Genomic DNA, 1152211 nt, shown 5'->3' with positions numbered 1-1152211 from the left:
TTGTTATTAATATAAAAATTACAATAAAATAAATACACTGCAACATAATTCAATATAATAATACAATATAAATTAAAATGTAATATTCATAAGTATTTAAAACTGCCAATATACATAACTTACTTTACGAAGATAAAAATAAAAAACCAACAACTCGGATTATGTTGTAAATTTTCATTTTATTTTAAAATTTATGTTTTTTGCGTATATTACACATATTTAATAAGATTAGAGTGAGGATTTTAAATATTTCAAAAATAAAAAATGAAATTCATAATTGGGATTCGAACTCACAACCACCAGCTTATGAACCAAACACGTAAAGGATTTGCCAATTAGACATGACACTAACGGATTTCAAAATTGACAGTTCTCGGTAAAACAGTGATTATTTTGAAATACAAAAGCCTAAAATAATTATAAATGTTTAATTTTAAATAATACAAAACATATCACATAAATAATAATATTAATACATATTATATTATATATAATATTATATATATACAATATTATATATATATATATATATATATATATATATATATATATATATATAATATATATAATATTAAATACAAAAGGAACATTTTTATTCTCGAGAGAGGAAGAGAGAGAAAATATATCTTCTGTCTCTCTCTTACTCATTATCTTACATATGTAATGGTTTCACAGATTCACTCTCATGCAAATTTCCAACGCCGACCGTGCGTATAGAAGTATAACTTCAAAAATATTTCAAGCTGTAATTTCGGTGCAATCTCAGATTGTAGCAAATAAATTAGCTAGCTTTAAGCACGCCTACGTTGAAAGTTTTTTAAATATCAAATAATCTAAATATGTAAAGACTTTAATTATACATTTAGCGCTAGAAACTATGTGTCAAACATTGATTTTTCTTATCAACAGCTATTCGCATTTACCTCGCAAAAAGTGGGCCTCTAGTTGTCTCACCGAAGAATAATTTTTATCAGCAGAATCCACAGTTAATTACTTTTCAATGTTTAATTTAATCACAATAATGAATTACTAAATTTTATCTAATTGCTATTAACTCCGAAATCTTGAAAAATATATGTAGGGAACCTTACCACAGTAAAATAAATCTCGCTAACCTTGAGCAAAATCATATACTGCGACTACGAGTTTTATTTACAATAACGATTTGGTTCAACACCTAAACGTGTCAGGAATATTAAAGTTAAAAGAGTATTTTAAACACGATTTAGGGTCTTGGATTATATTAATGGATTTGGAGAATGAGAATGAAAGAAAGATAAGACGAATGAAAAAACACATTTTAAGTTTTTTTGGGGTTATGTTTGGGTCTAGGGGTCTAAAATTTTTTTGGTCAGATACTTTTTAATATAGAACAACAATGTGTTTTTATTTTTGAAATATCGCTGGGGGCATTTTTCACTATCTTAACTAGCTACAGGGCCACCGCTAAGGTATTGGCCGCCCGTGTGCAACTTAATATTTGCCGCCCCCCTTCCATATCCCTTTAGACATACATACTATTATTTAAAGAAATGTGCAGAACATGCATAATACAACAATAATAATTTGTAAATAGATAAATACTTACTTGAACATTTAGACTAATCTCCATGATTCAACGTCCATATATTATCCTACTATATATCCTAATATCCTAATTTAAACGTCCATTATCCTAATTTAATAACCATGATCCAACGTCCAGAATATGCATATCCTAATATCCTAATTTAAACGTCCATTATCCTAATTTAATAACCATGATCTAATGTCCAGAATATGCATATCCTAATATCCTAATTTAAACGTCCATTTAATTAAAATAAACCGTGAATAGAAACATAAACACATAGAAAAAAACTAAAAACGCACTTTATGGGCTTTCGTCTCGGAAAACTTTTTGAAAATATCTTTAATGTCCAATGTCGCACACACTTTATGTTCTATAGATAACATCGCAGAAAGCAGAAACACATCTTACTACAATTGTTATTTGTTCTACGTGCGCCCCAATGTTTTTTCTCCATTTCATATAATTTTTCATGAGCAGAGTCAACTGTTAATCCTTTTTTTAATGTTGTAGACAGTTTAAACAGTTTTTAAGAATATTTTATATGAGCTGCACCAGATTCATGTCTTTTTAAAATAATAGCTAAATATTGCCAGTCACTTACCCCATTAATTCCACTAAGTAATTGTCGGCTGCTTTCATCACAACAAACCAGTTTACAAGATGCACAAAAAATACTATTTAGTGATAACGGCGATAATAATAAGTTTCTGAAAATTTCCTATTATTTGTATCTCTGGGGAAGTTAATTTTTGTAATTTGCTGAGGAAAATTTTCAACAACAAATTGAACTTCACTTGGATTCATATTTGCAGGCCGGGATCATCTGAAACCAAGTATATGCTGGAGCTTCCTACACTGCAATCCAGATTAACTGGAACATTAATTGTTCTGTCTTGGTTGGTGGTTTCAGGTTCAGTCGTTTCAGCACCAGCACTCGCACTATCGCTATTATTGTCATCAAATCATCCGTGTCTATCCGCAGGAATATTCGTGCACCGCTAAGTTTTTTTTTTTCCTCTTTTATTTTTCTATATTAAAAACCTGAAAGTCGTTTTCTTTTTCTTTCGGACATTTTGAAATTATCAATTAAGAACAAAGCCGGGCGAATTTAACAAAATAAATCCAAAAACACTGCAAATAAGTTGTCCAAATAATGTTTCTCCAAATAATATGTAGTCGTAACGCGTATACGAATAAAATTGCTCTGATCTCGACGTTACTTCCAAATACAGTACCTTCTGTGCAAAAGAAACAGGTACACTACTATATTTTACAAACAAAATAGTTTATCAAAAGCGTGTCTAAATTCATTAAATTCTCAACTAAGACTGAACATAAGACATAATAACCCATCTATAAACATAACCATAGGAACAATATTATAACAGAAACTTTACAACCACTTGCCTAAATTCTTGTAAAGTAAACCGCCAGCCGCTTTGAATTAAAAAGTATTCCCGAAACTGCTTTATGGCTGTACCTGCAAAAGGGCGGCAGTTCATACAATAAATAATATTTTCTGACATTTTTTTTTAGATTAGGATGAAAAAAAGAAGTATACATGATAAATGAAACGCATTTAAGTATTATCACATACTGAATAATTATTATTGTTTGGAATATTAGAGTTCACAGAATTATCTGAATCATTACTATTTAATTATTTGAATTTATTTTCGTTTTAAGAAAGTATTATCATCAGTGGACTGCTTTTGGCCGCCCCAATTGTTGGCCGCCCGTGTGCGGCGCACACTTGGCACACATGGTAGCGGCGGCCCTGACTAGCTAGACTCTTTATCAAGATGATGTAGCCCTGATATAGATTTCTATTCAGTTTTTTAGAGCATAACCCATATATTATGCAATGAAAACACTTTTATTTCTGATTATTGCAGTTTAAATATTTATTTTACTGTAGATGTTATTGGAACCTGTAGGTTTCCAAAAATTGTTAAATCACATTCACAAATACACTCAGGTGCAAAAAAATCGATCCATTCCTTATTTCTTATTTATTTGAAGTTGAATAATTTTAGAGACATTAAATTACGTATGTAAATTTAGGTGTACCCTCGTATACGAGAAATAAAATAATATTTTTAATATTGCTTTTTATATTTCTTAAAACAAATTGGTATTTCAGGTTTTTGTCAAAAAGGGTCTGAAGCAAGTAGATATTATTTATTTAATGTTGTTTTTAATTCAACAACCATACTAGTGTAGTGATTTTATTTTCAAAACGTGCTACATTTTTATTTAATTATCATTCCCAAATGTCTCTAACTCCGACAGATGCTGCAAGGGTGGTGACTTTAGTTCAAGATGGTCGTAGCCAATATTATGCAGCTGAAATGTTGGGTGTTAGTCGATCTTCGGTTCAAAGAGCAGTTCGGCGTTTTATCGACACCGGTAACTTCACAAGAAGACCAGGATCAGGTCGTAGAAGGGTAACATCCGAAAGAGATGATCGATTTCTGGTCTCATCATGTTTGAGAAATCGGCATCTAACTTCAGTTGAACTGGCAAATCGTCTGAGCGAAGTGAGAAATGTGGATGTTAGCAGATGAACAGTTCGTCGACGACTTGTAGAAGGTAATTTATTATCCAGAAGGCCAGCCATATCTCCATTACTATCCATAGAACATCGCAGAGCTCGCCTTGCTTTTGCAAGAGAACATGAAAACTGGAGTGATGCAGATTGGAGCAATGTATTGTTCTCAGATGAGTCCAGATTTTGTCTAAGGTCACCAGACGGCCGAGAAAGAGTTTGGAGAAGACACGGAGAGCGATATTTTCAATGTAATATTGCGGAAAGAATAAGTTATCGGGGGGGCTCCGTTATGGTTTGGGCTGGTATCAGTTCAGAAGCCCATACTGATTTAGTTATTGTAGATAGAGGTTCTATGACTGCCGCAAGATACATAACAAGTATTGTAGATCAGCATGTGGTACCTTTTGCTCCTTTCATTGGACCTAATTTTATTTTTATGGACGACAACGCGCGTCCTCACCGTGCTAGAATCGTCAACCAATATATAGAGGAGGTCGGAATTGTCCGTATGAACTGGCCAGCTTGCAGTCCCGATCTCAATCCCATAGAACATCTATGGGATACGATGGGAAGACGTCTTCGAGCACGAGTACCCCGTCCAAACAACTTGGCTGAACTTACAGCGGCTCTTCAAGAAATATGGGACCAATTGGATCAATTTGATATCCAGAGGTTAATTACCTCAATGCCTAGACGTGTACAGGCTGTTATAAGGGCCCGAGGGGAAACACTAGATATTAATTACTTATCTATGTTTTTCTTAATTTCAGAAAGTTTTGAATATTCTTGTATTTTTGAGTTTTGGCGTATGTCTTTATAAATAAATAAATGATTTTTTTGGATAATCTGTAAAAATTATTTTAATCTAACATATACTTTTACATATATACCTGATTTAAAACTAATATCTTCAAACGTTTTCTTTTTTCAGCAAATAATACCCATGGATCGATTTTTTTGCACCTGAGTGTATTATACCCAGTTGCCAAAACGCAATAAATTAAATAAAAGAGAAGTATAAAAATGTCCACTGTAATATTTAGCCATTTTATAATTCTTATGGCGGAGCAACACTTCGCTATGTGTTATTTGTTATGCCGCTTCGCTGTATTTGCCCAAATATTTGTTATTCGTCAGCGAATAACAAATACGCTAGTCCACACTTAAGAGCGTAGGCGCAGAATTCCGGGCCAAATGCTTTTTAAATGCATTCATTTTTTTCGAATCCTAAGAAAACTAATAAGTATTTTTGAAAAATTTAAACGCAGAATGAAAGATTACATTTTTATCGAAGGTCGAAAGTACCTGAAAACTTCTATAATGTTTATTTTAGTAAGTTACAGGGGTAAAAAGAAGAGAAAATTAAGTGTGATTTTTAATTTCAAATATCTCATTCAAAAGAAACTTTTGGTTTATTCTAAGAGACTTTCGGCCCTCGGTAATAATGTAGTTTTTCATTCTGCGTTTAAATTTTTCAAAAATATTAATTTTTGAAAAAATTTTGCGCCTTCGCTCTTAAGGAGCAACTGAGCAAAAAGCAATAAATCCAATTTTAGACATTTTTTAAATAAATACTACAAAGTACTTGGTTTAGTTCAATCCACTTTGTGAACTATTGATTTCATGTGCTTTAAATCTAATATTATATATTACTAAGGTAGTGACACCAAATAAGGCCAGTGTCTTAATAAGGCCAATTGTAAATATTTCCTTAAATATAGATATTATATACTAGATGTCACTGTAAATCGCTTTCCCAGTCCCAGTCAAAATCGTCTACGCCATTCAGTCGGTAGTATCACAGAATACTCCACCCCATAGTTGGGATGGAGTATTCTGTGGTAGTATCAAACAGCAGCGCGAAGTATACTATAAAGAGACGTGTTTACTACGGTGGCGAAGTTCGCTTATAAATTTTAGGTAAGTATTATAAAATCATTATAAAGTTACTTAAATAATATATACCAAATATTATTTCTTTGTAAAGCAATAGCAATAGAAAATTAATACTGTGATGTGGGTATTAGTTAAAATAGTTAGGTAATGACTGTGAATATTGATTTACACGATTTTATTAAAATGAAAACCATGTGTTACAATTTAACCTAGATCTTACAACAACAAACATATATATCTGTCTCTTGTCACCGTTCACTCTCGGTGGACACTGTCATGGTAACTTCGGTGGTATTCAGCCACGGAGCGGTGTGGCTGTTACAATACTCTTTTAGGAACTGGTACTGTTTGTTCGCTATATTGCTTTTTATTATTGTTCTTTTATGTTAAATAGAAAAATACACAGTGCCCAAATAAGGCCCATTAATTGGCCTTCAGAAGAGTCGACTGGCCTTATTAAGAGCTGGATGACATTATCAACAATTTGTTTACATAATTGTTTAAAATATTTTTTCTTTACAGATATGTACACCAGTACACCAGGAAAAGGGCACAGAGGTGGACCGGAGAGGTTATTGAAGCTGCAATGAATGCCGTACGAAATGGAATGGCTGTTCATAAGGAAGCAGTTATATTTAATATTCCTCGGCGTATGTTGCGTAACCATCTAGCTAGTGGTAATTCACAAAAACGCCTTGGGCGGCCTCCAGTACTTACAAAACATCAGGAAGATGAATTGGTTAGGCATATAGGATGATTTTATGATGTGGGTATACCATTAACTCCCAAACTATTACGAAAATACGTGTATGCTCTTGTCAAAGAGACAGGAATAAGGCATCCATTCTCGGTTAAAAAGGAGATAGTTGGAAAAAAATGGATGAAATTGTTTTTTTCTACGCATCCTGACATTGCAAAGCGTCGGGCTCAAAAACACAATTTGGCCAGAGCCCAAAAATTGAATCGTACAGTTATTAGTGACTATTTCGAGAAACTTCGACAGATTTTATATGAGCAAAGCTTCGCAGGGAAACCTGCTTAAATTTACAACATGGACGAAAAGGGATGCCAGCTTACACTGCATCACCAACGAACTGTATTGGCTAGTAAAAGTGCTAAAAGGTTCATATCGTTGCACGAGAGCACGACGAAAATATAACAATCGTGGCATATGGCAACGGCATAGGCAACAGCATTCCGCCCACTTATCATTATGAAAGGGCAACAAGTTAAACCAGAATGGTATTGTAATCTTCCAGCAGAAACGATAATTATAATGACCAAGAAAGGAAGCATGATAGAAGATGCATTTATAGAGTGGTTAGATCAACTCAGTAATTTTCATTTATCTGACCGCGGAGGTGGTCTATAATAAAAATCTTTATTTTTCTAAAACTCAATATTTCGCCATTTATTTAATAATAAAATATTTCATAAATAAAAACTGATATTAAAATATTGCATGTATGTTAAGATTTAACTGTCTTACTTAAGCACGTTACTGTATATACAGTGTGGCGCACCGAAAACGAAACAGAGGCATTTACTGGCAGATGATTCCTTTTTTGAAAAAACGCTCGGACCCGTCGATTTTGTTTTCGAGGGGGACACAAAATTGGCATAAAATCACTTTAACATTTGCAGCCCCTTAAGCGGGGGTGGCATCATCCCTAAAATCTTAAATGAAAAGGGGGGTCGAATGATCCATTATTTGAAAGGTCTTTCAACTCCCTTTATAATGATGTAAAATTCATGTATTCAATTCAGTAGTTTTGGAGATTTATTGATTTAAAGTTTAAAGTAGACTTTAATAGGTACATCAAATTAGTTTGTACTTCTTTCAGAAGAAATTTGAGTAAAAGCATTTTCTTGATAAGTAAATGCTTTTATTTACTACGCCCATGGTTTATTAATAATAAAAAATAGCAATTGAAGTGTCCTTTGTGACAAAAAAAGTTGTTTCTTGAAGAAAGATAAGTAGAGAATGCCACGTACTTATTTTAAATAGGAAATAGTACATTAGTTTGCGATTGATTTGACCAATCTTTGTTGTTAAAATATCATTTATTGCTTTATACATAAATTAACCATGGTATATTCCACGGCAGAAAGGGTTGAAATTATTGAAATATTTTTCGGAAATAATCAGTGCGCTAATAGAACAGCACAAATTTTTAATGAGCGACATGAGAACAATAATGTGCACCGAAAATATGTTCTAGAACTTGTAGCTAAATTTCGGGAAACTGGATCAGTCGCCAATAAAAAACGTAATATTGAAAATCCTATAAGGAACGAAGCAACAGAAGTGGGGGTTTTAGGACAAGTTATTGTAGATCCTACATTAAGTACCCGCAAATTGCAAACTTCGTGTGGTGTTAGTCGACGTACTATCCAACGGATTCTAAAGGCCCATAATTTTCATCCGTATAAAATTCACCTTGTACAAGAACTTAATGAAGACGATTTTGATAAGCGATAAGAATTTTGTGAAGTTATGAGTGAACGAATTACAAACGATGAACAATTTTTATTTAACATTTGCTTTTCCGACGAATGTTCCTTTTTTTTAAATGGCGAAGTAAATCGTCATAATTGTCGATATTGGTCGGACTCTAATCCCAGAATTTACCATAAGGTACACACACAGCAGCCACAAAAATTAAATGTTTGGGCTGGCATTTTTGGCGATCATTTGGTTGGTCCTTTTTTCTTACCTGGAAATTTGACTGGTGAAATGTATTTGAAATTACTGCAAAATGCCATAGATCCTGCGCTAACAGATATAATTGAAAATCAGAATGATGGTCGATACGTTGAGAATATGTTGATGTTCCAACAGGATGGTGCCCCACCACATTACGCATTAAGAGTTCGGCATTATTTAGATCAGACCTCTCCAGGTCTGATTGGTAGAAGAGGTGCCGTTGAATGGCCCCCAAGATCGCCAGATTTATCATCTTTGGATTTCTTTTTGTGGGGTTACTTAAAAAGCAAAATCTATGCTACTCAGCCAACATCCTTAGAAGATTTACGACAAAGAATTGTGAATGAGTGCCATCAAATTACTCCTCAAATATTGCAAAATGTCCGACAACGTTTTCAGCAAAATCTTTATTATTGCATGGAAAGTAATGGTGGTCATTTTCAACATTTACTCGGCTGATAGGTCAATTCATTCTTTATTTTTTAACAACTTTGCTGCTATGTATTGATCTCCTCTTACGATGATGTATTTAAACTTTAAATCAATAAATCTCCAAAAGTACTGAATTAAAGTACATGAATTTTACATCATTGTAAAGGGAGTTGAAAGACCTTTTAAATGATGGATCATTCGACCCCCTTTCCATTTAATATTTTAGGGATGGTGCCACCCCCGCTTAGGGGGCTGCAAATGTTAATGTGATTTTATGCCAATTTTGTTTCCCCCTCGATAACAAAATCGACGGGTCCAAGCGTTTTTTTTAAAAAGGAATCATCTGCCAGTAAATGCATCTGTTTCGTTTTCGGTGCGCCACCCTGTATATTTCAACCTATAAAAGAATTTTTTTTGCTCATTTATTTGTTTTAATAAACTTCATGTACCCGATGAAGTCTATAATACTATAAACAATTGGCAAGATAATGTGCTGAGGAAAAAAAGGCTCGCATTGTTTATAAAGGAGAAATCTGAAATACTTTTAATAGTATAAAATATTGGTAATTATATAAATAACAGTGAATTATGTACTTATCAAAAAGTCGATAAGACAATAAGATAAGAATTAGCTGTATTAAAACCGAGCAAAAATTTAGGTCACTTTGAAATTGTGATGTTTATTTGTATTTGTATTTTATAAAAATTATAAATTAATGTATTGTATTTTGAAAACAAATTTATTAGTAAAGATTGAATAGGGAAGCATTATTTTGATTACTATGATGTATATGAAAAAAAAAACAATTTGAATTTAAATGAAAAATGAGATTGATCGACGTTAGTCTTTTCTTAATATAGCAACACTCTTAGTTCAAGGTTCCCGGGGTGGTCTTTTGAGGGCTCGATTGGATTAGAATTATTTCCTTTTTCCAAAGTGGCAGATATGCCCAAAGACTGAAGTCAAAATATGCAAATTACTTTAATATTAAAACTTTAATTTCTCAACATATAAAATGAATATTTAACTGTAACCTGAACGAATCCGGCCATTGTTTTGTTTATACTAAAATTAACATTACTAAATTATATGTTACATACTCAAAAAAACTCTCAAAAAACGTTGCTTATTGTCAATAACAATACGCAAATTTAACGTCAGTTTCACTTTCCAAATAAACCTTGTTTAGTGTGGATAATTTGTATTTTTCCTTATTTTTTCATTTTTTTACATAATCTTTCCTCTTTTTGCAATATCTAAGTATTCTAATATTTACTACAACAATTTTACAAGGTTGGGTAAATAATAAAGCATATTGTTTTATAAAAATAAGGTTAGAATTTCTTTAATTTAAACTTTTAAATTATATTTCATAAAAATAGAACACTGAATTATGATGGTATTATCGTAAAAAACACTATACTTAAAAGAAAAAGCAGCAGAGGAAGCAAAATGTTAACTTTATAGAAATTAAAAAGTCTTGAGATTGGGCATTTCAACTTTTGTTTGGAAAGTAATACTAACAATATGGCCGCCGTGACGTCATACTCCGGCTGTCCATTGCCAGTCGGACTCACAAGATTGTGAGTTTCTCAATCATAATTTAACTACAAATATATACGTCTGATTGGACGACAAGGATATAAGAATTATCGCCAATCTCTATTGGAACCAGACAGCAACAGTACATCTTCAAAATTTCAACGAAACAGAAGATTTCTCCATTAAAAAAGGAGTAAGGCAAGGTTGTATACTGTATCCAATGCTGTTCAATTTATACGTAGAAAAAGCCTTCGCAGAAGCAGTGGCGGACTCTAATAAGGGTATTAAAGTTAACGGCATATTTATTAATAACATCAGGTATGCCGATGATACAGCCATAGTGGCAGATGACATCGAAGATGTTCAATGCCTTTTAAATGATCTAACTCTTGCAAGTGAAGCTCGGTGTTTGAAAATAAATATCAAGAAGACAAAAACAATGATTATAAGTAGAAATGATTACCCCAACGCAAAGATTTGTCTCTGGAGAAGAAATCGAACAGGTCAGGCAATTTAAATACTTGGGTTGTTTGCTGAACGAGGGTTGGGACCCCGAGAATGAAATAAAGAGCAGAGTTGAACAAGCCAGAAATGCTTTTTTGAGGCTTAGTAAGTTTCTGACTGATCGCAAATTGGACTTCAACCTCCGATACAAGATGCTTAAGTGTTACGTGTGAAACAGAATTATTTAATCCTGACTATTTAACATATCACCTGACAAGACGATGTACGGTGGACGCCTACGCAGAAATGCACGGCACCTTAAGAAGAAGAATACACGTCTGACTGCATATTGATGTACGTGTAATATCTGGCAACTCAGAACTAAAATTGGATTTTGGCTTTTTTAAGTTCACCCTGAGCTAATTCATTTTTGGAAAGGGGAAGTGTAGTTTGGTTCAAAATGTTTGTTCTCTTGAGAAAATAATAAAGCTTTAACTAAATTATGAGCCAAAACCAATAAAATTTTGGGAGAGACTATGTATAATTGCTCTCGAGTAAATAAAATTAAGAAAGATCCGTTTAAGTGTTTATGGAATTTACAGATACTCTATGCACACACTTGACGTGTTCGAAGCGATAAAAAATATGAATCTTTAGACAGAGTACTGAAAATACAGTCTCATCATAAGTTTTAAATTCAAGAAATTCAACATGCTACAACGAAGTAGTAAGAAGATTTAGTATTGTTCCCATCTGTTCCATAAGATTTTTTAACAAGTTCTTAAGTTAATCTATATAATTCGCATTTTGAACTCTTGATGTAATGTAATGCTTGCTGCATTATTTAATATTCCTTGTGGCTGATTCCTTGTTGCCTTAGAATAATTAATACCGAGTTGTAAGTGTCCAGAATTTATATGAGATGGAGGAATACTTTGTTTTGGTCTGAGTCGGATATTCTTTTTTCTGCAATTGTTTGTAAACAAAACAACTTTTGTAATTTGCAGGATGGTTACCCTCTCAAAGTATGCATTTTACATTGGCTGTCCTTTCTTTATGTCAACATAGCTCAGTTAAATGGTCTCCTGTGCATTTAACGCATCTCGTTCTATGGTAGCAGATTAAAAAGTAGAGTGCTTTAGAAGAGTATTCAATATCAAATCACCATGTCACCATATGTCAACGTATTGACAAATATGTAGTAAAAACTTAAAAAATCCAAAAAAATTCAATGGGAATCGATAAATAATTATTTGATTAATATAACAACAAATATTATAAGACTATATACATATATATATATATATATATATATATATATATATATATATATATATATATATATATACCTATATATATATATATATACATATATATATATATATATATATATATATATATATATACCTATATATATATATATACATATATATATATATATATATACCTATATATATATATATATATATATATATATATATATATATATATATATATACCTATATATATATATATACATATATATATATATATATATATATATATATATATATATATATATATCATAAGTGACAACAAAATTAACAGGTCGATAGATCAAGATTCAGCATTGAGAAAACATGATAAAAAATGGTGTAAATATTTCAAACGTAAGTGAATTAGTGAAAGTTGGGATAATATGTCCCCTTCTACATTGTTTTTTATTCGACAAGTCATGGTACCCATAAAACATTTATACTTATATTTTTATTTCGCCGAAATTATAATTGGTTCATAATTTTTTGTGAATTACTTCATGAGGTGGGTGAAATTGCTTTAACAAGCACATTAAAGTGCCGAGGAAGTTGGAAATTATTATGAAATTGGATCCTTGATAAAAGATTTCTTGACTGTATGTAACTAATTTTAAGGGGGTTCTTGCTTCGCATCTAAAGGTGTTGCAAGTTTGTGAAAGTCTTAATGTATATTTTCTACCGTTATGTATATATATATATATATATATATATATATATATATATATATATATATATATATATATATATATAAAGGGTGTCCAAATCTCTCCTGACAAACGAAGTATTTATTACAATGGGACGAAACTGACACAAAAAATGAGTATCAAAAGTAGATACTTACAAAATATGCTCGATGTGATGACTATTAGTCTCTATGTATTACCCTTTTGCTTAGAGAACGCCAAATTCTTGCACAAATTCCAAACTTATTTCTAAATTGTATCCATCTTGTATCCTTAGCCAGAGTTGTGCACGAATTGTATCAGAACGGAATAAACAAATGCTTTTTCGTATTCCCCCCGAACACAATAATCGCAAGGATTAAAATCCGGCGATCTTGCTGGCCAAGCCACTGGACCGTCTCTTCCCATCCAGTGGTCTTCGTAGTTATTATCGAAAAAGTCTCGTACTTTCCTGCTAAATTGGGCCGGACAGCCTTTATGTAGAAACCATAAGTTTTGCCGAATCATCATCTAATGAATCAGGTAAAACATTTTGCAGGAAATGTAAGTAATCAACACCTTTTAAACGAGCAGGCAATTCCACAGGGCCAAGTAGATAATCGTTAACTACTCCTATCCAGACCTTTATGCTAAACCTATGTTAATGTTTAAATTCTTGAACAACGTGAGGATTGTCACCATGTCACCAACATACGAATTATATTGTGCAGTATGCCCATTAAAAATTCCATTTTTTGTGAATGTAGCTTTGTCGAAAACAATATGTACCTGAAAAAAATTGTCATTTTGATTTTTCTGATTTTGTAACTATCTATCGAATTCTTCAAGAGCAGAAAAATCTCCTTGTAACAGTACTTGTACCTTTGTAAAATAAAAAGGATATAAATTTTCGTTGTGTAAGATATTTCTTACGGAAGATTTTGTGGGATACACGGCAGATAGTCTTCGAACGCTAATTTCTGGATTTTCATCAACTTCCATTAAAATAACATCTTCATCTGCTTCTGTTACAGAAACATGTCGTCTTCTTTCATTATTTTTTGGAACCACTGAACCTGTTTCTCTTAATCGTTAATGAAGAGACATAATGACGGTATTAGATTTTTGTTTTGATACAGGGCAGCGACAGCCGCTTATACGTATTTCGACCTCTTTAGGTCTCCTCAGAACGGTATAGCCACTGCTCTAAACCAAAACAAAAATCTCTCCCGTCCTAGACAATAGTTATTAAAATAACTATATACGGACGTAACTACGCCATCTAAAAACAAAAAGAGAAATCAAACGATTTCTACCTAGCGAAACCGAATTCAAATTTTTACCACTGTGTTTCCTAAAACTTGTACCTAAAACTTGTTCCTAAAACTTTTACCACTGTAACCTAAAACTCTTTTTGTTTTTAGATGGCGTAGTTACGTCCGTATATAGTTATTTTAATAACTATTGTCAAGGACGGGAGAGATTTTTGTTTTGGTTCAGAGCAGTGGCTATACCGTTCTGAGGAGACCTAAAGAGGTCGAAATCCGTATAAGTGGCTGTCGCTGCCCTGTATCAAAACAAAAATCTAATACCGTCATTATGTTCTATTACTTACTTCGTTTGGAGTACCAGAAACTGAATTCACTACGAATTTTGACCAGGATGAACGGCATGTGGAATGCAATTTTAGATTCCCTTGCCGAGTAATTTATCCAGCTGTTTGTTTCGCAAGTTTTAGGAAACACAGTGGTAAAAATTTGAATTCGGTTTCGCTAGGTAGAAATCGTTTGATTTCTCTTTTTGTTAATGAAGAGCTTTAAATATTGAGCGAGTGGGATCTCGATTGGGAAGTTTTGCAGGATATCTATTCATTTCAGGGTAACACCTCGTTTCGCCATAAACTAAAGCTTATCAGCGTATTCCTCATTAGTAAAAACCATATTTGTTGAATTGAAATTATTATACATATTTGAATGCCACAAAGTAAGATAAACTTCACAAACTGACCACAATTTGACAATGAAAAACGTAAGGTATTCTTCTGTTGACAAGTCAAAGCCAACTAGTGCAAAAAATAATAATTTAACTTTCCTGACTAAAAAACGAAAAATTTTCAAATCGATTTTTTTGGACAACGGTGTATCCTATCAACTTAAAGTAAGAGTACCTTTTAGTACCAGAATACTTGAAAATTTGATAATCTAGTATAACGGATGCTTAAAAGTTAAAGACAAAAAAATTATGCATTAAGATGACCGTTGACCTACCCAAAACGGACACCTATGACCGGTACTAGAAATTCGCAATTGATGGAATCGATTCAACTGTGGATGATAAATAATCGTACCATTTTTTGTTTTTCTAACTAGAAGCGTTCTGGAGATATAAAAAAACTAATTATTAGGCGCTATCTTCAAAGAGCTCTAGCTCTCTTAGGAAGCATTTTCGGACTAGGTGAATTGGGTTAAAATGTCTTAAAATTATCTGTGGAATCTCCAGTCTTCGTTTTTCAGGAGAGTTTCTGGACATCCGATTTCTGTGGCTTTCCCTTGTTTGATTCCGCGTTGAATAATGTTGGTTTTTAGAAAAACCCTTGTTTTTGACTTTTGTTGAGTATTTGAGTTCAAGTATTTCAATTTTTTTATTTTTAGCCCTATTTTGATGATTTTTTTAGCACATTGTGTATAAATTTCTTCTTCTTCTTCAGCCTGTATTTGTCTACTGCTGGAGATAGGCCTCTTCCATTTACTTCCATTGATTTCTACTCTTGACAATTCTCATCCACTGCTTGCCCGCGACTTGTTTGATATCATCTACCCACCTCTTCTGTGGTCTGCCTACTCCTCGCCTGTTCTCTCTTAGTCTCCAGTTTGTTAATCTCTGTGTCCATTTCTCGGGATTATCTCGGGCAACATGTCCGACCCATTGCCACTTGAACCTTACTATACGTTATGCGTTCTGTCAGTAATCTTTGTTCTTTCACGAATGTCGATATTTCGAATCCTGTCTCCCAAACTATACCCTAGCATGGCCCTCTCCATCGCTCTTTGGGTTGTACTGAGCTACTCTAAGTTTTTCTTTGTAAAGGCCATGGTCTCCAGTCCATATGTAGTTACAGACAAAATACATTTGTCATAAACTTTACGTTTTAGACACATTGGTATATCTTTATTCTTCAAGATTAAACTTAACTTGCCGAAAGCTACCCAAGACAATTGTATGCGTCTTTTTATTTTGGCTATTTGGTTTTCTTTGTCAATTTTAATGGTATGTCCAAGATGTATATAGTGATCTACATTTTCAAGACTGACGTGGTAAATAACAATATTAGTTTGTAAATTACTCATTATTTTTATTTTCTGAACGTTCACTTTAAAACTATTTTATTTGACTGCTGATTTAATTCCTTGAGCATTTGCTCCAGTTCCTTGATATCTGTACTAAATAATATTATGTCGTCCGCAAACCTCAAATGACTCAAACGTACACCATCAATGTTTAGACCTTTTTGCTCCCAGTCGAGCTCTTTGAATACATTTTCCAATGGTAAGGTAAAGAGCTTCGGTGAAATAGTATCACCTTGTCTAATACCTTTACCAAGACGCTTTTTCGTCTTCATTCTACAGACACTACTACACACTCATCGCTCTACCATCCAAAGAGTAGTGGAACGTTTTATACGAACTGGAACAAACAAGCGTAAAGCGAGTTGTGACAGGAAGCGCAAAACTACCGCTTTAGATGATCGTTTTATACGAGTCATTTAACAGCGGTGCAAACAAGAAATCAGCTTCAAGAGGTTCGAGGCAATAATGTAAGTGTATTTATAGTTCGTCGAAGATTACATGAATTTGGTTTCCAAAGTTGCAGACCAGCAACTGGGCCCAAATTACTTCCACGGCACAGAGTGGCTAGACTACAATTTTCCAGGGAACATTTACATTGGAATTTAGGGCAATGGAGTAATGTTCTTTTTACAGATGAGTCGAGATACTGTCTTCACTCATTAGATGGGAGAGAACGAGTATGGCGTCGTACTGGAGAGAGATTTGCGGAGTGCGCTTTCAGTCCCCGCGTTAGCCATGGAGGCGGTTCGGTGATGGTATGGGCAGGAATATCCCGAAAGGCGCACACTGAATTGGTATTTATTGAGGGTTTGTTGACTGCACACCGGTATATTGAGGAAATTTTAGCGTATCACGTAGTACCTTTTTCTCAATATATCGGCGATGATTTCTATTAATGCAAGATAATGCGTGACCCACTCTGCAATGTGTGTCACGCAATATTTAGAGGAAGTTTGCACCAGCCTCAATTAACGAACTTCGCTTGCCTCTAGAAGAGGAATGGCAAAACATCCAGCAAGATGATATTCGCAACCTCATAGACAGCATGAGCCCACGTGTACAGGCAGTTATAGATGCTAGGGGAGACAATACAAAGTATTAAGTTATTTTTTAGTAGTCTTTCTTTGTTATTTGCGTACTTAGGTTAAGTTACATTTAAGTTGTTTTTTTATGTTTTGTTATTGTTATCATTGTTTATTAAAAGCAAGATCATGTCGTTGCTTTTAATCATTATTTAAATACAGTGCTTCTATTACAAATTAATACAAAGGATAATGATAATAATAAGAAAAGTCGTAAATTGTGGGTGGCAAAGACATTTCGCTCCTAAAAATAAACCAATCCTTATATTCATATGAAACAAAAAACATAATTATAAGACATGGTTGCAACCGAAAAACAAGGTTTTACACAAATCCGCTAACGAAATTATTCCATAGGATGTTTCAAATTTAGGATAAAAAACCACCTTTCGATTAACCCTGTATAATAAGTCAAATACAAAATTTTATTAAAAAACTCACTATACCAAATTAAAATTTATAAACTTTTACACAGTGTGCTAAAACATCATCAAAATAGGGCTAAAAATAAAAAAAACTGGAATACTCTGAATTTGACCAAAATTTTCTCCGTTGTGTTTTTTTGCATCTGAGTGTATATATAAATTTATAAAATTATTTAACCAAAAATAGGTTTCAAAAATAGAAACCATATTGCGCGTGGACTTTCCAAACGAAGTAGTGTATGCCTCCTACTTGTTACTATTTATCTTTTCCATTATGAAGTCAATAAGGCAAGGAGAGAGTAGCGGGCACCGCACGCACAGCCGACAGTTCGTTGTATAGTATCAAACAAAGTTGACTGTGTTTATGTACCGTACGTTTCCACGGCGTGTATCATAAATGTAAAACGTGATCTGGTGTCGCTTGGAATTGCGTCAGATAATTCTTACAAATGAAAAATAAAAATGAATATTACGGAGCTACAGACTGAAATTTCTAACGAGGACACTAAGGCCTTATGGGTATTTGCTTATGGGTCGCTTTGCTGGAAACCCGGATTTGAATTCCATAAAGCAATTACTGGCTTTGTGAAAGGATATGAAAGAAGATTTTGGCAAGGAAATAAAACACATCGCGGAACTTGCGATCAGGTAAGTTGGCTTCTAATGTTTTATAATTTTTTTTCTTTTTACTGATATTTTTAGTAATATTATTTTTAAACGTTTATCAAATGTTTCGTTTAGAATAAATAAGTAAACCGCAAATTAGACCTCAAATTTGATTACACTGATTTCATATTATTAGCCTGTTATACTGACAATTCGGACATGTCAATCAGTACGCAATTTAAAGCTAGTGTAAGGCATTCAAATCGTATTGTCAGTACTTACTTTTGACAACTTTATTTGAAGATATGTAGGTACTTTTATTTGATAACATTGTCTGAACTCAACAAAAGTGTCTCGATCTCTATTACCTATATTTCTACAACGGAACTTATCTCTTAATTATATATATTATACCTTTAAAACTATTGAATTTTTCATTGCGCTCATGTTCTTTCTTCCATGTATATTTGTATGCTTTCATGAATGTACAATAGCATGCATACAAAAATGCAAACATTTAGTGATCTTGAAACTTCTCCAATTCAAAGTTTCCGCATTCTCAAATCTCAAGTCTTTCTTGTTTATTGCAGTTCTAGACAAAATATATTTTAATGGTGCCGGTTGTTTTAAATGTTCTTTCGATTATGCATTTTTTACGTATATTTAAGTTTTACGTACGGTATTTTTATCATAGATATTTGACAATCTACAGCTTGTAGAAATGTTTCAGGGTCTTTTTGTGTTGATCTTTGTTCTCTATTTTGTAAAATTCCTCATTCAGAAATGATAAAGGATAATCATTTTATACCAAAATATATTTTATTGAAGCTAACTGTTCTAAAAACAATTTTCTCTACATGATTTGATACTCTCCAAATTAATTTTTGTTGGATTTGAATGGTAATTAAATATTAGCTATAATAGTGTATGTTGGTTGTTGCTTTTGTACATAATATACAGGTCGATCACGATCATTCTAACCTCTGACTGAGTTGCGTAGAAGAGTGAAAGAGTCGCTATGCAAGAGAGACACAGAACTAACGGAAAGTTTCTTGAATATAAGTAAAGTACAGACAGTCAAGTCCATGTGACAGTAATTTGAAATGAATTTTCGGTATTACATAATAATTACGAGTTTACAAAAGGCATGTCTAGTCTTTAATTCCAAACTGAAGTGTTATTAATGCTAAATAACATACCTCTTCTTCTTCCAACTTTAAATAAGCTTACACCTGTTCCATCTTCGAATGGCTCCAGGATTTGATTTGAGTTGTAAGGTATGGATGACATAGAGGGTTATAGAAGCAAAACCAGCAATCTCCACTTAAAAAATTTTTAGGAAATAGAATTTATTTAATAAAACTTTTAGCGTATTATTAAAGTTTTATTTATTTTGTTGTGGTATTTATATTTATTTGTAAGTACATTGGCTTTAGTTATTCACAAAATTAACCTAATTATTTCATTAAATTTTAAGTAATTAACGATTTAAGTTTGGAAATTTCTGGTTTTGCTTGAAACACTTGTTAGATTGCCGATTTTGCAACAGAAAAAACAATATATGTAGGTATGAAAAGAAAAACACATCTTCCTTAAAACTAAATTTTTATCGAAAAAATCTTAAAACAAATATTTATGGAACAAAAAAGTTTTAAACAACCAAGTCTGAAATTTCATCACAAGCATCAGCTTCTCCTTCAATATGTTCAATAACTCCTTAATTTTCTTCAGAATCAATAATGTTTTCTAGCATATCATTATTCGTGTTTAAAGCGTTATGGTAAAACTCAAGATTTTCTAAGTTTTTCCACTCTTCTCCAAAATGTTCCTGATATCTTCTCCAGCCTTACAAACACTTTTTGGTTTTCCAATATCGCTTCGATAGTGCGGCTCTCCTCGTATCAAAACGTTTAATCCATTTTTAGTCTTGGTTAAAATAATACGTTTACTTAATAATTGAAAACTTAAAGTGCCAAGAGGCAGTGCCTTTTCAATCTTTTCCCAAACGAATTACTTTGCCAAATTGACTGAATACCTCATTGTATTGCTCTGAGCTGGTAATTACTTCTATTTTCTTCAACACTTGTTCGATTTTGACAAAAACGCGATAGTTAGGAAGAAGTGAGTGACCTGTGACTGGATATATAACTTCAATAAAATGTAAATTTTCATTTCATTTCTTCTTGATCTCATACGGTCACAAAGTTTTCAGAGATTATTACGAATCGAATGTACAAAACCGCATTAAAATCCATCTTACTTTGCGGAGAATTGATAGTAAGGCCTATTTTTGAGCTTAACTTCCTGGACTATTAAGTTATATTCCGTTTCCAGGATTGTAATCTACATGTTGCTTTGTTAGTAACATTCGAAAAATAAATTACCTATTTGAAAATAAATTAAAGTGCGTTTAGAACTCATATTCATATAAAAATGTTTTCAAAGATTGCAAAACCTAATTTTTCTTACACATTTCCTGATCTACTGTTCGTTCTTTTCCTATTCTATGCCTAATTTGACTAGACTTCGATCTAGAATCGGAATGTTGACAATATGTAATAAAATACGAATTTTTATTAGCTAATGAATATGTAAATTTGATGGTCAAGCTTGAAAAACTACAACACTTTTGATTTCTTTTGGAAAGGATGGACATAGTTCATTCATAATTTTAAAAAAGAAGTAATCTCTTTTTCAGTTTTTATTATTATCCAAATTAAGACATACTTAGTATTAGTTTAGGTAATTCAAATTTTATGTGCTAAATTTATGGTTTCAAAGAAAGTGGGAGAAGATCCAGTTTGTTCCAGCTAACCATTGAATCGTTTTTGGGCTTAATGTCTATATCAGTACTTGATATTTTGAACTTAATACTCTTGAAGGTCTTTTACCGTATATATCAGATAGTTTCTGATGCTGAATGACAATGAATGAATTGGACCGGTAAGTCTGATGTCATTTTTTACTGAAGGCTATAAAAAACTTCTCGATAGGCAGATTATTGATATTATATTGGTTGAAAGTCCGGTACATCAGGGACAGTATACATATAGAGCAGGATTCTCCACGGAATCATCACGTATAGAGGATAGACTACGTTCTAGAAGACTAAGAAGTGATGTTGGGTGCATTTCTCAATATTTACAGAGGGAGTATTCGATAGGAACTCCTACGAAGCAGCCACAAGGGCGATTCGGTTGAAAGAAATAGATGAAACAACCTGCAGGTGAATAAACTGCACATTGAAGAGCCGTGTAATGTATGCAACATCGCTGGGAGATACAGTCTCAGCACAAATAGCCAGACGCTGTCCACAAGAAGAGTTATCTCCTTTCTTGTGGAATCTAGTCATGGATGGATTGATAGCTAGACTCAGCAGCGACAGCGACCTGGTTCTCTTAGCATTTGATTCACCCTTAGAGATAAAATGTAACATGCACTAACTGTAGTCACACAATCTACTTCAAATGTAGGGTTTAAAATAAGCTTTCAGAGGTCCAAAATCCGTAAATTGAATAAAAGGAGGAATATAGGAGGTATGCTGCATTAATTCGGCTGGGAAACATTGAGTTATACGGGGTCATCATCATCATTCTGGCTTTATAACTCTGCGTGGGTCCTAGCCTCCTCAAGAAGTTATCTCAAGATATTATCAAGGAACCTTGTTCTGGGTCTTCCTCTTTTTCTCTGACCAATGAGTGATTACACGCCCTATCCACATCAGACGTGATTTGTGACATTCGTAACGTATTACTTTTTTTAGAGCCAGACTAAACAGTATACAGGAGAGAGGGTCTCCCTGGCACAACCCGTAATTTGTTTTAAAAGGTTCCCCCCACATTCGTACTCTTCATTCAACTTTTTCAAGAGTTAGTTTTGTTAAATTTACTAATTGATTTGGTATTCCTAGCTCTTTCATTACTTTGTACATTCCCCTTCTATTCACAGAGTCGTATGCTGCTTTTTAGTCTGTAAGAGTTATACGGGGTACTACCCAAGTATATATTTTGCTAAAAAAAATGTCAAAGGCTCTTTATATTTCAAATACCTTTTGGCTATAAAATAAGAAGGAAAACCGTGCTAGAATTGACAAGGACATCAAGAAAACAATATTTAGATTAAAGTAAAATTCACTTAAACGTACTCATTCATCGATGCTTTAGCCAATAATAAAAGCAATCAAATAGTATGAAATAATAGGAAAATCCAAAGCGAGTACAAGGGAAAGCACAGACATTTATGATATGTATTGTGAAAAATTAATTAACAAACAAAAAATAAGCCTTAATGAAATCATTAAGACAATCAAATAAATTATTGATTTAATACTAGCTATGCTTCTCTTGAATTCCGTTAGACAAAAAATGTTTTTCAGATACATGGCAAGTCTATTTCCTTTCTTTTACTGGATAATCAAGCTCCTCTATTTTCTTGTAGCTTTCATTGAGGATAATCCTTGCTATTCGATGCTTATTTTTAAATATTCCTTTTTATTAATTGGTACATGCAGTGCCAGAATTCTAGAGACCCTTGTTGGAATTATGTTATAGAGTATTAGTGGAGTGTACGAGAAAAAAGACTGAACAAAGTTGCAGAGAAAGAAACGGAGGAATCCTAAGCAGGATTTAGTAGCAATATATCAGTTATGAATCAAATAGTACGAACATAAAACCTTTTATAAATGCTAAACAATTTTATTCTACTTCTTCCTTCTTGTATGTATGCTTTAAAGCCTGTTTCTTCTTCAATATTAGCCTTATAAATTGTTTAAATTATCGCACCATCTTTTTCTTGGTCTGCCAATACATCTTCGTCCATTTGGTGACTTATCTTGTGCTAGTCGTACTATCCTATCCTCTGCCATTCTACTAATGTGTTCGTTCCACTCCTGTTTCCGTTTTGTCACTCATCCATTTATGTCTTCTATATCGCATGCTCTTCTTATGTTTTCGCTTCTCTCCCTATCCAACAGACTTTTCCCTGATATTCATCGAAGTATTTTCATCACTGTTGTTTTTCATCATCATCACTAGTCATCTCGTTTTAGATGTGTCAGATCTTGTCTGCGCCGTGTATGTTAATATAGGTCTAATTGCTGCTTTAAAGATTCTTGTTTTTGTGTCTTATCTTAAGTGTTTGTTCTTCCAGATTGTGTCATTAAGAGATCCCGCCGCTTTACTTGCTTTTAAGCTTTTTGTCGTACTTCTTCTTCAACATATCCGTAACTAGTTATATCTATTTCCAGATATCTAAATCTTGCTTTCTGCTGTATTATTTTCCCATCAATTTCGATTTTACATCGTAGTGGGTATTTAGATCTTGCCATACATTTGATTTTTTCTGCTGATATTATCATATTGTATTTCTTGGCTGTTGTATGGAAGACGTGTGTTAATCTTTGAAGCTCTTCTTCTGTTTTGGCGATTAATGCGACGTCGTCTGCATAAGATAATATTTGGATTTCTTTGTTTTCCATTTTGTAACCATGACTTTTGTACTGCTTGTATTATTTCGTCCATTATTATATTAAAGAAAAGTGGGCTTAACGAGTTACCCTGTCTGACTCCGCTTTGTACTGGTATACACTGTGTTGGTTTTCCATTTATCTTTGTGTGATTTGTCTTAGTACAAATACGGCATTTACGCAGGATCTTCCGGATCTGAATCCTTGTTGTTCATCTGATAAAGTTGTTAGTTTAATGATTTTATTGGTTAGGACTTTTGTGGTAAGCTTAAGTGCGGTGTTTAGTAGATTTATACCTCTATAATTGTTGGGGTCTTCTTTATCTCCTTTCTTGAACACTGGTATCATTATGATGGTTCTCCATGCGTCTGGTATCTTGCTGTGCAATATTAGTTTTTGTATAAGTTTTGTTATCTCTAGGGATATATAAGCAATTTTATGACATAATAAAAAGAAATAGAATGTTTCAAGTAATAAAACAACTGTGAGTAACAAGAAAGATGGTAAAATTAATAAAAATAATCTTAGAAACAACAAAAACGAAACCACATGGAGAAAGCATTTATAAATAAACACTTGATGTGTTATAATTTAAATATTTTCCAGACCAACCATCTTTTATAAACCATTTGGCAGTTATTCAGCGTTCATTGTTATTGTATTGCAAACATAAGCCAAGAAACGTAATTTTGTAATTATTTTCTATTTCATGAGCACATTGAATTTTATTACAAAAGCTATTAAACAGTTGAAGAGTAAAGTAAACCATCCACGGACTATTTGTAGAATTGTAGGTTGTAGTTTAATGTACAAATAACTGATGTTTGCAATATTTACATTGCGAATTTTGCAGTTGTCAAAGCTGTTGAATCGATAGTTACCCCAGAAATCATTTTAATGTTGAAAATACGTTAATTTTACACTCTCTAAGAATTCGTCAGATTGGACAGAAGATATAAGTTGTGGTTTTTTGGAATTGATTCTTTGGAAATAAATTAGTGGAAATCCCATGGCTCCTGTATACGACACTGAGTTTTACCCACTATAGCAAAGTATTTTGAAAGGTTCTATGTCGGATAGCCAAAGTTACTGTTGGAGGAGTGGGGTGTGTTTTTTTGTGAAGTTGCTCTGGGACGACTATAAATGTATTAATCAGTGTCAAGTTAGGTCTGCGTATTTCTATCTTGTCATTTATTAATGAATGAGTTTAATGACATTTAAATTTTATTTATAAAATTTGATATTCGTTTTTTATATATACATAGTTTTATCATTTAGTAGTGATTTAATTTTTCAAACGATTTGGTATATACAACATATCATTATTCTCAGCGTATTCTATCGATTATGGTGCAGCGTCCCTTACATAATCGTTCTTCTTTTTTGCCCAAGATTGCCTAATATTCGCTTTTCTACGCCATGTTGTACCGGTTTGTTTCCTTATGTCATAGTCCCATCTTAAGTTTGGACGTCTCCTTGGTCTCTTGGCGCCTCTTGGATACCACAGTGTACTTCTCGTAGCCATCTATTGTCAGTTTTTCTCGCTAAATATCCCGCCACTACCATTTTAATGATTTAATTCTGTGGATTACATCAGTGACCTTAGTTTTCTGTCTGATCCATTCTATTCTCTTTCAATCTCTCTTTATTATACCTAGCATGCCTCCATTGACTTTTAAGCAACTTTCTTATCGTATGCCATGATTGGTAGTATACACTGATCGAATGTTTTTTTCCTCAAGTGGATTGGCATCATCGATTTGAATAAAAGTGTATTTGTACCAAAAGATGCCCAAGCAAGTTTCATTCTTCTGTTTATTTCTGGGAATAAGGAGCCAGATTTATGTATTAATTGTCCCAGGTATACATACTCGTGTACTGTCCCAAGTGCGATGTTGTTTATTATTACATCTTGGGCATCCACTATCTCGTTGTACATGGTTTTTGTTTTTGTAAAGTTCACTTTTAGGCCAACTTCAATGCTAGCTGCATTTAGTCGCTTATAAGTTCTTGTAGTTCTCCATTATTATTAGCAATCAGTACGATGTAGTCTGCAAATCTTAGATGGCTGAGGTGTTCTCCATTAATGGATAGGCCTTTGTTCTGTCAGTTCATTTTGTTGAATATATTTTCTAGAGTTGCGTGGAGAGTTTGGTGATATTGCGTCTCCTTGTCGGACGTCTCTGGTAGTAGGAAATTCTGGAGTGTTTTCATAAATTTTTACCTTAGCTTCTGCTGGTCTGTATATATTTGCTCTCTATGTACGGTTTGTCAATGCCTTGGTTGGTCATAGCTGCTGTTACTTGCCTTGAGATATATAGAATCGAAAGCCTTCTCAAAATCTATGAAGGTTAATTCTAGCGGTATTTCATATTCTTTAGCTTTACTCATTAGTTCTCCAAGCGTATGGATATGATCCAGGGTACTGAATCCACTTCTGAAGGTAGCTTACTCTTTTGGCTCTGCAGCACCTAATGCATTTGTTAATCTGTTGTTAATGATCTTTGAGAATATCTTGTATATGATCGGTAGTAGACTTCTAGGTTTGTAGTTTTTGATATCCTCTTTACCATCGACTGTATACTTTCCCATGACTTGTTCTTTGCCGTTTCTCATTCCTACTTTGGCATTAAAGTCAACAATTAAATACTTGAAGTGACTTATTGTTATTTAATGCTTCAATTATGTTACTATATAGTTAAAAAAGAATAATTTCCAAAATAAATTCAAATTACGCGATGACCCTAATTTTATGCTCGGCAGTGTATATAGGGTGATCCATGAAAGTTTAAGAAAAATTTAAGTTCGCGTTTTGAATCACCTTGTATATTCAATATTATTCTATCCATACAATGTCGGATAGCATAATAGTTTGCAGTTTTAGTATTTGTAAAGATACAGGGTGTCAAATCGGACACTGTTTCAAAATAAAATTGGTCATATTTCGTAAAACACTCGGTATAAGGTAGTATAACCTATATTGAAAGAATTCTCAAGATCTATTATGTCAAAATGTTGCTATTAGTTTGTTGCGTTTACTAGCGATCCAAGATATGTGAATTCTTTGACTTGCTCAAAGGTATGGTCGTTAATTTGAATTCTCTGTTGGATATTTCGGGGATTTTTAGAAACCAACATATATTTGGTTTTTCCTCGTCTACCACAAGTCCTAATTCACTTGCCGCATCCGCAAGCCTTGTAAAACACTGCACAATGTCTCCTATACTTCTGCACACTATAACTATATCATTAGCGAATACGAGAATTTTTGTCGATCTATTAAAAATAGTTCCATTCATTCTAATATTTAATTGTCTGATTGCCTAAAGGCAATATTAAAGAAGAGACACGCCAGCGCGTCCCCCTGTCTTAGACCATTATTAATGTCAAAGAACTTAGAGTTTTCTCCTTCATATCTTACGCATGAGCTTATATTTTGTATTGTTAGTTGGGTCAACTAAACTAACTTAGTTGGGATCGCAAAGTCTATCATTGCTTTGTATAATGCAGTTCTTTTTACACTGTCATAGTCTGCTTTGAAGTCGACGAAGACATGGTGCGTATCTATGTTATATTCTAGTGACTTTTCTAGAATCTGCCTATGTGCTTGAATTTGATGTGTAGTTGACTTTCCAGCAGTAAATTTGCATTGATATTGACCAACAATATCATTTGTAAAATGTTTAAGTCTTTCATACTATACATTGCTGAAGATTTTATACGCAGATGCTAACAGAGTAATGCTTCTATAGTTCTTACACTCCAGTTGATCAGACTTGTTATGCAACGAATATATTATTCCCTTTAGCTACTCTTCTGGTACCAATTAATTCTGCCATATAAATACTATCTATTAGTTTATGGATTGCTGCAAAAAGTTGATCATCGCCTTTTTGCTCCTCAATACTAAATAGATAATATGTATGTCTTAAATAATCACCCTGTATATATATATATATATATATATATATATATATATATATATATATATAATATGCTTTGTGGCATAATCAGCAGATAGCGTGCAGTAAAATGAAAATAATACCTTAAACTACTTTCAAGACATATGAACGTGTCATTAAAAATAACACAAAAAACAGCGATACCGATAAAGCAGCTATCTATAACAATAACTTTGATTAACAGTACTATAAACAGGATAACTGGTGGGTGTATGTACTGAATGCGAAAAATTACGATTTAAGGTTGTCAAAATGTAATCTTAACTATTATTAAAGAAACAGGTAAATTGTGGACCAACATAATTGTATAAAATATTTAAAAATGAATAACATATTTAAATTTGTTTTATTTTTCCCACTTTAAGGATTTAGAACTAATAAAATGTATACTAAATGTATATTAATTTAGTATAAAGTAAATTTCAGCTGAGTAACGACATCAATTATTCCAATAGGGTTAAAATATTTTTTTTATATATATGTATATGTACAAAGCGGACCAAAAGTCTGGGAACGCCAAATTGCTGTTAACTGGATGATCCGAATACAAAAACAGAGACACACCTATTGTGCAATATGAAGATTTGAAATTTGATGTTTGATCAATTCTACTTTTCCAGTATCCCAATAAAAATTTTTCTTTAAAACCCAAACTCGACTGTCTCTTCTGGAACAAATCAATGTGGTTTATTTCATACCTTGTGGCGATTGCAATGCTTGTTACATTGACCAAACTTGTCTCTATTCTAAAGCTCGTCTTTTCATAGAAGGGACATCAATAAGTGAAAACACTCACGTGCTTTGTCTCAACATGTCATTACTACCACCTATACAGGGTGGTCCAAAGAAAACTAAACAGAGACATTATTAGGAACTGCGACAAAATTTTTGAAAAACCTACCGACATGTCAATTTTTGATTAAAAAGGGACACATTTTCCCATATTTTCGATTACTTAACTTTGAACCCCTAAGCCAGGATAAGAATCACTCGAACATGTTTTAATGACAATGGTGGCCAAATAAGATATCTTTTTAAAGCTCTTGTAATTCCCTATACATTAGTCTTTAAATTTTTAATCTCGGTTAAATACTTTATTTTATTTATTTAAATACATTTTAGATTGTATCTACCGCTAAATTAATTGATTAAGTATGCGAATGGTTTATATTTTAATTTCTTTCTTCTCATAGTTTTTGTTTTTTTTGTCACATTTGTCACACTAAGTAAATGATATGATAATAATAATAATAAGCAACACGAACCTAGTAGGTCCATCCACTCCCTTTTGTCAGTTGCTTTTCTTTCCAAGTTCGTTACGTTAAGTCTTCTCATATCTTCTTTAACTTCGTTGCTTCATCTTGACCTCGGTTTTCCTCTTTGCCTTTTACCTGCCAATGCAATAGATAGTTCCTTTGTGGGAATTCTAGATGGAATCATTCTCTGCACACGGGTTCTCTTGTGAAGACATTTCTTAAGTACTTAAATCTTCCAAATTCTTCGAACTTATATTATTGTCCTTTTGCTGTTGTCTTTGTTACGTACTGCCCCCGAACAAATTGCTTATTTGTCAATTCCGTATACTTCGTTTTTGCCTTCGTTTTTTATATACTTCATTTATATATAATCCTTTGGTTGCTGCCCTCTCATGACTCTAGAGTTTCCATCAGCTCTATTTTGCTTCTAGCCAAGTTTACCAAATCGTTCTGATGTTTTTTGTGGTATATCAGACCTGTTCTATTAATGTTTGCTTCCTATATAACCTTTCATAATATACTAAACAATATAGATGATAATGGAGACCCTACCTCACTCCTTCTTTGACCTCAAAGCTTTCTGTTATTCTATTGTTTATCTTGACTTTTTATCATTCTAATTATCTTTGGATAAACATCCATATCTTGCAGTGCTGTGAATAGTTCCCTTCTTTTGACTCGATCGAAAGCCTGTTTCAATGAAAAAAACCATGTGATGGATTCGACCGTTACTTGATGGAAATTTATTTTATATAACAATGAAACACTGAAATCAACACTTCCACAAAATTTATTATAATATCCTATCACCACAGCAGTTTCGGCAGAGTGCCTTTCTCAAGTGCCAACTTGAAAGACAAATGATGACCGGAGGTCATCAAGTTATCATTTAATCAATTAAGAAATAAGTAATTTTAAAATGTATTTTTTTTTAATAAATCAAATGAAATATTAGATCGAATTTAAAAATTTAAAGACTAATGTATAGGGAATTACAAGAATTTTAAAACGATATATTACTTGATCCCCGTAGATTTGAATGATATATAATTTGATTATAGTAGTTGTCGTGACGGTATCGACATCAACGAAGTAATGGCAGCAAGCAAGGAACTTATAAAAAGCAGTGAAACCAAAATACCAAATCTTTTTACGACTTAACATTTGTTGAATCTGGACGAAACTTATTCGCAAAATACACGATTTTATACGTGCTTATTCAAGATAAATTAAGATTTCATCACTGGCTTACTTCCAAAGTCATAAATATGTTAAAAAGGAATTTTGTAGACGTCAAAATTCTTTAAAAAAATAACACAAGAGACCAGCGTCTGAATTTAAGAGAAAAATATTCAATGTTGTTTATTTTCATTTTATTGATTTACACATATTACGTAGATTTTTGATAAAATAATTTTGACTGGTATCTTATGTTATAAAATTTTATTTATTTATTATTTTTTTTTTCAGCCAGGACGAGTAGCAACCTTAGTTGAAGACGAAGTGGTAAGAATCTATAATTTTGTATAAGCCTGTTTATCAACCATATTTATAACTTATAACTGTTAGTGTTATAATTTCATTCAGTTTAATTGTTATCACTTTGGTTGTTAATTTTAGTGTTGTTTAATAAATTAATTCCTCTGTAATTTTCCGGGTTCGATTAGTTTCCCTTTTTGAATAAGTTTTAATAGTTGTTTGGTAAGATCTGGTCTTAATGCTTCCTTCGCCTCTTCCTCCTCAATATTTATTTCTTCGTTTGTCGTCACTTCTGGTCTTGGTACCGTCACTATCGTCAACTTAAGCAAATAGGAATCAAAAGTAGTCTGCCTATGTTTTCTTTTGAATGTGTTTCGTGTTTATTAGTTCGTTCATCTCTTTTCTTTGTCCTCCTATCATTCCCATAATTCTTTTTGTGTTCCATAGAAGTCGTATTCCATCTGTTTTGAGAAGCTCTGCCAGTGATTTCTTATTATTTGTCTAAATAAAGTATTCGTTTTATTTCTGATTCATTTGTAGTGGTTGTATGCCTGTTGTGTTTGTTGTGTTCTGTATTGCAAAAAGTCTTTCTTCTTTTCTTTACATTTTGTCTTTCATGGCTCCCTGCAAATTTCTTGATTATCTGATTGACGTCTTCCATCTTGAGGTCCCGGTGAAGGTCGTTGTTCCTAACGTACCAAGGCGCATCTACGATCTTCCTCAGCACTTTATTCTGGAATATCTGGATTACTTTGATGTTACTAGGCTTGGCACAGCCAGAGAGTTGGCAGCCATAGGTCCATACTGGTCTCAGTATTTGTTTATAGATTAGGAGTTTATTATTTATGGATAGAGAGGAATGTCTTCCCATTAACCAATACATTTTCTTGTAGCGGATGCCTAGTTCTTCTCTTTTCTTCTTCACGTGAGCTTTCCAGCGAAGTTTCGCATCAAGAGTGATCCCCAAGTACTTTGCTGATGTTGCAATAGGCACTTGGACATCATTTATTCTAATTGGAATATTATTAATTCTCTTATTGGTAAAATTTATATGGACTGATTTATTCTCATTCAGCTGATTTAGTCCTTTGACTCTGATTTTCGCTTGTCCTTATTTCTTGCCGTAGTTCTTTACAGTATCAATCTGGTTCCGACGCTGTACATTATTTCTTTGAGCAGTATTCGTTTTTTCTATTGGTAGGTTGCTAACCTTGTCAGTCACCCTCCACATTTTATCCGGGCTTGAGACCAGCTGTGGTAATTACAGAGCTACTCAATCCACCCCATAATTACCCCAGGCAGTGTTAGAGACGGACTCAGCAACGACAGACATTATCTCCTGGATTATGTAGATGATCTGTGCATCTTAGCAAGTGACAAATTTAATATCATAGTCGGAAATATAATGTAACAGAGTTTGATTGTAGCTACAGAGTGGACTTTAAATTTAGAGCTTAATATAAACTCCCATAACTCAAAAATCATAAAGTTTGCCATAAGGAATGAATAGGGATTAATTGAAAGTCTTTTAAACCTGAATGGTACAAATCTCAATCTGGTAACAGAAGTAAAGAACCTTGTAATACCTCGAGACTCTAGATCTAGATATTCACTAGACTTGTACAAGCAAAGTTCTAGAATTCTGGACTAGGTATCATAAATAAATTGAAGATGCAGAAAATACAGCCAATTGGCTGTAGTACGGCCGGTGTATAACAAACTGCTTCCGAAAAAAAAAAAGGTTTGGGTGGTAGGTATAATTGCTATTCACTCTTTACCTTCTTAAATTGAACTTTAAATAAAGGATACCAATCTTTTAGTTGCTTTTCAGGGTACCAGAGTAAAACCTGGGCCAATGTTCAGATATCTTGGGACCAATAAAGGGGATATTCATCATCATCATTATCATCACTGGCTCGACAACCCTTTTTGGGTCTTGGCCTGTTCCAGGATTCTTCTCCATTCTGATTTGTTTCGTGCTTTTTTTCTCCAGTTTTTTATTTTTAAGGTTGTTATATCATTTTCTATTTGTTCTAAGTATCTCAGTTTCGGTCTTCCTCTTGTTCTTTTTCCTACTGGCATCTGTTTGAATATTTTGTTTGGTATTTCGCCTTCTTCCATTCTTTCTACATATCCTATCCAACGCAGCCGTCCTATTTTAATGAATGTGATAATATCCGGATCCTGGTATATTTTGTATAGTTCAGAGTTGTATCGTCTTCGCCATATTCCGTTTTCTTTTGTGCCCTTATATATGTGTCGCAAGATTTTTCTTTCGAAGGTGGCTAACAACGTTTCCTCTCTTTTAGTGAGTGTCCAGGTTTCTGAGCCATATGTGAGTACCGGTCTTATTAGGGTTTTATATATTTGGCATTTTGTCTTTCTTGCGACGTTATCTGATCTTAGGTGTCTAATTAAGCCGTGGTAACATTTATTTGCAATAAATATTCGCCTCTTCACTTCCTCCGTAACGCTATTATCAGACGTGACTAGGGATCCCAAGAATATAAAGTTTTTGACCCCCTCTATGTTGTATTCTCCTATTGTTATATTTTGTGGCTGCCTTATTTCTGCGTTTTTACTTACATGCATATATTTTGTTTTGGTCTGATTGATTTTAAGACCACTATTTTGTGCAGCTCGTTCTATTTGGTTGTATGCCTCTATCATTTCTCTTCTTGATCTTGCGATTATGTCAACATCATCTGCAAATGCTAGTAAATAATAAAGGGGATATTATTAGTAATAATTACGTATATTTTGTGTCATAAGATATAATAAATTTTTATATAAATGCTTAATATAATAAATTATATATTATGTGTATAGATATACAGAGTAACCTATCCTATACACTTCGATCTTTGTACGAAAAACTGCTTAATATCCAAAGTTTTTTCTTCATAGAAATATACAGGGCTATACAACTTAAAAATAATGTGAATTATACAGGGTGTTCCAAAAAGAGTGGTATATCAAGTTATATTTTTTCTTATGAAATACCCTACATTTACTTAATGGTGTCTTTTAATTGTAAGTAAAAAAGAAGCTATACTTTTATACGAGTTCCCTATATCTAAATACAGGTTGTTATTAGATTGTTCTATTAGCTAATTCAAGCTATATACCGTACTTATTTTAAATAAAACACCCTATAATTATTAGTCTGTCGTGTGTAAAGTTTACTTAGCTGTCAATTCTATGTTAGGGTTTCCTATACCTATCTCTCTTCATTTTTGAAATATTTAAAGATTTTCTAATTTGTAATCTTTAACAATTATAATCAAGTATGTCGTGGAATACATCACCAAACGCCGGTGATATACATAGCCACGATACTGTTAACAATAACATTTCAATTTTATCACACAGGATGTTTTATTGTTTTAGTTAAATTTGTCCTACATGTGACATTGAATAATATGCTTATTGTACATAGCATATCCTATATTCTATACGGGATTCTGGAAGGCATTCAGCCTGTTTTTTCTTGCACGCACTATCTAACTAGATAGAAATGTCAATCTGAATGTCAGTCACTCAATTAAATTAAATTGCTACTTTCTTGGAAACCATCGTCTTAACAAAAATATGAAGGGACTATTACTGTCCAGAATGTTAAGAAATGGCACATTTTCAACAATTTTTTTTGTATTCTATCTATTATACAGTGATGAGTGTCTTACCACCCGGCTTTTTAACGTAAGAGATAGAAAACACAGTTACCTTGTGAAATAAAAAGAGATGAAACTCGTAGAGGTGAGAAATAATCGGAAAAACCTATAATTTATATTACATTACATTACCGCTATCGATAGTCTCACACCTTTAGACGTTAGATTCGAGCTAAATCACCTCGGTCATAATTATTATGAGTAACGTCGAATGTGTGACGTATTTCCATTTTTTAATTTCGCATAAAGTAAAAACTGATTGACCACAATAAAGCAAAAATGTGAATAAAATAATTTAATTATTAGTGATTATTTAATCTAAAGTTTTAAATTATTAACCAAGAATAATTTCTACTATGATTTGAGGAGTTTCATACACTCTTGTCACGGAATAATTATAAATCCTTCGTGGATTAGTGGTAAGAATTAATTCGACATTGCGATACAGACATCGCAGACGATTAGAGTTCAAAACCCACATGTGGTTTTCTTTTTTTTTTTTTAATAATTTGAAATTATGCAAAGATCGTTTTGCTTTGAATCACTAAACAAAACTAAACAAAAACTAAAGTTAAAACAAAAAATCTTATTGACAAAACAGTATCGTCGTACTTTCGAAAATAAAGTAAAAACTTTTAAAGAATGTTTAAAAAGAATGTTTAAGTAAAAATTCTACAAAAATAAAAAAATATCCGTGGCCACTAATCAATCGATTAGGACAAGTCGCACTGAGATATTCACTGACGATGCGGGAATTATGTGCAGGACAACCATCGTGTTGAAACCATATGGAATCGAAAGGTATTGGTAAATTACAAAGGGCTGGGACAATTTCATTTTGCAGAAGTTCCAAGTATTTCCGCCCAGTCAACATACCGTCTATAAAAAATGGACCAATGACATGATTCCCTATTATGCCTCCCCAAACATTTACTTTTCGAAGACGCTGGGTACGAGCGACATAAATCTGACGAGGATTTCCTCGAGATCAATACCTAACATTGATTGAATTGTGACGGCCATGCAATGAAAACGTACATTCATCGGTGAACAAAACGTTCTCTAAAAAATGTTCATCTTGATGTGACATTTCCATTGCAGTTTGACAAAATTCTAAACGTCTATATTGATCCCCAGGGAATTGTTCGTTGGATTTATGAAGTTTATAGGGACGGTATCGATGACTTTACAAAATTTCACCTACTCTAAATCTTGGAATTCCACATTGTTCTCCGAGACGAGGTGTTGATTGGGTAGGATTTTGCTCAATACTTGCACAAATCAAAGTGTCCCTTCGTTCCAAATCTGGATTTACCTCCCTTCGTCTGCGAACTCCTCTTGGATCGAACACGGATCCATAAGTAAAAAAATTACGTATAATAGACTGAATTGTTGATCGTGCTGGAGCCGGCCTATTTGGAAACATATTTACAAATTGTTGTCTAATCATGTTGTCTGATAATCCATTCACATGCCAGACAACAATTTGCACTTTTTCCTCGACCGTTAAAATCCTTTTCACGAATTGTTTTTTCAATAAAAAGTTTTTGTTTACCGTAAAAAACACTTCTCGATGTGTTATTATTTGATAACTTGAAGGCTTGATGATTTGGTTAGCTATAAAGCAGGTATCTGTTCGCGCGCATCCATTCCAATGTCGTCAATTGTTTTGAAAATCATTACCTGTACAGAGGAATTGATATTAACACTGAGAATTTAGTGATGGATTTGACATTAAACAGTCTTCAATGGATTATTTTCCATTCACAACTGAAGACTGTAAAACTGGAATTGAATTTGAAATATTTTGTATTTCTATTTTATAAAATTGGAATAAGAATAAATTGTAAATATTGAGTTTTTCGAAAACTTGTTACCTAATATGTATCATATTTTCTATTATTTTTGATTGAGTAAAACAAAAATTTTACCCTTGGTGTGAATTGAACCCCAGTCTTCTTATCAATAGACAACGTCTCTAACTATTACGCCAACTCTACATACAACAATAATTGTTTTCGGACTGAACATACCTATTTAGTTTAGTCAAATATTTCAGTTGAGTTATTTTTATTATTAAATAAACTTAAAGATTTATAATTTAAAATCGCTACTAATTAATGTTTTTTACTATAATATATCTTAATATATTTAATCATTTATTCTAACATCAGAAATTATTAAAATAAAATATTTTCGAGGTCATCCGTATAATTATGACTGAAGTCAAATAGACACGTCTAATAACTAGCCTTATCTCGTACTATCTCACAACTTAATCTGTCTTCTATCCTTTCCGCTATTTTGCCGGGTGGTAAGACAGTCATCACTGTATATGCTGTATGGTATTCAAACTTTTTTGTATTATTATACAACTTTTGAAGATTACAAAAGAAAGAAGAAGTACCCTTATGAGATAGTTTACCAGAAAAATTAAAATCTCTTAAAAAAACAAAATGGCGGAAATTTTAAAAACTTTAAAAAAAAGCTGACCATTTTTCGACATTTTTCAGTCACAAAATTATTTTTTTGGTCAAATTGTGGTAATCTATCATAAAGAAAACCAAAGCAAACAAAATGCATCAAGGTTTATTAAAATCTTCTGACTACATCCGGAGATTAAAGTTTTGAGAAAAACTACGTTTTTCAAACTGGACGACAGTTTATCTCCAGATCTAGTTGGTCGATTTTAATAAACCTTGATGCATTTTGTTTCCTCTATGATATTTTACCACAGTCTAACCAAAGAAAATAAATAATATTAAAATGTTTGTTACTGAAAAAAGTCGAAACAATTGGTCAGTTTTTAAACAAATTTTACAAATGTCCGACATTTTATTTTTTCTTTTTTTAATTTTTAATTTTTCTCGTAAACTATCATGTAAGGGCACTTTTTTAAAACTTTTCTCGAATTTTATATTTCAAATTTGTGTTTAATAGATAAGATACAAAAAAAATTGTTGAAAATGTGTCATTTTTTAGCATTCTAGACAGTAATAGTCTCCTACACTAAGTATTTTGATTGTTGATATTACTCATTGTTGTAAGTTTCAGCCTGTTTTAACTTTTGAAAGAGCTTCGACCAAAAGGCACAAATATTCAAATAAAAAAGTGGTGATTTTGGTGAAAGCCTAAATAAATCAAAACCCTCTGTATTTTGGTATAGCAAACCCTTATAAATTCTTCTTGGCTTAAAAATATGTCATAAAAACTCTTTTGTTTTTCACCTAGTATGTGTTTATCGGCCTGGTGATTCTAGATTAGCAGATAATGAGTCCCTTATTGCATCACTTGATGAACTGTCTAGGCTAGAGAATCTTATTGTTATTGGAGACTTTAATTTTAGAGACATTTCGTGGCCTATAACTGATCCACCTAGTGGCTTAACAACTTCCAAAAATGTATTTACAGATTTTGTAATAAATTCTAATTTACATCAATTCATAACAGAGCCCACTCGTTTCAGAATCAATAATTTACCATCTATTTTGGACTTGTATTCTCTAATGATCTCAATTTATTAACACATCCCCTAAGAAGCTCTCCAGTAGGTAACTCAGATCATGCAGTCATAACGTTTCATATTCAGTTTAACTTACAGTACTGTACTCATAATCCTAATGTTAATAAAACGGTATATGAAATAATTGATTTTGAAAGTGCAAATCGCCAACTGGCTGGTATTGATTGCAATGATGTTTTCGGCGACATAAGGAATCCAGTTGTATTCTAGGATAAGTTCTTACACGTTGTTAATTTCTGTAAAAACCAAAATACCTTCAAAAAAACCATACACAAAAATAACATAAAACCTTGGATTAATGGGGAATTGATATATCTGATCAAGTATAAAAGAAAGTTGTGGTACAAATATAGACGTACAAATTGCATAGAGGATTTACTAATTCATCGAGACTTTGCCAAAGATTTAAAGAAATCTCTACATGAAGTTGTTGTTGCCTACGAAGAGAGTATAGCTATTAGTAATAACTGTAAAAAATTGTACAAGTATATTAGATCTTCGTTGACAACAAAAGTTTCTATACCTTTACTGGAAAATGATAATAGGGATATATCCCAAAGTAACTATGAGAATGCCGAAGTCCTCGCCAGTACTTTCTCTAAGGTTTTCTCTGTCGAACCCACTAATCATCAGTTGCCTAATATTACTTCGTCACGAGTTTCTTCTTCCCTTGAAAATAGAATCATTACTCCTGAAAAAGTTAAACATCATCTTCAAAGCCTAAAAAATAATTCATCTCCTGGTCTCGACTTATATCCTCTTTATTTTTAAAGAAATGTTCTGATGCTTTAGCTTACCCACTATATGTGATTATGTTCTTATCATTCACCACACATATTTTGCCTCCTATATGGAAAACCGCATCTGTAACACCGTTTTTAAAAAAAGGGAACAAATTGAATCCTAATAACTATCGTCCTATCAGCTTAACACCTATAATATCTAAGATAATAGAATCTATTATTGCCAAGACAATTTCTGATTTTCTGCAAAATGAACTGGTTATACCAGAACAGCAGCATGTTTTTGTCAAAGGACGTTCGACAATGACAAATCTTCTCTGGTGTGTCAATGAATGGTCAAGAGCATTAGACAGAAAAGCCCCGGTAGACATTATTTACCTCGATTTTGCTAAAGCTTTTGATCGAGTTCCAAAGCGAAGACTATTACATAAATTGGAACACCTTGGTATCCGTGGTCAATTACTGAGATGGATCGACGCGTATTTAACAGATAGAAAGTTTTGTGTTAGGGGGACTCTTTCTCAGTTGAGAGAACGGTTTTAAGTGGGGTACCGCAAGGATCAGTTTTGGGCCCACTTTTATTCATAGCATACTCAAGTGATCTACAATTTCACATTAAATGCAGCAAAGCTTTCTATGCAGATGACACGAAGCTATTTTCCGATCCCTCCGTAAATTTCCAGTTACTACAAGATGACCTTGATTGCATATCGGAATGCTGATCTACTTGGATGCTGCCTCTTAATGTGGACAAATGTGTAGTTCTTCACATGGGTAAAAAAAATCCGTGTCTTACTTACTCTATTAATGAGCGCGTGTTAAAAACAGTGAAATCACATAATGATCTAGGTGTTATAATTAATAACAATCTAAGTTGGTCGGACCATATTTTGCATAAAAAAGCTAACAGTAAATTATATTTACTAAATAAAACGTTTGCGAAAGTGTCATTTATGAGCTCAGTTCATCTGTATAAACTGTACATTCGTCCAGTTCTGGAATATTGCGGAACTGTTTGGTGTCCGGTATTAGTACGCGATCGTAATATTCTTGAAAACTTACAGCGGCAGTGCACTAGGATGTCTTTTGGTCGCTCAAGACCTACGTATACAGAAAGACTGAATATGGCCAATCTCACTACATTTGAACAACGTCGACTTTGAGGCGATTTAATTATTACGTTTCGGATAGTAAAATAAAACTTTGGAAATGTGGGGGATATGTTTATACTAGACAATGACAATCGTCTTCGTGGCCACAAACTTAAGTTTAAAAAGGAAACTTTTTTAACAACAACTAGACAATTTTTTCTCTGTAATCGAGTGTTCTCGATATGGAATAGCCTTCCGGCTGAGATCATAGATGCTCCATCTGTCAATATTTTAAAAAATAAACTGGATGACCATCTGCTCCATAATTGACCATTTAATTTGTACTAAACACTTGCTGTTACCTATGTTTTTGTATATTTATTTAGTTAGTTAGTGCTTAATATGTAACTATTGCAATGTAACCATTTAATTGCACACTATATAACATTGTATTCACATGGGCAAATGGGTTTTGCGACCCCTGCTCAAATTTATTGTAAAATAAAAAATAAATAAATGTATAGCTTATTTTTTACGGACAATTCAAAAATGTCATCAAATATAGGGTGTTCCATAAGAAAAAATATAACTTTAATACACTACTCTTTTTTGGACCACCCCGTATAATTCACATTATTTTTAAATTGTAGTGTTAATTGCCTTGTATAGTTCTGTGAAGAAAAAACTTTATATATTAAGTCGTTTTCCGTTCAGAGACCGAGGCGTATAGGATGGGCCACCCTGTATATCAAAATAGTCTATATTTTACTGTCTTTCTGGGCAAATTTTAAACTACTCTTTTTTTGTAGGGCAAAGTACATGGAGTAGCCTTTGCTATTAGTGGAGAAGCTGCGATTCCTTACCTTTCCCAACGCGAATGCAAATTAGGAGGTTATATTTCTCATTTTACCGACTTTTATCCTTTGCAAGGAGAATCATTTAAAGTATTAGTATATATAGCCACTCCTAATAATCCCCACTGGATGGGCCAAGCAGATGCAAAGACGTTAGCAGAACAAATAGTTAAATGTAAAGGAGCCAGTGGGAGCAACGTGGAGTATGTGCTTAGGTTAGCGAATTTTGTGAGAGAACACTTTTCTGATCAACAAGATCCCCATTTATTTGAATTAGAGAGAGAAGTTTTAATGTTAGTTAGAAATGAAAGATTGTGTTTGGAAACTTTAATGGGTGATGGTGAAGGCTGTGTTAGTTTTATTAAGGGACAATTTGGTTCTTCTACGTCTCAGCAATTGGAGGTGGAAGAGGACAGAACAGATACGCACAAATTTACTATGAGAATCCAAGCAACCAAATTGCGTTGTTTAAATATTTAGATTTTAACAAATTGACTATAAATGTGATCTATTGCTATTGCCGAACTAGTATTAAGGATAATATTTTAATCAAACGAAAATGCCAAAGCCGACTTCAAAATTTAATTCGTTTTAAAAATATACCGATTAAATATTCAAAATTTTAATTCAATGATCAACGTCCAACGAGATAACCATTTTTATTCTTGTTTGTATAAATGTTATATTTTTATGTGGAATTTATTAAACGTATGTGAATTTTATGAATTTGTTTTGCATAGTAACAATCATTAACATTTATTTACACAACATATTACGAAATCACAATTTTTTGTGATTTTATAAAATATCTTTTAATAAAATCTCTACTGTGTGTTCATTTCCTACGTGATCCTATGGAATATAAAACTACAAAGACGATCAAGTGTGGAAAGAAACCGACTTTTATTTAAATTAGAACAAAGAATCTGTCGATTATCCGCTCGTCTCACAAATATACTGATTACAATAGTTATGTATATCCCTAAACATAATACCTAACAGAAATAAAACTGTACAATATCTCTACAGTATATTTCAAGTTGTGCCTATTTTGGATTAGGTATAAAACTTAAATATAGGACTTAAACGGTCCGCTGTGCTGAGGAGTTAATAGCAAAATCTCCCAATATTTGGAGCACTATCAAAGACAAGCAAAAATACGGTTTTTTTTTAATTATTAGTGCAAAATAGAAGAAAATTGCAAATTCTATTGTTTCTTAATTGTAGTGGTAAGTATTTACTGATAAAATAATAACAATAATACTCAAAAATTTTCTTAACACGTTAACTGCCCATCTATTCTGGGTAGGTTTTCGCTTACTGTTTTTGATACATAGACGTTTATTTATTAGTTTTTGGAAAAGTTCGAGTAAAGTAAGTATTTTTAAACTAAATGTACATATATAATATAAGGGCTCTAGTGTTTGTATACAGACGCCGTACGACGCGCTGGTGAGTTTTGTAAATAATATTGATAAAAATCAGCTTTAATAGGCACATTTATTTACTAATACAAAATAAAACAAGAAATATAAAATATAGATATATAAAACAAAACTAAGGTTTAGATCCCGGATATTTGACAGCAATTCAGACAAAATCCAGGGTTATCGGGACAGGTTTTGCATTCGTAAATTGTATCTCTACGGATATTTCGTTTACTTTTCGTAACTTTTCTCTTTAGATCTTTTACCTCTTGTTTTCTTACTGGGTGATCTTTTGAAACATATTTGGTTTCAGAATTATTAATTTTTAAAAGTAATCTAACGAGTTCTAAACGAAATTCGTAAATATCCATCTTTTTTCCAGAATACTTGTTTTATAGTATGTGGGCATTTATAACCATCATCTGCATAATATGTATAAATATTTTTGTTGGTCATCGTACAGTTTTTGTTGACACGGATAATAGGCAAGCATCTGGTCTTGTTGATATCATAGCTAGAAGCGAAAGAGATATGATAGAAGCATTTAATGCGATAGAAAGAGCGGCACAAAACAGTGGCCTAAACATTAATGAAATAAAAACCAAATACATGAAGGCCAGTAAATCGACAGGCCAAAGAAATCTACAGAATCTGACAATAGGAGACTATAATATCGAAAGCGTGAAAAATTTTCCATACCTAGGTTCACTAGTTACCGCAGATAACAATGTCAGTGAAGAAGTTAAGAGAAGAATACATATCGCTAATAAAACATATAATGGACTAATTAAACATCTAAGATCTAACAACATCACAAGAAAAACCAAATGCAAAATATACAAGACCCTGATAAAACCGGTCTTTGTATATGGATCAGAGACATGGACACTATCGAAAAGCGATGAAAACCTATTAGGCACATTTGAACGAAAAATCCTTAGACACATATTGGGGCTAAAGGAAAATGGCATATGGCGCAGAAGATATAACTTTGAACTATACACAGCATACAATGAACCCGAGATCATAACATCCATAAAAATCGGACGTCTGCGCTGGATGGGCCATGTTGATCGAATGTTGGAGACTGAAACACCAACACATATTATGAGGCAAACACCAGTAGGAAGAAGGTCAAAGTGAAGACCCAAACTCAGATACATGGAACAAGATCTGAAAACACTTAAGATTACCAACTGGAAAAACAAAGCAAGGAACAGAACAGAATGGCGGAAAATCCTAGAACAAGCCAGGACCCAGAAAGGGTTGTCGAGCTAGTGATGATGATGATCTGGTCTTGTCGGTCAATACCAGACATATTTTTATTATATCTTATAACAGGCTCTGATTTCATTACGTGCTGACCTCTTCTTGTTGTAAGGTATTTTGACATTATCTTGTTAAAAAGTAAACGTCTCTCTTACCTTTCCATTTGTCAACTAATACCCCTTTTTGCAGTCAATTCGAAGAGTTCCTGTGCAGTAAGTTGAAAATTCAAACAAATTTTTGTATAAATCAAAGCTATTGTAAAAATTATCCATATAAACGCAATGGCCTACATTTAGTTTCCCTTCTAAAAGGTGCAAAACCACTTTGTTGGCATGTCCCTTTCCACCTGAATCGTCAAACATTTCAGAATAAACTAAAAATTTTAAAATTAGACTATTTGGTTCGGTCAACATATACAACTTGATTCCATATTTATGCTTTTTGTTTTTTAAGTATTGTCTAAAATTAAGTCGTCCTCTGTGTAATACCATTGACTCATTCAAGTTCAAATTACTACCAGGATAATAAACTTCTTCCATTCTTTTATTAAAAAAGTTTATCATCAATCTAATTTTATATATTCTGTCTTCAAGTACTTGTTCTCCCACTTCTGGATTTTTACTAAAATGCAAAAAAGCACTATGACCATAAAACTCTTCAGGTCCATGAAAGTCGAAAAAATTGCATAAGCAAAAAGAGTATGTTTCTTTTTCCAATAATCCTTAATCCTAGGCAATGAAATGTGACCCATATGTAAAACCAATCCTAAAAAATCTAGCAGTTCTTCGGGAGTTAAAATTTTCCAAGCGAAAATTCTAGAATGTGTCGCTCTTACATTAAACAAGAAAACGTACTCGGCCTACCTGTTAGTCTCATCACATATTTGCTGCAAATATCCATCTGTAAGTAGCATTCGAAAAAAGTGAACTGGATTATTATCGGAAAATTTGGTGTAGTGTTATCGAAAAGATAATACCTATTTTTATTACATAATACATAAAGGAAAATATATACTAATCTTAATAAACATAGACAAATTGCCAAGAGGGGTTAGTTTACTTTTTTATATTTTTAATATAATATATTTTGTTTGTAATAAATAAAGTGAGGTTATCATTTTAGTGTAAAAGATAGTCAGGCATCACGTAATGGTAATAATTGCACAGATAAAAGCCGTGACTTAAAATCTTTATCTCAGAGTTTGAATAACATTAAATTCGGAGAAACGGAACCATTTGAAGACAGTGGATCTGAATAAGTAGTGTCTACCGATGACACTGATGAAAGTGACCAATTTCACCTTTAGCAAAAATCCACCTTTCGTCTAAGTACAAAATAAAGCGTCTTTTTTTTAAAAATTGTTTCTTAAAAACTCGATTTTATTATGAACGACACTAGAACTTTCACACAAAGCTTTTCTATTGTCTTTCATTTTGAACCTAAACAGAATCTGTTTGAAAACTCTCCAGTCTTACCCTGTAAATTTCGAATGTATTTCTGTATATCAAAAATATATATCCAAGAAAGAAGCTGATTATGTTTTAATCTGATCACTTATATTGACGGCCATCTTGGTAATCTTTCAGCGACAGTATTCCGCTGGACAAGGACAAGGATTTTTTTTGGAAAACCTTGACGTTCCCGGGTCTTTCGATTTCTTTGGACTTTTCAAGGCACTCTTTTATAAATTCACCTTCAGCAAATGGTTTGAATGTTTTACGATCACAACAGTATGTAATTCGCTTGAATAACAGATTCATTCTCTTGTTTTGGACGTGTAAACAGATAGGCCAGTAAAAGAAAAAAAACCGTACTGATTTTGCTTTGTTTTTTTATTTACAATAATAAAAAGTGAAAAATTTATTTTTGTCTATTAATACATTTTAGAGAAAATGATGTTAATAAATGTTGTACATCTTAAAAAGTTCTTTAATTTGTGAGTTTCTCAATTAAAATACATACTTGAAAAAGGGCTGACTTTTTAACTTGAAAACATTTATATTAACTTTGATATTTTTTGTGTCATGCGCTTGTAAGTAGGCTGAAAAGATGGTGAAAAAACGGAATATTTAAAAAAAGAACCTATGGCCAATAGACAAGATGACAATTTTTTTTCTTAAAATCTTCAAGATCCATTTTATAGACGGCATATACCGAGGAGATTAAATGTAGATTATTTATATAAATATATAATAATAATTATTAATTCTTCTTGTAAAGTATAATAATACCCGTTTCAAAATTTGTTTAAAACCGTTTATTCAGAAAGTAAAAACTTCCTAAAAAATAAGTCGTTTCATATTTTAATTTAAATAAACACATTTAGAGTATTAATTTATAATTAATATTATAAATTTATCCATCATCATCCACATTTATATAAATAATATACATTAATTATAAAAATTTAAATACTTTTTACGAAATAATAGTAAAATTCTTCCTTTTTTCACATTCTTTTTTATGAAAAAAAAATTATTTATTTTTTCGGGATGTTCCGATTTTTCATGAAGGTAAAATTAACCAGTTGTTATTATTTCCTCGAGCTACCTCAGTGTAAAAAAATGAATATTCTGCGTGCCATAAAAGCCGAGATATTGCAATTTCTCGGACAGCTCCCCCTCCACTTAATATAGCAACCCTAAATAAGTTGGCGGTAGTTTACCAATATGATCTCTTTAACAGGTTATAAATTTTTATAATCCTTCTCTGTATATGCCATCTATAAATTGGATCATAAAATGTAGATCTTCACTTATAATCTGTTAAATTTTTAGATCTTAATGTTAATAAACAATGGAAATATGATTTAAAAAATGATGCTATTTTGGTTCCTATTGGTCATAGAAGGTTCTTTCTTTTAAAGATTGTGTGTACAAGTTTAAATAAAATCGCTCTCAGGAATAAACAAAGTGAATAACTTACAAAAGTATTTGATCGATCTAGCTGAGATTTAGCACACTTGAATAATTCATTAATTACCGTAATTTTAAGTAGTTGTCATTATTCATATCATTATGTCATGTCACATGTCATTATTCAAAAAACAAAGTTATTACCATTTTTATGTTACTGCAAAATAATGTTTTTTTCAATTATCTCGGTCAATTGTGTATGTATTGTAATTTTGAAGCTCACATATTAAAGAACTTTTTGAGATCTACAACTTTTATTTGAACCATTTTCCTCTAAAATGTTTATGAAAAGTTTTATAGCCAAAAAATATTATCTTTACTTTTTATGAGTGTTAAAAAAAGAAAGCAAAATCAGATGTACGACTTCAAAACTTTTCACCAGCTATCACTCATATTTTTTAAACCTGTATAAGATTTTATACCGGTTTAAGAAGAAAGAGAGTGTCATTGTTGAAGAATTTAAGGGACTGGTTTAAATGCAGTTCTATAGAACTCTTCAGAGCAGCAGTAGAAAAAGTAAAGATAATAATGATGATATCCAACCTCCGATTGGGAGACGGTACTTAAAGAAGAAGATTTTAACGTGAAATCGATGATATTTTCACCTATTGACTGGGGTAATAAGTTATTGATTTTTTTTAACCGTGATTTTAACCCTTAACTTTTAATTTCTAATCATGCCTGTATGCTAATGCTCGTTAAAACTTAGTTTTATGACAATCATAGTGCAGTGCAGTGGTATATATATAATTTTGGAACAGCGACTATACTATTAGACAATTATGTCTTTTATTACATACAATTATGAATGATTTTAAGAAATATCTTCAGCAAATGGCTCATTAACAAGATTGTTCGGTGATCGGAACATTTTTTGCGTTTTGTTTTTTAGGTATCGTGATGAATGTAAACTGTAAACATTCTTGAGGTCTAAAACAACACCAGTGTTGTATAATTATAGCGTTTAAGTGGTGTAATAAGCAATTCTCGTTTATTTATTTGAAATAATCACTTTTGTCTATAAATTCAACTTTTATAGGTCTTGTTTTTTAGTGAACTTTTTTCGTAAAATTCCTCATCCCTCAGAAAACGTTTTTTCGTTGACATTTTGCACACATTTTTATATAATTGTAGATCAAGCTTGACCTACATTTAACAGATTTTGACGTGTAGAAATCATTTCGCGAAGTTCTGTATTATACTTTTGCGATACGCATTATTTTTTTGTCCCTGGACGGTAAAAAAGTATTAATATCAATAACCTCAGTTGAGAGCGAAGATAACTCACGGATAATAATAGTATAAGCGATATAATTCCGTCCAGTCTGACGGCAATCCACGTAGATTCGGTGTTTATTTCACGTGGTGTTCGCATTTTCATTCAATGTTTTGTTTAGTTTAGTTATAATTTAAAAATTTCAATTGCTGCGCGCTTGAAAGTTAAAAAAGAGGGGACTGGGTCTCGTCACTTCGCTGGCGGTACATACAAATATTAACAGCTGAAAGGTCGAAACAAATGATTTCTTGATGTTTAACACGTTAACTGCCGATATATTCTTGGTAGATTTTCTCCGATTTTTAGCTAGGGAAAATAAGATTTTTCTCGGAGCTGTGAAAAATCCTGGAATCTCACTTTTTTTAGTTATTATAGGCTTATATATATTTAAACAACAATAGATGCCCAAAAAGTGACCCTAGGGGTATTTAACAGATCGTAATCCATTCTTTGAGACTTCAACTTTAAGATATACTAAAAAATTCAATATTTTGTCAAAATTGTTATTAGAAAACCCGTTTGAAAAAGAGTTGACTTTTAGATTATAAAGATTTCTAATATATTTGATATTTTTTATGTCACGGACTTGTAAGCCGGCTCACTGAAAAGATGGTGAAAAAACACAATTTAAAAAAAGAACCTTCTATGAGCAATAGAAACCAAAATTGCATTTTTTTCTTAAAATCATATTTCTATGGTTTATTAACATTAACACATTGTATGCCACGTCGCTCATATATGAGATACACGATACATAGATATTTTGCCAGGAGCGACGTAGCTTATTTTTGATATACAAGTACAAGTATGACTTACTCTCTGGCCGTGGATATCAAATATGAAACTCTACAGCCTGTATTTTAAATGACGAATCGTGAGCGTGGCCCCTGGGGAAAGTTATTTATGAAACTTACACAAAATATTCTCAAACATAAAGTTTTTTTAAAATGCAACAGAAAAAAACATGGAAAGTTAATGTTTTTCATTGAAACATGTAATACACATTTGCAGCTGTTCCGGACAGTTGTTACAATAATTGTATCTTAATTTTGCTTTAGATTTAGCAACTACACGTCCTCATCCTTTTTGAATTTTTGCGTAACAGATCGAACACCTACGGCGGATTTTTTTTTTCCATCTTCTCCGACTCTTACAAGTAAATAATGATAATCTTTGAGTTTCTCTGGCAACCGCTATTTTGCCAAACCAACAATATCAAGTAGCTCTGTTTTCAAGATGTCTCGAAAAGCTTCTTATTCCATTTTACGCCTTTTGAAGCGTATTATCAGAAGATGTCATCTGATCTAACAAATCGATCCCAGCTTTTCCTTTATTGTAAGCCAGAATTGAAAGTGGTTTCTCTTCTGACTTTCGGGATTTTCTTCACTGGAACTGGCTCCTCTATATTAGTAGTTACTTCGTGGAGGTCTTCGAAATTTTCGGATTCCATCTGGTTTTCCAGGTGATAAGGCAAATCGCTACCACTTGTTGATGCTTGTACATTGGTAGTACCGGAGGTGCTAGCTATAACATCGTTTGGTTCCTTGGTTTCACCTGACGATTCCATTGTAATCGTGGGGCGAACTGGGTCATAATTCGGGCAAGCTTTGTTGACAGCAACCTAACATCTCGCGTGTCTCTCGATTTCAAAACTACTCTTCCGTTTTCTTCCTCACAGAATCCCTTTTTATCTTTTTTTGAAGGACATCTTTTGGAACATTTTTCTTATTTGCTCTCAGGGTTCCTACATGTCCACGTGTATCCTCCGGTTGAACATAGCTTAAATATCTTGTGGGCCTTATTTGATATATATTTTCTACAAATTAGGCGCCCTTTCCATGGGACAAGAGTTTCTTTGACTATGTTTGGAGCGTATCTAAAATGTGCAAATGCTGAGATAGCGGTAAACGGGTCCCGAAAGTCGGGTATTTATCCTCTAAATAGACAGTGTTTTTCGGACGCCGTTTCATTATAGAAAGGCAAAGAGAGAGAAGTCCACCGTCTCAAAGAAAGCCCGAGGAATTAAAAAAGTTTATGGAAAGAACACCAGAAAAACAGAGAAACTACATTTTTGGAAAATTTGCAAGAGAGAGGGCCGCTTTAGGCAACAAATGGAGCAGATATAATCAAGAATGTAAGACCTGAAGAGATCAGTCCATTTCCATCATGTAGTGGAACAGAAAAGGGTACATCACGAAATGTAGATCTAATAAGAAAGGAAGACAAGGTTCAAGTTATGTGATCACCAGCACACCATATAAGAACGAACTCGAAATTAGCATAAAAGAGAAGGAAATGAAGGAGACATTACAAAAGAACAAAAGATTGGAAAAAAGTGCAAGGCAGCCTAAAAATAAGGGCAAAGCTACATTAGAAAATAACAAATCAATCAAGTGGAAAGTTCGAGACTCGATTCGAGATACTAGTGATGATGACGCAAAATATATGTTTTGCATCTTGTCAACGATGTGCGCATGAGATTGTACCAATAGTTCTAAAAGAAACACGTATACAGATATGCAATTTTTGTTTGTAAAAACAAATGTTGATTTAATTTTTCATTATAGTATAAATAAATGAAATTTATGTTTCTAATGTTTGTATTTTTTGTTTCTACTTAAATTACTATCCGAAATTAAGACACTAGGGTGTCCGAAATTAGGCAACCAATTTTTAATACGTCTAATTTGCACATTTTTTAAATTTTTTATTTTATGCTATCCCTTCCTAACAAACATTCTAATTGTTTCGATTTACCATGTATGAACCTGCTCCTTGACTCAACACGTGAAAATATACAATTGTTCAAAATCTGTTAAGCAAAAACAGGAAGTTACCCGAAATTAGGCGCCTTTCTTCTACAACAAAAATTTTAAATTAAAAGACCTACAAAATTATTATATTACAGAAAATTAAAAACCTATTAGTCGAGTTCATATGGAAGAAAATACGTGGTAACTTGACCCTATTATTGCCGAAATCGTTAAAGACGGCATAACAAATAACATTGTATTTAAATATTGGTCACATTCCGAGAAAACAGTAACTGTGAAATTAAAATACGGATTTGGATTTATTACTTTTTAACGAATCAATATTTTTAAAGTAACAATGTATTTCCTAATAAGTATTTGAGTAATTTTCGAACAAGTAATTAATTACTGATTAAACTAACATGACGACAATAAAATTGACCGATCGTATCGCACCATACCAAAGGTGGGATTACCTAGGGTTTATAAACTCCAAAAATAACAATATTATCTTCGATTTAAGTTTAATCTCATATCTGCTGGCTCTACTTAACATAAAATTGATTTATTTTCTATAAAACTACTCACAAATATACATATTGCGTTGGATCACCTGTACCAATAATTTAGAGGTTGCATATACAGTATGATGCAAATGTATGGAATAAATTCATTATTTCAGAAACAGAAGACTTTTAAAAAAATCTTAAAACACGTCAATTTTAATTTTTGAATGGCCATCAACTGCTATACATGTGTTGGAGATTACGTCATCAGTGTCGGCGTAATGACATAATCGACGATTTTTTTAAATACAAACCAAGGTCACGTCACAGCTCATTTGAAAGGTCTCCTTATTGTCTTTGCAACGATATAATCATTTGAATATTTATTTCTACAGGATTAACCAAAACTGTTGGTTTTTAATACAATTAACTTACAATAAATGTTTACTTAAATACAATTAAATTACAACAAATGTTCAAATTGCCGACCTTCAGCAATAATACAATGTGAAAGATGGACAATAAATTCTTTCCTAACGTTTTCGATGACTTCAGACTTTATTTCTGCAATTTCCGTTCTGATGCGCTCCTTCAACTCTTCTACATTATTCGGTTGATCTTGATACACTCTGCTCTTTAAATATCCCCACAAAAAAGTCTAACGGAGTCAAATCTGGAGACCTTGGTGGCTATTCGAAGGGCCCTTTCTACCTATCCACCTACCTGGGAAAACGTTATTAAGGTAATTTCGTATCTCAACGCCGTAGTGTGGGGGAGTCCCATCATGTTGGTACTACAAATCATTTCTATTTGGAAATAGCTGATTCAGCTGTGGCAACAGATAATCCTGAAGAAATTCTAGATAACGAGAAGCAGTTAAGTTTTCCTCAAAAAAATATGGCCCTACAATTTGATTGTTTATATAGCCGGTCCGAACATTCACCTTCTCGGGATAATGTGTCCTATACTCTTCCATCCAATGTGATTTTCACTTGCCCAGTATCAATATGTCTGGCGATTTACCTGACCGTTCAGCATAAAAGACGCTTTATCAGAAAAAAGTACCTTTTTGAGAACTCCTCTTTGTATTTTGACCTCTGGTGTTTTGGTTGTCAACTCTTACCTTGGCAGTTTGATTTCAATATAAATTAGATATATTTTTCATATCACGACTGTCAATATTTTTGCTTTTTAATATATCTATAAGTATAAGCTTTTATATTAAACCTTATCAAAGTCTACAAAACCAAAAATGCATGTCCTGATTACTGTCCATGCATCTCTGGGCCAGCACATTCAAGCCGAACAAAGCATCTCTGGTGGTCATACCATTTCTAAAGCCAAATTGTGTGTCACTAATTTCATATTCAAGAGTTTTGACAATTCTGCTGTGACTAGATGACTTCTTATAGCCCCCCCCCCCCCTTCTTATAGTTCTTAGACCCCCAACGCTAGAGGAGGTCCAAACGGCAATCCACATACAAAAAAGCCATAAAGCACCGGGAATAGATAAAATACCGGCAGAACTACTCAAGCAAGGAGGAAGGAATTTGACACAACAGATGTACCAGCTAATACGAGAGATATGGATAGAAGAAGAAATTCCCCAACAATGGAAGAAAAGTATAATCTGCCCTATTCATAAAAAAAGGAGACAAACTGTTGTGTCAGAATTATAGAGGCATCTCTTTACTTTGTTCGGGATACAAAATACTCACAAACATCATTAATCGAAGACTACAACCTCTCACGGAAAAAATCATCGGGGAATATCAAGCAGGGTTTAGGCAAAATAGATCTACCATTGACCAACTATTTACAGTTAAACAAATACTAGCCAAAGCATGGAAATATGACATGGACGTTTACAATCTCTTTGTAGATTTTAAACAAGCCTATGATTCAATAGATAGAACAATTCTACCTAATATACTGAAAGATTTTGGCATACCATCAAAATTAATACGACTAGTGCAAATGACAATGACAGAAACAGAAGCACAGGTATGTATTCAGGGACAGATCACTGATGCGTTTACGATAACGCAAGGACTGAAACAAGGTGACGGACTAGCTCCAACGCTCTTTAATCTTGTTCTGGAATATGTAATTAGACGGTTGACGGTGAACGGAAATAACATACTTACAAACAAGTCTACCCAATTAGCAGCATACGCAGATGACATAAACATAATGAGCAGAACAATGAATGCAGCGGAAGAAACCTACGTTGAGTTGAAACAGAGTGCAGAAGCAGTAGGGCTAGCAATAAATACAAATAAAACAAAACTACTCATACAAACCAGATCAAATAGACCGGTGCAACAACACTTTATTGACGATATAGAACATGTAAATAGATTCACATACCTAGGAATGGATCTGGTCGCAAGCAATGAAGAAGAACCGGAAATAAATAGAAGGCTTGTGCTGGCAAATAAAGCCTATTTCGCGATGGGCCACATATTCAAATCGCGAGACGTACACCGGAAAACAAAACTCCGGGTCTATAAAACAATAATCAGGCCCATAGTAAGTTATGGTTGCGAAACATGGGTGGTGACACAGAAATCTGCCAATGCATTAGATGTGTTTGAAAGAAAAATATTACGTAGGATCCTGGGCCCAATAAGTGAAAACAACAACTGGCGAATTAGGTACAATAGAGAAATATACGAGCAATATAGCGAACCAACTCTAGCACAACATACTAAACTGCAGAGATTACGATGGGCAGGGCACGTGGTCCGCATGCATGAGAATAGAATCCCCAGAAAATTATTAAATGCAAGAATGCAGGGAAAAAGACCTGTTGGAAGACCTAAAACGAGATGGGAAGATGAAGTCGATGAGGATGCCAGGAACTGCCTGGGAACGCGTTCATGGAAAAGAACAGCGGTAAATAGAGATGGTTGGAGAAGCCTGTTGAAGGAGGCCAAGGCCCGATTTGGGCTGTAGCGCCATTGGATGGATGGATGGATGGCATGCTCTGTGGTTTCTAATGATAGTTTTTCTTTTTCATCATTAAATAGTTGTTAGATGTAATTGGTCCAGTAACACAATCTCTCCTTCACATCAATAATATCTATCGCCTTTATCATCTTTAAGGATATTAGTCTTTGTACTTTTTCTAGAACCTGTTATTTCTTTGATTTTTTTGTGTAAATTAAAGCTATCATACTTTCTGTATCTGTAGAGTAGGGAGGGCGAGTTCCATAGCACTTGGGCCACAATTTACCCATTGTGCATCCTCCCAGGGAGCTGCCGTTCTTAGCTCATTTCTAGGAAGGTAGACAAGTCACCAGGGGACATCTCCCTTATGTGAGCTAGGACTCGCCGAAAGCGTACTCTCGTATTAACGATAACCCCTGGCATTCACATAGGACATCGGGTTTCGTCTTCTCGTTCACACTTCCTGCATAGAGGTGTGTCTACTAGCCCCAGTGTGTGGAGGATTTTGCTATCATAGTTTTTATCCAGACCTATTTCCTTGCATCTGTCGGAAAGGCCACCTCTAGAATTTCTTTGTATTTAATTCAGGTCTTTTGCATTATCTTTTCTTCATACTCCCATAAGTTCAATATTTTCTACTGTCATCCAAGGTTTTCTTTTTTCTCCAATTAGTTTTATAGTTTCTTTTTCAACTGACCATTTTTCCCACTTATGCTGTGGCGCACCCAGGGGGGAGTTTTTGGGGATACCCCCCCCCAGGGCATATAAAGTAAAAAATATATAAAGAATAGTAGGAAAATGTAACTTGTCGTTCACACACAATACAAAAAATCCAAACCGCTAATTGAATAATTAAATTACCACTTTAAATATGTAGAATAAAGAATACAAAAGGAGAGATTCAAAATGGTTTGGATACCTATTCAGAATGCCTTACAAACGTTAGCCCCAAAAATTTCACAAATGGAAGCCTGGAAGAAGAAAAAGAGGTAGACCTCGACGCTCATGAGATGAAGGAATTAGAAGAGCGATGGAATCGAGAGGTTTGGAGGAGCATTCCTTGGACCGGGAGGATTGGCGGAGGCGAACGGGAATGCGGCGATAGCTGTCTAAAAAATGTATTGTATTTAAAAGTTGGATTAATGTCAAACGTCAATAAACTTATTTTAACCTTCAATTGTGGCTTATTACCAACAAAATAGTAATTACTTTAAAATGCCACAAGAAAATAGCTTTAGAACAATAGCTAAGATCTAGATAAGAGAAGGGAGTGTTCCAAAAATGTCGTCAACCTTACAGCGGCCACACCACTTTCGGAGTACGGTACTCAATTAATATCTTTTGTAATTTTTTATTTTTAACAATAGTTCATGTTTATATCTGTGTGAACCAATATTAATAGTTTTTTTTTACTTTTTCTTTAATATCTTCTTACAATTTCTTTGTGTATACAAATACTTTTCTACTTTTATAAAAAATATATTTGTCTTAATTGTATTACTCAGTTCCTTCCTCTTAAGTATTTTTGGTTTTTTGAGATTTTTTTCGAGAGGGTAAAAAAATACGAATATTTATTTTACTGACTTTATTAATATTTACATAATTAATAGTAGCATAATATATAACAAGAACATATATAACAAGTAGCATATATAACAAATACTGAATCACTATGACCATACACACCACAGGCTATGTATATATATATATATATATATATATATATATATATATATATATATATATATATATATATATATACATATATATATATATATATATATATATATATATATATATATATATATATATATATATATATATATATATATATATAATAGTGAATCACAGAGAACTTCGCGGTCTTTTTTAAGTAGTAGGCATATTTTATTTAATATTTTCCAAATGAGAATATGTAGTTCAATATGGTGAATATTAATATTTTAGTGCGTTTCTTATGAAAAATTTTTATTACAAGGCTGTTCTTTTGTTAACACTCTTAAAAGGTATCCCGTACGTGGATTTCCTAAAACATTCTACATGTGTCGTACCATGGTTTAAAATTTTTGCAATATGATGTAATTCCGACGAAATTACTTTTTCACTAGACTATGTATCTCCTCTCATACGAAGTATGTGGAGCTGTTTGACTCACAGTTTTTAGATTTTGCAGCAGAGTTGGACTTTTGAACGAAGAATCTGAACTGAACTGAAAATTCTGAACGAAGAATGGAAGGCCTATAGGTCTAGTAAGATGAGACGTCCTTGCGCCAATATTTAAAAAGGAAAGTAAACATATAACAAACTTAATTTGGAATTGTTAACCAAATAACAGTAAAAATGCTTTTGAAGAGAACTGTGCACCGAACTGGAACAAATGTGCAGCTCCATATACTTACTTGCCATACGAAGAGCAACTTCTTCGGAACAAATTGCAAATGTATAAATTCTCCATTTTTCGAGGCATGTTTTGATTTATTTCTGTTTAGAAGGTTCAGCTATGTAATTTCTAAAGGTCTTTCATTTTGAGTCCGATAACTATGTAGTTTCTTAAATTATTGTATGTTCTGGACTATTTTATTGAAATTACGTAGCTCACCCTTCACAACCAAGAAAATATCAAAACATGCCTTTTAAACGATAAAATAACGTTTAAATAAATAAAATATTAACAAAAGAACGTTATAATAATAATCTTGCATACGAAACTGTTAAACTCCAAGAAGTTCCTTCTCCTAAATGTACATGCGGAAGGGGTTGTTGAAAAACAATAAACAAATTTTAGTACATTACAATGGTTCTAAAAAGTGACGCTATGTAAAGTTCAGATATAGATCACATTCTTATGGAACACCCTGTACATTGGAACATCGACAGTCCTACTGTTCTACATGGTTTTCTAAAATGTCCTGTCGTTTTCCTAATACATTAAAGTGATCAACCCGTACTTGTTTTTTAAAACAAATTTTAGAATATATACAGTCTCCATCAATCTTTAATGATCTTGGGATTGTAGTAGGTTATTGCTGGTTAGATTTTTAAAATATTGTGCTTGAGTTGTTCAGTTCTGAATCAGTGCTATGTAAAAAGGGCACGTTAGAGTCTCAGTCCTCTGTTCTATTGGTTTGACAGGAATTCCAAAGTGTTACATTCCCAAATTTCCTGGTTTTCAAGGTACATTTCCAAATTCCCTGGTTTTTCGACGATCTGGTTTACTATTGGCTGTGCAAGTCTAAATCCTTTTTAATATTCATGAATAATTTCTTCAGAGTATGGGCTCACAAGAGTAGATTATGTTTCCTGTCTTCTATTTCCTTGGTAATTATCATATTCATCCCCATATTCTTGCTATAATTTGATTGACTACTCACATAGTAATATACTATGTAATGTGTAAGGAATATGACAGAATAATTTATCGCAATTAATAAAGGATAACATACATAACGTCCTGTCAGCGCTGCGTACAAAACACAGTCCCACCACAAGTTCCTCTTTCATCGATGCGCGCTAGAGGATATGGAAGGCCTACAACAGTATAAAACAGCTTACGCCACAAGAGAGAATTGAGTTCCGCTAGTGCCGATCTAGTGAGAACTCGACCGGGCCTCTGGGTGTTGACTGGAGCCCAACCGTCCGGTGTTCCGTCAGAGTGTTGATATGATAACAACTCCATTTGCCCTAGGGCACTGACTGAAGGCCAACCACTTCTGCTAGAGAGTTGATCTAGTGGCAGACAATGTATTTTCCAAAATCAAAATATCTCTTAAACCATTTACAAGATATAGGTGTAAGAAAGGTTTATGAAAGTTTAAGTATTTAATGTAAAATCCAAGTAGTGGGGATAGTGTTCCATAAAAAAAAACCAACTTTAATGTGTCATAGTTTTTGAACACCATTTATAAACAAACAAGTATTTTAGTATTATTCACCGATCTGCATACTTCTAATCTGAAAAAAAAAGAATCGACCGTTTACCTACAAAAGACTATGAAGTCTATGCATAACATTCAGGCAAATTTAAAGGAACAAGGTAAAAGAGGAAATTTTTTTCTCTAAAATTTTTTTTAAGGCTTACTCTCAAGGAAATTTTAAATATACATTTCAATGTGCTTTGTTAAACTTCATGACATTTCAAAATTATTAAAAAAAATAGAAATAGTATTTTTTTTACAATTGAAAAATAAAATATTAGAAGATATTCTCAAATACCATTGAAGATTAACCACTTTTTATCATACCTATGTTCCTAGAGATATCAATCGGTGCTAAATCACCCACAATTTATGTACACCCACCTGAATGTACAGAAAATAATAATATCTAATAATAACCTAATAATGTTTCAACATTGAATTTCATATAAACTAATGGATCATGTAGAAATCTCAACTAAATATCAGCGAGACAGTCGTAATCCAGCCAAAACTAATAAATATTTCATAAAACGTAATTTCGTTCGAGTAAATTTGCTGGTGCGTCACATACATACACACATTCATACCGCATACAGACACACACACACACACACACACACACACACACACACACACACACACATATACATATATATATATATATATATATATATATATATATATATATATATATATATATATATATATATATATATGAAATCATTTTTATTCGATATCTATACACAAACACTAGGTATCGCAAATAGATTACGAAAACATCAACTATGTTCTTTGAATTCAACCAAATTTTGCGAGTGGCTCTCAAGTATTGTCGAAATATATCAAATCTGCCACAAACACGACATAAATCTTCCTCCTTCCTACATGTTGCAACTAAATTACATTGTCTTTGCGTGCTGAGAATGAAACGATTGATCGTATACCTTTAACAGAAGCCTGAAAAAAAATTTTAAAATTATTTTTACTAATATTGGATCACTACATGTAAATGTATATAAATTTATAGTTGCCAAATGTAATGGTGGATGAGGTTGAACGCTAATTCTGACTTGTATTAATATTTCTAGATATAGGGTTACAAACAAAACAGGAGTCTATTTAGATCTCACAGCAATACCTTATAATAGGCAATCAAAAAAGTCAATCTTGTCATCGGGTGCTCAACTAGACTCATTTACCGTTTTAGTAATATCTAAGTGTTTCTCATCAAACTGATCAATCTAAACTCGCTGCATTTGTTAATCTGTTTCTATTTGGCAGTGTTATGAACAGCGAGTCAACCAATCATCTGATATTATTATTCCTTTGTTGTAAATATTATTAACAAAGCAGTTAAATGGGTCATGCTCCAAAAGCTTAAGCAGCTCGTCCAGATTTCATATTATTTTTGGCTTGCTGTATTGCCCTTATTACTTCTGATTTCAATCTACTGAAACCCTGGTCTATTTCGTTGTCTCACAAACAGTATGTGTAGCGTTTTCTCGAGTAGCATGGTTAAAAAGTAGCTTGATTTATCTCAAATTATGAATGGACACAAAATAGAATGGAATAACCACATAAGCAGAATGGTGGAGACCCGTGTCGTCGATAAGTCACCAATCGACAGAAAAAGTATGGGACGACCGCGCAAAATATGGAGTGGCAACCTTCCATAGAGGTATTAGTCCGCCAATGAACAAACAGAATTGCTTATAAAGAGGAGAAGAATTCTAATGGAGATATACCTAAGTTTCTTGTGGAGGCTGAAACTGTCGTATTTTTGTTGGATGCCTTCTCTTTCTTCATACGAATTATAGAACAAAAGTTCTTTGGCTTGCTTAATTTTTCTTTTTATGTGTTTATTGAGTATTTGTTAGTGTGGTATTTTTATATTTCTGTCATATATCTATTAGGTCCAGAATTTTCTGTAACATCCAATCTTTTAGGTGATTTCACAAAATCCTGTAGGTCTTCTAAAAGCGAGTTTTGTATGTTATACCAATATTCGTTGATGATTCCGTCTGTTTTGTTTTTCGTTATTTTGTGTTTGGCAATTTCTGAGGTCTAGACATACATTTCATTTAATTTGAACTAAATTCTACGGAGTTATTGTAAATGTTTATAAGCTTAAAAAGTTGTGTTTACTATTCAATCATTTTGTGTACATAAATGTATTTTTTTCCATAGTTTATTAGTATATGTCTTAACGAAGAAAATAATACTCACTTCTTTTCTATTTGTTGTCAGGCTTTTTACTGTTTTCCATGCTTCCTTTGATTTTGTTGACCCTATATATTTGTTGAGCTCTTCGCATTTACTTTCCCAGGAAACATTTTTTGCTTTAGTTACTAGATTTTTTACTTCTCTATTTGATCTTGCGTATGTTCGTTTATCATCTGGGTCATTTGTTTGCAGCTACTTCTGATATGCATGTTTCTTGTTGTTTACTGCATTAGCGATGTCATTTGTCCACCAGAATGGAGTATCTTTTTGTTCCTTTGTTCCTTCATTGACTTTATTTATTATCTCTTGGTAGGCATTCTGAGCTGAAGACTAGATCAGGTTCGTTAATTTTTGGCTAAGCCGTAACTTAGCCATCATAACATGAGATAACTCATCATATAAAAATGATGTTGAGTCGTTTTGCGGTGCATCAATATTGTATTCGGTTGGATTCATTTCCAGTGGTTGTCATTTCGATATAGCGGTTGCGGTCGATACTGTAGGTAATATTTTGATCTTACCATATAGTGGTCAGTTCCGCACTCTGGTCCTCTTAACACTCTTACGTCTCCGACTTGTAGTGTATTTCTTGATTAGTGATAACATAATCTATAATTGATTTGGTGTTTCTCGTTGGTTGGACCTAGGTATACTTATGTATATTTTTATGATTGTGGAATCCGTTTAGGATTTTCCGAGAGTGCTGTTCGCAAAATTGGATTAAATGTTCCCCATTTTCATTTATTTTTGCTTGTATTCCGCTTTACTATTCGTATAACCCTTTCATACTTCCCCCTATTCTGTCATTTTATTGGCTTGGTTAAAATGTTGACAGTGTTTATTTAACTAGTTATTTTTTGACAAATACTTTTTTATTCTTGTTTTTTTTTCGAATAAGTTTTTAAATATATTTAAATCTTTATGTAAACTTAACCTAAATGCTCACGTTATGAGAAATACCATCAAGAGCTAATGTGGCAAAATGTAGGCCCTTCTCAAGTATCCACTACTGCAGCAAACACAATCTAAGTGAATTGGATAATCAGTACATTTATGAATTGAAGACTTCAATGTGTTACTAAAATGACAGGATATTTTTAACGCCTTGTAAGGCGATACAAAATAAGAACCTGCTATATAAAATATTTAGTATTTGTGTTCTAAATAGCCAATATTCAATTTGATCAATAAATATATGAGTTATTAAATTGTAACGTTATAAACGTCACATCTCCATTAATTTATATTTAAATAATTATTTTATTTTAATTTCTTTATTAATTTATTAATTCCTTTAACTTCAGTTTCTCTTTTTACTATTTTTTATTTAAAAAGTAGAAAAAGAGTTGGCGCCCTCTGTTTTTCTTTTCTTCCTCTGTCTTTCTTTTCTCTCTCTTTCTGTCCCGTAGAATAAATATTCGCCCTCTCTATTTCTGTCCGGTACACTAAAATATTCTGTTCCATGTTGACAGAAAAGCTATCTCTATCATAGGCTTACGTCCTATGTCATATGTGCTAATTTCATGTCAATCTCCCGCTTAGTTTCTGTCAGTAAACTTTTCTAACGTAGTGGGAATATAATTTTTTGCCTCTTTTGGAAATTTATAAAAGAAGGCAAACATAAGATTCATTTTATGGTCTACAAAATTCTCTTGGGGTAAGTACTTTCATCGTAATCTTTATTCTATAATTCTGACAGCATTTCCAATATTCATAACCTTACTTCTTTCGAAACCGCTTCTTGAATTGATTATGATATTTTCTTAATTTTGTGCAGTAGAAATCTTAACAAAATTTAGCTAAAGTTCAATAATAACTCTATTTCATTTTAGCCTTGCCATCTGCTATTTGTTTCATTGTAATTTTGTAAAATGACAAGGAAGTTAAACCCCTTTTGATGTGTCTAATGTAAATTGTTGTTGTATTTTTAGTTTATTGACAACATTCCAATTTTATTGACCAGTTTGAAAAATTTATTGACCACGTTCAAGACCGTATGAAAATTTATTGACCACATTCGAGTTTATTGGCTGAATTAACCAAATAATGAAAATTTATTAACCAATGGAGGACCTAACCTAAATTCTTAACAAATTATGAAAATTTATTGATCATTGGAAGACCTAACATCTACAACACACAAGCAGCCCATTGAAGTCATAAGTATCACTAATTATTGTTAAGCTTTGGCAGGGTGGATTATTGTTTGTTTTTATTCTTTTTAATAAATATGTTTAGTTAAAATTTGTTTTATTTGCTATCAGCTAAGAGTTCTGCTTCAATCCCTAGTTTAAGACAAGACGAACTCACAATTGAGATACTGAGCTAAGCAAGGCATAGACGATAAGCTCCCATGGTTGATTGAGGTATTATTTTTATAATAGTACTTCAATTCTCTTTGGTAGTCTTATCGTTACACGCCCAACCGTACTTGTTTTATTTTAGGAATTGATCTTTGGATTTTTGGTTTGGTAGCAGACAAAAAGCTTTAATAAATACTATTTTTATACATTTCAATATTTTGCATTAAATCTTTCATGTATACACATACCTTTTTATAATTCATTACTTTTTGCCTGTTTTTATATATACACATTAATTTTCACATGTTGGGTTAAAAAGTATTACTATTTTTATATATTTTAGCATATTTGGTATATATTTTATTTGATTTAAGTGGTCTGTTTTTTTTACTTAACCAGTTTTTGTGGATAGCGTACTTTAATTACTTTCTTAATTATTTTTAAATTATTTCTTCAAGATGCTACCTAAATATCTAAAGACAGATAAATTATCGTATGAAATTCTAATTAGGAATGTCTCTGTCCCAAATACAGTAGAGGAAAAACGAAAGATCCTTACTGACTTCTTTCTCAGGAAGCCAGTAACCGTAGTTTTTCTGATGTTTCTGTCAATGTATCCTTTGATGTTGATTACCAACAAGCTGTAGCTGCCTACTCTGATCTGTTAGGTCTTATATCTGATTATTCAGGAATTACAAATAATGTCTGTACTGCCTCAAATATAGGCAACCAGTAATCAGTAGCCTTGATTTGGCCTACAAATTCTATCAGACGTGGAATTTTATCCGCATTTGGTATGCTCAGAAGAGATATCACAACTTTCAAAGCATATGTTTTTAATTTGGTTAGTTTTTCATGGTCTTGTCTAAGAGCGTCATTTGGTAATCCCAGCGAAAATATATTTTTAAGTGGCTCAATAAACAATTCAGTCGCTTGAGATACTACTCTTGGACACACGAGTGTAAGTTTATCGATTAAAATGAATGTAAATACTTTAATATGGTGGTGGTCGTTTATAGTCCACGTACAATGTTTCATAAATTCAAATAAATCTATTTTGTGGGATAAAAAGTTTAGCACCGTGTACATGTGTGCATTCGTATGCTGCCTTTCTAGTGTCCAAACCATTATCAATTATTTGTCTAAACGGTCCCAGTTGTATTTCCGTAATCAAATGAACCTTTAACAACCGTTTCTTCATAAATTTGAGGTAAAATAGACTCTAACAACTGTGTAACAAGCACTGGTTTCTTATAGACAGCGGTATTGACGGTTGCTATTGCTGCTCTTCTTACGGGTACGTCTGAGTCCTTAAAAGTAACCAAAAAGTCTCCTATAGATTCTCTTAATAATAGATCAATTGTTGAAGGGTCTATATAGTATTTGGAACTAGCCACATGATGAGGTCAGATGACCCTTAAATTACATAATTTGAGTAACTAAGATTATAATTATTAATAAGACACTAGGTCAATGATAAAGGATTACATTTTTTAAGGAAACCTTATACCCTGAGCAGAGGTACAACCAATTGTTGACAGAAGGAAGTAAAAATTGTTTTTTCTAGAAAGTTTTCTGATTCTTCCCCAGAATGGAAAATTTTTGTTCCTTCTCCACATAGGAAGGACATTTTGCAAGTGTATCATGATGATCCTACAGCTGCTCATTTAGGTGTCTTTAAAACCCTTTCTAGGATTTCAGAATTGTATTACTGGCCTAGAACGAAATCTTTTGTTGTGAACTATGTTCATAAATGTAAAGTTTGTGCTTCTTGCAAGCCTAGTAACTTACCTCCAGCTGGTCTTATGGGACAATATCGTGATATTAATTTTCCTTTTCAGTTTTTATCTGCTGAAAGCTATTGTCAAGTTTATTTGAAAATCAAGTTTTTCTTATTTTTGGTGTACCACAGACCTTTGCAGTTGATAATGGAAAACAATTTGTTTCCAAAGATTTTAAAACTTTGATGGAAAAGTACAAAGTACAAAAAATTTGGTACAATGCTAAATACTTTCCTCAGATTAATCCTACTGAACGAGTTAATAAGACGATTGTTACTGCCATTAGGTCTTTTATTCAGGACAATCATAAAGATTGGGATAAGGAGATTTTAAAAATAGCCCAAGCGATTCGTCTAGCTAAACATGAAGTGACACAATTTTCTCCTTCATTTTTAACGTTTGCTAGAAATGTTCCTGTTGATGGTTCATTCTTTGGTGCTATTAAAGAAACGTTTAATAATCTTGTTAATGTTAACAATAAATTGTTTGATCCCAAGCTTTTAGAGAATATTTCTCCTATCTTTAATGAAGTTCAGAAGAGAATACGTCACTCTTTCAATACCAAAACTAAACGCTACAATTTACGTAGACGTGATGTAAAATTTCATGTAGGTGACAAAATTTGGAAGAAAAACATCCTTTCAAAAGCTGTAGATGATTTTTCATAGGTATATATATATATATATATATATATATATATATATATATATATATATATATATATATATATATATATATATATATATATATATATATATATATATATATATATATAAAATAAAGTTTTATTTTGAGGTTGCAGTCATTAATAAGGCAGGAAAGTAAAACTCTTTGTTCTTTATCAAGCTTTCGCAAAATTTATTTGCTTCTTCAGGATATGCTAAAATATGATATCAGTAAATACAATGAAATAAGAATTAAATAGCATTGTATAAAACTAGTATAAAAACTTACAACATGAGGTTAATCCATTAAATTTTCAAATTTACAAAACATTAAAACTTATCAAAATTATATAGTAAGTACAATATTTTAATTTTATCTAATTTTGTATAAATTCATAATGACATTGATTATGTTCATAATCAATATAAATATATAATAATAAATAACATAATCAATGTCATTATGAATTTATACAAAATTAAAATATTACTTACTATATAATTTTGATAAGTTTTAATGTTTTGTAAATTTGAAAATTTAATGGATTAACCTCATGTTGTAAGTTTTTATACTAGTTTTATACAATGCTATTTAATTCTTATTTCATTGTATTTACTGATATCATATTTTAGCATATCCTGAAGAAGCAAATAAATTTTGCGAAAGCTTGATAAAGAACAAAGAGTTTTACTTTCCTGCCATATTAATGACTGCAACCTCAAAATAAAACTTTATTTTACATAACGTGTCAGTCAATAATACCTAACTACTTTATATATATATATATATATATATATATATATATATATATATATATATATATACCTGTTCTCTTCTATCTTTTGTAAACTATATTTATGCAGTACTTTTTTGTGTAGATCCGTGGTTTATATTTAGTGAGAAATAGCACTTCTTATGTATCATTATCTTATTTTCATTATTAACTTACTCTTAGTCTTCTAGGACTTGTTTTATGCAGTTACTATATCTCTTTTGTGTAGAACTTTGTCTTCTTTGACATATCAAGAAAAGTTTATATTTATTTTTGAGTTGTTTATCAATAATTACATTTGCATATCAATGTCTACATGGTTTTACTCATATTATAATTTTGATATTATTGTTACCTTACTTTAGGTACTCAGTCATCCTAAGTACTATTTTTTTTTTGAGATTCATTCATTAGCAGTGTCATTCTATTCATAGCTATTCATTTCTGTGAGATATTATGATCTCTATATTATATATTTACCTGACCTGCTTATTTGCCTTTATTTTTGTATACTTACCTTTGACTTCAATTATTAACTAGACTTCATACTATGTGTATAGTATGCTATCTTGCAAAGGAAGTCGTACTTCCGAAAAAGAATTTCTGAAGACAGAATTCTTCAACAATGTATATCTGAATATATCAGATGCATTGCCCCTTTATTATTATTATTTTTGTTATTGTGGGCCTGAGCTTTGGTGCAGATGTACATTCGTACCACTGGATCTTCCTTAAATGGTGGGTTGTCTCCAGGGTATGGCGTCGGGGGGTTCATGGCACATAAGGCTGTCGTCTCCGAGGAGCACTGTCGTGGTTTAACCGTGGGCTGTGGGCTACTGCGTTCATACCAACATGGTTTCAATTGATCCTTTGGTAGGGTCCATGTACAGTACCAAATAGACGGTAGACTAAAATATTCTGTTCCATGTTGACAGAAAAGCTATCTCTATCATAGGCTTACGTCCTATGTCATATGTGCTAACTTCATTTCAATCTCCCACCTAGTTTCTGTCAGTCAACTTTTCTAACGTAGTGGGAATATAATTTTTTGCCTTTTTGAAATTTATAAAAAAAGGAAATATTATTATAAGATTCATTTTATGGTCTACAAAATTCTCTTGGGGTAAGTACTTTCATCGTAATCTTTATTCTATAATTCTGACAGCATTTCCAATATTCATAACCGTACTCCTTTCGAAACCACGCTTCTTGAATTGATTATAATTTTTTCTTAATTTTGTGCAGTAGAAATCTTAACAAAAAGTTCACTAGTAATTCTATTTCATTATATCCTTTCCAGCTGCTATTTGTTTCATTGTAATTTTGTAAAATGGCAAGGAAGTTAAACCCCTTTTGATGTGTCTAATGCAAATTGTTGTATTTTTAGTTTATTGACAACATTCAAATTTTATTGACCAGTTTGAAAAATTTATTGAACACGTTCAAGACCGTATGAAAATTTATTGACCACATTCGAGTTTATTGGCTGAATTAATCAAATCATGAAAATTTATTAACCAATGGAGGACCTAACCTAAATTCTTAACAAATTATGAAAGTTGATTGACCATTGGAGGACCTAACGTCTAAAACACACAAGCAGCCCATCGAAGTCATAAGTATCACTGATTATTGTTAAGCTTTGGCAGGGTGGATTATTGTTTGATTTTTATTCTTTTTAATAAATATGTTTAATTAAAATTTGTTTTATTTGCTATCAGCTAAGAGTTCAGGTTCAATCCCTAGTTTAAGACAAGACGAACTCACACTTGAGATACTGAGTTAAGCAAGGCATAGACGATAAGTTCCCATGGTTGATTGAGGTATTATTTTTATAATATTACTTCAATTTTCTTTGGTAGTCTTATTGTTACAAATTTTTTTCAAAACACTACTTTCAAAAAAAAAAAAAATAATAAAAGCATTTCTCAAAAAAACATTAAAATATTGCTGATACCGTAGCACTACAATATACAGTGCTTTTATTAAAGTTTATCCTCTATTATGGTACAATTCATTTGATGCCAAAGATCTTTTTGGGGACATAAATCACAAAAAATATTTTCACTGTTATTCATCCTACCGACTTACATAATTCTCATTTGTAAATAGTTATTAGAATATACCGTTCCGTTGTCGAGTTCGTGGAGTCTGCGCGTGAGTCACCCTATATAACAGAGCCACCGAGAAAGATGCTTATTGGAGCAGGCTGCGAAATTTAAATATTTTCGATTGGTACTTCAGCTATTAATGACATTTTCATTACAAAGTTTATAATCTCGAAATATAGTAAAAACAAACAAATATTTGACTTAATATTGAAATAAGTATTTAAGATTTACATAGTAGAACAAAATTGATTAAAAATGATGATTTAAATCTATTTGCTATTAATTGTGGATTGTTTTATGCTTTCTGGTAAGCGATTTCTTAATCCTGTTGTATAGTTTCTCCACATAACTGTTCAGAACTTGTCAAAACATTGTATCAGCTATACAGTTAAACAATAATTTCAACAAAAAGATATTCACAAAAGACAAATGTTTTTATATATTTGTCATACAAGATCAATTTCAAGATTAAAATATTTAGAAACAAATATTTGTCCTTAAAATTTCCTACTCAGTAAGTTCCAACCGAATACATTTAATTTTTCACAGCCTTCTTCAATTAGGATTTTTTCCTAATGGATCTAAAACAGGCTTTCAGGAAATAAAACTAATTATATATCCTTAAATATGTCTAATATAAGTCTAGGCTACGCGAAAAAAGTAGGAGCCAGTCTACAAAAAAATTATGGTTTTCATGAGAAAAAATATTACAGAGATATCTGAAGGGGGACATAGTTAATGAAAATTACCTACCGAGGTACTGTCAAATCAGCTCAGTTCTTTTTTATATAAACAAAAGTCAAAGTCAAACATATTTATATTTAGAGCGGACGTTGCGTTGTATGAACCCATTAGGTCCCAGCGTAACCGTACGGTAACAAAGATCACTTGAAACAAATTGCCTAAGTTCTCTGTGTAGATTTCATTATTTCATGTTGAAGTGAATTTTGTTTCAAGCTAGATTGCATGAGGCAAAAAGCAACTGGTTCTATTCGTCAAAATAGAATAGTTCAAAATTGCTCTCTTCCTAAAAATGACACTCACAAAAAAGGAAAGGTGCTCTTGTTAGAAAGTTGTTAAGAGATATTTATTAAAGTGAAATAAACCAATTGTTGCTTGCCAAAAATGTTGTTTCTTTACTTGTAAACAATTATAATAACTTTATTTTTTATTATTATATCTTTGGAAATTATTTGGTTCGAAAATTTGGTTGAAAAGAAAAATTTATAAAAACGGGATGGAGCAACTCTGGGAGTGACCTAGAAGACGAAGCATAGCTTTCTTATTGTCTACGCACGGAGCGATGATTTTTAATTTAATTTATTTTATATAATTTTATTTTATTTTACTAAGAAACACTTATGGGACTGCTTTACTACTCCACGTAGTGTGTGGTAACGCGATCTGTCGTTTCAGTAGTTTTTATTTTTTCATACCCCGATAAGAAAGCTATGCTTCCAGAAAGCAACTTTCTACTATCACTAGTAGTTTGTTTATAATAGTTGTTGTTTATAGTAGTAATGGTGTTAAACAGTTGAAATATTCAGATTACCAATGAGTACTTACATTTTAAGATGCAATTAATAAGTACGCAATTTATATAATTTGACAAGTACTAGTCCTTTAAAATGAAGGTACTCGGGCGGACTGAGCCAAGGGTGAGTGGTGGGACAAAAGCTACGAGTTTTTTTGTGGATAGATTTTGGGGTTGGAACTTCAAATTGAAGCGCGCTGAGCATTTGAAATATCTCCGATTCTAGAAAACGTATAATCTTTTTAAAATGTGGTAACTCGACGAAATATTAACAACAGGCTAATTTTCATTTTCTAATCTATCTCTATATTATGTTTGTCGATAACAATTTATTTTTATACCGTTTTCTAATGTACTTAACTGTTTATACTATGTACATAGTATGTATTTGATTATAATTATGAACAAATTTCAGATACCTGTAATACATTTTTTTACCTTTTTTTTTATAGACTGGTGTAGTAGTACATTATCTTGCGTTCAGATGTTTAATACATATGTAACCTCGTTTAACACGTCTAAACATAAACTCCTCGAACATATTTTATATTACAAAACAGGACAAGAAATTAGAAAAAAGTCTACTCGAATAATCTGCTCTTCCTTACCTTTTTCTTCGATCCATTTAAAAATTCTTTGTACATTTCGGAGCGCAAATACCTTGAATAGCTGTCGCTCTTCATAAGATGATAGACATGGTTCTGAAATGATTACATTTATGTTTATAATATATAATACCTTAATATAATTATATAATGTTATGGTTCTTTTAGAACCTTCTTTCAGTTCTGTCATATTGTTGTGTTTTAGACATGTCGAGAACTATTGCGTACAATTGAGACAAATCTTGACAGATGCCAAGATTTTATCAGACTAACTACATTCACTTAAGTTTATGATAGTATATAAAATACAGAGTGATGCATTTATATATATATATATATATATATATATATATATATATATATATATATATATATATATATATATATATATATATATAACTATATAAAAGTAAAAAATAGTGGCACGTCTCGCAAAACAGAAAACCAAATATGGTATATCGATGGAAGGCAACCATATACCGTATATACGTATTTCTGACTATTGGTCGTCTTCAGTACGGTGCAGCCAAGTTAGAAAAGGAGCTTATTAACTTGAGAAAGGATCACTACAGGAGCAATGCAACCAATTTGTGGCATTAGAGTTAGAAGACCCTGATGGTTTCCAGGGCAACAACTAACACCAACCACGGAGGAAGCTACAGCTACCTGGGAAAAGGAATGCCAAACGTTGAAACGTTTAAAACAAATGGAAAAGGATAATGCGAGTGAATAATAAAAGTAAAAAGTAATGGAATGTCTCGCAGAAGACATGGCTAGAAGATTTATTTAAACTTACCGCTGCACAATCAAATCCCCATCTATCTGGAATTTCCATATTTTTCTTAGTCATTTCATTTGAATGTGAATCGACGTTTATTGGACAACTGGCTTCAGGTGCTAGAAAATCGTTCCAAATTTCTATTGCCTTTTCTTGTACTTGGCCCTGTGGTAATGTTTTTAATTCTTGAACTGCCTCCCAAAACCTAAATTACAATGCATACCACATTCAATAATTATTAAGTTTATTTAACGAAAAGTTTATATATTTATACCCAAATATTTTATACCTAAAGCTATATAAGGGGAGGGGTAGCAAATTTGTTAATAAAATTATACAAGTCTTAGTCCGATTCTGCATTCTTATTAGTTTACCTAGCAATAATCAAGGGGTTACCCAGAAACCCTCCAGTAGTTGGGCTCTCAGGATCGAACACCCATCCTGGTTACGTGGTTGAAACCAGGCGACTAGGCCGCCTCTAGGGAGGGGTGTGAAATAATCTCAACATTTTTAATTTTGTGGAAATCTGCAAATCTTTTTTGAAACTCCAAATCAAGTTAAATAATAAAACGTGAGAACTGGGTAACATCAATATCTTTATTACTATCCAAACGGATTTAAGGAGAGGAAATTACAAAAGTTCTGCCTTAATATCTTCAGAAAAATGTTCAATCTTTTTAGAAAAACTTCTAACATCCGACAGAAGTTCACAAACAAGTTTTCCCTTGCATTGTAGTTTTAAATTTAGGAAGTTCAGATATCTGCCAAAAATGTGATAGTTGCAATGTTTTCTGTGTCCAAGAGGAAGCCCAAATGATCATTTGTAGCTTCATTATCAATAGTGGACAGAAATTCTTTTATGTTGTCAAGTATAACAAAGAATCTTTCAAACACTACACCTTTGCTTAGCTATCTCACGTTGTTATGAAGAAGCAAATCGTCAAACTGAGCATTAGTGTCTTCTACTAATGATTTGAATTGACGATGCCTCAAACATGATTTTGCACGTATAAAGTTCACATGACGATTTGCATGTTACTGTGAAAATTTAAATTTAAACTGCAACACAACACACTTTGATATTAGATTTCCATTGCACATAGAATCGCTACTTAGTTGCTGAACCAAGAAGCCGTTTCTACACCCAACCATCGCTGCAGGGCCGTCCGTAGTGATCGAAATAACTTTTTTTAAATCCAAACTATCCTTGGCAAAATAATTCACCACAGCCTTGTGTAAATCCTCTCCTGTAGTAGTTCCTGACATTGGTAAAATAGTCAAAAGTTCTTCAACAAACTCTTCACTGGTTTTGTCCAGGTAGCGCAAGAAAATAACAAGCTGTGCTGTATTTGTAATGTCACATGACTCATCCAATGCCAAAGCAAAATATTTATTGACAGCCAAGATTTGTTTTAAAGTTTTGTATGTTTCATCTGCCAATACCTGTGTATTCCTTGTGCTTGAAGTAGTAGATATTGGAATACGCTGAATAGTATCGACAACATGCTTTTTAATTTCAAATAATGAATTTCCTGCTTCCAGAAAACACTCTTTAGCGATAGCCGTGTCACTAAATGGCTTCATATGTTTGGCAAGCATTCAAGAAATGCGTAAAGAAGCCTCAAAACATTTTGCTTGATCGGTCATTGATCGTTTAATAATTTTCGTAGATGTAGCGTAATTTGAAAGTAAACTCTCAAGTACTGTATATATACTGTATATACAGTACCTGTTCCTGTTGTTTAAGAAGCCCAGTCCAAAGTTTGTTTTCCAAACTTTCAACCTGAAGTTTGTATGTGTCCTAAGAAGCCGTCTCAGAGCATCTTTCACAGTTTGGAGATGGATTTGACCGTGTGGCAGAGAAGGTAACCCCAGAAATCTTTTAAAGTGCAATTTAGTGCAATCAAGGTAACTTTTTTGTGTTTAAATTTCAAAGTAAAAATAGACGTTTTTTAACAATAATAATTGCTTTCACTAAAATTTAAGAATTTGTAATAATTAAAAATATATGTCTTAGGGTGTGGTTAGCTGTCATTTTAATTGTTCTGTTTTAAATTTAATGTTGACATATGACAGCTCGTTTTATTATTTTTGATATTAATTTGTTTTGGTTTTTTAAAGATGGTTAACCTCTCTATGAATAGTTTCATTTTAAAGATATTTCTTTTTTGTAACAATTTCTTTGTAAGTTTTGTAGCGCCTCCCACTTGTAAACAGATAGGACAAAGTAATTGTTTCTTTGTTATTTTGGTATTTATCTTTGTAACTATTAATATAGTAATTTGTGCCATTTATTTTTGTAACTGTTTTGTAACTGTAAGTACCCTTTTGTTTCATTTTTGTAGTTGCCCCAATCCAACCCCCTTGCCATTCACTTATCCACGACCTAGTTCTCCAAATAAACCCTGAGTGCCGCTCGCATAAGTTTCGTTTATTTTGCTTGCCCTATATCCACCCCCAGTAACTTTTGTTCCCAATTTTCAACTCCCCATAGTAATACCATATTGTGGTAGGCAAAATATTACGTTACAATATGTAGGTAGTATGAGAGAACTAAACAAAGCTGGAGAGAACTCAATAAAAGAACAAAGGACAAAGTGTTTTAATTCACAACACGACAGTGGGTACCAAATATTTTTATACAAAAAAAACAGTTACATAATTTTTGACTGTTATAAATCGTGAAGTAGATAAAGAATAAGCGTTTACCTTAAATTTTCTCCACTGAACTCTTTATCAAGAAATCTTATAAAATGCTCTCTTCCAATCGGGTCGTATAAGAGTTCTTGTAAACTAAATGCCCAACGTTTAACTCTACGGGCTGATATGTCTTTAGCCAATTTATCTTGTTCCCACAAGTCCAGGTTATCCGATATCCATGGGTTTGGATACTCTGGAGCTACGAAGAAACTGTCATATTCTAAATATTGCTCGTAGAAAGCAATGAACCTAAAAATTTAAACATGGAATTAGTATAACTTATATCAAACATTGATAAAAAATAATTTATAAAAAAAGCTTATGATGAGAGTTTCCCAAAAGGTTCTCAGGTGGGTGTTCAATAAGAAATGAGTATCTGAAGAGATATGGTGTGATGTGTGACAAAGATTCCGATGAAACTGAAAGGACAATTCTATAAAACTGTCACAACACCATCTATAACGTAGGGGAGAGTGTTGTACCTTTGAGCAAATGTCATGTTGTTTGGCTCAAAATGTTTAAAAATTGCTTTATAGCGACCATTGAAGCATACAGAAGTAGATACAACCTTTATCTATAAATGACAAAGTATAGGTCTATGGATTCATTTCTGTTATCGATCTGTTACATAGGACGACAGATATTCGTGGTAGCCAAATATATTTTCAGTAACAGGCCATACCCTTGTTTTTTCAAATCCTTTAGCAATGTTTGCAGGGGTAAATGCTTTTGCAAATGCCTTGCCTACGAGTTTAGCTACGTCATACAAGTTTATAGGACGTCTAGGATGGGTCATCATCCACTCATTAGCTATGGTGTTGTAGTAGGTTTTGTATCGTCCAAAAACAGTCCTGTCAAGAGGTTGAGTTCTTTGCGAGTTGTGTGGCGGCAACGTTAATAGCACAATATTATTTTCCTTCGCCAAATCAATCACGGAAACTGCAATATAGGACTCGTGATTACGGAGTATTAGTAGCACTTTTTCTTGTTCTCTCGGCTTAACGTGGGCTAGGAAATGCTGGAAGTAGTGTAAAAAAAGCTTCTCGTTTGACCATCCTGATCGAATTGCGCCTCCAATTGAACCCAGTGGTGCACCATGTAACATGTGGTCCTTGAAAAACACGCGAGGGAATATCAACATGAGCGGTACATGGTTACCGATGGCATTAAACGCAGCAATCAAAGTTACATTGATCCCTCTTTCTCCGGATGTCATACTACCCAGTTGCTTTACACCTTTTAAGGCTATTATCTTAAATGGGGCATGGACTGAAGAATTCCCGGTTTCATCTAAATTATAGATACTGGCAGGGGAAAACTTATAGCGTGACATTACTGTTTTAAGATTGTTGAAAAAAGCTTGGATATTTTCTTTGTTAAAACTGGGTGACCTTGCCAGGCTTGTAGCCTTGGGTTTCCTTAACGACAATGATGGATGCCGATTCATGTCTTAGCCATTCTTTGCCTGCAGTTGCATTTGAAGTACAATTGTCTGGTGTTTTTATCTTGTTTTCTCGTGCGTATTGAAATGCTAAGATTCTTGCATCTTTTTTTGTGAGTCCACAATGAAGCGACGCTGCCTGTGTCAAGTACTGCTCCAACTGTGACTCTTGTTCAAGTGAAAACACTTAAACACGAATATGATTATATATGGTTGATCGACAAATATATTTTTTGACAGCTTGTCGGACCGGAATCTTATTTTCGATGACGATTTATACTTCGACAGCTTTCTGCAAAGCACCTACATCCACTTTGTCTCTTTTTATTCCACTTTTGCTTCGTGGCATTTTTTCTGTAATGAAGTTTGGTGTTAGTTTACTTGTTATTAAAGTAAAAAAGCATTAAAGTTCAATTTTGTAGAGTTTATTAGCCGAGTGCAGTGAGGTTAGTAAATCACATAAGCGATAAAAATTGCCTTAATGCCGCGGTGCATATTAAAGCAAAGAGACCACTGGGCTTGCTCTGATTTGAAAATTATTTATTGCCTATGCATTAAAAACACACGCCAGTGCCGATTTCGCCTTACTTTAGTGTCTACTTCCAGAGAAATTACAGATAAATTAGAAAAAGTAAACTGTTTTGTCTTTTTGTACCTTTGGCCATTGCCAGTTGTACCTCTGGCCAGACCAAAGGTATAACAAACGTAAGTTCCCAAGGTACAACAATGTTTACGACTACCAAAACACATTATTTTTTTAAGGTTATGTAAACTTTATGGATTGGTGAACACAAGTTTTAAATAGCAAACATAGTATATTTCTTACCTGGGAAATTATAGATGAAACCAGCCACAACTTTGTAACACACCGACTCTTTATGTTCTCACTAATTATTTACTTTTAACACGAAAAATTCACAAGCCTGACTAAATTCCAAAGTCTTTATATTTTTATGAAGAGAAACTATTGTACCGACCTCAAGTGGTCAATAGCAGAACGTTAAAGCAAAAATTCTTTCCAACACGGAAAAACAACAATTCTAACGACAGTGTCCAGAGGTACAAGCGCCCAAAGGTACAACACTCTCCCCTACATACAAAACTTAATATTGGGCAGTTGAAAAAAAAAACAGGAAAAACGAATGCATGTGGCAGAAATGGTAATGATTAGATATGAGTGGAGTGACAAAGAAGAATAAGATTAGGGGAGATTGCAAATATACTTTACTATAATTGTATTAGGGCTTCCTTCTTGGAGCATGAAATGAAGTCCTAATACAATTTTGGAGAGGTATGGTAAGTATTATTTGAAATATTGCTATTGACACACATAAAAAACCTCAAGAAAGAAGGTTGAGAGGAAGAAACAAGGATAAATTAATACAGTAATAAATACTTACGACTCTGCTGCTTTCGATATTTTAATATTTCTTCTATCGAGTCTACTTTTTAACCAATTGAGTTGTTTTTTCAGCTGTTCTTTGCTATTTTTTGGTGGCAAACCCGAGGTAGATGGTAACAATTTTGAAGATATTGTAACAGTTTTTGCAGCATGAGTAGGTTTGTGCATTTGACATGCTTTTTTAATATCAATTTCTGTTGTATTTACACATCCAGGCTGGAAAAAGTTTATTTAAAATTGAATCTATTTAAAACAATAAAATAAATTACCATTGGTCTATGAACATCCCAAAAGGCTCTCTCCTGGCTATCCAAAACTTTTCTTTCTAGCTTATCTCTCTTCTTGTCTACTTTACTTTGTGCTTCAGCTTGCATAAAAATGAATTCCCATTTCCTTGAAAACATCTTTTGTAATCGAGCTAAATTTTCAGCTTCATAATCAGCCAACTCCAATCTGGTTTTGTTTTGCATTGTCCTTTTACATAAATACACAGCTAAAATACGAATATTTTAAAAATGCGAATAAAACTCAATACCCCTATATCAAAGTAGTATCCCAATTTTATTAGTGTTATGGATTAGGTTTGTGTTGGCATCTATACAGAGTGTTTCGCGACGAGCTTACACTATTTACATATCGGAAACTATGTACTTATACGACATTTATGAAATTTGGTTTATGGGGATTACAAGTTATGAAGAACTTCAAGAAAATATTTTGACAGACGTCACTTCCGGCTATACCGGAAGTGAGCAGCTACTTTATTATTTTAAATGGAACACCCTATATATTATTGCATTTTTAGATTCTGCGTAAAATTCTAGATAAAATTTGTATAAGGTACCGTAAGTCCAAACTTCATACCAAACTTTGAGTCCAAACAAGACTCAACTATAGAAACCAGCCTTTTTAGTGATTATGGAAAAACTGACTAACTATTTAAAATAATTGAGGAAAGATTGAATGCTCTAGAATGTGGCAATAAAGGGGCCATCCCAAAAAGTAAAATATAAATGGCCAGTGGGCTTAAAATAATGAGTTGGAATATCAATGGAATAATGCAAAGTCAACAAGAATTGCAACTAAACATTGATATGAACAAAATTGACATGTGTTTAATATCTGAAACACACCTCACTAACCAATCATTCATTAGATTTAAGGGATACAAAGTTTACCACGCCATACATCCTAAAAATAATTCGAGCTGATAACTGGGCAGGTTCATAAGTTAACAGTTTCTCAGATCAGCTGGCCAGTTCCTTCTTAGTCTCCTATTGGCATTATGTTCTATTAGAGGTTGAAGTAAGGGCTTACTGTGATTCCAGTCCTTCATGGTGTTTCGTGCTATATTTAGTGATCACATCCTGTATGAACAGGATTCTTAGGCCTCCATGAAACGTTAGGTTTGACACATACCAGGGTGCATCAGTTATCATTCCCAGTATTTTCGATTGGCTTCTTTGAATTATGGTTGTATTTAACTAGCTGGCACATCCTCAGAGTTGGATTACATACTTCCAGATACGTTTTATTTTATAATAGCTTTATAGACAAGGATTTTATTTTCTAGGGTCAGTTTCGATTTCCTACTGACTAGCCAGTTTAGATATTTCATTCTTAGGTCAATTTGTTCAAGCTTCTTAAGAATATGTTCTTTCCAATTGAGTTTTGAGTGAAGATGTATTCCTAGTTATTTGGTGCTAGAGGATTGAGGAAGTTGGATGTTGTTAAGTGAAACTGGGGGACACTGGTCTCTTCTCAAGGTAAAAGTCACATGAACTGATTTTGATTAATTCATTTTAATTCTAAACTTTTTGTATCATGTCTCGATTTCATTCAGTTGTACCTGTAGAATGTTAGATGCTATAATTGGATTTTTGTTGACTGCAAGGATGACAGCATCATCTGCAAACGTACCAGTGATGATTTCATTATTGGAGGGTAGATCTCTTGTATATAGCACATATAATATTGGTCCAAGAACGCTGTGGGACACCAGATTTTATAGGAAAATTATTCGAACTACTTTCATTTACTCTTGTTTGGAATTCCTTCCCATTTACATATAATTTTAACAGTTTCAGGTAGGTGATGGGAAGATATTTTCTTGATTTTGAGAATCTAAAGAATCTAAAAATACAATATTATATAGGGTGTTCCATTTAAAATAAGGGTGCTGCTCACTTCTGGTTATACCATTGACATATCTGTTTTCAAAATATTTTCACTAAATTCGTCATAACTTGTAATCCCCAAAAACCAATTATCATAAATATCGTGTAAGTAGTTTCTGATATATAGATAGCATAAGCTTGTCTTGAAACAGCCTGAATATTATGTGATTTTCAATAATCTGTTCATATGTTGGTGTATATAGTATGGACAAATCAAATTATTCAAACTAATTATTTAATAGCATAGGCAAAAAATCAAGAAACAAAAACATTAAGATAACAATAAAAGAATGGTCAGCAAAATTCTTCAAGTAAATATTTATGAGTTTTAGACACAATGAGTTTTTTAGAGCTGCAAATAATATATTTTTGAATATTCCAATCAATTTTATTCAAGTTTATTCAATTTTTTGATAAATTATTATGTCTAAAAATAAAAGATGTGTAATTATTGTACTCACCATAATCAGTATTTTCAGGTTCCCAACAATTTGAAGGCCAAAAATAAGGTGTTTGAAATCTATAAAATGTGTTATCATTTTTGATAGTGAGCATATGATCATCAATAGGGAAAAAATAACCATGGGACGACATCAGATTAGCCAAATGTAAAGCTTCTTGTTGATCTTCCATATCCAAATTTTTCATCATCCACATTATTAGATCAGAGCCAGTAAAAACTGAAGGAATTTTGGACATGAAACTCTTTACGGTACGTACTGGAACACCATTTGTTTCATCTTGCATATTTTCCACAATTTTCTCCATCTGTAAAATTCCCAATAATGATTATTCTATTATACCTCTCTGTATAAGCTAAGAGTTCATAAAAATATTTGTAATATAATAAAAAAAACACAATATTTATTTATATACGCTGTGGAAAATATGAAATAAATTCAATATCTTCTAAAATATAAATGTTTTCAAGAAAAGCTTGAAACATATTGATATCTAATTTTAATTCTTTGTAATTAATTGTTGGTCATAAAATGAGAGAATACCAAGTTGGGTTTCAATTTTATCATAATTTACTTGTACTACATATTTCAAGAACTTGTGTTGAACTGTCTCAATTTTTATTATGTAAATATTATAAGATGGAGACAATACACAAGAACACTACTCTAGATGATTTCTAACTAAAGAACAATATATTAATTTAATCACTTCAATATTCCGAAAGTCTCTAGTGCATCCTTTTATAAAGCGAAACATTACTAAAGACTTGGAAATTATTGACATACAATGTGATTAAAATAAAAGTTTAAAGTCCAAATTAATTCCTAGATCACGGATTTGTGTAACCCAGTCAACAAGATGTTCTGTATATTATAAGTATATTCTATTGGATGTCTTGATCGTCCAAAAGAAACAGCATGACACTTGGTAGCGTTCAGGGCCATGGCATTCAACACACACCACTCACTCAACCAATCAAGATCATGTTGGAGATTAACACAATCTTTTGTATTATTGATAATTGTGCATAACTTTAGATCATCAGCAAAAAGAAGGTCTACTCTAAATATTTCAATAGTGCAGTAAAATTTATTTCTGTTTTAATTAATTATTATAGTTTTTAGTTTAAATTGTTAGTTTAGTGACTTTTATAGACAATAATTTGTGTATGTATTTATTTTATTACATTTTTAATAAATTTAAATTTGATTTATGGTAATTTTTTAACTTTAATCATAAAAATATTGTTTTTAAATTATATAAAATCTGATCCAAAAAATTAGGTAAATACTGTACACAGAGACTAGCAAATATATACAAACAAAAGCTAAGGTGAAAATTTATGAAATTACTCAAGAAGTTCCCACTACCCAAGGCGTCTTACAAAGAGATGCAATATCACCAAAGCTCTTCATTGCAAAAATATATTCAGCAAAATGAACTGGCAGAACAAAGGGGTATCCATTAATGGAGAATACCTCAGACTCAATTAATAAATAAAAAAATGGGCAATAATGAGTTTAGGGCACTCTACACAACCAAATATATTTTCCTCAAGGCACCACGTCACAAATATCTATAAGAATGTTAGAAATATAAAGTTACTTTTATGAAATAATAATTTGTGTTATGAAAAGCTACAAATTTTAAATAAGTATAAAACATGCCATATTTTTTTGTAAAATGTATATGAAGGTTTTGAAATATGTTACTTTTACGAAATTATAATTTGTATTATGAGAAGCTACAAGTTTTGAATAAGTATAAAACTAATATTATATAAACAAAAATTATGACCAATTTGGTACCCAACCAGAACATCAGTATTGGTGGGAAAGAAATAGAACTCGTAGATAGATATAAATACCTGGGATATGAAATTATGATTGGCAGGGATAACCAGACTCATGAACTGAAGAGAAGAATCGGCCTTGGGTGGGCAGCATTTGGAAAACTGAGAGAAACTTTTAAAAGTGAGCTGCCCACATGCGTAAAGAGAAAGGTATTTGATCAGTGCGTCCTCCCAGTCTTGACGTACGGAGCAGAAACACTTGCCTTAACAAAAGCAGCAGCTACCAAACTGAGAGTCACGCAAAGAAGAATGGAGCGGTCCATGTTAGGAATAACTCTGCGAGACAGAATAACCAACGAAGACATCAGGAGAAGAACTGGAGTGACTGACATCATCGAGAAGATAGCCAGACTAAAATGGAGATGGGCAGGACACATAGCCAGAATGACAGATGGGTGATGGACAAAGAGGTTATTGGAATGGAGGCCAAGGGAAGACAAGAGAAGCATCGGTCGATCACCTACAAGATGGACTGACGATTTAAGAAGTCTCAATAAAAACTGGATGAGAGCGGCGCAAGATAGACAGGGTTGGAAACATGAGGAAGAGGCCTATGTTCAGCAGTGGACTCTTGAGGCTGGATGATGATGATGAAAACTAATATTTTCTGTTACTTTAAATGCAGTTAAATATTGTAAATTATCTGACAGCACGTTCCACATCTTATCTATTAGGACCTTATTATTAGGTGCGAATGGTCAACCCGCTACAATGACACCAGTTACATTTTGCAGATTTATGCACCTATTAAACATTACATGTATATACTGGTTATAACAGTAGCTGGAAAAGTTACTTGCTTGACAAAATTATGAATACTTTTAATTGCATATATCCAGAAGTTGATATACTCCATTATAATTAGTAAGAAACAATAAGCATTACTAATATAGAATAACAATTACTACTCACCTTTTTATATAAAATATTATTTGGGGATTCATCAGAAGTTGTTGTGGACTGAATAAGTGAATCATTATTTAGCTTTGTACAGCTTTCATTATTAGATTCTGGCTTGCGCTTTGTGGCAGCCTTTTCAGAATTCATAGTGACCATAGTACTATTTCTGGAGGAATACTTTCCTCTTAACACTGCAAACAAAATGTTTATATTACTTCCAATACAGATAAGTGTAGATGTTAAAGCCTTTAAAATAGTTTCAAAATTGTATTCTTGTCAAAGTATCGACCCTATATAATTTGCATGGTGTATGTTTCATTTATTGGTCTAAATAAAGAATGAACTTACTCCATCAAAACCATAAACTTCCTTATTCCAAACAGATATGTAATTTCCTGCATTATATTTGACATTTTTTGTCCGTCCGATTCATATTCGAGATAAACCAAAGGTTGTATCATCGTCAATTAATATAAGATACAAATTATTCATATGGTTTGTTTATTTTATCGGAAAACACAAAACACTGTCATTTCTCTTTAATACAAATCCAAAAAAGCAATGCTTTTTTCCATTTTGTTTGCCTTATTCTTGTATGATTGAAGTGATTGTCAATTGTCAACAGCGTTGCCAGGTCCATAAATTTTATTTTTCAAATGGTGTTTTAAAAGTTGCCAGATTTTGAACAGAAATTTACTATATTATACCCTTTATCTAGCCTAATTGTTTACTGAATATTCTCTAAATATCGTCGCTTTGAAATCAAACTGGAATAGGTGCAAAAAATCGATTTTTCATATATTCATATATTTTCAGATATTATTATCAAAAATGTCCTATTTTGTCTATTTTATGTCAAACCACCATGAAATTTGTTTAAAAAAAGTCCGTCAAATTACGTTGGGCAAGTTTGCATATTTTTGGAGTCGCCATTTGGCCACACAATAATAAAACAATCATAATACCCACTCTGCTTGTCAAGATAAGTAGATACGCGCATCTCTTTCGCGCAGACGGAATCAGTCATGTTTTAAACGGAACCAGTGCTGTTCAGTGAAATTTTATCTGGTGTGCATAGAAAAATAACTCGGTTTAATTGATTTAAATTATGGTTCTGTCGTAGCTTGTCACAAATTACTCAATCCGAGTCTGTGTTTCATGCTGGGCATGACTCTAAAAAGCTTAAAAAGCAGCAGAAAAATTATAGATATTGTCAGTAGATAAACTCCATTCGCTTAGCTCGGGCATATTTTGACAGATTCATTGTCGGAAACCTACAACACAACAATTCCTACTTCTCAGTATTAATAGCTCAAGTATCCTGCTATTACAGACTTCTTTATTTAAAAAAAGAAGAATTATTCTAAATAGTCGAAGTGTATACTAAACCCATCAAATTTTGGGTAGTATATATTTAAAAAATATATATTTAGTTGTTATAATTTAACATAACTATTTATTATATGGTGCAGATAAATAAATATTGATTGTCGGTAATTCGCAAAGTTCTATTTTATTTACTATTAATATTGGCTATGAGTACGGGTGCTTGGTTGTATAGTAATTTCCAGCCACTTTTAGTCTGTCAAAAAGTAACTAACTTCGCAAAAAAATAATGACTAAATTCACTAGACAGTTCGGACTGGGATTAGCGAACCGAGTTTATAGTCATCGCATCAGTTATCAAAGTGTCGAAGAACTTGAAATAGAAACCACATATGCTTCCATTGAAAAGTCAAATTTATGCTCTGAAAACGTTTAAAAAAACACCTGAATTTTATTCCCTGGCAAGAAGAGTAAAATATTCTTTCGCATATCTGGTGGATTGTGCAATTATGTCGACACCGTCAGCAAAAGCAAACAGTACCTTTGCTCCATAGGCAGCACAGTCATTTACTAATTCTGATTGTGCTTTCGATTTGAAACTCATCTGATGTACTGCCTGTCAATTTTGATACGTGGACATGAATCCTGCTCACACATCTGGTTTATTCGTACCAGCTTTATGGGTATTCCCATTTACACCATTAACTTCCACAGTGTATCCCTGTTTACAAAATCAGACGCTTTTTTAAAATCCACAAAAATTTTATGTACATCTTTGTTGTATTCCCAAACTTTTCTAAAATTTGGCGCAAGATAAACATCTGGTGTTGACTTTCTCGGTAGGAAGCCACACGGAAAATCATCTATTATTTCTTCTGTGTACGGAATTAATCTTCTCAATAGAATAATCGACATAACTGTAGGTTGTAATGAATTAATGATTATCATCATCATCATCATTCTCAGCGTATTCTACCGATTATGGTGCCAGCACAGAATAAATAACAATCAGAATGCCCACTCTCATCTGCCATCTTTGAAGTGTGTCAGCACGCGATCGCCATATTTTAAACGGAAACAGACTCGGATTGAGAAATTTGTGACAAGCTACGACAGAACTGTAATTAAAATTTTTAGAGATTAATAATTTAGTAAATTTGAAATAATTTAATCTATTCTTCAAGTAAAAGTACGAATAAAATATTACATATTATGTCTATGGTTGCCGTAAATAAATTAAACCGGTTTAATTTTTCTATGTACATCAGATAAAATTTCACTGAAAAGCACTGGTTCCGCTTAAAACATGGCCGATTCCATCTGCACGTACTTATCTTGACAAGCAGAGTGGGCATTCTGATTGTTTATTATTCTGTGGTACCAGCCTCCTTTACACAGTAGTTCTTTATTTCTTACCACGCTTGTCTAATATTCGCTTTTCTGTGCCATGTTGCCAAATTTAAGAATTTTTATAAACAACACTGTTTTTTCACCTTAAAAAATGATTACCAACAGCTTGGAGTCACAAACACTTGGGAGGTTACTCATTCCTTCATAACGCTGTGCTGGTTTTAAACATTCACTAATTAATGCTCAAAATCATTCATTTTTTGGCATTCGACAGCTTGGACTATTAAAATTGTCTATGTTGTTGTAGACACAATGTAAATTTTGCTCTGTTATTTCACTGTTGAAATTATTTATTTATATTATTTCTTTATTTCACTGTTGCGATTTTTTTTTTAAGTTTTTGTTTCAATATTAGTTTTAGGACTGTCCAGAATTCCGAGAGGGTGTGAAATATTCTATGGTGCCTGCAAATGTCAGGGTCTATTTTGGGTTATCTACTGGTAACTTAGAAATAAAGTATCTACTGTACTTAGTAAGTTTATTATTATATTATATTATTTTAGACGATAACACTGATTAGGTGTTACACACCAACCTAACCTAACCTAACCTAACCTATAATGTATAATAATGTTAACTTAGAAATTAATGAAGTATCTACTGTTTACAAGTTTATTATTATTCGCACTATGTTAGTATTTTAGTCTAGTAGTGAGTAATTTAGTAACTAAAATATATATTAATGCCCAAAAATCGTTCGCACTTGTTCTAGTACAGTTCACAAGTGGGTTGGGTTTTGCAAGATGAACAGCCTATAACGCAATAAAGTAAATAAACTGATTAAGCTAATCGTAATGACTGTTTAAGAAGAGACGGTTGAGAAAAGGAATTAGCATTGGAAGACCTCAAAGTATACTTCGATATTTTTAGAATGTCTAAAAGTTGTGTACATTTTCTGATAATGAAAAACACTCTTGAATATAGCGGACCCTTTTAAGAAGTGAGATTCCTGCAATAACAAAAATACAAGCAGTTCTATACTTTCTTAATATTCCACATTTTTGTTCTAAATATTTGTAAACGAATTTTAGTTGTTTCTCCGCAGCAGCGAAACGAAATTTTTGCGGCAACTGATGAACTTGACTAATTCAACTGATTCAATTTTTTGTTGTTCAGACATGTTTAGTTACTAAATTAGGGGAACGACGGGTAATAGCGAACAGCGGGTGATTGCGAACATCACAGAATACATGCGTACGTCATCTGCATCATTCCGTTGTAAACTTCATTTCGTGCTTCCTACTAGTCTGCACGTGGTGGCATAGATACACAGTTGCCCCGTATTTGTGGAATTTTTTACAGCGATTTATTTGTTTTTGGTGCTTGCACTGCAATTTTAGCAATTCAGAAAATAAGGTATGTACCTAAACACTTGATCGTTTCATTTAAATTGTTAGAGTTAGTTAACTTACTATTATTTAACCTACAAAATTGTCCTATTACGGAGAAGTTAAATGCATTTATATTATGATTGTTTCGTTTCTTCATATTCATTTCCAAATCGGGTAATCACGAACAGATGTTCGCGATTACCCGCCAAGTGTTCGCGTTTACTCTATTAATAATTTGGCTTAGATTCTTTACATTTTTGCTTTTCTTTTGCTTATTTAACAATTTGTATCTTTTTCAGATGTCTTTTAAACGGAAACGAAGTACCAACAAATTTTCATGGACTGATGATCAAATGAAAGCTGCTCTAAAGGCAATTGAAGAAAGACGTTATGGCCTAAGGGAAGCTGCACGCCAATTTAATATACCTGTTACAACATTACAAAACAGAGTCTCTAGAGGCTTTTACAAAGGCAGGCTGGGTGCAAACACTCTCTTTTCAAATGAACAGGAAGAAGAAATGAGTCGTCATTTACTAACGTTATCCAAAATATTTTATGGATTAACCCCAAATCAGTTGCGAAAAGAGGCCTTCGCCTATGCAGAGAAATTAAACTTAAAACATAGTTTCAACAGAGAAAAACAAGAAGCAGGTAAAGACTGGTTATATGGATTCATGTCAAGGCATCCTGAGTTAAGTTTCCGTAAACCTGAAGCAATAAGTCTTAATCACATTCAAGGTTTCAATAAGGATCAAGTCTCAAGGTTTTATGACAATTTGGGTAAGCTGTACGATGAATACAAGTTTCCACCTACTCGAATATTTAATGTCGATGAGACTGGCATTACAATCGTAAATAGGCCTAATCGGATCATTGGACCTAGAGGCCAAAAACAAGTTGGAGCCGTTACAAGTGGAGAAAGAGGCAAGAACGTGACGGTATGCTGTTGTATGAGTGCCAGCGGATCTTTTACACCTCCACTATTCATTTATCCAAGACTAAGAAGAAATCCTGCTTTAGAAAAGGATGGGCATCCAGGTTCTTAGTACTCCTGTTCAAAAAGCGGTTGGATGAACGAAGAAGTGTTCCTGTTTTGGATTCAACATTTTGCGAAAACCAATAAACCTACAAGAGATGATCCCATTTTACTGGTGCTAGACAATTACTCCAGTCATTGCTCTATTGCAATTTATAATTTTTGCAAAGAAAATGGTATCATTATGCTGTCAATACCTCCACATACCTCGCATCGTCTGCAACCACTAGACGTTAGCTTTTTCTCATCATTGAAGCGAGCATATGACGTTGAATGTGATTCGTTTTTAAAATCATAACCCTATGAGAAAATTGAAATGTGCCATATAAGCACTTTATTCTCAAAGGCGTATACTAGAGTTGCAAGCATAGACAAAGCTGCAAACGGTTTTGAGAAGACCGGAATTTTTCCATTCAACCGAAATACATTTAATGAAGAAGACTTTTACAGTTTAAACGATAATCAAACTCAACAAAATAATAGCCAAGAAGGTCTTTCACAAACTATTCAAGAAGATTTACTGGAACCCCAACCAGGTCCTTCCAAAGAAAACCAGATATGTGAAAATACCGAAAATGTTTCAGTCAGCGATATCTTGCCTTTACCGAAAGAAAAACAAAAGATATCTGTTCCGAAGAAGGGTTGAAGAAAAAAACAAAGATCCGAAATATTAACCTCAACGCCTTTGAAATTAGAACTCGAACAAAAGGAGCTTAGAAGGAAACAAAAAATGGAAAAAGAAATTGAAAAACAAAAATTTTTAAAAAAGAAAAATAAAACTGCAAAGAGAAAAGTACTACAATCTTCAAGCGAAGAGGAAGATTCGACATCATATAAAGATGATGAATCTGATGACAATGACGATATTAATACCGACGATTGTAATGAAGGAGAATCTTGTTTAATTTGTGGTGAGTTCGGGAAAAGCGAAATTTGGTTCCGTTGCATTTTATGTAGTGGATGGGTGCATAAATTATGCAGCGGCTCAGACACATCGGACAACTATAAATGTGATTTTTGTTAATAGGTAATACTGTTTGCCATTACCCTTCTCATGTTTATTATTACCCGACATTTCGGGTAACAGCGAACACTTCGTGAAAATTTTTAATTGAGTTTTTTTATTATTAAAGTTTTTATTTTTGATTTTCCAATAACAAAAATTAATAGCTGTATTACTGTTAGCCACTCTGTAGTAGTTTCCGAGTTTTCAACATTTTTATAATTCAAATAAACAATTATTTTCCTTAAGTGTTCGTTTTTTAATGATTAAAAACAAAATGCCGTCTATTGAACTGCTACATATTCACAGTTCTGCTCTACGGAATGGAAGCATGGACACTGACTGTTGCATCTATGAATCGGCTCGAAGCTTTCGAAATGTGGTGTTATAGGCGCATCTTACGTATATCCTGGGTTGACAGAGTTACTAATGTGGAGGTCCTGCGTAGAATGGGGAAAGAATGTGAAATTCTCATGACCGTCAAAACTAAAAAGTTGGAATATCTAGGTCATGTAATGAGAAATCAAGAACGTTACGGCCTTCTCCAGCTGATTCTCCAAGGGAAAGTAAATGGTAAGAGAGGACCGGGAAGAAGACGCATTTCCTGGCTTCAAAATTTGCGAAAGTGGTATAACACGACTACCACTGAACTGTTCCGCGCTGCAATAAGCAAAGTGAAGATAGCCGTGATGATCGCCAACGTCCGGAACGGATAGGCACTTTAAGAAGAAGAAGTGTTCGTAATTACCCATCGTTCCCCTACTCGCAACTTGACTAAAATACTAGCATAGTCCGAATTAGGCTTAACAATGATCAAGGCGTTTAAAAATGTGTAAATTCTATATATTTATATTATTATATGTATATTGTCGGTGACCTGGCAATTGATTCCGATAATGAGTATATTCCTCGATGTCGTCAGTCCCAGTCTAATAATAGTGATAGCAATGATGCTTAGGAGGAACCAAAGTGACACAAGCTTGGAAATTCATAAAAAGTATTAGAAAAGAAAGAAAAGATAAACCTGATTCAAAATAAAAAGTGGGAAAAATATTACGAAACGCTATTAACAGAAAGTAGGCACGAATTTATGGAAAGACCTGACCATATCTTAATGACAGGAAACTCAGAGGTGCATAAGATAACCAAAGAAGAACTGAAAAAAGAATTGAAACAAATGAAAAATGGAAAAACACCCGGGCCTGGAGACATTCCCATCGAGTTGGTGAAACATATAAAAATATATTAAAATTTTATACTTATAAAGTTTTTTGTCTCTCCTGGAAAGGTTAGGTGAAGGCAGGATAGGAGATATTGCCACATCACCGACGATATTATTATTGTACTATTTTATTAGGGGAAGTGTGCCTATGTTGGACCCCTGCCTATGATGGACCACCTGCTGTAATTTCAAATATGGCCCGGTTACATGCACATCGCTGGTTGCCGCTTGAGCACGAAGTTTGTAGTTTAGTATTTGCAAAGTTTCAGACCCGTGGCGGTTATAACAGTAAATTTGTGAAATAAAATTAAAATTTGGTGTTGCTGATCTAATAAAATTTTTTGGTAAGTAATATTTTACTGGTAACATACGTTAAGCTAAGTGTTTTTTTTTGTTTTGTATAAAATGACTACACTTTCTTTGTCAAATACTATACTTTGTTTTAGGTTAGAATGGTCAAAACAAAAGTAACATAATTAAATTTACTGTCTTGTCTATTAACTTATGATGGACCCCTTTGTCGTTACCTATGACGGAGTAGGGGTCCATCATAGGAAAAAGGAAATAAGTTGCTACTTAACGATTAACATAATACATTTTAGAGGGATGGATCCTCATAAAAGGCAACAGTGGAATGAGAGTAATATGCAGCAAGCTTTAAAAAGCATACAAGAAAAAACTATGGGGTTTAAGTTGGCAGCAAAAACATTTAACATTCCAAAAACGACTTTGAAAAGGCGCTTTAATAAGCAGCAAGGAAGTACCAAAGGTGATTTGGGAGGACGAAGACCAATATTTTCCACTGCTATCGAAAAGGAAATTGCTGACCATATTATCACCATGGAAGCTCGTTTTTTTGGCCTGACCAGTAAAGATTTACGAAAACTTGTATACGAAGTAGCTGAAATAAGGAAACCAAGATGGCAGGCTGGAAATGGGTCAGAGGCTTTTTAAAGCGAAATCCACGATTATCATTACGAACTCCAGAAAATACTTCGTTGGCAAGGGCTCAAGCTTTTAATAAACCAAATATATGTGTCTATTTTACAGCATTAGCACATATATTAGACGAGTTTCAATTTCCACCGGAAAACTCAGAAGATCGCAGAAGATTTATGCTAGTAAAGGTCGCAAACAAGTTGGTGCTTTAAGTAGTGCAGAACGCGGTCTACATATTACGGTCGTATGTGCAATGAATGCACTTGGACCATATGTTCCTCCTGCTTTGATTTTTCCTCGACAGAGGAAGAAAGACAAACTTATGATCGATGCACCTACTGGAAGTGTAGCCTTCGCTCAAGAAAAAGGATGGATGACTTCCGACATTTTCTGTCTCTGGCTGCAACATTTTTTAAGGTATTCAAAGGCTTCTAAAACCAACCAAGTTTTGTTGTTACTCGATGGTCATGGTAGTCATAAAAGTTTTGAAGCTCTCCAGTTTGCAAAAGAAAACGGTATTATTATGTTTTGTTTTCCTGCTCACTGCTCTCATCACGTTCAACCCTTGGACGTAGGATTTTTTAGACCACTTCAAACTTACTACGGCCGAGAAATTCAATTATGGCTGCGACAGAATCCAGGTAAAACAGTTACCCAATTTAAAGTAGCCAGTATCTTTAATAAAGCATATTTAAAAAGTGCTCTTCCATCAAATGCAATAAATGCATTTAAAAAGACAGGAATAGAACCGTTCAATCCAGATGTCTTCGAGGATTGGCAATTTTTGCCGTCTATAACAACAGATAGAGAAAATTATCAACAAAACCCACTACCAGGATGTTCTGACGAGAACTCACTACCGGAACATCGGAACCAAAATGTTTCTTCGATTAAAGGTTTATCAAAAATCACTGATCAGAAATCAACATCATCGTCAGTCCTAAACATCTCGGTCGAAGATATTTGTCCTCCTCCTTTAGCTGGAGTATCTGAAGTAACTCAGAAAAGGGGTAGAAAACGGGGTAAAACAGGATATTTAAATTCAACGCCAGAAATTGATAATATAAAACAAAAAATTGCAGAAAAAGAAGCAAAAAAAAGAAAAAAACACGCAAGAAAAGTAAAAAGGCAAGTTCGTGTCTCAACTACAAACAGTTCTGAAGACGATTGTGAATCTTCCTTTGAAGAAGACGACTCGGACGATGCAACTTGCATTTACTGTAACGAACTATTTTCGCATTCACGATCCAAAGAAAAATGGATTCGTTGTCAAGTGTGTAAGAATTGGTGTCACAATAAATGTGCAGATGTAAATCCTGGATGTAAACAATTTATGTGTGAATTGTGCATGTAACTTTTTTCTTAAAAATACCTATTTGTAATATTATTTATCGTTTCGAATATCTTTTGGTTTAATAAAATAATTTGGTATTTACTTATTTTATACAAAATGCAACGGGTCCATCATGGGCGTATCAAAGGGTCCATCATGAGCGCATATATGCCCATGATGGACCCTTAACAGGATTTTAGTAAACTATGAATAACTTTTGGCATCTTAATTTTTATCAAAATTTGAAACATTTGCATATTATACAAATAACAAGACGTTATGTGGTCATATTTAAAGCCCGCTAAGTAAATAATTAAAATTATTATGGAGCTTTTTCCTTAAGGGGTCCATCATAGGCACATTTCCCCTACATATTTTATTACATATTATTTTGTATTGTATATTACTGATTACAACACAAATTGCACGGAGCATTTAGAGTGTGCATATGGAAGGGTGTATCTCGCCTAGTACGAAGTGAGCGCCTGCGAGCAGGGACCATACAAGGAGTGGATTCTGGTAGTAGAGATGGTGGAGTAGACGAAGTACTTGGAGATTCCGCTTGTAAAGTTGGTGCACGTTGCTGAATACGGAGGGAAACTCTCCGAGGAGGATCATTGCGACCTGAAACCGTACGGGGAGGAACCATACGAGTTAAGCGTGGTGGTCTGTCTTCATCGCTATTATTGTTTTGATCAGATTCCTGAAAACAAAAATCCTTTAGAATTTCATTTATAAAAGTAAAATAAATACCGATATATCAGTTATAAAAAAATCGTAATTAGAGAAGGCTGTACAATAAAAATTTCGTTAATTGGGATTTTTAGACAGTACCACACAATAATGTATTCACCCTCTTATTTATTTAACATACTTTGTGGTTCTGGTTCACTTCCAGCAGTGAGCACTTTATCACTCGTATAACTGTTTGTGTCCTATTCACAGCTGAGTACAGGGCACTTAATTCTTTTAAAAATGAACCGAAATGAATTTATTACTGAAAGGCTATATTGACAATAAAAAATGCACCATGATTCCGGTGCATGGGGAGTATCGGTGGAAGCAGAGACTCCCCATGTTGTGCAGCACAGCTTTTAAATTTGGATTTAAGTTTTTCCGCTGTTTTTGACAGATGTTTCTTAAAAGTTAGGGTACTATCAAGAGTCACCCCAAGGTACTTTGGTGTTTTGTTGTAGATGAGTGTGGTATTTTCGAATTGGATGTTGAGGGTTATTCCGGAAAGCTTATTATTAAGGTCAAAACTGGAAACCTCTATTTTGGTAGCATTTGGTTGAAGCCTCCATTTACGGAAATACTTTCCCACTGTATGTGTCCGCCGTGAGGATTTTTTCTGTTTGTTCAAATGACTTACACCTTGTTGCAAGAACCCAGTCATCGGCGTAACCAAACTTCCTTGATCTGGTTTCTGGTATATCAGCGATGTACAGGCTAAAGAGAAGAGGAGCTAGGACAGATCCCTGAGCCAGTCCATTCTTTAGTTTTCTTGGGGTTCTGATTTCGGTTCCCATGACTACTTGAATCATTCGGTCGGCTAGCATGCTGTTGATTATTCGAGCGGTGGATTTACAGGAGATTATACGGAGGAGCTTGTATATCATGTCTTCTTTCCGGACTGTAGACTTCTATCGTAGGCCGCTGTTAGGTCTATGAATGCGGCTGCAGTTTTCCCTGGAACTCTGCCTCAATAAATGCCTAAGTGAAAGAACCTGATCTGCCCGATCTACAGCTCCTGGTATTCCTAAATATAAGCATGATCACCTACAATAACTGACCAAACTCTTAAAAATTGATTATTATGATTTTTATAAAAATTTGAACTATTATTAAGTATTTCATTTCTTGTTTAATATATTTGTTCCAGTTCAAAAATAAAATGAAAAACTAATAATATTTGTTATAATCAGTCTTCCCTAACCTCGTATGGATAAGTCATTCGCAAAAAACAAACCCCGTATATTAAAATTTTCTGGCTTATTCTGGAATGTGACCTTTAAAATAAACGATTTTTATCCAGTATTCTTTCTGCTGTACCTATACTGATAAACTGGTGGACACATTTTAATACAATTAGGTGACAGCATATTATAATGTTATAGACTCAATGAGAAGAAAAATTACGTTACAAACTGTCACCTGAATGTCAGGCATAAAAGTCGACTTAATTTTAAGCTCCACAACTTTTATAGTTTTTAATAGAAAAAGTATAAATTTAAATAATTAAAAGTGATATATCAAAGAAGTTACCAGTGATTTGTTAAGTGCCGTAAGTACTTCTTTCCAGTTAATCATAGTTTGATTAGAAATATCACTTTTAAGCATCAATAACATATTCTCATCAATAATTGTAGTTACAAATTAACCAAAAAACTAGTTGTACTCTTATCGTTATTCAGCTAATTTGGTAATTACCAGCCGATCAACTAGTTTTAAAATAAACAGAGTCGGACTTTATTTGATTTAATCTATATATAAAATAAAGTCCTGTTAAAATCGCATATAGAGGATTCATCATGTCCGTAACATCAGATGGAAGTTCCAATGTAATTAACTCTGTACCACAACATACCAACACAGTTAAATCCTACTCAAAAGTTTTAAGCCAACATACATATCCTAGTCCTGAACAAGCGATTGTTTTCTCTTCAAAGGATGGATTACGCCTACAGGACTACCTCATACCACTAGGAGCACTTATACAGCCCAAAAACATCTTATTTTCTTCAAGGCTGTCCAATAATCGAGTATGCATGTATCTAGCGAGCAAAGAAATTGTGGATAACTTTATGCAGGTATATGATGGTATAATACTAATAAATTATGAACCAGTTCAAGCTAGAAAATATATTACTCCAGCGGATAGGTTAGTTCTATCGAATGTATGCCCCTCAATTCCCCATGATATTCTCATTCACGAATTAGAAAACCTAGGTCTCAAGCCAATGTCATCAATGACCTTTCTTCGTATTAGCTCTACCATACCGGAATTCAATCATATTTACAGTTTTAGGAGACAAATTTTTATCAACCCTATTATAAATCCTTTACCAGAATCTTTTTTGATTAATTACGATAACAAATCTTATCGAATTTTCTTATCGCAAGATAATCAGTTATGCTTTAACTACAAACAGCAAGGACATAATGCTAATAATTGTAAAAATCCCACAAACTCTCAACAAACACCCACACCTCAAACTTTTTCAACATCGTTAAATACTCCTTCACAAATGGACACCATACAAAAACTTCCCAATCAGCAATCTACTTCCTTAACAAACAGTACAAATCCTGAACATGTCGAACCAAAAGCATCCTCAGTTACCAATACCATTACATCTCCAGAAAATAACAGCGCTATATCACTAGATATTACTCAACAGACAAGCCGTAAGCGTGACGTAGATGAAATCCTATCACCTTCACCAACATATACACCAGCTCTGTCAGAAAAAGATAAACAAAGAGAAATAAATTTTAGGAAACCTACACAAAAACCCAACAAAAAACCCAAGAAAAGTTCTGATACTGACCTAAAAACAATAATAAATGAACATTCACCACCATATATCCTTAATCACGACCAATTTATAGATCTGTTAGAAAACGCACCAGGTTCTCCAAATATTATCACCACTATAACTAATTATACACATGATTTTACTGGATTACTAGGAATGATTAGTAACTTATATGCTCACATAACAGATAGATCTCTTAAAATCAAATGTACCAAACTTAGAAAAAAAATCACAAAACACCTAAATGACGAACTTTCTTCTACCGACAACGAAAATGACATTTTACTTGAAACAGACCCAGAGTCTTAATAAATTAAAACTTTTTTATAACTAGAAAGTAAAAATGGCGTCGTTTAATTCAATTATTCAGTGGAATATAAACGGATACTATAATAACTTACCAATGTTAAAAATTCTACAATCAGAGTATCTACCAGATATTATTTGTCTTCAAGAAACGAATCTTAAGAGCAACCAAGAGTCTTGTTTACATAATTATCAAAGTTTTTCAAAAAATAGAGTAAACCAAAGAATAGCAAGCGGTGGAGTGACAATTCTTGTAAATAACAAATTAACCGCAAGTAGGTTACCCCTACAAACACATTTAGAAGCTGTAGCTATTTCTCTAGAAGGGACCACAAAAATACATATTTGCACGATTTACTTACCCCCAGGACAACCAATTGATAAACAGGACCTTTTTAACCTCGTGAAACAAATACCTTCTCCGCGTATTTTAACAGGTGATTTTAATGCTTACAACAGTATTTGGGGCTCTACATATGACGACAAAAGAGGACTTATTATTGAGGAAAGAATAGATCGGTATAACTTATCACTGTTGAATGATGGACGCCCTACAAGATTCAATATACAAACAGGCGAATCAACGCCCTTGGACTTAACGATAGCGGATAATAACTTCTCTGCATTAATGACATGGAACAGATTAGACTACACTTATAACAGTGACCATTTCCCAATAATAATCACCAATAACTTGTTCAAGCCCAAAAATGGAAAGCACGCCCCTAGGTGGAAAACGAAGGAAGCAAATTGGACATTATTTGAAGATATCATAGAAAAACATGTCACAAACTGTAAAATATCCAACAGTATTGACACAGACATCGAAACCTTCTTCAGCATCATATTAAAAGCAGCCCAGGAAACCATTAAGAAAACTGCACCTATTACAAAACATAAACCAGTCCCTTGGTGGAATGAACAATGTAAGACATCGATCGAAGCTTCCAAAAAAGCCTTTAACAAATACAAAAGACATAAAACACTTAACAATAAAATAGAATTTCAAAAACTTAAAGCTAAAGCTCAGTTAGTAGTAAAAACTTCAAAAAGAAATTCGTGGGCTCAATTTGTGTCCAGTATAAACAGTAGAACCCCTATGTCTGAAATGTGGAAGAATGTCAAAAAAATATCTGGAATAACGGCTTATAACAAAATCACTCAACTAAAGAAAGATAATAAAATAATCACAGATGACCTAGAAATAGCAGTATTTGCTAATACCTATAAAAATAGATCTAATACAAGCAATTATAATAATAATTTTATCAACTTTAAACAGAACGAAGAATGCAATGTAATTATACCGTTTGTAGATGACACAGATGCTTTAAACACCAAATTTAATATAAATGAATACAAAGATGCATTAAACTCATTTAAAGAGACTAGTGAGGGTCCAGATAACATCCCAATGGTTTTTCTTAAGCATTTACCTGAGAATGCACACAATCATCTTCTTAACATATTTAATATTATTTGGACAGAATAGAAATTTCCAACAGCATAGAGAGATTCTATTATAATACCTATATTAAAACCAAAATGTCCCAAAACAGATCCTGAGTCTTATAGACCAATTTGGATAACATGTACTGCATGCAAACTGTTAGAAAAAATGGTCAACCGTCGTCTCCTCTGGACACTTGAAGATCGAAATATTATTATTCCAGAACAAAGTGGTTTCCGACAAAATAGATCAACTCTAGACAATATTATAGACCTAGAAAGCAGTGTACATGAAGCCTTCTCCCTTAATCAAAAATGTATTGGAATATTCTTCGACATTGAAAGAGCCTTTGATACAGCTTGGCGCCACCGTATCATCAGATTACTGTACGATTTAGAAATCAAAGGACATTGCCTTGCATTTATAAAAAACTTCTTATATAAAAGATATATCCAAGTTAGAGTAAATGGTAATTTGTCGTCAAAAGTGGAATTGGAAAATGGAATTCCTCAGGGATCTGTTATAAGTCCTACGCTATTTATAATTCCCATAAATGATGTTCTACGAAATTTAAAACTTCCACTTAAAGGCCGCTTATATGCTGACGATCTCGTAATATTTGGTCAAAGCAAAAACTTAAACAACCTCTCACAACTTGCACAGGGTTTCTTGTTAGATATTGACAAATGGTCAAAGGAAACTGGATTTATCTTTTCAACAACTAAAACTAAATATATAGTATTTTCTAAAAATAAAGTCAGTACACCAATCTCATTATATCTATACAACCAATCGCTACAACAAAAAGATTCGCTAAAATTGCTAGGAGTTACTTTTGACAGAAAGTTGAATTGGAAAAAACATATCAATAATCTAGCATGTAAATGTTACAGAAGATTAAATTTACTAAAAATTCTAGCACACAAGAATTGGGGTTCAGACAGGAGTACATTGCTAATTATATACAGAACTATGATACGATCACAGCTAGACTACGCGGCTATAGCTTACGACTCAGCATCGAAATCAGTACTTAAAAAGCTCGATACTATTCATAACACAGCACTCAGAATATGCCTGGGAGCCTTTTGTACAACACCGATTGAAAGTTTACTTTGCGAAGCAAATGAATTGTCGTTAAATGATAGAAGAGCTTACCTTAGTCTAACATATGCAACAAAAATTAAAGATAATGCAAAAAACCCTGTCTATAGAAATACTTTTACCGATAATTACCCAAACCTTAATGCAAATCTCCGTTCTAATAAACCTTTCTATAAAAGAATAAAAGACCATTTGCATCTGTTTGATATTGTCATACCTGAATGTCTTCCATACACATATGATCATAATCCACCTTGGATTCAAAACATACCATCATGTAACTTAGAACTTACGTCATTTGATAAAAACTCCACTAATCCTGATCTAATTATTTCCCATTTTAGAAAAATCATTAGTCGTTATAAAAATCATACCCAGATATACACTGATGGTTCAAAATCATCCGAAGGTGTGGGAGCGTCTGTAGTAACTCCAGAGAAGGTTCTAAAATTCAAACTACCTAATGTTAGTACTATCTATACAGCTGAAATGTATGCTCTCTATCGCGCCATAGAACTAATCAATCTGACAACAAACTCCAAATATATTATTTTAACAGACTCACTTAGTGCCATACAAAGCATCCGACAACTGTATCCAAAAAACCCGCTTTTAAAAAAAATTAACAGTCCTTCTTCAGGCTTATATCAATCATAATGAGATAAATTTCATCTGGATCCCATCCCATATAGGAATAAAAGGCAACGAAACTGCTGACCATAGTGCGAAAGACGCGATAGTGAGTGACGTTTCCGAGATCGTAAACACCGACATCGTAAAGCATCTTCTTTGATTTTATTTATTATTATATAATTTTGTTAATTTTTTTGATTTTTGCGTCTTTAAATTTGCGTTTAAATTTTAATAAAATAATCTATGGTTTGTAGTAGTTTTTTTAACATTATTTATTATTATTGTTTATATAGTTTATTTAAAATGTTTATTTACGTAGCTCAAAAATAAGTCCACAATTTTTGTTATAGTTTTCATTTATTCTCTTTTTTACTATTACAACAAATTACAATTAATTTAAAATTAGAACATAACATATAAGTCTACAAAAACTATCTTAAACAAAAATAAAACATTATTTCACTAAGACTTATCATAAAAAAATATAAGAGATGGCAAAAACCATAATAAAATTAAGCCGGAATATTGTTACAGTTATTGCAAATTAAGATTTACATGTTACAAAGATACTTTTTACAAATCGATCAAAAATATTTCGTTTTTCGATTCTTTTTCCATCTGCAGTCACCACACTTCCCAATTGTTCCCGAAGTTCTCTGAACTATCACGACATCTTCATCCAAATGACATCTAGTTTAGTCGAATCTTTATTGTCTTGGGTATACAGACATTTTCTTCGATTCTTCTGGTGGTTGTACATAAGGCTAAAAGCTAAATTTGTCAAAACTTCTCGTAGGGACTTTATGGAATTTGGAATGTTACAATTGTAAATAACAAAGGAATTTATTGCTGTAACATTTAAAAGTTTGTAGAAAACAACCATAGGCCATCTTCTACTACAACGTGCCGCATCATGTTGTTAACATAAGATACACATCTACGGTATCAACACAGATTTTTGTGCTGTTATATGCTATGATATCCGGTTTTCCAGTTACAGGATCAACGTCATCCCCATGGCGCATAGTGAAATATAACAGACCGTTTTTTTTGTTTATATGACACTAGTGTTTCTTTTGAACCAAACCCAAATGTACTAAAGCCAGATTGTTAGAGAAATATGCAAGAATGTCTCTTCTATTTACTTTTATTGTTCCTAAGAGAGTTAAACCATTTTCCTTCAAGCTTATACCAAGATCAACACTGGTGTACCAATTGTTCTCTAAGATCCGTAGAGAAGTTCACAGGCGCGTTCCGCCACTGCCTTGGTACTAGTGTCTAGATAGTATGGACCACCCACTGGGTTTTTGCCAACGTATACTTCCATGCTACTGGTATAAAATAACTTTGAATCAGACAGTACAAATATTTTTATACCGTATCTATTAGATTTGCTTGATATGTACTGGCGGAACGAGCACCGTCCTCTAAAAGTTTTCGTCTACGGTTACGTATTGCGAATGAGAGAAACATTTTTTCTGATTTTCGTTCCACTTGGTAATAAGATCTCTTATTGGCGCTAATTTATCCAAACTAACTCTATCATGCCTTGTATTGATATCATCAGCTCGCATGTACCTTAGTAAATTACTGAATCTCGTAATGTTCATTGTCAGTCGGAAAACCTCTATACCAGCGCCGTCCGTTTTCCACAAGTCTGTTGTATTAAGGTGACTTGCCTTTCTTACACCTGCAAGATATAAAAGACCTAAAAGGGCATGAATTTCATCAATGTTTGAGTATATATCTCGATCGCGACTGAACTTCTGCTTCTATTCATCTATCCCATCAACAATTATTTGTAACATATCAGTATCAAATAGATTGTTCCAGATATCTAAAATATCGATTTTCTGTCTGGCGCATTGTTTTGAACCCGAAAGCTGCAGAACAATATTATCACTTCGAGTTCTGACGTTCTTAGGGGCAATATTCTTAGTCCATTTTGTTTTATTATCTTTGCCCAAAAATATGGACCAATGGCAAACTCTGTCTCATTATCTAATTCCTCATTTTTCTGTTCCGTATCGCTTCCCTCCGCTTCCGTAGTTCTCTTCTACATGATCTTCTCCCGATTCCTCTTCATCATTATACTCAGAAACTTTTTCTAAAAGTGCTTAGAATTGACCGTCATTGACTTCCACCGGTCTTCCAGACAAGCTGCGTCTACTGAAAGGTTAATTATGTTTTTTAGTCCTAATTCTTGTTACCTTTCATTTTATATGCTTGTTGAATTATTAATGAAAAAATGATATTGCTGTTTAATATACAAAATGATATAATTACCTGAACCGTATTAACATTCTCTTTTGCTAGTATTTGATTAGATCTTGCCCGTTTCCTTTTTTCCATTCTTTCTCTTCTTAGCTTTCTATCTTCCTTTCTTCTTTGCAAGATCTGCTGAAGTTCCGATTCTGCTAATTTCAGCTCCTCTGCCGTAGGTTTCGAAGCGTAAATATCACTTTTTACCTGATTAATTCTCTGCATTTCATGTAGCTGAAAAATATAAATTCAGAAATTAAAAAAATAGAAGTACATCTAGAAAGTTTATCATGCTACAATTTATTAGTCATTCTACTTCCTACGTTTCTTTCATTTTATATGCATGCTTGAGTAATAAGGTAAAATTGCTATTGCTACTTGATTTACATAAAAAGTAATACCTACTTATTTTACAGACAAGCAAAAGTGGAAAAGCCTCTGGTAAAGATAGAATTAACATGAAACTAATAAAATACGAGGAAGGGAATCTGTAATAAAAAGGAGGTTATCAAAGATCACAAAGAAAACAGAGGGACAGTACTAACGTGGATTCACAGAAGGAAGATCTACAATAGATGCAATACACACAATAAAACAAATAATAGAAAAAGCAAACGAATATAAATTAGAATTGGAAATGTTATTCACAGACTTCAAACAGGCATTTGATTCAATTAAAAGGAAAGGATTAATGATAGCACTTAAAAAATTAAAAATTCCACAGAAACTCAGAAAATTAATAGAAATGAACAATGAGAAATACAAAAATAAGCATAAAGACACAAAAAGGAAAAACAGAGAAATTCAGTATAAATAAAGAGATGAAACAAAGAGATGCCTTATCAACAACTCTATTTAATAAATAAAGGAAATCTTAGAACAAGAAATAGTTAAATAATCGCATATACAGACGATATTGCTATTATTGCAAAGAACAGGAAAATAATGAAAGAAATGCTAGAAGAAATAAGAGAGAAAGGGGAGGTAATGGGACTAAGATTAAATCAAAAAAAAGACAAAAATATTAAGATTAGGAAAAAAGTCAATGAAAATCAAAACAGGAAGTTCTGGCCAAGTCCTCTTCAGTCTTCGTTCCTCCATTGGTGGCTGATATAATTCACTGATAATTTGGCTGTGGTGCGTTTAATTAAGAATTTTGGCCTTGTTAGCGTGAAGTGATATAACATATTTTACGGTTCATGCTCCTAAGTCATTGTGGATGATTGCATTGCTTACATACCAAGGGGCGTTAGCTATCATACACACTGTTTTTGATTGGAAAGTCTGCTAAAGCCTGGCTACAACCCCAGAGTTCTAAGAGATAAGCCCATATTGGTTTTAGCATGACTTTGTAAAGCAGTATTTTGTTCTCCAATGACAGCTGTGACTTTCTGCCAACTAACCATTTCATTTGTTTTAATTTTATATTGAGCTGAGTTTTTTTTAGCGTTAATTTGTTGCTTCTAGGTGAGCTTTAGGTCCAAATGCAACCCAAGATATTTCACAACGTCTCTAGCAGGAATGGGGGAATTGTTTAGACTAAGAATGGGGGCATTGCTTAGAGTTTGAAGAAGTAGAATACTTCAACTAGTGGGTAGCTCGCAAATCTCTGGAATGGTGGAGGAATTCACCAGGACAAAGACAGGCGAAACAGTTCATTACAGAACATTCGCCAAAATTTACGGCAGACCTAATAAGCAAAGACAGGAAAACAGTCAAGGTCATAGTAGGTCTTCTAACAGGGCACTGTAAGCTGAATAGGCACTTGAAGCTGATGGGATTATCAGATGATGACCTGTGCAGATTCTGTCACCTCGAAGAAGAAACAGCAGAGCACATTTTATGTCAGTGTGACAGTCTGGCAAATGTGCGGTTCTTTGCATTAGGAGAAGAAAATCCACCGGCAAATAGCTACATGGAAGGTACAGTCTCGAAGCTACTAGACTTTATAAAAAGGGTCAGGCTAGAGAATGTTATCTAGGACTAGAGGACCACAATAGATCTGAAAAGGTCGCAGTGGAATAGGCCGAAAGGCCACCTCTCTTAATCTAATCTAATCTAATCAACTACATAGGAGTTACAATAAGTAAAGCCGGAGAAAGTAAATCCGAAATAAAAGAAAAAATATAAGCAGCGAATAAAGTTTATTTTGCAAACACAAAAATGGTTAAAAAACTGACTAAGAAGATGAACATTTAGAACACCATAATTAGATCAATATTATTATATGCAGGAGAAACAATGACGATGGTTAAAAAAAATAAAGAAGACTTAAGAATGGCGGAGAGAAAGATTATGAAAACCATACTGGGACCAATCAGAAAAAAACAAAATGAATATAGAAGCAGAACAAATGCAGAGATTAAGGAAGAACTTCAGGAAGACATCGTGACTAAAATAAAGCAATGCAGAGTTAGATGGTTATGTCACATTTGGCGAGCAGGAGAGATGCAGTGACATACACAATGATAGAATGGAATCTAGGAGGAAGAAAGAGAAGGGGAAGACCAAGATCAAAGCGGCTGCAAGAAGTTGAAGAAGACCTCCAAAGAGCAGGAGTCAGAGAATGGAGAGGAAAAACTAGAGACAGGAAAAAATGGAGAGATATCGTCAAGAAGATAATATAAACAAAAGGCACTGATCCATCCAAGAGATAGGATCTAGAAAGAGTTCGCGGTTAAACCCCACGCTGGGGTGTATAGCCATTACATATACAATACTTACTTTTCTTGTTATCTTTTTAAGCTTTTTATATGCTCTTTTGTGTCTTCGCATCACTTTTTGCAACTTGTTTCTTATTTTCAATACCCTTTTCTCACCCTTTTTTCTTCTGTTTGTCCCCTCCATTATTTCCTGGGTTAAATTTTGTTCAATTTCCACTTCTGATGGAGTAATATGAGGCGAAACATCAATTGTTTCAGTTTTTACAGTTGAAAATGGTAGTAATTGAGAGAGTACTTCGACAGCAATACTCTCAAGTTTGTTGACCACCTAAAAAATATAAATTTAGAAATTAAAAAAATAAAAGTACCCGTAGAAATTTGCTGTAAATGCCCAACAGAATTATGGCATGTGACGCAAATTCTCACAATAATGTAACATGTATAGTCGGTTCGCTAAACCCAGTCCAAACTGTCTAGTGAATTTAGTAATTATTTTTTTGCGAAGTTAGTTACTTTTTGACAGACTAGAAGGTGCTAGAAGTGGCTAGAAATTACTATACAACCAGGCACACGTGCTCATAATTTCACGAGTATTTCATTCGAGTATTTCGTTAAACTTTTTCTGCAAAATTATACTAATATTCTATGATTCCTATCAGAAACTAGTTTTGGACGACCCGGGATTTTACTTTTATCTTACGTACTTTATTATGAGGAATATATAACACAATACTGAGTACGTTTTGTGATTATATATCATTTGGAATATTGCTTATTCAGCATTATTATCATCACTTTTAAACAAATAATAAATTAACTGGAAAATATTAAACGTTCATTGAAAATATTCTCAAGAAACTCAAGCTAAATCCTACCAAAAATTAAGTTGGTTGCCTATATTTGGCGCAACTCAACGATATAAACTAAATTAGCCTAACTTTTTTTTATAAAATTTGTTTTTTATATAATATACATTGTAATAGAAATTTACTTTCTTTATACATGCTACAAATTTCTAAGCGAATTTCATTTTTGACGCTATGTTAAACTGAATTGGATGTTAATTGAAATGTTTTTGTTATTAAGAACATTTGTAACATTTACATAATAATTCGATAAATATATTTTAATGATCAACTTATCTCAACAGGGTTCCATTCGACAAATAAAAAAAAATGGTAGGTATTTTTAATAAATCTAAACTCTTACTAATATAAAAATATTACCTTTTAAGGAACAATTATCATGTTTATTTGAGAAAAACTTAGCTTTTAGGAACAAGTGGAAAACTTTGACTATGTATAATAATAAATTTCAAAATACAACTATCTAATTGACTAAATAGAACTAAGAAAGAATTTAAACAAAAATAATAGAACAATAAAACTATATTAACTAAAATAAACAATGCGAATAATACAAATATTTACTACAATACAATGTTAAATTGTAACAACTCAAATATTATATTTTAAATATACAGGGAAAATTTTATGGGTTTAGTATACACTTCCACTATTAAGAATAATTCTTCTTTTTTCAATGGAAGAAGTCTGCAATAGTAAGTATATTTGAGCTATTAATACAGAGGGGTAGGAATTTTTGTGTTGTAGGTTTTCGACTATGAATCTGTCAAAATATGCCCGACCTAAGCGAATAGACCTTAACATAATATTATATAAGAATAAAAAAGGTAATAAATCAATTTTGGAAAAAAATTAAAGATACAAATAGCTTAATTTAAAGCTCAAAACAAGTGGGGCATGGAAAACTTTAAGGATTTCAGACTTCAATTTTCAGATTTACCCATGAAAGGGTAAAGATATAACAAATACAAACGGGCAAAGTATGGGCTCAGAATTATTACAAGAAAAAGATAAATACAAGTTGAGTATATATATCTAAAAAGAAAAAATAAGAAATGTGCTAAAAAGGATGAAAAATAGTCGAGCAAATGGCTCTAGAGATATAACTGCAGAACTACGAAAACACGTCCCTTCGATCTTAATATAAATATTAAAACAAATTTTTAACAATGCTTATTTAAGAGAAAAATACCGAAAGAATGGAAAATGGACTACTTAAGCTCCATACATAGAAAGAGAAGCAAAAAAGACCCCAATAAATATAAGCCAATATGCACACCTTTTGTGGGTAGGTTGTATGGAAAAACCATTAAACAAAGGGTGGAGATACAGCTGGGAACTTCAGAATAACACATTGGTTTTCGTCCCGGACGTTCATGTGTCGATAATATATTTTCAATAAAATACGAAGACAAAACTACTCAGAACCGTTTAGAGTAAATAAAGGACTTCGACAAGGATGCTGCCTGACACCAACTTCATTTAAACTTTACATAATATGAAACACTCGTCATCCTTCAGCCTAAAAAGTCCATTGCTGAACAAATGCCATCAAGTTTATATTTTGTCTTCATAAATCGTCAGCTACTGTTACTTTAGATTAGTTCCTTTACCAAGAATTAATACAAAGCAACCATCTGGCTGACTCATCACTTAACCTATTTCTATGTTTTCTAATTACTAATGATGCTTTAGAAAATAATCTCTCAGCAGGTACTGAAGTTGCAGGTATTGAAAGAAAATCATTTCCCTTCTTATTAGGCATATTATCAGCAATATTTGGCGCACATTCATCAGTTTCGTCTTCATAGTCCATTATTATCAATTTCACTGTGTAATGAAAGTCTTTAATAGATTTTGTACACCAAGGCTCAAAATGTGAGCAAAGCACCGGAAATGTTGATTATCTGAATCAAAGTGTGGCAGCTGTTTGCTCAGTTCATACATACATTTGGTATTTACAGTTGCGTTGTCGACCATGATTCCCTATATTTTATCAATTATGTCATATTCCAATAAACATTCGTGGAAAATCGTTGGAATATCTTCACCAGTATGTCGACCGCGTGATGGTATAAAATCAAGGATTAGAGATCGATATTTCCATTCGTTGTCTATATAATGGATAGTGACCCCATAGTAACTCCTACCAGCAATTGATGTCCATCCATCAATGGTAAATGACATTTTAGATGAAAATGGTTGTAGTCGTTTCTTAAGATTTGTAATTTTTATTTTCTAAATCTATAATTTGTTTCTTTACGCCAGTCTCGAAGTGCTGATCAAACACTCTGTCCCTATAGGCGTATACCTCAGCATCATGATCTCCTCGCTGCTGTTGATGTCTTCTGTCCAACTGATGGCCCTATTCAGAACTTTAACAGCTTCTGCAGCAGAAATTTTTGAAGCAGGTGGTTCATCATCGACATCCTCCTCTTCCGTTTGTTCATTTTGAACGGTCCTTACAATTTCTTCATCCGTGAGCATTTTTTGGGTGTCAATTTCTTTGTCACAGCCCATTCTCGAACCTCAGATTCAGTTATTATTGTCGTGTTGTCTAGAGCCAGCTGAGCGACAAGAGGGCTTAAAATTATGTCTTTTTCGTTGCATGAAGGGTCGTCAATAGCCACTAAGTAAGTTATTTCAAGAAAGTTGAATCAAAAGTTGTGAAATGGATGACCAACAATTTGCCAAATTGAAAACGACGTTCTTTTTTTTTTTTTTTTTATTTAACATCCAATGTTTATTGCAATCTGTCTCATTATAAACAATAAACAATAAGCAATATGTATAGTATATGTACAATAACATAGTGGGAAGCTGCCCAGTGGCGAGCACCCAGGTAAAAGATAACATAAATGTAATCTATGATATATCAGCTAATTTGAACTTAACAAACAGAGTTTAATACAGGTAAACATCACTGACACACATATGAGAATTACAAGGCAAAAACACAAATTAAGGAAAGATTTAGAAAACACCTGAATAGAAACTTGTTATTTCACCGCACCATGACACTATGTTCTATTTTTCCTGATTTACTAGAGGTCCAAAGGGTCTGGTCGTTTTAATCTTCTTACGTGTGAAATGTTGAGCAGATCCGTGGCCAGCGGATTTGGATGGCAGGATAGTCTGTTCTTGTATACAGAGTTTACAGCAGATATTGCTTCGCAAACTGTTTGTAGCTGTAAATCGTGATGTAATCTGTGGTTCGTGATATACCAAGGGGCATTACAGATCTGGCGCAGTACTTTCGATTGGAAACGTTGAAGTTTTTGTATGTTGGTATTACTTGCTGTACCCCAGATTTGTGCTGCATATTGCCATACCGGTTTTAAAATACATTTATATATCAGAAGTTTGTTCTCCAGGCTAAGATTTGATTTTCGACTCATGTACCAATACATTTTCCTGTAGATTAAGCTGAGTTGAAGGCGTTTCTTCCAGATGTGGATGCCCCAATTAAGTTTGCTATCCAAATGGATTCCTAAGTATTTAACGACGTTATTAACTGGTAGTGGAGTGTTGTTTATAGAAACTGGTGGCGCGACACCTTTTTTTTAAAGTAAACGTTATTTGTGTTGATTTTAAACTGTTAACTTGGACTCGCCACAGCTTAAGCCAGCTCTCTAGTTTAAGTAGGTGATTTTGTAATACCTGGGCTGCTTCAGTTGCTGTAGAATTTGAAGCCATGATAACTGTGTCATCGGCATATGTAGCGATTGTTGTATTGGTCGTCGTTGGGAGATCTGATGTGAATATTAAGTAGAGGGTGGGTCCTAGTATGCTTCCTTGTGGAACTCCGGAACAAATTGGAAACAGGTTAGTGATTTCCCCACCTCTTTTGACTTGAAAGAATCGATCTGTCAGGTAGGATCTTAAAAGTGAACTTATGGGATGAGGAAATATAGATTTAATTTTGGAGATAAGACCTACATGCCAAACTTTGTCGAATGCTTGAGAGACATCTAGAAATGTAGCAGTACAGTAATTTTTTTGTTCAAGCGAATTTCTGATAGTCTTTACCACCCTATGAATTTGTTCGATAGTACCATGTTGTTTCCTAAACCCAAACTGATAATTCGGTAAAACATTACTGTCATATAAAATAAGCTCCAGTCTTCTCAGAAAAAGCCGTTCAAATACTTTAGATATAATAGGCAACAAGCTAATAGGACGGTATGAAGATACTTCCGTGTGATCCTTATTAGGTTGATGGATGTTTTTATTTCTTCTCTATATCTGTTCCAGTTTGTTCTTTTATTAGAGAGTGTTAAATGTTTAGAACAGTTATGAATTTGACTTTGTAGATCTATGAAGAAAGGGGAATGATCTGATGAGAGGTCAAATGAAGGAGAAATTTGGAGGTAGGTATGTGATATTCCTTTTACTATAGCAAAATCAATAAGATCAGGAATTTTTTGTTTATCAGTAGGCCAATACGTAGGCTCTCCAGTAGAGAAAGGAATTAAATGATTCTCATTAATACTTTTTAATAATTCTCGTCCACGTGAGGTTACGATTCTGGAACTCCATTTATGATGTTTGGCATTATAATCTCCAGCAGAAATGAAACGGTGTCCTAGCATCTTAAAGTATTCAGTAAAATGATCAGCTTTAATTATTTTATTCGGTGGACAGTAAACAGCAGATAGAATAATCGAGCCTTGTGAATCTTCGACCGACACTGATGTGGCTTGGATGTTAACTTTACTAATTTTATTTGTTTCATGATGCTTAATGTTATTTCTTATAATAATTGCCGTACCTCCGTGGGCTTTACCTAATGGATGTTGAGTTACATAGGTTGAATATTTGGGAATATGGAAATGGCTCTTATCAGTCATGTGTGCTTCGGAAATAAACATAACATCTAGATTATGATAGTAAATGAATGCTTTAACTTCGTGGAAATGAGAAGTTAAACCATTGGCATTCCAACAGCACATCTTTAGTTTAGTGTTGAAGGTTAAGCTTAGATATCAGAGAAATTATGAGATCAAACATCTTATCCATTCTTTCCATTAACTTATGTACAAGTAGTTCTAGATTATTTTGTATATGTTGAGGAGTTGTTGTTTCTATTATATGAGAAGTCTCATCTATGGTAGATGTATTTCTATTATCTCTTCCTGCAACAATTTTCGCATAGCTTGTAGTTGGTTGAGTGTTTGAAGGAAATTCTGCACGAGGTGGTTGACTTGCGTTTTTATCTCTAAGTGTTGGAAATTTTTTTTTCTGTAGCTCTTTGTATATTGAGCATCCCTTATAGCTGGCAGGATGATTTTCTAGACAATTTACACATTGAACATCTTTTATATTTTTTGGTTTTGGGCATTGAGATGATAGGTGATCGCCAATACATTTTACACAGCGCGGACTCCTGTGGCAATAATTGTGGGTGTGGCCAAAATTTTGACATCTTTGACATTGGGGTAGTTCCCTTTTCGGATGCGGTGGCTCAACTGTGACAATAGAGTTTAGTAATTTTGTAATATTATATATATCTTTATTGTTACTTTGAATAGCCAGTTTTATATTAAATAGTGGCAGATCTTTCTTTGTGCCTCTTTGCTTAATGTTGGAGATGTTCAGTGCTGTATGTCCGTGCGCTAGCAACGCTTTTTTAATGTCATCTGGATCTGTTGAAGGATGTAAATTACGTATAAGAACTCGGAATCCACGGTTTTGTTTCAGTTGGTATGTATGGTACTGAGTATTTTTTTCTGCTAAAGATTTTACAATTAATGAATAGTTTTTGGATGAGTCAGCTTGAACTTTAATTTGGTTGTTAGCAAGACATTTTAAAGTATATTTACCTGGAGTTATCTGCTGTAGTAATTCCTGTAGTGGTTTGATACACTCAACATTTTGGATAAATATAGGTGGTGGCTGTTCATCTTTTTTTTCTTCCAGCATTTCATCCTCTTCATTAGATTTATCATTTTCAAGTGCCTCGTATCTGTTAGATGTAAGAACAGTTTTACTTAGCCAATAATCTTTGAGTGTAGCTTGTTTGGTGTTTTTCAATTCAGGACTATCATCGTTGCGTTGACGTTTCTTGTGGTGGACTGATACCCATTCACTACCACTTTTTACCTCTTCTGCATCTGTGAGATTTTTTTGTGGTTTCTCTATTTGAAAGTTTGATAATTTTGTTTGTAGATCGATGTTGCGTATTTTAGATTTTTTCTGCTGTTCATCTAGAGAGTTGTAACTGTCTTTTCGATTTCTTCCAGGTGGAGGAGTGCGGGCTAGGCAGGATTTTCTAATGGCTGGATTTATGTCCTCAATGCATTGGTAGCTAGTTGGTTCTTGGTTATCTAGTTGGTGATCCATAGTTTTCCACTAATTACAACTAGGAATTGTTAAGACATTCCGGCATATTTTGTTAATATACCGGACTATTTTATTTGTATTTATGTTAATAAATGTAGTAATTAAACTTGTATTAGTTCTTTGTTGGATAATTATGATAACATTGAACACAATCACTTTTTCGGTTGTTTTTAACTTTCTTGATAACAAATGGCTTATACTAATTATAGGTACTAATTACAAAAAGATAAGATAATTATACACAAGTACTTCTTCGATGCTTGTTTCCAACACGAAGGTTCGAACGAGACTGAAAACGACGTTCTTAAGATTAACTTTCTTCAAAGCTACTACCAGGTCCGTTCCACTTTGCTCGTCAGCAAGAATGTTGGAGAGTAGAGCTTTTCGATAGCACAGTTTTATGTTCTGGATGACAATCTGATCCATTGGTTGAATCATAGCTGTCGTGTTGGGTAGTAAGAACATGGCAAAAATTTTACCATCTTCACTACGAACTTCATTAGCGGATTGATGACCAGGACAGTTGTCCAGCAACAACACTGGCTCCTAAGGGAGGTTCACACGTGCAAGATGACGACGAACATCAGGGACGAATTCAGTTTTGAACCAATCCAAGAACAAATCTCTTGTCACCCGTCCACTTTTTTGCCCTCGATACCAGACGGGAAGCTCAACAGATTTGAATACACGCGGCTTGTTAGCCATCCCCACAACAATCAAACGAAGTTTGTGAGTCCCTGAGAAGCATTTGCTCAAGGCATAAGTGTGAAGGTTTCTCACTCTTCCGGGCATTACCCGAAAGTTTCTCACCAGTAATTTTGAAATGTCTAACTCCATGACGTCGTTTGAAGTTGTCCAACCAACCCTTACATGCGCTAAAACCTTGATGATTTGGTGACATTTCACGATGGAAATGACGGGCTTTTTCACACAACATTTTACCACTCACCGGAACATGCTTTCTCCGCTGTTGTAGGAACCACATGAATAACGCACTTGCTATCTTCGGATATTCGGGGGGTTTGATGGTTTTCCTCTCTCTTGGACCGCTTTCCATTTCGCTGACGAACTTTTCTTTGTTCTTCTTAATGTCCGTAATGGTAGATTTGCCAATACCGAACTGTTTTGAAATGAAACTGTAGCTAGTGCCTTGCTGTATCAACTTGAGAATTTTGGTCTTTTGTTCGATATTCAAAGTCACGTGTTTACGTAGAGCCATCGTGATACGAAAGCACTAACAGAACTAAATAATATGTAGGCGGGCAAAGAAAGTAAAAAACCAATGTCAAAAAAAAACAGACATCCAAGAAAAGGCTGAGAAAGCGACAAAAGCCATGTGTGTTTGCGGAAAATTGAACTAAAATTATACAGAAAAGAAACGAACAAGCTTTCGCAGCCACCGCAGCCAAAAGTTTGCAAAAAGCAAAAAATAGAAAAGAAAAAGGCAAAGGCATAAACCAAAACGACGCTTCAAATCAAAAAGACACGCCAAAAGTACTATAAAAGTAAATGCAAAAGGGCAAAGCTACGAAAACAAAACCGCCGGTAATAATACTGAAATCTGTTAGAGAAAGCCAAAAGATCCGGCAAAGACAACAGAGTAATATTCACGAATAAATTTGCCAAATCAGGTAGATCGATAAATATCCAAACTAACGATAGAGAAGGGTATCTATCCTTGGTAAGATTGGAACAGTACAACGCAAAAAATCAAATCGAATGGATAGCTTTAAGGAAAGGCATTAAGGCAAAAGTCTCAAATAAGATATCTAAAAGGCTCGATAAGAAAAAACTCCCCCTATTCTTAGTAACAATCAAAAAAAAGAGGAAGACAACTTAAGAAAAATAAACAACTTGTGTTTTATGAGAATATGCCTCGAAGATGAACACAAAATAACAAAGATATCATGGAATGCTATAATTACAAGGGTTTTTCCACGGCTCAAAGTCCTGCCACTGTGGCTCCAAGTATGTAAAATGCGCTGAGGAGCTCCTACGCAGCGAATATCAAAAAGACAAGATCACAGACCCCAAATGTGTAAACTGCGGCAAAGCGCACACCGCAAATTACAGGGGCTGCTGGAAAGTGCCAAAACAAAAAATAAATAACACTCCAACAATAACAAGGAGTATAACTATCAACGCTCCAACCGCACATTAACTCCGCTAACAAGAGCTACGCGCAAGCCACAAAAAAGAATAAAACTGCAAGGAACTAACGAGACTAATGATAGCTGAGATAAATACGTAATAGTCAAACGGAACCAGTAATAGAAGTTGAAAAAACAATTATTCGGTAAAGAAAAACCCAGGGTGTTCCATTGCCTAGGACACCCAAAGTAACGATCAGTTGATAAGCGTCCACATCTTAAGTCACACGTTGGGGAGGAGTGGTGGTATAGCTTGGGGGTCATATCGAAGTGTGGCCGGTTTGATCCTCTGGTCCCACTGTATAATGGTACAGACATGTTGTTAGGGGCTTTGTTGAACGCGTGTGCATGTTTAAAGTCATGATGAGATGTTACAATAACAAACATATCGCCTTTCAATGGCCAGGAAACTTGCCTGATCTTAATGAGATTCAAAATGTATGAGTTGTAAAAGCTAGACTTAATAACAAGGATTACACAAAGAAATCGTTATAAAAAGCTAAGTATTTCTTTATTTAATTTTATTAGTTTCTCCTCTATTTATATCCTACAAACTTAATCGTTCGGATTTGTTTTGTTAAATTGTACACTCTGAATGATACACAAGACGTAATGCAGAGGAGTTGCCCAACTCAAATTTGGGTATGTCACATTAAGAAGAACTAGTAAATAAATATTTTATTCAGTCACATTTTCTACAAAAAAAAATTTACCTCAATTTGGTCCTCAGGCTTCACAATACAAACCAGATTATTGGGCTTTATTTTTAAGTCCAGAGGAACGGTTTGAACCGGCTGGATGAAATTGGACTGTTCTATAATTTCCGCCTGGGAATCCATTTCTTCGATCGAAATATAATCGGAATCGAAGATTGCGTGTATTCCTCTGCGCTGAATTGTGACACCAGAGAGTTATCTGGAAATAAAAAAAAAATTAAATCTAAGGCAGATTCTAATCTAAACTAATTCAGCATCTCTATATACATTGAATGAGGATCACATCAAAATAATCTTGCGAACAAAAACAAAATGCGAGATTACAGAAGGATTTCAAATATTTTTAATAAAAAGTTATGTCCGGTAAAAAAGTATATTCCGTTAAAGTCCGGATAAAGTCCGTTATAAAGTAAAAAAGTGTCCCGAATTTAAAATAACCATTTTTTTAGAGTTATTGCAATAGCTCATAAGAAAATGAAAAGGCAACTTCACAAGTCAAAAAATGGTAAAAAAAACAAAATAAAAAACTAATTTGTTGCCCTTCACTTCCAACAAATTAGTCTTTAGCTTAAATTAGTATAGCTGTATTACCTCCACGGTTGTTGATTACTGTCTTACATCTGTAAGGCAAACTCATGGTCAGATGGTCAATGTCTTGCTGCGGTATTCTGTTCCATTCCAATAAAAAGTCCTCAAACAGTTTCTGCACAATATTTTGTTTTAAAATGCGTTTGCCCAATATGTCCCATACATGTTCAATGGACTACCTCAGCTCTGACGTCACAATAGGAGGTGATTTTAAAAACCTTTCCAAACATTTCTAATTTGTGTGTAAGGTAAATGTGGGTACAGTTGACACTACCAGTAGTTGACATCATTAGTTTTGTTTTCATTAAAATAAATTGGTGTAAGTTACAAAGTTCCAGTCACCAGATGGTTGTAGTCTGTGGTTTCAGTCTACTTATATGTGAAGTTGGCAACATTAGTGTCAGCCATTTTGAAATTATTTCACTTATGGTAAAGCATGTTACACAGACTACTATTTTTTTGAGGAATACAAGTAGAAAATAAATAGGTAAGTAAACTTTTTTGTATGAATAAACTTATTTTATTTTAGTGGTATTAAATTCTTAGACCGTCGTGAGACAGGTTAGTTTTACCCTACTGATGACTCGTCGTTGCTATAGTAATCCTGCTCAGTACGAGAGGAACCGCAAGTTCGGACATTTGGTTGACGCACTTACTCAAGCGGGTAATGGTGCGAAGCTACCATCCGTGGGATTATGCCTGAACGCCTCTAATGCCGTATCCTTTCTAGTCAAAGGTGGCAACGATATCTCTTGAAGTTCCGAGAGTCGAAAGGCTCAAAACATGTGACTTTACTAGGCAATCGTAGTTCGCTACGATTGTCGCACAAGCCCTTATTTCCGTTGAGATTATCGGTTTACGGTGGGATCGATCCTTGCCAGTAGACCAGATCTTTAGACGGACGAACATGGGTATTATAATCTTTTCGATGTTGGAACTCGGAATTGTCTGTGTACTTAGTGGTATTAAATTTTAAATTTAACGAAATGCCCCTGAAGATGCTCTAGGATCGAAAGTACTTAGGCAAGATTTAATAGATAAACTGTGCTCGATATCTACCTTTTATTTGATTAAAATGATATAATATTTAAGTTACCGCAATTTCAGTTAGATGGAAGAGAACGAATATATTTTAGCTTCTAATGATATCTGTTAGTTCTAGAAGAAAGTATTTTGTCTGAAGAATATCTTGGTAAAAAATTTACGAGAAGATTAGAATTTTCTTTTAATTATATGTATTTCAAGTTGTATAATTTATTAAAGTCCCAATTACTCCCACATTTACTTATTTGTCCCATAAGACGTTGGAAATTTTGTTTTTTTTATTTGTTTGAAGAATAAATAAGGACTTTTAGTTATGAAAATTCATTCTGTGCGATTGGTATTATTTGTTTTTTGTAAATTTGTGAGGTAAGAATATTAAAGGATTAAGATATTTACTATGAATGTTCATATTTTAAGGTTATGTATGAATAAAACTTTAATAATTTTTTTACTGTATTTCAAGTTATTTTGTTGTTTTTATCAGTATGTATTAATCAATAGGGGAAATATGCCTATGATGGCATGCTTCCTTTGATGGCATATTGGCAACACATCCAAAAAAAGAAGATGGGTTGGCTGTTGGCTTCCAAAACTTTTAATGTTCCGGCTACAACACTCCGTAGATGTTTTTCAAACAACTCCGGTGGAAGAAAAGAAGATTTGGATGGCCAAAGAATTACACTACCTCCTTATCTTGGGCAAGAGTTAGCTACTCATGTGATTGATATGGAAACAAGATTTTTTGGTCTCACAACGCTAAATTTGAGACGATTAATTTTCGAACTTGCTGGGAGAAATAACATTAAACACAAATTCAACAAAACGACTCATCTTGCTGGATGGAAGTGGTTTAGGGGTTTTTTTAAAAAGAAATAGTACCATTTCACTCAGAACACCAGAAAATACATCTCTCGCGCGAGCACAAGCATTTAATAAGAACAATATTAAAGCATATTTTATCTCTTTAGCAAAAGTTTTAGATACATACAATTTTCAATCCAAAAATATATTCAACGTTGAATCAGTAGTACTGTTCAAACAAGGCCTCAAAAAGTGTTTGCAACCAAGGGACGGAAATAAGTTGGAGCACTGAGCAGTGCGGAACGAGGTCAGCATATAACAGTTGCATGTTCAATGAATGCAATTGGTACTTTTGTACCACGTGCATTTATTCTTCCCAGAAAAAGGTTCAAAAATAAATTAATGGACGCTACCCCACCGGGAAGTGTTGCTTTTTGCCAGGAGAAAGGGTGGATGTCTTCAGACATTTTTGTTCAATGGCTTAAACATTTTATTCACTATACCAAAGCTTCGAATGCGAACAAAATATTATTGTTAGATGGCCACAGTAGTCATAAGGGACTGGAAGTCTTACAAGTTGCAAAAGAGAATGTTATTGTACTTTTCTGCTTTCCACCACACTGTTCCCAGCGGGTGCAGCCACTCGACGTGGGCTTTTTTAGTTCTTTACAAACCTATTATAACCAAGAGATTCAAAATTGGTTAAAACAAAATACTGGAAGACTCGTTACGCACTTTCAAGTTGCTGAGTTGTTTAAAACAGCTTACCTTAAAAGTGCTACTCTTGCTAATGCCATAAATGCCTTTGAGAAAACAGGGTTTTAACCTTTTAATCCTGATATTTTTGAAGAATGGATGTTCGCTCAATCATTGGTTACCGATAAACCTATAGAGAGCAATCAAGATCGAACTCAAAATATCCATCTAAACAATCCAGATTATGATCTAGAAGAAAACCTAGAAAGTCAAAAGACAAAATCACCCACCTAAAGACTGTCAACGGGTCCTTCTAGAAAATACTCAACAGGGTACTCTTCATATAACAATCCAAGATTTATCACCCATTCCAAGAGTTTCGCAGTCAAACACAAAAAACAAAAGAAGGGTGGAAAAACAGGGGTAATAAATTCAACCCCTGAAATTGAAGAATTGAAAGATAAGGTTGTTGAAAAATAAAATGTAGAAAGAAGAAAACTGGCAAACAAAGTTAAACGACAAATAAAACAGAAGATAGAACCTAAAGGAAAAGCTACGTACAACAGTGGATTAGAACGGAAATCTGTGGATGACACTTTTCCTGAAAAACGAACATTGTACCGAATGGCAAAAGAAGGGATAGAGAGATTTTAAAGATGATGATGCAGACGTCGCTTGCTTGTATTGTAATGGCCTGTATTCCCTCTCAAAGTCGAAAGAATGCTGGATTAAATGTCAGGAGTGCCAATCCTGGTGTTACTCTGAATGCGCTGGGGTCGATAAAAAATATAAGATATTTTATTGTGATTTATGTTCTTAATTGTTTTAATGTGTGTGACTTTTTTATTTGTTGTATTATTGTATTCTTTGAATAAAATGCGAAAATTCCACTAAAACATATTTTTTTTCTATTATACTGTGCAGCCATGCCATCATAGGCAAGGAATGTGCCTATGATGGCACACTTGACATTTCTGATATTTCAGTTTTTTAATATAAAAATCCACATTCCCTTTGACCTTTATATGTCCAGCTAATTGGTACATTCAACTAAACTAGAAAAAAAAAATTGTAACAAATATGATGTATTTTAATAAAAAAAACGAGAGGTAAAGTTAGATATGCCCCTATTCAAATTGTCAAACGATGAATTTGATTCCGAACTGAAAAGGTATCATATCACTCGTGGAAATTATAAATCTCAGATAACAAAATTTAACCCTTAAGTACCATGGCGGGGTCAAAATTGACCCCCCGCGTTTTTAATGCCGTTTCGCTACCGAAATATAGATTGAGCATTGCGCGCTTTCTGCTAATCTTCGACCGGTAGGTGATTTATCGATCTACGAAAATTCCGTTAGTTTATCTGTTACTACTGCAGAGCTAGGCACGCATAGGGTCAATTTTGACCCGCTTATGGTATAAGTGTTTCTAGTGCAATTAACGAGTAATTTGAAATGGCGGGGTGTAGTCGCAATAAACGTCCTCTGACACAGAAAGAACTTGAAGAGGAGGGACAAAAAATTATGGACAATGGACTAGATAGTGACAGTGAGTTTTTAGACCAGGTTAGTGAACACAGTGATCACGAAACAGACAGTGAAGAGGAATGGGACGATGATGACGAAAAAAATTGGCAAATTAATAATTCCGAAACTGGTAGTGAATATTCGGGTGAAGAAAGTGATATAGCTGACTCAAGGGATGTGTTTTATGGCAAAAATAGGTACAAGTGGTCTAAAACTTCTCCCACCTTTTCTCGTACACGTAAGCATAATTTAATTAGTCATTTACCTGGTGTTATTGGAAAAGCTCGAGCTAGTATGCCAGAGAAACCAGTTGATGCTTAGGAATATATTATTAGCCACGATATATTGCAAGAAATTCTTGAGAAAACTAATGAACGAATAACTAATATGGCTTCTAAATATAATTTACACAATTTATCGTGTCAATATACCAATCATTTTGACATAATTGAATTAAAGGCCTTCTTAGGCTTATTATATTTAGCTGGGGTATTTAAATCCAATAATGAAGATTTAAGGTCTTTATTTGCTACGAATGGTACTGGCCGTGATATATTTCGAGCAACCATGTCACTAAACCGATTTTATTTTTTGCTTGGAAGCCTTTGTTTTGACGACCCAGCTACTAGACAAGAACGTATTGTGCACGGAGATAAACTGGCAGCTATATCCAATATTTTTAATATGTTTATAATTAATTGCCAGTCCAATTATAGCTGTGGTGAATATCTCACAATAGATGAAATGCTTATTGCATTTAGAGGAAGGTGCCAATTCAGGATGTATCTCAAAAATAAGCCAGACAAATACTGTCTGAAAATGCAGTGTTTAGTAGACTCTAAGACACATTATTTGCTAAATGGTTTTATATATACTGAAAAAGATACACGCAGAGCAAATCCAAAAAAGTTATCCATCCCACTCTAGATGTTTTGACACTTATTCCACCAATTTCTGGTACAAATAGAAACATAACAGCAGATAATTGGTTTTCGTCCATTGAGCTCATAAAAGAACTGAGAAGCCATAAAATTTCATATGTTGGAACTCTAAAAGGAAATAAAAGAGAGGTTCCTGCTGAATTTCAACCCCAAAAAAACAGGCCACCTAATTCTGCCTTATTTGGTTTTACAGGAAGCGAGAGCCTTGTATCTTTTGTTCCTAAGAAAAATCGTGCAGTGTTGTTAGTGTCAACTATGCATCATTCCAATACAATGGTTAATGGAAAACCAGAGATTATAAATTTTTACGAGACAAAAGGTGGGGTGGATTAATTGGATAAGAAATGTGCATGCTATAAAACTGGCAGAATTTGTAGATGGCCTCAAGTAATATGGTTTCGCATTTTGGACATTGCAGGATTAAATGCTAACGTAATTTTTAATGGAGTTCAGCAAAATCAAATAATGGAAAGAAGATTGTTTCTAACCACTTTAGGTCAAGAACTTATTAAGGCCCATTTAACTCGTAGAGCTCAGCAAACTTGTTTACCGAGAGAAATTCGTAGTGCCATTTTTAAAGTTTCCGGACTTCAGGAACCAATGCCTGCCGCAAATCCAGAGCCACAACGACGAAAAAAGAGGGGAAGGTGTAAAATATGTCCATATTCCAAAAACCAAAAGAAAGAAAGCTCATCGTGCTATAAATGTCAAGATTTTATTTGCAAAAATCATTCCCGCATACAGACGTTATGCATAAGCTGTGTTAAAAATTAAGGTAAAATCATGATTGTCATTTTTGAGATACGAAATCTAAATCGATTTTTTTTATTTTAGGTAGGAGCTATGATACCTAGATTTCACTATTGGATATAAAAAAACTGCACATTGTTATTATTTTTCTTATAATTCGAGAAAGTGCATAGCTATGTTAATTTGACTGAATAAAAAAGTTTTTTTTTAATAAAGTTATATCTAATTAACCAAATTCGTTTATTTTTATATAAATGTAAAAGTAGCTGTAAACAAAATAATTTAAAATAAAACAAGTTAAAAAAAGAATATTTTTGATACAAAAAACAATGGGGGGTCAAATTTGACCCTGCCATGGTACAAATGTTACTATTTTTGGCCATGGTAGTTAAGGGTTAAAAACTATCTGTCTTGACAGAAAAAAAAACAAAAGAAAATCCTAATTTTGCTCAAACTGCTCAAATTAAAATCAGATTATTAAAAATTGAACCTATCTTTTAATGACACCCAAATCCAGATAGAAACTTAGACACCCCTAATGATATAGTAAATGAGAACGAACGTCTAGAATTCGAAGACAGTTATTTTATTATCGTTTCTGAGTGTTAAACAATCATAAATGATTCAAACGATAAACATGTAAGCAATGTATAACTTTATATTTCAAATGCAGCAATACAAAAACAACACAATATTACACACATTACAACACATTAAATTAATGGCTATTTTTTAAAAATAAAGACATTATGAATCATTTATGCACAATGAACAATCTATACCTGATATAAAAAATTCCATTACCTATGTTTATAGGTAAAATCTCAAGCAGCGGACTTGTTAAAATCACCTTAAATATCAGCAAACAATAATTATAATGTCGCACGGAATCTGCTTGAAGAAAAATCACATAAAAGCTTTATTTGAACTAAAAACTGCTACAAAAGAATGCCAAATAGGAATTACGAACCATTCTAGATGGCATGAATCGACATTTAAAAGGATTACAAGTACTAGAGGAACCAGTAGATTTCTGGGACGCCTTAATAATAATTCATGTATTCTGGACAAAACTAGATTCGATAACTCGTCGTGAATGGGAATGTCAATACGCTAAACATAACAAAAAAAAAACAGAGAAATGTTTTGTAATTTTCTCTGAAAAATGCGGACTTCTTGAAAGTTTAAATATCCTAAGCAATCTCAACTAAATAAAGAAGTTTATTTTCAAGATAATTCTCCAGCTTGTTTTATTTTTAGAAAACTCATAAAAGTTAAAAAATTAAAAGTATGTAGCAATGGTTTACGTCTTTACGAAATAAACATTCAACTAACACGTACCGTTCTATGCACTGCAGAAAATGCGAAAATAAATATCTATTATTATCTCTATATCATTTTAGTTTCAATAATCAAAGTAACAATTTTATTATAACTTATCGAAAAGAAATGTATCCCACGATAATCATAATTGAAATTCCAATGCTGCCAATTCAACTGAAATTCCTGATTCTCCTGAAATTAGAACAAATTGTAATAATTCGTCAAGCATTCTTTTATTGTAAAATGTCTTAGTAGACATATCTGTCTGATCGTTATGAGAATATATTTTCTTGTCATGTATTACTTGATAACGGCAGCGAGTCAATATTTATCTCTTAAGACTTGTGTAAAAAATTAAATTTGAATACAACACCAATACAATGTTCTTATACGGGACAAAAAACCACTAACATGTAACAAACCGTTGTATCTTTTCAAGCTCGTCAATTTCCATTCAAAACAAATATAAATGTGTGTTTTTCCTAAAAATTACTAACAGAATACCCTCAAACCTTATTATGAACACTTCAAACTTAAATATTTCTTATATTTAATATTTGTTGACTATTGGTTGAATTATTGTTGACATAACCTTAAAAATGGCAGGAACATGTGGCAAATGTTCCAAGAACTGTGTTTTTAAAGAACCTAATAAAGATATACAGGGGAAGTTTTTGGTTACCCACGTTGCATTTGGTTGACATTAAGAATCTTCTGTAATTTATCAATAATGTTTACATTGTATTTTAATTGGGCGATTGGCCGTTAATAAATGAAATAAATAATCTGATATTTGCAGATCCAAAATTCTGATTGGTGCTGATAGCTTCTGGGCTCTGATGGTAGGTCAAATAAAACTTGGCAAGTATCTGCTTACATTGCAAAAAACTCAATTCGGTTCGATTGTCTCAGCATTATACATTCACCTTAATTCATACAATCCTCTAACATTTCTATGGCATGCAATCTAAGCCAAATTTTGGGAAATTAAAGAAATTAATGTTCCTAAATCTTCATCTTCAGATGATGTTCTTTGTGAAGAACTTTGTAAGAATACAACTATTAAAAACTCATTTGGTCAATTTATAACCAATTACCAATTCAGAAACCTACCTATGGCTACCAAATATCTATTCAACTTGGAGTTCTTCATCAAGTCGAAGCCTGTCTAAATTCCCGATTTTTATCCCAGCTTTCTAATGATCAAAGTGACTTACTGTCATTAACACCTGCACACTACCTAATTGGAGAACTCATTACTGCTTTATCTGACCATGACTATTCTACAACTAGGGAAAATACACTCCATCTCTGGAAGAGATGGCCTAAGGAATATATTTCCAAACTTCAGCAACGGTCTAAATGGAAAAGGACCTATCCCACAGTTTTCCAACCTGGAATTCTCGTCTTGGTTAAAGAAAAATTAGGTTAAATCCTGCTAATGAAATGGAAAATTCGTATTGTTAAAGCTGTTCATCCTGTTGCCGATGACATAGTCAGAACTGTTACCATTAGAACTGGCTCCACTATATACAAGAACTGCGACCTGCCGTGAAGAGATGGGTACTTCCAGATGATCTTCCCCTGACGGCCTCGAATTTTGACCGGATTTATAATTAAATGTAACAACTCACAAGAGAAAGTTACAGCCCATGAAATAGAAAAAGAATCCATTACAGTACAAGAAGTAAGCGAAATTTAGATATTTGTCCATCAGAAATGTATGTTCATCAGGAATATCCTTTTTTAGCTGCAACACCTGATGGACTCATAGGTAATAATATTATTCTCGAAATTAAATGTACAATTTCAGCAAAAGATTTATGTGCTAAAGATTCAATAGAGAGAGAGATACTAAAGTATATGGAAATGAAAGTTAATAGATATATTTTAAAGAGGAATCATGCATATTAGCTATCAAATTCAAGGGCAGTTTTTTGAAGCAAATAAAAATTTTTGTTACTTTTGCGTGTGGACCCTGAAAGGATTGATATTCGAGCTTATTGAAAAATATGAGCAATTATGGGAGCAAATGGTCAAACAGTTAAGAGAATTTTATTTTAACAATAATTATCTTCCTTTATTAATACAAGAAATAATTGACGAAAAGTAAGATTGCGGGTTTTCAATTTTTACATTTTTTATCCATAACAATACTTATAATATTTTATTTGGATGTGATTACATAGTTGTATAATGCCGGCTCATTGGGTATAAAATCATTTTTCTTCTTTATTTTAAATTACATTATTACTGTATAATAGGAATCGGGGTTTCTGTGTCCTCCAGCAGTTATTTAGAATATTCCCTGATTATTAAAATCATATCTATTCTGAATTTCATCGAATATTTCATTTTTTCTGTTACGAGAATTACCTTCGATATACAAGAAACAAGATGACGTTTTAATGAAATATTAGTCAACATTTTTGTAGTATTTGACAAAAGGCAAACTTCAGGATTTCGCAAAAATATGGAAAATTTTAGTAAAAATTGGAGAATTTTAAAATAATAATTTTCAATGACGTTGAAATACGTTGGTACATTTAAGATATCCTAAATATTGTTTAAACGATATAATAAGTAAACTATAGTCATACGTTAATATACAAAGTGTTTTAATTAAGAAAAAAATATTAAAAAAGTAAATATAACTAAAAAAAAAACAAAATTTAAGTGTGAAATAATTGCCTCAAATTAATGGTTAAGCAAATAAGAATGCCTAGAATGCTAACAGCCTAACAAATCATGTCCAAGAAATTACGTTATTTTTAAAAGTTAACAAAATAGATATATTATTAGTTTCAGAGAGTCATTCAACTGATAGAACAGTTATCAAAATTTCCTTTTACACAACATATTGTACCCACCATCCCGACGGAACAGCCCATACAGGATCGGCAATCATAGTCAGATCATCTGTTAAAGATAACATTTTACAAAGTTATTCCACACCTAATATTCAGATCATTTCAATCAGAATAGAAACATTCTCGTGGTCATTGATTGTCGCAGCTATTTATTCACCTCCCAGCCATAACATCCTAGTTGAAGAATATGACAGCTTCTTCCAAGCCCTTGGCTCACAATTCCTTCTAGCAGGCGATTGGAATGCCAAAAATACTCCATGGGATCACGACTAACTACAACGAAAGGTACAAATCTACATTGATCATTATAAAAAAACAATTCATTCTTCTTATCCACAGGACAACCAACATTCTGGCCAGCAGATTACGGATCTCCTAGATTTTGTAATATTTAAAATAGTCTAGTTTTGACCTAAGTTCGGACCATAATGCTAACATTAAGAACACCTATAATATACAATCAACAGCCATTCGACTATCTAACAAAAAAACAGACTGGGAACAATTTGAAAATACCATTAACCAGAATATAAGGTTAGATCACCGAATAAAAGAATCTGATGAGCTGGAATTTGCAGTACGAAAGCTAACGGCTGTAATACAAAACGCTGCTTGGACATCTACACCTATAAGTAAAAAGGGTAATCCTGAACACAACGATGTGCCATTACATATTAAAAAAATTCTAACCGAAAAAAGGAAAGCACATGCAAAATGGCAAAGGTCTCGAAATCTACTCGATAATCCACATTAAGCGTCAGCGCTACATAAAGCTCGTAATGACACCTTCAATTTTTATATTAACAATCTCTCTCAGGATGACTACCTATATAGAGAGCAACTAAAAAAATTCAAGAAACCGACACTACCAATTCCTTCAATAAGAAAACCCGATAGAAGTTGAGCGCAGACTGACAATGAAAAAGCTAATGTATTTGCAGAATATTTAGAAAATATATTTACTCCAAATTTAGGTCAGAACATAAGTGATGATGTATATCTAGATGCACCCTGCTAACTATCACCTCCAGTAATACCAACTCTTTCAAATCCCCAGGATACGATTTAATCGATAGAAGAATCCTAAAACATCTACCCAGGAAAGCAGTTCTCATGCATACTATTATCTACAATAGAATGCTGCAGTTAAGCCATTTTCCAATTCAGTGGAAATATGCTCATAATATAATGATTGGAAAGCCAGGCAAATTGCTTAAAGAACCTTCTTCCTATCATCCGATAAGATTGTTACCCTTGATGTCCAAGATATTTGAAAGAATCCTGCTAAATAGAATAAGCGAACCTGTACCACTCGAGAACATAATACCCGAACATCAGTTTGATTTCCGTCAAAAATATTCAACAATCCTACAGTAAATAAAATCAAGAAAAATTTGGAAGAAAAGGCTGTGTGTCTCAGTAGTTCTCAATACTCAGCATGCTTTTGATAAAGTCTGGCACAACGGTTTGCTATATAAATTAAAATCTTTACTGCCTAGCTATATGTAACTTATCCTGAAGTCCTATATTAACGAACGTTCGTTCCAAGTAAAAATCAATGATGATTCTTAACCTATCACTCAATTTAATCCGGAGTTTCTCAGGGAAGGAAAAAAAAATTCGGACACCCTGTATATTTTCAGACAACTTTAAATATGTCAGTATTTTCTATTATTAAGCTAGTATCCACAATTAAAATATTGTTTGGCTAAATTCATTAATTTCTGAGTTATTAATGTTTTAATAATGCCCTACAATTTACGAAAAATCGAAATATCTCCGGAATTACAATATTAAGGTACATAAAAAAATGTAGTAAAATACTGGGCGTTCCATAAAACAAACATAAGTTTGATAAGTCACACTGGTATATTTCAAAATAATTTTAAAATTGCCATTACATTCCGATTCAGTAATATCTGCAAATTTGATCATCTTTATTATTATAATAGTACAATAATAATTATAATATAATAATCATTTTATTTGAACTTTAATGTCTTGAAATACTTGGTATTTTCTATCAATAATAAACAATAAATAACATCTTATTAATTCACGTTTTAAATCAATTGTTTATCAAATGCACTATCAATAATTATTTAATAAACAATTCAAAATATTCCTGATACCGTGTCAAATATTTAGTAGCCTTGTCACCACCACATTCCGTTCGACTGAGTTTGCTGTATGACAAATATAGCGAATATTCTATTTGGAATATTCGCTATATCACCACGGACATGGTGTTACCAGTAATACATATTTTTGAAAGATTTAAATGCAGAATGAAAGATTACATTATTACCGAGGGCCAGAAATCCCTTAGAAAAAAACAAAAAGTTTCTTGTGAATGAGATATTTGAAATTAACAACACACTCAATTTTTTCTTCTTTTTCGCCCTCCCCTGTAATTTATTATATTATATATATATTATATATTTCGCCCTGTTCGCTGTGAATGTACTTGTGCAAAGGTGCATGGATGTTAATTAGCCAGTATATATGTATTTCTTGGATTACAACAAAGCCTTCGATAAGGTCAGACATAACCGTCTTATCGAATTACTTGAAAAGAAAAACTTAGATATGAGATACATCAGGATCATTAGCGTTATCTATTAAAATCAGATCGCTGTGGTAAAAGAGAACAACGTCTTTTCAAATGAAATAAAGATTGAGAGGAGCGTCAGGAAGGGCTGTGTCCTGTCTCCTACTTTGTTCAATTTGTATTCAGAGGAAATAATCCAGGAAGCACTAGAAGAACTAACTATGGGAATAAAAGTAAATGGCCGACCAATCAATAATATACAGTTTGCCGACGACACTATTTTATTAGCGGAATGTCTTGAAGATTTACAACAAATGGTTGACAGAGTCGTTAGAAGTCAGTGAAGAAAACGGACTGCCCCTAAACACAAAAAAAACACAATTTAGGGTAAACACAAAATATAAATATCTGGGTACAATAATTAACGAAAATAATGAGTACACAGAAGAGATTAAGGCAAGAATAGGACAGGCAAGAAATTCTTTCAACAAACTGAAAAAAGTACTCTGCAGCAGGAACGTTTCAATCTCTTTAAAGATAAGACTTCTGAGATGCTACGTGTTCTCCGTATTATTTTATGGGTTGGAGGCTTGGACATTAAAGAAAGATGTTTCGGACAGATTAGAAGCCTTCGAGTTATGGGCCTACAGTTGGGTGGATAGAGTCACGAATGTCGAGGTGTTGAGAAGAATGGGAAAAGATAAAGAGGTTTTAAATACAATTAAAGTCATAAAACTGCAATATCTGGCACATGTCATGAGGGGCGAGCGTTATAACTTGCTGCAATTAATAATACAAGGAAGAATATAGGGTAGAAGGAGTCGCAGAAAAAGACGCATCTCCTGGTTAAACAATTTGAGAGCTTGGTTTAACTGCACTTCTGCTGACCTCTTTAGAGCAGCGGTATCGATTCTTACAGGAGATGGCACATGAACAAGAAGAAGAATTTGTTAAAATAAACATTATAGAAGTTTTCAGGGACATTCGGCACTCGATAATAAAGTAATCTTTCATTTTGCGTTTCAATTTGTCAAAAATACTTATTAAAATTGAAAAACTGAGAAACTGAAACTGAGAAAATTATTTTTCTCAGGATTCGAATTGCAATTTGCCCAAAATTTTGAGCCTACGCTGTTAAAAACGAAGTATTGGAAAAATATTCATAGTGTAATTAATCCATACACTAATATTTGGAAATATTCATTGGCTTTTGTTAATATGCTGAAATAGGTTGCTTTTCAGTCCACAAACCCTTAATTTTAAATATAGACCAGGCGGTATATGTTTTGGTTTGGACAATAAGGGTGTTTTAGGACCGATACTGCCGGATAGACACGAAAAGAAATACAATTAAAATCCAACTTAAAGTGAGAATATCAGAATTATTATTAACAAACTAATAAGCAGAGGCTGGTACACAAAGAAAAAGGATGACGCCTCCGAAGAAAATGGATGAAATCGGTAAAAGATCTGAAATTGTTGGTACTCTATTGGAAAAAGAAATGGAAGAAAGACTAATAATGCTTTAGACCTCTTAAACTTGTTTAGCTGAAGTATATAGAAGGACTTCAGCTACTTCAAAATACATGGCGGGTTTTTGCCTGGATCCTAGCCTCCTAAAGAATTTCTCTCCAGTCGTCCCTATCCATCGCGTTTCTCCACCAAGCACGTATTCCCATATTTCTCATGTCTTCATCTATGTTATGAAGGAACTTTGTTCTGGGTCTTCCTCTTCTTCTCTGACCAATGGGTATTTTTCTAGCTGGGTCATTTTGTTCCATCCGCGTTACATGCCCTATGGCAGAAGGACTTCTGTGTCAGTATTTATTTTGTAAGCTGGTGTAATGCCATTATGGTATCGTGGCCACCTTCTTTATATAGTTTAGCTGGGAGATTATCTATTCCGGGTTATTTAGAGCATTAAAATGTATATTTGTGAATTTTTTCGGATGTTATAAAGCAAAGGATCTCTCAGGAAATTCGAAAAAACATATTTTTGCGATAGGGGACTCCAGTGGCCACCTAGGGAGCTACAAATTTGGCTAAAGGAGTTTGTAATGCACTCACAAACCCAGATTTGCCCATCTTTCGCGCTAGAGCCTTTATTAAAAATAATGTATGTATAACGTATATGGTAATTATTTATCAAGGGGGTAGGCCGCAAAAATGACTAATTTTTTGTGAACTTGGTCGAAAAAGTAAAAAAAAGTCTAAATTTTAACGTTCTTTGATGCAAACTAGTAAAAGTGTCCAAAAATCAAGATATATATATAAAAAAATCAAAAAAGTGGTAAAATATCTAAAAAATTTACACAAAAAGCCAAGAAAACTACTTAATTATCTTAGTCGTAACAAACGTAATTAAAAAAGTATTTTTTTCCTAATTATTCTATAAAATGTACATAACAAAAGCTAAACTTTTTTGGCATGAAGTATGGTGGATTCGCCTACCGTACTGGAAAATAAAATTTATAATATTAACACGTTCGCTACCAAGCGAATTGCGCTTTAGACATAGTCTATAGGAAGGTGTGTTCACTAGAAATTTAGCGAAAACACTTGCTACTTTTTAAACCCATTTCTCTGTTTTCCATTGGTTTTTAAATCATGTAAATGACTTTTATGTTTTTTTATAAGGTATTCTACTATAACGCAAATATTAATACAAATATAATAAAACGTTTTTATTGAATTATATGATAAACGTGTATTTCAAAAAAGAAATTATTAAAAGGGCCTTTGTATACTAGTATACGGCTGAAAAATTATTTTGAATTGCAGTTTCAATAGTGGTTTTCAATATGATTAAAAGAACTGGTCACAGACAAAGAGCTTCAAGGGAAGGTCGATAAGATTATGAACTCAGAAAATGATAAAAAACTTTTTTAAATGTTAGAATTGCCTGACGAAACAGCAGAAATGTATTCAAATTCGGGCAGTAATTATAAGCCTTTGTCAGAATCGGATTCTAGTGTGGAACAAGACTCAGGTAATGATTAAGAATATACCAGTGACGAACCAGTCAATGATGCTGATGGAAATGTTACTAATAATGGCGAAACCAGGAAAATAAACGAGAAAATGATCAAGATGACAACAACTGGATCAATATGGCGGCGAACCAGAGATGTCTGATTTGTCAGGAATTGAAGTTTTAAAACTTAATACATATTTCGAATGAGAGTAATGCAAGAAAGATATTTTAACTTATATTTGATGACACGGGCATTTTTTGAAAATTCGGAAACGAAGAGAACCAAGAAGTAAAGAAAATCGCTAAGAAAAAGCGAGACCTGAATGATTAATCAAAATTTTGAGCCAAAATTAGATGGATGGGAGTGAAATATACGTAGAAAAGGATAATGCCTTGCGAACAAGAACTAATGCAAAAATATGGAGAATCAAAAGTATAGATTCTCGCTATACTTTAAAGATTTAGAATGCTCGGTAACATAACTAAAATGAAAGGAAGAAATCTTCACAAATTAGTAAACAGCGACTGGTATAAAAAGAAAAAAGATGTCAACCCGCGAAGGAAATGGATGGAATCGGTAAAATATCTGAAATTGTTGTGGGTACCAGATTAAGACTATTTAAAGCTTTGGGCCCCTTAACCGGTTTAGCTGAAGTACATAAAATATAAATCAACTGTTTCAAAATATATAAGATAATTTATAAAAATACCGTATATATAACGTACACGGTAATTGTTTATTAACCCGCACGGTAGACCTCCAAAATGCGCACTATTTTGAGAACTTGATCAAAAAACTAAAGAAAAGCCAAAATTTTACTGCAAACTAGTAAAATTTTACTGCAAACTAGTAGTGTCAAAAAATCTACATATATATAAAAAAAAATTAAAAAATTGGTAGAGTATCTAAAAAAATTACACAAAAAAAGCCAAGAAAATACGTCTAACGTCTTACGTTAGACATAAAAAATAACTTAAAAAATAATGTTAATTATTATTAATCGGTAAAAGAAGCCTGCTTAGCTGAAGTATATTATTTAATAAAGAGACTGGTACAAAAAGAAAAAGGATTTGGCCTATAATGCCTGTTTATATGAAGTATAAATATATAACATATTACAGCTACTTAAAAAAAATAAGAAAATTTATTAAAATAATGCATGTATAACGTACACGGTAATTATTTACCAAGGGGTAGGCTTCAAAAATGACCAATCTTTGTTTAAGTTGCATTTGTAGAGAAGTTGTAAAATGTAGAAACTACATAGAAATGCATAATTAGATACAACATACAGTTTTGACCATACCGATAAGAAATAAAATTAAAATCAAACTCGATAATACTCTGGGAGAATATCAAGCAGGCTTTAGAGCAATCAGATCATTTTTGGCACAAAAAAAGGTTTTTCCGACAGGCATATCATTAAATAGAATTATTAAGGAGAGTTCTGTCAATATTATAACTCAATTATACCTAGAATGAAGGCTTAACATTTTAATAATGAGGCTGGTACAAAAAGAAATAGTATACCCAGCGCCTAAAAAATGGATGGAAACGGTAAAGCAATATCTGAAATTATTGATAAAAGATTGGAAAACCCTAGCACATGACATAGAGAAATAAAATAAGGCTTTAGGCATATGATTAAACTGAATTGTTTATGAGAGTTCTTTAAGACCATACCCTAATTATACCCAAAATGAGAGGAAGAATTCTTATTTTTAACAAGTTAATAAACAAAGGATGGTACAAAAAAAAACTCATGCCGGCTTAAGAAGAAAATGAATGCATCCATTTTCTGCTATGATGACCGGTTCTTACCGACTAAATATTTTTAGTCATTAAAACTAACAGCAAAATATTATATATTCAACTAAATAAACTAATATAGACTTACAAAAAGTACCAGAAAGTGTATAAACAACTAAGTAAATTATTAACAAAATTAGTACCTGTACTAGACACTGAACGCGTACCACTATTTTTTCAGGACCACTGCATAACACCAATTCACATCGACAAATGAACAAAAAAAATGAAGCTTTCAATTCGATTGGTTAAAAACTATTGGTAGTGGTGGTAATCGCGAAAAAGGAAGCTCATTGCTCAGATATGCATGCCTGCGCATGCATAGATATGAGTGTATGCGCATAAATATCAGTGCAAAATATATACACATAGTTTTGACTATAGCGATAAGAAATAAAATTAAAATCAAACAATTTTTGCACTAAAAAAGTTTTTCTGACATGCGTCTGATTAAACAGAATTATTTAGGAGAGTTCTTTCAAGAGCATACCTCAATTATACTTAGAATAAAAGGAAGAATTCTTAACAAATTAATAAAAAGGCTGGTATAAAAAGAAAACGGATACCCACTGCCTAAGAAAATGGAAAACCGTAGCACCGCACATAAAGAAATGAAAAAAGCGTTTGCCCTAAAATCTGTTTAGCCAAAGCATATATAATATATTGCAGCTACTTAAAAAAAATAAGTAAATTTATTAAAATAATACATGTATAACGTACACAGTAATTATTTACCAAGGGGTAGGCTTCAAGAACGCCCAAATTTTGTTGTATGGCCAAATGGCCTTTGTAGGGGCGTTGTAAAACGTAAAAACTACACGGGAATACATTAGAAGATACAACACATTGTTTAAACATAGCGATATAAAATAAAATTAAAATCAAACTAGGAAATACTCTGGGAGAATATCAAGCAAGCAGACTTTAGACAGAGGAAACAGATCAATTTTTGCATTAAACAAGTTTTTCCGACAGGCATCTGATTAAACAAAATTTTTAGGAGAGTTCATTACAATTATAACCCAATTATACCCAGAATGAAAGGAAGAAATATTTCTAACAAATTAATAAACAGAGGCTTAAAGAAATGAAAACCGAAAACACGCCTTTGGCCGCTAAAGCATTTTTAGCTCGGGTACATATTTCAGCTAAACAGGATCTCTGCTGTCTAAGAAAATGGATGGAATACGTAGAAAAATTAAATATCTGAAATTGTTGATAACAGTTTTAAAACCCTAGCACAGGACATAAAGAAATGAAAAAATTCTTTGGCCCGTAAAGCCTGTTTGGCTAAAGTATATATAATATATTGCAGCTACTTAAAAAAAGTAGGTTTATTAAAATAATGCATCTATAATTGTACACGGTAATTATTTACAAAGGGGTAGGCCTCAAAAATGTCCAACCTCTGTTTAAATTGCCTTTCTAGAGGCAAAATGTAAAAACTACACGGGAATACATTAGAAGATACAACATATAGTTTTGACCACAGCGATAAGAAGTAACATTAAAATCAAACTTAAAAATACTTAGGAAAATACTAGGAGAATATCAAGAAAGCAGACTTCAGATAGAGGAAACAGATCAATTTTTGCATTAAACAAGTTTTTCCGACAGGCATCTGATTAAACAAAATTTTTAGGAGAGTTCATTACAATTATAACCCAATTATACCCAGAATGAAAGGAAGAAATATTTCTAACAAATTAATAAACAGAGGCTTAAAGAAATGAAAACCGAAAACACGCCTTTGGCCGCTAAAGCATTTTTAGCTCGGGTACATATTTCAGCTAAACAGGATCTCTGCTGTCTAAGAAAATGGATGGAATACGTAGAAAAATTAAATATCTGAAATTGTTGATAACAGTTTTAAAACCCTAGCACAGGACATAAAGAAATAAAAAAATTCTTTGGCCCGTAAAGCCTGTTTGGCTAAAGTATATATAATATATTGCAGCTACTTAAAAAAAGTAGGTTTATTAAAATAATGCATCTATAATTGTACACGGTAATTATTTACAAAGGGGTAGGCCTCAAAAATGTCCAACCTCTGTTTAAATTGCCTTTCTAGAGGCAAAATGTAAAAACTACACGGGAATACATTAGAAGATACAACATATAGTTTTGACCACAGCGATAAGAAGTAACATTAAAATCAAACTTAAAAATACTTAGGAAAATACTAGGAGAATATCAAGAAAGCAGACTTCAGATAGAGGAAACAGATCAATTTTTTCATTAAACAAGTTTTTCCGACAGGAATATGATTAAACAGAATTCTTAAGACCATACACTAATTATACCCAGAATAAGAGGAAGAATTCTTAACAAATTAATGAACAAAGGCTGGTAAAAAAAGAAAACGCATGACCGCTACCTAAGAAAATGGATGCAATCGGTAAAAGCAAGTCTAAAATTATTAATGCAATATTGAAAAACTTTAGTTGAAGTATATATTATTATATATAATATAGTCAAACTACTAAAACAAGATAAGCAAATTTATTAAAATAATGTATGTATAACGTACACGACTATTATTTACCAAAGGGTAGGTTTCGAAAATGTCCCATTTTTGAGAACTCGAAAAATTTTACAGATAATATTTCTAAATCCATCTTTGTTTAAACTGAATGATATATTTTTCAAAAGATCAATATTAGACTGGCTGAAAGCATCGATTTTTCTGCTATGAGGACCGTTACTTAACCGGCTAAATATTTTTAGTTATTAAAATTAACAGCAAAATATATGTATGAACAACTAAATAAACTAATATGCACTTACTAAAAGTACCAGAAGGATTAAAAACAACTAACTAAACTTTTCACAAAATTAGTACCTGTAGACAAAATTCATAAACACTGAACGCGTACCACTATTTTTTCAGGACCACTACTTAACACAGACGCAACTCCACAAATGAATAAAAACAATGAAGCTTTCAATTCGATAGATATTATAAAAACTATTGGTAGTGGTGGAACTTATATCGCGAAAAATGACGCTTTCATTGCTCAGATATGCATGTGTGCGCATATCAGTGCAATTTATATACACATACTTTTGACTAAAGCGATAAAAAATAAAATTAATATAAAACTTAACAATACTCTGGGACAATATCAAGCACACGTAAAACAAACGGATCAATTTTTGCAATAAAAAAGTTTTTCCGACAGGCATCTGATTAAACAGATTTATTTAGGCGAGTTCTTTTAAGATCATTGCTCAATTATACCTAGAATAAAAGAAAGAACTCACTAATATCATTTTTGTAGAGTCATTTTCGCTTTAGACATTCCATGTTTAACCTTGTCGAAAGCTTTCTCATAGTCTATGAATGCAACAAAAAGATTTTTGTTGGTCTCGAAATTTTTGAGTGTGAGTTGTGAAACTATACAAAGCTCCTACTGTTACGAAGCCATGACGAAAGCCCAGGTGTCTATTACTCATATCTACTACGCACTTTCTGAATATTCTTGCATAAACCTTTAAAAATGTTTTCAATAATTGAGACAATAAGCATTATGTATGCTGATGGAAAGTGTAAAAATGCCAAACATTAAGTGTTATTGGAGTACCAAGTCTACTATATGCTCACGCAGTATTTCAAAATATAATGTCAACAAAATAGGTTTGAACACATTCTAAGGTGTATGTGCTTTACCAAGAAAAATGATATAAAAATTTCCCGTTTACACAAAATTGAACAATTTGTGGAGCATGTTTTCCAAAAGTTACACAAGGTTTTTGTCCTGGAAGAAACCTTTCCCTGGACTGACTAAGCTTTGCTACTTTTGCGTGGACGATTAATGTTCCGCCGGTATATTCTAAACAAAAGTGGGAAATCGGAGTAAAGTTGTAAGAGATTTGCACCCCAGACGATTTCCTTCTGGAATGTCTAGTTTATTCTGGAAAGGACACAGTTGGCAACAATCTTGGCCATCTACAAGGTGTGGTTACAAAACTAGAAGAACGATATTTTGGAAAACTCATACATTGTATTTAGATAACTATTTCAATAGTGTGCAACTTCCACAATTCCTTCATCAAAACAAGACTCACGTAGTAGGAAACTTGCCAAAAAAACCAGAATGGGAATTAGAAAGTGGTGAAAAACTACAAATTACGGAAAGGTGGAAGCATTTTCAGATAAAAGAAAAATATTATGGTGTAAAAGTGGCAGGATAAGCGCGATGTGATTGTGATAACGACTTTGCATGGATCTGCATCTGAGACAGTTACTAATAAACGAGAAAAAGAAAAAGAAAAACAAAGAGTGGTAGTCGACTATAATAGAAAAATGTTTGATGTGCACAGGAATGACCAAATGCTCTCATATTATATTCTATCAAGAAAAACAACTATAAGATTGTACATAAAAATATTTTTCCATTTTCTTTAGAAAATTAGTAAACAGAGGCTGGTACAAAAAGAAAAAGGATGTCCGCTGTTTAAGAAAATGGATGGAATTGGTAAAAGAATATCTGAAATTGTCGATACAAGATTGAAAAACCCTACCACAGAACAAAAAAATGAAAAAAAAGCTTTTATTGATGCAAACGAGTAAAATTTTCAAGAAATCAAGAAACGTATAAAAAAATCAAAAAATTGGTAGAATATTTATATCCTCCTGAATAATACAACAGAATTATTCAGGAGGTTCTTTAAGATCATAACACACTATTCGACATTGTTGGAAAATTCAGAAATTGAGAGAACCAAGAAATTGTAAAAAAGATGGCTAAAGATAGTACGAATACTGAGAAACTAAGATGTTAAGGTTGAAGAAAATATGAAAAAGCGAGACCTGAATAATTAATAAAAATTTGGAGGAAAAATTAGATAGATGGGAGTGAAATATACGTAGAAAATGGGAATGCCTTGCGAAGAAAAACAAGAACTAATTAATGAAAAAATATGGACAATCAAAAATAAAGATACTTGCTAAACTTTAAAGATTTAAATGGCTCGGTCACATAACTATATTAAAAGGAAGAGTTCTTCATAAATTAGTAAACAGCGGCTGGTACAAAAAGAAAAAATGGATGGAATCGTTAAAAGATCTGAAATTCTAGGGGTACAAGATTGGAAAAATCTAGAACAGGAGAAAACTAAATGAAAATGACTAATAAAGCTTTGGATTCCTCAATCCTGTTTAAATAAAGTACATAAAATATTACTTCAACTCAGGGCCGGTTCTAGTGTTTTGAGTGCCCCGGGCAAAACGAAATTTGGCTCCCTTTCATACAAGAATATAAAAATTTACTGAAAATAAAAAAAAAAATAGTAAAAAAGATAAAAAATTTGAGAATAAATAACTGTGTAAAAATGTAGTTACTTAAGAAAATAACAAAATAGTTATTTCAAATGATGCAACATAGGAAATAGCATAACCAATGAGCGTGCAAGATTTAGCTGCAATCCCAATGACTAAATTGAGGGATTGGCATCCACATGGCATAATAAAAGCACGAGAACATTCTTTGCAAACACGAGCTTGAACACCTTTATTTTTTCTCTACATGTTAGAGCTATTTTCATATTTAACCTCTACAATCATCAAGTTCAATAAAAAATCAGTCATTAATTGTTTTATTATCTCATATAAGTAACCTGTTGATTCATCAATTTCTAGGTAACTATTAATTCTGACTATACAAATAGTTTTTTGTAAACACTATAACAATAATTAGTCAATAAATGCCTTATGCAAAATGATCAAAGTTAATCTATAAAATCCAAAAAATAATAAATGTAATATTTTACTTTTATAAGGGCGATCCTATTATTATTGCCAATATGATCGCCAAGGTTCGATAATCGGTACTGAAAGAAGAAGAAAGGCGCTTCTCAAAATTTGGTGCCCAAGGTTGTCTCCCGGTTTTCCTGCCCCTTTATCCGGCGCTACGTCAAGTACTTCAAAATATAGAACTTATTAAAATAATGTATGTTTAACGAACATGGTAATTGTTTGCCAAGGGAGAAGCCTCCATAATGACCAATGTATTGTGACCTTGGTTGAAAAAAAGAAAAGTCCAAATTTTAATGTTTTTATTGATGCAATCTAGAAAAATTGACAAGAAATCAAGAAAAACATAAAAAACCAAAAAAAAAATGGTAGGATATCTTAGGAATCAAAAAGGCTTTAGAGCAAAGAGGTCAATTATTACATTAAACATTTTTTTCAAACAATCAAATAATAGAACAGAATTATATACGAGGTTCTTTAAGATCATAACACAATGAAGAATTATATTTTCGACATTTTTTGAAAATTCGGAAACGAAGAGAACCAAGAAGTCGTAAAGAAAATCGCTAAGAAAAAGCGAGACCTGAATGATTAATCAAAATTTGGAGCTAAAATTAGATGGATGGGAGTGAAATATACGTAGAAAAGGAGAATGTCTTGCGAACAAGAACTAATGCAAAAATATGGAGAATCAAAAGTATAGATACTCGCTATACTTTAAAGATTTAGAATGTTCGGTAACATAACTAAAATGAAAGGAAGAAATCTTCACAAATTAGTAAACAGCGGCTGGTATAAAAAGAAAAAAGATGTCAAACTACGAAGGAAATGGATGGAATCGGTAAAATATCTGAAATTGTTGTGGGTACAAGATTAATACTATTTAAAGCTTTGGGTCCCTTAACCGGTTTAGCTCAAGTACATAAAATATAGATCAACTGTTTCAAAATATATAAGATAATTTATAAAATACCGTATATATAACGTACACGGTAATTGTTTATTAATCCAGACGGTAGACCTCCAAAATGCGCACTATTTTGAGAACTTGATCGAAAAACTAAAGAAAAGCCAAAATTTTATTGCAAAATAGTAAAATTTTACTGCAAACTAGTAGTATCAAAAAATCTACACATGTATAAAAAAAAATTAAAAATTGGTAGAGTATCTAAAAAAATTACAAAAAAGCCAAGAAAATACGCCTAACGTCTTACGTTAGACATAAGGAATAACTTAAAAAATAATGTTAATTATTATTAATCGGTAAAAGAAGCCTGCTTAGCTGAAGTATATTATTTAATAAAGACACTGGTATAAAAAAAGAAAAAGGATTTGGCCTATAAAGCCTGTTTAGATGAAGTATAAATATATAACATATTAGAGCTACATAAAAAAAATAAGAAAATTTATTAAAATAATGCATGTATAACGTACACGGTAATTATTTACCAAGAAGTAGGCTTCAAAAATGACTAATCTTTGTTTAAGTTGCCTTTGTAGAGGAGTTGTAAAATGTAGAAACTACATAGAAATGCAGAATTAGATACAACATATAGTTTTGACCATACCGATAAGAAATAAAATTAAAATCAAACTCGAAAATACTCTGGGAGAATATCAAGCAGGCTTTAGAGCAATCAGATCATTTTTTGCACAAAAAAAAAGTTTTTCCGACAGGCATATCATTAAACAGAATTATTAAGCAGAGTTCTGTCAACATTATATCTCAATTATGAGAAATTGAAAGTTTAACATTTTAATAATGAGGCTGGTACAAAAAGAAATAGTGTACCCAGCCCTTAAGAAAATGGATGGAAACAGTAAAGCAAGATCAAAATTATTGATAAAAGATTGAAAAACCCTAGCACATGACATAGAGAAATAAAATAAGGCTTTAGGCATATGATTAAACTGAATTATTTATGAGAGTTCTTTAAGACCATACCCTAATTATACCCAAAATGAGAGGAAGAATTCTTATTTTTAACAAGTTAATAAACAAAGGATGGTACAAAAAGAAAACTCATGCCGGCTTAAGAAGAAAATGAATGCATCCATTTTCTGCTATGATGACCGGTTCTTACCGACTAAATATTTTTAGTCATTACAACTAACAGCAAAATATTATATATTCAACTAAATAAACTAATATATACTTACAAAAAGTACCAGAAAGTGTATAAACAAATAAGTAAATTATTAACAAAATTAGTACCTGTACTAGACACTGAACGCGTACCACTATTTTTTCAGGACCACTGCATAACACCAATTCAGCTCGACAAATGAACAAAAAAAAATGAAGCTTTCAATTCGATTGGTTAAAAACTATTGGTAGTGGTGGCAATCGCGAAAAAGGACGTTTTCATTGCTCAGATATGCTTGCTTGCGCATGCATAGATATGCGTGTATGCGCATAGATATCAGTGCAAAATATATACACATAGTTTTGACTATAGCGATAAGAAATAAAATTAAAATCAAACAATTTTTGCACTAAAAAAGTTTTTCTGACATGCGTCTGATTAAACAGAATTATTTAGGAGAGTTCTTTCAAGATCATACCTCAATTATACTTAGAATAAAAGGAAGAATTCTTAACAAATTAATAAAGAGGCTGCTATAAAAAGAAAAAGGATACCCACTGCCTAAGAAAATGGAAAACCGTAGCACCGCACATAAAGAAATGAAAAAAGCTTTTGCCCTAAAATCTGTTTAGCTAAAGTATATATAATATATTACAGCTACTTAAAAAAAAATAAGTAAATTTATTAAAATAATGCATGTATAACGTACACAGTAATTATTTATCAAGGAGTAGGCCTCAAAAACGCCCAAACTTTGATTAAATTGCCTTTGTAGAGGCGTTGTAAAACGTAAAAACTACACGGGAATACATTAGAAGATACAACACATAGAACCATAGCGATATAAAATAAAATTAAAATCAAACTAGGAAATACTCTGGGAGCATATCAAGCAAGCAGACTTTAAACAGAGGAAACGGATCAATTTTTGCATTAAACAAGTTTTTCCAACAGGCATCTGATTAAAGAAAATTTTTAGGAGAGTTCATTAAGATTATAACCCAATTATACCTAGAATGAAAGGAAGAATCATTTTCTAACAAATTAATAATAAACAGAGGCTTAAAGAAATGAAAACCGAAAACACAGCTTTGGCTGCTAAAGCATTTTTAGCTCGGGTACATATTTCAGTTAAACAGGATCTCTGCTGTCAAAAAAATTGGATGGAATAGGTAGAAGAATAAAATATTTGAAATTGTTGATAAAAGTTGGAAAACCCTAGCACAGGACATAAAGAAATGAAAAAATTCTTTGACTCGTAAAGCCTGTTTGGCTAAAGTATATATAATATATTGCAGCTACTTAAAAAAAGTAAATTTATGAAAATAATGCATATATAACCGTACACGGTAATTATTTACAAATGGGTAGGCCTCAAAAATGCCCAATCTCTGTTTAAATGGCCTTTCTAGAGGCAAAATGTAAAAACTACACGGGAATACATTAGAAGATACAACATATAGTTTTGACCACAGCGATAAGAAGTAAAATTAAAATCAAACTTGAAAATACTCTAGTAGAATATCAAGAAAGCAGACTTTAGATAGAGAAAACAAATCAATGTTTGCATTAGACAAGTTTTTCCGACAGGCATATGATTAAACAAAATAATTTATTAGAACTCTTTAAGAGCATATATATTATATCCAAAATGAGAGGAAGAATTCTTATTCTTAACAAATTAATAAACAAAGGCTGATACAAAAAGAAAACGCATGACCGCTACCTAAGAAAATGGATGGAAACGGTGAAGCAATATCTGAATAATGATAAAAGCTTGGAAAACCCTAGAACATAACGTAGAGAAATAAAAAAAAAGATTTTACCCTAAAGCCTGTTTCGCTATTAATATTATATTATAATAATATAAAATTTTTCCGATAGGCAGATTAAACAGAATTATTTATGAGAGTTTTTTAAGACCATGCCCTAATTATACCTAGAATGAGAGAAAGAATTATTATTCTTAACAAATTAATAAACAAAGGATGGTACAAAAAGAAAACGCACGCTGGCTTCCTAAGAAAATGGGTGGAATTGGTAAAAGAAGATCAGAAACTATTGATGCAATATTAGCTGAAGTATATATAATATAGTCATAGTCAAACTACTCAACAAAAATAAGCAAAATTTGATAAAATAATGTATGTATAGGTACACGATTTTTATTTGCCAAAGGATTTCCGAAAATGTTCAATTTTTGAGAACTTGACCGAAACATTTTACAGATAATATTTCTAGATGCATCTTTGTTTAAACTGAATTTTTAAAAGATCAATATTGGACTATCTGAAAGCATCAATTTTCTAGCATGAGTACCGGTACTTACCGGCTAAATATTTTTAGTATTAACAGCAAAATATTATATATTCAACTAAATAAACTAATATATACTTACTAAAAGTACCAGAAAGATTATAAACAAATAACTAAATTATACACAAAATTAGTACCTGTACAAATACATAGACACTGAACGCACACAACTGTTTTTTTAAGAGCAATGTATAACACCAACGCAAAACGCAACTCAACGAATGAACTAAAAAATGACGCTCAATTCTCATTTCGATAGGTACTATAAAAATTATTGGTAGTGGTCGCGAAAAACGGGAAGAAAGATATACATTTATGTACATTAGAATGTGACAAGCTGTACGCTGTCATTGCTCAGATATATATGTCTGCGCATTCATGTCATATGGGTGCATCTTCAGAAAATTCGTTGTTTAATTAGGGTAACATTTAAATCACTATCATAAAGGGCATTTATTTTAAAATCATTTCACATTAGTTTTTAATTTATTAGATGACGATGACATTTGTTTATTTCTGCTGTTAATAAGTACATGTAACCGATTTTGAAAATCTAAAGGCGTGTTCACACTGGAGCAACATTTGACAACTTGTACCAAGACCAATTTTATTATTATTATATAACAAATAACTGTAGAAGAGGGAGCTCCTATTATGCCCAAAAAAACAAAGAAAAATATCATTATAAAACTAATACCAATGATAAAGTTACAATTAAGTACATCATACAAAAATTGTGAAAGAATAAACAAATAATACAATCCTAAAGTAATGCAGTTCTATAAATGAAATAAAGAGCTATCAAGTTGATTTTTAAAGATATTAACACTAGTTGCCGATATGGTTGACTTAGGTTCCCAAAATTATATTTTATGTTTCAACAAGTTGCTAAATGTTTAATTCATTAAACTGTTGACATAAAGCGAACTGTCCTCACTAGTTCAGTAATGTTAATAAATGTTTATTCAGTTTAGTCCACACTGTTGTAGTTTTGTGACATGATGGAGGAAGACTTATATTAACTGCTGCCGCCTGCTTTCTAATTTTGGATGGAGATTATACAGATACTAACTGTAGAATGACTATACCTCGACAAGAACGATTAGCTGTAATATTGCACTTTCTGGACTGGAGATTCCTACAGCAGCTTGATGTATTTACTTAAGATTTCGAAACAAGCTGCCTCAAAGATAATACCAGAAGTATGTGCTGCGCTAGTAAACGCAATTAAAGACCAAGTACAAGTACAAGTAGACTTTGTTCTCTGCAATAATGTTTGAAGGACCAAAAGTAGTAGGAGAGTCAGAAGAGATTTGTGTGTATGTCTCCGCTGGTGATGTAGCAGGTGTGTTTCAATACGATGAATGTGATTGTGGTCTCGTGAAAGGTTGCATTGATAAAATTGGATCATATGTGTTAGTTGATGGTGGCATTCCATAATCATATTTACCCATATTTGTATGGCACAAAATATTACTTGTAAGATGTTCTGCAATAAATCCTTAATTTTACAGGCCATATGTTCTCCAAATACATCTAATTTATCTCGGTGTCGTTTATTTTGTGTGTCTTGAATTATTTTATATGCCTCTTCTTTTCGAGCGTGATCGTCGATTTTTATTTTAAATGTTTGTGTGCCATATCTAGTTCTACTAAAGTGTTTAACTTTATCAAGATTTGTGCTGTTCAGGACGGTTTCCTTACGAGGCTAGTGAATAGTGTTGCCCAAATGCAATAACAAGACGAGACTTGGACAGTGTTGGTCTTGCGCCAATACACCTAGTCTTGGTATTGCGCTCCCGGTCTTGGTCTTGCAAGTCTCGCAATGACCCATTAGCCTATTGCTGTTTATTAAACGTTACTTTAGATCTTAGAACAACGTAACAGAGTAGGTGACCAACCAAGTTAATAAATATCTAAACAACTGACACCGAGTGGAGGTTGAACCCACGATCTAAGCGATCAGTGCCCATGCTCCAACTAACTGAGCTATCTACCATGTCTCACAGGAGTCAATCTGTTTCCTAATAAACGTTTGCATTTAATAAGCTTACATGTGCTAAATATTTGTAATTGTGTGACTTTTTATTTTGGAACAATTTACACAAAGCAATTTCGGATGCATGAATTATTTCGCAAAACTTATCAAATTTGCTTCTAGGTCTTTTAGATCTATGGCTCCAACTCTCATTACTCCGACTAGAACTATTTGAATCTTCGTCTTCTTCTTCTTCTACTTCTACGACAATACAGCCCAAATTGAGCCTTGGCCTCCTTTATTTTTTGCCTCCACCCTTGCTTGTCTGTGGCTGATCTTCTCCATACACGGACTCCCTAAAAGGGCTTGTGCGTTGCTCTTTACTGTGCCTTCCCAACGCTTTCTTGGGTTTCCAACCGGTCTCTTTCCCTGCATTCTTCACATGTTCGGCCCATTGCAATCTTTGTATTCTAATGAAGTCTGACAGTGGCGCTTCCTTATAAAGTTGATAAAGCTTGTTGTTGTATCGACTTCTGAAAATTCCGTTTTCCCTCACAGGTCCTAGTATTCTCAGTACTTTCCTTTCAAATGTGTCGAGTTTGCTTTTGGATGTTTCTTTCAGGACCCATGCTTCACTGCCATAGCATGCTATTGGTCGAATTAAGGTTTTATAGATTCTTATCTTTGTATTTCGGTGGACATTTTTAGACCGAAATATATGGGAGAGAGCAAAATAAGTTCTGTTTATCTGTGTTATTCTCTTTCGTAAAACTCCATCTTCTGATCAGTCGGCATATATTTCTACTTCCAGGTATGTAAACTTTCCAACCGTTTCAATTTCATCTTCATGTATAATGTTTTGTGGGACTATGTTTCTTCTCGTCTGTATCATTATTTTTGTTTTTTTCTGTGGTTATTTCCAGACCTAGCCTTTTTGTTTGCTTTTTTAACTCTGGTTATGTTTCCTGTGCTCCTGTTGATGCCTACGCATAATATTAATATCATCGGCATAAGCGGCCAGTTAAACCGTTCGGTTAATGAGTAGGTTTCCTTGTCTAGTTTGCATTTGCCTAACCGCATACTTCAGTGCCAGGTTAAACAAAGTTGGTGCCAGCCCATCTCCCTACTGTAGTCCCTGTGAAATTTAGAAATAGTCTGTCCGGTGGTTGTGTATTTGTACACATGCCTGAGTTTCATCCACTGTGGCTTTAATAAGTCTAATTAGCTTATGTAGTATTGCCAATTTAGCTAATACATTGTAGAGTTTGTTCCTTTTGACTGAGTCGTATGCCTCTTTGAAGTCTACAAACACGTTGTGAACATCAATATCATGTTCCCATGATTTATTCAAGATCTGTTTGCCTGTAAATATTTGATCCAGTGTCGATCTTCCCCGTCGGAAGCCCGTCTGATACTCTCCAACAATATTTTCTGCTAGTGGTTGGAGTCGCTGCTTTATAATATACGTGAGGACTTTATATGCTGTACATAGTAGAGAAATTCCACGGTAGTTTTTGCACTGGAGTTTGTCTCCTTTTTTATAGATTGTGCATACTATATTTTTTTTCCAGTCGTCGGGTATTTTCTCTTCTTGCGATATGCCTTTGATGAGCGCGTGGATGTGATTTGCTAGGTGGTCGCCACCTATATTATACAATTCTGCTGGTATTTCGTCAACTCCCGGGGCCTTAATAGCTTCAAGAACTTCCTCTATGACTGGAGCCATAGAGGAAGGATACTCCATTCTCTACCTCATTCTGTTCTACGTAATTCGTACCCATTTCATCTTCCATGTCTACTTGTGTACCAAGTAGGGTCTGAAAATATTGCTTCCAGGTTTCTGTGAATTTCTGTTGGTCACTGATCATTTACCACTTTCATCTTTACATAGACTTGTTTGAGGTTTATACCCACCTTTTATCTTTTTTAGGTATTCGTAGGCCCCTCTAATTGCGTTGTTTTTGAAATTTTCTTCCATTTTTTCTATTTGTCCATTTAATATACTCTTTTTTTATTTTTACAAATATCTAGTCTGCTTTCCGTCTTGCGACTTCAAATGATTTTCGTCTTTCCAGTGTTCTTCTTATTATATACATTTTGTGTGCTTCATTTCTTTCCTCTATTGCTTGTCTCTACTCGTCATCGAACCATGCTCCTCTTCTCGCCTGTTTCTTCTTTCCCAGGATAGATGCTGCCATTTACTCATTTTTCCATTTGCTCTCTATGGAGTGCAGTTCTAGCGTCCTTAACTCATTTGCAATTTCTTCTTCGAACTTCTTTTTATATTCCTGAATCTTCAGGAATTTAATTTTTCCAGGTCCAGTTTGTTTGTTCTTTGTTGACTTTGGTTTCTTTCTTTGTTAACTCTGCATCTAAATTTGGTTTGGAGTAAATGATGGTCTGATCCACAGCATGCTCCTCGCCGTGTTATCACATCTAAGATACTACTGGCTGCCCTTTTGTCTATCAACACATGGTCGATTTGATTGGTTGTGGTTCCATCTGGTGAAATTCATGTCATTTTGTGTATGTCTTTATGTGAGAAGCATGTGGAACTTATAACTATGTTTTTACTGGTGGCAAAATTTATCAAAAACTGCACATTCTCGCTTGTTTTATTATGCAGTGGGTGTTTTCCTGTTACATATAATTGCGGCTCCTTGCCTACTGTAGCATTCATATCACCCATTATAATCTTGATGTCACTTTTGAGCGCATTGTCATATACTATCTCCAGCTGTTGGTAGAAGCTTTTCTTTGTATGTTGTTCTTGTTCTTCTATTGGGAAGTGAATGTTTATCATAGTTAGGTTGAAGAAGCAGGTGCAAATTCTTAACTTGCATATATCCTTTCACTGACTGCCTGGAAGTCTATGATTTTTGACTTAAAATCATTATTTACCACAAATGCAACTCCACATTCTTTGCTTTTTTGTTCCTTCCCACTATATAGAATTGTGTGCGTTTTAGTATCCCTGACACCTTTCCCCGGCCATCTTGTCTCCTGAAGAGCAGTAATCATGAGCTTAATCATGTTTTTAGTTCTTGCAGACGTGCGGTTTGAGCTCCTGGTTTATTTAGTGTCCTCACATTCCAGTTTCCAAATATCGTTTCCGAATGTTCCGTTCTGTATTCAAAGGCAAATATTCAGGTTTCGTAGCAGTGTGCTTTTCCGAGAGTGGGTTGTCAGCCCACCGCCTAACCTTTCTACTTTACCCGGAGTTAGGACCGGCAGTGGTGACTGCTGAGCTACTCGATCTACCCATTTGTCACCACAGGCGGAGTTGAACCTTCGTCACTCATGTCAAATTTTAAACTTGTCACTCCGAGAACAACAAGGATTATACAGTGTGTCCGTAAAGTATGGAATAAATTCGATATTTCCTAAATGAAAAGTCTATTTAAAAAAATCTAAAACACGTCGATTTTTAAATTTAATGTTCTACATTTTACAATAAAATTTCATTATACAAGGTGATACACATTACAGTGATGACGTCATCGGCTCTTTTTTTAAATGTAACACCATGTATTTTAGGACATTTTTAGATCGATAAAAATGAGCTGATTTCAAAAAAGTATAATACTCGGGTCTAATGGATATAATTAGAAAGATATATGCGCTTAGAAAATAAATTATTTATTATCAATTGCAAAAAAGTAGCCTACTACTAGTTTTTGGTAAACTGTAATTATTTTTAGTAACATTCAATAACAATTAAGTAGTACAATAATTGTATTAATTCGTGAATGTTCTGTATTATTGCTTAGAATTAATTTTAAGTATAAATAAATTTGAGTGTAAAGCAAAGAATTGAAATACTCTTGATGATTGAGTATGGAGACAAATCGCGAACTCAGATGAAACGGTGTAATTTATTTAATGATAAATATCCAGAAATACCCATCACGCAGTCAACAGTAAGTAAGATTGAAAAGAAATTTCGAGAAACTGGTACGGTTGAAAATGCAAGCAAATCAGGTCGTCCCTCTGTAAATTATGTTACATTAGATGTTCTACTTGCTTTTAAAGAAGATGCGCACACTTCTGTTCGTAAGGTTAGTAGTGATCTCGATGTTTGCAAAACAACGGTACCCAAAGTACGTAAAAGTAAGTAAAATGCACAGCTGTACAGGAATTAAACGAGGATGATCCAGATAAAAGAATACAATTTTGCGAAATAATGATGGATAACAGCCACCGAAACCCTTTCTTGGTTCAAAATATTATTTTTTCTGATGGGGCTACATTCAAAATAAATGGCGAGATCAACCGTCAGAATTGTAGATACTGGGCAAAAGAAAACTCCAACTGGATGCGGGAACATCATACACTTGTAATTTGCAATTTGTAAAGAAATAAACAATATTTCTCAAGAAAGCATAAACAAGGTTCTACAAGAATTTGTACAACGTTTGAGTTACTGTCAAATACAACAAGGGCTACAATTCGAACATTTAAGATTAAGTCATGTATTAATTACTGGATTACTTTCAAGTTATTTATTATAATTTATTTATAATTTATTAATATTATAAATCAATAAAAATTAATTTTCTAAGAGCATTTCTTTCAAATTATATCCGTTAGATCCCCAGTCTTATACTTTTTTGGAATCAGCTCATTTTTATCGATCTAAAAATGTCCTAAAATACAGGGTGTTACATTTAAAAAAGAGCCGATGACGTTATCACTGTAATGTGTATCACCTTGTATAATGAAATTTTATTGTAAAATGTAGAACATTAAATTTAAAAATCGACGTGTTTTAATTTTTTTTAAAAAGGCTTTTCATTTAGGAAATATCGAATTTATTCCATACTTTACGGACACACTGTATGAAAAACAATTATTACATTAGACTCGAAGGAATGCTCAATTGAGAATGAAGTTTAGTGATCTCGAAAAAGTTACTACTCGTTATTTGATATTTGTTACTACACAATACCCTAAGTACCGAATACCAAACAGAGAATTATATTATTATATCGTTAGTTCGTTACTTTAAATATTTCGGTATTTTATTTACACCATAGCCGGCAATATCTGTTATTAATTTGTCTTGATACTTTTGAATACAGACGCGCTCTTTCAGCAAATTTTGTTAATAAAATTATCTCATCGCACACTCAGCAGGTATTAGGCCGATAAGATATGTGGTATTTAGATTCCTCCTAACTAAATTATAATAAGGAAAATTGATATCCTTAACAGTGGGTATGCTATCGTAGTATATTTTTTATCAGCTAAGGTGACACATTTTTAAAAAGTTTCGATGCGATATTACTGTCGGCGTCGCAACGCAAGAAGATTATTTTATGATTAGAGGGCGGCTATTCTGAAAAGCTGGACAATTAATTTCAGAGCGAAGAAATCGTCTGCTGGGAAAGAATATAAAAAATATTTTATTTTACATTGTAACTATGACCTCTAAGTACGTGTCAAATGTTGCAAGTGTCATTTTAATGAATATTTTGATTCGCTATGTATGTTTATGGTATTGTTCGTAATGCGCATAAGTCCAATTTTCCAAATGTTTGTTACATACCTTTTTGCGTCTCAGCATATACCCAAACTACTATACTCCCTAAAACGACACTCAGTCCTAACTGCAAGACACAAGAGTCTCACAGGCTTAGTCTTTTTCTTGCTCAAATGTTGCACGGTCAGTCTTGGTCTTGATCTCGCTAAACTTAGGCTGTTTTGGTCTTGACCTTGCTAAAATGCAAGAACAAGACCGATTTTTGGCAACACTACTCTTTTAGACTCTTTAGAGAGCATTTTTTAGACGCCGAAGGCTCCTTACAAGCAGCGTTTAGATGTTGATGGCTTTTGAGAACCATCGTTAGACAAGTCTTACGCTTTTTCTACGTCGAGAATAGCCATTCATATTTTTTTATTCCTGTTGAAGCGGATTTTAGTGTCGCTGATAACTCTTGTTAATTGCAGTTAGATATTATTACATTAGAAGATACAACATATACCTAGTTTTGACAATAGCGATATGAAATAAAATTAAAATGAAACTTGAAGATACTCTGGAAAAAGATAAAGCAGGATTTAGAGCAACCAGATCAATATTTGCATTAAAAAAGTTTTTCTGGCAGGCATATCAATAAGCAGAATTATTTAAGAGAGTTATTCCAAGATCATACCTAAATTGTACCTAGAAAAAAGGAAACAATAATTCTTAACAAATTAATAAAGAGGTTGGTGCAAAAAGAAAAAGGATACCAGCTGTCTGATAAGTGCTTGGATGAAATCTGCTATATTCAGAGGAAATATTTAGTGAAGCCTTGGAAAATTGCGAACATGGACTCCTTTTAAATGGAGAACGCCTAAACAACATGGTAGGATTATAGCAGTAATATGTGCTGCCCCATTAGCACTCAAAGCCCATGGAAAGAACTTGACCTCATATCCCAGTATTAAAAAAGATTTATTGGATTGCAGTGAAGGTTATCAGTTTAAAGAATATACAGTGTTTGTGGATGATAAACTAATAACAAGCTGAGGACCTGGAACTGCTTTAGATTTTGCTTTGACATTAGTCGAGAAGCTTCTAGGAAAATAAATAGCTAAAGATGTAGCTAATGAAATGCTTGTATCATGGTAAATTATTCTTTAATGTTATAAAACATTTTGTGGTATACTTTATCACTTAAGAAATGTAATGTTAATGTTTTTTGTTTGAATAAATGCAAAAATGTATAAAATTGATTTATTTTTCTGTTAAGTATTAAGCAAAATAAACCTTCAAGGTAAAGTATTCAGAAAGCGAGGAATTGTAAGAAAAAGAATATCATGGTTAAAAAACCTGAGGAAATGGTTCTCCACAACAACTAATCTATTTCAAGCATCAGTTAACAAAATAATTATAGCCAGAATGATCACCAATATTCGAACGAATGGGCACCAAAAGAAGAAGGCCTGAAAAATGTCCAATGTTTGTTTAAATTGCCTTTTTAGAGGCGTTGCAAAATGTAAAAATACCAGGGAATACATTAGAAGATACAACATCTAGTTTTGACCATAGCGATAAGAAATAAAATTAAAATCAAACTTGAAAATACTCTGGGAGAATATCAAGCACATGCAAACTGATCAATGCATTAAAAAAGTTTTTCCGACAGGAAATTAAATAGAATTTTTTAAGAGAGTTCTTTTAAGATTATACCTCAATTATACCTACAATGAAAGGAAGAATTCTTGACAACTTTCTACAAAGGCTGGTACAAAAAGAAAAAGGATACCCGGTGCCTAAGAGAATGGATGAAATCGGTAACAAAAGAATATCTGAAATTGGTGATACAAGATTGGAAAACCCTAGCACAGGATATAAAGAAATGAAAAGAGCCTTTACCCTCAAGCTTGTTTATCTAAAGTATATATATTATATTGCAGCTAATTTAAAAAAATAAGTAAATTTATTAAAATAATGCATGTATAACTTACCCAACATTGTTTAATGACTAAAACATAACCTTACCAAACCTAACCCAACGTAATTAGGTCTAATCGAAAATTTTATATTTTTACAAAGTTTTGCAAGAAACAAAATGTTTTGAAAATATAGCAACATTGCACAGCGGCGTGATTTTAGCAAAAGCACAATCAAAATAAAAAATAATATATTTGAAAATTTATGTCACAACAGGAAATTTTTGAATGAGAATTATAGAAAAAATATTCGTTGAAATACAGAATCAAGAAAGTCAGAACACTGTTTACCCTTAGCATTACCGTCTGCAAGCTTTAGGTGGAACAAACGGATGAATTTTTGCATTAAACAAGTTTTTCCGACAGGCAAATGATTAAATAGAATAATTTAGGAGAGTTCTTTAAGACCATAACCTAATTATAGCGAGACCGAGAGGAAGAAATCTTATTTTTAACAAATTAATAAACAAAGGATGGTACAAAAAGAAAACACATGACCGTTGCCTAAGAAAATGGACGACAATCGGTAAAAGAAAATGTGAAATTATTGATGCAATATTGGAAAAATTTAGCTGAAGTATATATAATATAGTCAAACTACTATAGATATATTTTTTAAAACATCAATATTAGACTGTCTGAAAAAAATTTTCTAGCATGAGGACCGTTATTTACCGCCTAAATATTTTTAGTATTAAAAGCAAAATATTATACAATCAACTTAATAAACTAATATATATACTTACTAAAAGTATCAGACAGATTATAAAGAACTAAGGAAACTATTCACAAAATTAGTACCTTTACAAATACATAGACACTGAAAGCCTACAACTATTTTTCAGTACCACTGTATAACACCGACGCGACTCGACAAACGCACAAAAAATGAAGCTTTCAATTTGAATTTGATTGGTATTATAAAAAATATTGGTGGTGGTAGCACTTATCGCGAAAAACGGGATGAGCGATAAAAACCTAATGTTAAAGACTCAATACGTTTATATTGTTTATGTACATTAGAATGTGAAAAGCTGTGTGTTGCCATTTCACAGACATGTACTATGTCTGCGCAATAGGTACTGCAACTTTAAAAAATTTGAAATTCGTTGTTTAATTAGGGTAACATTTAAACAGTTATAAAGGACATTTATTTGAAAATCATTTCAATTAAGTTTTTAATTTATTAGATGACATTTATTTATTTCTGCTGTTAACGGATACATTTTGAAAATCTAAAGGCGTGTTCACACTGGAGCAACATTATTATGTAATATGTTATCTGTGATACGTCGTTTCTATTCTCTCCAGTTCTTTTAGTTATATTCTGCTTTGGAACTACAAACTGGGTCTTCATAATATAACATCACAGAACTAAAGTAGACCTGGTATAACAGGATCCTATTGGCCTTCGTTAGAGGTCTGTTTCTTTTGTCTTGATTTTTTGAGTGTTCTTTGTGGAATTTAGGTATTTAACTATTTTATGGTGGGTACACTACTGGTGGATTGTGTTGCTGCCTAAAGATGTTGATTTTTGTTTTCCATTTTGCCGTAAATCCGAAATTCTTCCTAAATGGTCTTCTAGTGTGTCGACAATTATTCTGTCTTATTTTCCTGCTGTGTATATTGCCGTATTAAATTTATTAAATATGTTTAATAAATGCTTACATGCGGGTACGATTCCTAAAGACTGGAACAATGCAGTGATAGTCTTGTTACACAAAAAAGGTGATATTACTAAATTAGAAAATTATAGACCCATCAGCCTCTTGACACATATGTATAAACTCTTTATGAAAATCTTAACAAAGAGACTAACACCTAAACTTGATTTCTATCAGCCCAAAGAACAGGCAGGCTTTAGGAGAGGATATGGCACAAATGACCATTTGCACACCATAAAGATCTTAAATTGAAAAATGCATCGAGTACAACATACCACTGGTTCTTGCATTTGTCGATTACGAGAAGGCTTTTGATACTGTAGAGTTTGAAACCGTACTGGAAGCCCTAAATCAAAGCCGAATAGATTACAGGTACACGTATATATAATAACGGATTTATTACGGCTGTCGCCGCTTCTCCGCCCCCAATTTCCATCTTTTTCTGTCATATGCAGTTGCCTCTTCTAAGTCTCTTGCCGCCATTGCTTCATCAATATCGTTGCGCCAGCTTCTCCGTGGTCGTCCTCTCTTTCTTCTTTCAGGAGGGATCCATTCCAGTACTCTCCTAGGCCATCTGTACTCTGGCATTATTTTAACATGTCCGAACCAGATTAATTGTTTTCTTTCTATGTCATCATTGATATTTCTCTCCATTTTCATTTCGTTTCTTATTTGTTCGTTTCTAACTCTCTCCAGTTTCGATCTACCGCAGCTTCGTCTCAGATAATCCATTTCTGTCGTCATAAGTTTGTTTTTATTAGCTTTGGTGACGTCCCATACTTCCGAACCGTAAAGTGTAATACTTTGAACTATACTACCGTAAATGTGTTTTTTGGTTTCTCGTCGAATTGTTTTTTGCCAGAGAAGAGAGTTTAAGGCACGGGTCGCTGCTCTGCCCTTGTTTATTCTTTCCCTGATTTCATCTGCGCTATTTCCCTTCTTGTTGAAAATGACCCCCAAATATTTGCAGGATTGCACGCCTTTGATTTTGTCGTCTTCCAAGACTAGGTCACATATTTCATCTGTTCCCACTGAGAGATATTCACATTTTGTCATATTCATGTTTAGACCTGCCACCTCATATTCTTCTTGCAGTTTTCTTACCATATAGCTAAGATCGTAGCTGTCTTCGGCAATTACTACCTGGTCATCCGCAAAGAAAAGTGTATATAGCTTGTTTTCTTCCACCGTTATTCCCATGTTTCTACATTTTTTTACCCATTTCACTAAGGATCTGTCCAAATAGATTTTAAATAAGGTGGGTGACAGACAGCAGCCTTGTCGTAGTCCTTTTGTTGTTTGAAAAGGAGAGGTGATTTCTTGTCCCATTTTAATTCTCGCAAAGTTTTGTTCGTAATATTTTTGAGTGGCGTTAATAAGAATTGGGTTTATTTTCAAGTTACCCATTTCTATCCATAGTTGGGAGATCGGTACACTGTCATATGCTTTTTCCAAATCTATTAAAGCTATATGAGTTTCTCTATTTCTCTGCACTCGTTTTTCCATTGCAATTTTTAATGTGAAGATATTATCCATAGTGGAGCGTCCGGCCCTAAATCCCGCTTGTTCTTCGGGTTGTTTGTCTTTGATATCATTTTCTATCAGGTTTCGTAATACTTTTGAGTATAGTCGGCCTATAGTAGCAATCACTGCGATCCCTCTATAGTTTTTAGGATCCATCTTTGTGCCTTTCTTGTGTATTGGAGAGATATACGATTGTCTCCATTCTTCTGGAACTTCTTCTCCGTTTAAGCATCTTTCGAATAATTTTCGGATCATCTCAAACAGTTTTGATGATCCATATCTAATCAACTCTGGATGTATTCCGCCTGGGCCTGGAGATTTTTTTAATTTCATTCCCTTAACTGCTTCATTCACTTGTTCTATTGATATTTCGATTCTTCCTTCTACTTCCACTTGTTCATTTGTCTGTTTAAACCTTTCTCTTCTCTCTGTTAATAAGTTCTCAAAATGCTCTACCCATGTGTTCTCTGGTATTCTATTTATTATGACTTGGTTTTTTGTCGTTGTTCTCATCGTTTTTATAGTTCTCCAGGCTTCAGAGCTCTTTGTCCCTCCTATATGGTTGTCTAGGTAATGGCATTTTTGTTCCCATGTACTATTTTTCTTTTTAACCACTTCTCGTTTGACTTCTTTATTCAGGTTTTTATATTGTTGTTTTGTACGTTCGTCTCCCTGTTGTAATAACTGTAGATATACTTCCTTCTTTCTTTTTATCTTTTCTTCCACTTCTTTATCCCACCAATATGGTTTATCTACTCTTCGTACCTGTGGCCCTAAGGCTTCTAGCGCTGCGTCTTTCATGCAGTTTTTTATATGTTCGTATTCATCCGTCGTTGATCTGTGTGATTCCTGTAGTTTTTGTGTTAGTCTCCAGGAGTAAAGTAACTGTGTGCTCTCGTTATCTAGATTATCTAAGGTGTACGTAGTTCTCTCTATTTTTTCTCTGTGTTCTTTGTTGATGTCTGTGTGGTTCCTGTCTACGAATGGTGTATATATTTTTCCTATTATCAGGCAGTGGTCCGAGCCGCACTCTGCTCCTCTATTCACCTTTACGTCCTGTACTCTTAACTTAGTTTGTTGTCTTGTTATGAAATAATCTATTATCGATTTTAGACCTCTTGTGTGCTGATACCAGGTGTATTTATGTATGTTCTTGTGGGCAAAAAAACCATTCAAAATCTTTAACTCATATTGTTGGCATATATTTATGAGTCTTTCTCCGTTGTTGTTAACAGTTTCTTCTCCATGCATGCCTACCACTTTACTTTGAACTTGTTTTCCTACTCTGGCATTCAGGTCTCCTCCGCATATAATCTCATGGCTGTTAGGAATTTCGTTCAGGATTTTTCTAAAGTCTTCTTCAAAAGCTTCCTTTTCTTGCACTGAGTAGTCATCATTTACGGCATATACCCCCAGAATTGTTATTTGTGTTCCTCTTAGGAGAACCGTCACTTTAATAAAACGTTCGTTGTATGCTTCCCAAGATTTAATATATTTTTCAAATTTCTTGTGTACAAATATTGATATCCCTGCTCTTGCTCTTTGATCCTTTCCCACTCCTGAGAAGAAATGTACATAGTCTTTTAATTTTTCGCTTCCATTTCCTTTTTTCTTGGTCTCAGAGAGAATGGCTATATCTAATTTTCGATTTACAAATTCCTGCATAATTTCTTGTTGTTTGTTCCGGATTCCCTGTATATTCCAGATTCCGTAATTCATGGTCCATTTTCGTTGCTGTTTTCGTCTACTGTAATTTCCGTCCGGTAACCGAGGCTCATTGGGTATTTTAGCACTGTAGAATTTTCACAAGTGTAAGGTCGCTGGCCTTACGACTTAACCCCCATCCTTGGAGGACCGAATTTTCTGTTGGGGTTTATTCCCCTAGCCGATATGTTCCAGTTTTTAGGCGCCAGAAACTCGCCTTTTACCCTCTCTCGTCTGCTACATAACGTACTCCCATTGTACGCCATGCACCCAGTGGTTACGCGACATGGTATGTCTTCGTGGACGTGAGAGTAGGATTTGCTGGCAGAGCTGAGTTTTATTCCTAAAACCTCCAACTCATTCGTTGGAAAACAGTGGGCATTTCTTAGAGTTTTGTTGCGACAAAAGCATCGGCAGCTTCATGTCGCCCCCAAGACCCCTTACCAGCCTTTAACCACCACAGGTACACGTCACTAATCAAAAAAACATCTACGAGAACGCTACATCAAGTATACGACTACACGAAGACACAGAAAAATTCAGCTTAGGTCGAGGAGTAAGACAAGGAGACAATATTTCACCAAAATTGTTCACGGCAGCTCTAGAGTCAATATTTAAGAACACCCAATGGCAAGATATGGGCATCATTATAGATGGAGAAAGATTAAATCATCTGAGGTTTGCAGATGATGTCGTATTAATCGCAGATAACTTACAGGATACGGTTTCTATGCTACATTCGCTTAAAAGTCTGTCTGAAAGAGCAGGATTAAAGATAAACTTTGAGAAAACTAAACTTATGACAAATCTCGTAATGAGTGGAAATATAACTATCGACAATAATACCATACAACAAACAGACACTTACAAATATCTGGGACACGAGATCAAAATAAACAGAGACAATCAAACAAATGAAATACAGAGGCGAATAGGCCTGACATGGGCAGCATTTGGCAAACTAAGCCATATTCTAAAAAGTTCAATTCCCATGTGTCTCAAGCGAAAAGTTTATAACCAATGTGTTTTGCCTGTACAAACTTATGGAGCAGAGACTTTAACACTCACGCAGAAATCTGCGAATAAACTAAGAGTTACACAACGAGCCATGGAACGTGCAATGCTGAATGTGAGCCTCCGAGACCACATAACAAACCGACAAATCAGGCAAAGATCAGGAGTTCAAGACGTCATCGAAAGAACCAAGAGACTTAAGTGGAACTGGGCAGGACACTTAGCCAGAACACAAGATGGACGATGGACAAGACGAATTATGGAATGGAGGCCCAGAAATTATAAAAGAAGCCGAGGACGACCACCGACTAGATGGACCGACGACATAAAAAGAGTAGCGGGAAACTGGCTACAAGCGGCCCAGTGTAGAGAACACTGGAAAGAACTGAGGGAGGCATATGTCCAGCAGTGGACGGGATTGGCTGATTGATGATATTGCCGTATCGTCCAGGTAGAGATCTGTATTTGTTCTTGTATCTCTCGGTAAACCTGAAACAAAAATATATAAACCGGGCCCTAAAATAGTGAGCTAAGGCATCTCTTCCTAAACTTCTTACTTAGTATATCTTTTAATCAGCTGAAACTTAAAATGTTCTATTAGTTAAATATGCGTTCCATATGTTGACTAAATAATTAGACAATCTAGCTCTGTCCATCTTGTAGCTAAGGGCTTTTTTCCAGACAGTATTTTACGCTTTTTCTATGTCGAGAATAGCAATTCCTGTTTTTTGGTTCCTGTTGAAGCGCATTTTAATATAGATTATAGTAATAATCTTGTATAATTATTCTTCTTTCTACATGTTTCACTTGTATATTCTTTTTTCAATATTTTTTCTGGGGCTTCTAGTTAGGGTTTCACGTATAGTATGACAACAGGACGTGAGACAGGCTCTTGTCTTGTCCCGCACTTTTCCATCTGTCCCACCCACAGCTATTTTCGCTGTCTAGTCCCGCGTCCCATCCCGTGTCCTGCAGTACAGGACTTTCGCTCTTCCGCAAAGCTAACTTAAATTATATAAATATATACTTGTAAAAACAAATCTTATATTTATATTTTTTTTGAGCATATTTTGTGTTTACAAAGTGTCTTAACAATTAAACAATTAAATGTATTATGTAAAAAATTCTATTTGTTTCGATTTTCTCCCGTTAAAATTGTTTCAGATACTATATAGCATTGACTCAACAATTCCTTTAGAAGTTTTCAGTGTTTTATTTATTTTTGAAAATTTAAACCAGGAGGGGGAGGTAAGAGATGGGACCTTCTAATTTAATATTTTTTTTTATTAATTATTACTCTTGGTTAGCTTGAAAATCGCTGTAAGCTTTCTTATTTTAAATTGAATGTTGGAATTTTATGAGTAATTTTGTAGTAATAGTATTAAATTATATTATTGATAACATCTTTAATATATTTTTTTTTTAATTTAATAACTAATGATTTTTTGACAGCAAATGTCTAATCGCTACATGATGAAGAAACTACAAGAAGAATATACCAAGGCTGACCTAGATATTAACCTCGCGAAAACAGAGTACCTATCTACAAGTGAAGAAGACATAGAAGATCTACAGATTGATGACAACGTAACAATCAAAGGAAAGGATAAATTCAAATACCTGGGGTTTATAATCACGAAAAAGGCAACAACAGAGGAAGAAATTACACAAAGATTAGGACAAACAAGAACAGCAATCCGACAACTTAACTCAGTATGGTGGGATAGACACCTAAATATGAAGACGAAAACGCAGATTTATAAAACATTAGTGCGAAGTATTATGACATATGGGGCTGAAAATTGGATCATAAACAAGAAAAACAGCAGTAAGATAGTAGCAACAGAGATGGAATGCCTGCGAAGATGCTGCAGAGTAACAAGAATGGATAGGAGAAGTAATGACGAAATAAAGCAAAGAACATCAATAGAAACAGACATACTAACATATATAGAACAAAAAAGACTAAAGTGGTATGGACATGTAAGAAGAACCAGCGACAGCAGATGGATAAAGAGAATAACCGAATGGAGCCCCATAGGAAGGAGGAAAAGAAGACGACCCCGAAAATCCTGGAGGAACGAAGTAGACGACGCCATGAGTAAGAGAGGACTAAACGATGGAGAATGGAACAACAGAGAGAGATGAAAACGGTTGAGCGAGGGAAGGCAGTGAATACTGTAGAATCCCTAAATATATATATATATATATGTCTAATCGCTAATTAGAATTTATAAAATAAAATAAATGACACCTATCATTATCTTTCCATTCCAGTGCGTCACGGGACGTCACGTGTGCGTCACTAATCCCAGTAGAGATATTGGCTTACAACTTTCTGGTCTTCTTCCTTCCTTACTTGGTTTTAGTAGAGGGATGATTTTTGCATATTTCCAGTCGTTCGAAAATTGTGTATTTTTTAGGTAAAATCTGCAGATGAGGTATAATTGAACTATTATTTTGTTCACGAGTTCCTTTAGTGCAATATTATGGATGTCTTCCGTTCCTGGTGCTCCATTTTCTTTTAGTTTTCTTATTATTTTCGTATCTTCTGATATACTTGGTTGTGTTTCTACCATTTTTAGCTGTCGAAAAGCGTTCCTTCTTCGTCAAATATTTGCATTTTCCATACGTTTTCTTCTGTTTTTCTGATGTTGTGTCATTTTACCCCAGGCAACGAAGCATTTAAAATTCAAAAAATTACTGGACCCTATTTTTCAACTAGAATATCTGGGAGTTTTCAATAGAAAAGGCGTACCATCTCGTGGGTATCAAAATTTTTACTCGGTCATTTTAATAACTTTTGGGATGGGAGCCGACATCAGCACCCCAAGAAAACTTAAGAATGGACTGCCTCAGGGATCTGTCCTAGCTCCTCTTAGCCTGTACATCGCTGATATACCAGAAACCAGATCAAGGAAGTTTGGTTACGCTGATGACTGGGTCCTTGCAACAAGGTGTAAGTCATTTGAACAAACAGAAGATATCCTCACGGCGGACTTACACGCAGTGGGAAAGTATTTCCGTAAATGAAGGGTCCAACCAAACGCTACCAAAACAGAGGTTTCCAGTAGAGTAGTTCCCTGATCGGTTTAGTAGTTTTTAAACAACTCGCCCTTTTTATCCTATCTGAGGAAAACATCTCGGGTTTGAGGTAACGTAGAGTCTTCATTTTTATTTGGGGTAGCTCTTCTAAATAATAAGTTCTAGCATATTTTCACCCCTATGAAACCACCGCTAACCGCTAAAAATTTAGTGCTTTATCATTTTTTTCTTTTTTTTTGCATCTTTGGATTTGTTTCTTTTTTTTTACTATTTTTATTTATCAATTAATTTTTTTTTACATATTTTGAAAGAATACAATATTTGAAACCTCTTAAAAAACCAATTTTATTAATAAAAATTATTTTTCTTTATAAAACTGTTTCTTGTCCTTATTTGTCTTTTTATGACTTATACTGCACACCATACTAATAGTAATCGCATAAAAACAGAGCGAGGGGTTAGACAAGGAACCCAATGTCACCTAAACTTTTTAATACTGTGCTGTAACATGCCTTTAAGAATTTGGATTGGCTGACAAAGGGAATAAAAATAGATGGAGAATATCTAAACAACTAACGTTTCGCCGATAATATAGATTTAATAGCTGAGGATCTAAGAATGGCAAGAGAGATGGTACAGAAACTCGTTATGTAGGTTTAAATATAAACATCTCGAAAACAAAAATAAGGACAAATTTGGTACTCAACCGGAATATCAGTATTGGTGGGCAAGAAGTAGAACTCGTAGATAAATATAAGTACCTAGGACATGATATTACGACTGGCAAGGCCTTGGGTGGGCAGCTAGAATGACGGATGGACCATGGACAAAGAGGTTATTGGAATGGTGACCAAGAGAAAACAAGAGAATCGTCGGTCGACCACCTACATGATGGGCTGATGATTTAAGAAGACAAAATAAAAACTGGAATGAAAACACGAGGAAGAGGCCTATGTTCAGCAGTGGCCTTTTGAGGCTGAATGATGAATATTATTAACACATTGCATATTTGTAATGTAGGTAAAAAGTACAAACGGATTAAAAAAGATCAAAATCCATCAACTAGAACCTCTGAGATAAACAAGTTAAATAGCTTTTACACGAACGGATGGATAGAGCTGAAATTTTGAGGGTTTGTTAAACACTAGACCCTCATTGAGGTCAGTCACAAAAGTGTAAGTTAATTTTCACAAAAGTTATAAACAATTAACGATTTGTCCTTATTTTGTTGTTTTTTGAGCAAAAATTAAGTAAAAAAAAATTATAATACTCAATTTTGAAGGTTTTTTTCTTTTTCTTAACAGCAAAAATGGTTATATTTAATGGTATGGTTTAAATCTGGTTCATAACATTTTAATTCCTTTATAGAAGAGTAACATAACTATTATAAAAAATTGTTTTGAATTTATTGTTAATGAGTTATAATGCCAACAGGTGAAACAGAATGCATAGAACTAAAATGAGGAATCCGCCAAGGAGACTCGCTCAGCCCATTGTTATTCAATATGGTGATGAATCAAATAATTCACGAAGTGAATGCAATGTATCAACAATGTACAATCATTACTAATTGCTGATAACGAAAATGACCTACAAAGGCAGCTCCACACCTTTAATATTACAGCAAACAAACTTAATATGAGAATATCAGTAGAAAAAACTAAATGTATAGTGATCAGTAAAGAGCCGCGTAGATGCAAACTAGAACTAGAAGGCAAAATTGTAGGACAAGCAATGAAATTCTATTACCTAGGGGTAGAGATCACTAGTGACAGGGATATAAGAACAGAGACCACAAGGCAAGCATCAAAAGAGGCAAGAGTAAGTGGTTGCCTCCGAGAAACCATATGGAGAAACAAATATCTGACCACGGAAAGCAAAATGAAAGTATACAAGACAACAGTAAGACCAATCCTAGCATATGCAGCGGAGACAAGGGGCGATACAAGAAAGACGAAACAACAAATCAACAATATCGAAATAAAAGTGTTGAGATCAATAGCGGGCATATCATTAAGATACAGACAAACCAACAGAAGTATACGCGAACAATGCAAAATTCAAAATATTAACAGGTGGATAAAAACAAGAAAAAAAACTGGAACCAACATGTAAACCGAATGGGACCAGATAGATTAGCGAACATCTATAAAAACAACAAGCCGTATAGCAGAAGACCAAAAGACAAGAAGACTTTTATAAAAACTACATTTTTATTTTAAGAATTCCAGCAAATATTAAACATGAATCCAAAATAATTTGTTTGCAATCAAGTCCAGGTTGATTGTGAATTGAATTAAATTATGAGTATCAAGGTTTTTCTGTTAAGCAAGAATAATAATTAATTATAAAAATTAAAAACCTAGTTTTCGGGCCCCATAAATTACGGGCCCTATGCACATGCTTAGGTTGACTAGGCCTTAGTCCGCCCCTGACTATAGGTATATATTAACGGTAAAACTCGTCAAATATTACTAAGTACCAAGGAAACTTATTTCCAAAAAAGTTATAAAATATATCGGAGCCCCATGTACTAAAAAAAATATTAGATAGTTTGCTGTCAATTACAAAATACAAAACAAACTCATAATTTTCTGGGTAAAATTATAAATGAAGTGAAATAAACATTTTTAAATACTCATTCAGCCATAAAAATTAATGTGCTCTCTTATCGTATTATGTAATTGTGAAGTGCGGAAATTGTTTATAAACATATTTGAGAAAAGTTGTTTACATTAGCACATTTGAATGTGTCAGCACTAATAGTGAAGCCAGCCCCGGTTATCTCACTTCAAAATACTGACTGTTAAAAAATATTATTTATTGACAGATTAATAATTACTTTGGAATGTCTCGATAGTTCGAAATATAAAAATTCTAATATGAAAAAATTGGTTCCAAGAATCGTAATAAAATTTGCAGAGTAGTTTATATTTAGTATTAAAACTACTGGAAAATATATTGCTAAAATCACAACTACCCTTCGCTATAACTTGAGAAAATACAGGGTATAAAAGTAGCTTCCATCTATATTTCTTTCGTCGACAAATTTAAACAAATACCACCAAAGTCCCGACAAATTAAGATATTTTTTTCCCACCAAAATGAGATGTTTTAACCAAATAATGCTTTAAAAATACTCCTGAACAAAGTGGTTTCCGTCAATACAGATCTGTGGCGCACTCAGGGGAGCGGTTTGGGGGTTAACCCCCCTACCCCCCAGGGCATATAAAGTAAAAAATATTTAAAGAATAGTAGGAAAATGTAACTTGTCTTTCACACACAACACAAAAAATCCAAAACGTTAATTTAATAATTAAATTACCACTTTAAATGTGTAGAATAATTCTTGTATAAATACAAAATAATTAATAATATTTTTCATTTTATTTAGATATAGATACCTAATATTAGGCTCATGACAAAAGTAGACAGAACGAATCTGTTGCGAGTAGCATGCGCCTACAGGACTGTATATGCGGCGGTCTTTTGGGCTATCACGGGTTGTGTTCCTCTGCATTTGTTAGCAGTAGAAAACAGGCATATCTATGAGAGAAGAGAGCATTTGACAACAGCTATAAAAAAAGAAGAAAGGGAAAGATCAATGGAAAAATGGCAAGAAGAGCGGAATAACAAGGAAGATGTTGCCCAGTGGACCAAGATGCTGGTCCCGAGACTAAGGGACTGGGTAGATTGTCTGTTTTAGGGCGTATCTTCATAGGTTCAGAAAGACAGATACAGATAAATGCCTATACTGCGAATATTCCGATATTGTTACTCACACAATTCTGGAGTGTAATAGATGTACAGTGGAGAGAAACAGAATGTATAAAGAAATAGGAATGAACCCTGTGACTGTAAGAGAGATGATCGTGAAGGTGACGGGAAGTAAGGAGGGATGGAATAGTTTTCAAAATTACATCCGAGCTGTCATTAAAAAGAAAGAAGAAGAAGAGAAACACCAACTGGACCAACGACAGAGATAAGCTCTAATTACTATTTTAATGGGAATAAGCCACAAGTTAAAAAACTTCAATATATGACTTGCCTCCATGGTTGGCTTTTATATTGTCTAAATATCAATCAGACTGATTTGGATTTACTATTTTTGCCTGGTTTTTTCTTTGCACGTTTTATCTGTGGTTCAGAGGAATATCATAATCAGAATCGTCAGAATTCCCAATGACTTGTATTTCATATGTACCTGCAATATCCGATTTTATTGATTCTTCACAAATAATATTATCATCAATGTCTTCTACATCAGAAACTTTCTAATCTAATCTCGGCGGCAAATAAACCACATTAAGTGAGTCAGCATTTTCACAATCTGAGTCTTCTTTAAACAAAGCTATTAACTCTTTAGTAGTTAGTGCCATCTTCATTTCATATTTCGAGAATTTACTGAAATAAAATAATGCACTACTATATACACCTATTCACATAATAATAGTTTAGCTTACTTCATTTTAATTTATATGAACTTCATACTATATTTTTATATTTATTTAAACAAATAAACACAAGGAAACTTTAAATTAAGAAAAACCAATACAACGTTTACAACACACAGCAATTCTATAATAATGATGTGTAATGACGAGATCGTATGTTAAAATTTCAGATTGTTTAGTCTAATGAAAAAAATAAGTATTTTCCAAAGTTTTGTGTTTTTTGAAGTTTTGTATTAGGTACTCTCTAATAAGGATAAAATTTTACTTTAATTTGTTAGACAACTATAAGATACCTGTCAAAAGACACATGATAATTTAATAATTATATTGGTCGTAGATTTAATTTTTACGTATTTACGTAGAGTGCATGCTATAAATTTAGGCAATTTTCCATTAAAAATTTTTAGCGTAAAATGAATCTTTGTGTTTTGATTTTATCCTAAGATTACTATCTAATGCATATTGCATTTAATGTTCTTATGTATGTTTTTTTTAATACAGAAAACAAGGTTTTTATGCAATTTGTGCACCTTGGTGCAAAATTATACGCATAAATGAATTGCAATACATTATTTAAATTTTTCGAAGTTTTCAGTGTTTATTTTATATTATTTTCATATTATCATCTAATTTCAATATAAAACTATTAATTTTAAATTTTTTTTATATAATTCAGAAATAAATTGGGCTACCATTGTAGCCCACCTGCCTAACCAAGTCAGTAATATCCACGCGCCTAACGTAGGGTTAATGCCAGTTTCTACTATGTGTACTAAACTCATGGACAAAAATATCGAATATTTTGGAATTTTTCAATTCTTTTTTTGTAGTCACTATTATTTCAAAATAATTTTAGATTACTAATTTTACTCATATAGTAGGCTGATGTACTCAATTAGTTTGAAATATTTTGACGTTTATCCAGCGTTTAGTGTCATTCGTACATTTTATCATAAAAAACCTTCTTTGCGTAAAGGAAAAAGCCTAGTAATTCGGTTATTTTTAGTTTATTCTATTAAGTTTAATTAAATATTGTTTTGATTTAAGTAAGTTTAAAACAAATATGCCACCAATTCGACACTGCGATGAAGCCCAAGCAGCATAGATTGTAATTTTGTACGAGGAAAGATATACACAAAAAAATATCGCACGACGTCTCAGTAGAAGTCAATCAACAGTTCCAAATATTTTAAAAAGGTACCATGAAACAGGCAATTTGGACGAAGGCCTGGTCAAGGACGCCCAAGGTGCACAACCGCAATTGATGACCATTTTTTGGTTCTTAATTCTACAATAAATCGCTCAATGACATCGATGCACCTCAGAAATGAGCTACTAAATGTCAGACAAGTTAATGTGAGTTCAAAAATAGTTAGACGAAGATTAAAAGAAGCAAACTTAAAGCTTAGACGCCCTGCAAAAGTTTCACGTCTTCTCCAAAATCATAAAGCTCGTCGTTTAGAATTTGCAAGCAGACATATTCATTGGAATATCGACAACTGGAATTTTCTTTTCACTGATGAGACCAGAATCCTATTATATAAGCCAGATGGTTGAAACCTCGTCTACAAAAAAGTTGAAAACGATTCACCACCTGCAATCTTGCCCAGACCGTTAGTTTTGAAGGTAGTGGCATAATGCTTTGGGGATGTATTAGTTGGGAGGGACGTACCGCACTTGTGGAAGTGATTGGACGGATGACTGGTGACGCTTATGTTCAAAATATCCTGCAAGATCATGTTTTGCCATATGTTGGATACATCGGATATGACAGATTCATGTTAATGCACAATAATGGTCGACCACATGCCGCTGCCATAGTAAGTAATTATCTTGATGAGATCCAAATTCGAAGATTGGATTGGCCACCATTTAGTCAGGATTTAAATCCAATAGAGCACATTTGAGATCAGCTAAAACGCCGCATACGACAAAGAAATCCCGTTCCAAATACGATAGAGCAGCTTCAGCTTGCTGCACAGGATGAATGGAATGCAATTTCCTAAGGGTATGTCCAAAATTTACTTGCAAGCATGCTGAGAAGGAAGAAAGCAGTAATAAGAGCTAGAGGGGGAATACTCGTTACTGAACTTGGACTTGTTTCAATTAAAAATACTTCTTTAAGCAATTTAAGTTAGTGTTTAAGTTTAGAGTAAAAAACCTTATTTACCTAGCATTAAGCATTTTTTTTTTCGCAATTTTCTCCGCCTAAAAACTTAAAATTGTTCATTAAACATTGTTAAAATAAACTCTTTTTCATAATAAACGACTTGATTGACCAGAAATTATTCTCAAAAAAGAAGTGTATTTTGTTTTATCTATTATATCCCCAAAGTGGATTGCGTCCATTTAGATCTCCCATTATAATCTTAGACGATGGAATTTGATCTGTAATATGAGTTATCTCTTTTATACTTATATCAGTATTCGGTGGAAAATAAATATTACAGATCTTAATAATTTTGGGAATTTTTATGGTTATTGCAACTGCTTTGGTTGGTCTTTAAAGGTATTTGTCTAGATTCCAATGAGTAACATAAATAGAAAATCCTCCACTGTCTGCTTTTATAACAACCTATAAATGCGTTTAATTTTGTAAGTTTTGCAAGTAAGTTTTGTAGGTTCAAGGTAAGTGTATAGTTATTAATAATTTAAACATTTCTAGTTGTGTATACTAGCCGTCTAGATATGCTCCACCGAAGTATTGACATTTTTGTTCTATGTGTTAATTTTTATTCATGTACTTAATCACGGTCCAATTCAGAAAAGGTATTTATATAAAACAATTTGGATATTTTGTGCTTCATTTTTGTGCAACGTGTTTTCATTATTTTTTGATTTAACAGAGGGTATATGTTGTCTAATAATTTTAGTGACCCCTCAATATATTTTGTAAAAGTTTGAGCAACACTCAATGGGTCGGGTGAATCATACGCATCTTCAAAAAGTGTATCATTTCTTAATAATTAAGAACACTTTCGTTTGCGTCGTCTTCAAAAAATGCTTTAGTTGGCTGCATCAATTTCTGTATATCAATAGGATTTATTGTTGCGATAGTTCTCTCCTTTTTTGAACGTGTATCTTTAGCTGGCTGTATAAGGCATTCAGGAGTTTCAGGTGGGGTGATTCTTTCGGAAAAAACTCTTTTGCTCTGATGATTTTTAAGTGAACAATAATTCATTGGTTTTTGATCGTTTTTAATTAACGTTTATATGAACTTTGATCATGTAATCATTCTGTCTCCGGCTTCTGCACATAATGTAGCCTTTCTTAAATAATTTTAAAGTGTTTGTTTGTCCTTTTGTAGTGTAGTGTGATGTACATTTATATGTTTATGACATTTTGTTCTTGTCGGATAGGCCGCAATTGACGAAATGCCCCTGAAGATGATCTAGGGATCGAAAGTACTTGGGCAAGATTAAATTAAACTGTGCTCGATATATGCCTTTTATCTGATCAAAGTTCATTTATTCGAGCATTCAACCTTATATTTATTTAACGTTTATATATTTTGGGAGGATTATCGGTTTCTGGCCTTGGTTTATATACATCTACATCTTTATTTTTGTATTGTTTAGATTGAGCGTCTTCTACAAAATAATTTGGTTCTGAATGGATTTGTACTGAATGTTGTGTTACGTCAGTTATAATTTCTGCTGTAGTTACTGTGTTATTTATTATTGAACTGGAGTTATTATGTTTTTGAGGACACTTTGAGGCGATATGGTCAATATTTTTACAAATATAACAGGAGTGTTGGTCTAAAGACATAAAAATTCTATGTTTTGTATTATCAAGACAAATTAACAAGGTTATAGGCAGTATTAGGTCGACTTATGGTGAAATATATACTACCCTTATGAGACTTATCACGTGGTCTTGAAGTGATGCTGAATACACGTTTAAATCGTCCATATAGACGAAACATGTCTCTTCTTGAAATCCTTTTAATATGTTGGAACGTATGGTGTTCTTCTTCTTCTTGATGTGCCTATCCGTTAAGAATGTTGGCGATCATCATGGCAATCTTTATCTTATCTGCAGCAGCGCGGAAAAGCTGCACAGATGCTGTATTGGACCAGATTCTGAGGTTCTTTCACCAAGATGTTCTTCTTCTTCCTGGACCTCGTTTTCCAAATATTTTTCCTTGCAGGATGGCTTGAAGGAGAGAATATCTGGATTCATTTCGCATAATATGTCCGAATTTATTCTTCTGAGGACCTCCTCATTTATGACTCGGTCAGTCCACGGGATCTTAAGTATTCTCCGATACAGCCACATCTCAAATGCTTCTAGTTTTCTGCACATATCTTCGTTCAAGGTCCACGATTAAACACCATAAAAAAGGACAGAGAAGACGTAGCATCGCAGCATTCTTACTTTTGTATCAAGAGAGAGGTTGTGACTCTTGAAGAAGGCCCCCATCCGATTGAAGGTGGATGCGTGCCTTTCCTATGCGTGCTCTAATCTCCTGGTTGTTGGTCCATTCTTCATTTATTATGGTGCCCAGGTAGCTGTAGTGCGTCACTCTTTCTACAGGGGATTGGTTCACGTAAAGTTGACCTTCTGTTATCCTTTTCTTGCTAATTATCATAAGCTTTGTCTTCTTAACGTTTATATTGAGTCCATATTGTTGACTGTAATACGTGATTTTGTTCATAAGAACTTATATTTCTTCTAAGTTGTCCGATGGTATTCTTACTTATTCGTAATGTTCATTTTCCACATTAATTGATTTTTGGGAATGTCTTCCTCAGTCGTCTCAATTTGGTGACATTAATTTTATATTGGTCTTCTATTGTTTTCTCGTTGATCTTCCTATAATCTACCACTATCCTCCACTTTATTTTACCAGATAAATATGGTTTTTTGGTACGATCCATATGGGTAGTGACCATGGTGATTGGTTTGGTCTAATGATGCCTTGATTTAACATTGAAGATATTTGTTACTTCACTTCGTTTTTGTGTACATATGGGTATCGGTATGATTTCGTATATACTGGCTCTTCCTCTTTGGTTTTGATATGGTGGTGTTTTCGGTACAGGTGGCAAACTTGTTCCTCTTCTTCTTTGTTAAGATGTTCGGTTTTAATCAAGTCGTCAATGTCTTGTTTGTATTTTGGTCCGGAGGTTGTTTTCATGGAATATATATGGAAATCTTGGATGTATATTTCCTAGACATAAAGAATGCCCAGAATACAAATTTGTAGCTCTATTAACAGCGTACTAGTTATAGAAAACAATATAAGTAGTACTTTTCAAATTAATTCACGTTAATTTTTAACTGTTGGTACTGAGTGTCTCTAAGCTTTGTGCAAACGAATACGCGTGTTCGTGTGAATTTTCGCTTGTAGATATTGCCTCCTTACCTTACCCCCGTTGCTATTTTTGTTTTTGAAAGGACGTCTTATAGGATTGCTACAGTTGATCCGCCCATTGTTATATTCGTTAGCTTGATACGGTTCATCGAGATGTTTTGCTGATGATTGCAAGAAAAATTCTGGATCCAAATCTATGGATGAGAGATGTCTACACCTTCGCTAAATTGCCTGGAAGATTTTTGCGTTTAATGAACATAATAACACATGCATACTACCAGTTTGTACCTACGGCTTGGAGACAGTAGCCCTTACCAAAAAATCTTCTAAAAAATTAGAAACAACGCAAAGAGCAATGCAACGAATCATGTTTGGAATATCACTGAGAGACAAGATTAGAAACACCGAGATAAGACGTAGAACGAAGATTAGGGATATTGTGGAAGAAGTTACAAAAATGAAATGGCGCTGGGCAGGTCACGTAGCCCGATATAATGACAACAGATAGACACGGAGAATTCTAGAGTGGAGACCAAGGACGACAACAAGAAGCATGGGAAGACCTCAAAAAAGATGGGTAGATGACATAAGAGAAGTGGCAGGCAAACAGTAGATTAGATTGGCGCAAGATAGAGAAAGATGGAAGCAATTGGTAGAGACCTACATTCAGGAGTGGATGGAAAATGGTTGACAAAGAAGAGAAGAGAAGAGAATGAAAAATGGTAGTAAATTCAGAAAAGTCATATACAAAAAGAGTTCAAGAAGCACGCTAAGACCGCTTATTAGAAGAAATAGCAAGTTAGGCATGAATATTAGGTTCAGAATGGCAAATAGCGTCATCATACCAGTCAATAACATATCTATCAGCAGTTTGGGGCCAAACCTGTAAAACCAACAAAAAGAAGATCCAAATAGCCCAAAACTACATACTATATTATAAGAGAGGCTGTAAACATTTCCACATACGTGTCAGAAATGTTTGTATACAGAGAAACCGAGGAGGTATGGATCCTGGATAAAATGAATTAAAAAGCGTATGAAATCTTCAACGAACTTGAAGAACTATTATCTTCTTCTTTGTGTGTTCTTTTTCTTCATGTGCCATCTCCTCTAAGAAAATTGGTAGCCATCATGGCAATTCGCAATTTCGATACCGCTGCTCTAAAGAGGTCACGGAAGTGCAGTTAAACCAAGCTCTCAAATTGTTTAACCAGGAGATGCGTCTTCTTCCGCGACTCATTCTACCCTGTATTCTTCCTTGTATTATTAATAAGTTATAACGCTCGCCCCTCATGACATGTCTCAGATAATGCAGTTGTCTGACTTTAATTGTATTTAAAACCTCTTTATCTTTTCCTATTCTTCTCAACACCTCGACATTCGTGACTCTATCCCCCAACTTATTCTTAATATCCTTCTGTAGGCCTATAACTCGAAGGCTTCTAATCTGTCCGAAACATCAGTTTGTTGAAAGAATTTCTTGCCTGTCCTATTCTTGCCTTAATCTCTTCTGTGTACTCATTATTTTCGTTAATTATTGTACCCAGATATTTATATTTTTCAACTTTTTTAATTTGTTCTCCATGTATTGTTATGTTTTCTTGGCGCTGTTGGGCTTTTGTAATTACCATAAATTGTCTTTTTTGTGTTTAGGGACAGTCCGTTTTCTTCACTGACTTCTACCACTCTGTCAAGCATTTGTTGTAAATCCTCAAGACATTCCGCCAATAAAATAGTGTAGTCGGCAAACCGTATATTATTGATTGGTCGGCCATTTACTTTTATTCCCATAGTTAGTTCTTCTAGTGCTTCCTGGATTATTTCCTCTGAATACAAATTGAACAAAGTAGGAGACAGGACACAGCCTTGCCTGACGCCCCTCTCAATCTTTATTTCATTTGAAAATACGTTGTTCTCTTTTACCAAAGCGATCTGATTATAATAGATAGCGCTAATGATCCTGATGTCTCTCATATTTAAGTTTTTCTTTTCAAGTAATTCGATAAGGCGGTTATGTCTGACCTTATCGAAGGCTTTGTTGGAATCCAAGAAACACATATATACTGGCTGATTAATATCCATGCACCTTTGCACAAGTACATTCACAGCGAACAGGGCTTCCCTCGTTTCCAGTGCATTTCTAAATCCAAATTGTGTGTCGCTTATGTACTGTTTAAGTTTGTTGTGTATTCTCCGGTGTATAATTTTTAAAAATATTTTGAACGTATGACTCATTAAACTTATTATCCGGTGATCTTGGCATTCTTTTGCATTTGGTTTTTTTGGTAATATTATGAATGTTGATATCAGCCAATCTCTGGGAATGATTCCTGTACTGTATATTGTATTGAATAAGTCGACCAATATTCCAATTTGCTGTTCTTCTATTAACCGTATTATGTCTACAGGTATTTTGTCAGGACCTGTTGCCTTGTTGTTCTTTGTTCGCTTTATCGCCTCAAATACCTCATCTTCTGTTATGTCTGGGTAGTTGTCGAACTTTTCCTGCTCTAGTGCTATTTCAGTCCGTTCGTCTTTAAATAGCTCTTGAATATATTCCTGCCATCTTTTAAGCCTTTCACCGACGTCTATAATTATTTTGCCGTTTTTATCCAGCAGTATGTTTGATTTTTTCTTAATATTAGTGAATGTTATTTCTCTAATTTTTTATGAAGTTTATCATGTTTCTCTACCAACTGTTCAATCTCTTCGCATCTGTCACTATACCATCTTTCCTTTACATCTCTGATCTTTCTCCTTATTTCTGTGTGTATAATATTATACATGTTTTTGTCTTTGCTTTTATAAGATCTCCTTGCTTCCATGAGATCCAGAATCTGATCGGTCATTCATTCATTTTTGTTCTTGATCAGCTTAGGTGTTAGTGTTGTCTCACATGTGTGTATAAGAGCATCTTTTAACATATGCCATTTCCTGTTCGAATCTTCAGTAGGAATAATTTCTATTTTGGTGAGCTCTTCTTTAATTTTTAATGTGACTTGTTCTTTTGTTGATGGATCTCTCAAACGGAATACTTGTATCTCTCTACTTTGATTTTAGCCACACGCTTTTTTAGATTAATTCTAAACCTTCCTACAACTGGGTCGTGATCTGATCTCACATCAGCTCCGGGGTATAATTTTACTGATTTTATGGAATTTCGGTATCGTTTGCAGATGAGAAGGTAGTCAATTTGGTTTCTGATGACGTTATGTTGGTTGTCTGCTGGAGATTTCCATGTATAGAGTCTCGTGGGTGGCAGATCATAATAAGTATTCGCGACAATAAAATCGGTCTCTTGGCAGAATTGAGCCAATCTGTCTCCTCTCTCGTTACGGGTGCCCAGTCCAAAGTTTCCAATAAAATCACCTTGACTTCCTCTACCGATTTTTGCATTTAGATCTCCCATGACTATTGTAACGTCTCTAGACTTGGTTACTTCTAAAGCTTGTTGTAATTCGTTATAAAACTGTTCGAGCTCTTCATCCGACTTTGATGCAGTGGGAGCGTATACTTGAATTATATTGACTCTAGATTGAGCTGTTTTTAGTGTTACCATCATAACTCTATCCGAGATGGGTAAGAAGCCAGTTACTAATTTCTGGGTAGTTTTGTCAACTAATATCGCTACTCCGTTCCACTGATTTGCGTCATTGTCTTTGTGTGTAGACATGACTAATGTCCTTGTAGCCAGAACTCCCATGTGACAAGCATTTTGTCCATTTGTAGCCTCTATAGCGCATCAGCGTGGTATCAGGGAGTGGAGGATGGTCAGGAGCGATGAGGCTGAGTGGAGTGATTCCTGACAATCCTGAACTACTCGAATCAATCTACCACAATCAATTGCAACACCTATATGTCATTTTATAAGGGGTGTGCATGTCTCATAGGCTGAGTTCGATTGTACTGCTTACTTTCTTGGGTGTGTGTGTGTGTGTGTGTGTGTTTGTGTGTATGTGTTTGAGTGTGTGTGTGTGTGTGTGTGTATGTGTGTGTATTTATGGACAAAAGAAAGAAAGAATTAATAGAATAAGATAACAAACCATTTATTTTATATCACATTAAAACTACATACAAACATTATAAATCTAAGAATTTAAAAATGTATTAAAAATCTAAGAAGCTTAACAAACGGTTGACAACGTCGCTTTAGTTAGTAAACACTAAGTAGCGAGAAACCTGTGATTGTCTAGTTGAAGTAAGTATATTTTTTATGGAAAAAAGTTTGTTTTAATTATGGCTATATTTTTGATAAGTTTTTTTTAGCTTCCTAACTTACGGTGCCTGAGAAAAAATAAAAAAAACTGTGCGATTTTACTAGTTATTTAATAGTTACATGTTCTCTCTCAACACATGTAAACAAGCTATTCTTCAGGGTATCATAATTTACGCGGGAAATTTAAAAGTCCACAATGGGGCTAATTTGATGAAAGGAAAGGAGGGACTTTCTGGAGGGAAAATGCCCTCCAGAAAGTTTTTGAGGAAGGATGGTCCTTACGTAGCGCTGCCGAAGAATATAAAATTCCATATGGAACCATTAATAATAATATATTAATAAGGAAATAAGAAAATGATATTTCAACGAACATGATCGGCCGGCATTACATATTATGTTATTTTCATTCACTTAAAAAGGGGTGATCAGTTTCGCCCCATTCAGGGTATGAAATTGTTCATCCAGTTGTTTGCATTTTTTAGTCAATATCTTAATCAAAAAAATATTTTTTATTGAGAAATATATAATATAGATCTTGTTGAATCATATTACTAAAAAATATGTAGTGAATTTTACTATTTACGATCATATTTTTGAATGAATAATTTTAGAGTGATCAATTTCACCCCATTTCACGGTATCTATTGCCTACTACACTTATTAAATCCTTAATATCACGTAAAGGTTAACTATTTCTACGCAGTGACACGGAAATTGGAACACCCAGTAAAATTTGGATTGTCTTATTAAAATTTTGTATACATGTTTAGGCAGGAAATGTAAATGATCAAGTTTATCAGTTTAACTTGTAGTCGATTTTCGCTAGTTTGAATTTTGTAGCTTTTAGCAACCATGTTTTCAAATTTAGCAGAGTGAGTTTGTGAACATTGTTAACGATGTCGACAAAGGTGGATTGTTGGTTTCGGTTGGAGAAGTTTACTTAGTTTTTGGAAAATTGTTCATAGAGTCAATAGAAGTTTAGATACTGCTGAAAGATGTTGGCAACAGGAGAGCATGACCACAAAGGGAAAGAACACATTATCACAGAGTGCACAGAATGTCAGAACACCAAGATCACCGTCTAACGAGATCGTTTCTTCACTGTCAGGTAGATAGCACAAAAGTGGTTTACAGAGCATCAGAGGAGAGTTAAAATGCAAATCGTCTATCTTTGAATTAGAAGTTTGGGGTTTTCTCTCTGTACTCATTGCCTATCCCTCCTATGGGCTCCAGATGGGGTTACAGTAAACATGATCGATCATGTTATTATTGACTCAAGACATCACTCAGGCGTAATAAACGTATGCAGCAGAAGAGGGGCAAATGCAGACTCGGATCACTATCTAGTGGAAAGTAGAATAAGATCCAGAATCTCAAACATTAAAAAAGAAAAGGGATCCAAAATTGAAAAATATGAAATAAAAAACTTAGCAGACAATAGCAAAAAGGCAAAATACAAAGAATATATAAAAGGAAGGTTAGAAAACAGACAAAAGCACGAGGATATAAACAGAGAATGGGAAGCGTGTAAAAACATCATACAAGACGCGGCCAAAGAGACCCTGGGTCTACAAAAAAAGCCCAAATCAAGTGAAGGACAGTGGTTCGATGAAGAGTGTCGTAACATAATAGAGAGGAAAAATAATGCATATCAACGACTACAACAACGACATAGAACACGAAAGGCAGAGGAGGAATATAGAATGCTAAGGAGGGAAGAGAAGAAAATACATTGCAGAAAGAAAAGAGAACACATAGAAAAAGAACTCCAAGAAATGGAAGAACTAAATAAACCATTAGAAACCAGAAAATTCTACCAAAAACTTAACAAAAGTAGAAAAGAATTTAAACCAAGAACAATGATGTGTAGAGGCAAAGAAGAAAATATAGTAACTCAACAGAGTGAAATACTACAAAGATGGACAGAATTCTTCAAAGAAAAGTTTGAAAAAAACGAAAATCCACTATATGATGGAATTATACTGGATCAAACGGATACCAGAGAAACAACCCCCCCTTCAGTGGCTGAAATGCAAGAAGCAGTAACCAGACTGAAAAACAAGAAGTCACCTGGATTAGACAATATTAGCGCAGAATTAATAAAGGAAGGTGGAGACTCCTTATTGAATGCGATACACGAACTAATAGTGAACATATGGAACAATAAACAACTGCAACAAGACTGGAATACCGGAGTAATTATTCCACTACATAAAAAGGGAGATCAACTTCAATGTAAAAACTACCGGGCAATAACGCTACTGACTGTGGCATATAAAATACTGTCAAATATTGTGTATGACCGATTGAGACCATATGCGGAACAAAAAGTTGGGGGATATCAATGTGGTTTCCCCAGGCAGAAGTCCACAATAGATCAGATTTTCGTCGTGAGGCAAATCTTGGAAAAGACTAGTGAATTTAATATAGACACACATCGTCTTTTCATTGACTTTGAGAGTGCCTATGATAGCATCCATCGAGAATTTCTGATCCATGCACTGAAAGAGTTTAATATTCCAACTCAACTCATTGATATCATAAAAGAAACACTTAAAGTACAAAGCAAAATTCGAATTCAAAACGAACTAACAGATATAATTTATGTGAGAACGGGCCTACGACAGGGAGATGCCCTATCCTGTATTCTATTCAACATCACATTAGAGAAAATAATTAGGGAGTCAAAAGTCAACACCAGAGGAACAATAATAACAAAAAGTGTACAAATATTGGCATTTGCAGATGATGTTGATATCATAGCTAGAAGCGAAAGAGAGATGATAGAAGCATTTAATGCGATAGAAAGAGCGGCACAAAACAGTGGCCTAAACATTAATGAAATAAAAACCAAATACATGAAGGCCAGTAAATCGACAGGCCAAAGAAACCTACAGAATCTGACAATAGGAGACTATAACATCGAAAGCTTGAAAAATTTTACATACCTAGGTTCACTAGTTACCGCAGATAACAATGTCAGTGAAGAAGTTAAGAGAAGAATACATATCGCTAATAAAACATATAATGGACTAATTAAACATCTAAGATCTAACAACATCACAAGAAAAACCAAATGGAAAATATACAAGACCCTGATAAAACCGGTCCTTGTATATGGATCAGCGACACGGACACTGTCGAAAAGCGATGAAAACCTATTAGGCACATTTGAACGAAAAATCCTTAGACACATATATAAGGGGGTACAGGAAAATGATATATGGCGCAGAAGATATAACTTTGAACTATACACAACATACAATGAACCCGAGATCATAACATCCATAAAGATCGGACGTCTGCGCTGGATGGGCCATGTTGAACGAATGTTGGAGACTGAAACACCAAAACATATTATGAGGTAAACACCAGTAGGAAGAAGGTCAAAGGGAAGACCCAAACTTAGATACATGGAACAAGTGGAACAAGATATGAAAACACTTAAGATTACCAACTGGAAAACAAACCAAGGAACAGAACAGAATGGCGGAAAATCCTAGAACAAGCCAGGACCCAGAAAGGGTTGTCGAACTACTGATGATGATGATGATGATGATGACTCATTGCCTATTATATTAACTGCAAAGCACCAATGTATTGAGCTTGAGTAGTACAGAGAACCATTATTGTGAGTTCGGGAGCGTAATTCAATAGTCTTTAGTGACAAGTCTCGATTCACTAAAACTCATCTTTCTAAACCAAACTTTTATTGGGTGTCCGGATTTCTATATCACTTTATTTTTTAATTTTTAATTTAAGTTTTAATACATTATTTCTTAAAGACTAATTAGGGTAAAATTGCCAAGAGTACACACCTCTCAAGAGTACCGATTAAGCTTTACTTTTCAACCAGTAGGTTTTCGGTATCTGCTACGAGTCTCTTAAGTCGTAAGTAACTACTAGTTAATATTATATTAATCACAAATGTATCACATTTTTTTACATATAATAGTTGATATTTAAATTTGAATTATTTATATTTCATTCATGTAATTTGTTCGGTAGTTTCTGTAGCAAAATGTTGAAAAATTAAAATAGCCCACTGTCCTAGAATATGCGTAGATCAATAAAATTTTAAACTTTCATTGACCGATCGTAGTAAAATTTCTATTTTTAGAGACCAATCTTCAGAACCTATGACATAAAATTTTAATTTTATCACGTCCCGAAAAATGCCTTCAAGAAGACAGATTTGGGTGCAATTTGTAGCAGAATTTGGGTATTTTTGAAAAACGTACTAGTTTATTTGAAAAAGAGCAGTTTTAAATTTTTTAATCGTTTCTAATGAGAAAGTTTAAATTTTGCCTAACATTTGTTGCCAAATCTCAAAATCAAAATTTCATGGGGTCTAGTATTCGAAACTCTATAGTGTCCGGTCAATGAAAGGGATAATTGTATTGATCTCATGAGAATCATAAAAAATGGTAAAAATCGCGCCACGCTTGCGTGGCACAATTGCATAAGAAAGCTGCATTCTTAACCTTTAAAACGCGTCTTGAATTTTGTCGATCCGGCACTCGAATTTTTACCGACGAGCGGATACAAATTTTATTGAACATTGATTTCGCGCGCGTAGATGACATTCAAAATCGCCGATCGCTTCAAGCGTTGTTTCTGAGTGAACGGTTCATTTTACCCAAAAAAATCCTTATAGACATTTTTGTTTAAAATTATCTTAGCTACATTTTTTATTTAAAACGTTTTTTTCTATGACGTAAGTACAGATGCTTGGTAAATCGATTTTTTTCCTTTTTCCCCCCTCTACAAGTGGTCTTTTAAGGGAAAGCACAGGGGTAAAAATGGTAAACTTTTTTGAATCTTTTTTGACGTCTTGAAATTGAAATTCTCGGCAAAATTTAGCTTGTTCCTATAATTTTTAGAGGTTCAATGGCATTTCCGTGTATGACCAATGGAGTATGACAGGAATGTGGAATGTATGGACGGGTTGATTAGAGAAAATCGTCGAATTTCAATCAGTCAATTTCACAAAACGTTGGTTTGTGAGTATAAGGTATGTTCATGTATCGTACTCAAATTTCGTTACAGCGAAGTTTTTGACTTTCATCAATAATTGCTGGAGACGAATCTTGGTGTGATTATGTTGAATCATCCAGAATCATCGATGCAATGGAAACACGCAAATTCTTCGAAGACGAAAACGTCAGGGAATCTCTCACCTTGTGTCACTCTTCTGAACGACAATGTTCGGCCTCATGTTGCCAAAGTAGTAAAAAAAATTACGTCGAAAAAAATGGAAGATATTAGAGCATCCGTTCTACAGTCCCGATTTATCGCCTTGTGATTTTCACATCTTTGCCGTGTAAGAATTCTTCGAGAAAGAGTCACAAAAATTCTTTAACCAGTGTATACATCGGTTTTGGTGAAACAATGGGATATATGCCTTAATTGTAGTGATAATTATTTATCGATATATTTGCCAATAATTTTTTTTCTGGCCAAAGATGGGTTTCAATTGAAGAAGCCTCGTAGAATATTTAAATATACCTAAAGTATATCATATACAGAGTGGCCCAAAAGTCTGGAAACGACCAATTATCTCGTAAATTGTTTTTACGAGACATAATTTTATAAAATTTGAGGTAATTTTTCCTATGTTTTCAATCGATTTGGCACAAATAACTCAAAAACTATACATTTTATCGAAAACATTGTTCATAAATAAAATATAGCTCATATAAAATCAAAGAGATTGCTTTTATTTTATTTATTGTCTTATTGTATTTATTGTATTTTATTTAAATTTCATATTTAACGAAAAATTTTAAAAACTAAAAACAAAAATAAATATTTGGAAGACGAAGAGAAGTTGATCCAGCCTATATATACTGTAATAGTCAGTATTCGTTATCCAAGTCCCGAGAAGGCTGGATCAGGTGCATTGCAATTTGTGGATTGCATTTTTGTCAGTCTTTAAGTTAACATCTTAATACTGTTTACCTAACAATAAAAATATATTAAGCTATAGTACATTTGACAATGATTGATACCACAAATTTTATTGCACGTGAGGTAAAACCCCATATAACAATTAAAACAGTGACGTAGATTTTCTAAAATAAAATATTCAGCATTTCCAAAAAGGATAGGGTCAATTTATAAGCCCTCAACTTTCTTAAAAAGGATTAAAATTTCCAAGCGGAAGAACGTTTTTTGCAGATTGTGAATCATTTTAGTTAAGATTAACAGGTTGTGTTTGTAAAGTCCTGTGATTTTAACAAGCAGAATTGTTAGTTCTATAAAAAAAGCGGTATTTATAAGTGAACTTGTGTAGTAAAAATGTCACAAGCGTCTAATTTTACTCCTAGGAAATTAAAGTGTTATTTAACCTTGCTAATGAAAACTTTAGTGTTATATGTACATGATGCTCTTGTATATGAATATTTTAGAAGTACTGTTCAGGGTATAGTTTCTAACTGTTCAGATATGACCGGAGTTGGAGAAGCAATTATTTATAGACTTTTAAAACAACGAAAGAGTGGAAGTATACACAAGTACCTATAACGTCAACCGGGAGAAAACTCATTCATGTAGACGATACTGTGAAACAATCGATTCATTCATTTTATTTACAAAAAAGTTTCCTATTTTGGATAAACTTTTAGTAGACATTAATGAAGACAAATCTTTGCCAAACATTAAAAGAGATAAATTGTGGAAAACTTTACTTGAATTAGGATTCGTTTATGAGAATAACAATAGAAAATCTGCGCTCATAGACAAAGAAGAAATTATTTGTTGGAGGAGGCACTATTTAAGGGAAATTCGAAAATTGAGGAGAGAAAGCCAAAATATTTTTAAATAGGTAAAAGAAATAAATTAGACTTACTTACAATCAATTTAATTTTACTACCCAAAAACAACCGGTTTCGCTTTCTAAAATTTGCAAAGCATCTTCAGGTCAAGCGGTACAAAGTAAATTAAATGCTGAAATTATAAAAAGCCCATATTAAGGTGCTGTCTTATAAAGATATAGATCAAAAAAGTTATAGTAATTATGCCAATATTACATGTCTGTGATTATTAATGTGCATAAAATTGATTTATGATACAGACAAAGTAAAAACACAATTCAATAGATTATCTCTTACCAATTTGTGAGTTTTTACTTTGTCTGCTTAATCAATTTTATGCATATTAATAAACACAGATATGTAATATTGGCATAATTACTGTAACTTTTTTGATCTATATCTTTATAAGACAGCACCCTAATATGGGCTTTTTATAATTTCAGCATTTAATTTACTTTGTACCGCTTGACCTGAAGATGCTTTGCAAATTTTAGAAAGCAAAACCGGTCGTTTTTGGATAGCAAAATTAAATTGATTGTGAGTAAGTCTAATTTATTTCTTTTGCCCATTTGAAATGGACTCACACAAGCAACACATTCATGATTTGATCAAAATATTTTTATTTAGATGAAACATGGATAAATGAAGGACAGTTTGTAAAAAAAGTTTGGCAAGATCAACTGGTTACAAATGCTCGTCAAGCATTCATAGAAGGTTTGTCTAGGAGCTAAAGGGTTTGTCTCCGAGATAAAGGATTTGTTGATGGAGGCATGCTAGATTTTATTTCAAATTCTACAGACGACTACCATGAAGAAGTGACTGCTGATGTTTTTGAGGAATATTTCAATCAAATAATAGATTTATTACCGACAAATTCTGTTCTCATTCAAGATTAAAGGAACCGTTACTTAACACTAAATGGAGAAAGAAAGAACTCTTGGATTCGCTAATAAACAAAGAAATAGGAGTGCCAGTAGAAGATTTACCTAGATATGCCTGACGTACAATAATTTGTACACCACAGATATCTTTTAACTTAATTATCTATGAGGATCATATTTCTTGACAACACCCTAAATACTTTCAGTAAGTAGTAATCAACCATAGGGTGTAGTTGTGAATTGTTGGCTTTTAAATATTTGGCAATAATGTTGTGATAAGATTTACAGTTTTTATAATATGGCTGAATTTGGAATACGTCCTCGCAGGAGAATATTTTGGCAACCTGACAGAGATGCTAACAATCAACTTGTGACAGAAGCTCTTACGACAGATAAATTTGAATTTATCATGTCAAACTTTCATCTGACAGAAAACTGTACAGTAGAACAAGAGAGATAAGTTTGCAAAAGTCAGGCCTTTGTTTGTAAACTTGAATAAGAAGTTTATGATGTACGGACTTTGAACGGCAATGCATTCTGTAGATGAAGCAATGGTTCCGTACTTCGGAAGGCATTCATGCAAACAATTTATACATGGTAAACCGATTAGATACGGTTACAAATTATGGGTTGGCACATCACCTCTTGGCTATATTTATTGAGTAAAATTTATATAGATTATGGAGTCGGAGCAAGCGTTGTATTGGAATATTCTGATGTGCTAAGAAAAAAATGGGCAAATGAAAAGTTCCATTTAGTTTTTGACTTTTTAACTCTATTTCCCTTATGGAAAAATAACCGGAAAAAAGCTTTTTAGCCAGCGGCACGGTTAGAGAAAATCGTTTACCAGGACTGCAATTACAAGATTCAAAAAATATGAAAAAAGAAAAGAGAGGGACATATAACTACAGAAAAATTGCTGATCAAAATATAATTGCAGTAAAATGGCATGACAATAATTTAGTAACGCTCTGTTCTAACTCCTCAGGACTTCAATCAATTCATCTTGTAAAGCGGTAGAGCGCAGTGATCAAAATATTAGCCTTTACCGCATTGATCAATCAATGCATTGATATGGCTGTTCAAAATGCATGTCAACTTCATCGTTTACACGGAGGAAAACTGAACCAGTTATCATTTAGAAGAGGCATTGTAACATCTGTAACAGCAAAATAAAAAACCTGCTTCCTATTCTCGAGGTCGTCTATCAGCCAATGAAAACATTGATATTCGCTATGACCGACTAGACCATTTGGTGATTCCACAGGAAAAACCAACTCGATGTGGTCTGTGCCACGATAGAGCAAAAATGAGGTGTTCAAAATGCAACGTAGGCTTACATGTTAAATGTTTTGTTTCATGCCATACTGAAACTTAATAGTTGCTTATATGCCTGGCGTACCATATTTTGTCCAGTATTTTTTTTTAATTATTTTTCATAAATATTTTGTTTTAACGATAAATATGTTTTTGTTACATTATATAAGGCGTAAGTTTGGAGAAAAATATTAAAAAGTATTTGCAGGTAAGTTTTAGGCATATCTGGGTTAAAAAAGAGTTATTGTAGCAAACAATATTTACCAAAATTTAAGAAGTATAGTGTAGATGAAATAGCAAAAGAACATGGACTTAAAGTCTTGCGATTACCACCTTATCACTGTGAATTTAACGCTAGAGGACTAATCTGGGTTCAAATAAAGGGATTTGTCTCGAGAAATAATATGTACCTATGTATTTAGGTATGTAATTGTATATTTATAATACTAATTATAAGTTTATATGACACTATTATGGTCTGTTTTATAGACTGCAATAAAGCGTTTGATAAAGTAAAACATGACCGACTCATGGAAATTCTAAAAAATAAAAACCTAGATGAAAGAGATTTAAGGCTAATAAAAAACCTTTATTACAATCAGCGAGCAATAGTACGAATTGAAAAAGACACATCCGAAGAAATGGAAATAAAGAGAGGAGTCAGACAAGGCTGCATACTATCACCTCTATTATTTAACGCTTATTCTGAAGAGGTAATTCGAGAAACTCTGGAAGATGAAACAGTCGGCATAAGAGTAAATGGAGTCTTAGTTAACAACATCAAATATGCAGATGATACAGTAATAATAGCCGATAATTTACAAGATCTGGAAAGATCTTGTAAATTACGAAATTACGAAATCTTGATAGTAGAGGGCCAGCAGATTGAAAGAGTAAAAAAGTACACTTACCTAGGAACACTTATGACAGAAAATAATGACTACACTGCAGAAATCAAAGTCAGAATCGAAAAAGCACTTTCTAATTTTATGAAAATGAAAAAGGTCCTATGTGGCAAAGATTTAACATTAGCTCTTAAAGTACGCCTAACAAAATGTTACGTATACAGTGTACTATACTATGGCGTGGAATCATGGACGGTAAATCTAGACACAATGAGACGACTTAACGCCTTTGAAATGTGGACCTATAGAAGAATTATGAGGGTTTCCTGGGTAGATAGAGTTACGAACAATGAAGTACTGAGAAGAATAGGTAAAGAGAAGGAAGTTGAACTTACAATTAAAGAAAGAAAGCTACAGTATCTCGGACATGTGATGCGGGGCGAGAAGTATGGCATCCTGCGACTCATAATGCAAGGAAAGATAGATGGCAGAAGAAGCATCGGAAGAAGACGAATTTCATGGCTTTAGAACCTGAGAGAATGGTTCGGATGCAGCTCAAAACAACTATTTAGAGCTACTGCCTCAAAAATTAAAATAGCTATGATGATTGCCAACCTCCGTAGCGGAGATGGCACCTGAAGAAGAAGAAGATGACACTATTACCCGAAATATATTTATTATTAAATCATAAGGAAATGTTATGATGTATTATATTTGAGGTTTATCGGATACGAAGGTATCAATTGATCTACTGCATTGACCTGCTCTGTATTTAGACTTTTGCTATAAAATTTCTGCTATCAATCATTTTCAAATGTACTATAATTACGGCAAGTCTAATTTGACCTAAAGTTCAGAAATATTCACATATATAAAAAGTGCGTACTCTCAGGCAATTTTACCCTATAATTACTCTATCTTTGGTTACTAAAACTTTGGTTTTAAAACTAGCTGCAATAAAATTTACTTTGAAACATAAATAATTGAACAAAAAAAAATCAACATATATGTTTCCAAATCACAGGAAACTAAAACATATAGGCACATTTCAGTAGCGCACCTACAATTTTCCTGTGGGGGAGGGGGGTTTGGTTGGGCATCGCAGTTTTTTTTATCCAATTTTATGCATTTTAAGTCCGTAAAATTTGTGAGTAACAGTGTCGGAATAGCTCTCTGCTTTAACCCCCAAACCCCCTCCCTTGGTGCGCCACTGAGTTGAGATCAAACGCTTTATACCTAAACTAATAATATTATATAACAATATTATAAAAATTGTTATTTTTTAGGGGGTTGTCTTCAGTCTTTCTTCCTAATTCTTCCGCTCTCCTAAAATTGTAATTTATTTTATATATTATTTAATAAGCATAATAAAATGAGTATTTAAGTCATGTTTACACTAGCCCAAAATAGCGAAGAGCAACAAGGTGCCAAGGTAAGAGAGAATGTACTACAAAATACATCTTTCACATTTTTAGCAAATTCAGAACATTTTAGCCAAGTCTTATCTGATAGTTTGCTAATACTATTTATTGCTAATACTATTTTTATGAAAAAGGGAAAATGCGTTAAAAGAGGGTGACATTTACTTGATTGGAAAAATAATAAAACTATTCAAAGCAAGAATAAAATTAAACGGGTCGGAATGAATGGTATTTTTAATTATCAGATTCAAATAGTTGAAACAATTATCCAAACAGGTAGTTATCTGGATTTATTGATTCAATAATTATTGTGTTATTGTCTGATAAACAAGCTGTAACCTTTGGTTAACTTTAACGAAAGTGCAAGCTGAACATAGCCGTAAATGTCAACCATGGAACAAAATATTTCGGTTTGGCAGTGATAGGATGTTTTTATAATGCATACTTCAAATAAAAAGAAAGGAAACTTTTAAAAAGTACATTTTGATTATATTATATTATGAATTCTGCAATTTTTGATTTATCCGCCGTGGCAATAGTCCAGGCGCAATTTGTCGAAAATCAGGCTATAATGGAAATTTTCTATACGAGTCTATTTTTTGTTGGAATCACTTCAGGACAGTGGCAAATATAGACATTAGCTTTGGGGGGAGCTTTCAAGTTGGGGTGGGAACTTCCAATGAAAGAACAATCAAAAGACATAAAAAAGATAAACTCAAACTACATAAGTAAACCTTGAAATATAGCAAAATTTAGAAAATCCGGAATTTTGTTATCTGCTGGCTAGTATGTTGGTTATCCTGTGGATAAGAAGAATAAATTGTTTTTGTGTAATGACCGATGTAGATTTCTACCTTTCGTTGTAGTTAGTCGTGATCCCCATAGAGTATTTTTGGCATTCCACCCCCGTATATTCGCCACTGTTTCAGGATGTACCTTGTAATAATAATCATGATATGCGCCAGTCATAATTTTATTTAACAAAATCCGAAACAACGAAAAAAAATTTTTTTTGCTTTTAGCGCCCATATGTTTGCCTATAACTCGAGACATATTGCTTCTACAAAAAAAATTTATAGAACATAAAAGTTTTGTTTTTTAATTTTACATAATATTCGATTAGATAGAAATTGAAAATTATAATGTTTATTGGTTAAATAATAAGAATAATTGGGGAAAAAGTGCAGACAAATGGAGTTTTTCCTTTAAATTTTTTCGACCACTTAAACATAACTTCTTCTTGATGTGCCTATCCGTTACGAATGTTGGCGATCATCATGGCAAACTTTATCTTATCTGCAGCAGCGCGGAAAAGCTTCACAGATGTTGTATTGAACCAGATTCTGAGATTCTTTAACCAAGATGTTCTTCTTCTTCCTGAACTTCGTTTTCCAAACATTTTTCCTTGCAGGATGGCTTGAAGGAGAGCATATCTGGATTCATTTCGCATAATATGTCCGAAGAACTGTAACTTTCGAGATTTGATGGTGGTCAGTACCTCTCGGTTCTTATTCATTCTCTTCATTTGTGACTTGATCAGTCCACGGGATCTTAAGTATTCTATTATATAGCCTCATCTTAAATGCTTCCAGTTTTTTGCACATATCTTCGTTCAAGATCCATGATTCAACACCATAAAAAAGGACAGAGAAGACGTAGCATCGCAGAATTCTTACTTTTGTATCAAGAGAGAGGTTGTGACTCTTGAAAAAGGCCCCCATCCGATTGAAGGTGGATTTAGCTTTTCCTTGTCCGCAAATACTATGGTAGGCATCTCCTAACTGATGTTTAGCCGGTGACCATTTAGTAGAATATCTTTTTCAGTTTCGTGCAAAACTTCGATAAATATTCTTTCAGGGTATAGATTGACGATTAGAGGAGACAAAATACAGCATTGCCTCACTCCACGCATGATTTTCACATAGTCGGTGTGCACCTTCATCTCTGAGATTTGCTGTCTGATTCCAGTAAAGATTTCTAATTATTTTCAGATCTTGGTTGTCAATTCCTGTTTCTTTTAGTATTTGCATCATCTTGGCGTGCTTTACTCGATCAAACATAACTTACAGCGTTCATATTCCGCCTAAAAAAACTTTGTAATATCACTGAAACGTGTGATAAAGTTCGTTACGATCGACTCGACCAAGTTCGTATAATAATTTTGCAATCCAGGGTCCGCAAAAAAAATGCAAATTTGTAAAACTATTCTGGGTCCTTTCTTTAGGCTCAAGCGTTCAAACTCACTTTGAAAAATTGAAATCGGTCAACTAGGAGAGCTTAGGTAATTTTTTAAAGTTATAAACAATTTTTTGGCTTATAGATAAATAAAAAACTTCGTGAATTTTACACATTTGAATTTCAAAATTTGTACACTTACAGAACTTTGAAAGACGCTACTTAAACAAACAGCGCATTAGGTTTATTGGTTGCCGAAATATCGAAGCTTAAACGATAAGTGATATCGGGCTCGTTTTTAAACAGATAATCTTGTCTTGTCAAGTAATTTGTATACAACATTTTTTCGTGATGCTCCTCGTGACAACTTTAGTAGATAAGTAAGGCCGATTCTGTAGCAGAAGTGGTCCAGGTCAATCCTGACTTTTTGGTGGAGGCGCCGCTGACGGGCAGACACTGCTACACTGTTTGTCGTTTTAGGCGAGCGGCTGGTGACGGCGGCGCCTCCACCAAAACTTCCGACTTGACCTTGACAACTTTTGCTACAGAATCTGCCTCATCGGTAAAAAGTATGCGCGATATAACACGATGATTATTAGTTATCCATCGACAAAATTGCATACGGCGCGGCGGGTATAATCTTCCGGTTATAGGTGCTGTACAAGTTGTAGGTGGTATGAATATAAGCCTTGCTTGTGAAGTGTGTTGATTACTCCCGTTTGAGGAATGCCCAAATCATCTTCAACAATCCAGAATATTTTTCTTGTAAACTTTGTCGGGGAGTAGGTTCTGAGATTATTTTATAACAGAACTAGAAAGCGTTCAGGTATCGCATAGTTAATAAATAAATTATATTTATACTAATAAATACATTTTTATCTGGAGTTTTCCGATTTGGAAACCATTGACGATATTCTTCAACAGCAGCTCTAGTGTTTCCATTACAAAACCCATAAACAAACACCGTATTGCATAATCACGGATTAAATAAGTATGCGGCATTTTGTAACAAATTTTTTTATACAAGCTGTCAAAGAAACGTTCAATCACGTTGACAATAATACACTAGCACATATGACAATCAACAAATTTTTAAACGAATCGTAGATACCTGGTACAGCAATGTGATCATTAGCAGTAAATAACTTTTTTTATGTAACATTTATATCATTTAAATTAGTAACACAAAAATAAATAACAATTAGAACCATCTATTACAACAACGCCAAGTTTTGTAATTAAATGTGTTATAAGAACATTTAAAACTGAATTAATGAAAAATTACAACTTGTGTTATTATCGCTATAACTCAAAAACAAAATGAAAATCGAATAACAATATATAAGTTATTCTTAATTATTTTTAGGTAGGTATACGAGTATTATACACTCCTAGAGTTCGCTGCTGCATCTCTTTTTATGCGATTGTAAAGTTGTGAGGTTTGTATTTCATCCAAAAATTTCTATTATTAACTATTATAATTAAATATTAACTATTCGTATCCAGATTTTTGTTTAAAATTTTTCTGATTACAAGTTGCAGTATAATAAGCAGCACGGTTTTTGGATTGAAAAATTTCAAATGAGTGTCGTAAAGTTTTTTTTTTTTCATTAGAACATGTTTTTGCCATTTCAATATCTTAAGTCTAATTTTTTTTATTTCTTTTTTATGATTTTATTTGGCCCAATGGAGAAAAAAAACATCAAAGACAATCAATTTCGTTGGAAATGAAAATTTCAATTCTAGATCGCTTAGGAAGAGGAAAAGGATCTAGGGCAATTGGAAAACATTTTAATTTAGGCGAATCAACTGTAAGAGCAATTAAAAGGAATAAAGTTGCTACAAGAAAATCTATAATTTCTGACAAAATTAAGCACCAAATTTTCATCTTACTCAAGGGATGTATTATTAGAAAGAACAAAAAAGCCATAGCAATTCAGATTGAGGAACTAATTCAAAGAATATTCGTGTAAGTGGTTATTTCATCCAGGAAAAAGCTCTTCAGTTTTATGAGTTAATGAAACAGTCTGAGCCCCCAACTTCCACTTCCCAAGCTGGTAAAAAATTTTCGGCTAGCAAAGGATGACCAATCGACTTTATAAAAATAAATGAATTTCATAATATCAAGATCACAGGAGAGAGTGATACAGCAGATAAAGCAGCAGCAAAAATATTTCCACGGGAGCTAGAGAGAATTATTGAAGATGGGGGCTTTTGTGCCGATCAAGTATTTAACGCTGATGAAACAGGACTGTATTGGAAAAAATGCCTAGCCGTACTTCCATCGCAAATGATGAAAAAACTGCTAGTGGACATAAAGCAAGTAAAGATAGTAGAAGAGTAACATTATTACATATTTTGTAGCAATACATCAGGAGATAGGATGTTGAAACCGCTCTTAATAAATAATTCTCTTAGACCACGTGCTTTAAAAGACAAAGATTTACTTTACTTTTTTTTTAAGTAAAACAAAAAAAAAGCAGTTCATGTTAAAAAATTAATAGAAAATTTGTGCGTAAAAAATACTTGATATGACAAGAGTATCTGTATTTTTTGACTTGACTGATTTTAATTTTACAAAGTGCATTTGAAAGCATGGGCCTTTTTTTACATATAAAGAAGGATTTTGACTAATATAAGCACCTAAGTGCTTATTTTGGGCTTAGCTTAATTTTTTTAGGGACCCTGGATTGCAAAATATTACGCAAAAACTATTAAACCGATCCCAACTAAATTTAGTATATATTTAAGTCGTTTTATAAAGTTTTTAAAGCGGAATATGAAAGCTGTTGAGCCATGTTTAAAGGGTTGAAAAAATTTAAAGGAAAAACTCCATTTTTTGCATTTTTTTCCCTGTTATTACTATTTTTTAAAATAAAAATTAAATTTTCAATATCTAGCTAGTCAAAAATTATGTAGAATTGAAAAACGAAACTTATACCATGTATGATTTTTTTTGTAGGAGCAATATCTTTTGAGTTATAGGTGAAAATTTGGTGGCAAAAAGCAAAATTTTTGTTTTTTTTTTAGATTTTGTTAAATAAAATATTTAGCAAAAGGTTTGTCACTGGCGAATATCGTGATTATTAAAACAAGGTATATCCTGAAGTGATTGAAGTAAAAAATAGACTCCTATGGAAAATGTCAAGTTCAAAATAGATCCCGCCTGAACTATAAATCATTATTTGGAAATTAGTCAATGAAAATCACTTTAATAAGGGATACAATAATAATACTGCCTTAAACCTGTTTCCCTGCCGTTTTCGGAAGTAACCATTTGCTATTTTATTAGTGAAACACAGGAATAAATATTAAATGCTAATTTTTTTGTAAATTTTAAAACATTATACATTACTTCTTGCGTTTACTGATTTAGAACTTGTCGTTTTTGTACATTTTCCATATTTATATCACAACGTTGCAACACTGCACAAAAGCTAGGATTTAAAAGATCGTAACTGCTCTGTAAATTCAGAGAGAATGAAGCTTCGACAATTTTTCGAATTTAGCCAGTGCGTACCGAGAACTCGCGTCTCTTCAACTAATTTGTGCTAGTGTATATTCGAAAAAAACAAAAAATGTAGAAGACACAACTAAATTTAAAATTTTAGAACATATAACAAAGAAACTTCAACCATGTATATTAATTAAGTACAATGTGTATATATACAGTGTAGGTAAAAGTTTATGATCGGTATGGACCTTACGTGAGATGGAGTGAGAAACACATGTTTAAAAAGAGAGAGGTATATTAGGTCCGCCCTTTAAATATCGCCGAAAATACATGAGTGGAAATAATAAAAAAGGGGAAATTCAACGTTGCCAAACTTATTGGTTTTATTTGACCTGTTGTCTTTTTAGCATTTGAACAATGTTCTAAGATAATCAAATTTTGGCGAAATGGATTTAAATGGCAGCTTACTGTTATGTACAATTAATTGATCAAAAATACTTAAGTAATCTTTATCGGTTTCATTTTTCTTGTACTGGTTGATTTTCAATAGTACAATCTTCTTGTTCTTTAATTATAGAAGTAACCAGCTTCTTAACTCTTTCTTTTGTTTTTTTAACTTCATTTTTGTCAGAAAATCCCTGCACTTTAAATCGTGAATCCATAAATGTACATAATGACAATGTGCCACTCTGTTCTATCCCTCTAAATCTTTTTGCTAAACCCATTTTATTGCAAGATTCTTGCAGGCAGCGTACCATAACAATCACTGAACTACCCTTCAAGTATTTTTGGCCACTCATTGTACTTGTTATTTCTTTAAAAGGCCGTAAAATTTGAGAAAGTTGAGAACAAATAATCCAGTCTTCATTATTTAGATTTGGTCTAAGTCTAAGTCTGTATTAACTAATACCAATGTGGAACGGATTGCCTCTTCTAACTCGGTCATTCTTTTTAACATGTAATAGGTGAAGTTCTACCTAGTTTCCACGTCTTGGATTGGCCGTTTGGGAACTTTGTTATGATGTAATTGATATTTAAAAGCCTTTCTGAAGATAAGGTATTATTTTTGAAATGTGTTTTTTGCCGAATTGTCGAAAAAAGACTTTTTATTTTTATTTTATCTATTTGTACACGACAGCATTTAAGTGCGTCCTCCACCAATAAATTTAACGTATGAGTAAAACAATTTAAATGTTTTCATTCCAAAACATATGTAATAGCTTTGACCATATTTGAGGCATTATCAGTTACTGCAAAATGTACTTTTCGTTTTAGACCCCACTGATTAAAAATTTCACTAATTTCAAAAGCGATGTTTTCTAAATTCTTAATAATGGCAGCAGCCTAATAAAACCGTTTTAAATTCTAAATTTTCGGTTAAATATTGTCCTGTTAATGCGATGTAACTCTCAGTTACTCCAGGTGTCCAGAGGTCAGTAGTAATACAGATATTTTCTACTTCTTTAACAACTTGTGATCTAATTATTTGCTCAGTTTTGATATAACATTCCTAAAGTAATGAACCTGATAAAGTTTTTCTCGTTGGCGGTTTATATCCATGCAAACTTTTTAAAAGCTCGTTCTTCAACTATGGAAAACGGATGGAACGAGTCTTTGCATAGATTTAGTAAATCCATATCTATTTGTTTCTTTTGTTTTAAACTAATATTTTTATTAATGGTAAATCGAAACTCATTCATTAATCAGAATACCTAGTTATTTTATTTTCAACGTTAACTGATAGCCCGACTGTCCACTGTCCCGAAAGAGTTATTTTTAGTTTTGTAGTAGTCGCTCAGATCAACTAATCGTTCTCGTCTACGTAAAGTGTTCGTTGCTCCTCTGTTTACGTCTACACAAAACGTAGTTTTTTTAAATCAACCATCAACTAGTTGGCTTACCAGTGAGAACCCGTAGATTCGTAAATGACAAATAATGATTTAAAATGCAGGGATTTTCTGATAAAAATGAAGGTAAAAAACAAAAGAAAGAGTTAAAAGCTGGTTACTTCTCTAAAAAAAGAAAAAGAAGATTGTACTATTGAAAATCAACCAGTAAAAGAAAAAGAAACTGATAAAGATGACTTAAGTCTATGGTGTATTTTTGATGAATTGGATATGACTCATCTAAACATACACCTGTATCGAGAGATATAAAAGAAGTCGACATCTATTTGTCTGGTGATATATTACCCACAAAAAAATTCGAACGGAGATTGGAACTGTCCATTACAGTGGTGGAAAAACCATCGCCATGTGTATCCTAACTTAGTCACTATATTCATAAAATATTGTAGTATTGTAACAAAATCTGTTCCTTGTGAACACATGTTCAAAATCTGGTTTAATTTTAAATAAAAGAAGAACACGGTTAACAAGAAAAGTGGAAAAACTTATGTTTTTAAATGTCAATTTAGACGATTCGCGATTTAATAATGTGTAATGTAAATGTAAGTACTATTTGTATATTTAAAATGTCAACGACCCACCTCTAGTTTCTTATATTAGGATCGGAACCAGAGATATGCAAAATATCTCTGATCGGAACTAATCGTCCCACTAATGGGCAATGGGCGTCAATAAGAAATATGGAGGGGAGACCAAGGGGAAATATGATTGTTATCTTTGTTAGATATCCTGTTAAATTTTACCATACCGACCATAAACTTTTACCTACACTGTATATATATATATATATATATATATATACAAGATAAGTGAGAGGTAGTCACCATCCCGAAGGAGTACGTGTAACTTTTAAACAGTGCTGCTATATTTCTGTTACATCTTTCCTTCCAAAAATTTTACCGATACGTGAGTGTAAAATAATATTGTCCCAAAAAAGACTTAAATAAAGTAGCCATGTAATTGTTATTTTCTAATCGAGTCTATCAATTACTCAATTAGTTAACAAAGAACATTGATTTAAGGGAGAGCGCCCAGTAATCTGGCATGTCAAGTGGCAAGTAGCAAGTAGCGTGCTTCTAGCATGTTACTTAAAATATAACCAATGCAAACGAATGATTCAGCGCACACCAAAATGACAGTGACAGTGGCGTCATGCAGCTTGCTACGCCACGTCGTTAAAATAGAGCTTGTTCTACTTTTTGCCACGTGCTTCTTGCATTTTGTATATGTGTTTATTGAAAAATTTAAATATGGAAGACAGTCCAGAATTTAATATTCATTTTGTCTCATTAATTGAGAAATTTCCAAGTATTTATGACAACGCAAGTCCGTAATTTTGGAGAAGAATTAAAATTTCGCTGGATACATATTTAATTCTTTCTTCTTCTTAAAGTGCCTATCCGTTCCGTATGTTGGCGATCATCACGGCTATCTTTACTTTGTTTATTGCAGCGCGGAACAGTTTAGTGGTAGTAGTGTTATACCACTTTCGTAAATTTTGAAGCCAGGAAATGCGTCTTCTTCCCGGTCCTCTCTTACCATTTAACTTCCCTTGGAGAATCAGCTGGAGAAGGCCGTAACGTTCTTGATTTCTCATTACATGTCCTAGATATTCCAACTTTTTAGTTTTGACGGTCATGAGAATTTCACATTCTTTCCCCATTCTGCGCAGGACCTCCACATTAGTAGCTCTGTCAACCCAGGGTATACGTAAGATGCGCCTATAACACCACATTTCGAAAGCTTCGAGCCGATTCATAGATGCAACAGTCAGTGTCCACGCTTCCATTCCGTAGAGCAGAACTGTGAATATGTAGCAGTACCCACAACTAATGTTAAGGACGAGTTTTGTTGTGCCATTCTCGTGCTATGTCACTGCCATGTTACATGTCAGGCCAGTTTGGTGGGCGCTCTCGCTAAGGAATTGTTGTGTAGCAACAACGCATTATTTCCCTGACGAATTGTAAAATTTTAAGCAACGCCTTCCTTCACAGTGCGGTGTGCCAAGATACATCCGGCTATCCGGCATTCAGTAATTATCAGACACTGACAAGAAGTGCGTAGTTCTTTGCATAAAATTATTTCGTCACTAACTTTCCGTCGGTAAACCTTAAGAAAAATTAGAACGCTTATATTCGAGTTTTAAATGCAATTCTTGTAGATTTTTAGCTGTGGTAGCTTGAAAATAAAACAATAATTAACTTAACATTAACAAAACGTAAATATTATTTTTATAAGAAAAAAACCAACTATCTATAAAGTTAGGGCTAAATATATCTTTAGCCCTAAACTTACACTTACACAGAATCCTGATGAATAGCCTCAATCACCTTTTCTTGCGGTACCGGTTGCAGAATCTTTAGAAGAAGGCAAGTTTAATTGTTCTGGGCAATTTTCTTTGTTTTCTGTTTCTGTAGAGCAAACAGTAGCATATTCTTCAATGTCTTCCAAATTTTCTCTCTAATAAAATATACAATAAGGTCATTAAATCAAATTATTAGAAATAACACTTTCTGACAAATTTAACGATTACCAATAGCCAATGAAATGAATTAATGTTATGGACAAATTAAATAAAAATTAATTGGCATTAAAAATTACTTTATATAAATTAGTGTTTATTCATTGATCTATAATTTAGAATATGACATTTAAGCCGTTGGCTTTTTGTTCTTATATTGACCAAACACATTATGAAAATGTGAGAGACATGATGAAAATATGAGGATGTAATTGAGAAGACTTCTCCACATGGACTTTTTCTTAAAGAACACACCTCCCAAAATCACAGCTATCCTGGATGCCGTTAGTTTACACGAACATTTGCCTAAATTTTCCAAATTGATTCCTACCGACTATTGCGAGAAATAGGCTTTGTTTATGGAAAAATGGGAAAGAAAGGAGTAATAATGGAGCGTCCTGATATAATAAATTGGAGGCATAAATTTCTCAGAAAAATACAGAATTATCGATCGGAAGGATATTTTCTATTTGGATGAAAGTTGAGTAAATATCGGACATACAGTAAATAAGTTATGGGCGGATTCAACCATAACCAATTAAAAGATTGCATTTTTAGAGGGCATAACTACTGTTCTAAAAGATCCAAAACAAAGAGGCCCGAGATTCGTCTTGTTAAAGGTTTTCTAACAAATTAAGAATGTTTACTTTAAGCAAAAAAAGATTCAGGCGACTATTATGACGAAATGAACGATCATTCATGCAAACAAAATTTCCCAAGAAGTTACTGGAACAAACATCAAATTCATGAATGGTTACGAGAGAAGGATATATCGTTTGAAGAAGATTATTTGTAGTCAGAACTATTGGATGTAGCAAACGGTGTAGAATATTACGATTGCCTCAGTATCACTCACTGTGAAGTCAATCCGATAGAGATGGTTTGGAGTTAAGTTAAACATTACGTTGTTGTTCGAAACACTGCCACGAAACTGCCACACACGAAACGTTTGCCAGTGTCTCTGCTGAACAGTGGCAAAATTATATACAGCATGTCATCAGAGTTGAAAAAGAGATGTGGATAGCTCACAAATTACAGATATCCTAGCGGTGATTATCACAGTCAATACCGATAGTTCCTGTGGGGACTAAATAAATAAAAAATGTTAAATTATTATTTGTAATTCTAAGCATCTTTTTTTATAATAATTTTTGAGATTGTTAAAAATAAAGATACTTTACTCTTGAACAAAAATCACATTTTTTTACAAACCACGTATAGGACTAATTAAATAAACAATAAATAATATTAAACAACTTTTTTGAGATTCTACAATTAAAATAAAATACAGGATTTGCTTTAAAAAATATATATCATTGATCCAAGTTGGGACATCCTGTAGATATATGAATTAATAATTTAAATTTGTAGCTACTGCTGATCTACGTATTTTTGCTGAAGGAATTTTTAAAATCACGAACAGTTTTCCTAGTAGACTCCGTGTCGTGCTCACACCCTGTATAATTTAGTAAAAAAAATTTTAAGGAAAAAGTTTTTCTTTTTTTTTGAAAAAGTTTTTATTAAATTTTGTATGATTTACAAAAGTTTTAAAGTTGTAAATGTTACATTTACTTCTAAGAAGATCGCATGGTTTAATGGTATCGTATTGCTTGTTAAATTTAACGTGATACTTGGCCGATTTGAAATTAGGCTCCACCCACGATGCGCATTCGACCACAACACAATTCGTCCTTATTATTTCTTGGCCCCTCGAAGTGCAAAGTACTTGTATAGTCTGCGACAAAGTTTTTTTTATTTGACTTATGTTTAAAGTTACTGTGTGTTGAAGAAATATCGTATTACAATAGATTTGACTTTTTAAATAATTATTGTTAAGTATTTTAAATTATAAACATGGATTTTCATTCAAAATTAGAAGGCAAAGTCTTGTCTGGACAAACGAGGGAGGTAATAGCAAATGTAATTATTTTTATGCAGAGAGAAGCGATGCAAAATCCGCATGTTAAAGATTTTAAAATAGTTCAAGAGCGTGCTTCCTTAGCAACGGGAGTGCCACTATAAAACGGATCTCTCGTGAAATGAAAAATATAGAAGAAGGTGCTTCTACATAATTTTCGACGCCTAACAAAAGAATGAGATCTGCCCCAAAATCCAACTTGGGCGATTTTGACAAAGGTTTACTTCGGCGTATAATAATAAATTATTATGTCACCGTAAAACGAGTTCCTACATTGCGACATATAACAAAAAAAATTAATGACATTATTACGACAACTCTAGTATAAAAATTAAGTAATAAATGTTTCGTCGGTATGATCCAGGTATAAGATTAACTATTGTTCTTTTATTCTTATACAGTTTACTGTAATTCAAATGTAAAGCTTTCATCTCTGCCAATATTCCTCTTATAAAATTACAGAACGAGACATTTATAGAAGTGTTCGAAAAAACTGCCGCTTCAACATGACTGAACGGTCAATATTAATGAGTAAAATAAAATATAATTATTAGAAGAATTTTTTTACCAAGTAACAAAAACAAAATATTTTGTATTTGAGAAAAATTCCCGAAGGAAAAATTGAAACGTCAAAATAACGTACAATATAGACATATCATAGAACTTAAATTAATAAATATGGTCACTCTCTGTAAACTCTTAGTATGGAGTGTACCAACGAGGTCAAGAGACCGAGCGCATTATGTATCTCTATTCCTGCGAATGCGTTCTCACTTAATTTTCTACGCAAGTGGACAAATTTATCAAGTATCACCTTAAATTTGACAAGCTGTACATGAGGGCCAGTGCACTCCTGTTTTGAACGGGCGGATCAAGAACGACAACCTCGCTTGCTGTAAGGACAACACTGAATTCTTCTCGTGAATCCGACTATAGATATAACAAAACTTGAACAAAACAAATTTTTGGAAGTGTTTTAATTTTTTCACATATAACATATAATATGCTGATCATCCGCATCCTTGGCTTCACATCCCAGATTGGGCCTTGGCCTGTTCAATTAATCCTCTCAATGCATTCCTATTTCTACATTTCCTTCTCCAGTTTCTAGTTATTCCATATATACATACATATATAAATAGAAAATATAAAAATATCAAATAATTACCAATAAATGTTCGATTTTTGATTTGGTGTGTCGCTTGTCAATAATAATCGATTTGAATCGCCTATTGTACTATATTTATTACTGTACTGTTTATCCATTTTGCTTATATTTTTATTATTATTTTTACATAAAATGTAAGATGTAAAATGTAAGATTTACAGTTAATCACATTATAAAATTCAATGACATACAAAAGATTTGCCTTGGTTTTTGGGCGGTCGCTTGAAAACGCAAATAGATTCAAAGTTACAATAAAAATGGTTAAAAAGATGGAAAAAAGACGATCCCATAGACATTAAACAAGGCATAATTTTATCCAATCTGAGTATTTTTTTTAAATTTTATGCTATTTACCATTTATAAAATTTTCTTAAAATTTTTTCTTACACTGTTTATATTTATCCATTTTGCATATATTTTTTAGTCATTATTATTATTTTTAGGTCATTCAGAGATGAAATCGACGAGGCTATGGAGAAAAGAACCCTGCGAGATGGAGACTGGAATGACAGGGAAAATTGGAGAAAACGGTTGAGTGAAGGAAGACAGTGAAAACTGTGGAAATCCTTAGTAGTAGTAGTAGCATATATTTTTTGTTATTCAGCCATTTTAACCAAAATGTATGATTTGCAGTTTTTTAATTACATTATAACATTCGAGGAGGTGCAAAAGATTTGCCTTGGTTTTTGGACGGTCGCTTGAAAACGCAAATAGATCCAAAGTTATAATAAAGAGGGTTGAAAAGAGGAAAAAAAGATAAGCACATAGACATCCAACAAGGCATAGTTTTATTTAATCTGAGTATTTTTTAAAATTTTATGCTTTTTAGGATTTATCAAATTTTCTGAAAAGTTTAGAGAGAGCGGTATATATATATATATATATATATATATATATATATATATATATATATATATATATATATATATATATAATATATATATGAAATCGCCGAACTTGCATGAGTGGAAATAATACAAAAGGGGAAATTCAACGTTGCCAAACTTATTGGTTTTATTTGACCTGTTGTCTTTTTAGCATTTGAACAATGTTCTAAGATAATCAAATTTGGGCGAAATGGATTTAAATGACAGCTTACTGCTTTTTATTGGGATTATGCCATAATTTTACTTTACAATAAGTGTAATATAACATTTTGATTTTCACTTCGGAAATCGTTTTATATAAATAAAATTAATAATGATTCGTATTTTAAGTACGATTTCCGAATTAAAAATCTAAACATCAAAATAAGCTTATTTTAAAGTCACATTGTGCCTTATTTCCAATGAAAATAATAAAATGAATATAACTCCACAATAAATAAACCTTCATACGAAATTATTTTATTGTTAAGAGCGTAGGCGCAAAATTTCGGACCAATGGCTTTTTAAATGCATTCTTTTTTTCGAATCCTGAGAAAACTAATAAATATTTTTGAAAAATTTAAACGCAGAACGAAAGAATACATTATTACCGAGAACAGAAAGTCTCTGAAAACTTCCATAATGTTTATTTTAATTGGGTGAAAAATTGGGGTGAAAAAAGAGAAAATTTAGTGTGATTTTGAATTTTAAGTATCTCATTCAAAAAACTTTTTGTTTATTCTAAGGGACTTTCGGCCCTCGGCAATAATGTCACCTTTTATTCTGCGTTTAAATTTTTCAAAAATATTTGTTAGTTTTTTCAGGATTCGGAAAAAATGAATACATTTAAAAAGCATTGGCCCGAAATTTTGCGCCTACGCTCTTAACGCAACTAAACCGATTTTCGTAAACAATAACTATGATTGTTTAACAGTAGTTTCAAGTAAGAGAGTACCTACATAAACAAACATAATGGATATTATCGTTTATGTGTATATTTATTGAAGTGAAAGAAACTAATGAAGGATATATTTATTATAACTTGAAAAATAAACTAAACAATACAAATAGTAAATCGTACTTACATTTACATTACACGTTATTATTAAATCGCGAATCGTCTAAATTGACATTTAAAAACGTAAGTTTTTCTACTTTACTTCTTGTTAACCGTGCTCTTTTTTTATTTAAAATTAAACCAGATTTTGAACATGTGTTCACATTTACAATACTTTATGAATATAGTGGTTAAGTTAGGATATACATGGCAATGGTTTTTCCACCATTGTAATGGACTCTTGATACAGGTGTACGTTTAGATGAGTCATGTCCAATTAATTGTTCAAAAATACACCATGGACTTAAGTCATCTTTATCGGTTTCCTTTTGTTGCACTGGTTGATTTTTAATAGTACAATCTTCTTTTTCTTTTTTTATAGAAGTAACCAGCTTGTTAACTCTTTCTTTTGTTTTTTTACCTGCATTTTTATCAGAAAATCCCTGTACTTTAAATCGTGAATCCATAAATGTACATAATGACAATGTGCCACTCTGTTCTATCCCTCTAAATCTTTTTGCTAAACCCGATATTAGTAATTGTACTACGTCGGATACTATGGATGTAAGGTTACCGTTTGCTAAAATTTTATTGCAAGATTCTTGCAGGCAGCGTACCATAACAATCACTGAACTACCCTTCAAGTATTTTTGGCCACTCATTGTACTTGTTATTTCTTTAAAATGCCGTAAAATTTGGGAAAGTTGAAAACAAATAAACCAGTCTTTATTATTAGATTTGGTCCAAGTCTAAGTCTGTATTAACTAATACAAATGTGGAACGGATTGCCTCTTCTAACTCGGTCATTCTTTTTAACATGTAATAGGTGAAGTTCTACCTAGTTTCCACATCTTGGATTGGCCGTTTGGGAACTTTGTTATGTTGTAATTGATACTTTAAAAGCCTTTATAAAGATAAGGAACTTTTTTTGAAATGTGTGTTTTTAGAAAGTGAAATTTGAAATTAGTGAAATAATTTCACTAATTTCAAAAGCGATCTTTTCTGAATTATGGTTTCCAGAAAAATTGCAGCAGCCTAATAAAACCGTTTTGAATTCTAAATTTTCGGTTAAATATTGTCCTGTTAATGCGATGTAACTCTCAGTTACTCCATATGTCCAGAGGTCAGTAGTAATACAGATATTTTCTACTTCTTTAACAACTTGTGATCTAATAATTTGCTTAGTTTTGATATAACATTCCTGAAGTAATGAACCTGACGTAATGAACAAGTTTTTCTTGTTGGCGGTTTATATCCAGGAATCCACCCTGCAAACTTTTTAAAAGCTCGTTCTTCAACTATGGAAAACGGATGAAACGAGTCTTTGCATAGGTTTAGTAAATCCATATCTATTTGTTACTTTTGTTCTGAACTAATATTTTTATTAATGGAAGTATCCATCACCTTTTGACGCTTGGGTGGCGGTGGCAGTATGTCAGTACTTGTAGTAGAAGTAGTCGAAACGGACAGAAATGCGTCAGGAGAAGTTTCAACCATTGCAATATTCAGAAAGCGGACCATAAAAGCTGCATCTTCTACAAATGTGCATTTTTTTAAAATAAAATTATTATTCTAATACTAGGTCAATGATTTTGACTAAGAAAAATAATTCATAATTGAATATTTACAATAAATAAATCCTTTGACAAACTATCAATAAAGATTTGAAATCGAAAATGCAGATCAATCGTAAATCGAAACTTATTCATTAATCAGAATACCTAGTTATAAAAAACAAAGAGTTAAGAAGCTGATTACTTCTATAAAAAAAGAAAAAGAAGATTGTACTAGTGAAAATCAACCAGTAAAAGAAAAAGAAACTGATAAAGATGACTTCCAGTGTATTTTTGATGAATCTATTGGACATGACTTATCTAAACATACACCTGTATCTAGAGATATAAAAGAAGTCGACATGTATTTGTCTGATGATATTACCCACAAAAAATTTCGAACGGAGATTGGAACTGTCCATTACAGTGGTGGAAAAACCATCGCCATGTATATCCTAACTTAACCACTATATTCATAAAATATTGTAGTATTGTAACAAAATCTGTTCCTTGTGAACACATGTTCAAAATCTGGTTTAATTTTAAACAAAAGAAGAAATAACAAGAAAAGTGGAAAAACGTATGTTTTTAAATGTCAATTTAGACGATTCGCGATTTAATAATGTATCATGTAAATGTAAGTACTATTTGTATTGTTTATTTATTTTTTAAGTTATAATAAATATATCATTCGTTAGTTTCTTTCAATATAACAGCCAATATGTTTTTTGTGTACTCGCTTATTTGAAACTACTGATAAACAATCAACTAGTTACAGTTTACGAAAAACGGTTCCGATAAAAATGTCAACGACCCACCTCTAGTTTCTTAGGATCGGAACCTGAGATATGTATATCTCAGATCGGAACTAATCGGAACTAATCGTCTTACTACTGGGCAATGGGCAGCAATAAGAAATATGGAGGGGAGACCAAGGGGAAATATGATTGTTATCTTTGTCTATTCGCTGAAAATATGATTTTATATCTGTGTTAGATATCCTGTTAAATTTTACCATACCGACCATAAACTTTTACCTACACTGTATATTTATAAAGATGTATATATTATACTAACCGTGTACACCTGTCGTAGTCCCTCTTGCCATCTTTTTGCAACTTCTTGCATTTCTGGTAAATTAAGAATTTCTAGTGCGGACAACCTTTCGTTAGGATCATGTGCTGCCATGCGTTGAATTACATTCTTAAATGATTCAGAGATTTCTAAAAATTAATAAATAAAGGTATTTATGTAATAGGTATTATCTAGCTGTATAAAATAAATCCTACCGGATGTCCACTTTTAATTATTTTCTAACTGCAGTAATCAATACTCACTGTTTTTACTACAAGATTCTGTAAATATAACCATTTTTAACATAGTCCCTCCAAGGAAAAAAACGTCGCGCTTATCATTGTACATATTACTAGGTCTGACCTGTCTCGTCTTACGGGTCTGTAAAATTAACACACATAAATAAATCAATTATATACTCTCATTTTGGTTAATAATCAAATGCGTACAACTAATAGAAAAAAGAATGGCCAAAAATAGATCCGTCCATCTGGCTTTTGTTGATCTTAAGAAGGTATATGACTCAATTCCTAGAACCAAGCTATGGGAAGCAATGGAACACATCGAAGTTCCACGAAGATTAATAAACGCGGTAAAAGCACTCTACAAGAATAATGAAGTAGCTATCAAAACGGGCAATAGAATATGCAGTTCATTTAAAATGACAAAGGGACTACTACAGGGTTGCTCCACATCCCCCACCCTGTTCAAAATATTCCTGGAAAAAACCCTGAAACCATGGAAAAGAAAGTGCGAAGGAATGGGTATACCAGTAAGGAACGAATATCTATATACGCTAAGTTTTGCCGACGACCAAATAGTGATCGCACAAGACGAGGATGACCTCAGTTTTAGGATGAGAAAACTGGAGCCGGAATATACAAAGAATGGGATGGAAATAAACCTAAAGAAAACTGAATACCTAACAACGGAGAATACAGAAATAAAACAGCTGGAAATAGACGAAGGTAAACAAATCAAAGGAACAGACAAGTATAAGTATTTAGGCTTCATAATATCAAACAAAGGAACAACGGAGGAAGATATAAAAAATAGACTAGGACAAACAAATTGTATACGAAAATTGAACCCGGTACTATGGGATAAGAACATCAGCATGAAAACAAAGAAAAAAATATATAATACCATGACAAGAAGTATCCTCACTTATGGGTGTGAAAATTGGACAATAAATAAGCAAACCAAAAACAAAATAAGAGCAACAGAGATGGAATTCCTAAGGAAAAGCTGCAGAGTAACAAGAAGAGATAGAATAAATAACACGGAGATTAAGAGGAGAATGGGAATGAACTCCGACATAATAGACTACATCGAACAGAAGAGGTTAACCTGGTACGGACATGTCAGAAGAGCAGACCAGAATCGGTGGATAAATAGAATAACAGAGTGGAGCCCGATAGGAAGAAGAAAGAGAGGCAGACCCCGAAGATCTTTTAGAGATGAAGTGGACGAAGCAATGAGTAGAAGAAACCTACAGGAAGGGGACTGGCTAAACAGGAAAAATTGGAGAAAACGGTTGAGTGAAGGAATACAGTGAAAACTGTGGAAATCCTTGTATATATATATCAAATGCGGTAAAACCTCTATAGGCGAACACTCCTATAAAGTGGTGGACCTGCATATAACGACCAATTCTGAATTGCCGGGTATTACAAATGGAAATCTCCGTTCTTTTATACCTCTTTATACCGACCATTCTCTTGAACGACGGCAGACACCCATCATCGGAATTTTCTAGTACCCGTCAATGATAAAAACACCCTCAATAAAGAGCAATGAAATTCGACTATTCTTAAGAAATATAAACAGGGTACAAATTTCCTGTGGCGCAAGATAGACGGGGTTGGAAACATGAGGAAGAGGCCTATGTTCAGCAGTGGACTCTTGAGGCTGGATGATGATGACAAATTTCCTAATGGTATGCGAATCCATAATATTTATTTGTCAAGCTTTTAAATTTGGTTTTAAAATTCAGTTCAATTTCAAACTTTTATGTTTATGTTATAGGTGGGAAATGAAATCGGGCGGATCAGTTAGTAAGTGGAAGGGCACTCTTTTATTCAGGGGTTGGTAAACTGGCCCTAAAGGCGGATGAACCGAAAATAGGTCAAAGGCGTAAGCACGCAGACGGTAACGGGGAACCACTGCATTACAGACTCATAGAGTACCCCTAGTAAAGTCCTGAATGGCAAATGACAGAAAAAGTAAACAAACTTACTGATTATAGACCACGGAATCCAAGATCCGGCAGAGAGGGAATAGCTGTAGACCACAGGGCCTCTCAGGTCGTAAACCAGAGAAATCTCTGTGCATTTAAGGGATTAATTAAAGGAATAAAAACTCGGAATAAAAAAAAGAAGAAAATTCTTCCATTGGAAGCACCTATTTTGAAATTCAATTATCTTTAACTCAGTATTTTTTGTATTTTTCAACACGGATCGTTTTTATTATTATAATATGTGTTACGAATATTTTGAAGATTTGAAAATGCTTATCGAGGAAGAATCTAGATCTGGATCTACAACTGGTTCCATGGTAATTTCAACGAGGTTATCGAGGTTCCACATATTCTACTCTTTTTTCACTACATGCTTGATACACGTTTTCGTACCATTTTATCTACTACATATTTAATATATTTATCTTTATGACACTGTGGTACTTGAACGGAGAACCAGTGCCACAAAGTTGGAAAGAAATATGGATTACATCTATCCATAAAAAAGGAAATAAGGAAGATTGCAATAACTATCGGGGTATAACTGTTAAGAGCACGCTTAGCAGATTATATGGGAGAATTATAAAAGAACGCATATGCGAATAATACTGTCCTTTTGAATCAGAAGAACAAAACGGATTCAGAGCAGGAAGATCGACAATAGATAGTATTTTCTGCTTATCCCAAATACTCGAGAAAAGAACACTGAGATCTCGAGAAGTGCATTTACTTTTAGTAGATTTGACAAAAGTATATGACACCGTGCCTGTTGCGAAATTGTGGGAAGTATTGGAGAAAACCAGTATCAGCGTTCCACTAATCGACGCTATTAAAGATTTATATAACACAATATCAAAAGTTAAAATAGGAAATAAGGTTTCTAATAGTTTTCAGGTAACAAAAGGACTGAAGCAAGGTTGTTGTTTATCTCCCATACTATTCAATATATACATCGACGAAGCACTCAGGCACTGGAAAAAGAAGTGTAAAGGGGTGGGGCTGTCTATTGGAGATATCGAGTGAAAAATAAGCTTTGTTTCCCTTTACTATTCTTCTTTAGATTTCTGGTTCTTCTGTTCCATCCGTGTTTAATGCAACTCCTAAATATGTGAAACTTTCTACCGTTTCAATATCGTCCTGTAATTCAACTGTGCGTCTGTTTCTCCTAGCTCTTGCCTGTGTTAACTTTTTTTGTCTTTTGAATATCAGAAGTATGGCAGTTATCACAAAAACTTAAAGGTAACCTATTGGCAGTTAAAATGGATTTTTGGAGGAGAGCAGCGGGAAAGTCTAGATTAGAACATATGATAAATGAGGACATAAGGAATCAAATGAATGTACAAAGATCAATTATAGAAGACATCGAAAAAAACAACAAAAATAATTTTTTTATAGGATAAACGTCCAATTTTAGTGGCTTTTAAAAAACCATTAAACATGAGTCACTCACTACAATTGTGGTACTTTACCTTTGACGACAAAAAATAAATAAAAAATCTTTTTTGCACTTACCTTTGGTATCTCCAACATGTTACCGAAATCGACTAACTTGAAGCAAGTTCCGTGTATCAATATGTTACTATCCTTCACATCGTGATGAAGGATGTTTTTTTCAGTAAATAGGTAATGTAGAGCCTGACACATATCGTGTAAGCAGTCCCACAATAAACATTCAGGTATATTGCTATTTCGTCGAGCAAAATCGTCAAGACTCATTTGAGAGAACTCTAACATTAGATAAACAGCATCAGTCTGTTCCCACGCCATAAAATATTTGACGATATTGGGATGATATCCAATTTTTTCATAATTGGTGATTTCAGCGTACTTCCTTTTTTTCGTTATTTCCCTGTCGTTCTTTATTTTCTTAATGGCATATGTTTTTTGGTCATATTTATGTTTTACCTTATAAACAGTTCCAAATGCCCCTTCCCCTATTCTTTTAATCAGTGTAAAAATTTGACGTGAGTATGGCACATCTTTCGTCGAGTCATAATGTGGATCCAGACTAACTAAAATGAATACACACAAATTAATTATTCAATTAATTTTAACTTTCAATATAGTTCAAAACAAAGGCAAATTAGGAAAAAAATATTATCTACAGTTTTATGATGCAAAGTGGTAGGTAAGAGTCGAATACACAAAATAAACATACTTTAAACAGCTGAAAAGTTCCGTATGTGGTTTGGGAAGAGGATTAAAATGGGGTAAAAAAGTTTTTTATTTCGGCGAAATTTTACATTCTATCAAAAAATTTCAACTAAGTACGAAAGTTGTAGATAATATAAAAATCTACAACTTTTGTCATATAACATTTTTAACATAACCTCAAAATAAACGAGAAACGTGGAGAAAATTGTTTTTTTTTTCGATGTTTTCGTTTTTTGTTATTTCTGTATTCAATTTTGATGAAAGGCTATCGCGAGATAAGATGGTAGAATCTGCACTCGGCTGGATTTTTATTTGAGGTTAGGCACTTGAAAGTAAATATTTAGAAACCCTTTTGGCCAAATTTTTAGCTACCTAGGTGACCCCTGGGGACCCCTATCGCAAAAAATGTGTTTTTTCGAAAAAAAAATTTCCTGAGCGTTTCTTTGATTTAAAAAATCTGAAAATATCTAAAATATTACCTAAACCTCTAGTTCTAATATTTATCGATTTTCACAAAGCCTTTGACACAGTTGAGCTAAGCAAAATATTACAGGCGCTTAAAGAATGCAGGCTAGATTATAGATATACTAAATTATTATACAAAATATACCTGCAGGCAACAACCACTGTCAGATTACATACTAACAGTAATCGCATAAAAATAGAACGGGGGGTTAGACAAGGAGACCCAATGTCACCTAAACTTTTTAATACGGTGCTAGAACATGCTTTTAAGAATTTGGATTGGATGACAAAGGGAATAAAAATAGATGGAGAATATCTAAACAACTTACGTTTCGCCGATGATATACTTATAATAGCTGAAGATCTAGGTATGGCAAGAGAGATGGTACAGGAACTCGTTGTGGTTACAGAAAGTGTAGGTTTAAATATAAATATCTCGAAAACAAAAATCATGACCAATTTGGTACCCAACCAGAGCATCAGTATTGGTGGAAAAGAAATAGAACTCGTAGATAGATATAAATACCTGGGACATGAAATTATGATTGGCAGGGATAACCAGACTCATGAACTGAAGAGAAGAATCGGCCTTGGATGGGCAGCATTTGGAAAACTGAGAGAAACTTTTAAAAGTGAGCTGCCTACATGCCTAAAGAGAAAGGTATTTGATCAGTGCGTCCTCCCAGTCTTGACGTACGGAGCAGAAACACTTACCTTAACAAAAGCAGCAGCTACCAAACTGAGAGTCACGCAGAGAAGAATGGAGCGGTCCATGTTAGGAATAACTCTGCGAGACAGAATAACCAACGAAGACATCAGGAGAAGAACCGGAGTGACTGACATCATCGAGAAGATAGCCAGACTAAAATGGAGATGGGCAGGACACATAGCCAGAATGACAGATGGGTGATGGACAAAGAGGTTATTAGAATGGAGGCCAAGGGAAGACAAGAGAAGCGTCGGTCGACCACCTACAAGATGGACTGACGATTTAAGAAGACTCAATAAAAACTGGATGAGAGCGGCGCAAGATAGACGGGGTTGGAAACATGAGGAAGAGGCCTATGTTCAGCAGTGGACTCTTGAGGCTGGATGATGATGATGATGAAAATATCACGAAGATATATTATATGCCCAAAATCTTCCTCTTCTTCCTTCTTGTATGTAGGCTTTAAAGCCTGTTTCTTTTTCAATATTACCCTCCTAAATTGTTTAAATTGTCGCACTATCTTTTTCTTGGTCTGCCAATACTTCTTCGTCCATTTGGTAACTTATCTCGTGCTATTCGTACTATCCTATCCTCTGCCATTCTACTAATGTGTTCGTTCCACTCCTGTTTCCGTTTTGTCACCCATCCATTTATCTCTTCTATATTGCATGCTCTTCTTATGTTTTCGCTTCTCTCCCTATCCAACAGACTTTTCCCTGATATTCGTCTACAGTATTTTCATCTTTGTTGTTTCTAGTAGTCGTCTCGTTTTAGATGTGTCAGGTCTTGTCTCCACCGTGTATGTTAATATAGGTCTAATTGCTGCTTTATAGATTTTTGTCTTTGTGTCTTGTCTTAGGGGTTTGTTCTTCCAGATTGTGTCATTAAGAGATCCCGCCGCTTTACTTGCTTTTAAGCTTTGTTGTGGTACTTCTTCTTTAACATCTCCATCTTCTTCTTCTTCTTCTTAGCCTTCTGTCGTCCATGTTTGGACATAGGAAACCCACAAATCCTTACATCGGTCTGTATCCTGAGCAACATATTTCCAATTTGTTCCGGCTGTTCTTTTAATGTCATCAACCCATCTCATCTGTGGTCTTCCTCTTGGTCGTTTACTTTCGTAAGGTCTCCAATGTTGTATTGTTGTATTCCAACGTTGGTCTTTTTGTCTAGCAGTGTAGCCCGCGAAGCTCCATTTAAGATTGGCAATTTTTGTTGTTATGTCCTCGACTTTTGTTTTGGATCTTACCCAGTCGTTCGTCTTTTTATCTGACAGTCGTATACCTAACATTGCTCTTTCCATTGTTCTTTCTGTTGTGGCTAGTTTATTCATGTTTGCCTTGGTTAGGTTTGCCATGGTTTGACATCCATATGTCATGATAGGAAGGATGCATCGGTTGAACACTTTGCTCCTCAAGTATTGGGGTAACATCTCCATAAATAGTTATATCTAGTTATAACTTTGCCTGGGGGTTATGAGAGCGATGACTGGGTGGATTGAGTAGCCGCGTTCATGCCCTCAGGCGGTCCCAAGCCCGGATAAAAGAGGAGGATTGATATGCCAAGTTAGCATCCTTCCATTGTAAAAGAAAACAAGGCTCAAAGAACCGATATAAAGCCTCGGAACCAGACGGAACCTAAGCCCAAAACCCCTCGGAAATTTTTCAGATTTTTTGGATCAAAATTAAGCTCAGGAAAAATATTTGAATTTTTCAAAAAAATTGTAAGTTATTTAGGTAATTTTAGGCGAACTTCTAAATCATTATTTTTTGTGCATGTTTCCGGTCTTTTGAATTTCTGGGTTTTATTTTTCATTTTCGCTGAGAAAAATCTTCAAAATTCGAAAAAAAAACCCATTTTTTGATATTTTTTCCAATGATTTAAGCACATAACATCATTTCAATGTGACAAATATCCATTTTTGTTTCTCTCCCGCTTTATTAGAATGGTGATAATCATTTAAATATTTTCATGCCCAAAAACACTTTGGATGTTTTTCAGATTTTTTGGATCAAAATTGAGCTCAGGAAAATATTTGAATTTTTCAAAGAACTTTTAGCTTATGTAGATAATTTTTGGAAAACTTCTAAATTATTAATTTTCGTGTACTTTTTTCGTTCTTTTAAATGACGGGATTAGATCTGCCAGTATTTTGTGGCATGAAAATATTTAAGTGATAATCAGTACTCGAATAATGAGGGGAGAGAAATAAAAATCGTTATTTGTCACATTTAAATGAGGTTATGTGCTTAAAACATGGGAAAAAATATCAAAAAAAGAATGATTTAGAAGTTGGAAAAAAATTACCTACATAACCTAAAAATTTTTATTTAAAATTCAAATATTTTTCCTGAGTTTAATTTTGATTTAAAAAATCTGAAGTGAGAGAGTTTTTGAGCATTAAAATGTATGTTCATCAATTTTTTTAGATCTTTTAAAGCGAATGTTCGCTCAGGAATAATTTTTTTCGATAAAACACATCTTTTGCGATAGGGGTCCACAGGGGCCATCTATCTATCAAAAGACGAAAACTTGAGTACTTAGGACATGTGATGAGAGGGCAAAAATACGCATTACTACAACTTATGCAAGGCAAAATCCGAGGAAAGCGAAATGTGGGAAGACGAAGAATATCCTGGCTTAAGAGCTTAAGTGAATGGTTTGAATGCAGTAGTGCAGAACTTTTTAGAGCGGCAATCAACAGAGTCCGCATAGCCATGATGATTTCCAACCTTCGATAGATGATGGAACTTAAAGAAGAAGAAGGGGCCATCTAGGGAGCTAAAAATTTGGCTGAAGGGATTTCTAAATATGTACTTGTTGACTTCCCGTGCTCATTTCAGTATGGCTCAGTATTATAGAATGGTTTTCGCATATGGTGTTTGCGCTGTTTAAATTTTACTGTTTAGTGTTGTGGAAAAATGAACAACATTAGCTGTTTTAGTTAATGAAAACTGAGTCGCTTGAGAAGAAAATTCAAATCAAGGAGCTTAGTAGACCAGTTTAAAACAACAACAATTACGAGGAAAGCTTCAACGTCCAGTTCTTCAAATTTTAAAGGCCGTGTAAGGAAGTTTAATAGAAATATATATTTAAAAAATTGCTGAATTTGTGGATGTGATCAACAAAATACATTTTTGTTTCGTGTGTGTTTTGTTTGGGAGAGATTGTGGGAGAGGTTTGAGGGATGAGCAAGACATGGTATCATTGATTTAGTGCATATATACGATAAAATAAAAAACTCAGAATACTGAACATAGCAAAAACACAGCAAAATCAGCGGTAAATATTCAAGGATTTATGATCAACTATCCCTTATACACCTTTCAGATCCTTTAAAAATCTGTATAAGATTTTTACGTGAAATAAATTATTTTTTTCAAAAACAGACTGGGGTATAGGCATAATCCTTCCGAGAACGGTAATTTAATGGAATGAAACAAACCTTTTAGCAATGGATATTTAGAAATAACAGGACGTAAAGGTAAATAGAGGAGCAGAGTGCGGCCACTGCCTGATAATAGGAAAAATATATACACCATTCGTAGACAGGAACCACACAGACATCAACAAAGAACACAGAGAAAAAATAGAGAGAACTACGTACACCTTAGATAATCTAGATAACGAGAGCACACAGTTACTTTACTCCTGGAGACTAACACAAAAACTACAGGAATCACACAGATCAACGACGGATGAATACGAACATATAAAAAACTGCATGAAAGACGCAGCGCTAGAAGCCTTAGGGCCACAGGTACGAAGAGTAGATAAACCATATTGGTGGGATAAAGAAGTGGAAGAAAAGATAAAAAGAAAGAAGGAAGTATATCTACAGTTATTACAACAGGGAGACGAACGTACAAAACAACAATATAAAAACCTGAATAAAGAAGTCAAACGAGAAGTGGTTAAAAAGAAAAATAGTACATGGGAACAAAAATGCCATTACCTAGACAACCATATAGGAGGGACAAAGAGCTCTGAAGCCTGGAGAACTATAAAAACGATGAGAACAACGACAAAAAACCAAGTCATAATAAATAGAATACCAGAGAACACATGGGTAGAGCATTTTGAGAACTTATTAACAGAGAGAAGAGAAAGGTTTAAACAGACAAATGAACAAGTGGAAGTAGAAGGAAGAATCGAAATATCAATAGAACAAGTGAATGAAGCAGTTAAGGGAATGAAATTAAAAAAATCTCCAGGCCCAGGCGGAATACATCCAGAGTTGATTAGATATGGATCATCAAAACTGTTTGAGATGATCCGAAAATTATTCGAAAGATGCTTAAACGGAGAAGAAGTTCCAGAAGAATGGAGACAATCGTATATCTCTCCAATACACAAGAAAGGCACAAAGATGGATCCTAAAAACTATAGAGGGATCGCAGTGATTGCTACTATAGGCCGACTATACTCAAAAGTACTACGAAACCTGATAGAAAATGATATCAAAGACAAACAACCCGAAGAACAAGCGGGATTTAGGGCCGGACGCTCCACTATGGATAATATCTTCACATTAAAAATTGCAATGGAAAAACGAGTGCAGAGAAATAGAGAAACTCATATAGCTTTAATAGATTTGGAAAAAGCATATGACAGTGTACCGATCTCCCAACTATGGATAGAAATGGGTAACTTGAAAATAAACCCAATTCTTATTAACGCCACTCAAAAATATTACGAACAAAACTTTGCGAGAATTAAAATGGGACAAGAAATCACCTCTCCTTTTCAAACAACAAAAGGACTACGACAAGGCTGCTGTCTGTCACCCACCTTATTTAAAATCTATTTGGACAGATCCTTAGTGAAATGGGTAAAAAAATGTAGAAACATGGGAATAACGGTGGAAGAAAACAAGCTATATACACTTTTCTTTGCGGATGACCAGGTAGTAATTGCCGAAGACAGCTACGATCTTAGCTATATGGTAAGAAAACTGCAAGAAGAATATGAGGTGGCAGGTCTAAACATGAATATGACAAAATGTGAATATCTCTCAGTGGGAACAGATGAAATATGTGACCTAGTCTTGGAAGACGACAAAATCAAAGGCGTGCAATCCTGCAAATATTTGGGGGTCATTTTCAACAAGAAGGGAAATAGCGCAGATGAAATCAGGGAAAGAATAAACAAGGGCAGAGCAGCGACCCGTGCCTTAAACTCTCTTCTCTGGCAAAAAACAATTCGACGAGAAACCAAAAAACACATTTACGGTAGTATAGTTCAAAGTATTACACTTTACGGTTCGGAAGTATGGGACGTCACCAAAGCTAATAAAAACAAACTTATGACGACAGAAATGGATTATCTGAGACGAAGCTGCGGTAGATCGAAACTGGAGAGAGTTAGAAACGAACAAATAAGAAACGAAATGAAAATGGAGAGAAATATCAATGATGACATAGAAAGAAAACAATTAATCTGGTTCGGACATGTTAAAAGAATGCCAGAGTACAGATGGCCTAGGAGAGTACTGGAATGGATCCCTCCTGAAAGAAGAAAGAGAGGACGACCACGGAGAAGTTGGCGCAACGATATTGATGAAGCAATGGCGGCAAGAGACTTAGAAGAGGCAACTGCATATGACAGAAAAAGATGGAAATTGGGGGCGGAGAAGCGGCGACAGCCGTAATAAATCCGTTATTATTATTATTATATATTTAGAAATATCAAAAATTGCTATTTATTGCAATGTTAGGGCTCTACTCGTACATATTTAATTATATACTATACCAAAAAATTTAGAATGATTCTAAATATAGCAAGTAAATAATATTTAAACAAAATAAAGCAAAAAACCTATAAATAGAGCATTATCTAAATTATGTATAATAAATAATTACCACTAATATTTACGAAAGCCGGCTTTGCTTCGTTTTCTGTTGATTCTGCTTCTTGGGGGACCACGTCTGGGTATCGTAGCGCATTCCACTCATCCTAAAAACCAATAATAAAAATATTTTAATTCAAGGTTTTATTTGTTGGCATTAAGATATCTTGCCCCAATATAGGTCCATTTCAATTATATCAAAGTTGGCGTTTAGATTAGACGCCAATTTGTAGCAACTAGCTTGGAATCAGTTTTTAAATGAAGTTTTCATGTACATTAATAATTTTACTTACAAACCATGATAAATTTTAATTCTAGTAATAGTAGAAGCATATGGTTTGGAAGGAGAAAAGGTTAGATGAGGAATGCTATTGGGCAGAGTTGGATGAATTGAATAATAGTGACTTATGAGCATTAGTTACACTTTTATAAAAAGCTTCCCATTTGTTCTTGACATCTTTCTTTAATAGTTTAATTTGACATTAGGTTTGTTTCTACAGTAGTTGGAAACGGATTTACAACGCACGAGTTTGCGCAATAAAACAATTGTGTTTCTCGAACGTTTAATTTTAAACTCAAACTGTTTGGTCCTTAGACAAGGAAAGAGAGAGGACAGGTAATGCTCATAATTTAATAAATCTTCGCAAAGTGAGTCCAGTTTCGGTGTTTGTGACCACCATGTTTTGGTGCCTATAGGTTGCCCATTACTACCTCTCCGCAGGGTTACCAGATCTACTGATTTTTCAGTATATCTACGGATTTCATTTTCAATTTAGTGATTTATGAAACACTATATCGATTATCTAAAAATATGTAATGACAAAATCATGTTTAAAAAATGATCATTATATTAGTGTTCAATTATAAATTTTGAAAAAATCTATCTATTAATATATATCCATTATTCTCAATCTACTGAAGAAATAAAATATGAGCTGACAATCTTTCTGGTGCCGGTTTAGGCTTCACTCAATTCCATACGATTACGCATCCCCTCTATTTTCTTGTCTAAGGTGTGCTCCGATGTTTTTGCAGATTTGTCGACCGTTTTCAAATAGTCAGAGCCCTGAGCCCTGGTTTGAAGATACCTATAAATATTGTTACGTAAAAATATGAGTCATAGTTTTAACCTGTAACATGTTTTTATTCTAATATGTTGTAGAGTTTACGAGAGGCCTCGATTTACCTGAGCGACCTTCCAGAACCGATGCGAGGGAAATCCAGTTTGCCTTTACCGTTTCGCCATCGAAGGTTTTAGATTTTTCGAGATAACGGCACTGGTATATAATGACGGAACTTTATTTGGAAGGGACAGTTAATTCTCAAGACCCGCGCTCGCGAATTTGTTACGTACGGATATATATAAATTATTGTCAGATAAGTTAATATAAATAAAGAAATAAATTAAATCCGTAAGTGTTATAAATATTGAACCTTTTAATAAATTCACAACAAATGGTGGCAGAAGTGAGATCGAACATAAATTAGACTTATAATAATAATACAAGTGAATATAAAATAAATTGTGAAAATGACGACGATTTATGAGCTGACAGTGACTAATTTAAGAAGACATCTCGAAGACAGAGAATTAGCTTCTACCGGAAAAAAGGCTGAGTTAGTCCAACGACTAAAGAACGCTTTGCTAGAAGAAGGACTAGATCCAGAGACTTATATATTTGAAGATGCTGTTATCTCGTCGATTTCGAAATTAGAGAACAAAGTTTCTGACGATATTTCGAAGGTATCTTCTGATGTAGCCAAAGTTTCTGGTGACATCGCATCATTAGAGAACAAAGTTTCTGACGATATTTCGAAAGTTTCTTCTGATGTAGCCAAAGTTTCTGGTGACATCGCGTCATTAGAAAACAAAGTTTCTAACGAGATTTCGTCCCTGGAAAGCAAAGTTTCTGCTAACATCTCTTCGGAAATCTCTAAAGTCACTTCTGAGATGTCTGCCCTCGACGATAGAATATCTTCGTTAAAAAACCAAGTTGCTGCCGATATGTCGGCCTTCGAAGAAAAGATGAAAGAGATGGAAAAGAAGCTGGAGGAAACAGGGACAGCAGAGAGAGGAAACAATCCAATTACAGCAGAGACAAAAGAAGACGAGACGAAATGTAAGTTGGAGACACGGCCGAAATTTGAAGGAAGTGGAGGTTCTATTCATGTTAAAGTCCCAACTTTCGACGGAAAATCATCATGGAACAACTACATGAAACAGTTCGAATCAGCCGCAAGAGCAAATGGATATTTGTATGAATGGATATCTGTTTTTCTTCTAATTTCAGAATTAGGTATACGTTCTACTCTTGATATACGGCAAGCTCTTCTCAGTTAGTCCATTTCAACCGTGTCAACTTTTTTCTTTCCTTTTACTGTCATTTGCCAACATTCTGCTCCATATGTAAGAATGGGCTCTACAATTACTTTGTAGATAGTCATTTTAGTTCCCATAGTAGCTTTGTTGGACCAAAGTATCGAATTCAGAATTTGAACACTCTTCCTGCCTTGTTGCACTCTATAGTCTATATCTCGTTCCGTTGTTCCTTTACTGCAGATAATACTTCCCAAATATTTGTATTCGTAGCACCTTTTCATTTGTCTAATTTCCAAATCCGGGTCTTCGTCTTCACTGCCTATTCGCATATATTCTGTTTTAGACATATTCATACTCATCCCCCATTTTTCGTATTCATCTTTGAGCTTTCTAAGCATATAATCTGCATCTTCTTCACAGCTTGCAATTAGTACTTGATCATCTGCAAAGAACAGCGTTGTCAGATAATGGTTGTTAAGCTTCAACCCCATTCCCGCACATTTTTGTCTCCACTGGTGCAGTGCTTCTTGGATATATATTTTGAATAGGGTGGGGGAAAGACAACATCCTTGTCTCAAGCCTTTCGTTATTGTAAATACCCTTGAGAAAGTATTTCCTGTTTTTACAGTGCTTTGAGGACATTTATAGATGTTCAGTATTGCTTTTAGATATATTTTACTAAGGTCCGTTTTCGTCAAGACACTAAATAAGAGTTTTAAAGGAACTGTATCACAAGCCTTCTCCAGGTCTATAAATACCAGATGCGTAGGGAGGTTTCGAGCTGTTCGTTTTTCAATTACTTGTTGAAGGGTAAATGTGTTGTCCACGCACGATCTTCCTGCTCTCAAGCCGCTTTGTTCTTCAATTTCTTTATACTCCTCTTCTATTCTTCTTTTCAATATACGACCATATAACCCAGCGAGCTAGTTACGCTAATGCCTCTATAATTTCCGCATTCTTTTCTGTTTCCCTTTTTATAAATGGGGCTAATGTCGGCCAAATTGCAATCGTCTGGAATCGTTTGGCCTTCAATTAAGCATTTATTAAAAATATTCACTAAGCTTTCCAAAAGAGCATCCAGTCCATGTTTCACCAACTCGATGGGAATGTCTCCAGGCCTGGGTGTTTTTCCATTTTTCATTTGTTTCAATTCTTTTTTCAGTTCTTCTTTGTTTATCTTATGCACCTCTGAGTTTTCTGTCATTGAGATATGGTCAGGTCTTTCCTAAATGGTAATTATACGTGATAAAATTATGATTAAATAATTAACTTATGAAGTGAAAAAATATATTTCAGGAATTTTCTGAAAGTTCTTCCTCTGATGAAGAGGTGTTTGGCATTGAAGAATTCTCGTCGGATGAAGATATTATACAAATTCTAGATGAACGTATACGGCCTAAAAATAAGAATTATCTTGAAGAAACGGTGTAAGTTACAAATATTGGGAATTTATTGAACACTTTCGTGTTAGTGCTGTTGCTGAAAATATTGCGAACCACTTCAGGCATTCACAATATTTTCGTTACAAAGCGGGTGGCAATGGAAAGCTTGGAGAATATGAACAAAAATTAATATATTTATGGTTCGTTGGTCACCAGACTGCATCGATATTGCTATCAGCACTATTTTTTAATTAATTAGAAAGTTAACATATTTCCTGAGCAATATGGCCCCTCAAGTAATTAAATGGCCATCAGGTAGAGAGAAAATGGAAATTGAGAGAAACTTTAGGCAAAACAAGTTTCCTGGTGATTTGGAGTAATTGATGGGAGCCACATTAAAATAGACAAATCAATAAATGATCCAGACTCATACTTAAACAGAAAACATTATTATTCTATTCACGTTATCGCATACTAATACATATCTTATAACCTTAAAAACTGACTAGAATGTTTATATATATTTTAGTTGCAAGTAGTTTGTGACCACCAAAGAAGAATAAGGGATCTATTTGTCGGTTATCCAGGATTAGTAAAAGACAGCATAGTTTTCAGAACTTCGCCGTTAGCTGAAACTATAGTTGTAAAAAGCGCAGATTATTTCATTTTAGGGGATAGTGGTTATCCATGTTTATGCCAAATATGTAAAAACCTAATAAGACAGGTACTAACATACGGCTCAGAAACCTGGACACCCACTAAAAGAGAGGAAACGTTGTTAGCCACCTTCGAAAGAAAAATCTTGCAACACATATATAAGGGCACAAAAGAAAACGGAATATGTCGAAGAAGATGCAACTCTGAACTATACAAAATATACCAGGATCCGGATATTATAACATTCATTAAAATAGGACGGGTGCGTTGGGTAGGACATGTAGAAAGAATGGAAGAAGGCGAAATACCAAACAAAATATTCAAACAGATGTCAGTAGGAAAAAGAACAAGACCGAAGACAAACCGAACAAGAAGAACAATAACTGAGGCAACAATGACGTAATTGTAATTGGGGATCAAATTTAGGGATGAAAAGTTAAGAATTTAGAATTTAATTTTAGAAAGGAAAATTTAGAATTTATTTTAGTTTTAAAGATAAAATATTCCACATACACATTCATTTTGTAAAATTCTTGGTTACCTAGCTAGTTTTGAAAGGTGGCATCGAAATAAGAACAAAAAGTCATTGAAAAAGTTTATTAAACAAATTGAAAATTGTAGTAAAAGCAAACATTTTTAATAAAAAGGAACTTAAAAATAAAATTCAAATTACAAAAAAAGTATCAACGAAAAATTGAATCATAAAGGGCTTTACAAAATTCAGGAATATGTTTTGAAAGCAACTGTTTCAAATCTTTTAGTTTGTTATCACCTAAAGAAATTTTTGAAGAGTAAGCCCTACACAACTGGCATTTCGATGAAAACAATTCGGATGAACTCCGACTCCTTTTTTTTGGCAAACATCAACTTTCGTCCACGTTGGTTGTTTATAACTTTTTTTATACAGGAAGTAATCTTTTCCTTTTAAGATTTGAAGTAACATTACTTCAGTTATTTTGAAGTCACGGCCTTCCTCGTCTTTGGTGAAATATAGTCCCCTTTCATTGTACAGTGCTTTTACATCGCAAAACTCAGTGAAATCCATTTCTTTAACGGTTAAAGGAGCTCCTGTTTTCTTAGCATTCCTAGTTAATTCAACGTATTGCTCGGAAATGTATGTAGGCCCTGATTTGATTGCCTTTTTCACTGCTTTTTCTATTATGCTGTGGACTGAATCACCTTCATTTTGGGTGTGACCGCGAACAAGGTACTTGTTAGTAATATTGTTCTGAAGCTATTTTCTTGTGGCATGTTAAAGTAATTGGCATTTAAATGGGAATAAGCCACAATTAAATCGTTCTCAAAATACAAACATTAGTTGAAATGTTTGATTTTTGAGAACGATTTCCGAAGTGGAAATTGAAACGTCAATAAACGTACTTTAACCTTTAATTGTGGCTTCTTCCCATTTAAATGGTAATTATTGTTAGTAATAGACTTGATGTTTAAAGTATTGACAGCAAACAGGTACATGGCTATTAGAAATTTTTTTTGTTTTCTCCCACAGTTATCGGAACAAATAATTACATCAACTTCTGGGCTGGTTATGGACAATTCTTTTAGATATTAATAAACGCAAGATCCAATTTCTATAGCTCCTCTATTCCCCATCATTTCATTCCAAAAGCTAGCTTTATTAATTTCACAAGTGCTATCTGCTTCAGAGACTTGAGCTTTTTTGTCTCAGTTATAACAGTTTAAGCGAGATTTGTAAAAAAATGCAGAACTTTGTCCTATTGGTACAGGTAACACTGCTTTTAAGTCATTGTTTGCATATTCTATTTTTCTTCTGCTCCGGGATTTTTTAAAAAAGATTCTTTTTTCGGGATAAAAAACCCTATATTAAATTCACTGTTGAAAATACGAGAATAACAATCGTAGGTTGCTGACTCTTCTTCTTTTGCTTCCTTTCGTTCCTTTATATAGTTCCTCTGAAGTTCCGCAATAGTTAAACCACCGTCTATGTATTGCCTCGAAAAATCACTTCGAAGATAGTGACTTTCAATTCGTGGAATTGAATTTATATGGCTACGAAAAGGATCCAAAATTTTGTCACTTATTTTCTTGTGACTCTCGTGCTTCCCACGTTTATCTTCTGGTATAATAGTAGTTTTCTTACTTGAAACTGTTTTAATTATAGAGCGAATAGCTCTTTCAGCCTGGTACCTGGAATAGATCCTGGCACCGACAAAATTTTCAATTTCTAATTTAACTGAGCTGCCACCGTGCTTACTTACTTTCTTCTGGTATAATAGTAGTTTTTTTACTTGAAACTGCCTTAAATATAGAGCGAATAGCTCTTTCAGTTATTGCAAAAGTATTAATCAAAAACGTTTTACATACTTGTTCTTGTTTTCCCTTGCCTGTAATGAAAAATGCACAATTTGTATTTCTGGGAGTAGTTTTTGATGTAGAAATACATCGGTAGCTCAACTTAAGTGGCTGAATACAAGAAACCAAAAAATCTCACTGTCTCTGCAAGGACCCTAATGACCAATACTTTTTAAACTGTGTCTCTCTCTTCAGATACCCTATTTGAACATTTTAAACGGCAACATTACGTCAATGTTGCCCCACAATAAGAAGAAATTCAGATGAAAAATGACACAGAATACAGTTACGTCAATGTTTCTGCCTATTTGTGAAAAACAATAACATAAAATACCTATCGAAGCACAACTATACATTCTGTCATTGTTTCTCCGAGTTCGGCTGATTTTTCAAATATGACGCATCTGCTCCCTTGTGGCTAAAAGCTGAACAACACGTCTGACAGTGATCTAACGAATGGGGTAACCAAGTTTGGACCCAATCACAACATAAACTCATTTTCGATAAATTTGCAGTTACATTAATGTTCCACCGGGACAGCGATATGATGCTTTTTTATTAAAAAAACCTGTTACAAACTTAACCTTAAATTTACTTTGCTAAAAATTAAAATATTTCAGTAGGTAAAGATTCTTTTGATACTAAGTATTTCGTTCGTCTTCTCTCTCAGTTTATTTTGTTTTCTTTTTTCTGAAGGTCTTTCTGCTTCAAATAGTATCTTTGTTTTGTTTTTTTCTTTCATCACTTCTAATTTTTCTTTGTGAATTTTTAGCATTTCTATACAAAATTCCTTTTTGTCTTCATACATTTTTTGGAGAATATTGTTTTTGCTGACAGGTTTCTCTCTCTTTCTTTTAAGTGATTGTGGTGTAGAACTAAGAACATTAGCTTTAACAGTTGCTACATCTGCAGGCTTTCCACTATGTGATGTGCAACTGTCTCATTAGATAACAGCAATTCAGGATTGACATTTCTTTTTTGCCCAAATATATCATCCAGTTCATTACTGTATTCAAATGTTTTGCGGCCTCTAACAGTTTTTTACTCTCATCTATATATTTCTTATAATTTCTTTCAATTACTCGCCATCTATTTTTGCAGTGAAATTCATTCAAGTTAACATTATGTAAGTTATTTAAATAAGTATTAGTTACATTATGTAAGTAAGCGGTTTAAATTTCTTAAATTTAAACCGCTACTTTGTAACCGCAATCTTTCCTTCAATCTCCGTTACAGAATGGTTAAGTGCTATGTATGGTCCATATTGTTATACGGCATGGAGACATGGACGTTGAAAATATCTTCCATTAACAAGTTGGAAGCCTTCGAAATGTGGACCTTGCGAAGAATGTTCCGCATACCATGGACAAATAGGGTGAGAAACGAAGAAGTCCTAAGAAGAGCAAATACTGAGAGAGAATTGCTCAGCTTGATCAAGGCACGAAAGATTGGATACCTGGGCCACATCCTGAGAGGGGAAAAATACGCAATCCCTCAACTAATTATCCAAGGAAAGATTGAAGGCAAGAGAGGAGTAGGTCGCAAACAAATGTCGTGGCTGCGAAATATAAAGAACTGGACAGGCGTAACTAACACTGGCGAACTTTTGCATGCCGCAAAAGACAGACGTCTGACCTTAAGATAATTCGCCAACGCACTATAGGTGCACGGCACCATAAGAAGAAGAAGTTATTTACTTAGTTAGTTATATTTATTTTCATGGACTTCATTTGGAAACTCCCTACCCTATCTCTATATTTTTTATAAAAATCTATCAATGACAGCGACAGCGTCTGGTTGTGGGTTCAAGATATACTGACTAAAACACTTGTCGATTGACTTTGGTTTACAATTATAAACTCCTATAAATCTAAAACAAATGTTACCTTTAACTGCGGTTTAGAAAAATAGGTTTCATTATTATTTTGTTAGAAAATAATAGAAAGAAAGGAAATGGAACGGAAACTATAGAAGACCATATCCACTGCTGGAGCGGAGTTAATAAAGAATGTAGAGCAAAGGCAGGAGTGGAAATACTAATGAAAAATAAGTGGAAGAACAGGGTTAGAACATGGGAACCAATCAACGAGAAAATAATTAAAATGCATATAGATATATACGGCAAAGAGACAGTGATACACCAACAGACGATTCCCCGAGAGTAGAAAAAGAACATTTCACGGAACAACTTCAACATCAAATAGAGCTAATTAAGAAGAACGTGGAGATAATTATAACAGGAGACCTTAACGGCAGAACGGGAAGGAAAGAAAACGATAAAGTAGTGGGGAGATTTGGAGAGGATGAACAAAACGATAACGGAGAACGTCTGATTGAATTATGCAAACTAAACAACCTAAAAATCACCAACGGATTCTTCAGACATAAAAATATTCATAAATATACATGGACGCAAGAAACACGGACCACAATAAAGATCAAAGATGGATCAAAGAGGAGCATGGGCATTAATTGGAAACATAACAAGACCCACTCTACAGAAGAACCGTTGAACACTATAAGAGAAAAACAATACAATATAGAACTACTCCAAGAACAATCAATAAGACCAACAACGTCTAGACCAAAAATTAATAGAATTTAGATACGGCAACATCGAAGAAATATACGAGCATATAAAGGCGAGTATAAAACAAGCAGCATTCGAAGCCCTTGGAGAAAAAGAACACATAACAAATAAACAGCACTATTATGAAATAAATGAACCAACAAAAAGAATAATTGAAGACAAAAAGCAATTATACAGAAAATGGCTGACTACAAACAACGAAGAAATTTATAAAGAATATAGAGAAAAAGAGAAGTGAAAAAACAAATAACACAACAAAAGAATGAAGAATGGGAAAGAACCTGTTTAAATATTAAAACATACATAGGAGGTACAAGAACTTCGGAGTCATGGAAAGTACTGAGAGGATTGAAACAAAACTCAAAAGAAAAAATTAAATTGGGAAATATACAGGACAAGGAATGGAAGGACTATTACAAGGAACTGTTAACAGAACAAAGACCACAATTCATTGGAAAAGAAAACAGGTGAAGACGAAGCAGATCCCCACAACAAGAAATAGAGATAACAGATAGGGAAATGAGAACGGCCATAAAAGCAATCAAACATAAGAAAGCACCGGGACCTGGAGGCATCTCACCTAAGCTTATAAAATACGGATCAAAAAAATTACACCGGATGATACAATGGATATTTCAGAAAGCCATAAATGGAGAACAACTCCCAAAGGAATGGATGGAGGCATATATGACATCTATATTTAAGAAAAAGATAGAAAACGATGCGAAAACTACAGAGGAATAAGCGTAATATCATCAATAGGAAGATTATATGGAAAGATACTGCGAGAAAAGATAGAGCAAGCAATAAAAGGCAAAATCGGGGAGGATCAGGCAGTCTACAAGCAGTACAATTAAGAGGCCATTAACAAAGTCATCACAGCGAGGTCTGTCCCATAAGGAATCATGGTACTGCTTCGTTTTTGACGAGGACCAGATCGGAGATATGAGGATGTGCTTAGCCTGTGAACGATATATGCATGAAGAATGCGTAGGACTTACACAATCCGACAAAGACGCATTTATCTGCCCAAAATTTACTTTTTAAAAAATATTCATTTTGTAAATAAATAATTCAAAATTATATTGTTTGATTTTCCAACACATTACGTAAAATAAAATTGACTTTCATTTGCAGTCAGTTGTAATTATTATTTTTAACACGAATGAACACAAAGTGGTTTATTTTTATTGACCATATTTGGAACACCTGGCCCTAATAAGGCCATTTTGCAAAAAAAGTAAAATTAAAAGCAATTAATATTTATTACAATATATTAGTAAAAATGACAGTAGTATAGGTTGTCGGTAAGTTAATTGACATTTTTAAAGCTATTTTGTTATTTTCTAATTCAACTGCCTCCTTTTAAAAAAAAATTCAAACGTTAACGGGGCCTTATTTGTGACCTACCTTAGATTAATTTAATTTCGACAATTAAATAGTTCGAGCAGCATAAACAAACCACTGCAGAAACCTATTGACTCTCTAAATTGACAAATATTTCTAATTTCCTGTTTAACAGAATATTATTCCAAAGGTAGTAACTGCCAATGTGCGTCCAATTCAAAACCAGTTATAAATTATTATCGATAACACCCAAAACTTGCTATTAGTCAAATCAATTAGGAACAGGTTTTTCACTCGCCTATTCAGTGAAACTAGTTTTAAGTTCTTTCATTTTATTGGTGAATCAATAATTTTGGGCATGACTGACTGTCTACTGATGTTACTAGTCATACCCCTAACGAATAGCTGTTGAATGTATTTATTCCAGGCGGTATCTGTTCTAAAACACCCTCAATTGTGTGAATCGTATTATAATCTTAGTTTTTTGCTTTGATCGCTTTGAAATATTATTAGAAATGATAATTTAACTATGCGTAAACTTCAAAAGGTGGGCTAAATTTTTTATTAAACAATTTGTGAAAAAAATGAGTAAAATTTAATGTTCTTTTTCTTTTCGTTGCTATATCTCGGCAGCTATACATTTTAAAAAGAATTTATAACGACAAAAAAGTTTTAAAACTAAATTTTCTATACGACAAAATTGATTGCAAATTAAACATATATTTATTATTGCAAAATTAGCAAAAACAATTTAAAAAGGGTCAAAAATAAATGTTTTTCAATAATTTTTTTCAGGTATTTAAGAATCACATAGAACTTGCAAAATTCACCCAGAAAATCTTTAAAATGTAAGAAAGCACTGTACAAAATTTCAGCACAAATATCTATCAAATAGATAGCAAAATAATTTTGCAATCTAAATTTTTAAAAAAGTTATAAATTTTCAAACTTATGCAGAGCCAACAAAAAAAGTTTTAAATACATGAAAGTTTTTTTACCTATAAAATAGGATTTAATGACAAATAAAAATCGAATCATTGAAAACATTTGAATAGGAGAACCTAGGGATTTTTTTAAACAACTGTACAATTTTCAAGCTTATAAACAAATACAATAACTTATTAAATTTTTAATTAACATTTTTTTCTAAACTTACTTCGAAAGTTCAGCAAAAGACGCGTATTTTAAGAGAAAAAAAACATTAAGATTTTTCAGTTAGTTCCGAACTTATGATCGAGCAAAATTGACCGGCATTTACAACAATAGTACGTACAAAGGTTTGAGGAATTTTTTTTTAAACAATTACCTTTGTTGTACCCGGTACCTAGTAGATATAAATTTTCATCTTTTTTCTTTTGTGCAACCTGGTTAAAATGTTGATTTAAAACTTTAAAAGTGCAGGAAAATCTAAAATCGCGACAAAATTTCAATTATGTCAGCTTTTAGTGGACAAATTGTGATATTTTTTTTAACTGGGATCCCGTGAGTAAAAACATTCAAATATTATACTTTTAATAGACTATAAGTAGGGCAAACGTGGGTATACTGAGACGAAAAAATTTAGGTCTTCATATTTTTTTTTTTAAGTTTTTATTTACTAATGGAGAAGTATGGCGAAATAAAGTATGGCGAAAAGACATGACTAGGTTAATTGGTAATACATATGAACACTTAAAGTACCAAAAATATCGTATAGAAAAAAGTTTTACTCAAACAAAATAATACGTGCAATTGTCTCACTGTACTCTTCCTTGGGGGAACAGTGAGACAACAGTATCTTTTTGATTTATTATTGTTCAAACTAATAGACAGTCTCTTCAATCGAAATTTATTGCTGTTTTTTAAGACTTGTTGGAAAAAGAGAAGAAAAACACATTTTGGATCACTCATACATACTTTAAGAAATAGTATCATTTACTAAATTTACAAAAAAATGACGGCCTCTGGTAACATGCGATTCTTTTAATGTGTTAACAATTTGACCTAAAATGGTAAATTTCTTTCATTTGCCAATTGCTTTCGCGAACACAATTATCGGTTTCTGTACAGACAGGATAATCTACATCAGAGACCATAATAACAAACTAATAGGACCTCGACACAACTATCACGGCATACCACAAGGTTCGGTATTATCGCCAATTTTATTTAATATGTACACCTCTGACATACATAATATGGAAATAAACAACATTCCATTTAAAATAATACAATATGCAGATGACTTTTGTGTCTATACAGAAAGTAAGAAATATGAAAACGGTATGCAAAACCTAAGCAGAGTATGGAGTTCTCTTTTCCCATGGTACTTAGAGAACGGCTTAAATTTATCAATTGCCAGATCAGCAGTATCTGTCTTTACAAGACACAACCTTTCTCTAAATCAAAATATAGTTCTTGATAATCAATCTTTTACATTTAAAAACCATGTCAAATACCTGGGTCTTATACTGGATAAAAAATTGACATGGAAACAACACATACAATATATGCTGAATAGATGCAACAAAGATAGTAATTTTCTTAGAATGACAACTAAAGTGTGGTGGGGTTGCGATGTTGAAACATCTTTATTGTTTTACAGAGCTTATATACGATCCATTATAGATTATGGTTCTACTCTTTATGGTTCCGCGTCTAGAAATCTTCTAAGAAAAATTGACATTTTTCAAAATTCTGCCTTAAGGGTATGTTTAGGTGTTATGAGATCTACCCCTATAGAACCACTACATGTTGAAGCTTATGAACCTCCTCTTGAAATTAGAAGAAATTTATTAAGCGAAAAATGGGTACTCAAAGCCCACTCAACAAATCCCAAATTATTTTCCAGTATATGTCAACTTAACGAATCAGACCTAACTTACAAATATTGGATTAAAAAGCCATCTTCACCTTTGTGCACTGCTTTACAGAACAATTCTATTTTTTCAAAGAATTTGGCCAAAGTGGACAAAAATTTAGACTTCTTTGCTTTCTTCCATAAAACTGAAGTTATAATACCCACATATAGTGATAACATCAAATTGAACAACAATATTCTGAGATCTGTTTTGAACTGTTATAGTGATGCCACAGTTATATACACGGACGCATCTAAATCAATAGAAGGGACTGGCTGTGCCTATTTTCTACCCTCAGGAGGTTCTGAATTTAAGTACAAACTTTCCAATGAGTTTTCAATTTTCTCGGCTGAATCATTGGCCATACTCGAAGCTTTAAAATATGTTAAAAACTCTTATATTAAAAAATCGGTAATTCTTTCAGATTGTCTTTCAGTTTTACAGAACATAAAAAATACTTGTTTGCCCAAAACATTTAGTAATCCTTATATTTTTTTAATAAAGGATCAATTAAAGCACTTAGCAGACTCTGGCTTTAATATAAAATTTATTTGGGTTAAGGCACATATTGGACTCAAAGATAATGAATATGTAGATTACTTAGCTAAAACCAGTATAATATCGGGCACTTTATTGTCATATTCTTTATGTGTATCAGATGCCATTACGATTTTTTAAAAAAATCAGCTATCGACATGGAAAGATCAATGGAATCTTTACTGCTTTACAAACCCAACAAGATACACCACTTTACAACCAGTTATTCCACAAACTACTTGGTTTAAGAATTTTAAATCTCCACTTAAATATATAACTACCATAAATAGACTACGCTTTGGACATGCGTGTTATCCAAGTCATTTATATAAAATAAATGTGATTGAAGATAATAATTGCAAACATTGCGGAAAACTAGGTGATCTTGATCACATATTTTTTGAATGTCCTAAGTTTCAACAGCATTCAAACTCTCTCTACAAAAAATTAATTGAATTTAATATGTATGCACCATTCAATATCCAGTCGCTACTGGCTACAGGCTCACAACAAGTATATAATATCATTATAGATTTCTTGTCAGACACATGCACAGTTCTATAGAATTTGTACGCGAGAATGGAATTTTTCATGATCGTGTGGAAATTTAGATTTGTATCCTTTGTTTACCCTAAATGTTATAACACCTTATCCGTGGTCCAGTTTTGTTTGTCTACTAAGAATGTCTTGATGGGCCCCTAGACGAGAAGCAAGTGACCCTGTAAGTTTCCTTGTCGTATATTCTTCTATTAATTATCCGTTAATTTTCTATTAGGAACAGAGTTGTGTATTTGTCTGATTGGAGAATCTATTATTGCATCTGGCTGAATGACTAATGTCCGTGACATTAGGAAATACAAAACATTTATTGTTTTCTGAACTTTTTCTCATACAGTTAACTTCGACAGCCGAGCCATAATATTGTTTTTCACAACTTGCCCCACAAAAACTTTTTCACTGTTTTATTTTTGGCATCAAGTCTAACCAATATGAAATCTTTGAATTGAATCCTTGAAACTATCACTTGGTCAACTGTTAAATTGGTAAAATCTTCTTCATCATCTGAATTTTCAAGGCTCATACTATCTGAATCGTGAACTGAAAATTTTGAAGAAGAAGAGTCATGAGATTCTATTATTTTTTCCTCTTTGGAATCATTAACCTTCACAGTTTCAATCGCCGTTTTCTTTCAATCGGTCTAATTTTTTGTAGCTCGTCTTTCTCTGGTGTATCTGTAGCGATTATTGTTTTTCCCTTTCTTTTTGTTTTGCGTATTGCTGGTACGTTGGCTTTCTTTGGATATCCTCGTATTTCCACAGGACTCACAAATTGTAGTTTAATATCTTTTTCTGGTGTCTTTTTCCTTTGTTCGTCAAGTTGATAAAGCTGAATTTCACTAGTAGAAGTAGAAGATAATTCTTCCAACGATTCTGGGAGAGGTGGTCTAACCGTCACATGACTCGCCAGAAAATCTCTTTGGTTAAAGGCATGTCTATCAAATGGAAAAATGCCTGTCCTATTGAAATCTGCAGCTATGTTTACAGGAGTCATTGCTCGGGGATAGGCCACTCCTACAATTGATGACACATGATATTATAGTTGCTGGTGTTGTAAGGCGTCATTGTAAAATATATGAAAAGGTTTTAGAAGACCTACATCAAGTGGCTGTAATTTGTGTGTACAATGAGGAGGAACTGTTATGGTTGTAACACCATTCTCTTTGCACAAATTAATTCCTTCTATTGAGATGTGACTCTCATGATTGTCTATTATTAAGAGCGAAGAGTTTTCTTTTGAACTTAAGGTGTGTTTGATAAAATGCTTCATTACTTCTATAAAGCACTGCGTGTTCATCCAGCCGGCTTTCGTAGCCAGTTCTAAGGTGCCCGGAGGAGCTCCTACCAACATATGACTTTTAAAATGTACCCGTGGAAATACCATCACAGGTGGCACTGCACTACCACAGGCGTTTACAATGCAGCACGTTGTAACTAATGTTCCTCGTCCACCACTTTGATTTATCGAAGCTTGCTTGATGCCCTTTTGGGCTAGAACCTTAGCTGAACTGTTTGCGACTGTCAAAGTCCCCGTTTCAACCAGGTTATAAATTCTCAGACCATTTGAGAAATTTTTATGCCTTCTTAAAACATTTTCTAGTTTTTCAAAAAATAATTTTACATTCCTGCTGCCCTAGCTAAACTACAACCTTCGGGGGTTAGTAGGCTCAAATTTGGATGCCGTTTTCGAAATCCTTTGTACCAATCTATTGATGCTTGGCCTCTTCTTCTTCAAGTGCCATCTCCGCGGCGGAGGTCGGCAATCATCATAGCTATTCGGACTTTTGAGACGGCTGCTCTGAAAAGTTCATTTGATGTACATCCGTACCACTCTCTCAGGTTGCGCAGCCATGACATTCTACGCCTCCCTATGCTTCTCTTTCCTTGGATCTTTCCCTGCATAATCAGTTGGAGCAAGGTGTATTTCTCTCCACGTGTAATATGTCCGAGATATTCTAATTTTCTTGTTTTTATTGAATTTAAAATTTCCATTTCTTTGTTCATCCTTCCCAGAACCTCTTTGTTTGTGACGTGTTCTGTCCATGATATTTTCAGAATTCTTCTGTACACCCACAGCTCAAATGATTCCAGTTTTTTCATTGATGTCGCATTCAAGGTCCAAGATTCCATTCCATAAAATAAAGTCGAAAAAACATAGCACCTCGCCAACCTAACTCTTAGTTCCAGTTTTAAATCCCTGATACATAGAACTCTTCTCATTTTGTTGAAATTTGCTCTAGCCTTTTCTATTCTTATTTTTATCTCCTGATTGTAATCATTCGTGGAGTTAATCATTGTTCCCAGGTATGCATATTTGTCCACTTGTTCGACGTTGGTTTCGTTTATTAGAAGATTCTCGTTATTTCTTTGAGTTTTCGATATTCTCATAAATTTCGTCTTCTTGACATTCATTGTTAGACCATACTCTTTTCCATACTCTGCTATTCTGGTCACCAGTCTCTGAAGATCTTCAATGTTTTCGGCTAAGATCACAGTGTCGTCCGCATATCTAATGTTGTTAATGGGAACTCCATTTACCTTTATTCCAGCTGTTTCACCGTCAAGAGCTTTTTTCAGGACCTCTTCGGAGTAGGCATTGAAAAGAATTGGCGACAATACGCATCCCTGTCTTACTCCACATCTAATTTCAATTTCTTCTGACAGCTGTTCGTTAACACGTACTTTTGCTCGCTGTTTATAGTATAAATTTGATATGATCCTGAGGTCGTTGTAGTCAATCTTCTTTGATTTCAGGACATTCATTAAATGTTTATGTCGTACTTTATCGAATGCTTTATTATAGTCAATAAAACATGCGTATATATCTTGATTGACGTCCAGGCATCTTTGTATTAGTATATTGAGTGAAAAAAGAGCTTCACGTGTTCCTAGGCCTTTGCGAAAACCAAATTGTGTATTATTACGTCTATGTCCAGTTTGTGATATATTCGGTTATGGATGACTTTAAGTAGTAACTTTAACGTATGAGACATTAAGCTAATGGTGCGGTAATCGCTGCATTCTCTTGCGTTTTTCTTTTTAGGGAGACAAATAAAAATAGATGTTAACCACTCTTTGGGTAATACTCCTGAACTATAAATTTGGTTCAAGAGTGTCACTAAAACATCAATGTGCTTCTCATCTAGAATTTTTAGGATTTCTATAGGAAGCATATCAAGTCCAGGGCTTTTCCCGCTCTTCATTGTTTTTAATGCGTGCAATATTTCTTCTTTTGTAATATATGGACCTATTTCTTCTGACGTAAGTTCTATGTGCTCCAGATCTCCTCTTTCATCATCGAACAATTCATCGATATATTCTGCCCATCTTTGTATTTTCTCGTCCGTATGTGTTATAGCAGTACCGTCTCTATCCAGAATTGCACAAGTGGGATTTTGTTTTCTTAGTCCTGCCAGTTCTTTGACTTTCTTGTGTAGGTTAAACAGATCATATTTATTTTGTCTTCGATCTCTTTGCATTGCTCTTCAAAGTATTTTTCTTTTGCCTGCTTTATCGTCTGTCTAATCTCGTGGTTTATCTCTCTGTATTTATTGTTATCCTTGTTTTTAAATTGTCTCCGTTGTTCCATCATATTGAGTATCTAGTCATTCATCCATTCCTCTTTTCTCCTTGAGGAAGTCTTTAGTATTTCTTTACAGGGTTCAAGTAGACAATCTTTTAGTCGATTCCAGTACTCGTCAATATCATTGGTGTTTGTGTTCAATTTGTTGCAGTTCACATGCAGTTCATGTTGGAGGCATTCTTTTACTTTAGGTTCTTTAAGTTTTCTTGTGTCTATTGTAGGGATTCTTTGATGTCTTTTAATATTTTTAAGGGTGAGTGTAATTTTGGCTATAAATCGATTGTGATCTGAGGCCACGTCTGATCCAGGATATGCTTTCACGGCTTTAACAGCTTTAAATGCTTGGCCTGACTGTTCCCAATTTTCCGGTAGGTTAATATTATTAGCTTTGGCCAAATCATAGGTTAACTTGCGACAGTCTGTTACAGTTAGCCCCTAAAACATCTTTAAGCAAGTCACAATGTATTGAACAAAAACTTCTTCTAACTGTGACGAAAAAATTTGTTTAACTTTGTAATTAGGACTCATCCTACAAGTTGGGGCTTCTTTGTATTTTTTTATATATCTGCTTAAAGTTTGGAAGCTTAAGTTTGTTTCAGTGGCAGGACAGCGTATTTGTTCGTCCGTGAACCGACCAACGGTTTTTGCAGTTTTCTTGGGACACGCCATACTGCAAATAAACAATGACTAGTTTAGTTAGTTTAGTTTTTAACCGAAAGGAAAACAACATAAATTTATAAGGGAACAGTGATAAAATGTCCCACTGTACCCACATATGAAATGTCTCACTGTATCTACATCACAATTTTTTCAGTGAAATGATTAAAAGTGTTTCTGAAACTAATGCGTAAGAAAATAACATGCTTTAGATTTACCTTAAATACGAAACTATCGGTAACTATCAACACCACAATTTTATTGTTAATAGTGTTTTTCATACAAACTTTAAAATTTCGAACAAAACAATTACTTTGACAATGACTGAACACTTGACATCGACTAAGAACAAAACGCTTCAAACTGTCACTGCTTCTAAAAGATAAATGGCATAGCCAACTTAGGTTTGTTTTTAGTGGTGCCAACAATCGAAATTCAATTTACCAAATATTGGCAAATGTCTCACTGTTCCCTCTGTCTCACTGTGCCCTCTTTTTCCCTATTTATTTTCCATTTTTTTACGTATAAATGAATACTCACTTACGCAAAATTACGTCTTTTTTTCGTTTTTTTTTTGTTCGTTAAGGTTAGAATATCAATGTTAACTGTACTATTTTTTTATCAATTAATCTAAATTTATTCACTTGTAAATAAATATTAATTTTAATTAAATATTAAATTTAATAAATCCCGGATCGATTACTTGTTAAGCTATTTTTGATCATAACTTTGGGACGAATTGACCAATCTTAATCTTTTCTCTTAAAATACGCATCTTTTGCCGAACATTCGACATAAGTTTAGAAAAAAATGTTCATTGAAAATTGAAATAGTTGTTGTATTTGTTTTTTAGCTTAAAAATTGTACAGTTGTTTAAAAAACATTGATTTCAATCGTTGCTGAAAAAAATTATTCAAAAACATTGATTTTTGACCGCTTTTAAATTGTTTCTGCTAATTTTGCAATAACAATTAATCAATCAATTTTATCTTATAGAAAATTTAATTGTAAAACTTTTTTGTCATTGCAAATTTTTTCTAAAATGTATAGCTGCCGAAATAAAGCAACGAAAAGGGGGAAAACATTGAATTTTTCTTATTTTTTCACAAATTGTTTTATAAAAAAATTAACTTACCTTTTAAAGTATACGTATAGTTAAATTATTATTCCTAATAATATTTCAAATCGGTTAATTGTTACCTGTGACGCACCCAGGGGGGGGGGGTTTTGGAGGTTAACCCCCCCCCAGGGCATATAAAGTAAAAAATATATAAAGAATAGTAGGAAAATATAACTTGTATTTAACACACAATACAAAAAATCCGAATCGCTAATTTAATAATTAAATTATCACCTTAAATATGTAATAATTATTATTGTGTACTTTTATATTATTTTCATAAAGAACGATTAAATTATAAGCTTTGGCAACATTGCCAGCCGAATAATTACATATCAATAAAGAAGTGTAACGCAAACGCATGCCTTTGTGTATTGAATGAAAAACTTCGGGGAATCACGTAATTCTCATTTAATTTTATGTTCTTTACATTTGCCTAAAAAAATATTAGTGCAGGTGCAGAAGTGTAATATAGATACGTTATAGTAGACTTAATTGAGCTTGTATGTTTTCAAAATTTGTGACATTGGTGACTTTACATTAGTTAGTGAAACTTTGTGTGGTTTACTATTAATCATGGATACATTTGTTATAAAAAAGCCAAGATTAAATCCTGAATTAGCAAGCAAGGTAAGTTTAGTCGGCAACTCATATATTATGTAATTATTATATATATATATATATATATATATATATATATATATATATATATATATATATATATATATATATATATATATATATGTAATTATTGTTTTATTTAACTTTCTGAACGCTTTTACACTGAGAAAAATATCTCCTTATGGCAGTATTATTATTAAAATTGATTTTGATAATAAATATACTTTACAAAATGTATTTTAAAATGATATTTTTAGTAAATATTAAATTTATGGCGTTTTACTTTCTAATTACTTATACTTTATACTTATATTTTTGGATATTTTGCCATTTTCACCAACCAGGGATACTTATCAATTATATTTCTTGTAAATCTATTCTTTGTAAATCAGTAAGTATACTTAAATCAATATAGAGGTTAACGGTCAACTTATTTGCGTGACGGTCTAGACATACAAGTTTTTAAGTGTATATTTCTTATTGCTCGGTATAATGTTTTGCACGAATAGACTAGGCGGGATCTGTAGAAATTCAGACCATAATGGACATCTTCCATAGGAAGCTATTTTTTTTGCTGGAATCCCTTCAGGATGTGCCCAATATCGATAATCACGATATGCGCCAGTCGCAAATCCTGTGCTAAATTTTTTATTTAACAAAATCTGAAAACAATTGAAAATTTCTCATTTTTTTGCTTTTATTTTCGTAATTCGGAAAATATTGATCCTAGAGAAAAAATTATGGGACGTTAAAAGTTTCGTTATTCAATTTTACACAATATTTCGTTAGCTAGAAATTGAAAATTTAATGTTTATTGTTGAAAAAATAGCAATAATTGGAAAAAAGGTACAAAAAAATTAAGTTAATCCTTTAAATGTTTTCGACTTTCTAAACTTGACTTACAAGCTCCATATTCCGCCTAGAAAAACTTTTCAATATGTTTAAAATGTGTGCTAAATTTTGTTAAGATCGGTTGGATAGGTTTTGCATAATAATTTTGCAATCCAGCCTACTGGAAAAAAATCGCAAATTTTCAAATTTATAGTAGGCCCTAAATAAGGCACTCAGAGAGTTGCAAATTTTTTTACATATAAAGGAAGGCTCAAACTTTCAAATGTTTTTTTGTAAAATTCAAATCGTTTCACTAAGAGAGCCTAGAAAATTTTTTAAAATTTTAAACATTTTTTAGGCTTATAAACAAATTGAATAACTTTACGAGCTTTAAACATATCAATTTCAAAATTTATACGCTTAAAGAACATTAAAAGACGCAATTAAAATTGTATCGGTATTGTATATGGGCCACTCGAAGTGCGAATTTACATTGAATAAAATTCGCTACTTGTGCTTTAAAAAAGGTTGCAAAAATGTTCTATTGTCCATGCTGCCACCAACACAATCTGCAGCTGAGCAATACTCGCTTCGTGTATATTTCCAAGTACAGCAGTGGCTTGGAAATAACCTGAATGCTACTGAGTGGGGGTGGGAACTAATTCAAAATGGTCTTGAGCCAATACAAACTGAGCAGGTATTACTACCTGACTCATTATTCAGAAATATTAGTTGCAAATGTAAAAAACTTTGTACAAAAACATGCAGTTATATCAAACATGGTCTCAAATGTTCTGACTATTGTCTTCACTGCAATGGTCAGACATGTAAAAATATTGAACACAGTAAATATTGGAAGAAGTTGAACGAGATATGGATATGGAGTCGATGGATTCCTTAGATTTTCTAGAGGCACAAGATAAAGCTACAGATGAAGGGGAGGAAACATTAAATTTACAGATTGAGGATGCAGATATTGAAATGGAAAATGAAGGTTTTGAGAAAGAAATAAGACCTGAAGATCCTTGTCCTTCCAAAAAAAGAAAAAGACTTAAAAAAAATGATTGAAGATTGAGTCAAAATGAAGTTTATTTATGAAAAAAAATTTTTTTTCGTTCGCCTTTGTTTTAACAATTTAAATTATTTATTAACAATTTATAAATACATATTTGTTTACTAAAAGTAACAATTTACTTCAATGTATAAATTGCAAGCTCAAAAAAAATGCATGAAGAAAAAATGCAATTACTTGTTTAACATACAATTGTTTATTGCAAATTTCCCAATTTGCAATTAAAAATGGTATTTGAAAATATGATATTTGAAATCCTTGTCGTCCGAGACATCGATTAAAAAAAAAGGAGCAAAATTGGTTAACAAGAAGCCGAAATAATGCAATTTTTAGCGCGCGCTATGATTTTGAACTCACCGATTCACATTTCGAGTGAATGTTCCCCACCACCACCTGTCATGCATTCCGAGCGACATTTTAAGCGAAAACGGTTTTTTATTTGTCTTTTTTATGGATGTTGCCATGAAGCGCATTACGTAAAACTTTTCATATAAAAAGTACTTGACAAGACGAGGGTATTTGTTTAAAAACGAGCCCTCTATCACTTATGGTTACACGGCAAATGTATGCCAACTTTGACCTTCAATATCTCGGCAACCAGTAAGCCGAATGTATCTTTTTTTTTAAAGAAGCGTCTTTTAATGTTCTTTAAGTGTATAAATTTTGAAACTGATATGTTTAAAGCTCGTAAAGGTATTCAATTTGTTTATAAGCCTAATTATATAAAAAATGTTTAAACTTAAAAATTTTCTAGGCTCTCCTAGTGAACCGATTTGAATTTTACAAAAAGCGTTTGAAAGTTTGAACCTTCCTTTATGTGTAAAAAAATTTGCAACTATCCGAGGGCCTTATTTAGGGCCTACAATAAATTTGAAAATTTGCGATTTTTTTCCAGTAGGCTGGGTTGCAAAATTATTATGCAAAACCTATCCGACCGATCTTAACAAAATTTAGTACACGTTTTAAACATATTAAAAGGTTTTTCTAGGCGGAATATGGAGCTTGTAAGTCAAGTTTAGACAGTCGAAAACATTTGAAGGATTAACTTCATTTTTTTGTACTTTTTTTCCAATTATTGCTATTTTTTCAACAATAAACATTAAATTTTCAATTTCTAGCTAACGGAATATTGTGTAAAATTTAATAACGAAACTTTTGACTTCTTATAATTTTTTCTCTAGGATCAATATTTTCCGAATTATAAACGAAAACAGGAGCAAAAAAATGAGAAATTTTCAATTGTTTTCAGATTTTGTTAAATAAAAAATTTAGCACAGGATTTGCGACTGGCGCATATCGTGATTATCGATATTGGGTACATCCTGAAGCGATTTCAGCAAAAAAATAGCTTCCTATGGAAAATGTCCAACCCAACACAGATTCCGCCTAGACTATAACCCGAAATCCTAGTTAGCGTGACTCGAAAAATCGAGACGGGTGTAGTAACCTTGCAGTATACCTTAATATACATAATATATACATATATATATATATATATATATATATATATATATATATATATATATATATATATATACATATACACTTTTATTATAATTTTATATAATATATTTTTGTTTATAACAACTCTAGAACGACTTGGCTAATTTTGATTTTAAAATATTTGTATGAAATAAAATAAAATAAATTACATAAAATTAAAGAAAATTCAATAAAATTAAATAATATAATTAAATAAAATTACTTTTATATAAAATTAAATAAAATTACTAAAATTATATAAAATTAAATAGAATCAAATAAATATAATTAAAATTAAATAAAATTATAATTATATTTATAAGCCATTATAAAAATTAAATAAAATTAAATACAGTTAGGTAAAATTAAATAAAAATAAATAAAATTATACAAACTTAAATAAATTTATAAAAAGTTAAAACAAAATTATAGAAAATTATAAATAATTATAAAAAAACTATATGGATAATAATGAAAATGTATATGATGAATAAATTCTATATTTTATTTAACACATTTTGAAAATTACTAAAATCATTAAACAAAATTTTTAAGGAAAAATTTAAGATTTCTAAATTTTAAAGAACTTACCTACAATGTGTTATTATAAAAATAAAATTATAAAAATTAAAGTGTTATTATAAAAAAGATTAACAATTTAGTAATAAGCACACATACAATTCCATTAACCTACATATAGCAATAACACGGTATAAGAAGTTATGCCGGCACTCCCCTATTGTCACGATCTTTTCGTTAAATATTTTGTGAAAACTGAATTTTTTTTACAGGTAGACGATGCTTTAAAAAAAAAGCTTTTAGAAAAGCCTTGGTCTCCGGATTCTAAATTCAAATTTCCATCTTCCGGTCCCAGAAACTTAAAATTTCAGATGCGTTGGTTAACTGACTGGAATTGGCTGGTATATTCACCAACAATGGATGCTGCGTTCTGCAAGTTTTGTGCGTTATTTTCCACTGTTGTAGGAGAGCAAGGATTGAGCGCAGGAAAATTAGTTAAAATTCCATTTAGAAAATGGAAGGACGCAAGGGAAGATTTTAAAAAACATTCCGAAAATCTCTATCATAAAAAGTGTTTAGAGAAAGCGGCTAATTTTCTAGCAACATATACTGGAGAAAAGGACAATATTCAATTAATGCTTAATAAAGGAAGAAAATTGCAAATAGAAAAAAATAGAGAATCCCTTAAACCTATTATTAAGGCGGCTATTTTTCTTGCTAAAATGGGGCAATCTTTTAGAGGACATCGCGATTTTGGACCTTTCGATTTTAACGCCCCACCACAAAGAGGAGAAGGAAACTTTTTAAATTTAGAATGGATTCTGGAGATCATATTTTGACCAATCATTTAAAAACTGCCGGACAAAATGCGACTTACATCAGTTGGCGAATTCAAAATGAAATAATTTCTATATTTAACACCATAGTTTTAGAAAATTTGGTAAAACGAGTAAATGAAGCGAAATTTTTTAGTATTCTGTGTGATGAAATTTATATACCACCGATATTAGTGGTACAATTCAGCATCACATCATTTTGCGCTAGATTTGTAGAAAATTATAAAATTCATGAAGAATTTTTTTCGGTAACTGAAACCACCGGAACTGGACTAGCTCATACTATTTGCTCGTTTATACAAGATTTAGGTTTGAATGGTAACAATATAGTTGGCCAAGGATATGATGGTGCCAGTTCCATGAGTGGTCATATAAAAGGCGTACAATCTGTTGTTCGAAAAGAATTTCCCAAAGCTATCTATGTGCATTGTTGCTCTCATAGTTTTAATCTTGCGATTTCTCAAGGATGTTCTGTCTCAGAAATTCGAAATTGTATGTGAACCGTAGAAGCCACTTATAATTTTTTCAACTATCCCAAGCGGCAAAATGTTTTAGAAAATCAAATTGATCAGTTGGAGCAGAAGCCGAAAGTAGAAAAATTAAAAAGATTGTGTGCAACAAGATGGATTCAAAGACATGACTCAGTTCATGCATTTATTTCCTTACTTCCTGTCATTATTAAAGCACTGGATGTTATTACAAACTGGAGTGATAACAAAACTGCCACTGACGCTCAGTTGCTGTCAGCTGCAATTTGCAAATGTGACTTTACCGCTTAGTAAGTACCTTCAAACAGAAAATCTAGACCTCCGTTTAGCTGTTGAATCTGCAGACAAAACGAAAGAATCACTAGAACAGTTAAGACAAAATGCAGATGAAACTTTTACCAATATTTTTGGGCAAGTATCAGCTCTTTGCGATGAATTTGGTGTTAATATGTCTCTTCCAAGGACAGTAATTTATCAAACAAAGAGAAATAATGTACCAGCCTCCACACCAGAAGAATATTATAGAAGATCAGTTTTTATCCCCTTTTTTGATGAAATTATACAATCCATAAATGATAGGTTTGTTGCACACAAAGAGATTTTAAAACCATTTCAGGACTTACTAAGTGTACAGTATGATGAGACGATAGCCAAATCATTTCAAAGTCTAGTAGATTTTTATGGACTTGATGAAACAAACATAAAAGGAGAAATCATACTTCGGAAACAATTTCTAAAAGATTTTCGTCTTAAACCGACACCAAAAAATGCTCTTGAAGCTCTTGATATATGCAACAAGAACTTATTCCCTCTAGTTTATAATTTACTCCTAATAATGGCGACCTTACCTGTAACAACCTGCACGTGTGAAAGGTCATTTTCGTCGCTAAAAATACTAAAGACGTATTTAAGAAATTGTACTAGCGAAGAGAGACTAAATGGTTTAGCTTTGATGTTTATCCATCAGGATATTCAAATAGATGAAGAAGAGGTATTAAACCATTTGGCTCAGAAGCAACGCCGTTTGGACATTTTATTATAAATTTAATTTGTTTACAGTGTATTATTTATCATACAGTTTAGGATTTAAATTAATATTCTTGATTATACATTGTATTTAGATATAGATGGCTGAATCTTTAGCACTGCTATCTTTAGCACTAGTACACTAGTAACTAAAACCCAAATTTTAAAAACTCAACATGAAGGTAGCATAAAAAAAATCGGTGCCCAACCAAATTTTACATTTTCTCGAAAATGATAATCTTCTAGTTAACTACTTTTGGAAATATGGCGTCGATATGTTGGGAACTATACTAAAAGCAGTTTTTTGTACAAAATTTTAACTTTTGAAACAAAGATGGCGCTATACACAATAAAATAAATATATGCTATGTTCGCTGTTAAAATGATCCATATTTTCAAAAAGTTTTAAAACAGGAACCAACGAATATAGACGCATGCATCTATATTTGTATACACTAATGATTTTAAAAATTCCGAAGAATATCAGAGATCGTACAAACGTAAAACTAAACATAGCTAATAATATTTCTAATATTATGAACCGCTACAACAGAGTTTTTGATATCTTTTATTTTAAAATACATTAAATACGCACGTGTTAATAATACCAGAGAATATGGACGCATATGCGTCTATATTCTTTGATAATACCATTATAATAATTATCTCTACACCTCAGGCAACCAACGATGCGCACATTAGTAGTTAAGGTTGCCTACCAACATCATAACATATTCATTTCGTAGTAAAAATTGTGTGGACAATTTTATTATTATTTAATTGTCATTTTCACTAAAAGAAAACCTTCGTGTTTTAATCACTTGCTTAACCAAACATGTAAAAGTTCTTGTGTCTTCTTGGCGAGTTGTAATTAAAGAGCCTTGATTGTGATTACTAACAAAAAGATTAATAGAAGGACTAAGAAAAGGATCATATATATTAACATTAATATTAAAGATATGTTAATATAAATATCTATGGGAGCGATTTGATTTAAATAAATGCTGTCTTTTACGACAATAATGAACACCATCTTCGGTTTCTACAAGAAATGATCTTGGCATAGGACCTATAGAATTAAAAGATAAATAGACTGTGCGTTTCATTCATAGACATATATTAACATATAATACATAATATATTAATATATGTGTAGCACGTTAATATGTCTATGGTTTTATCAGGCAAACAAAGAATATAGACGCTTCTATCTTCTTTGAGGCAAAGTAATTGGAACTATACAAAAAGCAGGTTTTGTCGAAATTTCAACTTTTCAGATAAAGATGACGCTGTACACAATAAAATGGTCCACATTTTCAAAAAGTTTCAGAACAGGAACTTTTTAATTAATCAGCTGTTGTTGTTACTGACTTACTGAGCAGTTGTTACCACAATTTGTGTTAAACTGCGTTCTAATTGACCACGATTCCGATAGTAAGAGAACTTCAGGATCACGAAAACGAATTAAAAACCACTTAAAAGGTGTAAGCAAAAGAAAATAGCAATGATTAACACTTATTGAACGTTTTATAGGCGAAATTTTCGATAATATTGAACACAATTTTTACAGAATGATTTTAAAAATGCCGAAAAGTGTCCGAGATCGTACAAACGTAAAACTAAGGGTTTCAATTATGAACTAAAAATAACATTATTGTTATTAGAGGAAAACTATAATCCCTAAAGAACAAACTGGGTCAAAATAATAAAATATCACATTTGTAAAATTCCATAAAACTAAACACTAATAGAAATATACAAAATGTAAGAATAAAATATATCTTTAAAAGCTAGGATAAACAATTCTCAACAGTATGTCAAATTGTATTTGTGTTTCTTTATTAATACATATACAAATTTATATTATTAAACTCTACAACAGGCTTTTTATTATCTTTTTCGTCGACCGTCCATTTATGATTAATTTTAACACCCTCAAAATCATTGATTAATGACCCCTATTAATAAATGATTTTCTATTAATGAACGATTTCATTATAGGCAATAATTAATTTAACCACATTTAACGCTCTGTGGTTGGCAGTTACTTGTGGTGTAGGCAACCAAACATACCTATTTATATTCCCACTAAAAAATTATTTAAAATGAAGTAGTTGCTGTAAGTACTGTCTGTCATTGTATGTCATTATTTATCGTTAAGTAAATAAAAATTTAAACTAAGATATTTTTATTTCTGAAAAGTACGGTCGACGGAAAAGTTTTGTAACGAACTCGTGAATTAAAATGGCGATTAACAATCTCGAACATTAACGCACTCGCTTCGCTCGCCCGTTAATATATCTCAATTGTTAATCGCCCTTATTAATACAATTGTTGGTTAAATAACTATTTATTTCAAGATACATTAAATACGCACGTGTTAATATAATACCATGGCATAAGACATGTCAATAATTATTATAATTATCTCTACATCTTAGACAACCAACCGTACCCACGTTAGTAGTTCAAGTTGCACCTAACAATATCATATGGATGTTGTTGTTATGTAACTAAAATTCAAGAGGTAATTCAACACATCTTAAAGTTTCCAAGATACGTTTCCCATTATTCTCGATCAACAACTGAATAAGAATATTTACATCCAGATACCACAGTTAAAGTTACGCATAAACTTTACTCAAAGTAATGTGAACATCCAGTTTCATATGCAAAGTACAAAGCTATTTACCTAAATGAATTCAACCTAAAAAGAAAGGCTCTAAAAAAGGATACGTGCAGTGATTTAGAGAAAACACTGCCCCTGCCCCGTATCCCAACAAATATAGTTTATTATAAGCGGCAACTTTGCTTTTATAATTTCGGAATCCACAGTTCACAGGATATTGGATTTTGTTACACATGGATTGAAGAAACGGCTGGCAGAGGTGCTAAGGAGGTATGCTCTTGCTTAAGGCAATACATTTTAAATCATGTTACTCCATAAAATAAATAATTAAACTTGTGGTCAGATTCTTGTGGGTGACAGAATCGAAATATTAAAATTATTTTGATTTTAAAAACAGTTCTTGAATCGCATCCTGCTCTACAAATAGTTAGTCAGCATTTTTTGATACCTGGACATTCATTCCTTAAGAACGATTCAGATTTTTCCGATGTTGAAAAAGCACTGAAGTTGCAACAAAGAATATACTTACCATCTGACTATGAAGCAATAATAGCAAAGTGCAGGAGAAAGAATCCATTGATTGTAAATCCAATGCCACTTGAATATTTTGTAAGTACACAAAATCTGGAGAAATCTATTACAAATAGAAAAGGGAAACTATGGGTGGAAAAGTAAATTGGTTAACATTTAGAGTCATTAAAATAAGGAAATCTTATCCGATGTCAATCTTTGTAAAAACCAGCCTGAACCAAGAAGAACTTAAGGAAATAAATTTGTAAGAAAAAGGGACGGCAAAGCAATGATAATACGCTTTTTTCACAACCGAACTTAAACCATTGTGGCCTTTAGGAAAGCCTATAAGCAAGAATAAGTTGGAAGACCCTAAGTCTATGTTCTCCTTCCTTAATACGAAAAGACTGCAATTTTATAAAAATCTCACAAGCTCAGAGGATGTGATATTGAAGGTTTTGGCTGCAATTTAGATTTTGAAGTGATGAGCCGTAAAAAGTAACTTATTTATTATATAATTGATACAATAGGTAATTGTAAATAAGTCTTTTGTACCTCTGACAATAGCAAACAATAAACATTTTACTACAAACATTAAGATTTTATATTATTGGCCATTCCCTTTAGAGCCTTTAGTCCCTTTAACCATTCCCATTGAGATTACCTTTATATTAATTTTTCAATTGTAGACCAAGTGACCATTTGGCTCATAGTCTATTAGCTTCTTAATTTTGAAAAAAGTAAAAGTAGACCAAGCACCATTTTCGTATTTTACAAAACAGATCTCCTTCTAAACTCTTTATCTTATGAAAATATAACCCCCTTCTTACAGTAAAACCATCAAACATTAAATGTTAGTTAACTCTAAATATTTTTCCCAAAGCCTTTTGCAAAACTGCCTGTATCTCAAAACAAGTCTTGTGTCACTTAGTCTATGATTGCATAACAACATCCATATCTTAATATGTTCCATCTTATATAGTAAAAATTACATTAAAAAAAATTACAATAGTGTACAATTTTGTTATTATTTTGACTAAGAGTAATCCTTCGTGGTTTATCTCTGGCGCACCCAAACGTGTAAAAATTCTTGGGTCTTCTTGGCGACTTGTCATTGCAGATCTTTGTGAGCGAAGATGTAGGTGTTTGTCCTTACACCTTTGTCCTGATGGCTTTGTTTCACGCACCAGTAATAGGTCGCTGGTTTTTTCCCTTGGGGAACAAGGTTTTTCCTTAGGGAAATAGGTTCACTTTATATATATTTCTTTGAAGGACCACCCAGAAAACTGGGAAAAATGAAGATTCGAAAAGAACGTTTGAACAAATATATTTAAACAAATACAATGTATTTTAAACGCCGATAACTTGCATATGATACACACTTGTCGGTGATACAATATTGACACGAACTTATTAATATACCGACTGGTTTAAAACACTAATATGCCGCTGGGGCGAGTAGAGCCTGACGCTCCTTCAGTGCTGGAATTTGAACTGATACTGATGTCCACCCTCTCCCCTCAATCACAAACATTCCGAAATCTCCCCCCTGACCCCTCGACGTATTAAAAGATATGTTTATTTTTCAAATACCTTTAACTTTCAAATAATTGATAAAAACTACCTGATAAGGGTATTTGTCTCAACTTGCGGAATTTTGGAATGCGTCAGAGGGTAATTTGGAAAATACTAATCCTTCCATTGTTACGATTCTATGAAGGTTTTAGAAACTTGTGTAGAAAGTTATTTAAATGCAAGATAACGGCGCTTTACAGATTATTAGTTAGTACAAAGAAATTTTATATATCTAAACTAATATACAGTATGATACAAAAATAAACTAAATAATATGATACAAAAATAGACTAAAAATATTAAGTATTGTTGTTACGCAACATAGTCCCCCCGTTGATGTGACCTACATCTAAATGAGTATGGGGTAAAGGACATACTTTAACAACAGATCTTATAAATGTTCCGTCTTTAGTTCTTAGTTTTACAGTTCTAACCCTGCCGTCTTTACCTGGCAGTGTTTCGATTACTCTTGCCAGTGGCCATTTTAGAGGAGCGTTATCATCGATTAGGAGTACAAGATCATCGACTTTAATGTTTTCTTGGGGCAGAAACCATTTGGGCTTATTTTGGAGGCGATTTAAATAATCCCTAGACCAACATTTCCAGAAATGCTGCTGAATTTTGCTGCATTTCTGCCACAGTGATAAACTATTTTCGGATTTTGTCGAGATATCTTTTTCTGGATAGGAAGTCATGCTGCTTCCAATGAGAAAATGAGCGGGGGTTAGAAAAGAAAAATCATTTGGACTGTCTGACAATGGACAGAGGGGTCGTGAATTTAAAACAGCTTCTATTTGAGCCAAAATAGTGGTTAATTCCTCAAATGTAAAAATATTATTGCCCATCATCCTTACTAAATGATACTTGCAGCTCTTTATAGCTGCTTCCCAAATTCCACCCTGATGTGGAGATCGAGGTGCAATGGACTTCCACTCAATTAATGTTGAGGCTGCGAATTCTTTTATGGTAGGTAGAACATCCGTTCCCATAAAAAAGTCATAAAGCTCTTTTAACTGATTACGAGCTCCAAGAAAGTTGGACGCATTATCCGAATAAATGGTTTTAGGAATACCTCTGCGTGAAATGAATCTTTTTAACGTTAGTAGGAATGCTTCGGTGCTAAGACTGGACACTAGCTCTATATGGACTGCCTTAGTGACGAGGCATACGAATACTGCTATATAAGCCTTACAAATGGGAGCACGTCGCAGTTTTGAAGATTGTATTTGAAATGGGCCCCCGTAGTCGATGCCGACATTTGTGAATGGTCGACAGACCTGAAACCGTTCTTTGGGTAGATCGGCCATTATTTGATGAGCTGGTCTTGCGTTAAATCTGTAACAGTTCTTACATTTGTAGATGATCCTCTTGATTTCTCTCAGTCCATCAAGAGGCCAATAAGTGAGTCTAATATTTGACAATGTATTTTGAGGGCCTGTGTGCAATAGGCGAATGTGTTCTCTTTCAAGTAACGATCTAACTACCTGGAATTTTGTAGGAAGAAGAAGTGGAAATTTTTGATTATACGAAACATTTGCATTGCGAAGTCGTCCACCAACTCTTATTAAATCAGATGCGTCTATAAATGGATTCAATTTTAAGATAGCCTTATTTTTTATTGTTTTTTGATGCTTTAAGTCTTTAAATTCTGATTGAAAGAATGTTAGTTGAATGATTTTAACTATTCTCTGCTCGGCTTCTATTAATTCGGAAGCCGAAAGTACACCATTTCTTTTGTTTTCTTTATTTTTAAGATTGTAAATATACCTATTGCAATATGCAATTACTCTTTGTAACCGACTGAAAGATGAGAATTTACAAAAAGTTGTATATAGAGTAGGTTTCGAATTATTTACAGCGTGTAAAGTGGCTTTTATTTCAGGGATATCTGTTATATCAATATTTGGAACAAATTCATTAAATTTAGTGGTTGGGTTCATTAGAAAATGGGGCCCATGCCACCATAATGTATTGTCTACCAGCAGGGCCGGTGTGGTACCGCGAGACAGAATATCTGCTGGGTTATCTTTAGAACTTACGTGATTCCATAAATAAGTTCGCGTTAACTCCTGTATTTGAGTTATACGGTTTGCTACAAAGATTGACCAACGAGAAGGGTGAGAATTTATCCATGCAAGTACAATTTGGGAGTCTGTCCAGAGCCTAACCGAAGCTATGGAAGAAACCTTTGGTGAAATAATAAGAAAGATATTTGAAATCAGGGTAGAAAACAAAACAGCCCCTAATAATTCAAGTCTGGGTAGGGAAATGGTTTTTAGCGGAGCTACACGACTCTTTGAAGTAATTAAGTTGCATGAAACGATTCCATTTTCATGTAAAACCAGTAAATAAATACAAGCGCCATATGCCTTCATACTTGCATCGCAGAAACCATGGATTTCAATTCGAGAAATATTGAGCGGATTGAGCAGAGGTCTAGAGATTGTGAGTTTTGCAAGATCAGGAATGTGAGCTAGAAAATTCAACCATTCTGATGAAATTTCTCCTGTGAGTTTGTCATCCCAATTTAAGTTACATATCCAAATTTTTTGCATTAACAACTTGGCAGATACAGTAATCGGATTTATTAGACCAAGAAGATCAAAAATAGAAGAGATAATTGATAGAACTTCTCTTTTTGTGTATTTTGGTTCACTAGAAATGTCAGGAAGAGAGATAGAGAACATGTCAGACTGAGAATTCCAACATATTCCAAGAACTTTATTTGACGAATTGTCGGGTTTTATTACATAATTAGATTTTTGAGATTCAGAGGAAATAGAGTCGAGAAACTCGGAAGAATTAGAACTCCATTTATGGAGTGGTATCCCAGCGGAATTTAGACTCGTAGAAAGTTGCTTATAAGTCTTGTACAAAGTCTCGATATCATTTGCACCATGTAAAATATCATCTACATAACAAGAATTTTCTAGAGCATCAGCAGCTAATAGGTATTTTTCTTTATTTCGAACTGCCAACTCTTTAAGACACCTAGTACTTAAAAAACTAGCTGAGTTTGTGCCGTAGGTCACGGTCTGAAGTTCTAGACATTTTAATTCTTCTTGCGGGGAATTGCGCCACATAATGTTTAGTAGAAATGTCTGTTTTGGGTTAATTCTTATTTGCCTAAACATCTTTTCGATGTCGGCGATAAGAGTATATTTGTAAAGTCTAAAGCGAATTAGAATTTCAAACAAATCAGGTTGTACAGTATAACCTTTGAGCATAATATTGTTGAGAGACACATTTGAAGTTGATTTCATTGATCCATCAAATACAACCCTGAGTCGAGTAGTTAAGCTATCATGCTTGAAAACACAATGATGTGGGAGAAAAAACTTATGTTCGGACGATTCATTAAGCTTAGAAAGGGGAACGTATTTACAATGCCCTAAAGAAACATATTCTGATATGAATTCTGTGTACAGATGCCGTAACTCGTCTGATTTGTTAAGCCTTTTTTCAAGATTGAAAAAACGTCTTTTTGCCAAATGAAATGATTCACTTAATTTTTGATATTCATTAGGAGTCTTCAGAGGTAGGTCTACTTGAAATCTGCCACTAGGAAGAATTGTTAGTGAAGATTTGAATATGTCCTCAGCTCGCTGTTCTGAGGGAGTTAATGTTTTTGCATGAATAGAAGTGAGCGGTTTAGTCTCTTCTATTTCCCAAAAATTCTTTAAAAGAGAAGCAAGATCAGCAGTTTGTACGTGTAACGAAATATTTGAATAATGTGAGTGAGCATTATTCTTTGAAGGAGTCGCGTTTGATCCTAACATTGTATAACGAGAGTATGGGATATTTCCACCTACAATATAACCCAAATGAGTGTTTTGAAGAATAGGAAGGTTGGGGCCTAATTTTATTAAGCCGTAAGTAACTAGGTCAAAATAAATATCAGCTCCTAAAAGCATGTCTACGTCCGACGGGGTACAGAAATGTGGGTCTGCAAGTTTTATATTTTTTGGTATTTTTAATAAATTTAAATCCAGCGCGACTTGTGGATGCTGGCACGTAATGCTTTCGAGGACAGCACAGGACAGATTAAAGTTTTTACCAGGATATGTGTTTGAATATATTTTAAGGTCTACCATCTTGTTTGAAACAGAAGAAGTTTGAGCTATACCTGATATTTGAAGATTTCTGGTATAGGGTGAATAACAAATTCTTTTGGCTAACCTGTCTATTATGAACGAAACTTGGCTACCGGAGTCTGTTAAACAACAAACAGAGATGGGATTGTTTTCAACATCGTAAACAGTTACCAAAGCAGTTGCGAGTAAGATTTGCAGATTGTTCGAATATACAGAGTGGGACGAAATATTGCTCGGCCCTGGAAGATTTTGCGTATCTGGTAAACCTTGCGGAATTGCATTTGGAACAGAGTTGTTCTGCGAATTTGCATGAATATCCTCCGAAGTGAATTGAGACGAATGCTGATTTGGACGTTGATGACGTGAATTCCGAACAAATTGATTTTGGGCGGGTTGACTTTCAGAATTCGATCTATACGAACTTTGCCGTGAAATATTTTCCGACGGGTGCGAAATGTGAAGCAAAGAGTGATGTCTTTTATTGCAGGTTTTGCAATTCGAAGATGAGGAACAAGAATTAGACATATGACCACTAGCAAAGCAATTGAGACAAAAACCTTTGTTTTTTACTTTTTGCATACGCTCTTGAGCGGACAAATTTAAAAATTGTTGGCAAGAGTATACTTTATGTGAGTTAGAATTGCATACGAAACATTTAAAAGATGTATCTCTATTATTTATAGAAATATGAAGAGACGGTTTTGATTTATAAACTGTTTTCTCTTCAAAGATCAAATTTTCCAATATCTTACATTTCTTTTCAATAAAATTCAAAAACTCATCTATTGTAGGAAGTTCGTTGAAATCTCTTTCGGATTCAAAGGATCGTTTCATATTAAAATCTAATTTTTGTGTGAATATATGAATTAAAATTAAATCTGCAAGATTGTCGGAGATATTTAAATTATTTAGCGCACTTAAATTCTTTTTTATGTGAGTTAAGAATTCTCGCAAGTTTTGAGCAGTATTTTTTGTTAATGAAGGAACGTTCAAAAGTTATTTTAAATAAGTGTTAATTATTAAACATTTGTTTTCAAATCTATTCTTAAGTGTATCGAGCGCAACGGAAAAATTTGAGCCTACAACTTCCAAATTTTCAATTAGTTGTAGAGGCTCGTTCTTGAGAATTGATTTTAAATAAATTAGTTTTTCAATATCTGAAAGATTTAAATCATCTACGATAAGTTTGGTAAACATCTCGATAAAACTAGGCCAATTTGCTATATTTCCATCGAAATGTGGAATTTTTATTTCCGGTAGGCGGATATGATGGTTATTTGAATGATTTTGTTGAGCTGAGGTGCTCACAACAGAATTTACTGAAATTGTATTAATTTTATTCTTTAGAGCTGATCCTAACGTTAAAAATCTGTCTTCTACGTCTGCCATGTCAACAGAAAATTCATCATCTATTGTCTCTAATTCATTTTGAACCTCGAGATATTTGTCAAAAACTTTTGATAGATATTCTTTTCTAAAAATTAATTCATTTTTTGAAATATTACTTTTTTCATTTTCTTTAAACCAGTTCTCCAATCTAGTTATCGAAGCTTTACTTCGACCTCTTGCCTTAACAAGATCATCTTTTACTTTAACAATATCATCAACCGTTTTATCCATGATTAGCTGATTGAATTAGATTAAGATTTAGTGAGCGAGAAATATGTGAAAGAATTTGATCTTTAAATTGAAAAAACAGAAGAATAGTAATAAACACAGAGATATAGCGAAAATATGAGAATTTACACTAAAAATCGAAAATATAAGTAAAAGGATATAATAATTATAAAAATAATAACGAAATAACGAAAATGTTCAATAAATGTTCAAAAAGCGTTTATAGTATGCACTTCACAAATGATACTAAAATTAAAAAACTTACAGTTTGTTGAGTGTGATGCTAGGCGTTAAATCAGCTACCAGGATGAAGGAATCTGGAGGCGTCCTACTGGAAGATGCTGCAGATGCTGCGTTGATGTCTAACTTTAAGATGAGACATGCGAAGATCTCTGATTCGAAGTTGAAATGTGAAGAAGTCCGGTTCGAAGGAACATGAGCGAAGATGTAGGTGTTTGTCCTTACACCTTTGTCCTGATGGCTTTGTTTCACGCACCAGAAATAGGTCGCTGGTTTTTTCCCTTGGGGAACAAGGTTTTTCCTTAGGGAAATAGGTTCACTTTATATATATTTCTTTGAAGGACCACCCAGAAAACTGGGAAAAATGAAGATTCGAAAAGAACGTTTGAACAAATATATTTAAACAAATACAATGTATTTTAAACGCCGATAACTTGCATATGATACACACTTGTCGGTGATACAATATTGACACGAACTTATTAATATACCGACTGGTTTAAAACACTAATATGCCGCTGGGGCGAGTAGAGCCTGACGCTCCTTCAGTGCTGGAATTTGAACTGATACTGATGTCCACTCTCTCCCCTCAATCACAAACATTCCGAAATCTCCCCCCTGACCCCTCGACGTATTAAAAGATATGTTTATTTTTCAAATACCTTTAACTTTCAAATCATTGATAAAAACTACCTGATAAAGGTATTTCTCTCAACTTGCGGAATTTTGGAATGCGTCAGAGGGTAATTTGGAAAATACTAATCCTTTCATTGTTACGATTCTATGAAGGTTTTAGAAACTTGTGTAGAAAGTTATTTAAATGCAAGATAACGGCGCTTTACAGATTATTAGTTAGTACAAAGAAATTTTATATATCTAAACTAATATACAGTATGATACAAAAATAAACTAAATAATATGATACAAAAATAGACTAAAAATATTAAGTATTGTTGTTACGCAACAGACCCTAAGTCTATGTTCTCCTTCCTTAATACGAAAAGACTGCAATTTTATAAAAATCTCACAAGCTCAGAGGATGTGATGTTGAAGGTTTTGGCTGCAATTTAGATTTTGAAGTGATGAGCCGTAAAAAGTAACTTGTTTTAATTGATACAATAGGCCATTGTAAATAAGTCTTTTGTACCTCTGACAATAGCAAACAATAAACATTTTACTACAAACATTAAGATTTTATATTATTGGCCATTCCCTTTAGAGCCTTTAGTCCCTTTGACCATTCCCATTGAGATTCCCTTTATATTAATTTTTCAATTGTAGACCAAGTGACCATTTGGCTCATAGTCTTTTAGCTTCTTAATTTTGAAAAAAGGTCGATCGGATAGCCAAGCGGGCTGGGCGGCTGGCTTCTCCTTCGCTTCACTGCGAGAGATGTCAGTTCGATCCCCAGCTCGGTGACAGAAAACAAAAAGGCTAACGCAGCAGTTTAAAATTCTAAAAATGAATCTGCGGCTTAGTCTAGAATATACTGGTATCTGATCGGCCTATGGTGGAGCAGTACGGCAAGAGATAAGGGCTTGCGGCTCGGTAATACTCCTCCATAGATCCCTACCGGAAGGGCGTGTGCCGCCTAAATACCGGGTATATATATATATATATATATATATATATATATATATATATATATAATTTTGAAAAAAGTAAAAGTAGACCAAGCACCATTTTCGTATTTTACAAAACAGATCTCCTTCTAAACTCTTTATCTTATGAAAATATAACCCCCTTCTTACAGTAAAACCATCAAACATTAAATGTTAGTTAACTCTAAATATTTTTCCCAAAGCCTTTTGCAAAACTGCCTGTATCTCAAAACAAGTCTTGTGTCACTTAGTCTATGATTGCATAACAACATCCATATCCTAATATGTTCCATCTTATATAGTAAAAATTACATTAAAAAAAAATTACAATTGTGTACAATTTTGTTATTATTTTGACTAAGAGTAATCCTTCGTGGTTTATCTCTGGCGCACCCAAACGTGTAAAAATTCTTGAGTCTTCTTGGCGACTTGTCATTGCAGATCTTTGATTCTGAGCACGAAGGGAAGAATTTGTTTTCAATAAGTGCTGTCTATTACGACGAGATTGAACATCAGCTGGGATTTTTACAAAAAAAATGATCTTGAGATACGATCCATTGATTTAAAATATAAATAGACTGTGTGTGCGTTTAATCATATCAGGTTTTGTCGAAATTTCAACTTTTTAGATAAAGATAACGCTGTATACACTAAAATGTTCACTAAAAGAAAAGTCTTTGTGATAACTTGCCTACCCAAACGTGAAAAAGTGTTTCTGCCTGTTTGGTGACTTGTCATTAAAAGCCTTGATTAGGAACGCTAATAGAAGGACTCTGAGGACTAAGGAAAGGATTTGTTTTTAATAAATTCTTCTTTTTTACTATATTTTAAGACACATTAAATACACACGTGTTAATATACAGATTGAACGAATTTAAAACGGAACATACAATTTAATATATGTCTGTTTGAACTGCATTTGAAATAGTGGACCAATATAAAACTTGGACAAAAATAAATCCATACCCGGTGATAGACATTGTATAAAATATCGTTCAACTATCTGTCTCCTTTAAAGGAAAGAGGAGCTTGCCTAATAGTCGGAGAGATAGAGCCGAAATTTTGAACTGATCAGTAATATGACATTTCTCTATTGGAATATATTCATTGTAACTGGGTTAAGACTTTGTCTTACAGGCGGACGCCCCTCGTGGTACAGGGGGTGGCTATACAGGGATGAAGTTGTAATTTTTTTCGGAAAAATTAACGATCGATAATATGGCTGAAAATTTGCCCAGAGTAAGATCTTGGTATAACTAGACGAAATCCCAAAGGGCGGACGCGAGAGTGTCCCATAAGGGGTGGCGGACAGGAATGAAATTGCAATTTTTTGGGGAAAAATTAACGATAAGTAATATGTCCGCCATTTTCATGGCTTATTATTTAGCCCCTAAAAACTCTAAATCCAAAAGAGCGGACAGCTGGGTTGGTACAGAGAGCCATAAAACGGGGTCAAATGTACCACTTGCCTGCGCATTTTAGGTCTCGGTAACAATTTTCAAACTGATTTTATTATGATATTTTTATACCGATTGACTTGAAAATTTGTATGCTTACTTCTGTTACAATTCTGAAAAGCGTCAAGTAGAGTTTTCCTCAAAATTTTCCAAAAAAATTTCCGTAAATGAAAATTTTTGTAATTTTTTGAGGTAAAATCTAATTTGTAGAATCCTTTCGATTTTCTGTCAGTTATACCATGAATTTTTCCAAAAATTTTCAAACGATTTTTCCGATAAGAAAAAAAATTTAGAAAAACTTTAAAAATTTCGTCATTTTTCTCACTCTCACTGATGTCATCATCTTCGTCACTTTCACTCTCAATAATATCACATTCATTATCTGCTTCATTTTCAATCACTACTTCTCGAATTGATTCTGGCATCTGAGGTCCACTAAACCATTTGAATTTATATGTTTCATCTTCAAACTCCTAACCATGTTCTTCAACAATCAATTCTGTTTGTACTTTTTTATGAGCATTTGTCCAAATATTTGAAATATAATGGGCTCGCAGTAGCTGTTGGTGTAATTCATCTTTACATGGTGGTAAGCTTGAAGCATCGAAATTTTTTAGATTTTTTTTTAAAAAGGCTCGTTCATATCATGCAACTTATACTGCCGGTTAAATAGTGAAAATCTGACATCGTTTACTTTTCTTTTTGGAATTGTTCTCGTCAGTCCTGTTCCATATAAGTGACATATGAAAGTTTCTAAGGTTTCAAAAACTTCATTACAATCGAAGTCAGTTTCACCAAGTTGGATAAAAGCATCTTGATACTTATTACATTTAGCGCATGCGTCTAGAATTACTGATCTAAATGGAACGCGCATCATTATTATTTTAATATTTTAAAATAATAATGATGCAAAATTAATGTCCAAACAGAATTTGTAAAATTATAATTAACAAATGAAAAAAAAATCAATCAATTTGAAAGTTAAAAAAAATATTGAAAATATCTAAGTACAAAGTAAATTTCAAAACTTAAAAAATTGATAATTCCACTATTAAATTGATTTTTATTAATAATTATTTGTAAAATGTTAAAGAAATTCTACAAATTGAATTTTACCTATTGATAAATAGAAAAAATATATTTTGTATTTGATTATTAATGTAATAATAAATCAAATTTTTCTTATATCTGAACAACCATTATTTATGCAATATAAATTTAAAAACCTTTTTATTGTAATAAAAAATAAGTAAAATTACTATTTGTTATACCAAAAATATTTAATAGTTAACATTATAAAATTACTTTAATTTAATAAAATATCAAATATCAAACATTTATTCAATTAAAAATTAATTCGTAAAATATTTATATTTAAGAAAAAAATGTAATTTGTAAAGTAAATATGACTTTAGTTTGAAAACAAAACATTATCGTAATATCATTTTAAAACTACAAAATATTCTATAAAAGATTCAGACGACGACGTAGAGTTTTATCAAATGTTTTAGAAAAGTTTTTCTAATTTTTTTTTCTTATCGTAAAAATCGTTTGAAAATTTTTGGAAAAAAATCATGGTATAACTTACAGGAAATCGAAAGGATTCTATAAATTAGATTTTTACTTTTGAGGATCTGGATTGAGATTTTAGAAAATTTTGAGGAAAACTCTACTTGACGCTTCTCAGAATAGTAACAGAAGTGATCATACAAATTTTCAAATCAATCGGTATAAAAATATAATAAAATCAGTTTGAAAATTGTTACCGAGACCTAAAATGCGCAGGCAAGTGGTACATTTGACCCCGTTTTATGGCTCTCTGTACCAACCCAGCTGTCCGCCCTTTTGGATTTAGAGTTTTTAAGGGCTAAATAATGAGCATGAAAATGGCGGACATATTACTTATCGTTAATTTTTCCCCAAAAAATTGCAATTTCACCCCTGTCCGCCACCCCTTATGTATCCAGTCTCGCGTCCGCCCTTTGGGATTTCGTCTGGTTATACCAAGATCTTACTCTGGGCAAATTTTCAGCCATATTATCGATCGTTAATTTTTCTGAAAAAAATTACAACTTCATCCCTGTATAGCCACCCCCCTGTACCACGAGGGGCGTCCGCCTGTAAGGCAAAGTCTTAACCCAGTTACAATGAATATATTCCAATAGAGAAATGTCATATTACTGATCAGTTCAAAATTTCGGCTCTATCTCTTGGACTATAAGGAAGCGATAAGTGGTTTGACAGCATAATAACTGCTTGTGTAGTCTAGTTTTCACAGTGATTCTAGGCAACCTATTTGGGTGGAGTTTTGACTTGTTCTTGAATGAATTCAGAATCCAGCAGCCCGCTGAAGTATTGGATTTTTATAATATAATTATTTGACAACCTTTTGTTGGCCAACCCCCTAGAGCGGAGTTGAGCGGAAATACATTGATTTCGTATGTTCCGTTTTAAATTCGTTCAATCTGTATGATAATACATAATTATAATTCTCTACAGCTTAGGCAACCAACGATGTCCACGTTGTAGTCCGGATTGCCTAACTATATCATAATAACTTATTGGTTTTTTTGAAATATTTGGTACATCCTTTTTCTTGCAGCTTTGTCGGACGTATTCTTGTATATTTCATAAGTACTAATAGGTACTATAATAAGTACTAATTTGGTATTCATATTTTAGTACCTAGTACCTGTGCTTGCAATATTTCAGATTTACTGTTTTGTCGACCGAGATAAATGATTCTGAATAAATATATTAAAACTTCTTCCTGCTGTTTTTAGAATAACGAACGATGATATCAGTAAACATATCAAGGAATTACATTAATTTGCTAGGGTTCGTTTACTATAATCAGAATAGTTTTTCCAGTCAATTTTAAGCGAATAAAGAGATTTGACATAATAGTGTAATTTTTGTGATAGTTAATAAGTGATTTTGTTAAATATTTAATCAACTTGTTATTATAGGATAATCAAAAAATTAAAGATGGACCATTTATCAAGTAACGAAACGAGTGTTATAAGAATCTTTCTAATATCGTTATAATATTGATGAAATGTCATCTGCAGCAATGGGATATGGAAAATTAACAATATACAAAGAGTTTAAGAATAAAATCGGTTGGTATAATAATTTCACCCAAACTAAGAGCAGAAAGATCAAATTTTTTAAGTCAATCGTAGGATTTTCCAATCATTTCTAAACTTTTTATCAAACATAATTAAATTATAATCGGAATTCCTAATAATCATTGGGCTAATTTGATTAATGTGTTTAGGATCTTTGTAAGCGGTTTATATTTTACCTCTCAAGCACACTCCGCTGAGTGCAACACTTTTTATTTCTCCAGACAAAATTTATAAATGGGTTAAAATATGTTTCGCCGTTGACTCTTAGTTTACTTAAAAAAAACACAAAACAAACGCTAGGAAAAGAGTTTGTTTTGTTATATAAAAAGTTATTTTCTGTGGTATTTGAAAAATCACCTAAATATCTTTCTTCTAGCAATTGAAGGGGTTAGAATACAAAGGGTATAAGTACTAATTCCAATATATTGAGTAAACTGGCTTTAAACTTAATTTGCTACAGTAAAATCTGCAGTTAAAAAAACTTTACAATTTCGATAAAGAAGGTAAATGTAAGACAAATGATAGATTCTAGCATTAGTAGTTTAAAAATTTAAAGCTTTTTTTCCATAAAAAATGCAAAAAAGTTACTTGTACCCGTTGTATTCCAGCATTATTTCAGCATTAGTAACAGGTAGAAACAAAATATCTATAGGCTATTATAAATTTATTCACATAATAACACATATTTTACTATACATTCTCATAATCAGAGTCAATTATGGCACTATCATCCATATCGTTGTCAGAATCTGATTCATGCGCTACCCTGGAAGTTGAAGCTGTCATATTATTGGACTTTCGAGTTGTAGACTCTCTTGCTTTTGTCTCTTTCTTTTTTTGTTCCTTATGAGGTAGATCCTTGTAAAACTGATGATAGACAGGTGGTATATAGTCTAGTAATGTTTGGAGATCCTTCCACTTTGCTGTGGTAATCGTTATATCGTCGGTATTTGTGGACAATATATTCTCTAATTTGAGGGAAAGTCGACCTCTTGGTAAAACGGATACCCATTTAGAAAACGGAAAGTCCTCTTGAAGAGTATGTTTAAATTGAAATGAAAATATTGCAGCATCTTTAGAGTATTTAAAGTGGTTTATCTCTCTAAAATATTGAGGCTTTTTTCCACATCTAGTTTTGGATCGTTTATTAGAGTATTTAATTTTTGAAATGTAAAAAACATTTGTTGAGTCATTTCATGCACAACAAAACTTCTTGCAGATGATTTTATAACGGAAGTCCAATGTTGTGGGATAAATACTTGTGGATTTTTTCTTTTGGCTTGTTCAATAAGAGCAAATGCACGATCACATTCCATATACGTGTGTCCAGGTTCTAAAAATTTATGGTGGATTTCCTCTAAGTGAGTAGCTTGTACAAGAAACATGAACAATTTGCTTATGTATTTATTTTTATTTTGCCCTCCACAGGAATCACTGTAGGCAATATACGGTTGGTGGTAGCGACTTGATGAACTGCAGAAGACACGATCCTATTGCCTGTGACCCTCTCGAAGCAATATTTTCAGACCACGTAAACATATGAGCCTTGTTGTGCAACAAATCGTAAACACAAAAATTATATGTCCACAACTGCCTCAAATAAAATACCTTAGATGTTGTGATCAGGGGAGTGGGTAAAGTTTGTTGCAGATCAAAACATACAACTAAGGTATCTGCTGAAGATATGTAGGTATCTATATCTATTTTTTTTTGTTTCACAGGCTAGCTCAGCTTTACGTTGGTGGACAGATAGTTGAACCTTAGTTTCAGCGACATTTCTTTGATCTGTTGAGTGTTTAATAATATTTTGGTACTTATCACATCTGGAACAGGTATCAGAATGTGGTCTATGAAATCGTAAATTGAAATGATTATTGAACACATATCTGTAATAAGATAACTTGACTGGGGTCCTATAATCTTCAAGGCAGATCTCTTTGTATAGATTATACATACACTGTACGTTTAACTCTGAAGACAAATACCTTGAAGCGGCATTGTCTTTCCTAGAATAGTGACTTCTGTATCTCGGAAATTTGTTGATGTGATCAGTAATCAATTTTGTGTCGTTTCCACTGATCTTTCTATTGCTCGGTCCTTTACCTCTTTTATCTGGTTCAACTATTCCAAGGTCACTGGTTTTTTTTGCATACAAATGTAAATCTTTTGTTTGAAATGTCAAACGTTTTTAAAAAATATGGCTTGTACACTCGTTTTTGCAACAAAAAAATTTGTGTACTAAAACCCTTGCTTATGTTTCTGTTCATTTTTCTTTTTGCAACACCTACTTTTTTTATACACGACAAGAATGATGTCTGGTGGTCGTACGATGGCAGTTCATAAAACGCATTAAATAATTGCTGTCTTTCATTTTGAGATATATTTTTTGTACATTTATAACGACATTGATGTGGATACGCGACTAAAGATTTGGCCTCGTGTAATTTCATTTTACGGCACACATACTCTTTCCCGTGGGTTCGTAGATTTTGACGTTTTTTAATTTTCCATGGGGATTCGTGCCTTTGCCGTTTTCTAGTTTTTTTTAGAAGATAGGCCACTTACGGATGACAGTGCCTCATTTGTTATAGAGTTGGCTTCATTCCTATAACCTGTTTCACTATCAGTACTGCTCCCAGAAGGGTGGTACGAGTCATCTTCATCGGTTTTGTAAGGATCTGGAAACAAAAATAAATAACCTCACAAAATTTAGGAAAAATAAATGTGAAGAGTGTAATACTATTGTTTAAAATTATCAAAAAACTTACCTTCGTCGATCTCCATTGTTATTATTCGTCAGTAGTAATATTTATCTATTAGTTAAAACGTTTTAGTTTAGCTTTAACTAATTAACAAATGAACACAAAAACAATAATTCAAAGTATTGTACTAAAAGTAAGGTATATTAAAGTCACCCAAGGCTGATTAAGTAAGAATACAAAGGGTACAAGTACACTTACATCCGTTGTATTCTAACGATATCTACAATTATATTCACATACTTTTTCTAGTACCCAAAAGGTGCGTTAGGAGTTACAAAATGCACTTGGATCCTATGTTTTCCAATAAATAATTGTATCTAGTTTTCAGGAGTATATGTATCTCATTTTATAAGACAAAGGTACTTGTACCCTTTGTATTCTAACCCCTTCAATTCTTCCAAGTATACTGGAAAACTTATACAATTACAATTATTGAAATTATACAAAAGAGGAACTGGAATATTGGAATATGGAAATGGCGTGAGTGGAAGAAGAGAGTAACATATGTGAGAATAAATAAAGAACGATTAAAATTCAATTATATTACTCAAAATTATTATAGCACATAAAACGATATATTTTTAAATATATTAGTCACTTACCTCGTTTGTGGGTAATCTTCCTGCCATTTCTTCTTTTTCTTCTATTTCTTCTCCCCAATACTTGATTACCTATGAATTTGGATCACCAACCAGATGTTTGGACCTGTAATAAGTATTTATATAAGCAAAAAGGGTGCTAAAATGTAATAAAATTATAAAAGCAGGATAATAAAGAATAATAAAAATAAAAATTGTTGGTAGGTACATAAACATTAGCGTGATTTCTTTGACAATTAATTAAACATTGCTATTTTGAAATAAATTTTACGTTTATCTTACAGATAAAGTAGCCGCAACATAATTTGATGTGAAAAGACAGGTACATTTTATTCTATGAATAAATGTCTCTCCTCCAAATAACTATCCATCAGATAGGAAAATATTTCTCCGAAGAAAGAAATAATAAGAGACCTAAAAAATAACAAAAGTACAGGAAAAAGTGGTATCCCAGCTGAGATTTTTAAGGAAGATAGCGAAATATTGAAGGAAAGAATATTTCACTTGACATTAGTAATTTGGGAAAAGGAAGAAATGCTGAAACAATGAAATAGTGCTCTTATTTGTTTTTTCTATAAAAAAGGAGACCAAACTGAGTGTGAAAACTATAGAGGTTTAGCACTATTAGAAGTAGTCTATAAAATATTTGCAAAAATTATTAGGAAAAGATTAATACAACATGTTAACAAAGTGATTGGAGAATACCAGGGAGGTTTTAGACCTAGGAAGACTAACTACTGATCAAATAAGTATTTTAAACATTACTACCCTGATGCAGTTTGATACCTCTTTAGACTCCAGTAGGAGGAGACTGTGGTGTCATTGGCGAAGAGTGTGTCTGTAGTGTTTGACTCAATGCTTGTAAGATCATTAATATATAGTAGAAATAATATGGGTCTGAGGACAGAGCCCTAAGGAACACCAATATTATCAATACTCTCCCCTGACAACATTCTGTAGTGTACCTCTGTAGTTTCTTTCAGGAATACCCCATGGTCCATACATCAAACGCTTAACTTAATTCACAACAGTGCTGAATTGCATCATATGAAAGGATTCCAAGATGCGGGACACTAGGTCAAGAATGCCAAGAGTTGTGCTCCTTTCCTTCCTGAAACTGAACTGTGAACCTGAGAAATAATTGTTACTTTCAAAAAACACTTGTGATTCACAAAGCCATGGCCTTTTCTACTATTCTAAAGTCTACTGGGAGCAATGCTTTATGCCTACAGTTCTCATTAACATCAATTTCCCCTTTTTTAAGTATGAGTGTTATAGTAGCCCTTTTTAGAACTGAAGAAAATGTATTCTCTGTAAAGCATTGATTTATTAAGTGTGTAAGAGGGCTTACAATAATATTTTTTGTCTACTATGTTAGTCTACTACAAAAATACCTCAAGATTAATTAACTACAACTTAACAAAACGTAGATAAACCACTTAGAATTTTCTGCATATTTCATATACTTAATTTTGTTTTAAATTTTAATGTTATTATTTTTGTTTAAACTACCTTATCTTTTTTATCCACAAATTTATCTGACTATTCTATTATTTGAACGAGATTTACATAAGTAAAATATATTATTCACTAAGGATGTAGCCTGAGAAATTTATTATTTACCCTTACAAAATTTAATTCAATAATAATTTAATATTGACCCTTAAAATCTCAAAATTAGGTTCACGATTTTTGGTGAACATTTTTATAATGCACTTACAAATGTGGCACTTAAGACCATTTGCTCAATTTTAGTTCACATACAAAGAGCCAATTCATGAAATTTGCTCAAACTTAATTGTTTCTGTTCTAAACACTCACTTTGCTAGAATTAAAACCACTTCCAGCAACTTGGTAGTAAGTATATTTTATTTTGGAACAATAATACATTTCCCCGGCTTCTGAAACACATGTTTTAGCTAAGAGCATGTACATGCATATATTTGAAACCAATTTTCAGTAAAGTTATTATCTACAAATGTATACCTTAAATGTAAATAAATGACAAAAACATATACTTGCATATACCATATACCTTACCTGATCTTAGAACTTCAAAACGACTCACACACAATTAACGTAGATAACATTACCAGCAATCACAAACGAGATTTAGTCGTTTAATTTACTTAATTTGTGGGAGAAATGTCGAATGTGGATAATATTTGTCAACAAACCGTATAGATACAAGATATTTATACAAAACAAATAATAATAAATACAAATGCATTCACACATACATAAAAAAGTCGTTAAACCGACCATAAGTAAGATGAAACCGACGTCTCCCCAACGTTGCCAGGTTTACAACACAACAGCTAAGTTTTAAAAGTAGAGACAGGATCATCGAGCAAAAAGACAAAAGAGGGAATCTAATCGTTATGAAAAGGCGACCAAAAAAGTGGCCTCTGATGGCGGACATATCCGGAAATGCGAATGCGCCAAATTTAAATTTTCCGACCCTTATTAACAGTAGCTATAAAATAGTTTTCAGAATATGTCTTAGACGAGAAAATTTTAATTAAATATTAACGATAACAGTCTAAAATGTGAAACAATTGTTAAAAAACTTCAATATAAATAATATTTCATGTGACAGTTGGTATAAATAATAACATAACCCAACTAAATTTGATTTCTTAAACAAGGAAAGACTCTCTTTTCTTGTTTAATTTGGCCTCTCAAGATGGCACTTCCTGTCTAACAATATTTTTGCCCCCACTACCTTTACATTCCCTCTTTTGTCTTTTTGCTCGATGGACAGGATACACATTCTGTGGTAGAGGTAGTTAAAAATAACACAATCTAATCATTTATATAAGTTTGCAATGGACTTTTCTCAATTTGCATTTTCGTAAGAATTAACCTAATTTTTAATTTTCATACGAACATTTTCCTTCCATAATAATAATATCTTGTTGAAATAGAAATTGGTAATTTCATTTTAAATAATACAAAAAAGTGGCAACATTGGATGGTAACAGTCATGGATAGCTGTCATAGATATTTGAATTTTTTATTCAAATTTTCAAATTCAAATCCATATTTTTTAAATATATCAACATTTCTCTAATTTCTATAATTGTTTAATAATAATATGATTGTTTTGCTCTGCATAAAAATCGAAAAACGTGGAAATCGACTGTATCTGAAGCCACAGAATAAATAACAATTGTTCATTATTCTGTGCTAGAGCCTTGCAGGTTGCAGGAATGCTTGCAGAAGAATATTCCGACAGGTGTGTCCATCTACCACTTTTCATATTGGTGGTCTGTGACTAATGTCATGATGATGTCATGTCATTAGATTGTTTTTATTATTCACAGATACTCGATGAACAACAATGAACGTTACATGACGCTTAAATACTTTTAAGATTAATTTTATGTTAAGTTAACAACATACATGTTCAGGTAAGTGATAGTGGTGATAGATATTCTCTTTAGGTCTCAATATTTTAAATGAGATATATAATATACAGGGAATCTAAGAAAACATGCCACACCCCTTATTAATAATTAACTAATGATTCTTTAACTATTTTATTCAAATTTCAGAAATGTTGCTGTACATATTATTTTGGTGTTTTTCGATTATCGGAATAAGTCTTGCACAGATAGATCCATATAGTTCTAATAGTTTGAATGATAACCCTTTAAATAATGAAAATAGTCAAGTGTACAATCTGAATAATCCCAATTCAAATTATAATCCTGGTTTCAACTATCCTGATTTAAATCAAAATCAAGCAAGTAATCTTAATCCAGGATCTACATTTAATCAAAACCAAAATGGATATAATAGAGATTTTAACTACAACCAGAACTATCCTAGTTCAAATAATCCTGCTTATGGTTATGGAAGAAACTTTGGATATGGAAATACTGATGAGCTGAGATGTCCTCAATATTGGATTCGGTTTCAAAATACTTGTTACAAATTTGTCAGGTCTCCTCTTCGAGCTTATAATGAAGCAAGGAAAATATGCCAGGTAAGTTTTTATACATTTTGTGTTTTATACAGATGTTAATGTAGAAATAAAAAGGAACATGTGTTTTAAATGAATATATTCATATAAAATGCGAACTCTCAGTAATAAGATTTGAGATAAGTATTTCACTTATTTGATTCAATGATTAATGTACCATGTTTTTCAAGTTGACCTTAATGAATAGTGAATGCACTGTTATGACCTTCAAACGTATAAATATGTGATAATACTTGGGATCTCCTTTGCCATGTATTCCAAGTATTATAATTAACAGTATTGTGAATCATACTGGATGAAAGTAAGACATACAAGAAAATTGCAAAAAAAAAACAAAAACATCAAAAAGGGAGTAGGCAAGTTTGCCACAAATATATCAAGTAGAAAAATCATATACACATTCTGCTATGGCTTTTTATCTTAATCCCGTTAATATTCTTCTTAATTGGTTCAAATTATCTGAATTTCAGGTCCATTTTTTAATATCTATTATAGTTTGGCCTACAGATGAGAAAGAAAGTTGACCATCTCTGGATGGTTATAACTAGACTTCGGCAAATATGCAAATAAAAATGTAGAAAATGTGCGCATAAATATGCACGTGTTTACCCGAAAATATGCAAATATTTTACAAAATATGCATACAAATAAATAAAAAAATCGTAAAATAGTAACAATTTTATTTAAAAAAAAAAGTGTACATAACTAAATATTTCCTACTATTCATTAAGATTTACATTTATTTTAAGTAACTACATCATTTTTAAGTATGAATAAACTTATTTAGAATTATGGTAACAATAAATGACCAAGTGGTGTTCAAAATTTTCTAACAAGAACTTGTGGCTTCTGTCTGAGTACATATATTTATATATGGAAAAACTTCGTTCAACATCAACTGATGTAACGGGAGCATTTTTCAAACTAACCAAAACATTTGGTTCTAAATTAATTGTTTCCGAAATATTTCCAGCTAGAACCCTGACTACTTCAGAAAGAATATGGTAACCTTTATTTTTTTCCATAGTAGCTTCAAATTTTTTTAAAATATCTTTTCCAATATTACCTCTAACGTTCCGACAACATGACACAAATTCTTTTATTAATGCTGTACTTTATAACAATGACAGTTTTGGTGATTCTGAGTAATTGTTTTTTGAACAAAACTAAAATTTGATTTTATAAATGAAAGTTCTTGTTGAAGCAAGTTACTCTGAAAAGTTTGTTTAGAATCCAAAAGAGATTGGGAACTTTCATCTGTTAACGTATCAATTATGTTCTTTATTTTAACAAAATGATCTGCATAAAAATTAGCTGCTTCTAACCATGTTCCCCATCGCGTTAAAATAGGTTGTGGTGGAAGAGGAATGTTAGGTAGCGTTTCTTTATAAAGTTGAATTCTTATAGGAGATTTAAGAAATACTTTTTTGACACTGGATATCATGGTATTTACAAGAGGAAACTTTTTCGTATTTCCTCTGCAACTCTGTTAAAATCCATGCGCTACACAAGTAACATGTATTAAATCTGGGAAAAATATTTTTAAATTTTGTCCTGCTTTCACCATATAAGGAGCAGCATCCGATAAAATAAGCAGTAATTTATTAGAAGGAATAGTTGTCGGAAGAAAAAAAGTTTCTAATGTTTCTTGTATAAAACGCGAAATTGTTAAAGCATTTGTTTTCTCAAGTTGCTGGCATGAAATAAGATGAGATTTTGGTAAGGTATCTTCTTTAAGAACACCAATCAATAAATGAGCAATATACTTTCCTGAGGAATCAGTGGTTTCGTCTACAGATATGTAAAAATAATTATCTGCAATTTCTTCCTTAATATTAATTAACACCGACGAGTATAGCCTGTTCACATTATTTCTTCTTAGATACCGATCACTTGGAACATTAAGTTTGCAATATTTTTTTAGAAACTAACTAAAATTTACATTTGCTAATTTTGAAAGCGGTATGTTTGCAGACACTAATGCGCGACACAAGTCTTCATTAAAAGTTTCTTGCTCATCTAATTTTTTTGAAGTAGATTGGAAACATTTAGCCATTGAAGTTTGACGTTTTCCTTCTATTTTTCCTTTTTTTGCAATGTGTGAAGCAGTTCTCACATGTTGGTCTATCTGAAATTTCTTCTCACATGCTATCTATAAATAAAAATAAAAACCTTTATTTTAACCCAACCTTTAAAATATAAAAATATACAAGGTGTTTTTGGTTAATCAAATAACTGGTTTGGAAAAAAAAACACTCGCCAAGTGTTTTAAATGCAGTATTAATCCACAAATTAGTTTTTGTTACTAACCATTAGTACATCATATAACTTATTTTAAAATTCAACAAAAGTTTTTTTTTGTTAATTCAATTACAATAAAAATAATTGTGTTTTAGAATAGCTGACTTCATAAAAAAAAGTAAAGGTGAAAAATTTTTCTAAATGCACACCATTGTATTGTACCATGGACAATTTTTTCTCACTAAAGGAAGCTATTTTTCATTTAAAAACAACCTACGAGTACTAAATTTCAAGTAAATACGTTTATTGGTTTTAAAGTTATTGTTGTTATTAACTAAAAGAATTTAATTTTTTTTAATTTTAACACCCTGTATCTCGAAAAGTAAATAAGTTTGACCCCTCATTAACTATATCGTTTTGTTCAATTTTTCGAGAAGTATCTACAGTCAAACGTTGTAAGTGTCATTTGGAAACACCCTGTATGTATGAAATATTAGATATTTAATAGAAAATATTAGATACTTACAATTTTGCCACAGACTGAACAGTAGATTTTTCCCATATCCATAGACAGCTCTTTGTAAGGTTTAATCCAAGTTGAAGCACTGGTTGTTTTAGGCATTATAAAATCACAATCTTCCTTTTTGTTACGCACAACGAGTGTTTACGCTTTGAATATCAAAACAAAAATGATTTACAAATCTGAGCATCAAATTAGAAATGTTTAGGTACCTAATTCAATAAACTGGGAGATTTTGGAAAATCCCTAAATTAGGAACAAAACTATTAGCCGTTTACCTGCTGTTAAGATACAATAAATTGTAGATAGATTTGGGGATTAGATCATAAAATGCAAATGAGCGAACCCTTAGCGATTATCCAATAACTGAATGCCTCAGTGATCGAGACTTTCTAAGAATGTTGAGGGCTACTTAAATTGATCTTCTTTGAAATTGTAAATGTTTTGTACCCGTAGAGATTATGTACTTAGATCATTTCTTAATTAAAATGACTACAAAATTTTATACAAGAATTGAAATAAATTGGTATGTTTAAAAATTTTCAAATACAGTATAAAAATCTGAACTTTTATGCACTTTATGCAATATGCATATTTGCCGACGTCTAGTTATAACAGTTTAGGTGTCGAAAATTAGAACAGGCTTAGAATAGTTTGAATAGAATAACTTAAAATGTTAAAATAAAAACAAAAATGTAGCTTAATGAATACAATATAAAAATAAGAAAATATTTTATTTTATTTATTAAATACATGGGATCACCCCATTACAGCATTATAATATAACATTATATTTTTTAATCTAATTTATCTTATAACTACACTCTAAAATACAATACTTAGAAATAATTCTAGCGTTTACTCTAAATAATGGTTTTAAATTGATTTAAACTTAAATTGAAAGGATCTACATCACAGTGACTATTTAAAAATCTTAAAGCCATATCAAATGATTATTGCAGGCATAATTGGTAGAATGAAAATTTATATGAAAAAGTTCAAAAGTTCTTAGTCTATTTGATTTGGAACATTTTTTTATCATTAATGTATCTCCAGAAATGTGCTGGATTATCTTTCAGGTTGTTACCAACAGTTTTGATATAATAAGAGTGACATTTTTGAGTTTCTATTTTACATTTAGATCTTAAGAGCATAGACGCAAAATTTCGGGCCAATGCTTTTTAAATGCATTCTTTTTTTTTCGACTCCTGAGAAAACTAATAAATATTTTTGAAAAATTTAAACGCAGAATGAAAGAATATATTATTACCGAGGCCCGAAAGTCCCTAAAAACTTCTATAATGTTTATTTTAATAAGTTACAGGGGTGAAAAAAAAAAGAGAAAATTCAGTGTGATTTTTAATTTCAAATATTTCATTCAAAAAAACTTTTTGTTTATTCTAAGGGACTTTCGGCCCTCGGTAATAATGTAATCTTTCATTCTGCGTTTAAATTTTTCAAAAATATTTGTTAGTTTTCTCCGGATTCGAAAAAAATGAATGCATTTAAAAAGCATTGACCCAAAATTTTAAGTTAGAAAATATCAAGTAATCTGCTTCAGACTTTGTTTGTAAATATTTTTTGTGACTAGTTTTCTTTGCAACAATTAAATTTTTTAAATATGGGGGAAAACCATTTTGGAAAGTTAGAGCTTTTAATGAGTTTTCTTATATAATAACTTATAGAATAAACTGATTAAAGACATCATCTAGAGTTTCATAAAGCTTTTGCACAGCAGACTCAATATCTAATTCATAAAATAAGTTGTCCCAATTAATACCTGCCAAATTATCATTTATCGATATATAATTACCATCTCTGAAGTCAAAATAAAACAATAGAAAAACTAAAAATCTGAAAAATAGTGAACTCAGATTGCAGTTTATATAATGTACCTGAGTATCAGACTTCTAATAATATGTGCAGCTTCTTGTTTTGTCATGCATACAATCTTCATTCCATATCTATCCATTAGACCATCCATAAAATCAACACTACCCATATGACTGTTGTATTCTTTGATGATCTGTGGACAGTCTACAACAAGGTACCGCTTTTTTTTCTGTCATAACAAAACTGCTTTGTTTGTTTGTTGTGATAAAGTGATAGTTTGAATGGCTGTTATCTGACATAAGTGGAAGCTAGACTTTTTTGTATCTTTCCAACGCATAGCACTTATGAACACAGGTTCCATAAGATTATGAATAATTAAGTTGTTCATTCTCTCTTGTCTTTCAAATACCTGAGTTATAATATCTTCCTGGTGTTTAGAATACAGTAGACTCCCGTAATTTTGGCCACTTCAGGACCGGACCCTAGGCCGAACTTAAAAGTGGCCGAACTAACCGATGCTTATCTAAAACACTTGTACATTAAGTAGAAGACAACACAGAGGAATACTCTGACATATATTTAACACATATATGAAAAAATAGACCATTACAAAAATACTATAAAACAATACTTACAGAACTCTAGGTCTAATAAAATTTAAAAATATTATGGCACATTGGTGGTTTGGCTTCTTAAACACTTAAAAAAGTCAGTCTGAATTTTCTTTTCTAATGATTTTTGATGTGCAAAGTCACGCCACTTTTTAATAATCATTACCTCGATGGCAGTTGCTTCTTTTTGCTGTTCGATATAGGTAGCTACCAGTTGCAAAGCTGCTTTGCCTTCAGCGTGGCTCATTTTATTTTCTTCATCATCCTCTTCATCTAGATAACATAGATCAAGATATGAGAAATATGGAAATACGTGCTTGGCGGAGGAAGGCGATGGATAGGGGCGACTGGAAAAAATTCTTGGGGAGGCTAGGACCCACACAGGGTTGTAAAGCCAAAATGATTATGATGATGATCATCCTCTTCTTTCTCAGCAGCATCTGTGTCGTTATCCTTCTCATTTTCTTGTCGAATGACACACTCGGCGATTTCGTCGTCGTTCAAAACCTCGTTGTGTAGCTCCTTTTCAAAGTTGATCCACTCCAAAACAACTTCTTCAGCAATGGAACCACAGTTCGGTAGTTTCTGAAGGTCGTGCAATAGAGCTGCATTGTCATCAGGCTCGTTAACAAGAATGTTGTTATCATCTGCTGATGTGTTTGCTTGGTTAATCTTATCTTCTATATTTGGCCAAAGTTTTTTCTAATACTTTACAAACGTCGACAGTGGTATTTTCTCGTATGCCTTGGCTGACATGTACACAACATCCTTCATATTAACTGCCTTCACTTTTAAGAGGTCTAAGTTGTCATCAGCCTCCAGTTTGGAAAGAACTTCAGAAAGCAGTTTTCGGCGATACTTTCTCTTGAAGCACTCAATGACCCTTTGGTCCATTGGCTGTTGAAGACTTGTTACATTGGGTGGCAGGAACAGCAGTTTAATTTCTTTTTCATCGTCACATCAAAGACCTTCCTGGTGTGTAGGCGCGTTGTCAAATAGGAGTATCTTGGGGTCCCGAGGTATTTAAACACAAGGCGACTGTTATCCTCTCTTTGCTGACTTTAAATCCTGCCGCAGATGTTTGTTGTGGGGTGGCAAAGGTTTTTCTGGGAAAAAGTCTAAAATTTAACCCAGTTTCATCGATGTTGTAGATTTGCTCTGGACTCCAATGTTTTGGTCACCAATGATTTTTAAAAATTTTGCAGAAAAATTTTTGGTCCCTGTTGGGTCTGCTGACAGCTTCTCGCCACAAACTCCAATAAAATGGACCCCGTGTCTCTTTTTCCATCGGGAGAGCCATCCCTCACTAGCCGAGAACGCCTCTTCTGGTTGAAGTCTTGAGTGCGAGATCATAGCCCTCTCTTTTAGGATTGCTCCACTTAATGGGGTTCCTCGTCTTCGTTTTTGAACGAACTACAACCACAGAGCATCTTCCACCAATTCGTGTTTTGCTTTTCTCAGGTGCAACGCTTTTGTAGAACTTTTTCAGTTTCAATCTGTGTACAAAAACCTTCGATAGTTTTTTTATTGCGCCGCCACTCGTTTATTGTACTTTTGCCCACGTTTGAATCTCTGCAAATGTCTCTGTTCCATTGACTTGTATTTACCTTTACGCGTTTCACTCATTTTAAAGCAATTTAATGCACGACTCGAAAGAGTTATTGTCCATACACACAAGTATACTGTATATCATCATCATCAGTAGCTCGACAACCCTTTCTGGGTTCTGGCTTGTTCTAGGATTTTCCGCCATTCTGTTCTGTTCCTTGCTTTGTTTTTCCAGTTGGTAATCTTAAGTGTTTTCAGATCTTGCTCCACTTGTTCCATGTATCTAAGTTTGGGTCTTCCCTTTGACCTTCTTCCTACTGGTGTTTGTCTCATAATATGTTTTGGTGTTTCAGTCTCCAACATTCGTTCAACATGGCCCATCCAGCGCAGACGTCCGATCTTTATGGATGTTATGATCTCGGGTTCGTTGTATGCTGTGTACAGCTCAAAGTTATATCTTCTGCGCCATATGTCATTTTCCTTTACCCCCTTATATATGTGTCTAAGGATTTTTCGTTCAAATGTGCCTAATAGGTTTTCATCGCTTTTCGATAGTGTCCATGTCTCTGATCCATATACAAGGACCGGTTTTATCAGGGTCTTGTTTAGGCCACTGTTTTGTGCCGCTCTTTCTATCGCATTAAATGCTTTTATCATCTCTCTTTCGCTTCTGGCTATGATATCAACATCATCTGCAAATGCCAATATTTGTACACTTTTTGTTATTATTGTTCCTCTGGTGTTGACTTTTGACTCCCTAATTATTTTCTCTAATGTGATGTTGAATAGAATACAGGATAGGGCATCTCCCTGTCGTAGGCCCGTTCTCACATGAATTGTATCTGTTAGTTCGTTTTGAATTCGAATTTTGCTTTGTACTTTAAGTGTTTCTTTTATGATATCAATGAGTTGAGTTGGAATATTAAAGTCTTTCAGTGCATGAATCAGAAATTCTCGATGGATGCTATCATAGGCACTCTCAAAGTCAATGAAAAGGTGATGTGTGTCTATATTAAATTCACTAGTCTTTTCCAAGATTTGCCTCAAGACGAAGATCTGATCTATTGTGGACTTCTGCCTGCGGAAACCACATTGATATCCCCCAACTATTTGTTCCGCATATGGTCTCAATCGGTCATACACAATATTTGACAGTATTTTATATGCCACAGTCAGTAGCGTTATTGCTCGGTAGTTTTCACATTGAAGCTGATCTCCCTTCTTATGTAGTGGAATAATTACTCCGGTATTCCAGTCTTGTGGCAGTTGTTTATTATTCCATATGTTCACTATTAGTTCGTGTATCGCATTCAATAGGGAGTCTCCACCTTCCTTTATTAATTCTGCGCTGTATATATAAACAGTAAAAATCGCAAGTGAAACAATAATGACTGACTGTAGGTCTACCGTAAAGATGAGCGCTCTACCTGCTCGCGTCTGGCTGGCGCTAGCCAAGTGTGTGACTAATGCTCAGAGAGCTGGCCGGCCTAAGCGGAGACCGAACTAACCGAGGCTGAACTTACAGAAGTCTACTGTACTGTAATTTTTTATCATTAATCTCGTTCTGCTGTGTAATCCTTCTATTGTATCGGTTTTTAAAAATTTGTGTCTGGCTGTGTGGGTATTTACCCTAAAGCCAATAAAAAAAAATCTTTTTTTGCATTTTTTCAATTAATTTGAACAGTTTTGGAACAAGTTTCATGCCAGATTTACATTCTTGACACAAAAATTGTATAACAATGTTCTTCTTTAACTCCATAATCCTAGTCTCTAATGTACAAAGACCAGAGCAATAATTATTTTTGTGAAATGGTCGCTTACAGCTATCACAATGAAATATTTCTTCGTCAGTACCACCTTCCTTGCATTACATGCATTTCATTAGCTTAAAAAATTAACTTTAAGTTGATACTAAGTTTATAATTAGTTTGAATGTTTAACTCACGATATTTTGATTTCTTTACTGAAAGGTTGATAAATGTCTATACACTTTGACTTTTTTGGTTATTGATGTAACTTTATTTTCAGACCTACAGTCCAGATAACGGAGGATCTGACTTAGTTTCAATAAGTAACTCAGATGAACATGGCTTTATTATTAATCAGTTAAATGCTATAGACCCTCAACATAGGAGATGGTACATAGGGGCACATCAAACTTCTCCAAATTATTACACAAATGCTGATGGCACTCAATTAGCTAATATGGATAACGCAATTTTGGAAATCGATTTTCCTTATGGAAGAGATTACCTAGCATATAACTTTTCCAGGACTCATTTACATTGGGTATTTGAACCTGTTAGGGGTGATGAACCTCTGTTGTTTATCTGTGAAGCAAATATATTAGCAGTACAAAGACTGGTGATTGAAGATAGAAGTTTCACATATGGGATTGATGTAACTGATCCTGAAAAAATACCTAGAGGGCCTTATTTCATTAAACAACCTGTGGATGCCACTTTCGATACTTCTAAAAGGAAATTATTAAATGATGTTAGTATAAGGTAAGCATTTTTACTGGTTAAATATGATATAGGCCTAGTAGTCATTACACTGATCTTCTCATTGGACAATATTGTTGCGACACAATTTATGTTTTGGTTATACTTAGTTGTTTGTTTTATGTTGTTGCCTCAACAGCATTCAGCACTGCAAAGTTTTTATCCCTATTCATGTAAGCATTTTTTTTATTGGTAATGATACAATTGTTTTGTTACAGCTGTTTTGCAGGAGGATATCCAACGCCTACATATGAATGGTATCGTGAAGATTATGAAAATGACAAACTGATTGCCCATTTGATAGATCCCTTAAAAGATAGCCGTTATACTATCAGTGGAGGTACCATAATCATCCATAATCCCCAACAAAAACTTGATCATGCAACATATCACTGCAAAGCTTCCAATAGATTTGGGACAGTTATATCAGAAAGTGTTCAATTAAACTTTGGATTTATCCTTGAATTTGTTCTGAAACGTTCACCTGAATCTGGTGATCAGAACTGGGGAAAATCAATTTACTGTGATCCACCGAATCACTTCCCTTCTGTCAGATATTCTTGGTCACGTGACTACTTTCCCAACTTCGTTGAGGAAGATAAACGAGTCTTTTCTTCCAACGATGGAGCCTTATACTTTTCTGCTTTGGAAACGATTGACAGAGCCAATTACAGTTGTAGTGTTGATTCAGAGTTTTCAGATTCTGGTAGGAACGGCCCATTCTTTCAACTGAGAGTTAATCCCCACTGTAAGTTTGTTCTGAATATTATATTAGCTATGTTATTTAAATATTTTTATGTTTCAGCCAACTACCAACAACTGAAATTTCCAAACAATTTTCCCAAGGCTTTTCCAGAAGCTCCCACAGCAGGAAAAGATGTTAAATTAGAATGTATTGCTTTTGGATAGTAAGTACAAATTTTCGTTTTTTTTTTAATCTTTGTTAATTAATTATTTATTTAGTCCAGTTCCGAGCTATAACTGGACCAGAAAGGGAGGTAGTTTACCAAGAAATGCCTATATGACAAGTTACAATAGAGTTCTAGTAATTCCAAAAGTGCATGTGGAGGATGAGGGAGAATACGTTTGCCGTGCCTATAACGATAGAGCCAGTATTGAAAACAGTGTTGTACTGAACATTCAAGGTAAATCACACAATATCTTAGTTATTTTTATTGTTGATATAAAGGCTCTTAATAGTAACTATAATTAATGTACACTGTGCGTCACGAAAAAGAGGCCACCTAAAATTTCTGCCATTTTTTAATTTTTACGAATCATACCACAAAGTGATTGTCATTAGATGTTTATGTAATGTTTAAGAATCTTATATACTAAAAGGCTAAGCCCTTTTCTTGTGCGCAATACTCCTCCTAAACGGTGATAGATAGGAGAATAATTTTTTCGAATAATTAAACAGATTGTTGAGTAGATTCCCCTAAGGTTTAAAATTTAAAAAATTCGAACCGGTTTAAAAATGGCGGCCATAAAATGAATTTTTCCTATAGTAAAGTATAGGAATTTTACATTTTTTATAAATTTTTTTTATATTTTTATTTTTTCTATATATAATTTTTTTATTTATTTTTTTTAAAAATTCTCAAAAAAGTGGAACAGTAGGCGGTAGTGTAGACTAGCGCGGAGCATCATACTGTTTTCTGTATTTTTTAAATTTAAATAATATTTAAATATAAATTTAGTTAGTTAGAGTTCTCAAACCGACTTCTTTTTCTTAAACGTGGCATTTTACAATCTAAAATATGCAAAAAAAAAGTTACTTCCGGTTTTACTTTCGTTTTTTATTTAAGAGGGGCGGAGTCTAACAATCATATTGTTTCCGTTTTCTAATGTAAATCTTCCTGAAAATCCTAAAAAACTACTGTATCGATTTTCAATTTAAAGAAATTGGCGTCGATACAGTTTATTTTTAGGATTTTTGGAACATTTACACCAGGCGACGGAAACGATGGATCGTTAGACTCCGCCCCTCTTAAATATCAGCAAACCTTACATCAAAACTCGATGTCGAGTTGGTCCGCTAGTATGTTCTAAAGCAGTATGCAATCATTTCAAAAAATAACTTTCCAAAATAATGATTTTATTGAAAAATAAAAAAAAATTAACATTGTACATTTTTTCTGTTTTCTTTATAAAATTACAATTAATTCGTGATTATTAATACTGTTTATTACAACCTCTATTGTGAATTCACTCCTCACTCGATTTGGCATTGAATTGATCAAATTCTGGATGTCGTTTTTAGGAAAAGCTTCCCATTCTTCCATGAGTGCCAACCGAAGCTGCTCACGATTTATTGGAGCAGGTATTATGTTTCTTACCTTTCGTTTGAGTTAATCCCAAACAATCGGATTCAAATCTGGACTTTGAGCCGGCCAGTTCATTTTTGGCACACCGACAGTTTCCAGATATTGCGTTACCATCCTGGCTACGTGTGGCCGCGCGTTGTCTTGCATAAAAATACAATTTTCGCCGACAAACCCAGCAAAAGGCATTACATGTTCGTCTAGAATTTCGGTAATGTATCGGTGCGCATTCAACGCTCCTCTATCGATAAATACGAGATCAGTACGGCCCTCGAATGAAATGCCTGCCCAAAACATTACCGAACCTCCTCCAAAAGCAACACGTACTCGTCGAACACAAGCAGCATATTGTTCCCCACGTCTTCTGTATATTTTGATGCGACCATCTGAGCCATAAAGAACCATCCTGGACCCATCACTAAACTAAACATTTTTCCAATCTTCTATCGTCCAATTCTCGTGGTCTCTAGCAAACTGTAGTCGGCGTTGTCGATGTGCTGCTGTTAACAAAGGTCCTGTTGTTGGACAGCGAGCCCTTAGACCAAATTCCATCAACCTTCTTCTCACGGTAGAAGTGCTTAAAGTCCACCCGTGAGCATTTTGAACGGTTTTGGATTAATCTAGCCGTAAAGAACTGATTTTGCCAAGAAGTGCGTTGTAAAGAACGGTCTTCTCTGGTCGTCGTGATTCTTCTCTGGCCTGAACCTGCCTGACTTCTCTTTGACTCATTCCATTACCAATCAAAGTAACAATTTGAACAGATCTAGCAAATTTCTCAGCCATAGTTTTTAATTTAAAAATTGCACAAGTTTACTCTTCAAACAACTAGTGAAAGGTTTTTGAAAAACAGAATAGCCATATTCCAAGAAAAATAAGGTACAATCAATAAGTGCATTATCTGAAGTCGTAAAACTGATATCAATTCTGCAAACTTCTGCAAATCCTTAATTGACCTGTCGGCACAGTTTGTCGGTGCCTAAAAGACGCTAAAAGCTGCGTTGTGGGAATTTAGTTACATTAGAATAAATTGTATAAACTTAAAGTTATTGAAAAATTCTTACAAAATTCTAGGTGCCCTCTTTTTCGTGACGAGCAGTATATATACGTATATAAATAGAAACTTTTTATTTCCTGGGTTTGTCGGTCTGTTGTAAATAAAACTACTTAACTATTGCTTCAATGTTTCGGCAATGTGACATTTTCATAAGCACATAAAGTGCACAAAATTATTAAAAAATTATATGATTTAAAAAATATATATAAAAAATTATAAAAAATAAAAACGTTGAAAAATTCTAAACAATTGTATAACAAATTTAAAAAATATATAAAAAATTATAAATGAATAAAAAAAATGTAAAATTATAAAAAAATATAAAAAGTTATGAACAATTAATTAAAAATAGTAAAAAATAAAATAAAATAAATTAAAATTTAGTGAAATTAAATAAAACTATATAAAATTAAATAAAATTTAGTGAAATAAAATAAAATTCTAAAGATAAATAAACAAAAAGATAAAATTTTATAAAAAAATACAAAGAATTATAAATTTACAAAAAAAAATTATAAATGGTGGGAAATAAGTGGGAAGTAGAGGTAGGGATAGGCCAAAACTCAGATGGAGGGATGGTGTAGATGAGGATGGTAGAAAAATAGGCGCAGCAAACTGGCAACAGTTGGCAATGGATAGAACTGACTGGCGTAATAGACTTGGGAAGGTCGATGCTCTTTTATAGGGCTATAGCACCAATAATGATGATAAAAAATTATCAAAAATTTAAAAAAATATAAAAAATATAAAAAGTTATAAAATTAAATTTAAATAAAGTAGAGTAAAATAAAATAGAATAAAATAAAATCGAATTGAATAAAATAACTTAGAATAAACTGTAGTAGAGTAGAATAAAATATAGCAAAATAAAATAATTGGAATAAAATTAATTTAAAAACATATAAAATACAAAAAATAGTGTAACATGTTTTTAATTTCCGGGGGAATTTTGCGTATCGGGAAAATTTCAAATGCGAAAGTTGTAGGTAATATAAATTTACAACTTTTGTTCTATAACATTTTTAACATAACCTCAAAATTACCGAGAAAAATGAAGAAAATCGTCTTCTTTTCGATGTTTTCATTTTTCTTTTCTGTAAAAGTATTAAATTTTGATGAATATTGGTGAGGATTTACTTTAATATGTTATTAATTATGACAATTTTTTCGGAAGAAAAAATGTAAAAGTTTCCGTGATAATTCGAGATAACATATCTTTACCCCGGAGGTAAAGGACACTGTGCATTTTCTTACTTTTTCATGAAAGCAGTTTTAACATTTTTTAAATTTGTAATCAGTAAATACTCAAATGTTTTTTATATTTAACCAAGATCATTATTATTGTGTGATTCATTATTTAAATAAATAAATTGTTAAATAAACCATCTAATTTATTAATTGTAAAACAATTTTTATTCAATTTTTTAAGTTTCAAATGCATCTCTTTCTGCTGATAGACATACATTTAAGAATGTGTACCTATTCAACATCCTCGTGTTTGTCCTCAATTACCTCGTTTGGTGTGTTAAAAACGTGCTTTTTGCTGGTTAGATTTTATATATAATGATGCGAAAGAGGAAAAATACAATTTGTCGGCATATAATCTTTATCCTAATTGATTTAATTTGTTTAGCTGAACCTACATTTACAATTCCTCTGAAAGATAGTCATATGGATAGCAAAGGTGAACTCATCTGGACCTGTGAAGCATTTGGTATTCCAGATGTAAATTACACTTGGTGGAGGAATGGACGACAATTGGGTAAGTTTTTCTATATCTATTCAGTCTCGATACTCACAAGCTCCATTTTCAGTTCAAGGATATATGGATAGAGAAGATAGAGGAAGAATTAAAATCCAGGATAATGTCTTGATCATATCATACTTAGATCAAGAAAGAGATCCTGGAATGTATCAATGTAGAGCTTCCAATACTTTAAAAACCACATACTCATCAGCACAACTTAGAGTTTTAGCTTTCAAGCCTTCTTTTAAAAAAAATCCTTTAGAATTCGAATCTTATGCAGCTGAAGAAGGTAATGTTACCATTAAATGTAACCCAGAGGCAGCTCCTAGACCAAAATTTGTTTGGAAGAAAGATGGAAACGTTATTGGGTCGGGAGGCCATAGGAAAATATTTGAAAATGGGAATTTGTATATTAGCCCGGTTTCTAGAGATGATGAGGGTGTATACATATGTACAGCATCAAACGAATTAGGCATTGATGAATCACGAGGTCGATTGATTGTATTACGTAAGTAAATATGTTAACACAAATTACATCACACAACATAATTTATGAACATACTTTAGGAGGTCCTCGTCTTGTGGAACCTTTACGAGAGATTATGGTGACATCTGTTGGCAGAAATATTGACTTGCGTTGTTACGCTGTGACAGATGAGATGTTAGATATTGCATACATATGGAAACACAATGGAATGGTTATAAGAGATGTAGATGTTAAAAATTCTTACAATCGTATAGTAAGTTAATTCATTTTTGACATTTATTGAGTAAATATTAATATTCTTTTACATTTTTTAGAAAGTTGACGGTGGTTATCTAAGGATAATAAATGCAACCTTCTCTGATTCGGGTGATTATGAATGTGTTGTTAAATCAGCAGTAGGTAGGATATATTCCAGGGCTAGAGTAATAGTAGAAGGCCCACCTGGTCCCCCAGGTGGTGTCCAAGTATTAAATATTCAGAAAACATCAGTTACACTGCAATGGACAGATGGTGCTACCCACGGTTCGCCTATTTACAGTTATACGATTAGCGGAAGAACCAATTGGAATCACACATGGGTGAATATCACTCATCAAATTAGAGCGACAGAAATTGACAGATATACTGGAAGAAAGGAGATAACAATAGATAATATTCTTACACCTTGGTGCGTTTATGAGTTTCGAGTAGCAGCATGGAATTCTTTGGGAATGGGTGAACCATCGCAACACAGTCCCAGACATGCTACTCCACCCGATGTACCTTATATTTTTCCTCGGAATATTGGAGGAGGCGGAGGTAAAATTGGAGATCTTACTATTCGTTGGGAGCCTTTGAGGTCAGACGAACAACACAGCCCTGGAATACATTATAAAATATTCTGGAAGCGCAAGGACGGAGAAGTTGAATTTAAGAGCCGTAAACTGGAAGAGTTGGGAAATATTGGAGAGGCTGTAGTTAATATAGATAACAAATATTATTACACAGAATATATTGTTAAAGTTCAAGCGTTTAATAATGAAGGCGCTGGGCCTATTAGTCCTGAGACTGTCATTTATTCTGCTGAAGATATGCCTCAAGTGGCACCACAATTAGTTATTGCCAAATCCTTTAATTCAACTGCTCTGAATGTCAGTTGGGTTCCTATTGATCAAACTAGGGAGAAGGTTAGAGGAAATCTTATTGGCCACAGAGTAAGTACATACCAATTTTTTTTTTATTTTTGTATCTGTCACCTGTTGATTTATTTAATTTTCAAAAAATTTTAAGCATGCATTTACATTGAAACTGTAACGAAATATTTTGCGTATCACATAGGGTATTACTATGGGGGTTGAAATCTTGGGACAGAAATTATTGGGGGTGGAGATAGGGCAAGCAAAATAAACGATACTTATGCGAACGGCACTCAAGGTTTATTTGGAGAGCTGGGGTCGTGGATAAGTGAATGAAGCAACGGGATTATATAGGGGCAACTACAAAAAAAATGAAACAAATGGGTACTTACATGAATCTTCTAGACAAATGGACAAAACACTACAAGAAGGACCTCTAGCTATTTAAGATGGGACGCCGCTTCGAGGGATCCTCTTGCTGGATGAAGGAAAAAGGCTCTTCTTCCTAAAAAAGAAACACAAAGGGGTTACGAGACTTTTCTAAAATAGGAAATGAACAAATTGGTTTAGAGAAATAAATTAAACATTTATTGTTGTCTCGACACAAACAGTTACAGATATAAATGGTACAAAATACGATATTAATAGTTACAAAGATCTATACCAAAATAAAAAAGAAGAAAAAACTTACTAAATATGTGCTATCCGTTTACAAACTCTGTTTACAAGTGGGAGATGCTACAAAACTAACAAAAAAATTGTTACTAGTAAAGAATTAACTTTTTAAGTGAAACCATATATCGTCGGTATACTGCGAAAACCAGGTAAATGACAAATTTTAAAATATTTAGCTAAGTATACCAAAATTCTCAGCTTTTTTCGCTCTACATACAGGTAAAACCCAATAAATGATATGACTTACCATTCAGCAGATAATTTGTGTAATAAACAAATAAGTTACACCTAACCAACTTTTTATTTTCAAATAAAACAATATATCGCTGCTTACTTTCATAAAATCAAAGTTCTGTTGCATGTAAAACAAAGTAAGCCCACATATATTATTATGCCAGACAACAATATATTTCTACTACTGCATACCATATTTCAGTAAAAAGGTGATAAGTGTCATTAATACATTTTACTTGTATGATTTATTAAAATTTCTTTTTCATATCGACTAGCAAAAACCTTTAAGTACACTTACTTCATTCTACCTGAAAACGGGTTGAGTTAAAATTTAGAAATGATTACTTAGCTAAAACCATAAATGATCTTATAACACATACACAGATAGAATAACTGAAGACAGCAGTTTAATTCTTGATGATTCTCAGAACAATATAGTCTCAATGATGGAATCCATTTTTAAAAGTGACTTTTCAGATGTAGACTCCACATATCAGCCAAGTGAAGAGGGATCGCTCTCTCTAGGAAGTCTATATGAATTACACACAGCTGTCCTTGATAGCCTAAATGATGAAAAAAAAGATACTGAAATAGGTGCACCCACGAACAGTTTAGTGTCAACTGAAATAGCTAGTTGGATATTAAATCTACTTCTTGACAAATTATGGAAAGACGTACATCCACTAAAACGTTGGAGAAAAGCTAACTCCAAAGATTGGGTAATAAATGTCGCAAAAAGGAGGCGTGCTGAGGATTTGCCTTATGAGATAAAAAAAAAAGAATAGACCAGCAAAATTGCCAAAACTAGTTAATTGTTCAGAGTGCTTTTACAAATGTGTCAGTTATTTCAGCGAAGATTACAGACACGGACTATGTCGTGATAATTGAAAGTTAGAATATATAGGCCAGAAACATTTTCTTATTGCACGTATTAAAACGGAGCCACCAAAGAGAGTCGTTACAGTTCGTCAAAGTTTAAAAAACCAAGTGCATTTTCCAATTTCTTTGAATGGTCAAGACATACAGGTATGTGAGAAATTTTTTTGTAAGACAATTTGTATATCAGCGTCGTTAATACAAGATGTAAGAAAAACTGATATTCTAGGCTGTTATGTAGAGACGGATAAAAGAGGCAAGCATACACCCCCAAATAAAACAAGCAGTAAAACCTGAAAAATCGTAAAGGCTCATATTGAATTTTTTCCAAACATGGGCCCACATTATATTCGCCAAAGTTCAAAGCGTAGATATTTGGACAAAAATGTAAGTATAAGAAAAATGTATTAACTTTATATAAATGCATGTGAGCAGAAGAAGCTGGAAGGTGTTGGCGAAATTACGTATCGAAGAATATTTTCTAACGACTATAATTTAAGTTTTTTTGTTCCTAAAAAAGATCAATGTTTAGTTTGTAATAAATATGATAGGGCTAATCCAACTGACAAATCGGATTAAGAAGACAGTTACAGAGAACATCGGAGAAGAAAAGAAGTATGTAATCTTGAAAAACAAAATGATAAGAAAAGATCAAATGAACAACGGGATTTTGCTTCAATTACTTTCGATCTACAGGCCGTACTACAGATTCCAAGTGGATTGACTGGACAACTATATTATTCTCGAAAATTATGCGTCTACAATTTGTGTGTATATGAAGCCGCATTACTGTTTTGCCAGGTCAGAAATTAACGGTAGACTAGGAAGTTCTGAAACAGGAAGCATTATACTCCACTACTTATCAAAATGTGTTCCAGATCATGTAAGTGAAATAAGTTTATTTTCTGATATCTGCGGAGGACAAAATCGTAATCAGTATATTGCAGCCTTACTATTATGGGCTCTTCAAAACATAGACCATTTAAATGTTATTGAACACAAATTTTTAGAGTCTGGAGATTCCTATATGGAAGATGACTATATGCATAGTAGTATCGAAACCGCTAAAAAACACAGATCTATCTATGGGATGCCAGATTACTTGTCTGTTTTTCAAAATGCAAGAGGAACTAAAAATATCAAGGTTGATGATAAAAAAGTATGTATGAAACCATACAAATGTAAAGAATTTAAATACTACGACTTTTATGATTTAAAAAATTTGTTACACACTTTAATTAAAAACCGGACAAAATACCAAAACGGCGAAAAAATAATGTACTTGAAGATAAAAATAATGAGATTTGTGAAAGGAGAGACAAACAGAATCTATTTTAATTATGGTCAACAAGCTTCAATTATATCCCTACTGATACTGCACGGCAGTCAACAAGAAAAAAGCACGCCAAGTTATCAACTAATACAAGCAAACTTGAAGAACTTAAGCGACTTTATGATGCACATTTGCCAATTAGCATAGCAAAAATAAGAGATTTGGTACAGCTATGTGATAAGGGAGTGATACCGGAGAAATATCACGGATGGTATCGTAATTTGAAAACGGGAAATGATGTATCGGACATCTTGCCAGAGCCTGCTTTCAGTGACGAATCGGACGAGGAAGGCTCATAATAATAATATTGTTATTATTATATTCAGAATAAATTTATTTTTTTCTATAAAATTGCTTGTTATTCATATAAATAATAACTATAACTACAAACAGCTGTTAATAAAATTTTCAGGGAAAACCAGTTAAATGTCATTAATATCGACTAATACCTTAAAACATTGCTATTACCTAGTAAAAGCCTCATATCTCGATCACAAAACTGGAAAATATTATACTTGGTTTAATATATTTGTGTTAAATATGTTATTTGAAGAGTAATTGATTTATTTAGATTTACAGGTAAAACCAGGTAAGTGATAGCATTTCCAAGTTAAATTTAGGATTAGTCAGGTGTCTCATTTTTTTCAAACTAATGATAGAATATCATTTCAGATATATGCATCTTTCACTAGAATACCTAATATCAAAAACAAGCTGACTGCTTAATTCACAATAAAAAACTAAACTTAAAAAATGTTTTTTCTCGTTTTCGGTATTCCGACATTTACCTGGTTTTCGCAGTATACCGACGATATAGAGGTTAACCTTCTAAAAACTAATGTCAAAAAAAAATAATAAAGCTAGTTGCCAGCTGTCATATGTCAACATTCAATTTTATAACAGAGACCAAATAAAATGACAGCAATGGCCACGCCCTAAAATTTACAATTTTAATTATTACAATATTTTTAAATTGCATAAAAGCAATTATTATTATTAAAAAATGTCTATTTTTACTTTGAAAGTTAAAAACAAAAAAAAGTTACCTTGATTTCACTAAATAACTTTAAATTTCGGAGGTTGGGAACTGGAATTTAAACTCCCTGCCACACGAACAAATTCTCCACTGGGAAAAGTATTCTGAAACGGCTTCTTAATTAGGACGAATACAAATCCGAGGTTGAAAGTTGGGGTACTGGAACACACCTTTGACTCGGCTTCTTAAAAACAGGAATATGTAAAACTGGACACAAAGGCAACATGTGGTTATCTTTCAAAATTTTTGCAGGCGACACAAATCTCTTAGATACTTAAAAAAATAGAAATAGTGATTACTCTTCCAAATTTGACATATTACATAGAGTATATTTCACTATTTTCAACAAATTTTGTCGGTTTCTTTACCGACTAACTAAAACGTCTTCTTCAATAGCCCATCATCTTCAACTTGATAGGATTTTAACAGTTTCAGGTAGGTGATGGGAAGATATTTATTGATTTTGAACATCAGGCCTGTGCCAAACCTTGTGAAAGGCTTGACTAACGTCTAGAAAGGCAGCTATGAAGTACTGTTAGCTTTCCATTGCAGAATTTATGGAGTGTACCTGCGTGAACCTGCTCTATCGTTAAATGTTCTTTTCAAAAGCCAAATTGGTGGTTGGGTACAAATTCCTCCGTATTGGAGTATGAGTTAATTTTTTGTAATAGTAACCTTTCAAGTATTTTGGATGCGATTGGTAGTAGACTTATTGGTCTATATGATGAAACCTCATGTGGATTTTTTTCTGCTTTTGGAATTAGTAAATATTGAATTTATTGTTGTACTTTTTTTTTTATGAAACTGTTTTGATAATGATTGAAAACGTTGATGAACGTTTTTAGTTAGTGGTCCGATTACTGGTATGTTCGCTGGAATGTTATTTGTGTCTCTTTCAATTTCAATGTCTGGAACTTCGTTGTTGGGAGTAAATACTTGAGCTAGGTATTTGGCAAATAGCATTGTTTTTTTCTCATCATTTCTGGCGCACTGTAGTGTTGGTTTCTAATTGGAGATAACGGAGTTTAAGGGTTTTTGGAGTGTTTGATCGGTTTCCATATTGAGTTGTCGTGCCGCTTAAGATGTATGTTATGTAGTTTGTAAATGACAGTTCTTGTTCCTCGTTAAGTTTGCATTTTAGTTGATTGCTTAGCCTGTTTAATGTAGTCTTGTCTGCTGGGGCATGGGTTCGGTGCCTTTTGGTCCTAGCTTTCCTTTTTTGAGCTACCATCTTTTTTATTTCAGCTGGGATGTACTGATCTTTGCTACCTGTATTGTTTGCAGGTGTGGAATTTTGTACGGCCTCCATGAGAGTGTTGTTTAAGGCTGTTAGTGTTTCATCTATCTCCCTTGTTTTGAGGCTTACTTGTAGACTGATATCTTCTTCTAATTTGCTACGGTATTTGTCCCAGTTAGTTATCCCGGTGTGCAGTTTTGGTGTGGCCGTTTTGTAGACTATGAAGCTGCTAATGGTTGCTATAATTGGGGAGTGGTCGGATGAAAAGTCATAGCTTGGCATGACTTCCATGTAAGCAGGAGAGATGTCCTGAGTGGTAAATAGATCCAACAGAACAGATGTTTTGTTTGGATCCTTTGGTCAGTATGTGGGAGAGCCTGTTGACAAATGGTGGTAGTTGTTTTCATGTATTAGGCTTACTAGGTTTTTGCCTTTAGTTGTTGTGAGACAAGATCCAAATAATTTCTTGAAATCTTCTTTCTTTAAGTTGTGTCAGGGTGGACAGTAGACTGCTGTGACTTTTAGTACGTAAGATCTCATGCTGACTTTGATAACTGTAGTTTGCAAGCAATTTGGAGCATACTTTGGTAGTTCTGCGTGTTTAATGGTATTTTTTATCAGAACAGCCGATCCAGCGTGGGCTGTATTGTCTGGGTGGTTTGAGAAATATATTGTGTAGAAGTGCTAAGCTATCCTTGTGTATTCCAGAGCTCAAGATTCATATTCCTTTTCTGCTAATCCTACGTATAACCCTCTATTAGGAGGACCGAAATTTTTCTGTGAGTTTATTACCTTAGCAAAATTGTTGAGCTGCTAACACCTTATAAAAAAATCTAAGGTGTTAGCAGAGTTGTGCAATAATGTGCTATTTGAGACATTTTCATTTTTAGATCAAATACTGGAAAAAAGATACGAACGAACAAGATGCTGTATACTATTTATCGAGAAAAATACAACCATGGGCTCTCATCGTTGGTCTTCAACCCGATACTTATTATTTCGTTAAGGCAATGGTCTACAATTCGGCTGGAGAAGGACCAGAGAGTGAACGTTTTATTGGTAAGAATATTGTTTTTTTCTTGCAAGCATTGTGACTTTGTGATTTCATGACCTACCTTAATTATGATTGAAATAAAGAAAAATGTCTAAAATTTATATATCTCTTCTAGAACGTACGTATAGAAAAGCTCCCCAAAAACCGCCTTCTTCTGTCTTGGTGTATGGCATCAATCCATCCACAGTCAAGGTTGTGTGGAGATATGTACAGCCGTCATTAGAAGAAGAACCATTACAGGGTTATAAGGTATGTTTTCGTTCAAAATTTTCTAATGATGATAAAATATATTTATCTATATATGTAAACGTACTTAATAAATCAATTTTATCTCTCAAAACTTTTAGATTCGTGTATGGGAAAGTGATCAAGATTTAAGCACAGCCAATGACACAATAATTCCGTTTGGAGGAAAGCTGGAAGGATACGTCAACAACCTTTCTCCTGGAAAGGTTTACAAATTGAGAGTGTTGGCGTACTCTAATGGTGGAGATGGTAGAATGAGCTCTCCAGAAAAAGAATTCCAAATGGGTAGGCCTTAACACTATGGTTTTGTTGGTGATGGCTTTAAAGTACAAGCTTTAGTTTTATTTTAGTTGGTGTAGTTTAGAAGATGAAATTGTTGTTTGCTTTAATAATTTTTGTTATATATATATATATATATATATATATATATATATATATATATATATATATATATAGTTTGAGTTTAGTTATTGAACCTTAATATATATTTTTTAATTATATATTAATCTTATTCTAATGACAGTCATAGCTAAGGGATTAGATTTTTTTGGGTTTAAGGATTCATGTAACTAAACTGACAGTTATAATTGTGCCAAAATAGGAAATGTAAATGTCTAATTATTTGATAGAAAAAAAGATAAAAAACTTTTATATCTTTTATACTAGAAGAAGTAAAAATAATAACATCAAGTTACGTCTATACCACAAAATATAGTTCAAAAACTAATTTGGTATTATTCGTTTTTTAACTGAAATAATATCAGGTTTTCATTCTGAGATGTTGTTAGTTCTAAAGGGTTTTAAACTACAACCTACAGGGTGAGTTTTTAGCTCGACATCGGTCGATAATTAAATTGTGGTACAAGATATCCAAAAATCTTATTTAGAAAAAATGTAGGCAATGATATTCTCCATACTTGGAAATATATACATATAAATTGTATAGCAAACATACAATTTTTTAAATGGTATATATTTTCACCCTATCCCATAATTATATTCCTCTCATAATTCTTGTTCTTATAATATTGGGCTTCGCATTACTATTCAGAGTATTTAACAAGTTATGACCATTTTTATTTCGAAATCCCTATGAAATCAACACCATGTATATAAAGAAGTCATTCATATTAAACATTAGTTTATAATATATATAAATTATCATAATAAACATAAACACAGTTTTTAAATTAAGTTTAACTGAAATCATTGAGTAAAATTTGTTTACAGGGTGAACTTCTTCTTCTTTTGGTGCCCTATCCAATTAGTGGATGTTGGCGACAATTCTGGCATACTCCTCTCGGTCTTGTGTGGCTCTAAAGAGTGCATGGGCATCGAGGTTTGTCCAATCCCTTATGTTTTTAAGCCATGAGTATTTCTTTCTTCCGGTGGCCCGTTTTCCTTCTATCTTCCCTTCCATAATAAGCTTTAATAACTGGTACTTGGAATTTGGAAATATATGACCCAGATAAGCAGTTTTCCTTCTTTTTATTATTGGCAGCAATTCTCGTTCTCTGCCCATTCGATTTAATACTTCGACATTTGTTGTGTGATCTGTCCAGGGAATTTTAAGTAGTCTTCTAAATACCCGCATTTCAAAGGCCTCCAATCGGTTCATCACATTGGCCTTTATGGTCCAGGTTTCTACACCATATAGCAGTATGGAGTAAATGTAACATTTTACAACGCGATATCGAAGCATTAAGTTAAGGCTGCTGTTGCTTAACAAGGCTCTTATATTAGTAAATGCTGTTCTGGCTTGCTAAATCCTGCTACGTATCTCTATGTCTGGATCTAGATCTTCAGTTATCCAACTACCGAGATATCTGAATCTTGGGTACTTTTGGATGTTCTTATTGTTTACTCTTATATTTAATTGCATATTTCGTGTTCTGCTAACCACCATTACCTTCGTCTTATTAATCTTCAAGCCCAGTCGTTCTCCTTCAGTTTTTATTCTATCTATTAGTCGTTGTAGCGCTTCTTGGCTATCAGCTATTATGACTGTATCATCAGCATAGCGAAGATTACTAATAGTCTGTCTGTTGATTTTGATTCCATCTTCAGTATCACTTAAGGCTCTATCGAAAATCGTTTCAGAGTAAAGATTAAAAAGGAGGGGTTAGAGAACACAAGACTGTCGTACACCTTTTTCGATCGAGAAATATGATGTAGATGCCAGTCCTACTCTCACAGATGCCACTTGATTCATATAAAGGTTCTTTATGATTTTAAGAACTCATCTATCGAACGTTCCTGGAGCAATCTTACTAATTCTGAATGATTAGCACAATCGAACGCTTTCTGGCAATCTATAAAACATAGGAAGACGTCTTTTTGCTGATCTCTGCATTTCTGAAGTAGGACAGTTAAGCTATAAAGTGCTTCTCTTGTGCCAAATCCTTGTCTGAAACCGAACTGTGTGGGGCTAATGTCTCTTTCACATCTGTTGTATATTCTTGTGTGAATTATCTTTAAGAAGAGTTTTAGGGTTATCTCGCAAAATAATGAGTTTAGGTATAGGGAATGCTATATAAAAATGAAAGAGTGTCATAAATACAATATTTCTAAAAAATAAAATATAGGGTGATCCATTAAAAAAAATGAGAAAATCGTAATTTTGTTTTGTATTTCACCTTGTATGCAAATTTTTGTCAATGATTTCAATTAAACTTAATTTAAAAACTACAATATATTGTTTACTTTATTATATAAAATAAGTAATTGTTTATGCATTACTTCTTTATATACATGGTGTTGATTTCGTAGGGATTTCGAAATAAAAATGGTAATAACTGGTTAAACACTCTGTATAGTAATGCAAAACCCAATACTATAAGATCAAGAATTATGCGAAGAATACAAATTTAAAAAAGTATATAGGGTATTCCATTTAAATATGTATGTTTGCTGTACCACATAGTTAGTAATCACCCTGTGGAATTCCACATATTTTCCAAGTATGGAGAATATTATTGCCTACACTTTTTCTAAATAAGTTTTTTGGATATTCTATACCATAACTGAATTATCAACCGATATCGAACTAAAAACTCGCCCTGGATATCATTTCAGAATTTGGAAAATTGAAATATAGTGAAACGTTCATTTACCTTGTATATTAACGGAAACATTAATGTTTTTAACTGGGCATAAGCTTTGATGCTGGTAAAAAGGTTCGAATTATTCAATACATTTTAAAACTCTAAGAAACAACCAGAAAATTACCGGGGAGAGACATCGATAGAGGAAACTAAATTTAGATACTGAAATATCAATCAAATAATAACGGTGGCACAAAAAGTGGTTGGAACAAAAGTAGATAAACACGATAACTTCCTTGCTACTTTCTCCAATGGCTGCCACCACTGACGTCATGAAGGCATAACCACATCCCTACTGACGCGGCTGACAGCTATTTTGTGAGTCCTTGTTGTGCCATTATCACCTAAGTGGTGGCCGCCATTTGAGAAAGTGGATTAGAAGTTTATCTACTAATAAAATATTTTAAAAAATAACAAAAAAAAGACACAATTCCGGAGTCAAAGGTAGAATTTAGTAATGTAATATATAATTTATTATTAGAATTTCTGAAGCTTTTTGTTTTAGTGATAATGTTGTTGCTTGTATATAATAAAATAGTCTATTGGACCACTTGTCTAATTATATGTATGTTTCAGGAAAGCCACAATATTTTCGCAGCGCAGCTAGTGATGTACAAAACAGTTTAATTATACTTGCTATTACTCTAGCAGCACACTTCATATTTACGGAGTCGTGACAGTATAATGGATTTGTATGGTTCATAGTATTTAATTGTTATAATAATAATATACTAAGATTGAAAGGAAGCTGAGCTCATGGTTGATTAAGTCCACTTATCTATTAATTGGACTTAAAATTGAGACTCTTTGATATATATCAATAGATCTGATTTTTTAAAAATTTTTTACATATTTTTTGATTATTTTTTTACTGTAGAGTGGTAATGACTCCGTCCAATAGATATATTGTTTTCTATAAGTTTTTATTTTACCATGAAGCAAAATCTTATTCCTCTGCAAGTACCTGCAAAAATGAATGACCAAAAAAGTGAATCAAAAATAGATTTTGCTTCATAGGTCGGTAATGTTATCGATTTTAAAAGTGATAATTTTATATTTACACTGAATAAATTTCCAATATTTTTAATGCTGGTTTTATTTGCACTACCCTCCCAAAACTAGAGAGCAACAATTCCAATAAAAAGAAAATAATGAAAACTTCTAATCGAGAAATCTCTGCGTAAAATATTCAGAACTGTTGTACACAGCCTCGTTTGTAATAAGAAGACCATGGAAAAAGTCTGGAGGTATCTTAAGAACTGATACACCAGCTAACACGAGAGTAATACCACGGATGATCAATGTGTAGACAGAAAAATGTTTTTTAAAAATCAATTAATCCTATGAAATTGAGGTGCTGTCACTTTTGCCTTAATAAAACAGTGCAATTGACAGATGAATTTAAATGGCATATCTTGATTTTTAATCAGTTTTCAAATTGAATGATATGTATTAACAAAAAAGCATTCAAGTTTTTAATGAAAAAAGTGGAATAGTTCCTTAGACATTTTTGATGTGTGTATAACATCCTTTGAACAAATTTTAGCTGTGATAGTGATGTCACACTTCTCAAATAAGTATACTTCCCATTGTAAATAATTTGGAAGCTCTAGCCATCAAAATGGACTCTTCTCAATTTGATTTGTGTATTACATATCTACTATTAATTGGCATACAAAAAGACTGGACCTATTGCAATCATCTACTAATAAACTACAATCGATTGCATATTCTCATTACATATACATCAGAATATTTTGTCGGGCTACCATAAGGAGATTCATAGGTGTTCACCAGATATATATTTATTATGTTTATTTGTATTGTTTATCACAGCATACACGTAAGGTAAGTACTGTAAAAAGGTTGGAGAGAAGGTTTCTAGCGCCAAACGTGTCTGGAAGGTCAACTAAAAGATTTAACGGTAAATTCAAAACATACTTTGAAGAGCTGATTTAAAAAGTATGTTCCGAATTTTAGGTGGCAAATTAAAAAAATATGAATTTTTAATGGAAAATATAGTCGTAAAATAAAAACTTATTCTAAACCAAAACATATATTCTCCCTGTCCGCAAATGTAGTATACACTTACGCATTTTTATGTTTAAATGGATAACATAATAATTATCAGGCAGAGACAGTATATTTTTTGGCACAGGATAAGTTTTTATTTATTATTTTATGACTATATCTGTTTTCCAATACAATGAAACACCAAAGCTCCGAAAACAACAAGTTAAAAAATAAAACACAAATATTCTGGCACTTTTTATTTGTATAATTTTCATTGGAAAAGTATAGACACAGTATCTTCCATACCTATTAAAATGTTCATTAAACGACAATGTGCAGATAACACAGAAAACTTTCTGCAATCTTGCCCTTCAACTAACTTCCACACATTTCCAGAAAATATCCTTTTTGAACTATTTCTCTGGGTTGGAAAAACCATACTTTTTTTGTATTGTACCTTTTTCCATTTTACAAAATTAGTACATATTTGTATAGACAAAAAATGATTGATGTACACTATTTTATCTCCTACTTTTAAAATTTGGCATACAATCTATTTTTACAACGCCATTATTTGCGGAGGCGTGGATTACAATGTTGCCACAAATTTTATTTTCGGTGAATAATCAAAAATTTTGTAGAAATAAGTAAATGTAAACTTAAGTAGTGATTTTTGTTAAACTTGCTACAATCTTCGTTTTTGGAAAGATTTACTTAGTATAATGAATCTTTCTTGGGTAAATACGCAAAATGTATGTTTTGAACTATGGCAACAGTACATACGTCAACGTCCTACTTCTCTTGACTTGTCACATCACCACTTAGTGTGACTACAGCGCCACCGAATTATGAACGTCTGGAAGGCACAAAACATTCTCCCCACTCCTTCAATTGCGCTTTCACGACTATTTTTGTCTATGCTGTGTTTGTATGGTATGTGGTATGACATCATGGTACAATGAATACACAAGGTATGATATTGCGCATGACATTTGACAGCTGGTCCAGGAGTGTGACGTAGATAAGATCGCCTGAACCACCTCGAACCCATTATTACAGCTTAACGTACACATTAATTTTGAAATTATGGTTAAAAAGTGATCTAATTTTTTTTTAAATGTTTTGGTTATAATTGAATAAAAAATATATTTTCAGTAGCGTAAAACCTTTACTTCTCCTAGAGATTCAGGCGAAATATTTATTTTTGTTTTCATACATATACTAATAATATAAGTACTCTTTTTGTATGCAAATCCCTTGAAATTTAAAAATTTTCTGCAGAGGAAATACTGTGAATAGGTAAATAGTAGTAGATTTGCTTATTCTGATTCACTGTCACTCACTTCCAAGCAGTTTTACTGAAATAAAAACAAAATATAGTACAATAGAGAAAAATCTGTTTTACAATTCAATATGGTATTTTAGATGAGTTATAATGAAATTTAGTAAAATAAAAAATATACACATTACTATAACCTACCGATTATTATATGCAAAATTTACTTATCAAACAATATAATAATATGAAAATAAGACACAAATTAGTTCAAACGCAAAACACAATAAATATCGACTTCAGACGACTTTACACCGGCAAGACAGAAAGCTTGTACAAAAACAAAAGTTCAACAATATTATCGGTTATTAATGGTGACTATTGCAAATTGTAAGGTATAAGATAATAAATATATTTTAAAGTATCTCAATACTGACTGAGTCATCTATTTTATAATAGAAAAATAATTTAGATATATGCTTATATATGTGTCTTTATACAAATGGTGTTTAGTTACTATTTATTTATACTGTATAGTATTTTTTTGTAAAACTGAAAGTTTGTATTTGCCATTGTATATCTGGTTTTGTACCTTTTTCAAAGTACGCTGTGCAATTGCTTGTTGCAATAGTGACAATGAAGATAAAATCTTTAAGTTTCATACATTTCCTAAAGATAGCGTGACCAGAAAACTGTGGATTATATCTTGTTGTAGATAGGATAATTTTAATTGTAATACTGCAAGAATTTGTTATACACATTTTAAAACTGAAGATTACCAAAGAAATCTACAACAGGAACTTTTAAATTACGTTTCTAAAAAGGGTCTAAAACTCAAACCTGAGGCAGTACCTAGTCTTTATTTGCCTAAATCAACATCGGCTACCCTTTTAACCAACCAAAAGAAACGCGTACAAGGAGGCGAACACAGAGAGTCCAAAAAGTATGTTGAGCAGCTTCTTACTACTTCTAGGTCAACGACGTAAGTCTAAATCTTTATTTTTATTAATTATTAGTCATGAAACCTTAAATGGTTTTTTCATATCGATTTGTTAAGTAAGAAACTAGCCTCAGCCTGCTATGCAATTTGCAATAAGAACTGTTTCGGAGGAAATCAATTTAGCATCTTCCAAAATAACATATTTTTCTTTGTTAAATCATGTTATCATTGTTAAAATATACAATGTTATCATTATTATAAAAAATACCAAGATAATTTTATGTGTAAATATTACAAAAATGTCATTTTAAATGTTGTGCAATATTGTGTGCCCTCATTACACTCATATTCGATGGCCAGCTAGCTCATTCGATATAAATAAACAAATAAAGTTGACTTTGTTATTATTTATTTTGATTTTGTGTTTAGTTCAGTAGGTATATATACGTACAAATTTTGTATACCTCCATTACCACTTTTCTGTATCTTTTTAAACATCTGAAATATCGAACTCTGGAGTACCTATAAGTTAATTAACCTGTACCTACGTGTAATAAAAGATAATTAAAACTTGTCTTATAAAGGATATCTATGTTTTATAAAGGATAAATATTATAATAACATAATTTTATCATCTCTTTATAATTACTATAATTAAATTAGCCAAATTATATAAAAAAACTTAAAATTAAAAGTCTTTCCTATACAACTACATTCAAATGTTGCGGGAATAAGCGATCTTGACTACGTCATGCGCGAAAGCGAACCGATTTTGGAACATTATGTATCATACCTTGTGTATTCATTGTACCATGGTATGACATGATGGTATTAAAGAATATCTAGACATTCTTTGATAGTGTGATCACGGAACAACGTATGCTCAGCATAAATGTCAATTACATGTCAATGTCAATAGTCATCAGGCTTGGTAGCTTCGCTTTGTATATTTATTTTTATTATTTGTATTATTGTATTGTATATTGTATCATCAAATATGAATCATATATGAATCATGTTTTCTATTGTTGGAAAATAGAAAAACTAAAAGTATGTATATATAATAAGGCTATTACTAACAATCCTCTGTTTATAACCCTATCCTACAACATATTATATACTTAATAGGAATAATTAACAAAGTAGACAGTTTCTCCAAGGTCCCACCCAGATTTAAGATACAAAATATGCGTATATATAAATGTATTCATTGGTTTTGTGTGGCATCGCTCTAACCTAAACAATTGAATAACAACTAATATACAGTAGTATTGTGTCCCCTAGACCATCAATTGTATTGATCAATATTGCAAATTGTGGAATATAAATAATCGTCTAAAGCTAATACTAAAGGTTGCCCAATGATTGAATGAAAGTTTGAGTGAGCTTAATTTTTATTGTGCCACATTTCTCCATTGCATCGAAAACAATGTGCAGTTCATTGAACTTTTGGATAGAAAGCACCATTCAATCTTATTCTAATCTCCCATCCCCTTAGATATGATAGCTTATAATAAACTATTCACATGCCCTGATGGAAGAATCTCTTTCACAGGCAATGGCGTAGTCCTAAATTTAACAGTCAAAGGATAGATAATATCAATAATATTCCATCCATCAGTTCAATTCAGAAGAATATGGATCATAGTTTATCTGAAAAATCAGATATAAACAAAGTTGAATCACTTATATTCATACTTTTTAAATACTTTGTCACCAAATACCAAACATTTGGCACACAATTGATAAGTCTCAATCATCACACAAGCTCGGCGCCGGCCGCCCGTTTTCTTCGGTTTTCAGTCAGTCTTACACTACCGTACAAGTAGTTCGGGTTTGGAACCATTTCTTTCAATCATATGTTTAGATTTAAATGTTTTAAATTTATTTCTCAAATGTTTTGCAAATAACATTTTTTTTTATTTGCAACAAATTATTAAGATTTGTTTTTTATTAACCGTTTTAAATATAAATATGGTTCACATATGATTTATTTTTATATTTACATATATTTAAATTCATAGGTATCTATAATTAGGTTATTTCTAAAAGAACCTTTACAAAAAAAATCAGTGAATTTTCTAGGAACACTAAATAATTTTTATTCTCACTTTTACATAAAATTATATTTTATGTAAATGCATCAATCATTTTAACCACAATTAAAATTTTTTATTGCAAAATTACAATACAAGAAACAACACAGCATGGCAATGTCCAAGCCAATACATGGCCATAAGATCCGAACCATTATGACATTAAGATAAGACTGTTTATGTTATTGTCACATTCATAAGAATTATTATCTGTTATCTGAGGCTAATCAGCATTTCTTTTTTTAAACTAGTCAGTCCATCCCATTCACAAAATAATAAATATATGATCTCATTCATTCATTATTTTCTTCTTTAGAAGTTGAGACATAATTTATAATGCAAATCTTCAGTGAACTAGTTCTATGAAAATTAATGAACTAGTTCAATTAGTTCAGTTGAAAGAATCATTCATTTCAACTATTTTGATGGTGAACTACACATCCCTAACTCATGATGATATTGATAATATTTCTTTCTCTGTGATTAAACATCTTCCTAGAGAATGTTTAACTTCCTAAAAGACATTTTTAATTCTTATCTCAGGAGAACACCTATTCCTCCAACATGGAAAACACAATTGTTCTCTCTATTTTAAAACCCGAAAAACCTACTAACATAAGAGATGGTTATAGACTCATCGTCCTCTCATCTTGTTGTAAAACTTTGGAACAAATTCTCAAAAATAGAATAGAATGGTTTGTATAAAACAACAAGAATTTCAATCCCGTACAGACATGCTGTAGAAAAGGGATGGGTTTGTAGGAAAATTTGGTCATCATTACCTCATTTATACAATAAGCTTTCACTGATAACCTTCAAACCCTGGCAATTTTCCTGGACATGAAATCAGCATATGATGATATAAATATTTATTTATTTTATCAACCAAGATTTTCTCATTTCACTAGATCTGATCAATTTAACTTTTCAATCTATCAAAGATAATAAAAATCATCTCATAGGACCATCTCAAACTTCCCAAGGATCCCCACTAAGTCTAATATTTATATCAACATTTATATAAAATCTATATACAATGCAATAGCAGATCATGTCTCCCTACTTTCATATGCTGATGGTCTAATTCTTATGTTACGTAATAGCCAAAGGCCCATTTTGTGCTCCACCCCCATTAACCTCAAATCAGACATTAATGAATGGTGCAACCTTCACAATCTGCAAATTTCGGTAAATAAAAGTAAGGCTATTTGGTTTTCAAGAAAATTACAATTTAACAACCTACCAGATCTGGTCATTAATTAAAATATAATTTTGTTTAAAAAATAAGTCAAATATCTAGGGGTCTTCTTATCCCACAAACTGGAGTATATTGATAATATAATTGGAAAAGCAATTAACAGTATAAAATATGAAATAATTTTGTAGAACTGGGAGGGGAACATCATCAGACTATGTATTGGTCATGTTTTATTTGCAGCTCATCTGTTCTGTATCAATGCAATTCCTGTTCCTTTTTGTGAATGTGTTTGAATATGTATATCCAATATATAGGACTTTATACAGAAGTGAAAAAACAACTAATGACTAATGTGATATCTATATTAAAAAATATCAATTTAATACAGGTGGAAATAATAAATAAATTCCTTTCCATAAATAAATGCAACATTTAGATAAAAAGCAGTCTTAAACAATAGTCAAGTTTGTTCAAATTATAAACAGATAGGTATAATCTTTTTCCTCTATTTTATCCTTCTTATTCTGGCAATTCTCAATTATTAGGCTGTTGTGCAAAGCTTTGCTGTTGTCATAGAGTGACAAGAGTTTGATCTCCTTTGTTATAATTGTTAATCACAAACCTCCCTCACCAAGTCATCAATAGATGTTACCATAATTAAGTATATTTTTATTCACTTCACCTCATAACAGAGTCAAGTCAAACATAATATAGTACACTACAATGTTTATTTACAGATTTTTTTACAGTTTACTACAGATTTAGCAACTATCATAACATTGGTTTGTATTAGTAACATGGAAGTTGAAATTAAGAAAGAACTTGATGAATATGACCAAAAACATTACGAGAGTGAATTATCAACATCAATAGATCTGGAAATCTTGAAAGATGAACCAAAGGAAGAACCAGGTGAGAAAAGTAAAACAATAAGTAATTACTAAATAATATTATTTCTACTGTAATCAATTCTGCCTCTGTTTTTCACAAGGTACTATACACGGGGGGAGGGTCTAGCTATTGCTCTTCCTTTATGTTGTTGAAGTCATTGCTTCTCTCCTTCTAGCCGTCTATTTTCAGCTCATATTTTTTCATAGCGGTGAAGATCATGAGGGAATGTGCTGATTGCATCCCAAGTTATCTTTGATGAAAGCATTTCTTCTGCTATGGTCTCTGGGCGAATTTTCTGTTTGATAACTGCTTATAGAGTATTGCGCAGCAAGTTGAATGTTGATGGGAACTCTTTAGAATTGTTACGTTTAAAGCGATAAAGATATGCTCGAAAACAGCCATGTCCTGGGAGCATCTGTGTCAGATAGTGGATGAGAAGGTGGGTGGATGGGTGCTTGTGAGTGTCTGCCATATTCAATTGCCAAATCTACAGTAATGACATAGCTGCGTCCCAGGTTCATGTTCTCAGTTGATCTACAGGTGTTTATTTGCTTGTACATTTTACACATTTGTCCTATTTTTAGATAGGACTAGCGTCAGGAATAAACTAATTAAAAATTAATTTTTTCGTCCACAAAGAATACAGGTGATTACCATGGAAATATGGATGCAAATATTTTTGAAGAATGGTTTGAAGAAAATTTATTAAAAAAATTGGAGCGACCATCCATAATAATGTTACATAATGCATCCTACCACTCAAGAGTAGAAGAGAGATTTCCATCAAGCAGCTGGACGAAAGAAGAAATAAAGTTGTGGTTGACAAAAAAGAAAATTTATCACAGTGAGATATTGTTAAAAGTCGATTTACTTCAAAGGTGTAGAGAACACAAAATCCAAAAGAAATTTGTTACTGACCAAATGGCTCTTAAATATGGCCATGAAGTTCTTCGACTTCCGCACTACCGTTGCCACTATAATGCAATTGAGTTAGTTTGGGGTATAGCCAAAAATTTTTATGATAAACATGCATCCAAAACAACAGATGACGCTAGCGTTCTTAGTTTATAGAAAGAATCGCTAGAACAAATAAAGGCAGAACAATGGCAAAATTGTATTAGACATACGGAAGACATAATCGTTCAGTCTTTTCAGACCGAGCGAGTTATAGATGAGGTCCGGCCTCTAATTATTCGGATAGACAATTCAGATAGTGACGACTCTGATAGTGAAATATCAGACAGTGAATAGGACAAATCGTTTGCTAAGTGACAAAAAAGCGTTTCGGGAATTCAATTCGGATTTTGTGGTGTGTTTTAGTTAAACGATAAAGTACCTTCAGTCTAATTACTGGACTGCATACTCTCAATAGCTTTGGTATTACTGAACTACACTTGTTTAAACATTGTGTTTTGCTGAAAACTCGGAAGTGATTTACTGCCAATTTGTTTCAAGGTTATATTTAATACAGTGTCTGCAGAAAGTAAAGACTTGGATGTATTTTATTCGAATTTGGATATACCAGCAACTTGGCAAGTATTTTCCAATTTAACTGCATGCAAAACCATTCGTATAACATAGGGTAAAAGGAGTATAGTCAGTATTAGAATATTGTCTGCGGAACCCAGGATCCGGATTCCTTCACCGTTTGTTAAGCCCATGAATCAGGTCATCAACGACTATATTGAATTTCAGTAGTAGTTATTGTTTTTTGTTTTGTACAATTAAATATTAAGATGGGTACACATATGCGAGCCGCACTGTTCGCGAACAGTTCGTTGAAAATATGTTTACAGCGAACTCATCGCAAACTCGTCACGATCCATGGAAAGCGACGAACCAAGTCGTGCGAAGTAACAGTATTGTTTGTATAGAAGTGCATATAATTTATTTTATTCATTTTTAATGAACACAATCTGGTGAAATATAATTTATGGATATATTTTCGCGCCTAAACGATGCCAATAGGGTTATCATTTTCCGTTTAAAGTCTTCTGTTGGCATGATCATTGTCACCTATTTCGCTCGCAAACAATATCGCTGCGAACACCGTCCAAATTGAACTGCGAATATCCTTTGTGTTCGTCCCAAAAACCGACAGGTCATGGTTCCTGACGAGCGACGAACGAACAACTCGCAAGCGGTTCGTCCCGCCGTACAAATTATACGAATATAGTGTTCGCGAACAGTTCGGCTCGCATATGTGTACCTACCTTTAAGTTACGTTATGCGTGATGCATCGGGAAGACAGTCTAGTCAATAAAAAGCACATTCCTCTAATCAATATTTATATCATATACCAATATTTTAAAATACCTGTCATTTTATTATGTTTTAAATTATTTATTCCATTTATTTCTTTCAAGTAGTAAAATTTATATAAATGACTTTCATTTTAGGTTGTCCTGAGCAGACAGAACATTTATCTCTTAAGGAAAAATATATAATTCAACACCATGAAGCTAGTACATTAAATAATAATATAAAAATTCAAACTGGAAAAGAACTTATAACACACACTGGACAAAAACCCTACAAGTGTGATGTTTGTTTTAAACAGTTTTCTCAGCAATTTTATTTCAAAACGCATTTACTGATACACTCTGGAGAAAAATCCTTCAAGTGTGATATTTGTTTTAAACAGTTTACTTCGCGAACTAATTTGAAAAACCATTTTATATCACACACTGGTGAAACACGCTACAAGTGTGATATTTGTTTTAAGCAGTTTTCTCAAATATTTAAATTAAAAGCACATTTGATGACACACACTGGGGAAACACCCTACAAGTGTGATATTTGTTTTAAGCAGTTTATTCAGAAAAGTAGTTTAAATAACCATTTGCGCACTCATACAGGAGAAAAACCGTATAAATGTGAATTTTGTTTAAAGCAGTTTGCTCATAACTCTAATTTATGTATCCATGTGCGTATTCACACTGGAGAAACACCTTATAGCTGTGAGATTTGTTTTAAGCAGTTTTCTCAAAGACGGCAATTGAAAGCACATTTGGTGACACACACTGGAGAAAACCCCTACAAGTGTGATATTTGTTTTAAACAGTTTTCTCAGCAATTTTATTTGAAAACACACTTATTGATACACTCTGGAGAAAAATCCTTTAAGTGTAATGTTTGTTTTAAACAATTTTCTTCTCAAAGTAATTTGAAAAACCATTTGGTAGCACACACTGGAGAAACATCTTTTAAGTGTGATATTTGTTTTAAAAAGTTCTCTCGGCAAGGTTATTTGAAAACGCATTTATTGATACACTCCGGGGAAAAAATTTTCAAGTGTGATACTTGTTTTAAACAGTTTTCTTCGCAAAGTAGTTTGAAAAACCATTTGGTAATACACACTGGAGAAACACCTTACATGTGTGAAATTTGTTCTAAGCGGTTTTCTCAAACAGGTCAATTAAAATTACATTTGAGGACACACACAGGAGACACACCCTACAAATGTGATATTTGTCTTAAGCAGTTTGTTCAGAAAGGTGCTTTAAATAGCCATTTGCGTACCCACACTGGAGAAAAGCCTTTTAAGTGTGAGATTTGTTTTAAGCAGTTTGCTCAAATAGGCAATTTGAAAGCACATATGGTGACACACACTGAAGAAAAACCCTACAAGTGTCATATTTGTTTTAAACAGTTTTCTCAGCAGCGGTATTTGAGAACGCATTTATATACACACTCTGGAGAAAAATCTTGAAAGTCTGATATTTGTTTACACCTTACATGTGTGAGATTTTTTATAAGCAGTTTTCTCAAACAGCTCAATTAAAATCACATTTAATGACACACACTGGAGAAACACCCTAAAGATGTTATATCTGTTTTAAGCAGTTTATTCAGAAATTTGCTTTAAATAACCATTTGCGTATTCACACTGTAGAAACCATGTAATACACACTTTACACTACATGATTTATCATGTGATTTGTCATATGATTTGGTCATAAAGTGAAATTTATATGTTTACACTAGTTACGCCACTGGATTCCACAGAATCTGCACATTATAGGAGAATAGAAACGACGCAATAGAATATTATAAATAGAGGGACTTTTCAATTAAGATAACTTTTGCTTCATATATTTTGCTAGTAAACTTTTGCTACTTAACTTTTGCTTCATAGTTTTTGTTTCATAACTTTTGTTTGTTAACTTTTGTAAATTTGTAAATAAAATAATTTTTAAAAACTCCGTTTCAAAACACAAAGTTATAATTGGCGCAGTCAGTAGGATACGTGCGGATCGGAAAAGAACATTTTACACATCAAGTGATAGAACTTTTTCGGTTTTTGGTGTTTCAACATCGTAGTGCGTATCCAAATCGAACCTCTACCCTACAGTGGTATCAACGAGAAGAAGCAGAGTTCCAGAGGAAGCAAAAGTTCGGAGAAGAGAAGCAGGTGCTCCAGATAACTGTAAGTGCCTTTCCTTTTCGCCTTTCCTTTCATACATTTGTGAGGATAGATAGATTAATTTTTGAATAAGAATTTGAATTTTTTGAATAAGAATACTGATATTTTTTATTCATTTTTAATACATATTTATGTTATTGAAAATATTTATTTTTATTGAATAATTTTTTTTGAAATCTTTGAAAAATATTTATATTGCGTATATATATTTTTTTATAATACATAATTCTATACAATTTTGTGAAATATTTTGACAAATAATTTTATTTGAAAATATGGCTACTGCAACTCAAACTCAAACTCCCCTTAACTGGGACTTTCTCAAATCAAAATTAAAAAATATTAAACCCTACGATGGAGATTCCAATACTCTCAACAAATTTATCTTTAGATGCAACGAACTAATACAAACATATTCTACATATAATGATCCAGATTTAAATAAACACATTTTGGAGTGCATACAAGATAAACTAGTTGGAAAAGCAGAAGCACTAGTAGGAAATCGTATGGAACTAACGACATGGAGTAGTATAAAGAGAGCATTAGAACAATGCTTCGCAGATAGACGTGATTTAGACTGCTTAATGCAAGAACTAACACGAACTAAACCATTTAAAAATGAAACACTCCATAATTTTGGAACAAGAATACAATTATTAAAAAGCAATGTAGCCCAAAGAATAAGTAACGATACTAGTATAGAGCATGCAGATAAACTATGCCAAATTAACCATTGTGATAAAATCGCACTGAACACTTTTATTGCAGGATGTACAGGTGTTCTTAAAAATAATATGCACCTTAAGAAACCGAGTTCTCTTGAAGATGCCATTGCATATGTCGACGAGTTTCATAATTTTGAAAATTTATATGGACATTCTAGTAATAATTTTCCAAAAAACAATCATAATTTTAAGTCACACAATTCCTTTAATCCATCTTACAGGCCAAATCAGCCTAGCAACCATTATCGTCCCCAAAATTCTAATCCCACACATCAATATCAAACAAATCCAAATTTTACTTATCAAAATCAAAACCCTTTTAATTCTAACTTTTTATATCGAAATCAAGGTTATCAAAACCAAAATTCTTTAGCACCCCAACATTCTCAGAATCATTTCACATCTCAGAATCATTCCACAAACTTCCGACCAGAAAGTAATGTATTCAGGCCCAACCGAATTCCTAATGATCGGTTACCTAAGCCACAACCTATGTCAATAGCATCCAGAAATACATTAAATTCAAACGCTAGATCAAATCCCAATAAATACAATAATTATCGGAGAACTTATTTCCCTAGACGAATTCCTGATACTATAGCTGAGGAGCTATACACAAATAATTATCAAAACGAAAATAATAATCCAAGAGAACCACAACATGAACAAGTAAATAGCTATTTTAGAAATTCTGAGTACGATTTACCACAAAACGGTCAAGGTGATCAAAATTTTCAGATAGATGCCTCGGAAAGGAAACAGTCAATATAGAAATAAATTCGAATAATCCCCTACCATATATTGAAGTAGGAAATTCAAAAATAAAATTGCTAATTGATACCGGTAGTGCTAGGTCTTTGCTACGACCAAGTATCGCCGAAAAATATTTTCCTAATTGCATATACCAGTCAAATGTAGATATTATAACTGCTCTTTATAATAAGACTATTAAATATCAAGCTGAAATACCAGCATTTCCAGAATTCAGAAGTAACTTTAATATTCATTATATCTTATATGATTTTCACGAATATTTTGATGGAATCTTAGGATTAGAAGATATGATGAGAATGAACTTAGTTATAGATTTTACTAATAAACGACTGTATAATAACAATGTAACGATACCGATAAAATTTAGAGGACCAATGGATATTAAATTTGAATTTACTATAAGTGCACAGGAAAGAAAGCTTTATCCTCTTCCTGTCAGTATACCTAATGGAGAAATAATGGTCGAAGAAACATATTTAGAAGAAGTTTATATTCCTGAAACATTAACATTAGCAAAAAATGGCTATGCTATAATGGAAATAATAAACACGACAGACAAACCTCTGAAAATAACTTTACTAAGACCAATAGACGTATACCCCTTTGAAAACGCAAATTATGAATTATACAACTTCAATTATTTTAACAAAAAACCTAATGAGAAATGTAGTAAAAGAAACAAAATAGACTTAGGAAACCTTATAAGGACAGACCACATGAATTCAGAAGAAAGAGAAAATATAATTAAGCTATGTAGAGAATTTTCAGATATATTCCTAAAAGCAGGAGATCCCTTGACATTTACTTCCAATGTCAGACACATCATAAAAACTACAGACGAAGTTCCTATACATTGTAGATCTTATAGATATCCTTACTGCCACAAAGAAGAAGTTCGAAGGCAAATTCAAGAAATGTTAGATAAAGGAATCATAAGGTCATCATGTTCACCTTGGAGTTCACCCATATGGATAGTGAATAAGAAATTAGATGCATCAGGCAAGAAAAAATACCGTCTAGTCATAGATTATCGAAAGCTTAATGAAAAAACAATTTCTGATAGATATCCAATTCCACATATTACAGAAATTTTGGATAAATTAGGAAGAGCACAATATTTTAGCACATTAGATTTGGCCAGCGGATTCCACCAAATCGAAATGGATCCAAAATCTGTAGAGAAAACAGCATTCAGCGTAGACAACGGTCATTATGAATTTCTAAGAATGCCTTTTGGTCTCAAAAATTCGCCGTCAACATTCCAACGGGTAATGGACGAAGTACTAAAAGATTTGCAAAACAAAATATGCATGGTCTACATGGATGATATAATTATATTTAGTACTAGCTTACAGGAACATATTCAAAATTTAAAACTAGTATTTCATAAACTACGAGAAGCACGTTTAAAAATTCAATTGGATAAATGTGAGTTTCTACAGAAAGAAGTTGAATTTCTTGGTCACGTTGTTACACCATAAGGAATTAAACCCAATAAAAACAAAATACTAGCTATACAGAATTTTCCAATTCCAAGAACACAAAAACAAATTAAATCTTTTCTAGGTCTTTTAGGATATTATCGCAAATTTATAAAGAACTTCGCTAAAATAACAAAACCGTTAACAGTTTGCCTGAAGAAAGACCATAAAATAGAACACACAAAAGAATTTATCGATTGCTTTAATACTTGCAAAAATTTGTTAATATCAGAACCAATTCTGGCCTACCCAGATTTTAACAAAAAATTTGAAATAATGACAGACGCATCCAAATATGCCATTGGGGCAGTATTATCACAGGATGGACATCCTATTTCATATGCGTCAAGGACCCTAAATTCAGCAGAGATAAACTATTCTACTATAGAAAAAGAATTATTAGCTATAGTATGGAGCTGCAAATACTTTAGACCATACTTATTTGGAAGAGAATTTATAATTTTTACAGATCATAAACCACTACAATGGTTGTTTTCATTAAAAGAACCTAATTCACGACTAGTGAGATGGCGGTTACAACTCGAAGAATTTGATTATAAAATTAAATACCAAAAAGGAACCCTTAATAAAGTTGCGGATTGTCTTTCACGAATAGACACCGATAATGAAATAAATGTACTAGAATCTGAATCTTTGTGTGTAAATCTTGATGATATAGATGATGTAATACAAAAAGAAATAGAAAATTTATCAGTTCCAAATCAAGAAATTACAGATCAATTGTTTGATCCAAATGACTTTATCTTCCTGAGTTAAGCAATGAAGAAATTTCTGAAACATTAGATGACAAGAATGAACAAGAAAAAAGAATAAACATAATATCGGATATACAAATCAGACCCCCAAATGTTAATCCAAGTGGAAATGAAGATACTGATGGAAATACAGTACATACTTCAGTGGAAAATCCAATTCTTAGTATACCAATCACAGACCGAGCCTTGAATTTATACAAAAATCAAATATTATTAACCTATGGAGAAATCAATGAAATAAAAACTAAAACACAAAAGATATTTGAGAACACAAGACTATTTGTTATCTTACCTCAAAGAGATATGCAAAAAGGAATCATAAATTTTGTTAAAGATTATATAGACCCAAGAAAATTATATGCCTTGTATTTTAGACCACCACTATCACCTGAAACATTTGTAGTTGCATTGCAAAATTACTTCAAAAATTCTGCATTCAAATTTGTGCACTGTACAAAAATATTAGATGATATTGAGACTACCGACGAACAAAAAGAAAAACTTAATTATTATCATGTTTACAAAAAAGGACATCGTGGTATAAATGAGCTAAAAATGTCAATGAGTTCACGATACTACTGGCCCAATATGTCAGAAGATATAGAACAGTATGTCAACAATTGTCAAGTTTGTTTAAAAAATAAATATGATAGAGACCCACCAGTCATTAAATTTAATCTTACACCAACGGCTTCTAAGCCATTTGATCATATTCATATGGATGTATTTAGAATATCCAATACACCATTTCTTACAATAATTGATGCATTTTCTCGATACGGACAAGCATCAAATTCCTAGTATTAGTGGAATTTCAATAGTCGATGGTTTGTTAAACTATATCACACATCATGGATTACCCTATAAAATAACAACTGACTCCGGCACTGAATTCAAAAACTATGACTTAGAAGATTTTTGTAAATTACATAAAATAGAATTACATTTTACTACTCCTAAGAACAGCAATTCGAATTCTCCGGTAGAACGTTTTCATTCCTCTTTAATAGAACATTTTAGATGCCTTAGAGAAACGAATAAAGACATGTCAGTAGAACAATTAATGAAACATTGCATATTATCATATAATAATTCAATTCATTCTGTTACTAAATTTACGCCATTTGAAATCATTAAAGGACATATAAATAATCCAGACCCATTCGACAACAATGATCATTTAATTTTATCACAATATGTGCAGAATCATAAAGAATCTTGCAAAATATTATACGATAAAATACATGAACGAAATGCAAACGTAAAATACCAACAGATAGAAAAACGCAATTTAACGAGGTCAGACCCACACGATTACACAAATGAAAACAAAGCATTCATTAAAAGTGGAAGTCGCAACAAAGCACTTCCTAAGTTTAAAGAAACAACTATTGTCAACGATCGTGGCTTGTTGTTGGAAACAGATAAAGGATTGTATCATAAAAGCACAGTTCGCAAACCCAGATCTAATAAAAGAAACTTTTTGCAGGTTCAACAAAATGAAGAAAATAATCGTCTTGATTCTGATACAGATGATATACCAGACGTCCCACCAGGTTAGAGTTGACATCGACATTAATATAACACCTCTTGAAAACCTTTTACTCCCAATTAAATTAGGTACATGTAGATTAATTTATAGTAAACATACATTTATCCATTATATAAACTTAAAAGAAATAGTTAGACAAGTAGAATCTCTTAAAGTTAATTTTCAAATAATAAAAACTAATGTAGTGAAAGTTAATGCCTCAAATCCCATTTCATATCATGGATTGGCAGAAAACATGTTAGAAAGAACAGAAGTTTTAATTAATACATTAGAGAAAAAATTAGAAAACATCTATCCCCATATTCGATCAAAAAGAGGCTTAATTGACGGCCTAGGTAAAGTTAATAAATACTTATTTGGAAATTTAGATTCAGAAGACGGAGATAGATATGATAAAGCAATAGAATTACTGGAAAATAATCAGAAACAAATTATTCATGAAACGAACTTACAAATATCTTTATATAAAAAACTAATTGATCATTACAACAAATCTCTAGAAATACTTTGGCAAAACCAAGAAAAACTGCAACATAACTTACAGAAGTTCCAATTAGGAATTCAAAGTACTATAAACAGTTTGGGAAATTATATTACTTTTCAAGGTACCATAAGTCAGATAAATTTAGATTGTCAGAATATGATAGATTTTATTGAAAATGTAGCAAATGGAATTATGTTTTCAAAATTAAACACATTACATAGTTCAATTATTTCGAGTCAGGAAATTCAGGATATGATTAAATATTTGCACAGTATTTACCAACCTTCTCAAATTCCAAAATTTATAAATATTTTAACGTATTACATGCTATTAGGGACACAAGTAACTTTTTCAAGTTCAAAATTGATCTTTGCTACTCACATTCCTATCCTAAAACCAACTGTCCTTGATTTTTACCATATCTACCCAATAATTCAAAAGAACAAGATGTTCACTCCCACATACCCTTATTTGGCACGAACCTCTGACGAGACGCACCTACAGAAAGAAGAATGTCCCATTTTAGAAGAAACATACTATTGCAAAGAAGATACCATACTACAAGATAATTGCACCTTGCGTTTCCTCAATGGTCAAAGTTCAACCCAATGCTTTACCACAGAAGTCACTCTCCAAGAATCCATTATCGAACAAGTAACTAATAATGAAGTATTGATAATGCCATCGACATCAGAACGAGTCCAATCAAAGTGCAAGAGAGACCAAATTTTCGAAGTACACAGTCCATCTCTCATCAGTATACCAGAAGATTGTGAAGTGATAATCAACCAACTGAAATTCAATAATAATATCAAAATTCATAGAGGGAAAGCTCTAATTTTACCAAAAATAAAATATTTTTCCACAGAAAATATACAAAAATTCCAGAGCCATAATATTACCAAAATTGACTTTGAAAATCTTTACGCAATTAATAATATGGCCAAACAATTAGTACCAATTAGAGGAACAAATATTCCTTCGCATACGACTCCATTGGTGACCACCTCAGTCATAGCAATTATTCTAATCTTGATCATTCTGTATATTATTAAACAAAGAAGATCAAAGCAACGGAACGAGCATGATATAGAATTACAAGAAGATTCCGGCATTGAAGAAGATTCCACAAACCAGCATCCCAAAAATAACTCCGTTATTTTTCGGACTCAGTGAGGGAGGAGTTACGCCACTGGATTCCACAGAATCTGCACATTATAGGAGAATAGAAACGACGCAATAGAATATTATAAATAGAGGGACTTTTCAATTAAGATAACTTTTGCTTCATATATTTTGCTAGTAAACTTTTGCTACTTAACTTTTGCTTCATAGTTTTTGTTTCATAACTTTTGTTTGTTAACTTTTGTAAATTTGTAAATAAAATAATTTTTAAAAACTCCGTTTCAAAACACAAAGTTATAATTCACTGTGTGATTTGTCATATGATTTTGTCATAAGCACTGTCATGCGGCTCGTCATAGCTTGTCACAGGAGAATAGGACGGTACCTATTCCGCACGATAAAATCATATGATTTTCGGTAATAATAGGGGTAACACCAACATATTTAAATATCGCGCCTTATTCTTATGTCAATTCAGCAACATTCTCTTACCGACAACATTCTTTATTTATTTATTTATTTTTTGTTTGTTGCATTGATATTGAAATTGTGTCGTATTTTTCTTTTTCGTATTTTTCTAGTTTAGTTTCTTTATTAATTATTTTTAATTTGGTATAATATCAACACTAAATTTGATATACCCTGCCCACGATTTCTTCGTAAGAGCCACCTGCGAGCCCAAAGGCGTCTGATCTTTTTCTTCTTACTGTTGTACGCAGTTGTTACAATGCAATCAAAGATTTATTTTCCATTATAATGGTTTCAAAATCTAATAGTTGATACCTATACTGTGTCTAATATCTCTATGACCATAAATAAAAAGAAAAATCAATAAAACCTCACTCATTGTCACTCATATCATAAGTCATAAATTATCATGCAGTGTAAACACGATTTTTTAAAACATAGAAACGAGGAATCATAACAAATCTCATATGATATTGTCATATGATAAAATCATGTAGTGTAAAGTATACTTAAGTGTGTATTTTCGAAGAGTGGATGATTCTTATTAGCAGCTACAGAGGAAGCGTGTTAAAGCGTTAAAAGTGCCCGCCTATACTGCAATTATGGTTCTCCATTTTCGGAGTATAAGCTTTCTATGGATGAAGTGTGAAAAGCTCCGAGAACGATCTGAAGTGCGCCATTGTGGATTGTATCTAACGGTTTTGATATACCGTTAGATACAATCTAATTTATTATATTAGTGTTTATATTATAATAATTATAATCTAATTAGTGTTTTATACAGGAATAATGTAGAGAAGTCGGAACCCGAGAAACGATTTGATACGGTTTTAAGCAAATTGAGTCTTTTGTTGCATGTTACCGCCAAGTGTTGTATGTGCTTTTTCCAGGAAAGTTTTTGATTCGACCACATACCAAGGAATTTCACGGAGTTTTGGAAGGGAATGATGCTGTTGTGAAGATAAAGGAATGGAAATCGAAGCCTGTACTAGCTGTCCGTTCATCTAGTTGGGTTAAAAGTGTCTGTACTATTTTGCACATATATTCTTTTTGTGTTCCTTTAATGTACACCACTAAATCGTCGGCATAGAGGCGAGCTTTGAGAGGTTTATGTAATTTGTTTAATATGTTGTTTATGGCAACTAGGAATAGGGTAGGACTAAGTACTGAACCTAGTGGGTTACCGTTCTCTGCAGTATAAAAATCGGAATAAACTCTTACTAGGGAAAGTACTAGTTATTAACTCCTACTTGGAAAGAAAAGTCTTGTTAAGAAATTTTCGATATAGGCTAAGCAGTGTCCTCTAATATTGGATGCGTGCAATGATGTTGAATCTCCAACACATATTGAAGGCTTTCTTTAGATCGAAGAAAATAGCTATGCACATTTGATTCATTGCTAACGCTTCTTGGCTATCACTTTGTAAGTCTACGATATTGTCAATTGCTGACCGGTCACGTCTGAAGCCGTTTTGCTCTGGTAAGAAGAAATGAGATTTTTCTAGTGTCCACATAAGCCGGACATTGACTATTTTCTCCATTAATTTAGCCATGGCACGTGTTAGAGAGATAGGTCTGTATGATCCTGGATCAAGTCGAGGCTTTCTGGATTTTAAAAACGGCAAAATTGTGGCTTTTGTCCATATAGACGGATATTGTCGTTGTTGCCAAATTTGATTGAAAATTTGCAGTAGATGTTGTTTTGCTAAGATTGATAATTGCTTTAGGAATACAACAGGAATATTGTCGGGTCCTGGACATGAGTTTTTCATATCCTGTAAGGAGTTGTTTAGTTCTATAATAGTAAGAGGTTGAGATAGAGGCTTTTCGTGGGATTCTTCTAGAGACAAGATGATGCGTTCTTTCTTTAGCTTGTAGTGCCTAAAATTAATGTCATAGTTTTCACTAGAGGAATATTCTTCAAAGGTGGAAGTAACAGTTTTAGCAATGTCTTGTGAAGAAGAGACTGTGGTATTGTTTATTTTAAGAGTGTTAATTGATGAAGAATACTTTAAACCGGAAATTTTCTTTGCCTTTTTCCAAACTTCGCTCATTGGAGTAGAACTGTTTATTTCAGAGCTTTTTTTTAATTTTTTATGATTAATTGGGCTCTAGCTTTTAACCGTTTGAATTCTATTTTACTTTCTTGGGTTTTGTGCCGTTTAAACCTATTTAGAGCTTTTTTACTTTGCCGTATTGCTTCTTCGCAATCCTTATTCCACCATGATACTGAATGATTGTGAATTATTTTTGTTTTTTGAATGTAGAGTTCTGCACTTTTTAGTATTAAGTCATTAAAATTGGTGATTGTTCTATCGATATCACAGTAATTTATTTCACAGCTTTCTACGTAATTATCAATATATTGTACTGTTTTTATTAATATAATTTATTGTTTTTATTTATTATTAAAGGTTATATTTATAACACTTAAAATTTTTATTAAAGTCTTTATTACTAATTTATTTTACACCAATAATTATATAATTTATCTACATTTATTGTAATACGTGCGTTACATTTTAAAACGCGACGCGATGTTCAAAAACTAACTGTCTTGTTTACAACAAAATTCCTCTTTAAATATAAAACTCCGTTAGTTTCGGAATCCCCTAGAAGCAGACATGAATTGGCTCGAACATTAGGGAAGACCGGTCGCGGCGGTGTTGACAAGAATTGCCTCGAATGAACGGGAACTCAGGCTGGTTTCTGCGGCCGGTGTGTGATCTAGAAAATACTTGAATAGAAAAGATATTAGTAATAAATATGTTTACAGTTCTGAGCCATACGATGCGTCATCATCTATCGTAACAATATGTTGAAAAGCTCACCCAATCAGCCTTTTCGGTTTTCCATTTTAAGACAAAGGCGTCTTTTGGGTACGGTAGGGTGTTAGTTGGAAGAAGAAGAATCTCATGGTTGCGTAACTTGAGGGAATGGTACGGATGCACATCAATTGAACTATTCAGAGCAGCAGCATCTAAAATCAGAATAGCCATGATGATTGCCAACCTCCGTCGCGGAGATGGCACGTGAAGAAGAAGGGTGTTAGTATTGCAGATTTTTATGGGGAAATGGTCGCTGCCGTAAGTGAACGACAACACTTACCAGGATAAGCAAGGAGTTAAAATTGGATCACAGAGACATATGTTAATTGCTGAGGATTCTCCCGATGCTGAGTTGAACCTCGTGGGGGTTCCATCATTAAGAAGATTCTCATTTTCAAATTACTAAAAAGTAATTTGAGAATGTATTTAATATCTCTTCTTCTTTTTGTTTAGACATGACTCTGTCTGTTTTTCAATGTGCTCTCCCCAGTAAGTTGTCGTTCCATGCCGTCTTTACTACTCTATTTGTTGTAAGTGTTTTATTTCTGCTGTTTCTAACATCCTTTTTGTCCTCTCTGTGTTAGGTCTTGTTTCTGCTGCGTATGTCATTTAATAACTCGTCACAAGAAATTTGTTCTCTGAAAAATTAGTTGAAATCATATCAATTTGCTATCATAAGATTTTGTACTGAATAAAGAAATTTTGAACTATTATGTGTTTTATTTGGATTTTATTTACAATAGTTTGTTTTAGTAGACAAAAGTTTTCATGGCGCTCAATTCAAAATGTGTTTTTATTATCGTACATTTATAGTGAAATCTAGTAGAATTTAGTGTATGATAAGTTGGTAAGAGTAAATTTTGATTCATGCAATGCACGTCCACAACAGCCATTTTTATTATAAAACAGCTAATGAAAATATTGAGTGAAAGAGAAAGACTTGTACATGGTATTTATTATTCTCGAGAACAAAGTTACCAGAGACCTACTGTAGTGGACATTAAGTAAGAAAGGAGTGCCGACTGAATATGTGAAAGTGGTGCAAGATACGTATGAGAGGATAACAACTGGCGTTCGAAAAGTAGTTAGGATAGATAAGAACTCACAAAAGATGATGCTTATAGGTATTATAGAGCAATGGAGAATTAGATAGAGATGCAACTAGTAAAATTAGAGCAGGATGGATGAAATGGAAAGAGGTAAGTGGAGGACCACTGAAGAGGTCTCAAATATTATCAAAGAGCTTCATAACTGGAAATCTTCTGGACCAGACGGAGTTCAAAACTTCTAGTTAAAGAAGTTTTTTAGTGTTCATGAGTGTCAGTATTGATTATTCATTTTATATCTAATCCGCAGGAAATACCGTCATTTCCTACACAGGGAACCACTTATCTAATACTGAAGGATCAAAATAACACCCAAGATCCAGTAAAGTACCGCCCAATTACTTGTCTTCCAACTTTGTACAAATCGGTCACAACCTGTGTAGCCCGGCTACCAATACTGTGCTCTAAACAATATCAAAGAGTCTCAAAAGAAAGGATGCGCTAAGGGCTTCATAGGTTGCAAAGAACAACTTATTATCGACTCCGTCATTTCTAACCAGGCATACACCAAAAAAGGAATCTTTTTATTCCCTTCATTGACTGCAAGAAAGCCTTTGATTCAGTGCCGCGTGAATGGCTTATAGATATATTCAAAATATATTAAGTCGATGATAATCTAGTGACCTGTTTGAAGCATATAGTGGAAGACTAAAATTCACCTTCAAATATCTGCTCAAACCAATATCGAAACCCAATTAACCGGGACCTTATCCAGGGGGACCCGATGAGTCCACTTTAGTTCTGTCTAGCGATGAATTTATATCTCAGGTACTGAACTCCACTGACTCAGGATTAAGTATCAAAAATAATATTGTGGCAAAGCCTAATTATCTGTTGTATATGGATGATTTGAAATTAGTGACTTTCATTCGAAACCATCTAGATCAGATGCTAGAAACTTTCTCAAATAATATTAGTATGCATTTTGGACTAACTAAGATACTAAATATAGTCGGAGGAAAGATATAGCCCGGATGTTTCGATATGCAAGATGACCAAAATATCAAGGCAATGGGTGAAAATGATATGTACAAATATCTCGGAATAGAGCAATCGCGGAAAATTGACCATAAATAGATAAAAACCGAACTAACTTCCGAGTTCGTATGAAGAGTAAGACAACTAAATCGGTCATATCTTAATAAGTGGTCAAAAACGGATCTAGAGAGGCTTCAGCGGAAAATAAGAACACTTCTCACAAAGGAGCAAAAACACCATCCTCGCAGTGCAGTAGAGAGAACAACATTACCGCGATATCAAGGAGAAGAGAACTTATGGACATAGGTGAAGCAACTGGATAAACACGTTGCTAATTTAAAAACTTATTTTCAGGTGCAGGCTGAGACATCTACTTTACATCGAGAAATTTGCGCAGTAGATTATATAATGCCGCTTAAACTGAGAGAACAAGAAATGCGCATGAACCACCAGACTAAGCAAGAAGAAATTCGTACCTGGATGAGTAAACCTCTGCATGGGCGACATCTCAATGAGATCAGCCAAGAATATTTTCACAATACAGCGTCTACTATTGGTTGATATCAGGAAAGATGTTTCCCGAGACTGAAGGTTTCATACTTGCCATTCAGGATCAGGTCATTCTAATTAAAAATTACCTGAAATATATTGTTAAAGATCCTCAAGTCCAAAATAGCAAATGCCGATATGGATGCCAAGCCCAAGAAACCATCCAATATCTTACTGTTGGTACTGATTATAAAGAACGCCATGACTTAGTAGGAAAGATTATCCACCAAGAACTAGCTGACAAACTGGGACTTCTCCAAACCTACCATCTTCCTTTTTGTCAATACGTGCCTGACAGAATGCTTGAAAATGCCAACTACAAGCTATACTGGGACCGCATTGTGCTCACACACCAACCAGTGGCACATAATAGACCGGGTCTCATACTAGTTAATAAACGTACTAGGCGAACAACACTTATTGATGTGGCGATACCTAACACCAATAATTTACGTGTTAAATACAACGAAAAGGTCGCCAAGCACAGAGATCTAGAAATACCAATCAGGAGACAATGGAGAGTACCTATTGTTCTATCTACTACTGGTGCTATTCCCAAAATCTTCCTAGAGAACATAGAATAGACCTAAATGAACATCACTATAAGGCCATGCAGAAAGCTGTACTCCCGACGCCGACGTCCAGATGCGTACGAAAATTTTTGGGAGATACTACAGCATACCAAGTCACCTAGGGCTCGGTAACACGGTAAGAGTCCCACCAGAGCTCAATTCTTTTGATACCGTAGGTATCTGGAATGAGTGAATTTTCCCCTTAGAGGGAGTGTGAGCCGTATGGATAAATCAGCATAATAATAACTTTGGCTTATAAATTTCCTCCGATCCTGCGTTGGATTTGCTGCAATTTTTTACTAATTTTAATTCCGTTTTGTATAATGTATGGTCCTAAAGTTTTGGGAAAATTTTCGAAATGCACTCGCCTTAACGCGCGGCAACATCTCGGAATTCTCTCTAATTGATCCTCTGTGTATTTTGGAGCTTTCCTTCTTCTCCGGTAGATAATATTGTTACTCGATAGGGTCCTGTATACTGTAGTCTTTCCAACATGAAAGTTGGACTCCTGTGAGACCCCAATTTTGTTCTTAGCTGCTTCAATCGGTCTTGCCTCTCTTATATGGTTCAAAATCCGCGGTCGGCCACTTTTACGCAAGTTAACACATGGTATCCCTTCTTCACATTCTCTGATTGTGCGATAAATTGTCGATTTGCTTATGTTTTGATCTCGATAAATATTAACAATATCTCGTTTCGACATTCGCCCAACCATATTATAAACACCTCGACGAATATCAATTTTATAAGACATTTTGCAGAGCACAAACCAAAATATTCCGCTTTGTTTATTAAATGTCAATAACTGATGACATTTCAATTCCATGGCCTTCTTTGTTAAATGCATTTTGCTTCTCAATCAGACCAGGTGAAATTTTTCCCAAAACTTTAGAACCATACGTTATGTCCGAAAATTATTAATTTTATTTTTTACCAAATCTGCACTAGCATCACTTCGTAAAGTTTAGCAACCAAATATCCATAGCTTTTTTTTTAGCGGTTTTATCATGACATGATATCTATTTTATTTTCCAAAGACACTCTTGTTCTATATAAATGTCAAAAAATCTCTTGAAAACATCTCGCTATAAGCCATTTTCGAAATTTACCAACAAATGATTGTTTTTGCAGTCGTACTATTTTGTCGTTACCACAATACACACGACACGATCAAATTTACGACCCAACCAACCAGGGACGTATTTATGGGGGGGGTTTAGGGGGTTCAAACCCCCTCCTTGCAGTCCATGCAAAACTATTACTTTTAATCCAATATTACATGTATAAAAAATAAAAATAAATTAATGAGTCAGCGCACGGATGCTGTCGGTCCGCAGTAGCAGCGTAGATACAGATAAACTAATACCTATTAGAATTAGAACGCTATTAGTAGTTATATCACCGTACACCTATTCCAAATAGTAGGTTCACTCTTTTGATCTCGGCTCTTGCCGAAAGATTTTTTGCCGGTAGTCATAAATGATATTGAACGCTCCGCAAATACATTGAACGGTGCCTGAACGATAGAAATTTAGAGAGGACTGACCGGTGAGAATTTGGTAGGTACGGGGCGTGAGACGACGGGGGCAGGTAAACCGGCGTACAAGTACAAGTGCTATCGTACAAGTACAAATCCAGTAAACTGTTGTATTTGTCGAAATTTTTGTGGTGTTTGTGTAAGTATCTACAGTGTCGTTACGTATATATAGATAATATAATAATTATTATTTGGATATTGCTTAATATTAATGTTTTAGTGAAAGAAGTATGAAACGAACTTTACAGCAGTCGCTTTTGGGATTTTTTCCAAAGAAGGGGAAAACTAATGATGAACCGAATCCTCAAAACGATAAAATCCTAACTACGCCGAGTATGGATATTAGTACAGATGGGGATGCTCCAACTCCCTCCACCTCAGATAGAAACAGAGAACCAAGCAATGGTAAGTTACTTTAATTTTAATCTCTCACCATTTTAAAGCATTTTTTTTAGCTGGTCTGGATTCTGGTATGGACTACGATTTTGGTAAATATTTATCAAATAATCCAAAAAATGACGAAGAAAAATTAACAGTTTTAAAAGAAACTTGGACCCCTCCAGAGACTTTTAAGTTCCCCGTCTGTGGTAAAAGAAAACTTTGTTTTCAACGTCATTGGACCCAAAAGAATCCATGGTTAGTATATTCAAATATGTTACAAGGATCATTATGCAAAATGTGCGTTTTATTTGGACAGACCGAAGGTGGTCGCGGTGATCAAAAACTTGGAAGTTTTGTCACAAAACCATTTAATAACTGGAAAAAAGCTCTGGAAAAAATGGAACATCATCGAAATACAAATTATCATAAATATGCTGTTGAACGGGCAAGAAATTTTGTAAGCGTTATGGAAGGTCAAACTCGTGATATTACAGAGTCGTTTAATAAAGAAAATAAAAAAATTGCCCGAGAAAATAGAGAGAGGCTATGTGCCATAGTGGACACAATCTTATTTTGCGGACGGCAGGAATTGCCTTTGAGAGGAAATCAAGACTCTGGTGAAATCGGTATTATAGATCCTCTACATAATGACGGTAATTTTCGTGCACTACTTCGTTTTCGTGCGCAAGCTGGTGATGAAGTACTTAAAAATCACCTTATTTCTCAAAGCAATCATTCTCGGGCTATGTACACATCGTCCGTCATTCAAAATGAAATTATTGATTTGTGTGGAAATGCTGTTCAGGAGCAAATAATAAATAGAGTGAAACAATCAGGTTTCTTTGCTGTACTTGCTGACGAAACTCAAGACATTTCGCGTCACCAACAACTCTCACTTTGCCTTCGGTATGTAGACTGCTCTTCTGGAAAGGCACTTATTCGAGAGGATTTCATTGAATTTATACACGTTGATGAAGTAACAGGATTAGCTCTAGCTACGACAATCATCGATAAACTTAAGTCGTTTGGATTAGATTTGGAGAATTTAGTTGGCCAGGGCTATGATGGTGCGGCTGTGATGAGCGGACGATTTAAAGGAGTAAGAACAATAATCATGGACAAATATCCTCGAGCACTATTCGTACACTGTGTGGCGCACACATTAAACTTAGTTTTGGGTCATTCATGCGAAATCCCTGCAATACGAAACTGCATCGGAACTATTAAAAGTATAATTAACTTCTTTCGGCAATCTGCACTCCGGGATGGACTTTTAAAAAGAACTGCGGACGAGATTGAAGCACCTCATTCAACGCTTATCTCGCTTTGTGAGACACGCTGGACAGAAAAACATACAGCCGTCGAAAGATTTGCTGAGATGTTTCCTGTAGTAAATTCCATGCTTCAAGAACTTCAAGAATCTGGAAGGGAAATTGCAACCCAAGCTTACCAGTTACAAGTTGCAATGGAAAACAGTCAATTTATAGTTTCACTAACTATTTTAAGGAAGGTTTTCTCCTATACGTCAAGCTTAAACCGAACCCTACAAAAAGTCAATGTAGATTTAACCGACTCTTGCAGTTACGTAAAAACAATAAAAACCACTTTACAGAACCTTCGTAACGAACGTGAATTCTCAAATCTTTTTGAGGAAGCAAAAAAATTAATTTCAGCAGATATAACTGTTCCAAGAGTAAGTAGGAGACAATTGAACCGCAATAATATACCAGGGGACACTGCTGAAGTTTACTATCGGCGAAATATATTTTATCCATTTATAGAACATGTAGTGACCGAGCTTGATGCTCGCTTTAAACCTCACGAAGAAGCAATTTCAGGAATTCAGTTGCTTCTACCAGATCGCACCCAAAATACTGAGAGAGCAAAGAAATGTATAGCAGGAATCGGAGAAATATTTCTCAGGGAAGTTGAAATAAAACATTTAGTAAGTGAGTATGAGCTTTGGCACAACCACTGGTGCAATCAAGAACAGCCGTCTACTGCTCTAGAAGCTATGGACCGATGTGATGAAATTTTTTTTCCAACGGTTAGGAAACTTCTTCAAATTTTAGCAACACTTCCAGTATCTACTGCCACACCTGAACGTACTTTTTCATCACTTAAACGGTTAAAAACTTATCTTAGAAATAGAATGGGAGACGAGAGGCTTACAGGATTAGCTCTCATGAGTATTCATCGGAATGTGACAATAGGTCTAAATTCCTCAGAAATTGTAAATAAGTTAGCTGAAAGAAGGAAGAGAATGAATTTAATTTTGTAAAACGGTATTTTAAGTTTTAATAAAATTTTTAGAAATTTGTTTTTATTACTTTTTTCAAAGGTATTTCAAAACCAAGCCCCGGTTTTACTTAATTTGGAAATTAGGATCCCCCCCCATTAAAAAACTATAAATACGTCCCTGCAACCAACTCTGTCGTACTGCTACATAATGACTTCTTTATCTCCCTTAAATCGCACCGATTTGGTTGAATGGTGCAAATACACAATCAAATTACGTTTAAATTTGCAGCATTCGACAAAATCGTTGTGCAGCGTTGGAACGTGAATGACGGGCTTTATATTTTACTTTAAATAGATTTAGGGCTATTTCTAATTATGTATTGGTTGGGTTAATATTCTATTGTAAAGTTCTAATTCTGTATAACAATCGATACATGCTAATAATTTAACCATCTCCGTTTTGTAGATGGCATTGTCCTTATCAGAGATAATTTATTAGAAGCCAAAGATATGTTAAAGGAATTGGACTTTGCATGTTCGAAGGTAGGCCTCAGAATGAACTTGACCAAAACTAAGTTTATGACAAATATGGTCCCCAATGACCATTTGACTATTCAAGACAAAGTAGTAGACCAGGGCCCTGATTCTAATTGAGATTTCGACTCAAAACATGTCGAAATTAATATGGCGACGTCGAAATGCGACTTTGCGAACCTTGTGGATTTCAGCTGAACTAACCAAACGACGTCACTAATTTTCGACTTATCGAAATTAATTTCAACTTCAAGAAAGTGGTTGAAATTTCATTTCGAGTCGAAATTAATCTGACATAACTGAGTGGACTGGGAGAAGTGAACTTACATTCAGTTTAGGTAGGCGGTGTTTTGATCCTTGCAAGGAAAACTGAGGCAAAAAGTATTAATATGGCTGTGTTTTAAGGACATTTGCTAGTTTTGGAGGAATTAGAGAGTATAGATATCCGACGCTCATAACGGAGGTAAAAAGAATGTTACGGGATACTCAAAATTCTTTTTCACTAAGTGATGCTCAATTTAGGCAGCGATTCCGGCTTAATAAACAAGCTGCAAATTATTTAATAAGGGTATTAGAACCTGCCTCTAGGATACCCAAAATGTTTAGGGTTAGTATTACTAAGCTGCAGTAAATTTAAAAATATATTAGAATATAACCACTAAGTCAAATCTTATCTTATAACTTAAGGATCTCCCACATCGCCTTTTTTTTCTTGCCATCTTTTCTTTCAATTCAAAATATAATTGAGAATGGCCACTATTTATGATTTAACAACTCAAACAAGAAAAAAAAGACGTTCACCTAACGTAAACAAAACAAACATTCAACAAGCGTAGTGCAGCCAATAAAAAACAGGGCCAACCCAAATTTTCAGCAGTGTCAAAATGATAAAGTAAATATCCCCAGTTTTAACTACAATCGAAATGAATGAGAATCGCTAGCGATTGCGACTGTCATGGCGTAGTCGCTTTTAAATTTCGACATCGAAATGAAATAGAATCAGGGCCCTGGTAGAGGAATATACGTATTTGAGTCATGAAATAAGAATCAGCAGGGATAACCAAACATGCGAAATAAGACGAATTACTTTGGGGCATGGGCAGCCTTTGGAAAACTGCGAGACATACTTAAGGCCAATATACCAATTAGCCTCAAAAGAAAAGTATTTGACCAATGCGTATTACCGGTCATGAGCTATGGGGCGGAAACTATGACTAACCAAGACTACAGCTTCAAAATGGAGAGTAGCACAGATACGAATGGAACGGTCTATGCTGGGAATGACGTTGTGGGACCGAATAAGAAACGAAGAAAGACCAGTATTGCTGATATTGTAAAAAGCATAGCGGAACTGAAATAGAACTGGACAGGCCGTGTAACGAGAATGCACGACTCACGATGGACGAGCAAAATTACAAATTGGAGCTCAAGAGCAGACAAACGTAGTAAAGGAAGACCATCTATACGTTGGGATGACGACATCAGGCGTATCACCAAAAATTGGCAAGGGCACAAAATCGTGAAGAATACAGGAGTTTAAGGGAGGCCTATGTCAAAAAAAATAATTTGCGAAAATAAAATAATAACATAATTCTTTTATTTATTTATTAAAGACATACTTATAAAAAAACTTCTCCGTTAAAGTTAATTTTTAACAAATATCTTAGTTTCGTCTGCACCCATTTCTACATGCTGCAATGTTTCCTTCCATAACTCAAAATTTGGTCTATTCACATCAGAACAATCAATGTAGTTATTATTAGGCCCAACTCGTTCCATAACTTTTTCTTGTACTGTTTTTAAATTGTCAGCGTTGTCACAGATGATAGTAGCTAAAGTAATTTTTCTTATTTCATCTAATTGTTCGGAAGTGAAGGCTTGAGGCTTCTTGAGAGTCTCGTACCAGAATCTGTCTCCATGCTTTAATCTGAAAAACTGGTCTAATATTAAACATGTTATTGTAGGTCCCAGTATACTGTCTTCTAGAGGCTTCTCACTTAAAGCTCCTGTATAAAGGTCTATGTCATCTACGTCACTAAAACAAAAATTTTTTCACTTAAAAAAAATAAAATACTGGATCTTTCGTTTGTACTATTTATATACATTTTTGTGAATAAATTTATATGTTAGTTGTTTGTTAGGTTATGTTTATTCAAATTTTATAATTACTCCTATTCTATTTTCGATTGACGATTTCAATGTTTGTTTTTTTAATTATTTGCAATTTTTTTGTTTTCCGTTCATTTTCATTCGTATTTACCAAGAAGCAAGCTGTCATCACTTCCCAAGTACACTACAGCAAAGGACCAAAATTGTAGCGAGTGACTCATGCTTTGCACACGAAAACGTGTACGATTCAACTTGAACGTTATCTGCAATGTTTTAGTTTATATCTTTCTCTAATGGTAGATAATGTCTCAGATCAACAATGTCATCGCTAATTAAGGCGATGTAACTAGAAACAACGCCATTGTTTGGGTAGCTCTTTTATTGTCTGTTATCTGTAAGTCGGTTTCATAAGCGCACTGGCAGGGGTTTCATAAAGAAGAGATCAGAATTGTTTGTAGTATTATTAGTGGAAGGCGCTTTTACGTTTACTGTTTGTGAATTGTGAGTAATTTTGTTTAATTCAATGTGGTGACAAATAATAAATATGACTGACAGTAGTATAGTGAACCGTATATCAAAAAGAAAGGTTACAATTTAATACCCGATGAAAAAACTATGATCGGAAATGTGTTTGAATGACTTAGAGCCAGAGAACAAAATGTGAATTATGCGATGTAGTTACATTATGTAGTTTCCGAAGCTAGTGTATACAATACAGAGTAATTGAAACAAACGATAAAAATACTTTAAAGGTTGAGACAAGAGGAAGGAAACAAATAAAATTGGATGATAAAACCAAACTAAACTGGCCATTCGTCGTGCGGTGCATGAATTTTATTTCAAAAAGGAATTACCAACTATAAAAAAATTGCTTCTTCTCTTCAATCTAATGACAATATTTGAAAAATAGCAAGGCATGTTTTGTTACGTACTTTACGTGAAATGAACTTTAGGTATTTAAAGAGAAAGAGAACTAATACCCTTATTGAAAAAGAAGAAATCATTTTATGACTCAGAAAGTATCTGAAACAGATAGCAGAATTTCGAAGAGATAAAAAAGACGTATTATACAACTGAAACATGGTTAAATGAAGGACATACTGTGATAAAAATTTGGCAGGATTTAAATGTGAAAAACAAACGACAAGCTTTCCTAGATGGTTTGTCGACAGGTTTAAAAGTCGCACCAGGTAAGGGAAAACGCCTTAGGATTTGTTGAAGGAGGTTTAAATGCATTTTTTTCTAAAAAGACTGGAGATTACAATGAGGAAATGGATGCAGATCATTATGAAAAATATTTTTAAGATATTCTGTCTGTTATTGTTATGGATAACGCTCCATATTACTGCCGGCGTGTAGAACAGTTACCAACCACTAAATGGAGAAAAGCCAAGATTGCAGATTGGCTTACTAAAAAAATATTAAATTCAATGAACCAATTTTAAAAATCGAGTTACTAAACTTAATACAGTGTCATAAAGAGAATAATTTTTATGACAATCAATTCTTTCTAAAATCCTGATTTTTTTAAGAATAACCGCACGCCTATGACTCGTCGATTTCCTTTCCTCTCTCACAAAAATCGCAAAGATCAATATTGAAAATATGAATCACTCACTACCAAAAAATTTTGGTACTGTGATATAAGTTCAGAGCTCATACATATATCGTATTTGAGAATTCTCAAAATATAAACACTGAATTAAACCCATTTATTTGCAGGTCCCTTAAGCTAGCGGGGACACATGAGCGGAATCCAATTTAACCTACGTAATATTTTTTCACCAATTTTTCACTAATTTATTACCACCCTAATAATTTTTCACCACCAAACCAACCTTAAGGGGAGCGATTCTGCTGGCTTAAGGTTCAAGCTAGCAGAATTCAAAAAAAAAAACTTTTTGTTGATGGCATATTTTTTCACCAATTTTTCACTAATTTATTACCACCCTAATAATTTTTCACCACCAAACCACCCTTAATGGGAGCGATTCTGCTGGCTTAAGGTTTAAGCTAGCAGAATTCAAAAAAAAAACTTTTTGTTGATGCCATATTTTTTCACCCATTTTTCACTAATTTATTACCACCCTAATATTTTTTCACCATCAAACCACCCTTAATGGGAACGATTCTGCTGGCTTAAGGTTCAAGCTAGCAGAATTCAGAAAAAAAACTTTTTGTTGATGGCATATTTTTTCACTAATTTTTCACTAATTTATTACCACCCTAATAATTTTTCACCACCAAACCACCCTTAATGGGAGCGATTCTGCTGGCTCAAGGTTTAAGCTAGCAGAATTAAAAAAAAAACTTTTTGTTAATGGCATATTTTTTCACCCATTTTTCACTAATTTATTACCACTTTAATATTTTTTCACCATCAAATCACCCTTAAAGGGAGCGATTCTGCTGGCTTACGGTTCAAGCTAGCAGAATTAAAAAAATATTTATGCTATACCACAGTCTTCTGCTAGGTTTTTACGAATTTATTACAACTTTAGTAATTTTTCACCCCTTACTATCCCTTTAACAAAAATTAAATAAATTTGTTTTTTCAAAAATACTTCAATACATTTACACGGTGTGTGTGTGCGAGTGTGTGTGTGAAAAACACTTCGGTTGTAGTAATTGGTATATTTAATTAAAAATTACTACTTACCTATTACTTACTAAAAGTACTACAAATTTCACTGAAGATGGACTGATAAATCCGAAAACGTTTTGAACTTAATCCCTTAGGATTTTTAAAATTTAATTAAATATACCAATCACAACAGTGTTTTTCTTCAATGTTCGAGTTTTTTAACTATATGATATACAGCCAACTCACGGGAATGATCCCTTTTTAAGTTGTTGAGTTTTGTTAAAAAATAGGCAATGTACAAAACAACAATATTGCAATGTTTAGCATATAAAAAAGTTGGTGAAGTTGGTGTTTGTGTAAATTCTAGCATTTAAAGATGTAAACTACTTTCCTTATTTGAATTTCTAGTATTTATGGGAATGATCTTCCACACTGACACATACGGATTTCAATATTGGAGGGTTATTGGAAAACAGATCCACTATTCAACTTAAAATCTTTTTTGCAGAACATCGGAAGAGATCTTTTTCTTATAATTTTAAGGTGCTTAATTTTCATCCATAATCCAATGGGACCGAATGTTATTCCTGAAAATCGGTTTTATAGAATAAGAACAGTTATAGACTTTTTAATAATAAAATGACTGCTCTGCATTATCCAGTAAAAGAATTATCGCTAGATGAATCGATGGTACCGTGGAAAGTTAGACTTAGTTTTAAACAATATACTAAACAAAAGACATAAAAGACGATATCAAGGTTAGAATTAATTCGTAAATTAATTTATAAAAAAGCAAAGAAAGACGGAATATCGCACGCGAACATTTACCTATAAAGAATTGCTAATAAATCGGACAAACGCGAAACGAAAACGAAAAGATGCAAAGTATGTCCTATCCTAAAAATAAGAAAAAACCCAATTTATGAATGTGTGGATTGTGCCCAAAAACCAGATCTCTCCGTGGGAGATTCTTTCAAACATTTCCATAAACAAAATAAATAAGTTAATATTTTTTTGTAATAACCTTTAATTTCTACCCATATTCAACTGACAATGAATGAACAATCGACAAAGAATTAAAATATAAATATCTTTAAATTTTTAAAATGCTGCTAATATAAATTTATTTTACTACGCAAATAATCTATATCAGCTGTTCTGACCAACCGGTAATTTCGGTCTCATTTGAATATCCCTACTTAAAATATTTATATCCTAAAATGTTTTCCAATATAAATTCTTTATGTTATACACCTAATCTTAAAATTATGTTTTGACCAATCGTTGATACTCTTCTTATTTAAATAATATTAAAATATTAAATACCTAAATTATGTTTCAAATTTTCATCTACCTAATGAATACAAATCTTTTAACAATAGGTGGGCACGGTCCCGGCCCTCCTTTACAATCAGTTAAATAATGTAATAGACGTAATAAAATTATTTCAATTTGAATATTTCTTACCTGGTAATTTATTCTGTGAAATATAAAAATTCCATTGTATTTACTAAAACTTAACTTGATTTCAGTTATTTTATATTCATAAAAGGGACTAACGATTCGATTTCGCTTAGCCATGTAATACGACTCGAATCAGAGTCAATTTTTTAAAACAGGTAAAATTTATAGTTTTTGGAATAAAGTGTTTTCATATTTTTAATATATAAACATTAAAAAAATAAATATTAGTTAGTATAGAATAACATTTGAAAATGTTTTTCAATTAGGGTAGTTGAGAAAAACATGACTAGGCTGGTAAAATATAGTAAAATTCTAGCAGAGCACTCTTGTGTTTTCAAAAAGATTTTTTATTCACCTAGCGTCAATGTGTATCTTGTTGAATGTTTCCCATTAACTGAGGCTTAGGGGTCAAAAATTATAAGGGTGGATCAAATTTAGTAAAAACCAGGCAAGCAATTTATATTTTCAGTTACAAGTAGAATACAGTAAAATTATAAAAATAGATTTTTTATCACCTTAAATTTTAACGTAGTAGAATTATTGACTCCTCATAGAGGGTAGTTGAAGGGTGAACAATTACTAGGATGGTAATGTATTAGTACAAATCTAGCATAATACTGTAGTATCTCATATTTCCGAAAAGATTTGCTTTGCATTCAACCAGCGTAAATGTGTAGATGGTGGAATTGGTGAAGTTGGTTAACATTTAGTAAAAACTAACCAGAGAGTTTCTTATTTTATTTATAAATAGTATTTAGTAAAATTATAAAACAAAACTTTTTCATCTTTAATTTAAACGTAGCAGAACTATTGACTTCCACTAAGGGTTAGTCGAGGGATAAAAAATTACTAAGTTGGTAATAAATTCGTAAAAACTTAGCAAAACACTGTGGTATATCATAAATAATTTTTGTTAATTACGCTGGCTCGAATATTAAGCTAGGAGGAACGTTTCCAAATAAGATTGGTTTAGATATGGAAACTTATCAGGGTAAAAATACTTTTTTATGTCAGTTATAAGTAGAGGATAGTAAAATTGTAAAAAAAGATTTTTTTCACGTTAAATTTTAACCTAACCTAACAGAATTATTGACTTATCACAAGGGGTAGTTTAGGCAAAGAATATAGACGCTAAGCGTCTATATTCTTTGGTTTAGGTGTGAAAAATTACTAGGGTGGTAATAAATTAGTAAAAACTTAGCAGAATACTGAGGTATTTCAAAAATACGTTTTTTTCTTATTTTGCTGGTTCAAATATTCAGCTAGTAGGAAAGTTTTCGAATAGGTTTATGGGAGCAAAATTATCAGGATGGTCAATTTTTAGTATAAACTTAACAAAACACTTTTTTATTTCAGTTATAAGTAGTGGACAGTAAATTTAAAAAAAAATTCTCCTTAAATTTTAATCTTACACAATTATTGACTTTTCACAAGGGGTAGTTAAGGGGTGAAAAATTACTAGGATGGTAATAAATTCGTAAAAACCTAGCAAAACACGGTGGTATATTATAAATATGTTTTTTTAATTCTGCTAGCTTGAACCGCAAGCCAGCAGAATGGCTCCCCTTAAGGGTGGTTTAATGGTGAAACAATATTAGGGTGGTAATAAATTAGTAAAAATTGGGTGAAAAAATATGCCATCAACAAAAAGTTTTTTTTTTAATTCAGCCATCTTGAACCTTAAGCCAGAAGAACCGCTCCCATTAAGGGTGGTTTGGTGGTGAAAAATTATTAGGGTGGTAATAAATTAGTGAAAAATGGGTGAAAAAATATGCCATCAACAAAAAGTTTTTTTTTTGAATTCTGCTAGCTTGAACCTTAAGCCAGCAGAATCGCTCCCATTAAGGGGGGTTTGGTGGTGAAAAATTATTAGGGTGGTAATAAATTAGTGAAAAATTGGTGAAAAAATATGCCATCAACAAAAAGTTTTTTTTTTTGAATTCTGCTAGCTTGAACCTTAAGCCAGCAGAATCGCTCCCCTTAAGGTTGGTTTGGAGGTGAAAAATTATTATGGTGGTAATAAATTAGTGAAAAATTGGTGAAAAAATATGCCATTAACAAAAAGATTTTTTATTTTATTATTCTGCTAGCTTGAACCTTAAGCCAGCAGAATCGCTCCCATTAAGGGTGGTTTGGTGGTGAAAAATTATTAAGGTGGTAATAAATTAGTGAAAAATGGGTGAAAAAATATGCCATCAACAAAAAGTTTCTTTTTTGAATTCTGCTAGCTTGAATCTTAAGCCAGCAGAATCGCTCCCCTTAAGGTTGGTTTGGTGGTGAAAAATTATTAGGGTGGTAATAAATTAGTGAAAAATGGGTGAAAAAATATTACGTAGGTTAAATTGGATTCCGCTCATGTGTCCCCGCTAGCTTAAGGGTCCTTTTATTTGCACCTTCCTAACAACCTAAAATTAACATAAATTATGAACATACTTATAAATGGCTTCCATATTATGCAACGCATTTGGGTCCACATAATCTTCCAAATCATTAAAATCTTTAGGTACCTTTAATCCACAAAGTTTTCTCCATTTTGTGTAACCTGGTAAACCGTGATCCCTGCCCCTTTGGACGTTGAGAGATACCAAATCTAGACCACATAGTTTTGGTTGCTTGAGTTGCTCAACTGTTCGTTCAAACATGTGCGATTTTAGCTAAAATTATTTAATTATAAACAAAATATAAGTAATAAGATGTGTAGGTGCTGAAGCTTTTTTTCTTGTGGCAGCTTTATATTAAGTACTCTCTTAATATGTATATATATATATATATATATATATATATATATATATATATATATATATATATATATATATATATATATATATAGAGAGAGAGAGGGGGGGACAGGGAGACAGGAAAGGCGCCTAATATTGGATACTTTTTTTAATTGAATTTTTTTGGGTCAAGAAAACATTTTAGAATAATTTTGTTGTACTTAAAATGTGCGATAACATCAATACAACAACTTATGCATACTAGAATATTTATTTCATTATTAAACAATGTAAGTGTTAGGCAAAAGTAAAAAATGACACCTTTTTCAAATAAAAAAAAGGTTCCTAACTTTGGATACCCTATCCAAAATTAGGAACCTATTTTTAAATACAAAAAACACAAACGTAAGTATTATTTTTGTCATTACCCACTTTTCTCCATGTTGGTCCTTTGAATAATGTTCAGTGCAGAAAATACACTCGGCGTCACTTTCTTAATCGGTATCCATATCTGAATCATCATCATAAGGAACGTGTGAGGAATCTGAAGATTCACTTTCTTCTTTTACTTTCTTCATCTTTTTATTTTCACCATCGTCTTCTTTTTAGTTTTTTTTAAACCTTAAATTTTGGCAACTGTTCTCTATATTTAAGTGATTCTTTTCTTTGTTTTTCTTTAATGCTAGCTTCTAAATCATTTTTGTACTACTTGTAATTAAAGCCGCAGAATCGGTTTTACGTCCTCTATTTGAAGTAGGTGTCGATGAACTGCAGGATGGTAAAGGTGAAAAGTCTTGAACTTTTACAATGTTCGATAACTGATTAATTTCTACACTGCTACCCATTTAATGTCTCGGGGAGGTTTTTTCAATAGACAGTTGAATTGAGATACTGGTGTGATTTGGTTCCAATGGCAAAGTCTTATCAGAAGTATGTTGTCGAGGCGGAGTTCTTTCTCTTTGTTTTTATAAAATAAAATGTGCTTCTAAAAAGATATTCCGATTGAATGGAAAAATTCTCTTCAAAAAATCCGCAGTAGCAGATTGCTAATAAGCAGGGCAGAATAATGAATTTATCTGAAAGGATCCTACAGATTATTCTTTAACCAATTTTGGATTTCTCTTGAATAGTATAAAACACAAATCTAACGGTTGGATTTTATGTGACGTATGGGGAGAGGGATGCATACAATAGAAATAAAATTTTTTCTCGTTAAGTCTATAACGTCCGGATTCCGTGTATGACTATAATGGCCGTCAAGAATGAGCAACACGGGATCGTCTTTTGAAGGTTTTACATGATTGATAAAATGTTGGTAAAATGCATCCATCGCGTAAAGATGTGGCTCTGTATCCATCCTGAAGGGTGACAATCAGCAATTGACCCAGCTGGAGCTCCGTCTGATAGCTCGGCCTTCATATTTTTGCGAGGGAATACAAATAACGGAGGAACGAATCCTCCGGCAGCATTCATGCACGTAACTACAGTTACTAGTGCCCCTCTTTCTGCACAAGTTACGGCTCCTACTTGTTTTTTTCCTTTTAGGGTGATGGCCCTAGCAATCTTGGATTGTACGATAGTGATACCTGTTTCATCAACATTATACACTCTTAGGGGGTTGAAATTTATCTTCCCCATAGAATTCTCCAGAACATCAAAAAAACGGTTGATATTTTCTGGGGTAAAACCTTTTATTCTGTTTTTTGAAATCCCCTGCGGTTTTCTTACAGATAAATTGGGATACCGTCTGAGGAAATTTCGGAGCCACTTTTTACCGGCATGTACCAAGTCTTCTTCCATTTCTGCTGATAAAACTGGTTTTCGGCCCATTCGTAGAGCGCATTGTGCTTTTGAGTCTTTGCCACGTTTGACATATAGCTTGATGGTTGATTTGGGAACGTTGAAGCACTTTGGCGCCTTTAAGTATCCCATTTGTTTACTTTTAAGAACATCAATAGCATTTTTCATATCTTCTGGATTCCACTTTTTATGTGGTAGTCGTTTTGTAGTCATTTTACTGAAAAAAAGTGTAGATAAACATGTTTTGAATTACATATAATTAGGTTCCTAATTTTGGATATCCAATTTTAAGATACCGTCTCTCTTCAATGGCGCTACAGCCCAAATCGGGCCTTGGCCTCCTCCAAACTATGCCTCCAACCTTGTCGATCCCACGCCGATCTTCTCCAGGTTCTCACGTCTAGTAAATTTTGCGCGTCCGCTGCCACTTCATCCTCCCATCTTTTCCGTGGCCTTCCTTTTGGTCTTGCGCCCTGCATTTTAAGATACCGTTCCTATCCAAAATTAGGCAACCTTCATCTTCAAGGTTATGTAATTAAAATAAAAAAATACTTGGCAGGTATGTTCAATTTAAATATTGAAGCTTATTCTACAACTATTTAAGAATATACCTGCCAAATTTCACTTTCATACTGTCAGTACCTACTTACCTTTTTATAACAGTTATCAGTTGGTTGGATAAACAACAAACTCGTATCACGAAAAAACATAATTATATGGTTCCATCTAGTAGTATACAATGGAACTATATGGTTTACACAGAACCATTTTATGTTAGAGACCTTTAGTTTTGTGCATTTAATTACAGAAAACTGTTAATAAGTTTTGAGATAAAGCAGTATCCAATATTAGGCAACTATCCAATATTAGGCGACTTTCCTCTATACACATGTATATATATATATATATATATATATATATATATATATATATATATATATATATATATATATATATATATATATATATATATATATATATATATATATACAAGGTGGTCCAGAATTATGTACATTAATTTCTAGAGCTCATAGTACGTCCAAAAATAAGGGTACTTCTTTATGTACACTTTTTTATAAAACTAAATAATAAGGGAGATACAACCCTTTAAAGGGGTGAATTGAAATTCTTATTTTTTCAAATATCTTCCAAACGGTTTTGAATACGGAGTTCATATTTTGGGAGTGATTATAAGACATTAGGATAATTAATTTCATGTCACCACCTACCACATCCTATATTAATACAGAGTAGTTTTGGAGGGTAAGTGGGGGTTATTGCGTCACATGTTTTTTAGTTTTTACATATTTTAAAAAAATATTTTAAAAATTGTTTCCTTAGACTTTTCTACGCAAAAAAGGTGCTCTTGTAATATTTCGATAGATATCACCGTTTTCGATTTATTTAAACTCGAAGGTATACATGTATTTTACTGTAATCGTTACATTTCTTAATATTCATCAAGTATGCTTTGGAATTGACACTTGTGTTAGCAACAACACTTTAATCTCAAGTAGTCTATGAATTGTCAGTGACGTTTAATAACAATTAAATTATTTTATCTACACTTTTATTGTACTCGACAGTGAAATTTGTTTAACACGTCTCTTTTGCTATATTTTTAAATTTGTTTGCCCGCAATATGGCACACTATTCAAATTCTGAGATGACAGACATACTCTTAGTATTAGGGAAATGTTCGGGAAATGCTGGTGCCGCTGTAAGACGCTACAGAGAAAAGTATCCGAACAGAAATATTCCCAATGCCAGGACTTTTGTAAGTACTGAACGACGACTGAGAAAAACCGGTTGTCTTCAAAGAAGGAATACATATGCTGGTCGTCGTAGAGAAGCAAGAAATGTTCGCGTTGAACAGCAAATATTGGATGCTGTAATAAATGACCCCACAATAAGTACACGCAGGTTAGGATTAAGAACGAATATTTCCCATCAAACTGTTTTAAGAGTTCTGCATGAAGAGCAATTACATCCTTACCACTATCGACAAGTGCAGGAACTGTTACCTGACGATATGCCACTTAGAGTTGATTTTTGTGAAGTATTGCAAAATAAAGTTCAAACTGCAACAAATTTTTTAAGCAACATTCTGTTTACAGACGAGGCCATATTTACAAGACAAGGTATGTTCAATTCTAGAAATACGCACTTCTGGGCTGAAGAAAATCCAAGGGCTACAATGGAAACTCACTTCCAACACACATTCAAGATAAACGTTTGGGCAGCTACTTTAGGAAATAGTTTCATAGGATACCACATCTTTCCCGGAAATTTAAATGGTAACATGTATTACAATTTTCTAGACAATATTTTACATGATAGTTTGGAAGATATTCCATTACAAATACGAAGAAACATGTTTTTCATGCATGATGGTGCTACACCACATTACACAAGAATTTGTAGAAGGTGGTTACATGAACATTTCCCTGATAGGTGGATAGGCCGGGATGCGGATGCACCGATTCATTGGCCTGCTCGTAGTTGTGATCTTAATCCAATGGACTTTACAGTATGGAGTTATTTGAAATCAATTAATACAGTAAATGAGTTAAGAGACAAAATTGAACAAGTATTTACCGATTTACAAAACGATCCAGTAACATTAAATGGATTAATGCGTTCGCTAAATAAAAGAATTAGATTATGTATTCAACAAAATGGAGGACATTTTGAACAGTTGTTGTGAAATATTATTTTCGCCATTAATTAAATGTTAAGTATTTATTAAGTTTTCCATTAATTTGTAATATTATTGCTAACACAAGTGTCAATTCCAAAGCATACTTGATGAATATTAAGAAATGTAACGATTACAATAAAATACATGTATACCTTTGAGTTTAAATAAATCGAAAACGGTGATATCTATCGAAATATTACAAGAGCACCTTTTTTGCGTAGAAAAGTCTAAAGAAACAATTTTTAAAATATTTTTTTAAAATATGTAAAAATTAAAAAACGTCTTATAATCACTCCCAAAATATGAACTCCGTATTCAAAACCGTTTGGAAGATATTTGAAAACATAAGAATTTCAATTCACCCCTTTAAAGGGTTGTATCTGCCTTATTATGCAGTTTTATAAAAAAGTGTACATAAAGAAGTATCCTTATTTTTGGACGTACTATGAGCTCTAGAAATTAATGTACATAATTCTGGACCACCTTGTATATATATATATATATATATATATATATATATATATATATATATATATATATATATATAGAGTAACAGGTACCTCGTTAGTGAAATAAGAATCACTGGCTTCGATAGTTGTATTCATAGCTCCCTTTAGTGTTCTATCCATTTCTCCTTGCTTATACAAACCAAAAGGATTAAACAACATCTTATGCATTTGCACATATTCCGGAGATGACGTATCATTTGCAAGGAGTTTCATCAGCCCTGGAATAATGGAATGAGCGAATCTAAACGCTGCAGTTGCGAAATTATTCGCGATGTCGGGATTTAGGCTGTCATTATATTTCTTAGAATACCCCCATTTGAGTGGCAGTAAGTCATATTTTTGCATTAGGTTGTGACCTAGAAATAAAGAAAATAGGTGATCAATGACTGCACTCTAACCGGGTCGTACTAAGTAATTTAGAAATTAGCATTTTCCCTTAGTATATGGTATTTGTAACTAAGTAATTTGCATCGCGTTATTATCATTGATAGTACTTAGTGTTTCCTAAAACCGCAGTTATAAGTTAAATTCTTTCATTCAAACCAGCAGTGTTGCTAGTAGTTCGCTTTTAACATAAAAACGACATTATACTAAGCAGTTATTCTCGTAAATAGATATAATAGTAAAATTAGCTTCAGTGAAGTATCCCTCAACACAGTGTTACTGGACAACACCGCCATATAAACGTTACTTAGTGTCTAGCTAAAATCAGAAATTGCTTTTAATCTTAGAATTAAATTTAAGTTAGTGATTTATGCGTCTTTTATTCTAGCCTAGGCTGGTGGTCGTTCAATTCTTCTCTCTACGACCTTTTACACCACCCACCATAGATAAAAGGATAAAAAAATTGATGAGAATTTATACATATAAGTCGATATTGAGTTCTAAAGCATTTGTAACGTATATTTGTAACTTAGAAGATTTTTACTTACCTAATAAAATTGGTAGAAATTCATTATAGGTTATATGTTGAATTTGAGCCGCTACTATTCTTCGTGTCTCTTGAAAAATGGTCTCATCGTCCCAGTGAGAGTTAATTTTTGACAAATTTTCGGCTATGCTGTTATGTTGGCGTACCCACAGCAAATGCATGGTGGTTAAATGTACATTTTCGTTTGCTCTAGCATCGCCTAAAACGAGATTGTTGAAATTATATTTAGAATTTAGGTTGATTATAGAAAATAAAGATAATAGGTGTCTTCTTCTTTAAGTGCCAACTTCAACAGTGGAAGTGCATGGGAATAGTTGAGTCTTGTAGTGCTTAAAATTATCCAAAATTTCAAAGCGATCGATTAAATAGTTTAAAAGCTATTTTATTTATTTATCACAAATTTTGCATTTGCATTTGCATTTTGCAACAATAAAAGTCAGAAAATAATGAAGTTACAGTAATTCTACGGGTAGCTTATGAAAGAAGAAGATATATTCTATCAATACTATTAAAAAAAATGAAAAACAATTTTAAATACTGCAAAATCATTTTGCAAAAAAATATCGATTTCTTGCTTATAAATAATTAAAAAGCTTTTTAATTATTGCCTGCAGGAAAATAATTTTTTCATATTTTTGAAAGAAAAATATTCTATTGTGCTGCTAACCTGTCGTAAAACAATATTTTCCTTCCATTCTCTCTTCTTCCCGATTGCATCCATCATTAAAATCTTCAGAAATCGGTAAGAGATCTCGTCCATCTTCTGTAATCAGTACTTTCATCGTACCTTTAGGAGAATCTCTCAGTTTCTTTGCGAAATCTTCATCAGCGCTATAAATAACTGATCCGTCGATGAACGAGGTGACCTGGTTTAATTGTTCTCTTGATCCTAGACAACAGGTCGGTGCTGGAGCTGATCTGACGAATTCTATACAGCTGACGTTATATTCTCTAAAAACAAGAACTCTAAATTAACTCAACTTTGTCTAAAACTAAACATATATATATATATATATATATATATATATATATATATATATATATATATTAAACTTAGAGCTAAGATTAATATTAATTTTTATAATAATATTAATCTTAGCTCTAAGTTTAATTGTACTAACCGCGGAAATCTTTCCGAACATTTTATATATATATATATATATATATATATATATATATATATATATATTGATGCCACGCTATATTCATCATATGTACTATACGTCTCACGTTGTTTGATTTGATGTGCCATATGCTAGGATTCTGCTAGTTGTTTATTTTGTACTCAGTCAGAGGTCTTCTTCAAGTCAATAAAGCAAATTTACCTTATAGTGTATCTATTATCATCTATACTGCCATATAATATTCCATATGTCCTCAGACGTTCTTTAATAAAAAAGATGCTGTGTAGTGCCCTTTTTTTGTCTTTATTATATTCGTTATATCCTCCCCTTTCATTTGTTGTGTCGCATGTTAGCACTAAGGGCATTTTTATGTATGCATTTTTTGATCCAATAGGAGATTTATAAAACACAATCTCTAAATCTTTCACTACAAGTTGGAGTGAGGTGATTGATGTGTTCTTTCCAGATAAGTTTTTGGTCGAATTGGTTTGAATATAATTTTTTTATTTTAGAGGAAAGATCGGGTGTAGATGCTAATGTTTTTTTCAAAGGCTTCTTCTTCTTCAGGTTCCTTCTGCTATCGGAGGTTGGAAATCATCATCGCTATTTTAATTTTATTGGCCACGCTTCTGAATAATTCTAATGAGCTGCAACCGAACCACTCTCTCAAATTTCTTAGCCAGGATATTTTACGTCGTCCTGGGTTTCTCTTCACTTGCATAATTAACCTTTTCTATATACATATATCTATAATTACTAATAGTAAATATTTCTTCTACATCTTACCTAAAAGGATCTTCTTCATCCAATTGTACTGGAAAACACTCGGGCGATGTGAATACATTATAATCGCAACAGGAGATCGTACTTCCATTTGCTTTCTGGCTCAAAGCTGTAGCCGTAATGTCGTGGTCTAAAAATTGACCCCACACAGCCAGCATTACGGAAAATTTTGGATCGTCTCTATAGAACGGTCTATGGACTATCAGACTGACTGTTCTAGATGAAGGTAGAGGTCGTCCGGATTTAGAAATTCTTGGTTTGCTTATGCCTGTAAATAATACAAAAGAAAAACGTATACTTATATCTCACAAATTGGCAACTTTTTGGATAATTGCTAGACACTCGACAGCCAATGGTCTACTGTACTGTATAGCACAAAAAGTACGAAAGTAAATTGCTTTAGTAATGAAAATATGAAAGAAGAAATTTCTAAATTGCTCTAAATTGAATTAAAAAAATCCTTTTATAATCTATTTTGGGAGTACGGTCCTGACGGTGATAAAATATATCACGTTATAAACTGTGACCTCCAAGTCAACTTAGTAAACGTAACGTGAGTACCAAAAACCACCTCATAATATCATTCTATATTAATAATAATATAACCTATAAAGTACCAAAGGAATAGAAACAAAACTATGTAGTTTTGGGTCAGGATCCACACTGGTTTTTGTACCGGTGACAGGACCGGCCTTGCAGCGCCTGCGATATCAATCAAATATGACTTCGAGTAACACCATGAATACTACTCACACTTTATCTCCTGTCTCATATTCCAGTGTTGTTAACGTATTCAAAGATCCAACAAACGAACAAGCTATAGGGCTTTTCAGTAGTGAAGGAACTTGAGTTCATTAGTATATCATAGCCATAGGTTCAGTAGTTGATCCACGTAATGTATCCTTCGCTTCCAGAATTGCCCACTGCTTCATTCCCACAAGTATGTTAATATAAAAGAAACTCAAGTAGAAATAAGAAGACTTATCTCTCCAGTTCAAAGACTAGTAATATCAAATGCTTGCCCCATTGTTCCAAACACGTTAATTGGACAACAACTACATAAGATGTGTATAAACTCCGTTTCAGAAATGAATTTCCTAAAAGTAGGTATGCCTGATAGCGAATACAGTCATGTCTTGAGTTTTAGAAGGCAAATATTTATCACATCTTCAGAAGCTATGTCTATTCCTGATTCTTTCATCATTTCTCACAAAACAAAATGCAAGACTATTGGTCACTAGCAAGCTATATGCTCTGACTAAGTAAATCCTACTAGTGGGATCGGTAAGATAGTTTCGAAACAAATTCAGATTTCTGCTTTAATCTGAACCTTCTGTAAATGCAAGGTATAACAGACGTTGATAAAGATGTTAATAGAGACATGCGGAATCTAAAATGTGCATTCCACGACATGTCTATCAACTAAGCAGAAATCCTTAACGAATTTGTTTCTTGTACTCATACAGAGTACAAGAAACAGAGTTTCTAGCGTTAGAATAACGATAGAAAAACATAGAAGCTTCTATAATCCCCATTAACAACTCTGACAGCCCCTTAAATGCTCCTATAACTCTTCAAGAAGAATTTTCTCTCGCAAATCTAAAACACATCTGGAGGGCGAGATGATATTCTACTTCATAAAAAAGTTACCATTCGGAGCCAAATTAATTCTGTTAGATTTATTTAATCCCTGTATCATGATGAAGCATGAATTCCCAAACCTCTGGTCTCAGGCAATAATCATTTCTATCATTAAGCCTAACAAACCAAAAGACAACCATACATCTTACCGACCTATCTCTCTTACATGTTGCATTTGCAAGACCCTAGAAAAAATTTTAAACCTCCGCCTTATATGGTACTTAGAAAATAGTAATTTTGCTTACTCCCTTTCAAAGTGGTTTTCGAGGAGGTAGATCCACATTAGACAGTCACGTTGCATTACAGACTTCAATTAATGAAGCTTTTGCAAACAACCAAAAACTAATAGCAATATTTTTCAGACAATCTCATTCAAGGTCACATAGTCGCATTTATTATAAAAAACTTTTTAAAAAATCGCCCAATTTAACTTAGAATAAATGGTATTACAAGATCATCCATGATATTAAACAAAGGAGTCCCTCAAGGTTCAATTACCGGCTTCAAAGTTGGATGATAAAAACGGGATTTGTTTTTTCTAGTGAAAAAACACGATACTAATAAAAACAATTCCACATCCCCGATAAACTGATAAGATTGGTTAAGGCTACAATGGGTAAAGTTGTTTGCAAAGTCGAAATACAGGGCGAACAATCACAGGCATTTGAAACGCATGTTGGGCTGCGACAGGGAGATGCGCTGGCGTGTCTCCTTTTCAACATAGCTTTGGAAAAGGCGGTCAGGGATGCCCGAATAGACAGCAGAGGAAACATTTTTAATAAATCATCCCAAATTTTGGCATATGCAGATGATATTGATCTAGTTGCCCGCACAACACGCAAGCTAGAAGAAATGTATACCACCTTGTCAAACGCCTCAAAAAATATGCGCCTGCAAGTAAATGAAAATAAAACTAAGATAATGGCATCAACACCCAACAATAGAGCCAGAAACATCGGCCACCAATTCACGGTTGATAATTCTACCTTTGAAGTGGTGGACAAATTCACATACTTAGGCTCCCTGATCACCAAGGAGAACGTCATGACGGAAGAAATCAAGCGAAGAATAATCCTAGCAAACAAATGCTATTTTGGACTGAGTAGACATATGAGAAGCAGAAACTTAAGCCAAAAAACAAAAATAACCATATACAAAACCCTTATACAACCAGTGTTGACATATGGGTCGGAGACATGGACCATTTCCAAGGCAGATGAAAATCTCCTGCTTATATTTGAACGAAGGATCCTGAGAAGAATATTTGGTGGCATCTGTGAAAATGGTGTTTGGAGAAGGAGGTACAACTACGAGATATATCACAGATATAAACATATATTTGGTGGTAAAGACGTAGTATCCTTTATAAAAATAGGAAGACTAAGATGGGCAGGACATCTGGCAAGATCACAGCAGAACAACCCACCTAGAAGAATCCTTATGTCACAACCTGTGGGAAGTAGAAATAGGGGTAGACCAAAACTCAGATAGAGGAATGGTGTAGATGAGGATGGTAGACAAATAGGCGCAGCAAACTGGCAACAGTTGGCAATGGATAGAACTGACTGGCGTAATAGACTTGGGAAGGTCGAGGCTCTTTTATAGGGCTGTAGCACCAATGATGATGATGATGAATAAAAACAAACCAAGAGAGGCTTTTTTCGGGAGGTGTTTAACAAAAATTTCAATTTAGGCTTTTTTAAACCACGTACAGATATATGTTCCACATGTTTATCACTAGAGGAAAAAATTAAACGATCTGAAGGAGGTGCGAAAGCTAATTTATATATGTCAAAAAAGAATCCACAAGCTACGAGCCAGGGCATTCTATAATTTACTTAAGGTAGAAAATACCAACATAACCACTTTCTGCTTCGACCTTCAGAAAAACCTGTCCTCACCAAAAGTGCCAGACCAGCAGCCATATTACAGTAGGCAGATTTATATACATAATCTTACTGTCGTTCAGGGATACTCAAAGGCTGCACTTGGGCATCAGAACTCATTCAGCTATTGCTGGATCGAAAACCAATACGGGAAATCTTTCAATCATGTAGCATCTGCAATCTGGCACCGTTTATGCCAAACACATATGTCAAAGGTAAGTACTGTGAGACTTGTGTGTGACGGATGTGGCGGTCAAAATAAGCACAGGATTATGCTTACTATGTACTTGACAAGGTTATGGAAGCGAGCTTCACTGAATATAAAGACAATGGAGCTATTATTCTCTGTTAGAGGGTACTCATTTATTCCTCTCGACAGGATATTTGTGCTGATTGAAAAAGAAATAAAAAACTTGAAGTAGTAGCAAATCCTGCAAAATATTACAATGAAATGAAAGATTATACCACTGTTTTGTTAGTTGACCAATATTTTAAGCGATCCCTCAAAAAACCTGGAGACATTTTGGTGAAGAGTGACCCAAAATTCAACGTTTCAATTGGAGTGTTTCTAAGCTTAACCATGATTAAAGAAAGGTTATCTCGTATCAATCCTACTATAACTGAAGCCAACAATATACAAAATGTCAGTCTTGAGAAGTTAAAAGACGTCCAAAATTTGCTTGAAATTCATTTTGACTCCAGAATCCAAGGTTGGAATACTACAAAGCACCTTTACAGAACATGGATCTACCAAGCATACCTAACCACGAAGACTCATTCTGTGGTCCTCAAAGTGAAGAAAATATAACACTATCTGTAAAATTTCATTAAAATAAAATTAATATTGACAAGAATGACTTTTGATTTAACTAGACCCAAAGTTACAGTATTAGTATCACAATCGCCAATGTTCATTTTTCTTTTTAAATTTTCTCAGTAGATACTTCATAGACTGTAAAAAATGTGTGTGAAACAAAATTCTTATTACATATTTACAACAAATTATAATAATTAGGCAAATCGTAACCGAAATAAAGCTACCACAGAATTTCGCGGTTTCTATAAAATTGGTCAAGGTGGAGATAGGCGACTCAATTAAATATTACTACTATTGCAATTTGTGAAAAAAGTGTGCAGAAATGTGAAAAGTTAATAGAAGAATGTTGGATGCGTGAAAATCGCATCGAAGCAGTTAATGGATGGATCTAATTCTTGATTTCAATGTAAGGTAATATGTTTTCATTTTACCATTAAGAGAAATTTTGGTGTTATTGTTATTATTTTATCAGTAAATACTTACCAGTACAATTTAAAAACAATAAAACTTGTAATTTTTTACTATTTTTACATTAATAAGTGTATATTTCTCTAACTGAATGTAAAATACATGACCAGTTAATATTGTATTTTTGCTTGTCTTCGACATTACTTTAAATATTGGGACAATTTACTATTAACTTTCTCAGCAGATCGCAATGGACCACAGTCAAAGCTTTCATCCCTAATCCAAAATGGTCGCAAATTCATGAAAAATAAAACACCATTTTTGACGGTGAAAAGACTAATTTTTTCGTTACTATTTTTTTTTTCTTATACATTCTTTGCTTTTACTAAATTTTAGTATATCGTGCTCGTGCTGTTTTGACCCAGCACATTTAATCATATAATCTAATGAAAATGCTCACCGTACATGAAATATTGTTGACCGAAAATGTTTATGATCGATAATTTTTGCATCCTAGATTGTTGATAATTTGCCCACTTCACGCAAAGGCGTACATTTTAAAATGGTCTAAAAGTACACGTTTCAGAAATGAGCCACTGAAATTTCACATGAAAGCGCTTGAATTGCATTAAACCAGCTATTCTTACAATATGAATCAAGAAAATTTGCTCAATTAATAAACCTTTTTAAAAATAATTTATCTGATAAGTGAATTAAGACGAATTTAAAATTGATCTTAAATTTAATTTGTTAATAAACATTTAGAAAGTATATTAGACCTTTTACATTAACCAATTAGAATATATTCTTGTACTTACCGTCAGCATAATCTGGAGGTAGCATTCTTCTAAAACGCCTAAAGGCAACCCCATATTCCTGTGGTTTCTTTAAATTATTACACGAACCATTAAACGAGCGATATTTGTGAAATTTGTTGCATTCTATTCTTGTATTTTCGCATAGTTTATTAGTTGATATCAGCGTATTCTCACATATAACTTCTACAGGTTTGTTATCCGTTTTATTTCTAAAAGCAGACAGTGTTTTGATTACTTAAGATGGCATTAATACAGAGACCTAGGTAGCTCAGATGTGCTCAAAGATGTGGGTTTGATTCCTGGTATAAAATTCAAAATATATTGCTAAGATCATTATTCCAAGGTCCTAGCCATCACTATTCGTTCTCGCACTCTGTGTGTTACAAGGTTGATCACCTAAACAATAACTCTTTATGAACTTACTATATACCGCTGTTACCTACAAACGTAAAAAGTTCGTTTTTTTTTGTTTAACATTGTTTTTGGCGTCTATCGCGTTTTGTGACCGCTGAAAATGACGGAAAGATGCGAGAAAAAACAGACCAAGTATATCAAAGCTAAAACAGAAGAGTCTATAGAGTTCCAGGTTGTAGAGTTACACATGAGAGTAACATCCCTATCCCATAACAAAAATATTTTTACGAAATTCACAACTAAATATACCGGATGGAACTTACGAAACAAGAATTTTATAAATAGAATAAGGAGTACAACACAGAACACACCAAGATGTATACTATAGCTGTTAAAATACCACAGAAGAATACGGCAAATAGTTATTGCCTTCAAACTTATTAGCCACAGATTAGGTATTCTAAGAATCAAGCAAAAATTATTTAATTTGAGATGATCGATGCACATGCACCTACGGAAGAAAAGAAAGAAGAACAAAAGGACCAGTTGTATAAAAAAAATGAAATCTGCTTATAAGATATGCTCCCGAAGTGGCTTCAAAATTGTGATTGGTGACCTAAATGCAAACCTAATATAATAATACAATATTTTGCGGTTTCAAACATAAAATCTTCTTCTCAAATGGTTTAATATTACAACGCCACTGCCTAGCTCAGCGGTTCCCAACCTTTTTTAGCTTGAGGCACACAAACTTAAAAACTCGTTCAGCCATGGCACACTTGGGTAAATAATCTCTACAGGGTGTCCCATAATTAATTGGACATTAGCAAATGGGTGATAGCTGATATCAAAATAAAACGTTTGAGCTCAAATTGCTTGGGCAAAATGTTGCTAGTTTGCGTTCTACAGGGTGATTCATTAATATTTTTTTATATTATTTTTAGGGATATATTGAAAACTATTTAATCGATTTAAGTGAAATGTGGTATCTTGCTATTATTTAGTATGCTTAATATGAAAATGATATTAGTTTTACCATTGACACTAGGTGGCGCCACCTACTATAACATTGGTTCATTAATATGGCCATAATTTTTTTGTCCGCTCTGTATAAACATTCTAGGAAGAAAAACATAAAATAACATTCAATTTTACACCAAAATTGTATTCTTGTTTCAAATCAAAAAAGTACACCGTTTTCGAAATAAACGTATTTTTTAGAGACGGGCATAAAATGAAAAAATTTTATAAAAACTTATGTAAATTCAAACATGATTTAAAAGGTCTTAAATATCAGTGAATATTAAATGCATTAGTAGTAGATAATTTTTGCAAACAAAATGTATATGATTGAAATAATTATTTTTATTAAACCTTTTACACAGTAACAAATATTTAAAAAAATCAGAAATTAAATTAAATCCAACAAAGAAGTGAATATAAAACAATTGACAAAGTGAATAATTCAAAACGAAACGAAAAAAAATTACAATAAGTGTTGAAAATGTTCACCATTAGATAAACTATAATAATATACATACATAATCTAATTCCTTTGTGTAAGTTTTGTCTAATTTTAAATAATGAGTTTCTTTGAGCCCTAATTAAGTTAACACCCACTACAATATTTTGCCATAACTCTTGACGGTTATTTTTTTTTATAAATAAGTGACTTTAGGTAGCCCCACAAGTGAAAGTCGAGGGGATTTAGTTCGGGACTGCGTGCTGGCCATGGGTATACACTACCTCTACCAATCCACATTTGAGGATAAATTTCATCTAGATAATTTCTAAAACTTCTAGGCTCTAATGTGGGGGTGCATCATCATGCCTGTACCAAGAGTTACGTCTCAAATTTAGAGGAATTTCTTCTAAAAGGTAAATTTTGGTAAAGGTTGATAAATCTTCTCTCAAAAAATTTAGATACGTTACTCCGTCAAGCCTAGTTGGTAATTTGAATGGTCACACAATACAATTCCCAAATATGCAACACCAGATATTTATGCAAAACTCATGTTGAAAATGATGTTCTTGTCATGCATGAGGATTTTCTGTCGCATAGGTCTATTGCGCCAGTTAAACACACCTCTTCTAGTAAATGTGGATTCATCGATAAATAAAAATTTATTATAAAACATTGGATCGTCTAAATGCCGCCCTATCATAAACTGACTAAATCAGAGCCTTGCTGGAAAATCCTGTGGTAAAAGATTCTGTACTTGAGTAAAACGATACGGATACAGATTTTCTGTTCGTATTATTCTTGATGCCTTAGATTTGCTTATACCAGTGGCAGCAAAAACAAGTCTTGTACTGGTTTCTGGATCTTCTGCAACACGCACAACAATTTCATCCGCCATATCCGAATCAATTCCTCTCGGTCTTCCAGCATTCCTGTTTTTGTGATAAAATGACCCTGTTTCGCCTAATCTGTCGAACAATGATCTAATAGTTTTATGGTTTGGTTGCCTTCTATTGGGATAAAGTTCGAAATAGCGTTGAGCTACTTTCCAAAAAAAAAACTTTCCTGTGCATGCAAACAGATCATATCGCGCATTTCTACATTAGAAAATTTACTATGACAATTTTACCTTTATTTTAACTGGTTTATAAAAAACTTTGCAAAGCACAAAATCACTTTGATAAATAGTGACTCGCACTGCACTTTGACAACTAATAATAAATAAATTCATAGTTACGTCTACGTAATTACGAAAACTAATATCATTTTCATATTTAGCATACTAAATAATAGCAAGATATCAAATTTCACTTAAATCGGTTGAATAGTTTTCAATGTATCCCTAAAAATAATATAAAAAAATATTAATGAATCACCCTGTAGAACGAAAACTAGCAACATTTTGCCTAAGCAATTTGAGCTCAAACGCTTTATTTTGATGTCAGCTATCACCCATTAGCTAATGTCCAATTAATTATGGGACACCCTGTATAATGAGTATAATCATAAAGTATTGTTATGTAGTAACATAATTCATTGAGTTATTGCTGTGCTCATTATGGAAACTAATTAGGAAAATTAAGAAAACAAAATTTTAATGCACTTACAAACATATATTTTGTGTTAAAAGGGACGAGTTGATAATAAAAAATAATGGAGTATAAAACAGAATGTCCGTCTATGTAAAAATAATGTAAAAACAGTGACACCATATCCAATGCTATATTTGTGCTTGGTGACCCTTCATTATTAAATCCTTTCTAGGATGTATTGTAGACAAGCACACCCTCAAGTCGTCCTCTAAAGATTTTAGTTGTGAACAATCTTTTTTCTTGATGGCGGTCATCGACGAGAAAGCAGATTCACAGATATAAAAAGTTGAAAACGGTATTATTGCATTCATAGGTTTCTTTACACAACAGCTCCTCTTTAAGTTCATAGAATTATTAAAGGTCACGTCCGCGAGATAACCATCTTACTTCTGTATGCAACAATAGCTGCTTATGCTCAAAATTTATAGCAGAATACAAACTGTTAAATAATCTCGCTTTTAAAGGTCTACTTTTGATGTAATTCACTATTTTCACAACAGTTTGCAAAACGTCATTTACTTCAGGCATCAATGACTTAGCAACAAGTACCTTCTCTGTGTAAAAAACAATGTGTGAAAATAATATCTGAATTTTCCTTTTGGACTAAAGCCAGAAACCCTGTTAAGTGTCCTACCATTGCAGGGCAACCATCTGTGCAAACACTCAAACAAGACAGCCAAGACAAACCAGCAGTAATATCTAGTCCTGTTGTATTCTAAATGAGGTCTTTACAAAATAAAAACTGTTCAATTGCGTTAGATTCGCAGATAAATCTAACAAAAGCAATAACCTGGGGTTTCCCAGTTATATCTGTGGATTCGTCCACTTAAAGCGCAAAAATTCAGCTGTTTTGAGCTGTTCATTTGCTTGGGATTCAGCATCCTTAGACATGTCCTTTTACGTCTTTTAATCTTATTATTAGATAATGGTATTTTTTTAACCTCTTTTTCACATTCTTCACCAAACATAATTTTAACAATTTCACAGCATGCTGGCAAAGTACTCGTCTCGGCAGTTGTATGGGATTTCATATTTTTTACAATCAACTCAGCCACAGCCTAATTGGCTTCTTGTACTTTATCCGACATAGATGAAAGTTTTTAAAAGTAGAAGCCTGAGTAGACTACTTTGACAAGAGCCTTTTAAAATATTCAAGAGGTTTTTCAGCCGCAAATGAATGATTTGTAAGTAGGTGTCTTTTTAACTTACTCGGCACCAAGGCTTCGTTGGACAGCTGTTGACCACATATCAAGCATCGAGCAGGTTTAGGCTCTTTACCACCAGATGACGTGAAACCGAACGATAAATAATTTTCATGGTACTGACGAACAATTTCCTTTACGTTTACACAATCACTATTGGTAATCCGTTTGCGTTTCGCAGGTATACACTCCGAAATGTTTTCATCATCAGTCAGATGTTCATTACGTTCACTTGAACTGGTACTCGCACTAGCACTAGCTAATTCACTCCTAATTAGAAATCGATCCATTTTAAAAGCGAGCAGTAGAATAACTCTGACTACAAATTGCAAAGAAATTCAATCATACGGGACTTAATTGTTCGACGTTTGACCAACGACTGTCTGTGTGAGATGTGAGTAGAGATGAGTGATCAACAGTAGCGATCAACAGTGACAGTGTGTAACAATATTTGCGTAACCTGCGATCATAACCGTCATTAGAGAAATTTATAACTAAAGGAATTTTAATAATAAAAATAAAAACCATCGATTTTTTCCAACGATGCTCATCTCTAGATGTGAGAGTCTTCAAACAGTATCGCTACAAGCGGTGATATGTTGAACTAACGCACGTCTTTATACGATATTGCTGCTATCGCATTCTGTTGGTCGAGTGTTGAACTATTGAAACAGCAGACAAGCGCAGAACAGAAGTTTTATTCAATGAAAAATAGTCGGTAAAAGTTATTATCACGGCGAATTAAAAAGTAAATACTAGTAAAAAAGACGGTAAAATTTCGCGGCACACCTACAGGGACTGTGCCGCCGCGGCACACTGGTTGGGAACCTCTGGCCTAGCTCTTTCTATCGCATGCGCCATAAAATATTTTCGTGCATACTTTTCAATTACCTGTGTATATATCTCGTAGCGTACTCCTCCACAAATCCAGTTCTAGACAAACGTCTCCCTTTTTCATGTGTAGCAGTGACTCTTTGGTGTCTGTAACTGGGACTCTGCACATTCAAAGAAGGAACCTCTTTTTCGATTTCGTCTTTTTGATTTAAACCTTTTTTTCCTTCTTCAATAGCCTCGTTCCAAAGCTCTACATTGTTCAATGTTTTCTTTTCTTCATTGACATCTTCTAGTGGAACAATTGCAGAAAAGAGTGATATTACAGGAGTTTCTATCGTCTCTATTGAAGTATCACTTTCATTTACGCTGGAGGTAGAATTGTTTTTGTCTTCCTCGTTGATACTATATATAACTGTTATTACTATAGTTATGAGAAATATTGACCTTAAACAGATTATTTTCTAAAATACAAGGTTGTATAAAATATTAAATATACATAAAACAGTTGGTAAAAATAAAACACCAATACATATATTCATATATTTAGTCTACTATAGTTCATTCGATGACTATTTTCTCTTATTTTCATAAAAAAATTGATTACGCTCGCTTCAAAATTGACCCTATACCGGGGGTTGTTTTTACGTTGGAGGTAGATAAAACCTCTTTTCGATGATGAAAAAACGTTTTAATCAAAACAATTCGAGAATGAATAGATTGACTAAATTTTTGTTTTATAAAGTTTTTTCTGTTCTCGTGGCCATTGATTGTCGCAGCTATTTATTCGCCTCCCAGACATAATATCCTAGTTGAAGAATACGACAGCTTCTTCCAAACCCTTGGCTCACACTTCCTGGTAGCAGGCGATTGGAATGCCAAAAATACTCTATGGGGATCAGAATAACTACAACGAGAGGTAGAAATCTACATCGATCATTACAGAAAAATAATTCATTCTTCTTCAACACGCATTCAAACATAGAGCCTAATTTTGACCATACCGCCGTAATAATAATATTAAGCACAACTATAATATACAATCAACAGCCATTAAGACTATCTAACAAAAAACGAACTGGGGATAATTTGAATGCACCATTAACCAGAGTATAACGATAGATCAACGAATAAAAGAATCTGATGAGCTGAAATTTGCAGTACACAAGCTAACGGCTGTAATACAAAACGCTGGTTGGGAATCTACTATAAGTAAAAAGGGTAATCCTGAAACCAAAAATGTGCCATTACATATTAAACAAATTCTAACCGAAAAAAGAAGAGCGAGTGTAAAATGCAAAGATCCCGAAATCCACTCGATAAGACACAGCTAAATAGACTAATGACACCTTCAATGTTTATATTCACAATCTCTCTCCAGATGACCACTCTATATGGAGAGCAACTAAAAAATTTAAGAAATCGACACTACCAATTTCTCTCATAAGAAAACCTGATAGAAGTTGGACTGACAATGAAAAAGCTAATGTATTTGCAGAATATTTAGAAAATATATTTACTCAGAATTTAGGGCAAAACATAAATGATGATGGAGTTAGAGAATATCTAGATGCACCCTGCCAACTATCACCTCCAATAAAAGCTCTCCCCATTCGAGGTTCCCAGAATAACAATAAGTACCAACCCTCACAAAGCCCCAATGGTATCTACAATTATTTATCTACAATGGAATGCTGTGCAGTTAAGCCATTTTCCAATCCAGCGGAAATATGCTCATATTACAATGATAGGAAAGCCAGGTAAATTGCCTACAGAACCTTCTTCCTATCGTCCGAGAAGCTTGTTACCCTTAATGTCCAAGATATTTGAAAGACTCCTGCTAAATAGAATAAGCGAAACTGTACCACTCGAGAACATAATACCTGAACATCAGTGTGGTTTCCGTCAAAAATATTCAACAATCCAACAGTGTCATAAAATAGTAAATAAAATCAAGAAAAATTTGGAAGAAAAGAATATGTGTACCTCAGTATTTCTCGATATTCAGCAGGCTTTTGATAAAGTCTGGCACAACGGTTTGCTACATAAATTAAAATCTTTACTGCCTAGCGATATGTACCTTATCCTAAAGTCCTATATTAACGAACGTTCGTTCCAAGTAAAAATCAATAATAATTTCTCAACCTATCACTCAATCCAATCCAGACTTCCCCAGGGAAGTGTCCTCGGTCCCTTCCTGTACCTAATCTTTACTGCTAATATATCTACTAGTTACAGATATCTACAGATGACGTCACAGTGGCGACTTTTGCTGATGATACAGCCGTTTCAGTTTCAAACAAAGACCCAGATATGAAAAGCTGCAAAATTATTTGCATACATTAGAGAATTGGTTGACAAAATGGTCAATAACGAAAAATCAGGCCAAATCACATTTACAACAAGAAGACGTACTTGTCCACAAGTTAGTCTAAATAATGCCCCCATTCCTGCTAGAGACGTTGTGAAATATCTTGAGTTGCATTTGGACCGAAAGCTCACCTTGCAGCAACACATTAACGCCAAAAGAACTCCGCTCAATATAAAATTGAAACAAATAAATTGGTTACTTGGCAGAAAGGCACAACTGTCATTGGAGAACAAAATACTGTTTTACAAAGTCATACTAAAACCAATATGAACTTATGGCGTAGAACTCTTACGGCGTAGCAAGCTTTCAAACACAAACATTTTGCAGACCTTCCAATCAAAAACACTGCGTATGATGTGCTAACAACGCTTGGTATGTGAGCAATGCAACCGTTGACAATGACCTGGGGGTACCAACCGTAAAAGATGGCATATCACTTCAAGCCAACAAGGCCAAAATTCGTAAATCAACGCACCACAAATAAATGATCAGTGAATTATATCTGCCACCAATGGAAGAACGAAGACTGAAGAGGACTTGGCCAGAAGACCTGGTTACATAGGTGAAAATGGAGAACTGTCGCTGGACGGTACCCAAATTAAGTCAATATTGTCATCACATTTACTAATTATTCAATGTACTAGATTGTAAATATGCATTTAAAAATAAAAAAAAAGTTTTTTCTTAAATTCAATACTTCTCGACGTATTCACGAGTGAAAGTCTCAATTTTTTAACCAAAAGATCCAAATTTCATGTCTTTGTTTTCTATAAAACACTGTCACACAAATTATGGCAATTTTTCCCTATTAACAGAATTTAGACACTGGGAAATGACTTTAACCAATCTTATGATCTGATGGAAATAAAATCTATCAAATTTAATCACTTTTTTACTGAGTATGTTAGAGATTGAAGATGACTGACCTTTAACTTGGAGTATTCACTTCATTTTAATAAGATTTTCAGGAAAATTTAATTTAATCTTTTAACATTATGTAATCATCATTTAATATTTAGTTTTTAGTATTTTTGTTACGGTAAGGATATTCTATTTTTGTACTATTTTTGTAAAAGTGAGATATCCCATGAATATAAAATAAAAATAGATAAATAAAATAAATTCTAATAAAACTAAAATTATTAACATACATTGAAAGATATACATGTGTAGACGATTAAACCTTTTATAAATATTATGACGTCTACATTTGGAACATGCAACATTATTGTCTTATTCACAATGTTACTTACAAAAACATAGCACATAAGCAACATTGGAACTGCTTAACACGCTTCTTGCGTTCTCTACTTATACTAGAATTAAATGGGTATTCTGGTTGTAGAGTAACAGGTATTAACAGCCTAGTACGCTCAGTTGGTTGATTCATTTTTCTTTCTGAAATAAGATGCAGCCGTAAGTATAAAATGTTTCTTCTTAGTTTTCCTATATGTAGAAAATCCATATACAGTGGCTCACAGTTTAAATGATGCAGTCGCTACTCAATATCCGAAACATCAGAGGTTGGACCCACACAAAAGGAAATGAATTAATTCATTAAGCCCAGAATAGAGAGAAATTTGCCATATTGATGGCCAACCTCAACAGAGAAGGCACTTAGGAGGAGGCTATTCAATAAAACTAGGTTGTGTCAGCGGCTCAATATTTATTAGAAAAAAATTACATACTGAAATTAAATTACTATAAGTTTTCTAAAATAGCATACTTCAATAACAATAAATATTTAATTATTTGATGTATGATTTTGATGTCACAGCTAAAATGATGCAGATAAGATGAAGCATTACGGAACTTATCAATTGGAAATTTGCGAAGTAGGTGTTGCATTAAATTCATATTGCAGTAATTTTTATGTTTAATTTGACATTTCAGAGTATTTAATCGACAAATAACAAATTTATTTAAAGGATGGGTCGCCCAACTTAGTTAATTACTGCTCTCCATAGAAATGGATATATCCAAAGAGACATATCCAAAATGGCAAATAAATATTCATCAGCAGTCCAGCACATTATTGAATGTTACCAAATGAAAATAGAGTTGAAAATAAATCAAGGTTAGCTCCAAATAAGATTTTTACCGAACGTGAGGATAGATGAATTGTCAGAGAAATAGCAAATAATGCTCCAAAATGCTACAGTTTAGAAAACAATGTAACCCTAAAACAAGTAGACCGATATTACAAAAGACTAACCTACATGGTCAAACTGATAGAAATAAACATTTTATTAGCCAAATTAGATTGATGTTCGCTAGGTAGCACATTAACAAAGATTTGAACTTTTGGAATTCAGTAATATTTGCTGATGGTAATATGGTCCGATGGATAAATATCGGTGTGGAGCATGGTACAATGAACACAAGGTATGATATTGCGCATGACATTTGAAAGCTGACCCAGGCGTGTGACGTAGTCAAGAAAGCTCGAACCCATGGTACAATGAACACAATGAATACAACAAGAGAACCAGTTCCATTAAAAAAAGCTTCTGAAGATAGTATTGTAGAAAAGAGTTTAAGTATTTATATGATACAGAAGATGTTAACAGATTCAAATCTAACTCCTAAAAGAGCCTGTGATAATATTTTAAAGTTAGACGAGAAGGTGAGCTTTTTCCCAATTACAAAGAAATCATATTCTTTGTCTGGTAATAAGAACCGCGCTGTATATGCTCTCAATGGGTTGTTAAGAAGCAAAAATATATCTCGAAGAGCAAAACTAAGGACATACAAGACCATAATAAGGCTAATAGTGATGTATGTTTCTGAAAAATAGGTCACAATAAAAAAACACCAGGAGTTTTTATTAGTTTGGCAGCGCAAAATCTTGGGGCAACATATTAGCGGTAATTAAGGTTCAAAGACTTAGATGGTTGGGTCACGTGCAGAGAATGATTCCATCTAGAATTCCCAGAATGGTACTACCTAGTGCATTGGCAGGCAAAAGGCGAAGAGGAAGACCGAGGTCAAGACGGAGCAACGAAGTTAAAGAAGATATGAGAGGACTTAACGTAACCTGGGAAAGAAAAGTTAATGACAAAGAATAGTACATCAGCCATGGGCCTAGTAGGCTCGTAGTGCTTACATATTATTATCATTATTAAACAATACCAAGATAATTTTATGTGTGAAAGTTACAAAAGATGTCATTTAAAACATTGTGCAATATTATGTGACCTCACTACATTCATATTCGATGGCCAGCTAGCTCATCCGATCTAAATAAAGTTGACTTTATCATTATTTATTTTGATTTTGTGTTTAGTTCAGTATATACGTACAAATTTTGTGTACCTACATTACAAAGTGATCATTAACAAATTAAGAAGTGTGAATACCTTGTTTATTTGAAAATAATTTAAAATTTTTAGCTGTACTCGACCCATTTCTATGGTTGTATACCACTTTTTTGTATCTTTTTAAACATCTGAAATATCAAACTGTGGAGTATAAGTTGATCAACCTGTACCTATGTTTAATAAAAAATAATTAAAACTTGTTTTATAAAGGATAATTATGTGAACAAAATAACTGTACCAAAAATCAATAAAATTAAATTAACTTCTAAATATTATTTATGATTAAATATTATAATAACACAATTTTATCGTCTCTTTATAATTTCTATAATTAAATTAACCAAATTATATAAAAAACTTAAAATTAAAGTCTTTCCTATACAACTACATTGCAAATGTTGCGTGAAGAAGCGTTCTTGACTACGTCATGCACGAAGCGAACCGATTTTGGAACATTTGTATCATATCTTGTGTTCATTGTACAGCTTGTCAAATTTAAGGTGATACTTGACAAATTTGTCCACTTGCGTAGAAAATTAAGTGAGAACGCATTCGGAGGAAAAGAGATACATAATGCGCTCGGTCTCTTCGCCTCGTTGGTACACTCCGTACTACAAGTTTACAGAGAGTAACCTTATTTATTAATGGAACTTCTATAATATGTATGCATTGTATGTTATTTTGACTTTTCAATTTTTCCTTCGGAAATTTTTCTCAAAATACACAATATTTTGTTGTTGTTGCTTGGTAAAAAAATTCTTCTAATAATTATATTTTATTTGACTCATTAATATTGACCATTCAGTCATGTTGAAGCGGCAGTTTTTTGGAACACTTCTATAAATGTCTCGTTCTGTAATTTTATAAGAGGAATATTGGCAGAGATGAAAGCTTTACATTTGCGTTACAGTAAACTGTATAAGAATAAAAGAACAGTAGTTAATCTTATACCTGGAACATACCGACGAAACATTTATTTGCCCTTTTTACACTGGTTTGTGCAGACCTTCGGTGGTATTGTCTCCCCAGTATCTGTCATGGGTATAAGAGGAATGAATATAAGTTTCATCCATGTAAATTATGGGCCGATTTTCTTCACTATATTGTTTAATATTTCTGAGAAACTTCCTCCGGAGCACTTGTATATCGGGTTTTTCCATTAGGATTTTTCTGTTATTCTTCGCTTTCTTCCATCGAAATCTTATATTTCTCATCACTTTTCTCAAAGTTTCATGCGACCCTGTTTTAAAATATTTAACATGCGGATTTTGCATCGCTTCTCTCTCCATAAAAATAATTACATTTGCTATTACCTCCCTCGTTTGTCCAGACAAGACGTTGCCTTCTAATTTTGAATGAAAATCCATGTTTACAATTTAAAATACTTAACAATAATTATTTAAAAAGTCAAATCTATTGTAATACGATATTTCTTCAACACACAGTAACTCTAAACATAAGTAAAAAAATAAACTTTGTCGCAGACTATACAAGTACCATGCACTTCGAAGGGCCAAGAAATAATAAGGACGAATTATGTTGTGGTCGAATGCATCGTGGGTGGAGCCTAATTTCAAATCGGCCAAGTATCACGTTAAATTTGACAAGCAATACCATGGGTGTGGAGCAAGCCGAATGAAAAACGAAAATTAAAAAATATGGAAGCTATGGTAAAGCTCGGTGGAGATGGAGTGATGATGTGAGGGTTTATGTCATCTGCAGGAGTTAGTAACATGATAAAATTAGCTATTAATAACAATTACCGGTTTTATCAGCTCCAACGATCCAAAACACACCTCATATCGGGTTCGTACTTGGTTGCTTTATAATTGCCGAAATGGCATTAAAACGTCACCAGATTTGAATGTTATTGAATATTTGTGGTTGAAATTAAAAAATAAAGTAAATAGTACGCCTAAATCAAATAGAAATGAATTTAAAGTAAAAATTACTGAAGCTTGGAAAATAATTTCCCCAGAGTACACCAGAAAGTTGGTCGAATGAATGCCTAGACGACTGCAGGCTGTACTCGATAATGAAGGAGGACCTACAAAATATTAGCAATCATTTTTTAACGCGTAGAGTTTGTTTACTTTATTAATCTTATTTTTTTAAAGTTTGCATCATTTTAGTTGTGACATCAAAATCATACATAATATAATTAAATATTTGTAGTTATATATAAAAAATAGTTTATACTAGTTTAAAAGGCTTGTAGTAATTTAATTTCAGTATGTAATTTTTTTCTAATAAATATTGAGCCACTGACACAAGCTTAAGTAGCTATTGCATCATTTAAGCTGTGAGTCACTGTATGTAGGATCCAATATTTTTATCTACAATATTCTTTTAACATTTAGTCTGAATTTATCTTCGAAGAAGCGTGAACAAAACAACGGCCCTATACGCAGATGACATGGCAATCTTTCAACAACAAAAGATAACAGAAGGATCATCGAAATACTTAAAAATAACCTTGGGAGAATATCTGAATATATAGATAAGCAACGAAGACCCAATTCATCATCTTTAACGAACAGATCAGGTCCCCAAGAGAAGAAATCAGGTTAAGAGGTAACAGAACCAAAGGAGAAGACGTCGTCAAGTACCTGAGAGTCCACAAAATAAGCAAGAAATCAACAGAAAGGTATCAGCGGCCAAGGAAATCCAATTATATTAAACGTAGCCTACGTTAGGGCTGTGATGTTATATGTAATCCCAGTATGGACTTCCACAACAAAGATCAAGTGAAAGAAGCTTCAAAGAACAGATACAGAGTGATACAGGCTCGTCGATGGATCCTAATATCGGGATAGGGTAACAAATGCAACCATATAAGAAAAGCTCTACTGAGTGAGGTGGCCGTCAAAGTACCAAAGTACCAAAAATTTTACTAACAAGCTAGAATTTAGAAAATTAAAACTTTTTCAAAAAATAACTGATCCTTTAAGGGGGGTAACTTTTTGTATTATTCTGACTCTAATCTGCATCAGTTTAGAGTAATTAATAATATACATAGATAGCCAGTAAATATCTGGGTTGAACTAATGGGCGATAATTAATTGGTTCCTATTTTTTAAAAAAGTTCATACCAGGCTTTGTTTTTAGACTTTTTAATAAACTAGCTGCCCATTTTGTCTGAAGATATTCACGTAGACATAAGGACAACAATGTGACTGCAGTGGGATGAGCTCCTGGAAATTTTCATTGCGATATATGGCGCTCTTTAAACCAGAATCTCCAAACTCGATGAATTTTACGCAATAGTTTTTAAAATTGGACATTTCGATCATTCAGATTAACTTCACACCTGATTTCTTCTTATGGGGATACGTAAAAAGAATTGTGTATAACGTAGTCCCACCAAATAACTTGAAGAAACGGATGTGGGAGGCTTTTAAGAAGCATATATTATACATATCACTATTGAAGATTTGCAAGTATTAAATAATAAATTTGGATTCCCTTTACAAATGTACAACATATAGAATTGCAACAATTGAACAAAAAGTAAGATATATTATCAGCGGGAATATAAGATTTGGTTTAAAGTACAAACTGATGTTGAGAATTTAAACACTACTAATGTTATTTGTTTTACATTTTTACAAAATACCGACTACAAAACTAACAAATCTAAATCATCGCAGATATCGAAAATATAATAAAATATAGGGTATTTCATTTAAAAGACACATACTTAATGTAATTCATATGTTTGGAACACCCTGTAAATGACCAAAATAATTTTGACCTATACAGTACGAAGATAAAACTATAAAGATAAAGACGCTATTTACGATTTTTTTCCTTACTTTTTTATGTCGGCAAAGTTAAAACCAGTTTATGGACTTTTTATATTCTCAACACATTTTCTCAACCGAATTAATAATATGCACAAAAAAGTACCTACCGAAATTTAGAAATCGGATGGGGCTGCACTTTTACACAACGTGTGGTTGCAAGTCACAGAATACCTACTACGTCTGATAGCGTTAGAAAATAAGGAGTGAAATAGATATAGAAGCCAATCAAGCATAATGAAATCCTATATGTTTTAGAAGTATCTATATCGCTGTAAAATATATAGCTGCGGAAATATTTAATTGAATAAGGCAGGGAAATAAGGCTCAAATTATATATAAAAATTATAAAGTAACGCCTTTCTCAAAATCACTTATAAAAAATTTATTATTATTATTATTTAATAAACTTTCAGGGTCAGAGTAAGGGTCGCAAAACCCAAATATAAAATATTAAGTAGTATCGAAAGAGCAACAATGTTCAATTTTGGGCAGATTGGCCATATTTAGTTTATCTATAGATCTTGAGTGACCGATAGACATCGCAGTGCACCATAAATGGACATTTTCCAGAATATTTCTATCGCGCATCGGACGCTGCGCGAATAGATATTCGCAATCCTGCGAATGACTATTTCCATTGCTGGAGAAACTGGAATGTCTTTAAGTACAGTTTAAACGATTTTAAAAAACCACCATTACTATCCATTTAAACTGTTTGGTTCATGAATTGCGACCTACCGGGTAGGGAAGACAAACCTTCATCGCCATAATGCAAGTGATAATACAAGACACTAATGACTTTTAACTAGAATTTTGTGGAGTGATAAAGCTCGTTTCCATAATAATGGGATTGTAAATCGCCATAACTCCGATTATTGGTCAGTGGAAAATCCGCACTGCGGACAATGATACATTTGAAAACTTCAACAATAGCTTTTCTTTATTTTATTATAGGAGGTGATTCCTAAGTGTTGCAACTTTTTAATAAGTAGTAAGTTGTTTAATAAAAATAATAAAAGAGATGTGAATGCACCAAAAGTTCATTTTAAGCTGCCAAAAACTTCTTTCCATTTCTTCTGACACGAAGGGGTGGTTTTTATAGATTTTAAAGGTAAAAAAGTCATTGAATGTCATAAATTATATTAAAAAACTTAAAAGGAACTTTATTCAAAATATTTTAACATGAATTGTATCATTAAAATACGAAAATCTGGACTTTTCGAAATTTTTTCATATAATAGTAGATTTTATCCCCAAAGAGCAAAAATCAGTTTTTTACAGACAATATAATTTTTGGTGTGGAGGGTTAGATGAGTTGGTATACTAATATTCAGGAAAATCCATGCAATCGGAAAAAATTGGGACCTTTTACCTCATTTTCACCTTCACTGACTATACTATACGTTTATAGGCAACTTAAATTAAGCCGTAAACAAAATATTTTCCAATAAATATTCAATTTAAGCTTATATTAAATGAAAATACTAACTAGAAATACTACATTTTTTTAAATAAACAAATATTATCATATAATTATAATTAACTATAGAAATACCAAATTCTTTGATTCGTAAATTAGGATCGATTTTTGTAAGAAAAGTTTGTGACTGAAAAACCCTCATTTCTCCTATTCACACACACAAATCGGCTATTTCATTGATTTGCGGGTTGCATACCTTATAGGTGACTAAGACTAAATAAATGCTGCAGCAGAATGGTGCCGTAATTTACTTGCAGGGATAGGGTCAAGGACCGAAGTGAACTTGCAGAAACAAAAACGTGAGGAGGGAAATGACATTGTTCTGAAATTGTTGTCTTGTATCATTTGTTTCAATGAAATATATGTTGGGAATAACTATAAATCATAAAATAAATTTAACGTTAACATTTCCTGTTTCCAGGACAGAAGAGAGAAATACAATTTACAAGTAGGTACATAATATGCAAAAATAAGAGTCCTTAAAAAATCAGGAAAAGATAATTTGGTAAATCATATAAGATACAGGACTTAAGTAGAGATTATTTCCGAATAGGTAAAAATAAAGGGGGATATAACGATCGCATAACATAAAATAACAAAAAAGCTAGACAGTAAGTAGTAATAAATTTCGAGAATATAGAATATTTTTCAATTGAACGATAGGTAAGACCACAACAAAATCAATTCCACCATTATATTATGTAACATTACTGACGTATTTCTCTTTTTCGTTGGCAGCTAGGAAACATTTACCATTAAATATATATTTTGCTGCTTAATATAACACGAAATAGTACATACAGTACATTCAACCAACTTACACCTCTAAACAATTAATGTAATTTGCAGAAAACCTTTCGTTGTAGTAAAAGGCACGGTAAACTGCACTGGAGTTCTCCATAATCTTTTTAATGACTTACTTTGTTTAGAATATTTTTGCCTGTATTACCAGAGTTAATTTATATCAAATGAGGAGCAAAAATTCAAATGGAATTTTAAATATTATTGTTTATTTGGCTAATAATGAATGTATAAATATAATGGTTAACCTGCTGTACAATTATTTTGTAAATAACATTATAATAGTGTACTTACTGATTATTTAAATTTATAAATCATCATCATCGTCACTAAATTCACTACCGCTATCATTATGTAAATCTATAATCGATGAATTAATTTCACTAATTTTATTTTCCCGGATCCACAGTTTTGGCCCATATTTCTGGAGTTGCAGTTTTAAGAGCTTCTTGCCACATTTTCCTATCTGCATCGTCACTGTATCCACTGCATCCAAGGTGATTATCCTAATACGTTTTACATATACCCCAGATGTGTTCGATGGGATTAAACTGGCAATGATACGGCGGTAACCGTAGTACTCGATGTCCATAACTTGATACAATTTGGTCAACTATATAAACTGTTCATTTTTAATTACGTTTCAAAATTTCCAGTAACTCTGATTTGAAGGCATATTCCGGAAAATTGATATTATTTTTAACTAACCAATTTTTTATGCTCGGTACGTTCCACTACTGTTTTGGTTGTTTTTCCAAAATCTCCGAATGGTAAGGTGCATTATCTAGATTTTGATTTTGAAGAACAAATAAAATCTGCGTTTTAGTCTTTCTCTCTTTCATGAAGAATGATGTCTTTTGTCTTCGCTGTCTGTGTATTTTATTGATTTTATGCCAAATTCGTCTTGCTAAATTCTTTTAATTCCACCTTTTGCAAATATCCATGCCTCATCTAAGTATAAGAATGTTGCATTTTCAGATTTAAGTCTAGTATATTCTCTCAAAAATTTAATTCTTTTGTGAACCACACTACTCCTTTCGCATAAAATTAACCTATTATTTTATTTTTTAAATTTAAATCCTAAATCTTTTAACACTTCCAAAGGCTAGTCCTCTTAATTTCAGACACTTGTCTTTCTGTAATTTTGGCCAGTAAAGTATCTAAACTTACATGTTGATTGTTTTCACGCATTCGATACAAAATATTGCGAATTTCAAATTTTTCTCCATTAGGTAAGTCAATGCTCCTAGACTGTTTATGAGTCGTTTTCTTGTCTTCGTGATACTCAGTCATAGTAAGATCTCCTTGAGAATCTCTTACAGTCTTCATTATAGTTTTTAGCTTACTTTCACTTATCCCGAGTGCGTCACAAACGTGTTGATTTATACATAATAACGACTTTAAAGGTCCACCGTGGTCTCTTTCCGTGGTAAAGTATTTATGCACATTTGTAATTTATTCATCAATATCCAACTTACGTCTAGGCATGATGAAACTACACGTTTGAATTACAATATACTGAGTTTAGATCAATATGACAAAAATTTTCTGACTGTTGTGCTTGAGAGGTAAAATATAATATAACCGCTTACAAAGATCCTAAACACATTAAGCAAAAATGGTTGGAAACCGTACATAAAAAATTAAAACGTTTCCCACAATTATTTTATTTTTAGTACAAGTATTTTCATTTGAAAATAAAAGTTAAATATATTATAATATAATCGCAGACGTCTCAAAAACGGTACACTCTAACAGACATGTGGTCAATCTAACCACCACTATTTTAATTGACAAAATGTTCTAGTTTACTCCGAAGTATTTTTTAACAAAAATTAAAAGTGATATTTTAGTACTTTGTATATCTACTTTGAATATAAATTATCCTTAGCACGGTAGTATTTGTTTCAGAAAAAATTATAAAGTCTTAAACATTATGGAGAACACCAGTGCAGTTTACCGTGCCTTTTACTACAACGAAAAATTTTCTGCGAATTCCGTTAATCGTTTAGAGGTATAAGTTGGTTGAATGTACTGTACTATTTATAGGCAAATAGGTACAGTTCTTTCTATTACTTATAAATTCTCTTTGAAATGAGAACATTCTCACAACAAACTGTACCAAAGAGTACCTACTCAAGCCGGGTATTACTAGGTACTGTTCTGTTTTTTTATTCATAGCACTTGGAGTATTTACTACAAAATTTTGAGTATAAACTAAATTATCATTTCTATTCATAATTCTCAATGTCTTATACCCGTAAGTTACGGCGCAAAAATATTTATGCGAATAATAGTCAATAAACAGGGCCGCCGCTACCATGTGTGCCAAGTGTGCACCGCACACGGGCGGCCAACAGAGAGGGCGGCCCAAAAGCAGTCCACTGATGATAATACTTTTTTAAAACGAAAATAAATTCAAATAATTAAATAGTAATGATTCAGATAATTCTGTGAACTCTAATATTCCAAACAATAATAATTATTCAGTACGTGATAATACTTAAATGCGTTTCATTTATCGTGTATACTTCTTTTTATCATCCTAATCTAAAAAAAATGTCAGAAAATATTATTTATTGTATAAACTGCCGCCCTTTTGCAGGTACAGTCATAAAGCAGTTTCGGGAATACTTTTTAATTCAAAGCTGCTGGTGGCTTTCGGACTTCAGTTATTTGAGATTTCACACGTAGATACTTTATAAGAATTTAGGCAAGTGGTTGTAAAGTTTCTGTTATAATATTGTTCCTATGGTTATGTTTATAGATGGGTTATTATGTCTTATGTTTAGTCTTAGTTGAGAATTTGATGAATTTAGACACGCTTTTGATAAACGATTTTGTTTTTACAAAATATAGTAGTGTACCCGTTTCTTTTGCACAGTAGGTATTGTATTTCGAAGTAACGTCGAGATCAGAGCAATTTTATTCGTATACGCGTTACGGCTACATATTATTTGGAGAAACATTATTTGGACAACTTATTTTGCAGCGTTTTTGGATTTATTTTGTTAAATTCGCCCGGCTTCGTTCTTAAGTGATAATTTCAAAATGTCCAAAAGAAAAAGAAAATGACTTTCAGGTTTTTAATATAGAAAAATAAAAGAGGCAAAAACTGAGGCGAAAAAAAAACTTAGCGGTGCACTGGAATCATTTTTGATGAAAAACATACATGAAAATATAGAAGACTCGGATATAAATTTAGGACCTTCAACTTCAAGCGAAGTCCAAACAATAGAAAAAAGTACCGAACAATTGAATATTCCTGCGGATAGAGACGGATGATTTGATGACAATAATAGCGATCTGGATTGCAGTGTAGGAATCTCCAGCATATACTTGGTTTCAGATGATTCCGGAAATTGGCCTGCAAATATGAATCCAAGTGAAGTTCAATTTGTTGTTGAAAATTTTCCTCAGCAAATTATAAAAATTAACTTCCCCAGAGATACAAATAATAGGAAATTTTCAGAAACTTATTATTATCGCACATTACCTAATCAAGACCAAATTCATCGCCCGTGGTTACTTTACTCATTATCACTAAATAGTGTTTTTTGTGCACCTTGTAAACTGTTTTGTTGTGATGAAAGCAGCCGACAATTACTTAGTGGAATTAATGGGGTAAGTGACTGGCAACATTTAGCTATTATTTTAAAAAGACATGAATCCGGTGCAGCTCATATAAAATATTCTCAAAAACTGTTTAAACTATCTACAACATTAAAAAAAGGACTAAAAGTTGACTCTGCTCATCAAAAATTATATGAAATGGAGAAAAAACATTGGGGCGCACGTAGAACAAATAACAATTGTAGTAAGATGTGTTTCTGCTTTCTGCAATGTTACCTATAGAACATGAAATGTGTGCGACATTGGACATTAAAGATATTGTCAAAAAGTTTTCCGAGACGAAAGCCCGAAAAGTGCGTTTTTAGATTTTTTTATGTGTTTATGTTTCTATTCACGGTTTATTTTAATTAAATGGACGTTTAAATTAGGATATTAGGATATACATATTCTGGACGTTGGATCATGGTTATTAAATTAGGATAATGGACGTTTAAATTAGGATATTAGGATGGGATATTAGGATATACATTAGGATCATATATGGACGTTGGATCATGGAGATTAGTCTAAATGTTTAAGTAAGTATTTATTTATTTACAAACTATTATTGTTATATTATGCATTTTCTGCACATTTCTTTAAATAATAGTATCTATGTCTAAAGTGTTGGAAGGGGGGCGGCAAATATTAAGTTGCACACGGGCGGCCAATACCTTAGCGGCGGCCCTGTCAATAAAGTTCAGTCAAAAGGTGACGAATATCTTAACAGATCTCAGTATTGATTTAAGAAATGTAGAGGTACCCGAGAAGCAATGGACGGTATCATATCAATATCAAAGAGGTGTTTAACAACCTTTACATAAATTTGAATATGACACTTTTGCATTCGCTCGACTAAAAACACTGAAACGCTATATATGGTCGTTACGTTTGTATGGCGTAGGTATAAAAAAGGAAGACATTTCAAATGCTAATAGTAAGGATCAAGCACTTTTATGGCGGTAATGGGCTGCTAAATCCCGCGCTAACAGTTACTTTAAGAGGTGGACAACACATGTTAGATTTCTAACTCCCATGAACTATTTAGCAGCAGTTTTTATCTAGAAAAATATAAAATATTTCTATTTTCTAGATAGTGAACATCTTTATAAAAGTGCTTACCATTTGCTTTCCTTAATCTGCATTGCACGTCTTCGACTGTTCCGCAGTTTACTGTGACCATGAAGGTAATACAATTACGCCACCTTTCCAACAGTCATCTTCGATTTTCAACAAATCATTTCTTCTTCGACCTACGCGAAACTCTTTTGTCGTTATTACATTTATGTTTAAATGTTCGGATATGCAATCAACAGTGTCATATACTTGACATTTTAGTAGTTCTATGACATGACATTTGGACGTTGACAGATGTCGTGGAACATTACTCACTTCATTACTTACACTTACGGAGTTACGTTATGTAGGTTACCACACACATGTTTTGAATTAGTAACAAATAAAGGAACATAAAATACATTCAACACCATTTTCATTACATTACCACATACAAATACAACAAACAGTTAAAGTCATACAATTTTACATGTGAAGTAAGTGGGAGTTTCTCTAATAAGTATATAGGAATTTGCCGAAAGTCCTAATTAACAATGTATGAGCAGTATGAGAAAGCTGCAGGAAACTAAAGTCATAAAAACTTGTGGGTGTACATAAAATCCTTGAAAAAATTTACAATAAAAAAGAGAACTAATGTCGAAGATTTATACTCTTAAACAATTAGATAACTGCGACCCATACGCTTAAGTCAATTTGTATTAGACGCCGCCGATACTTTTAATTATGTCCTTAGTCTAAATTATGACGAGTCGTGGCCGGAAGATACCCAGTTTACCAAATCCATTAGCAGTAGTATGTGTGTTTAGGCAAACCACAAGAATAGGTCTCACTAACCTTCAGCATTTAAACTAATGAATAAATATTTACTACCCACGGATAAATTCAATCAGTGCAAATTGCTAAATCAAATTTCTGGTGGGTTAGAGAAGCGCAATAAATAATACTTTTAAATGAAAGTTAATATAAAAAAGTATATAAATATATCAACTTTACAAAGGTTTTTCCGTTATTTTTTTTATAAATAATTAATAAGGGAAGTACTGTTAATGTAATGATGAATATCTGTTATGATAATTATCATTCAGTCTTTATCTTTATAGTTAAGAATCCAGATTTAGTTATACGGTTCAGACTCCCTCTAAGGGAAAAATTCACCCATTCCAAATACCTACGGTATCAAAAGGATTGAGCTCTGGTGGGACTCTTTCCGTGGTGACTTGGTATGCTGGAGTATCTCCTAAAAATTTTCGTACACATCAGACCCAGCTGTTTTACGTTCTCTAGGAGGTTTTTGGGAATAACACCAGTAGTAGATAGAATAATAGGTACTGTCTGGGAACTTTCCATTCTCCATTGTCTCCTGATTTGTATTTCTATCTTTTCGTTGTATTTAACACGTAAATTATTGGTGTTAGGTATGGTCACATCACTAAGTATTGTTTGCCTAGTAAGTTTATTAACTAGTATGAGTTCCGGTCTATTATGTGCCACTGGTTGGTCTGTGAGCACAGTGCGGTAGCAGTATAGTTGTCATTTTCAATACCGCCAAACGCTTGGCAGCCACCGGTAAGATTTTGGATGGTTTCTTGGGCTTGGCATCCATATTGGCATTTGTCATTTTGGACTTGAGGATCTTTAACAATATTTCAGGTAATTTTATGTTGGAATAACCCGATCGTGAATGGCAAGTAAAAATCCTCATTGGCTGATTTCATTGAGATGTCGCTCATGCAAAGGATTACTCATCCAGGTGCGCATATTTTCTTGCTCGGTTAGGTGGTTTATGTGCATTTCTTGTTCCCTCAGTTTAAGCGGCAAATTGCTGGATGTAAAGTAGATGTCTCAGCCTGTTCCTGAAAATAAGTTCTCAAATTAGCAACCTTTTTATCCAGTTGCTCACCTATGTCCATAAGTCCTCTTCCCCCTTGATACTGCGGTAATGTTGTTCTCTCTACTGCACTGTGTGGATGATGTTTTTGCGCCTTTGTGAGGAGTGTTCTTTATTTCCGCTGAAGACCCTCTATATCCGTTTTTGACTACTTTATAATACCAAATGAGTAGCTCAGCGCGGAACAGGCGTACGTATTTAATGCCTTAAATAAATTTTTACTATTAAGATATGACCAATTTAGTCTTACTCTTCGCACGAACTCCGAAGTTAGTTCAGTTTTCATTTGTTTATGGTCAATTTTCCGCGCTTGTTTTACTCCGAGATAATTGTACATATCATTTTCACCCATTGCCTCGATGTTTTGGTCATCTTGCATATCGAAACCTTAGGGCTGAACCTTTCCTCTGACTATATTTAGTATACAATACTTGTCAAGTCCAAAATGCATATTGATATCATGTGAGAAATTTTCTGCAGTTTTTAGCATCTGATCTAGGTGGTTTCGAGTGGAAGCCATTAATTTTTAATCATCCATATACAACAGATGATTTAGCTTCGCCACAACAGTGTTGTTATTTTTGATGCTAAATCCTGAGGATGGGGTTCAGCAGCTGAGATAGTGGGTTCATCGCTAGGCAGAACTCAATGAGTCCCCATGGAAAAGGCCCCGGTTAATAGGGATATCTTCATTTTCGATATTGGTTTCACCAGGTATTTGAAGGTGAATTTTAGTCTTCCACTCTGCCATTATATGCTTTAAAAAGGTCACGAGATTATTATCGACTTTATATATTTTCAATATATCTATTAGCCATTCATGCGGCACTGAATCAAAAGCCTTCTTGTAGTCAATGAAGGCAGTAAAAAGGTTTCTTTTTTTGGTGTATGCCTGGTTATAAATGACCGAGTCGATAATAAGTTGTTCTTTGCAGCCCATGAAGCCCTTAGCGCATCCTTTCTGTTGAGGCTCTATGATATTGTTTAGAGCACAGTGTTGGTAGATACATCGGGCCACACAGGATGTGACCAATTTGTACAAAGTTAGAAGACAAGTAATTGTGCGGTACTTGGCTGGATCTTGGGTGTTATTTTGATCCTTCGGTATTAGATAAGTGGTTCCCTGAGTAAGAAATGATGATATTTCCTGTGAATTAGAAATAATATTATTAATAAATACTGTTAAAAGCTCATGAACACTCCAAAACTTCTTTAGCCAGAAGTTTTGAACTCCGTCTGGTCCAGGAGATTTCTAGTTATGAAGCTCTTTGATAACGTTTGAGACTTCTTCAGCGGTGAAAGGTTCATAAGGAATATTCCTGTAGTGTTGATAGTTGTTCGTCGTGTCTTCAATCCATCCAGCATTGTTGTTATGAGTAGCTGGCGTCGAAAGTTGGTTTCCCAAAAACTCATGAATTTCTGCTTGGCTTGGGTAGGATTTATTTACATTTCCTACAGTGGAATTCAGTTTCCTATAGAAAGACTTCTCTGCATTCTCAAAAAGTATATTGTCGCATTTACGGTTGTTTGTATCTCCTTAGGCGACCTAAATAAACGGAGAGTTTTTGTTTGAATGTGTCTAGGCAGTGTTGAGCTGTGTTGTTTTCTGGATCATGTTGTAAGTGTCTTTGAGTGTTCAGAATTATTTCTTCAGCTCTTTTAATTACTTTTCGACTTCTTACTCCTCGGATGTATTTTGTAATTTGTCCAATATCCCTGTGCAATAATTCAATTTTCCTCAGCAGTCTTTTTTCCCAGGGTGCAATTCTGTTTTCAGTCCTTCCAATATTAGTACCCCGTCGTGTTCTGATCTTAATGCCCATAACATTAGCAATTGCTGTTGCTGCACAGTAAATTACCATATGCAAATATTCCAATGTATGGGCTTCCACGATATAATTGGGTAGGACTTCAGTGTTCACAATTTGTAACAGCGCATCTAGTTTCTTACAAGAGTTTATTTTTGGTAGCGGTAGTCTGGTAAGTGGGTTTGTCCCATTAAACTCTTGTACGGCACGTGTCATTTCACTTATTAGGCTATCGTACAACTCGTTGCTGTCCTGCTGCGTATTAACAGGTTGAGTTTCTTGTATGAGAAGTTCAGGAGTCTGTTCATTAGGGATTTCATTAGAGATTTTATCTACAACTAGCTCTTGGTTGTGAATATCCCGTTCGACTTCGCTTCTGATGGTATCGCGTCTAGTCTCGGGGATAAGATTATTTCTTATAATTACCCGGTATTGATCTGCTATTCGCTGTTCAGATACTTGAATCTCTCTAATCTAATTAATCTCCATTTTCATGATTGTGCATTTTATACCTACTGCCAGGTGTCAGTTTTTGTTCCACAGCAGGGAACCCTGCTACCCTCTGGGTATCAGTGCTAAAAATACCCAGAGAGTACCCCCATTCGCAGGGGGCCGCGCCTGATAGAAGAACTGATAAAAACTCCCACAGGATGATTATTATTATTATTAGATTTATTCTTGTTAGTAAGAGTATAGCACATAATTACTAGTTTCTACAATGTGTATATTTTCTCTATTTGTACCACTTTCCCCTATTAGCTATTATGTAATGAACATTACGTTGTCTGTTCGTCTTGAATAATAAACAAAAGTTATGGTAATGAACGGTATGATAATCGTGTTGATTTGTCCATAACACCTTTTCAATGAAAATCTTCAGTTTTATTTTGTTGTGATCACACACCTGCTTTATCATCGGAAAATGTCGAGGTTAAACGATCTAACTCTTACTTTTACAGTAGAAGTAGCGAAGGGTAGTTTTTAGAATAATTGTGAGTCTATACCAGAGATTAAAGAAGCAGAAATTTAATATACCACTCACTTAACCCTTAAATTACCAATACTAGAATATTTACTAAAATAGATACAGTCTAGACACCACTTACACTACCACTATATACCACTTATAATATCCAGTATATTTTTATATTTTTAAAAGTTCCAACAATTTGGTCTCAACGAACTATAATACGTAGGCTTTATTATGTATAATACAAGGTGAAATTTGCATTCGCATACTCCAGTGCCAGGTTAAACAAAGTTGGGCCAGCCCATGTCCCTGTTTTAGTCCCTGCGAAATGAAAAAGTCTGTCCGGTGGTTTTGTATTCGTACACATGCCCGAGTTTCATCCATTGTGGCTTTAATGAGTCTTCTTCTTTTTTTACATCTTTCAACTTTTTTTTATTTTTTCTTACTATTTTTATTAATCAACTAAATTTTCTTTATATATTATGAAAGAGTACAATGCTTTTTCCTTTACCCCTAAAAAACATTTTTCTTTATAAACTTGTTTTTGTCCTTATTTTTGTTTTAATTACTTACACTGCTCCTTTCTAAACAGAAATAATCACTTTAAATTTTTAAACTTTGTTTTTAAACTTTGTCTGTTTTTAGACTGTTTTATAAAAGTAAAGTGCGACAAATATTGGAAAAAGTGATCGAAAATTGGACCTCCAGATTAGACTACGTCAGCGCCAGCCATGACGGTCATATGCCAGAAATTATATTTAAATTATAATGCCAAGAGATTATCTTTCGAATAAATTAAATTTCATGTCAATTTATAAAAATCATCTTTGTTTTATTCCATTTCAAATTTCTATACCTCTAAAAAAACCCTCTATATAAGTATAGCATTTTTCATATAAAAATGCGTGCACGTCATTCAAAATATACGACGTCAGAACCCTACAGCGTTGCCAAAACATCAGAATAGTTAATAAGTGAGGAATTTTTAAAATGTCAACTATTTGCCAAACTATTATACATACACACTTATACATATACACTTACGTTTAAGATTACTGCAACACACTAAAATACATAAGAAAACATTTTAATACAAAATTATATATTCTAAATTTGAAACTTACCACTTTTAGAGCATTAATAATAAAAACGTCCCGCCATTATTTCTTGTTCAAAATAATCTATGTTATATGAAAGCTTATTAGCTTTCTACAGACTATTTAGTTGTTTTGACATAGCACAATCACGATACACAACAATAATTAGTTTTTAAAGCTATTAATCTAAATTTATTATTTATTTATAAATACAATTTATTAATATATAATATATTATGATCAAATTGTGTAAGAAATCAAAACATAAACAAAATTCTTACTCTAAAAACGCGGCAACACTTTAAACAATTTTACCACACGCTGAACTGTCAAAAAATTTGAAGTATTCCCATATAAGTTGCGTACAATTGTCTAATATATTTAATTAAAATTATTATTTTTGGAATGTTAGACTTAGAGTTATTTCATAAAATTTATATTAGTAATAATAACAAATGTTTTTGGTTATTTAATCAATATAATTCTAAAATTCCCAATATAACGATGATTACATTTTTCTGATTATTATACCATGGTGACGCCTATGAAAGATCGAGCAGTTCCGTATGTGTTTCGTATTATTAGCTGTGTTGGGAAAATTTGAACTCTAAGGTTGACGTTCAAGAAATTTTAAATATAAGTGACGTCACTTTATATAAATTCTAACGTGCACGCATTTTTATATGAAAAATACTATATGTACATTATATTGATAATTTTACTGATAATTTAATAAAAATAAAAACTTAATTATTAAGAACTTAAGAATAAAAATATGGACATTGGAGGGACAGAGAAGGTTCTGACAAGTTGTGGTCTGCATTAAAAACAATAATTTGACAATAATAAGACGAACTAGAAACCAACAGGCAAAAAACTATGAATGGATGATGAAATATTAGAAATTATGCGGCTTAGAAACGTGTGAAGATATATAAGACTTATAGAAAAAACGCAATGACAGACTTACAAGAAAACTAAGGAATTAACTGGAAATAAAAATAAAGGACAGTGTGGCATGCTAACAAGCAGGGATGATAGGGTACTGACAACAAAAAAAAATTAAGGACGAATGGAAAACATATACTAAATCTATTCTCAGATAACACGGAAAAAATATCAACAGACGTTTGAACGAACATTTATAATAATTTACCTATTCTAACATAAGAAAATAAATATACATTGAAAAACATGAAAACTGAAAGAGCACCTGGTCCAGATAACATTTACAGTGAAATTGTAAAGCTCTTATAATATGAAAGTAGACCTCCTTGCAAAAATCTTCAATAATATATATACAGGGTAGTTTATCCTATACGCCTCGATCTCTGTACGGAAAACGACTTAATATCCAAATATTTTTTTTTCACAGAATTATACAAGGTCATTAACACTACAATTTAAAAATAATGTAAATTGTACAGGGTGCTCCAAAAAAGATTGGTATATTAAAGTTGTATTTTTTCTTATGGAACACCCTATATTTGATGACATTTTTGAATTGTCCGTAAAACATAAGCTATACTTTTTTAAGGTTTCTCCATACCTAAATACAGGGTGCTTTGATTTATTTCGATTTTTCTAAAAATGTAAGATTTAAATTAAAACATTTATCAACTAAGGCTAGTTTTATAATTCAAATATACTTGTTTAAATCTGATTTTTCACAAATTAGGAAAGTGATTGTAACCTTACTAATACGATTACATGAAGTGAAGTTTGACAATTTCTTTGTAAAACTGGTAGTTGTAATTACTATCGATATTGTATTACTGTTCATGTAAGTCTTCTTCTTCTTCTGGTTCCTATCCGTTTCGCATGTTGGAAATCATATTGGCAATCATGACCTTGCTCGCTGCGGCTCGAAACAGCTCCGTTGAAGTTTTCTTAAACCATGTTCTTAAATTCCGGGTCCTCGCTTACCTTTGACTTTACCTTGCAATATAGACTGCAGCAGGGAGTAACGGTGCTGATTTCTCATAACGTGTCCCAGATATTGCAATTTTATGCGTTTGATCGTTAACACCATCTCTGGTTCCTTCTTCATTTTTTTCTTTATTTTTTTTCTTCATTCTTCATGTAAGTCACATTTTCATTATTATTCTCCTTTCTATCAACGTAAGAGGTCACTTATTGTCCTTCTTTAATTTAAAGAACTTCACCAATGCTTCTAAAAATTACTCTTGCAGATTTGGACTGACTCTGTTTTGTAAGTATAAAAAGAAACGTTTCCGCCAATATATGGAATAGTAACATCTTGCTTTGTTTCTTTTCCCCTCTTATCTGACTCAGACCTTCAAGAGTTACATTGTGAAAGGTTTCCAACCCTTTTCATTGTTTGTCAAAGTTTATTGTAAATAATCTCAATGACTAGTAAGTTGCACTGATGAATTGTGATATTTTGTAAATATATACACATTTTTTATCTATATTACAGTGTCTTGAAAAAGGAATAAAACAATTCCGAAAGCTAGACAAAAAGTCAAAAGAGTGTTTCTCTAACATCTCTAACCTTCTGACTGCAGCTCTAATAAACTGGTTGTTTTGTATATATATATATATATATATATATATATATATATATATATATATATATATATATATATATATATAATATATTATATAACTCGTAAAATCTACGAGAAATAAACAACTAATGGATGAGTGTCTGAAAAACTAACATAACATGTACTTTCATCCGCACTTTAAGCACAATTAAGCACTCTAATATTTATATTTATACAGTTGCAGTATTTGCAGATAGTACCATACGTAAATTGATGTCTTAATTTTATGGCAATCTATTAGCTTCTTTTAATTTTGCTAATAAACTAAAAGTCCATCAAGGTACTATAATAGCAGGTGATTTCAAAATTGTAGTGGGTTTGCAGGAAACGCCAACTTACGTTAAAAATCAATTGTCGACTACATAATCAGAATTATCATCAGTTCGCCCTACAGCCCTTCGTGAGCCCTGGTCTGCCTCAAAATATTCTTCCATCCTTCCTTGTCGAGTGTCTATCTTCTCCATTACCTTGAACATCATCTAGAACAGTATTGGGGGATGACGTTATTCGATCCAGGGATCTCACAATATAATCTCCCCGTTCAGCTTAATACGGTACTTCAGTGCTTCTGCGAACTTTTGTTTTGAGTTTGCGAAGACTCGAAGGAAGAAATGACAAGAAATGACGAAGAAACAACGAAAGATGTCCATTCCAAAGGTGGCTATGTGTTATTAGCTACATATGGAATTTCGAACTACGTTCATTGTGTACATAGATACTAATGGTTCTATATATTCTGCGCCAATTTTTAAATTAATGCAATTCGTCACATTTGGAACAAAACTTAAAATAATTATGCGGTTCACTGTCCATAAATAAACTTAGTCCATATCCATAGATAGCTATTTTTTAGGTTTAATCCAAGTAGCGACACTAATTATTTTCGGCATTTTAAGATTAAAATAGTTCAAAAATTAAACAAGCTCGACTGACGATGCTTAAGTTTTTACTTTCACTTTTCAGAACAAAATTATTTGCAAAAACACAATTCTTTGAAACACCGTTTTATTACAGTATTATAACCAGTTACCTGCTACAACAATACCAAGAATATTATGTAGTATCTAAAGGTACTATCGGTAATATTGAAGAGTGATATATTGAAATAAAATGAACATTGGAATTTCCAGTTACATTTATAAATCGGCAACTCGATTTATATAAATATGTAATATATGCATTTTAATGTCAGTCATATGAATCCAAGTCGGTAGCGGGTAGCACTCCTTTACGATCCCGGTAGAGGACAGGCTGCTACAGGAAGTGGCGTCCCTGCCGTACGCTAGCTACTGACTTTCTCCTATGTCCAAGCCTTTAGGAGAGGCCAGGTCCCTAACCTATCTTCCTACCCATTTTCCAATCCTTACCACATCCCGATATATCCCGCTACCAACCCGCACTGGCCAGCGTGGTAGTGAAACGGCTAATTTTCCCCGTAAATGACATGACACAAACTAGAAAAAGGCCCTTAGTCCCGGGCGGCCCAACGGTCCCTGGTGACGGTAGCCACCAGATTGGACCAAGGGCAGAGGGTGCAAAGAATCACCGGGATAGACACGACTACCATGGACAACGAACATTGCATATTGCCACTTATAACGTAAGAACGCTTGCAACTGAAGATAAGCTCATTAAACTACAGGAAGAACTTAACTACATAAAATGGGATGTATTGGGTCTTTACGAAATACGAAGAAAAGGAGAAAACCAATTAGTTTTAAAATCAGGACATCTGCTACATTCCATTGGAGAAAAAGATAAGGCAGTTGGCGGTGTAGGCTTTCTCGTGCGCAAGAAACACCTAGATAAAATTATAAAAATAGAGAGTGTAAACTCAAGAGTTGTGTACCTCATATTAAAACTGAACGACAGACGCTCTATTAAAATTATCCAAGTATATGCACCCACGAGGAGCCATAGCGATGAAGAAATCGAAAACTTTTATGAAGATATAAATAGAGCTATAGAAAAAGATAAAACCCACCACCTAATCTTAATGGGCGATTTTAACGCTAAACTTGGATTCAAAGAAGATAACGCAGAAGTGGCTATGGGCTCATTTGGATACGGTGAGCGAAATGATAGAGGAGGTGTGCTACTATATTTTTTGTTGCATCATCAGCTCTATGTGATGAACACATTTTTCAAAAAGAACCAACAACGTAAGTGGACGTGGGCTAGTCCAGATGGCATAATAAAAAACGAAATTGATTTCATCATCACAAATAGATAAAATATTGTCCAAGATGTTACAGTAATTAATAAAATCACTGTTGGGAGTGACCATCGGTTGGTTAGAGCAAAAATAATGATCAACATTAGACGAGAGAGGACAGCAATGATAACAGAGAGGCATTCTAATAAATGGAAATCGATAGAAGATAGAGTAGCTTATCAGAATCTCATAACTTCAGAACTGAAACAAGTAGAACATCTAAATGAAAATGCATTAGATATAGAAGTGACAAACATGCGAATAAATAGTGCGATTCGAAGCGCTCATAGAAAATATAAGGAAAAAGGAAAAAACAAGATGGATAAATTCACTCAAGCTACTAAAGATCTTGTAAACAAAAGAAGAGAATTGAAAGACAAATACACAGATAATTTTATAACACTTAGACAGTTAAACAAAGATATCACAAAATCCATTCGAAAAGATGTCAGAAATTACAACACTGATTACATAACTCAAGCCATTGATAAAAATAAAAGTTTAAAAGTTCTGCGCCGACAAATGACTGAAGGCTCGAAAAATATTTGTAAACTTGTAAATAAAAAAGGAGAAACTACAACAAATAAAGAAGATATTTTAAAAATTGCTCAAGATTTTTACTCAGAATTGTATAAGCGAGAAGAACTTCCAGATCCTGATCAAAATCAAATACCAAACGTTCAAAATGTAGGCTTAGAAGACATCCCAGATATCACAACAGAGGAATTAAAATCAGCTCTCTCGGAGATGAAAAACAATACATCACCTGGAGAAGATGGGATAGTCGTTGAACAAATCAAAGAAGGAGGAGGAACGTTAGTAAATGTGTTGAAAAAGATGTTCAATACTTGTTTGACAAGAGACGTAACCCCCTCCCAGTGGCATAATGAAATACTAACCATAATGCACAAAAAAGGTGACATTTCAGACCTAAAGAACTACAGACCTATTAGTTTGCTCTCCCATACATACAAACTATTCATGAAGATAATAACAAAACGGCTTGTGAACAAACTGGATAGTTATCAATCTTGTGAACAGGCTGGGTTCCGCTCCAGATACGAAACAAATGATCATCTACAAGTTATAAAAACGCTAATAGAAAAGTGTACAGAGTATAACAAGCCTATCTTTCTTATATTCGTAGATTATGAAAAGCCGTTTGATATTATAGATCATCATAAAATGCTTCGAGCATTGGCTGACTGCCGCATTGACTACCGATATATCGCATTGATTAAAAGTATTTACGAAACTGGTACAGCTTGTGTCCGCCTTCATGAAGATACCAAGAAGTTTCTTGAATATATGTTCAAGCAAATGGAACGAAAGGATAACATGGGAATTAATATAAATGGGGAAGATCTGAACCACCTAAGATTTGCCGATGACATCGTTTTAATATCTGATAGAGTTGATAAAGCTACAAAAATGCTTCACACGCTCTATAAAGTGTCAAAAACAATTGGTCTTAAAATTAACACCTCAAAGACAAAATTTATGACCAACCTTGTAGTCAGCGGTAAAATTCTGATTGAGAGCCATAGCATCGATCAAGTAATAGCTTACAAATATCTAGGGCATGAGATTCGCTTAGGCCGAGATATACAGACAACTGAAATACAAAGAAGAATAGGTCTCACATGGGCTGCCTTTGGTAGATTGAATAACATTTTCAAGTCTGTTATTCCAGTTTGTTTAAAAAGAAAGGTTTTTAATCAGTGCGTTTTACCGGTTCTTACATATGGTGCAGAAACACTGACTCTGACAAAAAGAACAATAGATAAAATAAGAGTTACACAACACGCTATGGAAAGATCAATATTAGATATTACCATCAGAGATAAAGTACCAAACCTAGAAATAAGAAGAAGAACAGGAGTCACAGATGCAGTTGAAAAAATAGCCATGGCTAAATGGGCTTGGGCCGGACATGTTGCCCGATTAACGGATGATAGATGGACCAGAAAGATTCGGGAATGGCGACCAAGGCAAGAGGCATATCGAAGCAGAGGACGACCACCGACTAGATGGACGGATGATATTGTCATCGTATGCCATAGTCTGTGGACTAGTACGCATTTCGATGCGCATCGCCCCGCCTCGAATTTTCCCATTGACTCTTGACCTGGAAATCCCTATTTATCACTCGAACAGCGCATATAAATATTGCCGATTTTCAGGTCAGCCAGGTGGTTGGCTGTGAGACCTGCTACCGTACGGACGCATATCACAAACTAACCACCACGCTGAAGTCTAAGCGACTAACAGAGTACCCCAATTCAATTTGGTCGGATGACGAACTGAATTGTTCCAATCTGACCGTTGAATTTTCTAACAATTTTGTAAATCAGGATATCTCTGATTTAGTCTTTTTCAAGACTAAAGAAGTAGATAAAACTGAGGTTTTTTCGAAAATAACTAATTTAATTTCAGATTTCAATCCTTTCCGAAGGGATTTTCCAATCCACAGACGTCTTTTCAAGACAAAGAAAACCAGGCCCACCTCCCGAAGAGGTGGTGGACCCGCCCAGGACCAGTTACAAAATAACGACTCGACCCAGACAACTCCAGGACAAGAGATATTGGAAATAATGTCTCAAAATAACATTGAAATCATGGAGGAAGAACCATTCCAGACGGTGAAGTGTAATAGAAGAAACTCGAGAGAGGACATTCAAGGGGCCAGACAAAGAACTTCCACCTCAACAAGCGCGGCAACCTCCGGATCCGGACTCGTGACCAGGAACCGTTACCAAATACTTGAGTCGGTGAGTATAGAAGAGAACTCAGGTGTCAAGAAGAAGGAAAGAATCCCTCCAATAGTAATTGCAGGCCAAATAGGAAGTTATTCCACGTTCATAAAGGAAATCAGGGAACTACTTGGACACAATAACTTCCAAATCGCTCCAGCGAGAAAAGCAGGTACAAGAGTTTTCACCAGAAACAATCAAGACTACGAGAAGTTGAAACAAGACTTCATCACCACCAGCACAGCATTTCACACATATACGAAAAAATCTGAAGTTACCAAGAACATCGTAATAAAGGCAGCACCAGGAATGGACTTGGACGAAGTAGAGGCAGAGCTCAGAGAACAGGGAATAGTCGCCAAAGTAACCGAAATGAGGACCAGGCAGCAAGGAAAAACCAGCAGATCATACCTTCTCCAAGTAGATAAACAGCAAGACCTAAAAGAAGTCAAGAGGATAAACGGTCTCCAAAACATACGAGTAAGATGGGATACATATGCCAAACCAACCAGAGCCATGCAGTGCTTCAATTGCCAAGAGTTCGGACATTCAGCCAGGAATTGCTATAAGACACCCAGATGCATGAAGTGCGCCATGAACCACCCAACCAGGACCTGCCCTCGCAATATTTGGACCAGCAAGCGCAGAGAAGAGCGAGAAGCCAACCACAACCCAAAGTTGCACCTCCACCGCACCCATCAGCATTCAGGACCACCACCAGCGGACTCTCCTACGCTCAATCAACAAGAGGGAACCAACAACAATCCACAAGTCACTCAGAAGGCATCAAGAACACATGGGCCGAAATTAACAAAATAGTAAACGTAGAAAAAATGATGGCATTCCTCCAGGATATGAAGAGAGAACTTTTAGCAGCAAAATCATTCACCGAACACGCAATGATTTTCATGAAATACGAAGACATCTATAATGCCGCTTAAGCACCTCAAGATACTCCAACTCAACATAGCTTCACTAAGGTTACGATTTAACGAACTGCGGGAAACGGTGATAAGACATACTCCAGATGTCATATGCCTTTCAGAAACACTCTACATGACGACCACACAGCTGCCAAGAATTACAAACTACGATGGATATGGAAGGAGAGACATACCCAACAAAAGAGGAGTGGCAATCTATGTTAAAAATAACATAGAATGGAATCAGGTTGTATTAGAAACTAATCAATTTGAAAATGTAGGTATTAAAGTAGGTACTACTAATATTTTTTCTATTTACAGGAAGAAGGGAGAAAATCCAGCTCTTGAAGAATTAGATGCCATGCTTAACTCAGCAACAACCGTAGTGCTAGCCGGAGATTTCAACGCTCAACATACATCATGGGGATGCAACTCGGATACAAGAGATGGAACAATAATACTAAGGTACTGTGAAGACAGAAACAAGATGTTATTCGCACCAGACGAACCGACAAGAATCAACCCTATTAGAGGACAAAACAACTCAACGTTGGACTTTTTCATCACTAAAGAAGTTATTATGGAAGATGTCAGGACCAACTTCGAATGCAGTTCGGATCACAAACCAGTTACAGGACGGATGACATCCAGAGTAGATCTTCCTACTATAGAACCAGTCGAAAGATGGCGTTGGAAGGATGCAAATTGGCCAAACTACAGAAGACAACTCAACCAAATCGAGATGAAGAGGGAATTCCAATCTACAGAAGAAGTCGAAAGAAAAATTGAAGAGATAACAAGAAAAATTCAACAAGCCATGGAAGACAACATACCAAAATCTATGACGAACAACAAAGGACTCATCATCCCAACCGAACTACAGGACCTAATAAAGGACAGAAATATGGCCAGAAAAGCATTCCAGAGAACAAGAAGAAAGGAATTCAAGGAATACGGAGATACACTATCTGAAGAAATAAGGGTAAGACTGAGAAGTCTTACAGAAAACCAATGGCACAACAACATAAGAAAAGCTGAAGAAAATCAAGGAAATATATGGAAGATGCTGAAAGCCAAGAGAAGAGGAAAACAAAAGATGCCACAAATTATAGACAACGACGGAATACACTTTGAAACCCAAGAAAAAGTGGATGCAATAGCAAGAAAAATGGCAGCTACACATAGGCAGAATCAGGACATGTCAGACGCAAGAACAAGAGAAGAAGTCAACAATGAATACAACAGGATCAAAAGAAGAAATGAATTCCTAATAGAAGAAGAAGACTACACCAGCCCTAACGAAGTTTCCAAAATCATCAGGAAACTTAAAGGAAGCAGAGTACCAGGTCCTGAAGGAATTCACAACATCACCCTCAAGGAACTACCAAAGAAGATTATAGTACAACTGTACTATATCTTCAAATTCTGCCTAGAAAAAGGACATTTCCCTAACAACTGGAAACACGCCAAGATTATCCCACTACTAAAACCTAGGAAGGATGGAAGAAGACCAGAAAGTTACAGGCCAATATCTCTCCTCGAAACAATAGGAAAAATACTGGAAAAAATCATTTACAAAAGACTGACGAAACATGCAGAAAGAAGAAGAATTATACAAGAAGAACAATTCGGATTCAGAAAAGGAAGGAATTGCGAACTTCAGCTAGCAAGAATTATCAGCGATACGAAGATAAGATTCAACAGAAAACAAAGGACAGGATTAGCTATACTGGATATAGAAAAAGCATACGATACGGTTTGGAAAAAGGCACTAATCTTCAAGATGGACAAAGCTGGTCTTCCTCATTACTTAATCAATATTTGTGATATGTATTTATCTAATAGAACTTTTCAAGTTTCAGCTGACCAAAAGATGTCAACGATACAAGAAATCCAGGAAGGGATGCCTCAGGGCAGTATTCTCTCACCCATCTTATACAATATTTTTGTTTCAGATCTACCAAATGATCCAAAAACCTCAACAGCACTTTACGCAGACGATACAGCAGTGTATGCAACCGGAAAATATGACAGAAGAATAATCAGAAATATGGAAAACCACCTTGGAAAAATCACGGAGTTCACAGACAAATGGAAGATAAAAATCAACGCAGAGAAGACTCAATTCATCATTTTCACTCAGGAACATAACCCACCAGTACACGAAATCACAGTAGGAGGAAACAGGATCCAAGCAGGAGACGCAGTCAAATACCTAGGAGTTCACCTCGACAGAAAACTCAACTTCCGGTTGCATACACAAAAAACAAAGGTAAAAGCTAATGCTGCTAAAAAACTAATACTCCCCTATATTTTCAGGACCAGTCCACTAACGAAGGCCAAGAAGATCCAGTTGTACCAGGCCTACGTTAGATCGGTGATACTATATGCAGTCCCAGTTTGGAGTTCAATAGCGGAGACCAACTGGAGGAGACTTGAAGCTACAGAGACATCATGCTACCGAATCATAGACGGATCAACATGGGAAGAAAGAATATCCAATGCAACTATCAAAGAAAGGCTCCAGTACACACCACTGAGGGAGGTGGCTGAGAAAAGGACAAGATACTTCTTCCACCAGGCCACAAGAAGACTCCGAAAGACCAGGGACATCCTCGAGAAAAACAGGAACCAGAGGATATACAGAAGCACCCATAAGCTGATCGACCACCTGATCAGGGTCTAGCCGGATGGTTGCCGAAGAACAGCCAATCAGGGAAGTAGGTACGATGCCACAAAAAGTACCTACAGAAGAAGACGCCAGGATGCAACCAGCAGAAGTCCAGGAATCCGAGAGAAAAAAAAAATGACCAATATCAGGCGGTGCAAGAGCGGGACGTCGTGAAGAAGAAAATGAAATATAAACAATTTGAAATGTAGACTAATAATGGCAATAAACGTTTTTATTTTTATTTTTATTTATTTTTTATTTTTATTATTAGTCAGCCAGGTCAGTCCCTCACGGGCCCTCCAAAAGCTTAGTGCTCTTGGGGCGCTGCTTCCTGCTGTTCCAAATTATACTCTGTGGCTGAGAATTATTTTAACTTAACTTGGTGTTTTATTTCGACGAAGAAATTGTCATGTAAGAAATATCTTGCCTTTTTCAAGGCAAGACACCGAAGATAAATATTTTCCAAGTCCAGAACCCGAAAATAGACTTAAGTAGAGGAGCTCTCGACGTTAACTCCGAAGCCCTCTACAGAGCACCCGGGGATATCAGAAGGTGGTTAGACCCTTATTTGTTCCCCCAAGGTGACAATATCAAGCGCAAAACTGGATACAAGAAGCACAAGATAAAAATAGGTGGAAAATTTTACGGGAGGCCTACGTTCAGCAGTGGACAAATATAGGCTAATTGATGATATGAATCCAAACTAACAACAACATTGTTTTTCGTTTATAACATAATTTTATTTAGTGTATTATATACCAGTTGGTTATCTGTCTAATTTCTCTGTTTTTGGGCGTAATAGTGCCTGTTCCTCTGCTACTGTTCTATACAATAATAATTAATGAAACTCTACTGTTTACATAAACCGCCACTGACTACTTCCATTGCCGAAAGCAACAATTAAAAAGCTACAAATTAATAAATGTAGCATAAACTCAGCCAACAGATGTTTAAAAAATGTACACTATAAAGTTAACTTAACATTTTTAATCTACATTCATGTATCAGGTATATTATCATTTTTAAGTCAATTAAAATGCGTGGCCACATTTGACAAATCTGATACACAACGTAGGTTGCATATTTTAAGGCCAGCGCATAATAATATAATTGAATTAGGTTTTATAATATATTCGTCACATGTTTTAATATTCTTGAGTTTTCTTTAGTTTTCAAATATAAATAATCTTGAATTTAATCATTGTATTATTGGAGACTGAGAATTGAAATAGTCAAAAACCTCAGGAAAAAACTTTAAATAAGGACTGGCGTATAACGAAGTTAAAAAAACATAAAACAACAGCGACAAATGTATAAATAGTGAGTCTTGTTTAAATTAATAATCAAAGAATATATTAGCATGTAGTTAGTGTCAATGGTCCAGCATATTTATAATGTGATGTAAACTGTGTTAGAATAATTAATATTCTAAAATAAATTTCCAAATAAAAACAATTTTTAACTTAGGGGAGAGTGTTCTTCTTCTTAAAGTTCCATCTCCTATCGGAGGTTGGATATCATAACGGCTATGGTCACTTTGTTGGCTGCTGCTCTGAAAAGTTGTGGTGAACTACAGTTAAACCATTCTCTAAGGTTCCTCAGCCAGGAGATGCGTCTTCTTCCTATGTTTCTTCTTCCTTGGATCCTTCCTTGCATAATTCTCAGCAGCTCATATTTTTCTCCTCTGGTTATGTGACCCAAATACTCTAGTTTTCTTCTTTTTGTGCTGTTCATAATTTCTAACTCCTTATTTAGACGTCGTAGTACCTCAGCATTGGTAATCCTTTGAACCCACTTAATTTTTAATATTCTTCTGTAACACCACATTTCGAACGCTTCTATTTTTCTTATGTGTTGTTTCTTCAATGTCCAAGCTTCCATTCCGTATAGTAAGATAGAAAATATGTAACATCTTAGAGCCCTCAATCTGAGATGCAACTGAAGGTCTCTGTTGGTAGGCATTGTCTTCATTTTCACAAATGCTTGCCTTGCAGTTTCAATTCGGACTTTGATTTCTCTGCTTTGGTCATTTTTGTCATCAACCCAGGTTCCCAGATATTTGTATGTCTCTACTTTTTCTATTTGGGTTTGCTCTATCATTAATCTTTCATTTCCATGTTGCGTTTTCGAGACAATCATAAATTTAGTTTTCCTCTTATTTATTTTTAGTCCGTATCTAATGCAATAATCGTTAATTCTATTTACCAATTCTTGTAGCGATTCCAGGGTGTCTGCCATTATAACGGTGTCATCAGCGAATCTTATGTTATTTACTATTTTTCCGTTTACAGAGATTCCATCACCCAGATCCACTATCGCTTCCTGGAATATGGCTTCACTGTACACGTTAAACAGTAATGGTGACAAAACACAGCCCTGTCTTACTCCTCTCTTTATATTTATATTTTCGGACTTTTGTTCTTCTATCTTTATATTGGCCTTTTGATTCCAATACAGATTGATAATGATTTGTAAGTCTCGTCTATATCTTTGTTTATCAGTACTTCTATTAGTTTTTCATGTCGGACCCTGTCGAATGCCTTCTCGAAGTCGATGAAACAGGAATAAATATCTAAGTTCATATCTAAGCATCTTTGAGAGAAGACATTAAAAGCAAACAATGCCTCTCTCGTTCCCAGTTCCTTGCGGAACCCAAACTGAGTATCATCCATATCATCTTCTAGTTTTCTATATAATCTTCCATGAATCACCTTTAGAAATATTTTGAGGGTATGGCTTATTAGTGATATTGTCCTATAGTCTGAACAATCTTTGGCATATACTGTTTTTGGTATTGCTACAAAGGTGGACACCAACCATTCCTGTGGGATTTTTCAAGTTTTATAATTCCTGTGGGGAGAGTGTTACCTTTGGGCAAATTTCATGTCGTTTGGCTCAAAATATTTAAAAATTGCTTTATAGCGACCATTGAAGCTTACAGATGTAGATACAACCTTTATCTATAAATGACAAAGTATAGGTCTATGGATTCGTTTCAGTTACCTTTGAAAAAAAAATTTTTTTGACAGGTCGTCCAAAGGTACGACACTGTGTTGTACCTTTGTCCATATTATGTTGTACCTTTGGTCAGAGAACAAATTACCTTCGATTAAGAAGAAACAACACAAACGAACGGAATCTTATTCATTACATGAATTATAAGATGACAAACATGATTACTTTACATTGTATGTATCAAATTTAACATTAAAAGACATCATATTTTGTTGGCGTTGTGATGTTCCAACCAAATCTGGTGAAGACAGTTTTTTTATTATGTCGCTTTCGGAGACACAAGAGACTTCCTCATCTGAATAGACAACTTTATTGTTTCCAATAACTGTTTTTGAATATTTAACCATGTATTCGTCATCTAAAACTTCAACTATCTTGGCAACATAGTGTGCAATATTCTTTTTACTGGCCAATTTTACGAGAACAAAATCACCTTCTTTTAACTTAGCAGAGCTGAGTATTTCTTCACTTTCCTGTTGCTCTAATGAATAATTTTCATTTTCGTTTGCCAGAAAAGTTTCTAAATCCTCGTCACTTGAATCCTTTGTTATATTTTTCATCTCTTCATCAGATTCATCTGAACTATCGCAGAGAACCTTCCTTTTGACTGACTTTGGTTTTTTCACCTTACTTTGCAATAGTTCCACTTTCTCCGGGGTGTCTGTCAAAATTTTTGTTTTACCACGCTTTCGTCCCTTTTGAGAAGTCTTTCGAGCTACTGCTTTGGGGAATGGGCGCACTACAAACAGGCTTTTGAAGTCAGCATTATTTGCCTTGTTGTCATTAGACTGCAGGAGAAGTGCCGGTGTTAAGTTTGATGTTGATGTATTTGCGGATAGTTGAAGGCTTGATGAGCAATATCCCGTATTAGGATTCTCTTCTGATCTAGATTTGGGCGATCTGTTACATAGGATGACAGATATTCGTGGTCGTCAAATATATTTTCATTAACAGGCCCTATCCCTGTTTTTTCAAATCCTTTGACAATGTTTGCAGGGGTAAATGCTTTTGCAAATGCCTTGCCTACGAGTTCAGCTACGTTATACAAGCTTATAGGACGTCCAGGATGGGTAATCATCCACTCATTAGCTATGGTGTTGTAGTAGGTTTTGTATCGTCCAAAACAGTCCTGTCAAGAGGTTGAGTTCTGTGCGAGGTGTGTGGCGGTAACGTTAATAGCACAATATTATTTTCCTTCGCCAAATCAATCACGGAAACTGCAATATGGGACTCGTTGTTATCGAGTATTAGCAGCACTTTTTCTTGCGCTCTCGGCTTAACTTGGGCTATAAAATGCTGCAAGTAGTGTAAAAAAAGCTTCTCGTTTGACCATCCTGATGGATTTGCGCCTCCAATTGAACCCGGTGGTGCACCATGTAACATGTGGTCCTTGAAAAACACGCGTGGGAATATCAATATGGGCGGCACAGGGTTACCGATGACATTAACCGCAGCAATCAAAATTACATTGATCCCTCTTTCTCCGGATATCATACTACCCAGTTGCTTTACACCTTTTAAGGCTATTATCTTAGGTGGGGCATGGACTGAAGAATTCCCGGTTTCATCTAAATTATAGATATTGGCAGGGGAAAACTTATAGCATGACATTACTGTTTTAAGATTGTTGAAAAAAGCTTGGATATTTTCTTTGTTAAAACTGGTTGACCTTGCCAGGCTTGTAGCCTTGGGTTTCCTTAACGACAATGATGGATGCCGATTCATGAAGTGTCTTAGCCATTCTTTGCCTGCAGTTGCATTTGTAGTCCAATTGTTTGGTGTTTTTATCTTGTTTTCACGTGCGTATTGAAATGCTAAGATTCCATCTTTTTTTGTGAGTCCATAATGAAGCGACGCTGCCTGTGTCAAGTACTGCTCCAACTGTGACTCTTGTTCAAGTGAAAACACTTTTTTAACATCGTTGTTCGCGTTGTATTCGAATGTAGGACGTTCGGAGTTTACATGAATTCGAATATGATTAGATAAGGTTGATCGACAAAGCACCTACATCCACTTTGTCTCTTTTTATTCTACTTTTGCTTCGTGCCATTTTTTCTGTAAAGAAGTTTGGTGTCAGTTTAGTTGTTATGTAAGTAAAAAAGCAATAAAGTTCAATTTTGTAGAGTTTATTAGCCGAGTGCAGTGAGGTTAATAAATCACATGAGCGATAAAAATTGCCTTAATGCCGCGGTGCATATTAAAGCAAAGAGACTACTAAGCTTCCTCTGATTTGAAAATTATTTATTGCCTATACATTAAAAACACACGTCAGTCCCGATTTCGCCTTACTTTAGTGTCTACTTCCGGTGAAATTACAGATAAATTAGAAAAAGTAAAATGTTTTGTCTTGTTGTACCTTTGGCCATTGCCAGTTGTACCTCTGGCCAGGCCAACAGTACAACAAACGTAAGTTCCCAAGGTACAACAATGTTTACGACTACCAAAACACATTAATTTTTTAAGGTTATGTAACCTTTATGGATTGGTGAACACAAGTTTTAAATAGGAAACATAGTATATTTCTTACCTGGGAAATTATAGATGAAACCAGCCACAACATTGTAACACACCGACTATTTATGTTCTCGCTAATTATTTACTTTTAACACGAAAAATTCATAAGCCTGACTAAATTCCAAAGTCTTTATATTTATGAAGCGAAAGCGAAACTATTGTACCGACCTCAAGTGGTCAATAGCAGAACGTTAAAGCAAAAATTCATTCCAACACGGAGAAAACAACAATTTTAACGACAGTGTCTAGAGGTACAAGCTCTCAAAAGTACAACACTCTCCCCTACATATATTACAAGAACACATGTATATTAGGGATGTTTAAGAAAATATCTATCCTTTAGATAAAACAACCCTCATTGGTGGAACTTCAACATCGTTGAATACTTGAAATTATTTTTTTTTTATTTTATTACATACTATACATTTTTTGAAGTAGATACCTTTAAAATGATATTCTCAATATTTTAAGTTGCACTCCTAGGATGACTTTATTGGAAGTTAGTTCAATCGATTACTTGAAATCAACTTCAACTGAAATCTTTTATTGATTTCCTCTTTTGATATTGGTAACGAGATCCTACTACATTCTGCCGAGGAATTTGCAACGCAAATTCTTTTTCTCTTTTTGCCATCTGTTTCTTTCAGAACTATACTTGAATCTTTCCATTGAACTCTATGTTCATTTTCCCATGCGTGTTTACATATTTGATCCATCAAATTTTCTATTTTTAACATACCTAAGATTTATGTTCACTTATTCTAACATTTAATGGTCTTGATGTTCCGCCTAGATAAAAATGTTCGCATTGACGAGGTATTTTATAAATAGAATTCTTTGTTCTTTCTTGTTCGTTGTTAGATTTGGTTAATAGATTTGGTTGTTAGATTTGGTAAAATAGATTTCAATGTGTTTGTTGTTTTGAAAGTTGTTGAAATGTTGAATTTATTTCCTATCCGTTTAAGTTTTTCTGATAATCCTTTTATGTATGGTATTGTTATTTTCCTCGTATGGTGTCTTGTGAATGTTATTGGATCCCGTTCTAATTTTATTTTATTCAAGTTTAAAGAATATTTAACAGATTAATTACCAAAGGAAACTTCCTTCTCCACATTTTTATGGAGGGCCCAAAGAAAAAAGACACTTCATTTTTATGGAGTGCCAAAAGTTTATAAAGCGAATACATCATTTAGAGCTATTTATAGTACCATCAATCCTTAAAATTTTTATTAAGTATTGCACAACCATTTGCAAATAATAATAACACATTTATAAACAATACACAACATTTTTATAGTTTGTTTACAAATATTCCATTAGATTAGAAGACTTTGAAATTAATCAAAACAAAATTAGATAATGATGATACATTGACAACTGAAACCAAAATAAATGTATCAGCTATAATGGAGTTATTGACATTATGGACTGATAATACGTATTTTCAGCTAAATCATGAATTATCATCCCTACCTTTAGGTACAACATTATAACCACGAAAAATCTGTCTGTCAGGCTTAAACCGTTAAACAGTTTCGAATAATAAAGCTATATCGATTTTTCATTCATCTAAACATTTCAATAAACTTAACTTATTAGAAACTGCTGATTGAGCATTCCATTGCAAAATTTTTAATTTATTATTTCCTTTATTAGCCATTTCCCAAAAAATTGACTATTTTATTGCGAATAAGATCAGTCAAAAATCCTGATGTCAACTTTTTGAAATTATATAGTTTATAAACATTTAGAATAACTTTAAAAACATTGTCTCTAGAAAAAATCTTTTTTTACATTCGAAAAGCTAGTATTTTCACCCGAATTTTCAAATAAAAAATTTGGCCTAGGTTAATTTGGGCCAAAGTTAGCCATGTTTTTTTGTTAGTTCACAGCTAATTTGATTATAATAATTAAGGAACCTTATTGACGCCATGTTAAAGAATGGGATTTGTATTTTTTGTTAAAAAATTTGCACAAACATTGTACCTTTACAGGACCCTCTACGAATTTTCAAAAATGTAGTTCAAATAGTGACTAGGAAGAACCCACAAATCCATGGCGTTTAAATACCGAACAAACAATTTTAAACTAATAAAATTTTCTATATCTCCGGATCTACTCAATGGATTTTGATCACTCTTTTTTTAATTTGTATGTAATTTCTGCGTACATTACAAATATTTAGTATATAAAAATGTCGCTTACATATTTCAAAAAATATTAATACAAAAATGCTATAATCTAATAAATGCTTCTGTGAAAATTTAATATAATTTTAAAAAGTTTCTTAACATAAAAACAATTGAATTTATAAATAAATTTATTAAGTGAACAAATTAGTGACAATTACAATTAAGCCTCAATGTCATAAATACCAACTTAAAATTTTTATTTTTGACAATTATATTGCCAAAAATAAAATTTTGTATAAAAATTCTTTTTTGTTTAGTAACAAAAAAGAAGAAGATTTATTCACCATTGATAGATGCCAAAAAATGGAACAAATACATGAAAAATTAAATCAAAATGTGATAGTTTACTGGTTTCATATATAAACTACATAGAAATAATATAATTATAAATTTTGCTTAGATTTTGAATTTCTGACCCTAAATTATGGGATCTAGTCTTTCACCCATTCTAAGTAGCTATGTCATGGATGATGTTATCAGTGATTGTATCAACAGTTGCACTTTTTTCATTCCTTTTATTAAAAGATATGTAGATGATTTAGTTTTGGCACTTCCTACTTATTCCACTGGAATAAGCTTGACCGTTCAACTGGGCCCGGACTACCTCCTTCTAATTCTTTAAACTCCTGTTTTGAAATTAATAATTTCAAAATAATACTCATTATTTTGTCTAATTACTTATTTAGTTGTCAAAACAGATACATTATTACCTAAAGAAGTGAAAGTGGTTCAATTTAGAAATTATATAGTAAATAATAAATATTTGAAAACTGATGCACATATTCCTCCCACGATTTGGGCTTCAAGTACTAATTTTATAAATCGCACTATTAATAGACGTAAATCTTTTCATTTTAATTTCATGAATATTTTATTCGCCACATCTCAACATTTTCCATTCTAGAATATTTATCATCAAACTGTAATTCTACGTTAAAAGCCAATTTGTCAGTAAAAAAGTAACAAAAAAAAAAACAAAAGAAAATATAAGACATAAAAAACGAATTCGGCAATACTGTGACCTCAAAATATCTTGTTATACATACCTGTATGTACCTTTGCTAAGTTGTGAATTCATTATTTAATAAATAATATTACTCTGGTATACTCCTATTATTCTAATTACACCATAACCGCACTGAATAGAAGACCTCCCGCTCGCTTTATTGTATAGACCCAAGACTTTTCACTACAGGGGGTGGGTGTCCGGTTGTAAGTAGGTAAAAAGCCCAACTTTAGTACAAGATGACGTTTAGACTATTCTTCGTGAATAGATTTTGGTTTTGTAAAGAAAGATATTTTTGAAATAGATATCGCACCGAATTTTACCGTTAGGATTTTCGAGGATAAGCCACGTATTTAAGTTCCTCAAAAAAATTAATATCATCCAAAACACTTTAAAAATTTATACAGAAGTAAAAAACTTCAAATTTGTATTTTGGTATATACCAAGTTTTTTACTTCTGTATAAGTTTTTTAACTATGGTATACAGCCAACTACTGGGATTTTCCCATTCATTTTGCTTTAAAAAATGTTAAAAAACATGCTCACACAATTTTAGATTTATCAAATGAAGGTAAAGGTTTATTGGACCCAAACGTGAAAGGAAACATTGAGGTTTCTACCAAAGAAGACATTTTCTTTTTTTTGTCTGAACTACTTGGTTTCGTAGTTAGTGAAAAAAGATTCATAGAAACTTTGATCGTTATATTCTGTTGTGGAATAGTTGGAGGAAATTCGTGGAGGAAATTTTAGGTTGTGTGATATTGTTGGTATTTGTTTTTTTTTTTGAGGAAGAGGAGGAAAATTATCAATGATTTGTATATCCAAAACTACAACGGCCTGAGCCTCAACTTCAAGAAGACAAAGTGGATGCTGATAAGCAGGAAGCAACAGCCTGCTCGACAGTTACGGATAAGTAACATACTAATTGACCATGTAGAATCTTATGTGTACCTTGGCACCAACGTAAATGCAAAATGGGAACAGGCCACAGAAATTAAGGCGAGAATAGAACGAGCTAGAGCAGCATTTAGCAATATGAAAAAGCTCCTCATAAGCAGGGATTTGTCTCTTCCCCTAAAACTACGTCTAGTTAAATGCTACATTTTTCCGATCTTACTGTATGGTCTGGAGGCCTGGACGCTGACGGAGACGCTCACGAGAAAACTAGAAGCATTCGAAATGTGGGTGTACCGACGCATTCTTCGTATATCCTAGACCAAACATGTCACCAACATAGAGGTAATCCAAAGAATCGGAAAGGAGAAAGAAATCGTGAATACAATTAAACAAAGAAAGCTTGAATATCTAGGCCACATATTGAGAAACGATAAGTACCGTCTACTGCAATTGATTGTCCAGGGAAAAATAGACAGTAAGCGAGGGCCAGGCAGGAGAAGACACTCGTGGCTCCAAAATCTGAGGAAGTGGTTCGGGCTCACATCGGTCGAACTATTCAGAAGCGCCGCAAACAAGATCAGAATTGCCATGTTAATAACCAACGTTCGCAACGGACAGGGCACTTGAAGAAGAAGAAGAAAACTACAAATCTATTATTTGTATTTAAAGCAACGGTGTAGTTATTCCGAAGACTTGTTTTTTCGTCTAAAAAGGTTAAATTTGTTCTGTCATAAATTTGTTAATAAAGTTTTGCTCAATAAATCTAGAACAACTTTTAGAAATAGATTTATGCTGGTCACTTTTACAATGTTGGCAAAAACTACCTTGCGGATCCTACGCTCATATTTCTCGTCTTTTTCTTTTGTACAATTAAGGCAGAGAGTTTTTTCAAGATACTTATAGTACTGGATAACTTTATATATATATATATGACTCGACTGCGCATGCGCTCGACTATTATAAAAACATGAGTAGGTAATGCATTTCCTTCAAAAGTCAATAAAATCATTTACATGGATATATAAGCATTTATAGTTATAGTTATAGGAGAGATAAGATTTTCAAAAATGTATTTGTCATTCATCAACATTTCTTATAATATCTTCTCTGTGCAATAAATTATTGGGAATAAATGCAGTTACATTATGTTCCTTTAAACGTTCGTCTTGAATTAATTTATTGGCATCTTTGCAACTTAACTCGTACCCTATTCTTACCTACACTAGCTATACCTGCTATAGTTTGGACAACAAGAACCTTATGTAAAGTGTGACCCACCTTCATTGGATGTATTTTACCTAAATTTTCCTCCTTATTTGTTTTTTCCATTGTATGTTTACAACTGAAATATATAAATCTGGGGAATTCTTTCAAAATCTGTCAACTTTTAAAACACAATTTGGGGAAATAAAATTTATATGGGCCTGGCATAGCTGCTGCCCACTGACTGGCAGACGCTCACTAGTTGGTCAGTGACATGCACGTCACACTACCGTTAATTTATTTTGTGATTACTCGCGTTTTCGTTCGTTTTATAAAACATCTTTTTGTACCTACGTTAATATGGATCCGAAAAGGAGAAAAGTGGACAGTGAAAATTATTAAGTTTCTGGCAGAATGGACTGAACAATATTGTTTTACAATGCCTGACAGGCCGCAAGCGGTTCCGGTGTGCCTTATATGCAATAAAACTGTCGCCTTAGTTAAAAGTGGAAATTTGAAGCGACACTACGAAACAACTCATCAGCAGTTCCACAAAAACTTTCCTCTTGGCAGTCAGGCGCGTAAAGAAAAACTTCGGGTATATCTTAATTCTTACGAAAAAAAGTACAAAAATTCTAGTTCTCTGCATGAGCGACCAAGAAAAATCCACAGATGCAGCGTTACGTGTATGCTGGATACTTAATAAACACCAAAAACCATTTTCTGATTCTGATATAGTGAAGGAATGTATTCTGGCAGTAGCTAACTCACATTTTGAAGAAAAAAAAAGATGTTGGCTCAGCAATTCAAAGCATCTTATTGTCAGCGCGAAGTAATACAAGAAGAACGGAAATTTTAGCTGCGGATATTAAAAACTCTCTTCTTAATCTTTTGCAAAAGGTACCTTGCTACGCCATAGCACTTGACGAATCATGTGACATTGTTGATGATAAAAAAATAGTTGTTTTTGTAAGATTTCTTGATATTGAGTGTCAGATTTTTAGGGAAGAGTTGCCAGCAATATTGCCGCTGAAAGGTAACACTCGAGGAGAAGATTTATTCAAGGTTATTGATGAATTAATTTCTAAATCTAACATTAGTTATAATAAAATGATTTCGTTTTCTACTGATGGGGCCCCAGCAATGATTGGCAAAGAAAAAGGTGTAGTAAAGAGGATCAGGAATAAAAATTCAAATTTAATAACATATCAGTGCATAATACATCAGGTAGCCCTTTGTGGAAAACTTAGTGCTAGATTTAAAGAAGTCATGGACAATTTGGTGAAGTTAATTAATTTTATGAGATCTCATTCTGCTCTTCAGCACCGAAATTTCAAGGAGTTTCTTCCTGAATGTGATTCAGCATATTCTGACTTACTAGAACACAATAATGCTTGTTGGTTAAGTAAAGGTCAAGTTATTGGACGTTTCTGGCTAACAAAAGAACATGTGATCTCCTTCTTACAAAATATACATACGCAGGGAGCCAGGGCACATTTTGAGTATATAACAAACAGGCGCAACATACTGGTTGTGGCTTTTCTAAAAGATATTTTAAAATATTTGAATGCGCTTAACACAGATTTACAAGGAAATGGAAAATTAGTATGTGATCTGATACAAAGCGTGTCTGCTTTTCGTCGTAAGCTGGATATCTTTGAAAACAATATTGTACAACAAGAATTCATTCATTTTCCAACTATTCTTGAATATAATAAAAATAAGGAGTACTCCGAAGAAGACACTGCAGTGTTCGTAAAATTTCTGGGCGATCTTAGGAACGAATTTGCTTCAAGATTCCATGACTTTGCACAGGTAAGCAAACTATCTTCATTTCTAAAATCACCATTTGTTGATGCAGCGGCAGAATGGACAGATGTGGCTGCTATGCTGTTTAATCTGTCAAATCTGTCATTACTTCAAATGGAGATTATTGAATTACAAGAAGATTTGTCCTTGCAAGTTTATATATCGGTATCCGCCGAAGAATTTTGGGCCAAACATGTGCCAGCAAAATATGAAAATTACAGACAACTTGCAATCAATTTGGCCACTATGTTTGGCTCAACGTATATGTGCGAAACGTCTTTCTCAAATATGAATTTTTTGAAAAAAAAATATCGCTCCCGATTAACGGACGCCCACCTCGAAGATACTCTTCGACTATGTTGTTCGACTCGAGAACCAGACCACAAACAACTAGCTCAAGACCGTCGGTGCAATTTTTCGGATTAATTTAAGGTCTTTTGTTTTATCATCAAGAATGTACCAAAATAATAAACAGCTTGTCATTAAATGTTATTATTTGTTTTTTTTTCTGGACCTTGTTCAAATTTTCTTCTAGTATCCGGACCCCACATAAAATTACTTGCCGACCCTACGGCAAGTCTATACGATGTCTCTGTGGATGCGTATTATTATTTAGGGTAAACGTGGTGCGAAAAATTCCCCTGGTTAATCGAATTAATGTAAGAAGAACTAGTGACAGCAGATAGATAAAGAGAATATCCGAATGGAGCCCCATAGCAAGGAGAAGAAGAGGACGACCCCGAAAATCCTGGAGGGTCGAAGTAGACGACGCCATAAGTAAGAGAGGCCTAAACGATGGAGAATGGGACAACAGAGAGACAAAAACGGTTGAGCGAGGGAAGGCAGTGAATACTGTAGAATCCCTGAATATATATATATATATATATATATATATATATATATATATATATATATATATATATATATATATATATCTATATCTATATATATATATATATATCTATATCTATATACATATATATATATATATATATATATATATATATATATATATATATATATGATTGTTTATTTTGACTTTAATCTTAGTTTATTGAGCCAATAAAAAAATATAACTTATTTGTTATCAAAAGTAAAATAAACTCCTTATATTACCTGTGTTCGATGGATTCAAAGATTTTCTAGTTGTCTTTTATCGGGATAGAGAAGAAGGATAAGAATAAAAATATATTATATTACAAAAATTTACGTTTCTTTATTTTATATGAACGAATAAAACAATTATCAAATTCTGTCGTTAAATTATCGATCAGCATACAAGAAAATAAATCAAATTTTTATAATAATAAGATTTTAAATCTACATACATTTATATTACATGAAAACCAATTTTACTTAAATTTTTCTTTACTTGAAAACAAGAAACAACAAAACTTTAAACTTTTGATTAGCCTACCAAAACCTTAGTTCTTAAATTTGAATGCTAATGACCATGATGTCAAACTGATCCTTCACAGATATAAAATTTAATTGTACAAACACTTACAGCTTATTTTCTTGTTGAGTTGTATGTTGGAACATACCCAGAAAAGTCCAGTCTCCTCAACGATGTGATCTCTCCTCTTTGGCACCTCGGCTCCTTCCTAACGTCTCTGCAAACCTCCTGCAGACTACACAAAAACACCTGATTCACTTCTCCAAACTCAGCTACTTATTTATGACACAAGGACCTCCTTTTGTCAACTTGATGCCGTAAGAATACTTTTACATATACTTTACAAAATGCCCACGGTAGATACAAGGACCTCTTTTAATCTACTTGTTATCTCCTTCTGCAAAACTATTCACTTCTTTTCACAATTTCGGAATCCAAACTCACGAACCACACTCTATCTTGAGACAAACGACTGTTTCTTTCGATGACCAAATTATCACTAACTTCTCCGGTCTCATGATCGGCTCACAAATTCCCATTTAAAAACGACCGTCCAATCAAGAGCTCAACTTGTGTTTACCATGATTTTGGAAAAGCCTAATTTCGGTTTCAGAGAAAAACTAAATAGCTTACTTTAAAATTGGTTTTGTCAATACACAATTTATACATATTTCAAAAGATTAGAATATGGTCATTTAATACTCGACTATACAAACAATGAAAAGATTAACTTACAGGTAAAATGTCTTCTAATTCTAAACAAAGGTTTTTTGATAATTTTGTTTGAAACGGAAAAAGGTCGTTTGCCAAACAAATTTCTATTCTTATCTACACTAAATCTTATCTTAAATTACTATATACAATTCGTTTATATTGATATCTTGAAATTTTATTTCGATGGATTTTTTTTATTTATTTTTCTTTGGTTGGGAAAGAAGAAACATAACAATATATATATATATACAAGAAATACTGAATATTATTAACGGTCGATATAAACAAACAACACAGTTTATTAGAGCTGCAGTAGAAAGTTTGGCCGGTATGTTACAAAAACACTCTTTTGACTTTTGGTCTAGCTTTCGGAATTGTTTTTATTCCTTCTTCAAGACACTGTAATTAGAAGAATGTGTAAATATTTACAATATATCACAAATTGTCAGTGCAACTTACTAGTCGTCGAGATTATTTATATAAAGCTATGACACTCAACATTAATAACACACATATAAAATATAACATAAAATAATGAACAAAATACATTTTAAAATTTAGTTATTGATAGTAAAAATTTCGTTTGTGACATCTTTTAATAGTGTGTTTTAAGTGATCCATAGGAAAACAGAAAGAAAAAACAAAAATAGTATGATTAAAATGTAATTAAGTGTTCTTCATGTTTTATTAATGGAAGTAGTATATTTGTCTTGATGGTATGCAACATGTATTGCATGCAGGTGTGTTATGGTGTGTATATGTAAAAGTAAATCTTTATTTTATTTTTGATGTTTTGTCAGTAAATAACAATAAATGTTACTCAGTTTATCTATGTCAGACTTTTTATTTATACAAGACGTATTGGATTTTATGAAACACATTTCCAAGAAAACACGTTTTGAATAGTTTTTTTCCTTTGCCAAAATACAGGAATTCTCGAAATTAAATTCATGTTTTAACGTTAATGCATGTTCTGTCAGCGCACATCCATTTATTTTTTTGGTTTTTATGTCGCCGCGATGCGAGATCACTCTACTGTGAAAATTACGAGATGATTCTCCGATATACACGTTTTTACAATTGGCACACGGTATAGAATAAACAACATTCGATGACTCCTGTATTGTGAAAGGATCCTTTGTCTTTGTGTACAACTTCGATACCGTTTTCACATTCTTAGTTGCAATTTTTAAGCCACTAACATTTTTGAAAATGTTCATTAGCTTAAGTGTCAGAACTACCCAGGTAGGCAACCATACATTATTTTAGATTGTGGTAGCTCTGATGTGTTGTGTGTTATTGTCAATAACTAAATTTTAAAATGTATTTTGTTCATTATTTTATATGTTATATTTGATATGTGTGTTATTAATGTTGAGTGTCATAGCTTTATATAACTAATCTCGACGACTAGTAAGTTGCACTGACAATTTGTGATATATTGTAAATATTTACACATTCTTCTAATTACAGTGTCTTGAAGAAGGAATAAAAACAATTCCGAAAGCTAGACCAAAAGTCAAAAGAGTGTTTCTGTAACATCCCGGCCAAACTTTCTGACTGCAGCCCTAATAAACTGTGTTGTTTATATATATATATATATATATATATATATATATATATATATATATATATATATATATATATATATATAATCGAAAATTGCAAAATTGCTTGCTGACAGAGACAAGACAAGAATACCTAGCGAACTCCCCAACACAGTCAGTACATATACAAGGAGAGGAAGCGAGGGTAGACATCGAAACAGTAAGGAAGGCTGTAATGACTCTAAAGAATGGTAAATCCGCTGGACCTGAGGGAATCTATGCTGAAATGCTTAAGAATGGATCTCATAAACTATTTGAAATATTAACTTATGTGATCAATCAGTGTCTAAATGGACACCCAGTACCAGAACAATGGAGAGCGGCATACATGTCCTCAATACACAAAAAGGGGGACAAAAGGAATTGTAATAATTATAGAGGCATATCGGTAACCAGCACCCTGAGCAGACTGTATGGACGAATTTTGAGAAATATGATCGAGGAAGAATATAAGCACAATGAAGAGGAAGAACAAAGCGGGTTCCGTGCAGGAAGATCGTGCACCGATAACGTATTTTGTCTTAAACAAATAATAGAAAAAAGATCGGCTAAGAATCTAGAAACTCATATTACTTTTGTAGACCTGCAAAAAGCATATGACAACATCCCTTTAACAAAACTGTGGACAACGTTGAAAAGATCTAACATCAACCACACATTGATAAATGCTGTACAAGAACTATATAGAGACTCAAAGGCACAGATAAAAACAGGAAAATATCTAACGGAAGAATTCCTGGTTACAAAAGGCTTGCGACAGGGATGCTGTATCTCACCAACCTTATTCAAGATATATGTTGCAGCGGCATTGGAAAGATGGAAAAGAAAGGTACATAGGATGGGTATAGAGCTTAGCAATGAATGTATATATACACTCCAGTTTGCTGATGACCAGGTAGTGCTAGCGACCGACAGGGAAGACATGCAGTACATGCTAAGAAAACTGATAGAAGAATATAACGACTGGGGAATGAATGTCAATACAACAAAAACCAAATATCTTTGTGTTGGAAACGAGTCAGATAACATAGACCTCGAAAACGGACAACATATTTCCTGCTGTCAGAGCTATGACTACTTGGGTGTTGCCTTTGACAATACAGGAACTGATACACGGGAAATAGAAAAACGAATCACTCAAGCAAAGAAAGTCTTAGGATGTCTCAATGGTATACCGTGAAGTAAAGAGATAACGAAAGGAAGGAAATTTAATATATATGAGACCATGATTAAAACTACTCTTCTTTATGGCGCTGAAACATGGAGAATTAGTGAAAAGAACAAAAAGCGAATAGAAGCAGTAGAGATGGATGCAATGAGAAGATCTTTAGGTATTTCCAGACGAGACCGAATCAGAAATGATGTAATAAAACAACGTATGGGAATAGAAGGAAATATAACTCAAGATATAGAGAAGAAACAATTAAGGTGGTATGGGCATGTTCAACGGATGCCAGCATCAAGACTCCCCAAAAAAGTAATAGAATGGCAACCGATAGGTCGACGGAAAAGAGGAAGACCCAGATTAGAATGGCAACACGGCGTAAACAAGTCCATGAGCGAAAGAAATTTAACAACAAACGACTGCGAAGATATATATATATATATATATATATATATATATATATATATATATATGTATATATATATATATATATATATATGTGTATATATATATATATATATATATATATATATATATATATATATATATATAATCGAAAATTGCTCTGATGGACGATTAAGTTGACCATACAATGGACGAAGTGCGCGATACGTAGTTCGAACAGAACCATGATTTTCAACATAAATTTGCACAATTTGGAAGCGTTGTTCAGGCGTCAGTATATTCATGCTGAAATGCCAAACCAAACTAAACATAAATCACTTGACAGCTGTCAAAATGGCCGCCAGTCCATTTAATTTCCAAGCAAAATAATCCAGCATCACTGATTACTTTTTCATAATTTAAAATGTAATTTAATGGAAAAGCCACTCTTTTGCATGAAATAAAAGACACTGATATAAACATGTCTAACCAACCGCTATTAGGAATTCAGTTTAATTATTGCTTGTAACCTTTAATTTTTTGTGTAAATGCATCTTTTCAACAAGACTCCAAACCATCCAGCTTTCAGAATGTGATGTATAAAAGAATATTCTGGTTTTTAATTGTCGGTTAGATTCAAAAGAGGTATTAATTAAAGCACATTCTCCTTGTATACAATCGAGAAAATCACTGCGCAACTATTGAATTGATTTTAATGTAACGAGATAGTATTTTGGATTTTGAAATGCAGCGTGTATTATTATATTGTTTTTGCTTGTCATCTCCACAAACTCATTTATATCATTTGACCTAGACTCAATTGTACCGTGTACGTTCCACAGGAATAATCTTGGTAGAATATTATTTAATCTTGCAAATGCATTTAAACGCATAAAAGGGGAAGTCAAACGCAGTGACAGAATAGTGTATATTGTCAGAAAATGCTATTAAATACTAACAAAGTGCACGAGACACAGTCTAAACAAATATACAGAAAAAAAAGAGAGTAACAAATATGATTTAGGCCGATTGTGGATAAAATTTTCGCATCTGTACAAACAAACAAAGTACAAACGATCTGTTATGCTCAGATTATGATAAAATAAAATTATATATAATTTTCATAGATTTGTTTAAAATACAAAACTCTAAAACACACTCTAAAAAGAAATCAAATATTACAATCAATGATCGAACTAGAAATACCAAGAAAAGTGATTGTTGCAGTTTCGCAACTTTTTATAAATATGAATTAAATATTAAATAAAAGTTATTTCTATTTCGTAGCGGCAACCCCATCTAATTGTGGGTAGTACATACGAATCAAATTAGGACGCATCAAGAATTTCTTGTTTAAATCGCATCAAATCTTATTTAAATTTATAAATCATTATCCTCGTCACTAAATTCACTACAGCTATCATTATGTAAATCTATATCACTGGATTAAATTCACTAACTTTATTTTCCCGGATCCAACACTCTTTTATTAATTTTTCACATTTATTTACAGTTTTGGCCCATATTTCTGGGGTTGCAGTTTTAAGAGCTTCTTGCCACATTTCCCTAACTGCATCGTCACTGTATCCACTGCATCTAACGTGATTATCATAATACGTTTTACATGTACCCCAGATATGTTCGATAGGATTAAACTGGCAGTGATACGGCGGTAACTGTAGTACTTGATGTCCATAACTTAATACAATTTGGTCAACTATATAAACTATTGGTTTTTCATTACGTTTCGAAATGTCCAGTAACTCTGATTTGAAGGTGTATTCCGGAAAATTGATATTATTTTTAACTAACAATTTTTTTATGCTCGGTACGTTCCACGACTGTTTTGGTTGTTTCTCCAAAATCTCCGAATGGTAAGGTGCATTATCTAAATCTATAACTGATGGTGTATGATTGTTGCTTGTACAATACCCTTTGTGCAACTTATTCTCGCCAGTAAATAAATAATTGTTTTTATATCGTTGGTCACGTCGCATATTTTAATTAATTTGTAGATATTAATGATTTAAAAGTAAATGTATATATATATATATATATATATATATATATATATATATATATATATATATATATATATTGTTATGATGTATTGTTTGTGAATGATGAGCAATGAGTGTTTTTTAATAATATAGGGTTTTTATCGCGGTTCTCAAAGATTTAGTTTGTAAGTACTTTTTTAAATTATCTTTATTATAACTATTATAAAACACACATATATATCTAACCTAGCCAATGTAAATTTAAAATAAACTATCTTTAAATTGAAATTCTTATGAAACTAATTAAATTCTATAGACAATGTAAAATTTAAACAAACTATCTTCAAAATTGAAATTGTTATGACACTAACTAAATTATATTAACAAAATTTTGTACCTTTCTGTCACTGAATGCCTAAATGAACTGTTTTCCACTATATAGATTCTAATCACCACTCAATGTCTTCGTGCTTCGGTTATACTTGTTTTTGTGAAATTACTTTTTCCAATTATCAGCTTCCACCAATTTAAAATATATTTCTTCTTAAGCATTTATAAACCACCAAGCAAACCAGCAAACAGCATTTATATTTATTCTTCTTTTCAATATACCAATATCCAATCACCAAATATATTATATAATTTTAATATTCAATTAATACTTCTTCCATTATCCAATCACCATTTATACATAACATAATTTTTAATCTTCAATAATATTTTCTTTATACTGTTTCTTAATCTTCATTTAACTCACTATATTGAACAATTGGACCTTCTGACTATCTGTAACTGATTGACTGACTCTATCTAACTTTCATACTAAAACTGGCCATCTTGAATCCAAATCACCGAGTATTTATACCTTTTCAATCTTCCAGAACCATCTGGTAAGAAATCCTGTTCGATTTGTTCTATTTCCTACCTATATGAATGTTCTCGAAAAAAGTATATGTTCGATCCACAGACATAACCATTATTCGAGAATGTTCTACCGTAAACAAAGGTCAAATTCTGTATTCTGGAGAATTCTTTAATTTTCTATTGATAATTTTGTTGACATTTAGGCTTTTCAGATCAGAATATACACTTAAATCAGTAACTAACACTCTAATTTAATGAACTACACATTTTAAACAACATATTATTATAACCCCACTTTATATTCGTAATCATTACTTAAACGTCACTTTAAAGAGTATTTTTGGTTGCCTAGTCACATGGCTCACTTAAATATATCTACAACATTATAATTACTAAAATAAAACTTTTTTTACACTTATTACATGCTAATTTCTTAAAAATGCCCTCACATAAATAATTTTTATTAAATTCTCTAGTATATAACTTCTTAAAATAACCAAATACTTTTTATATCTAATATTATCTAGTATATAATTTATAAATTATTTTCTTTAAACAACAATCATCTCAATACCCCAAAATTAAATTTAAAATAAATAATTTACTTATTATTTTTTTAAATATTAATTTTCTTATCCACATACCTTAGTAAATATAATAAATTAACTAATTTAATTTCTTATTTAAAAATTGTTCTATTAAGTACGCCTATGTTTCCATGTCTACGTCAAACTGTCATGTCAAATGGAAGTTTGTATGTTTATTTATAGACAAAATCTAGGAATTATTTCCATTCAAAAGCTTTCATCCATATGAATTGGTAAGTTTTACACTTTATCATATTATTTTTAGAAAGATAATTATAGAATCCATTTTGTATCTAACCCCAAAATATGATTTTTAGGGCACCAACAATTTCCATATGTATAAGACAATAAATATGATGTCAAATTAATTCACAACAATGAAATCTACCATCTATTTAACAAATCAAGTCTATTGAATAAAATGGATATATCAGTGAACTGTTAGTGTTTTTATATTAGTGTTAAAACAATAGAAAACATTATTCAATCTCTTCATAATATTTAAAAATGTCATTGATATGAAAAATTCCTCTAGGTCTATTATCTGTATCTATTAACACATAACTATTTAGTCCATTCTGATTTTCAATTCTGTATGGACCTTCAAACATTGGTTGTAATTTCTTACAACGGTTTTCTTTAACATTACTTTTTCTAAGTGAACGAATTAACACTTGGTCTCCTTTTTGAAATGTGATTGGTTTTTTTATTTTTTGATTTTGTCTTCTGATATATTTTTCAGCTTTCCTCCTAATTCGGTTATTCACTTTCTGCATTACTTGTTCTAACATATCCTGATTATATTCACTAATATTCACTAATCCACTTTCTGTTTCCTATATGGCCAAACATTAAATATTCTGGTACTTCCTCTGTATTTAAATTATGTGTATTATTTAAAAAATATTCTACTTGTGGTATATGTTGCTGCCATGTTTCATGTTGATCTTGACATATTATCCTTAAATCTTTTATAACTTCTTTAATATATCTTTCTGCAGGATTTGCCTGAGGATGTCTGATACTTGTAAAATGAATGTTGATTCCCTTTTTCTCACAGAATGCCCGAAATTTTTGGTTGTTAAAATATGTAGCGTTATCTATTATGCAATTTCTAAATGGTCCTATTTCTTCGAAAAATTGATTAATATATAATTTCAATGTTTTAACATTTGTTCTTGAGCAGGGATATAGTTTAATAAATTTTGTATATAAATCAACTATCACTAGTATATGCTTTTTTCCTGTTGGACTGGGAACTAAATTTGAAATAAAATCCATGGAAACTGTATTTAGTTTTTCATATACAACATTAGATCTATATGTGTTCTAGTTTTTGAAATTCTTTTCTTTGTTTATTTGACATATTTGGCATTGAGTAGTAATTTCTTTTGCTATACTTATGTCATTCTTTGCAAAATAATTGTTCCTAAATAGCATCCATAGCTTTCTTGAACCAATATGCATGTAATTGTTATGTAAATTTTTCAATATTTTCTTTGCTAAAGTTCTAGTTATTACATATACTTCTATGCCATTTATTATTTTATAATATACCCCATCTTTCCTAAGGACTTTTTGTTTTTCACTCAAATTGATCTGATCTCTTATAATTTCTTCTTTAGAATATAATCCATTACTTTCTACTAATTGATTTAATCCAATTTTTATTGTTCGCTGCCCTTTTTGTGATGTATTTTCTAACCTTGATAAAGCATCTGCCACTATGTTGGATTTTCCAGAAATGTATTTGATTTCAAAGGAGTATTCACTAAGTATTAGACTCCACCGATGTATTCTACTGTTTCCATATTTGTTATTTAATATAGATGTTAAAGATTGGTGATCTGTTTCTATAGTAAATTCATTACCCAACAAATAAAATCTTAATTTTGTGACACAGTGTATAATACTTGCTAGTTCTAATTCTGAAACTGAGTAACCCTTTTCATGTGGCTTTGTAATTCTTGAAATGAATTGTATTGGGTATTCGACCCCATCATGTATTTGTAATAATACCCCTGAAAATCTCTCTATTGATGCATCTGTTCTTAATATGAATGGCTTTGTGTAGTCTGGGTGATATATTTTTAAATTTGACAGAAAAATGTTTTTGATTTCTTGGAATGCTAGTTCTCTTCTCTGATCCCATCTCCATTTTACACCTTTTTTCAGTAGTTCAAGTAATGGAATTTCTTTTATACTTAGATCTGGTATCATCCTTTTATAATAATTAATTATTACAATAAATCCTCTTAAAGTTCTTAAATTGTGTGGTGTTTTATATTCCTGAATGACCTGTGTCCGTTCTGGATCCATTTCGATTCCCTTAGTATTAAGTTTATAACCTAGATATATTACTTCTTTTTGAAAAAATGTACATTTTTCTTGATTTATTTTTAGTCCAACTTTGTCTAATCTGTTGATTATAATTTTTAGGTGTTTCTCATGATCTTCAGCCGTTTTAGAAAAAATTAATATATCATCAATGTAGTGAATTACAAAATGTTCATATTGATCCAAAATATCATGAAGACATCTACATAGAGCACTGCAAGATGATTGAAATCTGCACGATTTAAATAGAGAGCCCCGCGGTGGGCGCCAAATTGTTATGATGTATTGTTTGTGAATGATGAGCAATGAGTGTTTTTTAATAATATAGGGTTTTTATCGCGGTTCTCAAAGAATTAGTTTGTAAGTACTTTTTTAAATTATCTTTATTATAACTATTATGAAACACACATATATATCTAACCTAGCCAATGTAAATTTAAAATAAACTATTTTTAAATTCAAATTCTTATGAAACTAATATTAACAAAATTTTGTACCTTTCTGTCACTGAATGCCTAAATGAACTGTTTTCCACTATATAGATTCTAATCACCACTCAATGTCTTCGTGCTTCAGTTATCCTTGTTTTTGTGAAATTACTTTTTCCAATTATCAGCTTCCACCAATTTAAAATATATTTCTTCTTAAGCATTTATAAACCACCAAGCAAACCAGCAAACAGCATTTATATTTATTCTTCTTTTCAATATACCAATATCGAATCACCAAATATATTATATATTTATATTTATTCTTCTTTTCAATATACCAATATCCAATCACCAAATATATTATATAATTTTAATATTCAATTAATACTTCTTCCATTATCCAATCACCATTTATACATAACATAATTTTTAATCTTCAATAATATTTTCTTTGTACGGTTTCTTAATCTTCATTTAACTCACTATATTGAACAATTGGACCTTCTGACTATCTGTAACTGATTGACTGACTTTAACTAACTTTCATACTAAAACTGGCCATCTTGAATCCAAATCACCGAGTATTTATACCTTTTCAATCTTCCAGAACCATCTGGTAAGAAATCCTGTTCGATTTGTTCTATTTCCTACCTATATGAATGTTCTCGAAAAAAGTATATGTTCGATCCACAGACATAACCATTATTCGAGAATGTTCTACCGTAAACAAAGGTCAAATTCTGTATTCTGGAGAATTCTTTAATTTTCTATTGATAATTTTGTTAACATTTAGGCTTTTCAGATCAGAATATACACTTAAATCAGTAACTAACACTCTAATTTAATGAACTACACATTTTAAACAACATATTATTATAACCCCACTTTATATTCGTAATCATTACTTAAACGTCACTTTAAAGAGTATTTTTGGTTGCCTAGTCACATGGCTCACTTAAATATATCTACAACATTATAATTACTAAAATAAAACTTTTTTTACACTTATTACATGCCCTACCCTTAAAAAATGCCCTTACATAAATAATTTTTATTAAATTCTCTAGTATATAACTTCTTAAAATAACCAAATACTTTTTATATCTAATATTATCTAGTATACCTATAATTTATAAATTATTTTCTTTAAACACCAATCATCTCAATATATATATATATATATATATATATATATATATATATATATATATATATATATATATATGTATATATATATATATATATATATATATATATATATATATATATATGTATATATATATGTATATATATATATATATATATATATATATATATATATATATATATATATATATATAATATTCTGTTTCATTTCACCTGTTTTAAAAATGATTTATTTTCTGTAAACTTTGGTTGTATATCCTGTGTCCTAGTTTGTGATTAACATACCCAGAAAAGGAAGTGACTTGTTATTTTCTTTTTCCATGATGAAATTAATGGATTCTTCTTTATTGTTGATATCCATCAGAAATTTATTAAACGCTTCTGGCCGTGAGGCCAAATGGAGAAACACATCATATAGATATCTCCACAATACGGCGAGTTGTTTGTCTTGTGTATGTAAAATATTTTGTTCGAAAGCCTCCATGAATATATCTGCTAATAATGGAGATAAAGATGAGCCCATGACTAATCTGAAATTTTTTTTGTCGGAATCATTATCTAGTTGAAAATAATTGTTGTCTGTGCAAAGTGTTAGCAGCTACATGATAGCTGATACCTTCAGTTTGGTTTTGGTTGTTAATGTATCATCCCTCTCTAATTTGCACCCAATTACATATTTTTAAAGTTTTCACCAATGGTACATTAGTAAACAGACTAGTGATATCAAAGCTGACTAGCATATTGTTGTAATTGTGATTTGTTTCTGCTAGTTTTTGCAAGAATTTCTGTGAGTTTTTGATAAAAGATATTGTGTTATGTGCTAGAGGCTGTATTATATCTAGGAGAAACTTTGACAGTCTGCTGCAAGCAGAACCAATGCTGCTGCAAATCGGTCTAAGGGGTACATTGTCTTTATGGATTTTAGGAACTTCGTATAAGTGTAGTGTCCTGCTGTGGTGTGGTGTTAAAGTTCTTCTTTGATAGTCTGTCAGATAAATTCATAAATTTGTGGAGTTTTTTAGATATCTTGTTTTCCAGTGATTTGGTTAGGTCCTTTTTTAGTTTTGTTTAAGATCCATTTGTGAGCAATTCTTGAACTTTCTAATGATATTGACTTTTGTCCATAATTACAGCGTATCAGCTGGTAATATTACTATGGACTCATCTTCTTTTAGAGCTTTTAAAATGATTCACCTTTAATTTCATCACGTATTAATCGTAAAATAACATTTTTTAGAGCTTTTATAATGTTGTTTTGGGTAAGGTTACTGAGATATATGTAATTTTTTGACTTTTTTATGTATATTTTAAACTCCGGGTAATTATTTTGTAGTAGGTTTACAATCTCAAGAAACAATCCTTTTTCGTTGCTATTCTTTTCCTTATCATGGCTACGTATTGGTTTTCTTACCTTAGCTAACGTACGAACAATATCAACAACTTTTTAAAAGTAAATTACGTTTTGTTATTGCTGTTTTTCTTACGTTTTCAGTTCATCTTCATCATCCACAGGATATGTGAGTTTACAACTGTGAGGTGAAAATTGATTTTGGATGGTAATTATTTTTATATTTTTATAAGAGTTATACCTCATTCAACGCCCCTTCTAGATCGCGTGTAGATACCACGGCACCCACAGCACCCGCGGAAAGCGCGCCTATGACTGATTTATCATCTATTACACGTACACGAAAAAGATGGATTGACAACAATTAAATTAGAAGAAATCGTAGAATAACAGGCAATATTGCCTGTGTTAAAAATGAAAAAGTACAAGGTCAAATATTTTCCATAGGATTATGAATATTGATGTTCTGCAGATTGATTCAATAATATTTTTTAAAATAAAAATTGTCTTCACACCTTAAAATGAAAAATAAACTCGAACAAAGATTTAATGTCGTATTTATTATATTTTTTTATAAATATACTTAAAAAAGATGACATTGACATAGAAAAAATATCCTTAAAATATTAAACGTTTTACTAATTATTAATTTGATTCAATAAATAAATTAATAAATTAGATATTCTAAGGTTAAGTTTTCTTAATATTTAATTATTTCAGGTGGTTCTCGTTAAAGATGATTGAATATAAACAAAATTTCAGTATAGGATCTTAAAATCGAAACGAAAAATATTAGTTGTACATTATTTGCCTATAAGCTAGTTAATGATGGCGTAGTTAAGGGACATTTTTGAAAAAACATTTTATGGTTTAATTTAATTTAATTTACTTAATTTTATTTCTTCTAAATTTAAACTACTACTTGATAGAAGTATTAATAATTTTTCTTTTTTGGGGCAAGCGTTTAGGGGAAAATGTTCGATCATATTTCGGGGATAGTGTGCTGTAGGAGTTTTTAACGAGGGTAATTTTATAGATGAATCAATTATAATGAAGCAAATTTATTTTTATCTATATATAAAGCTAGAATAAGCAGTTGTGTCAATTATTTTTTCAGCTTCTTTGAAAGATATTTTCAAATTAGCCATTGCTTTTACGATTCTATATTTTTTTATCAAATGATTTGTTTATTTCTAGCGAAAGTATCTCTTCCTTAAGACCACATTCTAATAAGAAACCGTTTATTTATGGAATTTCAATAGCGTATCTCACTGGAGTCCACCCTTTGTCTGCATATGTATTGCAGAAATAGTTTTCCAATCAGAATTTAATGTACATTTTATAACCATTGAACTATACTACTATAGTCTACACCTGATCCTTCTATAAATAATCTCAGAATCTCATTTCAATTCTAATCTTGTGCATTCGCTTTCAGATATTTCCATCCATTGTAAGGCGTTAATATTTTTCCCACGAACTTCTCAATTATAAATTTTCCCTGATATTTTTTAGGTAGCTCATTTTTGCGCAGATGTTAGATATGCTGTTAAAGTGTATAAGTGTTTTAGTGATATTGTGCAGTCTCAAAGTATGTGTTGTAATAGCATATTGCTCAGAAAACACCAGGTACCCAGTTTCCAACAAAAAAGGTTCACTCAGTGGCGGATCCAGAAATTTTTGTCGGGGGGTGTCATGGGTCTTGAGGGTGATTTTGATATAGGATCTAGGTTTTTGTACCTTTTAGTGTCTGCTCCCCAGAAAGTTTTGTCGGGGGGGGGGGGGTCATAGGTCTTGAGAGTGGTTTTGATACAGGATTTAGATGTTTGTACCTTTACGATTGATATGATTTGTGCCTTATGTAAGGGAACCATTTTCTTAATTATTATTTTAAGCATTATATTAAACCAATGAGAAGTTATTAAAACCCAAATACCTTACGGGTGCAAAGAAGGGTACAAAATTAAGGGGTCTTTAACTTTAAACCAAAGGAAAGTTATTAAAATATAAATACTGAAAAATCAAGGACTGTCAATTTAAACTAGGTATTTTAAAGACAATTAATTTAAATCCACCTATCCTATGGCTACAAAATTAAGAACGAACCAAGGATAAATAAGTATAAACGAAAGTTAAGTAATTTAAATGCAATAACTCAATGTAAGTGTAAACATTAATTAATCTATTAAACATTCCTAATAAACTCTATCTTATTTTTGGATATTCGATATCAATTTGTAACCACATTCATTTATTCCTTATTGCTATATGGAGTGGAAACATAGACTCTCGGAATTACAACTATGACGCGTATAGAAGCCTTTGAAATGGGTGCTTTTCGAAGGCTGCTGACGATTTCGTGGACAGAGCACGTGACCAACAACGTGGTACTGAGAAGAATGAGGACTGAGAGAGAATTCCTAAATATTGTAAACAACAGAAAAACGAGTTATCTAGGACATATTTACAGAGGAGAAAAATATAACTTTCTACGACTCATAATGGAAGGGAAAGTAGAAGGAAAAGAGGTCTAGGAAGAAGATAATGCTCCAGGCTGAAGAATTTAAGAGACTGGACAGGCATGGACACACACTCGATACTAAGAACAGCTCAAGATAGAGAGCAATTTGCTGTAGTTATCGCCACCCTTCCGTAATGAAGAAGGAACCTTAAGAAGAAGTGTAAACACCATTTTATTTAAATTAATTCATTCAACAAAAAACATAATATAATTTAAGAATAGTTATTTCTATAATTAGACGTATTAGGTTGTCAGCAACAGCCAGCAACGAGTGGTAAATAAAAGTTCACTGATCAAAAATACTATAAGAATAAGATAAGTAAATATTATGTAATTTTATAAAATGTTTTCTTTTGAATCAACATCTAGAGAAATTTCAAAATGCACATTGATGAGTGCTAAACCAGGTAACCTTTCCTCTGAAGTTCTATTTCTAAGTTTTTAGACGCTTAAGCGTAGAAAACTACGCTCTGCTGTTGCTGCACTAAATATTTGCAGAAATATTCTGATATTTGGATACATATGAATATACAGTTTTGCTAATACTTCTAAAATAGAATCAGGAAGTTTTCCATTATTTTGCACGACTCTTTTCCACTTTTGAATCCACAGTGAAAACTCTTCTACTGTGGAATATGCAGTAGATAGTCCAATAATATCCTGGAAGGTGTCAACAATTTTTTTAATACAATTTTATCCTCTGATGTGTTATCAGTTTTAGGTACAACAACTCTATAATTAAATAGATTTATAACTTTCGGTGAAAGTCGTTCTTCTAAATCAGTTAAGATATTGTCTAAAAGGGGTAAATAAATAGATCTTCGGAAACATTCTTCGCAAGAGTTAGCAGGTTGGTTTTGACGACAGGTTTGACGAGAAACTATACAAGAGGTATCTTTAATTCAATGTCTAGTTTTTCAGCTATTTCCTTTAATTCATAGTAAAGTTTGCTAAAACCAGATTCAGCATTTGATCTTTTATTTTGAAGAATGCATTTAGTGTCTTCTATGGCCTCAGTAACCTTCTTTAAATCTAATTTTGGTGACTGAAGAAGACGATTACGTAATACAGTTGTACCTAAAATATCACTAAGACAAACTACTGAAATAAGAAAGGGCTCTGGTCTCCTAATAGTTTGCATAAATGAAAATGCATCAGCTGACATTTTACTGTCCTTCCACGTAGAAGTTGTTTCAAGAGCGTTTTATATTTTGATAATTAATTCGCCTGGAACTGAAGATGACCTTCATGCCTTTCAATCCAACGAGTTTTACAAATACCTTGGACAGTAGCCCCAAGTTCCTTTATTTGTATTCACTAACGTATCAAACAGAGCTAATGCAACAACAATATTCACTTTGATATTTATTATAGATAAATTATAAAATATAGCACACAGTCTCCACAATTATAATACATATTCAAATTACAAACAACTAATTCGTAGACAAAACTGAAGCTAAGAAATACCTAATACAAAATAAAAATGTGCTGATTTCGTGAGAAAATTCATGTCATGTACGTTGAATGAGCAATAATCTGTGGGTGCTAATTCTATCTCATCGATAATCGAACGATTCTCTGGCACTCAAATGACGAATTGACAAATTTTGAAGATCGTGTAACTCTGAATTGCGAATGTAAAAAGGCTTCCAAAGAATTCTACACTTACCCCTAGAATAAACGAGTTTGAATCATTTAAACTCTTAACTTCCGCTTATAGGGTTCATGGGTTTTAAATTATTTTTTTAGGATTATTCGATTGATATTTAATTTTGTTTGGAGGGAGTCATGACCCCCGTGACCCCTTGAAGACCCGTGAAGATTGAAAAATGAAGACCTTTAAAGAGATGATTACCAGATACGGTAGTAAACATGAATAACGCCGACTTCAACGTTTAAATTTCGAGGCAATCTAACTCCTGTACAACGCGGATCTAGAAAGAAGACTCAAGAAAAGAAAACCTAAGTTGGTGAAGTGAAAAACGGTGAGTAAACACACTACAAAAGTGTATTATGAATACAAGTAGGTTGGACTATAGAGAAACATCAATGAATGCAACTGTATTTCAAAAGACTTCTATTCAATAATGCAAGTTAGAAAACAACTGCACATTGTGTTAAGTATAGGTTTATACAATAGTGTAGGTTGGCTACAGTGTACTTATGACTTACGTCAAAGTCTTCTTCTTCTTCGTGCGACTAGGATTACTCCTGTTTGTCTGCCTCTTATTCTGTTTCAGTCGTTGTTGACTGTACATTATCTTTCCACCTTTTTGGCGGCCTTCCAACGGGTCTTCTGCTATACGGCTTGTTGTTTTTACAGATGTTCGCTAATCTATCTGGTTCCATTCGGTTTACATGTTCGTTCCAGTTTTTGTTCGTGTTTTTATCCACCTGTTAATATTTGTAATTTTGCATTGTTCGCGTATACTTCTGTTGGTTTGTCTGTCTCTTAATGATATGCCCGCTATTGATCTTAATACTTTCATTTCGATATTGTTGATTTGTTGTTTCGTCTTTCTTGTATCGGTCCTTGTCTCCGCTGCATATGTTAGGATTGGTCTTACTGTTGTCTTGTATACTTTCATTTTGCTTTCCGTGGTCAGATATTTGTTTCTCCATATGGTTTCTCGGAGGCAACCACCTACTCTTGCCACTTTTGATGCTTGTCTTATGGCCTCTATTCTTATATCCCTGTCACTAGTGATCTCTACTCCTAGGTAATTGAACTTCATTACTTGTTCTACAATTTTGCCGTCTATTTCTAGTTTGCATCTACGCGGCTCTTTACTGATCACTATACATTTAGTTTTTTCTACTGATATTCTCATATTAAGTTTGTTTGCTGTGATATTGAAGGTGTGGAGCTGCCTTTGTAGGTTATCTTCGTTATCAGCAATTAGTACTGCATCATCGGCATAGCATAGTATCGTGATTTTATGCGCTCCCATGTGGTATCCGTGTCGTTTTCTTACTTCGTGAATTATTTGATTCATCACCATATTGAATAACAATGGGCTGAGCAAGTCTCCTTGGCGGATTCCTCCTTTTAGTTATATGCATTCTGTTTCCCCTGTTGGCATTATAACTCTGGTCTTGTTGTTCTTGTTAATTTCATTAATTGTCCTTATTATCTCATGGTCTATTTGTTCAGCTTGTAATAAATTTAAGATGTCATTTCGCTTTACCCTGTCAAAAGCACTTTTTGAATCTACAAAGCACATGTATGCTGGTCTTCCATATTCACTAGACTTCTCTATTATTTGTCTGAGTCAAAGTCAACGACTATAAAAATTGTAAGCAAGACAAGATGGTTGTAATATGTTGTTCTAAATAAAGAAATAATCCAATTATAATATACTTATTTTGTCATTTATAAACTAAACATTGAAAACATTGATTCATCTGATAGATTGTAGTAATACGTATCTCATTTAAGGGGTTTCTTAAAAAAAAACCATTTATATTTACGCTATACAAATTTTGTAATGAGTGCTAATAATTTGCCTGTCTCAAATTTTATCATATATATTAATCTTTATCTGTTTAGTATCTAAAAAATAATGTGCAAATATTGTACTTGAGAAAAAAATATAATTTCCTAATTATTTATCTCATTTACAACATATCCCAACCAATATACGCGTCTCTACCGCACAAGAGCCGGCACAGATTAGAGAAACTGCAGGTAGCCAAGGTGTATTTGACGCTCGGAAACTGAGAACGAACTCGCCATTCCACAGTCTACTTCTAGCGGAGTGCATGAGCGGTCGTTGCGTGACTGTCACTTGAGTTACGTCCTCACGAACGATCCATCTGTGTGTAGGTTAAGTTTAAAAACACTTTCACTCACACTTATTGTTTTTACATGTGCTTTACCCGACAAGAACCTTTTGTTCTGATAATACTGTTTCTGTGAGAAAAATGTAAGAAGTCCTTATTTTATTTCGCGATTTTGATTCATCTTAGCGGTGTCAACAATTGTGTCATTAACTTAAATAAAGTGTTTGAACAAAAGTTTAAATAAAGGTAGGCGTTATGGCCAGGTGTGGTAGTGGACATATGTAATTTTGACGGAGATTAACAAAATATTAACGAAAATGGAAGAAGACGACGTTAGTGTCCGGGTGGCATTAAGGTAAGAATTTTTTAATTCATAATAATTAATTTCATTGTTTTGTTATGATAAAATAAATAGAAAAGCAGATTTCTGTTACCGATTGTTTCACTTAAGTATTATTTATTTTGTAATAAGCTTGTTCTTATTTACAATTATTACAATCATTAAAAATTGTATTACAAAATATTTCAAAAATTTGCAGATAGTCTATCTTTTTAATTGACTATTGTTCATTTCATCAATGTCATTTGTTCAAATGTCATTTAAATTATTTGTTTACATTTAATGCTAGACATATCAATGATATATGAAGGACCAAGTTATTTGGACCAAAATAAGGCTATTAGACCAATATTACGTTAATAAAATAATGCTGTGCAACTAGATAGTTAGTGTTAAAGTTGAATTTTTTGCTAATAATTTCATTATATATGTAAGTTAAAATTTTGGCAAAAATTTGAGATCAGAAATATTATTTTATTTATTATTGTATATTTTGGTACAGCGTGTGCCACATTTAATGATTCCTGATGATGAAATTGAATCGAAACTTTTAGTGATTTTGTTAAGAAATTATCACGTACGCCAAATTTTTACCTTCTTCTAATGTTAATTTCAACTGTTTTCAAGGAAGAACGAAATTGAATATTTTATGAGTCTTAAAAGGAGATTTCAAATGTTATTTCATTTATGAAAAGTCGTGTTTAACATTTATTTTATTTCGCTCCAAAAATCGAGTTGGTCGACAGAGAAAAATTCCATTTAGTAATAGGAAAGATTATTATTATTATTATTATACATAAGCGAGGGCAGAGGAACAAGTCCCTATTATGCCCAAAAACAAAGAAATCTCATTAATAACCTACTTACTGGTAAATAACAAAATTACAAAAAAAAATTACACTTTTTGATTTAAAAGTAAAACAATATTTTAACTATAATATAAAACGGTCAAGTCTGTTTTTGAACGAGTTGGTAGAGGGAGCAGAGACAATGTTATTGTTAAGGTTATTCCAGCACTCAAAAACCCTATTTGGTAGAAAGTTCTGTCTTGATCTTGTAGAAATTTTTTTTTCTTCTTTAGTTTAAACTGATGACCTCTGAGGCGTTCATCTTGATTAATGGTAAACATTTCATCGAGATTTCCAAAATTGAATTTTGGTATTTTAAATGTTGTAATTAAGTCTCCACGTTGTCGGCGAAGTTTTTGTACTACCATACTAACTTTTTCTGCGTAAGATGGTCTTCTCAGTCCCAAAGGAATTCGAGTGGCTTTTCTTTGAACGTTTTCCAACAAAGTCTTGTCTCTAACCAAATCAGGATACCACGTTGGTCCAGCATATTCAAGTATGGGTCTTACGTAAAGAGTGTAAAGTTTACAGAATGATTGCATTAAAACTCTCGAAAAACACCTCCGAATAAGATACAGTCTGGAGTTCGCACGTTTACAAATAGAGGTAATATGGTCAGACCAAGTTAGGCTGCTGTTTACGATAAAACCAAGGGCGTTGTACGAAAACACAGAATCTAATGGCTGCCCGTTAATAAAGTACGGCACGAGTGGGTTATTTTTACCAATTCGAAGCACTTTCCGCATTTAAGGGTAGTAACCACTGGAAACACCAAGTTAAAATAGAGTCCAAGTCCATTTGGGGGGTTAGCTGGTTTGTGATTGGATTGGCATATATTTTTGTGTCATCAGCGTAGAACGATATTTTACTTGAGACATAATAAGGAACATCGCTGGTATAAACCGTAAAAAGCAGAGGTCCAAGGACAGAACCCTAAGGCACTCCACTTTCCACTAACCTGTCATGTTAGAAAGATTCACCAACTCTAACTTTGTAATATCAATCTGTCAGGAAATCATCTATCCAACGAAGTAAAGTACCGTGAACTCCGAAATGTTCTAGCTTATGTAGAAGTCTACGCTTAGATACACGGTCAAAGGCTTTAGAGACATCTAGATAAACAACGTCGACTGGCTGCGAACTGTTAAGGGATGACGTCCAGTCGTTAACACAATGTAGGAGATTGGTTAGAGTAGAGCGACCAGAGACAAATCCATGTTGTTGTGTTGGAATAACATATTCCTGGAGAAGGAATTTGGTCATCTCCTCGGAAATAATGGCTTTCATAACTTTGGCAACTACTGGCAGCAAGCTAATCGGACGATAATTCAAGTTTGTTGCCTTTTTTAAAAATAGGGGCGACGGAAGCTAATTTCCAACTAGGGGTAAGGAGTTCTGGATGAAAGAAGTTTTGCATAATTAACGTTAAGGGTATTGCAAGCGTATCTGCGCATATTTTTAACAGTTTTGGTGTTAAACCATCTAAACCAGGTGAAGCGGCTGTGCGAAGTTTAATTAAGTGTTGTTTGACATGATCCACTGTGAATTCAACTTGCTGTAAGGATGCGCCGACACGATTACAGTTAATAGCAGGTAAGCATTTATGTAGCCATCATTCGGTTCTTTAGTAAAAACCTGTGAAAATGCTAAAGAGAGAGTTTCGGAAGATTCTTTGTCAGAAGAGCATAAAGTCTGGTTGGGTTTTTGAAGTAGATGAATGGAAACTTAAGACGTCATGGAGGAACGTATGTATTTGTAGACTTTTTTAATGTTACCACTTTCAATAACATTTGCTTCAAAATTTTGTCTTAGCGTTTTTAGAGATGTTTTTAAGTTATTTGAAAATCTGCGGTGGCTTTGGAAATCACTAAGAAGCCGTGTGTTTAAATTTCCGCCATAGATGTCGTTTGTGATTAATTTGTTTAATTGCTATTCGGTTTATCCAGGGTTTAAGGTTGTTTTTATAAATCTTACGGAAGGTGGTATTTGTAGAAATTATATTGTGGACTTTATCGAGAAATGCAGTCCACATTGATGAGGGGTCGTTTAAGTCTGCAAAAAATAAATACCAGTCGATTTGAGAGAGTTCAGTGTCAACTTCAGAAAATTCGGTAGTAGCATATGAACAGATAAGTGAATTGCATCTATTCCAGTAATATCTATTAGTTTAATGTTAATTTTGAAAGTTGTGGTAATAATATTAGATAAATAAATGCATACACCGCCACCCATACGATTTTCTCTGTCTTTACGATATATTGTGTATCCATTTATATTAACAGAGGAGTCAGGAATTGAGCGGAAAGTGAATCTACATTAATATATAGAAATAGCCAGTCATTAAATTTCTCTAAGTAAGTATATGCCACATTTTATTCCATTTTATGAGATCGAACGCCTTGGAGTAGTCAACAAAGCATAAATCTATTTATCTCATGTTAAACTCTTAAATGTCAAATATTTTATACCAACTTACTTAATATTCGTTACTTCTTTAGCATATGGAATGAACAGAGTTGCGAAAGAAATTAGAAAAAAGTTTCCTTTAGTAAACCCCCTGATATCAAGCATAAAAAAGTATTCCTCAAATCTCCTATAAGAATTCAACTTTATGTATAAAAAAATGCTTCCAAATGTCCCATTTCCACCAAACCCTGTTGTAACACGATGGGGAACATGGCTGGAAGCCGTTTTTTCTATTCAGATTATTTCGTAGATTTAAAAACTATAATTGACCTCTTCAATGGATGAAAATTATCAATATCTGCTATAGTTTTATAAATGCTAAACAAATTTTTAAAAACAATGATCTTCAGCACCAACTTTTATTCATTAAATCAAATTTTAGTTTACTTCAAAAAACTATTAGTCAATTAGAATCATCAAAGTCAAAAATTTGAAACAATAATTTAAAACAATGGTTTTCAGAAACTTACTGAGGTAGCTGACTTTATTGTTGGTAATTTATACGAAGAAATAGATTTAGAACCAAATATTTTTATAAATTTGAAATGTGCTCCTTTTACATCCGTTGATGTGGAAAGAAGTTTCTCAATTTACAGATATATGTACGCAGATAGTAGCCATGAATTTTTGTTGGAAAATTTTGAAAAACATTTTGGTCATTCATTGTTTCCAGAATTCTAAGGAATAGTATTTTACTTTTTTACTAGTTTCATAACAAATTTATTAATACATTATAATTACCTAAGTACATATTTATGGGCATATTTTTCACTTTTTTTTTTCGCATATTTGCTAAAGTCATTACAATAAAATCTAATTAAGTAGTTATCCCATTTCTTTAAAACTTACCACCATAAAATATCAAGGATCTTTGGGGATTTATACCCAAACTTCTTAATATCCTCCAAAAAGAAAAATGGGAAGTCCAGTCAGCTCATTTATTAACATGTTAATTAAAAGTTGCGAAAAATCAAAATACAACAGAAAAAAAATGATCTTTTATACGAAACACGATGTGATTCGTCGAGATATGATATATCTAATATTTACAAATATATTATTTTTATTAAGCAATAAAAACTGAATTGTTTATCAATAAAATTATTATTACGAATATGATATAGAAAAACTAACGCAAATATGACAAGGTCATTCGTAATCTAAAAATGTGTTGCTGATAATATAAACTCATTATAGGTAAAGTATAATGAAGCGTTTGAAACTATCGTAGGTAGGTAGATATTATTGTGGTTTGTTAGTAATTCGCTAACACACCAGGAACTAACTAGCCTAAGAGACCAATTTAATTAACTCCACTTTGAACTTTTAACACAACTGGGACAACGCCGGCCAACAATGTTATACAGGGTGAATCATAAGTAAACACCAACAATTTCAACGTTAAAGGGTCTTAAATTTGGAAAACAAGATATATGTTTGCTCATAAATCAGCAATTTTTCTAGAATCTTTTGTTTCCTATAAGAATTCCTCTTGTTGAACTATAACTTTTCAGTTGATCATGAAGACCATATTTGTTTAGTGATATATTGCAGTTTGAACATAAGGGTGATTATTCTGAAGCTAGCAAGTATCAATGAGTTAATATAGTATGGCTGATTTGCAGTCTAAGGATAACACTGCCAGGAGTAATTGCTGGGTGGATCGAGTAACGCTGCGATTACAACAGCCGGTTCCAAACCCTTCAAGATTGGCAAGGTTCACAACCTTCCAATCCTAAAAAGGAAGACTGCTCAAAGAAACAATGTGAAGCCTCGGAACCGCACTGATAATATGAAGATGACAACGGAAAGAAATAAGGACTGGATATATACTATGAGGTAATGAGTAGTAATCTTTTACAGTTCCCAGTAAAGGGCAAACTACTTCAGGGCTTGGCAACCCTGCCCCTACGCAAGCTACTATTTGTCTCCTAACCTCGCCCTAGATGAACACAGGTCCCAATGCTGTACTCCATCTAATCGCCATATATCCTTCCCTTTCCACGCCTTGACCGGAAGGTCGTTAAATATTCCTGATAGAGGGCAGCAGCGACTCGCAGTACCAAGATAAGGCACATATGAAATAATTCTGGATGAGCTGATCATTGGATTTCCACAAGCGGAGCTGTATCAGCAGAAATGTTGTGATACTGCAATGCAATAGTGCAGAGGAATCCATTGCATTATCATTCCCAAGAAAGATAAGCGTGATGTCTAAGAGAATGGGACTAAAGGAGTGCGAAATTGGCCACCGGCCACGCGAATGTTAATGATCAGGCATTGTGTGGAAATTCAGCTACTGGTCCACAGAAATTAAAACTCGAAAATTAATTAATGTCGGTACATGGAACGTACAAGGGCTAAAGACAATCACAGGTAAGATGTTAATTATTGAAAGAGAGCTGGCAGGGTATAACATTGAAATCTCTGGACTAGCTGAAACACATTGGTCTTAGAGGGCCATTTCAGAACACATAATGGCAATTATGTTTACTTCTTTCTGAGTGAGACTATATAGGTGTTGCCATTCTGGTCTCATCAAGGTTACAAAAGTCTGTCGTCGGATTTAAACATTTAAACACATAAACTCAATATCATACAAGGTTATGCGCCAACCAGTACAGCAGACGACATAACAGTGGAGAAATTCTACGAAAAATTGGAAACAACAATTACCAACATTCCAAATAAAATCTTAAAATGCGGTGACTTTACCGCAAAAGTCGGCAACACCAGACATAATGATGATCTAACTAAAGAATGTACTGGGAAAGTTTGGCATAAGTCAGAGAAACGAAAGAGGAGACCGCTTAATCGAGTTTGCTATCACAAATAACTATTCTATTGTGAATACTCGATTTAAAGTCCTGGAGATAGGTCTAGAAATCAAATTGACTACATCCTCACTAATATTCGCTGGAGATCATCAATCCAAACAGTCAGATCATATCCAAGAGCGATATCTGGATCAGATAATACGCTCCTCGTAGCTAAAATACAGCTCAAACTTAAAGCGTCCAACAAACGGAGAGAGATAAAGAGAATAGAACTAAAAAAGAGGGATGGCCGAGAAGTGCAAAAAAGTATGCCCTCTATTGGTAAGGGTACATCACAAGAAATATGAGAGAAGAACATCTTGTTAACCTAATCTAGTTAACTCAAAATCATGGAGCCATAGCCATTTTGTTTATTGAACTATAAGCTCCATTGTTTAAAAAAGAAGTTTCGGTAATATTTAGTGCACTTTCTACAATTTTCCCTTTGCCATTATGTTGTATCTAAGACTCACTCAATGTATCATACTATGAATTTAGTTACTTAAATAATAAAACACTAGCAAATGTTAAACAAAAAACACTATATAATCCTAAAAGTTTTCTGGAGAATAATGATTTTGCTATTAATCAAAATTTTCGAATTATGCCTAGAAGTTATCGATGTGTATATTTTTAATCCTTCTCAATTTTGTAAGAATTTTAACGTTACAATCAATTTAAAAAGCATTGGATATTGTCAGATAACCTCGTACTTCCTGTAGGTACTTCCGCTAGTTTTCCTAAAGTGCAAAATCACACAGAAGTGTGTTTATATTTTCCAGTTTATAAAATCCAAACCTTTATAGAGTACTAAGTACTTCTTGATCTAACAGTACCAGTTTCAATGAAATAAGTACACAAATTGTTTTCTACTTCCTGGTTCAGAAAGCTCTTGTGAAGTCCAACAGTGATAATGTCGTGATTATTTCAACTGAATTATTTTAATATATTCATTCATAATATAATGGCTTAACGTGGGTGACTATGAATGACCTTGACAAATTAACTTACAGATCTATTTTTAAACTTGCATTTAAGAAATGATCGACAATAATTGATTGATTTGCATTATGAGTTTAATTTAAACAGTGACAAAATAATAATTGCTCTCGTTTGGAAGATGAGTCAATCCTTGAAGCAATTTCTAAGTTTATATTTTGCTAGACAATAAAAAATGTTTGATCAAATTGTTGCAGAATATCTACAACTCATTTGCAATTACAAAAATAAGAAACATAAACATTGAATTTAAGTGGGATTAAACCACAACTGATTGTAATAAAAATTACATTTTACGTTTTTATTTGACGTTTTGATTTCCATTCCGTATCTTCTCTTCCTACGTTTTCAAAAAGATTATTTAAAAAAAAAATAAGGAGTTATTTTAGCATTTAGTGAATATTCTTTGCGTAGCTGCAATAACTCTTTTTTGAGTAAACCTTCTGCTGGCACTACTACTACATTTCTTTGGTTATTAGCCAATCCAATCCAGTTCCTTTAATCTTGAATGGTAACTGGCATTTTTCATTACTATTGCAGAATTTGTCGGTAGTAATAAATCTAGCATTTGACTGAAATATTCCTCAAAAACATCAGCAGTCATTTTTTCATGGTATTCGTTCGTAGAATTTGAAATAAAATCTAGCAAGCCTCCATCAACAAATCCTTTATCTGCTCCAATATCAGTGATACTTAAAGCTCATAGACAAACCTATAAATGCCTGACTTTTTGAGTATTTGTAACCAGTTTATCATGCCAAACTTTTTTTAGAACATTCCCTTTATTTATCCATGTTTCATCTAAATAAAAAATATTTTTGCCTTCTCTCCTTAATTTTAGGATTTGCCTTAAATATTGCCTCATCCAACAAATAATTTCTTCTTTCTCTATGAGCGTAAATTTTATACTTTTATTTTCATAAACGAATCCTAATTCACGTAAAGTTTTCCACACTTTATCTCTGTTAATGTTTGGCAAGGATTCGTCCTCATTACCGTCTACTAAAAGTTTATTCAAGATATAAATTTTTTTTCGTAAATAAAATGTTTGAACTTTTCTTCGAATCGATTGTTATTTTAAAAAATCTCTGTCACTGTTTTATTATGTTATATTGGGTTTTATCTCACGTGCAATAAAATTTGTGCTATCAATCATTTTCAAATGTACTATAACATTAACAATAGGACATTTGTTTTATGGTGTAGGAGATGAAAATAATACAGTAGGCGAAGGTGGCTTTCTTATAGATAGAAAATTTACTAAACACTTTGTGGAGTTTTTAGTAAATTTTCTGGACTGGGTAAATAAACTGGACATAATAAGTTCAGACGGTGTCACCAGAAATTAAATAGATTATATATTATTTAATCGAAAACAAATAGTCCAAGACGTGTGTGTCCAATAAGTTTGCGGTAGGTAGTGACCATCGAGCTGCGAAAGGAAAAAATATCTTCTACATACGTACATATACCCTGTGTAAAAGCCAAATGGAATAAATTCATTATTTAGGTTACTGTACATATTTATAAAAAATCCCGAAACACGTCAAATTTAAATTATAACTTGACATTCTTTAACGTGAAAATGCAACCCCTACCTTCAACCCCCTTAGAATGACAGGTACAACCCCCAATTTTTAAAATAGGAAGTATAGGCTTGTGATATATCGTTTGAAAGATCTTTTCATTCTCCATTCAAAAATGTTGTCGCTTTCAAGTTTATTAAGATTAATTAAGATAAAATAAATTAAAATCATGTGGTTACCGAAATTCGCTACAATACAATCAAAAACTAAAATGTAATGCAAAACGTAATAAAATGTAGAACACGAAAAAGAACTATGAATGTTAATGAAGTAGATGTTCAAAATGTTCACCACGAACGTCTTGGCAACATCCTAATCTCAAATAAAACGGTCTTCTAACATTATTTAACATAACAGGCGTGATCGACCTAATCGCAAGCGTTATTCGTTCTTTTAAGTCATTTAAATCAGAAGGTTTAGTTTTGTACACATGGCTCTTCACATATCTCCATAAAAAGAAATCTAATAATGTAAGATCAGGTGATCGCGCTGGCCAGCAATCGATCCTCGCCTCCCTATCCACCGATTGGGAAATATTGTATCGAGGTACTGCCGGACATTAAGTTGGTAATGTGGTGGTGCTCCATCCTGCTGAAGCCATATCGTATTCGCTGGAACTTGAGGGTTTCCTGGATCAGCATATAAATTTGCCAATGTTGGAATGACATCATTTTGAAGTAGGCCCAAATAATTGTTGCCATTCAAGTTGCCCTCAATGAAAAAGGGACCAATGATATTGTTTCCTACAATCCCTGCCCAAACATTAACCTTTTGAGGGTATTGAGTGTGTTCTTCTCTCATCCAGTGAGAATTTTCCGTGGCCCAGTAGCGGCAATTTTGCCGATTAGCATGACCGTTAAGTTAAAAAGTACACTCATCAGAAAACATAACGTCTTCTAATTGGATAATATTGTTATCCAACATGTCCATCATTTGCTCACAAAAAAAAGTTCTTCTATCAAAATCGTCTTCCATGAGCTCCTGAGTAGGTATCATCTTATAGGGATGCAATTTATTTTCTTTTAATATGTTTACTATCGATGTATGGCTAGCATTAAATGTAGTGGATGCCTGTCTACTCGATGTATGTGGATTTTCCTGAAACTCAAGCAACACATCTAATTTGAGTTCATCACTCAGTGCATTGGCAGCTGCTTTTTTTATCTGCCTTACATGACCAAACTCGCGAAACGGCTTCTCTATTTTACTTATTGTTCCTTGGGATATAGGCGGTAAATTAGGAAATTTCTCATGAAATAGGCGAGTTACTTCCTGTTGTGTTCGGGTGTTATCTCCGTAACCAATCATTTGTGCACCTGTTATTTTATGCATTTCCGTTAATCTGACCATTTTTCAGAATTGAATTGAACGAACTTTTTACTTAAATTAAAATACTGACAACTTAAATAAAACAATTTACTAATGCGTGTTAAAATAACGTTGCCCCGGAAATTCTTTAAAGTTTTTTAATGGTTACCATTTAAAAACCACATTGCTATGGTTTTTGTTCACTTTCTCATTATCAAGACCTAAACGGGAAATAAGTTTTGAGTATATTTTAGTGAATTTCGGTAACCACATGATTTTAATTTATTTTATCTTAATTGATCTTAATAAACTTGAAAGCGACAACATTTTTGAATGGAGAATGAAAAGACCTTTCAAACGATATATCACAAGCCTATACTTCCTATTTTAAAAATTGGGGGTTGTACCTGTCATTCTAAGGGGGTTGAAGGTAGGGGTTGCATTTTCACGTTAAAGAATGTCAAGTTATAATTTAAATTTGACGTGTTTCGGGATTTTTTATAAATATGTACAGTAACCTAAATAATGAATTTATTCCATTTGGCTTTTACACACTGTATAGGCTATTTTATCTAAACAACGACCTGCAAAATCTTAAAACCATGTTATTCAGAAAATTGTATGATTAGCAAATGGTAAATTTAATAAAAAATGTTTTAAACCTATGAGGTATATATTATGAGCTAATACCTAACTCAAGTCATTCATAATAAGCATATGTGTATTTTTGATTAAATCGTCCCTATTTTATTATTGTTCACTGTATTTCAATAGACTTAAATCTTGAGAAGTATAATTATATAGTCACCAGCTACTGGCATGTGAACCACTATTCTCTACGGATATTCTTCCGTTATCTCTTTATAATAGCTATAATTGTGAAAGGAATAGAACGAAAGCGGGGATATTTTTTTCCTTCACTGATGCGTATACGTATTATCAACCCCGTATTTCTTTTATTATATTAATTAAGCAGCCAGTGTAATGGAAACTTCTATAAATGTAAAGTATAAGTCGATGTTTAAGCATGTTACTACTTTAGTTAAGAGAAGAAATAAAAACACCTTTAAAGTAAAGTATTATTTCAATAATTTGCGACTGTTTTGGGTTTTGGCTTGACACTCGACAGCCAATGGTCCACATTACTGTAAGCATAAGTACGAAAGTAAATTGCTCTCGTAATGAAAATATAAAACAAGTAATTTCTAAATTGAATTAAAAAACCTTTTATAATCTTTTTTTAAAGTATTAATAAGAAGATATTTACGGTAAATCATTTTGATACAATTTAGAATTATTATGAATTATCTCTTGATATCATTCTCGGAGATTTCGGAGCCAGGATGTTCGACCTGGGCCTCTCCTTCCGGCGATCTTACCCTGTATTATGAGGTGTAGAAGGTTATACCTCTCTGATGTCTCATTACATGACCGAAATATTGTAATTTCGAATTTTTATCGTTTTTGTTATTACTGTGCTCTTTTTGTTATTACTATTATTGCTCGAAGAGAATTTAAAAAAAAGTATAGTCATCACTCCCGGAGTTACTACTCTAGCTATACTATCGTCTAGCAATCCATTTTTGTTGAATTATGTTAATAGACATAATATATACTCAATTATTTGCTTTCTTAGAACATATTTATTTTCAAATATAATTATCGATTAATACGCTTCATTTTAGCTACCTGATGCTAAATCTAAAAATAATGATGAATAATGACACACCCAACACACCACAATAATTTATTTTAAAATATAGAAAAAAACCTGGTGTTCTTAACCATTCCATACCACCTACTCTAATTTCCAATTTTTTGTCCTTACGAACTATTCTAAAAAATAAGCTCAACACTAAGACGTTGAGTATTATGAGTCATCAAATATTTTTTATCAAACAGGTACAAATATTTTTTATTTGTTAAAACAATATTTATTAGTCTGTGTGTAGAAAATAACAATAAAAGCCAAAGTTTGTTTTTTTTTTGAGAAACAGAATAGTCGTTTCTTTTACTGCGGTTATCTCCGGCAACAAATTATGGTAACTAGGTGTTAACTATTGCAACAACAGTTAAATGACAAGAAAAATAAAATACAGTAAATGTTTTATGTAACATCGAATTATGTTATTTCGGTCCAAGCATTTTCTCTGGCTTAACCCATTCATCAAATTGTTGTTCTGTAAGCATATTCAATTTTACAGCCGTTTTCTTCAACGTAGAATGTTCTCTTTATGCGCTGTTTTGGCAATCTGAGCAGCTTTATCATATCCAATATGAGGATTCAGCGCTTTTAATGACATAAGACTTTCATGTAGCAATTTATGGATTCTTTCCTTATTGGCGACAATATCGTTGACACAGTTCTTTGTAAAGCATGTGCAACTGTCGCCTAATAATCTTATGGATCTTAGCACGTTTGTCATAATCATTGGCTTGCAAACGTTTAGTTCAAAATGTCCGTTAGCACTACCAATAGTGACTGCTACATGGTTTCCAGTCATTTGAGCTGCTTCCATGGTGATGGCTTCGCATTGGGTGGGGTTAACTTTATCTGGCATTATTGCGCTACCTGGTTCATTTTCTGTAAGCAATAATTCTTCTAGTCCACACCTGGGACCAGAACCTAAAAACCTGATATCGAATTATGATCAAAGAAAATACCTTGCAAGGTAACTAGTCTCCCATCGGGGAACTCCTAGGTGACAGATAGGTGAGTGATTATCAGATATAGTATCGGGGAAATGAAATACCCGAGGCGGACCAAATTAGACCAAACCAAATTTAGCACGGTGTTGTAGTTGAGTTAGATAAAAATATGGACTTTTTCCCCGACAATCCTTAAATGGTTAAATGCTGCTAAAAATCCGCGGGAGGACAATAAATATATTAAGTGGATTTTTAAAGGTATGTATGAAGTGGGGAAGATATATATATATATATATATATATATATATATATATATATATATATATATATATATATATATATATATATATATATATATGGCCTTCAACGAAACGGAACAAATTATTATATACATAATAAGGAGTTAGTGAGATGCGATGGACGGAGTCGGGACTGTGTCTTATAAACGAATTTCAAGTATACTATTCTGATAATACAAATAGAAATTACATACACGGAGTTGGAGAAATCTTGGACAAACGCATCGTCAAATATGTAACCAGTTTTATTACATGGTCAGAAAGAATATTTTTATACAAATAAATTCCTAGCTAACCATGATTGACAAAAATAATAACAGCAGAAAGCAAAGCAAAACCACAGAAGAAACCGGAATAAAATGTCTTCACTTGCTCTGTAACAAAATATGGCATTCCAAGCAATGGCCTGACGACTGGACAAAATGTACAATAACGAGAATACATAAAAAAGGCAGTTTACATAAATTATAAAATTATATATATATATATATATATATATATATATATATATATATATATATATATATATACATATAACCAACTCCCTTCTATCAAAATAATAGCAAAATAATGCTACACATCATAATGAGAGACTGAAAACTTTCTGAAGAGAACACCTAAAAATAAGACAAATAATAGAAAAATCTGGGGAATTCAATATTCCACTATAAATTTGTGTAGATTATCGCAAATCGTTCGATAGTGTCAAATGGCAACACTTATGGAAGATACTGAAGGTAGTAGGCGTACCACAACACTTAATTTCGCTTTTAACTGAACTCTACGAACTTACTACTGGAACAGTTAAAGTACTCACTCTCAAACAAATTCCATCCAGAACAACGTATCAGACAAGGTCTCCACACTACTGTCTCCTTCTTCTTAGGGTGCCTGTCTGTTCCGAACGTTGGCGATCATTCTGGCTATGATGACTTTGTTGGTTGCTATACGAAATAGCTGTGTTGAGGTCTTTCTATACCATGCTCTCAGGTTAGCAAGCCAGGATATTCTTCTTCGTCCTGGGGCCCTTTTTCCTTCAATTTTACCTTGCAAAATGCATTGAAGTAGGTCGTATCTGCCTTGATTTCTCATTATATGTCCCAAGTACTGCAGCTTACGGCTCTTCACGATGTTGACCAAATCGGCAGTTGTGTTCATCCTCCGCAGTACTTCTTCATTGGTGACTTTGTCTGTCCATGGTATCTTCAGGATCCTTCTGTATAGCTCAAAAGCCTTAAGTTTTGATAGTTTCCGCCTTCAATGTCCACGTTTCTACTCCGTACAGAAGCACTGAGTACACATAATATTTAAGGAGCCTTATTTTTGTTTCTAGGGTGTGGTCATGGCTCTTGAACACAGAACTCGTAGTCAAGAATGCACTTTTTGCCTTTCCGATGCGACATTTCTCTCGAGCATTGTCCCACGACTCATTGATTATAGTTCCCAAATAGTTGTATTGTGAGACACGTTCAATTCTTATTTGGTTCACATACAGATTTGCTCCAGTTATGTTTTCCTTGCTGATGATCATTAGCTTGGTTTTGCTGGTGTTTATATCCAGTCCATATTTTCTACTTGTTTTCATTATTTTGTTCATTATGTTTTGCAGTCCTTCTATGGTATTGGAAAACACTATTGTATCATCTGCATACCGCAAGTTATTGAGCTTGACTCTATTTATTGAGATGCCTTCATCAATATCTTTTAGAGCCTCTTCAAAAATGTGCTCCGAGTACAGATTGAATATCAGTGGTGAAATTATGCACCCCTGTCTCACTCCCCTTAAGATTTTGACCTGATCTGTATATTCTCCATCTATTCGGAGTACCGCTGATTGATTCCAATACAGGTAAGCTATTATTTTTAAGTCTCTTCCGTCAATCCCTGTCCTCTTCAGCACTTTAATCGTTTCTTCATGCCTGACTCTATCGAAAACCTTCTTGTAGTAAATCAAGCATGCAAAAACATTACAGCTGACATCTCTACATTTGTGAAACAATACCTGCACGCTAAATGAAGCTTCCCTCGTACCAACGGCGTTCACAAATCCAAACTGATTGGGCGCAATTTGTTCCTCGCATTTCCGGTAAATTCTTTTGTGGATGACTTTTAAAAACAGCTTCAGCAGATGGCTCATTGGCTCATGGTCCTATAGTCTTCACAAACTTTTGCTCCTGGTTTTTTGGGCAATGGTAGGAACTCCGATTTGAGCCACTCTACTGGTATTTTTCCTGCCTTGTATATTGCCTCCTCCACAATTATTTAATTCGACATAAAAATTATTAAATTCAAGACAAGGATAATCAAAGTAAACACATTTTGCATTGTACAATTAACAGACCGATTACATTAAGTATGAGATACAAGACATGTGAGGTGAACAGCTTCAATTACTTGAGTTCAAGATAACTGAAAATGGGACTTACAAAAAAAGGAGGTTCGAAGTCGAATTGTTGTATGAATTGAATTTCATAAATTGTATCCAGAGATAAGAACCGTTTCTATACATATTTTAAAATGAATTCTGAAAGTTTTAATGAAATTTTAGATCTGACAAAAAATCACCAAACAACAAACAAATTTTAGGGAACCAGTTGATGCTACAGAACGATTTTATTTTGAATACGTACGTTCTTTTAACCTGGGTGGGACAGGTCGAATAAATCATATTTTTTTACAATTTCTTTTTTTTTCGATAACCATTTTTATTTGCATCAACGCGACCAGCGATAAGTATGTACTGATTCACTTGTTTCTTTTAGACGAGTCAAATCGCAGTAGACATCGCGTCGTGATCGCGTAGGTAGGGATGGGAAAATCCTACCGGCTTTAACCGAAAACCGGTTTTTTTACTTCGCAATAAACGGTTTTATCGGTTGTTTTTTTGTCCCGGTTATAACCGGTTTTTTATTTTTAAAGTAAAAACCGGTTATTAGGTTTTTACGGTGATTAGGATTAGGTTAGGTATTATTTTGGATCCCAATCATAATTATTATTCTTAAGTAATTATTCCAAACAAAACCATAATTCAAATTTTATTTTACTTTATAAATACAGAAGCAAACTGAAAGTGCAAACTTGTAACCTATTTGATTAAAAAAACAGAAAACCGGTTTTTTTGGCCGGTTATAACCGCCAGGTTAAACCGTAAGCAAAAAAAACCGGTATAACCGAAAACCGGTGTTTTGTCAAAAACCGCCATCCCTACGCTTAGGTGTGTTTTCCGCTATTCTTATAACAGCTTCCGCCTTTTACACTATGATTAACGTGGATTTGCACTACCGCATTATGCTCTGCTTTTTTTAGGTCACTTCACTGAACTAACTCTTATTATGATTTGGTCCTCTTCAGTCGTCGAGTCTGGTTCGTGTTGTCAAGTATCTGGACTATGGAGCCTATTTTCATGGTCTTGGGCATATTTAGAGATAGACAGGCGAAAAATACAAGAAAATTGTGTTACCACCTCTCTTTAACCGTTCAACATGTCTCTTTTGCCTTTTATTATTTCCTACTACTTTCAGAAACTTAGGATACCTGAAATCAACTTCCCTGTTTTTCCCTTTTACTCAACTTATCCACCTAAGCATTCTGGTTTCTGACAAGTTATTCATCTTTCTATTGAACTATCCAAAAGTCAATTCTGTACATTAACTGATTTTATAGCGCTCTTAAAGAATTTTCCTTTAAATTTTAATTGGATTTTTTTGTGACACAAAACACCAGTAACTTCTTTTCTTGTCATCAATTTTACTCTAACTTTGATGGGATTATGACCCAACATTTGACTATCAATAGCTTTTACACTACTCCTACAATATTTTAACAGCAATAGATTTTTATATTCAAGAGCGTCTGATAAAACGAAGATGTCAACAAGATCAAACTATTACTTTGGCATCTACAAATCTCCTGCATGCATCCCCATCTATTTCCTCATTGCTCTGTAACTCTTTAACATTAATATTAAAAAATCCACATGTAACTTATTACTGGAACGTAAGATATTAAGTAATTCGACACAATTATTATCGGACAAACTTTTCACATTTACATATTATTACCTTATCGAAAATCCATTATAGTCGTTGATCTTTGACCTACAAGAGAATTGTCTGCCCGAAATTACTGAGAGCGAGTTTTAATAAAATCTTAATACATTTATTGTGTTATTAAACGTACTTTTTGAGTGCAGCGACTGATTTAAAAACAAAAATAAGTATTATCAAAAAGTAAATTATCAGCTTGTTTCGTTATTATCTTTTGAAGTTGAAAATAATTCCACGGTAGTAATATTTTATTTAGTGGACCAGAGAAATTAGCAAACAAAAAGACTTTTTCGTGACACTCTTTGATACAAGTATCTAACAACTGCTTAATTGTTACTTAATTATTGCAAAAATAGATTCAAAAGTCGATTTTTTGAAAATTATTAATAACTTTTCTAAAAATGAACAAAAAACTTTGATTTCGCGCGAGAATAAGGACAATATCACAAAATATTCAGCTTTAAAAGTTTTACTTAATAATTATTGCAAAATTGAAATTATTTATTCCAAAAAGTTTTTATCTACGATATTATGCGTAAACTATGGGGTTTACATGAATTTTGAAAGCATCAAATTGAAGAAAAAGGCTTATTTTATGAAATTAAATTTTATCGATTAAAAAGTTTATGTTAAAAATTGTAAAATAGGTTTGCAAAAGTACTGTGATTTTATGCTTACAAAAAATAAAATAATGCAATAACATGTTGGAAGTTATTTTTTTTTATCGCCATGTTGGCATTTTTACAGGAATTCAAATAAACTATTATGTCCTACCACCCTTAAAACCTTAGTTAGTCCTTTTCTTTTTCAAAAATTCACTAGGGAATTGTTTATAAACAATAAGAAGTTCCATGAGAAAATCTGATCCCTGATCTAAAATTGTGAACAGAATATTTGGTTTTGCTTTCTGTTGGCAAAATGAGAATGTTTTAAAAAGTAACCAAAAAAGTGTGGCATAAAATGTTGCGCAGGAACTTCTACTCGATTTTGAAACTGATTTTCTTTGCAAAACACGGCAGTAATGGTCGTTAATAAATGATAAATTGTTGCAATGCTTGTTCTTATAGTGCCTGCTCCACACGGAAATTGGAGGTATAATTATTGGTCATCATTGTTATAAAATTTCTATTGATGTCCTTACAATCCAAACTTTATTTGGTATTGAGAAGATAACAGATCCCTGTCAATCGGCTATTTCTTAGAAGTATCTGTTTATGGGTGTAAATTATATTATATTTGGGTGTGTATATAACTTTTTGAGATTATGTAACATAATTATAGAACTATTATTTATATATAACTTTTCGAATATGAAAAAATATTTAACAATAAAACACTTCCACAAAATTTATTTTCAATTATTATCACTACAGCTGTTTCGGCCAGAGTGCCTTTCTCAAATGATCTATTTTTGGCTTCCATCGTTGTCTGGTTGTTCTTTTTGAAGTTATACTTCTATACGCACGTTCGACGTTGGAAATTTGTACGGGAGTGAATTGGCAAAATCATTACATATGTAAGATATAGGTAAGACAGAGACAGAAGATATATTTTCTCTCTCTTTCTCTCTTGAGAATAAAAATGTTCCTTTTGTAAATATATTTAATATTTATTAATTTTATTATTTTTCCATTTGATTCAGATTTGTCTTGAGCCTCTTTAGGCATGTTAAATTATAAATTAAAACTTGTATATATCTCAAGAAAGTTCAAATGTGTACTTATATACACAACAAACGACAATTAAATTTTGCATCTGTCAATGTCAGACAAATTGACAGTTGTATCACGAAACAATATTTTTATTTTATTAATATTATTATCATTGTAAATTAAACATATGCGTAAGTAAGTTATGTATATTGTCATTTTTAAATACTTATAAATATTGCATGTTAATTTGTATTGTATTATTATATTGAATTATGTTGCAGTGTATTGCATTCAACTCCTTTCATACATATATGAAAAAAAAATATACATTTTCATCAAAATATTGATTTATTCCTTCATTTACTATACTCCTATTACAGATCAAATGTTGTTTATATACAGCAAACGATGCATCATATACCTATATACCTAATTATGTTTCTCTTTCTACTCTCTCTTACCTATAGCATTACATTTGTAATGATTGTGCAGATTGACTCCCATATAAATTTGTAACGGCGAACGCGTGTATAGAAGTATAACTTCTACCGACAGTCCCACTGGACTGCCACACCTGTTGGTTGTTTCTCTTTGTGGTTGGTTTTGTTGTCCTGTTTTAGGTGGGACACGTGTTCAGGACGTGATTTGTTTTTGGTGGTGTCGGCATATGTCGCTGCATTATACTCACTGGTGGTACGCGTCGGTGGCTATAGTCCTGCTGGGGAGGTGGTGTCCAGGATGGTCAGAGGTGAAAGGTTTTTGAGCTAAAACGGTCCTTTTCAGAAATTTATTAGTAAAAATTATATAGTTATGAATTGTGTGAATAGGTCAGCAATTTAATGGATAGGAATGGGAGCTTGCGTTTGGGGTGTCTGTTGAATACATTGGCAAAGACTGAGCAGGTAGTTTTAATAATATTTTGGGCTCTGAAGTTTTGGCCACGGATGGTTTTGATTGTATAACTCCTGCTCAGAGAGGAAAGCCTCTCATTGATGGGCTGGATATTCGGCAGTTGATGTAAGAGGGCGGAGGGGTAGTCGTGCCGTTTGTTGTTTACTCTACGCAGGATTCCCCGTTCCAATCCCAGCAGTTGTTGTGTTAGTCGGTGATTGAGCATGACATAAAGATTTGCTCTATAAGTGTACGTGGGTGTGTCCGTCCGAATTTACCACAGAGGGCATTGAGTAAACCGACTCTTCTCCTCACTCATGTTATAGGTTGCAGCCAAATCGGCCCTCCAGTTTAGTGTTTTTGTGAACACCACACCGAGATACTCAATCCAGTTACGAAGCTGGGGTCGATCGCCCCAAAGTCTGAGGTCGATTCTTGCGGCTAAATTGTGTATAGTTTGTTTGCTGAGATTGGGGTATCTAAAGAGAATCCTTTGTGTTTTATTAGGGTTAGGTGTTACTCTCCATCTCCCGCACTGTCGATCAGGGCAAGATGATTTTGAGCAAACCTTAATAGAGCATCTGCGTCTCGAGATGTTGTTACGAGAGCAGTGTCGTTTGCGTAGAGTAAAGTAAGGGTGCGAGTGTCTCGTGGGTTAGGAAAGTCGCTATTGTATGTTGTGTAGAGTATAGGTGACAACACGGAACCTTGTGGAACTCCTGCTGTAGGAGTAAAAGAGGCTGAGAAATGACTTCGCATCTTTACCGTGATTTTTGGTATGTGTTTACACTTTATAGTCTTTAACTGAATAAGTTGAGGAGAGGAGAACTGTTTGTCTCAAGTTGGTCATTCAGAATTATGTCTGTATTTTTTAATTTGTTGATTTCCATTCTAGTAAGATTCTAGTAAAGATAGGGGCTTAGGATTGGGGGCTTTATTTTGAATTTGAAGAATTTGAAATTCGTCATTAAAAGAATGATTATGATCTAAAAGGTGAAGTTTGTACGTAGAGTCTGTTTTTCTATTAGTGAAAGCCCTTTTATGCTCTGCTATACGTTCGATAAAAGTTCTAGCAGTTTGACAAATGTAAGTTTTCGGGCAGTCGCTACATTTAAGTTTGTATGCACCGCTGTGTAATTGCTTTTTCTTTTGGCTATTGTTCTTAATATATTTGCTCAAGTTGTTGTTTGTTCTAAAAGCCGGTGTTATTCCTTTCTTCTTTATGTGTTTGGGTATTTTTGTTGATATCTTGCCTGTATATGTAATCGAGCAGAAGGTACTGGGTTTTTCTCTGGTAATTATTTCGGTAGAGTTAAAGGAAGTCAGTGAAAACATATTTTAATTAAGAATTAAAAGAAAACAACAAAATAACAGTTTAACAAACTTACAAAGATGCAAAAACTTCTGATGTGTGATGATATAAAATTTAAAAAATTATCCATAAGGATTAAAAGTTTTTTCAAAACGTTTTCGGTCTTGTCTGACCATCATCAGTGAAACATTTTAAAAGTAGTTGAAACTAGGCACAAATCTAGATATAATATATAACCTTTAGATTACATGATCTGAATTTTACAAATATTGTGATACGTGGTGGATCTTACAGGATTTCACTTACGGGAACATACAGACCCCTTTTTGAAAAAGGACATTAGAGTCCAACGGTTGATACCAGCCAACCAGGGTATGCAAACTACTGATGGTAAGGCTACAGATATTTTAGAATTAGGATCGCCTCTGGACTAGTAGGTTCAATTTTTCGATTGAAAATTAAGAATTCTTATGTTTTTACAGTTTCCTAATCAACAAAAGAGTAAATCAACATTCAAAAACCGACATTTTAAAGCTTTATTTTAAAAATGCTTTATTTTTTACTGATAGACGAATAGACGAGAAAGTTCTTAAAGTAATGCATTATTAGCCTTAAATTGTTAATAATTTAAATAGTCCACCCAACCCCTGCAGACGCACAGAGGTTTTGGTTATTGACGTCAATAAAACCCAAAAAACTTGTCAGATATCTGGCCGGATCAAAGTCAAGGGAATATCTCATTTTTCTGGACTAAAATTGTAACGTACTGTGAAGTTTTTAATATAAGTGTGTCTTTTAGAATCAGTGAAAATAATTTGTTTATTGTTTTCTGCAAACTTAAAACATGCTGACTTCGTTGTTTAGATAAGCAGAGGAGTATTAAGGTAGAAAAATGAAGCGTGTTTACATGTAGACATTAGTACTATTCAAGGTCAGGCAAGGATTGCGTGGTTATGTAATTACATTAAAACTAGGTAACGCATATTCTCTACATGTACATTTTAGTAAATATTCGAGTAGGCTATTTTTAATGTGGATATTGACTGTGCGATTTATTACATACAAGACGATTCAGAGGTCAACATGAACAAAAACGTCGAAAACATAAATTTTCGTCTTCTTCACTAGAGGGGGCTTTGCTGTTTCCATAGGCGGTGCCGAAAAAGCCAATATTAGCGTTTTTTGAAGCTATTTTTTAATAGGTTTGACGTTGGACATCGAATTTAAGAAAATAAACAATATGATGTGTTTGGCGTGTATAGTCTGCTGGTCAAATTAGAACTTTGAAATACCAAAAAAACGGTTCTTTTCAGCAATATTGATCTCTATTTAGCAAGCTTTTACCGTTAACACTGCTTTTAATTTATACTCCGAACATATTCTCAAAGCGGCACTTGCCAGGGTTGATGTCGGTATCACGGTCAACGGAACTAAGATCGGTGATCTGAAATTAACATTGTATTGCTTGCGAGTTCTGCGGAAGAACTAGTTATTAATTGACAGTCTTAGACGTGTGTGACGAAGAATACGACTTAAACTTATTATTTTATAAAGTAAATAATAGTTATTTGCTGTTTAAAAGAGTTTTCAACAGAACTTTTTAATTGTTTAGAATTTTTTCCGAATCAGTATACATATGGTATATTAAATAAGTGATAGTATTTGTGTTTTACCGGCAGTGCGGCACAGGAATGCTATCATGTGATATTTATTAATAATTCTAATACATTTAACGTTGGATAGGTTTCAGGAATTGTACTTAAATAAATATTTAGTGACTGCATCTCTATATTGTGTAATTTTTACCATTTCACTTTCTAACTAATATCATTGAACTACATTTTAAAGTACATAAATCTCATTCAAAGGATATTCAAATAAAGATCAAAGGTTATAGTATTTAATTTAATTTGCCTTTATGATTAAATAAATGTCGGAAAAATAGGAATTTCATGAATCAATACACCTACAGTCGGTTCACAATTTGTTGATAGCTCACTACAAGTTTAACCCTAATTAGAAAACTAAAATACAGAGAGGATAGGTAATACGATATAATAGTAAAAACCAACCTAAAACTGACGGTTTAAGACGTTTTCGACTAACCCACCTTATATCTGAAGGAATACAATACCTTATAATCCTATTACGGGGGTATTTTGAATGGTTAGAGATGAACGACCAGTGTCGTAGAGTATATGATTAAAACATTTATTTGAACTAAATAAATATATTTTTTAAATTGTACTTATGTAAATTGTATTTTTTAATAAAACTTATTTATTTTATTCAAAAATAAAAAGTTTCTTGCCATTTGTAAAAGATACATTTATTTAATTAAGGAAAAATGCGTCAAATGTCGCCTGGCAAAATTTCCAATGTGTTTTAAATGTATCCATTATTTTCGAATCCGGAGAAAACTAATAAATATTTTTGAAAAATTTAAACGCAGAATGAAAGATTACATTAACTCAGCGCAGAAAGTCCCTGAAAACTTCTACAATGTTTATTTTAATATGTTATGTAACAGGGGTGAAAATAAAAGAGAAAATATAGTATAATTTTTAATTGAAAATATTGCACGCAAAAGAAACTTTTTATTTATTCTAAAAAATATTTCATTCTGCCTTTAAATTTTTCAAAAATGCTTTTTAGTTTTCTCAGGATTTGAAAAAAAATGGATACATTTAAAACACATTGAACATTTTGACAGGCGACATTTTACGATTAGAAAACTATTCAAATTCAAAATAAATAGGATCAACTTCGGAATCCGAGTCATCTTGAGGGTTAATAATTAGGTTAATAATCTCTACGGTCGCATCAATTATGTTATCAAGATCCCACATTTTTTGTTCTTCTTCTATTACATGTCTTACTGCATCTTTCCAGTTTTGTTTTGTAATATGTTATAAAGACTCGTATAACAATTCACGTACAGCTTGTATTTTATATGACGTATTTTTTCTAGCCACATAACTTTTCATTTGTGCCCAAATGAGTTCAATTGGATTTATTTCGCAGTGGTAGGGTGGAAGTCTAAAGACTGTGATGTTTCGCCTTTCCGCCATTTTGTCAACTACGTATTTCTTGAACTTAGATTTGTGTTGCCGGGCAATTTTTAAAAGTTCTGCTTTTACCATTCCATCTTCGTAAGGCAGATACTTATTCCACAGCCAGTCAAGAATATACTGTTTCTTCCACGCATTCGTTAGAAGTCTTTCTACTAGTCGTGAATGATAAGGTGCATTATCTAATACTATAATTGAATTTGGTGGTATGTGTTCAATCATTTGCTCAAAATACTCTTCGAAAACATCAGCTGTCATCTCCTCGTGATAGTCTGTTGTGCTTTTGGAATGAAATTCCAACAAACCATGCTTAACAAATCCTTTTTCACTGCCAATGTGAGAAATTATTAATCTACTGCCTTTACCAGAAGGTGGGGAAATACCAGTAGACCAACCTTCCATAAAGGCTTGCCTGGAGCTTAATATATTTTTATCTGACCAAATTTTTTTTAGAGTATGACCTGAGTTTACCCACGTTTCATCCTGGTAGAAGATGGGCCTTTCTTCAGCCCGGAATTTTCGTATGAATCTTAGATAATTTCTTCTCCAACATCATCTTCTCCTCACGGTCAGTCAAAAGTGATTTTCGGTCTGATTTCTCCCACCGGAAATTTAATTCTTTTAAAACTTGCCACAATTTAGTTCGTCCGATTAGGTTTGGTATTTCTTTTTTGAAAAAAAATCCATGAATTTTCCTTCGAATACCATTTTTGGCAAATTCATCAATTTCAATAGGCTTTTTCCCTCTCTTTAAGTCTTCGTTTGTGTTTGGGTTAGGTATACCGTGTTTTTTTCTTTCTGATAGGAACCTATATAAAGTTGACTCTCCTACGCCAGTCATGTTGGCACAACTTTCGACTATGTTGCGAACAGTGTTTGTGGGATTCTGAGAAACCAGAGCATCGTGAACATTCAGGACAATAGTCTTCTCTCTTGGTGAATAGACAGACTTACTGACTGTACGCAACAGTACCGGTGTAAAACTTGATGATGTTAATGATGAAGCCATCACAAACAATCCAACAAAACGAGCACGAGCGAAAGGTACGTATATGTTCGTAGGTATATGGAATAAAAAATCACTCACGCACTGCATATAATTCGCAAAAGAAATATTCCAGACGCTAATTACTGCCGTAGACGCGGAAACACCGACGAGCCGTAAATTACATGCGATCAAAAACGTACTAACCAAAAAAATTGTTTTCGTTCGTAATAACTTCACCCTTTCAAGTTAAGTTTCGAATATAATTATATTATTAAAAATCTGGGGAATTCCATCTTAATTATCTTGCAACGAATAGTACCTTCGGATATGAATTCCAGGTTTTCTAGTAAAGTGATTAAACGCGAAGATTAGTATTGAAATATCCAAAGAGATAAGGTATTCTTATTTACAAAATTGTTAATGGTTAAATTCTTATTTTTATTAATATAATATAATAACCAACATTAGTCGTGAAAGTTTTAATTGTTTTTTTGCTAAATATATTAGTATTAAAATATTATCAATATTATATATAACAGTATTAAAATATTATATTATTATTTAATGAATAAACACCTTAGGAACGCCTATGTTTTACGACCGTTTTATGAGTTTGAGGCATATTTCGTGCTCTCAACAATTTGTGAACGAAGAATACGTATAAAATATTCGCTTCAGTATTGGTGTATGGTATATTGTTCCGGTGCCAATTACATATCTAACCCTGTGCTGTGTCGATACACACTAGCCCAAGAGACCGACGCCTTTACGTGCACTCCGAAACACGGTGGCAGCTCGTTATTATTTTTGTTTCACAACAATGACAATCGTCTTAAAAATAATGTGTTTTGGGAAAGATCAGATAGAAGAATATCTGTAGGATGGCCCAAAAAGAGGTTTAAAGGTACAGTAGGAGAGGATCTGGAGAAAATGGAAGTAAGAAAATGGGAAATAACAGCACAAAACCGATAATAATGGAATATAATATTAAACGCGGCAAAGATTTACGAAGAGTTTAGCGCCATGAATGATGATGATGATTGATGAAATGACTGATTCACTTAGTTCTTACTATACTGGATAAAATAATCAAGGAAACCATACCTATAATACACAGACACTCATCTCCATCGTCTCCATCTCAGTTTAGGTCTGCCTCCAGTTCTTTTACCTGGTGGTATCCATTCCGATATAACTCTTAATGGATTGCTCTTCTCTCTTCTCATTATGTGTCCATACCATCTACTTCTTTGTGCTGTTATTGCTCTATGTTCTCTTGACCCATCCATTCTTGTATTTCGTGATTCATTCATTGTCTTGCATCGTATTCGTTTTTTCCTCTTTGATCCCAATAGTTTTCTGATAATCTTTCTCTCAAAAATTTTCAATTGCTCTTCTTCTCTTGCTGTTAAGTGTTTCTGCAGCATATACTACTGTTGGTCTTATGGTCGTTTCGTAGATTTTCATTTTTGTGTTTCGGCTTTTCTTCTTACCTTCCTATCTCTACACATTTATTTCTATAAAACGCTGTATTTCCCGCTTGAATTCTTCTTTTCATATCTATACTTTCATTTCTTCTGTTGACTAGTACTCCCAAATATTTGAATGTTTCAACCTCTTCGAAATTGTGTGCATCTATTGTCAGTTCTGTCATTTGTGTCTTCTTTTTCTTGCTTACGTTCATGTATTTGTACAATGTAAGTATTGGTACAATGGTTTTGAGTGGTGTCTTTTATTTACTGTTTCTCGTTCTCGTTCATCTACTTTTTGATTTTTTTTTTCGATTTAAATAATTTCTTTGTCTTTTGCCTTCGATCTTTGTATGTTTTTCGTTCTTCTTCTTTGCTTGTGCTTAACCATTTCAATCTTGTTTTATTCTTTTCTTCCACTGCTAATCTGCACTCATCGTCAACCACTTTCTTTGCTGCATTGTTTATACCTTGTTTGATTTTTTTCCACTATTCCTCCATTTGTTGTTCTTTGAACTGCATCTCTGTATTTACTTCTTGTACAAATCTTCTTCTACCTTCCTTCTTTCAGTTTATCTACGTCTCAGTTTCTCTGTGCTTTTCACCTTTCATTCTTCGTTGTTTTTATCACTAGCATGATCAGTACATTGTCTATTTGATTTCCCCTCAGACTTCCTGGTCTCATCCATGTTATTTTGTGTATTTCTTTGTGTTTATATTTCGTGCTACTTATGCCGCTGCTAAATTACATAGTCTTTCTCCATTATTGTTGTTGTGTCAAATATTGGGTATCTGCAACATCTCTGAAGCAATTTGCCTATTTGAGCAATGAAATCTCCTATCATGCAACCTCTTCTGTCCACTGCTGGACATAGGTCTCTCCCATTTTTTTCCACTATTCACGGTTCTGTGCTTCTTGTTGCCATTTCTTGGATATTCGTCCAATGTCGTCCATCCAGCGTGTTGGTGGTCGTCCTCTGCTGCGTTTGTCTTCTCTTGGGCGCCAGTCAATTAGTTTTCTGGTCCATCTTGTGTCTTTCAGTCTCGCTATGTGACCTGCCCAATTCTATTTCAGCTTGGCTATACGTTCGACGACATCACTGATTATAGAAATTCCTTATAGAAATCTCCTATAAGGATTAATATATCTTCTCTCGGGATTTCCTGGGCGTTTTCTTCCAGTGTTTCATAGAATCATAGAACAGCTGTTTTGTCAAGTCACCACTGTTTTCTGTGGATATATATATATATATATATATATATATATATATATATATATATATGTGTGTGTGTGTGTGTGTTCAAAATATTAAGATTTAACTCACACACACATATATATATATATATATATATATATATATATATATATATATATATATATATATATATGTGTGTGTGTGTGTTCAAAATATTAAGATTTAACTCAAATCACTTTAATAAAATGTGGTGTCTTACTGAGTTAGAGGGTGTTTTATTTAAAAATTTAAAAACTATTTGTACCCAGTACTTTAAAACTATTTGACACGTCCTTGTTATACTTGGCAGAAAGTGTAGGTACTATACACTCTACTAAATTATGTTAAATAAACGTTTCTGGCTACTACCAGAGGTGTAAGACAGGGAAAAGTGAATTTTTGACCCTTCCTAACTCTACGCCACTGGCGAAATTACTATTTTAGCGCAATTTTCTTCAATACCTTACTTTAATAATATACTCTCATTCGCAACCATAAAATCATTATTTTTCGAGATATTTAAGTTAAAAATGAAGCAGCACAGTTATTTTGATTAATTTATTAATTATGTCTGTGTTTTTGGGTCACAGGCTTGCATTTATTACGCAAATAAAATTTTAATCATCATTTACAAAAAACATAATGTTATTTATTGAAATTTCTTGAAACGAATAGATGCCTTCAACATTTAAAAACAAATTGTGGTTCTAAAAAGACCCATCTAAATCGAGGTACCGACGTGTTCCAACACTTTCACCCCGAATACTTTTCCTGTCTGTCCAGTGTGTCGATAATCAAAATTTTTAAAGTCAGTCCTGGTCTTGACGAATTGGAATTGTACTTCTTTTATCGGACCGTAAATGGGATATGGAACAAATCAAGAAGATAATAAGATAACTGCCCGTTTGAAACCCAAAGACATAAACATATAAGTTACTTAACAATTGTCTATAACATAGAACATAATGACGTGGAAATCTCAAAAAAAGGTTTATATATATAATTACAACAATAAAAACCTCTGTTTACCAATATAAAGTAAATGTCCCCATATAAAACAGCAGTAATAATGTCTACTTCCAGTTACCTGATATTAATTTAATAAAAATTGCGGTCTACTACGTTTTTCTTCGAGCGTTATCATCTGAAAACGTAATTGATATGAAATAATTTACTTTAATGGGATTTTAGAGTAGTCTATTTTTCAAATAAGAAATCAATAAGCCAATAGTAATTCTCAAGGTAATTGGTTATGTATCTATATTTTCAATAAATAGTTATTTTTTCGTCCTAACGGTCTGTATAATCAAAATGAATTGCTAGTTACGTATTATCAATTGTTTAAAAATAAATTTTAAGAGTTAAACCGACAATAAAAGACTGTAAGTTGAATAAATACTGTTATCAAAATATATAACTAGGATAATATATTAATAAAAGGCTTATTTTAAAATAAAACTAAGCAATTAAGTACATACATGCATACTATCGACTAATATCTTGGACTGCTCGCATGTCCATCGATTGTGTAAGGGACCTCCGCAAGATTATCAGTTTTTCTTCTTGCAATATGTCAGAAATTTTTTAAGACGTCTTCGAAACAAGATCCACTGTACAGAGATGGGTCTAAAAGTTAAGGCTCTTGTAGGATTGAATGATTAAGTTATGTGCTCTGTCCAGGATAAACTATTTGTTCCATAAGCGTACAAAACGTAAAGTCAAGATACAATAAGAACACACTTTTAATGTTCTCCTCCAAGTACTTCAAGGTGAAGTACTCAATTATCAATCAATTCAAACAGATGAAAGGAATAACTATAAGCACTTTGTTTATTTTTGCAATTGTTCAAGCTTAGACTTAAGAGCCTCAACAACTGACTTATGAAATTATTTCCAATAACATTAGTACTCAAGATGTAACAGGCCAGCCTCTCTTAAAAAATATGGTACCTGTACAAACAGTCGCTTTTCAAACTATTCCAGAACAAAATGCCCTTACTGAGACTGTAATATCTAACCTCCCCCCACCCCGAAAAATATTTAAGTCTAATATGTTAGCCTCGGCCAAGGAAGTTCTTGGTGAAAGAAATATAAATAAAAATAATATAATATAAATTTAATAAAGCTTACATGAAATACGTGTCAACCAAAACACAAGAGGCATACCATGATTTTAAGACAATTAGAAACGAAACACATGCACTCATGAACATGATCACTGCGAACACTGTTCGAAAGAAATGGAACCTAATTTTTACGGTCTGCAAAAGGAAATATGGCGCTTCATAAGAGGTCAAAGAACGGAAGTAAAGGTACTAATAGAACCAAAATACATAGAAAAGGATACGTGGATTGACTACCTAAAAAAGCTCTATGTAGAGGAAGAACAAACGACGCTAGAATAGGAAACACCAGAAATTACCACAAATGAAAAACTTAATATAAATGTACAGAAAGTTTGGAAAATACTTGAAAACCTGAAGAACAGAAAAGCAGCAGGTAAAGACGGGATACCAAACGAATTACTGAAATATTGGGGAGCAGCAATGATAGAATAAATAAAGTGCTAATAAATCAGAGATTAAGTTTAGCAGATGAACAACAGGGTTTTCGTAGTAGAAGATCGTGTACAGATGCAATATTCGTTATAAAGCAAATTGCTGAGAAATCACTAGAGTATAGTATACCAGCATTTCTGTGTCTGCTTGACCTAAAATAAGCGTTTCACAGAGTAAGACTCACAGATGTATTCCATCTTCTGTATAATAAAGAAGTTCCCCTAAATATTATAAAAACTATCGAAAACATCTACCAAAACAACAAAATGGAAGTCAGAATAGATGGAAAACTTACAGAACCTATAGAAATAGGCAGCGGAATAAGACAAGGGGATGCATTGAGCCCCATGCTCTTCAATTCAATCATGGATGAAATCATCAAAAGCGTTAACAAAGGAAGAAGATACAGAATGGGAAACAAAGAATTCAAAATACTCTGTTACGCGGACGACACAATATTGATAGCCCAAGATGAAGATAGTCTGCAAAGACTGGTCCACAGATTTAACATAAGAGCAAAAGAATTTAATATTACAATCTCAATTCAGAAAATTAAAACAATAATAGTCAGCAAAGAACCAACCAGATGTAAAATAGAAATTAATGGCATCAGTATTGAACAAGTAATGGAAATAAAATACCTGGGAATTACACTGTCTAGCTGTGGAGACCTGGACAAAGAAGTGAGAGATCAAGTACAAGAAGCAAATAGACTGGCAGGATGCCTTAATAAGACTATATGGCGAAACAGACACATTAACACTGAGATGAATCAAGAATTTATAAAGCCAGTGTAAGACCAATAATGATATATGCCTCAGAAACAAGACCCGACACAGCCACAGCGCAAAGGCAGAGATGAGAGTACTGAGAAGAATTACAGGAAATACGATGAGAGATCGAAAGAGCAGTAAGACATTAGAAGAAAATGGAACGTACAGTATATAAATGAATGGACACAAAATAAAAAAAAAGAATGGAATAACCACATAAGCAGAATAGAGGAGACCCGTGTCGTCAAAATAGAAAGAGATAAGTCACCAATTGGCAAAAGAAGTATCGTACGACCGCGGAAAAGATGGAGTGAAAACCTTCCATAGAGGTATTAATCAGCCAAAGAAAAAGCAGAATTGCTTATAAAGAGGAAAACGACGAAGAAAAATATTGCAAGGATCCAATACATTGGTTTAAAGTCAAGCTCCGTATACACTAAATGTTTAAGTCTCTGCTCCAATTCTGACAACTCTCAATTTGCCTTCATTAGTTACTGCAAATTTAACTCCAGTGCCGCCTCCTTGCGGTGTACCTACAGTGGAATTGGCAAACATACCTCCCCTAACTCCTACACAAGTTCATGGTATTTCTCGACCTAAACCTTTAAATGCTCTAAAATAGTCCTTAGGCAGCCCCTATTCAATTTCAGAATACAGTGATGAGTGCCTTAAGAACCGGCAAAATAACGCAAAAGATAGAAAACATAACACGTTGTGAAATAAAAAGAGATGAAAGTAGTAGAGGTGGGAAATTATCGATAGAAACCTCTAATTTACATTAAATTACATTAGGACTATCGATAGTTTCCCACCTTTAGACGTTAGCTTATGAGCTAGTTGACTTCAGTCATAATATTACAAGTATGACGTCGAATATTTACATTTTTTAAATTTCGCATAAAGTAAAAACTGATTGAAGGCAATAAAGCAAATGTAGGTAAACAGTTTAATTAGTAGTAATTTGATAATTAATTCTGTGTTGACGAATACAGAATAACAAGCTATGATAATTCTGTATTGAGAAGAGTGTATGCGATGTCTCAAATCATAGTTTATTATTGATCAATACTTTAATTTTGGATAAAAAAAATACTCCTACTTAAACTGTTTTTACTTACATTACGTGATACGTATTACTATGACTGAAGTCAACCAGCTCATAAGCTAACGTCTAAAGGTGGGAAATTTTCGATAATTCTAATGCATTGTAAAGTAAATTATAGGTTAATATCGATAATTTCTCACCTCTACTACTTTCATCTCTTTTTATTTCACAACGTATTATGTTTTCTATCTTTTGCGTTATTTTGCCGGTTCTTAAGGCACTCATCCCTGTATATCCACTACTACTTTCTTACATTTTAATAAAATTCCAGCACCAAAACATTTAGATTTATTATCAATTGAAATACTTTATGAAGAAGGTGGTATACCTGCCGATTTTTTGATAATTATCTGGGGAGGGCGCAGCTTGGTCAAAATAGCCAATAGATCAAAATCTGAACGAGCATTAGATCGTTTACAAGAGGACCATATCCTTGGTGCAGTCAAAGGAAGAGATCCTAAAATAAGTACCGGGCAATTAGGCGTTTCTTAATCAAAAGTTGTATTTAAGGTTACTAAGAAATAATAATTTACACCCTAATCACATCAAACAAGTACAACGATTGCATATAGGAGATGACATCCCACGATTACAATTTGCTATTTACACGGAGGAATAAATAACTCGCGCAACTCACACATTAGGGGAGAAGAAAATGCCCATGCGATTCGCCAATTTCTTTCGTAGTATAGATTTTCAGTTAATGTTTCATCATAATCGTCATCATCATCCAACCTTCATTTATCACGTCCACTGCTGGACATAGGCCTCCCTTAAACTCCTCCATTATTTGCGATTTTTTGCTCTTTGTTGCCGATTTGTGGTGATACGTATGATGTCGCATCCTAACGTGTAGGTGGTGATCCTCTACTACGTTTGTCTGCTCTTAGCATCCAATTTGTGATTTTATTTGTCCATCGTGAGTCATGCATTCTCGCTACATGGCCTGCGCAGTTCCATTCTAGCTCCGTTATGCGTTCCACAACATCAGCAATATTGATGTTAATGTTTGGATAGGGGTAATAGACAGACAACTAATAGGCCCACATTTCCTTCATGCAGGAACAACAATGCAAGGTCAACATTGTGGATTAATCCCATATAAACAATATTTAACTTTGATATGTGGAGGCCTGGACGCTGACGGAGACGCTCACGAGAAAACTAGAAGCATTCGAAATGTGGGTGTACCGACGCATTCTTCGTATATCCTGGACCGAATATGTCACCAACATAGAGGTAATCCAAAGAATCGGAAAGGAGAAAGAAATCGTGAATACAATTAAATAAAGAAAGCTTGAATATCTAGGCCACATATTGAGAAACGATAAGTACCGTCTACTGCAATTGATTGTCCAGGGAAAAATAGACAGTAAGCGAGGGCCAGGCAGGAGAAGACACTCGTGGCTCCAAAATCTGAGGAAGTGGTTCGGGCTCACATCGGTCGAACTATTCAGAAGCGCCGCAAACAAGATCAGAATTGCCATGTTAATAGCCAACGTTCGCAACGGACAAGGCACTTGAAGAAGATGAACTTAGATATGCCACAAGAAAGTAGTTTTCGAGCCCCCAATTAATATTTCTTTGGAAAATGACAAAAGTCGTTATGATGATGATACTATTTAATCCAAAATGAGCGACATATTTATTTACGTATGTAATAAATGTATGTTTATATTGACATTTTTATATTTTTTATAGTAAAATATTATTGTTGTTCATGTGCATTTTATGTGCTAATAAAAATCGTATTATCATGCATTTCCAAATCGACTATAATCATTTTCTGTTCAAAACAACTGTTTACAAACTTTGTATTGTGATATTCTTTAATAAATGTTTCTTAACATTGTTTTATCATACATTATCAACCACATTGAACAGTTTTTTTTTAATTCAAAGGTTTACCTCCATAACAAGGTATCTAAATCATGTTTTAAAAGGATGCATCAAACGTTGATAATAAAGAAAGATTTATATACTGTCGAAATGTATCTAATGGACAAGTGTTCTGTCAGATTTATCACTAATTAGAGTTTTAAAAATAGCCAAGTAGCTTATTTTTAGATCGAAAATTATTACAGGTCCATGTAGTTTAGTTTTGTGTGAGACATTTTGAGATAATGCACTTTTTATTTGGTTTGGATTTTTATTTTAGACTCGGAAACAACAAAAATAAACTACAAACGCTTACATAAAATCAGTTTCAATGACCCTAACTATCGTAATCCGTAAACCCATGGTAACGATTAAAATGTTAATGTTAAACCGGAGATTAGTGAAAATTCGTATCATTATTGACTTTTTATCAAAGGTGGTATGTCTTGTGAACGAAATTTGTTTTGGAGGTTAACACTAAAACGGCCTACACACGTCCCGACAAGACCACCCAACTGTCGTAACCGACAACGTTGAACCCGACGGTTGGTGTGTTGGCCGACAAAAATAGTTGTCATGTCCCGACTCGACAGGTTAGGTATACAAGATAAAAAATAAGATACAACAACAAAATCATACAAGTTTATGCTCCCACATTAAACTGTGATGAAGGGGCACTCACATTTTTCTATGACGATGTAATTGTCTTCTTCTTCTTATTAGTCTCTTAAATTGTTTAAATTATCGCAGCATCTTTTTCTTGGTCTGCCAATACTTCTTCGTCCATTTGGTGACTTATCTCGTGCTATTTATACTATCCTATCCTCTGCCATTCTACTAATGTGTTCGTTCCACTCCTGTTTCCGTTTTGTCACCCATCCATTTATGTCTTCTATATTGCATTCCCTTCTTGTGTTTTCGCTTTTCTCCTTATCCAACAGACATTTCCCTGATATTCGTCGAAGTATTTTCATCTTTGTTGTTTCTAGTAGTCGTCTCATTTTAGATGTATCAGGTCTTGTCTCCGCCGTGTATGTTAATATAGGTCTAATTGCTGATTTTTTTTGAGTGAATTTATGGCTATCTCTACTTCCTGAAAACTGATTTCTATTTCGTGTCTTAATTCAGGTACGTTATTGTGTTGATTATTATTTTCCTTTCCTTTAAACAGATCCGTCAGGTATCTCTCCCATTCGTTTGCTGGTATGTTATTGTATTCCTTCAATTCTGCCATTTCTTTCCGTTGATTTCTTATGAATCTCCATATTTGTTTTTGTGTAGCGTAGAAGTCGCTTTCCATCCTTTTTGTAAACTGTTCCCAGTGTTGTTTTTTGTTCGTCTTACGAACTGCTTTGTTTCATTTCGTATTCTTCTATAGGTGTCTCGGGCTTCTGGAGTATTTGATGTTTTGTGCTTTGTGTAGGCCTCTCGTTTCTCTTTACATTTCTCTTTTATTTCTTTCTGAACCATGGTAAGTATATTGTTGTTGTTTCTTTTGTTCAGTATGACTTTGCGTTTTCCTAGAGCTTTTGTTGCTACTTCATCAATGTTGTTTTTAATTTTCTCCAAGCTCGCGTTTATGTCTTCGATGTAGTCTATTTGTTTTAGCTGTATCTTCTGTGCTAGCCTCCTTTGGTACATTTCTCTTGTAGAGTCTTTCCACAGTGATTCTACATTGAATCTTTCCTCGGTGATTTCCCGTAGAAAATATTTTGGTGTTATTTTCATTCTTATTTTTGCTAGTACCAGTTTGTGTTCACTCCCTGCGTCTGGTGAGTTTAAAGTTCGGATATCTAGAATCTGCTTTGGGTTGATTTTTCTATTAGTGACTATAAAATCAATTATTTGTGCCCCCTGAAGTTTTCAAGTGTATATTTATACTGGAGCTTATTGTCGAAAAATGTATTATTGATTCTCAGTTCGTTAAAAGCACAAAGATTAGCCATGAGTTCTCCATTTGCGTTGACATGGTTTTCATTAAATCTTTGTTTTACTCCGGGAACTATTTCATTTCCTATTCGTGCATTAAAGTCACCCATAAGATACATACATAAGAAATTAAGGGTTCTTCATGAGGTATTTCATCCAGGATGATGTATTGCAATTGTTCGTAGAATGCTACTCGTTCCTCCTTAGGTTTACAGTCCTCGGGGCTATAGATAGATGGGACTTTTAGTTTTTGGTAGTCCATTGTGATGTTCATATGTATTATTCTTTCGGAGATAGAATGTCAGTTATTTATGTTGTCTTTAAATTTTTTATGGACAAGTATACACTCCACTGTATACTAGAAAATATTGCTTATAGTCTCTTTAGCTTTTACCTTTCTTCTTGGTTTCTTGGATTGCACAAATGTCTGTTTTTATTTATCAGTTCTTCTATCTCTTGGTCTTTGTTGTTGAAAAAAGTAATGCTCCATGTTTCTAATCTGATTGTGGGCTTATTTTTTCCTTCCCGTTTTCCTTTTCTTTGCTTGGTTCGTCATCTTAGGTTCCGTCTGGTTCCGAGGCTTTATATCGGTTCTTTAAACCTTGTTTTCTTTTACAATGGGTAGGATGCTAATCTGGCCCATCAACCCTCCTCTTTTATCCGGGCTTGGGACCAGCTGTGGGCATGAACGCGGCTTCTGAGCTACTCAATCCACCCAGTTCTCGCGCTCATAACCCCAGACAGAGTTACAAAAAAGCATTCCACTCATTATCTAGGCTACTTGGTGATTTCAGCGCAAAAATAGGTAATAAAACAAAATGGGTCCGAAACTTCAATGAATAGACATGTGTATGGAGAAAGAAATGAACGAGATAATACGTTATTGCACTATCTACAGTATCTCTCTTTTTCGATAAAATGCCACCAAAATGGACAGACTTCATTATATCAGATAAAAATAATATTGTCGAAGATATAATAGTTTTCAATAAATTTACCATTGGTAGCGACCACAGAATGGTTCGGGCAAATATAGCAATACACTATTTTCAACAACTTTAAATTAATTATCAAGGTAAAGTTCACTTAAGTGTGAACTTAACAAAAGTTTACAAGCTAAAAACACTAAAAAGAAATGTTGCCCTCAACAGATTGAAATAGTAGAATCACTGAGCAAAGACGCAAAAAACTAATGAAAGAACAACAGAAAATTAGTAAGATTTGGCTCATAAATTGAAGGAAACATTTAAAAAAATGTAAAATGTAGAGCAGTTTAATACGCAAATAATCCTAGTTGGAGAACAATTTAGGAAAGGGGAGACTCTCCAAAGGTCTTTTTGGCAGATCTTCTTCTTCTTCTAATGGCGCTACAACCCTTTGTGAGTCTTGGCCTGCTTAACAATGTTCTTCCATTCTGCCCTGTCAGTTACTTTCCTTCGCCACTGCCTGATGTTCATGGTTTTAAGATCCCTCTCTACGTCGTCTATCCATCTTTTACGGGTCTTCCTCTTGTTCTGTTTTCTTGGAGCTTCCATCTCTGGACTACTTTTACAGCTCGATTATCTGGCATTCTTTCTAGGTGACCAAGCCAGTTTAGTCTTTGTGACTTTACAAATCTAACAATATCTGCGCTCTGCATTAGTTCATCCAGCTCGTGGTTCATTTTAATTCTCTACGAACCATCGCTGCATTGGGTTGGTCCAAATATCTTCCTTAGTATTTTGCGCTCAAATATTCTCAGTTGATTTTCATCAGTGGTTGAGAGGGCCCACGTTTCACATCCATATGTGACTATTGGTCTAATTACTGTTTTGTAGATTCTAAGCTTAGACTCACGATTCAGTAACTTACTTTTCATTAAGTCTTTGTATGCATAAAAGCACTTATTACCGCTAAGAATCCGTGCTTGTATTTCTTGACTGATGTTGTTGTTGTCATTTATTATTGAGCCTAGGTAGGGAAAACTGTAGGCATATTTGTAGGTATGGTTGTCTACCTTCAGATTCTCATATTGATTCGATTTTGTGCACTCCATATATTTTGTTTTACTTTCATTTATATATCGACCAAACGTAGAAGCTTCTCGTTTCAGTTCTATAACTTTTTCGCTTAATACCCTTTTGTTGCGGCTTATTATGGCAACATCATCCGCATATGCGCATATTTGCATTGATCTTGTATTAATACAGCCGTTTATATCCAGTTTTCTAACAACAACTTCTAAAGTTAGATTAAAAAGTGTTGCTGATAAGGCATCACCTTGTCAAAATCCATTTTCAATATCAAAGGCCTGCGTCATATCTCCATCTATTCTCACCATAGCTTGGAACCCTCCAGAGTCATTCGTATAAGTTTAACCAACTTATTGGGTATCCCTAACATAGATAATTGCTTTAACATCTTTTGTCGATCTACGATATTTAACACATTTTTCATGTATACCTCTTATCTTTTATGTTATCTTTTTGGCAGATAAGAATTGTTTTTAAAATCAATTGTCATTGTCAATTGTCAAGTACATTTTCTTTCGTTCATAGTGAGCGAACATTTTAACTTTTTAACTATTATGGCAACATTGGCAACCTTATTTTACTAAAATGTGGTACCCACACAAAAAAAATACGCACGCAAATGAAACACCAATTTTGTCACTCTGGTGGTATATATGGGCTAGCTACCAAATATACTGATGACAATAGAACCATGTCAACAATAGCGAAATAAATTTACGTAATACAGGTTTTTATTTTGAAGGAAATAGCTTCTCGTAAAACAATTCAATTTTTTTCAATTTCAACATTAATTTGTCAACAAGCAAGTCTGTCTACCTATTAAATAATGGTTTTCTCTAATTGACATCCTACTTGCCTAGAAAAACCTGTTTTAACTTCTATTTTTAATAATTGTGTAATCATTCGTAAAGGTGGTAAATGTTTGTTTATATGTTGCTCATAAATAAAGAAAAAAATCGACTTTCATTGAAACTGTTTTGACACGAGAAAAAAAGTCGTTAAATTTAATATTTATGTTTAAGACTACATTCTATTCAAGATATGTTTTGCATTCCACTAGTAAATAACTAAGAGTAAGGTTTATATCTTTTTGTACCAGACCTTGAACAACATTTTTACAAAGGTTGATTAATAGTGTCATAATCTTATAATTCTTATATAAGTATTTGTGTGGAAAAATTGCAATAGATCATTATGGTACTCCAAAACTATTGACCTTGACAGAATATGGTAGTTACTGCTAAGAGCAGAACACAATACGAATGAACATGCAGCATTGCACGTGCTGATAGTTTTCCGACAATCTTTTATAATTTGTAGTTAAATTTAGATCTACGTAGTACTAAATTACGCGCAAAGTTGTTATGGTTCTCGTCAAAGGGCATAGCTGGATAAGAACGTCAAAATCGACCACAAATTTTAGGGTATTGTTTGGCATCACAGAAGATGAAGATTCACCAAATTTTAGCACAAAATATTGACACATAACCTTAAAATTCCATAAAACGTCAAAAATCGTTTTTTGGCCATAACTCGCCTAATTTTTTATTAAAATACATTTCTTTTTTTTTTAATTAAAGGTTTTTTGTACTCTACAAATATATTTGATTGAAATTTAAATTGATCTGAGAGTTTGAAAACTTTATTGATAATCGTTATCACATTGATTTAAAAAATACATTCGTTTTGAAAATTGGTACATTTTTAAACCGCAATTTTTATAGATAACTTTTTTAAAAAAGATTGTTCTTTACTCGTATATCTTACGTTCAATTGGATATACAAATAATAAATGAATCATAAAAAACTGATAACGTTTTATGTTAATAACTGTATTACATAAATAAGATTATATTTAAATTACGTCATTATTATTTTTAAATGTAATATTTATAAATTCCAAAAAAAAACAAACCTTTTTGAAGTGATTCTCAAAGAAACTACGATTAGTTTTCTTTTCAGTGTTCATTTTTAGGAATGTCTTACATTAATTATTTCTAATCTATATTTTTATAATATACGTTTATAATGCATGTTTATATATACATATAGCCAAATTATTTAAATACATTATATCATAATAGAACGATTTATAAAAGGCGAATATTTAAAATCGAGAGATGCGCAGCGTGATAACTAATCTTGTTTCTGATAAACTAAGTTTGTATATGTTGCAATTTTCTTATAAATTGCAATGTTTGTTTGTTACACGTGTGCGAATAACTATACTGCCCTGCAGAATTAACGTACACGTGAAATTTCAAAGTTTTCTACTTTTAGTTTTTATGAAGTCGTTCTATCGTTTTCGTGGTCTTCCTACTGATCGTCTTCCTATTGGGGAACCGTCTCTTGCCATCTTTACTACTCTATTTGTTGTCATTCGGCTTATACGATCGTTCCATTCTACTCTTCTATTTCTTACCCAGTTCTTGATGTTCTCCACCTTGCACCTACATCGTATATCTGTACTTCTAGCTCCGTCCCATAGTGTCTTACCATCAATTCATTTCTGCTGTTTCTAACATCATTTAAAAGTAAAAGTAGAAGAAGAACTAATCGACCCTATTGAAGCTGGCAATGGGATAAGACAGGGAGATTCCCTTAATCCTCTATTATTCAACCTGATTATGGATGAAATAATAAAAAAATAAGAACTAAAAAAGGATACCAAATGGGAGAAAAACAACTTAAAATAATCTGCTATGCAGACGACGCAATACTACTCCCTCAAAGTGAAGATGATTTACAACGTATGCTGCACCAATTTAATATAACCGCCAGAAAATTTAACATTTTAATTTCCCCAAAAGAGACAAAATGCATGGTTACAACCGCAAATTTACTAAGATGTAAATTGGAGCTGGAAGGTCAGATACTAGAATAAGTGATGGAGTTTAAATATCTAGGCATCACATTATCTAGCTACGGAAACGTGGAAACTGAAGTGGAAGATCAAGTGAATAGAGCAAACAGAGCCGCATGCTGCCTAAATGAAACAATATGGTGAAATAAAAATATCGGGAAAGAAACGAAAGGCAGAATTTACAAAACAATCATCAAACCAATAATGAGATACGCGGCAGAAACAAGACCTGACACAGATAGGACAAAAAGGGTGTTAGAAACAGCAGAGATGAAAACTGCTTCAAAAAAGAAAAATTGATGGTAAGACACTATGGCACAGACTTAGAAGTACAAATATACGACGTAGATGCAAGGTGGAGAACATCAAGAACTGGGTAAGAAATAGAAGAGCAGAATGGAACGATCATATAAGCCGAATAACAACAAATAAAGTAGTAAAGACGGTTCCCCAATAGGAAGACGATCAGTAGGTAGACCATGAAAACGATGGAACGACAACTTACTGGAGGCACATTGGAAAACATACAGAGTCATGTCTATATAAGAAGAAGAAGAAGAAGAACCATGCATTTTGTATTTTTTGGGGAAATTAACAATCAATTTTTTGGCGGTTATATTAAATTGGTGAAGCATATGTTGTAAATCATCTTCACTTTGAGAGAATAGTATTGCGTCGTCTGCATAGCAGATTATTTTAAGTTGTTTTTCTCTCATTTGATATCCTTTTGTAGTACTTACTTTTTTATTATTTCATCTATAATCAGGTTTAACAATAGAGGACTCAGGGAATCTCCTTGATTTATTCCATTGCCAACTTCAATAGGGTCGGTTAGTTCTTCTTCTAGTTTTACTTTTATTGTCTTGTTTTGGTAGATACTTTCGATCGTTTTGATTATTCCTAGAGGTATTTCTCTTGCGTACAATAAGGGGATAACGTCCTTTAATTTGACCCGATCAAATGCCTTCTTAATGTCAACAAAACATAGATATGCCGGTTTATTGTATTCTAATGATTTCTCTTGCACTTGCCTCATTATAAATATAGCGTCGGTGCATAATCTTCCCGACCTAAAACCTAGTTTTAAAGTTATAAAGTATTTCTTTATAACTTAAAGAAATACACAATAATATGTTTCATTTAACGAAGGGGATATTTTGGCATAAATTGGTAACACTTATTTGACAGTTGCGGCGTTGACACTTTTTGTACTTTATTATTTTGAATTTTAAAGTGAATACCTCTTGTTTTATATTTTTACCTATTTAATAAAATCTGTTCTTTTTAGAACAAAATTAGTGTGTTTTATTTCAAAAATGTCACGTAAGAATTTAAATTGTCGTTGTAAAGAGATGGTAGCTTCTTTGATTCATTATTTTGAACAGTTATAGATAGGATAATATAATAATGGATTCAGGATTTTTTTATACTTTGGCAACTATGTCAACTTCGATCTCTGTCAATGATAATGACGTGCAACGGTAAGTAAATTAGATGGACTCTATACAGATACAGGCGACATAAATAATAATTCAAGAGGATGTATGATGCTGAATGGTGGATTGGATGAAGTACTTGAATGGCGAATGACGTACTCAAACGGTAAAAGGTGGTGTTTTAAAGCAAACCACATCGGAACTAAAGTTGAATGAAATGTAATTGGGCGGAACGTACCGTACAATGTAGTACCAAGGTAGTACCAGTGTAGTACTTACAGCCAGGTACAGCAAGTTACCCAACAACAGGTGCAATCGGTGCTCTCTCGGGATATGGCACACAAGTGAAATAATCTAGCGGTTCTTCCTTGATACTTAAATCTTTGCAAGGGGTGGGAATTTCAGAACTTATACCAGATTCGCCCTAATAGAAAGTAAACGCAAAGAAACGTTTCGAATCAACAAAGAGTGGGCATGCAATTTGGGTGGTTTTCAAGCGCCACTTGTCTTGAGAAATCGAATATTTACTTATTAAATTAATTTTATTCCCTTTTGGTATATTGACAGCTACTTTTTCGGGAAAAGAAACGTGTTTTTGATATCAAAGAATAATTTACAATGAGGCCAGTAGCGCAATTTATTGCTCTACATAATGACGGACCTTCAATTCGGTATATCGGAGAAATGTTTGGCGTCCCGCGAAAGACAATATCGGATGCTTTACAAAGATTTCGAGAAACTGGTTCTTACACAAGAAGATCTGGACAGGAAAATGCCGTGAAAGATCAGTTTCTCAGACTTAAACTGCTTCGAGACAGTACAGTTAATGATACAGGCAGATGTCCATGGTACCATAGTTTCACCTGAGTACTTCTTTCATCCTTCACTGCTAAAGTACTGTTTAGTGGTGGAGATATGATGGTATGTGGCGGCATTTCTTTAGAGGCACATACAGATCTTGTTATGTTCGTGGGTGGTGGCCTTAATGCTGATAGGTACATTAGGGAATATATGGAAGAACATGTGGTACCTTATATGTATTTTGTAGTTAAAAATTAATTTAATGCAGGCTAATGCTGGACCGCCCATAGCCACGGTAACAATTCAATACTTTACATATGTTGATATTCGGGTACTAGCATGGTGTCCTAGATGTCCAGACCTTTACCCCATAGAGCATTTGTGAGATAACTTGGGAAGGGTAATTAGGCAAAATTATGGCGGGTTTCAAACTGTGGTAGTGTTAGAATCGAGTGGGAACAAATCTTGCAAAACGAGGTACTAATTATATCCAATATATGCAATATATTAAATCCAGTTTACAATAGTACCTACAGAGTTATGATAGAGAGTTTACAATAGTAAATAATAACAATATTATGTAAATTATACTTAAGCTTTGCAGACGATCAAGTAGTGATTGCACAAGACCAAGACGACCTCAGCTACATGAAGAAGAAACTACAAGAAGAATATACCAAGGCTGGCCTAGATATTAACCTCGCGAAAACAGAGTACCTATCTACAAGTGAAGAAAACATAGAAGATCTACAGATTGATGATAACGTAACAATCAAAGGAAAGGATAAATTCAAATACTTGGGGTTTATAATCACGAAAAAGGCAACAACAGAGGAAGAAATTACACAAAGATTAGGACAAACAAGAACAGCAATCCGACAACTTACACAGTATGGTGAGATAGACACCTAAATATGAAGACAAAAACACAGACTTATAAAACATTAGTGCGAAGTATTATGACATATGGGGCTGAAAATTGGATCATAAACAAGAAAAACAGCAGTAAGATAATAGCAACAGAGATGGAATGCCTGCGAAGAAGCTGCAGAGTAACACGAATGGATAGGAGAAGTAATGACGAAATAAAGCAAAGAACATCAATAGAAACAGACATACATAACATATATAGAACAAAAAAGACTAAAGTGGTATGGACATGTAAGAAGAACTAACGACAGCAGATGGATAAAGAGAATAACCGAATGGAGCCCCATAGGAAGGAGAAAAAGAGGACGACCCCGAAAATCCTGGAGGAACGAAGTAGACGACGCCATGAGCAAGAGAGGCCTAAACGATGGAGAATGGGACAACAGAGAGAGACGGAAAGGGTTGAGCGAGGGAAGGCAGTGAATACTGTAGAATAAAATAAATTATATTTTGACAAATAACTGTGTAGTCTTTAAATAGTCTATTATGCTCTTGAGTCGGCTTGAAGTTCAGAAGTTCTTTTAAACTGTGAGCTGTATTATTGGCAAGGCGAGTGGCCTAGTAGTGTTAATATTCTGTGAGGATGTGCTTGATAGGAATATCGTTGCAGTGGGAGCGTAACTGTTGGTCTGTGGAGGACATAAGATGACCGTGTGTCAAAGGTGTGTATCCTATCCTCAATCTTCGTATTGCTATCTTCTCTTTTCTGTTCAGAGATGCTAGGGATAAATAGCTGTTAACATTAGGTTGTATTTCTCTTTGGTAATCAAAACTTCTGGCCACTTCCTTCTTGGAGCTGTATGTTGTAGATGGGTAAGTTGGATGTAGATACTTCTTTTGCAGCGCTGTCAGCCATCTCATTTCCTTGGATGCCTATATGAGAAGGCACCCATATTATTTTTATTGAAGGTCATCGGGAAGTGTGGAAATGGATCGATTCTAGTATTTTTTGCACTCGGTGATGAATGAATTGCAGATAAGGAATCGGTGCACAGAGCTACACTTTGATGATTGTCAAAAGAGAACTCGAGAGTTTTTGAAATAAAGAGATCTCCTGAAAACACGCTACATTTGTTGGATATTCGGTATTTTAATTTGCAGTGTGATGCTCTAACCAACTGACCTAACGAGCCAAAAATAATAATTTTAAATTGCTTGAAAATGAAGTTTTTCTTCCCGTGCAACTGTTTCTTTTACCTTTGATCGCTCATTCTGAACAAAAATATTCTGAGTAACTTTTCCCTGAAGTTGATCGTCCAAGAACAGAGGTAAAAAATATTATTTTTGACGTTAGCAAGTGCTCAATTCAAGTTTAAACATTCTATAGGTATGTTTATATGATTCCGGTGAGCAATTTCTATTAAATGAATTTTAAAATATTGTTACAATGATTGTGATCTAAATTACAACCTATTAAGTATTTATGTATTTATAATTTTCATCGCATCTGGTATTTATACTTATTATTGACATGTCGATTAACATTTTATTAATTCGTGAGCTTCGCCAATCAAGTAGGTATAGATGGATCGACACCAATAAAAACCAATAAACATAATTCGTGTTCGTCTATATTAAATGTATATTCTTGGGATTATAGACTGTGTTACAAACAAGTTACAATGTTGACATTATTCCTATAATTAGTTTTAAAAATTATCTTTGTAATTAGACACGTAAAGATAAGAATTAATAAATACACCTAATCAGACAATATTAACTTGGATATATCTAATTAAGATTTTCGTTACTATATGAACCAAAATATTATTTATTTTGAATTAAAAATATACGCGGTATTTCATGTAGACCACATATTAGACAATTACTTCAAAAATGATAGGATTTGCAACCTAAACATTTGCACTTTCCAATAACTTTAGTTGATATACAAGTTTAAAATATTTACAGCTCGTTTTAAAGTAATACTTCCAATCAGTGGCGGATCGTGAGTAAAATTATCGGTGGGGCACTATTATTTTGAGCGGCAAATACGAAATTATGAACAACCAAATAGACAAATATAGCTAGCGACATTTTCGCAGCAAACTTACCCATGTACCTAAGGATTCTAGTGAATAGTCGGCAAACTGCAGATTTTCGTCGGGAAAATTAAGGTTGTTATCATAAAATAATTTGGAATCGAATAGTGCCGCAAGAGTTAAATGGGCTGTGAACAAAAGTCGATCCTCAAGAGTGACCCTTATTAGATCACAACTTTCCTTCGTCGTCACGTTGTTCTTTTCCTGGGTTCGTTTCCTTTTTCCAGCCGAAAAGCTTGGACTATTGTGTTCAATTATTACCTTATATGTGATAATTTGAATTTGATTTTTAAATTCTTGTATAAATCTTGCAGGATCTACACCTCTCATTAGCAAATTTAGCCAGTATAAAAACAATCGTCTTTCAATAATATACGTAAGCCCAAAGCTTGTTGAATGGTTTGAGTATCTCGTTCCTTTTCAATTATGTCTTCAAAACATTGCATGAGATTGTCTTTGTGACTGAAGATGGTGATTACAGCTCGGCTGTTGAATGTCCAACGAGTATCCGATCCCTGGAGGAGACGTTTCTTTACAACATTGCTTAGTACATTCATACGTTTCGGAGAACGAGAAAAAAAGGACGAAAACCCAGCTAAGTTAGCAAAAAAGACTTTTACTCTCAGAAGCTGCCTTCGAGACAATTAAATTGAACTGGTGTGCATAACAATTTTGCTTGACATGACAGCGGCGTTTTCATAACTTTGGCCAATTAACTTAGGAGTATTGTTCAATTTTAAATTATTAAGTTGCTTCAAAATAAACTTACTAATGCCCTCTGCATTAAGCGAATCAGGTAAAACATATCCCCAAAGTCGTTCAAAGATTTGGTTGCAAAGGATATATCTCAAAATTAAAACCGTTTGATCTTGAACGGAGCGTCCGTAGTCTCACTAGCCTCGATTTCCACATAATGAGCCATTTCTACCTCTTTGCTTATTAATCCACAAATGACATAATATAGCATGAATCCAGCAGTTCGTTTTGAATAGTTTTTGAAGTTCCCAAAAACGTTGTATTATTTTTGGTTAAATATTTTTGCAATATAGTGTCAACTTCTCCCATTAAGTTGATAAGTCCCCCAAAATATTCCAGGATTCGTAAATGTCAAACTTTAATCGTGACCTTTTAGAGCTAATTCAAACACAAAATAAAATGCACTCGACTATTCTATTTAAAACATACCTCTTTTGGCCACTAGGTCGTTATGTTCCTTTATTGATCTTTTAAAAGCCGAATCTAACTGTGATTGACAGATTTGACTGACCCTAATAATTGGTATTCAATACAATAATGGATATATTTAGAGCTAATACTATGTTTTTTAATTTTTTCTGAAAGTTGTTTCATATTATTTACACTCCGGATAATCTAATAGTTATATATATATATATATATATATATATATATATATATATATATATATATATATATATATATATATAAGAAAAAGTAGTCCAAAGCATTTGACTAGTTTGGAAAAAATATATGTAAATACTTTTTTCTTTTTGGGTGTGGTAGTCAATAAAAAATAGAGCTTTGCTAAGGCGTACTATTTATTCTGAATCCAAGCTTTCGGTGGTTTTTTGCCACCTTTATCAAGGTCTATAAAGAAAATTACCATGTTGTAACAATTTGAATGGTGCCAAAAAAAAAGGCTATAAAAAACTATAAAAAGCTTACCCGAATGTAAGATTCGTGGCATAAACAACAACGTTAAATAACATGATAATACTGAAGTTGCAACTAAACTTAACAATGTTACTGTTAAAAAACACTTTAAAAATTAATAAACACGTTAAAAGTTAAAAACAAAATGAAGGACGACATGCTGAAACAGTCGTCTTTGCAAGCTTGATTTCAGTCACATTTCACGAGCAGAAAGAGAAAGTGGGTGGACAATTATTGTTTAAATAGTTTGGAGAAAATACAAAAAACAACTTTGAAACTAACGTCTCACAAAATACTGTTTATGAATTTTGAGTACTACCAACTGTATTACCAACTTGAAATTAAGCAGGAAATTAAAAATGTTATTTATAACATAAGCAATCGAAAGAAAATAGTATTTAGTAAATAGGTTTAGAAAAAATAATAAATCAAACAAAACAAAACTGAATTAGTAACTGAAGTTTGATCAAAAATATTCAATTAATAATGAAAGTAAAAAAAAAAGAAAAGAAAAAAGAGAAAACTCTGAGATGCAAAATAGCTCAGTCAAAAGTCAATATAAAATTTATCATATATATATATATATATATATATATATATATATATATATATATATATATATATATATGTCAAAACATTTATTAGGTTTTTAAATAAAGAAAAATTCATTCAAAATACATTTATTAGCTTTTTTAATAAAGAAAAATTCACTCAAAATAAATTGTATGATATGTCTACCACATTGAGTGAGCTAGTGGGGTGGGGGGAGGGAGGGCAAGGCCCCTAGCGCCTCCATGTCACAGCCGCCCTTGCTTCCGATAAAATCGGAAATCTTCAACAACTTTGTTATTTGTAATAACACGCTGTATACTATTGTATTTTTGTGTGAACCTATAAAAGTAAAGTTACCAAGATGAAAATAAACTACCAAAACGCAACACCTTTTAATAGGTGTAACGATTAGTTAGGTAAGCGCCGGCTTATTACATCGAAATGTTACACATATTCGCTCTCGTACTATAAGCAATTGAATGACCACGGTTTGTCGCGCCACTTCTCGTTAACGCGTGGTTCGGATAAAATCGCCTGGCTGCTCGAAGTTTCTAGAAAATTAAAGAAGATTCGATGGTATTAAAAGAAAAAAAAATGGTTTGACGTAAAGAATTAATTAATCAAGCGTATCGCAAAATTTGCTAGCACCACGCTCAGTATTTTATGTTCGCTTGTGTTGCTTGTAGTGGTTGTAAAGTCTCGCATTTCGTGCGTGAAGAGTTTCTATTTGAACTTAGTTTTATCATTTGCTACTTACTAGCTGTTTAGTAAGTCTTGCTGTATCTACTTTAATGTATGATTATTATTAATAAATAACACACATGTAACTGGGTTTACTTTTAGTTTAGGGTTTAAGCGTTTAGTGTTTCGTTAAAAATGTAGTCTTTTAAAAGGGTTCCGCAATCAAAAAAGTTTGAGGACCGCTGTATTAGAAAATATCTTGCTTGAGTTATTATTTATGATTATTTTTATATTTCCTGTGAGTAGGTGTAAATCTGTCGCAAACAAAGGCATTATTAATCTATTTATTTATTAGCAATTGTGCCATTGCATCTTCATATCGCAATTCATTCTAGAATCGATAATATTTTTGACAGAAATACAAATCAACGCGAATGAACATTTATTAATGCCACACCAAACATGTTCTGAGGTTCTCGTTATTTACGTCAACAAATTTTGGAAACAAAAATTGAATTGTATATACTTGAAAAAAGTTTGAGGACCGCTGTATTAGAAAATACAGTAAACTCTCTCTATAACGAGAACTGAAATGGCAGACTAATTACCTCGTTATAAGCCGATCTTGTTATATCAGACAACAATATTACTGTGCATACATATGAATATGTAGTTTTCTAAACCATTAACTTCCTATAGTTAAGCTATTCGGAGCAATAAGTGGCACATAACAAATATTTTTGAAAAATTTAAATACAGAATGAAAGATTACATTATTACCGAGGGCCGAAAGTCCCTTAGAATAAACAAAAAGTTTTTTTGAATGAGATATTTAAAATTAAAAATCACACTAAATTTTCTCTTTTTTTTTTTCACCCCTGTAACTTATTAAAATAAACATTATAGAAGTTTTCGGGGACTTTTGGCCCTCAGTAATAATGTGGTCTTTCATTCTGCGTTTAAATTTTTCAAAAATACTTATTAGTTTTTTCAGGATTCGAAAAAAATGAATACATTTAAAAAACATTTGCCCGAAATTTTGCGCCTACGCTCTTAAATCAAATATTCTCGTGTATAAAACCCTCTATATATTTTTATTTCCTAAAAATACTATATTCGTATTGTTGTCTTCGAGCGCGCTGACACCCGGCCACCATCTGTTGATTTTTTGACCTGAGCCTTCGGAGACTTGCGTCTTTCAATAAAAGAAATAGCACTGACACCAAATTTAATGTTTTCATTTTGAACTATCCCTTGGCAGACCAAAGTTTATTTTTTATAGCTCGCACAGACACGTCGGCGTTGGCTTACTGTTCGAAAGTCAAACCAATACTATTATGTAATAACTAATAATAATTACAAAGTAATAGTAATTACATTTTATTATTCTTAGGAAATCTAAATTAACTTATTCCTTTTCCTGTCACAGGTGAACATCGGCGAATCGCACAAATATATCCAGACATTTTAAATATAAATTAAACTTTTAACTATAAACTATAAACTTATATATTTAACTATAACTATAAACTATAACCTTTTAACTATAAATAAATTATATAAATGGTCAAATGCACTTGTTGTCGAGTATTTACCATAGACGCCTACTGACTATCGAAAACAACCAGAATTAAAGAATAAGCACGTGTTTTTGACAGTTAAACAACCAGAATCGGGCATGCGTATACAAAAATGGTACACGCTTTTGGACCGTTGTGTCGCTTCCATGTGTGTTCGGTTATTCTATGTCAGAACTATGCCGCATATCTCGCGTACACTATCAGTACGTGTCAGATATGGGCTGTCATGCAGCTACGACAAAAATTGAGTCAAAACATTTAATTTGTGCCATTTATGGCACATGATGCGGTAAAGGGTTAATATACATTGGAATCAGTGCTACAACTTCGTCAAAAATATTTTTTAGATAAACAACTTCTTTGCGTGTATTGATGCCGATAAGACTAGTAGGAAAAGTTCTCGTTGCACTAAAACTTTTAAATCACTTCAAATATGCCAAATCAATAAGTAATGATATGAATCGGTAATGAGAAACTTGTATCGAATGAAAGCAAATCGATATATCGCCTTTCGACTATAAAATTTTTCAGGATTAACTTGTGTTGTCAACAGGATTAAATATTAAACATCTAAGAGAGTTTTAAAGTTCTGTGGAAAATATTGAAGTATTTGAGATTTTGTTAAGTATTAAAACAATAAATGATGCACATTATTTTCTTGAAAGGCGTAATATTTTGATAAATTGTTTATGAATTCTGACCAATACAAAAGCTCTTTTATAAATAATATATTATCGTTTCCACAATGTGGAATCTTTATACTAAGTTTATCTTTTAGTTTGTAAATAATTTCTTGTGCTACAGTATTTTTCTTTGTAATTATGTACTTTGTTTCTTTACTTGTAATTGAAGTAAAGTTTTAGATCTTCTTGGCGACCATCATGTCAATCTGTATTTTGCAAACTGCGGCTCTGAAAAGATTTGTGGTTGTTGTGTTGAACCACGGACGTAGATTTTCAGCCAGGAAATTCTTCGTCTTCCTGGTCTTCGTTTCCCTTCTACTTTTTTTGAAATGCAGATGTTGCTTTCTCTATCCTAGATTTTATTTCTAGGGAATGGTCCCAATTTTCATTGACGTTCGTACCAAGATATATGTATGTTTTTACTCTTTATATTGGTTGACCATTCACACCGATTCTTGCAATTTGCTGTTCCATCTTAGAGATCATCATACATTTAGTGGTCCATCTCTCCTCCCTTTACCCTACATTTGGTTTTCTTAATGTTCAGTAAAAGTCCATATCTTTGACTCACTTCTGTGAAATTCTATTCATTAAATCCTGGAGGGCTTCATAAATGTCAGCGAATATCATCGTGTCATCCGCGTATCTGATGTTATTGATTCTCCGTTAATTCGAATTCCGGCTTCAACATTTTCTACTGCTTCTTGAAAGATTTGCTCATAGTATATATTAAACAGTAAGGGTGATAGTATACATCCCTGTCGGACCCCACGTTTGATTTTGATATTATCGGATTCTCTTGCCTCTGTACGGATAGACGATTTTCTTACGTCAAATGTTAAACTTCCTAACGACAGTTATTGCTAAACTAACAAGATGAATTGACTGAATGAATGAACCTAACATTCCCTAGGAATATTTTATCATCAGACAAGGCATTGATATAATGCTAATATCAGAGACTCATTTTACAAGTAGAAGCTACTTTAAAATAAAAAACTACATATCCTACAATACCAGACACCCAGACGGACATCTCATAGTGGGACTGCTATTATAATCAAGTACAAAATTAAACACTACTGCATTGTGATTATTTCTAATTTATTAAAAATTTTACACCTATTTTAGTCTTTACCTTAAATTATTTTAACATTATTTTTAATTCATTTACACTAACACTAGAAACTACTTAATTTATAATATACATTTATTTATGATTTACAATACGAGATAAACAATACGAATATATAATTTAAACTGCCTAAACTCTAAATCGTTTCATATTTATATACTTCGGCTCTGCCTCTTGAAACCTCTAGATCAGCGTTTCCCAAGAGTTTTTTGGTCAAGGAGCACTATTCAGGACAGAAATTCTGTAGGGAGCACTTACCGTAGTGCACATGAAAAACATAAACTTAATTACATATAACGAAAAACAAAAATAAAATAAACACACAGATCCTATTTCTAAAATCTTAAAAAACGTAATGTAATCTTAAAAAACGTAATATCTCCATTTTAATGTGAAAAATTAGGCTGCCTTGATTTGCACAGGTTAGTAATCCGGTTGAATTTGGGATAAATCCAATCGAATGTCAGGTTCTGCATTCAGTCGGGATCTATACTTTGTTTTAGTGGCCACATAGGCAGAGAATGCTGCTTGACATAAGTATGTTGTTGCAAAAGGGAGAAGAATAATTTTCGCTTTACCTTACAAAATTTTATATTCGTTTGTATTCATACTGCTGAGATGATAAGTCTAATAAGTCTATATGATAAATTAATATCCAATAAAAATAAGTTTTTGGTCACCTATTTCTGATTTTTAATACTAATGTACACTTTAATTATCATCATCTTGTAATTTCAATTTCACACGATATCTCAGTGTTGCTTTCAGCCATCGATATAGCGGAGCTTTTTTTTCTGTTTAATGACATTGTAACGTCAGGACGTTGGGTTCGAGAACATACACCGGCTTTTACAGTATTTTCTCGAAGGTAATTCCATGTCGTTTTCGATGAGCAGGCAGCTAAAGTAACATTGCCCCCTCCTTAAGAGCTAGCCCCTCCTGGAACCTTGTCGTGACTGAAACTGGATGCTGGTATCGGCAACTGGACCCCCTTTTGCAACTCCCAGTTGTATAAAAGTGACAAGGGTCGGTGTTCGCTCCACTCCAGTAACCATGCGGATTGCAACAGACTAGTACCTGGACTTCGGTGTCTTTAAAGATTTCCTTCACCATATTTTGGACAACCCCCCAGTTGGCGGCATTCTAGTTTTGGCATAGCTAACTTTTGCTTGTTGGACTCCAGCACGTGCTTTCCAAAGATGGATGCCAATCTTTGTATGTCTTTAATACTGGCCGGGATAATATGGGCCAGTGAGTAGTCAACTGGAAGTGCGAATAGATCTTGCTTGTCTTCAGTGGTAACACCATAACTTGCTCTACCGGTACCTCCATATGCTTCCATGAATTCCTCAAAACGTGAGGTCAGGTACTTCTTGGACTTGGTTTCCTTCCCCTTACTCATCTACGTCGTTGGATATCATACAGTTTCTTTATTCGGTAGCTTGAAATCTGAAGATGGACACGGATCAACTTGTGTATATCCTCCATTTTTCTTCGCAATTCGTTCACGTAATGTTCACCAACTACATCTTCTCCAGGTCGACCTCCAAACTCTAGAACACACGGTAGTCGTATCTCGCGTCCTCATAGGACTTTTGCTGGTATTGCCCCGTTAATTCAATAGCAGCAGACTTGTAGGCCATTGCTAAGAACGGAAGGTACTGACACCATTTTTGTCAAATACTTGTCAACTGTCATATTCGTTCGCTCTACCATTCCATTAGATTGCAGGTAATATGCTACAGTTCTTGTTTTCTTCATGCCTAGTCTATCACGTAGTATATCCCTGAAATAGACCGCTTTCGAAATTCCTTCCTTGGTCATTATGCATCTCCAAAGGCACTACAAATCGGCTAATATACTCTTTAATCATCACATCTGCAATAGTTCCTTCTGGTCTGGAATTTTATAGATCTGGACCCATTTCGTGAAGTAGTCCAATAAAACCAACATTTACTTGCATATATTTTCGCTTTCTGGAAATGGCCCGGCAATGTCCAAAGCTATTCATTCAAACGGACTTCCAACATTTTATTATCCCATAGGGGCCTTTTTTCAATAAGGTCCATTACTTGTAGCACGGGTAGTACATTTGTTACACCAGTCCTTTACATCGTCGGAACTATTCATCCAATAAAACCGTTCCGGAATTCTCTGAAGCGTTATCTTTACACCGAAATGTCCTTCTGATGGACTGTCATGTAACCGACGAAGTACTTCAGGTATTCTGCTCTTTGAAATCACCAACTGTATTCTCTTCTCGGAAGTATCATCATTTTTCAGTACTCGTTTAAGCAAGCCGTCTTCCATGATAAAGGAGTCCCATTGGGCCCTTGCAGTTTATTGTGCGCCACGACACAGTGTAAATACTGAGCAATTTGAAGAATTTTTTAAAACATCATTGGTTAATGGTTTCCTGACTGGAAGAGATTATGACTCTAAACATACGCAAACAACTTACACAACTTATACTGGCTGATTGTACACTAATCATCACTTTCGTTAAATAATCAAGTACTTGTCTATAAACCAATCCTAAAGAACTGCATCAAACTCAAATCAAACATTGAAATCGAAAGATTCCAGTTAAAAGTTCTTCAGATTATTACAAATGCCCCATGGTATGTAACAAATAATATTATCAGATGCATCTGGAAATACAGCGGTAAAAGAAGAAATAGTAACTTCTCTCGAAAACATGGCCCAACAATATTAGCGAGAAACCTGATGAGACAACCAGTTAGGCGCAGGCTTAGACCGAATACAGCCAGTGATATACCAACACGATTTTAATACTGTTCCCTAGTTCCCAGAGACAAACAATTTTATAGTTATGTGAAAAGATATAAAGAAAATGGATATAGAATTATTTTCTCCAAGACACATTAGTAATCATAACATTTACTTATTGTAATCTTTACAATAATTCACTTCACAATTTCAATTTCAATTTTCAATAATTTTGACTTCACAATTAAATAAATTGTGAAGTCAAAATATATACATTTATATATAAAAAATAAAATGCTTAATTATTGCTTAAACGTTTCGGATATTTGCCATTTTCAATAAGTACTTTAATTATATCCACATTGCATAATACGCTTTATATTTATTTTTGCACTTTCTACTTTCTGCTAGTTTGCGATGGAATGCAAAAGAGATATTTGGCCCTAAAGCCACATGGCAGGTACCTCAAAACTGAACGACCGGTTCAGGTTCGTATTTAAAATATTTGCCAATGGTGCATTTACGAAACTCAATTTATTAAGTTATGATATATATTATTGAGATCTTTTAGATCGGTCTTATTATTGATGGAATTTTGATCTTTATGTGAATCATCTTAATATAAATCTTTTGTTGTAGTTCTGTTCTTTTTCAAAATCTGTACGTTTTCAAAATCAAAAGAATGGCTACTTTCGAGAGAATGCTTAGCTAAGGCTGTAGTGTTTAATTTGTTGGTTTGTACACTATCTCTGTGTGCAACAACTCTTCTCTGTGATATTGCTGTGTTTGCCCAATATATGTTGAGTTAAAATTTGTTTGCACTCAAATAAAATTTTTAAAATTCAAATAGTAAATCGCATATTATTACGATTCCTTCCTTTTTATCGTAATGATGTTCCCTTTAGCTTGTATCGCTTTAAATAAACGACTGTATGCACCTTTATTGGTGATGTGGTCGCATTTCATATGCAATCTATATTTAAACATTGGAGTGGAAATTGTTGTGTCGTTTTGTATGCTTGAAGTAAAATATTATATCCCTTCAACTCCTACTAAAAGCTTCCAAGTATTTCTTATTTGGGCCATAAAGGCACATATGTTTCACTGCACATTCCGTATCCTGTATCGTATATCAAATAGTTCATAGCTGGTCGCAACCTTAAAACGTGTTGTCAACACTTCTTGACGTTCGTATTGTATTTCTGAAAGATTCATTGGACATGTACTTTAATTATTTTTTGCTCTCAAAGTTTCAACTGCAGCAGTGAACTTGTAATTACTTTTAGGTTTTACGGACATCTGATGATATCTTTAGTGCGCAAGAACATTTTGAAGATGTTTGTAAACATATCTCAGAGGTTTGTAAAAGTAAAAAAAAACAATGTTTTAGTTAGTTTTGACGATTTAAGTAATCTGTTCACGTTAGATAGGAGTAGATTATTTATATCCGCATTTTTCAAGAAGAAAATTGTATAATTTATCATATTGATAGCACCCCGTTTATTAAAACATTTAATATATATACAGGGGGCGACATTATTGCGAGTAAGTTCAATTACTCATTTGTAGTAAGAGATACAAAAAAAATATTTAGTTAAAAGTTGGAGCATACAGTAAAGTACCACAATTGTAGCGAGTGGTTCATGTATTAATGGTTTTTTATTGACCAGTAAAATTGGACTTTTGCCCTTTGGGAGCATCTTCGTAAATTAATAAATATGCTTAGTAAATATTGACTCTTTCACCAACTTTTTAATTGTTTTAAAACTTTCAAACTAGTTTACGCGATTTGAAAAATTTTTCTTTTCGTTTCAACAGGAATCATATCGCAACAAAAGGAGCAACGACATTATCATATTTGTCTTAATGTTTGTTAACACATTAATTATGCAAGACGTTATTAACTAAAATCGATTCAGTCCTTACCCAAACAGAATATTAATTTCGAATAAAATCGATAAAAATGCAAATTTTTCGTTTAAGCTAGTTTTGTTATTAAAATAAATATTTTTTTAACGTCTAAGGTATTTGGAAATAATAATTTAAAAAATCATGAATGTGTTGCTTGTGTGAGTCCATTTCAAAAGGTAAAAGAAATTTCTTATTTCTTTTTCTATTTCTTTTACCTTTTAATAATTTAAAAGTATATGGTTGTATAATAATAATATCGTATGGTATTTTGGCGAGGAGATCCTTAACCATGTTTTAAGTAGCTAGTGTCAATGCACACACTAGCCCAGGGAGACCGACGGCTTTACGTGCCCTCCGAAGCACGGTTTAACGTGTCTCATTTGGTATAGTTCTTGAGGTAGCTTATTCCCCTTTTTTACGAGTATCTGGTATTAAATCGTACGGCCCTTACTTCATATTTACTTATCTAATACACCTACCTAGGGTATCAAAAGGGGAGACTTTTTTGGTGTTATCGAGTCCCAAGTGACCTGAGGATCTATCAAAAATGTTCGTATGCATCTGGACGCTTTTTCCACTGGAAAAACGTGGAAAAATCTGGAAGCACGTTAAACGGCCGTCCACAGGTTGTATGTGGCTGCATTACATAAGCACAAACTAGTACCATTTGGACTACAAAGGAAAGAAAAGAAAACCAAAAGCAGACAGTAAATATTTCACTCGAAAATTAATCTTTTAGAATGTTAACCGATCATTATCCCAAAATCACTAGATTCTTAAAACATTTTGGTTGATAACAATGGTTCGCATTTAGTATACTTTTTGAGGTAGCTTACTCCCCTTTTTGACGAGTATCCGGTATTAAATCTTACGGCCCTTACTTCATATTTGCTCATCTAATATACCTAGCAAGATCTCAGTACTTAGCGATCTTCTCGTTATCATTGTCATTAAGTATACAGTGTTAGCCAAAAGTCTCCTCCTCCTCGTAACTTATAATAGTGAAATTTCGGCTGTGACAGATAATGTTAAATAGGGCCTTGTGACAACTGATATCTCGTTTGAAAGGTATTCAAAATACCTACTCAATCAAACTAATTTTGTTTGGGTTTAAGCTGATTTTGAAGAATAATTTAAATAAATACTAAAATTGTAGTTTCGCATTTAATTAATAAAGATTTAAGAACCAGTTCTTATATTAATGGCCGGGCACCCCTTAGGAAATAGCTAAAGCAGTAATAGGATTTACGCCCATATCAGACAGAGTTGTGCTATTGAAAATTAACTCAAGTCCCTCTAATATAAACATCATTCAGGTCTACGCACCGACATCAGAATCCACTGAAGAAGAAATAGAAAATTTTTATCAGACTGTAGAAGACTCTTTAAAACTGACCAAAAAAACATGAACTTACTATTAACAAAATAGGACAAGGTACAGTCGAAAATGTCTTGGAGTCATGGTCTTGGCATAAGAAACGAAAGAGGATAAAAACTAATCCAATTCTGCCAAGAGACGAATATGGTTGTAACGAATACACTCTTTAAATTACATCCAAGAAGACTTTATAAATGGAAAGCACCCGGTGATATCCCAGGGAAAATCGTAAGAAACCAAATTGATTTTATCAACATAAACAAAAGGTTTAGAAATTCTATCACCTCAACAAAAACATATCCAGGCGCAGATGTCTTCTTAGATCATAGTCTATTGGTTACAAATATCAACATACGACTCAAAATAATTCATAAGAAAATGAGGCCCAAGATAGATATAAGACTACTAAAAGAAAATGACACCCAGAAAAAAGTAAAAACAGAGATTAATAAGAATTTTGCGAAAATAATTGAAGACTAGATACATCTAGTAAAAAAGTATTAGTTTGAAAGTACTTTAATAACACTAACTGAAATATAATATTTGAATTATTAATTCAACTTTATTAATAAATAAATCGATACATTTGTTAATAGTGCGTTAATTTCTTGCAGTGGTGTGGTATTCAATACCATGTTAAATCTAGGTGTTCAGTTCTAAGAGTTCCCACGCGGTACACTGACCTGTTCACTTGATTAAACTGATTTATCAAATTGTTTTCCATTATCCATTAATTTCCACCCTAAAAAACATGTTGCCTTTTATATGTTACAACTTTCAATAGTTGTCATTAGTATTTTTGCTAATTAAAAACGTGTTGGTAAAGTCGTTTGGTCAGTATTTAGTTTCTTCATATATAGACATACCAACACATTCGTTTTTTGATGTTTTGAGTTGTTTCTTGTTCGATATGATATCAATTTTTATCTTCCAGGCCATGTTTTTGTCCTTCATATCAATTGTGTCACACCTTCGTTGAGTACATTTTCAAATTTTTATATTAATTACATATATTATTAAATGATATTATTTATTTTTTAATTAGTTCATATTTTACCATATTTTTCTTTTCAATTTAGCTATTTCTGTTTTACAAAATTATTTACTTCGGTATCCAATTTTTACTTTCAATATTCTTTCCATACTATAGCTATTTGTTTCGGGTTTATTTGGATTTGCTTTGATGTATCTCTTATTGCGTTTATTTCCTTTCGTCTTCCTCTCATGTGTCGTATTGTCGTCCAAAAGTTTCTATTATTTGTTACAGAATTCTTTCCATGATTTTGCTTTTGCTTTTGTGACTGTCTTTTTTACCAATCGTCTCCCTATAATATTTTTCTTCATCTTCTTCTAATCCCTTTCCGATATTTTTTTCCATGCAATTTTCTTCTTTTTTATTTCTTTATTCTACCATCTTGTCCTTTTCGATTGTTTATTACATTATTTGATTCCATTCACTTCAGTTGCTGGTTTTTTTTAGCACTTACTGTAAGTATTCCATCTTTCTTCCACTTTCCATGTTTCTTTTTGGCCCTCTATTTGTCTCAATCTTTCGTTAGTTTCCTTCTTGTAAGTTCTCGCACACTTTCTATCTTGAATTTATTTACCTTGACTTTCTTGTACTCTTTTCTTTCCACCTACTATATTTTTTTATGCTCCAGTTTTGCAGTGACCATCCTGTGATCAGGTCATTCGTTTGGCATAATTCTAGCATTTTAATTCCATTTCTATTTAATGTTTCTCCCCCATATTTTCCAATACATCCTAATACCCTATTACTGTCTACTGTGTTATTATTGTATCCTATTTTGATCATTTTCCTCATCTCTCTTGCTTTTTCTCTAAAGCTTTCATTTTTTCCCTCTATCTCATTTTGTGAGATCCTCTGTAATTTATATTTTCTCGGGATTCACATTCTTAAGTTTATATTTGTTTCTTAGGATTGTTGTTTTTTCTTGTTCACTTTCTAGTTCAATTAGGCATTTTATTATATATTTATATACATAATATATTTTTTTCGTTTTTCCGTTATTTTCCGATTTTTCCGGGAGGTGAAAATAGCACAGTTCTCATTATTTGATCGAGCTGCCGTAATTTAAAAAATAAATAAGCTGCGCTCCATAGAAATCGAGATATTGCAATTTTTTCAGCGTGCTCTAATTTGAAGTTCCATTCTAAAAAAACAGTGCTCGTACAACGGTATTTTACTAGTACCACCACTTGAACGGGTTACACCTATTTATTTACTCTTTCTCGTTATATGTCATCTATAGAATGGAGCATAAAATTTAGATCTTCGTATATAATCTGTTTAATTTTCAGCTCTTAATGTTAATAAACAATGGAAATATAATTTTAAGAAAAAAATTACCATCTTGGTTCCTATTGGTCATATCAAAGGTATTATAAATGTTTATAAGCTAAAAAGCCCTTTGTCAAACCGTTTTTTAATAACAATTTTGATAAAATGTTGAAATGTTTTATGATTGTTTAAAAAACAAAGCAAAATCATCTGTACTTCTTCAAGGATTTGTCATCTGCTATCTCTCCTATACCTTTCAGAGCCTTCAAAATCCTATATTATACGGTTTTTTCAGCTATTTTTTTTTATTTTACTGGCCTAAAATTCAAAGTACACAACAAAGAAATACCATTGGGCTGGAAGAAAGCGCTCAAACTATGCAAGATAACTCAGTCATCAATTTCCATTAAATACGTTAGAAAAGGTTACCCTCCATAGTTATTTTTAATCTTCTTACAGGATTTAGTGCGGAACATTCTCATAAAGTATCAACTATAAAGTTCTCATAAAGTATTGGCTTCGTTTTAATTAAGGAAGTAAATGTATTAGTGAGCTAGTATTACTTTTCTAATTGCTACTCCAACATATACTTTATATGGTATTGGGAGAGAGTAATAAATTATAAATGGCATTCCGTAGGTGTATCTTTCTATTTGCATATAGAGGTTATTATATTAACTATATTAGCAAAGTATTCACAATCTAAATTAATCATTTCAAAATCTACATATTAATGGTCACCCTATGGACAACAAACGTCGACGCAAGACGAGACACATCCAAATTCCATAACTAAACGACAATCCCGGACTTCTACCCCCTCATTTAGGGACAGCCCGAATTCAGACAGATTTTTGGACTTTTATATATTTTTTATACGAGGGGTATAGAAGCAAAATCCACCAAGTCACATTTATCAAAAATTTCAGGAAACGTGAAAAACTATTACAGAGGACATGTGATATTTTTAGTTTTCTGTTTGATTTACTTGTATTCTAGTATAATGTTTTATTAGAAGAATACAAAATAAAAAATATTTGAGCTGCAGTTTCGGTATAAAATTGGTTTTATTTATTGACATGGCGGGATTTGCAACAAAATTTAGCAACTTTGGATTGGAAATTTCAGAAAACTTCGGGAAAACGTGTTCTTTTAAACTTCACTTATTACTTATTACTTAAACATATTTATTTGTTTATATTTATATAATTATTGTTATAAATTCAAAATAACGTAAACTCATAAAAATGAACTTTTTTTATAGTTTATTTTTATGAACGAGAGAGTAATTAGCATAATTTTAACTGGTAGCTCCGACCACTCCATGGGCGTGCTCAAGATTAATTGAAAAATTACTTTGAATAATTGTAAAAAATAAATGAATTATTTCAGTGTTATAAAGTGTTATGTGTATGTAAACAAAAGTGACCTCTTTTATCACACACTATATTAGAACTGACTGGCCTACATTAAAAAGGGTTTTAAAAAATTCACATTTTTTTTTAATTTTTAAAAATTACAAAAGAGAAAAAGAGTTTTTAAAACCGTCTAAGGTATGTTAAATAGATGAATAAAAATATTAATATAAAACTTACAGCTACTTGTTACAAATTCAAATCAGATTCAGAAGATGAACTTTCAGAACCAAGATTTTTAATAACTGGCTCGATCATTTTATCAGTAATATTGTCCAGCTTCCACATTTTTTCCTCTTCTTTAATAGTGTGATTTACTGCCTTTTCCCAGTTTTCAGGTTTTACATTATTTACGGCCTCCAAAAACAACTGTTTAACATCATGAATTTTAAAAGTGGTATTTTTTCTTGAAACTTCACTCTTTATCTGTGCCCATACCAGTTCAATCGGGTTTAATTCACAATGATATGGTGGGGATCTAAGTACTGTCATTCCACGATTTTTGGCAATTTCATCAATTTCGTATTTTTTAAATTTTTCTTTATGAAGGGCACACAACGAATAAAGTTCCTTTCTTATAGATCCGGGATGGTACGTAATATTTTTTGAACTCAGCCAATTCTGCAAGTCTTTTTTTAACCACTTGGTTGTGGGCAGTCCTTCTATAAGTCTGGAGTGATAACTTGCATTATCCATTACTATTACACAGTTCTTAGGAAGAAGATCTATCATTTGTTCGAACCATTCTTGAAAGACATCAGCCTTCATGTCTTCATGGTAGTCACCGGTACGAGTTGATTCAAAAGTTAATAAACCACCTTCAACAAAACCGTCTGAACTGCCAATGTGTTCTATTATCAGCCTGCGTCCCTTTCCTGATGGTGGGTTTAAGCCAGTAGATAAGTTATTTACAAAAGCGTGCCTTTGACTTGTAACAGTTTCATCCTGCCAAAATTTATTTGGTGTATGACCCTCGTTGATCCATGTTTCATCAAGATAAAATATTTTTCTTTTTTGGTTTCTCATTTCCTTTATGGTTCTTAGAAAATGTCTTCTCCATATGACAATATCGCTTCTTTCTAATAAAATAGACTTTCTGGGATTCTTTTTCCAGCGGAAGCCTATTTCTTTTAAAAGTTTCCATAACGTACTTCGACTCATTTCTGGGTAATCCTTATCATCTCGAACTGAGACAAGAACTTTATCCAATGTTGGAAATTCTTGTCTAAAGAAGAATGCATGCACTTTCCGTCGAAGTCCTTCTTTAAAATGATATTCTATTTGAAATTTTGGTTTCCCTGGAGCATTACGTGGCATTTGAAAACTACCACATTTCTCTTCTTTAATAACTCCGTAAATCGTAGATTTCCCAACACCAAGTGTACTGCTAACTAACTCAACGGTCTCATCAACACTTTCACATAAACGTTTGTCTGTAAATGATTTAAAACAATTAAATATTAATGTTTTTTCATTAACTGTTAGAGGACCAATTTTTCGGCGTTTACACGGCACTTCCAAATTTTCCATAACACTAGTATACACAATAAACTGCACCTTGCAACTGAAGTACCTACTTTTAGTGAACTGTTAAGAATTTTGAATACGCCACTTGGACCTTCCTATATACAAAATGGAAAAACCCACTATCACATTTTCTGTGGAATAAGTTTAGAAGGTAATTATCTAGTCAATTACTGTCGTAGATTCCTGGAATTAAAGAATTAAATGTTTGATTGTTGAAACCCTTACTTCGTGGAATGCACTCATTTCAGATAAAATAAAACGTTTTATTTTATCTAAAGAATTAAACTTTATTTTGCAAATAGGCAAAGAATTAAACTTTATTTTGCAAATAGATAAAATAAAACGTTTTATTTTATCTAAAGAATTAAACTTTATTTTGCAAATAGGTAGGTACTTATTAAACTTTTATTGGTTATATATAACCAATAAAATAAACATCTTACATTTCTTGCAAATTCATTAGTACCTGTTAACCTCCATCACTCCGACACTGGCAACCTTATTTAGGGATTAGTAACCCTCACAACTATTGTATTCTATTCTGCTCCAACCTTTATACCTCATGGTCATACTCAATTTAAAATTGTTTTCCTATATACTTCTGTAAACTTGTTGACAAATATCTGTTTTTCATTGAGTCACCCGTATCAACAGTTTAGGATTTGCATACATAATTTATTGTTTTATTACTCTCTCATACATAAAAATACACTATAACACAACAAATTTTACATCCCAGTTGTTTCTTCTGGAGAAAATTCTTCACATAACTCATTTGTCAATAGTTGTGGATCACTCTCGTCATTATTTAGAGAAAAATGTATGGCATCTTTATAAAACTTCAAATCGGAATTTTCTTGCCAATCAGTTCCATAATGCGTTTCTAATAGTTTGGCAACACTCTGGGCCTTCTTTTTGTCACTTACTCTGCCAGCTTCAAATTTGTCAGGATTAATCGCCGAATATGTTTTCCTTTTACTGTTGAAATTGAAATTGCCAAGCTCCTGGTGGTTTAATAATTTCTGATACTGAGGTTTTAAAATCAAACGCATCGCAGTCTTCAACCCATTTTTAGATTGTGGCGTTTTGCTCTATTATAGCTATGTAGTTCTCTAGATTCGTTAATATTTCTGTTTCTTTAATTTTGGCTTCAGAAGTACCAAAGACTATCTGGTGGCATAAAACTGTGTCCTACAACTGGGAATATTAGTTCAATACAGCGAATATTATTAGGAGCCTTTTTATGGAGAAAACTTGCAAGCATGCCGATCATTGTAATATTTTTATTTTGACCTGGACAACCATCTGCACAAATCAAAATTTCTTTAACATCTTTGGAAAATTTATGTTTTGATAATCTATGAAACAACGCTGAAGCTATAACACTTGAGTTTTTTGGCAAATCTAAATCGGTCCATAGATAAGCTGAAACTGTGTCAGAGTTCAGTTTCATATTAGAAGTACCATTTACAATTGAAAAATTGTAAAGATTATATTGGGAAGAGAAGTAAGCTCTCGGATCAGGTAATTTCGGAAGGGGTAAATTTTTTTTGACAATCCATTAAAAAACTTCTCTCTCGCGGCTGTTAGTTTTAAGAATTTTGTAAAATGCTTTTGCCTTAAGTTTATGTAATTCCTGTAAAACATTAAGTTCTTTTTTTTGCTCCTCATCTTTTTCTTTCCTTATCTCTTCCTTATATCTTAAGCAAAGAGAACATGCGTCTGTAATAGGTGTTCCAAAACCTATATTACAGTGCGTTGCAAAATATGAACGAAAATAATGTTCCTTAATCATAAGAGAGCTATCCACTAATGTAACGTAAAGTTTAAAGAGCTTTCTTATATTAAGATCACATGGTAGATAAGTTCTTTTCTTGATTTGACTCCTACAGACTACATTTAAAACTCTCAATAAAATTACTCATAGCTAACTTTTTTTGATCATTTTTTTTAGGACACAGTCGCCCCCTCGTTTTTCTGATGGAATTAATCCATTTAAAAAAAACCTCTTTACCACACCCTGAATTCTATCTTTTTTCACGCCCAATATTTGCATAAAGGCTCTTCTGCATACCATTCGCCACCTTGCTTTGGTAATCTATAATTTATTGATACCTGTTTTTGAGAAATTGTGCTGCCCACTTCTCTCTCTGCTCGTCTTCTTCTCTGCGGTGTCTTAGCATCACAACATTTTAATATGAAAACATCTTGTTTAAGTTTTGATGGAATTTCATAAAATCTTTCATGAACAAATTGCAGATCCCTCATAGTTAATAAATTGCACTTCAAGAACTTATTTTTATGAACACATCTTGGTTTTTCAGGCAAACCTTTAGCCGAATATCTAAAAACAAAAAAATTGATGAGTTCGATGCACTGAAACATTATCTAGCTCTCTATGCTTACCTATTTTTCATAGCGACTACCCTTTTGTGTTAATCACGCTGTACGATTCTTTTCCGGCTACATTCTGGAGTCGTTTTTTCTATAGAAATACCAATATTATCGTTATCCATTACAACAAAACAAAAGGAAATTTACGTAAACCTACTTTGAATAATATCCAAACAACACTAAAAACATTACATGGTTAGAAGCTGCCACATGCCATTTCGCGGGAACGGCTAAGTCACGTGTCAGCCCAAACGTTTCGCCATTAGCAAGGCCGGGGGGGGGGGGGCGGTCTTTGCAACTAAATTTTTTTGGACAAGGCGGGTTTTGCAGCTTAAGCGTATTTTCTCGTTTAAATTACTCCGATTTAAGGTGGAATTTGCACCTAAATTATGTTTGAACTTATGTATATACACATAAAGAACAAATTCCCGTATCAAACGCAGATTTTACAAAAATGTGACTTGGCGGGTTTGGCTTCTATACCCCTCATATATTATATTATATTATATTATAATTTTCTAACTCTCAAGAATCAATATGATTCATTAATAAATTATCTTTCAAATACTTCTCAGATTCTTAGCTTTAATACAAATTAATTTCAAAACTCCTATCATTTAAATCATGAATGTGTTGCTTGTGTGAGTCCATTTCAAAAGGTAAAAGAAATAATAAGTTAGACTTACTCACAATCAATTTAATTTAACTAATCGGACGACCGGTTTCGCTTTCTATAATATGCAAAGCATCTTCAGGTCACGATGCAAAGTTAAAATGATGCCGGTGCTCTATTAATTGATGGTTGAAAGAACATGGTTCAAACTATCTTGTATTGTTGATTGGAGAACTCAGGTCAACTATTGTAATTGTTTAACAGTAAACGGAGAAGTTCTTGAGGAGACAGATTTTATCCAATGAAGTAGAGATAGGTGAAATGTAATTGTTTGTTTGATGAAAGTAATGTTCTATACCATTAAGTTCTTTAAAGTTATTTATATTTATTCTGGAGATATATTTATGAAATGTGTGTTATTTATTGAGATTTTTATGTTTTGTTTTGGAAGGTGACAGTTGTAAGACAATGAATAAGAATGGATGTACAAATTGTGTGGGTGTGCAATTATATCAGCTTGTAGTTATCAAATTTCTTTGATAAAGTTGTTGCAATATGTGGCAAATTGTTGTAAAGTCCAAAAAAAAAAATTAATGTTAAAATTAAATTAAGACACTTTTACACACACAGAAACACACAGAAAACACTTAAAAAACGGGGGACGAAACAGACATTTAATTTAATCCTCCTCATCCTCCCCCTTTTAAATTAAATGTCTGTTTCGTCGCCCGTTTTTTAAGTGTTTTCTGTGTGTTTCTGTGTGTGTAAAAGTGTCTTAATTTGATTTTAACATAAATTTTTTTTTTTTTGGACTTTACAACAATTTGCCACATATTGCAACAACTTTATCAAAGAAATTTGATAACTACAAGCTGATATAATTGCACACCCACACAATTTGTACATCCATTCTTATTCATTGTCTTACAACTGTCACCTTCCAAAACAAAACATAAAAATCTCAATAAATAACACACATTTCATAAATATATCTCCAGAATAAATATAAATAACTTTAAAGAACTTAATGGTATAGAACATTACTTTCATCAAACAAACAATTACATTTCACCTATCTCTACTTCATTGGATAAAATCTGTCTCCTCAAGAACTTCCCCGTTTACTGTTAAACAATTACAATAGTTGACCTGAGTTCTCCAATCAACAATACAAGATAGTTTGAACCATGTTCTTTCAACCATCAATTAATAGAGCACCGGCATCATTTTAACTTTGCATCGTGACCTGAAGATGCTTTGCATATTATAGAAAGCGAAACCTGTCGTCCGATTAGTTAAATTAAATTGATTGTGAGTAAGTCTAACTTATTATTTCTTTTACCTTTCCTAACATTTAACCCAAATTTTAGAAAACAAAATTAATCTTGAATTAAAACAATTAAATCCATTATGGAATACCAGATCTAAATGATGTCTATTCGATGGTGTTGGTTCCGCAATTAAATTTATAACCGGAAACCTAGATCAGAACGATGCAAAACGTTATGAAAACGCTATATCAACTTTAACAAATAATCAAAATAATATTAAAACCATAGGTAAAAATTAAATCACCTTATTAAGATCTTCAATAAAACATTTTAAAAATAATACAAAAATGTTAGCTCATAATCAGTTAATTTTAAGTTTACGAATCAAAAGTTCAAAAATTAATTAAATATTTAAAAATGCAAAAAGTCGAGATATTTCACTATTTTGCACTAGAAAGATTTGTATCGCAATTTTCCACTAGTTTCTAAATTATTTATGACCTCCAAAAAAAATCGAAGTCGCTATCAGCTTTTCAAAATTAAATACATTTCATAATTCAATAACCGACCCAAATGAACTATTTCTCGAAATTTTAAATCTCAGTAAATTGCCTAAAAATAACAAATTCCCTTTTGAATTATCTTCACAAAACATTTTGTTGTTTGAAAAAATAATAAAGGTAATAATTTTTGTACTTAATTTTTGTACTATAATTATTATCACCTTAATCCAAGTTCTTGCTTTCCAATCAGTACTAATATACACTTGCAAACATCCAATCTCAAAAATTATTTGAATAAAGAATATTTATGCCAGGACGTCCAGTCAATTGAAGTAACGCTAACAGCCCCTTGCGAAGTTCACCTCATACAGTACTCAAAATTTATAAATCAATGTCAACCAGTGCCAACAGAAATCAGTAATATAAAAATTCAAGAACTAGAAAACAATAAGTGGATTGTATTAACGCTAAACAAAGTTTTCAGCTTTAAGTTCATCAATCGGTAGTTACTTAATCGAACTCAATAATACTTGCGAACTATATAGAGAAAATTACGTTTTAAACAACATTTGATCTAAAAACTCCAAATTTTGTTAAAATGGTACTGGAAATTTAGCAACGTTATCAAAGAAATCGGTCAGTGATCTAAACTTTAAACCAATAAAAATAGACTTAATAAAATTAGACGAACTAAATAATGTGCAAAGTGCTAAAGAAAGCTAGCAAATGGAGAAAATAAAATAGACAATCCGAACACAGTTCCCGTTTATTTTCAACATGTCAATTTTTATACTATAATTTTGTATGTTGTAGTAATTATTTTCCTTGTTTACACCATTACACCAAAGTTGTTGTTTACACCAAAGGACAAATCAAGGACCACCAAAGGAACCCACAGAACTAAAAAAAAGGGTGCCAGATAATTTTCCATTCCTTCAAACTATGCTATATATATAAACTAAAGTTTTATTTTGAGGTTGCAGTCATTATTAGGGCAGGGTAAATAAAACTCTTTGTTCTTTTATCAAGCTTTCGCAAAATTTATTTGCTTCTTCAGAATATGCTAAAATAGGGTTACAATTATTAACTAATAATATAATAATAATAATAATGACTGCAACCTCAAATAAAACTTTAATTTACATAACGTGTCAGTCAATAATACCTAACAACTTTATATATATATATATATATATATATATATATATATATATATATATATATATATATATATATATATATTTACTAATATATCCCTGTTATAAATAACTTTCGATTTGCAGTTTTGCAGTTAAAACAAAATAGTTTCAATACATGCAAGTTCCTTATTATCAACCTAAAACAAAACCATTGATAAACACGTTCGCCATCTACATAAAACGGTCGTAAAGTTGAAAATTTAGAATCACCTTATTAATATTAAGAAAGGTACGTTGACACGAAACAGTTGTAGTGAGTTTATTAATAAATTTCGTGAAACGTTACAAAACAGTAAAACGAATTTACATCAAGTATCGGTCAAATCCATCAACTGTTTACCCTTCTGGTAACTGGAAACAAAAATAACATTCGAAATGTAAGAGGCGCTGTTACGCCGTTGTAAAGTCGTATAAATCAGGAAATCCGCAATTATCGAAGCAATTGTAAGCGAAACGGGTTCACCAAACTAACAAATGGCGAGTATCAACGATTTCTGAATTTCAAACTACAATTCGATGGATTTGACAAGCAATTAAAGTCCCAATTCTATTTTGGATTTGTTTGATTCCAATAAATCTGGGTTTAATTGTTTTCTTTCTGTGTGGTCGTCGAAGAAGGTTTAAAATTGTTTGTGTTCATGGTTTTGTCTTCTGATTTCGCTCTCGTTTCACGGAGATTATTATGTAGTGAACAGTGTCGTTTTTAGACAGGTATAAATATAGAAAATTCTTCTTGTTTTTGTACTAATGTGGCGCTAGAAATTATTTTTAAAAAACTTGTATCATTTAAATGTTGCATGAAAAAGAATGAAAGAAACTTATAGATTCTTGTTTTTGTGTCTTGTATTAGATGTTTGTTCTTCAGATTGTGTCATTAAGAGATCCCGCCGCTTTACTTGCTTTTAAGCTTTGTTGTCGTACTTCTTCAACATCTCCGTAACTAGTTATATTTATTCCCAGAAATATAAATCTTGCTTCCTGCTTTATTATTTTCCCATCAATTTCGATTTTACATACTAGTGGGTATTTAGATGTCATACATTTGGTTTTTTCTACTGATATTAATTTCTCATTTCCAAAGTGAACTTAGTAGCACAGGAATTTACAACCTGGTGTAAAAGGAACTCTTTAATGGTAAATGCAAAGAAAACTATTTGTATGCAGTTCTACTCGTACTGTAAGCCATCCCATGGTTGTAAAATCACAGTTAGTTCTGAAGAAATACCCTTTAGTGATACAACACTATTTCTTGGTAGCATTCTAGAAAGTAATATGACATGGGATGAAAAAAAGTGTGTATTATGCATTGGTTTATTCATATATGGCCTATAATGTTGTCTTATGGGGAAACTCTAGAAACTCTTCTAGCGTTTTTATAACTCAAAAGAGAATTCTTAGATTGATATTCAATATTGATAATAGACAATCATGTCGTAAATATTTTATTGAACACAGACTGTTGACTTTTCATGCTTTATATATTTATAAGTGTATTATTCACGTCAAAACTAAATTTCAAAATTTTACCCTCAACTCTGACTTTCATAATTACCCTACAAGACACGGGAGGTTGATAAGCGTGTGTAAACACTCCACAACTCTCTTTGAAACTAGCCCTGATTTTGCAGGATCTAAATTTTACAATTGTTTGCCACTTAATATAAGAAATGAAAATAATATTCAAAAATTCAAAAATAAATTAAAAGCATGCTTGATCCAATTATGCGTTTACAACCTAAATGATTATTTTGACTTAATAAAAGACTACAGGGAATGATGACCGACGGGTTCAAAGACGCTCTAGATCGCATATCTTTTTTTTTATATTAATCTATATTTTATTGATTTTGTTTTATGTAATTGTCCTATATAACTTGTTGATCATGCTTTATGTACTATATGACTTGTCCTATATCACAATGTGATCTGATGGGATTAATAAAGAATATTCTATTCTATTCTATTATCATATTGTATTTCTTGGCTGTTGTATTGGAGTTGTGAGATTCTGTCTCGGCAATTAATGCATAAATGCATCTCGGCATAACATAATATTTGGATTTCTTTGTTCCTCATTCTGTAACCATGACCTTTTCGTACTGCTTATATTATTTCGTTCATTATTATATTAAACAGAAGTGGGCTTAACGAGTCACCCTGTCTACCTCCGCTTTATACTGGTATAAACTGTGTTAGTTTTCCATTTATCTTTGCCTGTATTCGATTATGGAAGTAGATGTTTTCGATGGTTTGTATAATATTGATTGGTATGTTTCTTTTATACAGTAGTTGTCAGATGTCTTCGACTTGGATGCGATCGAAAGCCTTTGTCAGGTCTATAAAGCATAGATATGCTGGTTTATTGTACTCGATGGTTTTTTCTGATTTGTCTTAGTACAAATACAGTGTCTAAGCAGAATCTTCCGGATCTGAATCCTTGTTGTTCCACTGATAAAGTTGTTAGTTTATTGATTTTGTTGGTAAGGACTTTCTGGTAAGCTTAAGTGCGGTGTTAAGTAGATACCTCTATAATTGTTGGAATTTTCTTTATCTCCTTTCTTGAACATTGCTATGATTATGCTTTTTCTTCAACTATTACTTCATTCATTTAAAATAAAATACGACGATAGTTTAATAAACCCTATTCATTTTACAAATTCCCAATTGTCAATAGAAGCACGTGAAAGCCAAACAGGGTCGTACTGATGTGTATCATATGATTTTTAAAAATATTTACTTTTGAAACTGTTAGTGTAAGAATTTCTTGAAATTTAATCATTATATCACAATTAAACTAAACTCTAAAAAATAACACGACCAGTAAATAACTTAACAATAACTATAACATAAATATAACACAATATATTAACTTAACAATCAACATGATACAATTTGAATTTAAAATGTTGGCAAGTTTGGATCTGTAACATGAGAATCTGTCTGGCTTAAGGTAATAAATTATATTTAATAGCCTCTTGACGAATGAGATGGTGAATATCAACACGTGCTCATGTTTATAGATGGGAATTTGGTAAACGAATGTACTTTAGAATGTTTATTTTTTGTTATAGCGATGTGTACATGCTCACGTTTGGCTTGGTAATGGACAAACATGTTCTAACTTATAAAAAATGATTAACAACAAAATATCGAGAGAGAAGGGGTAGTAAACATCGTCTTAGATTTAGAAATATACCTTTTTAATTTGGGTGAATTCCCAAGGCTCTCGCAAACTATCTTTCAGGTCGCAGAGTTGAACAGTCAACAGATTCAAACGACCTCTTTATCTAAAACCTATAAGAGTTGGGTTGATTTGGCTAATTGAGTCTGGTTTTTTATTGTCATAATTTTAATTATATTTTTCTACTTCATGTTTGCTAAACCGTGATATCGTAAATGAATAACTTTCCATTTATCGTCCAGTTTTGATTTTGAAGAATACTGGATGGCTCCGGCCAGAATTTAGTATCGTACCTTCGTCTCTCACAAATGCATATGAAAATTAGTACATGCAAAAATATATGCCTCCTTTTAATATCAATTTTTACGCTATACCTCACCATAACAAAAACATTAGCAAATTGGTATCTATTTAAATTTAGTGACACATTGTGGTATAAAATAATAATTGTACGATAAGGAAAAATCAATAAATCCCAATCTATTGTTATATCGCGATCCATCACGAGATTACTATGTTCCTGACAATTTAATTGCCTCGCTGACGTTTAATCTTTCCAACGTATGGTTATTATTAGTTCAGTATTACCATCAAGGTCTTTGGTGAAATTTTATTTAGTTTTAGTGGTTTACATAAAATAATCTACTCGTTGCTGTAAATTTTAAATTATTGTAAAATATGTCTTTCTTATAAAATGCAAATCTAACAAAAAATATGTTATATAACTCCTTTTAATTTAGTTGACAAATGATCGCATAACAAAAATTCTCCGATATTAACGGCAGCTTAATGTTTCTCAATATTTAAAAATTCCAGTAGAAACTACATTCTTTCTTCATTTCTGTCTACTCATTTCTGTTCATTGGGTCTTCTTTACCAAAGTCTTTCTCCCGCAAATCTTCTGCAACGCAGTCCTTCCATCTTCTCCTTGGTTTTCCTCTACCTCTCCTTTCATCAGCTTCTAACAGCTCTATGCTTCATACCACATAGTTTTCATTTCTACGTCTGATATGACAAACCATTGCAGGTTTTGTTCTTGAATTTTTTTTGAGACTGTAGTCACCCTTGCTCTTCCTAATCAAGACGTTCCTGATCCTGGTCCTTCTAGTCTTACCCAACATCCACCGTAAAATTTTCATTTCAGCTACCTTTATCTTCTTTTCCTGAATCTTCTTTACATGGCACACTTCACCACCGTACACCAACTCAAGTCTCATCACACTCTTGTATACCTTTCTTTCCAGCCCTTCCTCGATTTTTTTATCACAAATTATCCCGCTCATTCTCTCTGTTAGTTAAACAAAGAAGCCTATATTATGTGTGCAATTTCTGAATCTAGAGTCCAATTTTTCGTTACATAAGACCCAAGGGTTTATTTTCTCCTACGCTCCCTAGTTTTTCTCCAAGAAATTCTATATCCCCAACCATTCTACATTTTACCTCCTAACCACATCTACTCTGTTTTCGACCTGCTAATCTCAAGTCCTCCCTCTTTAATAGCTCTTCTCCTTCCCTTCAACTTCTCCTCCAACATATCTTTGCTCTCTCCTACTAACACGATATCATCCACCCAAAGCAGACTCTAGATATCCGAACTTAAAACTCAGCAGACGCAGGGAGTGAATACAAACTAGTATTAGCAAAAATAAAAATGAAAATGACACCAAAACATTTCTACAGGAAATCACCAAAGAAAAATTCAATGTAGAATCACTGTGGAATGACTCTACAAGAGAAATGTACCAAAGGAGGCTAGCGCAGAAGAAACAGCTGAAACAAATAGACGACATCGAAGATATAAACGCAAGCTGGGAGAAAATTAAAAACAACATTGAAGAAGCAGCAACAGAAGCTCTAGGAAAACGCAAACTCATACTGAATAAAAGAAACAACAACAATACACCATGATTCAAAAAAGAAATAAAAGAGAAATGTAAAGAGAAACGGGAGATCTACTCCTACTTACGAGAGAGATAGTACACAAAGTATAAAACATCAAATACTCCAGAATCAACATAAAGAAATAGCATAATTGAAGGAATACAATAAGATACCAGCAAACGAATGGGAAAGATACCTGACGGAACTGTTTAAAGGAAAGGAAAATAATAATCAACACAATAACGTACCTGTATTAAGACACGAAATAGAAATCAGTTTTCAGGAAATAGAGATAGCCATAAATTCACTCAAAAATAGAAAGTCGCCAGGACCAGACGGAATAACCAACGAGATTCTACAACACGGAGGAGAAAGTATAACCCTAGAGATGACAAAACTTATACAAAAACTAATATTGCACATCAAGAACCAGACGCATGGAGAAACAGCATAATGATACCAATGTTCAAGAAAGGAGATAAGGAAGACCCCAACAATTATAGAAGCATAAATCTACTAAACACCGTACTAAGCTTACCATAAAAGTCCTAACCAATAAAATCAATAAACTAACTATTTTATCAGATGAACAACAAGGATTCAGATCCGGAAGATTCTGCGTAGACGCCGTATTTGTACGCTGGTAAGACAAATCACAAGAAAGGCCATCGAGTAGGGTAGACTGGGGCTAGTTGTGCCACTTTGGACAAAATAATTTTTAACATTTTTTTCGTAATTTTTAGGGCTGTTAGATTACTTTAATGAGGTACTATTTTTAATTGGGAATCATTATTTGGGAACATCAGCAATTTTTAAGCAATACCTTACAGTATGTAAATAGTTTTACAAAATGCACATATTGTCACAATTTGCCCCAATATGGGGTAAGTTGTGACGAACTTGGGGCAGGTTGTGACAGTAAATAGTTTTAAATATAATAAACTTTAGTTGGAGAATAATAACAAAGTTTCCATAATAAATTTATTTTATAGTTAAGTATAGATACATAAATGTTTGATAAATGTTTATGTAAGAAACAAATGTGTAGAAAAACATCTAGTGAATTTAAAGTAAAATAAAAAACTTAATCGCTATCGTCAATTTGTGCTGATTCTACTTGTAGTTCTGAAGAGTGGCAGTTTATACAAACATAATAAAGATCATCTTTTGTGCACTTTACATGAGCCCACCTCTTGCATTCCATACATTGCACCCAGTCTTCTCCTAACCTAGACTTTTTATATGGTCCCATACAAACTATGCAAAAGTAATCTTCTTCCTCTTCTTCTGAGCTGTCTTTTCTTTTTCTTGTTGCGGTCTCTTTCTTTGGCGCTGCTTTTTTCTTAGGCAACAGTTGTTTTGAGTCAAATAATTTTTTCTTTATTTTATCCTCTTTGCACTTTATTGTTTCCTTCCTCTTTAACTCTTCACTGCAAATTGTCTCCTTGACAGGTGTGCTAGTCAAAATTGCAGATGTTAAGCTCTTGCGTTTTTTATTTTTTCGAGGACCAGCTTTTGGCAGAGGTCTTATATCCATAGGGCTGACAGGCAGAACTTCGGCAAGGAATGATCCTGGTAGGTTGGCCTGCGATGATCCTTGTTGATATGGTCCTGGTTGATAGGTATGGGAGGGTCCTGGCTGGTTAGCATAATATGACGACGGTTCAGGTTCATCGAGATGCTGAAACTCTTTAAGCTGCCCAGCACTGGCTTCCTCATTACCATCTACGATGTCAATAGGCCTATTCAAAGGTCGGTCGGTCACCGAAGAACACAGAAAGTCTTCTTCATTAAAAATGTTTCTATTGAATTCCCATATTCCTGTAGAACGAAATCCTGCCTGAACATTTGTTGGTGTTACAGCTTTAGGTAATGCTGTTTTCACTATACTTGGGATGTCATAAATTGAGACTGTGTTTCCAGGATGAGATTTCATCCATCCACACATGGCGTCGTTTAAAAACTTCTTAAATGGACCAAAAACGGAAACATCCAGTGGTTGAAGTCTATTTGTTGTATGGGGAGGGAACGATAAGAGAGTAATACCGTGCTCTGTACAATAGTCAAGGACTTCGATATATAGGTGAGCACTGTGGTTGTCTAACAGAACTAAAACCGGTGATTTCTTTGAGCACCTTACTTTTTTTACAAAATGCTTCATAAAAAACAAAAAGTCCGGGCCTGTTATCCAGCCACTTGGGTTAGCAGTACCACAACAACCTACTGGCCCATCACGTACAAAATGCTCCTTGTAAAACTTACGTGGAAAAACGAACATAGGAGGAACTGAGTTACCCTCTGCGTTAATAGCAAGAACCATAGTAACATTGGTCCCCCTCTCAGCTGAAGTGACACCACCAACTCTTTTCTCGCCTTTCTTCGCTATGATTTTTACCGGTTTTTGGACAGTCCCAGTCCCTGTCTCGTCTATATTCCAAATATCATTAGCTGTAAAATGGTTTTGACTTAATACTAATTCGAGGTTATCAAAAAAGAGTCCGACATTGTGCTTGTTGAAACTTGTACTCCGACTTAAGCTGGTAGCCTCAGGAACACGAATAGACACATTATTGTTACGTTGCATGAACTTTGTAAACCAATCATTACTGGCGTGTTTTGTTGCTACCCAATTCTCAGGCACAAGAACTTTGTTCGCTATAGCAAATTCAAAAGCTAAACTTTTCATTTCTTTTGGGCTAATACCATAAAATATTTTCGCTGCCTGAACAGCATATTCACAGAGCTCTTCTTCTTGTTGTTGTGAAAATATCATTCGAGGTCTTTTGTAACCCATTTCTACCACTCCATCTGGATTGGTTTGTTGTTTTTTTATATATCTAAGTAAGGACATCCGGTTAACGCCATATTTTTCAGCTGCTTGCCTTAAACTACACGATCCAGACTTAACATCTAACGAAGCCGACTCGTAACTGTTTATATTACTCCGACCACGTTCCGTTTTCCTTTTATAATTTCTCACCATTATCTGTAACAAACCCATAAACATGCATTAAAATTAGTAGGGGCATGTTGTGACACTGTCACAATCTGCCCCAAGCCTTTCGTCACAACTAGCCCCACCGTACGCCATTTTACATAAAGCCACTTGCACAGACCTTGACACGTCGTATAGAAACCAAACTGTGTCTTACTAGAGAGAAATAAACAAACTATCTACTACAACTAGAATAAGTTTCTTACCTTGTGGTTTGAAAGTGAAATAACAATTCAAAGACAACAGCAAAATTTTACTTCGTTACAACGAAATGACATATAATTTTATAAAGCGGCAGAAACGCATAGCATCACAACCAAACTACACAAACAGACTGAGGACATGCGGACGTGGAATTCTGGGTAACCGGGCGACGCTGCTACCTATGGTTAGTCTATAAAACTATTTGTCACAACATGCCCCTGTCACAACTAGCCCCGATCTACCCTACAATAAACTAGCATATCTATGTTTTATAGATCTGACAAAGGCCTTCGATCGCATCCAAGTCGAAGACGTCTTACACCTACTGTATAAAAAACATACCAATATTATACCAACAACCGAAAACATCTACTTCCATAATGGGATACAGGCAAAGATACATATATGGAAAACTAACACAGTGTATACCGGTACAAAGTGGAATCAGACAGGGTGCACTTCTCTTTAATATAATAATGGACGAAATAATACAAGCAGTACGTAAAGGCGATGGTTACAGAATCGGGAACAAAGAAATCCAAATATTATGTTATGTAGACGACGCCGCATTAAGATAGAAGACCAGCTCCAAAAATTAACACACGTCTTCAATACAACAGCCAAGAAATACAATATGATAATATCAGCAGAAAAAACCAAATGCATGACATATAAATACATATAAATACCCACTACGATGTAAAATCGAAATTGATGGGAAAATAATAAAGCCGGAAGCAACGTTTAGATATCTGGGAATAGATATAACTAGTTACGGATATGTTGAAGAAGAAGTACGACAACAAAGCGTAAGAGCAAGTAAAGCGGCGGGATCTCTTAATGACACAATCTGAAAGAACAAACACCTAAGACAAAACTCAAAAACAAGAATCTATAAAGCAGCAATTAGACCTATATTAACATACACGGCGGAGACAAGACCTGTTACATCTAAAACGAGACCACTACTAGAAACAACAAAGATGAAAATGCTCCGACGAATATCAGGAAAAGTCTGTTGGATAGGGAGATAAGTGAAAACATAAGAAGAGCATGCAATATAGAAGACATAAATGGATGGGTGACAAAACAGAGACAGGAGTGGAACGAACACATTAGTAGAATGGCAGAGGATAGGATAGTACGAATAGTACGAGATAAGTCACCAAATGGACGAAGAAGTATTGACAGACCAAGAAAAAGATGGTGCGATAATTTAAACAATTCACGAGGCTAATATTGAAGAAGAAACAGGCTTTAAAGCCTACATACACGAAGCAACAAGAATCTCAATATCCCTTAAAAGTTTTCTTAAAATGAATATTTTAGAAAAATAGGATTTTATAACTATATTTCATTATATTATCAGTAATAATAATCTTTAACTTTACTTCTAACTGCATTAAACTACTATACAGTAAAACCATTGTATCTTTATTTGTTGTTTCGTTTGAATTTCTTTGACAATATGGTGTTTATTTTGGCCATTATTTAGGTTACACTATAAATCTGTTCAGAGAAAGTGATTTGAGCCTGGAAGTTTCAAGAATTCACTACCTGACTTCCTTTCAGACGTTCCGGTAATGTTCCTTTTATTTATGGCCATTCGAACGACCGACCTATATAAAAATACACTGCTATTTTTATTCTCCTACCGACTCAGTACTACAAGTGCTGTTTCTCTGTTGAAAATCGTGTATATAGGAAGAAATACGTAATTATCGTGGTAATTTAGTACGGTCCAATGAATAATGATGTACTCGTTTGTTTGTGACAAATTTAACTTGCGGCGTTTTGATTTATCTTTTCTTTTGATGACGTTCTGAGAGACACCAATAATAGCACATTCGGGTAAAATGATTTGCACCGGTTCTAAATGATCTTAATGTTACGTTATTGTTCCGATTAGCAGTGTCTTGGCCGCATGAATTTTCCAAGAGGACCCAGAGAGAAATTCTGTAGCCAATATTTATTTTAATTTTTTTCAGGTAGACTCCTAGCAGTAGAATCATTTTCCAATAAAACAGTGAACACAAATCTTTGACTAGATGTAAAATATTTTTTTTTCTGTTTGTTGCGCCTTCTATTGCCGACCAGGAGCACCTAATTTTTCCTGTAGAAAAACATTTTATTTACCCATTTATAATGTTGTCACCTAGGAGGGAGCGCCGTATCTGTAACATAAACTTAATTAAATCAGGTTTGCGCGAACTGCCTAACCTCCAAACACGTGCATTTGTGGTCGATATACAGGCAGAATTAAAAGCTTTCTTTAGACTTTTTTATGTAAAAAACACAGAGTTCTTACACCATTGTATATTTTCGTAAAGATTTCGTTTATTCATTTCTACTTTACTTCCTACAATTTATTTACCTTTTCTTATGTCCTAATTAGTCTTTTAAAATGTTATACTCAATTTGGACTTGCATGAAGCACAGTTTTTATAGCAGAAAATCACAACGGACTTTATAAAAGACCGTTCATATATATATATATATATATATATATATATATATATATATATATATATATATATATAGGTACATAATAATATTATACAGCATAAAATGCAAATGTGTAATCCTTAAGAGTTTATTTTTATTTTGCCATAAAGAAATAGAAAAATGCCAATAAACAGATGGATTTATTATATTCCTAAATCAATTTGTCGTCCTCTACAGATTAGATATCTTTATCATCATCGCAACTACTATTTGTCAAAAATACCTTGAGACTTTGCGATTTTGCCCATCTCCAAACACTTAGAGGTAAAAGTAAAGTTAAGTTCGTTTAACCTTCTGGCTAAGGTCTAGTGTTAGGGTTTTCAGGTCGCGCAAGCGCCACTAACATGACTTAACGACTACTAGCCGGGACCGACGGCTTTACGAGCCCTCCGAAGCACGGTGGCAGCTCAGTTAAATTAGAAATTGAAAATTTTGTCAATGCCGAGGTTACTCCAGGCATTGCTTTTTATAACGCTGTCCTGGTTTCAAAGATTCACTAATTATTGATCAACATCATTCATTTTTGTCTCTACATCTAAAATTTTTATTTTTTTGTTAAATATACTACACGATCTTCGAGTTTTTTTACTAGCTAATTATTTGTAAACATTTGAAAACCTTTTGACAACATATTTTAATTTTATAAAATTTCAAAAAAACGCATATATTCGTGGTTCATGCAAATCCATTATATAATATTTGGAGTTAGACCACTTTTGCTCTTATAGCCTAAAATATTCACTATTTTTTTGTTGTATTGTACCGATTATTTTGCATACCACATAGGGTATTATGATAGGGGGTTGAAAATTGGGGACAGAAATTATGGGGCTAGAGATAGGGCAAGCAAAACAAACCGAAACTTTGGCGAACGGCCACTCAGGGTTTATTTGGAGAACTGGGTCGTGGATAAGTGAACGACAAAGAGACTGAAATGGGGTAACTACCAAAATGAAACAATGAAATATTTACATTCAAAGTCCTTGTTCATTTGCTACGTCGTCTTCGTTTTTTCCCGTTCATGTTCCGAGGCTGGATTTTAGAATTTTTTGCAGGTGAAGAGGAGCAGGCCCTACGCCCTAACCCCCTACCAGGAGGACCAGGATTTTCTGTTAGGGTTTTCTCCCTTAGTCAAGAGTATATAGTAGAAGGAAGCTAAATGAAACTACGTACTAAGTAGAACATTAAAAATAATAAGGAATCTAGTGAAAAATATTCACAAAAAAAAACAGTATTAAATGGACTATAAATAGTTTTAACTCCTACAAATCTTATGGAGAGGATGGTATGTCTTCACGCCTGCTACGGCATGGCATTGCTATCTTATTACTTCACGCAGAAAACCAACTTTATTCACATCACCACAGACTTCGTAGTGGAACTTTTCTGTTTTTACTTAATGTCTTGTATTCTAACTTTTGTATTTTATAGATCAGCTTTTGATAGTTTATTTGGTCCAAGTAACGCCAATGAACTTAGATTGAAACTAATTAAAAACGTGTGCAGAGCAACGAGGTTATTTTTATTTCTTGTCTTTTTTTCCTAAAGTTCTATTATTGTACAGCGACATCCGGTAAACTAAAATATGAGTTAATGCTCAAAAAAAGTCCAGTCATTATGTTCTGCTTCGTGTTTAGTCGTGTCATGTCACTTTACAAATTGTTTAATTTTTATAACCGTTTGAATGAGGACTGCACATGTAGATTTTTCTTTTAAATTTATTTTTGATTAATGTAAGATATTTGTTTGAGAGAAAAATAACTTTACAAATCAAATCTTGCATCATTATATATCTCACATTTAAACATTTTATAAATATATTTATGTTATTATCATCGCTTTATTTTTCTTCTGCTTCTGTTCTCTAATACCAATGAAAAACATTGTAATTTACTTTTGCTTAGTTTAGAGGAGAGCGATTTCAAAAAAATTCCACAAGATTTTATTTTTTACTTCGTTAGTTTTAATATTTTTTTTAGTTTTCTTAATCCATGTTTTATAACTTTTCCTCAGCTTTTCACTTTCACGTGCCACATTGTTGTTAAAATTAGTGGTCCTGATTTAGGTCGAGTTACAATACCAAGTTTTTTAAGAATATTAGGTGAAGATCATGGTAAGTGGTTTTTACAATGCTATTAACAAAGTATGTTTCTTTGATTAGCTGCAGATAAATGGTAAGTAATGAGTATATGTCCAAAATCGGTGAGCATAGTCTTAATGCTGTCAGTAACCAAAATGGTTTACGCCTGATTGCACTCGCAGCATCATTGGGAATGGTGGTAGTAAGTACATGTTTTTCTCACAAAAATATCCACAAAGCCACATGGCAATCACCAGACGGTCAAACAAAAAACCAAATTGACCATGTACTAATTGATAGTCGACATTTCTCGGACGTTCTAGATGTAAGAGCATGTAGAGGTGCTAATGTAGACTCTGACCACTACATGTAAGAACAAAACTCAGGGTCATATATCAAACGCTAAGAAGGGCCAGAGCACAAAATCTACGAAATATAATACTGATGTGCTAAAATCTGAAGACGCTAGGGATAACTACAGGAAAATTTTAAATGAAGAGCTGACAAGAATTGACGAAAATTTAAGTATAGAAGAACACTGGACCAAATGAAAGGAAGCTATACATATAGCGGCTAAAGGCTTTTTAAAACCTAACCAGGCTAAAATAAACGAAGATTGGTTTGACGAAGAATGTAGATCCATTAACCAACAGAAAAATGAAGCATATAAGAGACTTCAGCAGCGCAGAACGAGATCAAACTTGGAAGACTATGAAAATCTTAGACGAGAAGAAAAAAGATTGTATACAATGTTACAATGTTTTTATTAAAAATTATTCATCAATACTAAAATTTTTTAATATTGTAACATTGGTTACAAAGTTTTTTCCACCAAGTGATTCAAAATTTGCACTTACAATGAGGTTATTTTGTTGAATGACTTTATATTTACATAGGATAGGATAAAAGTTATTAGACCAAAATAAAGGTTATCCTTTATAGATTTTATTTAATCCACAGTTGAAAAACTTTGTAAGTAGAGTTACAATGTTATTCATATCAGGTGTCGTTATAAGATATCCATTATTCTGTTTTTGTGTTGTTTCTCTGTATCCTGTCAATTTTATCTTGGAGACTATAATGAAAATATTTCGTTTCGGAGACAAGAACAGGCCCAAAGTCCAATATATAAAGAAGAAGAAGCTATAAAATATATTTACAAAGCCAATTAGTGGATTCGATAAGATTTAGCATAAATACCAATAATATGTTATATTAAACTTGAGATTATCCAGGCAGAGAGTTTCAGAGGAGGTACAGGATGATGGTAATAATTTTCTTATATTCCAAAGTGAGGTCTGGAATTCTTAACAATTTAAAGACCTATAAAACCTCACCAAGAAAAACATTCTCTTAGACGCCGATCAGTGCTGTACCGTTAAGCGTGCAATTATAATATCAAAAGTGGAGATACCGACCTACACACGCGAGAATCAATTTTGTCTAAAAGGCAAACGGCATTTATCTTACGCCTACATTGTTGTTATTCACCGACAGGGCGGAGTGCGGAAGGCAACAAACATTCATTGAGAAAATTCGTTTAATATATTTTACAAAACGGCTTAGCAACAATGAATGTAAATCAGACAGATTACTTTGACACAAAAAACTTTATTTAAGGTAGTGTTTTGGAAAGATTTTATAGTTAAATGATTGAAATAATTTTAATGTTTTAGTTGACTAGCACTAAAGCATATAAAATTATATCCGTTTCCCATAAGGATGCCCAAATTATCTGGACCAAGTGCTTTACCCTTCTTATTTTTTCTAAGACTTTAATACATTAGCAATTTTCGCGTTTAATATTTTGGTTAACGGTTTTCCCGTTTAACATTTTGTTCCTCGTCATTTTTTATTTAATTTTTAATATCAGAACTTATCCAAGAGCTTGTTTAATCATAATATTCGACAAGAATCATCAGACTTAGGCAAATATGCGTATTCAAGCGTCGTGTAGATGCGCATAAATATTCACGAATTTTGTATATGCAAAAAACACTGATTTTTGTCGTATATAAATCATAAGAGAGAAAATTTTGCCGGCAATATTTTTGACTGATATAAAAGTTTGTTGCCTGGCAATTTTCGCAAATTAAATTTTGACAGTTAAATCACGAGACGTCAGTCGAGATTTCGCGAGATTATTAATGCACCATATCAACTAAACATAATCTTTATTTAGTTGTTAACAATATTAAATGTACAATTATTATAAGCTATAGTAGTTTCTTCTTCTTCTTCGCGTGCCATATCAGAATTATCCGACGTTGGCGATCGCCATTGAGAAGGCTTCTCGATCTTCTGCAATATGGAATAATTGTCCTGCATTTGATATCTGTGCCCATTCACGAATGTTTTTTAACCAACAAACTTGTTTTCTTCCTACACCTCTACGGCAATCTATTTTACCTTTAAGGGCCAGTTGTAATATTTTATATCGACTTCCCCTTACTATATGTCCCAGATAAGACATTTTTCGATGTTTAACAGTCTTTAGCAGTTCTCTATCTTTGTCGACGCTCTCTCTCTCTCTCTCTCTCTCTCTCTCTCTCTCTCTATCTCTCTCCCCCCCTCACTCTCTCTCTCTCTCGCTGTCGTATACTTCCTCTAGCTGATCGTAAAAATCTTTTTTTATTTTCATGCTATGTTCTTCTGTTAGGCAATGCCTAACGGTATGCTAATGATTACGAAGTTAAAGAATTTTGTTTTTATTCTAGTTTACATATTCTCTCATTCACTGCTTTAAAATCTAATATAGCACGTCTCATCTTATTGTCAACTATGAAGGCTACTCCAAACTCTTTTTTTTTTCGCTATCTTTACCGCTATATAGTATTGTATGCGTTTTTGTGTCTTTTATTCCGTGCCCTAGGCATTTAGTTGCTTGTATTGCTGCTAGTTCTATTTTGTATTTTCTGAGTTTATTAGGTAATGATGCCTGTGCTCCTAGTTTATTCAATACCAGGACCAGATACCGAGTGCGTAGTCCATATTTCTTTGCTTAAGTTATTGTCGATAAGACAGATCTATCCGAGGCTTATTCCCTTAGCCAATATGTTCCAGTTTTTAGGCGTCAGAAACTCGCCTTTCACCCCCTCTTGTCTGCTACATAGCGCACACTCATTGTACGCCGTGCATCCAGGGGCTACACGGCAAAAGCCTTCGGGGACGTAAGAGTAGGGTTTTTTTTTCTTGGCAATGGGTCTTAAGTGCCCATCCAGCCAGCAGCAAAGGTGTAATAGCGTTCACTTAAATTAACCTATTTCAACTAAAGTAACTACTCTAGTATTCTGGCAATTAAAAAGAAGAACTACGGTAAAATATTTGGCGATTCAACAGAGGTAACGACCTTAACACCTACACTGCAGTTTTAAGTTACACATTTTTTAAACATAAGTTTCTGTCTTTGTATTTCAAATTTACTACAAGCATACAAAATGTGAAAAGTCGCAAACCACATTGCAAGAGTAGGATTTGTTGAAGTTTTAATCCCAATTGTTTACGTTTTGTAAAGATATGTGTTCTCAAAAATGCATACTAAGATACTTTACATCATTGGTTTCTTGATGCTGTTTACTATTCAATGTGACCGGTGGGCAGGTATCCCTTTTCATTGTGAAGGTTACGTGCTTGGATTTGGCTTCATTTGCTTTCATTTTCTATTTGGTTAGCCAAAGTTCGATCTTGTTGTAGTCTAAAAAAAAAAAAGAATGCGCCTTGGATTAAGTCTCTGCAATTTTTTTTAAATTATAGCATTTTACTTTTTTTTGTCTTGGTATAAGCAAATTATCACATCAAAAAGTGGACCGATCCGGTTTTACAAAATCTCATTTTGTTGAGGATTGAAAGGCTTGATAGCTTCAACCTAAGAAATTAAAAGTTTTCAACTTTGGGCGGTAATTATTCAATAACAAAACTTACAGTGAAGTGAAATGTTATATATGTGAAATACTTATTTTCATAAAAAATTGAAACTTTCCAAACGGATTAATATTTCAGGACAATTTCGGTCTTATCATACCATCATTAGTGAACAGATAAACTATCCACTTAAAAAGCAGCAATAAATTTTGGATTTTATATTAAATTCATTAAAAATTAAAATTACAGCGACATGAAATCGATAATAAATTAAAATATTTAACTTTAGGGGAACATACTTCTCCTAAGGGAACATACTCAAAACAAACACTACATCTATGTCCTAGAAAAGATAAAAAGATACCAGCCAACTCGGTATGTTCAGTTGGTTTGAAATGGTTCCCATGATTACTGATATGTTTGCCATGAAACTCTTTTTGCTTCTTTCTGATCTTCCCTGTGTATATGGCATTTATACAGTACTGTGCGAATTAATCGAATCATAGGCTGTTTTAATAAAAAAACAGTTTATTAAGAAAAAAGATTATTTTGACAAAACTATAAAGGTAAACATACATCATTTAGTAGGAAATATGTCCCTATTTGGCTGCAATTACTGCTTTTACCCGTTTTGACATAGATTCTACGAGCTTCTGACAGTTACCAGATATCCTTTCATCTCAAAACCAAACCTGAATGACCGCTTTTATCATTTTTAGTCTAGCTTTGCAAATGGACCATAAATTTTCAATGGGGTTGAGGTCTGGCAAATAACCGGGCCAATCTAAAACATTAACCTTCTTATTTTTGAAAAATTCCATCATTTGCTTTGACTTGTGACAGGGAGTAGAGTCCTGTTGAAGAATATCTCCTCCTTGGAGGTGACATTTTTGGAGTTCTGTGTGCAAACGCTGTTCCAATATGGATTTTTATTTTTGGCTGTTCATCATGTCTTCGGTTGGTACCAAAGATCCAGCACCCGTGCATGAAAAATATCTCCAAAACATTTTTTTGACTGGATGTTTTACGGTTTGATCAATATGAGATGGTGTAAGGTTTTCATTGTCAGACTTTCTGACGAATTTCGCCGCTGTCCCTGAACTATAAAGTGAGTTTCATCTGTAAATAGGACTTTTTTCCAGTCGTCTACAGTCCAATTAAAGTATTTTTTGGCCCACAATGGCCTTTGTTTCTTCATTCGTGGCTATTTTTACTGTGGTTTACATTGCCCTTCTACCATTCTCCAAAGGTCTTTTCTGAGCAGTTGGACCAGCACAATCATAATGAGCCCAGAGCCCACACATCATGCAATTAATCCAGTTTTTTCACTGTTATCCATGGAAAAAAGTCTTTGGCAAACATACAATCAGCAGTGTAAGGAGATTCTTGACCTAACAACTAATCAGGCTCACTGTCTGCATTAAAACGTTCTCAAAGTCTTCTTCTGTAGAATCAGTCTTATTTTTCTTTGTTCATTTGTTTCTCTTTGCAGTTTTCTGTTTATTTTTTGTCTTAGCTTTGCAAACAATTGGCTGCAATATCGCCTGTTTTTACTTTCAAATAGGATTTTCCACACAGCTCCGCGATATCATATGGAGTTAGAGGTCTGCTATTATTTCTAATCGACATGCGTATTTCCTCACTGTAGTATGTTTTTAATGGCTCCATAAAAGTCTTGTCTGACGGCTGCAGTTTGCGAGTTATATATGGAGGTAAGAAAACCATGTCCACGTTTTTTTCTTAGCGATGTCTATTATATCGAGTGTTACTATAGTGTCCATCTAGAATTAGTAAAACCTTCGATTTATGAGTCGGGTTGGTGTGTTAAATGAAGTTCTTGAACCACTCTTTGAAGATATTCATTTGAATCCACTCTGATGGATTTGCCACTCCGACTGATCCTGGTGGACAGCCTCTCATTATCTGAGCACTCATATTTTTTCTGGGCAAAATAATAAACGGTGGCGCAAAATGTCCTGCAAAGTTTATGCAAACCACTATTGTCATAGGGATCGATCCTCTTTGTGTTGGAGTAAGTACAGCTATCTGGCGTTTCCCTCTGTGACAGATGTTTTGTGGTATCTTACTCTAAGGCCAGATTCATCCACGTAGTAAATACGATTTGGTGGATAGTTATTTTTAGTGTAAATATCTTTAAAACGGTTGAAAAAACGTCCACTTTATCCTTATTAAATCCAAATACTCTGGCAAAAGATGTAGGTAGCAGTTGCTCTTCGTATCTAAAGTTTCTCTTTATGATGATTTAGAAATAACTTTAACCACTTTTTTCCAGCCACAACTGATTGAATAAAGGTATTCTACAAACTGCTTCTCTTTGCTAGCATATACACCATACGGCAAAAATCAGTTCTTGTCAAACTTTGAAATTTTCTCTTCATCATCAAAGAAGACATAGACACATAGACACTTGAAAATACTGTGCTGTTTTCAAAAATTCCATTTTCTTTTCTCGGATGAATTTTACAGCTTCTGCCAATTTTTTTTTATCAAGGGTTTTTCGTTTATTGGTCCATAGTGAAGCTGACATTCTAAAAACAAAGATAACACATAATTTTTAAAAGAAATAATAGCAAGTACCTAATTTGTGAAAAAAGACCCAATTATGGAATATTCCATAATTAGGCACCAACAACTGTCCTTATTTGTATTTTTATACTACTTGAAACTAGTATCAATATTTTTTCAAATCGCAATATCTTAATTATAGAAGGTCACAAAATGAACAAATAAACGTAATATGGATGTACTCAATGGTGTAGCAAGTCTGTATTCATGCATAATAACCGATAATACTCCTTTAATACATACCTGCGAAATTTTCTGCGAGACCATAAAACAAAACACTCCTGCCACTTGCGTATTGTTCGCACAACTGACACAAAGGTGTGAGTGCGATAGTAAAGAGGGCGAGTGAAATAGAAGATAGTCGTGTATTGCGTTTCAAACTAAATTATTATTTCCAAAAGATAAAGTAAAAGTACTCTGAACTGTCTTTTTAACTTTTTAATAACGATAACCAGCAGGATATAGCGATGATGATATTCCTATTTTGAGAATTGTTAATTTCTGTTAGAAATGTACAAAAAGTAGAAACCATAAGTAAATCGAGCTACTCCATATAATATTTTATTTCTGTTTTCTTATTATATTGTTTTTGTATGACAGCCTTCTATTTTCGTACATTTAATAATATACACACTGCATGTTAGGATGAGTCAAGTACGAGAAAATAATCTTAAGACCTATTTCCTACATTCAACGGTTTATTTTAAGTGCGAAGACCCATTCAGAAAATAAATATTGTCCTAGTTTTCTTTGCCAATGGTTTACAACACTGTCCTTTACTGTTGCTTAAGCAACCTTGATTTTTATTGATGATAGTCGTAAATTAGAAAAAGTCTTGCTAGTTTTATGGTACTACTGTGATTTAAAATTTCGAATGGTTGTACTTTTGCAATGTTAAGATTTTTTGTTTTCTCAATGCCATTTCTTAAGGTTTAGATTTATTTATTAAATGGGGGAACCTCTTTTTACAATTACTAACCTATTTCAAAAAGTTACAAAAATAAAATATATCACAAACATTAAAAATATGAAAATAAATACTTAGTGTGTTAAAATTTATGTAAAACTTGTTGAATGCTCTGCTTTAAAGCATCATCATCAACCTCTCCCTCAGCTATTTCCATCTGTCTCTGTCTTGTGCGACTTGCTAACACGTTTCAAGTCGTCAGTCCATCTGGGTGGTGGGTGTCCTCTGCTCCGTAGTGCTTTTTGTCTTGGTCTCCAATCCAAAATACGTTTTGTCCATCGGTTGTCTGATAATCTGGCAACGAGACATCCAACATCTGGCGCTCCATTGCCCATTGAGTTACGCGAATCTCATTCACTACCTTTTTTGTGAGTGTTAATATTTTGTTTCCGCTCCATAAGTGAGTAGAGGTAACACACATTGGTCAAAGAAGTATTATTATTTACCAAATGATAAAATGAGAACCAGATTCAATTTAAACATAAATAAACACCTGTAATAGATGCAGGTATTAATATTTACCGAATAATAAAATCAGAACCTGATTTTACTAATAGAAATTTTTAATACCGGAACCAGAAATAACTCAACTTTTAAAAACTAGAATATTTAGACACATTATTATTTACCAAATGATCAAATGAGAATCAGATCCAGTTTAAACATAAATAAACACCTTTAATAGATACAGGTAATAATATTTACCGAATAATAAAATGAGAACCTGATTTTACTAATAGAAACTGACTTCTCACTCCTGACTATTTTTTTTTATTTAAACAGCCTAATGGTGTATCCAGAAAAATTATTACACGCTATTCTTGAATCAAGTTTAAAATTATAGAATAGAAAAAACAAAATGATTTAAAAACTTCTTTAAGTCAAACAGCGCACCCATTATAAATTTTTGTACATTTATATTTTCAGTCGGAGTGGGCTCACTTGGTTCACAAAATGGACGAGCGAGTAGGCCCTGGAATATATGATCCTGGGATCGGGTTTAAGTCGAGTGAGGGTCTCGTCTCCCTAGCATCAGTCTTTCAGTTTGAGGTTTTTGCTATTGTGGTCTGCACAGGAGATAATTGATAGAGCTTGCCCAGATAGGGTCATCTCTATCTGCTCTAACAGTCAAGAAGCTCTAAAGGCTCCGAAATCACACGAAGTCAGCTCTAAGATGATTTTTAAGAGCACTGGTTGATGTTGCGACAACTTGATATGGGTACCGGGACACTCAGGAGTGTAAGGGAACAAACAGATGTGGCAGATCCTGGGTTCAACCTTTATGCAACTGATCCAAATGTATGAGTTACCCCAAAAGCTTTGTGGCTTTTTGTAAGGTCATGAGTTTATTAAAGGATTGCATAGGATTTACAAGAGCGTAGATTTGAAGCCCCTGCTGATTCTAGCAGATATGAGAGCCCGGAATAGCGTAGGCCCCAGAAACGTCGAACACCAGGTCCTTATGGGCCTAGCCCGGGTGATAGAGGTGATACAACGGACCCACTTAGGAGAGCTAATTGATTGAAGCACTCACAAATGGTCCCATGTACCATGACATGGCCATTATATTAAACATTTATTAGCAAACACAATGGTTACTTTTAAACTGTTTTACACCATACTCACCCAAATAGAAGCTATATTGAATTATAGAATAGCCTACAACTTGTCTAGAGGGATTAGGTCCTCTAATAGATTAGCTATATTTAAGGTAATGATTCAGATTTATTGGAACTCTCTCTGTTATTGTTAATAATATTCTACATTGTCTTCATTCGATTTTTTGTAGCTTTGTAGTTTGCTTGTTCTTTTTTTATTTTTTAATGTTCTTAAAATATCTGGTGTCAGTGCCTGGGATTTCGTAAGCCACTTCATAGTCATTGAACTACGGCCACCACTCGTTAGGCATTTACTAAAGATTTATCTAATAGATTAAAATTTTCAACTGGTAAATTCGTAGTTTGATTATTACGCATATTAACAATTAAGGTTATTGTAACTTTTTAGATTTAACTATTAGTATCTTAGTAGTTTAGTTAGTAGTTTTCTACATATATATTCGTTTAATGTGGTTTTACAAATTATTAAAATACTTAAATTTTGTTTAATGGTGCTTAAACATCTTCAACATCTTCCAATTTACTGATATAAGGGGTCGTCGGGATCGAATTGACACATACACTATAAGATTAGACAGAAATTACGGTACCGAATTGATATCACATTTGAAAGAGTCCATTTGCCGGGGACCCAATTCGTAATCAATATTCCAAGTAACTGAAGAAATGCAAATGATAAGTTCGTAATCAAATGTTACACATTTTGAACTGTATCATTAAATTTGTTTGGAAAATCTCTTGCATTGTTGATAATAATAATTGCGTCGGTTATTGGGGCAAAATGTACATAAAGTATAAACTTTTATCCTTTTTTTTTTTACTTAAAAATATATCTAATTATATTTTTTTTTGTTTTCAGGTATGGATGACTTAGAGACTTGGGATTGAAATTCGCACCAATCATTATACTAACACATCACAATAGTTCAGACGGAATCTGTAAAAATAGCAGCGAATTTGAACATTTTTAGATATGTTATCTAAAAATAAAGTAAAAAACCGTTTTCCCACTTATAATTTGAATACATCGATGAATAAAGTTAAAAAACAGGTTTGTAATTCAAGGGTTTGGTAAAGTTAGTTGAATGGTTAAAAATAATTACACAACAGTTAGCAAAGAATTAAAAAAAGCAGTCATTTTCTATCATTTTTTATCCGTTTAGTTTATATCGGCAACCTTCATATGTATAACTCCAACTTAAAGCGTCCCTTTTTAAATAGGCTAATAAAAGGGTTTCCTACAAATCCATCCTCAGCCTACCTTTCTTTAAATACGAAAGAGGGAACATTAATAACTACTAATTTTAATGAATTGCATGGAGTATCTGAAAAGCTCACCTCACTCACTCACCTCTCCCTCTCACTCACCTTAATCACTCACCTCAATCACTCGGCCTCACTCACTCACTTCACTCACTCCTAAATACCTATAACTCCATCAATTTTGCTCCGATCACTCTGAAATTTTAACTTGATACTCTTAAAGAGTTACAATATCCAATAAAAAAAAATAAATAAAAAACGCAAAAAATACCCTACTGCCCCTCAAGCTTTCGTCCGAAAATCGAAATCGCTTTCCCGTCCTGTCCCGCAGCAAAAATTGCTAATACATTTTCTCGATATGTGTGCGCGACTACCGAGTGAACGACCTTGATCGTTGGCTTTCTGTCCAGTGTTGTGTGTGAGTCGATCAGCTGCTGATTTGGCAAAATATTTTTTTATTTTCTTGTCAGCTGGTCGCCCGGTGGGTCTGGCCAGCGAGCCCACGTCTGTGGATACGCGGCCTCAATGCTTAAGAATCCTATGTAGTCCTAGTCTAGAAAGAGAAACTATTTTGTAAAGAAAACTCGTTAGTGATTTATGCATTGTTTAAATAATAGGGTGGGACGTACATTACCAGGTGTATAGAGCTTTCATATGTCTCGTGTATATTGTTTTCGGTTTTTTAATTTTTTTTGTGATCTTATTAAATTTATCATGTCCAGTCCAGTCTTATTTGGAACTTTTTTCCTACTATATGGCTCTCATGTTGTTCTTTTTTGTGTCGATATTCTGTAGCTTGGTACCCTATGAGCTAATGTTTGGGCCGTCTATTTTTTTGTTGTTTATTCTCTTCTAAGTTCTCATTCTACACTGAGTTCTCGTTATAGTTTGTCTTGTTTCGTAATCTTACATCGGATGATTTTTTATATTCTTAAACATTTCATACTCCTTGTCATTCATTTGTTTCAGTATTATTTTGTGTTTTTTGTGCGGGAGAATATATTTTTTTGACACGTAGTTAGGGATGTTAACTGTTTCTATTATTTTATTTTTCGGGCTATTTTATCTTCTTTCTGTTGTCCTTTCAGTTTTGGCCTTATGCTGCTAAAGCATACGTAATTGCTGGTAAGATTATACCGTTGGCTATTCCCAGCTTTGCTTTCAACCTTAGTTTGTTTTTCCTTTGACATGATAACTCAACTATAAGTAGAACAAATTCTGGAACCTCATATCGTACCCTACCTTTGGGGGAAGTTACTTAAGGCATGGAACGAGATACTACAGGGAGATATTAATATGACTATGATATCATCATCATCATCATCATCAGTGGCGTTACAGCTCTTTATGAGCTCTTCTCCATGCTCTAATTCCGATAGACTTCAAATCATTTTCTAGGTTGTCTTGGTACCTAAGTCTCGGTCTTCCTCTTCTTCGTTGTCCGATCGGCCCTCTTCGGTCAAAAACTTTTCTGACTATGTCATCTTCCTCTCGTCTGATTACATGACCTATCCATCTGAGGCGTGCTACCTTAATGAATTTTACAACGTCAGGTTCTCCAAATCTTCTATACAACTCAAAATTGTAACACCTGCGCCACAAACCTTGTTCTTTTATGCCTCCATATATTCGTCTTAGTATTTTTCGCTCAAAACGTTTGAGCAATTCTATGACTATGATATATGATATTCCAAATGATCCATTTGGAATAAAAATCGACCTGTCACAAAATCCAATCAAAATGCCAAATACCAGTGTGGATTCTTTTGACTGGCCAACCCTGTATATAAAGGAGTTGGCAATAGCTTTTTTAAATTAACATATCTAAAAAATTTTTAATGTGAAAGTTACAGATATTATAAATTGGGTAAACATTTATAAATATCTTCATCTTGTGTCAAATTTAATTACAAACCTTTTTTAATTTTCTTCTGAGCTTAACAGTTTTCAGGTTCTAAATGAAAAAGGAACAATTTTTCACCTTTCGTCTGTTATCTAAAAATGTCCTCAAAACAGATCTCGTCCGCACTACAAACAAAAAGGCGAAGCTAACAAGGCTACTTAAATAAATACGGTAAGAATGGCGCCAGTGTACGTATTTATTTTATAATATATTCGTTAAATAATAGCACAGTCTTGCAATAAATCAATTCATGTACTAATTTGCCAGTTAAATGATTACTAATTTTCCAGCTTTCCAGTTACATGTCCCCAAATATGCAATAAAAATAATGACTAAATACTAACAATAGATAGTACATCAACATTTGTAATTTAGAGGGAAAGGCTTTTCATTAGCGCCTGTCTCGTATCAATTTTTTTATACTTTATAATTTAATTTATTTAAAATTATTAGCTTTAAGTAATAATCAAAGTGTTGTTACTCAACAATAAATAATGTATTTTCGAAACAATTCATATCGAAAGGCTTATAACAGTTGGCAAAATATTGTTATATTGTTAGTTACCCTGACTACTATTATGTATTATATATTATTATTTTATATACTATTATACTACATATTATATATTATTATTATCCTATTATATATTATTATATTTTTTTAATAACAAATCGTTTGTCACAGCAACAAACATTAAACTATATTTAAATATAGATTTAAAATATGAATTTATGAAAATTACATTAAATTACTCTTAATAGATGTTTGTAGAATTCACCGTTACACATTTGTTTTTAAATGATCCGGTTTTTGAGAAAAAAAAATTGTGCCCATTTGGGAACATTATGTATAAAAACTTTTATTAGAACCAATTGTCATACACATTAGATCGATGTATTGTCAGTATCAAACTATTCCAAATTGTGAAACTTCTTAAACCAGTTACTAGTTTTAGAATGAAAGCATAAATGCACCTTACATTTCTCGCACTTAACCCTTGATTTTCCCTTACATTTTATCATCTTACATTTTTCCCTGTTTACAGTCCAGTTTGGCCAGTGTGAAAACTGATCTGTTTGTACATATATATTGGGTCTAGGTTCAATGCATCTTGTTTTAGATGGTTGTTCGGGTGTGGAACTTCTAGGTCGAACTACTTTTCTTTTTTGTAAAACAACACTGTTCGTTAGTTGTTTAGCTAGAATTGTTTTGAAATTCAGCAGTGGTATAATCTCTTCAGTTTTTCCAATTTGTTTTTTGATTCACCTGTCTAATAGCCAAGCATTGACTACTGCTACATCCAGCATATGATAGGAAATACGGTTAAATGTCTGGGCAATCAATTTCTTTCCTAGTTCTTTCGCTGCGAAAGAATCTTTCCACTTTGGCTATTGGTTCAGTTTCACAATAATCTGACACTAAAGACACAATTTCGTTATCACACCACTGGACTGTATGTATTGCAGTATTCTTATAAGTAGCAGAGTGTTCCTGAATGCTTCCCCTTTGCAATTTTTTAATTTCTTTCTTTTGTCAACCTTTATAATTCAGAATTCGATTTGTACGGATTGTTGCGATATAATGTATGCCCCGTTTTAACAAATATGACACCAGTGGTATACTTGAAAAATAATTAAAAACAGTTTATTTCAAATCCTTTATAAAAGGTATATAATAAAATACCCAAACGGGCTATATCACCAATACATTACAGAACGTTTTCGGAATGTAAACTCCATCATCAGTGTAACCTGAATGTATATAACCACTTTAATTAAAAAGAACGTAAAATTTAAAATGTTGACTAAGGTTATGCAAAATGTGGTTAATACTTACGGAGTATACATGCTATGAGCCACTAAAATATATGGGTGAAAACCCGTTAAATGTTATAAATTTTTAGATATGTTATATATTCCAAATTAGGATGTTCAAGTTACCGTTGGAATTGGTAACATGGCAACGTATGGCTCTACCTAGGTTACATGGTCCTGAGACAAAGTGTCTTCGAGGACCTGTTAATAACAACTGATAAAAATGACAATATTGACATGTTTGGATGGATGTCGGAACAAAGCAGTCAGTGCAACTTACGGTAGTTGTCTAAAAATGACAGAAGCCAGCATTATTTAAAATTGAATAAGTTAAAATTGTAATAATATAACAGTATCAACCATGAATGTTGTAGTCTGTAATGTGAATTTGTCCTATATTTATTTTGAAAAACATTGAAAAAATTTGTTTTATAAATTAATGTGGATACATGAGAGTACATGAGTACATGAAATTTCGTAGGTATCGATAGGCAACCAACTATACATTTGTCTAAATTTATATGTTCTTAACTAACTTCTTAGTTAGGGCTAAGAGCTGGTGAACGTTATCAGCAATGTTGTTTTACTCCAAGAGTTCAATTTGGTGGAGGTGGTATAATGGTGTGGGCAGACATTTCCCTAAAGGCTCATACAAAACTTGTTACAATTCAAGGGGGCAATTTGAACGATCAACGGTATATTCAGCAATGTTTGGAAGATTTGTTCGAGAAAACTTTCGTCTGATGCAAGATAATGCTCGTCCGCACATTGCAAGAATATCACAGGATTACTTGGATCTTCTTCTTCCAATGTTCATCGTGGCAGGAATGGGTAGGATGGGTATGGAGTCTTTGAGGTATGAAAGAGTTTTGAAACGGGTACAGGTTGTTGTACCGTTAGGTCGGTGATCGCTTCAGGCTTGAGTTTTGTATGTGTTTTCGTGGCAGGCAGTCCCAGAACCAACTGGGGTTTGTGGTTGTTCTGTGGGAGCATCTTGGAGGCTGTTGAGATGGGGTCGCTATTTGAATATCAGAGGCGAAAGGCTTGTCTGGATTTAGAAGTTCTTTCCAGAGTGAATGTGTGTGTTTTTTCGGCTAGATGCGACAGAGTTGGGTCTCTAGTGACCATTGGTCCTGTGCAGTCTCGAGCTTAACTCGGCCCAAAACTAGTGTATTGCACTGTAATTCTGTGGATGAGCGTGCTCGTGAGTGGAGGCGCCTCAGCTTTCGAGAGTCAACTTGTCGCATTTCGCCTAATGTGTGTGTGTGTGTGTGTGTGTGTGTGTGTGTGTGTGTGTGTGTGTGTGTGTGTGTGTGTGTGTGTGTGTGTGTGTGTGTGTGTGTGTGTGTGTGTGTGTGTGTGTGTGTGTGTGTGTGTGTGTGTGTGTGTGTGTGTGTGTGTGTGTGTGTGTGTGTGTGTGTGTGTGTGTGTGTGTGTGTGTGTGTGTGTGTGTGTGTGTGTGTGTGTGTGTGTGTGTGTGTGTGTGTGTGTGTGTGTGTGTGTGTGTGTGTGTGTGTGTGTGTGTGTGTGTGTGTGTGTGTGTGTGTGTGTGTGTGTGTGTGTGTGTGTGTGTGTGTGTGTGTGTGTGTGTGTGTGTGTGTGTGTGTGTGTGTGTGTGTGTGTGTGTGTGTGTGTGTGTGTGTGTGTGTGTGTGTGTGTGTGTGTGTGTGTGTGTGTGTGTGTGTGTGTGTGTGTGTGTGTGTGTGTGTGTGTGTGTGTGTGTGTGTGTGTGTGTGTGTGTGTGTGTGTGTGTGTGTGTGTGTGTGTGTGTGTGTGTGTGTGTGTGTGTGTGTGTGTGTGTGTGTGTGTGTGTGTGTGTGTGTGTGTGTGTGTGTGTGTGTGTGTGTGTGTGTGTGTGTGTGTGTGTGTGTGTGTGTGTGTGTGTGTGTGTGTGTGTGTGTGTGTGTGTGTGTGTGTGTGTGTGTGTGTGTGTGTGTGTGTGTGTGTGTGTGTGTGTGTGTGTGTGTGTGTGTGTGTGTGTGTGTGTGTGTGTGTGTGTGTGTGTGTGTGTGTGTGTGTGTGTGTGTGTGTGTGTGTGTGTGTGTGTGTGTGTGTGTGTGTGTGTGTGTGTGTGTGTGTGTGTGTGTGTGTGTGTGTGTGTGTGTGTGTGTGTGTGTGTGTGTGTGTGTGTGTGTGTGTGTGTGTGTGTGTGTGTGTGTGTGTGTGTGTGTGTGTGTGTGTGTGTGTGTGTGTGTGTGTGTGTGTGTGTGTGTGTGTGTGTGTGTGTGTGTGTGTGTGTGTGTGTGTGTGTGTGTGTGTGTGTGTGTGTGTGTGTGTGTGTGTGTGTGTGTGTGTGTGTGTGTGTGTGTGTGTGTGTGTGTGTGTGTGTGTGTGTGTGTGTGTGTGTGTGTGTGTGTGTGTGTGTGTGTGTGTGTGTGTGTGTGTGTGTGTGTGTGTGTGTGTGTGTGTGTGTGTGTGTGTGTGTGTGTGTGTGTGTGTGTGTGTGTGTGTGTGTGTGTGTGTGTGTGTGTGTGTGTGTGTGTGTGTGTGTGTGTGTGTGTGTGTGTGTGTGTGTGTGTGTGTGTGTGTGTGTGTGTGTGTGTGTGTGTGTGTGTGTGTGTGTGTGTGTGTGTGTGTGTGTGTGTGTGTGTGTGTGTGTGTGTGTGTGTGTGTGTGTGTGTGTGTGTGTGTGTGTGTGTGTGTGTGTGTGTGTGTGTGTGTGTGTGTGTGTGTGTGTGTGTGTGTGTGTGTGTGTGTGTGTGTGTGTGTGTGTGTGTGTGTGTGTGTGTGTGTGTGTGTGTGTGTGTGTGTGTGTGTGTGTGTGTGTGTGTGTGTGTGTGTGTGTGTGTGTGTGTGTGTGTGTGTGTGTGTGTGTGTGTGTGTGTGTGTGTGTGTGTGTGTGTGTGTGTGTGTGTGTGTGTGTGTGTGTGTGTGTGTGTGTGTGTGTGTGTGTGTGTGTGTGTGTGTGTGTGTGTGTGTGTGTGTGTGTGTGTGTGTGTGTGTGTGTGTGTGTGTGTGTGTGTGTGTGTGTGTGTGTGTGTGTGTGTGTGTGTGTGTGTGTGTGTGTGTGTGTGTGTGTGTGTGTGTGTGTGTGTGTGTGTGTGTGTGTGTGTGTGTGTGTGTGTGTGTGTGTGTGTGTGTGTGTGTGTGTGTGTGTGTGTGTGTGTGTGTGTGTGTGTGTGTGTGTGTGTGTGTGTGTGTGTGTGTGTGTGTGTGATTTAACCCAACAATGACGGACGCTACCATTTCGATGTTACTGGCTCCGTCAATCACTTTTTTCTCCGTCCGACCACAGATCCCGTGTGAAGTAACGGAGGCTGCAGTCGGACGGGGGTCCCGGTGACGGGAGTGTATAGTGTATTGCACTAAAATTCTGTCGGTCGTTCTTGTTAACGGCCAGGCCTCGTCGGAGTTCGATAGACGGTTTCAGCGATTTCCGGCTCAGGTGAGAAAATAGTTGCAGCTATTTTCTCAGGGACGGTCAGATATCGTTTAGTAATGAGATTGGGAAACTGCAAAAAACCAATCTACCCCTGTCCGGGGTAGGGAAAAGGATTGGAAGTTAAAGGTATGTGCGGTAGGCTATTGGAGTAGCCTCGAGGATGTCAGCGTAATCTCCCGGAAGTTCGTCAATGCATGACTGCATTAGGACAGACGGGATGTGAAGTTTTTTTGGGATTTGTTTATTACCATGGCCCCCAAGGAGTTCAGACCTAAATCCAATAGAGCGTGCAAGGGATATTCTGGACGACGTATTGGACGTAACCATGGTGAGTTTGAAACCATGAATGATTTGGAGCAAGCAGTCCATGACGAATGGAAGCAAATCCCTCAAACAGACTTTGCTGCCTTAATCCGAAGTATGTCTTATCGAATGCGAGCTGTATTTAGGGCTCGTAGAGGTAATACACTCTACTAAATATCGTTTTCCATAAAAAAATATTTATATTTAAAAAAAAAATTTTGTTTCTTTGTAGATTTTCAAATTTTTTGAATTGATTATTGTTTTTTTCTTTGTAACATTCTTGAGTTGTAATAAATTTGACTTTTAAATTTTGTTTATTATTAAATACTGAATTGGGAACATCTTAAACTTTTTTAAACGCCAGTTTTTAGGAAAAATCTGAGTGTCCGGTTACTTTTGCACCCCAGTGTTTATTTAGTTTCTAGTCTAACATAATATGTATATATATTTACCTCGGTTACCACCATGCAGAATAAACAGCCCATACATAATAAAAGCTATAAAATCTTCACTTCCATTCTTTTCGGTGTGTTATTTTTGGAAACAGTAATTTCCAATGCCTCTTGACAATATAAATATAAATTAAAAGTTTTCATGAAGTGCTGACAGTCGAGATGAAAGACACCGGTGCAGCTGGTAATTCAACTCTTGTGTCATGTCGGCACAAATAGACAAAATAAACTCAAATAAATCTACCTGTTACACTCTAGAAAATATAAACAAATACTGAGATGTGTTTTCTTTGGTTACTGATTTAACCACCGTGTATCCGGTTGTGATGAGTTATTTTTTTTTATAGAGGATAGTTATGGATTGTGGATTTACGTTTATAGTGCAGGTCTTAGTTAACAATTATTACTATAAAAAAAATATGAAATGCACCGCGATAAATAATCTGATATGTTTTAAAATTTGTAAAAGAAAAATACTAACTTGAGATAAAATTAAACTAATGCTAAAAGCTGCAGAATCTACAACTTGAGTCCGAAACACAGTGGCGCACCTAGAATTTTCCTGGTGGGGGGTTGGTTGGGCACTGGAGCAATTTTTTTTAAGCTACTTCCGTTTTGAGTCCTTAAAATTTGAGTTCTAGTTTAATTTAAAGTACTAAAGATAGCAGTGCCAAAGATTCAGGTATCTGTTATCCTGCCTACCAACTAAAACCACCCTCTCTTACTTGTGCGCAGTTGACTGACGACGACATGTTTAGAACACTCCCTTCTCTTATCTAGATCTTATCTCTGTCGTTGGTCCGGTTGGTGTTTCTCTTCTTCTTCTTTCTTTTTAATTACTCTTCGAATGTAATTATGTACAATATTCCATCCCTCCTTACTTCCCGTCATCTTTATGATCATCTCCCTCACAGTAGCAGGGTTCATACCTATTTCTCTATACATTCTGTTTTTCTCCACTGTGCATCTATTACACTCCAGCATTGTATGAGTAACAGTGTCGGAATATTTGCGGTATAGGCATTTATCTGTATCTGTCGTTCTGCACCTATGGAGATACGCCCTAAAACAAACAATCTGCCCAGTTCCTTGGGCTCAGAATCAGCATCTTGGTTCACTGGCCAACATCTTCCGTGTTGTTCCACTTTTCTTGCCATCTTTCCATTGATCTTTCCCTTTCTTTTTTTTTTGCCTGTTGTGAAATCCTCCCTTCTCTCAAGAGGAACACAACCCGTGATAGCCCACAAGCCCGCCGCAGATGCAGTCCTGTAGGTGCATGCTACTCGCAACAAACTTGTTCTGTCTACTCTTATCATGAGGCTAATATTAGGTATCTGGATCTAAATATAATGAAAAATATTTATTTAAATTCCAAACTCTATTTTAAAAATTTATAATAAAATGTCTAAACGACGTTGCTTTAGAGCCATATGATTTATTACCTCTTCATCTATTTGAATGTCATGATGTATAAACATCAAAGCTAAACCATTTAGTCTCTCTTTGCTAATACAATTTCTGAAATAAGTCTTTAGTACTTTCAGCGATGAAAATAACCTTTCACATGTACAGGTCGTTAAGGTAATTTAATTATTAAATTAGCATTATGGATTTTTTGTATTGTGTGTGAAAGACAAGTTACATTTTCCTAGCCCTTAGAGGGGGGGGTTTAACCCTCAAACCCCCCTCCTGGGTGCGCCATTGCCGAAACAATTTGTGTTGGCATTTAGCTATGAATTATAAAATAAAATACTCATTTTTTGTTGATTTATTCGACTTTCGGAAAGCGTATCACAATGGTATCACATTTTTAATATCAGTTTGTACTAAAAAGGTTTTTTTTGTCAAATTCAATAAAAATTCATCGTTTGCATTACGCCACTGAATCGCGCTGTAAAGCAGCAGCTACAATCTTACCCATACACATTTCTTACCAGACACATTAGTCCTCGTTTTTTCGATACCATTAATGATTATCAACTTTTGAGCGAGACGTTTCAAATATATTTTCGATTTTGCCCTGTGTTTTTAAAGTTTATTTTTCTTTTAAAATAATTGTTTTCTAAATGACTAATAACTTCGAAATTTAAATACGAGGACGATATTTTAATTTGTAAATTTAAAACTGAATGGGAGGACCAATTCTTATTTACTCATCATAATACTTGCAATCCGTTTTGTTTGACATGCGGAAGTTGCAGTTCCTTAGTGAACTAACGAAACAAAACAAGTAGCTTCGTTGTGTGGGCTAATTAAGTAACGACATTGCTGATAGTCTTGCTAAAGAAGGAGCTAGTACTTCATTTATGGAATTATAACCATGCTGCGATATCCCAAAAAGGCGCATCGTGGAAGATGTCCGAAAATGAGGAAAAGAGCGTACTTTCTTTGATTTCTTAGGCTAGTTAATAATCAAATATATGTCTCCAGATGTTCTTTACACCAAGCCCCTTTTAGCTGGCTCATAAGCATCTTGTTCTATCTTCGTGGTCTTTTGAGATCTTATTACGTTGACTCTAATGAATTACCCACATGACATTTCTGTAGTGTCATCCTTCAAAAGTATGCTATCAAAATTTCATGTCATTCCGATTATTATTTACCGAGTTACATTGCTTGAAAAGACGCTACTTTTGGGATTTTTATAAACAATGGATTCAAAGGATTTAAGTCTGTTGATTTATAACTGTTATTTGATGGGAAGAGTACCGTCCAAACTGAGCAATGGCCCAAAAAGTGTTACTGGGACTCTGTTCCATCGATTTCTACGCCAAAAATATCGAAGGCGCCTTCATAAATGGGAAATTTCAAAATTAACCCAGTAGGTTCAGTTAACATGTACAATTTAATGCCATATTTATGACGTTTATTCTTTATGTGCTGTTTAAATTATAATCTGCCTCGCCACAGAACCATAGCTCCGTCTTAAGAAAGTTCTTTGTTTGGATAGTACACTTCACACATTTTTTTATTAAAGTAGTCAACCACTGGTCTTATTTTATGAAGACAATCGTTTGTATCTCGATCAGGGGAAGTACAATGAAGACATCTCAAAATGATGATGAATCTATTTTTTCACATGTATCTTCTAAACAATAATAAGTTAAATAAGGGATCAGTTTTCCAATAATCACTTCGTCGCGAAAGTGATACTATATCACTATGGAGAAATATACCCAAAAATACTTTAAATTCATCTAAATTCGGGGTTTTCCACTCTGTAATACGAGATTTCACACGTGTGCCTGGGCGAACTAAAACTTCCACAGCATAATTATTACTTTGATCTACAACAGTTTGCAAGAAATCATTTGTAATCAACATATTGAAAAAGTCTTTTGGTTTGCCGTTCCCTGGTACTGGTACTAACTAGTAATTCTTAACGTTTAGCGAACTCAATATTTTCTATGATACATTTACTATACCATTTGACCTCTGAGAACGGGACTTGAAGACCAGGAGGAGGATTCTATTAGAATAATAGAACTAATGAGGGGATCAAGGTCTCTAAAAAACATATGAGATGGGTTCTGCCATTTAAATCCAGCAGTACTTAGTCCACAAGTGAAGGGGCATTAGTAATTTTTGTTGAGTTAATAACTGAGTTAGACTAGGGAACTGGGATTTACGCCTTAATCTAGTCCATAGAGAAAAAAACGAAAAGCTGCATAAATCGCTAAAATTTAAACATAACCTTAAATTGAGCTTTAAAGCAAATTGAAGAATATAGTACTAGAGGTAGTACGAATTCGGTAGAGATTGTCCTCGTAAAAAGTATTTAAGGTTGGGAGTCTTTAAAATTTCCTATACACTATATGAAGTGTATATACGTGCCATCGAAAGAACAGGAAGACCGAAGGAGGTATATGTACTTCCTCCGCAATTAATGATTGTATAACCCGTTTTTATGTTTTTTTATGTCCCTTTGTACTCGGTATTCATAGGAGCTTATTACCTTTAATCATTAATTACAATCCCACGTTAAACAAGTTTCAAGAGCGCCAATGTCCAAACATACGCAACATCAATGAACTAACGCTCAAGGTTAAAAATATACAATTTTACCTGCATATAAACTTTTTACAGGCTTATGAAATAACTGAGGTAACACATTTCGACCATACATGTATTGATAGAATCTTCCATTTCTTAAACAAAGTGAGCATTGAATGAGAACGGAAACGTACATATCCATTCACAAAAACAAAATGAGTTACTCAACCAGGATTAAAATAACAAAAAAAGAACGTTTACACTCGATTACGATGTTGATTTCAACGAACCAGTCTGATTTAAAGTAAAAATCATAATGAATGAATCACCCACTAAAAGGTCACAAGTTCCTGTGAAATGTACTTTAAAAATCATAATGAATGAATCACCCACTAAAAGGTCACAAGTTCCTGTGAAATGTACTTTTATACCATAATAGTAGTTATAGTTACGATGCATTGGTAATTTCGTAACAGTATTGCTTTGTTTTATTACCTTCTAAGTATCACTTAAAACTATAGTCCGTTTGGAAATTATTGATAGCGCAATTTTTTTACTTTCCTCTTTATTAATTACACAATGTAAAAGTTTAATTTAAATACACATTAATAAACCATCAACCCTAGCTATATTGGTTTTATGGGTACTACATTAACAATGGTTTTACAAAGTTTAAATTAGGATACTTTTATTTACAAAATTTGATTAAGTAATCTATGTTAATACAAAAAGGTTTTTCCATTAATTTAAAATATACAATAAGAAATTTAAATGATTCAAATCTGATTGTCTTAAAGTAGTTATTTAAAATAACTGTTTTAGTTCAAACTTAAATCTTCCTAGCTATAATACAATAAACCTGAACCAACCGACGGTACTAGCAAACATTGAAATTTAAAAAAACTTGAAATCAGAGCATCAATAGAAATTGAAAAAAACCCCAACTGTCTAAACCAAAAAGATGATGCTCAAAGGCTTCCAATAGCTTGGAAAACGGTATTGAAGAAGATAAAAATAAATCAGGCAACAAGACCGAGTACCACCCCTCCTACCTATTCACGTACAGGGCCAATCACAAGAAGTGCTGCCAAGAACCATTCGAGAGAAGCGCACCAAGATCCTCTATACATATAAGTAACCGTCGCTACAATAACACCGAATCCGAAACTGGGACAACTACGTCCAAGAGATGGAGAAACAGGGTCCACATATACAAAATATTTGAAAATTTCAAAAAATTCTAAGAAATGACAGAAAACCCATATCCCGACTACACGGCGAGAATGGAATTGTCTCCATCGAGGAGAAAGTCGAGGTGATGAGGATGACCCGAGTGAGAGAGACAGTGAGAGAGAGTATGTACGCTAGATTATCACCAATACGAAGATATAGACTTCATCGAAGAAGTCAAGGAACAGCAAGAAATGCCCGGGGAACTAAATGAGATCATCACCGCAACATCTATAGAGGAAATAAATGTGGATAAATGTGAAGGAAGCCCATGTCATAATAATCCTATACCAGGAAAGGACACTACGTTCCCACAAAACTACAGGCCAATAAGCTTACTTCAAGCAGTCAGTAAGATTGTGGAAAGAGTCATACTCAGCAGACTCCAGGCAGAGACCGGCTAGGACTAATCCCAGAAGCTCAGTTCGGATTTAGAGCAGACCACTCCAGCGAGCTACAAGTATTCAGACTAACAGAGTATACAACAGCCGGATTCAACGATAAGCAGTACACAGAAGCAGCCTTCCTGGATGTAAACAAAGCGTTATATAGAGTCTCGCATAAAGGACTGATATATAAAATGAGATGCCATAGATACAGTGGAGCCATGACGAGACTGATCTCTTCCTACTTGGGCAATCAAAGCTTCAGAGTTCAAATAAGTCCGGTCCGAACTCGGAACGCCGGAGGCTGGAGTGCCGCAGGGAGTGGTTCTATCACCCCTACTGTATAAAATTTACACCGCCGATGTTCCAAGAATACCTGGAAGAGGACTTAGCGTTTATGCAGACGATACAGCGATTGCTGCCAAACACAGAAATATCGTAATAGCGGTCAACAACTTGCAAACAGCACTAGGTAGCATTGAAGAATGGAGTATCCAGTGGAAAATTTTCAGCCATTCCGAGAAAACGCAAGCGGTGCTCTCCACAAAGAGAAGGGAGAACCCAAGAGGAACAACTTACGGTGCAAAACAATTCCCATCGAATGGAAAAGATATGCTACGTGAGAGTCATAACGGACGAAGGCTTAATGTTTAAAAAAACATATAGATACAATGTTACAAAAAGCAACAATATCTAAAGCTGCAATAAGAGGACTGCAAGGTCGAAAAAGCAAACTACGTACTAAAACAACAATAATATTGATAAATAGCATCATATTGCCTATATTAATATATGCATTTCTCGCATGGGGAAATATCTGTAACACAAACAAAAAAGGATACAAAGCAGCCTACATGAATCAGTAAATGTAGCTAGATACGTCGCTGGATGTTTGTTGTTCAGAGAACTTCAACAAGTAAGGATGATTTACACGATGGTCGAAAAAGCCAGAGTTAAGTTCGCTAAGCTGGAAAAACACCCAAAAAATTAACAGAATCCCAAAACCTAGGCACGAATGCCCCACATCCTCGAGCACCAAGTCACCGAACTGGACGAAGCCCAGCGTTTTATTGAAAAACTACAGGCCCTAGAGGCCCTTGGCTTCGATAGTCTTCTAGTTTTTTCCACTTTTTTCGGCCCTTCACTTGTTCTTTCCAGTCTCTTGTTCGCATTTATTCTATGTCGGTCGGAACGGCATCAAAGCACTTCCTTCGTGGTCTTCCTCTTCTTTTCTTCATTGTTCTCCTGCTTGCAGGGCTCTTAGGACGTTTCTTTCTTTTGGCATTTTTTCTTTTTCCCAATTTTTTATAACAAGTCTTCTATCTTTTGCTGCAGTATATATCCTCCACTTTTAATATTTCTGCTGGTACACCGCTTTCTGCTGCACTTTTATTTTTTTTTAAGTCTCTTATTACTTCTATTGCCTCCTGTTTGGCCTTTATCGTTTAATAATGCATCGAAATACTCTGCCCACCTGTTTAATGTTTCTGTCTTGTCTCCTAGCAACATACCATCTTTGTTTCTGCAAAATATTGTACTTTTATTTTGTGTCATCCGTGTCTTTTTTACTCCTCGATAAAAATTTTTAACTTCTTTTTGAACATAGTTGTCTTCTATTATTTCTAGTTATTTTCCCAGTAATTTTCTCTTCTTTTGTCTGCAAAATCGTTTAGCTTCTCTCGTTTTGATTTTATAATGCTCTTTACTTTTTTCTGTATTACTTCTAATATTTTTCATTTTTACATTATTCCTTTGCACTATAAACAAAAATAAAGCTTAAAAAAAACAAAGAGATTGGTTTTTATTTAAAACAAAGAGATTTATTGAGTTTTCTAAGTACAATAATATAATTGTTTGAAGATGACTTTTTATTTTTGGGGTACCATACTCGATGTATTTAACATTTCGTTAAAAACATATAGGGCACTTTTTAAAGGTTAAAACAATGCGCAATACGATGAAAAGAAGTTGGATTATTCTTCTTAGGGTGCCTGTCCGTCTACTAGTATATTTCCTGCCTTGTATATTTCATTAAATATTTCAGTTATTATTTTTATTTGTTCTGCATCTAATAGCTTCAGCAGTTCTGCAGGAATTTCATCAAGTCCCGGTGCCTTTCCATCCTTCATTTGTCTGACATCTGCCGTTATTTCTTCTGGTAGGATTTCGGGACCTGAATTTTCTTCAATGGTGGGATCTTGTATTGTTCTAAGGTCGTGGAAAAGTTTCTTCTAATATTCTTTGCATACTTTCTTTTTATCTTCTTTGGTTATGGCAAGATTGTCTTCATCATCTGTTATTTTTCCGCTGTTGCGTTTTTGGAACTTTCCAGCTATTTCCTTTACCTTTCGATGGACATTGAAGTTATCATATCGACTCTGATACTCCTCTATTTCTTGACATTGTTCTGTTTTTTATCTCTCTTTGACTTTTCTTATCTTTCTTCTGACGATGGAATGTATTCTTTTATATTCTTGGAGATTTTCTTTGTTTTTTTTCCTCTGATCCATAAGTTCAAGTATTTCATAGGTTATCCACGATTTCCGTTTCTCTGTATCTTTCTTCAGGTGTTGTTCTTATATTTTTCTCACTGTTTCTTGTATGATGGTTAGACTTTCCTCTATAGTTCCTGCATTTCTGCATTTTGCATCATTGTATTAAAGTTTTCACTCACCATCAGTCGAACATTGGGATCTTCCAGTTTTCTAACATCATACTTCTTCATCGACTTACTCCTTCATTCTAACTTTGAAATCACCTACAACTGGTACATGATCAGAATTTATGTCTGCCTCCGGGTATGTTTTGACAGATGTACAGCTGTTCCTATACCTCTTATTTACTAGCATGTAATCAATCTGATTTCTTACAATCCTTCCCACAGAATCCTGTGGAGATTTCTAGGTGTACAATTTTGGGTGTAGCTTAAACCAGGTGTTCATTATTACTAATTGATTTGCTTCCGCAAAAATCTCCAATGTATTTCCCCGATCGTTCCGGTTTCCTAGTCCAAATGGTCCAACTACAGATGATGTTTTGCTGGCCCCAACTTTGGCGTTGAAGTCACCCATGACAATTGTTAGGTCTTGCTTTTTCAACCTTTTCACGACTTGATTAATGCTATGGTATAGTTCTTCTAGCTCTTCTTCTGTTCCTTCTGTTGTAGGTGCAAACACTTGAATTATATTGATGTCGATTGGTTTTGCTTTCAGTTGTATGAGCATTACTCCTGCTGAGTTTTGGATGAAGTTGTCAATAGATTTTGCAACTTCTTTTGTCAATATAATGCCGACACCTAATTTATGTTTGCCGTTAGATTGGATTACTCTGTTTAAAAAAAAACGAGCAGTATAAGTAACACTATTTTTATCAGAATTGAAATTATATCTTCCAAAATTCATCAAAACGCCTGACACATCTGTAATCAGCACTTTGACCTATTACTAGTGGTTTTCAGCCCTTAACAATAAAAAGCTCACCTAGTGCACATATAACGTTTGAAGAGGGGGGTGAGATAACCTTAAATCCAAATTTTTAGCACAATCGATTCAGTGATAAAAAATTTAGAGTTTATGTTGACTTGTTTTCCTCCACAGTGCCTAGATTACCTGTGTATAAAATATTTCAGTAGGAAATAAGCTGTTAGAAACAAAAGAATGCTACTAAAACTAATTGCTCTACGTTGAACATATTTTAATCAATACAACAATTAAAAAAAATAAATTTCGTATCAGAAAATAAAAAAAAAACTCAATACATAAAAACCGGGAACTCCCAAGAAAAGGTCATGAACCTGTTGTTTACTTGCGATGTCAAACATATTTTCATTTTACACCCTGTTGTTGTGGGTGTGTTTAAAGTAAGTGATGAGAATTTCGATCGAAACAAATTATCAACCCTTGGGAAGGAACACCATTACATTTAACTGACACTAACGGATTAAAATATTAATGAACATTTCATGGTGTTGACTTTAAAGAGAATATCTAGAACCGATAAAAAGTTGAGTGTCCTAATCATTGTATTGAGAAAATCATTAACCTTACCTGTTTTACAGCTGCACGAAAGTTAATGAGGTGTACTAAATAAATGGCATTTTCATCGATTTTGTCAACGTTGCCTGCCGAGTACTATGAATCGTACTTCATTTAACACGTTAAGCGACGCAACATTACTTTAATTCTTTTTAAAAGTCCAATACATTCAATATACATTTTCAAACATATATTTTTTTGTTCATTTTTATGGAGTTACTACAACAAATAAAATAGTTCAGTTCGGTATCAACGAGTGTGTATTGCAGAAAAAAAGATGCTTAGATTGAACATCATATTTGCGTTTCGATGATAAAAAACACGAGATCAACAAAGAACTGCTGATAAGCTAGCTCCAATAAGCACTCTGTTTGATATATTCGTTGCTAACCGTACATAGTACTACACAATTAATGAGTATACTACAATAATTAATAGTCATTTATCAGGATTTAGAGGGAATTGTCCTTGATTGTCCCAATAGACAATGTATATCCAATAAAAATGGAGTTAAAATTGTGGCTATGGTTGATTCTATATTCTAAGGGCAAAATATGGAAGTCTGTGTCGGCAAACAACCTGTTGGACTTTATTTTGTTAAAAATGATGCCAGCACTAGAGTTCAGATGTTACTTTTGTCAATCTCAAGTCTTCTTCTTCCTCAGTTTTTTTTCTTTTCAGGGATCGCTGGTCCTTACTCTTCGTCGCCACTTATTTCTGTCCATCGGGTTTTCCTCTACCTCTCCAGCTCTATCCTTAGTCCCACATACTTTTCATTTCTACGTCTGACATGAACAAACCATTGCAGTCTTTGTTCTTGAATCCTTTTTGAGACTGTAGTCACCGCGGCCCTTTCCCTAATCAAGTCGTTTCTGATCCTCTACCTTTTAGTCTTATGCAACATCCACCGTATCATTTTCATTTCATCTACCTCCATCTTCTTTTCCGTAATCTTATTTATAGGCCACACGTCACCGCTTTACAGCAACATAGGTCTCACCAGGTTCTATATCTTTCCTTTCAGCCTTTCCCCGATTTTCGATCAAAAAGTATCCCGCTCATTCGCTTTCAATTAAACCAACCAGCCTGTATTCTGCGAGCAATTGCTCGATACAGTGCACGTCCCATTTTCCGTTATATATACTCCGTTTTCGACCTACTAATCTTAACTTCTCACTCTTCAATAACCCTTCTCCAACCCTTCAACTTCTCCAACATATCTTTGCTCTCCTCCACTAATACGATATCATCAGCAAAGAGCATTGACCAAGGAGTTCCTTTCCTTACTTTCTCTGTCAGTATATCCATTCCAAGATTAAACAGATAGGGACTATCCATAACAAGATTAAACAGATAGGGAAAATCCGTCAGTTAATCCTTCACAAGTCCTTACTTTGGTATACACTCCCTCGGTTATATCCTTCACGAGCTTTCTCAGGAACCTATTTCTCTCTCATATATCTCCATAGCTCTTGTCTAGGTATTGCGTCGTACGCCTTCTCAAGATCTATTAATACCAAATGTAGCTCTCTTTTTTTCTCGCAGTGTTTCATTACCAACTGCCTCAAAGCAAACAAGGCATCCTTTATCCTCCTCCCTGGTATAAATCGATAGTAGAACATCGATGTCTCTCTCCTTAACCTTCTCTTTACGGTTCTCTCCCAAATTTTCATTGTATGCGATATTAACTTTGTCCCTTTATAGTTCTTACAGTCCTGAATGTCCCATTTATCTTTATACAATGATACCATCACACTCTCTCTCCATGCATTGGGCATCATCCTTTCTTTCTCATATATCCTACTCATCATTTACCATAAAATATCAATCCCCTCCTCCCCTAAAGTCTTTCAAACCTCCACAGGCAATCCATCAGGTCCTACAGCCTTACCATTCTTCATCCTATTTAACGATTTGACAACCTCATCTCTCGCTATCACAGGTATTACATCTCTCGCTATCTCCTCTGGTGTTCTTCACTTAGCAACTTTCTAAAGTACTCATACCATATTTGCTTTATTTCAAAACTGGCAAAAACTATTTTATCCTGGCACTGACAAAATTTTCAATTTCTAATTTAACTGAGCTGCCACCGTGCTTTGGAGGGCACGTAAAGCCGTCGGTCCCTGCTACGAAAGTAGTCGTTAAGTCATGTTAGGGGCGCTTGCGCGACCTGAAAACCCTAACACTAGACCTTAGCCAGAAGGTTACACGAACTTACTTACTTACTTTATTTCAAAATCGGTTCTTAACACTCTTCCATCCGCACTCTTAATCTGCTGCACGTGAGTTAAGTCCTTTGATGATTTGTCCCTTGCTGTATAACTTTTTCATCCTCACATCTCTTTCCAACTCTTCATACAGCTGTGCAGATGATCTTTCCTTAGCAGTAGCTACAGCGCTCTTTGCTTCACCCTATGCTACCTTGTATATGTCCTTATCTTCCTCTCTTTTAGACCTGTCATACCTCTTTCTAGCCTCTTTCTTATCTCTAACCCTTTTGCTGCTCTTTATCGTTTCCCACCAAGTTTCTCTGTCTCTAGGAGGCCCTTTACCAGATTTTTTTCCTAGCACTTACTCTCCCACTCGCACCACAACTGTACTGTTGGCTTCCGACCAGTCATTTACCTTATCTTTTTCCTTAAGCTCTTCCAGTACTCTACTCTTAAAGACTATTACCAAATCGTTTTCTTTTAACTTCCACCACTTTACTTTCTGGTGTCCTATTTCCTTTTCTTTGGGCCTCACCTTTATCTAAGTATCCATTATCACCGTTCGGTATTGACTAGTTATACCTTCACCTCTTATTACTTTACACTTGATAACCTCTTTTAGCTGACTTCTACACATCACAAAATCTACTTTTCCTTCCTCCGCTACTATAGGTAACTAACAAAATTAGATAAAACCGTGTTTCAGTTTTAATCGTGATATTTGTAATTCTGTACATGTTTTTAATTTTTCTACTCAGTAGTATTGTAATGTACTTATTTACCCTGTACATTGTTTTTCTCAACAACACGTCAATATCAAATGTTCATAATCATTATTAAAATACAGACAAGCATTTTTCCGTATGTACTCACCAAAGTGTAAAAGTTCAAATTATAATCTAATTCAAATATAATAGTGTTCCCGTAATATTTTGCTTAATGGCTGAATAACAACTTTTATCTAGTTAATATTAGATTAACTATTTTCTGTAAAATTTTATTGTTTACAATCAATTATTGAGAATTTAGGGATACATACCAGTTCATCAGATCAACTCAAGTATCACACCATTTACTATTTAATCATTGGTTAGTTATATTTAGTTCTACTTACAGTAGTATTTATTAGATATGTTTTAACAAGTCTGCGTTATTTGTATATTAAAATATTAAATTGTTATGTTTCTCTCCGACAAGAACCCATTTACAGTATTTAGTATCCTTTTTTTTTTCATAATTTCAACCAGTTTGTAAGTCTTTTTCAAAATCATAATAAGTGAAGGTCTCTTCGTTTTTCGATAAATTGTTTTATGATTGAAAACATTGTTGTTCTATTATGGATTTTGTGATATTTTTAATAATATGAGAGTATATTTTTAAAGGTTGGTATAACTTGTGCCGCTTGCCTGTTGTTGGATTTCAACAACATTTATTCCATAAATCAGAATAATACTTTTTTCAGCTACATACTCTTTTCTCTAAAGCTACTGCTGCTAAATCTTAAAAATAATATAGTACACAAGAAACACTAAAGACACTATTACAGGATATCCCACGTCAATTAAAAGCAGATGGGCTTGGCACTTTTCAGAATTAATGTCGAATGTTATCCTTACTTTATGGTCTACACTCACAGTTTTTGTTGTAAAAGAAGGGAAGGTCTAATGTTCAACTAATTCATCTGGATTTACTACTTCCGAAATTATGTTTTTACTGAGGAATTCAGTGGTGCAACTGCAATTTTGCACAAAAGGGAAAAAGTAAATACTCTAATGAACTATAGCAAAATATTTATTTGGATATCATTTTAATTTCAGTCATAAAAAATATTTACCTGGAAGTACAGAAAATCATTATACTCTGTTTGAAAATTATTGATAATACAGTTTCTATGACACAGCTGACAATTCCTAACGTAATATCATAAACCAGTGACCAAGAATTTCAAAGATATTTGAAATTTCCGCGTCTAAAATGTTGCAGTTATTTTAATGAACCAATAATGTGGGCTATATAACCTGTTTAGGTATAAAGTATGTTATTATCAATAAGAAGCACCTTCTTAAGAAGTCTCTTAGAAAATTTCCAGTCGACATACAATTTGTTGTATTTCAGATTATTCAGTAAGATTTAAATTCTTCTTCTTTACTTCGTCCGGCCACACACCGATCTGAATTGAAAACATTATTTATATATATATACAGGGTTTACAGATTTCAGCAAGAGCTTTGTTACGGCTTTGGTGAATTGAAGCGCCGAATATATAAACAAACGACGAAAAGAGCACAATTTGTCAACCTTCCGTGTATGAATTGGTATCAATAGACCATTATAACGTTATTTATATATTCCCTACGTCTTCAGACAGTCGGGTAGATACAAACTCCTACACAAGCAAGCAAGCAATTTAATTAAACCCAACCTGTGAGACATGTTCACTTCTTAGAATTACGTTCGGGTGTAACAATTCATTGGAGCGAGGTGTATTAATTCGTGTAAAACAGGAATCACTCCACTTCGCTCCAATGCTCCAGACCATCCCTTTCCCCCCTATAGGACTCTGATGCGCGATGGGGGCACAGCTCCAATATGGTTCCCTAAACGATTTAAATTCAGGCCAGCGTTAAGGCTTTATTCCTGTTATCCTCTTGTGACTTATCTGTGAAACTGAAATTGCATGCTTGGGCCTTAAGCCTCAGCTTTGGGTTGCGTCCAGTTCAGAGACTTGGTGCTTAAGGAGTTGGGCCCTACATGCCACGGTTTTTTGGTTTTTGTTAGTTTTTTTGTTGGCTTGAGCCGGTTTTTGTTAGTGTTTTTTGATTTTTTTGCTGACCGTTTTTTGTGTTTTTTATAAATTTTTTTGGTAGGATGTCCTGAAAAGTAAAATCTTAATTACTGGGGCCTACAAGGGCTTGTATCTTTTTCTTTGTGTTACATAAGTGTCCCCATGCGAGAGATGCGTACGTTAGTATCGGTAGTATGATACTATTTATTAACCTTATTTTTGTTTTTATCTTCAGTTTACTTTTTTCACCTCCTCTTATTGACGCTTGAAGTAGACTTCAAGGAATCAGCAAGAAGCGCCACTGCCTGAATTGACAATGGCAAATACGACCTTGCCGAAACGTCGTCAAAATAATGGTTTTTCTCAAAACCAAAATTATTCAACGCGGAGTCAAACCCGGAAAACCACAGAAAGCATATATATATATATATATATATATATATATATATATATATATATATATATATATATACATATAATAGAATATTTGTTATATATTTCCATATTTCCTCCCTGTATAATACATCTACTTTCCCTTTCATAAAAAAAAACAAAAAGTGTGCAATATTTTACTGAGCTAAGTTAGGTCAGTAAATTATTACACCTGATAGCAACGTATCATACATTATAAGACTGACTTTTCTTAAAATGGCAAGAATATCATTTATTTAACTTAATAGCCTATCATATTTCATCTAATGACATGCCATAATGGCCTTTCGAAATACTTTTAAAAATCTCAATGAAACGCAATAATCTAGTTAGCTATCTAGACCGAAGTACTTATAAACAATTCTAGGAGACTAGAATGATTACCTGTTCACCAAGTGTCATATTGTATTTAAATTGATTACTTATATGCCTACATTAAATGCCTTATTAAGGACGACGTAATTGTTGATTTGAATTAGTCATACAAACTGTCCACTTAATGTAAATTGTAGTACAAACAATTAAGTTTAAAATGTCGTTAAATGGCAATTATCATCATACATTCTATTTAATTAGGGTTACCTGGTAATAGATATAACCAAATAAAACAGGAAACAAAAACACTGATACAAACTTCGAAGTTCGGACTACTAAGAAAACATTTCTACTAATTGACTTACCGATAAACGATAACACAAAAAATTTATAAAATGTAGTTACTTCTTAAAAAAAACTCCATGTTAAAACCATCCATAGACTTCCCCTAATACATACATCCATAATTTTTGAATTTTTTATGACTTCACTCATATACCCATTAAGTTAGTTTTTTACTCGACACTATACTCGAGATATTACAAAAAGACTCTCATCTAGGGATTCATCAATTTTTTAGTGGAACTATTTTTAAATAAACAATCCAAACGTCAAACTCATTATTTTGCTCATAACTTAAAAACTTCTATTTAGATCTTCTTCTTCTTTTGGTGCCTATCCTCTGTGGATGTTGGCAGTCACGTTGGTCCATACAACTTTGTTGACAGCTGCTTTAAATAGATGTATGGTAGTCATTCCTGCCCACTGTCTGATGTTCTTCACGATGATGATCACGATGTCCTTCTGCGCCCTTGAGATCTTTTGCCTTTTATCTTGCCTTGTAAAATTAGTTGAATTAGTTGATACTTCTCATTGCGCATCACATTCCCTAAGTATGTCATCTTTCTGATTTTCACGATACGCATAATTTCCGGATCTTTATTCATACATTGCGGTAGCACCACATTTCGAAGGCTTCTAATCGTTTGAATGTTGCTTCGGTCAAGGTCCAGGCTTCGACTCCATATGAAAGGGTATACATACATAGCATCTCAAGACTCGTGTTCTTATATCAATGTTCAGGTCCATATTACATAAAATCTTCCTGAGGCGATTGAAGTCAGCTCTCGCCTTTTCTATTCTTCTTCAAGTGCCCTCTCCGCTACGGAGTTTGGCAATCATCATTGCTATTCGTATCTTTGAAGCTGTTGCTCTAAATAATTGGTTACATGTGCACTGGAACCAGTCTCTTAAATTGCGCAGCCAAGATATAGGTCGTCTCCCCACGCTTCGTTTGCCCTGAATCTTTCCTTGGATAGTTAACTGGAGCAATCGGTACTTTTTGCCTTTTCTATACGACATCTTATTTCCTGTGAGTGGTTCCATTCCTTATTTAGGCTGCATCCAAGGTACGTAATTTTTACGATTATTTTCAAGGGTTCATTATTAGCTGTGAATACTGTGAATAGCTGTATTACGTCGTTTTTACTTACTACAAGAATTTTGGTCTTCTTACAGTTTAATTTCATACCAGGCTTCCTCTACAAGGTCTATTAATGTTTGTGCAGATCCTCCCCATTATCAGCAATCAAAACCGTATCGTCCGCATATCTTAAATTGTTTATGATTTCACTATTGATTTTTACACCTTCTCTTAAACCATCAATAGCTTCCCTGAACAGCATTTCCGAGTAAGTATTGAACAACGTCGGTGATAAAATGCAGCCCTGACGTACTCCCCGTTTTATCGTGAATTCTTGTGAGGTTTTGTTGTCTACTCGTACAGTTGCCCTTTGCTGTAAGTATAAATTTTTAATTAGGCGTAAATCTTTGTCATCAATACTAGATTCTTTCAGTATCTGAAATAATTTTTGATGTTGCACCTTGTCAAATGCTTTTTCTTTCAAAGTCTATAAATCAAGACTTTGCAATTTACGTCTCGAGCTCTTTGTATCAATACTTGTATGGAAAATAGGGCCTCTCGCTTTCCCAGTCCGCTTCTAAACCCAAACTGAACACAGCTAATGTGTTTTTCAAGTTTTCTATATATGCGAGAGTGAATAACAGAAAGAAGGATTTTGAGTGCACGGCTCATTAAGCTTATAATTCTGTAATCAGAGCATCTGGTGGCATTTGCCTTTTTGGGGAGGCAAAATCTTTTTCTTAATGATTGTGTTTATTTCTTTGTACCTTTCCTCATTCTTATTTCTGTGTTTTCTTCGTTCTTCCATTCTCTCTAATATTTCTTGTCTCATCTATGGCTGTTTCTTTATATTGTTTTCTGGTTTAAGTTTATTATCTACCACTGAATTACAGATATTTTTGATTTTATTCCACATATCATCCACACTTATGTTTTCTTGATTAATATCTGAGATTACCATGCTGTTTATTTTGTTGTTGATCTCCTCTTTGACTTCTTCTCTTGTGCTCTTCTTCTCCTATTTAGATATTTGACGTCAATTGACAGCTTTTTCAGAAAAAAAAAAGAAAAAAATTACATTTATGTACACAAAATGATTTAATAATTAAGAACTTATTAAGCTCATAAATATTTACTATAACTCTGTAGAATTTAGTTTAAATTAAATGGCTAAAACTAAAAAATATTTGGAAACCTGATTATAAATCACACCTTTTAAAGCCAAAAAAATGTTCTAGGATCCATAGGAGCCAAGATAGCCTCTTTTTTAAATCACTGGTACGGCAGTTAACAACATTAAAATTGTTGCAATTAGAACAAACTTCATTTAAAAAAAATGTTCTTTTATTAAGTCAATAGAATGGAAACGAGCTATACTATTAATAATTAGCCACTGCATTATGTTTCTTCTAGTCGGGATTAGGGTGTATTTTTAATGAGAAGCTTACTTTCTGTGACCATATAAACTCTATTTCAATAAAGACATCTAAACTTCTTGGTTTCGTTAATAGCAATTGCAAGTATTTTTCCATTGATTCAACAAGATCAGTGTATTGTTGCTTAGTTCAACCTATTTTGTCTGTACATGTCTACACTACTATTGAAAATCATGATTATTCCCGTATCCAAAAACAATTATCTTTACCCTCACTCAAGAACCGTCGTGATATGTCAGGAACTATATTATATATAAGATCATACATGGATTTATTGATTATCCACACCTGTTAAGCCAGATTAACTTTAATATTCCCCATCAAGCCTACGTTACCACAATGTTTTCAATATTCCTTTCCACAGAACAACTTATGGTATTCACAACCCATTGGATAGATACATGGGGCTATTAAATGTCCTCGATTTTAATATTTTCAATATAACTTTAACTGAGTTAAAAAGATCTCTTGCTTTGTGATATGTATATTGGTATTGTTGAATTTCGCTCTTGTTATATTTTTAGTACACCATTTTTCAAAGTAAAAACGTTGCACGTCACAATTTATATAAAGTGACGTCACCTATATTTAAAATTTCTAGAACCTCAACCTTAGAGTTCAAATTTTCCTAACACAGCTAATAATATGAAACCCATACCGAACTGCTCGATCTTTCATCATAGGCGTCAACATGGTATAATAATCAGAAAAATGTAATCATCATTATATTGGGAATTTTAGAATTATATTGATTAAATATCCAAAATCATTTGTTATTATTAATAATATAAATTTTATGAAATAACTATTTAAGTCTAATATTCCACAAAATAATATTTTAATTAAATATATTAGACAATTGTACGCAACTGATACGGGAATACTTCAAATTTTAATGACAGTTCAGCGTGTGGTAAAATTGTATAAAGTGTTGCCGTTTTTTTAGAGCAAGAATTTTGTTTATGTTTTGATTTCTTACATAATTTGATCATAATATATCATATATTAATAAATTGTATTTATAAATACATATTAAATTTATATTAATAGCTTTAAAAACTAATTATTGTTGTGGATTGTGATTGTACTATGTCAAAACAACTAAATAGTCTGTAGAAAGCTAATAAGCTTTCGTATAAGATATAACAGTTTGACAAATAATTTACATTTTAAAAATTCCTCACTTACATCTATTCTGATGTTTTGGCAACGCTGTGGGGTTCTGACGTCGTTAATCTTAAATGGCGTGCAATCATTTTTATATGAAAAATTCTATATGTAAGATTTTTAGTCTCATTTTTAAAAATTTTTGATATTGATTTTATATTATAAGTAATTTCAAGTTTTGAATCCTAACTGTGATATTGTATATTGTAATTTAAACTGTTAATGTGGTTATCTCGTGTATTAAATAAATAAATAAATAAATTAATTAATTAATTAATTAAATAAACAAATAAATCATCGGTTCTTGATCTTTCTTTATGTGATCCGAACTTAACCATAGGTTTATAATTTTTAGACTGGGAAGTATTGTCTTATAAATATGGAAGTGATCACTTTTCCATAGTTATTACGAATCTCAACCAAGTGCAAAAACATTAAGAATTTGCTCCAAAATGGAAAACTAACAACGCAGATTGCGATTCATTTTCTCAATATATTGATGATAATCACATATCCAGGGCCCAAATAACCAATGATATTGACGAAACCATTAAAGTACTAAATGATAATTTTAGAAAGTGCTATATTACACTTTGGTAAAACAAAACAAATACAGGGACGTACATCAGTACCTTGGTGGTCTAAAGAATGCGAAGAAGTCATAGAAAATAGTAAATCTGCTTTTAATAATTATAAGAAGCACAAGACACCGCAAAACAGAATTAATTTTAAAAAATTAAAGGCAAAAGTGCAGCTTACTATAACGCAAGCTAAAAGGAATTCATGGCAGAAGTTTGTATCGGAAATAAATAACACAACTAGCTCCAAGGAAATCTGGCAAAAAATTAGAAAAATTTATGGTACTCCGCAGAAGACTTTTATCAAACACCTAAAAGTTCAAAATAAAATAATATTCAAAGAAGAAGGAAGATATTGCAAACGTTCTAGTAGATTTTTACGAAAGCCTCTCAACCGACAAAAATCCCCGTGAAGATTTTTCACATTCATCATCTTTTCTAATAATGAAAATTCTAATGTAATAATTAATAGCCGCATTACATTTCAAGAACGAAATTCAGCACTTTGAAGCCTTGAAACCTGAAGGTTCTTGTCCCGAACCCGAAAATATCCCAACCATATTTCTAAAACATCTTCCGGAATCAGAAAAATACCATTTACTATATATTTTTAATTTCATATGGATGGAACAGCGTTTTCCTTCAATATTGTGTAATTCCTAAAATCATGATATAAGTAGTGTGGAATCCTACAGACCAATCTCAATTACTTGTTCCATGTGGAAACTTATATAAGAAATCGTTAACAGTAGATTAATGTGGACATTCAAAAAAAATCGATTACTGATTACTAAGAAAAATTAATTTAGACCAAATCCATCTACGGTTGATATCATTCTGAAACTCGAAAGCGATATTATGGAATCTTTTGTAACTAATATAAAATCTACCGCGATATTTTTTTACTTAAAAAATGCCTTTAATACTGCCAGGAAACAGAGCATTCTAAAAACGTTATATGAGTGGAATATCCGAGGACACTGTTTATCGTTCATCAACAATTTTTTAACCAAGAGGACTGTTCAGATAAGAGTTTCACATTCTTTCTAGAGCATTCACTGCTTAATAAATGGAGTACCACAAGGATCTGTTATTCTGTTATATATCTGTATCTATATCTGTTAACATAGAAGAAAAATATGTATATAATTTACAAAAGAAAAATATATAGATATTATGACAAAATGTTTACAAAGCTTTATAAATAAACTGGAAATATAAAAACCATACCAAAACCATTGAAATTTTCTACTACAAAAATAAGACATGGACATTAAATATAAATACCATGCCAAATCTTACGTTGTACAGAAAGCCAATAACAGTAGATCCTCAATATTAAATTTTTAGGATGGGTTTCTGAACAAAATACAATATTATTAGTATACAAATCGTTAATCAGGTCTAAACTGGATTATGCATGCATCGCTTATTCCTCTGCCACAAAGTCTATTTTAAAATCTCTAGATACAATTCATAATAATGGTCTAAGAATCATACTACGAGCATTTCTAAGTAAACCTATTAAGAGCATATATACTGAACTTGGTGCTCCTACAAAACAGACACTAGCAAATTCATCCTCGGTATACTGTAATCCAGAAAAACCTATTTACAGTAACACCTTCACAGGTAAATACAGCAAACTCTTTAATTCTAATGATAAACTAAGAAAACCGTATGAAAGACTTAGAACGTATTCTAAGAAATTAAACTTTGATTTTCCGATATATTCGATCCAAATATCGCCAATCATCATACCCCTTAATCAATCAATATTCCACAATGTATATTTGAGCAAATACAATAAGTCGGAAATACATCTCTCGGTAATAAAAACTATTTTGTCACATATTGTCCAATCTTATGAAAATTGCTCTAAAATATTTACGGATGCTTCAAAATCTAGCAATGGAGTTGGTGCCGCTTTTGTGATCAATTCAAGTAAACATCTATTTCAACTATCTCCCCACTGTAGCATAGATACAGCCGAATTATTCGCTCTTTATCTAGAAATTAAATTTATTAATGATACCAATATCGTTAAAGCGGTGATTCTTTCTGATTCTCTGAGTTAGATTACTTTAATTCAACGAGTATATCCTAAATACCTAATTGAACAAATTAGAACTTTACATATTATGCCAAGAAAAAGGTAGAACAGTTGACTTCACATGTATTCCTTCCCATGTAGGTAGAGTGGTAGTCCCATCGTCTAAACTACAACATATTGAAGACATAGTTATAGGAACTAACCTTTTTACAAAAATTGCCAAGATCAGATTGTAGTTAACCGATTACGATTAGGCCATACTAGACTCACACCCTCTTACCTATTTTTAAAAAGTAACCCACCAATATGCAAACACTACAATACAACCTTAACAGTAAAAGATATCTTTTAATGTGACAAATCCAAACATCAACAATTTTTAAATAAAAAAAATAAACGCAACAAACTATTCAAATTCATATGTATTTATACCATCTATCTTCCTGCATAAAGTATATCAACTGGAACCACTCATTTAAAATACTAATAAAATTTAAGTAAAAACCATAAAAAAAGTAGATACATTATTATTGGTCATTTGCATTCCAAATCTAAGAATAGCGTTTCCTGTCTAACAAGGGTCCCATAAATTACACACTATACCCTCATCCCTCCGATTCTTGATGGAATACATAATGAAGAGCGTGTAAGTTCGTGGTATTAAAAAACATTTTAAAATTTAAATTCCAATAGATACTGTAGTAATAAAAAGTTTGTCAGTAGCTACAGACGACACAAAATTACTTAAATAAACCTTGCCTTGCCTTGCATTTTTATGCTACAGGTAACTTTTTAATCATATCTGGAGACTTTGCTGGAGTAAGTAAAACCTCTGCATTTGTTATTGTCACCCAGGTGACTGAAACTATTGCATCTTTACGACAAACATACATAAAATTTCCAGAAACAGACATGAGACGTTTGGAAGTGAAAGGTTTTTATGTCATTGCCAGATTCCCTCATGTTATTGGTACTATTGACTGCACTCATGTTCGTATAATGTCTCCAGATGAAAATGAAGCAGAAGGATAGAGAAATCGGAAGGGATATTTCTAACGATGTTGTTGCACGATTGCCTGGTTCGTCCCATGATCAGGTAGATTATAATAACAATAGAATCAGAGGAAGGTTGGAGATTGGAGAATTCGGAAATAGTGTTATTTTAGGGCACAGCGGGTATGGTAATAATAATGTTTTAATCACTCCCTTCGAGTAGCCCATTACTCCTGCTCAAACACTTTTCAATGAATTACATATACGAACAAGAAATTGTGTGAAAAGATCATATTTATTAGGTGTGGAAATGTAGGTTTCTTACAACATTCACAGGTAATAATAGTCACCACTGCCATTCTTCACAATATTGCAATGGAAGAACATCAAGAAGAGCCACCAAATGAATTTCATTTTGAAGCTGCTGAAGTAAATTTACCAGCTATAGAAACCAAGGCATTATGCGAGAAGAGAACAGAATGAGGGCTTCTTTCATTTTAAATAATTTTGCTAACTTATAATAGCTCAAAATAAAATATAACGCATGATGAAAATAGTTTTAATTTGGTTTGCTATTTAAAAAATAATAATGAGGTAAAAAAACGAAGATTTTAAATTTAAAAATTTTAATTATTCTATTCACGTCAAAAAATTGAAATGTTCTTTTTGTTTTGTAGATTGGTCAGTAATATCTTCATCTCTAACTCATGTTTTCCAGCAAGTCGTTTTTCTTTTTTTTTCTACCTATTGTTTTAGCAAACTCATTTGAGAATCCATATACTCAATCTTCTTTTTTTTGCTAGTTCTTTATATACATAAACAGTTCTGCTGCTTCTTTATTTTTGCAGTAATTGATTCCTTCTTATAAAACCTTTTCCTTTCTCCAGTATGTATTAGCAAAACCTAAAAAATTACATGTTATATATTATTGATTTTGAAATATAGAAAAAATTACCTTTTTGTGTATCAGCAGAGTGGACAGGTTATTTTCCTTCAGGAACTAAATGCAAGTTTTCCTTACTTAATGCATCACACGCAGTAATAAAATAGAAAAAAAATGCTTATTACATGCTTTAACAAAGCACCTGGCACAGATGGAATAACTGCAGAACTGATAAAGAATAGTGGACATGCGCTATGGAGGCGTATCCATAAACAAATCGACCGCATATGGACACTAGAAGTCATCCCAGAAGATTGGAAAGTGGGAATCATACTTCCTATGTACAAAGGGGGAGACAAACGACTCTGCAAAAATTATAGGGGCATAACAGTTTTAAATGTCATCTACAAGATATTATCAGGAATTATAATATAGCCGCCTGGAATCGTTTTCGGAGGAGATTATTGGTGAATACCAATGTGGCTTCAGACCAAAGAGGTCAACTATTGACCAAATACATATGTTAAGAGGTATACATGAAAAATGTGTTGAATATAACATACCTATTTACAACTTGTATATCGATTTCAAACAGGCGTTTGATGGAGTAGATCGACAAAAGATATTAAAGCAACTATCTATGTTAGGGATACCCAATAAGTTGGTTAAACTTATACGAATGACTCTGGAGGGTTCCAAAGCTATGGTGAGAATAGATGGAGATATGACGCAGGCCTTTGATATTGAAAATGGAGTTAGACAAGGGGATGCCTTATCAACAACACTTTTTAATCTAACTTTAGAAGCTGTTGTTAGAAAACTGGATATAAACGGCTGTATTAATACAAGATCTATGCAAATATGCGCATATGCGGATGATGTTGCCATAATAAGCCGCAACAAAAGTGTATTAAGCGAAACAGTTATAGAACTGAAACGAGAAGCTGCTACGTTTGGTCTATATATAAATGAAAGCAAAACAAAATATATGGAGTGCATAAAATCGAATGAACATGAGAATCTGAAGGTAGACAACCATACCTACAAATATGCCTCCACTTTTCCCTACCTAGGCTCAATAATAAATGACAACAACAACATCAGTCAAGAAATACAAGCACGGATTCTTAGCGGTAATAAGTGCTTTTATGTATACAAAGACTTAATGAAAAGTAAGTTACTGAATCGTGAGTCTAAGCTGAGAATCTACAAAACAGTAATTAGACCAGTGGTCACATATGGATGTGAAACGTGGACCCTCTCAACCACTGATGAAAATCAACTGAGAATATTTGAGCGCAAAATACTAAGGAAGATATTTGGACCAACCCAATGCAGCGATGGTTCGTGGAGAATTAAAATGAATCACGAGCTGGATGAACTAATGCAGAGCGCAGATATTGTCAGATTTGTAAAGTCACAAAGACTAAACTGGCTTGGTCACCTAGAAAGAATGCCAGATAATCGAGCTGTAAAAGTAGTCCAGAGATGGAAGCCCCAAGGAAACAGAACAAGAGGAAGGCCCCGTAAAAGATGGATAGACGACGTAGAGAGGGATCTTAAAACCATGAACATCAGGCAGTGGCGAAGGAAAGTATCCGACAGGGCAGAATGGAAGAACATTGTTAAGCAGGCCAAGACTCACAAAGGGTTGTAGCGCCATTAGAAGAAGAAGAAGACATGCTTTAACAAATCGCTTACCATCAGGCAGTGGCGAAGGAAAGTATCCGACAGGGCAGAATGGAAGAACATTGTTAAGCAGGCCAAGACTCACAAAGGGTTGTAGCGCCATTAGAAGAAGAAGAAGACATGCTTTAACAAATCGCTTACCGACAACATTCAAAACTTTCAATGCTTTGCTCATGGGCTGCCTAATATGTTGTGGGAAATACCAGTTCTATTGTGTTTACATTAGCGTCATCAATCTGACAATCTGTAAATTGTTTATCAATTTGAATATTGATAATTTCAAGAGTTTCCTCAGGAATAATATTTTTCTCTTGAACAATAATTTATGTATCTTTAAAAACAATGTCACATATTTTGCATACCAAAATCAGAATCAAACTGTGATATTCAGCCCTATTCTTCTTTTTCTTCTTTTTATATAGAAATGACTCTGTCTGTTTTTCAATGTGCCTCCAGTAAGTTGTCATTCCATCGTTTGCGTGGTCTTCCTACTGATCGTCTTCCTATTGGGGAACCGTCTCTTGCCGTCTTTACTACTCTATTTGTTGTCATTCGGCTTATATGATCGTTCCATTCTACTCTTCTATTTCTTACCCAGTTTTTGATGTTCTCCACCTTGCATCTATGTCGTATATCTGTACTTCTAGCTCTGTCCCATAGTGTCTTACCATCAATTTTTCTAAGTGTTTTCATCTCTGCTGTTTCTAACATCCTTTTTGTTCTCTCTGTGTCAGGTCTTGTTTCTGACGCGTATGTCATTATTGGTCTGATGACTGTTTTGTAAATTCTGCCTTTCGTTTCTTTCCCGATATTTTTATTTTTCCATATTGTTTCGTTTAGGCAGCCTGCGGCTCTGTTTGCCCTATTCTGTAACTACAAATCGAATAGAGGTCAGCAAGTCGGATCGGAATTTGTAGGAATCGGTATTCTGTAACTCATCTCGACCTCTACTATCGGAATGTTGTGTAGAAATTGATTTCGACTAGACAAGCTCTATCGAGATTACATTTTGACATCGAAATTGGTCTTGACGCTTGCGCATTGTTATCATTATTGTTTTGACATTGATTAATTTTTGTAGCTGCTTCATTTTTTAGTCTGTGGTATTATTTATTTAGATAAAGTTTACTAAATAATTTAACTGTCCAGCAGATGTCTTTTTCTTTGCTGTTCCGCTTGCCATGTTGTATTCTTGTAACGAACTTTTCAAACTAACCTTTCTTTTTTGATGAACTTTTCGCCCTCACTACCCTTTTCAGTAACATAACGTCACAGAACACTTATTTTACTTTTCAATGCGGAGTTGCCACTAACTTCTGAGCGCGTCAAGTAGAAGTTGGCGTTTTCGATTTACACCGATTACGATGTGAGTTACAGAATGCCAATCCAAACACGAAAACGACGCGATAGATATCCAACATTTCGATTTCGGGTAATTACGATTCGACTTGGTGATTTCTTTTTGATTTGTTAAAAGTTACAGAATAGATCTGATTGTTCCTGTTGTCCCAATGCCCATTAAGCTAATATGCGATTACTAGCACTGCTAAGTCCTAAATATCTTTTTGGCCCACCACCTGTTTTGTTTAATTGTTGCTTATAATCGACATATTTCTTTTCTATTGATTTTTTTAAAGAGTACCATTTGCTTCTTAACTCTTTTGGCAGTTCTACCTGTCCCATACATAGAATTAAATTGAATTTCTATTTTTCGCCACTCTGCTTCTTTCCCTCTGTTTGTTACGGTATCCGTTTTGTTGCATTCTAGAATGTAGTAATAAATAAGTCTGAATATTCAAAAAAAGAATTTTATAAATTACTTAAAGTTTGTTCAGCAGAAAATGGTTGACTTCAATTAGAGCGGTCGTAAATATTATTAAATTTATCTGACTTGGATCATTGTTAAGATCCTGTACCTCAGGTAAACCATTGTTATCTGCCTGCCTTTTATACTATTATCGGTTTCTCCACTAAACTCACCAACACTTCAATTTCATTTGCGGTAAAGTTGTTGTAACGCTTTTTTTCTCTTTTAATTTAATAAAACACTGAGCACAAAATGATATTAAGAAAATAAAGACAAACAATTATAAAGGTAAATTATATTTTAGGTAAATATTATACCCCTGTCAATGTCAGGAAAATTAACGACTCTGTCATTCATTAGAACTACAAAGCCATTACTCTCGATATATATACTGTCCTCGCTCGAACATTGTAGCACGCGCTATCAATATACTTCGAATAACTCTAGGTATACGTTAAACAAGAATAACTATACTGTATTTTATACCTAGATTGTAGAACCGGCCCTAAACGATGATTTTAATCCATTACCAGCTTTAATTTACAATTATAAGATTTTTTTATAATAGGGGTAGTTTTCACCCCTTAAAAATAAAAACCAACCAAGTCCAACGGCGAAGTGAAGGGTGAGTAGAACCTAAATCCAAATTTTCATGCAATTCGATGGTGACACGGAAAATTACAGAGTATCGCCATATTTTACGTTCAGTTACTGGCCTATAAATGTTTTAGCACATACTGGCAATTATTTTATTATTGATCCTGTTCCCTATTGTTGTTTCAGATAGGTGTTTTTATAAAATTGGTTCGAATTTTAAAATACATCATCATCATCTTGGTGCTACAGCCCTTAGAGGGCCTCGACCTTCTCAAGCTTTCTACGCCATTCTATTCTGTCCCTCGCTTGCATTTTCCAGTTGCCGACTCCGATCTTCTCGGCATCTTGTGTTACCCCGTCCATCCACTTCAGCTTTGGTCTACCCCGTCTTCTCATTCCCACGGGTTGCGCTGTTAGAATCTTTTTTATCATGTTCGATTCAGGGGCCCGGGCTACATGTCCTGCCCACTGCAGGCGGTTTCGCTTATTTATAGTGGTAATATCTTTACCCCCAAACGTATGCTTGTAGATATTCTGCAATTCAAAGTTGTATCTACGCCTCCATATTCCGTTCTCACAGACCGCTCCGAATATCTTACGTAGCACCTTTCTTTCAAAAATGGATAGAGCGGATTCATCTGTTTTCGTTAGCGTCCATGCCTCTGATCCATATGTGAGAACGGGGACTATCAGTGTTCTATACAGCCTTATACGAGTTTTTGGAGACAGACGTTTGTTAGCTAAGTACTTTGATAGACCATGATAACACCTGTTTGCAATTATTATTCGCCTTTTTATTTCCTCAGATGTGTTATTATTGGGGTTAACCGATGTCCCTAGATATATGAACTCTTTGACTTCTTCGAAGTTTTGGTCATTGATGATTAAATTTGTGTCAACATTTCCAGCTCTTGTGTTTGTGTTAGTCGCCATGAATTTGGTTTTATTTTGATTTATCTGTAACCCCATTCTTTCTGCTGCTGCTACTAGCTCGGTTAGGATTTCCACAGTTCTCGCCCTAGTTCTTGTTATAATGTCCACGTCGTCTGCATATGCTAGAATTTGGACTGATCTATTAAATATTGTTCCCCTGCTATCTAAATTAGCGCCTCGTACAACTTTTTCTAAGGCGACATTAAAAAGCTGACACGCCAGCGCATCTCCCTGCCTTAACCCCCTATGTATTTGAAATGGGGTTGACGAATCGTTTTGAATTTTTACTGCTGATAGCATCTTCGCCATTGTCACTTTTATCAAACATATGAGTTTTTTTGGAATTCCTAACTCATTCATAGCGTTGTAAAGACTTGGTCTTAAGACACTGTTCGTCTTTTTATTTGATGTTTACCAAAGGCAATCAGATATGCAATCAATTTCGTGTGATCGTCCTTTTGTTAAATTAAACAAAGAATATTTTATTAGAACTCATATTCTAAAAATACTTGCAATTCCAATATCCAATATGTACCAAAGAAGAATTTACTATAGCGATAAAAAAAAGAACATATATAATACCTCAGAAAACAAAGCTGAAAAAGCATCTGAAAAATCAAAAAAGTACTGGTCGCTATTTTTAGACTGAAATATCTTGGGGAAGTCAATAGAAAAGACGTACCATCTCGTGGGCATCGCTTTTTTTATCTTTTTGTGAGCTCATTTGAGAAAGGCACTCTGCCGAAACAGCGTTAGTGATAGTAAATTATAATAAAATTTGTGGAAGCCTTAAAAACAAAAGTTTAAACAGTTCCATGTTCAAAACAGTACTGTTTGTACTTAAGTAAGAAACACATATTTATCAAAGCAGCCTACGACTCTGTGGAAAGAAGAGAAATGTTCAAACCATTGAAAGATCTAGGAATACCAAATCACTTGGTAAATTTAACAAAAATAACTCTTGAAAAAGTTGAATTTAGACTAGGAATTCAGAAAAACTGTCTGAACCTTCTAAAACAAATCACGGGCTGCGCCAGGGAGACTCTCTCCTGTATACTGTTTAATCTGGCTCTGAAAAAAATAATACGTATGTCACAAATCACAACCATCGGTTCAATATATAATAAATCAGTGCCTTGCCTATGCTGATGATATCAATATTGTTGGGAGAACGGAAAACGCTGTAAAAATGGGCTTGATAATAAACATCAACAAAACAAAGTATATAAAAATAAGCACGCAACCACAAATTCTACAACCACCTGCTATAGAAAACGACGTCATCGAAGCATTGAACGAATTTGTATACCTGGGAGCGCTCCTTATCACTGAAAATAATACTACCGCAGAAATAAACCGCAGAATTTGCACTGCCAACAGATGTTATTTTTGGGCTCAATCTCCTCCCTAAATCCACAATTAAATTGAGACATACAAAAATAAAACTCTACAAAACAATAATACGCCCAATCCTAACATATGGTTCAGAGACCTGGACACTAACAAGAAATACTGAATATATGTTAGGATGTTTCGAAAGAAACATTAAGATATGACGTCTGAGGTGGATAGGACATGTAATGCGGATGGAACAAAATGGCCCAGCTATAAAAACGCTTCTCTTTAAACCTATTGGTCAGAGAAGAAGAGGAAGACCCAGAACAAGGCTCCTTAATAACATCGATGAAGACATGAGAAATATGGAAATACGTGCTTGGTGGAGAAAGGCGATGGATAGGGACGACTGGAGAGGAATTCTTGAGGAGGCTATGACCCACGCAGGGTTGTAAGGCCAGAATGATGTGAGGTGATTATTTAACTGTAGTGATTTAATTATCGTTTGATCTTTCTTCTACCAAACTGGGTATATCTGAATTAGGAATAAAAAGTTTTTTTTAATCTGCAAAAATATACAAGATTCCCCATTTAAATCAAATTAGTTGATGGATTTCCAGTGAAACCGGAAGTACAGTAGTAACAAAAAATATGGCATTACATGAGTTATGTATTATTGTACTTGAATGAAAATCGTCTCTTTTGCATCAAAGATAATTACTTGGTTTCATATTTTTACCAACCCTGTATGTGTGTGTTTGTGTTTTAGTATAAAAATTAAATAAGTATTGTTAGTGAGTTATCTGAAAGATCTCGGTTATATTGTGTTGTCATATGATGTGCTAATATTAAAAATGTGTGATCGAGACATTGAGAATTTCATAATTATGGCGCTGAATAATATCTATTGCAATGAATCAATTTTTGCTGAAGGATATATACAAATAAGGAGACCTAAAAGATATATTATGTGGCGTTTAGTGCAGGCAATCAAAAGTATATTTATAAGCGACATTGAGCAAAGTGAAATACAATGGACGGAGGAAGTGTTGATTTTGAAGACTAATACCATTAAAGGATTTACTAAGATAATAGTTAAATGGTCTTTTGAGATATGTTATTGAATATTTAGAACTTTCATTTGATATATACTGTCTGTATTAAGGCTACCATATGAGGAAAATCTCTATATTTTTATTAAATAGAATCGTAATTTTCTTTTTATTTTTAGTTTAAAAAAAAATTATTCTTTATGAAAAGTTCTGCATTGTCTAAAACTTAAATACAATCATCAAATAGTAAATATTTTCAGTCATATACGCGGTTTGTCAAAAATATGAATTTTATGTAAGAGTTTACAATATCCACAATCATTATTAAGAAAACGTCAGCTATTTATTTAAAAACATGTTATCCTTTCGGTTCATTAGTAAGTTCTGAACAAGTTTTTATTGCATTTGAATAATGAATGCATTTAAATCATAATAATTAATTGTGTAAATTAAACATGAGATAACCAATAAGATTAATAAGCAATAATAAGCAATATTCTTAACAGTATTGGATAGTCGATCATTATGATTTTTCTTCAATTTACTAGAGCCCCCTCATAGCTATCATTTCTTTTCGTACATTTGATGATTCGTTTATTAAATTCCAGTAATACACTCTTTATTATATTGAGAGTAATTTTCTGACATGCTTCAGAAATTATCCTCTCCAAATGATCAATATCTTGCTGGTAAACTCTTTCTTTTAAGTAGATTAAATAAGAAGTAATCCAGAGGGTTCAAGTCTGGATATCTTGCCGGCCAAAAAATATCGGAAAATCTATGTATTACTTTACCTTTATAAATATTTCCGATGTATTTCGCTACTGTAGAATGACAGGAAGCACCGTCTTGTTGAAACCATATAAGGGAATTGTGCCTATGATGGACAACTTAAGAAAATAACTTCATAATAATTTTAATTATTTACTTAGCAGGCTTTAAATATAATTACATAACATCTTGTGATTTTTTAATCTGCAAATTTTGCAGAAGTGATAATAAAAATTTATTCATAATTTACTTAAACCCTGTTAAGGGTCCATCATGGGCATATATGCGCTCATGATTGACCCCTTGATACGCCCATGATGGACTCGTTGCATTTTGTATAAAATAAGTAAATATCAAATTATCTTTTAAAATTAATAGACATTATAAATGATAAAAAATATTACAAATAGGTATAACACAAATTGTTTATATGTGTGTAATTCTTACACACCTAACAACGATTCCATTTTTCTTTGGATCGTGAATGCGAAAATAATTCACTGCAGTAAATGCAAACTGCATCATCCGAGTCGTCTTCTTGAGAAGATCATTCACACTCGTTTTTAGATCTACTTGTAGTTAAAACACGAACTTTGCTTTTCACTTTTCTTTCGTCTTTTTTCTTTTTTTTTGCTTCTTGTTCTGCAATTTTTTGTTTTATATCTTCAATTTCTGGCATTGAATTTCAATATCCTGTTATACTCTGTTTTCTAAGCCTTTTCTGCTCTATTTCAGATACTCCAGCTAAAGGATGAGGACAAATATCTTCTACCGTGATGTTTAGGACTGACGATGATGTTGATTTCTGATCAGTGAGCCTTTTTGATAAACTTTCAATCGAAGAAAAAAAATTTTATCTCCAATCTTCCGCTGGTGAGTTCTGGTCAGAACATGCTGGCATTGGGTTTCGTTCAGAATTTTCTCTATCTGTTGTTATAGACGGCAAAAATTGCCAATCCTCAAGACATCTGGATTGAACAGTTGTGTTCATGTCTTCTTAAATGCACAGATTGCATTTGATGGTAGAGTATTCTTTAAAGATGCTCTATTAAAGAGACTAGTTAATTTAAATTTTGTTACTGTTTTATCTGTATTCTTTAGTTTAAAGTAGTCGAAAAAATTTTTAAATCCTAAACGTGATAGAGCAGTAAGCAAGAAAACAAAACAACCGTTTTCCTTTGCAAAATAAAAAGCTTCAAAACTTTTATTACTACCATGGCCATCGAGTAACAACAAAACTTTGTTGTTTTTAGAAGCCTTTGTATAACTTAAAAAATGTTGCAGCCACAGATAGAAAATGCGGGAAGTCATCCATCCTTTTTCTTGAGCGAAGGCTACACTTCCAGTAGGTGCATCGATCATAAGTTCATCTTTCTTTCTCTGTCGAGGAAAAGTCAAAGCAGGAGGAACATATGCTCCAATTGTTAACCACCAAACCACTAACTTCCTTGCGACCTTTACTAACATAAATTTTCTGCGATTTCTTTTGCACAGTTCTCAAACCGGAACCGTCCATATTATAAATGTTTTCCAGTGGAAAGTAAAACTCATCTTATATATTTGCTAATGCAGTAAAATATGCACAATCATTTGGTTTATTAAAAGCTTGAGCCCTTACCAACGAAGTATTTTCTGATATTCGAGGATTTCGCTTTAAAAAACCAGAACCATTTCTTGCCTACCATCCTAGTTTCCTCATTAAAATGGTGGCTATTACTGTTTCCTTGAGCTACTTCGTATACAAGTTTCCGCAAATCTTTACTGGAGAGTCGAATAAAACGAGTTTCCATAGTGATAATATGGTCAGCAACCTCCTGTTCAATAGTAGTGGAAAATATTTATTGGTCTTCGTCCTCCCAAATCACCTTTGATACTTCCTTGTTGATTAATAAAGCACCTCTTCAAAGTCGGTCTTAGAACGGTAAATATTTTTGCTGCCAGCTAAAACAAGTTTTTACTTGTATTCTTTTTAAAGCTTACTGCATATTACTCTCTTTCCACTGTTGCCTTTTCTGAGGAGTCATCACTGTAAAACATATTATCTTAATCATTAAGTAGCAAAACTGAAGGTATGTCCAATTTATTTTTTTTTGCCTATGATGGACTCCTAGTCCGTCATTGGTAACGACACAGGGGTCCATCATAGGCAAATAGACAAGGCAGTAAATTTAATTATTTTAATTTTATTTTGACTATTTTAATCTAAAACAAAGTATAGTATTTGACAAAAAAAGTGTAGTCATTTTATACAAAATAAAAGCAACACTTAGCTTAACATATGTTATTAGTAAAATACTACTTACCAAAAAATTTTATTAGATTAGCAACTTTATTACAGCCGGGGGTCCGTCATAGTCAGGGGTCTAACATGGCACACTTGGCACCTAACGTTGACGGCCTTGTAATGGCAGTTCGTCCATAAAATCGTAAAATTCATTTTGTAAAAGATGTAGATAGCGGTCGGAATTAATAGACTATCAAAAGAAATCAGGTCATATTATTTTATTCCTGAAGATACCACACCACACCTTTGTCTTAAGGGGGGAAGGGTTATATTTTTCGTTTTTTTTTTCGATATGTCATAGTAAAAAAGAATCCTCTTCTAACTGTCCTTGTATTAAAAAGCAAAATTCAGACCGTATATCTCTTTCCTTTAATGTATGTACAAACTGCGCTTTGTGTGGATGATATTTGTTTTTATGTAAAATATTTGCCATTGTACCTCTACTTAAGTTATTTTGGGTCAAAGGTATTCTTTTTTGCAATGACCTTTTGGGATGTTGGTAGTAGAACATAGCACTAGTAGTAGAACTACAGACAGAAAGCATCACTTGTAATTCTGTGTTCTTATTGGCAATCAGCTTTTGGTGTTTTTTATATAAATTATTATCAACACTTCCCGATGTCATTAAATTTATTTGTAATTCATGTATGGTTAATATTTTTATCGCCAACTGTCAATAAACTCATTCATTATTGAAGTTGACGGCAATTGAATGTCAGTGGTCATATGTCAAGTGGTTTATTAGTATTTAATATAACACAACATAAAAATAAAACTGTTGTATTTATGCCTATATTTTTTTATGTTCGTGAAATAAAAAATTACACAAAATATGACTATTTGTTAATGTTTTTTATGGTTGGCGATAAAATTTTGTATGCACCACGTCAGTAAACACTTTTTATCAAACTCGTCTGTTACTCACCTCGCTCGCTCTGCTCGTAATATCCGACTCGTTCGATAAAGAGTTACTTTACCGACTTGGTACATAAATAACTATTATTCGGATGTCTATTATTAAAAATACCTGCTGCTTCACAATGAGTTTTCTTATCATCTCCCACAATCATAATTATTTCAATTTTTTCCTCACGTGTTGATAGAAGTGCTATTTCTTTTATTTTATAAATCGTAAATAGCGATTTGACGCTCGCTGTCAAAAATTCATTAGTTTGCCAGTTATAACAGATTTAATATCGATGTGTAGACAAAATATTCCTTTTTAACACAAACTTTTCTGCGCATGCGTTGTACCAGCCATGTTTTTCGTAGTGTTAGGTTATGTTAGTAATATAAATATCAATAAAGTACCTGTGAACACATAATTAAGATAAAATATACTAAAGAAAGTATTGTTATTCAAAAAAAAAACAACGAAATACAAAAATACCTGTACCAAAAGGAACAACGAAGCGGAAGCGGTGTAGTTAAAGAGTATGTAAGACAGATAAACACTATAAATTATTTAAAACAATACATATCATTTTATAAATGTTCCAAAGCCGAAAATTTCTTTATTAACAATCTCGTGCTATAACTAAAATATTTTATTTTTATTAAATACTATTCCGTATAATATTTTGTTGATTAATATATTTCGGCAAGTAATGAAAATCGATTGACACAATTAATTATTAGAATAAAACAGTATAGATATTATTTGTATAGTAAACAAGTAATGATGACTAATCTCTCAAGCAGTTCATTTCTTTTTCCTTTTGTGAACTTCCAACACATTTGAGCCACCTTTTTACTTGAAGTAAAGCACCATCAACGTTTTTTTTCTAATAATTCATTTAATTGTGGAGAGAATACTGCCCAGCCAGTGTCCACCCAGCTATTGTTGATAAAAACAGTACGAACCTATTGTTTCAACATGGCGGCTACGCATGCCTTGGTCACATGATTGATTACATTATAATAGCAAAAAACCCTTGTTAATATCTTTGTTTTATGCATAATGTTTAGATTTAAAAAGTTTACAAAAAAGAATAGTAACAAAAAATGTGATACGTGAAAACTAAAAGATAAGGCCAAAGGAGACAGTCGCACGGATTCTTTCAGAAAAGCTAAGTAACATGGAGTAAACATCTGATCCAGAAGAATCACTCCAGAATATATGTGAAACCTTTAACAAGATCAAAGAAGAACATCTATTAGAAAATAAAGAGAAAAGAAAAAGTTGAATGAATGACAATATACTGCAACCCATGCAAGAAAGAAGAAAATCAAAGAATAACAAAAGAATGTACAAAAATATTCAGATACAAATAAGAATCGAAATACGAAAATTCAAAGAAAATGATTTAAAAACACGAGTGAAGAGATAGAGTTGTTGGAACAAAAACACGACACATTTCATATGCATAAAAAGGTAAAACACGTAGCTGGTCTTCAAAAATCCAACACAGCTAGCAAACTGCAATATCAACAATTATATATATATATATATATATATATATATATATATATATATATATATATATATATATATATATATATATATATATATGTACATCTAAGTTGTAGCATATTCAGTACACCGTATCAGATTATTTGTTTATTTGAATCTTCTAAATTTACTGCTGTAAAACATAATACTCCTCTACAACCATATCATTAAAATTGTACAATGGCCCATCTAATTAATGTGTCTAACAAAAAACTGTATCTATGAAGCTGCTACAGGTGCTATCTCGAACGCCACTTAAATGACCAATACTAATAATTTCTAACCTTATACCGTTTGTTTCGCTTCAAACAAAATATAGGTACTTCTAACTAACCTTGTCATACATTTGAGAAACCGTTCAAAAGTGTTTGTGGTACCTATTTATTTTTCAATTACCACATAATTTAGGTTGAATCGGAATATTTTAGATAGTCTTACGATCGCAAGTACATCATAGGCGTACTGTTTGTGTTTACAGTGTGGTAGGTGAATTATTTTTAATAATTTTCTTCGCGTTAACATTTGCTAGTCACATCTACAAAATGTGTGAATTCGGATTTCCGATTGATGAACTGAATTTGAAATATATTGTAAAAAGTTATGTCACAAGACAAGGAAAGACAATACGGTGTTTTTGCAATAATTTGCCTTGACGTGACTGGACCAAATCTTTCTTGAAAAGACATTCTCAGCTGATAGTCAAATTTGAATCAAATATTAAAAGAAATCTTGCTCAGATTGATAGAAAAAATCTTAGACTACTTCGATCAGTTAAAAAAACTAGTTAAGAATGTACCGCATCAGAACATTTTTAACTACGACGAAACATGGATAGCTGACGATCCAGGCAGGAAAAAATTAATCTGTCGAAGTACCCAGAGAGTATCATGTAATCAACTAAGTCCAACATTAGCGTTGTAGGGTCTTGGGAATCTTGTTCTGGGTCTTCCTCTTCTTCTTTGACCAATAGGTCTATCAAGGAGCGTTTTTCTAGCTGGGTCGGTTTGCTCCATCCGCATTACATGGCCTACCCACCTCAGACGTCCTATCTTTATGTGTTTTACGATATCTGGTTCCTGGTATATCCTATAGAGTTCGAAGTTGTATCGTCTTCTCCAGACACCATTTTCATTTACCGCTCCATAGATGCGCCTTAGTATTTTTCTTTCGAAACATCCTAACATGTTTTCATTGCTTTTTGTTAAAGTCCAGGTTTCTGAACCATATGTTAGGACTGGGCGTATTATTGTTTTGTAGAGTTTTACTTTTGTATTTCTTGATATAACTGTAGATTGAAAAAGGAGATTAAGCTCAAAATAGCATCTATTAGCCGTGCAAATTCTGCGGTTTATCTCTGCGGTAGTGTCATTTTCAGTATTGACGAGCGTTCCCAGGTATACAAATTCGTTAACTGCTTCGATGACGTCATTTTCTATAACAGGTGGCCGTAGTGTTTGTGGTTGCGTACCTATTTTCATGTATTTTGTTTTGTTGGTGTTTATTATTAAACCCATTTTTGTAGCCGCTTCCTTTAATGCTACGTACGCCTCTCGTGCTGCGTTTTCCGTTCTCCCAACAATATTGATATCATCAGCATATGCTAAGATTTGCACAGATTTGTTATATATTGAACCGGTAGTTGTGATTTGTGACGTATGTATTACTTTTTCCAGAGCTAGATTGAATAGTATACAGGAGAGTGGGTCTCCCTGACGTAGCCCGTTATTTGTTTTAAAAGGTTCAGAGAGTTCCCCCTGGATTCGTACTTTGCATTCAACTTTTTCAAGGGTTAGTTTGGTTAAACTTACCAACTGATTTGGTACTCCTAGGTCTATCATTGCTCTAAACAATTCTCTTCTATTTACAGAGTCGTAGGCTGCCTTGTAGTCTATAAATATGTGGTGCGTGTCTACACCGTATTCCAGTGTTTTCTCTAGAATTTGTCTTAGGGTTGAAATCTGATGAATTGTTGATTTACCACCTCTGAAACCAGCCTGGTATTGTCCTATTATTCGCTCTGCATATGGTGCCATACGATGGCATAGTATATTGGAGAATATTTTATACGCTGCATTTAGGAGCGTAATTCCTCGATAGTTAGAGTTATTCCTCGTTTATTAGAATTAAAGTCCCCCGAAATCTGGATCAGCATACTTTAAGTACAAGGGATATTTTTTATTCTATTGTTAGCTGTGGCTGACGCAGACGGGCTATTGTTGTCGGTTGATATTGGGGAATATGGACGAAATATTGATGGAAGAGCATTCAAAGAAGGTGGCATTTGGAAAAGTAGTAATTAGCGACCAACTTAATCTTCCCGACCCTAACCCGTGGCCAGGAGAAAATGATAATGCAAGTTTTCCTTACTACTCTATAGCAGACAAAGCTTTTCCCCTCTCAGATCGTGTCATAAAACGATATTCCAGAAGACAACTAATAAATGACAAATGAATATTTAATTGCAGATTTTCTAGAAGGCAAAGACCTATTAAGTGTGCATTTGGTTTGCTAACTTCGATGTTCAGAGTATTGGAGACGCCAATATGTTGCAATATTGACATGATTGATATCATCATTCAACCTATTTGTGTGTTACACAATTTTATACGTGTTCATGGAGTTTTTATTAATCCCACATTTCAACTGAAAGAATAAATTATAGCCAATAATAATTATCCAATACCACCAGAGAGGTATCGCAAGCCAACAAATGGTGCATTAGAAATAAGAAATATACCATGTAATTTTTTTAATCATCCTACTGGCCCCCTACCTTGGCAGAATGACCACTGTGTCTTATAGCTTTGTGCATACAAATAAATTAAAAAAAATAAGGTATTAGTAAAAAGGTATAGTGTTTTTAGCCCTCATCTGTTGCCTTATTCCTTTTTTTTTCATAATAAATATCGTAACAAATATTAAACATTATTGTTTTACAATACAAGCTAACAACATTTTTTTTAGAACGAAAGCTTTTTATGCAGCTTCTTTTTCATTACGAAAATGTTATAGCCCCAGTACACGTTGGGCCAATCAGTTGGGCCAACGTGTATAGGACCACTTGGCATAAATTTGCGATTGGCGGCCAGCGTTGGTCTACAAACCGAATGTTGTCGGTTTTTCGTCCACAAATCAAACGATTTTTGGGGCTTGCGCGATCTGCCAAACAGTTGTTGGTCATGTTTGGTTATTGACAGCTGATCGTTGAGTTTAAAATATTTGTTTTCTCATATACTACTGTTTATAAGTTTTAACGTTGTGGTTTTAATATTAATATTTTTGCGGTGTAAAAAGTCTATTTACGAGCTAGAATGGCGCTACAATTTTGCACCATACTGTATGCAAACTGGATTTATTCTTATAATTACCTTGTCCTATTTCGATGAATACTCAGCATCCAGCACCGTCTTTTGCGCCATTGTTTTTTAATTACCTTTGTTTGGTACACTTTTCTATACGAATTAAAAGCGCAATACAAATTAATTGCGGAGGCTGCTACAGTCTCCACATTCAGATTCATAATCAGAGTTTACTCTACTCACTGAAAGGTTAATGCATACTGATCAACTCCACCAACGTGTAATCACTGTTCTTACTTGGCCCAACTTATTGGCCCAACTCATTGGCCAAGTAGTTGGTCCAACGTAAACTGGAGCCATCAGATAGATGATCTATAAAAAAATATATTGGCTCAATTTTGGGTTAAACAGATTAGTTTTGCACCGGCTTGTGAGGTATGTGATTCTGGTATAGACAAAACTCTATCTGGTCGTGTTTAAAATATCTAGATAAAAATTGGACTTAAAAATAACAAAAAACATGTCATGTTTTTAGCCATTGAAGAAGTAAACAGATTGGCTGATCAAAAAAGTTGTTGATGAATAACTTTGAATGACTGACTTGTGTTGTCAATGATATCGAGAAATTTCTCAATTAATGAGACAAAACGAATATTAAATTCTGGACTGTCTTCCATATTTATATTTTTCAACAAACAAACATACAAAATGCAAGTAGCACGTGGCAAAAAGTAGAACAAGCTCTATTTTTAACGACGTGGCGTAGCAAGCTGCATGACGCCACTATCACTGTCATTTTGGTGTGCGCTGAATAATTCGTTTACATTGGTTACATTTTAAGTAACATGATAGACGCGAGCTACTTGCTACTTGCCACTTGTCATGCCAGTTTGGTGGGCGCTCTCCGTAATGTGTTCGTAGTTCTCTGTCCCTAACGTTAATTTTTAGCTCCATTAAATTTTTACTCTAGAGTAAAATTATAATTTTACTCTTTATTTTTTTAACAAGGGATAAAGAGGGTAACATTTTAACACACAGAATAAAAATTTAATGTTAAATTTTTACTGTAGAGTAAAAATTAAACGTTATAATTTTACTCTAGTGTAAAAATTTAATAGAATAAAAATTTAACGTTACACCAGGCTAAATAAAAGCATCTCGAGACAAAAAATAGCATTTTTGCGTTTTGAAAGCCTCTTATACTCGTAATTTTTAACTATAATTTAAACATATTTTTAACATTATAGGATATATATATATATATATATATATATATATATATATATATATATATATATATATATACATATATATATATATATATATATATATATATATATATATATATATATATATATATATATATATATATATATATATATATTGTTATGATATGCAAAATCGAGAAAAATATTGGGTTGATTAAAATATTTCAAAGTTCAAAAACATTAAAATAATTCAGATAAGTAGGATAATAAACAACAAACATTTCGAAGAAGGAAAGTTATTAAATTCTTGGATTACCTGTAATAAACAAAATGTAAGCTATACATAAATTATTTCTTTGTTATACTTGAGTGACCCGCATAATTTTAAGTGAAGACAATTGAACCGGGTTTTCCAAATACATTAATGCAGTGATTAAAGACAATAGAACAGATTTTAGAAAGAGGTTTTTGTTAGTTTTTAAGAATTATAGAAAAATGTTATTTGTAAATAAGTTTTAGGAAATCTTATAATTATAGGTAAAAATTTGTTTGTTATCGAAATGAAAAAATGGGGGAATTGTGACGAGTTTTGATTGGCGGAGATTGAAAAAGGTGGGATAGGTATGTAGGAATGAAAGTGTAGCTAGATTTAGGAGAGAGAAAAGATGATCAGTTGGTTTTTCAAGTCTGTAAGACGAACAGTGATTGTTCTCTGGCGGTTCCCGAGAAGTAGCAAGCAGTAGTGTTGAATGTTAGTGAGTTTTTTTGTGGAGTTAGTGTATCTGACAGAAGCTGAAGCAGCAAAATATTGTAAGTCATATTTTCCTACTTTCCTATTCCAAGAGTCACTGTTCAGGCCAACGAGAGATTAAGTTTATCGTAAAGAGAAGATATTCCAAGAGTCATTTTTCACTCGGGCCAACGAGAGATTCAGTTTATCGAGAGGAGAAAGGCTATCATAATTTGAATGATCGTTGCTTTTGAAGGAGATCATTAAGGACGATATACTTGCAACAATCTGTTGTAAGATTGCTGATTACATAGGGAGCGGTTGAGAGGAGATAATATAGTCTACAAGGAACAAGGATTTGGACCACTCATCATCAGAGAGAGATATTTTTGTTTTCTGCAGTTTTTTCTTTTATTGATAACACAATTTTTACACTTAATTTAGAAAGGATATAAATATTTTGATTAGGAGAGTTAGAATAGTTTGGGATTTTGAGATTTCAATTAATATTGTTTGTACCATTAATTTTGATTGTTCACGTAAGTAGAACAAAATTTTGAGAATCATTATATGAGATTGGTTTATTGAAAACTTTTGAGTGTGAATTATTTCATTATTTTTATTTCAATATATAGTGTTAGATCATATGTGTTTTTTATTATTCCGGTATTCTTTGGACCTTACCTTTCACATGTAATAGCATAGATATTGAAGCACGAATTTTAACCCTGAGATAAAAGAATTAAAAATTGTGATAGAGTCATAATCATAATATTAATATATCACAATAATATATATATATATATATATATATATATATATATATATATATATTTAACTTTTTAACAGATTAACAAAAGTTACGGTAGCCTACTTTATTTGCATATATCACATAATCCAAAGCAGCAAAATATTCGCTTCATGGTAATGTGTTACATGTAAATGGCGCTGTTCACTGACCTGCATATGGCAAAATAAAATTTATTGCTGGAACTGCCATTAATTGCTACAAATTCCATTGTTTAAAAATTACGAAAATTATTCACTTTAGATCAATATATAAACACACCGTCAAATTTAAAGTAAGAGAGTTACATTTTGTGAAATGAAATTTTAACATCAAGACCTTACTCAAATTATTTTCTCTTAACTATTTAGGTTAGGTTGTCTAATAGATTGTGATCATAGCTTTTGGGAAAATATTCACTAAACTGAATAAAAAATGCTTTGAAATATGCATTTATAGAAATTGTCTATGTGTTTGTGTGTATGTGGGTGTGGTTGGTCTGAAGTGATCCATTTACCACAAATTCCTGTCTAGGCTATGTATTACTTTAGAAAGGAATTACAACGTTAAAGAGATTTTACTATTTCATATGGTCAATGGACCCCCAAATATGAAAAAACCGCGGAGTGCTACCATTTAAAGGGTTCGTTTTTGAGAAAGGGCGAATTTGTCCCTATGCACTAGGGTGTATTTGAGTGAATTCTATGTGCACTGGGGGTAAATCTGCTAAGGAAAGGTGACCGTATCATTGTGTGCAAATTTAAATGGGGAAAAAGAAAAACCTTTGGTGATTGTTAAAAGTAAAAATCCTCGATGTTTTAAAAATTTTCATGATGATAAACTGCAAGTCGACTGGTTGTACACCAAGAAGGCGTAGATGATCAGAGATATAACAGATTGGCTGCACAAATCTAGACAACGCAACATCCCATCCGGATATTCAGTTCTAACATGTCGATGATATTTTTGCCGCATAATACTACAGCACATTATCAACCGTTAGACCAAGGAATAATTAAAAACTTTAAATTCCTGTATAAATAGTTTTTGATGAGAAGAATGTTATGATCTATAGAATGTTCTTTATCAACGACTGAACTGGAGAAATCCATAACGAATGCTAGCGCCTTAATTTGGATTGTATCAGCATGAAGAGACGTTTCAACCAAAACAATTGAAAAGTATTTCATTAGGTTCATGCGATTTTTAAAAAAAAGATATTAATAGAGAAGAAATTGTGGAGAATCTGGAGCTACAAGACCTGTAAGATGTTTTGCCATTGTCAACCTTTTGCGAAAATCATGGAGTTGAAAATATTTTGAACTACCTAGAGATTAATGCAGCCTATTAACGGAAAATCCCAAAGTAAACTTAGCTAGTTGTGTTAGTGATTTTAAAGAAAACGAACAGGTGTCCAATGTTTCCGACAAAGAGAGTGACGATGAACTAGAACTTACTACAACTGAAAGTAATTTGAATGATGCTTACCTAAAATTAAGAGATTTAAAATTATTTATATATATATATATATATATATATATATATATATATATATATATATAGGCTAGAGCAAATTTCAACAAAATGAGAAGAGTTCTATGTACCAGGGATTTAAAACTGGAACTAAGAGTTAGGTTGGCGAGGTGCTATGTTTTTTCGACCTTATTTTATGGAATGGAATCTTGGACCTTGAATGCTACATCAACGAAAAAACTGGAATCATTTGAGCTGTGGGTGTACAGAAGAATTCTGAAAATATCATGGACAGAACACGTCACAAACAAAGAGGTTCTGAGAAGGATGAACAAAGAAATGGAAATTTTAAATTCAATAAAAACAAAAAAATTGGAATATCTCGGACATATTACACGTGGAGAGAAATACACCTTGCTCCAACTAATCATGCAGGGAAAGATCCAAGGAAAGAGAAGCATAGGGAGGCGTAGAATGTCATGGCTGCGCAACCTGAGAGAGTGGTACGGATGTACATCAAATGAACTTTTCAGAGCAGCCGTCTCAAAAGTTCGAATAGCTATGATGATTGCCGACCTCCGCCGCGGAGATGGCACTTGAAGAAGATATATATATATATATATATATATATATATATATATATATATATATATATATATATATTCATAAAATATCTGATGTAATTCTAAATGGTAAGTCAGAAATTGTGAAAAATAATGTACAAAACAAAAAACAAACCAAAATTAATGATTTTTTTAAGAAGGAATACTTACCTTTTTTACATTAGTATTTTATTTGTTGTATTTGTGTATAAGCTTATGCAAATATGTAAGAAAATGTATAATTAAAGTAAACTCTACACAACGGACAATTATTTCTCCCGTTGGTGTCCGTAATAGAGAAGTTTCACTGTATATTGAACAGGTCTTTGATATCAGTTTTATTATTGATACAGATTGGTTGTTTTCTCCACTACACATTTTTTAATTATAATTTAAGTCTCTTTTAAAACTTTGTGCATTTTCAAATCGAAAGAAAGATTATTTTTCAAAGAATAATCATAACACGATAGACCCAATGCTATTGTCTTGCCAAGTATTCTATCTTTCGTTTAAATCATTTTCATATTAACTTTTGTATTTAATAGTGGTATTTAATATACTTTTAATTAGAAATGTGTTTGATTTGACGTTTTGATTTCCAGTTCGGATATCATTCTCAAATTACAAACTAAACAAATTGTTATGTTATTTAGCAATAGCAAAAATTCTTCTATAAGTTTAAATTTACCTGCCTCATACATATTGACAATTCTTCACATATGTTATACATTTTAAAGTAGAGAATTTAAAATTGTATTGTCAGTTTGGTTAAGGTGCGTTTATGGGACGACTTTATTATAGGCATAATATATGCCTATGCGTATATGTATATATGTATTTAATTACATGAAATCATATTTAACTTAAGAATACCTGTGAAAATGATGGTGGTGTGTGACTGGTCTTTAAAAAGACAACTGTTCCATCAAATAACAAAAGTTGAATTTCGACTGTGGCAATCCTAACCAAACAATTGACCACACAGTGAAAGAGTGCGAACTGAGAGCATAGCAGGGGGATTTGAAGGACTTTCTCCATACCACATATTTTAGGTTTGATTAGGTGAATTAGATATTTTAATACAATACTGACTAATTTTTATATATTATGTAAACTTACCATGTGTTGTGCCATACGCTAAATAATAATAATTAGTTTCTATTTTCATTATCTCTTATAACTGTGTAAGTGTAAAAAAACTTCTTTTATTTGTTAATATTTACATATTTTTTCATGAAATAAAACTTTTCCAAAAACATTTCCTCACCAAGCAATACTTTAAAACGCTTTATCAAATCGTAGCAATTGTTGATAAAAGTTACAACAACAACAAATTAAATTTAGGCAATTTTTCAAACATTATATGACTGATTGTTTTTTGTACCGGTGAGTGAATCTTTTAGGATCAAAATACAGTATAGAAACGTCATTGCCAGTAATTGGTTTTTAAATTACTACTCTTTCCATGCTTGAAATAAGTTTCAAAGCAATATCGACAATTATTCTCCAACAAAGTGCATTGTACTTGCAAACACCACAGAAATAATTACCTCCGACTCAAGCGTTAGCAACACATATTTTTTATGACGGTATAAAATGAAAATTCCATCACCGAGTTTTGTATCGCTCTGTATGGAAATTAGGCAAGAATAAAAAATAAACTACTCTGCAAACTAAATGCATGCTTAAACTTTTACCGTAAAAAGAATTCCGTGTTTTTTTTTGTAAATATAGAGTGAAATAAATATATTACTTTCATGCATCGTTTAAAATATTCATTTCTTAGTTTCTTTTAAAAAATCGATATGCACTAGAAGCATTAAAAACCTTAAAAATTAGTGGAATAATCTTATAATCTTAATAAACTTTCATGAGATTATTTGGCCAAATCGTACGGCAAAATAACGTCGTATTTCGTTGGTTGGGTCGTTTTTCCCATGCATGGTGGTTATGGGCATTCAAACCATGTCCTGTTCTGATGCGGTTTAAGATCTTCCAAATATGCCGTGGTTGAAGCCATCGTGTGTTACGACTGGGTCAATTCCAGAGCCGATCCGAGAGAGTTGACCGCCCGCGTGCGAAGACCTAATGTGCCGCCTTCCTCTGGAGAATGTTTCTTATTTTTATTAACTCTGTACCCTGACATAACTTATCCACCCGTCTAAGAATACAAAGTAAAACACTCAAAAAATGCCGATAAAATTTGAAACGTAAAATTTTATTTTTTGGCCAGTGAAAAAATACTTAACCAAGATACTAAGAAAACAAAAATAAAATCTGTTACATAGAAATAGACATTTTATAATTAGAAATACAAAATAACAATATTCTCTCAGAAAATAAAATCTAATAACAAAGAGTTTCGCCTTACACTCCCAGCACGAAACGAATGCCTGTTCGTTTTGAAGTACCGACAACTCTCAGCTCGGGTGAGCGAGCGGTACGGATTTGTTAGGCTTGCCTCGTACTGATCTGAGCAAAACAGCGTTGCGTAAAAGAGCTGGTATTGGTCACAAAAGAATCGAGTTTTTAAGAAACTTATAACAATTTTAAAAAAGAACACGCTTCATTTGTTTATTCATTATGTTTTCGCTGTATGTGGAATAAATCAGATTTGGTAGGACGAGAGTATGACATTCATAAAACACACCGATACTGAGGGAAAGAGACATATTATGTTACATGAGGGTGAAAAACATGGTTTTATTAATGGAGCGGATCTTGTGTTTCCGTCAAAATCAAAATCAGCTGATTATCACGATAAAATTAATACGGAGATGTTTGTGAAATGGTTGGTAAACAAAACTGCTTCCAAGTTTACATGAACCATCTCTTATAGTTTTGGATAATGCCTCTTACCATTCAGAAATTTTAATATTGTTCTGAAGCTATTTTCTTGTGGCATTTTAAATTAATTTATATTTAAATGGGAATAAGCCACAATTAAAGGTTAAAATACGTTTATTGACGTTTCAATTTCCACTTCGGAAATCGTTCTCAAAATACAAACATTAGTAAATTAAACAAATTTTGTTTTTTGTTACTTAGTGAAAAATTCTTCTAATAATTTAAATTTTATGTGACTCATCTATATTGACAATTCAGAGATACCTTATACATTTTAAAGTAGACGACTTTAAAATGATATTGCCAATATTGTTGAGTTGCGTTCCTGGGACGACTTTACTTATAAGATAGTTCATTCGATTACATCAAATCAACTTTAACTTGAGAATATCCGTCAGAAAAGATCATAACATGTAATTCGTCTTTAAAAAGACAAATACATGCCATGATGACAGTAAAATTCTCCTGTTAGTGATTCCATAGTAAATTATGAGGGAAAAACCAGGAAAAAAACCTCATAATACTATCCCGACATGGTAAGTATTTGATCGTGCATTTAGTTTACCTTCAATAAACACCAAATTTTTCCCTCATAATTTACTATGGAATCACTAACAGGAGAATTTTACTGTCATCATGGCATGTATTTGTCTTTTTAAAGACGAATTACATGTTATGATCTTTTCTGACGGATATTCTCAAGTTAAAGTTGATTTCATGTAATCGAATGAACTATCTTATAAGTAAAGTCGTCCCAGGAACGCAACTCAACAATATTGGCAATATCATTTTAAAGTCGTCTACTTTAAAATGTATAAGGTATGTCTGAATTGTCAATATAGATGAGTCAGATAAAATTTAAATTATTAGAAGAATTTTTCACTAAGTAACAAAAAACAAAATTTGTTTAATTTACTAATGTTTGTATTTTGAGAACGATTTCCGAAGTGGAAATTGAAACGTCAATAAACGTATTTTAACCTTTAATTGTGGCTTATTCCCATTTAAATATAAAAGAAATTTTAAATAAGAAACCAACAAATTCCTGGACAGTATATAGAATGAAATAATGTTAACGAATGAAAATATTTTATTTCCTCAGTGTAAATATTTACCATTACAATTTAGAACAATACAATTTGTAATTTTTGTCTATTTTTGCACTAATAATTGTATATTTTTCTAAATGAACGTAAAATATATTATTAGTTAAAACCGTATTTTTTCTTATCTTCGACAGTGCTTCAAATATTGGGAGAATTTGCTATTTCTCAGCACAGCGGATCGTTTAAGTTTTTCATCCCTAATCCAAAATAGTGGAATTGAAATTCGCGAAATATACTATAGTGGATTTTTTATTGTTATTCTTATTCACTCATAAACACAACAGTGACTATACTAATTATTTACTTGCATCGCTGAGTACTTGCGACTACCGTCGAAATTCATTAACCGTTTTATTAAATAGTCTGAAATAAAGTGTAGGCTCTATTATAATCGCCAAGCTTTCCGAAAATAATTAGTACATCAACTAATTAAATGTCATATTTAGAATAGGATAAGGTCATCCATATTTAAAAAATTATAATGTATATTTACGTCACTTAATTTAGCCACAGAAAGTCTCTATACGCTCTTGAAATACAGCGCTATATCATTATTATCATATTTTTATGTCTGCCCATACAATATATTCACGAATTGTTTGTTGTGGATCTGTTGATACATCATCAAATATAAATACTGAATTTGGTTTAGCTTCACGTGGACTTATTACATCATCATTGTCTTTAAATGGAAAATAACCCACTTCTTTCACATACTCCAACACTTTCTTGAAAAAAATATACTTGGTTAAAACAACGACTTTGAATATACGTAAACATTTTTAAATTTAGCGCCATTCAGGTCAAACAGTAATGCCAACATAACGTTAGTTTTTCCACATCCACTTGGCCAACATTTGATAGCACGAAAAGAATGTGGTAGTGATACAGCATGTTTACTGGTTCTTGTTATGCTATCGACAAAATCCAAGTTTTCCACTGCAAGTGTCTTTTTGTTGAATGTCCTTCATCTTGTGATTGAGATGTATTTTGTACACTTGGTTATATAAAGAAATTTTTCCAAGAAATGATTCATTTCAATGTTGGTCGTTCAAGGTGAAGGAGTGTGGAATTCTCCGATCAACAGTCTACCGTTTGAATTGCACGCTCCTGGTTTCCAATATCTAGGACCTGGAACTAAATTACAGAAACGTCTAGCTCGTGGAGATCCTGGTATAAATCCGTTCGATAGGACTTCAAGAGATCACGATATCGCATATTCCCAAAGTAATTCATTGAAAGATCTACATAAAGGAGATTGGATATTGGAAAACAAAGCGTGCGAACGAGTTAAAGCAAAAGACGCATCTTTGAGTGAAAAAGCCACTGCCTGGTTGACTACTACAACAATGAAAGCTAAACGAATACTGGGTATGAATATGAAACGTGGTAAAGGTACTGGATCATTTAAGCGACATGTGCTGCAGCCAATTATCAAAACGTTGAAATGTACTCCTCCGTCACCAAATTTGCGTAAATCAGCCCGACCTGCACTTGCAGCAGCTAGAACATCCGTTAAGAATGTAAGTGGGAAAAGAAATGAAAACTTCCAAGAATCATTCCATTCGAACAAAAATCTGGTGGTATTTTACCTTTAATTCCCATCTTTGCAGGCCTATCAGCTCTTCTTATTCTTCCTATGCCGTCCCCATTAACGGAGGTTGGCGACCACATTTCTAAAAGTTTCTCTGTCTTTTGCAACGTGAAATAATTCGTCTACAGTCATGTTTGTCCAGTCTCGAACATTTCGCAGCCATCACTTCCTCTTTCTACCTATTCCCTTTTTGCCATTGACTCTACCCTGCATGATGACCTGCAGAAGACTATATTTATCATTCCTCAGTATGTGTCCAAGGTATGCAGTCTTGCGTACTTTTATTGTTCTCAACAATTTTTTTTCTCGACCCATCCTTCTTAGCACTTCCTCATTGGTGACCCTGGCAGTCCATGGAATTCTCAACATTCTCCGGTATATCCAAAGTTCAAAGGCTTCAAGCTTCTTAACTATTTGCGCTTTTAACGTCCATGTTTCTACTCCGTGCAATAGTTGGGACCAGACGTAACATTCAACAAACCTCAGTCTTAGTATTCAGATTTTTGTCACAGAACAATTGCTTGAATTTTAAGAACGCTGCCCTTGCCATTTCTATTCGTACCCTGATCTCTTGGTCTGGATCTAATTCTGTGTTGATGTAAGCTCCCAGATATTTATATTCTGTCACTCTCTCTATTTGCTGTCCACCAAGGGTCAGTTGTTCATTATTTATTGGACTCCTTGGTACTATCATGAATTTGGTCTTATCTGTATTGATGTCAAGTTCCATTTGAATGCATTCACTATTTATTGCATCTAGTAAAGTTTGTAGTTCTTCTATACTCTCAGCCATAATTACCGTGTGATCTGCAAATCTCATGATGTTTACGATTTCTCCACCAATTCTTATTCCCTCTTTTCTTTCCCATAAGGCTTTTCTGAATATCTGTGAGTACACGTTGAAAATGTCGGAGACAAGACGCATCCTTGCCTGACCCCTCTCGCAATCGGTATGTTATCTGTTTCTATACTATCAGTTGCTATCAGCTCTGGGTAGTATATATATATATATATATATATATATATATATATATATATATATATATATATATATATATATACACTATATACAATAAAAATTAAAATTACACTACCTGTAAAAAGAAACATTTGAAGCCTTTAACTAATATTAAAATGACGTCTCTTATGGCAGTAATAAACATTAACAATGACAAGACAACAGTGACTGTCAAAAGCTAAATATGACTTCATGTATTTTTACAGTGGCGTAAGTAACAAACTATTATAACCTGAATTACATAAATTAAAGAAAAGCAAAAAAAGAATGTTCTGTTTTTCTTTACACACACATACCACATTTTGCCGATGATCAGCTTGTAATCCAAAATTCTGGCATTCCAAGGTAATTAAAGATTTTTTCCTTATAAACGTGAATTTGCGTTTTATGGATCTTTCCTTTAAATGAGGGTAAATTTGACTAAGCATATCGATCAAGGCTAGTAGGTCTGTGGTATTTTCTTAAATCACACTCGTAGGATTTTTTAATCCAGTAATATTCATTAGAAGCATGTTAAGTTGGTCAAAGTTTAGAGTGAAAGATGGAAAGTGATTTGTATAATGTTTTTAACAGGCTCAAGTGACAGAGATACTGAGCAGTCAGAAGCGTTTACTGAACTAGCTTTACTTTTTATTGGACTTTATGTGTTGAAAAAATGTTACATTGTTTTGAAGATGGATCTACTTTAGGTGAAATAATTTCATCAAAGCTACGTTTTGGTTGATTAATTATGTACCTGTCCTTATTTGATGAATCTATTTTGTTCGGTATCTCTGGGTCATTAGAAATAGACATTTGTTCACATTGAGAAGGGTTTGTTTCATTGGGTTTATCCAAAGATATATTTGTTTTGCTGGATAACGATTTTTCATTTCTTTGATTGGGGTTTAATTGAGCTAGTGATTCGGAAGAATGTATATAACAACTCTGTGATTTCTGTAGGCAAGTAAGAATTTTTATCTTTGCAGTAAATATCCAACTGCACTCAGTATCCGAGGTCGATAATAACCAACATAGTAATTTCAATTATGCAATTTTTATTTATGCCATCTGTTGTGCGTGAAATCAAGAAAGGAAATTACACTCACGAACAAGCTAATAAACATAAAAACAAGTTTTAATTGCATGTTAAACTACAAAACACAAAATACAATTAGGAAAGTCATTTCATTTATATTATTTACAAAACGGATGTAATAGATGCTTCTAATTAGTTAAACATTAGTTGAGTACGAAAGACCATTAGTATTAATCAAGAATTCACTAATTTGTCTTTTATTTTTATGTTTTATGGGTGTATCAACTTCTTTGTTAATTTCTCAGAAAACTGTTGTTTCTCATTTCTGCTAGAAGTTCAAAATACCCTGCTAATAGGTAAACTATCTCAATCGATAGTGCAGAGCTTCATGAAATTTAACAACCATTTGTAACTCCAATGTCACATTAAGGATATTTCCGGCCAAGCAGATAAACAACCCAAATGAAAACGAACGATACATATATACAAATTAATTTATGGAAGCGAGAATTACTGCATTCGAAAACAAAGAAGAAATGTACATCACCCTAAATAATTATTCGTTGATGGTGTCTGGTGCATACTGCTATTGCTAATAGTAGTGTTAATTAATAATTAACTAAAATAGTTAATTTAGTGATATATGTATATATATATATATATATATATATATATATATATATATATATATATATATATATATATATATATATGAATCAAAACAGTTTCTTTCAATATTCTCCATCCAATTCGAGGGAGATGTTAGGCGAATATTTTAAGGTTCAATTAAATTCCGAATAACTCAGTGGTTTGAGTAATTCTGCAGTCTGAATGTAAAGGACAGATTTCTTGGCATTATCAAAAAATTTAACGAAGGACCATAGATATATGTAGGTGCTAAATTGTCAAATATGGTTTTAATAAGATCTTTACTTAAATGCGTATTTTTTATATAATTTATTTAAAAAACGATATCCACCTGCTTTTATCTAAAATAAGTACCTAACGAAAGTAAATTTAATATAAAACGAATTACTTAGTATATCTAGATATTATGATATAGTTTTCTCTGGTTTTCCTCACGATTTAGAATGAAATGCATCATTATTGTAGTATAATTAAAAATGACACTTAACACGGCAATTGCGAAGACATGTGTAAAAACTTACGCCTTTTCAAATCTTTATTAAAGACCGATACACACTGAGCTTGCATTGAAAAAGATGACTTCATTATTCTGCAATTATTTCAATACGTTTTCTTTTTTGCAGGATTCGTCCTCAGATACCACGTGAGATCATTGACATGTGTCACATCTGCACCACAGTAACACCAGGTGAACCCCAAGTTACTCTAGGCAGTGACAAAGCTTTCACCTACAATTATGTCTTTGACACGGAATCCAACCAAAGCGAAGTGTATGATAATTGTGTAGCATCTCTAGTCGAATCTTCTCTCGAAGGGTAAGTACACGATTATATGAAGTAACTTTTACATTTGTATACATATACAGGGTGGACCAGCGAAAAACGCTCGGATTTTAGGGTGACATACGTTGTAAATATAATCATTCTCAAATTTCAACACCTAAAGCGGGGAAAGCCTCCTCTCCTAAAATCTTAAATATAAAGGGGGTAATTTTGCTCTATAAGTTCCATTGAATATGTAGTGTTCATTTTCACAGTATTTACCTTATTGATATTTCGTAAATTGCATTAACATTATTTCTTAAATTGCATTAAAGAAAATATTTTAATACATTATGTTAATTTCATTTGAATGGCAACACTGCCGATGCCGTCAACTTGACAGCATCGCCAGTTGTGTGTTGCGTAAATAGAGTTAGTTACCGTCAGTTGTTTGTACCATCGAGTTGTATTTTGTTTTATGAGTGTTTATCGCGCCATAAGAACAGTCCTGATATATTTTGTTACGTGTTTGGTGATTTAACAATAGGAAAGCATCAACGAAACAACAGTGTGAAAAGCAGAAAGCTTATCACACTTACTTCGGTGTAAAGCTTGGTGATCAGGACAAACCTTGTGCTGCACACAAAATGTGCTTTCAGTGTGTCGAACTACTGAGAAAATGGGCAAAAGGTACACGTAATTCTTTATCCTTCGACATTCCTATAGTATTAAGGGAACCAAAAAACCATGGAAACGACTGCTACTTTTGCTCCTGCGATATCAAGGGTTTCAATTCAAAAAATAAACACAAAATTCAATATCCTGATTTACCTTTTACTAAACGACCTATATCTCATGGACCAGGAATCCCTATTCCTCCACCTTTTCTTCACACCATCCAACAGCAATCATCAGATGAAAGTTCAGACGAAAAAACCGATGAAGACGAATTCAATCCTGCGATAAACCAACCTCAAAAGTTTATACAAGCTGAACTCAATGACTTAGTGAGAGACTTGTGCCTATCGAAGGATGCTGCACAAATCTTAGGATCACGACTGAAAGATAAAAATCTATTGGCTCCAGGTACAACATTTTCGTGGTATAGGCATCGTGAAAAAGAGTATTCATGTTTTTTGTGCGAGTGGGACAGTCGAGCACGAAATTTACATTACGTTAAGAAAGAGTGGCCACTCAGAGAAAGACTTATACCGGGACAAAAAAATGTGTAACTTGATACACTTCTTCTTCTTCTTCTAATGGCGCTACAACCCTTTGTGAGTCTTGGCCTGCTTAACAATGTTCTTCCATTCTGCCCTGTCGGATACTTTCCTTCGCCACTGCCTGATGTTCATGGTTTTAAGATCCCTCTCTACGTCGTCTATCCATCTTTTACGGGGCCTTCCTCTTGTTCTGTTTCCTTGGGGCTTCCATCTCTGGACTACTTTTACAGCTCGATTATCTGGCATTCTTTCTAGGTGACCAAGCGCAGATATTGTCAGATTTTACAAATCTGACAATATCTGCGCTCTGCATTAGTTCATCCAGCTCGTGGTTCATTTTAATTCTCCACGAACTATCGCTGCATTGGGTTGGTCCAAATATCTTCCTTAGTATTTTGCGCTCAAATATTCTTAGTTGATTTTCATCAGTGGTTGAGAGGGTCCACGTTTCACATCCATATGTGACCACTGGTCTAATTACTGTTTTATAGATTCTCAGCTTAGACTCACGATTCAGTAACTTACTTTTCATTAAGTCTTTGTATGCATAAAAGCACTTATTACCGCTAAGAATCCGTGCTTGTATTTCTTGACTAATGTTGTTGTTGTCATTTATTATTGAGCCTAGGTAGGGAAAAGTGGAGGCATATTTGTAGGTATGGTTGTCTACCTTCAGATTCTCATGTTCATTCGATTTTGTGCACTCCATATATTTTGTTTTGTTTTCATTTATATATAGACCAAACGTAGCAGCTTCTCGTTTCAGTTCTATGACTTTTTCGCTCAATACCCTTTTGTTGCGGCTTATTATGGCAACATCATCCGCATATGCGCATATTTGCATAGATCTTGTATTAATACAGCCGTTTACATCCAGTTTTCTAACAACAGCTTCTAAAGTTAGATTAAAAAGTGTTGTTGATAAGGCATCCCCTTGTCTAACTCCATTTTCAATATCAAAGGCCTGCGTCATATCTCCATCTATTCTCACCATAGCTCTGGAACCCTCCAGAGTCATTCGTATAAGTTTAACCAACTTATTGGGTATCCCTAACATAGATAGTTGCTTTAATATCTTTTGTCGATCTACTCCATCAAACGCCTGTTTGAAATCGATATACAAGTTGTAAATAGGTATGTTATATTCAACACATTTTTCATGTATACCTCTTAACATATGTATTTGGTCAATAGTTGACCTCTTTGGTCTGAAGCCACATTGGTATTCACCAATAATCTCCTCCGAAAACGATTCCAGGCGGCTATATATAATTCCTGATAATATCTTGTAGATGACATTTAAAACTGTTATGCCCCTTTAATTTTTGCAGAGTCGTTTGTCCCCCCCCCCTTTGTACATAGGAAGTATGATTCCCACTTTCCAATCTTCTGGGATGACTTCTAGTGTCCATATGCGGTCGATTAGTTTATGGATACGCCTTCATAGCGCATGTCCACCATTCTTTATCAGTTCTGCAGTTATTCCATCTGTGCCAGGTGCTTTGTTATTTTTTAGATGTTTTATGACGTTTATCGTTTCTTCCAATGTTGGTTGCTCAACTAGTTGTTCTGCTGTGTGGTGAATTATCTCTTCATCTTCGTTTTGTTCTTTTTCTGGGTTTAACGGCTCTTGAAAATGCTCCTTCCACCTTTTCATTATTTCCTCTTTCTCGCTGATAATTGCCCCATTTTTGTCCTTGTAAACTGTTGATCTTGTTATGTATTCTTGGGTGCATTGCTTGATTTCCTTGTAAAATTTTCTAACCTCTCTTCTGTTATTATAATCTGTAATTTGTTGTATTTTTCTATTCAACATTTCTCTCTTTTTCCTTCTGCATATTTTCTTTGCATCTTTTCTGAGTTCTTCATATGCCTTTCTATTCGATCGGGAATCCCTTTGTAGACATTTCTGTCTAGCTATATTTTTGCTATTTATTACTTGTTGGCAATCTTGGTCAAACCATTCCTCGTTTCTTTGGCTTGAGGTTTCACCTAATGTTTCCTTTGCCATATTTGTAATTGTCGTTTTGATGATATTCCATTCTTCTTCAATGTTGTTTTGTTCTCCTCTTTCATTTAATATTACTTTTATTTTCTGCTGGTACTCATTCTTCTTTTTAGGATTTTTAAACATATATGTATTCCATTTTCTTTGTTTGGCGCCTTTCTCTTTTCTTACCATTGATATTCTTTGTTTTATCTTCGATATAACCAAGAATTGGTCCGAATCGCAATATGCGCCTCTATATGTTCTAACATCTGTTACGGAGGTTGCCCACCGCTTAGATATTAATATGTGATCAATTTGATTAAATTTATTAGTACCAGGTATCATCCAGGTTCCTTTATGAATATTTTTTTTTTTTTGTTATGTTGTTTGTTTGTTAACTTGATACACTAGTTGACCCAAAATTAGTTCTTTTGCCTCTGAAGCATGGAGTTCTTTAGTAGAAGTCATAGATCCTAGTCATAGTCCTTGAAAACAATAAGTATCTAACCTATAAAGAAATTGTATCGACATGGTCGAAAATTATAAAAAACTGGGATGCAATATGAGCGTCAAACTTCATTTTCTGGATTCCCACGTTGACTGTTTTCCCGAAAATCTTAGAGCTGTCAGCGAGGAGCAGGGAGAAAGGTTCCATCAGGATATAAAGAAGATAGAGAGACGTTACCAATGAAGATAGGATATAAGAATGATGGCTGATTACTGCTGGACCTTGAAGAGAGACTCGATCACAAAAATCCATAAAAAGAAGACCACAAAACGCAGTTTTCATGAAAAAAGAGAACGGTTTTGTTTAAAAAAAAAACAAATATTGTCTAACTTAGGTTATACTGAATTCTTTTTTTTAGAGCAACTCAATTTTGCTGTGTAATTTTGTATTAAATAAAGTTTCAACAAATATTTTCTCAGCATTTTTGGCAGTTTCTATGAAAAATTTCAAACACACTTTTTTTGAAAACCTGACGTGCTGGAAAAAACTAAGTACAGATTTGTGATCAACACATCCTATTTACTGTAGGACACCCTATTAAACTTAAAACACTGTTTCATGAAAAAAAAATGTAGGTCTGTGATTTGTAAGTAAACAATTAAAAATTAATATACTTTTCTAAAAACATGAAAATTTGAGACCTTACGAAGAGAATGAGATCAAAAAACTCATCAAAGTATTGACAAAGAACCTGTACAGCCATTTGAAAATTTTTTTCTCAAAAGAGATACTCAAAAGAGATAAAATAAAAACTACTTCCTATAATATGTTACTATGTTACTACCATCTTTTGCACATATAGTAAATATAAAAAAAATCACATTGTGAAATGTGTTTTAAATATTTATATTGTTTATTTTAACAATTATAAACAACTGAAAAAAATGCTTACTTTCGTTTTTATAAAACCTAATTTTAAAGAATAAATAGTGTCAAGAAAGTCGTCTGTTGAACTTTTTCATCCACAAGTGTTTTTACAATATTGAAATGAATAAAAAAAACTCGCTTTTTTTGCTTAAATGTTAATAAAAAATCATGAAGCAGTAAAAATTTCGATATCCACGAGATGGTACGCCTTTTCTAATGACATCTTCCAGGTATTCCAGTTGAAAAATGACGAAAAAAAAAGCGAAACAGCAATTTTATGTATATAAATCGGTAAAATAAAGGGTACCTTAAATAAAGAGCGTAGAAAAAATAATTACTATATTTTTCCACATTTTGGGACATCCTGTATGCTACAAACTGAAAATTCTCATGACCTTTTTCATCTAGCTATTAACTAAACTTCCTTTGTTTTATTTATTCGCAGGTATAACGCCACTGTCCTTGCATACGGACAAACAGGGTCGGGAAAAACTTACACAATGGGATCGGGATTTGATGTTGAAGTTAAAGACGAACAAAAAGGAATCATTCCAAGAGCCATTCACCATCTCTTCGATGGCATTCATTCCAGAATTCAAAAGGCACAGGCGGCTGGAACTTTGCCTCCTGAGTTTAAAGTATCCGCACAATTTATGGAGTTGTATAATGAAGAAGTTATCGATTTGTTCAATCCATCCTATAGTAAGGTAAGTGGATAAGAGAGAGGGAAAACTAGAATGAGTACTACTTAATTTTTTAGTCGTAATCTTTTCGCGTAGGTTTTCAATAGAGCGCCGTTTTAAAAACTTACGAATGATTAAGCCCTTATGGATAATATATAATGGTATTCAATCGAAATTGTACTACAGAAAATTATTTGTCAAGTAAAGTAACTAAAAAGGATAGTTATATGGAATGGGCCTGAAATATTTATTAAACAAATTTGATAATAATTTTTTTGATGTTTTGAACATTTCAAAGGTATGTGTATATATTCCACTAAGGTGGTATTACACTGACCAAACGGTAGACGGTGTCTACCGTCTAATATGCGATCTACGGCAGTTTAGCTGATTCGGAATGCGGTCTACGTCTTTCTCAAATAAGTACGAAAACTAATTAGAGAAACTATTACAAACTTATAACTGGTCAATTACCAATTACCAACAACTGGCTACATCTTAGGAAGATTAAATTATTTTGGATTTTTTTGGAAATTGCTGGAGACGTAAAAGGTAAATAATCTTTGAAATAAACTCATTACTGTTCCATTAGGAATGCAAAAGCAAATTAGGGAAATTATGACAAACTCATTACTGGTCAATTACGTTGTGCTAATATAAAAACTTTTAATGGCCTATTTTGGTATAAAATGAGCCCTAAAATAAAGATTGATTCAGTTGCAAACAAAATATTTCAGAAAGAGTTTTATAAAACTGTCATTTCGAGCTAAGCAGAGGCAGTAGTATTTCTACGAGCGAACGGTTTATTACAAAATGTGGGGCAGAAATGGAAGAATAGCGGAAACGAGATCGAGGTGGTGAATACAGACCAGTTCTCCGCTGCCCAAGGAGAGGATGCCAGACAACAAGATCAGTTAGGCATGGCAACTGTTTTTTTCATTTCACCGACTTAAATGGAAAAAGTAACTACAAGTTAACTTTATGTGAAATTTTGGAATTGATGTTCATGTTCATTTTGGAACTTGATTTTGACACAGTAATATCAAATTAACGGGGAGAGGAAGAGAAGCTTTGTGCGACTGGTACAACATCTGTCGAGAAGACAGCATCGAGGTACGGAAGAAGACCCAATCCAAATTGACGAAGCCAGATTTGCGGGAAGGAAGGAAAGGAAGTACAACAGAGGACGAATGTTAAATGAAGACCATCCAGCAGAATCAGAAGACAGCGATATTAAAGCGGAAAATAATCGGAGTCATGGACACCGAATTGACGGTCCGTGGATCTTCGGATTCAAGATTAAAGAGGAGGTCCGATATTTTCATGTTGAGCAAAGAGTCAGAGCCACCCTACTTCCCATCATATAAAGGAAAGTTAAAGCTGGGTCAGTAATTCACTCGGACGAATGGCCAGCATACGGCAATTTGCAAAATGATGTCGACCCACAAACAGGAGCACATACGCAAGGGATAGAAAGATCCTGGTTGGAAGGTAAAATTACGATATTGAAGAAAATGAGAGGTGTTTCTGTCCCATTTGGATTATGTTGCATGGAAAGTGCTACGAAGAAATGTAGAAGATAAGTTTATCGCTTTTCTACACGATGTTAGAAATGTATATGTATAAATGCCTCTAATCAAATCTTGTCATATAAATTTACTTAAGAAGCCAATAAAAATTTTGAATTTTCATTGAACTACTTGTTACTTTATTTTGGTGCTACATATAAATATAGAATTTTAGTGAGTTTCTCAACAGCATTTGATAATAGGTGACCTTCCCCGCATATCGAAATTGCGGTAGACCGCATATCAGATGGTAGACCGCATACCGAACTATAATAGAAACTCTGCCGTAGACCGCATACCGAACCGGCACCGACCAAAGAGATAACTAAGGAGTAAGGATAACAAATAACTCACAAATTAAAGCAATTAGATCTAGGAAATCGACCAGTACTATACCAAAATTAAATACTTCGGTGTGTTAATCATTTTGGACAATAGTAAACTATATTAAAAATCGTTTGAACATAAATAGATTTTTTGATGTCAAATTATACATTGTATTTTTGTTTCTACAAATTTAACAAAAAACGTAATTATCTTTTAAACTACTAAACTAAACTATAAAACTATAACATCGAGAAAAGTCCAAAAATGTAAAACTATACAGGGTGTTTATAGTACAAAAATAATAATTACTTAAGAGCTGCTACTAGAATTTTTAATGAAACACACCACAATAGACATGCAACTCATAAGTATGGGATTGAACTGATGCAGAAATTTTGAACAACAGGGCCAGTTTGCAATAAAAAACATAACCGACAGGGACTCGTAAATAACGTAGCAAATCCAAATAGCCGTTTTAGAGCAAGTTAACATAGAGACTGAGCAATCACAGTCACTATCAACAATAAGCAGAGCAATCTGTATTTCACCTTCTACAGATTTGCGAATCCTCTATATATTAAAGTTCTATCCGTACAAAACTGTACAAGAGTTAAATAAAGAAGATTTTGACCGTCGTCTCGAATTTTGCGAATTAATGCCACAATGTACCATTAACAATCCACAATTGCTAAGCAATATTTGCTTTACGGATAAATGCTCATTTTCATTAAGTCTGCAACTGATGCAGAAATTTTGAACAACAGGGCCAGTTTGCAATAAAAAAACATAACCGACAGGGACTCGTAAATAACGTAGCAAATCCAAATAGCCGTTTTAGAGCAAGTTAGAGCCGTAGAGACTGAGCAATCACAGTCACTATCAACAATAAGCAGAGCAATCTGTATTTCACCTTCTACAGATTTGCGAATCCTCTATATATTAAAGTTCTATCCGTACAAAACTGTACAAGAGTTAAATAAAGAAGATTTTGACCGTCGTCTCGAATTTTGCGAATTAATGCCACAATGTACCATTAACAATCCACAATTGCTAAGCAATATTTGCTTTACTGATAAATGCTCATTTTCATTAAGTCGCTTAGTGAATAGACATACTTGCCGATACTGGGCTGAGAGTGAACCACATATTGTGCGTGAATTCAACACACAGCATCCTCAAAGGTTAAACGTAGGTGCGGTATCCTAGGTGATCACATTATCGGACCCTTCTTTATCACTGGAAACTTAAATGGTGCATCGTATCTTGAGTTACTTAGGCAAGTGGTTGACCGTATTAGAACAATAGTAGGAAATAATGGTAACCTTTCCCAAGATTTGGTTGTATTTTAACATAATGTAGCTCCTCCACTCTTTGCTCTACCTATGCGACAATTTTTAAACGAAACTTCCCGCTCGTTGGATAGGTAGAAGAGGACAGATGATGGATTGGCCACCTAAGTTACCGGATTTAACACCCCTAGACTTCTTCTTATGGGGTATTTAAAAACGAAAATTTAAGCTACTCAATCAGAATCTCTGGATGATGTACGGCAAAGAATAGAGAACGAATGTCGATAATTAAATGCAGCGTGTTAAACAATGTCAGAGAAGAATTTTAAAATAGATTGTACTATTTTTTGGAAGTGAATGGCAGTCGTTTTGAACAATTATTGTAAAAATTATTGGTATTGAAATGTTTATTCTAAATGTTTGTAATAAAATTGTTAAAAAAATATGTTTGTTTTCAAACCAGTTTTCTTGCTTTTGTATTTATTTTTCTCATAAACTAATGATTTTAAGCATCATGTGTTATACATTTTTGAAATTAGTATAAAGAGGAGAATCCGAATATAAAATAAAAAAAGGAGAAAGTAATTTAAAAAAAAATGCCTTTCCCAGCAAGCTTAAATATATAGCCCCCCCCCCCAATTAACTTTAATTGACGTGTTTTTGCACTTTTCTTAAAAATTAGAAGTTCAAAAGTTATTTAAGTTGGATAGTTTTATCTGAAAGCACTGTATATCAGTTTTCTTATTGAGTCTATAAACCTCTAGACGTCTGTAAATTAGCATGATTTACGTTGCAATACAAAATACATATTTATATAATACCTACGTTGATTTATGCTGCCTATATACCGTGACATTTACTTCAAAAAAAATAAACATTTTTCATAAATACATAGTACGCTCTGTGACAAATTTAATAACATTAATAAAATACGGATGTTTTTTAGCTTTCCATTACAGAGGTTTTAGAATTAAATTACCTAGTGATTTCGTTTTTCATTAATCTGCACATACCTATTGTATCAAAACAATGTAAGGTACATTCACAAATATAGTGCCTAGACTTACGCAGAATTTTGGTAAGCGGTAAACCAATCTTTAAACACAGTGGGGATTTCAGAACGAAAGGCTCTATAGTTGAGCCGCTGAAAAGATGGAATGATCATGTGAATGGCACGCACTCTTAAATATTCCTCTTCCTATGTTACCGCTTTTCCCACGTTTACACCGCTCAACAAAAACGAACTAACAATGTTGCTATAATATATTTATACCGTTTTTTAGAGGTTATTGATTTACATTAATTTTAAACATTTTCACAAAATTCACCAGATAGCGAAAGTGAAACACAAATCATGATACATAAAACATTTAAGTTATAGTATCATGACACAAATGATGACGGTGTAAACAGTTTCCCATAAGGTCTAGTTTCGAGCGCCTGTCGATGCTTGCATTGAGTGATCATGCGACCTTGGATTCCATGTTTTAAGCGGCCAGGGTATAGCCTTGAACTGTTAAAAGGACCGTCCTAAGCTCAAGGGCCGTACGAATTTTATACAAGATATCTCGATTTACATTGAAAACTTGAGTTATAAAATTATAGAATTTTTGACTAGAGTCATAGATCATTATCAATTTTTATAAAACATACAAAATTGAAGAAATGAAAACAAGTGAAGTATTTATTAAATAAAAAATTAAATATTTATGTAATAATGTTTGTTTCTTCAGTCAGCAAAGTTTCATTAATAAAACTCAATTGCGTTTCTCTTTATAAAAAAAACAACTTTATTATTAGTTGAACAATATTAAATTAAAATTACATTATCTGCAAAAACTAACATTTGAAGCTTTTAGCTAATATTAAAATGACCACTTTTATGACAGTAATAAAAATAAATAATGACAAGGCTCAATATCACTGTCAAAAGCTAAATAAGATTTCATCATCATCACGTAGCGCTACAACCCTGGGTGGGTCTTGGCTGACTGTACAACTTTTTTCCAATTTGTTCGGTCTTCCATCAATCTAGGGTCAAATGGAATGTTCATTTTCCGGAAGTCTGCTTGGATGTGATCTCTCCATCGCATTCTGGGACATCCGAGTGGTCTTTTGTCTGTGGGAATCTCCTCCCATACCAGTTTTACAAGTCTCTCGTTATGCAGTCTGTGCACGTGGCCTGCCCATCTTAGTCGCTGTGATTTAATTTCTTCGACAATATCGGCGTCATTGTAGAGTGCTTTTAATTCGATATTGGTTCTGATCTTATACAGATTTGTGGTGATGTCATGGTGACGTCCGAAAATTTTTCGTTCAAAGCGTCTGAGCTTTTCTTCGTTTGCTTTGGTCATGGTCCACGTTTCGCATCCGTATGTTATTACAGGTCTGACGATGGATTTATAGATTTTGATCTTTGAACTTCTTGTAAGATTTTTTTGATTTTATGAGCTTATCCAGTGCGTATAGACAGCGGTTTATAGATTGAATTCTGTCTTTTATTTCTTCAGTAACATCGTTGTCAGCTGTAATTACGGCCCCCAGATACTTAAAACGTTGTACTCTTTCGAAATTGAAGGTGTTGACCGTCACATTTTGTCCTATTCTATCTCTTCGTGTCGTTCTATTTATACACATATATTTCGTCTTCTCTTCATTAATCTTCCGCCCTACTTCACTTGTTGCTCCTTCCACCTTGTTGAAGATGTCTTTCGTGGATAGGATGGAGTCTCCAACGAGATCTATGTCATCTGCATATGCGAGTAATAGCTTGGGACCTTGAACCGATAGAAATTCTGTTTTTATTTCGGCCGAACTCGTGGCTTTCTCTAATACAAGGTTAAAAAGTAGTGGAGATAACGCATTACCCTGTTTAAGTCCACTGTTGATTTCAAAGCTGCCAGATAGTTTATTATTTACACGTACTTTAGATATTCCACCTTCCATACAGACTTTGGTCATCCGAATGAGTTTCTTTGGTATTGAGAACTCCGCCATGGCATTCCATACTTGGCTTCTTTCTACGCTATCATATGCCTGTCGAAAGTCTATGAAAAGATTGTGTATGGGTCTGTTATACTCCCATCCCTTTTGTAGAAGTTGTCTCAGCGTGAATAGTTAATCTATTGTTGATCTTATAGCCCTAAAACCGGCTTGATATTGGCCTAGGACATTTTCAGCATAAGGGATTAGTCTACTAAGAATGATGTTTGAGAGGGTTTTATATGCCGTGTTTAGAAGTGAAATTCCTCTATAATTCGCGCATTTGGTTTTGTTTAAATAAGACTTAGTAAAACCAAAATTACATAAATTACAGAAAAACGAAAATTTTCTTTACATCTCCCTCTCCCCTCTTTGGAAAAGAGCCATTATAAATGATATTTAGTCTAACCGTTTAGTGAATATTCTCTTTCAACACTCGAATTAGTTTAGTGATATGAAAAAGGTTTGATTCCCCTTTCCTTTGCCTAGTGTCAACTTAGTAGATTGAATTGGAAATCTTGTTTAACATTTTGTATGGTCAAATCCTTACTTCATCTAACTTCTTTCTGTTTAGACGGTTTCCGTTCTCCACATATAGTAAATCTGCAACATTTAATTCAATTTCCTTCCTATGTCGATCAAACCGCTTTTTATTATAATTGTATGATTTTTTTTGTATTTTATAAAACAATTTTTGTGTACCTGTGTACCTTTAGATTTCAGTTCATTAGGCAGAATGCTTATATTTTCTCCTGCTACTCCTCCACTATTTGCTCTACCTATGCGACAATTTTTTAACGAAACTTTTCCCGCTCGTTGGATAGGTAGAAGAGGACAAATGATGGATTGGCCACCTAGGTCACCGGATTTAACATCCTAGACTTCTTCTTATGGGGTTATTTAAAAAAGAAAATTTAAGCTACTCAACCAGAATCTCTGGATGATTTACGGTAAAAAATAGAGAATAGAATGCTTATATTTTCTCCTGCTAATAAATATTTTGGTGCAAATTTTGTAATTGTATCTTCTGTCTCATTATATTTTTGTACAGATTTTTGGGCAATTGTTGTCGTTTTCTTATAACTTTTGCATCTTATTATCTTCTGATGGATATTTGAGATTCTTCAGTGTTAACACTTTGCTGTTTCAATAAAACATCCTTGAAGTGTATATTTCCATCTTCATCCATATAAACTTTTAAAGTATCTTTATCTAACGCTAACGTGATCCACACTTTTCTTGTAGTATCCCTTTTTTTTAACTTCGTTTTTAAGAAAGGTGTTAACATTTATAGATCCCGACATTGCAAATGTATTCAGACAGCAAATAGAAGATCAAATAAGGACAAAAAACTTAGACGAAGAAGAAGACATTAACCAACTTTGGGCAAATATATGAGATATTGTGTTACAGAAATCGGTTAAAATATTGGGCAAAACCAAGTCAGAAAAAAGAAATCATTGGTTTGATCATGAGTGCGAAATGGCCACAAATAGAAAAAAGCAGCATATCAAAAAACCATCGACGCACATGGAGAAAAAAAGAACAGTATAGACGTCTGAGAAGAGAGCAAAAACGTATCTAACGACGTAGGAAGAGGGAATACGAACAGAACGTTCTTAATGAGATACAAGTTTATTCGATAAAAATGTAACAAGGAATTACTACAAATCCTTAAATAATAGCCGTCGAGAATTTAAACCACGATTAAAAATTTGTAAAGACACTAACGGTGAAATTCTACATGATAAACACTCAATTCTTAACAAATGGGCACAACATTTCAGCGAACATCTAAATATAAACGATATTGAAGGAAGTTACAACATAGAAAATCAACAAAATCTAGAACGTTAACTACACAGTGAAGACCCAACAGGAGAAAAATTGTCAAATGCTATCCTAAAGCTCATAGACAATAAAACCGAGGAATCGATGAAATCTGTACGGAAGTGTATAAAAATGCTGGTGATCAACTTTTTGCAGCAATCGTAAACTAATAGTACGTATATGGGTGATCAACTGGAGTGTAAGAACTATAGAGGCATTACTCTGTTAGCATCTGCGTATAAAATCTTTGGCAATGTATTGTTTGAAAGACAAACATTTTACAAGTCTGGACACATTGCTAGGATGTCAGATCACGAAGACACGAAGAAATTAACATTTTCAAAACCAGAGGGCTCAAGAAGTAGAGGACGACCACGAAGGAGATGGATTGATGATGTGGAAGAAGACCTACAGATTCTAAGTGTCAGAAGATGGTGGGAAGTTGCCAGGAATCGACAGGAGTGGCGAATTCTTTGTAAGCAGGCCAAGATTCACAACGGATTGTCGAGCCACTTATAATGATGATGACTAACATTTATAAAAAACCGAAATTACTTCTTTACAACTTTCTAAGCAATTAATAAAGATAGAAACGTTTAAAAAACACTATTTTGAAGGTTTTTATATGGCTTATAAGTATCTTACTCTCAAATTTGTTTCAAATACTTCACTTTTTGCTGGTAGACGAAAAAAGCGAAAATTGACCGTTTTTAGACCTTTCACTCATTAATAACTAATTAAGTTCAAAAAATCGACTGCAGGAAACATATAGGTTTATGTTATAGAGTTTTATACTACTCAAAACAACTGTAGTTTACCTGGCCGGTTCAGTGTCACAATCAAGGTACTTTTTTTGCTTATTTCCCTGAACTAAAGGTAAAGCAGCTATTATTTTAATAGTATTTGGAAACCATTTATTAAAACATATTCTAACTATGACGTAAATTACGATAATCTCACTATAAATTAGAAGAGATTTAAACAAACTAACAACTGTGTGCAAACATAGTATCTGTTTACGTTACATCTAATCATATATGCACCTGTATACAAGTACAGTAATTAGAATCATTGTTAAAATAATAAAAAGGTCTAGTTCAGATAGCATAGCATGTAATTTGACATTTAGAAATCGTTTAGAGGTAGCGTTAATATGTGGCATCACCGCAATAACTAATGTGTACATTGCTAATATCTTATCGCAAGTTTCACTTTACAACATGAGGGGATTAAACGATCGATGTTATACTATGTACTCGTATATATGATATGTACCTATACTGTACTTCTAAAAAGTACGTAACTAGATCATTTTAAAATATTAATAATTTAATGGGACAAACTACTAAAATATTAAAACAAAAACTCCAATCAAACGTTTGGAAGAAGTAATTAATTAACAGGCTAATGCGACGTGGGAGCTCACATGTCTGGATATTTCTGCCAAACGAAATTCATGTCCTACTAATTGTATGTTTACAAATTATTATATGTCCTACCGTTTGTATTTTACCAATTAGTAGAGCAATATTTGCTCTACTAATAGGTAAAAATCTATTTTGCATATTGTTAATTCGTTGGACAGTGAACGTTTATTATGGATCAGTTGAAGAAGCGAGTCTTTATTCGTATCCTACAAACTCGTTCATTAACTGTTTGAAAATCTGTTATAAGATGTTTTAGTTTATTATCGACCCTAAATACCACCCCAAATTCCTTATTTCCTGTATCTAAACCACTTAACGAGATGTGTGTTTTTGTGTCACGGATATCCTTCCCTAGGCATCTTTTTTCCTGAATTTCTGCCACACCAATTTTGTATCTTACCAATTCACTGAGCAAGGCGCTCAACGTTCCGGCTCTATTTAAGATTCTAACGTGTTAAGTCCCAAAAGAGAAATCCATGTTCATCATCATATAACGGGGGTCCTACGGCGATTGCCGCTTTCCGCATTTCAGCCTCCATCTTTTCCTATCTCTCCAATCTCGCTCTTCTAAGCCTCTAGATTGCATTATTTTTGTAATTTCTCTTCTCCAGGAATTTGGTGGTCTTCCCCTTTTCCTTCTTTCTGGCGGAACATACATTAAGGCTTTCTTTGGCCACCGCTCCTCCTCCATTCTCATCACGTGACCATACCATTGTAATTGCCTTCCTTGTATTCTATCTGAAAGAGTATCTCTAATTCCTGTACGGTTTCGTATTTCCTCATTCCTGATTCTTTCCATTCTCGATACTCGACATGACCTTCTAAGATAATCCATTTCCACAACGTCTACTTTATCTCGTTCATTCTTTGTCATCGTTCAACATTCGGCATCATATGTGGTAATTGGTTCTACAATTGCTCTGTATACGCGAAGTTTGGTATGCATCTTTATTTTATTAGACCACAGTAATGAATTCAGTATTCGGATGCATTTTTTCCCTTGGGTTATTCGGTTTTGTACATCTATCTTAACTCAGCCATCTGCTGATATGATGCTTCCTAGATATTTATACTGGTTGCAGCCTTTTATGACTGCGTTTTCAAGCCTCAGATCTGTGGTATTTCCTCCAATTTTTAAATATTTTGTTTTGCTTATGTTTACAGTAAGCCCTCATTTGGCATATTCCTTAAATAATTTTCGATTCATATAATTTATATCTTCCTCATCGGTTGCAACCACCACCTGATCATCTGCAAACAACAATGTATACAGAGTTTCTTGTCCCACTTCGATGCCCATAAATCTACATTTATTTCTCCAATTCCTCAATGCTTCTTGGACGTATATTTTAAAGAGTGTCGGTGATAAACAACACCCTTGCTTTAGGCCTTTAGTGACTTTAAATTCATTTGAGGTTCTGGTTCCAATTTTTACACAACTAACTGCATTTTCGTATAATTTATATATCGCTCGGATATACATCGAATCCAATCCGGACCTTTCGAGGACCTCAAACATTTTCTTTAACGGGACACTATCATATGCTTTCTCAAGGTCTATAAATACCAAATGGGTCTCTCTACTTCTTTCGACACGCTTTTCAATTATTTGTCGTAGGATAAATATATTATCAAGGCAGGATCTCCCGGTACGAAAGCCGCTTTGTTCTTCAATATCTTGTATCTGTCTTTCAACCCTCTTTAATATTCTGCCGTACAACCGGCCCACAGAGCTCGTCACACTAATACCTCTATAATTGAAACAGTCTCTTTTATTCCCTCTCTTATATATGGAGCTTATATAAGATTTATTCCAATCTTTAGGAATTTCCTGGTCTCCACACATACATTTATTGAAAAGGTCTACTATTAATTCTAAAAGTGCAGTCGGCCCATATTTAACCAGCTCTATGGGAATGTCTCCAGGCCCTGCGGCTTTTCCGTTTTTAACCTCTTTTAAGGTTTCCGTCAATTCAGATAATGTTATTATAGGGATTTCCTGTCTTTCGTCTCTGTTGTCTATTAATCTAGAAATCCATGTTCCGTTGTCTTAATATCGGTCCATTCCGAGTCTTATTTTCGGGTTTCGTAGCAATGGTTTTTTTCTGGGGATAGGTCGCTAGCCTGTCGTCCAACCTTCCCCCTTTATCCAGACTTAGGACCGGCACTGTTAGGTACTGAGTTACTCAATCCACCCAGCACTTGCTATAGGCGGAATTGTATTAATACATACTTTAATTGAACTTTTCTATTGCCAAATTAATAAACCGGAATACAAAATAGAAACCAAACAGAAATATCTTTATCATTAGACAGATTATTACTGTTTAAAAATAAAAATTTATTTATAAAGTGCTTAGTTAAAGTATTTGTAGAAATAATTGGGAAAATTCCGTAGTCTTAGTATATTCATTATTAATTTCAGGATAAAGTCTACAAGATTCATGAAGATCAGTGTGGTGGTATTCAGGTAAAGGGAGTAACTTTTAAGACTGTTTTATCTGCCGAAGAAGCTCTTTCATGTCTGAGAGTGGGAGCTCTTTCCAGGACGACTGCTAGCACTCAGATGAATACTCAATCCTCTCGTTCGCATGCCATATTTACATTACATATAAAGCAGCAACGATTAGTTTCTTCTGAAGATGAGACTAATGAATTCGAAACACTTAGTGCCAAATTTCACTTTGTTGATCTTGCCGGATCCGAAAGACTTAAGAGGACAGGTGCCACTGGAGAAAGACAAAAAGAAGGCATTTCAATAAACTGTGGTCTATTAGCTTTAGGTAATGTTATATCAGCATTAGGAGATAAGTCAAAGAAAGCTTTACATATCCCTTATAGAGATTCGAAACTCACTAGGCTGTTGCAGGACAGTCTTGGGGGTAACAGTCAGACTGTGATGATTGCTTGTGTTAGTCCTAGTGATAGAGATTTTATGGAAACGTTGAATACATTAAAGTACGCTAACCGAGCGAGAAACATTAAAAATAAGATATTTATAAATCAAGATAAGAGTTCTAAGACTATAGCTCAACTGAAGCAACAAATCGCTCAATTGCAATTAGAATTAGTTGAATACAAACAGGGTAAAAGACTAGTCGGTGAAGATGGAGCGGAAACTGTTAACGATATGTTCTATGAAAATAATATGCTTCAAGGTGAAGTTAATAACTTAAGAACGAGAGTTAAGGCTATGCAAGAAACAATTGATGCGTTAACGCTGAAAAATACAAGTCTTTTAGCCGAAAAGGCGACAGGAACCTGGATAGGTGTTTCTTTAGACACTGAACATGATGTTTCATATATGATTCAAGGTTATTTAAAAGAAATCGAAGAATTACGAGCAAAATTAATGGAATCCAACAACACCTGTGAACAATTGAGGAAGCAGATAACTCGTACCAACCAAATTTCGTTCTTAGATTCCACCATGAAACAAAACGCTTCCCTCATAGAAAAAGCAAAGCAAGACCTTCAAAAAGAGAAAGAAGCGCTTAACAGAAGATCATTAGAAATCGAAAATGACAGCGATGGTGAAAGCGGTGACAATGACAGCGAAACTGAAAGCGATGAAAAAGAACTTCACAATGAACTCAAAGATGAACTTATTACTTTAACGAATGACATAGATATGAAACAAAAACTGATCGATGAATTAGAGCAGTCCCAACGTAGAATGCAAACCATGAGACAGCATTACGAAGACAAACTCATGCAACTGCAAACAAAGATTCATGCTACGCAGGAAGAAAGAGACAAAATTTTACATAACTACAGCTCACAAGCCGAATCCTCAGACACTATTAAAAAGGTTAAAGATGAATATACGAAGAAAATATCGGATATGCAGAAAGAATTAAAACGATTACAGGCAGCTCAAAAGGAACACACCAGGCTAGTAAGAAGCCAAAGCCAATATGAAAATCAATTAAAGTCTTATAAGAACGAAGTGTTGGAAATGAAGAGAACTAAAGTTCGATTAATGAACAAAATGAAAGAGGAATCTCAAAAGCACAAAGAAGCAGAACAAAGACGACTTAGGGAAATAGCCCAGTTGCGCAAAGAATCTCGTAAAAATGCAAACGTCATCAAATCAATGCAAAACGAACGAAAGATAAAAGACCAAGTTTTAAGACGAAAGCAAGAAGAAGTTTCTGTTTTAAGGAAGAATCAAAGGAGTAGACTTAGTGTAAAAGCATCTGGAAGAATTACAAAAGGATTCTCCGAAAAGACTGCTAAACAAAAATGGCTAAGAGTGGAAAAAGCTATTAACAACATAGCTTTGAGTAAAAGGGGACTAGTAGAGCAAGAAGTGAGGATGGAACATTTTCTAGGAAAGAGAGAGTTATTGGGTAAGATTTTTTTTGACTTAGATTTAAATACTATGCTTAGATACTTTCATACTTACATTATGCATCTGAGACCAAAGTTAAATTTTCTAATTGCCTGAGTTTAACTTTTTTCTTTAGCCTTACTTTTTATACTAAAACAGTATTTTTTTCCTTAAGCATCTTATTTATTTTTATGTTGTAGTATGCACGGAACCTACGATCCAAAAGACCTATTACAGCCGTCCTTAAATGTTCTATTAGTAAATACTTTTACTGAATTCATCTAATTTTTTTATTTATTTTTTGCAGAAAGATCAGGTGAGTAAATCGATATTGTAAACTCTGGTATTCCGTGCCCCATAAGTACCTCAGTGCTTAATACATCCACAAAGTTATTCGAAGGCTAATGGGTCTGTATATTTTTATTGACTCTAAAGAATGTTACTTTAATCTCCTAAGCTTTTCCTCAGTAGAATTACTCAATTCTAAACTAGCAATTCAATTGTAGGAAAAGAACTTGAAGCTTTAGAAGAAAGAAGGCAACAAGCTGTGGTAAAAAACCAAGACATAACTCAACTCGACAGTTACATTGAGGATATAAAGGAAAACATCAGTTATGTCCAGGAAACAATCAGTGAGACACAACACAATGTCATGGCGATCGAAGAAGCTGAAGATACGAGTGAAAACCATGATCTGCAACAACTAGTCCTGAGTATTTACGATATTGACGAAGCAAAGTATATTATTCAAAAGCTGTATAATATGACGCTGAGCCAGAATCATTTAGTTGCTCAAAGAGATGCCAAATTGAAGGAAAGTGAAGCTACTATGGCAGAGGTAAAATCAATCATTTTTTTATCTTAAAATAATTTCTTTTGTGAATTATTTACAAGCTATATTGATAAATGTGTTTATTATTATTCTATTACACGATATCTTCGTTCTTAAAAAACTGATTATTAGACAAGTAAAGAAATAAAAAATCTTATCCACAATGATCAACCGAAATATATAAAATCCTTTACATAGGGGAGCACGGGGCACAATGAAACACAAATTTGTTTTTTATTTTTCCTGTTTTTGCATGTAGGTATATCAGTTTGAGATGTGTTTTAAAATATGCCCTTCGGTACTAGAAACAGACTTTTAGTAGCATCAAAAACCTTATAAAGTAATAATCAATTAAGTTTACAAAAAAAATGTTTCTTTGTGCCCCACTACTGGAGCAGAATATAACATACATAGGGTTAAAATTCAACATATATAAAAACGACTAAGTTGTACAATAAACCAATGAGATTGCTTTAGAAGTATGCCCAATAAAAGTGCTATACTATAGTTTTATTCCAATAATAAAAAAAATAATATAACATCAAAGGAAAAATAATTCAAACGTTGAATATAGTAGTTAGCCAATATTTAAATTAGTGAAGTCGATTCCGAAAGAAATAAATTGTTTTTGGCGTTGAGTTGATCCCCCAAAAACGGGGTTCTCCAAAATCATCTTAATGCTATTATCAGCGACTATTGATACATCTGGAACTGGTGGCTCTACAATGGTTTTGTCCTTTTTTTCTGAAAAACTTCACTTCGAAATCTCCGCTCGTATTCTTTTCTTTCATAACAAGTCCTACGTAGAACTTCCTATTATGGCTGTTTAATTTATATTCCACCAGTACATAATCATTTTTAATGGGTGACCTATCCAGATCTATGAATTTGTCTTCATTAAGAATGAAAATGTCTTCAATGGCGTCCAAGTCGTCATCAGTCTCAATATAATTGACTACATCCTCTTCTTCAGATGAAGACTGAACCTCTTCTTCGATTTTTTTTAATTTCTTTCTAGTGTCCTTATTAAAATGTGTTATTTTCCGTTTGACCATTTCTCTTTTTGCTATTGATACCGCTGTTTTATTGGCAATTGCAGTCATTTCTGGAGTACTGGTTGCTATCATATTTTTCCTCTTGTTCGACCGTTTCTATTGTTTTTTCTACTCCCTGCCTTAAGAAATCATTTAAAATTTTCAAGTCCGCATAAGGAAATGTTTACATTACTGACGGTAGTAGAAGTACTGGGGTCTTGAGAGTTGTTATTGAAACTTATTGAGAAGTTGGCATCTGCATCGATTTCCATTGTTGAGTTGTTGATTTTTTTCAGCAGGAGCATCACCCATATGGGTAAATCCCTGTTTTATTAAAAGCATTGTAAATATTTACTGTTTGTCCAGGATGATGCATTATCCAAGTATCTATTGCAGCATTGTAATACGTTTTGAATGGCTTAAACACTCCAGCGTCTATCGGTTGCAATTTATTGGTGGAATGTGGTGGAAAAGTTAACATAGTCACTCCATTTTCTTTGTACAAATTAAGTGCCTCCAATGATAAATGACTTTCGTGATTGTCGCATAATATCAGAGTGGGCGATTCTATGCTGCTTTTTGAGTGGTGGATGAAAATCCAGCCTCATGGATTTGCCAAACCAAGAGTACTAGTGGGGGCTTCCTGTACCATATATATAATTTAGCTCTCCAGGCCTAGAAGGCCCATGGCTTGGGTTACTATTCTTTTCCATTCTTTTCTGTTTGCTGTTTATTTTTCCAGTTTGGTATTTTAAGTTTTTCTATGTCTTTTTCAACATCCTTCTTCCACCTGGTTTTCGGTCTGCCTTTCTTCCTTTTCCCTCCTATTCCTCCCATTAGCATTCTTTTTGGCAGTCTCGTGTTTTCCATCCTTTGGATGTGTCCCAACCATCTCAGTCTTTGTGACTTTATGATCCCTACGATATTCGATTCTCCATACATCTCCTCTAATTCCATATTTCATCTTTTTATCCATATACCATTCCATAATTTACCTCCAAATATTTTCCTGAGGACTTTTCTTTCCCAGACTTGCAGCAAGACTTGCTCGGATTTGTTCATTGTCCATGTTTCACTGGCATATAATACAATAGGTCTTATTACTGTCTTATATATTCTTATCTTAACCCTTCTAGATATGTTTTTGCTTCTTAATAAATTGTTTAGTGCAAAAATACAACGGTTACCGGCCATAATTCTCGCTTGGATTTCTTCCTTCATATTTGGTCTTCTCGTGAATGTCGCTCCTAAATACTGGAATATTTCTACTTCTTCGAATTTATATGTTTTTTCATCTGTTATTACTGTCAGATATTGTTCTTGTAGGTAATCTCTTTCTGTCCATTCCATATATTTGGTCTTTTCTTCATTTATGTACATCCCTTTCTTTCTCGCTTTCATTTCTAATCTTTTTATTATTTCTTTTAATTCTTGCTTACTTCTGGCTATCAGTACAATGTCGTCAGCGAATGCTAAGCATTGGTGTTTTCTTTGATATATAAGTCCTGACCTGTTGATTCCAGCTTCTCTGATGGTAACTTCGAGGACGATATTGAACAACAGCGATGACAGTGGGTCTCCTTGTCGCACCCCCTCACTGACCTTAAACTTATCTGTTTCTTCGCCATTTATTTTAACCCTATTCTCTGTTTTTCGGAGTGTCACTTTTACCATTCTTATCAGTTTTTCACTAATTCGCATTTCACGTAGTGCTTTGTCACCAAATCTTATAGGCGTAGGGTTCATTATGAATAGTGACTATGGGCGCAATTTCGATTGTAGAGCCAAATAAATCTATATCAGGTATACTATTAACACATTCATTGCCAACTTGGACGGAAGAGTTATACCCGTGAGCCAGTTCTATTTTTTTATTACAACTGTCAGTTTTTTCATAATAACCTCTCAGAGTAGTATTTTATTTTAGTTTTTAACAATTTATATTACAGAAAAAAAAACCAACGCGCCAGGCACTGGATATAGCTAACACTTCCCTATGGTCCTTCCACTTTATGACACATATGCCTCGAGAATTATATTGGTTGACCACTTCACCTTTTTTTAATTTTTTTGCTAAAAGTTCAGGCGGTTTTCCTTTTCGATTAACTTTTAGTGTGCCCTAGCATATGTTTGGTTATTCAATAAAGTCTCAGTGAAATTGAAACTATTATAGAAGTTGTCCATGTAGACCACATGACCAGCACCAAGTTTTTCTTCTAATAAACATAGAACCACCTTTTAGTATGTTCCTCCTAACTGTACATCAGCTGAACCTGAGTAGACAACAAGTTTTAATACCAGCCCATTCAGCTCACATAGTGAGTACAGCTTTACACTAAACTTGTGTTGTTTCCCCTTGATGTATTGCCGAAATTTTAGGCAGCCTCTCCACAAGATCATGAATTGATTTAATAGAGTCCTGTAAGATTTAAAGTCATAATATTTATTCATTATCATTCCAATCATATTCAAAATCACAAACAACGTATAAAAAGTGCAAATCTTGGCTACACTGATGTTATCGATATTATCATTATTATAAGAAACACCAACAAAACGAAATAACTACATAGTGATAAGCACACAACCGCGAATCCTACGCCTATTCGTTATAGAAGACAATTTCATCCAGACAGTAACGAATAGGGATGTAAAGCCAGAATTATGATGACAATGATGATCTTTATACTGTTTTAATTAAAGCTGAAGTGTAGTTATTAACTATTTTTAACTTTTAATAATAGTTCATGTATTTATTTTGTTACTACATCTTGCAAAACAAAAAATATTAGTTCTGTATATCATGAATGAAGTTTATCTTTACAAAAATGAAACGACCAACCTAATAGCGCCATCTCTTATCGGACAACGAAACTTATTGAACAAACTAAATTAAATGCACAGAGTGCTGTTAAATAACCTAGAGATCGAAGGCGCTATGATCTTATTAAGACAGAATTGAAACCGGCTAGATGGCGCTATTTTTCGGCGGTAAAATAAGGGGGCAAGAATTTGAAAACTAAACTTAATTGAATATAAAATTGAAAGATCTCGCTTATGTAAGCTTTATTTAAGATTTTTATCATGGAATAAAGAAATTGGGCACTTGTTTTATTAAATTGAACTTGTAAGTAAACAAAACGATTGTTTTATGTCAAAACAATTACAAAAAGATACCTATATCGTGGATTTAATATTCACATTCACAACACGCGCAACTAAACTTTAAAAAACGACTTCGCTTATATTCCCCGAGTTCTACATCTAGTTTATTATTAATACATATATGATTAAATGAAGATGGAACATGATTTTTGTGTTGTATATGATTTTTAATAATTGTATAAATTTTATTTTTAGCTTCAACAAGAAAATAATGTAAAAGGACAACTATTGGATCATGTCCTTCATAATGAAATTCCAATATTTTCAAAAGAACTCATTACCAGTATTTCTAGTAATACTAACGATACTACGAGTTCTACCTCTTCCCGTTCTTCGTCTCCTGTACCTTTAGAAATGCAGTAAGTTGTCAACTCTTTTAATTTCAACTTTTTTATTATCTACACAAGTACCATTAAAAATAAACAAAAATATGTTCTATTTATGAACCAAATGATAAAAAACTAATTTTGTTTTCCGATTGTAAAAGGAGTCAGCAGGTTCTTAGGTGATACAGATTTTATTTTACTTCAAGGTAAATTAAAGAGTGAATATATTAGGCGACCTGGTAATGAGGTAACGTAAATGAAATCCTGTAGAGAAAAACAACCGAATAAATATATAACCCGAGTAGAAGAGATTAAAATAGTTTGCTTCAAACAAATCTTCGGTTGAAAAACGCAGTGTGGATTAAGCAAGTTAAAGATGTTGTAATTAACCACACGTATTGCAAACATTTTAAGATATAAGTAATGGAGGTAATTAGGAAGACAAATGATAGGAGTATCTTTACTTAGTTTTAAAATATTGTTTACTCACACTCAACTAATTAAAAATGACAAATGTCTTTGCTAGATATCTACTAGTATATTATTTTTTAGTTTATCTATTCCCGAATCTCAACTTTCCCAGTCGCAGTCGCACTCCAAATCTAAAATAAGACGGCGAACTGCCCAACCCGCAGAGTTATTGTTTGGACTTCACGCACAGCCAGAGATGAACCATTCCCAAGATGCATCAACAATGAGGTTGGATTATGGTATACAGCGGGTACCGAGTGTTCCTGGGACTCTTAAGTTAGTACATATTTAGATATTTATATGATTTATATAGACTATGAATTATTTGCCAATGTCATTATCGATTTTTGAATAACTTATATGTTTCCATTTTAAATTTTTCAAACAGTCCACTATATGGTATTCCTTAAATAAGTAGTGAATTATTCATATCACAGTGATCCTACTAATTTTACCTGTAAATACTAAAACTCAAAAGCAAGTAAGTGTCTGTATTTCTGAAATTTGTTAAAAATGCGTGCTGGATAATAAACATCGAGAAAATCGTGGATATTAGGGTATTAAAATAATTTATTAGTATTTACTAAGTAAATCTACATTTTTATAGGGAAAATAAATTATAGTCCAGTCGATTTGACCTCTAAAAATCATACGAACAAGCTGAATTTTTCTGAGAATGTCAATTTTGGGACTCCAAAAAGATGCAAAAAATTTTACCACTCTTACCCCCGGATTCCCCATAAAATGGCCCAATAAGGGGCGAAAACAGAAAAAATCGATTTCTGTACGCTGTACAGATTATTTATTTAAACGAAATTATCTATTTAAACATGTAGATGAGATAATTTTGAACAAAAATGTTTATTGCACTTTCTATGTAGAATGAACCGTTCTTTCGAAAACAACGCTTAAAGCGACCGGCGATTTTAAATGTCAAATTGCGTTTTAAATATAAAGAGTGCAACTTTCGTATGCAATTTTTCTATTTTTCAGCAAATGAAGTCAGTTTCGTTTGTTATTTTGATTTTGCCACGGTATTTCGTTTGTTATCGACGATTTTCTCTGTCTGAGGAAGTCTTTCCTTATGTTTTGATCTCTTGCATTCAGAACCGTGTTTTTGAATGTATTCCACATAGCTTAGATGTTTCCTAGCTTGAATTTTATGTCTTTTTTCACTCCTATTTTAGAGTAGAATAACTTTAGAACCTTCAGAAGCTATTTCTCTCCTCTTTCTGACGTTGGTGCTGACCTATCTATTTGATGTTGATATAAAATTCAGCTTTAACACCTTTATTCTGGCGATAATTGGTAAAAAACCTTTAATATTATATTTTAGGGTAGGTGTAACCAATATGCCCACTCTTATCCGCGGCCATCTTTTCCTGAATAATTTGTATTTTTTGTTTTAGTATAATCCTCTCCTTTTCATATTACTTCGATCATTTCAGGGATATCCCGCTCCTTTCTCTTTACTGTATTTACAAGTTTGCCGGCTTTGTAGAGAGTTTTACCGTCTTGACGACTGAACGCCTGCTTGGCACTTAAGACCAACTTTGTTTTCACTTGCCATGTCAATTTACTTAAAAAAATCAAATAATATAACTCTTTTTTTCTCTTCTTCCTCAGCTTTTCCCTTTTCAGGGGTCGTTGTTCCCTATCGGGTCTTTTTCCACCTAAACCTTTTTCCTAGCTACATCTATCTTCTTTTCCTGAATCTTCTTTACTCGTTTACCACACTCTTGTATGTCTTTCCTTTTAGCCCTTCCCCGATTTTTCGATTACATAGTACTCCGCTCATTCGCTTCCAGTTAAACCAACCAGCCTGTATCCTGTGGACATTTTTTTTCGATCTACCGTTCTATTTTCCGTTATGTTGAAGCGAAGGTATTTAAATTCTCCTACTCGTCCTAGTTTTTCTCCAAGCAGGTCTATTTCCCCACCCCTTCCACTTCCTCCCAACCACACATACTCCGTTTCCAACCTGCTAACCTTAAGTCTTCCCTCTTCAATATCCTTTCTCCAACACTACAAAGTCTCCTCCAACATGTTTTTGCTCTCCTCTACTAATACGATATCATCAGCAAAAAGACCAAGGAGCCCTCCCTTACTTTCTATGTTAAACTCTGGAAAACTTTCGGTCAATCCGACACAATACGTACTTCTCAGGAACCCATTTCTCTCCCATACATCTTCATACCTCTTGTCTTGTAAATTTTCATTGTGCGCGATATTAACTTTATCCTTCTTAACTCTATGATTCTTAAAGTCCTGAATGTCCCCTTTTCCATATTCCTTCCTTCGATGGTTTTAGCAAGGTTTTTACTGCCGGATGCCCTTCGTGATGCAAACTCTCCTTCTTTGCCCGGGCTTGGGAACTACCTTAGGCGGAGTTAAATATCAAATAATATAATAATAATCTTAAATAAATAATATTAATGAAATGGTTTTCCACTTGCCTTTCGTATCCTACGCCACTGACGGAAACCTGATAGAAAAAACGGAAATTACCTTTAATTTTTTCTTTTAGGAGGTGGTAAATATTGCTACCAGTAGGCATTTGAGTATTAATCAGCACCTGCAAATCACTGGTAAAGAACTGGAAAACAACAACCCTATTTTATGTAAAAACTAACATTGATATACTCTTTATAAAATGCAGTAACTCAAAATAATATCAAAATTTAGACCTTAATAATTATTACAATTTATGAATTAACATATGTAATCAATTGTTGTTTGTTTGTTTATTTTATTCTTTGTCTGTCATAATAAATATAATATAATGTCAGACTAATCAAACAGACTGCTCAAAATTATCAAATCTTACTAAGAGTCGTATCAGTTTTTTTAGGAACCAGCTGTGTATGTACCTAATATTTAAATTTTTATACATTTCAAATATTATTCTAATAGAAAATTTAAATTTACAGGTTGAATTCCTGATGATACATGAAGTACGAGTTTCATCCAGCGAAGATACCACCCCAGAACATGAAAGAGTATTTCAGTATGTCTCTGTAAACCGTCTTCAATTCACTACATTCGTTAATAGTACTAAAATAATGTTATTTATATTGTTTTTATTCTGCCTTTTGTTATTCTACTTATTTATTTCTATTTGACAAATATTAACTAAACATAATAGTATGACATATGGAGGAATATTCATAACCAATCGCGTTCTGTTTGTGACTTATTTTGGAAATTACAGGGTATTAAATAAACGACCTTTACCACAATTAAATAAACTTCAAATAAAAAAGAAGGTATTTCTGGTGAAAATAAAAATTTTCATGTATAAGATAAATGACGATATTTTTAAATATTCAAATATCATTGCTACAGCTGTTAAAAAATTAAAGGAAAGTTTAAATCTAAAATAAAGGTACATATAAAAAAATGATGTGAATCTAATATAGTGATGAAGATTATTATAAAGTAGATTTTGCTTTAGCTATTTAAATTGATTATTTTGCTCACAAGTTTTTTGTTGCTATATGCATTCATGAAGAAGAGTTATCATATTTTTTGTTTTCCTATTTCATCCAGGAAGGTTGAGGTGTTAAATAGCCTTAGCTTAGTAAGATGCCCACGTTTATACAAAAATTTTGAGCTTAAACGATCCTCAAAACATGAAGGTCTGACTGTAAATGTACCTATAGGAGCTTTGTTTTTTCAAACTGTATATTCTGTTTTATCAAATAAGTTCCAGTGATTCCATTGCTCTCTATTCAAACGTATTCTTTGAGTCTTCCCTGTCTGTGAATAGCTCAATAAGCATGTAGCAATCAACGTTACAGCAAGATTTTGGATTGTCCCATTATCTGCAGTTTTTGTTCTGTTGCAATATTTATTTTGGAACAATATAAACGTTTGTTTGATGGCCTTATCAGATTTCCACGTCACACTATAGTTAGACTACATTTTTTTAGTTAAAACCTAATATAAAGAGAAAGAATAGAGATAACCTAACAATTTTTTTTAAATAAAATTATAAAATAGAAAAATATTAAATTAGATTAGATTAAAAAATATGTAAGACAGCCAAAATTTCTCACTGTACGTGTTGAAATAAGGAGTGAAGCTGAGTATTTTTAAAAACTCGATGACTTTTTGCTGTATCTTAAAGACAAATCATGATATCATATAATTTTCTTTTAAATTGTAATAAATTGAATATAGACTAAGAAAATATATATTAGGATACCATCAATCCCTATAACAAGGGGTAAGTAGCTAAAAATATGAAAATTATCTGGAAAACTTTGTAAACAGTTTTCGTGGATGGTGAAAATGATTCTGGTAACCATAACTATATCAAAAATCACCGTGTAGACGGTTTCTCTTGGTCATCTCAACTGAAAGTTGAGGGGTGAGTGGCTAAAGACACAAAAAAGAATTTGAGAAGAAATTTGAAAGAAAGAAAAAGAAGTTTTTAGTGAATTTTCCTTTCCATCCCCTAGAGTGAGGTTATGCCAATCAAGAACTCTCTGCAAAATGATTTTTAATATAGTGATGGACCACAGAATCGTTTTCATCATCCACGGAAAAACTTTAAAAAAGTTTCTGGTGCTTTTCAGCCACTCAGACTCTTCTCAGGAATAGAAGTGGAGGGGTGATAAAGGGGAACACTGGAAACAGTAATTGTGATAATTTTATGGTTGAAAGAACCATATTCGCTTCGAAATTTCTTGTTTTTAGCCAGTTACCCACGACGTTCACTACTGGAGTGAAGGTATAATCAAAGAAAACCCTCTATATGGTGATTTTTGATTAAGTTATAGTTGACAACATCCCTTATTTAACTTCTAATGTACTGGTTAGGTTTTAGCTACCCATCCCTTATTTCAACCCCTAACGTAGGTACTAGTTAATGGTATCCTGATAAATATTTCCTTAATCTATATTGAATTTACTACAATTCAAAAAAAATATACTAATATGTTAAGTTACTCAATTTTTTCTCTTTATATTATATTATAACAAAAACAATACAGTCTTTGACTAGTTGCAAACCTTGGTATAAATGGGATTAGCAAGTGGGAGAAAAGTGCTAGGTTGGAGAATGACGTGTTCGGTCCACGTCTCCTTTTTTCGATGCCGTTGCCTTCTTCGTTGTCGTCGTATTTCAGTATGCCATATTCTCTTACTCTTCGACTGTGTCTGGAAGATCGATTTCTTGTAATACACTTCTTCATAATACACAATAACATGTCGAAGCTATCACCGGCATGGTAGCTTTCTCTCCATTAACTGGTTGTCTGCGAGAAGTTGGAATATGGTCTCGACTGCATGGTTTTCATTGTCTCACAGCGGAGGTTTGCTTCGAAGAATCTTCGTTATTTCTGACCATAGTTGGTCTACGATGATTTAACAGCGTTCCTTATACACGATGTTAGGGTCCAAACGGCGAAAGAGTGCCATTTTGTAATGTATGACAGCTTCTGTTGGACGTCCATATAATTTGTAAAGTAGCCTTAATATTTCAGCCGGATGGTTGAAATCAGCAGTGAGTCGATCGAAGAAACTCTTATCTTCACTGTTCTTTCGAATTACTTCCCCTCCCATTAAGTCTCTAAGATACGACTTCCAGTACCTCTTCGGGATGTTTTCTGACTGTAGGTGAACGGCGTAGAGCCGTTAGGGACTCCTTGAGCTAAGTGATAAAATTAAACTACCTTTGAGTTGGAAAACCAATCATATTTATACACTGGGTTACGGGCCCGTGTATAAAGATGTAAGGAGAGCTCAGGAGTGCTGGATTGTTACATACTATCTTGCATAAAAGATCTTCCCTGGCGCTATAAAAATATAGTTTCATATACTTAATGTAAAGTAGCCTTAATATTTCAGCCGGATGGTTGAAATCAGCAGTGAGTCGATCGAAGAAACTCTTATCTTCACTGTTCTTTCGAATTACTTCCCCTCGCATTAAGTCTCTAAGATATACGACTTCCAGTACCTCTTCGGGATGTTTTCTGACTGTAGGTGAACGACGTAGAGCCGTTAGGGACTCCTTAACCTGAGTGATAAAATTAAATTACCTTTGAGTTGGAAAACCAATCATCTTTATACACTGGATTACGAGCCCGTGTATAAAGATGTAAGGAGAGCTCAGGAGTGCTGGATTGTTACATACTATCTTGCATAAAAGATCTTCCCTGGCGCTATAAAAATATAGTTTCATATACTTAATGTAAAGTAGCCTTAATATTTCAGCCGGATGGTTGAAATCAGCAGTGAGTCGATCGAAGAAACTCTTATCTTCACTGTTCTTTCGAATTACTTCCCCTCGCATTAAGTCTCTAAGATATACGACTTCCAGTACCTCTTCGGGATGTTTTCTGACTGTAGGTGAACGACGTAGAGCCGTTAGGGACTCCTTAACCTGAGTGATAAAATTAAATTACCTTTGAGTTGGAAAACCAATCATCTTTATACACTGGATTACGAGCCCGTGTATAAAGATGTAAGGAGAGCTCAGGAGTGCTGGATTGTTACATACTATCTTGCATAAAAGATCTTCCCTGGCGCTATAAAAATATAGTTTCATATACTTAACAATTTCTGTCATTTTTTCTTACACCTGATTTTATTATAATATTAACTATACTGGGAATAAAACTCTCGGTCACACAAGTGCCTGAATCAGATTCGCACCACACCCTTTTGAGCCCAAAGAGTGTGTGTGCTCGTCTGAAAAAAAAAACTGCCGTAGATCATAAAATAAAACTGCCACATAAATACGCACTTTTTATAGTTATTCTTATTTTATACTTAATATTCTTGTAGTAGTGTTGGTAGTACTCGATTGCCACTGTCACTTTTTTATATATAGTGCAGCATATTAGAGGTTTAGGAGTCACCAAAGTCTTCTTCTTTCTGTCTTCGACCTACAACTATGTAATGAGCTCTTCTTCTTCTTCTTCGTCTAGCCATTCACGTCCACATCTGAACATAAGCCTCTTCAAGTCTTCCTTTCCATTGTTTTTTATTGTACGCTACTTGTAATGAGCTCTAATAGAGCGAAATATGTCATGGTGTGGCCTGAGCACAAACATAATGAGAATTATAGACATTTGCTTCTGGAAGATTTGAGGTATTTTAGTTTTCTTTCTTAGATATTCTACTTTTTCTTCGAAGTAAATTAAGTTTTCAGTATCATTCTCTCTGCTCATGCTACAGTTGCCTTCTTTTTTAAAGTTCCTTTGTTAACTGTTTTTCTAAAAAATTGCAATCAACAACTCTAAAATCTTGAATATATTGCTTCGCATAGAGTTTCGTGAGTGCATATCTTTTATAGATTGTATAGACGGGTGCGACTTGCCCCCACACTGCGACCTTAAAAATATTTTGTGTATACTATACATCTATATTCAGTCCAACAGATCCAAGCTTCGAAGGAAAACTATTGTTCGTTTACGAGAATATCTGTATACTGGCGAGGCTCTAAAAATACCTATTCTAGGTAATTACGGCATTAGTGAACAATTGCCCTGCAACCGTAGACCATATTCGGCCGTTTCCCTTACATTTTCGCATCTACTGTTGCTGTGTTCACAGAGATGGTAACTAAGTTAGCACCTAGTGATATCTATAACACCTGGAATTACTTGAGTTCGGACATCTGAAGCTCCGAGAGTATTTTTGCGTAGCGAGCAAAAGGTTGTAATAATCTTTTGCTTGCCTTTAGCCCGAGTAGTAGGTTACACCAAGTTCTTTTTCTCATTTTTGGACATTTTCCAAATCCATGCGGGTTTATAAAACTATCAGCAGTCTCAATATCAACAATCCCTTTATGCCCTGACACCCAGAACAGTTACTTTGTTGCTCCCTGCTAGTTTCTTAAGGAATTGTTCGCATTTCCAAGCTATTATCGAGTCATGAGTTTTAGAACTACAGAGACTTCAGTGCAGTCTAAGCCAATACATATTTTAGCTGATTTTTTAGTTTTTTGTGGTACCCTTAAATATCAAAATTTATTGCTGGTACTTCTGCTTAAAGGCTATTGACTATCTGGTGTTTGGACCATAATTCTTGTTCCTACTTGCGTTTTTGATCCATCAGTATTAAACGTGAAGGCACCTTTTATGATTTCTAAAAGAGCGATTGTGATATAAACTTTCTGGAGTTCCAATCTATTGTCACGAGTTGTAACCTTCAGAACATTTAGTGCAAGTTGACTGTCTGACGCGTTAAATATTTTGTTTGAAACGAGGCGCTTTTTCAGACCCCCTGGAGCACAAAAAACAGTTCTGTTTGAAATATTGTAAGAGCATTTCCGTGCTCCGAGCAACACGTTTTAATACAACTTTTTTTATTGACATTGTCAATAAAACATTATCATATTATTGAAATTACAGGTCAATTACCCGGTCGTCTTCTCTGGAAACCGCACAGATTCGACTTTGTTACAACAAACATTCAACTATATATTGTGCAAAAGAAAGCATCGTAGCATTTTTTCTACGTTTTCATCATCAATTTTGCTACATTAAACTTTTTTTTATTTAGTACTAAACATAAATAGTACAATTCATAAAAACATTCCTCAAAGTCTTTAGAATGTTAGTGAGAATTAGTGAATAAACAAATGTATCAGAATAATTTCAAAAAGAGTCCTATGAAGTGAATAAAGATAAAGAGAAATAAATAGTAAAAAGGAAATTAAAAATCATTTAATTCGTTTATTGCCATAGCCACAATGTACCAAATTTTGACTAATTCTTAAGACTTTAGGCTAATTAGATGTGGCTTTAGTGCAAAAATGAATTACGTACCAACGAATAAGACATTGATTCTTTAAAATATGTGGAAAGAAAAGATCTGGTTAACATATGATACTGTATGGTTACCAGACATACTATGTATAAGAAAATACGGAGTGGATGAGGTAAATGGATAGCATACAATAATCAAGAACGGTTGACCCCAAAGTGATCAAAATACAGGGGACTGACGGGACTACAACTCATAAACATTTAGCCAAAAAATACGATAGCTATTGTAATACTTGTAAAATAAATATTGATATATAACAAAGATTTTTACCTTGACAATCTTGTGCACTTGTTTTCCGAAAGAAATGATATTTTGGAAACTTTTATAAAGAGTAATAGACTATTTTTGATATTTTTAATATTCCATAGAATAAATATTTTCTATGACCAAATATTTGTTTATCAATTACGAATAAACTTGACGAATATTCCTTTATATCACCATTTGTAGATTTCAATATATATATATATATATATATATATATATATATATATATATATATATATATATATATATATACTTTTTTTAAAATAGTACAGAAATATTAATATATATTTATGAACGTAATATGTATGTAACTTTCGTAAAACTTGAATATAAGGTACCAGCTTAATGCGCATGTCATACAGACAAAATTATATTAATACATGTGTAGGATCATAAGTATATACATTTTAAAATTCATATAGTTTACGCACTATTATTATTTTGGCAACTTTAAAATAAATGTTCACTTACGAATGTTCCTTAAATCAAACAACCACTTCCAGTTAACATGGACACAAGTAATTTTTAAACAAGACAGAAAGAACTTAGCCTGATCGTGTGACAGATATTGCTTAAACTGGTTGACTTGTATTCATGGCATTAATATACGTAATAAGCACTAACAGAACAATTTTTGATGTCCAAATATTATAATAAAAATAATAAATGGATGTGTAGTAACTCTTGTCGATTATTTTTAACCCTTTCCTTAATATACAAGGTGTGTCACATAAAACTTTTCACCTAGATTTTGTTCTTATTGAAGTCAAAAACAAAAAACGATCGGAACCATCAAATTTTATTTTTAGAGTGACATATTTTTTAAATATAATAGAAAGGAGTATCGTGTGATGTACCAATTGACAGGTTATTTAGTTATATTTCAAATGTAACCCGAATTTTTATTTTTGATGGACAGTTCTTGAGAAATTAATTATTAAAATGTACAATCCAAAAAAGTTAACTGAAAAATATTTTAACAACTATAGACAAATTTTACAAACATTCCTATAGACGAAACTCTGAAAACTAAATACAGTATCCAGCATCACCACTCATCTCTCATTAAACATTGCATGTCCAACGCTTATTTCATCTTTCAAAATGAATTCTACAGTCAAATAAATGGTGCCCCAACTACTGGAGATAGTGGGCTCCCCACTATCTCCAGTAATTGTCAATATCTCTATAGAAGACTTCGAGACTTGAGTACTATTCACATCAATACTCAAACTTAGATATTGGGTACGATATGTTGACGATACATTCGTCATTTGACCCCATGGCAGGGATGCTTCGATGCTTTCATTACTTCGTTTATCGAAAACCCAACCATACCAACTCTCATCATCCACCTTCACAAATTAATTCAGTCATTAATAACCTTGTCTCCAGATTAATACGCCTTTGCGATGATGCAAGTAGACCCGATGTGCTCTCTAGTTTAAAACAAACCCTCATCCAAAACGGTTACCGCAAAAATCACATCTACAAACATCAATCACCTACTCAATATCAACCGAAAGACTCAGAGCCTCATTATACGAAAGCTTTTCTTCCTTACATCAAAGGTGTCATTGATAAAATTCTTAAATGAAGAGGAATAAAGATAATATTTACCTCCCAACAACTTTTATCTCTTGTTCAGACTGCCCCCGATCTTATATAGGCCAAACAAATCGTAAAATCCAAAATAGGATTTATGAACATTCCATTTCTGTTCGCAATTCCGATTCAATTTCAACTCTAGTTCAACACCATCAAAGTCGGCGCAGTGATAAACGACGCGGTTAAACTCGGAAACATGTTAAGTTTAATATTAATGGTTTAATTGTCCTAACCGCGAAAATCTTTCGGAACATATATGGGAGTAAGATAATATCGTGCTGTAAGCTTATAAATAAATCGTTTAAAATAAATTAGAACAAAGGACAAAGCCCCTAATGGACATAAGAATGGTGACAAGATAGAGTAGGACTACATAAAAACCTAATTTGATGTCAAGTAAAACACACATAAAAGACATGATAATAGAAATCAGGACAAAGCCCCTAATGGACATAAGAATGATGACAAGATAGAGTAGGACTACATAAAAACCTAATTTTATGTCAAGTAAAACACACATAAGAGCTCAGAATGTTGTTGGAGATCTCACCATTCGATACAAAATATTTGCATGGGTTTGTGCAAACAACATGGGAGATGCAAATATAACTAAGCTACAGAACATATGCAAGCAAAGTAGTATGGTAGAAAGATAACAACTATGCAACGTAGGTATGAGAAAACAGAGTAAACTAAAACTCAGTTAGATAGATATGGTGATGTAAGATGCTGAAGTGAGCGATATTACTGTGAAAACATACAACAGTAGACACAGAAAACATAAAAAAAGGCTGTAACACCAGTTATGATGATGATTATGATGAAGTTAAACGCTTGTAAATAAAGATTTTTAAAATACAACAGGATTATGGAAGGTTTTTGCAAGCTTTGAGTGAAATATTTATTTAGTAGCATTTTTTAAAAATTAATATAAAAACTACAATAATATCAGATCTTCAAATGTTTGTGTGAAAAAATTATACATTATAAAAACTGTGACAAAAGGTCCACCTTAAAAAGTAACAGAATAATTACAACTCAGATATTTGTACAAAACACTGTGTTAATGTCTTTTCTTCTTTCCTGTCTGAACAACGACTGGAGGAGCTTGAAGGTTGTATACCTTTTGTGAATACTTATTTACATAGTAGAGGGCACATAGAGAGAGCAATAAACTAAAAATAAAAAAAGATTAGAGAAATCAATTTAAGTAAACAATAATCATTTTAACACATTCGCTACCAAGCGACTCATATATGAGCCACATCGATTGTTCGCATAGATCAGTGTCTAACCCTTGAGCCGTGGATCGTACTGCACATACCGGCAATTTAAATAGCTACGTTTGGACAGAGCAGATTGCGTTTTATATAAGGTCAATAGGAAGGTGTAACATATCTGAGACGTGTGCTCTATAGGTAGTGGCTACTGTTCGCTAGAAATTTAGCGAAAACACATGCTACTGTTTTCGAGAATACCATGAAGGCAGCTAGTGGATGTTTTATACTTTTTTTTTCAGATAATCATATGTTTTTGAGTTTTATGTGAACTTCCTGTTTTTTCTTTCTAGTGTTTTGTTCTTTACTTGTGTTTTTTAATTATATTTTAATTTACATAAATTTTAAAATTTCTCTTATATCTCATATATGAGCCGGATCAAAAAATCCCTCAGGAACTAAATATTCATGTCCGGTTTATATAAATTACAAACATTTAAAGGTTTTTTACAAATATTTGACATAACCTATATAAGAACAAAACTTAAGTTACCCCTTGGTAGCGAATGTGTTAAATAATTCAACATGTATTAAATATAAATGGAAAATATTGATGATCTTGAAAAAACTGATATGACATTCCAATAGAATTTTGATGTGGAATGTAGTTATTATGAACTAAGTAAATAAATCTGGAATGATTGTCATTAATAAGTGTAAAAGTTCAAAATATTAACAGCAACAAAAAATCTGCAATCTAATTGGACTTAGAGAAAATATTCGCCAAATGTATATTGACAAAAATTAGGCGAGCCAGAGATATACAAAATGAAATAACATTAAAGATACATGAGAAAAGACCTTAATAATTAATAATTAATAAAACTAACTAATAAAATTAATAAAACATGAAGCTAGAAATTAAATGAATGGAAACAGTGAAATGATAAAGAATCATTTTTAGAAACCTTGCAAATCTACCAAAATAAGCAAAAAATTTAAATACCTAATTTTACAATTATTAAAAAGCTTTACTTACCATGAGGTAGCACATACACGGTGAATGGTTGCTGATGCAACAAGAGCAATTAATAAACTAAGTAAAACTAAAAAAAAAATAATATAAATGTATTAGAACATACATATACAACTAATATAGATGCACAACATTTAGTATTATAGCATATATTTAACCCTTATACAAGTAGTGACTTCACACATATTGGAAATATTTAATACGCTATATAAAAACTTATAGTTGATTTTCTCATGAATTGATTAACAGATTCCGCTATTTTTTTACCATTTTAAACTTTTTCTTTGGTATTTATACTGTTCGGCAAAAGTTTACTCAAACTTCCCTTTTTGGCTTATACTGGGAGGAAGAAAAAATATTTTTCTTATGTTAAGTTTGAGACACCCTGTATGTAGGGCTCAGTTGTATGGTCACCATGGGGACATAATGGAAAGGCAACTCCCCTTGCCCCTACTGAGCCTTAGGAGAGATTATTTTGGTGTTTCATTTAATTACAAGTTACTTAGTGGTGGCATTGACTGTGCTGCTCTGTTGGGTCAGATCATGTCTGTAAAGTTAGAACTCCTAATTCAGACCAACATTATAATTTATTAGTTTCTTGTTTCAAAGAAACAGTGGGTATGCTAACTTTACAGTAAAGCTAGAATAGCCATAGCTATATCTTAGCAAGGAAAAGGGATACAGGGCACATCTTGGTGGCATATCTTATTTGCTAATTAATTGCTGTTGACTGGTATATTAACCAATCCCCAAAAGCTACCCCATCATTCTCTAGCTCAAAACGAAACCCCAGAAAACTGAGATATTAGCCAAAAAGCAAATCACAAAGAATTTATTGCTGAAGTATTAGTGCCAAGAAACAATTTATTGCTGCAACTATTTCCGAGAAACAATGCGATTATGGGACAATGAGCAAAAAGAGAAGATACCAATGCCTTGTTCCTGCACTTGATTTATATTTGATTGATAAATGATTTATAGCCTCTTAGAAAACCTAAAAGGTACAACAGAGATTCAAAAGCAATACACAAATATTACATTTACAGGTATTCAATGTTCAATAAGTTTTCTAGTGCATTTTTGTCTATTTATTTTTATAAACTGTATATAAATATTTTCTAAGCTTATTTTGAGAAGATAATGTATACTTTTGGCCATTTTTATAATTTTTTTCCTAAATGACTATCGAATTTCCTAACTAACATAAATCGAATTGAGTGAGTTGGTTAATTATGTGCTAAATTACTAAATATGTTTTTAACTGTGTTTTTAAATTTCTTATCTTTGTTTAACTAAACAAAGTAAGTTAAATTCAAAAGTCAATGCCGGTTGTTGAAAGTGCCACATTGGCAATCATAACTTACCTTCAGGAAACACTTTAACTTGAAAATTTTTGCCAAATACACAGGTTTCAAGGTTTCCTATGGATGTTAGGATTAATACGAAAAATAGGGAACCAAAATATCCTCCTAAAAGAGTATGTAATTGGGATGAATTCAGCCAAGGTTTGAACATTTGCATTCCAGATAATACTAACAATGAACTTATAGAGGATAAAATTAGAGACGTCCCTGTGGCCACCGCTAAAACATATTTTATTTACTATAAATATTCAGAATTAGGTCTATTTATATGTACCCATTATTTTAATTATTAACTAATTGAAGCAAAACAGATAATTTAATAAACTGATACAATGACTTCTATCAACGAAGTGTCAATTTTATATATTTGAGGTTATGTTTATTAGAGGTAGAGGTGCGAAGTTATAATTGTATAAAGTTATTTTCAAAAAAACATACTTTATAAATAATTTTTGAAATTTTGTGCTATTTGATCTAATTGTTAGGGTAAACGATAATTAGCGCAGGAACCTTGTGGGTGCACTGTGCTAATGAGTATACCAAGAAATGGTCTGTGTATAGTGAATGTGGATGTAATAAGGGCTAAGGAGAGCTTATGGGAGGGGGCAAACTTCATTGTAGTCGAGTCCAAAAATATGTCGGAGTTAGGAGATAATTTTCCGGAGATTCAACAGAAAAAGACCAGGAAAGTTCTTTGGTCAAATAACAACCTTACAAATCAAAGGAGAGAAGTCAGTCGAAAAATTTAATTTCGCTAAAAGATCAGTTGAGTGGAGCGATTATCATTAAGACTCACAACGCAGAACAGACAAAAACAGAACCTTGGAGAAAGCATTGCTAGAAGATAGAAATGTCAAGGCCACATACAGTTCTCTCTACGGACTCTCATATAAATATACTTTCACAGCAACCGAAGTCGGCTGAATACACTCAGAATGACGGTTAGACACTAAAAGAAACTTTTAAAGGGTGCACTTTCGTGAGTCCGAAACAAAACTGATCACTAGATACATGGTAGCATACTGAACTGGAGGCCATAATTTACGGTTTTATGAAAACTGGCGTGTGGCAATAAGGTGTTAGATCAGAACAATATGAAGTAGGCAATAAACTCATTTGAACTATATAAATCATCGGGTTGGTTTAAGATTGGTAACATACCAAAAACATGCAGGTTGCCAAGAGTGGCTTTGTACCCTTAGTACAAAGGTCTCTTTGTGCCAAGAGCCGTATACTCTACGCAATGAAACTGGGAGATACCATGGTACAATGGACCATGGGGAGACACAGTGTCAGCAGTTCAGCACAGTTAGCCAGAGGTAATTCACAGGAGTCGTATCTCCTCTCTAGTGGAACCTTGTCATGAATTGGTTGATAGCTAGATTCAACAACGACATACATCAGGTCCTAGGATATACCAACAGATTGCTCATCTAAGCCCACTGAAAATTTAATAGCACACTCAGTGATGGAACGCAACTGTAGTTCCAGAATGGACTTCAAATGTCGGGCTTAACATAAGCCCTCAGAAGTTCAAAAGGATTATGTTCTCTCACTATGAATGGTACAAATTTAAATCTGCTAAGTAAAGTAATGGTAATATTAGTAAATCCTGGTGTAATATAAGAGGCTAAGGATAAGAATAAGATAGAACGAAACTATATTCCCATCTCTAATTATTTTGATCCCATTTCTATCTAAGATCTTCCTGCGCTGCCATCTAAGAAGTCTTATGGAACTATTTTCGCTGTCATAAAGATTTCTACGACAACCGATTCATTCCAAAAAGAGTAGATAGTGGTTTTAACATTTCTGAATTAGCTTTTTTTGAATGAAGCTTGACAATCTTGACATGTGTCAGTTAGTGTCTGTAGTTTGTCTGATGCACGTATTTTCACTCAGTCTTTCTGAGTTATCTAACCTGGTTTAAAATTCAGTGGATGAAAAATTTGAAAAATACGAAGAAGTTATCGTAGTTTTTAAAATTTTAAGAAGACAGTGTTTGGAATTTGTGTACTTGAGGTAAGTTAGGTTTAATTAATGGTTTTAAGGTCTTCCTGTGGGTCTAAAATTCTATAACGGCACGATTATGTTATTAGCTCTTTGATTATTTAATTTGTAAATCCATTTCCTAAATTTGCTACAATAATTTATCGTTTGTAAGGTGTAAATTTAATTCTATTAATATAATTGTTGTTGATGTTTTTATTTTTTATCGTGACCCTCAGTATAAATATATATTCTCCAGTAAAAACTCATATGAAGGTAACATTATTTAACAAATATAAACACTTCTACATGTTTAAATAATAAATTCTGAAAGAGCTTCTTGATTTCTGTACATAGATTTGTGACTGACTAGTTGATCTTGAATTTTAAATAGATTTACTACTAGCTTATTTGTAATACTTTATTACTAGTGAAACACTTTCTACCCACCATATAAGTTTCATAATTTCCTTATACCTTTTGTTTACTAATACTACACCATTATCAGCTACATAATTTTGAAGATCATCTAACTTTTATCACTGAATCTATGATTAATTAAAATATATTTACTCTACATTATCAATTAATTAATAAATATTTATATTGATATGTACTTATATTGTGTTCATATGAGAAGGTATTTGTATTTATGGAAAATCATGCTGTTATCAGCATTAACAATTTGGAACAGATGTAGCTTCAATTTAAACTTTTTATACTTACATTTGAAATTTTATTGTCACCAAAATTATAATAGATTGTATAATAATCAGTGGAACTGTTCAAAATATATCTGAATACAATTTTTATGTATTGGTAAATCAACTCCAAAAATATGTCTTGATTTTACTGAGAATAGATTCACACAAGATTAATATTGTAGATTAGGTGTTGACTTCTGCTCTTAGAGATTGTTGTTGTTGGTTGGAAAGGGTCATCTTCATTGTGTCAATGAAATCTTTCCATTTGCAAATTATCAGTGTCTTGTTCCTTATTCTTGTACTATTTTGCTCTCTATGGAAACATTTTTGTTTTTTCATATATGCCTCAGTTACAATATAATATAATATTTTGTCTTCCTGATTTGCTTATTGATTTACTCCTATAGAGTGTATCATGCCATGTCTACTTACCTATATTAGTAATTTATGGTTTTTTCAGATAAGTAAATAGTTGGTATATGATAATTTACTAGCCTTTAGTTTGTATCTATAAAACTTTGGGCATTACCCTTGATTGAACGTTTTAGAAACTGATACTGTTGAGTGGTATTAAATATGTGAAGAGGACTCTGCAGTTTGTTCTAGTTTTAGGCCATAAAAACTATCATCAATATTCACAATACAATATTTCCAAATACTTCATTTCCATTTTGTACCTCTACTGATTTTACAACACAATACTTCTATTATTTACTTATTTTATAATATTTCATGCCTCTTCAAAACCCATAAAGAAAGATTTCAAGTTTTATATATTTAAAGTATGTATTGAATATGGATCTATTGCTACTGAATACATAGTTGATAGTTGTGCCCCTATAGGCCCACTATATTGTTTATCTTTTGTGCTAAATTTTCATAATTTTAATATAATTATGCCTCAGTAATTTTCACAGCACCCTGTATGATGAAAAAGGTGAAAAAGGCAACTTTATACTGTATACGATAATACTGTATCTGGTTAATAAGTTCATAAGGAATTTAAACATTTCAAATTACATTAGAGGATATTGAACTTTATATACAAGGTAGAAAGTGTAATTTTTATATAAAAATCATTTTAGCTCAAAAACGGTTCACAACAGGTATAGGGAAGTATTAACAAAAAATGTTCAGAATAAGGTGAATATTTCTAAAATTAAAAATATACAGGGTGTCACATTAAAAAAAAACGAAGTAATAAACAACTTCCGGTATAACTGGAAGTAGCAAATACATGAAAATATTTTCTTTAAATAGGTCACCCTTCATAAACCCCTTCATTCCAATTTTCATGATTCAGTTAGGTACCTTTAATTCTCGAGATATTTCTAATTGGCCATTTATCTGCCGCACCCTGTATATGAGCCATATTTTTACTTTTTAACTACTTTTGTAGGGGAGGGGGTCTGCGGATTTTTACCAAATTTTAGTATATCATTGTACTTTAAAAAAGTAGCCTATAGTCATTTTTGAGAGCCCTCTATGTGCCCCTGGGCCTGAGATATGCCCCTCGAAAGCGTCAAAAATAGCCCTTTTTACACTATATTTGAAGAGCCATATCTCTGAGCCGAGTAGACATATTTTAACTCACAATATCTCTTTTTTTTGTATATGATGTCAACTTTTTGATGAAGTAATTTACAAAACCGCAGAAGATAAGTTTTATTTTATAGGTCAAGAAGAACAAAAGGAAAATTTTTTGATTTTTTATTATTAATTGTTAACATTTAACCAAACACGCGATTTTTCATAAGTCTTTATTTTTTTAAACAGCTGTATCTTTGAATCTGCTGGATGAATTTTAATTTGCCAATGTTCGTTTGAAAGGTATTTAAAAAATCCTTTGATATGCCGGTTTCCTCATTTTTTTCCATGTTTGTGGATACATCTTTTGTGGATTTGCAAATTATTTCATCAAAAAGTTGACATTATAATAAAAAAATGAGACCTTTTGAGTTAAAATCGGTCCTCTGGGCTCGGAGATATAGCTCTTCAAATGAAGGGTAAAAGGGCACAAGCTCAATTTTTAGGCGACCAAAAAAAAATAGTTAATGGCCCGGGCCAACAAATTTGATAAGTAGACATTGTTGTATAGATATAGAGCTACATTCACCTAAATTTTTATGCAATTTGAGATTGTCAGGAAAAAGTACTATCAGTTCACAAATGATAAAAAATGCGATTTTCGAAAAACTGGCTATTTTAAAAGGCTGTATCTTAGAATCTACTAAATAGATTGTAATTTACTAATGCCCGTTTCAAAGGTTTTTAAAAATACTTTAATTGACGTGTTTCCAAAATTTTTTTTCTCGTATGTTTAAATTTTGACAATTAATTGAAAATCATAAAATTTTGTAAGTTTTCTTTTCGTTCATCATCATCATCACTATCTTTACTCTATCTACTGCTGCTCTGAAGAGTTCTATGGAACTACATTTAAACCAGTCCCTTAAATTCTTCAACCATAACACTCTCCTTCTTCCTATACTCCTTCCTCCTCTTATCTTTCCCTGTATTATCAGCCTTAGCAGTTCATATCGCTGTCCCCTGATTACGTGTCCCAGATAATGTAACTTTCTTATTTTTATTGTGTTTATTATTTCACATCCACCCAATGCAGCGATAGTTCGTGGAGAATTAAAATGAACCACGAGCTGGATGAACTAATGCAGAGCGCAGATATTGTCAGATTTGTAAAATCACAAAGACTAAACTGGCTTGGTCACCTAGAAAGAATGCCAGATAATCGAGCTGTAAAAGTAGTCCAGAGATGGAAGCCCCAAGGAAACAGAACAAGAGGAAGGCCCCGTAAAAGATGGATAGACGACGTAGAGAGGGATCTTAAAACCATGAACATCAGGCAGTGGCGAAGGAAAGTATCCGACAGGGCAGAATGGAAGAACATTGTTAAGCAGGCCAAGACTCACAAAGGGTTGTAGCGCCATTAGAAGAAGAAGAAGATTATTTCACATCCTTTGCCCATTTCTCGCAATACTTCCGTGTTAGTTTTCTTCTGTGTCCATGCTATTCTAAGCATCCTCCTGTAACACCACATTTCAAAGGACTGTAACTTATTTATGTGTTCTTGCTTTAATGTCCAGCTTTCAAGTCCATATTGCAGTATCGAAAACACGTAGCATCTCAGTGCTCTTACTCTCAGTTCTAATCTAAGGTCTTTGTTGAAGAGAATTTTTTTCATTTTTACAAACGCATTTCTTGCTATTTCTATCCTGGCTCTTAGTTCGATTGTTTGATCATTATTGTCTGAAATCCAGGTTCCTAGATATTTGTATTTATCAACCCTTTCTATCGGTACATTTCCCAAATATATCTTTGTTGGTATATTTGTTTTCTTTGTTATTATCATGTATACGGTCTTTTTTTATATTCATTTTTAGTCCATATTTTTCACAGAAACTGTTTGTTTTGTTTAGCAGTAATTGGAGTTGTTCAGCAGAGCTTGCCATAATCACGGTGTCATCTGCATATCTTATGTTGTTAATAGATCTTCCGTTAATTATTATTCCCTCACTTTGAGATAGTGATGCTTCTTTAAAAGTGGCTTCACTATATACATTAAATAGTAATGGGGACATAATACATCCCTGTCTAACTCCTCTCCTGATTTCAATTTCTGGACTGGGTTCGTTATCTATTACGATTTGTGCTCTTTGATTCCAGTAGAGGTTTGTTATTATTAGTGATGATATACTACAATTTGGTAAAAATCCGCGGACCTCCTTACAAAAGTGGTCGAAGACTAAAAATATTGCTCATATATATAGGCACATAGAAGAAGAGGATACAATGTCTAAACAGTGGAGGAAATATGGAAAAACTTTAAGGGCATAATGTCAAAACTTGATAGCAACCGAAGAGGGAAAAGCGCTAGAGAAAAAATACAAAGAAAAATATTGCAATTAAAAAACCTTCACAGATAAATATAGCGAACTTTTTAATTCTCATAATTAACTAACAAACTACGAAAAATTGAAGACAGTTATGGGGACTAAATCTTTTTACAAACATTGCCATGAACAATACATTTTAGTACTATTTGTAAAAATCTCTTTTCTGTAACCATGTAACAGACCTATATTTGTAAAATTGTACAGATCCGTCGCTAATAAACTAATAACCACAGCCACTTTTTTATTGAAATTTAAAGATGGAAAAGGTGTATCTTAAAATTTTCGATATTTTTACTCAAATTAGTGTCCATATTTTATACACACACAAATCAACGAAACAATTAACATTTCAAAGATAAGATAATGATAACAGATTCTAAAATATTTCATAAAAAATAAACGAAGCAATTTTGCTATGATGTTTTGTTTTTAAGTGGGACACAAATGTTGGAATCGGGAGTTATTTTTAGAAAACCAACTGTTCTGTAATTTTTACGTATACCAATATAGACGGTAGTCACCATGCGTCCAAAGTTACATCACACTTTATTGTCGTACACGAATATTTTTGTTTCGGTGAGGTTCATGGTTGAGGCTATTTTTTGTAATGCTTGTATAAGTTATCCCAAAATTTCATCTACATAGCTCATGAGTCGGACAATGTAATTAGCAAAACTCTAATAATTTGAGTATCAATCATCGAAACATAAATGTTTAAACATATGATCAGCAGGTAGGATATAAATTTTTTTAATCGTCCAAAAATTTGGATATTTAATGTATACGTTTGGATACGTTGTATATCATTCTTCCAAATTGTAAAGACAAAAAACATAGACAAAAGGGACTTAAGAATGGTAAGAAACGTTTACTAGAATCAAAGAGCTCAAATTGTAATAGATAACGAACCCAGTTCAGAACTTGAAATCAGGAGAGGAATTAGGCAGGGATTTATCATACAACCTGGACGAATTTGTCCCTGACTACGATTGCAATATCGTCAGCGTATCCTACACGGTAAAAGTCTTTTCTGGACAGATTTTTGAGAAGATCATCTACCAAGGTTGCCCAACGTAGAGGTGACAGAATTCCTCCTTATGGACATCCTTCTTCTGCTCTGGCTTTGATGGTTTACCCAGAGTGGATATTACTATCCTATTCTCCAGGGATGCCCTTAAACATCTGCATATTACCGCTGGTGTGCCTCGTTTACTCATTTATCCAAAGAGTTGGTGGTAACATTATTAAATGTCCCTTCAATATCTAAAAAATGGCCATTGCTATCTCTTTGTCTTCTATTGACTTTGAGATAAGCCTATTTAGATCATCTAACGCCTAGCCCGTAGATTTACCAGGTTGGTATACATATTGAGTTCGTTTCTCATGCACCTATCCAAAAGTGTTTCCATCGTTTTTAATAGGAAAGAAGATATGCTTATTGGTCTATACGACTTTGCTGCTAGGTCTGATACTTTACCTACCTTGGGCAAGTACATGCCTTTAACCTTTTGCCATATTTCCGGTACGACCCCTCCATGCTAAACTGGCTTTGAGGATCTTGCAAATATGTGGTATCAGTACCTCTAATCCCATATGCAAAAGTATTGGATATATGCCATCTGGTCCTAGAGATTTATGTTGGTAACTGTTAAGTGGAAAACGGAATCTTGAATTCTTCCAGTTACTTGTTGGTTATTAGGACTTTCCCGTGGTTTTAGTAAAGAACTCAAGACCGTAAATGAAACTGTTTAATACTTCTATGTAAACGTAAATGTAAAAATATAAAAAACTTAATTGTTTGTAATAATGAAATAAAAATAAATGTTACATGTATATTATAAGCACATGTTGTTTGTTCGACGTTTTTAAACATAATGTCTTTGCCCACATGAGGGTTGATTTTAGCCAGATATCTTCACAAGCCGTGGCCGGGCCGGTTATCTTACCTTCGCGACAAGCTTTCGCCGGGATCAAATTTTGCAAAAGACGTCAGGGGCGTCGTCAGATCATTTAGGTTTTAACAACTTATATGGCTGAAATTTGTTTATAGCCCATCTAATTCTACTTGGTCTTGTGATAGTAGAATAGAGTAGAGTATTTATTTAACTACATAACAAATACAGATATTGTTTGTAGCAAAAAAAATACATAGTTTATAAAAAGGAATATAAAACGTAACTTAAATATATACAAACACGAACACATATTAAACATAAAAAGACGGCAGAGTTACGGTAAGCAGTTCAGTGGATGTTCTGCAATGAGTCATATATTCTTCTGAGCAGTATTAACAATGTTTTAGAAGATGTTTTTTTATAGCTTTATCGAAACTATTACAGCTTAGCTGTTTAATACTTTTTGGTAAAATATTGTAATGATTATAATTAAGGCAATTTTTTTTCTGAGACTTAATCTACAGCGAATTGTTCGTAGGTAGTGACAGTTTCGCGTATTGTGAACGTGGACATCAGACTGCTTTATTAAATGCGCACGTTTTCTGTGAATTTCAGTTAGAACTTAAAATATCAACAGAGTAGGTAGCGGCATAATTTTGAATTTGATAAAGAAAGGTCAGCAGTGTTCTAGATAACTAACCCCTGCTAAAATCCTGATAGCTTTCTTTTGCATTCTAAAAATTTGAAGTGCATTTGTTGAATTGCCCCATATGATTACACCATAGTGTAGGTGAGAGTGGCATAAAGGAAAATATGTTATTTTTAATTTTATTTTATGTTCTTAGTCATTAATTTAATTTTCTTCTTGTGAGTTTCGTTTAATTACTAACTATTTTATACCAGCATCAATTATTACTTCATAATTTTCAAATCAAAATATTCCGAAAACGGTACACAGTATCGAGTTTTACCAAGAGTACCTTTTTCTTGTAAAATTGAATGATGTTTAAGTTTACTTGAAATTTTGATTAATAATTATACTCTTAAAAAAGTTATATTGACTAATACTTAGTACGATCCGTGTAACTAGCGCCCTCTATGAGAATCATATATAAAAACAAATTCATGGGATGTATGGTATCAGCTTCCAAAACATATTCGTATAAAATTTCATTACAATGTTGCCAGTAGTTTCGGCAAAATCGTAAAAAATGCGTAAAATTTTTCTTCAACGCCCTGTATCTTGAAAACGGATGGCGTTACAAAAATTTTTTACTAAGCAAACCCCAATTATTTTTCAGTTTTTTACCTACCCTAGAGACGGGGTTACCTTTTTTTGAAACACCCTGTATATTTGGGTATCACATGCAGCAACTTATAGATCGTAAGATTTTATTATGCAATCTGCCAATTTATTTACATTTTGCAATGGATTGTATATCTTATTATCTTTTATTTTGTGATGTTGATGATTTATGTAATTTTAATAAATTGTAATTGTTATTGTTATTTTTTTTAATTTTTGTAAGCTTTGTCCATAAAATTCTACAATTTTCAGTGACACTAAAGCGTATTTCTATTCTATTTTATTCAAAGTTGGCGGTTCTTTCGGTGTTCGTTCTCGAAAAAAATTTCATATCTTCAAGATAGTCATAACATATATTATAATAATGAAAGCGATCGGTATTGCGCTTGAAAAATACAAAAAAAAAACTACGAAAATTGAATTTCAAAGTTCAAAATTGGTATACGTAAAAAAATTGATTTTCTCGGCTTCCAATGAAGCAATTTTCTTCTTTCGTGAAGTTCATTTTTATTAATGTATCAGTCAAAAAATTATTAAAAAAAAATTAATTTGTTTAAACAAAGAATGCTTAAACAATTATAGAGCTTTCAAATAGGAATATTTGTATGTATAACATTAAAAGATACACCTTTGCTAAGTTTTTTCTAAAAACAGTATACAACATAGGATAAAATATATAGTTTTATTTTGTTATAAATAAATACATTTATTTATAATAAAATTAAAGCATCTTTGGGGTTTGGTAATACGTTATTTAGGTTTCTCCATTTGAGTTACATGGGATTAAAAAAGTATTTTTTATTTTTCAAGTACAGAGTACTATATCAAAAAGATGGGGCTGACATCTTTAGGACTCTTAGCTCGCCTGTTTTTTCTGTTTGGGATGTATCCCTTAACCAATTTGTTGCAGTATTTAGGCGCTGGAAACTCGCCTTTTAGCCTCTCTCGTCTGCTCGTCTTTCTTTTAATAAAGAGCATATTGTTCATATATTTTAAAAAAGTAAGTTTTTGGTTTCTTTCAGTCTTTTTTTATTATTTGCAAAAGTATAATAATTATCTAGAATTCGACGATTATTTCCTAAATTCATTCGCTGAATTCATTTCTATTTTTCAAAATTTAGTTGTTAAAGTAATATTTTCTAAGTAAAATAGCACATTGGCTATAAAATTTGAAAAAAAAAAATGTTGATAAATGTTTGCGCTCTATAAATAAACTTTTAATTTTGATTTTAAACTTTTAACCCTCTGTATATCATTAATGATAAAATTATCACACGTGTTTATAGAAACGTTTAGTCATAAAATTGTATGACGAATCGTCCACAAACATGTTAAATATTACTTTTGTTTTATATTAGAAATCAGTTCAAAATTACAAAAATTTTAGAAAAATTTTTAGAACCAACTACTTGTTTTTGTTATTGTTTGACTATTGTCCAATATAGATGCGACATAGAGTTATATAAATGAAAGTCTAGAAAACAAAAACAAATAGTAAAGATTTTCAAGTAAAAATAGAAGATGATTTGTATTTTTGCCAGCAAAATTTGCCATTTGTGTAATTTATTACAACTTGAACTTCTATCACACATATAAACTGTAAATTAACTTAAAATTTATTATATTCAAGGTGTATAAAACAAAAATATACAAAACAAAATGTAATGCATGCATTATATCATGTCATATATAATATATAAAGATTGTATACGGATACCAAAGTAAAATGTTTCATCAGTTACGAAAAATACAGATACAAATAGGAAAGCACTTGACGCATCAATGAAATGGCCAGCTCGCGCACCATATCTTAATGCGATTGATTTTTACTGGCAATTTTATGAAACACTACATGTTTACAGTCAAATATTATGTTTTTATGGGATTAAGCCACAAATATTGGTTGTGTTTGTGATAAAAATCACATTTTTCATTAACTAATATTTGACGTTTTGATACCAATAATATCATATTGCACCTGAAACCTATATAGGTGCCACAGAGAACGAGAGATATTAGTTGGGGGATGGGGAGGGGGGATATTAACCGTTACATTTTAACCAATTTTTTTTCAATCGCAAACATAAGAAACTTAATTACATTTAACGAAAAACAAAAATAAAATGAACGTATAGATCCTATTTCTAAAATCTTAAAAAACGTAATGTCTTCATTTTAAGTGAAGAATGAGGCTGCCTTGATTTGCACAGGTTAGTAATATCCGGTTGAATTTGGGATAACTGCAATCGAATGTCAGGTTCCGCATTCAGTCGAGATCTATATTTTGTTTTAGTGGTCACATAGACAGAGAATGTTGCTTCACATAAGTATGTTGTTGCAAAAGGGAGAAGAATAATTTTCGCTTTATCTGACAAAATTTTAAATTCGTCTTTGAGTTGACACCAAAAATTTCAAAACGTTTTTTTATGAGATGTTATGGAAGCTGGCTCTTGTAACATTATAAGGTAAGGATCTGCAACCCAGAAGTTTTCTTTAATTTTGTGGTAATCCTATGGAATTCATCAGGAAAATAATTATGGAAGTTTTCAAGTAAATTTAGCAGATGAGTGTGGAACTCGTTAAAGACAGCTTCAGGTATGTCCGATTCCAGTTCTTCTCTAAATTCTGTAATTAGTGGAAAGCTATCCAGATTTCTATTTTTCACCGATTCTGCCCAAAAAATTAATTTTTTCCTATTCGCTTGTATTTTATCATTGGCGTTAAAGACAGTTCCCTGAAGTGAGAGACTAACTTCATTGACCTTGTTAAAAATATCTGTTAAATATGCCAGTTTAATTAATCAATGCTCGTTACACAATCAATCATCCAAAACTAAACTAGCTAAACATTTGCCGTTAGAAAGCCACCTTACTTCCGTATGAAGAAGTAAAGTCGAATCTATACTGCCCACGTCATCGCACATCACTCTAAACAGCCTTGTATTTAGTGGTCATGATTTGATAAAATTAATTATCTTCACGGTTTCGTCCAAGACAACTTTTAAGGAAGGGGCATTTTTTTCACAGCGAGGCTATGGCGGTGGATGATACATTGGCTACTGCTGCATTCCTTGGCTTTTTCCTTTATTCTTGCCGACGTTCTTTCAGTCATCGCCTTCGCGCCGTCTATGCACGTATCGACGCAGTTATCCCAGGGAATGCTATTTTCTGTGAAAAAGCTTTCTATTAGCTTGAAAATTTCGGCACCAGTTGTGTTAGTTGTCAATGATTTGCAAAAAGTAGATCCTCTTGAAAAGACTCTAAGTGCTGGTACCACACAAATGCTATTAAGATTGCCAACCCAGCTACATCTATTGACTCATCTATCTGTAATGAAACCTTGGTAGATTTTATTCGAGAAAGTAAGGTAGCTTTCACATCCTCTGCCAAGTCTCCGATGCGGCACGAGATTATATTATTTGACAAAGATACCGTGCTTACTAGTTTCTTGGCTTTATCGTCCAACATACATCCAATTATGTCCTTGACGAACGGCTTTATGAGGTTTTCCGCGATAGTGTGAGCTTCACTTGCTTGAGCAACGCGGTAGCTGACTAAGTATTACTCCATCAAATGGTTTCCGTTAACTGTTTTTGAATAGTAGGTTATAGTTTTTTGGGCATGTGTCAGTTTGCCGTGCTTCCTTCTGAAGAAATCAATGGGTTTTCCATTACATTCTGGATGCACTTTTTCAGAATGACGACGTATTTTAGCTGGAAACATTGAACTATTTGGCAACACTTTGTCGCATATTACCCACTGTGGTTTGCTGTCAGTGGTCTCAGCGAATCCAATTTCTAAGTAGGAATCATTGTATTTCCTTTTTACCGACTTTTTTCCTGTGGAACTGATATTCACAGAAGAAGAAGGTAGTTCGTTGAACACTTCTGGCGCATTTGGCGTCACTAACTCTTCCACAAACTCTTTAGCCTGTCGGATTATTTCCACATCAGTAATCGCTTTACCCACTGCAATTGAAAAATTGTATCATCTGTTTGTGGATATATTTTAACACTTTCAGCTCCCACGCCGTGACATATACGACATTATTTTAAGTTTAACCGTTTATTATTACCACCTTAATAGCGGAGCTTTTTTTTTTCTAATGTTTAATCGTTTATTATCGCCATATAGCGGAAAGTAGAAAAAACAGCGATGACTTTAAAATCATTTATGAATATTATTTTTTTATTAGTATTCCCGACCTATTTGAGAGAGAGGGGAAGTTATGATACAACTTTTTCTGCAAAAATCAGAATCCCGCCCCTCATATCCAAATGTAGTCGTTTTTTACAGATCCGCCTTGGTATAACTCTCAAAAAGCGACGAGAAACCAAAAGCTACCTTTGGAAGAAAAATTTTCGGGCATATGCGAGTAGTGAAAGAAAATAACGTTTGGTGTAGACTCTAGAGTCTACACTATTTTGGTCTAATCACTGTTTATTACAAAATTATAAATAAATTTCCTATATATTCGAAGGTTATTTGTCTACAGAGTATCTTAACAAGCTTTTTGTATTAATTTATAGTATTAACAATACCCGACAATACACATTGGACCTAATTATTTTTTTTGTTTACAGGACAAACAAGACATTACAACACATCAGAGGGTAAGTTGTTTAAATGTTTAACATGTTTAAAAAAAGTATTCAATTTATTCCGTTATATCTCCTGCGTGAAACCAATAACATTTGGGGGGGAGGGGGGGGGCGAGGTGAGCCATGAATTCGACCAATACTTACTCTCTGCTTAGAGAATGTGTTAACCTCCCATAGTGTCTTACCATCAATTTTTCTACGTGTTTTCATCTCTGCTGTTTCTAACATCCTTTTTTTCTTCTGTGTCAGGTCTTGTTTCTGACGCGTATGTCATTATTGGCCTGATGACTGTTTAGCAAATTCTGCCTTTTGTTTCTTTTCCGATATTTTTATTTCTCCATATTGTTTCATTTAGGCAACCTGTGGCTTTGTTTGCTCTATTCACTTGATCTTCCACTTCAGTTTCGAGCTTTCCGTAGCTAGATAATGTGATGGCTAGATATTTAAACTCCATCACTTGTTCTCCAATTTACATCTTAGTAAATTTGCTGTTGTAACCATGCATTTTGTCTTTTTTGGGGAAATTAACATGTTAAATTTTCTGGCGGTTATATTAAATTGATGCAGCATACGTTGTAAATCATCTTCACTTTGAAAGAGTAGTATTGCGTCGTCTGCATAGCAGATTATTTTAAGTTGTTTTTCTCCCATTTGGTATCCTTTTTTAGTTCTTACTTTTTTTATTATTTCATCCATAATCAGGTTGAACAATAGAGGACTCAGGGAATCTCACTGTCTTCTCCCATTGCCAGCTTCAATAGGGTCGGTTAGTTCTTCTTCTACTTCTAAACCATCATGGCTAGCGAAAACAGGTCATCTTTTGATGAAAAGGCTCGATCGAAAAAACAAGTACCAGCATATCGTAGAAAGATGAAGTAAAGTGAAAGACGGTCGGAAGATCACAGTATCTAATTGTCATCTGGCTCCAATTGGACGAGGTGAAGGCGAAATATTAGATAATACAGGTCAAGAATCAGTGTTGGTAGAGGACTCAGAATGATTATATAACCACGCAAAACATACAGCGTCAGGAAGATACGTCTAGATCTTCTATTCCACCGGATTCATTACTTCTTGAAAAATCCCCAACGTGTTCTCAACGAAGCTTATCGCCTCCGTTTAACGTTCAGGAGCTCCTAGAAGAATATAGTATTGGAGAATGATGTGATATTAACCTTCTTAATATTGTATTGGCTGGAGACTTTGAATATTGTAGACAACTTTATTCTTTCAGCGTTTGAGATAAGTCAGTGTCACTGCCATTGTTTTTGTGTGAATTATATACTTATATACAATTTTAAGGTGATCATATGGGTTTTGCTTTTTTGCTTTCTTATTTCAACAATAAATGACATTTACCAATAACAAATATCTGACAGTCCAAAGTCCCAAAGCACACTTTCCAAAAATAAAATATTTGAACTCCTTTTCTCAGAGTCTATATTTAAATGTCTAAAACAATTAAAATTATCATGTTTTTAAAGAATCAATTCCAGTTAGATTACCAATTTTACATAAAAATAATGTCTACATCGTATTTTCTAACCAAACTACTGAAAAGTTTCCCTAAGTGGCGCCCCCTATCACAAAATATAAAATAATACATAAAATAATATTCATTGTTCAAAGTTATGCCTTTGTGCCGATTTTGGTGACAATATGTAAGTATACAGTGGAATTATTAACAAAAAACCGAAAAAAAAAATTAACTTGCAACACACTATATCTTCTTTCACATAGGCATACTTTTGATCAAATTGGCATTTTTTGGTCAAAATAACCTACTCCATGTTCTGCGTTCCAATAATTATGATGCATCCTGTATTATTAATGGCTAAATTAATAATAGTAATGCTCGATTTATTATACTTTGTGTCTGGTTTTGATTAAGTTTAAATAAATGGCTAATGTTTTGTCTAATTCTGTAGACGTACATAAAAAATGTGACGACTGTTTACTATTTGAAATTTCGTATCGTTAGATATTTTTGAGGTTCAAGTGCGCCAACCCATGAATATTTTGTTTTCGGTTATCGCGCGTTCTAGTGTGGTAGTTTTTGAAACTGTCACTTGTCGACATGATCACCGTTGATTAGTTCTAGCTAATAACATGACCGTCATGTGCATATCAGGAAGTGCTTCGCGGGGAAGTACGTCTTTCGGCATTTGGCAATTCAAACAAGTTTTTAGTGGGTTTTCAAATTTTTGGCATATTGTTCTCTGCGACTCGGTTTTCGCGTAGTATACGGCATACGTATCGATAAGTGCGCAGTAGCATTGCGCCAAACTTCAGCCATATCTTCAGTCGATATTTCGGTCAGACCATAGGCGAACGAAATTCCATTTCCTCCGTTTTCAGTTTTCACGCTTACTCAGTAGTGTTTACATTCTGTCGTTTACCGGACACGGTTCTACTCTACAAGTCTCCGGTACGTATACGAATACTCCACGCTTATAACCTCTGTTATCCAGTGCTGGCGCTAAACTTCAATTTAATTTTATAGATGCAAGTTTTATTTTTTAATTAAAAATGAACAGCAAACAATATCGAATTTTATGAAATCCCAAGAAATATAAATATACCTAAGTGAACTTCGTCTAAATTATAAAAAGTTTTTGTTTATATGATGTTATTATTATAAGATAATATTTTTTATTATCTACTTTTGATGGAAATTATGGGATTATGGGATACTTATCTTTGTCTACGTAAAGGGTGTATGTGGGAAATTTAACTCTTATTGAATTTGGTAATCTGTGTCAAGGCAATAGAATGTAGGGCAAGTCAACTCAAAGACTGTCAAAATATAAGGGATTTCTAAACCTATATTGATATTAAAGCCAAATTACGGGAACAAAATATTTTTGACCATTTTAGACAACATTTAGTTAGATTATGTAAGATTTAAAAAGTGTGCATTTGTTTTAGAAGTGCTTCTTGAATGCGATAAATGTTTTCCACTCCTATAAGCTTCCTCCCAATAAGCTTTTCGACAGAACTAGCTAATTTTAATACGATTTTTACTAAAAACAAAATACTTTGACTTTGTTCAAAAAATGCGTAATCCTCACCACGCTTTGGTAGTTTTTAAACATTTAATCTATAATATTATGTAAAAAATATGGGAATATTTATAATATTTTTTATTTACTAACAGTAAAATGTATTGGTAACAAATGAATGGAAAGATAGTGTAACAAATGAATATTCGCCAGATAAATGCTTGCTGTGTTATTACCTACTCTGTACGCAATTATTGTGGAACAGTTTTTTCGTTTCTTATTTCTTATTATTATTATTAATCAATACTTCAAACTAATTAATTAATACAATTATTATTAATTAATACTTTTTGTGACTACAGTTTTATGAGGATCTATTAGGATATTTTAATCGCTATGTTTGATCTCTTAATAGTTATGGAGAAAATAAATCCGAAAGTGTTGTATTAACTACGAATCTCTTTCTCATTTTGTCTATAGTGAGTAATTTTAAGTCGCTGTATACATTATTTTAAATCTTTGTTTTGTATGAGCCGATACTGCTTAAACGATTTTCTTTTCTGTATTCTGTAGTAATTTTCCAATACAATTAATATATTCTTTGGTATGTCCAGACCAACTTAGTACCTATTATATTTTTAAATCACATTTTTTACAGAAATGATAAAACATGTGAGTTAATATTTACAAAAAATAAACTGATTAACCTCAATAAGTTACTTCTGAAAGCTATGATATAATATATTAATAGCGTGGGATATTCTTTTTCGATGTCCATCGTGTGTAGAGCATGTAATGAATATTTTACTTATGTAATACTTTTATTGATTGTTAAGAGTTTGGTCACCAAGTACAAAAGTGAATAGTTTTTTCACCGAAGTGCTTCTTATTCGATATAAACTACACAAGGGCGGATATGTGAAAAAATGACTCTATTTGAATGTGAGAGGTGGCATTCTAATTTTTGCATAAAAAGGTGTTGATAACTTCAATAATACTAATTGATTTTCCCTCCTCAAATCTTAAATAGGTCGGAAATATTAATATATATATATATATATATATATATATATATATATATGTATATATGTATATATATATATATATGTATATATGTATATATATATATATATATATATATATATATATATATATATATATATATATATATACAGGGTGGTCCTTAAGTAATTGTACAAAAAGAAACAGTAGATTCTACATTCTACACTTTAAAATATTACGATTTAAGCCAAATTGCTTTAATAAAATGTTGATATTAAGAAAGATACAGGGTGTTAAAGTGTAAAATTAAAATTTTATTTTTCGCTATAACTTTCATGTTTGTAAACATTTATGTATGAAAATTTACAAATAAGTATTTTTAAATATGAGAAGTTATAATTTGATGCACACTTTGATGTAACTGATAGAGGGCGCCACTTATGCCACATATATGGTATAAATTTGCACTTAACTTTTTTGCTCTTTAAGTTACCTGTATTTGGGATAAAAAATATTAAAGATACATTATTTTAACAAAAAAAAGGTATACTTGTTAATAACTTCAAAACTCAACAGTTTTCGAGATAATCGCATTTTAAAAATCAGCTGCATAATTCTGATATAAGGCAATTACTCCAGGCAACGAAGAAAAAATAGACAAAAACATTAATACTTCTGAATTTTGGTATAAAATACCTTTAACTAAAGTTAATAGTTAACGAAATATTAAATAAAATAAATATATCAGCAGGATAATTAATAATAGGATTTAACAAAATGACAGAATAATAGGATTTTACATCAAACATTTTACGTTTTATGTTAAATTAAAGTCATAATCAAAACATTTTGTTTACAAACCAAATTAAGAAATAGTTAAACTAAATAACATAACTTTTTGGCAAAGTAAGTGTTCGATATCTCGACCATTTTCTTTAATTTATTTGTCAATATATTCCATAAAAGATCGTCTCATATTAAATAGCATCATTGGTCCTAAAGAAACTGCTGCAGTATTTATTTCTTCCCATAGTTAGTTGCGAATATTTATGGGATTCCTATAGACACGTTGTTTTAATGCGCTCCATACACCAAAATCAAGCGGGTTAAATTCGGGGCTACATGGTGGCTATAATGTATAATGGATGAATATATTATTTTGGATACATATCCAAATCTTATGGTATATTATGAAATTACATCTTATTTGTCGCAGAAGTTAAATAATGTATTAAAATGTGATGTATCTCGTTCATTCGTTACTTATATACATACGGAATAACCTATCGATGACATTACTTATTTATATGAGTACATTACAGCTTACGAGTGACTATAATTACATCTCGAACAAATGGACTATTATGATTTACTAACGAACTAATATTATGCTAAACTAAATTGCCGGTGTGTTTACTATATTTATAACAATATAGGTTATTAGGACAACGATGATGTTTTTGTAAAAATGCTGAGTCTTTCAGGTTAGATTTTTAGCAAAACTATTATGAAACAGGACACATATGTGTTATTCAATACCTGTGCTCTAGTTTCTATTGCTTGTAATAAAAATTGTTAAACAATTTACGTAATCAACAATAAGTATTCTTTTTGGATACTTTATGAATTAAATAATTATATCAATATCTCACCACATTGCCAAGGAATGTGACTACCACGACCAATCCAACGTTCAGAAAAGTTGTATTTAAGTATGTTCTAACTGTCTTCTCTCTAGAATGTGGTATTGTACCATCTTGCATAAACCACAAATTTTGGGTTTTTAGCATTTTACAATAGAGAAAAAGTAATACAACGCCATTATAGAAACTTAAGAAGCGATAGCAAAGGGAAATTGTAAACATGATGACGGCCAACGTCTGAATACGGACACGACACCTAATGAAGATGAAATATCTTTTCTCCAATAAGACATTTAGCACCCATAACAAAGCATATTGTGATGTTACATTATCATCTTTGAGTTGTTTTAATAAGAATAAACTATGAATTATGCTTATCTACAGGTATTCAGTGCTTTACCACACAAATATCAAAATAAGAATTATTGTGCAGCTGACTTATAAAATGCATTTATCTCGAAAACGGTTGAATTTTCAGGTTACTAACAAGTATACCTTTTATTTGTAAAAATAATGTATCTTTAACATTTTTTAACACAAATAGAGCTAGCTTAAAGAGTAAAAAAGTTAAGCGCAAATTTATGCCACACATGTGGCATATGTGGCGCCCTCTATTAGTTACATTAAAGTAGGTATAAAATTATAATTTATCCTACTCAAAAGCATCCAACTGTAAATTTTTGTCCAAAAATATTTACAAACGTAAAAGTTATACCGAAAAATAAAATTTTAAATTTCCACAGAATCTACGGTTTCTGTTTGTACAATTACTTAAGGACCACCCTGTATATATATATATATATATATATATATACTTACTATACATATATATATATATATATATATATATATATATATATATATATATACTTATACGATATAACCTTTAATTGTGGCTTATTCCCATTTAAATAGTAATTACTTTAAAATGCCACAAGAAAATAGCTTCAGAACAATTTATTGAATTATTTTAATACAATATAATTTGTTTAAAATATAAATAATAAAATTACTTTATTAAATATTAATAATAATATTTAAAAATTAAGAAAACATGGTATGAAGATTGGCGTTAGTCAACCTGTATAAAATTTTTACGTGAAATCAATGATTTTTTCACAGATAGACTGGGGTACGGGTGGTAGGGCCATTTTCCATTTTCGAGGAAAGGTTGTAGATATTCTAATGTACTGTACTTCACTTTCTAAATATACTTTTGATAAACTAACAAAAAGCTTAAACAGAAGCAACAGCAGTTTTTGCCGTTTTCTCGAAAGTTGCATTTTTGGATTTATCGCGTTTTGCTTTTAAGATAAGTAGATTTAAATTTAACCCAAGTTATTAAGTTTATCAATTTTTTATTTAACAGTTTAATTATAAAAATTATAATTATTAAAATCATAAAAGGTGTGAAATACAACTTGTTATATCAGATTCTTAAAAGAGACCTGCCACTTCAAAACACGAGGAACTAAAACCAATTCGAACAAATGGAAAAGTTAACGATCCAAGGTAGCGATTACAACGGAAGAGTGCGTACAAAAATTATTGTAGTTACGAAGTTATTTTTAATCCTTTAATTCACGTTAATGACAAGTTGCTGTAAAATGAAAATATTTTAAGAGTTTAAACTTTAATAGCTACTTTTTTTATATACTACTCTCCAAAATTAACGCACCACCTCAACTCTACCATAATTTTTAAGCTATTTTTCTTGTGTATCCTTAATTGGATTTCGATAATTTCTTTTTCGCATTGCAGACTCATTTCTAAGTAATTACTGTATTAATGTTTTCTGGGAAGTGTCAACGTTTCACCCATATACCGGGTGTAAAAATAAATTTGATTTTTAATCTTATTTTGCAACACCCATTGGAATTTATTAAAAGCAAACGTCACATCTTATTAATATTTCGAAGAAGCTTAATTTTTTTCAACATTTTCGTAAAAAAATCATCGATATCTTTATTATCAAAAAAGAAAAATACGTTCAAAGCATAACGTGATTTTATCGAATCGTAATACTTATTAATGGAAGCAGTTAGTTGGCTATCAAAAATCAAACAATTTGACAGGACAGTTTTAGACTGTCAACATTGTTTACATTTCAAAACATTGTTTTGCTATGTTGCGTATGTTAGTTAGTTGACATGGACCGTACTTCAAGAAATCTGAGCCGAGATGAATGTGTTCAGGCAATTACTTTAGCTGATGTAGGGTTAAGTTATCGTGAAATAGGCTTGAGGTTAGGAGTATCGCATACTACAATATCACAAGTCATTCAACGTTTTCGAGAAACAAACGACCATAAGAGACGGCGTGAACAAGGAAGAGGAAGACATACAACATCTCGTCAAGATCAGTTTATCCTGCTATAAGAGAACGTTTTCTCACAATGAGACATTTACAAATACAAGTGCCAAATGTTCATAATATTCAAATTAGTAGAAACACTATACAAAGGCGTCTCGCTGAACAAGATCTGCATATACGGATACCAATCAGAGCACCAACTTTAAACGTAAATTATCGTAGAAGTAGATTACAATTTGCCAGAGAGCACCTTGACTGGAATGTTGATGACTGGGAGTACGTGTTGTTTACTGATGAATCGAGGTATTGCTTATATAGCTCAGGTAGACGTGTGAGAGTTTTTCGACGGCCAAGAGAACGCTACGCACAATGTAATATACGAGCTATTACTTTATTCAATGGAGGATTTGTAATGGTTTGGGGAGGAATATCTCTTACATTTGCTCCTTACATAGAAAATCATTTTTTTTTAAATTATGATAACGCCCGATCACATGTTGCACGTGTGGTCCATGAATATTTGGACGAGGTTGGAATACAAACCACGAACTGGCCACCCTGCAGCCCTGATCTCAATCCCATAGAGAATTTGTGGGATATTATTGATCGTCAACTCAGGAGCCGATAACCACCACCTGTCTCTCTTGACGACATAACCTTTAGAAGTTAGGGTGAGAGATGTTTGGGATGCAATTGATCTAGACCAAATACGCTGTAATTAGGTAATTATTAATTAATTAATTAGATGTAGAGATAGAAATACTCGTTATTAAGTGTTTTTGGAACATGATTCTTGTTAAGGATTATTTAGGTTATATTTTCTTAGGCTTTATTTGTATTAAATGTCAAAAAAGTTGATTTAAGTGTTATTTTGTTTGCTCTAAATGTTAATAAAAACTTGTTACATTTAAAGTTCTGTATATTCTTTGATAATAGAGATATCAAAATAATTTGTTTACGAAAATCTTAAAAAAGAATAAATCTATCTCAAAAGTTAATAAGATGTAGCGTTTATTTCTAATAAATTCCACAGGGTGTTGCAAAAAACGATGAAAAAACACAACTTTATTTTTACACCCCGTATACGGTATTTTTAAAAAAACATTAATATATTGATTTACTAGAAATAGACCTATAATATGAAAAAAAAAAAAAATCAAAATCCAATCATTCATTCAGAAGAAAAATAGCTTCAAACTTATGGTACATTTAAGGTGGTGCGTTAATTTTGGGCAGTAGTGTATATAAAAGTAGAGATAAATACTTAGATATCTTACACCTTGGTTGGTTATGGATTAGTTTTTCGTTTAGTAGACCATCATTAGTGAGAAGGTAACTTTCTTCAATTTAATTGTGCTTCTTTTGTTTGGTAGCCCAGTCGAGAAATGAAAAATGTCTTATTTCACAGGAAAATTCACTACAACTATCTGATAGATTTAAGTCATCTCTCTCTCGCTCTCTCTCTTTCTCTTGTCATTTCCCCATTACTGAGGATCGTGATTTCTTCCAATATTCCTAACAATTTTTCTCCATTGGTGTCTGTCTTCACGAAGCTCTGAGATTCTGCGAAGCTCTGAGAGCTTAGATAGAGAGCAAGATATTATAATAATTAAAAAGTTGGGAATTGCGTGTGAAAAATACCAAAAAACTGGGTTAAAAAAAAAGTTAAAAGTTCAAAATCGGTATACTTAAAAAAATGTATTTACTCGGCTTTCAATTACGTCTTTTGTTCTAAATAAATTTATTTATTTATCACAAAATAAAACTACATATTTTTTCGTATGTTGTCGACTTTTTATTAGAAAAACTTAAAACTTTAAGACGTCTCCGACTTGGATGCGATTGAAAGCCTTCGTCAGGTCTATAAAACATATGCTGGTTTTTTGTGTTAGTTAACATTAATAATATTACTTTTTGCAAGTTTCGCAGCTAGGGCAGTAAACGGTACATTTCAAACCTTGCTCAATGCAACCACATGACTTGAAACATTATTTCAACTAATTTTTTTCAATAGACTATCCGGCTAGAGCATTTCGGTAGTTTATATTGGCTCTAAACCGGTTTTTTTCCGTTTCCCAGCCACAATTTTTTGGGTCTAATTCATTGTTGATCTTTGTGTTGGTACCATTGCTAAACTTTGTAATAAAACCTTAAGGTACGTCCAAGATGAACGCTAATTTTCGGATTCAGACACGGACAGTCTGGCTGAGTCGGTGTACAAACAATCCTTTGTATTTAGGTGGGCCTGGCTAAAATGCATCAGTACGCTGACAACCTGTGCGCTGGTAGTCTGACTAAGATGTTTATCGGAATGAACGTTTCATTCTGGATTCAGGCACCTGACACCGATGAGAGTTGATTTTTATTTGTTTTGAGCACAATTTTTAATTCCAAGTCTATTTTTTTTTTCACTTTTTATTTTTATTATATATAATGTTAATATAAAACTACAAAAAATAGTGTTTACTTACCTTAACGTGACAACCAATCTCTCTTTTGGCAGAATAGCGGTTTTGTGGTAGGTAATTCGCCCAGTTCTTTGTAAGTCAAGTTGTAAAGGTGTGCGGATTCATTCTTAAATATTCGAAAAATTGGTTTTCGTCGGCAAAATAATTACGAAAAAAGGTGTTTGTACTCCCCGTAAGTATCATCATTCTCTTTGCCTTTATTCTTTTGAGGGGCCGACTTCCCTAATTACATTTCTCCATAAATTTCTATCTTAGTCTCTCCCCAGGTCATTTTTGGTCTTCTGGTATTGGGTGATCGACGTCTCTACGTTGATTATCTTAACCTATGCTCTCTTATCTTGGCAATAATTGGTGCCACCCCTAGATTTCCCCTAATATACTCATTCCTAATTTTATCCTTTTTGTCACTCCACTCATCTAAGCATTCTCATTTCCGCCACATGCATTCGTTGTTATGCATTGTCTTATGGCTGATTTACAGAATTTTTCCTTCAGCTTTCTCCCAGGTCTCTCAGAGAGACCCCAAAATCTGGCGTTCCTTAGCCCTCTGAGTCACGTCAATCTTATTCACTACCTTTTTTGTGTGTTGATGTTTTGTTTCTGCTTCATTAGTGAGTACAGGTAACAAACATTGGTCAAAGATTTTCCTTTTTAAGGCATATGGCTAGGTCCGATTTAAATACATATTTTAATTTACCAAACGCTGCCCAGGCTAATCCTATGCGACCTGGGAGCTCACGTGTCTGGTTATCTCTGCCCAATCGAATTTCATGTCTTAAGTACTTATACGATGCAGTCTGCACAATATCTCTTCCATCAACAATATTTCGATTTAGCACCAGATTAGATTATTTGCGTCTTGTTCGTATTAATCTTTAGTCCGCCCTCCAAAATATGCATACAAATAAATAAAAAAATCGTAAAATAGTAACAATTTTATTAAAAAAAAAAGTGTACATAACTAAATATTTCCTACTATTCATTAAGATTTACATTTATTTTAAGTAACTACATCATTTTTAAGTATGAATAAACTTATTTAGAATTATGGTAACAATAAATGACCAAGTGGTGTTCAAAATTTTCTAACAAAAACTTGTGGCTTCTGTCTGAGTACATATATTTATATATGGAAAAACTTCGTTCAACATCAACTGATGTAACGGGAGCATTTTTCAAACTAACCAAAACATTTGGTTCTAAATTAATTGTTTCCGAAATATTTCCAGCTAGAACACTGACTACTTCAGAAAGAATATGGTAACCTTTATTTTTTTCCATAGTAGCTTCAATTTTTTTTAAAATATCTTTTCCAATATTACCTCTAACGTTCCGACAACATGACGCAAATTCTTTTATTAATGCTGTACTTTCGAACAATGACAGTTTTGGTGATTCTAACTGAGTAATTGTTTTTTGAACAAAAATAAAATTTGATTTTATAAATGAAAGTTCTTGTTGAAGCAAGTTACTCTGAAAAGTTTGTTTAGAATCCAAAAGAGATTGGGAACTTTCATCTGTTAACGTATCAATTATGTTCTTTATTTTAACAAATGATCTGCATAAAAATTAGCTGCTTCTAACCATGTTCCCCATCGCGTTAAAATAGGTTGTGGTGGAAGAGGAATGTTAGGTAGCATTTCTTTATAAAGTTGCATTCTTATAGGAGATTTAAGACATACTTTTTTGACACTGGATATCATGATATTTACAAGAGGAAACTTTTTCGTATTTCCTCTGCAACTCTGTTTAATCCATGCGCTACACAAGTAACATGTATTAAATCTGGGAAAAATATTTTTAAATTTTGTCCTGCTTTCACCATATAAGGAGCAGCATCCGATAAAATAAGCAGTAATTTATTAGAAGGAATAGTTGTCGGAAGAAAAAAAGTTGCTAATGTTTCTTGTATAAAACGCGAAATTGTTAAAGCATTTGTTTTCTCAAGTTGCTGGCATGAAATAAGATGAGATTTTGGTAAGGTATCTTCTTTAAGAACACCAATCAATAAATGAGCAATATACTTTCCTGAGGAATCAGTGGTTTCGTCTACAGATATGTAAAATAATTATCTGCAATTTCTTCCTTGATATTAATTAACACCGACGAGTATAGCCCGTTCACATTATTTCTTCTTAGAGACCGATCACTTGGAACATTAAGTTTGCAATATTTTTTTAGAAACGAACTAAAATTTACATTTGCTAATTTTGAAAGCGGTATGTTTGCAGACACTAATGCGCGACACAAGTCTTCATTAAAAGTTTCTTGCTCATCTAATTTTTTTGACGTAGATTGGAAACATTTAGCCATTGAAGTTTGATGTTTTCCTCCTATTTTTCCTTTTTTTGCAATGTGTGAAGCAGTTCTCACATGTTGGTCTATCTGAAATTTCTTCTCACATGCTATCTATAAATAAAAATAAAAACCTTTATTTTAACCCAACCTTTAAAATATAAAAATATACAAGGTGTTTTTGGTTAATCAAATAACTGGTTTGGAAAAAAAAACACTCGCTAAGTGTTTTAAATGCAGTATTAATCCACAAATTAGTTTTTGTTACTAACCATTAGTACATCATATAACTTATTTTAAAATTCAACAAAAGTTTTTTTTTTGTTAATTCAATTACAATAAAAATAATTGTGTTTTAGAATAGCTGACTTCATAAAAAAAAGTAAAGGTGAAAAATTTTTCTAAATACACACCATTGTATTGTACCATGGACAATTTTTTCTCACTAAAGGAAGCTATTTTTCATTTAAAAACAACCTACGAGTACTAAATTTCAAGTAAATACGTTTATTGGTTTTAAAGTTATTGTTGTTATTAACTAAAAGAATTTAATTTTTTTTAATTTTAACACCCTGTATCTCGAAAAGTAAATAAGTTTGACCCCTCATTAACTATATCGTTTTGTTCAATTTTTCGAGAAGTATCTACAGTCAAACGTTGTAAGTGTCATTTGGAAACACCCTGTATGTATGAAATATTAGATATTTAATAGAAAATATTAGATACTTACAATTTTGCCACAGACTGAACAGTAGATTTTTCCCATATCCATAGACAGCTCTTTGTAAGGTTTAATCCAAGTTGAAGCACTGGTTGTTTTAGGCATTATAAAATCACAATCTTCCTTTTTGTTACGCACAACGAGTGTTTACGCTTTGAATATCAAAACAAAAATGATTTACAAATCTGAGCATCAAATTAGAAATGTTTAGGTACCTAATTCAATAAACTGGGAGATTTTGGAAAATCCCTAAATTAGGAACAAAACTATTAGCCGTTTACCTGCTGTTAAGATACAATAAATTGTAGATAGATTTGGGGATTAGATCATAAAATGCAAATGAGCGAACCCTTAGCGATTATCCAATAACTGAATGCCTCAGTGACCGAGACTTTCTTTCTAAGAATGTTGAGGGCTACTTAAATTGATCTTCTTTGAAATTGTAAATGTTTTGTACCTGTAGAGATTACGTACTTAGATCATTTCTTGATTCAAATGACTACAAAATTTTATACAAGAATTGAAATAAATTGGTATGTTTAAAAATTTTCAAATACAGTATAAAAATCTGAACTTTTATGCACTTTATGCAACCTTTTATACAAATATGCCAAAATATGAAATATTTGCATAAAATATGCACAATATGCAAAATATGCAATATGCATATTTGCCGAAGTCTAGTCATGATATAATTTATTTCATTTTTGGGCTGATCCAGATGATAAGTAGCTAAGAAAAAGTAAATATAAAAAAATTATTTTGACATTTATTTACAAGAATTAATGACTGAAGAGCGGAATGACCCGGTTGGATTTATGAAGCTTTAATTAAGATTTTGATTTTGATCTTTTTGTGTAGAGGAAGGTGGACATTTTACGAATATTTTTTATTGGAAATTTTTTTAACTTTAAAATATGTGGTTATATAATTTTAACGTTGACAGTTCTTCTAGATACTTTTTTGACCACACAGGGAATCTAACGACTAATACCACTTCTATTTGACTGTAGTGTTGTCATTTCCAACCGTGAATCAGTTTGCATTCAAGAGATAGTAGACAAGAATCAGGAAACGACAGGCAAAAAATATTCACGATAAAAAATTATCATTTCCACTATAATTATAAAACTATGGAAAGAATTTTTCACTGTAATTGTTGAGAAGTTGAAATTACTAATTTAATAAATATTTATTGTTTGTAGGTTACTTCTAAAACAATCAGAATAACCTTAATAAAATTTTTAGCGTCTGCGTTACCTCATTTATAATATTTATATAGTTGTAATCTATCTTATAATCTTTTACATAACAGTGAAAACAGCTCTGGCAATTTGAGCGTAAAAAATTACAATTCGGTGTTAATTTGACACATATTTATTCAATTCTATAAAAACGATCAGAAATATAATACTACTTGTATTTACTGTTGATAAGAATATACTGTTAGTTGATAAAACAAAATTCTGTGTTGAAATTTGATTTGATAATAAGTTTGCAGTTTAGCCTTGATTGTGTGTCTGGTGTATAAAGCGAGATACTATAAAAATGTAATCTGTTAATATTATGCTTTTAACTTTAATTTTCAAGTAATTTTTAGTTTAGTTGTCATTGTTGCTTGAATTTATGATTTATCAATTGTAAATGCTATAGCGGGATAAGATGGTAAAATCTTCACTCGGCTGGATTTTTATTTGGGGTTGGGCGCTTGAAAGTACATTAGAAACCTCTAGCCAAATTTGGGGTTCTCTAACACAAAAAATGTTTTTTTTGTCGAAAAAAAAATTTCCTGAACCATGCTTTGCTTTAAAAAATCTGAGAAATTCACGAATATACATTTTATTGCCCAAAAACCCTGTTTTTAGTTGTAATTGTTGGAAAACTTCTAAATAATTATTTTCGAGTATTTTTTTCCGTTGTTTTGAATGGCTTGGTTAGATTTTTCATTTTCGCTCCAGAAAATCGTCAAAATTTGAAAAATTCATTTTTTATGGTTTTCCCATGATTTTTTCCCTAGAATATGTTCAAAATAAGACAAAACCTCTTTTTTGGTATTATTTCCCATATTTGAAGTACATTACCTTATTTTAATGTGACAAAGAACGATTTTTGTTTCTCTCCCCCTTTATTCAAGTGGTGATTATCATTTATGTATTTTCATACACACCAAAAAACACTCTGATTTTTTTTTCACATTTTTTGGATTAAAATTGAGCCCAGGAAAAATATTTGAATTTTTCAAAGAATTTTTAGGTTATGTAGGTAATTTTTGGCAAAATCTAATTCATTATTTTTCTTGTATTTTTTCCGTTCTTTTGAACGGCATGGTTAATTGCTCCATGCCATTTTCGCTCCAAAAAATCCTCAAAATTCGTAAAACTCTTTTTTGGTGTTTTTCTCATGGTTGTAGCACATTATCTCAAGTGTATGTTAATAAATAACGATTTTTGATATATTTTTTTGTTATTTCTAATAGAGCGATCGGGTTTGTCATTTTCAGACCGGGACATGCTCAAAATACGACAAAACCTCTTTTTGGTATTTTTTTTCATGTTTTTGCACATAACGTTAACTGTATGGGAATAAAGAAAGATTTTTTATCTATTCTTTCCGTTTTTTTAATAGCAGAATTCGAAAAAAACTGCAATTTTCGGGGATTTTTGATATATTTTTTTGTTATTTCTAATAGCAGGATTGGGTTTCACAACAGTAGAAAATTCCTTTCAGTGTTTCTCTTGTCGAAAGTAACAGTTTTCCACAAACAATCGACTTTTTTAGATATTCAAATAAATTCAAGAAAGATTCAGATATTCAATAAATATTCAAATAAAAATTCAAAGCCAAATAACGGGAAAACTTTGCATTTTTCGAGGAAAACTTAATCTTTTCTGGATTTTTTCTGGAGAAAAAAGTTTCTTGCATAAAAATTGAGCGACTTATGATCAAAACAAGGTCGGTACCTACCTTTTTCTACGAAAAAAATCAGTGAAAACAACCTCCTAACTACCCCTCCTAACTAAAATTCATCTTCACCCTTCTGTAATTGTTTTTATATCGGTATTATCAATACACCCAAGAACTTTGACCTATTTAAAAGGCCTAATTTTACAAAAATTTGAGTTTAAAGATAAATTGATCATTTACAATTTCGTATTTTTCACTCTCTTCTTCAAAATATCTCCGAAAGTATTGGAGATACGAAAAAAATTATGCATAAATTGTAGCTTTTTTAATAACTAAAATTTTCGTCTGCATAGATTTTCTTTACAGTGAATATTTAGCGGGGTATAGCTGTTTAAAAACCTCTATTTACGAGTAAACACCCCCTTATTCATGCCCTTTAAACTCAGCCCACTTAAAAACTAAGGAATCTTACGGAATTTAATTTACATAGCCTTATAGGTGTTCAATAAACCGTACAAGCTATGTTGTATAAGACGATTTTTTTTTCGAAAAATTCGAATAGCCCCCTTAAGAGTGTAATTGAGCATTTTCAATATATTTACCCCAGAACCGGTTTTTCGGCAGTAATACATTATAATATGTTCCACTTTCTCCATTCAAATCGAAAGACAGAAAAGAAGAAACATCTGCTCATGTGTCTGCGTGTGTAAGTGTATATTTCGTTGATTCCTCGCCAGTGTATTCTACAGTTCGGAAGAAATAACACGTGTTCTAACAATTTTTGTAGAATTTCAATTGTGTGCCAAAGCATGAAACAATCATTAGTTATCCAATCAAAACCAAATTTTACACATATTAAGGTGTTTATATAATTTTTGACAATAAGGCGTAGTTTACGCCTTTAAAAATAATATAAGACGATTTTTTTTAGAAAAATTCGAATAGCCCGCTTGGGAGTGTAATTGAGCATTTTCAATGTATATAATACCATAGAACCGGTTTTTCGGCAGTAATACGTTATATGTTCCACTTTCTCCATTCAAATCGAAAGACAGAACAGAAGAAACATCTGCTCATGTGTCTGCGTGTGTAAGTGTATATTTCGTTGATTCCTCGCCAGTGTATTCTACAGTTCGAAAGAAATAACACGTGTTCTGACAATTTTTGTAGAATTTCAATTGTGTGCCAAAGCATAAAACAATCATTAGTTAACCAACCAAAACCAAATTTTACCCATGTTAAGGTTTTTATATAATTTTTGACAATAAGGCATAGTTTACACCTCTAAAAATAATCAACGCCCTTGAGCATGATATAGAATATGAAGTACAGGTTGAGATGATCCCAATCCAAAATTTTTATGCAAATCGATGCAAGCCGAAATCATTCTTTTAGGATAAATAAATTTTTTATATATAGCTTCAACAAGGATGATTTTAAGGGTTGAATAGTATGGATATTATATCCTAAAACATAAAACAATCATTATTTAACTAATAAAAACCAAATGTTGACCATATTACCAACTTTTTGTACATATCGATGCTGGACGAGAAAATTGCGAGGTTTTGCCATTTTTTCAGCTTCATTTCCTGGCCTATACGAGGATAGATTGATATTAAACTAGCCTTTGATAGATGGCACTACTTGATACCGAATTGGTTTCGCTGTTGACATTTGCCGTTCATGACATGACTTCTGTCAAAATTTTAAGTTTTAAAAATAATTAGTTTGGTTTTTACAGCCGTTAAAAGCAAGCAAATTTTGTGTTTTCGGAGAAATACAAAAAGTCAAGTATCGTTCGGTGATTAAGTTCCTCCACAAAAAGGGTAAAACGAATGTGCAAATCCAAAGCCGACCTGGATGAAGTTTATGGTAAGGTTGCACCTTCGTTAGCAACGGTAAAATTTTGGAAAGCTGAATTTGTTCGTGGTCATACAAGTGTTTTTGATGATGATCGTCCCGGGAGGCCAAATGAAGTCACCACGCCGGAAATGATCAACAAAGTCCATGACATGACTATGGCAGATCGTCGAATTAAGCTCCGCGAGTTAATAGAGGTCCTAAACATTTCCTACGAACGCGTACACAACATTATTCACCATTATTTGGACATGAAGAAGCTATCCGCGCGATGGGTGCCGCGTTTGCTGTCAATCGATCAAATGCAAAAACGTGTGACCACTTCGGAGACGCTTTTGGCGATGATACGGCGCGATCGGAAGGATTTTTTTCGCCGATTTATCACCGTTGAGGAAACCTGGGTGCATTATTACCCACCGGAAACCAAAGAACAGTCGAAACAGTGGCGCAACCGCGGGGAAGGGCCACCGAAGAAGGCAAAGAGTGCACATTCGGCCGGCAAAGTGAGGGCGACTGTTTTCTGGGATGCGAAGGGCACAATCCACATCGACTACTTGAAAAAAAGGAAAAACAATCAATGGTGAGTAGTACGCAGCATTATTGAATCGATTCGATGCCGAATTGCGTCGAAAACGCCCCGGTTTGGAACGAAAAAAAGTGATCTTTCACCAAGACAATGCACCGGCTCACCGATCGGCCGTCGCTATGGCAAAATTACACGAATTGGGCTATGAATTGGTTGAACACCCACCGTATTCGGCAGATCTCGCCGCCAGCGATTTTTTCCTGTTTCCAAACCTAAAAAAATGGCTCGGAGGACGCCGTTTTGCAACAAATGATGAAGTCGTCGCTTAAACTTCAGCCTATTTTGAAGAGCTCGAGCAAAAATACTATTTGGATGGGTAAAAAAAATTGGAACATCGTCTTACTAAGTGTATTGAGCTAAAAGGGGACTATGTTGAGAAATAAATCGATTTAATTCCAAAATACTTGTTTTTTCTATCAAAGGCTAGTTTTATACCAATCCACCCTCGTACACCTATCTCTCCGACACAGAAATTACGGAGCTATGTGGAATTTGATCTATAAATTCATCCTTTCTGTTTTCACCTTTAAATATTGAATAACATATGAGAAACTCAATATTCAAAATTGTTTCGCTCTTTTCCAGAGGTTAATGAAGAAACAATTTTTGAACCTTTTGCGGCTAAAACTTGGCTGGTCTATTGTTTAATTGCAAACAGCTTTTGTTCATGTTAAATACATTTGAAGGTTTGTTATGAAGTTGGTTATTAGTGAGAATATTGTATAATAGAATAGAATATTTTCTATAGATAAAGTTTTTTATAATACCAATTCAAAGCTGGAAGAAATTTTAGAAGCGGGTTGATACTGTACGACATTCTTGCACGGACTTACAAAAGACATACAGTTAAAAACATTGAGGTGCGTTGAAACATCAGCTTTCCTCGAACATATGCGCTACGAATTTTTTATTAAGGCTGCTGTGAAACTCTCATCAGTTGATGCTCTGAATGAAATGAGAATTTTAAGAATTTATTTACAAATTCAAATATGGTTCGGAAATGAAAATATTCGACCCATTGTGGTTGGATAAATTGCGAAGGTTATTTCCAGCCGGTAAAAATGTTCAGTGAACCTGCATCCTTCTGATATTTTGCAACTGCAAAAAAGGATGTGGTACAACAAATAGTTGTCGAAAAATTGGACTTTTCTTAATACAGCATGTGGAATTTTCTCCGGTGACAATTGTCAAAATTATTCTCTAATTGCAGATAAAGGGGAGAAATTGGAAAGTGACAGTTCTTCTCATGAATTGTAGATACTTAAAAATAAATGTTTATTATATTTTTAGGCATAAAAGTTTTTAATTTTGGATAAGGGATGGTTCTTAAGAGCTAAAATTCGCTTTCATATTGGAAAAAATACAAAGCACCTCGGCACTTTTGTTATGTCAAAATCGTTTCAGTTAAATTTATTGAAACTTTGCAGAGAGGTAGCTTTAGTCATGCTGATCATAAGTTCTTCGTGTACCAAGACTTAGAAATCAATTATTTTTGAATTATAGAGCTTCAAAGTATTGGTTTTAGTCTATTTTTCAAATTCATGAATTTAGAAACGTACCACACATTCAATACACGGCATCTGAATCTCAATAAACACGAATATGAGATCTGAATGATTTTTTTGACAGGGAAACATTAAGAAATGACATTCAGATCTTATATGAGGTCTATAAAAGTCACAGGGTGCTAAATCAGGCGAGTATCGCGGGTGTTCGAGCACTGGAATGCCTCTAGTGGCTAATAACGCTTCACAGACAACGCGTTATGGGCAGGTGCGTTGTTCTGGTGCAAGATCAGTCTGGTTTACAGTTTGACCCTCTGGAACCCATTTAGTCATCACGATGCCGTTAATGTAAAAAAAAACGATTAGCATGGCTTTAAATTTTGATTTCGACATCCTTGCTTTTTTCATTCTTGGCAATGCAGGAGTTTTCCAGTGCATGGATTGTCGCTTAGCGTATTTGAATATCCAGGTTTCATCGCAAGTGATGATGTTTTCCATTAATTCAGGCTCTTCATGTAACCTCTCAAGAAAATCTGAGCAGATCTGTTGACGGACGAGCTTTTGGTCAGGGGTTAATTTTTTTGGGGCCAACTTCCTTCATGTTCAATTCGTCATGTAAAATTTTTCTGACAGTTTCTTTATCGGCGTTTACAGTCTCAGCAATCGTCCGAATGCTCATACGACGATCTTCGCGCACAATTTCATTTATTTTGGTCATTGTTTGCGGAGTTCTCGGCCTTCAGAAAACCGTTTATACCATTCGAACACACGCGTACGAGATAGAGAATTCTCACCATAGGCCTCTTTCAACATATATATAGCACTCGGTCGGAGTTTTTTTTTTAATTTAACGAGAAATTTCACATTAATCCGTTGCTCATATTTTTCGTCACACATTGTTATCGGCACGAGAAAAAAACACGTTATTTTCTAACTTCCACAGAAAAAATACTACTACAGCGAGAAAAACGTATTTTCGTACTGAAAGAGTAGAGAGTAGACACTTTCAGCTATCCAATGCTGCATTCGTTTCCCACTCTTCCCTCTAGGACGCCTTCTGCGCGCGCAGTCTCGGTATTTAATAGCCAGACCTCGTATTCGTAATATTGTTCTGAAGCTATTTTCTTGTGGCATGTTAAAGTAATTACTATTTAAAATGGAATAAGCCACAATTAAAGGTTAAAGTACGTTTATTGACATATTAAAAGAGGAAGTTATTAAAAGGAAAATACCAGTATTAGTAAGTCAGTAACATATAGAGGATACATCGTTTATGTTTTTTAAATAACAAACATATGAAATCAGAATTTGGTGTTTATTGAAGGTAAACTAAATGCATGACCAAATACTTACCATGTCGGGATAGTATTATGAGGTTTTTTCCTGGTTTTTCTCTTATAATTTGCTATGGAATCATAATTTAAATGGGTAGTTTTGAGAGTTGAAAGTTTAAATATTATTAAGTAATTTTTTACACAAAAATACATTTATAGTATTATTATTTAAGTAGTACCTATTATTAATTTTATTAAATTATTTATTATTAAATTAATCATTTAAACATTTAAAACGAACTTTTAAAAATCTCCATTTTACAGCTTTTTTATATTTTAAAAGATACTGTTTTGTGATTTTACCTCAAATATTTGTTTTCAATGGTAAGCAAAAAATCGAAAAAATGACATTTTTTACACTAAATTGTTAATAATTAAAAAAACGCCAAAATTTATGCGGAAAACATTTAGGTTTTCTTTATTTATAGATGATAACTAAAAGACTTGTCAGATATCTGGATTATTCACAGTCCCAAGAGAAATCTTATTTGTCGCCAAAATGACCAATCACGACACATATTGTCACTTTGGCCGGCCAATCACAAAGCTCGTTATTAACTGTTTTGTCATTGGCCTCCCGGCGGAAGATTGCTGCGAATTTTCAAACACTAAGTGTATAAAAGGTCCTCTTCCATAAATAGGTTTTGAATAAATTTATTTCTGTATCTTCTTTTAAATGTTTCAATGACCGATTGATCCATTGCCTGTATCAATGATGTTGTATTCGCAGGCAGAAAAGAGCACGTGATATTTCCATCGTCCATTTCCATCCAAAGAAACACCTTTCTTTAGTTCTGCAATAATTTCTATTTTTTTTTTCAACATCATGTTTTCTGATGTTTCTTTGACATGTGGAAGGCTATGTTTTTCAAAACTTAATTGATCAAACGACTAAGTGACACAATCAATGTTCGAATTTGAATCAAACTGAATTATGGTTACACACAGATATTGACTGTAATAATTATTGTGCTGTGCGTTTGTATTTTCGGCTTGCGATTCCAAAAATAGAACTCTAAAAGTACGGTATCATTTATCATTAGCTATTTAAATTGAAATTTAATCCAAAGCCCTAAATAAGAACAAAAATTATTTACATAAAAAAATGCGGTGGTGGTATAACTGCACGCTGCACGTGTACATTTCAACGAATTTCGTTTGGCTTATCGCATTGCTCAAACAAAATAAAGTGAAGACTAAACTTTTAGTTATGTAGTCAATATAACTTATGTATGGACCCTGATGGTTAACAGAGGTGACGGTTAATAGAGAGATGGATAATCGAAGTTCCAAATTACTATAATTTATGAAATAAAGTTATTGAAACGTAGCTAAGCAAAAATATATATCAAAATCCGAACTTGCTTAATTTACCATCATCTATTAAAATTACATAGTTAACATCTAATTATCTTTAATTACATAGTAATTTTTCTCGTACAATCCAGTAGTGTAATGAGTTTTTTAATTTTCTTGTAATTTTCTTATCTTAAACAAATTATCAAAAATAATCGCAAAAATTCAAATAAAAAAAGTAATTGTTTGTGTTTTTTTTCAATTTTTATGCATTGTTATTAAATAGGAACCACCATGTTTTTTTATTTGATTAAAAAGTAGATGTTTCAACGAAGAAAATGGGAAAATGACGATTTTCTTCATTTTTGCGGTAACTTTGAGTCTATACTAAAAATGTTGATGTTTCTATTATCATTCACATTTGAAATTTTTGGATAAAATGCCGAATTTTGCCGAAAATTTCAAAAACTTTTAACCCCATCCCCCAAATCACCACATTTTCAGTTCTCAATTTTTTGTTTTTTCAAAATAAATTCTGGTCAAGCAAGTCGTTTATTGTAAAATAGAGTTTATTTTAACAATGTTTAATGAACAATTTTAAGTTGTTATGCGGAGAAAATTGTGAAAAAAATAAATGTTTAATAATAGGTAAATAAGGTTATTTTACTCTAAACTTAAGTGATAATTTAAATTGCTTAAACAACTGGTTTAAACTGAAAGAAGTGCATGATCAGTAACGAGTATTCCCCCTCTAGCTCCTATTACTGCTTGCATCTTTCTCAGCATGCTTGCAAGTAAATTTTGGACATATCCTTGGGAAATTGCATTCCATTCATCCTGTGCAGCAAGCCGAAGCTGCTCTATCGTATTTGAAACGGGATTTCTTTGTCGTATACTGCGTTTTAGGTGATCGTACATGTGCTCTATTGGATTTAAATCCGGGCTAGACGGTGGCCAATCCAATCTTCGAATTTGGACCTCATCAAGATAATTACTCACTATGGCAGCGGCATGTGGTCGACCATTATCGTGCATTAACGTAAATCTTTCATATCCAATGTAACCAACATATGACAAAACATGATCTTGCAGGATGTTTTAAACGTAAGAATCACCGGTCATCCGTCCAATCACTTCCACAAGTGCGGTACGTACCTCCCAACTAATACCTTCCCAAAGAATTATGTCATCCAAAACTAACGGTCTGGGCGAGACTGCAGCTGGCGAATCGTTCTTCAACTCTTCTGTAGACGTAGTTTTGACCATCTGGCTTCCATAATAGGATTCTGGTCTCATCAGTGAAAAGAACGTTTTTTCAGTTGTCGATATTCCACTAAATATGTGTTCTTGCAAATTCCAAACGACGAGCATTATGATTTTGGAGAAGACGTGGAACTTTGGCGGGGAGTCTGGGCTTTAAGTTTGCTTCTTTTGATCTTCGTCTAACTGTTTGTGAACTCACATTAACTTGTATAACATTTAATAGCTCATTTCTGAGGTGCATCGATTTCAATGAACGATTTCGTGTAGAATTAAGAACCAAAAAACGATCATCAATTGCGGTTGTGCACCTTGGGCGTCCTTGACCAGGCCTTCGTACAAAATTTCCTGTTTTGCGGTACCTTTTTAGAGTATTTGAAACTATAGATTCAGTTCTGCTGAGACGTCGTGCGATACCTTTTTGTGGATATCCTTCCTCGTACAAAATTACAATATGTGCTACTTGGACTACTTCATCTCAGTACCGAATTGGCGGGATATTTGTTTTAAACTTAGTTAAATCAAAACAATATCTAATTAAACGTAATAAATTAAACTAATAATAACCGAATTGGTATGATTTTTCCTTTACGTGAAGAAGGATTTTTATGATAAAATGTACGAATGACACTAACCACTGAATAAACGTCAAAATAAACATCAAAATATTTCAAACCAGTTGAGTACATCACCCTACTATATGAGTATTATCAGTAATCTAAAATTATTTTGAAATAATAGTGGCTACAAAAAAATTGGAAAATTTCAAAATATTCGATATTTTTGTCCACGAGTGTATTTTAATTTTGTATATTATACTTCCACCTACGACTTTTCATCATAAAACTTTAGATATCCACTTTTTCTCCTTTTTTTTTGCAAATTTTTCTAGTCTAAAATGTGTCTTTCGTCTTTCTCACTCTTCCTTTCGTAATGTAGGAAGAAGTGTTATATTATTCTCTCTATTCTGTTGATTATTTCTCGTGATTGATTTTAAGCTTGTGTCTTGTTACTAGTATGTTATATGAATACAATGTATTAGTGCAGTGTTGTCAGAGCTTTCCTTTATTTGAATAGTGCAGTGTCATATCTGTTCCATTTATTCTCTACTGTCATATTTCAGTACATCTTACTTTTTTAAAATCCTTGTTTCAATCATCATTTCGTGGCACATAATTTAATGTACATTTTCTTTTCGTAAAATATAATAGGTCTAGTCACCTTTTTCATTCTATTTTCATTCTCATGGCATCACTTTTTCTAACAGTGACATTCATAAGATCCGTTTACAATATTATGGTACGGATCAGATATACTTAACCTATGATCTCTCATTTTTTCATCGCTTGGTGCTATATTTAATGTGCATTTTTAATTGTAACCCCGCTTATCACTACACCCATGGTTTCTGTTGTGTCTTTTAACTGATCTTTTAATAGGGGTTTTATAGAATTTAAGACATCTTCACGTATTTCTTCAATTCTCTCTAGTATCAATTGCTCTATCTAAAATAATTGTTAGTAAAAATCCTGTCACTAATTCAGTGATTAGCATGTCATATGAAAACATTTCAGGTTGTTACAGAAATTCAGAACATTCAGAAATAAATGGCGACAGCAGATTTGACATTCTGATTGTTAGGGATACATAAATTACTCAGGTAAATGAGTTCCAACATTTGGGTGCAATAATAGATAAGGACTGTATCTGAGAATACGAAAAAATACAGAATTTGCGTTACGGAAACTAAATTTGGACCATTAACGCAGAAATGAAACTGAAAGTGCATTGAAATGAACTATCTGAGACACGCTTTATTTAGAACAAAGTAATTAGTATCAAAAAGTCCAATAAGGTGCTAACTTAAGGTTGAAAACCAAATGGTAGAACAATTAATGAAATTTAAATACCTTGGAATTAAGTTATCAAGAAACTGAGGGCTAAGGTTGTTGGATATCCTATTACGAATTAACGGAAGGAAGATGGCCAAGGATATTTCATTATATGGGACTTCACCAGATCCAAAGAAGCGATGTAAACCTTCAAACAGGGGAAAATTTTCGAACGGGAGGATCAGACATGTAACGCAGAACAGGTATCCCGAAGGGACACATTACACAAAAGCTTTGAATCAAGAGATTATGAACTGTCTAACTGTATATTGAAAATAAACTTATTGTCAAATCAAACCCATTAAAATATAGTATATTTATTTAGAAATGAAAAACAGTATTGGACTGGTACATCGCCGATATATATATATATATATATATATATTGATACATTGAAAATTTGAATTCGACCAGAAAATAACAAGTCTCAAACAACAAGGGAAGCGTTTTATGACCAATAAAAGCAAGTAGTAGATCAAGTCAGAGGGAAGATGATAATATTGGGGGATTTTAACTCGAATAGACAATCAAGTAATACCTATCCGGAATTAAGCCAAAACATAACGAGAATGTCAAAAACGAAAATGGAGAACTGATGATAAACTTCTGCACGAATAACGAACTAAGAAGAAACAACACATTTTTTGACCACAAAGACCTACACAAATTAAAAGACGTTACCCACTTACTGTACGCAAGAGAGATACCTCTAGGAATAATCAAAACGATGGAAAATATCTACCAAAACACAATAAAAGTAAAAGTAGAAGAAGAACTAACCGACCCCATTGAAGCTGGCAATAGAATAAGACAGGGAGGTTCCCTAAGTCCTCTATTAATGTTCTACCTGATTATGGATGAAATAATAAAAAAAGTAAGAACCAATAAAGTGTACCAAATGGGAGAAAAACAACTTAAAATAATCTGCTATGCAGACGACGCAATACTACTCTCTCAAAGTGAAGATGTTTTACAACGTATGCGGCACTAATTTAAAGAGGTGAAAGGCAGAATTTACAAATCAGTCATCAGACCAATAATGACATACGCGGCAGAAAGAAGACCTGACACAGAGAGGACAAAAAGGATGTTAGAAACAGCAGAGATGAAAACACTTAAAAAAATTGATGGTAAGACACTATGGGACAGAGCTAGAAGTACAGATATACGACGTAGATGCAAGGTGAAAAACATCAAGAACTGGGTAAGAAATAGAAGAGTAGAATGGAACGATCATATAAGCCGAATGACAACAAATAGAGTAGTAAAGACGGCAAGAGACGGTTCCCCAATAGGAAGACGATCAGGAAGACCACGAAAACGATGGAACGACAACTTACTGGAGGCACATTGAAAAACAGACAGAGCCATGTCTATATAAAAAGAAGAAGAACATGAAGAAAATTTGAATTCAGGGCATATCATAAAAACGTTTTTTTGTGTCGTGCAATGAGATTGGAAATCACAGAAAGCTAATCTCCCCCTGTATTTTGAGTTGCTGTAAAGCAGAAAAAAACAAATTACTGAGTAAGTGCAAGACAGTAAAATTGTGCAAGTGGCTTTGAAATCATATATCTACAATATCCCAAACGATAATGCATCACATATTGATGCATGTGACAAAAATGACAAGGATAAACGTACTGGAAGTTCAAGCGACAATAAAAGACATCAGGCGCACGTAAACAATGAGCTTACGACACACCGTGTGGCGGAGTTGCGAAGAGAACTGATAAGCCTGGTTTTTTTTCCTTAAGATGTTGGGATCAAATAATAAGCCAGGATGTTAAAGAACTAGGAGTACAGGATGTGGAGAGAAGGTTTAACATAACATAGTAAACAGGACCTAGTTTCATTAAATTCTATATATACAGTTACATCCATATAAACTTTCACTCAACTTATTGGTGTTTATACCAATTAAGTGTCCAAAATAATTCAAAAAAAAAATGGGTATGATGATGCTAATAATGGTGTTGAGGAACCCAAGACATGTTTATTTCTTATATTTATACTTCTGCTGTTCCATCTGAACAGCTTGAATTAGTGAACGTTAAATTTTTGTGAGGCCAGACTAAAATTTAGACTAAAATCACTCGAAATAGACGATAATGTATATAGACAAGATTCTTATCTACTTGATAAAGATTAAAATTTGCTTCACGAACCTTGAGAGTTCATGTTATCATTTCCTGGAGTCTCGAGTAGTCTCTTCGTAGAAATGTGCCTCCACAAGGTCTTTCTAATTGTCGCGGTTTAACGGGTTAATGTATTCCGTCAGCTCCATCTTGCTAGCGTGATTGTCTCGTTTTTTTGGCAGGTCAAAAAAGCGGATACAGGAAAAAGGGATAGGAACTTGCTGACAGTCTGTGGATAAATGAATGTAGTGCTTCGCTTCCGGATCGCTGGGTGACAGAGGAGGGTCTGATTTAGCAGGTAGGCGTTCGGCGTACACTCCGCGACGAGAGGGCTATTTAAAGTACCTCGGGAACTATCGCTGGGAATACGAAGAACGAATCCTGCATTAGGGTCAGTCAGGCCGCGTCCTGGACTGAGATGTCTTTGATTCCAGATCCCCCTCTATAAAGACGAAAAAAAAAAGATTGAACAGTGTTGCTATCTATCTTATCAGTTCATTCTGGTCAGCCTTAATCATTTCTTAATAATTATATTTCTACTTCTTTCTTTTTGTTTATTTATTTTCGGACGCCGTCTATTATAAGTACTGTAGCCAATTGGCTTACTGTACATCTTATATTTACATTGGATGAGTACCATATGATTTTGGAGTCACTTTTTGGATGCAAAATATATTTGACTGTTTCAGGTTCTCTGTTGCTTGTCTCAATGAAACATCCCCATTGCATGAAGGTATTCCTTGACTCAGCTGATTTTTGCTTGTTTTGTCCAGTTCTCAGCCTTATGTATGCATGCACGTCCAATACACTTGACCGGATATACTTTCACAGTAAAAGTTCGGATCCAGGCTTTTTTCCAGTCGCAGACGGAGCTGCATCCTGGGCTGTGTGTTTCCCCTGTCTCTTGTCTCTTGTGTGCAGATCCCACCTGGGCTTAGACGTGTATCTGGACACCGTACGGTCAGAAGTCATCATACTACGGTTTCCTTAAATTAATTTCCTTCATTATATATTTCCTAGTATATTTCCTGTATAGTGTTTGCTAATTTAGCTCTTTTGTTGCTCCGGCTTCTAGGTGAATCCGATAGTAGATTATATTAGATTATGTGAGGTCGTTAAGGTCATGCAGCCTCACCGCACTTCGCCCTATAGAGATCTTTTGTGCATACCTTAATCTAGTTGAACTCTAGGATGCCAATCCTTCTGATGAAGTTGATTAGCTTCCTAGGCGACTTGTTTCCTATGTCAGAGGGCGCTAGACTGACTTCTCCTAGGAATTTTAGTCGTTTGCAAAACAGTGCTACGCAGTTGCATAGTATATGTTTTGCAGTTTCTTTTTCCTTGTCACAGAAACGACAGTTCTCACTATCTGACTTACCCATTTTTTTGAAATGATATCTCAGAGGGCAGTGATTAGTGAGTCCAGTGACCATTTTGATATCTTTTTTACTCATTTCGAGAAGGCGGTTTGTTGCAGTAGGCGACACTTTTATGAACATTTTTGCCTACCTAGTGTGTTAGACCAATGTAATCTTAGTTGATTGAGTTCCCAGGTCCTGATTTCCTCCCTGATGTGGCTTTTCGATAGTTCACAGAAGGGTTCTGGACCCTGGAATGGTATTAGCCCCTTCTTTTGCGAGGCTGTCAGCTTCCTAATTTTTGCCCTACGAGTGTCTCGTTTGGATCACAGTATAGTCACAATTCGAATTTTTGATCAGGCTGATTTTTTTTGTGCGATCTTTTGAGGTAACCTTTTGAACTCGTGCAGGGGCTAATTCTGTTATCCCTTTGCACAGTTTCCTCCAAGAATTTCTCTTTTATTTTCTGAGTTCATTATTGCATCCTTTATTATGAAATTTTGAAGTTGCCATGATTTTCCTCTGTGTCGAACGACGTATCGAGTTCCTGTATTTCGCTTTCTAGATACTCTTTATAAGTGTCCCAATCGGTCTGTTTTGGGAACTCGATATTTCTCAAGGCCTTCGTCAGATGCGTCCAAGTCGAACCTTATATGTTGATATTCCGACAATCGAAACATGCCAATTGTATATTTTATTTGCTATAAATGGACTAGTTAGGGCTATATGAAGAACCTCTTTCCTAATTGCGCATATAAAGATGGGTTTGTTACTTATTTTTTTGCAATATCCAAGTTTTTAGCAGATATATAGTCCAGGTACCCCTCTTATTGATTCCTGTGCTACCCCATAATGTAGGGTTTGCATTTACTGAACAGACAATTAATTGTGTGTTCCTTCTCTTGCACCATCCCGTGAGTCTTTTTACTTCCTCTGGAGGTGGATGGTTTTCAGAGTCACCTGGAAAATAGGCCGAAGCAATAACAATTTTCCTCTTACCTACTTTTGTTGGCATTTCCATTATTGAAGGTTACCAAATCTGCCGTGGTGAATTCTGGAACAGAAATACATTTAATATTATGTGAGAGCAGTAGCGATGCTCTTGGATTGTCAGTATTGGTACTATAGAGTAACCTACTTGATTTTACGTCTTTGTATTCGTCCTCCATTGATCAAACGCTCCTGTAGGAGACCAAGCCTTTGCTTGCCTGTCCTCCTGGATACATATTGAGTACTTTTTTGCTCATCCAGCGCGTTAGACATCGTAGCGGGTTTTTGAGACCCGCTTGTTATCGCTTGTTTCAGTCACTCTTGACCCGTAAGACCGTACGACCATATCTTTAATTGATGGTATGCCCCGTTGATTTTAGCCTTTCGGCTTATTGGCTGTCCACCGTAAGGGTTAGATTTTCACGGCTCCACTCGTATACCTATTCAATTTTCCATGCGGAGGTATGGACGTTAGAGTTTTAAGCCTCTACTAGGTCTACAGTTTTCTCCATGGAATAATCCTTACTTCCGGGAAGGTACGCCGTGTGAGGAAGAGTAAGTCTCAGTGTGGATATCACTATGTGGAATCCGTTGGTATCGAAGAATACAGATTCTTGCAAAAACGTTCTACTTGTCTCTAAATGTTTATTGTCTGTATTGTTGTCTTCCAAAAGACTGACCCTTTTTTCTTATCTACATATTTAGTTAAAACTTTGGACATTTGTGTATATCTTCCCTAACTTTCCCTTATATGTCTTTGTTGATTTCCTTTAGTTGTTTTTTATTCATATATCATATATCATGATGCATTTATGTAGCTGTTACACCTGATGACAGTTGTTCATACGCTTGCTTAGGAATGCTACAATACACGTTTGAATACCTGATATAAAAGCAGTAGACAGGTATAAACATAAACACTAAAATCACTCTTGAAAAAGTACAGAATCTCGTTAACTATTTAAGTGCACAGGTCTACTGACGAATTAGTTCATATAAGAATATATTATAGTATAATATTCCAAATATTTGTTGCTAAAAACTAAGGAACACCAGTTTGACGAGATTCTAGACTTTGTACCTTACTTACCTCTGCTTTTATTTATTATGCTTAGTTGTTCTGCATGCACCTTTTGATGTTCCTTTGTACGTAGTGGTTTTATAAATGTTTATACTATTATATTTAGAAGCAAAGGAGCTCAGAGAGATATTTATTGACGTTTAAATGAAGAAGAACCGTTCGCTGTATTCTATGAATTTCCTGGTAGCATAACTTGTCTTCTGCAAAACATGATGACCTATCATCTTATAGAGCATTTTATTTTCTATTTCTATTTCTAGTATTAGCTGGTTACCAATTTTGATCCGTGTTGCTTGTTGGTGTTACATATTCTTCATGGGTTGGGTTACATCCTTATTAATATTTGTTTGTTCTAGTGCATGCCAAAGTGTTACCACGCTTTACAATGTCATGTGGTTTTTTGAGGTTGACAAAAAACGGGTGTGTTTTTTCTATACTACTTCAGAGAGAAAACGTGATCTACCTGCTCGAAAACCTGTTTTTTCGTTTGTTTTCGATGCCAGAAGAAAGAAACTGGAACAGGTTTTCCGTACTTTTCACCTAATACAAATATAATGAAGACCAACAGATTAGACCCAAAATTTTCCATTTTTAAGCGCAATAACCCATTTTTTTTTACTTTCCAGTATGTTTCGTGTTTTACGATTTATCTTAGCAACTAGCTAAATGACTAGTGTCCGATCAAAAAGAGTCTCTTTTAAAACCTGAAAACACTGTAAAAGTCACTGACACTTTCGTGTCATGTTTTATTCTACTTCTTCACGTTAGGTTGGCAATTATCATGGCTGTTATGATCGTAGATGGGGCTGATCTGAATAGTTTGACTGATGTTCCATTCTATTAAATTGTGCAGTTACTCTTTTTGTCCCTATGATTCTTTTGTCAATAATCTTTTGGCATCATCAATTAAAGCACTGAGTATGTTTCTGTCATATAAAATGTCTCAGGTTTCGTTTTTTGTTGAATTCCATTATTTCCATTCCATGTCATGACTTCGTTATGTGTTACATATTATCTTCTAAATATCCAGAATTTCAACGCTTTCAGTTTATTAGTGTTCACTCCGCTGTGGCCACGTTTCCATTCTCCGTATCCATATAGAGCGTCCAGAAATTGTAAAACCTTGCATAATATTTACAATTTATTTGAATTGGTTCCAATTTTACTTGGAAAATAGAAAATAACTGATTACAGCAAATGATACTGACTCTAGTCTGAAAAGCATTGTATGTGGAGTACCACAAGGTTCAGTATTGGGTCCTCTACTTTTTCTTATATTTATAAATGACATTATTAATTTAAAAATCAATGGAAACATTGTTCTTTTTGCTGACGATACCAGTATCACCTGGAGCAACTCTACTATTGCAACTCTATATGCAACTAAAACTTCTGGTTTACTTACAATAAAAACCGGGTCCCACTCTAATTTACTCTCTTTTAACGTAGATAAGACAGTAGCATTATCCTATAAAAGAGCTATCCAATCTTTGCTTCTTAATAACAGCCAGATCAGTATCGTTGATTCTGTAAAATTTCTTGGTATTTTTATATACAGCAACCTTAAATGGTCCCTTTATATCGATTTGTTAAATAAGAAACTAGTCTCACCTGCTATGCAATAAGATCTGTTTCGAAGGAAATCAATTTAGCAACTTCCAAAATAACATATTTTTCTTTGTTTGAGTCTCATCTTCAATATGGTCTTTCTTTTTGGGGTTCTAGTACAGCTGTACAATCTAATGTTATTTTTAAATTACAAAAAACCAATACAGTATCTGTTTAACCTTAGAAGAACAACACATTGCAGAATCTATTTAAAAAATTACGGAATGTTGAACCAGAGTTTTTACCTTGTTTAAGCTTTGTGCTTCTTCAAGGATGGAGATTTATGGTTTGGTGCAGTTTGCGTGTTTGGTTCTGTTGACTAAGACCGGGTACCGCCGCTGTAGCCAGAAGTGTCAGAAGAACTATAACCGCCTTATTAGGGCCGTGTTAACCAAGCCCATTACTAAGTACAAGTTCCTTGGAAAACGGTTCCTTTCAGATTGTTGGCCTTTGTTTGCTTGGGTTAAACGGGTGGAGGATAGTTGTGGCTATGTCCTCGCCTAGGATCAGGTATCGTTGTGCAATGATATTGGGAAATCACAGAAAACCAATCTCCCCCTATACTTGTGATATTTAATTTGACTCTTAAGGAGTGTGTGTGTGTGGTGCTCACTGTTTACTGTTTTGGTGATGTGTTTAGGTGTTTATGATTGTGATATGTTGGTATATGTTGGTTGTGTGTTGTTGAATTCTATATGTGGAATGTTAACTCTTCCCTCTTTATATATTTCAGAAACTGTTTAAACTTTGATGTTTATTTATCGATTCCGTCCACTGAGTTAGTAAAGAAATCTATTATATTCTACAAAAAACTAAACAACTCTCCCTTTACAATTTAAGTTTGCAACATCTTTCCCCAAGTTTCGTAAAATGACAAAAGCCTATCTATCTGAAAGAGCGTATTATTTAGTAGAAGAGTTTGTAAGGTTTTCTGTAAGGCAAGACTTTCTGTAAGCTTTGTCCATAAAATTGTACACTTTTCAGTAACAATAAAGCATATTTCGATTCTATTCTTAATATATTCAGAGAATTTTAAGAAAGCTTCCATAGATCTGGCTTAAAAACCCCTGTTAATAGTTTTTTATACCTTCAGAACAGTTAAAAAATACAATCACAGAGGTAATTTTTAACCCCTAGTTGATGCTGCTCAACGTCCAAAGTCCAAAGTATTAGTGTTGAAAAAGCTTGTAAAATTACTTTAGATATTTGAATATATTTGAACGAATTTAATTACTTGGGCAACAGTATAACCAATTAATATGATAACCACAGAAAACAATAACACAGTAATTCACCAAATAGCAAAGGAAATAACATTTATAGAGAATATCAGAATAGTATTTATAATACACACCAATTGATACACGAAACATAAAAATACCCGGATAAGGTAAAAAGTCTAGAAGTCTAGTAAAGAGTCTATATAAGTAGTGAAGTGTAAATATTCGGAAAGACATATCTCCCTGTGTTCTCTCGTGAGATGTTTTCAATGTTTTAACCGTTGTACATATAAAAAGAACGAATAAAATATATTTATATGAATCATATTGCGCCTTACTTCCAGGTCAAATTTAATTTGTTTGTTTTCCATTTTATTAAAAAATAAAACTTAGATTCAGGTCTATTTAAAATATTGATCAAACTCTTTGAATTCTGCCAGCATATTGGTTGAAAAACAACTTTGGCTTTAAAAGGAAGTGTGTTCTTCCGGAGATGAAAAATTAACATTGAAATGATGGACTTTATCTTCAGATTTGACCTCCCGTTTGACCTGATTATGCCTGTGATAACATATAATCGTTTCCATTGCAATTCTATCGCGCACTGATGTTTTTACATAAAATATACAGTGTAAAAATAGAACATTGAGAATTACTATTTCTAAATTTTCACAAAATTTAATTTAATTTTATTAATGACAGTTGTTTCATATCATATAACAAGAATTACTCCAGTCGTCATAGACGAAAATTCCACTGAACCTCTATAAATGATACGTACAAGCTCGATTTTGCCGAGAATATTAATTTTGGGACCCCAAAAAAGTACAAAAAAGGGGGATAAAAACGCAAAAAAATCGATTTACCAAGAAATACTTAATCTACAGCGATTTGTTCGTAGATAGTGACAGTTTCGCCTATTGTTAACATGGACATCAGACTGCTTTATGAAATGGGCACGTTTTCTGTGAATTTCAGTTAGAACTTGAAATACCAACAGAGTACCTAAGATCGAACCTTGTTGGACTCCATGTTGTACGGATAGAACAGAGAGATCTGCCACATAGATAAGAAGTTATAAGCTTAAGAGGGATACCTCTGATTCCATAATAATTTAATTTGTGGGGCAAAATATCGTAGTCAAAAGCCTTCGACAAGTCGTAAAGAGAAATTGCTATGCGATTGCCGCTTTCAAGCCCCTCAATCACCTCGCTTACAACAATACCGCGTTCGTAGTAGATCGAGCACTTCTGAATCCATATTGTGAGTTGCTAAAGTAATTATTTGACTGACAATAGGAAGAGAATTCTTGTTTGTTAACCTTTTCAATCACTTTCCCAAAAGTAGAAACAATGCTTATGGGTCTGTAATTATCAGTATTTGAGGAATCACCTTTTTGTAGATAGGTAGTATTTCGTGAACGTCCCTACAATTAGAATTACCAAGAGACTTTATTATTTGAGAGACTTCTTCTTCCACAACGGGACGAAGACTTGCTCGGAGAAGGATAATTTCTATAATTGAAGAGGACATCGATATTAATAGTGGGAAGAGATGCAATTATATTCTGAAATTTAAGTAAAGAATTGACTTATTTCGTCTGGAGGTAGAATAGGTTGTACCGAACTGGATCTTCTGTTGTTTCTTTCAAAATTTACTATTTTCCAGCAGTCTCTAGGTTTATTGATGGAATTAGTAATAAAAACACAGTAAGCTGCATTTTTAGCAATTTGTAATTGTCGATTATATTCACATTTTTGTTGTTTATATACTTTGAACAAATCAGGATCCTTAGTGCCATAAGATTAGATCTGTAAGACCTTAATTCATTTCTTTCTATTCCATGCTCTCAGGTTAGCAAGCCAGGATATTCTTCTTCGTCCTGGGGCCCTTTTTCCTTCAATTTTACCTTGCAAAATGCATTGAAGTAGCTCATATCTGCCTTGATTTCTCATTATATGTCCCAAGTGCTTCAGCTTACGGTCCTTCACGATGTTGACCAAATCCGCGATTGTGTTCATCCTCCACATTACTTCTTCATTGGTGAGAAGATGTTAATAGGTTTGGAATATCAGAGAATAATATCTAAAGAATAAAAAAAAATGATCCCAACACTGTGCTCTGAAATTTCAAAATGAATCTTGCTGCATAAAAAAGTGTTTTTTCTGAGGAAGTCGTCATATATTTCGGGTAAGCTATTTTCTTTTCTTTACATTTTTCCTGCACTTCTGTACAAAACCATTGAGTTTTTTGCCTTGGGAATGATTTATTTTTATTTACATTTCTTTCATCAAGAACTTCCTTAGCTGAAGCTACGATTTAGACTTAATTTTTGCCCATCAACGATCGTATTATCAAAATATCGTTAACTCTAGCCCATCCAAACTACATATTGTTCAAGTGTTCATGCTAACTATAGAGCACTCAGATGAAGAATATTCATCGAAGATTTTAACGCTAATGTAGAAAACACTGAAAAGCGATGATCAACGTGGTGAATGACTCATTTAATTTTGCGTAGACAATCAAATGACCACCACAAACACCACAATCAAATATTCAATCAATCGACAATCAAATAACCATCACAAAAACCAAATAGATTATTCAATCGTTAGTTTCCAATACATATGCTCGACCAGGTGCTATATGATATTTCGACCATAATCTTAGACCATAAGCTTAAGTTTTGGGTTGCCATAAAATTAAAGACAGTAAGTTCTAGCAGATCAAATCAGAAGCTTCCAGTACACGATAAAACAGTATTCCAATAAAGATTACATGCTTGTGGTCCACCACCATTGGAAGGTATTAAGACATGGATTGTATCTAGTGTGAGTGAAACTTCTTCTTCTTCACGTGCCATCTAATCTAAGAAGGTTGGCAACCATCATGGCAATTCGCACTTTCGATACCGCTGCTCTAAAGAGGTCAGCAGAAGTGCAGTTAAACAAAGCTCTCAAATTATTTAACCAGAAGATGCGTCTTCTTCCTCGACTCCTTCTACCCTGTATTCTTCCTTGCATTATTAATTGCAACAAGTTATAACGCTCGCCCCTCATGACATGTCCCAGATATTGCAGTTTTCTGACTTTAATTATATTTAAAACCTCTTTATCTTCTTCCATTCCTCTCAACACCTCGACATTCGTGACTCTATCCACCCAACTTATTCTTAATATCCTTCTGTAGGCCCATAACTCGAAGGCTTCCAATCTGTCCGAAACATCTTTCTTTAAAGTCCAAGCCTCCAACCCATAAAATAATACGGAGAACACGTAGCATCTCAGAAGTCTTATCTTTAAAGAAATTGAAATGTCCCTGCTGCAGAGTACTTTTTTCAGTTTGTTGAAAGAATTTCTTGCCTCTTCTATTCTTGCCTTAATCTCTTCTGTGTACTCATTATTTTCGTTAATTATTGTACCCAGATATTTATATTTTTCAACTGTTTTAATCTTCTCCATGTATTGTTATGTTTTCTTTGCGCTGTTGGGCTTTTGTAATTACCATAAATTGTGTTTTTTTTGTGTTTAGGGATAGTCCGTTTTCTTCACTGACTTCTACCACTCTGTCAACCATTTGTTGTAAATCCTCAATAAAATTCTCCGATGATATTCCGCTAATAAAATAGTGTCGTCGGCAAACCGTATATTATTGATTGATCGGCCATTTACTTTTATTCCCATAGTTAGTTCTTCTAGTGCTTCCTGGATTATTTCCTCTGAATACAAATTGAACAAAGTAGGAGACAGGACACAGCTCTGCCTGATGCCCCTCTTAGTCTGTATTCCATTTGAAAAGACGTTCTCTTTTACCACAGCGATCTGATTATAATAGATAGCGCTAATGATCCTGATGTCTCTCATATCTAAGTTTTTCTTTTCAAGTAATTCGATAAGACGGTCTGACCTTATCGAAGGCTTTGTTGTAATCCAAGAAACACATATATACTGTCTGATTACCATCCATGCACCTTTGCACAAGTACATTCACAGCGAATAGGGCTTCCCTCGTTCCCAGTGCATTTCTAAATCCAAATTGTGTCTCTCTTATGTCGTGCTCAAGTTAGTTGTGTATTCTCCGGTGTATAATTTTTAAAAATATTTTGAGCTTATGACTCATTAAACTTATTATCCGGTGGTCTTGGCATTCTTATGCATTTGGTTTTTTTTGGTAGTGTTATGAATGTTGACATCAGCCAATCTCTGGGAATGATTCATGTACTGTATATTGTATTGAATAAGTCGACCAATATTCCAATTTGCTGTTCTTCTATTAACCGTATTATGTCTACAGGTATTTCGTCAGGACCTGTTGGCTTGTTGTTCTTTGTTCGCTTTATCGCCTCTAATACCTCATCTTCTGTTATGTCTGGGCCGTTGTCGAACTTTTCCTGCTCTAGTACTATCTCAGTCCGTTCGTCTTTAAATAGCTCTTGAATATGTTCCTGCCATCTTTTAAGCCTTTCACCGACGTCTATAATTATTTTGCTGTTTTTATCCAGCAGTATGTATGTAGTAAGTGAAACTACAAAACCAATAACCAATAACAACCAAAAAAATATTGGTGCCACAGAAATGACTGAAATAATCATTGTCTTTAAATATCGTTAATCGAAGTAAGATAGATTTATCCTTTGAGATGTTATCATACACAAATATTGTACACAAAGCATCCCAACTAAAGGTTTACATAAAACTGGTAACAAAAAGAAATCAGCTTTAACTTAGATACTTTGGACACATACCCAAAAAAATTTAATGCATAGAAAAACTGATCGTTGATGGTAAAATTAACGGCAAATGACAGCCAACGAACGTCTCCCACATATATATGTCAATATTCATAAAGCAACCTAAGCTATATAATGAAGCTCATTTGGTTGATAAAATCCATTTCTCAAGTAGTCGATAAGTTTTAGCAAGTCTCCATCCAATTCCAAGCATACTTTTTACTGCACATAATGCACCAATTATAACTTGCTCTCAATGTTTGAGCCCAACGTAAACTTTACACCTAACAACCCCTTAGTAAGTCTTGTTAGTATGATAATATGAGAGAACGTCCTTTTTATTTACAAGTTTACGACGAGCAAATAATGTGCGTTCACAATAAGAAGGTAGAGTGTTCCTTTTACGCCATTTAAAGAATATGGAAGTTATAGAAGTATACAGGAAATTTCGAGAATTAAAAAAAATTCAATTGGAAAAATCTAACTCGATTTAAGCTATCTCAATATGTATCATCTTGTTTTTTCCCTTTTTCAACGGTTTATTTGCGTATTAATTCAGTCTGTGAAAAAATCATTTTTGCCTATAAAACGTTTCTTATACATACTAGAGAAAAATGGTTCAAATGAAAGTTGTAGATTTTAAAAAGTTTTTTAATTTGCGAGTAGTTTCTAAATAATTGAGATAATTGCAAAAAAACACGTTTTTGCAGCAACTTATCAATATTTATAGTTTTGTATTTTGTATAATGAACGTACATTTTAATAATATTTTAATACAATATAATACATTTGTATTTTGTATAATGTCCAAACAGTGACTCTAAGAGGTATTTAACTGATCGCTATCGATTCTTTGGGGCTTCAATTTTAAGATATATTAAAAAAAAACTTAAGATCTTATTAAAATTGTTGTAAAAAAACCGTTTGAAAAGGGGATGAATTTAACTTACAAACATTTATAATAACTTTGATATTTTTTATGTCACGCCCTTGTAAGTAGGCTTACTAAAAAGCTGGTGAAAAAGCACAATTTTTTTAAAGAACCGATGACCAATCGGAACCAAGAAGCATTTTTTTAAATCATATTTCCATTGTTTATTAAGAGCGTAGGCGCAAAATTTCGGGCCAATGCTTTTTAAATGCATTCATTTTTTTTCGAATCCTGAGAAAACTAATAAATATTTTTGAAAAATTTAAACGCAGAACGAAAGAATACATTATTACCGAGGGCCGAAAGTTCCTGAAAACTTCTATAATGTTTATTTTAATAAGTTACAGGGGTGAAAAAAAGAGAAAATTTAGTGTGATTTTTAATTTCAAATATCTCATTCAAAAAAACTTTTTGTTTATTCTAAGGGACTTTCGGCCCTCGGTAATAATGCGTTTAAATTTTTCAAAAATATGTGTTAGTTTTCTCAGGATTCGAAAAAAATGAATGCATTTAAAAAGCATTGGCCTGAAATTTTGCGCCTACGCTCTTAACATTAAGAGAGCTGAAAATTGAATTGAACAGATCTAGATTTTATGCTGTAACAGCTGTAAAAAGTTATATAACCCGTTAAAGTGATCATACTCGTAAAATACCGCCACGTTGAAGTGGAAGGGAAAACTTTCCGAGCTCTGTTTTTTTTTTAGAATGGAACTTCAAATTGACAATAGTAGTAATTGGTCTATTTCACCTCCTGTCTGGAATCCTGTCAAAAAAAATTATTGTCTGATTATGAAATTGTCTGATAAAAAAATGATTATCTGATACGTTGTTGATTAATTTAACTACTATTTTGTTGCAGGTAGACCACCAACTTGATAATGGCTTTTGCGGGGTTGAAAAAACAAATAAATAAAGCTAATCAGGTGAGTAAATATTTTATGTCACGTATGAAACTTCATCACGTTCTGATATTATACTATAATTGTATTATTGAATGATAGCAATTATTAGTTTTCAAACCGATACGTAACTCTATTGGCTTTAATCGATTTTAACAGTAATTTGCTTGATATTGGCTTTCATCTGTTATAACAGTAATTTGCATCATAAAATGTGCATCCATTCGCATTCATTTTTAATTTAATCAAATGAAGTATCGTAAAATGAGGCGAATAAAATCAGTTTGTAATATTTTAATAACATTTTCACCGCAAATGACAATATAAACTTTTCCATTTTTTTTGAGGTGGACCAAAACATTTTTTTTTAATAATATTGAATTGTAATATTGTTTACAATTGTAAAAGCCGGTGTATGAGTGTGTAAAATTTTTGTACAATGATTCAAAAACATATATATTCCTTCTTTTCATCTTAATACTATATTTCAAGAATTTCCACAGTTTTTCTTTCTTATACTTTCAATTCTGACATATCCGTACCAGACTAGTGTTTCTGAAGCGAAGCTTCTATACTGGTATTGTAGCAAGCAAGCAAGCAGTTTAATTAAATCCAGCCTGTGAGAAATGTTCACCCCTAAGAATTACGTTTGGGTAAACTCGAGTAAAAACAGGAGTCACTCCACCGCACTCCAATGCTCCAGACCATCCCTTTCCCCCGTATAGCACTCTGTTGCGCGATAGGGGCACAACTATCAGCCAAATGCTCTTCATGTGCATGTCCTGGGTAATAGAAACCCAACATGGTTTCCTAACCGAAGTCAAAACTCAGGACAGCGCATTGTCGCTATATTCCTGTTATCTTAATGTGGCTTATCCGCAAACTAAAATTGCTTACTTGGGCCTCAAGTCTCCGCTCTGGGCTAGGCTCAGTTCGGCGACTAGGTGCTCAAGCGGTTGGGCCCTACGTGCCCGGGTTTTTAATGGTTTTTGTTAATATTTTTTTGTGGCTTGCGCCGGTTTTTGGTAGTAGTTTTTTGATTTTTTTGGTGGCCGAAGCCGTTTTTACAAATAGTGTTGTAGTGCTGTTTTGACCTCTCTGTTTAGCCTATTTGCTCTATTTTTGTCTGCCTGGTTCCTTGTCCTTCATGCTGTCTGCTTGGCTCTGTTCTTTTCCCTTATTAAGTCTTTTATTTCTTGTGGTATATCCTTAAATCTTCCCGTGTTCATTTCTACTTCCTCTTCTGTAGTAATGTTTCTGAGTACTTGTTGGATGATGTTTTCCAACTCTAGGACTCTGTCTTCTATTGTTTGTCCACTTTGTTTTCTTTTTAACTCTTTTTATTGTACTTTCTTCTTCCCACGTTCCTAGTTCAAATAGGATGGGGTTGTAGTCCGTTGTGCCTTCGTTTAATGTTTGTATTTCCGTTTGTAGTCCTAGGTTTCTTGATACTACAATATCTATGTGTGTAGGAAGTCCGTTTTCTGGGTAATGCGTTGTGTCTGTGGGGCCATTGCCATAATGTTATCATTATTTTCTATGTATGTGTTTAGTAGTCTTCCGTTTCTGTTCGTAGCTCTGTCGTTCCAGTTTGGGGATCTTGCGTTTAGGTCTCCTATTATGATTGAGAGTTGGTCGTTTGGAAACGTATTTAAGTCGTCTTCAATCAGAAGGTCTTGTGGTTTTACGTAGACGGAGGTAATTCTGACTTCTCCTTGCATCATTTGTACTCTTATTGTTGTTGCTTGCATAGTATTTAGTTGTGGTATTAAATTCTGATGTGACCTATGCCTTTTTTCACTAATATTGCTGTGCCACCTGATCTTGTTGTGTTGTCGTTCCTGTATATGTCGTAGCCTGGAAACTTGATGTTGATGTTGTTTGTGAGCTTTGTTTCCTGTATTGCCACGACGTCCATTTCATATCTATTGACCAGTTCGTCCAGTATATTCTGGTTGGTCCTTATGTCTCCTGGGTTCCAGGAGCCTATCCTCAAGTATCCCCATTGGAATAAACACCTGTGATCTAAGAATTATTAGCAATCTTTACTGGAAAACCAACCTTTACTGGACCCAAAATACTAATTCAACGTCTACAACTTTTCCAGGAATGTATAAATAAACATAAAATACCTGAGGAATGGAAAGAATCGCATATGAGCACCATCCATAAAAAGAGAGATAAATCAAAACCTGAAAACTATAGAGGAATTGCAGTTACTAGTAGTATTAGCAGAATATATGGGAAAATAATAAAATATCGAATAGAAGTAGAATACCAAGATATGGAAGCCGAAGAACAGGCTGGTTTTCGTGTAGGTCGATCTACATGTCTTCTCTATTACTCAGATAATTGAAAAGAAAGTTGCTCGTGGGCAAGAAGTCCACCTGACGTTTGTAGACCTTAGGAAAGTATATGCGAGTGTCCCGCTTGATAAATTATGGGAGGCACTGAGGAAAACAAATATAAATATAGAATTGATTGAAGCGGTAAAAACGTTGTACTACCAACAAACAACAAGAATTAAAACAGGAAATCTGATAACACCGGGATTCAAAGTGACTAAAGGACTAAGACAAGGATGCTGTATATCCCCAACATTATTCAAAATATACCTCGAAGCAGCACTCAACAAATGGAAGAAAAAATTTACGAATATGGGCATACCACTAATGGACTTAACTTTGTACACTCTGTGTTTTGCGGATGACCAGGTCATCATCATCATCAGGAAAACTATTAGAAGAGTTTACAGAGTGGGGTTTGAAAGTGAATATGGAGTAGAGGAAAAGATCTAGTAGAGGAAAATCAAGAGATCAAAGTATGTGACGACTACAAATACCTAGGAGTAAAGATCACTCAGGACGGAAAATTAGATGCAGCCATTAAGGAACGAAATACACAGGGAAGGAAAGGCATAGCCTTACTGAACAGCTTACTGTGGGATAAAAACATCTCTAAGGAAAATAACAGAAGAATATACAACACCATAATAAAAAGTATCACAACATAGGGATGCCAAGGGTGTGGCACCTAAAAGACAGAACAGAGAAAATGCTTAGAGCAACAGAAATTGACTTCTAGCGCCGCTCGGCGGGAATCTCCAGACGCGACAGAATAACAAACGAGAGAGTCCGAGAAATCATGGGGGTTACACATAATATTGTTGATGACATCAAAACGACACAACTCAGATGGTACGGACTCGTAAGGAGAATGTCGGAGAATAGAATACCAAAACAAAGTCTTGAATGGCAACCAAGAGGTAGGCGGAGACCAGGAAGGCCTAGAAGAAGTTGGAGAGAAAGAGTTGATAAAGAAATCAGGTAAAGAGAACTGGAGGACGATCTATGGAACGATAGAATGAGATGGAGATTGGAAATCGGAAGACATCGAAGAACGTTGTAAACCGACTTATATATATATATATATATATATATATATATATATATATATATATATAGTAAAAAATACGACCGTTGATTAAATTTGGAATATATTCAATGGTTGAATAGCAGAGGTTTTATCGGTCAATAATTGGCAAATAAAAGTCGTCAACTACTTTATTGATTTATTTGAATACGTTTCGCTTTTATTTTTAAAAGCATCATCAGTTCACTACAAATAAAAAAGATTTTAGAATATAAGTAAACAAACCAACAGGGTTCATACTTACAAAAACAATTTGTAGGGTTTTTTTATAGATGTTATAAAAACTCTACGATAACTTAACATTAAAGATTACAAACTAAACGAGAGGCGAAACAAAAAAATACAAGTAAAACTGTAAGAACATTAGTTCATTTAATTTTAACTGATGGCTTCATTTGAACGTTGGTTTAAGCTCTTTCGAGGGTCAAACCACACTAATCTTTTCGATTGTTTTGGATCAGCTCGTCATAATTTTCACATGTGGCTTGTTTTCGTCCATGTGTTTCTTTGGAATGCATGGTGTGGGTTACGATTTACTATTCTTAAGGGAATTATCAAGAGGAACAGGGACGGACCTTTTTTTTTATAAAAAAACGGGAAGAAATTTGGAAAGAAAAATGGGATTGAAGTTACTGTCTTGTAAGGGGTTTTTTTATTTATTTTGTATGATGAGGGAGTGATATATCTGACTCAAGTTGTCGATGTCGGTTCTCTTATTTAGGGAGGATGGATGTTTAAGAATTTGACACATTTCAAGGATGGATCGCTTATGATGATTTTGTTGTTTGCACAGTATTTTGGTATTCGTGAAGTCGATACTGTGTTTGGTTGAAATGGCATGCTGTGCAAGGGCACAAGATGGTTTAGAAATCCTATCAAGTATCCTGTGCAGAGTGCAACTCCTGCTACATTGGCCAGACCAGCCGCTCCCTTCAAGGTCGACTAACGTCCCACAAAAGCGACATTAGGATTTCTAAACCATCTTGTGCCCTTGCACAGCATGCCATTTCAACCAAACACAGTATCGGCTTCACGAATACCAAAATACTGTGCAAACAACAAAATCATCATAAGCGATCCATCCTTGAAATGTGTCAAATTCTTAAACATCCATCCTCCCTAAATAAGAGAACCGACATCGACAACTTGAGTCAGATATATCACTCCCTCATCATACAAAATAAATAAAAAAAGCCCCTTACAAGACAGTAACTTCAATCCCATTTTTCTTTCCAAATTTCTTCCCGTTTTTTTATAAAAAAAAAAGGTCCGTCCCTGTTCCTCTTGATAATTCCCTTAAGAATCGTAAATCGTAACCCACACCATGCATTCCAAAGAAACACATGGACGAAAACAAGCCACATGTGAAAATTATGACGAGCTGATCCAAAACAATCGAAAAGATTAGTGTGGTTTGACCCTCGAAAGAGCTTAAACCAACGTTCAAATGAAGCCATCAGTTAAAATTAAATGAACTAATGTTCTTACAGTTTTACTTGCATTTTTTTGTTTCGCCTCTCGTTTAGTTTGTAATCTTTAATGTTAAGTTATCGTAGAGTTTTTATAACATCTATAAAAAAACCCTACAAATTGTTTTTGTAAGTATGAACCCTGTTGGTTTGTTTACTTATATTCTAAAATCTTTTTTATTTGTAGTGAACTAATGATGCTTTTAAAAATAAAAGCGAAACGTATTCAAATAAATCAATAAAGTAGTTGACGACTTTTATTTGCCAATTATTGACCGATAAAACCTCTGCTATTCAACCATTGAATATATTCCAAATATATATATATATATATATATATATATATATATATATATATATTTATATATATACATATATATATATATATATATATATATATATATATATATATATATATTTACTGGAATTAAACATCGTCTATCCGTACAGTGGCAGGAGAATCCGATGATATCAAAATCAAATGTGGGATCTGACAGGGATGTATACTATCACCCTTGCTATTTAAAATATACTCTGAGGAAATCGTTCAAGAAGCAGTAGAAGATGTTGAAGCCGGAATTCGAATTAACGGAGAATGTATCAATAACATCAGATACGCGGATGACACGGTGGTATTCGCTTACACTTATGAAGCCCTCCAGGAGTTAATGAATAGAATCACAGTGTGTCAGAGATATGAACTTTCACTGAACATTAAGAAAACAAAATGTATGAAGATCTCTAAGAAGGAACAGCAAATTGAAAGAATCAGTGTGAATGGTGAACCAATAGAATGAGTAAAAACATACACCTATCTTGGTACGAACGTCAATGAAAACTGGGACCATTCCCTGGAAATAAAATCTAGGATAGAGAAAACAAGATCTGCATTTCAAAAAATGGCTAAGCTATTCAAATGCCACGATTTATCAGTACCCATAAAAATCAGGTTACTTCGATGTTATATCTTTCCTATACTGTTGTACGGAGTTGAGTCGTAGACTCTCATAGACGTTACCTGCAAGAAAATTGAGGGTTTCGAAATGTGGCTTTATCGTAGAATCCTGAAGATATCCTATACCGACCACGTTACGAACCAGGACGTTTTATTAAGAATGCAAAAAAGAAAAGAGTTAATAACCACAATAAAAACAGCCAAAATTGAATACCTCTGTCACATCATGCGGAACAGCGAAAGATATGGAAACGTGGATCAGGAAGGCGAAGAATTTCCTAGCTGAAAAATCTATGTACGTGGTTCAACACAACAACCACAAATCTTTTCAGAGCCGCAGTTTGCAAAATACAACAGATTGCCATGATGGTCTCCAACGGATAGGCTCTACAAGATAATTTAACCCATTAGCGCACACGGATACCATATGGTATCAAAATCACTCCAAATTTTACTGAGGCGCTACTGGAAATGTTTAAGTGGGAGTTCGAATGTATTTAATTTCAAGGTTAGCAGACAAGACATACTTTCATTATATCTCAGGTTGAGTTTACCGAAAGTACAAGCTGAATATAGCCGCAAATGTCAAAAATATTTCGGTTTGGCAGTGTTGGCATGTTTTTGTAATGCATAAGTTGTATGCTTCAAATATAAAGAGATAAAGCTCTTAAAAAGTACATTTTAATTATACTATTTTATAAATTCTGCAATTTTTAATTTATATCAATCAATAACGAATAGATATTTGTCTCTTTCGAGATTAATTGCAAACAACTTTTGTAATCTGGCAACTGCTGATTTGACGATTGCCAAATCTATCCCCTAATCTATCAAAGGGTAATTGCTAAAAAAATGTCTAATAATTAACTGCAATTAATCTCCAAATAAATAAATATTTACTCATTGTTGTTTTGTATAACCAAAAATTGCAGAATTCATAACATAATATAAACAATATGTACTTTTCTAACGCTTTATCTTTTTATTTTGAAGTTTACAGCATCTACATTATAAAAACATGCCAACACTGCTATACCGAAATTGTTTGTTCCATGTTTGACATTTACGGCTATAATCAGCTTGTACTTTCGGTAAACTCAACCATATCTCATTTGTAAGCCGACTGCTGTGTGTTTTATTGGTGTGCAATTTTTTTTCCTAGACAGTTTTTATTTTCAGTCGAAATTATGGATGTTCGATGGGCGTAAGTATATTTTCACAGTAAAATTGTATGTTTTAATGAAACTTTTGTATAAACGCTAATGTAAATAGATCAAACATTTGTTTTGAGCATAAATATTTTGAATAAGTTTTAATTTGTTTTTGATATGAGGCCCTAAACTAGTGTGGTACCATATGGTATCCGTGGGCATTTAGGACAAAATAGTGACATTTTTATATAATAGTGGCAATATATACGGTTTTTGTTTTAGTAAAAGTTTTTCGCTATTCGAAGCATTAGATATGATATATGATGATGACGATATGGTTCAGAAAGTTGATGAGATATTTATAACCCGACCAGAAGTAAATGCAGAATCAGGGGTCGTATTTTTGAATTCAATCGAATTTTTTCGTATACGAGTTAATTCGAAAGAAAAATTTCGTATACGAATTTGAATCTGTATTTTTGAACGTCCTTCGAAATTTTATACGTATACTAAAAGAATTTGTACCGGCAACACTGCAAATTCGAACAACCAAAACTTAAATAATAACAAAAAGAACAATAATTGGCAGTTTTACTTAACCTAGTTTATGGTGAATTTGTTATCTAAAACAAGAAGTAAAAAAGGGAATGAAATATGGTGGTTCAGTGTCGGCCGAACAAAAAAAAGTCATTCTATCAACTCCATTTTGAGGGGCCTTGTTAATCTGTACAATTTTTTAAATTGTACATCCGAATAGTCCTTTAGATGGTTAAGAATGGGTTGGTAAACTTGCCTCTTCGTTCCGCTAATATTATCGCCTCGGCAAGGGGGTTAACTATTTCTTTCTATTAAAAAATTATTTAAACCACCCATTAAAAACAAAGTTCAATGTAAAAATATGGTAGGTATTAATCTAAATTTTATTGTATTGTTCAATCTAAAACAACGATTAAAAACTATCAGCTGAAATTTTATCTGACGTACACGGGCCCAGTGACAACTGAAATGACAAAAATTACTTTGATCGTATACTAGCATCGAAATTCGAATGGTTCATACCCATTCGTGTCGTCGTATACGAAAAAATTCGTATACGCACTATTCGAAAATATAAATAACTGGATTTCGAGCGAATTTCTTCTAATTTCGTATGCGAAATATGCTCGAACGAATTCGAAAATACGACCCCAGATGAGGATTCAGCTAACGAAGACGAAGGGGGAATGATGTATAATTTAACTGGTAAGAAAGACCATATAGTGATGTTGAGTATGAAAAATTGTTTGGAAAAGCATCAACACCATTGATTCTTATGTTACAAGAACTAAAAGAACCGAGTTTACCATATGTTTTACATACAAATAACCTGTTTACCGGCCTAAACTTGTTTTCCTACCTTCGTAATCTAGGATATGGAGCGGTAGGCACGATACGAGAAAATCGTATACCCCGATCATGTACTTTGACTAGCAAAAGTATGTTTAAAAAAAAGGATCGAGGGGAGCATGAACAAGTGATCGAAAAAAATTCTACTAGTTCGTTGAATGGATAACTCAGTATTGACAATGTGCTCTACAAATGCTGGTGTCCAACCATTACGACAGGTTCGGAGATATTCTCAGAAAGAAAAAAGGTACATATTGGTGCCTTGTCCTCAATGAATTGAAGCTTATAATAATAATATGGGGGGAACTGATCTTATGGACCAAGGAGTAGCTGCTTACCGAATTGGCATTCGAGGTAAAAAATGATACTTGCCGATTTTTACCTGGCTTTTGGACGTAGCTATACAAAACGCATGGTATTTGTACAGAAAAAATCATAAAGTATCAAATCTAGATTTTAGACGAGAAATAGTATAGGTTTATTTGAACTAGTATGGTACCGCTCAGAAAAAAGCTGGAAGAATTGCTCTTAGCAAGAACACAGTTCCAGATGTACGGTTTGATGGTATAAACCATTTCGTAGTTTCTTGTCCAAGAAGACGATGTGCAGGTACAGATTGTAAATCTTTTGGCCGATCAATGTGCCAAAAATGTAACGTAGGATTATGTGTTAATTGTTTTGCAGCATTTCATACAAAATGAGTAATAAAATATGTTGTAATTTTTGTTTAATACCATGTAATTTTAGTTTTAATTTTTGCAACAAAATTGTCCTAAACGCCCACGGATACCATTTGGTATCAGCATTTTTTTTTAAACCCTGTATATAAATTTTGCAAAACAAAATTATTTTTAGGCAGTTTTAACTAACATCTTTAAAATATATAAGAATTACGCAAAAATTAAAAAAAAAATTAATTTGGGCGTTAATGGGTTAATATTATCAAATGTATGAAATAAATTATTTTGTGTGATTATGGAATATTGCTAAATGCATGAAATGAAATATTATTAATTTGTATGATTATTTGAGAATTATACAAATACTAATAAAATAACGTAAATCCATCGTGTAATTTGTAAATTTTTTTATACATGCAATCAAATAAAATGTGAGTTAAAAGTTGTAACAGTCGTTACTTTTATTACAATTTAAATTAAAATAATAAACAATTTATATTAAAAATAATTTCAGAGACGTAGTATGGGTTGCCTAACTTTAAGTGTTCATTTGCCCATTAAGTGTGTATTGTTAATAATTTAAGTTGTCACTCTGTTCTAATTTGGTACCATTGCGAACCAAAAGAGATGACAGGAGATTAAGGGAGGTGGAAATTGGCTCTTCTTGGTTAATTAACTGTGAATTAAAATTCACTTCTGATCTAGAGTTTGAAGTGGTACAAGTGGCAGTTAGCGAAAGAAAATCCAATTAATGCATAGAATTTCCTTCACTTCAAGAAGTTAAATATTCTAAGTATACCATAACGATTTAATTGACGGTGTTTTCGCAAACTCGGGAGGTGAAGTGAGATTTCTAGCACGGAATTGATTAGCTATCTGGTAAATAATAATTTTTTATATTATAAACATTAGAGTATTTTATCTATATCCTATTATTCAGATTCATTATTTCATATTTTAATATAGTATTTTGTCCAAGGCCATTATATTTTTACTCTATGTGAAGCAAGGTCACGCTACATCCGATTGGATGGTTTTTTTTATCTACCATAATTATCTTTTTGCTCCGGTTTCTTATGCTGAAAGAAACTTTCCTCACTTCTTCTTTGATTTCTTTTTATCAATATTGAGATTGGAAGTAACGGGGAATTGTTTTCAGCCACCTACCATGGAATTATAAATTTCCCTCAGAACATCCGAGGGAGAGTACCACTTCAACTCTATTAGAATGAGGGTCATTGGGACAAGCCAGGGAGTATTGTCTACTCCACCCTCATTTTTTTTCTCTAGCCTGCACCTAAAGGTAGGGCAGGACAGTCATCATCGGAACTGAGCCAATTAGCACCAGCTCCGTGCTAATTTCGGACCTCAAGGAGGACTTCGCTGGGACACCGAAGCCATTCGGGAGTATCCTTCCAGACAACTGTTTCACCTAGGAGGACAGTTGGTTTTTGCTGCAGAACTATATATTATATATCTTGTTTCACCAGTTATAGGTTTTTTTGTTATAACATATATATATTAATTAATATAACTCCCCTTGGTGTAAGGTATCGGTAAGTTTGAGCTCAAATTCTACCCAGAGATTATCTTCCATTGTTTTTTGTATTAACCATTTATTTCATTATTAACTTTAATTATTTCATTATTTGTCTACTTAACTAATTTTTTATATTTCATCTTGCGTTATTAACTCCGGTTATTATCCCTTCAGGATAATATACCGTTTCAATTGTTTAATTTGGCTTGTTCCCATTTATATATATTACTTATTTATTATATTTGAATTTAGAGGTGTTTAACAATATTGTTGGTCATATTGTAGGTAAGTTTGATATATTTACTTGGCTATACGTTCTTCCAACGTTAGCATTATTTTGTTTAAGGTTGTTTTAACCTAGATGTAGGTTGTACACTCTATATCAGAGTTATTCTGTGTAGTTTTCAACTTTTTATTATAGTTGTTTTCAACATTTCTTTTTTTAAATATTATATTGTGAAATTTTCATATACTTTTTGGTAACTTAGAGATTGTCAGAATCTAAGAAGTTATATTTAATAAACTTGAATTTGTTTTGCATATAATTTTTTTTATTAATATTTCCTTACCTTTTTACATTTACAGCATTTTTGTTTATTACATCAACTTTAATTAATATTAGCAGTATACGATACCTGGAAGAGTGACCGTTACTCTTTTTAGAGTAGTATCCCTCTTCTGGCGCCCTCAATTTGTTTTCTTTGTTAATTTTCATTATATCTATTCATTTTTCTTATCTTCTTTTCTATCTATCATACATATTTTCCTGATTTACTGTCTTTAAAAGGCATGCAAATTGGCCGTATCCATCCTTGAGTTTCTAGTGGTCATTCTTTTGCCTACATTGCTAGCCTAGCCACATTCCGTTCAATATTTTTTTTCATACTTCTTTACTTAATGGTTATCTATTTTATCCCATATATATAGACCACTCTTCTTATACCTCTCTCCTCCTACACACCCCTTGTATTTTGCTACAAAGTTATGAAAAATATTATTTCCTATCATAAAATATGATATAAAAAACATAATTAGAAATAAAATATATCTATATCTAAAAAATGAGATTTCAGCTGTAAAATGTACTATTTCTTCGTGAATTATAAATAAATAAATATGTATATTGATTTTTGCGGGAATTTTTTGTTTTCCAAAATTGTTTAAATAAATTACACCGTTTATTAGTTAATTAATTTATAAATAAATTACATATTTGTAATGTACGCAAAGAGTACATACAAATTTAAAAAAGAAAGATTAAAATCCGTTGAGTAGATCCGGAGACATAAAAAATTGTAGTAGTTTGAAGATGCGTTTTCATTTTTTGAACGCGTAGATTTGGGGGTTCCCCCTCCACTCACCACTATTAGTCTGTAACTTAAAGCTACTAGATCTTTAGAGATGCCGTCTTTGGCTACTGCATACTGAATATATGAGTATAAACCTGACGTCGAGTCTCTGAATCCCATTTATTCTTTTATTTACTTAATTCCCAATATTCTTAGCTTCCCATTTTGGCTATATTCTGCATCAAACATGACGTTAATCCACAACCGATACATATTTTAAAAGTTACATGACCACACGACGGTGGTCTATTAGGACAAAATGATCGATATTTCAAAATTGAAAGCATATACTTTTGTAAGATATTTAGATAAGTACATTTTTGTTTTGGGTGCCTGACTGAAAAAAACAGATATGTATATTATTTATTTATCTAAGAAATAGCCTTTTGAGCATAAACCCCATTCTGATAGATTACATACGTGCATCGGAGTGTTCATCCTAAACAAGTCAACGGAAGTGGCTCAGGTGGCCGAAGATCAATTTTAACATGTTTTTTAATGCCCCCATGGAATGGAAATTTTCTTCGATAAAGTAATTTTTATTTTCTAAAAAGAATACTGTGTAAAATAGCAGCACAAGCGTTTTAAAAGAAAAAAGAAGACGAGGACTCTTTTTATAAACTGTGGCTTGTCATCGGTTTGTTTTCTTTTGCTTTGCTAGATTGTGCAAAATGGGTTAACTAATTTTATGCAGGATGCAAAAATTACGCGCCAACAACTAAATTATGTGCAAATAGCATAATTATACGCCGATTGAAACACTGTTGTAGCGCCAATGTGTGGTCGGCATCATCAGTATTGGCGCCAATCCCTTTGATGTGTACGCAAAAACCGACAGTCCACGGAAAATTCTTAACGTTGGAGCAAGCCATAAAAACGTTGGCGCCAACATTGGCCCCAACACAGTTTTGTCAATACACACATTGGACGAACGCTGTTGGGGCCAACGTTGGCCCCCATGTGTGGAGCCGGCGTTAATTTTAACCATATTTTTGACAATTCGCAGAGGATCCGTTTATAGTGCAATGTTTGTACAAATTTTTTTACAACAATTACGAATCCTTTTCTTTCAAATGCCGAAAATTACGTTGCTTAATTGTTATAAACAAATTAGCTGTGAATTAAAAAAAAAAAAACTAACTTTATCCCAAATTATCGTAGAACAACATTTTTTTTAAATTTGTCTAAAAATGTCAGCTTTTAGAATCTGACGAAGGGTTTTGCGTTGTAAAAAATTTTTTTTTCACTTTTTTGATGTATATTGACAGTTTATCTCTTAAACTTTTATTTATTATTCGTAGAATAATTACTGTATCTTCTTTATTTTCTAACTAAATGTTACTGCAAAAAAAAGGTCTCTGGTATAAACAAATAGAATAAACTAATTAATGGATCGATCTGAAATTTTGAGGGTTTGTTAGGACCACAATAGGCAATTTTGGGCAGAATAACAAATGCCTAGATTGATTTTTACAATAGTTAGAAACAAATAACGTTTTTACCTTATTTTGCAGTTTTTGAAGCAACAAATTAATTTTACAACTTTTAAGAATTGTCATTTTATAGCTTTGTTTATGTTTTAAAAGATAAAGTTTTGTAATTTTACCATAAATATTAAGCTTTTCAATTGTAAGCAAAAAATTGAAAAAATGGCATTTTTTACACTAAATTGTTAATAATTAAAAAAAGACGCCGAAATTTATACGGAAAATATATAGGTTTTCTTTATGTAGGTCTATAATAACTAAAAAAATTGTCAGATATCTGGATTAGTCACAGCCCCGAGTGAAATCTTACTTCCTCGGTCTATTTGGAGTTATAACCTCAATCTCATTCGAGTCGAAAAAGTGCTTTGAAAATTGGTTCAAATGCATGCAAAACTGTATTGATTTTCATGGAGAATATTTTGAAAAACAATAAAGCCATTTCCGACCATAAATACTTGTTTTTCATTGTTGGACCAGAAATATAAATAGCAACCTCTCGTAATGATATTACATACGTTACATTTTATGTTAAAGATGTGAAACTCTTGAATTAATTTCAAAACTAATGGTGGTTGTTGTTTCATTAAAATTTTATATGGATGAACAGTAATTGGTGTCATGCTAAACAATTACATTGTTGCTGGTGGTGGAAGAATACCTTTCAAAGTTTAACCTGTTGACTGCAAACCAATATGGATTTAAGGAGGAATATTTCACTTCAGATGCTATAACGTAAAATTCTGAATACTACGTCTCGTCAAGACTATGAGTGCCTTTTAAAATTTTTCCCGGCAAGGCAAAGAGCAGACAGTTAAATGTCTGCTCTTTGCCTTGCCGGGCAAGTAAAAAGTAGACAAATGTGTTAACAAAACGATGCAGAGACATGAATGTAGATGTATATGTTTTATTGATTATCGAAAAGCATTTGACTGCGTTAACCATCAAAAGATGATCGAAATTCTGAGAACAACTGAGATCTATATTGGCAAAAAACGGCAACAATTGAAATAGAGCACACAACATCCTTAGATATACAAATCCGACGAGGAGTGCGACAAAGTTGCGTCTTATCACCACTATAATTTAATCTGTATTCGAAATTTATATTCAGAAAAGCATTAGACGAGGTTCAAGGTGGAATCAAGATTAACGGAACCAGCATAGACAACATCAGGTACGCTGATCAAACCATCAGCGTGCAGGGCAAAAGATCAAGATGAGTTGGAAGACGCCAGAACTCGTGGCTGAAAGACCTGAGAAGATAGTTTGACCGCTCATCCACAGAAATCTTTCGAGCAGCAGTTTCCAAAGCTACAATTTCTATTTCGATCGCAATCTTCGAAATGAGACGGCGCAATTAGAAGAAGATTGAGTCCTTTGAGTGATCTTGAAATAAGAGGAGTTCCGTACGTACTAGTTAAAAAAAAACCAAATAAAATTTAATTGGTAAAATCAATAACAAAGCTTCGAGAAAAGTATTCAGTATGGTGTACTTCAAGGTACTATTTAATGTCCTTTCCTTTTTTCAATATATATAAATGATGTGGCAGTAATGAAAATTAATAGTAAGCATGATGGTGCTGTGGAACAAATATTTGAATGGTGTAAACTTTCCTGAAATGGTTTTTCAGGAAATTCCTTCTTTGTTTATTGTGTAACAAGGATTTGTGTGTACGAAATATTTAATTTTAAATTAAAGAGTACTTCTATTCCATTGAACTATTATATCGCAACATTGCTTTATATTGTATAATAAAATTGAAGACTCAGTGTCTCATTTTAGAAAAATGAAACGAAAAAGGAAAATACCGATAATTTGTTTATCGTTTATGACAGGTATTGTATAAATGTATCTAAATATTGTTTAGTCCGTTTGCGGAAATTACTTTGAGCGCCGATCCAAAATGCCTTTCAAAATAAAATTCTTGCTTGTTCTATTTTTAGTATGGAGTGGATTCCAAACAATGGACTTAAATCAGGGCCCTATCGATTTTTGTGACACTGTTCGTTTGGTAATTGTTAATGTACAATACGTGCGATGTCAGGTGAAAGATTTAGTAGGGCTGAAGTTAGATATATTTCAAAAGTTTTATTTTTAATTTTTACTCATATATTTCACGGAATATGCCATTTACAATAAAATAATTGAAAATTATTATGGTGAAAAGGAATATGGCATAGATAACTTCTGGAAGCTCATTTTTTTCTATTTAAAATTCTAAAAAGACTAAAAAACGGATTTCTACGGGTCGCAAGAGATTGCAGACTCAAATGATTTGTTACCAATGTTTTGATTTAAACTTGAGAGTAGTGTTTGAAGTGGTAATTATTGTGGATTCTATCAATTACTTAATTAGTTAACAAAGGACATTCATTTAAGGAATTTATGTGTACCAACAACGCATATTCCTCTAAAGAGGTGTAAAATTTTAAGCAACGCCTTTCATCACAGTGCGGGCGCCAAGATACATCCGGCTATGAGCATTCAGTAAATATCAGACAGTGACGAGCAGTCTGTAGAGCATAAAATTATTTCGTCGCCAACTTTTCGTCGGTAAACCTTAAGAAAATCTCGACTATTCGAGTTTTAAATGCGATTCTTGTAGATTTTTAGCTGTGGTAGCTTGGAAATAATACAATAATTAACATCAACAAAACATAAATATTATTTTTATATGAAAAAAACAAACTAAAAAAATATTCTAAATAATTAAATTAAAATTAAAGGCATTTTTAAAAAATTTCTAACCAATTAAATGGTCGAGCAAACCACCATTTTGCGCTAAACAAAATCCGAATCTATCAACTAAAGCAAGTCTCATTGTATTCAGCTCATTTGGCTGTACCCGAATACAGAGTTGAACAATTTTTTCTTGCAATTCTGCTAAATTGGTGGTTCGTTCGAATTCATGCCGATATAATTTTGATTTTAGCATTCTCCAGAAATAAAAATCCAAAGGTGCTAAATCCGGTGATCTAGGGGGCCATTTTATTGTTCCTTATGTAGAAATTAATCGTCCAGGGAATGTTTGTTCCAAATAATTTATTTTGTGTGGGCATCCATCCTGTTGAAACCACAGCCTTTGTTGTTCATTATTTGCCAAATCTGATGTTGGCCGACTCGGTCAAAAGCTTCTTCGAATTCAATGAATGTTTTATGTATGGGTTGTATTTGTATGGGTATGGAATTTCTCTGGAAGGTGCTGGAGAAGTAATAACGAATTTTAAATATTTTGGATGTGTTGAATTCAACGCTCGTTTTTCCATAATCGATTGTCTAATTTTAATAAAAGGTAAAAATAAGAAAGTCGATCGGATAGCCAAGCGGGCTGGGCGGCTGGCTTCTCCTTCGCTTCAATGCGAGAGATGTCAGTTCAAATCCCCGGCTCGGTGAATAGCAAACAAAAAGGCTAACGCAGTAGTTTAAAATTCTAAAATGAATCTGCGGCTTAGTCTAGAATATGCTGGTATCTGATCGGCCTATGGTGGAGCAGTACGGCAAGAGATAAGGGCTTGCGGCTAGGTGATACTCCTCCATAGATCCCTACCGGAAGGGCGTGGAACGCCTAAATACCGGGTATATATATATATAAAAATAAGAAAACATTTTAAAGGTCAAAACTAAAATACGATCAAATTACCTTGTTTTTGATACTTACAGATTCCCATTATCATAAAAACCAACTTTCTGGTACCTGCCGAAACCTTACGACTGAATTTCACTACGTGTGCTGTATACATAATGTATACCTGTACCCTTACAAGTTTCAGTTTACCAGTTTCAGTATTACTTTATGTTCACTATCGACAATGTTTAGCAACAAATTATTAAGATCGTGGTATCTAAAAGAAGACGAGGTTTAAATCAACCAGACCTTTTTTTATATATTTGTTGACAACATACAACAATTTGTTAGTAAATACAGGATTAGCGACTTCTAAATCCACAATCCACCCTATCACCATTAAAATATTCCAGATTTTATATATAGCACAAATGTAAATGCATAAAGTTGATATTCTTAACTCTCGTTTACGTACTTGTGACAACGAATCAATTGGAGATTTAAATCAGATTTTCTTCGAATGCTCTCTCAATATCCAATTTCACTTCTATATCAAGAACTAATCAATAATAAGTTTCCATTGCCTCTAAATATATAACATCTCTCCCGGTTTTCCGAGACAAATCGGTTTTTGATTGAGTATATTATTAATTTTACAAGAACATAAAAATACTTTTATAATAAATTATAAAAAGTTATATAGGTAATTAATAAAAGTCACTGTTGACGTGCCGCTAAAAAAAGGAAAAAATTACGCGCAGCTATTGATGTTGTCCATCGTTAATAAAATTTTTACACGCTCTATATATATATATATATATATATATATATATATATATATATATATTGCAAAAAATACGACCCTTAATTAAATTTAAAATATATTCAATGGTTGAATTGCAGAGGTTTGATCGGTTAATAATTAATTGGCAAATGAAAGTCGTCAACTACTTCATTGATTTACTTGAATACGTTTCGCTTTTATTCTTTTTTAAAAGCATCATCAGTTCACTACAAATAGAAATGATCTTAGAATATAAGTAAACAACGACCAGGGTTCATACTTACAAAAACAATTAGGTTTTTTTAGATGTTATAAAAACTCTGCGATAACTTAACATTAAAACTTATCTAACTAAACCAGAAAAAAGAAACAAAAAACACAAGAAAAACTGTATATGAGTACTATTGTGCATTTATATTATTTGTTGGTGTTTTTTTTTTTTTTAATTTTGACCGCTGGCTTCATTTGGATGTTAGTTTAAACTCTTTCAAGGGTCATTGAAATTGCATGTTGTGCAAGGGCACAAGATGGTTTAGAAATCCTAATGTCGCTTTTGTGGGACGTTAGTCGACCTTGAAGAGAGCGGCTGGCCTGGCCAATGTAGCAGGAGTTGCACTCTGCACAGGGTATATGATAGACGACATTAGTTTGTTTTAGAGGAGCCAATGGAGTTTTTGTCTTCGAAAATAACTTTCCTAAGGTTCTGGTGTTTTTTAAGGCTATTTTAACAGGTAAGTTTTTGAAAAGTTTGTTAAACTTGTTCGTGATTTGTGGGAAGTACGGGAGCGTGCATATTTTTTGGTTTGTTCAGGAGTGAGAGGGGAATTATTAATCTGTATTTCGTTAGAAATAGACGCTAATGCTAGCCCGTTGGGTGTTTCAGTAATGGACTGCCCATAGCTTTCGGAATATAGAAATTTATTGATGATAGATGCCGGATAGGAGTTATTTATGAGAATGGACTTCAGTAGATTGAGAGATTCTTCTTTGTAAAGCGGGTGTGTCAACATGTGTACTCTAAGGCTGAGGGCTTGTACCAGGTTAAGTTTATATCTGATTGGGTGTGTCGGATGGTAATTTAAGAAACGGTTGCTAGCCATTTCTTTTCTGTACCAGGTAGTGACTAATCTGTTATCAGGTGTGCGAATAATTCGTATATCTAAAAACGGGATACTGTTATCAACCTCAAATTCACCTGTAAATTTGGTCCGAGAGAAAGAAGTTTGAGGACGTTGTTGGGTATTTGGATGTCTATGAGATTTTTTATCAATTTCTCGTGAAATGGTAAGCGATTGAACGGATTGGTCCCTATAAAGTTCGGATTACAACCCTCATTCAAGGACTACTCTGTATGTAATTTCGTAGCTGATATAGAAAACATATTATCTTACTCTGAAACCAATGACCTTCTCGAATTAAGATCATCTGCCAATAACATAAGATCATCACTAACTGGGATTGGAATTAGATTGATTTCTGATAATGCAATTTTTTTTAATTAGATAGATGGTTGTAAAATTCTGGTGGATAATTGTTTTTTTCTAGGATATCTTTAACTTTTTTCAGATTTTCGGAATGGCATTGTGGACTAGATAGCTTAGTAATTAAGAATAATGACAAGAAAGCATTTTCTTACATCTACAATGTAATAAGTCTAGTAAGAATTAAATATTTAACAAAATTTGAGATTATAACAACATACCTGCATGGTTCTCAAATCGTTTTGCTTGGAATAGTACGACTTTTATAATCACTATACTGTTGTCCAGATCGTCTTGCTTTTTTATTGACAACAGCCTTCCAACACTGGATTTCGCCTTTTTTTAATTTTTAATTCGAGATTATCATCTTGTACACCTTCCATAGAGATGAATGACAAATGTATATTGGGACGAATAGACATGCGTTGTAGCTTTTGTAAAAAAAGTGGACATCCAGGACTTATCCGGTTTTTCCACAATACCATAATTTCTAATACACATAAAAGCATTATTAGTATGAGGATATGTCCGGTTTCTATACAAAACTTTCTTCATACTTATAATGGATTTCTGTCAAAATGTCAAAAATGCCTCTTTATAGTAATATCCGGTTTCTCTTCTCACCGATTCAATTGCTCTGTCAGTAAGACTCAAATAGGTCATTTGACCCAGGATGAATCACAAATAAATCAATACTACTATATGTAATAACAATTTTAGAAACTATGCCGCCAATTCTTATCAAATTACCGAAAATGGGGAAAAAGTTTTCCGAAAATAAAAAATTTTCCCTGCTCCTGGTTGCTCCTTGATTTTTGTATTACCTACCTAAGTTATAAATGCCGTACAAAAATGTTTGGCCAAAACAAACTTATCCCCTTAAGTGGTAAGTTTATCTTACCTGTAACTCACATGCACTGATAAGAATTGACCGCATAGCAAGTTGTTATTACATATTGTAGTATTATTTTATATGTGATTCATGCTGGGTCAAATGACCCATTAAAAATCTTCCATGGGCTTGTACCCTATTATGTATTTAATTTTGTTTCAATGCTTTCTAGACTACTTTAAAAAATGGCGAATGCGTAGTTTCATTATGGTGGAGGTGCAGGTACAAAGAATGACGGTATTGTTGACCTTGAATAGATTATTAGTTTGTTGTAACTGTAGTTTGTGATAAACAAAATATTTACTAAACAATTAGGTGTAATGTGTATGAGTAATAATATCAGTGGTATGGCAAAAATGACGTACATAAATCCTACTAGCACCATGCATTTTCTCAATGTTTCAATTGGAGCTGGAGATTCATTCGTTGATAGAACTTTCAAATTGTAAGACTGCTTAATTTTTAAAACTAGTATAATATGTTTTAATCCTTGAGACAGTGTAAGATGATAAAACACACAAAAGAAAAATACTTTGAAGAGAAGTGCAAAGAGATTGAGGATCTTCAAAAAACCAACCATCTATTTAACCTTTAACTACTCACGCATTAAGTTATAGCATAAGTACACGCGTGACGTACTTTATACACCACAAGAGAATACACTCAAAAACAGCAGTTACAACAACTGTAACACAGCTGCACAACTTGCAAGTAACAACAGCAACAGAATGATCCTTGCATACTGATCTGAGACAAATGCTGCATGTTATGTAGTCCGGTTTTTCTGCCTACCATAAGAGAAACACCTTCCTCGTACTTTTGCTGGTGTGTTTAGAAAAAGTCTTATGTTGGATGGACAAGTATTTATTCCAGCTCGTTCTGAAAAATGTGGTTTCACCAATGATATTGCTAACGATTTTAAAAAATTTCTTCTAAAGTTGGTTGGACTGTTGAAGTGAGAAGAATTGTATAGTAACTAGTATTGTAATTGTAACTAAAGGCTACCTACGGGTACGTCTTGCTACTGAACACGTAGAGCACATTTTATTTATGGAGTCAACGCCACCTTTGTGAGAATTATAGTCCATAATAATATTGGGCTTATTAGTGACCTGATCTAATCTAATCATAATGCATCGTGGAAAGTAAAATACCCGCACTGTTCTTTTTTGGAACAAATGATACAAGTGAACCCAAAAAGAGATGAACCTTCTATTCGATTTTTATTGGGTAAAAAATTTTTTGGGATCTCTTTTTTTTATTTTGTTTTTATTGTTCCAACTATTGAAGTCGTTTTTTAACAGATCTATTGCTAACTTATAACTGGTGTACCAGTTATCACAAGTTAGATTGCGGTTTTTTCCGTTCCATTTTTCAACCAATCGTTGTGTAATATCCTCTGGCTTATTCAATTTTTTGTAAGGCCCATCTGGTTGTTGCCCACAGTACAACTCGATACCGCTCACATAAAATGTTTGTGAGTCACACAATACGAACGCTTTTATCCCATATTTTGCTGGCTTATTTGGGATGTACTGTAAAAGGCTGCATCTCCCTCGAAAAGGAATAAGCATGTGTAGCGTGCAATGTGTAGCTGTTATAACAATTGTCGGAAAAGCGGTCCAGCATAAATCGTATAGAGGTAAGTTTGTCAGTAGCTTTTCCTTGAGCTCTTGTATCTTTATTGTCTAACCTAAGAGCAAATAAGAGAAATAAAAATCGGTTACAGCTCATGCAAGCTCTGAAAATTTCTAAGTCCGTTCCATCAGTTGTCCACAATTAAAAAAAATGTGTGTGACCTTGCTTTTTAAGCCCAGCTAAAAACAAAAGTCCTATCGTTGCCATAATTTCGGATTTTATTGTATTCCTGGCGTCTCTTTCCCGATTGTAATTCCGGCGCATTTTTCTATTTGCATATTGGTGCAAGGGTCAAGGAAGTACTTTTACAATATTCGTTTTGTTAATTTTACTAAACTTACTTTTCAACGAATACTTATACCATTTTGTTCCATCGTTGCCTTCATAGAAGTCTTCTGAACTTCTGAGTTCATTTTCATTTTCGCTAGAAGTTTCACTTGAATATCCATTCAAATCAGAACTGGGTTCTTCGTTAAAAATAACTTCTTCGTTCGAAGTATCAGGATTTCTCCCAATTACTTCTTCGTCTTCTTCGAAATAATGCATCAGGGAATGCTTGGAGTTCTGTATCAGTAAGTCTATTGGGATTTCTAACTGGAATCTGATCCCTGAAAAATAAAGTTACTAATAAAAACAATTGAAAGATGTACTTACATTACTACACGCGTGGCATATTTTGTACACCACCGGGAACAACAAAAAATAAACAGCTAATTACGATCTTCTCAAAACGCCGATTCTAATGAAACTAAAACCAGTTGTAGAGCACGTTCCAATGATAAGATAGATAGTAGAATTATTATACCTGGCGTAATAATACGCCAGCGCGTGTAGTTAAAGGTTAATCTACACAAGAAAGTTACCGAAATGGCAGATCTAAGAGAACAAATCTCACTAGTGCACTTTTGGATGGACATGGGATTACTATAAAAAAGACAGAAGAGAAATATTACACGCATAAAATACATTGAAGAGCGGGAAAAGCCCTGGACCTGACATGCTTTCCATCGAACTACTCAAAATTATAGATGAACAGTACATTGATGTTTTCTCTAACAATACAGCTGTTTCGACAAAGTGCCTTTTTATCAAGTGATCTATTTTTGGCATGCGTTTACACTTTATAGTCTTCAACTGAATAAGTTGACGAGGGGAGAACTGTTTGTCTCAAGAAGTATGTCTGTATTTTTTAATTTGTTAATTTCAGTAGATTCTAATAAAGGTAGCTTAAGGTCTTTATTTTGAATGTGGAGAATTTGAAATTGGCCATTAAAAGAATGATTATGGTGTAGAAGGTGAAGTGCGTACGTCGAATATGTTTTTCTATTATTGAAAGCCCGTTTGTGCTCTTCTATTCATTCGTTAAAAATTCTACCAGTTTTACCGATGTAGGTTTTTGGACAGTTGTTTACTGCTATTTGCTTAATAATATTCGATTGTATCTCGAAGATTTTTTTTTTGAAATGGGAATTACTATTAATCTATGTCACATGATATGGTAGGCTGGCTAATTTATGTTGTGTAGGATGGGATGATGAATTGTGTATAGTCGTGTCAGTATGAGTAGGTTTATGAAATACGGAGAACTCATGTTTGTTTTTAAGTCTAATAATCTTTAAATCTAGAAAATTTATGGATTGATTCTGTTCTGTTTCTATTGTCAATTCAGTATTATTATGAAGTGAATTAATATACGATAAGAATTGGTCAAGTTGCCTGATAGTTCCTGTAAAACATACCAGTACATCGTCTATGTATCTCCACCAATATAAAAACTCAGTTAACATGTGTTAAATTCCGACGCTCCATAACTATTGTTGCGTTTAATAATCCTGTTTTAGTAAATACAGACTATCTTTAAAATTTTAAGCAGTTTTTCTTTACAATTTGAAACAATTAATCGTACGAATTTGAGGCGCTATCATTTTTGCCTCAACAAAACAAAAATATTAGTAGTATGTATTAATAAAAAGTGTTAACAGGCAAACGTGGAATAATAGTGGTTTTCCTTAGACATTTTTGATGTGTGTAAATGATTTATTTGGGTCTCATGGAACAGGTTTTTAAATGCATAGAAAATGCGTTGATCGATAAAGATTAGAGAACTCTTTAAATTATATGTATATTATAGCGGTAGAGTAATTGAAAATTAAGCAAAACAGATGAATTTGTATTGGTTAGTTTTTTGGAATACGATGTATGACAGATAATTACTGCGTCTGGCTCGAATGTAGTCTAATTGAACGGAATAGTTTATGAATACTGTTCCCATAATTAGACGTGTATATCTGTAATTACGCGGCGAATATTTTCGTTCAAATCTTCAAATTACATTTGATTCGAACCAATAAACTATATTTAATATGTACAATAGATTCCACACCAATGTTAAAAGATAACTCTTGGAAAAATAGCAACATTGGTTAGTTAATAACTCTAAAATTGCATAATAATTTATGGTTTCAAATAATGTATGCATAAACGATTAAAATGTGATGTCGATATTTAGAGAACAACTATTAAGTATTTATTGGAAAATCTGATAAAAGAACAAATACCTCTTCCTCGGAGTCAATCTTCTATTTTATCTATCTCTCGTCGTAATTTTAGGCTTAATCCAATTTTATTCTTCTTCTTAAAGTTCCATCTCCTATCGGAGGTTGGATATCATAACGGCTATGATCACTTTGTTGGCTGCTGCTCTGAAAAGTTGTAGTGACCAATTTTATTGGGGATATTTAAAAAGGACTAAAAGAAAAATTTAGTATGGAATGTGTTATGTGAATGTATAAATCTAGCTTTGTTCCCTCTGTCTATCCTTATGTTATATATTTACCTGTTGCCTGTCTTGTGTTGAAATAATGTCGCTATCAAAAGCACCTTAGCGTGAAAAGTATCCTTACATTATTTAATCCCTTGTTGGTTCTAAATATTCACTTTAAGTTGGTTAGGGCCCTGAATGCAACGAATGAAAGTATGGTTTCTTGTCAATCTACTGATTCTTGTGATACTGAATATTTTTAATTACCTCTAAGCGAAGTACTATTATGTTAACAACTGCAATAAGTCAATACATCATTAACAAATTCTAATAGTCAAATACACTATCGTGGTTGAATGGATCAAGTTATCTAAAACCATTAATTAGGTAAATAAAAAAAAAACTAAATATATGGTCGGTTTACTAAGGGTCATTGTCGGAAACATACCACACAAAAATTTCTACCACACCGTATTAATTGCTGTTTTTTATTATTTGTTTTACAGAAGTTCGATTTTTTTTAACCAGCAAACCACAAACTTACCTCAGAATCTTCAATAAAGCGTATGGAGATTTGGTGTGCACGATGGCAAATGGACTCACTCGGATCTTTCTCAATATTACTCTTTATAATAACTTTTCCTTAGAATCCTTGTTATTATCTAGATCTGCATATACGTTGATATTATTTTATATTTATTACATTTACATTTGCTTTAACTTTTCGATTTCCAATCCGGAAACATCCATTGGCAGACTTGAAAATATTTATACACCTATATACCAATATAAGGACAACTCGTGAACTGAACTGATTTTTTTATCCGTAATTCAAAAAGCGGCAAAAAAAATTTCCGTGTTACCACCCTCCCGGGGATTTGGACTTAGGTTGTACTTATCCTCCTCCACTTCACTTTTGGACTTGCGCTGGTACACTCAGATGCAAAAAAACGCAACGGAGAAAATTTTGGCCAAATTCAAAGTATTTTAGTTTTTTTATTTTTAGTTCTATTTTGAGGATTTTTTTAACACACTGTGTAAAAATTTATAAATTTTAATTTAGTATAGTGAGTTCTTTAATAAAATTTTATATTTGACTTATTATACCGGGTTAATCGAAAGTTGGTTTTTTATCCTAACTTTAAAACATCCTGTGGAATAATTCCGTTGACGGATTTTCTTAAAACCTTGTTTTTCGGTTGCAACCATGTCTTCTAAGTATTATGTTTTTTGTTTCATGTAAAAATATGTTCATTTTTAGGAGCGAAATGACGTTGCTACCCACAATTTACGACTTTTCCTAATATTACCATTATCTTTTGCATTAATTTGTAATACGACGATGGGGGCTTTGGTGCCTGATATCGAAGGAATGTCATATCGACATCCCAGAAACACTGTATTTAAATAATGATTAAAAGCAACGACATGATCTTGGTTTTAATGAACAATGATAACAATAACAAAACATAAAAAAAAACAACTTAAATGTAACTTAATTTAAGTACGCAAATAACAAAGAAAAACCACTAAAAAATAACTTAATACTTTATATTGCCTCCCTTAGCCTCTATAACTGCCTGTACACGTGGGCTCATGCTGTCTATGAGGTTGCGAATATCATCTTGCTGGATGTTTTGCCATTCATCTTCTAGAGCCAAGCGAAGTTGGTTAATTGAGGCTAGTGCGACTTCGCGACCTCTAATATTTCTACCAAGCATGTCCCAAACGTGCTCTATTGGGTTCAGATCTGGCGAATACGCTGGTGATTTTATTAATTTCATTTTATTTATACCAACTTCCTCTAAATATTGCGTGACACACATTGCAGAGTAGTGTCGCGCATTATCTTGCATTAATAGAAAATCATCGCCGATATATTAGGAAAGGGTACTACGTGATTCGCTAAAATTTCCGCAATATACCGGTGTGCAGTCAACGAACCCTCAATAAATACCAATTCAGGTATATCACCGAACCCTCTCCATGGCTAACTCGGGGACTGAAAGCGCACTCCGCAAATCTCTCTCCAGTTCGACGTCATACTCGTTCTCTCCCATCTGATGAGTGACCACAGTATCTCGACTCATCCGTAAAAAGAATATTACTCCATTGTCCTACATTCCAATGTAAATGTTCCCTAAAAAATTGTAGGCTAGCCACTCTGTGCCGTGGAAGTAATTTTGACCCAGTTGCTGGTCTGCAACTTTTCAAACCAAATTCATGTAATCTTCGACGAACTGTAAATACACTTATATTATTGCCTCGAACCTCTTGAAGCTAATTTCTTGTTTAAACCGCTGTTAAATGACGATCCCGCAAAGCGTTGACTCGTATAAAACGATCAACGAAATCGTTCCACTACCCTTTGGATGGTAGAGCGATGAGTGTGTAGTACTCTAGCCACATATTCATAATTTCGCCCATCTTCAACCAGAGCAACGGCTTTCGCACAATTTTCGACACTAAGAACCATGATCAATCATAGGTAAACTAAATGTAAGTGTCAATATGACATAATGATAACAGTTGCGTATTTTTTTGCATCTGAGTGTAGTTGATTTTTATTTTTTAGCTGTGAAAACCGCCCCTATTATAAAAAATCGTATAATTGTAAATTAAAGCGGGTAATTGATTCAAATCATCTTTTAATAAAGTGAATGATGAATATCAATTAATATTAAACAACATAATTTAAGATTTTATCACAATTTCACCCCTAAATCTGACCCCTAGATTAGTTATAATTAAAACAATGTCATTGAATAACTTGTCTCTACTGATCTGCATGGAAATTTTGGATTTAAGTTATACTAACTCTCCACTTTAAAATTGTGCTTGTGCCGTTGGTTGCTTTTTATTACATAGGGGTGAAATCGACCCCTATTAGAAAAAAATCATATATGTAATTGTAAATTCAAGCAATTTGGAATTATTTAATTATACAGTGAAATTAAATTTAGATTTCTTTACTGTTTTAATTTTTACCATATAATTTCCACCCTTATAAAAACCACCCCTTGCGAAGAAATTCGAATAATTGTAGTATTTTTTTTTTATTAAAACTATAAATACAATAATTTGGGGTAAACGTATGTCTGTGCCTTATTTAAAGTTTAAAACGTTTTAAAATTTAAACGCAGTATGAAAGAATACATTATTACTGAGGGCTAAAAGTCCCTGAAAACTTCTATAATGTTTATTATAATAAGTTACAGGGAAGAAAAAGAAGAGAAGATTTAGTGTGATTTTTAATTTCAAATATCTCATTTAAAAAAACTTTTTGTTTATTTTAAGGGACTTACGGCCCTCGGTAATAATGTAATCTTTTATTCTGCGATTAAATGTTTCAAAAATACTTATTAGTTTTCTCAGGATCCGAAAAAAATGAATGCATTTAAAAAGCATTGGCCCGAAATTTTGCGCCTACGCTCTTAAGTTAATGGTTACTATGATGAAACTACGGACGGCACTTTTAATATAACCTTAACCTATATCGACCGTTCGGTTCGAGGGTTGATTCTTAAATGACCGAAGAACAGTAATTATTCTGGAACTTTATAAAGACAAATAATGTAGTGGAGTAGAAATGACCAATTTCAGAGAAGGCCGATACTGTCCCTGGAAAATGGCGTAAAATTATTGTATAACGTATTCTACGTGATCATTTGCGATGCCAAATAGAGAAAACATCGATTTGGAGAACTGCCAATATTTAAATGAATTGTTGGAGCCTCTATATAGGACCAGTTATGCATTAGTGTTGTTGTATTTTTTTAATTATTCTTTAACTCTGGTGCCAATTTTCTTATATATATATATATATATATATATATATATATATATATATATATATATATATATATATATATATATATATATATATATATATATTATATTTCCAGAAGTTAGATTTCCAGGTTCCCTTTGTAAAACGGTATATCGACGATCTGATTTTAGCATCTCCACTGGACAAGGCGGTGGTCACCTTATCAGTTTTTAACTGCTTTGATCCTCACCTACAATTTACATGTGAATTTAAGGTTGATAACAGTATCCCGTTTTTAGATATGCAAATTATTCGCACACATGATATCAGATTAGTCACTACCTGGTACAGAAAAGAAATGGCTAGCAACCGTTTCTTAAATTACCATTCGACACACCCAATCAGATATAAACTTAACTTGGTACAAGCCCTCAGCCTTATAGTACACACGTTGACATACCCGCTTTACAAAGAAGAATCTTTCAATCTACTGAAGTCCATTCTCATAGATAACTCCTATCCCTTATCCAACATCAATAAATTTCTATATTCCAAAAGCTATGGGCAGTCCATTACTGAAACACCCAACGGGCTAACATTAGCGTCCATTTCTAATACAATCATCATCATCCAGCCCCGTTTTCACATCCATTGTTGGATATAGGCCTCCTCCAAACGTCTCCAGTTCTCTCTATCTCTAGCTGCTGCAATCCAGTTTGTTTCTATTCTCCTTAGGTCGTCGGTCCATCGGGTGGGTGGTCTGCCTCGACTTCGCTTGTCGGCTCTTGGTCTCCACTCCAATAATCTCTTCGTCCATCTTCCGTCTTCCATTCTAGCAACATGTCCAGCCCACTTCCACTTTTGTTTATTGATTCGCAGTATAATATCGTCAACGCCAGTTTGTCGGCGTATCTCCTCATTTCTCACGCGATCTTTCAAGGTCAGACCCAGCATTGATCTCTCCATTCGCCTTTGTGTTACCCTCAGTTTTTCGGCAGTAGCTTTCGTTAAAGTTAGGGTCTCTGCTCCGTAGGTCAAGACTGGTAGGATGCATTGGTTAAATGCCTTCCTTTTCAGGTGAATTGGAGTATTTGTTTTAAAAATGTCTCTCATCCTTCCATATGCCGCCCATCCCAACGTGATTCGTCTATTTAGCTCGCAGGTTTGGTTGTCTCTGGTTATTCTGATTTCATGACCCAAGTATGTGTATTTATCGATTAATTCTACCTTGTTGTTATTGATCTGTATCTCTTCGCTGGGAACCATATTGGTCATCATTTTGGTTTTCTCGAAATTTATCTCCAGCCCAGTTTCTTGTAGTATGTAATTCAGTTCTTGGAGCATGTCTTTGATCTCTCCCAGATTATCTGACAGAAGCACGATATCGTCCGCAAAATGTAGATGGTTTAATCTTTCTCCATCGATGGATATTCCTTTCTGTTGCCATGTTAGTCTTTTAAATGCATACTCAAGAACGGTAATGAACAGCTTTGGTGACATGGTATCACCTTGCCTGACTCCCCTTTTTATCTTTATCTTGGTCTTTATCTTTTATCTTTTATCTTTATGGTTGTTGTGGCATTTTCATATATATTTTTAACTATATTACAATATCTGTGGTCGACCCTGCAATCTTGTAGTGCTCTTAAGATGGACGGTAATTCCACTGTATCAAACGCCTTTTTAAAGTCTACAAATATCAATGCCAAGGGACGGTTATATTCGTTAGTTTTTTCTATCAGGGTTTTTAGGCACTGCAGGTGATCATTTGTGCCGTAATTAGGGCGGAAACCGGCTTGTTCCCGAGGTTGGTAAAAATCCAGCTTTGTCTCTAATCTGTTCGTTATTATTCGGGTGTATAATTTATAAAGATGGTTAAGGAGACTGATTGGTCTGTATCTTTCCAGGTCTGCTATATCTCCCTTCTTGTGTAAGAGTACAGTTATTGAATTATTCCACTTTGTTGGGATATTTTGATTCCATAGACATAGATTAAAGAGCTTTTGAATTTTGGTTATCAGTACTGAGCCTCCTATCTTTATCGCTTCCGTGACGACACCGTCCTCCCCCGGAGCTTTGTTATCCTTCATCTTTTTTAGAGCCTTGTAAATTTCGTCCAAGGAGATTTCTGGGATATCTTCGGAACCCTGATTTTGAACCTTCCTCTGCTGATATTCAACTATATCTAGAGTCGATTGGTTGCTATATAATGTCTCATAGAATGATTCCACAATTTGTAACAAGTGTTCTCTGTTTGATGTGATGTTGCCATTTCTATCCTTGAGTTTGACTATTTGTTTATTTCCATTTGTGAGTTTGCGTCTCATTATTTTCATACTCTTATTTTCCTCAATAGTTTTGATGATTTTCTCATCTTTGTATTTTGTTAGGTCTTTTCTTATTTCTCTTGATACTTCCTTGTTTATTTTATTTATATCGTCGTTACTAGAGTTTTCGTCGCTTCTCAGTATTCTTCTTTGTTCCATTTTTTTCTGTGTGTCCAGACTAATTTTTTCTTCCTTCACGCTTTTTGGGCAGCATTTCTTTTGAGCTTCTGTTATTGCTTCTACTATTATGTCATTTAGGATGTTAATATCATTTGTTGATGATTTTTCTTGAAGGAATTTACCGATATGATCTTCAAAATTTTGTTCGTTGTTTGGATGTGTCCATATGTTTATTTGCTTCTTTTTTATCATATTGTGTCGTTCATAGTTGGTATTTAACACAATGGTGGCTCTCACCATACGATGGTCGCTTGATTTCGCAAATTTATTTAGCACTGTCACATCTGTAAATATGTATCTTTTATCAGTGATAAAGTAATCAATCTCGTTTGTCGTCTTCCCATCTGGGCTTTTCCACGTCCATCTGCGGTGAGGTTTCTTGTAGTAGTAACTGTTCATTAGGAATAGGTTTTTCTCTAGTAAGAAGTTTAAAAGAGTGTCGCCACGGTCGTTCCGTCCCTGACTTCCAAAATTTCCAAGAGCAGTTTCTGCTGGATCCAGTTTTGTTCCTATTTTGGCGTTAAAGTCTCCACATATAACTGTGAAATGTGTACGGTCGTTTGTGATGGCTGTGCTTAAATCATCATAAAAGACTTCGATCTCCTCGTCTGTATATTCTGTTGTTGGAGCATAGGCTTGGATAACTTTTAGATAATACCTAGTATTTATTTTGAACGTGGCATATGTAACTCTAGTGGATACTGATTGGACAGTTTTTAGATTTCCTGCTAGCTGTTTGTTTATAAAGAATCCGACGCCTCCTACTGACTTATGTTGTTCTCCGTGATAGTAAAACAAGTGACCGGATTTTAGGGTCTCGAGGCCTTCACCTCGCCTTCTCACTTCACTAACTCCGACGATGTCCCATTTGATCTTTTCTAATTCTTTTTCCATTTCTTTAAAGCTTTCATCAGAAAGTAGAGTTCTAGTATTCATGGTTGCAATTTTGAAAACTGTTTGTTTTTTAAAGCATACTCTTGTCAAATTTGTGTCCCCCCCAGAATCCTTGGGACAGACTGATAAATCAGTGTGAGAGTGTCTACTCACCTGGGGTAGTTTCCGTTTTGTTTTAAAATCTGACATTTGTAAGGGTTTTTGGCTAAGTTCAATGCCACGCGAGCCACTGCGTGTTGGCAAGGTTTCAGTTTCAGCCGCCCACTCTGGGAACAGACGCTGTTTGCAGCCGCCCACTCTGGGTCAGACGCTGCTGCTGTCGCAGTATCACAGATGCTTAACTCATAATGTGAGTGACGCCTGTGAGTATCTGGAATTAAGCCTACAGGATTTTTACTTCCCATAGCCTTAATCCAGTAATGACATTACTGCTGCCTAATGTCATATCCTCAGTTGATCCGCGGGTACTTATTTGGCAATGCCTTATTCGTACCTGTCCTGCATATCTGCAGGAACTTTCCCTATCAGCCATATGGGACGTGCCGTGTCGAGGTTGAGGACATCCCCCGTCCAGTCTGTCTTCCGTGGAGTACAGAAGAGCCCCTACTCAGTTCAGAGCTCCTCCTCCGCGAAAGCTAAGACCGACACGGATTTCTAATACAATACAGATGAATAATTCCCCACTCACCCCTGAACAAACCACCAAATATGCTTCGTTCCCGTACTTCCCACAAATCACGAAGAAGCTTACCAAACTTTTCAAAAACTTACGTGTTAAAATAGCCTTAAAAACACCAAAACCGTAGGAAAATTATTTTCGAAGACAAAAACTCCATTGGCCCCTTTAGAACAAACTAAAGTCTTCTTCTTCATGTACCATGTTCTTTCAGAACGTTGGTTACCATCATAGCTATCTTAATTTTATTCACTGCCACTCTAAATAGCATGCTTGTATCAACACTATACCAATCTAGCAAGTTCTTCAACCATGAGGTTCTTCTTCGTCCTGGACTGCGTGTGCCTGCTATTTTTCCTTGCATGATATTTTGTAGCAACCTATATTTGGGACCCCTCTTTAAATGTTCGAAATACTCTAGCTTTCTCTGCTTGATGCTTTTTATGATCTCAGTAGTCTTCAGTAATCTGAGACGTTCTAGTATTGTGGAGTTTCGAATCTTCTCCACCCAGGAAAGTTTTAAAATTCTTCTATAGCACCACATTTCGAAAGCCTCAAGGTGATTTAGATCGATTTTAGTCACAGTCCAGGACTCGACATCATAAAGTAAGACCGAGAACACGTAGCAGCGAAGTAGGTGGATCCTCAATGCCAATTTTAGGTCTCTGTTACATAACACCTTGGACATCCTTCTAAAAGCCGCTCTAGCCTGCTCTATCCTAGATCTAATTTCGCCGTGACTTTGTGCGTTACAATTTAATTGCTGTCCAAGGTAAACGATTTTATCAACTTGCTCAAGTTTGGTATTATTTACATATATAGATGGTTTTATATGCTGTTTTTTACTTATTACGAGTATTTTGGTTTTCCGTATGTTCAGATCCAGACCTGCCTCCCTACAACTCTCAACGACACTATTAAGTAGTGTTTGCAGATCTTCTTGACTAGAAGCTAGGAGTACTGTATCGTCCGCATATCGCAAATTATTGATGACTTCACCGCTTACAAGTATTCTTTCTTGTTTTTCAGAAAGTGCTATTCTGAAAATTCTTTCGGAGTAAACGTTGAAAAGCAGGGGTGATAAGAGGCATCCCTGCCGTACTCCTCTTTTAATATTAAGAGCCTGTGATTCTACACCGTCTACTAAAACTGATGTTTGATTCCAATATAAATTTGCAATTATTCGAACATCTCTGACGTCCAAGCCAATGTCTTTTAGAGCTTCGATCAATATAGAGTGCTTAATTGTCTATCATATAATGTATACGAAGCAAAAAGACCAAGAAATAGTTGGGTAAAGTAAAACGTGGACCCAAAAATATTCAAAATAAGCAGCAAGATAGGAAAAACCATGAAAAAAATTAAATAATTGATTAGGAACCGGAAGGGTCCACGACGGCTCTTAGGGGTGTCACTAACTATAAAAAGTAGAATTACCCATCCAAAAATATCAAATTAACGTAAATAGTATTGAGTTTACCGAATTCTATGAAATATTCATTGTAGCGGAACAGAAAGAGGTCAGTGCCATACTTGAAAGGTAGTGGTTTATGTATAAATTGTTTATTTAATCATTGGGTTTGTTTTTATATTATGAATGAAAATACACGTTTGTGGTGAATCAAACGTAAATTGAATATTCATAAACGGCTTGTTTTAACGAATAGCAATTATGTATCCAATTTTTTTTTTGTTGGAACTTTGACCAAAAATGAAACCATCTTAAATACTTAAAATATAGCGTATACCCAGTATATCTGTAAAAAAATCATCGATTTCACGTACAAATCTTATACAGGTTTTTGATGATTCTAAAAAGTATAATATGAGGCCATTATTTGCAAAACTTGCTCTTTGCTCGAAAGTCATTTTTTGGGAAATCGAAAAAAACGATTAACGGCCGAGTAGTGTTTAGCTCACAACTTAAAGAATTTTATTAATGTTGCTTAGAGTCTTTAGCAGTAGAAATTAGAAGTTCCTAGCCTAAAATATTTAGAGATTTTTAGAAAAAAAAAATGTTTACTGCAAACCAGTTTTGAAAATAAATATATAAAATAATAACAAACCGTATTTGGTTCAATAAAAAACATAAATCTATTCATGGAAATAAAACTTTAAGATTATTAGTCATATAAAGAAAATGTTTAAACGAAAAAAAAATCAAAAGCAGTCTCAATCAGTCATGCTCAAACGAAAAAACAGTTTTTTCTGCATTTTGGCAATTTTCCAAACCATCAACGGTTTCTTCTGGTGAGGTAGAATCTGTCTTGAAGTGTTCTTTGTAAAAATTTAGTTCAGGAAGGCTTCTCCAATTTTCTCCATAGTGTTTCGAAAGGAGACTATTAATAGTCTTCTTTTCCCAGTGGTAATTTCTTAGGAGCCATTGAAGAAAGACAAACATTTTTCTTACAAACGCTTTTAGCTTTTCCGACATCATTTCGGTAATTCACCTTGGACTAGAACATTGTTGCCTTTTTTGTAAAAAAACCACTTTAGCCTTTTTTGTTCTATATATGTCTGTTTCTATTGATGTTCTTTGCTTTATTTCGTCATTACTTCTCCTATCCATTCTTGTTATTCTGCAGCATCTTCGCAGGCATTCCATCTCTGTTGCTACTATCTTACTGCTGTTTTTCTTGTTTATGATACAATTTTCAGCCCCATATGTCATAATACTTGTTATGTTAATAATGTTTTATAAATCTCTGTTTTTGTCTTCATATTTAGGTGTCTATCCCACCATACTGTTAAGTTGTCGGATTGCTGTTCTTTTTTGTCCTAATCTTTGTGTAATTTCTTCCTCTGTTGTTGCCTTTTTCGTGATTATAAACCCCAAGTATTTGAATTTATCCTTTCCTTTGATTGTTACGTTGTCATCAATCTGTAGATCTTCTATGTCTTCTTCACTTGTAGATAGGTACTCTGATTTAGCGAGGTTAATATCTAGGCCAGCCTTGGTATATTCTTCTTGTAGTTTCTTCATCATGTAGCTGAGGTCGTCTTGGTCTTGTGCAATCACTACTTGATCGTCTGCAAAGCTTAACGTATATAGGTATTCGTTTCGTACCGGTACTACCATGCCTTCGCATTTTCTTTTCCATGTAGTCAAGGCTTTCTCTAAGTATATTTTGAATAGGGTTGGAGATGTGGAACAACCCCGCAGGAGCCCTTTTGTTATGGTGAAGTCTCCTATGATTCTGGTTCCCATTTTAATGGATACTTTATTTTCTTTATACAGAGCTTTTGTAGCTTCTATGAGTTCCGTCTGTATTTCTAATTTGTACATTGCCTCCCATAGTTCTGACCTTGGTACAGAGTCATACGACTTTCTCAAGTCCACAAATGCCAAATGTATATCTCTATTTTTTGCTTTTTTCTTTTCCAACAGTTATTCCACTGTGTATACGTGGTCTATGCATGATCCTCCTGCCGTGAAGCCTGCCTGATCCCCCCCGATTTTGCCTTTTATCGCTTGCTCTATCTTTTCTCGCAGTATCTTCCCATATAATCTTCCTATTGATGATATTACGCTTATTCCTCTGTAGTTTTCGCATCGTTTTCTATCTCCTTTCTTAAATATAGATGTCATATATGCCTCCGTCCATTCCTTTGGGAGCTGTTCTCCATTTATGGCTTTCTGAAATATCCATTGTACCATCCGGTGTAATTTTTTTGATCCGTATTTTATAAGCTCAGGTGAGATGCCTCCAGATCCCGATGCTTTCTTATTTTTGATTGCTTTTATGGCCGTTCTCATTTCCCTATCTGTTATTTCTATTTCTTGTTGTGGGGATCTGCTTCGTCTTCGCTGTTTTCCAATGAATTGTGGTCTTTGTTACGTTAACAGTTCCTTGTAATAGTCCTTCCATTCTTTGTCCTGTATATTTCCCAATTTAATTTTTTCTTTTGAATTTTGTTTCAATCCTCTCAGTACTTTCCATGACTCCGAAGTTCTTGTACCTCCTATGTATGTTTCAATATTTAAGCAGGTTCTTCCCCATTCTTCATTCTTTTGTTGTGTTATTCGTTTTTTCACTTCTCTATCTTTTTCTCTATATTCTTTATAAACTTCATCGTTGTTTGTAGTCAGCCATTTTCTGTATAGTTGCTTTTTTTCTTCAATTATTCTTTTTGTTGGTTCATTTATTTCATAATAGTGCTGTTTATTTGTTATGTGTTCTTTTTCTTCAAGGGCTTCGAATGCCGCTTGTTTTATACTCGCCTTTATATGCTCGTATATTTCTTCGATAAATAATATTATAAACTACTGAAAATTTGTTTCTTTAACACAGCTGTTGTAGTAGCGTGTTCGTCACGTGAACCAACCGACAAATTTCATTGGCGGTAGAGCAAACAGCGAGTTTTGCAGGCAAACGTTCAAAGTAAAGAGGCAGTTCTACAAAGAACTGTAATTTTCTCGACACCATTTGTATGCTAAAGAACCAATTTTGGTTCTCAATCATTCGATTTAATTTAAAATTGAAATAAACTTATCAAAAAAAATAATTTTTGAAACTTTTGTCGATTAGTGAGTTTTGCAAATAATGGCCTCATATGAGGGATAGGCGATGACAAATGCTTGAAGACGTACAGCTGATTTTGCTTGTTTTTTTTTTTTAACAATTGATAAAGAAAAAAAAAAATTTACTATAAAACGTTTCTTATATATTTTACGAGTAATCACGAGTTTATTTTTGATGACACAGACTTCTACAAGCCATAGATTTTTTGTTATTCGACAAAGAATAAAATCCTGTTTGCAAAATTTTTATATCACAAACGCTGAAAAAGTTCTAGAGGGAAAACTTAAAAATTTTGAAATTGATAAAATTTTAGCTATGCCTATTAGTTTTATTATAAGTCTGTTATCCTACGGGCCGATTGTTCGAACGCTAATCAAAACTTGATTGTAATCAAATATTTAATTACAATCAAATACGTCACAGCAGCTGTCAAAATTATTAAAAATTGCTTATTATCATTATTGATTTGTAAATAAAAACATGAAATTAACATCAGAAAGAGTTTAATTATGGTATATTTTAAATTAAAACGCAAAATAATAAAATTTAATAATAAATCAGTCAACATAACCTCCTCAAAATGTGACATTACATATTTGATTACAATCAAGTTTTGATTAGCGTTCGAACAATCGGCCCTTAATGGCACACCTTCTATACTTATAGGTTACATTCATCTATATAAAAAGCAGCTTCTGTAAAAATTGCAGAACGATCCTTTGAATGCTGAAAAAGTTATGTTGGGAAATGTAACGTATTCTTTAAAATACATGCAGTAAATTCCACGTTTTTTTTTATTGAAATTAACAATTCATCGTCTTACAAACTATTAATTAAATAAAAAAAATAGTGAGGACATTCTAATATACTGGAAAACAGTATGTTTATTGAAAAAAACTTCCAAAAATTATTTAAAGTCATCTGAGAATAATCATCATCATCATCATTGGTGCTACAGCCCTATAAAAGAGCCTCGACCTTCCCAAGTCTATTACGCCAGTCAGTTCTATCCATTGCCAGCTGTTGCCAGTTTTCTGCGCCTATTTGTCTACCATCCTCATCTACACCATCCCTCCATCTGAGTTTTGGTCTACCCCTTTTTCTACTTCCCACAGGTTGTGACATAAGGATTCTTCTAGGAGGGTTGTTCTGCTGTGATCTTGCCAGATGTCCTGCCCATCTTAGTCTTCCTATTTTTATAAAGGATACTACGTCTTTACCACCAAATATATGTTTATATCTGTGATATATCTCGTAGTTGTACCTCCTTCTCCAAACACCATTTTCACAGATGCCACCAAATATTCTTCTCAGGATCCTTCGTTCAAATATAAGCAGGAGATTTTCATCTGCCTTGGAAATGGTCCATGCCTCTGACCCATATGTCAACACTGGTTGTATAAGGGTTTTGTACGTCTGAGAATAATAATTCGATCAAATAATGGGGATTTTCCCATGTACAGAGAACATGTAATAATTTACAACTCTTTAAAGTGGAGGAGAGATCTTTCCTAGCTCCGTTTTTTTTAGAATGAAACTTCAAATTGAAACGCGCTAGAAAATTTTGCAATTTCTCGCATTCTGTGGCACGCAGAACACTCATTTGTTTTAAACTGGGGTATCTCGAGAAAATCATAAGAACTAGTCTACTTTCACCTTCCAGAAAAATCGGAAAATCCCGAAAAAATAAATAAATGAATTTCTTCCATAAAAAAATTATTGAATTTTACTGTTATTTCTTAAGCAATATTTAAATTTTAATAATTGATGTATCTTGTTTACAAAAATATATAATATCAATTAGAAATTATTCCTCCAAATTAGTTTTCTTAAATTAAAATATGAAACGATTTATTTTTTCAGTTTTAGTTTCTCTGATTAAAATGTTTATATTCTGCAGTAGTATAAATTTAAATTATATTTCAGTCGACATGTAAATAAGATATTTTAGCAAAATAAATGGACCTTGATATGATTTTGTAGATGTCAAAGGTTGAGCATGTTTCCAAATATTGGGTAAACCACCCCACTTGTGGCTTCTAACGTAATTACACGATGTGTCGGAGTAGCGAATATGTAACCGTAGATTTAATTATCTTCACTTGTTGCTCTAAAACGAACAAAGTTGTTCGTCGTTTCCTTTCTTTATGTCTTTGTTATGTGATGTATCGGGATATACTTGAAACATTTCACGTTATGTATTTCAGTATTTTAATTGTTATTATATTGGAATTAATTGGTAGCGGTAGTTTAATTTTAACTCAACATTGTTGCGACATTTGTATGTCTAAAATCTATCAAACACCGAAAACATCCAACGTAACATCCCTTAATTCAATTGCCTTCGTATGCTCTTATTTCTATATTACGAGATATATCTTTGGCCTTAATTATTTTGTTCATGGCCCTAGCAAATCTGTTGCTCTTGGTCAGTCTCAGGTTGATTTAAGTTTCTTTCTTACATGTCTGACTAATAAGTTCTTCTGGCCAATAAGAATTATATTTAATAGCAAGGTAGACAACGTGTCTCCTTGGCGAACACCTTTTTTCACTTCGAATTCTTCTGAGACTGTACCGTTGCATTTCACAGCACAAATGGTTTTTCTAATTGTCATTTTTACCAATCTTACTATTTTTTTCTGGCACTTGGAATTCTTTCAGCGTTTCTATTAATTTGTTTTTGTCTATTGTATCGTAGGCGGCGTTGTAATCAATGAAAAGTACTTGTGCTGAAATGTTGTATTCATAGAGCAATTGATCAGGATTTGTTTTAGCATAAAAATTTGATTTGTTGCTGATCATCCATTGCGAAATCCTCCCTGGTATTCTCCTAGAATCTTTTCCGCATATAATTCTAATTGTTTTTTAATTAGTATGGCGAGCACTTTATATATTACCTCTAACAAGGATATTCCTCTATTGTTTGCGCATTCAGTTCTATCTCCCTTTTTGTGTATAGGAATTATAATGGACTTTTTCAAATTTTGAGGCATTTCTTCGGCATCCCACACTTCTACTATTAGCTCACTAAGTTGGTTTCTTAAAGCTTTCCCTTCATATTTTAAGTTCTCTGCCACAATGCCGCTCTCCCCGGGGCTTTTTTGAATTTTCATATCTTTTATTATTTCTTCAATTTCTTCTCTTGTGGACTTTGGTATTTTTTACTACTATTTGGGGTTTAGTAGCACTATAATCTTCTTCAGTAGTCACTCCGTGATTTAGCAGCTATTCGAAATATTCTTTCCACTATCAGGTTTCCTTGCTTATCTTTTACATTCATCGTTCTTCCTTAATACCCAGTTTTAATGTATTTTACCTCTTTGTTTTTTATTTCGTTTTTCTTGTAATTTTCTTCAATACACTTTACTTTATCATTCATATACTTTCTTTTCCGCGCTCTTAGATTTTCTAACTTTTTTTTGTTATTCGGTATACCTTTCTAGGTCGCCCTGTTTTTCCTATCGCAAACACTTTATTCTCAAATCTGATTTTTTTAACTCTGTTCTATATTCGTGATATATCGAACCAGTGATTTTTCTAAATATTTTTGTTCTTGGTATGTTCTTCGACGTTGCTTCCTTCATAGTGTTTGTCTGTGTCGATGAAGATCTTTTCTCCAGTAAGAAATCTGAGTTTGCTTTTTTCTTTTCTTCTTCTCTTCTCTATATTCCTTATTTTCATTCCTGATTTCTTTCAGTTCTCCCTTTATCTTCTTGAACATACTCATAACATCGTTCTCATCCTCCGAATCTTCTTCCCTTAGTTTTTTTCTTGGGGTTCTGGCAGTTTTTTTGCTGTGCAGGAAAGGTGAAGTTGACCCTCTATCTTTTCTCTTTTTTCCTTCTGACGCATAATCATCACTGTCCGTGTGCATCATATCTGTTTCTAAGTAAATAACCTTACTTACTCTTATCACCTTAAACACTAGTTTTTACTGGAATCGAGTTTTTTTTTTCAGAAATTTTTCACTGCGTTATTACGACGTCTTTTCAAATTCACATCTGTAAACAAACCGTAAATTATTTTTCGCTATTAATCTCGATATCTGTGGTTTTAGTAGGAGAAAAATAAACTTACTTTTATCTGCTTAGTACACGGCGTTTATGCTGGTCAAAACGTCTTTTTTTGTACATTTCGTTGTTATTTGGACACTGATGATTATATTGACATACAAAACTAGTGCACTTCCATACAGCGACATTGAAAAAACTTTTTTTCTTTGTGTCAAATTTTCTGTTAACATTTCGTAATAAAAAAGGAATTTCGTCTGACCAGGAATCAGCTTTTGCAACTGCTAGAATCTACTTTATATAAAGCGAACAACCATTTGTATCATCGAATGTTGGAGGTATAATTTTAATAGGTGCGGACTGATGAATAAATTTAGGAATATTTGAATGGTTCATCGTTTCAGCCATACAATTCCTCAATTCTTGTATCTCCATGCATAACTGCGAAATGTTTTTTTCCCTTATTTTCAAATGATGAGGCTAACAAGCACACTGCTGCCATTTTCCTCCCCCTAATTATATTTTGCGTAGACTTTACTCGATACATTTTTTGACTGAGCGATGTGTACACCATCGTGAAAACAAACCAGAACTGAAGTTGGAGAGCTAGTTTGCCAACTGACAACTTAACAATTAGTAGTCCTACTAAGTGGACGTGAATGCCCCGCTTAAACGGCATATTTGAATTTCTCCTATTACAATTAATATATCATGTTACATTTATGACTCACTCTCTCCAATTTATAGTCTAGAAAATTAATTATTTTTTTTGTTTCAGGTATGTTCCAGATATTACAGTACTAAAAATACTTATTTTGGTAATTATACCCCTATTTTTATTGTTATTACAAATTCTTCCAAGTTAAAATTGAATAAATTAAAATATAATATTATTAAAATAAAAACAAGTTAAGATTAACGAGAATTACTAATACCTTGCATTTTATCCCCTTGCGTTACTAACCGCCGGAAGTCGACGTGGCATGCTTTCAATTCACCTTCGACGCGTTCGATAGGATTGACGACTGGACTGACTGCTGGTCAATCCAACCACCTAATGCTCACCTCATTTCGATATTCAATCACAGCTTCACTACATGAAATCTTGCACTATCTGCCAGATTGATCAGAAGTACTTATATGAAAACTAAGTCTGTACATGCTTGTTAAGAGATTTCTATCCATTCCATATCATAGCATAACCTACCCACTACCAAATGAAAATCACCCATTAAAACAAACTGGAACCTAGTTTTCAGCTTCTATGCGTGCCCACTTCCGTTTGACCCATTCAGGTAACTAACTGAAAACAATACCATTCCTTGTACATCAACTTCTATACTTATACTAGTTCTATGCTTGTTAAGAGATTCCTACACGTACCATAATGTACCCATCACCAAATAGAAATCGCTTGTCTAAACAAACTGGGCGATATTTTTCTTCGCTTCTCGTGATAGTTGGAAAGTTATAAATTATCACAGAAATAAATTTCAAATTAAAAAGATCTGTCCAAGCGCGATTACATCAAGCGATTTCAATAATTACTTTACTTCAGTGGCTAAACATATTAGAAGTTGTTTAATTTTCAAGATGTACACTCTTCTTGCGACTCTTTATTTTTATTACATGTTAGTGATACTGAAATCAGGAATGTTTTGCATATATTGAAAAATTCACACTGCACGGATTTTTATTTCTTAAACAAAAAAATAATTGTGAAAACAATCGATATAATTATTGACAAATTAATTATACTTTATAATAATTGTCTTACTGTACGGATTTTCCCAGATGTTTTAAAAGTAGCAAAAGTGCAGTGTTCAAAAAGCTTTAGATGAAATTGGAAATTATCGTCCCATCTCAATCATTCCCATTTTCGGCAAAATTTTTGAGAGTATTCGTAATGTTCGTTTGGTAGAATATCTAAAAAATACAAAATACTTCACTGTAATCCATATGGCTTTAGAAAAAAGTGTAGCACTACACTAGCTATCACAAGATAGTGACTTATTGCGACAAAGTGACTATCACTTTGACATTGTGTGACTTATTGACCAAAGTTTATTGTGTGACCAAAGCTTTTGACTGTATTTTGCATGAATTACTGTTGGAAAAAATTCATAAATACGGTATTAGGGGAAACACTATTAATCTATGTAGATCATACCTAACAAATAGAAAACAGTCAGTTTTTCTTAATAACAGCTATTCTGAGTTTAACACTGTCAAATATGGTGTACCTCAAGGTTCGATATTAGGACCCACTTTGTTTTTTATTTATCTGAACGATTTATTTCACTACACTGTTCCTATAAAATGTGTTTGCTTCGTAGATGATACAACTCTCATAAATACTGATATTAATCAGAATAATTTAAAAATAAAAATAGATAGTGATACCCAGAAAACAAAAAACTGGTTTGTACATAATGAGCTAAAGCTAAATGAAGAGAAAAATCAAAATTTGATTTTTAGTTCCGATTGGAAGTATATCTCATGAAATAGTGTTAAGCTATTAGGAATCTGTCTAGATGATAATTAGGATTGGAGTGCTCATATAGATTACTTAAGTTCTAGACTTGCTACAAGTATATTTTTAATACGCAACTTAGTTTATATTATTCCTAAAAGTACCCTTAGAATGTGCTACTTTGCACTATTTCTTAGCCATTTACAGTACGGAATAACTGTTTGGGGTAATTCTTCTCATGCATGATTGAAATTCATGCCAACAAAGGTAAGTTTAACATAAACTCCAACGTCCATGATCACGATACAAGATCTAGAGATGCTGTTAGAGCACAATTTTTGAAACAGAGCACAAATCACACTTTTTGAAACATTTGTTTCTATTCAAAAACGGAGTACCTAAGTACAGCTTTTACACAATAGTACTAGTTTGGTCAGGGTATTTGCCTATTATAATTATATTTCATGTTTTTTATATCTCCATTAAATGTGTTTGTCGTTTTTTTTAATTGTTAATATTAAATCTCTGTTTGTAATGTTTAAATTCGCCAAAAATTTTATATGTATTGTCACTCTTCCTTTGACTTGTCAAAAACAAAACTATTTTTGTATATTGATTAAATAAATTATATTCTATTCTATACTATGCAACGTACAATGCACAAACATACACTGTGTGTCAGCCAAATAGAATAAATTAGCTAATAAATAAATGAGGGAGTATCTGAAAAAAAAAAACGGTTGAACACGTCGATTAGTATTTATAGTTGCGCATTTTTTTCCATAAAAACTTGTTATATGGGGTGTATCAGATAACGGTGGCTAATACCAACTTGCTAATTTTAAATAGAATACCCTGTATATTAATTAATTTTTAGATTTCTTAGATCATTTTAGACACTTTTTAAATACAATGTCCTATACCTAACTTTGACTGTTTCGTAAATATTAAGTAAAATGCAAAAATTCACATTTAGAAAAGAAAATTTTATATTTGCCGAAAATCGCTACAACATACTCAAAAACTTCTAAATAATACAAATCTAAACAATAATGTCAATGTAGGTGATGTTCGAAATGCTCCCCACGAACGTCTTGGCAACACCCTAACCGTGAATAGAAATTTCTTCTAACGTTACTCAACATCTCAGATGTGATCGATCTAATCGCAAGCATTATTCGTCTTCGTAAGTCAGCTAAGCCAGTGGGTTTGGTTTTTTATACAATACTTTTCACATATCCACATAAGAAAAAGTCTAATGGCGTCAAATCGGGGATCGTGGTGGCCATTCCATCAATCCTCGCCTCCCTATCCACCGATTTAGAAATATTTGGTTGAGGTACTGCCGGACATGGATTCGGTAGTGGGGTGGTGCTCCATCTTGTTGAAACCATATCATATTCGCTGGAACTTCTAGGTTTTCTGGATCAGCATACAAATTGGCCAACGTTGGCACTACATTATATTGAAGCAATGCTAAATAATTGTCGCCATTCAAATTGCCATCTATGAAAAAGAGACCTATGATCTGATATTCAATAATTCTTGCCAACACGTTAACCTTCTCAGGGTATTGAGTATTGCCTTCTCTCATCCAGTGAGGATTTTCCCTGGACCAATACCGGCAATTTTGCCGATTAGCATGACCGTGAAGAGTAAAGGTGCATCCATTAGAAAAGAAAAAATGTTCTAATTGGATCACATTGCTGTCTAACATTGCCATCATTTGTTCACAAAAATACGTTCTCCTGTCAAAATTATCTTCCATGAGCTCCAAAGTTTATAATTTTATAGAGATGTCTATTGTTTTTTTGTAATATTCGAATAACCAATGAATAGCTAATATCGAGTACTGCGGCTACTTTTCGAACAGATGTATGTGGGTGTTCCTCAAACTCAAGCTTAACAGCCAATTTGGTATTCCCACTTATTGCATTGGCAGCTTCTTTTTTTAACTGCCTATCATGGCCCAGTCTCTGAAATTGCTTCTCTATTTTACTAATTGTCCCTTAAGATATGTGCGGCAAATCAGTAAATGCTTCTCGAAATAAACGAGCTACTTTCATTTGCGTCCGTGTCTTATCTCAATAGCCAATCATCTGTATAATTGTAATTTTGTACATTTTTGTAAAATGAACCATTTTCTGGGTTACGGTTAATGAAATTCAAACGACTATAACACTGACAACTACTTATGTCATGGAACAATAAAACATTGGCATTTTAAAGCAAAGTAAACAATTTTTGTTTTTTTAACATATCAACAAAAAGTAATGATTAAATAGTTTTTGCCTACTTTACCATTACCAATACCTAAACGGGCAAGAAGTATTAAGACAGTAGTAGTGATTTTCGACAAATAAATAATTTTCTTTTCTAAAGGAAATTTTTGCATTTTACTTAATATTTCTGAAATAGTCAAAGATAGGTATAGAACATTGTGTTCAAAAAATATCTAAAATGACCTGAGGAATCTAAAAATTAATTAATATAGAGGGTGTTCTATTTAAAATAAGCAATTTGGTATTGGCCACCGTTATCTGATACACCCCGTATAAAAAGTTTTTATGGAAAAAAATGCGCAACTATAAATACTAATCGACGTGTTCGACCGTTTTTTTAAATACTCCCTCATTTATTTATTAGCTAATTTATTCCATTTGGCTGACACACAGTGTATAATCTATATTATACAAACAAATAAAACAAAAAACATACACAACAGTCAGAATTTGATATTCCGAGGGTAAAAAACGCCAAAAACGTAACCCGCTTATCAACTTGTTAGTTATACATTTCCCCAGAATGTTTTAAATAATCTTTTTTGAAAATGATTTTCGATTGTGTGACTTAATCCTATATAAACATAATATTTACCAGTTATTCTCTCATATTTAATAATCAGTTTATTAATAATAAACCGTAAAATCCATAAATGGAAAATATAAAATAGTTTTAGTATGATTCGTATAATCAAAGTTTTTACGGAATCGCCACATTTAATTAATGCATGAGTTTTAAAAGCTTTTAAAATTTAATACCTTTGAACAAAAAGTTGTTTGCACAACCTCGTAATTAAACCATATTTCCCAATTCATTTTAGCTGCCTGCTCTTTGCAGTGCATTATGCAATGTATGCAGTCTACAAAAACTGTTATATAACATAATTTTAATTGGAAATGACCAACAAGATAACTAAGTTCTAGCTGAAAGAAGTTTTTCCAATTTTTCTAAAAATACTGTGCAAACATTCTGGGAAATGTGGACGAAACTCAATATCGTTTACAGTATTAATGGGATTTTCATAAATCTATTTTTCCGTAGAATCTATTCCAATAAGCGAACTAATATTTTTACGTTTTATTTATATACCCTTCCTTTTTGTTGACTGTATAGTTTTGAAGATCTGATAGTTCCGGATATTTTGAGCACTTGCGTTTCTATTATAGAAAGCCTAAAATCCTTCAGTACTTTTACTTTCTACGATAATGCTTTCTGATAGTCGAACACATCAATATATGAGGAGTCAGGGGGGGGGGGAACAATCTGAGTCCACAAAAACAGTTTTTATGGAAATCTAAATTTAATATTTCAAATTAAAACATATTGTTTTAATCCACAAGGAAACTAAGTTCCTGTAGCTGACTGTATACCATGTACTTATCACAAAAAATTTAAATTCCAATTGAAGAGCTTAATGTGAAACAATGACAAGCCTCAAAAAGGCAAAAGTGAGATATTTGACTTTGAATGTTAAAAATAATATTATAAAATCCAGTAACAACTTTTGTTGTTTTAATTTAGATATGTGGGTGCATGTTGCGCTATGGAACTATATTTATAACAATATTAATAAAATTACTCCAAAGTTGAGATAAAAACAGTCTTTATTTAAAAAAAAATGTGGCTTGTTACATTATTACATTAATGATAAGTAATTTTCAAAATCTTATTTAATCAACCAACTCGGTCACCTCATCAGCAACATCAGGGCTGACATCCTCTTGTAAACTCTTGTAGAATGGATGATACACTGAAGGTATGTAGGGTAATAATGATCTTACATTTTCGAGTTTCTTTTTTGCAATCCGAATGGGCTCAATATACTTCTGTTTTAAAGCAGATACAGTAAGCACATTAGGACGTCCCTTCTTGACAACACTAACGGGGTTGTAGGTACCATTCACAGAATGTTTAACGTAAAATGCTTGTCTGTTATCACTCCTGAAGAAAAAGGAAAAAACATTGGAAAAATCCAAAGATTGCTGGTCATCAGTGCGAGTACTCTTTTTAATGTTCTCTAAGAGTGGTTGTACATTGAGGAAATCTTCCTGCTTCATAACAGTTAAGTTGAAGGGCTTCTTTTTATTAGATTCTTTTATAATTTTTTGCCATTCCTCAGGAGAGTACACAAGCGGAGCATACTTTCTATGTCGTTTTTCTATAAGAGCAAAATCCCTGTCGGAGGGAAGGTGAGTGTGTCCGCTGTCTAAAAAATGGTGTGTAATAGACTTAAACTTTTGTTCCTTCACTAGCTGGAACCATAAAGACATTAAAAGCCAGTTTTTGTTTTGCCCGGGACAATTATCCGTGAAGAAAACGAGATGCTCTACTTCACCTATCTTTGAGCTTAGAAATTTTATGAGTATTGATGCAATTTCATCACTTCCTCTTTTTGCAATGTTTTCCGTCCAGACAAACATATGACCAGCGTCTTCCGTACAATTATGGATTCCTAGATTATACATCCAGATTTTCCTGCAATAAAATGCAGGACCAGTGGTTAATTTGGGAATCGGTAACGCTTGCTGCAAGTCAAACGATATAACACATGTCCTGTTATCAATTTTGGACTGGGCTGTTTCGCTCTTCAGTAGTTGTTGCATTGCCTGAGCCTTACACTTGTGCAAATTAAGTCTTGTTGTTAATTCGCTTTAATCATTTTTTTCTGATTTTGCTGACTCTATTTGGATATTAATTTCGTCGCATGTCTTGCAAGTATCTGATTTTCGCAGCTTGAATCCAATATTATACTCGGTACAAAATATTTTACGGTAAGTATGCTCCTTGACTGGTTCAATTCCCATTTCTGTACACCAAGGGACATATCGATCCAAATAGAGACTGGCTATACTCATGTTATGATCCAGATAAACTTTATTCATGTTCTTGTGTCGACTGTAGTGACTTTGATACTTTGGAATCGAATGTATGTGGTTTTTAACACTTAGTATTTCAGAATCAGATATTTTGTTCACACGGTTTGTATGCTTTCCTCTGTTGTCTCTTTCTGGCACTAGATTTCCTTCTATCTTCTTGTGAACAATGTTATTTACTCTGCCCTTAGAAGCTTGAAGTCCGTGGATATTTAAAAATTCTCTTTTACAGACACGTGTAGTTTCACCATTAACATTAATGGAGTAGACTGCATTGCTCTTTCTATGCGATTCTTGATGTTTTTTCTTCTTTCGGTAGGACCTTTTCTTCTTAACAATATCTATACATCCGAATAAGTAGCTATTTTGTAACTCCCATGAACCGAGGTTCCAGAATTCGTTAAAAATATTGCTCTCGTGGCCCTGAAGCTTTTCCCTACACTTCTTAGTGCAACTGCAAGGCGGTCCCAATTCTCGACCAGGCACATTTTTTTTTCGTTTTGTCGCTTACATATGGTTGCCCTAAATTTCGTCGAATTTTTCTTTTTGATCTTGAATAACAGTGTTCATTGCTTTGTCTCCATCGACTTGTTGGAGTTTTGTCGGGTGTGTTTGGTTTTGTCCTTTTTCTTGACGGACCTTGTTCATTATCCTACAACAAAATGTAATAATATAACAAGCCATGTCACAAGCCACAACAATCATACTTTAATCTTGAATGGTAATAATGTGACAAGCCACATTTAACAAAAAAAATACGTACCGCTGTATTTTCATCACTTGAGTCACTTCTAGATTGTACATAGTCAGGATCACGGTCACTGTCATCGAATGTCGACTGAACTTCAGTATTTGTCTTACTAGAATCGTCAGAACTCACAGAAATATCTGAATCGCTTTCGCCCATGTTCGCCATTTTGATGTGGCTTGTCATTATGTCGAGTAGATACTAAGACAAACTAGATCTATGCAACACTGTTACCATAGGTTTGTGGCGTCATCTATTAACGACGGGCTGAAATAAATTTTTAGTGGCTTGTTATACTATTACTTTAACCGATCATAGCACTAACTCTTTTTGAACTCATGTGTGGCTTGTCATTGTTTCACATTAAGCTCTTCAATTGTAACTTAAAGATCATAGCATATAAGATCCAATAATGTAACTTAAATTCAAATTAAAAACATTTAAAGGGTTTTTACCTAAATATTTAGTGGCTCAAAGCGTGTACACCTAGACACACTGTTGATGGAATATTGATTTCGAAAACGTTCTATGAAGTAGCCCGATTGGGTGTATTAATTATATACCTTTTATAAACGATTTTTAAATAAATATTGTTTTAACTCAACTGTATAAATCGCTAATTTTTTTCAGTGGTACCTTGACATGCTTACAGAGGAAAAATCAAGAGAAGACAAAAGAATTTCTCTCCTCTTCAGTACCTTGTAAATCAGTGTAGAACTTTCTAGAGTTTACGTTTTCCAAATATTTGGTACAACAAGAACAAGTACAACTGGAACAATAAGAAAAAAGAGAAATATGGAACATAGAAGTCCTACAAAGACCAAATAAAGAACTTGGTTACCAAGTGGCATCAGTTATAGAACAAGCAGCCAAGGAAACCATTGGAAAAAAGAGAACTCTCCCAAAACGGAAACGGTTTGACAAAACATGCGAGGAAATTCTGGAAATAAAAATGAAAAAAAGATTGAAAATGCTACAAGACCCCACAGATGAGAACAAAGCAGATTTTAACAGAACAAGAGCACAAACAAGGCGACTATTCAGAACTAAAAAGAGGAGCTACCTAGAACAGCAAATCCGGGAAATGGACAGAAATGGCGAGAGGAATCGAATAAGGAAATTCGATTCGATTCTTTAGTGAAGTCAGTTAGAAAAGGTGCAAGTGTTGACGTAAGACAGCCTATGAGAAATGAAGCAGGTGAACTTATAATGATAGAAACGGAAATCGTCGAACGATGGAAGGGATACTTTCGGAATTTACTAAATATTTAAAGTGAGACGGAGGAAGCAGATATTACGTTTCATTCTGCAGATGCCTAAAGAAAATGCCTAAAGAATGGAATGGAAGCGTTATAATTCCCATATATAAGAAAGGAAACAAAGAACAATTCCATATCGCTTATTAGCACATCATATAAAGTGCTATCAATTATCTTGCTAAAGAGACTCACACCATATTCGGAAGATATTCTAGGCGACTACCAATGCGGCTTTCGTGCTGGAAGGTCAACTATAGATCAGATATTTACCATCCGACAAATATTAGAGAAAAACTGAGAATTCAACCGCGATGTGCGCCAAATTTTCATAGATTTCCAGCAAGCATATGATTCCATAAAAAGAAGCAAATTGTGGATAGCAATGTTAGAAATGGGAATACCAAGAAAATTAGTTGAAATAATGCAAATGTGCGTGACAGACTCATATGCGCAGGTAAAGATAGGAAGCAGAACATCGATGACATTTGGTATAAATTCAGCACTTAGGCAGGGGACCCCTTGTCACCGTTGCTGTTTAATTTTGTTTTAGAATATGCAATAAGTAAAATATCGTCTGAGCTGACAGGAGGATTTGCTGATCAAAGATCAAAACTGTTGCTGGCCTTTGCTGATGATATAGATGCAGTCACGCATTCTACAAGAGACGTGAGAGAGGTGTTTTCACAGCTCGAGGAGCAAACAGTTAGTCTGGGTCTCCGAATAAATGAAGAAAAGACGAAGTACATGGCAGTAACAAAAAATTCAAGAGTTAGGCAGAACATCAGTATTAATGATCACAACTTCACAAAATCACGAAGTAGTAAAGGAGTTTAAATAACTAATAAAATAATAAAAAGAAAATCTAAATTAACACTGTACAAGTCTATTATACGCCCAATTATTACATATGGCAGATTTCGCGAAACTTGTCATACAATAATTTATTATCGGGATTTTTTTCTAAGTACATAGTATGTAACTTAGTTATGTTGAGTTCTTCAGGGAGATAAGTTTTCTTACTCTTTTCTGGGAGTAATTCGATTTTCTTCCTTTCAAGGAACCAATAAATTCTGTTACTTTGACGATAGTATCTTCAGAAATTTTGTGGGACCTATTTCAGTGTTTTCCTCTAGCGTCTAATGGTAGTGTCACTTTAGACCAGTGATTCTCGAATTTTTTGCACTCGGAAAACAGAAATTCCATGAATGGGTAAGAATTCTTTGAAACATATTTGCACATCACGAAAGTCTTCATCAGTGTCATTCCTAACACGATAGGAATAAGAAGCAAGATTAGCTGTGCCTGTACCCACTCGAATTTGTCGACGCATAACTGGGAGAACGGTGATCAGACCACCTAAATATCGATTCTGATCGTTGTAGTTAGCAACTTCATTGAATTGAGTCAAAATGCGTCGCCTTTCGGCTCCATTGACGTTCCCAAAACAACAAAAACGGTAGCACTTGTAATCTGGCCCTACCTCATGAATGGTGGCTCTCATAAATTTTATAACATCACGAACACAGCCTTTTCCTTCTTTTTTTTAGCAGCAGTCCCCAAATCTATATCACTACAATCGCTACCACTACTTTCCATTCAAATAGAATCAACTGGCAAACTAGAACACATCAACGAATTCGCTAAACTAAGAAAGAGAATCACAGAAATACTGCACTCGACCCGACCTGTTGAGACAGAGAGGGGGCGCCTTCGGACCCTGACGGTTATTCCCTCGCAGCGCGCGGACTAGGATGGTCCTTCCCCAAAGTACACCGTTTCATTTATCATTTGTAATAAAAGGACTGTAAATGTTTTTCCCTTTTACTCCGTACCATCGGAAAGTAATATGTATTCATCACTAGAAAACTTCGTCATCTCAATTTCGACCAAAAGTTTAATTGTTTGTCCCCCTGACTCCTCGTATATAATTTATTTATTCTGTGTATCTGTATATCTGTCCGTAACGAAAACCCAGCGCTACCTATCGGCAAACACTACTACTATCTCTGTAGCAGGTGACGATCTCTCTCTGGTCACGGACAGCTTTACGTAGCTTTTTCTAGTGTTAGACAGAGATTATTAAAATAAATTTCGTAAATTTTCGTTGTCGATTAATAGTTGTCATATTTTTGTAAATTATTTGTATTGCTTTTGGTTATTTTAAAAATTAAAAATGTTCTTATTGTACAACCAGTTTTATTATGTATGTTGTCCACAATGTTATAAGTATTACACGGTTGTGTCAATAAATTTCTAAAACTAAAAATTTACACTTTTGTGCGTCTAAACGTTTTATTTTGCATTTTTCATATGCATTCATAATATCAAAATAAATCTGCATAGAATATTGTTCTTGTGACAAAACAAAAGCATTTTAATAGAACTTCACAGTCTAGTGACTGTATTGGTATATCGTTAAAAATCGTAATTCTCCTTAAGCTTAAGATAAACAAGACAAGCATGTAACTACTTACAGTTCAAAGAATATTTTTCACTGAGGTTGAAATATATAAAGTCCTGATTACAGCTATTTCGCAGGATGTATGGATTACACAAAATTGCTGTGTCAGATTTATTGTGTGAGCTGTCTTGTCGCTGAAGGGAAGAATCCGCTTAAAATGATACCATTCCAGTTGTTATTCCGGTTGGAGATTAAGTAGGTTAACTATGGAAATTTGTGGATTTATTTGTGTATAAGCTTACTGCGGGATATTTTATTGACCAGTAAACACTACCATTATTTTACTCATTGATGTGCTTGGTAATTTTGAATTTTGAAATGGAGAATGCTTAGTATGATTTAAGCAAGCCAAATATCCGCACACCGACTAACTTGGTATCGTTGCAGGAACAAGTGGTAGAAATAAACGGAAGATTTGTCCACAAATTAGGATGGCGATATTACTACCATTTAGAGCGTACTAAGTAATGCAAATAATTCCAATTCGAAGGACTACCCAGTAAATTGGTAAAACCCACTTTTGAATGATTGCTAACCGGGGTATTTTCTAGGTAGCAGTTTTCAATGGTTAAAAACAGCTTTTGAATGCTTTATACCATCGATTTCTTTGGAATTTGCTCAGAGAAAGTTACCTCGGTAGATCTTATGAAATTAAAAATTGTTTGCTACCAGTGGCGTAGCAACACTTGGATAAATTTCTTACAGAAATTTATCCAACAAGCAGGAAAAGCAGGGCATATCATATGTGCTAAAATTAATTTTGAAAATTTTATTATTTACATTTCACCTTACACGGAGGATCCTTTCTCTCACCTCATTGACTTACTTGCATTGATAACTGATGTAGAATTTATAATAACTTTTTCCTCTTGTTATTGTTAGAATTATTTATACTAAGAGAACTTTATAAAAACATAGTTAAATCTAAAATTAACGTAAGTATACAGTTCAAAATTTTTAAATATATATATATATATATATATATATATATATATATATATATATATATATATATATATATGTATATATATATATATATATATATATATATATATATATATATATTTCTAAAGTATTCAACTAGTCAATTCAGAGGTTTAATCGGTCATTCAGGTTGGCAAATAAAAAAAGAAGTCAGCTATTTCATAAGTTTATCGAAGACGTTTCGCTTTATATTTCTAAAGCTTCATCAGTTCTCTAAAATATAACAGATGAAATAGAGTTTATAAGAAATACAGATGTTAATAGTTCATAACTTACAACTCAATATGTAGTATATTATCGATGTTATTATATATGTACTGTAAACTTTACTCATTACTTAAAACTAACTTAAAAAAAAAACAAAAAACACACAAACTCTACAGAAAATAATGTCCATATTCGTAGATACGAAGATTTAAAAATTTTTAAACGGACATTTGGCTTCATTTAGAGATGGTTCTCCACTGAAGACAAACAAAGCACTGATTTATTGCAATCTATACAAACAACATGACGCGAAACCGAAAATTTTTTAAGGGCCATATGTCACCAAATTCCAAGGTTTGAGACAATTATGACCTTCTACAGGGATCATTGCATGATTAGTTGGTGGGTGGATTTGCATGGCGGAAATATTTGATATATTATTTTTAATTTATATTTTAATGAAACTTGGAAAGATGGGATGATTGTGTTATTATTTTGAATGGAAAATAAGCCACATTTTAACTGAAGAATAATTGGTATTATTTATTTCGTAAGAACCTAAGTCTTTGGAACTCCCATGGGATCGTCCATTTCCCCCATTCTATTTAATTTCGTACTCGACGACCTTATCAATGAGAGTATTAGTAAGTTAGATTTCCAGGTTCTCTTTGTAAAGCGTTATGTCGACGACTTGATCCTAGCAACACCACCTGATAAGATTTTAAGCACCTTATCAGTCTTCAATAGCCTTGATCCTCACCTTCAATTTACATGTGAATTGGAGGTTGGTAACAGCATACCTTTTTTTTATTTGCCAACCTGAATGACCGATTAAACCTCTGAATTCACTAGTTGAATATTTTAGAAATATAAATTGACGGTTGTAGTCTTTACAATATATATATATATATATATATATATATATATATATATATATATATATATATATATATATATATATATATATTGTGATGATGTATTATTTGTGAATGATGAGCAATGAGTGTTTTTAATAATATATATATAGGGTTTTTATCGCGGTTCTCAAAGAATTAGTTTGTAAGCACTTTTTGGAATTATCTTTATTGTATCTATTATGAAACACACATATATATATATATATATATATATATATATATATATATATATATATATATATATATATATATCTAACATAACCAATGCAAAATTTAAAATAAACTATCTTTAAATTGAAATTCTTATGAAACTAATTAAATTATATAGACAATGAAAAATTTAAACAAACTATCTTTAAAATTGAAATTCTTATGACATTAACTAAATTATATTAACAAAATTTTGTACCTTTCTTTCACTGAATGTCTAAATGAAAATGTTCTCCAAAATAAAGATTTTAATCACCACTCAATGTCTTCGTTCTCAGCCTCGTTTATCCTTGTTTTTGTGAAATTACTTTTTCCAATTATCAGCTTCCACCAATTTAAAATATTTTTCTTCTTAACAGCATTTATATTTATTCTTCTTTTCAATATACCAATATCCAATCACCAAAAATATTATATAATTTTAATTTTCAATTAATACTTCCTTCCATTATCCAATCACCATTTATACATAACATAATTTTTAATCTTCAATAATATTTTCTTTATACTGTTTCTTAATCTTCATTTAACTTACTATATTGAACATTTCACCAACTGACTGACTGTATTCTATCTTGAACTATATTGAAAATAGGACCGACTGACTTTATACTGTAACTGTCTGATTTCTTACTAACTGGACTGACCATTTTGAATCCAAATCACCGAGTATTTATACCTTTTCAATCTTCCAGAACCATCTGGCAAGAAATCCTATTCGATTTGTTTCATTTCCTACATATCTGAATTTTTAGATTTAGAAGTTAGTCATATTTTGGTCATCGAAAGGAAACAGTCGTTTGTTCAGTGTGGTTCGTGAGTTTGGATACCGGCGTAACGAAAAGAAGTGAATAGTTTGAAGAAGGAGATAACAAGTAGATTAAAAGAGGTCCTTGTATCTACCGTGAGCATTTTATAAAGTATATGTGAAAGTATTCTTACGGCATCAAGTTGACAAAAGGAGGTCCTGGTGTCATAAATAAGTAGCGGAGTTTGGAGAAGTGAACCAGGGGTTTTTTGTGTAGTCTGCAGGAGGTTTGCAGAGACGTTAAGAAGGAGCCGAGGTGCCAAAGAGGGGAGATCACATCTTTGAGGAGACTGGACTTTTCTGGGTATGTTCCAACATACAACTCAAGAAGAAAATAAACTGTAAGTGTTTGTACAATTGAATTTTATATCTGTGAAGGATCGTTTCGACATCATGGTCATTAGCATTCAAATTTAAGAACTGAGGTTTTGTTAGGCTAATCAAAAGTTTAAAGTTTTGTGGTTTTTTTTAAGTAAAGAAAATTTTAAGTAAAATTGGTTTTTCACGTAATATAAATGTATGTAGCTTTATAATCTTATTATCATAATAATTTGATTTATTTTCTTGTATGCTGATTGATAAGATAACGACAGAATTTAATAATTGTTTTATTCGTTCATATAAAATAAAGAAACGTAAATCTTTGTAATATAATATATTTGTATTCTTATCCTCTCTTCTCTAACCCGATAAAAGACAACTAGAAAATCTTTTGAATCCATCGAACACAGGTAATATAAGGATTATTTTACTTTTGATAACAAATAAGTTATAATTCTTTTTTATTGGCTCAATAAACTAAGTTTGAACTCAAAATAAACAATCATAACAATATATATATATATATATATATATATATATATATATATATATATATATATATATATATATATATATATATATTGTTATGATGTGTTTTTGTTTGAATGATGAGCAATGAGTATTTTTAATAATATAGGGTTTTTATCGCGGTTCTCAAAGAATTAGTTTGTAAGTACTTTTTTAAATTATCTTTATTATAACTATCATGAAACACACATATATATCTAACCTAGCCAATGTAAATTTAACATAAACTATTTTTAAATTGATGTTCTTATAAAACTAATTAAATTCTATAGACAATCTAAAATTTAAACAAACTATCTTCAAAATTGAAATTGTTATGACACTAACTAAATTATAGTAACAAAATTTTGTACCTTTCTTTCACTGAATGCCTAAATGAACTGTTTTCCACTATATAGATTCTAATCACCACTGAATGTCTTCGTACTTCGGTTATCCTTGTTTTTGTGAAATTACTTTTTCCAATTATCAGCTTCTACCAATTTAAGATATAGTTTTCTTCACCAGCATTTATACACCACCAACCAAACCAGCAAACACCATTTATATTTATTCTTCTTTTCAATATACCAATATCCAATTATTATAAGTTGATTTATACTAATCTCCAATCATAATATAATTTTAATTCCTTCCAATGTCCATCCAATATTCTTCTAATATACTTTTATAATCTTCAATAATTATTTGTGTATAATTATAAATGTGCATTAAATATATGCATAATTTTTAATCTTCATTTAACTCACTATATTAAACAATTGGACTATCTCCAACTAACTTTCATATTTCTTATTAAACTGCTTGACTGACTTACTAAAACTGTGAACAATTTACTTCACTAACTAATCTCCTAACTTTCATAATAAACTGCTTGACTTCTGACTAAAAAACTTCCAAAAACTGCCATCTTGAATCCAAATCACGGGTATTTATATCCTTTTGGATATTCCAGAACCATCTGGTAAGAGATCATGTTCCAATTTGTTCCATTACTTTCATATAGATGTTCTCGAAAAAAATATCTGTTCGATCCACCGCCATAATCATTATATCGAGAATGTTCGACTGTAAACAATGGTCATCTCCGCTGATCCAGAGAATTCCATTCTTTTCTATTAATAATTTTGTTTACATTTAGGCTTTTCAGATCAGAATAAACATTCAAATTAGTAACTAACACTCTAATTTAATAAAATACACATTTCAAACAATATAACCCCACTTATATTCGTAAAATTCTTAAAATGACACTTAGGAATGGAGGGTATAGTGTGTTGCCTAGTCACATGGCTCACTTAAAAATATCTACAAAATCATAACTACTAAAATACAACTTTTTACAATTATTATATGCTAATTTCTTAAAATGCCCTCACATAAATAATTTTTATAAAATTCTCTAGTATATAACTTATTTAAAACAACCAAATATCTAATATTATGTAGTATATAACTTATAAATTATTTTCTATAAACCCCAATCGTCACAATATATATATATATATATATATATATATGTAGATATATATTTTAAAAATAAAAAACCTAGAAATAAAACAACTTTTTTAAAACGACCACCAGTAGCCCTTATGCGAATTTTTTTTAAAATAGAATCAAAATTCCTCTATCAATTCGTAAAATGGCATAAGGGAGAAAATTTTTTACGAAATAATACTTTTTTTTTAACAGAAAATTCAATTTTCACGCAAATTTCCCCAGGATACCCCACAGTTTTCCCATATTTTCCTTGATTTTATCTTTCAGTACTCTAAAAGGCATAATGGATATAAACGGAGTGACCCAGTGACTCTCGCCAGTGCGAACTGTGTAATACATCTTTAAGTATCAAGCATATATTACTAGATTGCCAACATTATGAACAATAACGGTCTCATTATGGCTTACCCAACAATGCCAAATGAGATGCTAAGTGATATGTGTCCGATACAGAATCTAAGAGACGATCTTAAATCTATACAAATATATCGCAATGTAAAACAATATCTAAAAAGAAATTCTATTTGCAGATGTTTAATAGTAATATTACCTTAACATATGTCACACTATGAGATAGGACGGGCCATTTACATAGAAGGTTCTTGACGATATTATTACAATTTGATGCCTAGTAGTAAAATTGTCTGTGGTTCACTAAGTTTAAAAAGCCCCTTAATTTCCGAGCTTCTCTTTTATTTAGTAATTCGTAAGGAAAATCCTACCCCAGAAGTGTAGACAAGATTGTGTTTTGTAGAGGATCTAGAGACACGCAGATCGTATATATTTTATAAGGGTGTATTTAGGTCGCCGCCGACAGTTTTACAATAGCACGGCAGACGATGTGGAGATGGAGGCGATCGATTACTTGTAGCACATTAGGGATTTAAATTCTCAAATAACAGTACTTTGCCAAAACAGCCGAAGCTTATGCATTTTATGTAATTCCATTGTTACATTGAAGTATACAGTGTACTAGATTAAATCTCCCTTGATAATTCAATTTTTTTTGTCAGCAGTCAAATGTGTGTTGATATTTTAGAAGCAAAAAGCTTCTATACGAGCTTCCCGTAAGTAGGCTTGAGATATAAAATATACAATTTAACGTGGGGAAAAATATTTCAATTTTCCATCGACATAAAATCCTTTAATAATATAACAGGCCAGTAAAGAAAAAAAATAGCTGAAAAAATCCTATACAGGTTTTTGAATGGTCTTAAACCTATATGTCGGATAGCTGATGACAAATCCTTGAAGACGGACAGCTGATTTTGCTTTGTTTTATCTTATACATTTTTTTTTATACGTTTTTGCTTATACATTTTATTATACGTTTCTTATTAATTTATTAATCCCTTAACCTTCAGTTTCTTTTTTTACTATTTTTTCTTCAAAAAATAGTTGGCGCCCTCTGTCTTTCTGTCCGGTAGACTAAATATTCTGTTTTATTTTGACAGAAGAGCTAATTCCATCATAGACATATGTTCTATGGCATCTGTGCTATACTGTATTGTAGTCACTCCCCATTATTTCAGTCAGTCAGCTTTTCTAACGTAGCGGGATATTTTTTTTGTGTGTAGTTGAAATTTATAAAAGAAGGAAATAAGAAATAAGGTTCATTTTATGGTCTGCAGAAATCTCTTTGGGTTTATGGGATAGTTTATTAAATAAAACGATGGATTAACCACATATAAAACCCATCGATGCCATAAGTATCATTTCATTTTATTGTAAAGCTATTAGCCCAGTCTGGTTATACAAAAATCATCGATTTCACGGCAAAATGTTTCGCAGATATCTGAAGCTTTTAAGACATAGGTGGGGGTTACTAGATGACGAATAGATAAAAAGATACTCCTATTTTTACCTTGCATGTTTTTTCAACAATAATTTATGGTCAGAATTTGATTTTTTATCTAGAAGTTTTTTCCCTTATAATTTAAATAAACAATATTTATACCATTTTTTTATATCAAGAGTATCTTTATTTTCCCGTTTTTTCAATTAAAATTGATAAATAATTCACGGAGATATTTGCAAAAAAAAGCAGTTTTTTTGCACTAATTTATAAATTTAATTAAATTTTTAATTAACAAAATAAAATGTTATTAATACATTTCAACATTGAGGAATTACCGTCCTTTAAATTTGTGCGAAATTTCCCCCCGATCGGTCAAATAGTTTAAAAGTTATTCAATTTGTTTATCCCTGGGACTAATTATTTAAACCATTGAACTTGCCCTATGAATGATGCTAGACACATTTAACAAATTTCATAGGATTCTTTAAGACTTATACTATCTCAGAAGTTAAATGAATATTGAGGTTTCATCGAAATTATTTACAAAATAAACGTTTGAAAAAGGGGTATGTTTTTTACTTATAAACAATTGTAATAACTTCTATATTTTTCAAGCTACAGACTTGTACGTAGAACCATTAGATAGCTGGTAAAAAAACTCACATTTAACAACAAAAAAATAAACCTTCTATGAACAATAGGAACGAAGTTAACGACAATTTTTTTGTTAATTATATCTCCATTGTTTATAAACATTAAGAAGTAAAATTTGCACAAATTTTGAATGAAAATCTAAACTTTATATTGAATTTTATAGCTATTAAATTCATCAAATTTTTCGAAACTTAAAACCTTTCGAAACGAAGTTACTTTCGAAAGATCGACATAGGAAAGTGGAGGGGAAACTGTTTTAGCTCCTCGCTGCAAAATTTAATATTATGGTTACGGTTTTATCATTCAAAAGCTTCAACAGTTCTGTAGGAATTTCATCAGGCCCATTTGCTTTTCCGTTTAGCGTTACTTATTGCGTATTCTACTTCTTCTTTCAATATGTCTGGCCCAGTTGCATTGATTATCTGAGTTAACTTGTTTCTATCGTCTTCAAATAATTCATTCAGGTATTCTGTCCATATTTTTATTTTATTCTCTAGATCTACAATAACATTTCCATCTTTGTCTTTAAGTTTACCTATTTGGCATTTCTTTATGCTTCCTGTTATCTCTTTTACTTTTTTGTGCATATTGAACGCATCGTACTTTTTCTCATAGGTTTCCATTTCTTCACATTATTCTTTAATCCACTCCTCTTTGGCTTCTTTTATTCTCTTTTTTATGTGTTTATTTATTTCTTTGTATTTGTCTGGGTAATTTTTCATCTTTCTTCTTTGTTCCATGAAGTCTAGTATATCTTGTGTCATCCACCCCTTATTCTTTGTTGTTGTTTTTGTAAGATGTTTCTTTCATGCTGTTTGTATAGCTGTATTTATGTACTTTAATTTTTGGTACAAAGATGGAAATGTTATTGTAGATCTAGAGAATAAAATAAAAATATGGACAGAATACCTGAATGAATTATTTGAAGACGATAGAAACAAATTAACTCAGATAATCAATGCAACTGGGCCAGACATATTGAAAGAAGAAGTAGAATACGCAATAAGTAACGCTAAACGGAAAAGCAAATGGACCTGATGAAATTCCTACAGAACTGTTGAAGCTTTTGAATGATAAATCCGTAACCATAATATTAAATTTTGCAGCGAGGAGCTAAAACAGTTTCCCCTCCACTTTCCTATGTCGATCTTTCGAAAGTACCGTCGTTTCGAAAAATTAGATAAATTTTATAGCTATAAGTTTCAATATAAAGTTTAGATTCTCATTCAAAATTTGTGCAAATTTTACTTCTTAATGTTTATAAACAATGGAGATATGATTTTTTTAAAAATAGTCACTAACTTCGTTCCTATTGGTCATAGAAGATTTTTTATTTTTTAATGTGAGCTTTTTTACCAGCTATCCAATGGTTGTACGTACAAGTCTGTAGCTTGAAAAATATAGAAGTTATTACAATTGTTTATAAGTAAAAAACATACCCCTTTTACAAACGTTTATTTTGTAAATAATTTCGATGAAAACTCAATATGCATTTAACTTCTGAGATAGTCTAAGTCTTAAAGAATCCTATGAAATTTGCTGAATGTGTCTAGCATCATGCATAGGGCAAGCTCAATAGTTTAAATAATTAGCCTCAGGGATAAACAAATTAAATAACTTATAAAATATATGACTGATCGGGGGGAAATTTCGCACAAATCTAAAAGATGGTAATTCCTTGATGTTTAAATGTATTAATACCATTTTGTTTTGTTAATAAAAAATAAAAATAAAATTTATAAATTAGTGCAAAAAAACTGCTTTTTTGCAAATATCTCTGTAAATTATTTATCAATTTTAATTAAAAAAACGGGAAAATAAAGATATTCTTGACATAAAAAAATGACATAAATATTGTTTATTTAAAATATAAGGGAAAACATTTATAGACAAAAAATCAAATTGTGACCATAAATTATTGCTTAAAAAAAACGCAAGGTAAAACTAGGAGTATCTTTTCATCTATTCATCATCTAGTATCCCCCACCTATGTCTTAAAAGCTTCAGATATCTGCGAAACATTTTTCCACCTTTTTTTTTAACCAGACTGGTCTATATAAGCAGGGTTTGCTTGTGCAAACTAAGTATCATTATTTTGTTTCAGGTATTATTTTATAATAGCATTTCAATTCTCTTTGGTAGTCTTATCGTTACACATTGGTACCTAACGCCTGTTTACAGGTTAAAGGATGCCATATCGTTATAATTTGCGAGTTTCTAAATTAAAATACATAAACAATTAACCAAGATAATTGCAAAAAAAACCCTTATTTTTGGAGGTTTAGGGATAGGGAAACTTTTTCTTTCGCATGCCAATATTTACTAAAGAAATATATGGCGGACCAAGCTGTTGCATTTTTGGTTAGGTTTGCTGAAATAAAAATATTGATTTTTCGGGGTTGCAATATTGCACACTTTTATTGTACAATATTACAAAATAAACGATGTAAATACAAAAGCAATCGTAGGTAACTAAATTAAAATTTCATGTTAGCTGGGAAGTAGAAGGTAGAACAGAACTACTTTATGGGGGTATGTGACATACGAAGTCTGGCTATTAAATAACGAGACTGCGCACGCAGAAGGCTTCCTAGAGAAGAAGAGTGGGAAATGAAAGCAGCATTGGATAGCTGGAAGTGTCTACTCGTTCAGTAGGAAAACACGTTTTGTTGCTGTAGTAGTATTTTTTCTGTAAAGGTTAGAAAATAACGTGTTTTTTTCTCGTGCCGATAACAATGTGTGACGAAAAACATGAGCAACCGATTAATGTGAAATTTCTCGTTAAATTAAAAAAATCTCTGACTGAGTGCTATAATTTGTTGAAAGAGACCTATGGTGAGAATTCTCTATCTCGTGCGCGTGTTTTCTAATGGTATAAACGGTTTTCTGAAGGCCGACAGAGCGCCGAAGATGATCAACATCCAGGTCGACCTGTCTCTATTACAACTCCGCAAACAGTGACCAAAATAAATGAAATTGTGCGCGGAGATCGTCGTATGAGCATTCGGATGATTGCTGAGACTGTAAACGCCGATAAAGAAACTGTCAGAAAAATTTTACATGACGAATTGAACATGAAGAAAGTCTGTGCGAAGTTGGTCCCAAAAAAATTGATCCCTGACCAAAAGCTCGTCCGTCAACAGATCTGCTCAGATTTTCGTGAGAGGTTACATGAAGAACCTGAATTAATGGAAAACATCATCACTTGCGATGAAACCTGGATATTTAAATACGATGTTAAAACTAAGCGACAATCCATGCACTGGAAAACTCCTGCATCGCCAAGAATGAAAAAAGCAAGGATGTCTAAATCAAAATTTAAAGCCATGCTAATCATTTTTTTCGACATTAACGGCATCGTGATGACTGAATGGGTTCCAGAGGGTCAAACTGTAAACCAAACTTACTATTTGAAAGTTTTGGCAACGCTGCGAGAGCGAGTTCGTAAGAAACGGCAGGAGTTGTGAAAAAAAAGCCGTGGTTCTTGCACCAGGACAACGCACCTGCCCATAACGCTCTATCTGTGAAGCGTTATTTAGCCGCTAGAGGCATTCCAGTGCTCGAACACCCGCCGTACTCGCCTGATTTAGCACCCTGTGGCTTTTTCCTGTTTCCGAAGATCTGACTTCCAGCATTGCTTTGACCAATGGAAAAAACGAATGGAACGGTGTCTGGCGAGGGAAGGGGAATATATTGAAGGAGAGCATTCGATTGTAGAATAATTTTTAAAATAAAACTCTTTTTCATAAGCAGTCTCGTTATTTAATAGCTAGACCTCGTATTAGGTGATTTCGTCATAATTCAGCTGCATTTCTGAGGCTGAAATTTTTAGTAATGAAAAAAGGTAGTCATCCGACTACTAAATGTTGATACTTTTGTGTAAATGTATTTCGAGATATGATGAGCACGTGTGCTTGGTTGTATAATAAGTTCCAGCCATTCCAATCGAAGTCAAAATTCAACCAAAGTAACAAAAAAATTGATTACATTCACTAGAGAGTTGTGACTGGGTTCAATGAAAAGAGTATAACAAACAAAACATATATATTTAGAAACTATTTGCTAAATGTCTAAATAAATCAAAAAACATCTCAAAAGTTAAGTTTCTCAAATACATGTGTATGGATAATACTTGAGGAAATCAACGAACAGTATTCAAACAGTCAACTAGCGGAGGAAGTAGGAATTCTCTCAAGAGCAATTAGAAACGGTGAAATGCATCCAGGAATGATAAAATATTCTTTATAAACGTGGTTTCAATATTTACAGCAATTTTCATGTCGAACAGTTTTCTTCTATATTAGATCAATGCTACACGAACAATTAACTAAAGATTACTCTGGAAAATTCATTACACTTTTTAATTGCATTGACCTTTAAACAAAATCGATACTGTTCACTTGAGAAGTGAGAAATTTTTAACGTAATTATTTTTAGTTTCCTACTAAAGTGCAAGAAATATCAGACGTGTTTTTAAACTCCGTCTAACGACATTTTATTGGAAACTGTTCTTAGAATTACCGTCCGATATCTGAAAACGCTAAAATGTCATTCTTATATTAGCCAGAGAGAAACAGTTGTTCAAAAATAAACACCGGGCAATAAGTAATCTGAGTCGATGGAGTATAAGAAATTAATTAGAAAAAATGAAATAAAATACTTGTTATAGCCCTGTAACATATCGCCAAAACATATATTTCTTTCTTAATATTGCTCGGTATTTATTTCTGTCTCGACAGACATAATCCAACTCTATACCATATCCCTTCATTATAGTTACTTAACTCGCAAAAAGGATCGATATTTTAGTTAACATCTCGTTTTTCGACAATCCGTCGCGACCCTCTCGCACCTACAAAAAAATAAGTCTTTTAAATTTTTTATTTAATTACTATCCAAAGTGTAAAATCTAGCCGTTAGTTAATTTGGGTCAAGCTCAATAAAAAACAATAAATCTCCTCAAAAACATTTATCCTGATCCAACACCTCCATATCTATTTCTCGTATTTTTACTAAAATTTGATCATAAAAACGTCGTATTATGGTTTGAATGTACAATTTGTAAGGCAATAAAAAGCCCATTAATAAGATTCGTTAGGTACAAGATTCTCTATAAATTGCAGCTTCTTAGCAGTGACAATACATTCTCGCAGCCCCAATTGGGACGGTCACAGCACGAGATATCTACGTATACACATTCTCTACTCCCCTGAAGAGCTCAAGTTTCTAAACGTAGTAATTTGTTTAATACAAATTGCAAAATAAAAGTTTAAGTATGTTTAAGTAAAATAAAGCGATTTAAACTCACAATCTATAATTACTTCAACATCGAATTGGTACCTGCTTCGACGAATATTTATTAAACAGTTCTAAAATCAAAAAATTGTTTAGTGTTTAGTCATCACACAAAATTTTATTAAAATCCATTCAATAGTTTTTGCAAAATAATTTTGCAATCTAAATTTAAAAAAAAATAATTTTCAAAATTATGCAAGTCAAAAATTAAAACATCTAGATACTTGATTTTTTTTTACGTATAGAAGAGCATTCAAGCTCTCAAACTCATTTTGAAAAATTAAAATCCATCTATTAGAAGAGTCTTGGGATTTTTTTAAATGTTTAAATTTTAGGCTTATAAACAATTTGAATAACTTCATCAATTTTTCATCGATTTTAATTTTCGAAACGGATATTAAAAGTGCTTGGAAAGACGCTTCCAAAGGAAAAAAAAAAGATGATCGGTTCATTTGTTCCTGAGTTATTATTGGTCAAAATTTACTGAATTTTATAATAAAAGCGTAAACTGTCTATATTGTCAAGCAGTGGCGGCCGGTCAGGGTTGGCAGTGCCGACCCACACCTTTATAGATATTATAGTTTTTTTAATATTTAATTTAATCAGTATTTCAATAATTAATTGTGGCAGGTAATCAGTTGATGTCATTTGTTTTTGAGAAATAAAAAAATATCTGTGAGATAATAAAGACTAACTTTTATTCATGATTTTTAAAAGAATTCGACCAATTTGACCAGACTAAATTTTATTCATGGTTTTTAAAAGAATTCGTCCAATGTGTTCGGCAAGCCGATCCCAATCTTGACGATTTACTTGTAAAAATCAACGGAATATTAGTTGATTAGCAACCAAATATACATTTCTTTCCATATGAACTTAATTACCAAGTACGGCAAATTTAAATTTGCCGATGCTTCATTGGGATTGGTGATTGGTCGCAAACTGTACATTGCCAGCGCGGGATGAAATGTTATTTCATATAAGAACGTAAGTAGTAAAGTGAAGTGATATTCAGTGCACGAACTCACCTTTCTTTCTGTGATTAATTTTTATTTTCTAAAGTAATACTGTGATACGTTACGTTAAATAGTTAAAGGTTAAAGGGTTTTTTGACATATTAGAAGTTTTTTTTTTTTAATTAAAGTGTAAACAAATTCAGGTAAATTAACCTAAAAAATGCAAGCCATGGGAGAAACTGTAAGTATTGATAAGTCTGATATTGTAAATTATATTTTACATAATGGATTTTCATCTATTCAAATATCAAAATCCGTGGTGTGAATCTGGTTACGATAATTTAAAGGAATTATTTAGGGCTTTACATAAACATGATATTTCGAAAGATCATACTTACAGCCAGATTAAATTAGATTTATTTGGAAAACAAAATATCTATGTTTCATTAGATAATGCCCAACGTGAAAATGCTATTAAACATAACGAAATTGTAAAAAATAATCACGCAGTTTTACGTCGTTTAATTGATATTGTAATTTTTTTAAGTTGTCAGGAATTATCTTTTAGAGTTAGAGGACACGATGAATCGGAGCATTCGTTAAATCAAGGTAATTATAGAGAACTAATAAAAATGTTTAAGAAATACAATTTGGAATTTTCTAATTTACTTTCTGACTCGAAGACATTTAGCGGTGTATCTAAAACAACACAAAATGAATTAATAGAATCAATTAGTTACATTTTGAGTAACTTTATTGAATCTGAGATTTAGGAAACCATTTGCTTTTCACTAGAAGTAGATGAAACTACCGACATATGATGTCATTCACAATTATCAATTGTTCGATACGCGTTACGTGGTAATATCTATGAGAGGTTTTTAGGTTTTACAGACGTGAGTAAAAGCGATAAGGCAGAATATATTTTTGGTGTTTTAAAGGACAGATTAAAATTTTTTGATATCAAAAATAAATTGGTAGGGCAAACTTATGACGGCGCTGCCATGATGTCTGGTGAATTAAATGGTCTCCAGGCAAAAGTTAAAACTATTGCACCGCAAGCTTTATTTACTCACTGTCATGCGCATAGAATGAATTTAGTTTTGCAGGATACATGTAAAAAAATTAAAGAATGTCGTCTTTTTTTGCCAGTTTAAGCGGATTTGCTTCATTTTTCTCAAGCTCGCCTAAACGGACTAATGTTTTAGAACGGTTTGTTTCGAAAAAAATACCAACAGTTTGTCAGACGCGATGGAATTTTAAATCTCGGTTAGTTTTCACTGTAGCAGATTTTCGTGAACAGCTTTTGGAAGTTTTTAATTTTATTATTGAATGCGACGATTTTGAAAGTGATGATATCTCGATCCGTGAAGCAATCGGTTTGAAAACTTTATTAAATGATTACTCTTTTAACATACTTTTAAGTATTTTTAAGAAAGTGTTTACCCAAACCGATTTGATATTCAATGTTGTTCAAAATCAGTTAACTGACATTATTCATTCCAAAAATAGAATAACAAGACTGGTGCAAAATCTCAGAGATTTTCGTAATGATAGTAATTTCCAGTATATACGCAGTGACGTTTTGGACTCGCTTGATATTTCCGAACCCCCAAAAAAAGACAAAGGCATGACACAGAAACAGATCTCGAAAAACGAGTATATTTTGAAATTTTGGATACTATTATTATGCAAATAGATACTCGTTTTTCGAATTTTGAAGTTTTGTTAATTTTTGACCTCTTTGACGATTCAAAATTTAAAAGTTACGCCAAAGAATTTCCAAGATATTTATTAGACAGGTTAATTAAAAATTATCCATCATTCTTTAATAAAATAAAATTAGAAAATGAATTAAAAGGAAGATGGGATAAGTTACAAGATATGTATAATTTTATATACTGTAATTCATTACAACAAACTGTTAACCGAAATTAATAAATTATTGTCATTAATTCTCTCATTACCACCAACGTCTGCCTCAAATGAACGAGATTTCTCTTGCCTGAAAAGAATCAAAACGTATTGTCGAAATACCATGAAACAAGAGAGAATGTCAAGCTTGTCTCAAATGTCAATAGAAAAAAAACTTTTAAAATCTCTCCAAAACTCTAATAAATTTTACGATGACGTTATAACCCATTTTGCTACTTCGAAACAACGTAGACTAGAGTTAATTTATAAACATGTTTAGGGTCTAAATTTATAGGAAAAAACAAAAAGAAGACAACAAAAAATCTCCTATGATGATTGAAGTCTTTATTAGACGGTATACCTATCTGAGGAGACAAAAAATACCTTGCCGACCTTGTCTCTCAAGCCACGAGCCGCCACTGTTGTCAACGGGAAGAACAAAGTAGAATAAATTAAAAAAGGAAATAATAATGTACAATATAAACGTAATATAAACATAACGTAGTTCTAAATATAATGACAATAGCCTTTGAATTGATCATCTATCGCCTACCCTAACAGTGCAAATCTTGTAAGTGTCAATGTCAGATTGTGATTCAAATTTTCAGTCAAATTTATGTTGGTTAGTGGAAAAGATAGTGAGCGGGATAGACCTTTCAGCGTTAGTATTTTGTCTCTGATCTAGTGTAGATGTATATGCATGTTTTATTGATTATCTAAAAGCATTTGACTGCGTTAACCATCAAAAGATGATCGAAATTATGAAAACAACTTTATGATTTAATCCGTGTTCGGAATCTATATTCAGAAAAGTATTAGACGAGGTTCAAGGTGGAATCAAGATTAACGGAACCAGCATAGACAACATTAGGTACGCTGATGATACCGTCCTAATAGCAGGCAACGCACAAGATTCACATCACAATGGACTACACATTTGAGTTCTTCCCCGTGTATGTTTATTTGACCACCTGGGATTTTAATTTGCTTACGACTGAGTGTCTACACTATTTCAGTGCCGGTGGTGATGAAGGCTTTTAGATAACCAGCAACAGCTGTTTCTACTCCTTTGCTAGTTGTAAGGTGATGTTTCTAGTCTGAGCTATACAATTCGGGGACAGTTTCAGGAAGCTAAGTCTTTCAATGATTCGCTCCGTTCTGGACCCATCACATATGATGGATATATGAATCGTGGTTGGTGTTATAGCTGATATAGCTGTATAAACTGTATAGCTGATAAGATGCATGGTAATAATGGATGCTGGAGAGAGATCTGAGTACTCGATAATTGGATACATCTTTCCCTATCTTCAACAGATAGTTTCAAGTAGAGTGATGTATTATAATCTACTATCAGTAGATTCGATCCGGTTCGAAGAACCATGTACAGAATCTTTGATCAGGAACGAATTGAAGTTCTAGTTATACAGGAACAAAATGAAGTTCTGGATGTATGTAAAACCACCAAACCCAAAATGACCATTGTATTGACACTAACCCGGTATGTAGTGACTTGAAGCGTTAGGACCTCTAGCTTGAGGTTGACTAACTACTATTCTCTGATCTGTTACGTACTTTTATAAATGAATTACGAGGTCAAGCTCCATGCTTCAAGCCTTATTACCAATATGATTAAACAAATTATTTTTACAGCATAAATCAATAGCATGTGGCAAACAAATCATTTTTAGGCTCTTCTTCTCATGGCCCCGTCTCCTTTTGAAGGTTGGCGATCCAAATGGCAATTGTAGCTTTGGATACTGCTGCGCGAAAGATTTCTGCGGATGAGCGGTCGAACCATCTCCTCAGGTCTTTCAGCCACGAGTCCTGGCGTCTTCCTACTGATCTTTTGCTCTGTACTTTTCCTTCCAGTATAACTTGAAGTAATTCGTATCTTTCGCCTCTCAACACATGACCTAAGTATTGCATTTTCCTCTCTTTGATTATTCTTAGTAATTCTTTTTGTTTACACATATTAGAATTTTTAGGCTACACATGCAATAACAAAATTTGAGAAAGTTGGCGTTCTTTACACGAGACAATAAAATTTTGCGTAATGATTAAACATATTAAAAGGTTTTCTTTCTCGGAATATGAAGGTCCTAAGTTTGATTTTAGTATGGGAGATAAACTCGCAAAAGACTAGCATTATCTTCAAATGTAAAATTCAAATACAAAACTTTTATGTATGTCTGATACAAAATTATTCTAAAACCGATAATTCTTGAGATAAATGCGAATAAAAAGGAGGAAAAACATTCGATTTTTCTCATATTTTGTTTAATAAAAAGTTAAACCCACATTTTACACCTCACGCTTAGTGAAATTACCATTTGTATTGATATTTTGGAGCGATTTATGCAAAAAATTGCGTCACACCCAACTTAAAAGAAATACCGTCTGAACTATATGATTTTATTTAAAATTTTGTTTTAACTCTTTGAGGAGCAAAAGTGTTCATGCAAAAAATGCCCTAATGGAGCAACAATACTTTTATTCACAAATTGATAACGAAAAACAAATAAAGGGGTTAATTATCTACTATTGATACACAATCCGATGTTTTTTTTTGCAACAAAGTTTTTATTTTTTTAGTTATGGAGTGGTACAGATTTTGTACCGCCGTACCAATTCGTACAAGTTTGCAGACATAAAACTGATATAATATAATATAATATAAAAAAGCGAACTTACAGTTTATTGCGGTATCTCTGAAAGCATGATTTGCTTTTAGATAAACACTAGGAACACTTTAGGAACTTTTCACACAGAACAAATCCATTCACTCCTAACTTGTATGTTTTTGGTGCTTCACAAAGCACATCTTCTTCTTGAACTTCGCTGTATCTGATGTTCTAAAGAATGTAGTCGCACCTCAATGGGAACAAATGGCTTTGCTTTTTTGATTTGTATTGTGTCTAATGGCATTCCATTAGATAGCCTCTTTTTAGAAACAATTTGGTCTGCCAATAATCCATTAATAACAGCACGGCGAAAATCTTTTGATGTTACTTTAGGTATGTTCATCAACTTGTAAAGGCAGTATGCATTTACAACCGCAGTGTTTAATAAAAAAAAATATTCAATGCCACCATTTTTAACTGCGATGATCAATTTTGTAACAATAACATCTGGCCAAATTTATCTACAAAATTCATATTTTGATTGTAATCAGTTACAGCATGAGGAAATGGTATAAGACGTCTGTCGCCATTTTTTTCTTTTCGACTCACTTCACTGACATCTTCAGGGTTGTGGAAGTTGGAAAGTATATGTACTGCTCTCCGATTATTCCATAATACCGGTCTACTATAAATTTGAAAATTTGCGATTTTTTTCCAGTAGGCTGGGTTGCAAAATTATTATGCAAAACCTATCCGACCGATCTTAACAAAATTTAGCACACGTTTTAAACATATTAAAAGGTTTTTCTAGGCGGAATATGGAGCTTGTAGGTCAAGTTTAGAAAGTCGAAAACATTTAAAGGGTTAACTTCATTTTTTTGTACTTTTTTTTCAATTATTTTTCAACAATAAACATTAAATTTTCAATTTCTAGCTAACGAAATATTGTGTAGAATTGAATAACGAAACTATAATTTTTTCTTTAGGATCAATATTTTCGGAATTATAAACGAAAATAGGAGCAAAAAAATGAGAAATTTTCAATTGTTTTCAGATTTTGTTAAATAAAAAATTTAGCACAGGGTTTGCGACTGGCATATATCGTGATTATCGATATTGGGCACATCCTGAAGGGATTCCAGCAAAAAAATAGCTTCCTATGGAAAATGTCCAATCGAAAACAGATCCCGCCTAGACTATTCGTCGACGTCTACTTGCTAAGATGGAAAATTTTCGAATTTATTTAGTAATAAATCAATTTTCAATTGTTTTCAGATTTTGTTAAATAAAAAATTTAGCACAGGGTTTGCGACTGGCACATATCGTGATTATCGATATTGGGCACAACCTGAAGGGATTCCAGCAAAAAAATAGCTTCCTATGGAAAATGTCCAATCGAAAACAGATCCCGCCTAGACTATTCGTCGACGGCTACTTGCTAAGATGGAAAATTTTCGAATTTATTTAGTAATAAATCTATCATTGAGCGCAGTTTATACAGCTTATGAAAATTCGGTGAACCACGAACAGGCATAGCAGAATTATCGTTTACATGAAAATGGCCAAGTAACAAACTAAATCTCTTGAGACTCATCAAACTGGATATGTATGCATCGTAAAGGTCAGGTGCACTGGACCAGTAGTTTTTATAACTAGGATATCGCTTTATATTCATTAGCAAGTTTATACCCAAGAATGTTTTTATTTCTTTAAATTCAGTCGACAAAAAGTTTTTAACGTTTAAAGTTTTTAAGTTTTTTTTATTTGCTCTGCATATAAATTAGTTTGGAATACCAAATGTTCAATAAAATCATCATTTATGAACAACTTAAACAAATTATATGGGGTTGGATTATCAAGCTCTTGAATAAAGTCTGGTACTCCAGAAGAATGCGTAAAGTTTTCAGGAGAGAAAGGTCTATGATTAGTTGAGCTTGTTGGAGGTGTATAAGCAGAAGCATTATTTTCCGGTCTAGGAGCTCTAGTAATATCTGTTGTCTCCTCTAGTGGCAAGCCAGACTCAGACTCTTTACCTGAACTGTTATAAATTTAATCGACATCTGCCGTTGGAGTTTCAACCGCTTCGTGATCTTCATTTTCAGAGTCTTCCACTATCGATTCGGAATCAGATGGTATTGCCTCTACACCTTCATCTATATTATCCAGTTCCGCTTGAAATTCGTCTATTGTCATGCCAATTAGGGTAAAAGGTATATCGTCTTTTCTCAATCTTGACATTTTTCTAGATAAAAATTACTTTTGTAAAATATCATATGCGGAGCGGTGGTACGAATATTGTACCACGAGGTAGCTTTGTGGATTTTTAATTGCCATACAAATATTATCAATTAGGTTAATTATTATTTACCTAGCAACCTCAACACACGTCTTAATTAAACACAATTATTTTATAAATACTTCAGTTTTCAGTTACTTAATAATAAAAAACTGTCGACAAGCTTCAGTTCACGATGCACTGACAATAAAATAAAGGTTTTTTTTTTTTTTTTTTTTTTTTTTTTTTTTTTTTTTTTTTTACAAAATTGCTTCAACCACTAGGGGTTATTAGCATGGTACAATAAATTACATAAATGTTAATAATGTTACACTATATTTTGTGAACTAGTCTTGCATTTTGTAAAAAGTTTATAGTTTTGTCATTATTGAAGCCGTTTAAGCACTCTTTGGATGAAGTGGGTAATCCAGCTTGAAGTCGTTCTAGGGTGTACAAAGGGCAGTCCACTAGCACATGGTCCACTGTAGTTACACAATCACAACTGTAGCACATGGGAATTTGTTCTTTACTTAGAAGGTAATCGTGTGTTAACTTCGTATGGCCTATACGTAATCTAGAGATGCATACTTGGTCTCGTCGCTTTAATGGGAGTTTGTATACAGCTACCTCATGCTTAATGTTTTTCATGGATGTCTCAGAATTGTTCCAGTGTAGTTGCCATTCCTCGCTTATTTTGTTTCTAAAATATTGCTTCAGGTCGCTATAAACGCATTTAGTGAATAATGTTGATTGTGGATTTTCTGCTGCTTCCCTGGCCAACTGATCAGCTTTTTCGTTTCCAGTTATACCACAGTGTGACGGAACCCAAAGGAATTTAACAAATCGGTCGTTTTCTTGACATCTCATTAGTTCTGACTTTATAAGCAATAGAATGGGATGGTTTGTGTATAACTGTTTCATAGAGCTGAGAGCACTTAAAGAGTCAGTTATTATCAAAGAGTTTTGAATATTTTTATTATTTACAAATGTTATTGCTTGCAAAATAGCAAGAAGTTTTGCGGAAAATATGGTTGATCGTAGGGAAAGTGAGAAGGAGTAGTCTTGGTGTAAAGTTGTAAAAGAAGCCCCTACCCCATTGTCGGATTTAGACGCGTCTGTAAAAATGAGGGAGTTATGAGAGCAGTTTAATTTCTCTGCTGCTTTCTTTTTAAATATACTACGTGGTGTGTCATATTTGTTATTGATAGTAAGACTTGTATCACAAATAGGCAGCTGTATTCTCCAAGGAGGTTGATGATTAAGGTTAGTTACATTGTATATCTCAGGAAAATGTATGTTTAAACTATTTTGTAATTTTTGGATCCGAATATAAAACGGGGGACTTGATCTTTGTGAGGTGTTAAATGTCGATGTGAATCTGTCAGCAAACGTGTTTTTAAATGTCGTTATATGTGGATTGGCTGACAATTTAGCAGCATACACAAGGCTGAGGTAGTTTCTTCTTAGTTGAAGGGAAGGTTCACCTGATTCACAATATAAACTTTCAATTGGGCTAATATGATGAGCTCCCAGTGCTATTCTTATTCCTGTGTTGTGTATTGGGTCTAGTAATTTAAGTATTGATGCTTTGGCTGAATTATAAGCAACTGCGCCATAATCTAGTTTAGAACGAATTAGAGTTCTGTAGACAGTTATGAGTGTTTGGAAATCAGCTCCCCATTGCTTGTGAGATATGCTTTTCAATAAATTTAGACCATTTTGAGTTGTTTGTCGAAGATGAAAAATATGATCTTTCCAGATTAACCTCTGATCTAGTTTCATTCCTAGGAAGGTAGTTGATTCAACATAAGTAATAGGTAACGAGTATAAGGTGAGATTAGGTGGTAGTATAATGTTTTTTGGGCTCTTGCTAAAGAAAATTGCTTTTGTTTTGTTTGGAGATATCTGTAGACCACATCTCTCTGACCAATTTTCTAGTTGATTGATAGCGGTTTGTATATATCTGGTAAGTGTTAGAACATTTTTCCCTCGAGAAAATATGACGAGATCATCAGCATATAAGCGTGCTTTTACTAATGAACTAAAGGATTTAGAGATATCATTAATCGCAATAAGGAACAATACTACGCTTAGTGTAGATCCTTGTGGGATACCATTAATTTGCGTTGTTGGCTCTGAACAAACATTATCTACACGAACTTTAAACTCACGAAATATTAGAAAATTTTTTATAAACTTAAGGATGTTACCTTTGATTGACCATCTGGATAAGTTTTGTAATATGTCGGCTCTCCAAATTGTATCATACGCATGGGTTATGTCAAAGAAAACTGCTAAACACTCTTGATTGCATCCAAATGCTTCGTGAATTTCGGATTCTATATCAACTAGATTATCTAAAGTATGAAAAATGTGTCGATAGCAATTAAAGTAAACTGTATACTCACGCTTAATCAAGCCATTAGAGCGATGCTGGGAATATTTATATTCCACTATGCATCAACAATTTACTTATATAAATTACCATCTTTCTTGTACTCATTGCGTCGAGTAAGAACGATAAATATAAGAAAATGGTTGCGTTTCGATTTAATTTGAGCTTCTTACCACTCCCTGACACGTGTTTCTGGGTCTTCCCGTCATCAGAGAGAGCTTGTAAGAAAACTCAAACTAAACCAAAACGCACCGACTACTCTAGCAATTATAGAAAAAATAATTACCAGAGTATACTACTAGAGACATCTAGTGATGAAAGATGAAAAATGTGTCGATAGCAATTAAAGTAAACTGTATACTCACGCTTAATCAAGCCATTAGAGCGATGCTGGGAATATTTATATTCCACTATGCATCAACAATTTACTTATATAAATTACCATCTTTCTTGTACTCATTGCGTCGAGTAAGAACGATAAATATAAGAAAATGGTTGCGTTTCGATTTAATTTGAGCTTCTTACCACTCCCTGACACGTGTTTCTGGGTCTTCCCGTCATCAGAGAGAGCTTGTAAGAAAACTCAAACTAAACCAAAACGCACCGACTACTCTAGCAATTATAGAAAAAATAATTACCAGAGTATACTACTAGAGACATCTAGTGATGAAAGATGAAAAATGTGTCGATAGCAATTAAAGTAAACTGTATACTCACGCTTAATCAAGCCATTAGAGCGATGCTGGGAATATTTATATTCCACTATGCATCAACAATTTACTTATATAAATTACCATCTTTCTTGTACTCATTGCGTCGAGTAAGAACGATAAATATAAGAAAATGGTTGCGTTTCGATTTAATTTGAGCTTCTTACCACTCCCTGACACGTGTTTCTGGGTCTTCCCGTCATCAGAGAGAGCTTGTAAGAAAACTCAAACTAAACCAAAACGCACCGACTACTCTAGCAATTATAGAAAAAATAATTACCAGAGTATACTACTAGAGACATCTAGTGATGAAAGATGAAAAATGTGTCGATAGCAATTAAAGTAAACTGTATACTCACGCTTAATCAAGCCATTAGAGCGATGCTGGGAATATTTATATTCCACTATGCATCAACAATTTACTTATATAAATTACCATCTTTCTTGTACTCATTGCGTCGAGTAAGAACGATAAATATAAGAAAATGGTTGCGTTTCGATTTAATTTGAGCTTCTTACCACTCCCTGACACGTGTTTCTGGGTCTTCCCGTCATCAGAGAGAGCTTGTAAGAAAACTCAAACTAAACCAAAACGCACCGACTACTCTAGCAATTATAGAAAAAATAATTACCAGAGTATACTACTAGAGACATCTAGTGATGAAAGATGAAAAATGTGTCGATAGCAATTAAAGTAAACTGTATACTCACGCTTAATCAAGCCATTAGAGCGATGCTGGGAATATTTATATTCCACTATGCATCAACAATTTACTTATATAAATTACCATCTTTCTTGTACTCATTGCGTCGAGTAAGAACGATAAATATAAGAAAATGGTTGCGTTTCGATTTAATTTGAGCTTCTTACCACTCCCTGACACGTGTTTCTGGGTCTTCCCGTCATCAGAGAGAGCTTGTAAGAAAACTCAAACTAAACCAAAACGCACCGACTACTCTAGCAATTATAGAAAAAATAATTACCAGAGTATACTACTAGAGACATCTAGTGATGAAAGATGAAAAATGTGTCGATAGCAATTAAAGTAAACTGTATACTCACGCTTAATCAAGCCATTAGAGCGATGCTGGGAATATTTATATTCCACTATGCATCAACAATTTACTTATATAAATTACCATCTTTCTTGTACTCATTGCGTCGAGTAAGAACGATAAATATAAGAAAATGGTTGCGTTTCGATTTAATTTGAGCTTCTTACCACTCCCTGACACGTGTTTCTGGGTCTTCCCGTCATCAGAGAGAGCTTGTAAGAAAACTCAAACTAAACCAAAACGCACCGACTACTCTAGCAATTATAGAAAAAATAATTACCAGAGTATACTACTAGAGACATCTAGTGATGAAAGATGAAAAATGTGTCGATAGCAATTAAAGTAAACTGTATACTCACGCTTAATCAAGCCATTAGAGCGATGCTGGGAATATTTATATTCCACTATGCATCAACAATTTACTTATATAAATTACCATCTTTCTTGTACTCATTGCGTCGAGTAAGAACGATAAATATAAGAAAATGGTTGCGTTTCGATTTAATTTGAGCTTCTTACCACTCCCTGACACGTGTTTCTGGGTCTTCCCGTCATCAGAGAGAGCTTGTAAGAAAACTCAAACTAAACCAAAACGCACCGACTACTCTAGCAATTATAGAAAAAATAATTACCAGAGTATACTACTAGAGACATCTAGTGATGAAAGATGAAAAATGTGTCGATAGCAATTAAAGTAAACTGTATACTCACGCTTAATCAAGCCATTAGAGCGATGCTGGGAATATTTATATTCCACTATGCATCAACAATTTACTTATATAAATTACCATCTTTCTTGTACTCATTGCGTCGAGTAAGAACGATAAATATAAGAAAATGGTTGCGTTTCGATTTAATTTGAGCTTCTTACCACTCCCTGACACGTGTTTCTGGGTCTTCCCGTCATCAGAGAGAGCTTGTAAGAAAACTCAAACTAAACCAAAACGCACCGACTACTCTAGCAATTATAGAAAAAATAATTACCAGAGTATACTACTAGAGACATCTAGTGATGAAAGATGAAAAATGTGTCGATAGCAATTAAAGTAAACTGTATACTCACGCTTAATCAAGCCATTAGAGCGATGCTGGGAATATTTATATTCCACTATGCATCAACAATTTACTTATATAAATTACCATCTTTCTTGTACTCATTGCGTCGAGTAAGAACGATAAATATAAGAAAATGGTTGCGTTTCGATTTAATTTGAGCTTCTTACCACTCCCTGACACGTGTTTCTGGGTCTTCCCGTCATCAGAGAGAGCTTGTAAGAAAACTCAAACTAAACCAAAACGCACCGACTACTCTAGCAATTATAGAAAAAATAATTACCAGAGTATACTACTAGAGACATCTAGTGATGAAAGATGAAAAATGTGTCGATAGCAATTAAAGTAAACTGTATACTCACGCTTAATCAAGCCATTAGAGCGATGCTGGGAATATTTATATTCCACTATGCATCAACAATTTACTTATATAAATTACCATCTTTCTTGTACTCATTGCGTCGAGTAAGAACGATAAATATAAGAAAATGGTTGCGTTTCGATTTAATTTGAGCTTCTTACCACTCCCTGACACGTGTTTCTGGGTCTTCCCGTCATCAGAGAGAGCTTGTAAGAAAACTCAAACTAAACCAAAACGCACCGACTACTCTAGCAATTATAGAAAAAATAATTACCAGAGTATACTACTAGAGACATCTAGTGATGAAAGATGAAAAATGTGTCGATAGCAATTAAAGTAAACTGTATACTCACGCTTAATCAAGCCATTAGAGCGATGCTGGGAATATTTATATTCCACTATGCATCAACAATTTACTTATATAAATTACCATCTTTCTTGTACTCATTGCGTCGAGTAAGAACGATAAATATAAGAAAATGGTTGCGTTTCGATTTAATTTGAGCTTCTTACCACTCCCTGACACGTGTTTCTGGGTCTTCCCGTCATCAGAGAGAGCTTGTAAGAAAACTCAAACTAAACCAAAACGCACCGACTACTCTAGCAATTATAGAAAAAATAATTACCAGAGTATACTACTAGAGACATCTAGTGATGAAAGATGAAAAATGTGTCGATAGCAATTAAAGTAAACTGTATACTCACGCTTAATCAAGCCATTAGAGCGATGCTGGGAATATTTATATTCCACTATGCATCAACAATTTACTTATATAAATTACCATCTTTCTTGTACTCATTGCGTCGAGTAAGAACGATAAATATAAGAAAATGGTTGCGTTTCGATTTAATTTGAGCTTCTTACCACTCCCTGACACGTGTTTCTGGGTCTTCCCGTCATCAGAGAGAGCTTGTAAGAAAACTCAAACTAAACCAAAACGCACCGACTACTCTAGCAATTATAGAAAAAATAATTACCAGAGTATACTACTAGAGACATCTAGTGATGAAAGATGAAAAATGTGTCGATAGCAATTAAAGTAAACTGTATACTCACGCTTAATCAAGCCATTAGAGCGATGCTGGGAATATTTATATTCCACTATGCATCAACAATTTACTTATATAAATTACCATCTTTCTTGTACTCATTGCGTCGAGTAAGAACGATAAATATAAGAAAATGGTTGCGTTTCGATTTAATTTGAGCTTCTTACCACTCCCTGACACGTGTTTCTGGGTCTTCCCGTCATCAGAGAGAGCTTGTAAGAAAACTCAAACTAAACCAAAACGCACCGACTACTCTAGCAATTATAGAAAAAATAATTACCAGAGTATACTACTAGAGACATCTAGTGATGAAAGATGAAAAATGTGTCGATAGCAATTAAAGTAAACTGTATACTCACGCTTAATCAAGCCATTAGAGCGATGCTGGGAATATTTATATTCCACTATGCATCAACAATTTACTTATATAAATTACCATCTTTCTTGTACTCATTGCGTCGAGTAAGAACGATAAATATAAGAAAATGGTTGCGTTTCGATTTAATTTGAGCTTCTTACCACTCCCTGACACGTGTTTCTGGGTCTTCCCGTCATCAGAGAGAGCTTGTAAGAAAACTCAAACTAAACCAAAACGCACCGACTACTCTAGCAATTATAGAAAAAATAATTACCAGAGTATACTACTAGAGACATCTAGTGATGAAAGATGAAAAATGTGTCGATAGCAATTAAAGTAAACTGTATACTCACGCTTAATCAAGCCATTAGAGCGATGCTGGGAATATTTATATTCCACTATGCATCAACAATTTACTTATATAAATTACCATCTTTCTTGTACTCATTGCGTCGAGTAAGAACGATAAATATAAGAAAATGGTTGCGTTTCGATTTAATTTGAGCTTCTTACCACTCCCTGACACGTGTTTCTGGGTCTTCCCGTCATCAGAGAGAGCTTGTAAGAAAACTCAAACTAAACCAAAACGCACCGACTACTCTAGCAATTATAGAAAAAATAATTACCAGAGTATACTACTAGAGACATCTAGTGATGAAAGATGAAAAATGTGTCGATAGCAATTAAAGTAAACTGTATACTCACGCTTAATCAAGCCATTAGAGCGATGCTGGGAATATTTATATTCCACTATGCATCAACAATTTACTTATATAAATTACCATCTTTCTTGTACTCATTGCGTCGAGTAAGAACGATAAATATAAGAAAATGGTTGCGTTTCGATTTAATTTGAGCTTCTTACCACTCCCTGACACGTGTTTCTGGGTCTTCCCGTCATCAGAGAGAGCTTGTAAGAAAACTCAAACTAAACCAAAACGCACCGACTACTCTAGCAATTATAGAAAAAATAATTACCAGAGTATACTACTAGAGACATCTAGTGATGAAAGATGAAAAATGTGTCGATAGCAATTAAATATACTTTATATACGATACTTTAATTGCTATCGACACATTTTTCATCTTTCATCACTAGATGTCTCTAGTAGTATACTCTGGTAATTATTTTTTCTATAATTGCTAGAGTAGTCGGTGCGTTTTGGTTTAGTTTGAGTTTTCTTACAAGCTCTCTCTGATGACGGGAAGACCCAGAAACACGTGTCAGGGAGTGGTAAGAAGCTCAAATTAAATCGAAACGCAACCATTTTCTTATATTTATCGTTCTTACTCGACGCAATGAGTACAAGAAAGATGGTAATTTATATAAGTAAATTGTTGATGCATAGTGGAATATAAATATTCCCAGCATCGCTCTAATGGCTTGATTAAGCGTGAGTATACAGTTTACTTTAATTGCTATCGACACATTTTTCATCTTTCATCACTAGATGTCTCTAGTAGTATACTCTGGTAATTATTTTTTCTATAATTGCTAGAGTAGTCGGTGCGTTTTGGTTTAGTTTGAGTTTTCTTACAAGCTCTCTCTGATGACGGGAAGACCCAGAAACACGTGTCAGGGAGTGGTAAGAAGCTCAAATTAAATCGAAACGCAACCATTTTCTTATATTTATCGTTCTTACTCGACGCAATGAGTACAAGAAAGATGGTAATTTATATAAGTAAATTGTTGATGCATAGTGGAATATAAATATTCCCAGCATCGCTCTAATGGCTTGATTAAGCGTGAGTATACAGTTTACTTTAATTGCTATCGACACATTTTTCATCTTTCATCACTAGATGTCTCTAGTAGTATACTCTGGTAATTATTTTTTCTATAATTGCTAGAGTAGTCGGTGCGTTTTGGTTTAGTTTGAGTTTTCTTACAAGCTCTCTCTGATGACGGGAAGACCCAGAAACACGTGTCAGGGAGTGGTAAGAAGCTCAAATTAAATCGAAACGCAACCATTTTCTTATATTTATCGTTCTTACTCGACGCAATGAGTACAAGAAAGATGGTAATTTATATAAGTAAATTGTTGATGCATAGTGGAATATAAATATTCCCAGCATCGCTCTAATGGCTTGATTAAGCGTGAGTATACAGTTTACTTTAATTGCTATCGACACATTTTTCATCTTTCATCACTAGATGTCTCTAGTAGTATACTCTGGTAATTATTTTTTCTATAATTGCTAGAGTAGTCGGTGCGTTTTGGTTTAGTTTGAGTTTTCTTACAAGCTCTCTCTGATGACGGGAAGACCCAGAAACACGTGTCAGGGAGTGGTAAGAAGCTCAAATTAAATCGAAACGCAACCATTTTCTTATATTTATCGTTCTTACTCGACGCAATGAGTACAAGAAAGATGGTAATTTATATAAGTAAATTGTTGATGCATAGTGGAATATAAATATTCCCAGCATCGCTCTAATGGCTTGATTAAGCGTGAGTATACAGTTTACTTTAATTGCTATCGACACATTTTTCATCTTTCATCACTAGATGTCTCTAGTAGTATACTCTGGTAATTATTTTTTCTATAATTGCTAGAGTAGTCGGTGCGTTTTGGTTTAGTTTGAGTTTTCTTACAAGCTCTCTCTGATGACGGGAAGACCCAGAAACACGTGTCAGGGAGTGGTAAGAAGCTCAAATTAAATCGAAACGCAACCATTTTCTTATATTTATCGTTCTTACTCGACGCAATGAGTACAAGAAAGATGGTAATTTATATAAGTAAATTGTTGATGCATAGTGGAATATAAATATTCCCAGCATCGCTCTAATGGCTTGATTAAGCGTGAGTATACAGTTTACTTTAATTGCTATCGACACATTTTTCATCTTTCATCACTAGATGTCTCTAGTAGTATACTCTGGTAATTATTTTTTCTATAATTGCTAGAGTAGTCGGTGCGTTTTGGTTTAGTTTGAGTTTTCTTACAAGCTCTCTCTGATGACGGGAAGACCCAGAAACACGTGTCAGGGAGTGGTAAGAAGCTCAAATTAAATCGAAACGCAACCATTTTCTTATATTTATCGTTCTTACTCGACGCAATGAGTACAAGAAAGATGGTAATTTATATAAGTAAATTGTTGATGCATAGTGGAATATAAATATTCCCAGCATCGCTCTAATGGCTTGATTAAGCGTGAGTATACAGTTTACTTTAATTGCTATCGACACATTTTTCATCTTTCATCACTAGATGTCTCTAGTAGTATACTCTGGTAATTATTTTTTCTATAATTGCTAGAGTAGTCGGTGCGTTTTGGTTTAGTTTGAGTTTTCTTACAAGCTCTCTCTGATGACGGGAAGACCCAGAAACACGTGTCAGGGAGTGGTAAGAAGCTCAAATTAAATCGAAACGCAACCATTTTCTTATATTTATCGTTCTTACTCGACGCAATGAGTACAAGAAAGATGGTAATTTATATAAGTAAATTGTTGATGCATAGTGGAATATAAATATTCCCAGCATCGCTCTAATGGCTTGATTAAGCGTGAGTATACAGTTTACTTTAATTGCTATCGACACATTTTTCATCTTTCATCACTAGATGTCTCTAGTAGTATACTCTGGTAATTATTTTTTCTATAATTGCTAGAGTAGTCGGTGCGTTTTGGTTTAGTTTGAGTTTTCTTACAAGCTCTCTCTGATGACGGGAAGACCCAGAAACACGTGTCAGGGAGTGGTAAGAAGCTCAAATTAAATCGAAACGCAACCATTTTCTTATATTTATCGTTCTTACTCGACGCAATGAGTACAAGAAAGATGGTAATTTATATAAGTAAATTGTTGATGCATAGTGGAATATAAATATTCCCAGCATCGCTCTAATGGCTTGATTAAGCGTGAGTATACAGTTTACTTTAATTGCTATCGACACATTTTTCATCTTTCATCACTAGATGTCTCTAGTAGTATACTCTGGTAATTATTTTTTCTATAATTGCTAGAGTAGTCGGTGCGTTTTGGTTTAGTTTGAGTTTTCTTACAAGCTCTCTCTGATGACGGGAAGACCCAGAAACACGTGTCAGGGAGTGGTAAGAAGCTCAAATTAAATCGAAACGCAACCATTTTCTTATATTTATCGTTCTTACTCGACGCAATGAGTACAAGAAAGATGGTAATTTATATAAGTAAATTGTTGATGCATAGTGGAATATAAATATTCCCAGCATCGCTCTAATGGCTTGATTAAGCGTGAGTATACAGTTTACTTTAATTGCTATCGACACATTTTTCATCTTTCATCACTAGATGTCTCTAGTAGTATACTCTGGTAATTATTTTTTCTATAATTGCTAGAGTAGTCGGTGCGTTTTGGTTTAGTTTGAGTTTTCTTACAAGCTCTCTCTGATGACGGGAAGACCCAGAAACACGTGTCAGGGAGTGGTAAGAAGCTCAAATTAAATCGAAACGCAACCATTTTCTTATATTTATCGTTCTTACTCGACGCAATGAGTACAAGAAAGATGGTAATTTATATAAGTAAATTGTTGATGCATAGTGGAATATAAATATTCCCAGCATCGCTCTAATGGCTTGATTAAGCGTGAGTATACAGTTTACTTTAATTGCTATCGACACATTTTTCATCTTTCATCACTAGATGTCTCTAGTAGTATACTCTGGTAATTATTTTTTCTATAATTGCTAGAGTAGTCGGTGCGTTTTGGTTTAGTTTGAGTTTTCTTACAAGCTCTCTCTGATGACGGGAAGACCCAGAAACACGTGTCAGGGAGTGGTAAGAAGCTCAAATTAAATCGAAACGCAACCATTTTCTTATATTTATCGTTCTTACTCGACGCAATGAGTACAAGAAAGATGGTAATTTATATAAGTAAATTGTTGATGCATAGTGGAATATAAATATTCCCAGCATCGCTCTAATGGCTTGATTAAGCGTGAGTATACAGTTTACTTTAATTGCTATCGACACATTTTTCATCTTTCATCACTAGATGTCTCTAGTAGTATACTCTGGTAATTATTTTTTCTATAATTGCTAGAGTAGTCGGTGCGTTTTGGTTTAGTTTGAGTTTTCTTACAAGCTCTCTCTGATGACGGGAAGACCCAGAAACACGTGTCAGGGAGTGGTAAGAAGCTCAAATTAAATCGAAACGCAACCATTTTCTTATATTTATCGTTCTTACTCGACGCAATGAGTACAAGAAAGATGGTAATTTATATAAGTAAATTGTTGATGCATAGTGGAATATAAATATTCCCAGCATCGCTCTAATGGCTTGATTAAGCGTGAGTATACAGTTTACTTTAATTGCTATCGACACATTTTTCATCTTTCATCACTAGATGTCTCTAGTAGTATACTCTGGTAATTATTTTTTCTATAATTGCTAGAGTAGTCGGTGCGTTTTGGTTTAGTTTGAGTTTTCTTACAAGCTCTCTCTGATGACGGGAAGACCCAGAAACACGTGTCAGGGAGTGGTAAGAAGCTCAAATTAAATCGAAACGCAACCATTTTCTTATATTTATCGTTCTTACTCGACGCAATGAGTACAAGAAAGATGGTAATTTATATAAGTAAATTGTTGATGCATAGTGGAATATAAATATTCCCAGCATCGCTCTAATGGCTTGATTAAGCGTGAGTATACAGTTTACTTTAATTGCTATCGACACATTTTTCATCTTTCATCACTAGATGTCTCTAGTAGTATACTCTGGTAATTATTTTTTCTATAATTGCTAGAGTAGTCGGTGCGTTTTGGTTTAGTTTGAGTTTTCTTACAAGCTCTCTCTGATGACGGGAAGACCCAGAAACACGTGTCAGGGAGTGGTAAGAAGCTCAAATTAAATCGAAACGCAACCATTTTCTTATATTTATCTAAAGTAGACCTTGATTTCCTGAAACCACTTTGAATAGGGGTAAGAAGTTGTTTGTCTTCTAGATACCACAGTAGTCTATTGCTTACTATTTTTTCCAGAATTTTACATATCGAACATGTTAGCGAGATCGGTCGATAAGACTCCGGGTCTGATTTTCTTCTTCCCTGCTTAAGGACTGGAATAATAATTGACTGGTGCCAACTATCAGGAAACACATTTTTTGTCCAGATAAAATTGTAAATTTTTAGAAGGTATTGTTTACCTTCTTCGGGTAATGATTTTAAAAAGGCAACTGGAATATTATCAGGTCCAGGACTGGTATCTTTTGTACAGTTTAATGAATATAGTAACTCGTCCATTGAGAGTTCGTCGTTAAGAGGAGAATTAGTATGATCTTCTAAATCTATATAAGTGTTCTCTAAATTTTGTTTGTGTATTATGGAATTTGTAGAGATAATGTCATTGCTGGAGTGTCTTTGATACGTATCAGCAAGAATAGCAGTTATTTGTTCTTTCGTCGAGCAAGTAAGATTGTTATGTTCTAGATAATGGATTGTATTGAAGGATTTTTTTCCATTCATTTTATTAATCATTTGCCAAACTTCGGAAATAGGAGTAGATGAATTTAAGGACGAGACATACGTTTTCCATGCTTCTTTTCTGCTTTTCTTCAATATATATCTACAGTAGGCTCGCTTTTGCTTAAATTCGAGTTGGTTTTGGAGTGTGGGGAATTTTTTAAATTTGTAAAAAGTTCTTTTTGACTCTCTGATTGCCATCTTACATTCCTGGTTCCACCAAGGGACTGGAGGATGTTTTTTTGGAAAATTTATAAAACCTACGGACAATTCTGCAGCTGTTGTTATAAACTGAATAAAATTGGAAACTATAGAATTAATATTTGCACGGTCATCACTAGGAGGACTTAGCTCTGATATGGATCGAGATATTAAAGAAGAATATAAAGACCAGTCGGCATTCTTTAGATGCCATTTATTAGACGGAGCGGAAGAGGGAGCTGTATTGTTATTCGTTATTAATATTGGGAAGTGGTCACTTCCATGTAGATGAGATGTGACTTGCCAAGACAGTCCAGGTTGTAAAACTGGGTCACATAAAGTTAAATCAATTGCTGAACCACCACCTGTAGAGACATTAAATCTTGTAAAACTACCATCATTAAGTAAGTTGAGATTAAGTTTAGTTATAATTTGTTCGATTTTACGCGCTAAACTATCGGATTTATTTGATCCCCATAGAACATGATGTGAATTGAAGTCACCTAAAATAATTCGTGGTGGAGGAATTTGATTAAAAAGGTCTAATAGTTCGCGAGCTGAAGGATCAGTACCAGGAGGAATGTATATATTGCAGATGTTTATTTTTTGAGGTCCTTTCAAAGTTATTGCTGTAGCCTCTAATTGTGTATTTAAATCAATTATTTCTGAATCATATTGGTTATGTACATAAATAGCTGTCCCTCCACTAGCCTGGTTTGCATTAAGTCTATTTTTAATATATGGTGTGTAGTTTTTTAGTTTATAAAATTTCTGCTGTTTAAAGTGTGTCTCTTGTAGACATATGATGGACGGTATGAATGACATTAGTAATTTAAATTCTTCCAGACGGGTGTAAAACCCGTTCAGATTCCACTGAATTATGGACTTGAATTTTTAATTAATAGGTGTATCACTGCAATCTGTAGAGGAATAGTCATCCTGTAGTTTACAAAGTTTCTTCCTTAGTCTTGTACATCGTGTTTTCAAGTATCTTTGTGATAGCACTGGGTGAAGTTTTTTTAGGAGATCTATTAATCCTTCGATATCTTCCGTGTATGTTTTAGCAATACTAAGCGGATCTGCAGCTCCATGGGTATTTTCAAGTAAATCTATTATCTCTTCTTGGCTTAAACAGCTACTGTTTGACTTATTTTGGAAAAAATCAACTGTACAGTTAATAAGATCTTCAGCTAAGTTATGGTGGGTTTGGACGTCTGTTTTTGTTCTTTTGTGTTTTTTATTGGGTTCTTTAAAAGGATTTACACCCTCCGGTTCAGGAGAATTTGTTATATCAGAAGCATTTCTTTTAGGTGTTTGAGCTTCTGTTTGAGTTTCATTTATAGTTTTATTTATTTTACCAGGTTCAGAAGCATTACTTTTAGGTGTTTGTACTTTTGTTTGAGTTTCTATTTTAGTTTCATTTATTTTACCCGGTACCGTTTCCATTGTTTTGGAGTTATCGAAAGAGGTAGAGTTTTTTGGTGTAGGTGAAGTGATGGTTTCAGTAGGTTGTGGATTACAGATTTGTTTAGTAAGTACGGGAGAATGTACTGTAGTTTGAGCTGTATTTTGTTGTGAACTAACAGTCTGGTCACATTGTGATTGAGAAATGTGTGTTGTATTGTCATCGGTGGATTGATTATTATGATTTGGGCATCGAGATGCTAAATGATCAGTTTGTTTACAAATAAAACACGTTTGTTTTTCTAGTGAGAGAAATATTCGATAGTTCGATTGATCATGGTTAATTAGTATTGAATCGGGGATATTTTCAAGATTTTTAGGGGCTATATAAGTAAAACGTCGAAAACTAATGATATGTCTAAAACTAGGATTTGATGTTCCGATCCGTAAAAAATCTATTGTTGTTATTTGATAGATTCCTATCTTTTTGAGTTCATTTTCTATTACGTTATGTGGTATAGAAGGAGATACATTAGAAATAATTAGTTTTTCGTTTGGAGTAATTAGTTTTCTAGCTTGGATACGATGTTGGTTTACTATTATTATCCCATTGTCTGTTTCCAAAAATTTTTGAACAATATTTTCCGAAGTGAAGTAGATGCATATACGATCATTAACAATTCTGGATATTGCAAGTATATTTTTGGGGTCAACTAAGTTGGCTACAGCATTCAGGTAATCCTCGATTTTTGAATTTGGAACTGTATTTACTACAATTGCTTGTTTTTTGGAAGGAAATATGTTGGTAGGTTCATTTAAAACTGTTGAATATAACTTTTGTGCAGTAGTATCATTTTTGGGGATTTCTTGTTGTGAAAAAACATTTGATGATGAAGCTTGGTTCATGTTGATCTACGGAACCTGAGTACGGTCCTCGCACCAATACGAAATCATTGATAATAACTCGATGTAATTAAATAAATTAAATTACTTACAGTTAATGACCAAAAATATCAACAACAAATAATTATTGTCAATAATTTACACTTTACTACACTTTTAGCTTTCAATGTTTTTAAACAAAACCACAAAAACTAGGTGCGATTAAGGTAATTAGGTGTTGCTTCGTTGAACGCTCGAAGTCGAATCTAAAATAAAGTTTGTGACTACAGAGTGCGGTAAAATCTGGATTTAAGCATGCCAGTGTGTTTGTCTAGTCTCCAGTAGATGGCTGTTACATTGGTCGAAAAATTGTACCACTGTAATGTAAGTGACAACGATTTAAAAAGCTGGTACATTTATAAGACTACCGCCGCTTAACAATACCGAAAAAGGTGGTACATCGCTTGTACCATGGCGGCTCAGAGAGAAATCAGACAATTGTGTACATAAGTTATGTTATGTATATTAATTTTGAATTTCTTTTGTGGGAGTGACTAAGCATCCAAAAGAAGGAAGGCTTTCTGTAGGATTTCAAAGTCTGTAACCATTTATAATATAATATTTCCAATATTTCAATATTGGAAAAAAATTCAACGTTTTTTGGAAAAAATTAATTTCCATCAATCATAATATCAATTCTATAAATAATTCTAGAAATATAAAATCCATTTATTTCAATGTGTACTATTGGCATGCTACGTCTCATTGAAATGTCAGTAGATTGTATATTGATTTTGTATTTTCTTGGTGGTGCTGCGATAGAGTTAGGTCACAATGTTTCTTTACTGAATGGATTCATTGGTTTTTGAGTAAATACATTCTCTTAAATTCGATTATTATTGCTCCTAATCCACCTGCTATTAATAAATTATAAATTAAAATTAATAATAAATTATAAATAAATATCATTTGATAGTAAATTTAATTATTATGTAACTTAAATAAGATGTTTAAAAATAATAATTGTATTTATATGAAATTATTTTAAAACGAGAAGTGTCATGAAAAATTAAACAGATGATTCAATATTGTTATTAATTGGATGACATTTATGACTTTTAAATTTTGACAAAAGACTTTCTGCTCAACGATTAGAGATTGTTCACAATTGGGAGTTAAGTCCTCACTCATGTGGATTGTAGGATTAGATCGTCTTCTTTGGAGGATACGTCTATGACATCCTCATAATTGCGAAGGGAAAGTTTAAGAATATCTCCTGTTGTATATAATTGAGAGAGTGAATTATACAAATACGTGGTGTATGCATCTTGACACTATTTACAAACAAAAGGAAATTCAAATAACAATTTCGAGAGGCTTTAAAGACTAGCTTGTATATACATAACAGAGCAGTGAGATGATGCTCAACGGATACCTTAGAAGCAATCCTTAATTGATACTTCGTCATCCTAGTCAAGATCGTGAAATACTCGTATATAGGATGACAAAGTGAATTAGTCACTAGACTAGGGTGACCAAATCATAAACTTATACCTTTCAATGATTACGTCTCATCGGGACAAAGATATTTACGTAAAGATAAATAAGACCAGATAAGAATAAATGAGTTTATTTTGCTGGAGTTCGAATCAACGAAATGTAATCGGTTCCTTTGATTCGGTATGACATCGTTACTATTGAACCATTCGTTCTGGACCGACTCACCTCTACTACCTGGAATTAAAAGGAGCTTTTACTTTCATGTAGTTTAAAAATACATTGATATATCGGTAGAATGATATACGCTGGCTGGTTATGAATGAACTTAATCAGAAATCGATCACGAATAAAGGCAATGGCAATATAGAATAATAATTTATCTGCTAGTACGTTGTAGTAAACAATGTTCTGAACTAATAGTATCAAATTAGTGGCACTATTGAGCTTTGAAAATTATTGTGCATTTGTGTGTGTGTGTGTGTGTGAGTATCGCATTAGACAAAATCGGTTTGTCACAAAACAGAAACGATTTAAATGGTTTAAAATATTTTGTAATGAGTTTATATTGTTATATTAATTGTATATAAACGTTCCAGTCCCCAAAAAACACGTTAGTTGTTTTTGTTAAGTGTTTTTAAATAAGAAAAACGTATTTAAAAGAAGAAACATTTACTTATAAGTAACAAAAATACATACATATTCTGTAAAAACATAAGAAAAAGTGAAGTGCTTACGGAAGCGCTTAATTTTCGCCAGTGGTCTTCGCTTTTTTCGTCACACTTTGCTAATTTTCATCTGCGGATAGTTTAAAAAACTGTCCAAGGAGGTTGTTTCTTCCTCCCTTTCAGAATATTGCGGAAATATGTTAGGCAAGTTTCGTTGAACAACACCGATGCACGACCAGTTGTAACTTTTTCGGGGTGATTTTTATCCAAGAACTCTGCAACTTTCTCCCACATTCCCAGGATATTCTTTTTATCTTTTGTACAGACAACGTCTTCCAATTCTGACTCCTCTTCAAAACTAATTTTTCGTTGAACCACCGTATGCTGCTGCCAATGTATATAGTTCGTCTAACTCCTCGGTTGTCAGCTAATGAGACTGTTCCTCGACAAGTTCGTTACCATCTCTTTCATCCACCTCGAGACCCATTTTTCAAGAGAAGCAATCTCATCTACCACTGACACTTCGGGTTCCAGTCCTTCGCAGGCTCTTTATAAGGTTAAGGGGCAAACACCAGCTTTATTCACTCCACAAAGAATTTCCTGGTGACCCACGCCTTTGGATTTGTCCTCCACATAATTGGTAGTTTTTCTTTTAAAATCTTATGTGACTTAAAGGCTCTGGAATTTTCTGAATGGTACACTAGAAGAGTTTTGATTTTACAGTCACCACTCGCATTGGCGCCAAGTAGTAGAGTTAATCTATCTTTCATACCTGGTATCGTCTTCTCTGTCGTTATGTAAGTCCTATTCGTTAATGGGCTAAGTCGTTATATGGGCAAACACCAGCTTTATTCACTCCACAAAGAATTTCCTGGTGACCCACGCCTTTGGATTTGTCCTCCACATAATTGGTAGTTTTTCTTTTAAAATCTTATGTGACTTAAAGGCTCTGGAATTTTCTGAATGGTACACTAGAAGAGGTTTGATTTTACAGTCACCACTCGCATTGGCGCCAAGTAGTAGAGTTAATCTATCTTTCATACTTGGCATCGTCTTCTCTGTCGTTATGTAAGTCCTATTCGGCATCTTTTTCCAGAAAAGCCCTGTCTCGTCACAGTTGAAGACTTGCTGGGGGATGTATCATCTGGCTTCTATCAGTTCGGAAAACGTTTTGATGGAAACCTCAGCTGCATTTCACATCTGAACTTGCTGCATTGCGAACATTCCCGACGACAGAGTAAATGCCGGTCCTTTTTTTAAAGTTGTCAAACCAGCCCCGACTGGCTTTAAACTAGTCTTCCGATTTCTCATTTGTGGAAGTGTATGGGATCTGCTTCAGCAAATCTTAGTAAATCTCTCGGGCCTTCTCACATATGATGCTTTGTGTTAAGGTTCCTCCTTGAAGCTGCTTCTCTGTCACCCAAACCATTAGTAGTTTCTCCATCTTTTCATGGAGAGAAGTCATAAATTTAGAAATTATTGTAACGCCTTTCGCTGGCCTTATACCATTTATCACCTCCTTTCGTTTAAGTACAGTACATATCGTTGATGTGGTACGCCCGTACATCCTCGCCAAGTCAGTTACTCGTACACTTTCCTCATGTTTTTCAATGATTTCACGTTTTAGTTCAATCTTATCAACAATACTTCGAAAATGAGGGAAACAAGCAAATCAGACAGACTAAGGTCTATAGTAAAAATATGTATATATATATATATATATATATATATATATATATAATATATATATATATATATATATATATATATATATATATATATATATATATATATGTATATATACCGGTATTTAGGCGCCACGCTCTTCCGGTAGGGATCTATGGAGGAGTATCACCGAGCCGCAAGCCCTTATCTCTTGCCGTACTGCTCCACCATAGGCCGATCAGACACCAGCATATTCTAGTCTAAGCCGCAGATTCATCTAGAATTTTAAACTGCTGCGTTAGCCTTTTTTATTTTTCTGTACACGAGCTGGGGCTCGAACCATTCGACACTGAAGCACTATCTGACCGACTAGTAAAAACTTACAGTGTAAGTTACACCGACGTCGGGATTGCAATATGGTTAGTATTAGAATCCGAATTTTTGTCGGATTTAACTTTAAATCACCATTTAATTTGTTGGTCCAAGTAATAGTCACGTACAGACCCGTAAAAGGATCTTTATGGCGAGGCCGTAAAGATCTATTACCAGTAAAACTACCTTTTATTTACAAAGCAAATTAGAAGTAGTCAAATAAGAGGTATGAATTTGAATAAAAACCGATTTCTCGTATCTCAAATCTTGCTCTCATCTCAAAGCAAAATATCGTTCTCTCCGCGGCTCGTATCTCAAAACACTTGTATATCAGGGCGCTCGTATATTGAGGTACCACTGTATATAAAGAAAAATACAACACACTTTTTAGTGTTTTATATGGTAATTTAGGTTTGAATAGTTTACTTCGCCACTGTGAAAATACTTGAAGTCTTATTTAGCTTTTGACAGTGACGTTGAGTCTTGCCAACTAATATTAAAATTACGTCTTTTATGGCAGTAATAAAAAGCCTAAAAGCCTAAAAAATAATATTAATTGAAAGCTTCAAATGTTGTTCTTTTTGCAGGTAATGTAATTTTAATTTAATATTGTACAACTAATAATAAAGTTGTTTTTTTTGCACAGAAACACAATTGAGTTTTATTAATGAAACTTTGCTGATTGAAGAAACAAACATTATTACAAAACAACATTTTTGCTTATAACTTAACTTCAAATGGTAAAACTAAGATAAGGCATTTTGACGTTTTGACAAAAATACAGGCTACAGCAGCTTTTCAAAAAGTATGAATATGCTCTTAAAAAAGGGAGACTTCTGCTACAAATAAACACTAGTGATGTTGTCAAACATAACTCAAGAATTCATTGGACGTCTTGGATACTGTCAATTGAACCAAGGAGCTCAATTCGAGCATTTGTTTTAATTATGTTATTTGTTTCTCTTTGATATGAAATGACTTTTTTAGTAATTTTCTTAGTAAAATAAATTTTGAATTAAATTTTAAGAAATACGAGCACTGGTTTCCTTTACACCGTATACTGAAGTTGTATTCAGAAAAATATGGGCTTTTAATTTTTTAGATAAAAATATGCCCTTTCTATTTAATAAAATTATCGATGACGGCACATCTGCTAAGATGGGGTAAAAGGTATTTTTTTTTGTCAAAAAGGTTAAAACCCAAAAAAATAAAAATCGACCTGTCTTTAACTCTGAAAGTAATTAAGTCATGAGAAAATATACCGTTTCCACACTTTATGAATACACTGTATAACTATTTTATGTTTCTTGTAAAATTTAATATAATCAAATACCGATTTGCCTGAGGAAATCAGGCAAAGTGTTTTATTTACAGGTACTGGAAACTTAATATTGATTAGTTCTTGATATAGAAGTGAAATTGGATATTGAGAGAGCTTTCGAAGAAAATCTGATTTAAATATCCAATTGATTTGTTGTTGAAAGCACATTAACGGGAGTTAAGAATATCAATTTTATCCAAGTGGGTTTGAAAACACCCATAAACGAGTCAATTTTTACATCTGGGTCCTATTATAATTATAAGATGGAATTTTTAGGTATAGGGTGAATGGTTTAAGAACTAATTTTTGGTTTATTTGCTATTTTTTTGTAATAAGCTTCACATTTTCGTTACAGTCTAGATTTGAGACGATGAATGAGTATTTTTTCAACACCATCCGCAATTTCATTTCCTTCAATCTAACAGTGTCCTTGAGTTCAAATGAAGAATAATTTGTTTTGTTCAATATTAAAGAATTCTAGATTTGGTTCTCGGACGTTATAGCTTCCTTAGAGTTTTAAGTTAATCTGTTCAAATATTTATCGATTTCTATTGCAGACAAAACCGCATAGAGTCCACCCAGAATTCAAAATGTAATGGATGAATTGTAGGTAACGTCCCAATGCAGCATGTAAGTTGAAAGATAGAAGGCCCAAACTGGAGCCCATTGTGAATTACTTTTGGGTCATATAAAATACGGAGATGATCCTACAAAAATATGTGTTTAATATGAAATCAATCAGTTTTGAATATAATATTTTCAAATTCACCACACCATAAACTGTCGATTGTACCGTGGCCTCTACTAAGTTTTCGGTAAAAGACCTTCTTCTTCTTCTTCATGTACCATGTCCTTTCATAACGTTGGTTACCATCATAGCTATCTTCATTTTATTCATTGCCACCCTAAATAGCATGCTTGTATCAACATCATAGAAATCTCGCAAGTTCTTCAACCATGAGGTTCTTCTTCGTCCTGGACTGCGTTTGCCTGCTATTTTTCCTTGCATGATATTTTGTAGCAACCTATATTTGGGACCTCTCATTATATGTCCGAAATACTCCAGCTTTCTCTGCTTGATGCTTTTTATGATCTCAGTAGTCTTGCTGAGATGTTCTAGTATTGTGGAGTTTCGAATGTTCTCCACCAATGAAAATTCTTCTATAGCACAAAGTTTCGAAAGCCTCAAGGCGATTTAGATCGATTTTATTTGCAGTCCAGGGCTCGACACCATAAAGTAAGACCGAGAACACGTAGCAGCGAAGTAGGCGGATCCTCAATGCCAATTTTAGGTCTCTGTTACATAACACCTTGGACATCCTTCTAAAAGCTACTCTAGCCTGCTCTATCCTAGATCTAATTTCGCCGTGACTTTCTGCGTTACAATTTAATTGCTGTCCAAGGTAAACGATTTTATCAGCTTGCTCAAGTTTGGTATTATTTACATACATAGACGGTTTTATATGCTGTTGTTTACTTATTACGAGTATTTTGGTTTTCCGTATGTTCAGATCCAGACCTACCTCCCTACAACTCTCAACGACACTATCAAGTAGTGTTTGCAAATCTTCTTGACTAGAAGCTAGGAGTACTGTATCGTCCACATGTCGCAAATTATTGATCACTTCACCGTTCACAAGTATTCCTTCTTGTTTTTCAGAAAGTGCTTTTCTGAAAATTCTTTCGGAGTAAACATTGGAACGCAGGGGTGACAAGAAGTATCCCTGCCGTACTCCTGTTTTAATATTAAGAGCCTGTCATTCCACACCATACTTAAACTGATGTTTGATTCCAATATAAATTTGCAATTATTCGAACATCTCTGCCGTCCAAGCCAATGTCTTTTAGAGCTTTAACAAACTGATGGTTCTATAATCAGCATAGGTTTTTGCTGTTGTCTTCTTAGGTAGAGCTATAAACAGTGAATTAGACCAACCATTAGTTGTCCGCTGGTATAAATGGTATTGAAAAACGAAGTTATAGCCTCTAAAACATTGCTATCATTTATAAGCTTGTATATTTCAGTTGCAATTTCATCAGGTAAAAGACCCATTTTCGATAAAATATTAAAAATCTAAACTTTTATTGTTTATTATTAATGTTCTTTATTCATAAAGGGATACAAAATATATTGATTTTTGCTGCTTTTTCAAGCATAATATTCAATTAATCGGTCTTGTATGTTAAATTTAGCGAGCGACATCGTATGATTAATGGTCATGAAAACGATCTAATGCAATGTCGTTTTACAATAATGACTGCGTTACCAATTTGTGAAAATATTTTTTAAATTTTTGTTTTAAAATAATTCATTCGGTTTTTGGTGAATGAACAATGGCGCGTTCACCAATTTTTCGAAATTTTTTAAAGCAGACAAAGAAACATTTGTATTCCGTGAACATCTGTGTTTTATGGTTGTTCTATTTTGGTAATATACTATTTTCATTAAAAAAAATTTTATATTGTATTTTTTTGTTGTTCTTCTACACCCATATACTCTGTTTATTTTAATCCTCTTTTTTCGTATTCCTCTATAAGCTTTCTTGTCGTATACTCCATCTTATCATACTGGTGTGTTGTTATTACTTGATTGTCTGCAAAACTATGTACATACAGGGTGCCGTCAATAAGTGGGAGTCCCTAATTGCTTCATTTCTTCTTTCATTTTTATAATGTTTGTTCAAAAAATATTTTAAACAATGTGGAAGCAACGGATTGGCAGCCTTAATTTTCACGTTTATTTTCGTTCCCTTTGTTATAAATACAGTTGAAAACTAGCTGATTTCCATGCAGATGGTATTTCTGAATTTCTGGACACATGATTGATGACATGATTGTAATGGTATTGACTGTTGTTCGTAAAGGTTGTATCTTCCATGCTTTTATAGTTCCCCGTAAGTGTATGTCTCTTGGTCCAGATGAATTCAAGAATTCAAGTACGGTTTTTTCACTTTTATAGTCTTATTAGCGACTCTTCTGCTTGTATGTTTTGTGTGCTTTGCTTTCTAAACTCGATTCTCTTCTCCGTTAATAGACAGTTAGAATAATCTTAAATCTCGTAAGTGAAATTTGTCCTATCACCCGACTTTTTAATCTATATCGTGAACAAGTGGTGGACTGGTAGAGCAACGGTGGCCTGAAAAAAATTCTAACTAAGATTTACTAATGACACTACACTAATGGAAGCAACATAGCCACTAGACTTACCTAATCAAAGTGTCTTTGACACGCATGCCAAAGCATGAAAGAGTCTAAATGCACCAATTAACAAACTGGCTAGCACCAACGGCAGGATCACAACAGCAAATAGAGAGCCTGAGAGGGGTAAACCCATATGGTGAAAATCATACAAACAAGCCGAGAATATTAATTTTGGGACCCCAAAAAAGTTTACCACTTTACCCCCGGGTCTCTTCCTAAAATCCCCTCGTAGGAGGGTAAAAGGAAACTAGTATGTTGAACACACAAGACAACCCAGAAGAAATGTGGAAAGGTTTCAGAAATGCCATAGAAACCTCTGTAGAAAGAACTAGAACCGAACAAAAGATCTTCAAGAGAAAACACTGGATGACAAATCTCTCATATATCAAAACGACAGCAACAAAAACAAATTAGCAAGGTTAAATAGAGAAATTAAAAGAGCACGTAGGGATGATAAAAATAAACGTATAAATGAAGAATGCGAAGAACTAGAGAGACATGCAATCCGGTATGAATCCCATGAGCTATATAACAAAGTCCGATATCTATTCAGAGAATTTAAACCAGTCACTCAAACAATAATGGATCAAAACCAACATATTATAAATGACGAGAAAGAGATTGCGGAGGTATGGAGAAAATATTGTCCAAATCTATATGCAGATGATCCCCAGAATGCAAATCACGACGAGTTCACTGCAGAGAGAGAACCAAACATTCTAAAGTTAGAGCCTTTACTCCCCTGTGAGCGGGGTTTTAGCGGGAAACCCGGGAATAAAAGTGGTTAACTTATTTGCATCTTTTTTAAGGTCCCAAAATTGATATTCTCGGTAAAATTCAGCTTGTTCGTATAATTTTTAGGTGTCAACTCTCTGACGACTGGACACTGAACATTGACATGAGTGTCTCGTCTGACACGACGTCGTGTCTGTCTGAAAAACTATATTATTAATGTGTACGTGTGTAGGGTGTATTTAAGTTCATGTTAATAATAGCTTCATATAATATTTTTATTTTAATTTTATAATAAGTATACATTTATTTTATTGTGGGTTTCATAATAATTCCAATGCACATAAACGATCATGTATTTATATTTATGGACAAATAATGAACGAAATGCTAAATTTACTAATTCAGTGATTGTTTATCTAAATGGTTATTTGTAGTATTCATTTGTTGAAAATAAACCGATTATGTTCGACGAAGTTTTTTTGTTTTAATTTAATTATAAAAGATCATTTGTCGATATACCTCTACATCAATTATATACATATACATAGCCACCTAGAAGTTTTGGCATTTTTTAATTTTTACGAACCCTACAAAAAATATATTGTCATTAGATGTTTGTGTAATGTTGAAGAATATGTTTTAAAGCAGTATGCAACCATTTCTTAAATAGCAAATGTCAAAAAAAAATACTACTCCAAAATGAAGATTTTAATGGAAAAAGTCAAAAATTAACATTTTAATTTTTTCTGTTTTCTTCATAAAAATTAGAATAAAGTCGTGATTTTTAATATACTGTATTACCACCTCTATTTTGAATAACACTCCTTTCGACTTAGAATTAAATTGATCAAATTCTGGATGTTGTCTTGAGGAAAAGCTTCCCATTCTTCCATGAGCGTCAATCGAAGCTGTGAAGCTAATGAATAATAAAATTACTTTAGTTAATTTTAAACATACAGAAAACATAGTACAAAGCTTTGCGATAGTCTAGAGTACCGCCTACTGTACCATTTTTTTTTGTTTCGAGTCTTGGTGACTCCCACCACCTGATTGTGATTGGATGGATTTCCACGAGAGTCGGTGTTTAACATAGATTTTCCCGGCTCTAGAGTCAGCTATAGACAATATTATTTTTTATCATTCAATGACCTACATAGAGCTTTTGCGATTTATTTCCTTATAAGAGACATATCTGAGGCTCGTTAATTTCACCTCAAACCTTTTTTTCTTCCCCCTTATACAGGATTTTCTTTCCTTATACAGATTGTCTCACGTGACTAAAAAATCCAGTTTCTTTCAGTGCTAGTTCACCTGCTCTCTCAAATACGAAGCGTATAAACTAAAAGTTTGGCCCAAAGCCATCTAGCAGAAATTACTAGAATTCGTAAATATGATTGATTGCCGTTTACCTTTGTTATGGTAAAAAAATTTACAGCATCAAATTTTGGTTGACTCTTGGTTTACGTGATAAAACACCAGACTCATCTGTTGGTGTAACCAGACTCAAAACTATTGACAGTTGGTCTTGATATGGGATTTGTTTATTTTGTAATCAACTAGAAAAATCAACACGTTTATAAAAATCACCGTCATTCATGGCCTAAACTATTCTAAAATGAAAAGGATACAACAAGTTTTACTTATGCAAAATTTTCCACACAGAAGATTTAGAAATATTGAGATACTTTGCAGGCATTGCATTATTACACTAATTATTTATACTACCTTTACATTATCACCGTTATATTCATCTAATAGCAACATATCTTCCAGTTTCATTATTTTTAGGAATTACTGATCCTGTTTTCCTAATTCTCTGTTGAAGAACTATAAATCATTTGGGAGCAGGATTAAAATTATTTAAATGATATGATTATGACTCTATCACAATTTTTTAATTCTTTTATCTCAGGGTTAAATTCGTGCTTCAATATCTATGCTATTACATGTGAAAGGTAAGGTCCAAAGAATACCGGAATAATAAAAAACACATATGATCTAACACTATATATTGAAATAAAAATAATGAAATAATTCACACTCAAAAGTTTTCAATAAACAAATCTCATATAATGATTCTCAAAATTTTGTTCTACGTACGTGAACAATCAAAATTAATGGTACAAACAATATTAATTGAAATCTCAAAATCCCAAACTATTCTAACTCTCCTAATCAAAATATTTATATCCTTTCTAAATTAAGTGTAAAAATTGTGTTATCAATAAAAGAAAAAAAACTGCAGAAAACAAAAATATCTCTCTCTGATGATGAGTGGTCCAAATCCTTGTTCCTTGTAGACTATATTATCTCCTCTCAACCGCTCCCTATGTAATCAGCAATCTTACAACAGATTGTTGCAAGTATATCGTCCTTAATGATCTCCTTCAAAAGCACAAATCATTCAAATTATGATAGTTTTTCTCCTCTCGATAAACTGAATCTCTCGTTGGCCCGAGTGAAAAATGACTCTTGGAATATCTTCGCTTTACGATAAACTGAATCTCTCGTTGGCCTGAACAGTGACTCTTGGAATATAAGTAGAAAAATATGACTTACAATATTTTGCTGCTTCAGCTTCTGTCAGATACACTAACTCCACACAAACTCACTAACATTCAACACTACTGCTTGCTACTTCTCGGGAACCGCCAGAGAACAATCACTGTTCGTCTTACAGACTTGGAAAACCAACTGATTATCTTTTCTCTCCCCTCAATCTCGCTAAACTTTCAATTCTACATACCTATCCCACCTTTTTCAATCTCCGCCAATCAAAACTCGTCACAATTCCCCCATTTTTTTCATTTCGATAACAAACAAATTTTTACCTATAATTATAAAATTTCCTAAAACTTATTTACAAACAATATTTTCTATAATTCTTAAAAACTAACAAAAACCTCTTTCTAAAATCTCTTCTATTGTCTCTAATCACTGCATTAATGTATTTGGAAAAAACCCGGTTCAATTGTCTTACAATAACTTTCCTTCTTCGAAATGTTTGTTGTTTATTATCCTACTTATCTGAATTATTTTAATGTTTTTGAACTTTGAAATATTTTAATCAACCCAATATTTTTCTCGATTTTACATATCATAACAATATATATACATATATATATATATATATATATATATATATATATATATATATATATATATATATATATTGTTATGATTGTTTATTTTGAGTTCAAACTTAGTTTATTGAGCCAATAAAAAAGAATTATAACTTATTTGTTATCAAAAGTAAAATAATCCTTATATTACCTGTGTTCGATGGATTCAAAAGATTTTCTAGTTGTCTTTTATCGGGATAGAGAAGAAAGGATAATAATACAAATATATTATATTACAAAGATTTACGTTTCTTTATTTTATATGAACGAATAAAACAATTATTAAATTCTGTCGTTGTCTTATCAATCAGCATACAAGAAAATAAATCAAATTATTATGATAATAAGATTATAAAGCTACATACATTTATATTACGTGAAAAACCAATTTTACTTAAAATTTTCTTTACTTGAAAAAAAGAAACCACAAAACTATAAACTTTTGATTAGCCTAACAAAACCTCAATTCTTAAATTTGAATGCTAATGACCATGATGTCGAAACGATCCTTCACAGATATAAAATTCAATTGTACAAACACTTACAGTTTATTTTCTTCTTGAGTTGTATGTTGGAACATACCCAGAAAAGTCCAGTCTCCTCAAAGATGTGATCTCCCTTTTTTGGCACCTCGGCTCCTTCTTTACGTCTCTGCAAACCTCCTTCAGACTACACAAAAAACACCTGATTCACTTCTCCAAACTCCGCTACTTATTTATGACACCAGGACCTCCTTTTGTCAACTTGATGCCGTAAGAATACTTTCACATATACTTTATAAAAATGCCCACGGTAGATACAAGGACCTCTTTTAATCTACTTGTTATCTCCTTCTTCAAACTATTCACTTCTTTTCGTTACGCCGGTATCCAAACTCACGAACCACACCCTATCTTGAGACACACGACTGTTTCCTTTCGATGACCAAAATATGACTGACCTCTCCTGTCTCATCATCGACTCCCAAATTCCCATTTAAAAACGACCGTCCAATCAAAAAGCTTAAATTGTGTTTACTATGATTTTGGAAAAGCCTAATTTCGGTTTCAGAGAAAACTAAATAGCTTACTTTAAAATTGGTTTTTTTCAATACATCATTTATACATATTTCAAAAGATTAAAATATGGTCATTTAATAGGTACTCGACTATACAAACAATGAAAAGATTAACTTACAGGTAAAATGTCTTCTAATTCTAAACAAAGGTTTTTTGATAATTTTGTACACTAAATCTTATCTTAAATTACTATATACAATTTGTCTATATTGATATCTTGAAATTTTATTTCGATGGATCTTTTTATTTATTTTTCTTTGGTTGGGAAAGAAGAAACATAACAATATATATATATATATATATATATATATATATATATTATTGACTCCAACCCATCCAAAACAGTTATATATTTGTTCCAAACGAGTCACAAGTACTTCTTTTTTCTTATATATATATATATATATATATATATATATATATATATATATATATATATATATATATATATATATATATGTATATATATATATATATATATATATATATACAGTAGACTCCCGCTATAACGAGAACTAAAATGACAGACTAATTACCTCGTTATAAGCCGATCTCGTTATATCAGACAATCATAATACTGTGCATACATAGGAATCTGTAGTTTTCTAAACCATTAACTTCCTATAGTGAAGCCATTCGGAGCAATATAAGATGCTAATAAATATTGTTTGAATGGCGTTTTTGAAAAAAAGTTATTTACTTATATTGTCAATGAAATATATTAAAACATAAAAGAGTTGTTTACTTTTATTATCAATGATATACGTTAGAACAAAAAAAGCTGTACTTAAATTTTTTTCCAACTACATAATGTATAAATCGTATTTTCAAGGATAACATAAACTATTGCTTCTGCAATTTTAAGAAATTCTGTTATTTTTAACTGCTTTAAATGGTCCAGTATCATTCTATCATATATTTTCTAAAGATGTGAAACAGTTGTATTTATTCATTGTAAAGAAGTTTATTGCGGGCTGCAGTGTTAAGTTTATTGAGGGGCTGTTTGAAAAGATATTTATTTATAGCCACGACCGGACTAAAAATGTAAAAAACACGTTTTTGGATCTTATTTATAATATATCTCTCGTTATAACCAAATTTGCCTCGCTATAGACGGTTATAGTTCAATAGAAATTTCACGGGACATCTAATGTATCTCGTTATAAGCGAAACCTCGTAATAACCGTGTTCGGTATAGAGGGAGTATACTGTATATCCTTTTAAATGAATCTCCCAGATTTAACCATACGGCTACGCTCCCTCTGAGGGGAAAATTCACTCACGTAAAAAGGATTGAGCTCTGGTGGGACTCTTTCCATGTTATCGAGTCCTAGGTGACTTGATACGTCGGTGTATCTCCCAAAAATTTTCGCCAGCATCTGGACGTCGATAGTAGCACAGCTTTCTGCATGATCTTATATATGTGTTCATTTATACCCAGCTTTTTTTATGTTTTCTAGGAGGTTCTTCGGAATGACTGCAGTGGTAGAAAGAATAATAGGTATCGTCTGTGTACTTTCCATTCTCCATTGTCTCCTTATTAGTATTTCCAGATCTCTGTACTTGGCGATCTTTTCGTTGTGCTTAACACGCAGATTATTGTTGTTAGGTATCGCCACATCGATTATTGTTGTTTGTCTTGTTAGTTTATTAACTAGCACGAGATCTAGTTTATTATGTGCTATAGTTTGGTCTGTGAGCACAGTGCGATCCCAATATAGCTTGTAGTTGTCATTCTCAAGCATACTCTCAGGAACGTGATGATGGGAACATGATAATATGGGAGATGGTTTGTTTGTAGAAGTCCCAGTTTAAAAGCTATCTCTTGATGGACGATCTTCCCTACTGAGTCATGTCGTTCCTTATATTCAGTTGCAGCAAATGCCTGGCAGCCTACGGTAAGATGTTTGATAGTTTCTTGGGCTTGACATCCATATCGGCATTTGTCGTTTTGGACCTGTGGATCTTTGACGATATATTTCAGGTAATTTTTGATTGGTATAACCTGATCCTGAATGGCGAGTAATGAACCTTCTGTTTCAGGGAACATCTTTCCGGATGTCAGCCGATAGTTCGACGCTATATTGTCGACATAGTCTTGATTGACTTCATTCGGATGTCGCCTGTGCAGAGGTTTACCCATCCAGATGCGCATTTTTTCGTTCTTAGTAAGATGGTTTATGCGCATTTCTTGTTCCCTCAGTTTGATAGGTATTGTGTCATCTACTGCCCAAATCGCGCGATGAAGAGTAGACGTCTCCGCCTGCACCTGGAAATAAGTTCGTAAATTAGTAATCTGTTTTTCTAATTGCTCACTTATATCAATAAGTCCTCGTCCTCCTAAATACCGCGGCAATGTCGTTCTTTCTACTGGACTTCGAGGATGGTGTTTTTGTGCCTTTGTGAGATGTATTCGTACTTTTCGCTGAAGAGTTTCTATATCCGTTTTAGTCCACTTAATAATCCCAAATGAGTAGCTAAGCGCGGAAAATGCGTAGGTGTTTAATGCGTTAAACAAATTTTTACTATTAAGATATGAGCGGAGTAGCTGTTTCACTCTTCGTATGAACTTTGATGTTAATTCGATTTTCATTTGTTTATGATCAATTTTCCTCTCGTGCTTTACTCCTAGATATTTATACATGTCATTTTCGCTCATAGCCTCGATGTTTTGGCCATTTTGCATATTGAATCCTCCGGGCTGAACCTTCCCCTTGACTATAATTTAGTACACATTTGTCTAACCCAAAGTGCATACTGATATTATTTTAAAAAGTTTCTACAGTTTTTAGCATTTCATCTAAGTGATTTCGAGTGGAAGCCATTAGTTTCAACTCATCCATACACAACAGATGATTAAGCTTCGCCACTACAGTATTGTTGTTTTTAATGCTAAAACCTGATTCAGTGGAGTTCAATAGCTGGGATAGTGGGTTCATCGCTAGACAGAACCACAATGGACTCAGCGAGTATCCTTGGAATAGGCCGCGGTTAATTGCGATATTTTCCGTTTCGATATTGTAAATATTTATAATAATATTAATCTTATTATTATTAAATCTGTATTTAATTTTTTATAACCAATTTTCCACGCTTTAAAATATAATCGATGCCATATTGTACTGTGAGTATACATAAAACCCAATACCAGATACAATTTCTAAATATCTAAGATTCCTTAGCCTCCCTTTTTTATGGTGATCGAAAGATCTTTTTTCTTGTTTATTCCTCTTGTTACCTAATGATGGTAATTCTATCAAACCACGAAATTTTAGTACGTACTAAAATTTCGTTGACGGCTAGCAAGCAAATCAAAGTCACAGATTTTTCATTATAGGGATTTAAAGTTCTCCTTCGACCCGATATAAAAGTATACAAAGGATATAGATAAGATTGAATAATTCGCTAGCTATTTTTAAATTAAAATGCTGGACTGCAAGGAAAGATTTAGTTTGAAAACACCTTTGTATTTGAATTCCTCCAACTGTCTAACCAATAGTCTACAATCTAAAGCAATGTTACTATTTTTATATAATCACGTATATATATATATATATATATACATATATATATATATATATATATATATATATATATATATATATATATATATATATATATATATATTGTTATGCTATTTAAATTGTATTATATTGCTTACTTAGGAAAAATCCTGTCTATATTTATTAAATGATCTAATCTCCAATTAATCACAATAAATCAGCATTAATTAATTACAATCTCAGGCTATTTAAATTGTACTATTTACCTTTGATCGTGGATTCAAAATATTTTCCAATTGGCTTCCTAATCGGGATAGGTAATATGACCTGAATAAAATACATAGAATTTCAACTGAACTATATGTGAGATGTCCTTTATTTTAATGAAATTTTATATAACAATCAATCCTGTAATATTTGCAATATACTAACTTTAAATATATGAGAAGTTGTTTTCTATCATGGACCCAAATGTTATTTTACATTGATTTGTAATATGTGTTATAACTAAGCTCTTTTTATAATTCTTTTTTTTTAAGTGATCGTAAAATTAACTGTCTCTATTCTTTATTCAATTTATTTAATTAATAAATGAAAATCACACTCCGGCTCTAATGAAAATTGACTGACCTTTCCTTCTCTGCCGTTGCAATTCTATGGCCACGCCACAACAAAAAAATCCTTTCTCTGCTTCTGCTCCTATTGTGGTCCAGATGACGTACACCTTTCTCCTATCTGTCACTGTATCTGCAACCCAACAACTCGTGTTAGTCTATGCAGCCTGTTTGAGCCAATCTCCGCGCCTGTTTACAACTCCAAATGTTTCCGGCTTCGTCTGCTTTTAATATTCTTATACCCTTTGGTTTTCTATCTCTCTGTACCCCGTTCCTCACACTGGTCAGCTTTTACACAGCAAATAAACACACCCGGTAAATTACGTCTTCGGGACTTCAAACAAACACAAATCACAAAGCTCCTTCCTTCTTGGACGACCAAAACTGACTAACTCACCTTTTTTTCTCTCTCCTATCTCATAGCCAAAACCAACCTCCTTGCATTCAAAAATTGACCAATAAAAATCATCCACCTCTTGTGACGTATATCGTTACCAACCAACTCTCTCTATAAAACGTCATTCGGGTAATTCCAGAAAACAACCTTCTTTAATTATTCTAACTAAATCTATCTGCTTTACAAATATTTCTTACTAATAGCTACAAACGATACCTGTTTCTCAATTCAATGTCTTTTGTTAATAAACTTTTACCGATATAATCTTTCGGGGAGAAAACCACCGCAAATCCCGGTCTATTGTTCAACACTTTCCATATACACTTTTATTCTGGGTAAATCCATTCCACAATAACCGACTTATTTAAATTTCTTATCGATAATATTTGAAAGTCTTGTCTCTGAGGCCTAATGAATAATTCTTCGAACAACTTAAAATACATATTTTGTCTTATACAGGATGTTTGAAAATTTATATGCCCGTGTCTTTATGAAATATCAATAATTTTAATTTTTATTTAAGTAATAAAATTTGTATATCGGTTTTTTATTGCTTATGGACATTCAAAAGTACAACAATATATATATATATATATATATATATATATATATATATATATATATATATATATATATATATATATATATATATATATTCGTCGATTCACTTTGTGACGACCGAACCTGTAGTTATACTATAGCGTGACAATTGCAACATATTAGCGATTTCCGAATTGGATTTTCCAGAATTAAAACCTCTAATAATGATTGAACAAATTTTCTCATCGATAACTTTACCTCGACCCATTGTACAATCCACAAACGGCAAAAAGCTTTACAATACTACAAAATACATTTGACATTAACTGACAATATTATTGTTTTGATATCATTTTTCCATAGCTACCTCTGGATTTAACGTAATTATGAAAAAATCAACGTATGTTGACATAAGTGAATGCATAGCCAGGGATTAGTGAACTTTTTTTCATTGTTGAAAATAAATAAAAAACCATAAGGATAATGTGTTTAATAAATATTAACAAAAATGTCATATTAATTAATATGGGAACTTACAAAAACATGCAGAGTATAATTTATTTATGGTAATCGGCTTACACTGCAAATTCCATAGGTGGGCCAACTGATATGGGAAGGGACTCATACTTTACATCCATCTTATATATAGTTAAGGTAAAAAGTATCCGCATATCTCGCAACCAGGAAAAAGATAGGTATAAAAGGTGGCAGGCAACCATAAATACGTATTTCTGACGATTTGGTCGTCACCAGTACGATGTAGCCCAGTTAGTAGGTTAGTAAGTGCTGCAGTTCTCCAGAAGTCCCTTTCTGTTACTAGTATAAGATTTCTTGGTTGTCCTCCTTTGCACATCTACCCTGTTTTTTACTTTTCTTCTAATCCACATTATATCGTATACAGGCTTTCTTGTCATTTACTCTAGGTCGTCATATTATTGTGCTGTTATTATCTAAGTGTATACAGGGTGCAGTCTAAAGCTTGAAACTTCTATATCTTCGTTAAGGTACTGTTGCCGTCTAGAATTCTAAAAATTGACATATTTTTAATATTTTTTTTTCGTATCTAATCTATTAAACATGGCAATTAAACCTTTTGTTATATTATTATATAACTTTTGAAGACTAAAAAAAATTTCTTTTGTTGCTGCATTTTAAAGATGGCGCCAACAATTTTTGGTCCAAAAATTACTGCTCCATGGTGTATAGTTAATCTCTGGAACGGCATATCTGAAACATAAAATTCGAAAAGGGTTTAAAAAAGTGCCCTTATGTTATATTTTTCCAGAAAAATTGAAAATATTAAAAAACAACAAAGTAGCGGATATTTGAAAAAAATGTTGACAAAAATTGACCTTTTTTTTTCGACTTTTCCAGTCAAAAAAATTTTATTTATTATATATATTATTTTTTTTGTCAAATTGTGATAAACTATTATTAGATAAATTATTATCCAGGCTAAGATTTGATTTTCGACTCATGTACCAATACATGATTCCTGTAGATTAAATTGAGTTGAAAGCGCTTCGTCCAGGATGCTTCACCTTTTTTTTTAAGTAAACGTTATTATACCTAGTTATGCTGCTCTTTATTTTAATTCCTTGTGATTGCAGATGGCTTTATTACATTTAATATTTTTTGTTGCAGTATGTCACGGAAAAAATGGGAGGTGCGGAAGGTACCAAACTGGATCTGGATTTTATGGATATGGAAAGGGTAAGTCGAATAATTATTCCATATTTTTCAAGAGATTAACGCATAAATCTTTTTAAATTCCAAAAAATTGGAATATGGAAACTATGGTAAAAATTTGAAGATATTATAGTTTAATCAAAGTATTAAAGTTTATTCAAAAATCAAAGTAAATTAATGTTAGTACAATAGAACATATTTATCTGGAACCGCGGACAAGAGAAGCGATAGAGAGGGTCATGTATGCGGCGTTGCCTAATCGATTATTATTTTAGAAGTTTGTTTTTGAACTGTAAAATAATTAATACTCCATAATTACAATAATGGTTTTATAATATATTTATTACTAAAATCGAAGTTGTTTGAGGTAATTGATAAAATATGTTATTAGGTGAAGTATTCGTCATAATTATTAAAATGAACAAAAGTCTATTAAATTAGAAAGCTAATAAAAAGCTACTTAGGTACAATAAATTGTTTTCAATGATAGTGGTAATATCTTATAAAAATCTACTTAAAGTTTTTATTCAAATATCATCAAAATCGCTGTTTTCGCTGTCTGATCCTCTACATTAACAACCATATTAGCCACGACTACATCAATTAATGGCTCTTTTGATATTAATTTACGTTCAGTTGCGATGACTTTTTCAGTTATTTTTTTTCCATTTTTCCACAAGTTTACATTTACATTTACATTTACATTTACGTTTACATTTAAAGTTTACATTTCTGTCTCTCATATAGGATTTGAAAGCTGTCCAAAACCATTTCAATAGGGTTCAAATCGGGATGGTATGGTGGGAGTCTAAATTCATCATATCCTTGTACTCGTATAATTTTATCGATTGCATATTTTACATATCGAGGTTTATGCAATCAGACTTAACATAGAAGCAATATATGGAATATTTTTTTCTCGAAATCATTCCTGCATAACACACTTCTTCGATGAGGATGTGGGACATTCTTCCTGTTTATTATGGTATATTGCATTATCCAACACTCTTACACCATTTGGAGGCAAGTTACGCAAAAGTTGTTCTTCCAACCATTTTTTAAAATTTGTAAAGTGCATGTCATCATGATAGTCTCCAGATTTTGACGTCGACTTTCACCTCAAATAAGATCCAGGAATAAAACCTTTTTCATTTCCTGTCCCAAACCATAATTAAATGTTGCCCTTTTGACAAGCGTTTTCTAAGTCCATTATTACTGGTGTCACGCCAATTGTTTTTGGAAACATGTCCTTCAGGTATTGCAGCCTTAATTGTCGAATTACGTGTTTTTCTATTAACATTTTTCTATTGAAATTTCTTGACTGTGGGAACTTGTTGATCGCTAGGATGAAAATTATATATCTGCTTCCGTAAGCTACATTGATCACATGCATCTAGCTGTATTTTTGAGATTTTTATCGTTTATTAGGTGTGGAAAAGCCAAAGCTTTCTCCATTTTCAACCTCACGACTCTCTTTAGCGATTTTTTAACGCTGTGTAGCGTGATTAAATAAAACGAGCGGTTCGAATTTATATACATACATTTATTTATAACTTTACAGTTCGGTAGTATCTTAATAACTAACTCTACTTCTAAAATCGCGTCATATATATACCAAAAGTATTAAGTTCCAGAACATTCGGGAGTTGTCCCACCTCTAATTCGCCTACGTGACCGTTCGTGACGTTCTGTCTCTCACTCGATGGATCTCGAAGCTTCTCGAGGTGTATTAGAGATGCAATGCAATCGTTACCTGGGCCATCTCGAAAGCATGTTCGTAACACTGCTCCCCTCTTAAATCTGACCGTCCCGATCAGCAACTCTATATGTAGACACAGGATGGCGGAATCTACAGGACTCTCCAGCTCTGCATGAACCCTTTAGAAAGAAATAACAGTCTACTGACTTTGAAGGATACGATTTCATCGGGTTAATGCAACACACAGTAATTCGTACGCCGGTTTCTCGGAAGATCACTTCAAGCATGCTTCTGACAATCTTCCAGTCCAGATTATCTAGTGCATGACCCATCTTGAGTAAGGCCAAATTCTTGATGTCGTAATTGCACAAAATTTTCTTCAAATTAGTTAGAGCACGCCATATATCCTCGTAGCTTGCCCTGTCTGTATACGACTTCCTGGTCACCATATACAGCAAAGATCGAGAACCATCTTCTAATCTCATTACTCTTCCAACTTTAGGCTGCTGGTTTTTTAACTCGTCCAAACGACCGAATTTCTTAAAAAATACGGATGAGATTCCTTTAGTCATCTCAAGATCTTGAGCAACACAGTGGGCTAGAGAGACGTTATGCGGAACACTAAAAAGATCCTGCTGAACTTCTGTGGTTACGCCGAATCTAGCACTCTTTCTCTCTGCGTAATTTGTCATAAATTCATTAAAGCTTGGTCGCCGGTCATCTTTGATCTCATGTTGAAGGGTTCGTGCTTCTTCTGTTTCATTTGAGCCAGCATATGGTGCAAGACGATTTATGTGAACTACTTTTGGTTTACATTTCGGCAACTTCTTAATTCGGTATATTACGTCATTTATTTTCTTTTTAATTTCACACGGACCTTCCCATTGTCTTTGTAGTTTGGGAGACAAGCCTCGACGACGTTGTGGATTATAAAGCCAAACAAGATCACCTACTTCATAGCTTTCACTCTTGCATCGAGAATCATATTGATCTTTCATTCTGTCATTGGCTATCTGGATATATTTATTTCCATCATTTGTCTCTGGAAGTGGACCTGCAATGTCGATTGCTACTCTTTCCATAGGACTACCAACATTGTACTGTTTCATGGGTGCCCCCTTTTTACCAGCTGGACCATTACTGGTTGCACACAGTTCACATTTCCGGCACCATCTTCTTACATCATCTTTACAGTTCACCCAATAGAACCGTTCTCGAACCTTTTGCAGAGTCTTCGTGATACCAAAGTGTCCACCTGATGCACCGTCATGCAACTGACGCAATACTTCTGACACTTTACTTTTAGGTACAATTAACTGAAGCTTAGTTTCTGTACCATCATCGTTCTCAAAGGTTCTATACAGAAGATCATCTTTCAGTACTAGGCAATTCCATTGGCTCCAGTAACACTTAACTTCTGGACTACATGCACTAATGTCTTGCCAAGAAGGTCTTTCACTTTGACGCATCCAATCCAATACTCTTTTTATACATGAATCATCTGCTTGAGCGTCTTGTAGCTGTTGAGGCTGCCATTGCTCATTAATGACGGTGGTTCGTCTCGCGGGGCAAAGTCGTTCTTCTAATTCAAGACAATGATTACGATTTGCACTGTATGGCCGTCTTGACTGAGCATCAGCATTTGAATGACTTTTTCCAGCCCTGTGTTTGATTTGTTCTAGCTTTCTGACTGTTGTATTATTTTCTTGCAATTTACGACGAATGTGACCTACGTCGTTACCATTCCAACATCTGGGTTCACGTCTCTTCGGCATCATGTCACGAACTACTTTCCGTACGATTTCCTCCAGACGTTTTTCGTTTTGTTCGTCGCTCTCTTCAGAGGTTCGTACTCGATAGCTCCGTGAAAGTTGACTAGCTGTTTCATGTTCTAAGGCAATAGCGAGCGCTTCATCTAAAACTTTCGGTCTTGCTAGTCGTAAAGCTTTCTGTAGTTCAATGTCTCTTAACCCATTGACGAAGGCATCTACAGCAATTTCTTCCAAAATGTTGTCTGGTACCTCTGGATAGGCCAACAGCGCTATACGAGCAATATTTGCTTCAAATTCTTGCAAGCTCTCACTTGCTCGTTGGATTCTACTTCTTATTTGTACTTTGTAGACTGGTTGTAGATGGGCATCTCCGTAACGTTTATCTAGTCGAGTGAACAAGGTCTGGTAACATTTTTCTTGACCCTTAGGAATTGATCTTAGGATATCCGCAGCATCACCTCGTAAAGCAGCAGTCAAGGACACAGCTTTTTCTTGTTCTGTCCAATGATTGGCTGTCGCAATAGCTTCAAATTGTCTAAGGTATATGGACCAAGAGGACTTTCCATCAAATGGTGGCAATTTGAATCTCATATGATGTGTCATTTCGTCTCTCGGTGATTCTTCTTTCACTACCGGATCTAAGGCTACCGTATTAACTGGTGGTAGCACTTTTGTGTTACTTATCATGGTCTCTAATTGTTTGATCTTCTCTTCTACTTTATCGAATGTTCTTGAGACTTCTTCAAATTTCTCATTGTTTTGAATACATATTTCTTTAATTATTTGTGAAGTCTCGTCGAATCTTCTAAATACATTCTCGAATGTTTCATCGAATCTTTTGGGAACATTCTCTAATTTATTATCATCTCTTTTAGAAGATTCTTCAATTTTTTTCGAGACATTCTCAAATTTTCCATCAATTATTTTCGTTAAAACTGCTTCTTCTGTTGATTGAAACTGGAATGTCTCTGGGTCTTCTCCATTCTTGTTAAGCACAGTCTTCAGTCGTTCTTGGAGTATCTTCTTGGACCCACTGCAGTCTTCATAGCGTTCTTCTAGCTGCTCACGCAACTGTTTTACTGACAGTTCTACTAGCAGCATCTTTGGTCAGGCACGCGTACTTTTTAAAATGTTAAAAAGTCTTTTTCAAAAGTCACTGCTGAATTTATATTTAAATAAATCAATTATCCTCACACCGTGACACCACTGTAGCGTGATTAAATAAAACGAGCGGTTCGAATTTATATACATACATTTATTTATAACTTTACAGTTCGGTAGTATCTTAATAACTAACTCTACTTCTAAAATCGCGTCATATATATACCAAAAGTATTAAGTTCCAGAACATTCGGGAGTTGTCCCACCTCTAATTCGCCTACGTGACCTGTTGTTCTGTCTCTCACTCGATGGATCTCGAAGCTTCTCGAGGTGTATTAGAGATGCAATGCAATCGTTACCTGGGCCATCTCGAAAGCATGTTCGTAACAGCTGGATAAACTGACACATAAAAATTTAATATTATATAAACTTGTTCTCTTATTCGATTATTTCATATCTTTATATAACAAAACTTTTTTTTATATTTGATTTGTAACAAAAAAACTGTAATCTAAGTTTTCAAAACAATAACATATTTTTAAAATATAAATATGCATCAATTTACCTGTCAAAGCAGCTACTAATTCTTTTACTTTGGATAACTCGGTAAGAAAAGCATTTGATTCTGATTCCTGTTGCGTAAATTTTAAAATAGAGTAAATTATTTCACTGAGACAATTCGATTTTTTACGGCATATACGTTACTCATTTTAATAAAAAATTATTTCACATCTTATGATATCAAAACTCTACAAAAAAAATTTCACGAACTACGAAGTTATCTGATAACGTTGCAAACCGACTAAATTCGGTGTCTAATGCTAACTAAAGATGTTTACGCTTTGCTTACTTTCAGACAACTGAATAGTCATTCCTCAATATACTGGAAGAATGTTCTTGAAGGTTGCAGCTACAGTGGTACCTCGACATACGAGTGTAATTCATTCTGTAATCTTGCTCGTATGTCAAAGCAATTTTCCCCATTGAAATGAACTGAAATGTCAATAATTCGTTCCAGTCCCCAAAAAAACACGTTAGTTATTTTTGTTAAGTGTTTTTAAATAAGAAAAATGTATTTAAAAGAAGAAACATTTATTTATAAGTAACAAAAAATACATACATATTCTGTAAAAGCATAAGAAAAAGTGAAGTGCTTACGGAAGCGCATAATTTTCGTCAGTGGTCTTCGCTTTTTTCGTCACACTTCATCTGCAGATCGTTTAAAAAAACTGTCCAAGGATTTTTGTTTCTTCCTCCCTTTCAGAATAATGCGGAAATGTGTTATGCAAGTTTCGTTAAAAAGTAAAGTTCGTGTAACCTTCTGGCTAAGGTCTTGGTGGCAAGTTTCGTTGATCAACACCGATGCACGACCAGTTGTCACTTTTTCGGGTTGATTTTTATCCACGAACTCTGAAACTTTCTCCGTCAGGTTTGTGTTCTCCGTCACCTCAAAGCAGCGAGTTAATCTATCTTTCATAGGCTTTTGACCTGGTGTCGTCTTCTCCTCTGTCGTTCTTCTTCTTCTTGTGCCACTCCTATCGGAGATTGGAAATCATCAAGGCTATCCTGACCTTGTTTACAGCTGACCTAAAGAGTTCATTAGTGGTACAGCCAAATCACTCTCTCAAATTACGCAACCATGACATTCTTCTACGGCCTGGATTCCGTTTTCCTTCTATTTTTCCTTGCATTATATTTTGAAGTAATGCGTATTTATGTCCTCTCATCAGGTGACCCAAATATTCGAGTTTTCTTCGTTTGATCGTTGACAAAATTTCTGGGTCTTTTCCTATCCTTCGCATTACTTCAAAGTTTGTATTCTTTCAACCCAACTTATCTTCAGCATTCGACGATAGCACCACATCTCGAAACTTTTAATATTTTTTATATTGTTCTGCTTGAGAGTCCAGGCCTCTACACCGTATAATAGCGTGTTAAATATGTAGCCCCTTAGCATTCTTAATCGGAGAGGGATGGTTATATCTCTCTTGCAGAAGAATTTCCTCATCTTTATGAAAGTGGCCCTGGCAATTTCGATACGTCTTTTTATTTCATTGTTTTGGTCTCCAGTTTCGTTTATTGAAAGTCGTTATGTAAGTCCTATTCGGCATCTTTTTCCAGAAAAGCCCTGTCTCGTCACAGTTGAAGACTTGCTGGGAGATGTATGCGTTGGCTTCTATCAGTTCGAAAAACGTTTTAATGAAAATGTAAACCTCAGCTGCTTTCACATCCGAACTTGCTGCCTCACTATGCCTGATGACGGAGGAAATGCTGGTCATTTTTCTAAAGCTGTCAAACCAGCCCCGACTGGCTTTAAACTAGTCTTCTGATTCATCATTTGTGGAAGTGTGTGGGATCTGCTTCAGCAAATCTTCGTAAATCGCTCGTGCCTTCTCACATATGATGCTTTGTGTTAAGGTTCCTCCTTGAAGCTGCTTTTCTGTAATCCTTACCATTAGTAGTTTTTCCATCTTTTCATGGAGAGAAGTCCGGAGCTTAGAAATTATTGTAACGCCCTTAGCTGGCATTATACCGTTTATCACTTCCTTCCGTTTAAGTACATATCATTGATTTGGTACGCCCGTACATCCTCGCCAAGTCAGTTACTCGTACACCTTACTCATGTTTTTCAATGATTTCACGTTTTACTTCAATAGACATCATCTTCTTCTTCGAACCCATGGTTGTAAAAATAAATGTAATAATGTACAAGAAGCACAAAACGCGAACCCAACTTATAAAAAATACTTCGAAAATGAGGGAAACAAGAAAGCAGACAGACTGAGGTCTATAGTAAAAAATTACACAGTGTAAATTACACCGACATCGAGAGTGCAATATGGTTAGTATTAGAATCCGAATTTTTGTCGGATTTAACTTCCAATGACCATTTAATTTGTCGGTTCAAGTAATAGTCACGTACAGACCCGTAAAATGATATTTATGGCGAGGCCGTAAAGATCTATTATCAGTAAAACTACCTTTTATTTACAAAGCAAATTAAAAATAGTCAAATAAGAGGTATGAATTTGGATAAAAACCGATTCCTCAACCAAATATAGCTCGCTCCGCGGCTCGTATTTGAAAACACTCGTATATTAGGGCGCTCGTATATCGAGGTACCACTGTATTTGTGTCCATCTATATTATATCTTATTAATCAACAACATAAGCTGCTTGTACTGGACATGGAACTAAAAAAGCGAAACTAAACCAAAATATCGGAGAGGACCACAAAAAATTAAATGGTGGATGCTAAGAGATAAGAAGGAAGGTTTATTCAGTGCAAAAATAGGAGAAAATGTACTTTATTTTCGTAGTAAATCTTAAAATACACAGGTTAAAACCTCCCAAAAGTTTTGTATTTAATTTGATTTCTACTTATAATACGAAAATAAATATACATGGCTGTGTTATAAAAATTTATTCTTCTTTTAATGTTATTATTTAAATAACTGATATTTCTTTTTGTTTTAGAAAACTGACGTGACGGTAGAACTGGTGGAGGAGTTACAAGTAAAAACAAAAGAGTTCCTACAGCCAAACCCTACGGCAAGAGCCAAGATGGCTGCCGTCAAAGGTATCAGTAAACTTAGCGGTCAAGCGAAATCGAATACTTACCCCCAGCCAGAAGGTGTACTAGGAGACTGTATGCTGACGTATGGCAAGAAATTAGGAGATGATAGCCCTTTTGGATTGGCTTTAATCGAAATGGGAGAGTCGTTAAAGCAAATGGCGGATGTTAAATACTCATTAGATGATAATATTAAACAAAACTTTTTGGAACCTCTGCATCACCTCCAGACTAAAGATTTGAAAGAAGTAATGGTAAGTGATCGATATGCATAATTCTTTCATCATATTAAAATCCTTGGAAAGTTGATTCTTTTGTTTGTAGATTTAGTAATTATTTTACTTTGTTGTATACTTCTTAATCTTATCGCATTTGGTATAGCACTGTTTTGAACACATCAGTGGTATATTCATAAATTAATAACTACCGAGCTCACGTCCTGTTACAATCGCTTCATTAACAATTAAAAAATAATGATTTAAATTTGTGAAATTCCATAACAAAAATAGCTCACTTGAGAAAGGCACTCTGCCGAAACAGCTGTAGTGATAATTAATTATAATAAAAATTTGTGGAAGTGTTGAAAAGAAAAATAACTTCATTGGTTATTTCTGGACCTTTTTCATTTAGTCTATCATCTGTGGATGGTGGAGCACAAGGTCTGAATGTATTATTTCCATCTCTCCAGTTTGTCTTCTCTAACTACAATTATTTCGTTATTATCATTTCTTAATATTGTATCTTCAACAACTATTCAACATGTTATAAAAGAAAAACACCAAAAATGTGGACACACGTTTAGCCGTATAAAAGTTTTATTTTGAAAAACTGTCATTACTGCCACAGTTTGTTTCGAAGACTGGTTCACTTCTCTTTTATTGCCAACAATAAAACACATTCCTGACATTAAAGTGGTAATTGGTGACAATTTATCGTCCCATATATCATTAAAATATTTACAGCTTTGTGAAGCAGAAAACATTCGTGCGTCTTCCTGCCAATTCTACTCACCTAACACAGCCATTAGATGTCGCTTACTTTCGACCAATGAAAATAGCTTGGCGAAATATTTTGGTAGAATACAAAACACTGAATGTTAACACCAACTTAATCCCAAAAAGCACCTTTTCCACCCTTTTGAAAAAACTGGTTGAAATAATTAGTGTAAATAGCGAAAAGTGGCTTTAGAAAATGTGGCATTTTTACCCTAAACGCAGAAGAAGTACCACCCAGAATTCCAAACTATAAAACTGATGCTATGCAAGTACCTTCGAGAGTAAGTGATGCTGTTTTAAATTTTCTTGCAAAAAAAGGGGATTACAGTCCATAGCTGATGGAGTTGTTAAAAGAAAAAGGAAAAATGGAAATTGCAGCAGGAAAAAGTATCTGTGCTGAAGATGTTTAAAGCCAACAAGAAGCTGCAATTGCAAAAAAGCGGCTAAGAAGAAGCCAGTAAAAGAAAATGGCAGTACAAGAAAATCAAAAACGAAAACTGGAATGGCAGCAAAACGTAACATTGGAAGGAAAACTGAACTGGCGAGCAATCAAGCCAATAATCAGATTTGCGAAACGAGAAAGAAAATCTACAACATGAGGTCCTCGGAGACGTTAATAACGAAGTTGTACTTGGCAGTAGCCTAGATCAAGAAATCTCTGAACAAGCGACCATTGCTGCAGCTGGCTCTAGTGAATTGCCTAAACATAAGATGGTAAAATAAACAAAACGTTTCAATAAAATACAAGATTTTGGAAACACTGCAGATACTACGTCGAATTCTGCATCTAATGAGAGCTATAGGAATAATGCAAATCTGCAATATTGATTTCACAGAATCATTGGAACTTGGAGATAACCGATATTTCTTTCCAGATTAAAAAAAGCTTGTAAATCGTTTTATTGTTCATTTTTTGTTAAGAAATTATGTTTTTGGGAACTTAGGGCCCTATGTAGTTTCATGTTAGTTTTAGTTTTTTTTGTTTTAAATTTAAATAAATATTTTTTATACCTAACAAAATGTTTGTTTCTGATTCATCTTGTAGGCTGACTTTAGCCGAAACAATAATAATCACAGAGCATAAATGTAAAATGTAGCTTGAGACAAAGTCACCCGACACTAGCAGGTAACTTTGCATACCACATATTTATTTTTTTATAATAAAGTAAGCGCTTCTCTGTGTTTTAGTATAATTTTTGTAAAAAAGTAGTCAAAAACTCAAATACAAATAAATATAGAAACATAAGTTTATATATTCAGAATACTGAAATCTACATTTAAACTTCGAAAGTGAGTAAAAGTCACCCGAAATTACAGTACATTTTTTACATCTGGGTATTTATAACGTGTGTTTAGCAACTGCGACATTTTTTGTATCCGCCCTTATTAGTTTGATGGGATTTAACTCTCAGTTATATCGAGGCAGTCTACAAACAAGTTTGATTTGGCTTTTAGTCATTTCGTCAACTATATATTTATCATAAAGTTTCTAATGTTCCTTGACAATTACTAATAGTATCACTTTGAGAAGCGAATCTTCGATAGGAAATTTTTTTTAGCATTCAGCCAGTCTATAATTTCAGACTTTTTGAAGCTGTCGTGGGATTTATTTTCCTTGAATGGTAGGGTGCATTATCTAAAACAATAACCGCTTTATCCTTCAAAGTAGATAAAGTTTTTTGGAACCATTTGAGTCCTAGTGATAGTCCACAATTTTTTCGATTCAAACGTCCACAACGTTCCAGGCACAAATCCGTCTTCACCTCCACACACAATAAGACGTTTACCTTTGCATGAAATTTAAAATAACTAATTTTAACTTTAATGTAGAACTTAACATAAATACCTAAAATATTATTGAGACTCACAGAAAGTCGCTGAAGTAACCGAAGAGTTACACCATACTTTTGATCAATTATGACCTATAGTAACCCAAGTCTCATTCAAATAATATACTTTTCTCTTACCGTGATTTTTAATTTTTTTTTCAAAAAGGCCCTCCTTCATGTCGTAATGTCGCCTCTCTATCTTAACATGCTATTTTTGTCACGCTTTTGAAATTTTAATTTTAATTGTTTTAATAATATGATATATATTTTAATTAATTTATAAAAAGTTGTACGTTTGAAATTTGATAAGTCCGGTTGTCGTTAATTTGGTTCAAAATTTTGTTTACTGTTGGAATTTCATATTTGAAAAATAATTAATGGACAATCCTCCTTATAGCACCGCTGGTAAAATCGTCAACATCGTGCAGTGTACTCTTCTTTGTTTTTGGTGCAGTTAAAGTGTGAGTAGGTCTGTAATCCTTTATTACTTTAAATACGCTGCTAGCACAAACACTAACCTTATTTCCTACTATTTTTTCCATCTCTTAATGTTCTTGTTCGATATTCTTTCATTTCGTTCTTATACACGTTTACAATAATTACTTCTTTAATTTCTACACTTAAATGAGTTTTTTTTTGTTTTTTTACTGGAAGAACTCAAATTCTACCAGTCAATTCTATCGTAGTTATGGAAAATGTCAGTTCCCACTCAAGATTAAAGCAAAGTAAATTATATTCAATAAAATTTAAGAAGTATGCTGTAGATGGAGGATCAAAGAACGTGAAATTACGGTGTTGTTATTACCACCGTATTATTGTGAACTTAACCAAATTGAACATTCTGGGTTCAAGTGAAGGGGAATTTCGCGAGGAATACCACCATGTTTAAACTTGATGCTATTCGTTAACTCGTAAATGACTGATATGATAGAGGAAACTATCTAATCTGAAGAGAACGTAATTTATTTATTTTATTTTCATTTATACAGACCGCTGTATTATTTTGCCATAAAAACTGTGCTATGAGGCATTTCGAGATATGCTATGATCCATTTCTAAATATGCCAAGTCTAGAATAATCGGTTATTATGCTGTTAGTATGGTTCTGATGATGTAAGTGGTTGCACCCTCTTATTATTAATGTATTCCAGACAGGACATTTTCATTTTCATCATCTTGAGAACATGAAATGTATTTTGAGGAACTTATGTACTCTACTGTATGTACGTAAAAATAAAGTAACCAAAATTAAAGCTAATATATTCTGATTGAACCAGTAGATCGTTTAATGATGACATTACATCTTCCGATGCAGCTGATTATAGAGTAACGAAAACCGGAAAGTTTGCTGAGTGGGTTTCCAGAGGGAGATACGATGTCTGAGTTTATTTCCTCTAGGGATAAATCGTTCCAGTATTAAATGAAAAATGAAATGAAATGAAATTTTCTTCAACCTAGTTTTTTGTGGGTATTTTCACGCGTTGTACCGATCGGTTTTAGTAGTTATGTTATGAATATCTTAAAGATATAAAAATTTTTATCGAGAAAGAGTTCCGAAAGAGAAAGGTAACGGTTCAAATATTGCCATCCTATTGTTTATAACTTCGTCGAAAATGCCCGTCAATTCTGACTGGTTATATCTCAGGAACCACTATTCGTAATACGACTTTTTTTCTTTCTAAAAGAAGCGTCTTGCTGAACCTTTTCCAACGCCGGCACCTGTTTCAAAATTTAATTTAAACCAATAGTTATCGAGATATTATATTTGTTTATAAGCTAAAAACTTGTTTACAATTTTAAAAAATTCCTTAGGCCGCCCAAATAGTTCGATTTGAATTCTGTAAAGTGCATTGGTTAGGTAAAGTGCTCTTTTATATGCAAAAACATTTCGGACAAATTTCTATATAGTTCAATTTTTGTTGTGGAAGATTTTAAAGAATTTCAATTAAAAAAACAATAAATTGCAAAATTTGCAAAATTATTATATTAAAATTATTATTTTTATATATTTTTTCTTTTTAGCATCATCGGAAAAAATTACAGGGAAGAAGACTCGACTTTGACTGCAAAAGAAGACGACAAGCAAAAGGTAAATTATTAAGTTTTCTTTTTCAATCTATATCTTCTTTATACAGTTATTAAACATTTTTCGATAACTATGCTACTGTTTGTAGGGACTTTTTTAAACAATTTTAAAAAATTATGTAGAAGTAAATAAAAAATAGTCATTGTACTGACAGATACCTTCGGTATATGCCAAGATCTATTGCCGCTCCCGGTTTCTTGCCTTCTTTGATAGTTCGTCAGTATATTAGAGCAACGCACTCTTCCCAGAACGTTTAGTATACTTCCAGGTTTTATGTTACGTAAATCCTCTTCGAATATCTTATACAGTGCTAGTCAAAAGTCCGTTCCCCCCCTCGTATCTTTTGAACGGTTATTGTTATAATAGTGAAATTTGGAGCGAGGTGATAAATAGACGTAGGCTTCTCAACTAGTCATAACAGGTGACGTAATAGTGACAGATGACGTTACAGCACCACAATATACAGGTATTGAAAATACTTATTCAGTCATAATAATTTTGTTTCAGTTTGAGCTCGTTTTGATTAATAAATTAAATAAATACTAAAATTGTAGCTTCTCATTTAATTAATAAATATTTAACAACCAGTTCTTATAGTAAGTGTTCAAAATGTGTTCCATCTACTTTCTGACAGTAATGCATCCTATGTACTAAACTCTAAACTCTTGCCGTACTCGTTCAAATGTGTCGGGGAAAATTGCCCTACATTCTTCAACAATTCATTGTTTCAAAATGTCAATATTAGATTTCAAGTATCCCCACAGAAAAAAATCTAATGGTGTGAGGTCCGGTGACCGAGCAGGCTATTCTATCGTACCTCGTCGTCCAATCCGTCCACCACGATATTTCTCATCTAGGTAACGTCTTACTGTACCATAATGGTGGGCAGGAGTACCATCTTGTTGAAACGTTATTTCCAAGTTGCCGAATTCATCTGGATTATCCTCCAGAATTTCAATTATTAACGGTTCAATTGCATTTTGTAACACCTCCAGATACACTTCACCGGTTAAGTTAGTATTGAGAAAAACAGGCCCACCTATGTGGTTTCCCAAAATAGCTGACCAAACATGTATGTTTTTTGGAAATTTAGTACCAATACCTCACATTGCGTGTGTGTTAACATTTCCATTGAGAGAAAAAGTACTTTCGTCACTAAAACAAATTCTTTTTATGTAATCGGGCTGTTGGTTAATTTTATTGGATATATTTTCACAGAATTCCAGTCTTCGGTCGGAGTCATAATCTGAAAGTTGGTACACAATTTTTAATTTGTATGGATGAAATTTGTTTTCAGCCAACACTCGGTGTACTGTCTTTTGACTGATTCCATAGATAGATGCAACTTAAGCTGTAGAAGAAGTAGGGTTCACTAGCATTTTTTAAATTGTCAATTTTTTTGTCATCACTAATTGTTGGTCGATCAGATCGTTTGACATCTTGAACACTATCTGTTTGTTTAGACATAAGGTCCTATTTAAAATTATCTGTCAAAGTGGCGCTGTAACGTCATCTGTCACTATTACGTCACTTGTTATGATTAGTTAAAAAGCCTACGTCAGTTTATTACGTCCCTAAAAATTTCACTATTATAAGTATAACCGTTCACAAGATACGAGGATGGGAACGGACTTTTGACTAACACTGTATAGTAATAACACGCTATAAGAAGTATTTACTTCTGTCTTCACTTTCCAAGTGCCACGTTCTTTATTCATTATTTAAACAATGATCCCGTTGTATAAATCATTTACTTTCTTGAAAATATCTTTTGTTTTCACCTAAACTTTGATATAAAATTTGATCCAGCCTGTACTGAATTACATTTTGATTTATGTGTATTGTAATTTTATTTGATACTTTTTATCCAAGTTGAACTGGTTACATCTTTTAACAGGATGAGTTTCCGCTTGAAAAATGCCTTGCATTCTGCCTAGGTTTTCAGTGCGAGTGTGTAGCTCTAGGCTCTTCTCTAGATACTCCTATTCCAGTTTTTTTTTGGCTGTGTTAGAACTGTCTGTGCGCTTGGAACCGTCTGTACGCTTTTACACTTGGAAATCGCCAGTTGACAAGGTCGATAAAATCGTTAGAAACCAAATTGACTATATTTTAATAAACCACAGATACCGAAACGCAATACAATCGGTGAAAACGTACCCAGGTGCAGACGTGGCGTCGGACTACAATCCTCTTGTAGCAAAATTACAACTTCACTTAAAAAAGATACAAAAAAGCTACAAAAGTGATAAACTAAACATATAAAAATTAGAATCAGAAAACGTCAAAGAAAAACTGAAACAAGAAATTAATGCAAACCTAGAATCCACACCGGAATAAATTGATGGTGATGTAGAACAACAGTGGCAATTCTTTAAAAATGCAATTATCGAACCAAGTCGCGGAGAACTCACAACAACCAGATACAAGAAAGGAGATTGGATGACAGAAGAAATCTTGGAAATGATGGAGGACAGAAGAAGGCAAAAGAATATCAACATAACTCAGTATCAACAGCTGCATAATCAAATAAGAAGGAAAATAAGAGAAGCTAAAGAGACTTATTTCGCTGGAAAATGTCAAGAAATAGAAGACTTACAAAACAAATATGATAACTTCAATCTTTATAAGAAAGTTTAAGAATTAGCTGGGGTAGCAGAACAAAAAACCTCAAGCATATTATTGGACAAACAAGGAAACATTTTAGTGGAGACAGAACAAAAATTAGAAAGATGGAAAGAATATATAGAGGAATTATTCCATGACCAGAGACAGGAAAATATATATGAAGATAATCAGAGTATAAAGTTTTTTGTTTAGCGTAGAATAAATAATAAGTTAAATAACTTAATCCTAGTCGTTTCCAATAGTTATAACTCACTCTGTATATAACTATATTAACATTTTTTTGAAGCTGTTTCCAATTAAATTTTGATAAATAATTTCCCTCGTTAATATTCGTGATGTTTTTCCATATGATTGATTCGTATAATTTAATTTAGATGCAGTTTACGATTCAAACGCATAATTATCGAATAATGTATAAACACATAACATACGGACATACATACACATTATTGATACCCTTTTTGCACATAATCCGTTTTAATTTTGCGATATAAAATCAAAATTGGAAAATGAATACTGAATTTCTACGAATAAATTTGAACATGTAGAAATAATAAAACGTTTGTAGTATTTACATCATGCAAAAAAATAATTCTATTTTCAACTAATTAATATATAGCAAAATATTCAATAATGAATTGTACTAAGCAATTTTTGTTTTCGTTTGAAATTTTTCTATTAAAAGTTGTTACCAGGAACGTTATTGCATAAAAAAATCCTTTCAAAAGTCGTATAAATACTCTAAGTTTAGTTTTCAAAATTTAACTAATTTTAATGGCAATGAAAAAAATATCTTACTCGTTAAAATATTTTGCTCTTATCCTGCCTCCTATATTGAGACATGGGCAAGAGTGTTGGTGGATTTGTTCTCTATTTCTAGCTGTTCTTATTAAATCGGTTGGTTTTTGTAATTTTTGTGGTCATTAACTCTTATTGCGACCGTGTTTTCTTTTGCCCTATATAAATATATCATAAATAACTTATTTGTGGTTATCCCGCATTAATTTTAATCTCACACAACTCTTATGACTGTTTCAGTTGTTAAACAACATCTCCTAAATGTTTTCAATAGTATTCGAAATTTTCAAATGCAGACACCTCCAATGGGTTCGTTGAGCAAACAGTAAAAACTAAGACTACTATAAATAGAGAAGTCAAAATCATGTTATCATATTTGTGTTTTTTTACAATTGAAGATTCACAAGATTCAAATGTTTTTCTTTTTCGAAAATCACTGTAACCTGTAAATTAATTATCCTATTGAGGTTAAATTTCAAGTGACGTTTGAAGGCTGGTGAAGTCTGAAAAAATTTTATACAGGTTTTTGAAGGCTATAAAAGGTATATGAGATAGCTAATGACAAATTCTTGAAGACATACAGCTGATTTTGCTTTGTTTTTTTACACAATCATAAAAAGTGAAACAATCCTTTTTCCTATAAAACGGTTCTCATATACTTTAGAAAAAAAATGGTTCAAATAAAGGTAAAAAAATTGTAAAAAGTTCTTTATTTGGAGCTATTATTTAAACAACTATATTACCCAAACGATGACTCTAGAAGTATTAAACAAATCGCAATCGATGAGACTTCAATTTTAAGATATATTAGAGACTTTAGAGGTGATCTCTGGAATAAACAAGTTAAATAACTTACAAACTATTTGATCGATCTAGCTGAGATTTAGCAACCTTCAATAACTCATTAATTGCCATATAATTTCCAGTAGTTATATTACATTTCATTGTGCAAAGAACAAAGTTAGTAACATTTATAAATAACTACAAAAATAGTTGTTGTTGCTAAAAAATAGACTATAAGAAACGTTTTATAGGCAAAAAATGCTGCGTCTTCAAAGATTTGTAATCAGCTATCTCTCATATATCCGTTATAACCTTCAAAAATCTGTATAAGATTTTTATGTGAATATTATTTTTCACAGATAGACTACTATTTTAACAAAGCATACGTTTCTCGTTACGTGGTCCTTTTTTATGAACACTAATATACAGCGTGACCCATTTAGTTTGGAAACACCTGTAAGATTTGAAGTTATTAAACGATTTGGATCAATTTTTTTAATGGCAGAAGCTTTTTTATGCTTTTTAATTAGTACGCCATTGGATTTAGAGTGCCTTAAAATAGCTATGAATAACTAAATATAGACGGTTAAAAGTCGGCATAAAATAGTCAATGAAGGAGCTGGAATAATAAAAGGGAATAACCAAAACATGCTGCTAGACAGAGAGGAAAACATTATTATAGAAATATAAAAAAAATTATCACTGGGAACGCATTTCGAAAGAAATGGAACATGATTTTTACAGTCTGCAAAAGGAAATATGGCGCTTCATAAGAGGTCAAAGAACGGAGGTAAAGGAACTAATAGAACCAAAACACATAGAAAAGGATACGTGGATTGACTACCTAAAAAAGCTCTATGCAGAGGAAGAACAAACGACGCTAGAACCGGAAACACTAGAAATGACCACAAATGAAGAACTTAATGTAAATGTACAGGAAGTTCGGAAAATTTAAATAATCGTTGTAAATTTTGTTTGTACATCTTTTACTGCTTGGAATTTAAATAAAACGTCCCAATCGATTAATAATTTCAAATTTACAGGGGTGTTTCAAATCTAAATGGGACACACCACATATTATTTGCATCCAATCCTCTAACTGTTCACTCCACTTTATTTAGACCCAATTTTTTTGTTTTATTAATAATACCAAAGAAAAGTACACTACTAACTGTATTTATTCCACAAAAAAAATTGGAATATTTAATTTTAAATTTAATATGCAATATATATTTTAAAACTAAACACACTCCATCGTCACAGACATGTTCATGATGTAATTGGCAAAGAATTATTTACAGACATTTTTCTTTTATCGCGTCACAAAAAACACTATCCATATGACACACAAAGCATGTTACTATAATAAGCATGGTTTGTAGCAACTAAAGGGGCTTTAAGTCCTTATTCCAGCCCTATAAAAACGCAAGGAACATCTCATGGTATGTTTAGTAAATTTTATTTGTCCCTGGTATTTCCTATAGTGTCAATTTGTGAAACATTGTAACAGTGTGGCTCTTAAAACATTTTTCAGTTTTCATGGCAAACACGTAGAAGTTGTCAGCATCGGGAATTAAAAAATAAGGGGAATTTCCGTCGGGAGCTAACTCAATCTATTTTTGTCTCTTTTTTTAATAACGAGTAAATTGAACGCGGAAGAATGCGTAAATTGGAGTCGCTTTTCATTTTAACCAACAGAAATTCATTTTTATATAATTAAATAATTGTTATTTAGAATTTTTTTGTAGGTTTGTCAATAAATTGTATAAATAAGAACCATTAGTAAAAGTGTCCATACACGATAAATATGTTTTAATAAATATACGAATTAAATTTAATGGAAGGGGGAACATTGTTAGTGTATAACAGAGTCGCTGTTAAAATCTTACAGAGAATTTTTCAAAATCGCCCCAAAACATTTGTGAAGACCTCACAGCAGCTTATGATACAGTGTGAGGAGCAAACATTTTTCATCATGTGGATCTCAAATCTTTCACATGTCAGTTACCTCTAATTAGCTACATTAAGGATACAGCACTTGCGACTGGACCTTTTCAAAGGTAGAGGAAGACAGTTGGCAGATAGTGAAGGGTCTATGGGGCTCTTAGGAGTCCTAAGGTAGACTCTTAGCTAGTGTGGGAATGCTGAGAAGAACTGGATAGACTGTTTCCTATTTTGCTTCTAACAAAACAAACTCATGCTAGCGCACAAAAGGATTCGGACCGCTTGGTAGATGCTTTACGCCTGGTTAATGTTATACGGCATACTGTGGTACCCACGGGTGCTCAACTCAACCAATTGGACAGTTGCACCACTGCCAGACTAAGTTGCTTCTACATCATTGTACAGTCAAAGCCATGAGGACTTTGGTTGCTAAATAAGGAATGTTTATTATATAAACATATGCACTATATGAGTGAACAATATCAGGCGACCGGTAGTCTATTTTGGAAAGAACTTTACAATCGAATAATAATAAGTTACAATAAAAGAAAATAATGTGGTGAGAAGAGGGGAGTTATAAGAAAATATCCTTGTCTAAAGAATAAATGAGTCCTCTATTATGGCTAATTGATACAATTTGTACAAAGTTGGTACCTTTTCTTATTCCGGTGGCTGTAGTCGGAAAAGAGGTAGCTGATATATAATTAGCAATGGTTAGCCGCTGGACATTTGCATGCTTTGGTCAATACTAGAACAACAATAAAAGAAAAGGAAGAATAGGAAAGTTAGGATAGTGTCTGAGTTATAACAAATGTAGTTTTTTATTAGTAAATATCTTTATTAGTAAATATCTCTTATTCTGATATATATTAAATTGAAAAAATATTACACAAAAGTACCAGCAGTATACTCTCCACCAAAGTATAATATTAAACTAGAAATATACAAAGAATACTTGGATTACAATTGTAATACTAAAGCTCTTAGCGCTTCTTGACAGTCAGATCAGATAGAGATGGTCCTGCCTGAGCAAGCCCTATCTATTATTTTCTGAGCACATACAGTATCGCAAAGATCTCGGGCTGAAAGATTGATGCATGGGAGCCGAGAGCCTGGCCAGATTCAAATCCGATCACGATACCATATACTCCAGCACTTGCCCGCTCGACCATTCTGGACCCATCCGTGAACTAGATGAGCCCCATTCGACAGATAAGTGCATGCTCTTGTTTTATCCACTGATCCCGGTCAGAAAATTGAATTGAGAACTCAAATTGGGGTCCATGCTGTCCTGTACCATAGAGAGTACAGGACAACAATCGAGGGTCTATCTCAAAATGTCACCATGGCCTATCCGCCCATTCATGCCCAATCAGTATCCAGAGCAGTTAAGACAATAGGCTGCCATTATGGCTTCGTGGTCTACAATAACATGTGGAGGAGGTAAATCCAGCGGAGCTTCAAGAGCCGCTGTGGGAGTGGTCCTCATGGCTCCTGAGATGCCAACTGCTGGAGGTGAGTTAACTGAGCATTAGGTGAAACCAGTCTAGCCCAGAGCCCCACACAATGGCAGCATACGTAAGTATAGATTTTATCATGGATTGGTACTTCCAATGTAGAATTTTCGGCTGCAGACCCCATTTGGCTCCGTAAGTTCTACTGTACACTCAGAAAGCTGCAGCGGCCTTCTTCACCTTGGCCCGATGGCCCTTCTCCGAGTGAACGGAACCACAGTAGTCTTCTCAGGATTAACCCCGAGTTGCTGCTTCTTGCACCATTCCTCAACGAGCCCGAGGCTCACCTGAGCGACATCGTTCATCGTCATCGACGTAGACTTGCGCGTGTAAACCTTGTTCAGATAGTTGCTGAAGAAGGCCGCCAACCACCAGGCACCAAAGCAAGGGGGACAAAACTCCCCCCTGAGGGCAAGCAAGAGATGCCAACATCCAAACGCAACAATTGTTTAGGTTTCAGCTTTCTGCCGCTGAGAAAGCGGTACCCAGATCCACCTGACCAAGCTGCTGCCAACCCAATGGCATTTCTGCAGCATCACACATGGAATCAAAAGTAGCGCAACCAAAGGCGCCCTCAACTATAAAGATACCCAGGCTGTATTGCTTCCCATTTAACACCCGTTCCACCCTGGAAACAAGCTAATCCAGGGTGGAGCGTCTCACAAGACTTCCCAACCTGGTAGGTAGGCATATTGACGTGCATGCAAAGGGCTGCCCCTAAGTTTTCCAACGTGTGAACCGGTCCAACAATCTCTCTAGAGCCTTCAGAAGAAAGGATGAGCGACTGATTGGTCGGAACGATTAAGCAAGGGTAAAATCAGTTTTAACCGGTTTAGCAATAAATAAGACCCTAGTCGTTATTATACGGCTGACTGAATAAACTTAATAATAAAAAGTAGAACGAATGACCGAATAAGCTTTAAAGAAGAATTGGGAGAGACGTTTGAATTCCATTAAAAATGAGAGAACTGAGTACTGATGAGGTTAATCTAAAGAAAAGGAAGAAATTATCAAAAAAAAATAAGGGATAAAATTTTCGAAAATAGAAAACTACGACGTAGTTGGCAACAAACCATATAGTGGGCTGGTAAAGCAGAAAATCACAAGAATATAAGTAAATTAATTGGAGTCCAATAAGTAACCACTGACTATTCGCCATGGAAAACTATTAAGAATCTTAAGAGACCTGTCATTTATATTCCTTCAATAAGAATAGACGGTAACTAGGTTAGACTTAATGAAAAAAAGCTGAACATTTTGCAGAACATCTGAAAAGCATATTTCAGCCGAATGAAGAAGACGATCTAGGGGAATGGAAAGACAGATTAAAGAGAAATAAATTTGGCAAGGTTCTGAAATTACTTTCTTGTGGCATGCATAATTTAAATATTATGTTTATATTGGATTAAGCCACAATTGTTGGTTGTAATGAAAAACTATTTTTAACTGACTAAAATCTCCGGAAATCGTTTTCAAAAAAGTATTTACCGCATTTTTAAAATTAAAAGTAAAAATTTTAACTTTTTTTGGGTTAATTATTTTAACGTGGAAATACTTACTTTTGGTTTTCACTGATGATGGTCTGATAAGGTGAAAACGTTCTGAAATTTTTAATCCTTTTGGATAATTGTTTTAATAGATATACACTATACATCAGACATTTTTACTTTATTGTATTTTTTTTAAACTATGGTATACAATGGTATATGGCATAATATTATATGATAACTTATTAAAAATCCATTCTCTGTATTCCCTTTTAACTTCGTTTGAGGAATCATAGACCCATTTTGTATTTTAATATTTAACATCAAAGCGTGCAGCACCTGTTCGGCTTATTGCTTTGTTATACTAAGTTAATTGCTTTATTGGAAATATAATAACGTAAGCAGTGTTTTATGAGCCAAACTGTTTTATGTCAATTTTTATCAGTTTTCGACCGTCCTATGTCATTAGTGTTTTACACTGTCATAACTAGTCTCTACCGTACATTATTTATTTGTATTTTTTTTATTTTTCATGTACATTTACAATTAAAAATATAAAAAAATGTATTATCAGGCAAATAACTATAAACAATTTCTATAGAAGCAGTAACTAAGAAGTGCTAGTGATTTTATCGCCTAAAAGACTAAATATATTTGTTTTCTCGTAGTTTAAATAGTTAATAGTAGTTTTGTCATTACTGAAAAGTTCGGTAATATTGGATATCTTCAACACATGTTTACTAGAAATTATATGCCCAAAAAATAAACTCAAAAACTATTACAACATTCAAAAAACATTTTTTTAACACTCATTATGGTAATTTGATAGAAAGGTTTCAGCAGAATGTTGTATTACAACTTAAACTACGAGAAAATGAAGTTTTAGAGAAATCTTTAGTATAATAAAATCACTGGCAACGAAAAAAGAATAAAACATTAAATCAAACATTTTTCAACTTCGTAAATAAATTTAATGATTTATTGATTTATTTTGAAATAACCCTGATAAAAACAACAACAAAATACAGTAAAAAATGAACATTGGTAGTAAATATCTTAATACTTTGATCGTCTTACCTCATAAATTCATGAAAAAAATAATACCAATGGCACAGAATAAATGTTCATAACCAAAAGTCCTTATTTCTTCTGCAAACAATTAAAAAAACCAATATTTCCAACTTCTTATGGGACAAATACACACAAATTAGAAATGTTTGGAAAGGTTTTTAAAATGCCCGTCCATTGGAGGATATCCAACTCATTAAACTGTATCAAACCTGATTACAACGTTGTTTATGTGTGCAGAAAGTCGCAAAAAATAGAATAGATTTGTTGAATAGAATTGATACATAAAAAACGTTGAAATATTGAAAAGCAGCTGGAGTGGATAGCATAACACCAGAATTTAGAAGAAATATGGGAAAAATGGAGAACAAATATTACTAAAAATAATGAATAAAATATGGAAGGATCAAAATATTAGAGAAAGAAAAGAGATAGGAGAGAATGTTATAACTACCGAGAGTTGACTTTGCTATGTACGAGTATATGTATGAAACTCTTACAACTGTATCATACAATGAAAAAAAAAATTATATGCAGAAAAGAAATAACACTGAATATAACAGTAAAAGTTTTCTAAGTAGTGTATATACCGGATGGTGTATCGTCAAACGGGCCATAGGAAACTCAATGGAAAATTCTAAATTGTTGAATTCCTGCTTCCCTAATTATTTTACACCAAGAGTCATGGGAAACTATTTATTCTTCTTATGGTGCCTATCTGTTACGGATGTTGGACACTAACATGGCTATTCTGACTTTGTTGACTGCTGTCCTGAAAAGTCCGGTAGTGGTTAAGTTAAACCATTTTCGCAGGTTATGCAGCCAGGATATTCTTCTTCGTCCTGGACATCTTTTCCCATGCACTTTACCTTGAAGTATGGTCTGGAGTAGGTCATATCGTTGTTCATTGCGCATTATATGGCCCCGGTATTCTAGTTTGCGACGTTTTATGGTTACGACTAGTTCGCGCTCTTTACCCATTCTATGTAGTACTTCTTCGTTGGTAACTCTGCCTATCCAGGAAATCCTCAACATTCATCTATAGCACCACATGTCAAATGCTTCGAGTCTATTTAGTGATGCTTCAGTTAAGGTCCATGACTCCACGCCATATAAAAGAACGAAGAATACGTAGCATTTTAGTAAACGAACTTTTATTTCCAATTTTATATCGTGGCTGTTAAAGATTTTTTTCATTTTGACGAAAGCTGATCTTGCCTTCTCGATCCTTATGTTAATTTCCGTCGTTTGGTCCCACTGTTCATTTAAGTTTACACCCAGATAACAAAATTTTTATTTTGTGATTTATTGTTTAAAAAACACTCAGTTGATTAAAAAATGTACTCAGTTGAGGAGAAAATAGCGATAATAAAAATGTTTTATTCAGGCAATAGTGCGCGAATTGTCAGTTCTTTATTTAACGTAAGATATCCCAGTAGACGAATGTACATTTACATCAAATAATGAACCAAATGTTCAAAATCATAGGATTTGATCGACAAGAAAGCCTGAAGATATTATTGAAAGCCAAACCCAATATCGTCGACAAATAAATGTTTGGTTAGGAATATTTAGACAGAATATTAGTGGACCATTTTTTTATGAGGAAAATTTAAATTCAAAAAAGTTTTTAGACTTGATACAAGAAGAGGTTTTAACAAAACTTGCAGAAATAGCTCCAGATGAAGAAATTTGGTTTCAAATGGATGGATGACCTGTGCACAATAACTGGGAGGTTAAGGAATTTCCTAAAAACAGCTTTAATAATTGTTTGATTGGACCTAACTGTAACATTAAGTGGCCTGCGAAATCGGTAGATCTAGCTCCAAACGATTATTTTATCTGGGGGCATGCAAAATCAAAAATATATTCTGACCAAAAATTTACAGATATTGAAGCATTAAAATGCGAATTATTGAAGGGTGTCTAAACATAATGCCACGCGTTCTGGCTGATGCTAGATGAGAATTTTGCAATCGATTGGGATACTATTTAATACAAAATGACGAATTTTTTGAACAATTGTTTTATCATAAATTATTTTGAGGAATAAGGATCACAGTAAAACTATATTGAAATTCTTTGAATTGTTGTATAACCTAGAATTGAATTGGAGTGTATTAGAATATCTTACGTTAAATAAAGATCTGACAGTGCTCGCACTATTGCCTGAATACAACGTTATTGCGATTTTTCGTCAACTGAGTTTATTTCTTTAACTTTATTGCTTTATAAACAGCATAATTTATTGTTTACAAAGTAATATTTATTGTTCAGTAGTAGTAGTATTTAGTAAAATTTATTGTTTATAATTTAATCATAAAATAAAAATATTGACAATTCAAATATTGTCAAACATCTTACATCAACATGATCAAACACAACACGTCATACACATTCTTGCACTACGTGCGGCCTGACTTTTAGGGGTGGCCTGAAAAATGTATTATATTTTTACAAAATGTTGGAGTATGTTTAATTCTTAGAACAATTTTAACGTTCATTTTTAATACAGATTTCAGTTCTCTACAAATAGTTTCTTATGACTTTTGATATAAAATAGTTAGGGAAGCAGGAATTCAACAATTTAGAATTTCCCATTGAGTTTCCTATGGCCCGTATATTAAAAAAAAGAATACGACGACAGACATGGACTGAAGTAATCGGAAATAATATATTGGAGAGAAGAGGAGTGACATGAACAGACTCAAAGATGTTGATACAAAACCGCAAAGAAAGGGGGATAACTTTGTTAAGAAGTAAATTAATCCTTATGGTAGAAAGGTTTTTAATTCCTTATATTATTTACAATGACGAATTGGGGGAAGACAATCCAGGACAGAGGTGATGAACTTACCAGAAGAGTATTTATTCAAAATAAAGGATAACAGTCGCAAAAAAAATCATCATCGAAAGTGATACAATCGAAGAAACCGTGGACAAAATTGATATCAAACTTCTTCAACTGGGCTACGGAAGGTCTTGATCAAAAAAGGGCAATAAAAATAAAATCACTGGAAACGTTTTTCAAAAGATTGTGTTTTCCAATGCTACATTTCTTAAATTCGGCATTATTTGGACCGAATATTCTATTGTAAATCTAGTAATGTAGAACCATGTGCAAAATAAAAAATACGCAATTTACCACTACCTGAAAAATTTTCTAAATACCACGTTCATGAAAATATTTCAACTGACATAAAAGTGTTTTCCCTTTTTGAGCTCGGCTTAGTATTTGCTTTCAAGTAAATATTAAAAAATGTTTTTTTCTAATAAAACGTTAATTGATTTTTGATTGAAAGATTTTTGTTCAGTTGCGTTTTAATTCCGGGAATGTTATCAGTTTTTTGCCTGAAAACAAACCATCAAAAACCTTTATTTCGCCGTAGCAACCAATCCTGTGCCCTTATATTACTTGTTATTGTCATTAGAATTTTAGATTTTAAGGCATTTGTTTAGAGCATGAATTAATTCCGCATGTTTGGCCTGTTACTCTACATAACAGGATCAAATATTCCAGATGACGAGATTAGAATGGCGGAGGAGAAGTTCGCTGAATCCCTACAACTTGCTCAAATGGGAATGTTCAATTTACTAGAAAATGACGTAAGTATAACTGCTTTGTCATATATTTAATATCGCTTTTCAGTGGCGTATCCAGATGTAATCTTTGAAATTTATGATAGTTAAAGATTTTTTAATTTAACAGCATATATTTTAAATAAAATTTAGACAAATCAGGAAATACGGGTTAAAAATGTTTAAAACACTTAATATAATCAATGTTATACAGCAATGTATACAGTTATCAGTATGACATATGTTTTACTCCTGTAATGTTTATTTCTTTTGAATGGTATTTATTTTAGTTTCCTTTTGTTTGTCCTTATTTATTTTCTATGCCATTTCAAGATTCTACCCTCTTTTATCCACTTCTCTACCTCTATGTAGAACGTACTATTACGATTATAGCTCTTCAAAGATGTAAATATGTACGGTGACAGAACCTGAACGATGGAGATTAATTTGCGTAATAGTACGGCGCTCGCTTATCAAAGCTGCAAATGAAAATCGTACTTTTACGACAGCAATATCGAAAGGATTAACACGCCACTGGTAACTGCAATAACCTTGTGGAATTTTCCGTGAGTCTTCAAAAATTAATAAAATCGTTATATAATATAATACGAGATTACGAATACGAGATTAACCTTCTTTACGACACTTGCAACTGAAATATATTTTTATCCGAATGCAGTGGCGTGGAAATATTATTTTTATGCTATATATTTCTATTTTTTTGTTGATGTCTACGCAGACGTGTATTAACCTTTCGCTACCGAAGGGTCAAGTTGTTTTGTAGTTGCCGGAGGGGGTACATTATGTACCCCATGCATTTTTATAGATTAAATATTAACATAATGCAATAATTTTAGTTAAAACATAATTAAAACAAATGCAAGTATTTTTATTGAATATAAGTAACAATAAAAAAATATATGGTGTCTTGAAAAAATTAATTATCGTTTTTTTGATTAGCTTTACATTTTGTACATATTATTGTTTGAATTGTTGTGGTTGTTTGATGTTCAGCACAAACAAAGAATTTACAAGAATTGCACGTTTTTCTGCTTTTGCGGTCCTTCTTGCGTGGACAAAGTAAACATCGCCCTGAAGATTTCAAGATGGTGGAGTCGTTTTCGCGATTCTCCCTTGGTGGCGGTGGGCATAATTCGTACATCGCGTTTATAATTCGCTTATGGAATTTTTGTGGACTTTGTAGTCGCCTATCGACATGGGGCTTTATAAGTTCTTGACCCAGGTTTTGTAAGAATTCTCTGCGTCTGTGAGAAGCTTCATACGCACGAATGGAATTCTTTGTCGTCCACAGTACGTATGCATTCAGACCTGCAATGTCTAGAAGATTTTGAAACAAAACAAATGGCCATCTCTTAGAGGCTCTTTTACAAGAATATTCATTTACCATCTTATCCATAGTATCTACGGCACCTTTTGTAGAATTGTAATGCGAGATTATGTCTGGCTTATAGTCCGTCTCTTCTCCACTAATTTTATCGTCGTTATGTTCTGTATTCAATAAAATTACTGCCTTATTCTTTTTAGGAGCGTAAAACGCCAGTGTTATTTCCTCAGTAAAGGCAAAAGCTAAGGACTTTTCTTGTCTAGAAATATTGGGTAGTAGGGCTGGAGGGATATCCTGCTTGTTTTTTTCGAAGTGTTTCACATAATGTTATTTGTCGATCTAGGAGTTGTTTTGCCAAGGGAACACTGGTAAAGAAATTATCAGTAGTGATGCCATAACCAGTTTTTAGAAATAAGATCAAATCAAGTACTACTCTTTTGCCCTGGTCTTTTTCTGGTTTGTTACCATCTTTTCCAGTATAAATCTGAAGGTTAGCAGCATAGGTAATTGTTGCATCAACTAGAGCCCATATTTTGATGCCATACTTGGCTGGTTTTGATTTAATGTAGACTCTAAATGGACACAAACCTGTAAAACTTACAAGTTGTTCATCAGCAGTTAGATGAGAGTGGCACTACAGTGTTCTACAAACTTTGTAAACACTTCCCTAAAAGTTGCTAGTTTGTCAGAACTTCTACGTTCTTCTCTAGTGTTCAAATCATCGAATCGCATAAGTGAAACTAAATCTAGGAATTGGTCGCGTAACATGGCAGCCGGAAAAATAGATCGACTGTACAAAGGGTTTCGACACCACAAAAAGTGCACTGGTTGATGGTTCCCTATTGGCTTTTAGCGCACCCGCCGTAATCAAGAGTCCCAAAACCGCATAAATTTCCACTGAATCAGTGGGCAACCAGGTTCTTGTTTTATTAGGATTTTTCCCATTCCAATCCTGAAAGTATTTCTCCGCTTTCTGGTTTATACATTTAACGATTATCTCTACAATTTTCTCATCTACAAATTATTTGAAGCAATCACTAATAATAGCGACATTTTTAGATTTTTCTGTAAGCCCTGGTTTTTCGAGCAAGTTTTTTGTGCGACATCTAGTTTATCGTAAAGGACGATTTTTCCAAACTGTACCATTCTTGGAAATAAATATGGAATCTACTGCCCCCAAAACTGGTTTATCAGAATCATTACTGTCGCTCTCAGATGGCTAAAATATAATAAACTCAAGATAGAAATATCGTACATAAAACAAAAATAAAAATTACCTGCAGAATTTCAGACTCATATTCCGCTACTTCTAAATTATCATCTAATTCTGAATCGTCCGATAAACTATCTCTTTCAGAAAGGTAATCATCATCACTTTCCTCTAACCACTGCATTGCAGTTTCACGACCCTGTTCTTTCCGAAGGTCTAATTTTATTTTTTTCGACATATCGGTAAATCGTGTAATCACAAATGGATAAACTAAAACGGTATGTTAGCACTAAGTCATCCACAGAACTGATTTGTGTATTATTGCAAACAACAGGTTTGGTGCCGTGCGCAAAACGTCTGGTTTAGTCATTGGCGTCGACCGCAATGAACTGTACCGCAGTTGACGGAGGGGGTACAACATGTACCCCAAGCACAGTGCTACACTTTTCATAGTAAAAATATGTCAAATTGAAAACAAATGGTTGGATATGCTTTTACACATCCCAATGAAGAAGTAACTAGAACAGTTAAACAAAATTCCAACATTTTTAAAAATTATTCATGAAAAATCGAATTTGGGGTACAATCTGTACCCCCCCTCCGGTAGCGGAAGGTTTATTAAAATTGTTCACGTTTTTTTTATGTATTTTGCCATTTCTTCTTTCTCATTATTTTCTTCCACTTTAAATTCTCCTATATTTATATCATTAAACTGAGAAGATATCAGATATATCAAACTCTTCGTCCTAGGAACACAGCCATTTGAGTAGCAGCAGTGTTAAAAAAAGAATGTAATTATTAATTAAAAGGCACGTAAAGCCAGAGTGTAGACTAAAGTTATCTTTAGACAGTTTTCCATAGGAATACAGCCATTTAAGTATCAGCAGTAATGGTAAAAAAATAACCTAATTCACGTAAAGGCAAAGTAAACAGACTAAAGATATCCGGGCAGTTTTTTTACCAAGATTTATCTAAAAGAAGAAAATTACGACCAGTTCCTTAACATATTTAAAGAAAAATTCATAATTTAAGCAGATTTGAATGAATAAATAAGAAATAACAATCACCATTTTGATTGATCTTTTTCATTTAAAGAAAAGTTGCAACAAATTTTAAGAAAATAGAAGAAGCGTATGGTCCCAATTCTGATCACTCTTTAATACTCCAAACAATTAGTGAGCACATTATATTAAAAGAAAATAACCTTACCCTAACAAATAACGGATCGCATTGAGACAGTTTTCAACAAGAACTAAGTAACACAATTATTCTAGATGTATCAGGCAAAACCAGTGAACAACTTGACGAGGAAGCAGAGAAATTTGTTACAAAGATATCACAAGCGATATGGACCAATAATGCCAAACAAATTTTAAGAAAAACCATAAAAATCAAAGCCCCAAAAAAGTACGGGAATTAGCACAAAGGAAAAGAAAAGCCAGAAAAAAATGGCAAAAATACTAGACTGAGAATAAGAATGTATTAAACAACCTCAGTCAATAGTTAACAAGAGAAGTAGACAAAGTTAAAAAAGAATCAACAGATCAATACCTAAGCCATTTAATAGATGACCTCATTTATGTTTTCATGTTTTGTTTAGTGTGATGTTTATATTTGCTTTAGTATCTTTTTTTTTTCTTATCTTACTTATGAGAAGGACTTATGAGTCCTTCTAGATTGTATCGTTCATGTTTAAAACCTATTCCCTTTTTGATGTTTGAGATTCTGGCCCTAACATACTTTCGACCAGGTAGTGATCAGAAGCAATTTCTTCTTTCCTCTCTCTAGAGCGGACGTTTATTATATTCGATTGGTGTCCTGAGTCTACAATAACATGATCTATCATATTTACTGTAAGTCTGTCGGGTGATTTCCAGGTGCCTTTTTGTATATCTTTTGGAACGAAGTATTGCTAGCAATCACCATGTTAAGTGATGTTGCTGGGTTTATTAACCTGTTGCTATTGTCATTTGATTGCTCTTGACAATCTGGATTGACAATTAACTGGCTTGTGGGACCTTTCCTGGCTTTATACCTTTTTTTATATGGCAAACTGTTAAACTTATTTTTCTTCTCAATATTTTTTGACAATTTAGAAGGATCAGCTTTTCTACATCGGGAAAACGCTTTCTTTAAAGGTGTATTCTCATCATTATTCCCAATAGAATTATAGATGTCGCTTGTTTCTTTTATATTAGTTAATTCTTCATACTTCATAGACTAATTACTACTTTCTAAGATATCAGTTTGGACCCAGTCCCTATCTTTAACGAATTCGTCTTCGGATTTATCCTAAAAATATTTATTATCAGCAGCAATGATATTTCAAATAATAGGTTTCACCTAAGTCAGTGAAAAATTAAGTTCAAATTTATCAAAATTTCAAACTAGACTATAAATCATTTACATACACTGACATAACTATCAAATGAGCCAGTCTTACTGTAAATTATACAGACTTCCTTTTCCGTAATTTGCTCTGTCAGCAACATGTTGTAGCATGTCAACATATTATGATTACTTGTCATATATACAGTAGTTAAATCATAGTTACATAAAAATTATATATGTTTATAAAATATGAACACACTTACCACGTTACATACATCCGTTTCATTTAAAATCATGGATGTATTATCATCTAAAACTATATTAGACTGCGCCATTTTCCTACAAGTAGGACTTTCATAGTTCCTTTTTGAATCCTAAATGTGATACACCCAATAAATACTTTTTCTGTTCTAAAGACCAATTCCAAGTATTATATCAAAAGTGAGGTTATATTGTACTTACATCATTCAAGGCAAGTTGTACCAGTTTTGAGGATGGATAACTCATATTTTTAACGATTAAACTTCAACAATTAGTTAATATAACAATATCAAACAAGAAACGTCACCAAGGAATATTTTTTTAGCAAAATAATTAAGTACGTGTTCACTCATTAACTGCATATCAATAACTGAGAAAGAGAAATGTCAAATCAAACACAGCAGTAGTTCATTATTCTCAAAGAGTCAATAAGTGCCATTCGTATGTAAAAAATTACTAAGTCACTTTTGTATGCTTAGTATTTTCAAACATAGCCATTTAGTAATACATTCAGCAAGTATTGACTTTTATAGTAGAAATATGTAATAAATTTCATTCACTCGGCGTAGATAATGACTTATTTCACAAAATGTCAGTTAGTGAATTTTCGCTGGGATATGACGATAATTTTGGTTCTAAGCAACAGTTTTAGGTTGTCGGCCGAATATTACAAACGCTAAATAAAGCTTGGAAGGAAAAGAAAATATTTAATCTTTCTTTTATATCAGTTTTTATTTTTACTTAGGAACTTTATGGGCACGTTGATAACTTTTCCAACTTAGCAGCTGTTCGTATAAAAAATATCGTCTCGCTTCTTAAATTTACAGCTTTGTAACGAAGTTATATGCAAAAAGTTTAATAAAAACCCTGAATATTTTACGAACGAACAACCTTAGTGTATGTTGAATATGAAGTAAAATTCAACAAATGGTTTTTGGTAGATGCCTGATTTAAGATGAGTAGAAGAGTAAAACAATATTTAATATATAAGGCGATTCAAAACGCGTACTTAAAAATTTCTTAACTTTGTAACGAATTATTTTGCCTACCACATAGGGTATTACTATGGGTTGAAAATTGGGGACAGAAATTATTGGGGTGGAGATAGGACATGCAAAATAAACGAAACTGTTGCGAACGGCTCTCAGGGTTTATTTGGAGTAGTTGGGTCGTGGATAAGTGAAGTGAGCAAGGGGATTGGATTGGGCCAACTACAAAAATGAAACAAAGGGGTACTTACATGAATCTCCTGGAACAAATGGACAAACAAAACACAAGAAGGTCCTCTAGCTATTTGAAATAAGGACGCCGCTTCGAGGAAACACATTATAACAAAGGAATCAGGAATTGAAAGAATATTCTTCGGTGTTTTAATATATATACGAGGGAATTTCAATATATACCAAGGAATTTACTAATGCTACAACTTTCTTAAATGTATCACCCTATATGTTGCGACATTGTTAGAAAGAACTTTAACTGTTATTTTAGTTAAACGTTAACTAATTCATATACCTAAATTTAACATTTATTGAGGTATTTAGCTTTAAATGAATATATTAAATGTTTGTATTATGCTTTTGATTAATATTAAAAGCTCTAAAGCCGCCTTAAAAGATCTAGTCATTTACTTGTGAGTCAAAGTTGGTTTGGGACTGTAAACAATTCCTCAAGAAGCTGACGGAACACAACAAAGTAACTTTGATATGGATGGTCAGAAGAAATTGCAGGAAGTGAGGAAGCTGGCAGCCTCGCAAAAGAAGGGGTTAATACCCCGTCCCAGAGTCCAGTACATTTCTGTTGAGTATCGAAAAGCCACATCAGAGAGGAACTTCGGATCTGGGAACTCAATCAACTAAGATTATACTGGTCTAACACACCAGGACAAAGGCAAACAAAAAGGCTCATTAAAGTGCCACTAACAATACTATAAATGTTTTTTGAGCTTTCTTTGTTGAACCGTTCTAATGTCAAAATGCTTTAGGCTTTCACAGCCATCGTCTAACTTGTTAAACTGTTTGTTCGGGCTGTTAGGCCGTTGTCTTCTGAGATTACTTCTCGACGTTTCACCAACACTAAGGGTTGGCATCTTCTGGAGATGCTATGATGTAACATCTCCAGAAGATGCGATATATATATATATATATATATATATATATATATATATATATATATATATATATATATATATATACATAATAAATACATACATATGACATTATCCGTGTCAACATATTGGCACCAAACGGCAACAATTGAAATAGAGCACACAACATCAACAACACAAGAAATGCGAATCCGACGAGGAGTACGACAAGGTTGCGTCTTATCACCACTATTATTTAATCTGTATTCGGAATTTACATTCAGAAAAGCATTAGACGAGGTCAAGGTGAACTCAAGATTAACGGAACCAGCTGGAACCACCATAGTTAACATCAGGTACGCTGATAATATCGTCCTAATAGCAAGCAACGCACAAGAACTACAAAATATAATAAATGCGGTAGATCGTCATAGAGAAATGTTCGGTTTACATCTAAATGTGTCCAAAACTAAAATTCTAATATTTTCAAAGATACAACGAACGTACATTTGTACGCCAAGGGACAAATAATAATAGAACAGGTAACTTCCATAAACTATTTGGGGGCAAATATCAACAGCCAGTGTAACCCAAAAAAGAAATCCTGTCATGAACATGAAAACATTTTTTACAAGATCAGACCTTAGTCTAGAGCTCAGAATTCGAATGGTCAGATGTTACGTTTTCTGGGAAGATGCTGAGAATTCCATGGGTACAAAAAGTTATCAACGATGAAGTACTAAGGCGCATGGGTAAACAAAAAAAATTACTAAACATGATCAAAGGGGGTACTTGGGTCATGTGATGAGAGGTGATATTTGGATCGCCAACCTTCTTAGGGAGACGGCACAATAAGAAGAATATGTACAAATAAGAAAGAAATTCTAAGAAGTGGTCACAAAAACTTGCATTGGAACAACAGGGAAAAACATATAAACAATATCAGAGCACAGTATATCACTGGAACCCAAAAATATATAAACTTCACATTCTAACTGACATATATTCATAACATGAACTGTAACTTTGAAATTGTTGACATATATAAAAAGAGTGTACAGCTCCATAAAATCAATAAACTAAAAAACGACATAATGGGACCACTTGACCAGATACTCGTCCATTAAATGTTGCTTTATTCTCTTTTTTAATAGCCATTATATTTTTAGTGCATTATTTTTAATATGTTCCCAGCAGGATGTCCCAATTGCTCTTTTAATTAATCTATTTTTACTGTCGCCAGTTTTTCTTATTTATTGCGTGAATCTGCGATCCTTCCGATAATTAACTGTTATACTCCGTTTGAGAATAATTGGTAGTACAGATTTTATGACAGCTTATTTGCATTTTATGTTGTTTTGTCAATATTGTCAATTGAAAATATATATTTTCATTAAAATATTGATTCAATCCTTCATTTACTTACTAAACTCCTATTACAGGTCAAATGTTTATATACAGCAAACGATGCACCATATACCGGTATACCTAATTCTTTTTCTCTTTCTGCTCTCTCTTACCTATAGCATTACATATGTAATGATTGTGCAGATTGACTCCCATATAAATTTGTAACGACGAACGCGTGTATAGAAGTATAACTTCTACCGGCAGTCCCACTGGACGTTTTTTGTTAAAACAGAAAGACGGCTTTAGAAAAACTCACTAAAAATTTTTGCCGTGATGAACGACATGTGGAATGTAAATTGTAGATTCCCTTGTCGACTAATTTATCAATCTGTCTTCTTTGCAAGTTTTCGAAAGAGCAGTGGTATAAATTTGTTGGTGTCAATTTTGCAGTAACTATGAAGTGAAACTTTTTGAAATTGTTCTAGCGGAATATTTGTGAAATGGCCTCCATTCTCACGAGAAATTAAAGTTTTTTGTGCATTTTTTGAAAAGTTGTGAATCATTTTCAAAAAGGAACATAACGAAAAGGTAAATTATATTTGACAAATTTTAAAATACAGTAACAAAAAACAAAAATATTTTTAATAAAAGTTGAAATATCTAACATATATATGTTTAAAAAACATTTGTGCTGGCTATTGTGGATTTGACATATACATTTTAGAATCTTATGAAATATTAAACTATTGCAAATATCTTTTTCACTTAGAAAGCTTTTACATAAAATATCCAAAATCCAAACTTCAAATTGAAAACAGTCATAAATTTGGTACAGCTTTATGGTTACAGCCAAGTTTATGGATGTTTTAGCTTTAAATACTTCACAAATTTGAATTGTTGATGATGTGGCGCTTGTTGATCGAGAATTTTTCTTGATTTAAATGTCAAAGGAATTGCTTGTTTGTTTGGCAGTATTTTGGGATTACATTATGCAAATTTAATTCGAAAATTACTTGATGCTATAAAAGAAAAACGAAGGAACTTGCGCAAAGGTCATCGTTTCCATCAGGGTAATGCATCCAGTCACAGGTCCACAATTCAATAGTTGCAATCACTTACACAGGCTTCTAATCAGTTGAACATCCTCTATATTCTCCAGATTTAGCCTCCAGCAATTACCACTATAAAGCTTATTCAACACATGCGTAGTAAAAGATTTTCGTCAGATAGTAATGTCATACGTGCGGTAAATGAGAGATTTGTAGAGGGTCCAGCAATTTTTTGTTTTGAGAGGCATTACAAAATAATGTTACAACATAAATAGGAAAACTCTGTCTAACCTAACATGAATGAAGATTATGTTGAAGAATAAGAGATAACTATTTGCCATTGTTTATTGTTAGTCGGTCAGGAGCGAAGCAAGGAGATCAGCACTCGTATATTTTCCTTTTTCTTGCACTTTTCCAAGACATTTCCTACCATAAAAGTAATATAATTTAACGTACTGTAAAAAAAATATAATAAAGATTGAATGTAGTAAATAAACGATATCTTAAGTATAGTAGAAAAATTGATTATAACTGGATACGCCTGTATTTTATTGTCCTGTATATTTTAACATAACAAACTTTGAATTGTGATTGTGCCGATAATGACCAGTATTGGTAATATACTGGTATACATGTTATCATACAATCTAATACAATCGTTTGTAAAATAAAAGGGTTGAACACAAAGTGAATAGCTTTATGAATAATTGAATATGTACCTTGATGTGATACATTACTATAAACTGTGACAAATGTAATATATAGGTGAATATGTATCTGATATTTTTGTAATTAAAATCAAATTTTTTGTATAAACAAAAATTATAATTTTGGTCAATTTTCTGCTTGTTTATACTTTAGCCTTAGCGTCCTTTAAAATGTTCAGTGTATCCTGAATATATTAACAGTAATCTTGTACAGGCTCGCAGTTTAGGTCCATCTTGCAATCCATGTAGACTGAAATGTGATGAAAAATTCACGTTACAAAAAAGAACCCAGAACTTGAAAAATTTTGGTCAATGGGAAATATAAATGAACGACGAAGTTATATTCTGAGATCTATGTCTATAATTAAATTAAAATATCGATATGCAGATAAAGGTGACACATCAAGCCGTGGTTATAATCATGCATTTTATTTGGAAAACCGTAATCAGAAAAAATAAGAGTGTGCAAAAGATTTTTTATATCCACCATTAGAGTTACTAATAGATGTATTCGAACTCTTATTGGGAAGACGGAAAGTGGCTTTATAAGCTACAACAAAGCCTAAAGATTTACAAACAGCGTACAATGCACTACTACCAATTAGGCAAAATAGAAAAAAAAATGATTCCATATATATATACAAGGATTTTCACAGTTTTCACTGTATTCCTTCACTCCACCGTTTTCTCCAATTTTTTCTGTTTAGCCAGTCCCCTTCCTGTAGGTTTCTTCTACTCATTGCTTCGTCCACTTCATCTCTGAAAGATCTTCGGGGTCTGCCTCTCTTTCTTCTTCCTATCGGGCTCCACTCTGTTATTCTATTTATCCACCGATTTTGGTCTGCTCTTCTGACATGTCCGTACCAGGTTAACCTCTTCTGTTCGATGTAGTCTATTATGTCGGAGTTCATTCCCATTCTCCTCTTAATCTCCATGTTATTTATTCTATCTCTTCTTGTTACTCTGCAGCTTCTCCTTGGGAATTTCATCTCTGTTGCTCTTATTTTGTTTTTGGTTTTCTTATTTATTGTCCAATTTGCACACCCATAAGTGAGGATACTTCTTGTCATGGTATTATATATTTTTTTCTTTGTTTTCATGCTGATGTTCTTATCCCATAGTACCGGGTTCAATTTTCGTATGCAGTCTCTTGTTTGTCCTAGTCTATTTTTTATATCTTCCTCCGTTGTTCCTTTGTTTGATATTATCAAACCTAAATACTTATATTTGTCTGTTCCTTTGATTTGTTTACCTTCGTCTATTTCCAGCTGTTTTATTTCTGTATTCTCCGTTGTTAGGTATTCAGTTTTCTTTAGGTTTATTTCCATCCCATTCTTTGTATATTCCTGCTCCAGTTTTCTCATCATAAAACTGAGATCATCCTCGTCTTGTGCGATCACTATTTGGTCGTCGGCAAAACTTAGCGTATATAGATATTCGTTCCTTACTGGTATACCCATTCCTTCGCACTTTCTTTTCCATGGTTTCAGGGTTTTTTCCAGGAATATTTTGAACAGGGTGGGGGATGTGGAGCAACCCTGTAGTAGTCCCTTTGTCGTCTTAAATGGACTGAATATTCTATTGCCCGTTTTGATAGCTACTTCGTTATTCTTGTAGAGTGCTTTTACCGCGTTTATTAATCTTCGTGGAATTTCAATGTCTTCCATTGCTTCCCATAGCTTGGTTCTAGGTATTGAGTCATATGCCTTCTTAAGATCAACAAAAGCCAGATGGACGGATCTATTTTTGGCTATTCTTTTTTCTATTAGTTGTTCGACCGTGTAAATGTGATCTAAGCATGCTTTCCCCGCTGTGAAACCTGCCTGGTCTTCTCCGATTTTATCTTGTATATATATTTCTAATTTTTCCTTTATGGTCTTTCCATACAGTCTGCCTATAGACGATATAATGCTGATTCCATATATGGATAGTAAATTTGCCGACTTTTATAGATCGCTACTTGAATACTAATTTCTGTTTGTTTTTCATAATAGATATCTGTTTTTTCGTTTATTTCAAAAATTCCAACTTATAGAATTATATGTATAATAATTATTATAATATAATTTAATTCTCTATTACGTTATATTAATAAATATAAATGTAATAATTTATGTTAATAAAATTATTTCAAAAATGATTTTTTACTTTTATTTGTGGAATAACGGTCTATGTTACATTTTCAGTCACAAATGTTCAAGAAATAAGCAACATTTTCAAACCCACCTTTTCTCGAAAACGTCAACTTCTAACATAGACCGTTATTCGTCCGAGCGCTTCAATTATTGAATTTGCTTCGCATATTTATTATAGTCCGGGTAGTATTGGCTTAATTATTTTTGCTTAATCTTACTTGAAATAGTTCCCGTATAAAAAAAGTGCATATTGTCAAGAGAAGAAAATGTCTTCTTGAAGAATTGAATTATTTTCGCTGGCCATCAGAGGAGATGGCTTCTTTGTGACCTGCTATTAAAGTGGGACAGTATGCACATACAGCTTGCCGGTATCTAAGTTTGAGTTTGTATTACCTGCGCATGTCTGATGATAAGCAATATCTTTAAAACCGCGATAAACTACTGATATTCATAGTATTCAAATATAGATACTAACAAAGCATTTGCCTATGAGGTATAAATATAAACTATCTTGCATACATCTAAATTACTAAGATTCGTTTGGCTACTCAATTTCAGACCACGTCGGATTTTGACAGGTCGAACTTTCGATACTCTCTCTGAAGTCTTCAGTAGGACTTCCGCGGTTTTGGTCTCCTGATTTTGATGAAATACTAATTAGTGATTTAAACAGATATATAAAGAATGATTCAAACATAAAATCTATTAATTTCTTGATATTGGAAAATTTTTTCGCTTTTTCGTAAGTAATAAATCGGTCAGCTAAATATTTGTTAGGATATAGCAAACAAGGAGACTTGGTATGAAAAAGCAAGTAAGTATATGGAAGGAAAAATTCTGTAGGATCATATCAGTTAATGGTAATGTATTATAAACCGTAAAAACTTTGTGTTCAATTCTGACCTGTTTACTAACTTTTATTAAGGAAAAAGGTTCCTAATCTGCTTGTATATTGAAAATTCCAATCTACTGGACACAATTTTGTTTAGTTTGTTTTATTTATTTTAACGCGATTTAGGTAGACAATTCTACAAGTGTATTAGAAAATAAATATCTAAAAAAAATAATACAACAAAGAATACGAAAGGCTGTAAAGAGGTTCTGTTAGAAAAATTTAACATTATTCTTATCTAAAAAATTTTAAAATCGCCAATATTTTCTGTTCTAATTTAGTCAAGATCTTGATCTGTCAGTGATCTTCGACCTTATTATACTCTTCATAGCCCTCTCTTCCTATACATACATTCTATATATTTTAGCAGTTCTTGTTTTCATTCCAGAATGATTTGGTTTTTTGTTTTCAGTTATCTTGTTGATGAATCTCTCTATCCCCCCTCTCTCTCTTTTTCTCCCTCTCTCTCTCTGTGTGTTTGTGTGTTTTGTCTGTGTATATCTGTCTCTATTTTGCGATGATTATTCTTAGAATTTTCTGCGGTTCTTAACTATCTCTCTGTCTTTGCTGTCTCTAATCAGACAGGTCTAGTACATTATTTCTTTTCTCTTCTCATATTTTTATCAATATGATACCTTGCTCCTCTTTTCCTTCTTCTTATTCTATCCAGGCTGGACATTGCTTCTCTTCTGGCACTTTGTGGTGAGACATTTGTACCAAACCTTGTCCATTCAATAAACTCCAGAAATTGTTTCTTATAAGGAGTTTAAAGGCTTTTGCCTGGCAATACATGTTAGCTACGCTATTAATTAATTAGCTCCCACCCTCTAATATTTAACCCCTTAATTTTTTAAATGTTCAACTTATTACCCTTGTAACGTTTCTTTCGTATGTATGGATAATCCTTCTGTCTCATCCGTGGATGTGATTGTCGTAGATTTTGGTTCATTAGTTACCTCAGCCTACGTAGATCGATTTCAATCCAAGTGCGGAATTAGCACGAAAGAATTGACATAAGAGCTTTCAGTGCAGCCACTTGTATCAGTTAACAACGGTAGAACAGTAGAATCAGTCTGTATGGCTTGTCTTTTTAATTTTAAAAATTTTAAGAATTTTTCTATAGAGAAAAAAATTCTATTCGAGAAATTCCTACTTTCAGCCATAATATATTAACAGCGGTATCCTGAATGGAGGAAGCCAAGCATAAGAGCTTTTGAAAAATTAGTGAATCGTTTTGTTCGCACTGGGTCAGTGATAAAATGAGAGAACCAAAACTGTTATAAGTGTACAAAAGGAATATGATGTACTGTTAGCTACTACTGAGGATCCCCACATAAGCACTCGTGAAATTTTACGTCAACTTGACATTAGTCAAACTTTGGCAGCAAACGGAAATCCATCGTAAACATAACCACCTTCACCTTTGTTTTGGGTGGGGCTGTAGAGGTATCAGCTACTCCCGCGAGTGCTCTTCCCATCGCCTCTCTTTTCTCTAAATTCTGCGGCGCTTTGGCCGATTTCCTTGAGATGGTCCTTTCCCAGCATCCGCTTGGGCCGAAATGTAAGATAAACATTGCTTCTATCCTCAACTCCGGCTTCAGGCTGACGTGAACGTTTTGGTCCAGCCTCAGGATTTGGTTTTAGTTTTTCGTTTTTTTCTTGCACATTGTACAAGAATGTAGCTGACAACTTTTGGATTGTCTTATGCAGCTGTATTCAAAAATCATCTTGTCTAGTGTATGTACTGAAGCCTTATGGGCATTATAATGTTTGTTATATCTGGTTGATTTTGTTGTGTTAGATAACTCACACTTCCAGATCACTGGTAGACTTTTCAAGCCTTTTTTGCAAAAGCTTCAATGATACACGGCAGAGTTCAGTCTCATGAAAACGGTAAATGGTATTTCTAATGAACTGTTTGTCGTCATTATCTTCGGTCACACGTTGTTTAATAATGGTTCGATTATCCTCATGACATAGTATTTGTATATATTTAAATACATTGTAAACTATTCCGTTGGATTCTGGTGTCAATCTGATCTGTTTACTCGTACTACACTTGACCATCTCCATTCTACACAATAGTTCTAATACGCGTGGTAGCACCTTTCTTGTTGAGACTCGACAACATAAAGAGACTAAATTACGAACTCATTTTAAATCCAGTGACTAGAAATTCTCGGAAATAATTCTTATCAGTTCTTTGTATGTTATTAATGAGTCGTTTAAGGATTATTAATAACTTAATAATTACTTTTTTAAGGTAACTGATACTAAATTCAAAATTTGGCAACTTTTGCTAAACTTCATAGAGTATCAATTCAAGATGATATGATAACATTCTGATAAAATTTTAAGCCCACGTTCCGTAGAAAATTTTGAAAAAAACAACCACAAATAATATGGCTCTTATCATAGATATTCTATTGCCTGCGCGATAAATTATTTCGTGGAAGTACACGCCACTGGATTAAAATATCCGCTAATTCCAAATTATTACTTCAGGTATCAGTAAAAATAAATCCACCTTTCTTTCTTCGAAAATGTATAGGTACAATAGACAGGAAATAAGAAGATCAGTATCGTTTCCACTAATGATCCTTTGAATGAATAGATAGTAATTCGACCTATTGTAAATACTAAATATAATAAAGTAGTAGCTTGAACAGGTAAGTATCTTTCTCAGATTTTTTTTCTAAAGGTATTTGGTATTTACTAGAAATGCAAAAGTGCATAAACATCAGGAAATTCGCCCCCCTAGTATTACGAAGATTAAAGCTGTATGCTGTAGTTTGTTATTTAATTTTTTCTTAAAGAAACCGTAATTAAAATTCAAGTGCAGTTGAGTTTATCTGCTTGGTCTATATTTTCTTTTGTTTGAGTACTTTTAATTTTCTCCTAATTCACTCTTTTGTGTTTCTTCTCAGGATACTTTGTATTACAGAGCTCAAGCACTTTTACTACGATGCCAATATTGTAATAAGTTTTGTGTTATACAAATACACTCAAACGACTTAATTATTTAACATCTTTTAAATAAGATTATCAGAATAGTCAGCTTTTGGTACTTTTTTAACTTAAGTGCAAAATAGAAATTTCTTATTCTTATAAGTTTATATAAGAATTATTTCTATTCTTGTTGAATTTAGAGTATTTTAATAAAAATGTTATTAAAATTAGTTTAATATTTTCGTATAAATTCAAAAGTCAACTAAGAAACGATCAAATACTACGAATAATGAACCTTTTCACCCAGAAAGTGAATGGGCAGCCTTTCAAATAATTATTAATGCCTTACTGCAGCTGTTTTACATCCTTTCTAGGATAATAAAGAAAAAAAGCTGAAAAAAATCGTATACAGGTATTTGAAGGTTCCAAAATTTATATGGGAGATAATTGATGACAAATCCGTGAATATGTACATTTTGCTTTGCTTTTTTTTAACAAGCTAGACCAGACGGTATCTGTTTTGGGTTGAGTAAATCGTATATATTTTACTCAACACCTCAACCCAATAAAAAAATTAGAAAACTTCAATTTTGTTTCTCCTTTTCGTTGCTATATCTCGGTAACTAAGCATTTTAGAAGAACGGGTACCCCCGGTAAGATCGGCAAAATGCGCTCACTCCCAGAATTCAATTTTTCCAAATCAGGTTAGTATTATTAAACCTAGAGCTAAGATTAATACTAATACAGCAATTAATATTAAACTCAACAGTTTTCAGGGTTGAACCATGTCGATTATCATTGCGCCGAGCTTTCTACATCCTTTTAGATACCCTCTTCAGGGCTTCCGAGTTCTCAGTCTTCCGAGCCCCCAGACACTACTACACTGATGACTAATCAGTAATGCATTTTATTATCCATAAGTATATTAAAGCATTTATAATAGCCTAAGATAGGATATAAGATCGATCTACACTGATCTGTTTAATGAATACAAATTATTTCATACGTAATTTAGTATGTTAAAAGTTATAAAAAACAAGGTGTGTCCGATGTAATTTTGTCCTGACTATAATTATTAATTAATAATCAAAAAATAACTTTTTTTGTATAAAGTAAAAAAAAATTCGGCCCGGGCAGATATTATTTTATATTTTGTGGATCATTCGAGACAAAAAAGGTCTTAAGTTGTATTGTTTTCGAGTTATAAACAATTTATAATTGAAAAAAGAACGAATGAACGATTTTCAAGGCTTAAAAACATATTTAAAAAATATCATTCCTCAGGTAATTCAAATTAAAATAAACTTTTAATTTTTTTATTATTATCTTTAATATCACTTTTAGGAAAAGGTAAAAGATTGGTTATCTATCACATCAGAAGTGAGAATAGCTTTGTTCCAGATGCACTGTGGGCTTTTGAATCGAGCAAACATGGAGACTACTATGAGGAGATGGATGGAAAGTCATTTGAAAGTTGGCTCCAAAAGATTTTACCAACACTGGAAAAAAATGCCGTAATTGTGATGGACAATGCCCCTTACCACTCCAGAAAATTGGAAAAAATTCCTATTCTAGCTACAAAAAAGGTAGATATTCAAAATTGGCTTCGCCCAAAAAAACATTTCCTTTGAAGAAACGCTGTTAAAAGTGCAACTTTTAGAAGTCGTTAAACAACATAAAAGCGAATATAATAAGTACATAGTAGATGAACTGGTAAGAAGCACAAATAGAACAGGTTAAGGTTGCCACCGTACCACTGCGAGCTCAATCCAATAAAGCTTGTATGGGCGCAAGTCAAGAATTATGTTGCTGCCAATAACACAACGTTTAAATTTGCTGACATTAAAAATTTATTCCATAAAGCTATATCTGTTGTAACCATGGAAAAATGGAAAACCTGCGTCCGACATGTAAAAGAAGAAGTAGAGCCAAAAATGTGGGAGTTGGACAATTTAATTGAAGCCCAAATTGAGCCTCACGTTATTAATATTAATGATGACAGCAGTACATCAGATTCTGAAAGTTAATAACGCAAATACGGTTATTTTATAAACTTTCTTTTTTCTGCATAGATACTTTATTTTGTTGTTAATAGCTCTCGATCTTGTAAATCATTTTTATATTTAAAAAATTGGTCTACTATAATCTGTATCTGTCAAAGTTTGTCTGTTTTATATTGTATCTTTAATTTACTAGTCCGGCCCTGAACAAACGCGTGTTTCCAGTTCCAGTGTGCATTTGTTTACATCGTCCGTAGCTTGAAGTTGAATTTACTTTAGACACGGACATATACCAGGATAACTTAGAATGTAGAAAACGCAGAGAGCAATTGAAAGACAATTGGAGAAACCAAATGGGGGTAAAGGTGGAGTGGGCATTGGAGAAGATGATATACTGTAAAAGAATCAAGAGGTCGATCGCTAATGAAATGGAGCGACGAGATCATAACTGCAATGTTATATGATAAGAGTGCTTATTTCGTTTTATATACACTGCGCTGCAAAATTTACTTCTTCAATTTCAAGACTATCATTTTATAAAAATAAATAAGGAGCTTTTATGTTTGATACCATAAATTTAGCAAAGTGGTTTCAAAATAAATTTTTATATACTGTTACTATAAGTAACTATTAAAATTATATATTAATAATTAGCTACTATATTATATACTCTAAGACAGAAACAATGAAAAATATGTCAGCCACAACGATATATTAAGGTACTAAAACGTTCAACTACGAGGGTAGATTGATATAAAACTAGCCTTTGATAGAAAAAACAAGTTTTTTGGAATTAAATCGATTTATTTCTCAACATAGTCCCCTTTTAGCTCGATACACTTTAGTAATTTTGCCATGGCGACGGCCGATCGGTGAGTCGGTGCATTGTTTTGGTGAAAGAGCACTTTTTTGCGTTCCAAACCGGGGCGTTTTCGATGCAATTCGGCATCGAATCGATCCAATAATGCTGCCTAGTACTTACCATTGATTGTTTTTCCTTTTTCCAAGTAGTCGATGTGGATGATGCCCTTCGCATCCCAGAAAACAGTCGCCGTCACTTTCCCGGCCGAATGTGCACTCTTTGCCTTCTTTGGCGGCCCTTCGCCGCCACTGTTTCGACTGTTCTTTGGTTTCCAGTGTGTAATAATGCACCCAGGTTTCATCAACGGTGATAAATCGGCGAAAAAAATTCTTCGGGTTGCGTCGTATCATCATCAAAAGCGTCTCCGCAGTGGTCACACGGTTTTGCATTTGATCGATTGTCAGCAAACGCAGCACCTATCGCGCGGCTAGCCTTTTTATGTCCAAATGATGGTGAATGATGTTGTGTACGCGTTCGTAGGAAATGTTTAGGACCTCTATTAACTCGCGGAGCTTAATTCGACGATCTGCCATAATCATGTCATGGACTTTGTTGATCATTTCCGGCGTGGTGACTTCATTTGGCCTCCCGGGACGCTCATCATCAAAAACACTCATACGACCACGAACAAATTCATCTTTCCAAAACTTTACTGTTGATAACGAAGGTGCTTACCATAAATATGCTCACCATAAACTTCGTCCAGGTCGGCTTTGATTTGCACATTCGTTTTACCCTTTTTGTGGAGGAACTTAATCACCGAACGATACTGGACTTTTTCCATTTTTCCGAAAAAACAAAATTTGCTTGCTTTTGACGGCTGTAAAAACCAAACTAAAATTAAATTGTTTTTAAAACTTAAAACTTGGACAGACGTCATGTCATGAATGGCAAACGTCGACACTGAAAGCAATTCGGTATCAAGTAGCGCCATCTATCAAAGGCTAGTTTAATATCAATCTATCCTCGTACTTACAATAACTTGCTTAATACCGACATCAAAAAACAGTCTACCTGGTCTCTCACACAGTGGCGCCACTACCCGAAGTTTTTAAGTTATTTGTTTTCAATTAATTTTATTTTTTTATTTTTTACTTATCTTCACGAAGCTTCAGTGCCGTATTTCTTTTATTTTTATTTTTGTGTGTGGATACACGAACGAAGGCAATCAAAAGTACTGCAAGGAATTGCCAGTACCCGTTTCATATACAAGCAGATTATTAATTTGAGATACAAATTAATGATTAAAGAATTTTCAGGTCGAGCAGATCTCACAATTAGCAACATTCGCCGAGGGATTATTAGATTACCATAGCCAGTGTACAGAAGTGTTGAAGCACCTTACTGAAACTTTATTGGAAAAGTAAGTAGCATACCATTTCAACAATAGATTTCGTCTAATTACTACTACGGTGTGTTTGAAATACTTAGGAGTAGTATTAAGGCACAAAAATGTCATTTCGCGCTTTTAATTTTCGAGGTTAACTATAATCGTAACAAACCGAATTATTTGTGCTATTTTTACGTGATTAGCTCATAAAAGATAAGTCATTAAACTTTTATCATCTGAGATAACCATGCAGACTGAGTCTTTTTAATGCACATTACTTTTATGAGCTTGCTCAAGAGAGTCGTTGATAATGTTTGCATTAAGCCAAGAACAATACAATCGCGATGGCTATCAAATTTATCTAGAATAAATGTCTAGGCTCTGGTTTGTTGCAAAATGTTAAAGCTTTTCAATTAGGTATCATTACAACTTGGCAAATTTCACTTTGTCCTTAAGATGCGCAAGCAAAGAACGGCAATCTTGCTGGAAATAAACGAGATAGAAAAAACACAAAAATTTTCAAAATAAAATCTTGAGAAATCGGTTTTACATATTTTGTTTGAAGAATTCTATAACAGAATGTTATTTATATCTTTTGATACAAAATTAACTTCATTTAACAATTTATTATATCAATAATTATGTATTAAAAGGATGAAAAAATATTTATGAATATAAGAGATAAACAATTTTAATTATATTTAGAAGGTACATAGACAAGGCAACCTGGACGACCTCTTAAACCTTATTTTGGGGTATCTCACGAAAGTGATTATGCAAAAAAATCTCATGGGAATATTTTTCTCATGAGCTTTTCGCTTTGTCTAACACAGTGTTTGATGAATGTTGATTTCTAAATATACACAAACAATGCCTCTTCATTAAATAAACATACAATAAGAACTGAAACAATAATTAATACTGAATCATCATTTTTAAGACTGATAATAACTTGATATATTGCTGTATCTATCGTTGGTACCAAGTCAAATAGTTCTTTTTTGAAAAAATTGGAGAAAAACTTATTGAACAAATTTTCAACATCTGATGATAAAAAAGTGGTGATCTCTTCCAACTTAAGTAAGCCCAATTGGATTAAGGTCCGAGTGATAAGTCAAAGTATTGTGAACATGTTGTTCTAGGACTTTAGTAACTTATGAAACAAAAACGTCAAAAAAACCTTATCTCTTTGTTTAACTACAGCATATCCATTTTCCGATTTTGCTAGAACTAGAATAGTTCTCTCTGCAACAACACAGCTGGTCAAATCATCATCAGGATTTCAGGGAAGTTTGGCATTCCCAGAACTTCTGTTATCAGAATAGTGCAATTGTGTGAAGAAACTGGAAATATGAATAGGACCTGTGTTTCCTGTGGCCTGTTTGACGATTCACCACCCTGTATATTATATAACCGTTGGATAACTAATAAACAATTTATCCTTGCATAAAGCAGCATATGGAGGATAATATCCGTCATTATGTGAGGTGATTTTGTAGAGAGATCTCTTCTTTCAGGTTTATATTCATAATTTCATGCCAGATGATTATGTGTACCAATTTTGTTCTTGTGAACTACGAAATATAATTGACTTATATTTGAAACGAGTATTTTTCCAGCTATTCCTGAGTATTTTCAAACAGACCGTAGAAAAGTAATTAAGGTTGGAGCTTTTTGCGTCTGGAAATTATGATGAGGTTAAGTATTAGAGAAGATAAATTCGTCAATTTGTGTTTGGGTAACCGTATCTAACTTTTGAGCTTTCCAATTTCTATATGGAAAAATAAATTAACAAGAATAACGTATGTATAATTATAAGGCGCTTGTGAATGTTATTAGATTTATTACTGTTTTATCATTAAAATGGCAGCAAAAAAAAACAAATCTGTATTTGGAAAGTTCAAAAGTTATGTATTAAAAGTGAATATATATACTGATTTTATGTATGGAATATATACTCAAATGTGCAGTTATAATTTAAATCATACCTAATTTTAAAAGTCTTTCGTTTTCTTTATTTAAGTCTGTCTTTTTTGTCCTCTTAAGTTTGTTACTTGTTTCTTTACTCGAACTGCCTCACGACATCTTTCCATTCTTCCCTGTTGTTGGCTGGCTACTACCACCAGCCGATTCTCAATATGCTTAGGTCATCCTGCTCGCCTTCTATACATCTGAGTCCAGTCTGATCTACTCCTTCTTTCTCTCGGACCACCCAGAAATACTGTATTGGCGGTTGTTTTCCCCCACTCTCTGTACGTGACCAGCCCACCTTATCCGTCCTTTCTTAATTTTACTCACCAAGGTCCATGTCTCGCTGCCATATATCTGAACGGATCCATCTCAGGTAAAAGATCTGTGTTCCTACTTACAACTCGGGACTTCAAAAATTGACATTAGCATGGAAGTCTTATTTAGAAGTTCCCAGTCCCTTCCTGGCATGGCGTTCCAGACCTATATAAGACTCTTCCATGTATAGTATACATGGAAGATCTTACAAAGATCTCTATATTATCTGCATAAGATTATTCTGTTAAACCTCGGTTACCATTGATTCATTCAAGAGCCATGTTAAATCACACAGTGTATCAATGGTCATTTTGACCATTCATATTTCTGCTGAACATCAAATTCACTCAATGTTCTATACAGGTATCCTCTATTTATACAATCTATGTAGAGCTGATGTACATATATAGATGATACACGTAGATTATAGTCGTAACACCTTCCTAGAATCTGTCTCGGTCTGAATATTTGGTCAGTTGTAGAACGGTTTACTCGGAAACCACATTGATAGTCCCCAAGCAGTGCCTCTTATCGTCGTGTCAACCACTTACTGAGTACTTTTGAAAAAACTTTATATGATGTACTCAGTGTGGAGATTCCCCTGTAGTTTGGATATATCAGCTTATCTGCCTTTTTATGGATGACATCTCTTGGAGCCGTCTCTGTTACCCATACCTCTTTAATCAGTTCGTGCATAGAAATAGCAATCAGAAATCTACAGAGGTATAAACTTGTTAAATACTACGCTAAAACTTACAACTAAAATTTTACAAGTGCTAATAAATCTAAGGATAAGTTTAGCAGATGAACAACAAGGTTTTCGAAGTGGAAGATCGTGTACAGATGCAATATTCGTTATAAAGCAAAATACTGAGAAATCGCTAGAGTATAATAGACCAGCATTTCTATATCTGATTGACCTAAAGAAAGCATTTGACAGAGTAGGACTCAAAGATGTAATCCATCTTCTGTATAATAAAGAAGTTCCCCTAAATATTATAAAAACTATCGAAAACATCTACCAAAACAACAAAATGGAAGTCAGAATAGATGGACAACTTACAGAACCTATAGAAATGGCCAGCGGAATAAGACACGGGGATTCATTGAGCCCCATGCTCTTTAATTTGATCATGGATGAAATCATCAAAAGCGTTAACTAAGGAAGAGGATACAGAATGGGAAACAAAGAGAAAGCAAAAAATAAAAATACTCTGTTACGCAGACGACGCAATATTGATAGCTCAAGATGAAGATAGTCTGCAAAGAGTGGTCCACAGATTTAACATAAGAGCAAAAGAATTTAATACAATCTCATCTTAGAAAACTAATAGTATTCACTAAAGAAATAATCAGATGTAAAAATAGAAATTGATGGCATCATTATTGAACAAGTAATGGAAATAAAATACCTGGGTCTTACACTGTCTAGCTATGGAGACCTGGACAAAGAAGCGAGAGATCAAGCATAAAAAGCAAATAGACTAGCAGGATGCCTTAATAACACTATATGGCTAAACAGACACATTAACACTGAGAAACAGGCAGGATTGTTTATAAAGAGGAAGAAGAAGAAGATGACTTTGACATTTAGCAAATCCGTAAGACACTGCGATTTTACAGTATTACAATGTAAAAATGAAGGTGTAAACTATTCAATGCCCGCAGCTGTACGTTCTCTACATATTTTTCGTGTTTTGTGCAAATAATGTTCTATCTGGTTTTTTGTTATACCTCCTCCTCCTCAGTTCATTATTCTACGCAAGGATATTGTGATATCATGATATTTGATTGTTTATGATTGACTATTCAACTCTATTTTGAGCTTTGTGATATGCTTCCGGAAGGTAGAGTCTTGTGAATTTTTTAATTTTATCAGACCACCGTGAAGAGATCTGCCTCTTGATCGTATGGCATGGACTGTATCTTCGACGATCAGTCTTTCCATGCTCTCTCACCTTCTAGTGAAATGATCAAAGTACCTCGGAACATCTCTGTTTATTTTTATAATGAGTCTGATATTAATATTTAGTTCTTGAAGCAAATACTCATTTCTTCAACCTCCTACTCCCTAATGTTCCTATACTTCCTTCTTTAAACATGATGGAGTATTAGTAGACATTTTCTTTTGTTTTATATTTTTTTAAGAACCATCAAGTATTTTTACTTTTGCTTCTGTTAAATTTAGATTCAAGTAGTGAGCGAGAAAATAAAGTATTACTAACATGGATTAAATATTGAACACCATTTATCAAAATATCTTCTTTCTTTGCAGAATATATTGCATGGAAAGGATATTTTTATACATGGTTTCCAGAATCTGTACTAATTTGCCTTTTGTTACAGGAAAGATGAGGCTGCCAATCGTCCAAAGGTTGAATTTGTTCCCAAAACTCTCCAGGATCTTCACATAGACACAGTGCCGGACGGATTAAATGGTACAAATAATCACACTAATTTATTTAATCACAGTAGTAACCATCACAATAGTTATGGCAGTGGCTATATTTATAGGAAGCCCGCCCCAAAAACAATTCCCATCAAACAACCAAATTACCAACATCAACAACTGTCAGATCCTTTTGATCCTTGGAGCTACCCTCAAGGTATTTTTATTTTATTTTTATTTGGTTTATTTTTATTTGTTTTTAAGGAGTTGCCGATTTTAGCAGTTTATTTTAAATGAAAATATTTAAAAATATATTCGGAATTTTACTTTAACATCATTCATCAACATCAATTTTATCATCATCAATTTAATTTAGCTCGCACGATATAGAGATAATGGCTATAATGGGATAAGATTCTTACATGTATTTAAAATACCCTTTAGCCAAATTTCTAGCTCCCTAGGTGGCCCCAGGCATCCCCTATCGCAAAAAATGTGTTTTTTCGAAAAAAAAAAGTTTTTCTGGACTATCATTTGATTTAAAAAATCTGAAAAAATTCATGAACATACATTTTAATGCCCATTCAGATTTTTTGGATTAAAATTAAGCTCAGGAAAATATTTGAATTTTTCAAAAAAAATGTAGGTTATGTAGGTAATTTTTGGCAAAATGATAATCACCACTCGAATACATGGGGGAAACAAAAATCGTTATTTGTCACATTTAAATGAGGTTATGTTCTTAAAATATGAAAAACATTACCGAAAATGAAGTTTGTTCGAATTTAGAGTATGTTCTAGTCTGATAATGGGCAACATGACGCTGTTATTATAAAAACCCGAAAAAATAAATGAAAAATCGTTCTTTATTCACATGAAGTTGAGTTTATGTGCTAAAAACATGGGTAAAACACCAAAAAATATGTTTTTTCGAAAAAAAATACAAGAAAAATAATTATTTAGAAGTTTGACATTGAAATTGAAATTGTTTGAAAAATTCAAAATTTTTTTCAAAAATATTCAAAAAATCTGAAAAAATCGGAGGGTTTTGGGCATTAAAATGTATATACATTTTTATATTTTTAAAATTAATCGGCATCTCCTAGATTTAAATTTATTTATATTACATTTATTTTAAGTTTGAGTTTGTTTACTAACCTAACTAACTTACTAACCGTTATGTATGTTTTTCTGTTATTATTTCGTTTAATTCAACAGATGGAAAACAGGTATATATTTATTAAATAATTAAAACAAATTGCAATTTTGTGACATTATCTAAACAGATTTTTATCAGTCGTTGCATAAACTGTAAGTATATGTATATACGCAGCATATTTTTGTCTTCTTTATTTTGTTCTGTTTGTTTTATCCCTTTTCCTAACCTAATAAAATTTCCTTTGCGTGACGGAGCTATGACTGTATCATGATCTCATTATCTTAGAGTTTAAAACAATTTTATTTAGTAGTATTTAAGATATTCGAGTTAATTAATTGTTAGATATTTATGTATTGGAAATTCCTATCTATATTTGATATATTTAGCCTATAAAAATCAATGGAATAAGATCATGATTACTGAGCTTACTAATTGTTAAATTCCATGAGTCTTTATTCACATTCACACTTTTCTCTTACTTTATTTTTAGACGTATTCTCTCCATATATATAAATATAAACTTTTTTATTTAATGGGTTTGTCGGTCTGATGTAAATAAAACTATTTAACTTTTGCTTAAATGTATCGGCAAATTTGCCATTTTCAATAAGCACTTTATTTTATTTTATAAACATTACATTTTACAACTAAATTTCATGTTTAGGTACACTTTTTTAAAAGGTTCAACATGGATTAAAAAATTGGTATCTGACATTGACAGTTGACATCTGGCAGGTATCTTAAAACACGTCATATTTTAAATATCTGCCATAGTGCATTTAAAAAACAACTCAACTTATTAAATTAGGTACATATTGGAAAGATCTTTGATGTCAGTCTTATTATTGATTGAATTTGGTTCTTTTTTTATGTGAATCATCTCCAATATGCATTTTTTGTTGTAATTTTGTTCTTTTTTTCCAAAATCTGTACATTTTCAAAATCAAAAGAATGGCTTATTTCTAGAGAATGTTTGGCTAGGGCTGTTGTGTTTAATCCATTGCTCTGTACACTATGTTTGTGTGCAACAATTCTTCTTTGTAGGTATTGGTGTGTTTGTCCAATATATGTTGAATTACAGTCTTTACTCACCTAGCTCACTGAAATAATCTACCCACTTTTCAAGTATAGCTCCCTTTTCCCTTTGCTTCCTTTAGTTCTTGCAACTCTTCAGCGTTTTTCTTCTCAAAAGCTCTTTTTCTCTTTCGACGTGTCTTGTTTTCTGTTCTACGGCATCTTCTATGTTCATCAATTGTTGTTCTAGTGCATCTGACCTACCTCATTCTTCATCGTACGCTTCGTCCAATTCGTCATACACACCTTTAACGTTTATTTTAATCAGAAAAAAAGGCTTTTGGTTAAATTACAAGATTATTTCTCTCTTATATGTAGAATATATAGGAATTTCCTTACAAAAATGTAAGGAAATGTAGAAACTTTTTTAATTGCTGGGTTTCGGTCTGATATAAATAAAACACTTAATTATTGGCTAAACCTTTCGGCTATTTGCCATTTTCAATAAGCACAATAATCGTTACAATTTGAAAAAATTATTGATTTTTTTGCATTTATAATGAAACCAGATATTGGAACGTTATTTTGTTACCTAAGTGTTGCATTATTGTTTCTTGTTGCTTGTCAGTCAAATATATTTTACATGCGCACTATGACAGAGTACAACACTTTACTATAATATACAGTATAGACAACACCATTACGTTACAGAATAAATAACAATCAGAATGCCCACTCTCAGATGCCGCCTTTGAAGTTTGTCAGTACGTGATCGCCATATTTTAAACGGAAACATAACTCGAATTGAGAAATTTGTGAAAAGCTACGACAGAACTGTAATTTAAATTTTTAGAGATTAATAATTTAGTACATTTGAAATAATTTAATCTATTCTTCAACTAAAAGTACGAATAAAATAGTGCATATTATGTCTATAGTTGGCGTAAATAAATTAAACCGGGTTAATTTTTCTATGCACACCAGATAAAATGTCACTGAACAACACTGGTTCCGTTTAAAACATGGCTGATTCAGTCTGCGCGAACGAGATGCGCGTACTTATTTTTTCAAGTAGAGTGGGCATTCTGATTGTTTATTATTCTGTGATTACGTCACTAGATACTTACACAAAATTTATGAAATTACTTTCAATTCCTGGTATTCATGATAAATTATTTTTCTAAATTATTTCGATTTTTGCGTAAAAAAAAGATAGATTTTTGTTTTAGTTTATTCAAAAATGTAATGAAGAAAAGAAATATTTACGTTGAGTGAGAATATAGTGAGTGACTCATATGTCTCGTTTTTAGTTTCGTCATTGTCGTAGAGGAAACGAAAAATTTGAAAATACAGAGTGGTGTAATTTTCCTCCCCCTTATTCTCCATTATTTTGTTTCCGACACATTTTATTCTGGATTTTTCGGCCATTAGGTTTAATTTTTGATAAGAGTTATTTTTATCAAAAATAAAAATTGTAAGAACACATCAAAAGAAATACGTTAAAGGCATTTGTGGATTTATTGTTCACTGTTGCTTACTTAGAAAATTGATTAGTAAACTTGCCCGTTTGGTGTATTTGGACTTTGGCAATATTTTGTGTGTAATATAAGATATCAATTGGATTCTTTGGACCATAAACATGTACCATATTTTCGGTGAAAGTAAATATGTTTTGTGTATCATGCAATACTAAAACTAACACTAGAAAATACTACATATCACATTACTTTTGTTTGTCGAAATGTTTTCACTATTCATTACTTCTGCGTTGTTGCTCTTGAGGCTTATACTATATATTAGGCTTGGTCACATCCTTCTATATCTCTATGGCGCTTGTAGGAAGTATACAACTTTAAAATTCGAATTGCTTGCTTGTCTGGAGCTTCTTTACTTTCTTTCCACTCCTCTAATTTATAACACCATTTAAGAAATGCACCGGCTAGATATAAATATCCTTGAAATAAGTGAAATGAAATGGCCAGGCTCTGTCAAAGTACATATAGAAGATCATATACATCGCAAGAGAAGGCAATCCAAAGCACAGAAAAGGGTAGCAATAATTGTGAGTAAAGACATAAATAAAGCTGAGAAAAGTACTCTTTTTCTCAGACAGGATATTAATGATAAATCTGCAAACAGCAACAATAATTGTGAATGTGTTATAAGTGGATGAGATTAACATTTTCAAAACCAGAGGGCACAAGAAGCAGAGGACGACCACGAATGAGATGGATTGATGATGTGGAAGAAGACCTACAGATTCTAAAGGTTAGAAGATGGAGGGAAGTTGCCAGGAATCGACAGGAGTGGCGACTTCTTTGTGAGCAGGCCAAGATCCACAACGGATTGTCGAGCCACTTATGATGATGTTATAAGTGGACGCACCGACGAAAGACTATGACGAAGATATCGAAAAATTATATAATGATGTAAAAATATTATTAGAATTTATAAAGAAACATGAGTTCCCATTGTCATGGGATATTTTAATGCCATGATTGGCGAAGCAAAACAGGAAGATAACATAGGAAAACATGGTCTGGGAATACAAACTAAAAGAGGAGATACGTTGGCGCCTTTCTGATTAGAGAAGCAACTAATAATCACAAATAAAATTTTCAAACTCGCATGTACAGCTGGAGATCGCCAGCAGATACACCACGGCCTATCCGTAACATATCTTGAAGAGAATGCTTACACACACACAACAATTTTTGTAGAGCCCCAACTCCGAGTGACATGTGTGTTTCAATGGAACAGTAGGACACACATTTCTGAAGATCAAACCGGTCACACTCCGTAATGGAGTAGTACCTGGGTAATGAGACCTGATTCGCCAGATTTTAGTTGTTGTATAAATGACTGAAGTTAGTTTGTAGATGACTTTGGACATGTATCACAAAATGTGTGTTCCGGACAGCGAGTCGCCGACCAAGTCGGTGACTCCCCGTCCGGATTGTGTGTGCTCGGTCACTCAGCCGCCGAATTGGCAAAATAATTTTTGTTCTCCTCGTCGACTGAGCGCCCGAAGGGTCTGGCCATTGAGCCCACATTTATCGGTACATGACCTGGATGCTCAAGTTCCACGAGCTTGGCCCTTTTGCCCTACCTGAAGGGTATTAGTTGCCCGATGGGCCTTTTACCTGAACGGCTTTTCTGCCTGTGCTGCTGATCAGCATTCACTCTACTTTTTTTATTATATTGACGCTACATGACTGCTGTAACAGAAGGTTATTAGTATTAAAAATAAAAACTAAATAAAATAAATCAAATATAAGGATAGGGTAATTTTTGGGTCTCATGTTAGAGCGTACATTCAACTACTGCGTGGCTATCATTTCTTCACTGTTCTTCTGGGTCTTCTCTATATAAAGCTAGCTGCTGTCTGGGCTACCCATGTACTCTCCTCTGGTTTTCATCATAGTATGTTAACTCTCTTAATACGTACCTTAATGGAACATACTTATTCAGAGCTTCTCTGATCATATGTTTCTGTTGGATTTGCAAGTGTGTCCCCATGCGGCCGAGGCCTATGTTAGTGTCGGTAAAACTATACAGTTTGCCATCCTAATCTGTGTTGTGAATCTCAGTTAACTCTGCCGACCTATTAATGATAAGAGTTGACTTCTAATTATTTTAGCGTTCTTGACCATTTGTTTCACGTGTTCAGTGAAGGTCAACTTTTTGTCCAACGTTACTCCTAGTAGACTAGGCGGGATCTGTAGAAATTCAGACTATAATAGAGATTTTCCATAGGAAGCTATTTTTTTGCTGGAAAACCTTCGTTATGTGCCCAATATCGATAATCACGATATGCGCCAGTCGCAAACCCTGTGCTAAATTTTTTATTTAACAAAATCTGAAAACAATTGAAAATTTCTCATTTTTTTGCTCCTATTTTCGTTTATAATTCGGAAAATATTGATCCTAGAGAAAAAATTATACGGAGTTAAAAGTTTCGTTATTTAACTTTACACAATATTTCGTTAGCTAGAAATTGAAAATTTAATGTTTATTGTTGAAAAAATAGCAATAATTGGAAAAAAAGTACAAAAAAATGAAGTTAATCCTTTAAATGTTTTCGACTTTCTAAACTTAACTTACAAGCTCCATATTCCGCCTAGAAAAACTTTTTAATATGTTTAAAACTTTTGCTAAATTTTGTTAAGATCGGTTGGATAGGTTTTGCATAATAATTTTGCAATTCAGCCTACTGGAAAAAAATCGCAAATTTTCAAATTTATAGTAGGCCCTAAATGAGGCTCTCAGATTGTTGCAATTTTTTTTACGTATAAAGGAAGGCTCAAACTTTCAAACGCTTTTTGTAAAATTCAAATCGGTTTACTAGGAGAGCCTAGAAATTTTTTTAAAGTTTTAAACATTTTTTAGGCTTATAAACAAGTTACATAACTTTACGAGCTTTAAACATGTCAATTTTAAAATTTATACACTTAAAGAACAATAAAAGACGTTTCTTTAAAAAAAAGCTACTGAGTGGGGGTGGGAACTAACTCAAAATGGTCTTGAGCCAATACAAACTGAGCAGGTATTACTACCTGATTCATTATTCAGAAATATTAGTTGCAAATGTAACATGTAGTTGTATCAAACATGGTCTCAAATGGTCTGACTATAGTCTTCACTGCAATGGTCAGACATGTAAAAATATTGAACAGAGTAAAATATTGGAAGAAGTTGAACGAGATATGGATATGGAGTCGATGGAAAAAACATTAAATTTACAGATCGAGGATGAAGATATTGAAATGGAAAATGAAGGTTTTGAGGAAGAAATAAGACCTGAAGAATATTTTCCTTCCAAATAAAGAAAAAGACTCAAAAAAAAATTATTGAAGATTGAGTCAAAATAAAGTTTATTTATGAAAAAAAAATTTTTTTTTTCGTTCGCCTTTGTTTTAACAATTTAAATTATTTATTAACAATTTATAAATACATATTTGTTTACTAAAAGTAACAATTTACTTCAATGTATAAATTGCAAGCTCAAAAAAAATGCATGAAGAAAAAATGCAATTACTTGTTTAACATACATTTGTTTATTGCAGATTTCCCAATTTGCAATTAAAAATGGTATTTGAAAATATGATATTTAAAATCCTTGTAGTCCGAGACATCGATTCAAAAAAAAGAGCAAAATTGGTTAACAAGAAGCCGAGATAATGCAATTTTTAGCGCGCGCTATGATTTTGAGCTCGCCGATTCACATTTCGAGTGAATGTTCTCCACCACCACCTCTCATGCATTCCGAGCGACATTTTACGCTAAAACGGTTTTTTATTTGTCTTTTTTATGGATGTTGCCGTGAAGCGCATTGCGTAAAACTTTTCATATAAAAAGTACTTGACAAGACGAGGGTATTTGTTTAAAAACTAGCTCTCTATCACTTATAGTTACACGGCAAATGTATGCTACCTTCAATATCTCGGCAACCAGTAAGCCGAATGTATCTTTTTTTTTAAGAAGCGTCTTTTAATGTTCTTTAAGTGTATAGATTTTGAAAATGATATGTTTAAAGCTCGTAAAGTTATTCAATTTGTTTATAAGCCTAATATATATAAAAAATGTTTTAAACTTTAAAAAAATTTCTAGGCTCTCGTGCTAAACCGATTTAAATTTTACAACAAGCGTTTGAAAGTTTGAGCCTCCTTTTATGTGTAAAAAAAATTGCAACTATCTGAGGGCCTTATTTAGGGCCTACTATAAATTTGAAAATTTGCGATTTTTTTCCAGTAGGCTGGGTTGCAAAATTATTATGCAAAACCTATCCGACCGATCTTAACAAAATTTAGCACACAATTTAAACATATTAAAAAGTTTTCTAGGCGGAATATGGAGCTTGTAAGTCAAGTTTAGAAAGTCGAAAACATTTAAAGGATTAACTTCATTTTTTTGTACTTTTTTTCCAATTATTGCTATTTTTTCAATAATAAACATTAAATTTTCAATTTCTAGCTAACGAAATATTGTGTAAAATTGAATAACGAAACTTTTAACTTCTTATAATTTTTTCTCTAGGATCAATATTTTCCGAATTATAAACGAAAATATTAGCAGAAAAATGAGACATTTTCAATTGTTTTCAGATTTTGTTAAATAAAAAATTTAGCACAGGGTTTGCGACTGGCGTATATCGTGATTATCGATATTGGGCACATCCTGAAGGGATTCCAGCAAAAAATAGCTTCCTATGGAAAATGTCCAATCCAAAACAGATCCCGCCTAGACTATAGATATTTGGCTTGATTTGACCATTCTATTTGCGTATCGAATAGAGATAGAACCCCATTTGGTCCGTCTTTTTTTTTGTACATAACGGCCTGTGTTTTGTCAGGGTTGACAGCTAGCTTCCACTGTATACACCAATCTTATAGTTCGTTAAGTGCCCTTTGTAGGTGTCTTGTTGCTAGAACATGATTGGTACTGCCAGCAGCTATCGCTGTATCGTCTGCGTATAGACTGGTTAACGATCTGGGTTCGGTTGGAGTGTCTGCTGTGTATATGGTGTATATATATGGCGACAACACCGCTCCCTGTGGCTCCAGCTTCGGACAGGGTTAGCCCTATCCTAATTCTGAACCGCCGTTCGGCTAGATATGACGAAATAAGAGATGTCATCGCCTCACTATAACCATATTGGTTCATTTTATACAGCAGGCCTTCGTGCCAGACTCGAACGCTTTACTGACATTTAGGAAGACGGCTGCTGTATATTTCTTTTCAGTTCGTGATATTCTGCTGGACGCAGTACCTGAAGAAAGTGTCCGACAGTTTATTTTAATAAACTCTGATGCATTTTGTTTGTTCTGGTCTTATCTATGATAGTTTACCTCAATTTGACCAAAAAAATAGTAATAAAATTTTTGCGACTGAAAAAAAGTCGAAAAAAAGTTGTTCACTTCCGGTACAACCGGAAGTGCATGTCTCTGAAAATATTATCTTTAAGTTCGTCATAACTTGTATTCCCCATAAACCAATTTTCATCAATAACGTGTAAGTAGTTTCCGAGATATAGATAGTCTAAGCTCGTCTAGAAACACCCTGTATAGTTAAAGTCGAATAAAAACATGAACTTGCAACTCAATTAACTGCTCAATACATGTCAATAAGTACATATGCATAGGAAACTTTTAAAATGAATCTGTAGAAATTTCATACCTACATTATTCAGTTCATTTAAAATGTTTCTTCGTGTATCTATTGTGAATCGCAGAATATATTTAGATAAAATAAAAAAAAACCGAACTGGCGAGCTTCCAAACTCATACCTCACCGGGGTGTGATGTTGCGTGAAGTTATTTCCAATTAAAAAAAGAGACATGTTTATATATCCAACAGTGTTGAATAAAGTAGTCTACGTGTGTCGTGTTTTCAGGGTGATAAGTGGTGTTCGAAGCAAATCTTTTAAGGATTCAGAGGTTTTTGTCATACCCAAGTTCTATTTACTTTACTTTAATAATACTACGTTTATTATAAATCTTTAAATATATAAGCTTTTGCAAATTTCAAGAAATAATGTTATAAGGTGTAAGTTGTGCTTAGAAAATCTACAAAAGTTAAAGTACTGTGGAAGTCTACAAAATACTTCTTCGTTTTCTAAATGTTTAGCTTATTTTCGGGAAGTTTATTTTTATTACAGCTATTAAACTATATTTTTTCTGTTTAACTATAGCAAGTCCATATCAACTAAACTGTCTTATTTTTATTTGTTCTGAAATTTCATTCCTGCAATGTTCATTTTCTGATTAGGATCCATAATATACCATTACCCGTTAGTGACTACTATAAAGCATTCAACAGGTTTCTTGATAACTACAGTTTTGTAATAATTAGGGGATATTACGGTGATGAGGGGGTCAAAGTATGAAATGTCATAATACACGGAAAAATTCAAGGAAGAAAATCTGTAGGTCGCAGACAGATGTCTTGGTTGAAAAGTCTGCGCGATTCGTATTAATGCAGATCAATTGATTTGTTTAGGACAGTCACTTCAAAAATAAAAATAGCTATTATGATTGCCAACTTCCATAGGGAGATGGCATTCTATTATTATAAGAAGAAGAAAGTTAGGGGCATTGTCGTAAAGAGAGTAATGAAATCAAATATATAAATTGTATTTAAAACAATATTTATACTAATATCATGTGTATATCTTGATATTTATATAATCCTCAAACATATGTGGGTGTGAAATATATTTATTTCCGTATTTCAGATGCGTTTGCGTTATTTATAAAATTAACTTAACGAAAAGTATTAATAACTTTAATACAACCTACACATATCCATTTTATAGATAGAAATATTGCTCATGTCATGTCGTTTATGTGAGGTGTTTACTTTTGTAAATACTTCACTGATAAAATAGTAATCATAATAAGCTATTAAACTAAAACCTAAGGAATTTGGAGTACAGGATATAATCATCATTCTGGCTTTACAACGCTGTGTGGGTCCTAGCCTCCAAGAATTTCTCTCCAATCGTCCCTATCCATCAAGGGTTCCTATCCCACCAATGGGTCTATCAAGGAGCGTTTTTCTAGCTGGGTCATTTTGTTCCATCCGCATTACATGTCCTATCCACCTCAGGCCTCTTATCTTAATATGTTTTACGATATCTGGTTCCTGGTATATTCTATAAAGTTCGAAGTTGTACCGTCTTCTCCACACTCCATTGTCATTCACTGCTCCATAAATTCGCCTTAGTACTTTTCTTTCGAAACATCCTAACATATGTTCATTACTTTTTGTTAGAGTCCAGGTCTCTAAACCATATGTTATTACTGAGCGTATTATTATTTTGTAGTTTTATTTTTGTATTTCTCGATATAATTGTGGATTTAAGGCTGTTTTATCGGTGCATCAAAACCTAGAGACAGTGTTTTCTCTGTTATTTACTGACAAAATGTCTCGAAATTTGGACACGTTATTCGAAATTATGTTGCCTTTAAACTGATGGTTTTACTTTTTTTATTTTTTTGAAACTTCTGTTGAAAAATTGGAATATACTGTTTAACGTTCTATTATAACCAAACTTTTTACGCCCATCACTCGAAAGAGTTTTTTTTTCTGTAATCGTTGATTTTTGTTTTACCTTTCTGTGTCCAGTAATAATCGAGAAAAGCGTGTTCCAACTTTAAAGAAAATTGCCTAAAAATACTGAAATCTAATAGTGAAACGTGTTACTCATCATTGGGCTTAGTTTCATCGTTATCGCCTTCGTGACGTCAAATCTCATGAACGTACGGTCAGTTAGTTCGTGTTAAAACTAATTTGAATGGAGAATAATGTATTTGTTGTCATTAAACTACCCGTCGGCCGGCGGCACTGAGTAAAGATGGTCTCGCGTAAGCAGTGTAGAAAAGTAAGTGATACGCCCATTTCAAATCGCAGTTGGCTTGAACTGCTAAAACAGCCTTAAGGAGGAGATTGAGCCCAAAATAGCATCTGTTGGCTGTGCAAATTCTACAGTTTATCTCTGCGGTAGTATTATGTATATTGATAGCATCAGCATAGGCAAGCATTTGCACTGATTTATTATAATATCGAACCAATAATTGTGATTATTTGTGACGTATGTATTACTTTTTCCAGAGCCAGATTGAACAGTATACAGGAGGATTATTTGTTTTAAAAGGTTCAGACAGTTCCCCCTGAATTCGTACTCTACATTCAATTTTTCAAGAGTTAGTTTTGTTAAATTTACCAACTGATTTGGTATTCCTAGCTCTTTCATTACTTTGAACATTTCTCTTCTATTCACAGAGTCGTGGGCTGCTTTGTAGTTTATAAATATGTGATGTGATGAGTATCAATGCCATATTCCAGTGTTTTTTCTAAAATTTGTTTCAGGGTTGCAATATAATCAAATGTCGATTTACCACCTCTGAAACCAGCCTGTTATTTTCCTGCTACCCGTTCTGCATATGGTGCCATACGGTGACATAGTACTATGGAAAATATTTTATACGCTGCATTTAGAAGCGTAATTCCTCTGTGGTTAGAGCATTCAAAGATACCTCCTTTTTTTGTGTATGGTGCAAAGTATTCCAATCATTGGGGAGGGATTTATGTATCCATATTTCTTTTATAAGTGCTGTAATGCCATTATGGTATCGTGGCCACCTTTTTTATATAGTTCAGCTGGGAGATTATCTATTCCGGGTGATTTGTTTCTGGCTAGTTTTTTAACTTCATCTTTAACTTCAAGAATCGTTGGTGGTTCCTCTTCGCTCTCGTGTGTTCCCTTACCTCATCTCTTTGGTCTTCCAGATTTTTTTCTTCCTCTACATTAAGTGCCTGGTTAAAGTATTCTACCCATCTATTCAATACATCTTTCCTTGCTGTTAATAGGTCGCCATTCTGATTTTTGCATTGTCTTGTGGTTGCATTAAATTCTTTTCTGTTGATGTTAACTTCCTTATAGAATGCTCCTTTGAAGTTTTTCCATATATTTAAGTGGATTTATTTTTTTCTTTTGTGTATCCTCTTTTCTTCTCTTCTCTTTGTTTGGTAATTCTCTACAGTTGTTCTAGTTCGTCGGGTAAGCATCTTTCTATAGGCTTTATTTTTTTCTTTTGTTGCATTTTTGCATTCATCGTCAAACCAATGATTTTCTGTTCCTATTTCATCATTCGCTGCTGCTTCAAATTTACAACTCACGCTTAGCAAAATTATTTGTATATGTAATGATATTTTAGAGCAATGATATTTATGCAAAAAAAATGGTCATTTCAAACAGATACCTTCTGCACTAATATCTCCATAACTAAAAATACTTTCAATTCAATCTTAAAGAGATTTAAACATTTTCAAACTTTTCTGAAAGGCAGAATCAGTAAAATTGAATTACCATCACACTAAATCGTTAAAATGTGTTGAACATTTTTGCCGAAAAACGCTATTTTATAATGTTTTTTGAGGAGTACCAAAGAAGTACTATATAGAAACTTTATTATTAGATTACTTTTGATTATTTTTATATGTAGCATTATTATTTTGTATTTTAATTATTAATCACATGAGGGCTAAAAATTTACCTGTCTTTTCATATTTACGGGAAGGAAGATTTGATTGGAATTTTTTAAACTGTAACCTTTTATAATGTTGTATTGTCACCATAAAATAACCTCACTATGCACAACTTACAATACGTTTGATATTATTGAACTTGAAGATGATTTACTATTTATATAAATAATATTAGTAAATTTAACCACTTCGAACACATGAAGTCACACCTGGAAACATTTAATAGGCTTTAAAAATGTTATCTATGAAATAATAAGAGTAAACAAAAACCAAGCCGTATTAAATATATTTTAGTTTCAATTAAAAATCTTTTAAGTTTTGTCCTGCAAAAACAAACATTAATAAAAGATGATTGGTTTTAGCTTACTCAATCTTTACATATAATTTAATATAAGTAGATAGAATGACGTCTCTTAATGCTCGTTTTCCGTTGTTTCTTAAATGCTTGACTTGCTGTTCTGAAAAAGATGTGTTGTTAGGCTCTTCGCAAGTGTCTTCACCTCAGCATAAACCATACCAACTTGAGTTGCACCCAGGACAACAATCTGCTAATGGTAAACTCTTTCTTTTCACTGCCTTCTTTCTCTGTAGTTAGCTTATTGGTGTTTTTGTTTTATGTTTTGCTATGTTTGCGTACAAGTACAATACATAAGAAATCCAAAATCATTTACCAGTTATTTAAACAAATTATTTATCAAGAAAATTACATATAAATTAGGTATATTGATATAGTAAGTATAATGTATTATATTTATGTGGTAGGTACCTATAATGTAAAATAAAAAAAAATAGAAGTTTATTTCAGCTATATTAAAACAAACTCTACAACTAAATTAACGCCCTGGTCTCCCTCAGCAAACCTCTCCATTCGTTACAGTCTTTAACCATTCTCCTCCACGATCGACTACCAAGGAGATTTTTTGCGTCTTCATCCATATCTTCCTTCCATCGCTTTCTCCGTCTTCCAATTGGCGAAACTTGGACACTAAAGGAGGGGATAATAGCGAAACTCAAAGTCACTCAAAGGTTAACGGAGCGATGCATGCTAGTTATAACAAAGAGAGATCGAAAAGAATACAATGGATCTAACAGAAAACCGAGGTCACTGATGTAATCCAGAGACTTAAATCTTTAAAATGGCAGTAGGTTTAAAAAAATTTAGCGATAACAAATGACATTAGATGGTCCACTACACTGTGGTATCCAAGAGGCGTCAAAAGAAAGGAAACAAGCCGGTACAACATGGCGCAGAAAAGCGTGGGCAGAAATAAAGAACGACTATATAAGGGGGGCTGCACCATAATCGGTAGAATACACTCAGAATGATAATGATAATAATATATTATATATTTATATCTTTGTTATGCAGTATGTGATTGGACCTATTTCTGTATGTCTTATCATGCTGTTAATCTTTTTAATCTTTTCTTTTAATTATTAATCAAGAAAAAGTGAAAAATTACCAAATTATCAGAAAATTCTTGAGGAAAGAGTCCGAGAAAACCAGAGTCTAAACAGTTGAATCATTAGTATGTTTTGAAAAAGTCATCTCACTATCTTAATCTCGTTTTCTCTTCGCTTCTTCGTTAAATTGGGTTCTATATCGTAATTTTGTTTATCAGCTAGTTTGGCGGTCTCCTGATGATCTATTCTACCTATTCTAAGCGTTGTAATGGTTCTATGTGTCTAATCTTCTTTCTCCCATGGGGCAATTTCAAGTCCTAGAATTTTTCTCATTATTTTTCTTTCAGGTCTTTCGCCGTATCAGTATTTTTTATCTCTGTATTTTTGTCTTTGTGTAAGCTTCTTCTCCTTTGTTCCGAAGGTTTCCTTAACCTGTACAATTTTTCTTGAATTCTGTTTTTTCCAGATGTTCTCATGGTCTCTTCCAAGTAGTTGAATGTCGTTATTTTTTCAAATGTGAAGTTATCGGTCTTCCTCCCTGTTTGTTTTCTTGTTTTTTTGCTTACTTCCATATATTTTTGTCTTCTGTTCGTTTATTTGTAATTCATATTTATTACCAATTTTAAGCCACTAAATAGAGTTGTTTTATAAGAGTTACCAACTTCTGTATCTGTAGAGTAGGGAGGGTGAGTTAAGTTCCACAGTACTTAGCCACAATTGACTCATTCTGCATCCTCTCAGGGAGCTGTCGTCCTTAGCTTATTGTCCATCCTGCCATTTCTAGGAAGATAGACAAGTCACCAGGGGACATCTCCCTTATGTGGGCAGGTGTGGTCTAGGACTCGCCGAACGCGTACTCTCGTATTAACGATAACTATGGGCATTCACATAGGACATGCTCTATAGTTTCGTCTTTTCGATCACACTATCTACATAGAGGTGTGTCCACTAGCCCCAGTGTGTGGAGGTGTTTGCTTAGTTGACAATGACCAGTTAAAAAACCAACTGTCAAGCATAGGTTTTTCCTGGTCATTCTTAAGCACTTCTTTGATGCTGACTTTTCAAGTTTACTTAGTGTTACCCTGGCAAGTCTACATCCTTGCCCTTCTTCCCATCTTTTTACGGTTTGCGTATGGGAGTAACATTTGACAATTTCCGCGATTGTTGTAGTTGACCAACCAAAAAGACCCCCAGGTCCTTAGTCTGAACTACGCTGGCATTTTTGCCTATACCCCACTTTATTGTTAGGTGTATATCCAACACGCATTTGCCACGTTTGTCTCCCTATATTGTCTTATTTCGATTTTGTAGGGTTTGTCAAAAACAAACTTTGATTTAATTGAGTCGCAGCGCCACCTCTTTGACATATATGTCTAGAGGCGTGATGCCAATGACCACGTTCATTGCTGAAGTTGGTGTTGTTTTCATGGCACCTGTTATATTTAAGCAAACCTAGTTTATTAATCGCTATTGCCTGTAGCACTTTTGGTACCCAGTGTGGACCCAGGCGATCACCCTGGGTGAAAGGCCCCAGGTGCGTCCCATCGTTAGTCGACATTGCTCATAGGCAATATATATGCTCTTTTAGCTCTACCATCTAAGTGTGAGTTCCATGTTAACTTCCTGTCAAGGGTAATACCAAGGTACTTCACCTCGTTAGAAAAGTTTAGACTGTAGTTTTGAAGACTTGGGGGTATTAAGCCCGTGATTCTTCTGTTTCTGGTGAAGAGGCCCATCTCTGTCTTCTTAGGATTTATGGACAGTAAGTGTTCCTTGCACCATGTTTCTATTAGTCAGAGAGCAACTTGTAATCTCTCACATAGTGTGTTCTCAAACTTACCGCTTTGCAGGACAGCAATATCGTCTGCATAGGCTATTGTGTAGAAACCGTTGCTGCTAAGATGGTCAACCAGGATATCTAGAACTATGTTCCAGAGGAGTAGTGATAGCACCCCTCCCTGTGGACACCCGCCTCTAACAGAAACGTCTTCTACATTTATGCTTATTGCTCTATTATTTACGAACTTATCCATCGCTCTCAATGGCATGCTATTTAGATCATCCTTCCGGTTGATGGTGCTTAGGGGAATTTAATTTTGTACAACTTATACAATACAAGTTGTTCGTGCTGCACTATCCCATTCCCCATTAATTTTTGGATCAAATTTTTTCGGTGGGTTAGTCGTGCTTATGGTACATTTGCTGAAATATTTTATCTAGATATCAATCATTTATCGTCTCTATTTAAACCTCAGTGTGTACAGATTTTCCTAGAACTCGATCAATATGAGCTGTTGAAATCGCGAGAACTTATACTCTGTCAGTAAAATTTCGTTACATAGACAATTTTTAATACCGATTTTTCGCTAAATGTAGGAGTGTTAGTAAAGGGATGAAATAAATGCTGGCATATGAACATTTCAACGTAATATTGGTATATGGTGTACCAACAGACAAAATGTATTCCCACAATGTTCAACAAAATTTGACCCAGTCTGTATGTTTACATTTAAAAAGTGATGATGTAATTGCGTTGAGACAATTTCTATTTTTATAAACCAAAACAATATGAAAATAAAAATATATTTTACTAGATGTATATTTTAATACACTAACCTTATAGTCTGACAGTGAACTGTAAGGTCAAGATGAAAGGTGTTATTTTTAAAACTTGTTAAGTTTATTATAAGCGAATGATTTATTATTACGATTAACAATTTTTTTCCTAAAAACTTGATCTTAATGCTTAGTCTCATATATTTTAACCTCAAACATGTTTTGATGTTTGATAAATAATATATTTGCAATATGCGGTTTATTTCCAAAATATATTCCACAAAGCCACCAACGGTCGAGAGATTTGTCTCTCTCTGGGTATGGTGTATTCTTTCTACCAATAAATAATTTGATGTCGAAGGAACGTCGTCATTGTTGGAGTTGTGGCGCAGAACATCACCTACGTCGTAATTGTCGGCAGAAATGGGCAATCAGGCACCTCGAGAAGTAAAACTCCTGTAGTTAACACATCATTTTCTGGTGGAATTCTTAGTTTATATTGGGATATTGATGGTACTATCCATAAAAAAAAACTAGCACTGTGAAGATTTTGAAGATTTTGCAAAAAGAACGGTTCTAATAGGTGAACTGCAAAGAAGATGTAAAACTGTGATGCTGTAAATATGATGTGATAAATTGTGTGCAAGGGGCAATGGTTTACTTACTAAAAGGGATACTTATGAATCTGCCCAATGTTATAGTTCTATAGAGATAGCAGCCATTAATAATGCAGGTCCATTCCCAGAAATGTACACTAGAAACAAATATATCTTTTTCTTCATTTTCTTCTAATGTCTTCACTTCTCTTTCGATCTCTCAGTGTATTTGCTGTAATTCTTCTCAGTACTCTCATCTCTGCAGTTTCCAGTAGCCTTTACGTTGTGGCTGTGTCGGGTCTTGTTTCTGAGGCATATGTCATTATTGGTCTTACACTGGCTTTATAAATTCTTGACTTCATCTCAGTGTTAATGTGTTTGTTTCGCCATATAGTGTTATTAAGGCATCCTGCCAGTCTACTTCCTTTTTGTACTTGATCTCTCACTTCTTTGTCCAGGTCTTCATAGCTAGACAGTGTAATTCCCAGGTATTTTATTTCCATTACTTGTTCTATACTGATGCCATCAATTTCTGGTTTACATCTGGTTAGTTCTTTGCTGACTACTATTGTTTTAGTTTTCTGAGATGAGATTGTTATATTAAATTCTTTTGCTCTTATGTTAAATTTGTCGACCAGTCTTTGCAGACTATCTTCATCTTGGGCTATCAATATTGCGTCCACCTATTCTGACTTCCATTTTGTTGTTTTGGTAAATGTTTTCGATAGTTTTTATATTATTTATAGGAACTTCTCTATTATACAGAAGATGGATTACATCTTTGAGTCTTACTCTGTCAAACGCTTTCTTTAGGTCAATCAGACACAGAGATGCTGGTCTATTATACTCTAGTGATTTCTCAGTCATTTGCTTTATAACGAATATTGCACTGTACACGATCTACCGCTACGAAAACCCTGTTGTTCATCTGCTAAACTTATCCTCTACTTTATTAGCACTTGTAAAATTTTAGTTGTAAGTTTTAGCGTAGTATTTAACAAGTTTATATCCCTATAGTTTTCTGGCTGTTTTTTATCTCCTTTTTTTGAATAGTAGAATTAAGTCGCTCGTTCTTTATTCTTCCGCTATTTTATCGTGTTTTATAATTTTATTCATTAATGTTGTTAATTGTTCTGTCATTGCTGCTCCACAATATTTCAGTAATTCGTTTGGTATCCCATCTTTACCTGCTGCTTTTCTATTCTTCAGGTTTTCAAGTATTTTCCGAACTTCCAGTACATTTATATTAAGTTCTTCATTTGTGGTAATTTCACGAAGCTATATGTGGCTGCATTATTAACTGCACATTTTTGATTAAATATAAAAAATCGCATCACAGGAGTACACTGCAATTAAGTGCCAGCTTCGCTTTGACAAATTAAAAAAAATACGTTTTCAAATACATGTATGTTTCAAGTTATAATATTCATGCTTATGTGCTGCAATTAAATTGAAGAAAAAAATTATAAACTGTTAATTCCATACGTGGATTTTTATACGGTAGAGGGTTAAATAATTATTCAGCCGTTTTGGTATTCTTACATAAATTTATTCAAACCAATGGCGAAATTTAGAATCGCCACTTGGCTAAAACCTTCACATTGTATAATTCACAAATTAAAAAGAAAATAAGTTATGTGATATGCCGGATAAAGAAACTGTCAATAATAACTGTAATTTTATCACTTACTTACATTTCTTTTACTAGATTTGATATCAGGGTATTTTATACAATTACATTTATCAATTTGATCTTTTTTTAAATTTCATTCAACCATTTGTTTGGGAATGTCATTGTATATTTTTATATTTAACACGTTGAGTGCCATATGACACCAACATGGTCTCGCACTTTTATGGGATTGTAGGACCGCATGAAGCCACAGTGTGGTCTCACCATTTATGGCACCAAAATATAACGGCCTATGGGACCTTTTTATTTGTGTGTGTGTGTGTGTGTGTGGTGGCATTCCACGTGTTGAAAAAATTAACAAATGTATAGTGATTATAGGATATAAGATTATATTGTTGAATTATATTAGGTAGTTGTTATTGTTCAAGATCTCTTGAACGAAATTTTTAATATTTTAAAAGTGGTGTAAATGATCATAAAAGTATTTTAATATGAAGTGGCTTATTTGCTATAATATTACTAACATTTTTAGTTATAGGAAATTACTGAATGCTTTTGCTTTTTATTTATATGTGTAATTGCACATGAGCATTTTGAAATTATTTCCCACATTTATAGTGTAGCAAGATGATGTGTTTTCTTAGGAAACGTTTTATTATATTTATATAAGTTAATTGTCATTATTGTTTTTATAATTATATAATTTTAGCATCACCATTGCCGTCCCCAATGAAGTCCCCAGCTAGGACTCCGATGACTAGGCAACCATGTTGTACTGCACTTTACGACTTCGACCCAGAAAATCCTGGTGAACTTGGATTCAAGGTAAAAGTTTTTATTATAGCCGACATTCTATTGTTTAATTTAGCACGGTTAGTTCATCAGTGTTCAGCATTCAACAGGCATGCATTCTTTTTCATCAGCATTAACCTGTTGGTAACCATTTTTTTACCTTTACGAACCAGTACTTTTTCGCCTTTTCGGTCCAGAAATAATGCGGTCTCATCTGCATTGAACAGACGTGAAGAATTTTGTAGTATCTGAAGTTGATCTTTGTTTGACAGATATTTTGTTATTTCATCAAACCAATTTATTACGCCGTGGTAATTACTAAGGCTCTGGAAGCTGTTAAATTTTGTGCTACTCGTTCTTTTAGACAAGGATGTCTTCTCAAAAAACTTTCATACCATGCACGACCAGGGCGGTCAGCAACAAATGGGATGTGTCTTTTCATTCGTTTTAATATCCTTTGTACAAGCAAGTTTTCTTCATCGGATGTCAGAATAGTCGTTGGCCCTATTCTTCTATAGTTAAAAGAGTTACTCTGGGAACCTGATGTCCTTTTACTACAGAGACTAGTGGCACCCCAAGGCGAACATACTCTATTGCAGCTATCATAGCTCCTTCAGGATAAGCTAACATTTTCCCTTTCACAGGAGGCATTTGTACCTACAAAAAAAACCGTGAGGTTATAGTTGACATATTGTGTTGCAAAAGTTGTCATGCTGTGTCAACTACTGATTCCGACAATAGCAAAAAAACAAAAAAAAAATACAAAAATGCTGATTACTAACCAAAATAACGGATATCTACTTTGGCTAGATCTGTCTGTCTTCTCCAGTAGTTAAAACGTGTCAAGTATTGGTGTAATGGTCAAAATTTGCTTTAGTAGTTGACACACCACAAGTAATTTTAAGGTTAACCCCTAACAGATATTCAAAAGGCCAAACACGTTTAATAACAACCTCCCGCTTTAAAAAAATTTACTTACCTATTTATTTTTTACTTTAATTCCTTAACAAAATAGTCTGTGTAACATGTTTTACCATCAGTGACACCATTACAAAATGGCTGACACTCATGTTGCCAACTTCACATATAAGTACATTGAAAACACAGACTATTCGCGTTCTTAAACGACTATAGGTGGCAACACTTGTTTTGAAAGATTGCGGACGAAATAGGGATATCGTTTATTGTCATTGTAAATTTGATAGGAGATTTTAAAAGACTCCTAGTTGAAGGGCAAGCAATTTTAGATTCCAACTATATTATTACTTGTGGAATATTATCATGTAGTGGGAAAACCGCAGTTAGACAAGCATTATGCCCCCAAACGAGCAAGTTGAGAGAAGTAACCCACCAAATACAAGTGAAAATTGAAGTGATTGATAATATTAAAAATGTTCTTTGTAATTGTACATGTAAGGCTGGAAATTAAGCAAATGCAAACATATAATTGGCACATTACTATATATTATAGTTGTTGTATTATGTTATATAGTAATATAACTCTATCTGACACTGGTACAAAGTTTATAATCGACTTACTTATTTCCTTGGTTACCATTATTGCCACTCCATTACTATGATGATTGTCATTTCGTCCTGAAAAATATATGGTACCGTTTGGGGTGACGCATTGACCTGCATTTATCCATCTGACTTCGCTGAGTCCTAAAATACTGATCTGTAACCGACACATCTCTTGACTAGCATTGTGTAGTTTTCCAGCTTCAAATAGCGTTCTCACATTCCATGTGGCGATACGGATCGATGTATTATGCATTTTGCAGGGGTTTTGCAGATTGACGACCGGAGGAGCCCTGCAAGTTATTGAATCTCCCCTCCTGCCGGATCTTGGTTTCCGATGACCATGATCAGTAACTTCCAAAGAATCGCTATTCTTTGCCATGATGATTTATACTAGGGGCACTCTACTAGTCTTTAATACAGTGGTTCCCCGTTGCCTTCTGTATCCTTATGTCGTTGACCTTGGTTCATCCACCTTCGAGATCGATTTCTCAATCTCAGGACAAAAGAGTGCCCTACCACCTACCAACTCATCCGCCCGGAGCCGTTGGTCAGTAAATGGGGGATTGCTTATACCGGCAATCGCTCGGTGGAATTTTCGCCATATCTGGCTACCCTCACTTAGTTTAGCCTGCAGACCAATGCAGTTGCCCGGGGTGTGGCACGTGGAGCCATAAGTGAGAGTTAGTTGTCTTATGAGGACCAGTTATCAAGAACCATCTCCCGTCTATGACGCTCGATGTGGTCGTTCTGATAAAAGGTACCTCTATAACACAACTCTACACCCCAGATTAGTATAACTCTGTAAATGTCTCTCTGGGGGTCTGTGTTACAACAGGTATCAATATCGGATTACCAGTAGGTCGGTTTTTAAAATTTCGCATAGATCTTGTCCCTCACTGTACTTCGATAAGTATTTTTCATTAACTATGTCCCCCCATACTGTACCAGTATTATAGATACCAAAAGATTTATCATTTTATATTGAATTTATTTTTCAGGAAAACGACGTCATAATGCTCATGAACAAAATCGACGAGAACTGGTTTGAAGGAAGCGTCAACGGGCGTACAGGTTATTTTCCAGTAAATTATGTAAGAGTGGATGTACCACTTCCATGAATCACCGGTTAACAGAAATCATGAACAACCCCTTATATTTATTTAGATGTTTTTGTGCACGTTACTCTTCTTTTACTTGCCATTTGTAAAAATACTTTGTTTATAGTTAACTTCAACTGCACTTCAAGAAGTGAGATTAGGCCATATATGTATATTATATGCTAGTGATTAAAAGAGCATTTAATTTAGTTAGATAGAAACAAAAGGTACTGAATTTGTAATGTGTTAAAAATCTTCCTGATATTAAAGTTTTTTTCCATTTTGTACATATAGTATATAACGTACATTAAAAACTTTTAATTACTTTTTAAAATATTTTAAATCGATAGAGTGTATGTGTGGTTGTGTGCAGTTGAAATTGTGTCATTTATTGAAAGAAAAAAGATATTATGAACGAATCATGCGGACAACAATAATTTTAGTTGTAAATATTAAGTACCCAAATTTAGGTTAGTTCTTTTATTCAGTCGTTCGTTATGCTTTGTTTTTATTATCAATACATTATGACTTGTTACTAAAATATATAGTTTTTCAAATTATATACCAAGAAATTAAACAAAAATTACTTATAATGAATATAATCGTATGGCACTGGCAGCCTTATCCTTCTGAGTTGTGGAACGTTCGATGACAATTATATATCTAAATACTGTTTGTTTAAAGACTAAAATAGTCTCAACCTTTTACAACTTGCCAAAATGTTATTTGCATGGAAAAAGTTAATGTTTAAAAATATAAAGTAACCAAATATTCTGTTGATGTTTTAAATTAGATGCTAGAATTTCCGCTAAAACTTTATATTTTATACATGAACTATCAACAAAACCAGCTGTTCTAATACTTTATACTTTTGTGAACATATAGATCGGAGAACCTTTTCTATAGAGAAAGTATCACAAGCAAAATAATGGATTTGCTAAGTTGTTTGAAAGGGTTTTTTAAATTAAAAACTGATCTTACTTTGTTATTCATTGAGATTCCTTATAAACTCCTTTGTCATTGCCATGATTTATTTATTAACATATTTTATCGTTGAAGCCAAAGGTCTTTTTATAATTTCCTTATTCATCAATCTCCTCGTCCTCGTATTATGTATCTAAATTTATTGTGTGATTATTATGATTATATTATCAATTCGTGATTATTATTATAGAGTGCAATTAAAAATAACTTATTCTTTCTTTTCTAACAGCCATCGTATGGCAATGATATTCTAGCAAATTATCAGTTTTTTGTCCATTAAATTTGTCGATGGGTGAAGAAAAGAGAATGTCTGAATATTTATTGCTAACGAAAAGAACAGTAGGTAGGTAATGGACTATCTAAGCTCTGACGTCACAATGGGCTGCATTCCAAACATTTCTAATTTGTGTCTATTTGTCCCATAAGAAGTTGGAAATATTGGTTTTTTAATTGTTTGAAAAATAAATAAGCACTTTTGGTTTTGAACATTCATTCTATGCGATTGGTATTATTTGTTGTTCGTGAATTTGTGAGGTATCAAAGGATTAAATATTTACTATGGATGTTCAATTTTAAGGTTATGTAATGGTTTGCTTAAAACTTTAATTATTTGTTACTGCATTTCAAGGTATTTTGTTGTTGTTTTTATTGGGGTTATTTCAAAATTAATCAATAAATCATTGAATTTATTTACGAAGTTATATTTATAATAATGTTTTAATCTTTTATAAGTGCTAGTGATTTTATCCCCTAAAAGCCTAAATATATTCGTTTATCGTAGTTTAAATACACTCAGAAGCAAAAAAAAAACGCAACGGAGAAAATTTTGGTCAAATTCAAAGTATTTCAGGTTTTTTTATTTTTAGCCCTATTTTAATGATTTTTTTAGCACACTGTGTAAAAATTTATAAAGTTTAATTTAGTATAGTGAGTTTTTTTAATAAAATTTTGTATTTGACTTATTATACGGGGTTAAGATTATTATACGGGGATATTATACGAAAGGTGGTTTTTTATTCTAACTTTGAAACATCCTGTGGAATAATTCCGTTAGTGGATTTTCGTAAAACCTTGTTTTCGGTTGCAACCATGTCTTCTAAGTATGATGTTCTTTGTTTCATGTGAAAATATGCATTGGTTCATTTTTAGGAGCGAAATGACTTTTCTACCCACAATTTACGACTTTTCCTGTTATTACCATTATCTTTTGTATTAATTTGTAATACGACGATGGGGCTTTGGTGACTGATATCGAAGGAATGTCATATCGATATCCAAGAAGCACTGCACAATAACAAAACATAAAAAAAAACAACTTAAATGTAACTTAACCTGAGTACACAAATAACAAAGAAAAACTACTAAAAAATAACATAATACATACCTTGATTTGCCTCCCCTAGCCTCTATAACTGCCTGTACACGTCAGCTCATACTGTCCATGAGGTTGCGAATATCATCTTGCTGGATGTTTTGCCATTCCTCTTCTAGATCCAGCTGGTGTTCTTCTAAGTTCCTTAATTGAGGCAGGTGCGACTTCGCGACCTCTAATATTTCTACCAAGCATGTCCCAAACATGCGCTATTGGGTTCAGATCTGGCGAACACGCTGGCCAGTTCATTTTATTAATACCAACTTCCTCTAAATATTGCGTGACACACATTGCAGAGTCGGGTCGCGCATTATCTTGCATTTATAGAAAATCATCGCCGATATATTGAGAAAAGGGTACTACGTGATTCGCTAAAATGTCCTCAATATATCGGTGTGCAGTCAACGAAGCCTCAATAAATACCAATTCAGTGTGCGCCTCTCGGGATATTCCTGTTCATATCATCACCGAACTCCCTCCATGGCTAACGCGGGGACTGAAAGCGCATTCCTCAAATCTCTCTCCAGTTCTACGCCATACTCGTTCCCTTCCATCTGATGAGTGAAGACAGTATCTCGACTAATCCGTAAAAAGAATATTACTCCGTTTTCCTAAATTCCAATGTAAATGTTCCCTGCAAAATTGTAGTCTAACCACTCCATGCCGTGGAAGTAATTTGGGCCCAGTTGCTAGTCTGCAACTTTGCAATCCAAATTCATGTAATCTTCGACGAACTGTAAATACACTTGCATTATTGCCTCGAACCTCTTGAAGCTGATTTCTTGTTTGCACCGCTGTTAAATGACGATCCCGCAAACCGTTGACTCGTATAAAACGATCATCTAAAGCGGTAGTTTTGCGCTTCCTGCCACTTTGCGCCTGTTTGTTCCAGTTCATATAAAACGTTCCACTACCCTTTGGATGGTAGAGTGATGAGTGTGTAGTACTCTAGCGACATATTCATAATTTCGCCCATCTTCAACCAGAGCAATGGCTTTCGCACAATCTTAGACACTAAGAACCTGATCAATCATAGGTAAACAACATTTGACCAACATTTTCTCCGTTGCGTTTTTTTTTGCATCTGAGTACAGTTAATAGTAGTTTTGTTGTCATTACTGAAAAGTTCAGTAATACTGGATATCTTAAACGCATGTTTACTAGCCTTTATATGCTCAGATCGAAAAAATAAACTCAAAAACTATTACAACATTCAAAAAACATTTTTTTAAACACTCATTATGACAATTTGATAGAAAGGTTTCCAGAGAATTACAACTTAAACTACGAGTAAATACCTTTAGTATTTAACAGGATAAAATCACTGGCAACGAGAAAAAAAGAAAAAAGAAAAAAGAAGAAGAAAAAAAGAATAAAACATTAATGTAAATATTTTTCAACTTCGTAAATAAATTCCATGATTTATTGATTTATTTTAAAATAACCCTGATTAAAACAACAAAATACCTTGCAATAGGTACAGTAAAAAAATAATTAAAGTTTTAATCATACAATAACATAACCTTAAAATATAGGGGCATTCATAGTAAATATCGTATTACATTGGTATTCTTACCTCACAAATTCACAAACAAATAATACCAATCGCACAGAATAAATGTTCATAACCAAAAGTCCTTATTTATTCTTCAAACAATTTAAAAAATCAATATTTACAACTTCTTATGTGACAAATACACACAAATTAGAAATGTTTGGAAAAGTTTTTAAAATTCCCGCCCATTGCGACGTCAGACTTAGATAGTATATTGTGAAATTTGTCTTCACATATTACATTTCGTGCATACTCTAATCATAGCTCATTTCACCGTGTGTGCCGCGCTATATTGCCACGTAATCCATAAAATCCGAGGTAAATCTCATATAAATTTAATATTCTTACTTTTTCTTTAACTCATAACTTTTGTATAAATATTGTAAACAGTAAAAGTGACAGGATAGCTTTTATAGCAATATTGCTTAACGAAACGATTCGATCTAACCTTTAATATGAATATTTTGCAAAACAATTAGTATTGTAAGTCCAATCCTATGTAAAATAATTAATAGGAAATGTTAATGTTTATATCTATTATTCGTGTTTATATAAGGTGTCTTTTAAGGTGTTATATTAATAAAAGCAGGGTTGGATTTATAATTTCTCATCTTGCAGAACTAACAGTTTCCAAAAAAATAACTAAAGGATCTATTCATATTATAAAAAATAACTCTGTAAAAAAGTTTTAACGTTAAGCCTATCATAGTAAACTTTTGCTGTAAGAATGTACTCAAGTTGAGACGAAATTTAGACGGTCCATTATCTTCGACACGATTTAGTGCCTACCATAATATACAAAATGCGTCAGAATCAACGACGGGAAGCCTATTAGGTCAATAACTAGCGATATTAAAAATTCCTTTGTTTTAAATTTTAGTAGCTACTAAAAGTTGAAATCGACTAAGTGTATAAAGGGTGCTCATATAAGAGAAACAAACAAAACACTGTAATTTTTAAGTTTTCTATCTTCTTTGGCGAATGTTGGCGATCATATTGGTAGTCATAATTTTGTTTAAGGCAGCTTGAAATAGTTTAGGGGATGTCTCTTGATAATACTGTCGGAGATTTCGGAGCCAGGATGCTCTTCATCGGCCTGGGCTTCTTCTTCCGGTGATCTTGCCCTGTATTATGAGATGTAGAAAGTTATACCTCTCTGGATGTCACATTACACGGTCGAAATATTGCAACTTTCAAATTTTTATTGTTTTCCTTATTTATGTGCTCTTTTTCATTATGTGTAAAACTATTTTGTTTTATATTCATATTTATTATCTTTATCTCCTTCAACCAACTTTCCCAACCTCTACTTTCCATTATACGATTACCAGAATTCAGAAAAATATAATAAATACATAAAGTACAAAAATACTTACCTAATTACTCGCCTGGGGTACTTTTGTATCCCACTTCAAATATTTACTTCGCAGTTCCATAAAGAAAAAAGAAAATGCAGTACTAGATTTCTTCAGTGATTATAACACACTGTTAACGAGGAGGAGCTAAACTGTTATGATTCAACCATGCGCAGAAACGACGCATGCGCTGTTTGTGAATGCTTGAGATACAAAAATATACTCCATACGCGTATGGAAGGTTAAGAGGTAGTATAACAATAGTCACTATAAATATTTTAAAAATTATTAATTGGATTTTTATTTAATTTTAATCAAACAAACTCTTCATTATGTTTAATGTATTTACTATCTTTCATCATGTACCTTTTCAAATATGAATAATTTTACATTTGAATAATAATTCCCTAACTTCTTTATTCTCCCCCACAAAACGGCAACCGTGTAAAAATGTCAACGTCAAAATTGGATGACTTACAGTGAACTTAATGGGTACGTTCAGACGACGTCAGTGGCTGAACAGCTGACTAAGTCCGATGTCACATTATGCGTTTTGACCGGATGCGGTGGAAACGCAACCGGACCGATTTGTCACACTATGCGTTTAGTCTGCGGTTTGCTAAAAGAATTTGTTAGCAATTTCTGTATTGGAAGCGAAGGGAATTTTAAGAGAACCAGTGAATCGCCTGTATTTTCATCTGTTTTTTTTCCAACGCGATTCAATAAAAAACTTTTAGAGGTTAACGCATGAGCTTACGTTTTGCATTGCTAGTTGAGTCATCTTAACTAACTTAGGTGGGATCTTAAAGTCTATTAGTGCATTATATAATGCAGTTCTGTTCACACTGTCATAGGCTGCTTTGAAGTCGACGAAGAGCTGGTGTGTATCTATGTTATATTCTAGTGACTTTTCTAAAATCTGCCTATGTGCTTGAATTTGATGTGTAAGTGACTTTCCAGTAGTAAATCCGCATTGATATTGACCAACAATATCCTTTGTAAAATGTTTAAGTCTTTCAAACAATACATTGCCGAAGATTTTATACGCAGATGCTAACAGAGTAATGCCTCTATAGTTCATACACTCCAGTTGATCACCCTCTTTATGCAACGGACATATTATTCCCTTTAGCCACTCTTCTGGTACCAATTCATTCTGTCATATAATGGCGTATGTACTATTAGTTTATGGATTCATGGAAAAAGTTGATCACCACCTTTTTTATACATTTCCGAACAGATTTCATCGATTTCAAGGATTTATTGTCTTTGAGTTTTAGGATGGCATTTGACATTTCTTCTCTTGTTGGGTCTTCACTGTGTAGTTGACGTTGTAGATTTTATTGATTGTCTATGTTGTAAACTCCTTCAATATCGTTTATATTTAGATGTCCGCTGAAATGTTGTGCCCATCTGTCAAGAACTGAGTTTTTATCATGTAGAATTTCACCGCTAGTGAAAAAACTTCTGCAAGGTCTAAGATTCAACCATCAGATATGAAATTATATCAATATTATGGGAGCTATGCAATATTTCGCCAATTATTTTATGAGCTCTAGGGCAGTACCTTTTCAAGCGCAACATGTAATAATAATTTAATTTGTTTCTACACTAGGAATCCTAAGATTTCCTACTTTCCTAGGAATCCTAAGATTTACTTTCAGAGCTGCTGCATATGTCGCTCTGATGAGACCTAATGAGGTTGAAATACGTATAAGCGGCTTGCAGATGCCCTGCATCGAAATTAAATCTAATACCGTCTTTCTGTTTTAATTCGTTTCATTCAAAAAATAAAGTAAAAGTGCTGGCTTCTCCTGAATGCAAGGAATAAATTTATAGATGTCGAATTTTTTCACTATATTACTACCGCGGCGTTTAAACCGCACAGTCTGGCAGCTTTCATAAGAATGTTTAGGTCGTCGATGCATTCCGATCTAACCGTCTCGCCGCAGCTACTCCCATAGTGTGACAAATTTCATATAAAGTCGTGAGTTGTCGTCGAACCGACAACAAATAAGACAAATTTTATAAGATTACTTCATTTTCGCTGGATACTCAGCTACCGCTTAGTCAGCTGATCAGCTGCTGACGTCGTCTGAACGTGCCCAATGTATACAAATATAGGTTAATGAAGCGATTTTAAGTAGGTAGATTTTAACATTAAAATAATATATAACGGGTTTTATTTAATATTTTATTATTTTGACATCCTTTATACGTTTGATCAAATTTAATTTGTAGCTGCTACTGTATATATTGTTACTAGAGGTATTTTTAATATGTTTAGTCCGCACCAAAAATTATACTTTTTACTATAAAAATGCCCTATTTATTATATTCTATAACAAAGTTTTATAAAGTTTTAGCTGAAATATTGGAAAATTGTTTAATCTCGTCATTCGACATGCTATAGGTGTATCATAATTGTGTGAATTTAATACCTACCAGATATTACCGGTTCACGTTGTGTTTTATATTATCTTTCAAACACATCCAAAAAGTTTTGTCTAAACCAGTGATTGCTTATAGGGTACTACCTATAAACTTAATTACAGACAACTGTGTATCATAAATATAATGAAGCTTATTTTTATAATACTTTCAATTCGGATATAATGTGCTGTTATTTATTGATTGTGTAAAAAATGCACTTGTGTCTTTAGTAATATATTTTATATAAAAAGTTTTCAGGTTTTAGTCATTTTTTATAACTTTAAAACATTCGCAATATATATTATAATAATAAAAATAAGAATTAAATTTTCTAGGAATGCACATTTGGTCAATCAAGAGTCTTATTTGTCTAAACTAGTGTCCATTCACGGCAGCTGATCTCTTGATCAAATTACTAAAGTGGTGTACTAAACAAGTAAAATTTATCTTTACTTTATGTGACCTTTTTATTCTGGCCTTTCTTTATAAAAACATTGTGGTCCTTCCATTTGGCGATTTTTTTTTATTATCACAGGATATTTTTTTGTTTCTTTTTATCATGAAGATATTTACCTCTATTTGCTTTATTGCTTTTTTCTTTTACTCTTTTACATTTGCATCGTTGCATATTTTTGTTTCCAGGCAGTATCTATGTTCTCTGCTTTAATTATTAAGCACCAAGTGGCATCAGTATGACTGAAAAGTAGCCTAAACTAACCTAACTTTACCTATTAACTGTGGAGTACAATGAGGATGTATCCTAATGCATTATGTTCAATGACTGCTCAAAATGCATCTTTCAACAAGCACTAAAACATGAAAAGAAGAGTTAAAAATAAATGGCAAATCCCTAATCAATATAAAATACTCTGGTTACATAGTAGTGTTAAAACAGTACACAAAAGATCTTCGACGTCTACTTACAAAACTAATTAGACAAGTCGATGATCTTGATATGAAAGTTACACTACGAAAACCAAGATCATGGCTACAAATTGTAGACAAACGTAACTGTTTGTAACAAAGCAACAGCAACTGACAAAATTCATACACGTGAGTTGCTGGATAACAGACAACCAGATCTAGAAATAGGAACAAGGATATAAAGAGCAACTTTTCTCAAGGTGAAGACTGTGCTGAGCAAAAGTAACCTCAGGATAGAACCAAGCTCAGCTTTATCAAATGCTATATATATTCTGTTTTGTTGTATAGAGTAGAGGCTTGGATCATGAAAGTTGGTACAATGAACCAACATTGAGGCCTTCAAATTGTATATACTGACAGGCCTAGAATATCCTGGGTGAATCACTTCACAACTGAAATTTTGAGAAGAATTATAGGTATATACTGACAGTCCTAGAATATCCTGGGTGAATCACTTCACAACTGAAATTTTGAGAAGAATTATAGGACTATATCTCATATTATAGGTAGGAGCTCCCAAACCTATTCATAAAAGTAAAAATAAAAGGGCCTTAGATGAGAAAAAGACATGATTGAACAGGGCTTCAATTTAGATGCATTCTTGAGAATGGCACACAGAAGAAAAAAATTTCTATTATATTTTTATTGTGATCAAACTTGTAAGATTGTTGGTTGTCTTGTCTAAGTATACCAGCAGTACCCGCCAGCTAAGATGAATTAGTACCTCATTTTCATACTTTTCCACCTGATATTTGTTGATATTGATCACAACTTGGCAGTGTTAGTAATTTCACCTATCAACGGCTTCTCAGCAACAATCGGAACTACTAAAGATGTTGGTTCTTCTTGCTAGTATTTACTGTCAGATTTCTATTTTCTGCAATGTATTTGACATGATATTTATAGATTAGTACTCACTCTGTTTTCTCATTGTCTTTACTTTAGGTTAGGTTCAAGTTACATGTAATAACACTGTCTCTATAATATTTATAAAGAAAAGGATACAGTTACATATTTACAACTACTTTGCTGTTGTTTTTTATTACTCTCATGGAATGCCGAGCCTTTTGGAAAAAAGTCGCACAGTCAATCAAGACCCACCCATGTTGTAGCGCTACATGATAATGATAATTACTGTCAATTAGATGTAGATTCTGTTCATTAAGACTTATTGATTGCTTCTCCATCAAGAAGATTTTTGTGATCTAAAATCGGTTGAATAACTTTCGATATTCGAGTAAATATAAAAAATCTCTACATTGGTTTTATTCCTCCTGAGGTATTAATGATGAGTTAATCTTGCAACTGACTATTTTTTTTGTAATCCTCTTTAATAGGATTCAACCATGTTTTTCGAAATATTTTTCATTTATCTTGAAAACTTTCAGTGAAACACACAAGAAAATTAAATGCATGTTGCAAAATACAAATTATGCCCCTAAAATTGCTCATATCTTGCTGCAGTTGCTCTTGTTAAAGTCTTTTGGACACTTACAACTCTGTGTGTAGGAGTTGAGAATGTTAAGTAAGGGGAAAACGGCCCTTATGGCTTGGAATATAACGAGGGTCTCTATGGAAATGTTAAACTCCTGATGTTTCCCAGGAAGCCGGAAGAAATTAAGAGTAATTGAAAGTGTCGAATAGTAGACACCTACCCCAAAAATATTAATAGTCGTGGATCTGAGCCACCAATAATTAGGAAGAACACACCCCTATCAAGAAGTGAATTGCCTTCTTACATTTCTATAAAGAAAACACTGGTTTTGTCACAAACACATAACTACATCAGACTCACAGCCTTGGAGACTACCACCATAATCTAGCCTGAATCGAATTAAGGATATGTATGTTCTTTTTTACATTTACTACATTTTTTCGTCTGGTCCCCATTGATAATGTGGCAATATTTTTATTAGAGGTAGTTCAGTTGTCCAAAAGTGCATATATACGCGTTTCCCATGAAAACGCATTTTAGTGGAGTCTCTAGCGTATTTCTCAGGCATTGAAGATTTAAAAGAGATGAAAATATGACTTAGGTTGACCTTTCTGATTCTAGTCGCAAAGTGCCTCGTCTAAAACATGAATCTAGGGGATGACTAAATATTGTTAACTTAAAATTAGATCAAAGTATGCTTTTCTAAAGACACAGAGCTATCATAGTGTATAATAGCAAAGGAGCAATAGTGTTCATATCAAAAATCCCAAATATTTATATCCATAGTTTTTAAAGAACATAGTTGCATAGCATCTCTATTTCTGTATTTATTTGTATAATAATTTTCAAATATAATAAAGTTACAATATAAAAATTTTATGAATTGTTAATGAGATATGTATAAAATGGTGTAATATAATTGTAAATAATCTTTATTTTTAAATGCGTTTTCGAAATCGGTTGGTTTTACTAAACTTTATTAGTAGACGAAAATAAAGCAAACCGCTCCTTTGGAGAGTGTTGTCTAATATAAAACACACTTAACCTATATAAAAATGTACTTATTTATATCTGGTTCATGACAATACTTTAGATATAAAATTAAATTAAGAAAACATTTCATAATAATGTATAAGTCGTATGTAATATAATGTTTTCATTGTATCCATATATTAGTCAAATATGTTATACAAAATACAGAATGGCTCAACTTAATCTGGAATAAATTTACACGAGTTTCACCAGGGTACCTGTGGGCGAGTTATCGGTCAACGGGAATGGAGAAGAAAAACAATGGATATTCCTATTTCATCCTTTTAATGGAATAGAAAACATTTCGTATATGCATCTAGTAGAGAATACAGGTAATAAACTTATGAGAATAGGTAACTGAGCTACTTGGTATTAAAAACAGTGTAAGAAAACTTAATTGAGAAAGATTTTATGCTTTTCAGATTACATTTTGAAACAATATTAAACTTAATATGAAGAATATCGAGATGACTTTGAATTCATGTTAGAAATCAAATATTAAATTAGTAATTGGTTACCCAACATCAGTATGAACTATGAGATTACTACAGCCGAAAAGGCATTATTTTATCGTCTCAAAGACAGTCGAAGAATATGATCTCCCACTCATCACAGGAAGTTAGTTAATAGGTGTTTTCTTCTTAGACTGCCCTGCTTATTCTGAAAGTCTACAACAATTCTGACAATTCTCTATCTTGTGCGGCTCTCGATAAAGATTGAGTATCGGTACCCGTCCACTCTCTGATATTTTCAACCATGAACATCTTCTACCTGGACCTCTACTTTTTCAATTTTCCTCTCCATCAACAACCTCAAGAGCTACACATGTCATAGATAACTGGTTTTGCCCTTCTTAATAATGTTCAGAATTTCTCCATTTTATGCAATAGTGCCTCGTTAGTGACATGGTCTGACCATGGTATTTTTAGGAGTCTTCTAAAAACCCACATCTGGAATTGTTTATGTCTCTGTTACATATAAGAGAAAAAAATGTATGTATGTTTTTACGAATGTTCCATTTTAAGGAATGTAGATCTTAAATACTTAATTCAAGCTCGGATTTCAACCTCTGGGTCTATATCTTTTGTTATCCATGATCCAAGGTATTTAAATTTAATGACGTCTTCCATGGGGATGTTATAAATTTGTATGTTAGCTTGTAGATGTTTTCTTTTGCTGACTACCATTGCTTTTGTTTCACTGGTGTTGATTTTAAGACCAAAGTAATCACAAATGACAGTTACCGAGATATTTATTAATCGAAGACAATACCGACGATGAATACGAGGGTGAGGAAACAAATTCACAAGATCATACTTTATAATGTATAAAATAAAAGCTCAACACGCTTATATAGTGGCCTATTGAGCTCGGTATAATAATTTGATAGTACTCTGTAGTTTATATCACCGTGGTGACCCAATATATTAGCTTGTAGAGCTCTTATACTATCGTACATTATTGAGCATGTTATTAATTTGTTCCTCGCCCTCGCATTCATCGTCGTTTACCTTACTAACCATTGTTCTAGTTACTTCATGGTACATTAATTTTAATACCAATTAGCTCAACTGCATATTATTTTGTGTCTGTTGCGCCTTATTCTCTATGTATGTGTCTTTCATATCTAGATTGGAAGTGATGATATATATGGAATCATATACAAAGCAGTTTTCATTAAGAGAATGATCTAGCAATATTATTTTTTTTCTTGTTGAGTTATAATCCTCACGCAAGTACTCTTGCGAAACTTATTTATATTAAAATTGACGGTTGTACTCCTTTTACTGTTTATATATATATATATATATATATATATATATATATATATATATAGATATATATATATATATATATATATATATATATATATATATATATATATATATACAGGGTGATCAACTTTTGAGATAAAGTCCGTTATTACGGTTATCCTGGTAGATACCAAAAAAAGTTATTTACACAAAAATAGGAGCTAGACTAGACGCAAGCTTCACATTTTGAAATTAGTTACAAATATACAGGTTCATTCATAACACTGTTCGGCATCAAAAATTTGTTTTTTTTAATTAAACACCCTGTATTTTATTTAAAATTTAAACTCCCCTTCACTTCCTTGTTGCAGTAATTGTGTGTTATACAGAGTATTTAAAAAGTCATAACCAAATTTCTATTAAGTATGCATATAATAAGTTTAACGCCATGTATAATTGAAAAGGGGTACAAGAGCAACGACCTGTTATAGCCATAGTTTTTAAATGACTGTCAAAATTCATAAAAATAATAATTGGTTTTCCTAATACCCTATAAGATATCTGTAATTATGCTTTAAGATATTTGTAAATAGTAAAGTAAATAAAAATATTAAATTTATTTCATGAAATACCCCCTTTTCCACAATTTAAAATATCTCCAAAATTATTAAGTATAGGCATACGAAATACTTGAGAAAAGTTAAACTACATTGACTTCAATTTATGATAGTGATATAATATACAGGGTGATGCATTTAAAATTACTTCGCAAATAATGTGTTTGTGTTAGGACGTGCCCATAATACTATGGCTACAACAGGTCGTTGCTTTTGTACCTCTTTTCAATTATACAGGGTGTTGAACGTGTTAAAACTTTCATTGAAATTTGGTTCTAACTTTTTAACTTTGTATTCTTGTAACGAGAATTTTTTAAATTTAAAATAAAATACAGTTGGTTTCATTTAAATAAAACATACGGTACAGTGTTACGGAAGACCTTATATTTGTAAGTAATTTGAAAATGTGAAGCTTACAGCCGCCTCCTATTTTTATAAATATTTTTTTGGCATCTGCTAGAAGAACAGATATAACGGACTTAATCACAAAAATTGATAACCCTGTATATGTAATTTCTTTTCTTGGCGGAATAAATGGGCATTTAGATATTAAGGAATGTTGACTTAAGTCTAGAGTAAGCGAACGTTAGGTGTATAAAAATGATGTGGTTTAATGTGATGTTAATTATCTTTTGACTATTAGAATAAGCATTTCTTATTCTTTCTACATAGTATAATCCGTCTTTGTTTTTCCAATGAGTCTTTTAAAGTCTTTTCAGTATTTATTCTGTTGTTTCTGCATTGAGGATAGTTTCCAGTGGTACAACAATATTGGTTTCATAACATTTAGCAACATGACTGTTGTAAATTCTTCTAGTTTTACACTTATCCATGTAAGTCAGTTTCACTCTACCCTATTTTTTCACATATTCTTTAAGCTACTGTTTATAGCAGTTTTTTTGTTTATCTATAAAGATTACATCGGCAAATGATCTTTCAGGTCTTGTTTTTTCTCCATTACCCTGTATTTAGCGTTTACTTCATAAAATATGCATTGCCGGTTCACTATTCTTGTTTTAATGAGCATTTCTTAACAGGAAATTCTCGTGACTCGTGAGTAGGTTTAGTATTTCATGGATATAACTTTCTATGAAGCATTTTTATGTTGCTCTATTGACTTGTTTAAAACTTTTAAATGAGTTCAAATAACATTTCATATCGATACAGGCAGATGGACTTTGTTTTATCAAAATAACACTTTGCCAGTTTGTTTTAAGTTTTGCTTCACATTTGTCTCGATCGTTGTTTTTAGGTTTTCGATTCGAAACTTAATAAACCCATTCCTTCTAAAAATATTTATATAAGCGGTACTTTTTTGCTGATACATCATCGCAATTTAGGAATATGTTAATACTTTTATTTAAAACATGCTGTTGTAAATCTCTAAAAATAAAAACTATTTATTGAGGTGTGGTACAGTTTTAATTAATAAGATTGTTTAAATCTCATTGAAATATAAAGTAAAGCAAAAATCCGTAATATACATCCTTTTAAATGACGTCACACCCGGTATGGTTGCAGGTAAATCCTGCAAATAATGTCAACTTATCACGTAGCTAACTTTGTTGCGGTGGTATACCTAATGTGATTTCGTTGAGACATACTGTACACTAAACTATCTATCATACTGCTGATCTCTTCATTAAGGTAATTGATTATTATCTCGTTCTGAAATTTGGAGCTACATTTTGTCAACTTTGTTGGTTGCATATGTTTATTTGTTAAAATCGCTCCAGGATCAAAAGTTTAAACAAAACATAGGCCATATTTTTTGTAGCAAGTTACCATTTAAAATAATGTTAATACACATGTATACAATTTAAATGTTACCTACCGTATTTGTGCATTAATAAAAAATGTGTCGCATCTGTTTTTTATTTTAACCTACCTTCCAATTTCCCCACATTTTTCCAGCTTGAGATTTTTTTCACTTCTGTTCTATCATTGTTTTATCTTAACTCTTTAATGCACAGCGTTATTGATCTTTAATATATAAGAGAATAAAATACCTTCAAACTACCGTAAAAAATTGGTATATCAGAAAAAAAGTATACGGCAATAACCTGGTCAATGTACCTGATTGACCTGAATATTATGGTTTGAAATCATTAGTATACAGTTTGGTTAGGAGTATATTTTTTAATAAAATTAAATAAAAATGGCATTTAGCACAGTAATTATTAACGAATATTACTTCCATACAGTGAATGAGTTTTTTATTAAATTGTGTGCTAGTTAGAAATACATGGCAAATTATTTTCACAGGTACACTGGTTAAAAAATGTTCTAAAATGAGAATAGTAGTTCTTTGTCGAAGACACTGCTACAGCTTAATGAAAAATTGCAAAATGTGTATTACTAATTATGGTTTAGACACAATCAGAGAAAAGATTCAATCTTTAGACTTAAATTAACAAAATGTGAAACAGTTTTTGTAGTATTTTCTTTGAATAAAAGGTTGTCAAAATAATTATTTATTTCTTTTTGGGACTAATAACATTTTTTTCATTCGTAATCACGTAATTCACTAGCCACTCACTCGCGGATATCGAAGAGGCCCGGCGACTGATAAGCCGTGAACTGAAGATCACCAGATACACGCAGTTATCGTAGACGACTTAGCGCGCTGGCTTGACGAAACTGCATGTGTGTGGCATTTCAACTACAGTTTATTAGCTTAACTGACATCGTTGAGCAAATCTGATTTTTTTAAGAAAAGATGGCAAACAAAAGCACAAATAATCCCGAGTTTTTACGTAAATGTATTGAGATTTATCAATCACACTCTTGCCTATGGAAAAGAGAACGAATAAACGTCGTTTTATCGTTTGTTTGGATACATATTTCTGTTATCTTCTAATTTTTTCTTCTTACTAGTTTTACTAATTAGTGTGTAAATAAAAAGCATAATATGATACTTACGAACAATTTAGTGTTACAGTTTTTTTAGAACTGTGTATCGTAAACTATAGAAATTGAACAATTTGATTATTAAGTGGCGTACCATTATACCAGGTAACTGTTATTTTCCGATCACTTTATCCACAGAGTCCTACTAGGACAACGGAGAGGCAGGTCCGATGCGTGGTCCCCTTGCAAAAACGCGGTCCTTGATAAGGCCCCCCAGAAAGAAATATCAAGGTATCAGGTCACATGACCGTGCGGGCCACTCAACGATTCCTCGTCTACGTATCCATTCTCCAAAATGAACATTAAGGTACTTTCGCGCTCATGCCACGTAATGCGGCATGCATCCTGCATAAAATGACGGATGTTCGCGAGTGTTGGATCGTTGTCCATTTGCCCACGTAAATCTTCCAGCATTTCCAGATAACTTTTGGCCCGTCACGTTACCCTCAAAAAGTAAGGACTCACGAGACCTCCCGCATGGATACCTGCCCACACACACCCTAGGCAGGTTTAATTATTCTTCAATGAAGACATGAGGATTCTGGTCGTTCCGATACTCGCAGTTATGCCCATTGATGGTACCGTTCAGCTTAAATGTTGCTTCATCCGTGCCACTCGCAAAATTCCAATCTGCGATGGAAATCATCGATCATTCGTCGTAAAGAACGATCGGATACTTTAAGTTTTTCCGATAGCCGCACTGCAGATTGTTCGGCTGCACAACAAACGCCAGCGCCACTGTTTCCATATTTTCCTTAATTGTTACAGGTTTCCATATTTTCCTTAATTATTACAGATACCGGTCGTCCAAAAGGCGGTGCTTAGGCAACAGAGCCCATTTTTAAGAATTTCTGGTACATCTTCCACACTGTTGAAACATTTTGTAGCGGCGAGTTCGGAAATTGTTGTTGAAATGAGTCTGAAGCACGAACATGCTTCGTTTTAATCTTTTTCAACAGCGTTGTCATACTTATGGGCGTTGTCCGACTTATGCCGATTTTTCGAGAGCGTTGCATGACTTATGTCGACCCCTGAATTCGAAAAATTGTATGTTTGCTTTACCATGTAGTTATTAATCACACTGTACAATTCAGTATATTATCCAAGCTGGGAAAATATCATTGACTACATTTTGTCTAAATAACTTTTTTGGATATTCTATACCATAATGGAATTATCGCCAATGTCGCATTAAACTTACCCTGTATATTCGTTCGTCCGTTTGATTTTTTAATTTATTTTTTATTATTTCGGTTTTGTTTTTCACATTTAATCTAAGTATATTTATTGTGTAGGTGCGGTATGGAAGAATAATGGAAGTGTAAGGATTTTATTTTATATTAATAAAAAATATTTAACATCAAAATATTTATTTTTTAGCAACAACGGGTATATAAAATGCATCTTTATTTTAACATAAACGCTTAAACGTACATCAACAACTTTAAAAATATGTGTAAGCCCAGAGTATATTCCTCTTTTTATTAATATTGCATCAAAATAAAATTGCTGGTATTAACTAACAAGCAAAATTTAAAGAACAACAAAAATTGTGATGTTCGAAGTCGGCAAATTAGAGAAGGTCTTCAAGGCCAGGCCTTATCTGTTTGGATTTCTAATTGTTTTGATATCTTAAAAGTCTAACATGACAAACATTATTTCCTCCAAAATTAATTAACCACGATGAAAATCAAAAAACCAAAAAGTAAATGACTGACTTATTCAATAAAAACTTTATATTATACTTCGTGTTGTTCACTATACGTTCTACAATTTTGACGTTGACATTTTCGTACAGAGTTGCCGTATTTATTTTTGGGCTTGTGAGTGTACAATGGCCATTAAGTGCAACGTTAACAAATTGAAATAAAGTTTCGGTGACGAAATTCATTTCGACTAATCCTTCTGGGTTTTCCTTATTTTAATTAGTGTTTGGCCCATTTAATTATGCCACAAGCCGTAAAGGTTAAGTTTTTCATATATGGGTAGGCAGTTTTATATGCTTTTAGGGGATGCCAGTTTGAGAAATGTTCCTAACAATATAAATGCTTGAGTGTAAGGTTGCTGTAAAACACAATATAACAATTTCAGTTACTGGTATCAGTAGCATTTTGTTTTTTTATGAATTACAATAAATAACTAAGTATCTTCTGCACAAAATTTTTCTATAAATTTTATTTTATTGGAAATATGATGTATGTAAGTCAAAATAGTTCTAAAATTATTGTTAGGGTATTTTTAAGCCGTTGGTTGTACTTTGACGACGTAGAAACGTCATTGATGACGTGTAATGAACTTTAAAGGAAATAATGTATTCATATCATCCCGTATAAATTACATATGACACCATCCCCTCTACATGTTTTTCTTTAGTTTACAAGAGAGCCAACATTATTATAGTTAAATATTAGTAATTTATACGATCGCATAAAATTGTAAGTCAAATCTAATTTTTTCTTATACAGTGTTTACAAAAAGAAATTTACTCGGGGTAATAAAGAAAAAAAAAGTAATTTTAAATATAAAATTGTACAAACATTAATCTAAAAATTGAAATTTTTTTTATTAAAAATCTCAAAATTTATTATTATACAGGAGTACACTACGAAGTGGCAATTGGTTATTAGGCGAAGTTAATTACACAGGCCGAAGTCCCAGAAAACAGAGTATACTTTTTCGAATGTTTCTGATGCGCTGCCAAATTGCCGAATTTGCTCTGGTTTCTGAGATATCCTAACCTAAAAATGCAAAAATAGCGGTTTTTGGTAGAGCAAGTATCCCTGCTTGTAGTTAAGAGGGGTGGTTTCTAGGGATAATTTTGCTATTAATATTTCAAGTTACAGGGTAAGGTGGATTTTCCTGCTTGTGTATTAAAATGGATGGATATAACAAAAAAAGCAATTAGTCCCGAGGGTTAGGTCGCTTTGCCTGCTTGTAGACTAAAAAAGTAGTTTTTAGGCGTTGGTTGGTTTAAGGGTGTACCGGTTTGACGAATAAACTGGCTTGCTGTACAAGATTTCCATTTACTACAAAAAATATTAGCAATTATCTTATGGATTCTAAGGTTAGGTGGGTTTTCTGCTTCTGAATTCAAAGAGATGGTTTTTACGGGTTGGTTGGGTTTGGGGTGTGTAGGTTTAAGATTTTTGGATTTGTGGTTGTTGGAATAAGATTTTATGAGTATGTAATGTCTGATTCTAGTCTGAGGCTAGTTTTTCCGTTATAATAGATAATCATATGGTTTGTAGGATTTCTAAAACTAAGATGCTTTTATAACTAACTTTAAAATGCAATATTTCAGCGAAAAAAGAAGATATCTGAGTAAACTTAACGTCACTTAAAAGATTGAGACTTACACTTTAAGATGATTATAACAGTTTCTTTTAGAAAAAATATACTACGATCCTACATAATCTCAAAAACGGATAAAACAGCTATTTTGCACTTTTACGTTAGGTCACTATTCTTTGGATCCGAATATTGGTTAAATTTTAAATATTAAATCCAATATTAAAATTATAACTTCACAGTTATGTTTTAATTATGAAAGAGTTGAGAAAGTGCTTAATATTAGAATTCAAACTTTTTTAATCTTTTGAAAAAGCTCTTATAATAAAAAATTCTATAGATAACTGCTACTAATAGACCTACTACTAGTATATCTTGAATTTATTCTTCGAAAAACAATTATACTGTAGTTAGGAGATGATAAATTTAATAAAAATAGCAACAGCAACGAAAGTGACAGAAAAAGTTACTCACACAGCTGTAAGTTGTAAAAAATAAAGCTTGTAAGACAATTTGGTGCATTTTAAATTGTACAAGTTAAACTAATTACCTTAGTTCAAAAATGTCTCTTTTAAGGATGAAACCAATAAAAACAACAATTATTTATGATTTAAAATTAATATGTATGAGATATCATTATCATCAAGGTCTTTCATTCCTGATAAATGTTTGCCGCTTTTTACTTAGAGCTCTCTAATTCGCTTATTGCGGTGAATCACTTCGCTTTCTTCTTGTACATTGTGAAAGTTTATTGTATGACTTGGTTTTCGTTACAATTGTCTTCCACTTATTGCGATCTGTGCATAATTCCCTTAAGTTTCTTACTTTCATAATTCTGATATCCCTCATGACCTGGACCTCCCATCTCTCTCTCTCTCTCTAGGTCTTCCCCTTGGTCTTTTAGTTTCTAGCTTCTGGTGACTTCTTAATAAGACGACCTACTGTTCGTTTTCATTCTCTCTATGTGTGCCAACCACCTCAGTCTCTAGATAAATCTAACTGTCTTTTCCCTTCTCTATGTCTCTTATTTCATGGTTCATTTTTCTTCTCATTTCTTCTTTTTCTATTCTTATCGGGCCCATAATTTTTCTAACGTTTTTCTTTTCGAATATTCTTAAACATATATATACCTCGTCGTCTACTTCGTTCCTCCAGGATTTTCGGGGTCGTCTTCTTTTCCTCCTTCCTATGGGGCTCCATTCGGTTATTCTCTTTATCCATCTGCTGTCGCTAGTTCTTCTTACATGTCCATACCACTTTAGTCTTTTTTGTTCTATATATGTTAGTATGTCTCTTTCTATTGATGTTCTTTGCTTTATTTCGTCATTACTTCTCCTATCCATTTTTGTTACTCTGCAGCATCTTCGCAGGCATTCCATCTCTGTTGCTACTATCTTACTGCTGTTTTTCTTGTTTATGATCCAATTTTCAGCCCCTTATGTCATAATACTTCGGGCTAATGTTTTATAAATCTGTGTTTTTGTCTTCATATTTAGGTGTCTATCCCACCATACTGAGTTAAGTTGTCGGATTGCTGTTCTTGTTTGTCCTAATCTTTTCTTCCTCTTCCTTAAAAATTTCTTCCTGTGTTGCTTTTTTCGTGATTATAAACCCTAAGTATTTGAATTTATCCTTTCCTCTGATTGTTACGTTGTCATCAATCTGTAGATCTTCTATGTCTTCTTCACTTGTAGATAGGTACTCTGTTTTCGCGAGGTTAATATCTAGGCCAGCCTTGGTATATTCTTCCTGTAGTTTCTCTTAAACATCCTTTATCTTTATATATGAGGCACATTGTCTAAACTACGTATGTAACTACTGGTCTGATTGTAACTATGTATATTTTCCCTTATAAATTTTTGGATAAGTTCTTGTCCTTCATTAGCCTACGGAATCTTCAATTAGTTTTGTTACCTAGTATTTGCTCCATTACTTCACTTCTCTTATTATTTTTGCCGTTCACAATTGCTCTTAAGTACTTAAATTGCTGTAATCTTTCAAAAGTGTAGTTTTCTATCTTGATTTCTCTCGGCTTGTCTTCTCTCCTAATGCAGATTAGTGTTTTTTTTGTCCTTCGTTAATTTCTAGACCTCTTTTCCGCGATTCATTTGCCAAGACTGTTAATGCTTGTTTTAATCTTTCCTTATCTCTTCCTATAAGAACTTTGTCATCTCCATAAGCTACTATTTGTGTTGAAGAGTGGGCTATAGTTCCTTTAATTCCGCTAGCCTTGACTATTCCATCTACTGCTATGTTGAATAGTGTGGTTGACCTTGTCGAACTCCAGTTTCTATTTCAAATTGTATTTGTACTACCTTCTTCGGTTGTTATGCTAGCTCGAGATCCATCCATAGTCATTTTTTTATTCTGATTATCTTTGCCGAGATATCGCGTTTTAAGATTAATTTATTTCTTACTTTCTACATTTAAAATTTGAATAATTCCCAAGTTGTATATTAGTTCACTGTGATATCTCATACTTATACAAATATTTTTTAATATCACTTTCGTTTTATACTTTTAAGGACATTTGTGAAAAAAAATAATACAATTAGTTTTTGTTTGTTTTTTGTCATTTTTGTGTTTGATACGGTTATATACTGCCGCAAATATACATAAATGGTAGAAATTTTAAGAATCAATGAGTTAGGTTGTTTCAATTATTAGAGAAGGTTTCTAATTGAAAGTCCTTCAATTATTGTATTGTCCTTCGCCAATAACCGGCTTTTTATTTACAATCAAAAATATAAATTATCACATATACCGTGTTCTCATGCTGTATTTTGTGTTAACTTTTAGAAAAATTGGCATAGAAACACTAGAGAGACAAATGTAAATACTCTATACATTTAAACCTTAACTGGTCCGACGTCGTGTCATAGTCTACGCTTCATAAATCAATTATATTTTTCGGTCAACAAAATTTCCCTCCGATTTCTTTTTCTTACCTATTCGATCTTCTAGTGAATCATGATAACACGGTGATACTGTAAATACCACATAGGAAGATCCAAATCTCGCGCATGTGGCATGTTCCAACTGTATCCGAAGAGGTGCAAAATGGCGTGACTATGCTTTTTATATAATTACCGGTACCGAATAGTTACCGCTGCGCTACTGACAGCGTGAATAAGCTGGATCTTCGAAACTGGCGCTTACTGTAACAGTTTATGATTGGCAACAATGGTTTAAGACATGTGCTGACAAAGAAGGTAAGGGAGAGGGCTCCTTTGTCAATGCTTTTTGCGGATGATATCGTGTTAGTAGACGAGAGCAAAGAAATATTGGAGAAGTTGGAGGGTTGGAGAAGGGCTATTGAAGTATATGTGGTTGGGCGGAATAGTAGTAATTGGAGAGATCGAACTGCTTGGGGAAAAACTAAAAAGTAGGAGAATTTCAATATTTTGACTCCTACATAGGGGCAAATTGGATACTAGACCACAGAATACAGGCTGGTTGGTTTAACTGAAAGAGAATGAGCGGGGTACTCTGTGCTCGAAAAATTTGGGAAGTGCTGAAACGAAAGATATACAAGAGTGTGGCGATTTTAAACAGATTTTAAAATCTGTCTGGTCCATTAAAAAAAATTCGTTTGAGTGACAGTAATAACGAACCGAAAAGTTTGAATATTTAGTCAAACACAACGTTTTGATAAAAGTACCTACGCTAAAAGCCAAGGCCAGAGCACTGGGAGATGGTGCTCATCCATTATCGATTTGCAATGCGCAAAAAGACGATCCAGCTGCAATAACGTCGTCCATTTTTAATAGTTTTATAGCAAATTGTCAGTGCTAAGGTCTTGAACAATTTTTACTGCGGATGAAATGCTTTTGAGCTTCCGTAGAAAGTGTCGATGTAAAATATACATGCCAAATAAACAAAATAGGACTGAAAATTCAGTGATGCGCGAAACAGTTATTTATATAATGAGTACATCTGCGCAAGCTGTTTTATTCATCGCCTTTATAACCTAAGAAAAATGAGTCGAAGAACTTTGCCATTTTCTTGTCTGTAAAAAGGCGGACCAGTTAAGGGTTAAGTTGGTTTATCTTCAAATTAAAATTCTAGAAAAACCAAAAAGCTAAAAGTCATAAAATAATCTAAAATACCTACTTTCACCAAAAAATAATTCTCAAACTAGGACGGTATAAAAAAAATCACATTGGTATTAACTAATGGACTACCAAAAGTTTCAAAATAGCATATTGGTCCCTGTATATATAACAAAATTTTATAGAAACTTTGTGATCAGTTGCACGAATCATTAATTTGACACTAACTAAAATTAAATTCGGTTGCTTTGATAAAAAGTCAATTAAATATAAAAAAATTGACTTTTTATTTAATCTTGAATACTGTGTATGGTATAATTTGTAAATATCCCGAAAAATGTACACATCGTTACTTGGCTGGTTGAAATCAATATATTAAAAATAGTTAAGTAGTCTTTAAAGATAACGATTTATCAGTAGTGTGTAAAATTAATGCACTTTTGTGAAACTGGTCCAAAGTCTGTCTAATTTTTCTTTAACCTAGATCAAGATGAATTAAAGTTGTGCTTTCATGAACGGTTTCAAGTACGCCTTGAAAGATTTGTTGACCGGTTCAGCATTAAGTGGACTCTTTTGAGCCTCCTCCAGTAACCTCTCGTAAACATTACCATCATATGACCCTAAAGCTGATCCTAATACTTCATCCCTAAAGTCGAAACTGTCTACAATACCGACGGCATTTGGTCTTATGAGCGTTAGCAATTCTTCTAGCCAGGTTTGCAGAGCTTCTACATCTTTTCCTTGTAGCTCGGTGAACTGGAAAACAGATGAAAATTAGTAATTTTATTGTCAAATTATATTCGTTTATATTAATACTACAAATTCCACTGCCAAAAAAAGTTCTTGCTATTACTAATTCTGCCTACATTGGTAGTGGGGTGAATTGAGTAGCTCTACAAATCACACAATCGGTCTCAAACTAAGCTAAAAAGACTATTATTCTTGCACGTAAACCTAGATGATATAATAATATTGATACGAAACTCACATTGTAAAGAAATATATACAGTGTGACCCATTTAGATTGTAAATATTGTAACACCTCTAGAGAGAATTTTCAAGTACAAAGGAGTACTTAGCTCAGAATCAACAAAAAGTGGATTTAGCTTGTTTTGGCAGTAAACCCACGATATATACATAAACAATTTCGTTTTTGTACAACGGGTAAAATTGCATTGTTGAGACAACACAATAAAATTATACTTCTACTTCTTGGAGATCTTTCGATCAGTTTAATTCTGAAGCTGCCTCTGGTTAATTCCCTGGGAGGTAGATTGCCAACTATCCCTCCATCTTTTAAGTGGTCTTCCGGGAGGTCTTGAACCGGGCGAGTTGTTTTCTAGGGCAATTTTTGGGAGTCTATTCTCATCCATTCGTCTTACATGATTGTACCACATCCTCTTTCGCTGCCTTTCCCATCTTACAATATCTTGAATTTTGCACTGCTCTCTGACGTTTGTATTTCTCACCCTGTCTCTTCTTGTTTTGCCCACTATTGATCTTAGGCTTTTCATTTCGGCAACCCTTAGCATGTGTTTCGTTTTGTTGGTATATTCGCGCACTTCTATGCCATATGTCATGATCGGTCGTATGCAAGTCTTGTAGATTCTAATTTGACTATCTGTGCGCATATACGGATTTGACCAGACTATCTCCCGCAGACATCCCGACAATGCGGATGGTTTGTTGATCTGAATCGCATCACCTGTTCTATGGGGTTGTTCTCTGAAGATCATCTTCTGATTCGGCCATAATTGATGCATCATCTGCTTAACACACCATACCAATTCTTTTGTTGTCCATCTGTATCCGAGATTGAGAGATGTTACTTTGTTTATAATTTTGCCCATGAGTAGGTTAAACAAGAAGGGGCTTAAACTGCCGCCTTGTCTAATTCCTCCCGGTGTTGGAATATTTTCAGTGAATTAGTCTCCTGCTCTAACTTTGGTTACATTGTTGTTATTTAGGTTATGGACTATCTTTGTTATGTTGGTCGGTGTTTTAGTTTCTAATAATATATTTAGAATGTCTCCCAGGCGAACCCTGTCAAAAGCCTTCGTCAGATCAATGAAGCAAATATACGTTGGCATGCCGAACTCTATAGCTTTTTCTTTTATTTGTTTTATTATGAATACTGCATCTGTTACAGACCGCCCTCTTGTAAAACCTTGTCGTTTTTCAGCATTAGTGATTTGCCTTTCCAATTTGTCCTTAAGAATACTCGTGAAAAGTTTCATCGTTGTATTTAAGATATTCCTCTGTAGTTTTTTGTCCTTTTTAAATATGGGGATTGTGATGCTCTTATGTCATTCCTCTGGTGTTTCTGTGTCGTTTAAGATTTTGTTAAATAGTTGTGACAATTCAGCGTTTCTTCAGCATCATATAGCTCCTTAAAATGCTGTTGCCATGCCTCTATAGGTACTCCCTTGGTCTGCACGAACTCGTTAACTGTTTTTTTCCTGTTCCGAAGCATTTTCCATACTTTCTTTTGGACACCATGTAGGTCGTAGTCCATGACGCTGGTGAATTTAGCCCAATGTTCTCTTTTGATTGATTTTATGCTTGCGTTTACTTCCCCTTTCCCAAGAAATAATAAAATAACTTAAAATTGTTTCCTTCTTCCTTCCAAGCTCTGCCTGCACTTATCAACCTATATCCCGGAAGTTCTGTTCTAAAATGAACATGATGAACATGGCCACTGGCCAGTATTCGTTTTCCCTATAATGACAATGGGAATCGATTTTATTGTAAATCGATATATGAAATTGTGTTATAGGTTGCCTAGTTTGCGGCGCAAATTAGTAGCTATTGTAGGTAACGATCGTATCGTTACAGTTTCTTACTTGGACAGATTCTGCGAGAGTTTCTTCCGATTATGTGCTTTTATATCTCAGGTATTTGCGTTTTAATTCAGAGAGTTCTTTTACCTCTTGAAAAAACCACGGTTTGGTGTGGTTTATCGCCCTCGTGTTAATTTTCCGCTTTCCAATTGCTTCTTCTGCTGCTTGGATGATACATTTCCTAATTTTTTGCCAAGTATCTTCTACTCCCCATTCTGGTTGTAACTCGATCTCTTTTAGTTTGCTGGTAATCCTGTTCTCATAAAGGAGTTTTGTAGTCTCTGTTGCTAGCGACTCTATATTTTGTTTTTCGATGAGCATTGGGGTTTTCTGTTTCGTTGCGGACGTTCTAGTAGCATCTTGCATAAAACAAGGTTCTGATCGGTCCCCAGGTTAGCAGAGGGCTCTGACATCAAGTACTTGTGACGGTGTTATCACTCGATTTGTGATTATGAAATCTTATCATTGATCGGTGGCTTCAATTATTGTTAAAAGTGTATTTATGTTGGTCTTTATGAGGAAAGTATGTGTTGTTTATTCTCATTTCATTTCTAGCGCAAAAGTCTATTAGTGCTTCGCCGTTTTCATTAATTAGTTCTTCGTTGTACTTTTGTTTTATACCTGGTATGACAATTAAAATTATTTCCACTATAAATAAACTGCATGAAAATTTCAAATATCAAAAGTTATGCTGGCGTACATGGATGTCAAAAAATGTCAACTGCATTTTCAAAGTAAATACCCTAAATCAACGGATAACTCCCTACATGCCTGTTTCATTTTAGTTTTAAAATGATTTACTCACTGTATTATTGCTTAGCAGATTATAAATTGATTGGAATATTCAAAAAAAGTGTGACATAATAACGTAGATAAATTATGAGTAGAATCATTAAATATTTCATATATGGTAAATAACTAGTTTTTGAAAATTTACCTTTAGAATGTCGCCACTACATCTCAAGATGGTGTCAACTGCGTATAGTTGAAGCAGCTGATCCAAAACTGTCATAAGCTCTGTTGAAACTTTTTGTTGTAACCTCTGAATTGTCGATAAATATATTTCAACAATAAGAGTTCGTCCATGTAACTCCGCAGCTTGAACCAATTCGATCGATGTATTATTCCATGCATCTTCATAAGCCATTCCTTTGTTCACCCTCTCGTTGATACGTCGATTTGCTAGCTCGATTTTCCTAATAACAAAATAAAATAATAAGCTTTTATTAATATCATTTTGTAACGATATATTTGCCTACCACATTGGGTATTACTTATAGGGGGTCGAAAGTGGGGACTGAGCAATTACTGGGCTGGAAATAGGGTAAGCAAACAAACCGAAACGTCTGCGAACGGCCACTCTTGTTTTGGTTGGAGAGCTGGGTCGTAAGAAAGTGAATAAAGGAGGGACTGGAAGGGATAACTACAAAGAAAGAAATCAAAAAAATACTTACATAGATTTCCTGGGCAAAAAACACAAGAAGGTTCCTAAACTATTTGAAATAGATGACGTTTAAAAAAATCCTCTTTCTGGATGGAAAGAAATGCTTTTCTTTCCTGGTATCACTGGATTTTTGGATTGGAATTGAATCAAAAGCACTGCAAATAACACACAACTGTGTCCCACACAAACTGCAAATAGTCTGGCGTGACCATGGAACATAAAAATCGACAAATCTGGGAAAGTTGGACACTGATTCGGACTTAGGATTATCCTGAATAACAACAAACTGCAATCTTTAAAATTCGGCCACTCAATTCCTTCTTAAAACCATGCGGACCTCACAAATGGTTGGAAACGCCGTCTTAAAAATTCCTCATATAGGGCACATCATAAAAAATTGGTGATTAACTCAACAAAAACTGCCAAATAGCATTTTGAGCCCAAATTCACCTCTCAACTTAAAAAAATTGCCGGCTTTGAAGACTACACGCCGAGAGCCATCTCTTCCAAATCCAAATATCAACTCCTAACTCGTTCTCCTTTAATGACGCTTTTTATTCGATTATGGACCTTAAGAGTGCTGGGCTTTCAAAATTGTAGGAATCTATTTAAATAAAACGTAAATGTAATTTTTCTTAGATGTGTCGCAAAATACTTGTGTAAACAAAAACTTCAAGGAATTTTATACATAGCCAGGGGCGTATCAAATAATTTCTATATATTAAATATTCGATAGTTATAAGGAAATTATTTATACTACAATTTAAGTAGTCACGTAGGACTTACCCTGCTGCAGTTTTCTGCAAAGCACTAATAATCCAATCTACTGACTTCTGGAAAGGCAATTTGTTGTTGAGAGCATTTACCAAATATTTGCAACTAGGTAACGATTGGAGGCTTTGAGGATTTTGCCAGCATTTTATGAGGAATCTAGCAGTTTGCAGGAGAAGTACTGTGTTTTCACCTTCATAAGTACACATCGCCGTAACTAATCCATAAGTAGAAGGTAAATTTGAAGATGTCATGTATCCATGCCCTCCACATGAAAGTCTGAGTGTTTCAATACCTCGAGCAGCATCCGCTGTACATACTGCCTTTAACACACAGGCAGCTGCATGTAACTAAAAATAAAAAATTACATTAACTACTTTATTTAATGGGAGTACACCACAATTGTAATTAAAAAAATTTCGATGTTTCGATTTCTAACTCGGAAATAAGCTTATTCTCAGTAATAATGAAAGAGATGGATCACAATTGCTGATGATTAATCATGGTATGGTGAGAACAAAAATTAATAGTTGTTCTAAAAATGGGATTCTCGATTCGATATTAACAGACACAGACATTTTTAACAGACAACTTTTTCAGAAAAAAAAAGATACAAAAAAGAGATATGTTAAATTAAAATCGGTTAATAAACAAAAAAGTTATTGCAAAATGAACAACAAAATCGCTGTTTTTCAATATTGTTAATGACTTTTTTATTTGAATAATTATATCTACCAAATATGTCCCCCTAAAAATAAAAATTGAAGCGTCCCTTCGTTTTTTGTTTTTTGCATCAATAAAAACAAAACCTGAGTGGAAAGTTTTGGCTTTATAGAAGACCACCCTGTAATATACTACACACATAATGTGTGTTAACTTTATCCTTAATGCTAATTTGTTACACGCTACCCTGATTATAATTGGTAGATAAATCGTGTCAGATCTTATTTCCAATTATTTCTTCTAGCAAGTTTAGTAAGATCCGGCTCACCAATAATACCACAAGATAAAATAAAATAAAAGTCAACCACATGTACTGCTAAAAATATTGCCACACCTGTGTATGATCAAAAAATTAGATGAATATTCATCATCATCATTGGTGCTACAGCCCTATAAAAGAGCCTCGACCTTCTTAAGTCTATTACGCCAGTCAGTTCTATCCATTGCCAACTGTTGCCAGTTTGCTGCGCCTATTTGTCTACCATCCTCATCTACACCATCCCTCCATCTGAGTTTTGGCCTACCCCTACTTCTACTTCCCACAGGTTGCGACATAAGGATTCTTCTAGGAGGGTTGTTCTGCTGTGATCTTGCCAGATGTCCTGCCCATCTTAGTCTTCCTATTTTTATAAAGGATACTACGTCTTTACCACCAAATATATGTTTATATCTGTGATATATCTCGTAGTTGTACCTCCTTCTCCAAACACCATTTTCACAGATGCCACCGAATATTCCTCTCAGGATATATATATATATATATATATATATATTTAGGGATTCTACAGTATTCACTGCCTTCCCTCGCTCAACCGTTTCCATCTCTCTCTGTTGTTCCATTCTCCATCGTTTAGTCCTCTCTTACTCATGGCGTCGTCTACTTCGTTCCTCCAGGATTTTCGGGGTCGTCCTCTTTTCCTCCTTCCTATGGGGCTCCATTCGGTTATTCTTTTTATCCATCTGCTGTCGCTAGCTCTTCTTACATGTCCATACCACTTTAGTCTTTTTTGTTCTATATATGTTAGTATGTCTGTTTCTATTGATGTTCTTTGTTTTATTTCGTCATTACTTCTCCTATCCATTCTTGTTACTCTGCAGCATCTTCGCAGGCATTCCATCTCTGTTGCTATTATCTTACTGCTGTTTTTCTTGTTTATGATCCAATTTTCGGCCCCATATGTCATAATACTTCGCACTAATGTTTTATAAATCTGCGTTTTTGTCTTCATATTTAGGTGTCTATCCCACCATACTGAGTTAAGTTGTCGGATTGCTGTTCTTGTTTGTCCTAATCTTTGTGTAATTTCTTCCTCTGTTGTTGCCTTTTTCGTGATTATAAACCCCAGGTATTTGAATTTATCCTTTCCTTTGATTGTTACGTTGTCATCAATCTGTAGATCTTCTATGTCTTCTTCACTTGTAGACAGGTACTCTGTTTTCGCGAGGTTAATATCTAGGCCAGCCTTGGTATATTCTTCTTGTAGTTTCTTCATCATGTAGCTGAGGTCGTCTTGGTCTTGTGCAATCACTACTTGATCGTCTGCAAAACTTAACGTATATAGGTATTCGTTCCGTACCGGTACTCCCATGCCTTCGCATTTTCTTTTCCATGTAGTTAAGGCTTTCTCTAAGTATATTTTGAATAGGGTTGGAGATGTGGAACAACCCTGCAGGAGCCCTTTTGTTGTGGTGAAGTCTCCTATGATTCTTGTTCCCATTTTAATGGACACTTTATTTTCTTTATACAGAGCTTTTGTAGCTTCTATGAGTTCCGTCTGTATTTCTAATTTGTACATTGCCTCCCATAGTTATGACCTTGGTACAGAGTCATACGCCTTTCTCAGATCCACAAATGCCAAGTTGGGTCCTTTCAGGATCCTTCGTTCAAATATAAGCAGGAGATTTTCATCTGCCTTGGAAATGGTCCATGTCTCCGGATGAATATTGTACCGCATTGGAGATGAATAGTATACCGTATAAAAAAATACACTTACCTCTGGTAAATTTTCAAGTTGACCAGTTTCGAGTTCACCGGTAACGTTGTTGTAAGTATCCATAACCAGGCAGCGGAGTACTGGAAGGAAAAACAGGCAGCTAATTGAGGAAAGAGTTTATTCTGCTGAGTAAGGTAATCTAAAATTTGCGGTTCAGGTTCACTGAAAATAAAAACAGATGTTAGTACATTTCTAACATATTTAATTTTAACATAATATTACAGAGATGAACCTGGTCCTCGTAAGTGACCTAATTGTATCTGGGAGGTTGTGCTCCGTCGCAAAAACCCACATTTCGGGCTGTTTTGAGGTAAAGTTTGCAGCATTACTCAGTAAAAACGATAACGAACTTTCCACAACAAACGTCAAAATATAGACAACATATAATACATAATATACAGGCCCGTCTTTAGTCTTATAGTGGGGAGCCCATTGGGGCACCATTAATTTGACTGTAGAATTGATTTTGGAAGATGAAATAAGTGGTCTTGCTAGATACTGTATTTAGGTTTTAGAATGTTTGGAGTTTCGTCTATAGGAATGTTTGTAAAGAGTGAAACGGTGTCGAAACTTCAATTAAAAGAACTCGGCGAGAAGTTGTAGAGTTTTGGCCAATGATTGAGTAGGGCAGTTGTATGCACTGACAATGGGACGTAGAGGAATACCGGGCTTATGAATTTTGGTTAGGCCATATATTCGAGGTATTCTGAAAGACTTTTCACGAGGAATTAGAGATTGTTTTATGTCAACAGGACTAGGTTTTGTTGATAATGGCTTTTGTTGTTTTCTCCAGGTAGGTTGTTGGATTATTGGGAATTGGTCTGTAGTCAGGAGTATTAATGAGATTTTAGAGTTTATTAATGCAAGAAGAAGTGTTTAGGATGACGGTGGCATTTTCTTTATCGGCGGAAAGAATGACTAGATTTGGATTTGACTGCATTTAAGTTGGCCAATTCTTATTTTTCAAAGTGTATATAGTGTGACTTATGTCTTTGTTCAAGAGAGTCTAATGAATAACGCTTTTGCACCTGTGTAACAAATCTCTTTAGTCACTTCTACTTCGCTCAAATGGTCTCCAGATGTTCTGGGCCATTCTGAGTCATCAAAATCAATCGAGACCTCGAACGATTCTAGTGTGACAAATGAGAAGAATATTCTGTTTATGGGATTGTCAACCTAACAATGCAAGTAATAACAAGAAAAATTAAATGGAACATTTAAACAATTAAAAGAAACACAATGAAATGTGTGAACTGTGCACAAGCTCTATAATTGGTAAAGTAGTTAAAATACGGAAAACAAAAAGGAATAGCACAAACATTAATCGTCAAAACGTAGCTGAGACAACACTAAAACGCGAAAAGAAAAATTAAAAGCTAGATAAAAGTACTGTTTTTATAAAAGAAAAGACAAAAAGGAGAGTCCCTAGAAAAATCCATGCAAATTACTGGGTCTAAAAAGATTCCACAGATATAGTTTAATGATAAATAATTGTTTTAATACTTACTCAGGTTTTATTTGTGATTGATGCCTGACTGCACTATACCTAGTAGCAATAGTACAAGCTTTTTTCAAATATGTAGATGCGTCTTGTACTAATACCACTCTAACAAAAATCATTGTCCCATAAGTTAGCTTATTACTAGGAGACTGTACATAGGTGCCATCCTAAAATAAAAAACACTTATAACAAAAATATTATTAATATACCGCATAATAAAAGTGTATAGAACAGCTCTTTTTTATATTGCGGGCGTTTTTTCCTTTGAGCACGTCAGTCAATATATTGGTGGACAGTACCGTATCAGTAAAGTTAATTCCATATAGGGAACATTAATAAGTCTGTAATAATAATAATAATAGTCTCCCGTTTTATACCGCTGTCGCGGCTTTGGGAGTATAGCAGGGTAGTCTGCTATATCTAGGGCCTACGGTATACAAGGAAGGTAACATGGCCAGTGCTACGCTTCAACCGTCTATTATTACCCCTGGTTTTACCCAAGGTACTCATTTTTATTCAGGCTGAGTCGACCTGGGGCCTATAGACATTTTTAAAATGTCTAGATGTTCTTGCCGGCGGTAGGATTCGAACTCCGGACCACCGGCTTGCGAGGCAAGCATCCTACCGCTTGCGCTACGCAGGCCCTCATAAGTCTGTATTTAAATGAATTTATGAAATCTTGAGGAAGAATCCACCTCGACACTTTTTAAACTAGTGTTCTAATTTCGGAGAAAATGCCACAAACCACCTTGTACTTTAACATCAAATATGGACAATTGGTGAGGTGCGGTTTCACCACCTACATCTTACATGATCGTATATTTCGAGTCTGAGAAACACAAGATCCGGTGATAAGTTGCCAAGGAATTCTAGAGTTTCTTCTTGTGTGGAACTTTTTCTTCCATTAGTTATCTGGAGCCGAACCAATCACAGATTTAGATTGACGAGAGCTCCTGATTCCGGCCCATTCATTTACTGACGAGGTACCCAGTGCTAAAAACTTATCTGCTATCTCGTTCTCTGTGATTCCAATGTGACCCGATGTTATGATCATGTGCCAATCGTTTAGAGCCTCTTTGCATTCCCACACCCACTGATTTATGGTTCAGGTTGTTCAGGAAGAGGTTTTTCTATGAGAGCACTCAATGCTGACTGACTATCATAACTGATGTTGAGTTCTTCAATCTGTGAGTACACCTCAATGTGGCTGTGATCTTTGTTTTGAAAGACCAAAGTTTCTTTTCCAACCTTCAGGCAGTAATCACCTGCCAGTGATGGTTCTTTTATAGGGAACCTCCATCCCTATAAGAGATATTTCCGTCTCCTAGACTACTATCCCTCTTATCTATGTGTAGACTCGGTACCACTATTTCCCATTTGTCTCCAAAGAAAAACCTGAGACACTGCCCACCTCCTCTTATTTCAAGTAACGGACACACAATTATAGAATATCAGAGAAGATGGCTGGGAATGAAATATTAGAAAATCGTAACATCGAGGAAAGCTAGGAAAAACTTATAAATAACATAATTAATGCACCAACAGAATCACTTGGAGAGCGGAAGTGAAGACAAAATGTAAAGAAAAAAAGAAAGCCTTTTTACAATACAGAACACAACAAACACAACAGACATACAACCACTATAAGGACAGAATCCGAACGAACTCCTGGAGTACGGAGGACCAGATCTGACCAAACAGCTATTAAAACTAATCCAAAGAATAATAGAACAAAACAGATTTGCTCAAGAATGAACATCAAGCATCCTAATACCTCTCTTCAAAAATGGAGACAAATCGGACCCGGAAAGTTACAGAGGAAATAATTTATTAAACAACACTAAAATTAACAACCAAAGTGATAACAAATAAACTGAATGAAATTATAGCACTACAGAAGAACCACAAGGTTTTAGGTGGGGAAGATCGTTCACCGACGGTATATTTATAATGAGGCAAGTGCAAGAGAAATCATTAGAATACAACAAACCGCCATATTTACGTTTCGTGGACCTTAAGAAGGCATTTGACCAGGTCAAATTAAAGTACGTTATAAACTTATTGTGCGCCAGAGAGATACCTCTAGGAATGACCAAAACGATCGAAAATATCTACCAAAACGATCGAAAATATCTACCAAAACAACATCTGGTGTCAATTTACACATCACTTTCTGCAATGGCCTTTGGTTCAAGGTGTCAATTGGGTAATTCATCAGCATCCCTAGAAATGATAATGAGTAGGAATTTTGCGAATGGCAAGTTTTTTTAAACAAAGTAGAGCAAAGTGGAGCGAGAGAGAGAGAGAGAGAGAGAGAAAAAAACAATAAAATGTTTTTATGATCAACTGTTGAAAAACCCTTTTAGTGAGAGGTCGTGAAATAAAACAACAAAAAATGCAGGTGTGCGGTTCAATTTGTTTTTCATGACCATAAAAGGAGGTCTAATCTCGTTTTAGTGACGCCTAAGATTAGCACCTCGAGTATTGTGTAAATAATATATACAAAAGAGTCTGATTTATATTTATATCTAGGTGTGTAAAAGGATCAATTCAGATTGACGCCTCGGGTATTACATAAATAATCTTTTTTAGAATAGATATGAAAGGGTCTGATTTATAAGATAATAAAAACTTAAAAGATATTTAATGAAAACTCGACTTTTTGGTAAAGCAAATATAGTACAGGGCTGGATTATGTTTGTCGAGAAAGAAATATTTGAGAGCAGGATTATTATACACGACTATAGCACAGAGAATGGAAGTTTTCAAGCGATCAAAACGTATTTCCCACTTCTACACCAATCACTGAATGCAATCAGCTGACTTTGTAGGATGAAGTATGTATAAGTCACCGAAGAAATACTAGAATAAATTTTGAAGAAATAAATTAAAGTCATATCAATAATAAACATATAAAATAAGAATGGGTCCAAGTTAGAACTCTGAGATATGCCGAAAATATGTTGATCTTGACCAGTTTTTTCTCCCAACTTTAACGAACGAAATTCTTTGTATGTGACCGTGAAAACCTGACTCACCGGCTTTAAAAGGGGTAAATTGTCTATTGAAGATGGAAAGAAGACGGCTAGCGAAGGACAGTGTCCAGTGTCTTGTCCATCTCCGTAAAGATTGATGCAGTTTATGATTTTATTAGACAGTTTAAAAAAAAAAAAAGTTTGATTTTCAAATTTTGTTTGCTTCTATAGTAGAGTAAGCATTTTTTAATACATCTCGTAGATAAAAAAATTAAAATATAGTAAAATTGACGAAAACCGTATTGAACTACGTATATGATAAGCTAAATAGAATAAAAGGAAAATACTCACAGGTAAAACTCTGCTATTTTTCATTAACATGTGAGTCCTGGGTATTCTAACATTTTCAAACCCTAAATATCCATTGTTTGTACTGTTCATTCCTAATTTACATCCTATTTCTCCTATTTTAATACCTGGTAAAGGTACGTGAGTTTCCTCATCTCTCAGTTGTACTATGAACGGGTGAATACCATGGTTCTTGCCCTGCGTGTGTAACTGAGCTACCACAACTGCATAATTCGCTGAATGTCCCACTGAAATTATATAGTATATGTAAACATTCAAAACAAATTTTAACAATTTCGCAAATATATATCTTTTTTAATGACCCAGAAGGGTTGTGTCTGCTTTTACCCCTATGAGAAACAATTACAAAGAAATATAGTGTACTAAAAAAATATGGAATGACAATTAATAAAAATAAAACAAAAGTTAGGGTGATGGAGAAAATGAAGAATAAAAGATAAAAATAAAAGTAGAAGTAAATTAGACTTTTAAAAAGCAAATTACTTGATAACCCGTCGACTTACATGAATCAAACATCAGTAACTTTTTTTGTAGAACTTAATGCTGCTTAATCTAATATTTTTCTATTATTTTACCTATAGTTTTCCTGAAAATCAAATTGCTTTGATTTGCTAAACACTTCTTCTTCTTAAAGTGCCTATCCGTTCCGGACGTTGGCGATCATCACGGCTATCTTCACTTTGCTTATTGCAGCGCGGAACAGTTCAGTGGTAGTCGTGTTATACCACTTTCGCAAATTTTGAAGCCAGGAAATGCGTCTTCTTCCCGGTCCTCTCTTACCATTTACTTTCCCTTGGAGAATCAGCTGGAGAAGGCCGTAACGTTCTTGATTTCTCATTACATGACCTAGATATTCCAACTTTTTAGTTTTGACGGTCATGAGAATTTCACATTCTTTCCCCATTCTACGCTAAACACAACCAAGTGTAAGTAGCGCCCTCTATTAACAATGCTGAATTAGAGTCTGAATTAGTAATCCTCACGTAAAAAACTGTCAATTTTTAAATAGAAATTGTGAAAACATAAAATTATTGCGAAAATTAAAATCTATATTTAAACTTGATGGATAGAATGATGGACAAAATCATCATACTTTGAGGTTTAGAATCTACAACTCAGAGATACGATATTCTGCATGAATCACCGTGTATAATATACTCTTAACCCGGCAACTGTGTTGTGGGGTGGAAATCACTCACGTCGTTCATTAACGTTTACTAAAACAGTGGTAACATCGCCAGATTCTTCTGGTACCACGGTTACTTTCCCATAATATAACAGACCTTGCATTGCATCATAAATTTTATTATATAAATAAGATTTGAATGAGTGGTGTCGCTTTCTTTGGACTTGTGGGTAATTTTGACCCCACCACACAGTTGAAGTTCCAGTATATTTAGTTTTTGGTAATTTTCACCCTCCAACACCGGTTCATTTTTAATAGGTAAGTTTTGATACTACCACAATTATTTATTTTGATTTTTTTAACAGAAACATAATTGAATTTTTAGGAATAGTGAAAATTAATTAGATATTATTAATGTCAGACATATAGAAATATGTGTAGTTGGGAGAAATAACAAGAAGCCCCCTTGAAGCTTTGGCAGGATGAATTAACTGGATCAGAATTAGAATCAGAAAGCGAATCTGAAACTAAAAGTCAGCAGGTTAGCCTTCGTCCCAGTGAGGATGTTTTAGAAAACCAACTTCAATCAGTGGAAAATTGTCAGTCTGGAACTCCTAAACAGGAAAGTCAATCATCATCGGAAGAATCTTTTCAAGACAACAATACGTTTGAAGATGATAGAGTAAGACAATCTAAGTTTTTTATCAGACGATATGGGAAAACAAAATGGGCAAAGGACTGTCCTAATAAATCGGTTAGAACACGACAAGAAAATTTAATTATAAGGACGAACATAATTATATCATCAAGGCTACGGATGCAGACCGAGGGGACCGAGGAAGAAGGAAGACTATCAATGGTTCAAACCCTAGTATAAGAATGAAGAAAAAAGAATTTATTCAAAAAAATAAACAAATTTATGTATAGCTGTAGTTCCAAAATTAGATTATATCATTAATACTAAATACTCACAGCCTCCAGGCCACCATTTGTACGATGTAATTGTTGGCGAATTTAAGACAAATTCTTCAGTTTTGGAGTCGTAAGTGGCAATTGTTTCTAGTCCTCTAATGAATGTGCCGTGTCCAAGTTCAGTCTAAAAATAAAAATAAAATAAAAATATAAGCCAAGAATATGCGTTCACTACTGTACATCAAAAAATTTACTACCAACGTCTTTGTCACTGAATATATCTCCAAGTACAGAGGAACCTATCTAAAAGTTATCAAAACAGCTAAAAAATGTACTATCAGAATCGTCTGGGAAGCTCTAAAAATGTTGCAAGAGAAACTTGATCCATAATAAACGATCTTCGAAATAAAACTAACACAGCTCAAACATTTTCTCTTCCAAATCCTAAAAATCTTAATGAATACTTCGTTAATGTGAGAAAAATATAACATCAAATATTTTGCCACAACAAGATCCTATTTCCTATCTCCCCAATTCAAAAAAGGTATCTAATTCATTCTTTATAAGACCAGTTAATACATCTGACCTGATCCAAACAATCAGTAGTATCAAAAGCAAATCTTCCTGTAGTACTGATGCACTATCCATAAAAATTTTCTAAAATCTTCCAAAAAATGTGTTGGAAGTCCTGGTCTCACTAATTAACGATTCCTTTGAAAAAGGTATATTTCCAGAGTGCCTAAAGACAGCCATTATTATTCCTCTTCATAAGGGTGGTGAAAAATCTAATGTCTGCAACTATAGACCTATTGCCTTACTACCGGTACTATCCAAAATTATTGAAAGACTTATAAAAGCCCGACTTATGTCCTTTCTCATTGACAACTAAATTTTATCAGAAAGTCAGTTCGGCGTTTTATCTAATAAATGTACCAGCCATGCTATGTTTTCTGTACTACATGAGGTCTATCAAGCACTAAACAATAATCTTTATACTGCCACTGTTTTTTGTGACTATGCCAAAGCTTTTGATTGTGTAAATCACGACATTTTAATAAAAAAACTAAATTTCTACGGAATTTGAGGCATTTCTTTGAATTGGTTCCTTTTGTAAGCTTTTTACATAAAATTGTACAATAATTGTCAGTGACAATAAAGCATATTTCTATTCTATTCTAGATAGCATTATAATTCCTCTGCTCAAACTCAACAAATACAGAATAAACATAGACTCGTACCGTCCAATATCACTCACTAATGTATCATGTAAAGTTCTAGAAACAATTCTAAACAAAAGACTATTGTAGTACTTTAGAACAAGAAAAACATTTAATTCCTCAGAAAAGTGGATTCCGTCAAAATAGATGATGCGTAGACAACTTACTAGATTTAGAGTCAGAGATACAAGAAGGTTTTGCAACTAATCAAGAGACCATCGTAGTGTTCTTCGATATCACCAAGGCTTACGACACGGTTTGGAGGTTTAAGATTATATCAAAATTGCACAAATGGGGAACATATAAAACGAAAATATCTAAAAAACTAATAACTTAGGCATAGGGAATACTGAATAAAAATTTAAGTATGGTAATAGTACTTTTCGATATTGATATAAAATATAGAGTGATTCATTTAAAATGTCCAACAAAATATTGTACTTGCGTTTTGACTTACCCTGTATTCGATTTAATAAATATTATCAAAATTAATCATTTTTATACTTTTGACTATCATCATAAACCTATGGCTACAACATGTTGTTGCTTTTGTAACCATTTTCAATTATACAGGGTGTTGAACTTGTTACCACTTTCATTGAAATTTGATTATAACTTTTTAAATACTCTTTCATCCGGTACAGTGGTATGGAAGACCCTGTATATTTGTAACTAATTTTAAAATGTGAAGATTACAGCCGCCCCCTATTTTTGTAAATATTTTTTTTTTGTATCTTCTATGGCAGTGGTCATCAAATGGCGGACCGCGGTTCACATCCGGACCGTGAGCTTGTTTTTTGCGGACCGCCGTTAAATTCAAAATATAGTAATACAATAATTATAGTGTCTGGATTATTTTGGCAAGGGTAGTTTGGATTTAAAACAAGTTATTTCGATCACTACGGACGGCACTGCAGCGATGGTTGGATGTAGAAAAGGTTTGGTTCAGCGACTAATAAGCGATTCTATGTGCAATGGAAATTTAATATCGTATCATTGTATTATTCATCAAAGTGTGTTGTGTTGCAGTTTAAATCCAAATCTTCACAGTAAAATGCAAACCGTCATGAAGATAGTGAACTTTATACGTGCAAAATCATCTTTGAGGCATCGTCAATTCAAATCATTCCAAAAAGACACTAATGCTCAGTTTGACGATTTGCTTCTTCATAACAACGTGAGATGGCTGAACAAAGGAACAAATAATTTGTGTCCACTATTGATAATGAAGCTACAAATGATTATTTGGGCTTCCTCTTGGACACAGAAAACGTTGCAACTATCGCATTTTTGGCGGATATCTTCAGACATCTGATCTTCTTGAATTTAAAACTACAGTGCAACAGAAAACTTGTTTGTGAACTTTTGTCGGATATTAGAAGTTTTTCTTAAACGATTGAACTTTTTCTGAGGATTTTACGGCAGAACTTTTGTATTTTCCTCTCCATAAATCCGTTTGTGATAGTAATAAAGATTTTGATGTTACCCAGTTCTCACGTTTTATTAATGAACTTGATTTGGAATTTAAAAAACGATTTGCTGATTTCCACTAAATTGAAAATGTTGTACTGTTGTGTTAAGCAACAGTTTTTCACTCAAGTCTAATGATGTATGGACCAGCAGACGTTTTTAAGAGTAACAAAGTTGCCCTTCAGATGGAAATGATTGAGTATCAGGAAGATTTTAAAGGAGGTTTATACGCAAGTTCCAGAAACGCTTGCCTGGGACAAATTTTGGATTAAATACGTGTGTGACCAAAAATATCCAGAACTAAAATCTTTGGCAAGTGTACTATGTACATACAGATAGTAACTATGTACTATGTGTACTATGTTTGAGATACATGATGCGAAACAATGAGATATTAGTTTCTTTTTTCATATTTATATACTTTTTTTATTCGCCGTAAAATGTACAGCACTTTAGTTGTAAAGTAAAAAACGCTACATTTAAAAGAGTTTAAATAGATTTAGATATTTTCCATAAAATTGTAGAACACTATAGTTGCAGAAAGAAGACAACTAGAAACAGTAGCATTAAATGAATAAATTAATTTCTAGGATACAAATATTTCAAATTACGCCGCAAAAATTTATTAAACAAAGACGGGAGAAAAAACAATACAATAGTTTTATAATCATCTTTTTCCTTGAGTTTATTTCATACTCCTCCCTAAACGAGATTACCTAGTTGCCTGGTTTCAACTACGTAACCAGGATAATCTCCTTAGGGGGGGGGGGTTACAACTACTGCACGATTTGTGGATAACCCACCGGTTACGCCACTGCCTAGTTTAGTGCTGAATGTTCGGACCGCGGAAGTGTAGTAGGTTTTCGAAACTGACCCTCAGGGAATATAATTGGTGACCCCTGTTTTATGGTATCAGATATAATGTACCTTATATTATTACAAAAGTTGATCACCCTGTATATTACCTTATTTATTATCTAAAAATTAATCTGAAACATTCTTTCAATAATTTTTAAACGTAACATACAAACTAGTGACGGTGAACTTGGTGATTTTTAAATCACGCCGTAATCAGTGACCGTGCTTTTGAATAACGGTGAACCTGATCACCGTTCTTTTATGTACAGTAGCAGGTAGTCACAGTAATCTTAAACTAAACAACACGATCGTGATTACTCTGTGTTAGGTAGTACTATAAAAACACATTGTTTATATTGAAAATATTTAACTATTGCAACTAGATTGTATGATTTCTAATAATAAATTTACAATACTAACAATAGTTAACCATTTACATGACTATAAAACATTTTTCTTGGCACTTCCTCGTTAAATAAAACTAAAAATTAATTCTAGAATTTCACTTAAATTTTTTTTATAAACTTGTTTTGTTTGTTATACTTGAATGTTTTTATTAAGGAAAAATTGCTTGTAGTTTTGGAATGGAAAGACCTAGGCAGTTCATATATCCATCAAAAGTTTAGTCTCGATCTCTGGTTTATATAGTCAACGTGCCATAACGTTATAGATTTTAGTTTAAGTTTCTTAAAAAAAAATTTTGGTGTATCAAGTCACTCCTTGGGTTTGGGCGATTTGGCACACGTATTTATTTCTTTATAAATAAATATCATTTTACAAGCTTTGAAGCGTGATTTGATACACAAAAATGATTTTTTTGGAGTTTAAATTTGAAAATAATGCATTCAAAGATTTTTTTATGCAAAACTTATGAAAAATTAACGTTTATTCAGCTATTACATGGAGCTATTTTTTAACTACTGTCAAAATTTCCAGCAAATCGATGTATATAAAAAAATTCTATACTAAATAATATACTAACTTGTGCGTATGTTCCAATTATATCACAGGACCAAGCTTTTTGTATCCATTCTGCTTGCTGTTCAAGAGTTCCCTGTCCCATCAAAGTAGGTATGAACATTACATAATGAAGAGTCAAGGGATTACCATCTTTCAAGATTGCAGATCCAAGTTGTCCCCCCAGTATTTCTCTGAAATAAAAAAACAACGATTACAATACAATTCACTTGACAATTTTTATTCAACATCTTATTAATTATTTTTAACATCTTTAATGAACCAAGATTTTTTGATTTGAGTTTCAGCTTCATAGAAATTGCAGCTGCATCCACTATAATGGTTATTAGCGGCGGCTACAGAATTACAAAATTAGATTTTATAACTTCTTCTTCTTCGGCACTACAACTCTTTGTGAGTCTTGGCCTGCTTAACAATGTTCTTCCATTCTGCCCTGTGGGATACTTTTCTTCACCACTGCCTGATGTTCATGGTTTAGATTTTGTAACACGAAGTACAAAACATCAAATACTCCAGAATCCCGAGACACCTATAGAAGAATACGAAATGAAACAAAGCAGTTGGTAAGAAGAACAAAAAATGAACACTGGGAACAGTTTACAAAAAGGATGGAAAGCGACTTCTACGGTACATAAAAACAAATATAGAGATTCATAAGAATCCAACGGAAAGAAATAGCAGAATTGAAGGAATACAATAACATACCAGCAAACGAATGGGAAAGATACCTGACGGAACTTTTTAAAGGAAAGGAAAATAATAATCGACACAATACCTGAATTAAGACACGCAGTATAAATCAGTTTTTAGGAAGTAGAGATAGCCATAAACTCACTCAAGAATAGAAAGTCACCAGGACCAGAAAGAATAACCAACGAGTTTCTAAAACACGGAGTAGAAAGTATAACCCTAGAGATGAAAAAACTTATACAAAAAATAATATTGCACATCAAGATACCAGACGCATGGAGAAACAGCATAATGATATCAATGTTCAAGAAAGGAGATAAAGAAGACCCCAACAATTATAGAGGTATAAATCTACTGAACACCGCACTTAAGCTTACCACAAAAGTTCTAACCAACAAAATCAATAAACTAACAACTTTATCACATGAACAACAAAGATTCAAATCCGGAAGATCCTGCGTAGACGCCATATTTGTACTAAGACAAATCACAGAAAAGGCCATCGAGTACAATAAATCAGCATATCTGTTTTATAGACCTGACAAAGGCTTTCGATCGCATCCAAGTCGAAGACGTCTTACACCTACTGTATAAAAGAAACATACCAATTAATGTAACAATAAAACACTGAAAACTTTGTTTTCAAAACTTCCACAAAATTTATTTTAAATTCTTATCACTACAGCTGTTTCGGCTAATTGCCTTTCTCAAGTGATCTGTTTTTGGCATGGGTTTACACTTTATAGTCTCTAATGAAATAGGTTGAGGAGGGGAGAACTGTTTGTCTCAAGCTGGTCATTCAGAATTATATCTGTGTTTTTTAATTTGTTGATTTCCATATATTCTAACAAAGATAGTTTAAGGCCTTTATTTTGAATGTGTAGAATTTTAAATTCGTCATTAAAAGAATGATTATGATCTAGAAGGTGAAGTGCGTATGTAGAATCTGTTTTTCTATTATTGAAAGCCCTTTTATGTTCTGCTATTCGTTTATTAAAATTTCTACCTGTTTGACCAATGTAAGTTTTTGGGCAGTCGCCACATTTAAGTTTGTACACACCACTGTGAAAGTGTTTTTTATGTTGGCTCTTGTTGTTTTTAATATATTTGCCTAGGTTGTTATTTGTTCTGAAGGCTGGTGTTATTCCTTTCTTTTTTATGTGTTTGGCTATTTTTGTTGATATTTTGCCTGTATATGTAATCGAGCAGAAGGTACTGGGTTTTTTCTCTGGTGGTGGAAATACTAAGTGGTATTATTAGTATTAATTAGTATTAAGTACTAATTCTTGTTGAACAGATTTTTTTTAATGTATAAATACGCTCATCTCTCTTAAGATGCACCTCTCTTTCTGTCTGTTTTATTTGCAGATTCTGACTTGTTTCTCCTTTCTCAGCGGCAGTTTTAAGCTTCTCCTCAAGCGCTACAATTTGTGATTTAAAGGAATCACATGTACTACAAGAGTCCTTACGTGGATAACCAAAGGAAAGGTTGAAGTTGTTCTCAAAAATCATGAAAAAGTACATGGTATGTAGCTTTGAAATATTTAACTTAGCAGGAAGGTAAATTTTGTTGGTGTCTTTTAGAGAATAGTGTGATTTTCTCCCTTTAAGAGATTTTAAATAAGTAAATAGGTTTTGTTTGGTTTCTTGTGAAAGTTTGTGGGGTCTTGTTGAATGTTTTCCACGACAGTCAGTGGGAGATTTACCAGCACTAAGCAGAGCACCCATGAAGCGACATGAACGCTTTTAAGCAGACCTGAACATCACATACAACATGTTTTTTTAACTCTATATGAAAATGAAGCTGCGTTATATCTAGGATCTGCATTTCGAGGTCGTCTTTGAACTATAGGCAACACTGTAATGAGGCCACTCATAAGAGTTCTGCTTTTCTCTATCTCCCAGCAGATTATACTCTCGAATGATTCGTTTTCGTCCCTCTTCTGGTATATTCTGAAAGCATTTGTCTTTTGCACAAACAATCCGGCCCAAGCTCGTGAGACGCTGCTCGCAAATCTCTCATAACATCCCTAGCTCGACCTGTTGTTTTCGTTTGTTACTGATTGGTTTTCTGAACGAGTCATCAGTTTCACTGCAACTGTCTGAGTAGTCACTTTCCATTATTCTTAAACACAAGTACACAAAACACTGACAAATAACACGCTCTCGACAATACAAAGAAACAGCTTTGTTGCTGAACAACAACTAACAGACTGACAAATAAACAACACTAATCCCGGTAACGGATTACTACAATATTATTTGACTCACGGGGTTCTTCCATACACGCGCATTGACTGATAGGGTTTTTCCCCAGTGCCACATATTTTCTAACGTGGATTTTAGTAGATCGACGGTGTTTTGTACAAAAGCTAATAAATGTTTAAAAACTATTCGTTTGAAGCCACTGGATAGCGTCATCAGCCCATTTCTTGAAAAAATTGACTAACGGGGTTTTCCCCTGTGCCCTTCATGTGTTGAAAAAATGCAAAGTTTAGCCGCTTCATGTGCAAGATCGTTTCTTGTATTCCCTAATTTAATTTTAAATATTGGCTTATGGTGTAACAAATTCTTTAGTTTTTGTTACATTAATTTGAAGTAAACGCACTTGCTAAATTTTATTCATCGGACCCATGTCTTTGAATACATTCTTATCAAATATTTTAGCTTACAGCAAGGCTAAATATTCAAGTGTGTTACGTATCAAGGAATAATATTTGATCAACACTGATTACGATATGTACATAATTGACGTGATCATTATCTATATTGCACGTTCTTTAAAAATTTACAAATTAAAAATGTATGATTCAATAAAATTATGACAATTGAATACTCATTTTGTATATAGAGAGATAAAAATATGGATATATTTAGATTATTCTTATCAGTTAACTTATTCTATATTATATATAATATATTATTTATAAACTATTATTTCCAAGACTGAATATATGATTTTATTGTTATTTGTTGATGAAATATAACGGTCAAGCAAGTGTGTTGTGATATAAAATCTTGTGACGTATAAGATCAAGTGAACCCTTAACTATTAAAGAACCGTCTAACACACGACACTTATTCCAGCAAAACAAATGCACAAGAATACATATTCGTCTCTACAGATAAATTAGTATTCTTCTTCTTCTTCCTCGCTATAAGTAATTCTGCTTGTTCATTGGCGGATTAATACCTCTATGGAATGTTGTCACTCATGTTACGCCGTAAAGTCGGCCAACTCTACCGTTGCTATTTTAACCACTCCGGTCTGCTCCATTCTACTAATATAACTATTCCATTCTTTTTTTTCTGTTTAGCACTCACTGGTTTACCCTGTACGCTACATTGTCTTTTGCTGTTTTCACTTCTCTCTCAGTTTCTCAGTATATTCCTTGTAATTCTGCTCAGAATTTACATATTCACCGTTAATAGCCTTTGTGTTGTTTACCACAAAATAAAGTTTAGAAATCAAAGTAGAAAGTTACAAAAAAACGAAACATGGGAAATAAATTACACGAACATAACCAACTACCTAGGATTAGAAGATAAAAAGTACTGAAAGCTGGAGACTTTTAACAAATATCCGCACGACAACACCAAAATAAGTTTAATCAAAATTTCACTTAAGAGTTGGGAAAGTTATTTTAAATATCTATTAACGGGGTAGCGAACAGAGTTTAAGGAAGAAAACACACAAAGCATATGGGCAGAAAGGTCGCCAATAAGAATATCAAAAGTAGTGAAAAAGAGTGTAGACTCTCGAAAAATGGGAGAGCCCTTGGGCCAGGATATGTATACGGACAACTATCAAAACATAGAAGTAACCCGTCGGTCAATAAGTCCCGTGCCTAAATAGTAAAACATTTTTTGCAAAAATTATTCTTTATTTATCAAAATAACACTTTTCTAATTTGACGATGCCGACCTTGAAAAACTATTTATCTTTGCTTTCAAAATAGGCTTCTGTTTTGGCAATTACTGCCTCATCGAAGCGATATGTCTTGCCACGGAGCATTTTTTTAGATCGGAGAAAATGTGGTAACCGCTGGAGGCTAGATTTGGAATACACGGTGGATGCGGAAGCAATTCAAAACCCAATTCGTGTATTTTTTGGATCGTTTTCATCGACCTGTGACACGGTGCATATTCTTGGTAAAACATTTTTATAACAAATGAGGCCTTTTCTTTACGATTTTGGTCTTCAAAAGCTCCAATAAATCAATAAAGTAATCGCTGTTGATTATTTCTCCATGTTTCAAATAGTCAATAAAAATAATTCCTTGTCGGTTCCAAAATACAGAAGCCATTTCCGGCAAGTTCTCCAGGTGCTGTTCACTCAGACGACTGCCGATTTGATTCCGGAGTGAAGTGATGAATCTATGTTTCATCCATTATAACATACCGACGAAAAAACTCAGACTTATTCCGATTAAACATGTCCAAACAGCACTGAGATTTATCAATTCGTTGTTGTTTTTGCTTTGGTGCGAGAAAACGTGGCACCCATTTGGAAAACAGCTTTCTCATGCCCAAATGTCCATGTATAATAGTCGAAATGCTTCCCCTTGATAACTTAGGAGTGGCAGCTATCCCTTGCAACTTCACTTTGTGGTGTTCCATAATAATTTTTAGCCTTTTTTTGATATTTTCGGAAATAACTGCATCATTTGGCCTTCTGGGGCTCTCAGCATCATGATTTGACATTTGACATAAAGGGACGTATTATGGAATGCAAATTGTAGATTCCTCATGTCAGTTCTTTTATTGACTCTTTGCTTTAAAAATTGTAGAAAGCACAGATTTCGGCAATTTCCTGCATTGATTTCACAAGTAAGAAATCTCCGGATTTCTATTGTTTTTAATAGATGCCGCTGTAGCGTATGTATGTACTATGACGAAATACACAGTAGACCACATTTTCTCAGTTTCCCAGGTTATAGAAAAGAAATTAGCCTTTGATCAAGAACTATATCTATTTGTAGACCTAAAGAAACACTATCATAGTGTCCTCTCACTAAATTATAGAAAACGATGTAAAAAAACCAAGAAAACCAGGAAAAAGTTAAAATCTCGTGATTTTTGAAGTAGTTTCTGCAATGTGTTATTCTACTGAGGCCAAAAAGATACCGTAGCTATTGCTCTTTTTTGTAATTTAAAAATAACATCAGATTGGGCAGCTATACTAGAACTCCAAAAAGGAAGACGATATCGAAGATGAGGATAAGGTTGCTGTCTCTAAAAATACCAAGAAATTTTACAGAATCAACGATACTGATCTGGCTGTTATTAAGAAGCAAGGGTTGAAGAGCTCCTTTATAGGATAATGCTACTGTCTTATCCACGTTAAAAGAGAGTAAATTAGAGTCAGACCAGGTTTTTATTTAAAGTAGATCAGAAGTCATAATTGCATGAAGAGTTGCAATATTAGAGTTCCTCCAGGTAGTACTGGTATCATCAGCAAAAAGAAAAATGTTTCCATAGACTTTTAAGTCAGTGATGTCATTTATACAGATAAGGAAAAGTAGAGGACCCAGTACGGACTTTGTGGTACTGCACGTACAATGCTTTTGTGACTGGAGTCAGTATTATTTGCTCTAACTAGTTGTGTCCTATTTCTCAAGTAAGATTGGAACCAATTCAAAGAAATACCTCGAATTCCGTAGAAATTTAGTTTTTTTTATCAAAATGTCGTGATTTACACACCAAAAGCTTTGGCATAGTCACAAAAAACAGTGGCACTATAAATATTAATGTTTAGTGCTTGATAGACCTCATGTAGTACAGAAAACATAGCATCGCTGGTACATTTATTAGATAAAAAGCCGAACTGACTTTGTGATAAAATGTTGTTTTCAACGAGAAAGGACATAAGTCGGGCTTTTATAAGTCTCTTAATAATTTTAGATAGGATCGGTAGTAAGGCAATAGGTCTATAGTTGCAGTCATTAGATTTTACACCACCCTTATAAAGAGGAATAATAATGGCAGTCTTGAGGCAATCTGGAAATATACATTTTTTAAAGGAATCGTTAATTATTGAGACCAGGACTTCCAACACATTTTTTGGGAGATTTAAGAAAATTTTTATGGATAGTCCACCAGTACTGGAAGAAGATTTGCTTTTGATAATACTGATTGTTTGGATCAGGTCAGAATTATCAACTGGTCTTATAAATAATGAATTCGAGACCTTTTTTGAATTGGAGATATAGAAAATAGGATCTTGTGGCAAAATAGTGATGTTATATTTTTACTCACATTAACGAAGAATTCATTTGCATGAACATGACAAGCATTCTGCTGATTTAAAACATCTATAGCGAAATATGGTGCAGTAAAGCCGGAGATCACCAATCCCAATCAGTAGTTTTGTCAGCATTTAATTCTTATATAAAAGAAATACTGTAATTAAATTCAGTTATTTTCAATCAATAAAGCGGTGCAGTATAGTTGTAAAAGTTAATAAAAGTGTCTTTTTAAAAAGTAACTTCGTTAGTGTAAACCTTTAAGTAGCGCGTCAGGGTGGAGGAGGTGCTATCGGGGGGTGGAGGATGGTCTAGCTAGACTCTAGACTGTCTAGAGCATTGGGGCGGGGTCCTGATTCCACGAGCTAATCCCCCTAGATTACATCGACTATTGACTTGGGCGAATTATTCTTTTTATCGTCGCAATAGAAACACTTACGTAAAAGTATTGTAATGAGCACACAGTACAATAGAAAGCTGCATCAATAGTCAAGAAAGAAACGAACAGCATAAAAAAACGAAAAAAAAAACAGCGCTCAATTAAAACTTTTTTTTTCACTTACAATTAACTATATAAATGAAGCAAAATATCAGAATTAAACGTTTACTTTATCTGAAGAGGATCATGAAATGTACCCTATAATTTACACATCAATTACTGACTAACAAGAAACTTTTGCTCCAGTATAATTACCGCAATAAAATATAATTGGTAGGGAAACAAGAAGTTGAAATTTCGCATATTTTTTTTTAAATGACGTGAACATTAGATTCTCATATAATGTGTTTATTTATTTCAGATGCGGCTTCGGGGGAAAGGTCATAAAAAATTATAAGGTACCAAAGGTTCAGATATTATCACAAAGTTTATAGTTCATCTATAAAGTGAAAAAATCGATAACATTTTTGATAAAGAACTCAAGTGTGAGTAGAAAAACAAAAATAAAATGTAATGAAAATATATCATTCAATAAGGGAAATGTTTGAATTAAAGTTTCTTCGAACGTTTTTCTATTAACTTTTCACATTTCCGCACACTTCCCCAAATTGTAAGAGTAGAAGTATTTAATGCTTCTTGCCATGTTTCCAAAACTGCTGCGTCACTATAAAGTCCGTGGCACACTGTCAAATATCTGATCAAATTAGTTTGAGCAAACCAAAAAATTAACAGAATATGACGTCATATTCTGAACTTGATCAAATCTTTTAAAGATAAAGGATCTTCTATTTTTCAAGGTCAGTTTAAACAAACTTTAATTTTGATTGGTCGAAAAATATTTAAACACACATGATAATCAGCAGTTAGACATGACGTTGGCGTGACGACATTCATTTTTCTTTAATTCTTTGGTTGACAGTGTGTGGTTTGGGTTTGTCTTCCTATTTTGTTAAAAAATAAAAATAATGTCTTGGAGTCAGGAAGAAGTTTCTACATTAATTAATTTATATCGAGAAATAACATGTTTATAATATATTATAAACATGTTATTTATAATATAAACATGTTATTTCTCGATATAAATTAATTAATGTAGAAACTTCTTCCTGACTCCAATAATGTGAAACATCCACATTATTATAAAAAATCCTTTCAGCATTTTTTTTTCATTGTGTTTGAGAAAAAAGTGAGTCGTAAACAAACAACTCTATAATTTCACTATTTGGGAGAGTGATTCATCGTTTAAACGCTGAATATCATCAAATTTAAATGTACACAGCGGGCCTCGAAAACTACTCAATTGCAATTTGCGTTTTCTCATAAGAAATTCTAGCCAATTCTTGTTCACAAGTAGTAATTATGGTCATACAAAACCTGTATTCTTCCACGAAGAGATTATTACGGTCATTAAAATACCAAAAAACATGATTGTTTCAATAGTAAAAATTAAACACAAAATTGTAATTAAATAAATTTTATTTATATGTTCCGTTTCGTACATATTTAAATTTATCAAATAAAAATCGATATTTTAAAACATTATTTTTCAATTGTTTGGCAACTTTGGAATTAGCGACGGAACTCCGTTTCAATTCCGACCCACATAAAGTCGTAAAACTAGTTTTTGTCGAGCAAGTGCCCATTGACAATCGTTCATTTACATTGGCGTTTCTGAGGGTAGTGCATGTGTTGCATTTTGTGAATATATTTTATGCGATAAGTTTGTGTTATTGATAATACGAGTGTTATAGTTTGTCGTTTTATAGTAAATTTTTAGTTATATTCTGTGATTATTTGGTTTGAGTTTTATTGTAGTTGGACGAAGAAGAGTTGTTCCAAGAGAAGACAGCAAAATTCTGATGTTGATTCCAAAAATGAAAAGCCGCAAAAGAGACGGAAAATGTTAACGTCCGAAGAGAAGGTAATGATACGAAACGTTTATGAAGGAATTGTCGGCAGAAGAATGGCATTAAATGTTAGCCAAGCGGTCGACATTTGTAGCAGTTTAACAAAAGTATCCGTTAGCTGTATTTATCGTGTACTTAAAAATACATCGGAAAATAAAAAGCAAGAAAAAGGTAAAACTAGAGGTAGGAAAAGCATTGTTTTGGATGACGAGACAATGAATATTATACGTCGAAAAATTCATTCATTTTATTTTCGGAGTGAAATTCCAACACTGAAAAATATTTCTCGAAAAGGATGACTCCTTACCCAAGATATCTCGAAGAGTCTTAATCAGGACCATGCGCGAAATGAAATTTCGATATGTAAAACTCAACAGAAAAAGTATGCTATTAGAAAAAAATAAAATTATTGTGTGGAGCAGAAAATATTTAGAAGAAATACGCAAAATTCGCAGCACTGGACGCAAAATATGTTATTTGGATGAAACCTGGATTAACGAAGGTCATACAGTTGGAAAAGTTTGGCAAGATTTAAATGTCAAAAGTAAACGCGAAGCATTTATAGAAGGCTGGTCTACAGCATTACAAGCTCCATCAGGAAAGGGACGGCGTTTAATCATCACCCATATAGGAAGTGATACAGGGTTCCTTGATGATGGTTTTCTTCAATTTGAGTCGAAAAAAACAGGTGATTATGAAAGAAATTGAAAGGGAGGATTCAAGAATGGCTTACAGAAAAGGGGATTGCATACGAAGAATCAATGCTCAAATTTCAGCTACTTGACATCAAAGCTACGTGTCAAAGTTCTGCGTCTACCACCTTATCATTGCGAACTTAATCCTATTGAACTTATCTGGGCGCAAGTGAAAGGAGAAGTAGCACGCAATAACAAAACGTTCAAATTAAACGAAGTTAAGGAACTTTTGATTCAAGCAATCCTCCATGTAACTCCAGAGAAATGGGCTAAATGTATAGGCCACATAATTAAAAAAAACATCGTATGTGGGAACTTGACATTCATATAGAAGAGTTACTAGAGCCAATTATAATTACACCAGGTGGTGAAGATAATGACAGCGATAGCAGCACTGCATCTTCAGATTTAGACAGCGAATAATATTTTCTAATAGTTTAATAAGAACATCAGCATAAAAAAACCAAAAACAAAAAAAAACGAGAAGAACATAGTAAGTGTGTATAGTGTTTGTGTTTAAATAGAATAGTACAATGTTTTGTTACATCAAACATTATTTTTATTTTGTTTTTATAGAATTTTATTTTGTTTTATAGGATTTTATTTTGTTTTGTTTTATACTGTTTAAGTGTTTTGTTTATTTTATTTAATAGGACAATATGGCTCTTGGCGAACACCCATTTAAAAAAAGTAACGCGCCACAAGAAATACCTCTGGAGTGGTGTGGAAACTGTCTTAAAATTTGTTTAAAAAAAATTTCATTGTGTAACTGTTTAAGGACGGGTCACGTCAAAAGACGTTTTAGCGTAACTTCCGCGACAGCCGGGTGGTATCAGTAAGCTTTCTGCAAAATTACTTGTTTTTTACAGCTTTTTGTTTGTGGCATTCTGTATTTTTAGGGGAATGTAGGGAATGAGCCACAAAATATTTATTCATATGTTTATTTATTGACGTTTCGATCTCTATATCCAGAGACCGTTTTCAATTATACAAATGATAGTAATATTTATTTTCTATGGCTTTTTGTTTGTCATTCTGTATTTTTAGAAATAATGTTGGGAATAAGCCACAATATATTTATTTAAATATTTAATTTACAGACATTTCGATCTCTATAAAGAGATCGTTTTCAAACATACAAATGACAGATATATTTATTTTTCTATAGCTTTTTGTTTGTGGCATTCTGTATTTTTAGGGAGAAGGTTGGAAATAAGCCACAATATATCTATTTACATGTTTAATACACTGACGTTTCGATCTCTATTCCGTTTTTAAAAATAGAAAAAAAAAAGAAAATAAATAATATAAGATTATAAAAATATATAATAATAAACAAATAAAATAAATATAACTATCATTTATATCTTTGAAAGCGGTCTTTGGATATAGAGATCGAAACGTCAGTAAAAACTTGTAAATAAATATATTGTGGCCTATTTCGAACATTAATATTTGAAAAATAAAATATAATTAACGTTAAAATAAAAGTGAGTGTACGTCACTGGATTTTCAGGGGTCCTTTTTGAGTAAGATTGTGCCAAAAAAAACAAATCAGAATTTTTTTCCTAGCGGATGCCTGGACTACACGTGGAATTTATTATAACATATTCGAAAAAAAAAACACTAATTATAGCTATTTAATAAAGCAGAAAAACAGTACAAAATAGTTCACAAGCATTAAACGACCAAAAAAGCGCTTATCATGTTAATATATTCCAACTAATTTACAGGCGATAAAAAATTCAACAATTAGATACATACAATATATGTAAACAAACTGTTTAAAATATTTAAAATAAAAATGTCACAGACAGTAAATAAAATTATTTTTTTTTTCTCTATATAATAAAAAAAATCAAGAACTATTAATTCGTCGCAATCTTCCTTGTATTTAGGAAGTGAAACTGTAAATTAAAGTGGGTCGTTCAAACAAATAATCTTTTAATCAAGTGAATGAATTTCAATAACACTAAACTACATAATTTAAGATTTTATCACAGTTTAACCATCAATCATTTTTAAGGATATAAGCATGATAAGTAGAAAAAAAACAATGTTTCGGAAAAGATTCCCGACTTATTTGAGAGGGAGGATAAGTTAAATATTATTATTGAAGTTATCAGGCAACTTTTTCTGTAAAAATCAGAATGCCACTTCTCACATCCACCTCAGATCAGTTCCGCCCTGGTCTATAAGTAAAAAGTTAAAAAAAAAAACAAAACAAAATTTTGCTTTCTGTAAAATTTCTACCAACCTATCTACATTTTTTATTGTGATCCCTTTTAGTTTGAATATTTCATAAAGATTCCGAGACTACTCCGACAAAAAACTTTTTTGGAACGATTAAAACGATCTATAGCTTCATTGGCGAATTTTTCGGCAAATTGCGGTCACGAATGTTTATCTGTAGCTGTAAATGACAATTTACTTTCTAAATAAATGTTTGAACTTTAATTTCAGCAATCTTGGATGATAAACCGCTAAAAATAATTTGATATCCTAACGTCTTACATCTAATTATGCGATCTTCCGCACGTAGTCTGTAAGTGAATCCCTTCCTTACAAACATGGCACTGTATAGTCCAGTCAATGATCGTTTTATAAGAAAGTCTATACTGTCGTAAATAGCTTGTAACGATGCGTTGTAGAAACGATTAGTGGCATTCATTACCAAGTTTTTCTACGGAATTAGCAGTTTTTTTGGTGAATTTGAAATTATATAAAATAAGTATATGTAGTTTATTCGTTTTAAAATCTTGTTGCTGGATTATACATCATACATACAGGGTGGTCCTTAAGTAATTGTACAAACAGAAACCGTAGATTCTGCACATTAAAATATTACGATTTAAGGCAACTTGCTTTAATAAAATGTTGATATTAAGAAAGATACAGGGTGTTTTTCGCTATAACTTTTACGTTTGTAAATATTTTTAGACAAAAATTTACATTTGGATGCTTTTGAGTAGGATAAATTATAATTTTATACATACTTTGTAACTGATAGAGGGCGCCACATGTCACATGTGTGTCATAAATTTGTGCTTAACTTTTTTGCTCTTTAAGTTAGCTCTATTTGTGTTAAAAAATATTAAAGATACATTATTTTTACAAAGAAAAGGTATACTTGTTAGTAACCTCAAAATTCAACCGTTTTCGAAATAATCGCATTTTATAAGTCAGCTGCATAATAATATTTGTGCGGTAAAGCACTGAATATCTGCAGATAAGCATAATTCATAGTTTATTCTTATTAAAATATTAAAACAACTCAAAGATGATAATGTTACATCACGAAATGCTTTGGTATGGCTGCTGTCTTATTGGAGAAAAGATTCTTCATCTCCTTCTTTAGGTGCCGTGTCCGTATTCAGACGTTGGCCGTCATTATGTTTACAATTTCGCTTTTTTATCGCTTCTTAAGTTTCTCTACTGGCGTTGTATTACTTTTTCTCTATTGTAAAATGCTGAAAACCTAAAATATGTGGTATATGCAAGATGGTATACCTCCACATTCTAGAGATAAGGCAGTGAGAACATACTTAAATACAACTTTTCTGAGCGTTGAATTGATCGGTACTGTCCTAGACACTGATGATGAAATATGGATTCCGAAAACGTTCTGTCTTTATGACATAGCCCGATTGGGTTTTTTAATTATATACCTTTTATAAAGGATTTTAATAAATTTTTTGTGATACATGGTATACAGCCAGCTACAGGAATTTAGTTTCATTGTGGAACCTATATTTAAATCTGGTAATGCTGGTAATGTTGAGAACTATAGGCATATATCTGTCATCAATTCAAATGCTAAGATAGGTTTGGAGATAGGTTCTGTCCAGAACAACATAGTTTTTTACCAGGGAAGTCCACTGTGTCAAATTTGTGCGTTTTTACAAGTTTTGCAGCAGGGGCCATAAATAATAAAACTCAGCTGGATGTCATTTTTACCGACTGTACCAAAACTTTTGATAAGATTGATCTCTCTATACTTCTTGAAAAGCTAAGCAAATTTGATTTTAATTCAGAAGCATGTCTGTTTATGAGGTCATATATTTCTGATAGGTTAAATCAAGTTCAAGTGGAGAACAGTTTTTCTAAGCCATTTAGTAATCGACATCAAGTGTACCACAAGGTAGCAACTTGGGTCCTCTTCTGTTTGCTATATTTATTAACGATTTGCCTCACTGTGTGAAGTTTTCGACAAGCCTGCTATTTGCAGATGATTTTAAGATTTTTCGAGAAATTTCAACTCTGCAGGACTCTGAGATGCTGCAATGTGATCTGAACTCAGTAAGTCAATGGTTTAATATGTTGGTCAGATAAAAAAATGTTTCTAAACACTTCTAAATGTCATGTTTTTATTATCACTCGAAAAACACAATACATGGAGAACCAATACAAAATTTCTAGCACTGTACTTGGAAGAAAGAACACTTGCAAAGATCTTGGAGTAATGTTTCAGCAAAATTTGGCATTTGGTGAACATTATCGGATCATAATTGGAAAGGCATACAGAACTCTTGGCTTCATAATTCGTAATTCAAAATTTTTTAAAAGATTTGAAACTCTATCATTATACAATGCACTGGTAAGACCTCACTTGGAGTATGCCTCTATTATATGGGCACCACAAGCCGAATTCAATGTTGATCTGATTGAAAAGGTTCAAAAACGATTCTTGAGGTTTCTTTACGTCAGAAAGTTTGGTATGCATCCATATATGATTTCCTATAATGCTATGTTAACTTGTTTTAATGTTCAGCGACTGAATAATAGAAGAAATTTTCATTCAACCCTTTTTATTTAGTATGTTGTAAATCACATTAAATGTAAAGATTATTCTTTTATAAATAATATTAAATTTAATGTTCCAAAAATACATCTAAGAATTAATAACAAACGACTGCTCTCAACTAATAGGACTGATTGTTCACCCTTAAATAAGATGTTACAAGAATGTAATCATGTGATAACTAACTGTGATATAGACTTTTTAAATTCTTCTGTGAAACATATAAAAGTTGCTTTTGAAACAAATTTCTAGTGTGTAAAAGTTGTTGTCTGTTAGATGTATAGTGTTTTTTACTTGTTTTATTCTGTCTAGGTACTCTTTTAATGTAATAACAATCATTTTGTGTTTTAAAGGAGGTTAAATAAATAAATTATTTGTAAGGATAAACGAAATATTACAGTATTTATTTTACATAGCCTTAAATGTTTTTGCTTACATTTAATTAATGAAAAATGGTGCTAGTAAAGTTACTTTTTTTAATTGGAATTTGTCTTTCAGATCATGGATAATTCACCAAGTACGAGTGGATTGCAGCGTATGCCAAATAGAAATAAAAAGTTGACAAAGGCGGAGTTGCTCCAATTGTTAGAGGAGGAGAATTCTGATGAATTTTTGTTATCTGGTTCAGAATACAACACGACTGCGAAAATGCACAACAATCGGTAGAATCTAATGGCTAGCAAAATAATGACGAAGAATGGTACGAGGTTGACTATACTCATTTACGTCTCGATATAGAATTTCCTGGTAATGAATCATATGTCTATGATGCTAGTTATCCTCAAAATAGAACCGAACTAACTCCTTTTCATGTATACAGGAAACTGATCGATGATGAAATTTTACAAGGTATTTTAGATGAGACTAACAGAAATGCTGCGCAAGTAAAAGATGCACAACGTTATAGCTGATCATCCAGAATTCATGCATGGAAACCTACCAATAAAGAAGAAATTTAAAAATTTTTGGGTTGTGTTATGTATATGATAACTGTAAAGCTTCCCAAAATTGTTGATTACTGGAGTAAGTCATCATTGTATAATTTTACTTTTATTTCTTCTGTAATGACTAGAAACAGATTTCAACTTCTTTTCGGATTCTTACATTTTGCTGATAAGACGGCTGTTTTACCAAACGATCGTTGCCATACAATTAGAAAATTACTTGAAATGACACAATTACGTTTTGCTTAACAAGGTAATCCTGGCTCGATACTAATTGGTGATGAAAATATGATTCCTTTTAGAGGAAGACTACTTTTCAAACAATATATACCTTCAAAGCGTCACCGCTATGGCTTGAAACTGTTTAAATTATGTAATCCTGCAGGTTATACTCTAAAAATGATTATGTATACCGACAAAATGGCTAATAAAGCAAAACAATTATTAGATGCTAATAATCGCTTATTAGGGACACTACGTAAAAACAGAAAATATATTCCAGAAGATATTCTTTCCGCAAAATAAAAAAAAGGAGGGATAACTGGAAAGGAATATCGTGATGGCATTGTTATAGGCAAATGTCACGATAAACGTGATGTCCTTCTTCTTGACGACCAGACATGGAATCGACATGAAAGAGACAGGTAAACATAAGATAGATGGTGTAGCTATAATTAAACCTAAAGCAATTATGGACTACAACAAAGGAAAAGATGATGTTGACGTCTCAGATCAACTCTCAAGCTATTTCTCACCTCTGAGAAAAACTGTTCGCTGGTGCCATAAAGCTGCAATTGAAATTTATTAAATACGGCTGTCATCAATAGTTTAATAATATATAATTCCTTCAACACACCAAAACAGCAAGTTATCTCAATTTAATCTTAAGTTTAATAAATTATAGTCCGATGCCTGAACCTATTACTACTGTAGCATAATATGCTTGTTACAGTTGACGCCAAAACTACAAACAATAGGAAGAAGAGAAAACGTTGCAATCAATGTTATACTGAAACAGTTGCAACAAAAGGTAGTAAAGAAGCTCAAAAGAAACCCAAACTTGTTTCTACATTTTGTAATGTTTGCGAAAAATTTTACTGTGCGACATGTTTCACTAAAAAGCATTAAGTTGTTCACGATCACCGGTGATACTAGTGACACATACAGTAAATCTAATTTAAATACCGTTGCACGTCATTATCATTGACAGAGATCGAAGTTGACATAGTTGTCAAAGTATAAAAAAATCCTGAATCCATTTTAAATCAAATAGGTCACAATTATTGCAAAAGTGGATTATACAACAAAACAAATTAATATTTAATGTAAATAAATAGAAACAAAACAAGAGTTAAAAAATAATCTTGTTAAAAACAATTTGAGCAGCTTGTATGCGTCGTATCAAGATGTAAAATGGAATAGTTAAACGAAAACAAAACTTTTTTCATTACTTATTAATTTCTAGTCAACACCGCAACTGTCAAATAAGTGTTACCAATTTATGCCAAAATATCACCTTCGTCCGATTACAGTTACAGTGTGTTCCGAACAAATGTTCTTCATAAAAACGCTTTATAATGCATTTATACAAATTAAATGAAACATATTATTGTGTATTTCTTTAAGTTAACATTAATAGAAATCTTTAAATATTATTTCTACGCGTATATAATAAAATATGTATAGTAGCTGTAATGCCAGTGTACTCGGCAAAGTGATTCTAAAAAAGAACACACCTACCGCCTAAATATTTCGTGTTGGTGTCATGTGACCTTACGGTCTATGACGCGGATGACGTGCAACGGTTTGTAAATTAGATGAATTATAAGTGTGTAATATGTTACTGCAGTGCCATTAGGATCATCCGTAATCTTGCTATTATTTCAAAAAAAAAATTGTAAGAATGTAAACTTTGTATTATTAACCATTTGTATGAATAAATATTGTTTTGTAAGCATCTTTCACTTTGGCGCCTGGGAAACTTATCTAACACTCTTATGGTGGCAGCCAATGTGTTAAAGATGATTTCAATCGATTACACGCTTATATCTATAATTCTAAAATTATTTTCTAATAGGAATAGTTTTTACCCTTAAAAAATAAAAAACATTCCCGGGCAAACGGTTAACTTTGAACTCAAAATTTAAACTTGTGTGCCAATCGATACTGTTTGACAAAATTATACAGTATCACCGTATTTTACCCTTAATGACTGGACTAATAACGTAAATTTGAAGATTGTTCACGTCCGCCGATTGACTTCGCGCGAGCAAAGGTGAGAAAAAACAGTTGTCACGGTGGGAACGATAATAAAAATGTAAATAGAAAATATAAATATTACACTTGACCTTGCCATTCGATGATTAACACAGTTTTAGATGCAATTTAAGGAAACAAAATTCACTAAAGATCGAAAACATTTAAACTTTTGTGTATTACTATTAGAAAATTTTAATTCAGAAAGTTTGTCATTGTTAATTCAACAATGATTCCAAAATAGCATTAAAAGAGTTTACCTAAGCTTTTACCTTAAGTTTACCTTTAAGCTTACCCTTGAGCAGATATTGGCTCTGACCATAACCCACTAATTAGTAACTTGGTTCAAAGGTAAAATGATCTCTAAGCCTACAAAATAAGTTGGACATATTTTTTTATTTTATTTATTTACTTTATTGGTTTTAATAACATATTTACGTAGCAAGAGTAAGTAGTACGATTTAACACCAAACGCCAAATCTTACATCCAAACAAGATTTACAATATAGAATAAATTACTAATCATTCATTAATTATAAATGCCCTGAATTTAAGCACATCCGCGATAAAATTAAATATTGCTTTAGCAGAAACAGGTGTTGGATTGTCAAGAGAAAGAACAACATTATTTAAATTTGATAAACAGTTCTCACTTTCAAGTTTTATTGATCCAAACATTGGACAATTCAATAAAAGATGTTCGATTGTCTCTAATTCTTTACTACTACAAATAGTGCAAATTTCATTTGGACTGATGGTGTGAGCGGCTCCATTAAGAGTATTCAATTTGTGATAATTGCAAACTCTTAACTGAGCTATTCTTCGGGTTATATCTTCTTCTTCTTCTTCTTCTCGTACCCCTACAACCCGAGGTGGGTTTTGGCTGACTGCACAACTTGCTTCCATCTTGAACGATCGTCCATAATAGTTGGGTCAGTGGGCAGCCCCATTGTTCTTAGATCTGACCATATATTGTCTCTCCATCGCATTCGTGGACGTCCTAAGGGGGGGCCCTAAGGGTCTTCTTCCTGTGGGGGCTTCCTTCCATATTAATTTGGCAAGGCGGTTATTAGGGAGTCTAAGGACATGGCTAGCCCATCTAAGACGTTGGGATTTAATCTCTTGGACTATATCGCTCGCTCTATACATCTGCTTGACCTCAGCATTTGTTCTCATTCGGTATTGGTTGGTATTAATGTCGCGATAAGGCCCAAAAATTCTTCTGAGGATTTTCCTCTCAAAACATCCAAGTTTTCTTTCAGTTTCTTTGGTCAGGGTCCACGCCTCTCACCCATACATGAGCACCGGTCTAATCACCGTTTTATATATTCTAATCTTTGATGTTCGTGTTAGGCTTTTAGATTTAATAGTATTGTGGATGCTGTACATACATCTGTTTGCTGCCTGGATTCTTCCTTTAATCTCTTCCGCGATATCGTTATCTGCAGTGATTGTTGCTCCGAGATATTTAAAACTCTCCACTCTTTCAAAGTTATATGGGTCTATTGTTACATTTTACCCTATTCTATCTCGTCCCTTTTGTCTGTTGATGCACATGTATTTGGTTTTCTCTTCGTTTACCCTTAAATCAGTTTTCTTTGCCTCTACCTCCAATTTATTAAAAGTCTCCTTCACATTGGTGACAGTGTTTCCCACAATGTCAATGTCATCTGCGTATGCTAGTAGTAATTTTGGTCCATTTACTGTCAGTAATTCTGTTTTAAGGTGTGCTGCTCTTACTACTTTCTCCAGGATGATATTAAAGAGGAGAGGTGACAGCGCATCTCCTTGTTTAAGGCCATTGCTTATTTCGAAAGATTCTGAGAGTTTGTTACCTATCCGTACTCTGGATCTACAGCTATTCGCACATAACTTAACAAGCTGGATAAGTTTTTTTGGAACTGAAAGTTCTGCCATTGCATTCCACATCTGATCCCTTTTAATGCTGTCGTACGCTTGCCGGAAATCTATGAAGAGATTATGGATATGTAGTTCTATTGAATTCCCATCCTTTTCGGGTTATATAGATTGGCAAATATAACAGAAGATAGCTTTTGGCATTAGGGAGAAGGATAAAATTATTGTAAAAATTTAAAAAGAAGGATCTCTGCATTAAAGTGCAACCGACTTTTTTGTTTAATTCTTACTAGGGCCACGCTTTTGTTTTATTTAGAGAATAACAGCTTAGTGTATCCCAGGTTTCTTCAACATTGATTTAGGTAAATAAGTTTTTAATTTTTAGTCATTTTGGATTGTTTTTGATTTACCCAAAAAAATTAAAATGACAAGAGTTCGCGGTCGTCAGCAATTTCGTCATTTAAGTGTCTTCGAAAAAGGGCGCATTGTAGGCATGAAAGGCTTTGGTTTACGGAAAATTTGTTAAGAGTTTGGAGGAGCTTGTCCAATGGTGAGACTTATCGACATCGTGGAGGGACTGGACATCCTAGAACAGTGTAGTCCAACCTCAGGCACGCGGGCCGCATGCGGCCCGAAGCTCGTTAAACTGCGGCTTTCGCAAACACATTTCAAAAATATTGCCATTGATAACTTTTACCTGTTCCAACCCTGTTTAACTTTCCGTAATCTTAAGAAAGTAGTTAACCTTGAACACCCACTCCCGATGAGCGGGCACTTAGCTTCAGTCAGCTGCACGTGTCGTGTTGAATTAACACTGGCGAATAAATTGAATGTTAAATTCAGAATAAGTAGTGCCAAAAAAACGCAAAATTTTCGAAGAGAATCGTACGTTCCAAGGAAAATGGGAAAATCAATATTACCTTAAAACACCATTTATTAATGAAAAACATGGCTAGTTGTTAAAGTACCTACTTTTTTATTATCTAACACAAGCAACTGAATCAAAAAAGAAAATGTTAAGAAAGCCTGAGGCTATAATTGAGTTTTAATTTCAATATTTTATTATATGCTAGAATATTCCACAGGATGTTCCGAACTTTAAGGAAAAAACACGGTATGATTGTTACACCCGGTATAAAATGACACTGACCTGTCTAGCAACAATATTATTACATCCATATTCTTAAATAATATAACTATAACATACTAAAAAAATCACTCAAATCGGACAACAGGTTTAGGAAATTCGAGACATCTAACATGACCCATTGTTAAGGTGTTCCGTTAATTTTGAAGGTGAGTGTATATAAATCAAAAGCAGGGAAAAAAAAGGAATACGCTTTACATATTGCAAACATACGGATGTAAATCTTGTACCCTACGACAAGCGGAAAGAAGAAAGATAGGCGCCACTGAAATGTTCTGTTAGAAGAAAAATGTTATGAATTCCGTGGACCGACCACAGGACAAATATTTCAATTTTAAATGAGCTAAAGGTCATCAAACGACTATCCAGCAAAGTTCGTCTCCAACAATTAAAATACTTTGGACATGTTATGAGAGCAGCCACAGAGACTTATTATGCAAGGAAAGGTAGAAGGTCGAAGATCACGAGGAAGATCTCCAACAAGATGGATCGATCAAATCACAGGCATATGTAAAATACCTATGAAATGACCAGAGACAGATCTTTGGAGACGGACAATACACGTCACAATGACCACTACAATCCCTCCAGGGGGTCAGAATTGAAGAGAGAGAAAGAGAGATTGCAAACAAATGTGTTGCACGTGAAGCCAAAAATCGTGATAAAGAAGTTTCTACGAAAACAGCAACAGTTGTAACTGCCTGCTTTGATTTGCAAAAAATATTAACTTCAGCCCAATCACAGGTATCATTGTTTTATTATAAAAGGAAGTTTAAAGGGTATAATTTTCGAATCTCCATCCATCCATCCAATGGCGCTACAGCCCAAATCGGGCCTTGGCCTCCTTCAATAGGCTTCTCCAACCATCTCTATTTACCGCTGTTCTTTTCCATGAACGCGTTCCCAAGCAGTTCCTGGCATCCTCATCGACTTCATCTTCCCATCTCTTTTTAGGTCTTCCAACAGGTCTTTTTCCCTGCATTCTTGCATTTAATAATTTTCTGGGGATTCTATTCTCATGCATGCGGACCACGTGCCCTGCCCATCGTAATCTCTGCAGTTTAGTATGTTGTGCTAGAGGTGGTTCGCTATATTGCTCGTATATTTCTCTATTGTACCTAATTCGCCAGTTGTTGTTTTCACTTATTGGGCCCAGGATCCTACGTAATATTTTTCTTTCAAACACATCTAATGCATTGGCAGATTTCTGTGTCACCACCCATGTTTCGCAACCATAACTTACTATGGGCCTAATTATTGTTTTATAGACCCGGAGTTTTGTTTTCCGGTGTACGTCTCGCGATTTGAATATGTGGCCCATCGCGAAATAGGCTTTATTTGCCAGCACAAGCCTTCTATTTATTTCCGGTTCTTCTTCATTGCTTGCGACCAGATCCATTCCTAGGTATGTGAATCTATTTACATGTTCTATATCGTCAATAAAGTGTTGTTGCACCGGTCTATTTGATCTGGTTTGTATGAGTAGTTTTGTTTTATTTGTATTTATTGCTAGCCCTACTGCTTCTGCACTCTGTTTCAACTCAACGTAGGTTTCTTCCGCTGCATTCATTGTTCTGCTCATTATGTTTATGTCATCTGCGTATGCTGCTAATTGGGTAGACTTGTTTGTAAGTATGTTATTTCCGCTCACCGTCAACCGTCTAATTACATATTCCAGAACAAGATTAAAGAGCGTTGGAGCTAGTCCGTCGCCTTGTTTCAGTCCTTGCGTTATCGTAAACGCATCAGTGATCTGTCCCTGAATACATACCTGTGCTTCTGTTTCTGTCATTGTCATTTGCACTAGTCGTATTAATTTTGATGGTATGCCAAATTCTTTCAGTATATTAGGTAGAATTGTTCTATCTATTGAATCATAGGCTTGTTTAAAATCTACAAAGAGATTGTAAACGTCCATGTCATATTCCCATGCTTTGGCTAGTATTTGTTTAACTGTAAATAGTTGGTCAATGGTAGATCTATTTTGCCTAAACCCTGCTTGATATTCCCCGATGATTTTTTCCGTGAGAGGTTGTAATTTTTTAATTAAATAATTTTCGAATCTGCGGAGGGTTATTGTTATGCAAATATTATAAACTGGTTTATAATTTGTAAATGCTCATTTTGTAATAAATAAATCTAACAGATATTATTGTATTTACTTTTTGTTAGTATGTTTGATGTGAATTCTTAGATGTTCGAGTAAAAAAATCACGTTAAGGTAAAATCATTAAAAAAACTAATAATAATCTCTTTACTTTGATATGTACTGTAGCATTTGCCAATTCTTTGAAATATATATTGAAATGTATTGAAATTCCCTCGTATTTGCTAAAGCAATCGAAGAATATTTTAGTGTATTTCATTTCCCATTCGTACGTATTAAAACAACGAATTCTTCCAATTCATCTTTACGTCGCCGAAGTGAATGTAAACCATTTTATAGTTTTGTTTATATTTCACAAGATGCGTATTTTGTCGGTATTCTCTGATCGAAGCCTCTTTTAGGATATTCTGCGTTTCAAATAAATAGTTCAGTTTATATGTTTTGTTTATACCAAGATTGTGCGAATGAATTTTAAAAGGAAGTGTTCACTCTGGGTCAGGCCAGCCGCTGTTAAAGGCGTGTTTAGTTTTATTGTAGTCCGAATTTTTTTTCAAATTCGTAATCTTTTCATTTTCCTTTTTTTGTCATGTAAATATAGTATAAAGTGACAGTAGCAGTTAAATGTGTAGTATTGAGCAGTCAATAGTTGCAGTTTAAGTGAGGTTTCAGAAGGTGAGGAACAAGAATCGTTGTTTCCATCCTCGTTTTGTTTCTCCCTGGTTGTCATCCCATGCTTTTTGGCAGTTTGGAGATGAATTTGTTCATGTTCAGAGATTTCCAATCCAGTTTCTGCCCCCAGAGGTTTTAATGGATCCAGTTCCCGACCCCAGACATGCAGAGTGAAATTTAGTGAAATTTAAGGTAACTTTTTGTGTTAAATTTTAAAGTCAAGATAGATATATTTTTTTAAATAATAATTGCTTTCATTATTTAAAAAGATAATTTTTTATTTGCAATAATTTTTTTATTTGCCAGTTTATAGCTCAGTAACATTTGTAAGTTTTTGTAGCATCTCCCGAGTGTGTAAATGAATAGAACACATGTAAGTTTTCTTTGTTATTTTTGGTATAAATCTCTGCAACTACTAATATAGTAATTTTTGTGCCATCTGTATTTTTGTAACTGTTTGTGGTGACACAACAATGTTTAATTTATCTCTCTGAATCATTTTGTTTATTTTAGAAAAGTCTCCTAACCCCTGTTTGTGTTCTTTATTTTAGGAAAGAAGAGCCTTTTTTTCCTTTTTCCAGCAAGATTAGGATTCTTCGAAGCGGCGTCCATATTACAAATATCTAGAGGTCTTTCTTGTTGTTTTTATTTGCCCTTTTGTCCAGGAGATTTATGTAAGTATCCATCGTTTATTTTGCTTGCCCTATCTCCACCCCAGTAACTTCTGTCCCAATTTTCAAACCCCTATAATTATACCTATGTGGTAGGCAAATTATTCGTAAAATACAGTACTCATTAGTTAGCATTTATATGCACCTAACCAAAGAAATATACTTTGTTGAAATATCATTGTATAAACCACTTACAATGATCTTCACCTAAAATTCTTGAAAAACTTGGTATTGTAACTGGACCTAAATCAGGACCAGTAATTTTAACAACAATGTGGTACGTGAAAGTGAAAAGCTGAAGAAAAGTTATTAAAAAAAATATTAAAACTGACGAAGTAAAAAAATAAAATGTGGAAATTTTTTTAAATCTTCTTCTTCTTCTTCAGTGCCTTATCCGGTCCGGATGTTGGCGATCATCAAGGCTATCATGGTTTTGTTGACTGCTCTGCGAAACAGCTCCGCTGAGGTCATCCCAAACCATTGTCGGAGATTTTTCAACCACGAGATACGACGGCGTCCCGGTCCTCTTCTGCCAAATACTTTACCCTGCATAACAAGTTGAAGAATTCGATATTTTTCTTCGTTCCGCATCACGTGGCCGAGGTACTCAAACTTGCGTTGTTTAATTAAATTAAGCACTTCTTTTTCTTTTGTCATGCGCTGTAGGACCTCAACGTTGGTGACATGGTCCACATAAGATATTTTTAGTATCCTTCTGTATATCCACATCTCGAAGGCTTCGATTCGTTTTTCAGTGGCTTGCGTCAGTGTCCAGGCTTCAACTCCATACAGTAACACTGGAAGAACGTAGCACCTCACTATTCGCATCTTGGTTCCCAAACTGAGATCACTGCAGCACAGCAAGGATCTCAACTTAATAAATGTAGACCGTGCCATTTCAATTCTGGATCTAATCTCTTGAGCGTAGTCCCATTGTACGTTGAGGGTAGTTCCGAGGTAAGTGAATCTGTCGACTCTCTGGATCTCTTCGCTACCTGCCATTAGTGCCCCGGGATCTAAATTTGTACGGCTGACAACCATGAATTTAGTTTTCTTAATATTAAGGTTCAGTCCGTATGTTACGCTCACAGTTCGCACTCGGTCTAGTAAGGCCTGCAGATCGTTTAGGCTGGTTGCTAGTAACACAGTGTCATCGGCGTAGCGGATATTATTGATGTATTCACCGTTCACTCGGATTCCCATGTCTAGGTTTGTGAGGGCTTCATTAAAAATCTCCTCAGAGTATATATTGAAAAGAGTCGGCGATAGCACACATCCTTGTCTTACTCCTCGCATGATCTTTTTTAAATCACTCTCCTCTAAATTAACTCACAAAGGTGAGTTATAATGTTTTTCATATCAGGTATTGATATAAATCATATTTTCTATTCGTAAAATATTAAAGATATAAGTATAAATCTTATAGATAAAATCTAAATCTAATAAAAATCTAACAGTATGTACCTAATATATTAAATCAGTGGCTTTCCCAAATTTTGAGATAAATATAAATACCTCAAATTAAATCATCAGTATTAATCATTTGTTGTTTTTTCAATAGTAGAGTTGTTGCGTGGGCTCCCTTATCTTAATACACTTTAGAAGATAATGTATTATTCGCAGCAGCTTAGATCTGATTCAGGGCCGTTTAATTATCGTGAAAGTAATTAAATAGCAAATAATTGTAGTCACTTAGATTTTCGTTTATCAACCAACAATCAAACTTTGCTTTATCTATTTACTATTATCCTATTTATTTGCTTTAATCGCTTTGAAATATTATTAGAAATATAATTTCATATGCGGACACTTCAAAAGGTGGGCTAATTTTTTTAAATTTAAAAAACTTTTTGACTTATAAACAAATAGAATATCTCGATAACTATTAGTTTAACTTAAATTCAGGAAACGGTGTTTGAAAGACTCGGAAAGACGCTTTTTTAAACAAAAAAAAAAGTTCAATTACGAACAGTGGTTGACCGGCATTTCTGAGGAAGTTATAAACAATAGCGTGGTACTTAATCTTTGAACCATTACAGGAGAACATATTTATCTGAAACCGCCAACATGAGAAGCCATAGAGAGTCATTTATGCGGCGTTGCCTAATCGATTATTATATTAGAGGTATGTTTTTAAACTGTAAAACAATTATTACTCCAGAATTACAGTAATGGTTATATAATGTATTTATTATGAGAGTACAAATATCGAAGTAGTTGTTTGAGTTATGTTATTAGGGGAGGTATTCGTCATAATTATTAAAATTAATAAAAGGCAATTAAATTAGAAAGCTAATAATAAGCTATTTAGGTAAAATAAATTGTTTTCAACGATAGTAGTAAAAGCTTATAAGAATATACTTCTCAGTTTTTAATCAAATATCTTCAAAATCACTCTTTTTGCTATCAGAATTTGATTGAAAATCTTCACTGTCTGAACCTTCGTCTACATTGATAACTATATTATCCATGACTACATCAAATACATCATGCGTCATTATTTGGAAAATTAGTGCTGGATCAATAATAATTTGTTTATATTTAAACTTTTTGGAGACTGATGTTTGCTTTATTGGTACAACTCTATGTTTCCTTTGAAATTTAACTTCAGCTACATTGCTATTTGCAGCTACATTTTTTTGTATTCATAGCTATTTTGCAGCAAGGGTACATTAAAACATTTTTAATCAAACATATCTTATAGGCAATTCAATTAGCATTATTATATTAAAGTTATAATCAAGGAAAGAAGAAAAAAACGATGTTTTTACTCATTTTTAAATATTTTCTCTTTTTTTTTAATAAAACGAAACTTAATAATGACCAAGAAAACTACTAAACATTTTCAGAACAACTCTAATATAAAATATTCCACTTACCTGAAATTGTCCATGCCTCCTTTTCCCTGATTTTGAAGCTCTTGAACTTTTCTAAACAGCAGACAGGATTGGCGTACAGCTTCTTCATATTTTTCTTTATGACTTAAATATTCCAAAGGCACCTTTGATCGGAGTGAAGCGTCATCCAGAAAATAGGATTCTGTAATAAAAATATAACATATAGCATTGCTGTTTATTTATGATTTAATTTACTCTACTATTATTACAACAAACTACAATAATATGTCATCAATTTTTATCATTATTTTTAAATTTTCTGTTACAGTTCCTGATAATGCCTTTAATTGATACAATTTCCAAAGTCAGAGATGCTAAGTTCATATCTTCTATTGAGCTTAAACAGGCTTTTTATCAGATTCCTTTAGATGCTGAATCTAAATTGAAAACTGCTTCTTCTGTGCAAAATAGAGGTTTATTTCGTTTCAATGTTTTACCTTTTGATCTTAATAATAGTGCACAAGCTATGTGTATAGACTCAGTTATGTTCTTTATTAGAACCTTATGTTTTTTATTACCTCGATGATATTATTGTTGTAACCCCAGATTTTGATGCTCAGTTTAGAAATCATCTTGTACTCAACATAATTTTGTTCTAAATTTTTATTTGTATTACGAATACGAGGGTTATATGTGGTATACAGATGGGTGTAAAACTGTAGAAGAGTCAGGTGCAGTAGTGATAGAAATTGAAACATTTCAATTCTACTAGGAGAATTATCTCTGTATTCCAGAGAGATATTTATGCAATCTTGCACTTTGCAAGAGAAATTAACATGAGAGCTTTGGAACTGAAGCAGATCAATAGATGTACAGTTAGCTAAGCTATCAGGAGGCTCTTAGAACCCCTAAGGTGAATTTTAGGCTAGTGTGAGAATGCTGAGAGAAACTTAACAGACTGACAGAACATAACAGTGGCACTTATATGGATTCCAGGTCACCAGGAAATACACAACAATGAAAGAACAGTTACAAAGTAATTTAGTCCAGAGCTGAATGTGGATGTGATGGCAAACCTGCATTATGTCGAGCATGCTTCAATGAAGCACGTTTAAAAATATTTTTACTGATAGAACAATAATTGTTTTTATGTCAATTTTAGAAATTATTTTAATTTTTGTATATTTACAGTATTTGATTAGTTTTTTTTATAAGTTATAAATATATAGTAAAATTATTAATAGGAACGAAAAAAAATCAACTCAAGGAAACTAAAATCTTTTTCCACAGCATTACTTTATTTGGTACAAGACTCATCATCTCATGGCCAATAGTTATAACCCTGTATATAAAATGTACATTTAAGTTTAAAACTGTCCCTTATTCTTGGCCATATTCCATGAACACTTATTGTTTTGTTTTATAATTTTTGTAGGTAATTACAAACTTTATAAATCTGCAATTGTTATTTTATTTATTTCTTTTCTTGTTCCTATGGTATATTTTCACTATCATTTTGTGACTGTTGTTAAACGAGTTTTGCCTTTGAATTTACAACCAAAAGTCAAAGTACAGTTATACATGGACCATTACCTAATGTCTTGGAGACAACTTATATTCAGAAACATAAAAAATCTAATCATGTTAGGCTTAATATGTATTTACTGATATGGGGGAAAAACTATTTAAATTTTACAACTTACCCCTACTTTTCCTTTCATTAGTTTTCTCCACTCCACCATCAATTAAATGGGTTAGCTCTAAGGTATTAAAACTACATTTCTTTCTTTCCTTTACAAGATCGGGATTGATTTTGTTTTTGTATGACATTTTTATAAACTTGCGTCTTACGAGGCAATATCCTCAACTAAAATTTATTAAATACTACAGCTACGCGATATCAAAATAATTACTGTTCTGCTTTTATTCAAAATTTATAAATATTATGTGTCATCTCCCACTTTCTACTATTTACTGTCTTCGTCGCACTCAGTAATATCAAAGTCAGGTATTGTTTACATATGGGCTAGCTTAATTAATGAAGCAGAATGGAGTTGAAAGTCCAAAATATTCAATATTTCTCAATATTCTCATAATCATAATTTTTATTTTATCTGTATCTGTATTGATAGGATACATACGATAGGACAATAAATTATTAAAGTGTCATTTTTAATCACACATCCTTAACACACAGAACAAGAATCACGAAAATACTCGGTCATTAAATACATATCATGGTACGATGAATTCTGTGATTAACACCAAGGAATCAAGGATGAATGACTACGTCAATGGAATGAAATTTGTTGTCTGTCAATAGTCTAAGGCAATTTTTGATTTTGTCAAAAAATCTAATATATATGGATACCTGGTTAATATCTCTGGATTCTCCTAAAAAATAACATTTCTTTGCTTGCAGATTTTATCACAGAAACGGCCTTCTAATCGATCTTTTATTTTATGATTTATAACTAAGTTCTCAAGATAATGAAAAGAGAAGACAGAAAAGAGTTCTTTTATTGCAATAAATTAAGAACCATAGAAAATCGAATAAGCTCTTTCCTGTAGTTGTATATTCTAAGATTAAAATATACAGTAAATATCTTCCCTATCTTGTTTCTTCAACTACAGTGAGTTCTCATTGTCAGCATAAGTAAGCAATATATGAATCCTTTCATATTGTCTGATCCTCTTGATTTTCTCAAAACTTGCCAATAATCTTTAATGTTAACATTTTTGTACTAGTTATTCAGTATTAGTTAGCTTCAAAACGATTACACATAACTGGATGTACACAGGAAACTTTTTAGAAGAATAGTTGTTTAAATTGTATATAAATAAATATTTAAATATTTACAGTATTCGTTGTCTACTGTCTGTTTTTTAAAAATGATATAATAGTGGACATTGGGTAGGAGAAAATACTATTTTTTAAAAGTATTTTGCTATGTACTTGACCGGGTATTTTCTCAGTGAGTTCCAACGACTGGGCAACTTGTTTATGTCGAATAAACACCAGATATTTTACAGTTTTTATAATATTTTTCCGCATACTTTTGTAATGCAAAAAATAAATAAGTAATCAAAAAACGAAAACAGCAAAAACATTCACTGGCAAAAAGTTAAATTGGTTAAACAGCAATTTTCGAATAATGCTGAATTTGTCTCTAAAATGACTATTAATTGCTTCGATTAAAAAAGGGAGTCTAAGTCAATGACGTCATAAATTCGATAAACATACTAGAAAGAGTTAGATGTGTACAAAAAACTAAACTTTATAGGGAACAACATTATGAATTTTATGCCTTACTTTTGACATAAAGCTTATACTGTATAGCATGTAGATCAGTCGCTAATTTAATACTAAAATAGTTTAATTGCTAAGCCAGTGAGATTTTATTTTTCGAGATTATTTGCATTCTCAAACCAGTCTTGATATATGGAAGTTGAGCTTGAGTTATGTGGTCATGACCTCTACACAGAATAAATAACAATCAGAATGCCCATTCTCAGATGCCGCCTTTGAAGTACTTAAACGGAAACATAGACTCGAATTGAAAAATTTGTGATAAGGCACGACAGAACTGTAATTTAAATTTTTAGAGATTTAGTACATTTGAAATAATTTAATCTATTTTTCAACTAAAAGTACGAAAAAAATAGTGCATATTATGTCTATAGTTGCCGTAAATAAATTAAACCGTGTTAATTTTTCTATGCACACCAGATAAACTGTCAGTGAACAGCACTGGTTCTGTTTAAAACATGGCTGATTCCGTCTGCGCGAACGAGATGCGCGTACTTATTTTTCAAGCAGAGTGGGCATTCTGATTGTTTCTTATTCTGTGGTCCAAGTTAGAAACGTGTATACAAGGAAATTTAATTCGTGAAGCCGAGATATACTGATAACGGCAACCTCAATAATCAAAATTCAAGTTATAAATTTTTTTGACACAAAACGAGATTCAATTAAATGTCAAATTTTTTGTTCTATGCGCAACGCATACGGAGATACAGAGCGTTTGCGTGCAAAGAAGTAGTGTAAATATGGCGTCACAAGAGGACGATAACATAATAGAGTGTAACAGTAATACAGATATAAACATAGAGCATGATAAAAACTTCTTAAATGTTTACAAGGTGAAGAACACAGTTATAGTGCTTCTAGTTCATTAGATTATAAAATTTTCGCATGTTTATTGTGACTACAAGTGTATAGTTTGATTCGCATGTCCGCCATGTTCCATCAGTTGTAGAGAAAATTTCAGTATCTGGGCATCTTTGTAACGCAAACCACAAAAATTTCGTTAAGTGAAGTTTCGGTTTCTTTATGTAGACTGAGTTTGGATACAGTGCTGTAATTCATCTGTCATTTTGGTAGCCTCCAATTCGAATTCGAAACAATTATATGTAGTTGTTTGTTTTAATTGCTTAGTCCTATACTACATCAAGATGAATCCAAACATAACAGAAGGAAAAAATTTTCCGGCACCCTTTAAAGCACGTATATGTCTTTATTATTTTATTTTATATATTTTATATATAGCAAAAGTGATTTCATACATTAAAGCCGGAAAACCTAGACTTCAAGGGCAAAATACATTAAGTAATCTCCCTTTGTCCTTTTAAATGACCTATTTACGAATTTCAATAAATAGTTCTTAGGAATATGATATAAACTGGGTACTCAACATGCCCAGAGACAAAAACTAACCTGAACTAGTAGTGCACAGGTATTCAAGTTCCTTTTCATACATGTTTTGCATCAGGAATTTTGAATACCTTCAGGTTTTAGGATCTCTAGGTATATTGAATACTTGAGTTATTGTGTATGGATGTGGGTTTGATTTTCCTCTCTTGTGTACATTAAGTACTTCAGTTTCCCTAATCAACAGTCAAATCCTTCTTCATTGTATTCATGATATTGCTTTCAAATTCAGTTTAACATTAAGTAAAACCGATTCATAAGACTCAAAATATACATGGTTCAAACGGGTAAGACATTAAAACATTATTAAGTCCTATCATCTGAAATTTTTTGCTTTATTCTTTCTAGTATGTATGTTTGCATGCTAAATGTTTTTATTACTAGTTATTAAAAATTGTTTTGAATGTAGATGAAGGATTTATTTATTATTGAAATCACTTTAGCTTATATCTATATATTAATGAATTTTTTTTGTAGAATTGTAATATTTACTACAATCTTTCTTTAACCTTTCATTAGTAGCCCTTGTATATTACAGATACAAGTGACAAAGTGTTTTTAATGAAAATATATTGAGTATATATAAGTAGATTTTTGTAGATTTGTTAATTTTTTTGCTATATAATTAGATCTGCTATATAATTAGATGTGCCATTCTAATTTTCGGTGTAGGCAACTCACCTGCATATATATTATATGAATCTATGTTGTGTATCATTAACGCCTAGATATACAAGACCTGAAGTTTGATATTGACTCCAAATCACTAAGTGTAGGAGCTATGTTAGACTGTTTATTCCTTTGCAGGGCAATCAACCTTGGTAACGCTCTTTGATTTTGAAGTGTTAATAGAACCTAGAGTATTAGACACCAAAATGAAATATCCTTAGCATTTTACTACCTAGGCCACTAGGGTTCGAATAATTATGTATTAATCATACTACCATCTTTCTAGGAAACCCATAAATGTTTAGTTCTTTTTCTTTTTCATGTGCTATCTCCTCTAAGAAGGTTGGCAACCATCATGGCAATTGGCACTTTCGATACCGCTGCTCTAAAGAGGTCAGCAGAAGTGCAATTAAAGCAAGCTTTAACATATCATGACATGTCCCAGATATTGCAGTTTTCTGACTTTAATTGTATTTAAAGCCTCTTTATTTTTTTCTATTCTTCTCGACACCTCAACATTCGTGACTTCTATCCACCCAACTTATTCTTAATAACCTTCTGTAGACCCATAACTCAAAGGCTTCTAATCTGTCCAAAACATCTTTCTTTAATGTCCAAGCCTCCAACCCATAGAATTTCTTGCCTGTCCTATTGCCTTAATCTCTTCTGTGTACTCCTTAATTATTGTACCCAGATATTTATATTTTTCAACTGTTTAATTTGTTCTCCATGTATTGTTATGTTTTTTTGGCGATGTTGGGTTTTTGTAATTACCATAAATTGTGTCTTTTTGTGTTTAGGGACAGTCCGTTTTCTTCACTGACTTCTACCACTCTCACTCTACCATCCTCACGACATTCCGCTAAAATAGTGTCATCAGAAAACTGTATATTATTGATTGGTCAGCCATTTACTTTTATCCCCATAGTTAGTTCTTCTAGTGCTTCCTGGATTATTTCCTCTGAATACAAATTGAACAGAGTAGGAGACAGGACACAGCCCTGCCTGATGCCCCTCTCAATCTGTATTTAGTTTAAAAAGGTGTTATTCTCTTTTACCCCAGCGATCTGATTATAATAGATAGCACGAATGATACTGATGTCTCTCATATCAAGTTTTTCTTTTCAAGTAATTTGATAAGACAGTTATGTCTGACCTTATCGAAGGCTTTGTTGTAATCCAAGAAACTCATATATACTGGCTGATTAACATCCATGCACCTTTGCACAAGTACATTCACAGCAAACAGGGCTTCCCTCATTCCCAGTGCATTTCTAAATCCAAATTGTGTGTCACTTATGTCCTGCTCAAGTTTGTTGTGTATTTTCCAGTGTATAATTTATAAAAATATTTTGAGTGTATAACTCATTAAACTTGGCATTCTTTTGCATTTGGTTTTTTTGGTAGTGTTATGAATGTTGACATCAGCCAATTTCTGGGAATGATTCCTTCCCAGACAGTGGGGTGTTATTGTTTAAGATGTGAAAATTTATAAACAAGGTATCCACCTGCTTTATGAAATTTATGGTTTTATACCTTGTTTATGTAATTTCAGACCTCCAACAATACTTCTTGAGGTGAATACTAATGAGTTTCATAGAAAGACAGTAGTACTATAAATGCATAACTATCGAAACACTAATAATTAGATAACCCAATATTAAATATAAATATTCTGAATCTATTTTCTAAGATTTCTTGATACAATTTTCTATTTTTACTGGGAATAAGCCACAATTTTACTTTAAAATAAGTTTATAACTTATTCTAATGTAAAATAGCAGCTTATTCCCAGTAAAAATATTAAATTGTATAAAACATAAAGTCAAGCAGAAAAATCATCTCTATTTTTTAGATCTGTGTTGAAATATTTATTAAATAATCTGTTATTTTTCATTAAGGAAGCATTTTTAACTATGTAAGCTGAAAAGTTGAATATTAAAAATGTTAATAACATGGCCTGATCTTTTTGCTGTGTCAGGAGAGCTAATTTTGTTTTGATAATATTTTACTTCCTCATATCTGCTGTCCTCTCTGTTTGTTATCTACTACTGATACAAATATTGTTGATATTCATATCTTTTGGAAATTGTCAGTGTCATCATTTTAATACATTCTCCAACAATTAAGTGATAAAATACCCCTACAGAACATCAATGCTATAAATTAAGAAGTTCTGGCTTCTTGTGTGTGGGTGGTCTTGATATTATTGGCTTTGGGAGCTAGCCCATTTGTCATATTTCCTGTTTTAATTAAAACCAAAATTTTTACAATTGATTATTGATATTTTTTTATTCAATTTTCTTTGAACCTCTTATTTTTCATTTCTTTTTTTAAGGATGAATGGAAAAGGAAAGTATTTTGGAGGTAAAAAATATTTAATTCCTAGTTCAGCCTTTTTGGCTTACAGAGCAATCCTCAGAGCTATGGTCAAATACATAAAGTACCACTACTAAAGGGGGATCCCATTGGTTAAAAATACAAAATTTTTAAAATTTAAAAAATTTCGAAACTTTTTCAAAAAGACAGCACATAACACTCCACAAAAACATGTTAAAAAATTGTCCATGGTACCAATGTAATTACCAGACCATGTGGATGGAGTTGAAGCAACAGGCAGATTCTGCTGAAAGTGCTCAGCTAGGAATTAAATATTTTAAAAATTTCAAAAATACTTTTCCGTTTCATTCATTTAAGTATTTGTGGATAAGTGTGTAAAAGAACTTATCAGTCTTTTTCAATTCTTTTTTTGTTTTGTTTTTCCATATTTGTGACTATTTTTCTCTTTTAGCACTACTATTTAATGACATGATTAATGCTATTACACCTGCTAAAACTGCATTAATCTCTTACTATTGTGCAAGTGATCAAATCAGAGCTACTCGAAGAGTTTAAAAACGAAGACACATTATTTAAATTTACCTTGTGCCTAACACTAGTGTCATCCCTTGTATATATTTCTGGTACATTATTGGCATGCTTTTTAATAAGTTCTTCTATTTTATTTTAATTGTTTCAGTTCTATATCAAATTTTTATTAAACATTATATCTACAAACAGCTAATATTTTGGTTTAGTAATTTTGTTAAATATTTTATTTTTTTCAAAATTTTCTTGATCAACATTTGATTTTATAGAGATGAAGATCACATCAATTACCAGGCCAATCATGTATTATTTATCTGGTTATCAGCAAGACATATCCTATTGCCGTATTATAAAGCATATCTTATTATTCAGGAACTAATGCTGGACCTGAGGAAGAGAAACAGTTTGATTTACAGTACTTTCAAATAGTCATTTTGTGATATGCTCAGTATTCAATAATTGAATTTTTACATTTATAGTGTATTATAGTCTTCCGATTCCTTGATAGCTGATGGACATATCAGAATTCAAATTCAGCAGTATTCATAAGGAAATTCATTCTCAAAAAGAAATCTAGAATATCTACTTTTAAAACTGTTTATAAATTTCTATGTAGATAATAAATTTAATTTCGAGCATCATATAACTTTTTTTGGAAGTTGTCTATTAAACTAGTCATAGTCATACTCAGCCAGTTGACTTATTGTACATCTTATACTCATTCCTGGATCCTATAACCCTGTACCAGCTTGTACAGGTCTATAGAGTGGGTACCATATTATATTGATAGTCTCTGAAAAATGTTTGCTACCTGTGATCTAATGGTTTACTGTCATGTAAGATATGGTGGACTGATTCAGGTCCTTTGCTATAGAGTATGCAGGATAAGTCTCTATCAAATAGCCCCATTGTCTACAGGTATCCTTTGATTGGCTCAGGTCCAGGAAGAAAACCTGTTATGACTGAGTTTCTGCTTGTTGTCCCCAGTATTTACACTCTATTAGCACATGTCCATCCAATATACATTTCGCCATGTGCTTCCATAATCTTCATCATTATGCTACCGCCCTTGAGACTTGACCTTCTCAAGCATTCTGTACTATTCTGCTGTGTCCTTTGCTTGGATTTTCCAGTTGGCAACAATCTTCTCAGCATCCTGTGCTACCCCATCTATCCATCTCAGCTTTCGTCTACACTGTCTTGTCATTACCACCAGTTATTTTGTTTATCATGTTCAATGCCGGTGCTTGGGCTACGAGCTCTGCCCACTGTAGCAGGTTTCACTTGATTATAGTGGTAATGTGTTAATTGTGAAAAAAAAAAATGGAAATAAATATGTATATACATTTTTACTTTAATTAAAAAAACTTATCAGGTGGCTCTAATTTGATCACCCACTATATTTTTTTTAATCAATTTTTCCAATTAAAAGTTTTTATGACTTTTAACTTGTAAATCAGTTGACTGCTGTAATTGAATGATAAATTGGTGGGCACAGAATTACTTTATAATGGTTATTAACTTTGTACTACATAGTTATATTAGTAAGTAACCTTTTAGTGTACTTATCTTCATATAATTCAATTAATGGCTTCTTAAATAGTCTCTTTAGCTAATTCTTGACTTTTTATGGTTGTACTCTTCTAATAACTTTCTGGATCATCCAGGTTAATTTTTTTTTTTGTTATTGTAGATTGACATTTGTACTGATTTTTCTGGGAATAAAGTACAATCATTTTAGTAGATGAAAAAGTAGAAAACTAGATGTTTTATCAAGTCCAAAATATTTTTGAAAACAATTTCTGGATTGGAAGTCAAATTGTCGATAAAGTATGCAATTTTAGTTAAGTACATTCATTCTCAGAAAAATATAGTAGTTGATGTAAAACATGCCACATAAGAAAACTTCGGAACTATATACATTATTGTAGTTTTCACAATAGTTTCATATATTCATATTTTGGTTTTATTTAGCATACTTTTTTTTATTAATCATTATTAAAGTTAGAAACAGTTCAGCTATTTCAATTCTTTTTCTAATCTGTCCAGGCTTCTCTTGCTGTTTAACAAACTTCTTATTACTGAAACCAATCAATTGATTATCAATTATCATGGAATCCTCCATGTAGTGTTTTGTAATAACCATACATATAGATTTGCCAATTTAATTGGCTAATAAATTAAACTTTTTTTAATAAATGTTTAATTATTTAATTTGTGAGTTTCTAAATTAAAATACCTACATAAACAACTGACTGAGATAATTGCAAAACACCCTTATTTTTGCAACAATTTATAAATGGTAATAACTTTGCTTTTTTAGCAGATCACAAATGATTCTTTGATGCTTCAATTTTAAGATATATTAAAAAAAACTTTAAAAGACTATTTTAGTACATTTGAAAATGATTGATATCACAAATTTTATAGCAAATGTCTAAATACAAGGTTGGTAAATCCAGAAAAAGCGTAATAATTGATACCTTCTTATCTGAATTTTCACTGACTTTAATATGACCATCTTGACAAACCTCAAATACAACACATCATAAAATGCAAATGAGCAAACCCTTAGGGATAATCAATAACCGAACGCCTCAGTGACGAAGAACATAAAATTACTTTAATATTAAAAAACTAAAATGACAATATTATGTACACACATTCATTTTTATGAAAATACTAAATATTGGTTTAGGACATTTCCTTACAATTTAATAATAAATATATTTCGGGTACTAGCGTCATATAAACTTATAATTAGTAATATAAATATATTATTACATTAGTGATGTAAATTTTCTTTACTTTTGAATACTTGTAACAATTCATTACTTTAAATATCAATACCAGGTACTTTTAGTCCTTAGTTAGAGTACAATATTTGTGACTTCAGTCATTAGTATTAAAGATAATGGTAATAGTCTTCGTAATAGTACTTATAAGAAATATAATATATAAAAATACAGTAGACACCCTCTATCACGAGAACTGATAAGCTGATTTCGTTATATCAAACAATAATACTTTGCATACATATGCAGTTTTCTAAAACATTAACTCCCTATAGTGAAGCCATTCGGAGCAATATAAGATGCTAAATATTGTTTGAATGGCGTTTTTGGAAAAAAAGTTGTTTACTTTTATTGTCAATGAAATACATTAAAACAAAAAATCTGTATTCTGCAAATCTGTGTAAAACATATCTTCAAGGATAACATAAACTATTGCTTCTGCAATTGGAAGAAGTCTGTCATTTTTGATTGCTTTAAATTGTCCAGTATTCTATCTATCATATTTTTTAAAGATGAGAAACAGTTGTATGCTTCCTCATTTGTGTTATGTCTTTGGATAAAGTTTCTTACAATGTTTAAAGCACCTTCCACATCTTGTCTATTAGGACCTTCTTATTTTTAGGTGCGAATGGTCAACCCCCTATAATGACACTTGTGAATCGTAAATTGTAAATTTCGGAAGAAGTTTATTGTGGTTAGTAGTTAAAAAGGGTATTTATTTAGATCGGCGGCCGGACCAAAAACGTAAAAAAAACACGTTTTTCGATCTTAGTTTCTCTCCTTATAACCAAATTTGCCTCGATATAGAGGGTTATAGTTCAATAGACATTTCAGGTTACATCTAATAAGAGTACCTTGTTATAAGCGAAACCTCATAACCGTGTTCGTTAAAACAAAAGAAAAATGCAAAATAAAATATAATCGAAAAAATAAAAATTGATTATTTTTATAAATCGTTATTACAATGCATAAATAGTAGCTTTTCTACATTTTTTGATTTTAATCTATTCCTTCGTTCGGTTACTCTATGACCAGTTTTATTAAATATTCATTCACATGAAACATAAGTGGCACATGCATAAATACAGTTTGGATAATTTAGATAACAAGGGATGCACTCTGCTTCTCTCACCACTAAACGAGAGGATCCTTTCTTTTTTCAAGGTTTGGCTCTTCAAAAAACATTGAAGAACATTCAGAACTTGTATCGAAATATAACCAAATAGCATTCCTTTTTTAAATCCATTTTGATATTAGATAATTTAAAAAAAGTAAATCGAAACAAATTATATATCACCAATAATTAAATGCAAAATGAAGCCTCTCAGTTAGATTGTTTTACTATACCATAATTCTACCTATTTCTTTTCATTTATATTAAAAACAGTAGGTTTCTTTTTATTACAGTTGCAAGTAATAAATAGTGTAAACATCAAAGAAACCGCCAGGTGTCTTTAGTCTTTACCTTTATCAACAATGTAATATACACCATCCTTGGTCTTTAAATTACACTGCATCGCTTGCTTCGGTTTATCTTTTAGAAGTGTTTGATTACAGAAATAATAGGTTTTACTTTGTGTTGGGACATCCCAGTATTTCGCTTAGTTTACTATATAGTTTGGTTATCTGTTTCATACCAAAAGTAAGGAGTATTTCTAACAATGAAGAATCAGTACCTTTGTATTGGACAAATACCTATAACGGGTAGGGGTAACTTTTTGGACATCACTAAATTACATACTTAAATACATAAGTTGTCTTCTTCCTATAAGAAGGCATCAGTTATCAGTTTCTTCATTTCTTACAGAAATAAAAATTGGTTATATTGTTTCCTCTATTAACATATCGAGTTTCCAGAATGTTTCTTCCTCTGCTATGACACATCTTATAGCTTTTTGCCAATTGTCAGGTGAAATTTTTGATATGGATTCAGATAATATTTGACGAACATCTTGGAGCTTAAAATAAATGTTGTAGTATTTCTCCCCACATATTTGAGCCCAGATTAGTTCTATGGGATTAAGTTCTCAGTGATAATGTGGCAATCGCAACACTTTAACTCCATCTTCCTTTGCTATTTCATCTACACTATACTTCTTAAATTTTAGTTAATATTGTTTGCATAGCTGCAATAACTCTTTTTTGAGTAAACCTTCTGCTGGCACTACTATTTCCTTGGTTATTTACCAATCCAAGAGTTCTTGCTTTCTCCATTTAGTTTTAGGTAACAGTTCCTTTAATCTTGAATGGTAACTGGCATTGTCCATGACTATTAAAGAATTGGTCGGTAATAAATCTATGATTTGACTGAATTATTCCTCAAAATATCAGCTAGTCATTTCTTCATGGTAGTTGTTCGTAGGACTTGAAATAAAATCTAACAAGCCTCCATGAACAAATCCTGTATCTCTTCCAATATGCGTGATAATTAAATGGCGACCTTTACCATTTGGAAATTTTAAGCCCGTAGACAAACCTGTAAATGCCTGACTAGTATTTGTAACCAGTTTATCTTGCCAAACTTTTTTACAAAATGCCCTTCATTTATCCATGTTTCATCTAAATAAAGAACATTTTTGCCTTCTTTCCTTAATTTTCGAATTTCCCTTAAATATTGCCTCCTCCTACGAATAATTTCTTCTTTCTCTACGCATAGATTTTCTATTGTTATTCTCATAAACATCCTAATTCACGTAAAGTTTTCCACAATTTAAAGTTTAAAAATTTTAGGTAAAACCCAAACATTTTCATAACAATTCTGAATATTTTATTTTAGAAAATCTCTGTCACTGTTGTATGTTTTATTGGGTTTTATCTCATATGTAATAAAATTTGTGTTATCAATTATTTTCAAATGTACTATAAAATTTATATTGATGACATTTATTATATAATAACTTATTAACTTTGATATTTTAACTAAGTAGGCTTGAAAAGCCAATGAAAAATCACAATTAAAAATAACCTATGACCAATAGGAACCAAGACAGGATTTTTTTTTTCTTAAAATCATATTTCCATTGTTTATTAACATTAAAAGATGAAAGTTGAACATATTATAAATGAAGATCTAAATTTTATGATCCAGTTTATACACTGGGGGTCAGAGAAAACAGCCATCGACAAAATTTAAGAAAATTTTTATCTTTTTATTCATTTCTTTTTTATATCACATTAAATCTATTGTGTATTGAGTCAGTACTCTTGTAGCATGTAACCCGACATTACCATGGTTAATAAATGGAAAACAAGGAAAAACTTAATACAATAATAAATGTATTAAAAATTACAAGTTACAAGTATAACAAGAATTGAACTATACAGTCAAGAAAGGGCAAGTATCACTTCTTAGAATGTGTGTTGCCACCACGGTTCTGGATGACACTCCTCATTTGATTTGGCATAGAACTGACTACGTTTTTGATGTTCCTTTGGGGAAAAGTGATATTCCTCAATGAGAGCGATTTGAAGCTCTTCACGTTGTTGAAGCATGTATATGATGCTTTTACACTTTTGGGAAGGCTCCATATAAGCTCAACTGGATTAAAAGCTGAGCTTTAAGTAGGCCAATCCATTTTTGGAATACCAACATCTGTGTTACAATCTTTGCCGTATGTGCCTGACTCAATCAGGACAAGATCCTTGTGTGCCTCAAAAGAAATCCCTGCTCAAAACATTACTCCACCACCAACAGCAACCCAGTGTGAGCGATTGCAACCATCATAATGTTCTCCAGCCCTTCTATAGACCTTATTTCAGCCATCTTTCCCATAAATTGATATTCTATACTCATCCATAAACAATACTTTTTCCAATTGCCTATTGTCCAATTAATGTGTTTGCGGGAAAATGCAAGTCTGCATCTTTTGTAAGGAGCAGCATGTAATGGCCCTGTTGCTGGATTGCAAGCTGTCAAACTCTATTCTCTTAAATTATGCCGACCAGTAGAAATGCTGATTGCTGGTCCTTGAGCTGGCTGAATATGCTGAATATTTGAAGTGTAATTATTATTTTTATTTTATTATGTATTAATGTTCTCATAAATTTATTATTTTTGTGTTTATTAGAGCTTTCCTTATTTTTGACGAAATAAACTTCTTCTTTGGAGCATTCTAGCAGGTTGTGTCCAGTCTTGCAATTCAGAAATAGTGGGAATGATATATTATCTGACACCTAAGTCGCTGTTGATAAGATCCGGTCTCAAGAAATTGTTGGTAAGTTCTCTGCACAGTTAAATGACTAACATTTAATTGTCTTACCACCATCCCTTTGACTTGCCCCGTTTTCCAGGAATGTAACAATCTGAACAGACTTGATATTTCTCCATTGTTATTAAGAAATACACTTAGAGGCCAGTGTAAAGGTACTGATACAAATTTCCAAATATCTTCCTTAGAACTTTTCTTTTAAAGAATTCCAGCTTCCTTTTTGTATTTTCTGCTATCACCAATCTCTCGCATCAATATTGGTCTACATACTATTGGTCTGATAAAATAGTTTTGTAGACCCTGGTTTTTGATCTCCACTTTGTGTTTTTGGAGCGGAACACATGAGCAAGTGGAAAATAAGCTTGGAAAATAACAGCGATCAAGACTGTGACTGGACCGGACTGTCGGGTTGGTGTGAATAGGACACAGACTGTGATACTTGAGTCTGCATTGACACCCCTCACAATTTAGATTTACATCATTTGCTCTGCGCATGTGCGGTTTCAAATAAAGTATAAGTCAAGTAAAGTTGACAAACAGAATAAAATTGCTATTTTTAATGTTTAAAAATGTGATTAGTTATTTTTTAATACTTACCTGTCTACATATAGGGTCCGACCAGTACCTAGCAGATAAATTTAAGTGGCCACAAAAATTGAAATTCGAGAACAAACACTTTCCCTTGGTTTTGGAATATGTATTAATATTTTAAAAATGATCGACTTTGTCAAAAATGTTTCTTGTAAAATTTTGTGGTTTTATATTCTCTATAAAAATACATGCAACTGCAATTTTTTAAATGAGATTTTATTTCCATTACAATGACATTTATATCTCTGATATTTCTCATAGTCTTATTTTATATTCTGGACGTTTTGGTATGAAATACTTATCATTAGACATATTTTGCATAACTAAAATACGATGTTTTTTGCTTTGTTTTTCTCAATAACGTGATTTAATATCAAATACTTACTAGAATCCTGACTTTATTTATTATCCTCTAAAAGCAAAAAGTAATTTAGTTACCTACTTATAACATCTACCACAATTCTTTAAGAGTACAACAAAAGGCCCAATTTGTAATGGCAAACTGTACAATTATAAACTGTGAATAGTTCTTATATTATTTTATGTCTTAAATTTCAAAAAACTTAAAGCAACTGCATGTGTGTTTACACATATTAAATTTGATACTTGAGTCCATACAAGTACAATAAACTTCATGAATACGAATGCCACAATCTTCACATTTCAGTGTGCACATACAACTTTCAACATCCCTATGTATATAATAGAGTTCTGTTGAATTCATTGAAGGAACAGTGAAAGTATTGTCTGTTCTGATGGTTAAGTTTCCATCTATTTTAACAGATTCATTGTGTCTTACTCTGATATTTGAAATAGTTGTAGAGAGCTTGCCTTTATGCTCAAAAATAATTTTTTGAAACAATTTATCATGGACCAATCTCATAATTGCTAGTATCGACTTATCTAATCTCTTTACTTTCTTTCCATTAAGGTACTCATATTTTAAAGCTCTGTGTAGTCTCTACAAGCGCATGTTTATGGTTATTCTGATATGTTTCCTATAGCAATATGCCCAAACTTGTGGATTTTTGGAATATTGTTTAAAATATAGCAAAAACTCAGACATCTCGGAATTTTGACTTTGATCATGCAAAAACTTAATGATCATCCTTTCAAAAAGCCTTTTCATCTCTTTCTTGATTAAGAACTCATAGCTGTTTGTATACAAGAGTCTGAAATGTTAAATTATTAAATAAATCATAATAAACCAAAGTTTAAACACATACACCAGTTTCTTTTGATATTATTTTTGAATTAATATTCTTTCTCCAGGCTTTATCTATGTGCCATGTGCAATATAATCTAAAACAAAAATGATATTTATCATTAACTACCTTACCACTTATCTGGTGCTCCCATTGTTTGGATCCATGCATTGAAATATGCCTCTGCCATAAAAGCTTTGCAATTTATAACTCAAGCTTGCTTCTTAATTTCAGAAAAAATAAAACCAAAACTTCATGATCTGAACGATTAGAAATTAGAAACCCACAAGGAAAACCTTCTTGAATTTCATCAACCCCCATAATTGTGTGAAGTTCAAAATCATAGCTATTAGTTCCATGTGTGCCATCTAAGCATATAATGTTACCCCCAAATTTTTTCAAAAGTTCAACCTGCGATGGTGTCATTATTATCAGAATAAAGTCTTCATTTTTAAATTGTGGATAATCCTCATAGTAAACACATTGAGGCTTATGAAAAAGAACACATTCTCCCTGTATTAGAATTTGTTGTTCCCCAGTGATGGTAATAAAGAGTTCGCAGTATTTAATTACTTTATTCTACAAAAGTACTAAAAACTAAACATGTGCTACATTCAGTGATGCCACATGAAGTCGAAGAGAAATCGTGATATTCGTAAGAAATCGTGAGATTTCGCTACAGTTGAATTTTGAAGGAAATGGGAGGTTTTAAATGATATATAATTATACAAAACTATTTTAAATACGTTATATTGTTATATATTAATTAATATATAAGTACATATTTAAAATTTAGTGTACTAGAAAAGGACCTATTTTAGGGGAACCACCAGTATCATATATAATTTTAGGAAATTACCTACCTACCTAAATACTGCAAGCTATGGATTTATCCATTCAATATTAGGCAATGATTATAAACATTCTTTATAGTTTAAACTTCAATGAAAATTATTAACCTATTTTACCCAAGAATATTAAGTATATAATATATTATACATAAATCTAATTTTATTTTCTGAGGATTTAACATTTTATAGGCACTTTTAGGATTTCAAAGTGATTGAAGATGAAATATAAGTCATTGTTATATGAAATTGCTGATTTGTTTCATATCTCAAACACACTTAAATCATTTTGGTCTGTTGATCCTTTAATACAAAATTCCGGCTATTCTTGATATTTAATGATAAAATATACATAAACATCAGTTGTTTATGGACCAATATTTACACTTTCAAAGCAATAAAGAACCTTTTAAGCTTTGTTTATATTATTTTGTGTATATTAATTGGAGTAGTGCAAGCACTTTTATATAAAAATACAGTCCATTTATGAATATTTCAAGGTGAAAATCTAAGAGCACTTTAAAAATGCTGAATTTTTTGTATACATTTTATTAGGTACCCATTATTCATCTTGAGATTTAGAAACAGTCTAAAAATTTAAAAAAAACATAAGATATGAGACTTCAATCATGAGATCTGTCTTCAATTCGTATATAGGATTACAATTGACAGTTGACAACCGGAATCACTAAAGACATGATGAACCAGTGTTGTCAACTCAGACTTAGTGTAAGCCACCTGTTTTTAGTTATATTTTGTTTCATCACAGTAATTCATCCAGATCAAGTTCATAAAGGAAATAATAATCATAAAATATGGAAGATATTAATACCTATAAACAGGTAACCTTAATATAACAAATTTTGTCAATATACAACTTGTATTGTATCAATTATTCACACCAAATCTTACAATAATTCATGTCTCGACATGTTTAAGCATATTCAATTTTTCGTAAGACAATAATTATTGTTGGAAATTAGTATTTAATATAAAATAAAAAAAATGTTTGAGAAACCAAAAACGTGTTTCTTCCTTTCTTATTTTTTCTAATTTTCCAATTTCTTTCTAGTATTTAGTATATTAGTCTAAATGAAATTGGTTAGAATAGCAATTTAAAAAATTGTTGTTGTGAAGATCAATGTGGTATTCCCAGTATTTGTTTAGAATTTGTTTCTGTGTGAATAGCTGGGTGTTGACATAATTATGTTATTCATAGTTGAAATATTATATCCCTAATATAATTTTTCACTATTTATGTTATACAGGTTTATGTCTCACACAAATTTTATGCAGTAAGTGTCAGATCTAAACAAGATTTTTTTTTGATTCCTAAATAATAAGTTCTGAGAATGTTTTGCGAATTTGTTTATTCTCTTTACCAGCTCCCTCTAGCTTCTCAGTAAATGCGATAATTCATTTAATTTCAACATAAAACTAATTAAAAGGAAATACAAAAATATATAAAAAAATAAAAAATAGATCACAAAATTTAGATCTTCATTTATAATCTGTTCAATTTCAATATCTAATGGAAATATGATTTTAAGAAAAAAACTTGGTTCCAATTGGTCGTATTATGTCTTTTTTTAAGATTGTGTTTTTCACCAGCTTTTCAGTGAGCCTACTTGCAAGTGCATGACATAAAAAATTTTAAAGGTATAGATGTTAAAAAACTAAAACGTCATCAATAATATTTTTAATAAAGTCTTTTTAATGTATTATATTCAATTTGAAGCCTCAAAAAATCAATTACGATCTGTTAAATATCTCTAGAGTCACTGCTTGGCCAAGTAGAGTTGTTTAGATAATTGCTCTCTGGGATAAACAAATTAAATAAGTTATAAACTATTTGGTTACTCTAGCTGAGATTTAGCACACTTCAATAACTCATTAATTGCTCTAATTGCAAGTAGTTATATTACATGTCATTATGCAAAAATAAGGGTTTTTTGCAATTTCAGTTAATTGTATTAGAATTTATTGTTCCCAGTGATGGTAGTAAAGAGTTTGCAGTGAATTATTTAATTACTTTATTCTACAAAAGTACTAAAAACTAAACATGTGCTACATTCTAGAAATATAGGATTACAATTGACAGTTAACAACAGGAATCACTAAAGACATGATGAACCAGTGTTGTCAAGTACAAAATTCCAATACTCCTTCTCGATTTGAAATGTTGAAACATGAAAATCGTAACTATTATAATTAACAAAATAATATTACAAAATTCATATAACATAAATTTTATTTCTTAGATTTATGAAAGTTCGGTACCTAAAGATTTAGTCAAAATATCAGCTAAATTTTGCTCAGTTGATATATAATCCATTACAACTTCTTTCTTAGAAATTAAGTCTTTTAAAAAATGCCTTTTTATATCTATATGTTTTGCTCTTTTGGAATTTTCATTATTGTTAGACATTAAAATTGTACTTTTATTGTCACAGTATAAAATTGTTTTGACAATTACATTAAAATTTCCCAGTATACCCTTGACATTGATTAAGTCTTGAGCTGTTTGTGCTGCTGCAATGTACTCAGCTTCAGCTGTTGATAATGCCACACAGTTTTGTTTCTTTGAAAAATATGATATTGGGTTATTACCATATAATAATATACACCCACTCACACTTTTCCTATCTTTATTATCTGTTGCCCAATCTGCATCTGAATATCTATTAAGTGTTATCTGGCAATCTATATTTTTATAATAAGTTTAGTAATCCCAGTTTCTTACTTCCTGGTAGATATCTTAAAATTATTTTTCCAGCATTCCATGTCTCTGTAGTAGGACAATCTAAAAATCTGCGCAAGTGTGACACTGCATAACTAATGTCTGGCCTACTTGTTGTTGATAAATTCATCAGTCTTCCAATTAATTGCCTTTAAGGAATGTTAGTTAGAATTTCACTGTCCTCATTGTATTGAAATCCCTTTTCCATTGGAGTTTTCTTTGGTTTACATTTCTTCATATTAAAATGATCCAAAAGTTTTTCTATAAATCTTTCTTGATTAATTTTAATAGTGTCTTCTGTCCTAGTAATGTTCATACCTAAAAAATTTTTAACTTCGTTTAAATATTTTGCCTGAAAATTATCTTGTAATATTTTTATAATACACTTAACATCATTATCTTCACCTATTAATAATATATCATCTACATATATTAATATCCAAACCTTTTTGTTATTGTATAAACAAAAATCATACATAGATATTTCAAAATTATTTTGAGTAACAAATTCGTTGAATGTATTATTCCATACCTTTGATGATTCTTTTAAGCCATATAAAGCTCTATTCAATTTTAATACTCTTGAGTTTTTTATTGTAAGTCCTTCTGGTGCATAAATATAGACATCATTCTCAAGTAATCCATTTAAAAATGCAGTTGGGATATCCATTTGTCCGATTTTCCATTTTGTAATGCTATTGATAAAAATAGCTTAATTGTTGATATTCTTGCTACTGGTCAGTAATTTGGTTCAAATTCACTCTCCTCCTTAATTTGAAAATCTTTGGCTACTATTCTGGCTTTTTAGTTCCATCATCCTTTGTTCTAAAAACCCATTTTGTTTGAATAGCTTTTTTATGTTTAGGTAATTCTACTTCTGCCCGTGTATTAAGCTTTTCATGTGAGAATAGCTCTTTTCTTATAGATTCTACCCATTGTGGATCTTTTATGGCATCTTCATAGCATAAAGTATCATTTTCTTCGGTTCATATTAAACAGTAAGCTGTATTGTTTTCTGTCTCATATTCACTTAAATATTTAACATAACTGTCTCATATTCACTTAAATATTTGGGTGCTTTTATTTTTCTTCCTGTTTTTGTTGTTTCTATCTTTGGCATGCATTCATAATTTTCTGAACTTATATTCTCTGTTTCATCTTCATTAGCTTCATTTAAATCATCATCTTGAATTTCTATTTCTATATCATTTATTCCTCCTTGAAGTTCATTTTCATATTGTATTTCTATTGTTTTCTTATTTGTATCATCCATCATATTGGTCTTAGTGATTTCATCATAATTAGTTAAAGTTTCATCAAATCTCACATCTCTTGAATAAAAAATTTCATTAGTTTCATAATTCCGTAATCTATATCCAGCTTCTGTATATCCTATCATTATGCAAGGTTGTGCACTTCTTTCTAATTTGCTTTGTTTTGGTAAGACTACTGTCCATGCCTTACTTCCAAATACTTTCATTTTTGATAAATCATTTTTATTGTACCATCTTGTGGCAGGTGTTTTTCCATTATTTGCTTTAGTAGGTGTTCTATTTAATTCATATGCTGAGCATAGAATTACTTCCCCCATAACTCTCTTGGTAGATTAATTTCAGCAAATTTGGTCCTTATTTTGTCTAATAAGCTTCTGTTCATTCTCTCTGAAATCCCATTTTCTTGTAGAGTATATGGCATTGTATATTCCACCTTAATACCCTTATTTTTACAAAAATCTAAATGCATTAGATGTAAATTCACCACCATTATCAACTCTAATTCTTTGCGCTTTTAGATTATGCTGAGTTTTAATTAATTTAATAAACTGAATAATATTTTGATCAGCTTCATGTTTTTTTTAATAATCTTACTACTAAAAAATGCGAGTAATCATCAATTAATACTTGAAAGTGTTTATAATCTTCAGATGTTGGTGTCGATACTGGACCTGAAATATCTGAGTGTATCAACTGACCAATTTTTGTTGTGTATTTATAACATCTATTAAATGATTTAAGAGTACTTTTACCTTCCATACCATCTTTGCAAATTTCTGAACTATAAGGTAGTCCTAATATTTTGAAATTGTGCCGATTTATGTGTCCTAATCTCCTATGCCATAAATTATCATCTATAGTCTTATTTACATAACTTACTATATGATTTGTCTCATTACAATAATTATATCTATTATTAACAAAATCTACCTTTAAACAAAATAAATTATTCAACATTTCACACTGAAATTTTGATCCATTTTTATTTATTATAGCTTGTCTCTTACCATTAATATTGTTAACAAATGTTACTTTAAAACCTTTTTCTAATAATTTAGATACAGAAATGAGGTTATCTGATATACCTTCAACAATAAGTGCTTCTATTTTAATATCTCGTCCCTGACATGTAGCTTTTACTGTACCTACCTTATTTGCTACCAATACCTCACCATTCTTTGCAGTTCCAATTTTCACTGTGATGATTTGTTTTACATCTACCATATATTCAACCATTTCTTCCATTACCATGTGTTGTGTACATCCAGAATTCAGAATGAATGTCTGTACATTGAGAGTAGCTATGTCAGACATAGTTAGACCACTTAATGCAATGAAGGCTAATTCATTTGCTTGATTCACCTGTGATTGCTTACCACCTTGATTTCGTCTACTATGATTTGTACCACTTTGTATATATGTACTTCTTGAATGCCCTTGAAAGTTGCCTCTTGGATTATGACATCTATTCCCACTTTTGAATTGGTGACACTCTTGATATCTTACGTCCTGGTTTGTGAAATTTATAACAAATTATTGGCTGATTGGTTTGGAATGTCATTTCATTAACATTAGCTGGTTTATCTTGTTTTGATAAGTTTCATTTCTTCATCTAATAGTCTGGATTTTACAAAGTCCATTTTAATAGTTGTATTCATTGTTTCTATAGCTGTAATGACTGATTCATACTCTTCATTTAATGGTAGTAATAAATGGCATACTTTGTCTTCTTCTTCTAGTTTTGAACCAGCATTTTCTAAATCTCTTATAAGGGTGTCAAACAACAGAAAGTGATCTTCTAATTTTTCATTTCTTTTCAGCTTTAATGTTAACAATTTACGTTTCAATGTTAATTTTGTAAACACACTTTTTCTCTCAAATATGTTCTCTAGGGCTTTAACCATTTCTTTTGTGGTTTTTTCATTCCTCATTAAATCCAAGTGTTTGTCTGTTAAACATTGTACTATAATGCTTTTACCTTTGGAATCTTTTAGTTTAAACTCCTCTTTCTCTTTTGTTTCACTGTAGTCTTGCTCTGTTTTCTCCAATACATCTAATAATTGTCTTTCTTCCAGTACTATAGTTACTATGAATTTACAATTGTTAAAATTTGTAGCATTTGTCAGCTGAGGAATATTCAATTGCATCAGTCATTTAATATTTCACACTTTCTTTTTGCTTCTTTATTTTTTATCTGTCTGGGTGCCCATAATCTATTAGAATTTGTTGTTCCCCAGTGATGGTAATAAAGAGTTAGCAGTGAATTGTTTAATTACTTTATTCTACAAAAATACTAAAAACTAAACATGTGCTACATTCTAGAAATATAGGATTACAATTGACAGTTGATAACCGGAATCACTAAAGACATGGTGAACCAGTGTTGCTAAGTACAATTCTTTTTAAATTTGAATCAATCACAGAGTCTCTAATGTCATCCAAAATATTATTGGATGGTATTTTTTGGGCAATCTTTTTTGCAATCTCATCTTTCTCTTGCTTTGTCAATGTCTTTTGTCTTAATTCAGATCTGTGTCCCACATGCGTTTTAACAAACCTGGCAATACAACTCCCTAAAAAAATGTAATTAATATTATATACCTCAAAAACAAAAAAATATTTACCAGTTTGTCTTTATTACTAAATTTATAGATGAAGGGCAAAATGCATTAATTTTCTTACTGCCTTGAAACTTTAAGTAAGTGTCTCTTTTTCTCACCAATTGGTTTGTATATCCCAGATCGACTACATATATATTTCATAATAACATGATGCTTGGTGGACTTTGTTCTCCTTTTGCAAAACTGAGTGTTACATTCTTCCTCAACTTTGTTTCTCCATTCTTGAAATTTTGCTACTGATGTAAAAGTGTATTCTTCTGTCTCTATTTTTATATCGTGACAACTACTCTGGTGATTTAACATATCACTGGTAAATCTTGATTTATATGTTTTACACATAGCACAAGTGTTCTTTTCTTTGCTTTTCAATGGACACATTTTATTATTATCAACACTCAATGTCTCCTTATGTGTGTTCTTTAAATGTGACCTCAAGTGGTGTTGATAATTAAAATTTTTGCTGCAATAAACATGTAGAAAAGAATATATTATATCTGCATATATTTTATTAAACCCTGTAGGATGAAGGCTTCTAACATGTGCCTCGAGTGTGTATTGTGTTGCAAACCCTTTCTTGCAAAAGTTACATATAATGTCAGTGAACTTCTGTTTATAAATATTGTCCTTTGGATGTTTCTTTTTAGTGTGTAATTTTAACACATATTAGGCGAAAAGTTTTTATTACACAAAGAACAAGTAATGGCCATAACTTGTATAGGTATTTCACTTTTTAACATTAACACACAAAGGAATTGTTAAGATTCTGATAATATAATCAACAAATCAACTATAATTTGGGTCGATATAAATGTGGTTATGTTTGCAATAATTTACAAAATAAAATACATATATCACATTTACGCTGCATTTCAGCTGTCGGATTGCGGCCGCACATGCGCAAAGTGAGGGGTGTCAATTGTCAATGCAGACTTAGTGTAAGCCACCTGTTTGTAGTTATATTTTGTTTCATCACAGTAATTCATCCAGATCAAGTTCATAAAGGAAATAATAATAATAAAATATGGAAGATATTAATACCTATAAACAGGTAACCTTAATATAACAAATTTTGTCAATATACAACTTGTATGATATCAATTATTCACACCAAATCTTACAATAATTCATGTCTGGACAGTTTTAAACATATTCAATTTTTCATAAGACAATAATTGTTGGAAATTAGTATTTAATGTAAAATAAAAAAAATGTTTGAGAAACAAAAAACGTGTTTCTTCCTTTCTTATTTTTTCTAATTTTCCAATTTCTTTCTAGTATTTAGTATAATATTAGTCTAAATGAAATTGATTAGCACTGAAAAATAGCAATTTAAAAAATTGTTCTTGTAAAGATCAATGTGGTATTCCCAGGATTTGTTTAGAATTTGTTTCACTGTGAATAGCTGGGTGTTGACAAATATATTATTCATAGTTGAAACATTATATCCCTAATATAATTTTTCACTGTTTATGTTATACAGTATACAGGTTGATGTCTCACACAAATTTTATGCAGTGTCAGATCTAAACAAGATTTTTGTTGATTCCTAAATAATAAGTTCAGAGAATGTTTTGCGAATTTGTTTATTCTCTTTGCCGGCTCCCTCTCGTTTCTCAGTAAATGTGATAATTCATTCATCAACTAATTAAAAGAAAATACAAAAAATATATAAAAAAATAAAAAATAGATCACAAAATTTAGATCTCCATTAATAATCTGTTCAATTTCAATATCTAATGGAAATATGATTTTAAGAGAAAAATCTTGGTTTCAATTGGTTATATTATGTCTTTTTTTTAAGATTGTGTTTTTCACCAGCTTTTCAGTGAGCCTATTTGCAAGTGCATGATATAAAAAATTTCAAAGTTATAGATGTTAAAAAACTAAAGTCATAAATAATATTTTTAATAAAGTCTTTTTAATGTATTATATTCAATTTGAAGCCTCAAAAAATCAATTGCGATCTGGTAAATATCTCTAGAGTCACTGCTTGGCCAAGTAGAGTTGTTTAAATAATTGCTCTCTGAGATAAACAAATTAAATAACTATTTGATTCCTCTAGCTGAGATTTAGCACACTTCAATAACTAATTAATTGCTATAATTGCAAGTAGTTATATTACATGTCATTATGCAAAAAAAACAAAGTTACTAATATTTTTATATAATACTGCAAAAATAAGGGTTTTTTGTAATTTCAGTTAATTGTGTATGGATTTTGATTTAAAAACTCACAAAATTAAAGAACTTGTTAGATCTACAAATTTTATTTGAATCATTTTTCTCTATATTGTGTAAGAAACATTTTATAGTTAAAAAATGATATTTTTACTTTTTATGATTGTTGAAAGAAAGAGCAAAATGATAATGATATCTTCACGGAGCTTTTCCCAGCAACTCCACGTATGTCTTTTAAGAATTTTTCACATTTTTTCTTTACTGGCTTGCAGTGTGGGAATATCAAGGAAAACTCGACAGATTATTAGAACATACCAGAACAGTATCACACAGGTATGGGTTCCAGGTCATCGGGGACTTCACAACAAAAAAGCTAATGAACTTGTCAGAAGAGGATCAGTTACTAAATATGGCCAAGAGCTGGCTGTCCACAACCGAAAAAAATGTGGATCTAAATACAACATAACTTTTACTGGGAAATGCACACAGTCAAGTACATGGCAAAACATATATTAGACAAACATAACATATTGAACAGGGCTGAAGTAATGCAGAATACAAGAAGGAATCAGCCAGTTAAGGGACACCGCACATAACAGGGCTGTTTCAGGGAGAGTTAAGGTACAGACTCTGTAGTAGAGGCCCTGAAACAGTCAAACATATCTTTCGTGACTGTGACCCTAGTTCGTAAACTGAAAACTCGTTTTGGGAGACTGCCAAGTAACTCCAAAAACATGGTACCAGGGTTGCAAAATTCCAGAATGGGTATCAAGAATGAATTGAAGAAAACCCAGACAGCACCTGGAAAAAAATTGTCTGATACCTTTCAATATTTCAGTATGCTTAGTTGTTTCACTAATATCAAGGTTACTTTTGTTTTTAAAAGATATACTCATCATCATCAATTAGCCTATATTTGTCCACTACTGAACGTAAGCCTCCCGTACAATTTTCCACATATTTATATATTGAGCTTCTTGCATCCAATTTGTGGCGATGCACTTTCTGGTCCATCTATCATCAATAAATCTGGCAACATGTTCGGCCCAAGCCCATTTAGTAAAACACATTGATGAAAAACCTTTCTTTTTAAACAAGTTGGAATATTATACTTAAAAATGTTCAGCATCCAACAGCAGACATGTGAGACCTATTCTTCTTTTTCAGGTGTCTGATTATCTTGGCCTAAGCAAATCTCATGCCCTAGATATTTGTAAGCTATTACTTGGTCGATGTTATAGCTTTCAATCTGAATTTTATTGCTGACTACAAGGTTGGTCATAAATTTTGTTTTTGAGGTGTTAACTTAATTGTTTAAAGAACCTTTAAACTTTTCTTTTATCAATGACTTAAAGCTATGTGTTCAGTGTTGTAATTTCTGCCATCTTTTTGAATTAATTTTGAGATATGTCTGTTTAACTGTCTAAGTTTTACAAACTTATCTGTGAATTTGTCTTTCAATATTCTTCTTTTGTTTATAAGGACTTTGGTAGCTTGGGTGAGTTTATCCTGCTTGTTTTTTGTTCCCTCATATTTTCTATGAGCATTTTCAATTACAGTGTTTATTCACATGTTTGTCACCTCTATATCTAATTCATTTTCCTTTAGATATTCTAATTTAAGTTCTGAAGTTATGAGATTCTGATACGCTACTCTATCTTCTATCGATTTACATGTATTAGAATGCCTCTTTGTTATAATTGCTTCTCTTTCTCTTCTAATATTGATCAATATTTTTGTTCTAACTAACTGATGGTCCCTAAAAACAGTGAGTTAATTAACATCTTTGGCAATATTTTTTCTGTTTGTGATTATAAAATCAATTTCGTTTTTCGTTATGGTATCTGGACTATCTGGATTATATATTTCTATATAATCTGCAATTCGTAAGCTCTTTGAATGCCTTATAGCAAAGCAACTTTCTTGGTTATGTAAAAGCTTAATACCTCAATCAAAACATGGTTTTCATAGCAAAAAATCCACTGCAACAGACTTTATTTGCTATCAATCTGATATATTATCTCAAATTTAGGACTGTTAACAGGTAGATACAATATACATAGATTTTTCCAATGCATTTGATCATGTAGATCACCAAATACTTTTGGGCAAATTATTAATGTAGGCTTTCATGACAGGTTTGTTGAATGGATTAAAAACTCTACATCTGGTAGAAGGCAAAGAGTCAAGATAGGTTTTCATCTGTCTGATAGTATCTCAGTAACATCTGGAGTTCCTCAAGGAGGTCACACTTCTTTTTAATATCTTCATTAACCATATCACTTCCTGTTTTCCTAAATAGCAAATGTCTAATGTTGGCGGATGACTTGAAATTTTGGAAAGCTATAGATAGCTTAAAAGATAAAGCCTTGTTGCAAGATGACTTAGACAGACTACAAAATTGGTGCAATCAGAACAAACTCCACTTAAATGTAACAACATGTTATTTTATAAGTTTTTCTTGGTAAAATCAATAGAATTGAAACAAGCTCTACTATTAATAATCAGCCACTGAATTATGTTTCTTCTATTCGGGATTTGGGTGTAATTTTTGATGAGAAGCTTACTTTCTGTGACCACATAAACTCATAAATTTCAATAAAGGCATCTAAACTTCTTGGTTTTGTTACTAGGAATTGCAAGTATTTTTCCATTGATTCAACAAGATTAGTGTATTGTTGCTTAGTTTGAACTATTTTGGAATACTCTCCAGTTATTTGGTCACCCTATTTTCAGAACAATATTGATACCATAGAAAGAGTCCACCAGTATTATGCTTACCAAGTCCACACTACTATTGAAAATCATGATTATTCCCATATCAAACAACAATTATCTTTACCCTCACTTAAGAACCGTCGTGTTATGTCAAGAGCTATATTTATATATAAGATCACACATAGATTTTTTGATTGACATATTTATTATTTAGGACATGCCGCAAGAAAACAGTTTCAGATTCTTTATTTTCAATAGTACTGGTAATGTATATATTAGATAGCAACTAATGAATGGTTAAATGTTTTTATTAATTAACAGTGTAGATAATGATTATTTTTTTATAGCAATGTGAGTGCATTTTAAAAAATAAACCAGGAGATTATGGAGCCAAAGTAAAATCCCTTATTGACGTTTGGAAATCTTTCTACGATATAACAAAGAAACCTTATAATATCCAACAAGTACTGGAAATTCTAGATTGGGCTAAACTACATACACTAGAGCTAGTCCTCACTGCAGATTGGAGAACATACGAAGGTAACGAATATTTAATACCTTTTCCATTAATTAGTTTTTATTTTGTTAATGTTAAATCAGTTTATTATTAATTCGTATTGCACCACTTTGTGATAATTAAATAATAACTGAATCAGTGGTATAACCTAATTTATTCAGTAAAAATAGTTTGCGTACTGGCAGAAATTGGGTATTATCATTTTTACTTAAGAAAGTCACAAAGAAATTGGAATAACAAGTCTTTTGAGTGCTTTGCTCTGCAAGAACATTAGCGACCAGTCGCATAATCTTTACTTTGTGCTAAACAGAACCAAATAGTGTCATCTTGGTGCTGACTCCATACCACTGGCTTTTCACAGGATATCTTCAACTTCTAGGACCACATAGTTCCACTGAAACATTGATAAATCCCTAGATGAGTCTTTTTTAATATCTCATACTACACATTGCAACTGCCAAACCCATTTATACAGTTGTGTCAAGTAAAAAACTAACTTAATTGGCCTATGACATAGGCAAAATATTTCAATTTTATTTTTCATGGTATCCAGAACACCTTTCATTGTTCAGACGTTGTAAAACTGTTTGATTCATCACTCAAGTCCACGGTATTCTAAAATTCGTCGGTAAGACCACGTTTCGACAGCCGCAATTCTTTTACACATTGTTTCACTGTTAACAAAATATCTTGCAGTATCAACAATATATGTATACAACAGAATGTTAAATTTTATAGAAGAATACAATTTATTAACTCCAACCCAACACGGCTTTAGATCAAAAAAGTCAACACTCACGGCTGCATACTGCTTGTTTGAGCGTATTTATGATGAATTAGATAGTAGAAACCATGTGGCAGGACTATTTTTTGATATATCACGAGCTTTTGACTGCTTAGACATAACATTTATTCGCAATAAATTATATAACGTTGGTTTTAGAGGGATATTTCTAGAATGGATAATAAATTTCTTAAGTGACAGGAAGATTGTTGTTAAGATGAAAGAATCAAGCTCAGAACTATACACGACAAATAAAGGAGTACCACAGGGATCCGTGCTGGGACCATTATTATTCCTAATTTTTATTAATGACCTACCAGATCACATAAGGGCACTTGTAATATCAATATTTGCTGATGATACCTCGTTAATAGTCTCTGCACGTACACTCGAGGAATTAAAAATGACAATGAAGACTGTTGTTGACTGCTTTATACACTGGTGTAATACCAACAGACTAATATTAAACATTGACAAGACGCAAATTATTTATTTTCATTCATACAACTCATCTAAATATGACTATATCTTAACCATCCATGATAGAAACAATATGTTATCTTCCACTCACTCTACAGTTTTTGGGTGTATTCATTGATTGTAATCTCAAATGGTCAGAGCAAGTGAATTCAGTGAACATGAAATTGAATAAAGCTTTTTATGCTATATCTAGAATTAAAAACACACTACCCATCTCGGCATTTATTAATGTTTATTATAGCCTTGCTTACAGCCACATGTGCTATAATGTAATTTTGTGGGGGAACTCAGTAGATAGTAATAAATTGTTCATTAACCAAAAAAAAATTATCCGTAAAATTTTTAATTTGGATTATCAACAGTCTTGTAAACCAGTTTTTATTAAACATCAAATTTTAACTTTCTACTGCCTATATATCTATAAATGTTAACTTTATGTCAAAGAGGAAATCAATACATTTCCAGTAAATTCAGACAATCACTATTACAATATAAGAAGTGCTGAATCTTTACGAGTTCCTAAACACAGAACATCCAAATTTCAAAATGGCTTCAGATATACCTATGGGACTGACCTTATACAATCATTTGCCAAAAACTGTGAAAGAAATACCACTTATCTCTAAATTTAAAAAAAATGTTAAAGATTGACTCTTAAGAAAAGCATATTACTCTATAAATGAATATCTTGAGGGCAAACTGCAGTAGCTTCATATTTTACTTGTAAAAATGTTATTTTATATATTTTATGTTTTGTCAATTTTTTTTGCACTGTGAATATTGTATTATACACATTAATGTTTTTTATACTAAATTCTGTAGTGACGTATCCTATACATTTATTTTGAATGTCTTAAAGGATCAATAAGGTATGACTATGACTATGACTATCTTCATGCAAAATTACAGATAACATTTAAATTACTTTTTCTTTTTAGATGTTTACAAAGAACAGTTGTTGTCATATATTCACCATTCTGAAAAAAATCTATTTAGAAAGAACCAAGTTCTCGGACAAAGATTAAAACAATTGCTAGATGTAGCCAAAGATCCCTGGGACGATCCTGTGTTAAACAGGCTGATGAAGGAAGACGTCACAATCGGACCACAAGGTAATTAATACAATTATATATCTATAATATACAGGGTGTCTCAATACATTTTTCATAAATTATACAATAGTTTCTTACGATAAAGGTAAGATGGTGTGATCATTTATCTGTATGGAAAAGTTCACTCAAAAAGTTAGTTTGTCTTGTCTGGGGAAAAAATAAACATGCATATTTGTCTAATTTATAAAATTCTTATTAGAGTTTTCAAAAACCGTATACAGGGTGAAATTTTTTCTTTGAACAAAAAAACTAATTTTTTAAAACAGGACCTGATTTTTTTCAGTTTGAATAAATCAAACTGGGAAAAATCAGGTCCGGTTTGATTGTTAAGTTTTGAATCAAAATTTTGTTCAAAAAAATTTAGTTTTGCAAGAAAGGTTACATATTTATATGCATTTTGCTAAAAATAGTCAAATTTAATTTTTTTAATTAAAAATTAAGTAATAAAAAATAAATATGGCATTTTAATTGTCGATTTCATAATCAAATTCTTATTAGTTTTCAAAAACCGTATACAGGGTGAAATTTTTGCTACGAATAAAATGAACTAATTTTTTTAAGCTGAACCTGATTATTTTCTAGTTTGAATAAATCAGTTGATTAGGTGGTAGTAGTGTAATGTGTGACATGAGACGCATCGAACTTGCCGTTCAAAAGTTATGACGAATAGAAATTTCAGTGAAAATTCACAACTCATCCTATATAGTATTAAAGAATGGGGGAAGACACTTTTTAATGATCATTTATTAATCCATACGAGGTAGAAGTATGTAAAATTCCTCATGACTCACCCTGTATATGACTGCAGGAATCGCAAAAAGAAGATGTGAGAAAAAACTATGAAACATATTGATATTAATTATAAAGGGACGCAAGAAGTAGAGCAAATATGGAAAGAAATTTCCAGAGTAATAACAGAAGCAATACAAAAAATATACACACAGAAAAAAAATTGGAAAATTGAAAAATTTGAGAAAAAGAAATTGAGAAAAGTGTAATTATTGTAAACATATCATAATTATTTTAAAATTGTGGAGTTATATTTCACTGTAAAATATATTTTGGATGTTTGGGAAACCTTGTACAATACAATATACCATACTATACTATACTATAAATAAAAGTTGCAAGGATATTTTTATATATAGGTTTATTTTTTTTCTGAAACTGATTTAGATAATTAATAGTACATTATTTTATAATAATAAGTTGTTCAACCTATAAAAATATACAGAATGAGCATTTGTAACAACAAAATCTAATTTAGATATCCTCGAAAATTCAATTTTAATAATTTGATAATTTTATAAAAATATCCTTATCCAACATATTATGCATGTGTACAGGTTTATCAACTTTTCGTAATATCTGTTATTATAAGAGATACAAATATACAGGGTCTTCCATAACACTTTGCCACATCAAGGATGTTTCTTTTTTAGTAAAAAACACCTTGTATCTTATTTTAAATTTAACATCCGTCTCACTTCCTCGTTACAATAATATACAGTTGTTTTATGTTATACAGAGGATTTAAAAAGATATAACCAAACTTCAATAAATATCGTAACAAGTTCCACAACCTGTATAATTGAAAAGGGTTACAAAAGCAACAGCCAGTTGTAGTTATAGTTTTATAATAATATAGTCAAAAATGATAAAAGTGATTAATATTGGTAACATTCTTTAAATTGAAAAACAGTTTTGTTTTCGAAAATTGTTTTCCTTTTATCATCAAGGTTGTATTACACATTGCCGCGTTACTAGGCCAAGTATGTTCATGGAAAACTTGCCGACTCTACAAGGAATGACTTAACGTATAACGAAATGTTATGAAACAAGACACGCATTGTATTCGGTACGTATGCTCCAGTTCTTTAATTCACCTGTCCGGCCGGTAGGACAGTCTTTCTCATTCTCAAAATTTCATGCAAGATGTGACATATGCGGTCTTTTGAGATGTCTATTGTCTCAGCTATCTCGCGCACCCTCAGTCGGTGGTCTGCCAATACGAGATCGTGGATTTTTGCCACATTATCCTCCGTGGTAGTCATTTTCGGGGCACCGAAGCATGGTTTTTTAAAAACCGACGAGCGATTTTGTTGAAACTCAAACCAATTTTTGACGGTTGCCATCCAAGGAGAAGAGTCACCGTACATAATATCGAAGCGCTATTTGATTTCGCTGCGCGATTCCTTTGCAAAACCAAGAATCGAATCACCAACCGATATTACTCTTTTTCCATTCTTCTATAATCCGTGGACACGCCGCTTTCACACGCGGTCAAAACAAAACTACGAGTCCGTTAGGCTGAAATTTTGACACCACCCGTACACGATAGTTTTAGATTTGGAGATGTGGCGCTATCGGGCGGTGAGGCTAACTACTTATCGGACCGCTTACGTATATCATACTATTATCGAAAAGTACTATTTATCACAATTCGGTTTTTAAGAAGTATTAGAAGTATGACTGAAGTTACTAATTTTTTAACTATCCTCATTTGTCTGTCAAAGTAATAATTAGGTATTTAAACATTTACTAATAATTATTGAGTCGCAATGATTGATTTGCCAAAAACTGACAGTTTACTAGGTTCCATATTTGTAACTATTTTTAAAATGTGAAGCTTATAGCTGCCTACTTATAAGTAAATCTCCTATAATAACGGATATTACGGATTTTGTCACAAAAGTTGATCACCCTGTATATATATTATTTGCTAATATTTTTTTTTAGAAATTGCGTTTTTCTGCAAAGAAAGTGCATATTTAATATCTGTGCGCTTAAGTAAATTGTGCGAATATGAATGCAAAGATTTTGCGCTTAGGTTAGTAACATCCTTTATGGAATGCCATAAAAAAGAAAAAACTGAAAATTTTAGTCTTAATGCTACGGAAAATCAGATATGGTTTTTGTTCGATCTTCGGTTAGCCTTGTTGCATCAGGCAAGAGACAACAATAAAGTTGTAAAAATGGTAAGTACAATAAACATTAGTTTGTCATCTGTCATTAGTCATATATCTATAATAACGCCAGAGATTTATATTTGAAATAATACACGAACATTTTGTATGATCTTATAGTCTGTCTCACCTTGACTTTACAGTACACAGAACATAGTGTAATGAAATCATTAGGGGAGTTTTTAGCGCAACGATGCCGATTTTATCCAAAACAATTTGTAATCGAACATTAGGTTAAATAAAACCATTTTAGAAAGGCAATCGGTGTTTTGGCGTCCCGCAGTGATATATATTTTGGGCTGGTTGTATGGCAGATGGACGCACGGAATTGGAATTGGATTTTAGAACCTCATGTGAAATTATGGCGAGGAGCTATGGGTGAAAATTTTGTATTTATGGATGATAACGCCCGCCCACAGAGGACTCAAGCGATTAATGACTATCTTGAGACAGGGTATTCGCCATTTGGAGTAGCCTGCAATATCTCCAGACATGAACCCCATTGAACATGCATGTGTTCTCCAGAACAGTTCATGTTCGGAATCCTCCTAGAACCCATCCTGAAGGCGCTTTTCAAGCGAATATTTCAAATGTGCGCTTTTTAAACATAAATTTAAATGTACAGGGTGATTCACGAACCCTGTATATTTTTATGTTTTTAGAAGCTACTTAACAAACTCATCTCAAAAAAGTATATTATGTAGGGTATAAATTATGAATAATTCTTCTGATTCTTCTGATAATAATATTGTCTTTTCTGCTCATTTGAGGCATGGTGATGGAGGTAACAGTTGGTTGAATTGTTTTGGTATTTTGCAAATTCCAGTGTGTTTGCTAAGTGCTTACTACATTGTTCTTGATACTGGCCTTTAGGTCTTGGTGAAGTTGTATGTTTTCTATATTTTCTAAAGAGCAAGCCAGTTTTGCTGCATGATCAGCGTTCTCATTTCCATTGATACCAACATGGGATGGTATCCAGATGATAGTTACTGAATCACCATTTTTTGGCTGCTGTTGGCAGATACTGTGGATGCACTGTACAATGGGATGTATGGAGTATATATTTCTGATTGAGTCAATGGCGGAGAGAAAATCGGTGCATATTGCTAATGATTTCTCATTAGCAATGGGCGAGTCTAATGCCTTGAATATTCCAGTTCGGCTGTGTGTATACTGCATCTGAAAGCCGATATGATGCTTCTGTTGTATTTGAGGTACTGACGGCACAACCGACGGTCTGTTCTTCTTTGGAGGCATCTGCGTATAGAATTTTGTCATAACGCTGTGCCTGTATTATAAGTTCCTCAAATGCTTGTACCAATAGAGTTCTGGGCGTTTCTTCTTTTTTGTATCGGTTCAATCAAACTGGTAAAGACAGTAGGTAGCTTTTTGGTCCACGGGGGAATTCTGGACGTAGTAAACGGAGTTGTGAGTTTTAGGTCTGTGTCTTTTAGCAAAGTTTTTAAAAGTTGTGAGAGAGAATGTGCTCGAGGGTGACTATTTATTATCTGGGACAAGGTGGGGAGTATTAATCAGTTTAATTACTGGGTTTTTTGGATTAGCAGAAATTCTAGAAAAGTAAGACAGAAGTAAGCGTTGCCGTCTTATAAAAAGTGGAGGTTCTGAAGATTCGATATAAAGACTTTAAGAAGGACTTGATTTAAAGACGCTGAGGCTAATGCGTAAAGAAGTGTTGTGAATTGTATTCAGACTTTTAAGGTGAGTATCGGAAGCAGATATGTAGAGAATGCTTCCGTAATCCAACCTAGAGCGGATCAATATTGATTCTATTTAGACAGTTTGTTTTTGTATTCTGTATCTGATCACTCGATGTAAGTCTTTTATCGAATATTACTTCTAATAATTTGTGTTCATCAACCACTTGAAGAGGAGTGCCATTTAGGTGAAGTCGAGGAGGGTGAGTCTGATGTCTTCTAGAGAAGTTTATGACTTTAGATTTTCCAGATCAAAATTTGACTCCAATGTTAGTGGACCAGTTATGAAGAATGTTAAGAGTGTTTTGGAGTAAAGAGCATGTGCTCCTTATAACTTTACCTTGGCAGTAAAGAACAAGATCATCTGTGTATATTGAGTATTTTATTGGAGGGAGAACAAGAGAGTTTATTCGATTGGGTCTGAATCCCGACTGTGCTGCATCTATAAGATTGTTTTCTTCAAGAAACCAAAGCAAACGTTTAAAATTTATGGTTAGAAGGTGCATATTTATATATAAAAGTCGAGTTTAAGCGATTTTTATAATTTTTTTTAAAAAAGGACAGAAATAATTTTATTTCGTAAGTGATTTCCACCCTTATATATACAGGATGAGTCAAAGCTCCGGTTTTCTTTGGTTACGGCTAAACTGTGGAGTATATAAAAAAAGTTTATAACAAAACTGGTGTGTATCAATGACGTCTATAATTTAAAATTATTTTTTATTATACAGGGTCAGTCAGAACAATGGAATGAAGCAAAGTTGTGTTTTTTAAAATGGAATACACTGTATATTAAAACATTTTTGCATATATTTTTTTAAAAATATGATGAGTGTATAAGGTTTTATAGGTTTACAGTTAATAATTTTTGAAATACATATTTACGCTTTTAATGAGAAAAATGGTAATATTTAAGGGGCGCTGTGGATTAGTACTGTAAAGTCAAAGTCAGACGCACTACAGGAATGTAACTCGTGAATGAGACGTTCTTAATGCTTCCCATACAAACAAGCAATAAACAACAGACAAATTTGAATTATCAGTATTTGGAAGAGGCTGAATTGAAGAGATATTAAGTAGGTTGCACTGTAGAAGCCTTCAAAAAATAATGTCGAATTATATTCCTGAAAACCTAACATTCTAAATTTTACATTTGATCATACTGCCCAAATTTAAATGTAACTTTTAATGGTTATATTTGTTTTTTTTTAATTACTTGATATTTTTAGATACAAGAGTTGTCTTTTGATAACGGACTGAGGCTAGTGCAGAGATTTACGAAAAAACGAGTAAAAATCGCAAAGATTTGGAAGCACAATAAAACTATTGCTCATGTGGCTTGTCAAGTGTATCTTACACGAGCTCTAACACAATGTAATACGAACCAATCAGAAGAATTGAAAGACTTTATTAAATCCTTTCTGGAACAATTAATTATCCATTCAACAGCAGATGAACTGGAAACGGATTTTGGCGAAAATATGGCCAAATTAACATTTCTGGTTGTAAAGGCCCCCTTGCTCTATTGCTTGTGTGAATATCTTCAAAGCGTAAGTAGAAGTTTTATACTATTATTATGTAGATTTTTGTTTTTATTATTTGTTTTGTACGATTAGTTTCAGAAATCTCTTCTTTTTAATTTAGCTCTATCTATTATTTTATTTATTAACTGTATTCAAGTTGCAAGCGACAGTTTAAAAATGACATGTGTCAGATAAGGTGTCTTGTTCAGACCATCAATATATCGATACAGCCCTATGACACTATTAAATATACATGTAGGTATCCTTACTTTAAAGATTTATTATAGAAAGGACAGTTTGTTTGCCTTGTAAATCGTAGAAGGCACAGATTTAGGTAATAATGTGAATTTGGTTTTGAACACTTGGAAATCTTCTGTTTTCTAAGTTTTTGTTTTTATAATTTATTATGTTTGGGCCTTCAAATTCACTGACAGAATATAAAAAAAAACAATTACGGTCTTAACTAATATTTTATTAATTTTGTGGTAGTCTGTCTCCTATATCTCAGATTCTTAATTATAGTGAATGTAGATATTTCAAAAAAGCATTAAAAATATAGATTCCTACAAATTTTAAAACCTTACCATTATTAGAGGTAAAAAACAATGTATTTAACCCTTAATTTGGATTTGTATCTTATAGGCTACGTCATTTTCAAATATTCAAATTGTCTATCATCATTTACTCACTATTGTCTGTTAATTGTGTTGCCTATATGCCTACTAAAATCAGAAAGCTAATAGTATTGCCATAGTGTTTCCTTTGTTTTGAGCGAAATACCAATATGACATAATCAAGGTCCGCAAAAATTTTGGCATTACTTCCATTATCTTCATCTGATCTGGATAATTCGAGCGATGAAGAAAATGAAAGTTGTACTAAACCATATAGAACTAGAAGTTTTGAAACCGATGAAAGTTCTGAAGTCGAAAGTTTACCTTCTGAATTTCAAGAGATTTTTGGTACATTATCAGATACAGATTCAGTATTCGAAACTGAACATTCAAAACCAGAGCTATCAACACATCGATCTGCTTATAGTACGCCTAAATCTATTTGCAGTATACCTAAATATGCTTTGACTCCACTAAAAACACGATCACATCAGATACCTGGACCATCTAAAGAGATTAACGACAATATTAATCAACCTAAAGACAAACTACAAAGTAAACACACGAAACGACAGAATTTGGTTGAATACCACTGGACGAAAGAAGAATTTCAATATCCTGTGATCATTCCCGATAAATTTTTCTGTAGTGGATGAATCAAAGTCACCATTAGAATATTTCAAAATGTTTTTTTCAGACGATCTATTAGAGTTGATTGTCAACAGTACAAACTTTTATTCCGTTCAGCAAACAGGCAAGTCGATAAGCGTTACTAAAGATGAGATAAGTTACTTCACAGCGATACAGATTTTGATGGGTATAGTAGCTATTCTATAGGACACCTTGAAAGAATGGACACTGGAGACCCCCAAAGACATGTATTATATCAAAAGCCAGTAGGAACCAGGAAAAGAGGCAGGCCAAGATCTAGATTCAAAACTCAAGTCGAAGATGACGTGAGGAAGTGGGAAAGCCAGGGCAATGGAGACTAATTCTTGAACAGGCTAAGACTCACACAGGGTTGTAGAGCCGAAGATGATGATGAGTAGCTATGCCATCATACTTGGACTACTGGAGTGTAAACTTCAGATACGATAAAATATAAGAAATAATGCCTCCCAAACAACATCAGAAAATTCGCCGGTATATTCACTTCGCCAATAACGATCATATAAACAACAATCAGTACTACCGAATTCGCCCAGTTTTGGACATAGTAAGAAGAAATTGTTGTATTAGTAAAGAAAAACGCCAGGGTATCGACGAGATGATGGTCTCTTATAGAGGGAAAAAGGCTGGTTCACGACGACAGTACATAAAATCAAAACTAAAAAAATGGGGTTTTAAGACATTTGTTAGAGCCGGTGTCTTAAATTCTCAACGCGGTTCTTCCCGAGAACTCAGTAATTTTCATTTATCTGACCGCGGAAACTTATCCGAATATATATATATATAATATATATATATATATATATATATATATATATATATATATATATATATATATATATATATATATATATGTATATATATCTTCTACACCTGTCCGAACAATTAAAAGGTATGATAAAAGTCAGCTAGCAAAAATTGAAATCCCTTGTCCCTCTCTTCTAAAACACTACAATTCTCACATGGGTGAAGTAGATCTGATGGACATGCTGGCAAGCATTTACAAAATTCCCCTAAAAACTAGTCGCTGGTACCTCCCCCTTTTTTTGCACAAATGCTAGATATTTGTATAAATAACGCCTGGATTTTGTATAGAAGGTATAAAAATATTTTACAACACACGTCCAAAGATTATACTCTCTGATATTTTAGACAGTGCATAGCGGAGGCTCTAACAGCAAAAGGCAGAAAAAATAAGGGAGTGTTTGCCAAGCAAAACGAAGAAATTAAATAAATTGAAAAGTTCGTTCTGCCGAGACCATCAGAGGAAATCATCATCATCCAGCCTCAAGAGTCCACTGCTGAACATAGGCCTCTTCCTCATGTTTCCAACCCTGTCTATCTTGCGCCGCTCTCATCCAGTTTTTATTGAGTCTTCTTAAATCGTCAGTCCATCTTGTAGGTGGTCGACCGACGCTTCTCTTGTCTTCCCTTGGCCTCCATTCCAATAACCTCTTTGTCCATCGCCCATCTGTCATTCTGGCTATGTGTCCTGCCCATCTCCATTTTAGTCTGGCTATCTTCTCGATGATGTCAGTCACTCCGGTTCTTCTCCTGATGTCTTCGTTGGTTATTCTGTCTCACAGAGTTATTCCTAACATAGACCGCTCCATTCTTCTCTGTGTGACTCTCAGTTTGGTAGCTGCTGCTTTTGTTAAGGTAAGTGTTTCTGCTCCGTACGTCAAGACTGGGAGGACGCACTGATCAAATACCTTTCTCTTTAGGCATGTGGGCAGCTCACTTTTAAAAGTTTCTCTCAGTTTTCCAAATGCTGCCCACCCATCAGAGGAAATACGATTTGATAAAGTTGATCATTTTCCTATTTATGATACTAATGGCAAATAATAATCTTGTTAGCTTGTTTTCATAAAATTAAGATTTATATTGTATTACTTTTTGCAAAAAAATGAACAATGTTCACTGAATTGATAATGCTAATTTTTTGTTACAGTTTCAGGTTAAATTGAAAGAAGTGCCTGTGGAAAAATTGAACCCATGTATAATACAGATGTATATAAGAGCACTTACAACTGACATGAATGAATTAGAAAAATACAAAACAGAAAATCATGAGGAGATGATTGCAGAAGCAAGTGGTCGTCTAGCCAAAGGTTACTGTAAATTAGGTAGTTTCCTTACAGCGTATATAAATGTAGAACGAGAATGTGTTCTTACTGCCTTCAGTTTGGAGCCAACAAAGGAACGTTTGACCCATATTGAAGAGCTAGCCAGAAAAAGTGGATATACAGTATATAACATAGAACATAATTGGAAATGTAGGTTGCATCCTCCAGTTTTACCATGTGATGAACTTCTCTGGAGATGTTCTCAGTGTGGCGAATGGGCATGCTGCAAGCAAGAAATAACAGAACCAACTGTACGATTAAATATAAGTTTAGATGAAGCTTTACAAAACTCGATCTTGGGAATATCTGAAGATTTAATTGTGGATTTAGTTGTATGTTTATCTCATCCTAGGTATCAGCTAATGAGCTGGAAACTTCCGTGGCAGGAGCTACACCGCCTTTGTATTATGTACTTGCACGATCCCGAAGCAACAAAGAATTTTGTTACAGAACTGAAATACCTGGAGATTGATTATTCCTTATTTCAAAGAAATATTAAACGCGAGCCTGGTGTATTAGAACAAGAAATGGAGGATCGATATGAGCAGTTTTTAGATCAAAATAAATACCATGAAAGTGATAGTGAAAGTGATAGTGAAGCATCAACACCACGAGTTTCTCATCCACTAAGTGTCGGTAGCAGTGGCCCTGAAAATAATTATTTTAAAAACTATGCCAAATCTGATCCTAACACCCTTAAAAGCCTTAGAAGTTTTAGACTTAATTGTAAAAAAACACGTGAAAAAGAGCCATCTGTAAAAACCAGCGAAGATGTATTAGCTATTTTTCCGGAAGTCAGATCAGTTGAAAACAGTAATCATTCAGAAAACGGGGAGACCACGTTGTCCAAACTAGAAAAAACCAGCGAAGATGTATTAGCTATTTTTCCGGAAGTCAAATCAGTTGAAAACAGTAATCAGTCAGAAAACGGGGAGACCACGTTGTCCAAACTTGAAAAAACCAGCGAAGATGTATTAGCTATTTTTCCGGAAGTCAAATCAGTTGAAAACAGTAATCAGTCAAAAAACGGGAAGACCACGTTGTCCAAACTTGGTGGGCAAACGGAGGTCAGGGAATTCCAAGTAAACCAATCTACAAAGGAATCGGTTCCGAATTCACCCTCATTGAACAAAGTAATAGACACTTCAGTGAATCCAAACCAGTCCACTCATTCACAAATAGTGAGCAAATCAGAAAATTCAGAAAATTTGCAGAGCACACCTCTACATCAGGTGCCATTTATGGAGAAAATACTGTTTGTACAGATTCAGCCACTAAATATTTCACAAATGCAAAAGCAAACTACCAAACACACGGTAAACAATTCAATCCAAACACCCAAATTGGTTCCGAATTCCAATCAACCCTCACTGAAGGTAGTAATAGACTCTACAATGAGTCCGAAACACTCCACCAATTCACAAATAGTGAGCAAACAAGGAAATTTGCAGAGCAGACCTCTACATCAAATGCCATCTATGGAGAAAATCCTGTTTGTAAAGATCGAGCGACTAAACATTTCACAAATGCAGAGGTCACCGTTAAACAGGAGAAACGAGAAATGTGGTACACAGATTGTCTTAAAAAAAAAGGAAGCAAAAACTACAGAAGCTATTGTCATCCTAGAGAAACAATTGGAGGTAGCGGAAAAGGAAAGCTCACAGTCGAAAAGAATGAAAAACGAGAAATCAACAACACACTCCCTTGTTTCTCCAAAGAGAGAGACAATAACGATAGGGAAACGTCGAGTCTCAGTCTACAATCCCATTCAGAAAATAAATTCTTCGACGACAGTTCGGAAAGAACTATTACCTTGCACCAATCAGAAGCCTTTAACACCACTGCAGAATGTGGATCACCAGGAGGGAAACTTAGCGAATATACAACAAGAACGATCCGCGATCCCTACCCACATCTCGAATACAAACCCTTCCCAGGTTCACCATTCACAGGCCATGGACACACTCCTACAAAAGCCAACAAGCAAAGTTCTATCTTCGGGTATCAACGATTCTTATCACCACGTGTTCGAGAATCGCCTACAGAACAGATATATGGACCAATCATGCTTTTTAGATCAAACGAACCGCAAAAACCCGATGAACGTTTTATTGCCCAAAAACTCATGGAACTCGCAGAGAGCACAAGATTCTTCCGCCCTTCACATTTCCGACAAGATAGCAAGTGCCAAAACCAACCTAATCACCCAGGAGACTTGTAAAGAAAATCTAGAAAAACCCCAGAAATCTCCGGAACCAACTAAGGAAGAACTTATAAGGAGAATGTCAGTGGAAGTAGTTCCAACATTTCGAACTTATTCAAATAAATACAAAAGGGTCAAAACATATTCAATCGATTTGACAAAGGAACCGTTTTTACCAATAACTACAATTCCAGTGATGGATTTGACAACCGAAGAGGAAACCACAGTAACATCTAAGTCTTGGCAGAAACCGGATTCAAAAGCAACAATAACATCAGGTTCTCAGATACCAAATTATTCCATCTTAGATATATTAAACCAAAATATTCACAACAATAATAGTGACACAAATATACATTCACGTCCTTGGAGGTTTGACTTAGATCCTACACCAATTATCGACGAACAAACTGTTGCTGCAAACAGTCCTAAAAGGACTAATAGTTCTGAAACGACTGCACCACCAAGCATTCCGAGAAGTATGTCTTCAAGTCCTATCCAAAGAAAAAGAAAAACAAAGAAAAATTCACCCAACAATAAAATCCAAAGTAATCAAATAAAGTCTGATGTAACTGAGAAAAGACAAGGACTTGCGAATAAGTCATATGTACAGTCAGTTTTATCAAAAATTCCAGGATTAAACGACTATCAAATGATACAGCCTTCAGATGTTGACCAAATAATTAATGTCGTTCAAATTTCTGGGGGAAGATCAGCACAAAGTGTATCAATTCCGAATTCTCAAACAAGTACGCAAGTTACTCCACACATACAGAGGATTGGTCAGCCACGGATTAGCGATCAGAAATACGAATCTACTGTAACAACCAACACATCTTCATCTACAACAAGATCCTCTCCCCTCATCAACATTTTGTCACAACAAATAATTCGCCCTGCAAATACCCCTAGTAACACTGGTCGTCGGCAACCACCAGTAATTAATATTCTGTCACAGCAGATAATACGACCTCCTGATACAGTAGCAACCAGAGCAACAGCCAATACTACAAATAGTTGTTCGACGACGGAGGCCATTGAGGTAAGGTTATATTTCATTTTGCATGCTATTAACATGGCTACTAACTGGTTTTGGTATGTGCTGAATAGAGAATTTAAATTTTTGACACATGGGTATACGGGGTAGTCCGTTTTTATATTTCATGCAACAATATGCCATTTTAGATTAATATAATTGTTTATAATTGAAGTAGTAATGTGAATTCTTTCACAAAGTATTTACTTTTGGTTGTTTGTGTTCACATCTATACTATTTTCTCTTCATATCATATTTTTATGGAGTCAGTTTAACACAGTTTAATAATTGAGCTAAGAAATGTATGTATATAGCGAATATTTAATAAATTTCTTCTCACGGCATTTTTTCGGTATACTTTCTTTCTGGTGTACAAAATAGCGACAAAAAATTTTTTGTCCGTGGTTATTTTTCAAAGAAAATTTACATATTTATCATCTATATACATTGTAGAAACTACTTATGTAATAAAATTATTTCTGTCCTTGTTTTAAACATAAAAAACGCTGAGGTCCAATCGACTTTTATACAGGGTGTCCCATAATTAATTAGACATTGGCTAATGGGTGATAGCTGACATAAAAATAAAGCGTTTGAGTATAAATTGCTTAGGCAAAATGTTGTTAGTTTTCGTTCTACAGGGTGATTCATTAATATTTTTTTATATATAGGGATATATTGAAAACTATTCAACCGATTTAAGAGCGTAGGCGCAACATTTCGGGAAAATGCTTTTTAAATGCATTCATTTTTTTCGAATCCTGAGAAAACTAACAAATATTTTTGAAAAAATTAAACGCAGAAAAAAAGAATACATTATTACCGAGGGCCGAAAGTCCTTGAAAACTTCTATAATGTTTATTTTAATAAGTTACAGGGGTGAAAAAAAGAGAAAATTTAGTGTAATTTTGAATTTCAAATATCTCATTCAAAAAAACTTTTTGTTTATTCCAAGGGACTTTCGGCCTTCGGTAATAATGTAATCTTTCATTCTGCGTTTAAATTTTTCAAAAATATTTCTTAGTTTTCTCAGGATTCGAAAAAAAATGAATGCATTTAAAAAGCATTGGCCTGAAATTTTGCGCCTACGCTCTTAAGTGAAATTTGGTATCTTGCTATTATTTAGTATGCTTAATATAAAAATTATATTAGTTTTACCATTGACACTAGGTGGCGCCACCTATTATAACATTGGTTCATTAATGTGGCCATCATTTTTTTGTCCTACCCCCTGTAAAACATTCTAGGAAAAAAACATGAAATAACATTCAATTCTACACAAAAAAAAATGTATTCTTGTTTCAAATCAAAAAAGTACACCGTTTTCTAAATAAACGTATTTTTTAGAGACGTGCATAAAATGAAAAAATTTTACAAAAACTTCAAACATTATTCAAAAGGTCTTAAATACCAGTGAATATTAAATGTATTAGTAGTAGATAATTTTTGCAAACAAAATGCATATGATTGAAACAATTATTTTCACTTTGACAACAAATAGTAAACATATTCGTACTTACGCCTTGACTTTGCCATTAAGTTCACAGTATACCTAGGTACCTGCTTGTTTTGCAAAAAATTAAATACAGGCATGCGTGTATCATTAACACAATATGTTTATTTCGAAAACGGTGTACTTTTTTGATTTGAATCAAGAATATCTTTTTTGTGTAGAATTGAATGTTATTTCATGTTTTTTCCTAGAATGTTTATACAGGGCGGACAAAAAAATGATGGCCACATTAATTAGGTAGCGCCACCTAGTGTCAATGGTAAAACTAATATCATTTTCATATTAAGCATACTAAATAATAGCAAGATACCAAATTTCACCTAAATCAGTTGAATAGTTCTCAATATGTCCCGAAAAATAATATAAAAAAATATTAATGAATCACCCTGTAAACGAAAACTAGCAATATTTTGCCTAAACAATTTGAGCTCAAAAGTTTTATTTTGATATCAGCTTTCACCCATTAATTAATGTCTAATTAATTATGGAGCACCTTATATATAAATGCCCTCTTTTTAACAACCTGATCTCAACGAATTATATCATGTAGGATCTATTATGAATAATACAAGTTGAAATTTTGAAATTAATAATTGATCGAAATTTTCAAAGGTATTTTTGAAGTGAAAGACGTTGTTAATTTTTTGGATGGGAAAAAAAAATACGCGACAGATTTTTGCGTCCCTCACCGCTACGCAAATTGGTCACAAAGTTGTACAGCTCGAGAATGATTTGACGGATCGTGACATATGAAGGGAGAGGGTAGCTAGTACAATGACGGAAAAAACAAACATGGGTTTTTATTGGTCCGATTGGAGCGTGTGATGCGTTAAATGAAAGGGGCGGGGATAACGAATATATTAAGATAGAAAAACAAACAAGGCTGCTACCAAATTGCACTACACAGCATCTTAGTTATTAATGAACATATAGTTACATGCGAGATATCAGAATTTCCCTATGGTTCAAAATAGATTTACTATAAGACAAATTTTGATTTATTGACTTAAGAAGGCCTTTGGCTGTATACAAAATAGACAACTGATCGAATCATAACATGCGACGTGAAGCAATTTAATTTGCCTACTACATTGAATAAGGTTTGAGGAACTGGGAAACTAACTACACCAAAAAATAAATAAAAAAAATACTTACAGAGATTTCCTGGACTTTGTTTTTGTTTTTGAAATTTTCTTCCATTTTTTCTATTTGTCCATTTTCATAGGCTCTTTTTTTATTTCTACATATCTTGTCTGCTTTCCGTCTTGCGACATTCGTCTGATGTTCGGCTTTTCTGTGTTCTTCTTGTTGTATACATTTTGTGTGCTTCATTTCTTTCCTCTATTGCTTGTCTGCACTCCTCATCGATCCATGCTCATCTTCTCTCCTTTTTGTTGTTTCCCAGGGTGGAAGCTGCCGCTGTGAGTACTGCTGTTTTGATATTATTCCATTTGCCCTATATCGAGTGCAGTTCTAGCGTCCTTAACTCATTTGCGACTTCTTCTTCGAACTTCTCTTTACATTCTGAATCTTCAGTTTTTCCAGGTCCAGTTTGTTTGTTCCTTGTTGTCTGTTGTTTCTTTCTTTGTTAACTCTGCCTCTAAATTTGGTTTGGAGTAAAAGATGGTCTGATCAACAGCATGCTCCTCGCCATGTTCTCACATCTGAGATACTACTGGCTGCCCTTTTGTCTATCAGCACATGGTCGATTTGATTGGTGGATTGGTGAAACCCATGTCATTTTGTGTATGTCTTTATGTGGGAAGCATGTGGAGCTTATAACCATGTTTTTACTGGTGGCAAAGTTTATCAAAAACTCCCCATTCTCGCTCGTTTTATTGTGCATTGGGTGTTTTCCTGTTGTGCCGTAGAACTGCGGCTCCTTCCCTATTTTAGCATTCATATCACCCATTATAATCTTAATGTCATTTTTGGGCGCATTGTCGTATACTATGTCTCAACATTGAGGGCTAGCATTTCAAATACTAGTAAAGAAAATAAAATGGATACAAAAAAATGGAATGTGCAAAAGCTAAGAGATGCGACAATTGCAGAACGGTACTCAGAAAACATCACCAACAGGTGATGATCAAAATGTAAATGAAGAATGCCAGACAGATATAGACTCCTACTGGACCAGAATAAAGGAAGACATTGAAACAGCAACGAAAGAGGAAATAGGAACAGAAATTTGTGGTCGTAGAAATCATTGGTTTGATGATGAATGCAAGAATGAAACAAAAGAAAAAAATGAAGCCTACAGAAAGATGCTTACCCGACGAATATTCACACGATTTATTGCTATGATATTAGTAAATTCATGGCTTCTCTAAAACAAGTCAAATATTACTTGCTATATTAGATTTTCGTCGATCTTAAGCAATCTCCTACCTAAAATTGACCCTTGGTACAAGAAATATATTGGGAAGATCGAGAACATCAACATCTAGAGTATTTACGGACATAAAATCCAATGGGAAGGAACATGAACAACGTGAAGAACAGAGGGATGTTTAGGAGAAAATTGGAAAACCAAACCACTAACATATTGTGGAAAATACACTGTAACATTGTGTAAAAATTCTTTTATACATTATCACAAAACATAAACTTACTTTTTTTAGACGCAAATAAAAATGTTCATTCATATAACTGTTTTTAAGTTTAATACTTTTATATAATATTATATACTATTATAATAATAATAACGCCCAGTGATCTATTAATATGACGGGTCAAAATTCAAAAATGCCAAGATATAAAACAATTTCATGAATATTTCCATATTAAGAACAATACAACAAATTACTGATAATTATGTATAAGTAAAATTTTGAAATAAATTAAAAAGAAATTTGGGCATTAATGGGTTAATAAATTTACACTTTTTCACAAGAATAGAGTTAATATCGAAAAAAAAATCATGAATGCATGAATTCTCCAGTGATCTACCTGTCCAATGATTTGCCACACATGGTTTATTTTCTATTTACAATTAAGGCCCATCCTCGAAAATCCTAACGGTGAATTTCTGTGGGCTATCTCTATTTAAAAAATTTCTTTCTTTAGGAAAACAAAATATGTTCTTGAAGTAATATTCTAAGCCTCGTTCAGATATCTCTCTCAAGTCCAGGTTAAAAATGCTTTCATCTTTTGCTCGAGCCGATTATACAACCGGGACACACCTGAAGTGACAGGTTTGGGGCTACACAATAAAACCATAAACTTCTCTTTAGTGGTGTTGTGGGTAATTAGAATAAAAGACCAGAGTAATATTATCTATTAGTTAATTTACAACGTAAGAAAGGTACATACATAATTTTTTTTCACTTTTTTTACGGAAAAATTGGCTGTCTGAATTTTAACGTAGATTAAAGTTTACCGAAAATGGAAAATTATAAAAAAGATTATAATTATATATTATAAAAATTTGATTAGTATCACGATCATTAAAATCGATAAAAAGAATCTATGTAAATATAGAATTATGTGTAATGTTTCTTTAGAAGGTGTTTCAAATAAAAATTATAATAAAAATCTTTTTGGTAGCCTATTTTTCCACAGTTCGATATCTTTATCAATATTTTCAATAAAATACCTTTTGGGGCCCATGCCGCAAACTAACAGTATTCTCTATTCGATATAAAAACTGTCCTTGCACTGGATAGTATCAGGAATTAGTTCTTTTTAAATGCAATTGACCGTCTATTAGTTGCCAAATTTTTTTTTGTTCATTAGCTTCTTTAGGAGTAGGTTCTCTAAACAGTTGTAAAAATTCAGAAGGAAAATACCACAAATCAACAAAAAATATTTCTATTCAAACAAACAACTAAATTAAATAATAGGTAATTACCACTGGTTTACATACAATTTCGCCAACTGTCGTCGACTTCTTCGTGGGTCTCAAAAACGTCTTCGTGAACTACTCATTGTAAAAACTATGAATACTATGGTTTTTCAATAGTCTGAATTTGAATAAACTTTGTCCATTTAACAAGCACTACATTTTCGTTTTCGTTTCAACATTATTTATGACTCTACCGAGAGAGTGTAGGGTATATACCTGGTAGCTAGATATCAACAACAAAGACAGCCTGTGTTGACTGAGAGATATAACTATTAGCAGAGCTTCAAGCTTTTCTTAAAAAAGTTTAAACAAAATAGCTACTTTGTACAAAAATATTGTTTAAATAATTTATTAATTTATAAAGAATTAGTGCACTAGAATCCTTTAAGACCTATCATATAAAAAAAGAATTCTCTCAGTATCTGCCATAGTTTTTGCGTTATTTTATTTAAACTTTTTATATTGGAATTTGCTATGCCCAGAATAGCGAGAAACGGCCTTACGGGCTTGTGGGTCTGTAAGGTAGAGGTTGACAAATGACAGATGTCTATATCGTTAAAATATGTCTACTTTGGAATCAAAATCGACCTGTTTTAGCATTATGAATAGTGTCTGAGTTGACTCTTTTTAGTGGTCAGCGCTGTATACATTTTATTGTACAAAATACATTGAGTCTTTCAGTAATTATATGAGGTGAATGTCTAAGATGTGTTGTCTACCGACCTAATAGTCTGATATACTTAAATATTCAGCATCTGCTTGATTCTTACACATAAATTAAATGTACAGGGTTTAGATTTATATGGCAATGGTGGTGGTTAAATATGTATTTGCTCTAGTGGTCGACATATTTAATTATTCAGAATCTGCTTTATTCTTACAAAGAACTAAAGTATGAGGTTTAGTTTCATATGGCAATGGTAGTGGTTAATGATTCTTATCTAATATATCTTGTATTTGGGCTATTTCTTTGTACTATAAACAATTTCAATACTTGATTTTTCATCACATATTTTTTATTGGTGCTTCTCGTGTAACCATATTTCTAACCAATATCAATTTGTGTTCAAATGTACTGTACTTATTTAGTTTTCATTTTGATCTACAAGTTATACACATTGATTCATTAAGAATGTCCAATCTGTGAGTTGTACATTATAGATCTCAAAATATAACAATATGCCTTATATAAATATTGCTAGTTTTCGAAATACCCAGTGTTTAAAAAATTTTAAATATAGATTTTAATTTTTGCAATAATTTTGCATATTTGCACAATTTCTATTTAAAAAATGACAGTTTTACGTTTTTTGGCATGAGCATTGTTTACTACCTCAAGATTTACCTGTACGTCCACAATTTGCTCAATTTTTATAAGTAAAAAATATTAACCCCGATTTCCTGAAGGCGATTATTTTTGCCGATGCCGCAACATTTACCAGACGAGGAATATTTAATTGAAAAATAATCATTTGTGGGATTCTGAAAGTCCTCATTCTAGGAGAGAAACCCATTTTCAGGATGAGTTTAAGGGTAAAATTTGATGTGGTGTAACATGTAACGACTTAATAGGTCCTTTTGAACTCCCAACCAATTTAAATGGACCTCTGCATTTAGATTTTCTTCAAGAACATTTACACGAATTACTAGAGGATATACCTCCCGCCTTAAGACAAACCATGTGGTTTTTGTACGACAGGGCACCGCCACATTATTCTTTAGAAGCTCGTCAATACTTAAATCAACAGATGTCGCATAGATGGATTGGTCATGGAAGTGAGTTTGCTTGGCCACCAAGAAGTTCTGATTTCAATCCTTTGGATTTTTTAATTCTACAGTACCGCCTACTGTTTTTTTTTACTTTAATTTGTTACACATTTAGAGAATAACATTTATCGTAAAATTAAAATTATTAGGACATTTTAGAAGCAAATAACTCGATAACCGATCGAATTGAATGAATCGAACAAGACTAACTTTTTTTGTAGAATTTAATGCTACTTCATGTTTTTTCTATTATTTTACCCATTTTACCCTCCCGAAAAAAATTGCTTTAATTTACCAAACACCAAGTTTAACTAGCGAACTCTATTAGCAATGCTAAATTAGAGTGATCCTCATACTAAAAACCGTAAAATTTTTAAATAGAAATTATGAAAACATGAAAATTAAAATCCATATTTAAACTTTATACACCCGGTATCTCCGAAACTAGCAATATTTGTATAAGGCATGTTGGACATAATCATTATAATTTGAGGTTTAGGATCTACACCTCAAAGATTGGACATTCTTAATGAATCATCCTGTATAAATTACACTATTCAATAAACACTTTTATCTCAATATGTTATAAATGACATTCTCTCTATGTTGCAGATACACAGTGTGTGATACGAGTTTTAATATGAACTCAATCATACTGTATCAAATATTACAGGGCTTAGGCTGTTAATAAAAATTACAGTGCTTTGGCTATTAATAAAAATTACAGTGCTTTTTCTTGTAATAAAAATTATATGTATTACAGTAGTACATACTTCGATACTTTGAACAATTCGTCAATAAAAAGTGTTCCAATGAACTAGAAATATCTAAATTTTAATTCTGTTACTTATCTTTCCATTTAGCTTGTTTAGAGCTAATCAATTTGGTATCATGTAAGCAAACAATTTAGTTGAAGTTCTTGAGCAGTTTAAAATTATTTCCCTCAATGTACGAGGGCGGTCTTATAAGTACTTATCCTGCAAAAGAAAAACGAAAATTTTGGAAAAGTGGCATTTTATTTCTCAACATAGTCTTCTTCTAACTCGATACACTTGGACCCAGCGATGCTCACGACTTCTTTAAACTGTCTGAAAAAATACCTTTTCTGAGATGATGTACTAATTCAACTCAATTTTCTGCCCGGTGAGTGACTTTTTCAAGATTGGAAACAAAAAGATGATGCACGGGGCTAAATCTGGAGAATACGGTGGATGGGGCAGCAGTTCGTATCCCAATTCGACTAATTTGGCCATGGTGACGGTGGAGGTGTGAGACGGTGCGTTAGCATGGTGCGAGTTTTTTTTTCTTTTCCAAACGGGGCTGTTTTTCTGCACTTTTGTTTACGTGAGCTCGCAGCCAAGAATTTCTGGCTCCTGCAGCCACTAAATCCTGTTGCATCGGCAGCCCGCAACTAAAGCGAGGGAGGATTCTAAAGGGAAATGAATATGACCTATTCAGTCTCCGCTCACTTGTCGTGTCAGCCGGACATATCCCAACGTTTTTAAAATGACTTTTGACACAGAAAAATTAATTCGGGAAGTTGAAGGCCGTTTTGGGACAAGGAAAGGCGATTTGGGGCATATCTTCTAAAGATTACAATGATCGAGAACAGAAAAAACTAGCATGGGAAGAAATTCCCAATACAATTTGCGAGGATGATTTACCATCCTTTTCTTTATTGTGCGTTTTTACGAGACAAGCGGAAAATAATTATGGTCCTTCCACGTCCATATCGCTTTATATTTATATTCGCTCCATATTACAACTGGCCGTCAATTGGCTGTTCATATATGTTGGCTGCCGCAGCCAGGCTGTCTAGTGCACGGGATCCCGTATACTCCGTTTTCGATACACCTGGGAGTGGCTCATCAAATATCGACGTGCGAGCCGCGTTTAAACTCGTGACTCCAATTTTTGTCGCCATCGAAGGAGAAGAGTCACCGTGCACAGTATTAAAGCGCTCTATGATTTCCCTGCGTGATTTCCATTCCAAAAATAATATTCGAATCATCGACTGATATTGCTATTTTCCCAATTTTCTAAAATATGCGGACACCCCCGCTTTCACACGCTGTTCAAAATACAACTACGGCTTTCAATCGGCTGAAATTTTGACATTAGCCTTCTACGAGAATGTATTACACGATAGATGAAGCTAAGTACCTATGAGACCGCCCTCGTATCTGATATAATTCAAATAGTTTTGAGTGAGGATATAAATTAGAATATAGTTAGTGATACATTCCTTTATCAAATATTTCTTTTGAAGTATTTATTTCTGACGTCCATGTGGGTTATTCAATATTTTTTTGGTTATAGTTAGAACTCTTACAAGTGAATATACAGAATGACCTATAACTATTAGAACGTAGACTAGGGTTATGTTATTTGGACCAAAATATAGTTATTCGACAAAATAAAAAAATTAATAAAATGTTGTTGTAGAAAAAGATACTGTGGATCAGGATTGAAGTGCCACATCACTATCATTGTACAAATGAAAAAATACAGAATAAGCGGTCGCTCGGCAGCCTAATGGTATTAGACCGATACGAACTTTATCCTTTATATCTGTTCTTAATTATGTTATTGTTTTCCACGCTTCGTTTGCTCTGCTATATACTATGTTCTTGTTTATTTGTTTACAGTTATTGTCCCACTACTCATTTTTGCGTTTAACATTATTTTTTGGATCTATGTGCTATCTTTATAGCACTGTGTATAAGATTTCGTTTCCTCTGTGTCTTTTGCTTTTAGCCATATGTTATATACTCATTTTTTTCTCTGCTACCTTTACTTCATTGTCTTCGCTCCACAATTCATTTGTATTTCTTCTGCCTTGTTCTGCTAAGGCTTCCATAGCAGCTTCACTATTAAGCTTTAAATTTAATCTCATTCTGTAAAGGAATGCTGTCGACAAGCGAAGTTGAATAACAAAGGGGAAAGTGAATCGCCTTGTCTTAGACTCGTTTCAAATTGAGAGTTATCTGAATACTGCTGCTAATTCGGATACGCGCACAAGAATCCTGTCACACATCTAATCCTACCAGCTTTCTGGGCACTCCCATTTCTACCATTACCTTCCAGAGTGTTTACATTCATAGCTTGTTTAAAATCTACAAAAATTTGATGTTTATCTTTGTTGTATTCCCAACTCTTTTCTAAAATTTTGGACTAGATACAGATCTGATCCATTTTTAACCTTCTAGGTTTTACCTACCATATTGGCAAAATTCATAATCCTTTTTCGTTTGCTTGTTATGTCCATCCGTTTTCACTCTTTAAAACTCTTCTGTTAGGCAACCACACGTAAGTTGATTTGTTCCAGTTGTTTGGCACCGGAAACCCCTGTTTACCCCCCACCCCTGATTAGATACATAACGTACACCAATTGTACGCCTAACATTGCTCAAAGCTCACGAACGTTAACGTTGGAAATTGTTAAAAAAGAGCTGAGGGAATTTTTTAGATTTTAGTAAAAGATTTTCCACAGCAACATTTTATTAAGTCATATTTGAACCACAAAAACCAGACCATGAACCGAGACAGATCAAAAAAATGAAAGGGATGTTTCTACTCAATCCAAAACATGGAACTGACGAACTGACAAAACATGGAGGAGAAAAAAACACGAACAAGTACTTCAGCTAAAAAAATAGAAATAAAACAGAATGCCAAAAGAATGTTTACAAGAGAATGGAGATCAAGAATTATGTGAAAACTATATACCAATTTTGTATTTCAATTGTATATACTTATTGACAAATAAAAGATACCAGAATGAGTTTAGACCAGGAAGGGAGACAATTAATGTTATACATACTTTGGAACAAACTCAAGAACGATCTTGGAAATATAACAGAGAAATCCATATAGTATCATTTATTTTACAAGCGCCTTTGACACGATATAAAAGATAATGAAAACAAAAAAGGAACTATAAATGCCAAAAAAAATGAGGAGCCTGAGAGAAATGACACTGAAAGAAACAAATGCTAGGGTAAAGAGAGAAATAACAAAAAAGTTTAACAAAGAACAAAAAGGGTACCTCATTTCCCTAACACTAACCTGGTTCTTGAGCAGATACTACAGAAAGCAAATATTAACAAGAAAAATATAATATTTATAAATGATATAGAAAAATATAGTATTTATAAATGATATACATATAATTGTAAACGCACGAAGACACTGACACGGCTAGTTATCATATATGAAATGGAAACAACACTGCTGAACAAAAATACGAACATTTAGCGACAGTAATTAACTCACAATGCACGGAATGGATCGGGCACACAATCCAACGAACAAACCAAGGGAGACCAGATCAAAATGGTGGAATGACTTAAAAACGATATAAAAATCATGAAGATCAAACAATGGCTCGAACAATGCAATAATATTAAAGAATGGAGGTAGATCGAAATCATACACAATAAATTGTAACCAAAACAGAAAGAAAGAAAAGTAATGTCATAATCCGGAGAGATTAAACGATGACGTTTGATGATGATTTGGTCCAAATAACATGATTCGAGTCTGTGTCCCAAAAGTTATAACTCACTCTGTATAATAAGTAAGTTACATTTCCAGTATTCTTGGGTTAATATTATTTGGTTATCTTTAGAAAATAATATGTAAAGCTCACTATATTATCATGAGCAAACTATTCGCAGTAGAGATTAACAGCATCCTTGTTTCAGATTTTATGTCTGTTTAATAGCATTTTTAAATGTGATTAATATGTTACTAATGTTTGGTGCTAATTTTGATGTACTAATGTTTTCATATCCAGTTTTTTCTTTTGCCCTATAGTCGTTAAAATTAAAATAGGTCAGTAAAGAAAAAAAAGTATCTGAAAAAATCTTATACGTGTTTTTGAAGATTCCAAAATGAGGTATAGCTGATGACAAATCCTTGAAGGCGTACAGTGATTTTGCTTTATTTTTTCAAACAATCGTAAAAATGTTAATTTTAATATTAATAATAAACTAATGAATAAACTTGAGTGTATTTTACATTTATTAAAAATATTTAATATTGCTAGCAGTAAATGCATGTTATAAAATAAATTTAATATGAATAGTTACTATTTAATATAAAAAATAATAAGAAATAATCATAGTCGCTCAAGTGTAAATCGCGGCAAAAAAATATATCAAAAGCACAAAATTTTCCGCTACCTCCGATAAAAAAGAGCGAAATTTGTTCATATTTAACGAAGATCTGATAAATGTTGTTCCGAGCGCTGCGGACACGAGAACCAACCAAAACCGAGCTGATTCGGCTACTTAAAGGTTCTCGAGGTAACTCCATGCATTGCCCTTCATAATGCTGTTATTGAAGGGTCCAGTAAAAATGACGCTATATCGGATTGACGTTATAAAAGAGGTAAAAAAAATGAAATTTTAACGAGGCAAAATTTTATTAGGTACAACATTATTTATTAATTATTGCAGCTACATTTAGGATAAAAAAATTAAGAAATAACACATATCACGTATATCAAACTTACATTATTTATGAAAATGTTCTCTAATGCTGAAAAAGTCAGTTATTCTTCTGCACAACCCTTTCTGAAAAATAAAGTTTTTCTGTAGTGTCTGATCTGTGTAGTAATCTGAGCTGCTTCTTTGGTAGTTGCGGATACCTCCCTGAACTGGTAAAACCTGGATTTTTTCTGGAGAGAGCTGTTGAGAGAACCCTCTCAACAGCTTCCATTGCTTCTTGGATTATAGGACAATCAAAGCCATCTTTTTCTTCTTCGTCATTATCTTCGTCAATATCCATTTCCAAATTTTGCACTTGTTCCACAATTTCTTTATCACTTAAACCTTGAAATGTTTCTACTTGATCGTCTACTGAAATGTAGAAATCGAGATCAGTTCCAAACTATCTCTAGTTTACATTAAATTTTTGTATAGAATCTGACAAAAACATCTCGTCATCCTCGTTAACATCCTGAACATTGGGGGAAACTACAGTTAATTTAGCTTGACGAAAGCACTTACAAATTATCACTGACGTAACTGCACTCCACGCATCCTAAGAAAACTAGATTGATATTGGTCAAATTAATCTTGGGATTGTCAAGTAAGAGAAGAATTTTTCTTCTTTTTTTTTTTGAAGATAGTACCTTGTCTCATTTTCTCAATTCTTCAAAAATAGCAGCAATTATCCACGCTTTTTTGTTGATTGTGTAGTTTACAGGCAGTGTTTTTATGTTTTTGAAACATCTAGGATGTAAACTTTTCCCAATAACCAAAAGCGTTCTTTTCCCTATACCTACCATGTTTGCACAAACAAAAGCCATGACTCTTTGTTTTGAAAGCTTTCGACCGACACATTTTTGATTTTTAAAATTTTGTCCAAATCAAGTCCAAATTGCCGACATACATCAGCAATTTTTCGACCACTTTCAAATGCTCTTATAACACGCACTTTATCTTTAATAGACAAAGCCTTTTTTTAGTACTACAACTTGCCATATTAAAAAATAATAATAAAACAAGAAACTTGCTATATTCACGGTAGCGAAAATTTCTTAAACTGACTGTTCTGAAACAGAAAACTTGACTGTTAGGATGGTACTGATAAATGAAAAATCATAGAACTGTCAAGGTCACATAGCTGTACACAGAAGGGATAATCGTGCTTTCTCACATTCTTGGAAGGAACAATGCTGCAAAGCCGGAAACGCATTGCACTGTATTCTTCATAAAATAAAAAACAACAACCTAATGTAAAATTTTATGACACCATAGACGAGGCTTACTTTAGTTTTAGCCGATAAAACTGGGTTTTTATCGAATAGTTTTTGGCTGGACCTATTAAAAATTGACGTTACAACCCAGATGACGTAACTACCGAGGCCGTAATATCCAAGTTCCACTGTATATCTTAAAATTGAAGCCTCCAAAGAATCGATTTTGAGCTGATAAATGCCTCTGGAGTCACTTTTTGGGCTATTATAGTTATTTAAATAATCGCTCTCCGGGATAAACAAATTTAATAGCTTACAAACTATCTGGTCGATCTATCTGAGATTTAGCAAACTTCAATAACTCATTAATTGCCATAATTTCAAGTAGTTATATTACATGTCATTATTTAAAAAACAAATTTCTTAACATTTATAGATTAGGTACTGCTAAAATAAGGGTTTTTTTGCAATTATTTCGGTCAATTGTTAATATATTTTAATTTAGAAACTCGCAAAATAAAAAACTTTTAAAATCTGCTTGAACCATTTTTCTCTAAAATGTATAAAAACGTTTTATAGACAAAAAATGATTTTTTACTTTTTATGATTGTTTAAAAAACAAGGAAAAATAAGCTGTATGTCTTTAAGGGTTTGTCATCAGCTATCTCTCATATACTTTTTAGAACCATCGAAAATGCGTATAAGATTTTTATGTGAAATCGATGATTTTTTTCACAGATATCAGACAATATCCGCGGACAGCATCCTTGTTTCAGACTTTTGTCTGTTAATTTTATAGCATTTTTAAATGTGATTAATATGCTACTAATGTTTTTTGCTAATGTTGCTGTACTAACGTTTTCATATCCAATTTTTTCCTTTTGTCCTATAATCTTTAAGATTGAACTGATGATTACTTATTATGTATCATGTTTATATACGAAAATTTGTTTGTATTTAGTAGATTAATAATTTCTGGAAACAGATTTGCCAGACGCTATTTACCTGTCAATTGATAGCTCTGGTGTAATATTGTTAGGTCTAGAGCATTTGTCAAATTTATTTGCAGTTATTCTTAGTTTTATACCTGCGTCTGGTCTCTCCTCTAGTCGAATAATAATCTCATGAATCTAATTTCTAGATGGCATACGTAATAGTCAGAAGTTTTCTGTATTTCTCAATTCCCAATGCCCACACTTTTTGCATTTACTTTTCTTATTTGCTTGGACTTTTTATAATTAACCCGGTTTTTCTATGTTCTATGAAAACTTTCTATTATTCCATACTCTTGTTGATAGCGTTCGATATTTGTCTAGCCATTTGTTGCCCTCTTCATTTAAACTATATTCAACAGTCTGTTGTGACCCCATGTAGGATTGATATATTTGTGTTTTAGAAGATGTACTACTGTTATACTAATGTTTTTATTTCCCATGTTGCGATAACATGCTGTTATCGCAACACTGTTTCGATTTAAATCGCATATATCTTCGTGCTGAATAAGTTCATTGAACATTCGAAGATTCTTTTTGTTCTTTAGAAGATATGTAAATTCAAACAACGCACAGAATGGTATTTTACATAAAAAGCTGGCCAAAACCAAAGTTATGTATAATGTTATATAAAGCAGGTAGTTATTTGTGACGTCATCTGACAATATCACCTCACCAAATAACCTAACCAAACAAATTTGACAGCTGTCCCTAACACATTTTGTCTGAGTTTAGTTTTGAGATTTTACTACACGTTTTTGTACGATTTGTGATTTCTTTATTTTTATAATTCAACTGATTTTTGTAATATCGGCATTTATAAATGTGCCAGAGGAAAGTAAGTACTCAATATTGAACCATTTTTTAAAACATTAACCTCTAGAACTATAATCAAAATTAATCCAATTTTTTGTATAATTTTCAACATAAACGAATGCTTTTAGTTACCATCTACTCCTCGATACTGCATAAGATTTATTTTATAATTAATATTAGACTATAAACAGTTTTCAAAGTTTTCACAAAATAAAATAAAAATGAAAATAATGTTAGTACAAGCTAAGTTAATAAACACAATTTATCCAAATGTACAAAAATATTTCAAACAATACCATTTATGTTTTTTGACTTGTATTTTGAATCTGAAATACCTTGAACCTTCTAGGACTTGCTTTTATGCTAGAAGTAATCATTATATTGAATAATTTTAACGTTCTTAAATTTTTTTTTTTCATTGCAATTATTTTTATTATTCCAAATTCGCATTAATCCCTATATTTCTAATTAAAGGAATGATATTTATATAGGTATATATAAATTCAAATTTTATACCTGAAAATCATTGAATATCTACCTGGAATATTAATTGTTACATTATTGACGTAAGAGGTAGATATTCAATGATTTTTCAGGTATAAAATTTAAATTCAATATATACCTATATAAATATCATCCCTTTAATTATAAATATAGGAATTATTGCGAATTCAAGAAATAATAAAAATTCAAAATAATTTCATTGAAAAATAAAAAAAACCACCTTAGGACCAGATGGTTGACCAAATGGCCGGTCAATCCATTGTGCAGGCATTTTCATGAGAAAAATCAAGTACATACATATATCAAACACATGTACAGGAAGGTCTATATTAATAAAGATCACGGAGTATACAGTTAAAAAATATTATTTTTGACATTAAGTGAATTTTTAAAAGCTATATCTCTCCATTTTTTAAAAACCAAGACGTCTATTGAAGATGGCCGAGGTTGTTGTTCAATATACCTCAGTGCCACCTCCATTGCAGCCCTCGCTTCGGTGTGGCTGACCTTTTCCTCTCCGTCAACATCATCATCATCAGTCTCCTCATTTTCATAGGACTCTTCATGTGTTGCTAGTGTAATTATTTCATTGTCTGTCGAAAATTCGTTTTCAAGTTCCTCGTCACAGTTCATCCATTCTTCAATATCTTCGGCCTGCAATTGGACATTTTCCGATAACGTTTGGAGATCTTGAAGAATGGTGGTAGAATTATCTTCTTCTTGTGATTGTTGACACTCAACAAGTTCGTCAATGTTGGCCCAAAGTTTTCGCCAAGACTTAACGAAAGTAGAAGCAGGAATTTCTTGGAAGGCGGAAGATAACATGTAAATTACGTCCTTTAAGTTAATTTTGAGAGATCTTCACTTTCTGCGCATTGTCAAATTTCGGACAGTAATTTACATCTGTATCGTCTTTTCAAGCTTTCAATCACCCCTTGATCCATCGGTTGCACCAAGCTTGTCACACTAGGACGAAGAAAGATGATTTTTATGTCATCTGTCTCACATGTTAGGTTTCCAGGATGAGTTTGAGCATTATCCAGAAGTAGAGACTGCTTTAGTGGGAAGATTTACGCTCTTAAGATGGCGCGTTACTCTCGGAACAAATTCACGCTCAGACCATTCTTTGAATAGATCAGCGCTCATCCATCGCTGTGCTGATTTTTGTGATCTGTAGAATACGGGGAGGGACGATGGATGTAAATTTTTAATCGCCCGCGGTTTAGCGGACTTACCTAACAATGAAAAGAGGAATTTTGTGTGTTCCTGCTGCATTTGAACAAACAGCAACTGTAATGCACTCTTTATTATTTTTAAAAAGCCGATTTTTCATGACTTCCCAAAAATGTTTTTTTCTGGAAGCATTTTAAAATTGAGACCCGTCTCATCCATGTTATATACTTGTTCGGGTTTTAATTTTATTCCATTTTTATAATTTCTACAAACTTGGAGGTAAAATCAGTTGTACCTGAAGCTTCCGCGGACATTTAACTTCACTTACGTGTGCATAATTAACTCCGTGACGTGCCTTCCAGCGTGTTAGCCAACCTTCACTTGCAATGAATTTACCTCCGTCTATAAATTTGCTGTGTATCTATAAAGCCTTTTCCTTTAGAATCGAACCGCTAATAGGTGTGCCCCTTCGCCGTTCTTGAAGGAACCACAACCAAAGAGCTTCATCTACTATCCCGAATTTCGTTTTTTGGGTGCATCTAGTTTTTAGATTTTTATCGGATTCCATTTGGGCGCAGAAATCCTCTATTGAACGCCGATCCCTTCGCCAGTCATTCACTGTACTTTTCCCCACACTCAACTCTGAACAAATTTTTTGTACCGATTCACCTTTGTCGCTCCGTTTAAGCACACTTAGACCTTTTTCCATCGTCACAACCACACTACCAGGGTACCTGGTAGTTACCACACCCAACAGAACTGACAACCGGGGGCGAGAGACGATCATCAAGCGGTGCTTGATGATCGTCTCGTACGCAAAACAATAGGAAAGGGGAGCGGCCGGTTAATATGACAGCCGGTTAATGCGGGACCGGTTAAGAGGGAGTCTACTGTAATGGCTACTTCCTGTATAAACGGAAGAGCTAGAAGGTTCAAGGTATTTCAGATTCAAAGTGCACGCCAAAAAACATAAGTGCTATTTTTGTCAAATATTTTTATATATTTGGATTTATAAATCTACTCACAGTATTTTCGTTTGTATTTAATTTTGTAAAAACTTGTGAAAACTGTTTATGAAAATAGATAGTCTAATCTTTACTATGAAATAATTCAAATAAATTATATAATGAAATAATACTATATAATAATTTACTATATAATAATAATTTTCAATAATTATATTGAAAATTATTTTAAAAATTGTATTAATTTTGATTGAAGTTCTAGAGGGGTAATGTTTTAAAAAATGGTTCAATTTCGAGTACTTACTTTCCTCTGGCATATTCATAACTGCCGCTATTACAAAAATCACTTGAATTATAAAAATCAAGAAATCACAAATCGCACAGAAAAGTGTAATAAAATCTCAAAACTAAACGCAGCCAAAACGTGTTAGGAAGTGACAGCTGTCAAATTAGTTTGGCTAGGTTATTTAGGGAGGGGATAGTGCCGGATAACGTCACATATAACTACCTGCTTTAGGGACAAGCATCGGTCCAAAATTCTAGTTTTTGAAATTTTCGTTTTGGCCAGCTTTTTATGTAAAATACCACTCTGCAACGATGGAAACAACATAACACAGAATAACAGTTCAAAACCTTAATAAGTACAGTCATATATTTGACGTTATCCCACTCTTCTTCGTCCCTCAAGATATCCTAACATTTAACCCCGTGATCAACCCACTAACTAGGAGTGAATAAAATATTGTGTGGCAAATATTTCAGATTCCGATCTTTTTTTAGGTTCACAGACATTTTCCCCACTGGACCAATCTAATCAGACAGCGTGGTTGATTTTTTAAGTATAGTGTCTAGTATTTTAATGTTAAAAAAGATAACCATAATCGCTTTAACGTGGTGTTTAAGACGTTATGACAAATATATTTAGGATAGTTCGACAGTATACGTTCTGTCGATAAAAATAGGCAGTGTGTATATATAGGAATTTCATTAATTTTATGTGTATTAATTTTTTTAATATATTGTTCTTTTCTGTAAATGATCGTATTGATTATTTTAAAATGTTATGACTGTACATTATAGACTTATAAACCATAAACTTGTTTTTTTCAAAACACCTTTAATGTTAGATACAAAATTTCAAAGAAATTGATTAACAAAAATTATTTAAAAATGCAAGTTATGTGGAGGGCAAATCCGAAGGAGTGGAGAACCAGGACATCTTCTGTGGAGTGGATAAATCTGGCGTTTGACCCTTCTGTTAAAAAATATCTACAAGGACGCAACCTGTCCATTCGAGCCCTTCCCGTCCTGCTCACCCTCCAAATCTCGAAGATGATTTACTCGAAGGGTTTAAGTTTATAAAGGTTCTTTACCTAACAGCCAACACCGTTCCTATCCTGCAACCCATGGATCAACAGATGATTTCTAATTTTAAGAAGTTGTACACCAAGCACATTTTTGGCCGCTGCTTTGAGGTGACGGAGAACCCAAACCTTACCCCATCGAGAGCTCTGGTAGAACCATTTTAACATCGTGACATGCCTAAGAATTATTGATCAGGCCTGGCAGGGTGTTACAACGAGTACCTTAACCTCTGCATTGAGGGAGCTGTGGCCTGAAAGTGTAGCTGAAAAGGCCTTCGAAGGATTGGAACCCGAGGTGGCAGTGGTAGAGGAGATTGTTTCATCCATGGGTCTGGAGGTGGATTGGAAAGATGTGAACGAACTCGTCAAGGAACAGTATCAGGAGCTGACAACGAAAAATTGGTTTTGAAGAGAAGGCAGAAATGGAGAAGGTTATCTCTACAAGAGATATAAAGGAGATCTTAAGAATATGAGAGAAAATTGTAGAGTTCGTGGATAAAATCAGCCCGAAAAAGTTGCAACTGGTCGTGCATCGGAGTTGTTCAACGAAACTTACCAACTCATTTCCGTAATATCCTGAAAGGAAGGACGAAACAAACCTTGGACAACTTTTTTTTAAACGATCTGCAGGTGAAAATGAGCAAAACCAGTAAAGAAAATTAAACGCTTCCTTCCGTAAGCACTTTAATTTTTCTTTTATTATATTTTTATAGAATATGTATTTGTTATTTATAAATAAATGTTTCTTCTTGTAAATACATTTTTCTTGTTTAAAAATACTTAAGAAAAACAACTTAGGTGGTGTTTCTTGGAGCTGGAACGGATTAATGACATTTCAATTAATTTCAATGGGGAAAATTGCCTTGAGATTCGAGAAATTTGACATACGAGCAAGGTTACAAAACGAATTAAACTCGTATGTGAAGATACCACTGTATATACATTTTAAAATAGATGACTTTAAAATGATATTGTCAATATTTTTGAGTTGCGTTCGTGAACAGACAACCACATGCAATGATGACAGTAAAATTCTCCTGTTAGTGATCCCATAGAAAAGGAAAACGGAAAAATCCTCATGATACTATTCCGATATGGTTTTTGGCGTTATGATGGCATGTCATTTAGTTTACTCTCAATATTTACATCGAACTCTGATTTTGTATGTACATGGTGGTATTTTCTTTCTATTAATTTCCTCTTTTAACATGGGTAACTAGATCCAACTGCAATCTGCCGAGAAATTTACTACGCAATTGATTTATTTTAACATGAGAGCAGCTTCTTTGATTTTTCTATTTTTACCATCTGTTTCTTTCAGGACTATACTTTAATCATTCTCATGAACTCTATGTTTATTTCCATGCGTGGTTAGATATTTGAGATCTATTAAATTCTTTATATTTGATATAAGATTGATGTTCACTTATTCTAACATTTAATGGTCTTGATGTTACACCTAAATAAAAATGTTCGCATTCAGATGGTTTTTAATAAATACAATTCTTTTGTTTTTTTCTTTTTTTATTTAATTGCAGTCGCATCAGCTACAATGGTTATTAGCGAGATGTTATATTAAGGTACAATTACTTAATTTATAATTGATGAAAAATGTGAGTTTCTTTAAGGAAATTTATTATAAATTATTGTTGGATTTTTCTTGGATAAACCTTACACAGTTTAATAAGTGTATTACATTTAGAGTTGTCTTACATGTATCACATACCGGTTGATTCTTCCGTCAAATAAATATGTCTGTGTTATTCGTATATGACCTAAACGTAATTGATGAATTCTGACTTGGTGTGCCTTTTGATTCTTCCACGTTTTTATCAATGGTTTAATTTCGAAGTTATCCCATTCACTTTGCCACTTACAGTGCATTTTGGATGTAATCATTGTTTTAATGATTACATGAGCCAAAGTATTACGATGTCGGTGTTTTTTTGGTGTAAAATATCTAATTCAGTTTTCACAAGGAAACCAATTATATTTTTTGGATACAGATGCTATCTATATCCAAAATATCTACCAAAACAATACAATAAAAGTAAAAGTAGAAGAAGAACTAACCGACCCTATTGAAACTGGCAATGGGATAAGACAGGGAGATTCCCTGAGTCGTCTATTATTCAACCTGATTATGGATGAAATAGTAAAAAAAATAAGAACTAAAAAAGGATACCAAATGGGAGAAAAACAACAATCATCTGCTATGCAGACGACGCAATACTACTCTCTCAAATTGAAGATGATTTACAACGTATCCTGCACCAATTTAATATAACTGCCAGAAAATTTAAAAACCCCCAAAAAAGACAAAATGCATGGTTACAACAGCAAATTTACTAAGATGTAAATTGGAGCTGGAAGGACAAGTGATGGCCAATATATAGGCATCACATTTAGCTACGGAAAGCTCGAAACTGATGTGGAAGATGAAGTGAATAGAGCAAACAGAGCCGCAGGCTGCCTGAATGAAACAATATGGAGAAATAAAAGATATCGGGAAAGAAACGAAAGGCAGAATTTACAAAACAGTCATCAGACCAATAATGACATACGCGGCAGAAACAAGACCTGACACAGAGGACAAAAAGGATGTTAGAAACAGCAGAGATGAAAACACTTAAAAAAATTGATGGTAAGACACTATGGGACAGAGCTAGAAGTACAGATATATGACGTAGATGTAAGGTGGAGAATATCAAGAACTGGGTAAGAAATAGAAGAGTAGAATGGAACGATCATATAAGCCGAATGACAACAAATAGAGTAGGAAAGACGGCAAGAGACGGTGTCCCAATAGGAAGACCACGAAAACGATGGAATGACAACTCGAAAGAAGAAGAAGGATACAGATACTGAATTGTCAGGATGGAGCTTAAAGGGTCAGTGATAACTACTGCCTAAATACTCAAGTTCGTCTTCTTTATAATTATCAGGCAGCTTCTAAGCTGTCGTGAGGTTTTGGATGCGTCAGTATATGATAAATAATAATCTTTATAATGTGGTATTATTGAAAGGGGACCGAGATATATTGGTATGGTTTGTTTTATCTCTATTTAAAAGAGACATACTGTGGTTGACAGACGTACCACAAAGTGTACAACCGTTTTCTTTGTTGCAAATTTTACCAACATAATTCTCCTGCAAGGATCTAAAAGACCATTTATTTTCTCCTGATCAGAGACCGTAGCACCTATATCAGATTGAGGAACTAGAGTAAGATGATTTTTTTACTTTGGTCTTTTTTTTTTGTGCAAGCTTTGTAATTTTTTACTGCCGTTAATTTTCCTTTTTACAAATTTTTTACTCGTTTTTTCTTCGTTTCCGCTCTTCAGCTTCTACTGTATGCTTTTTGGCGTACTAGTATAAATTCACGACTTTTTTTTACCACGCCGGCTCTGCCCTGGTTGCAACGTAGGAAATGGTCGAATATCTACTAATTTTTTCGGTTTAGGAGACTGTGTGACTCTCGGGTAAGAAGCTTGGTTGAAAACATTTCTCAGCACTTCTTCCATTAAGTCCGTAATAAATTACAGAACATCAACCATCATACAAAAAACAATTAATGGAAAAGAATATGCGAAGAAGTAGAGCACAGAATCAAGACGCTGCAGAAGTACATCTTATTAGCATTAAAGAGTTACAAAAATATCATAAGCTCGTAACAGAAGATGGAATCGAATTTCAGGAAGACATTTCAGAAGAACGCCGTTAAGGGAATGCTCAACCAGAAGCTATAATAACTCTAGTCGAAGTACGAAAAAGTGTCACTAAAGAATAGGAAAGCCCCTGGTCCAGGAAATACAAGTAACGAACTACTCAAAGCAGCTCCCGATAAATTATTGGAGATTCTTACAGTTATCTGAAACGAAGACGAGCAGCCACCCAAAGAATGGAATAGAGTTATCATATATTCCATTTATAAGAAAGGAAGCTGAAAACACTGTAAAAATAACAGGGGATTGATCTAATATATTCTGTAGCAAGGCTTTAAGGACGAGTACTAAAACATTCAATTCCACACAGAGTTGGAGCAAAACGGATCCTTAAAGGCAAAATAGAAGGCCGTACAGGTCTAGGAAGAACAGGTTTCTTACTTAAAAAATATTCTTAATGCAGGACAAATTATTGCATGTTGCAGAAAATCGAGAAGCCTTCGCAATGGTGATCGCCAATGTCGGATAATAATTCTGATATGGCACGTGCAGAAGAAGAGAAACGCATGGAAGATGGCTCAACTGCCCATTTAACCTTTGTCGACCCTTGAGAAAGCCTACGATACTGTACCATTAAAAAAGTTGTAGTTATGCATGACAAACAATGGTGTTAGTAAGGGTTACATTAAAGCTGTAAAAGCCCTATACTCAGGATGTAGCAGCGCAGTCAAAATAGTCAACGCATTGAATTAATGTGTTGCATACGATAATAAAACTTGTCTCATTTCTTTTTTGTTTTATTTATATATGTAGAAACAACAGTCAATAATAATATCAAATTTAGACAAAACAGGGTGAGTCCCCCAAACATTTTTCGCTTATTCACGGTTTCTATAATTCCTCTCCTTAATTGAATACCCTATCTAAATTACCACGAGTCGCCACTGCCCACACCAACAGATATTTAAATAACCACTCCAACCACAACGTAAACATCAAAAAAGGAATTATCAATCTAATATAATGATGGAGCCCGAAGCGCTTGCTCTAATGAAAATGCAATTCACGAATAAAAATCCCTGCTAGCAAAGGTTTTGATCAAAAATGACTGCTCATTGTCATTTATAAACAAGAAGTTTCACAAGAATGAAGAAAGGAAACAACAAAACACCACAAGCAATCCAGACGCACTCACAAGACGAGATTCAAATATGCCAACAATACTATATGCAAAGGGCTTGTCAGAAAAATTGAAAAGGCTAGGAAATAAGTACAACACCACAACATTCAAAACAACCAACACACTGAGATCTATCCAGTCCAAAACTACACCCTACAACATACAAGAAAGGTCACAAAACAGCATGTATAAAATACTCTGTGAATACAACAATTTCTATGTGGGAGAAACAGCAAGACCACCAAGTGTGAGGATAAACGAGCATGAATCATACATCAAGAATAGAGACTTTAGAAATATGCGTCAATATCCATGAAAGAAAGAGACATGAAAAAGAAGAGACAAAGAAGAAGCGAAGAAAGATGTGTAGCAAACCCATCAGCAGAATGTAGCCGGCTTTAGTTGCCAATACTAAAAGAACTCAATAACAAGAATATACAAAGAATAGCCGATTAATATACTGTTTGAACCTACACCTGATTTTTCCTTTTTCCGGTTTTCCCAATTTAGATCTTTGTTTATAGTCTGTTCAATTTTCAGGTCTTATTGTTAATAAACAATGGAAATCTGATAAAAAGGTCGCCAATGTGAGTCCATAATACTAGTATATGGAAAATGAGTCAATACTCAAAATCTTAGGTAGTTTTTATTTTTTATTGATTGTAAATTGTGGGCGATCGGTTTTATATATAAGGTTCTTGAACTCCTAAGTGGATCATAGAGCTTCAGTGAAAACGCGCCATCGGGTTCTATTTTGCGCTAAGGCCTTCACCTCATTCCAAGACTTTCCTTGGCCTCTTATCTCGTCCATGATGGATCTTCTCCAAGTTTGTACTGGGCGACCTCTTTTTCTTTTCCCTTGGGGATTCCACTCTAGGACAGTCTTTGCGATACTGGAACTATTTTTTCGGAGTGTGTGACCGATCCAACCCCACTTTCTGGACTTAATTTCATTTTGTACCCTTTTTTGTTCGGTCAGGTGTAGCAGATCTTCGTTTCGGATGGTGTTAGGCCAGAATATACGAACAATTCTTCGTAAACATTTGTTAACAAAGACCTGCAGTTTGTCTGTGAGGGTGTTTGTCACTTTCCAGGTTTCACATACGTAGAGTAGAACAGACATGACATTTGATCGGAATATTCGGGTCTTTGTCCTTGTAGTATACTCGCCAGATCTCCAAACAGGGTTGGGCGTGCTGAAAGCTTGTTGGGCTTTTCGTATCCTCATACGAATATCGTCTTCTGTACATCCGTTTTCTGTTATGGCACTTCCAATATACGTAGTTTTCCACATTTTCGATCTGCATATTGTCGATAGTAAATAGCGTGTTGTTCCTTGCATTTATTCTCATGGACTTGGTTTTACTAATATTGATTTTCAAACCTATTTTATTGGCTTCAGTAGAAAGTGTTTCCAATTGGTAAGCCAGATCTTGGAACCTTTGACCTAATAGGCAGATATCGTTGTTGATATCAATTGTTTTTTATTATTAAAAGAACAAATATAATACAAGACAAAGAGCAAATAATCTTCTCATATTTTCAGTGCAGTTTATACCTGGCTTACAGACATTTTAACGACCCCCTGTATACCACGGCTTGAGTCGCTATCATTCTATGACAAAACGTCACGTTTTATGTCAAAAAACGAGCCCACGTAACACAACGGACCTACCTAGTATACAGACTTTTTAACGACCCCCTGTATACCACGGCTTAAGTCGCTATCATTCTATGACATAAAACTTCACGTCTCTCTCAAACACATTGTTCCTATTCCTATAGTCATGGCCGTGTTGTACATCTAGTCATTCCTAGGATTGCGTGAATGGGGGATGGTGGTTTGCAAGATTGCCTTTGTTAATAGAGCATTTCTTATATCTGATATCTCTTAGTTTTTATTAAACAAAGACTAACATACTAGGGCCTGATGATGAGGCATATATTGGAAGCCTTGAAACCGGTCGCCCAAAATTTAACATCAATAACAAATAAAAACTACTTAAGATTGTGAGTATTGACTCATTTCACATATACCTACTAGTAATGGAAATATGATTTTAAAAAAAAATGCTATCTTGGTTCCCATTGGTCATAGATTTTTTTAAAGGTTGTGTTTTTTCACCATCTTTTCATGGAGCCTACTTACAAGCGAGTGACATAAAAAATATCAAAGTAATTATAAATGTTAATAAGCTAAAACGTCAGCCCTTTTTCAACCGTTTTTTTTTAATAACAATTGTGATAAAATGTTAGTTTTTTTTTAATATATCTTGACATTGAAGGCTCAAAGAATCGATTTTCATGTCATTTTCAAAAAACAAAGTTATTAACTTTTATAAATTACTTCTAAAATTTTTGCAATTATTATCTCGGGACAATCGTGTACGTACTTTAATTTAGAATCTCTCAAATTGAAGAACTTTTTAAGATCTACATTTATTTGAGCCATTTTTCGATAAAAAGTATAAGAAACTAATTTTTCCTACCTATCTTTTAGAACCTTCAAAAGCCTGTATAAGATTTTTTTATCTTTTTTGTTTCTTTATTGGCCCATTATAGTTACTATATAACGTTGCAAACGTGTTTTGCTTTTGTTTATTAATAGACTGATTTTGTAAACCACGTTTTTGCCGTTGACAGGATAGGCAACACTAAATACATTAGTTTGCTTGCTTTTTGACACACTTTTTTAGAATTTATTTTTCACTATTTTAATCATTTTTAGTTAAAAAGTAGGTATACAATAATCCTGCTTTATTCAGCCTCATCGCCGTGTTAGTTTTATTTTTATTAATTTTTTGCTTAAAGCGATCGTAGAATGACTGTTAATATGAGTTTGATCACTGAGGTGCTTCTCGAGAATTTTACACGTTGTGATGTTAATGCGTTTGCGTTTTTTACAGCATTTTTCTGCGATCAAGCTATTTTTAACAATTTCTTTTAAAATATAAAGAAAAATAAATAATAAAATTACTTTATTTAATTTTAAATATATTAATGGCTGTAAAATTTGCCTTGTATTTGGTTAGCTGTTCACAAACTATCCTTAACTTAACTTGTTAGACCATTTTTGGGCCGTTTTCGTAAGTTCCGTCCAGTATATTTAGCTTAAGATTTTGTAACAATATTTTTTTACGGGATAATGGTGTTAGACACTAGACACATTCCTAATGCCCAAATGGGGGACCAAGTTCTCTTCTGTTTGGATTGCCATACCTTAGTCTGTTTGGGTTGGCGGGTGGTGTTTTATTTACAACCTACCGCTGATCTCAGGACCGGTTAGGTCCTGTCCCTATCCCCCTCTCGTTCTGTTTTTGTCCTACTAAGTTATAAACCTCTTTCTTCAAGAGCCTGCCTCTACTGTTAAAATTTTTATCCTAAATATATATTATTAATCTTTAAATTCTAAATAGGACAATAAAAATGAGTTATAAAAATACAAAAATTAGATCTACCAAATGCACACAAAATTAAGTAGGTACTATAATCGGTTCACAACTTGTCGATAGCTCACTACAAGTTTAACCCTAATTAGAGAACTGAAATATAGAGAGGATAGGTAATACGATGTAATAGTAAAAACCAACCTGAAACTGACGGTTTAAGATGTTTTCGACTAACCCACCTTGTATCTGAAGGAATACAATACCTTATAATCCGATTACGAAGGTATTGTGAATGGTTACAGCTGATCGGCCAGTGTCGTAGAGTATATAATTGAAACATTTATTTGAACTAAATAAATATATTTTTTAAATTGTACTTACGTAAATTATATTTTTGTTTTAATAAAACTTCTTTATTTTATTCAAAAATAAAAAGTTTCTTGCCATTTGTAAAAGATACATTTATTTAATTAAGGGGAAAGGCGCCAAATGTCGCCTGGCAAAAATGTCAGTGTGTTTTAAATGTATCCATTATTTTCGAATCCAGAGAAAACTAATAAATATTTTTGAAAAATTACTGAGGGCAGAAAGTCCCTGAAATTTTATTTTAATATGTTATGTAACAGGGGTGAAAATAAAAGAGAAAATATAGTATAATTTTTAATTGAAAATATTGCATGCAAAAGAAACTTTTTATTTATTCTAATAAATATTTCATTCTGCCTTTAAACTTTTCAAAAATGCTTTTTAGTTTTCTCAGGATTTGAAAAAAAATGGATACATTTAAAACACATTGAACATTTTGACAGGCGACATTTTGCGCCTTTCCCCATTAATACCTTACGATTACAACTACTATTACTTACCTTATATAATTACGATTAGAAAACTATTCAAATTCAAAATAAATAGGATCAACGGAATCCGAGTCGTCTGGAGGGTTAATAATTAGCGGTTGTGTCTCTACGGTCGCATCAATTATGTTATCAAGATCCCACATTTTTTTCTTCTTCTATTACATGTCTTACTGCATCTTTCCAGTTTTGTTCTGTAATATGTTGTAAAGACTCGTATAACAATTCACGTACAGCTTGTATTTTATATGACGTATTTTTTCTAGTCACATAACTTTTCATTTGTGCCCAAATGAGTTCAATTGGATTTATTTCGCAGTGGTAGGGTGGAAGTCTAAGGACTGCGATGTTTCGCCTTTCCGCCATTTTTTCAACTACGTATTTTTTGAACTTAGATTTGTGTTGCCGGGCAATTTTTAAAAGTTCTGCTTTTACCATTCCATCTTCGTAAGGCAGATACTTATTCCGCAGCCAGTCAAGCATATCCTGTTTCTTCCACGCAGTCGTTGGAAGTCTTTCTACTAGTCGTGAATGATAAGGTGCATTATCTAATACTATAATTGAATTTGGTGGTATGTGTTCAATCATCTGCTCAAAATACTCTTCGAAAACATCAGCTGTCATCTCCTCGTGATAGTCTTTTGTGCTTTTGGACTGAAATTCCAACAAACCATGCTTAACAAATCCTTTTTCACTGCCAATGTGAGAAATTATTAATCTACTGCCTTTACTAGAAGGTGGGGAGATACCAGTAGACCAACCTTCCATAAAGGCTTGCCTGGAGCTTAATATATTTTTATCTCACCAAATGAGTATGAGCTGAGTTTACCCACGTTTCATTCTGGTAGAAGATTGGCCTTCCTTCAGCCCGGAATTTTCGTATGGATCTTAGATAATTTCTTCTCCAACATATTATCTCTTCCCGGTCAATCAAAAGTGATTTTCGGTCTGATTTCTCCCACCGGAAATTTAATTCTTTTAAAACTCACCACAATTTAGTTCGTCCGATATGAGGAAAATTCGGGTCGTCTCTAACTTGTAAAGTTTTGTTTAGGTTTGGTATTTCTTTTTTGAAAAAAAAAATCCATGAAATTTTCCTTCGAATACCATTTTTGGCAAATTATATTAGTATTAAAACACTATTAATATTATATATAACAGTATTAAAACATTATATTTTTATTTAATGAATAAACACCTCAGGAACGCCTATGATGATACAAATTTTACGACCGTTTTATGATTTTGGGGCACATTTCGTGCTCTCAACAATTTGTGATCAGAGAATAAAATAATATATAGTCTAAAATTATGAAGTATAAATGTTTCAGGAATCAAATAATTTAATTGGGTTAATAGAAAAACTGAAAATATGCACGGTATACCCAAATGTTATACAAATTTAAAGATCTCTATTTAAAATCAATTGGTAGCTATTAGATTATTGCACGATTACTAGTTTTCAAAATCGATCTTCTTCAACTACTAACAGATTTACATTGCATGCATAAGTCCTTATAATATAATTTTACAGTATCTTGGCAACGCCATAACTTTTTTCTAGATTCTAGAGGAATCATACCCAAATAGTTTCTGCCATCTCGGAAAGTTTTGGCAAAAAAAAAACGGTTCCGTGTGAAAAACCAGGGCTGAAAATTTAAGCCCTTTTTATTTCTGCTTCCCTGAGGCCCATACTTTTCTAACAATTAATACGAACAAAATGAAACAAAAATCAATTTTTTAATAGTTACCTGCTATTATCTTATACACCTACTACAAATCACTAGAAAACAAATTGTATACTAGGTCACAGTATCTTTAAGTTGACCCTATAGGTTGTCGATGCCATATTTACCTCCCTTTTTCCTCATTAATACTTCCTCTGATTTTATTTAATTTATGTTTGAGACACTGGCAGATAAGTGCTTTAGCTTTTGGGTTTTTGACTACGTGCCTATTTAGTTATGGCGTTATGGTATTTGTAGTGGTAACTTCATATTCAAATGAACATTCCAAATACTCTGTTTTTGGCCTACTAAGTTTTAAACCTTTTTTCTTAAGAGCTTGTCTCTACTGCTTCAGTTGTTGGCCAAAATCAGTATTTCTTACTAACACTAACTGCATTATCTCCATCTTTATCAGTTTCCATCTTGGTCCATACTAATATCAACCTACTTTTCTGACATATTCTAGTTAAGCGTCTCTCCTCAGGTCTTCTTTGGTCTTTCTCTGATACTTCTTCCAGAAAGTAGCACATCAGCGATTTTTCTTATTTGGTGATTAGCATCTCGACGTTGAACCTGCTTGAAACCTTTTAACTTATGGTCTATCATTTTGGCATCGATTGGTGCAACTCCTAGACTTGCAGTAAAATACCCATTCTTAATTTTATCCTGTGTTTATTACCTTTGTTCTTTTCTGTTTGGTCTCCTGAATGGCTGCATTATCTATTTCATATTTGTCCAAAGTATCTGTTAGATTTTTTAGTGCTCCTGCATCAAGAGTCTCTAAAAATTATTCTTTTTTTTTTCAGTTTCAGTCGATGATTCTTCACTTTCAATATGACTTAGTTTTAGATTTTAGATTCCAATATCCACCTTCTCATCTACCTTCCTATATATTATTTTAATAAATTATAACAAATATGTTCACCTTATGCACCTTATCCTCTTTGCAAAGAATTGCCTATTATATTTACAATTTATCATATAACGATACACTCAAACACTCAATAATCCACCAAAAACGCACGCTGCGGAAAAATCAACTCATACTGCCTCAAATTTCGACTTTAAGCCGCGTTTACACGATGACAATTGTCATCACGTGGTTGCGGATTGTCGGAGGCCAGTCCAGTTGAACGAGAAGATGTTTATACGGGGCCAACTATTGCCATGGCAGTAGACAGTTAAAACATGGCCGACTGCTCGTCATCTGTTGTGTCCGGTGAGGGAACTGGCAAAAAACAAGACAGCACTACTGGCCTACACCGTTCACACGGCGCCAATTGTCGCGACAATTGAAATTTCGAGTGGTGGGGGGGCTCACTGGGCGCAGCTCATTGTCATCAGTCTACTCCCGGAGACAACTGAATTTTGGGCCAATTGTGAGGGCAGTTGGCAAGACAATTGGCCTGAAGTGTTTAGACGAAGACAATAATTTCATGCCAGTCAGTTGTCTTCTGACAATTGTCTCTCCAATTGTCATCGTGTGAACGCGACTTAAATATCAGAGTCATTATACACATGTCTATGACGTTAGCGTACCGGTGACAGAGTCAAATTATACATTATTTTATGGTATTTCTGCAACTTACATTTAATGCTTTTACTAACTTCTACCGTTGATTGAAATATTATTTGTGGGAAATATCCAATATTTCAATCAACGCTTCTACTAGCTAACTTGAATGATTAGTCTCTGAGCCAGGGGGTTGAGTATGCACTTTATGTCCCCTCGGTACGTTGACGTTTTTTATGTTTTTAGTACGTAGAATCGATTTTTCGAGGTTGCTAGGCTGAAAACCCGTCACATAATTTGTTACTAAAAATTAAATTGTTTAAATGATTATATCTCCTAAACTATTAGAGATATTTAATTTTTCCAAAATGAAAATTGTTCCTTTTAAAAAATTGAACACAATGGCATTTGGTAAACTTAGATCCGAGTGCTAAATAGGCATTCGATGGGGCTGTTCCAAGTATAACTCAGCTTTTACATCTCTTATAAACAAATTGATTCGCAACTTTTATTGAAATTTTTAATGTTGAATTTGAAGTGAAGTTTTTTTTAAAGCTGAAACAGTTAGCTTTAAAATGAAGGGTTTTGTAAGTTTATCGCACGTATTAAGATGGTATTATCACAATGTTAAAACTGATATACTTTTTAATGACTTGTCATGACTTACTTGGTAACCTGCCTAAAATTTGGTATCGTGTAATAATTTTTTGACTTACGTACAAAATAACTACGTTAAATGATTAACTATCCAAAAAGCTTTATTTTAAGCAAAAGTTCATTATCTATACTGCCGTAATTTTTAAATTAACTGTACCTAAAAATAAAATTACAATTAAAATCTTTCATCTAGGGATTTTTTTGATATTATAGTAACAAGTTGTCATTTTGGTAGTGAGAAATTAGTTCGGCTGTCACTTAATAGATGGGAAAATAAATGGCGACAGATTTGAAAGTCAAACAAGGCCCAAAATTTCTCAAAATGTTTACTAGGGAATTATACTGGATTTTACATAATAATAGATTACATAAGCTCTAGCGTGTCAAGTGGGGTTTATCTAAAAACAATTCCAGTTTTATTAATTTCTGGCAAATTTAATTTTTATAAACACAAAAATATTATATAATCATCGATTAATGTTTGTAAGTATATTTAAATATTTCCGTAAGTGAAAAAATTATTGAAATTTAATTGAGTAATAATTAGGAATGAGATGAAAATATGAAATTTTCCGAGGACAAAATTTCCCCTGTTGACATTCGATATGAAAAAAATTGTTATTGTAGTGACGCTGTTTTTCTTTTGACTTACATATTGTAGATTTATTAGAAATACTGTTCTTATAAATAAATAGTAATTGTAGAGTGACGGGGCAAAGTGAACTAAGTGCCAAAAAACATTTTATTGGGAAAACACAAAAAACCGTTTTTGAATCAAATTTATTGTCGTAAATCGTTTATTTAAAAATAAAAACTGTTAAATTAAGTCATTTTAAATATTAAACATGCTTTAAATATAACACATATTACAAAAAATGAAAATGATAAAGTGCTTAAACTGTCAAAATGTTTAAAAAATATTGTTTATTGTCATCATCGAGAAATTGCAACATTGCAGTAATGTCTTTCTTTTTAGATTCTTTTAAAGGTAAGGAATTTGGAAGAGAAGACAGTGTAGCATTTTTGATGGTAGTGGCAGTAATGCCAGGTTTTAGGACTATACAACTTTCACACGGTGCTAAATCACTCTAACTTTTCTTGTACATGACGGTCCCAGGGTTGTTCTTTGAAACTCAAAAAACAACAAAAAACGTTTTCTCGTCACGCATGTTCAGAACTTTGTAAGGACGCGAAGGTCTCGCTGTGACTATCGCCTTCATAACATCGTGCATATTAATTAGCTTGCATTGTCTTGCTCTTTTTTCGATTAAAGCAAAATCCCGATCTGAAGCTGAGAACGAATGACCTGATACAAGAAACTTATGATCAATCGTTTCAAAAACTTCATGGCAGACAAGAAAAATGTACAAGAACAAAAGCATTCTGTTTTTCAACTGACCTGCACAGTTATCACTCCAAACGCACAGATTTTTTTTGTATGTATTGAGTAGTCCACAGTTTAGTGTTTGTAAATGGCAAGATGCCATTTGGTTGCCTCCTCTTCCTGATTGCCCCTCATGCCAAATACACATCAATCCATCATCTGTATCAGCCACGTGAATACCAAAGTTGTAACCAGATATTTGGCGGGAATAGTACATACTACTGTGAGTTAGTTTGGGTAACGAAAAAACTTTCTGCAAATCCATTGTTATGGTGCACGTGTCACTTACTGGCAAGGTGCTTCGTATAAAGTCGCTTTTTATAGATGCGAAAACAGCTTCTACTTGGCGGTGAAGTAACTCAAGTTTTGTTGTCCCTGTTTTCTTGGTTGCTGGGTCAGAACTTTTGGTTGATATGCTCAGTTGATCGCATGTTTTGCAAGTATCCACTCGTGGTCGACGGAAGGATAGGTTCGGAAAATCCTTCAAAAAAACACTTCGGTAAAACTTGTGTGAAATATGAGTACAAGGATTCTTTTCTTGAAATGCCCTGAAAAGCCTATACACATTCAGATCAGAGCTCAAATACTCTTTGTCCGACTTAAGTCGGTTGTAATGACTGACATCTCTAGGGAAGCTATTAATATATTGTTTCACTAAACGACGATCATGGACAGTGAATTTAAACATTTTTGCACCACCTCGCTTGTCTGTGTACATGTAATCCCCACTTTTTTTCTTCTTGACAATGGTTGTAATCCTTTGGGGAGTAACAGCAAAAATCTTCATGAATGTCTGTTTACAAACTTTTTGTAAACCTCCCTTACCATCAGGAACAGTGTAACTCATAGTGCATTGGCATCGGCTCTCTGAATCATCATCGTAAGTACCATGACGACGTCGTGTCACCGGAAGTATCTGAATCAGTTCCATAAGATAACTACCCTGTGCATTTAAATCCAGTGAATAGTAGGACTCATGGAGTTGCATCTTCTCTATTCCAGTCAGTTCCTTACAATAGCTGTTCTTACATTTGCATTCAACCTGAAAACAAAAAAAGCAAAATATAAGGTTACATTGCAAATATTGGTTTTTGTTGCTAACGTCATTATTGCACACATACTCGAAAATAAAAATTAATACTAACCTCATTTTTAGGTTTACGTCTTGCCGGAACTAGTTTTTTAAATTTATCGGTAGTGTACGAATTTCCACTAACTCGTGCCTCACTCTGTATTTTTCTCTTACGTTTTTTGTTTTTAACTGTTTCATCACGACAAAATGCTTGTTCATTCATTATTTCATGCAAAATAGAAATTTTAACCTTAAAACGACACGTTCCCGAACGTTTATAAGCAACTACTGACATGGAACAATACTAATAAAGAAGCATGGCACTTAGAACAGTTTGGCCGGACACGTCCGAAGGACATACCGCTAGCTTGATCATGCAGTCAATTTTTAAATTAGGTAACAGTAGAATAGGGACTTAAATCACAGTGGGGCTATTGGCGATGGCACATAGAACACTTTGAGTGGAAAAAGTGATTTTTTGATTTTTTGGCACTTAGATCACTTTGCCCCGTCACTCTACAATTCAATCTTCATTCACTTTAGAATTAGCATAATCCCTCTTTTGATCATTATTTACTTGTATTTCAAACAAATATTTTTGAGCAGGTAAAAAATTAAGAATTACCGTCTGAATGCTGTCTAATTACAATAAGTAATAAAATATTTCCAAATGAATGAACGTTTTGTATCTATTAGTGAGAATTTACCCTTAGGTATATTATCAAAAAGCCTCTTTTGTTGAAGTACAATGGTCATCAAATTATTATAAAAAAGTATTTGTTATTGATTAGAGAGATTAGTAAAATTTTGTTTATATTACATTAGCTTTTCCTCTTCTCATAATTTTCTACACAAAAAAGAATGAAGAAGCATGATTATTTTTATTAAATTTGAATTTAAAAAATCAGTAAACGTTAGAAATTAATTAAAAATGTGTGGGGATAGTAGAATAGTGTTTTTAGAAACTGTTTAGTGTTTACATCTATTTTCAATACTTAGAATTGTTAAAAAATATTTAGTCAGTCAATATTGTATAGGAAACAAGACTGGTATACTTACACTAGTTAAAATGTTTATAAAACTAAAAAAACAACATTCAAAATCAAAACAGCAACTTAACCTCAAAGGTAAATAAACAACAACACAATACAAAGTTATATCGAATGATCCAATCATCCAATTCGAAAATTAGAATTTGTGAAACTTCAACTAATAACTAATATCAACTTACATTGAAGAATACTGCCGATTGAGAGTAAACTGTACCGATCGTAAGTTCAAGTACTTGGCATCGCTGTCAACAATGTCGCTGTTCGGAGAATGGACAGTGGAAGTGTGACGTCACAACTGTCAATTACTTTCCAAACAAAAGTTGAAATGTCCAATCTCAAGACTTTTTAATTTCTATAAAGTTAACATTTTGCTTCCTCTGCTACTTTTTCTTTTAAGTATAGTGTTTTTTACGATAATACCATCATAATTCAGTGTTCTATTTCTATGAAATATAGTTTAAAAGTTTAAATTAAAGACATTCTAACCTTACTTTATTGATACATGCATTTTATTGCTATTTTTATAAAACAACATGCTTTATTATTTACACAACCTTGTAAAATTGTTGTAGTAACTATTAGAATACTTAGATATTGCTAAAAGCGGAAAGATTCTGTAAAAAAAATGAAAAAATAACGAAAAATACAAATTATCCACACTAAACAAAGTTTGTTTGGAAAGTGAAACTGACAGATGTCAATAAAATCTACGTCATCACTTCCACGGTCCATTAAATTTAAAATATTAGAACATGATGTACGTGCTGCCATCTACTCAAAGAATTGTTAAACATTAGTTTATTTGAATACCACTAAGCTGAGTTATACTTCGAAAAGCCCCATGGAATGCCTATTTTGCAACTTTTTTCACGAAATTTGTTATAACTCCGGTTCTAACAATCAGATCTAAGTTTGCCAAACACCGTTTTGTTCATTTTTTCAAAAAGAACAATTTTTATTTTGGTAAAATTAAATATCTCTAATAGTTTAGGAGATACAATCATTTAAACAATTAATTTGTTAATAAAAAATTATCTACGCACCAAAAAACATAACAAACGTCAAGGTACCGAAGGAACATAAAAGTGCATACTCATCTCCTGGCTCTTAGTATGATGTCTAAAATTAACTAACAGCTTCTATTCTTAAGAGGATATCTACTAATCAAATCAATTGAATATTAAAATTAATGAAAATATTGTTTTATATTCCAGTACATGGAGGTCGATGAGGACTACAACATAATATGAACAATTCCCTATTTAGATGTAGTATATGTTTTTTAAATTAAAATGCTAACTTAAGGTCGAACATGTAAACTAAACTTTATGTAATGTTTTTTATAGGCGAAGATAGATGCTGGTAGTGAACCAACAATTTTGAATAGTGCAATAAAGACTACAAACTCACTTGTAAAGAATCCAAACACTGTAACTTCTGGGCAAGGAGGTACGATCCTGCAGTTTATTTGTAAATCCTCTTTACCTAAATTTCAACAAGCTTTTGGCAAAACAGTTTATCAAAGTAATACTGAATCGGCAGAGTCTCCAACAACTGTAGTAGAATCTTCAAATACAAATAACACTGCTGAGACTAAAAAAGCAACTGTTACTACAAAAACTGTACCTGTAAATGTACAACCTATCCAAGGGAGTGTTATTTATAGTCGACAAGTACCTGTAGGTCAAACTATCAGTTTAATACCTCCTGGAACTACAACTCGCCAAGTGTTCAGAATTGCTACTTCAAGTCATGAACAGTTAAGTTTAGTTAAAGATAGTGTTATACATACCAAAATGAGCGCACTTCTGGCAGCAGCTTTGCAAGGTAGACCAAAAAATGCTGATGGGGAAATTCAAGTAAATTGCGAGGAAGTTAAAAGCGTCACCGGAAGACCTACTCTAGTACAAGGTGCTAGAATTGTAAAACCGGTACAACTACAGTTACCTGCTAATGTAGTAAAAGCAAATCCACAGCCGAATTTAAGTTCAACAACGTTAGAACAGTTAAGAGAATTCGACATGGTCTACAAACAAATTAAGGAAAGAAGTAATCCTAGTACCTCTGAAGCCAATACAAATTCAGGAGAAAGTCAAGAAATTACACCACAGAGAATAAGTGTGACGTATGTTAACCAGTTACAGAAATATACACAATTATCCCCTGTTGTTGTAGTGACGACTTACAATAACTTACAACCTGTTGCATCGCCTGCTTTAAGTGTTACTTCCCAAGGAAGTTCAAGTCCTTGTGTAACTCCTGCTTCTACACCTACAATGCCAAAAATCGTTACTAAAAGTTCAAAGGGAAAAACGTTAAAAACCTCTCCCAATAACAACACTGCAGCAGCAAAGTCTTCACCAATTCCCAAACCTCAGCAAAAACCACAAGAAGACGAACATACGACCCAAAGAATTTTCGATATATTAGCTGAATACGCAGAACAGTTGCGAAATTCTCCTGACCTAAATAATAAACCCGCACCAAGAAGAAGGTCTAATCCACCTACGAATCCTAGCCAGAATTCAAAACGAAAAAAGAGTTCTGGTGTTAAAAAATCTGGACAGTCAACCACTACTATAGATCTCGACGCCGATGACTTAACAATTGGTAGTGAGGACAGTTCAGGAGGTGTAGTCCAGTTGTCGGTAACAGATGACGAGCAATCACAAGCCTCAGCATCTGTTGCAACAGAGTCGACTGATAACGCAAGCCCACCTAGTTCTAGACCTCTAATTATAGCCGAAAGTGGGCCTTGCAATAACCAATCCAGAAACCTCATAATTGCCGATTCTAGTGTTGGAGAAGCTTTGAAAATGCCAAACACTGCAGTGATAGTCCCTGGCAGCTATATTATGCCTGTTTCGATGGTAAAAGGTAAGTCTGTCCTTCCTTTCAAGGAAGCACCAGTTACCACTATCGTTTGTTTTCAAATTGCACATTTGTCGAATTCGTACTTTTATTCAATTGTAACTGTAGCATGTTTTTGTGCTTCTTGTCGTTTATATGCTTCGCATGTTTGACCTTATTACTTTTAAAATATTTAAAAAAACATAGCTAGTTTTTCGAGAGTTGTTTGATCAACTTGTTGATATATAAAACGTACTGGCTGTACTTAATACATAGTTCCTACAAATTTGTTTATTGGCTTTATATTTCATTGATCGCGCTTATTTTAAATATAATGGCATCCTATCATGAAAAACTCATCACAGTCAACCAAATCGGCACCTTCTGAAGAACATGTAACAAAAATTAGCATTTCTTCATTATTTTTTAATCAATGTTCAATTACTATGCTAACTAGCTAAGACGAATAATTATCACATATCATCACAGTATCGCGATCGTGCTTATTTCAAATATAATGGCATGGCATCCTATCATGAAAAACTCATCACAGTCAACCAAATCGAAACCTTCTGAAGAAAATGTAACAAAAATTACCGTTTCTTCATTAGTTTGTAATCAATGTTCAATTACCATTCTAACTATGTATTTAGCTAAGACGAATAATTATCACACATCATCACAGTATCTCTATAAACATCACATTCATTATTATTACAACTTTGAACATAGACGTTCATAGAACACTGATTGGCACCTTCTAAAGAAAATGTACAAAAAATTAGCATTTCTTCATTATTTTTTAATCAATGGTCAATTACCATTCTAACTATTTAGCTAAGACGAATAATTATCACACATCATCACAGTATCGCTATAAACATCACATTCATTATTATTACAACTTAGAACATAGACGTTCATAGAACACTGATTCTAAAAACAGGCTTTGTAACCGGTCGATAATCAAGTTTTTGACACCGTTTATGTACAAACTTTTTTTAATAGTTGGAGAAAATAGATTTAGCTTGTCTGATATAGGTTTTAGGATCGAGACTCGCATCAAGAAATTTTTTTGTTATAAAATAAAATAAACTTAACTTCTTGTAAATAATTTTTTAAGTCTGCTTCGATTAATATCAGTTTACATAAAAGTGTAACCACTTTTAATTGATTAGTACTACGATATTGTAATAAAATTGAATTATTGTCCGATTATTTTTCTTTTGTAAGTCACAATTCAAAAATTGAAAAAATACTCGATTTGGATTTCGATCACAGTTCCTCAACAATAATAACCATATGTTTTACCAATCGATAGAACCTTGTTGCCAGAGTTTGTATGAATTGCGCGAAAAAATTTGATTATCGGTTCCTCTATCGGCTGGGTTACAAACATTGTTTAGTTACATTCGTCTCCTTATGTGAACATCTATATTCGATACTAAGACAGATTTCACCGTCGTCTGTATTTTTAGTGGTATTGTTTCATTGATTATTTTATTTCATTTTTTAGATTTTATCATTATTTCTTCTACCCCGCTTGTTTGTGGTTTGATTTCCGTCGACACTTAGTTTCGTTATTCTTTCTGCCATTGTCTACCTTTAATTCTGTTATTTCTCTCTTCTACTATAAGTTCTAAGTTTTCTCTTATTGCACTACACAGATTTTTGTTTTGACTATACAGTTCATGCTATTTAACATCACGATTACATTACAAGTATGCGCTTTTCTTTCGTTTGAATTTTCTTCATGTTATTTTTTCATGTTTCATGGTCATTCTTGAAGACGCCGATGAGACAAAGTGATCAGTTTTTTGCCATTTTTAAAGAGTTTAAGTAGTTTTACAATGTCAAAACTATTAGTTATTACAAAAAGCCAATATTTCACTATGCCTTTCATTCAGCTCTTTTATTATATTTTTAAGTATTATTTTGTTAGTTTGTTTATTACTCAGTTATTTTATGTTATTCCTTAGTTTAGTTTGGTTTTTAACCTCAAGATAACTTGATGCTTAGTTCTCGGAACTGTTTTAATGTTAAGTATATTTCCATCACAGCTCCTGAATGAGTACAAAAGTTCGCGTATTTGTTGTTTAATTCGAAGTTTATTTTTTATTTTACTTATATTATTAAATAATTATTGATAAGGTAGGTACACTACGAATATGAATCAACTCAGGAAATACAATTTTTAACATACATTAGTTTTTATTCGTTTTAACCCTGTATTGCACGAATTTTAAATATGGACACTCAAAATTCTTTCTTGTATGTACATTAGTTTTTATTCGTTTTAACCCTGTATTGCACGAATTTTAAATATGGACACTCAAAATTCTTTCTTGTTTTGACATAGTTTTGGTGATAAATTTAAAAATTTCTCTAGACTAATTTTTGAGTTGCCCCCTTTTTGGAAAATATGGAATGTGTATAGTAGGCAACATTATGCAATAAAACATATAATATATTAAAAATTCAACATGTGAAAACTTTATTCTGTATGAAAATTCTCAAAACAATTAGTAGTTGTAGTAAAGCAAAGAAATATTTTACATTTTTTGGCATTGAACTTTGTTTCTTTACAATTAGGATAATTACATCATCCTTTTCGTTCAAAATATATAAGCCAATGATCCATTTGATCCTTTCTAACATCTTCGCAAGGAATTATGAAATACAGATAGATCTCTATTGTCAGACTGTATACGAATCATCAATAGCACCATCTTCATCTAACTCGCTGTCGCCAGAATTATCTGACCCTAATCCTATAATAATAGTTTCATTTCTACTACCTCCATTTCCATAAAATCAATTGACAAAAACCTGAGCTACTTCCATTGCGCGATGTAATAATGTTGCCTGAAAGCAACGTCCATTTAAAACTAGATTTGTTATTCTAATTTTAATTTTGTACTCACCAATTGTATATGAATTAATTATCTCATAATTCTATTAAAAAAAGCTTAGAGAACTTTGTGTTTAGAATAAAACTTGCTAAGAACTTGTACATCGCAAATTACTGACAACATTTGAAAACTGTTGGTGCAAAAACTTGGTTTGATGTACCGACAGTAAGGGAGTTGCGCGATCACTTAGATATAATGCGTCTTTGACTACACAGTATGCACTTAAAAATCACTAAAAGGTAAAATATTAGTTTTCTAGCGTGTGTTGCCTGAAAGCAACGTTATGCAAAATAGGTTTAAATACTTTCGCATCTCTACGTCCAACTTAAAATGTCAAACTAATACAAAAATAGTTACATATTACATACAAAATATAGATTTGTGTTCATAATTAATTCCAAAGTTGATTTATATTTGTTGTTTTGCTTATTTCATTTTAAAAACATAACGAGCGCATCAAGTTATTTTGGGGTAAGTTTTCGTTTTATTTTTTAAGTATTTTTGTTTTTAAAAATATAGTAATCCACAGTAATGCCGAATATTTTAACGGATTAAAGGGACGTGTCGCACATTATGAGTTCCTTATATAAATTGCCTTTTGAAACAGATTCCCAAAATCATGTATATTCGGCACTGTCTTTACTATGTTTTAATTCCATTTATGTTTATATTAGTGTATAAGACTAGGAGTTTCTTTGATTTAATCGTCAATTATATGCTTCACCTAGTTTTTGAAACACTTTAAACTTATGTTTAAGTTTTTGAAAGATATGTTAATTCTTTCTCGTTTGATTATTTTTGGAAAGTTGATATAATAGAAGTATTATAGACACGTATATCTGAGCTTATTACATTTGCTAATGTGCAATATATGTGCCAAGGAGGTAAATATTTTGTGTTATGAAAGTTTGTGCGGATATATAGAGAACAACTGTCTTGTAGAGTTTTTTAGTATTTCAGATTACTTCAGTTCATGCATGCTTTTATTATAATCTAATTTCTATTCCAGTTTACTTTACGTCATGAACTTATTAATTTTGCGTTGTGAAAAACGAATATGATTTCGAGAGCATGTCGATATACAAACCAGTATTAATGAGCAAGCATAATTTCGTTCCAACGATCTTGGAAACTACTTTGTTTCGATTACTGAAATGTCCCGATAAAATATTTATCCAGGCCTACAGCTCCACAACTAGTTACATGTTACTTCTAAGTTGTTGGAATTTGTTAGGTAATACTGTCACTAAGTTGGGTAGCTATCATATTTTGTTGTCCGAAAATCCCTGTCCTTGAGAGCTTCCCAAGCCTCCTTTTCTTTGCCTTTCAAAGCTCTGTCAAATGGTGGCTGTTTCATCAGTTGACGAATTTGTGGCCCTACAAAAATATGTAGCTTGTTTAACTTATGCTTCAGTTAATGAAAACAATTTGTCCCATAGTTATGTAAACGCATGCCTTTCTTGATTCATTCCTTTGAAATTTTTCATCAAACTCAGCTTGATATGTAAAGATGAAAGTAAAATATCGTTTCTGTCCCCGAAAGTCTCAGCAACGACATTCTTTTCGTTTTTAAAGCAACAATGACTTTCAGATCACTACAGGTTTTCTATTCGTGTTCATCATATTCATCATATGTAGTCTGGACCCCAGAAACCTATGACAAGTCAAGATCTTAAATGAGATCGCTCAATTCTGCTTGACTTAATCTGTGCGGTTTATCATTTCTTTCCTCAAAATTCAGATCATCGGATGTCGAAGATTTGCTTGGTGCTTCTTCTTCCATAATATCTTCTTCTATAACACCTGTTTTCTTCTTTTTCGATTTTTTCCCATTATGAATTCGCCGTTTTCGTCCTCCAATCCTCTTTTTTCCCAGTCACCTTCTTCCTGCCGGGTCCCAATCCAATATTCTTTTCGGTCACCTGTTCTCTGGCATTCTTTTTACATGCCCGTACCACTGCAGAGCTCATGTTTTCCAACTTTTATGTAATTGAGCATTCTACTTCCATTCTCCCCATATTTCCTCTATAACATCTTTATTTTATAATTCCATTTCATAATTTTGGGGTGGAATAGGAACTGCCCTTCTTCTCTTCATCGACAAAGGATAAACCCTCCAGTCAACAATTCGAGCATTTCCAATATCTATAGTTTCAATTTTCTTTATATCTGTTTCATCAAAACGAAAATCGATGAATTCAAAGTTGCTAATACGATTCAAAAAGGAGTAGTAAACAGGATTTCCAAGCGGTGAATATACCGTCACCACAATCTTGTTTCTATGGCAGAACTGAACCAGCTCGGGTTTTTGTAAGAACAAGTGTAATTCAATCTAATTTCAAGCTGGTTTGGTTCTGATGAATTTTAAAATTCTATCCATTTGTTTTACGTTAAAATTTGAGAAACCAGCTCTTCTTTTTGCTCAGTTGCTTGGCTCTTCAACAAGCAGCAACTTGTTTTTCCGCGTTCTGTCATAATACCTTGCTCTTCTTATATCTGGCTTGTCATGTGGCCAGTCCTACCGTGGGCATGCTCAATGCACTACAAGAAATTGTTTTAGCCATATTTTACTAAATGATTCCGACAATAAAAAGATTCTTCCTGGTGTTCAATATTTTTTATACCGAACAGTTTGCTTCAGCTGTCCATGGACGTGACTTTTGTGTTTTAAGTTTTTGTATTAAAAATAAACATATTTTTCATTTTTCAATTCTATTACATTTAAATTAGGTGGCATTTCTACGATATTTTCTTCAGATATTCAAATTTTTTTCAGCAACTTTTGCCTGGAAATACCATGTTTTCCTCATTGTTCGATTCCTTCTGCTACTTTTATAGCTTTTCTTTTTTCACTAAAGTAATAAATCGCACCTTTTTCGGCCATACGGTTAGTAACTGATTATATACTAATAATCTATTTTTGAGCTCGTTAACTAATATTTTCATGCTCTTATACCATATGCTGCCTTAAAGACAGAAATATATTATTTGATAGAATAATAAATATCAAAGACGGAGCTGTACACTGTATCTGTTCTCGAGTTTGTTATCGCGAATAGTCCGAAACTGCCGTATTTGATTTGCAGCAAGACAAGCTTTAAAACAGAAGGTGGTAAAACATAGTATGTGCTCATTGTTGACAGTTGTTCTTTTACATATTCAGCACTGACACTCCAAAGATTTCTCATAGTCAGTTTCTCGAATGAATTTAATAATTAAAAAAAAATTTGTTTGTTAGTATACCAAAATATTTACTTAAAGTATTTTTTGATTTAAGTTTTTATATGATTTTTAATAAAAGTTTTGATTTATTTTGCTGTGTTTTGCTTTTGGCTTTTATTTTTTTACCTAGATCCTTTATTTTTATACCTAGCTTTTCAGTTGTAGCTACAATTTGATTAAATTATATTTGTACCAGTACATGCTATGTGTGATTATAAATGTATAGACAACGAATAACCATGAACAGAATTAGAACTATTTTTTTAAATTTTAATGTCGACGATGAAAGCCTTAATGGATTATTGCTAACGCAAGGGCATTTTGAAAATTCTATTCTGAGGTGAGGTGGATTATTCCTCTTTATCGTTTATAACTTGCTGTGGGTTTTTGTTGCTGTCATGGCTTTTTTCCCTTTCTGCCTGTCTTTGCAGTGAACTTTCCAATACTTGATATTTATTGCCCTCGTTGTCCAGATTTTATTCCTCGGTACCTGGGACATCTTGTAGTCCATTTAGTTATCCTTCTCAGCATATCTGTGTGTGGTCGTCTCACCAATGGATCCAACCCAGTCTAAGCGGAGAGACCTGACTATGTGTTCCCCCTTTTATTCTTCTTCAATTTCGGCGATTGTTTTTACTTCTTTTTTCTCCTTCCCTTGTTAGTAAGTCCCAATATTTACTTACGTACTTACAGTAACTCAAATATGTCATTCTTTATGAATGCTCCTTTATATACACTGCTGACCATAAAATAATTCAAATTATCTATCCCGTAATTTGAAGTTAGATTAGATATTTTTATTTTTTCAGATTTTTCTGTTGTAACTAACTGATGGCATGCTAAAAAATTTGTTTAAAGTTTATTAGAAGTAATAAAAATAACAATTTTAGTCCGTCATTCTTTGATTGAATCAAAGGAAGTTTTAAGAACTTCAATACTGAGTATTAGTTTATATTTAAATGGGAATAAGCCACATTAAAGGTTAAAATACGTTTATTGACGTTTCAATTTCCACTTCGGAAATCGTTCTCAAAATACAAACACTAATGTTTGTATTTTGAGAACGATTTCCGAAGTGGAAATTGAAACGTCAATAAACGTATTTTAACCTTTAATGTGGCTTATTCCCATTTAAATGTAAATTAATTTAAAATGCCACAAGAAAATAGCTTCAGAACAATACTGAGTATTAGATTGTGATAGTAGTAGTGATAACAGTTTGCAAACAAGGAGGCATCCCTTGGATCACATTATGAGGAAGATTGTCACATTTCTGCGCAAGTATGTCGCGAAGCCTTCTAGAATTTTTGGGGACTGGCGTGTCGCCGTAAACGTTTTTCCATCTCATCCCAAATATGTTCAATGGAATTTAAATCTGACCTGCGAGCAGGCCAAACAAATCGAGTGATTCAAACACAATGCGCAGTCTACGTCCCATTCTCGAAAAGAATAACTCTGTGCGAACGTCACAAGATCTGTCTTCTCATGCCATAACTGATCTCCCACCAAATAGAAATCGTTCGGCAATATGCGCTCGAGCTTTCTCTCACCTCGTCATCGCTACGTTTCTACACATCTATGTGAGCCGAAACAACAGAAGACTAATCCACTTTTGTTCAACTATTCTCGTTCAAAATTCAGTCTGGCAATCAGATGTTCACAGGCAATTGGCTTAAGTTCGAGAAAATCATCCAGCAGCATCAAGTCGCGTCCTAACTTTCCACTCACTTGTTTACATTTCTCACTTCTTGTAGATGATTTTGAAGGGGAACCGCTATGGCCATTCGGTTTCTTAAAGCGCTAGAAATGAAAAAGCGGTCGCCAATCAGAACCAGGTCTTCGAGTGAGTACGTCTGTCTCTTCGTAGTGCCATCATACTCGAGACGCTTATTATAACGTTTCGCAATAATGCGTCTATCTTTTAAATAATCATTGTAATAATGAAAAATGTTAACACTACAGAAACACTTTGGAATTGACATATAAAACTACAGAAATAAAAACTATGCTAATAAAATTAAAATTATTGTTCCAAAATAACTTCAATATACGGGGTGACCCTAATTTTATACTGAACGTATTACTTATCAACTGTAATAAAATTTGGAATTGTATCTGGGAATAAATTATAACGAAGACGAAGATGAGGCTTGTTATGTCAATTCCAGAGGTATATGACCCGTCAAAACTAGATCTCTTTTAAAGATAAGCGATTCACATATTATGGCGCAACGTGTAATTAGACGTTTTATAGAGACAAGCGTTTACACTTAACTACTTGGAAGAGTTTGGAAAGAAAAACTACTTTGGACGACGGTTGTGTGCGTTTAACACAAGAAATTGCCACTCATCTGCCTTAGGAATTAAATACTAATTAATTAAAACAGGGGCGTAAATGTTGGTGAAGACATTTGAATGCGAAATTTCGCTGCAGACTCAAAATACTGAACTTTTACAAAGACGCATACAATACTTACAGCGAAAACAAAGGGTTCTGAGTAGCCTTCATAGTTGAACATATCATAATTATCATTATTAACCGTTTTGAGTCCACTGCTGAACATAGGCCCCCAATAAATAATTCCATTGCATCCGATCTTGAGCACCTTGAATCCATTTGTGCTGAATGCGTTTGATGTCGTCCGTCTACCTTGTCCTCGATTACGATAAGCATCGTGTCTAGGTCTATCTATACAGCCCTTGCTGTCCAATTTTGGACATAGGCCTCCTCTTCTTTCTTCCACGTCTCTCTATTGTAGGCAGTTTGTATCCACTTCGGGCCTGCGTGTTTCTTCAAGTCATCTGACCATCTCATTTGTGGCCTTCCTCTTTTTCGTTTGTAACTATATGGTCTCCAGTGTATAATCATCTTATTCCATCTGTCGTCTTTCTGTCTTATGGTATGTCCAGCGAACTTCTACTTAAGTGTTGCTATCTGCGTTAATACATCGTTCACTTTTGTTTTGTTGCGGATCCAAGTATTTCTTTTCTTGTCTGATAGCCTGATGTTTAGCATTTGCCTTTCCATAGCTCTTTGGGTCTTTGCTATTTTTTCCATGTTTTCCTTTGTAAACGTCCAAGTTTGAGAACCGTAGGTGAGAACAGGAAGTATACATTGGTTGAAGACTCTTGTTTTTAAATATTGGGGGTATTTTCTATTTTTTAGTATATAGGAAAGTTTTCCGAAGGATACCCAAGCCAACCGTATCCTTCTCCGGTCTGATTTTCTTTATTTAATTTAACTAGTTGTCCCAAATATATATATATATATATATATATATATATATATATATATATATATATATATATTCTTTTACTTGTTCTATAGTTGTTTGTGCAATTGTAAGTATTAATTCTTGTGGTTGGTTGGTCATAATTTTCGTTTTTTTATATAATTCATATGTAGACCTGTTTTTGTTGATTCGCTATTTAATTCATCTATCATATTTTGTAATTCTTCTCTTTTATCTGTTATTAATACAATGTCGTCTGCATATCTCAAGTGATTCAAGTATTGGCCATTTATGTTAATATGTGTCTAGATATCTATTCTAAAATTTTCTTCCTTCATCTCTGACCCTGGCAACATATCCTGACCAGTTCCAGTTCAGCGTTGTAATTCTTTTAATGGCGTCCGTAACACCGGTTCTTCTCCTATTTCATTTGAAACTCTGTCTCAGGGATATATTCAGCATTAATAACTCTCCTTTGCTCTCTGTGACAGTTATGTTTTATTTACTTTTCTGGTAAGAGTAATTTTCAAGCACATGGGAATATCTGACTATGCCCATTTATGTTGGCTTTTCTCAATATTGTTTCTTACAACTTTGCACTCTGCACTCTGTAATAAAGCAGTGATAGTTTATAAGATATGGTGTCTCATTACATAATACCTTTCTCCAAGGGAAATGTTTTTGTGTCTCCATAGTACATTAATGTCGGTTAATGCCTTCTTAAGGTCCAAGAAACGTAGATATGCCGGTTTGTTGTATTCTAATGATTTCTCTTGCACTTTTACAATGGCGTTTTGTATTCTATAACTTTCTCCATTAAGGATTTTATTAATTGTAGGTGGTCATTAGTTCCAAAACCACTCCTAAATTCGGGCTTGATCTAGTGATTGACAATATCAGGATAGCACAAATCAAGAAGGGTAAATAACTAGCGCCAGCGATCCAAGAGATATAAAATCATCACAATTGAGGGAGACACCGAAAATATAGAATGGAATAACGATGGAAGAGGTAAAACAAGTATTAGGACCACAAAGGAATAACAATGCTCCAGGTATTGACAACGTGTCTTCTGAACTATATAAATTAGGTGGCGAACATCTAGTAGAACAAACGCATTGATGAAAAGATCCCTTGCCTACTAGAAGACCGGGATTATATGCCCAATCTCTAAAAAAGGGGATAAACTGAAAGGAGAAAAATTATCGCGGTATAACCCTCTTGTGCACTGCGCACAAAGTTTTTAGTTACATGCTCAACAGACTCCAAAAATGAAAGTGTTGTCGGTTAATATCAAACAGGCTTTCGACAAGGAAGATCTACAACTGATCAGCTATTCACGGTTAAATAAGTTCTAGACAAATCGTGGGAATACCACATTGGCATCCCCAACATATTCATAGATTTCGAATAGGCCTACGACTGAAGAGACACAAGTTATATCAAATATTGCATAGCATTAACAGCAACGGTCATTGAATCAATACCTGGGGATTTATTTCTCTTTAGTTGTATGTGGGTTGAACTCGCAAGCCAAAAATACGATACGATATAAGTACATATGTACCAAGAATAGAAACTGGAGAATGAAAGCTTGAAGTAGGAATTAATGGAGGGTATTAATTAAACAAGGCCCAACCTGAATGATGATGGTGATGGAAATATTTTCGGTGAAGAGTACAGAATTTTCTATTGTTCCTAGTTTGGTACAAATTATTTTTCATGTGAGTTTATTAATGCTAATTTTGCCCAGGTGTTTCATAATTCTGTGATTCAAATTTTGTCAGTATCTCCTTAAATAGTTGAAATACATCATTTATGTACTAAAAGTTGCTTGGCATTGCAACTATAGCCTCAAGTTAAAAATAAATTTTGTAAAAATTTAAAAGACTGTTTTTCGGTGTTTTAATTTTGATTTCGAGTATTTGCATATAAATTATTTTAATACGAAATCGATGTTTTTATAAGAATCTTTTGTGATATAGTGTAGAGGTAGTGTATATAGTGGAAGCGACTGTCCTGCTTTATCTGTGGCAATCGGTATTAGAAAAAATCGTAGTTAATATTGGATGTATATTGTATGTATATAGGTATTTCGTATGGTATAGTAGTCTAATATTACTGATTTTATTTGTAAAGGTGGACAACAAATAGCAGTAGTATCAGGAAGCAGTAAAATTTTGGCTACGGTACCAGCAAGATCGGGCCAAAACATGCTTCTATTTCAAAGTTTTACAAACCAGACAAGAAAGACAGCAATACCCGCAGTAAAATATTCAACGATCCAACCAATTTCTGGTATTACCTCTCAAACCTTAGCTGGTGTTAGCCAGCAACCCATGATATTACCTTCCAACTCAGTTGCTACAGCTGTGTCGTTTGGGCAGCCCTTAACGTTAAAGAAAATCGGGGATGACCGGGAGGGTAATGAATTACTTCTGACGATCTCCCAACGAAAGGAAGATATTAAAGAAAGAAGTGAAATTCCCCAACCTGATAGTAGCACAAGTGTTTCAAGTGATAGTGTTGATATTAAGCTAGAAGACTCTGCCTCACAGTCTGATAGTTCTAATGAAAAAATATTTCATACGTATCAGAAAACGGTGATAAATTCTGTCGAGACTTCAGTTATAGCAACGACTTCTAGTACGGTCAAGAATGAAGGAAGCGTTTCTAATCCGAGTGGGAATGCTACTCCAGCAACCAGTATTAAGGGTAAGTGTTATTTCATTAATTGATAAAATGAAATTGACAAATATTAACATAGTGGATAAGGTAGGTACAGTGAAACTTTTCCATAACGGACGCAAACGAGGCAAAATAATTATCCGTTGTGCAGAGTTATCGCTTTATCAGTTGAAATAAAAAAATTGCTTGATCTTTAATTATACATTTTCGTGCATATTTCCATAAGCATATTCGCTCCGTGGGTGACCATGGTAGGGGTACCTTGAAACGATGCCAGCGTGCGTAGCGGCGAAATATGACAAAATTGGACCTTTTGGATCTTTTTACTCATAAATTTTATCAAAAATGGGTGCAAATACATGTTGAGTATTTAATTGTGCTAATGATAGCAAAAATAGTGAGTGTAGGTTTTATAGGTTTCCAAATATTACATATAAATTAGAGAAAAGAAAGAGATGGATTCGTGCTATTAATATGAAAATGTAAATATCACATAATTTCATTTTTATGCAATTGAAATAGGAAAAATTTAAATAATTTACCTTAAATGATATTTCATAAGGCTTCAAGCTAACTGCAGCCTGCTAGATGACTTTAGCTTTTATATCATAATTTTTAATATTATTGTTTTTAATTACATGCTCTTCCACATGCAAAAACTTGATTTGCCAGTACTAGATTTTTCCGTTCCTTTTCCGTTTAGGGTTGAAAATATAAAGTTGATGAAACTTTTAAAAACCCAGTTTTTAATACTAAATTTATTTTGTACATAAACTGAAAAAATATAATTAAAAAACTAATTATTAATACTTGTCAATTTCGTATCTATTTAACATTATGTTTAACCTCAAATTGCGAGGTCCAAAACTGTCAGATGAAGGCGGTAGATGTCGCGTCAGTCACGCACGGAGCAAATACATAAATAAAACAAACAAAAACCATGATGTAAAAAAGGTAGGTATTACTTCTAAAAAAATCGTAAATTTTGGTTTGATTTTTGTTTTGAACATTATTTTTTACAATTTCTGACTCAACATTTAGACTTACATCAGATATTTTTTACTCTTGTATCATCTTTATATATAAAAAATAATTTCTAATTCATCGTTACTCTCATTGTCAGAAACATTGGACACTTGTTCCTTTTCTTCAAAATCACTAACACCACTAGCTAAGTTTACTTCAGGATTTTCCGTCAATAGGGCTGCATCAATCTCTAGGTAGTTCAAAAAATTTTCAACTCCGTGACTTTCGCAAAAGGTTGACAATGGTAAATCATCTTCCAGGTCTTGTAGCTCCAAATTTTTCACAATTTCTTCTCCATTACTATATATATACAAGGATTTCCACAGTTTTCACTGTATTCCTTCACTCAACCGTTTTCTCCAATTTTTCCTGTTTAGCCAGTCCCCTTCCTGTAGGTTTCTTCTACTCATTGCTTCGTCCACCTCATCTCTGAAAGATCTTCGGGGTCTGCCTCTCTTTCTTCTTCCTATCGGGCTCCACTCTGTTATTCTATTTATCCACCGATTTTGGTCTGCTCTTCTGACATGTCCGTACCAGGTTAACCTCTTCTGTTCGATGTAGTCTATTATGTCGGAGTTCATGCCCATTCTCCTCTTAATCTCCATGTTATTTATCCTATCTCTTCTTGTTACTCTGCAGCTTCTCCTTAGAAATTCCATCTCTGTTGCTCTTATTTTGTTTTTGGTTTTCTTATTTATTGTCCAATTTTCACACCCATAAGTGAGGATACTTCTTGTCATGGTATTACATATTTTTTTCTTTGTTTTCATGCTGATGTTCTTATCCCATAGTACCGGGTTCAATTTTCGTATGCAGTCTCTTGTTTGTCCTAGTCTATTTTTTATATCTTCCTCCATTGTTCCTTTGTTTGATATTATGAAACCTAAATACTTATACTTGTCTGTTCCTTTGATTTGTTTACCTTCGTCTATTTCCAGCTGTTTTATTTCTGTATTCTCCGTTGTTAGGTATTCAGTTTTCTTTAGGTTTATTTCCATCCCATTCTTTGTATATTCCTGCTCCAGTTTTCTCATCATAAAACTGAGGTCATCCTCGTCTTGTGCGATCACTATTTGGTCGTCGGCAAAACTTAGCGTATATAGATATTCGTTCCTTACTGGTATACCCATTCCTTCGCACTTTCTTTTCCATGGTTTCAGGGTTTTTTCCAGGAATATTTTGAACAGGGTGGGGGATGTGGAGCAACCCTGCAGTAGTCCCTTTGTCGTCTTAAATGGACTGCATATTCTATTGCCCGTTTTGATAGCTACTTCGTTATTCTTGTAGAGTGCTTTTACCGCGTTTATTAATCTTCGTGGAACTTCGATGTTTTCCATTGCTTCCCATAGCTTGGTTCTAGGTATTGAGTCATATGCCTTCTTAAGATCAACAAAAGCCAGATGGACGAATCTATTTTTGGCCATTCTTTTTTCTATTAGTTGTTCGACCGTGTAAATGTGATCTAAGCATGCTTTCCCCGCTGTGAAACCTTCCTGGTCTTCTCCGATTTTATCTTGTACATATATTTCTAATTTTTCCTTTATGATCTTTCCATACAGTCTGCCTATAGACGATATAATGCTGATTCCCCGATAGTTTTCGCAGTTTTTTCTATTTCCTTTCTTGTATATTGATGTCATATATGCTTGGGTCCATTCTGCCGGTAAGTCTTCTCCATTCAGTGCTCTCTCAAACATTTTATGTATCATACGGAATAACTTTTCCGATCCGTTTTTTATCAATTCATTTGGTATTCCGCCGGGACCTTCTGCTTTTTTGTTCTTTAGAGTTTTGATCGTTCTTTTTACCTCAGCTAGGCTTAATTCGATTTCGTCATGTGTGTAGATTTCTATTCCGTCTATTTCTGATTGTTTGAATTCGGGGCGGTCTTCGGTTAGCAATTTTTTATAGTATTCTTGCCATTCGTTTTCTTTGATTTGACCGATCTTGATTTTCTCTGTCTTATTTCTTTGGAGCGACTTTAAGATGCGCCATGACTCTGAATTTCTCGTTCCTCCTATGTGCTGTTCTATCTCTGTGCATGTTTTTTCCCATCTTTCATTTTTTTCATTTGCTACTTTTCTTTTCACTTCTTTATTTTTTTTTTCTGTATAGTTCCAAGTCCTCATAGTTTTTTGTGTTCAGGTATTTTATATGAAGTTCTTTTTTCTCTTTTATGCATGTTAGTGTGTCTTCGGTTAATTTCGTAGTTTGGTGGGTGTATTTTTGGTCCGCTTCTCCAAGAGCTTCTAGGGCTGCTGTCTTCATGCAGGTTTTTATGTGTTCGTATGTTTGTTCTAATGATTCATACCGAAACTCTTCTAGCTTTTGGTCCAATCTTCGCTTATATAGGTCTTTTATTGAGTCTTCTTCTAATAAATTGATTTTGAATTTCTTTTCTTGTATTGAGCACGTATTGACAGGTGTAGCCGGAGCCGTAACTTGGTCAGACTCTCCCTGGGTCGGTTTCTGTTGGGTCCATATGAAGGGGAATTCCATCCAAGCGATTACTAGTTTGTGATCTGTGCCGCATTCTGCGCCTCGCTTTACTCTCACGTCTTTTATTTTTATCGAGCTTTCGTGGTTTACTATAACATAATCAATAATAGACCTCAATTTTCTTGTTTCTTGTATCCAAGTGTATTTGTGTATGTCTTTATGTTTGTAGAAGCCGTTTGTGATCTTTAAGTTGTTTATTTCGCATAGCTCAATCAATCTCTCCCCGTTATCGTTCATTATATCTTCTCCAAATCTACCAACTGTTCTGTCGTTTTCTTTTCTTCCTGTTCTTCCATTTAGGTCACCGGCGATAATTATTTCTTGGTTCTTCTTTCTCTTTTCGATTTCTTCTTGCAGTTGTTCTATGAATTGTTCTTTTTCTGCAATTGAGCTGTCTTCTGTTGGACCGTATACTGCTAGTAAGATAATTTGTCTTCCGTATACTTTTAAGTTAAGCTTGGCAATTCTTTCGTTTATTGGTTCCCAGTTTTCGATTGCGTGTTCCCATTTCTTTTTCAGTATAATTGCAATTCCTGCTTTTGCCCTTTCTTTCTTATCTATTCCGCTTCAACAGTGAATGACTTCTCCTATTTTTTCGGTACCGTTTCCTTTCTTTTTCGTCTCAGTCATTATCATTATATCTAGTTTCATTCTTTCGAGTTCCGCTATTACCTCTTTGTCTTTTGTTCGCCATCCTTGTACGTTCCATGTGCCGAGTGCGAGTTTTCTCTGGCTTTTCTTTCTTTTTGTTGTTGTTGTTTGGTTGAGTTTTGAAGCTGGGCTTCTTTCACTTAAAGCAAAACTTCTCCATTACTATCGTTATTTAAAAAACTAGCAGTGGGAGTATACTCTCAGGAGATGTGTATTTGCCGTAGCTACATCTGTCTAACAGTGTCCTCTTGTACTGGAGCCACTATCGGATGATAGTAAGTTCTCATGTAAGGCACGTAAGTTCTCTTGTTTGTAGAGAATATCTTCATGGTAAAGTGGTCCATTGACTTGATCTCTGCTCTTAGCTTAATCTCTGGTATTCTACTCAATTGTCTTGTTTGTTTTTAAAAACATTTTTCTTATTTATTGCCAATAACACAAGTTTTAGGATTTTAATAAATATTTCGGGAAAATTTCGAGAATTTCGGGAGAAACGGGAAAATTCGATTTACCAAGAATCTGAACGCAGTATAACCAATACCGTATTCGTGGAGGCATTTCCCGTGAAGTGCCATTATTTGTAATGTAAAAGTTTAAATTCTGCCTATTTTAGGCATATTTCAAATGCCCCTTATTTAGAGGTCAAATCTCTGGTTTATTTTATAAACTTTTGTCAACCAAATATCTTTCCTTTTAAGGATTTTATATATTTACAGCCGAAGCAAGAACCGTAGAACGAATGCAATCAGTATTAGTAACAGCATGCTCTTCAAATGGGCCGATGCTGTCACATACCACTCCAAGGTATAGAAAAGTTTCGGAGGCTGCAAGGCCACACACATCCGAACTACCTGTTACTAAGGGAGATTTTCTTCATAATGGCCAAAAGGTAAGTTAAATTTTACATACATTAAAAGCATGGTTTTATTCGATTATGAATATTGGTTTAGAACATGAATCATACATTATAATTTCGATAAAAGCATCAATTAATAAATATTCTCATCATTAGACAAATCTCTGATTAAGATACATCTCTTTTTAACGCCCTTCAAAGGAGATTATGATAGTCTAAATATGATAGTTTCCTATCTAAACAGTCATCACTCACATTTAAAGATACATCTCTGTTCTTTTTTACATTCCTCTTCTTTCGTGAGCAAATTGTCTCCATTGTGGTTTAATATTACTAGACGTACAAATAACGTATATATAAATAGAGAATGGAGGACAAGCTTATCTTAGATGTCACAAAAAATTATTATGTACAGAATGCTCTGCTTGATGACCCAGAAATCCATAATAAAATATAATACGTATACGAGAGATCCGTTTTATAGTATTTAAACTTACTCCCCTTGCTAAAGCAGCACGCCCCTGTACTTAAAGTCTTCAACAGACTGATTTTGAACTGCTTCTAGCTGTATAAAATCAATTACATTTGCTCTTACCACCCTCGTTTCTTCAGACAAGACTTTTCCTTCTAATCTTGATTGAAAATTCATGTTGATAATTTAAAAACTCAAATCAATCACAATAAAAGCTCTCCCAACATATGCAAAAGAAAAAACAATATTTTTGTCGCAAACTGTACAAGCAACTCGCTTTTCGGGATCACTAAGTAATTGAACAGATTCACTTTGAAAAAGATGAAATTTATTAAATGTGAGTAAAATTACAGTCGCAAGAATTTTACAAATACTTTAAAAGGCAATGTCGAAGGAAGGTCCCAATTTTATGCTTACATCCAAGGATAATTGGATTATGTTCATACTTTTTCCGAAATTGCATGAATGCTGAAAGACAACTATAATTTTTGAATAATAAATTTTTCTCGATGACCTATCATTAATTGAAAGATAAGAAATGCACGAACATGATACAACATGTCATTGTAAAAGAATTGTTCGAGATTTTGTTTTACAAACTTTTAATGATATAGTAATAAGGAGGTATATGGACTTTTTGGCCTCCAAGAACTCCAGACTTTACCCCTCTTGACTTCTTTTTGTGGGGTTGCTTAAAACAAAAGGTTTACTTGAAGGTATTACACCTAATGCAATTGGAAATGCCATTAATGCATTTAATCGGAGAACAATCAACTGTTTAGAAAGAAATGGTGGATACATTAAAGTTGAAGCTATGTTGTAAATATTTGTTACGCAGGGATTATGGATGTAATTGTTGCTACATTGATAAGGAAGGTTATTATTATTTTATTCAATAAATAATGTAACAATTTCTGACGAAACTTCTTTAGATACTTCACGAATTTAAACGTGTACAACAGTTTAATGAATATTTTGATATCCATTTGAATTTGAACATATTTTATTCTTCACTACAAAAAATTTCTTAGATTCAGATCATTTTATGAACAATATTTTTTTGTGACATGTAAGATAAAGTTTTCCTCTAGTTTACTAAGTTCTCGGGAAGAACCGCATTGAGAATATTACACTCGACGTTTCGGACCCATTTTGGAGCCATTATCAAGAGGGATATGGTTCCGTTCGAGTTTGGAGTCTCAATCTGCATACTCCCCCCACTCGTGACGTACCAGTATCGTGTTCTGTATTGCAAGAACCGTCAAACGCCACTGAGATCTCCACCTGCCTACTCCTCTTGATAATGGCTCCAAAATGGGTGCCGAAACGAGGCCCATATTGTCCAATAACACCAGAATTGTATGATGAGAAGAAAATTAGAAACACTAACACTGGTATGGAAAGTAAAAGATAGTATTGAGAAACGAATGAAGACGACTTAATTGCCTTCAAAAACAAATATGGCGACGGATACGTTCACAACGGAAAGAGATTAAAGTACTTACAATACACTAATAAAACATTTATAAGATAATGGCCACACCTACTTTGTTTCACGCAAACAGATAACTCTAGAATCCAAGCTACTAGCTAAATTTCATGCCTAAACCCTAGAAGGAATTAACAGAGCACATTTCTTGATAGAGAAAGAAGAGAAAACATGATATACACTTATGCAAGTTCTAAGACATCGATAACTTAGTACTAAAAACAAAAAAAAAAGAATGGAATGGATATATTAACAGGATGATCAAAAGGAAGAGCAGGGAGAATCGCTCATAGTAAGTCACGTGGAAGTAGAGCGATAACCTAAGCAAGGAGAGAACAGGTTATGAAGATAAAACAGGTAATTTTCTTAACATCACGAAGAAAGAAGACTGGAGAAAATTTTTTAGAGACAAAATAGACAATAGATTACTTAAATAAAATGTCTGTACATTTCATAATATAAATTTATTTGTATGTGTTGGTTAGCCTTACACCTTAACTTCTGCTTTTTCTAGAATTTTTTTTGGTAATCTAATTCCAGAGTTTTATTTAGCCCTCGATTAAATATTTCCTATAGTGTAGATATAGTTAGTAACCTAAGAAATTTTTGGACCTTTATAGTGCTTCATTAAATTTTCTTTTGCAGCCATCTGGTGATCAAAAAAATATAAGAACGAATACCACATACTACGTAAACAAAACAAAAAAGATTTTAGTGGAGTCTCAAAAAATAGACAGCGAAATGCAAAAGAAGGCGGCAATGGAACGAGAGTTGAGGCTTCAAAAATCTCTTTCAGAAGAATGTGAAGACTTAGGAGTGGACGAGCCAAGTGCTAGTGATTTATTTCCAGAAGCTGATTTGTTATTTGATTCCAATCATTCTCCGTCTTATGATCAGGCTCATCACGATGTAGTTAAGCGAGTAGGTGATGTAAAAGAAGAAGTCAAAGAATCATTAAATTTATTTAGTGACGATGAAACTTCTAGTTCACTCAGAACAGACTTGTTTGAGTACGTTGAGTATGATGAGCCCGTGGGAACATCTTTAGAATATGAGGAGAGAGAACTGAATGGAAATATCGCCGAGACAGGTTCCTCTGGTTGTGAAGATAATACTTTACTACCAAAATGCGCTGCCATGTCTGAAGTTACCCTAAACTCACCCATATCGCCAGAAATATACCAAGAAGTCAACACGCATAATAAGTACAAGTTTAAATATAGCAATAGAAAAAAGGGAGAGAGAATGAAACAGAGTGAGTTTACTGGAGAAGTTGTTACGAGTTCGGAAGATACAATAGTTTGTACCCAGTTGAACAAAGTTCATTGTGTCGAGGAGAGCTATAAAATATTACACATCGGAAAAACGGAACTTTTGAAGGAAGGTGAGAAATGTGAACTACATTGCGACGAAGATGTAGACTCACCAAGTGGCCGAGGGGCGAGAAGAAGTGTACGAAAACTCTGCTCGTGTTGTAATGGTTCGCAAGATGGTACGTTAGCGAAAAAACGACCGCATACTTCCAGACCACACACACCGGCAGCTCCGCACAAAAAGTCTTTTCTTGCCAAGAAAAGATAGTGGACTTGTATATTTTAGCAATTGTTTTATTGGGTGTCACTAGTCATTAGTCATTAGTACTTGAGTACTAACTATTGTATTGACGACTGGTGTGTCTGAGAGTCGAATTACTTGTATAGTAATTGCTACGTTTGCAATCTTTTAGTACCTCTTATTGTAAATTTTCCTCGTATATGTAATATATTTACATTATATGTGCAGTTTGTCGTTGTATATACTAATTTAATAGATAAATTATCACATAGGCGGACGTGGTCCGTTCAATAATATTGCTCTACATTGAAAGGCAATATAAGTTTCACATCTTTTGTGTGATACTTTAAAATTTAGTTTATGTTAACAATATCCATCCTAATCAATTCTTTTTATGAAACTTTAGCAAATTATTTCATTAGTATATGCAAATATGTTAACACGATGATCCCTGGTTAAAAATAAGATTTATACTAGAGGAGTTTCCTACTTAGCTAGAAGGTATTTAATTTAATAGTAAAAATGTCTTTGCTGTTATAGTATCTTATATGTTTTATTTTATTTCCTGGAATGCTTACATACTTAATATGACACATTCATCATGATTAAATATGAGCTTCTTATAGACCAGGGAAATAACGATTTTTTAAGACACTCTTTGATACACGTACCTAACAATTGCTTTTGATAAATTTGGTAATAACAATATCTAATAAACAAAATATGCAAAAGATTAAACTTCATTTTTTACTCATAAAAAATGTAAGATCGCTATTTTATTTATAGCCTTTAAAATGAGAGTTTGTAAAGTTATTTTTGTTAATTTGTTGCTTAATTATTGCAAAAATAGCTTCAACAGTCAATTGTTTGAAAAGTATTAACAACTTTTCTAAAAGTGCAAAAAAAAACTTATAATTCGCGTGAGAATCGGGACAATATCACAAGTATTCAGCTATAAAAATTTTAAGAAGTTTGACTTACTAGTTAGGGTAGTTGTGGGCAAAAACACTCGTTTCATTATCTTCAGAAATTATAAGAGTTTAGAACTTTTCCAATGTTATTACGGGAGAGCTTACATATTGTTTTTCCATTTTAAGTATGGACAGTAGTTCTGTAAGTTCACTAATAAATGAAAAAAAAATTTAAAAATCTTCATTTGCGTACTTTTGCCCCTACAAGTGGGGCAGTAGTACGCAAGTGCGTATTTTTGCCCCAAAACTAAAATGTATAAAACCCCAAATAAAAGAGATGGTAGGCGTTTAAAAGAAACCAATCCTTATTGAAAAAAACCAAACGTAAAATACAAAACGTTAATCTAAAAAGTATTTGACGAGGTCATCAGAAAATCCTACTGAATTTGAAAATCTGAAAGGGCTGGTTTTTATTGGCTTTAAAAGCTTTAAAACAATATCGTCCTTTCGAAAAAAGGCATCTTCCGTTGTCTCACGAAAACGTAATGTTGTGGGCAGTCGCTTAAAAATACGCCTTCATAACCATCATCATTTACTTGGCAGACTTTGGCGACAAATAATCTGTATATTTTTTGAAAAACCTTCATTACGACAGTAGTCATCAGTAAGTCATCAGGTAAAATATTTGGTACATCAATGTCTTGCTTTTCATCGTTATCGGAAAAATGAATGTCACAAGTATCAATACTTTCTTGATAGGAGAGTACTACTGATTCATCAGATGATGATTCGTCGAAAACTTTCCTTTTGGCAGCACAAACTTTAGCACTTTGAGATTTGATCTTTTGATTCTCCAGTAATGCTTTCTTCTCCTTCTCTTTTTGTGCTTCCTTCTTTTTTTCTTGTCTTCTGAAAGTTGCTCCTTGTTAGTCGATGTTAGTAGGGTTGACTTCACACTTTTCCTGGTTCGTTTCCTTTTTATCTTAATTTTTGTGAAAGGAATAATGTCTGAAGGTGAAATTACTGACTGTTCTGATTTTGATGACAGCTGGGGCTCTTTCGTGTCAGTTACAGTTACTTTTTCGCATCAGTAACAAGTTTTTCTTCTTCTTGCTGAAACTGGATAAAAACATGACCTTCATCGTCTGAATCTTCACCTAAATCTTGCTCTGTTACTTCCGCTGGCATAACATCTACGTCCGAAAAAATATTTTTATCTAGTGGGTAGATTGCTGTAGACCGAAAGCCCTCTCTTGCATATCTACAGTAGCAGTTTTTGCAAATGCTGTGTAAATGGAGAGAACCGTCCTCCGTCCGAGAGTCCTGGATGGAAACTGGTCCAACTGTCAGCGACGCTCTCATAATAAGCATTTAATGGTTTGAAAAATGCCCGATCGAGTGGCTGGGTCTTATGGCTGCTATGTGGTGGCAGCCGTAATAAATGGATGGAAATATCTTTTGCAAATGTTACTGATTGAAGACTTGTGTGCGATACATGATTGTCTAGAGTCAGAAAAACGGGGTTCTCTTCTGTTGGACTTGTATGTTTTTTAAAATGCTCCAGGTACTTGATAAACGTGGGAGTGTTCATGTAACCACGATCAGTAACAGCCATGTCGCAGGCAGTGGGCCCGTCTTTGATTAGAAGAATATTCATCCATTTTTGAGCAAATAAGAAAATTGGAGGGACATGGTGACCAGTTGCACTCATAAAGCAAACAGCCGTAATTGTTTTGGCCTTGCTCTACAGCTTTTGCTAAATTTCTCTTTCCAACTGGGGCAACCTGTTTGGGCAGATACTGTCTGAATGCCCGTTTCCTCGACGTTATAAATACGGTTCGGAGGTAACTTATATTTTTTTTATAGTGTTCTTCAAAATTTTAAAATACTGAGCTAGTTGCATTCTATTGAAGCCCGTGATTATAGCAATACTTGTTTTTCGTGGAACCCGTAAAGATAGTCAGTTCCTATTCATGAAAGATCTAGTGAAGTCCCGACCAGACAACTGATTTACAGGTGAAAATGAATGCTCAATACGGTTTCTTACACAATAAGACTAAATTAAAAAACGCAATGACTTCGCCGTCGTTCCATAAAATCGTTTGTCGAGTTCTTTGCAATGCTGAACCATTTCGTTTTCTTGGATCTTGGTTAGAACTGCTTTAAATCTGCCTAAAGACTGGACACCATTTGGACTGGACATAATCTCATCGTCTATAAACTGTTTAAAGTAACTATTATAGTTTTTGGATTATATCTTCTTGCAGACCGGTGTGGGCATCAAGAAAATCAAATTTCAATCTGTCTCCTGCCACAGGTTCCCACTTGGTCTGAGGTATAATATCGGCAAGAGGAACAACTTCAGCAACTTCGTACTCGACATCAGATACAGGTAATTCATCTTCGTTTGAGTCGGAGCTTACTTCATATGAGTAATTCCGAAATGTAATGGAGTCGTCGTCCGAATACTCTGCTGCTTCAACATCAGACAAATTTTTCAATTCTCGAACCAATTCTTCTTTTGTAAGACCTCTTCTACCAGTTTAAATTATTGTTTTTATTATTGTCATTGTTGCTTAAAATATGCAACAGAAGAAATATAGAAATGCGTGACCACTGGAGGACATTTGGTCTCACAATGTAAAATTACAACCTGTGACCACCGGTGGGTACTAAAAACACCACAAAAAACAAAGCTGAAAAAAAGTGTGGTTTAAAATATAATAATAAACATTTAAAAAATAGATTTATGGAAAAAAAGGCATGTCATATATTAGGTCTCAGAATTTTCTTGAATTATGCTTTTTATTTCACAAGAATTTTAACTTTATTACTCGGTTAAATAATTAATTCACAAATTAATTAATCTTTTAGACCCTATGCAAAGAGGTACCTCAATTTAAAAAAAAATATAAATTTTCGTTTTTTAGAACCGGAAGTATTGCAACTTTTATAAATTTGAAGTTATGGATTCAGTTTTTGAAATAGTAAAATCGAGAAATGAAAAAGTCGGGTGCTAAGGGTCATACTACATTGTATTTTTTTAATTCTTGTAAAAATGCCAACAATTGTAATAAAAAAAATAAAAAAAAAAAATAACTTCCTACATGTTAATGCATCTGAGTTAAATCAAATGTTTATAAGCTTAAAATAACAGTACTCTTGTAAACCTATTTTACAATATTTAACATAGTTTTTTGTTAATAACAAGTTTTTTGTGCATTTTTGGAAAAGTTATTAATAATTTTCAAAAAATCAACTTTTGAAGCTATTTTATCAATAATTAAGCAACAAATTAACAAAAACAACTTTACAAACTCTGATTTTAAAGGATTTTCTATGCTTTTTTTTGTAAATTTGTATCACTTTTCCATATAATATACCGGTTTTTACCTTTAGTATTTAAAATGGAATAGCGATCTTACATTGTTTATATATTGTTTATAAGTAAACAATGAAGTTTAATCCTGTATCAATGAGTGTGACGAAAAATGATTTTTATTTGATAATTTCTCTGGTCTATGGGTATTACCAGATATTTACCGTCAATATAAAATACAATTTTTTTTAATACACTCCACTTTTGTGGAGAACTCCACAAAATCCATTTTTTTCTGTTTTAATTGTCTAAAACTTTGGCAACTTATTAGAAACAAAAAAAAATTCAATAAAACATTCGAATCTGTCAGAGTCCCTGTAATTCCAAGGCAAGCAAGTCTTTGTTGGGTGTATCACCATGATATAAATCAAACATAACATGTGTGATTTTAAACCCCACATTTTTCCATAAGTGCGTCCAGTGGCGCACCCAGAATTTGTCTTAGGGGGGGGTTTTGAAATTTTTTTATGCTACCTCCATGTTGAGTCCCTACAATTTACGTTTTAGTTTAATTTAAAGTACTAAAGATAGCAGTTCCAAAGATTCAGGTATCTATTATCCTACCTACCAACTAAAACCACCCTCTCTTACTTATGCGCAGTTGACTGTCGCACGTACCGTACTCCGAAAGTGGGATGGCCACTGTAAGGCTGACGACATTTTTGGAACACTCCCTTCTCTTATCTAGATCTTATCTATTGTTCTGAAGCTATTTTCTTGTGGCATTTTAAAGTAATTACTATTTTAATGGGAATAAGCCAAAATTGAAGGTTAAAATAAGGTTATTTTGACATTAATCGAACTTGTAAATACAATACATTTTGAAGACGGCTATCGCCGTATTCCCGTTCTCCTCCGGGAATCCTCCCGGTGCAAGGCATGCTCCTCCCCAAACCTGCTGATTCCATCGCTCTTCTAATTCCTTCATTTCAAGAGCGTCGAGGTCTACCTCTTTTTTTTCTTCCAGGGGGCTTCGATTTGTGAAGTTTTTGGGGCCAACGTTTGTCAGACATTTCTATTCTGTCAATGACCGTTTCTGTAGCATTCATGTTATTTCTTATAGATTCGTTAGTCTTCCTTTCCTGCCTTGATATTCTAGCACTTCTTCTCAAATAATCCATTTCAACTGTCAACAATCTTCTCTTCAGGTCTGCATTAATTGTCCATACTTCAGAGCCATAGAACAAAGAACTGATTCAACCATGGTTTGCCCTATTCTTTTTTTGTTCCTTTTGGAAATGTGGTGATCCCACCATAAGGAGTTCAGACATCCTACAATTTTACGTCGCTGATTACTTCGTGTTTAATTTCGGTTTCTCCCAAGCCGTTCTTAGCAATGAGTGGATCTAAATATTTAAATTTTTTCACTTGTTTGATTTCCACGTCCTCGTCTATCAACACTTCAAACCTTGCATCTGAACTGATAATTAAGTAAATATTCTGTTTTCTTCATGCTGACTTGTAACCCCCATTTTAAATATTCTCTCTACAGATACTTTATCATAAATTTTAGATCATAAGAATCTTGAGCTAGGATGACTTGGTCATCCGCAAAGTTAAGGGAGAACAGTACGTCATTTCCTATGGGGATTCCCATTCCCTGGCAGTGGTTTTTCCAATTTTGGAGGGCTGCCTCAATATATAAATTAAACAGTAAGGGTGACATACTGCATCCTTGTTTTAGTCCTTTAGTTTCTTTTATTGGCTCTGATAGTCTATATCCGATTTTTAGGTAAGTAGTGTTATCCCTGTATACTTCTGTGATTATTCCTAAAAGGTATGGACTAATGTCGAGTTGTTGTTAAGCTTGCCACAATTTAAGTCTTGGAACTGTATTATACGCCTTTTCTAGGTCGATGAAGGCTAGATGTACTTCTGTACCAACCGCTATTCTTTTTTATATTAATTGTTGGAGTATAAACAAGTTATCAGTGCAAGATCAAAGATCAAAAATTCAAACGTCAATAAACTTATTTTAACCTTCAATTGCGACTTATTCCCATTAAAATAGTTATTAGATCTTATCTCTGTCATTAGCCCGGTTGGTATTTCTCTTCTTCTTCTTTCTTTTTAATGACTGCTTGGATGTAATTGTGAACACTATTTCATCCCTTCGTATTTCCCGTCATCTTTACGATCATCTCTTACAGTCACAGGGTTCATACCTATTTCTTTATACATTCTGTTTCTCTCCACTGTACATCTATTACACTCCAGCATTGTGTGAGTAACAGTGTCGGAATATTCGCAGTATAGGCATTTATCTGCATCTGTCTTTCTGAACCTATGAAGATACGCCCTAAAACAGACAATCTATCCAGTCCCTTAGGCTCGGGATCAGCATCTTTGTCCACTGAGCAACATCTTCCTTGTTGTTCCACTCTTCTTGCCATTTTTCCATTGATCTTTCCCTTTCTTTTTTTTATAGCTGTTGTCAAATGCTTTCTTCTCCCATAGAGATGTCTCTTTTCTTTTCTACTGCTCTAACACATGCACAGGAACACAACCCGTGATAGTCCACAAGGCCGCCGCAGATACAGTCCTGTAGGCGCATGCTACTCGCAACAGACTCGTTCTGTCTAATTTTTTATAAGCCTAATATTAGGTATCTATATCTAAATATAATGAAAAATATTATTAATTATTGCGTATTTATACAATAATTATTGTGTTCTACATATTTAAAGTGGTAATTTAATTATTCAATCAGCGTTTTGGATTTTTTGTATTTTTTGTATTGTGTGTGAAAGACAAGTTACATTTTTCAACTATTCTTTATATATTGTTTACTTTATATGCCCTGGGGGGGGGGGGTTTAACCCCCAAAACCCCCCCCTGGGTGCGTCACAGAGTGCGTCTGCCTACTATTAAGCTAGTTACCGCTGTATTGGTTATTCGTTCGATCTGGTGATTAAAAGTAAGCGTAAATCTAATATTACTCCAAGATACTTTACTTCATTCACCAGATTTATATTTGGAACATTTAGGTTACAGGACCTTATCCCTTTAAATGCCCCTTCTGACTAATATCATGACTGTAGACTTTTTGGACTTGTGTTAAGCCCTACATTTGAAGCACATTCTGTAAATACAGTCAGAGCCTGTTTTATTCTGACTGTACCATTAAATTTCCCGAAGGATATGATGAGCAAGTCATTCGCCTAGTTTAGAACATGATCTGTCGTTGCTGAGTCCAGCTATCAATCTATCCATGATCAGATTCCACAAAAGAGATAAGACTCCCCTGTGGTAAACTTTACCGTCTATTGGTTAGTTTCGTGTATTCCTCTTAGCCAAATCGCATTTGTGATTGCTTTGTAGGAGGTGTTTGTTTAGTAAATCTAAAAGCCTAACACGAACATCAAAGATTAGACCGGTGCTCATGTATGGGTGTGAGACGTGGACCCTGACCAAAGAAACCGAAAGAAAACAGATGTTTTGAGAGGAAAATCATCAGAAGAATCTTTGGGCCTTATCACGACATTAATAGCAACCAATATCGAATGAGAACAAATGATGAGGTCAAGCAGATGTATAGAGCGAGTGATATAGTCCAAGAGATTAAATCCCAACGTCTAAGATGGGCTGGTCATGTCCATAGACTCCCTAATAACCGCGTTGCCAAGTTAATATGGGAGGAAGCCCACACAGGAAGAAGGCCCTTAGGACGTCCACGAATGCGATGGAGAGACAATTAATGGTCAGGTTTAAGATCAATGGGGATACCCACTGACCCAACTATTATGGACGACCGTTCAAGATGGAAGCAAGTTGTGCAGTCTCCAAAACCCACCCCGGGTTGTAGTGCTACGAGAAGAAGAAGTTATGTTCAGTCTTCTGTAGCTCTAAGAGTATTTTTTCTCAGAGAGCAGAATATTTCAATAAACTTTTTGCTTGTCTTTGACCAGGAACATTTTCCCAAACAAAAGTGTAGAATCAGTAAATATGATCATTGTTTGTTTAATTTTGTTAATATTAATCATTCAAAAACTATTGTAAATTTTATGCAACATGCAAAATGAAAGTATCGCAGTGTATTGGTGAAAGATTAAAGCTTTTGTTGAACTGTCATTGTGTTAAATAAATAATAATTTTGGTTCTGAAACTATTTTCTAGTCACATTTCTATGTAATCTGCAATTTTACTTTAAAATTTATTTTTATTTAGTTAGTTTCGATTTCCACTTCGGAAGAGTTCCTCAAAATACAAATGAAACATTATATAAGTTTTGTCTTACGCCTATCATTGAGAATCAAGGAAGCAAAACTAAACTGCGGATATATGACAAGACAGTGGGTATTACCACCTGGAATGTATGTAGTTTATGCATTCCAAGAAAATTAGAAAACATGGAAGCTGAGCTGACCAGAATGAAGATAGACATATTTGGTCTTAGCGAAGCTACTTGGGAGGAACCGACTCAGGACGTCAATATAGAACAGATATACTCGTCTCATATAGAATAGCACAGTGAGTTAGGGACTTTATCCATGTCTTCTTCTTTTTTTGTATAGACAATAAACTTCTTTAAACAACTTTTTTGTTTTTCAATGTGCCTCCAATAAATTGTCGTTCCGTTATCTCTATTGGTTATAACATAATACATCACAGATCTTTGTTCCCGGTTCTTACTGAATGTATATTTGTGTTGGGCTTTGTGATCAAAAAATCTATTGTTTTTTCTAAGTTTGTTATCGTGCAGAAGTTTATCATCAGTTCCCATTTTCATTTTTAGCATTCTCCTTACGTTTTTCCTTAATTCCGAGTATTACTTGGTTGCCTATTCGAGCGATGAAAGGCCCCAATATTATCATCTTCCCTCTGATTGGTTATAAAATGTTTCCCTTGTTATTTGAGGCTTGTTATTCTCTGGGCCTTATACTCCGATGATGTTAAGGTCTTCGTTCTCCATTCTTATCTTTGTTGTTACAATACTTTCTGATGCATATTGGCATTCTTTGATGTGATTTTGGTACCTTTACTACACCTTCTTTAGCCATGTTTTCTTTTGCTACTTCACTGTAGATTAATATATATTTACCTAATTTTGATTATTCTTTTCCTTTATTTTTTGTTTACTGTAGAACGCTTATGTATATTTGTTTCTTTTTCAGCACTTCGATTATTTCATGGTCTCTTGTGTTAGCGATCTGATGTTCCATGTAGTAATACTCATCTAAAATCTCCAGATTTTCAGTCAGGGAGCCGGGTTTTAAATAATCAGCTCTTTCTAGCCTAAGGACACTTTCTAGAGCTATTCTATCGCTAATGTTCCAATGTGGTAAAATCACGAATAGCACACATGAGTCTGTTTTCAAACTGTTGTTGCCTTTGCTGCGTTTTGTTTCACCAAACCAGTGAAGTATGAGTAGTTCGTTGATAGAACTCTTGTTGCTTTAGTCCTGACGCTTAAAATTTCAACGCGAAAAGTTGTATTTCCAAATTTGCTTACAGTAATGACAAGAAATACTTTTTTACTCCCATTAATCATTTATTAAGTGTATAAATATTCTGTAGAATATGATCAAAAAATAGTTACTATAAAAGCAAAGGATATCAACAACTTCTATATTATTTGATAGAACACCTTGTAGTTTTGTAAGAAAACACATTCTTTACAAATATTTTACGTTAAAATTTCTTATTTTTGACAAATGGCTTTACAGTTAAGGTACTTAAACATAATACCATAACACAACGCCGGTTTAGCAATATATTATCACATATTTGGACATATATTTATTTATAACGATTTTTTTAACAAAATAATTATTTCAAATTATTCTAATGTTATATTTTTATTTATAAAATTTTACTATTCTTTTCTTCTTTAAAAAGGTGTCTTGTATATATTTCATAATATCACCTGTTTCCAATCTATTTTTTAATTGTAGTGCAATTTCAAACCCATCTGTTACTCATTGTATTTATATGTGCCAAAGAATCATCACAACATTTATATCTCTTCGTTGCTGAACATGGAATTTCTCAATTAGTCTAATAATTTCTCTAGCCTGCTCTAATCTGATTCAGCGATCTACAGTTTACCTAAAAAACTATTAGACTATCGTCGCAATGATTGTCTACCATTTCTTTTATCTAATTTTGGTCATTATTGCTGCAATATTAAGTTTTTGTTATTTAAAAGTACAAAAACGTGTCAAATGACAACTCCATCTATTTCTAGCGTTACCGTAACTCCAAACAACTCGGAAAATCGGTAATTCCCTGGTCTATATCTTAATATTCTATTTACGTTTATCTTGAAGATTGTATTAATCGATTTGTCCATCTTTATTTGTTTGTACATCGAACAGTTTTTGTCTTATATTTTCTCTTAGACTGTTTTATTTTCCTCAAGTGCATGCTGTTTATTTAGTTCCAAATAGAAGTAGTAATTTTTAATTTTTATATTGAGAAACTACATATCATATAATATAAAGAATAAACATTTTCCATAATTTGAAATTTTATGTTAGAATTTTGAGGAAATTGTACGCGGCAGATGTGTGGTAGTTTTGACGCAGAAAAAGTTGTTATCTCCTTAGATTTATCAGAAAGACTCTGCGTAATTTTATCTGTACCTTATAAGGCATATGAACAAAATAAACGCCGCTGATTGACTCGGCGGGCCGGTTGAAAAATGCAGATATTTCCAGTTAAATTTTGGAATTAAACAGACCATAATGTTGCCCAGGGAAATGAGAAAAATACAGAGTGTTTTTTGATAGTGACTGTTACGATTACTGTAGTTACTGTTACAATTTACAATTATTAAATCGATAATAACTTTGCAAAAATGATTTTACAATTTTTAATTTTGCTTCAAAAGGAGGAAGTAGCATTATAGGACAATACAGCCCATCTAATTTACATACCGTTGCACGTCATTATCTACGTCAGAGATCGAAGTTGACATAGTTGCCAGAGTATAAAAAATTCCTGAATCCATTTTAAATCAAATGTGCAAAAGTGGATTATACAACAAAATAAATTAATATTTAATGTAAATAAATAGAAACAAAACAAGAGTTAAAAAATAATCTTGTTAAAAACAATTTGAGCCGCTTGTTTAAAAAACAACATAGTTTAATTAATAGTAAATAATAAAAACAAAACTAAAGTGTCAACACCGCAACCGTCAAATAAGTGTTACCAATTTATGCCAAAATTTCACCTTCGTTCGATTACAGTTACAGTGTGATCCGAACAAACGTTCTTCATAAAAACGCTTTATAATGCATTTATACAAATTAAATGAAACATATTATTGTGTATTTCTAAGTTAACATTAATAGAAATCTTTAAATATTATTTCTACGCGTATATAATAAAATATGTCTAGTGGCTGTAATGCCAGTGTACTCTTAAAAAGAACACACCTACCGCCTAAACATTTCGTGTTGGTATCATGTGACGTCACGGGCCATGACGTCGATGACGTGCAACGGAATGTAAATTAGCTGAAGTATATGTGGTAAATATTATGAACTATTAAATATATGTAATAATGTTTTTTATCAGCAAACTTTTGCAAATAAACTCAACTTCGTTTCCCTGTAAAAAAGTGAACTTTATTATTTCCTGTACAAGATTAATTATTAATAAATACATTATCTGTAAAAAAGAAATAACATTTAAAGCTTATATTCTAGTTATTAAAAATTACAGACAACACGTAATAATGGCCAGAAAATTGACAATGGTAAAATTAATGAATCGTCACTGTCAAAACACCTCACAAGTATGTCTAACATAAAAACAAAAAGAAGAACTTAACGTTTTAATATATTATCCAAATTACCTTTCAATTTGTAAAAGCAATTATTTTATTTTATCTGCAACTGACTGTTAATTGTTTTTGTGAATTTTACTAATTTTTATTTATTGGAATTATTTCAGTAAATGGTAAAATATTTGAAATATTTTGTGTTAAGTTTTGTATTTAATTTACTACAACACTAGTTTACTTATTATTCAAATATATACTATTGAAACAACCAATCAGAGGCGCTTTTTTTGTTTATATACTTCAGATAAAAATTACGTATGGCCTCGTCTCAATATTGCGGATATGACGTCAGTTTATTCCATGTTATCTGCCATTGGATGTCCAAATATGTACCAGACGTATATATATATATATATATATATATATATATAAGCGATTTTTAGTTGAAGCAGAGATGTTGACTTTTTTAAAAAGCAGCATATAAAAGATGAAGTAAGAAAAAACCAAATAGTGCAATAATATAATGTAGTATTTTTCGAAAATTTTAGTGGTTGGTAAGACTGAATCTATCTACAGTGCTTCCTTTTTTACCCAATTTGTATTCGGGTTGTTATATGGTAGTGATGGTAAAAGAAATAATTTTTAACATGAGTAAATGTACATTTGCTTTAGGAAGCTATACATTTTTACATTTTTTGTATTCAAAAAATGGCAGCGTTATTATATGTATTACTACTTTTTTAATAAAACAAATCGCTTGTTAGCTATTGGAAATTATTCGATAATTTTTTAAGAAAAAACATGAAAATAATAATATATATATGCTATTTATTTTAATGATGTTCATTATTAAATCTCTTATTATATCGCAAACACTCTACTTTTTATACGTTTTCATTGAACAAGTCGAATTTTTAATGATAAAAGGATTTATTTGTGATTTTCTAGACTTCATCGTCCGTTTTAATGAACTCAGATCACGAGTATCTAATTAAAACCAAAATATAATGCATTACAATTTTCTTTGTTTGCTTTAGTTTATTCTGTGGATGACGTTTTGCTGTGACAGTTAATTTTTAGCATCTACATATCTTGAGTGATTTCTGATCCAACTCAGTAATAGGTAAATACAGCTTTGGAAGTCGAAGAAGTGACCATAAAGCAAGAACATCTTATAAAGCAGAAACTGTTGAGTACTCTATAATGTTTAGCACAGTTTATGGAGTATTGGTAATAAAGGAAACATTACGTGAAACCTAAAACAAAAGAAACCAGGAATGGTTTGACCAAGATTGCCAACAAGTAATAAATAGCAAAAATATAGCTAGACAGAAATGTCTACAAAGGGATTCTCGATTGAATAGAAGGGCATATGAAGAACTTGGAAAAATGCAAAGAAAATATGTAGAAGAAAAAACAGAAATGTTGAATAGAAAAATACAACAAATTACAGATTATAATAACAGAAGAGAGACTAGAAAATTTTACAAGGAAACCAAGGAATACACTCTAGAATACATGACAAGATCAACAGTTTGCAAGGACAAAAATGGTGTAATATAATAATTAAAAGATGGAAGGAGCATTTTCAAGAGCTGTTAAACCCAGAAAAAGAAAAAAACGAAGATGAAGAAATAATTCACCACACAGCAGAACAACTAGTTGAGCAACCAACATTGGAAGAAACGATAAACGTCATAAAACATCTAAAAAATAACAAAGCACCTGGCACAGATAGGATAACTGAAGAACTGATAGAGAATGGTGGACATACGCTATGGAGGCGTATCCTTAAACTAATCTACCGCATATGGACACTAGAAGTCATCCCAGAAGATTGGAAAGTAGGAATCATACTTCCTATTTACAAAGGGGAAGACAAACGACTCTGCAAAAATTATAGGGGCATAACAGTTTTAAATGTCGTCTACATGATATTATTAGGAATTATATACAGCCGCCTGGAATCGTTTTCGGAGGAGATTATTGGCGAATACCAATGTGCCTTCAGACCAAAGAGGTCAACTATAGACCAAATACATATGTTAAAAGGTATACATGAAAAATGTGTTGAATATAACATACCTATTTACAACTTGTATATAGATTTCAAACAGGCGTTTGATGGAGTATATCGACAAAAGATGTTAAAGCAACTATCTATGTTAGGGTTATGTTAACTACCCTATAAGTTGGTTAAACTTATACGAATGACTCTGGAGGGTTCCAAAGCTATGGTGAGAATAGATGGAGATATGACGCAAGCCTTTGACATTGAAAATGCAGTTACACAAGGTAATGCCTTATCAGCAACACTTTTCTTTCTATCTTTCAAGCTGTTGTTAGAAAACTTTATATAAACGGCTGTATTAATACAAGATCAATTCAAATAAGCCGCAACAAAAGGGTATTAAGCGAAAAAGTTATAGAACTGAAACGAGAAGCTGCTACGTTTGATCTATATATAAATTAAAGCAAAACAAAATATATGAAGTGCACAAAATTGGAGAATCTGAAGGTAGACAACCATACCTACAAATATGCCTCCACTTTTCCCTACCTAGGCTCAATAATAAATGACAACAACAACATCAGTCAAGAAATACAAGCACGAATTCTTAGCGGTAATAAGTGCTTTTATGCATACAAAGACTTAATGAAAACTAAGTTACTGAATCGTTAGTCTAAGCTTAGAATCTACAACACAGTAATTAGACCAATGGTCACATATGGATGTTAAACGTGCACCCTCTCAACCACTGATGAAAATCAACTGAGAATATTTGAGCATAAAATACTAAGGAAGATATTTGAACCAACCCAATGCAGCGTTGGTTCGTGGAGAATTAACATGAACCACGAGCTGGATGAACTAATGCAGAGCGCAGATATTGTAAGATTTGTAAAGTCACAAAGACTAAACTGGCTTGGTCACCTAGAAAGAATGCCAGATAATCGAGCTGTAAAAGTAGTCCAGAGATGGAAGACCCAAGGAAACAGAACAAGGGGAACGCTCCGTAAAAGATGGATAGACGAAGTAGAGAGGGATCTTAAAACCATGAACATCTGACAGTGGCGAAGGAAAGTATCCGACAGGGCAGAATGGAAAAAAATTGTTAAGCAGGCCAAGACTCACAAAGGGTTGTAGCGCCATTAGAAGAAGAAAGAAGAGGTAGAACAATATATAAGAAAGTTGTGAAACCAAATTTATTACTGAGTTTTGGGTTTGTAGATTTAATCGAAGAAGAGTATGATCCGTATGAAGTACAACATGCAGGATTCCGAGCTGGAAGATCATATCTCGATCATATTTTTAATATAACTTTACTGACTGAAAAATAGTATCAAGAAACCTAACAAGCATACGATACTGTACCAGTAAAAAAACTATGGCAAGTCCTGGGAAATTCTCCAATAAATAATAAATACAGTTTGTACAACTGTACAAATTATCATCATCTTTAGCTCGACAATCCTCGGTGAATCCTAACCTGTTCTAAGATTTGTCGCCATTCTGTCGCTGTGTTTTAGTGAACGGTACAACATTTGGTTCATTAAAGAGTTCGTATAATTCGAAATTAGATCTTTTGCGCCACTGGCCTTGGTCGTTTATAGCTCCAAATATTTGCGGAGTATCTTAAGCTCGAATATTCACAGAAATCTTTCACTTTTCTGCTTTCACAACTATGCCCATTTAAAGGGGAAAACCACGCCTTGAGCCCATTCACAAAACATGGTCTCATTTTGCCAGACAAGAAGTAAAAGTTTATGCAGTGTCTGAAGCAGGGAGTCATTCTTGTAGAATGGTGGCGCTGCAAATTTGATCAGTTCCTGGTGATTTGTTATTTTTAGGCTTTTTATTGGCTTGGGCAACCTCATCAATGGTAGGTGGTCTTTCGTTTGGGTTGGATAGATTCCAATCATTTCTATCTGCTTCTTCGATATGATGACCATTAAATTTTGCGTCGAAAAATTCAACCCATCTGTTCAAGATTGAAATAGTATCACTTAGGATATTTCCTTCTTCATTCTTACAGCTCCCTATTCTTAGCTTAAACTCTTTGTCCATTGATTTCTTAGCAATTCTATGCTTTTTAACTGCTTTTTTTCAAATTCCTTTTTTTTTCTTCTATATTTTTTCTGATTTGTCTTGAGGTATCCTCTATTTTTGTTATCTGTTGCTTGGTTTGGTTTTCCCCAAATATTTCCGTTATTCTCTCAGTTATTATGTTTCTACATTTTGTCCACAATTCCTCCACATCTCCCCAGTCTCCAGACTCTCCATTTCCTCGTCCATTCATCTCCTATACTCTCTCGCAATGATTTCAATGCACAGATTATCAACATTAATTCTGTCTTGTTTCAGATGTTTATCCTTCTTTAGGTTTGATATTCTTCATCTGATTTTTGCCATTACAAGAAAGTGCTGACAATCTATGTTTGGACCTCGGTAGCTTCTGATGTCCATGAGGTCGGAAGAATGTCTTGCATCTATCAGGATGTGATCTATCTGGTTAACGGTTTCATTGTCAGGGGATTTCCTTTGTGAATTATTTTATAGGGATATCTTGTTTCCCCTACTATAATGTTTTTGGTGCTAGCAAAGTTTATTAGTCTCAACTCCTTATCATGTGTCTCTTTATGTAAGCAGTCTACAGTTGGCTGGAAAAATTGCTCTTTGCCAATTTTTGCAATAAAGTACCCAGCAATTCTTTTAAGTGTACAAATAAGCCATATAAAAAAAGTAAGATATACTCCATCAGAAGAATTTCTTGTAATTAAAGGATTACAGCAGGGATCTTGTATTTCTCCGGTTCTGTTTAGAGTATATCTAAACGAAGCCCCGGATAAGGAGAATACTTTGTACATTCTTTATTTCGCTGATGATCAAGTGGTTAAAGCCCAAGACAAAGATTACCTAGAATTTACCTCTAAAAGATAGTGGCAGAACTAAAAAAGAAATAGAACAAAGGATAGTAACAGTAAAAAAGATTATAGGGTATCTAAATTCAATACTGTGGTTCAAAGATATATCTCGAGAAGGAAAACACGTCTTTAACTCAATCTTTAAAAGTACCGATGACATGAATGCGAAACATGACCTGCCAAAAATTCAAGGCTGGAAAAATATTCAACGACCAAATACCACAAAATATAAGTTTCAACAATTTTTATTGAAAAAAATGAATGCAGATAACTTATTTGGTATAGCTATGTCCAAAGAATGGATGATAAATGACTCCCTAAGCAAACAAAAAAATCGTTACCAGTTAAAATAAGGAAAAGAAGAAGTCTAACACAGACATGGTAACGAGGCGTTCAGAGAGGAACTTCGAAGTGAAATCTTCAGGCTGGAGATTGGAACGACAGGTGAGAATGTGAATTAAGAACTGAAAGGCGAGAGACACTATGAAAACTGGATGAAATAAAAGAGATACCTGAATATATCTGATGATTTGACTAGCAAGAACTCCCGATAACATACTGGTATTTTATAACTTCACCAGGTAAATTGTGAGCTTCCAGTGATCTACGATATCCAGGGCTCTTTTGTTGGATTGCTTTATGTATCCTTGGGTGCATGTTTGCACAGTCACACAGATCATCTTCAGCACAACCCCACTTTTTCTTATTGTACTTGCAGCGGGTCACTTCACTCCGCTGTAAGTTTAGAAGTTTCCACATGAAGAAAGGTAAGTCTGATCCGTAAGTAGTTCCTCCTCATAGTCAAATAGACGTTGTGGATCGTGTCGAAACCAAAGTTTTCTCTTCCGTTCTCTTGGTGAGGTCTCCAACTGTTTTGTGTGACTAAGGAAGTTGCGGGGTAACTTCAGTCGAGCAAGTTGTTCAGCGTGATCATGCAGCGGGTAACGGTGGTCTTTGACTTGTTTGGTTTTCTCAGACTCTGAGACTACAGCTATTCTGGTCTTAGGTGGAACTATTCCTGCGATGGAGTAGATTTTAGGAACTGTGATAGGGCTAAGGTTAAACTGATGATTCGACCCTCTAGTGATTTGCTCCTGAGGCAAAAATCGTCCTATATAAACTTAAGCTGCACAAAACTTTTCGGGAAGATTAATTTTTCATTTATTAACCCAAACCCAATTCCTATTACAAAAATATTTTATCATGTTTGAGATATTTAATAATGAAACTCATACAAAGACTGAAAGATAAGAGGAGACTAGTCTGCTCATTGAAATAGTGTCTGTTTTAATAAGAAAAAGTGGTAGTGATTTGTATTAGTTAAATCCTCGTCCAAAAAAGTACTGATATATTAGTATGTTTTTCTACGATCGTTAAATTGTTGAATGAAGCATTTTTCATTTTGCCTTTTTTTTAAATATATTTTGTTACTAATACTACGTTTGCTCATATAAAAAATATCACTCTAATACGATGGATAGTTGTATTGCCATGAAAGATTAGTAGAGTATCTACATTTTTATGGGGGTTTATTACTGATGACTTAAAGAATTGATTTCGATGGATTTGTAGATGTTATTTATTATTTAATTTATTTTATTAATTAATTTATTTATTTATATGTTTTCCATATTTATAATAGCTTATGAAATGTCATTTTCTAGTCAAATTTAAGTAATGTATTAGTGACTTTTGAATTACATAACATTTTATACTATTTGAATATAGCTTATACATTTAGTTGATGATATAAAAATATTGTAATTATAAAAACTTTATAAAAATCTGTTTTATTGCTGAAGTAATCCTAGTAAAACTTTTCGTAATAAATTCAAACAGAACTGTTTAAGAAATTCTTAATTCCCTGATCACGAACTATTTTTAAAAATTACTTTTTTATTTTTCAGTTGCAATTCCTTTTTATTTAATGTCCTAATGTCATTACAATATTTTAATGGAGTTAAATAATAATTGAGTTATTATTTATAGCAAAATAATAATAATAATATGAATTATCCAGTTTTAAAACTTTAAAATTCACTTATTCCAGATACCTAAGGTATTAAAAGGATTGAGCTCTGGGGGACTCTTTCCGCATATGTGGGATCCAAGTAATCGAGCCCTAGGTGACCTGCTATGCTAGATTATCCCCCAAAATTTCTTCTTGTTTGGTCTTAGAGAGTTCACTAGTTTCAACTGTTTGATATTCTCTGGGCGGTTCTTTGTAACGACATCAGTAGTATCGTCTGGTACTTTCTATGATCCATTGTGTCCTCAGTTCTATTTCAAGATCTCAGTGCTTGGCGATCTTCTTGTCACATTTACCATCCAAATTAGAATTATTAGATATCGCAACATCAATCAGTGTTGTTTGTCTAGCTAGATAGTTTATTAAATAGTATGAGATTGTTGCAGGTTTTTTGTTATATCTTGATGGAGTTTGTTTGCGTAGGAAACTCTGTTTCAGGAAACACCTTTGCTTATGTCAAGCATCATATTTTAGCTGTATTTGCAACGTAGTCTTCGCTGCACAGTCCATGCACAGGTTCTCTCATCCAAAAATGCAATTTTTTCTTCCTTAGATTTGAAGGGTGCGTATGCATTTCTTGTTCCCCCAGTTCCCTTAGTGGTGTTGTCATCTCCTGCGCAAATCGCGTGATCCAAAGTAGATGTCTAGCCCTATTGTAAGTAATGTTTTTCTTTATATTGCACTGTATAATGATGTTTCTGTTTCTTTGCGACTTTTTACATTTCGCTAGAAATTTTCTATATCCATTTCAGTCTACTTAACAATACCAAATTACTATTTTGGCCATTTTCCATATCGAATTATCTGCACTGAACCTTTCCTATGACTATATTTGGAATATAACACTTACCTAGTTCGAGGTTTATTCTTGTAATTAATAAATTGATTCCTTTTTGGTGTATTTCTGGTTAAAGATAACTGAGAATGTTAGGGAAAGGCATTTAATATTTATGATCTTGTTTAATGATACATTCTAACTATTTATTTACTTTAAAAGATTACAGTATATTATTTTTCTTCTATTCAGTAAATTGTGATTGCCAAACTGGCTAACAATGGTAATCTGTTTTTAAGTTCAAAGAAATTCACTTGTCTTCTTTTCAAAGAAACATTGAAGGACCGCTGGTTAAATGATTAGAATAATAACGAAAAAATGCAATATTTTGATTGTGAATAAATTAGCAATTAATTGAAAAATCTCGAGAATTTACTGAATAGAAGAAAAATAATATACTGTAATCTTTTAAAGTAAATAAGTAGTTAGAATATATCATTAAACAAGATATTATAATACAGTAATACAAATATTAAATGTAAAATATGTAAATAAATACTAAATACTTTCCCTAACATTCTCTCCCTCCAAAACGAATGTTTTTAAGAGCAGCTGAAAGTATAAGTGTAAAGGATAGACATGAAAAGATCGATATACTAATAAAGAACTAAGTAAGAATAACATATGGATTGACAAATACGTCGGGGGCATATTTTGATCACAGGGCATGTTGGATGCCATCTGAAACTGTGCTCAGATTAACAACGCGTACCACGCCGTCAGTTAAAAAGAATAGCGTCAAATAAGTAGAATTTTTTCGACCTACTTAACTAAGAAGACTGTGCCAAAGGGAATACCGTTGGCCTCTTTTCCTATAAGAATTCTGTGGTGTGTGAAATACAAGAAGAGGAACAGCGTCGAAATCTCGACGGGGCGTCGCATTTCAGAAGAAAGTCATCGACGACAGCTGAGGAGAAATGATATTTCGACAAGCTCCACGGTAAGAAAATGCCAGTTTGGTGAAAATTGTAACAATTGTGCCGGTGATAAAACACGACTAGCACAATCAGAGGGGTTTTGATTAGAAGGCAAATAATGCCGAGTAGAGCGTGGCATCAGTTCTTGCATGTGTTTTATACGTGTGACAATTTATGGGTAGAAAAATTAGCTCGAGTGACTGCAATCGCAATTTAACACCTATGAGCATGTCTATAGGACCTGGTTGCTAAAATATGTGATCTGGTAGTTTCAGATCATGAATATGAGTGAGATCACTTACACTAATTGCGTCCAACGAGAAAATTGGACCGTCACGATCACTCGGTTTAATGAGACAGAAAGTAGTACTCTGAGTGATATCTGTCGACATTAAGTTCAGAACTTTCACAGGGATTGATAGCTTATTAAAAGAAAGCCCTAAATACCATAGAACACGACTGTCTGAAATAAAATTGGCTGTGGAGCCTGAATCCAGCAGGATACAAATGCCATTAAAGTTGCCGCAAACATATTTGATATGTATCAACCATGGGGTTGTGTCGCAAAATTAGAAATGTTGGTATTTGAAGAAGTGGTTGACTAAACGGCCTCAAGAACTTTTTCGATTAGCAAATAACATAATTCTTGTGTACACTGCTTGATTTCACCTCATTTCGTATGACTACCCTCTGAAAGTTGGGTAACAATGTGTAACAATAAAACTGCAACTTCCTTTGGGAGCCAATTGTTTTACTGAAAAATGAGTTTGACTGGGACAAGCAAAATGTTAAGTTAACTAATATTTATTATATTTTAAAATTAATTAAATTTTAATATCTATTAATAAAAAATAAGCAAAGACTACAGCTTTCCAAAAATGTGGAAATAATACCTATGGTATATATTGATGGTTTCATATAATTGGACAGGGGGTTGAATGTAGTTAACTGAATGGTTTTAGAATGCAGCTAATGCGGTTGCTGTCTTTAGATACTGATTAGAAAATGGCTGAATATTTAATGAATTGTAACTTCAGGGATATTTTGAGTTTTTCATGGCAACCTCTATGCCACTGCAGTGTATTAATCCCTATAGGTGACCATGTGCTTTAGTGAAGGTCCCTCCGAAAAAGGGGGACAAGAAAATAATTAATTAGGCCAAAAAACTAAACGAGAAACCTTGTGTTAGCATCTGCATATATTTAAAACATTTCCTTGCCTTGTTTAACCAAGATTAAAAGTAATTACAATTTTAAGAAAATACTAAATAGCAAATAGCAAATTGGCAAGGATTAAATAAATATAATAATTATTACATAAATAAGTTGGTTTAATAAAAGATTGTACATGCATATACGATTAATTGATGTATGCATATAAGATTGAAACTAAAACGTGGTTTGGAGCTTAGGTTGTCAAAAAAAAAGTGTAAAAAATTATCAAAAGAAAAACACAATGTTGGCAAATATTAAATATAAATAAGTCAACTTACCCCAATGGAGATTTAACGATATACATTGAAAAACTGCCCAAATTTCAGCTTCTAATGTTTATAATTGGCGCTGTAAATTAAAAAAAAGTCTCCGATTTTATGGGTCGTATAAACTATTTTTAAATGTTTTTTTATAACCTTTCAGAAGGTGTATTTTATTTTTTTTTTGTAAAGATTAAAACGGTACAGATAATTTAAACGTTTATAAGGCGAAAAATAGTACTTTATTCTGCATCAATTCTTTGTAAGTAAGCAATTAAAAATTAATATACTTTTTTAAAAACATCAAAATTTCAGACCCTACGAAGAGAATGAAACCAGAAAAACCAAGACCATTTGAAAATGACCTTTTTTTTTCAAATGGGATAGGTAAAGAAATAGAATTGGTTAAAAACTATTCGGCCGATGGGACCCATCTTTTGGGATCCGATCGGTCGGAATACTTTTTTATTTCAGTTATAAGTAGAGTACAGTGAAATTGTAAAAAAAGATTTTTTTCTCCTTAAATTTTGACCTAACAGAATTATTGAATTCCCACAAGGGGTAGTTAAGGGGTGAAAAATTACTGGAGTGGTAATCAATTCGTAAAAATCTAGCAGAACACTGTGGTATATCCTATATAATTTTTTTTGAGTTCTGCTAGCTTGAATATTAAGCTAGCAGAATCGCTCCCATTAGGGGTAGGTTTAAATGTAAAAAATTATTGGGTTGGTAATAAATTAGTGAAAAATGGGATTTCGCTAAAGTGTACCGCTAGCTAAAGAGTACTGAACATAAAGATATCATAGGAAAATATGGTCTGGGGATATGAAATGAAAGAGGAGGTATGTTTGCACCGTTTTGTGTAGAAAAGCAACTTGCAATAACAAACGCAATTTTCAAACTTCCAAGGCGTCGTTTCTACACCTGGAATTTCAGTATTAGCAGTCAAAATATATCCAAGTGCAGATGTACCAACAGATCACAATATTTTGGTAGGAAAAATAAGACAGATTTAAAAGGGTTACAAGGACTAATAAGAAAAAAGTTGCTACTGATAGAGAAAAGATATCAAATGATACCGCAAAACAAGAAATAACCAGTGTATTAGAACAAAAAATAAAGAAGACGTCAGGCAACGTAGAAAGTACTAAGGAAAATGAGAATTAAAGATATATTAAAGACCGTTTAAGAAACAAACTAAAGTGCAGTAAAAACAAGAAGGAAACAAGGGTGAATGGCAGTAGAAATACTGAGACTCATGGACCAAAGAAGAGAAGTCCGAAATAGAGATAAACACGAATCATCAGGCTGAAGATAAGACATGCGAAAACACAATTTCATGGTAGGTAAAAGAGTAGAACATTATACACCGATTGCTATAACAGGCCCATCTATAACTCAAGTGAGGTTACATGGGCAATTCAAACAGTAAAAAATGGAGCCTGAACCTGTATGGAGTGGAAGCATGGATCCTAAGTGAGGAAATGCTTAAATTCTTGTAAGCCTTTGAGATGTGATTATATAGACGATTACTACGAATAAGCTGGGTCGATAAAGTTAGAGTTAGAAATGAGATTAGACGCCTAAACCAAACAACACAACTGGTCATTATAATAAAGAGAGGCAAGCTGGAATACTTCGATCACACTATGAGACATCCTGAAAAATATGAACTTTTAAATCTGATCATTCAGGGAAAGATCCAAGGTAAACGTAGTCGTGGTAGAAGAAGAACATCATGGCTGAAAAATCTAAGACAATGGTACGGAAAATCGACGACCGGACGTCTATCTTTTGCGGCATGCAACAGCTCGCCAGTGTTATATGCCTGTCCAGTTCTTTATATTCCATAGTCACGACATTTGTTTGCGACCTACTCCTCTCTTGCCCTTAATCTTTCCTTGGATACTTAGTTGATGATTGCATATTTTTGTCCTCTCAGGATATGGTAAAGATATCCAATTTTTCGTACCATTTCGTATTAAAACAAAATTTCGTATCACAAAATTTCGTATTAAGTTGAGTAATTCTCTCTCACTAGTTGCCCTTTTTAAGACTTCCTCGTTTCTCACCCTGTCTCTTCATGTTAAGTGGAACATTCTTCGGGTTGTGGTCAGACTAAATGTCTTCACTAGGCTAGGCAGCCCTTTGTTATATATTGTTGCGGAATCTTTTGTTTATCAATATGTAATCCATTTGATTTCGTATCATATGACCTGGACGGTCCCCTAGTGCTCGGCATGTATAAAATCTTCTTGATAGGAGTTGATATCACGCATTAGATATGACGAAATCATGTTCTTCACAAAATTCAATTAGTAATTCTCTCCTCTGCTCGCTCATTTTTATTACCCAGAGCGAAATCACCTACCGCATCACCACATCTACCCTTACCGTTATATCGTTTATATCGTTTTTCTTTGTGAACTTATATGCTTCATTCATTTATATCTTTATAGAAATCTAAACCTTCAGTTTCAGCTTTATCAGTTGTGGGTGCGTTAACTTGGATTATGTTGATGTTAATAGGTTGACCTGCTAACTTCACTATGAAAGCTGCTAACTTACTCTACTTGAAAAGGTTATGTAATCTATAACTGACATCACAATTCTACACTCAGATGCAAAAAAAACGCAACGGAGAACATTTTGGTCAAATTCAAAGTATTTCAGTTTTTTTTTATTTTTAGCCCTATTTTGATAATTTTTTTACCACACTGTGTAAAAATTTATAAATTTTAATTTAGTATAGTGAGTTTTTTAATAAAATTTTGTATTTGACTTATTATACGGGGTTTATCGAAAGGTGGTTTTTTATCCTAACTTTGAAACATCCTGTGGAATAATTCCGTTAGCGGATTTTCGTAAAACCTTGTTTTTCAGTTGCACCATGTCTTCTAAGTATTATGTTTTTTGTTTCATGTGAAAATATGGTTTGGTTCATTTTTAGGAGCGAAATGGCTTTGCCACCCACAATTTACGACTTTCTATTATTACTACCATTATCTTTTGTATTAATTTGTAATACGACGATGGGGACTTTTGGTGACTGATATCGAAGAAATATCATATCGACTACCCAGAAGCACTTTATTTAAATAATGATTAAAAGCAACGACATGATCTTGGTTTTAATGAACAATGATAACAATAACAAAACATAAAAAAAAACGACTTAAATGTAACTTAACCTAAATACGCAAATAACAAAAAAAAACTACTAAAAAATAACTTAATACTTTGTATTGCCTCCCCTAGCCTCTATAACTGCCTGTACACGTCGGCTCATGCTGTCTATGAGGTTGCGAATATCATCTACCTGGATGTTTTGCCATTCCTCTTCTAGAGCCAAGCAAAGTTCGTTAATTGAGGCTGGTGCGACTGGTTCCTCTAAATATTGCGTGACAGACATTGCAGAGTGGGATCGCGCATTACCTTGCATTAATATAAAATCATCGCCGATATATTGAGAAAGGGGTATTATTAAAATTTCCTCAATATACCGGTGTGCAGTCAACGAACCCTCAATAAATACCAATTCAGTGTGCGCCTCTCGGGATATTCCTGCTCATACCATCACCGAACCCCCTCCATGGCTAACGCGGGGACTAAAAGTGCACTTCGCAAATCTCTCTCCAGTTCGACGCCATACCCGTTCTCTCCCATCTCACTCATCCGGAAAAAGAACATTACTCCATTGTCCTAAATTCCAATGTAAATGTTCCCTGGAAAATTGTAGTCTAGCCACGCTGTGCCGTGGAAGTAATTTGGGCCCAGTTGCTGGTCAGCAAATTTGCAAACCAAATTCATGTAATCTTCGACGAACTGTAAATACACTTACATTATTGCCTCGAACCTCTTGAAGCTGATTTCTTGTTTGCACCGCTGTTAAATGACGATCCCGCAAAGCGTTGACTAGTGTAAAACGATCATTTAAAGCGGTAGTTTTGCACTTCCTGCCATTTCCCGCTTTACGCTTTACGTTTGTTTCAGTTCGTATAAAACATTTCACTACCCTTTGGATGGTAGAGCGATGAGTGTGTCGTACTCTAGCCACATATTCATAATTTCGCCCATCTTCAACGAGAGCAACAGCTTTCGCACAATCTTCGACACTAAGAACCATGATCAATCATAGGTAAACAAAATGTAAGTGTCAATCCCAAAGCTCAAGTCAAAGTCACCAAAGCCACCTCGTCGTATTACAAAATAAATCCAAAATAATCATAATTAAAAAAGTCCTAAATTGTGGGTGACAAATTCATTTGGCTCTAAAAAATGAACCAAGACATATTTTGACATGAAACAAAAAACACAATACTTAGGAGACATTGTTGCAACCGAAAAATAAGGTTTTACGGAAATTCGCAGACGGAATTATTCCACAGGGTGTTTCAAAGTTAGCATAATAAAACCACGTTTTAATTAACCCCGTACAATAAGTCAAATATAAAATTTATCAAAAAACTGACTATACCAAATTAAAATTTATAAATTTATACACAGTGCGCTAAAAAAATTATTAAAATAGGGCTAAAAATAAAACAATTGAAATACGTCGAATTTGACCTGCGTTCCTACCGGAATAGTAGTAGAATTTCTTTGAGCAGATTCTAGGGTCTGCCCAAAAACCTTTTCTTTACTTTTGTCCGACATATAAGATAGTTATTCCAGGGATATTCATAGGGATCTCTAATTTAGTGGTTTCCCATTACCCTCTAAATCCTTGACCAAATTTTAGTTCATCCGCCTTCAGGGCCGATTTCTCAACCGCAGGACCAAAGAGTGCCCTACCACTTACCAACTCATCCGCCCGAAGCTGTAGGTCAGTAAGTAGGGGATTGCTTATACAGGCAATCACTCGGACGTCAGAGACTCGTTTGTTTTGTGGCAAGATGCACTGGATGATCAGAATCAAGATCATCACACGGGCAGATGAGTACTATCCCCTGACTTACTTCTGAGATTCTATTTATTAATTGCTGGAGAGCTTCATAACTGTTAGCGAATACTACCGTGTCGTCCGCGTATCTGATGTTGATACATTCTCCGTTAATTCGAATTCCAGCTTCAACATGCTTTACTGCTTTTTGAAAGATTTGCTCAGAGTATATGTTTAACAGCAGGGATGATAGTATACATCCCTGATGAACTTTACGTTTGATTTTGTTATTATCGGATTCTTCTGCCTCTGTACGGATAGACGATGTTTGATTACAGTAAAGATTGTTAATAATTCTTAGATCACAGATGTTTATTCCATATATATATTTAGGGATTCTACAGTATTCACTGCCTTCCCTCGCTCAACCGTTTCCATCTCTCTCTGTTGTTCCATTCTCCATCGTTTAGTCCTCTCTTACTCATGGCGTCGTCTACTTCGTTCCTCCACGATTTTCGGGGTCGTCCTCTTTTCCTCCTTCCTATGGGGCTCCATTCGGTTATTCTCTTTATCCATCTGCTGTCGCTAGTTCTTCTTACATGTCCATACCACTTTAGTCTTTTTTGTTCTATATATGTTAGTATGTCTGTTTCTATTGATGTTCTTTGCTTTATTTCGTCATTACTTCTCCTATCCATTCTTGTTACTCTGCAGCATCTTCGCAGGCATTCCATCTCTGTTGCTACTATCTAACTGCTGTTTTTCTTGTTTATGATCCAATTTTCAGCCCCATGTGTCATAATACTTCGCACTAATGTTTTATAAATCTGCGTTTTTGTCTTCATATTTAGGTGTCTATCCCACCATACTGAGTTAAGTTGTCGGATTGCTGTTCTTGTTTGTCCTAATCTTTGTGTAATTTCTTCCTCTGTTGTTGTGTTTTTCGTGATTATAAACCCCAGGTATTTGAATTTATCCTTTCCTTTGATTGTTACGTTGTCATCAATCTGTTGATCTTCTATGTCTTCTTCACTTGTAGATAGGTACTCTGTTTTCGCGAGGTTAATATCTAGGCCAGCCTTGGTATATTCTTCTTGTAGTTTCTTCATCATGTAGCTGAGGTCGTCTTGGTCTTGTGCAATCACTACTTGATCGTCTGCAAAACTTAATGTATATAGGTATTCGTTCCGTACCGGTACTCCCATGCCTTCGCATTTTCTTTTCCATGTAGTCAAGGCTTTCTCTAAGTATATTTTGAATAGGGTTGGAGATGTGGAACAACCCTGCAGGAGCCCTTTTGTTGTGGTGAAGTCTCCTATGATTCTTGTTCCCATTTTAATGGACACTTTATTTTCTTTATACAGAGCTTTTGTAGCTTCTATGAGTTCCGTCTGTATTTCTAATTTGTACATTGCCTCCCATAGTTCTGACCTTGGTACAGAGTCATACGCCTTTCTCAGGTCCACAAATGCCAAGTGTATTATTGTGTAAATGTTTATTCCAATATTTGTTAATTTCTTCATCAGCTTTTCGTGCTTGGTACTGTGTCGAAAGCTTTATGGTAATCAATGAAGCATGCATAAATATCGCAATTCACGTCTCTACATCGTTGAAATAGCACTTTCATGCTAAAGAACAAAACCTCTTTAACTGAAGAACATATTAAAACAATTACTTTGTTTTCACTATCGTCTGTATTAACTTAAGATATATTTTTTGTAATATGATCTTGCTAATCCTATTATTTTTTATAGCGGAAATTACGAATTACTATTACTTATATATATGAAAAAAAAAAGATTAAGCTAGAATTATTTCAGTACCTACTATGTATTGTATGAATGTTGAGATAAAAGCATCACTGGATAAAAAGGATATCTGAAAATATTACAATTTTTATGTTATTTGTAATTTGTTTTTATGTGGCAGCTTTTAAATTTTACTACTTCTGGGAGAATTATTACAAATATTGGTATTTTACTGCAATACAAATTTATTATCAAATGTATTTATACAAGACTCTATTAAATATTGTTGTAGAGAAAAAAGGAATCAATTCGTATATTTGGAATTCCAAGTACAGGGAAAAATACTGAAATCCTCATTTTTTAGTATCAAAAAAGCGATCTGTCAGATTTTTACGGTACAGATTTTTTTTAATATAAATATAAATGTTTATGCTTTACATAAATTTTCCTTTTAAATATTCTTTTGTGATCTACAGTCCCCGTGGAACATTGACGTAACCCAAATTTATCGAAAATGAGTTTGTCGTCATTGGGTCCAAATTTGCTTACCCCATTCGTCAGATCACTGTCAGAAGTGTTGTTCAGCTTTTAGCCACCAGGGAGCAGATGCGTCATATTTGAAAAATCAGCCGATCTCTGACAATGACAGAATGTATAGTTGTGCTTCGATAGGTCGAGTGTGTGCTTGTACCTACGGTGCTACATTGATGCAATTGTATTTTATGCTATTGTGGCTCTAAGGTTTTTTCACAAATATGCGGAAACATTGACGTAACTGTATTCTGTGTCATTTTTCATAAGGGTCCTTGCAAAGAAAGCGAGATATTTTGGATTCTTGTATTCAGCCATTTAAGTTGAGCTCTCCCAGAAATACAAATTTATATATATATATATATATATATATATATATATATATATATATATATAATATTCTATAATTAAAGCAGTTTCAAGTAAAAAACTACTATTATACCAGAAGATAAACGTGGGAAGCACGAGAGTCACAAGAAAATAAGTGACAAAATTTTGGATTCTGTTCGTAGCCATATAAATTCAATTCCACGAATTGATAGTCACTATCTTCGAAGTGATCCTTCGAAGCAATACATAAACGGTGGTTTAATTATTGCGGAACTTCACAGGAACTATACAAAGGAACGAAAAGAAGCAAAAGAAGAAGAGTCAGCAACCTACTATTAATATTCTCGTATTTTCAACAGCGAATTTAATATAAGGCTTTTTATAGAAGCCCGAAGAGAGATCTTTGTGACCAATGCGAATCTTTTAAAAATTCCGGAGCAGAAGAAACAGAAAATATGCAAACAACCATTGAAAGTCACTTAGAGGAAAAGGATCTAAGTCGTAAAGAAAAAAACTAACGATAAACAGAAAACAAAAAAATTCCTGTACCAATAGGACAAGGTTCTGCATTTTTTTACAAATCTCGCTTAAACTGTTATACCTTTACAGTAGTAGAAGCAAAGGCGAAAAAAGGCCAAGTCTCCGAAACAGATAGCACTTGTGAAATTGATAAAGCTAGCTGTTACTTTTGGAATGAAGTGATGGGGAATAGAGGGGCAATAGAAATCGGATCTTGAGTTTATTGCTATCTAAAAGAATTGTCAATAACCAGCCCAGGAGTTGATGTGATTTTTTATTCCGATAACTGTGGAGGCCAACAAAAAAATAAATTTCTAATAGCCATAATGCTTAAAAAACAGGAGCTCCTTTAAATGTTAAAGAAATGGATTTAACTGAGTTTTACGATGTAAAAGCACTGTACAATGAAATAGGACTATTTTTGCAATTTTAATTTTATTTTTAAGTCCCTTTTTATTAAAATTGTTTGCTTTTACTACAATTTTCGATTTGTTTAATAAACTTTTTCAATGACTTTTTGTGCTTATTTCGATTCCACCCTTCAAAACTCTTCTTCAAAATGAATATGTCTGTGGAAATTTTATATTTAAAACTAAATTCTAAATTTTTCTTTCTAAAACTAAATTCTAAATTCCTAATTTTTCATCCCTAAATTTGATCTCCAATTGCAATTACGTCATTGTTGCCTCAGTTATTTTGTGGAAACAATGACGTAATTGCAATTGGGGATCAAATTTAGGGATGAAAAATAAAGAATTCATTTCGAATGTGTAATAGAGTTACAGTATATCACGGTGGCTAAGTATAACTGCAATATTAATCCAGTATCTTCATTATGCTTCATTGCATGAGGTATTATCTAAAATAATTTTATATTTTTGGCTCTCCTGAAAAGTTACACTTTTGTGGTTGCGTCATTGTTCCACAGGAACAGCGATAATATGTTGCAACATTGGATAAATTTATTATTAACACTTGTTAATAAGAATATATAATCTCTTTATATAGAGGTGGACATAAGTCAGCTGGCAAATTTGCAAAATAAAATGTTGAAACAAAAAACCCCACGATATGGCGTCCGTTCATTGGTTCTGTCAAAATAGGATGGATTTCCCTACGGATGCTGGCCATACCCATTATGGGTATCATTTTATTGGGTTCCCTGTGCTTCAAATCCCGCTCGCTGCGGAGATGTGTCCTGCTAACGCGGGATGCACGCGGCTGGTCTGCGCCTAGGCCAGCAGATCGGTGTTTAAGACTAATAGTGCTCTGGGACATGCAATCCAAGTGCAATTCCGTTTTCCAATGCCCGCCATCCAGCTATCCCGTTTAGGTGAGTTGGGCATTGATGTAACCGGCAAGGGGGCGGAATGGCGGATTTGCTAGCAAGTTAAAAGTACTAGATTCGATAGCATCCGTCTCATAAAATCGAACATTTAAACTTTGTCCTTTGTCATCCATCCAGGAAAATGCTGGTTTGGGAAGGATCGAACTTCTAGACCAAAATGCGCAAAAGGTTACTAAATTATACAGTTATAAGTTACACCTAATTCCTGTAAAAACTCCGAGTTCCTTTCTGAATTAACGGACCCGTCGAAAAAAAGGGACTAACAATCCTTCGATAATTCATTCCTGCCCAAACCTTAACTCCATGAGAATTCACTTCTTTTTTCATGATTTCGTGAGGAAGAGCATCGGCGCAATAAACGCAGTTGTGCTAATGCTGATTTATCCTGCCATTAACCTTGAATTGTCCTTCATCACTCCACAAGATTTGTCTCTTGAAAAAGTGGTCGGCTGCTCTCATGATTAGGTACCACTCATAGAAATTAATGGAAGTTCTGCTGTTTCAGCTCCTGCAGCAAATGCATATGATAACAGTGCAAATCGATATCTCTTACAATCCTACGAAGCGTGTGAGATGGTATGCTAACCATTAACGATGTCCGTTTGCCGGAAAGGTGAGTGTTTTCAACGAATCTTTGCATTACTGCCATAGTATTCTCATATTTCTCTAAAATATTATTCAATAGCTTCGTAATCGCGATCCTGACAGTAAAGATATCTTAATAATAACACACTGCTCATCATCTTTATTGTAGAACTTTTAAAAACACATAAAACAACTGTCAGCTGTAGTTAATTAATACAATTTATGTATTTATGTATGTATTAAGTTCGAGAAGAGTTACTGATTACGCTCTTACCGCAAAAAAGGGCCGTGAAACATTTTGGTGCAAAATTAAGAACGATTGTCAGATCATAAATCATAATTTTATGTGGGCAAGATACATTTTGAGAGGCCCTCTGCTCGCGCACAAAGATAGATTTTTTAAAAGTCATAACATGTGCGATTTCATTATTAACCTTTGATTCATGCAAAGTCTAGTCAAACTTACAACTAACCTAAAAATTTAATTAAGTATTACAAGGACATAAATTTTCTACTCTTCGCACTGCTGCATTGTTTAATAATCGGCTCGTAATCTAGCTTGGATACTATATCAGCCTCGATAGACAAAATTGCGACCGCAGAAAGTCTTTCCTGTAACATCGTATTCCTTGAATAATTCTTAATGAGTTTGAATTTTGAAAAGCTCCTAATGTACTAATTGGTATTGTTAATAATGACGTCTGTTATAAAGTTAGGTAAATTAGGGATCATTATTTGTATTCCAGCTATGACAACCGCAAGGTGTGAAAAATGCCCTAGGATTTATATTTAATATTCGAGTTTTGACTCCACTATTTATGCCTAACATATTTGCGCCATTTTCGTATCCTTGCCCACGGCAGTTTTGAATATCTAAGCCATTCTTTTCTAGTTCGCCTAGTATGGCATTACTTCAATACTCTCCTATTGTCTCACAGCAAGAAATCCAATAAAGTGTTCTTCTATTATACCCGTTGATGTATTACAAAATCTATAGATGACAGACATTTTGTTCTACTTTACTACAGTCTATAGTGCAATCAATCAAAAAATGACTAATATTTTGCCTCTTTTAATTTGCGAATCATTTCACCAGTTACCGTTTTTGACAATCAGTGTGATCAATTCATTTTGTATAACGTGAATTAATTAATAATGATGCGTAAGTTGTTAGTCAGTAATACGTCTCATATGTTCTCGTAAAGTAGGATCAAATTTTAATATCAATTTAAATAAATAAATGAAGTTTCCACTATTCCTAAAGTCACCGTCTGTCTTTATAGCTTCTCTGTGGCCTCTGAATGCTAGATTATGAGAAGCTAAGAAGTTAATTATATCGATTAATCCCTCAAACAAATTGTACCAATGTTTTTGAGATTCGCAAATTAGTCTTTCGTTTTATTTGTCTATTGTTTTTTCGTATTTTATGCCTGTCTAATGATATCCATTTTAACATAAATGCCATATGTTCTTTGGTATTCTCATGTCTTTGTAAAATACTGTTTAAATGTTTCCAGTCACAGCATCCTCCCTGTGCCATCTGAGTTTGTGAATTGCCACTTTTAAGTCTGCATGGAAAACATAATACTTTATTTTGAGAATTAGAATAAACTAACCACCGACGATGTTGAATTTCCCCATTATTCAATTTTCTAGAGAAATGAAAATTAGTGCCTATGGTCGTCGTCTTTGGGATAATCTTCATCTCCAATGTTTAATTGTTGTGAGGAGCCGTTCTGAACTATATCATGACGCTGATGATGATGATGATGATGATGATGATGATGGATCAAAATTATCAAATACTAGTATAATTGCATCACTCGCATCGCTGCTAGTTGGTGGATAACAAATTTTAATTTTTTTTCGTGATCTAGGATATTGCTCTCGGGAAACACAGGAATTTTATCATCGGAATCTGATTCCTTAGATATTGATTTTGTCTCAATTTCAGACTGTCGTTCGATATCAGTATTTAGTGGTTCTCCATCTTCTTCTTTACGTGTCATCTCCGCGACGAAGGTTGACAATCATCACCGCTATTCTAACTTTTGACACTACAGCCCGACAGAATTCAGTTGAGCTGCATCCAAACCATTCTCTGAGGTTTCTCAGCCATCTCCCATCAGCCAGGTTCTCCATCAGTACTTCCCAAATTCATAGGAATCTCAATCGTAACTAACTGTTATTTAGAAGTCGACGCTATCGATTCAGATGGTTCTGTACTACCAGATGCAGTTGGATTAGGAAACTTCATCATACCTGAACTTTACGTACATTGGAGCGAGGATTTCTCGCGAGCGATAGTGACACAAGCAATGGTTTCAGCACGTTCATGGCTTGTTGCGGATAGGCGTGTTGGTCGGTCGGATATCGGTCGGAGTCGGCTCGTGTCTGAAAATTTTGAAAGCGCGAGAGTGTGGGCGCGCTCTGGATATTAGTAAGCTTGTTACCATTTTTTGTTTTGGTTACTTACTCGTTAGTACCTATTAGGTTTAAGTAATACATAAATCTCCATGGCGCGAGGCCCCTCGGAGCGTGAGGCCGTGGGCCGTTGCCCACGCCCTACGCTGCCTCTGCTTTTCCGACATATCTTGTCTGCGTTTTTACAAATATCAGCATTGTCGTTTTCATTACAGTTTGTTCTTTAATTGAGTCTTAGAGTTAATGAAGCAGCAGCGTAGCATCCTTGAGGTACATTTGTTGAAAGCAGTTGTCAAAATATCCGAACATTGAACTGATTGCTAAAACAAGCAAATGTATTAGATCTGTTTGTTCAGTTATATTGGAACATGATGATGAACAGTTATGAACAATGGAACTAATTCTTGACTAAATCTTTATGTATCGTCATTTGTACTTTATACATGACTTAAAAGTACATGATTTTAAAGTGTCAGTGTATTTAATGTTCATTATTATTCAGCAATCAATAGCATTAAATATAATACCAAGGCTCCCATTAATCGAGTAATAAGAGCATTGATGCCGTTAAGGTACATTATCAACGGGGTTCCTGAAGTTTCGCTTGCAACTGTGGCAGCCATTTTTAAAGATGGTGCCGAAGAGAGTATAAACATGACCTCGGATCATTAATAATTCTTCTGAACTACTGATGGTCTTCCTGGTGTATCTTCGCTATATGTTGCCATTGTGTGTCTCCTTGTAATTAAATCTGATATTCTATTATAATAAATAAGAAATACAACATTATTTAGCAATTGTATTTTAAATGGTGTGAAAACCAGGAAAAATTTATGATACTATCGCGATAAAGTAAGTATTTAAAGTTTAATTATTATCTTTTTTATTAGCGGTATAAATAATTATGTTACTGCATTGGATCAATTCTATGGTACATTTAGTTGTAAGTACGGTACGCTAGAATAAATATTACCATACTTGTTAACTGATTTGTTTTTAGAATATATAGAATATAACCAAAAGCAAAATCATTGTATCGTTGCACTTCTTTTAATTACAATATTCAAACATCAAGAATATCACAATGACAACTCTTAACTTCAAAAATTCAATTTCTACTTTTACTTAAACTGTCAACTTCTTATGTTTATGTATATATTTTCTGACATTCTGGATATTAGTAGACATTTGGAAATTTTTCGACGATGGAATACCTGCGAAGATGCTGCAGTGTAACAAGAATGGATAGGAGAAGTAATGACGAAATAAGGCAAAGAACATCAATAGAAACATACATACTAACATATATAGAACAAAAAAGAACAAAGTGGCGAGAAGTAATGACGAAATAAGGCAAAGAACATCAATAGAAACATACATACTAACATATATAGAACAAAAAAGAACAAAGTGGTATGGACATGTAAGAAGAACTAGCGACAGCAGATGGATAAAGAGAATAACCGAATGGAGCCCCATAGAAAGGAGGAAAAGAGGACGACCCCGAAAATCCTGGAGGAACTAAGTAGACGACGTCATGAATAAGAGAGGCCTAAACGATGGAGAATGTTAAATTATATATATATATATATATATATATATATATATATATATATATATATATATATATATGTATATATAATTTACACTGCAAGTAATTCAAAAGGCTCTCCGGAAGGATATTGTGCAATTTTACCACGACTTCTTGTTCTAGGGCCTTTTCTACCGTTCTATAAATCACATTTCTTATCTGTCTCTAACTCTGGCCAAAATGTCTTCAAAATTTGACTCCAAAATGTTCTCCAGAAAGGCTGCTATGAAGTTCTTGCAATACACTTTTAATGTGTAATATTAGCAGTACTAATTATTGAATTGTATGTATTCCATAGGAACTTTCCCACTTTCGATATAAGAGACCATAGGAAAGACACAGATATTCCCATTGAGCCCATTTCCTACCAAATAAGTATTACTCTATTTTTAAGTCATTCTTGTATGACTTTAAGTCATTATCTTTATTTGTCCCTTTTTTAAGGTTTTCCAGGGAAGTCTGATCTACTCTATTTCATTATACAACACCGTTTTGTCCAGATAGTACATTTTTTTTACAATTTTCTCGTAGATTCGCATTATTTTTTCATCGAGAAGTAGTCTCAAACTTCCGTGGTATAATGGCTTTACTAATGTCTCTCTCAAGTTCTTGAGCTTCTTTGTTTAAGCTCCAGATAAACAATGCCGACATACTTTATTATCGTACCTTACTGTTGGTTTCGGTGCCGATGTTGCAGGGACTAGTAACTCTTACCTAGTCTGCTGGTCACCCTTTTTGGAAGTAGTTGTGTTAGTTTTTGGATTTTACTCGTAGTCATAGTTTTTTCTGTATTTTTGTTAATTCACTCAAATATGAATGAAGTGCCATCACTAAATCATTTGTGGGTGGAAGCTCTTTTGGGAATGCCACTATCATGCAATTTTGTACAATTCAGTATATAAATATATCGGGACAATCGGTAATAAAAAAAATTTGAGCAAAAAAGCTGATTTTTGGAATTTGTTTAAAAAAATTGTTTTAACAATTTCTGCCCAAAAACTTTCGTCCGGGACCCTTCTGATTTGTTTAAAGTGGACGTTTTTGAACAGGAATCTGCAAAGAAGCCGAATCAGAAATATTTTTTCTACGGGAGCGGACACATAGACTATCATTCGTTTTGGAACTTCCATCGAAGCTTCAGGCGGAACGTTGACCCGTTAGACAGGTTTCTAGATCTCTCCAGTGTCGTTACTTGGGAATCCCGAGCAGCTTGGAACCCAGATAGGTTTGGCTGTGAACACCTGTTTCACTCATATGTTCTCAATATAACAGGTAGACACATAAATTATCTCATAAATTTCTTTGTAAATTTATGTTATTAAACGGAAGATTTGAAATTTTTCTGTATTTTGACAATAACTTTCGATTTGTAACTCAAAATTTCACAGATGCAGAGTATATATTATTTTTAAATATAACTAAAAAACTAGATTGGAAGATAATTTTTTATTTTTCTTTTTTGTTATTTTTTGACAATTCAAAAAGCTACATTGTCAAACAAAACCTTCTGAAATCCTTTTTCTTCAAGTAGTCTTTATCGAACTATCGTTACTGAACTATATCTGTCATGAAACCAGTAACAGAATAAGACAATGTCAACATAATATAATTTAAATTAATTAATAATATTGTATAGATCTAGTTAAAAGTTTTTTTAACACTGGAAAATATAAAATTGTGCCAACATAATTCGTACACTACTAGTAGATTAGTTATGTGAGTTACAGAAAAATTAACAAACTACAAAACGACAAAGGTATTCACGTTAATTCAAATTTTGTATATATATACTTACTATTAATATAAAGCTTTGTGCAGTATTTTCACGAAAAAATTGACGATTGTATAATAATAGCAATGAACCTTCCCAATGAATATGAATAATTGTTAATCATTAAATTTCATGTTGGGAAATAAAGCTGATAAATAATGAGTAATGTAAAATTCTAACTGAAATAAACTGTTTTTTTTTAATTGAATAGTTAACTATAGATACTTTTTGATTTTATTCTTATTTAACCGATATTATTATGTATATTATTGTTATATTTAAGAGTACAATGTTTTATGTTTCTTAAAATCAATTTCTTAATATTTATTTTGAAACATAGAGGAGTAAAACAAAGTAACATATGAGGCGCTGAAAGGAAAAGTGGTGTAAGTCATCTGAGCATCATTTTGAGATACAAAAGGTTTTATTAGAAATCTTGTAATTAAATCTACGTAACATTTATAAACATTCTTGTGGTATTTTTTTATTTATTAAGAACATATGTAACTCTACTAATATTTTTGTATAAATAAAACTATGTTAAGAGTAGTTTTTAAGAGATGAAATGACTTACACCACTTTTCCTTTAAGAGTTTAAAGACAATGTACAGAAAGCAAAACATGTTTATTGTTTTTACATTAGAAAATCAAAAATAAATTCACTGGTTAATTAGTCATTATTTTCTTCTATATCAGGAAGTGGTCCAGCTTCGTCATTGACTACATCAGATGATATAATAAGAATGGTGGACTGTAGGAATGTATAGTAGTAAATCACACATATCCCGTTTTTCGGCTGGCATGACTGGTGGAGGTGCTGTGTACAGGCAATCCAGTTGAAGATTTTTCAACAATATTGGTCTTCCCTTCTGCTTGCTTCACAGGATATTAATTTGTGAAAAGTAAAAATCTTCATTTAGTGTTTCTTTCTAGAACAGTGAAAATGGCTCATCTTTTTTGACTCTAATCCACTGCATTTTTAACCATGACACTGATTGGTTATCCGTATTGGTTTTTTTTTTGTAGTTTATTTAGTGAGTTGTGTCAGATCTTTAAAGTCTTCTGAAAGCATTTTTGTGAAAATGAAAGCTTTTTTCTTTCTACACCGAACTATGACTGAAAACCAATCTTCAGGCACATAAATCTGTTTACTTTTACAGTGAGTTTCAATTGAACCAAAGTTTGAGACGTTTGGTAAGTAAGAAACTTGTGATCCACTATTTCGATACTATTATTTTCACTTTGAACTAACTGTAACAAGGTCAAGGCAAAATTTCAGTGTATATTTTGGCCAGTGCAGCTGTCACTGTACAATACAACATGTTTTGAATTTGTTGCACGTAATTCTATGAGCTTTGTGATATAGACATTGATTTCCTGAGATCCTCTTGAATATGTTATTTCATATCATCCATATATGTAGCCTAAGCCAGATGATAGCTTATGGCAGACCAAGTTGTAAATGTACATATTACGTTTATAGTATGCGATAGATGTGGTTAGTTTTGGGAAAGCTAGGGCTTTCTCTAGGTCAAAAGTGATTACATAGTAAGAATCGTCAGTCTTCTGTATCATTTTTCATAGCAGTACGTGCAAGCTCGGCCTTTCTAAGATGAAATTCGTTTACTACTTCAATCTGTCTTATCTCATTATGATCTGTTATTGCAGCTTTTTTTAATTAAACAGTGCCTTGTTCCTGACAGTACTCACTGTACAAGCGATACAGAAGGGTAACATTAAGGTCAGAAGATAGATACCTACGATTGAGATTCTTATTCCTTAGAGCGATTGGTAAGATGGAAAATTTTCAATATGTTTCCGGACACAGTTCATACGTTCTTCAGATGTTTTATTGGTTGGTATACCATGGCCTCGATTATCTGAACCAGGTGATTCCTATTATTTTATCTTATTAATGACCCGTGTATTTCGTTCATCAGATATCTGAAAGGTTCCAAGAAAGTATTTTTTACATACTTTCGTGGTTTCGCCTTGTTTATAAATGAAATATTGGTTAGAAACTTTCTTACCAGGTCGTGATTGATCTCTAGGATGTTTTACTTCAAGTTTCTTTTGCTTGATCAAACCACAAATAAAAGCATTCTGTGCTGTAAATGATTTTAATTTCCAGAATGATTCAAATGTTATTTTTCTATCTTCACGTGATATCTTTTCAAAACATTTTTTATTGCTAAAACAGTTGTTGTTTGGACAAGTTTTACCTGACACTACTTTTGCTTTTGTTGTCTTATACTCACAACCTGAGTTGCAAAGCCACTTTCTTTTTCTTCTCTATTTCTTCTCTATTACTTTTTTTTCATGGTCTTGGGGAGAGACTTCCTCGTTTGATTCACGTTGTTCTATTTATAGGAGTTTATTTATTTTTAGTGTAGACAATTTAACATTTTAAGGTTAGTTTTGATTTTATACAAACAAATATAATACACAAGTTTAACTTACCAGTACTTTCTTATTAAGGCTGTTTTATCGGTGCATCAAAACCTAGGGACAGTGTTTTCTCTGTTATTTACTGACAAAATGTCTCGAAATTTGGACACGTTATTCGAAATTATGTTGCCTTTAAACTGATGGTTTTACTTTTTTTATTTTTTTGAAACTTCTGTTGAAAAATTGGAATATACTGTTTACCGTTCTATTATAACCAAACTTTTTACGCCCATCACTCGAAAGAGTTTTTTTTTTCTGTAATCGTTGATTTTTGTTTCACCTTTCTGTGTCCAGTAATAATCGAGAAAAGCGTGTTCCAACTTTAAAGAAAATTGCTAAAAAATACTGAAATCTAATAGTGAAACGTGTTACTCATCATTGGACTTAGTTTCATCGTTATCGCCTTCGTGACGTCAAATCTCATGAACGTACGGTCAGTTAGTTCGTGTTAAAACTAATTTGAATGGAGAATAATGTATTTGTTGTCATTAAACTACCCGTCGGCCGGCGGCACTGAGTACAGATGGTCTCGCGTAAGCAGTGTAGAAAAGTAAGTAATACGCCCATTTCAAATCGCAGTTGGCTTGAACTGCTAAAACAGCCTTAAGAATCAGAAGGTACCCACTTATCTCCTGAGTAAGCGTAAATACTAGGGTCATCACTCACATTACTTAAACTGTCATCATACATTGTATTGAAAAATCGCAACCGCAAAATATTAAATAACTGTCTTAAGAATGAAGTAATAGTGGTGTAAATCTGACTTGCACCACTATTTTCCCTACTACTACAGAGATTTTGTTTGACTGTCAAGTTTGTGCTGCTATCTGTGAGCAAATATAATAGGTATGACTTACGCCACTGTTTCTTCTGATAGATTTGGATATGAAATTACTTTTAAAAATGTCCCATGGGCTTGTAGTATATATCTTCAGATTTGTACCCTTTGTTTATCCGAAATGTGACAATAGTTTATCTGTGACACAAACAATAGTTTGTCTGTATCGCGAGTATAGCATTGTATATTTGTCTGAAAATCCATTATATAGGGTGTCAGAAAAGAAGTGGGACGTTCGAATATTTCGTGAAATGAACATCGGATCGAACAACACGTGTTCAATATTTTTTTCAAATCTATCGAAGGACACCAAGCAAGACGCTCCAGCTACACCCCCAGAGCAGAAAGGGAACAACTTTGAAATCTTAACAGGAATCCACATTTTTATTGCAGATTTGGATTTCTCATAAAAAACTAAGAACCTTTTATAATCAACATTTTGATAGGTGGCGGTTCAATCGAAATAAAAACCATTTATTGTGATACCCTAGGAAAATTATAGAAACGGTTTAAGATCTCAAGAACTACACTTCCAAATGAAAAACTAAGATTAAATCCCTTTAATCATGTAATAGGGACTAGGTTGAAATTTATCACTTTTTGATTGATCCTTTTGGCGTTCCAATGCTGCTCAACTGTCAAATTCCATTTGACTTACCGTTCCTACCGGTGGTTTTTTGGATTTTAATCTTGGTTGTCGGCCACTAGTTAGGTCTTTAATGTCAGCATTTATTGGTGCTATTCTAATCTACACTAATCTATTCTGCATTAATTGCGCAAACAGTTTTTGATTCCGGAAAAGGTTATTTCGGCTAATTTCCATAAGAATTTATTTTTATACCACTTTGGAGCTGATTACACGTGGTTTTAGTGCTTTGATGTCAGCTTGATTATGACAATATTTTGTCGCTGATATTTTTTATTTAAATATAACTGAAATATTAAGACTTTTTGCTTGACAAAGGTTTGCTCTAGCTTCCTTGTGTTTAAGTCCATACACTCCTATTTCAGTTCCGTCTACTATTTTAGAGCAATCTGTTTAACACTTAATGATATTATTGTTTACCTAAGAAACACTGTCTTTGTCACATTCATTTTTGTAATTGAACTTTGTAGTAAATTCATTTCTGGGTTATACTCCTTTGGCATGTCATTTTGGGATATACCTACATCCATCCTACGGCTCGACAGCCCAATTTGAACCCCCATCTCTCACATTAAACCTTTTCATTCGTTACGGTCTGCAGTCTTTCTCGTCCACGATCGACTGCCAAGGAGATTTCTTGCGTCCTCATCCACATGCTTCTCTCATTGCTTTCATGGTCTTTCAATAGATCTCTTCTGTTGCATTCTTGCATTCAACGGTTTTTTTGGAAGCCTGTTTTCTTTCATTTTAAATACATGGCCTGCATATTAAAGACTGCCGCCTACAGCGTCTTCAATGGAAAATTCGTAATACTGATTATTATTCAAAGCTCAATGGAGAATTGGGTCTAGTGATTTCTTCTAGCTGGTCTTTGAAATTTTGGGAGATTGTTTGTGTTGCTTAGGCTGGGTCTACTGACTCAGGCTACTACCCCATAGACAATGATTGATCTAACTATTGTCCTAAGATTTTTGAATAATTTTACATCCCCAATTTTTTTCTGCAAGATTTCTGCACAATATTAGAACTTCTAGGCTTCTATTTTTGTGAATATCACCCCTTTTTTCATGAATGTTTACGATAAGGTCTTAATAGGTAATTTTTGTTTTCCACTCAGCTATGCTCCCACGTATTGTGATAGCTTTAATGTTTAGTTTCCTTTTCTTTATATATATATACTATTAACGGGATTTGTATTACTAAATTCAGCCCTCTCGTAATAATGTCACAGATGATGTTTTGGAAGTTTCCTTTCACAATTATATAATGATATGAACGGCGAAACTGGTAGATGATGTTCTTTTGGAAAGTCTCTAGAAGTTAAGATGGAGAAGCTTTCTTGTACAAACTGTATTTATTATTTATTGGAGAATTTCCCAGGACTTGCCATAGTTTTTTTACTGGTACAGTATCGTATGCTTGTTAGGTTTCTTGATACTATTTTTCAGTCAGTAAAGTTATATTAAAAATATGATCGAGATATGATCTTCCAGCTCGGAATCCTGCATGTTGTTGTACTTCATACGGATCATACTCTTCTTCGATTAAATCTACAAACCCAAAACTCAGTAATAAATTTGGTTTCACAACTTTCTTATATATTGTTCTACCTCTTCTTTCTTCTTCTAATGGCGCTACAACCCTTTGTGAGTTTTGGACTGCTTAACAATTTTCTTCCATTCCGCCGTGTCGGTTATTTTCCTTGTCTACTGCCTGATTTTCATGGTTTTAAGAGCCTCCTTTAACACTTTGTGATTTTATAAATCTACAATCTCTCAGTTCTTATTTCGTCCAGATCGTGGTTTATTTTAATTCTCCAGGAACCATCGCTACGCGATGGGATGGTCTAAATATCTTGCTTAATATATTGCGCTCAATATTCTCAATTGATTTTCATCAGCGCTTGAAAGAGACAGTCTACGTTGTAAGTCTTACTATTCTGAGTTTATTTGCCATTCCCAACTATACTAATCTTACATTATTGTTGCTAGTAATATCATGTAAACTATGCTTACCAAGAGCTTCTGCATACATTGGTTATTTTCCCAATTTGGTATTTGATATCCCAGAGCTACATTTGTATCTCTCTTTTGACATTTTTCACATTCAATCTGGAGTTCGTCCAAGTTTTTTAAGTTTAGATGTATGTTTTTTCATATTGTATTGTTAATGTATCCTGCTGTTTAACTTGCTTTTTCCACTAGTTCCCAGATTTCTTCCTCGATATTGTTCAATTGTTTACAGTGAAGATGATTTACAACGACAACAAGACAAAATGCATGGTTATAACAGCAAATTTACTAAGATGTAAATTGGAGCTAAAATGTAAATACAGGTCAGATAATAGAACAAGTGATGGAGTTTAAATATCTAGGCATCACATTATCTAGCTACGGAAAGCTCGAAACTGAAGTGGAAGGGTGGAAGATCAAGTGAATAGAGCAAGCAGAGCCTCAGGCTGACTGAATAAAACAATATGGAGAAATAAAAATATCGGGAAAGAAATGAAAAACAGGATTTACAAAATAGTCATCAGACCAATAATGACATACGCGGCAGAAACAAGACCTGACACAGAGAGGACAAAAAGGATGTTAGAACCAGCAGAGATGAAAACACCTAAAAAAATTGATGGTAAGACACTATAGGACAGAGCTAGAAGTACACATATACAATGTAGATGTAAGGTGGAGAACATCAAGAACAAGAAGATATAAGCCGAATGACAACAAATATAGTAGTAAAGACGGTAAGAGACGGTTCCCCAATAGGAAGACCACGAAAACGATGGAACAACAACTTACTGGAGGCACATTGAAAAACAGACTTATGTCTATATAAAAAGAAGAAGAAGAAGAAGAAAATATTGTTCACTTGATAAATTGATTCTGAGGTATTTAAATTTCTATTATAGTTATATAGTAGTAATTGTCATTTACATTACGCGGTTTTGTCAGATTCTTTTATTTTTCTTGGCAAAAATGTTCAAGTTATTGAAAATGTAGTATATTTTGAGTAGAATTTTCTTTATGAATATTAGTAAAGTATTGGACAGCTGTGTTTAAGTCAATAGGTGATTTCAGTGGAATACTTAAGTTTGTGGTTTGTTCTATGTAACATTTTAGAAACTCGCAATTTGAAGACATTTTAAGATCTACAATTTTTATTCGAATCATTTTCTCTTGACTGCATAAGAAACATTTTTCAGGCAAAAACATTTTTCACTTTTTAAGATTGTTTAAAAAAACAAAGCAAAATCAGCTGTATGTCTTCACGGATTTTTCATCAGCTACTCCTCATATACTTTTTAGAACCTTCAAATGTCTGTATAAGATTTTTACGTGAAATCAATGATTTTTTTCCAGATTAACAGGAGTGTAGTCGGATCTGAGAGTGTAAGTGGAGTGGAAACCTAACCTCTTTTTTAAATACATCGTGGATGGATATCTGTTTTCTTCTTCTGTAATCTGAATATAGCTTCTCAACCAGTTAATCAAGTTGCTGTGAAATGCACTCAAGCTGTTGTGTAAATAACAAGATATTTAATAATATAGTGGTTATATACATTAGGCAATCTTCTACGTTTCGAAAAGATAAATTGTTACAATGGTCAAATCTATTCAGTAATAAATCTGCATATAGATAGAAATATCATCTGTGGTTTACATTTACAAACATAAGTGAACGAGTAAGTCTTTCATATGGGAATATACATTTTAAATGCTATTGTTTTGTTTTGATAAAAAGCTCAAGTGATATATCATAACCATTTAGATACAAATGTAATACTTTTCAACTAAATATATTTTGTGTATTATGTTATGTATTATCAAAGCTCTTAAACTAAATAACCACAAACCATTTCTACGCTGAGTTTAAAAATTGGACTGCTCCTTTTTAACGTCCAAGTAGTATTCATTAGTAATTTCGCAACAGTTTGTTTAAGTTTTTTTGTAAATTTAATTATAAGTACAAGTCTTTCATATATAATAATATAGTAATAAATTAAAACCCAACACTTTTATGAATTAGTTTTGTTATTCCGTATTGTTTGAAATACAATATTTTACGTTTATTTCATTATTTCATTTGTAAAACTAATCTCTGTATACTCATTCATCTACTGTATACAAATTGGGAGTTATATTTATATAAGACAAAACTTTGTATGTTTTTTTATTACAGTATTTTTTCCAATAAATGTTCTTACAAAAATACTATTTATTTTACTATCTATTTTTTCCTCATTACGTATACCTCGAAAAACACCTAAATATATCCTGGATATATATAAGACCTGAATAGGGAAATACCACCATAGGTAATACAAGCAACCAATCTATTCTAGGGTGAACCTCAGGTAGACAGTTAAAACTTTCAATCACACCTTCAGAAAACGTAGATGTGGACTCTAGCGAAGCCGACGATGAAGAAACCCAAACTAAAATCCATGGCAAGTAGCCACAAAGCGTAAATTTGCAAAACAAAATACTAAACCCAATTCTCCAAGCTCACCATCAACAGCAATTCAAAATTGATATAGGGCTAAACCGTACTCGTATCCCTTCCACATTGCCAAAGTGTCATGTCTGATGTCGAGTCGTCCTCTTCTCTTGTTTCCTTCCCCTCTCAGCAGAGAGTCCCTTGCCCTTATTTCATCTGCCATTCTCGCAAGTTGGCCTAACCACCTAAGTCTCTTTGTCTTGACAAACTGGCTAATTTCTGATTTCTCGTATAGCTCTCCGATTTCTCCCATTGTTCGTCTTCTCCAAACGTCTTCAAAATCTTTTATTCCCCCGAATATCTTTCTTAAAACACTCCGTTTCCAGATGTTCAGTATATTTTCTTGATTTTTGTTCATAAGCCATGTTTCGCTTCCCTATAGGACCGTGGATTGGATCACTGTTCGGTATAGTCTCAATGTTGCTTCGCTGGAGATGTTTTTTGTACTCAGTAGTTTGTGTAGAGCTTCGAACGTTTTTGTTCCTCTCGAAATCCGCTTCTCAATTTCTTGACTTTCTTCCTCTTTACTTGCTAGGATTACTCCTAGATAATCAAATTACGTCACCTCTTTTACCATCGTTGTTTGAGGTAGTCTTCATAAATGGTCGGCTCCATTTTCATATCCTTTGTTTTTTGCTCATTAATAATCAGTCCATACTGTTAAGCTTTCGCTTCAAAGAGTTTGAAAATCATCAGCAGTTTCCCTTTTGTTTTTGCCATTAACACTATAGGGTCCGCAAAGGCCAGGACCTGGCTTCTGCTGTCATAAATTATACCTTTTGCTCGTATTCCACTCTCTCTCATTATTGCCTCTAGCAAGAAATTGAAGAGTATTATGAACAGCAAATCTCTCAACTTTAGTCCACTTCTTACTTAAAATTTTCCTCATAGGCTTTGTTCTATCCCTACTCTATTGTCGGTCTTCATTGTCATTTTTACTAGTACGATAATCTTTTCCGGAAATCCAAGTACTCCCAGGGCATGTTACAGAGGCCTTCTTATCACAGAATTGTAAGCTTGTTTAAAAACTATAAAGAGAAGCTTTAACTGTTGCTCGTACGTTCTGTTCTGAATCATTTTTAACACGAATATTTCATCTATGGTGGATCTCCCCTTTTTGAATCCTCCTTAGTATTCACCAACTTGCTCGTTTAAGTGACTTTCTAGTCTACTTATGACTCTGGCAAGTACCTAGTATGTTACATCCAGAACAGAACATCCAGAAACGCCTGTAGTTTTCGCACACTGCTTTATCTCCCTTCTTATTAATGGAACATGCTATTACCTCTCTCCATACTTCCAGCATTTCCTATCGCTCCCAGATTTTCGTCAGCAGGCTACATATCCGTGTTAGTTATTCTCCCCCATGCTTGATAAGTTCTGCGGAAATACCATTACCACAGTATCGTTGACTTTCTCTACAATTTCCACTTACTCCTCATCATTCCCATCCGGTTCTTTATTAAGCAGCTCTCTGAAATGCTCTTGCCATCTATCTAGCTTCCCTTGTTTATCTCCTACCAAATGCACTTCTTTACTTTTGAAATTTTTTTTCTTGTGCCTTGGTCACTGCTCCTTATCGTCTCCTGGTAGTTGGAGCTTTTTATCCATATGCCACCTTTCCTTCCTTCTACACGCTTTTTTCGCGTGTCTTCTCTTTGCTTCATATTTTTTTCTATTTTCGTATATTTACATATCCAAAATTAGCTAAGGTAGCACAGAAATACCTATATATTGAAGCCACGTTTTTTCCTAGGAAGCAATTGTTTTAGAAGGCAAAAACAACTGCCACTAAATCAAGAAACATGGGAAATAGAAACTATGGGACGAACATCTATTGGAAGAGTCAGGAAAACTCCAGAACCACCTTAATTTACGATAAGAACAGTAAACACTAAGAAATATGCACAGATAACTTTCACGACCAGACATACCTTGTGTTTTCAAGTCACAATTAACAATCAATCCATCCCAATGAAGAATGACGTCAAATATGGTCTACATCTTGACCAAAAATTAACGTGAAAGGCACACATCCGAGCAAAAAAGCAACATCTAAATATCAAAACCCAACAAATAAACTGGATCATTGGCTAAAAATCAAAATGAACACTAGATAACAAGCTAATGATATACAAAACTGTACTGAAACCCATCTAGTCATAAAGTATAGAATTGTGAGGATATGCAAAACTTTCTAATACAAAAATCTTACACATATAAACATATGAGTACACCATTTTTCTTGAAGACCTGAGAATACCCTTCATAAAAGACACTATCCAAGAATATGGAGCTAAATATAGATTTATAAACTTAATCCACTATAATAAAATAATCAACGACCTTGTCATGGTCCAGCAATAATTAGAACACTGAAAAGACAGTGGCTAGAAGATCTGATTAGATAAATCAGGGTGAATCGGTGAGAAAGTTAGAATATCTCGGACATGTAATGTGGAACGGGACTAAATATAGATTACTGAAAATAATCCTTCAAGGTAAAGTATTCGGAAAGCGAGGAATTGGAAGAAGAAGAATATTATGGTTAAAATACCTGAGGAAATGGTTCTCTACAACAACAACTAATCTATTTAAAGCATCAGTTAATAAAATAATTAAAGACAGAATAATCGCCAATATTCGAAAGGAATGGGCACCAAAAGAAGAAGGTGAATCGGCACATGCTGGTACAACTACAAACTATCATCATCAATAAATTTATTTAACACTCAAAATGTAACGAGTAGAGTGTAAATAAACGGTAAATAAAAACGTTTGAGGGAAGCGTATGTTTAACAGTAGATGCAACGAGATTCAGGACTTCAGGTTAAGGTAAGATGGGGCAAGTGCGAACGAAAAAATTCATAGTTAATATTCATTTAACTACAAAAATTGCCTCTTTCAAATTAAGATTTTTTTAAACTTCTGTCGTATAATTGTGATTATTAACCGACCAATTAAAACTATTTAGATAACAAAAATACATTACCTACCAAATTTGCCTATACATTTTTTTTCGCAAGTACATGTTACGCACTTGCCCCACTGATCCGGGGTAAGAGCAGAATGTGCCATTATTTTTGCTAATAATAATAAGTGTTCCATACGGGGCTAGTGCAGAAATCCTACATATATGTAATTTTTATTCTTTATGCTTAACTTTAATAAAATATTAAGAAAAAAATGCTACGAAATATTTTTTAGGAGAGAGTCAAAACAATTTCAGATATTTTGACTGAAAAATATTTATTTAAAATAAAAACATAAACTAAACGTACCAGAATGAATAAACCCTGTTAACAGTAACAAAAAATAATAATAATTGGAAAAAATACTTATGCTATGCTTCAAACACTTCAGGTGCAGTCTCAAAAATATACTTTTCGTAATCAGCAGTTATTGATATTATTGGAACAGGTAGTTTTGTTTCTATGTCCGACAGTAGAATAGTGCAGACATCGTTGGGTTTTAAAATAAAATGGCACTTATTTGTGAGCCTTTTCAAGCCTGTTACTTCGGCTTCATCACCATTGATCAGTTGTTTCACCAAACAAACATATTTGAACATTTTCTTTTTTCCAGGAAAATTTACTAATACAAAATCCCCAATTTGTATTTTGGTAAATGTAAGTTTGTCAGTAGGGTTTTTTTCATCAAACTCTTCCAAATCACTTTTGATTAGCTCGTCAAATTCAACAATTCTGTTTTCGCTTGAATCACTGTACCAAGAACTATTATCATTTTCGGAACTGCTTTCAGCAATTTTTTTTTTGTAAATCTTTTTAATTTTTTTTTCTGGTTTATATTTTTTTGTTGTATTTGAACTTAAAATTTTTTCAACATCGGCTCTTGTTATCACCTCTGCACCCAAGCACACGCGTTTTCTTTTCTTTGAATTAGAATTGTTTTCACGTTTGGTTGACCTCAATAACAACTCTTCGAATGAAACATCCAGAATCTTCTCAGTTTCTTGAAATGTTTGTATATCTGTCGAGCTGGAAGTTGACTGTGCTTCGACTGTGATTGGATTTTCATTATTTTTTGGGCAAAAATATTTACTTTGGATTATTTGGATATTATTTGGGATTTACTAGGCAAAGTTAAGTCAGGACCATCAAACCTAGTCACGTTACGGGTTTTTTGCCAACGTTGGAGAGCCACTGGGTCAAATAAATCTTGCTGAATATTATTCCTATTCAGCGGAACTATTCCTGCTTTAACGAAACCACTCACTAATATTTCGGGCCTGGTTTCCTGCCATATTTCTTCTATCATCTTGGAAAACATACTTTTTGTTACAGCGGCCCCCACATTTCTTCTCTGCCATTCAACAAGTTTAGCATCCCAACGGGTCTTCAGTGATTTAAATACACACAAATCTAAGGGCTGGAGTACATGACTGGTGTGAGGAGGGAGCTTAAGTATCGTAATATGGTTTTCAACAGCTATATTTATGACATCTGCTCCAAGATGACTCGCGTGTCCGTCGTTAATTACTAATACCGGTCGTTCTGAACCAATAAACTTTAAAAAACTGTTTTCAAAATAGTTTCTAAATACAGTTGTCTCCATCCACCCTTTAGAAGTGGCAGCGTAGGTAGTATCTAAAAACTCCGTGCCACGCGGAGCAGTCCACTGGTCCCAAACATGTTTACCTTTGAAGACAATAAGCGGAGGTGCTTTTTTGCCACTTGAACAGTTGTATTTTGTTTGCCAGGCCCACTAATAGTTTTTGTGGATGGAGCTCCCCTTTGTCCGACAATTTTTGTTTTTGACGGATCTGTGCAAAAACTGCTTTCATCCAAGTTCCAAATTTGCGACGGGCGTTCTTGTAAACCAAGTTCTTCTATAACGTTTTCAAGTAAATCAAAATAGTTGTAGATCAGGAATGGGTCAAGGTTTTTTTTTCTAGCAAATTCAACACTCTGGGGTTTTTTAATAGAGAGGTTATGTCTACGCTTGAAATTAAGAAACCAATCTTCTCCTGGTTTACCATCTTTAAACTGTGTCTTAATGTTATTCTCTTTGACGAAGTCAGCTACAACCTGCAACACTTCTTTTCTAGAAAGGCCAAAACCCCATTTTTCCATAGTACGAAGGCCATTTGCTAGTTTTTCTTCTTCCTGTTGAGGAATGTCCTGAGTTCTTCCATAGCTGGAACTTTTTTGTCCTCTCCTACCTTTAAGGTGATCATGGAGAGTACTTCTTGGAATTGTGTACACTTTAGTAGCTCGGTATAAAGTCATTTGCCCAGATTTAATTGCCGATAGTGCAATTTTTAAACTCTCTTTCGTATATCCTTTGCCCCTGCTACTTCTGCGAATGTAATTTCTCACCATGGTGGAACTAAAAGCATAAAGAAAAACTGTGTGAGATTTGGGGCAAGTGCGTAATATGTGCCGCTCTTACCCCACAATTTTATCCGCACTAGCCCCGACTTTAAAAATACGTGGGGCAAGAGCGGTACAACAATAAAAACTGTCAAAAAGTAAATATTTAAAAAATATATTATGTTTATCATAAACTATTGTGCCTAAGATACTTACCTACCAAAAATAATATAAAGATGTTCACAGATTCGGTAGATATAAATGGATTAATTTTTATCAGTGACCTTGCTCGAGAAGTTGCAAAACACAAGTGACACTACCGTACCTATAACATCAGTGAAATGTAATAAAGCAGCTCGCTGTTGTTAAAGACTGTTGTCACGGGTATTAAAGATACCAAATAATAGATGGCAGCACATATTTCAAAAGTGATAGGTTTTTATGATAATGTTCTGCACTTGCCCCGATAATGCACTTGCCCCATCTTACCTTATATATAGTTAGTGATGCATTTGTAAAAAATATTTGTATTTAAATATTTTCCTAACGTAACTAATTCAACAACCATTATAGTGTTTTATTTTACTTTAATATAACATTAACTGAATATGATGATTCTAAATAAATCTAATATTAATAAATAATTTATAATTTCCTATTTAAAATAAAATTATTCCAACATAACAAACTGCCAATGTGATTCGTCCACATCAAACCAGTTATAAATCGTTAAAACTTGCATCCAAAACGCCCAAAACCTGCTATTAGTCGAATAAATTTTGGACAAGTTTTTTACTCACCATATCAGTAAAACTAGATTTAAGATTCGTGATTCCTATTTTGGGTGTGTGTTATATCATACCACAAACCAGTAACTGCGAAATGTATTGTTTTTTAAAGGTGTGTGAGCAAAGCTGAAATATTATTTGATAGAACGATAAACCAATAAAAAAGGAACGTGACTTTAGGAGGTGTAACTTATTTATACCTAAACTACGGACATTGATTAAAAACATTTTTACTACTTAAAAATAATAAAATGAATGAATGAATGAACGAATTAATACATAATTAGTTGATTAGTAATTAATAATAAATAATAATTATTATAATTAATTAAATTAATTAGAAAAGCTGTACCTTCGGGTTATGAACAAAATACATTAAGTAAAATATGCATGTTTGAATATTTTGGCTTTTTTTAGAAGATTTTTATTATTAGGTAGGTATGTTTCCTTTGTTTTTATTTATATTTTATTATATTTCTGTTTGAATCCTCTTCTTCAAGTGCCATTTCCGCGGCGGAGATCGGCAATCATCATAGCTATTCGGACTTTTGAGACGGCTGCTCTAAATAGTTCATTTGAAGTCGAAAAAACATAGTACCTCGCCAACCTAACTCTTAGTTCCAATTTTAAATCCCTTGTACATAGCACTCTTCTCATTCTGTTAAAATTTGCTCTAGCGTTTTCTATTCTGATTTTGATCTCCTGAATGTAATCATTTGTGGAGTTAATCATTGTTCCCACATATGCATATTCGTCCACTTCTTCGACGTTGGTTCCGTTTATTAGAAGATTCTCGTTATTTCTTTGAGTTTTCGATATTCTCATAAATTTCGTCTTCTTTTTCTTTCAGTGTCGTCTGCATATCTTATGTTGTTAATGGGAACTCCATTTACCTTCATTCCAGCTGTTTTACCCTCAATAGCTTTTTTCAGGATCTCTTTAGTAGGCATTAAAAAGAATTGGCGACAGTACGCATCCCTGTCTCACTCCACGTCTAATTTCAATTTCTTCTGACAGCTGTTCGTTAACACGTACTTTTGCTCGCTGTTTATAGTATAAATTTGATATGATCCTGAGGTCGTTGTAGTCTATCTTCTTTGATTTCAGGACATTCATTAATTATTTATGTCGTACTTTATCGAATGCTTTATTATAGTCAATTAAACATGCGTATATATCTTGATTTACGTCCAGGCATCTTTGTATCAGTATATTAAGTGAAAAAAGAGCTTCACGCGTTCCTAGGTCTTTGCGAAAACCAAATTGTGTATCATTAACGTCTATGTCTATGTCCAGTTTGTGATATATTTGGTTATGAATGACTTTTAGTAGTAACTTTAGCACGTGATACATCAAGATAATGGTGCGGTAATTGCTGCATTCTCTTGAGTTTTTCTTTTTGGGGAGACAAATAAAAATCTACGTTAACCACTCTTTGGGTAATACGCCTGAACTATAAATTTGGTTCAAGAGTGTCACTAAAACATCAATGTGCTTCTCATCTAGAATTTTTAGGATTTCTGTAGGAAGCATGTCATGTCCAGGGATTTTCCCACTTTATTGTTTTTAATGCGTGTAAATAAACGTTTGAATATGCGTTTTTCTGTTTGAATAAACAAACCTAAAATAAATTAGGTATTTTTTTTAATTTAAGATACATTTTACATGCATATGAAGTTTTTTATCAATGTAGGTACATAATCACGAAGATTTTTTTCATCTTTTCCATGACTGAGTTTTACTTCTCTCCCAATAGGGGAGACCGGGGCTGGTTGACGCACTGAGATTTAAGACGGGTTTGTACACGCATGGATTTAATAGCGCCAGTAGCCACGTTAGTCCTGTTTGCACGACAGTAAAGATTTACGCTAGATTTACAGAACAGAATATTTTGGCACGCCAGTTTACGCAATAGTAATATGTTAATCGAGGAAATAACATTTGGAGTCCGTAATAGGTGTCGTTTAATTCTAAAAAGTATTATTGAAGAGATGATTAGCCGCGTGGAAAAGAAATAATAAGTGGAGAGGTCGAATTAGAATTAGGAACTGAGTTGCAAATAGGCAAAAATTTGATGCTTCAGAAAAAGTTCTAACAGAACTTTCAACCGAAGATCCAGAAAATTACCAAAGATGTTTACAGATGTCGGAGGAACAGTTTAAAATTGCCATTTTGCAATATTTTCACAGGCATCTACTCATGAATTCCTGTCTTTGTATGGATCAGAATGAACATCCCACAAACATATATGTTGTTTGTACACTTCAAGAAATTTTAAAATGTTCTGGACCCTCCATTTTTTATCTCGTGGACTGATCATTTCAAGATATTTTTGTTAAAATTTCTTAACAACAAATATTTCTATAAAAAAACATTTTACTCTTCTATTTCTTAGACAGTCCTTGATATTTTCCTCCTTGCATCTACGTCGTATATTTGTACTTCTTGCTATGTCCCATAGCGTTTTGCCATCAAGTTCTCCAAGTGTTTTCATCTCTGCTGTTTCTAACATTATTTTTGTCCTCTCTGTGTCAGGTCGTGTTTCTGCCGCGTATGTCATTATTGGTCTGATGACTGTTTTGTAAATTCTGCCTTTCATTTCTTTCCCGATATTTTTATTTTTCCATATTGTTATATTCAGGCAACCTGCGACCCTGTTTTCTCTATTTACTTGATCTTCCACTTCTGTTTCGAGCTTTCCGTAGCTAGATAATGTGATGCCTGGATATTTAAACTCCATCACTTGTTCTATTATCTGACCTTCTAGCTCCAATTTACATATAGTGTAATATATATACGAGTAGTATTGCGTCGTCTGCATAGCAGATTATTTTATGTTGTTTTCTCCCATTTGGTATCCTTTTTTAGTTCTTACTTTTTTTATATTGTATTGAGACTATTTACTTGAAATCAGTGATATGTATGTGAGAAGATATGACACAAACGATGCTTCTGTATTTACTAAATGGGACTACTTGATGTGACACTATGTCATATCCAATATGGCGACGGGCAGGTCCGAAGTCCAATTAATTCAAGCTATATTAACGATACCGTTATGTAAATTTCTTTCACCAAAACTTCGATTCTTCAACTTAGTTATGGTTTATATATTAATCCTGTGGAGTGAGTGTGATACTAAAGACTCTAACAAGAAGTACTATCCAATATGGTGAAACCGAGCCCATTTCATATGCCCTCTCTTCCATATCATTGCTTAAAATGTATAAAATTTCATCCAGTTGACCATCTTCTGAATCATTTACCTGACTAGTATCATTTCTCTTCATGCAGATCTTGCTCAAATGTCTCTTCCTCTTACTTTTATCGCATTTTAAATCTTTTTTGGGACATTTATTTGCTAAGTGTTGCTCCGACCCACACCTAAAACAGTTTAAATATTTATTAACATGATTTGCACTATTTGACACATTTCTTGGTGTTGCATTAGCTGATTTTTCAGTCTTCTTTTCCACACTTAGTTTATTCGTTATCATTGCATGTGCAGCAGCATCTCTTGCTGATGTTTCCATACTAAAAGCTACTTTAATGGCCTATTTGATAGTTAGATTTTTAATTTCCAACAATCTACTCTGTATATGTTCATTACATAGGCCAAATACAAATTGATTTCGTATCTAATGCTTTCTTTTGGTAGTCGCCAAATTTGCAAGTTCTTGACAATCTTTGTAGAACTGTTAAGTAATCTTTTACACTTTCCCCTCATGTTTTTTTCTCTGTAGGAAACTAACAATTTCTGGTATTTCTAGAGGTTTTGGGTTGTAATGATCTTTCATGATATTTACTAATTCATCATAATGTTTTGTATCCGATGTTTGGGGAGATAACTTATTACATAGTATATCATAAGTTTCTGGTCCCATACATCGTTCTATTGAAAATACGAATTTATATATTAATCGGTTTTAAAACGTCTTGCGACGTTGTCCGATGCCTAATTTCCATGACACTCTATCATCCCATTAGCCCTCTCTAAGATCTCTTGCGCTCATCGCCTTCGTTACTCCCTCTCTCCAAGATTTCTTGGGTCTTCCTCTCTTTCTGCGGTTTGGTGGTATCCATTGCATAATTATTTTTGGGAGTCTTAAGTTATCCATCCTCTGGACGTGTCCGTACCATATCAGCTGTTTTCTTTCTATGTCTGTTGTTAGAGAGCCGTCAACCCCCATTCGCTGTCTTATCTCATTATACTCTCTCTCTGCGTGACACTCCTACTGATCTTCTAAAAGCGTCCATTTCTACTGCCTCCAGTTTTCTTCTGTTGTTTTCGGTTATTCGCTAAGTTTCCGCTGCGTACAATAGACTGCTTTTAATAAGAGATTCGTAGATATTGTGTTTTCTTATTTTCCTATTTCATGACTCCACAGTACGCTGTGGAGTCATGAAATTTATTTTTATTTATTATTTTCTAATGTGATGTTCGATAGTTCGGTACCTATTGGTAGGTATTTTGTTTTTTCTGTATTCATTTCTAGTCCCCACTTTCTATATTCTTCTTGTAATTTCCTTGCCATGTACTCCAGATCATCTTTATCGTTTGCTATAACAACCTGGTCATCAGCAAACTGCAATGTATACAAGCAAATCTCTTCAAGGTCTACGCCCATGCCTCTGCATTTTCGTTTCTACTCTTCTAATGATTTTGCAACAAACAAGGTCGGTGATACACAACACCCCTGACGTAGACCTTTATTAACCAGGAAGGTTAGCGATAGTCTGTTTCCATTTTTTATTTGTGATGTTGACCCTTCATACAAATTTCTTAAGGCTTTTATTAAGGTGACACTAATATTCGTCTGTCGCGACACGTTCCAGAGTTTGTTTACAGGAACTGTATCGTACGCCTTCTGCAAGTCAATAAACATGAGGTGGATTTCTCGATTTGTGCTTAATTTTTTTTCTATTAGTTGTTTGAGGCAGAAGATATTATCAATACAGCTTCTTCCTGTTCTAAAACCGGATTGTTCTTCTTCATCTTGGTCTTTGTATTCCTTCTCAATGCGGTCTCTAATTATTCGTCCATACAAACGGCTGAATGTACTACTGACTGATATTCCACTATACTTTCATATTTAAGCTTATCTCCGTTCTTATGGACCGACGAAATATAAGCAATTTTCCACTCGTCGGGTACGGGAGAACCATTTATAAATTGATTTATGCACCAAGTGACGGTTTCAAACAATTTTTGTGATCCACATTTTATTAGTGCGGCTGGGATATCCGCTGGTCCTGGAGACCTACCGTTTTTCAGTTCTTTTATAGCTTTTCTAATTTCTGTCACTTGTATTGTTATATCTTCTCCTTCAATATTAACCTCTGTTGGTGATTGAGTTAAGTATTCGTCCCTATTTTCTGTCAGTAGTTCCCCATAGTACTTCCCCATATATATATATATATATATATATATATATATATATATATATATAAACGTAATTCGTTCCATCCTCGTCGCCAACTGTTGTGTTCGTATGCACTTCGTAGAAATAATATCGTGGTCGATGCCTTTGGATTAAATAAATACACTCTTAATCTATAATTGACATCCAGAAGGAAACTAAGTTTCTGCAGTTGGCCGTATACCATATATTAAAAAAATTTTCAATAAAATCCTTTTATAAAAAGGTATATAAAAAACCCAGTCGGGCTATGTTAAATGGACAAAACGTTTTCGGAATAAATATTCCATCATCAGTATCAGGTTAATACATGAATGTAGCCACTAAATATGGGGGTAAAAACCTTTTAAAAATTACTAAATGAAATTTAGTTTACATTATGTTTTGTTTAAAATTAAGATGGTAAAGTTACCGTTGGATTGGTAACATGGCAACTAAGCAACTCTTGCTTAGTTGCTTTAATAAAGTCCTCGTAGACATACCGCCTCAGGACTTGCAACTTAATGTAGAGCCATATGTCGCCATGTTACCAATCCAACGGTAACTTTACCAATCTTAATTTTAAACAAAACATAATGTAAACTAAATTTCATTTAGTAATTTTTAAAGGGTTTTTACCCCCATATTTAGTAGCTACATTCATGTATTAACCTGATACTGATGATGGAATATTTATTCCGAAAACGTTTTGTCCATTTAACATAGCCCGACTGGGTTTTTTATATACCTTTTTATAAAAGGATTTTAGTGAAAATTTTTTTTTCTATAATTGACACTTTTTTTTGGCCAGTCATGTAAGTGATTGAAATGTATATTACATGTAACAGAATGTCAGGGAATGACATTCTGTATGCTAGGCCTGTATATAAATAAAAACTTCATATTATAATGTATATTTTGTAGTATGCTTTTGATAAAGGGTTAAATAATAAACTCTATATATATATATAAATATATATATATATATATATATATATATATATATATATATATATATATATTTATATATATATATATATATACATATATATATCTCGCTATAAACTGTTTACATATACACATATACACCTTATTTTAAATAAAGTTTTTCGTATGTATCGAATACTACTCGTAATGGGAACTGACATTTATTTGTCATACACTCTCAAAAGCAATGTTTATCTACTACCACAAGATAAATGATTGTGTTGTTTCGAAAAGTGTGTAACCTATCAAACGCAAACTCTGCTACAGGTTTATATTTACTACAGACAGGTCATTTTCCAAGTATTTCTCGAAACACCAACAGCCAGCACTTAAGTGCCCTAAAAGCATTTCAGCTTTTAGGACAGTAAAGGGTGTGCTTGGAGAAAATTGATTAGTAGTAGGGAGTTGTGTTTATAAATGAATATATATTTTATTTTGCTGCAGAACATAAGTCTTCAAGTAGTTAATATAACTTTTTTGAGTTTTGTGGGGTATAAAAACGTATACGAGTTGTATTTGGCGACAAAAGATAAAATATTTCTACTAATTTAGATTTATATTTAGCACAATACCCATATTTTGTGTAAAATGTAATGGCATGTCTCGCAAAACAGAAAAACAAAAACAAAATAGGTATATAGATAGAAGGAAACTGTAGGGCATAGTGCTTTAAGTACTTTTTGTACACAACTGTAGTTTGTAAGAATTTCGCGGTAATATTTTACCATACTTGCAATAAACTTTGATTAATCGTATGTATCATACCGTTGTTTACAATTTTGCACCAAGATGGAGGAAGCACTAGCATTTGTTCAAACATGCTCGTTTTCTAAGAGTACGCGCGCACTCTTTTTACTTTTTTTATTAACGGATTAACCGTTTTTTTCTTTTGTTTAAACATGTTTGGCAGAAAACGAACTTCTCAGCGTGCTTTATGCTCACCCGTGATTATGGAGGCAGCAAGAAAAAGGGTTGAAAATGGAGGAAGTAAGAAAAGCGTGGCAAAATCAATAGGAATAGCGGAAAGTACGTTAAGAAAAATGCTAAAAAGAACAACTTTAGCTACAAAGCAGGGAAGATATGACATTACCTTAACAGCAGAAATGGAAGAAGAGTTGTGTAACTATATAAAAACAATAGACAACATGTTTTATGGGTTAACTTCTAGAGCTCTGAGAAGTCTAGCGTTTGAGTTCGCTGAAATAAATAAATTAGAACATCGTTTTGATTGAACTTCAAAAATGGCAGGCAAGAGCTGGCTACGTGGATTTTTGAAACGACACAAAGATGTTAGTTTGAGACAACCCACCGCTACTAGCGTCGCTAGGGCTCTTGGGTTTAATGAACCACAATGTAAGCGGTTGAAAATCTCTCGATATGAAAATCTCTCGAAGTTAATGAACACATATAAATTCCCGCCACATGCAATTTACAATATGGATGAATCGGGATTTTTCACTGTCCCAAACAGGCCTCCTAAAGTTTTCTCTACAAAAGGAAAAAGGTGTGTCAATAAAATATGTTACTGGGTTACTGTTCTATACTGTTCTATGCACAATGAGTGCTAGTGGACAATATATTGCTCCCGCATTTATATATCTTCCCATTATTCCATTGAAGCAATTGATTTTTTTCGACAATATAACATTACCGCATTAACATTTCCTCCTCATAGTAGTCACCGTATGCAGCCACTTGACAGATGTTTTTTTAGCCCGCTAAAACAGTTTTATTCCAACGAATGTGAAAAATGGCTGACGAACCATCCAGGGCGGGTAATTACGCAAATTGCCTGCATATTTGTTCCTGCATACTTTAAAGCTGCTACTACAACGAATGCAATTGAAGGTTTTAAAATGACGGAGATATGCCCCTTTATTAATGACATATGACAGTAGTAATGCTACCAATTTGTGGCATTAGACTTAGAAGACCATGATGGTTTCCAGAGCAACAACTAACAATAACCACTGAGGAAGCTACAGCTACCTGAAGAAAGGAATGCCAAACATTAAAACGTTTATAAACGTCTATTACATGGCTAGTCTTCATAGTGTTGCTGTTTTGAAATTTCCACCTTATCATTGCGGATTGAATTAATCTGAGCTTCAATGAATTATATGTGGCCCGGGAGAACGTAACATTCAAAAATCGGGACGTTCAACGCTAATTAAAAACCAGTATTGATGACATACATGCGGCAAATGGGGAGAAAGTTGTTGCCTATGTATTGAAAATAGAATAGAACATGTGGAAGTTGGATGGGATAATGGAAAATTAAATTGAATTTGTAATAGCAAGGGTCGGTGCCAACAAGTCAGAAGACTCGATAAATTCCCAGGATTCACATCATTTATAAACTAAGTTGTACGTAAAAAGTTTGATGTGATAAATATGGATATCTATATCGTTTTAAATTATTGTTGGATTATTTATTCAACTATTTATTAATCCTTCTAAATTACATAAGAGGCCATTTTATGATTAGCATAAAATTGTTTTTACTAACAATCGGTAGATTTGTTTTTTGCAATTAATTATCTAAACAAAATTAAAAATATGTTCTCTGCCTATTTTTATTTTTTTAAATAAATTTGTCTAATTCAGTTTTCGATGGAGACAATACATTTAAGATGTCTTCATAAAACGCTACTGATAGACAGTAAAGTATTAAGAATACGGATAATTTACACTGACAAAATTTTAATTTTCTAAAACGATCGTGATTACGTTTGTTGTTACAGCTGGCTCATAGTAAAGCGCCGCAGATTACTTAATGAAATGTAAGGTAAGGGAAACTGTTACAATGTTGTGTCCCCATATTATTTTAATTTGTTATTACTCCAGAGAAATAAGGTATTACCATGACTTTGACCCAGCTAGATATCTGACAAGTTTTTTGAGTTTTATTGACGATAATAACCAACAGTGTTTCCAACAGTGGTTTCAGTGGACTTTTTAAATTATCAACAATTTAAGTCCAAAAATACACCAGTTTAAGAACTTTTGTCTACCAGTAAAAAGTAAAGTATTTTGAACAAATTTGGAGGCCATTATTATTTGAGAAAACATGTTTAAAGCTTTAAAATCGCGATATATTTATGTTGATTTACTAATTTGTTGCTCAGAAAACTCTAAAAACCTAAGAGTTCTTAATTTTCAATAAATGTTATTCAACCTAAAACCTTGATATTGTGTGGAAAGTTGGGTCATTCCTAAAAAATATAGTTAAAATTTCAGATTGATTTTTTTTTTATTTTATATATCCGCGTCAACCACAAGGGTTATTAGCGGTAGGTTTATAATACAAATAGAGAAAATAAGATACATTTTAGAAGTCATGACTTAAACAATATGGTACAATGTACATGTAACAAAAATTAAATCATAATTTATTATAGAGTTTACGGTAATTAAAAAAAAAGAACTTCATTGAATTTTGTAACCAGTGCTTCTTTCAGGCTGTTGGGTTCTTGAATATCGCCTTGGCTGAGGTGTACTCTGGACATTCTATTACTATATGGTTGACTGTGAAAGGTGTTTGGCATCTTTGGCACATTGGTGGTGGTTCTTTGGAGATTATGTAGCCGAGCGTAAGTCGTGTATGCCCAAGCCGGATTCTGCTGATAATTACCTGGTCTTTTCTGTTTGGTGGTATAGGAAGATTTTTTGAAGATACGTCTGGTTTGATGCTTTTAAGATTTGTGTTTATTTGATCCCATATTTCTTGCCAGATTTTGTTTACATGAATAAAATTTTAGTATTTGATATTGGTATACCTGTCTGTGTGTAGGATAAACATGTTTAATGGCCTGTAAAGAACTTAATGAATCTGATAATATTAGTATTTGTTTTTCATTTGTGGTTTTACAATGACTTAGTGCGTCAAGTATTACTTGGAGCTCTGCGGTATAAATACTACAGCCGTCAGTTAATCTAGTGGCAGAAATTACGTTTTCTGATACAGTAGCAGCTGCTACTCCGTTGCAATCTTTGAAGGCATCAGTGAACAACAATTTGTAAGTGGAATGAAGCCTGACCTCAGCAGAAATGTGTGAATATATATATATATATATATATATATATATATATATATATATATATATATATATTGAAAGATTACTGCGAGTGCAAAGTAAAAAAAGTAAAAAAAAAATGATCGGCATTGCTCGCAACAAGGAACAACAAACGGAGTTCGCTTAAAGTATATTTATTTGTTCAATGAAATTATTTTCCTTGTTTGCTACTAATCTCAAGTTTTGTTTTTCGTCATTTAGAAGTTCTAAGTTTGCTGTTTAATCTCCTTGTATACATTTTAATATTTGAGTCTAACTTATATTTATGTTAACTTAATTAATAGAAGATATCGGAAATAATCTATAAAACAAACTTGAAAATTTATGTTTGGGCACGAAAACGCTAACTCTAATCTCTACTAATTGAAAGCATTCCATTTAAAATTTCGCAAACAAAGATAATTGGATACTGATTTTGCAATCATTAACGAAATTATTTTCCTTTTTAAAATCGAATTGAAGTTTTGGCCCCAAGCAAACAAATCCGACGACAAATTAGGTTTATCTGTAAAACACGTATTTGCTGAATAATGTTTTGGAAGAGAAGAATGCTTCATTACGAATCTTATGTGTTTTTATTTATTGGCACATTTTTTTACAAGGTTCTACTGTTAAATATTACATATTTTTTTTTGTAGTTTGTGTAAAATAATTTAAAATTTTTTATGTATCTACAAATTTTTTCAGTAATCATTTGGCTGTCGCCAAGTAGCAATTAGAGATATTGCAATTTTTCAGCGCGCTGCAAATTAAATACAAAGGGTTTTTACCCATATATTCAGCGGCTTCAAACATGTAGAGTTTTGAATAGTATAGCATCCCATTGCTTGTGGGGCATTTACTATTACCCGGACATCTGACCTCATTAATTCCAAGAATATCAATTTTGAGTCTGTCTATTTCTTTTTCTAAATTATGTAATTTACCATCATGAAAAAGACTTCTTATATTCCACATTTCAATTTTTCAATTCCTTCTGGGGATTCTTCGCACCCTACTCTGGGGACTGAGGGTCGTATCTTTAATTTCAATTGTTATGATGATTATACTAGGAAAGAGTAATGGAGTAGTTTCCTATTGTTTTCTCCATCGCAGTCTAAAAGCCATTAAAACTTCTAGTATCCAAAAATAAACCGATCCAGGATCATTTCCCTGATGCTCTATCTTGGCGCTGATGTTGCTGCCGCCCGACATCAGAGTAGGATATTGGAAGGGAAACTTTGGTAATTAGGTTGAGAATGGGTCTAGGATATAATAGTCATCAAGGGGTCATAGACTCCCATATACCAGTAAATTGCGAGATAATTATAGCTCACGTGGACAGAGTCGCATCCCTGAAGTAGATATATCTTCTACCAGCAACGTACAAGAGTAGTTACCTGATACACACGTTTTGCTACTAGCCGGTTACTTTTACATCTAAATAGAAGTATTGTTCGTTAATAATTGCTCTGTTAAATACCATTATTTTCTTAATTGTTCCAAAATTTCTTGTACAAAATAAAAGCCTAACCAAGCCTAACATTGACGTGTAAAACCATAAATCTCATGTTATTCAGCATGGTAACTATGCTACTACAGACCCGCAGAAATATAAGCGATTTCATCTTTTTTAAATTACATGTTTGTTCGACGACTCTATGTTATTTAATACATTCTGAAATTCGTATCGAACTTCAAAGAGCTGAGAAATTTCAAATATTTGTCGTGAAAATTAACTGATTTGTATTACAATCAATTTGAGGTAAAAGACCGCATCAAAGCCGGTAATAGATACGTATTATGTTTTACATTTTATCACCTCACGCTTACTGAGCTGGAAAACAAATAAATCTATAAATCTACCCCACCCCATTCTTAGGCTAATATTTAGTGGTCGACTAAATAGCCAGTTCAAGCTGTGTCCAGAAAAGTTTTTTGTTATAAAAATAAAATTAGATTTCGAATTGAATTAAATAAAAGTAATAAAACTAAAAACGAAACAAATTTTATTTCTGTCAAACTGTCGGAGACATTGTCTAATTATAAAGCCAACAAATAATTTCCATTGCTTTTATTTTGGATGCTGTTATGTTGTGTTAAGTTGTAAACCTACCTTAACATTCGTGATATGTGGAATAGAAGAAGAAGCTCGGAAGTGAAACGATGGCAAGAGACATGGATAGCCTACAGACACTTATCCTATGGTTGTTTAGATGTAATTATTAGTTTGTCTTCAATAAATAATATATACATAAAAGGGTCATCTATTCTAACAAAAAACCCACAGAGTAGAACAAACATGGTGTCAGAAGTAAAAAATTAAGTCAAATATTAATAAATAAAAATACACCAATTACACAAATATGGACAGATGTTAGAACATTAAAAATAATTATAAAGAACCAATCAGTAAAGTAGTAGCAGTGGAATGGACAACCAACTTAATAAATCAAGTCACGCCACCATGGGTTAAAAAAGAAGAAGCAATTTATCCTCTTCAAGTAGAAAACATTAATAAAATTACAATGGATAGTCTATTAAAGAAATTTAGTCATAAAGAATTGCAGAACAGTATTAAAAAGCACAAAAATACAGCTTCTGGCATCGATAACGTTCATTATATAATGTTATACAACCTTCCATTGTCCTGCACAATTACTTTGTTAGAAATAATAAATAATATATGGGAAACCACGCAGTATCCAGAAGATTGGAAGAAATACAATTATGATTCCAATGTTAAGATCGCGACAAGATCCAAATTTAGCAGAATCATACAGAGGTATATCACTGGCATCCTGTGTCCTAAAAACATTTGAGTGAATTCTCAAAACAAGTAAGGAATATTTTCTAGAATCCAACCTTAAAGTACAAAAATATCAGTTTAGGTATAAAAAAACTCATAGAAAATATTACTCATCTAGTCACTGACCTAAATATTTCATTCTCATTAAATCATTCTACCATAGCGCTATCTATTGATATTGAGGGAGCCTACGATAAAGTAAATCTAGGAATTCTACATCAACAAATGGTGCGAATTGGATTTAGTTGTGAATTTTCTAGCAAAATAATAACTATATCGCAATCTAACTTTAAAGTAAATAAGGAAATTTTAGATACAAGAACAACAAGTCTGGGATTACCTCAGGGTAACGTTTTAAGTTTGACTACATTTGACCTAGAAAAGCCAACAGACGAATTCAGGGACATTAAGATACTGGAATAAGCTGACGATATATGTATTTACCTACATTGGCAATTGTGATCATGAATCCGGTTATAGTTCTTTACTAACGAAATCGAAATCATGTATATTCTTCCGAAAACGAACAGTTTCAACTTATACTGTATTAGAAGAGCATAATTTTCCCGTTATTTCTCGCGTAACATACCTAGGAGTAACAATTGATATAAAATTAGTCTGGAAAGAGCACATAGAGAGTATATCAAAAAAGGTCGAGAAAGGATTAAATATATGAAGAGCTGTAGGTTCTCATAGCTGGGGAGCCGATCCAGAAATGGATTATCAAAGTTCTAGTACCTATTATCCAAAAAGTAATCTGGCTGCAAAGAATATTTTTACTAAGTGTAGTCCGGCACTGATCCATATCAGGGAATGTTGCAATACAGAAATACAACATTAGAATGTGGTTATTCTCCAACTCAGTTATTAATGTCACATAATTTAAAAATGAAATTACCTGTTAGTGAAAATATACTCATACCAAAAACAATCGATAGGAATGAATATAAGAAGTTTATTAAAGAAAAAGAAAGAAAAGTAAAAGAATATCACGATAGGTCAGCTAGAAACCTACCAAATCTGTTTTTTGGAGAAAATTTATTTTATAAAAGGGTTCCATCTTCATCCTGATTACCAGCTACTCTGATAGGAATAAGTCCTTTTTCAAGATCAAATGTCGTCAGAATACCTGAAGGTGTTGTATGTTTTGTTTCATTTTCATCTGGAATAATAAAATCATCAAAATAACTACAGGCAAATCCCCAAATATTTTTTGATTCACTCGTTGGAAAACTTTTGGGCTGACATTTAACCCAAATGGAAGTCTTTTAGAGGCATATTTCCCAAATGTTGTTATAAATGTTCAATATCTTGTACTCTCTCTATTAAACTGAATATGGGAAAATCCTTCCTTTAAAACTAAAACAGTGCAGACTTTCTTTCCCCTTAACTTTCACCCTAATTCTTCTACTGTAGCTATAGGAAATTGATCAGAACAAACATACTTTTTGAGTGTAAAGAATCTAAACACAACCTTAACTTATTCAGTTTTTTTTTCTATAACTACTAAATTATTAACCCATTTATTTTTACTATTATATCCATTTATAGCTGTGCCACCTATAGCTGTGCCATAACTAATATGTGTAACATCATAGACTCTTTGATTAGTACTAGCAGACCTAGAGGTTTCTTTTTCATTAGTAAACTTTCTCACAAATGTCTTTTCCCACATTCTAAACAATTGTACTCCTGATTGTTAGAGGTATTACTATAATCTGTACCTACATATATTCCTTATAGCACCATTTTTAAAACTGTTATTTCCTCTGCTTCTAAAGTTATTAACTTCCATTTCTTTTCTAAGATCTTTCAATTGAAACTTGCTTGCTTCGGCTGCTCTACAGTGAGTCTCGGCTTGACTCAACGTCAAATTTGATCGTTGTGTCAACATCTTGCATTATCTGGTCTCTAATGCCACTCACTATTTTATCACGCACCAGTGTATCTTCTAGTATTCCAAAATTATATTTGCTAACACTTTAGTGTCTGTCAGGAACCTGTCAAATTCTTCATCTTCACTTTAACTTCTGTTGAAAAACTTATATCTATCATATTATGTTTCGTTCCGAAGTGAGTTGCAATACTCTTCAAACGCCTGTTTTTCTTTATCATACTTTTTCCCCTAGTCACCAATAAACTTTAATGTTCTGAAAATATCATGAGCATCTTCGCCAGTTAAATTTAAGAATTGCCGTTAGATAGATAAACTATTTATAATGCCTTTTGGTGCCTTTTTGGTGACCCCATTTCATAGGTTCGTTACAACTGGATTCTTATTTTTAGGGTTTTTATAGACCAGACACCATGTATTATAATGTTCACTGTGAACATGTACATTAAGACCCACACATAAGTTTTTATATTTTAATTGAGCTGCTTGACAACGTATAACTTTTTATAACCTAACCAACCAGTTGACTGACTGATGACATCGCTGCCTTCACTGCTAGTGCTACCGACCTATATCATACAAGTAATAAACTACATAAGAAATAAATGAAGTTATGAACGGAATTTTGCAATATCTCTGGTATTAATTATTGGATCAAGGTTTACCAAACATCATTTTGTAGGTTATTGCATTTTGTAAAAATGATTTATATTTGTTAGTTTACGAAATATAATCATTTAAACAATTAAATTGTTTATAATATCTTCTCGTCACTTCCGACGCAAAAGCAAGCTTGAAATTCGAATTCAGCGGGTCAAAATACATGTGAATACACTCTGAAACACCGTGGACGTTGACGGCCACGAAACAGCGCTGGCCCATGGACTAAAAGTAACGAACCACCAACGGAACTCCGCAATTTGGCTTTTGACTGTTTTGAGGTATTATTTAAATATTGTTTTTAAGAATGCAATTAAAAATGTATCTTTAAATTTAGAGTTGCTCTTTTTTTATAACTACTTATAATAAAAACCTGTTTATTTCATTGTGTTTGTATATTGACTAACATTGATTGAGTTCTGAACTCTCCATATATGAACACGTATTTATAGGATGTGATATTAAAGAAAATAAGAAAACAACGTTTGGAAAAAGGTTTATCGCCGTAAAAAATATCTCTAATGTCACCGTATCAAACTGCTAACCTTTTTTTTCCATTTAATTATTTTTGACCTTTTATATCGTAATTGGAGTTTTTTACTTTGTATCCCAATATAGCATGTTATAGAACTTCCAAATATTTCTCGCCCAATTATTAACTCCTGCCTATAATGTCTTGTTGCCTTAATTGGCACTGACGTTTCTTCGATGTATCTTTTTCCGCCAGAACAATTTTCACGCACCAGATAACCAATAAATATAAGATTAAAAGTTTTCTCAGATGTCTATTCTCGCCACTTGAAAGAACATCTACAGACTGGGACATCTTTTACTCCCAAAAATCTTTATGTGTACCATACACACACGTTCAGCAACATTAAAGTAAATTTGTGCCGTCACAGTATTTTTATTAGTTCATTTTAATAACTTATATTTATAAAATCATGAATGTGTTGCTTGTGTGAGTTCATTTCAAAAGGTAAAAGAAATAATAAATTAGACTTACTCACAATCAATTTAATTTAACTATCAAACGACCGGTTTTGCTTTCTACAATATGCAAAGCATCTTCAGGTCACGATACAAAGTTAAATTAATGCTTAAAATAATAAACCCATATTAGAGTGTTGTCTAATAGAGGTAAAACAAAGATAGGTGATATAAATTATATAAATTACAGTAATTATGCCAATATTACATGTCTGTGGTTTTTAAAAACGAATAACTCTGCCTGGGGTAGGGTGAGGAACGGGTGGATTGAGTAGCTCGGAAATCACCTTACTGCAGCCGGTCCCAAGCCCGGATAAAAGAGGAGGGTTAACTACCCACCCTTGTAAAAATAAACTAGTTATGAAAACTGCAACTTTGCCTCGGAGCCGGACAGATAAACGCAAAAAACGACAAATTCAATGTAAAAGGACTATGAATATCGGAACTTGGAATGTCCAGAGTTGGTACAGACCTGGAGCTGCTATAAATGCTGTGGAGCAACTGGAAAACATACGAATGGATATAACAGCAGTCCAAGAAATAAGATGGCCAGACGATGGAAATATAAAAATAAGTAAATCCACCATCTTCTTCAGCGTTAACAAAAACGGAAGACATGCATTTGGAATGGGCTTTGTGATTAAAGACATCCTAGTACAGTATATACTAAATTTCAAACCTATAAACGAAAGGATATGCTACATACGAATGAAGGGAGAACAATACAACATTTCGATTATATCAACGGATGCACCAACGGAAGAGAAGGATGAAGATATCAAGGATGACTTCTACGATGCCCTAGAAAGAGAGATAGATACGATGCCCAAACAAGATATGCACATACTCTGCGGGACTTTAATGCTAAAATAGGCAAAGAGCCTAGCTTATACCCCACAATAGGTAAACACAGCCTCCACAATATATTCAACGACAATGGCTTAAGACTCACAGAAACTGCAGCAGCTAATAATATTTCAATAAAGTCAACCACGTTTCCGCATAAAGACATCCATAAGCAAACCTGGGTCTCTGGATATATAAATCTTTTTAAACGTTTTAAGTATCTGGGGGCCGTAATCACAGCTGACAACAATGTTACTGAAGAAATAAAAGACAGAATCCAATCTGCAAACCGCTGTCCATTCGCACTGGATAAGCTCATAAAATCAAAAAATATTACAAGAAGTTCAAAGATTAAAATGTATAAATCCATCGTCAGACCTGATGACCAAACGAAGAAGAGCTCAGACGCTTTGAACGAAAAATACTTAGACAAATTTTCGGACTTCACCATGAAATCACCACAAACCAGTATAAGATCAGAACCAAAATCGATCGAATTAAAAGCACTCTACAATGACGCCGATATTGTCCAAGAAATTAAATCACAGCGACTAAGATGGGCAGGAGACGTACACAGACTGCATAACGAGAGACTTGTAAAACTGGTATGGGAGGAGATTCCCAAAGGCAAAAGACCACTCGGACTTCCCAGAATGCGATGGGGAGATAACATCCAAGCAGATCTCCGGAAAATGAACATTCCATTTGACCCTAGGCTGATGGAAGACCGAACAAATTGGAAATAAGTTGTACAGTCAGCCAAGACCCACCCAGGGTTGTAGCGCTACGTGATGATGATGTAATGACAGCGGTAGTGAATATAGTGACGATGATGATGATTTATAAATTTAAATAATCAGTAAGTACACTATTATAATGTTATTTACAAAATAATTGTACAGCAGGTTAACCATTATATTTGTACATTCATTATTAGCCAAATAAAAAATAATATTTAAAATTCCATTTCAATTTTTGCTCCTCATTTTACACAAATTAACTCTAACTGATAATACAGGCAAAAATATTTTAAACACAGTAAGTAATTAAAAAGATTATGTAAAATTTCAGTGCAGTTCTGCGAATTCTGTTAATCGTTTAGAGATGTAAGTTGGTTGAATGTACTGTATAAGCAAACATTAGTTAGCAATCATAAAAATAGTTTAAATAACTAAAAAATAAGTAGACATCTCAATTTGAGAATTGACAGTGAAGGAACGATACCATCATGAAGCCTAGCCAGACAAACCTTAAGAGAAATCATCGAGATTACGTGTGTACTTCCTCTTATTATTGCGCATTCAATCCACAATTGAATTAGAAAAGGAAAAAATACCCTATGACAGGTGGAAAAACAATGTTGCCTATGTACTAAAGAAGGAAAGAAGTTACATAAATATAAAAGGGTTCAAAGAAAAAATTGTTATAGACCTAGATGGTGACAGCGATAGTGAAACTGACTCGTTAATGTAAATTTTTTTAATAAGGTACTTTCTAAACTTTTTAAGTATATGTAATTTATGTAAATATATTTTTAAATTCGGTTGACAATTGTATAACACCAGCTTTTAGAACTTTTGTAAATATGCAAATATAATTTATGTAAATATTTTTAGCTTTAGTAGACAATAGTAAAACACTGGCTTTTTAAAACACCCAAGTTGTTTGTTATATAATTAATTTAATTTTGTAAATAATTTTAATTACAAAATGCTTGCTCTTCTCAAAAAAGCGAAAAGAGTATAATCCAATTTTAACATTGAATGCTAAGAATCTGATCTTTGTAAAAGAAATAAAGTTCCTTGGTTTACATTTGACAAAACATTGAATTGGAAACGTCACATTAAAAATCTAAAAGGTACTTGCCAGCAAAGCATTAATATTTTGAAGACACTGTCAAACATCACCTGGGGCAGCGATAAGGCAACTCTTCTACGAATCTTTTCATCCTTAGTTCGATCAAAAATTGACTACCGCTCAGTGGTATATAACTCAGCCAAGAAATCTGTTCTTAAAGAACTAGATGTAATTCAAAATACGGGACTGCGAGTCGCTTTGAGTGCCTTTCGAACAAGCCCCATACTAAGTATATGCAGTGGGTCAGGGCAAACCCCTTTATAATTTAGAAGAGATTTTTTAAGTTTGTCGTTTGCTTGTAAAGTTCTATCCTCTCTAGATAACCCAGTCTACCACAACGTTCATAGCAATCGTTTTAGCCACTACTTCTCATCTCATCCTCAATGTAATCCGCCTTTCTATAAACGAATTAACCGATTACTTCATAAATATAGCATAATATTCCCGACAATATACCACCCTTCCGAAAACCCTCCTCCTCCATGGATTGTAAATAAACCACCAGTAATCACTGATCTATCAAAATTTAATAAACATGAATCCCCACCAGCCTTATTAATAAACCACTTCAAAGATATTATGGATAGATTTAGCGACTACCGACAGATCTACACAGATGCATCAAAAACAACGGACGCAGTCGGCGCAGCCATTTTCTGTAATACTCATAATGCTAAATTTAAGTTGCATAACAACTGGACTATCTCCAATGCAGAACTATACGTAATCCTTGAAGCTCTAAAATTCATTAACAAAACGAACCAGAGAAATTACACAATCATAACTGACTCAATGAATGCCCTTTGTGACATCCAAAACATACACTCCAGCAACCCTATTCATAAAGACATTTACAAAGAACTTCAAAATGCTGCAAAGGAAAACAAACACGTGGTATTAATCTGGATTCCATCTCATATTGGAATACATGGTAACGAGGTTGTGGACCGTCTAGCTCACGAAGCAGCGACAAGTGATGGTCAAGTGCATATAAATAAAATAGTGCCAAGTGGGCAAAACAAATGGTCGCAGTGTTCCGAAAAACTAAGGCAAATTAAAGACAATGCTTTACAAAAACAAGCCTTTGTGTTACCTAGAAAAAAACAAGTCATCTTTTCTCGACTTCGACTTGGCCCCACCCGCCATACACATCTTTACCGAACTACAAGAGACAATCCTCCATACTGCAACCAGTGTCAAACCAACAGTACAGTAAAACATACTTTAACAGAATGTCAAATTTTCCAGGAAACGAGAAGTAAACTCAACCTTCCCAGCGACATAGGCGAGCTTTTTAGAGACAACAATCATCTAAACAATAGTATAAAGTTTTTAACGGCTATAGGCATAAAAGATATTTAAATTAAAATCTAGTCTGTATCACAAATTACATATATCAATCTTCTTCCATGTTAGTATGTAATTAATATGTACCTTTCTTTGTTCTAATATGTATTTTTCATTGTTGTCGTCTATAACCTCAGTGGTTCAGACGACATGAAATAAATCAATAAAAAGAAAAAAAAATTTTTGAAGACTTTGTTTTTGTGCGGTGTTAATACATGGTAAACTTTAGTATTTTTCTAGATATGTAAATATTTTTAAATTTAGTAGAGAATGGTAAAAAACCAGCTTGTAAATAGAACTGATTTGATCTAATTATTATAAACAGTTTGGCCAGTCCAAAGTCTGGATAAAATGTGATGGAAAGTTCGCAAAAGTTACCAGTACTATAACTATATGACTATAAATAGTTTTTATTGTGAACTAGTCCGAGCCTGCTGTTGCTGGAACCCCTTTTTATGTTCAAATAAATACTTATTGGCGTTGAACGATAATTAATCTCTTAGATACCTTGGGGCACTTGTATGGATTTATTATAGTTGCGAAAAGGCTCTTATTTTGCTTTTTCCCTGTAATATATACCGGAGAATTAGCATTGCATGTCTAGATCGTGATATTTGTAATCGTGCTAAATTGATAAGAATCTCGTATGTTGACGACTGAGAAAGCATTGCCGTTTTGTAATTGATTTCCCTTTCGGATCTTTGTACCAGATGCCCGTTATCAGTAACATCTTCTATGCTATAATTTAATGCCCATGATTTTTACAATTATTTTGACCATTATTTGTAGCTTCATTTGCCTTCAAGACTGATTTCTCCGTCTCTGGATAAAAGAGTTTCCTTCCACTTACAACTTATCTTTCCCGAGCTATTGGCCTGTAAGTGGGCCGAAAATAAATAACTTATTTATTAAAATATATTAATTAACCACTTAGCATAAAAGTGAATTCAAGTGGAGTCTTTTCTTTACGTTAAGTGAAATCTGTTTGATGCATATTGATGGAACAAATAACAACACAGCTTCTTGTATGCTAATCTTTAGTTTCTCTGTGAAGTAATTGCAAATTAATATTTTATCTCCAAGTTTCAGTCTTACTAGCTAAACATAGATGGCGTTCAGGAATATGCATTTAATTTTATAGTTAGGTACACACGTTAAAGTAAAAAGGATAACAAGTCACTCGGAAAATTTAATATGAGTTTATTCCGTGAAATGTGTTTTTAGAGATGGAGTTTAATTTTATTTATATATCTGTTTGACAAAAAAGGTCTTAAATATAATATTAAAATTTTATTCATGCAATATAATCAAACAATAATACAGGACATGGCAGTTGCTATATAAAATATAAATATTTAACATAAAACATTTAGCAATAAAAAAAAGAGAGTATGTATATTGTATTTCACGAATTCCCAGGGTAAGTCTCTGGAGAGTTTTTAAACATATTGAATTTAGTTTAAAACCGGACAATAGAATACTCTTCTTGTGAAAGAACCTAGTGTAGAGTTTTTAATTAACTCTAAAAATTTTAAAAAATAAAGGTGGAATAAACACACCGGTACTGTGGGAAAGAGACATTATTATTTTGCATGCAGGTGGAATACATGGTTTTATTGATGCAGCGGATCTTGTGTTTTTGTCAAAATCAAAATCGGCTGATTATCACCATGAATACAGAGATGTTTGAAATTGATATGGTTGAAAGAAAACAAACAACTTCTCTTAAAACCTGAAGTGGTCAAGCGGGAGACTTCGTAACCCTTCCTCATCACTTAAGAGGCGCCCGTACTCGGGTCCATTATTTAGTTCCTTAGCTATAATGATATCCGTGGCAATAATACTGTAGTAGCTATTCCCTCTGCTTTCTACATCGCTGTGTATACGATATTTACGTGGGTGCCACCGTACAGGGTACTGTTATATGTTGACCGTTCTGGCCCAGATAACATCCACAGAAGATGCCTCAAAAATATTCTAGATGATAGAATCCCGTTGCTCACCAACATAATCAATGCATGTCTTACGCTGAGCTATTTTCCAATTTCATGGAAAGTGGCCAGCACAGTCATGATTCCCAAATAAGGGAAACCCCTAACTAACCCTGAATCGTATAGACCAGTGATTCTCAAACTTTTTTTTACACGTAGGTACCACTTATATAAATTCTGCGTCAATCGCGTACCAAATATTAAAAAGTAGATAATAAAATTTACTAATTTTGTCAAAAATGTATTTATTTAAAAAAGGGCATTATAAATGTTGCAAAATAAAACTTACAGTCTAACCCAGTTCCAAAAAATTCAGTGAGAAGAATGATTCTGCGTAGCTACAACAAGTGAATCGATATCAGGATCAATTGTGCTTATTTCATTCGTAAATTTGGATCAAGATTAAGCCTACTCCGAAATTTATTTTTCACTTGTAGCATAGCAGAAAATCCAGTTTCACACAGGTAGGTTTTAATAGCGATGGTTTCATACAGGGGTTAGAAAGAATTTCCGAACAGATTACACATTGGGGCCTTTGCTCATTCAGGATCATATTTCCTAACCGCCAAATTTAATTTTTTGAAACAACTCTTTTTGTCATCACCCTGTATAGGTTCCGACTCTGAAGTGGAGCTAGATGGACCGGGATTTTCAGATGTTCTGTTGTCTTTTTAAAGCCACTTATCCATTTTTTATATGCAAAAATTAGCACGAATCAGTAACAGCAAATTACTCGTTTCGGCAAAACCAATCACAACGACTAACGGCCACGAGGAACTGATGATGTGGATGGACGTGAATCAAGGGCGGTGACAATTTGTCGTGATTCCAGTGTTGCCAACAATGAATAAGACATTACGCGCTTGTGGTTTCACACTCACAGCGTTGCCATGCACAACGTAAAAGATAACATTTGTTAGTAAATTTTATTAAAATTCTTCGTTTCTTCTAGTTTATAGAGTACCACCTTTAAGTGCTTTGCGTACCTTCAGTGGTACGCGTACCACAGTTTAAGTACGACTGGTATATATCCATTTCTCTACTGAGCACCCTAGGTAAAGTCTACGAAAGGATCCTTAAGGAAAGACTCGTACAATTCCTAGACGCTCACTTCGCTATTCCTAATTAACAATTCGGATTCAGGGCTGGATATTCCACGCAAAATGCATTGGTTGAATCAACAACTTTCATTTCACAATCAATTAACGAAAGGAAACACGTCATAGGCATATTCCTAGATGTCCAGAAGGCATTTGATCAGGTCTGGCACACAGGCCTGGTCGAAAAACTCCACATTGCTGGACTGCCCACGCCTTTTGTTATAGGATAAAAGTTGGCAACATTTTATCCACACTCTTTACTCCACAATCTGGAGTAACCCAGAGCTCAATTTTTGCTCCAATATTATACACTCTACAACAGTGACATCCCCGCCCTTAGTATAGATCGGAAACTCTTCTTCAGTATGCTGACACTGCTTTCCTCACGTCAGGGCCACATATAGAGCTTGGACAAACGTCTGTATTCAAAAGAGGGCAAAATTATCTAGATCAAGTCATTAGGTGGTGCAATAAATGGAGAGTTACTATAAACGCCTCCAAAACACAACTTATATTATTCAAATCTTCAAACTGCCGTGATGTTCATGGTCAAATAATCTTCTTAGAAGAAAACCTTATTCTCAGAAACTTGGTTTTCTATTTGAAAGCTCATTTTAGCAGGACTCTCAACTCGAAAACCGACATACAAAACACCCTAGACATGGTAAGAAAGAGGTTTAAACTCCTGGCAGTGCTGTAAGACGTCAACTAAAGCATTATTGTACACCTACCAAACCTTTATAAGACCGCTAATCGAATACAAGGCATTCGTCTACGCATCACTTAACATCCGCCAAATTAAAACCATCATGGCCACTGAAAGGAAAATCTTTAGATTTTGCATGGGTAAGTGCAGATACTATCCATCAGCACACATACATCATGTAGCCAATCTAACACCGATTAAGGACAGAATCCTATCCTTCAGCAGGAGGTATGTCCTTCGCACTATTGCAGACTGGAACAACCGAACCAAACAAATACTAAAGACGCCATGCAATCGCCGAGGTCAAATACTCACCAGGGTTCTTAAAAGAAAAGTTCCATTCCCTCCAGCAAAACTTCTACACAACACGTGATACGAACTTCCTGATGATTTGATATATTAGAATTAACCCCCATTAAATATCGTAGCTAATAACTGCAAGCCAAAAACGCTGATTAAGAGCCGTTTCCAGTATGGCTGTTAACACCTTGAAGTACCTCTCTTTGACTTGTTTAGCCTTCTTCGCCAATAATTCCTCTTGTGCGCTCCATATCATATCGTCCATATCACACATGCCAACTTCTGAACACCAGCTTTTTAGTACTCCACCTCTACAACTCCACAAGCATTCCTCATTACGTTGACCATAACCGCTTGCTCCGCAAAAAAGGAGTACTCCTTCCTTGAAGAGGCAATAGCCTAAACAAGGTTAAAACATTGAATGGATCTACATGGCTTTCGCTCAATATAAATACAAAACTCTTAGATTGAAATAAGTAAACGTGAACGTAAAAGTAAATAAGGTTTGTTTAAGTATTGTTATTTATGTATTGTTGACCTGTAGTTCTATTCTGAAAACACAATTATTAAATTGTAACAAAGCCAAATGAATAATTTTCTGGCTAGTTATTTTTTCCTGGTATACAATCTCGTCTATAAATGTATCAATTCATAACACATTTGGCACTAAATATTTTATTAAATAATTTTAGTTGAGTTGTTAATGGCATTTACTTAGTTCAAATTCGTCTGATCTTTAACTAAATAAATTACATAATTGAGCACTTATCTGGTTACAGCCAAATTGAATGGCTCATGTTGACATTTCTTTTAAGACCTATACAATAAAAACGATCAAAGTACGGGTCACGTTAGATAATATGTCTTAAGGAAGGTAAAGAAACGATGTATATTTGAATTGTGGGACAGTTGCAGCAATGCATTGATCAGTGCAGTAGTGTCTGGGGGTTCGGAAGACCTCGAAAGCTCTGAAGAAGACATTAGAGAGGATGTCGAAAGCTCGGCGCAAATTACTAAGTTCTCGAGAAGAACCGAGTTGAGAATTTAAAACTCGACGTTTCAGCACCCATTTCAGCCACTATCAAGAGGGATATGGTTCCGTTTGAGTTCGGGGTTTTAATCTGCCTACTCCCCTCTCGTGACGTACCAGTATCTTATAGAAATACAAGAACCGTCAAATGGCACTGAGGTCTCAATCTGCCTACTCCTCAGTGTCGAGTGACGACCGGTCTCACAAGCAAGCAGTTTAGTTAAACCCAGCCTGTGAGATATATTCACCCCTAAGAATTACGTTCGGGTGTAACAATTCATTGGAGCGAGATGTATTAACTCAAGTAAAAACAGGAGTCACTCCACCGCTCTCCAATGCTCCAGACCATCCCTTTGCACCTATAGCACTCAGGGGCACAACTGTCAGCCAAATGTTCTTCATGTGGGAGTCCTGGGTAATAGAACTCCAACATGGTTTCCTAATCGAATCAAACTCAGGACAGCGCATTATCGCTATGATCCTGTTATCTTAATGTAGCTTATCCGCGAACTAATGACGACCGGTCTTACTCTCTGTAGTTGCTTTTATACTCTTAGTATGCGCGGGAACGATACATCCTTTGCGCGCAAAGGTAGTCCGGCTAATTCTACATTATTTATAAAACTATTTTCTAACAATTTTTGAAAAATAAAAACTTTAATTTTTTGAAAATTATTTGGAGGAAGCTGGCCTTAAAGAAATTCTACTCTGCCTACATAAAAGTCCTCAAGCCAAACTAAACTTACTGTGTACAATTGTAGAGATGCACAGAAAAAATAATACTGACATTATTCAACGATATCCGCATAAAGTACTGAGAAATGTAAATGGTGATAAATAACTCACATGAAACCATTAAAAATGCTTCATAAATATATCAATATTAAGGCTCTTTAGTTACTTAATAACACTGGCTCAACAAGAAACCTCAAAATGATCAAAATCTTTTAGTTAGTAATCGCCTTTAGTGTTAGATGTGAAGCCAGAGTGTAGTGCTTAAAACTGTGCATATAAGTAACTAATGTAATAATATACGTTCATTTCAAATCAAAGGAAAACTCATGAGTAACTCTTAAAATATTCTTTATCAGGTTGGCGTTCAATGACTGCGGCGGTCTAGAGAATTCGACTGGTTTCCGAAAGCGGCGCAGTCGATAAAATAGATTTGTACCCGTAATAAATAAATGAACACAATAATAAATGAATTGTGTTTTTAGTGTTAGTATTAAAAGAGTGTAAATAAATTAAAATAAGCATTAAAATATTACTAACAAAGTTATTATTCTAATAGAAGATCAGTTTTGAATAATATGTGTCATAGATGTAGTAATAAAAAAATGCCACTTAATGAATAACAATCAGATATGTAAATTTCTTTTTTGTCATTTAAAATCTTCATACTGTATATCACTATTATGTTTGATTTAATAATGGCTTTGCTATATAGTAATCTGGCTGTATCTAAAAGATATCATGTTTCCAAAGAAAACAACCAATACAGTTATGCTGACAAAGAAAGACTCACTGAAAGTAAACTGAGGATGTATATTTTGTTCGGTAAACATGTTTTTTGTATTCTGTGACACAGAAGTTTGCAAATATAATGGATATTTGTCGACTTTCTAGATACACACCGTTTAAAAAAGGAAGTATATATTTACAAGTTAATATCTCGAAAAGGAAACAAAGGGAAAATAATTATTGGTATAATTTTTTGCATTTATTATATTATATTGATGTTTTTTGTAAATAAAGCGCCAAAAATCAAAATATTTGACATTTGTTATTATCCACACCTTTAAGTCTAAATAAAATAGTGTTGAATAGAGTCTTGGATTGCCTATTTAAAATTTTAAATTAATCATTTATTTAATTTTTTTCAGCTTTTGAAAGGTTCATGTTTGCTTTTTTATAGGTTCTTTCCGTTTTTCCAGTACAAACTTTTTTTTAATCTTCGTAGGTTTACCTGATATTTGAAGGCCTTGTAAATTTTTCGCTTTTGTCGCAGCTCGTTCGTCAGTTCTTTTCTGTGACTTCTGATGCCATCAGTTATCACTAATGGCAATATTCGATATTTCCTGTAACGATATTAAACTAATAGTGTAATTGGTCTGTGATAACTTAAGTATTTTGTTAACAGTTAAGTATTTTGGCAGTTCTTCTATTTACATGGTCTTCTCGAGAAGCCGTCGGCATTTCCATCGAATTTCAAAATCATAGCTCTGTAGTTTCTCCAACCATGGAGCTAAATGTTCTTCTGGATCTTATCAAGAATCTTCTCCCATTAAGGAACGAATGGTAGTGTCCTACTGCTTTAACGACTGCCAATAACGCCATTTTTACCAGAGTTTTATTCTACTAAAGTATCGTTTAACGTGTTCCTCCCCCTCCTGCACTCCGGGGAAAGAACCGCCCAATGCTATTTTGAGAACCATCAGTCAGGTTATGGAGACGTTTGACAATGTTTCCAAAATCTTTCCGGAAGCGACGATAGTAACCGTAGAGGCCAAGGAAGATTCGGAGATCATGTTTGTTTCTTGGTGTGGGCCATTCTTGTACTGCTTTTATTTTTATCGGGTCTGCTGCAACTCCTGAGGATGAAATTACATGTCCAAGGAAACTAACTTTTTCTTGAAAGAGCTTGCACTTCTTGGCATTTACTTGTGGTAAGCGTTCCTAAGTCTGGTGAAAACTTCTTTCAAATTAGCAAGGTGTTTGTCGAAATCCTTCCCGATGACCAAGACTGCAACTTGCCAATAGCCGCTTTTGAAATCCATGGTGGAAAACCAGTTTGACCCAGCCAAGGCACTAAGGGTATCGTCACTACGGGGCAGTGGGTAGCTATCTTTCTTGATGACGCTATTTAATCTTCTGTAGGCGACACAGAACCATCTTTGGTTCGCATATTCCAAGTACTTGTGTCTTTCTGAAGGTGATCTTATTGTCATTTGGGTTTACCACACTTACTGAAATGCTCTTCTTATCCGCATCTACCAAACATCTGGTCAAAATGACACCCTCATGAACCTGCTCTTCTGGTTCTAATAACATGGTTCCCAAGCCACCAAGTGTATCGATTTGTGCGAACACAATCTTTTCGTTGTTAAGAGGGATCTTTGTGTCTTCTGCTACCAACATATTTAGCTCATTTTGCTGATTTATAGAGGAGGACAGTAGAATTTCTTCATTACCACGACAAAGGTTCTATTTCTGACATCTACAATACATACATGTTCGGATATGATGTCGATGCCCAGGATGAGCTAATCTTCGTCAGCCGTTAGGGCCACTACTTCTATCTGGACGTATCCCAGTACGCTGTTTACAAATCTCTCCCCATAAACAGCTATGTTTTTGCCTGTTGCTCTCTCTAGTATGGAAGGTTTTGATATTGTCGTTATAAATAACTGGTCGAGGAAATGTTTACCCATCACTGATCTAGTTGCCCCAGTATCGATGGTAAAACTGCACCCGTGGCCATTGATAAGTCCATCGGTAACTAAACTGTCGCTACTTCTTCCACTTCGCCAACACTTCTTACTTCATGGACTTTGCGTTGATGGCGGGACATATTCTTCACGGTTTCATACTCCAATGCTGCGACAAAATCGTCTTTCAATGTTTGGCAAACAGCGAGCAAAAGTACGTGTTAACGAACAGCTGTCAGAAGAAATTGAAATAAGATGTTGAGTGAGACAGGGATGCGTATTGTCGCCAATTCTTTTTAAAGCCTACTCCGAAGAGATCACGAAAAACGCTCTTGAGGGTGAAACAGCTGGAATAAAGGTAAATGGAGTTCCCATTAACAACATTAGATATGTGGACGACACTGTAATCTTAGCCAAAAATATTGAATATCTTCAGAGACTGGTGACCAGAATAGCGGAGTATGAAAAAGAGTATACTTTAACAATGAATGTCAAGAAGACGAAATTTATGAGAATATCGAAAACTCAAAGAAATAACGAGAATCTTCTAATAAACGGAAAGAACGTCGAACAAGTGGACAACTATGCATATCTGGGAACAATGATTAACTCCACAAATGATTACATTCAGGAGATCAAAATCAGAATAGAAAAGGCTAGAGCAAATTTCAACAAAATGAGAAGACTGCTATGTACAAGGGATTTAAAATTGGAACTAAGAGTTAGGTTGGCGAGGTGCTATGTTTTTTCGACTTTATTTTATGGAATGGAATCTTGGACCTTGAATCCGACATTAATGAATTTTCAATATATATAAAACAAGAAAATTGGAATGTCTCGGACATATTACACGTGGAGAGAAATACACCTTGCTCCAACTGATTATGCAGGGAAAGATTCAAGGAAAGAGAAGCATAGGGAGGCGTAGAACGTCATGGCTGCGCAACCTGAGAGTGGTACGGATGTACATCAAATGAACTTTTCAGAGCAGCCGTCTCAAAAGTCCGAATAGCTATGATGATTGCCGACCTCCGCCGCGGAGATGGCACTTGAAGAAGAAGAATGTTTGGTAGCATCTCTTTCTAGTCATAATGTCTGCTGGAGATCTACATCGCGCAGGCCATCAAGGAAACATTGGGTGGTGAATTGGTGCAAGAACTTTTCCGGGGCTTCGGGCCAGGCGAGTCGTGCGATCTTTTCTACTTCCGCTTCGTATTCTTGCGTAGATTCGTTGGAACCTTGGATATGCACTTCTAGTTGACTCTGGTATACTTGCTTCAAATATTGGTTGAAATGTAGTTGAAAAAGTGTATAAGTATTTTAACTGATTCCTTATTAATTGATATGTTATGCAATTAATATTCCGATAAATGACAAGTGTAATAATGAAAAGACTTTCGTTTTAAAAAAGTTGCTATATTTTTAGGTAGTTAGTATTTTTGAAATTAATAAAAAAAAAGAGCGGGGACATGCTTGCATTGTTTGCTAAATTGTAACTGTATACTTACGTTAATTTTAGATTTAACTGTTTTTATAAAGTTGTTTGTAGTAGGTACCATTAATTCTAACAATAAAAATGGCAATTACAAAAGCTATTATACATCAATCATCAATGCATGTAGTAATAGATAGGGTTCCTGTAAAGTGAAATGTAAATAAAAAATGGTCAAAATTAATTTTATCACATACGATATGTCCTGCTTTCACGGTATATACCTAAGTAAAAAATAAATATTTTTAATTATATGTTTAATTGCCAAAACAACCAGTCGCCGCAGTATATTTTAAAGCACAACTCACCAAAACCTACAAACCTGAGAGTTTATATTTATTACCTAACACTGCATGCGCAGTGGGTTAGGTGTACGTTCTACGAGGTATTGGCTGAGAGAGGAGTTATAAGTGTGTGGATGGCATGCAAAATATCGCCACCGCAGGCTAGTGACCAGTCCTACCATGGACGTGTCCATGAGTTCTACTCTTAGGCCGTCCGCACATGAAGCTACTAAAAAGAAACTAAACTAGTTGGTAACTAGAATTACCAACTGTTTACTAACTGTGACTCGCACACTACGCTACTGAAAATTAATAGAAACGAGTCACTTCTTGCCTGTACGAGTAGCTTTGTTATAGGGTGTTTAAATTTTAACCTTTATATTATATTATTGAGTGTTATTATCGCGTTAAAAATGTCACTCACTTGAAAAACTTATTAAGATAACACAATCTGTTTGTGTTCTACATAATTATGTAAGAAAACGGGAAGGAATACCATATAATATATCATTCCAAGCCTTTTCGGTAATATCTTTACGCGAATATTCATTTAACGTATAGTTGTATAGGCAGGGATGTTTTTCCACTTCTTGCACTCATTTTATATTAAACGACTGTTCTACCAATTTCGCCATTTCGCGTGTAAACTTTAAAAATATCACAACAAACTAGAAACTAGTCCCCAAGCGACCTGCACGTCCAGTCTGCTGTCGACTGATCACTGATACATTAGAGACCAGTAGTTACTAACTAGTATCGCTGTGTGCGGATACTCATTAAAATACATGGACAGTAACTAAGAAGCAACCGATTGGTAACTAAAGTTACCAACTGGTTTCTTTTTAGTAGCTTCATGTGCGGACGGCCTTACCCGTCTCAGATTATACACCGATATTGCCGACTATTCGTATTCTAGATGCGGGAGGCTTCTCGTTTGAAGTTCAAGTTATGCGCAGTGTTGTTTTCTTAAAACTGAGATTACGAGGTACCATGATAATAAATTCCTTTTTTCTTTTTAACATTTCTGCTTATTTACTACAACTTAGCACAAAATTTACTATATGACTTAATGAGATTTTGCATTTAGTATATAAACCCATAAAATGACTTAATAAATATAAAATGATAAAATGACTTATTATGCATTCTCGAAAATATTAATTTAAATTGTGGAATAGAAATAAACTACAAAAATACAAAAATATAAAGATCTCTCCCACGATATTCATTAAGGGAAATGTATTTCGTTAAAAAAAGCAATATTATCCAAGTTCATGATATTAAGTATTTTTCTTAGTGTGGAAGTGTTTCTACTAACACGGTGTTCATTATTAGAATATTTACGGTTATCTTAAGGTCATATCGGATTGTTCTTTCCGTTGTTTTCCAACGCAAATCACGTAACGTAATCACTTAATGTTTAAGTGCGTTATGGCATGATTTTGAACTGTGGCATTCATTGCGTGTTAATTTATCCTCGTAAAATCTCGATGATAGCCCTTTCCGTTACCAAAACCACTTGTTCGAATATTTTACTGCTCGTTTTTAGACTACAACCATTTACAGCTGTCAACTTTATAGACTTGGGTTGGAAATCGGTTTTTTTGATTGAAAATGTTTACCTAAAATTACAACAAGAAACTTTTTTTTTTTGATATGAGTAAAAGTTGTCCAAAATGAAAAAAAAAAGAAAATCACAGTATACTATAATATCCTTCACTTATTTGCAATAAAACTGAGAAATGTCTACCTGTTTCCCAACGAAAGGGTTGGGGGTTCTGGAAACAGAACTCGGCTCTGCCAGTAAATCCTACTCCCACGTCCTCGAAAGCATATGTCGCGTAACCACCGAGTATATGGCGTACAATGGATGTGCGCGTTATATAGCAGCGGAGAGAGGGTGAAAGGTGAGTTTCTGGCGCCTTAAAACTGGAACATGTTTACTAAGGGAAGAAACCCCAACAGAAAATCCTGGTCCTACAAGCTTGGGGGTTAAAGCGAAGGGCCAGTCTCTCATCATCTGGAAAAAAACTCTATTGACTAAAAATTCTAAAGCTGAGCCTCGGAATACTGATGGAAACTTACGACGACGACACCTGGTAAAGAAAAGGACTTATGCTGCCAACAAATTAAAGTACCATCCGAATGGAAAACTGCTCACCAAGTGTCCATCTTTAAAAAAGGTAATCGAAAAGATCTTAACTGCTACACAGGATTAAGTGTCCTACCTATTTTCGGGAGATCGTTTGGAAAGATAATAAATGGAAAAATACAAGATGATGTAGCACATGTAATTAACGAAGACCAAAGTGGATTTTGTTGTATTTGTTTATACTCCAACAATTAATAGAAAAAAAAATAGCGGATGGTACCGAAGTACATCTAGCCTTCATCGACCTAGAAAAGGCGTATGATAGTTTCAAGACTTAAATTGTGGCAAGCTTTACAACAACTCTAGAGGTTTGGAGGAGGAGCATGCCTTGGACCAGGAGGATTGGCGGAGGAGAACGGGAATACGGCGATAGCCGTCTCCAAAATGTATTGTATTTTTAGATGTAGAAAAATTCTGAGTATGGCAGAAGAGCGAGCGGCCAATTTTATGTACGAAATGTCTATTCGCTTGACTCTCGGACCAAAATTGACGCCAATATAGCCAATTAACGAAATTTGATAAAAATCCAATGGTCTACAGTTTTTTCGATTTTCCGGCAAAACGGTGCATATTTTCTTGCCACGTGTTTAAATTTTTTTAATCAGCAAGTCACCCTTAATCGAAATAATTCAAATTTCAAACAAAATATTCACTTTTAATTTTCACGAAATTTTCAGCAAATACACACATCCAAGTGGAAATTTTTCTTACGAACCGTTAGATGGAGGAAAATTCTGAGAATGGCAGAAGAACGAGTGGCTAATTTTATGTAGGAAATGTCCATTCGCCTGACTCTCGGACCAAAATTGACGCCAATATAGCCAACTAACGAAATTTGATAAAAATCCAATGGTCTACAGTTTTTTCGATTTTCCGGCAAAACGGTGCATAATTTCTGGCCACGTGTTTAGATTTTTTTAATCAGCCAGTCACCCTCAATCGAAATAATTCAAATTTTAAACAAAATATTCACTTTTAATTTTTACGAAATTTTTAGCAAATGAAGACATCAAAGTGGAAATTTTTCTCACGAACCGTTAGATGTAGGAAAATACTGAGTATGGCAGAAGAACGAGCGGCCAATTTTATGTAGGAAATGTCCATTCGCTTGACTCTCAGACCAAAATTGACGCCAATATAGCCAATTAACGAAATTTCATAAAAATCCAAGGGTACCCCCTTGGAAAATTTTTTCCCATTTATACAAAAAAAAAAAATTTGTTTAATGTTTTGGTACATGCACTTGGTCCAGCTTATTCCAAACATGTATTTTAATCTGATCCCTTAAACCCAGTTTGCCGGAAAAGAGGAAAAATCTAATTAAAAAATCTACAGTTTTTTCGATTTTCCGGCAAAACGGTGCATATTTTCTTGCCACGTGTTTTGATTTTTTTAATCAGCCAGTCACCCTTAATCGAAATAATTTAAATTTTAAACAAAATATTCACTTTTAATTTTCACGAAATTTTTAGCAAATAAAGACATCAAAGTGAAATTTTTCTCACGAACTGTTAGATGTAGGAAAATTCTGAGTATGGCAGAAGAACGGGCGGCTAATTTTATGTAGGAAATGTATATTCGCTTGACTCTCGGACCAGAATTGACGCCAATATAGCCGATTAACCAAATCTGATAAAAATCCAAGGGTACCCCCTTGGAAAATTTTTTCCCTATTTTACAAAAAAAAAATTTGTTTAATGTTTTGGTACATGCACTTGGTCCAGCTTATTCCAAACATGTGTTTTTTTCTGATCCATTAACCCCAGTTTGCCGGAAAAGAGGAAAAATCGAATTAAAAAATCTACAGTTTTTTCGATTTTTCGGCAAAACGGTGCATAATTTCTTGCCACGTGTTTAGATTTTTTTAATCAGCAAGTCACCCTTAATCAAAATAATTCAAATTTTAAACAAAATATACACTTTTAATTTTCACGAAATTTTCAGCAAATACAGACATCCAAGTGGAAATTTTTCTCACGAACCGTTAGATGTAGGAAAATTTTGAGTATGGCAGAAGAACGATTTTTCTCACGAACCAATTTTATGTAGGAAATGTCCATTCGCTTGACTCTCGGACCAAAATTGACGCCAATATAGCCAATTAACGAAATTTGATAAAAATCCAATCGTCTACAGTTTTTTCGATTTTCCGGCAAAACGGTGCATAATTTCTTGACACGTGTTTAGATTTTTTTATTCAGCAAGTCACCCTTAATCGAAATAATTCAAATTTCAAACAAAATATTCACTTTTAATTTTCACGAAATTTTCAGCAAATAAAGACATCAAAGTGAACCGATTACCAGTTGGATCCTGTGGTATATATATATATATATATATATATATATATATATATATATATATATATATATATATAGTTTAAACCAAATATTAGCACAAAAACTCAACGTGATTGTATAGTAAAACAAATTGCCAACTAACATCAAAGTATACATAAGACATATTCTTTTAAAACAGTTATTCAAAAACATAACCAAACAATTACTGACAAACCTAGGCAAACCTGTTAAGATCTGTCGCTTAGTTTATTAATAATGTTGATTGCTGATAAACTACTTAAACTGTTTAACTTAATATGATAATGACCAAAAAAATTGTATATAGAACAAAATTGTATATCAAATAAATGTCTAACTTTACTTCAATTCATAAATCTGTCAGATATAATTTAAAAAATGTTATTTAGTTTAACATTATACTAACTTGGTAAGTAAAAAAAACTAATTTATTATATGTAAGATATACCTAATGACCATTGTGGTAGCTTTCCCTGAATATGCTTATGAAAATAGGCAAAATATAGTGGATATCGTAAAAAGAGTCGTAGTCTATCAGCTGTTTACCCAATTATTTCCCTCCTTCGAATTTAAATTTGAGTCAGCTTTTATCAACCAATTTTCTTTCTATATATATATATATATATATATATATATATATATATATATATATATATATATAATAAATATATAAGATCCTGTTGGCATTGCCATTAACTCTGTGAAGATATACCTATAAAAGATATACCTATAATACCTATAACAAGTCCTGCAACTAAAACGAAAATGTTTTATTTTATAGACTCTGAAGTCCCTAAATGTTTTTTAGGTACTCCCGAAGGCACTTGAGGACGATGTTAAGTATTATATATTATTAAAGTGTGCTATTTCTGAGCATCCAATATTTATTCATGTAGCGCAATTTATACATCGAAAAACATCGACCAATTTGTCTGTTTTACTGTCATCCTTAAGGAATAGAGAACACACATTTTATCATTTTTGAAGCAATATAAAACTTATTTTAAAAAGAAATAGCTTCAAGCGAATTTTTGCATAATCATGTTGACGTTTGCTACTTTTTGAAGGAGATGATAAACAAATTGAAAATGTCACTTGGTTTGATTACTGTGACGGATCCTGCTGACTATATTTTTAATCTACATATTTATTAACTTCCTATGCCACAGCTTCTTTGACGAATAAAATTTTAACATAATAAAACACAACAATTTTTTAAGTTTTGCGGAATATAATCAACTTAAGAATATAGTCAACTTAGCTTTTGAATAGCTTTAGCTTTAGCTTTATCGAACGGAAAATATAGGAAAGAGAAGCTTGAGGTGACGCAAACATTCATGGTTGAAAAATACAAGAGATTGGACTGGTATTATTACTATATATTACTACCATTACTTTGTCGTATATTACTTCGCCGAGATTGTTGCCAAACTTCAATATATATGAAATCATGATAGTTGAGTTTATCAAGTTTTGATCTCTGATTTCCTTGAAGACGCATCGATTTTCTGGAAATTTTTACAGTAGTTAGGGAATATCTCAAAAACAAACAAAATCTACCCTATGCAGATGCATGCTTTTCCCTTGGAGGTGAATACCACTCCCACTCGTGGGAGAAAAGTTTTATATCAAAAATAAATCTGCAAATGGACAGAGAGACATATTTTAAGTACAAAATATTGTATATATTTTTTTAAAACCATATGTTTCGACTTAAACCGAGCAAAAAAGGGAACACATTTTTTTAAATTTCGGATCAAGTCTATTTTGGAGTATTGTTGAATGTATATATTGCATGTATTCGAATTCAAAATATAATTCAAAGTCATCCTTATAGAAAATTATTCCAGCAGAAGATGTGGACATACCTGTTATTTTAACTGTTAGAGCTAAATGCAAAAAATGAAAGATCTATGAGATTTTATCGAAATAATGTGGTATGAGTCATTCATTAAGGCCACCACCAAAAACTTCTTCTTCTCTTCTTCTTCTTTTTATATAGACATGACTCTGTCTGTTTCTCAATGTGCCTTCAGTAAGTTGTTGTTCCACCGTTTTCGTGGTCTTCCTACTGATCGTCTTCCTATTGGGGAACCGTCTCTTGCCGTCTCTACACAAACAACTACGCAAGTCATCCAGACACGAAGAAACCGCAATTATTATTAGGTCGACAATCAAGCATCATGAACTTAACCAATATTCAAAAATCACATACAATCAACCAACATCAGCATAGAGGACCGGCATAGTTTACTAACAGTTTTAAACTACATTATAATGCACAGCCTAGGTTTGGCGTGATTGGTTGGTGGGTGGGTACCAATTTAAAAATTGGCGGGTTTCATGTTTATTAAAATGACAATTGAGGTGTTGTGACACAGTATATCGCTAAAGAATTTATTAGCAATATAAAGAGTAGCAATATACTGTGGTATTGGTACAAAGCGGATGATATTCACATTTTAGGATTAAGCTGGCTATTACAGTTTTATTAGAAATGTAATTATTTTTTCTTTTGAGATTATGTAGGTAAAATTAAATTCTGACTTGTGTTTTTTTATTTTGATATGCTAGTGATGCTTTTTTTATGAGATATATAGATATTGTTTTAATTTTTTTGATTAGGTAATTTTTTTATTAAGATTTAGAGGTTCTTCTTATTATTTTTATTTCTAGAACATTCATTAACATTATTATTCTCGTTAGCTTTCTCTATGTTGGATCGTCTTCTCTAATTATTTTCCTCTAAACTTTTCTGTTCTCTTCCAGGGACTTAGTACCTCTCCGCTTTTTCTCTGAGATTATGGTTTTTCAGAAACATGCAATTTCTGTTCATCCCCTTTTTTACTACCCTACATTCAGTACCATACATCATAGCTGGCCTAAAAGCAGTCCATACAATTACCTTTTAGTTTCCTTGGTATCTTTTTTATTGCACATCATTCAATTTGCCTCTTTCCTTTACCTTTAATTGAAGTATGATAAATAAAACGGTAATACCGATCCTAAAAGCCGAAAATTATCATCTTTTGTGAGTTCTTGTCTATTCAAGCCAACTACTCTATCTGGACTTGAAATATCATCTTTAAAAGAATATTCTAAATATTTTGTTTGTATCCAACTTAATTTTAATCATTTTTCATTAAGGACCTGTCTCCGCTACTCTATAGCAAGGAGGTTCAGTTGTTATCTAATCCAGCACAAATGAGAATAAATATGGGCGAAACCCGGATGAAGCCATATTTTCACACAAAATTGGCCAATTCCACCTACAATTGTATCGTTCTGACACTATAATAGTTATTCTAACTATATATAGTAGTTCTAACACTATTATAGTTATTACTTGCTCATACTCCACTCACATATTCAGCCGGCACTCCTTTCCTACTAAATCTCTGCCATAGTAGGTTTCTGATAACTTCATCATGTGCTTTCTTAAGATTAATAATACTATGTGCAAGTCTATCTCTTTCACTCTAAATTGTTTAATTAGCTGTTTTATAATAAAAATTGCTAATGTAGACCTGCCTCCTTGAATAAATCCAAATTGACATTTATCCATTTTCATTTTTTAGAACACTCAATTATGTTAGATTTCGCCACAAATGTAGGATAATAAAAAGATATATTGTGAATCGAGTACTATGAAAAATTGTCATTGTCAACAAAATGAAGGAAAGGTTTACTGGAAATAACTATTGCAAACCAAATAAAACACTAAACAGCTATGTTTAAAATGTCTTTATTCTTTATTAAAAATCTGGGAAATCAAAGGAGGGGGGGGGCGTTATTGGTGCAATGGCGAAGGAAAACCCCTCTAAACCTCGCCTAGGGCCCAGTACATTCCGATTTAAAAATACAATTCTAATATAAAAGCCTACAAATATAACATCATTATAACATCATTACTTAACACAGCTTTAAAATTCAGGCCTAAACTAAGTATTTATACATATATTTTATGAAATTTTACTACATATATTACTAATTGTCGCTGGATTTGACCTTCGGGAATGAGGGAAGGTGGTCCAGTCACACTATCCATAGCTATGTTGGACCGGAGCATGTAGGGATCACGGTCATATATAATTAAATGTTTATTACAAGTAAGAATCTGCAATAAAAGTTGATTAGTATTATAACATGGGCACATTTTAGAACAGGTCAATAGATTTAAGTACCTGGGATGTTGGATCGATATCAGCCTAAATCCTGATCTAGAAATAAGATCGAGAATAGAACAGGCCAGAAAATCTTTCGAAAAAATAAAAAAACTGCTTTGTGATTCTCGAATAAAACTTGAAATTCGACTACGTTTATCAAAATGCTACATCTGGTCGACTCTTCTATATGCAGTTGAAACGTGGACCCTAAAAACATCAACCGTAAATAAATTGGAGGCATTTGAAATGTGGATCTACCGGAGAATGCTCAAAATTTCATGGACATCGCATACCTCAAACGAAGAAGTGCTGCATAGAATAGGCAAGGAAAGAGAACTTTTTAACAAAGTAAAAGTTAGAAAAACATCATACCTAGGCCACATACTGAGAAATAATAAGTACCAATATGCCCAACTTATAGTGAAAGGAAAAATCGAGGGAAAGAGAGGCCTAGGAAGGAAAAGACTATCGTGGCTCAGAAACATCCGACAATGGACAGGGCTAAATTTTGAACAGCTAATAAGAACAGCTGAAGATAGAGAAGACTTTAAAATTGTAGTAGCCAACCTCCATTGAGGAGAGGGCACTTTAAGAAGAAGAAGTATTATAACTAAGAATCTGCAAAGAAAGGGGTTAGATATCTTAATACTAAGAATCTGAAAATAAAGTGTTAATTAGTCTTAGAACTAAGAATCTGTAAAAGAAGGTCGTTAGTTATGACACCTAAGACTAATTAATGCAAAAAGCAAAAAAAAAGAATCTGAAAATAAAGTGTTAATTAGTCTTAGAAATAAGAATCTGTAAAAGAAGGTCGTTAGTTATGACACCTAAGACTAATTAATGCAAAAAGCAAAAAAAGTAAAATTTGAAAAAAAGTGAAAATTTTTTTTCCTTTTGGAAAAGTCCCAAAATTTGCTGGAAACAAAAGTTATTTAAAATTGCCAGATTTTCCTGAAAATGCGAAATTTGTGTCTATTCTAAAAATTTCCCAAGTCGAAAAAGACCTAAAAAGTATAAATAATCCTAAGTTATTTTTATAGTAAAAATGTTTCAAAGTCCCAAAACAGTATATAAATATCAGAAAAATAATCTAAAAGTTATTTTTAACCTGAAAAAGAAATAAAATATTCGAAATATTTTCGAAGTCCCTAAATAGAAAATAATGTTAGCAAAATACGTCTAAGTTATTTTCGGGCTGAAAATATTTCAGAGTCCCAAAAGATAAAATAAATATAACATTGTTATAATTTTTCTAAGTTAAATTAATAACCTAAGAGAGATACCTCAATTGCCATTTTAATAAACATGAAACCCGCCAATTTTTAAATTGGGACCCACACACCAACCAATCACGCCAAACCTAGGCTGTGCATTATAATGTAGTTTAACAGTTTCTACAATATATAGCCCACCAAGCCATTCAATAACTAGCGAACAATATGATTAGCAGTTTACTACACTTGGCAACAGATTTATTGCGGCTGTTGATTATAATGCCAACCATACACAATGATGTTATAGATTAATAACACTAAAATATAGACAACTGTTAACAAAAGTCTTGATGTCATATCAACAGGCAAACCAACCTATTGACCAATTGGCATAACTAAAATTCCTGATCTTGTTAACTTTGAAATTTACAAGGGAATTCTCAAAAATTGGATGTTGGCAAACTCTTGTCTTAAATCTATAAATTCTAATTACAATCAGTACTGACATAATACAAACAGAACCAGCGCCAAGAGATCAAATACTAAGATCAAATTTTCAATGAAATCGGAGTTTATATCTCATTTTTACCTTAGTAGACTGGTCTATAAAAAGAAATTTCAATAAATTTTATTTATTTTTAGTAATATTGTTTTTTTCGCCGTATCTGCAAGGCTTATATTATATATTTTTGAGTAACCCATTTTTCAAACCGTTAACTCCAATTTTTCATCGCTTTATATCCCTCGGAAGTTTCAGTTTTGTCTCGTATCCAACGTAATTAAGGGGAAAAATAAAACTTCCCTGTCTTGTCTTGAATGAAAATATTGAACGATCCGTGAAAGCAGTAACGGCATAAAAAGCGAAAGTAAGGAAAGAGGCACTTTCAAAACAATTAGGGTTGACATTTTTGGCCACTTACTTTTAAATGTTGAGTTTCCGTTTTCATAAAGGTGTGTTAACTTTTTCTCTGAATGCTGATAAATGTGCCATAACAATACAGAATGTCTGATTTTTTATTTGGTATATTATTCATTTGTTTTCGTCAAATAAAACCAAATCATTTATTTCGTCTATAAATAGACAGGATAGATTGAGATAATCCATATCAAATCATTAACCTTTCAAAGGGCGGGCGCGCCTTTTCAGATGTATTTTTCACAAATTCCACACCTATACCTCCTAAAGACGTTTACTGTGTTTTCTTATATATAATTAGTATCAAGGGATAACAAAGAACAAGGAAGCGTAAAAAAGGAACATATGTCCTTCTTTTTTTTTCTTCGATTTTTTACCATTATGAGCTAGCCGTTTTCGTCCTCCGCAGCACTCTTTTCTTCCAGTCACATTCCTAGAGGTATCTACCTCTCATTTTATTTTCTATGTACGTTTTCCATTTTGAAGCAGGTCTTCATCTATGTCTTCTTCCTAGCGGGCCTCAATCGAATATTTGTGGCTACCTGTGCTCTGACATTCTTTGTATATGCCCGCACCACTGCAGTGCTCTATTTTTAAACTTTTTATAATTAAGCATTCTACTTTCATTCTGTTCTATATATCCTCTGTTCTTCATCGATCTTTTCTAGTGATTTGTAGACATACCAATACAACTATTCTTATTTTATTTCGTATTGTTGTTGTCATTGGTCATACTTTTGCTCCCTATAGTGTAATATTTAGCACTATGCTCTGAAAGATCCTTTTTTGTTTTCTTTGGTTAGAGTGTTCTTCCATATTACTTCATGGAGTGTTTTCTTTGTTTTTTTTCCGTGCTATTTTCATTTCTATATCTTTCATACAAGTACCATATCTGTTAATCATTGTCTCTATAGACTTAAAAGTCTTACAACTTAATACTCTCTTCAAAACTTAAGTTCAGATCTGCAACCTTGATCCAATACTCGGAATTGTCCTGTTAAGGAATAAATTCCCATTCCTCTAAAAGGGCTTCTTGTAACTAATTTAACAGGTTGACTGAGCATGTTGACCCATGAGGCCAAGACAATTTTTATTTATTATTTTAATTTAGGCTTTTGTCTGTCCAATTATTACTATACTACATCCAAATATTCAATTTACGATGGAAACAGAGAAAGATCAACAGCTAGCGTTCCTTGATGTATTAGTAAATCGAAAGGAAGGTTATTTAGAAGAAGAAGAAGAAGAAGAAGAAGAAGAAGAAGGTTATTTAGGACATAAAGTTACTACAAACGAGGACACGCCCCCTTACGCCGAAACCAGTGGAGGGGAGGCGAGTAGAAAATATAAATATGGCCTCTGCAGTACAACACGTCGTCGGTTTCAACGGCCTAACAGCCCGAACAAACAGTTTAACAATTTAGACGATGGCAGTGAAAGCCTAACTCATTTTATCAGAAAACACTGGATTTATTTGGGGGAGGCCTATGTCCAAAGTTGGATTACTTAAGGCTGAAGAAGAAGAAGAAGATTCTCGCACTGTGAGGCTTATCATTATTATGCATTAGACCAAAGACTCAGACCTATGTACAATTCTGTACGGTGGCTCTGAGAAATTCCAGCATACACTATAATTGAGCCCCTTGAGAGCCTACCCTAGGACTGAAAGTAAATTCTGCAAAACGCTCATGTAGTCTTCGCCGTACTCTCCCACGACCATCTCGAGACCGCAACGTAAACCAGGACTCATCGGTAAATATAACGTGTCTCCAGTTCTTCCTCTTTTGGTGCCTATTTGTTTCAAATATTGGCGATCATTCTGGCTATAAATATTTTATTAACTGATACTTTAAATAGATTAGTTGTTGTTTTGGAGAACCATTTCGTCATGTTTTTTAACCATGATATTCTTCTCCCAAATCCTCGCTTTCCGTATACTTTGCTTTGAAGGATTATTTTCAGTAGTCTGTATTTAGTGCCGTTTCTCATTATGTGTCCGAGATATTCTCTACTTTCTCCTTTTAATCGTATACATCACTTCTCTTTTTTCCCCATTTATCGTAGTACAGTCTCGTTGCTTATCTTGTCCGTTAATGATATCCTTAGGATTCTTCTGTATAGTCACATCTCAAAGGCTTCAAGCTTTTTCTCCATCGCTTCAGTGAGTGTCCAGGATTCAACTCCGTAGTATATTTTCGCAAATTTCCAAGGCTTTCTAAATATTTCCTCTGAATATAGGTTAAATAATATAAGTGAAAGTATACATCCTTGTCTAACGCCCCGCAGAATCTGGATCGTTTCCGTCGGTTGATCTGCTGATCGCTTCCAAGATTTGTTCTTATTATGGCTGATTGGTTCCAGTATAAGTTTTGTATTATACGCCGGTCTTTATCACCTATTTGGACTTTTGTTAGAACATCCATCATTTTTCGGGGTTGAACTGTGTCAAATGCTTTTTGGTAGTGCACAAAGCAGGTGTACAAATCGCAAGTCATATCTCTGCATCTTTGGAATAATACCTGTAGACTAAACTCTGCATCTTTCATACCTACGCCTTTCATGAATCCAAACTGTGTGTCTTGTACTCTCTCTTCGCATAGCTTGTATATTCTGCGATGTATAACTTTAAGAAAAAGTTTTAGTGTATGGCTCATTAAGCTTATTAGCCTATATTCTCAGCACTTTTTCGCTCCCTGTTTCTTTTTGGTTACGTAATAAATTCTGAAACTAGCCAATCTTTTGGAATATTGCCCGTATCATAGATATTATTGGAGATTTTACATAGTATTCTTAAAGATTCATCATCAAGAAGTTTAAGAAATCTAGACTGTACTCCGTCTGGTCTTTGACCTCTCCCTTCTTTTAGTGATATTATGGCTGCTTTCATTTCTGCCACTAGTAGGTATAGGTGGTCCTGTTTCCGTAGGTATTTCGGACTGGTCCTCCCTCTCATCAAAAAATAAATTTCGTATGTAATTTTTCCAGGTATTATCAATACTCTCTTTGTCCACGATTACCTCTCCGTTGTCATTAACAAGTTTACTTACTCTTCTGTTTTTACATTTGCCTGTAATTTCTCTTACCTTTTTATGCAAGTTGAAGTCGTAGTATTTACTTATGTAGAATTTCGATTTCTTGGCAGTTTTGCTCCAGTTCCTTTTGTTTGGTTTCTCTGATCTTTCTCTGTATATCTTGTACCGTTTTATACATAGAGTTATTGTTCTTGTTCTTCCTTCTTTCTTCCATCACCTGTAGAATCTCTGTCGTCATCCATGTCTTATTCTTACCTTCTTCGTTCTACATAAAATTGGCTTTAATGTTGTCTATCGTTTATTAAGGGATTAAGTCATGTTCAGCTGCAAAGATACTCATTGTTTCTCCTCGTTGTTTCTCTCTCCTAATCCATAATAATAATATGTTGCCCTTCTTTTTCGTTACCTCTTTTAGCATTGAAATCTCTCATGACTATCTCTATGAGTTTATGTCTTGGTATATCTCTTATAAGGTTGCTTATTTGTTTGTAAAATTCTGATATTGCCTTAAATTTATTTACAGTAAAATGAACATGGTTTCTGGCAAACTGAAGCCGCGCAACTCGATGGCACCTGAGAAGTTCTGTTGCAGGCCTGCGACTGCTTAAATTTGCTTCTCCAAGCCTTCGTCTAATTGTTCCTTCACTGACGTTAGTATTCCGGTCGTACTAAAGTTGATTTCGGATATGTACACAGCCGTTCTGCATCACGGGCACTAGTTCTTCGTTTGGGACCGGTTCCAGGTAATCTAGTGTGAACTCCGGTTGCCAAGAAACATGTAAAAATACGGTGCACAGTACTATTAGATATTTGATACTTTTGAGCAACATATCGCTCACTTTTCCGTCTTGAAGCAAAGCAACAGTAACAGCCGCTGTTTCGAGATTTACAACCATAATTCTTGAGAATAAATCAATGCAATTCAACTTCAAATTGTGTTTGACATTTGATTCAACTTGTCAGTTTACTCACATCAACAAGAACAAAGGAATAACAATAGAATACCGACAGCTACCTTTGCACTTTTAAAAGTGATAAGAATAGTGTATTCTTTATTTCTGATTTTTTATGCACTCTATTTTCGGATAAGCACTTAAGTTTTATTAGAAATTACTTAAAACAATTTGTTTCGTTTGTGTGTTTACGTTTTTATAATAATAAAAATTTAAATTAAAATTTTAAGTTTTTATTTTAAAAATGAAAGTGCTCCGTTTTTCGTGCTGGTGAGTGTATAAGATGCAAATAAATCGAAAGAAATAGACAAAATTGATCAAGATGATTTTGACGCAACTAATCGATTAGAAGAAATAATTAATATTGATCCAAAACTAGAAGTTGCTGAAATGGACTTCTTCAATATGGAACAATGGTCAAAACAATATGACGAAAGGAGAGTTAAACCAGTTTATACTGGTAAGGATGGTGGAATGCGCTGCCATATTTTAATAAAAGAAAAAGAGTAAAATATGCCAATATAAATCAATTACTGGACTAGCGATATGTCGATTTAAATTAAATTAATTTACAAATAGGTAGTATTTAATTAATTTACTTTTAGTGAGAGAGTGCTTTTATGAAATATATAATATTGTTTATAGTACAGTTCTCATCTAATACTGTTTTACTTCGTGGGAAAGATGGTTAATGAATTTTTCTTGGATGGATTTTTGAATAGTTTAACAAATATTTTACATTGAGATTTATATTCCATTCATCACATTACATCTATTACCCCCGTCAAATAAATATTCGCAATACTACTCTCTCAAAGTGAAGATGATTTACAACGTATGCTGCACCAATTTAATATAACCGCCAGAAAATTTAACATGTTAATTTCTCCAAAAAAGGCAAAATACATGGTTATAAACGAAAATTTACTGAGATGTAAATTGGAGCTGGAAGGTCAGATAATAATAATCAACAACATGGATTTGTCTCTGGTTGCTCTACTCTAACCAATCTCTTACATTGGTTAGAGTCGACGGTCGACGTTGTTTATCTAGATTTCTCTAAAGCCTTTGACCGTGTACCTCGCAGACTTCTACATAAGCTAGAACATTTCGGAGTTCGCGGTACTTTACTTCGTTGGATAGATGATTTTCTGACAGATCGATATTACAAAGTTAGAGTTGGCGAATCTTTCTCACAGGACAGGTTAGTGGAAAGTGGAGTGCCTCAGGGTTCCGTCCTTGGACCTCTGCTGTTTACGGTTTACACCAGCGATGTTCCTTATTATGTCTCAAGTAAAATATCGTTCTACGCTGATGACACAAAAATATATGCCAATCCAATCACAAACCAGCTAACACTCCAAATGGACTTGGACTCTATTTTAACTTGGTGTTCCCAGTGGTTACTACCCTTAAACGCCGGAAAATGTGTAGTGCTTCGAATTGGTAAAAATAACCCACTTGTGCCGTACTTTGTTAACGGGCAGCCATTAGATTCAGTGTTTTCGTATAACGATCTTGGTGTTATCATAAACAGCAGCCTAACTTGGTCCGACCATATTACCTCTATTTGTAAACGTGCGAACTCCAGACTGTATCTTATTCGGAGGTGTTTTTCTAAAGTTTCAATGCAATCATTCTGTAAACTTTACACTCTTTACGTAAGACCCATACTTGAATACGCTGGACCAACGTGGTATCCTGATCTGGTTCGAGACAAGACTATGTTGGAAAACGTCCAAAGAAAAGCCACCCGAATTTCTTTGGGGCCGATAAGACCTTCCTATGCAGAAATACTTAGTATGGCCAACCTAACTTCCTTTGAACTTCGCCGACAACGTGGAGACTTATATGTTATATAATATATAGATATTAAAATTCAATTTTGGAAATCTTGATGAAATTTTTATCATTAATCAAGATGAACGTCTCAGAGGTCATCAGTTCAAACTGAAGAAAGAAATTTTTTCTACAAGATCAAGGCAGAACTTTTTACCAAATAGAGTTTTTGAGTGCTGGAATAAATTTAACGATAACATTGTCTCTGCTCCCTCTACCAATTCGTTCAAAAACAGACTTGACCGTTTTACATTATAGTTAAAATATTGTTTTTCTTTTAAACCAAAAATTGTAATTTTATTTCTTTTATTTTTAATTTTTGTTTTTTTTTTTTACTAGTAGGTTATTAATTAAATTTATTTGTTTTTGGGCATAATAGGAACTTAGTTCCTCTGCCCTTGCTTATGTATAATAATAATAATTATAATAATAATAATATTATGAACACTGAAGTCCTACCCAATTATATCGTGGAAGCCCATACATTAGAATATTTGCATATGCTGATTTATTGTGCAGCAACAGCAATTGCTAATGTTATGGGCATTAAGATCAGAACACGGCGGGGAACTAATATCGGAAGGACTGAAAACAGAATTGCACCCTGCGAAAAAAGACTGCTGAGTAAAATTGAATTATTGCGCAGGGATATTGGACAAATTACAGAATACATCCGAGGAGTAAGAAGTCGAAAAGTAATTAAAAGAACTGAAGAAATAATTCTGAACACTCCAAGACACTCACAACATGATCCAGAGAACAACACAGCTCAACACTGCCTGGACACATTAAAACAAAAACTCTCCGTTTATTCAGGTCGCCTTAGGAGATACAAAGTTAGTAACAACCGTAAATGCGACAATATACTTTTTGAGAATGCAGAGAAGGCTTTCTATAGAAAACTTAATTCCACCGTAGAAAATGTAAATAAATCCTACCCAAGCCAAGAAGAAATTCATGAGTTCTGGGGAAACCAACTTTCGACGCCAGCTACTCATAACAACAATGCTGGATGGATTGAACAAACGACGAACAACTGTCAACACTACAGTAATATTCCTTATGAACCTTTCACCACTGAAGAAGTCTCGAACATTATCAAAGAGCTTCATAACTGGAAATCTCCTGGACCAGACGGAGTTCAAAACTTCTGGCTAAAGAAGTTTTGGAGTGTTCATGAGCTTTTAACAGCATTTATTAATAATATTATTTCTAATTCACAGGAAATACCATCATTTCTTACTCAGGGAACCACTTATCTAATACCGAAGGATCAAAGTAACACCCAAGATCCAGCAAAGTACCGCCCAATTACTTGTCTTCCAACTTTGTACAAATTGGTCACATCCTGTGTGGCCCGGCGTATCTACCAACATTGTGCTCTGAACAATATCATAGAGCCTCAACAGAAAGGATGCGCTAAGGGGTCCATGGGCTGCAAGGAACAACTTATTATCGACTCAGTCATTTCTAACCAGGCATACAACAAAAAAAGAAACCTTTTTACTGCCTTCATTGACTACAAGAAGGCTTTTGATTCAGTGCAGCATGAATGGCTTATAGATATATTGAAAATATATAAAGTCGATTATAATCTCGTGACCTTTTTGAAGCATATAATGGCAGAGTGGAAGACTAAAATTCACCTTCAAATACCGGGTGAAATTAATATCGAAACTGAAGATATCCCTATTAACCGGGGGCTTTTCCAGGGGGACTCGTTAAGTCCACTTTGGTTTTGCCTAGCAATGAACCCACTATCTCAGCTGCTGAACTCTACTGACTCAGGTTTTAGCATCAAAAATAACAACACTGTTGTAGCGAAGATTAATCATCTGTTGTATATGGATGATTTAAAATTAATGGCTTCCACTCGAAACCACCTAGATAAGATGCTAAAAACTGTAGAAAATTTCTCAAATGATATCAGTATGAATTTTGGACTAGACAAGTGCCGTATACTAAACATAGTCAGAGGAAAGATTCAGCCCGGAGGTTTCGATATGCAAGATGGCCAAAACATCGAGGCAATGGACGAAAATGATATGTACAAATATCTCGGAGTACAGCAAAGCGCGAAAAATTGACCATAAACTAATGAAAACCGAACTAACTTTCGAGTTCGTACGAAGAGTAAGACAACTAAATCGGTCATATCTTAACAGTAAAAATTTGTTTAAGGCATTAAATACGTACGCCTGTTCCGCGCTGAGCTACTCATTTGGTATTATAAAGTGGTCAAAAACGGATATAGAGGGTCTTCAGCGGAAAGTAAGAACACTTCTCACAAAGGCGCAAAAACATCATCCACGTAGTGCAGTAGAGAGAACAACATTACCGCGGTATCAAGGGGGAAGAGGACTTATGGATATAGGTGAGCAATTGGATAAACAAATTGCTAATTTAAGAACTTATTTTCAGGTACAGGCTGAGACATCTACTTTACATCGAGCAATTTGCGCAGTAGATGATACGACGCCGCTTAAACTGAGGGAACAAGAAATGCGCATAAACCACCTGACTAAGCAAGACAAAATGCGCGCCTGGATGAGTAAACCTCTGCATGGGCGACATCTTAATGAGATCAGCCAAGAATATGTCGACAATACAGCGTCGAACTATTGGTTGACATCAGGAAAGATGTTTCCCGAGACTGAGGGTTTCCTACTTGCCATTCAGGATCAGGTTATTCCAACTAAAAATTACCTGAAATATATTGTTAAAGATCCTCAAGTCCAAAATGACAAATGCCGATATGGATGCCAAGCCCAAGAAACTATCCAACATCTTACCGGTGGGTGCCAGGCATTTGTCGGTACGGATTATAAAGACCGTCATGACTCAGTAGGAAAGATTAGACACCTAGAAAACATAAAAAAGCTGGGTCTAAATGAACATCTATATAAGATTATGCAGAAAGCTGTGTTACTTTCGACGTCCAGATGCGTACGAAAATTTTTGGGAGATACACCGACATACCAAGTCACCTAGGACTCGATAACATGGAAAGAGTCCCACCAGAGCTCAATCCTTTTGATACCGTAGGTATCTGGGATGAGTGAATTTTCCCCTTAGAGGGAGTGTGAGCCGTATGGCTAAATCTGGATAATAATAGAACAAGTGATGGAGTTTAAATATCTATGCATCCCATTATCTAGCTACAGAAAGCTCTAAACTGAAGTGGAAGATCAAGTGAATAGAACAAACAGAACCGCAGGTTGCCTTGCTGAAATAATATAGAGAAATAAAAATATCGGGAAAGAAATGAAAGGCAGAATTTACAAAATACGACCTGACACAGAGAGGACAGAAAAGATGTTAGAAACATCAGAGATGAAAACACTTAGAAAATTGATGGTAGACACTAGGGGACAGGGCTAGAAGTACAGATATATGACGTAGATGCAAGGTGGAGAACATCAAGAACTGAGTAAGAAATAAAAAAGTAGAATGAAACGATCATAATATAAGCCGAATAACAACAAATAGAGTATTAAAGACGGCAAGAGACGGATTCCCAATAAGAACACGCTCGGTAGGAAAACCACGAAAACGATGGAATGAGGCGGTTAAAATAACAGTGGTGTATGTCAGTTTAACTTCATTTTGAGAAAAAGAAGCTTTTACTAAGATCAGTATCATTAAATCCATGACAAACAAATCGTATTAATTATTCCTTACCTTTGTCAGCAATGCGTATGTGAAACTCTTGATGGAGGTATATTGAACTAATTTATACAGGGGAGACTTAGAACAAGAGTTGAAATGACTTACACCACTATTCATTCAAGTTTATTGGACAAAGGAAGACACAGAAAATCAAATCAACATCATGTTCAAACAACATTGCAGGTTTTATGCCCCAGGTTCGTTACTCGCTGGAAACTCGTCATCTGTGAGTGGTCCTGAATCATCAACGCGTCCAAGAGAATCAGATGTAATAAGATTATTGAAGTAACTATGATGCACAGGTGGGATAAATGACAACAAGTCAGACATATCCCGTTTTTTCATAATACTCACTGGTCGAGGACTGTTATAAAGTCAGTCTTGAAGAATGTTTTTCAATAATCTCGGCCTTCCTTTTTGTGCGCCTGGCAGAATTTTGATGCTGAAAAAGTCCGATTCTTCATTTAGCGTTTCTTTATAAGGGTTTGTCTTACTTGCACCTAAGCCACTTTATTCTTAACCACGATAATGGCTCATTATCGCAATTCACTTTTCTTTGTGTGATTGCTTTTTTGAGATTGAAGGCACTTTTAAAATCTTCGCTAACTATCTGTGTAAAGTGGAACGATTTATGTCTTCGTGACTTATGATAGAATACCAATCGTTTTGGACATAAATTGCCTTTCCTCTGGAGTAAGTTTCTATTGATCCAAAGTCTGCATTGTTGGGTAGGTAGAAATGACCACTCGCCATAAACTTGAAATTGAAAAAAAATTATTTCCACCTGATTGGTGTCACTAAGTACTATCTTTAATAAGGATAAGGCAACGTTCCAGTTCCTATTTTGTCCGGTGCAAGTATCACTGTAGGCAACAATATGCTTAAAGTGCGATGTGCGTGTTTCAATGTGCTTAACTATACACGATACGATTTCCTGCGAACCTCGAGAGGTAAGCGTCTCATCCCACCCATACATGAAGCCTAAACCAGTTGAAAGTTCGTGACAGCCAAAGTTGTAAACGTATATATTGCGTTTATAGTACGCTGTGCACGTACTGAGCTTGGGAAAACCGAGAGCCTTTTCTAGGTCAAACGTAAAAGAGTAATTCATCATTCTGGGCTTTTTCTTTATCAGACTTCATTGACGTTCGAGCACGCTCTGCTTTCCGTAGATGTAGTTCATGTTGAGTTTCCAAATTACGTAATTCTATATCGTCGGTCAAGATAGGTTTTCTGATTTTATAGCTATCACAGTTACTACAAGTGTCTGTATGTGGTACATGGAAATGAAGATTAAATTCAAATGAAGATTGTTAAATGTCCTGCAATAAATGTCGATAGAAACAGGAATGATATTTCTGTCGTCACAGGGTTCCTTGTACAAATTATACATAAAGGCCCTGATCGACAGGCGAGTAAAACTGCGGTTTTGTGGCTCGTCGGTAAAACTCGCCAGTGTATCACTGTAATACCGCGGTTTTATATACCGACGAGCCTGGCTTGTGGCTCGTCAGTTTGTTTTATTTTTTACTTGGCTCGTCATTTAAAACCGCGCGTGTATCACTACTGGCGAGCAAAACCGGCAGTTTTCAGCGACCGTTGAAGTGAAAAGATCAGTTTTTAATCATGGATATGCGAACTCTCAGCCACGACTTTTTATTAGAATGTATATATGGTTTACGAGACTGTGTTTGTTTATGGAAATGTACATCGCCAGAATACAAAAACAAAACAACTCGACTTACCGCATATGTTAAACTTTTAAATACCCAACGTTGAGGGCGTCTCCGCTTTTTTTTGTAATTTCGTAGTATGCTATAGCGAGGTAATATATAACTTCACTTTCAGTTGAACACGACATGTTAGCTGTGGACGGTTGACAATAACCGTTTTGCTCGCTAGTCGATCAGCACCAACGAGCCGCGAGTAAAACCGTCGTTCTTAAAACCGCGGTATTATCGCTATCACGTCGATCACCCACTTAAGAGTAACACTAAGTTGTGATGATAAATATTTTTGGTTGGGGTTTTTCGCTCTCGTGTAATGTGATATGCTGGGAAGCTATCGATGTGTTCTCGAACTATTTTCATGCGTTCGATAGAAAATTTTTTGAAAGAAGCGAGACGACCTCTGCAATCAGATCCAGGTTCGTTTCCGTTTTGCAATTTTTTAATAGACCTCGACATGCGGCCATCAGATATCTTAAATTTCTGAAGAAAGAACTTTTTACAGACATTGATGGTTTGCCCTTGTGCTTGTATGGAATATTGATTACTAACCGACTTTGCAGAACGTGATTGATCTTTGGGACGTCTTTGTTGGGGAATGCTTTGTTTTATTAAACCACATATAAAGGAATTTTGTGTACTAAAGGAACCTAACTTCCAAAATGATTTAAAAGCATGATTACGTGCTTCTTCTGGTATTTTTTGCAAACATTTCTTTTTTGCAAAAACAGTCCGTGTTAGTAAATACCTTTCCTGCTACAATTTTACCACGTTTAGTCGTATATTCTTTACCTGTATTTCTTAGTATTGCTCGTTTTTTACTACACTACCATTCATCTGACTTTTTCGAGTTCGGGGTGGTTTTTCATGTTCTTGTTGTACCTCCGGTGTATCTTGTATTATAGATGTATTAGGTACACTGTTCTCGACATCAGTTTCTGAAATAAAAAAAAAACATTGTTAGTGACAACCGACAACATCTTTCAGACGTAATTTTACGTCTACATGAAAAGTTAATACAGATTACGACAATTTTGCCTAAAAACAATGCGTGTACTAACCGCTAACTTTAGAACTAAAGTTTAAATACCAATTTTGTGGTTATGTTACACTTTTCATCAGTATACGTAAATATAATGTGATTTACCTGTATTTTCTGAGTCCGATGGTAGCCATTCGTCCGATCCAGAGTAAGAATAAACACTAGGTTCACTATTACTTTCACAATACACTGGAAACTTCGTCAGCCATACAGCACTCAACAGTCAATGACACCATCCACAAAAACTTCCACTTGGCTGATATAAAAGTGATGTAAGTCAGACTTACACCACAATTTAACTAAGATATATGAGTAGTTTCGCTTGCCGATCAAAGCGATGCTGCCATCTATGAGACAAGAGAAGACTTTTGATCTACACCATTTTTCTTGCTAATAGATTTGAATATAGACAAAACAAATATGAGCATAACTCAATAATGACAAATAACTGACTTACACCACTTTTATTTTAACCTCTTCAACTTACTAAAGGCACATTGAAAAACAGGCAGAGTCATGTCTACATAAAAAGAAAAAGAAGAAGAAGAAGAAATAAATATTAGTGTGTAATTTGTTAATGATCTAAATGCAAGCGACTAATTCTAACCTAATTGGAACGACTTGTGTTTTGCGTTTTCCACGTTTTTATAAATGGTTTTATTTACGACATTACAAGCTTCGCAGTTGGTAATTCAATCCCAATTTCCGGAGTTAGCACTTCAGAACAGAAAGGTGCAGTTCGAAGGTATGAAATTCCATCGTTGCTGCGGGATACTTGTGTAACTCCACATGCTATATCTCCACTACGTCAGGCACCTACTTTGACAAGGAGTTCAAGATTTTCATAAGGATCAACTGTTTCACCTCCTCACCAATCTATCTTTTGATAAAAAAAACACATGGCACCAAGTCAACTTAATAACCACCTAGAAAAGCTGTAAGCAGAAAGGTGTTAAAAAAAAAGAAAGAATATAAGAGATTTAATGATGATGAAGACGACTCCGCCTGCATATTATGCTCGGAATTATTTAGTACATCGCAGACCAAGTAGGTTGCCTTCAAATTGCCTTCAAATGTAATTTTAACATTACGCCTAGGGATGTATTCTGTATCTTTTCTATATATATACCTAATATATAGAAAATATTTTATATTATTTTTCAAATTATTTGTCAAATATTCAATGTTATATATTTGGTATCGACATCACGTATCAGTCCTTTGATTTCCAAGAGGTGATTGGGAATGTACGCCTTTAAATTATCGTCCTTTAAATGACTATTATTGACTATATTATTTGCATCCAAAATAGTTTTGAGAATTACTTTAATACGGTTTCTTCCTATACTTTTAATTTCCTTAATATTGTTAACCTTAATAATTTTTTTTGTATAATAATCCCACAACTATCGGGTTCAATAGGCCTATATTCTGGCCATTGGTCTTTTCAACATAAACACAACAATTTTGAAAGTCGTAATTACTAGAATTAATATTAAAAACTTGTACTTTCCTTATAGTAGGAGAAACGGTGGTATTAATTCCTGTATCCATATCTTGTTCACTAACACTAATAACTAAGTATTTAGTTCACGCATTGGCTTCTTATTGATATTCTCCCCCATCAGGGGTGAATATTTTCACTTGTTTATCACTATTTTACTACAATATGTAAATATTGTTACACATGACGAAATTTCAATGTTTTAATTGTCACAGAAACTGGGAGCTTAATGACTTTATCAATAAACACGTCTAACCGATATCAATAAATCGCTCTGACTGAATGAGAATACTCTTTGGTTCTAGCAATAGACTTAATATCTTGTAACTTAATATTATATTTTGTTATTTACTAAATATGGTTTAGCTCGTATTGATCTAAAGACACGTTGGACTAGATACTATTATCAATTAAGAAACTCATAGTAGAACAATGCAAAGTATGTACGAACAGCATTATAATATCGCTGACTCAACATTACAAGGTTGTATGTAATATTTTTTTCACTTTCATACCTTTCAATGTAACAAGGTTGTATGTACAAAGCTGATATTTTTTGAATTTGTTATTTGATGGCAGCACATATAGCAACGTCACAAAAGTCAATTAAACATAATTGTATGTCAACAAAAGTTCATAATTTAAAATCATAGGTTCATTACTTTCTTTGAAAGTAATATAAAATGTACACTGTAACAAAGTTGTATGTTTGAAACATAGAACTTTGTTGCTCTTTTCTTGTGGTCAGAAAGGTAGTAAACAGAATCATAACCTAGCGATTAGTTTGTTATTTAGTGTTATGATTTTCAAATAAGTTGAAACACAGAAAAAATGTTTTATGAAGATAATAGTGATGACGGTGTGAAGGACCAGGATTATGAACCATTCGATTCAAGTAGTGAATATTGAGAAGGTAACATGCAAACAGGCTTAAGTCACACAAAAATTAAAGTTGAGTTAGATATGCTAATGCATTGTTCTGTTGCCAAAGTGGTTTATTCTGTCTGATTAATGCAAAAAAATTATTTCCAATGATAACAGCATGTTAAAAACCACGTTTACATACAAAATAACTTATTTCCACTGTTCTGGTCCATGCAAACCAGCTTATATCCAACCAACCAATAGAAGCGCTGCCACTACCACTTAGCTGGCTCAGTGAGTCTTGCAAATTTGAAGTTATGTAAGGGTTTTGTATTAAAAGTTTTTGTAACTACTGTTTAGATTTTCAACGTATTTAGAAACAAATGGTAATTACATTATTATTTAAAGGAGATTATAAAGGAGAGAAATTATTATGTCCAAAACTTTTGATGAACATCTGAAAAACTTAAGCGAGGTATTTAACAGATTGAGAAATGCCAATTTAAAGTTAAATTAACTATTTCGAAGAGAGGCATACTATTTAGGACATATCGTTTTAGTGGAAGGAATTTAAACGGATCCAGAGAAAATTTCTCTTATTAAAGATTGGCCTAAACCAGGAAGTAAAAAGGAAATTAGTTTTCTCGGACAGTTTCATATTACCGAAAATTTTTGGCCGCATTGCTAAGCCCTTTTATTGACTAACCATAAACAACACCTGGACTTGACAACTTGAATTTGACTGGACACCAAATTGTCAAAATGCCTTCATAGATTTAAAAAGCGACTTACAACAATACCTATCCTAGCCCATCCACGAGAAGACGGTAAATTTCTGTTGGATTGTGACGCATCTCAGGATGGTATTGAGAGAAGAGTTCCCAGCTATTATAAAAGCCCTAAAATATACTTAGTTCTACTTACCCACTTAGCCCTACTTTCCTTTATAACAGAAATTTTATATGATTTTTAAAAAGCTAGAAGGACAAATTACTCGTTGGATAAAGAGACTCCTCCAGCTCCAACTTCGACGTAGTACATCGTAAAGGGCGTCTCCATAACAATGCCGACATTCTTTCTAGGCGACCATGTTTGGAACGACAATACCAGTACTGTAAAAGTCTTGAAGATAAAGAGAACATAATCGAAGAAACCGAAGAAGATAGTGATCAGACTTCCCTGGAAATCCTTAAAAAGAGTCCAAAGAATGATAATGCCTTAAAAGTCATACGAGAATGGCTTAAAAATGGAGTAAGACCCATGCTTGTTGCACTTCAACATCCTGTAGTACATCTATAAATGCCTGTATTCCAATTTGTTTCAGAAAATCTTTAGGCTCCTATGGCTATGTCAAATTCAATAGTCTTTTAATATCGGCTTCAAATTCTTGCATAATTTCGTTATGTCTTTGAAATCGAACTTTCAGCTGACTTTAAAAAACCTTCTTTATATGATTCTGGGCAATCTTGCCTCTAAAGCTTCAACGAGAGAGGTATAACTCCTAGGAAAGAAATTGCAAAACGGTTGCTACGTGTCCTCGAAGCGACACAACCAAAGAAGCTGCCATTTCTTTCTCGCTCCAGCCATTTGCTCTAGCTGCAGCTTTGAATTGAATACAACAATCCGTAAAATAGTTTCGAAACACAATTCAGATTTCTGCTTTAATCTGAACCTTCTATAAATGCAAGGTATAACAGACGTTGATAAAGATGTTAATAGAGACATGGGGAATCTAAAATTTGCATTCCACGACATGTCTCCTCAACTAAGCAGAAATCGTTAGCGAATTGGTTTCTTGTACTCATACAGAGTAGATCCGAATAAAATGAAAAAGACAGTAAAGATTCCATTTCACGTACAAATCGTCTATGTATCTGTTTATACGTATTTCGCTTTAATAAAGCTCATCAGAACAGTTATTCATAGGCGTTCTCAACGTGAAAAATAGATCTTTTCTGTCTTTGGGAAGCAACGATAAAATGGCTTCGAAACGGACGCAATAGCGACATCTGATATTAAATCCGTAAAATAGTTTCGAAACACAATTCAGTATTCTGCTTTAATCTGAACCTTCTATAAATGCAAGGTATAACAGACGTTGATAAATATGTTAATAGAGACATGGGGAATCTAAAATTTGCATTCTACGACATGTCTCCTCAACTAAGCAGAAATCGTTAGCGAATTGGTTTCTTGTACTCATACAGAGTAGATCCGAATAAAATGAAAAAGACAGTAAAGATTCCATTTCACGTACAAATCGTCTATGTATCTGTTTATGCGTATTTCGCTTGGAAATACGTATATAGTATCCACGTCGTGGAATGCAAATTTTAGATTCCCCATGTCTCTATTAACATCTTTATCAACGTCTGTTATACCTTGCATTTATAGAAGGTTCAGATTAAAGCAGAAATCTGAATTGTGTTTCGAAACTATTTTACGGATTTAATATCAGATGTCGCTATTGCGTCCGTTTCGAAGCCATTTTATCGTTGCTTCCCAAAGACAGAAAAGATCTATTTTTCACGTTGAGAACGCCTATGAATAACTGTTCTGATGAGCTTTATTAAAGCGAAATACGTATAAACAGATACATAGATGATTTGTACGTGAAATGGAATCTTTACTGTCTTTTTCATTGAATACAACAAGTTTCCCGTGCTCTTTGGCCAGCGAATGTGGGTAATTTTAAAATTTTGCTAGTTCTAATTGTACCTGGTTCAATGAGGGAAGATGATGAAACTGTTGGTTCAGACTTATTTTTTAAATCATTTGTTAAATCGTTTTGTAGAACACACCCACACAATATCCTTTTACGACAAGTAGGAGATTGTCTGGGTGTATTCTTCTTAAGAGACCCGCATCCCACACGAGGCTATTATTCTTTAACATACACGATTATATTCAATTTTTACATTAGTACAAACATTTTTGCAGATTGTGGGTTGGTGGTAAATAAATAGTTCATATTTATAATATACATATTTCATATTCCATAGCCTTCTTAATTTATAATTTTTTTTGTTGCCTTGATCTGTCCCGTATACAATAATATGAAACAAAAAATGAATCATGCAAATAGCAAATAACTTAGATTTATGCCTGGACTAAACTTGTTTTTATTCAGTCAATTAAAATGCATTGCGGTATCTGCATTTATTTTGCCTTGGGACATGCATTTAAATGAAATATTCCTAACAGCGTATACTCTTAAAACAGATGAATTAGTGTATCTTACACAACGAAAGGTACTAAAAATACAAACGTTATGCAAATAGAAAAATGAGTGTAACTTCATCTAATCTAAACATTGAGCTTTTCTGAACGGTTAAATTATAAATATGTTTTAAATAACAGAAGGTAAAGTAGAGCTTTAAACAAAAAGAGTAGTAGATAAAACTTAATGATGAAAAATGATTTAAAGTCAAAAATATTTTAAATCCAAAGGACAAAAGAAAAACTGAACCTTTTGATAATTAATAAATGTGGCATATTACATCATTCTCACATATTGGAGGCACCATACCACACTTTCTTTCATATTAGGTGTACTTGAGAACCCCACGAAAACCAAAGAAACCTTAGTTAAGAAAACTGCTCTAATAGCATAAAGAGAGCTGTCTTCAACAGTCGTTATCAATGTACTCATGGGAGAGAACTAACTACACAAAAGGAAAAAAATTGAATCATCATTAAATTAAATTCCTTACACCAAAAATGTTTCCTACCACGAATGGACCCAGATTAAATCTCAACCCGCAGACTGATCCAATCGACCAACAATCATATCCAATTTCAGGGATGCAAACATCATACATACTTCTACAACAGCCAAACCCAATATCGGTAGATATGTCACAGTACCATCAAAACCAATTACAACCCTTTCCTAAGAGTTCTGCTAATCAATTCAACCTTCAGCCACAACCACCTCCACCGGCTCAAGTTAAGATAAATCCAGCACCCTTATACACTCATTCAGATCAAATACAGTACCCTCAGCATTCAGTCGAACACACAAATTACCCTCCAGAGCAGTCATCGAGCAAAGAAGAAATGGAAAGTCATACAATTGAACATGAAACGTGTAATACAATTGAACGTGTAAGTCCAAAAACGTGTAGGAAACTAGTAAGCTATGTATATGAGAGAAAAGAAAATTGTATTCCACAGCTACCAACTTCAACAGGATAGAGCATATAGAATTCTAGTAAGAGCACTTCATCACACAATTGATACAGATGATATAAAAACTGAACTTGCGAAAAAAGGCCATCAATGTTAAACATAGACTAATGAAAGAACCTCAGAGCTTGTGAATGATGTAATTTCTTGTTTTTAGCTTCTCGATAGCTTAAAGCTCTAAAGTCCAAAGTCACGCCTAGGTATTTTGGGTGTTTGTGGTTGTTGAGTCGTGTATTATCAAACTGGACGTTAAGTGTTCTTGAAGCCAAATTGTTGTTTATGTAGAAGCAGGTTCCTTCGGTTTTAGAGGTGTTAGGTTTTTTGAAAATATAACTTCTAGTATTTCATCAGAAACTCTTTAGCTTCTTCTAGGGATTTTGTTTGGGCACATAAAATCCAGTCATCGGCATAACCAAACTTTTTATATTGCTATTGTATGTCTATGATTAAAGGCTAATAAGCAGTGGTGCGAGTACCGAGCCTTATAGAAGACCATTTGTAAATTTTCTGGAGGTGCTTAGCACTAATGTCGTAACAATATGAGATGTTATTGAGTTTGGTTTGATAGCTGATTTCCGTTGTTAAAAGCTTTTACCATTTCCAAATTTCCTTATTAGGGCCCAAGCTTTCCCACTTCATTTTTGAAAGTTTAGGTTTTCTACTTTCTCAGTCCATTTGTGGTGTCGTGCAGCATTCAGACTACGAATAAGTTGATCTGCAATCTTTTGGTCTACAGTTTCAAGAAAATTCTGGTATGATCACTATCTTTTTGGCTGTATTTATCACATCGCCGACAAAACAAGCATAGTTCTTACTAACAGGAGGTAACCAACCCAGACACTTATCAATATCAGAACTTTTCCTAGTTTGATCATGTAAAGTTCCCTCTAGTGCTTGGACTTCACTTGATTAGGGGAATTTGTATAACCTTTCGCTACCGAAGGGTCAAGTTGTTTTGTAGTTGACGGAGGGGGTACATTATGTACCCCATGCATTTTTATAGATTAAATATAAACATAATGCAATAATTTTAGTTAAAACATAATTAAAACAAATGCAAGTATTTTTTATTGAATATAAGTAACAATAAGAAAATATATGGTGTCTTGAAAAAATTAATTATCGTTTTTTTGATTAGCTTTACATTTTGTACATATTATTGTTTGAATTGTTGTGGTTGTTTGATGTTCAGCACAAAAAAGAATTTACAAGAATTGAACGTTTTTCTGCTTTTGCGGTCCTTCTTGCGTGGACAAAGTAAACATCGCCCTGAGGATTTCAAGATGGTGGCGTCGTTTTCGCGATTCTCCCTTGGTGGCGGGCATAATTCGTACATCGCGTTTATAATTCGCTTATGGAATTTTTGTGGACTTTTTAGTCGCCTATCGACATGGGGCTTTATAAGTTCTTGACCCAGGTTTAGTAAAAATTCTCTGCGTCTGTGAGAAGCTTCATACGCACGAATGGAATTCTTTGTCGTCCACAGTACGTATGCATTCAGACCTCCAATGTCTAGAAGATTTTGAAACAAAACAAATGGCCATCTCTTAGAGGCTCTTTTACAAGAATATTCATTGACCATCTTATCCATAGTATCTACGGCACCTTTTGTAGAATTGTAATGCAAGATTATGTCTGGCTTATAGTCCGTCTCTTCTTCGCTAATTTTATCGTCTTTATGTTCTGTACTCAATATAATTACTGCCTTATTCTTTTTAGGAACGTAAGACGTCAGTGTTATTTCCTCAGTGAAGGCAAAAACTGAGGACTTTTCTTGTCTAGAAATATTGGGTAGTAGGGCTGGAGGGATATCCTGCTTGTTTTTTCGAAGTGTTCCACATAATGTTATTTGTCGATCTAGAAGTTGTTTTGCCAAGGGAACACTGGTAAAGAAATTATCAGTAGTGATGCCATAACCAGTTTTTAGATATGAGACCAAATCAAGTACTACTCTTTTGCCCTGGTCTTTTTCTGGTTTGTTACCATCTTTTCCAGTATAAATCTGAAGGTTAGCAGCATAGGTGATTGTTGCATCAACTAAAGCCCATATTTTGATGCCACACTTGGCTGGTTTTGATTTAATGTAGACTCTAAATGGACATTCACCTCTAAAACTTACAAGTTGTTCATCAACAGTTAGATGAGAGTGGCACTTAAAACTTTCTTTACAGTGTTCTACAAACTTTGTAAACACTTCCCTAAAAGCTGCTAGTTTGTCAGAACTTCTACGTTCTTCTCTAGTGTTCAAATCATCGAATCGCATAAGTAAAATTAAATCTAGAAATCGGTCGCGTGACATGACAGCCGGAAAAATAGATCGACTGTACAAAGGGTTTCGACACCACAAAAAGTGCACTGGTTCCCTATTGGCTTTTAGCGCACCCGCCGTAATCAAGAGTACCAAGACCGCATAAATTTTCACTGAATCAGTGGACAACCAGGTTCTTATTTTATTAGGATTTTTCCCATTCCAATCCTGAAAGTATTTCTCCGCTTTCTGGTTTGTACATTTGACGATGATCTCTACAATTTTCTCATCTACAAATAATTTGAAGCAATCACTAATTTTAGCGACATTTTTAGATTTTTCTGTAAGCCCTGGTTTTTCGAGCAAGTTTTTTGTGCGACATCTAGTTTGTCGTAAAGGACGATTTTTCCAAACTGTACCATTCTTGGAAATAAATGTGGAATATACTGCCCCCAAAACTGGTTTATCAGAATCATTACTGTCGCTCTCAGATGGCTAAAATATAATAAACTCAAGATAGAAATATCGTACATAAAACAAAAATAAAAATTACCTGCAGAATTTCAGGCTCATATTCCGCTACTTCTAAATTATCATCTAAATTCTGAATCATCCGATAAACTATCTCTTTCAGAAAGGTAATCATCATCACTTTCCTCTAACCACTGCACTGCAGTTTCACGATCCTGTTCTTTCCGAAGGTCTAACTTTATTTTTTTCGACATATCGGTAAATCGTGTAATCACAAATGGATAAACTAAAACGGTATGTTAGCACTAAAGACTTGTTTACACGAGTAGAGTTGTGAGGAGAGTAGAGTAGCGAGTAGAGTCGACTCTACTCGCTACTCTACCAAAAATGGCTTGATACCGTTCACACGAGGAGAGTTACAAGTATAGTACTTATGCTAGTATACTGTGGAGTAGGTGTTTGTTTAGTACGAAATGAATTCAAGAAAAAGAAAATTGATTCAAAATTGTTTAGCTACTGTTGCAAATGCATTTGTAACTGAGGTCGCTTTGTAACAAAGAAAAGAGTGGATGAGAGAGTGGCTTAAAAGAAGGAATACACACGGGGCCTCAGCTCTGTTATCTTGATGAGAATACATTTTTTATTTCTTATTGTATTTTTTATTAACAAGTGATAAAAACCTGTAACTTGCCCGTGAGCCTTCAGTTTTCTTGTTTCTTTTTGCACCTTTCATGATTACTTCCATAGGAGTGAACCATTTCACGTTCGGAACGTATACATCGGCTGAACCTGAACCCCATTTTTTTGATTTTTGTATTTTTAAAAACTCTTGATTATAAGTGCACCTTATATTCTTAATTTTTTGCTTGAGCTCGTTTACTCCAAAGCCCCCTTTTGCCATTCTTTCGACGATCCTCCTCAGCTTGCCTCATACTTTTATTTCTGTAGTGTACACTACCTAAATTCCATAAACACTAGTATTCGCCTACAAGTTTTAAAGTGAAAGTGAAATGAAGTTCATCTTCGGTGAACTTCATTTTCACTATTTACACAAAACACAACTCCAGACGGAATGACAGCGTCCCTATACACTCTCCTACCTACTCTACTCTACCAGAATTGACCGCGTTCCATGGGTAGAGTGCGCAGGCGAGTGGATATTTTGGCGGTGGTGGTGGTAGTAGAGTAGAGTTACTTTGCTACAGGTTTGTTCCAACACGCAATTTTTGTACGGTCCGAAAACCGTCACGAAACTACTTGTACCGTTTTTAATGCGCATGTTCATCATTTGTATCGTCTGATGACGGTAATTTGTAAACTGATGTTGGAACGATTTTCTGACAACTGAAATAATTTGGTGACAATTTATTTTTTTATTTTATTTATTTAATTATTAATCAGTAGTTTGCACAAATTTAAAATAACGACCAATCTACCTAAATAATTCTGGTTTTTCACCCTAGGTTCGGCTAATAGCTCCAAATCATCCTCACTACTATAATAATCAGAAAAATCACTAATTCCTTCATCGTCAGTCTTATTTATAAAGTTATAAATAACGAGAAACAAATTATATATAAATAAATAATAAGTCTATCATAAGCATGTGATAAAATCATTAACCTAACTTCTTTTTTCTGAACAAATTTAAAGAAGTAGAATAAAATCCTAGTGCGCAAGTCATCCCAACCAGTACATGCATTTGCCAGATTACTGAAATTATCGTCACGAAACCGTCACTGGGCGATCATAATTTTTGTTGGAACGGTCGGAAGGACGATGAGATGAACGATCATATTTTTGTTGGAACGTATTTTGTTTAGTGCGCAGGAGCGTAACCGTTACGTGACGGTTTTTCGTTGTGTTGGAACAAACCTGTAAACATGTTGCTAGTCACTCTACTCTACCACGTACTATGCACTCTACTTGCTACTCTACTGCGCTGAGCGTTTTTACGGGTAGAGTTACTCTACTCTACCAAGTACTTGCATCATTACTCTACCCGTGTAAACAGAATCTAAAATCTAAAATCAGTCATCCACAGAACTGATTTGTGTGTTATTGCAAACAACAGGTTTGGTGCCGTGCGCAAAACGTCTGGTTTAGTCAGTGGCGTCGACCGCAATGAACTGTACAGCGGTTGACGGAGGGGGTACAACTTGTACCCCAAGCACAGTGCTGCACTTTTCATAGGTAAAAATTTGTCAAATTGAAAACAAATGGTTGGATATGCTTTTACACATCCCAATGAAGAAGTAACTAGAACAGTTAAACAAAATTCCAACATTTTTAAAAATTATTCATGAAAAATCTAATTTGGGGTACAATCTGTACCCCCCTCCGGTAGCGGAAGGATAACCAGCTTTACAAGAACTGGGCGATGTTAACTGTGTGAAAAATCTTTAAGAATACTTCTACCAGACGGGCATTGTTACAGTCGCTTGATACAAAACATAGGTCGGGTTGTACTATCTGTGCTATGCGGCTAATTTAAACGTGTCTTTGTCTTTAGCGTCACAAATGAGATATAAATGCTCATCTTCAGTCCATTGTACTAAGCCATCTCTATATATATCATTCTCCCTGTATTTCCACTGCTCGTGATGACTATTGAAGTCACCTACGTTTACAGCTAGATGAGGGTAATTTTCTGTTCTTCTAAAGTGTGAGTTAACTATTGTGTACCTGGAGGTTTATAGACGTTAGTGATAGTAATACTGCATATATTGAGATCACGTTATGTTACACAGTGGGTTTCCTGAATAACGACTAGTCATTAGAAGTCGATAGTGTTATTTTTTAGTATCCTTTAGTATCCTAACAAGATATTGGCTTTTGGTATACAGTAGAACTCCAATTATCCGGATTAATTGGGACCGGACCCGATCCGGATAATCAAAAATCCGGATAATTGGATTTTCCTCGAAAACTACCTTTTCCGGGAAAGAAACGTAATTACAGCAAAATACAATGGAGAACATATACGTTATTTATTATGAAAAACAATACAGTATACACAACAATATGTAAATGACAAAGTTTACATTACGTAATATTGACACACAATACTGAATCACAGTAAAATGAATTATTTTTTTAACATATCAGGCAGAGTCAGTTGTTTTGCTGACTTGAATCGTTTCCGCGCCGCCAAGTCTTGCATTCTTTTGACGGTGAGGAGTTGCAGGTGGTCACACTCTGGTTGCCGCTCCATTCATTAAGCGCGGTGTCTAGCCCTACCGATACCTCACTCGCAGTCGGCCCCTCGTCTAGCTCGGTAGCGAAGTCCTTGTCTTCCGGTTCCGGGTCATCACTTCCAGCTGTCACAACACTTTGGCCGAGTTCATTATCATCGAGAATCTGGAATCCGGGATCCGTACAATCACTTAACAACCACTCCTTTACATCTCCTGCACTGCACCCGGAACATCCGGGAATATTTACGATGATATCTCTGATTTCTTCCACCGTTACCTCGTCATTTTCCTCCTATCTTCTTCTTCTTTTTGGCGCTGCTTCTCTTTCTGTAGCTCCTCCTTTTTTGAAATTCCTTTCAACTTATTCCAAGCCCTTCTCAATGTTGCTGCCGTAACCATATTCCACGCTTCCGCTACCATATACGAGCAATCTTTTTAAATTGATTTTTTTGTGATGAGCGACAATGCCTTCTTCATTTTCATTTTCCATCAACAGTTTCCTAATCAATTGCCTCCTGTAATGAAGCTTCATTTTTTCTATAACCAACTGATCCTTCGGCTGCAACAAACTCGTTACGTTTAGTGGCAAAAACATTGCTCGAAATCTTCCATCTTCTCTTTCTAGCAGGTTTTCAGGGGGTGAGTGGGTGCATTATCAAGAAGTAACAGCACCTTGCTGCCTTCTTTTTCCAATGTTTTTTGATGTTTTTTGACTTCAGGTATGAACACTTTATCAAACCACTCTGTAAATAAAGTAGCAGTCATCCAAGCCTTTTTTTTTGGTTTTTATAGACCACGGGAAGTTTTTTTAGATTCTTGAATGCTCTGAGATTTTTGGATTTTCCTATCATGAGTAGGGGTAATCTATGATTTCCGGTTGTGTTAGCACAATTAAGGGTAGTCACGCGCTCTTTGCCTACTTTGTGACCAGGAGCACTTGATTCTCTTTTGGAAGCCACTGTAGTTTTTGGCAAGGCTTTTCAGTTTAGGCTCGTTTCATCAGCATTGTATACAAACTCAGGGTCATAAGAATCTGATTCAACTTTAAAAGTTTCAATGAAGTTTTCAGCAGCTTTAGGGTCAGCTGAAAGCTTCTCTCCACTTAAAACCAACTCCCGTATTCCGTGCCTGGCTTTAAAATTTCGTAGCCACCCATAGGTTTTTCACAAATAATAGGGCCTGAAAGAAGGTTCTCCAATGTTCGCTGCTGCAAGAACCACTTAAACACCACTTCTTCCAGTTCTTTATTTTCAGCTGTTTTCATACTCTTTCTCGATGAACTTCCGTCTTCATTCTCGAGGACTCAAGTTCCTGCATACATATTTATTTCTCTCAGGACGTTGGCGCCTATACAAACTTGATTTTTTCTTTTTCTTAATCTGATCCGGATAATTGGCGATCCGGATAATTGAAGTTTTAAGCCATGTTTCTGTGTGTCGAGGTCTCCGTCCGGCTCGCGGAGATAAGAATACGGCCGGGGTCAGAAAGCCCTGCCTGTCGTAAGAGGCGACTAATGGGTAGGAATAGGGAGGTGGAGAGCCGTCGTTTGAGGTGTCGGGTTGGTAGAAACGCACACGGTCGCTTCGGCGACACGGTCACCGGTCTACATTCCTAGTATCCGAGACGAGACTACTCGTGGGACCACTCTACTCCCATTCCAAAAGAGCCTGGTGAGGTTGAACGAGCTGGGCCCGTAAATACCTCTCCTGACCTCGGTCAGGAGGGGTGTGGATATACTGCTCCTGACGGCGGTCAGGAGTGGTGTAGGTGTCCCGGCACGTACCCACCGGGAGATCCAAGAGTGGTAGAGGAGAGATCCTCGGCGGCGACCTGTCTACGTGTGAGGTGGAAATTCCTCCGCCTGCCGAACCTACCCGCCCGTGGTGTGGGAGTAACGGGTAGGCAAGGTACTCACAACACAGGTACTACGGGGAAGGTGGAGCCCCCGCGGGTTGCGTGTGCTAGACGTGTCGTGGTAACCCTACGGGGTACCCCCACAGGGGGACCCACGGGACGTCTTTGGTACGCGCCCCGTGGCACCTTCACTTTGGTGTCGGACTCGTAGGGGCAGAGGTTTCACTAAGAGCGTATGCCGAAAGGCCAGGAAGCTCAGGGTCCGGCCAAGTCTTTACTTGGAGGGCACGCCATTATAGCAATGTGTGTCGAGGTCAGGAGATACTAAGATTTTCTGTATGTGCTAGCCCATTTAGCATTACCCAAGGTGCACGTGTATTATCTCAGCTTCTGTTTATGTAAAGGATTTTGTAAAGGTAAGCGTTTATGTAAAAAATTAGTAAAACAAATGTAAAAAATGCTAATACTTAACATCGTTTACTGCGGTTCATGTCAAACCAGTGTCTTCAGAAACCAAGTCTAATCTGATTTTTTATAATCTAAGACAGAACCTTAGGTAATAAAACTAACCAAAGCAAAATAAATACTGCCCTGGCATTTTCCTGAATTACACAAAATTTTTTGATTGGCAGCACACATCAGCGCTCCAAACATGATTAATCAAGATTTAATTGAAACGGTAGTTTTATTAAATGTTCCACGTATTCCATTATATAATTATATATGACAAATTCAATATTCCAATTCTATTAAAAATAATTTATAACATACAAACAATATTATTTCGTGTATTAATAATTTAAATTAAATATTTTATCCAAATATTAAGTGAATATACACAGAAGTTCGAAAGTAATTTTTTTTTATTAACAAAATCGCATCAGCCAAATTGGCTATTAGCGAAACAATGATAGTGAACAATAATTTGTATTACATTTATAATGTTAATTTAGATAGCATTTAAAACGGTAATTGAGCTTAAGAAACTTTTTATGTTTGAAATATTGTACTGTAGACCTAAAATATCACTAAGTTTGTTTGGTATATTGTACAACATGCGCTTTGGCGTTAGTGCTGGACATTTCTCTAATATATGTTTGGTTGTTAATTTTTCATCACAGTTGTCACATCTTGGTTCTTGTTTGTTGGAGAACACGTAGCTATTAGTTAATCGCGTATGACCTGGTCTCTCCGACTTGTTGGTAATGTGGGCCAGGGTTTTATCTGAAGTTCGAAAGTAATGAATTATTTAAGAACTGGGAAAATAAATAAGTACCTCGGGTATTTAGATGATAAGACATATTTAGTATAGTACTATTTAATTGTTAAGGTATGCTTATTCTGCTCTTAATGTATGTATATTTCAGAATAAAATACCATGTACACAACAAATAGAAAACTTTAGGTTTCAAATGCCGTGTTTGTCAAAATACCTGCGACATGTCTATACATCCCTTTCCGTAATGTTCAGCTTTACTAGTAACAGCTTTGAACTGTAAACAGTTTCTTACAACTGATAGACCACAACAAAAGAGCTGTGCTGTGGGCGAAGGAGTTAAAATCACGTCATCAAAATAGATCCATTTTGAGGGGTACCAAAAATAAGCATAGTGGAGGATATCCGAAAATAGAAAAAGCAACTTAGATATAAGTTATAAAAAGTTATTAAATAAGGCCTACAAGGAAAATATTCGATGCCAATACCTAACAAAAAATCTCATTAGGAGATTGAAGTATTTTCATGGACCCATTCTCGAGTCTTGTACCAGCTTATATAGTTCTACAGGATGGGTACCATATGTTTTTGACGAGGTTCTCCTACTTTCGGATTTGGTTCCCCCAATTTTTATCATCACCCTTCCCAATTCAGCCATACTATTTGCAGCCATCTACCACCTTCCGAATGTGCTTGCTCCACAAGGAAACGCTTAGAAACGCTCCTGCGGATTATAGTTCCACACTTTACCTGTTCCTTTTTAGTTTCAGAATGATGGCCTTCGGTCTTCTCAGTCGCGAATTCACAGTTCATCATCATCATCATCTTGGTGCTACAGCCCTTAGAGGGCCTCGACCTTCTCAAGCTTTCTACGCCATTCTATTCTGTCCCTCGCTTGCATTTTCCAGTTGCCGACTCCGATCTTCTCGGCATCTTGTGTTACCCCGTCCATCCACCTTAGCTTTGGTCTACCCCGTCTTCTCATTCCTACGGGTTGCGCTGTTAGAATCTTTTTTATCATGTTTGACTCAGGGGCCCGGGCTACATGTCCTGCCCACTGCAGGCGGTTTCGCTTAATTATAGTGGTAATATCTTTACCACCAAACGTATGCTTGTAGATATTATGCAGTCCAAAGTTATATCTACGCCTCCATACTCCGTTCTCACAGACCGCTCCGAATATCTTGCGTAGCACCTTTCTTTCAAAAATGGATAGAGCGGATTCATCTGTTTTCGTTAGCGTCCATGCCTCTGATCCATATGTGAGAACGGGGACTATCAGTGTTCTATACAGCCTTATACGAGTTTTTTGAGACAGACGTTTGTTAGCTAAGTACTTTGATAGACCATGATAACACCTGTTTGCAATTATTATTCGCCTTTTTATTTCCTCAGATGTGTTATTATTGGGGTTTACCGATGTCCCTAGATATATGAACTCTTTGACTGCTTCGAAGTTTTGGTCATTGATGATTAAATTTGTGTCAACATTTCCAGCTCTTGTGTTTGTGTTAGTCGCCATGAATTTGGTTTTATTTTGATTTATCTGTAACCCCATTCGTTCTGCTGCTGCTACTAGCTCGGTTAGGATTTCCGCAGTTCTCGCCCTAGTTCTTGTTATAATGTCCACGTCGTCTGCATATGCTAGAATTTGGACTGAGCTATTAAATATTGTTCCCCTGCTATCTAAATTAGCGTCTCGTACAACTTTTTCTAAGGCGACATTAAAAAGCTGACACGCCAGCGCATCTCCCTGCCTTAACCCCCTATGTATTTGAAATGGGGTTGACGAGTCGTTTTGAATTTTAACTGCTGATAGCATCTTCACCATTGTCACTTTTATCAAACATATGAGTTTTTTTGGAATTCCCAACTCATTCATAGCGTTGTAAAGACTTGGTCTTAAGACACTGTCATATGCCGCTTTAAAATCGACAAAAATTGTTACGAAATCTCGAGATAGAAAAGCCGGACTGAATTCACAGTTCATAACCCCGTCATATGCCAGGTTCTATAGATTTGGGCACAAGACAGATCCCTGTGGGACCCCAGCCGTCACGTCGCGGATCGTGCCCTTCTCTACCATAATCCTTTTTTCAGACAGATACTCCGCCACCACATTCATCAGGTAACCAGCTTCTTTTAAAAATAAAGTGTTGTGTTTGAAATGAGTGGTCTTAAAGTAGTAAAGAGTAATGGTTCCCAGTGGAGTCCATCGTCGCTTAATAGGCGTGAACAAATTGTGCTTGCGCGTCTACGTCTAGGACATACCAAGTTAACAAACTCTTACCTTTTTACAAAGAATAACTCACCCATATGTGATCAGTGTAACGTTCGATTAACAGTTGAACACTTTTTAATAAGTTGTGGTAAATATGATCAAGAAAGATATCGTTACAATATCTCGAACTCTCTAGCAGAAGCTCTAGATCAAAAGTGATCCTATTTTAATAAAATTAAATATCTAAGATCTATAAACATTTTCTATAATCTGCAGTTTTTTAATTTTGTTATTAATTATTATTTTGTTATTTATGCTTAATGTGAATGGTAGGTTGTCAGTTTGATTTAAAATTAAAACATAAACTTTTAAAGCAATTTTTCGCAATTTATGCATTCTGGTATTTGACTGGTTTTCGCTGTATACTTAATTACTAAATACTTAAGAACTATATAGATTCTACTATTATTTATCCTAATTCCGTTAGGGCTATTTATTGTCCTTATAATTTTCCCTCTATTTCTACAGATTCCTAAATATAGATGAGTTTAAACAAGTAAATATTTCTATTTTATGCAGTTACATTGAAGTTTCTATGTTCCTGAAAGTATGCAGTCTGCATTTGGCTCCACACAAAAATTATTTATGAATGTCTGGCACGTGCAAAGAAGAACTTATTTTCTATTCAAACAAAAGCGTACTTTGTTATGAATAGTTCTATTTTAAAACAACTAGTTGCAGTTTAAAACATTTAACTGATATATGTAGAGACACCGAAAAAACCATAATTTACAGAGGCCGTGGAATTGCTTATTTACATATATGCACGTGGAGTATGATAGAAAGCGAAGAGCAAAGTGGTTTTAGAGCTGGACATTTATGCATTGATAATATATTTGTTTTAAGGCAGGTCATTCACCCTACTTTTTACAGTCTCAAAAGGAATAAGACAGGGTTGTTGCCCTTGCTTCGTGTGAACTGTATATGAATGAAGCCTTCACAGAAAAGAAAAGAAAAGAAAATGCTGTGGGATGGGAATACTAATAAGGATTCCACACTACACTCTTCTATTGCCTGATGAGCAGGTTATCATAGCAGCTGATCTGGACTTTGCATGATATATGATGCCCAAATGACTAGAGCAGTTGGCTAAATATGGCCTGGATAATAATACTAATTTTATTTAACAAATTCCTAACACGTTAACACCCCAAATCCAGATGAAATCACAACCAATAATATATCAATACTATTATAAGCATAACCCTCTAAGCCAAACTATGCAACAATCATCATCGCGAAGTTCTCAGATACAGCATTCCATGGATTACAATAATGAAGAGAGAAAGGAAACAACCGATGATGAAATGCAATGTTAGACAGAAAATCCAATAGGAAACATTATTACGTCAAAAAAACATTATCTGATTTTCTTCAGAAAACAAATCTTCATAACAGATTTGAACCACTTAACGAAGAGATCTTGGAAACCGAACAGACAAGCAAAAAAAGTAATGACAAAGACAATAAACTCCCACCAAGCACCAATATTTGCTTTTTATGTACTAGAGATACCAACAGATATGGCAAAGGTCTTTTTTCTAAAGATTGCATGAAAGATAGACAAATCTCAGCAACTTGCTCACTATGTATAGGAAGTTATTCCATCAAATCACAAGGGGTGCAATGTCTACAAGGAGCTTTAAAAACGCAAATTTTCAACCCTAAGACAAAAACAACGGCTTGCCAATAGTCAACACTAACTACGGCAACCAAATTTCATATACACGCAGGTAAGTCAAAGAATGTAAGCATCTCAACAACCTACAACACAAAATATGCAGATTCAAAATACGCAGATTCGGCTAAATAATCATACTGATATGTACACAATTATAAACAAACTAAAAAACTTGATTAGCAGATAGATTAGACGATTTATCAAGCCGCCTGGCGGCACTCGAATCTAGAATCATTTAAGTGGCTATTATACTTAAACTGGCAATATGGAATACCAACAGTATGGCTCAATATTGCCAAGACTTAAAAACCTTTGTAATTGCAGATAAAATTTATATAATGTAACTGGACAGATTGTAAATCTTTACTCAAAAAATAGTAAACACAATGTTTAAACATTATTCGCGGAGATTATCAACATAGTCTTCGCCTGGAGGACGATACAAGAACCAAATAGATTATATTCTTGTCACTAAACGATGGAGGAACTCAATAATCAACGTGAAGACACAACTAGCTGCAGACTATGGTTAAGACCACAAAATGTTACAAGCAGAATTTCGCACAGTAAAACAATCACAAATAAAAGACAAAAATTGATTCCAAAACACCCGAAAAAGTTTAGAGAAGCATTAAGAGAAACTGACCTACCAGTGACTTCCGGAGACCCTGACAAAACGTGGGAATACACAAACAAATGGATCACTAAAGGTATCAACAATACTAATCCCAAAGACAAAACAGCTAGAAAAAAACATTGGATGACTGAAGAGACTCTCAATCTTGTAGAAGAAAGAAGAAAACGGCACATCAAATCCATAACAAAAATAAATAGAGATATGCATCATAAATAAAACTATAAAACACTTGTGCAGAAGGGACAAAAATAATTATAATAAAAACATATAACTAGAGGAACATGCTGACCGCCAATAATCTAGAGAACTTTTCTCAAAAGTTCTCTAGATTAGCGTATCAAGTATCTAGCGAGAGAATTCAAACCGCAGACCCAGATCATTCAAGATAATAGTGGAAATACCATAACAAACCCAGACGGTATCGCAGAGGT

General features: G+C 33.4%; 18 protein-coding genes across 30 annotated transcripts; 11 read left to right on the top strand and 7 right to left on the bottom strand.

Annotated features, from left to right (window-relative positions):
• Nucleotides 1–18223: 18223 nt before the first annotated feature.
• LOC140452166 (glutathione-specific gamma-glutamylcyclotransferase 1) lies at nt 18224–41331 on the top strand. The gene is made up of 3 exons (XM_072546262.1): nt 18224–18605; nt 30716–30751; nt 40565–41331. The coding sequence occupies exons 1-3, from the start codon at nt 18420–18422 to the stop codon at nt 41087–41089; spliced, it is 747 nt and encodes a 248-aa protein (XP_072402363.1). The 5' UTR covers nt 18224–18419; the 3' UTR covers nt 41090–41331.
• A 13971-nt stretch (nt 41332–55302) lies between these two features.
• On the bottom strand, nt 55303–81935 carry RSG7 (Regulator of G-protein signaling 7). The gene is made up of 9 exons (XM_072546887.1): nt 81680–81935; nt 81344–81522; nt 78579–78885; nt 76210–76433; nt 75939–76156; nt 73107–73346; nt 70416–70602; nt 69623–69715; nt 55303–58581 (listed from the first exon to the last, which is right to left on the bottom strand). Coding segments are annotated over exons 1-9 (1512 nt in total). The 5' UTR covers nt 81681–81935; the 3' UTR covers nt 55303–58518.
• A 1360-nt stretch (nt 81936–83295) lies between these two features.
• On the top strand, nt 83296–86444 carry LOC140451671 (uncharacterized). The gene is made up of 2 exons (XM_072545515.1): nt 83296–83340; nt 85698–86444. Exons 1-2 carry the CDS (start codon nt 83296–83298, stop codon nt 86442–86444), a joined length of 792 nt encoding a protein of 263 aa, XP_072401616.1.
• Nucleotides 86445–91318: 4874 nt separating this feature from the next.
• On the bottom strand, nt 91319–151322 carry LOC140452349 (uncharacterized). 4 transcript variants are annotated; one of them, XM_072546553.1, is made up of 5 exons: nt 151217–151322; nt 112960–113161; nt 102950–103216; nt 100250–100459; nt 91319–91634 (listed from the first exon to the last, which is right to left on the bottom strand). In XM_072546553.1, the coding sequence occupies exons 2-5, from the start codon at nt 113083–113085 to the stop codon at nt 91335–91337; spliced, it is 903 nt and encodes a 300-aa protein (XP_072402654.1). In that variant the 5' UTR covers nt 113086–113161; nt 151217–151322; the 3' UTR covers nt 91319–91334. The 4 variants fall into 4 exon arrangements, with proteins under 4 accessions (XP_072402654.1, XP_072402651.1, XP_072402655.1 ...); XM_072546550.1 differs by having other exon boundaries at nt 151162–151275; XM_072546554.1 differs by lacking the exon at nt 151217–151322 and adding an exon at nt 133627–133747.
• Nucleotides 151323–234240: 82918 nt separating this feature from the next.
• Nucleotides 234241–239028, top strand: LOC140451670 (uncharacterized). Its single transcript, XM_072545514.1, has 2 exons — nt 234241–234294; nt 238462–239028. The coding sequence occupies exons 1-2, from the start codon at nt 234241–234243 to the stop codon at nt 239026–239028; spliced, it is 621 nt and encodes a 206-aa protein (XP_072401615.1).
• A 633-nt stretch (nt 239029–239661) lies between these two features.
• LOC140451669 (52 kDa repressor of the inhibitor of the protein kinase-like) lies at nt 239662–240555 on the top strand. Its single transcript, XM_072545512.1, has one exon. The coding sequence runs from the start codon at nt 239662–239664 to the stop codon at nt 240553–240555; it is 894 nt and encodes a 297-aa protein (XP_072401613.1).
• Nucleotides 240556–245552: 4997 nt separating this feature from the next.
• Nucleotides 245553–250181, bottom strand: LOC140451668 (uncharacterized). Its single transcript, XM_072545511.1, has one exon. The coding sequence runs from the start codon at nt 250179–250181 to the stop codon at nt 245553–245555; it is 4629 nt and encodes a 1542-aa protein (XP_072401612.1).
• Nucleotides 250182–264009: 13828 nt separating this feature from the next.
• On the top strand, nt 264010–291608 carry Cont (Contactin). The gene is made up of 14 exons (XM_072546523.1): nt 264010–264167; nt 264312–264745; nt 273524–274002; nt 274218–274747; nt 274805–274907; nt 274963–275144; nt 279011–279139; nt 279192–279632; nt 279692–279864; nt 279926–280804; nt 287008–287176; nt 287287–287420; nt 287519–287702; nt 291098–291608. The coding sequence occupies exons 2-14, from the start codon at nt 264314–264316 to the stop codon at nt 291196–291198; spliced, it is 3936 nt and encodes a 1311-aa protein (XP_072402624.1). The 5' UTR covers nt 264010–264167; nt 264312–264313; the 3' UTR covers nt 291199–291608.
• A 4068-nt stretch (nt 291609–295676) lies between these two features.
• LOC140452356 (uncharacterized) lies at nt 295677–302933 on the top strand. 2 transcript variants are annotated; one of them, XM_072546562.1, is made up of 3 exons: nt 295677–295800; nt 298782–298956; nt 301335–302933. In XM_072546562.1, exons 1-3 carry the CDS (start codon nt 295759–295761, stop codon nt 302645–302647), a joined length of 1530 nt encoding a protein of 509 aa, XP_072402663.1. In that variant the 5' UTR covers nt 295677–295758; the 3' UTR covers nt 302648–302933. The 2 variants fall into 2 exon arrangements, with proteins under 2 accessions (XP_072402663.1, XP_072402664.1); XM_072546563.1 differs by having other exon boundaries at nt 295680–295800; nt 298794–298956.
• A 16061-nt stretch (nt 302934–318994) lies between these two features.
• Nucleotides 318995–320980, top strand: LOC140451666 (52 kDa repressor of the inhibitor of the protein kinase-like). Its single transcript, XM_072545510.1, has one exon. The coding sequence runs from the start codon at nt 318995–318997 to the stop codon at nt 320978–320980; it is 1986 nt and encodes a 661-aa protein (XP_072401611.1).
• Nucleotides 320981–323073: 2093 nt separating this feature from the next.
• cd (peroxidasin homolog cardinal) lies at nt 323074–388182 on the bottom strand. 3 transcript variants are annotated; one of them, XM_072546659.1, is made up of 10 exons: nt 388112–388182; nt 352832–352976; nt 349268–349654; nt 343767–343975; nt 338200–338464; nt 336957–337240; nt 336291–336488; nt 335410–335714; nt 330065–330285; nt 323074–323509 (listed from the first exon to the last, which is right to left on the bottom strand). In XM_072546659.1, the coding sequence occupies exons 2-10, from the start codon at nt 352966–352968 to the stop codon at nt 323119–323121; spliced, it is 2397 nt and encodes a 798-aa protein (XP_072402760.1). In that variant the 5' UTR covers nt 352969–352976; nt 388112–388182; the 3' UTR covers nt 323074–323118. The 3 variants fall into 3 exon arrangements, with proteins under 3 accessions (XP_072402760.1, XP_072402757.1, XP_072402759.1); XM_072546656.1 differs by lacking the exon at nt 388112–388182 and adding an exon at nt 365720–365947; XM_072546658.1 differs by lacking the exon at nt 388112–388182 and adding an exon at nt 358812–358882.
• LOC140451665 (uncharacterized) lies at nt 386674–387309 on the bottom strand. The gene has a single exon (XM_072545509.1). The coding sequence runs from the start codon at nt 387307–387309 to the stop codon at nt 386674–386676; it is 636 nt and encodes a 211-aa protein (XP_072401610.1).
• Nucleotides 388183–394506: 6324 nt separating the features above from the next.
• Nucleotides 394507–395631, top strand: LOC140451664 (general transcription factor II-I repeat domain-containing protein 2B-like). Its single transcript, XM_072545508.1, has one exon. It carries the CDS (start codon nt 394507–394509, stop codon nt 395629–395631), a length of 1125 nt encoding a protein of 374 aa, XP_072401609.1.
• Nucleotides 395632–415383: 19752 nt separating this feature from the next.
• Klp31E (kinesin-like protein 31E) lies at nt 415384–599144 on the top strand. Its single transcript, XM_072546695.1, has 8 exons — nt 415384–415846; nt 570130–570321; nt 575301–575562; nt 587387–589313; nt 589801–590132; nt 594521–594684; nt 595204–595398; nt 598053–599144. Exons 1-8 carry the CDS (start codon nt 415809–415811, stop codon nt 598063–598065), a joined length of 3123 nt encoding a protein of 1040 aa, XP_072402796.1. The 5' UTR covers nt 415384–415808; the 3' UTR covers nt 598066–599144.
• Nucleotides 599145–606665: 7521 nt separating this feature from the next.
• On the bottom strand, nt 606666–609767 carry LOC140452102 (protein KRTCAP2 homolog). The gene is made up of 4 exons (XM_072546168.1): nt 609670–609767; nt 609396–609614; nt 608035–608101; nt 606666–606953 (listed from the first exon to the last, which is right to left on the bottom strand). The coding sequence occupies exons 1-4, from the start codon at nt 609671–609673 to the stop codon at nt 606842–606844; spliced, it is 402 nt and encodes a 133-aa protein (XP_072402269.1). The 5' UTR covers nt 609674–609767; the 3' UTR covers nt 606666–606841.
• Nucleotides 609768–611249: 1482 nt separating this feature from the next.
• On the top strand, nt 611250–865376 carry EndoA (SH3 domain containing GRB2 like, endophilin-A). Of its 7 annotated transcripts, none has more exons than XM_072546093.1 (12): nt 611250–611417; nt 623786–623815; nt 664805–664868; nt 775128–775196; nt 783222–783572; nt 788165–788231; nt 801953–802053; nt 822454–822566; nt 827166–827257; nt 840910–840984; nt 847329–847444; nt 849934–865376. In XM_072546093.1, the coding sequence occupies exons 3-12, from the start codon at nt 664824–664826 to the stop codon at nt 850051–850053; spliced, it is 1149 nt and encodes a 382-aa protein (XP_072402194.1). In that variant the 5' UTR covers nt 611250–611417; nt 623786–623815; nt 664805–664823; the 3' UTR covers nt 850054–865376. The 7 variants fall into 7 exon arrangements, with proteins under 7 accessions (XP_072402194.1, XP_072402193.1, XP_072402192.1 ...); XM_072546092.1 differs by having other exon boundaries at nt 840898–840984; XM_072546091.1 differs by lacking the exon at nt 840910–840984 and having other exon boundaries at nt 801968–802053; nt 822463–822566; nt 827166–827425.
• Nucleotides 865377–867762: 2386 nt separating this feature from the next.
• On the bottom strand, nt 867763–922338 carry LOC140451795 (acyl-coenzyme A oxidase 1-like). Its single transcript, XM_072545651.1, is given in 11 exon segments — nt 867763–874499; nt 877521–877779; nt 878814–879148; nt 881516–881577; nt 881580–881677; nt 883023–883183; nt 886343–886587; nt 888459–888582; nt 892926–893094; nt 920229–920388; nt 921890–922338. Coding segments are annotated over 11 exon segments (2001 nt in total). The 5' UTR covers nt 922017–922338; the 3' UTR covers nt 867763–874238.
• A 93-nt stretch (nt 922339–922431) lies between these two features.
• LOC140451663 (uncharacterized) lies at nt 922432–1024990 on the top strand. Its single transcript, XM_072545507.1, is given in 13 exon segments — nt 922432–922497; nt 924153–924329; nt 949959–950151; nt 952331–952504; nt 955244–955482; nt 958415–958735; nt 961943–965356; nt 976088–976129; nt 998995–999000; nt 1002915–1004373; nt 1015853–1016428; nt 1021294–1021466; nt 1024040–1024990. Coding segments are annotated over 13 exon segments (7776 nt in total). The 3' UTR covers nt 1024976–1024990.
• The last annotated feature ends 127221 nt before the right edge of the window (nt 1024991–1152211 follow it).

This window comes from Diabrotica undecimpunctata, chromosome 10 (assembly GCF_040954645.1).
Source record: "Diabrotica undecimpunctata isolate CICGRU chromosome 10, icDiaUnde3, whole genome shotgun sequence".
NCBI lineage: Eukaryota > Metazoa > Arthropoda > Insecta > Coleoptera > Chrysomelidae > Diabrotica > Diabrotica undecimpunctata.
Note: the sequence above shows the minus strand (reverse complement) of the source record. Positions and strands in the feature narration are given on the sequence as shown.

What these genes read in the sequence shown, in the direction of transcription:
- LOC140452166 (XM_072546262.1), top strand. Translation starts at nt 18,420, where the DNA reads ATGAATATTACGGAGCTACAGACTGAAATTTCTAACGAGGACACTAAG. An exon ending in ATCGCGGAACTTGCGATCAG is followed by an intron (nt 18,606 to 30,715) that starts GTAAGTTGGCTT and finishes TTTTTTTTTCAG; the next exon opens with CCAGGACGAGTAGCAACCTT. An exon ending in CCTTAGTTGAAGACGAAGTG is followed by an intron (nt 30,752 to 40,564) that starts GTAAGAATCTAT and finishes CTTTTTTTGTAG; the next exon opens with GGCAAAGTACATGGAGTAGC.
- RSG7 (XM_072546887.1), bottom strand. An exon ending in ATAATATTTTATATAAAAAG is followed by an intron (nt 78,886 to 81,343) that starts GTGAGTAGTAAT and finishes GGAATTTTACAG; the next exon opens with ATGGAGAAAATTGTGGAAAA. An exon ending in ATATCGAAAGCAGCAGAGTC is followed by an intron (nt 73,347 to 75,938) that starts GTAAGTATTTAT and finishes TTAAATTTTTAG; the next exon opens with GTTCATTGCTTTCTACGAGC.
- LOC140451671 (XM_072545515.1), top strand. Translation starts at nt 83,296, where the DNA reads ATGAATCCTGCTCACACATCTGGTTTATTCGTACCAGCTTTATGG. An exon ending in TATTCGTACCAGCTTTATGG is followed by an intron (nt 83,341 to 85,697) that starts GTATTCCCATTT and finishes TATCTTTTTCAG; the next exon opens with ATGTCTTTTAAACGGAAACG.
- LOC140452349 (XM_072546553.1), bottom strand. Translation starts at nt 113,085, where the DNA reads ATGGATTCCCAGGCGGAAATTATAGAACAGTCCAATTTCATCCAGCCG. An exon ending in TTAAAAAGATAACAAGAAAA is followed by an intron (nt 100,460 to 102,949) that starts GTAAGTATTGTA and finishes TATATTTTTCAG; the next exon opens with CTACATGAAATGCAGAGAAT. An exon ending in AGAATGTTAATACGGTTCAG is followed by an intron (nt 91,635 to 100,249) that starts GTAATTATATCA and finishes TTTTGTTTTCAG; the next exon opens with GAATCTGATCAAAACAATAA.
- LOC140451670 (XM_072545514.1), top strand. Translation starts at nt 234,241, where the DNA reads ATGGATACATTTGTTATAAAAAAGCCAAGATTAAATCCTGAATTAGCA. An exon ending in ATCCTGAATTAGCAAGCAAG is followed by an intron (nt 234,295 to 238,461) that starts GTAAGTTTAGTC and finishes TTTTTTTTACAG; the next exon opens with GTAGACGATGCTTTAAAAAA.
- LOC140451669 (XM_072545512.1), top strand. Translation starts at nt 239,662, where the DNA reads ATGACTCAGTTCATGCATTTATTTCCTTACTTCCTGTCATTATTAAAG.
- LOC140451668 (XM_072545511.1), bottom strand. Translation starts at nt 250,181, where the DNA reads ATGAAACGATCCTTTGAATCCGAAAGAGATTTCAACGAACTTCCTACA.
- Cont (XM_072546523.1), top strand. Translation starts at nt 264,314, where the DNA reads ATGTTGCTGTACATATTATTTTGGTGTTTTTCGATTATCGGAATAAGT. An exon ending in TTAAATGATGTTAGTATAAG is followed by an intron (nt 274,003 to 274,217) that starts GTAAGCATTTTT and finishes GTTTTGTTACAG; the next exon opens with CTGTTTTGCAGGAGGATATC. An exon ending in GAAATCTTATTGGCCACAGA is followed by an intron (nt 280,805 to 287,007) that starts GTAAGTACATAC and finishes TTTCATTTTTAG; the next exon opens with ATCAAATACTGGAAAAAAGA.
- LOC140452356 (XM_072546562.1), top strand. Translation starts at nt 295,759, where the DNA reads ATGAATCATGTTTTCTATTGTTGGAAAATAGAAAAACTAAAA. An exon ending in GGAAAATAGAAAAACTAAAA is followed by an intron (nt 295,801 to 298,781) that starts GTATGTATATAT and finishes GTTTATTTACAG; the next exon opens with ATTTTTTTACAGTTTACTAC. An exon ending in TGAACCAAAGGAAGAACCAG is followed by an intron (nt 298,957 to 301,334) that starts GTGAGAAAAGTA and finishes CTTTCATTTTAG; the next exon opens with GTTGTCCTGAGCAGACAGAA.
- LOC140451666 (XM_072545510.1), top strand. Translation starts at nt 318,995, where the DNA reads ATGTGCGTTTTATTTGGACAGACCGAAGGTGGTCGCGGTGATCAAAAA.
- cd (XM_072546656.1), bottom strand. Translation starts at nt 365,780, where the DNA reads ATGGTCACAGTAAACTGCGGAACAGTCGAAGACGTGCAATGCAGATTA. An exon ending in TGCTTATGTGCTATGTTTTT is followed by an intron (nt 349,655 to 352,831) that starts GTAAGTAACATT and finishes AATCTGTTTAAG; the next exon opens with GTCAATATTTCTCATAACTA. An exon ending in ATTCTTATTTCACTAACGAG is followed by an intron (nt 330,286 to 335,409) that starts GTACCTGTTACT and finishes AAATAATTTTAG; the next exon opens with CTAAAATCGCACATGTTTGA.
- LOC140451665 (XM_072545509.1), bottom strand. Translation starts at nt 387,309, where the DNA reads ATGAATCGGCATCCATCATTGTCGTTAAGGAAACCCAAGGCTACAAGC.
- LOC140451664 (XM_072545508.1), top strand. Translation starts at nt 394,507, where the DNA reads ATGATTTCGTTTTCTACTGATGGGGCCCCAGCAATGATTGGCAAAGAA.
- Klp31E (XM_072546695.1), top strand. Translation starts at nt 415,809, where the DNA reads ATGGAAGAAGACGACGTTAGTGTCCGGGTGGCATTAAG. An exon ending in AGTGTCCGGGTGGCATTAAG is followed by an intron (nt 415,847 to 570,129) that starts GTAAGAATTTTT and finishes TCTTTTTTGCAG; the next exon opens with GATTCGTCCTCAGATACCAC. An exon ending in TCAATCCATCCTATAGTAAG is followed by an intron (nt 575,563 to 587,386) that starts GTAAGTGGATAA and finishes TATTAATTTCAG; the next exon opens with GATAAAGTCTACAAGATTCA.
- LOC140452102 (XM_072546168.1), bottom strand. An exon ending in AGTTAAAGTGTTTCCTGAAG is followed by an intron (nt 608,102 to 609,395) that starts GTAAGTTATGAT and finishes TTTTTTTTTTAG; the next exon opens with TTTTACTTAGTTTATTAATT. An exon ending in CGTGTATGTGCTACCTCATG is followed by an intron (nt 606,954 to 608,034) that starts GTAAGTAAAGCT and finishes TTTTATTTTTAG; the next exon opens with TTTATTGCTCTCTCTATGTG.
- EndoA (XM_072546087.1), top strand. Translation starts at nt 664,824, where the DNA reads ATGGCTTTTGCGGGGTTGAAAAAACAAATAAATAAAGCTAATCAG. An exon ending in AAATAAATAAAGCTAATCAG is followed by an intron (nt 664,869 to 775,127) that starts GTGAGTAAATAT and finishes TTTTTGTTGCAG; the next exon opens with TATGTCACGGAAAAAATGGG. An exon ending in AAGAAGACGACAAGCAAAAG is followed by an intron (nt 788,232 to 801,952) that starts GTAAATTATTAA and finishes TCTACATAACAG; the next exon opens with GATCAAATATTCCAGATGAC.